The sequence below is a fragment of the Bubalus bubalis genome, chromosome 12, assembly GCF_019923935.1.
Source record: "Bubalus bubalis isolate 160015118507 breed Murrah chromosome 12, NDDB_SH_1, whole genome shotgun sequence".
NCBI lineage: Eukaryota > Metazoa > Chordata > Mammalia > Artiodactyla > Bovidae > Bubalus > Bubalus bubalis.
Genome location: NC_059168.1, coordinates 91584461 through 92737893, shown reverse-complemented (window position 1 = coordinate 92737893; position 1153433 = coordinate 91584461). Strand labels below are relative to the sequence as shown.

Below are 1153433 nucleotides of genomic sequence, written 5' to 3'. Positions count from 1 at the left end.
ATAAAAGCCCATGATTTTGGTCAGTTAATCATGAATATTCAAATACTCAAATTCTACCATTTCAGCAACAAAGATAACTAGATCACCTCTCTTGCAACTACAAGGATAGATTCAGAACATGGGAGAAGAAAGCTTGTCGATAAAGAGCAATAGAGAGGTATTTCATGTTAGGAAATTGTCAAAATGAGGAAAATAGTGCATGATTGATTGTTGGTGACTGTGACAGATGATAAATATACCAAACCTAGGGGAGGGGTAGCGTAATGCTTGAAAGCATGAGCTTAAAGTGAGTCAGAAATCTGAATGTGTCCAAATCCTGATTGCGATTCAATTCCTTAGTGACCTTGAGCAAATTGCTTCACCTCTATAAGCCTCATTCTCCCATTTAATAACACGTGCTTTCCAATTTCTTATTATGGAATTTAGTGAGGTGAATGGAATAAGCTTGACATGTCATACATTTTCAACAAATATTGGTTTATTCTAATTAACTTTAATTACTGATCCACTCAAAGCTCAATGCACTGAAACAAAACAAATATTTCTTCCATTGCTGTTGTTCAGTCACTAAGTCATGTCTCATTCTTTGCAATCCCATGGACTATAGCACATCAGGCTTTCCTGTCCATCACTGTCTCCCTGAGTTTGCTCAAACTCATGTCCATTGAGTCAGTGATGCCATCCAACCATCTCATCCTCTGTCACCCCCTTCTCATCCTGCCCTCAATCTGTCCAAGCATCAGGGTCTTTTCCTTTCTTCCATAAAATCTTACAAAATCATAAAATTAGCCTGAAAATTTGGCAGTGCAGGATGTGATATTTTACACAGGTGAATGAGTTGATTTTGAGACCTTCTAGAAATAGAAGATGAGGGAGGGTGACATGGGGATTGATGAGTATCAGCAGCTTCTCCTGAGTGTTCATAATATGTTTGTCTTGAGGTGTTTGAAATGTGCTATCTCCCTAACCCCTCATGAGAATGTGGATGCTTTTGCTCAATATCACACATGAAGTAACTGAGGTTTAAAAATGTTTGGGGTAACTTAAAACTAAAGTGTAAGCACTTACTTATTTTTTCTATTAATTAATATGATAATACATCAATGTACTTTTATACCAATGTGCATTCAAAATGTCTGAAAGGATATGGTGCCTCTAAAGAAATTATTTTAAACACTTTGATGATATGTGTGTTTCATGTCATATATAATATGAAAGTATATATGTTGAGATTTTTACTGTAGCTAAGAATGTATAAATACCCAAACATCTCAAAATGTATCAAAATCCCTAAGGGATATGTCTATTCACAAGATATAGGGGGATACACTGACTCTGAAATCTTGATTTAAAGCACTTTGTTAGAGTACTTTGTAGATGCACAATCCCTCATTATAGAACTTTTGCAGTAGTAAGAAACAGAGGCTATTTTAATGTCCATTGCTAGGTCACTAGATACAACAACAAAAAAACATGTATGTAGACATGTTTCTCACAGATATTTTTGGATAAACATATGAAAGAGGAATTTTAAGGGAAAAACTGAAGAGTCAAAAATGGATGTCCATACTATACAAATGTGATTTACAACAGGAGTTTAAAAAAAGGAAAATGGCTTTACAAAAGAGGGAAGACCTGCATAGACTGATGCTCATATCCCATGAGCTAAGGAGGAAGAGCCTCTCATTCTGTGTGCAGACAAAAGGAAAAATCACTATTGCACTGGATTCAACATTCCTTTGAGATTAGCTCTGTTGGTTATTTTGAAAAATGGTTATTTCCACCCAAGACCTAGTATACCAACTGAATCTGCTTTGATAAGGAATGAGGGTTCTGTGACTTCAATATCTAAAATACCCTCTACTCCCCAGTCACCTCCATCTTCTTGTATTTTGTTAAAAAATGTATCCCTACAATGATATAATATTACCTACTCTGTTGATGATCTGTCTCCCAAACTACAAAATGAACAACTCAAAAGAAACATCTGTTTTATTGCTATGTTCCCAAGAAGGAAATAGGAATTTTCCAGAATAGGAATTAAGGAACTAGAATCAAAGAGGTTTGCCTCAATATTTTTTTAAGTAAAACTCTTGTTCTGTCCCTCCAGCTTGCAATATAAGGCTCTTATCAAGCCCATGGATTTGGGAAGGAAGGACTACATCAAGAATGATAAGGGTAACACGCTTTCCCTGCAGAGTGGCTGATGGTGACCAAGTAGAGGGAACAACGACCTGCTGGGTTCTCATGATTTGGGATACAGAATTGAAGCATGTAAAATAATAAACCTTCTTGTATATAACTATTAATAGACCCGAGTCAATGGAAAGACTCAACCAAACCAGCAGTGTCTCTGAGTTCATCCTCCTGGGACTCTCCTCCCGGCCTGAGGACCAGAAGCCACTCTTCATCCTCTTCCTCATCATGTACCTGGTCACCATAACAGGGAATGTGCTCATCATCCTGGCCATCCGCTCTGACCCCCAGCTGCACACCCCCATGTATTTCTTCTTGAGTTTCCTGTCTTTCACTGACATTTGCTTCACAACAACCATTGTCCCCAGGATGCTGGTGAACTTCCTGTCACATAAGACCATCTCCTATGCTGGATGTCTGACCCAGATGTATTTTATATATGCTCTGGGCAACACTGACAGCTGCCTTCTGGCAGTCATGGCCTATGACCGCTATGTGGCCATCTGTGACCCCTTCCACTATGTCACCATCATGGGCCACCGCCGCTGTGTCCTGCTGGTGGCCATCTCCTGCTCGTTGCCTCATTTCCACTCACTCCTACACACAGTTCTACTGAATCAGCTCACCTTCTGTGACTCTAATATTATCCATAGCTTTCTCTGTGACCTCAGCCCTCTGATAAAATTGTCCTGCTCCCCCACATTTGTCAATGAAATTGTGATACTGATAGAAGGATCTTTTATTTTAGTGACCCCTTTCCTATGCATTACTTTCTCTTATATACAAATCCTCATTGCAGTTCTTAAAATTCCCTCAGCTTCTGGGAAACGCAAAGCCTTCTCCACGTGTGGTTCGCACCTCACTGTGGTAACACTCTTTTATGGCAGCATCTTCTATGTCTATTTACAGCCTGTGTCCACCTACACTGTCAGGGACCACATGGCAACAATTGTTTACACAGTTCTGTCCTCCATGCTCAATCCTTTTATCTACAGCCTAAGAAACAAAGACCTGAAACAGGGTCTGAGGAAGCTGTTGGGCAGGAGGAAACCCCAGGCAGCACCTTCTTGATGTACACACAAAGGAATTGTCCCCATTTGAATCTGGTTTCTACTGGCTCTTGGTGATCAAGCAAGCTCTTGGAGATTAGCATTTTTAACCCATGTGGGGCAAGGTATTGTGAGCATTTACATACTTTGCTGATGGCCTATTAATTGGCTCTGCCTGTGATTAAACCATGATACTCTTCCCTACAAAGAGTCATCACATTGCATCTTTCAAATGCTGCTTTAACCTAATCCTTTTCCCACACTGGGCGGGTGGCTCAGACGATAGAGAATCTGCCTGCAATGCAGGAGACTCAGGTTCAATCCCTAAGTCGGGAAGATCCCCTGGAGAAGGAAATGACAACCCACTCCAGCATTCTTGCCTGGAGAATTCCATGAACAGAGGAGCCTGGCAGGCTACTGTCCATGGGGGTCACAAAGAGTCGGACACAGTGATTAACTTTCCCTTTTCCCACATAGATTTCCTGAACTAGTTTCTCACTTGTATTAAGAATTATCTCCAAAATATTTCAAATTCAATATACTGCTAAAAAAATAAGTTCTCAATTTTTAGCTGTTGACTGTCTTTGAAAATGTTTAAAAGAAGGAGAATGAAAGGAGAGGAGGGAAAGGAGAAGAGGATGGGGGGATGCATTTCAGCTAATTTTCTCATTTGAGGACTTTTATAATCCCTTATTTTTGTCCTCCCAAACTTCTTTTTTAAATACTAAGTTTTCAAGTTTAGAATTCTCTTATCTTTCTATCCTTCCTTCATTATATTGCTGTAGCTTAGTTTCAATTTCTTTTTTTTTAACAGACAATTGAAAATGTTAATGGCCTGAAAGAACAAGAATCAAGAGTGGTGACTATAAAATATCCATTCCATAGTGGGATGTTGAAATCTTTCTTGTCTCCATCTATCCCTAAACTGTATGTTTAAAATATGATTTAAGACTGTATTCTAGAGACTTTAGCACTCAAGTGTCTAACTGAAGGAATATTATCATAAGTGTATATTGAGTACTGAGATTTTATTTAGTCAGTCTCAGTTTATAACAGATAAAAATTGGCAAAAGCCAAAAACTCTGTTAATAGGAAATAAGAAAATTGTGGGGTTTTATGTAAAATGTAACAATATTCAAAAGGCTGAAAAAATGAAACAGATCTCTATTATTTTCTTTTTGTTTGTTTGTTTGTTTGTTTTGAGGTTCTAGAAAAGTATAATTAATCTTTAGTGATAGCAAGCAGAACAGTGGTCCACTGGGGGTGGTTGGGATTGACTGCAAAGAGATACAAAGGAACTATTTGGGGGTAATGGAAATGTATGTCTTGATTGTGGTAGTAATTACATGATGCATACATTTTTCAAAAGTCATCAAACTATAAACTTAAAATGAGCTTATTTCAGTTCAGTTCAGTTCAGTCGTTCAGTCATGTCTGACTCTTTGTGACCCCATGAATCACAGCACGGCAGGCCTCCCTGTCCATCACCAACTCCCGGAGTTCACTCAGACTCACATCCATCGAGTCAGTGATGTCATCCAGCCATCTCATCCTCTGTTGTCCCCTTCTCCTCCTGCCCCCAATCCCTCCCAGCATCAGAGTCTTTTCCAATGAGTCAACTCTTCGCATGAGCTGGCCAAAGTACTGGAGTTTCAGCTTTAGCATCATTCCTTCCAAAGAAATCCCAGGGCTGATCTCCTTCAGAATGGACTGGTTGGATCTCCTTGCAGTCCAAGGGACTCTCAAGAGTCTTCTCCAACACCACAGTTCAAAAGCATCAATTCTTTGGCGCTCAGCCTTCTTCACAGGCCAACTTTCACATCCATACATGACCACAGGAAAAACCATAGCCTTGACTAGACGAACCTTTGTTGGCAAAGTAATGTCTCTGCTTTTGAATATGCTATCTAGGCTGGTCATAACTTTCCTTCCAAGGAGTAAGCGTCTTTTAATTTCATGGCTGCAGTCACCGTCTGCAGTGATTTTAGAGCCCAAAAAAATAAAGTCTGACACTGTTTCCCCATCTATTTCCCATGAAGTGATGGGACCATATGCCATGGTCTTTGTTTTCTGAATGTTGAGCTTTAAGCCAACTTTTTCACTCTCCTCTTTCACTTTCATCAAGAGGCTTTTGAGTTCCTCTTCACTTTCTGCCATAAGGGTGATGTCATCTGCATGTCTGCAGTTATTGATATTTCTGCCGGCAGTCTTGATTCCAGCTTGTGTTTCTTCCAGTCCAGCCACTTTCTTGAAATGTCATTAAGTAGAAAAAATTAAGTATAGCAAAGTATAAAAGGATGAATCTACTATAGTTTTTTAAATTATATGATATATATTTTTATAGTCACTGAAATAAAAATGGAAGTGTGAGGGGAAGAGAGAAATTCCACTTCTTGGTACATATTTGTAATGTCTGAACTTCTTCAAATAAATATTTATAGCACATGGAATTTAAAAGTATTAATAAATTACATGATCAAGGCAATGATGAAAGACTTTCTTTGGAAGATACCAGCTGAAAAAAAAAAAACTTTCTTGCAAATCTGAAAACCATCATTGCATGGCTCCTTCATTTAAATCACAATTTCATAGAATATACTATTCTTGGTATGAAAACTTCTGATACTTTAAAGACATATTTCACTGTTCTATTGCATCAAGTGTTTTTGATGAAAAACAAAAGATTGTTCTAATGTGTTCTTTGTGATCACCTCCCCTAACCACAGTTTATAGATAGCCTATACCAAATATAGCCATGGTGCCACTGTTTTGGCTTTAGGAGAGCAGATTCAAGTCCACACAGTATACACCAAGTGTGGGTAAAGGTCATTGTCTTTGGAAATAATTCAATTTTAAAGCTGAATGGAAATGAGAATGGCCTGTATCAGCCATGAAGTGTTAGTCATTCAGTCGTGTCCGACTCTTTGCGACCCCATGGACTGTAACTGCCAGTCTCCTCCATCCTTGGGATTTTCCAGGCAAGAATACTGGAATGGGGCTTTCTTCTCCCAGGGACCTTGCTGACCCAGGTCTTGAACTTGGGTCTCCTGCATTGCAGGCAGACTCCTTACCATCTGAGCCACCTAGGAAGCCCATACAATCCTGAAGAAAAATCACAAAATGGAGCACACACATTAAAAAATTTCAAGATGTACTACAAAGGTGAAGTAATTAGTATGTGTAACATTTATATAGGAAAAATATTTACAGCAATGTAAAGAATAGAAGACCTAGAAATAAATCATTATTAATATAATCATTTCATTTTGGGCAAAGTGCTAACATAATTTAAAGAGGAGAGTAGGACCCATTGAATATGTTAAGTTGGAGCAACTGGTTATACACATATACTGTGTCTCATATTAAATATAAAGCATAAGAACCATATGAACTTCTCAATAGATCCAGAAAAAGCTTCTGACAAGAGTCCTCATTCATTCATGATTCAGTTCAGTTTAGTTGCTCAGTCATGTCCGACTCTTTGCAACCCCATGAATGACAGCACACCAGGCATCCCTATCCATCACCAACTCCCGGAGTTCACTCAAACTCACGTCCATCGAGTCAGTGATGCCATTCAGCCATCTCATCCTCTGTCGTCCCCTTCTCCTCCTGCCCCTAATCCCTCCCAGCATCAGAGTCTTTTCCAATGAATCAACTCTTCACATGAGGTGGCCAAAGTACTGGAGTTTCAGCTTTAGCATCATTCCTTCCAATGAACACCCAGGACTGATTTCCTTCAGAATGGACTGGTTGGATCTCCTTGCAGTCCAAGGGACTCTTGAGAGTCTTCTCCAACACCACAGTTCAAAAGCATCAATTCTTCGGTGCTCAGCTTTCTTCACAGTCCAACTTTCACATCCATACATGACCACAGGAAAAACCATAGCCTTGACTAAACGGACCTTTGTTGGCAAAGGAATGTCTCTGCTTTTTAATATGCTATCTAGGTTGGTCATAACCTTCCTTCCAAGGAGTAAGCGTCTTTTAATTTCATGGCTGCAGTCACCATCTGCAGTGATTTTGGAGCCCAAAAAAATAAAGTCTGACACTGTTTCCACTTAAAAAACTATAAACAAGATCAGTATAGAGGGAACATACCAAAGGCCATATATGGGGAAACATTGAGGGCAGGAGCAGACAGGGGTGACAGAGGATGAGGTGGTTGGATGGCATCATCTGCACAATGGGCATGAGTTTGAGCAAACTCTGAGTGAAGAACAGGGAAGCCTGGCACACTGCAGTTCATGGAATCGCAAAGGGTCAGACACAACTTAGCAACTGAACAACAACAACAATGGCAAACTGACAATCACACACTCAGTGATGAAACGCAGAAGACATTTCTTTGAACATTACAAACAAGATGTAATGGATCTTAATGTAAGGATGCCCAGTCATCCCACGTTTATTCAACATAGTAGTGGAAGGTCCTACCCACAGCAGTCAGAAAATAAAAAGAAATAAAAGGAATTCAGATTGCAAAAGAAGTAAAACTGTCACTGTTTGCAGATGACAAGACACAATACGTAGAGAATCCTAATGAAACTACCAAAAAACTGTTAGAACTAATAAATGAATTGAGTAAATTTATAATACTGTATGATATCATTCATATATGAAATCTAAAGAATCAACAAACTAGTGAATAAAGCAAAAAAGAAGCACACTTACAGATATAGCAAAAGAACTAGTAGCTACCAGTGGAGAGAGAGAAGTGGGGAGGAGAAATATAGAGATAAAGATTTTTAAAGGGTTATTATGGAATTATATGAAATCATGTACATGAAACTTTTGAAATTTGTAAAGCATTATAGACTCAAAAGAATCTTTCATTGAATAAAAAAGGAAAGCTAAATAAAACAATTTCCCCTAAGGAAAAGAAAACACTCAGAGAAAGACAAATACTGTATGATATCACTTATATGTGATTATAAAAAATAAAACAGGAGGAGGAGCTAAGATGGCGGAGGAGTAGGACGGGGAGAACACTTTCTCCCCCACAAATTCATCAAAAGAACATTTAAACGCTGAGTAAATTCCACAAAACAACTTCTGAATGCCGGCAGAGGACATCAGGCACCCAGAAAAGCAACCCAAGTCTTCGAAAGGAGGTAGGAAAAAATATAAAAGACAAAAAAAAAGAGACAAAAGAGGGAGGGACGGAGTTCCGTCCCGGGAAGGGAGTCTTAAAAAGAGAGAAGTTTCCAAACACCAGGAAGCCTTCTCACTGCCGAATCTGTGCCGAGCCTTGGAAGCACAGAGGGCAACATAAGAGGAAGGAAAAATAAATAAACAATTAAAACCCGCACATTGCAAGCCCTACGGTAACTCCCCCAGTGGAGAAGCAGCGCAGACGCCTGCATCTGCCATTAGCAGGCGGGGGCTGAGCAGGGAGGCGCGTTGCGCCTGCATCGCAAGGATCTGGCCTGAATACCCCTAGCGCTATCTGAGCGAAATAATTTGGGCTAGCAAACCAGACTGTGGGATATCTACCACGCAAAAAGCCAGCCCTAACCTAAGACACCGCCAGGCCCGTGCACAGAACAAAGGACTGTACAGAGATAGCCAGCTGCAGACTGTCCCCCTCCGGTGACAGGCAGCCAGAGCAGGAAGGGGGCAATCACAGCCCCAAAGAGACATTATCTACAAAACTGTAAGCAGGCTTCTTTGCTAACTAAAACTTCTTGGGGGTCTGGACAGTCAACATCCGCCTGAGAAGGTGCGCCTGTTGTACACCCAGATAACCGAGTGGCAAGGAGGAGATAAGTCGCAGCAATCGAGCGCGCCAAACACCTCATCACCTGAGCTGCTCGGTTCTGGGAAGGGCACAAAACGCAGGCCCAACTGAGTCTGCATCTCTGAGGACTACCCGAATGCCTGAACCTGAGCGGCTTGGACCTGGGAAGTGCAGGCAGCCCAGGGCCGGCCACAGATGGTTCCCGGCAGAGCAACCTAGAGCCTGAGCAGTGTGGGCAGGGAGGCTACACGCGCCGTGAACTGGGGGGCACACCCAGTGTGGCTGAGGCACTGCGAGCACACACCAGTGTTATTTGTTTGCAGCATCCCTCCCTACCTCCCCTCAGCGCGACTGAACAAGTGAGTCTAAAAAAAAAAAAAAAAAGTGTCCTCCACCGTCCCCTTTGTGTCAGAGCGGAAACCAGACACTGAAGAGACCAGCAAACAGAAGAGGCTATAACAGAGGGAAACGCCTTGGAAGCTACAGGCCATAGATTAAAACCCTGTGGTTACTACGGACTACATAGGAAGGGGCCTATAGATCTTGAGAAATATAAGTCTGACCAAGGAACTAGCCAAAAATGAACTGAACCCACAATACTCACAACAAAATCGGAGAAAGTCCTAGATATAGTTTTACTATTTTTACGATCATTCTTTCTTTCTTTTTTTTATTTAAAAAAAATTTTTTTAAGTCCTCTATTATTGCTTTAATTTTCACTTTTATAACCGATTACTTTGCAAAAAAAAAAAGAAGACCCTTTTTTTTTTAAAGCAAACTTCATATATATATTTTTATAATTTTTTTGACCTTGTTTTTTTTTCTTTTCCTTTCCTTCTTTTCTTTAACATTGTATTTTTGAAATTCCAAACTCTACTCTAGATTTTTAATTTTAGCTTTTGGGTATTTGTTATCAATTTTGTACCTATAGTTTTTTGTGTGTGTGTGTGTGTTTTTTTTTTATAATTTCTGTGACCCTTTTTTCTTTTTTCTTTTTCTTTTTCTCTGTTTCTTTCTCTTCTTCTTTTAAATAACATTGTATATCCGAAATTCCAAACTCTACTCTAGATTTTTAATTTATGCTTTTTGGTATTTGTTATCAATTTTGTACCTGTATTTTCTTTATAATTTATGCGACTTTGTTTGTTCTTGTTTGTTTTGTTTTTTCTCTCTCTCTCTTTCTTTTTCTTCTTCTTTTTTTAACATTGTATTTTTGAAATTCCAAAGTCTACTTTAGATTTTTAACTTTTGCTTTTGGTATTAGTTATCAACTTTGTACCTATATTTTCTTTATCATTTTCGCAACCTTGTTTGTTTTTGCTTGTTCGTTTTTTCTCTCTTTTCCTTCTTCTTTTCTTTAACATCGTATTTTTCAAATTCCAAACGCTACTCTAGATTTTTAATTTTTGCTTTTATGTATTTGTTACCAATTTTGTACCTTTAAGAACCCAATCTTCAGTACCCATTTTTCACTAGGGAGCGAGATTACTGGCTTAACTGCTCTCTCTCCCTTTGGACTCTCCTTTTTCTCCACCAGGTCGCCTGTGTCTCCTCCCTAACCCCTCTCTACTCTGCACAACTCTGTGAATTTCTATGTGTTCCAGACGGTGGAGAACACTTAGGGAACTGATTACTGGCTGGATCTGTCTCCCTCCTTTTCATTCCCCCCTTTTATCCTCCTGGCCACCTCTGTCACCTTCCTCCTTCTTCTCTTCTCTGTATAACTCCATGAACAATTCTGAGCAGTCCAGTTGTGGAGTGCACATAAGGAAGAGATTACTGGATAGCCCACTCTCTCCTCTATTGATTCCACCTCATCTCATTCGGGTCACCTCTAACTCCCTCCTCCCTCTTCTCTTCTCCATATAATGCTGTGAACCTCTCTGGGTGACCCTCACGGTAGAGAAACTTTTCATCTTTAACGTAGATGTTTTATCAATGGTGCTGTATAGAAGAAGAAGCTTTGAAACTACTTTAAAAATAAGACTGATAACTGGAAGCAGGAGGCTTAAGTCCAAACCCTGACTCCAGGGAGCTCCTGACACCAAGGAACATTAATTGACAGGAGCTCATCAAATGCCTCCATACCTACACTGAAACCAAGCACCACCCAAGGGCCAACAAGTTCCAGAGCAAGACATACCAAGCAAATTCTCCAGCAGCAAGGAACACAGCCCTGAGCTCCAAGATACAGGCAGCCCAAAGTCACCCCAAAACCATAGACATCTCATAACCCATTACTGGACATTTCATTGCACTCCAGAGAGAAGAAATACAGCTCCACCCACCAGAACAACGACACAAGATTCCCTAACCAAGAAACCTTGATAAGCCACCTGTACAAACCCACACAGAGTGAGGAAATGCCACAATAAACAGAACTCCACAAACTGCCAGAATACAGAAAGGACACCCCAAAATCAGCAATTTAAACAAGATGAAGAGACAGAGGAATACCCAGCAGATAAAGGAACAGGATAAATGCCCACCAAACCAAACAAAAGAGGAAGAGATAGGGAATCTACCTGATAAAGAATTCCGAATAATGATAGTGAAATTGATCCAAAATCTTGAAGTCAAAATGGAATCACAGATAAATAGCCTGGAGACAAAGATTGAGAAGATGCAAGAAAGGTTTAACAAGGACCTAGAAGAAATAAAAGAGAGTCAATATATAATGAATAATGCAATAAATGAAATTAAAAACACTCTGGAGGCAACAAATAGTAGAATAACAGAGGCAGAAGATAGGATTAGTGAAATAGAAGATAAATTGGTAGAAATAAATGAATCAGAGAGGATAAAAGAAAAACGAATTAAAAGAAATGAGGACAATCTCAGAGACCTTCAGGACAGTGTTAAATGCCCCAACATTTGAATCATAGGGGTCCCAGAAGAAGAAGACAAAAAGAAAGACAATGAGAAAATACTTGAAGAGATAATAGTTGAAAACTTCCCTAAAATGGGGAAGGAAATAATCAACCAAGTCCAAGAAACCCAGAGAGTCCCAAACAGGATAAACCCAAGGCGAAACACCCCAAGACACATATTAATCAAATTAACAAAGATCAAACACAAAGAACAAATATTAAAAGCAGCAAGGGAAAAACAACAAATAACACACAAGGGGATTCCCATAAGGATAACAGCTGATCTTTCAATAGAAACTCTTCAAGCCAGGAGGGAATGGCAAGACATACTTAAAGTGATGAAAAAAAATAACCTACAGCCCAGATTATTGTACCCAGCAAGGATCTCATTCAAATATGAAGGAGAAATCAAAAGCCTTTCAGACAAGCAAAAGCTGAGAGAATTCTGCACCACCAAACCAGCTCTCCAACAAATACTAAAGGATATTCTCTAGACAGGAAACACAAAAATGGTGTATAAAATCGAACCCAAAACAGTAAAGTAAATGGCAACTGGATCATACTCATCAGTAATTACCTTAAACGTAAATGGGTTGAATGCCCCAACCAAAAGACAAAGACTGGCTGAATAGATACAAAACCAAGACCCCTACATATGTAGTCTACAAGAGACCCACCTCAAAACAGGGGACACATACAGACTGAAAGTGAAGGGCTGGAAAAAGATTTTCCATGCAAATAGGGACCAAAAGAAAGCACGAGTAGCAATACTTATATCAGATAAAATAGATTTAAAACAAAGGCTGTGAAAAGAGACAAAGAAGGTCACTACATAATGATCAAAGGGTCAATCCAAGAAGAAGATATAACAATTATAAATATATATGCACCCAACACGGGAGCACCACAATATGTAAGACAAACGCTAACAAGTATGAAAGGAGAAATTCACAATAACACAATAATAGTGGGAGACTTTAATACCCCACTCACACCTATGGATAGATCAACTAAACAGAAAATTAACAAGGAAACACAAACTTTGAACGATACAATAGACCAGTTAGACCTAATTGATATCTATAGGACATTTCATCCCAAAACAATGAATTTCACCTTTTTCTCAAGCGCACATGGAACCTTCTCCAGGATAGATCACATCCTGGGCCATAAATCTAGCCTTGGTAAATTCAAAAAAATTGAAATCATTCCAAGCATCTTTTCTGACCACAATGAAGTAAGATTAGATCTCAATTACAGGAGAAAAACTATTAAAAATTCCAACATATGGAGGCTGAACAACACGCTGCTGAATAACCAACAAATCACAGAAGAAATCAAAAAATAAATCAAAATTTGCATAAAAACGAATGAAAATGAAAACACAACAACCCAAAACCTATGGAACACTTTAAAAGCAGTCCTAAGGGGAAAGTTCATAGCAATACAGGCATACCTCAAGAAACAAGAAAAAAGTCAAATAAATAACCTAACCCTACACCTAAAGCAACTAGAAAAGGAAGAAATGAAGAAACCCAGGGTTAGTAGAAGGATAGAAATCTTCAAAATTAGGGCAGAAATAAATGCAAAAGAAACAAAAGAGACCATAGCAAAAATCAACAAAGCCAAAAGCTGGTTCTTTGAAAGGATAAATAAAATTGACAAACCATTAGCCAGACTCATCAAGAAACAAAGGGAGAAAAATCAAATCAATAAAATTAGAAATAAAAATGGCAAGATCACAACAGACAACACAGAAATACAAAGGATCATAAGAGACTACTATCAACAATTATATGGCAATAAAATGGACAACGTGGAAGAAATGGACAAATCCTTAGAAAAGTACAACTTTCCAAAACTCGACCAGGAAGAAATAGAAAATCTTAACAGACCCATCACAAGCACGGAAATTGAAACTGTAATCAGAAATCTTCCAGCAAACAAAAGCCCAGGTCCAGATGGCTTCACAGCTGAATTCTACCAAAAATTTAGAGAAGAGCTAACACCTATCCTACTCACACTCTTCCAGAAAATTGCAGAGGAAGGTAAACTTCCAAACTCATTCTATGAGGCCATCACCCTAATACCAAAACCTCACAAAGATCCCACAAAAAAAGAAAACTACAGGCCAATAACACTGATGAACATAGATGCAAAAATCCTTAACAAAATTCTAGCAATCAGAATCCAACAACACATTAAAAAGATTATACACCATGACCAAGTGGGCTTTATCCCAGGGATGCAAGGATTCTTCAATATCCGCAAATCAATCAATGTAATACACCACATTAACAAATTGAAAAATAAAAACCATATGATTATCTCATAGATGCAGAGAAAGCCTTTGACAAAATTCAACATCCATTTATGATACAAACTCTCCAGAAAGCAGGAATAGAAGGAACATACCTCAACATAATAAAAGCTATATATGACAAGCTCACAGCAAACATTATCCTCAATGGTGAAAAATTGAAAGCATTTCCTCTAAAGTCAGGAACAAGTCAAGGGTGCCCACTTTCACCATTACTATTCAACATAGTTTTGGAAGTTCTGGCCACAGCAATCAGAGCAGAAAAAGAAATAAAAGGAATCCAAATTGGAAAAGAAGAAGTAAAACTCTCACTATTTGCAGATGACATGATCCTCTACATAGAAAACCCTAAAGACTCCACCAGAAAATTACTAGAACTAATCAATGATTATAGTAAAGTTGCAGGATATAAAATCAACACACAGAAATCCCTTGCATTCCTATACACTAATAATGAGAAAACAGAAAGAGAAATTAAGGAAACAATTCCATTCACCATTGCAACGGAAAGAATAAAATACTTAGGAATATATCTACCTAAAGAAACTAAAGACCTATATATAGAAAACTATAAAACACTGGTGAAAGAAATCAAAGAGGACACTAATAGACGGAGAAATATACCATGTTCATGGATTGGAAGATTCAATATAGTGAAAATGAGTATACTACCCAAAGCAATTTATAGATTCAATGCAATCCCTATCAAGCTACCAACAGTATTCTTCACAGAGCTAGAACAAATAATTTCACAATTTGTATGGAAATACAGAAAACCTCGAATAGCCAAAGCTATCTTGAGAAGGAAGAATGGAACTGGAGGAATCAACCTACCTGACTTCAGGCTCTACTACAAAGCCACAGTTATCAAGACAGTATGGTACTGGCACAAAGGCAGACATATTGATCAATGGAACAAAATAGAAAGCCCAGAGATAAATCCACACACATATGGACACCTTATCTTTGACAAAGGAATCAAAAATATACAATGGATTAAAGACAATCTCTTTAACAAGTGGTGCTGGGAAAACTGGTCAACCACTTGTAAAAGAATGAAACTAGAACACTTTCTAACACCATACACAAAAATAAACTCAAAATGGATTAAAGATCTAAACATAAGACCAGAAACTATAAAACTCCTAGAGGAGAACATAGGCAAAACACTCTCTGACATACATCACAGCAGGATCCTCTATGACCCACCTCCCAGAATATTGGAAATAAAAGCAAAAATAAACAAATGGGACCTAATTAAACTTAAAAGCTTCTGCACAACTAAGGAAACTATTAGCAAGGTGAAAAGGCAGCCTTCAGAATGGGAGAAAATAATAGCAAATGAAGCAACTGACAAACAACTAATCTCAAAAATATACAAGCAACTCCTACAGCTCGACTCCAGAAAAATAAATGACCCAAGCAAAAAATGGGCCAAAGAACTAAATAGACATTTCTCCAAAGAAGACATACAGATGGCTAACAAACACATGAAAAGATGCTCAACATCACTCATTATCAGAGAAATGCAAATCAAAACCACTATGAGGTACCATTTCACGCCAGTCAGAATGGCTGCAATCCAAAAGTCTACAAGTAATAAATGCTGGAGAGGGTGTGGAGAAAAGGGAACCCTCTTACACTGTTGGTGGGAATGCAAACTAGTACAGCCACTATGGAGAACAGTGTGGAGATTCCTTAAAAAACTGGAAACAGACCTGCCTTATGATCCAGCAATCCCACTACTGGGCATACACACCGATGAAACCAGAATTGAAAGAGACACGTGTACCCCAATGTTCATCGCAGCACTGTTTATAATAGCCAGGACATGGAAGCAACCTAGATGTCCATCAGCAGATGAATGGATAAGAAAGCAGTGGTACATATACACAATGGAGTATTACTCAGCCATTAAAAAGAATACATTTGAATCAGTTCTAATGAGGTGGATGAAACTGGAGCCTATTATACAGAGTGAAGTAAGCCAGAAAGAAAAACACCAATACAGTATACTAATGCATACATATGGAATTTAGAAAGACGGTAACAATAACCCTGTGTACGTGACAGCAAAAGAGACACTGATGTATAGATCAGTCTTGTAGACTCTGTGGGAGAGGGAGAGGGTGGGGAGATTTGGGAGAATGGCATTGAAACGTGTATAATATCATGTATGAAACAAGTCGCCAGTCCAGGTTCGATGCACGAGACTGGATGCTTGGGGCTGGTGCACTGGGACGACCCAGAGGGAGGGTATGGGGAGGGAGGAGGGAGGAGGGTTCAGGATGGGGAACACAGGTATACCTGTGGCGGATTCATTTCGATAACAATATTGTAAAGTTTAAAAATAAAATAAAATAAAACAAATTATTGAAAATTACAAAAAAGAAACAGACTCACAGTTACAAAGAAGAATCTATAGGTTAGCAGCAAGGAGAGAGGGGGTGAGGACTAAGATAGGTGTAGAGAATTAAGAGTAACAAAACCACTATGTAGAAAACAAATAACCTACAAGATATATTGTTCAGACAGGTAGTATACCCAATATTTTATAACTATAAATGGAGGATAACCATTAAAAATTGTGAATCACTATGTTCACAAAGCAAGATAGCTGCTGAATGACACATGGGGAAAACGTTGGACTCAGGAAGATTCCTCCCCAGGTAAGACAGCATAAAACTTGGTCCCGCTACCTCAGAAAGGAAATCCTATTCAAAAGGCATGGTTGGGCAAAACTTTTGCATACTGAAGTGCTAAGGGAAAAAGAGAAGAAATGAAGGCACGTTTGCTGGAAAATGAGCAAGGTTGTTTCATGTCATCCTAATTTTTTCAGCAACACTCTGAGATGAGTTTTCTTCAATTAAATTGTCTTCCTTCAGACACATGTACCCCAGTGTTCACTGCAGCACTGTTTACAATAGCTAGGACATGGAAGCAACCTAGATGTCCATCAGCAGATGAATGGATAAGGGCGTTGTGGTGCATATACACCATGGAATATTGCTGCTGCTAAGTCACTTCAGTCGTTTCTGACTCTGTGCGATCCCACAGATGGCAGCCCACCAGGCTCCCCCGTCCCTGGGATTCTCCAGGCAAGAACACTGGAGTGGGTTGCCATTTCCTTCTTCACCATGGAATATTATCCAACTATAAAAAAGAATAACATTTGAGTCAGTTCTAATGAGGTGGAATGGTATGGACCAGAAATGGTATGGACCTAACAGAAGCAGAAGATATTAAGAAGAGGTGGCAAGAATACACAGAAGAACTGTACAAAAAAGATCTTCACGACCCAGATAATCATGATGGTGTGATCACTCACCTAGATCACTCACCTAGACATCCTGGAATGTGAAGTCAAGCGAGCCTTAGGAAGCATCACTATGAACAAAGCTAGTGGAGGTGATGGAATTCCAGTGGAGCTATTTCAAATCCTGAAAGATGATGCTGTGAAAGTGCTGCACTCAACATGCCAGCAAATTTGGAAAACTCAGCAGTGGCCACAGGACTGGAAAAGGTCAGTTTTCATTCCAATCCCAAAGAAAGGCAATGCCAAAGAATGCTCAAACTGCCGCGCAATTGCACTCATCTCACACACTAGTAAAGTAATGCTCAAAATTCTCCAAGCCAGGCTTCAGCAATACATGAACCGTGAACTTCCTGATGTTCAAGCTTGTTTTAGAAAAGGCAGAGGAACCAGAGATCAAATTGCCAACATCTGCTGGATCATCAAAAAGCGAGAGAGTTCCAGAAAAACATCTATTTCTGCTTTATTGACTATGCCAAAGCCTTTGACTGTGTGGATCACAAGAAACTGTGGGAAATTCTTCAAGAGATGGGAATACCAGACCACCTGACCTGCCCCTTGAGAAATCTGTATGCAGGTCAGGAAGCAACAGTTAGAACTGGACATGGAACAACAGACTGGTTCCAAATAGGAAAAGGAGTACATCAAGGCTGTATATTGTCACCCTGCTTATTTAACTTCTATGCAGAGTACATCATGAGAAACACTGGGCTGGAAGAAGCACAAGCTGGAATCAAGATTTCTGGGAGAAATATCAATAACCTCAGATATGCAGATGACACCACCCTTATGGCAGAAAGTGAAGAGGAACTAAAAAGTCTCTTGATGAAAGAGGAGAGTGAAAAAGTTGGCTTAAAGCTCAACATTCAGAAAACGAAGATAATGGCATCCGGTCCCATCACTTCATGGGAAACAGATGAGGAAACAGTGGCTGACTTGATTTTGGGGGGCTCCAAAATCACTGCAGATGGTGACTGCAGCCATGAAATTAAAAGACACTTACTCCTTGGAAGGAAACTTATGACCAACCTAGACAGCATATTAAAAAGCAGAGACATTACTTTGCCAACAAAGGTCCATCAAGTCAAGGCTATGGTTTTTCCAGTAGTCATGTATGGGTGTGAGAGCTGGACTATAAAGAAAGCTGAGCACCAAAGAATTGGTGCTTTTGAACTGTGGTGTTAGAGAAGACTCCTGCGAGTCCCTTGGACTAAAAGGAGATCCAACCAGACCATCCTAAAGGAAATCAGTCCTGAATGTTCATTGGAAGGACTGATGCTAAAGCTGAAACTCCAATGCTTTGGCCACCTGATGTGAAGAGCTGACTCATTTGAAAAGACCCTGGTGCTGGAAAAGATTGAAGGTGGGAGGAGAAGTGGATGACAGAGGATGAGATGGATGGCATCACCAACTCAATGGACATGAGTTTGGGTAAACTCGGGGAGTTGGTGATGGACAGGGAGCCCTGGCGTGCTGTGGTTCATGGGGATGCAGAGTCAGACACAACTGAGACACTGAATTGAACTGAACTATATGCGGTGGATGAACCTGGATCATATTATACAGAGTGAAGTAAGTCAGAAAGAGAAACATAATACACTATATTAATGCATATATATGGAATTTAGAAAGATGGTAATGACAACCCTATATGCAAGGCAGCAAAAAAAACACAGATGTAAAGAACAGACTTTGAGGACTATGTGGGAGAAGGCAAGGATGGGATGATTTGAGACAATAGCATTGAAACATGGATATTACCATATGTAAAATATATAACCAGTGCAAGTCCGATGCATGAAGCAAGGCACTCAAAGCTGGTGCTCTGAGACAACCCAGAGGAATGGGGTAGGGAGGGAGGTGGGAGGGGGCGTTCAGGATGGGGGGACACATGTGTACCTGTGGTTGATTCATGTCAGTGTATGGCAAATACCACCACAATATTGTAAAGTAATTATCCTCCAATTAAAATGAATCAATTAATTATTTTTAAAAAGGGGAAAAAATGTTTTCATTCAGAAAATGAAAAAGCAGAAATATTGTGCAGATGAAGGAACAAGGTAAAAACCCACAAGACCAAATAAGTGAAGAGGAAAAAGGCAACTACTGGTAAAAGAATACAGAGTAATGATAGTAAAGATGATCCAAAATCTCGAAAATAGAATGGAGAAAATGCAAGAATCATTTAACAAGTTAACTAGGACCTAGAAGAAATAAAGCTTAAACAGTGATGAGCAACACAATTACTGAAATTAAAAATACTCTAGAAGGAATCAATAGCAGAATAATTGAGGTACTATGTTGTACACCTGAAACTTACATGCTATTGTACATCAACTATACCTCAATTTAGAAAAATATTTTTTTTAAAGACAGTTACTGAGAGAGATTTAAAGGTTCTCACTAAAACAAATGAATACGTTTTAACTATGTGGGTTTATGGATATGTTGTTAACTAACATTACTGTCAAAATCACTGTGTAATAAATATGTCTATAAAATCATTGCGTTGTACACCATAAACTTACACAATGTTATGTCAATCATCTCAGTAAAGCTGGAAATTGATTAAGAGCTACTTATTAATGAAGGAATAGAAACAACAGAAACACGAAAACCACATGAAGAGTAAGTGCAAGAGGCAGGACTGAAACCCAGGGCTTTCTATCTCTGTAGTACTTATTCTTAATATGTAGATTGAAATTCTTTAATTAAATTCAAATCTAAAGAAGACGCAGATGTCTTGTGTGAGACAGTGCTTTATTCTGACCAGCAGCAAAATGTTTTGCATTTCCTATAACATTGTGGATGATGTTTACAATAACACACAATATTTCCACTATAAAACTCAAAACCCCTTCATGGATCACAGCCTTGTCATGGTGAAGGGGCTTGAGTAATTCAATGAAGCTATGAGCCAAGCAATTAGGTCCACCCAAGACAGAGGGGTCATAGTGGAGAGGTCTGACAAAACATGGTCCACTAAAAAGGGAAAGGCAAACCACTCCAGTATGCTTGCTGCGAGAAACCCCATAAACAGTATGAAAAGGCAAAAAGATACGGTACCAAAAGATAAGCCCACCAGGTTGGAAGGTGTCCCATATGCTACTGGCGAAGAGGAGAGGGCAACTACTAATATCTCCAGAAAGAATGACATGGCTGGGCCAAAGTGGAAACAAGGCTCAGTTGTGGATGTGTCTGGTGGTAAAAGGCCAATGCTATAAAGAGCAAAATTGCATAGGAACCTTGAATGTTAGGTCCATTAATCAAGGTAAATTGGATGTGGTCAAAGAGGAGTTGGCAACAATGAACATTGACAACTTAGGAATCAGTGAACTAAAATGTACGGGAAAGGGTGAATTTTGGAAGCAGTAACAGATTTTACTTTTCTGGATACAAAATCACTGCAGACAGTGACAGCAGCCATAAAATTAAAGGACACTTGCCCCTTGGAAGGAAAGATATGAAAAACCTCAGACAGTTCAGTTCAGTTCAGTCGCTCAGAGGTGTCCAAATCTTTGCAACCCCATGAATTGCAGCACGCCAGGCCTCCCTGTCCATCACCATCTCCCGGAGTTCACTCAAACTCACGTCCATCGAGTCGGTGATGCCATCCAGCCATCTCATCCTCTGTCGTCCCCTTTTCCTCCTGCCCCCAATCCCTCCCAGCATCAGAGTCTTTTCCAATGAGTCAACTCTTCGCATGAGGTGGCCAAAGTACTGGAGTTTCAGCTTTAGCATCATTCCTTCCAAAGAACACCCGGGCTGATCTCCTTCAGAATGGCCTGGTTGGATCTCCTTGCAGTCCAAGGGACTCTCAAGAGTCTTCTCCAACACCACAGTTCAAAAGCATCAATTCTTCAGCACTCAGCCTTCTTCACAGGCCAACTCTCACATCCATACATAACCACAGGAAAAACCATAGCCTTGACTAGACGGACCTTTGTTGGCAAAGTAATGTCTCTGCTTTTCAATATGCTATCTAGGTTGGTCACAGCCTTTCTTCCAAGGAGTAAGTGTCTTTTAATTTCATGGCTGCTGTCACCATCTGCAGTGATTTTCGAGCCCAAATAGGTAAAGTCAGCCACTGTTTCCGCATCTATTTCCCATGAAGTGATGGGACCAGCTGCCATGATCTTCGTTTTCTGAATGTTGAGCTTTAAGCCAACTTTTTGACTCTCCTCTTTCAATTTCATCAAGAGACTTTTTAGTTCCTCTTCACTTTCTGCCATAAGGGTGGTGTCATCTGCATATCTGAGGTTATTGCTATTTCTCCCAGAGATCTTGATTCCAGCTTGTGCTTCTTCCAGCCCAGTGTTTCTCATGATGTACTCTGCATAGAAGTTAAATAAGCAGGGTGACAATATACAGCCTTGACGTACTCCTTTTCCTATTTGGAACCAGTCTGTTGTTCCATGTCCAGTTCTAACTGTTGCTTCCTGACCTGCATACAGGTTTCTCAAGAGGCAGGTCAGATGGTCTGGTATTCCCATCTCTTGAAGAATTTCCCACAGTTTCTTGTGATCCACACAGTCAAAGGCTTTGGCATAGTCAATAAAGCAGAAATAGATGTTTTTCTGGAACTCTCTTGCTTTTTCCATGATCCAGCAGATGTTGGCAATTTGATCTCTGGTTCCTCTGCCTTTTCTAAAACCAGCTTGAACATCAGGAAGTTCACGGTTCACGTATTGCTGAAGTCTGGCTTGGAGAATTTTGAGCATTACTTTACTAGCATGTGAGATGAATGCAATTGTGCAGTAGTTTGAGCATTCTTTGGCATTGCCTTTCTTTGGGCTTGGAAAGAAAACACCTTTTCCAGTCCTGTGGCCACTGCTGAGTTTTTCCAAATTTGCTGGCATATTGAGTGCAGCACTTTCACTGCATCATCTTTCAGGATTTGAAATAGCTCCACTGGAATTCCATCACCTCCACTAGCTTTGTTCATAGTGATGCTTTCTAAGGCCCACTTGACTTCACATTCCAGGACGTCTGGCTCTAGGTCAGTGATCACACCATCGTGATTATCTTGGTTGTGAAGATCTTTTTTGTACAGCTCTTCTGTGTATTCTTGCCACCTCGTCTTAATATCTTCTGCTTCTGTTAGGTCCATTCCATTTCTGTCCTTTATCGAGCCCATCTTTGCATGAACTCTTCCCTTGGTATCTCTAATTTTCTTGAAGAGATCTCTAGTCTTTCCCATTCTGTCGTTTTCCTCTATTTCTTTGCATTGATCGCTGAAGAAGACTTTCTTATCTCTTCTTGCTATTCTTTGGAACTCTGCATTCAGATGCTTGTATCTTTCCTTTTCTTCTTTGCTTTTCGCTTCTCTTCTTTTCACAGCTATTTGTAAGGCCTCCTCAGACAGCCATTTTGCTTTTTTGCATTTCTTTTCCATGGGGATGGTCTTGATCCCTGTCTCCTGTACAATGTAATGAACCTCAGTCCATAGTTCATCAGGCATGCTATCAGATCTAGTCCCTTAAAACTACTTCTCACTTCCACTCTATAATCATAAGGGATTTGATTTAGGTCATACCTGAATGGTCTCGTGGTTTTCCCTACTTTCTTCAATTTAAGTCTGAATTTGGCAATAAGGAGCTCATGATCTGAGCCACAGTCAGCTCCCGGTCTTGTTTCTGCTGACTGTATAGAGCTTCCCCATCTTTGGCTGCAAAGAATAGAATCAATCTGATTTCGGTGTTGACCATCTGGTGATGTCCATGTGTAGAGTCTCCTCTTGTGTTGTTGGAAGAGGGTGTTTGCTATGACCAGTGCGTTCTCTTGGCAAAATTCTATTAGCCTTTACCCTGCTTCATTCTGTATTTCAAGGCCAAATTTGTCAGTTACTCCAGGTGTTTCTTGACTTCCTACTTTTGCATTCCAGTCCCCTATAATGAAAAGGACATCTTTTTTGGGTGTTAGTTCTAAAAGGTCTTATAGGTCTTCATAGAACCATTCAACTTAAGCTTCTTCAGCATTATTGGTTGGGGCATAGACTTGGATTACTGTGATATTGAATGGTTTGCCTTGGAAACGAACAGAGATCATTCTGTCGTTTTTGAGATTGCATCCAAGTACTGCATTTTGGACTCTTTTGTTGACCATGATGGCTACTCCATTTCTTCTAAGGGATTCCTGCCCACAGTAGTAGATATAATGGTCATCTGAGTTAAATTCACCCATTCCAGTCCATTTTAGTTCGCTGATTCCTAGAATGTTGACATTCACTCTTGCCATCTCCTGTTTGACTACTTCCAATTTGCCTTGATTCATGGACCAGACATTCCAGGTTCCTATGCAATATTGCTGTTTACAGCATCAGACCTTGCTTCTATCACCAGTCACATCCACAACTGGGTATTGTTTTTGCTTTGGTTCCATCCCTTCATTCTTTCTGGAGTTATTTCTCCACTGATCTCCAGTAGCATATTGGGCACCTATTGACCTGGGGAGTTCCTCTTTCAGTATCCTATCATTTTGCCTTTTCATACTGTTCATGGGGTTCTCAAGGCAAGAATACTGAAGTGATTTGCCATTCCCTTCTCCAGTGGACCACATTCTGTCAGACCTCTTCACCATGACCCACCCATCTTGGGTGGCCCCACAGGGCATGGCTGAGTTTCATTGAGTTAGACAAGGCTGTGGGCCTAGTGTGATTATATTGACTAGTTTTCTGTGAGTATGGTTTCAGTGTGTCTGCCCTCTGACGCCCTCTTGCAACATGTACCATCTTACTTGGGTTTCTCTTACCTTGGACGTGGGGTATCTCTTCACGGCTGCTCCAGCAAAGCGCAGCCGCTGCTCCTTACCTTGAATAAGGGGTATCTCCTCACCGCCATCCCTTCTGACCTTGAACGTGGAGCAGTCCTCTAGGCCCTCCTGCGCCTGTGCAGCCACTGCTCCTTGGACGTGGGGTTGCTCCTCTCCACTGATGCCCCTGGCCTCGGGTGGAGGGTAGCTCCTCCCGGCCGCTGCCCCTGACCTCGGACATGGGGTAGCTCCTCTCCACTGCTCCTACACTGTCACAGCCTGGCACTCTCGGCCACCACCCCTGACCTTGGACACGGGGTAGCTCCTCTCGGACAAACCTAGACAGCATATTAAAAAGCAAAGACATCATTTTGCCAACAAAAAGCCATATAGTCAAATCTATGGTTTTTCCAGTAGTCATGTACAGATGTGAGAGTTGGACCATAAAGTTGAACACTGAAGAATTAATGCTTTCAACTTGGGGTGCTAGAGAAGACTCTTAAGAGTCCCTCAGACAGCAAGGAGATCAAACCAGTCAATCCCAAAGGAAATCTCCCTGAATATTCATTGAAAGGACTGATACTAAAGCTCCAGTACATTGGCCACCTGATGTGAAGAGCTGATTTATTGGGAAAGAGCCTGATGTTGGGAAATATTGAAGGCAGGAGGAGAAGAGGGTGGCAGAGGATGAGATGGTTGGATGGCATCACCAAATCAATGGATATGAATTTGAGTAAACTCCAGGAGATAGTGAAGGACAAAGAAGTCTGGTGTGCTGCAGTCCATGGGGTCGCGGAGTCGGACATGACTTAGCGACTAAATAACAACAACAAAATACTCAAAAATAAATTTTATCTCATGTTTTGTGTGAGAAAGAGCTGTTATGCTCATTTTAAGATGAAGACACTGAGACTCATAGAGGCTAAGTAACTTCTAAAAAGCAACTAACTACAAAGTGGCCAGGCCAGCATGCTAATAAATGGTTATCTGTTTCCTCAACACCTAAGCTCAAAATACTGCTCTGAGACTGAACTCTGAAATACATTTTTTCTGAAAGTAAGTATGTAAGTGTCAGTCAGTCCGTCATGTCTGACTCTTTGCAACCCTATGGACTGCAGCCCACCAGGCTCCTCTGTCCATGAGATTTTCCAGGCAAGGATACTGGAGTGGGTTGCCATTTCCTTCTCCCGGGGATCTTCCCAACCAAGGGATCAAACCTGGGTCTCCTGCACTGCAGGCAGATTCTTTACCATCTGAGCTAGAGGGGAAGTCTTAGCTGATTACAAGAATAAATTTTGCCCAACCCTGTGCTTTAAATACACACTGTGCCTGCTAAGTTGTGTCCGACTCTTTGCGACCCTTTGGACCACAGCCCCCCAGGTTCCTCTTTCCATGGGATTCTCCAGACAAGAATACTGGAGTGGATAGCTGTGCCCTCCTCCAGGGAATCTTCCCAACCCAGGGATCAAATTCAAGTCTCTTCAGTTCAGTTCAGTTCAGTCGCTCAGTCATGTCCGACTCTTTGCGACCCCATGAATCCCAGCACGCCAGGCCTCCCTGTCCATCACCATCTCCCGGAGTTCACCCAGACTCATGTCCATCGAGTCAGTGATGCCATCCAGCCATCTCATCCTCTGTCGTCCCCTTCTCCTCCTGCCCCCAATCCCTCCCAGCATCAGAGTCTTTTCCAATGAGTCAACTCTTCTCATGAGGTGGCCAAAGTACTGGAGTTTCAGCTTTAGCATCATTCCTTCCAAAGAACACCCAGGGCTAATCTCCTTTAGAATGGCCTGGTTGGATCTCCTTGCAGTCCAAGGGACTCTCAAGAGTCTTCTCCAACACCACAGTTCAAAAGCATCAGTTCTTCTGTGCTCAGCCTTCTTCACAGTCCAACTCTCACATCCATACATGACCACAGGAAAAACCATAGCCTTGACTAGATGAACTTTGTTGGCAAAGTAATGTCTCTGCTTTTCAATATGCTATCTAGGTTGGTTATAACTTTCCTTCCAAGGAGTAAGTGTCTTTTTAATTTCATGGCTGCAGTCACCATCTGCAGTGATTTTGGACCCCAGAAAAATAGTCTTACACTGTTTCCACTGTTTCCCCATCTATTTGCCATGAAGTGATGGGACCAGCTGCCATGATCTTCGTTTTCTGAATGTTGAGCTTTAAGCCAACTTTTTCACTCTCCACTTTCACTTTCATCAAGAGGCTTTTTAGTTCCTCTTCACTTTCTGCCATAAGGGTGGTGTCATCTGCGTATCTGAGGTTATTGCTATTTCTCCCAGAGATCTTGATTCCAGCTTGTGCTTCTTCCAGCCCAGTGTTTCTCATGATGTACTCTGCATAGAAGTTAAATAAGCAGGGTGACAATATATAGCCTTGACGTACTCCTTTTCCTATTTGGAACCAGTCTGTTGTTCCATGTCCAGTTCTAACTGTTGCTTGCTGACCTACATACAGGTTTCTCAAGAGGCAGGTCTGGTATTCCCATCTCTTGAAGAATTTCCCACAGTTTCTTGTGATCCACACAGTTAAAAGCTTTGGCATAGTCAATAAAGCAGAAATAGATGTTTTTCTGGAACTCTCTTGCTTTTTCCATGATCCAGTGGATGTTGGCAATTTGATCTCTGGCTCCTCTGCCTTTTGTAAAACCAGCTTGAACATCAGGAAGTTCATGGTTCACATATTGCTGAAGCCTGGCTTGGAGAATTTTGAGCATTACTTTACTAGCATGTGAGATGAATGCAACTGTGTGGTAGTTTGGGCATTCTTTGGCATTGCCTTTCTTTGGGATTGGAATGAAAACTGACCTTTTCCAGTCCTGTGGCCACTGCTGAGTTTTCCAAATTTGCTGGCATATTGAGTGCAGCACTTTCACAGCATCATCTTTCAGGATTTGAAATAGCTCCACTGGAATTCCATCACCTCCACTAGCTTTGTTCATAGTGATGCTTTCTAAGGCCCACTTGACTTCACATTCCAGGACGTCTGGCTCTAGGTCAGTGATCACACCATCATGATTATCTTGGTTGTGAAGATCTTTTTTGTACAGTTCTTCTGTGTATTCTTGCCACCTCGTCTTAATATCTTCTGCTTCTGTTAGGTCCATTCCATTTCTGTCCTTTATCGAGCCCATCTTTGCATGAACTCTTCCCTTGGTATCTCTAATTTTCTTGAAGAGATCTCTAGTCTTTCCCATTCTGTCATTTTCCTCTATTTCGTATCTCTAATTTTCTTGAAGAGATCGCTAGTCTTTCCCATTCTGTCGTTTTCCTCTATTTCTTTGCATTGATCGCTGAAGAAGACTTTCTTATCTCTTCTTGCTATTCTTTGGAACTCTGCATTCAGATGCTTACGTCTTTCCTTTTCTCCTTTGCTTTTCGCTTCTCTTCTTTTCACAGGTATTTGTAAGGCCTTCCCAGACAGCCATTTTGCTTTTTTGCATCTTTCCAAGTCTCTTACATCTCCTGAATTGCCAGGTGAGTTCTTTACCACTAGTGCCACCTGTGAAGTGAAGTCGCTCAGTCGTGTTCGACTCTTTGCAACCCCATAAACTGTAGCCTACCAGGCTCCTCCCTCCATGGGATTCTCCAGGCAAGAGTACTGGAGTGGGTTGCCATTTCCTTCTCCAGGGGATCTTCCTGACCCAGGGATCAAACCCGGGTCTCCTGCATTGCAGGCAGATGCTTTAACCTCTGAGCCACCTGGGAAGCCCTAAATAAACACTAATATTAACCTAATCCCACACATAAAAAAAATCTAATCCACGTGCCTCCACAAACACTGGGAAAATACACACCATTGTTCTCCCATTGAATCCTTTGAAAACTGCAACCTCCCCATATTGATCTATAATCTGAATGGATCTAGACTACACTTGGATCCACATCTGAATCCCCCAAAATTAAAATATTCACCCAGATAAATGTGTTTCTACCCTTGATAACCCATAGTTGGGGAAACTGAAGCATGACCCTAAGATGTCATAGTGAGGTTCAGAAGCTCTGAGATTAGTCTCAGCGTCTAAACAGGAAGCCTCAGTGGTCCCCTGTCCCCTTGGAGTCAGCAGTGCTGGCTGTGATTCCCATTCTGCTTTCTCTACCTGCTCTCTACTCCCTCTCCAGGGACACATTCCCCTAAGAGATCATCACACCTCAACTCCCTCAGCCTACCAAGTGCCCCAGAGGCAAGTAGAGCAGGCTTCAGACTCATGAGAAGCTGGCTGGGCTTTCTCAATCAGGAGAGCCCTCCCACTTGAGTCAGAGCATCTCTCCCTTCTGAGATCTGGGGCTGGGAGAGCAGCAGTGAGCCCAGGTGTTGAGGTCAGGGAAGGAAAACATGTTATCCCTTTGGAGAAGCAGATCAACTCCTCCTCCATCCCTGCTTCTCTCCTTGTCACTCAGCCCAGAAGCTCATGGGAGACACACGAGGAAGCTGAGCTTTGTGTGAGAAGCAGACTTGACTTGATGAACAGATGTGGTACAGATCAGCTTCTGGAGGGGCTGGGAAGGAAGAAAAGCATCTAGACATGGAGGTGAGCTTCAATGCTGGCCACTCACTTGGCTACTTCAACCCAATTTGGCATCTTATTCTTTTCCTCTCCTATACTTTCAAATATCTCATGGAATTGAGACATTATAAGGTCCAAATAAAAGTTCCATGTGGCACTTGGTTTTAAGTCCTTCCAGTTTGACCTCAAGGTCCTCTATTTCATATATTTTGAAGGAAAACCCATCAGGAAAAGGAAAAAAAGACTATCCTATTCTCAGCCTGATTAACACACCTTGTGCTTTTAGAATATTCTTCCTGATTCTCAGTTCCAAAACCTTTCTCCTTTCTTCTAGTCACCAGCATGGGTGTTCCTCACATCTACAACCTGCAGCATCTGATCCAACTAATTCACCAAATTCCCACTAACATTTGTATTCCACATTTCCCAGATTGCACAGTCTGAGGACAATAGCATCCCGTGAGCAAATGAGAATGAAGTTCTCATTCTGTGCCCAGACAAGAGAAAAAACACAGTTGAACTGCATTCAGCATTTCTCTTAGATTTCCCTGTTGGTTGTTTTGACAAGCCCTTATTTGTTTCTCATACATATAAAGTTAAAGTCTAGTTATAACAACTGAATTTGATGAAGAATGATGGTTCTGTGACTTCCCTGTCAAAAATATTTCCATCCCAACTTCCCAGTCACCTTCATCTGTTATACTGCTCTATTTTTTAAAATAAATCTCTGCCCACCTGATATCATATTATATATTCTACTTGTTAATGACCAAAACTGCAACATGAACTACAGAAGGACAAAGATTTCTTGCTTTATTACTATGTTTCCAGAGGGAAAACAGTGCTTTTCCCAGAAAAGAAACTAAGGAACTTGAATCAGAGAGGTTCACCTGTGATGATTTTTAAAGGAGAACTCTTCTTTTGTCCCTCCAGCTTGCAACATAAGGTACTTATTATGCCCATGGATTTGCAAAGGGAGGACCACATCAAGGACCAGGAGATTGGCAAGCTTTCACTGCACAGCTCTTAATGCTGACCAAATAGAGGAAACAGAGACTTGCTGGGTATCATGACTTGGGCTATGGGATCAGAGCATAATAAATAACAAAATGTCTGGGGTATAACTAGACCCAAATAAATGGAAAGACTCAACCAAACCAGCAGTGTCACTGAGTTCATCCTCCTGGGACTCTCCTCACGGCCTGAGGACCAGAAGCCACTCTTTATTCTCTTCCTCATCATATACCTGGTCACCATAACAGGGAACCTGCTCATCATCCTGGCCATCCACTCTGAGCCCCAACTGCACACCCCCATGTATTTCTTCCTGAGTGTCCTGTCTTTCACTGACATTTGGTATACAACAACCATTGTCCCCAAGATGCTAGTCGACTTCCTGTTGGAGAAGAAGACCATCTCCTATGCTGGATGTTTGACCCAGATGTATTTTATATACGCCTTGGGCAACATTGACAGCTGTCTCCTTGTAGCCATGGCCTATGACCGCTACATGGCCATCTGTGATCCCTTCCACTATGTCACCATCATGAGCCACCAACGCTGTGTCCTGATGGTGGCCTTCTCCTGCTCATTGCCTCATTTCCACTCACTCCTACACATACTTCTGTTGAATCAGCTCACCTTCTGTGACTCCAATATTATCCATCATTTTCTCTGTGACCTCAGCCTTCTGATAAAATTGTCTTGCTCCCCTACATTTGTCAATGAAATTGTGTTGATGACAGAAGCATCTGCTTTTCTGGTGACCCCCTTTCTATGCATTGTTTTCTCTTATATACGAATCCTCATTGTGGTTCTCAAAATTCCCTCAGCTGCAGGAAAACGCAAAGCCTTCTCCACGTGTGGTTCGCACCTCACTGTGGTAACACTGTTTTATGGAAGCATCTTCTATGTCTATTTACAGCCTGTGTCCACCTACACTGTCAGGGACCACATGGCAACAATTGTTCACACGATTTTATCCTCCATGCTCAATCCTTTTATCTACAGCCTAAGAAACAAAGACCTGAAGCAGGGTCTGAGGAAGCTGGTGGGCAGGAGGGGTCTCCAGGCAGGAACCTCTTGATGAACACACATGCAGAACCTGCTCCACTGGAATCTGGTTTCTGTGGTTCTTGGGAAACAATCAAGCTGCTGGGGGTTAGCATTTTCAACCCATGGGAGACAAGGCTATTGTGGACACTTAACATCCATTGATGATGGTCCATCAGTTGGTTCTGCCTCTGGCTACAATCATGATACTCTTAGAGAGGATGGCCAGTGGATGACCACTCCTCTCTCATAGACCACTCCTCTCTCATATGAAGATTCATCACTTTCCTGTCTTCCAAATGTTGCTTTAAATTAAGCCTTTTCCCACAGGTATTTCCTGAACAGATTTCTCTTTTGTTGAGAATTATCCTCAAAAATCTTTCACATTTCTGTATATTGCTAAAAATAATTACTTAATTTATAGCTGTTGAATGTCCTTGAAAATGTTTGAAAGAGGAAAGAATGAATAGATAGAAGGAAGAAGAGGAGAAGGTGTATGTTTCAGCTAATTTCCACAATCTGAGAATTTTTATAGTTCCTTATTTTTCTTTTTAAAAATTTTTTCTTGCTTAAAAATTGTTTTCATTATTATTCTTTTCTTATCTACCCTTCCTTTATTATGTTGTTATGGCTTTATTTCTTTTCAAATTCCTCTTATTTTTTTCAGTTCAGTTCAGTTCAGTCACTCAGTTATGTCCTTTGCGACCCCATGGACTGCAGTACGCCAGGCTTCCCCATCCATCACCAACTCCTGGAGCTTGCTCAAACCCATTTCGTTTGAGTCAGTGATGCCATCCAACCATCTCATCGTCTGTCATCCCCTTCTCCTCCCACCTTCAAACTTTTCCAGCATCAGCATCTTTTCCAATGAGTTTTTTTCCAATTTTTTTTTACCAAACAATAAAAAATGCTAATGGACAGAAAGAACAAATGCAACAATGATAACGTGAAAATTATCCATTCCACAGTGGGGATTTTGGAAACTTTGTTCCCTCCATCTATCCATAAAGCTGTGTGTATAAAAATATGTGATTTAACATTTTATTCTAGAAATTCTCACTCTTAAAAGTCTGACTTATAAAAATATTATCATAAATGTATATACAATATTGAGGCTTTTTTTAATGAGTCTCAGTTTAAGAGAGAAAAACTGGCAAAAACCTAAAATCCTAAAACAGGAAACAGAGTAATTATGATCAATTACATAGAATGTAACCATATGCAACAAATTGAAAGAATCAAACAGATCTCTAGTACTTCTTTGAAAAGAAATTAAGTAAAAAAATAAAGCTGTAGAACAAACTGTAAAAGCGTTAATCCGTTATGCTTTAAAAAATTATATGAACATGGGACTTCCGTGGCAGTCCAGTGGTTGGGACTCCATGATTCCACGGCAGGTGGCTCGGGTTTAATCCCTGGCTGGGGAAAGAAGATCCTGCGTGCTGCACAGAATAGGCAAAAAGTAGTAACTATTATATGAATATGTATGTGTGTACAGTCACTGCAGTAAGAATGGAAGAGCAGCGGGAGGCAGAGAGGGAGAGAATTTCCACTTCTTGATTCACATTAGTAATGTCTGACTTTGTTCAAATAAATATTTGTAAGTTGTGGAATTTAAGACTACTAATCAATCAGATGACCAATGCAATGGTGAAAGACATTCTTTGTAAGATTCAGCTGAAGGGAAACTTTCTAGGTGTTGCAATTAGAAAAACAGCATTGTTTGGCTCTTAGACTTGAATGATTATTTGATAGGATACAGCGTTCTCAGTACCAAAACTATTGAAACTTTGAGGACATATCTCACTGTTGTACTGCCATCAGGTGTTTTTGGTGAGAAGCAAGAGGCCATTCTAATGTGCCCTTCATGATCTTCTTACCTAAGCATAGTCTACACCCTACATCCAACGTGACCATGTTGCCTCTACTTAGACCTCATGAGTGAAGACCTTGATTTCACTCATTTACTCAAAGCCTAGGCAAAGAATCTTGGTTATTGTCCATGGAAACAGACAAAGCAATTCTAAAATTTGAATGGAATTTTGCCAACAAAGTCTGTCTAGTCAAGGCTATGGTTTTTCCAGTAGTCATGTACAGATGTGAGAGTTGGACTGTGAAGAAAGCTGAGCACAGAAGAATTAATGCTTTTGAACTGTGGTGTTGAAGAAGACTCTTGAGAGTCCCTTGGACTGCAAGGAGATCCAACCAGTCCATCCTAAAGGAGATCAGTCCTGGGTGTTCATTTGAAGGACTGATGTTGAGGCTGAAACGCCAATGTTTTGGCCACCTGATGCAAAGAGCTGACTTATTTGAAAAGACCCTGATGCTGGGAAAGATTGAGGGCAGGAGGAGAAGGGGACGACAGAGGATGAGACGGTTGGATGGACATGGGTTTGGGTGGACTCTGGGAGTTGGTGATGGACAGGGAGGCCTGGCGTGCTGCAGTTCATGGGATCGCAAAGAGTCGGACACGAACTAAGCGACTGAACTGAACTGAACTGAACTGAAAATGACCTTGAACACTCAAGGCAATCTTGAAAAAAATCACAAAGTTGGAGGACACACATTACCAAACCAACTACAAAGTTAAAGTGATTTGTGTGCATATTTTTACAAGACCCCATAAATAGATCAATGTAACAGAATAGAGGATATCAGGGCTTCACTGATAGCTCAGTTGGTAAGAATCCGCCTGCAATGCAAGAAACCCTGGTTCGATTCCTGAGTCGGGAAGATCCACTGGAGAAGGGATAGGCTACCCACTGGAGTATTCTTGCACTTCCCTTGTGTCTCAGCTGGTAAAGAATCTGCCTGCAATGCGGTAGACCTGGGTTTGATCCCTGGGTTGGGAAGATCTCCTGGAGAAGGGAAAGGCTACCCACTCCAGTGTTCTGGTCTGGAGAATTCCATGGATTGTAGAGTCCATGGGGTCACAGAGAGTCAGACACGACTGAGCGACTCACTCACTATACTATAACAAAATAGAGAACTCAGAAATAAATCTTTATTTATACAATCATTTCGTTGCTGGCAGAGTGCCAGTGCCATTTAATGTGGAGAAGAGGAGGCGTAGAGTAACTGGATGTGCAGGCAGGAAACAGTTAAACCTGGACCCCTTACTCTATACCACACACAAAAATTAATTCAGATGGGCTCGTAGACCTAAATGCAAGGAATAAAATTATAAAATTTCTTGAAGAAAACAGTAAACTATATTTTTAAAATATTTGTGATCTTTATATGAGTGAAGAGTTCTTGATCAAGAAACAAAAAGGACTAACCACACCAAAAAATTATTAAATTGGATTTATTAATTTAAATTTTTTCATCAACAGACACCTTAAGAAAATGAAAAAGGAAAAAATATTCACAACTCAAGTACCTGACTAGAGACATACCAGAATATACAGAGAACTCACGTGAATCATAAGTAGACACATACTCAGTTTGTTCAGATGGCCACAAACGTGAACAGTCATTTTACCATAAAAGATATTCTAATGGCTGATACCATATATGAAAAGACATGCTGCTAAGTGCCTCTAGAGGGCAGTATAGTTGAGCCATTGATGCCAAACAAACTCAATCAGGTTTGACAGATACTAATTGGGAAAAACGGGAGGACTATGAGTGCTGAAAGAGATCACATAATAGGAAATAATAGCAGGAAAGGTAGTTTCATAAGAAAATATTTCACAGAAAGACAGTAATATTCTCATACATGGTACTGAGTCGGGGCCAAAACAAGATGCTCCAGGATTTATTCTCTACTGAAAAGAATTGGACCTAGGTCACATTACAACAATTTCCTGAGACCTTATGTATACAATTTGGAGAGAAGACATTAATGACTTCCTTGATGACCTGCTTTGTTGTTGTCGTTTAGTTGCTCAGTTGTGTCGGACTCTTTTTGACCTCAGGGACTGTAGTCCCCAGACTCCTCTGTCCATGGGACTTCCCAGGCAAAAATACTGGAATGGGTTGCCATTTCCATTTCCAAGGAATCATCCTGACTGACCCAGGGATCAAACATTATATTTCTGTAATCAGAATAAGTGAAGTCACTCAGTTGTGTCCGACTTTTTGCAACCCCATGAACTGTAGCCTACCAGGCTTCTCTGTCCAAGGGATTTTCCAGGCAAGAATACTGGAGTGGGTTGCCATTTCCTTCTCCAGGGAATCTTCCCAACCCAGGGATCGAACCTGGGTTTCCTGCATTGCAGGCAGACACTTTACCCTCTGAGCCACCAGGGAAACACTGGTTAAAGCAGATACCTGAGTGTAAATGAGACACGATGAGACACGTTGCCATCTTCTGCAAATTGAATTTTCTCTTTTAACTGTCCCAGATATGATTGTGGATGGAAGACCATGCTGGCAAAAATTCAAGGATCACAGTGATGTCTAAGAGTGGAAAGTTGACATGACAGAGTTGTCACACATCAATTATTTCACTCTGGAACTTCAAAAAAAAAAATGATTTGGGGGAAGGCTTTGAGTTATTTGAACTAAATCACATTTGTTAAGTGAAGATGCTCACCTGACAATCTCCTGAGGACCTCAACACCATTTTGGTGCATGTGTGTGTGTGTGCATGCTAAGTCACTTCAGTCATGTCTGACTCTTTGCAACCCCATGGACTGTAGCCCTCCAGTCTCCTCTGTCCATGGGATTCTCCAGTCAAGAGTACTGGAGTGGGTTGCCATGCCCTTCTCCGGGGATCTTCCCAACCCAGAGATTGAACCTGTGTCTCTTACGGCTACCTGTATCAGTAAGCAGGTTCTTTACCACTAGTGCCACCTGGGAAGCCCTTTAGTGTATGTAGTGTACTTGAATTAGTTTCATGCAATGAATACTATGGCAACAACATTTGTGATCATATAACATTGGCCCAGAGAACTAAGAGGGACTTAGGAAGTTGGGAACTTGGTTAAGTGTGTTGACTTAGGTAGAAACACTTTGGGGACTCACCATTATAGTCTGTCGGTCACTAGAGGGAGTCCTCTCCAGAAAACTGGCTAACTTGGCCGTTGGCTCAGAAATATGATGAAGCAATATTTAAATAGACCTTGCATTTGCTAAACTGAATCTGTATCTTGCTTGTTCATAACCGTGGGAAAGAACACATATCCTCAGGCAAGAAGGAACAACTGCCGTTTGATAGCAATAGCATCTGATATATTTAAACAGTAGTGGTTAGCTGTGCTACAGGCTTAGGCAAGAAGAGGTTTATTTGTGGGAACACTATGAACAGGATAAACCAAGGCAAGATTTTACTGGTAAACCTGACATTTGCTGAATCTCCATCAGAGCCGCAGTGTTAAAAAGTGTAATTGGCTCTTTATGATACAATTGGTAGAGTTTGAAGGGGTTACAGATCAACTTTGGGATATCCCTATGGGGGACAGATGGGCAGTGCTCCAAAATGATACCTAGACCCTGAGTGAATATAAAACTTGTTCTTTGGTGGATGAAATATAATTATGCCTAAAGACCAGATGCAGCCTAGAGTTTACTGAGCCATGACTTTTATAAATTATACCAGTTATGAGAAATAAAAGATATATGAGCAAACAGTATTTTTCTAGGAAAGTTTAAAAAATTGGCCTTGTTATATATGTATGTGCAAATGATTTATTCTCTCTGCCACAGCTACACAGCATAGTCAAGAATTTTAGACTAAGTTATAAAAATAAATGAAAATGGAAGAAACATAAGTATGAAATGGTTGCAGAGAGGTGGCCAAGGTGGCAGAGAAGGCAAACCCTGAACACACCTTCTCCCATGGACACACTAAAATTACAACTACTTATAGAGAAAATGGGCTTCCCAGGTAGCACAGTGGTAAGTAATCCTACTACAGATGCAGGAGATGCAAGAGTCATGGGCTCGATTCCTGGGACTGAGAAAAAACCTGGAGGAGGAACCGGCAGCCCATTCACGTATTCTTGCCTGGGAAATCCCATGGACAGAGGAGCCTGGCATGCTACAGTCCATGGGGTTGCAAAGAACTGGACACAATTTAGCAACTGAGCCCCACAGAGCAAATATCTATGAGAATGACCTGAAGATTAGCAGAAAAGATTTATCACAACTAAAGACATAAAGGAGGAACCGCAATAAGACAGGTAGAAAGGGTGGAGATGCAGTGCAGTTAGGACCCATACAGCCAGGTCGTGCATGGGTGCATGCTAAGTCGCTTCACTTGTGTCCAACTCTGTGCAACCCTATGGACTGCAGCCCTCCAGGCTCCTCTGTCCATGGGATTCTCCAGGCAATAATATGGGGGTAGATTACCAAGCCCTCCTCCAGGGGGTCTTCCCGACCCAGGGATTGAACTGGCATCTTTTATGTCTCCTGCTTTGGCAGATGGGTTCTTTACCACTAGTGCCACCCATGTCAGCAATCTGCAAATTAGAGGAATACCACAGTTGCTGAGATCATCCCCCAAGAGCAAGGTGTCTGCGCTTCACAGCAGGCTGCCCAGCAGGAGGTCCTGCACTAGGAAGATGGGCTCCTAGAATATGCAGCTTTGAAAACCAGCAGGACTACATTTAGAAGGGCTAGACTGCTATTAATACTAAAAAGAGAGATTCTACTCTTAATGAGCAGCTACAAAATCTCACATGATGCAAATCCAGTACAAAGTGGTTTGAAAGTGGCCTGGTTCAGATCCGCATTGATCTTGGAGTGACTTCTAGAGAGGCAAGGGATAACCGGGACTCCCCTTAGGGATGGAGATGATAGTGGCAGCCATTTTTGAGCTTGTACTGGCAAATGCCATTTTGGAATTCTCCTTCTATTAGTGCCCAGTACTTGGCTGCACACACTAAAGGCCAGACCAGTCCCAAGCCCCACCCTCCCCCAGGCCCAATCCATGTCAGGCAGACAGCTGCACAGAAACTTCGGCCCCATCCGCCAGCAGGCAGGCACCAGTCCCTAGCCCCTGGGCTACAGTCAACTGTGCAAGAAGGCTATCCCACCCTCCAGTGGGTCCACAGCCATCACATAAGTGAGTCACAGTCACACAGACAAGCAGCAATCATCCCAGGGATGCAAGGATGGTTTAATACCCACAGATTTGTTAAACTGACTTATCACATTAACAAAATGAAGAATAAAAACCTTATAATCATCTCAATATATGTATAAAAAGTATTGACAAATTTCCACATCTGCTTTTAATTTTAAAAAACTCTAAGGTTTCCTTGGCAGCTCAGTGGTAAAGAATCCACCTGCCAATGCAGGAGACACGAGTTCAATCCCTGATTCAGGAAGATCCCACATGCCGTGTGCCACAACTATTGAACAGGCACTCTAGAGCCTGGGAGCTGTAACTACTGAGCCCTGTTCCTGAAGCCCGCATGCCCTAGAGCCCATGTTCCACAACAAGAGAAACGATGGCAATGAGAAGCCTGTGCATGCACAGTAATGAAAGAATAGCCCCACTTGCACAACTAGAGAAAAGCCCAGGGAAGCTATGAAGACCTAGCGTAGCCAAAAATAAGATAAATTAAAAAAATAAATCTCAAGTAAGTCAGTATTAAGAGAACATACCTCAACATATTAAAGGCCATATAGAGCAAACCCACAGCCAATATAATACTCAATGATGAGTAAAAGCTGAAGGCATTTCCTTCAAGATCAGGAACAAGACAAGGAGGCCCACTCTTGCCACTTTTAGTCAGCATAATATTGGAAGTCTTAGCTACAGCAGTCAGAAGAGAAAAAAATAAAATAAAATGAATCCAGATTAAAAAGGAAAAAATTTGTAGATGACATAATGCTATATATAGAAAATCCTAAAGATAGTGTCAAAAAACTATTAGAATTAATAAATGAATTCATTAAAGTTGCAAAATACAACATTATGTACAGAAATTTGTTACATTTCCATACACTAGAAATGAAGTATCAGAAAGAGAAATTAAGAAAATAATCCTATTTATAATTGTATCAAAAAGAATAAAATATCTAAGAATAAATCAAATCAAATAGTTAAAAGACTTATATTCTGAAAACTGTAAAACACTTATGAAAGAAATTGGAGACAACATAAATAAATGGGAAGATGTACCATGCATATGGACTGCAAGAATTGATATTGTTAAAATGACCATACTACCCGGGACAATCTTCAGATCCAATGCAATCTCTATCAAAATACCACAGGCCTTTTTCACAGAACTAGAATAAAAGGTTTTAAAATTTGTTCAGAGACACAAAAGATTCTGAATAGTGAAAGCCATGTTGAAAAAGAAGAACAAACTAGAGGTAACACACTCTCCTATTTTAAATTATACTGCAGTGCAACAGTAATCAAAATAGTATGGTACTCACACAAAAATTATTCAGTGGGGCAGAACAGAAGCCCAGAATTAAAGCCACACTTACATGGACAATTAATCTATGACAAAGGAGGCCATGGGGAAGGGGGACTTCTGAGATGCTGGTAAGAGTTCAGCCGTGGTTAAGTCCATGTTTTCATCTTGTGATTACTCAAATCTCTTGGGACTTGTATAGTTTTCTATATATGTATCACACTTCCACAAAATGTTTTTAAATCAATCTGTAAACTATGTATAAACCAATAAATTATTTTGAAAGTATTGAAATGATTTGACAAGCTAGTGGCTTTCCGCTTTTAATGATTTATTTTTGTTAAGCAATTCTATATTTGGCAGAGTTCAGCAAATGTTTTGTGGAAAGCCCCAGATGGTAAATGCTTTGCAGGCCATACAATCTCGGTCATAGCTATTCAATTCCCTGTCATAGTGCAGAAACAGTCATGGATGATATGTTAGTGGATGAGTGTATTATGTTCAATAAAACTTTTTCTTTAAATAATGGGAGTATTATATAACAAAAATGGGTGGTGGACCTGTTTTCATAGCAGGCCGTAGTTTATGGACCCTTGGTGTTTACAGTTTAGTTTTAGACACTAAATAGAACTCTATTTTTTTAATTTATAAATTAGTTTACATTAGTACAGAAGGAAGTGGAAGTGTTAGTCTCGCAGTCATGTCCTACTTGTGACCCCATGGACTGTAGCTGGGCTTCTCTGTCCATGGCATTCTCCAGGCAAGAATACTGGAATGGGTAACCATTCCCTTCTCCAGGGGATCTTCTCAACCCAGGGATCAAACCTGGGTGTCCCACATTGCAGGCAGATTCTTTACCATCTGAGCCACATTAGTATGCCAGTTGGTCAACATTCTTAACATCAGTGTTGTCTATAGGAACTGAAACAATACTCTGTGGGAGAAAGAAGTTACAGAACAGTATAAACAGCATAGTTTCATTTGTGCTTCTACTTTGTATACAAATGGAAGAGCTCTTTGGAACTGGGAGGTGAAGACTTTCATTTTTACTTACTAAACATCTGAATTATTTGAATATTTGGCAATGAGCATACACTACTTCCGAAATTTAAACACGGAACTACAGAAGGGAAGTTCCAGGCTTAAACGATGGTGGTCCTGCTCTCTGGCATGAAAAATTAGTGGCCTTGAGTATTGTGTTAGAACAGACACCAGATTTCTCTTCTATGGGATGCTTGGATATATCAGGGGAACTTTACAGACTCACATCCAAGCAAAAGTAAGTTAACCTCCTAAGCAGGTAAGAGTGTATTGTCCCGTTCCACACGATACCAGTATCATTAACTAGAATGAGCAAAGGCCCCATCCTCATTCTGCTAAGTCGCTTCGGTTGTGTCTAACTCTGTGCAACCCTATGGACTGTAGCCTGCCTGGCTCTTCTGTCCATGGAATTTTCCAGTCAAGAATATTGGAGTGGGCTGCCATTTCCTTCTCCAAGGGATCTTCCCGCCAACTCCTCAGTCTCCCCAGCAAGATCTCAGCCATATCCTTTCATGACTGACGTGTGCTCTAAGGCCATGTGCATGGGCGTGCCAAATCATTTCAGTCGTGTCTGACTCTTTGTGACCCTATGGACTGTAGCCCACCAGGCTCTTCTGTCTATGGGATTCTCCAGGAAAGAAACCTGAAGTGGATTACCATGCCCTCCTCCTGAGGATCTTCCCAACCCAGGAATGTAGCCCATGTCTCTTACATCTCCTGCATTGGCAGGCAGGTTTTTTACCACTAGAACCACCTGGGACAGTGAAAGCTAATTGTCCAACCCTTACTAAACATGCAGGACTTTCTAAGTGGGGCTAGTGGTAAAGAATCCACCTGCCAATTCAGGAGATACAAGAGATGTTGGATCGAAATCCTGAAGTCAGGAAGATCCCCTGGAGTAGGATATGGCAACCCACTCCAATATTCTTGCCCCAAAATTTCCATGGACAGAGAATCCTGGTGCTATGGAGTTGCAAAGAGTTGGACGTGACTGAACACACTTTCACAGACACTCAGAGGAGTGGCCCTCTGCACACTTGCTAATACAGGACTCATTAACACGATTATTAAAACCTAACAGAGGAACTTCCCTGGTTGTCCAGGGATTAAAAATTTGCCTTGCAATGCAGTGAACCCAGATTTGATTTCTGGTCAGGGAACTGAGGAGCCTGTGTGTGGAAATTAAAGATTCCACATGGTGCAATGAAAAATGAATATCCCCATGCTGCAACTCAGACCTGGCACAGCTAAATAAATGACAAATACCTAATGGAGATAAGTTATATTCATGGAGGGCTTCAGCCCTCTTACATAGATGGCTCAATCTATTTTAGGCCAAGGATCATTGTGAGCATCTGATGATAATAATCTACATCATTCCAGGGGAGCAGGGGAAGCACATTTCTATGTACATACAAAAGGCACATGCCATGTCGGAGGGCACATAGTCCTGTGTAGCCCAACTAACAATTTTCTTGGAGAGTCAGAGGCATTTCTAAATTGAGAACCACTGCCCTTAAGTAAAGACTAATGTTGAAATAAGCCAGACCATCAGAGGGCAGAATACCTGCAAATACTGCTGATGCTGCTAAGTCACTTTAGTCGTGTCTGACTCTGTGTGACCCCATAGACATCAGCCCACCAGGCTCCCCCGTCCCTGGGATTCTCCAGGCAAGAACACTGGAGTGGGTTGCCATTTCCTTCTCCAATGCATGAAAGTGAAAAGTGAAAGTGAAGTCGCTCAGTCGTGTCCAACTCTTAGTGACCCCATGGACTGTAGCTCACCAGGCTCCTCCATCCATGGGATTTTCCAGGCAAGAGTATTGGAGTAGAGTGCCATTGCCTTCTCCGATATGGACCCCCTTAGGATCACTGCCACTAAATTAGATCTTGGCAGATTGCCCCCTAGGTCCCACTGAGGACCTTTAGAAGGATTCAGAAGAATGTTTCCTCTAAGGATCTTGTTGAAAAGGCTTAGCTTTACATTGCACTGTAATCGCTTCATGAAAATCCATGGGACACCGTTCTCTTAAATCACAGAGCCGGAATTGGTAATGCATGTCCTAAATAATCTACTTGTTTATATCTCTTAGATACTAAGAATCATTTAAATCATCTTCTCATCTTCTTCACATTGGTCATTAGTGAGTTTAGAGTCAATTGAACGTCTAACAAAGTTATCAGAACCTCTTTCTGAGTTTGTACATTCGTTTTACACTTGTTCATTCAGTCATGTCCGATTCTGTACAACCCCATGGACTGCAGCACGCCAGGCTTGCCTGTCCTTCCCTGTTTGCTCAAACTCATGCCCACTGATGCCATCCAACCATCTCATCCTCCGTCGCCCCCTTCTCCTCCTGCCTTTATTCTTTCCCAGCATCAGGGTCTTTTCCAATGAGCAGGCTCTTCGCATTAGGTGGCCAAAGTATTGAACGTCAGCTTCGGCATCAGTCCTTCCAGTGAATATTCAGGGTTGATCTTTTTCTTACACTTTACTTTTTTTGAAGATTTGTTTATGTGGACCATTTTTAAAGTCTTTTTCAAATTTGTTACCTTATTGCTTCTGTTTTATGTTTTGGTTTTTTGGCCACAAGGCACGTGGGATATTAGCTCACATAGTGGGATCGAAACTGCATCCCCTACAGGGGAAGTCTCAACCACTGGATCAACAGGGGAGTTCCATCCTACACTTTTACTTTTTTCCTTCTTGTCCCTCTGTTATTTTTATGTTTTTTCTTGTTGTATCTACCATTCTAAACAATCCAGTTCTTTTTAGAAGTAAATACAGTGGGAAAAAAATAAAAGAAACAAAAAGAAGAAAAAGGAAAGAGCAAGTGAAAAAAAAAGAAAGAAAGAAAAGAGGATTGGGAGGAAGAAAACCAGCCAGACACATACTTGGTTAGTTTCTTTTCTTGTGAACCTGGGGTATTTCAACGTATGACTTAGTGACCCCAAGATGTAAATGAACAGAAAGTCAGGTCTGTCTCCTGAACAAGACCCCAGCTCCTGTGATATGTACAGAAGCTCTTGAGGATGCTTCCCAGAATTCAAAGGACCAGGCCTACATCCTCCTCCTCCTTGGCCCAGGAGCCAGAGGTGTTCCCTGGAGACCAATGACTCCACATCAGCTAACAGATAACTGGAAAGAGCCGTTTGGCCGATACTGCAGTTGAAACTGAAACAATTAATGCTAAGAGCCATCCCAATTTATAAATCATATAAAACATTGTTGTAACTCCATACTGAAAATTCACTCAGAGGGGCACCTGACATCAAGATGTCTAGAACCCAAAGAAGCTGATGGTACTTCATAAACCAACCTGGAATTCTATCCTACCTTCATCACTTGTCTGTGGATTAGCATTAGCACACACACACACACACACACACCCCCCACACACTTTTCATCACCGGAAGTCTACTGTTCTCCCATGTTACTTCATGGCAAGTAGACGGGAAAGCAATGGCAACAGTGACAAAACTTTATTTTGGGGGCCCCAAAATCACTGTGGACAGTGACTGCAACCATAAAATTGAAAGATACTTGCTTCTTGGAAGAAAAACAATGACAAACCTAGACTGCATATTAAAAAGCCCAGACATTACTTTGCCTCCAAATGTCCAGAGGTATAGTCAAAGCTATGATTTTTTTCAGTAGTCATGTACAGATGTGAGAGCTGAACTATAAAAAAGGCTGAGCGTCAAAGAGTTGGTGCCTTCAATCTGTGGTGCTGGGGAAGACTCTTGAGAGTCCCTTGGACAGAAAGGATATCAAACCAGTCAATCCTAAAGGAAATCAACCCTGAATATTCATTGGAAGGACTGATGCTGAAACTGAAGCTCCAATACTTTGGCCACCTGATGTGAAGAGCCGACTCATTGGAAAAGACCCTGATGCTGGGAAAGATTGAGGGCAGGACAAGAAGGAGGTGACAGAGGATGAGACAGTTGGATAATATCATCAACTCAATGGACATGAGTTTGAGCAAACCCCAGGAGATGATGCAGAACAGAGACGCCTGGGATGCTGCAGTCCATGGGGTCGCAAATAGTTGGACGTGACTGAGCAACTGAACAACAACATATTACTCTATCCCCGGTCTTTAAAAAAAAAAAATCCCTATTTTCCAGAATACCCACCATTGTTCCTCAATCCTAGTGGTCAATAAGTGGGGTGGCTGAGTCACATCTGTGAGACATGACCGTGAATCCAAGGAGGCTCTGGGAATATTCTCAGCACTAAGCAGGAGGCACCTGGCATTCTCCATCTCCCTTGGGCAGAGTTCCCTGGGGTCTAAGCAGGAAGAGAGAACACCTTCTCCCTCAGAGATAAGGAGCTCCAAAGAGGCCAGGCCAAAGATGCTAAACTATTATGGGCTGGGAGGATCCTCAGCTCAATGATTCTGGGGAGCTCTGTCTTATGAAAAGAGGAGTCAGGATGGAGCTGGGCACCAGAGGTGGGGAAAGAGAAAGGATTTGAAACAGCGTCGGGAAACCCATCACTCTTATTGACCACATTCTCAGTGGTTTCCTTTAACAGGGGTTGGGGAGGAGGGTAAGGAGGCTGGGACCTTCAGCTGAAGTGTGGGTTCTGAATAAACTTGCCAACATGGCATGGAAAAGGCTTCCACATCTGGAGAGACAGCTGTGGGAGAGAAAACATCTGGACTCAGGAAACAACCAGGACTAAACAATCCACACTGGCCGGGCACGCCTTCCTCCCTGCCCGCCATCTGAAATCAGTGAGTCCCGAAGTGGCCATGAATCAAACCTTGTCAAAAAACGTGAGTGTTTTGATGTCAGTGAATCAGGAAAATGTTATCCTTGTGTTATTGTCAAAATTAACCCAATGAATCTAGTGCTATCTATGTGTACACAAAGGAATGAGTGACCACTGTGAGTAAGCCTCTGGTTTTCATATGTGTGGTTACCTAATTGCAGACCAGGCAGACTTCCAACATTTAACCCTGACTGGTTGCTTACTTGATCAAAATGTTTTTCTCTGCCTCGTAGTATAAGTAGCTAACTTTGGGGGTGGAGGTGCTGACGTTAGGTATTGTGCTTTGACGTTAGTTCACTGAGTCCTCTATGAGATAGGGCCTCCCATTATCCCCACTTTAAGGGTGGAGAAACTGTGCCCCAGAGAGGTTAAGTAACTTGCCCTAGACCATTTACCTGATGAGGACAGGACCCCAGACCTAGAAAGTGGGCCAGAGCCCAAGCTCTTAGCCTCTCTGCATCCATAACAGGCAGAGCATAACCTAGACACTTCAGGGAGAAGCCAAGTTGCCTGGGTTCCAGTCCCAGTTCTAACAATCAAAATATCATGATAATAAGGTCCTCCCACCCCCCATGCCTTCATTTCCCCCTTCTTTAAGACAAGCGAATTGGACTACAGTCTTCCCTGGTGGCTCAGTGATAAAGAACCCACCTGCCAATGCAAGAGATGCAGGTTCGATCCCTGGGTCAGGAAGATCCCCTGGAGAAGGAAATGGAAATCCACTCCAGTATTCTTGCCTGGGAATTCCCATGGACAGAGGGATCACAAAGGGTCAGACAGGATTTGGCAACTGAGCACCCACAAATTAGACTACATGATCTCTAAGAGTTTCTCTGGCTCAGAGCTCCACTGTGTGTGCTTTAAAGTTGAAGCAATGAGAAATCAAGAGGCACCTTCCAGGAGAGCAGGCTCGAGCTATTCCTGCCTGGACTCTGCCCCAACCGCATGCGGTGAATGAAATGGAATGCTGCTCGTAAGATTGCAACTTGAGATCTGCCGCAACTCTTCCTTGCATCTGTTCAAACTCCTAAATGACCATCCAGGCATGCTTTCATTTTACAAATATTTATCAAGGGATTTTTATGTCCCAGGCATGGCGCCAGAGTGGATGGTGTAACAAAGAACCAAACACAATCCTCCTTCTTATGCAGCTTAAGTAGGGAAGACAGCCTTGGAAATACTGAGATTCAGTTCTGTGCTATGTGTGCCAAAGGGGCACCTCACCCAGGTGCCCATCCAGGAAGAAGGGCAGGCCAGGCTTCAGAAAAGATGGGGTATCCATTCTGAGTGACCACCAGCCACCAGAGCTAACAAACGGGGCACGGGGAACATTTCAAACAGATAGAACAGTAAATCCCCAAGGCAAGAAGAAGCAAGAAATGCTGGCATGAAAGAGAATAGAGAGGGAGGCAAGAGATGAGACGCAGAGCCCAGCAGGAGACACATCATAGGATGCACTGTAAGCTCAGGAAGGAGTTGGCCTTTAGTCTGTGGGTAACAGGGAGGCTGCGGGCTTCCCAGTTAGCTCTAGTGGTAAAGAATCTGCCTGTCAATGCCAATGCAGGAGACATAAGAGATGCTGGTTCGATCCCTGAGTCAGGAAGATCCCCTGAAGAAGGAAATGGCAACCCACCCCACTATTCTTCCCTGGAGAATCCTATGGACAGAGGAGCCTGGTGGGCTATAGTTCATAGGGTCCCAAAGAGTTGAATACGACTGAAGCAACTTAGCAACAAGGAGTCTTCTGCAGTAGAAAAGTGACTGTTATGGGTTGAATTGTGTCTCCCCCAAAAAAAGATATATTGGAGCCCTAATCCCAAGAACCTCAGATTGTGACCTTATTCATAAACAGGATCTTTAAGATTCTGAAATTATTTTTTTAATATTTATGTATTTTTGGCTGCATCTGGTCTTAGTTGCAGCTCATGGGATCTTTGTGGCAGCGAACAGGCTTTTCTCTAGTGGTGGCTTGGGGGCTCCAGAGCACATGGGCTCTGTAGTTGGTGGCATGTGGGATTCTGATTACCCGATCAGGGATCAAACTTGCATCTCCTGCCTTGGAAGGCAGATTCTTCACCACTGGACCACCAGGGAAGTCCCCTGGAGGTAGGGTCTTTTCAGAGGTAATCAAGTTAAAATGAGGTTATCAGGGTGGATCCTAATCCAAAATGACTGACGTCCTCATTAAAAGGGGAAATTTGAACACAGAAACACACATGCAAAATGGAAGAGGATGAGAAGAGACACAAGAAGACCCCATCTGTAAGTCAAGTACAGAGGCATGGAACAGACACTTCCTCACAGCCCTCAGAAGGAACCAACCACGCTGATATTTTGTGGACTTCTCGTTTCGGCAACTGTGAGAGAGTACATTTCCACTGTTTATGCCTCTCAGTGCATGGTACTTTGTTTCAACAGCCCCAGCAAACTAATATAGCGAGTTATTCAAATTTGCACTTTAGAAAAACTGACCTGCCTACAGTGCTGAGAGGAAATTGAAAGACAAATATGGCTGCCAGGAGGCTATTTTGGAAGCTGGAGATGATAAAGGTCTCCATTTGAGCAGTGCTGGCAGAGACCAAGAGAGGTGGACAGGCAACATCGTTAGGATGTGATCATCAGTGGGATGTGGGAAATGAGAGAAAATGCAGAATCAAGAGCAGTGCCTGGGCTGGATTTGTAGCTCAGGTAAACACGTTGCCAGAGCCAAGTCTAGTCAACCAGCCCATCAGGAATCACAGACACAAGTTCTACACAGACAAGCAACTTGAGGACACAAGGCATCATCACCTCCTTCATCGTAACACCCAACTCTGACTTTTATCTCGTGGTGCCCCAGCCTCAATGCCAGGTGTGGCTTCGTTTCCTCCACAAACACTGTGCTAAACTCTGGGGACAGAATGGTGAGGGAAAGGAAACTGGATTCCTGTGTTTGGTCAAGACAAACACCACTCACATAAATAAATGAATAATTGCAGACTCTGATATGTGCCATAAAGGAAGGGAAAGGAGTTTCATGGGAGCATAAAACAGGGTGACTTGACCCAGAAAAAGTATCAGCTGAGTTGATACCCAAAGGACGATAGAGAGGAAAAGCGTGCGGGGCGAGGGGCAAGGACCGTCCAGATAGGAATGTTTGAAGACCAGGAGGAAGTCCCTGGGGAAACAGGAATGTGATGAGACTGGAGGGGAATAGGAACTCAATTCATATTAAATGAAGAGGGGCTTGAGTAGTGTCCCCCCTCCCACCAAATTTATATTCACCAAAAACTCCAGAAAGTGACCTAATTTTTTTATTTTCAGTGCCTTAAATTTCTTCATAAAAATATTCTAAAAATGTATGCTGTTTCCTTTTTAACAAAGTATAATAGCAGGATACTTGACATTTACAATTCAAAATCAAATTAGCAGAATATTAAATATTTACAAAATTATATCTTTTAAAATATGTATAAAGTAACAGGCAATTGTGTAGAATTGACACAAAAGGATGGTTCAAAAATGGGAGTATTTTCCTTCATTCCTAAAAAGGAATTATGTCAATTATGTCTCTAACAGAAGCTGTGAAGATTCTTAAGTACACTGTTTTCAGATAGGATTTGGTATGGAAACAGAATGAGACCTGACTTGTCAGTAGGGTCTTTGTACATAAAATCAAGTTAAGATGAGGTTACAGTAGAGTCAGGTGGGCCCTAGAGGCTGGTATCTTTCTTAGAAGGAATTCTGGACACAGGCACAGAGAGGAGACAGCCATATAAAGAAACGGAGCAAAAGATGGCCATGTGAAGACAGAGGCAGAGACTGAAGTGAGGCATCTCCAAGTCAAGGAATATCATGGATTGCCCGTATCCACCAGAAGCTGGGCGAGAGGCCTGGAGCAGACCTCCCTAAGCATCTCTAGAAGGAACCAATCCTGCCCACAAGCTTGACTTTGTACTTCTAGCCTCCGGAACCATGAGAAAAGGCGTTTTGATTGTTTTAAGTCAGGCCTTAAGCAACACTATTTGCATGATTCTGTGACATGAGGAGACCTAAACCAGAAGGTCATGCCCTCTGATCCCAGCAATCTGAGGTGACTTCTCGGGCTCCTCTCGCCCGTTGCTACACTCTTGACCCCCTATAATCAGATGCATGAAGAGTCAGAGTTTCCTGTCACATTGGCTCTGAGCCCAGAGAAGGAAGCATGTTTGAAGGAGGGACCTGGCATTTTCTGCGTAAAACTCGAGAACGGGCCAGTGCCAGGTGCCAGGCGTCCTGGGTCTGCAGGAGGCCCAACTCTGTTCCGTGGTCTTGGCCAAGTCGCCACCTCTCCCTGAGACTTCGTGTCCCTCACTGAGCCCCGAATGAGCACCAAGCAAGCTCCAAGGAGTCTCTGACCTTGCTGTTAGATAATCACTGAAGCTGTGTTGGGAAGACCCAGTTAAGATACAAGGAGGGACTTCCTGGAGACCCATTCTCCAAGGATTCCGGGGTAAGGGTGATGCCAGAGCTCCACTCACCCTCTGGGGAGAGTTTTCCAACCACATCTCTCCGATGTGATACCTTGTTACAGTAGCCCTAGGAAACAAACAGACTTGAACCTCAAAAGTCAGGTGATTACATTTATTGTTAAAAGATCACTGTGGCTGCAGGGCAGAGAATGACGGGGAAGGGGCTGTCAAGAGAGGACAGGGGAACCATATACATCATTTAGATGAGGCTGCAACAATCTGAATGGGAAATGATGGCTTTCAACAGAGTGCTGACCAAGGAGAGGAAGAGCTGAAGATTCAAGAGATACCTAGCAGGTGAAACCACGGAGATCCTTAAAGAATCAAAGCCCACGCTAATGGGTACTACACGGAATAGAATAAAATAGGAAAATCACTGATTCCAGTAACATCCACCCACCATGCTTCTAGACTCAGCCTGGTCTGTTCTCATAGCCGAACTCCTTTCCTGTGTCTGCATTCCATTTAGCTCCACCTCACCTTCCCCTGATGCTACTTTCTTCTTTATCAGACATTTCCCAGTCATCCTGCTGACATATACTGAGTTTGTGGTTTTCACACCCATGTTCCTCGTTTTTCTCTTGAGAGCAGTTTTTACCTTAAGGATTAGGAAAGTGAAACTCAGAGTGATGAAGGGATTTTGCCAGACACATTGTGAGTAGACGGTAGATCTGAACCCACATCTCCTGGCTCTGTCTCCTGAATGTTTCCCTCCCCCCTGGCACAGCTCCACAGAACTACAGCTCCCAGTCCACACAAGACTTGGGAGCGGTCCTGTCTCTAGCAGTTACAGTAAGAGACTACACGCAACACTGATTTTGCAAGCCTGTCGTCACTGGAATAAAGATGTTACGGTGGAAAATTCCACAGTGAAAAACAACTCCCCTGCACATTTGTTCCTAGCATAAACTTCTGAAGCTTTATGAAAGCATTTTGTGCTTAAGACTATTCTGTTTGGGATCTAGGCTCTGGCTCTTCTGGGTTGCGTGATCTTGAGGAAAGTACTCAACGCCTAACCTCAATGTTTTCATCTATTGAAAGGGACTGTTGCTGAGAACCAGGTTAGAGAATTGTCATCTGTAATATACATAAAGCATTTAGCTCACTGCCTAATACACAGTAAGGCTTAATAGGTCTTAAGCATGACTTTTGTTTCTCTTAATTGTGCACTCATTTTCAAATCATACAAAGCACAAATAAATGTTTCTCCCACCAAGTCTCGTAAACTTGGGTGAAGCACGGTCAAACAATGAAAAATATGAAAGCTATGAGGTTTTGCAAAGAAGTACAGAATAACTGTTTTCAAGAGCATCCAGGTACACCTGACAAAGGAGAGGATTTGGGCAGGAAGCAAAGGAAGACATGAAGATGATGGTGGAGCAGGAGAAGAGGAAACCGAGAAGGGAGGTGTTTACTATCCCAGATTACAGAGAATGATACCAGGAAACAGAGATGTTAGGTAACAAGCACAAAGCCACACAGCCAGAAAGTGAAGGAGCAGATTTCAAAATGCACGCTCTTCTCAAAGACATCACATGATGCTTGCTGCTTTTCAGTATGTCTATCACCATACCTGTAGAATTTTGTGGCAGTTATTTGTGTAAAAGTTTATCTTTCCTGCCAGACTATAACCGCCTTAAGAATAGGAACTGAGAATCACTTACCTTTTTAATCTCAGTGTTGGGTTCCTAGTGAGTGTTTAAAACAGTGATACTGAATAATTGTGAGACCATAAATCCTCAATGTTTATGAATGTTTTAATGCATAGGTTCAAATATTGGGCTGACCAAAACGTTCATTCGGGTTTTCCCATATCTTACGGAAAACCCCAAATGAAATTTTGGCCAACTCTATAATACAGTTGTTGTTGTTTTTTTCCCAAACCAGGTTTGAATTAAAATACTGGCTCTGAAAGGGTGACTACTGACACTGTGTGCCTATGTCAGCAGTTATCTTATTTACCTGATTCACTGTTTGGTTTTTTGTTTATTTGTTTTGTTTTGTTTGCAAGGATGGTAGAGAGATGAACTTCAGCAATCTAATAAATATTTGTGGGGAAATAAGAATAGTGCATGGCTGAAGTCTACCTGGGATTCTTTCTGAAAGGAAATTCACTCTCTGATGTCCTTGCACTTGACACAGTTTCAATTTTATTGTTCAACTTACTTTTGTGGGCTGTGGAAAGGATGACAAAATTATGGACTTTTTATAGGAATCCTAGGAAAGAGAGGAATGAATTGAAATTTGTTGAATTAAAATATTTTTTTTACTATATATTTGAATATATGTATTGGCCTATGCAGGACCATGGAGAGAGTTAACCAAACCAGCAGTGTCTCTGAGTTCATCCTTCTGGGACTCTCCTCCCTGCCTGAGGACCAGAAGCTGCTCTTTGCCCTCTTCTTCATCATGTACGTAGTCACCATAGCACTCCTTTCAAGTGCACCATTCTGGCCATCCGCTCTGACACTCAGCTTCAGACACCCATGTATTTTTTCCTTAGCATTTTATCCTTTATTGATGTTTGCTACACAACCACCATAGTTCCCAAGATGCTGGTGAACTTTCTGTCAAAGAAGAAGTCCATCTCCTATGCTGAGTGTATGACCCAGATGTATTTCTTCTTGGCTTTTGCCAACACAGAGAGTTACCTCCTGGCAGCCATGGCCATTGACCGCTATGTGGCCATCTGTGACCCCTTCCACTATGTCACCACCATGAGCCGCCGCCGTTGTGTCCTGCTGGTGACCTTCTCCTGCTCCATCTCTCACCTCCATTCCCTCTTACTGGTTCTCCTGATAAATCGTCTTCTCTTTTGTGACTCCAATATCATCCACCACTTCCTCTGCGACATCAACCCTCTACTGAAACTGTCCTGCTCCTCCACGCTTGTCAATGAAATTGTCATTAACACCGAAGGACTGGTAACCCTGGTGAGCCCTTTCATATGTGTTATCATCTCTTACCTACGGATCCTCATTGTCGTTCTTAAGATCCCTTCGGCTGCTGGGAAACATAAAGCTTTCTCTACCTGTGGTTCCCATGTCACCATGGTGACCCTCTTTTATGGAAGCATTATTTATGTTTATTTCCGACCCCTGTCCACCTACACCATCAAGGACCAAGTGGCAACAGTCATCTACACCGTTCTGTCCTCCATGCTGAACCCTCTTATCTACAGCCTGAGGAACAAAGATATGAAGAGAGGCCTGAGGAAGCTGATGAGCAGGAGGATGTCCTAGGCAGCACTCCTGTGGGCATGCTCAGGGGTAAGTCTTCTCCTGAGGCCCCTCACTTCTAATTGAAGTAAGTTACTGAAGGTTAGCACTCCTAAGCCAAGAGTCCATTAAAAATGGTGTAGATGACTGACAAGACTAGAATCTACAGTCTTATTTATAGTATAATTATATAAGTATACAATATATTCATATTTATATATATATATATATCCACCAATCAAAGCCACCTTATTGCAGCCCCCCAGCTGGCCAGAGTCTTCATACCCAGTCCTCATCTCCCCCTCCCATTCTCTTTTGTCATTCGCTCCTTTCAAGTGCAGCTGAAAATGAATATCCTGCATTAATTTCTATCGACCAGATATCTCCTTATTCAATAAGTCATGGGCACAGAATGGCTGATTACATGAGAATCTGGAACCTAGAAACAGGTAAAGGGAAAACCGTCTCTTTTCAGGGCTCTTGAGAAGCACTTGAGCTCTGACTGTGATAGGCGTTGAGAAGACCTCCACGTCTAGGGACAGGAAATGCGTTTGTCCACGTGGAGACAGTCTAGCAGCCAGCCTGATGATTTCTTAGGAGAAGTTAGGGCCTATTGCTATATTTGAAAGTAGTTTCTATGGTGTACTGCTCTTTTCTATGGTGTGATTCTTCAATAAAATATTATCAATAGGCATTTGTTATTGCTCAGTCTCAGTCGTGTCCGACTCTTTGCAATCCCATGGACTGTAGCATGCCAGGCCTCCCTGTCCTTCTCTATCTCCCAGAGTTGGCTCAAACTCATGTCCTTTGAGTCAATGATGCCATCCAACTATCTCATCCTCTGTCATCCCCTTCTCCTCCTGCCTTCAATCCTTCCCACCATCAGGGTCGTTTCCAATGAGTCAGCTCTTCCCATCAGGTGGCCAAAGTTTTGGAGCTTCAGCTTCAACGTCAATCCTTCCAATGATTATTCAGGACTGATTTCCTTTAGAATGGACTGGTTTGATCTCCTTACAGTCCAAAGGACTCTCAAGAGTCTTCTCCTGTACCACAGTTTGAAAGCATCAATCCTTTGGTGGTCAGCCTTCTTTAAGGTCCAGCTCTCATATCCGTACGAGACTACTGGAAAAATCATAGCTCTGACTAGATGAACCTTTGTCGGAAAAGTGATTGCTTTTTAATATGCTGTCTAGGTTTGTCAACAGATATAGCCTTATGAAATTAAAAGACGCTTGCTCCTTGGAAGGAAAGTTATGAACAACCTGGACAGCATATTGAAAAGCAGAGACATTACTTTGTCAGCAAAGGTCCGTCTAGTCAAGGCTATGGTTTTTCCAGTGGTCATGTATGGATGTGAGAGTTGGACTATAAAGAAAGCTGAGTGCCGAAGAATTGATGCTTTTGAGCTGTGGTGTTGGAGAAGACTCTTGAGAGTCCCTTGGACTGCAAAGAGATCCAACCAGTCCATCCTAAAGGAGATTAGTCCTGGGTGTTCATTGGAAAGACTGATGCTGAGGCTTAAACTCCAATACTTTGGCCATCTGATGTGAAGAGCTGACTCACAGCTCTGAAAAGACTCTGATGCTGGGAAAGATTGAGGGCAGGAGGAGAAGGGGATGACAGAGGATGAAATGGTTGGATGGCATCACCGACTCAATGGACATGGGTTTGGGTGGACTCTGGGAGTTGGCAATGGACAGGGAGGCCTGGCATGCTGCAATTAATGGGGTAGCAAAGAGTCAGACATGACTGAGCGACTGAACTGAACTGAACTTACTGTACTCTGGCCACCTGGGGAAGACTCTATGCCCATGCCTGACAAAATGGATTAGGGTACAGCAGTGTTTTCTTCCTTCTGGGCAGATTGGGATGTCTGCAAAAGCTTCTGGCCACATCAGAGTCTGGCAGCAAAAACACAAGGATCAGCTCCTGATTCTCTGAGGCGAGTCCTGGGAAAATACTCAGAAAAATCTGGGAAATGGGGAGATGTAGCTTTCTATGTCCCATTCTAGACTAGGTGAATCAGAATCTACAGAGGAAGGAATTCCCTGGTGGTCCAGTGGCTAAGATTCTGGACTCCCAATACAGGGGGCCGGGGTTCCATTCCTGATGGGGAACTAGATCCCATATGCTGCAACTAAAGATCCTGCATGCTGCAACTAAGACTCAGTGCCATCAGATAAACATTTTTTTTAAATAAAATTAGTTAACAAAAATTTTTAAAAAGAATCTACAGAGGAGAGGCTCGGGGATCTTTCATAAGCTCCTCAGATGATCTGAGGCAATTGGCACTACACCATGTACTGGAACTGCATTTATGTACAACTCTACACCAGGACTTCTACAGTTACCTGGACAAAAGAAGGGGCTCTGCAAGACACAGAAGTGTGTCTTTCTGACACAGAAAGTGTCAGAACTCAGGAGCTAGAACTCCACTTTAATTGCCCCCGTACATGTGCGATCAGTTGCTCAAACATGTCTGACTCTTTTGCATCCCCATGGACAGTAGCCCACCAGGCTCCTCTGTCCATGGAATTTTCCAGGCAAGAATATTGGAGTGAGTAGTCATTTCCTCCTCCAAGGGATCTTCCCCATCCAGGGATCGAACTTCATCTTGCATCTCCTGCACTGGCAGGCAGATTCTTTACTATCAGTTCTTTACTATTGTGCCATCAATTGCTGCTGCAGTAGAAAAGTAGCCTGTCAGCAGCCTAGAGGACAGCTCTACTGTCCTCCCATTTGCCTTCCCAAACCCACTGACTCTATCATGATTCTTCTCTTAGATCCACTTTTTACTTCTCTGCCTAACCTGCCCTGGGGCCACTTGTTTTAAGTGCTACACACCTGAAGACCACTCTCCATTATGCTCTGAAGAAAGATGGGCATTTAGACTCATCAGAGTAGTCAAATTACATGCCATATTCACTCTTTCAGAAGAAAGAAAACATAATCATTTAGAAAGATTGTTTATAAAAAGATGGCTTGTGCTCACCCTCAGAAGTGATTAGGAAAACTACAACCAGAATGAAATATTATTTTACGCACAGCAGATGATCAAGAAAAAAATATTCCTGGCAATTCTGAACACTGAAAGTCTATGACAGTGCACAAAGGAGTATAATTTGATTTAGTCACTTGGAGAACAATTGCCCTCATTTTTCAACACTAAAATTGAATACAGTGTAGTGAGATGACAATTTGAGCTCTGCTGCTGCTGCTAAGTCGCTTCAGTCGTGTCTGACTCTGTGCAACCCGATAGACGGCAGCCCACCAGGCTCCCCCGTCCCTGGGATTCTCCAGGCAAGAACACTGGAGTGGGTTGCCATTTCCTTCTCCAATGCATGAAAGTGAAAAGTGGAAGTGAAGTTGCGCAGTTGTGTATGACTCTTCGCAACCCCATGGACTGCAGCCTACCAGGCTCCTCCATCCATGGGATTTTCCAGGCAAGAGTACTGGAGTGGGGTGCCATTGCCTTCTCCGAATTTGAGCTCTATGAGGTATATAATAGGCTAGTTTCACTGCCTTAAAAATGCTATTTCACCTATTCATTTCCTCCCACCAGGAAAGACAAAAAACCCTCCAGAATTTCCCTGGTGGTGCAGTGGTAAAGAATCCACCTGCCAGTGCAGGAAACACTAGTTCAATCCCTGGTCCAGGGAGATTCCATACCACTTGGAGAAACTAAGCCCATGAGCACAACTACCGAGCCTGTGTTCTAGAGCCCACGAGCTGAAACTACTGAGCCCCTGTGCAGAACTACTGAAGCCCACAGGCCTAGAGCATGTGCTCAACAAGAGAAGCCACCACAGAGAGAGTAGCCTCCACTCACTGCAATGAAGAGTAGCCTCTGCTCACCACAACTAGAGAAAGTTCTCCTGAAGCAACAAAAACCCAGTACAGCCAAAAATAAATGAATAAAATTATTTTTTAAAAAACCATCTGGAAACCATTGATCTTTTCAACTATCTCTACAGCTTTGCCTTTTCCTGAATGTCATGTAGTTGTAATCATAGAACATGTAACCTTTTCAGAAGTATTAGACCCCTGAGATTTGATGAAATGTCATAACTCGCTTATGTCTACACAGTTAGTAGAGTTATGAGGTTAGGATTTAAAACACCTGTCTGGCCCAATGCTCTGCTCTCAACACTATAATATGTCACTTGATCACTAACGCTAAATAAGACTCATCTATATTCAACTAATAATTTAAAAAAAAAAGTCATAGCTGAAGCACCAACCAGGAAATAATATTTAGAGCTCACTGACACATGATGTTTATCAAAAGTTGAACTAAAGGAAAAATTATCTGGAGAAGATTGCCCAAATGACGTGTATAATATCCATACTTTCTCATGGATCTGATATCCAGTGTATTGTCAACACAGATCACTGGAGACATAAACATCTGTGTGCTCAGCCACTCAGTCATGTTCAACGCTTTGCAACTCCATTGACTGTAGTCCAGCAGGCTCCCCTATCCATGGGATCTTTCCAGGCAAGAATACTTACCATTTCCTACTCCAAGGGGTCTTCTCAGCCCAGAGATTGAACCCACAATTCTCGTGTCTTCTGTATTGGCAGGTGGAGTCTTTACCACTAGTGCCATCTAGACAGTGTGATTTTTGCCTCCAAACCATTACTAATATTAATTTTTATGCACCAATGTGATTTCCAAAAGCCTCTAACTGAAGCTGATTAAAAGAAAGCTCATGCATTGTGTCTGTTCTTAGAACACAGATGTTAGTATTTCATCTAAGCAACTGTTTATTTTTATCTTTGGTTGTGAATTCTGTGAATGATCAGAAAGCTTGGAGCCAAATCTAAGGCTCACCCGTAACAAGGGTCATTACCATCTGCATTTTCAGAGTCATTCCTGGCTCAATTTTATGTCCCCACCCTTGTTTATTCCTTCTTTTGTGCTTGTCTAACCTTATTTTCAGTTTATCCATCTTGTAGCGTATATGTTACTCCAAGCTGCCTTAAACTCTTCAGAAGTAAGATCTACTATAAACATAAATAATTTTTAAGTCAGAGAAGAAAACCCACCAAACTGGAAAAACAATGGTCATCTCTGGGTAGCAGGAGTATAGTTTTTTAAAATTTACTTTCCCATAAGGGATACCAAAATAAGATAAAAATATTAAAAACTAAAAGTTACTTTAGTTCTACCAGTTTTTTTACAGAAGTTAAAAAATTTATTCTAAAATTTATATGGAAATGCCAAAGAACCTAGAGGAATCAAAATAAATTTGAAAAAAAATAAGAAGGAGGGGACTCACGCTACCTAGCTTCAAGACTTACTAAGCTACAATAATCAATAGTGTGCTATTGTTTTTTATTTTTTCTTTGGATGATTTCTTTTATTTTGTGTTTCATATATTATCCAGTTTCACATTCTCACAGGATCAGCAATTACAACACCCACCTCGTCTTCTAAGTCTGAAAATGGCAAGACAGCCGCAGCTGCAGCCAACAGCAAAGCACTGATGTGCTCACAAAACAAAAAATTGCACAATTTTTCCTTCATTTTTCTTAAACTAAGGGCTGACGCTAAGGCTCACTGCTGAAGAAAGGAAACTCTTTTCTTCTTCATGCCTCAAAAGAAAACATTAAACTTATCTGACAAGTCTGACAAGGGCTCTTCAATAATTAATTGCACACACACACGAAGCTTTCAGTTCAGTTCAGTTCAATTCAGTCACAGTCATATCTGACTCTTTGTGACCCCATGGACTGCAGCACCGCCAGAATTCCCTGTCCATCACCAACTCCTGGAGCTGCCTCAAACTCACATCCATTGAGTCGGTGATGCCATCCAAACATCTCATCCTCTGTCATCCCCTTCTCCTCCTGCCTTCAACCCTTCCCAGCATCAGGGTCTTTTCTCAATGAGTCAGTTCTTCGAATCAGATGGCCAAGTACTGGAGCTTCAGCTTCGGCATCAGTCCTCCCAATGAATATTCAGGACTGATTTCCTTTAGGATTGACTGGTTGGATCTCCTTGCAGTCCAAGGGACCCTCAAGAGTCTTCTCCAACACCACAGTTCAAAAGCATCAGTTCTTTGGCCCTCAGCCTTCCTTATGGTCCAACTCTCACATCCATACATGACTACTGGAAAAACCATAGCTTTGACTAGATGGACTTTTGTCAGCAAAGTAATGTCTCTGCTTTTTAATACATGTTCTAGGTTGGTCATGAAGGAAATGGCAACCCACTCCAGTACTCTTGCCTGGAAAATCCTGTGGACAGAGGAGCCTGGTAGTCTACAATCCATGGGGTTGCAAAGAGTCAGACACAACTGAGTGACTAAACTTTCACTTTCAAACTTAGATTGGTCATAGCAAGGAGCAAGCATCTTTCAATTTCATATCTGCAGTGATTTTGGAGCCAAAAAAATAAAGTCTGTCACTGTTTTCATTGTTTCCCCATCTATTTGCCATGAAGTGATAGGACGGGACAGGATGCCATGATCTTAGTTTTTTGAATGTTGAGCCTGAAGCCATCCTTTCCACTCTTCTCTTTCATGTTGCATAAACATTTTGTTACACAGGGTACAAAAATACTTTCACTTTTTTGGTTGGTTTCAAAGATTGGAAAGACTGAGGAGCCATGGCAGGGGTGGGGTGCACCAGGGTACACCGGGGAGAGGTACGTGAAATGAGCAGAGAAAGGATTTTCTTAATGGTTGTTGGCCCGTCTGAGGAGGAAAAAGCAGAGGCCCCTGATTTGAAATGACCAGGAAAACACTCTGTCTTGGCTGGGTGGTCCTTCCTGTTCAGCCTGGAAGTGAGTGGGGTGGTGGTGGTGGTGGAGTGCCAGCCGCCAAGCAGTACTGGCAACGGGGCTTGGTCCTCAATGAAGCCAGGTGGTGCAGGGCAGAGGGGCAGGGAGAGGAACCCAGAATGATGATGAGCCCTTAGTGGCCAGGCCTTGTTGCCATGGTGAAGCAATGTGAGAACAAACTGTACACTCATGTGCACACAAGTTTTAACTGTCTTAATTCATGGCAGAAAACATTCAAAATTAAATGCCTCAGTGTCTTGAGGTGGGGTTACAGAAGCAGATTTGGGAGGTTGAGACTTGCTCAGTCCCCAAGGAGCCCTCCCAGCAAGAAGGGCCCTGAATCCAGCCCTGAGGCTTTGGAGACAGGCTGTGGGGCAGGACAGGGCTGAGGAGGAAGAGAGGAAGAAAAAGAGTCCACTGAGTCAGGCTCAAAGTTCACAGTCTTTGGAGGGCAGCAACAGAAGCAGCTCTGCAGGGCCACCTGGGGGCACGGGGTGCTCAGGGTGGCGTCCTCCCCTGTGGGGCAGGGGCCTCGAGCTGTGGTGACAAGGGTGAAGAGCGAACAGAAGTGCCAATATTTCCATCCTGGCTGGGTGGTATCAGAGGAACAGTACCAGCGCACCTGGTGCTTTTGAACCGTGGTGTTGGAGAAGACTCTTTAGAGTCTCTTGGGTTGCAAGGAGATTCAACCAGTTCATCCTAAAGGAAATCAATCTTGAATATTCATTGGAAGGACTGATCCTGAAGCTGAAGCTCCAATACTTTGGCCACCTGATGAGAAGAACTGATTCATTGGGAAAAGACCCTGATGCTGGGAAAGATTGAAGGCGAGAGGAGAAGGGGACAACAGAGGATGAGATGTTTGGATGGCATCACCAACTCAAGGATGTGAGTTTGAGGCAGCTCCGGGAGTTGGGATGGACAGGGAAGCCTGGAGTGCTGCAGTCCATGGGGTCGCAAAAAGTCGGACGCGACTGAGCAACTGAACTGAGCTAAACTGAACCAGCACACCTGAGCACGCAGGGCGGCGGCAGCAGCGGTGGCGGCTGGGTAGGCGAACGGCGGTATGTGAGATGGCTGGGGTCAGCTCCATAGTGTACAGAGGGTAGGGGGCCCAGGCCTCTGGGGATGCAGGGATTGGAGCGGCCCCCATCTGGTTACAGGTGTCCCCTGCGATGAAGTGTGCTCCAAGGGTGGGGTCAGCATTGGTAGGATTTGGTGTAGCCATTCACTTGTTCTTCCCTTTAGCTCGCCGGCTTCCCTTGTGGTTCCGCTGGTAAAGAATCCACCTGCAATGGGAGGACCTGGGTCTGATCCCTAGGTTGGGAAGATCCCGTGGAAAAGGGAACGGCTACCCACTCCAGCATTCTGGCCTGGAGAATTCCACGGACTGTATAGTCCATGGGGTCGCAAAGAGTCGGACACGACTGAGCGACTTTCACTTTAGCTTGTTCCTGGCCATCTTGGTGTTGGCTTTGGCAAACTCTAGCCTCAAAGACTGCGGGTTTTCAGCATCAAAGCGAATACCGTTCAATGCATTCTTGGCAGCTGCTGCTCCTGCCCAACAGTCAAAGACCACAAAACCAAGAGGCTGTCTTGATGTAAGCATGATCAGGGACCCTCCATACCCCTTGAAAGGCCTGAAGAGCAGGTAGAGTTGTCTGGGTTTAATGTCCACAGGGAACCCACTGACCCGCAGCGTCCTGACCTCCTCCTCCGCCAGGGTGCCGCCAGAGCCCGTGCTACGCCAGTGCTGTGCTCGCTGTCGGGCTTCAGATTGCTCATGGTGCTGCCTGAGGGCTAGCTTGGCGCAGCCCAGAAAGGAAATTTTAAAGACTGACAATACCAAGTCCTGAGCATCTGGAAATCTCATTCATTGCAAAATGGAACAGTTGCTTAAAACAATTTGACAGTTTCTTAAAAAGTTTAACATACCCCTACCATGTAACCCAGAAATCCCACTCCTAGATACTCCAAAAGAAATGAAAATTGCTATTATTTTCTCCCATTCTGAAGGCTGTCTTTTCACCTTACTTATAGTTTCTTTGGTTGTGCAGAAGCTTTTAATTTTAATTAGATCCCATTTGTTTATTTTTGCTTTTATTTCCAATATTCTGGGGAAGGAGGTGGGAGGTGGGTTCAAGAGTGGGAACATGTGTACACCCGTGGCAGATTCATGTTGATGTATGGCAAAACCTATACAATATTTTTTATACAATATTGTAAAGTAATTAGCCCCCAATTAAAATAAAAAAAGAAATGAAAATTGTGCTTATGCAAAGAAATGTATGCCAGTGTTTTGTAGCATCTTTATTCATACTAGCCAAAATCTAAGACAGTCTAGAAACTGATGGATAGATCAACAAATAATGGTATATCTACACAAGAAATGATACTGAACTAAAAAGGCAAGAACTATGATGATACAACAACTTGGATGAAACTCAAAAGCAGTATGCAAAGTGAAAGAAACTAAATAAACAATCTAAAAAGCCACATACTGTGTGATCCTATTTATGACATTTTTTCTGGAGGTGGGGGAGACAGGAAATCAGATCAGTGTTTGCCTGGTGCTGGGAGTGGGAGAAGAAAAATTATTAGAGGGGCAAGAGAAATGTCCAGGGTGCTGAAAATGTTCTCTGTCTTGATTGTAATTGCTACAAAACGGAAGACAATTGTCAAAACTCATCAACAAAATACTTAACATGGATAAATTTTATTGTATATAAATTGTACTCTATGTGTAATAAGACTTCATCTTAAAAATAAAACATTATAGAAAAAAAGATAGTCGTATTTTAGGCCTTGGGCTAGAGAAACGTGAGAAACGTGTTTTAAGTAAAATGAAAATGCATTGACAACGAAACACTGACAGAGTTGACGTAGCACTAAAGCCGGAATCTTCACAATGGTCTACGAGGTCCTACATGAACTGGTTCTCTGATCAGTTTGGACTCATCTCCTGCCTCTTTCTGCTCATTCAGTCCAGTCCGTTTGCCCTTTTATTATTCCTCACACACACCAGACACACTTCTGCCTCAGGGCTTTCACCAATCCTGTCTTATAATTGTAGGTCTCCTTTAACACAAAGGAAATTACAAGGGATGTCTACAGCCATGCCAGACCCATCCTCCAACCTGGTGCCTCAGTTCCAAGTGTAATTCCAGAGCAGACCCAGATAGGCCCAACTTATCTGATTGGGAAGTGAGGCAGATAGATGAGCCTGAGAAAGGACCTCTGTTCCTGCGGTACTTTGAGTTGGTGATGGCCAAAGACTACGTTTCCATGGAGAAATCCTGCTTAATTCCTAATCACTGCTGTTAGGAGAAGCCAAACTTTTAACTATAGATGTTTCTTAATTAAACCACACACTTCCCAGAGTCGCTAATTAGGACCAAAGCAGGGTAGCTAGGGAATTCTCAAACAGAATTTCTCCCGGGCCTTGTTAACAAGGTCATAGACTAGACCAGGCCCACAGAGGCAGTTCCCAGAGCACTGAAACTTTTCTGATATTTCACATTCAAAGCACAGAAACTTCTCTTTCCCCAAGAGATTATAATCACCAATTCCATCATCAAAAGCAATTTCCCAGCCTGGCTCCTGGCTAACTAACTCCCCAGCCTCAATTACTCTTCATGACATCTCATTCTCTCATCCCCAGAACAACAAATAGGTTTCACCTCTTATGCCACTACCACTTAATTAAGAGTAGTTGCCTAGTATGTTAATTTGAGAATGGTTCAAGGCCTCTGCTCAATCCCAGTGAGGAAAATGCTCTGTAGATTAGCTATGTCTGCCACAGATAAGGAATGGGAAGAGATTGCAGCTAGTGACCTATGTATTCACCATCCATGTGTGTGTGTGCCAAGTTGCTTCAGTAATGTCTGACTCTTTGTGACCTCATGGACCAGGCTCTTCTGTCCATGGAATTCTCCAGACAAGAATACTGGAGTGGGTTGCTATGCCCTCCTCCAGGGGATCTTCCCGACCCAGGGATTGAATCCCCATCTCTTGCATCTCCTGTGCTGCCAGGTGGGTTCTTTACCACTAGCACCACCTGGGAAGCCCAATTCACCATCAATACCCTATATCAAATTCGGAACTATGCTACATTCCCCAAACACTTCTTTTTACACACCTCCATGTTTTCATATGGGATTGTAATATCTTTGCCTCTTTTCCACTTAGTTGTGTGTGCTTAGTCACTCAGTCATGTCGGACTCTCTTTGACCTCATGGACTATAGCTTGCCAGGTACCTCTGTCCATGGGGATTCTCCATGGAAGAACATTGAAATAGGTTGCCATGCCCTCCTCCAGGAGATCTTCCCAACCCAGGGGTCAAACCCATGTCTCCCGCATTGCAGGTGGATTCTTTATCATCTGAGCCACCAGGGAAGCCCTTTCCACTTAGTTAATGCCTAGTTACCATCCCTTGAGGCCTGACATCACCTCTATAGCTTTCTCTGAGCATTCTTCTTATCCTTGGGTCTAAATGGGATTAATAACTCTCTCCATTGTGCTTTTAGTATTGGATTATTATTGCAAGTACCACACTGATCTGGGTAATCGGGATGCTGTGCAAGAATAAACTAGAGAGAAGTTCTTGGTGGATGGGCTAAAAAGACAGACCAGAACAGAGACTGGTAGTGACACTCATGGGAAAAGGAAAACAAAAAAGAGTAGAGATGTTTGTGGTGGGGGAATAGGAGACAAAAAATAGAACCTATAGGAATTTGTTGTTAATGTCATTCAGTCGCTAAGTCACGTCTGACTCTTTGCCACCCCATGGGCTGTAGCCCACCAGGCTCCTCTGTCCTTAGAATTTTCCAGCAAGAATACTGGAGTGGGTTGCCATTTCCTTCTACATGAGATCTTCCTGACCCAGGGATCAAACCCAAGTCTCCTGTGTCTCCTGCGTTGGCAGGCAGATTCTTTACCACTGAGCCATCAGGGAAGCCCATATTATAATGCTGCTACTGCTAAGTCACTTTAGTCATGTCCGACTCTGTGCTACCCCATAGATGGCAGCCCACCAGGCTCCTCTGTCCCTGGGATTCTCCAGGCAAGAACACTGGAGTGGGTTGCCATTTCCTTCTCCAATGCATGAAAGTGAGAAGTGAAAGTCAAGTCGCTCAGTCGTGTCCGACTCTTTGTGACCCCATGGACTGCAGCCTACCAGGCTCCTCCGCCCATGGGATTCTCCAGGCAAGAGTACTACTTAAACATAAATAATAGTAGAGCTATGTATAAATAAATGTCTTAGGCTAACAGTACTTATACAATTATAAAACCAAAATAATAAACAGCAAAACTAATAAATTAACAGCATTAATTTAATGTTATGTGTTATATCAGTTTGCTGAAACTAAATTACATTTCATAACATGAAGTGACTCTTCAATGGCATAATGAGAATAACATCTTATTGTATGCTGTGGGATGACTCATTTCTCCCACCACTTTATTCCAACTACCAAGAAATTGTATTATGTACAGCACACCTGGTATAAGACCAAACCACACAGTTTACAAAGTCTGACTTCATTTCATATCAACCTGATTATCATTCCAATTTCAATCCATACTGAAACAACTAAAGTAGTACTATCTGATGTTGATGTGCTTGGAAATACAAATACAAATGTGAATAGTCAAAACAAAAATTCAAGAGACTCTCCCATTTAAAGCCATTGAGGGTGTAGCTACTGAGCATTCGGAAGAGAGTGAGTAATTGGTGAAAAAAAAAAAGCATAATCTTATATTACTAGAAGTCTCATAAAAGGACACACTAAAGGGTGAAGGAAAATGACCCCAGAGGGAAGCACAAAATGCAGAAAGAAATGAAGCACTGCATATAGAGCAAAAATACAGGCAAATGAATATTAATGAATTAATATTCATTAAAAGTGAATATTGCCTGTTTAACCAAAAGTAAGGGTGTCTTATGAAGTTTAAAATACATTTTGAATTAAAATATATTACCACTATAGCATAAAAGGCAAGAAGAAGGGAAATGGAGTTCAAATATCCTAGAGTTCTTGAATTTACCAGGACATGGTAAAAAAAATTATATATATGGGACTTTAATAAGTAAATGATATACATTATAATGTCTAAGGTAAGCACTAAGAGAATAGTTTAAAATATACAACTAATAAGCTAATCTTAAAGAGGAAAACAAAGTTGGAGAATTGCAATGAACAATTTCAAGACTTACACTGATGTGTGCACCCTGCCACGTGTAAAATAGCTAGTTAGTAGAATCCTGCTGTATAGCACAGGGAGCTCCGTTCAGTGCTCTGTGGTGACCTAGATGGGTGGGATGGGAGGGTGGGAGGGAGGTCGAAGAAGAAGGGCATGTGTATACATATATATAGCTGATCCACTTCATTATTCAGCAGAAACTAATACAACATTATAAAGCAATTATCACGCTTTGGCTCATTCTTAGTCACGTCCCACTTTTTGCGATGCCATGGACTATAGTCTGCCAGTTTCCTCTGTCCATGGAATTTTTCAGGCAAGAATACCAGAGTGGGTTGCCATTTCCTCCTCCAGGGGATCTTCCCAACCCAGGGATGGAGAGTGTCTCCTGTATTTCCTGCATTGGCAGGTGGATTCTTTGCCACTGCACCACCTGGGAAGCCCGTAGAGCAATTATATCCCAAATGAAAAAAAAAAAAAAAAAACTTACTATAAAGCTAAAAGTCAGTGTGGTCTTGTCATGAGGATAAACAAATCAGTGAAACATAGCAGAGTCCAGAAATAGACCCACACACATGGAGTGACTTAATCATTTACAAAGGTGCCAGTGTACCGTTGGGGTGGCAGAGTTGGACACAGCTTATCAACTTGTTATGAGCAAGTGAACTAAAACCCACCTCAAAATACATGTAGACTATACATATGGAAATTATATTAGCTGTGGCATATGGATGCATTTTTAATCTGTTTGGTAGGATGTAGGATGGAGTGTTCAGAAAGGATTAGCCTTAATAGCAAGGAGGTTTTCTATTAGCCTTAATAGCAGTAGCCTTAATAGCAACATTTTCCAAGAAAATGTTGATGACATATTGATTGTAACTTTTCTATTAAATCTCTGTGCAAAAGGAGATTGCAAGTGCTTCTTCCATTTCTGGAACCACAAGGGAAGTCAGTCTACACGGTCTGGGAACCAGGAGCTCAAGCTCTTGGAGAGTCCAGACGACCAACACACAAGACCTAGGCATCTGGTACTCGTTAGAGTCTTCCCCTTCATGGGACCCCCTCAGCCTGGGGCACATTTGGAATCACTCCATTTCTTCTTATTCTGCTGCCTTGCGTGCGGTTCCAAGATTTGAAAAGGCGACTGACAGTGTCTTGGGTCACATTATCTGGGATCTTGCCACCAAGCTACTTCCCTCAAACCAGCATCCCAGATCCTGGAAAATTCCAAAAGCCTAAATCATTTGAACATGTGCTAACTGCATTTTTTTCGTGACCACTGACCTTCAGAATGGAAAGAATATGGAGCTTAGGCGCCACTCAGACGTATGTCATGTTCATCACAGGAAAGGCCTCTTAGATCTGGGTCATCAGTGAGCACAGTTTGGACACAGCACTTGGCCATGGCTTCTTTTCCTGGTTCTGCCATTTACCGGCTTTATGACCTCACAGAAATCTCTCTTTTCTGAGCCTCAGTCATCTAATCTGGAAATACAAGGAAGAACCCCAATTTCACAGAGCTGCTTTCATGATAATTAATAAGATATTGTGTATGATGAGATTAGCACAATGCAACTATCAAACAGGGAGCAGATGAACAGCTGGGGGGTAGGGGAAGAGTAGGAAATGGAGAGTGACTATTCAGTGGGTGCAGGGTTTCCTTTTGGAATGACGAAAATGTTCTGGAACTAAATACTGCACCATAGTGAATGCACTAAATGCCACTCAATGGTATACTTTAAAATGGTCAACTTTATGTTCAAAAAAACAAACAAGAAAAGCCCTGCTATACCTCCCACCTCTCTACCTCACAGGGTGAGTGGGGAGGAGGTAGAAACCAGGATCTGTCCTGAGCCCCTCCTTTAGAGACAAGAACTGAGAACTAAGACAAGAGCAGGCACTCGAGTAACCCTGTGGTGAGGGAAGGGGGTACTCCGCGTCGGAGCTTCTCCCAAAGTGGCCAGAAGGGAGGCAGGGAGGGGAAGTTAGCAGCAGAAGGGAGGTTTGTGGGGACAGCTTTTCAGTGAACATTATCACGGCGTGCAGAGTGCAAGTCACAGATCAGAAAGAAGATAGCAAGCCTGGAAAAAGTGAGTCACAAAGAGAGGAAAGAAAAAAACATCAGTCATCTAAAGAGGAAATGAATGACCAAGAGGCAGCCCAGTAGGGTGCACGGTCTCCATCTGAGGCTCATTAACAGAATCATCTGGAAGTATATCACCATCACCAACCCACCGCATCACCGCACCTTCCACCCTTCATCCTCACCCCATGCCCATCCCTACTGAGTCTCTGGTTCTGGAGGTCTCGAGCCTTAGGGCATGTGGTGGAGACTGACCACACGTTGGAATTGCAGTGCTGCATCTCACGACTTTGTAGCTGTATCACTCTGGACAAGTAACCTGATTTTTCTGCATCTTAGTTTCGCCTTTATGAAACAGGAAAATCTACTCGTAGGCTGTTGGTAAGAGTTAATGAAATTGACAGGTCGAGTACATGCCCCAGAGTAGGCTCTTAATAAATGTTTAATTCCCTTTCCCCTTCTCCAATGGTTCATGTCACACTTTGAATCCACTTGGTCTTTCCATCAGGTCACAAAGCAAAAGAAGGAATAGCAGGGGATTTTAAATAGAGAACAGGAACCATTTCCCATAATAAGTGTGTTTGAAAGGTGACTTTTTTATTCGTTTACTTTTGTGGAGTATAATTGCTTTACAGTGTTGTGTTATGTCTGCTGTACAACAAAATGAATCGGCTGTGTGTATACATACATCCCCTTGCTCTTGAGCCTCCCTCCCACCCCATCCCACCCCTCTAGTTCATCACAGGGCACCAAGCTGAGCTCCCTGTGCTCAACAGCAGCTTCCCTCTAGCCATTCATTTTACACCTGGTTGCGTCTATGCGTCAACCCAATTTGTCCCACTCTCCCCTTCACTCCTGGGTCCACATGCCCACTCTCTATGTCTGTGAAAAGATGACATTTTTATTTTAGTTTATTTTTCTTTATTTTTAAGTTTTCTTTCTTTTTTTTTTATTCTTTTAGTTTAAAAGATGACTTTTTAACAAAGAGCCCTTGTTTAAGGGTTAAAATCTGCCCTAGAGGCAGCATTATTCACAATAATAATAAAAAAAGAAAGAAAGAAACAACCAAAATGTCTATGGACAATTGACCAGAAAAGATTAAGTCAACTGTGGTATATGTTAAATATTTACATAGCAATAAAGAATACCAGATGGCTGATCCACACAACAACATGGATGTCAACTGATATGCTGAGCAAAAATGTCAGACACAAAAGGGTACATTCTGTATCACAGTAGTGTTCTGTATACTGTGTGCTATACCTCTGATCTTCTGCACTTCCGTGATTTCTCTTGATAAGTTCCTGGCTGGCAATAATGTTGAGCTATTGTCAGGTCAACAGTTGTGATGTTCTTTGCAGTGTTCTTGGCGGCAAAACAGAACTTAAAAACTCAGATCCACCAAGGTGGACTATCTCTGCTTGCCAGCCCCTTTGAACGCCCTCCCATGGATGGAGACGATCCCACATTATGGGTCCCTCCTTCCCAATATTCAAGCCAGAAAGCTCACTTTCCCACCTCCTCTTGGAGCCAGAGTGCAGGCTTGTGAGGTGGGCTCTACCAATCAGATGTGAAGTAAAAGTAACTCAAATTTGAAGTAAAGTGGGCAAGCAGGCACTGTGCAGAATGAATTCATTTTCTGTCAAGGGTGGGTAGCAGCAGCCAGCTTTCAGGGGCAGCAGTGGTGGGGTGTGGCCAGAAGAGGTGCAGTCGGAGATGTCTGTGTCCTGTGGCAGCAGCAGAGGTGTCTTCACTGGGGCAGCAGCTGCTGTTCCTGGGTGTGAAACCTCTGAGCCTCGTTCTCTGGTCCCGTAGCTGTTTCCATGAGCTACACAATGTCCTTTAATAAACTCCTGCCTGCTGAAATGGGCTAGAGGAACCCATTTGTTCTACTTCTTTGGAGAACCCTGAATGCTACAGTGGGTGATCCACTCAGGGCTCTTAGCACAATAGGACATATATTTACATATGTATGTATGTGTATATATGTACATATGTGTGTGTGTATATATGTATGTATGTACATGGGGGAGATAGATACATAGAAATGATATAAATATATATATATGTATGTGTATATGTGGGAGATAGATATATAAAGATGATTAGACATAAATACAGAGATACATATAGATACAAATGGCTTTATTTTGGGGTACTGGCTCCCACCATTGTCAGGGTTGGAAAGTCTAACATCCACAGCATGCCCAGTCACTAAGGCATGTCTGACTCTTTGGGACCCCATGGACTGTAGCCCACCAGGATCCTCTGTCCATGGAATTCTCCAGGCAAGAATACTGGAATGTATTGCCATTTCCTCCTCTAGGGTATCTTCCCCACCCAGGGATTGAACTCCTGTAGCCCGTGACCCCTGCATTGGCAGGCAGATTCTTTACGACTGAGTCACCTGGGAAGCCCAAAAGCCAGAAGGGCAGAATAAAATCCATAGGGCAGGCCAGCAGACAGGAAACTCAGATAGGAATTGATATTGTTGTCTTGAAGCAAAATTTAGGAGTTTGGGATTAACCAATATACACTGCTGCCAAGTCGCTTCAGTCTTGTCCAACTCCGCAACCCCACAGATGGCAGTCCACCAGGCTTCCCAGCCCTGGGATTCTCCAGGCAAGAATACTGGAGTGGGTTGCCATTTCCTTCTCCAATGCATGAAAGTGAAAAGTGAAAGTGAAGTCGCTCAGTCGTGTCTGACTCTTAGCAACCTCATGGACTGCAGCCTACCAGGCTCTCCATCCATGGGATTTTCCAGGCAAGAGTACTGGAGTGGGGTGCCATTGCCTTCTCCAAACCAATATACACTACTATATACAAAATAGGTAAACAACTTAGGACCTACCATATAGCACAGGGAATTATATTCAATGTCTTGTATTAACTTATAATGGACATGAATCTGGAAAAGAATATGTACATATAATACATATATGTAATATATATGTAACTAAATCACTTTGTTGTATACCAGAAACTAATATAATATTTTAAATCCACTCTACTACTATTTTTTAATTAATTTAAAATTTTAAATCCACTCTACTACAATTTTTATTTTTAGTAGAGTGAATTTAAAATGTTATATTAGTTTCAGGTATACAGCAAAATGATTCTGTTACATATATATTACATATATGCATCATTATATACAATGCAGTTATATACATATATGTTCTCTTGGAAGCATCAGCTTTTGTTCTAAAGGCTTTTCAAACTAGATGAGGCCCAGCTACATTATCAAGAGTCATCTCCTTTCTTAAAATCAACTGATTGCAGTATTAAGTAGTATTAAGTATTAAGTGGAGGAGGCAGTGGCAGCCCACTCCAGTACTCTTGCCTGGAAAATCCCACGGACAGAGGAGCCTGGTAGGCTGCAGTCCATGGGGTCACTGGGAGTCAGACACGACTGATCGACTTCACTTTCACTTTTCACTTTCATGCATTGGAGAAGGAAATGGCAACCCACTCCAGTGTTCTTGCCTGGAGAATCCCAGGGACGGGGGAGCCTGGTGGGCTGCAGTCTATGGGGTCACACAGAGTCGGACACGACTGAAGCGACTTAGCAGCAGCAGCAGCAGCAAGTATTAAGTAGCCAGCAAAATACCTTAGCAGCCACACCCAGATTAGTGTTTGATTAAATAATTGTAGCCCAGCCAAGTTGACACAGAAAATGAATCACCACACCCATCAAATAAAAATTCCAGGCATGAGCACTCAATTATGAACATTAAGATCCTTCACTCTTAGGAGGGCTTCCCTGGTGGCTCAACAGTAAAGAATCTGCCTGCAATGCAGGAGACGTGGGTTCAATTTCTGGATCAAGAGGATCCCCTGGAGGAGGAAATGGCAACCCACTCCAGTATTCTTGCCTTGGAAATCCCATGGAGAGAGAAGCCTGGAGGGCTACAGTCCATAGGGTCACAAGAGTTGGACATAATTTAGCAACTAAACAACTCCTAGGAGAAATATCATATGACATCCCTTATATGTGGAATCTAAAAAGAAATGATACAAATGAACTTATTTACAAAACAGAAGATTCACTTTTAGAGTGAACTTGTGGTTGCCAGTGGGGAAGGACAGGGGAAAAAGATAGAAAGTTTGGGATGAACATGTACACACTATATTTAAAATGGATAACCAACAAGGACCTTTGGTATATAGCACAAGGAACTCTGCTCAATGTTAAGTGGCAGCCTGGATGGGAGTGGAGTTTGGGGGAGAATGGATACATGTACTTGCATGGCTGAGTCCCTTTAATGTCTACCTGAAACTATCACAAAATTATTAATTGGCTATACCCCAATTAAAAAAAAAGTTTTTTAACATATTTATTTTAATTGAAGTCTAATTACAATATTGTAGTGGTTTTTGGAGAAGACAATGGCACCCCACTCCAGTACTCTTGCCTGGAAAATCCCATGGGTGGAGGAGCCTGGTGGGCTGCAGTCCACGGGGTCGCTAAGAGTTGGACACGACTGAGCAACTTCACGTTCACTTTTTACTTTCATGCATTGGAGGAGGAAATGGCAACCCACTCCAATATTCTTGCCTGGAGAATCCCAGGGACAGGGGAGCCTGGTGGGCTGCCGTCTATGGGGTCACACAGAGTTGGACACGACTGAAGCAACTTAGCAGCAGCAGCAGCAGTGGTTTTTGTCATACATTGACATGAATCAGCCATGGGTGTACATTTAAAGATCCTTTATTCTTTTTTTTTAATTAATTTATTTTAATTGTGGAGGCTAATTACTTTACTGTGCCGGTTTTTGCCATACATTGACTTGAATCAACCACAGGTACACATGTGTCCCCCATGCTGAACCCCCCTCCCACCCCCCTCCCCACCCCATCCCTCTGGGTTGTCTCAGAGCACTAGCTTTGAGTGCCCTGCTTCATGCATCAAATTTGCACTGGTCGTCTCTTTTACATATGGTAATATACATGTTTCATGCTATTCTCTCAAATCATCCCACCCTCACCTTCTCCCACAGAGTCCCAAGTCTGTTCTTCACATCTGTGTCTCTTTTGCTGCCTTGCATATAGGGTCATCATTACCATCTTTCTAAATTCCATATATATGCATTAATATACTGCATTGGTGTTTCTCTTTCTGACTTACTTCACTCCATATAATAGGCTCCAGTTTCATCCACCTCATTAGAACTGACTCAAATGCATTCTTTTTTCATAGCTGAGTAATATTCCATTGTGTACATGTACCACAACTTCCTTACCCATTCATCTGCTGATGGACATCTAGGTTGCTTCCATGTCCTAGTTATTGTACACAGTGTTGCAGAGATCCTTCATTCTTAAGAAGTCTTCTTGGTACATTTGACAGAGTTTCTATTTACAAAAGTTCCACACACAGTTGTCCATACAAAACAAAGTCCCCCTAATCTAGGAACCTTTATTCAAAAAAAGACTATCTCTAGGATCTATCCCATCCTCCCATCGCCACAGCCCTTCACCTGACACCCAGCTGCCATCCTGTCTCAGCTGGACCACAGCCACAGCCTCATTACTTTCTGCCTCCCTGCAGTCCATCCTGCTCTACTCTGCCATCCACCCTACCCGAGGCTGCTTTTTCTAAATCTCCAGACTGACTGTGTCTCTGCTGATTCAATTCCTTCCAGAGCCATCCTACTGCATCTGTCTGCAGCTATTAATGTTTGGTTACAAGCAGCAGACTCCCAACTCTGACCAATTTAAGTGACAGAGGATTTCATGGACCAGCCCCCCAGGATGGAAGGAATAGCTAACGTTTTGAGAAGGTCAGCAATCCCTGATGTTGAAAGCAAGAACAAATGGACAGTGTTTTCAGAGCCCAGCTGTGGGGATTTCTGGGGCCGTCCAGTGATTAAAACTCCATGCTCCCAATGCGGAGATGCATGGGGCGCTGGTTCAATCCCTGGTCAGGGAACTAAGATCCCACATGATGCTCGGCACAGCCAAAAACAGAGAGAGAGAGAGGAGAGAGAGCCCAGCTGTGGTGGGAAAAGCCCAGTCTTCTCAGTCTCCATGCAACTCTACACAGGGGCCGGGGTATAAAAAGAGGGTGTTTCATCGACCAGGATGGATTCACAGGCCCACCTCTTGGCCAGGAAAGGACTCTGGACAGAACCACCAAGTCTGAAATTAACACAGAGGGAAGGATTCTCAACAAAGTCAAAGTATTAGCAGAAGAGAGGAAATAGATACAGGTCCAGCAAGGACAAGACACAGCTATGCCATGCCCACTTACAGCACCCAAAGGGTCCTTCCACATCAGAGCAGCTGGGGGAGTAGGCAAGGATTGCATTCTCTTAATTCAACAGGACCAGGGAGAAGTGATGGAAGCAGTCCCCAGTCAGGTCAGGAGAGACAGGACTTTTTGGACCAGAAGACAGTAGACCCAGCCAGGGACCTCAGCCTGGACCCCAATTTCCTGCATTGTTTCTGTCATCATTCCTCATAAGGAACTCTAAACCCAAAATGCGAACATAAAGAAGCTTTTCCAACCTCTTACCTCATCCCTCTGACTTCTCCTCCCTCTTTGCTGGCTATGGGGGTCTGTGTGGCTGGGCAGAGCCTGAGGGCTCCAGAGTCAAGCAGGGTAGGACAGTGTGAGTTAGAAGGGAGATCACGCTCTTCTGAGTTCTCTCCTTTGTTTTCTTCTTTATTGTCTGTTCTGCCCTTGCTGGAATGTGAGCTTCATGCAGGCTGAAGCCTGTCATTTCTTCAGACTTTGAACTTTATAGGAGACATTTTTTAATTATTATTTTATTATTGAGGTAGAGCTGATTTACTATATTTCAGATGTACAACATAGTGATTCAATATTTTCATAGATTATACTCCATTTAAAGGGAAAGGGAAGTCGCTCAGTCATGTCTGACTCTTTGTGACCCCATGGACTGTAGCCTACCAGAATCCTCCATCCATGGGATTTTCCAGGCAAGAGTACTGGAGTGGGTTGCCAATTCCTTCTCCAGGGGATCTTCCCAACCCAGGAATCGAACCCAGGTCTCCCACATTGTAGGCAGACGCTTTACTGTCTGAGCCACCATACTTCATTTAAAGTTATAAAATAGTGGCTACATTCCATGTACTGTACAATGTATGAAATAAACTACAACGACATATTGCATAGCCTTATCTATTGATCACTCACTGCTGTAGCCCCAAGTCTGAGACAGTAACTAGCATGCAATTAGGAATATAAACATTTGTGACTGAACAAATACCCTGCAAGTAAGGTGGAGGATACACCCCACCTCTGCCCTTGACCCTGAGCCAGACAAGCAAGATCAGGCCTGGAAGTGAGTCAAACCAAGAAGCAAGAGGAAGCCGGATAGGGGAACGAGCACAGCTTTAGATTCAACCAGACCTGGGTCCCAGTCTGGCTCTGACATGTTGAGGGCATGTCACTTAACCACCCTAAGTCTCCATCTCCTTGTTTTTTGTTTTTTTAAATGTTTTTGTTTTGTTTTTTGGCCATGTGACATGTGAGATCTTAATTCTCCAACCAGGAATGGAACTCACACCCCTAGCATTGAAGTGCAGAGTCTCAACCACTGGGTCACCAGGGAAGCCCCAGTTTCCTTGGTCTGGAAACAGGGATCATACCACCAACTTCACACTGTTGGGTTGAAAATAACCAAGAAATGAAATATGTGAAACTGGCACAGAGTAAATGCTCTCCTCCCCAAATGCCTTTCAGCTCTGTTGCATGCTCAGTAAGAGAGGAAGTTGCTCTAATTAGATTGTGGGAACTGAATGCCACATTTCCTGGGGCTGGGAAGTTGTGTATTTTAGGAGAGAAGCCTGGAAAAGGCAATGCCTAACCCACGTCTGGAGAAAGCAATGGCAACCCACTCCAGTACTCTTGCCTGGAAAATCCCATGGGCAGAGGAGCCTGGTGGGCTGCAGTCCGTGTGTCGCTAAGAGTCAGGCACGACTGAGTGATTCACTTTCACTTTTCACTTTCATGCACTGGAGAAGGAAATGGCAACCCACTCCAATATTCTAGCATGGAGAATCCCAGGGACAGAGGAGCCTAGTGGGCTGCCGTCTATGGGGTCGCACAGAGTCGGACACAACTGAAGCGACTTAGCAGCAGCAGCAGCAGCAGCATCAACCCATGTCAGGAGGGTAGGAGTGGAAGGGGCAGGATGAAACATCAGTGATGAAAGATCTAGACAGTGACAGGCCCCGGGGATCCCAGAGGATAATCTCCTCCTGCAAACCTCCAGCACATGTAGCCTGTGGTCAGGAGAAAGGTCTCTTCTGTATTATCCCTGCTTCTGGGGATGGGATCAAAAGAGACACAGATAGCAGGCAATTTGGAAAAAGCATTTTATTAACTTCATGAAAAACAGCTGCCGTGAGTTGAGACCTGGATGAGGACAGAGCTCGGGTGGCTTCCAACCAATGGCCTGGAGAAAGCCACCTGTTCTCTCCATATCCAGGGTCTCATTTGGGGTCCCACTGAGAAGACGAACACCCCACTTCCTTGCCCCCTCCGTGTAGGCACAGATCCAATGCGTTCTTGTAGGACATGAGATCCTCCTGCTCCGTGGCTGTCTCACTGAACAGGAAAATGAATTCTCAACACTCTAGACATTCAGATCAAGACTGATCTAGAACGCCAGCCACTGTTCTGGATCAGCAACTAGGAGCACAACATTCTGGATAACCAGTCAGAATAACCAGTCAACATTATGGAGGGCCACGAAGAATACTAGAATGCAAAATAAGAACCCCCTCACTTTCCAGATGATTCCATCAGGAGTCCCATATTTCAGAATGCCTAAATTCCGGATCAACTAGAAATCTGGCCTTCTAGGTGGTCACCCAGGAACACAGTGTTCTGGCATGCTGAAGGGATAACCACTCCTCACATTTTCAATGGTTCACCAGGAATTCAGCATTCTAGAATGACAAACAAGAACCACAGTATTCCAGACCATGGGTGAGAGACCTAGAGTTCTAAATGTCCACACTGATGCTCTCGACACCAAATCAGAAACCCAACATCAAAGACAATCCACCCCTCGGCATTCTGGAACGGCAAGCAGGAAGCTCTACCATCCAGAATGCTGCTGCCTGGCCCCTTCAGAGCTCTGTGGGTGGCCGCTCCACCCCAGGCCTGTCCTCCCAATGGGGGTCTGGCACGTGGAAGGAGACGTAGGGACAAGTCTTGGTGTTGAGGCAAACCAGCTTCTTCAGCGTGGCTGTCTTGACAAGGTTGAAGCCCACGTCACCACCAAATGTGCTTGCCTTCCAGTATTCTGGAGAACAGATGGGGTTCCCTAAGAGGCCCTTAAGGGAAAAAGGAGCCCCCATTTCTATCATACTCTCCCCAAAGATGGAGTTCGGATGGCACTTCTCAAGAAGTAGCCCCGGGTAGAATTCCAAAGCATCGATGTCTCCATACAGCTCCTCCAACTCAGCTGCCATCTCCTTCTCACCTGCAAGAGTGGGGAAGCCAGAGTCAGAATTATGATGCCATCCATTAAGGTTCAAGAGGGAACATTCTAGGTCCACCCTATTCCAGGGAGAAGAAGGGACTTCAGAAGATCAACTTGAGCAAATGAGCAGGTGACATAAAATCTGGCCTGGCTGGCTGACCCTGCTCCAGGGCTGCCTGGAGAGAAGAAATTTGCTACTGCAGATGGAGTCAAGGGCCTGGATCTGCAACCAGAAGGTGTGTACCTTGAAACAACTCACTCCATACCTCTGTTCCCTGATTACCTGATCCTTACAACAGAGAGAAGCTCCCCATCTTGTTTCCTTCATGGGCAGGTTTCAAGGCCTTATCCTGGCCCAAGACCCTGCATGCCACTGGAGCTTCAAGTTCACACTTGTCCAAGTTCACACAAAGATTTAGCGACAGTGTTCTGTCTGTCTCTCTGGACTGTCATGGGAAACAGACGTGGAGCATCACTACCCGTTTCCTCAAGTCCACCCTCCATGGGGCAGCAGTACACGTCAGGGGTCAGGTCACACCCTGGTCATAGCCTTTCAGTGGCCCCTCATCATCTGTGACAAGAGTTTCTGAACTTGGCTTCCCAACAACTGGGTATCTTGAGCAACAACAAATATTTATATATATATAAAATATAATACATATGTTATATATGTGAGTGTTATATACATATTTGTGTTTTATATATACACACATATGTATACATACTATTGTGTCTATATACGTATCTATATATACACACACACATATATATTCTTGGGCACCACCTGTGTGCTAAGTCTAGGCCTACTGAATCAGAATCTCTAGAAGAGACATCTCAGATTTGGTATTTTTAATTAGTTTTCTAAGTGAGTTTTAGGAAGCTGATCCATAAATGGGATTTAGGAACCACTAGACAGAGTCCCTGGTGGCTCAGAGGTTAAAGCGTCTGCCTGGAATGCGGGAGGCCCAGGTTCAATCCCTGGGTCAGGAAGATCCCCTGGAGAAGGAAAATGGCAACCCACTCCAGTACTCTTGCCTAGAGAATCCCATGGAGGGAGGAGCCTGGCAGGCTACAGTCCATGGGGTCGCAAAGAGTTGGACATGATTGAGCAACTTCACTTCACTTCACTTCAGACAGAATAAAACTCAAAATCTTAGCACAGAATCCAAAATTCCACACGATATGAGCCAGCCTTCTATCACCAACTCAACCCTCTGCCCTCACAAGCCTCTTGCTCCAGCCACACCTAGGACTGTTTTCCTGAATAGGCCAGGATTTTTTCAAGGCTCATTCTTTTTAACCCCTGTGTTTTTGTACTTTCTGTTCCTCCACCTAGAAAGCTCTTCCCTCTGTTCTTCACTGGAAAATCCCTTTTTATCCTTCAAACCCAGGTGAGAACCCACCTTCTCTCCCCAGGCTGAGTCATCTGCAACACTCGCCACCCCTGGCACCATGTTCCCACACCCCTCAAGTCCCACGGTCATGGGGCTGGCCACATGTGACCATGGATCGCCCCGTTCTGTTTCCTCGAGGCCTCCTTCACTTCAGCATGAGCCCCTGGAGGGCAGGAATCGTGGTCAGGAAGCAGCTGCTCACCTGTGAGTTCCTGGAAAGAGATGTAGGGCTTCATGCCAAACCTCTTGCGGTACTCATTGAAGGGCTGCAGCCTCAGCTCCCGAGATTCCTTGATGACATCCACGGCCACGTGCAGGATGTGGTGGTCTATGTTCCTACCCCCACCGATCTGCCAAGAGATAAACACAGCGGTGGTCTGAGAGCCAAGCCATGTTGTCCTGGAGAAGAACGTCAGGTCAGGAATCCTTCCTGAGTAGAAAGTATGGCTCAGTCTAGCAAGCACCAAGCTGTGAACCCTACCTAGGTCTGCATGGCCATGCTTCTCGGCTTCCTCATCTTATTTAGTTATTTATATTTGTATTTTTGGCCACATGGAGTGGCAAGCAGGACGTTAATTCCCCGATTAGGGATGGAACCCATGCACCCCTGCACTGGGAGCTTAGAGTCTTAACCACTGGACCACCAGGGAAGTCCCAGCAGCTGCCTCATCTTTAGACTGTAGAGTGGGCCAGGAGGACTTCTCTAGTCACTCACTGGACACATGGCTCCCCAGCCCTTTGAATTTAGGTGAGGACCTCCAACATCCTGTTAAGGAAGGTTCTGGAGGTATTAGATACAACAACTAGGACTCTGCAGAGGAGATGGCCAACATGGCCACAGTCAAGAGCTCAAGCAGAGGGGACTGTCATTTCAGATCTGGAAATAAAAGGCAGAAAGGTTTCTGAGCTTTTAAGTGATGGAGACTGATGGATGGACAAACACTAGTTTGAGGGGCCAAAACTTTATGACTTTCCTGGGATATTTTTTAAACTCTACCTGGCAGAATTGATGTGTCTGTCATTCCCCAAATCAGTTCTTATCAAGAACAAAGATATTTAAAGTCTTTTAATGGATCTTGCTGAGGAACCTGGGGCTTCCCAGGTGGTACCAGTGGTAAAGAATCTGCCTGCCAATGCAGGAGACATAAGAGATGCGGGTTCAATCCCTGGGTCAGGAAGATCTCCTGAAGGAGGTCATGGCAACCCACTCTGGTACTCTTGCCTGGAGAATTCCATGGACTGAGGGGGCTGGTGGGCTGTGGTCCATAGTGTCCAGCAGAGTTGGACACAACTAAAGTGACTCAGCAGGAACATGTACTGAAGATCCTATTTCTATTGTTTTCCACTCTCTGTAGCACAGAATTGAGATTAAACAAAATTTACTGAGTGTCTAGTATTAAAAAGTGAACCCCTAAACTCCTGGAGTTGGTGATAGACAGGGAGGCCTGGTGTGCTGTGATTCATGGGGTCGCAAAGAGTCAGACACAACTGAGTGACTGAATTGAATAACTGGCTGCCACTAGAAAAGAGAAACTGAGCTAGGAGGCAGGAACACAGAGCACCAAGTCACTTCATCCAGACCAGAAAAAGTTGCACACAGGAATGCAGGTGACCCCACCTGCTTCTCCTTCTTTTTGCCAAGCCTCCTGGGAGAGGAATTGTTGTAAGTTGGCAGGGAAGGAGCAAAAATCTCGCCATGAAAAGTGTAATATATAAGCACATTTAGTTTAAGTAAACAGAGCTTTACTCCAAGACCAAGGGTCAATCTCCTGTGAAGGGATGGAGATGGGGTTCAAAGCCCAGGTAATCTGATGAGATAAAGAAGGTGCTTCAAAGGGAATTCCCTGATGGTCCAGTGGTTAGCACTTTCACTTCCCAGAGTCCAGGTTCCATCCCTGATCGAGGAACAAGATTCCACAGCCATGCATGCATACAAGTCACTTCAGTCCTGTCTCAATCTTTGAGACCCCTTGGACTGTACCCTGCCAGGCTCTTCTGCCCATGGGAGTCTCCAGGCAAGAATACTTGTGTGAGTTGCCATGCCCTCCTCCACAGGATCTTCCTGATCCAGGGATCAAACCCACATATCTTATGGCTCCAGCATTGGCAGGCAGATTCTTTACCACTAGTACTACCTGGGAAGCCAAGCAACACAGCCCAAAAGAAAAAGAAAAAAAAAAAAAAAAGGACTCCAGAAAAATCTGATTCATAACTGAGTCAAGGCTATGGTTTTTGCAGTGGTCATGTATGGATGTGAAAGTTGGACTGTGAAGAAGGCTGAGCGCCGAAGAATTGATGCTTTTGAACTGTGGTGTTGGAGAAGACTCTTGAGAGTCCCTTGGACTGCAAGGAGATCCAACCAGTCCATTCTGAAAGAGATCAGCCCTGGGATTTCTTTAGAAGGAATGATGCTAAAGCTGAAACTCCAGTACTTTGGCCACCTCATGGGAAGAGTTGACTCATTGGAAAAGACTCTGATGCTGGGAGGGATTGGGGGCAGGAGGAAAAGGGGACGACAGAGGATGAGATGGCTGGATGGCATCACTGACTCGATGGACATGAGTCTGGGTGAACTCCGGGAGTTGGTGATGGACAGGGAGGCCTGGCATGCTGCGATTCATGGGGTCGCAAAGAGTCGGACACGACTGAGCGACTGAACTGAACTGAACTGAACTGAAGGAGCATAGGTCTAAAGAAAGTTCTATTGCTCTGGATGATTTGGTAATAATGCTCAAGAAAGTGTTCAGTTTGGATAAAACAAGGACAATTGGGTAAGAGGAAAAGCATACTTGGCTAAAAGTATACACCCTGAGGTAAAGCCAACAGAAGCTGGTGCCAATCTCAGCTGAACTGGGAGGCTATTGTGTGTTGACTTGGGTGTGTCCCCAAAAGACACATTGAAGTCCCAACCTCTCTGTGCTTGTGAATGTGATCTTATATGGACATAGATGTGATCTTATATGGACATAGATGTGATCAAGGGCATACTCCATTAGGGTGGGCCCTAATCCAACAACTGGTATCCTGATAAAAAGAGGAAACAGAGACACAAGGAGGACTCCACATTGTAGTGATGCTTCTACGAGCCAAGGAACCCCAAGCATGGTCCATCACCACCAGAAGCCGAGAGAAAGGCAAGGACCAATTCTCCCCTGGAGACTTCAGCAAGAGTATGACCCTGCCCATACCCTGATGCTGGATTTCTAGCCTCCATAACTAGAAAGAAAAAATCTATGATTACCATTTGTGGGAGTTAACTCTAAGGGCTTTCTAGAGAAATGTTTAAAGATGGATCTCTTTTAATGGCCTAGATATTAGTAATGTGTAATAAATGTTTAATGGAGGTTTGGGTGGATCAATGAATAAAAGGTATTAATTCTCAGGTGTCAGCTGGGAATATTTCTTTCATTTTCTGGATGTTTCTGGCTCAGATGGTAAAGAATCTGCTTGCAATGTAGGAGAGCCATGTTCAATCCCTGGGTCAAGAAGATCCCCTAGAAAAGGGAATGGCTACCCACTCCAGTATTTTTGCCTGGAGAATTCCATGGACAGAGGATCCTGGCGGGCTACAGTCCATGTGTGTGTGCATGCATGCTCAGTCATGTCAGACTCTTTGCCACCCCATGGACTATAGCCTGCCAGGCACCTCTGTCCAAGGGATTCTCCAGGCAAGAGTACCAGAGTGGATTGCCATGCCCTCCTCCCAAGGATCTTCCTGACCCAGGGATCAAACCGAGTCTCCTGCATTACAGGTGGATTCTTTACCGCTAAGCCACCAGGGAAACCCAGTCCCTAGGATCACAAAGGGTCAGACACGATTGAGCAACTAAATGACTTCACTTCATTACTTTGTTTATGGAGGAAACCCCAGTAACCTAACAGTCTGAGCATCTTTTTCCAACCTCTCCCACTTACTGCTTATCAGAAGAGGAAGAGTGACGTAGTATCACGGGTGAATTTTAGAGCAGTAACTAAGCGTGCATTGTACAAGCAATCCTCGCTGCTGCTCTTGCACTCAGTTGACACCAGGGAGTATGCTTCCTCTCATATTCCTTATTCTGGGGGAGGAAGAGGAGGTTGGGAGATATTTTCCTTGTTTCGATGCCTCCATGTCGTGGTAGCCAAATTTGTCTAATTTGAGGGTTTAGTATTTAAAAGCCTGCTTGTCAGCATAGGTTATTTGTTCTCTAGAATCAGCTTTATCAGTAATAAAGGTGATATTTTAAACTTCCAAAAAAGAAAAATAAAAAAGGAAAAGAATAAATGTCTGCAGCTTAAAGCCCCTTGGTTTGTGGTCCTTTTGTAGCCCTGGGCAACAAAAACAGGGACCATAGGCAAATTACTTATGCTAAGTCTCCGTTTCCTCCTATGCAAAAATGAGGATGGTGGAAGCATCTATCTGATATAGCTGTGGTGGAATCGAGATAAAGAATACAAAGCAGCTATCACAGTGCTGGTCACAGTAACCCCGTAGTGTGACCATGTGTGGGCATTCTCGGGGGAAGCCCTGTTTTATCACTTCTCACACTGTCTTTGATATCCTGAGATATCCAGAGAACCTTTGATATGCTGGTCCTTCTGCTGGTGTCAGGAAACAGCAGGGCTCTTTACACACATCACCAGAGTCACCATACAGCCCCGCACACAAGTGACTGTCTCTGCTCCTTTCTGTGCCCCCACAAAGAACGGAGACCTGAACCCCATTGGTGGCAGCCTATGCTAATTGCAGTCAAATTACCAGGAGGAAACCCAAACCCACATGGTGCTGCACCTTCATGGTAGGGCTTAGATAAAAAAGAGTGGCAGGATAGGAAGGAAGCTAGGATGGAGGAGATGGGAGCTCCCAAACAAGGGGAAGGGAAGATTGAGGAGGGAGCTGGTTAAACATCACAGGGGTAGGACTAATAGCTTGCTCAGGCTGCCATAACAAAGTGCCACAGACTGGATGGCTTAAACAAATAGAAACAGAGACTTGCCTAGTGGTCCAGTGGTTGGGACTCCATGCTTCCACTGTGGGGGACATGAGTTCTATCCCTGGTCAGGGAACTAGGATCCCACACGCCAGGCAGCACAGCCAAAAAACAGATAATAAATGAACAAAAACTTAAAAACAAATAGGACTTTTCTGGTGGCAGAGGCAGGGGGGGTCAATGCTGGGGACACAGGTTCGATCCCTAGTCTGGGAAGATCTCACATGCCTTAGAGCAACTAAGCCCATGTGCTACAACTACTGAGCCTGTTCCCTAGAGACCACAAGCTAAAACTACTGAGCCCTCAAGCTTCAACTACTGAAGCCCACGCACCGAGAGTCTGTGCTCCCCAGCAAGAGAAGCCACCGCAATGAGAAGCCTGCACACCTCAACTAGAGTAAGCCCACATGCCAACGAAAACCCAGCGCAGCCAAGAATAAATAAATAAATTACTTAAAAAACAAACAAACAAAAAACTAGAAATATGTGTCCTCACAGTTCTGGAGGCTAGAAGTCCAAGACCAAGGTGTCAGCAGGGTTGGTTTCATTCTCGGGCCTCTCTGTGGCTTAGAGATGGCCATCTTCTCCCTTTGCTTTCCCTCTGTGCACACCTGTATCCTAATCTCCTCTGCTTATAAGGACACCAGTCATAGCTGGACCCACCCAATGACCCCATTTACCTTAATCAGCTCTTTAAAGACCCTGCCTCTGGACACAGTCACATGCTGAGGTCTTGGAAGTGAAGACTTCAACATGTGAATTTGGGGCAAGGGGGACTTTAGCCCAAAACAGAGGCCTACAAGTCAATAAAGACCTTCTCTGTGTAGGCACTTTTGCATACATCACCATACCCTGAATGTCTTCTTGGTCCTCAAACTGCCATGCCCTCTGACTCCTGGGCCTTTGCTATGCCACCTGTTCCATCCTAACACAATGACCCCAGGTCACAAATGTTACCTCTTGCCCTGGGAGATCCCTATCCATCCTTTGGATCCCTGCTCAACTATCACTTCCTTATCCACAACCCCCAACTCTGGGCCTGAAGTCTGTCTCCAAGTTCCCAGAGCACTGTGGGCTTCTATAATGTGATTCTTAACCTGCTCTTAGAATTCTGAGAACATCGGGAAAGACCTTGGCACAGCACCTAACCTATAGTAAGGTCTCTAACAATGCTAGTCATCACACAGCTGCTGCTCCTTTCTAGGGTATCCTGTTACTTACACACTAACACTATGCTGCGACTCCAGGGACTGTAGCCCACCAGGCTCCTCTGTCCATGGGATTTCCCAGGCAAGAATACTAGAATGGGTTGCCATTTTCTTCTCCAGGGGATATTCCTGACCTGGGGATCAAACCCAAGTCTCCTGCTTAGGCAGGTGGATTCTTTACCACTGAGCCACCGGAGAAGCCCTTTCCAGGGTAAGTGAGTGTGAGTGTTAGTCACTCCGTTGTGATTCCATGAACTATAGCCTGTCAGGCTCTTCTGTCCATGGGATTCTCCAGGCAAGGATACTGGAGTAGGTGGCCATTCCCTTCGCCAGAAGATCTTTGCAACCCAGGGATCAAACTCAGGGCTTCTGCATTGCAGGCAGTTTTTTTTTACTGTTTGAGCCACTAGGGGTGGCAAGTGCCAAAAAAAAACACAAGGACCCAAGAACCACATTGACCTTGGTCACCACTGTGTCTCCAGCGCCTGGAGCAATGCCTGGTGTCATTGAATGAATGAAAGAACAAGAGAATGAATGAAGGAATGATCCCCACCACCACCCTGGAGGGCTGACACTCTCTCCCTTTTACAGAAAACTGGGGTTGGGATCCCAGAGCCCAGCTGCCCTCCCCAGCGCTCCCCTGAGGCTCACCCGGCCTGCAGGCTGGCGAGAAAAGGCGTCCACCAGGGCCTCGACCCCGTAGTCCACCAGCATGGAGGTGTTGAACAGAAACTGCTCGTAGCTGTAGTCCTGGGGGCCCACCCGGAAGGAGTCGGGCATGAGCGGGTGCCAGTGGTAGAGCTGGTTGAACTCCATGGCGATGCGGTTGCGGTACTGGAATTGGGCCCCAAACAGCAGCTCCGGGTCGAACTTGAGCTGCAGGAAGTAGCCGCTCAGCTGCTGCACGTACTCCTCTATCACAATCTTGATGGTCTCCCCTGGGGTGAAGGATGGGGCACAGGGTCAGCAGAGCGCAGGGAGTTAGCTATCGGGCTTGGGAAGCGGGCTGGTTCATGCAAAGGGCTTGGTTTGACTTCTTTCTCATTGTTAAGGTTGTGTGACTTTGTTGGGCCACTTTCACCTTGTCTTTTTGTCACTGGTTGTGAAAATGGAACCTTCCCTCTCAGGCTGGATAAGACAGGAGCCTGTCCCAAGACAGAAGCCACCTGCTAGTCCCACGTTCCATGGGGAGGTCACGGCCTGGCTGAGCATGCCATGGAGAGGAAGTATCTGAGAATGGGTTTTGTGGCCTGCGGTGGCCACCATCCCATTAAAAGAGGCTTAGTGAGGCCACAAAAGATGGGCGGGTGGAGATTAACTTAGTGAGGGAATCTCAGCGGGCCTGAGGCGAGGAGGGTGATGGGAGCTCCCAAGAGACCATTCTAAGAGCTACAGCAACAAACAAGGGACATGGCAGACCTAAGTGAATCTCATCCCAGATATAACCCCCATATCTGCTTATGTATCGAATTCTTACGAGTAATTTTCCTCTGCCCTCTCAGGAACCAGCTCAGAGCAAAGAGCCAGGGAAGACACAAAACAAATCTTCCATAGCAAAATGAAAACTGGTGAACTAGCTATGAAAAGAAACACATTTTGGCCAATGAGCCACTAGACAAATTGACTTTTAGCAAACTGAGCTGCAGCCATTGGAATTGCAAGCAGCAGACTCGGGTCTAAATATTGACATCACCACTTCCAGCCACCTGGGCTGGAGCTGCGGGACTTACTCTAAATTCCTTATCTGTAAAATGTGTATTATAATAACATCAGTATAGGGACTTCCTTGGCAGGCCAGTGGGTTAAGACTCCATGCTTCCCCTGCAGGGGGAGCAAGTTTGATTGCTGGTGGGGTGGTGGGGCACCGGGGGTAGAACTAAGATTCCCACATGCTGCATGATGCAGCCAAAAAATAAATAAATAAGAAAATAAGTAAAACGTGTTCACAAAGGAAATTTTAAAAAAATTATGACATCAGTATAATATTCACAGGGTCGCTAGGAGGAGTAGACAATGAGCACATCTGTACTGCTTGGCACAGAGCCTGGCATAATAGGGAGGGTCCACACATGTAGAAGTAGGAATCCCCTCCCCAAACTCACATGTCACAAAAGGTCAGACTAAGGCTCGCACCCCCTCCCCACACAGGAAAGTACTCCCTGCATGACATGGTCGAAGCTGCATGAAGTCTGGTGGCAACCAGCTCTGGTTCAAGTCTCTCTCTGCTGAAAGGCCTTGGAGAATTCACCTACCCTCTCTGCATCCTAACTTTCATAACAAGGATAATCACAGCCGAGTCATAAGGCTGTTGGGGAGGGTTGAATGAAGCACTAGAGGTGCCCTACCTTCCGAGTCCTGCCTTTGGCCACAGCTTCATCACCAGTCGGTGTGCTGGGCAGCCTGCAGACACAGACTTGCCCTCTCTGGTCAAAGTCTCTGCAATCCTGGGACTTCTGAGGCAGCCCCTTCTCATTCTTTAGGTTATTCCTATGCCTGATGCGTGGCTCTTCCAGGCTCCATTGACTCGGGTACTAAAATTGGGAACAGCCATGCCCAGAGATGCCCAGAGGCGGAGGCAAGGGCTCACTGGTGACTCAGAGTGAATACGGTCTGGACAGGAGTGTTGGGGGCCAAGTTCCCAGGCAGGAAACCATGTGACATTTTAGGCTACAGACTCGCCCCCGTAGGGGACACAAAAATATCTTGTCCCTGAGTCACCAAGAAGCTACCAACCTTCAGGAAGGCAGAGGCATGCAGGGCAGGAAACCCAAGGATTCTGAAGCCTAGGCAAGCTGGGGTTTGACCTGTGCTTGCTGAGGATGCCCCCAAGTGCTCCTGGATGCAGTACAATGGGGAAACTGAGACTTAGGGTGGCTGATCAGATTTGTTGCCAGCCACCCACTGAATAATCAGCTATCACAGCACCCCATTTTCTGAAGGCCTGTTATGTGCCTGGTACTTTCCCATTCATCATATCAACTAATCCTTAAAATCATTATAATTCCCAGGACCCCCCAGCAGCTCAGTGGTTAAGCTTCTGCCTTCCAATGCAGGGGATGTGGGTTCAATCCCTGGTCTGGAAACTAAGATCCCACCTGCCACACCCTGTGGCCAAAAAAAAAAAGCATCATTATTCCCATTGTACAGATTTGTAAAGTGAGGCTCACCTAGGGAAAGGGTCCTGCTCAGGATTCTAATCTCACTGTCCCCAAAACCTCCACTTCCCACTTCTCAGGACAGAGGGAGTGACTTTCCAGGGCAGGACTGGTGGGAGGCCTCACCGATGAGGATGAGGCGGGCCGTCTGGAAGAGCTGCTCGTCGCCCCAGGTGGGGTGCTCAGCCTTCAGCAGGTCACACACACGGTTGTGCTCACGCAGCCAGATCGTGGCGTACAGCATGAGCCCAGGAAGCAGCCCAAACACCTCCTGGCCCACGGCCATCTGGCTCTGGGGCGGGATGCCCCGGGGGTAGTGCATCAGCACAGGAGCCTCTTCCACCGATGGCGGGTACACCTCTCCATTGAGCATCTGCAGGATGGAGTCACCTGGTAACCTGGGGAGGGGGTGGGGCACCTGCACCCCTGACATCCGCCCACTCCTACTGACAGCTGCCCGTAACACGCAGGGCAGCTGTCTGGCCTTCCTAACCAAGGCCTGTGGATTCTATCTCCTAAAGCTCTCCTAACATGAGTCCCTTTCTCTCTCCCCATGGCCACCACACTCTTCCAAGACACCCTCATCTTCCACCCTGACTCCCCTTGTAAGTGACTCTATCCTCTAGATGTTCTCAGCTCTGCAGCCAGAGCAGTGCTTTAAAAGAGGGGTCCCCAACCTCCATGATCTAATGCCTGATGAGCTGAGGTGGAGCTGATGTAATAATAATAGAAATAAAATGTAGAGCAAATATAAGGCGCTCAAATCATCCTGAAACCATCCCTTCTCCCACCTGTCCATGGGAAAATAGTCTTTCCTGAAACTGGTCCCTGGTACCAAAAAGGTAGGGGACTCTTGCTTTAAAACATCCAAATCTAGCAACACACCCTGGCTTAAAGAACCTTCCAAGTCTTCTCTCTGCTCTTGGCAGAAATCAGAAATCCTTAATACGACACACGCTCATCAGATGTCCAACAGCATCTCCCTTGTTTCACTGCCTCAAAGTCACTCAAGCGACTGCCCCTCTCCAGCCTTGATACCTGAGAATCTGGACAGCCCTGGGCCCTTCTTGGCCTCCTTGATTCCTCCTTATCCTTCATGCAACTCTTGGTTTATTCATAATTCCTAAGGAAGCCTTCCCCATCCTCTGCACACTCTCCTGGCTTCTCCCTGTGGCAGCTATCACAGGTGTAATTAATCATATGGCAGTTTCCTCATTCACTCAGTAAATAAACATAGAGGACCTACTACTATATGCCAGATACTGTTCTTAGCTCGAAAGATTCAGCAGTGAACCTCCCATCTCGGTTTTTGTTTGTTTCTATTTGCATGGTCCAGCACGGGAGCCACTAGCCACGTGCAGCTACTGAGAACTAGAAATGTGGCTGATGTGAATAAAGAGCTTGATTTTTAATTTCATTTACTTTAGATTTATGTTTTTAAATTGAGATCCCAGCTATCGGAAAGTCTTTATGCTTAGAACAACTTGAACATGTGAATCTACTTTCTCAACTGCAAAATTTTATGAAATCTAAATGTTGATCAGAATCGCCAATGAAAACTTGGCACCCAAATTGAGATGTGCTGTAAGATATGAGTCAGAATGTGAAGATTTAGCCAAAAAATGAGATATTTTATTGACAATTTTTGTGTTGATTACATGTTGAAATGAGAATATCCTGGATATATTGGGTTAAATTCAAAATATATTATTAAAATTAATATTGCTTGTTGCTTTTTACATTTTTTAATGTGACCACTAGAAAAATTTTACTAACTTGGATGTGACTCACATCTATAAAAGAGGGCAAATGGTACCTAGTTTATGCAGTAGATCTGAGGAGCGCATGAGATAATCACCTATGTGGCCCTCACATTCCTGGACAGTGAGAGTTCCGACAAAAAGTCCTCGTGGAACTAGCACCTTAGGGTTTGTGTCTGTGGGCTTGAGGGCAGGACTTACAACTACCACGGCCACTGCTCACCTGCCCAGCACACCGTAGTGCCCAATTAATATTGTGGAATGATTAAATGAATAAATGCAGACTGGAACTGTCCATTTTCTCTGGAGCCCCAAAATCCACCTCCCAAGAGAACACGAGAGCCCATGTCTGCTCCCTGTCTGCTTCTCTTGTCTGGCACCTGCTCCCAGGGTTTATTGTCGCTTCTCCTCCCATGCACCTACAGCTTCCGCCATAGGACACCACCAAGGCCCCCCACCAACACCCTCTGCCAGGGGAGACTGTGGAAGGCCCTTCCCAACGCCCCAGCCCCAGGCCCAGTGCTACCTGGTACTTGAGTTTCCCATCCTTAAAGAGCCGCAGCTGATACTGACGTTCCAGATTGTCTCCATAAATGTGGCCGAGGTCTACCTAAAGACAGAGACAGAGTCTATTCAGATCCCTGGGTCTTGCCCCACCAGCAACAGCCTACCTGTGCCACGTGTGGCCCAGAGAAGTCCAGAGCCCCTCCTAGGTACTCACCCCGTGGCCCAACGCCTTGGTGAAGCCAGGACCCATCTTGCCGGAAGTTTTGAAGAACTGATGGGTGAAGTGTTGGGCAAAGAAGGCAAACATGAGGTTGGTGCCTTGAGGGTCGGGGATGAACTTCCTCCTGAGCAGGAAGCGACGGCTCAGGAGCTCCGCGTCTGGCAACTGCTTCTTCCCTGATTGGGGAGGTAGGAAAGAGCAGTAGCTGCCTCCTGTCTGGATCTTTGTGCCCCAGAGCTTTCTGGGCTTGCCAGACCAAACTGATTAACACAGGAATCCCAGAGTGGACCCCACAGGACCACCTCCTTCTCACCAGACCGCCCCTTGCACCTTCTCTACCAAAAGACCCTAGGAAATGGAAGGATGTTTGGAATATGCTTTTAAAACTGAAATATATACATTACCATATGTAAAATAGATAGCTAATGGGAAGTTGCTATATAACACAGGGAGCTCAACCCGCTAGTCTGTGACATCCTAGAGGAGTGGGATGGGGTGGGGGGGTAGGGAGGTTCAAGAGGGAGGAGACGTATGTATACTTATGGCTGATTTATGGCACTGTATGGCAGAAACCAATGCAACATTGTAAAGAAACTATTCTCCAATTAAAAAGAAAATAAGGTGAAGGGGATAGATGAAGTAACATTGGCAAATTGTGGACAAATCTTGAAATCTGGAGATGGATGCATAGGACTTCATTATCCTTTTCTCTCAACTTTTGTGTATGTTTGCTGCTCTGTACAAGCTAACCCTTCCCCACCTCCAAAAAGAAAAAGGGATAACAACAACAAAAAAAAGCTTGGACTCCCCAACCCTGGAATAAGGTTGCTGTGTTCGAAATGGGTTGTGCCGTTTATTAAGTGTGTGAAGAGGGAGAAGTCATTCCATCTTTCTTAGCCTCAATTTCTTCATCTACAAAATAGGGCAAATGATATCTCTCTTATGCAATGGATTTGAGGAGTGCCCGTGTAAGCATGACAGAAAACCAGTGAGATGAAATCTCTTAAATCAAAAGTCAGCAAACTTTTCCATACAAGTCCAGATAGTTAATATTTGAGGCTTTGTTGACGTATGGTCTCTGTTACATCTACTCAGGTTTGCTGGTGCTGCAGGAAGGCAGATAATACCTTAGGAACATGAATGTGTTTCAACAAGGCTTTATTTACAAAATAGAGGGTGGGGTGGATTTGGCCTTTGGGCCGGAGTTAGCCAATCTGTTTTAAAAGATGCCAGAACTTTCTATGTCTGGGGTAAAGACAAGTCACCTTGAAGCTTGTGTCTGTCACCGTGAGGACAAGCATTAAGAAGCCTTTCTTAAGTGAGTCGATGTCAGATGACTTGGTGCCCAAGACTGCCTTGCAGAAAAGGCAATCTTTCAAAGACATCTATGAGGCCCAATGTCATTAGAATAACTCTTTAGATTGAAATGACTGACTGATTTCCTGTAGCAGGAAAAGTCATCAAGGATCTCAAAGGGAACTCACCCAAAGGGAAGTTAGAGGGAATAGTCTGCACACTGTAGCCTAGATCTATCACTCAGATTACCACTCAGCATCATCGCCTCAATGGACATGAGTTTGAGCAAACTCTGGGAGATAGTGAAGAACAGGGAGGCCTGGCATGCTGCAGTCCATGGGGTCACAAAGAGTCAGGCATGACTGAGCAACTGAAAACAGCACAGGACTGGTGCCAGCAAAGTGTTGGCAGAGTCCAGAAGCTCTGAGAGACCCAGCTTTCATGCCAGAATGATCATGCTTTGGGAATAGTAGTACATGGATAGTAAAAACTATCAGAGTAGTGCCCTTGAGACCCAAATAAGGACACTGATACATATGCAAGGTTCTTTTCTTTTTTTTTTTTCCACTCCTAGGTTTATTAGGGATAATTGACATAAGACATTGTGTAAGCTTAAGTTGTAGAGTGATAATCTGATACAAGTATATATTGCAAAATGATAAGCACAGCTAGGTTAGTGGGTTCTGAACCTGCAAAAGCACACAACATACAGGGCTGCACGGGACCAGTGCTCAACAGCGACACCATGTGGTGGGAACTGAAGCAGCCGCAGTGGTGGATTAATGTCTCTTTCGCCCTTTGTGTGCTTGAAGCTGAACTGATGGCTGTAAATTGAGTAAACCCCCAGGTTTGCGGACAATCAGGAGTGGATGAGGAAGAAGGTCTTGGGAGGAAGACTCCTGCCGATGAGACCAAGTAGGTTCTTGAACAACTCAAGAAAAATTTTGATTTAATGTGTAAACTGCACTGATGAAGCACATAAGACTGTTCACATTAGTAATGAACCAAACTCAAAGTTGGCACCCAGTAAAAAGCTCACTATTCTTTCTTTCCTCCATTCCAACTTTTAAGTCACCCTCATCGCAGCAGGATCCCACCCACTTAGTAGACAAAGTTTGGGTGAAGAGGCACCCTGGAAATACGGGAGCATTAGTTCGACTCTGCCACTGACCTCAGACAAGACCCTCCCACAACCTCTTTCCGTCCTCTTTCCCCAGCCCTGTCCTCATCCCTGGCTCTTGAATGTCTTGCCTTGGTGCACCCATCTGTGAAATGGGTCAGTCATTGCTCTTCTGCTTGCTTTTTCCCAAAGGGAACGGAGCATCTCCTGTGACCCACCCCAGGCTCAACCCCCTCACCCCATCACCATTACCTTTGGTGCCCATGGGCGTGGGACAGTCTCGGGGCACGGAGGGCAGAATGCGAGTATAATAACTCACATTGGAGAAGGACTCCCAGCTGATGTAGTCATGTGCTATGTTGTAGGTGGGAGGGCTGGGGATAAGGTTGGAACGCACTGCAGAGGGCGAAAATGATGGTGACGAGGGATTCTTGCCTCCAGTTACACCCATCTTCCCCACCTTCTCTTGGGTTGTTTTCTTATTTGTTTGTTTTTGGCTACCCTGCACAGCAGCTTGTGGAATCTTAGTTCCCTGACCAGGGATTGAACCAGCACCCTCAGCAGTGAAAGCACAGCGTCCTACCCTGGATCACCAGGGAATTCCCTGGGTTCTTTTATTATTTGGCACCCAAACCCTGACCCCCGCCCCCATCTCCACCCACTGCCCTGGTCAGATGCCAAGAATTTCAGGAAGTGGCAGGATTTCTTGCTCCCCTAGATTAGAGGGACCCTGCACCACCCCCGCCACCCACCTGTGAGTACCAGACGCATGAGCATGTCCCGGATGAAGGTGGCATTGACAAAATCCCACAGCCAGCGCCCGTGCGTCAGCAGAAAGTGGACGAAAGACGGGCTGGGCCGCAAAGTCGTCCGGAGCCAGGTCCATATCTCAGCTGTGGGGGCAGGGGGAGCCACTCAGACAGGCCCTCCTAGCAAGATTGGAAACAGCCAGAGGGGAAGGTGGGAACTGGGGACAGGGTCCAGTATGGACAAGGGTGGAATTTAGGAGTCGGGGTAAAGCATAGGACCTTAGGAGTGTTGACACGTGACAGAGCCAGAACCAGATGGGGGTCAGGAGACAGGACCAGGGTTGGAGGCCAGTAAGGCCAGAGCCGGGCAGTGAAGACTCACCACAGAGCCCATAAGCAGCGAGTGAGATGTGTCAGGAGTGAGGGCTTGTGCTGGAGCCAGGTCAGGGGCAGTGTCAGAGGTCAAAAGTAGGCACGGAAAGAGGGCTGTGGCCAGAGACAAGGGTAGGAAGTGGGGGTCTTTGGAGGACGAGCCCAGGGGAGAAAGAGTAGGGGCTGGAGGCTCTGCTCACGGATGGTGCAGTTGGGGCCAGAATAGCCCGTGCGGGTGCAGTCACATTGGTAGCGGTCAAGGCCGAAGCGAACACAGATCCCCTGGTGCTGGCATGGATAGTAACAGCAGGGGTTCACTGTGGGGGAGAAACAGAGATCAGGGACCCCTCTTGTTGGGGCCAGAGGCCTGGAGTCCAGTCACAACTCTGTTCTAACTTACCCGACATCTGTGTTCCCCTCAGGGCCCACTCTGTCCCCAGAGCTATGCACAGAAAGCCCCTGGCCCTTCTGTTTCCAGACCTCACTCTGGGTTTTCAGTCTTGTCCACGTCAGGCCACCAAAGGAAGTCCCGCTTCCCTCCCAGCTGCCGCTAAAATGGTGCAGATGCGTCCAGGTCTCGGGCTGGGGCACTGAAGGCTAGGCACACAGCTGATAAGATGCCACGGCCACAGGCTTCTAGAGCATTCACTTTCTACCAAGTCAGAGCCAAGGGCAGAATTTATGGGGTTCAGAAAAGGGACAAGGATTGGGGTTCTCAGGCCAGCCCCTAGCCTCTGAGCACCTGGGAGGTCGCCCACCATCCCTCTATTTTTCAGAAGGGAAGGAAGAGCAGGTGTCCCAACAAATGGGGAAATTGAGGCCAGACAAGGGGAAGCCCAGGTGGGTCACCCAGCAAGTAGTACCAGACCACTTGCCCATCCCTTCCCTTCCACCCCCACCCTCATGGACTCAGCAGTCAAGTCCAAGGAAAGACATTTCCCAGAACTCCATGGACAGGGAATGGGTTTGAGGGGAGTCGCAGATCCCATTCCTGATAGACCCAGCCCTGGCCCACATCGGGGTGGGTTCTGGTCTCTAGGACCTTGAGGGAGGTCAGGGACCACGGGAACAGGAGACATGTGGCCGGAAAACTCTCCCCAGAGGGCGAGTGGAGCTCTGGCATCACCCCTCCCCCAACCCCCTGGAGAATGGACCTCCAGGAAGTCCCTACTTGTGTCTAATCCGGGTCTCCCCGACCACAGCTTCAGTGATCGTCCAGTAGCCAAGTCAGAGACTTCTTGGAGCTCGCTCGGTGCTCATTCAGGGCTCAGCGAGGGACTCAGAGGCTCAGGGAGAGGTGGCGACTTGGCCAAGACCATGGAACAGTCAGGCCTCCTGCAGACCAGGGCACCCAGCTCCTGGCAGCGGCTCCTTCCCCAGCCTTACACAGAAAATGCCAGGTCCTTCCTGCAAACGTGCTTCGTTCTCTGGGCTCAGAGCCAACGCAACAGGGAACTCCAATTCTTTGTGTATCTGATTATAGGGGGTCAAGAGGGCAGCAACGGGCCCTCTTGAGAAGCCCAAGAAGTCACCTCAGGATGCTGGGATCAGAGGGCCCGACCCTCTGGTTTAGGTCTCCTCACATCACAGAATCATGCAAATAGTTTTGCTTAAGCCCTGGAAACTCCCCATGGCCCCACAATAGCGTCTCTGTCGCCCCTGCAGGGTGTAAAAGGAAGGAACCAATCGGAAGAAGTCTGGACAAAGAGGCCTTATCAGACTAACACAGGCGAACAGGCAGGTGCAGGGGGAACCCAAGGCAGGGGCCTGGCAGGACCCGCCTCCCCCTCCCACAGCCACAGGCCCAGAAACACCAAGGAGCTCTGGGTCAGCCCTGCAGCAGGTTCGGAGATCCTGAACCTCTCTCTCCCTCCTGCTCAGAACAGTGTGCTGTCCTGCCATGCCTCCACACTGCCCAGCTCCCAACCCTGGTGCGCAGATCATCATAGCACTCGGCTGGTACAGGAGCTGAGGCCCAGCCCTTTCTGGGCTGTTTCCCCATCCCTCTGCCAGTAGGGATCCCAAATCCAACTCAAGAAGTCCTTCCAGTTGGTCCCAGGGCAGCCCATCTCGCAACCCCAAAGCCAAAAGCTCTGTTCCTCCCTGACCCAGGCTGTGGTTCCTCCCAAGTAAATTCCCTCCTAATCTACCCGACCCAGCACACTGCGCATGTACCAGAAAACCTCCCCAAATGTTCACACTCCACTCTCCCTGGCCCCAGGTCCCAACCCAACCTGCTCTGCTCCACCACAAGCCTCCAAGAGAAAGGGCTTTCCTGGGCTTTCTCCCCTCTCCCAGAGGCCGTGCGCACAGCTGGGACTCAACCCCAGGTCCTGGAGAGATCCAGCCATCCAGGAAATCCAGATGCGGTGGCCAGAGCTTAACAAATATTTGTGGAATTTAAAATGAAGCGAGGAGACGGGCCACTCCAAGCTTGGTCAAAGAGATTCTCTCATCTCCCCATCCACTTCCCTCAACTCCCACCTCCCACACACAGCTGGTTCTGAAGTCTTGCCTGAGAGCTTCCTGCCAGGGGCCCAGCAGCAGCAGAGCCGTGCCCCCAGACTCAGAAGTTCCTGCCCAGGGCATCCCTCTCCTGCCAGCAGAGGCCCCTCCCCCTGGACCGGCTGCCCAACTTTCCCTCCCTCCTCCTCCTCCTCCTCCAAGATCTTTCCATAAGCACCAGTGGCCTCAGGGCAGGAAAAGTCTCCCCTCAACAAGGACTGCAGCTATCGCTGGGGCCCCAGGGTGTCAGGGTAGGCAGAGAGGAAAATGGGTGTCACTTTCTGCCCTCTCCCAGGCTGACCACAGCTGGACTATCATGACAGGCCGGAAGTCAGGGCTCTTGCTGACTCTCCAACCTTGTGTATCCACCTCACTTATCTGCTCCTGGGGATGGGTGAGACTCCCCACCGACCCCCTGCCACCATCACAGACGAGGGGCTCATCCAAGCCCCACTGCTTCAAAGTCAAAAGAGGCAACACTTGAACTTGCTTCCCTTCCCCTCCGTTCCTCCTCCTGGAGGTGCCCAGGCCAGGATTTGGGGAAGGGATGCAGGGAGGCTGAGTCCCCTTGCTTCACAGGCTGGGGATGACCCCAGGTGAGGCAGGTCTGTTACCTTTCCTTCAAGGTGGACCTGAAAATCCTGAATGAACGAAACCAGGACTCCAGAGGAATCACCATCCCCTGCCACACTAGAGCGCTGGGAACTAGTCACAAAGGAAGGCCTTCCTTCAGTCTAACTTAAATCCCACATGCTTTCATGTGTCCAGTGAAGGACATGCTGTACAATAAACCATCAAGAGAGAGACCTGGGGAGATGCAGACACTGAGTGTAAAGTGTCTGGAGTCCCCACACCCAGCACGGGGCCGGGCACCAAGCAGGTGCTGGATGAAGATACATGGGAGAGTGCCTGCTCTTCACAGCGTGTCCTGTGGGCCTCATTTTTCAGTGTTTTCCAGGAAGGAGAGGGGACAGACAGGCTCTAAGGATACCTCCCTCTCTTCCTCTCTTCTTCTCAACTCTGGATAAAGCCAACTTATCTCCAAACATCTCGATTCCTTGCATCAACATGATCCCCACCCCCCATGAGCAGAGAACTGGGCAGCTTGCTCTGAGTCTTTAAGCCACCCCAGAGGTGGAGTTGATCAGCAAGCCCATAGCGCACACATTCCCACTGATGAGGACAGTCTGGGGCTGCCTGGCTCTAGAACTTTCTGAGGATTTGGTAAGGAAGCGTCCCCCAGCCCAGAAGTCAGGATTCCAGGCAGAGTGAGGGAACACCAAGTTCTCAGGATGCAGAGGCACCAGACAGCAAGAGGGCCCTTTAAAGAGGCTGGACTGAAATTCCATAAGAATAATATTTAGAGAAGTTCCAGGAGGTTGGCAGCCAAAGAGAAAAAAAGAGCCCCGAGCAGCCCAGATGTGGGCCCCAGCCCCTCAACACAGCAAGGGCGGCGGCCAGTGGCCAGGGACCACCACACCAGGCCCCGGCGGCCGGAAGAGCCCAGCTGGAAAGGAAGCCTCCTCCCAACCCACAGCCCCAGCTGGTGCTGCAGATAGGAGGTGGCAGGCCGCAGGAAGCCTGCCCCACATGCCAGGGTTAGCTGGCCTCAGGCCCCTCCGCCTGGCACGGAGCTCCAGTTAGGTCATGCCCCATCCCTAGCCCAGGAGGGAGCACTCAGCCAAGTCCAGGAGCTGGAAGGGATGAACTCGAGCATTGAGGATACCCTAGGACAGCCCTGTCCTCTGAGCCGGACTCCACCTTCCATCACAAGAGAGGCAGAAGCAGCATCCTCCCCGCCACCTGCCCCCAGGTAAGCCCCCATCTCCTGGGGGATCGGCCTTTGCTGACACTCTGGGGACTAGACACAGGCTTTGGCTTTTCAGGGCAGATGCCTCTCCTAAGTGTCCGGGCACTTTGGACCTCAGTTCACCCAGAGACTTGGCGATGGGAAGGCAGCGAATCCTTCAGCCCACCCCCAACCTGTCTTCCATCTTTTCCTCGACCCTTGCAGCAGCCTCCTTCATGATCTCCCAGCCTCCAGTCTCACCTCCAAGTCATCCACCCCGTCTCACTCCCCTGCTCCCAGGGGGATATCCTGAGACCCAAGCCCACTCCTCACTCTGCATCCAAAGGCCCATGTCCGCCAACACCTGCCTCTGTCCTACGGCTTCCTGTGCCTGTCCACTCCCATCACTCAGACTTTTAGGCTTCTGCTCATACCCTTGCTTCTGCCTGGGAGAGCCCTTCCAGAGTTTGAGAGTAAAACCTCACCATTTTACCTCCCACTACCACCTCCTCTAGGGTCCAGGTCAAATGTCATCACCTCCAAGAAGCCTTCTGCAATTCCTCACATCTGAGAGACAATCCTCACCCATCCCCAAGCCCCACACACCCCTGAGCTTCCCTCAGTCATGGCCATGACCCCCCTGATGGCAGTCTGTGGGCATTTCTGTCTCCTCCATCGGCCTGCTAGCTCCTCCCAGCTCAGCCTCCAGGCTCCAGCCAAGTACTGGCATAAAGTAATCCCCTGGGAATGTTTGTGGCATGAAAAACACAATTCTGTTTAAACACTTACAATATAAAGATAAGCAGAAAAGGCTAAAAGCAAAAGGGTACAACCATGGCTCACAACGCGCTGGTGAGCAGACACAGGGGGACAGGAAGGGTGAGCCTCGGGGCCCCGGGGGCCCGGATGGGGCTGAATGGGGCCTCAGAGGAACTCCAGGGCTGGTCTAGGGGCTAACGCAACCAGCCACCGGGACGGCATGGTCAGCCCTGCCTCTGCTACCGGGGTCTCAGACCAATGTCAGCAGAGACTCAAATGGTTCACCCTTCTGGGCCTCAGAGTTCCCTTCTGTAGAATGGGACTAACGTCTCCCTGGCAGGGCTGCTGTGAACAACAGAGACGCCAACAGCTAGGTTTTGTAAACTGTAAAGTGCTGGCCACGGGAGTCTTCTTCCTCATCTTCCGACAAACTAGACCTCTACACATGCCTAAACTCTTGCCTAGAGCACCCTTTCCTTGGCTTCCCCAAATGCCACGCACTCAAACCCCCTCCTCCAGGAAGCCTGGTCTGATTCCCAGTCCACAGAGATGTCCTTCCCCTCTCCTCTGAGCACCGAATTCTTTCTCCTCTGAGCATCACAACAGAAGGCTCAGATCACTCCCCATCCTCTCCTGTCCCTATTTTGCAGATGAGAAATGGAGACCCTGGGGAGGTTTCACATAGTTTGGTGAAGCTCTGTCCAGACCTTGCATGTGCACGCATGCATACGCACACATGTGCGCGCGCGCGCGCGCGCGCGCACACACACACACACACACACACACAGAAACTGTGTGGGGAGGGAGGCTATGGGAAGGAGGAGCTGCATTCTTCCACCTGGAACCTGGCACACGCATGGCGCCAGGCAGGGGAATTCTCCAGGATAGGACTTTCCTGGTCATCTTTGGAGTGAAGAAACGGGGGTCCACTGGCAGGGAGAGATGAGGGCAGGGAGGACTCTGCAGAAAGACCCTGCAAAACGACTGGAAACTTCCAGCCCTGAGTCCACTGTGTCCTGGGTGAGCTTGAGGGCGCTATGGCCCCAACTTGAGCCTCCCTTAACTCATCCGGGCAATGGGGACCTCCCCGGTGAAGATTCAGTCTCCAGAGGAAGCAGCTCAGCCCTGTAAGTGTGTTTCCTCCTCCACTCTCTCCGGAATGGCGGGTGTACCCGGGGTCCTCACCCAGGGAGATCGTCTCCACCGGGGCTGGGAATTCGGACGGGTCCTGGAAAGTTAGAGGCTAACAGAAAACGCGCCAGCTTGCTTTCCCCTGGCGTCTGCGCCTTCCTCCGAAAGGGGCCCGCAGGGGAAACAGCGAGGATTGCTGGGGACCGACTCGGCTGGGACCGCTGGGGTCCCAGAACAGGTGAGGGGCCTGGAAAGACTCGGTCCCTTTTCCCAAAGACGCCCAAGATCCCAGTCTGCCCTTTCCCCCGCAAAAAGAACCCCCTGGGGACCCAGCCCAGGCCACATCCCGGGGGTCTGCAGGGAGCCCCCATCCCACCGACAGACAGCCCCCTTCCCCCTCACAGGCATCGCGAGCCGAAAGGGGCAGCTGGGCGGGCGGGAGGGGAGAGGAGGGTGTGGGGTGCCGGGCCTGGGAAGCAGGACCTGGGCTCTTCAGAGACAGGAGAGAGGCCGCCTACCTGGCGCGGGCGCCCCGGGGTCCGCTGGCAAGACGGGGGATGGCGACAGCAGCAGGAGAAGCAGCGGGAATCGGAGCGAGATACTCTGCCCTGCGAAGGGAGAGAGTTGATGGGCTGAGCCTGGCATTCAAAGCCCCACCGGGAGGCCACAGGGGAAAACGGGGGGCACTGAGGCCGGACTTACGGCTCATGGTGCAGGGTGGCCGTTGCGTGCTGGAGACAGACTCAGGCTCCTGGAGTGCATCTCTAACTGCCCGGGAGCTCCGGCCCCTCGGGCCCGCCCCCTCCCTACCCATTCCCTGGCTCCACCTCTCCAGCCAGCTGTCACCTCGGCCGCCTCCCACTTACTTCCTCGGCTCTGCGTCCAGCAAAGACATTTTATTAATTATTCTGTGACGGGCCAGGCCACTAAGGTGGGTTTTTCACCCGCGATCTTTGAGACACTTGAGCTTCCCAGTAGCCCCAGAATTGTGTCCATTTGGTAAGATAGGAAACCGAGGACCAGAGGTGATGTGCAGTGCTGAGACCACCTGGGGCTTCAGGGCAGAGCTGGGGGTATCTCAAACTAGAATCTGCTGCTGAGAACCACATACCCTTCCCCTAGCCCCATCCCAAGTGGAAGGAGGCTGGAAAAAGAGCTGTCCAGGCTGGTCTTCACGTAATGTCCTGGATGAGAAATGCACTACCCTCAGATCCAAAGAGGAGACTGTCATCCTCCACGGGCTGAAAGCCTGCCCTCCAAGGCCACCTGCCTCTGCCTGAACCTCTACTGCCAGAAGGAAGAGCACAGGTTGCAAGTCCAGGAGACCTAATTCAAATTGAGACTCTACAGCTTACTAGCTGAGCCACCTTGGACCAGGTACTTAACCTCTCTGGTCCTTAGAGACTTAACCGTCTCTAAGGCAAGGATGCTATTACAATAAAACTCAACCCAGAGGACGGTTTTAAGTTTCCCTGAGGTCATGCACACAAACTTCCTGATGCAGTGTGTAGCACAGAGAAAGTGACCCGTGACCAGGAAGCATTCTTTTCAAAGATCTCCTGACTCAGGCTCCAGGGTGGACGCTCCACCAGTCTCACACCCACTGCCTACTTTACAGAGTCCCAGCATCCAGCTCCTCTTTTTTGTAGCTGGGGGAACCAATCTTAGAAGAGGGGGGTGCACCCTGGGTCCCACAGAGTCTCCTGGTCCCCACGTCCACAGATTTTCTCCCTCAGTTTCCCCACCACACCCAGCCATCCTGTGAGCCCCAGAGCCTGGAAGGCCAGGAGGGAGGGCTCAAAGGTCTGTATGCAGGTTCCCAGACATCTCTGGGTGCAGAGAGAGAAGCATGGGAGAAGTGAGGCCTGCCGCAGAGGCCACCTGATCTGTTCCCTTGCTCTAGTGGGACAAAAGCCAGCTGCCCCAGAGAGACAGAGCAAGCAAATGCCAGGGCAAATGCCGGAGGGAGTAGAGCCGGTAGAGGGTCTGGGGCCCTGGGGTGCTGGGGCATCTGGATCCCCTACCCAGATCCAGAGCCCCTGATAACTACCCGGACGGGGCAAGGAGACATGAAACTTGGGCTATCAGCCAGAGGAATGGGATTAGGGTGAGATTCGGGGGTCCAGTTGCCCAAAGAAAAGGGGGGGGGGGGGTTCTGTGATGAAGAAAGAAGAGCTTGGATGAAGCCCCATCTCCACTCGGGTCCTCCCTCCCTTCAGGCCAGGAGCACAGCCGATTTTCCAGGCCTGTACCCCTGTTGACTCCTCACTCCCAAACCACCCTCCAGAACTCAGTGGAACAGCACTTGTGTGGCCATGGCACTGAGAGAAAGAACCTGGGAGTCAGAGATCCTAGTTCAAGTTCTCTTCCCCCGGTTTGACCTCAGACAAGTGTCAGCACCTCTCCGGGCCTCTGGTTCCCCATTTGAACAATGTAAAGGGCAAATCAGATGGTTTCTGAGAAGAGGTGTGGAGGGATTATGCCCTCACTGTGGCCAGGCTGTGTGACCGGAGCTGGAGGTCTTGCGAAGGATGCAGTGAAGGAGACACCACAGGCAGGATGGCAGATAGGGTGGCCAGGCAGCCCCCCAGGGATAGGACCACACCGAAAGGGGGTGTGGGGGCGAGGAAGACGAGAGAGAAGGCGGCAAGAGCACGGTGATTGATTGGCACCGGAGCTTCAGGGAAAGAGATGTGAGGGAGAATACATAGGTTCCTGGCATGATGCTGGTGATAACACCCAGGGAGGGAACCAGGGCTGGGGAGCAGGCTCTGGTAGGTGGCATTCACATTCAAATCTGGACTCGCTGTGTTTGATGGATGTCTGTAGCAGAGCCTGCAGGCAGCTAGATGCAGGGTGGGGGAAGGGGATGTCCCCGGCAGTCCTCACCCCAACCCTGGAAAGGCCATAGGTCTTTTACTCCAGATGTGTAACCTCCACATCTAGGGGGTTTCCTTAACCCTCACGACGGTGAACGTCTGTTCACTGTGCAAGGACCGGCTCTGTGTCCCCAGGAAAGTGTCTTCTGACACACCTCCCCCTCTTTCTGTCCTCTGAGGACTCTCCAGGGCCGCCTCTGGTCAGAGCAGGCAGCACGCTGGCTCGTGTGGTCCCTTCCTGTCCCTTATTAGGCTGCGGGCATCTTGGTCATGCTCATATCCCCAGGGCTAAACACAGGATCTGGGACAGAGAAGGCGTCCACCAACGCAGGTTTATGGAATAAAGAAATGAATGAGTGTCTGAGTGGTTGAATCTGTGAAAAAATATGGACCTTCTGTGAATGAGTAAGGGTCCAGGGCTAGCCTCATTGAGGTGACTGCCACCCCATCCATCTGCTGTGACAACGACCGGAAGTGTCAGTACTCTGCCTCAGTTTCTCTGACTCTCCCAGCTGAGCCCACGGCAGGCACCCTCAACAGCCTCACAGGCCTAGCTCCACCCCAGACCCTGAGACCCTCCCAGCTCAGGTGAAGGACCTCTTTCCCTATTCCCCACCTCGGACATGAGGTGGGGTTTCCCTCTGCTTAGCCCTACCCCAGGCTCCACCCCGATCACACACTCTTTCTGGAGACTCTACTGGAATCCCTAGTGACCACCTGGATTTTAAAGCTCCTGCAGGGGTCTCAGCCCAGATGGGTCCCACCCACTATTTGGAAATCCAGAGCTGACTCTTACCTGAATCACTCAGGGGCCCAGCCCCGCCCAGCCCCACCTCCGGAGTCAGCTTCTCAGTCAGGTGGGAAAGCTCTGGAATCAACCCAACATCTCTTCAGATTCCCCTCCCCGTTCCTCATGAGCTTTCAGGGTGACCTGAGGCAGCCAACTGCCCTTCTTGGGCATCAGTTTCCCCATCTGTAAAATGGAGTTCATAATTCCATTCTTGTAAGAGTTATTGTACCTTACAAGACTCTTGCTCCTTGGAAGGAAAAACAAACCTAGACAGCCTGGCCATATTAAAAAGCAGAGATGTCACTTTGCCAACAAAGGTCCATATAGTCAAAGCTATGGTTTTTCCAGTAGTCATGTATGGATGTGAGAGTTGGACCATAAAGAAGGTTGACCATCAAAGAATTGATGCTTTTGAATTGTGGTGCTGGAAGACCCTTGAGAGCCCCTTGGACTGCAAGGAGATCAAACCAATCCGTCCTAAAGAAAGTCAACCCTGAATATTCATTGGAAGGACTGATGCTGAAGCTCCAATACTTTGGCCACCTGATGCAAAGAGCCAACTCATTGGAAAAGACCCTGATGCTGGGAAAGATTGAAGGGAGGAGGAGAAGAGGGCGACAGAGCATGAGATGGTTAGATAGCATCGCTGACTCAATGGACATGAATTTGAGTAAACTGTAGGAGATAGTGAAGGACAGGAAAGCCTGGCGTGCTACAGTCAATGAGGTCACAGAGTCAGACACAACTCAGTAACTGAACAACAAAGAGTTATTGTGAAGACAAAACACGATGATGTGCGTGATTCTGAGAAATATTATAGGCATGACCAGCCTCCAGCAGGAACCTTCATTACCTGCAGGAATTCATTATCTGCTCTCCCTAACGTTCCCTACCTGAGCAGGAGGGTTTCATGCAAAACTCTCTGCCTCCTCTTTAACTGCTCAGTGCCAGCCTGGGGTTGGGCATCAGTGGTAATAATAATGATTGTTAATATTTCAAGTCCCTCCTGCGGGCCAGGCAGAGTACCACATATTTCACATGCGCTATCATGTGTCAATTTCCCAACAGCCCTACAGAAAAACGATGACCTTCATTTTACAGGGAAAGAAACTGAGGCCCAGAAAGCTGACATGGCTTACCCAAGGTTGCACAACTAGTAGGGGTTAGGTTTCAAGACTCAGTTCCACCCAGTGTTTGGAGTCAGTTAAAAGGAGACAGAAATTGGATGGCACAGAGGCAGGGGGAGGCTAGGCAGTCCAATTTAAGCAGCCGAGTCCAGCCAAAAAGCTAAGAACTGAGAATCACAAAATGTTTTTACATTCCTCTCATCCAAATTCTCACAGCCACTCCGAGAGGAAAATAGCATTATCCCCATGATGCAAAAGAGGAAACCGAGATGCAAAGATTTCCCTCGATCGTGCAGTATGGCAGGCATGCTAAGGGGTTTTGGTGTAACGTCTCCTTCATAATTATAACATCTCCCTAAGATGGATTCTCTACTTGTCCCCATGTTCATAAACAGGAAAACTGGCCGCTAAAGGCCACGGACTAGTAGGTGGCAGAGCTGGAACTGAAGCCCCCCTGGTCTATGTGTTGTCAAGCTGACAAGGTAACTCCCTGCTGCACCCCGTCCCTGGCTCTCTTGGATCCCGAGTCCTGACTCTTTAAAACAAACATCCACATCCAGGCCAAGGCAGGGCCAAGAAGGCAGATAAACAGGCAGGAGGTTGGTGAGTGGAGAGTTCTTAGGCTCCTCTGGGGAGTTTCCACTGCAGAGTCCCCTGTCCTACGGACCTCACTACTAGGCAGCCGGCGCCACCTGATGAGTAATCTTCGAGGATCAGACATCAGCTCCTGGGATCTGGGGGCCCAACCACCTGTGATGGAAGAGCTGGAGGGGCTGGGGAAAAGCCGTTGTCTTGTGAAGGTACAATAAATGCTCCAGAGGTTGCTGAGCTGCAAAGTGTCAGTCTCTGCATCCCCCTCCTTCTCCATCAGAACTGAAGAAGGAGGAGCAGGTTCCATGATCCTGCTGTGGTAGTGAAATGCTCTCCTAACTGCTCAGCACCTTCAGTAGCTCTCACGGGCCCAGCCCTTGACCTGGCCGTCAAGTCTCAGCTGAGCAGCAGGATATCGTAGAAAGAGCCCTGGAGTGGAGGCCCAGAAGGTGCGGTTCCTGGGCAAGTCACTCCTCTCCCTCCTAGACCTCAATTTCCCAACTTACTAAATAACCATCCCTGGTGGTCCAGTGGTTAAGACTTCACCTTCCAATGCAGGGGGTGCAGGTTCAAACCCCAGTTGGGGAGCTGGGACCGCACATACTTCACCACCAAAAAGCCAAAACATAAAACAGAAGCCATATTGGAACAAACTCAATAGAGACTTTTTAAAAATGGTCCACATTTGAACCACAATGGTTCAAGAAAATATTTTAAAAATAAATAACTAAGCCTGTTGAATTAGACATGCTGAAGGAGGAAAATGGGGTCTCAGAGTCAGGCGGCACTGGATATGGAATCCGGCTTCCATATTCAATATTGCAGCCAGTCATGTGTCATTTCTGAGGCTTGGTTTCCTCATCTGGAAATAAGGGCCGTAACAGCACCTATTTCCTGGGAGCACTGTGAAGATAAGACTGCTCAGCTCATCCCTTGCACTTGAGAGATACTTGGTAAATGATCGTTACTGGCTGAATTATTATTGTTGTTGTCATTCGTTACTGTTCAGTCACTCAGTCGTGTGTAACTCTTTGCGATCCCATGGACTGCCGCAGGGCAGACTTCCCTGTCCTTCACCATCTCCCAGTGTTTGCTCAAACCCATGTCCACTGAGTCGGTGATGCCATCCAACCGTCTCATCCTCTGTCGTCCCCTTCTCCTCCTGCCCTCACTCTTTCCCAGCATCAGGGTCTTTTCCAATGAGTCGGCTCTTTGCATCAGGTGGCCAAAGTATTGGAGCTTCAGCAATATTAGTATTGGTATGAAATAATTAATATTAATTAATAATTAACAATTATTAGTTTGATTCAATCAGTGTGGTCCTGCATGTGAAGAAAGCTTGTTCTGGACGCCAGAAACAATTTAAGAAAGAATGGTTGCAGGCAGGTGCTCACCTAGGGTACTAGGAATGCATTTGGGTACCTACAGCAAAGCCCCAAACATAGAAGCTTAAACAAACAAATTAAAAAAAAAAAAAAAGGATTCTTCTGGAATCTTCTGGTGTAGATGTGAAGTCACCCAGGCCTCTTGGCTGCTGGGGAATGCCATCAGAAGGCCAGGCTCTTTCCATCTTTCTGTCCCATCACTTTCAGAATGTGTTGTGTCCTCCAGTCTGAGTTCCAGCTGAGTTCCACCAGCACCTTCTTCCCCAGATCTGTGCCACATAACCTCACTTGCCGGCAAAGGAGATGGGGAACTTGAGTTTGGGGGATCAGGCAGGAAGGGACCCCGAGTTGGAAATGGAGATTGGCCCCGCTGTGTCTGCCAGATTCAGAGGAGTCTCTTTGCTGTGTGGGTTGTGGTTTCTGATGTGTGACTTCTCCAGAGAACCCAGGAACAGCTGTGTGCTGCTGACTCCAGAGGTGAGAAGACCTTGCTTGTCCCAGGAGAGGGTCAGAGAATTTCAGAACCACAGCCGGTCAGAGCCCGGAGCTGCCTAAGAGAAGGTCCAATCCAGCCCAGCTCGGTGTCAGACTCAGAGGCTCAGAGCAAGGCAAGGGCTTGCCCAAACAGGCCGGGTCTCTTTCCTCTGTGTCCTACAGCTTCGCGTAAAATGACCAACCTGGGAACAAGTCATCTATGAAAGTAGTACCCCAGTGCAAAGACACCTCTTCCTCCGAAGGTCTGCCTCCGATAAGTCGAAAATGCAGGGAGCAAGAATTCACGCTTCCAAACAACTCTTCAGGACTGACTCATCACTGGTGTGGAATGTGTGTTCCTGCTTCAGCACCTTGGTTAATAACTCATGGTCATTCCGACACATGCAGTTTAGAAAAACATTTTCAGTTACATCATCTTCTCTTTTGATTCACACATAAACCTTTTGACATAGATGGCTTAGCCCCTGAATAAATCAGGATTATTTCTATGACAAGTGACCCACACTCAACTCCAACTGATTTTGGCAAAAGAAGAAGTATTGGTTCCCCAACTGAAAAACTGGGGACAGGTATGGCTGCATCCATGTGTCAAGTTTCTCCTCTCTCTCTGTATATCACTGTCTCCATCTCTCTCTCTTTCTCTCTCTCTTTCTAATCTATTTTTCCCCCCTCTAGTTGACTTCACCCTCAGGCAGATGCTCTCCAAGCTCTGGGGCAGCTCCAGGCTTACACAGTCCTAGTGACCCAATCCCAAATGAAAAGAGGAAGTCTTTCCTGGATACCTCTCATTGCTCCAGCTGAGCTCACATGCCCATCCCTGAAGACCAAATGCCGTGGGCAGGAGGATGGGATGCCCTGATTCTTACTGGCCAGTCCTAAAGCAGGTGCCCATGTGAACTGAGAAGGAGAGAGGGACGCTCCCCAGAAGAAAACTGAGTACAAAAGAGGGAAGGGATGCAGGACAGGCAGAGGCAACTGATCTCCACCAGCATTCCACTTCCCCATCTGCCAAACGAGGAAGCCAAGGCTCAGATCAGTAAGTGGCTTTTACCTGAAACCTCAGAGCTGGTAGGAAGAGAGGCTCTCTTGCCTTTGGCCATGAGCCTGGATGGAGAGAAGAAGGAAAGGTTATGAGGATGGAAAGTCCCCTGCCTTTCTGGAGCCTGGCAGGCTTCAGAGCCGCCCAGAGTGGGCGGGAAAAGGATATGGATGGGATGCTGGAATCCAAAGCTGCTTCTCCTCAGTACTTCCTGGTGTGTTCTTGAGCAGGAAAGGATGTTTGTGTTTGCTGAACAACCAGAGCATGCCAGATACATCTGGGCACTTCGCAGACATGTTTGCCAGAGTTGAGGCTCACAGAGATGAAGCAACTTCGGTCGAAGTCACAAAGTCTTGGAATCGCAGCACTGGGACTTAATCCAGGTCAGGAATGACTCCAAAGCCAGTACTGTTTTCTTGAGTGGTTTCTCAATGGGGCAGTATTGACCTTTTGTGTAGGATTTTTCCCCCACACAGGGCAGGAAGTTTAGCTGGCTAATAGTAAGCTCAGTCACGGCAACAACCAAAAATTGTTCAATGCATTTCTAACCTCCCCTCTCCCTCCAGGAGATTACATCTGCCTCTGGCTGAGAACCATAACACCACACTGACCAAGCCTGCGGCTTTTCTGTCGCCTCAGGACCGGACACAGAGAAAGTACTTAGTAAACGTCTGATGAATGAATGAATGAATGAATGAAATATTCTGGAGTCAAATAAGAGTAGGTGTGAAACCCAGCTCTACCACTTCCTAGCCGTATGGTGTTAAGCCAGTTACTTAACCCTTCTGTGCCTCGGTTTCCTCATGTGTAAGATGGGGAGAACACCAGCACCATCTTTATACGGATGTTATGAGGATTCAATAAGTTAATTCTCATAAAATGCTTAGGTCATTGCCTGACATTTAAGCTCTGTAATCAGTGTTTCTTAAATAAATGAACCCAATAAATGTATCAATGAATGAATGACTACTGCTTATACGCACACACACAATCAGGAGTATACAATGTGCAAACATTTGCATATTTGTTATCTCATTTGATTATCTCCCTTACCCTATAAAGGAAGGTTATGCACATTTTACAGATGAAAAACCTCGCTCAAGAGTTGGGGTGATTTGGCTAGAGTCTCCCAGTTGTTAACTGCAGCTCCAGAATTTCAAACTCTGGCTTCTCTGAGTTTTCCATCCCCTGCAAATACGTGGCATTTTGATGCCACGAATGATGCGTGAGGGCTCTTCCAAGGGCCTGGACAGGGAGGGGCCATCCTGATTCCCTGGCAATAAGGAACCAATTTCTCATCCATCCTACCTAGGGCTCTCTCACGGGGCTTCCCTTGCTCTGTGGGGTGTGTGTATATGTGTGTGTGCACACGCGTGTGCACATGTGTATGTGAGTCACCAAGGGGTTGGGGATTGAGGACACCCAGCCCTGCGGCCAGGACCACAGGACCACAAGAAAGAGCTGAGCGGTGAGTGCGGACTGGCCAGCCATCTGCCCACAGGCCCCCACTCTGAGGAGAGAAGCCCTGGCTCTGGAGACGCCTCAGAGCCCCCAAGCCTAAGCCCTTAGGACAAGAACTAGGTGTCTCCAGGGCACCTGGGACCCAGCACACAGGGCTAGACTCCCTGCTCTGAGATTCCTTTCAGTTGCACTGCATCCATCCTACAAACCCTCATGAGATGGCATCTTGGCAAACCTCCAGACAGTCTGCTGAAGACTTCACTTTTAGGGAGCTCTCAGACGATGGGTGAGCCTCAGAGGAGTAGAAGGCAGAGGATGCGGTATTCCTGGGGACGCACACACATTCACGCAATGAGAGTCCCCTCTTCCCAGGCCAAGATTTAAGTCACAGCCTAGTGAGCCCCCACAACAGTGGAAGTGTAGAGCGGTAGAAAGACGGAGAAACACTGGGATGGCCACACCTCAGCCCCCTGCCCTCAGCAGGTCTGTCCTTGCTGGTATCTCAGTCTGCCTCCTTTCCCTGCAGCACAACGTAGATTATGCTGGATCTAGACTCCTCCTTATTCCTGTCCACTTGAACTCTTCAACTTTCTTATCCAGACCAACCCAACCTATTTCAGCTCAACCCACCTCAGTTCTCCTAAATTCAACTCGTCCACCCAACTCAACTTCTTTCCACCCAACCCACCCAAATCTGGCCCTGCCCAATGCAACCAAACTCTGCTCCACTCAGCCGCAAGCAACCCATCTTCACACAACCCAACTCGGCTTAACTCGACTAAATTCCATTCAAGGAACATTGGCTCAACTCAGGGCCACTCAGCCAAATCGGGCTCTATTCAATCCAACCAAACTAAATTTTGTTCAACCAACCCACCCCAGCATGACATAACACAACTCTATTCCACCCAAACCAAACTTAATACACTCAACCCAGCTCAATTCAGCTCAACTGAACCCATCCCTACCCAGCTCTGTTCTTGTTTTGCTTTTCCTCCTTCTGCCAGACACTAAATACTTGCTTCCCAATCCTGCCCCTTTGGCAGACTCCCTATCCTTCCCCAAATAGTGAGACTCCGAGTCAATACCTGACCTAAAAAGAAGATGGGGAACATTTCTTTAGGATTTTCCACCTCCTTTCTTTCCTCCCAACACTAACCACATCCCTTCACTGATAACAACCTTCATTCATCTCTGACTTTCCAGCACTTGCCCTTACCCTTTCATGAAAGCCCAAGGCCACGAAGCCTCAGAGACCTCAGCCTATGGGGCCTCTCATCTCTGCACACACTACCCCCAGGGAGGTGGGGTCTGGGGAACATTTAGATTGGGCAGGCAGGAGGGTCCCAGCCCCAGAGGAAATTTAATGGGCAGAAGCAGGACCACCAGACCTGAGCACCTTGGGGGCAAAAGGATCTGGGTTTTTTTACAATGGCACCCCACTCCAGTACTCCTGCCTGGAAAATCCCATGGATGGAGGAGCCTGGAAGGCTGCAGTCCATGGGGTCGCTGAGGGTTGGACAGGACTGAATGACTTCACTTTCACTCTTCACTTTCATGCACTGGAGAAGGAAATGGCAACCCACTCCAGTGTTCTTGCCTGGAGAATCCCAGGGACAGGGGAGCCTGGTGGGCTGCCGTCTATGGGGTCACACAGAGTCGGACACGACTGAAGTGACTTAGCAGTAACAGCAGCAGCAGCAGCAGGGAGCAGAAGGCTCTGCGACTGGCTTCCCTGCCGCATCCACCTGGCCCTCTTTCCACTCCTGGAAGGCCCTGCCTTCCTTTCCCTGCCTTATGGCTCAGTCCTCACTCATCTTTGTATCTCTTTCTCTCTCTTGGTCATTATCTCTGTGTATGAGTGGCCTTGTTGCCTCTTCTCTATCTTGGACACGCTCTTCCTCTTTTACTCTCTCATGTGGTTAATCTTCTTCTTGCTGACCCTCCTCTGTCTCTATTTCTGGTACAATCAGCTTCATGTTCGATGCTCTGGCTGGGGAGCTAACTTCTCCCTCCATCCCCTCTGCCTCTTTCTGATGGAGAAACCCACAGTCACCCAGGCACTGCCTGGGAACCTCTCCGTCTGCTGAGTCAGGCCTGAGGTCACCTGCGCCTGCGCTGAATCTGCTTCCCTCAGAAGGAAGGAAAGCACAACTCTGCACCCTAGAACCTAGAAGGGGCTTTCGGCCCATCTTCCCATTTTATGGATGGGGAAACTGAGCCCTGGAGGCTGCAGGGGCAAAGCCTAAGATCATTCAGAGATAACAGAGTGAGAACGAGGCCCTCCTGAGCTGGAGACCCCAGACTCTGAACCTACAGGAAGAAGGCAGGGAGGCCAGACTGGTGGGAGAACAGTTGTCTCCACCCTGGAAGCTGTCTCCAGGACTGAGAGAATTCTGTCCTTTCCCAAAGCATCTCAGAGCGGTGCCTCTGTCTGTCTGTCTAACTCTTAGCAAAGTGTATTCCCTGAGTGGGGTGGGGAAGAAAGCAGACAAGAGGCAACCTGAGTGCCCCTCTGGTGAGGGTCACTTACCGCTGACCCTGACCTTTCCCATCTCTTGAGGTCGGGACCCAGCCTGGCACAAAAGCACAATTCTGAAAGCACGGCAGAGAAGGCGTCATGGGCCCAGGGGAAAGGAGGAAGCCGGGCTTTGGCCTCCAGCAACAGAGCCGCAGCCTGTGAGGGTCAGTGCGGGGGTTTCAGCCAGACCGAATCTAGAATCTAGCCACTGAGGCACAGCTCCCCCAAACCACCCTGGTCCCGGGGAAGGGTGAGCATGCAGGCCCAGCACCAGGAGGATATTCCTCCCTGCCCCCACCCCCCCACACACACCCCCTCCAGCCTCCTGGTCAGCCCAGGCTCCAGCAGGAACCAAGCCACGGCCAGCCAGCGAGACGGCCCTGCCCCAGCCCAGAAGGCAGGCCCCAGCTCTCTCCTCCTTGGCTGGGACTGGCTGCACCTGTAACTACTCTGAGATGCTCTCTCAGCACCTCTGAGTTCCTGGGCAGGCGCCGGCCCGCCTTCCTCGGAATTCTAGGCTGTCTGAAAATAGCAAGAAGAGAGGACTGTGGTCTGTGTAGTGGGCAGAGAGAAGCTGGGACAGGGCAGAACGGGGGCAGGGTGAGAGTCTAGGCACAGGCACAGGCGCCACCAGGACTGGTGCTGACCTGATCTCAAGTACCCTCCACTCCCTCCCATAAGCCCCAGCTTCCTGCTTTTCTGTAGAAAGGGCCCAGCCCTTTCCACTGAACAGATCCGGAGACCCAGAGGGGGAAGCAGGGGGCCCCGAAGACACAGAGCAGAAGCTGGGGCTCCTGGTCCTCAGACTCCCGCTCCGTCCTCAGCAAGCTCTTGGGGTGGAGTTCTCGGGTTGGGCGCTAGCTGCCTCATCTGCACAAGAGGCCCAGTTCAGGTGGTTCTCTCCCCACCTGAACTGTTGCAACCCCAGGAGAGCCCTGGTCCTCAGAACCCACAGCGGAGCCTGTCTAGCTCCCTCCCAGAGGCCCTGGGAAGGCAGGTCCCCTCCCTCCCTCTGCCTTTGCCTGGGCTGGCTCTTCCTTCCTCTTTTCCCCAGCACCCCTCTCCCCACCCCCACCCTGGGCCCCACAGAGCTGGGGAGGAGGGGAACAGAGGGCGAATCTGAGGCCCTGCTGTGCCTCAGGGCAGGCCAGGTCCCCAGGGGTGAGCTCACTGAGCTGACCTCATGCACTCCCACCCACCAGGCAGTCTGCATCTTGGAAGGTCCTGGGGACAGTGTGACTCTGAAGTCAGCTTCCCCAGCTCCCCGCTGGCCCTGCCATCTCGGGGTCTCGTGACACGAGTTGCTTCCTCTGCCCGATGGGCCTCTTGCAGGTGGACCAGCTGCCACCACCTTCCCTGGAAGTAAGTTTGTTTCAAGAGGCTACAAGGGCCACTTCCACCAGGAAGCATGAGTCCTGCCTCTGTTCTTACTGGCTGGGGGACCCGTGTGGCTGTCATGTGTATCTCTTCCTTTGGTTGATCTCCGTCGGTATCCTTTCCCTGTAAGAAACCACAACTGTGAGTATCAGAGCTTTCGGTGAGTTGTGTGAGTCTTTGTAGTGAATGACCAGACCTGAGGGCACCGCCCAGACTTGCTGTTGGTGTCAGAAGTGAGGCGGCCTCGTGTGCAGACTGTGCCCTCTGACCTTGTAATTGGCCCCAGCTTACTGCAGCTTCGACCACTGACTCCTCACCGTAGCCCTCTGACGGAGGTCCTGTCATCGTGGAGGCTGTTTTACAGACTGGGGAACTAAGTCACCTGATCAAGGGTGCACAGTCGGCAAATGAGAAGCAGGTGAGATTTGAGAGCTGGCAGCCAAGCCCTGGTGGCTCAGTCATAAAGAATCTGTCTGCAAGTGCAAGAGACTGGGGTTCGATCCCTGGGTTGGGAAGATCCCCTGGAGAGGGGAATGGAAACCCACTCCAGTATTCTTGCCTGGAGAATTTCATGGACAGAGGAGCCTGGTAGGCTACAGTTCATGTGGTCGAAAGAGTTGGACACAACTGAGCCACTAATACACACACAGCACCAAGCCCTGGTGGCTCAGTCAGTAAAGAATCTGCCTGCAATGTAGGAGATCAGGGTTTGATCCCTGGCTGGGGAAGATCCCCTGGAAAAGGAAATGGCAACCTGCTCCAGTATTCTTGCCTGGGAAATTTCATGGACAGAGAAGCCTGGAGGGCTACAGTCCATGGAGTCACAAAGAATCGGACACGACTTAGAGACTAAACAACAATGACAAATTCCAGCATTAAAGATCCTAGAGTCCCGAAGAGGTTAATGCCACAGAACAGGGCTGACCCTGCCCCATGACACAGGGTCCCTTGTACAGACCAGGACTGCTGCTAGCTCCAGAGCCAAGGTGGCCCCTGCCCCTACCTCAGAGTTGCCACCAGGTGGCAGCAGAGGCCGTCTTTTTCCAGGAAGTCTGTCTAGCAGAGGAAGAAGTGAACCTCTCTGCTGGGGATGATGACCCACTGGGGAGACCTGGGGAAATGGGCCTGGGGCCTCATCCAGCGGGCTATGAACCTGAATTCCTTCAGGTACAGAGTCAAACAGCCCTGATCTAGGAGGCAGGAATCCTGGGTTCTAATACCGCCTGTGACCCACACCTGCTCCTCTCTGAGGCTCAGGTTTCTCGTCTATAGAGAGTCCAAGCCCTTCATAAGAGCCAGAAGCTGGCAGAGGTACTTCTAACCTCCTCTCTGGCTTTCTACCCTTAGTAGATGAGGCTCTCAAATATATCTGCAGAGGCAACATCTTTTTTTTTTTTAACAAAATCCTAAGTGCTCTTCACCCATCCCATGTACAGAGGAGAGATTTATACTGACCTGCTCTAGTTAGGGTGGAGGTTGGGGACCCTTACCAAATCACACAGAGGACCATCCAGGCCCCTCACCCTGACAATCGATGCCCCATGCTCCCTCCCCCTCTGGTGTCTTCTTTCACTACTCTGCCCTTTCCCCCCTATTCTGTGGGATCCTACTGTGTGAAGGATCAGGACTAGCTACATAATTTGCAGGAGCCAGTGCAAAATGAAACAGTGGGCCCCTCGTTCAAAAATTGTTTAAAACTTCACAACAGTGACAGAAGAGCATTAAACCAAGCACATCCACGGAGCCATTCGTGAAGTCTGTGCACAGTGCAAGGTGTCTGAAATCCAGCCAGCCGGTGCCCAAATGGGGGCTTTGTCTGCAAGGAGAAAATAGTCACCTTTTTCTTCACTCAAGGGTACTTTCTGCTGTCAAGCTGGAGTCCAGCAAGGCCGCATCCTCCCAGAAGGGAGCGCCTTTTCCAAAGTCACACAAAGGTACCGTATTGGCCAGTAGCCACTCTGCCCAAATCCTCTGAGATTCTTGACCCTGGCATGTGAAATGTGCTCCTGGACTGCTTGTTGAATGAGAGAAGGGAACCAGAAGATGGACATAGGACACTGGAGGACAGAGATGAGAGCAAAGCCTGGCAAACAACTGTGGCTGATTAATGTTTGATGAATGAATAAATGAATGACTCAGTGAATGTGGAGACCAGACATATATCTAAGTAACAGCACTGTAGAATTATGAAGCTAAAAGAGACTGAAAAGTCATCACATCTCAGGGTTTGAAACTATAGGGTTCTTCAAAGGTGTGAGTGAGTGAGTCAGAGCCACTCGGTTGTGTCCGACTCTTTGCAACCCCATGGACTGCAGCCCATCAGGCTCCTCTGTCCATGGGATTCTCCAGGCAAGAATATTGGAGCGGGTTGCCATTCCCTTCTCCAGGAGATCTTCCCGTCCCAGGGATTGAACCCGGGTCTCCCACATTGCAGGCAAGTTCTTTACCATCTGAGCCACCAGGGAAGCCCTTCAAAGGTGCAGGGGACTGCAGAGCTGTGCTGAGGACAACAGAAGGGCAGATAGCAAAAGCCAGGCACTCAGGGCTCAGGCCCCCTTCCTGCCTTCCACCCTGGTAGATCTCTCATTCTGGGCTTCTATGAAAGCTGTTGTTTGAAGAATTCTGCTGGCTCAGGAAAAGGCAAGAGACTTACCTATTGTCATACAACAGAGGCTGGAGAGAGGAGGGCAAAGAAGAGGGGTCAGAGATGTGCAGTCAGAGGTCACCTGGGAGCTCCCAGATGAGAGGCTAAGACAATCAGTGCCGGCAGAAGCATGAACTTCAGAAAGTGGAGCTTTGCTAGGATGGACCACATCTTGGGTCACAAATCAAGTTTCAGTAAATAAGAAAATTGAAATCACATCAAGCATCTTTTCTGACCACAATGCTATGAGACTAGATGTCAATTACAGGGGGGAAAAAAAACTGTAAAAAACACAAACACATGGAGATTAAACAATGCATTTCTAAATAACGAACAGGCTACTGAAGAAATTAAAAAGGAAATACAAACATTCCTAGAAACAAATGACAATGAAATCATGATGAGTCAAAACCTATGGAATGCAGCAAAAGCAGTTCTAAGAGGGAAGTTTATAGCAATACAATCCTACCTCAAGAAACAAGAAAAATATTGAATAGACAACCTAACTTTACACCTAAAACAACTGGAAAAAAGAACAGAAAAACCCCAAACTTAGTAAAAGGAAAGAAATCATAAAGATCACGGCAGAAATATATGAAAAAGAAATGAAGGAAAACAGTAGTAAAGATTAGTACAACTAAAAGCTGTTTCTTTGAGAAGACAAAAAAATTGACAAACCGTTAGAAACTGGAGTTTTATACCAAAAAAGTGAGATTAAAACTCAGACACAGCAGCTCAGAGCAGAAATTCAAGGTTGAGTACCAAGCTCAGAGGCCAAAGGGAAAGGTTTGATTCATTGCTTTTATTTATTGAGCACCTACTATGTCCCAGGCAGAGTTCCTGGCCCCAGAACACCACAGCCAACAAGACAAAGTCCCTTGCCTCAACAGGGATCACATTTGGGGTTGGGGGGAAGGTGGAGAAGAAATAAACATTATTATAAGAAAACATAGAAACCCACCAGGTAGAGAGAGAGAAGTGATATGAAGAAAATTCGACAGAGTGACAGAGACTGCCTGTAAGTGGGCTAGTTCTTATAGGGTGGTCAGGGAGGGCCTCCCTGAGGAGGTGACATTTGAGCTGAGCTCTGAATGAGCTGGGCCTGCTTGGGGTGAGGGGGTGGAGTTGCGGAGTCGTCAGCCTAGAGAGCCTGCAGATCCACGCTTGGAAGTCGAGCGGGCTGGGCAGGAAGTCTGGCCCCCTGTAACCATATCCCCAGGAAGGAGGAAGCCAGGAAGGCGCTTTCAGCAGTCGTATTCATCAAGGCCGGCTGCACTAACCCCCAGGCAGCACCAGGGGCTCCTCAGGGCCCCTATCCACCTTTAGCCGCCTGGGGAGGAGGCAGCGAGGCGGGGTGGGGAGGGAGGGCAGCCTACAGTGGGCCCTGGATTCTCTTCCAGACAATAAATGCTTCCAGGTTCCTGGGGAGCATTCCATGGGTCACAGCCGCATCTGATCTCAATTACCCCCGGTGTAGGGTTCCCAGGCTGGGTGGGGGCGGAGTGGAGTGAGGGCGGCTTCTCCATAATCAGAATCTCCTGGCCCAGGGGGTGAAGGCACCCCAAAACAGGTCCCCCAAATTCCAGCACTCAGGGACTGGTTTCTCCTCTGGCTGTTGGGTGAAAGGTCTCTGCATCCTAGGCATTTTGCTGTGTGACCTGGTGCAAGTCACTTAACCTCTCTGGGCCCTTTTGTGAAATAGTGAGGATTCCACCTTTTCCTTCAAAGGCTAGAGTACAGTCCTGGCCTGGAGGGCAAACCTCAGCACTGTGGGCTGGGGTGGGCTGGGCTAGAATGGGGTGGGGTTACTGTTGTTGTTTGGTTGCTCAGTCATGTCCAGTTCTTTGCGACCCCCATGGACTGCAGCATGCCAGGCTTCCCTGTCCTTCACCATCTCCTGGAGTTTGCTCAAAATCACGTCCATGGAGTCAATGATGCCATCCAACCACCTCATCCTCTCTCGCCCCTTCTTCTTCTGCCTTCAATCTTTCCCAGCATCAGGGTCTGTTCTACCTTGATTAAATCTTAACCCTTCTGCAAATACAGCCCCACCCAAGAGTATGCTGCTAAAGTCACAGGGATTAATATCTCTTAAAGGCTCAATGGTAAAGAACCTGCCTGCAATGCAGGAGACACAGGATCAAGATCGATCCCTGGGTCGGGAGGATCCCCTGGAGAAGGGACCAGAAACCCACTCCAGTATTTTTGCTTGGGAAATCCCACGGACAGAGGAGCCTGGCAGGCTACAGTCCATGGGGTGGCAAAGAGTCGGACAGGACTGAGCACGCAAAACAGACCAGGGACAAGCCCCTCTCCTGCTCCTTCAACCTGCTTGTGCAAGACCCTTCACCTCTTCACCCCGCAGTTCACTTCAGCCCACCTCCGAGGGGATGTGAAGATCAAATGAGAAAAGAGTGGGAAAGCTGCTTTGAAAAGAACCACATCAGTAACCCTATTCGTTTGATCGATTTTAAGACGGACAACAACGACAAAAACTACTGCCTTTCCAAGCGCCAGAAAAAAAGACCCTTTATTTGCATAAAGGCTATTGGATACCGTTTCTGTGATGATCCCGACTCCGCCAGGCCTCAGTTTCCCCATCCATAACAGAGCCTGCAGACTAAGTTCCATCCTGAAGAGGGTCTTTGGGGGCGTTTGTCATGGGCAGCGCCTTTTGCACAGAGTGTCGCTCAAGCTACACTGGTGGGTGATGTTTAGTAGATAAAACATTCCCCCTGCAGCCAGGATTTCACCGCCTCCCTTCGTTCCCGAGGGACTGCGGCGCAGGGCTAGGTTTTCAGTGGGACAAGCAGACTGGAGGGGACAGAGGGGAGAGTCGGGACGCAGGGAGCGCCTGGGTTGCTACGGAGGTGGGCTTCCAGGGGCTATATTTTCTTTTACACGCGAGGAAACGCAAGCTCGGGAGGCGGCGAGCCGGGATTCGAACCCGCGGACACAGGGCCGCAGGGGCGGGGCGCATCGCCTGGAGCGGATGCCGGGGGTCAGCGGAGCGCGGGGCCGCACTTCCTCCGGCCGCCCGGGCCGCTGGCCGGCCGGCCGCTCGGCAGGCGCTGCTTTGTCCTTTTATGTTCGCGCGGGGCCGGGAACTCCCTGCCCGGGGCCGCGGCCGGCGAACAATGCGCCGTTTCCTGCCGCCCGGCCCGCCGCGGCCCCGCGCCCGCTCCCCGCCCCGCGGCCGCCGGGAAGTGAGCCGGAGCCCCGCCGGCCGCGCCGGTACAGCGGGTCGCGCCCCGGGAGACGGCGGGGGCCGGGGAGGGGCCGCGGACGGGAGCGGAGGCGGCAGCCGGTGGGCGTCCGTCCCTTCCCGGCGCACGGAGCACGCGGCTGGCTCAGGTGGGTCGGGTCCCCGCGTGCTCAGAGGCCCGGGCGCGGGGCACCCATGGACCCTCTCAATCCCGCACAGGCCCCCACCGAGCTGCCCGCGCGTCTCCTACGCCCCCGGCCTGCGCTGGGCGCTGCGATTCAGCAGGGAGCAAAACCAGAGACGCCCCGGGCTCCTGCAGCTAACGGTGCAGCCAGGGGGAAAGCAGTGAGCATCACACATCACTGAATTATTAATATATTGTGTACTTAAAGGTGACATACAGACACTACTATGTATAAAATAGATAACCACTGAGCACCCATTGTGTAGCACAGGGAACTCTATTCAATGCTCTGTGGTGACCTAAATGGGAAGGAAATCCAAAAAAGAGAGGATGTGTATATACCTATAGCTCATTCACTTTGCTATAAACAGAAAACTAACACGATATTGTAAAGCAACTATACTCCGATAAAAAAAAATTTTTTAAGTGATACTTCTTTGGGAGAAAATAGAGACTGGCATGGGAAAATGGGTCTCTTTTAAATGGGTGGTTATAGATGTTTCTGGAGTAGGAAATGGCAGCCCACTCCAGTATATTTGTGTGGGAGAGACTTGTGTAGGTGTGTTTGTGGGAAGAGTTAGTACAGGGGTCCATTTACTCCAAGGTTTACAATATACATACTTAGGTATATACTATGTGATATATTTTACTTAATGAACACAAGACATGTAAATAAATGTGTTGTTGTTGCTCAGTTGCTCAGTCATCTCCAACTCTCTGTGACCGCATGGACTGCAGCACTCCAGGCTTCCCTTCCTTCACCATCTCCCAGAGCTTGCTCAAACTCACGATCATTGAGTCAGTGATGCCATCCAACCATCTCATCCTCTGTTGCACCCTTCTCTTCCTGCCCTCAATCTTTTCCAGCATCAGAGTCTTTTCCAATGAGTTGGCTGTAATGTGTTAAGATGCATTATATTGACAAGTGGCTTATGAAATTAGAAAAATCACATACTTGAGGTATGTGATATATACGAGCCTGTACTTGTACACCAGACCTTGTACTGGGGAGCTGAAGAGTATATGTAAATACAGGAATGATGGATATCTGGGTTGAGGCATGGAGACAAATGTGCATGCAGAGAGGTGATACATATAGATACAAATATGGTGTAGAGGACACTCATACTGTACAGATACACTGCATCATTCGTGGTTTCATAGGTGCACATGTATGTAAAGTATTGTGTGCACATAATATTATGTATTATGCATGGGTGTACATAGGCTCATCAATGTAAACAGTGCGTGTGTGTGTGATGCACAGATGGGATATATTGCATATTCTTTTGAGATGTATATGTCTGTTTATGACTCATGTTCAGTGTATCTATGCACAAATGTCACCTTCTCAGCTAAATATCTATGCTGTGTTTAGTTCCTCAGTCATGTCCGACTCTCTGTGACCCCATGGACTGTAGCCCGCTAGGCTCCTCTATCCATAGGACTTTACCCCCTCCAGTATTCTTGGGCTTCCCTGGTGGTTGGGAAAATCCCCTGGAGGAAGGCATGGCAACCCACTCCAGGATACCTGCCTGGAGAACCCCAAGACAGTATCTTGCCTGTATCCATACTTCCGCATATTGCCTTGTACCTATTTATACATCCCATACACATGTATCCTGTGCAAATAGTAGTAATAATATTTACAGGATACTTACTATGTGCCAGATAGAGTGCTATGTGCTTTACTTGGATTGAAGTGAAGTTGCTCAGTCATGTCCAACTCCTTGCGACCCTATGTTTGGGGCAGCCTCCCATGCCTCCATGCGTGCTCAGTCCAAATCTTTGCGACCTTGTGGACGTTAGCTTACCAGCCTCCTCTGTCCATGGGATTTTCCAGGCAAGAGTACTGAAGTGGGTTGCCATTTCCTTCTCCAGGGGATCTTCCCAACCCAGGGATTGAACCTGGGTCTCCTGCATTGCAGGTAGACTCTTTACTGTCTGAGCCACCAGGGAATTACTTGGATTATCTTACGATAACCATGCAAAGTTGGTATTATCTGTTTAACCCAGTCGTTAAAAGCTCTCACTGCAGTCAGATTGCCTGAGTTTGAATCCTGGCTTCACCATCATTTAACCTCTGAGAGCTTCCGTTTTCTCATCTGTAAAATAGGGACATTAGTTATATTTACTTTTAAGGTTATTGTGAAAAGTCCAATAAGATAATATTAATAATTCATGAAAATGACAGTCCCGGGCACATAGTATGTGCTCAGTGAAAGTTCGCTGTGTTTATTATTATCCATTTTACAGATGAGAACAGCCAGGCTCAGAGAGGGTAAATGAGTTGCTTGAGATCACACAGTCTGTAAGGGGAGGAGGCACGCCTGGAGCACGGGTCTATGTGGTCACACAGTTCCTGTTCAGACCCTCGCAGTATTCATCATTCCTGCCCCCACGTCACACAGTGCGGACAGGCAACACTTACAGCAGGCACACACACCACACAGCCTCCATCTGCTCCTACTTTTGTTTTATTTGCAGAGACTGACTTGTCTCTTTTCTTCCTTTCTTTTTTCATTTTGTCTGCACTGAGCCTTCATTACAGCCTGCGGGCTCAGTAGTCGAGGCGCATGGGTTTAGTTGCCCTGTGGCCTGTGAGATCTTAGTTCCCCCACCAGGGATCAAACTTGTGTCCCCTGCATTGGAAGGCAGATTCTTAACTGCTGGATCACCAGGGATGTCCCGGCTCCAACTTTTAATACTTACATCACCCAGCTCCCAGTGTGTATCTGTCACACAGATGTAAATTCATTCAACAGTTACGTATAATCAACATCTATTCACCTAGCTAGGCACCCAGCTAGTGCTGAGGGGCCAGCAGTCAGCGTGGTGAACTTGGTTCTTGTTCTCACAGTGCTTATAGCCCAGGACCTACAACTGTGAACACACACCACATGTAACCTGTGTACCCACAGCCCTGCCATGCGCACAGGTCAGCATGGGTAATCATGTACATACAGCCCCCATGTATGAGTCCCCCACACACCCCTGTGCTGGAGCAGCTGCACATAGTCCAAAGAGCACACGTGTCATTCACACGGACTCAGGACATCCATACTACATGTTCCATATCCACCTCACACATGAGGTCGTTCACACATGGCTGATGCGCACACCCTCCTTAACTCATGTCCAGGTATTACACACACCTGGCTTATGTCGCTCAGGTACCTGTTCCTCTTTCTGCCCCACGTGGGCAGCTTGGGAGGCCCAAGGCCGGTCCCTCTAAGCAGGTCCGGAGGGGTGGAGGTCAGGGATGCAGGGCTTGGACCCCCATCGCAGAGGAGGAAAGGTGGCCCCTGGCTTCACGGCCGGCGGCCAGGAAATTATAGTCGACACCAAACCAAAGCGGCCCCTTCTCAGGCCAGGTAATCAGGCCTTTCCCGGATTCGGCCTGACAGCTTAAATGTTCTAATTCCGCTGCCAGGGGGCCCAGCTCCCCACTCCGGCCGCGGCTCAGGCCCCGGCCCTCCACGGTAATTGGACCCATGTTTTCATTACCCTGAGATTAGACAGGTCCCCTCCGGGGCCGGGGGGGTGGGGGACGCCTGCAGCTGCAGGGGAACCATCCCCGGCACGAACGCATTTACCTGATTATGGAGTTTATTTTATAGCAATTGTCCAGAGTGCTGGAGGCCCCGTCCCCCCTGCCTCCAGCTCCCCTGGCTCCAGAGGCCTCTACTAACCCCTGGACAAGTGGTTTCTGCCTAATGTACTGCCACTTCCCCCAACCCTTCAATCCTGGAGGCTCCCCTCACCAGAGAGATCCCCCTGCATGGACTGGGTCCCTTAAAAAAATCATTTGCGAAGTTTGGAGGGAGGCAGGAAGGTAAGAACATTCCCAGAATCTTCTCCTGGGGTGCATAGAGGGGTAGGATCATACCTCCAGAGCTGTTTCATTTATTCATTCAACTAACACATATTCAGGTTCCATGTTAGTGGCAATGCCATTGGTGGGTGAGGAGGTTCATTCATTCACACAAAGTGGAGGCCAGAAAAGAATGTGCATATGGCCACACCTTCCCAGAGATCTCAGCCTAGACGGAGAGACCGGAAATTCTCCCAGCGTATGATTTCTGCTTAGGTGAGGCTGTGAGATGTACAGGATGAAATAGTTAAGAAAGGGGGCCTGGAAGGGAGGCATTTTAAACAGAAGTCACAGCAAGTGCAACAGCCTGCAGAGAGAGAGAGAACCGGATGTCTTTGAGGAACAGAAAAAAATTGATGAAGCTAAAAGTTTAGGGTGTGCAGGGTCAGCCCAGAGACTGGAGTTAGAGTTCCGGTCACAAAGTGAAAGTCACTCGGTCCTGTCTGACTCTTTGTGACCCCATGGACTATACAGTCCATGGAATTCTCCAGGCCAGAATACTGGAGTGGGGAGCCCTTCCCTTCTCCAGGGGATCTTCCTAACCCAGGGATCAAACCCAGGTCTCCTGTATTGCAGGCAGATTCTTTATCAGCTGAGCCATGAAGGAAGCCCAAGAATACTGGAGTGGGTAGCCTATCCCTTCTCCAGGGGGGTCTTCCTAAGCCATGAATCCAACCAGGATCTCCTACATTGCAGATTCTTTACCAACTGAGCTATGAGGGAAGCCCGTCTATCACAAAGGGCCTCCCTAAAAATTGTTTCCATTTCACCCTGAGGACATGCAAGCCATGGGAGGGTTTGGGGCAGAAGAGGGAGCCATCGCATAGCACATGTGAGCCCTCGCTGTGTGCCAGGTGTGGCTCTGAGCACCTTGAGTGTAGTAACTCATCTTATCCACACATCAGCCCCGTGCAGGTACATACTCCAGGACCTCAATCCTGTCTCCACAATGCTATAGGCTTCAGTGACCAAAAGGTCTTACAGACACTTGGTGACCTGAACTGAGGAGGAGACACTATTTTGGTCTTCATTTCACTACCTGGTATGAATATTCATATATTTTGTTGGGAAAAAAATGTGAATGAGTTTGATTATGAGCAATGCCCCCAGGGACCTCCCTGGTGGTCCAGTAGCTAAGACTCCATGTTCCCAATGTAAAGGGCCTGGGTTCAATTCCTGGTCAGGGAACTAGATCCTGAGTGCTGCAACTAAGACCCAGCACAGCCAGATAGATAAATAAAAATATTTTTTAAAAAATGCTCCAGGCTCCATGGGGAGGTTGTACAATATACAGGGTGTATTGTGTAATAGACTTTAGAATCAGACACGCTCTGACAGCATTCAACTTGATAGATTTTTAGATAAGGGATTCTGGGCTTCTAGTATGGCAATGGCACCCCACTCCAGTACTCTTGCCTGGAGAATCCCAGGGATGGGGGAGCCTGGTGGGCTGCCGTCTATGGGGTAACACAGAGTCAGACACGACTTAAGCGACTTAGCAGCAGCAGCAGCAGCAGTATAATCTTTATTTTACAGATGAGGAAACTATAGAACTAGGTTAAGTATTCAAGAGCACCCAGCAAGACAGAGTCTGACCGCCGCAGTACACACCCTTTTGGCTTTTGATGTTCTGAATTGGGGGTCTGGGCCTGCTCCAGGGGTTAGGGGCCCTGGGGTGATGGTCAGGAGCTGACACTGTTCACCACTCGTTCTGACCTCAGTGGTACCCAGCCCAGTGCCCACAGACACTGTTATCCCATTTCACAGGTGGAGAAAGTAAGGATCAGAAAGGGGAGTCGGCTTAGCCAAGGCCCTGTAAGGGAGTCGGACACCGGGCTCACGTCTGGAGTGGTCAGAAACCTGTCCTTCCCACTCTCTGGGGACTGGCAAGAGGAGGCACAAGCTGGGCCAGGTGGGACTGAGGATACGGACCCCAGTAAGAAGCAGATCCACGTCAAGAGCTCCAGGCTGTCAGCCAGCAGAGTCCCTGTGCTCTTGTGCCACCCCAGGGACACCCCCCACCCCCAGAGCTGCCTCAGCCTCACTCTGAGCCGTGACTCTGCCTCCATGCCCAGTTCCCTCCCAGAAGCCTTCTCTGGCAGGTGGATTCTTGACCACTGAGCCACCTGGGAAGCCCTCTGCTCCTGACACTTACTCTTATCTGCCTGTGCATCACTGACTCTCAGCAAGTCCCTATCCTCTGACCATGCCTCCACCACCACCTGAGACTTCCCTTTGGGATTTTGCACTCTGCATCCATCCTGAGCGCTCATGGCTCCACGGTCCCTCTCCAGGACTTCTCACCTCCATGCCCTTTCCTGTGCCATTCCTGACACCTGGCAATCCTTCCCCTAGCCCCCCTTGTACAGGTTTTGATTTTACGATTCATCTGTTATTTCTGCATTCATTTATCCATAACAAATGCTTTACCACGTGTCTACTCTGTATCCAGCTCTGGGCCAGGTACTTTCACAGAAGTTACCAGTCCTCATGCCAGCCTTTCAAGGGCAAGAGTGTTATCTGCATTTTATGGAGGAAGCAACTGGGGCTCAGAGAGGTTAAGTCACTTGCCTAAGACAACCTGGCTGGCAAGCGGCAGAGCTGGGATTTGGCACCAACTTGCCAGCCTCTGGAGCCCAGCCTTCTCCTCTCTGTCTTGTGTGTACTGAGGCATGGAGTCAGAAAGCAGGGCCGTCAGAGGAAAGCAGGCCTCTGTGCCTGGGTGAGACGGGTGAATTGGGAAAGGAGAGGAGGTGGCGAGGTGGGTGCAGACCAGATTTCCACTGGGGTGAGGGGATCAGGTTCATTCTACAAGGAGGACCTGGAGAGAAGATGAGCAGTCATGGAGTTGCCATGTGGGGAGCCTGACACAGACAGCAGCTGAAAGATGGGGGTCTGGATAGAATGACCCCATCTGCTTGGGGAGTCAGCGAGAGCCTTCCTTAACCCTGCTGCCCCCACCTCCCAGCAGGCCCCCACCCCCCCGCCACCGCCAAGCAGCAGCAGAACAGCTCTGTGATGCAAGAGAGATGACTGCCTTCCTACCATCCTTGCCCCAAAGAGAAAATGAATGGCCCAGTGCTGGCCAGCAAAGAAGGTTCTGAAAAGTTCAGAAACCAACTCCCACCCCAGACCTCTTCCTTCCAGCGGCCACAGCTCTAAGGGAGACAGCCCCAGGGGCTCTCAGATCCAACAACCTCAGCAGCTGAGAGCAAGGAGCAGATGCAGCCTGGCAAAGGGACTAGGCAGCCAGGGGCAGAGAGAGAAGGAAGGGAGCCAGAGACAGAGGGACAGACTCAAGGCTGAAGACAAAGAGAGCTGGTGGGGTAGGGTGGGGGGAGTGCACACAGAGCTGCAAACAGAAAGAGAAGCCTGGGGAGGCTGAAAAACAGCAAAGGGCAAACACACAGGCAGTGAGAGACAGATCCATTCAGCTGGAGAAGAAGGCGCCTCTGTCACTGTGCACAGAAGGACAGGATGGCCAGGAATGGCCCTCAGGGGCAGCCAGAGCGGACAGGAAAGCAGCCTGGGACTGCGTCTGGTGGCTCTGGCTTCACGCTGTGTGGCCCTCTGCCCTACCTTCCCCTCTCTGGATCGCAGTGGTCCCAGCAGTCGCATGGGAGCCATATGGGGCTCCTCTGCTTCCATTCAGATTCCTGGATCTCTCTAACCCCAGTCTGGGAAGCTGAGGGCCGTGACGGGCAGGGGCCTGAACCTGGGGCCGCTGTAGCACTGTGGCTCTGGCTCTGTCCACTTTGAAGTTCGTTCCTGTTCATGATGAAGACTGAAGCTGGAGTCACATCCCTGATGGGACAGGAACATGACCACTTGTGAATCCACCTGCCTCTCTCCGGGCCCATGCACCCTGCACTCTCTGTGCCATGTCTGTGTCCAAAGGAGCTTTGAAAAAGAACCTGCCTGGAGGAAGTGAGGTTTGAGACGCACAGACCTCTATCCTGGCAGACCATCAGGCCCAAATTTTCCTTTCCCTTCCTGGTTCTTCCCTCCAAGAGAGGTACACAGCTGTTAGCCTTGGGTCGCCTGACCACACACAGCTTACTCCCTACATTACCCTCCAGCCTCATGCCTGATATTGAGTCCAGGCCTGTACATTGACCGATGATAGCCACTGGGAACATCTGGAGGACCGCTGGGAGGAGACGCTGCAGGAGGTGAGAAGCCAGCCCGAAATAAGGGGCCGCAGCAGAGCACAGTCCCCACTGTGGACTCGCGGGTGTCAGGGGGCCAACGGAGCAGAAGGAACGGTGGGCCCAGAGCACGGGGTGAGGCCCACCTGTCAGCGAGGAACCAAGTAAGCCCGACCAGTCTGGCAGCAGGTAGGGAGCTCTATGGCCCAAGGAGAGAACAAGCATAGGCTATGAGATGCGTCCCCAGTCGAGCAGTAGAAAGGATTCGGTCACTGGATATAGGAGAGACTGGGGGCTTTCCAAGGCCTCGTTCTGAGACTACTCTGCCCCCCAGCCAAAAAAGGAGAGACATCAAGAAAGTGCTGCAAGGGCCACCGCCCCAGGCTCCCAGCTTTCCTGTCTGCCTTTTATAGACTTTGGTTGCTCATCCACACGACCATAGCTGGAGCCCTCCAGGAGAAAGACATGACGACTGTGATAATAATGCTATTAATAATAACAATAGCAGCAGCAGCCTTCCTTGGGTCAGAGTTAACATTTACCAGGAATGCACTGTTTAGGTCCTGCTAGTTGTAAAAAAAAATATTGTAACAGGCCCACACCAGTTGTCAAGTAGCCACCAGGCATCCTGAGTGGGCCCCTCCCCGCCCAGCTGCCTGGCCTGAAACTCCACATTCCGTTCTCTGCCGGGCTCTGAGCATCCCTGTGCCTCAGCTTACCTGCAAGAACATCATCTGAAGGGGGTGCGCCTCCTAGACCTCGGCATGCCCCCTCCTCCCAGGCCCCTCTCCGGAACCTGAGGTGCCCCTCCCCAACCCTGGATCCCTCCAGGACTGGTGCGAGTGCCCGCCTCCTCCGGGGCCCCTCTCCGAGGCTGCAAACCCAGCTCATTTGCATGTGGATCGTGCCTGCCACCATGGGTGCTGGGGTCAATTGAAACTCAAGAAAAGAGAAGAAATTTATGCAAAACTGTTGATTGCATTTGTATGTAATGAAATCATCCAATATTCATCTGACTATAGAATCTAATCTGAGAAGAGAACTGAAGGACATGAGTGTCACTGCAAAACCGTAATGAGCCACTGTAGTGATTAAAAAAGCTCTTGAGCCTTCTGAAAATCCAGGCAGAAATAGCGTCTAATCAACTCTGAATATAGGAGGCGAGATTGGGCTGGCGCGTTGCGCACGGCCCGCCGCAGGGCTGGGAGTGCGCGGTAAACCCTGGCGGCCGTGGTCTGTGGGTGCCAATCGCCCGGCCACAATCAGCCAAGTCCTCGGTGCACAAAGCAATCTCCGCCTCTCGCCTCGCAGAAGGAGCCCAATCATCGCTGTTGTGAAGAGTAGCTCCAGGCTTCCGCATCCACCTCAAGGCTTGGCCAAAGGCCTCTTCTGGGTTCCTTTTGCTCCCACCCTGGGAGGCAGGGAGGGTTTGGGAATCTGGGACTGTCATGCCTGGACACACCTAGGGCCCAGCCCGCCCAAGGAAGGCAGAGGCTCTGTGTTTGGCACTGAAATGTCTCCTCCTCCAGGCAGCATTCCCTGACTACCCCTTGGAAACTGGCAACCCCCTCACCAAACCTAAACGCACAGGGCACTTCCCTTATCCCTGCTTTGTTTTCTTTCATAGCACTTAGCTCTACCTGGCCTTCTGTTACTTCTTTATCTCTCTAACTTTTCCCTTTCTCAAGTTGACTGAAAGCTCCATGAGGGCAGGGACTTTGTGCTTGTTTGTTCACCACTGTGAGGGTGTGGGTGAGAACCATGCCTGACACGTAGTAGCTGCTCAATAAATATTTGTCACATGAATAAATCAGTTTCAACAAGGAGCCAAATCTATTTATTCAATCATTCAGCAAATACTTATTGACTATTTGGCACTTACAGCATGTGTCAGGCTTTGTTCTGGCACTAAGCCTGTAGTGGTGAATAAGACTGCCCACTTGGAGCTCATGTCTGGGCAGAAAACAAGCACTGAAGATGCTATGTATAATCAAATGGGATGGTACAGTCCTGGGGACAGACTGCTGGCTGTGAGGAATGGACAACGGAGGGTGTGAAGCCCATCTGGGGAGGTCGGGGGAGGCTGCCTGGAAGCGGGGACATGAGGTTGAGACCTAAAGGATGTATAGGAGTTAGCCAGGCAAGGTAGGGTCTGGAGTGCTCCCAGGCAGGGGGAATGGCATGTCTCTGATGTGACAGGCGCATGTGGGCACCTAACAGAAGTCACAGCCAGAGGTGGCTGGAGCCAGAGCCAAGGAGAGCCTGCTGGGAGATGGGGTTAGACAGACAGTCCAAGTTAAACCTTGCAGTTAAGATCTGGGGGTGAGAATCTGGGTCTTTTCCCTGGAGGCAGTAGGGAGCTGTGAAGAGGAGCAGTACGATTTGCATTTTGAAGGGTTCACCACATGGACAACGGGTCAGAGGGGCCTCCACTGTAATGAAAGAACAAAGGAGGTGATTCAGTTATCCATGCAATGGGGAGCTTCAGGGCTCTTGAACCGAGCCACAGTGGCAAAGGCTGGATGATTAAGATGATTAATCTGGTTTTTTAAAAGTATTTATTTACTTGGTTGTGTTGGGTCTTAGCTGCAGCACGGACAATCTCTATGCTTCATGCGGGATCTTTCATTGTGGTGAGTGGGCTTAGCTGGTCCTCAGCCTGTGGGATCTTAGTTTCCCCTTCGAGGATTGAACCTGCATCCTCTGAATGGCAAGGCAGATTTTTAACCATTGGACCACCAGGGAAGTTCCACAGGAAGGAAACCTGGTGGGAGGCAGAAATCAGCCTGGTGGTCAACCATCCATCCATTCATCCATTCATCCACCCATCCATCCATCCATCCATCCATTCATTCATTCATGTACTTGCATGCATGCTAAGTCATGTCAGTCGTGTCTGACTTTGCAACCATATGGACTGTAGCCTGCCAGGCTCCTCTGTCCATGGGATTCTCCAGGCAAGAATACTGGAGTGGGTTGCCATGCCCTTCTCCAGGGGATCTTCCTGGCCCAGGGATTGAACCCACGTCCCTTATGTCTCCTACATTGGCAGATGGGTTCTTTACCACTAGTGCCACAAGGGAAGTCCATTCATTCATGTATTCCACATTTAACAGATATCTCTGTGTGGACAACAAATTCCACATTCTAATTTATTGTTTCCAGTCTGCTCCAGGTTTGGCTACCAAGTTAACTATTATTAAAATGAAGTTCGGGGTCAATAGATTCTGAGAACCCACAGGACTCTGTGGGTCATGAGTCACTTGCCTAATTTAGGCCTTAAATTCCTGGTCACTACAAAGAGGGAACCAAGCAAGTTGGTCTCCAAGGCCCCTCCCTGCTCCCGAGACCCTACAGTTTTATGTCCCCTGAAGACATAATGACATGGCCAAGCCCCAGTGGATGAAAAATCCTGCTAAATGGTAGACTGCCATGGGCAATCTGGGGCTGGGGGATGGGTAAGTGGTCAGGAATTCTGGGGTCAAATCCCAGCTCTGGCACTCACTTATGCTGTTAATGGATGAGTTCTTCCCCCTCCCAGCCTCAGTATCCCGTTTCCCCCTTTTGTACAACAAGGGAGCTGCCTGGAAGTAAGGAGACCTCTGCATCCCCAACACCCAGACCTGAAACTGGAGTCCCAGCATGGCCATCCTGTGACCGTGAGCAAGTCAGCCTTCCGGAGGCCTCCCTGTAAAACAGGGGCTATTGTGAGAATTAAATTGGCTAATATAGCTTGGCATAGAGGAGTCACTCAGTGAATGGCACCGCTGTGACGGATGGAATCACATCTGCCCAGATGGGTGGGCCAGGACTGGCGGCCTTCCTGCCAGCTCTACAGCAGCTCCATTGTACCAGCAATTCTGAGATTCACTGGCTGGAACTAGGGGGAAGTTTAGTGGGTAGATTTGGGTGGAAGGAGCCACATGCCTCCAGCGTCAGTGGGGGCATGGCAGTGGGGACTCTGGTAACTCTAGCTTGTGGCTTTGTTAGCAGCGTCACCACTAACAACCAGTTGATGATGGTCGGGTGATTTTCTGGTCACGGTAAACAAGCTCACCTCTCTTTCCTGAATATATATATATATAAGCCACCCCAGACTGTATGTAGGATCCTAGTCTCCAGATCAGGGATCGAACCTGTGCTCCCTGCAGTGGACGCAGAGAGTCCTAACCACTGGACCGCCAGGGAGATCCTCTGAGTCTTTCTGAATGGCAGCTGCTCCCCTCCCTAGATCCCCATTCTGGAAGCCGTGCTTTGACTTTCAGGACCCACCTCCCATCCCCCCGCACTGATCATGCGTTGGATCTGAGATGTGGACAGAGCTCGGTGGGTTGCCTCCTTCAGTGATGTGAAGGAGGGTGAGGTTCAGTCTCACAGATACCCTGGGTTTCGTGTAAGTCCCATGTGGGAGACTGTCCACGGGAAACGCAGTCACAAAGGGAAACACAAGAGGGACAGCACTGAGAGCCCTGAGAGCTTGGCATGGGGAGAGGGGCGGGGAGACAGCATCTGACTGGGGGTGGGTTCCTGGAGCCCTGAGCTGGATCTGGAGAGTAACTAGGATGTCTCTGTCTCAAAAAAAAAAACAAACAAAAAAAAACTTTTAAGTACAGAAAGAAAAAAAAAGCAGAAAAGGTAACAACCACTTCTATTTTTACAACCCCAAGTTACCCTAGTGTCAAGTTTTCAGCTGTATTTCTACATGGAAGATGACGTTAGGTGCCCTTTAAGCCACCCCCCTACCCCCCGCCCCCCCAAGTAGCAATCTACTGTTATGAATTTAGGAAGTCTCCCTTCACAACCCTCTCTTTAAAAATAAAATTTTATAATGCAAAATAAAGACAAGCATAATTTTAAAAAGAAATGCTTTGTGTTCGAGTCATTCTAACTTACGTGAATGGTGCCACACTTCATATGACTCTGTTTGCTTTCTCCACGGCCTATTATATGCCAAGGGGGCCCAGCGCTTATGGAAACATATGGCCCTGACTCGCTGCACTGGATGGATGCACCACGTTTATTTATCCCTGGAATGGGTTAGGGTTTCCATGGATGCAGATAATCAAGGGGTAACATTCGAGGTAGAGAGAGCAACAGCATCAAAAACATGGGGATAGAGAGGCTGGGGCTCCATCTGAGGGCTGGCAGGGGTCCAGGGTGGGGGAGCACAGGGCATATAGGGTGGTAGGGGGCTGGGGGAGGCCCCATGCCAGGAATCTGCAGTTGGCATGCTGGACATCTGGGACTGTGGGGACAGCCCCCTCCCCCCCCACTCCCTTAGAACCACCCGCACTGGCCCCACAATAATTCCACTTATCCACTCTCCAAGTCCTCCCTGGGGAGGCCTCTGTTACTCTTTCCATTAATTGTCTCATTAATGACCCACTGAAGTCAAGTACCCATTGTTCTCCAGGGCAGGGGCAGCCTCGCTGGCTTTCTCCCCCCGGGGGATTTGTAAACGTCTTTCCTTCCCCTGCTTTCCTTTGGCAGGCGAGCTTATCTGTCCCCACAGCCCTGGCCTGGGCCGCTGCGGCCTCTTCCTTCACCCACACCCTGTGCTGCAGACCTGGGCCCCCACCCGCAAGGCCGCCCACCGGGCTCACTCTCCTCTCTGTCTGCCTCACTCAGCCTCCATCTAGGTATTTGTCTCTTTCCATTTTTTTCTTTTTTTTTAAACCGTCTCTATTTCTCTCCCCGGATTTCTGTCACTTTCTTTCTTTGTATTTCTCTAGCATTGGAGAAGGAAATGGTAACCCACTCCAGTACTCTTGCCTGGAGAATCCCAGGGACGGGGGAGCCTGGTGGGCTGCCATCTATGGGGTCGCACAGAGTCGGACACGACTGAAGTGACTTAGCAGCAGCAGCAGCAGCAGCAGCTCCGTGTCTGGGTCTCTCCTCTTTTGGAATGCCTGTTCACTGTCTCGCTGCCACCATCAGCTGCTCTCTCTGGAACCGTCTCCTGCTTCTACCTGCTGATCCCCTGCGCTTGCACATGTGTGCACGCTTGTATCTCTTTGTCCCTCTGAGTCTGCCTCCCTCCCTCCGGCCCTGCGTGCATCTGTCTGTCTCTCTTTCTCTGTCTCTGTCTCCCTCTCTCCTCTCTCTGACTCCCCTCTCCCTGCCCTTCCCTCCTCCCTCGAAGGACTCTGAACCCTGATGATTGACTATTGTCCTGTTCCAACCCCTGCCTCACCATCACTGCTTGTTCACCCACCGGGTCCCCGACACCCACACAGGTCAAACCGCCCCCTCCGCTTCTCTCCCTGGTTACAGCTCCGGCTTCATGGGGATGACAGCCCTGGGGACATCAGCTCTAAGAGTAGGCAAGGTCCTGCGGCTCCCACTTTGGGATTCCAGCATCTGTACAGTTAGAAAAAACTGAGGGGAGCAACAGAAGGTGACCGACTTTTTATTTTTCTAAAGGAGGATTTTTTTTTTTTTTTTAGAATCACCAACTTCTTATCATTCCATTAGAGAAAGAATATGTTAACACCGATAAAAGAAGTAGGAAGAGCAAGATGTTAAGAATGCAGATGAGTCTTTTAGTTAAATAATTTTGTGGAAACATTTGCTACACTGCTTTTATTTTGCCCCAAATGGGTCAACATGTCAGGGAGCAGCAGGGATTCTCTGGCCGTGTTTCAAACTCGAAAGCACTGATCCTGTCTAAGCCTCTCCTTGGGACTCCTGGGGAAGTGGAGGAACCTTTATTGAGGACACATGTTAGTCACTCAGTCATGTCCTACTCTTTGTGACCCTATGGACTGTAGCCTGCCAGGCTCCTCTGTCCATGGAATTCTTCAGGCCAGAATACTGGAGTGGGTTGCCACGCCCTTCTTTGGAAAGGACAAAAGTGGGACAGGACCTGTGAGTTCTCTCTGGCCACTTCAGCACCTTGCAAGGCCTTTCCAGCCCCTCTGGTCTCTTAGTTAAAATAACGTATTGCGGGACTTCCCTGGCAGTCCAGTGGTTGAGTTCGATCCCTGGTCAAGGAACGAACATCCCACATGACATGGGTGGGGGAGCTGAGCCCGAGTGCCGCGACTACTGAACCTACCGCAACTAGAGAAGCCCTCGTGCTGCAACAGAGATACCATGCGCTGCAACTGAGATCTGACACAACCAAATTAATTAATTGATTGATTAAAAAAATAATGTATAGAGGTAGCCTAGCTAGGGGTCAGCGGAGAACGCAATGGCACCCCACTCCAGTACTCTTGCCTGGAAAATCCCATGGGCGGAGGAACCTGGTGGGCTGCAGTCCCTGGGGTCGCTAAGAGTCAGACATGACTGAGCGACTTCACTTTCTCTTCACCTTCATGCATTGGAGAAGGAAACGGCAACCCACTCCAGTGTTCTTGCCTGGAGAATCCCAGGGACAGGGGAGCCTGGTGGGCTGCCGTCTATGGGGTTGCACAGAGTCGGACACGACTGAAGCAACTTAGCAGCAGCAGCAGCAGCAGCAGCTAGGGGTCAGACACCAGACTCCCCATGTTCTAAGTCTTCCTCTGGTCTGCCTCTTTGAACAAATAACTTCACCTCTCTGTGCTTGTTTCCTCATTCTTAAAATGAGCAAAATAATAGTTTGTAGATACACAGCAAATAGTTTGCCTGATACACAGCAAAAACCCAGGATTTGTTGTTTTCCTTGTCAGCCAAGAGGGGGTGACTTTAGCTGAGGCTGGAGCCTGGAAGGGAGAGAAACCACGTGTGCCCGGCCGCTGGGGGCAGTTGAGAGACCACATCCAGGGCAGGAGTCAGCCTTTGGAGGAGCCACTGTGCTGCAGCCTTTTGGGGGCTTGGCTTCCCTGGTGGCTCAGATGGTACAGAATTTGCTTTCAATGCGGGAGACCTGGGTTCGATCCCCAGATTGGGAAGATCCCCTGGAGGAGAGCATAGCAACCCACTCCAGGACTCTGGCCTGGAGAATTCCATGGACAGAGGAGCCTGACAGGCTATAGTCCACAGGGTTGCAAAGAGTCGGACACGACTGGGTGACTAAGCACACACACACACACACACCCCCCAGGGAGGCCACTTTGGAGTTCAGGAGGCCAAGGGCAGCTTGGGATTAGGGAAGAAACCTTTCCCTCTTTTCTTCCCCACCCAACATGCTCAGGCACCCCAAGTCCAGGACCCAGCACTCTTATCATGGAAGCTGACATTCCAGTAGGAATACAGGAGCACCCCCCGCCCCCCAAGTGGCATTCCTGGTAATGGGTGCCATCAAGGGGGCCTGGGTGGGAGAGGAGTGTGGTGGGTACCAGTGACCATGGACACTGGGGAGGAAGCTGCTAGGAGATATCCAGAAACTTCCAAGGCTGACTCCATGGATGAGGCTGGAGATCTGAGCAAGCAGGTGAGAGTGATCAGAGAAACTCTGGGTTATGATGCAAAGGGACTTCATGTGTATTCAAGTCCTGGCAGGTCCGTTACAACTGGACACCTGCTCTGCGCCCAGCACTATGTTAGTCAGGGGGCCAAAGGTTAAAAAGCACAGGCCTTCCTTTCAAGGGAATTAATTACCCAGGGCTCACCTAATGGCAGTGTTGCTCTGCCTCCGAGGCAAGGCCAGAGATCCCAGCAAGGCCAGTCCGGGACACGTGCCACATCTGTTCCTGGGTTTGTACCCCTCAAAGTGCACCCAGAAAGGAAAGCAGAGTCAGAAATGACAGGACTTATGACTGGATGAACAGGGTGAGGGAGGCGGAGCTCAGGTGGCTCCCGGTGTCCTGGCTTGGCACCTGAGTGGAGGTGGTGCCATTCTGAGAGGAAATGCAGGAGGCAAGCAGGCATGGGGGGCAAGAACAATCCAGGTGCATGAGGAACATTCAAGTGGAGATGCTACTTACACACATGTAGGGCTAGGGGTGAGGAGGAACAGGTAGATAAATACATGGCCTTGGGACTTCTCTGATGGTACAGGGGTTAAGAATCTGCCTTGCTATTGATGTATGGCAGAAATGAAAGCAATATTGTAAAGCAATTATCCTTCAATTAAAAGTAAATAAATTAAAAAAATAAATCTGCCTTCCAAAGCAGGGTTCAATCCCTGGTCAGGGAACTAAGATCTCACATGTCACTGAGCAACTAAGCCCACACGCTGCAACAAAAGATTCTGTACAACCCAAGTTAAGACCCAAGGCAGCCAAATGAATTTAAAAACAAAATTTTTTTAAAGAAATGAATAGGTTAGTGTAAGGGAGTACATGGGACCACGGCTTTTGAAGGCTAGACAGAAATTCTGCCTACTGGGTGGGGCAAGAATTTAAAGGAGCACACATCAGGCAAAGAAAATAGCCCAAGAAAAGACATGGAGGTAGAAGAAAGCAGCACAAAGTTTCAGAAAAGCTATCATTCCACGCAGCATAAACACTGGCTGCCTTAGCGGGATAGCTGTGGGTGGTGTGTCATAGCTAAAGAGAGAGACTGCACAAGTTACTGGATGCCAGGGAGAAGAGTTTGACCATAATTCAGCAGCCAATGAGGAGCCACTGAAGGTCTGGGGACAGAAGAAGGAAAGGACAAAGGCTATGTTTCAGGTTGATTTGACCTAACAGCACAGGAAGGATTAAAGCAGAGACCAGAAGAGAGGAAGAGAAGAGACAAGGATCATCACTCATTTGTTCATTCAACAAACAGTAACTTCCTCTCTGCAGAAGCAACCCTTTTCCATCTAACGCTAAGGGTTTCAACACCAAACTAGCTTTTGTTAACGCTGCACAGAAAGAAAAAAAAAGTAAGTGGGTTCTCCTAAACCTAACAGTATTATCAATAAATATAAATGAGTTTAAGTCATCTATTGAAAGGAGTCTCATACATACAGACAATAGAACATTTTTCAGCATTAAAAAGGAAAGCTATTCTGACACACACTACGTTATGCTAAGTGAAATAAGCTAGTCACAACAAGACGAATGCTGTGTGATTCCATTTATATGAGGTACTTAGAGCAGTTAAAGTCACAGAGACAGAAAGTAAATGGTGGCTGCCAGGGGCTGGGAGAGGGAGGGATGGGAGTGGTTTAAGGGGCTGAGTTTTAGCTCTACAAGGTGAAGAGTTTTGGAAACCGGTTGCACAACCATGTGAAGGTCAACACTCCTAACTATACTTCAGAATGGTTAAGATGGCAACTTTTATGCACCATGAACTCTACTACGATGCAAAATAAAGACAAAATCTTAAAAAGAGTTTTTAGAAGGGTTCATAGGACAAAATCTAACTCTATAAAAGACATACAACCTAGAACATTGATTCGAAAAGCCTGAACGGACGGGAAAGATACATCAAGCAAATGTAAACAGAAAGAAAGCAAGGGCTGTGATCTTGATCTATGACAAGACAGAATTCAGACTCCTGACACTGAATGAGACGAAGAAGGTGTGACTCAGGCTATCTCTGCGGCAAACAACACACCAGCACTTTCACAGAGCAGAAATTACAGGAAGTGCAGAAACAGAAATGCTAGTTCACAGGAGACTGAAACACACCACCTGCAGTCCAACTCTCAGCCAAGGGCCAAAAAACAAGCAAAAACACAGAAAATGTAAACAATGTAATCTACGAAATATATTTTCCATATATACCCATATCTCCATGTGGGTATATATATATCTCCATGTATAGTGTCCATTTCAAAACTTGTACCCCTCAAAATAGAGAATGTACCTGTTTACACACGTAATGAAAACTGACCCTTATTAGAGCAAAAGAACTTGCAAAGCTTCACCCCGTGGTTCCAGTGGGATAAAGGATGTATTGATAGAACTTTGAAAACTACAAGGCACCAAGCCAAATATTAGTTACTGATGCTGTCAATACTATTATTGAGGTTATTATCAGTATTCACTTCTGGATGGTATTTCCACTCGCTCCCTGATTCTCCAATAGGTTCTAGAGGAGGAATAAACATGCAATCTTTACTGTCTCCGTAAGAGCTACCATTTCTTCAGCATTGTCTATGTGCCAGCCACTGGACTGTTCTGCATGCAGCCCTTTGCTAGAGTTTTCTAATCATTTTATAAAAGTGAGCTCTCTGCTTCCCTCATATCACCCTCAGGGCCCAGAAACTGCTGGGGGCATTCTGAGTCAGTACTTAATGAATGCTTACAAACTGAAGAGTACTGATCAGGGGCCCCACTTAAAAGTTAGATCTGGGTCTCAAACTTCACTCCAGCACTTAATAGCTGTGTGTACCCTTTCTGAACCTTGGTTTTCTAATACGTAAACACAGATAGGAGTATTACCTACAACAACTAGGACTGTTCAGACATTTAAATGCAATAACACATGTAAAGGGCTCAGCATGGTACCTGGTTTACAGTAGGGACTTAATAAATAGTAGTCTGAGGCTGACTAGGACCTCAAAAAGAGATCAACTTAGATGAGGGTTTCTTTGTTCTCAAAATAAATAAATAAATAGAAACATCTTCCAATGCAGTTGAAATTATTTTTTTAAAATACCATGGGAGTGATAATAAGTTATACTACATCCTTATTATGGAATACTGTAAGGCAATGAAAAAGGATGAATTTTTTTTCTATGTGTTCACACATGGCTAGAGGGCCATATATTGAGTTTAAAAAAAAAAAAAAGTCAAGTTTCAAAATAGAAACAGAATGGTGCACATCCCTGTTTTTCAAAAAATTACACACACATAAGGAAAGGTCTAGAGGTACATACATCTAATTGTTAAAGGGGAGTATGCAATTCAGGATTTATAAGAGATGTTTCTTTTTAACTTTTTACCTTCCAGTTTCTTCTGTAATTTCCCACACACACATACACAAGAAAGAAGAAAAAATAAACAGGTAAAGAAGTTCCCAAATTCTCCTTGGCCTGTATTTTTCATGGGACTTTGAAAGCCGTTGAACTGAATAGAAGACGTGGTTAGTTTTTCTGGCAAGTGTAAGAATTTCCATACCCGGTTTTCCTTTGTGAGAGAGAGACTTGAGAAGGGAGGATGAATTGCTTCAGCATCACTCGCTCCTCAGCACATCCAAACAGGTAGTTTCCCCCTCGTCCCTGCCACCACGGCAGGACTGACATGCAGAGTAGCAGAGAAACCCTTTGATAAATGTCAACCGAAATAGAGCAATCAGCTGAAAGCCATTTGCTGAGCCGTCTGACTGCCCTGGGCTCGAGGTTTTCCTTTATTCATTTATCATGATATACGGCTTTGGCCAACATACACACAGGAGAGAAATTGTTGACATGTGGAACCCAAGTACAGAAAATCTTTCATTTTCCCCCCCGTCTGTTCACCAAATAAGTTTTTGTTTATTTAAAGACTACAGAGGATTTGGCTGTTAAGAACCAAATGCCTTTGGAGTGGAGTTACAACATAATTTATCATTTCCTCTGTTTATTAAAAAATCCTGCATCTCTGAGCAGCACATTTGTAGTGAGTCGGGGATTTCGGCCACTCACAAAAGACTGCTGCAAAGCCCCTGCCATGTGGCTTAACCCCCCAAAAATATCTCCCTTCATAGCTATTTCTTCCCCTGTCCCTCCCCATGGCTGATTTCTGACCGTGTGATGGCTACTTAGGGCTGGTGAATGTGGTTGGACTGAGGACAGGTAAGCGGGGCTGGAGACTGTGGTTCCTTCTTTCATCTTTGACCTAATTCTGACCTTGAATCCCACTGGCTCTTGTGCAGCGTGCTCTGCCAGGACAAGCAGAGGGAGAAGGGCAACCTTTGTTACCTCTCGCAGGGGACAGAGTCTGAGGGGAAACAAACAGCAGAGGGAACATGGATGCTGCTTGGAAGGAATGTAGCCAGGCCCTGCTGCCGCCAGAGAGGGTTCCGTTCTAAAGGCAGACATCACCTGGCAGAACTGGAAGAGACCTTCTACGTTCCGGCCAAGAGACCATAGACAGCAACACAGTCCAGTGACCACGCACCTCTCAAAGACAGGGGCATGTCTCCCCCATCTTTGGAGTCCCAGCACGGAGCACAGTGCCTGGCACACAGAGGGCGCTCTGCCGCTTGTGAAGGCATCAGGTTGCAGTGGGCAGAGCAGAAGTTTGAGATCAGGCCTCACTGCGATGCCCAGGTCTGCCCGTTGATAGCTGTGTAATCCCGGGCAAGAAACCGAACCTCTGTGAGCTCTTCCCTCTCTGTAAAATGAGGCTGATGATGAATAATGAAACCCTCTAACACTTTGGGCAAGTTATCTAATATCGTCATGTCTTAGTTTTCCTACTTGCAAAATGGAGATAATCTATATCTTGTGAGTTTACTGTAAGGATTAAAAAGATTACCTAGAATTGTTATGAATCTAGTGCATGACGGCTAGATTATGAATGAATGAATGAATAAATGAACAAACAAAGGGAAAAGAATTACTGGGGGGAGAACGTAACTTAACCTAGTACCTAAAGATGCATCACAATAAACAACTTGTCCATCAGTAACAGGCAGGCCCTGGAGACAGAGATCTCATTACCGAGTAAATGCTGAGGACAGAGGCAAGAGTGAAAAATGAGAGAAGAACCATGTTCAGAGTGCAAAGAAAGGAAAGGAAGCTGGCATTTGTTGAGCAGCTACTATCTGCCATTCATTCATAACACACTGAATGCCTACTATGTTCCAGACTATGTTCCATAGAGGTTCCAGACTACTATGTTCCATTATGCCGACTTCTAAGGAAACTAAAAATAAACAGACTAATTATCAAAAAGAATAACTGAGGTTCAGATAAAAGCAGTGGACAGTGCTAGGAGAGCCAATAACAGGCACCCTAGGTTGGGGCAGGGGGAAAGGACACGCTCTTCAAGCTGAGACCCAAGGGTGAGCAGGACCAGCCAGGCAAGGAGTGGGAGGGTGGTAAGGGGAAAGAGCAAAAGCACTGTTTCAGACGCTTTACACACTGGTCCTCGGAGATCATGAATCCAGACCGAGCCCATCGTTTCCTTTGTGCTTGTTATTCTTTCCAATTTATTTAGGTTTTACTGTTTGGTGAAAATGGGCCTCTAGCAAAGGTATCCAACACGGGTGAAGGCTCACTGGCCTAAGCAGAGTTCAAAAGTGGGGACAGGGCCTGACTAACTGTCTGAAAAGAAGGCTCCCGAGATGAGGAGCAGACAGCACAAGCCTGCCAATGGTCCTGACAGCTTGGTGACGTCATGGTCAAGACAAATGGCCAAGTGCAGGCCTTCTGTCAGCAAGAGCGTCTCTGAGGACCACCCATGCCAGAAGGCCCAGAGCAGATACGGTGGTCAGGGGACAGGAGGAAGAGAGTGGACAGTGTTCCCCTGGAAGGCCGTCGGTCACTAGCACTGACAGCTGCACGGTGACAACTGCCCGTATGGTGGAAGAGACAAGTGCCGACTTGCCACCCACGGGGTCCCCTAGGGACTGGGCTCTGGAGCACTGCCGCCCATGGTGGGTTTTCATCCAAGAAGCTCTTTGGTTTTCACGGCCAGATGCCTGTCCAGCTCTGCCACTGCGTCATCGGCCATTTGGCTGATCTGCAGAAAAACAAAATGAGACAACCTGGTAACTGGGGCTGAGAAGGGGAGGGGGAGAAATGTTCTAGAACTATGACGGTTATCTGGGAAATAAAAACGGTGACAAAAGCTCATGTGAATTGCATCCCAGCCAGGCATGGAACTAAGAACTTTATATACATACTCTTACTGACTCTGGACAGGAAGAAATAGACACCATGAGACAGTGTTAAGTTCCCATTTCACAGATGAGGAAACTGAGGCAGTTAAAATCATTTGTTCAGGATCCACAGCTGTAAAGTAGCAATGACAAGAATTTAATCCTGGGTAGGCTGACTGCAGCACCCCCAGTTAACAATTATAACAGTACAGAAAAGTCAGTCTAATCTGTCCCTTAATGAAACTCTACAATTTCCTACACTTCAGACACTCTGCTATATAAGGCCCTCATACCATTTGATAAGGAGAATTAAGATCCCAATAAACAAGCAGAAAAAAAAAATCTTGAAAAAAGATGAAGTACATCTGGTTAACAAACATGGAAAATTCAATAGACACTGAAGAAATGCAAATTAAACCAAGATATAATTTAGTTATCACAGTTAACAAAATTTGATGTTGCGGCTTTTAATTATAATAGTCAATACCAGAGCTGTGGTGAAATGGATGAACTCACATATCATGGATAGGAATTCAAATTGATGCAAGTGTTCATATCATTTTTAACCCCAAACTCTCTCAACTGGGAAATTATCACATGAGTAGAATCTGAGAAGATGTCCTTAAGTTCTACATGCAAAGATATTTATCAAAGCTTATAATCAAAAATAAGAAAACTTAAAATGATAGTATATGTAATTGAATACATATAGTCATTAAAAAGGGTTAAGACTGTCTACTTCTCAGGGAGAGGGTATAAATACAAATAACATTCCAGTATACAGTTCTGACATGTCTGTTTTATAACAAGCATGGACTGCTTTTGTAATCAGAGAAAAAGAAATAATGTTTCAAGATATTATTTATAACATCATGGAAACATGCCCATGTTACCCTTGAATTCAAGAAAAAAGAATACAACATGTGTATATACATAGAAGAAATGATCTCAAATATATTTAAAAACTGGAAGAAAACGTGTCAAAATATTACTAGTGATTATCTTTTAGTGATGGGAAGACAGGAAATGTATTATTCATGTCGGTATCTGTCACATTCAGCATAAAACTTAGTCCATAGCAAGTGCTCAGGAAATATTTTCTAAATGAATAATTATTGGTTTTCTGTGCTTTTCTGTATCCTCCACATTTTCTGTAGGAAACACAAACTCCCTCTAAGAACGAAAAAAGAAACAATACAACTGAGTAAGTGTTGCAAGCCTCCAGCCCCATGTCTAAAAGAGACCTCAGGCAGGAAGCTTTGAAGGGGGCAGTGTGGTACCCAGTTCTGTGAGCTCAGCAGCACAGCGGCTGTTTGACATCTTTATTTGCAGACCACAGGCCTTGGCCAGGAACTGGGAGATAAATGCCCTGGAAAGGATAGCAACTAAAAAGGATTTGGAGCAATTGGTCCCAGGCAGGGAGACAGCCAGACTCTTACCATAGCAACAGCTGCACATTTTGGAGGAGGGGAGAGCAAAGCTGCTGGGGCTGCTGGGCACTCCGAACAGGACCAGCTCAGAGTGGCTGCCTGGGATCCTCGCTCAGCTGGCACAAGCCCCTGAGAGGCTTCCTGTGCCCCCACCCCGAGCAGCCTCCTTGTGTGGGGTGTGGCGTGGTGCCCAGCAGCACTCCAGCACCCGCGTGCTGGTAGCCTGAGGCAGCCAGGAACGAGGGCTGCAAGCCTCCTCTGGAAAGATGGCGTCTGAGGACAGAGGCTGGGACTGAGGGGAGGAAGGGCACCTGGAGGAACCGGCTGGTAATACGGTTCTGGTTTCAGCTCTCAGTGGGGCGACAGGGTGCCAGTCATTTCCCCACCATAAGTCTCAGTTTCCTTATCTCACCAATGGGGATGTGAGTCCCTCCCTCAGAAAGGAATTGTGAGGGTTAAATAAGATCATGAATATGCAAGTGTGTTTAAACTGGTTATTTGCTATGCAAATGTTGCTTGTGTTACTCCGATTTTTACTATCACTTTCTGACTTCTTTTTAATTTAATCAATTAATGAAAATATTTACTAACTCTCTGCCATATTACAGGCACAGAGTGCCCTTGGGGACAGTCCACCTGCAAGTTCATCTTTTCCATCCTAAAATAACAATGATTAACAACAAGGATACGAACAACAGCATCTATTTACTAAGAGCCAAACGCTGGGCTAAAAACTTTACATGCATTACTTCACATCATGTTCAAAATATAGAAAATACTATTATTATCTCCCTTTGTTGTTGTTCAGTCGTTCAGTCATGTCCCATTCTTTGCAACCTGATGGACTGCAGCACACCAGGCTTCCCTGTCCTTCACCACATCTTGAAACTTGCTCAAACTCATGTCCATTGAGTCAGTGATACCATCCAACCATCTGGTCCTCTGTTACCCCCTTCTCCTCCTGCCTTCAATCTTTCCCAGCATCAGGCTCTTTTCCAATGAGTCGGTGCTTCACATCAGGTGGCCAAAGTATTGCAGCTTTAGCATCAGTCCTTCCAATGAATATTCAGGACTGATATCCTTTAGGATTGACTGGTTTGATCTCCTTTTAATATTATTTCATCTGATAGTTGCAGAACAGTTCACACTACGCAGAAGTATTTTGTCCTCTGTGACTTCATTCAGATCCAACAACCTCATATACCTATACCATAAGGCAGATGGGACAGATATTTCCCCCATTTTACAGAACAGTAGACCAAGGCATGGGATTTTAACTGACCTGCCCAAGATCACATAAAAAGTCAGTGATGTGACTGAGCCAAGAACTCACCCACCCTTGACTGCCAGTCTGGTGCTGCTACTCCCCTCGGGGAGCCCACAGCTCCTGGCCTAGCCCTTCTTCATTCAAAGGAGGCTGTGCTAGACTCATTAAAACCATCCATCCCTGTCCCACAGTCGAAGTCACAAGGTTGGGAGAGGAGCAGGATGGACAAATAGGATAAATGGCTACTGAAGACCAGCCAGCACACTAGCTGCTGTGTCATTTGGTCCTCTTGCCAAATCCTATGAGATAGGCATTCCTGCTCCCACTTTACAGAAGAAGAAACAGAGGCTCAGAAAGGTGAAGCCATTTGCTGACCTTAAAAGCCGAGACGTGAAAGAGCTAGGATTTGAATTCAGGCCAGTCTCCACAGCAAGAGCTCTTTCCATTACAATATGCTGCCTCAAAAAGATGGTAACATCATCAGTGCCATCACTGTCACGGTCATGACCGTCATCATCAACGTTGGCTCCTTATACGTTCAAGAAAATGAAAGGGAGAGATGGAAAAGGGGGGTGGTAAGAGCACAGCGTACACCGTGGGGCAAACCTCGGTAGCACAGCTCGGAACACCCACAGAGCCGTGGGGGGTGTCCCCCGGCTGCTGCCTCACTCAGCGCAGCCTGCCCGCCCGCCCGCACAGTCTGCTAGGAGCCCTTCAGCCCCACTAGCACCCAGCTTCACTTCAGAACGGCTCTGTTTCTCAGAAAAAGGGAGCAGTGAAAGGACCTTGGCTAAATTTACTGGTGGTTTCTGCCAAGTGCTTTAATGTTCAGCAGACCCACTTGTAGCAAACTGAAGCAAAGGTGGAACAGCAGGCTGGCAGATGTCAAGAGTCCCGAGTGGGAAGACCCTGGTCCTTGTTCAGCAGAGCCGGCCTGGGCTGGGGGCTGGGAAGGCTGTGGGGAAGAGGTAGGGGTCAGACATGACTGCGTGGAGAGAACATACCACTGAACCCTTTTATTCCTGTATACCAAAGATGAAACACTTTTATAATACAGCTTTTAAAAAATCTGACCTCAAAAGAATTTTGGAAAAAGTTTTAAAAAAGAAATTTCACAAAGAATAAAATTACAATTGTTCATAATCCAAGTGACCATTAATATTCTGAAATAAATAAGCTGCCAACCTTTTCACATACGTAAAACTTATAATAAAAAATTAACTGTGGCTGTAAGTGTTTTTATGTCTATATATAAAGTCCAGTGAATGGATCTAAAACAAGCTATTTTACTACTATCAGAAATTCAGACAGTTTTCAGGTTGTTGTTGTTGCTTTTCCAGCTGCACCACACGGCGTGTGATCTTAGCTCCCTGACCAGGGATTGAACCTGTGTCCCCTGCAGGGGAAGCATGGAGCCCTAACCACTGGACCACCACGGAATTCTCCCCAGTTTTCTTTTTTACATAACACATCAATGGACAACTCTGTAGATAAGATTCTTGATAACTTATTTTGGATAAATCCCTAAGTCGATAAATCAGAAATGTATAGGTATATTATCCTCTAGCAAGGTTTATGGATTTATAGAAAGAATAAATCTTTTCTGTGGAATGTGGAAATAAAAGCAATACTTCCAAGGTAAGCAACACTTTTAAGTTCACATCAAAAATGTTAGGTTCAAATGTCAAGGATTAGAAAAAGCCAAGAATTTTTAAAATACACATTTTCTAAACACCCTGCAAGTAATTTAGACAGTACAAACTGAGAACTTTAAAAATATGCATTTTCTTTGTGCTATAATTCCACACATGAGAGTCTATCCTAGGGAAGTCATCTCAACAAAGATCTATGTATAAAAACATTCATTGCAACCTTATTTATAATAACAAAAAAGTTTAAACAAACTAAATGTCCAAAAAGAGGGCTTATGAAAGTGAATTACGGTATAACCACAAGAGGGACTATTTTGCAACCATCAGAGTTGGCTGTTTACAAAGAGTTTTTTAAGAAGAAGAAGAAAATGCTAATAATCTTAATGCTAAACAGAAAATAAAAAACTGGATAGAAAGTTGTTTGATCACGTTAAAAGCTATGTAGTTAAGTTCCCAAGTTTCCCTGGTAGTCCAGAAGTTAAGACTCCACACTGCCAATGCAGGGGGCGTGGGTGTGATCCCTGGTCAGGGAACTAAGATATCACATGCTGCCCAACATGGTCAAAAAACTGAAAAATAAATATAACAAATAAAGGATATGTTATTAAGTAAACTACCAAATATTTTTTTTTAAACTAAGTAGTTAAAAAAGGGGAAAAAGGAGAAACATCCCCAAATCCAGGACTATAGTGTGAATTTTCCCCATTTTTAAAGTCTTCTGAATTCTCTACATTTTCTACAAGGAGCCTGCTACACTGCTTTGATAATCAGAAACAAAATTTTAAAATACATTTTAAAAAGCTTTTTGATAAAGCAGCAATCAGTTCCTGTCTTGATTATTTAAAAAAATTAATAAATAAAAACAATAAAAAAGCACACCCAAAACTCCAGATTGATGCCTTCGATTGGGGAAAAATGAACAAAATGAAGTGTGCACATGGCTGTCTCCTGAATATTTTCTTACCCAAACTTTTAACCATACGACAGTAATTAAAGTTATTAGCAACAATGGTAAGAGCTAATATTTAAGTGATAATATCTTAAATAATAAAGATTATTGCACTGGATGTATCATGTAATACTATATATAGCATGACCTTTTTCCTTGTAATATTCCATATATGTTTACAGAGATAACCTTGACGGCCTCCACCAAAAATGTGAGGGCAGTGCAAAAGGGTTAAAGGAGGGGTCAATGTGTATGGTGATGGATGGAAACTAAACTTATGGTGATGAACATACTGTAGTGTATACAGAAATTGAAAAAGAATGTTGTAGAATAATGTATACATGGTTACATGTATACAGTGTTATAAATTAACATTACTTGAATAATTTTTTTTTTAAGTACAAGTAAAGAAAACATTTAAAAAAAACAAGTGCCGGTCATGTGATCATTCTTCCTTTTCCAAGGAGCATGGGCTCTGGTCCCTGAGGCAGAGGCCCAGACTTGCTGAGAGAGTGCCTGAAGGGCGTCAGAGGTTACAGGCTCACACCGGAAAGCAACGGAAAGGCCAAGTGTCTGCTAGAGCGATGAAACCGCCTGGGAGGTGGACAAGGAGCTGGCCCAGCTGGACTCTTACAAGGCCTGGTGAGTGCTCAGCAAAGGCCAGGCCAGTCTACGAGTCTCTGAGCTAATGCAAGGAAAGAGGAGGCCACAGAGAGGGCATGAAGGGAGCCCTGAGGGGCTCAGTGTCAGACACTCACGGTGCTTCTAGCATCCCCAGCGTATCCCTTCACAGCAGGAATTCCAAATCCCTTTTCACAAAAGAAACAGACTCCAAGAAGTCAAGTCACTTGCCCAGGGTCACATGACATTAAGTGTAGAGCAAGCCCTCTCTACCCCAGTGCCGTTACAGGGGCGCACGGCCATGCTTCCGGTCACCACCTTTTCTGTTTTTCCTTGTCTGGGGAGCCTTTCAGAAACACACATTCCTGTGCAGACCTACTGAATCAGAAAAGGTAGGAGGCCCAGACATTCATCTAAAATTCCTCCCTGAGTAACTGTTGGGCCTGCTCTATGACTAGCATTCTGTTCGTCTAAGAGGAAGGAATAGTCAATTTAGGGGGTCCTCATGACCCCCTAACGACTCTTCTGGCCTCCCCATCTTCCCTCTTTATGCCCTATCCTGCCCACACTCCTGTTCAATCTTCGTAACATAATGCTTTTATTGTGGATGATGAAGGCTTTGGGAAAGCCCCTTATAATGTTTATAAGCTAAACATACTGTCTCCCCAATACTGGTAAATCATCTTTCTGTCTTTTTTTTTCATCTTTCTGTCTTTAATTACATGGGTACCACACAAGTTCAGGCCATCATCATTTCCTGGCTGGATTCCTGCAGCAGCCTCCCAATTTCAGTTATGCCTCTTACAATCTGGTTTCCACCCAGCTACCATAGTCAACCTTCAAACACAAGTGTAAAGCTCTGTTGTCTGAAAATATAATCATTCAAGGGAGTCACTGCATCAGAATCACCTGGGGAGCATTTTAAAATGCAGAACCCTAGGCCCCACCGCCAACTCACTGACTGAATCTCTGGGAGCAGGGTCCCCATATAACCATACTTTAGTTAGCTCCTCAAGTGACTCTAATGCCGCGACAGATTAGATTATTGCTCAACAAGTATTCGCCCCCACCCCCAGACCTCCATGAACATATATACTTTCCCTCCCTCCACATTGATACTGGGCTTGGCACGTAAGATTTGCTTGGCCAGTTGGATGTGAAAAGAGCGGGTGCTTAAAATGTACTTGAGTGGCTTATGCTCTTGCCATCTGCTGTTGCCATGAAAAGATGCCCTGTGAAGCCTGTTAACTCCAGAAGATTGAGAGAGATGTAGAGCCAATTTGAGCCCCATCCAAGATCTGAGAAGGTGCATGCTAACTCACTTCAGTCGTGTCCGACTCTGTGCGACGCTACGGACTGTAGCTTGCCAGCTGTTCACGGGATTCTCCAGGCAAGAATACTGGAGTGTGTTGCTATTTCCTTCTCCAGGAGATCTCCCCAACCCAAGGATCGAACCTGCATCTCTTGCATCTCCTGCATTGGCAGGCAGGTTCTTTACCACTAGCGCCACCTGGGAAGTCCCAATGGCTGAGCCACACTGAGCTCAGCTTAGAACAGCTACCTCCCAGCTGACCCACAGGGACAGGAATAAGAAAATGCTTGAAATATAGATCACTGAATTTCGAGGTAGTATGCTATGCAGCATCAGCGTGGCCACAATGACCAATAAAGATGCAGAGCCAACATGGGAACCTCTGGACATGTTAAAGTTCAAACTTCTCAACCTGGTATAGGAGACCTGCAATGAACTGGCCACTGTCATCTCTGCCCTTCTGTGTCATCCTGGGTCGAAGCCACAGTTATCTCATTGAACAGTGCTCCTTTCCATCACCACACCTTTGTACATGCTGTTAACCATTCCCCTTTGTCTCTGTTTCACTCCAGTTGCTCCTTTAAGACTTGTTCAAGTGCGCTTACTCAGCACACTAAAAACAGGGCCAGGTCCTCACCGCTCAGCACCCAGACAACCAAGCACAGACAGGACAGCTCTCAGAAGAGAGGCTCTGAGATCAGTCTGCTGGGTTTGGATCCTGTGGCTACCATTTACCAGCAGCGTGACCTTGGGCAAGTTACCTCCCTCCTGTGAACCTCAGTTTCCTCACCACCCACCCACCCCACTTTGCAGTGATGAGGATGAGTTAAGTGTTGTAAAGTGCTCAGGGTAGAGCCTAGAACACAGTATGGTCAGTAGCTTCCTCCCCTCCTCTGTATTCCCAGGGTCCAGCATGGGGCCAGGCCCAGGACAGACTCGGCCAATGGCAATCATGTCAGTGAAAGAACTGGGGGTATTCTGTTTCGTTTTCTTCACTTCAGATGTGAACAATGATTTTCTGGGTCAGATACGTAAACATGACATCGTTGGCAACGGTACCTGTTTCTCTATGAGCCTAATGGTGTCCTCAGAGGCCTTGTCCTTTGATTTCTTCACCTTATTTATTGCGTTGGTACGAACCTTCCGTAAAGAGTCTTTGGCCTTGTTCGTGTTCTGTTTAGCCAGCTTCACCAGCATTTCTCTGTGCTCCCGGGTTACTCTGATAAAAGACACAAAAAAAAGTTCAATAAAATCATCCCATGTATGAACTGCCTGCCAAGAATTCAACATCACTTTATGCACTAGCTCAGCAGTTTATAACTGTACTCTCCGTCAGTGGAAGATCTTCACATTCCTGACACACGCGCAGGAGGATGTTCAGGGTCAAGGAAGGTTCCTGATGAGATAACTGAGGACAGTAAGTGTGCTGCTTAAAATCATGAGCCAGAGAGTCTAGGCAGTCCTGAAGTTAAACCCTCACCATGCCTCTTACTGGATGCATAACTGACTTCCCTTCCTCAGAGTTCCCATCTGTATAATGGGATTGTCAGTACCTGACTTAAAGGGGTGGTGTGAAGATTCTGGGATGGTCTGTGTCACTTGTTTAGCACTGATCCCGGCACATTTTAAAAGAAAGCAACTATTAGCTGTAATTCCACCCCTTTCTCTCCAACTAAAGAAAGCAATGCCAATGAATGAGATGCTACAGAAACAGCACCATCTCTATACCTCTAAATCATCCAAAACAAATAATAGTAACCTTCAGAATCTTAACTATTATCATGACAAATTACTTGTGAATTGCTTTAGCACTGACCCAGACACAACACATGAGAATACTCTACCATTTAACTTCCATAAAGTACCCATGAGAGTGTCTGGCATATTAAAAATGCTTAATAAATGTCAGTTATTTTAACTATTAATATCCTTATCATAATAACAACAGTGAGCACACTGAAGGCCTATTATAAATCCCTGGGACAGGCACTCTAGAACTTTTTGTAAGCTGACCCTTACAACTGTATGAAGCAGTTATTATTCCTATTTTACACTTAATCATCGCAAAGGCCAACACATTTGTCCTGCCTTGGTTTCTTGGTCGTGTGCACACTACTACCTGTCAGGACCAGCGTGCTGGTTGTACCAAGTGTGCTATGATGAAGGTGACAGACCTCTGTCCTGCTCCCAGGGAGCTTAGCTAGGCAGAGCGCTAAGTAAAGAGACTTACAACACAGCATGTCTGTGTTTAGGGAGGGGTCAGTTGGGAGAGGGAAGACTTTCCTGAGGAAACAATATCTGAGTGCGGCTGTCATTAGGTTTGTTCACTGATATTCTGATCCTTATTCCTTCCAGTAGGAATGCATTCCCCTCCCCTCTGAAGTTTGGTGTGGCTGCACCACTTGCTTTGGCCAATGAGATGTGAGCAGAATGGGTGCCGCCTTTATGAGCCCGCACGCGCGCTACCACATTTGTCCCTGCTGGCCGCAGCGTAGGTTGAGGGAACTTCCGTCAGTTTGGGTCCCAGAGAGACAATGGTGAACAGTGCCCCACTTGGCATGAACAAGAAATGTTTCTGCTGTTCGAGGCATGGAGATTTGGGGGACTACTTGCTACTACAGCACTGCTCATCCTATCTCGACTAATAGCCCACAAGGATCTAAAAAATACATGCAAGTTGCCAGTACTGGTAGGGATTTCCAGGAGGAAGAAAAAGCATGCACAAAGGCTTTAGGTTACCAGGAGACTGTGGTCATATGAGGAACCAAATGGACCACAGATAACAAAGAAGGGAGTAACAAGAAAAGAGGCTGGAAAGCCGCATCATAGAGGGTCTTATAAGATCACAAACTCCATTTTACGGATGAAAAAGTTTGGTATCTTACACAAAGCCAAACCTATGCTGGCCTGCTTCAAAGGCCAATAGTCTCAGTATGAAAAAATGCTCTGCTTCCTGAATCCTGAACTGGACATCACTGGCATATGGTTCCTGACCCTTAAGTCAACATGGTTCTGGCTTATGAAGGATAATCCCAAATCCTGGGTATAAGTGTTCCATGTGAAACAGTGACAAATAGGAGTTAAAGATTTAGTGCATTTACCTAGTACTTTTTCTCTGATAGGATGAAAAAAAAATGAAAGGATTTTGAGACAGGACAAGCCATGAAGATAAAGTGGACAGCTGAGTGATAAATAAATCCTTCCAGATCCAGCTATTTGAATTCACAAAATTCTCAAATTCTCAAAATATTCTCAAAATGAAAATAATCCTGACTCCTACCAGTATTAAACCCCTCAGTGCTAGGTGAGTACTTTATTCCCTCACTGAACCTCACAACAACTCATCAAACTAGATTCTAAAACCCCCACTTTCCAATGAGGAAACTGAGGTACACAGGCACTAAGTAATCCGCCTGCGGGCTTGAGTGACAGAACTGGGATTCACATCCAGACCCTTCCAGCCTGCATTCCTCCCGCCACTCCAGGCTGCCTACCTCTTGCAGTCTATTTCAAATAAATTATGTGCTGCTGCCATTCCTTCTGCTTCCAGGCAGAAAGCTTTTTTCAAAGTCAGTAATATGAATCTTGGGACTGAAAAGGACAAAACCACCATGTCAGGAGTTTAGGGATTTGGATCAGATCTTGTTACTTTTATGGTTTTTAATTCATTGAACAAAAATCATGCTGACATGTTTAGGTCTCTTTTTTGTTCTGCCAAAGCATATGTCAGTATAAGGAAGGAACAGGAAAATTAAAACTTGATCCACTGATTCAAAAAGCTTAATCCTGCTGAAACACTAGGAGGGGCAGAAAATAAATGAATTTAAGTCTGTAAGAAACCTCTTAAACTTCTCTATAGAGAAGTATTTCAATCTAACATTTCATATGTAACTTGAAATAGCTTGCTTTTTAGACAATCTTTAAAAAAATAAAAAATGTATCTAACCAACTTTTTTTTTACTACACTTATATTTTACATGGAGGGAAAAAAAATCACATGTTCAAAACTATACAAATTGGGACTCAAAAAATCTTGAGAGTGGCTACATAAAGAAAACAAAATCATAATATATGTAATTTGGCCTTAATAAAGTATTTTTTATATTGATTAATGAAAATGTGACACTATTACACTATTGAAACCAGTTTCCACACATCGTAGTATTTAATTATTGACATTGACATAAATATGTCAGTTTCAGGATGCAAATACAGAGGCAATAATCTAAGAAAGTGGGGGGGGTACAGTGAGGGTGCGGGGGGTACAGTGAGGGTGCGGGGGGTACAGTGAGGGTGCCGGGGAGAAGGGAGGAGGGGGAGGGGATGCCAGGCACAGGAAGTGCTGAGAGGAAAAGAGGCATCTGCATGCTGGTTCTGGGTGGTGCTGAGCTGAACGAATCCAGAATTACAAGATCAGAAGCAGTCAGGGTGATGGAAAGGCTCGGTTCTGAAGTACAGTCAGACCTGTTTTATTCCTGTATCTATCACTCAGAAGCTGACTCAGAAGCGGGCAAGCTACTCAATCTCTCTCCACCTCAGTGTCTTCATCTCTGAAGTGAAGATTATGAAAACACCTTGTCCGGGGGATTGGGAGAAGCAGACACGACGTATATAAAGCACCAGTAAAGACAGCAGCATATAGTAGTAGCCTTGAATAAATGATAGCGTCTATGAATGTTTTAATCAAACACACTTAATTACTTCCTCATGAAACAACGAGGGCACATCTGTTTTAGAAAAGAAACATACTCTATTATGGAAATATCATAATGCCTTTCCAAACCAGTGATTAATACATCTGATCATCTCCATCTCGAATTCACGAGGTTCTGTGAGCTCAGGCTAGCTGTATTTCAGGCCCTCGGCTCAGCCAGTTGGTTCTGAGCACTCGCTCTGCACTTGGCCTGCATTCACTCATCAAGCATTGGCGGGCGCCCCAGGGTTCGCTGCCAGATCCTGGGCCGGGCTGAGGAGCGCCAGAGATGAGGGAGGCCTGGTCCAACTTCTCCAGAGGCCCAGTCCAGCAGCGCAGACAGACTCGTCAACCACTGCTGAGGAAGAGCACTGCTGGGATGGAGGGATAGGCTTTCTGCAGGAGGAAGGAGCACGTGGAGCGCACAGCTCATTCTGCTGTGAGGTTTGGGAAGTGCCCTAGAGATGCACAGCGACTCACTGGCTGCAGAAGACAGGGCACTCCAGGCAGAAGCATGGTAGGAGACAGGCGTGAGGCTGAAAAATGGGCATTGCATTTGTTCTGAAGACCTGGGGTTTTCAAATTCTTCTTTAACCAGAAAACTCTGGATTCAAAGAAAATCAAGGCAGACACCCCATTTATAAAACAGAGAGAAACTGAGTTCTCTCTATTAATGAGGGGAAGGGCGCTAGCAGAGAGGAAGGTGCTCCAACCCCTGCTGACACCCCTCCACTTCTGCACCTGCCAGGTACTGGCTGAGTGACCTTAAGTAAGTGATTTAAACTCTCTGAGCCCTGGTCCTTTCATCTGGAAATAGGGACTGAAAATAAACAAACAGAAAGCCCCAGCCTCTACCTTTCAGAGTTCTTGTGAGGATAGGCAAGATAATATATGGAAAGTGAATGGTACAAAGCATGGTAGGAAATAAACAATCAGAAAACCTAAGTTGCCTTTGTGGCTACTGCTGTTCATGTTCAGTAACTATAGTGTGTGCATGCGTGCTCAGTCGTGTCTGACTTTTCGTGACCCCATGCACTATTGCCCACCAGGCATCTCTGTCCATGGGATTTTCCAGGCAAGAATACTAGAGTGGGTTGCCATTTCCTCCTCCAGAGGATCTTCCCAACCCAGGGATGGAACCTGCGTCTCCTGCACTGGCAGTTGGAGTCTTTACCACTGAGCCCCCATGGAAAGCCCAAGGGCAACTACAGAGGTATCTCCAAATAATGAAGAGTTTACTCAAGTTTTTATCAAATGAGAAATCACAGGGCAAATAACCTAGGCTCCCGTAAGATGATTTTTTTTGAGATCTGATTAGTAATTTAACTTTTCTCTTTCTGGTATTAACTCATTCACTTAGTTTACAGTTTCATTCAGCAGCTATTTACCGGGCACCTGCTGTGTTCCATCCACTATGTCAGAGTGAGTTTACAGTCTGACAAGGAAGGCAGTCATTAAACAAACACATGCACAGTTAATCAATAAGTTACAGTGGTAAGAATCATGATAAAGACATGAAGAGCTCTATGAAAATAATAAGCAGGGGGCTGACCACACTTTCCTGTGGGACTCCAGAAGAAAATGTGATGATACTTAAGTTAAGGGATATTTAAGTTCAGATGAGTAAGAGTGGAGAAGCTAGGTGAAGGTCATTCCCACCAGAGCAAATGGTCCACGTAAAAAAAGGCCTTATTCCAGGTGAGGAGGGTCCTGCTCTTGGGGAACTGAAAAAAGGCAGTGTGGCTGCAGCACAGAAAGCAGAGGAGAAGGACTACACCCAGAGAGGAGGCTGGTGAGCCTAGCAGGGGCAAGACTAGTACGCAGGCCCTTCAATGCCGCTTTCTGACTTAGCAGATCCACTGACGGATGAATGGACATTTACACTGGGTAGATACACTCAGTGGAATATGATTCAGCCTTAAAAAGGCAAGAGAATTCTGCTATAACATGTATAAACCTTGAAAAGATTATGCTAAATGAGATAAGCTAGACTCAACAGAAGGCAATGGTAACCCACTCCAGTACTCTCGCCTGGAAAATCCCATGGACAGAAGAGCCTGGTAGGCTGCAGTCCATGGGGTTGCTGAGAGTCAGACATGACTGAGCAACTTCACTTTCACTTTTCACTTTCATGCATTGGAGAAGGAAATGGTAACCTACTCCAGTGTTCTCGCCTGGAGAATCCCAGGGATGCGGGAGCCTGGTGGGCTGCCGTCTATGGGGTCACACAGAGTCGGACACGACTGAAGGGACTTAGCAGCAGCAGGACAAATATTACATGATTCTAGTTATATGATGTCACCTGGTTTAGTTAAATTCACAGACACAGAAAATAACACAGCAATTACCAGGGACCTGGGGGATCTGGGAATGGGGACTGTTGCTTTTAATGGGTACAAAGTTTCAGTTTCACAAGACAAGAAGAGTTCTGGAGATTGTACAGTAGTGTAAATGTACTTAATACCACTGAACTGTACATTTAAAAATAACTGAAATGGTAGATTTTTAAGGCAAGAATACTGGAGTGGATTGCCATTCCCTTCTCCAGAGGACCTTCCCAACCCAGGGACTGAACCCTGGTCTCCTGCATTGCAGGCAGATTCTTCACCACTTGAGCTATAGGAACATCCTATGTATATCACACTACAATTAAAAAAAAAAAAAAAGAGTAGACTGTTTCTAAGACCAACACAGAATATCACAGATGTCTGAGTGAAGCAGAAGTGAGATCAGACTTGGATTTTGTGCAGAAACCAAGGTACCAACCAGATCTAAGCATAAGGCAAGAGTCTGCCCAGAAGCCTCTTGGCAGGCGGACAGAGCTCACGACCAGCCTGCAGCAGCCTCCCGGGTGAGTGATGAAGAGACTTTTCCGCTGGGGTCAGAGATCCTCCCAGCATAAGGAAGGGCTTCAGCTGAGCTGGCAGGGTCACGCTTTGTTTGTACAAACCTCACCAGGCGGGTCTTCCAGGAACATCCTGGATGGGGGCCTTCCTGCAGAACTCCTTGAGTGTGTTCCCATAAACAATAAGCTGAGGGGCATGCCCCGCCAGCAACTCACACAGCAGATACTGAAATGATACTTCCTATGGCTTCAACGAGAACGGGACATGTGCAAAGACACTCACCAGAGGTACATCAGAGGAAGCTATGCTCGGTGTGGCAACTGTGGTAAAAACCAGATTATAAGACATCAGACTTCAAAAGAGTCCTTGGTCACTTAGGGGGGACTTAAAAAGGTAGAAAGGATGTGCTTCAGAGCCAGGAAGACCTAAGCTGGCATCCCTGCTTTGCCACTGGTTAGCTTCAGAACCGTGAGCACAATGTTGGACTTCTGTAGACTCAGTCTCCTCGTGTGTAGAGTAGGAGTAAGAATGTTACTAAGAGGGCGGGAGCAAGGATTAAATGAGATGACGGTGGCACGGGCTGAGCACACCGCCAGTGTGCACACACTCCAGCACACACACTGCAGCCGCTTTCCTGTTCCAACTGCACAATCTCCAAGGCTGGGGGACCACAGTATGTGAGCAGTAGGGGAGAGAGCAGAGGATCGAATCACTAGCAGCTTAGGCCACTGACCAGCTGGTGAGCCACCGGGGGACAGCATGGGAAGAGAGGAGGGTGGGCATGGGGGCCCCGGGAGACAGGAGCTGGGCTTCAGAAGCCTGGGACAGGCTGAGGGAGAAGAAGGGAGTCGCACTTTCAGGGAACAAACAGCCTGCGTAAACACGTCTCTGACGGCTCCACCGAGAGAAGCCCTGACGCCCGTCTCCGTGATGGGCTGCCTCCCCACATGGCAGCATCGGCCCGCAGTCAGCAGCAGTCGCAGGCCCTGTTTTACTGTTCGCTGGTGGGCGCTGCCCGATGCTGTGGGGCTGCTGGCCCTGAAGGAAATGTGTTTGTTTGTGTAGTACTGCCAGACTTCCTACACTCCTAGGGACATGATTCTCCCTCCCCTCTCTCCTAGCCACCCCCCACTGCATACGGCACCCCGCCCACAGCTCACCAGCCAGTCTAACAGGCACTAATGTGTCTCATAAAAACATGCGGTGTCCTTCTAGCCCAAAGAAAATCATACACACACTTTGGAAAGACTTGTACCATCAGCAGTACCATCGATTTTTCTGAGGACATATAACTAGGCACCTGCTTTCAAAGGCCTGTCCTGTGACCAAGGCCTGCTTAGCAGACATGCCGTCCTGAAATACAGCCCAGCATGATGGAAAGAGAGAGGAAGCTGAGGTCAGGAGTCACAGCTCCACATTCCCAGCTGAGTGATCAAGATGAAGTCACTCGTTTTCTCCTTCCCTGTCACCCAAAGGTTGGAAACCCAAGTTCAGGGATTCATGGAAGTAACTCTGCCTTCTGCTCTCACGTACAGGATAACACAGGTGTGGTGGCCAAGGCTGATTTCCACCCCCAGCTCTGCCACTTCGAGGCTGGGTACCTGTGCACGATTAGTTTTTCCTCCCCAGATCACAAGGAAGCATTCACAAGAACAGTCTCTGAAGCCACACAACCAGGGTTTGAGGCCCCAGATCTATCACTGCTTAGCCGTACGGCCCTGGGCAAGTCATTTCATTTCTTTGCCTCAGTGTTCCCATCTGTCAAATGAATATAATACCACTAAGTTAATGAGACTGTTGCAAGGATTAAGAGAGTGACTAAATGTGCTGGTCACGGGGACATGCTCAATAAACACTATCTGTTGTTTCCTGTATAAATGGGGGCGGGGTGGGAGGAGTAATAAAAATGTTACTCTTCTTCTTCCACAGTCAGGACCAAATGAGAGATGATGGTTGAAGAATTCTGCATACATGGGTATTGACTATTTTAAAAGCTGTTCGTCAGATTAGTAATAAAAATAACCGTGAAGTTTCTCACTGAGCGCTCAGAGCCTAGTGGCTACAGGCCCACGGTCTGAGAAAGATGCCTGTCCCTCCCCTCACTCACCATGTGACACTGGGTGCAGACAACTCCCTTCCCCTACGACTCGGCATCCTCAGGTGTGAATAGGGGAAATAATACACCTACCTCTGAAGACTGTTATGAATATCGTAGTTCATGTACAAATAGCACCTGGCACAGCAGCGGGCACCCTGGGCCATTACTGTCCTATTACTACATGCTAGGTCCTGTCCCCAGAGCTAGGGATATAGCACGGGACAAAACAGATGAAGCACCACCAAGTCACACTCGAGTAAAGGAGAGAGAGGGCACCTGCAACTCTGTAAACCGACACCTAAGTGCTACAAAGAAAATGAAACAAGACTGGCAGAGAATGAGGAGCCTTACTATGAGGACAGTAAGGGCTCCCTGATAACTGCCTAGCCCTCTGACTCCAGTGCCACCTGCTCCCCTTCAATCAGAGTAACAGTGACGAACATTTGCAGAGCTCTTTCCACGTGCCAGGCTCTGAGGGGACGCATGCTTTGTGCACTCACTGAGTGAACTTCTGCATCGTTCCTGTGACATTACTGATCTTATTACCTGGTTTCTGAAGATTAGAAAAACGGAGGCTTAGACAGATTGAGTAACCTGCCCAAGGCCACACAGGTTCCTGGAAGACCTGGGATCTGAGCCCAGTGCAGCCTCACTCGTGAATCTCAGGCCTCCCTGCTGGTGCTAGACAAACCTAAGCCACTATTCTTAGCAGCTGCAGTGACGCAGACGCTCCTTCACCGAGACCTGCTTAGACAGAGTTCACTGCTGCCCTCCAGCTCCCCTGCGAGCCTAAACACAGTGGGGAAAAAGGAGGAGGGGGTCCCTAGGGGTCGGCCGTGGGACGGTGATGACCTCGGGCAGCCAACCGGGTCCTGTGAGCAGGTGCAGCACACACAGGGTGGACGACAGGGGCGCGGGGGAGAAGGAACCTGTCCTTCCAGGCGCAGTTCTGCATAGGTGCTGATGGCGCTTTCTGCTCAGCGCATGCTCTGCTGATTCCTGACTGCACCTTCTCCAAACGGAACATCTGTGCAGGGAGGGAGCTCCCATTCCACACACTTGGGGTCTGAATAGTAGAAGGCTTCTAAAGACCCACAGGCTGGGTGAGGAGAAAGGGAGCATCCTATAACTGCACGGAGGCTCGCCAGGCCTGGAAGGGGAGACAAACAATGGACTGGACATTCACCAGCCGAATAAAGGAATGAGCAACCCTGGAGAGCAGCAGTGAGAGCAGGCAGTGGCCACGAAAGGGGCCAGAGAAGCAGCTGCAGTTGCTCAAGTGCAGCTGATGGCTGCTCCCACCCAAGTGAAGTCATTCAGGCGGTCTCTTCTGATTTTTTTTTTCCTTTCACCATCACTAAAGGTCTGTATGTGTGCGAGCTGTGTGAGAAAAGGGTATTATCAGTATGTCCAAGGGTATGCACATGAGACACACTCTCCCTGGTTCAAGATCCACAGAGCGATACAGCAGCTAGAGAGAGGGGCCGCAGAGCGAGGAGGAGGGAGGAGGGTTCTGGTTAGCAGCCCGGAAAGCAAGGCCATAGTGTGGCAAGAACAGGGGCGTGGAAACAGACAGACTTGATGTGAGCCATGACCCCCCTGCTTACTAATCTGTGACCCTGAGCAAATTACGTAACTTTCTGATCCCCAGTTTCCTCATCTGTGTTACACCCGTCTCAAGATGGTGTTTCTCTGTACGCACAGAAACAATGAGATCACCATGAAAAGATGTACAGGTTCTGTTGAGCCGAAAATAAATACATAAACAAGCTGTGGCACTGCAGATGGCAGAAACTTAATCCCACTTCTGTAAACTGAATATGTGTGTGTGTGTGCACCTTTTAAAATCTGGTAGGATATTTATTAAACTTACCAACAAGTTACTTCAGGGAAGAATCCTTGAGGAGCAATAAAGTAACTTTTTACTTGTCTGTAGGACTTGAATCTTTACATTAATGTGTACTCTTTTTATGATTAAAGACATGAAAGTCATATATCTAATAAAAGTCTAGTATTCAGAACATATAAAGATCTCCTACACCTCAACCTAAAAGTACAAACTACACAATTTAAAAATCAGCACAGGACCGGAATAGACATTTTTCTAAAGATGCACAAATGGCAAATAAGCACACAAAAAAATACTCAACATCACTAACATCAGGGAAATGCAAGTCAAAACTGCAACGAGACATCACTTCCTACCCACTTAGATGGTAATAATGACAATGACAACAACAAGTACTGGCAAGGAGATGGAGCAATTAGAGTCCTTCAGTATTACTGGGAAGAATATGAATGTGCAGTCCCTGTGGAAAAGTTTGGCAGATCTTCAAAAAGTTCAACAGTTATCACATGACTTTAGCAATTCTACTCATATGTTTATACCCAGGAGAACTAAAAGCATGCTCATAGCAGCATTATTTATAATAGCCAAAAAGTGGAAACAACTCAAATATTCATTGGCCTGTGAATGGAAAAATAACATGTGGCATATCCACTCGGTGGAATATTATTCGGCAAGAAAAAAGAATGAAGTCCTGATCCATGCTACAGCATGGATGAACCTTGAAAATATCATGCAAGGGAAAAAAGCTCGTCACAAGAGACCACATACTGTGTGAATTCATTCCTATGAAACGTTCAGAATAGGGACATCTATAGAGACAGACTAGCAGTTGCCTAGAGCGACCCTTACGAGGGTGATCTGAGGTGAAGTAGGGAGTGACTGCTAGTGGGCTCAGGGTATCTTTGTGAAGTGATGAAAGTGTCCTAAAATGAATGTGGTGAGGCTTGCGTAACTCTGACTATACTAAAAATCTTTGTAGTATACACTCTACGTGGGTGAATTAGACTTCAATAAAGCGGTTAAAAATGCTGCATGACTCCCTGGTTCTCGTCACTGAGGTGGAAAGCTCAGTGGCAGACAGCCTGCCTCGGTCTCCTCAGCTGGGGGACGGCAGCACTGCCCCCCCATAACAGTTAATAGTCACCACGCACAAGAGGTCATGGGAACACTCAACAGCAGTTAACTTGATAACGATGATTTTAACAATTACATTTATTTCTCACTGAGTGGATTTCTTTCCTTTCTTCACTGGTGTCAGACCTGCATCATGAGCTAAAGACTCTCCTTGTCACTCCTGCTCCTTCTCCCCTTTATCCTTCACAAGAGTTTCTCCCAATACCCCTCCAGAAAAGTAAATTTTTCTACTACCGCATTTTACAGATGAGGAAACTGAGACTCAACGAGTTGAAATAACTAGCCTACAATCACCTAACTCATTTTACTGGTTCTCTTCTTCAAGTTGTTCTGACCTTGGTTCCTCCAGGTATCAATTCCACTCTCCCTGGATGTACAGCAATTACCCCTATTTATTAACTCAGCCTGGGGACCCTGCCTCCCTGCCTTATGACCTTGCTCTCCCTAGAAAAACTTGGGAATCATCCATGAGAGACTGTACATCAGCATAAGCTGCAAAAAAAAAAAAAAAAAAAAAAAAACACTTCAGAAAGAAAATCCAGGCTAGGAGAACCACAACCCAGGGTTTTTAACTGTTACCTGGTGAAACTGCCTCGTCCAGTCACAAGGAGAATTCTCCTCCATGCTGACACCTTGGAATAAAGTCTGAGGCAGGAGCCTGGCCTAGGCATAAGGTCTATCATTGCTGTCAAGGTCAGGAGGAAAGGTAGGAGCCAACTGTGAGGACTTGGGGAGCAGTTCAGTGGGCAGGGGCTGTCAAGAAGAGTCAAAGCCCCTTGGCCTTTCTAGAAACACTAAGCGAGTCTCATACCACAGGCAGGACTAGTCATTGGATTTTCTTCTTTTGGATATACCTTCCAGGAGGTCTTGTTCACCATAATTCATATTCAAAGAACAAACCAAATGCTCATTAACAATCAAACTACAGTGTTCCTGAGCAACTTAAATTCCAAGATAATTACAACATAATGACTCAACTCCTCCCACCCCTAAAAATGGAGGAAAAGACAGGAAAAAAAACCCAAAACAACATGGGGTTGGGGGAGGGGTTAGTGAGGAAGAGAGGGAAAGAGACTGTTAAGGACTAAAAGAGCAATCAGCAAACAGGAAGAAAATATCATTGGTTTTACTACCAAATAATCAGAAAAGAATGTTTTCAATAACTCCTTAACCAGGAGAATTAGATAATAACAAATAGTATAAGAAAAGAGAATTAAAGTTTATGACACATAATATTCCATATAATATTCCATTACTCTTCAAAAAAAATCATAGAAATTATGCCCGTTTTACAGATAAGGAGGCTGAAGCTTCCAACAATTAAATGATTTGCCCAAGATCACTACAGTGGGCATGTTTCAGGGGCGCTGTCAGCCAGTGGTACAGAGTCTCCTTTAATGGGCCATGGTCCCTCAGGAGCAGCCCGTCAATCCGGCAGAATCCTCAGAAATGCACTGCAGTGCGTCATCGTCTGCGCAAACCTCTCTTTTCCATTCTTTACCAGTGGCAGACCTCTACCCTCTCTTTCACAGGATTCTGCCCATAAATTTTTCGCACACATAATTCTGTCCTGGGGTCTGCTTTCAGAGGACCCAAGTAGATAAACCCAGACAACGATAGAACAGGAACTCACACCTAGGTCTGTCTAAGCCCAAACCCCTTGTGTTTTCTTTCCTTTATACCCAGAGACTAACTGATAAATAAATCACATTGCGAAATCCGATGATTGATTCTCAGGCTTTCTCTTCTGTGATCCATCAGCAACATCCAGTGCCGCTGATGGGTCCTTCCTCTAAGACACTTCCTTTGGTTCCCAGGATCCCACACTCTTCCAGAGTTTTCTGGCCACTTATTCTGTCTCTCTGGCTGGTTCCTCCTCACCATCTTGACCCACAAACCTTGATGTGGACTGTCCAGGGCTGTTTCCAAACCCTTCTCTTCACCATCTACATTTATTCTCTAAAGTAATCTCATTTAATCTCATGGCTTCTTCTACATGTTCATGCCTCCCAGATTTCTCTCTCGAGCCCACAGCCTTGTCTGAACTCTAAACTTACATTACTAACAGCCTACTTGACCTCTCCACGTGGATGTCTATTAACATCTCAAATTAAACACAGGATAAAACCTGGTCTTCTCTCACACCCAGTCTGTCCTCCCACATCTGCCCTGTCTCAGTAAACGGCAACACTATCCTTCCAGTTACTCAGGTCAAAAACCTTGAAGTCATCTTTGAGATCTTTCTTCCTAAATTTACAACCAATCTGTCAGCAAATCCTGGTAGCTTTTCCTTAAAATGTGCCCAGAATCTGATCACTTCTAACCAATCCCATTGCCACACTAGTCCAGGCCCCATACCTGGATTACTCCAATAGCTCCCAACTGGTCCCTGCCTTCACCCTCACCTTCAGACAGTGTGATTCTCAAAACGACAGCCAGAATGATCCTTTCAAAACCTAAGTCAGATCATGTCCCTCCCTAGCTCAAAACCCTCCAATGACTTCCCATTTTACTCCAAACAGAAACCAAAATCTTTATAAGGGTCTACAAGAACTATGATGGCTAATTTTATTTATTTATTTTAATTTTTATTAGGGTATAGTTGATTTACAATGCTGTATTAGTTTCAGGTATACAGCAGATGGTTAATTTTTTGTGTCACAGCGGTGCCAGATATTCGGTCAAACATTATGCTGAGTGTTTCTCTGAGGATGTCCTGGACGAGTGGAACATTCAAATCTTTAGACTGAGTAAAGCAGACTGCCCTCCCTAATGTGAGTGGGCCTCACTCAATCACTTGAAGGCCTGCAAAAAACAAAAATAATACGGAATTCCCCTGAATAAGAAGGAATTCCTTCTGCCCAACTGCCTTCAAACTGCAACAATGGTTTTTTTTTCCCCTGCCTTTGACTCAAACTGAAACATCAGCACTTCCTGGGTCTCCAGCCCCCTGGCCTTTAGACTGGGAACCACACTATCAGCTCTCCTGAGCCTCTGTCTCCCCAGACTGCAGATCTTGGGACTTGTTGGCATCCATAATCGCATGAGCTAATTCTTTACAATAAATCTTTTTACATATATGCCCTATTGGTTCTGTTTCTTTGGAGAACACTGACTAATAAAGACTTTACATGATACTGGCCTCCCCATTTCACTCTGATCTCAGCTCCTACTTCTCTCCCCTCCCGTGTTCTGCTACAGCCACTGAGCACTCTTACTATCTTACTACTCCCTGAACACCCACCTCAGGGTCTTTGCACTTGCTGCTTCCTCTGCCTTAGTGATGAATATAAGCATAGTCTGCTCTCTCATGTCCTCAGTTCTCTGCTAAATTATCACCTTTCCCCTGAAGCCTTCAGTGAATACACCACTTAAAACTGCACCAGCCCACGACCACCCCTATAATGTCCTTTATTGCTTTTTCTCCACAGAGAGAAAAATGTGGCCGCTGACACACACACTGTATGTGTGTGTTACTGTCCATTTTCCCAGCGAAAAGTGAAAGTCACTCAATAGTGTCCGACTCTTTGCAACCCCATGGACTATACATTCCATGGAATTCTCCAGGCCAGAATACTGGGGTGGGTAGCCTTTCCCTTCTCCAGGGGATCTTCCCAACCCTGGGACAGAACCCAGCAGAGGTTCCACAAAGGCAGAGGTTGTGTCTGGCTTGCTCACTGTTGTAATCCTCCATGTCAGAATTATGCCTGATACATAGTAGGTGCTCAATAAATATCTGTTGAATAAATTTATAAATATCCTAGAAGTTTCATATTTCAGCATAACAATTTTATATGATCATAAGAGCAGTTAAGAGGTCACCTGGTGCCAGAGGAGGATAGGGACTGACTTGCAAAGGGGCAGGGAACTTTCAGGATGACTGAGCTGGTCTACAGGTTGACTAAGATAGTGGTTACAGGGACACATACATTTGTCAAAATTCATTATCATGTACACTTGAAATGGGTCCATTTTTTTTGTATGAAAGATATACCTCAATATAGTTGACTAAAAAAAAAAAAAAAATACCCAAGTTGTTTATATTCCAGACTGCCTCCACACCAAAAAGCGGTGTACAAATTCACTTTTAGATTATGCATCCTGGTTTGAGCTCTGGCAATTATGCTCCACATGGTGTGGGTTGGTATATAATTAAACTTTAAAATACTAATTGCTGCCCCTTATTACAAAAAGAAAAAGTGCTCTCGGAGGTCCACAGATGTTAAGAATAGACTTTGAAGTCAAGCAGACCCATATTTAAATCGTGCACAACTCTATCTTTATTAGCTAGATGAACTTGAACAAGTTATTCAACCTCTCTTGGGCTTACTTAGCTCATGTACCAAAAAACTAGGGAATGACAGAATGACCTAAATAATGTAGTATAAGGCCTAGAATATAGTTTGCACTCAGATAAGTAGTCACTTTGCTTAGAATTATTATCAACAAGCAGTGAGCCAGGAGAGCCACTGAAATATGAGTGGGGTTTCCTGAGAGAGTGATGTCAAGCTTGGGTCTGCGGACCACTGGAGGGGTCACTCAGGTGTGTTGCAGATGTTCGCCTGGCCCTGAAGTGTCCATGTCCCCACGAAGCTCAGCAATATGCAGCACACTAGTGCAATGAGCACTGTGACAATCAATGAGCAAAGCTCACCCCAAGGCGCCCCACATTCTGTGCACATCTCCCCCAGTTACATCCCCCATTTACCACTTCCCACCTCTAGCAGAAGAACAGGAAGATCCATAGAAGACCATTACAACACTGTTAGCAAAAAAGAAAACAATTTAAACAACCAAGATATTCAACAACTGGCAACTATTTAGTGCCATAGGTAACAAGCAAACACTATGCAACCCTTAAAAACAGAAAGGAAGAACTCTCACCAGAGCAATGATACATTAAGTTAAAAAAGGAAAGTGCAGAAGAGTGGGTATAATATAATCCCATGTCATCACAAGAAAAATGGAGAAGGAGATTTAAACATGTGCCTGAAGTTGCATAGAAAAAATCTGGAACAATGCTAAAAGTTGTGCCCTATGCAAGGGGAGTATGGGGGAGAATGGATACATGTATATGTATGGCTGAGTCCCCTTCACTGTTCACCTGAAACTATCACAACATTGTTTTTTTATTATTAATTAATTTATTTTTACTTGGAGGGTAATTGCCATACAATATTGTGTTGGTTTCTGCCATACATCAAGATGAATTAGCCATAGATATACATATGTTCCCTCCCTCTTGAACCTCCTTCCCACCTCCCACCCCATCTCATCCCTCTAGGTCGTCACAGCGCACTGGATTAGAGCTCCCTGCATCATACAGCAAATTCCCACTGGCTATCTATTTCTACGTGTGGTAACACACATGTTTCAATGCTACTCTCTCAATTCACCCCACCCTCTCCTTCCCCCACTGTGTCCACAAGGCTCTTCTCTATGTCTGCATCTCCACTGCTGCCCTGCACACAGGTTCATCAGCACCATCTTTCTAGATTCCTATCACAACATTGTTCATTGGCTATACTGCAAAACAAAATTTAAAAATAAAAGTGATGCCCTATGGAGAATAGAATGGAAGCATTTTGATTTTCTATTTAATCCTACTTAAAGTAAAACCAATGCAGACACTGACAAGAAATAATAAAAGAGGAGGACAATCCAGGAAGGAAGCAGCTTCCCCGGGGAATGAGTCGACCCCAGGTACTTTAATCTCTTCAGTGAATCCATGATTCCTAACAGTTTTATTTAAAGTCAAAGATGAACTCAGTGCTCTCAAAACAAAACAGCGTCATTCTACTTTGTGTGGTTTTCTCATCAATATTTGGTAAAACAATTAGTAAGAGAGTGTTTGTTTGTTTGGGGGCATAAAGAAGATGTGAATGGGCTGGGGGCCCGACCAAAACAAAGTCCTGCTCAAAACTTTTCAGGGTCCCTGATTAAGAAATGAAGAACTGACATACCAAAACAAGCTGCTACCAGGAGGCAAGAACAGGGGAAAAGGCAGTATGTCAGTCTTGCGTTCCATCCTGCTTCTGCCCCTAGGCAGCCCTATGACAGTGGGCACTGATTCCTGGGAGTTTCAGGTCTCCTATCAGGCAAGTGGGCATTAGAACCATCTCCTGACCTCGGAGTGGTATTATGAGAATGCAGGGAGAAACCCTCAGGCATTCGGCACAGTATCTCCAGGCATTAAACCTGTAGTGCAGGTGGTTAATAAATAGGACCCAGAACTTGATGACATAAATAACAAAAAGAGAAGAAACTATTTCAACGAATCTTGATTAACAGGAATGTTCAAAGAATCCATCCAGTTGATTGACTTCTCTAAAGGGGAGAAGACCAGCCAGAGAAGAAAACAAAACCCATATACATTGTCAGTGGGGGCGGATGTAACCCAGAGCTGGGGAGGCCCAAGGTCATCTTACTGAAGACAGCCAGGAGAACTTGCTCACAGTCATGCAGCTGGATTTGCAGAGGCTGTGAAAAGAAACCCTGGTGATAGGAACCACCCAGGCTCCAAGTCTGACCTGTTATTGCTTTAGGGTTTATATTCTGCCTTCTTTCCAAAAGGATCAGAGGCAGATTGTAGGAAGAGTCACGTACTCAGCAGACTCATTTAAATAAGAATATGAGAATCAGAGGAGTGTATAGAGGGTGAGGTACCAGCTGAGATCCGTTGCAACTGAAAATAAAACTTAGCTCTGGGCATCCAGACTGAAGGCAGGAAAGCAAACCGGTAGACTGTCATTAGGGGAAGAATCATAATCAACTGGGAAGGTACATTTTTATAGACTTGAACTTGAAATGTTATCATCAGAAACCAGTCCTGGGAATTTATGCATTTGATTACCTCCCACCTCCCAGACTCCTAAAATAAGCTTTAGCCTGCTGTTTTCCTCCTCGCAGGTTTGCTGTGTGACCTGGAGCCAATGCCTCACCTCTGGGTATCTCAGGTTCCCCATCCTTTAAAGGGAGGCATGCGCCTGCCTATTTATGAAAAGGAATGAAGGAACCTTTGTCAGCATTAACTGAGTGCTTACTAAACTTCAAAAGCCTTGCGTACATTATCTCACTGAAATCTCCCAATAACTATAAAAGGCAAGCCCTATAAATACATTACAGACGAGCTCTCTGAGATTCAGAGAGGTAGAGACAGCTGATACTGTCACAAAGCTAAAAAGTAGAAGAATCAGAACTCCATTCCAGGCTTTGGTGTTACCAAGGTGCAAATTTAACTGTTAGACTTTTGCACTTCTTTTGTGTATCTCAAGCACCCAACAGCTCCTGGCACATAGTAGGTACTCAGCATACTTGTTCCCTTCCTCACTCCTTCCTTTTCTCCTTAAGTAAAATTATGTATGTAAGGAAAATTGTATGTCTATTGAAATATTATTAGTATCTAATATTTATATAGCTTCTTTTCCTCTAAGGAGATCACACTACTTAATTTATTTTCTCTATAATTTCACCAAAGATCTAGCTATCATTGTGTATTATATCATTTATTTTACAAATGAGGAACTAGAAGGCTACAATCTGCTAGGGTGACATGCCCAGAGTCATATGGAAGTCACTGCCAAAACCAAATAAAAACCTTGGTCCTCTTTACATCTAAATCAGCCTTTATCCTCTCACATGACACAACCTCCATAATAAAGAACAGATCATTCATTTTTTATCTGGAAAACTACCAAACGTATAATTCAGTAAGGGGCCCCATGACCTTACCACCTTGTCAAAGGGAAGAAAGTATATAAAAAATGAGGTTTGCAGGAGCAGACGGATTTGGTCCGTCAACTTTCTCTTGGATTACACCCATTAACCAACATAAAATAATGCAAAATATAATGTAACAGATCCCCATGTCTTTGGAAATTCAAGTTAAACTCACTGATCTTTCAAAACTTATATACAATGCACAAGGGCAGCCATTAACTCGAGCAGGGTTGCAGAGGAGCACATGATGTCAGCGAGTTCTTTGAAAGAAACACATGATCCACAATTGGGACACTCTAGAAGAATCCAAGTCAGCAATGAGCATTTAGGGGCATCAATTCACAGCATCACAACATTCTGGAGCTCCAGAAGGGACCTGGCAGACCACTGAGAACAATGCCTTCATCTTGTGCATGAAGAACCCGAGGCTCGGGGGGCGGGGGGCAGCTAAGAGGCTTTGCCAAGATTTCACAGACATAAGAGCAAGAACAAAAAAATTAAGCTGCTGACTATATCCATCCCACTTGCGAGTCATGCTTCTGATGGACATGAGTACACCTAGCACTTTCCAGAATTACCCACCTATACATTGAGTGCAGAAGAAACAGCCTGAAATATGGTAACAGAAAAACTCAGAATTCAAATTCTGGCCATGTGATATTGAGCAAGTCCCTTAATTTCTGTGAATTTTAATTTTTTTCATCTATAAACTATAGGTAATAGTAAACTCCACAAGTAATCTGCCAGTAATATAAACAAGGGGACCGCACAGCCCTGAGTTACACAAAGGCCAACATTAGGTCCACATACAACCGCAACACCCAGCACAGAGGCTGGCACGTAACACATCTGTAGAAAATTTGCTAAGTGAATCAATGAACTAACCAAGCAAACAAGTACTGGACTTGAATTCGGGTCTATTTGCTCCTTATGTAGCTCCCAATTCATATGATTTCAAAGCAGAGTGTTATTTCTGACTTACAGAGGCCATTTTCTGGCCAAAAAGCAGAAGAAAAAGGTTTGCAGGGAAGTTCTTGTACTCTTCGGTGTTGGTATTAATTCTTGTTGCTAGCATGGGTACATCCTGAGTCTCCAGAATCAACTAAACCTGAGCTTCAGCATAAGCTGTGTGACCTCAAAGACATACACGTTCTCTGAGCCTGAATTTCCATACCTGGGGAAAAAAATCTATTTTACAGAGGTTGTGTGACAAATGCAGTGATCCATGTAAAGGAATACAGAATGATGTGTGGCACATGGTAACAAGTTCACATTCCACTTCCCTTCTAGTTATTGGGAAGCTTCATTCATTCCTTTCACTTAGGTCCCTGCTCTGATGTCACTTCCTTTTTGAACCTTCCTACCTACAAATAAAACCCATAACACTCACTGTCCCCTTCAGTTCAGTTCAGTTGCTCAGTCGTGTCCAACTCTTTGCGACCCCGTGAATCACAGCACGCCAGGCCTCCCTGTCCATCACCAACTCCTGGAGTTCACTCAGACTCACGTCCATCGAGTCAGTGATGCCATACAGCCATCTCATCCTCTGTCATCCCCTTCTCCTCCTGCCCCCAATCCCTCCCAGCATCAGAGTCTTTTCCAATGAGTCAACTCTTCGCATGAGCTGGCCAAAGTACTGGAGTTTCAGCTTTAGCATCATTCCTTCCAAAGAAATCCCAGGGCTGATCTCCTTCAGAATGGACTGGTTGGATCTCCTTGCAGTCCAAGGGACTCTTAAGAGTCCTCTCCAACACCACAGTTCAAAAGCATCAATTCTTGGGCACTCAGCCTTCTTCACAGTCCAACTCTCACATCCATACATGACCACAGGAAAAACCATAGCCCTGACAAGATGGACCTTTGTTGGCAAAGTAATGTCTCTGCTTTTGAATATGCTATCTAGGTTGGTCATAACTCTTCTTCCAAGGAGTAAGCGTCTTTTAATTTCATGGCTGCAGTCACCATCTGCAGTGATTCTGGAGCCCAAAAAAATAAAGCCTGACACTGTTTCCACTGCTTCCCCATCTATTTCCATGAAGTGGTGCCTGCTTACTTTTCTTCATAGTCCTTACCATCCCCTGACATCATGTATTTGTTTGTTTACTGTGCCTGTTGTTGTTCAGACACCAAGTTGTGTCAGACTTTGTGACCCCATAGACTGCAACGCACTAGGCTTCCCTGTCCTTCACCATCTCCTGGAGTTTGTTCAAACTCATGTCCATGCAATCAGTGATGCTATCCAACCATCTCATCCTCTGACGCCCCTTGCTCCTCCTGCCCTCAGTCTTTCCCAGCATCAGGAAATCTTTTCCAGTGAGTTGGCTCTTCCCATTGGGGGTCCAAAGTATTGGAGCTTCAGCTTCAGCATCAATCCTTCCAATGAATATTCAGGGTTGATTTTCTTTAGGATTGACTGGATGGATTTCCTTGCAGTCCAATGGACTCTCAAGAGTCTTCTCCAGCACCACAATTCAAAAGCATCCATTCTATGACGCTCAGCCATCTTTATGGTCCAATTCTCATATCCGTAGAGGACTACTGGAAAAAGTACAGTTTTGACTATACAGACCTTTGTTGGCAAAGTGATGTCTCTGCTTTTTAATACATTGTTCAGGTTTGCCATAGCTTTCCTTCCAAGGAGCATGCATCTTTTAAAATCATGACTTCAGTAACCATCCACAGTGATTCTGGAGCCCAAGAAAATAAAATCTGTCACTGGTCAAACCCAGGTCTCCTGCATTGTAGGCAGATTCTTTACCATCTGAGCTATGGGTTTCTTTACTGTGCCTACTTGACTATAAAATAAGCCCCAGGAGGATGGGGACTTTTTCTTGTTGGTGCTATTTACTGTTCTATCTCAACAAACAGGAAAGGGCCTGGCAGGTAGTTAGGGCTTAATAAAAATATTTGTTGAGTGACTGAATGAATTCAACACTTACTTGGGGCTTGCCGGGCTTCCAAGTAGCGCTAGTGGTAAACAACCCACCTGCCAAAGCTGAGATGTAAGACAAGTGGGTTCAATCCCTGTGTGAGGAAGATCCCCTGGAGGAGGGCATGGCAACCCACTCCAGTATTCTTGTCTCAAGAATCCCATGGACAGAGGAGCCTGGTGGGCTATAGTCCATAGGGTCACAGAGTCAGACACAACTGAAGCGACTTGGCACACGCCAAGTCCTGGAATTAGACTACTGTAGTGGCCTCCCAACGATACTCTGTGGGTCCACTCTGTCCCCCTACATTTCATCTGTTAATCAGCAGCCAGAGAGCTCCTAAAAAGTCAACCTCAAATCATGCCTCTGCTGAAGGGCCTCCGGTGGCTTCCCACCCCAGTGACAGCACAGCCCACACCATTCACCAGGGCCTGAAATGCCGAGAGCGTGGGCCTCTCACCGATCCAACCCCTCACCACCACTGAGACACAATGGCTTTCTCTTCATCAAATATGCCAAGGTCTTATTATTTCTTTTCTTTCTTAATTTAAAAATAAACATACACTTTATGCCTTTGAAACTCTTAAGTTCTATATATTTACGTAATTAACAATATTCTGTTCTTTCTTATACCTAAAATTCTTCAACAAGTGAGGACTAATGGGAAAATGACTCTTCCAGAAATTTGTGTTAGAGACTACAAGTGTCGAGGTCTTTTCAGATTCAGGGCCTTTGGGCTGTCTGTTCCCTCTGCCTGGAAAGCTCTTCCCCTAGGCTGCCTTGTCCTCATCATTCAACTGCCGGCAGAAATGTGACCTCCTTGTGAAGCTGTCCCTGCCACCATCACTCTCAGCAAGTCACTCTCTATTGGAACACACTGTCCTTTCTTTTCTCACAGCATTTCATTATCTGGAATGACTTTATTTAGGAGTCCTATCTTCCCAATAGGACTGTAAAATACATGAGGACAAGAACTTTGTCAGTTTTACTGCTGCATCTGAATCAATAAACTGGATCTCAAAAGCTGCTGGAGCCGGCCAGGACGAGAGATACAGGTAAAGTACGCCATCAGACTGACAGTATCATGGAGTGTTGGTTTCCTTCCAAAGATAGCTGCCCCATTACATCAAAATATGTGAGTGTCAGCCAGACTTACTTGGGAATGGGTACCCGAATTAGCGTCCCCTCCACTTCTGGGTTCAAATTCATTCCACTTTCTCTTATAGCCTTGATAGCTGCAGCTGTACACTGAAAACCAGATCAAAAGGTAAACAGAATTAGTAAATAATTATTACCAGATGCAAGCCCTCTGTCGATAACTGGCAACCCATCTTGGCAGAACATGGAAACATTTAGTTCTGTTACCAGTAAGATCAGGAAGTTACATTGGTGTAGAGTGCTTTGATCAAGCTGAATAGCAAACTATGTCCACTCCTGGTACCAGTGTATTGCAGGAGGGAAAAAAAGCATAGAGGAAAAAATAAAAAGAAAACAGCTCTGCTTCTTTGAAAAGATTTCAATGGTTTGAGGCAACGCAGATCAAAACCACAATAAATCCTCAAGGGAGGGGGGCTGGTCTGTGCAAAGATTGGTGTAAAGACAGCTGAAAGATTTTATACATTAAAAATTCCAGTTGACATTTTACACTCAAAATATACCAGTGCCGAGTGGAATGAGTAAATAAATTTAACTCACTCACATCTATGCTCACACCAACCTCACTTGTGTTTTGGCATGAGCGATGAATCTCTGCTGGTGTGTGTGCCAAGAAAGGAAGCATGGAAGATCTCAGTTCAAATCCCCACTCTGCTAACCATGTGATCCTGGGCAATAAACTTGACCTCTCTGAGGCTCCGTGTAGTAATCTGAGACCCGCAGTACTGTACCTCAGAGAGGATTAAATGAGGTAACATGAGCCATGCATCTTCCTCTGTGTCTGGGTGCCTGTAACACCCAGGCAAGCGGCACTATTATATAAACATATTCAATAAAGATAAGAATGCACAAACCCCCAAAGAATGATGAGCTGATGTCATCACTTAGCTGATGCACTGCTGTCTTTATTTTTTTCTCTTTTTTGTGGCTGTACCATGAGACATGCAATGTCGGATCTTAGTTCTCCTGAACAGGGATCAAACCCATGGCCCCTGCAGCAGAAGTGCAAAGTCTTAATCACGGGACTGCCATCAAAGTCCCTCTTTGTTTAAAAAAAATTTATTTCATCAAACTATAGCTCTTTTACAATGTTAATTTCTGCTGTACAGCAACACGATTACGTTATACATAAAGATATTCTTTCTCACATTTTTTTCCATTATGGTTTCTTACAGAACTCAGAGTATCGTTCTCTGATGCACCGCTGTCCTGAGGTCCATCTGGGTCTCTTCTGACACAGCCTTCCTCTCTCCCAAACTGCCTTATCTCAACCTCAAGCAACATTATAACCACACCTGGTTTGCAATCCTACCGCATAAGAGAAGGGAGTGTGGAAGAGAGAATTTCATTGGCATGACAATGTGCCATTCATGAAAACAAGGCCCCTGATTTTCAAAAGAATTTTAGGTTTGACCAGAGCCAATCCACGTCGCTTGGATTCAACGGAGCCAACTCCCAGCCTTGAGTTCCTCCCTAGACTTTCCGGTTTAAATAAATGGGGTTTGTTGCACACCTATTTTATTTTTCCAGGTTGGGTTTTGTTTCAAGGGCGTGCCTAAAAAGCTCATCCATTTCATGGTAAAATGACCTAAATTCTACAGGGACATAAGATGTTATCGTTAGGTCAAAAAGACAAACCAGCATTCCACAAGAAGACAAATCATGCCCTTGGGCTACAGAATTTAACTGTGCAGCCACTGCTTAAAATGATAAATTCTTAAAATGTACCTCTGACCACAGACTACTGGAGCTGGAAGGGATCTCAGACAGTCCAGTCCCTTCCTTATGTGTGCAGGGGCCTGCTGGTAAAGGTCACACCCCTACACAGAGACACAGTCCCTGAAAGCCAAGAGCAACGGAGTGAAGACCTCGCCCATCACGCTTCTGGTTACTGGCAGTATTAAGAGGAGGCTCAGCTCCTCAACTCTCCATCCAGTGACATTACTTAGTCTCTATGACCTCCCAGATCCACTAGCTCAATGTGTTCAGTAACTGTGGCACAGGGAATTTGATTCTTTTTTTTTAATAGCCAAAAAGAATTTGGAACTAGGTCTGGTGTATAAAGCGTATGGCCAAGGTAAATAAAAGAGCTGGATAAAGAAATGAAATTTTCCTCTACAAGAGAACTACCAACTTCTTTAATAAAATGAAACACAGATTTCTAAAGTTAAACATAAAGGGAGGGGCTTCCCTGGCAGTCCAGAAGTTAGGACTCCGTACTTCCAATGCAGGAGGCGCAGGTTCTATCCCTGGTCGGGGGAACTAAGATCCCACATGCCTCTCAGTGTGGCCAAAATATAAATAAATAGACTAATTAATTAATTAAAAAATAAAAAAAAATTTTTTTTAAAGGGAGAATCACCACTTTGAAGGACTGACCTGATTTCAAGTCTCCTAATATTTTTTTTGAAGCTTTTCATTGAAGGAAAGACTGGTAACTTGGCTGGACCACCCCACCACCACCACCTCCACTTTCCCTTCACAGTCTGGCCCAAGTGTTGCCACACAGCCTTCCGAGGCAAGCGTGGGAGCACCCGCCGCTGCTTCCAAGCTGGGCAGGAGATACAGCTCAATATTTACACCTTCCCTGTCCAAGGTTCAGTGCCAAGGATGCAGTGAGTGCTCAGTAGAAGCTTGCTGAATAAGTAGATTAATATGTGTATTAAAGCACTGGCTCAAACCTGTTAGAAAAACTCTTCATGTTTATACCCCTCCCAAAAGCCTTATTTTGTATCATTTTATACCTGTTCTGTGTCCTTTCGCGTGCAGAAAAAATATGAACCAAGAGTGGTTTCATTTACAAAAAAAACCTACTGAAAGAGGTAGTTCTTCTGAAATACTTTAAACATGTACATTTTAGTTTGATACGGAAGAATACAGAAACTCAGGGAATTATAGTCATTTTCCCAACATGACTTCTGACCTACTCATGGTTCAGACAAAAAGGCATGCATTTCTATCTCATTTCCATCTCTTAGCCTTTACCCTTCACTGAAGAGATGCCCGCCAGCGCCCCAGTGCAAACAGAGGCCCTCCGATGGCAACAATGACCCACTGGTTGTGGCTGCTTGGAGTACGGCGTCAAGAAAGATCACAGATCCCATGTGGTGTTAGGCAGGACCGAGTGCTGTGATCAATTAGCAATGTCTGCTATCACTGCGTGCGTGCATGCTCGCTCAGTAGTGTTTGACTCTTTGGGACCCCTGGGACTACAGCCTGCCATGCTCCTCTGTCCATGGGATTTTTCAGGCAAGAATACTGGAGTGGGTTGCCTTTCCTCCTCCAGGGATTCTTAAACTAATAAATCCAATTCATTCATGTCTATACTCACATCTATGTGCGTGTGTATGCTACAGGACAAAAGGCGATGAAATTTTTGTAGACAGGTGAACAAGTCCTTGACAATCTGGGTTCAAGTCAACAGCTGATTTGCAGAGACTCAACAAAAATACTTGTGGAATTAAGGAACAGATGGTGAAGGAAGCACAGGATTTAGAGTCAAACAGACAGACCTAAGCTCAAGTCCTGGCTCTACTACCACAGCATGAATCTGTGGAAGAATTCTACTTTTCTGAGCCTCAGTTTCCTCCTCTAGAAAACCGACTTAAGTCTAACTTTAAAGAGTAGCTGTGCTGATCACGTGAAACAAAACACGAGAAAGCAATGCCCAGCAGCCCTGTAGACACTCAACCCACCTTTCTTCCTTCCACAAGAGCAATAAAGGAGCCTGCAGAATTTTTTTTCTCATTTGCCTTGTTCAAATCATGCTGTGGTCTGTTTTGTTTTTTTTTTTTAACTCCCTTCTTTCCCATCATTAACTCTAGCTGCAGGCAAGTTTATGGAAGGTAGTAACTTGTGTGTATCATTTATCAAGCAGGACACATGCTAAACAAATGCAATGCAGTTTTCTGTCCTCAATGCATTTAAAAACATTATGCATGTAAATCTGCATCGTGTCTCTATGGCATGACACAGAAATGCTCAGGTTTGAAAAGAAAGCCAGCCGCTTGTGAAACAGAAAGGAAGTATATAAACACAGAGAGGATTAGCTCAGCATTTTGAAGCTATAAACCTGGGCACTCCATGGACAGCTTCTAAACCAGAGGAAGGAAATGTTTAGTTAGAGCTATTTGTTTAATATATACACCAGATGAGATAAAGGAATTCAAAAGACAATGTAACTCACACTTCCTCACTCTGTCCTTGTAAGGAGCCTCTCTACTAAGGTTAACTGTAGATGTGTTGTGTTTTTTTTTTCAAAACTCACAGAATTTCAACTTGGAGAAATGGCAAAGATGCCTTGCTTGGAAAATGAAGATATAGTCCAATTTTCTAAGGAAAAATTAAGCTGTTAATACCTCCTCCTGCCTCCTAAGATGCTCTGGTGGCCAATCAGGTGCTTCTTCTGTGAATGCCATTTGCTATTTAATAACAGAAGTGGCTGGCTCTGAAAAGCAATCTGCCTGATGAGGTCTTCAAGCTGTGTAATTAGGAGGCTGTTCCCTAAATTGGCCCGCAGTGCCTGTGGGATCAGATGAACAAGGCGGAGAGGCCTCAGTGGTTCAGAGGGGCCAGAAGGGGAAAGAGCTAACAGTCCCCTTTCTGTCCATTTCTCTGCTCCTCGGGAACACCACGAATGAGTGCCTCCCTTCCATCAACCTAATGACAATATTCACCCATTTGAGGGAAATGTACTGGGTGCGTCCATGTGTCCGGCATGGTGTTTGGTGCTGGACAGAATGAGCAAGTTGGATATAATTCCTACATTCCAAGCTTACGATCTAGGGAAAGGGAGATGGAAAACTAAGATGTAGATAAGGGCATAACTGTTAATAAGTACAATGAAGAAAAAGAACTGTGCTGTATAAAAGTGATTAATATAGAGGAATAATTGAGATTTTGCGTAGACTAGGAAAGACTTCCCTGAGAAAGTAATATGAAAGCTGTGGTCCAAAATACGGGTAGTAATCAGCCAGACAAGAGTGATCCTAGCAAAGGAAACAGCATATGCAAAGGCCCTGAGGATATTAAGGGTTTGAGGAACTGAAAGGCTCGTGGGCAGAGCAGTGTGCAAGGGTGACAGTGCACAAGACCGGGGCGTCTGCAGGACAGGCAGGGGCCGCTTCACACGAAGCCGTCTAGGCCACAGCCATCTTCTTAGAGGTTACTTGAAGCCGCTGATGAACGCAATGCCCAGGAATGGCATAATCCAATAGATAATAATATCTTTACAAGTTCACTCTGGCTGAAGTATGGAGAACACAACAGGGGAGAAGAGAGTAATACCCCCACAAACATGGGCACATTGGCTGCAAGAGCCCCCTGATTTGAAAGTTTGTTCATAGCAAGGGCTTACTCTTATCTCTAACCCAGTTTTGTCAAATCCAACAGGTTCAACTTTGGTCTCTGTTTTTGGGCTAGAATTACTGAAAGAGACCAGTGGAACAGAGACTTCAGATTCCTTCACCTCAGGTGAACAGATGAGGAAATGGAGACCCATAGAATGACGCAACCTACATAGCCAGCTGGCGAGAGGTGGGACCACATTCCAGGTCCTCAAGGAGTCCCAATCCAGGTCACTTCTTACTGGGCCAGTAAGGAATAGCCTATTTATCTTCCTCAACCAGACTTAAAATCACAGCCTCCAGGTTGCAATGATCTAATGCAACCCACCTTCCAGCCCTGGAAGCACTGTGCTCTGGGCAATATTCTGCAATGGTCACTTGAGTCCCAAAGGAATGTGAATTCCTGGAAGGTCTGCTCTAAATAGGGCTTCCCTGGTGGCTCAGACGGTAAAGAACCCACCTGGGTTGGGAAGATCCGCTGGAGGAGGGCATGGCAACCCACTCCAGTATTCTTGCCTGGAGAATCCCCGTGGACAGAGGAGCCTGGTGGGCTACTGTCCATGGGGTCACAAAGAGTCAGACACAACTGAGTGACAAAGCACAGCACAGCACAGCACTACTCCAAACAATGCAAAAGTCATAAACTGGTGGCCCATGGGTCAAACATGGCCCATCAGTATATTTTGTCATAGACTTAAAACACACCAAAAAAGGGAATTAGTTACCAACATTTAGCAAAGATAGAAACTGGGGCTATTGGCTTCTTCTGTAAATAAAAGTCTTAGTATCTGGTAGTATCTGATTACCAGGTCTACATTTCTGCCTGGGAAGGATCAGCAGCAACTGGGCAAAGGCTGCTCCCTTCAGACAGGGCACACGCTCTGCAGTTTACACCTGCCCCTGCAATTACCCCACTGCCACTACTGTTTGTCTTAGATGGGACCTGTGTCAGTATCCAAATTACTTGCCTGGGCTCTATAGTGTTTGAGTAAAATAGAAAAGGAATTTAGAAACAGGAAGAAAGCTTTTCTTATCCTTAAATTCCCTTTGTTATGCCTTGTCTCTTGTTTCACCCCAAAGTGAAGGGAATACTTCCTCCTGACTTGCTGTAGTCTCCTGCATTACAAGGGAGACCATGGAGAGGGAGCCCTTGAGCAAGGCCACCTTACCTCTGGGAAGCTGGCCATATTCACCAGTATCAGCTGTGGCGACTTCATGGAGATCTGGCTGATCTGGTTGAGAGCAAGCTTCCCATCAGCAGTCACCACAGTGATATTATCAAGGGCTCCTAAAAGGAAGTTTAAAGAAAGCGTTTTAGAATTCAGAAGGACTTTTAGTAACCTCACATCTAAGTCCCTATCAATTCAGATTCAACTAATGTTTAGAGAAATATCAATAACCTCAGATATGCAGATGACACCACCCTTATGGCAGAAAGTGAAGAGGAACTAAAGAGCCTCTTGATGAAGGTGAAAGAGGAGAGTGGAAAAGCTGGCTTAAAACTCAACGTTCAAAAAATGAAGATCATGGAATCTGGTCCCATCAGATCAGATCAGATCAGATCAGTCGCTCAGTCGTGTCTGACTCTTTGCGACCCCATGAATCTCAGCACGCCAGGCCTCCCTGTCCATCACCAACTCCTGGAGTTCACTCAGACTCACGTCCATCGAGTCAGTGATGCCATACAGCCATCTCATCCTCTGTCGTCCCCTTCTCCTCCTGCCCCCAATCCCTCCCAGCATCAGTCTTTTCCAATGACTCAACTCTTCGCATGAGGTGGCCAAAGTACCGGAGTTTCAGCTTTAGCATCATTCCTTCCAAAGAAATCCCAGGGCTGATCTCCTTCAGAATGGACTGGTTGGATCTCCTTGCAATTCAAGGGACTCTCAAGAGTCTTCTCCAACACCACAGTTCAAAAGCATCAATTCTTCGGTGCTCAGCCTTCTTCACAATCCAACTCTCAAATCCATACATGACCACAGGAAAAACCATAGCCTTGACTAGACGGACCTTTGTTGGCAAAGTAATGTCTCTGCTTTTCAATATGCTATCTAGGTTGGTCATAACTTTCCTTCCAAGGAGTAAGCCTTTGTTAATTTCATGGCTGCAGTCACCATCTGCAGTGATTTTGGAGCCCAGAAAAATAAAGTCTGACACTGTTTCCACTGTTTCCCCATCTATTTCCCATGAAGTGATGTGACCAGATGCCATGATCTTCATTTTCTGAATGTTGAGCTTTAAGCCAACTTTTTCACTCTCCACTTTCACTTTCATCAAGAGGCTTTTTAGTTCCTCTTCACTTTCTGCCATAAGGGTGGTGTCATCTGCATATCTGAGGTTATTGATATTTCTCCCAGCAATCTTGATTCCAGCTTGTGTTTCTTCCAGTCCAGCGTTTCTCATGATGTACTCTGCATATAAGTTAAATAAACAGGGTGATAATATACAGCCTTGATGTACTCCTTTTCCTATTTGGAACCAGTCTGTTGTTCCATGTCCACTTCTAACTGTTGCTTCCTGACCTGCATACAAATTTCTCAAGAGGCAGATCAGGTGGTCTGGTATTCCCATCTCTTTCAGAATTTTCCACAGTTGATTGTGATCCACACAGTCAAAGGCTTTGGCATAGTCAATAAAGCAGAAATAGATGTTTTTCTGGAACTCTCTTGCTTTTTCCATGATCCAGTGGATGTTGGCAATTTGATCTCTGGTTCCTCTGCCTTTTCTAAAACCAGCTTGAACATCAGGAAGTTCACGGTTCACATATTGCTGAAGCCTGGCTTGGAGAATTTTGAGCATTACTTTACTAGGTGGGGAAACACTGGAAACAGTGACAGACTTCATTTTCTCGGACTCCAGACTTTTATAGAAGCAGTGGTGTCGTGTGATGGAAAGAGCTTTGAAATGTTGACAAAACTAGGTTGAAATTCCCTACCAGCACTAGAGTGGCCAACGATCCTGACTTGCCTGGTCCTGCATGGTTTCCTGTGACAAGACTTTGAGAGCTGCAACTGGAAAGTGTTGGTCACCCTTCCCGCTATGTCACCATTTACTAACATGAAACCTCAGGCAAGTCAGTCACCTTCTCAGTACCTTGGTTTCCAACTCAATTAAAAAATACTTTACAGAATTAAAGTGTAGATTACAACTCAATATAAATAAGCAAATATACAATAGACACACACACACACAAAAACATAAAAATAGGTACTGCTTACTAGCCCTTTTCACAACTAGTCTGTAACATTGTATCACTATATCCACTTTACACCAGAGAAAGAAACTTGGGGAAGTAAAATGAGCCAAATCACAGAGCTAACAAAAGGAAAACCCAGCAAGAGCCCAGCCCCAACTCAGGTGTGCTTACTTTCAACTGTGATCAAGTCTCTTTCCCTTATCTGTGGAATTCAACTTGAGTTGCACCATTCAGAAATCCCCAGGGAGCTTTTAAATTTAGATTCCTGGGTCCCACTCCCCAGAGATCCTGATTCTGTAGGGGCTCAGGAGCCTGTGATTTTGGGGGCGCTTGTTTTCTTTCAAGATGACCACATGATTCAGACCTGCAGCCAGGTTTGGAACTGTTACCTCGTACCACCTTGATTTTGGCACTTAGACTCCCTTTAGGAACAACAACAAAAAACCCACCAATTATTACCACTTCACTGATACCCTGGATCTGATCTTTGTCCATATCTGAATTAGGGAAAACCTTGGGCAAAATTTTCTTGTCAAGAAGGCAAGTATATTGTTACAAGACAATAAAAGGGGCACTACTCAAACTCCCTCATTTCCTATGCAAATGAGAACTAGAAGAAAATTTTACCATTCATTTTAAGAATCACTCGAGAATGGCTCATTCTGACACACCGTGTGTGTGTGGGGGGGGGGGGGGGGGGGTGGTGGTGGTGGGTGGTGGCGGCGGTGGTAGAGGTGTCAGTCGTTTAAACAAATTGGGAGTTGTCCTAGCAAACTGTTAGGATAATGCAGTTCCACACTATGGCCCAAAGATCTGATCTGAAGCACAGTACTCAACTCAATTTAATGCCATCACAAGTTAGAAGGCTGTTGACGCCACTGGCTTCAATCTGGAAAAGTCCATGATTCTGAAGACTAATGACCTGGGTTCAAATACCAACCCTGCCACTTCCTGAACTGTGTAACTTTGGCAAGGTCTCCTCAACCTTTTGGGCATCTGTTTCCTGATTTCTAAACAGGGTATTAAAATCATACTTATCTCACTGGGTTGTTATGAGAGTTAAGAGTTTATGGAAAGCCCTTATATTGTCCTGGAATATACAAGGGCCCAATACACGCTATTATCATTATGTCTCAACTTTCCCCTATATTTTAACCAAACTAACCTACTTAGTTTCTCTAATAACAGTCCGTTACTGTCTTGCCTTAGGATCCTCAGCATATATTTTTCCTTCTACTAAGGACACCCTTCTATGGTCAGATAACTTCTGCTCACTCTTGAACCCTCAGCTATGATTGCATCTAATCTCAGAAATCCTGTCTGACCTCTTAGGTTGGATTACAAATCCTTTATGAGCTCCAAGATCCTACACACAAATCTATAATAATGATGACCCATCTTTACCAAACCCTTCCTAGGGCAAGACATGGTTCTAAATGCTTTCTATAATTTATTTGCTTTTATTATCAAATAAACCTGTGAGACAGTTCCACCATTTTACAGATGTGGAAACTGGGGCACAGAAAATAACTTGTCCAAGGTCACAAGAGCCCTTAATGGGGCCTGAATTCAAACCTAGACCTGATCAACTCCAAAGTCATGATCTTCACCATTCTGCTTTGCTATGTGGTTTATGTGTCTATCCCTACACACTAGGATCTAGGCTCTTGGAAGGTGGGGGACAATGTTTTTTCTCTCTGAATCTACAGCACCTATTAAACAGCACAGAATAAGTGCTTAATAGTGCACTGATGAATAAATAAATGTATGTATGAATGAATGAATGAATGAGAGGACAAGAATGAAGAAACAAACCTGTATTTTAGACAACTATTAAAAGCAATCAATTCTGTCTTCAATCTTGGAGACAGAAATTGCTGGTAGACAGACAGAGGCATTAGTGGGAAAGTATCTGCTGGTTCAGATAGTACTGAAAGATGATATGGAATAATCTGGCAAAAAAAAAAAAGTAAAATAAAATGAAAGACTGGCTAAGTTCAGCCTGTTTCACCGAGTCTCTTCATGGCCCCAAGTTCTACACAGAACACTGTACAAACATAACCTTGAAGAGAAAGAAGCAAAGAGGAAATACCAGCGGGAGGCCTTTTGAAAACGGATCTTAATTCAGCCTTCCTGATTTGCCGTAAGATCCTCCACCACAGAAGTCCCAACATGGGCTTTTCACCATGCAATTGTGGTGGTTCCCATTCCCCAAATCCGTACCGACATAATGCATCAAATCCTTTTCCCTCAATCTGTCCCCAGCGAGCATCTCCCTCAGCCTCATTCCTGCCCCTCATTTTTGCAGAGGTTAACATTTAACAAATTACACTCCCAACCTCTTTCCAGGCCCATCATCTTTTTAAGTTCAACAAGAGTGGAGCTTGCTGGCCAATTTGAAGTATCACATTTCTCCCTGAGCTCCTCTCAAACTGCTCTCTGGTTTCGGCTGCAGAATGTTAACAGGCCAGAAAGCACAGGGGAGACAAAGCACTTTATCAGCTTCATACCTAAAATAATAAGCAAGTTTAAAATAAACAGTTGGGAGAGATTGAATGGCACGTTCTACTGTCAGCAAAGGCAGAAATGCCCCAGCCCAGGGTTGACAAATGATAGAATGGTCTTCTGGTTTCACATTGGATCTCATCTCTGATGTTTCTGCTGGTGTTTATAGATGGAGCTGTAGATTTTTCACTTGGTTTTCTTAAGAACAAGTTCATGAAATAATTTCTAGCTTTCTTATGAACTATCCCAACCAAGATGTGAGCGGGAGCAGCCCAAGCTCCACAGATATTTTCCGAGGGGGTCCCGGGCTTGACTCTAGGATGATGACAATTTCCAAAAGGCCAATTTAATAGCAATTGGATTTTTCCTGCCTGCCTGCACCATTAGCTGACAACTCACTTCTTCCATCACATCTGCAAACAGTTCTCCTAGACAGTTCTGACATTTCCCACTTAGAAAAGCCATTTTCAGGAAGTTATTAACCCAAACGGTTAATAAACCCCTAGTCAAGCCCAGGGGTATAGAAATGCCTCAGGTGGGCATGTCTGTAGACAGTAGGTTCCCAGTAAGGGATAAGAATGGCCAATTTGGACAAATAATTGACAAATCAGACCAAATATTTCAGTTACTATGAGACGAAATACCTACAAGTTTTTAGAGTACAGTAATAATGAAAGTCCCATTTTCTGACAGTATGATTCCATGAGAGCAAAGATCATGCCTATTTTTGTTTACTGTGAACCACCATGATGACTAGTTCATAGCAGACAAGTATTTGCTAAACGGATAAATGCAGTGTTAATACATGCTGGGCACTCTACAAGAATCATTACACATATTACCTCACTTATTTTCATCCCCATCCCAAAGCTAGAAGGTGGGAATTAGACAAGGAAACTGAACACCAGAGAAGTAAAGTAACTGCCAGTGGTCACCAATTGATACGTAAAATCCAGTTCTGCCAAAGCAATGTTCTTGCCACCGTGCCCCTCTCCAAAACACAGGTTCACTCACTAACCTGGTGAAGTCCTTATGTTGACAGTCTTATTGAAATTATCCTTGAGTGCTTCTATCACAGACTTCATTTCTTCATCCACTTCGTCTAAGTTGATGATATCCTCAACCAAGGCAGTGTTAAGATTCATTCTGGTTTGGGACTGTCCTTTCCCTTTGGCTAGAAAGTCAACATTCAATGAATTTAAAAGAAAAAAAAAGCATAAATAGAGATAATAAACAATGAGTTAAGAAAACGAGAGACACAGAAAATATATTAATTCATTTAAAAATGAATCCTAAAACAAGGCCATGCAAAGTATCTGATGGCTGGTACAGACAGAAAGAACAGCAGTGGTTTAGCAACATGAAACACCACCAGCAGTAGCGACAATGGCTTATATTTTAGAAAACCAACAATACTGAGAACTGAGTAAAATTCTAGTTTGTATCCAAACCATCATAGTGATGTTTCATAAGCTATAATATATATATGCATAGCTCACTCCCGTGAGTAATACAAATATTCCTGCATTCCTTTATGTAAGGTGTGGGAAGACAGAAAAAAATAAAAACATTTAAACACTACTATCTTATACTTGTTTATTTATTAAATATTCAACATTTACTGAGATCATGCACAACAAATTTCATTCAACATCTACAATAAGTTAGATCCTGTGCTATCTGTATACCGTATTACAATTTGCAATGCAATTTCAAGTACATTCTTCTATTAGAATTCAAAGCAGCTCTCTGACATAGGAAGAACAGAGATTATTATTGCTCCCATTTTACAGATAAGGAATCTGAGGAACAGCTATTTAAATGTTTTGCCCAAAGTAACCAACCAGTAAGCAGCAGAGTGATTTTTTTTTTTTTGAACATTTATTTGCTTGTGTCATCATCTTGCTTGAAAGCTCTGAAGTTAACAGGCTAACGGCTTAGAATTTTCAGAACTGATGAAAGAGCTGAATTTTCAGATTTAGAAACAGTTTCAAACAGGATAGTAAAAGCAAATTCATACCTAGACATTTTGTGAATGCAGAAAACCAAGGACAAAGAGGCTGTGAAAACAGCCAAAGAGAAAAGACAAATTACCCATAAAGGAACTTACGCCCATCAGTATCAGAAAGTTATATTAAGACTAATTCACATACAAATACAGACTCAAAAGCCCTCAATTAATATTAGCAAACCAAATCCAGCAACACACAGATTATGGAGCAAGCAATGTATATGCACATTACACATAAGAACAATGAGGGCTTATACCAAGAATGCAAAAGTGGTTTAATATCAGAAAAGGCTATTAATGTTGAGCCACCACATTCATAGACTGAAAAAAATTTTTAAATGCTCACTCAATAAATGCAGTAAGAGCACCAATAAAAAAATTAATACCCATTCAAAAAAAAACTATTAGCAAAACAGGGACAGAAGACACTTGCTTAAAAGAGAGACTACCAAAAAATAAAGCAAACATAATTCTTGATGTTAACACATAAGAAGTATTCACTATAAAGTCAGGACTAAAACAAGGATGACTACTATCAATAATCACTTTTATTCACATATAGCTGATTTACTTTGTTGTACAGCAGTAAAGCAATTATACTCCAATAAAAAATTACTTTTATTAGAATTATATTAGAATTCCTAGACAATGTAGTTGGAAGGAAAGGAGAGAAGGAGGGAAGAGGGATGGAGGAAAGAGAAAAGAAATAAAAGGTATGTGATATATAGATTGGGGAGGGAAAAACAAAACTATCATTAAATATAGGTATTTTAATTATCTACATAGAAAATCCAAAAAAATACACAACGGTTCTAATAAAAGAGTTCAGCAGAGTTGCAATATACAAAATCAATGTATAATTATCAAAAGTATTCCTATTCGCCAGCAACCAAACAGAACACATAATTTCTAAAAGACAAACTTAAAGCAATGACTCTTGCAAAAAATAATATAGAATATATTTTTGACCTTAAGGCAGGGGAAAATTTCTTCAACGGGAAAGAAAGAGCACTACTAATAAAAGTAAAAGATTGACAAACTGGACTACATTAAAATTAAGAACTTCTGTTCATCCAAAAAAAAAAAAAAAAAACCATGAAAAGGTCATCATTATCAGCAATCCATATATATGCAAAAGTCTTGTCTTAAGAATACATTAAAATTCTTACAAGTCAATTTTTAAAAATCAGGTCAATTTTCTTTAATGGGCAAAAGATTGGAAACAAAGAGGATATCCAAATAACCAGTGAACAAATGAGAGGTGCTCACCATCATTATTCATCAATGAAATACAAATTAAAACCATGAGATATAACGGCACATTCATTAGAATGACTAAAATTAAAAAGGCTGACCATACCAAGTGTTCACAAGTAGATAACGGGTAATTAGCAAATAGAAAACTAAAGCACCCTGGGGAGGAGAGTAACCTGACATGACCACTCTGGGAAACCCTATATTCTGAAACTGAACTGAAATTTATGTACACATGACCCAAGGCTCAGGAATCCTTCCTCTTGGTATACACCCAGTAGAGAGGCAAACTTATGGGCACTAAAATGCATGTTCACAGTAGCATTGTTTATTTTAGCTCAAAACTGGAAGCAACTCAAATATCCATTGGCTACAGAAAACATACATAAATCATGGTACACACATTCACTGGGATACTGTAAAAAAAAAAAAAGTAAAATGTACCAACAACTACTACAGACAACAACATGGACAAATCATACGTGTAGGTTGTTATCAAAAGAAGCCAGGCATGAAAAGAATCCATTCTGAATTCAAAAGGGGCAAAGCGAAATCTGCAGTGTTAAAGTCAAGAGAGGGAGTTGTCTTTTGAAGGGAGAGACCTGAAAAGGACAAGAGCAAAGCTTCCAGAGTACAAGCGACGTCTGTATCTTAATCCGGGTGATAGTTACATGGTTGTGTTCACTTTGTGAAAATTCCCTGAGCACTTACAATTTATGTACACACTTTTTCTCTATATATAACTCAAAAGTTGACTTTAAAAAACATTATATACCAAGTGACAAAAAATGATGATACTCTAGAAATAAACCCAATTGAAGAACTGTGTAAGATCTATATGGAGAAAACCTGACAATATGATTATAAATGTCACAGAGAAGAGAAAAGGCCAAGAAGAAGAAGAAAAAGCTAGTGTATTCTGAAGGGAAAGATCTATACCACCAGATTCAAGACTTTATGACAGTGATTCAGGCATTAGGGAATTTAGTGCAGGGAGAGATGAGCAGTTCAACACATCAAGAGCTCAGAAATAAATCATATATATGAAGAAACATTACATATGACAGAGGAGGCATTACAGATCTGGGAGTAAAGAAGAGTTTTCCCTAAGTGAGGTTAACTTCCTTGGTGGTACAGTGGTGAAGAATCCACCTGTCAATGCAGGGGACACAGGTCTGATCCCTGGTCCAGGAAGATCCCACATGCCGAGGGGCAACTAAGCCTGGGTGCAACAAATACTGAGCCCATGCTCCACAAAAAGAGAAGCCTCTGCAGTGAGAAGCCTGTGCACCACAACTAGAGAGGAGCCCCCAGTCGCCACCAACTAGAGAAAACCCACCAGAGTAACGAGGACCTAGCACAGCCAAAAATAAACAGATTTTAAAATAGTTTTATTTTTGAAAAAAGAAGTGAGGCTGACACACTTACTACTCACTTCCAAAAGAAATAAGATTAGATTCCCTATCTCATATCATATTCCGAAATAAATTCCATTATGGATTAAAGACCCAAATATGAAAAGTAAAAACCTTCAAAATATTTAGAAGAAAATACAGAAGAAGAGATTTATGACTTTGGGATAGATGACGGTATCTTAAATAAGGCCAAAAAAGCACAAATGATAAAGGAAAGAACTGAAAAATATGACTGCATTAAAACTGATGTTCAATGAAAGACATTATAAAGTTAAAAGGCAAAGTAGATACCCATAACATATACATACTGACAAAGGATCAGCATTCATAATATAGAAAGAATCCAATAAATCTAAAGGAAAAAGTCAAACCACCAAGTTTTTAAAGAGGCAACCCAAGATGATAAAAGCTGAATATGCAGTTGAATATGAAAAGACGCTGCTTACGTGCTGCAGCCACCATGTGGTGCGCCAGACTGCAGTGCTGCGGGCACAGGGCCGGATTCCAGCTCTGCCGCTAACTGCACATGATCACGGGCCAAGGTCTTACACGTGGACCTCAGATCCCTCACTCGCAAAAGGGTGAGACATGTGCGTGGCTCACTAGGTACTGAGAAGGATTTCTTCACTGGGTAATTATAATTCCTTCAACAGATAATTTATAAAGATCAAATTAAATGATTAAATGTATGTGAATTAAAAAAATATATAAAGCAACCTATACATCAAAAAGTTATTACCTTTATCACTATTAACTGAATATACGTTTTCTATGCATTAATGCTTTTCTAGCAACTTGTTAATTTTCCTGTTAACAGGAAAGGAGAAGGTCTGTGTAAAACCATAAAAGAAAAGCAGTGGGGAAAAAACATTCAGTAGCATATTTCAAGCACCATCCTTGCGAGTGAACTCCCTGACCCAGGGCTACAAGTATTAACAGCAGGTCTGCTTGACAATGTTCTGTCACTCATTCATTCCTTCAACAAAACGTTTTAATATATACTATGTATCAGGCCCTGTTCGCTCCTAAACAAAAGACACAGATTGGAAAAAAAAAAAAAAAGACAGAGGTGGAGTTTTTCCTCACAGCGTCCAGTATGGAAGACATAACAAACAATAATCAACCCTACAATTAATTAATTAATTAGTGCTTTGCTAAGTACATCAAAGATAAAATAACAGTGTGCACAAGTGCATGTAACAAGGGAACTGACCCAGCCTAAGAGGTCAGGGAAGGCTTTCCTGAGGAAGCAACGTTTAAGCTGAGATCTGAGTTATATCAAAGTCTCATTCTTGGATGACACAAGCCATTAAGATCATCCATCTAAATCCTCGGCTCTCATACGTCTTCACCCCACAAACTTCTGCTTTTAATTTTACTTCCAACACAGATCTTCCTGGAAGGAGAAAATACATTGATCCCTGTCCCAAGTATTCTGGTTTGCTTGGCACTTACACCTCTAATTCTAAATCTAAAACAAAACAGTCATTTTCTGAGCTGTGGCAACATATGAGGCAGCATGGAAGTGAGAAAACAGACCCTCAGCTCTAATATCATATCTGTCCCTGTGACCTTTCAAGCCTATCAACTGATCCACCTGAGACATCACTTCTTCGTGAGGCATGGGGAGAAATTCAGAACATCTCTGAGATCTCTTCCAGCTCTGATCATTCAAGGGCTAAATATAAGACAGGGGCGAGGAGGTCACGTCTCTACCTTTGGCTTTCTTGGTAGCAAAATGACGGACTGGTACGGCGGCATAGGCCATGCATCGCCCCTGGTCGTTCTGTCTTCCTCTCACTGTCTGCAGTGTGACTTCTGAAACAGGTCTGGTCAAGGCTGCAAGGGAATTGCAAAATGCAGGGTGGACCAAGCGGAAGCACCTTAAACCCAAGGCCATGACTGAAGACAATCCTTGTGAACATCCACTAAAAAGAACAAGACAAAAAGGAGATCTAAGTAAAACAGACTCTCTTGTTAGTGCAACTTCAGAAAATAATCTGTACCAGTTAGCAAGCAAATCCTATCAGCAGAGCCCACCAATCTGTTTTGACCTGTGTGCTAGGTCAGGGGTTCCCAACCCGTTCCAGTTCGTGGCCTGTTAGGGACTGGGTGGCAGGACAGGAAGTGGGCACCAGGTGAGCCAGCAGAAGCTTCATCTGTATTTACAGCCACTCCCCAGCCCTCGAGTTACAGCCTGAGTTCCGCCTACTGTCCGATGAACTGCAGCGTTAGATTCTCACAGGAGCACAGTCAATGCAATGCGCTTGAATTACCCTGAAACCATCCCCACCCCCTGCCCAGCTCCCATCAGTGGGAAAACTGTTCCACGAAACCAGTCCCTGGTGCCAACAAAGGCTGGAGACCGCTGTACTAGATAACTTAAATACATTATCTCCAGCCCTCCTCCTAACAGCTGTACAAGGATGTATGATTAGCCCCATTTTATAGGACAAAGAAACTAAGGCTCACAGAGATTTAAATATCTAGCTCACAGTCTGTAGGACGCCAAATCGCCATGCTCTTTCCACTACAGCAAATGCCAATTAGTACACAGGGAAGAGAGTTAAGTAAATGCATAGCAGCCTAAATCCTTAATGATGGTAATTAAACCCTTACAGGAAAAAAAAAAAAAAAAAAAAAGCACAAAATCTTGATAAAGTTACACTATAAAGAGTAACAGCAGAGCACTGGAAGAGAATTTTACATAAAATCATTTCAACAGGCATAAAATGACTGGAAAATTCACACAACAGCATTTAATTAAAATTTTCTTTGGTTCCTTATGCACTGATTACCAATTAGAATGCACTTTCATGTGAGTCTGAAGCATGGCTGAGGTTTGAGGTCTTCCATGTTATAGAACTAAAGCTCTGGAAAATGCCACCCTCCTCGGTGTTAACACAAGTTACACACGATCCTTCTGAGGTTTTTGACTGTGGAAAGATGTTAAAGCGTACAGCTACCCCTGGGACAGAACAACAGTTCTAGCTTACGGGCAAATGTGGGACTTCCCTGTTGGCTCAGTGGTAAAGAATCTGCCTGCCAATGCAGGACACACAACTTTGATCCCTGGTCCGGGAAGATCCCCTGGAGAAAGAAAAGGCAACTCACTCCAGTATTCTTGCCTGGGAAATTCTACGGACAGAGAAACCTGCTGGGTCCATGAGGTCGCAAAGGCTCAGACACAACTGATCAACTAACATACACACACACATTACAGTCTGAGTAAGAGCATGGGCTTTGCAGACAGAAGATCTAGAATCCAAGCCCATCTCCACCACACCCAAATGCTTCTGAACATCACTGCACCTTGACTTCAACTGTAATAAGATGGAGATAATTATAGTTATTTCTTAGCGTTGGGAAAAATAAATTAGTTAATGTAGGTATAACACATGAAGCGGTGTCTAACAGACAACAGGAGTTCCCCCTAAAGAGTATCTGTTGACAGCTATCGCCTTTCCTTTCAAAAACTTCCATGTCAGAGTCAGACGCAACAAAGAAATCTTACATGTCATTACTAAAGTACAAGGAAGCCAAGAGTCAGTCATATCTGGATATGAATTTCAACTTGTGGCTATTCATTTCATTTTCTGGGCATCATTTCCCTCATTTGTAAAGTGAGAAAAAAAAATCTTGTTTTAAAATAAAATGAAGTAGTGAATGTAACAACTGAGTACAGTGCTGGGAATGTGCCACCTGCTATAATTATTACTTTTTTTCCTTAAAAAAAGCAAACGAGTTGCACAAAGGCAAATAATTTCTCCCGATGGAATTTTTAATAGCAAGAGATGCTAGATTTCAATGATCGGTGTATGATGTCAGTAAAAACAGATCTAGATAAAAAAATAAAAAAATGTTTCCTCTTTTTAATCATTATCAATAGCTACTATTAACAGAGGTCAGGCCCAGCCTTCTGGCTTTACCCTTAGTATTCATTTAATCCTCTCAAAAATGCCACAAAGAAAAGTATAATAATCTCCTCTTTATAGATGTAGAAACTCAGGCTCTAAGAGACTGTCATTGACCAAGAGACTGGAGCTAATAGGTTTGCTCTGTAGCGGCAGCACTGTTCACAGATTTTGCCTCTAAATGAGGTTTCTATATCTAGGTTTTTGCCTAATACAGCCAATGCCTAACCCACACTTATATCCAAATATGGCTGTATAATAAGGTGCTTTTTTTTTTTGATCTACAGGGTCTCAATCTGGCTATTCCATTTAAGACAGGTTTCCTGGTGTTCCTGTTGCAGGTCATAATGCCAATCCACAAAGCAACAGGAAATCAAAATGGGTTAGAAATAAACAACCTTTGACAGAAAACTCAATACCCAAAAGCGGACCCAGTACACGTGAACCGGAAGACGACTCTATAAATAAACCACATTGCTGAAATGCTTAAGACATGGATTTTAAACTGCACAGAAGTCAGGAAACTTCAAAGTGGAAATTCAATAAAGGCAGCCCCTTGGACTCTTTATCTCAAGAATATTCATATCAGCACTCAGTTCAGCACAGAAGTAAAGACAAGGAAAGGAACCATCTTGCAAGCCCAAGTATTCTACAACAAAATTAACCTACAGTCGGAAAAAAATGCAGCAGGAAACATCTGACCTTGTGAACTGAAATGCCAGTTTGCCCACTTACTAGCAGTGTGAACCTGGGGAGATCAACCTCTCTGAGCTACAGTTTCCACTGCACCTTTTTCATGGTGATATTAATGAGCCTTTAAAAAGGTAATTATAACAATAATAATGAAACAATAGCTTATAATAGCTGGTAATAACTATGTGCCAGAAACAGTTCTAAGCACTGTATTGTATACATTAACTAATTTGAGCCTCATAATAACCCTAGGAGATAAGTACTTATTATTATACCCATTTTACGGATAAAGACACAGAGGCAAAGATAAACAATTTGCTCAAGATTTTAATTCAGGCACTTTTGTTCCACAGTTTGTGCTCTTAAGCACTATCCTATACGGTGTACATAAAACAGTGCAATTACTGGCATTATTTTTCAAACTGTTTAAATATTTTTTTAAAACTATTTGAGGCACGTATTCTTTATCCAAAGCTGAGATTCTCAAAACTTGAATTTTCCCACTTCCCATAGAAGGTGCATTTTAACTTTGGAAAGAACTAGATAAGGAAGACAAAGTCCTAGCTTATCCACCATCCCAGCAACCCCTACCAATTCAGTTGTACATTAGTTCATAACATGCAGATTCCTGTAATATGAGTGTGCACACACAGGTCCCTGTTGTACATAAAATACTTTCACGTGTATTACCTGATTCCCACAACAACCAGGCAACATTGTGATTACCGCTTACATTGTACAAATTGGTAAACTAGTCTTTCATTTCCTTGAATAATTTCCTGCGCCAGGGTCTTCAAAAATACTGTTGAATCTGCTTGGAATGATCTTCCCTCACCTCGTTAATGAACTTTCTTTCAGACTTCAGCTGAAGTACCACTTCCTCAGAGGATGCCTTCCTTGGCTGTTTTCTCTAGCCCAACGGGTCAAATGTCCTATGGCCCCTTTTCTTAGTACCATGTACTTTTTCATGGCACTTACTTTAACAATATCAGTTAATATTTGTGTAACTATTTAATTGGGTTCCCTTGGTGGCTCAGTGGTAAAGAATCCGCCTGCCAATGCAGGAGATGCAGGTTCAATCCCTGGGCTGGGAAGATCCTCCAGAGAAGGAAATGGCAACCCACTCCAGCATTCTTGCCTGGGCAATCCCATGGACAGAGCCTGGCGGGCCACAGGCCATGGGGTCACAAAAGAGTCGGACATAACTTAGGGACTAAACAATCATTATTGGATCATTGTCTTATTCCCGCCATAAGAACTGACTATAAGTACTACAAGGATTAAACTATGGTTGTCTTGTTCAAGACTGCATCCCCAGTCCCTGGCACAGTTCTGAACACAGAAGACACTGAATAAATATGAAGACTACATGAGTGAAAGTCTAGATTGTCCTTCCTCAAAGTCATATTGCTAGCACCAAAACAGAAATCAAAGCCACAGACAGTAGGTCCTGGGCTCTACTCCCCAACACTGCTTCCATGATCTCTTGGTTTGCCAGATTTTTCACTTAGAGATAAGAGGTCATGTTCTTCTCTAAATTCAGCAACAAGTAAAGGCATTTACAGTATCTGACTATGGGCAGGATCATGTCCCTGGCATAGCCAAAGGAAGGATGGGACACTTGAACAGGTGGAGAAACAGCTTTTGTCTAAGGAGGCCTGGTTTCTGATATTCCTATCTCATTACTCCCTGCCCATCATCCTTTTTAGATTCATAACTACAGTGAGTTCCCTACATACAAACTCTGTTCTGAATGCTTGTTCATAAGCCCGATTGGTTAGTAAGTCCAACAAAGTTAGCTTAGGTACCCACCTAACACAACCAGCTATATACTACTATACTGCAATAGGTTTATAATACGTTCCCATCTTTGAAAGTTCACAACTTGAAGGTTTGTATGCAGGGAACTTACTGTACCTTGTATTCAAAAAGCACCTGTGGAAGCTGACCTGAGACTTCTATTAAGTCATTTCTTCTACCCAGGTTTTCTTTTCTCAACTATAATACAGAGGGTCAGACCAGGTTTTCATTCTTTCTAACTATGAAGCTCCCCAAGATTCTGAGAATGCAGTAGGGTGAGTGAAAGGATAAAAATGCAACAAATTTAAAGAAGACCTGGGAAAGAGTGCTGGTTCCAGTACTTCATAGGTATGTAACCTTAGGTAGGTCAAAATCTCTGGACCCCAATCTCACCTGTGGATGACAATACTATTCATCAGGGTTAGAGGAGCGATCCAATGAGCTGAGTTGCAGAAGCACTTTATAAACATAGAAGGGCAATTGAAATGACAACCGTTTTGCCACTGGACAGCAGAGTAATGGTTAAAAGGTGAGACTTAAATTTGGGCGCCATCACTCAATCCGCCTGTAGTGTGGGAGACCTGGGTTCGAGCCCTGGCTTGAGTAGATCCCCTGGAGCAGGGAAAGGCTACCCACTCCAGTATTCTGGCCTGGAGAATTCCATGGATTCTACAGTCCATGGGGTCACAAAGAGTCGGACACGACTGAGCGACTTTCACTTTCACTTCACTCATAGCGACACGACCCTGATTTTATTTCTCCGAGTTTCCATTTCTCCAGCATACGGGATTAGAAAAAAAATACCTATTCCCACAGGATTGTTCTGAAAATAAAATGTTCCTGCCAGTTAGCAGGCTACTAAATAGATGCTACTATTTAGCAGCCCGGCTCTCATTCTGAAGGTCCCTAGGTGATGAAACGAGCCCCGTCCCCAACCCGTGAGATTCGCTCGGATCGACAGGTCCCGCCCTCAGCCGTAAAGGTCAAGCCGGATTTTAATGGAACGCGTCGGGGACGGTGTTTAGGCCCCCTTAATGTATCCTAGAGGTCCCTGAGTAGAGGTCTCCGGGTCCCGGACCACGCGCGCGCCTCCAGGCCGTGCTGAGGCCACTCACCAACTAGCGCCCAGGTTATTAGGAAAAGACTCGCGCGACCTCGGCGGCGGCGGCGGCGGCGCGGGCGTCGTGACGTCACGGGGCGGGGCGGCGGCGCGGGCGTAGTGCGTCACGGGCGGCTTGGCAGCTTGCGGCGTTGAGGTGTATACGCTTTGAGAGGGCCGTCGGGCCGCTGAGTCGGGACCTGCTTTGGGGGCATGAACAGAGGGGACGACGCCGAGATCACGAGGTGAGTTTGGCCGGGGCAAGCCCCTGGCACGTAAGCGCCAGCCACGCGAGGGGTTCCTTAGAGGAGGCTGCCGTAACGAGACTGCTTCTCAGGCCCCGCCCCGGATTGTCCCGCCGCTGGCCCGGAAATAACAAGCCGAGTAATGACCCATCGCATCTGGGAATTTCGGGCGAGGGATCGGGAAGCCGGGATTCCAGGCTTGACCCCACCGTTACCGTTAGCTTTTTAGGAACAAGCGCCTTTGCTTCTCTGCTCTTCATTTTCCCCAGATGACTGTTTGTGACTTCCAGGATAGTTGTAGGTCAGCGTGGTGCGGAGCGGGGGCGGGGAACGAGGGGAGGTAGGTGAAAAAGCGTTTTGTGAACTCTTAATATAAGAGGCTGTCGCCATTGCAAACCCAAAGGATTTTGATTGTCGTATGCCATCCTGATCGCTTACCATACTTTACCGTTCCTAAGAAGTCCTGTGCTGAGCTGTCATGTATGTTGTCGTATTTAAACCTCATAACAACTCTTAAGATAGGGATAATTATGCCCCTTGTAGGAAGAAAGAAGAATCTGAGGCTCCGAATGGGGAAGTGGCTGGCTTCATTCATTCATTCGGTAACTACTGAGCACCAGCCAGGAGACAGGCAGCGTGCTGAGTGCCTGAGATGGAATCCTCAAAATAGGCAAGGCCCTGCCCTCTAATAGCTTACATTCTAGTGAGGGAAGAGAAAGATGAAATAGTATATGACACATTTAACTGGTATTATATGGAAAGAAAAATGTAGCTATCATAGAGACGAACAAGATGCTCTGCTCTATGAGGGAAAACTTTTCTAAGGGGGGGACATTTAAGGGGTGATCATGACTTACTAAAGTCACAGAATAACTGGGTGCAAAAGCCAGGATTTGAGTGCCTATCTTTTGGTCCTATATCCTGCACTCTTCCCACTAAAAATGGTTGCCTGGTGTGATATTAACCCCTGTTGGTATTGTTCCAGTTTTTAGACATGAGAAAATCAGAAGGTTCTATTATTCAAGTTTCATCTCAAATGTCATCTCCCACAGACATCTTCCCTTTCCACTAATTCTAAAGTAGTCCGTTCCTCCTTGTCAAATCCCCCTGCTTAACTGCGTTTGGAGCACTTAGCACAAATTACATCTTGATTACTTATTTAGCTTTTGTCTTGTCCTGCTCTTCCAAATATAAGCATCTAGAGAGCAGAGACTGCTTGTTCACTGCTCTGTCCCCAGTACCAAGGCACTGCCTGAAAAATAGAGGCTCTGTAAAAAAATTTTTTGAATGAATGATCTGTAAGAAAGTAAAAGAAAAGGAAAGCAGGGAGAAAACAGAATGTTTCTCCTCTCCAGTTTCCACACCTGGGATTCTATTTATGCCTGTTTTACCTTTCTCCCAGGAAGGAGCAAACTGTGGCTTGTTCATTTCTATGTTTTCATAGCCAAGGGTTTAGCAGTTAGTAGTTGACAGACATAACAGAACAGATTGAACATGTGAGAGAGGAAGAAAAGCACCCTCATGTGTAGGTGTATGTGTGTGTTAGTCATGTCCAGCTCTTTGTGACCCAATGGACTGTCATGTCCGACTCTTTTGAGACCCCATGGACTGTACCCCACCAGGCTCCTCTGTCGATGAAATTCTCCAGGCAAGAATACTGGAGTGGGTTGCCATTCCCTTCTCCAGTGGATCTTCCCAATTCTGGGATCAAACCCTTGATCTCCCATATTACAGGTGGATTCTTTACCATCTGAGCCACCAGGGAACCCCTGTGTGGGGTAGATAGACACCTTTAACAAACAATTACCTGAAGGTTACTGTAGGCTTACTGTGTGCTAGCCTGTATAAGCTGTGCTGATATAAATAAAAGGTAATGCCAATGTTTGATATGTCAGCAGTTGTTATTAAGATGCAGCACTGATCTCGGAGGCCCTCCTGGTTTTATATGACACATTTTCTATACCAGGGAGTTCTAAAGTCTGGCACAGCCTTCCATCTTCCCAGTCCTTTTATTTTTTTCTTTCTCTGCCACATTATACATTAAAGCTTGATTTTATGTCTGTGGTCTCATTTTTGGTCTTTTCAACAACTCTTACGTTATGAGCAGGGTGAGGTGTATTATGTAAAGATGAGGAGACCGAAGCTAAGAGAGAAGTGGCTTCCTATGGAAAAACCAAAAGTTGAAACCCAGCTTTCTGAGCTTTCTTGCTCTTTCCATTACTGTCTCCATCGTAACCCTCATCCTCCTTTTGTGACTGTGCAATGAGACATTTCAGGAACTAAACCTAGTAATAATTTAAGGTAAAATTAATTGAATGCTTCCCTAGGTGCCATGACTTGTTCTTAATGTTTTTGGTGTACCATCTCAGTGAATCCTCACAGCTCTTGATTATCCCAATTTTACAGATGAGGAAACTGAGGCACCAAGTGGTTAAGTAACTTGCCCAAGTTTGCAGAACTAGTAAATGGGGGGACTGGAACAACTAAGGAGAAAGTTAGTCTCTTCTTCCCGGTGTCTCCCAAAATATTAAACATTATAAGAGCTAATTGATTACTTACTGTTGTTCTTCCATATCCATTCTCTTAAGTGTCATTAAGACTCTCTTTCTGGTGGTTTCCAAGTATTTTGGGTGACAGTTGTTGAACTGGTATATCATGTAGCAACAGAAACTTTGGCCTCCTGCCCAGTCAGCCTCTGGCTTCAGAAGAAAAAAACTAGTTTCTGCACACAGAACCACACCCCTTTCATCTAAAATGGGAGCTTTTGCTCTCTGGCTGCTGGAGGAGCTGTCCCAAGGGAACTGGTGCTGGGGCCCTGGTTGTGGAATAACTGAGGGCTTTGAAGGGCTGCCCAGGACATGCCCTCCTTGAGTAAATGTTTGTTGAATTGAGTTTGAAGCCTCTTGTTCACAAAGTGTTGCTCCTTTCCTGTCTGAATGTTCACATTTCCTTTAGTGTTTCATAGGGATTGATGGAAGCAGAAACCAAAACTCTTCCCCTGGAGAATGCATCCATCCTTTCAGAGGGCTCCCTACAGGAAGGGCACCGGTTATGGATTGGCAACTTGGACCCCAAAATCACAGAGTAAGTCTAAGATACCTTAACTCATTACCTACAGAATTGGGATGCTCCTGGTGATGATATTCAGAAGAATTTTCAAGGGCTATTGCATATATTTTGACCCTGTTATTTTTTAATTATTTTTAAAGGGAATGTGATGCTGTTTTAGCCTGTTATCTTGTCATTTTTCTAACATTTGGCCTCTTCTACTGCAAAGGCACAAACTTGAATACCCTGTGAACCATATATACTTTTTCCTGCTTGCCTAAGATGTTCTCTTAGTTTCAACTATTTTGAATCTTTGTACCCACGGATGAGGAAATTATATCCTAGAACCAGCCATGGGCATCCTTCAGATGAAGGAACAAGCAGAAGTATCAGTATTTTCACAAAAGGGCAGAGAGATACAACTTGACTCTAATTCGTGTTAAGCAGCCATGGAACCAAGGAATTTCATAAGGGATCTTAGAAATACCCCAGTCCCTTTGGTGTTCATTCATTCATTCATTGAATCATTTGAGTGCCCACTGTGTGCCAAGTGCCATGCTAGGCATTTTTCAAAGTTTTTAAATCTGAGGAGCCATCTCTTGTTAAAGTACAGAACCTATATGTAGAAGAAAAGCTCTAGAGCTACTCTGATTAAAGGGAGGACAAGGTGCCCCAGGTGCCTTTTGACAACAGCCACCCTTGCTTGGGCGGTCACTACAGGGGTCCGTGGACGACTCTTGAAAAACCTCTGATCTGTTCCATCTCTTTTATCAGCAGATGAAACCAAGGTCCAAAAAGTGGAAGTGCCTTGTCCATGGTGACAAAACTGATTGAATTGTCTCAACTCCCCACTCTTTCCATTGTAGATATTGTAGTGGAAAGGAGTCTCTTAGCAGAGAGAATTGAGAGATTTTTCCTTAAGTAGGGACTGGTGATGGTTGATGGCAGGAGATCAAAGGGAAGTGGATTGAGCTGTACAGGGTCAGTGCTTAAAGCAAGCATGGGGTATATCCTCAGTGCTGGAAGTCACTTCCTTGGGGATGGTGTTAAAAGCATAGGGAGAAGAGACAAGGGAATCTGCTTGTTTGAGTCTGGGGTCAGAGGAGGTGTATAAGACGGTTGGGATTATGAGAGGAAAGAGATGTAAACTGATACATAAGGATCATGACAGTGTTCGGTTTCTTAAACCTGCTCAAGCTCAAATTGGCTCAGTGTAGGTGTTGTCGGGTCCCTCTAGGAAATATGGTATTTAAGATGTGTTGCCCCCTAATTATGGTACCTTGGTCACCAGGGCCCATCAATATAGACTGTGCATTTATTTTGACTCTCTATGGCTTGCGGCCTTGAGGATGAATGTGTGAACCTGCCCAAAGCTCTCAGTTAATGAGGAAATTAAACAGAGAAGCCGTTTCTATCATCTAAAACCCAAGCTGTGAGAGGATGCTCCCAAGAGTGGTTTCCATTCCCACCTCTGCTTGTCTGAGTGGAAATCTGGATCGTGGAAACAATGTCCATTGTTTTGGCTGCGATTCCCTGTAATGATACTCTTGTTCTAATTGTATCCTGCTGCTTGTCAGGAAGGTTCAAGTGGGCAACTGCCACCTCAGTTTATGTCATAAGTAGGAGTATATGAGTGTTTTCTTTAGTTGGAGCATGAACAGGAACACACTATCAAAAACTCCTCCCCTGATATCTCTGTTCTTTTTACATCCATTACTCAAGATATCAAGGACCAGACAACAAATCAGGGCCTTGCTGGCTCCTCCTGTGGGTTCCTACCTCTGTATCACCAGAGAGATCATTTCTACTGTCTTTCATCTATGGAGTCCTTATCTTAAAACATTTTCTCAATTAAACAAACTGATCCATTAAAATGTCTTCTTAAAGATATAACTACCAGTCGTAACTTATCAAATGCTTAGTGTGGCTTCATTTGGTTTACTTTATACAGCAAAGAAACCTAACATTGTAGTAAGGTAGGTCTTATCTTGTAGAAATACGTGATCTTCTTCCAAATTTCTGAAGTACATAAACTTCCAGATCCTGTTCCTTTCAAGGTGGGTGATGATGGACCTAGCCTAATTATTTAAGTACAGTCGTTCCCAAACACTGAAAAATGTTGAAACTTATGTGAGCATGTGGTACCCAGCTTATAGTTCAGTCTCAGAAAGTATTATTTGAATTCAGATCTCTAAAAGTTCTGATGTCATGCTACACAATTTTTCAGAGCAGCCTCCAGTTTTTGTAATTAACTGGACACCACCACAGATCTCTCCTAGTTCGTGCTGTTTCCCTCTTGACAGACCCTTCTTACCTCTCTCTCCTACACAAGTCCCATCCCTCTGTCCCATCCCTCTTCCTGTTATCGTATATACTGACTTGAATGTCCCTCCTACACAAATGTTCTCTCACTTCTTGTTAGAAGACAAGTGGTGGTATATATTTACTGTCATGAGTGATTGGCAGTTAAAGCAAAAAACCTTTTCTACTCAAGTTTTCAAAGTTTACTTCATAATAATTCTGTTCATCCTACATGTGTGTGCCTGGTATTAATCCGAGTCCTGTTCAAGTTACAGTAAGCTGTCCATCAGCCTGTTCTCGATAGGAGGTGCACTGCTGACTGACTGTGAGCACTCTGATATTCTGTTTACACTGTAGCCTTGGTACCGACCGCTTTAGGACCATGTTCCATGCCAGCAGTGTCTGTGTAACGATCTGGACTTAAGGGAATGATGACATACTCTTAGTTTTGGAGATAGCAGGTTGCATGCCTCTGTTCATTCCACTCCATTCCGATTCCTCTCAACTATACTATGTCTGATAGTTCTTAACCTGTAAAGTGAGACTGTTCAACTGAATGTCTTCCAGCTCTAATATTTCATTAGTTTCTCTTATTTAAGCTTGTAGAAATCTTGTGATGCAAGTGGAACAGATAAATGTTTCCCTGTTTTGTAAGTAAAGAAAGGTTAAGAGTTGATTCAGTTCAGGAAAGCAGTTAATGATAGAACTAATTTCCCACCACCTAATTTAGTTATCTTTGCACAAATAGTTTAACAGTCCACATAACTGGACAGTCATAACCAAAAGCATCCTATTCTAAGTTTTTCAGTGTAAGGACTTATTTTAAATGTTATGGGGCACAGTCTAACCATAAGAGTAAAAATAACAACTTTAAACATCATTACTAGTGCCTTCAGTAGAGAAGCTGAAAAAGTTACTGTCTATGTTATCTATTTTCCATACCATGGTTTCTTCTGAAAGGGTTAATGCTACGTTCTTTTTCAAATACCAAATGTACTGTATAGAACGCCAAATTAATAGCCACTGCATAAGAAGTATGAAAAAACAAAGTCAGCTGAAATTTTTTAAGAAAGGACATTCCTGATGGAGGGTAAATCATAAATAAAAGAATACCAGTATTGGGTGAGTAGAAGGCAATGGCACCCCACTCCAGTACTCTTGCCTGGAAAATCCCATGGACGGAAGAGCCTGGTGGGCTGCAGTCCATGGGGTCGCTACGAGTCGGACATGACTGAGCGACTTCACTTTCACTTTTCACTTTCATGCATTGGAGAAGGAAATGGCAACCCACTCCAGTGTTCTTGCCTGGAGAATCCCAGGGACAGGGGAGCCTGGCAGGCTGCCATCTCAGGGGTCGCACAGAGTCAGACACAACTGAAGCGACTTAGCAGCAGCAGAACATCAGGAAGACCTTTTTGATTAAGATCTTTTGTTAGTCACTCAAGTCATATCCAACTCTTTGCAACCCCATGGACTATAGCCCGCCAGGCTCCTCTGACCGTGGAATTCTCCAGGCAAAAATACTGGAGTGGGTAGCCAACCGTTCCCTTCTCCAGGGGATCTTCACAACCCAGGGATTGAACCCAGGTCTCCTGCATTGCAGGCATTTTCTTTACCATCTGAGCCACTAGCAAAAGGGGAATTTGAATACTAAATGATAATGAAAATAGTAGTTGGAGAGAGAGAATGCCATCAGATTGAGACAGGAGCTGTAAAATTTATTCAGACAAGTTTGAGTTTCATGCATCAATGGAAGAGACTCATGTGGGAGTTTGGCAGGAGACTGACATAGTGAAAGTGACGTTTTAGTAGGAAAATCAGACACCAGTGGTAGGATGAACAGGAGGGGCAAAGACAAAGATGCTGATTAGCTACAGACCTTCCATTAATATCACCCAGATAGAGACTGTGATCTTGGAGACCAGTGGGTGGAGTCTGAGAGATGAGGGAAGTGACTGAAGAGGAGCTAAGAAGAGCTGAAGACGATCACATTGTTTCTTGCCTGAGAAATGGAAAAGAATCATGTCCACATTGGCCAGTGGAATAGCTGGAGAAGGGCATAGTTTGTGGGGAGGAAGAGGACAGCCTGGGGTATATTAAGTAAACTTAAAAGCAGAGGAGAGGCACCTGGGTGGAAATGTCCTTCTGATGCAGACTTTCAGAGCTAAATGCGAGGGATCATAAGTTCACTAGCATGTAAGAACCATACTTCCCCCTGAACACACCCCTGATTCTCTCAGCTCTTTCCTTATATTTCCATGCTGCTTCTTAGGCTGACCCATGCTACTTCTTATGGTTTGATTTGCATGAAACAGCCTTTACTATTTGCTTATTCAAGTTGGAAACAAAATAAGACCATTTAATAACATATAGGGCATAGACTATAGAGACCCACCACATAATAATTTCTATAAGTTCATAGTTTTCTCTAAAACAAATTGGGCATTAAAATCAATCTTCAGTGTCATTTCGTTGACTTCCCAGTACCTACAGCATCGCGTTAAATTCCCTCATTTAGCACAGGTCTTTCACGACCGGCCCCCCTGCCCGCCTGTCAGCCTCTGCTCTTACTGTGTAAGAGTCTTTTTCGCCATTGTGTCTCCGCACAGGGCATTCACTAACCACCACCTTCTCTGTGCAGTAGGTCCTCTTCATCTATGTGCTCACATACATACCTCTGTGTGCAAGCTTCATGCTGTTCTAAAATTGTCTGACTACATCTCTCTCTCCTCGAACCAGAATGTCAGGTCTTTGAAGACAGAGACCTAGCTGTGTTCATCTGGATAGTTGGTCCAAGTGCCTAGTACAGTTCTTGACACATTAGAGGTGTCTATCTTAATCCAGTTCATACAGATTAATTTCCTCCGTGCCATCACGCAGGAAGGCCATTTTAAAAACCCATTTCAGACCACACTAATCGTGGTGCAGAAGTATCTGTGGGACTGGTGAACCAGTTCTTCAGCTCCTGAGGCTGCAGGGCCCACATTTCATTAAGTGAAGCAGGGCTCTGATGAGCAACGGGCCCTCCTGTGCTCCCATAGCAGATGAAAGTGCTTGCAGATGTGAAAGCAAGAGTCTTCAGGCTTTTTTCACTATCAGAGCTTGCAGCCCCCATCTCCAGGAAGCAAAATAGTAAACACTTCATTCCTTTTGTTTCGGTGTTCCGATAATTTCAAGAAATTATCAAACAAGAAAAGAAATCCCGGAGAAGTTGAAAGACATGGACCTAAGCAGATGTTCCTGGAATCTTAAGGTCGCTCTTCTCGGGCAGAACGCATTTGTTAGCTTTTCAAAGAATAATCTGTCGGAGGTTTGTTTTTTTTTTTTTCCCTGAGTAAATTAAAATTCATTTCCTAGGAAATGCCGATCGCCTTACCTTCCTGCTATTAAGCAGAATGGAGCTAATGAAAAGATGACTAGCCCACAGTGGCCTTAGGTGGTTTAAAAAAAAACAGGTTTGACCCACCATTCATGGCAACTGGTGCTGCGTTAAGGTTTGAATGGGTGTAGTAAGTGGAAGATGCAGCTGTGAATGAAAGACCCTGAGAGATTCTTCCAGCCCATCTGTCTATGCATTTGAGAGACTCACCCTTGTCGTAAGCATGTTCAGAAAATCAAGTACCAGAAGTACCAAAATCAAATACCAGAAATTTGCACTTCAGGTGTCTCCCTTGCCCCTAAAGAGTCACCTCATATATTCTCACTGGCAACTGAGGTATTGAGATGGGAATTAAGAATTTGGAAACTAGAGGGTTACAGTTCTTTCTCTTTCAAAACAGGTCTAAAGACCAGATTAATATCCACAGTATGCCTTGGGATCCTTGCATCCTGTCCCAAAATAAGACCTGTATTATGTCTTCCCTGCTCCACTGTGTCAGGCACCTGATCCAGGATAATGGGCTTGCTTATTGGTATGCATTAGTCTCAAATTTAGTGTAGCTTATGATCCATTTCATATCTTTCTGCCTCCCAAAGGAGATTCTTACTCAAGAATAAAATCTTGATGAGTTTCTCCTAGAAAACAATGTGAATATAAATGCGGCTGTAACGACAGCTTTACTGACTCCCTGTGGGGTAGAATTCCCAGTAATAACAGATTTAGCATGTGGGCTGATACCTTTTTAGTATCACAGGGACAGCATTGTTTAGAGAAAGCCTTGACTCCATTTGAATAGTGCAGAGGATGCCAGGAGGAAGGCCAAAGGAAAAGGAAACGGGAGAGCGGTTGGTTTGTCTCACCCTCACATCAGATGACAGGAAGTCGGGATTGAGATTGGCCACAGCAACCTGTTAAGGCCACATCTGTTTGAATAACTTAAAAGCTCTATAGAAACCAAATAAGTTTTAGGGAAAGGAATCCAAGAAGAGGGTGAGGGGCAGAATGGCAGTTGAGAGCTTGGGGTGTACCTCCTGCCAGCAGTAAATGTCTTCCTTGGCCATATATATTCTCTATTCGACCACACATGAATTGTGTTAAAGCAGCAGAGGTTGGGAAGTTACCCACAGTGGGATGATCTATAGGACCGGCCAGATTCCAGGCCTTCCCTGGTAGCTCAGCTGGTAAAGAATCCGCCTGCAATGCAGGAGAACACAGTTCAATTCCTGGGTCAGGAAGATTCCGTAGAAAAGGGATAGGCCTACCCACTCCAGTATTCTTGGGCTTTCCTGGTGGCTTAGACAGTAAAGAATCTGTCTGCAGTGTGGGAGACCTGTGTTGGATCCCTGGGTTGGGAAGATCCCCCTGGAGGAGGGCTTGGCAACCCACTCCAGTGTTCTGGCCTGGAGAATCCTCGTGGACAGAGGAACATGGTGGGCTATAGTCCATGGGGTCGCAAAGAATAGGACACAACTGAGCGACTAAGCACAGGTTCCCCTGCTCATGTGAGACCACCCTCCATCATATTGAAGTTCCACATGGTCCTGTGGTTCAGTTGCATCAGGGGTGGAAACTCTTGGCCTCCATCATGTTGTGGTTCTACATGGTCCTTTCACTGAGTCGCATCAGAGGTAGAGACTCTCAAGCACTTAACGGAAGTGCCACTCGCTGTGGTTTGGCTTTTGGCAGAGTTTGTCTCAAGTGCAAGTGGGAACTCATGATTTACTGTGAGATCCAATGGGGAAGTCTTCCGAATTGTTTTCTTGTTTGTGTGAATGTGTAAGTGGTACTTTGTTTATTTTTGAGATAGGGTTGGCTTTGGCTTTGGGAGTGTGGGTGTGTGTTTCTGATGGAGTTACAGTTATTCACAAATACTGTGTCATTGCCAAGAAATTAAAAATAAATAAATCGACACTATTTTTGAACTTTGCTCCTAAAAAAAAAAACAAATGGTGCTTGTGGGCCAGACATCTGTTTGTTAGGTGTGGGTTTTTTGTTTGTTTGTTTGTTTGGTATTTTTGTGCTGGACAGACGCAGAGCCATGACAATTCTAGTTCCCATTCCAAATAGAGGCAAACAACTCTGGTTGCCAGATAACGGTGCAGTTTGAAGGAGAGACGGCAAGGCGGGGGCCGGGGGGGTGGTGAGGTTTTTGTCCCTGGGGTAAATTATCTCCTGCTTTTATCTCGCACTCAGGCTGAGTGGCAACCAGACTCCCAGAGCATCTCAGGGGCTGTTCTTTCTCCACAGATACCATCTCCTCAGGCTGCTGCAGAAGTTTGGCACGGTGAAGCAGTTCGACTTCCTCTTCCACAAGTCAGGTGCTCTGGAGGGACAGCCTCGAGGGTACTGTTTTGTCAACTTTGAAACTAAGCAGGTAGCTGAACTTCTCCCCCTTGCCCAGTGCTTAGCCTCTTGTAGTTAATCTTTGCAGCCCTCCTGACTGCTCAAATAGCAGATCCTTGTGGGCAGGAGCCATGTCTGACTCGCCCACATATGCTGGGCTCTGAGCCCTAAAGGAGACCCTCAGTCAGCAGCCGAGTTATCGGCCAGCTTTCAAAGTCTGCCCCTGGCCGGCTGGCAGGCTGAGGCGGCTGACCTACTTTCCTGGCCAGATGCTCTGGGGTGCCCATACTAGCACATGGATGTCCTCCTCCCTGTTCTCTTTTGTTTGGTTCTTTCGTGGCTGGCCAACAAAGCTGCCTTTTCTTTCAGAGTTTGGCCCCATGGTGCAGAAACCCTCCCTGTCTGTGGTGAGCCACCCACAAACTGTCTTTTATTTTGATTTCTTAAAAATGTATCCTCCTCCTCGACATCTCCGAATAAATGTGGACAAGTTTGAATATATACAGAGAATGAGAGCGCCAGCTTCAACCGTGGTGTGTCCACGATCTACTATTAAAATGTAGTCCTGAGAGTGGACATGCATTGATAAAGGACTTGAATTTGAATGTTACTAAATATAGAGACACTGTTTATAGTTCTGTGACTTTATTAGTGATATGTGAGAATGTTGCCTAGTTTCTGTTTTACTAATGATAATTGTATTTGGATATTTTTCCTATAAAAGTAATACTTGTTTCTTATAGATAAAATATAGATAAATAATTTCATATATCAGTCTAAAACCCAGAAATAACCAGCTTTCAATATTTAGTTATATATCTTTCTAGTCTCTTCTTTCTTCACATTCACACACACATATACATAAAATAAAAACACATGTGCACAATTTAAAAGAACACATGTAGAGCTTTTAACACACAAATAGGATCGTGTATCCTATTTACCACTGAAAGTAAATTAAAATTTTTCCTGTCATCCGGTACCTATCAAGATAACATTCTGTATCATACTGTGGTTTCACTGGTGTAGCTACAGATAGGTGTAAAAATTCACTGATCTATAATACATTTTATTATTTAGGCCTCAGTTTAAAAACTAACCAGTATCGTCTTTGATGACTGCATAATATTTTATTCTGTGAATATGTGATAAGTTACATATCTAACCTCCAAATGTGTAAGCAATGTGGTGAACATCTCTAGCTCTATGTGAATATTTACTGTATTCATGGAAATGGAGTGGTTGTCAACAAAGGCCATGAATTTTTTCCTTAATATGACTGCCAAATTGCCTTCAAGAAATAACGTGTCAGCATGTTCTGAGACTATCTGAGAATATCATTTGTCCCTACCAGTGCTAGGGATTTCTTAAAACTTTCCTCTAATTTTTGCAAATGTGATAGGCAATAAATGATACATTATTGTTCTAATTATTCAAGTTCGGTTTTTTTTTTGAGGGAACTGAAACTGTGCTCTATATAGTTTGTATTCTAAAATACTTAATTCTTCCCTAATGATAGAGTGCGTTGAGGATTTTTACATGACCACTAAAATCATTGGTCATGTTGAAGATAGATGTTGGTTTAAAAACACTAAACTGGAAGTTACAAAGATTATTTCTGGCTCTTTTATTTATTAACTTTGGGCAAGTCTAACTTATTTTGACCTCAGTTTTCATCTAAAAATGGAAATTAAAAATACACACACTCCTTACCTTTTAGGAAGTTAAGAGAGTAGGTGAGGGTTCATATGAAAGCATATTTGGCATTTAATAATACTGTTGGATACATGAATTTTGGAACAAGTTAGAAAGATAGGAAATTATTTTTAAAACTATTTATCACCTGCTGGCGTCTTATGACTATTGATGCTACAGAATTAGTAGTGTCATGTAAATTCTAATTCACTAAGTGAAACTTAAAAGAAGAATAAAATATCTCCTCTGTTCCTCTAACTCTGTGTGCCATAGTGAGGCACAGATGCCAGTGAGTACCCACAGTGGGTACTCAGATATCTGTTGGATATCATACTGGTAAGACCCAGAGGAGTAAGAGAATCACCGGTAAAACCAGACTAGAATGTTTTATGCTGAGGCCTCGGACTCTCCTTGTTCCTCTTCCTGTTCCTTAACAGGCTCTTCACTCCCAGTAAATGTGGGTAACATTTGGCCGAATGCCTCCTGGATACAAATGGAGCGGAGGAGGCTTGGCAGGATGGAAAAGTACAGCCAGGCTTCCTGGGAATGTCCTCGAGTGCCTATTATCCAGCCTCAGGAATTCCTTTCAACCTCGTTGCTCCTGTATCTGATGGGGAAAGGGTCAGGGAACTTCTGGCTCTGAAAGCCAGGTGCAGAGATTGGCTCACACAGATACCTTGCTCATAGCCTCTTTGACTCACTCCTGCTTTTTCCGGCCTGGTTTCCTTCACTCCCATATCCTTTGAAGCCCTGTAGCTCACTTTGGATTCAGGGTGTATCAGCCCTGGTCCAGGATATAGTGTCAGAGTCCCCAGGAGGAGTACACTTTCTTGACGTAGTAGATGTTACTCTAACTTACAGAACTGTGTAGAAAGATATCACCCAGTAGGGACAACAGTGCTAGCTGACGTTGGTTGAGTGCGCACCACGTGCTCCATTCTTTACATGTGCTCTTCTACTCCTCTGACCACTTCGGAACAAGCAGTATCCATATTTTGCAGGCGAAAAAGCTAATATCCAGAGAGATTAAATGACCTGTTAAATATTATACTGCCAGTAAGTGGCAGGCAAGATTTAAATTTTTGTTTGACTGGGTTTACAAAATCTCATACCCAGGCAGGATTTAAATTTTTGTTTGAGTTTATAAAGTCTCAGACCCTTTTTATTATTCTGCCTTTTTTTTTCCCCTTGTAAATCCTTTGCCACTTGTTTACCAAAACAATAAGAAATTCAGCCATCAAAGCTAGTGAGACATTTGAGTCTTCTACTGACATTTATCCCTTTCCTGAACAGGAAGCAGAACAAGCCATCCAGTGTCTCAATGGCAAGCTGGCCCTGTCTAAGAAGCTGGTGGTGCGCTGGGCACACGCTCAAGTGAAGGTGAGTCTAACGGGCTAGAAAGACTGCATCAGCTTGTCCTAAATCAGGCTTTGAAAAGACAGTTGTCCACTCGCCCATTTGCATCCCAGCCTCTGCACATCTGGAACAACCACACGCTGGTCTCCTTGTATTCACCATGTGTATTTCCAGATTTTTCTTTTGAGAAACATCTCAGGAGGGATTAAGTTCCTTCGCCGTTTCCCTCCACATACCCACAGATTCTGTTTTTGATTGATTTTTCCATGTGACTGATCTGTCTACTCAGACATCTATCATTTATTTATTTATTTATTTTTGGTAGGAGTTCTTTAGAGGAAAAATGTATTTATTTTTTAAATTAGTTGCTTTAGGCATTATTAGACTCTTCCCAGCCTCTCAGTTCTGTGGCAAGTTTGAATTGTTTATGCTAAATACTTGAGAAATGGGTAGTTTGTAAGAGTGCTTAAAGCACTGGCATTTCCTTACTCGAGAGATTTTGAGAGTTATTTGTGGGATTTGCGATGCCTGTATTGACTCCAAGGCCCAAGCAGTGGTGAACTGCTGTGTTCATCTCCTAGTATTCTCTTGGGAAAATGTGCTGGAAAAGCTACAACCATTGAAAAAGAAAAAAGAAGGAAAGAATGGTATTCTGTTTCAGCCAGCACAGGTGAAGTATGCGTTTACGCTGGAGCAATCCACAAAGTTGATTCTCTTCTTCCTGCACTGTGGTCTTAACAGACCTGCCTGCAAAGGTTTGTTACAACCAGATTTGGAGCCTCAGTCTTTATAAATGACCGTAATGCTTGATCAGAGACTCCACCCAGCAAGCTCCCCAGAAAAGAGTCACCAAAATAAAGACATTTGAGTTCAGTGTCGAAGCTCAAAAACAGATTGCAGACAGTTTGGATCTTTTTGAGTATTTCAGGATTTCAGGTAATCACAGAGCCTTCTCAATTTCCAGGATCCATCACCTTAAAAATAGAAACAACAAGGAGAATTTCTAAATGCTTTTTTATTCAAAAGAAAATCAAGTCTCATTTGCTAGACTGGCTATCATCTTCTCATCCTGCATGTCTTTCTGACCAGAGACTCCTGATTGCTCTTTAACATTGTATTTACCTTTTAAAAGAAGTATATAATTATCTGACATCAAATAAACTGTACTTTCCTGGAGAATGTTTTCTGTATCAGTGGCTGAAAGCCATTACTAGTTCTCTTCTCCACATAAACCTGTGAAGAGCTGACTGTTATGGTTGTTACTTTGCAGCAATCAAGCAAAACTTTAAACTGCTTGGAATAAAGCGAAATAACTATTGGAAGAAGTGATATGTGACAGAATCAGAATGTGAGAGGGCATTCCTGCTGTGTAGCTGTACCATCTCTGAATTTAAAGGTTGAAATTCTTTCTCCACCAAATAAGGAGGATTATTGGGTAGATGGGAAGCCTCATCTAAATTTCTTTTTCTACGTTTATAACCTTTATGCTAAAGCTGGACTTCTGCATTAATTCTGAACACAAAGCAGACCTAAGATTGTCTAGAAACAATCTAACAATGGGCTTCCCTGGTGGCTTAGTGGTAAAGAATCTTCCTGCCAACGCGGAAGACTTGGATTTGATTGTCTGGGTCGGGAAGATCCCCTGGAGGCGGAAATGGCAACCCTCTCCAGTATTTTTGCCTGGGGACAACCCATGGACAGAGGAGCATGGTAGGCTACAGTCTCCACGTGGTCACAAAGAGTCAGACATGACTGAGAGACTGAACACACATGCTTTCTAAGGATACACTGATAAGATTAGGGTTTCTGAACACATGTATTACAGTAAAGGGCTGGTTTCTGCCTGAGTGGGGTAATTTGCCTTTTTTCTTACTTTCAGAGATACGATCATAACAAGAATGATAAGATCCTTCCAATTAGTCTTGAGCCGTCCTCAAGCACTGAGCCTGCGCAGTCTAACCTAAGGTAAGAAGGTGTCCTGTAGGAAGACACAAGTATTGCAAGAGCTGGAGCCATTTCTTCATTCTGGCACTAGAAACCCTTCAGACCCTTTAGAGTGGAGCCTACTAACTTTTGCCATGCTGAGAGATGTGTGCAGTTAGTCTCCAGAATGTCACCTCCCTCCATACCCACAAGAGTGTGTACCAGCTGTTTACACAGTTCATACACACAAAAGAGGCTGGGTATACCTACCACATACCAGCTATTATACTTGGCACTGGGAACACAGAGGTAAATCAGATACAGTCCTTGCTATAAAACAAGCATTTTAATAAGGCCTTGATTATCTTCAACGTTTGTCATTATACACTAATTCCTCCCCAACTATGAGTTCCTTTATACAGAATTTGGGTTTGCAGCACTTTAATTTTATCGACCATTTCAGCAAATGTAACAGTTTTGGTTCCAGTACGTACAAATTGTCAGTTACTTCCTTGGAGTTAATTCAAAACAGAAGGAGTTGAGGGTTGAATAAAGAAAGGGGAAGTTAAGGGTGAGCAGAAGTAGAGGGGCTGACTTTGCACCATAGCCTAGGGAGAAATGTTAACAAGAACAAAAGCTGAGATTTTTGGAGCTTACTATGAAGCAGGCTCTGTGCTAAACACTTTACATGCTGTATGTCACCAAAGTATAAAAATTCTGGTGAAAGTACTTTGTATTCATTTTATAAACGAAGAAACTGAAGTTTAGGGAGGTATCTTGGCCAATATCACACAGGTTGAAAATAGCAGAGTACAGATTCAAAGCCAGGTTTACTGAACTTGAGAATTCAGTCTTTCAGTTACTGCTTGCAAGCAGCTCCAGGCTGTCAGTGCAGGACTGCAATTCTAACACCTGCTCTGAGAGAGGGAAAGATGTGTGAAAGAGCACCAGCCTCTCATATGCATCTGAAATCAACACGTCATAGAATCAGGAAAGTGATACCTGTTTGGACAGAGGGTTAGGGTAAAAAAAAAAAAAAAAAAAAAAACTTTTCTGTATATTATCTGCACCAAACAGAAGAGATTTACAAGCATCTCATTAAACTGCAAGGAGGGGTTATCCTGAAATGTTTCTAGGAGTAATAAAATTGATAGTTAATTTTATAGTTACCAATTTGTCTAATATCATTGATGTTTTCTTAATTTTGTGCTGCTTTATTTTGTACTCCCCCAATTTTTTTTAACTAATAACTTCACTAAGTTCACTAGGAGCTTATTTCAGCTGTCCTATTTTCCCCTTAAGATTAAACCTCGTCAGTCACTGGTTTCGTGGAGGTTTTTGTAAATCTAACTCCTCTTGGGAACAGACAACTGCATTGATGCTTGGTGATCTCCATGGTACTGTGAATGTCTTTCGTTTCTTTCACTCTTTGTTCTTTTTACTAAATAATCTAGCCTGGTGTTTTCCATTTATCTTTTAATCCAGAGAACCTCAGCTTACGTGTTTTGATTAACATCTATACCTAATTAGAGAAGGTTGTTTTCCCTGGGACCCATACAGAATGGATGGCTGGCTGTTAAATTTTCCATTAATGGAAAAGGTGTGGAATGCACCTCAGTGAGACTTCAGAGTTCTTTTTTATGGCAACTAAGTTTTTTAATTTTACATTGCCCATGTAAAATCTTGAGTATATGCAGATATATACTTTTTGAGGATTTCTTAAAGGCTATGTATACATTCCCTCCCAAGTGTCTATCCCTGACTGTAGACTATTGACAGAGTTAAAGTGGAAACTAAAGGAAGCCATAAGCCAAAAAATACTCTAGTTGAGTGTGTTGCATTCTGACCTGGGGATAGTGGTATCCTTGATCAGAAGGAAATTCCTCACAGCTTCCACAGTGTCTCCTCATCCCTTCTCTCTAATACATGGCTACTCAGCTCCCAGCCTAATGAAGAGAAAAAAGCAAGGCCTTTGATGATAAACTGGGCTTGAATCCTGGCTCCACAGTTTGTTAGCTATGTGAACTTTGGTTGAATCACTACCCTTCTGCATTTGTTTATCTATAAAATGTGGGCCGTGTAGTCAAAGTTATGGTTTTTCTAGTAGTCATATGTGAGAGTTGGACCGTAAAGAAGGCTGAGTGCCAAAGAGTTGACATTTTTGAGCTGTGATGCTGTAGAAGTCTCTTGAGAGTCCCTTGGACTGCAGAGAGATCAAACCAGTCAATCCTAAAGGAAATCAACCCTGAATATTCATTGCAAGGACGATGCTGAAGCTGAAGCTCCAATACTTTGGCCACCTGATGTGAAGAACTGACTCATTGGAAAAGACCCTGATGCTGGGGAAAATTTGAGGGCAAGAGGAGAAGGGGGCAATAGAAGATGAGATGGTTGGATGGCATCACTGACTCAGTGGACATGAGTTTGATCAAACTCAGGGAGATAGCGATGGATAGAGAAGTCTGGTGTACTGAAGTTCATGGGGTCACAAAGAGTTGGACACGACTTGGGGACTGAACAGCAACAACAAAAATGTGGTTGATAACCCTCGAAATATTGTTGCAAGGATTAGAAACAGTATAAGTAAAATGCTGGGCACACTTCCTGGCTCATTGTAAGTGCTCTGTAAATGAGAGCCTAAACACACATTTGTCAGTAAAAAGGGACTTCGTACGATTTCAGGGATGTTTTTTCCATTATTATTCAATGATTCAGAAGGTGGTACTGTATAAGAAAGAGTTCATAGTATGGCTCTGGAGTCCAGCTGTATTCAAATCTCAGCTCTGCCAGTTACTAGCTATGGGCACTAACCTTTCTATGCCTTTTTTTCTTTGTCTGCAAAATGAAGAATGTAACCTACATGAATTATTTCTTCCATTTTTATTGTGGTAAATAATATACATTTATGCATAATATAGCATTTACCATCTTAACCATTTTTAAGTGTACAGTTCAGTGGTATTAAGTACATTCATAATGTACAACAATCACTACCATCCAGCTCCATAATTCTTTCTCTCTCGTAAAACTGAAGCTCTGTACACATTAAACAATCACTCCCCATTCCCACCTCCCCCAAGTCCCTGGCAACCATCATTACACTGTCTGTCTCTGATTTTGACTGCTCTCTTAAGTATTTCATTTAAGTAGAATCATACAGTATTTGTCTTTTGTGACTGGTTTGTTTCACTTAGCATAGCATCCTCCAGGTTCTTCCATATTGGAGCATATGTTTCTACCACATTTTGCTTATCTATTCTTACTTCAGTAGACACTTGGGTTGCTTCCACAGTTTATCTGTTGTGAATAATGCTACCATGAGCATGGGAGTACACATCTCTCTCTCAGACTCTGCTTTCAATCCCTATACAAATTATCTTTGAGTGCCTACTGTCTGCAGGTACTAAGGTGCTGAACAGTGTTGGTGTCTGAGGTTTAAGTGTAATAATATACAAAGTATTCCTAACAGTGTCTTACAGAAAAAGCTTAATAGATGTTTCACCCTTGATCTCTTTCCTAAAATAAGAACAGTTATTTTTGTGGGTTTTTTTTTTCTCCCAAATAAAACTGTATTCCTTTTGTTGTTCTTATTTATTTATTTATTGGCTGCACCCAGCAGCTTGTGGGAAGTCCTGTTTTCTATGAAATGTTTGTATGTTTGTGTTTGAGTGTCTTGTTGTTTCTCTGATATGCCTGAGAGCCACAAAGAAGATGAAATACATAGGGATTCTCTGAATGTATGCAGGCCCACTCTGATGCTCTGCTGTCCTTTTTCCAGTGTCACTGCAAAGATCAAAGCCATCGAAGCAAAGCTGAAAATGATGGCAGAAAATCCTGATGCAGAATATCCAGCAGCGCCTGTTTATTCCTACTTCAAGCCACCAGATAAAAAAAGGACTACTCCTTATTCTCGAACAGCTTGGAAATCTCGAAGATGATGGTTATGAATGACTGCTCTCCACACCTGAGACCCTCTGCCTTTGTACTTGTAGCTGTGAACAGTACTACCCGACAGAGCAGTCACATGTTAGCGTTTGGTAACATAACATTTTTGGATGTCCTTCTTATGGATGTTTCTTCCCTGAAGTATGTGTGGAATTGAGCATCATCCAGAATAAATAGGATTTTATCCAAAACTGTGACTTGAATGCTGGGATGCTCTAGTTGGCTCGTTTGTTTGGATTTGTAACTCCAGAAACATTATATAGTGTGCCAGAAAGAAAGGCAAAGACAAAGAATGTTATCATTCAAATCAGGAAACTTAATTTATTAAGAGCTGTCTTTAAAAAAAAAAAAAAAAAAAAAATTTTTCTGTGCTCAGTTGTCTTTACAACATAAAGAAAAAGTAAAAAAACAAGGGAGGGAAGTAAGAAATTTTGAATCATGCTCGAAACTGCTGTTCCAGAATTTTCTATGGAAATCCCTCCAACTGGACTGAAAAGAAAAAGTTCTTGGCAAAAAGAGCTGGTTCTTTGAGCAAATGTTGTGGTAATCTGTTTAAGAATTATGCTTATTGTTTCAAAATCCCAATTAGGAAAACATGGTGTATATCTTTTAAAAGTGTTTGCGTCGACAAAACTGTAGACCGAAATTTAGCATTTTGTACCACAGCAGAAGTCCTGTTTGAAGATCCAACTTGTATTCTATCGTGATCATTTTTTAAAAAATCTAAATAATCCTGCCTTCTATAATACCAAATGTCATTATTAGTGTGGGACTTTTAAAGTTGCATTTATTGCATGAGATTGTCTTAATAGCATGAGAATGTTCTGTTTGGAATTATATCATGATCAATCTAAATAGAAAAGCAGATATCTTTGAAAACTTGCTATATTGATTCTCTATCAGACTTAGACGTTACCTTTATTAATAACTGTAGGGGCCTGAGTAGAAGAAATTGTCTCGTGTGGGGCTCGATGGGGCACACAGTGGACATGGAAAGTCAGTGGCGCGGACACTGCTCTGGCACCGAGATTGCAGTGACCTCATGTTTTATGTGGTTTATAAAGGCTTGAAAGATTGCATGACTTTAAAACAATTCTTCATTTGTAGAACCTACTTCTCAGATATTTTTTGCCACTTTGAACACTTTGAGTATAACAACAGAGGAAGAACAACAGCCGATCTGGGAGTCTGTCTCTGTCAGCACTGTTGGTTGGTCATTTTGGTGCCAGGTGGACAGGCTGTTTCACTGGGCAGCACCATTGCTTCTTTAGCATGTAAATCATTTTGTTACTTAAGGTGCCACTCAGCGATTACAACTGTTTACTGTCATTGTTCCCAGCGAGAGGAGGCTCTCATTGTAGGAGCTTAAGTCTTCCTATGAGCAGAAATGAATTTAAGACACTTGAACCAAAACTTCAGCGTAGTGTAGTGTTATAATTCACAGAAGGGGTTCAGAGAAATTCCTGTCACCTTTCCCAAGGTAAAACTTTTCAGATATCGTCTAGTGTTATTCTGCCTGCAAAACTCAAGAGCTCAGTGTAAGATGCAAGTAACTCTCCTTTTGTTTGGGGGATAGTTCAGGGAAGTGGGAGCATTATCTCCCATTTTTCTGGTGACTTCTCTAAGAATGTAGAATTCACCATTTTACCCTTGAGGTCCTCTAAGAGCTATGGTGGAATAGGACTTAATGCAAAATAAATAGTCTTCTATTTTTAATAGGAACTTAGAAAATACTTAACTTTGGATTATCTGGAGTTGTTTCCTTTAGAAACCAGAGCTATTTATTTGTATTTAAAGCAATGTTTATTATTTGTACCGATTCTTACTCCTTTGTGTGAATAAATGCAAGACAGTGTCTGTGGTTATGTCTTCTCTCGTCCGTCTCCTGCACTAAAGACTGCAGCTCTCTGGGAGGCTTGTTCCTCCTTTGGCCACGGAGGTGTCCAGGCAAGGTGCTGCTTCTAAGTGCCTTCTCTGATCCCAGAGGCAGGTCTCTGAACCCTTTGTGCCTGCCTCCTTCTGTTACAGATGAGCAAAGAGACTAGCTGTTCTCACTGTACATCTAACTGTTCCCAAAAAAGTTGTTAATGGAGGCCCCTGAAGTAGGAAAATGTGTTTGGTCCCTCTTTCAAAGTAGGGTTTCAGAAGAATAAAAGTACGTGTTATAAATATGCTGAAAGCAGTGTGGTTAAAGGTTTGTTAAATATGAGTATTAACTTGGTAAACTTGTTATGAGGTTATCTGTACTTTAAAATTATTTGTTGGCTTACTGTTTTGCTAAAATTATGTCACAGTTTTGATTTTTACAAGAGTGAAGAATTGAGGGGCATATCGCCTTAATCTCAGCTCTTCTTTATCCCTTGCAAAATGTAACCCTAACCAGTAGACTTTCTGTAACTGGAATCTCAGGAGAAAAAAAAATGACATGAAAGATTTTTCAAAGCATATCAAAAATCAGCAGCAGCAGTTTTGTAAAACCAGATATTCTAGAGCTGTTCCCTTGTCTATTAAGGCATGTACAGATACTTTCTAAATCACCAAGTATATCTACATTTTTAATACTACTGTATAAAAGAATAAGATTAATTCTTACCTTACAAGTTAATGTTAAATAGTTCCTTTCTGTAATCATTATGTTCCTAAAAATGATTTGATTCTACCATATTTATCCTTGATTTCTCTTTTTCTCTCCTGTTCCTTCTACCCAGTCCTTGAACAAATCCTGTCAACTCCACATTGAAAATACATCTTGAAAAATGTTTAAAAAACCTCATCTTAAGTCCAATCATTTTACTATTGCAGTACCTGCCTAATTATCTCCCTGCTTCCACCCAGTGCCTCCACCTTAACCAGAGCAATCCTTTCCCCATCTGAGCATGTCATTCCCTTCCAAGGGCTTTCTGCCACACCTAGAATACAATCCAAAGACCTAAATGACTTGTCCCTGACAACCTGCCTGACCCTGTAAGCCTCTTATCCCTTTTGTTCACTGTGCTCCAGCCTCAATGGCTTGGCTACTCCTTGAGTGCTAGGAGGTCCTACCATGAGGCCTTGGCACTGGCTGTTCACAGAGTCCATTCCCTTATTTATTCAAGTCCCTGTTCAAAGGACCATGTTCAAGAGGCTACCTGACCTCCCTATCTAAAATCAGCCCTGTCACTTCTAATCACTCCCCCTTCTTCATTTTCTAAACAGTCCTTGTCACTACCTAACATCATATACAAAGTTACTTTCTCTCTCTTGAGCGCATGCTCTCTTTTTTTTTTTTTTTTTTTATTAGAATGTAAGTTCCCTGGGAGCAGGAACTTCTGTTCACTGCTATGGCCCAACATTGAAAACCATGCCAGGTAGGGACTTCCTTGAAGTCCAGTGATTGGGACTCTCAAGTTCCCAGTGCAGGGAGTACAAGTTCAATCAGTGATCAGGAAACTAAGATCCCATATGCCACACAGTGAGGCCAAAAAAAAGAAAACAATGCCAGGTATGTAATAGATGCTTAATAAATATTTGTTGATGAAAAGTCAGAATTGTGGTACTTGAGAACTGAAGGGCCTTGAGAGGCCCTCCCACATAACCTCCTCACCGTCCAGATGGGAACAGCACAAACACAGAGAAAAGGCGACTTGGCCAGGATCACGTTGATAGGAGAGCATTAGATCAAATCCTAGCCCAGTGTTTGTTGCGTCAGCAAACTGGCCTGTGCCCTCTTTTCGTACAGCCCCCAGAGCTAAGAATGGCTTTTACATTTTTAAATGGTTGAGGAAAAAGTCAAGAATACTATTCTATGACACATGAAAATTAGATGAATTCTGAATTTCAGTGTCCATAAATAAACTTGTATTGGAACATAGCCATGTCTATTCATTTACATATTGTCCATGGTGATTTTCCCACTACAATTACAGAGTTTAGTGCAACAAAGACTGTATGGCTCACAGAGCCTAAAATATTTACCATCTGGCCCTTCATGGAAAAAATTTGCCAACCCCTGCTCTGAAGTTTATTCCATTCATGGAAATGTCTTTCTAAACCTTTTTGGTGTCAACAGTTCCAGTGTTAAAAGCAAATCAAAGCAGCACAGAGGCAATAAAATGGTGTCAGTTCCTTATCACATCTCTGGACCCATTTACGTCTCATCTTTTGGGATGGAGGACCGGCTGTCCAAGCCTCATAGCGTCACTGTACTGGAAAAAAAAAAAAAAAAAAAAACTATACAACTATAGGCTAAATTCCCTCATCCTACAGGTGAGGAAACCAAGGGTCAAAAAGCTTCGGCATTCAGTTTGGGCCTGAGTTCTCAGTAAAGAACCCACCTGCCAGTGCAGGAGACGCAGGTCAACCCCTGGGTCAGGATGATCCCTTGGAGAAGGAAAGGGCAAACCCACTCCTGCAGTATTCTTGCCTGGAAAATTCCATGGACAGAAGAGCCTAGCGGGCTACAATGCAGGGCGTCGCAAAGAGTCAGATGGGACTGAGCAAAAACACACACAAGCCTGAGTTAGACCTCTAGCCCCAGCTATGTGAGCAGGTTAGTTGGGACTCAGTTCAAGTAACAAAAACCCTACTCCAGCTACCTTCTGGTAGGAAATTTATTGGCTCATGGAACTAAGAAGTCCAGGTGTTCAAATGGTATGGTCAGGAATCTGTCTGTCTCTTGATTGTGTTTTCCTCTGGGTTGGTTTCATTCTCAGGCAGGCTCTCCTTAATGGTCTCTGGAGAGAGACTTGAATCCCAAGTTAAAAAACACAGACCTGTCAGAATTTCTTTCTCTTAGGACATAGGGCTACATAGTCCTTCCTCTGCTTTCCGTCTGACTTGGCTAGGATTCCTGGTGATACAGAATGGCATTTTATTTTTAATATGCCCGGTGACCTTTCTAAGGTAGAAACAGAATATAAAATTTAACCTTGAAAAACAAAATTAAGGTTTCCTCCTCTGAAAACAGGCCTCTCTCCCTGCTGAAAAGCTTTCTGGCCAGCCACTTCATCAAAAAGAAAGTGGATCATTCCTCAAGCATCTACACGTGGCAGGTGGGGAAGGTGTATAGATGGGGAGGCGCGGTCCCATACACCACTGTGTGCCTTGATAAAGGGAAGATTTGGGAGCTGCAGGAGTGCGGGAGGTGGGTTCTTACTCAAACTGGAAATGGAGGCGGGGCCAGAGATGACTTCCCAGAAGAAGCAACACCTGAACTGAGTTCTGAAGGCTGTCTACACACTAACCAGGCAGAAGGTGTGAGAGAAGTGTTGAAGGAACAACAAAGCCCAGTGAAGTGATCACTAGAGTTAATCATAAAAGGAATTAAAACACCCAAATAGTCAATGGATATTCATTGGAAGGACTGAAGCTGAAGCTCCCAATTCTTTGGCCACCTGATGCAAAGAGCCGACTCATTGGAAAAGACCCTGATGCTGGGAAGGACTGAGGGCAGGAGGAGAAGGGGGCGACAGAGGATAAGATGGTTGGATGGCATTACTGACTCAATGGACACGAGTTTGAGCAAACTCCAGTATTCTTGCCGGGAACATCCCATGGACAGAGGAGCCTGGTGGTCTACAGTCCATGGGGTTGTAAAGAGTCAGTCACGACAGATCATACATGCATGCACACACAGAGAACCATATATAACTTATGTAATATATGATTCTATAAATGTACAGCTTAAATATGTAAAGCTTATTTAGGAAATTGGATGTGTTATATATATAGTAATAAATATATAAAGTATATGATCATATATAATATAATAAAGTGACATAATGACTAATAAAGCAACATATGATAATTAACTTTACGTGACCTCTTTCCATCTTTCTTGTCCCTGAAGCTGCCTCAGCACCTCTCCCTTAGATTATTCCAGTGTCTTCAGGACTCAGGGCAGGACTCACACCCTTCAAATCTATCCTCAAGCCATTGCTGAAGTCATCTTTCCAAACCCCCAATTTGATCATGTCATCTATATGCTGAAAAGATATGGATGGCCCTTCATAGTTCATGTGCTGAAGTTGAAATGCCTTTGCATATTATACAAGGCTCATCCCAGTCTAGCCTATTTTTAAGCCTACCTTCTGCTGGAAAAAGTAAGAGAGATTCATTTTAAGCAGTGTGGCCAAGGCAGAATTCAGAAGACCTCTAGCCCTTTGAGGTCACCCTCAAATGGGTTCTCTTTTCTGTTAACTCCTATTTGGTGGTTGAGGAGGCTCAGGCTCTAGAGAGTTTCTCTCACATCTTAGGTCTTACAATCAGTACGTAACAGACTCAGGTATTAACTGAGGTTACCTGGCTCCAACCCAGATTCCCTAACCACTGCACCATGCTGCGTCTGCAGGGAAAGACGCTACTTCCCTTAAAACTGTTGACTCATGAACCCATAGCTTTGGAGAGGAATCCCAGCTCCTCCACTTGGCACTCAGTCTGGATCCTCCACAATCTGGATCCTACCCACCTCCCAAAATTGCCTCCAGCAAAACACTCACTGTGCACCCATCCTCCATCCTGATCCAACCCCTCTTAGTCCTAGCCTGCCTCAGACTTGTCCCTTAGGATGTCACCGAAAAGTCACCTCCTCTGGCATGCCATTTCTAATCCCCACCCGCTAAGGCAAGTTCAACATCCCCCTCCTTGCTTCCCTAGCCCTGTCCTCCCCTTCATGTAGCGCCTGACCTGCAGCACTGTCTCCTCTCGCCTGCGGACTGGGCCTCTCACAGTTGGCTCTGTCTCCTGTGCCCTGCCGAAAGCCTGGCACAGTCAGCACTTCATAAATATCTACAGATGCTAATTTACCCAGTGGACATCAGAACCAGAAGAGGACCGAGTGACTTCTTGATCCCAGCTGCTCACGTGTGCAATACACCCTGAAGTCTAAAAACTCTTCCACACCAATCATCTCATTTACTCACCTGAGATTATTGTCCCCATAGTCTAGGAAACTGAGGTTCAGATCAGTGAATTGTCCAAGTTCACCCAGCCAGGAAGTAGCTGGGCTGGGATCTGACCTCAGGTCTATCTGACTCCAAGGCTATTGGTCTTTCCATCACTCCCACAATCATCTGATCCAAATAACACACACTTTACCATGAGGACACCGAGGCCAGGAGAGGTACATAGGGTCATGTGGTCCATACCCCATTCTGTGCTCTTTCCCCTACTCAAACCGGAAGTGCCCAGGAAGGTGATGAGGTGAGGATGGGGGCCTGAGCCAGGGAGGGCAGTCCTGCCTGTATCTTTTCCCGTTGCCCTCTTCCCATTTATCACAACCTGCATGTTTAAATTCTGTATTTAGTATTTACTCTGAAATGCCTTTCATCTGATTTTTCCCCCCTTACTCACCAATTTAGCTGTCAGAGTAAATAAATGTGAAGTTGGGTCTCCAGCCTCCCCCAGCTCACATTACCTTCCTAGAATTACTCCCCGGCGGGGCGGAACCGCTGCTGGGGGCGCTCCCACAGAATCATCCAGTTACTAATGAAGTCTCTCTTTAAACCCAAATCTTGGACCATGACTCAGGTGGAGGAGGACAGCAAAACTCACCCCGGGGAGTGGTAGGGGGGAGGTGGGATGACCACATCCTGTTTTGTGACCAGGAGAAGGACTGAGGTGAGAGGCAGAATTCACTATACATCTAGGATGCTTATTACGTTGTACATGTAGGATGCTGAGGACATTACACACGAGGACTACTGACAACATTATACACGTAAGGCGCTTCTACGGGGCCAGGAATAGAGGAAACAGTTTCGAAATATTCGTCTTTATTATGTGGTTAATTGTCACCAAAATCCTGAGAGGTAAACACCATTATCTCCTTCTGGCAAGTAAGGAAACGGTGGCTCAGAGAAGCTCAGTGACCTGCCCACAGTCTCCCGTAGGAAGGACTTGAGGATCCTGATAGAATGTACTGACTTTGCTCATCCTGATTTTGCCAAGGTCAGTCCTATCCGGACTCTCTTTCCTGTTGGAGTCAGGAGTTGTTGGAAGAGATGTATCTTCCAAATTAATTTCACTTCTGTCTTCTTTGAAGTCAGGCAAACCCTGGGTTGGAATAATGGTTCTGCAGTTATTCAGGAGAATATTTGATTCTTTGGTTGACTTACACCCTGCCTTTCTCCATAAAAAAAAATTTTTTTTGATGTGGTACCTATTAGAATAACAGCTGGAAAATGCAGCCAGTCCATAGTTAATGATGGTGCTGATTTAGTCACTAAGTCGTGTCCGACTTTTTGCGACCTCATGGACTGTAGCCTGCCAGGCTCCTCTGTCCATGGGATTCTCCAGGCAAGAATATTATTAGAGTGGGTTGCCATTTCCTTCTCTAGGGGATCTTCCTGACCCAGGAATTGAACCAGGGTCTCTTGCATTGCAGGCAGATTCGTTACCGACTGAGCTACGAGGGACTTTAGTTAATGATAGCTGTTATTTATTGGTTGCTTTCTATGTGCTAGGCATGATTCTCTTTTGCATGGATTGTTTGCTTTATTTTCACAAGTAGAAGAAGTGGACTCTACTATCATCCCCACTTTATGGATCAGGAAACTGAGACTGAAGAGTGGCTGAATAACTTGTCCAGAGTCCTTTAGGTAATAAGGAGCAAGGACAAGATTGGCACCACAACAGTCTGGCTCTAGAGTATTTGTGTTTCCCTACTGAGTTCCCTACTGCCTCTTATTCCAGTTTTGATTTTCTGAGCACCATATCAGAATTACAGAGTAGGTAAATGTCTGGGTTCTGGAGTCTGAATGCTAGAGCCTGAAATGAGGCTCCTGTAAGCTTGTTTCCTCAACTACAAAATAAATAAAGCAATATAACCTCCATGCAGGGTTGCTGCAAGGGGGTCAAGAGGATAATGCATGTAAAACAGTGCTTGGCACATAAATGCTCAATAAACGGTAGTTATTTATTATCACTTAAGGAGCCTGTGTTTTACATTCCTTCTCTTAGGACTGCAACAGCTTGTTTGTCTAGCCTCTGTGTCTTGGCATTCATCCCTCTACCTGGAATATTTTCTTCTCTCTCCTAAATCCACTTATATTTCATCTACCCTTTCGTTTTTTCATTTTAGCTCAAGCCTCCTCCATACCTCTGCCAACCTTTTGCCTGAAGAGCTAGTGCCATCTTCGTGGCCTCTTCTTTTTCAGAGTCCCTCTGCACTCACACATCTGTACAGCTTTGTATAACAATCAATGACCTTCTGGTTCCCACAGCTGCCCAGAAAGGGAAGAGAAGGAGATAAAGTTTGCCCAATTATTATTCCCGTTTTGCAGATGACAAAACAAGCTTAGCCCATAACTGGTGAGGCCCAGAGTCATATCCAGGGCTTTTGATGGATAATATGGGAAAGGTGTGTATGTGTATGTGTGTGTGTGTTTGTGTGTGTGCACGTGTCTGTGCGTATATGCATAGAGTGGACATGATCATGTATGTAGCCTAGAAATTAAGAGTATAAGCTCTGATGTCAGATGAATCTGGGTTTTGAGTTCTTGGCCCTGGCAATTATTAGCCATGTAGCACCATTTTGGACATATCACATGATCTCTCTGAACCTCAGTTTCTTCATCAATGAAATGGGTACAATAAGAGACACTACCTAATGGGGTTATTGCTAAAAAAAAAAAAATATCATGATTGTAAAATGCCTGCTCTGCATAGAAGTACAGAGGAGTAGCAGCTGGGTTTATTATGTTCAAAAGAAGATAGTCAAGGAGGAGGTTGTTCGTCTCTGGTCATCTCTGGTTCATCTCTGGTGGATGTTGGAGGATGCATGCATATGTGTGTGCCTGTGCACACACCTCACCAGCTTTCACACTGCAATTGTACTCTTAGTAGAAAAGATTATGATCCAAAGAGAAACTTTCCACTCTGTATAAATGGCTGAAAATGCAGCAAGTGGGAGATGCTATTGGCTGGGGTTGGAGCCATTTCTGTGTACCTTGGTGTGTATAAAGGGACAGATATTTCTCTCTTTTGAGGCTACAGGAGGTGTGAGTCTGTAGTATTATCCTGAAGGGCAAATGCCTCATCTGCCTGTGCCTATTAAGATTTGTCTGTGTGTGCATGACTGAAGCTGTGCCCACCAGGAATCCTGTGTCTTCAGAGGTGTATGGTCTGTCTCTGACTATAAATGGTTATCTCGCCATCTGTAGGGATACATGTGTATATCTGAGAGTATCTGAGTAGAGGACACGGGGTGTCACATGGGTTTGGAGCTCTCTGTGGGAATCTGCTCTCTTAACTATGGATGTGTGTACACGTCTAAGAACAGTTGTGTGGGGTGTTTACATTTGTAAATGAAGACAATTAGGGAGGTGATGGCATGTGCCACTGCGTGGAGGTGGGGTGTGTGGTGCCTGTAGGGCTGGATTTAAGTGTGCATATTTGTTTTTAGAAGATGATGTATATTTATATGTCCCTCTGAGCTCAATTTGTGTGTAGAGAAAGGGGCCAAGGTTGTGAGTGTCCAGTTATGTGTGTGTACATTGCATGTTAACGTGTGTAAGGCTCTGTCTTTGAGTCTTTTGTGTCTGGGTCGTTGGAGGCTGTGTCTCCTCTCTCAGTACCAGGGCCTCCTTGCCTCCCCCATCTCTCTCACTATCAGTAGACCCCTAGAGAAGGTGAGATGGGCATTAGACTGCTTAGCTCAGCAAATTCTGCAGGGGAGGGGGATGTCTCAGGCAATCCCTCCCTGGAGAATTCAGGGGAACAACATCCCCCGCAACCTCTCCCACCCAACCCAATCCTATTTAGGATGGGATGTAGCCCAAGCCCTTAGGAACTGGCATGCTCTCTGTTTGTTATGGAGCAGAGGCAGCTGGGCAGGTGTATGAGTTATGTGTGCATGCCTTGTGCTTGTGTAAATGAGGCGAACAGGTAATCATTTGCATCAGCATGTACACAAACGTGCCAGACATGGCATTGCATCAACGGAGCCTGATGTGTGACTTTATATGAAACCCAAGGTGTGAGCATGGGTCCCTCTTCTACCTGTAAGTGGGGCTGTGGCTGAGAGCTGTGGGTGCCCCGTCAAGGGGTGGAGGGGGCGGTGATGAGAGCTGGGTGTCTGCGCCTGCCGGTGCCTTTTGTATGTCAGCGTGTCCCTCAGTCTCTCTGCCGGCGGTTCTGAGTTTCTGTGTGTCTGTCGGTCTGTGTGTGTGTCTCTGGGTCGCCGCCTCGCTGTGTGTGTCTCGCTCTCCCTTGGCGGGGAGGGGATTGGTCACGCATGACTCATCTTGAACCGAGCGGGGCTCCAGCGGCAGGGCGGCCGCCGCCGCAGCTGGAAGAGGAGGAGGACCTAGAGGAGGGAGAGGAGAAGGAGGAGGAGGAGGAGGAGGGGGCGGGGGCCTCTCCAAGTTTGTCGGGACCTTCTTCCGAGGCAGCGGCGGCGGCAGCCAGGGAGGCCGGGGCTGCGCGCGGGCCGGGGGCGGGGGCTGGGGCCGGGCCCGGGGCGGCGGGGCCGGCGCCTCCGCTCTCCTCCTGCTCTTGGTTCAGCCTTTGCTCGCACTGCGGCCGTGGCCCCTCGCGGCACGGCTCTCCGAGCCGCGTGCCCGCCGAGCCCGCCGCTCCCCGGCCCATGTACTGGAAGCATGAGAACGCAGCCCCGGCGCTGCCCGAGGGCTGCCGGCTGCCGGCCGAGGGCGGCCCCGCCACCGACCAGGTGAGCGAGCGAGTGAGTGGGTGAGCCGCCCGGGCCGGGGTCGGATGGGGCCGGGACCCAGCCGGGCTGGGCCGGGCGACGGGCGGCCGCGGGGAGGAGGGGTGCGGGGGTGCGCCTGGGAGTGTGTGTCTGTGAGTGTGTGAGCGCGCGCGAGCACGAGGAGGGGGGTCGCGGAAAGCGGGAACACATTATGCAAATGTTGGAGGAATTTCTCAAAAAGCGATTTAGCAAAGACACAGGCGAATCAAGAGGAGGCGAGGCGGGTATTGTCCGTCTGAATAGGCGCTGATAGCGCCGATGCGCCGGGGGTTGTGCCGGCGCAACGCTGAGAATCGCGGCGCGGGGTCGGTCCCGGGAGCTCCGAGGGGCTGGAGGGTGCTCTTTCCTCTTCTTGGACGCCTCCCTTTTCTTTTTTGGGCCCTGTTTCGTCCCCGATCTCGCCCCCGTTTTGCTCTGGGTTTTCCTAGGACTGGCCCTCGGAAAGCGCCTGAATCCGCGTCAGCATCGCTACATCAATTTCGCGGCGCGCGCGGGGCGGACGGGCTGATGCTCCCAGCGCTCAGGGTTTTATTTTCCTCAAGCGCCCCTCCCCAATCTCTTTTTTATTTTCTTTCTTTCTCTCTTTTCTCCTTTTTGCATTTTGCGCCGAGAGGAGGAGAAGGGAGCGAGGAAGGGGGGTGGGTGGAGGGAGAAAAAATTCGATTTTTAATTACTACCATTAAAAAATCAAATTTGCAATTCTTTGGGCGGCCTGATGGATCTCACTGATTGACAGTTGGAATTGACACTCTGGCTACCTCTTATCTTGGGCATTCACGACAATTTCTAATTGCAGGTAGTTTGTGTGTGTGCGCGTGTTTTTTTTCCCCCTCAGAGGCTTGGATTGCAAGGGAACTAAGCGATTACTTCAAGAGCCACGGGTTAAGTGCAGGGAGAGGGGGAGAGAGAGGGAAAAAATCCAATCCAAATTCAAATTGCTTCATTAGAGAGACACCGCTTTTGTGGGGAAGGGCTTTAAATGCCCACTACAAAGTTAGGACTCATTGTTCCGCGCCGGTTTATATAACAGGCGCGGGGAGGCGCTGGGCTCAGGCTGCGCGGATCCAGTGCTGCAGCCGCCGCCGCTTGCGTTCCCTCCCCCCTCCCCCAGGTGATGGCCCAGCCAGGGTCCGGCTGCAAAGCGACCACCCGCTGCCTTGAAGGGACCGCGCCACCCGCCATGGTGAGTTCGTTCGGCCCTGCCTTCGGTCCCCGGTGCCCTGGCGGCCGGGCCCTGGGGAGCTGACGCGGCTTTCCGGCCCCGAACAGCTGTCCCGTGCGCTGGGGGACTGTCGCAGGGCGCCGTCCCTCTATAAGCCTCGGTTTTCTGGCCGGAAAGGCGAGCTTTGACCGCTCCTGGCACCTAGGACGCTCGTGCTAAAAGTTGGAGCCGTCCTTTCCTCTCCAGTAGGCCCTTCCATTCCTGTCCTGTAGCCCGTGGCTTGTCGTTTGGGGGGGATTTCGTTGTCGGTTGGTTCGCTGAGGCCCGGGTCTGTCTCCGAGGCTGCAGCAACGTTGGGCACCGGACTCGGCCCGCAGCTCAGAGTGCGGCTTCTCCCTCTCCCCTACGGCAGGCTCAGTCGGACGCTGAGGCCCTGGCCGGCGCTCTGGACAAGGACGAAGGCCGGGCCTCTCCCTGTACGCCCAGCACGCCTTCCGTCTGCTCACCTCCCTCTGCCGCCTCCTCCGTGCCGTCCGCCGGCAAGAACATATGCTCCAGCTGCGGCCTGGAGATCCTGGACCGCTATCTGCTCAAGGTGAGACAGGGGCGGGTTGTTGCGTGTGTGTTGGCGGGGTGTGGGTTGTGACCCTGAGGACTGCAGGGGGAGCCACGCCGGCGCCGGGTCCTGTCAGTTCGAATCCTTGCTCAGCCCCGGGCAGACTCCGCGGCTTCGGGCAGATCTTTGCGTCTCTCTGCGCCCCCGGGTTCCCGTCTGAAAAATGGGCAGTTGATTTCTATTTCCCTGAGTTTCCATGTTACAGAAGAAAAGTGGGGGGAGTCACATGTTTCTTCAGAGCTCCGGCGCCTGTGTCTGCAAAGGGGGCCGGGGAGGCTGGAGCCGGGCGCGCGCAGAGGTCCTCGCTCAGCCGTCCCCCCATCTCCGCCCCCTCCCCAGGTCAACAACCTCATCTGGCACGTGCGCTGCCTCGAGTGCTCCGTGTGTCGCACGTCGCTGAGGCAGCAGAACAGCTGCTACATCAAGAACAAGGAAATCTTCTGCAAGATGGACTACTTCAGGTAGGCTGCGGCCGCAGGGCCAGCAGTGTCGCCGGGGGTCTCAGAGGCCGTTTGTCAGCTGCGCTCGGTCTCTGGCTCCGGAGGCCCCCGTGTTCCGAATGCCCCTGCGCGGCGCAGCGCGGGGGCCCAGCCCACCCGCTCTCAGCGCCAAGCACCAGGAGCTCCAGGCCGCTCGTCTGTGCCGGCAGGGGTTCGGGCCGGTGATCCGCCTCCGGTTGCTGAGGCCCACTCGGCTTTGGTCGCGTCTCTGGCTCCCTCTCGGTTCCTGCCTGAACCTCAGGCTCCGGTTCCGACTCCCAGCGCGTCGGTCGAGCTCCGAGGCCCCCGGCCCTGGGCTGTAACCCTACTCCCACTCCAGCAAAGCCGGCGTCTCTACCCGGCAGGACCCTGAGCTGGGCTCTAGACTCTTGTCCCGGCTCTGGTCCCGGCTCTTACCTCGGCCGAGTTCGAGGCTGGATTCAGGTCTGGTTCGGCCTTAAGCACTAGCCTCGCATGGGTCTCGGATCCGAACCCATATTCAAGCTCTCGATCTAACCCCCGACCTCGGTCTCCGGCTCCGCCTCAACTCAGACCCCGGCATCGCTCGAGTGTAGGATTTCGTGTCTGGGATCCTGCTTGCGCCCCGGGTGCCGGTTCCAGTCCCAGCTCCGTCGCCGTTTCTTCCCCGGCTTCAGCTTCTCCCGGGTCTAGGCTCTGACTTTGGGCTGCCGGGACAGGAAGGGGGAGTGGGGCGCCGCAGCCAGAGCCCCCCAGTAGGATCACCCTGGGCTGCACCCTCCGCCCCGCGGTGCCGCGTCCGGCAGCTCTCGACAGCAGCCTAGCTGATCCTCCCGCATCTCCGCCGCTTGCGCGCGCCTGGCTCCTCACCAGGCGGCTCGGCCCTGCCCGGGTCATGGGGTCGAGGTCACGGTGAGGTCAGAGAAGCAGCGACTGCCGGCCCGATCCCTAGGGGAAGCGTGAAACAGGCCTGAACTCGGGCCTATGGAGTCCAGAGAGAGTGGAGTGGAATTGGTTCCTGGGCAGGACGCCTGTTCCCAAGAGCTTTCTTAGGAAGTGGAGAAAGCTACTCTTCCTACAACCAGGAGCCCCCATCCCGCCGACATCCTTCCCATCCCTGCCCCGAGAGAGGTCACCGATGCAGCCTTCCTGGGAATACCCCAGCCCCAGAAAGACCTTCTAAGTCAGGGGATGCTATGTAAGGCAATGCCGCTTCCCCTACCCTTCCCCTGGCTTTGAGTCTCTGGGAACTTGGAAAGAGAGGACCTTGAATCTAGGGGGAGGCTTGTAGTATTTGGGGCTGGGGTGCTCTAAGGACACCTTAGGAAGCCTGGCTGGAGAAACGGACTCTTCTCCATCGGTGCATGGGTGTGAGTGGAAGTGCAGCTAGGGTGTGCATGGGCAAGGGTGGCTCTACCAGGTGGCCTGGGACTCCAAGTGCGAGGATGCACACGTGTCTGCCTGTCCGGATCTGTGCAGTGGCCTGCCTGAATGTGTTAACTGAGTAGGGCGAAGGGCGTGTGGATAGCGTGAGTATTCCTTTACAGCAAGCATTTGTCAGTTCATGTGTGAGTGGAGAGTATGTGTCTCTGGGACCGTGTGTGTGTGTGTGTGTGTGTGTGTGTGTGTTGTGCAAGTTGGTCAAGACAAGCTTCCTTCTGGACTGGGGTCTCAAGGTGAGAGACTGAAATCCCATCATTCCCCACCCTGCCACACACCCCTCCTCTGAGGGGCATTTCTGCTTATGGCCTTAATCCAGGCACTGAGGGCTCAAGGGTGTGAAGTGACTGTGGATTTGTGGATATGGGTTGCAGCTGTGTGTATGTGAGGGCAGGGCTGTCATTGTGTGGTGTGTAACCAGAGTGTGACCTCTCCCCTCCACTGTCCTGACTCTTCGCTGGCCAGGGCAGGAAGCAGAGGTTAGGGTCCCTGCTCTAGGCCTGACTCCAGTTGGCAAAGAAACAACCCAGCTGCTCTTTCGGGGCTCCTTGTGTTCATCAGTGGCCCAGGACAGCCTGGGTAACCCAGCTGGCCTCTTCCCGCAGAGTAAGGTAGGCCTGGCCCCCTCTCCTGGTTCTCCTGGTGGCAGCAGACCCGCCACCCTGTGAGCCACTTGCCCACGTGTCTGTGCTGCTTTTCCAGCCCCAGCTCATGCCCAAAGCTGGACCAAGCCTCCTTGGTTGATGTGCTTTCCTAGATCTCCAAGGATTAGCCAAAACTCAGATCCTGACCCTACTGTTCAAAGCCTCCATTGCCTTCCTTTCCACGGCAGTGGGATGAAGAATGAGATATCCAGCTATCATGGAGACACAGAGACCAGACTCCATGAGGCCAACCCTGAATCACTGTGTGACCTCGGGCAAATCACTGCATCTCTCTGCCCTCAGTGTCCTCCTACCAGGGTACCTCTCTGAGCTGCCAAGAAGGCCAGTGAAGGGAGGAAGGCTCAGCAGAGGCTCACTAAAGGGTAGGTGCTATGAGTGTCACCATTGGCAGGGTGGCAGGGGCACCCGCCCTGGTGGCATTTCCTCAGACAGCTTGGGGAGCAAGAATGGGGCTGGGCCACTTCTGGGCTGCAGGTTCTGGGCACTAATCCTTTTCAAGTGACAATAGCCCTCAAAGCAAAACTAAAACAGATTTTTTTTGTTAAAAAAAAAATAGAGCGAATAAAGGCTCACATTCCCTGGGATGAGAGAATTGTGGCTTTTCTGATCATTTCTCCCCCAGCCAGGTCTCCCTGCAGGCATAACTCATCCCTGGCAGCCCCACCTGTAACAAAAATAATGAAACCCACAAAAAGGGAGAGAAAAAAGCAGGCGGAGCACCAGGCAGGGACTATTGTCTGCTCTGAGCGGCAGCCCAGGCTCTGGGTGGCTGCTGGAAGTGAGCTCTTCCTGGAGAGAGCGTGGTGGTGGCGTGGAAGGCAGAGCCCCCTCTCTAGATTGGGGCTCAGGGAAGGGCCTAGCACTCAGATTCTCTGGCCCTCTGTTTCCTGAAACCCAAGATCAAGGGTCTGATGGGAAATGGGCTGGAGCACTCACCCCAAAGAGAGGCCAAGATTTCTGAACAGGATGCAGGGAGGGAGGAAGTGGCCAAGACCCCACTGGTAGCTGCTGAGGTCCTCTGACCTCTGGTCTTATTCCCCAGGGAAGGGCTTCCTCTCGGTTCTATCTGCTATCTTGCCCTTCCCTGACACTGGTCTGTAGACTCCTCTTCTATCTTCTTTGGCAGAGCTGGTAGCACGGGGGCTCTGGAAACTAGATGTTAGGAAAGCACTCCAAGCTTACCGGGGCAGGAGGCAGGTGGCTGTGCCTGGGTGGGGTAGAGTCTGGAGGGCCATTGCTGCTCCTGGCTTTGTTGGAATGAATTGGCTTTCCACTGACTGCGTGCCCTCTCTGAGTTCACTGGACCTCTCTGCCTCAGTTTCTCCAACTCACCATCCAAACAGGGACCTCACCAGCCCTTGTGGCTTCAATCAGATTCCCACCTCCCCTCACTCCCTGAGTCCTAGCAGAAAAAAAAATTTTTTTTCCACCAGGAAGATGTGTGATGCTTTTAACTTCTTCACTTTTTGGGTTAAGACCATTTTGCTTTCTATTTGCTTCCAAGAAGTTGGGGAGGGGGAGTCCTGTGTGTGGGGAGGTGGGAAGATAGTGTTCCTTTCTGGGAGATTCATGTCTCAACAATCAAACCCCAGACAGAGGACTTTTCTGGTGGTCCAGAGGCTAAGACTCCATGCTTCCAATGCAGGGGACCTGGGTTAGATCCCTGGTCAGAGATCTAGATCCCCCCTGCTGCAATTAAGACCCAGTACAGTCAAATAAATAAATATTTTTTTTAAATAAACCAACCAGACAGCTTCCTCCCCCCCACCGACCTGTGGCTGCTGTCCCCCCATGGACTGATCTGCAGTGCCCCTCTGGCCCCTCCCCTCCTAAGTGTCATACCTATTGTAGACTGGGGGAGACAGTGTCCCAAGAGAATGGAGAATGCGTACCACCAGTGAGAGAGTGGAAGAGGATAGGACCGAAGATGCTGTCTGGAGACTGTACAGAGCACATCTCTAAGCCGGGAACTGTGTTAACCCTTTACATCTCCTTGCTTTATCTCATTGAATCCTCCCATCCACCCTGTGAGTAGGTAATTGTCATAACCCCTATATTATAGAAGGGGAAGCTGAGGCCCTGAGTAGTGAGGTCACACAGCTAATAAGTGGCAGAACTTGGATAACCCTCACAGCTGCCTGACTTACCATCCTTATGTCTAAATATTTGGCACTCTTCTTCTGTAGCTGAGCCACCTCAGCAACCTGCCACCTGTGCAAGGTGGGGCCCATGGAATGGCAAAGACCACACCCACCCACCCCTGCTGGCCCTAAGACTCCCTACCTGGCTGGCTGGCTTCCCAGAGGCAGTACCCTCTGTGCTCTGACTGACTGTCCCTGGGTGGGCCCTGGGAGTACTAGGGCAGGAGTGAACTCAGAGTCCCAGTGACTGGAGGTTCAGGTCACAAGGTCCTTCGCCCTCTTGTCTCCTGACCACGGGCATGGGGAGTAAAGGGTTAACTATCTCTTCTTGCGTTGATGGGGGTGGGGTTCAGAGAGTGCCCGGGGCTGGGCCTGGGAAGGGGGGCTGCCCACAATGGTTCCTGTCCCCCACTTGGCCCTAGTGACTTAGGGCAAGCCGGCCGGCTTTTCTTCCTCGTTTCCCCTTGAACCCAAGCTCCGACCACATACTCCAGCGGGGGAATCCCACCCCCTCCCCCGGACCCCGAGGGTCCCCGGGGAAGCTCAGAGCTGGGAAGCGGCCCCCCACCGCGGCTGAGAGCAGCCCAGCGCTGGGCCGCCAGCTGTTGGGGGACAGATGTTGGGGGAGCTGAGAGAGGCGTTCGGGGAGGGGCTTCGGCTGGGACCTCCGAGGAGTGGGGCGTTTTAACCTCTTAAATGCTGGTTCTGTTGTTTTCGGCTTCTTCTTCTGTGGGTTTGCAAAGCAGGGAAGAAGCAGAAGGCATAGGACTATCCCCCCGCAACTTGTTTGCCTCATAGAATCTCTTCTCAAAGGCCCTCAAGTGAGCGTTCCGAACGCAAAACAAGGGAACACTGGTTTTGAGTGTCAGCGCCTTGTCTCACTAGCTTCTTAACATTGGCCCTCCCACTCTGAGCTCCGGTTTCCAGAAAAGGGGTAGCTTAGCAATGGGGACAGGAGTAGTAGTGAAATTCCGATGGGCTCTTTCGTTGAGGCTCATTCACGCAACAAATAACTGCTGGGCTCCTGCTCGGTTCCTGGAGAGACAGGCCGAGAGAGCTAGCCTGATTCCGTCCCTGGCGCACAGCTCCCTCCGCAAAGCCACCAGTACCCAGATGTCTGCGTTCCCGGCTTCCGCGGAGAGAGGGCAAGGCGGTGCGCGGCGCCCACTCCACTCCTTGCAGCAGCTGCCAGGCTGTGCTTCCTACCTCCGACACCTCTCCATCCCCAACGCGCCTCTGTGCTTTGCGCCTTTGCCTCGTGGCGCGCGCGGGGACCCAGGGAGGGGCGCGCACAAGGCAGGGGGAGGCGAGCAGTGGCCGCGCCCCCTAATCCCTTTGGCGCTCCCTTCGCAGCTCCCGAACACCCCTTTCTTGAAGTTTCGTTGTCTCTGCCGCCGATTTCGCTGCTTCCGGAATTCAGCGGCTCGGGCCTCGCTGCCCGCCTGGGAAAGGAGTCTGTCGGTTTGTCAGAGCCTGGATCCGTAAGCCTCCTGGTGCCCCTTGTTTACACCACCTTCCCCGAGTGGGGGACACGCTTCAGGAATCGCCTGAAACGCATCCCAAACTGCAAAATGACCCCCATCCCCATCCGAGGATCTAAACGCCAGGATGGTTTCATTGACTGGGCGGAGACACGACGCGCAAAGGGAGATCCTAGAGCAGGGGACAGTTCCCAGCATTTGAGGTGATATGAGATGGGAGATGAAGTTGCTGAAAGGTCGCCTGCGGTTCCCGCCTCAGAACAAGGGGATGGGGCTCTGGGAGCGGCCAATGGAGGCGCAGAACGCGCCCGGCGTCGCGGACTCCTGGAGCGGAAGATCAGGGATGCGCGAGGAGTCTTGGATGCGTCCTGGCGGAAAACGAAGAATCCCGCAGAGCCAAGCACCAGGATCCAGGAATTTAAACTCCGGTTCTGCGCACCGATCCCGGAACACGGAAACCGCTGGCTGGAGACGCAATAGCTCTCGCCTGCATCTCAAGGCCGGGACCTTCCTCTACCATCTCTTTCAGGCTCCCTCTACCCGAGCCTGCGGAGGCCCCAGGCCCTGCGCGAGGGAGTTTCCTGTACCCAAGGCTCGGAGTGGGGATGCGACGCAGTCAAACCAGGCCCCTTTCCTATTCATACCACCGGGTTTCAACTCTACGCATCTCCAGTCCCGCTGCTTTCGCAGGTTCTAGGGGATTTTTTGCACGTCGGAAGGGACCTCAACCCGTGTTCCATACTCCGTGTCGTCTTGGACAAGTCACTTGTCCACCTTGAACCTCCGATCCCACGTGTGCAAATTGAGTGTCAGGGTCCCCACTTCACATGGCTGCGGCGAAGGGGAGGCAAGGAAAAAGTTGCGGCCCAGAACCCTGGAGCGTAGCGAGGGTTCTGCACCCGGCTGGCCCTTCCTTCTTCCTTTCAGAGGCCAGGAAGTTCTCCCAGTCTGGAGCCCGGCAGCGGAATTCGGAATCTGCCCCTCGACGGGAGCAGACTAAAATGGGCAAAACGATTTCCTCTCCTCTTTACTGAAGGATTGGAAACGGAGACCGCGGGCTGTGCTGGGGAAGCCGAATTTCCTGGGTGGGGAACCACTTCCGTCTGTTTGAGGGACGGTTGACTCGGCCAAGGCGCGCAGAGCGGCCTGAGCGAACCCCGCGGCCGCCGACAGGGTCCCCTAGAGCCCCTTTTCCGAGAGAGCGGCATGGCACTGGAGGGACGCCTGTAGTCGGTGCTGGCCAAGGCCTCCGCTCCTCAGTTCAACCCGAGACCGTTTATTTAACCGGCAGTTGTTTGTGTTTGCCAAGGCAGGCGAGGCTGTAACCAGAGCGCATTTGCTGGGCTGGTTCCTGCGCGCTCTCAAGGCGCTTCCAGTGCTCTTTTGGGTGGAAATGTGCCTCTGGGGACACAGAGGCAAATCTTCTAGATCCTTTCCCAGGAATGCCGGGGTAGAAGGGAGAGCCAAGAAACCCGACTTTTATAAGTCGATGTGTTCAGTGCTGAGAAGGTGGTGCTGGGAGCCGTGGAACTAGGAGTGGGGAGGTCCACGGCGGTGGGAAGAGGAAACAGTTTGTGCGAAAGCCTGGGGAGTGGGGAGTGCTTCAGAGGGGTCATAAGACCTGGGACCACCTTCCCTCGTGGCTGACTCAGGCTCATGCTTAGGTGTGGGGTGAGGGATCCTGAGGAAGGTTAGGGAGGAGATGAGCCAAGAGAGGATGTGGTCTGTTGAGCTCTGTCAACTCCAAGGATCTTGGACCAGATCCTGAGCGTAGAGTGGAGCCACCAGAGGATTTTAAGCTGGGTAGGGGACAGCATAAAGCATCCATGCTGGAAACTTCCCTGTAGCCACTGTGTGGAGGCTGAGTTGGCCAGGGTGTCGCTGGAAACAGGCGTAAAGATTGGCAGTGAGGGGTGCATGATGGGAGCAAGGCTTAGGAAAGCAGCGGTGGCAGTGGAGAGGAAGAGATGGGTCCCAGAGATACTTAGGAAAGGGAACCTACAGTGCCTGATGATTTGTTGGTTGCTGGGTTGAGGAGAAGGAGGGGTGGTTGATTTAGGTTTCTAAGCTTGAGGGGCTAGATGAGTGGGGTCATCATTCCCTGAAAAAGAGTGTGTACCAGAGGGTTGGCGCAGGGTCGCTGGGTGAGTCATCCACTTCAAGAAAAGACTTTCCCTGGTGCTCCGGGGCCAGGCTTTGGGCTGACTTCTGGGACAGGGTAAACAGACTCTGCTGCTTCCTAGAGGGGCTCCCAGTCCCGTGGCGGTGGAGGCAGCCACACCACAAAGTGGGAGGGCGAAGGGGAAGTGGCAGAATCGGGGAAAGCTTGAGAGAGAGTGAGGCATTTGATCTGGGCTTTTCTCTCTTGTTCAAGTGACACAGGGCTCTGGAGTCTGAGACTAGCTCCTTACTGAATAGACTGCAAAGCACTAAACCAATAGCACTAACCATTGCTGTTGTCACCTAGTTCAGCTCAGGGCAAGAAAACGAGAACTCAGAGAAGCTAAACACTGTGTCCAGGGTCACGGAGCCAGTAAGTGCATACCTGTCTATGCTTTCAAGAAACTCTCAAATTTCTCTACAGCTGGGTTACAGTTTATTCTTCTCCAGAGTCAGACTGGCTAGGGCTTCTCTCCTTGCAAGCTGTGTGACCTTGTGCCAATTACTTTACCTCTCTGGTCCCCATTTTCCTCATTTGCAAAATGAAGATTAATTGGGACAATCAACAAAAAAACACTTAGAATCTTGCTGGGCAAGTGGTAAGTGCTTATAAATTTGCCAAGTTATTGCTATTATTATATTTCCCCTGTATTTTATTGAGCAAAGTAATGTTATATACAAATTAAGTGATCATGGTAGACTATTTGAAAAACTCAGAAAAGCACCAAGAAGAAAGTAAGAAACCACCCACCAGCTCACCTTCCAGGTGGGACTTGGCTGCAGGGGATGGTGAATCCAGACAAAGGGAAATGCACGAGTGAAGTCCCTCGGGAACCGGGTGTGACGGAGACTCAGGGGTTTGGATGGCTGGTCTGAGCCTCACCATCCCTTTCCTCCCCTCCCCCGCCATGTGCCACAGCCGATTCGGGACCAAGTGCGCTCGGTGCGGCCGACAGATCTACGCCAGCGACTGGGTCCGGCGGGCGCGCGGCAATGCCTACCACCTGGCCTGTTTCGCCTGCTTCTCGTGCAAGCGCCAGCTATCCACAGGGGAGGAGTTTGGCCTGGTCGAGGAGAAGGTGCTCTGCCGTATTCACTACGACACCATGATCGAGAACCTCAAGAGGGCCGCGGAGAACGGTACCCAACCCGCCCCTACCCCTCCCCACCCCCAGCCCTCTATGACCCCCACGCCACCTCAGCACCCCAGGGACTGCTTGAAATTCTCTAGATCCAGGCGCCCCCCCTTATCACCTGGGAGCAGCATGGGGGTGGGGCTGTGCACGGACTTTGCACTTCTGGCTCCACCATTTGTTTGCAAGTCTGAAGTAACACTGCTGGTCCTTGCAAACTGTGTTTCCTACTCTGTAAAATGGGGCTAACGATAAGACACCTCAGAGGTAGATGAGGTTGATGTTCGGAAAAGCCAAAAGGCACTCAATGGCCCTAGTGGTGACTCTCATCACCAGCAGCCTACTCCGCCTTTGGATAGCTCTGGGTGGCCTGGAGGTTCATCCCCTCTCCTTTGCTGGAACCAGGCTTGGGCCAGTCGTCCAGAGATGATACAACCCTCTCCTCCCAACTCCCACCCCAGCAGCTACAAGCCAGAGGTTTGGGCATGGGGTTTTCATTCTGGGCTGTAAGGAGAAAGGCCTTTGAGTCTAGAGACCGGAACTTCAGTTTTGCTTCTGGCAGGGTGTGCTGACCTACAAAGTTGCCTTTTATCTCTGGGCCTAGTGGGAAAATGGTTATTGGACTAGTGAAAGTGAAAGTCTCTCAGTTGTGTTACACTCTTTGCGACTCCATGGATAGTCCATGGAATTCTCCAGGCCAGAATACTGGAGTGGTTAGCTTTTCCCTTTTCCAGGGGATCTTGGACTAGGAAGACCCCTAAATCTCTTCTGACTTTGATACTGAGATTTCCGAAGACACTTAGACTCATGGACAGGACCTAGGTCTTCCCGGGTTTGTAGGGGTTAAGTCATATAAAGTGTCTGCCCCATCCCCAGTGCCTCTCAGGAAGTATGGACCACACTGCCCCAGTCTCTAGTCAGAGGACTAGTTCGGAATCCCCAGAGTGCTGTTGGCCATGGCCACAGCACCAGTCAGTCGCTCACTCATGTCTTACTCTGAGACTACATGGACTATAGCCCACCAGGCTTGGTTATCCAAGGAATTTTCCAGGCAAGAATACTGGAGTAGATTGCCATTTCCTACTCTTGGGGATCTTCCTGACCCAGGGGTCGAACCCACGTCTCCTGCTTTGGCAGGTGTATTCCTTACCACTGCGCCACCTGGAAAGCCTTGGCCACAGCAAGGCCATCACTTTCTCCTGCCAGGATCAGGACTGAGTGGGTCTGGGTGGGGAGCAAGTGAAGCTGGGGTGCTCTGAATTTACCTGCAAGCAAACTGGGCAAGTCAGTTGTGGAGCTGGGGTGGAAGTCCAGGAGTCAGCATTTCCCCCACACCATGAGCCATCAGTCACTCCAGGTTCCTTCCATATCTGGACCAAACAGGACCCCATAGCCACAGCCTTGCCAGTTACACTCCACTCTCATAGCCAGACCTGACTCCAGACTCCTATCATGCAGGGAACCTGAAGGCTTATGACCTCAGATCTCCTTTACTGACCAGCCCTCAGTTTTGGCTACTGCTTTACTTGTAAAACTTAAACACACACATGTCCATTATAGAAAATTTAGAAAGGATGGTAAGCAAAAAGAAGAAAATAAAGACCACTCCAAATGCCACCACCCCTCACATTTTAGTGTATATCTTCCCAGATTTTGTTCTATGTATGTATGTTGGAGTGTTTTTCTTTCTTTCAGCACACTTTTTCCTAATTAAAAAATTATGAATAGTGGTGGAGTTTCTGGAGATTTTAATTTTCTTCTTTGTGTTTATCTGAATTTTCTGAGTTATTGATAAGGATCATATATTACCTTTGCATTCAGAAAAATGAGATATTAAAAGAAAGGAATATATTTAGTGTGATTAAAAAAGTAATGTTAAGTGGAAAGAGAATACTCCAGTTAACAAAATTAAATCTTAGAGAAGGTGATGACATGTGATTGTTGGAAAAACTTCAGAAGCTGCAGAAACATTGAGTCTTCATAATTGCACTCCCTCTCCTAAGCCTTTGGTGTATATCCTTCCAAACTTTTTGTTTCCATCCTTTTTTTTTTTTTTTTTTTTAAATTAGGATCACAGTTCTGTAACCTGCCTGCTTCCCATCTCCATCAGTCTTTGGTTTCCCCAGTATGTCAAGGAGGGAGACCAAACTGGGATGCTAGAGTCAGCTAGCTTTCAGAATACTAGTCGAAAGGTCCAGAGCTGGGACTTTCTTCTTTCTGAACCTCAGTATCCTCCGCTGTAACACGAGGATAATGTCACTAGTCCTCAGGGTTGTGAGAAGTACAGGGCACCCCCAAAGAGAAGCGTCTGGTACTGAGCAGATGCTCAGAAGTAGAAGCCCCTTCCCCAAAGACTGAGTTCAGGGGCTTAGGACCCTGGGATTCCTGCTCCCAGCCAACTCCGCTCCTGACACTTCCAGGGACCAGCTCCCCCCACCCCCGTCCTTTCCAGGCTGCCACTAGAAGAGATGGGGACGCGTGGTCAGCCACTTCTGTCGCCCCCAGGGAACGGCCTCACGCTGGAGGGGGCAGTGCCCTCGGAACAGGACAGTCAGCCCAAGCCGGCTAAGCGCGCCCGGACATCGTTCACCGCCGAGCAGTTGCAGGTACCCGGGCTGGCCGCGAGTGGTCGGGTGTGGGCGGGGCCTCGGAGTGGGCGGGGCTGATAGGGCCTCCTGACTCCTCCCCTCTGCCCGACCCGCGGGTGGCAGGGAGGGGCTGTAGCTGCCTGGGGGCGTGGCCTCCGGGCCGGAGCCTCTGATTGGGCCGGGGCCTTGGAGACCTCGGGGGGCTCGTGCCTCACCGCCCCGCGGCGCCTGGCAGGTTATGCAGGCGCAGTTCGCGCAGGACAACAACCCCGACGCGCAGACGCTGCAGAAGCTTGCGGACATGACGGGCCTCAGCCGAAGGGTCATTCAGGTGGGGCCGGGGTGGGCGGGGCCTTCGGGTCTGGGGCGGGGCCTGGGGGCGGGCCCTCGAGCGCGTAGCCGGGCTGCGGGTCCGCGGGGGCACACGTGGCCGCCCTTCCTCAGGTGGCGACGAGGCAGTCCCGCCTGGGGTCCCGCAGCGGCGCGTCCAGCCCTTTTCCGCGAGGCTGAGGCTGCTGAGGCTGTCGTTCCAGGTGTGGTTTCAAAACTGCCGAGCGCGTCATAAAAAGCACACACCGCAGCATCCAGTGCCGCCCTCCGGGGCGCCGCCGTCCCGCCTCCCCTCCGCCCTGTCCGACGACATCCACTACTCCCCGTTCAGCAGCCCCGAGCGGGCTCGCATGGTCACCCTGCACGGCTACATAGAGAGTAAGTGACCGCGACACCCCGGTCGCCAGGCCTGTGGGAGAGCGGGTATAGACGAGCGCTCGTGGGTGGCGGAGGCGTGGGGAGGCCTTGCTGAGCCTCTTGAGTGCAGCTGAGGGTTCCTCAGTCACTCGGACCTAGAGGTGGGGGAGAGGAGTTAAGTTCCCCAACTCTGCCGCAGTGGAGCTGGACTCTTCCGTAGAGGCAAGCCATTCAAAACGTACTCTCTCAACACCCACTCTGCGCCAGAGCCTGAGGACTAGGAAAAGAACAAGAAGGGTAAAGTCCCTTCCCTGTGGAAGCCTGAGTTCTGGTGGGAGAGACAGGAAACAATACCAGATAGATGAGCCGTTTGGTTTTCATTGTGGTGATTCCTGTAGTCAGGATTCTGGATGGGAGTGTGTGGAGACCAGAAGGATGAGACCAGAAGGATGGTAGGAATGAGTGAGACACAAGGAGAGGGGAAATAGGAATGCAGGCAGCAGAGGAACCAAGTCTATCCAGAAAGTGCCCTGGCTTGAGTGCGTTTGGGTCACAGAAGAGAGCCAGGGTGACAGGAGTACCCACAGCTGAGGCCGAGGGCAAATCACCTGACTTCCTTGAGCCTGTTTCCTCATCTGTACACAGGGACATTAATGATGCTACCTCACAGGGTGGTGATCCGCTGTGTTCAGTAAGTACTTTTTGAGTGCTTTCTGTGCCCTAAGCACTGGGATGCCTGTGTGCTAAGTCTCGTCAGTTGTGTCCAACTCTTTGCAACCCCATGGACTGTATTCTGCCAGGCTCCTCTGTCCATTGGATTCTCCAGGCAAGAATATTGGAGTGGGTTGCTATTTCCTTTTCCTGACCCAGTGATCAAACCCACATGTCTTGTGTCTCCTGCATTGGCAGCTGGGTTCTTTACTCCTAGCTTCACCTGGGGAGCCCCAAGCACTGGGATACAACAGACCAAAGCCTGTGCGTTCCTGAGGCTCAGGTGGCAGGATGGGGAGGAGGGGAGACAATAAACAAATAAAGGAGGGAGAGGGGGTGTGTTAGTGGGGACTGAGCACTGTGGGCGAGGGGTGGCAGGTCATGGTGGAGTGATCGAAGAGTGGAAATCTGGGGGAGAGAGTGAGTAGCCTTGTGCATGTCTGGAGGATGGGCATTTAGTGAGTTTGCTACTGAATGGGTGCTTATCACAGATTTTCTTTCCCTTTGAGGTTGTTTCTGTTGATTGTTTCCTCAAAGCTGGGCATGACCAGGAAAATAGGTGGCAACAACATACCCACAAGCTCAAACCCTCTCTTCTCTGGGTTCAAGTAAAAGAGAAAGAGAAGGGAGATCAGAGAGGGCACAGCTGTGTCCCGAGTCCCTGCCATGTGCCAGGCACTATCTCAACAGATGTTTCTAAACATCACTGTTCTACTGCACAGATGAGGAAACCAATGGTCCACAGTAAGTTAGTGGGAGCCAGGATTCTTTAATGATGAAATGTGGGCTTTAGTGTCACACTGTGGGGCTTCAGAGCCCACCTCTGTCACTTACAAGCTGTGAGACATTGGGCACATGTCGTCTTATCCTGGAATACCAGTTTCCTCATCTGTAAAAATGAAGACAATAAGAATCCAATCTCTTTTTTTAAAAGGAGAATACCTATCTCAAAGCAGTATTGTGAGCATCAGATGATATCACTGACTTAATGTCTTCAGTATTTAGTAAGTCTGGAAAAGTATTAGCTGCTCTTATGATGGTAGTGGTGGTTCTGGTTTGCAGAGCTGCGAATGCAGAATCCTGCCTACTGCACCAGGCTGCCAGTTGAAAGTGGCAGTGTCTGCCAGTGTCTCTTTGTTCTGTTCCATTTCTGAACCATCTGCTCAGTAGGAGGGACTCTTTTCCTCCTTTCTTTTCTAAACAATGACATGTTCAAGCTGCAGAGAGCTCATTGACTATCTAGTTCATCTGTTAAAGGTGCCAAGCACCAGGGGCTCTCTAGGTACTAGGAGTCTGGGCCACCAGCCAACGTTTGCTGTGAAGTTGGTAATGGATCTAGGTGACCCCACGGAGAGTGGGGCCATGGTCTCCAGAGCTATGTCAGGATTCTGTCCACATAGATTGTTGGCCAAGCCTAGGGACACCTAGAGAAAGGACTGAAATGCCCTTTCCGTTTCCCCTCAAGGTGAACCCAGCTTGGGGCAGGAGGCGCCAAGGGTGTTTGAACGTGCTACCTCCTGTTGCGTGACTGAAGGTCCCCTTAGAAATTTTCTTTGCCATTCACTGAATTCACAGGTTCCTGAGTTTCCCAGAGCGTTTAAGCTTGGGCTTCCCTTGTAGCTCAGTTGGTAAAGAATCTGCCTGCAGTGCAGGAGACCCAGGTTCGATCCCTGGATTGGGAAGATCCCCTGGAGAAAGAAATGGCAACCCACTCCAGTATCCTTGCCTGGAAAATCTCATGGACAGAGGAGCCTGCTGGGCTGCAGACCATGGGGTCACAAAGATTCGGGCACGACTGAGCGACTAACACTTTCAAGCTTGGAATCTCATAAAAAAGCTTTGGAACTAGACTCCAGAAATGCATACATATGCACAGAGTTCTCTACATAATCTTAGGCTGTTCATGGGCCCTTAGAACCCCCCATATTAAGAATTCCTCCATCTTCCCCAGATGAGGGAACTGTAGCTCAAAAAGTCACAGTGACTTGCCCTGTCACATATTAATTGCAGGTCTCTGTACAGGGCTCCTTCCCCTGCAACCAAAGAGGACGAAGTTCAGAGAAGAGTGAGGCCATAGGCTTCATTGTAGTGGCAAAGAGGTGGAAGCATGAGACATTTGGGTCAGACCAAGGATGGCCTTACCCCTCACTGTTTTAATATTGGAATAGGGTAGAGATTCATCCAGCAAAATCTTAAAGGGTACCTACTAGATGCCGTGCCTTATTCTAGGTCCTGGAAATCCACAAAGATCTAGAATCTAGAAACAATCAAAAATTCCTGCCCTCATTAGAGGTTGCAGTCTAGCTGGCAAAGACAGATAACATCAAATAAACAATAAAAATATACAGTAAGTCAGATGATGGTAAGTGCTAAGGAGAAAAAATAAAGCTGAGAAGACAGGCAGGGAAGGTAGTGGGTAGGTATTGGTGTTGGGTGGCAGTTGTGAATAGGGTGGTCAGGGAGAGCATCCTAGAGAAGGTGACGTATGAGTACAGAGTCCTCTAGGGGAGGGGGGTAAAACCCTGGTGATACCTGGGAGATGAGAAGGAACAACACACCAAGGAAGGACTTGAATGGATGGGGTAGAGCCTTGAATATAGGAATGTACAGCCTTGAATGTAAATATTCATTTCTTTTTCTCTCTTCTTAAAACTTCTAAACTATAATATAGTTGATTTACAATGTGTTAATTTCTGCTGTACAGCAAAATGATTCTATATATATATATACACACATACATATATATACACATTTTTTAATATTATTTCCCATTATGGTTTGCCAGAGAATGTTGAATATAGTTCCCTGTGCTATACAGCAGGACCTTGTTTATCCCTTCTGTATGTAATAGTTTGCATCTGCTAACCCCAAATTCCCACTCCGTTCCTCTCCTACCTCCCTGCTTGGCAACCACAAATCTTTTCTCTATATCTGTGAGTCTATTTCTGTTTCATAAAAGTTCATTTGTGTCGTATTTTAGATTCCACACATAAGTGATATCATATGGTGTTTGTCTTTCTCTTTCTGACTTATTATAAGGATCTTTAGGTCTGTTCTTGTTGCTGCAAATGGCATTATTTCCTTCCTTTTTATGGCTGAGTAGTATCCCATCACATATATGTACCACATTTTCTTTATCCATTCATCTGTCGATGGGCATCTAGGTTGACTTGGCTATTGTGAACATAGGGGATGTACATATTCATTTATGAGTGTGTATCAGTGAGTTAGATAGTTATTATCAACTACGCTTCCCAGGTGGCACAGTTGGTAAAGAATCTATCTGCTAATGCAGGAGACACCAGAGATGCAGATTCGATCCCTGGGTCAGGAAGATTCCCCCAGAGAAGGAAATGGCAGCTCCAGTATTCTTGCCTGGAAAATTCCATGGAGAGAGAAGCCTCGTGAGCTATAGTCCGTGGGGTCACAAAAAGTAGGACACAACTGAGCACACACACAACAGACAGTTGTCACACGTAGCTTCATTGCTCATAGACTTTCAGGGACTTCCCTGGTGGTCCAGTGGCTAGGACTCTGCGCTTCCATTGCAGAGGGCACGGGTTTGATCCCTGGTCTGGGAACTAAGATCCCAGAAGCCAAAAGACTTTCACATAGGGTATTGCAACCAACCCTACTGAAATTTTGCCCAGGGCCACCCCACTGGTAAGTGGTAGAGGTGAAAATGGCCCCAGGGCTCCAGCCTATCGAGCCCAGGGCTGGTGGGATGCTGCATGGAGACTGGGGGTTGGGCTCCAAGGCGTCCTCTCGTCCACAGGTCAGGTACAGTGTGGGCAGGTGCACTGCCGGCTGCCTTACACCGCGCCCCCAGTCCACCTCAAAGCCGATATGGATGGACCACTCTCCAACCGGGGGGAGAAGGTAAATGGAGCCCGGTTGGGTGGGGTGGGTCAGAGCCCCCCCGCCAGGATTGGGTTTCTGGCAAGATTCTCGTCGCTGAGCAGGCACCCTCAGCCCGGCACACTCAGGCCCCCCTGAGCCCCACCACGCAGTCCCTTGATCTGGTGCCAGTGTGTTCGGAGTGTACGGCCAGCCCCTGGTGGCTCCCCACCACGGCTGGCCTTCTCTTTTTCAGATTTACGGATTTGGTTACTTCGCTCAAATGTTGCGGCTCTGAGCAGGGCTTATATCACACACCACCCTGCCTCCCACCATGTCACGGGTTCCTCCTCCTGCTTCCTCCTTTGTGTTCCTATCTGTTGCGAGTGAATATCCTGAGCTGGTGGGGCCCAGGGACAGCAGGCCAGCCAGTGGCCCTTGGTCAACTGGTAAGGCCTCCTTTGTGGAACCCGATCTCTGGTTGTCTCAAGCAGTAGGACTGGACATTCAGAAGGGTGCTTGGATGTCACCCAGTCCAGTGGCTTGAAAGCTCTGTTCTTAAGCCCGGGAACCCACTTGTTTGCTCTTTCTCATAACGAAGAATGGAGATGAAATGAGGTCGGTGGGGAGCCACTCTGGATGAAACTGCAGAGGGAGTAGAGCCCCCACCTCCCACTCAGCTCCAGGAGAGCTCGCAGTGAGCCTTGAAAGCCACTGCTCTCAGACAACCCCTTCTTTTAGAAAATGAGGCCCAGGTAGCTCAAGGTCACAGAGCCAGAATGAGAACTTGTACCTTTACTTGTTCACAAAATCAGTTCTTCAACCGTCATGCTATGTACAGGTTGTTCCCAGGAGCCCCAGGTCAATTGCCAGGAGCACAGAGATGAAGGAAATGTAGTTCCTGCCCTCGAGGAGGCCAACAGTTAGGACACAAGTATGATTCAACTGTGATGCTGGGGCCAGGGGAGCTGGGGGTGGGGGCTCAGGAGAGACACACAAAGGCTTCCTGGAGGAAGGCACGCCTGAGCCTCAGGGTTTGGCAGGGAAGGCATGAGCCGCCAGGGCTCTCGGGGAACCCAGAGTGATTCAGAGCTGCTGGCACATGAGCCTGGGAGGAATAAGAGTGAGTGGTGGAGCCCTCAGGTTGCCAGGTGGAGCTGCGTGGACCGTGGTGGGCGCTGGAGGTCTCTTTTAGAAGTATCACTGTAGTGGTCCTTGGAGAGGCAGGGAGCCCCAGGAGTCAGAGGATGTGCTGGGTTTGAGGAGAAACAGGGCCAGGCCTGAACACAGTCTTCTTTGCCTCAGCATCATTTGGGCAGCTCCTAGAGAGGCAGATTCCCCAGCCTCACCTCTGGGGAGCTGGGGTGGGCCCCAGGGACCCACGGGTGTCATACCCAGCCCCAGTGATTCTGGCAGGCAGCCAAGAGTGGGACTACCTTTCCAGGACAGCCCCTCTTACTCCACCTCCTGATTAAGCACCTACCTGTGGGGCTGGTCTGAGGGCTGGGCACCGTGGGGAAAGTAGATGATGCGGAGGTACAGCCAGCCACTAGGACCAGTAGGTTTATAAGTAAATGGTAGTACGTATGCAGTCCCAAATTCTGGAGACCCCAGTGGTGGGTGACCCCACCCCAGGAACATCCCCTTTGAGACTGTCATACTCACAGGAAGGGCTACCTTGGGTAAACAGCTTCTTTGTTCATGGCAGGCACTTTACATATGTTGTCTGATGCCCCCGATCACGCTGTGGATATGAGGATGGCGTCCTCATGGTAAAGATAAGGCAACGCGGCTCAGAGAAGTGACCCGACCTGTCCAGGGATGCAGCTAGCCCCTCAGATTTGAAGTCCACCTGGCTCAGTAACCATGTGCTTCTGAGCCGCACTTGACAGTCTGCACAGTGCTCTCTTTGACCTCACCCTTCACAGCCTCCCTGGGATGATGACTGTGGTTGACTCCATCTCATCCCTGCAGACATGGGCTCAGCCAGAGCAGCAGCTCGCCCAGAGACACACAGCAAGTGTGGGTACAGCTGGCCTTGATCCTAGGGCTAGCTGCCCCCTGGCCTGCAGGAGAGCATTCATCCTGTCCCACCCTGCACCAGGACTCAAAGGCGAGCTGGCATGGTCCCTGTCCTCAGGGTGGCTTAGAGCAGGAGGTGGGCAGCTACACCCCTGGGCAGTTGAGGATAAGGGATGAACGTGAATCTTCAAGGACCCAGAAGACAGAATGGCCAGCTCTAGGGGAGAGGCAGGGGACGTGAGGAATCCCTGCCAAGGCACAGAGGTTTGGAAGAACCTGGAAGGACAGCAGGGGGCTTAGTGTGGCTGGGGCCCAGGGAAGTGGAGGAGGAGCCAACAGGGGGTCACATAATGAGGGCCCTGTACCTTCAAGCAAAGGGCCTGGGCATTTTGTGGGGTCAAAAGGGATCTTTGGAAGGAATTAACTCTGGGCTCAGCACTTGGAGATGAGCCCTTGTCTCCTGGTTTCTCAGCTAAGCCTGTGGTTATGTCTGGTTCAGCCTGAAGGATGAGCCAGTCTAGGGGTCTGGCAGCTTTTGGCTGGGGAAGGTTTCTGGCCCCTGGGATTGGCTGTCGAGCCAGAGTTCTCTCTTGCTGGCCCAGAGCCTCAACTTCACATCTAGCAACTCTACAGAAAAACATTTCCCCCTCCTCATGACCTTCCACCCTCTCACTGTCAGACCTTCCTGCCAGCTCCTTCTTCTCTTCCTCCTGCCAGGAACCTTCTCTGTCCACATCTTGCCAAACCCCTGGGGCCTGGTAGACTGTGTATGTCCAGGCAGTGCAGAACCTTGTGGGCTTTCTTCCAAATCCCTCCGGGCCTGATTCAGCCTGGCGAGGAAGAGATTCAGGGCCCCCTGGGGCAGCCCCCCCCAAACCCACTCATCAAGACCAGCACTGGCCTGGCCCAGAGAACAGTGCCGTGAGCATTAGGGTAGCATCCTGTGCCTCTGCCGTGTTGTCATTGGACTGCTCATCCCTGTGAGTTTCCAGAACCAACATTTCTTCCCTGTCATGGCCCCTGATCCCACAGTTCAGAGCTTGGAAAGTTCTTAAAAATCAGAGGCTGGCCATCATTGCTCAGATGGAGAGACAGAGGCTCATGGACAGGCAGGGTCATCCCTCTGGAGAGAGCTTCTATTAGGAAGAGCCCAAAGCCAGGTAGGCAACCCAGAGACTAGAGGAGAGCACAGTCTAAGGTGGGGGTGAGCTCCAGAGTCAGGCAGACCAAACCTCAGCTCGGCTACCTTCTCACCTTGGGACTTGGGAACACGGTTTCTCTGAGCCTCAGTTCCTTCATCCACAAAATGGGGATAATAGTTCCTACCATGCAAGGTTGTTGCTGAAAGCAAATGCGATTATATATGTACAGGGCCTGGCACGATGCCAGGCGTGCAGGAAGTGCTCCGTGTGTGTTGGTTATTATTATGATGACTCTTATGGCGAGGATCACCATTGCTTTCTTCCATCTCTTCCTCCTGGAAACCGACCTGGGCCGTTAACATTCTTGATCGAAAAATGGAACAGCCATATGGCCATGCCCACCGGATGTCCCCGGCCCACTTGAAATCTCCTCCTGGCACTGGACTGTCAAAAGGCACACCCCATTGGCCAGACAGCCAATAATCCTTGAGCTGAACCTTCGGGGCTGTGTTGGCGGCAGTGCGAGGTCAGCCAGGCATCTTAGGTGGGAGACGGAGAGGAAGCAGTGGTCCCTGACCACCCTCTATGTGTCAGGCACCTGGCATGTCTCAGCCACCTGCCTCTCCAAGGGCTTGGATGTATGAAGGGCTTGGCCCATTGCCTGGTACTTGGTAAGCACCATTGGTAACTTTTAAGGTGGCCTGGAGAGGAAGAGGCAGTGGGTCTAACGAGCAGAGCTTATTCTAGAGCCAGGCTGGGGTTGCCGTGCTGGGTCCACCTCTTCCGGGCCGGGTGATCCCAGGCTCTTTGATTTTCACCTCTCTGGCCCCAGTGCCTCCCCTGTAAAAAGGAGATGGTATCAGGGCACCCTGGGGGGGTTAAGGCCAGGCTCTGTGAAATCACGCCCGTGTGCACTATACCAAGTGCCAGGGAGTGTGCCCAGGAGGTGCTAGCTGCTGCTCTTGAATCTTCCTGATTCCTCCCCATTCTGAGAGAGAGAGGGAGAGAGGTGTGCTCATCCCTGTTTGACAGATGAGGAAACAGATTCAGAGAGGTGAGGTGAGTTGCCCAAGGCTGCACAGCAAGCAAGTGACTGAGCCAGGATTTGAACTCAGATGTGGGCCCTGGGTCCCCCTCCTTCTCCAGGCCTTTGAGGACCTCTGGGGGGCTGCCAGGCGGCGCCGACTCTGGCTCAGCCCCCTCCCACGCCCTCCTCTTGCAGGTCATCCTTTTTCAGTACTGACACTGCCGGCACTTCCGCATCTGTCCATGGGCGACCTGCAGCTGTCCCTTAGCCGCTGAAACCCGGAGTCTGAGCTGCTGCCAGGGATCACCCGCTCTGCATCCACCCCTCATCTGCCATCCTGCCCGCCGCCAGCTGGGCCCCTGGGCCTGGCCTCCCTGTCTCCTGCTGAGAACCAGAACCCACAAGGAGCACTGCGGAGCCCTCCTCCAGAAAAGCAGAGCTCCCTGACACTTGGAGCCAGGGTGAAAACAACAGCCCACGTTTCCCATTTAGACAGGAGTCGTCCTCTTCAACTTAAGCTGATCACAATAGCAAAAGGCCGAATTGAGTTGCGTGACGCCAACAGCCTTCCAATTTACAGGTTTTCTTTCCTCCTGTGTTGGCCTTGACTACTTCCTTGGAACCACCTCCAAATTCTAAATAGTCAACAACCCCCAGTGTTATCCGCTCTGTTGCTTTTGTCTGGAAAACTCTACAGTGTTTGTGGGATGTCCCCAAAGGAAAGCTATGTTCTAATTTTATCATTTCCATCTGTCTGGTTATGTCAAGTTAGTTCAGAGAGAGAAGAGACACTGACCAACCCTGAGAGGCCCAACAGGGCAAAGATGGAGGCCTGCCCAGACCAAGAGGCAGTGGGATAGGCAGGGGGTGGGGGGAACAAAGACCCCCCATTAGTTTGGAGGCCCAGGAGAAGGAGTCGGCATGTTGGGCTGGGAGGGGCACGAGCCATTTTAAGGAGAGGAAAGAGGAATCTCGGGGTGTGTGTGCCGGGGGCCCCGCTTTCCCCCCGTTATCCAGCATATGTGCGAAGGCATGGCAGAGGTGGGTTTTGATCTGTGCGGTGACATTTCTGAATGTCTGGACAGGTTACACTTGGGGACGCGTCTTGGCTACTTGTTAACTCCCGATGGGTGGGGCTGTTTGGGCCACATCTTTTTTTTTGCAGGGGTGGGGCGGGCATCTCCTGAAGGGACTGGGGAATGGAGCCCAGGGAAAGGGCAGTCAGAGCATTCATTCTGGACCCATCTCTGCATAGAAAGAGGGTCCTGATGCTGAGTAAGTGTGCCAAGCCCAGGGTTCTAGCTGGCACTTCTGGGCTTCTCCATCAACCCTGCCCAGAGCCAGCCCCGCCTACTCCTGAGAACCCGGACCAGACAGCTGTGCTCACACCCACCCTGTCCTGCTACTCTTCCCCTCCCCCCAAAACAAAAGGGCTCATGCTACACACGACCGTGATTTATGTTTTCAGGGGATGCTCATTTGTCCCAAGCTTATCCTGTAATTTTAGAATTACTTTGTGTCCTGATGCATTTCCCACTAGAGGCTGCTAGTAAGCATGTTTCAGCCCAAGTCATCCTTCCGGCTTTGGTTCACCTGGTATGTTGCTTTGGGAAGGAGACTCTAGGACAGGGAAAGCAAGTTCATGGTACAGGTATCTGCTGTCCCTGGTTTCACCCGTGGCAGACATCGACCATCAGTTGCAGCACTATCTCGCTGAGTCTGGATAAGGGTTTGGAATCCAAATGCTTGAAGTTGGCGCTTAAGATGAAAACTTATATGCCATTCTCGCTCTGGGATCTAGAGGAGGGCTGGGCCCGGGTGTAGCCCCTGAAGGGAACCTGTTTCTTTTCGCTTTCAAAGACAGTTCCAGCTGACTCAGGGCAAAGAGAAGGCACCTCTCTGAATGCGGTTGGTGCAGCTTAGTTCAGAACTCACCTAATGAATAATGTGTGCTTAGCCCTGTGCTCGGGGCTGACTTTACCAGGAGCAGCTGGGCCCAATCCCTGGTGATTGGGGAGCTCTAATCTTTCCTTTGATTTCTGCTCCCAGTGATCCCAGTCCCAAGCACCATCATGTGGTGAGTGGCCAGCCGAGTCCTGCCCAGGGTCACCTAGTACCCACTCTGCCTTGAGCCTCCCCCCAGGGTCTGTTCCTTGCGTGGATCATGTGGTTGTAGCATGTTGCGGTTCAGACATGTCTCCACTAGCCTGATGGAGCAGCCTGAGAACCTACAGGCCATCAGGACTATTTATTTAAATACAAAGCAAAAGGGGGAAACACACACACACACATACACACACGGAAAAAAAAAATTGTAAGCACTTTTTTGTAAAACCAATGTCTGTTTTGTTACATACCTTTCATGTTGTGCTTTGTAAATGTCTTATTTGTGTAATAAATAAAGTTAATGCAAGTAGAAGTGCTGGCACTGACCTCCAGAGCACAACAGGATTCCATTTCTTTCCTGTTCTCTGGTGAAGGGCTCAGGCTCAGGCCTGGCCCCCAGAGTAGCAGGGCTGCTAGACAGTGAAACCCCTTCCAGCTCGGAGGCTGAGCAGGGTAAAGGCATCATGGTGGGTTTCTTCTCTAGTCTGTGCTGTGCCGGAAATCAGACTGGCTGGTGTCCCACCTCACTCCCGACCACACTCTGCTGGGTCCCGTGCTGACTTTGCAGGCTCAGAAAACGGCCCGGGAGAAGCTCTCAGTCAGGCAAATGCTGTAGACGGATCCCTCCCCATGTGCTGTCTGGACTTGGGGAGGGGGGCACTTGAGCTGAATACTCAGATGAGAAGTTCACGGAGTAAGTTCACAAGAGGAGATGCTGGGAGGCCAGAGACGAGCATAGAGGAACCTGACTGGGAAATGGGGTGGAGTGAAGGGAATACGGACTGGAGACGGGGGTGACAACTGGTCTGGCTGGGTTCCAGAGCCACCGTGTAATCTAGGGAGCAGGCATCCTGCTGCTGGTTGCCGAATTTTCTTTTAATGGCAGAACTGTTTGTGGAAGCCCAGGCTCACCAGGAAGGGAGGAGACTGGCTCTGCCTGGTGTGGAGGCTTCCCCAGCAGGCCCACCCCACCCTTACCCCACCCACCTTATGGCCTGGAACAGGGTCACTCATGAGCCTCAGCTCGGGGTGGCTGTGGTCCCCGCCCCTGCAGGGCCCCTCTGTTAAGTTGTTGCATGCTCCATCCCTGACCCCACCCCTTCCCTCCCTCTCCACTCCTCCAATCTGTTTATCAAATGTTGATTTAGATATATGTGTATCTTTGAAAATAGTTTGTGTCTTTCTTTACCTGAATGTACTTCTATTTTCAAAACATACTTTGGAATCCCCCAGTGGCCATCCATCCTATCTCCTGAGGTGACTGTTGCCTTGGAAGGGAAAGGTGATCTCTCCCCCACCCCCCACCCCCCATCGCTTAGCTGAACATGCCTAGACCTCCCTTGACCCCTGGCTCTGCACCAGCATGCCACTCATGGGTCCCCAATTCAAATAGCTAGTTTCTTGTCCCTGTAGACCTTGGCAGAGCCCTCCCAGGCCTGACTCCCTCTCCAGGGCAGCCCCTGGTGAGCCACGGGACAAGGCGCAGGGAGTTGCAGGAGTCAGCAGCCTCTAAAATGGGAAAAGCCAGGCAAAGATCCAGGATGCCTGTGGCTCAAGTATACCCCTAGAACATGTTACCACTTCCTCTGCTGGTTTTCAGCTGACACATAAGATCCCCGGGGGTGATTCTGAAGAATAATTACTCTGTACGCACAGCTAACAAATTAGTTTTTAAAGCAAGCACATACCGAATCCCTGCTAAGTGCCAGCTCCTTGCTTTGTTTCATTCAATCCACACAGCTACCCTCTGGGTTTAAGCATCATCATACCCATTTTACAGATGAGGAATCTGAAACTCAGAGATGTGAAGTGACTTGCCCAAGGTTGTATGATACCTGTGATTGAGCTGGGATCCGAACCCAGGTGTGTATGATGCCAACACTGGATTCTTTCATACCAGGGGCACCGTACTGATTCTGTGCTTAGGGTATGAGACCCAGCTAGGGAAGTTTCAGAGAGGGAGCAGCTGTTGTGGGCAACCATTTCTGTGCTTACAAGATACCAGCTCTGAACCTGGGCACAGTAATCGTGTCCTACTGCTCTGTGAAATCAAGATTGATCAGGCAGGCTGCTTGTAGTTTTAAAAAAAAGTAATAAAGCTGGGCTTTATCTTCAGAGGGACTCAGATTCAAATGCTGTATGACCGAGGTCAGGTCAAATCTCCCTGAACCTCAGATTCCCCCTCTGTAAAGGTGACATTAAGCTCTCTTGTACAAATAAGGCTATTATGAGGAGCTGAGGTAACATACCCACACTGCCTGCACCTATGAATTGCTCATTCAATTACATGTATCTATCATTATAAGGTGATGGCTCTCGAACTTCCATATGTGTAAGAAATACCTGAGAATGCAAATTGCTGGGCCCCAGTCTCAGTGATTCTGATTAGCAGGAACTAGGGTGGGGCTCAGAGAAGGCAATGGCACCCCACTCCAGTACTCTTGCTTGGAAAATCCCATGGACGGAGGAGCCCGGTAGGCTGCAGTCCATGGGATCGTGAAGAGTTGGAGATGACTGAGCGACTTCACTTTCACTTTTCACTCTCATGCATTGGAGGAAATGGCAACCCACTCCAGTGTTCTTGCCTGGAGAATCCCAGGGACAGAAGAGCCTGGTAGGCTGCCATCTCTGGGGTCGCACAAAGTCAGACACGACTGAAGCGACTTAGCAGCAGCAGCAGCAGCAGTAGGGTGGGTCTGAGCATAGCTAGTTCACAATTTTGCCGAGGTGATTCTGACGCAAGTGGAATGAGGGTCCCGTCCCAAGGAATAGTCTAAGGAAATCAGGGCCACTGACTGCAGAAAACCTTTATTCCTAGAGTCCAGTCAGGTCCTAGAGCTATAGCCTGCCCTCCCCGGGCTAGCCAGGGCTGGGCGCACAGAAGGAAGCCTGTGATGGAGAGGTGACAGCACTCACGACTTGGGCTCAGGGCCCATGGTCTCGTCCCAGCCCTTCCGACACGTCCGGACGATCCACTCGTGCTCGTCGTCATCTGTAAGGGAGGAGAGAGAGCCAGTCATGCCTCGTGCTGGGAGCCCCCCAGGCAGGGTTTCAGGACTGGGGTGGTGTCAGAGGTGGATGTTGCTGACTGGATGGAGGCAGGCGCGACATCATCAGGCTATTCTGAGCTGGGCCCCTGCCTGGTGTGACATCCACTTAGGGCACCCCTGGGACAGCTGGTCCAGGCCTTAGTTTATTCTCTGGGTTTTCCATTCTGGACCCTTCAGAGAACCCATGGTTCCTCTAGAGGGTCGACACTCTCTCTTTACTTGGGTCCTTTCAGTGAGGAGTGGAGAGGAGAAGCTGGGGGCCCTGCAGGCCCACAAGTGTTTATCTCCCTCAACTCAATCCTCGGGACCACACCTTCCTGTGGACAAGCCAACAGGCTTGGAGGACAAGTTGTCTGTCCACAGCCATGGGATAAGCACGTGGGAGAGCCTAGAACTTGAGCCCCAGGAACTTGTCTGCATACAAGGCCTGTGCTGTTTTGAAACCTCAGAGAGAGAGAGAGAGAGAGAAAGTGGAGGGGGGACCATAGCACACCACCAGCATCTCTCTGTGCCAGGCCCCTCTGCAGACTGACTCTATTTTCATTCTTCCCCTTTATCCTCTAAACCCACACCCAGCCCCTCCTCTCACGACTAGAGACCCACTCCAATGGTGGGATGTGTACCCCTAAAAATGCATGTAACTCAGTAAAATATATCCTGCTGTTTTGTGTGCAAATGTGGTTTTAATTTACACAAATGGCATTGTGCTGTGAGTTTCATTGTGTCTCACTTTTTTTTTTTTCACTCAACACGATATTTTCAAGATCTGTCCTCATTGCAATATGGACATCTCGTTCTTTGCTCCTGACCACTGCCTAATATTCCATGGCGAGTTTCCAGCTACTCATCCTCCCTGGGTGGGCACGAAGGATGCCTTCACTTCCCATACCAGGAATGATGCTGGGACAGATGCTGTGTTCTTGGGCACATCCCTTGGTGGGTCCGTGGAGAATTTCTCTGGGGCTGTATTCCAGGAGGAGGGTCACGGAGTCGTGCTGAGAGTCCATTCACCAGGACTCTCAGCAAAGCCCATGGTTTCCCCCCCAACCCCCAGCACCGCATTGCCGGCCAGTGGTCCCTCCCTTGTTCCTGCCCACTTCCTGGGGACAAAGAGGACTGGCCCCAATCCCTGCCTTCCTGTCTTGCCTCTGTCTTCCCCCTGTGTCTAGCTCAGTGCTTCCCACCTAAGAGATCAGAGGATGGAATTACTCATCCTCCTTGGGTCAGAATCCCATGGGCAGAGGAACCTGGTGGGCTACAGTCCATGAGGTCGCAAAGAGTCGGACACAACCGACCAACTAACACTTTAACTTCAACACTTGGGTGACAAACGGCAGAAGCTAGAGATAAAAGACACTCCTTGAGAGCTAAAACATGGGAAATCCCACAGAAATCCTGCCCTCCATACTACAGCCCCCTGCCAGGAACCCCCTTCCTCTTCCGGTCCAGGACCCAGGGAGACAAGACTTTTTGTCAGCTTACTGTGTGCTCTGAGCTTTACAAATCCCGGATCTCATTGAGTCCTTTGTGAGACCCCAGTAGGGTAGGGGCTTCCCAGGTGGCGCTAGTGGTAAAAAAAAAACAGCCTGCCAATGCAGGAGACCTAAGAGACATGGGTTAGATCCCTGGGTAGGGAAGAACCCCTGGAGGAAAGCATGGCAACCCACTCCAGTATTCTTGCGTGGAAAATCTCATGGACAGAAGAGCCCAATGGGCTGCAGTCTATAGACTTGCAAAGAGTCAGACATGACTAAAGCAACTTAGCTAGGGGAGATTGCTCCATTTTATAAAGAGGACAAGGCTTGACTTATATGCATGGTCAGTGGAATTTAAACCAAGACTCATCAGACCCTGAAGCCTGACTTTCCACCCCAGGGCAGGCCTGAAGGTTCCAGAAGGCGAATCTGCCCCCATGAAGTAAGCCTCCTCTGTCCCCAACCCCAACTAGATCTCTGTCTGTGACCTCGACAAAGGCAAGCTCTGGCCTGGGAGGACTGCCCTCAGCAGCTGGTGGGCCTCAGTTTCCCCTGGGGAGGCTACCGGGGAATCCTCGCATGGCTGCCAACCCCCCCGGGGGGGGGGGCGGGGAAAGCGCGGCACACAAGGAGTTAAGCACTGGTGAAGCCCACTTTTGCCACACCGCAAGCAGCCTGGTTGATAATTACAGTTCTGAAGTCTCCAGGCTATTCGAATCAGTGCAGCTGCAACCTCTTCAGCGGTAACCCTGAAACCAGACCAACGGGGTTTATTGTGCTGAACCAGTCCTCCGGCCCCTCCCTGATAGTTACAAATTGACAGCAATGGACTTAACAGCCCTCTTCACTACCCCTTTCACTCTCTACCTGGCCGCTCAGCCACCAATTTGAATCACAGAAGCCTCTCCTCCCAGCAGCTGCTCCCCAACCCTCCCTCCACCTCCCTGGCGCCTCGAGGCGGCTCCCCTGGCCCTGCCACGCCAGGGTGAGGCTGCCGAAGCACATTTCATCAATATTTAAAATGGAATTAAACCTGCAGCTTTGATTAATGCCTCCCCGATCCCGGGAGTTGTGATTACTATTTTGCAAATTGCGATTGTTGGAATATGCTAATATGATTGTCTGAGAACATCTTCACCTTCTCAGATAATCCCCCCCTCTTTTTTTTTTGGTAGGAGGAGAGGGGGAGAGGAGGGGAAAGAAAGATGGGGAAAAAACACCCCACAAACTCTTTAATCAATTGTAAATTATTACCCTCGGCACAATTGCTGCTGGTTCAGAGGAAGGGGAGGGAGATTTCTGGTTTGGTGCATTTATCTTGAAAAGTTTTGGCCCCCACTGGCCCAGTAATTCCACTCTGGGATGTTATCCTAAGGGAATAATCTATTTGTCCCAGTACTATTTAGAATCAAGAAAACTGAAATAACCCACGCTTCTAAAACAAGAGGATGATTACTTTGTTGTACATTCATTCATTTAACAAGTAATTTCTAAACACTGACTATATGCCAGGCATATAGCTATAGTTTGGTGGTGGTGGGGGACACCAAGGGCCGCATGAGGGGATATTTAGCAGCTACTGAAAAAAAATATGATTATGAAGTCTACATAGCAATGTAGGAGAAATGTTTTTGATATGATAAGCAAAAAAAAAAAAGGTGGAAGGAGGTAAGAAACAAAATTACATAGTATAATCTGTGTACAAATTATGCACAGAAGAAAAAAAAAATAAATTGAATGGGAATAATGGTCAGCTCCTAGAAGTAGGGCTCGAGAGGTTCTTCTGTTTTGGGTATTTCCCAAATCTTTTGTTAATATGTATCCACAATAGAAAAAAATAATCATTGGCTTTTTTCCTACCCTCTAATGCTTTGGTAATTTCATGCATCTTAGTAATTGAAGTAAGATATTCCTAGGTTCCCAGAAACACCAATAGGGTTCTTGAATTTGTAAAAAGTAAAAAGACCCAGCATAAAAATATTGGTAAAAATGCATAACATTTGGCGAATAGGCAAATCTCCTATGCAGAAGACTTCCAAATAATTTAGGTGGATACTGCCCTTGAGAAGACTGGGCATGACTCCTTTTTCCCCAGATGTGGGCTGCCTCCTAAAAAGGACTTCCTAAATAGTGACTTCCTCCTAAAAAGGACAGTAAAGGAAGGGGGTGGGAGAAAAAAAGGAGTAACTGTTCAGTGAAGAAACCTGACAAACAAACCTTGTCCAAGTGATCAAGGTCAATGTCAGCAGTGAAAAGTTGTGTGGATAATGTGTAGCCTCGATTTGATGACAATGGCATTTACCTCCTCCCCTAAACTCATAACCCCCCTTGAATGATGTGAAACCCATCAGATAAATTCCAGTCATGGGGCATTTTAAAAACACTCCTCAAAAATGTCATCAAAAACAAGGAAAGTCTGAGAGACGTTCAGTGTCAAGAGGAACCTAAGGTGATGTGACAACTGAATGTGACGTGGTGTCGTGAGTGGGATCCCGGAACAGAGTAGAGGCATCACAGAAAGTCATGAGCAGGATCCCGGAACAGAATAGAGGCATCACGGAAAGTCGTGAGCAGGATCCCGGAACAGAATAGAGGCATCACAGAAAGACAGAGGAAAGACGGAGGAAGTATGTTGTTACTAATATATCAACGTGTGCTCAGTCACTCGGTTGTGTCCTACTCTTTGCAACGGCACGGAGTGTAGCCCGCCAGGCTCCTCTGTCATGGGATTCTCCAGGCAAGAATACTCCAGTGGGTTGCTGTTTCCTCCTCCAAATATGTCAATGTTAGTTCATTAATTGTGGTATGCGCACAGTGCAATGTAAGATGTCAGTAATAGGGAAACTGGATGTGGGGTATAGTTGAGAACACTCGGTACTGTTGCTTCAGTAAATTCTGTATATCTGCAATTGTTCTAAAATAAAACGCTTATTTAAAAAAAATGCCTGAAAATCCAGCGTGCTCTGTAAACGGTGAGATTATCGCATTCTCCAGGAGGAGTGGAAGTCTTTTCACCCACCCAACCATCTAGAATAAAGTCCTTCACACCCTTTTCTCTTTCCTGGGCCCTGCACATCACAATTTATGAGCCCACACAAATATGAACAACAAACTAGTGGTTACCAGTGGGGACAGGGCGGGGGGAGGTGCAAGACAGGGGTTGGGGGAAAGGTTAGTATGGGATTATATGAAGTCGTGTATGAAACCTGAAAATTGTAAAGAATTTAAAGAATCTTTCATTCAATTAAAAAATTGTATGCTGCTGCTGCTGCTAAGTCGCGCCAGTCGTGTCTGACGCTGTGCGACCCCATAGACGGCAGCCCACCAGGCTCCCCCGTCCCTGGGACTCTCCAGGCAAGAACACTGGAGTGGATTGCCATTTCCTTCTCCAATGCATGAAAGTGAAAAGTGAAATTGAAGTCGCTCAGTCGTGTCCGACTCTTCGTGACCCCATGGATTGCAGCCTACCAGGCTCCTCCATCCATGGGATTTTCCAGGCAAGAGTACTGGAGTGGGGTGAAAAATTGTATGAGTCTATGCTTAGTGGTATATCCCCTTATATATTTTTCCCTCCCACTAGGCATAAACCCAATGCAGGTATGTGTCTTGTTGACCACTGCACCCAGCATACAGTTGGCAACCAATATATGCTTTGCCAGGTGAAGTCTCGAATCAGTCTGTTGCCTTCTGATTTGTCTTTGATTGCTATCAACAAACATTCCTGACACCTATTTCTTGGCATCCAGGTCTCTCAGCTCAAATGTCGCTTCTCAGCGGTCCCTGATCCAGCCACCTTCACCCCCAGTCACTCTATCTAGAGGCTTTCATTCTGTCTCCTTCATGGAGTACAGCTCTTGCTGCAATCTGCTTGTTTATTTATGTGTTGTCTGTCTCCCCATCCACACTGTGAGTTCCAGTGAAACCAGGGCATTGTTCACTGTGGCATCGTCAGACCAGTGTCTGGCACACAAGAGTGCTCAGCCCACATCTGTTGGATGAATGAATGAATGAATGAATGAATCAAAAAGCCCAATCCTGTGGCCTGTTGTGTGCCTAGTGCTGGGGACAAGGGGATTGAGACTCAAAGGCTTGACCTAGGCACTCTACCGGTTTAATCTGTCTGCTCTTGGGGCACTAAGATATCTTTCCTTTTCTCTCTCTTTTTTTTTTTAATTGGAGTATAGTTGCCTTACAATGTTGTGTTAGTTTCTGCTGTACAGCAAAGTTAATCAACTAGATGGATACATGTATCTCTTCTTTTTTGAATTTCCTCCCCATTTAGGTCACCACAGAACACTGAGTAGAGTTCTCTGTGCTGTGCAGTAGGTTCGTATCAGTTATCTATTATGTATGTGTGTGTGTCTGTGTCTGTTAAGTCTCTCAGTCATGTCTGATTCTTTGCAACCCCATGGACTATAGCCTGCCAGGCTCCTCTGTCCATGGAATTCTCCAGGCAAGAATACTGGAGTGGGTTGCCATTCCCTTCTCCAGGGGATCTTCCCAACCCCGGGATCAAAACCGTGTCTCCTGTATTGCAGGCAGATTCTTTACCATTTGAGTCACTTCAGTTCAGTCGCTCAGTCATGTCCGACTCTTTGCGACCCCATGAATCGCAGCACGCCAGGCCTCCCCGTCCATCGCCAACTCCCGGAGTTCACTCAGACTCACGTCCATCAAGTCAGTGATGCCATCCAGCCATCTCATCCTCTGTCTTCCCCCTCTCCTCCTGCCCCCAATCCCTCCCAGCATCAGAGTCTTTTCCAATGAGTCAACTCCACATACATAGTAGAGTTGTGTATATATATACATGTCAATCCCAGTCTCCCAATTCATTCCACCTCTTGGGCCACAAAGATTTCTTTATTCTGGTTCTCAAACTTTGGAAGTGACCCCACTGTTCCCCACATCCCCTCCCCTGCCTGACCTGATGAGTCTCACCCATCACCAGGAGAAAGAGGCATCTTATAGAGATGAAAAGGGACTGGGAAGAGAGACTCCACATCCACCCGCAGGATCCCCTGCTGAGAAGTCTTCCCTGCAAAGGCTGCCCACTCCTTTGCCTGGACTTTGAGGCCTTTCCAGCTGGCCTCCCCAGCCCGCATCAAACTGTGAAATGCAGCCACCCTGTTTGCAGTTGGCCACAGGCAGGTGCTCAGTGCCCCATGCCTTCATACACGCCATTCCAGGGAGGGGGACACTCTTCCTTTTAGGAGAGAGAGGCCCAGGGCACATCCCATTTCTGGACCCTTCTGGATGTAAAAGTGAAGGAAGACCTCAACATGAGTAATAACAATTGCAATATATTTTAAACACAGTTTAACAACGTAATGTTTTTAACACAAAGAACCAAATGTAACATAAAAGTGCTATTCTAGAATTTCTGTCAAAGGAGTAGAAATCCACAGTGCATTAAGGACAGTGTGGTCAGGAAATGGGGCTGCCTGCATAAACATGGTTTTCTTTCAGGCCTCACATGGTTCTGACTTCAGGCCCTGAAGAACGTGTGTCCTTCAAGCCCTCTTCCCCCGCACCTGGGCCCTGCCTGAAGGTCACTTTCTCTGACCCAGGTCAAGGTCATGGTATTGGTCACGGTCACCTCTGCCAGCCAAGGGGAGCCATGATCAACTCACTTCTGTTCTTCAGAGCCCAATGCAGATCGAGCACTTAAGAAGTATTTAATAAATACAGAGTGAATGAATGAAGAAAGAAATGTAAAGTTGGGGACATAAAAGTAAGAATTACCCTGTGGGATTGAGACAAAGGGGAAAGAATTTCTTCTCCACCCTCAGCAAACGGAGCTGAGAGGGCAAAGCAGACATGCCAAGTGCAGGGCCTAGGCCGCTGGCTCCTTTTCCTTTTCTGTCTGGAGGCCATGGACGGGGCAGCCCCACCACACGGGGAGGGTGGGTTGTCTGGGCTCATACCTGGGCGCCAGCCACGCTCAGGAAGCTCAAAGCCCTGACTGGCCTGGGGCCGACCTCACAGTGAGGGCAGGCCTGCACAGGCCACCAAGTGTGGCCCAGGTCACCCGGGGTGGCATTTGTGCAGCCTGCACGTCGGTGCAGGGCTAGGGGAAGAAGTGTCTTGCAAATCGAACGGCAAATGCAAGGCCATCTTGGCTCCCCTGATGGCTGGCAGGGAGACACTGTGGCACCGTGAGTTAGGGGCATGAGCTTTGGAGCACGGCAGCTGCTAGCTTGGAGATCTTGGGCAAGTGGCCTCACATCTGGGTGTCATTTCCTTGTCTGCAGAGGTGCCTGCCTGGAGTCAATCGAGATCATTTCCAAAAAGTGCTTAGTATGTTGCCTGCAGGAAATGCACCCAAACCAAAGATGGACAGAAACTGTCATCGGAAGGTGGGACTTCAGGCACCTGTGACCACACAGCATAGGCTGGAAGGAGTTCTGGGTCCTATGTGAGCCCAGCTTCCAGCCTGCTGGGTGATCTTAGACAAGTCACTGCCCCTCTCTGAGCGAGCTTGTCCATACAGGGGGTTTCACCAGACCTCTGGCAAAGGGCAGAGTGGGGACCAGTGGAGCTGAACAGTCCTAGGTGGGCACCTAGGAGGTACGAGCTAGGATCATTATTTTGATGGGTCCTTAATTCCCAAACTGGATACCTTCATGGGAGTATTCTTAAGGAACTCAGCACCCTTGGGACTTCTGGTTCCCTATGGGGGGTGCAGGGAGGAACCAGGGAGGAGGAGATCTTTACACAAGGATCAGCATCATAAGGATCAAGAGCTGCAGCTCAGCTAATGATTTTGTTCAAAGTGAGGGGCAGGCCAGGGCAGGCAGGCCCAGAGAAGGCAAAGGGGTGGATTCAGGTCACCAGGTACCCACAAGCCCGATGTCGCTAGCTCTCGGCAGGCCTTTGGGCCAACCGCACCTGCGGTCACCACCACTCTGCAGCGCCCACCCGGCATGCAGGGGCCTCGGGTGGGGATTGGGAAAGGGAAGAGACCAGGATGAATTGAGGTGTCCAGCCTCGGGAAAGGGGACGAGGGTCACAGTGGCCGAGCACCAGGGAGGTGCAGGGCTCTGTGGGAAGAGGGTCACACCTGTCCCCACCTTAGTGAGTAAACGCGGTTGTCCCCAGTTAGGACGAGGACATGGAGGCTTAAGCAGCGGTGAAGGCATGTCCCCACTTCATTCCACCAGCGTGGAGGGGAAAGGCTCAGCCTGCTGGTGTGGCCATCACCCTCACTGAGGCTGGCACAAGCGGTGTGCTTCCCTCCAAGTGTGAGCGCCTACCCTAGTGTGAGCGTAAATGTGTTCAAGCATGCATCGGCGTGTGCTGAGTGTGTAGGTGGCTGTGTCTGAGGTGCCTGGTGAAGAGAAGAGAGTGCGCCCCTTCGGGGATCCTCAGCCTGCGTGTGGCACGTGGTGTGTGTGAGACACATGCGTGGCAGGCGGTGTCTGAGTACCTGGGTCTGCGGTGTGTGGTCAGACGTTGAGGGAGGGGGTGCATCCCACCTGCAGTGACAGCCCAGCGTGCATCTAGAACACCAGGCCACGCCAGGCTCTGGGGCAGGAGCTGGACCGTGAGAACTGCCCTCTTTCCCCGGGGTCAAGGCCAGTGCACGCTCAGACGCGCTTTGTGAACCGTGGCTTCAGGCTGGGGTGGGATCTGCATGGCAGACCTGGCGCCCCAGCCGGAGGAGGGGCGCAGGAGCCGAACCCGAAGCCCCAAAGCCCAGCCACACCCTCTGTACAAACGCAGGGCTTTGGGAGCTGGAGGGCAGGGCTAGGCCCCCGGTGAGCCAGTGCCCACAGTGAGGGCGGTCACCAATACCCGACAAGAAAGAGGCTTTGAACTTGGCTAGCAGTGGTGTGGCCAGAGGCCAAGGCCATGGCGTGGCCAATATTGACTGAGGGATTGCTGCCCAGGCAGAGCCTGCTATTGGGCAGGAAGGGAGGCCCAGGCTGCTCTTGCTTCCCCAAAAAGGAGCATCTTCTGGGCTGGGTGGGTGGAGGTCTTGGGGGAGGAATGGGGGCGGGTGCGGGTGAGGCCAGGCTGCTTCACCCACTGGGAATAGAGGGGCAGAGCCCGGCACCCACAGGCTCGTCAAGGCTTATTCAAGTGTAAGAGACATGGGGGAAATGACTGACTCAGGAACTTGAAATGGGAAACTGCGACACTGAAATTAATAAATGTGATAATTAATGCATTAAGCCTGAATTAATGATTAAATTTAGAAACCCAAACAATGTTATTACACTTGAAATCAATTTGTGGGCTTGGTTTCCTCAGTTTTCAAGAATTCTCCAGTGTGCACACAAGCTTTCAAGAAATCACAGCCAATTGTTAAAGTCTTATAGTCAACCAATCCACCAAGCAAAGTTTTCAAAATCCTTTTGGGGTTTTAACAGCAAAAAATGATATTCATTATGGGAGAGTGGATATGTTCTGTTTATGTTGAAATGATTGGGGTGAGACCTCCAGGGTCAGACCTAGGGCTGGATCGGGCTGTAACTGGGGGGAGAGTGAATCTGGACAGCAGATATGGTGGCCTGGTATCAGGCACGTCTGTGTGCCAGGCATACGCATGCACTCTGCGTGCCTGAGCTCACGTGATCCTCATACCAGCTTTGTTGTGTGTAGTTGGTGATGGCTCAGGTGGTGTTTCCTCTGCTCCAGCTGGTGGGTAAGGTGGCACTAGGGGTCAAGAACCGGCCTGCCAATGCAGGAGACATACGAGACGTGGGCTCAATCCCTGGGTCCCCAAGATCTCCCGGAGAAGGGAATGGCAACCCACTCCAGTATTCTTGACTGGAGAATCCCATGGACAGAGGAGCCTCGTGGGCTACAGTCCATGGGGTCACAAAGAGTGGGACACGACTGAAGCAACTCAGCACACAGCACACTCACAGCACAGTCGGTGGGTAAAGGGGGAAAGTGCCCACAGTCATCATGACCCTTGAGAATCTCCAAGGAAGGCCCCAGCCTGGAGAAGGACATCTCACGAAGACGTCACATGTGATTCTGACACTGTTGGGACAGAGTTATTCCTGCTGTTGTGGTCCTGATGGGCAGCTGGCCTGGGTTTATGGGTATATTGGTAAAAACAAAAATACACGTCCTTAAATACTAGCATCAGCCTGTGTGTGGCAGGTGTACTCAGGACAGGAGACCACGAACTCACATCTTCCTGCTCACTCCAGAGCACATGCGTGCTAAGCAGGGGAGGGCACTAAGTCACAGCATCATATACATCACCATTCTTCTCGTTTCCCTGAGCCACACTTTTATTTTTCAAGCACTCACAATGGCATCTGCATTCACTAAACATGTTTGTGATGCCAGGCCGCTGTGCACGGGCAGCGCTGGGAAGCCAAGGGTGGAGCCCAAGGTCACCGGCTGGCCCTCGCTCGACCCTCTTCTCCCTTTCACCCCTGCTGTCCTTCACCCCTGCTCTCCAGCTACGTGTGGACAATGGACTGATGGGGACAGGCCTGGCGGTTGGGCCTGTCTTCCAAGTGGCAGATGCTGAGGGCGGAATTAAGTCTGGAACAGCAGGGATGGCCAGGGGGAATGTTAGGATGTTAAGGACCTGCGGAATTCAGCAAAAGACGTGAACTTGGTCCTCACAGCAATCTTGCAAAGTCAGTGTTTTTATCCTGATTCACAGAGGAAGGTTTGAGGCTCAGAGAGACGGGGTTATATGTCCAAGCTGACTCTGCTAATGAGGGGCACAGGCTCACACCCAAGTCTATCACTTGAGCTGAGCCTTCAGCCACTACACACTCTCCTGGAAAATCCTTGTGCAACTGCCACAGCTTTACTCCTCACTGTCTGAAGGGTTGAAGCTCAGCTCCCTGACCTGGCGATCAAGGCTCTCTCCTACCCTGGGTCCCTCTGCTTTGAACGCCCAGCTCAGGCACACTCTACACACCCGTCAAAGTCCACTCTGTCCATCACTGCCTAAGGGAGGTCTCCCTTGACTACTGCTCTGTCCAACACAGTATCGGGTCTCAGGTACTGCATCTTGAGTACCTGGGCCCCTGCATCTCTCCGTGCCTTTGCTCTTGCTTTTCCTTCCCTTCTGTGCAGCAAAACCCACCTCTCAAGCTTCAAAGCCTAGCCCAACACCACCTTTCCTAGAACATCAACTCAACTACCCTTGGGACACACTTGCCCTTTGCTCTCTGCTCCCCCAGCACATTGTGCTTCTGGCTCCTGGCACCAGCAAAGCAGGGGCACTCCTAGTTTTTTGCAGAAAGAATCTCATATCTGATACTCCACATTAAACATGAATATAAACCTCATGGGGAATATAGAATTATGTTGGACTTCCATACACTTATTTTTATATTATATATTTTATATATTTTATAGTTTCTGTTAATTTCTGACCTATATCTTGAGGGGTGGGAGGTTCACTACAGCCTTTTAAACACCTAGGCTCTAGGCTTCTGTCCAGAGAGTGCCCATCCTGGGTCCTGGAATTGACTACTTATGCACTCCCCTGCCCTGCCTTGGCATGGGAGGTTAGGGGGCGGCAATAGACACTTAGCTGGTCCCCAGGTGGGACCCTGGTATCTGTAGCGGATCAGTTAAGGCCCGTGTCTGAGGTGATCTTAGAGGGTCTGAGGCTCCAGATGAATAAGAAATGATGAGGGTGATGGGAACACATCCAGAACATTACCAAAAACAAGCTAGAGAGATTAGGGACTTCAGGCCTCCAGCCCAGTTTTGAAATTGGCATCAAACGCAGGTGGGAGGAGGCCAGAGGGCACCTTGCCAAGGTCACTCCGGTTCCTCCCTTTGGGGCATGGGGTTAAGGAGACCCTGCCTCTCAAGCAGCACCAGCCCCTGGGATAGAAACCCCAACTGCAATCGCCAGCAGACATGAAGCTCCTCATGACGGGCCCCCACATCATCTCAATAAACACCACAACCCTGGAAGGAAGGTCCTAGTTCTACCCCCATCTTTCCTATGAGGCAACCGGGAGCTCAGAGAAGTGAAGCGACTAGCTCGAGGTCGCACAGTGGGCCAACGGCAGAGTCGGGGTCTGAGGCCAGATCTGGCAGGTTCCCAAGACCGGCCCGCAGCCCTGCAACACCTCTCCTGGACCTGAGGCTGTGCGAGGCTCACAGCCAACTGTCCAGGGCTCTAGCGCGTGGGCTGAGGAAGTGAGATGAGGCTCCTGTCCCCTGGGCTCTGGCCTTGCAGCCACTTCTATTAAAGGAGACAAAACAAACCACGCTGGTGCTGGCCCGGGCGGACTCCGGCCACGGAAGGGGAAGCTGTGTCCTCTGGATGCTTCCAGGAGGCTGCTGCGGGTGGGGGGGAGCGGGGGATGCATTGTTGTCAAGAGTCCTGTGGGCACAACAGCTGGAAGTGGAATTTCCAGGGCCTCTGGAATCCCGGTGGGGAGAGAGAAGGGCAGGGAGCGATTCCCGCAGGTCAGGGAGGGGCAGCAGGCTGCCATTTCTGGAGCAAGGACCCTCACAGGGGGCCTGATCCCACCCTCTGGTGGGGGTGGGGGTGGGGAGGGTCTAGTGTTTTTCTCGGGGGAGAAGGCCCACAGCTTTGCCAGACTCTTGGAGAAGCTCATATTGGTTCACAGCGTGGCCTCTGGTATCAGACACACGTGGTTCAAATCCCGACCCCTCCCTTTACTAACCACACCTATCAGTAAGTAACTTACTCTCTGAGCCTCAGTTTCTGCCTCTGCCAAATCAGGATAGTGATGCATTCCTCAAAGGACCAGGGTGTGGTGAGTCCCTGGCGCAGTGAAGGCATTTGATAACTCAGAATTCCCTTCCTACCCCTTCAGCTGAAAGCAGATGCCGGGATCTGGGGCCCGCGTGGGCATTTTATTTGGCAGTTACGAGGGTGATATTATCCTTCCACAAAGCCTTCATTATGGTGCCGCTAACAATACCGCAGATAAGGCAGGCACGGCCCTGCGTGCCAGCCTGCAGGTGATTATAACATTTGGGTAAATTGCCTTTTGTCTCGCAGAGAGATGACAGCGGGAGGGGGTGGGGCAGGAGACTCGATCAGCCATCTTGCAGAAACCACGGAGATGGCGGGGCGGCGGGTGGTGGGTGGTGGTGGGGTGGGAGGGGGAGCACGGTGTGGGAGGGGTGGGCAGCCTGGGTTTGCAGGAGGAGCCCCGGCTGGCAGTGGGAAGGCGAGTCCAGCTGCAGACAGACTGTGTGGGGTCGAGTACCTCACCCCGCCTTGCTGGGTCTCAGCTTTCTCACCTGTCTGGTGGAGGCAGAGGCTTCAAGATGAGAAGAGTCTTGGTTTATTGGTGGAACTGAAAGACTCCTGTTCTTTGGCCCGGTTTTGAGCAATAAAGTGGGCAGAGAACTATCTAGGGGAAAAGGGCCACTACTACCATCTTACACTCCTTAGGTATCTTAAAATCTCTGGGCCACCAGGAAGGCCCTCGGTTCTTTCTTTCACTAGTAAACTCTAGCTTCTCATGCAGAACCAGCTCAAATGTCATCCTTAGCTGAGTCCACTGGACCTGGGTTCAAATTCCAGCCCTACCACTCGTAACCTGAGTAACAAAGCATTTCACCTCACCTCAGTTTCATCATCTACAAAATGGAAATAATAAAGACAACTCTTTTACAGGATTACTGTGAGGGTTAGGTAAAAGAAAATCAATTATTGAAAGTGCTCAAACCAGTGCCTGGCACATCATAAGCACTTAGTCATTGATGGCTATTATTATCACCTAGCTTTTTCACCCAGACTATGGATACCTTTTTATATCAATACGTCCATTCCTTCACTGCCATTTTGATGGCTGCATTCTATTTTATTGTAAGGATATATCGGTTTTTTATTTAATGAATTCCCTCCTGTTGGACATCGGGGATGTTTCTGGTGCTCAACTGTTTAAATAATAACTGGAGAAACTTTAGAAGACCAAGTGGTCTTTCACTTCCAGGTGCTCACTACACAGCTTTTTAAAAATTAGGTTGAAAGTGAAAGTCGCTCAGTCATGTCCGACTCTTTGCAACCCCATGGACTATACAGTCCATGGAATTCTCCAGGCCAGAATACTGGAGTGGGTAGCTTTTCCCTTCTCCAGGGGATCTTTCCAACCCAGGGATTAAACCCAGGTCTCCCGGATTGCAGGCAGATTCTTTACCAGCTGAGCCACAAGGGAAGCCCAAGAATACTGGAGTGGGTAACCTATCCCTTCTCCAAAGGATCTTCCAGACCCAGGAATCGAACTGGGGTCTCCTTCATTGCCAGCAAATTCTTTACCAACTGAGCTATCAGGGAAGTCCAAAAGTTAGGTTGCTGCTGCTGCTAAGTCACTTCAGTCGTGTCCGACTCTGTGTGACCCCATAGACGGCAGCCCATTAGTCTCCTCTGTCCCTGGGATTCTCCAGGCAAGAATACTGGCGTGGGTTGTCATTTCCTTCTCCAATGCATGAAAGTGAAAAGTGAAAGTGAAGTCGCTCAGTCATGTCCAACTCTTAGCGACCCCATGGACTGCAGCCTACCAGGCTCCTCCACCCATGGGTTTTTCCAGGCAAGAGTACTGGAGTGGGGTGCCATTGCCTTCTCTGAAAAGTTAGGTTAGGAACAGATAAACACCAGTCTCTGGGATCTCCATGCTCAGGACAGAGAGTTTTGGAGTTGGTCAGGCAAAGCGGAAAGAGGCAAAGCTCTGAAGACAGATGAGCTCAAGTGTGAATCCCAATTCCTGCCAAATTCCCTGGGGAAATTCTTTAGCCACATGGAGCCTCACTTTCCTCATTTGTCAAACAGGGTTCATGCGAATACGCCCCCCTCCTGGAGTTGAGTGTCTGGTGCAGGGTCAACGTTCAGTCAAGGCCAGATGAGCCACCCCCTCCCATCCTCTTTATCCTCTTCATCCTCATTCTGGTAGAGCCAGCCTCCACCTCCCAAAGGCTCCGAATCACCCACATGAGGTCACTTTCTGGACCACCACTCACACCCCTTCTTCCCATTGTCCATTTCACGTGGTGTACATTCCAACGAGGCTTGTGATCTTGATTTTAAATTCTGTCTGGAAACCACAGGTTCAAACGCAAAGGGGCTCTATCCGCAAATAATCGCTGGTATGTGATATTTTTAAGAAGCCCGAGCCATTGTTTCTGATTGAAGGAAAGTTGGTGCTATTTTGAAGAGCAGCACGATTAAGCAGTGGCGTTCTCTCTTTAACTGTTGGGAATTATACGCTGTTTGAAAGATTTGTGAGCTCTAGGACATTTGCCAGATGTGCTTGATTCGACATTTCAGACAACAAAGGGGATAATGTTGGCGGGAATCTTGACGGCATTTCTGATGATCAGGATATTCTCTGAAGATGGTACTGAGACCTTTCGGGGGAAGAATTTCAGCTTTCACATAAACTAATTTGGGATGCTCACTCTCTGTCTTTCACAAAGCAAATTTAGTTCATTGTTAGTTGTATATGTTAAAATGGTTACGAGGGTTTTTTTCCTTTGAATATTAATAATGTGCCTTTCATCTGAGACACGCGCATGGGGTGTCATTAATTGCGGGGAGGGAGGAAGGCTTAGTGGTGCAGTTATTTTGCAAATGATTCCTGCTAGTAACGTTGAGGCAGGCAACGGCTCCATGAAGAGACACACGTACACAGCGCCAGCACGACTTGGGCACATCCTTCTTGAGAGGAATGCCTGGGTGGGGGGAGCAGTAGGGGGGCTGCCCACAGTCTGCAAAGGATCCTTTATAAAAAAAGGTAGCATCTCCTTTGGCGACTGTGGTGGTTTTGTCTCAAGATTATCAAATGGACCTTTTCATTCATTTAGAGCATCGCTGAGTTCCCGCTGGTGCCAGGAACACCTGTGAATGAGACACAGACGGTCTGGGAGCAGAGGTGTTGAGTAAAGAATAAGCTAGGATGGGGACTTCCCTGGTGGTCCAGTGGTTAAGACTTCACGCTCCCAGTGCAAGGGGCCTGGGTTCGATCCCTGATCAGGAAAGTAGGTACCACACGCCACAGCTAAAGATCCCACATGCCGCAACGAGGATTGAAGATCCAGAGTGCCGCAGCCAAATAAATTAATATTAAAGAAAAGAATGAGCTAGGCCACAAAGCTGGCAAGCAGAGGAAAAGGATAGGGTTTGGGTAGAGTCGGGTTTGACTCTTGACTCTGTCACCAGCTATGTAACTGGGAGCAAGTTATTAACCTATTTGAGACCAGATCGCTTCATTGCAAACTGTGGCTCCAGAAAAATTTCTCCCTTGGGATGGTGTGAAAAGCAGAGAAGATAAACAGGAAAGGTGCCAAGTGAGGGCCTGGCGAGGCACCTTCATGTCCCGCGTTCCTGCCCAGCTTCGGGGCCCTAGCTGTGGGTGCGCAGCTGAAACTGCATGCCAATCTTACAGCTACTGCTGCTAAGTCAATTCAGTCGTGTCTGACTCTGTGCGACCCCAGAGACGGCAGCCCACCAGGCTCCCCTGTCCCTGGGATTCTCCAAGCAAGAACACCGGAGTGAGTTGCCATTTCCTTCTCCAATGCACAAAGGTGAAAAGTGAAAGTGAAGTCACTCAGTTGTGTCTGACTCTTAGTGACTCCATGGACTGCAGCCCACCAGGCTCCTCCATCCATGAGATTTTCCAGGCAAGAGTACTGGAGTGGGGTGCCATTGCCTTCTCCACCATTCTTGCAGGGCTGCAGGCAAAGACTTCATGGCCTTCTGCTGTGTGCTGAGCATGGAGAGATGAGGACTGTGACGGGGGAGGAAAGCGGGAAGGGCATTTTCCGCTGGGGGAACAGACAAAGTGAGAATAGAGCCGTGTTGATCAATGGAGGGCAGCTAGTCTGCTTGGCTGGAACACGGGTAGGGGAGAGACAGGAGAGCATAAGGTAGACTGGGGCACTGAACAACATAACCAAGACTCTGCAGACCCCAGAGTTTTAGCAGGAATTCATTTCCTGAGCAAAACCCCCTGAGGAGGCGGAAAGACCTAGAGTATCCAATCGCATGTCTCCCCAGTGCCTTCTCTACTCTCAAACACCTAGAGGAATCTTAGCAACCCCCTGGGCAAACTCTCTTCTCTCTCCCACAGCCTGGGCCAGTAATCAGCAGAATGATCAGTCACAACTACCGATCACTGGACATGTGTCTTGGGCTGGGTGCTAAGTACTTTTCATACTTAACCCCATCTTTTCTAACCCCAATTTCAGATTGCTGCTAAGTCGCTTCAGTCATGTCCGACTCTGTGCGACCCCATATATGGCAGCTCACCAGGCTCCCCCGTCCCTGGGATTCTCCAGGCAAGAACACTGGAGTGGGTTGCCATTTCCTTCTCCAATGCATGAAACTGAAAAGTGAAAGTGAAGTTGCTCTGTCGTGCCCGACTCTTAGAGACCCCATGGACTGCAGCCTACCAGGCTCCTCCGTCCATGGGATTTTGCAGGCAAGAGTACTGAAGTGGGTTGCCATAGTACTACTATAATGCCCATTTTACAGATGAGGAAGCTAGAGCTCCAAGAGGAGACAAGAAGTAAGCTATGCATGGTCACCCAGTTGGCCAGTGGTGGATCTGGGACCAGAGGACAACCAGAGACGTGGATCCAGGTCCTGGGCGTTTCTCTACCATCTCTCTGACCTCTTCCTGCTCTCAAGCCTCCTGCAGTAGGGAGCTCCTATCTCAGTCTCTGTTTTATGTCTGCTGTGTTGGTTGGAATATTGCCTACACTGAATTGCTGTCTTTTATGCTTTATGGTCCCAACAGAAGCCGCATCAGGGTAGAGTGAGAAGACTACAGGACTTGTAGGAAAAGAGGAGTGGGTTAGAGTTTCAGCTTCACCATCACTGGTCTATCATTCATCACTCCTTGACCTTGATTCCTAATCTCAGGACACGCCCATTCCCAGCTCACTGGATGCATGGGAAGTTTCCATGAGACACAGGGCTCAAAAGCTCATGGGCTTTATGGCAGGTACCTTAAATGACAGATGCTGGGAATTCCCTGGCAGTCCAGCAGTTAGGACTTGGTGCTTTCACTGCTGTGAGCTTGGGTTCAATCCCTGGTGCTGCTAAGTCACTTCAGTCGTGTCCGACTCTGTGCGACCCCACAGACCCCTGTCCCTGGGATTCTGCAGGCAAGAACACTGGAGTGGGTTGCCATTTCCTTCTCCAATGCATGAAAGGAAAAGTTAAAGTGAAGTCGCTCAGTCGTGTCCGACTCCTAGCGACCCCATGGACCGCAGCCTACCAGGCTCCTCAGTCCATGGGATTTTCCAGGCCGGAGTACTGGAGTGGGTTGCCATTGCCTTCTCCTTCAATCCCTGGTAAGGGAACTAATATTCCTGCAGTTGTGCTCAAACCTGTGCAATTTCAAGCATGGGGCCAGCCAAACAAAAACTCAGGCCTGAGAGTCACTGATTTGTAAAAGCTTAAGCTTTTACATATAATGGCCTGCTTTTTAAAATATTTGTGTATGTATTTGGCTACTCCAGATCTTAGTTGTGGCATGTGGGATCTAGTTCCCTGACCAGGGATCGAACCTGGGCCCCCTGCATTGGGAGTGAGAAGCCTTAGCCACTAGACCGCCAGGGAAAGCCCTGTAATGACTTGTTTTTATTATTCAAAATAATAAGTTGTCTATATGAGCCAGGGATTGAATTGCGAATAATCTTTTGAAGAATCTAAGCGACTTATAGGCAGGTCCTCTGCCCACCTGTCTGCTTTTCTTTGACAAACACTGAATCACCTCCAGCTGGCAACCCACTCCAGTGTTCTTGCCGGGAGAATCCCAGGGAAGGGGGAGCCTGGTGGGCTGCCGTCTATGGGGTCACACAGAGTTGGACATGACTGAAGCGACTTAGCAGCAGCAGCAGTGGGATCTGTGTGAGACACAGGGACATGGTGTTGAATCAGACATGACATGTGGTCCCCACCCTCAAGAAGCTCCCCGTCTACTGGGGGAGCCAGGCAAACAGAGATACTTCTGCTGTTGTGGGCTGAGTGCTGCGAGGCTTGTAGGGGCCCGAGGAGGGACATCTTACCCAGACAGGGTGGAGGGAGGGGTTGGTCACGGAAGGCTGCCTGGAACAATGGTCCTGACCCTTAAGGAGGTTGTGAAATCAATTTAGTGCATAGCAACCAGCATTTTTTAAAAAACTTAACAGAAAATATCGCACATCTCACATACAAAGAATACATGTGAGTATGAGTTTGTGTGCATTCTGGGTCATGATGCAAATCACTCCGGAAGCGAGCCAGGGTCCAGAGGTTTGAGAGCCACAGTTGGAGAGAATTCTTGCCTGCCATGCTCCCCAAAGCCTGGTGCACTGCAGCGCTCAAAGACTTTTAGATGAGTGGGAGGAGAGTTTTAAACTCTAACCTCAATCCAGCAGTTGGGACTGTCCTTTCCAGTTAAGAAAGACACACTCATGGGACTTCCCTGGTGGTCCAGTGCTTAAAGATTCCACTTTCCAGTGCAGGGGATGTAGGTTCAATCCCTGGTCAGGGAACTAGTGTCCCACATGCCATGGGGCGTAGTCAAAAATTTAAAAAAAAAAAAAAAGAAGGCACACTGAGAAACCCAAGTCCAGCAAACCTGGATCTGTCAAGGGTGCTCACAGCCTAGCAGTTGGCAGCTTAGCCGTCCAGGGTTTCCTCTCTGCCTGCGTGGTAGTGGTGGGGAAGTCAGCCCAAGATGCGGGAGGAGTAAGGCAGTTCAGAACTGCCTGAAGGAGGGCGGAAGGCGACCCTTCTGCTGGTCCCCCAGCCTGCGACCGCCTGGGAAACAGTGTCCGCGGGTTCTGACCCACCCAGGTGGCATGTGCCTCAGATAGCGGTGGCTCAGGCCGCTGTGTTTACTCTGGGATGGCCTCAGTCACCCATCGCAGACCCACGTGGCCAGCAGTCCCGTGCCTCCAGGATGCCAACAGGAAGCACCATTTAAGGGGCAGATTGGCCTCAAGGGAGGAAGGGCCCCGGGCGGAAGCAGAAGATGGGCAGAAGGTCACCGCAGTCCCCAGCAGGGTGAGGTGAGTTCAGGGTAATGACCAGTTCGCCACCAACAGAGACTCCCTCTTAGTGGTTTCCAGGATACTCCAAACTTGATCCATCCTATAATATCAGGACCAAAATACCCCTTGGCTACCTTTCTCCTCCATCATAGACTATTAAGGTTGGAAGGACCCTAGAAATTATCCAGCCCAACGATCTCATTTTACAGATAAAGAGAAAGGGGCTCAGAGAGGGAAGGTACTGGCCCAGAGTCAGCCAGCAGGTGACCCAGGGAGCTGGGGCCAGAACTCAGAAGCCAAATCTCCACCCCACCACCCCGAAGATGTGGCCCTGGAGATGCCCCTCTCTGCCATCTTGCTGGAAGGATCTCCCATCTCCTCTCCTTTGGCCCCTTTTCTGTATGTAACCAGAAAACTCTTCCTAATGGATACATCAGTGACTGTTTCTCTTGACCCTAAACTTCCCTGCTTCCCAAAAGCCCCCAGGGGAAAAGACCCCTGTGATCTTTCCTCCTGCCCTCTTGGGCCTCCTCTCCTGCTTGTCTTCGCCTGACGCACTGTGTCTCATGCTCCTGAAGGACCTGTAGCCTCCTCGATGTGCATCGGTCTCCCCATCTCTAACCCTTCACACATGCTGTTCTCTCTGTCTTTAACACTCTTCCCAACCCCGCTGCACATGTCTGCTCTTCTTTAGGTTTCCCATGGGTGGTGGTGGTTTAGTCGCTAAGTCATGCCTGACTCTTGTGACCCCATGGACTGTAGCCTACCAGGCTCCTCTGTCCATGGGATTTTTCCAGGCAAGAATAGTGGAGTGCATTGCCATTTCCTTCTGCAGGGGAATCTTCCCAACCCAGGGATTGAACCCAAGCCTCCTACATTGGCAGGTGGACTCTACACCAGGATAAAGGACTCCGGGAACCACAGTTTCTGTTTCCCAGTCACATCACACATTTTCATGCCTCTGCGTCTTTGCCCATGCTGTTCCCTCTGCCTGGAATGCCCTTCCCCAACAGTCCTATTATGACACCCCCACTCATTCTTTAGGACCCATCACTTCTGGGACCTTTTTCCTGACTGACACCCTCCATCCGGGCCAGGTGATCAACTCCTCCCTCCCATCCCCCACCATCATCCCCTCCTGCAGGGCACACATCACATTCTACTGTGATTAGATGTTTCTGGGTCTGTCTCCTCTACTAATCTGTATACCAGTTGTATTGTACCACAACCGAAGAAAGATTATGCTAACACAGAATGCCCCAGAGCTCTGGTTCTAGAGAATTTCTCCCTGCTGCCCCATCTCCCAACTAATTTTACAATTAGTCAAACAATTTTGGGAAATGGTATACATATATCTCCCTAGTAGAGATTGACAATACCCATTCATTCCTTGATTTACCTGTTTCATACACAGTTAATGAACACCTACTACGTGCCTGGGTCTGCGCATGGTGCTGGGGCTGTAGCAGTATGCCAGGTTTTAAGGAGATTTTTTTGCTTTCTCTTTCCTGTAACTTTGAATCTTATTGATCCAAAGGTTTCCATCCTCAAGAATAAATGGCCTCACCAAGTGATACAATGATGATTCAACTGAATCGGAAGTGGGAACAGCCACCTGGCCGCTTTGCTCCTTATGCCACCGAAACAACAGGCAAAGAGGGGGAATGCATTTCTGGCTGGAGTGATGGGTCTCGATTGCTGGAGCGGGGGGAGCTGGGTTGCTGCTACACAGCTGGGGAAAGGGGATGCTGTATGGAACCCAAGGGGGCTCTCTAGGGCAATTCTTAGTTCTTCCACTGCCAATAGTAAAAATGAATGAAAACTAAACCAACCGACTAAACAAGCAAAAAAGGCAGGACCAGTAGGGATTCAGAACCCTCAAGAATGAAGATTTGGGTTGCCCTACGGACTCAGAGGTTAAAGCGTCTGCCTGGAATGTGGGAGACCGGGATTCAATCCCTGGGTCGGGAAGACCCCCTGGAGAAGGAAATGGCAGCCCACTCCAGTATTCTTGCCTGGAGAAACCCATGGATGGAGGAGCCTGGCAGGCTACAGTCCATGGGGTCGCAAAGAGTTGGACACGACCGGGCAACTTCACTTTCACTTTCACCAGTTAGAACACCAGACCGACTGAAATGCGGGCAGAAAGCAAATGGAATGTGGACTTTATAATGGAAGAAGGAATTTGTAAATACTAACTCCAGCCTCATGACTGGCTGAGCTTCCCAGGCGACACTGGTGGTAAAGAACCCAGCCGCCTGCCAAAGCCTGAGACGTAAGAGATGCGGGTTTGGTACCTGGGTTGGGAAGATCCCCTGAAGGTGGGCATGGCAACCTACTCCAGTATTCTTGCCTGGAGAATCTTATGGACAGAGGAGCCTGGCAGGCTACAGGCCATAGGGTCACAAAGAATCTGACAGGACTGAATCGAACTTAGTATGCATGCATGACCAGTTATGGAAAGAGGACTGCATCAACAGTACAGCTTTTCTTCCTTGCTTGTATGTTTATGTGTATCTATATCACTTATTCATCTATGTATGTGCTTTTATGAACTAATTTCTTTCTTTCCTCTTTTTTCCTTAATATTTTATAGAAAGAGTCTTGGCAGTGACGTGTAGGCTGTAGATTAGGCAGGACTGTCAAAGGATAATATCAATTAAAGACAGACACAATGTCCGTTGGGTTCCAGGTCTCCTCTTTTAGAGGAGAAGGTGGGAGTCTCTTTGTATGAATAGGAAGGGTGGTTGGAACTTCTCACACAAGAAAGCACAAAAGTGTTATCTTTGCAGCAGAATACAGTGTGTCTGGATGCTGAGCAACAAAAAGCAGTGGCTGGTGCCAGTTATGAAGCTACTGACTCTCAGCTCCAAACCTACCTTTCCACACCCTGCTTGGCGATGCTGGGACTGGGACCCCATGGAGGTCATTTCTCCTTTGCCAGCTGGTCCCCAGTCAGATGCAGTGAGGCAGCCAGAGGGGGAGGGAACATGCTCTTTCCTGTTTTGCTTGCCCATTCTGGTCAGTGTCTCAGCAATGGCCTTTCATGTCAAATTTCGAGCTCTCCCCACACTTCTAGAATCGGCATCATCACTTTCTTTCCAGAGACCCCACTGGGCAGTGCCCGCTCCTTAGAGGTCTGAATTATAGCTTCTGGTGGGGAGCACCTCCAGCAACCTATTCTAATAACCCAATCTCTTCCCCTGCCCCCCAGTGTTGAGGTGGTAACTGCTTCTTGCAACTACTTTCTCATACCCCAAGGTCTTCGTTTTGCTTTTTCAGTTCTCCAATACTTATTTAATCAATTTTTTGATGTTAAATTCTTTGTTTTCTGACTGGACTGACTAGTACAAGCAGAGACAAGAAGACAGAATTCCTGCTGTCAGGGATCTTAGCCTCTAGCTGGAGAGACATACGGCAAGCAATTCATTACATAAGTGAGAGTATTTCATTACAATTGAAATAAGGGTCTGGAAGGACAACTACAAAGTGTACCAGCATATTACAGGCCCCAAGAAGCCCTTCAGTAAGTACAATTGTTGAGTTCTACTTAACTCAGTATCTCCTTATTTTATTTGATCAAGAAACTTCAGGGGAGCCTAGTAACATCCAGAAGAATTAGCATTCTACACAGTACACTCATCCCCTGGAGGAGGAAATGGCAACCCACTCCGGTATTCTTGCTAGAAAATCCCATGAACAGAGGAGACTGGTGAGCTACAGTCCATGGGGTCGCAAAGAGTTGGACAAGACTGAGCATGCGTGCATGCATGCACATAATACACTCTGTTCGTGGAAGATGGAAGTCAATAGAGAAAAGTGCCAGGGACTTGGAGTGCAAGCATTTGCAATGTTCCCCAAGAGCACCCAGTGGGTGAGGGGTATCTCAGCTCCAGGATTCAGCTACAACATCAGCTGACAATTCCCTTTGTACTTATTTCAGCACTGCAAAGCAAATTTCCGATCATCATTGAATTGTTGTTGTTCAGTTGCTAAGTCATGTACGACTCTTTGCGACTCCGTGGACTACAGCACTCCAGGCTTCCCTATCCGTCACTATCTCCCAGAGTTTTCTTAAACCCATGTCCATTGAGTTGGTGATGCCATCCAACCATTTCATTGAATTACTGAATAAATTTCCCTGCAGGAAGTGGAGACCCTCATTAGCCACCCCAGGCCTTCTGGTCTACCTGGCAGTTTCTTTCACAATACACAGTAGGGTTTCTTGACCAGGGTATTTAGAGGAACCATCAACCCCTTAAAACCATGTGCAAAATGATGTGTGTGTACACATGTATATTTATGTGTGTGCATATGTGGGCACTTTTTGAGGGGGACGGTTCACAGATTTTGTTACTCCTAGTGGAACTGTGACTCTAGAAAAGAGAAAGGTTAGGAATCATGGTGTTAAAGGAAAATATTCTCATTCTTATTTGTACACTCATCTCTCGCAAGTTCGGTCACTGTAAGTCAGTCCTTCTCAGTCTGATCAGCTTGTGTTCTGAACCTCACCAAACTGAGGTTCTGGATCCTCCAAGGTACTCCCCTGCTTGAAGAGCAGGCTTCTTGGACCACGTGGCATCACTCACTTTCCAGGCCTTTGCCTGTGCTGTTCCTCTGGCTGGAAACCCTCTCCCCACACCTTGGGGTCAACTCCCCATCGTTTTTTGGATCTCAAGTTGGCTGTTTCCTTCTTGAATCCTTCTCAGGATGTCTGGTTCTGGATTAGGTACCACTTCTTTGTGCTCCCACAGCATCACTTCCATCTCTCTGGCACCCCACCCCCTTCTCTTCTACCCTTACCCTTCATCTAGGGCCACTTTTTCCCATTCATTGTGCTTATTCCATGATGCAATTAACTGTTTATAGTACTTGTCTGCTGTTTGCCAAACAAAGAGTTGGACACGACTGGGCAACTGAACAACATCAAGAAGCTCCATGAGGAAGGGGTTTGTGACTAGTTTTGCCCTGCTTTGGTGCCCAGACTAAGCAGAGTGTCTGGCATACAGCAGGCACTCATTAGTTGCAGGGAAACATGTAAAGATGGGTACTTGAATCCTTTCAGGGCTACACTTATGAGCTGTCACAGTTAGACCTCTAACATCCTCTGCCCCACTCTATGACTAGGTATAGACTTGTCAGCCATGAGAATTCCAAAGACTGAACACTCACACGATCAAGTTTTGTCTTTCATCGGCAGAAGCTTCTTTCCCACTAAATGCATGTATGTGTGTGCACACGTGTGCACAAACCTATGTGTGATGAGAGAGGAGAAAACATATGCCACAGAGTTTGGAATAAACATACCTGCATTTCTCAGAAAGCGATAATTATAGTCCTTGACTATCCTCGTGTTCGGGTTATAGAAGCCGTCTCCGCAGTCGTAACAGCCTGGAGGGATCTTTCTAGGTGGGTCCATATTGGTGAGTTGAGAGATACCTTGAAAGGATATCAGGGAGTGGGATGAATTAGGAGACTGGGATTGATATATACACGTGTGTGTGTGTGTGTGTGTGTGTGTGTATTACTATATATACACACTACTATATATAAAACTCTAGCCCTATAAATTAAGCTGGTAACATCAGGGCAGAAGAAGACCTGGGGCACTGTCTCCCAGGACTGAGGACACTGGAACTACCAGGAGGAAAAGAAGAGTCAATGCACCTTTAAGGTCAGGACTCCTGTGTGTCATCTCTCTTAGAAGCTGAAGCCTGAGAAAAGGGGATAAGGTTGGAATAAGGAACTTCCTGGTTTCCTCTTATTTGTGGTCTCTGTAATTCCCTGTCCTCTGGACTGAGGGGGACGCTTTGAGCACAGCACCATGCTCACGGCTCAGGGTCCCACCCAGAGCTGTGCTCTGAGGTTGGTTAACCATGAAGAGCCGAGACACTATGGGTTGAGGATTACACTCCACGCTGAGCACTTAACAGCCATTCTCTCCCTGAAGCCTCCTGCCAAAGGCCATCTCACAGATGCCTAGAGAGGGGAAGGGTAGCCTTAACCCTCCCCACCTCCAACAAAGCCTGCCCCCAAGGCTTAGAGGGAGCGGCCTTCGGAGGGGTGTGCAGAGTGACTTGGGAAGGAAGTGGGTACTTCAGTGGGTCCCTGAAGGAGAAGGTGAGGCTGCGGGAAATCTGTGCACCGCCTCGAGACAGAGGCCTGGTTTAGCAAAACCTGTGCTGTGTGAGTGCTGAGGGCCCAAGGCCAGGAGCTCTTGGCCTACAGGTTTCAGCTGGGGTGAAGAGCCTGTGACCAAGTCATCACTACCCCATGAGGAACCATTTACAAGGTTCTTCAGTGGCATTGGACTGGCAGCTCTCAGAAAGCACAGATTGTGTCCTCATAGCTCTCGTTCCCCCAGGATCCAACCGGTGGCTGCCACAGGGCGTGTGCTCAGGAAACGTCTGTGAATGTCGTTGCTGTACCTACCCTAAGTGCACCCCATCACCTCCCACTGCGATGTCAGTACTATTACTCCTGTCTTCATTGAACACCTACTATGCGCCAGACAATGTGCTCAGACACTGGGGCCACAGAGCCTTTGCCCTCCAAGAGCTGACAGCCAGCCCAGGAAGACAGACCCTTGTGACAGAGCTCGGGGAGGGGATCATGGCTGCTCGGTCATTTGTCATGGGGAGACCTTACCTGGTCTGGGAATTCAAGGAAGAGTCCCAAGAAAGGGGCATTAAGCTCAGACCTGAAGGATGGGAAGGAGTTATCCGGGTGAAGTGAGAGGGTTAGAGCATTCCAGGCAGGAGGGGGACTGGCAGGAAAGAGCATGGTCTCTTTGAGGAACAGAGAGCAAGCATGGTGAGGGAGCAGAGAGAACATCCGAGAAGGGCAGGGAGCGAGGGGTGAGGCTGGGACCTCACGGGAGCTGGAGAACACTGGTCGTTTTACGAGCGTGGAGCCTCACCTTCAGGTAGTGAGGAAGCACTAGGGGCTGTGTGGGGGTGGGGGGCTGGTGGCCATCAGATCCACAGTTCTCAGAGATGGAGGTGAGCACAGACGGGAGAATGGCCCAGAGGGGGTCCAGCGTGGATCTCAAGAGTTCGGATAAAGAAGGGGAGAGGGTGAGGGTCTGGAATAGTGCAGAAGGGATAGGATGACCACCTGATGTGAACAGCCGACTCACTGGAAAAGACCCTAATGCTGGGAAAGATTGAGGGCAGGAGAAGGGGGCGACAGAGGATGAGATGCTTGGGTGGAATCACCAGCTCAATGGACATGAGTTTGAGCAAACTCTGGGAGTTGGTGGTGGACAGGGAAGCCTGATGTAACTCTTTGCAGTCCATGGAGTTGCAAAGAGTCAGACACAACTTAGCAACTGAACAATAACAACAAAAGAGGATGAAGAAGCTCAGCTTGGCCCATGGAGATGCTCAGTAAATATCTGTTTAATAAACAAATGAATGGATATATTTAGAAGCAGAATCCACAGGACCAGGTGATGGATTGCACACTTATGGAGGAAGGAAGAGTCAGGAGTAGGCTTATGTGGGGGTGGGGGTGGGGTGGGAGTGATGGTCTCTGGGGCAGCAGCCCTGGGGGGTCAGTGGGCTGGTGGGCAGGGTAATGAACTCAGTGCATACAAGTTGAGAGACGACCCAATGGAGGTGTTGGGGAAACGGGATGCAGGAATCTGAGGCTCACGGATTTTGATTTCAACTAAATGAAGGCAAAAGGAGAAGAGGACAACAGAGGATGGGATGGCTGGATGGCATCACCAACTCAGTGGGCACGAGTCTGAGCAAACTCAGGGAGACAGTGAGGGACAGGGAGGCCTGGCGTGCTATGGTCCATGGGGTCACGAAGAGTTGGACATGACTGAGCAACTGAACAACAAATGAAGGCTTAGACGTGAATCAACTTGTAGGGAGAAGATACAGAACAAAAACAGAAGAGGGCCTAAGCCAGAGAGCTGTGGTAAACCCCAGAATTAATAATTGGGGTGGGGGGAGGGGGAGGGGGAAGCTGGCAAGGAGATGGGATAGGAAGAAAGTGGGAGGGTGAGGTGTCAGGGAAGCCAAGCGAGAGGAGGCGGCTCACCTGGTCACAAAGCCAAGGTCTGCGTTCAGGGCATCTGGACCCCAACCCCAAGTGCTTTCTGTCCTTGGGGAGGTTGAGCTCCCCAGGCTTATCCAGCTATTGAGGGGAATGCGGGGACTCCAACCCCGACCTTCCAGCTCTCTGCTCTGTCAATGCCACCATACTACCTCTAAGTCAGGATTTTTTTTTTTTACAGTTTACAGGTCACTTCCCCATATTTGGCTATATTGTCTGGGCTGTGCCTAAATCTTGCCTCTTGAGGTTCAACTGACCTCACACAAGTCTCAGAAACACAGAGAGCCCCTGAAGCTGCCACTCTCTGGACACAGACTCTAGGCCCCAGTGTCCCCCCTCTGTGATGGAACTCGATTTTTCCAGGGAGGCAATGTGATGTAGGGACCTCAGAGAGGAAGACATGGGCTCCCATGCAAGCGCTGCCACTCAAAACATGCTTGAGCTCCATGGCCTCAGCTTCTTCCTCTGTGACATGGGACTAGGAAGCTGACATGGCAGGGTCATCTGGAGATTCAGTGTGACAGAGATGACAGAAAGCCTCACCCAGCCCCCGATACACAGAGCACACGGTCCATCAGGGATGCCCCACGTGTGTTGCAGCTGATCTGATGAATAACAGCAGCTGAGGTATACCACGCACCTACTGTGCATGCAAGACACTGCTGTAAACACTTTACACGTGTGATCTTATTTCTAAGACTTGTAAGGTAAATGAAGCTATTGTCCCATTTTGCAGGGGGAGAAACTGAGGCTCAGAGAGGTGAGTGCCCTGCCCTTGGTCCCTGGCTGGTACAGGGGATCTGAGATTTGAGGACTGGTCTTTCTGGCTCTAGACCTTGGTCGAATCCTGCTGTCCTGCTCCTCTCTCCTCTCCTTTGGATGGGTTACTTCAAAGGGACCCAACCCACTTCTTAAGATCCATCTTTCATCTCCCTTTCCATCTGAGTGTGAGGGAAGTGAGGATGCCTGGGTACCTGCAGGCTTCAAGCCGTAGCAGATCTCGGTGTAAAACCTCCGATCGTAGCTGTCACAGTAATGCCAGTTCTCAGTGTCATACTGCAGGCCGTCTGAGAAGGTGTACGTGCCCTGGAAGATGAGGTGCACACATGTGGGCCTGAGGAAGCCACAGCCCACTTGCCAAGAAGGATGGAAGTCCAGGGAAGGGGTGGTGTTTTCATTGAAGTGATCACTATCACAGCTGCTACAGCTGCGGTTACTGGGAGGCATGATTGTAAGTCCTGAGTTGTGTGTCTGCTCACTGTGTGACCTTGGGCAGGTGACCTACCCTTGATGGCCCTCGGTTTCCTCCCGCATTCAGTTGGAAAATCATGCTGTATGTTTAATAGAACTGGTTCAATGAGATTCCGTGAGACAGTGCATGAAGAGCATTTAGTGTCGGGCTGGCATATAACAAACACTCAATACATGTTACTGTTATTGTTTTATTGTTATCATGGCTAGAAAGGTCAGGGCCCTCAGTCACGGCTCTTTGTCCAAACATGTACATTCGTCTTTTGCTGCCTTAGTGCTAAAGGAAGCCTCAGGATGTACACATTGCATTGGCCTGGGCATCAGGAAACATGGGTGGAAATTCCAATACTATTAATTCACAGGGTGACCTTGGGTAAGTCACATCCCTTTCCTGGGGCTTAGATTCTCCAAGCTGAAAAGCAAGGAGTGTTTCTTAACCTTTTTTTAGGTTATGAGCCAGCCCCTGTACCCACCCATAATGAAACCCATGAAAGTTATAGATTCTTTCTCTGGGGAAATTTGAGTTCCATATACACAGAAGCTTTTGTATATAAATCAGGAGATTTCACTGACATCCCGAATTCTATCTGGCCCACATATCCCAGGCTAAGAACTCTTGACTTAGATGACTGATAAGTCATCTGATTGTAATGGTGGAGTTAGCACTTACTGAGTGCCTACTGTGTGCCAGGTACTGAGTAGAGTACTCACACACACTGACTCATTTATTCTCATAACCATCCTAAGGAGATGCCTCGTACTCTTGTGGCTGGCAGACTTGCAGTCCCCCGAAGATGTCCACGTCTAATTGTTGAGCCTATGAATGTTAACCTTACATGGCAAAAGAGACTCTGCAGGTGGGATTAAGTTAAGGATCTTGGAGTGGGGAGATTATCCTGGATTATCTATACGGGTCCAGTGTAATCATAGGGGTTCTCTTAAGAGGGAAGCAAGAGGGCCAGAGGGAAAGAAGACAAGACGATGACGAAAGCAGAGAGAGAGGAGATGTGATGACGGAAGTGAAGATCAGAGGGATGCATGGCCATGAGCCAAGGAATGCATGCAGCTTCCATGAGCTGGAAAAGTCAAGGAAGTGGCTCCTCCCACATAGCCTCCAGAAGGAATGCAGCACTGCTAGCCTGTTTTAGACTTCTGATGTCCAGAACTAAAAGATAAGAAGTTCTGTCGTTGGAAGGCACTGGGTTGACAGTAATTTGTTACAGCAGCAATATGATACTAATGCAACTGCTGTCCTCAGTGTACAGATAAGAAACAGGAGTCTCAGAAAGGGTAGGTCATGGGCCCAGGGTCACACAGTTGGTGGCACAAGAGGATTTAGACTCATTATGGCTTCTCCAGGGGCCTTCTGGATAGATAGGGAGAAGGTTCCAGAGCCCTGGAGATCAAGAGGCAGGAGAGGAGGGCAGCAGAGGAGAGGGCAGGGTGCCTGTTGAGGGCTCTTCCCGTCTGAGGCTTTCCCCTCCCCACCTGATTACCTTTACAACCAACCCTTTCTCCCAAACCGCATCAAATCGGCTCCCATTGGGGAAGTACAAGGTTCCTTGGCCATGAAACATGCCGTCCTTCATTTCCCCAATGTATTTTGTTTCAGTTGGGAGGATGTATTCGGCATCACCCTCCATCCTATAAGGACAAAAAGAAGTCACTGAACCCTCATGGCAACTGGAGGGTCAGAGGTAAGGGTGCAGGAGAGCCAGCACCTCAGGGTCCCCAGATGTAACTGTCCCTGCACTATTCTGTTCAGAAACAAAAAGGTTCCCCTTAGGGCTCAAAAGTAAGAGGGGCTGTGTGTTGAAGGGAATGCAAAAGTTGGTCTATTTCTTCTCCTTCGCTCTCAAGTAGGGGCTGTCCCAGAGTTCATGCTGCCCATGGAAGTCCCCTTCTGGAGGCCCAGAGAGGGGAACAATGTGCTCAAAGCCACACAGCAAGCACTGTGAAGCAGAGACAGGGACCAGGCTTTTTGGGAGCTGATTCCGGGTCTTCTCCATTCCCCACAACCAGCCCACCCCTGCCCACTGCACCCCAAGTAGGAAACTGGGAAAAGTATGCACCTGAGGAAACAAGAATTTAGTCTCACTTCATCATATCCTAGATATACCATCTTGGAGACTTTCCTAAGCCTCTGCTTTCCTTCCTTCCTTTATTCCAACAAATATTTATAGACCACCTGCTAAATGCCAGGCACCTTGCTGAGTCTACTCTATTGGAGGCAATACTATAGACACAACAGTGATCAAGGTAGATGCAGTCCTTGTCCTTGACAGGCTCACAGTCTAGTGACGGACTTAGCTAAACAACTGCACAATGCTTGATCAGTGCTCTGCAGGGGAAGAGATGCCCCTATGGGAGCAAGGGGCAGGGTACTGCCTGGACCAGATGACCACTTGCTTCACAGTGGAGATGGCTGAGATTATGCCCAAGATGAACCCAAATACTAATAACAGTTTTCCTAGTAAAGGGCCTGATATACCATGAGAGTTTAAGAAACATGCTTTCAGTCATTCATTCATGCCTTCTCTGTTTTTCCCCACTAGCTGGAATTCATCTCTTCTAACTCTAAACTTATTTTTGGTTTTGTTTGTACTTCTATTGGATGCCTAGCACTTTCTGCCTTGTATCATAATTGTACATTTCATCTCTCCTATGTAATCAAGCTACTTGAAAGGAAGACTTTGGTATTCTCAGCTCCTATAAACATGTTCCTTCTTAAATAGGTGCTGGGGAACATCTACTAAGTAAAGAATGAAGGAAACAGAAGAACTTGTGAACTTACTGAGTGGGTAACAGAATTTGCCACCATACACAGGCCCCAAACAGGACAGCACTGTGGTTAAGCACAGCTTCTGAGCCAGGCAGGCCTGGAGTCCAGGCCTGGACCCACCTCTCTGTCTTGTATGACCTCTACCTCTCTAAGCCTGAGTTTCTCATCTGTAAAATAGGGATAAAGACACTTCTGCAAAATTACTGCATTAACAGCTATGAAACTATAGCAGAAGAACTTAAAAACTAATTTGCTTTTATTTTGCTGCAAGACATAGCAGGAGAGAGAACTCATCTTCATCCCTCTACCTCTTTGCTTGAGATTATATCTGTTATTCCTAAACACAGTCTCCATCTAAACGCATCTCAGAAATTTGACATCTCCCCTCTTTTTTTTTTTTTAATGTAACTTAGATGTTATTGTTCAGACCATCTACAGACATCTCCAGCCCACCTCAAACAGAACTCATCCTCTCCTCTCCCAAAGTGGATCCTCCTCAGTGTTCTCAATCTCCAGGCTCAAAGCCTGGAGCTGGGCTCTGGACTGGACTGAAAGCAGTCTCTGAGTGGGACCAGGAGCCAATCAGTTGCCAGGTCCTGGCAATGAAATCCCCAAACTTCTACATTTTTTCTCTCCCGCAGCTCTACTGCTTCTGCCTTGGCCCAGGGTCCTGCTGCCTTTTACTGGGACAATGGCAATGGGCTCTGATCTGCTCTCCCTACCTCCACTCTCCCTCACTCCCTCCCTCTTTCCATCCTTCCTTTTCTCCTCCCCCTCCCTTCCCCCTCCCCTTCCATTTTTCTTTTATCATTCAAGGCAAAAAGTCTTAGAATTTTTGCCTTGAAAAATTGCCTTGCTTAGTCCTAGCAGTCCAGTGGTTAGGACTCTATGCTCTCACTGCTGAGGGCCAGGTTCAATCTCTGGTTGGGGAACTAAGATCCCACAAGCCATGCAGCATAGCCAAAAAAACACCAAAGGTAATAAGCCTTCATTTTAAATTCAAAGTAAATTTAAAAGAAGAAAAAGAGCTCCTTTATAATAAAGATGTTAATCCTTAACAAGGGTATGATGACCATATCTCAAATATTATTCAATCATTTATTCTCTTATTCACTCATGAGGCTAACATTTACTGAGTGCCTACCAGACATATGCACTATGAGGAGGGATACAGAGATGAAATAAATTAGATTTCCTAATGTCCAGCACTACCAAGGGTCTATCCATGGCTCCTCCCACCCACAGAATTGTACAGGGTATTCAAATCTCTCTACACCACAGCACAGACTCCACCCTGTCCAGCTTGGGTTCCCACTCTCCCCTAGGCACATCCTACACTCCAGCCAAACTGAACTGCTTGCTCTCTGCTTCATATATAAGCCCTCTGAGTTATTGCTCATGCTGTTCCCTCTGCCTGAAAATATTCTTCACCTTGCATCTCCAACCACCTAGATCCTACTAAACCTTCAGGGCCCATTTCAAATATTATCTCCTCCATGAAGCCTTCTAGGATTGTTCCAACTAGGTGCATCCTCTACAGGGGCTCAGCAGCAAGACTCTATAATAGAAAGATCATGGGCTCTGGAGGCAGACCTAGTTTTCATCTCTGTTCTATCAAATGCCAACTAGGTGACTTTGGGCATGTTATGTAACTACTTTGTGCCTCACTTTTTCCATCTGTATAGTGGGGGTATCTATCTCATAGGGTTGCTGTGAGGAGGGAAGATTCAAGTAAAGCCACCATCTGAAATTATCTTCTCTGTTTGTTGGCAATATGCTAACTAGACAATAAGCTGCATGAGAGCAAGGATCTTGACAGTTTTAATATTCTTATCCCTGTACCTAATACTGGCAGATAGCAAACACACATATATACATGGATGTATCTCAGCTCTGCTGTTAATTAGAATATACGTCCTTGAACAAGTTACTTCACTTCTCTGGATCTCATTTACCTTAACTGTAAAATGGGAATAAACATTCCGACCTAAAAGAGTTGTCCTGAAGTTTAAAAGGGAAAAAAATTGAGACAGCGTCTGATACAAAGTCCTTTGCAGGGACAAAAAGACCGCCGTCTTTTTCCAGTCACGGATGTTCAAGGACGTAGTGAATCAAACGAAGCCCTTACCTGCCATCTACAAATTCCCCAATATATTGGCTCCCCGTGTACTCCATGGCGCCTGCCTCTAGCTTCCAGTCTTTGGGACACCTGAGACTCAGCGCATCCTGCCTCACCATGACAACCAGGAGGGATGGGCGGGGCCGAGAAGAAGCCCCGCCCCCTAGGGAATGGGACCTTCCCGGCTTTGCGCAGGCTCCGTGGCTTGTGGTTGGGCAAAGCAGTGCGCCTGCGTGCCGCCGCCGTTACGCATGCGCAGACGCTAGCTGGCCTCCGCGTTCGGAAGGGGAGTTCAAGGAGACGGGGGAGACGCGGCAGCGGGCACCTCCTCGGGGTCGCGGCTACAGCCATTATGCCGGGGATAGTGGAGCTGCCCTCTCTGGAGGATCTGAAAGTGCAGGAGGTGAGACTCGTCCGGAGGAAGGCAAGCGGGGCACAGGGCTTCAGCTTCCCGGGCCTAGGCCCAGCCGGGCTTGCACTCAGCGGACCCTGGGCCCCGGACCTCCCCTCCCAACCCAATGCCCTCAGCATGTACACAGGTTGACCCTTGGACGTCCCCCCGTCAGCTCGGGGAGACCCATCTTTCATTAGCTCGAGAACTCTCCGCTTCCCGGCAGTAACCTGCTTCTCCTTTACGTGAATAATAGTGGTATTTCTTATTAAGCACCAACCAGGGTCCTTTTACTTCATGTCACTTAGTACTCAAACGTCTCTGCAAAGTGAGTGTACAGCCCCGGGTGCTCACAGTCGAGGGAGACAGTCAGTCACCTTAAAGTAGCCTTGTCACTGCAGAGTGCGTTGGAATAGAGCTCGAAAGCCGGAGAAAAAGGAGGTAGTATTGGAGAGCGAATTTACTAACAGCCTGGGAAAGTGTTTGGTAAAAGATCATTTAAAGCATTCATTTACTCAAGAGCTGTCATTTGAATAATTACCATATGCACATACACTGGAAAATGAGATAAACCCTGATGTCAGGGAGTTTATAATCTAATAGGGAAACAGTTCAGTTACAGTACAGTGTAGTTAGAGCTGTGAGGAGTGAAGACCGATAATACTAATTATAGCAAACACTAGCCTCAGGCAGGATGCTGACAACAGACATTAATTCATAGACTCCTCCCAGCCAGGTGAGGATATAATTGATCTCTCCACGTTATAGATACAGTCCTGAGAGAAGTGATTTGCCCATGGTCACACCTCACACTGTAGAGCTACAATATGAACCCAGTTCTGAATTTTAAAGCCATACTTTTAAATGACCGTGTTAGGGGCAAAAGCTCAGAAGATCGAGAAGGCTTAGCAGAATTTTGTGTTTTGCTATTTGATGTGACTCTTGGTGGAAAGCAACAATGACTGAGCCTGGAGAGGTACCTGGGGCTGAGGTAGGGCTGGGTAGCGACTTTCACAGGGCGAGACTGAGCAATTTGGACTTTGAATCCCGTAGGTGTGGAAGATTTTAAGGCAAGGAAGTGTTAGAGCAGGACTGGATAATCAGGCTACATTGGAGGAGAAAGAGGAAGATGGAAAGTTGCATGCTAAAAATTATATCACAGGTCCAGTATTGAGTATTTTACCTAGATACTTCATTTCATCCTATATGCCCATGAAAATGGCATCTATTATTTTCCTTGAATGAAAGGATTTTTAGCTGTGTTTGGAGACTTTTTAATAAAGTGACATTTACCAAAAGGTGGGGAGTAGGTTCTGCGAGCACCCTGTTTGTTTCTTACCCCTCTATGAAGCTGGGTTAAGACTTTGAGTTGCTGTTTTTTTCATTGGCACTCTAATTTGGTTCAACAGTCATCTGAGGTTCTGCTTCTTGGGTGTATTATATTTCTGGAATAAATTTGCCATTAGAGTTCACACAGTTGAATTGAGAAACATATAATTGCATAAATAACTAAAATACAGGACAAAATATTAAATGCTATGGACGAGGGCAAATATGATTTAAGAAAAGAGAGTAGGGGACTTCCTGGTGCCAGTGGTTAGAACTCTGTACTTCAACTACAAGGGTCATGGGTTCCATCCTTGGTTGGGGAACTGATATCCCGCCTGCTGGAAGGCAGGGCCAAAAATAAAAATAAAGAAGAGAGGATTTGAAGTTGTATTTAAATTCTAGGCCTAGCCATTTGGCTTGGCAACCTATTCCAATGTTCTTGCCTGGAGAATCCCAGGGACGGGGGAGCCTGGTGGGCTGCTGTCTGTGGGGTCGCACAGAGTTGGACACGACTGAAGCGACTTAGCAGCAGCAGCAGCAGCAGCAGCCTTTTGGTTACCTTGATTAGTCAGTTTTCCTGTTTGCGGACAGTTATTTTATTTGTAAAATGAAGTGCTTCTAGCTGTCTAATCCTCTGAGGCAGTGAAGGGAACTGAAAGCACTTCTTGGGCATAATGTGAAACTTGGCTAAATGGCATTTGCAGGATGGTATTTCTAGGCAGATATGGAGAGAAGAGCTTTCTAAATGAGACAGGATCTGAAAGGTAAGCAGGTGGGACCAAAAGACAGGTCTGGGAACAGTGAGTTCCGGGTGCTAGAGAACAGCCAGTACTTTTTTGAAGTCTGGTGTGTTGAGAAGGCAGAAGGATAGTTGGGATCCAGAAAGCTTTGAATACCTTGTAAGAAACTTAGGCTTTAGTCTGCTGTTAAGCGTGACTCCTTCAAGGGTTTTGTCGCAGATTTAATAGCAGAGTAACATAAGAATTGTCTTTTAGGACAGCAGTTCTATGAAGAATGATTGAAAGAGAGGAATAAGAAGAGCAAGGGGACCAGTCTTGGTGGCTGTTGAAATAACTGAGGAAGATATTATTGACCCCAATATGATTGGTGACTGTGCTTACAGAGAGAGAAGAACACATTTATCTAGGATTGCTCAGACTTAGCAATGACTTAGATGGCACAGGCAGGAAAGGTTGAGGAATCAATGTCAGATTTGCACCCTGACAATAGGACTGAGGGAGCCAGAAGCAGTGGGTTTGAGAAGCAAGTTAAACCTGTTTTGGACCTCATTGACCTTGGAGTTAATGACACATGCCTATGGAAGATGAGCCAGAAGCTTTGTGCAGGAAACTCTTTGGACACATTGACCATTTTGCATAAAAATAATGGCCAGTATTTATGATGTGTCCTGAGAAATCTGGATGCAGGTCAAGAAGCAATGGTTAAAACTGGACATGGAACAGCAGACTGTTTCCAAATTGGGAAAGGAGTATGTCAAGGCTGTATATTGTCATCTTGCTTACATGCAGAGTACATCATGTGAAATGCCAGGCTGGATGAAACACAAGATGGAATCAAGATTGCCAGAAGAAATATCAATAACCTCGGATATGCAGCTGACACAACCCTTATGGCAGAAAGCAAAGAAGTAAAGAGCCTTTGATGAAAGTGAAAGAGGAGAATGAAAAAGTTGGCTTAAAATGCAACATTCAGAAAACTAAGATCATGGTATCCAGTCCCATCACTTCATGGCAAGTAGATGGGGAAACAGTGAGAGACTTTATTTTTGGGGGCTTCAAAAATCACTGCAGATGGTGACTGCAGCCATGAAATTAAAAGATGCTTGCTCTTTGGAAGAAAAGCTATGATCAACCTAGACAGCATATTAAAAAGCAGAGACATTACTTTGCCTTCAAAGGTCCATCTGGTCAAAGCTATGGTTTTTCCAGTAGTCATGTATGGATGTGAGAGTTGGACCATAAAGAAAGCTGAGTGCCAAAGAATTCATGCTTTTGAACTGTGGCGCTGGAGAAGACTCTTGAGAGTCTCTTGGACTGCAAGGAGATCCAGCCAGTCAATCCTAAAAGAAATTAGTCCCGAGAATTCATTGGAAGGACTGATGCTGAAGCTGAAACTCCAGTACTTTGGCCACCTGATGTGAAGAACTGACTCATTGGAAAAGACCCTGAAGCTGGGCAAGATTGAAGGCAGGAGGAAAAGGGGATGACAGGGGATTAAATGGTTGCATAGCATCACGAACTTGATGGACATGAGTTTGATCAAGCTCTGGGAGTTAGTGAAGGACAGGGAAGCCTGGCATGCTGCAGTCCATGGGGTCACAAAGAGTCACACACGACTAAGCGGCTGAACTGAATTTATTTATGATGCACTTCTATGTGCTAGGCACTTCATAATATTTTTATGTGTATTGACTCACTTAAGCCTCACAACAGTTCCATCAGCTGAGTACTGTCATCCTCCATTTTATGTAAATTAAGCAAAATACAAAGCCTAGTATAAATTAAGTAGTCCAAAAAAAAAGGGTGCCGATTGGGTGTAAGGAAGAGAGAATAGGACTAGAAGGTTGCTTGTAGATTGTGGGACTTTTTCTGCCCCCCTTTCCACACCTGCAGACTGTATAAACCTGGTGTGCAGTGAGGCTGTTATGGGGACAGATAAAGAAGGGTGTTGAAATTCTGTGTTCTTTTGAGACAAAGGGGGCTGAATGGATCTGAGAGGGTATTCACGGTAAGCAGCTGTGCAGGGATGTGGTTTCTGCTGGAACTCAAATCAGTCTTAGTGAAGAAGCAGGTGAGGGCTGTTGGCAACATCCGTGGTTGTGATGTAGTGGCAAGCTGCGTGATGGGAGGTCACAGTCTCTCTTGCCAGTTCTGTGCCTGCCACTGATGTGCCATGGCATCTTGAGCACTTGGCTCCTCTTCCTCAGGAAATAAGTTCAGTGAGTTCTCAGCCTTGATTTCCCTGCAACAGGGTATTCTATTATGTGCTCAACAGCATGGGCATACCTAGATTGGGGTAAGACATTGGCAAGGAAGTAAGGCAAAGAAAGCCATAGACTTTTGGTGGCATGATAGCTGTGGAAGCATTGGAGTAATTAAATCAGCCATTTAAAGATGTTCTAAGGCATTCAACAAGGAAATCAAGACAGCTAACTTAATTTTAAAAATATATTAGGCTTTAAAAATAGTTTGTCTTGATTTTTAGTCTCCCAGCTCTCTATAGATAATATAGCAAGCAAGCATGTACCACTCAACTAACTGAAATAAACTGTTATCAAAAACTGGAATGCAGAATTTTAACAGATGTGTAAACGAACTTAATAGAATTGTCATGGCAAATTTCACTTCCATCCTAAATTCACCTTTGCTTTAATAATTTTAACAGTTGCAATATTAGTGTCGTGTTAGTCGCTCAGTCATGTCTGACTCTTGGACCCCATAGACTGTAGCCTGCCCAGCTCCTCTGTTCATGGAATTCTCCAGGCAAGAATACTGGAGTGGGTAGCCATTCTCTTCCCCAGGGGATCGTCCCAACCCAGGGATCAAACCCAGGTCTCTTGCATTGCAGGCGAAGTCTTGACCATCTGAGCCACCAGGAAAGCCCATGTAATAGTAGTCACAGCCATAACTTTATTCTCTTCCTATAGTGTTTAGATGAATTATCTTTTCATCTTTTCTTGCCTTTGGTCTTATTAAAAATAATAATAACTTAACCTGAGGCTATGTGAAATTTGTAAAAAATGAAATAATAAAAATTTTATTATTATAAATAATATAAAATTATTCTCATGCAAAAATTCTTGATATTTACAAATCAAATCCAGTGGTATCTTACGACATAATGCATGAGGACAGACTAGATTTTACTCGAGTACACTGGATCAGTTTTAGAAAATCTGTTAATACTCTTCATGACATTTATAGATTAATGAAAAATAAACCTGAAAATTGCAGTCTTGCCTGGTGGAGGAATCAGCAGTGAAACAAAGCTAGTTATGATTAGAAAGAAACTTCCCTAATGAGGAACATGTAGGCAAGTATATCCCAGACACCAACAGCCCTTATCATGCCAAACTACCTTAAAGTTGGGAACAAAGCAGGGAAGCCTGCCATCATTGCTGTTTCTCTGTGTCATCCTGGAACTTCTGGTCAGAGCATTAAGAGAAGAAAGGAGAAGAAGGTAAAGAAGTAAGTATCAGAGAGGAGGGCTTCCCTGGGGGCTCAGATGGTAAAGAGTCTGCCTACAATGTGGGAGACCTGAGTTCAGTCCCCAGGACAGGAAGATCCCCTGGAGGAGGGCATGGCAACCCACTCCAGTATTCTTACCTGGAGAATCCCCATGGACAGAGGAGCCTGGTGGGCTTCAGTCCCTGGGGTCACAACTGAGTGACTAAGCACATCACAGAGGAAGGGAGGCAGTTTTTACTTGTACATGGAAGCGTTTCTGTTAATCCTCTGGAGTTGCCTGTCAGAACTGATGAGAGTTAGTGAAGTATGGCTGTAGAGAAGATGCAGTGTACAGACTAGCAATAACTAACTTGAAAATGTAAGGGAAATATAACCTATCTAGAGAGTATCCAAAATATGAGAACATTAAGAAATAAATAAGAAATATGCAAGATTCCTGTATGGGAAACTAATTTTAACCGAGGGAAGTGAGAATGAGCTAACTAGAGAGACATACTGATAACTATGTTCTGGATGAGAAGGCATCACCCAGATAGTCTTAACCTCTCCTGTAAGTGTTACATCCCTTGCTGCCTGTCTGGGGTGAGTGCTATGCACCAGGTATAAAAGCCAGCGGTACCCCCAGAGAACGCCCTCTACACGACCAGCCCCTTGGCTGCACCAGCCTCATCTCCCCACTCCTGGTCCATACTTCCTCCTTCAGCCACACAAACCCAGTCTCTCCACCCCATCCTCTCCAGGCCTCTGTGTCAGGGGTTTCCTTCCCACAGCTAGAAAAACCTGCCCCCCTCCCCCAATTTCTGCTCTCGTTCCCCCGCTGCCATTACAAGCCAAGTATTTAATGCCTCGTTTTACCCTGTCTTGTTCTCATTTGTGACAGCTCCTTGTGCTCAGCACTGTTTTGGGTGCTTGGTGGACCATGGTAAATATCACCTTAATTAGAATTTAGGGAGAATGGGCATCTCTACAGTAGTGGACTTCTGTTGAAAACAAAACCCCTGCCCTCTTGGAGCTTACGTTCCAGTGGTCACAGATCGAGTGACCACAGGTGCTAGCTTATCTAAGATGATCAGGGAGAGACTCTCTGGGGAGATAAAATGTGAGCAGAGACCCAGTATTGGGGAAGTGCCTTTTCCATTCTAATTTGATATATGACTAGACTTAGCACGATTGCAATGCAGACTGTTGGGGGAGGGGTGTTCATCTGTAAGAACAGCTGGACCAGTTTTGAAAAGGAGGGCTGGTGAGGAGGATGGTCTTCCCAGACAACAAACAGTAATTAAAACTGCCTCAGTACTGGTACCGGAAAAGAGGCCAGCGGGACCCCTGCTGCAGCAGCTGCTAGACAGGCTCTGGGCAGTATGGTGAGCTGGCTGGCTACTCTGTGCTTCTCGAGAAACTGCTGGGCTGCGAGTGAGTGCGACTGGCATAGTTGTAGGGATGGCTGCCTTGAATACACTCTGAACTTCACAAAGTTCACAAATGCAGTACTTTATTCTTAATAATAACTTGCTGGACTATCGGCTCTCATTGGTCCCTTCTGGTCTCTAATCTTCTGTGATTCTGTCGTCTTCTGGAAATTTTACATGTCTTTCCACTGTTATTCCTGGAAAGGAGACTCATCCATGCTCCTCAGGGTTGGTTCCTCCCCTTACATCCCCGAAGCCTCCATCTCCCTTCAGACTTCTGCTTTCTGTCTCACAAAGATCTAAGGATTCTCTTGGGGCTGCCGTTCCCTTATGTCTAAAGTGGGAGTTGGTGATATCAGCCTGATGAGATTATTACAAAGGTGTGTTTTCTGGGCCAAGTCAGAACAAGAGAACCTTCCTATTCCCTCTGTCTTGATGATCTCAAGGAGAGGTTGAGGACCTGGTGTTCTGGTCACGAGTCTGTGGTCCTTCTCCCCTGTCCCTCTCCCCAGGTGAAAGTCAGTTCATCTGTGCTGAAAGCTGCGGCCCATCACTACGGAGCTCAGTGCGACAAGCCCAACAAGGAGTTCATGCTATGCCGATGGGAAGAGAAGGACCCCCGGCGGTGTTTAGAGGAAGGCAAGCTTGTCAACCAGTGTGCCCTGGAGTTCTTCAGGTAGGATCTTTTCACCTAAGTGCGGGTGGACTGAATCATCAAGGTGTGTGTTATCTTCTTGGTGAATGTCCAGCTAAATTAAGTGGAAGGATAATTTTACTAATTCTGGTAGGAAATAGAAGGCTTTGCAATCAGATAGACCATTCTAAAGCTCACAATAAATGATACTTACTTTTGTTATGTGTTTTTATTATTTGGCATGTTCTTTTTCTTTTTTAATTTTTTTTGAAGTTGAGTTGATTTACACTGTTAGTGTGGCATTATACAATGTTACTGATTTCTGCTGTACAACAGAGTGATTCAGTTATATATATATGTGTTCTTTTTTTTAATATTCTTTTCCATTATAGCTTATCACAGAATATTGACTCTAGTTCCCTGTGCTATACAGTAATATCTTGTTTTTTAATCCATCCCACATATAATAATTTGCATTCGTGTATCTGTGAGTCTGTTTCATAGATGTGTGTGTTTGTGCTGTATTTTAGATCCTGCAGATAAGTGATATCATACTGTAGTTGTCTCTGTCTGTCTGACGTCACTTAGTTTAATCTCTAGGTCTGTCTGTGTTATTGCAAATGGCATTACTTCATTCTGTTTTATGGCTGAGTAGGATTCCATCATACAGGGTTCCCAGGTAGCACTAGTGGTAAAGAACCCACCTGCCAATGCAGGAGATGTAAGGGATGCAGGTTCAATCCCTGGGTCAGGAAGATCCCCTGCAGGAGGGCATGGCAACCCACTCCAGTATTCTTGCTTGGAGAATCCCATGGACAAAGGAGCCTGATGGGCTGCAGTCCATGGTGTCGCAAAGAGTTGGACACGACTGACGCCACTTAGCGTGCAGGAGTCCATTGTGTACACCCACCCATCCACATCTTCTTTATCTGTTCAGTTATTGATGGGCGTTTAGGTTGTTTTCCATGTCTTGTCTGTTGTGAATACTGGCATGTTCTTTAATCTCTGTGAATTACAATTTCCAAAATAGAGTAATACCTGTCATATAAGATTGTTGTGAGAAATTTGAAAAGGCACATAAAAGCAACTAAGAACAGTGCTTGCTAGCTGTCAGGCATTCACTAGTTTGTTATCATTATCATTACTGCAGGACACACAGTTATGAGGGAAAGGAAGGTGTGTTTAGAGTCAAATGTTTAGATAGGCCACTAAGTACTGTAAGTAGAAAAAGTCCAAATTATAATTGTAGAAAAATGTTTTAATAACCATATTAGTCAAAACTCAAGGGGACAGAAACTGAATTCATAAGGAATTGACTCATGTAAGTGTTAAGTCCAGAAATGGGATTGGCATCAGGCAGGGCTGGATCCAAGGGCTTAAATAATTTCATAACTTCTTGGAGTCTTTTTGCTTCACCTCTTCTCCCCTCAGTTTCTTAGTTCTGCTTTTCTCTATCAAACTCATTTTCAAAGAGACTTCCTTGCCGTGGCAGAAATGGCCTCTAGCCACTCGAAGCTTCTAGGCTCCTTACTTAGCAGACCCAGATGGAGTGCCCCCCAGTAGCATGAGCTGAGGTTCCTGGAACTGAGTCTCATTGTCCTGGCTGGTCGACTTCATGTATGTGTCTATGAATCAGTTAGGTTTTGAGAGATAAAATACTGTGACTGGTCAGGCCTTGCCATAAGTGGGGAGTAGACTTAGACTCATCTGAATCACATTGCCAAGCCATAGGGAGTGGTTGTTCCCCAAAGGAGACTCTGAAGGATGTTCCAGAAGAATGGGGAATGACTGCTGACTAGACAAATGAACAGATGTCCCCTACAGTGACGTAAGAGCTATTCACACAATAGCTGTTTTCCTTCTTTCTTGCTTTTGCTGTCTTTGTCCACATGCAGAGATACTTTTGTACTTAAAAGTCATAGTGTGTGTATTCATTCAAAATATTTGTTTTTCTCTTGAAACTATTGGAAACATTCTTTCAAGTTGCTCCCTCTTTGTGATCATCATTTTTCAGTTCAGTTCAGTCACGTCGGACTCTTTGCGACCCCATGAATCGCAGCACGTGAGGCCTCCCTGTCCATCACCAACTCCCGGAGTTCACTGAGGTCTAAGGTGTATATATTTTCCTCAGATAACTCCTCACTTGGGACCTATTTATTCCCCTTAGATTCAATTCTAAAGTTTACCAGCTTTGAAATTTTAGAAGAGAGGGAGGCGTACTCAGAGATGTGGTGCTGACAGAAGTCAGAGGCAAAAGACAATGACAAAGGAGGAGATAGAATTATAAAAAGCAAATTCACAAATTGACAAGGATCTTCTGATCTTGGGGGTCAATCAGTGTAGAGGCACACCACTCTCCACACCTCCAAAGCTCAAGGACTTCATTCTGTTTGTGCACTGAACAAAAACAGAGATTAATTCTTGTCATTAATAAGAAAGGTAAACTATGTTTGCTCTCTTAAGAAGCAACATAGAATATAATTCATTTTGTGGTCACCAAAAGTGGTTGAAGGAAAAGTAACTTGTGTATGAAAGGGATAAGCCTTCATTATTTTGCAAAATTCCCTTTCTCTTACCATTCAACATTGCTAGTAATCAAATAAATGCACATTCAGGCAAGAATAAAATACTGTTATTTTATGTAAAAGGCTATATGAGGCAGTGGAAGAAGCGTAGAGTGCCTCCTTCCCCTGTTGGAATAATAATGAAGAACTTATTTGTCATTTTCCAAGAACCTAGCTATAGTGAACACAGGAATCATATTTAGCATAAGAACTTCAGAGGTGGCTGAAGAAAATACAAAAGAAAAACTGGCTTTTCATTCCTGCTCAGCCCCGCTCCTGTAAGGCAACCAATGGATATCAGTTTCTTACACCCTTCCAGGGTGTAACTGACACCCTTCCAGGTATTTTGAGAATAACCTTTGGAGGGGTGACAGGAGGTACAATAGGAAGGAAGAAGGAATGTCAAAGCCTAAGGAGCTTTTCGGGGTTATCTCTAGTCTCACTAACCTAGACTTCTACGGTACACAAAATTGCACCCTGCTAACCTTGACTAAAGGAACTAGGAACTAAAGAGCTTTTTGAAGGTGACAGAGGAGAATGAAAAAGCTGGCTTAAAAGTCAACATTCAAAAAACGAAGATCATGGCATCTGATCCCATCACTTCATGGCAAATAGATGGGGAAACAATGGAAACAGTGACAGACTATTTACTTGGGCTCCAAAATCACTGTGGACGGTGACTGCAGCCAGGAAATTAAAGGAGCTGCTTGCTCCTTGGAAGAAAAGTAATGACAAACCTAGACAGCATATTAAAAAGCAGAGACATTTCTTTGCCTACAAAGCTCCGCAGAGTCAAAGCTATGGTTTTTCCAGTAGTCATGTATGGATATGAGAGCTGGACAATAAAAAAGGCTGAGTGCCAAAGAACTGATGCCTTCAAACTGTGGTGCTGGAGAAGACTCTTGAGAGTCCCTTGGACAGCAAGATCAAACCAGTCAATCCTAAAGGAAATCAATCCTGAATATTCATTGGAAGGACTGATGCTGAAGCTGAAGCTCCAATACTCTGGCCACTCTGGCCACTTTATGCAAAGAGCTGACTCACTGGAAAATACCCTGATGCTAGGAAAGACTGAAGGCAGGAGGAGAAGGGGACACCAGAGGATGAGATGGTTGGATGGCATCACTGAATAATGGACATGAGTTTGAGCAAGCTCTGGGAGATGGTGATGGACAGAGAAGCCTGACATGCTTCACAAAGTCCACGGGGTTGCAAAGAGTCAGACACAACTGAGTGACTGAACAAAACCTTGACTTGAGAATCACGCTTGGTAGTGAGCTAGCATGACCAATTGGAACTTTGGACTCCTCCAATATGCTGTGGCAGAAGAAGGGTGCAAACTATTACTCTGGTACTGAGGCTGTGATCTGGACTCTGCTACCCTGGCACCTACATGAACAAACAATTATCTACTAGTTCTTACAGCAGGAGACTTCACCATCCTGGAAGCTTGTGAAATCCAAACACTTCTCACTTATACATACTTTCTTTGAGTCAAAGGAAAACTGCTTTGCCAAAGTTCTTAGAAAATAAAAAGCTTTCAAATGAATACACATTCTACCTTATTAGCAATCAAATGAATATAAATTCAAGCAGGAATAAAATACCATTTTGTACCTATCAATGTGTAAATCAAATGCAATGCTGGTGACGCATATGAGGATACAGTGCTGAGTACAGCATAAACTGACCCAACTTCAAAAGACAGGGCAACTGTGATTCAAGAGCCATAAATCATGTTCAAAGCCTTTTAAAGAATAATCTCATTGCTGGGGAATGTATGCTAATTTATTAATTAAAAAATGAAAATGATCTCTACACAAATATAACCACTGCAGATTTATCCAAAACAATCAAAAACAGAAATCAACAACGATGTTTAGTAACAAGAATCATGAGGTACATTATGACTGGTTTATCTACCAGTGGAATATTAGACAGCCATTAAAAATGCCCTTATGGCAGAAAGTGAAGAGGAACTAAAAAGCCTCTTGATGAACGTGAAAGAGGAGAGTGAAAAAGTTGGCAAAAACGAAGATCATGGCATCACTTCATGGGAAATAGATGGGGAAACAGTGGAAACAGTGTCAGACTTTATTTTTTTGGGCTCCAAAATCACTGCAGATGGTGACTGCAGCCATGAAATTAAACGACGCTTACTCCTTGGAAGAAAAGTTATGACCAATCTAGATAGCATATTCAAAAGCAGAGACATTACTTTGCCAACAAAGGTTTGTCTAGTCAAGGCTATGGTTTTTCCTGTGGTCATGTATGAATGTGAGAGTTGGACTGTGAAGAAGGCTGAGCGCCCAAGAATTGATGCTTTTGAACTGTGGTGTTGTAGAAGACTCTTGAGAGTCCCTTGGACTGCAAGGAGATCCAACCAGTCCATTCTGAAGGAGATCAGCCCTGAGATTTCTTTGGAAGGAATGATGCTAAAGCTGAAACTCCGGTACTTTGGTCACCTCATGCGAAGAGTTGACTCATTGGAAAAGACTCTGATGCTGGGAGGGATTGGGGGCAGGAGGAGAAGGGGACGACAGAGGATGAGATGGCTGGATGGCATCACTGACTCAATGGATGTGAGTCTGAGTGAACTCCGGGAGTTGGTGATTGACAGGGACTGAGCGACAGATCTGATCTAGACCTTTTTTGTTTTAAAAATATGTATTTATTAATGTATTTAGCTGTGTCGGGTCTTAGTTGCAGCACGTTGGAACTAGTTCTGAATCCAGGCCCTCTGCATTGGGAGCATGGAGTCTTAGCCACTAGACCACCAGGGAAGTCCCAGTGATAGTCTTTTGGCATTTCTTTTCATTTATTTTTGCTGTATAAAGAAACTAGGTCATATGCCTCAGATCTTTTTTTACGTATTGGTCCTCAACCTGAGGATCTCCAGGTCACCTTGCAAGTGAGGTAAGAGTACTCTCATACCTTTCAGAAAGCAAGACTGTGTGTTTGAGGTCTGTATCAAATTTTTCCCCACTTTTTTGTTTTTCATGGTTCTGCAAAGAGCTACGCCTAACCAAGGGCTTCCCAGCTGGCGCAGTGGAAAAGAAAATGCCTGTCAGTACAGGAGACCCAGGATATGCCGGTTCGATCCCTGGGTCAGGAGTAGGAAATGGCAACCCTCTCCAGTATTCTTGCCCAGAAAATTCCAATGGACAGAGGAGCCTGGCAGGCTACAGTCCATGAAGTCGCAAAGAATCAGACGTGACTGAGTGCGTGTGCGCATGCACGCATGCACACACAGACGCACACTCCTAACCAAGCCCTCTTTTCCAGGCAGATAAAGCGGCACTGTGCGGAGCCTTTTACGGAATACTGGACCTGCATCGATTATTCTGGCCTGCAGCTATTTCGTCGCTGTCGCAAACAGCAGGCACGATTTGACGAGTGTGTGCTGGACAAACTGGGCTGGGTACGGCCGGACCTGGGGGAGCTGTCAAAGGTAACATGATTTCCTGCTGGTCTTTCTCTCCCTGAGGGTGGGGAAAGGCAGGAGGAGGTCCAGAAAGGGTCTTTTGTGAGTTCAGGTCTGATGTGACAGATCCATGCTGACCAGACAGCTCAGCTAGGGAGTGATTATCCACAGCCCAGAGTTTACTCAATAGAAATGCGCCTTTACATAGATCTTCCGGCATGAGCAGGCTTCTTGTTGGTTAGTAGTAGCTAACTGAAGAACAGAAGGGAGTAGATGAGGATAAAATGTTTAAGGGGCTCGGTCAGTTGAAAACATTGAGGTTATTATGGGGAAATGGGTTTGAGATTATGCCTGATTTTTCAGGAGCATACCTGAGAATTTTTTTTAAAAAGTAACACCTGTAGTTTTAAAAGCATGTTTTCCTACTTTCTCCTTTATTTCCTGTCTCAGCTGTGACACCACCATCTATTGAAACCTCAGAACTCGAAGAAACCTGAACATCTCTCTTCTTCACTTAGCCCTCTGTCTTCCTTTATCCAGTCCTCAATTCCTCTAGATCAGCATCTCCTGGAATATTATATTAAATCCTCGCACTGTCCTCACTTCTTGGACAGGCGTTCTTAACTGGGCTACATGAGCTTCTGGGAGGGCAGGGTGGATGACTATAGGCATGATCTGTGTGGAAAATAAATATGACTATCCATTAAAAAAAAAAACAACTTTTCAAAGGGGCCTCCTATTTGCTCATAAAACTGAGCATCGCCTCTGTATCCTGAGACGCACAGCCCTTTGTGATCTGAACTGTTCCTGCTTCTTAGGCATCGTCTCCTCCATTCTTTCTGGGAAGCATAGGTAGCAAGGCATGGCGGGAAAGACTGGTTTGAAAGGAATCTGAAAGTAGGTTTGAATCTTAGTTTCATGACTTCATTGCTCTGGGATCTTGAGCAAATTGCTAACCCTCTCCTCTCCTACCACAGTTATAAGATGGGACCAGTATTAGTCCCTGTTTTTCTGTGGGGATTAAGCTAAGGAGGTTATGTGAAGCCCCAGCATAATGTTGACCCGTAGGCCCATAATTATTAATGTTCCCTTCCCTTTGTGTGTGGCATCTGTGGATGATAGTTGGGTCTTAAGCTTGTTGCCAGAAGTAGAGGAATGATTTAGCAATTTTATTTTTTTTGGTATCTGGCAAATCTTTCCTTCAGATACCTTCTTTTGCTGCAGTGAACAACTTATTTATTTTTACTTTTGAAAAACTTTTATTGAAATATAGTTGATTTACAGTGCTGTGTTTCAGGTATACAGTAAAGTGATTCAGTTATACATGTATATTAATATGTATATATATTCTTTTTTAAAACATATTCTCATCATTAGATGCTCTTACTGTATACTGAGTATAATTCCCTGTGCTATACAATAGGTCCTTGTTGGTTATCTGTTTTATATATAGTAGTGTATATATTCTGATCCAAAGTGAGCAAATTATTTTTATTTATTTTTTTAAGAAATAATTATTTTTATTTATTATTTATTTATTTTGGTTATGCCGGGTCTTAGTAATGTGGCACACGGGATCTTCCATCTTCTTTGCATTACACAAGATCTGTTAGTTACGGCATGCAGGATCTAGTTCCCTGACCAGGGATTGGACCTAGGCCCCCTGCATTGGGAGCTCAGAGTCTTATACACTGGACCACCAGGGAAGTCTCCCAAGTTATTTTGAATAGTTGATCATTCTAAGTTGGAAAGTGGTAGAACTTTTACATCTAATAAAGAAAACTGCCTTTTCTCATTTCTGTCTCATGAAAGGAGAGTTTACAAATCATGCTGTTAAGAAAGTATATTTATTCCTGAATCTTTGTATTAACCCTTTTAGAAAACCAAGCAAAGAAAAAGGTATTGTTACCTGAACTCTTTCCAAAAGTGTATTTCATTAAGAGGATGGTTATACTTCAGTTCAGTCTCTAAGAAGGGTCATAACTGGCTGGACAGAGTCTGTACTCAGCATCGCTCACTCGTGCGTCCTGGTCCCTGCCCTCCCACACGCACCTGGTGAATTCCTCGACCAGTCTCAGCTCAGGTGTCGGGTCTCTGTGAAGTTTCTGGCTTTCCTAGGTAGGGTTGCACTCTCTCACCCGTAATTCCTTTGCCCTGATAATGTTAATTTTGAAAATAACTAATGAAGCATCTGCTCCATACATCAGGCACTTCACGTGTGTTATTCTAATAACCCTGGGAGCTACTGTTGGCCCCGTTTACAGATGGGAAATTGAAAGTTCAGTCAGATCCCCAAGGTCATTTACCTAGTAATTAGTTTGACCGCATGCTTCTGCTCCTTCTGTTTTGAGTCTGGTGCAGAAGAGGAAGTTGTTTCATTGTCCTTTCCACAGTAATTTGTCCTTTAAAGGGGCCCTTTTATTTTCTCTAGATTTATTTCGCAGACATCTTGAATTCCTTAAAGGAGCTTCAAATGCCAGCTGGAGGCATTTGGAATACTCTGTCAAGCAACAAGGAACCATTAGTGATCTCTAATTATAGCGGAGAGATGAGAAAACTGTTTTAAAAGCAAATGAAAAACTATTCTGGACTTGTAGTCAGAAGACTGGAGTTCTAGCTCCAGCTCTGACATTTACAGTGTCCTGATCTTAGACAAGCCAGCATCTCTGCTCCTCTTCTGTGGACTGGAGATAATTATACCTCAGAGGGTGATTATAATAAGAATTGTGAGACTGTGTCCATGAAAGCTCTGTTCACAATAAATGGTGTTTGAATTTGTACATCTGGGAAGATTGATCTGGTTGTATCACATGGGGTGGCTTGGGAGACCACTAGATAACAAGACCGTTAATAACTGTGGCCTTCTGTCTTTCTGCTTCTCTGGGCCCATTTCCTCATCTTTACAGTGAGAACAGTTTCTGCTGGGTTTCTGATGGAGACTTCTGTGGGCTAATGGGAGTGTAAAATTCCATCTTCCTCTCCCCTTGGACCCCAGTTCTGTGCTGTACCCTCACCTGGCCCGTTGGCTCAGCACCCCCAGTCTAGCTTTTGCACACTCTGTCCTGGCCTACAGACGTGATTAAGTACTTCCTTGCTCCAGTAACATCTGTTGCCACTGGATTAAAATTCAAACATCTTTGCATATTTTTCACCGCCCTTCATCATCTGGCTCCTGCCTCCCAGCATCTCTCAACATGTAAAAAGCACAGACTCTGGAGCAGGCAGAGCTGGCTTCAAGTCCCGGTGCTTCCACTGTTGGCCTGGTAGCCCCACTGAAGCTGCAGGTTGACTCTGAGGAGTGTCAGCGTGAACTGGAATAATGTCTTCAACGACAGGACCAGGCGCACAGCCTGTCCTTCGGCTGTTTAAGGATGTGCCTCCCTCCCTATCTGTGTACTCTTGGTTTACTTGGAAGGTCTTTTCCTCTCTGCCTTCCTGATTGGTTCCTATTCATCCTTCAAGATGGAGCTAAATACTCCCCCTTCAGAAATAGTTGGGGCCCCTGGAGGACAGCGGGTGGAGGTCCTGTTTCTCCCGCCCCCCACCCCCGTGACTTGCCTGGGAAGCCCTCGGGGTTGGCCTCCTGTCTGGCTCCTGTAGCGAGGACTATGTGAATCTTGTTCCCTTCTGTATCCTAACTTCTTCCATACGGAGTGGCACAGGGTAGGCATTCTTCAGTGTGTATTCAGGGTGGAGTATGATGTGCTAGGGCTTCAGAGATGAGGCAGGGGCAGAGAGGAGACCGGTAGGTGTGTTTGTGGCCACAGCTCCTACACCTGACTCTCAGCTTCCCTTTTCCTCCTCTTCCCTCCACAGGTCACCAAAGTGAAAACAGACCGGCCTTTACCAGAGAATCCCTATCACTCAAGAGCAAGGCCAGAGCCCAACCCTGAGGTGGAAGGCGATCTGAAGCCCGCCAGGCATGGCAGCCGCCTCTTTTTCTGGACCATGTGAAGATGGGTCCGTGGCCCCACACCCAGGCATGCGCCCAGGCAGCGGGCAGTGAACTCTCCTGCCGTTTGCATCAACCGATAGAGGGCTTTTTCCGGGATCACAAACATTAACCAAAACGTTAATTTATGTGACTTGGCAGTTATTCTATACCATTTCCTGCCCATTAAAAATTTTAAAGGAAACAGTTGTATTTTATTATGTTTTCTATAACCTTCTGGCCTTTAAAGATGACTTCCCCTTGCTTTTTCTCCTTGTGGTCCTGCCTGTTCCCTCGCTCGCTGTCTGTTTTAAGTAGGCAACTGCCAGTGCAGTGGGGGAGCCTCGTGGGATCACGGACAGGTGAACGTGTAAAGGAGAGGCTTTGTTACCTGAAACGGCACCTCAGGACCAGTCTGTGTTCACACATTTTGAAGTCTCCATTTTTCTTCCCATCCAACATCTCAGACAAATAGAGTTCCCTGAAGGTCATACAAGGGAAGCGTCCAGGATAGAAGAAGCACAGAAACATTTGCGCCTGTGACTCAGGCCATGGGCGGGGCGCCTGGCTGGGTCTTCTGCAGTCTCGCTCAAAGTTCCTTAAAGAACCAAACTTCCACCACTTCCCCTCGATATCCCATCCTCAAGCGTTATAACCCAGATGTTTTTCCTGATAGACAAGGGAGTTGGAGGCTGAACTCCCAGCTCCAAAGCCAGGAAGTCGGGAGGTCTGAGTGTCAGTTCCAGCCTTGGGTGTGTTTCTTAACCTCTTACGAGAGGTTGAATTTGAGGACAAACTAAAGGGAACATGCTTATCTACCTCCTGGGCAGGTTAGAGCCACAAGTATTTTAAAAGCTCTTTGGTTCAAAGCCGTATTAATGTCTTTATTTTCCCTTTCGTTCAATTCCTTTTTCACGACTAGGCTATTTCCTCTCCATCTGACCGGGGGTCACTTTACATCTTCTGCTCATGGCCTTAAATTGCACGTGACTGTGTGTAAGTCTCAGCTCCCCAGGCCTTGCTTTCCCGTCTGCAGAGCTCTGGGAAGCAGGACACCAAGCATTGCATGATCTGCCTTGCCCCTGCACCCACCCCACCCTGACCCCACAGTTGGGAGCATTTTATGTAAACTTCACTCTCACCCATTCTGCAAAAGCTCCTTGCCAGCCACTTTTGCCTCATTCTCCAATGTAAGAAGAAAAACAATAGGTTCTTATGTTTTTACAACAGCAAAGGCAACACCCATTAACCTCTTGGAGGCCAAGTTGTTGGAAGTCAGCCTTGGTGGGGAAAGCACCACCATCATGACCACAGACTGGCGTTCATGTGATAACTGCAAACCATGTGTTGCTTCCTAGGTTCTTTCTGCAAAGGAAGCTGGGACTTGCATAAGGTAAGGTAAGGTAAGGTAAGTCACTTCAGTCGTGTCCGACTCTGTGCGACCCCAGAGACGGCAGCCCACCAGGCTCCCCCGTCCCTGGGATTCTCCAGGCAAGAACACTGGAGTGGGTTGCCATTTCCATAAATAATAACAAATACTCATTGAGCACTGTGCATCGTGGCCACATGTGTCAACTCCTTCAATGCCCAGAGCCCTTAGAGTTTCTAACATGTCATGCCATTTCATAGATGGAGGAGCTCAAGCTTAGGGAAACTTAAAGTCTTCGTATGTGAAATAGTAGAATTGGAATACGTTATGAAGATTGGTTCCAATGGCCACACCCTTGTCCTTCAAAGTCATCAGTGGCTGTCCACCTTGGTTGCACGTTGGAATCCCCTGCTGCTGCTGCTGCTAAGTCGCTTCAGTCGTGGAATCCCCTGGAGGCCTTTAGATTCTGACATCAGGAGCCTACCTGGGAGAGGTGCTGATGTAGTTGGTCTGCAGTATGCCCAGGCCATGGTGGTTTTGGAAAGCTCTCCAGTTCTTAAGGTGAAACCAAAGTCTAGGGCCACTGATTGGTTTTATACATGAAGCAGGCTCAAGAGATTTGGTAGTTATATGGCTAAGCTGAGATTTAAAGCCAGATACATCTTATTCCAAATCCCATACTCTTCTCTTTTTTTTTTGTCTGCTCTGGGCTTTATAGCGCAGGCTCAGTAGTTGCCTCGCGGGCTTAGTTGGCCTGCAGCATTAGAAACTTAGTCTTCCAACCAGGGACCACGTTCTCTGCATTGGGAGGCGGAATTTTAACCACTGAACCACCAAGGAAATCCCCAAAGCCTATATTCTTAATCTGTATGACTGCATGTACATCAACTGAGGTCTTATTAAATGAAGATTCTAATTCCATAGGCCTGGAGTGGCACCTAAGATTTCTAGTAAGTTTCTTGATGCTAACGCTGCTGGTCCATGGACCACACTTTGGGTAACGAGAGAATAAACCATGCTGTGGATAGCATCTATGATTAATCTATCCAGCCACAGGGTCTAACACCAGGCCCTCCCTGAAAGTTAATCACCTCTTTATAGAGTCCAGAGCAACAAGTCTTGAACTGTTAATGGCTTCAAATTCAATTCAAGGATGTTTTAACTTTTGCCCAAGTTGGACAGAAGCTCACCACCCACCTACCTTGCTTTGAATTCCTTGAACAAAGAAACTCACTTCTGGCTTTCCTGTATTCTTGATGGAATTACACCACATCACAGCCTTCTAGGGCCAAAGAGTCATAATTAAGTAAAGACAGAATTCCTAAAATCCCATGCCACAGATGGATTCACAATTTCAGTAGGTAAAAGGTCATGGAACAATTTGAAAGCCGTTGGTGCGAAGAATCTCCGAGCGGGGCTTCAAATAATAGTCAGAAAATCTTCCTGCTGGCTTGGCTTAAGAATAATGAGATGGACTCCTTACGCTCCCAAAGGAAATTTATCTGCCCCCTTTGCTCCGCCAGGCCTGTTCCTGTCTTCCCTATCGGAGGGAATGGTGTCTCCATCCTTCCAGTGTCAAAACATGGGCCGCTCCTGTGGCTCCTTCCGCTCACTGCTCTCCGTGTTCCAATCCCACACCAAGTCCTTCTATAACCTCTCGCGTCTGTTACTTCCTCTTTTATCTCCCTGTCACTGTTCCTAGCCTGTTTTTGTTCCCTGGGCTTGGATTATTAATACTGCTGCCAAATTGGTCTCCTGCCACCCTCTCGCCCTCTGGACCATGCTCCAACTTGTGTCGTGCCCCTACCATTAGAAAAGCTTCAATACTGGGACTTCCCTGGTGGTCTAGTGGCTAAGACTGTATGCTCCCAATACAGGGGGCCCCGGTTCAATCCCCGGTCAGGGAACTAGATCCCATATGCCACAGCTAAGACCAGCACAGCCACATTAACTAATTAAGAAGAAAACCTTCGGAGACTCCTAAATGTCTATTAACCAAAACGCAGATCCTTACTGGCATCCTGACATAATCTGGCCTTCGCCTGGCTCATGTCCCTCACTACTATCTTATTTCTCCTTATCAGGGACCCTACAGTCTCCCAAATGCCATTGCTCAAGAGTGTTGTCCAACTTCCAAATATCCACTTATGCCGCTGCCGTGCACTTGCTGGGAAACAGCCCTGCCCCGTCTTTGCCTCTTGAAAGTCAACCCATCTCTCAAGGCAAACACTCACACTGTCTTCCCCAGGAAGTGTCCCTTCCTACAGGCACAAGTGCTCTTTCCTGCCCCTTTGTTCTCATGACACAATATGGCCTGAGGTTTGAGCGCAAGGTCTCTGAAGCTGGGCTGTCTGGATCTGAATCCAGGCTCTGTCGTCTAATATTTGTGTGACCCTAGGCAAGTTCCTTAACCTTTCTGTACTTTCTTTTCCTCATCTGTAAAATGGGAGAGACCAGGATAGTACCCACAGCCTGGGATGGCTATGAGGATTTAATGAGGTTTACACATGAAATGCTTTGTGTTAGGGTGTTGGCCAATGCTAGCAATTGTTGGGGCTTCCGGGGCAGCCCAGTGGTTAAGACTTCGCCTTCAGAGCAGGGGGTGCAGGTTCAATCCCTGGTCAGGGAGCTAAGATCTCTCATGCCTCTAGGCCAAAAAACTAAAACATAAAACAGAAACAATATTGTAACAAATTCAATAAAGCTTTTATAAATGGAAAAAATTTAAGGATCCTTCAAGATTAAATAGTCCTTCTCAAGTAAATGAAAGTCATTTGTCACAGCACTCTATTTGAGTAACACCTGTCATGGCAGAGTGTATTTTGTTTCTCCTGGTCTTAACTACGATAAGATCTGGACTTTTATCTTATTTATATTTCCATATTCTAGTGCCTGGCACATGAAAGACATCCCTGGTGGCTCAGCTGGTAAAGAATCTGCCTGCAATGTAGGAGATCTGGCTTTGATCCCTGGGTTGGGAAGATCCCCTGGAGAAGGGAACAGGTACCCACTCCGGTATTCTGGCCTGGAGAATTCCATGGACTGTATAGCCCATGGTGTCGCAAAGAGTCAGACACAACGGAGCGACTTTCACTTTTGAATTTATCTTCCCAAAGAACTTCTAAACTCGCTCCATGGTGTGGAACAATAAATACATGAACTGCAGAGTGTGTGCACGTGTGCTCCATTGTGTCAACTCTTTGCGACTCCATGGGCTGTAGCCCACCAGGCACCTCTGTCCGTGAAATTTTCCAGGCAAGAATACTGGAGTGGGTAGCCATTCCTTCTCCAGGGGATCTTCCCGACCCAGGGATTGAACCTGAGTCTGCGTCTCCTGCATTGGCAGGCAGGTTCTTTAACACTATGCCACCTGGGAAGCCCCTTAACTTTGTAGAGATAGGAGTAATCCTTTGATATTAAATTACCATCTTTGTAGGTATCAAATCCTAACTGACGAGTTGGGTATAATCAAAGATGTATTCTTAGGCTCCAAAATGGATTATGACCTATTTGGGGCTTTAAATATACCATGTGTTGGGATTTCCCTGGTAGTCCAGTCCCTGGTAGTTCTGTGGTGTGGCCTGGGCATACAGATTTTGTAACAAATAATATCATTCTTGCTCATTTACAGTCAAATATACATCCCTGGGTTGGGAAGATCCCCTGGAGGAGTGGCAACCCACTCCAGTATTCTAGCCTGGAGAATCCCACGGACAGAGGATCCTGGTGGGCTACAGTCCATGGGGTCACAGAGTGGGACAAGACTGAAGTGACTTAGCGCCCACACACACATACTTTCTTCAATGGGAGGGAAGGGGTGTGGTAGCAGGTAGAACCCTGGAAATGCATTCATTCATTCTTTAATTCATTCAACAAATATTTTACATCTTGTTTTGTGCTAGTTACCATTCTAGGCATGAGTGATGAGCTGCACACACAGGGGCCCCACTTCCACGGGGCTTCCATCCCAGTGTGGGAGACAATAAACAGGTGAACATGGGAATAAGGTGACCGCAGATTGCGATGAGTCCTGTGAGGAACGATGTGAGGGGCCAACGTGACCAGGAGTAGCTCGGGGGTAAGGATTGTTTGGGAAGAGAGGCCGTGGAGGGTCTCTCAAAGGAAGTGCTGTTTGAGTTTCCTCCTCCAGGAGCAGCCAGTTAGAGGGCTGATGGAAGTGTGTCCGAGCCTCGGGGGACTGCTGGATGGGCCTCCGTGTACTTTAGGAACAGTTTGCCCGGAGTGTGGTTTTGTGGGAACAAGCCAAGTGCAATCGCAACTCCCCACCTCTGCCTTTAATGCGACGGGGACACTTCCTGTCCTTGGTGTCTCCACAACTTGCAGGAGAGAAGCCACATTCCTCCAAGTGACAGCTGGTCTGGGGTCTGACTCAGAGCTCACCAGCTTTGTTTCCTACCATCATCCCCAACGCTGGATCTGCACCATCTCAGATATATGCATCATTCCCCGTGCTGCATCCTTTGCCCCAAAGGTGTCTTCTGCCTCTTCTTGGTGAACCTTTCCCTCAAAATGCAGCTCAAACCTGTCTCCTTGGTGAAGCATCCTTCAAGTTCCCTCAGAGCAAATCTTACCTTCCTCCGTGTTCAGATGCATCTTCTGTACATCAGCCGCTGTGCATTTTGGAAGTGAGCCATCTCTCTTGTTTTCCACGTGGCTACCCCCTCAGGCAAATCGCCTGGTGAATGTCAGTGCCTGCCTGATTGTTGAATGAATCTTGCACAGCCATTGGCCTCTCCAAAAAGGAGTAGCCTAGTTAATCCTTAACTGTGTACTCCTCTGTGTAAACAGGAGGGTGTTTTCTATTCTAAGAGAGGCTCAGGGTTCTACCATAATGATTAGCGCCGTTGGAGACAGAAGGCAACACTCAGGCTTTTTGTTTTTGTTTTTATTTTTCAAAAGGAGCCCAGAAATCCCTGTCACGGTGGCAGTAAAAAGTGCCGTCTGTGAACTACAGGGAGGAGGATGCATAAAAGGTCAGATTAGGCTATGGTAATAAGAAATATAATTGCATGCCAGTATTCCCTTAATTTGAGGGTTGAATGCAAATTAAGCAGGCATGCCCTTTTCTGGAAGCCTTGTTTTAATCAATTCTGCTGCTCTGGTGGAAGAGTTGAAGCTAAAAAGAAAATGATGATAAACTACGGTATTACATGATTTGACAGTCATCTGATGTACAGGTTTTAGGTATGTGTTTGTTTTATTGTCTGTGGAGCATGCAGTACCTTTATGTTGCTGGGTTCCAGGAAGCTGAACTCAAACTAAAGAACTTTAAGAACATCCCTTGGCCTCTTTTCTTCCATATCAGTTTGATGGGGTGCAGGCTAGCTGGAGGAGGTGCCTGAGATGCTGTTCCCGTGCTATCTCTGACCTTGCTCTGTAGCCTTGGCAAAACACTCTCCCCTCTGAGCCAGTTTCTTTAACTAAAAAGTGAAGTCATGGACTAAGATGATATCTGGGCTCTCTTCCATGCCAAGAATTATATGAAACATAGTTTTTCCACTAGCCAATTTGTTGGGAAAGATGGAGGTGTTTTTTTTTTGTTTTTTGAGATGGAGGTATTTCGATGATATTCTTAAGGTGGATCTAATGACCTGCACTGTCCATTCTGGACATTTCATTAAAATGAGAAGGGCATTTTGGGCCTTGGTATTAGATAAATCACCCACTCTTGCCTTTTAAAGAACATGAGATGGAAGCGATTTGGGGATTTTTGTCATCCACTTCAAAATTGTTTCGTGCAACTTTCTTGTTAATTGAAGCTGAGTTTGTTCAGAGGATTATTACAAAGGCTTTGATCTTAGAAATTAAAGGAGGAAACCTTTGGGGATCATCTTCTACTTGAATTGCCTTCTGATTGGGCTAAGCCTGGTGTGAAACCCTCTGCTGTTGTGGATTCAGGCTGGCTGACATGGAGCCTGCCTGCACCACGGAGGGCTGGGGGCGGGGGAAATAGTTCACCTGTGGAAGTGGGCTGCAGCACTCGGAATATGAGAGTGGACCTGAGCCCTGGATGCCAAAAGGGTAGAAGTGGGCAAAACAGGCAGCACCAAGTCAGAGACTGGTTGGGAGACAGATACCTCATAGAAACATCCACAAAAGCAGTGAACAGGTACTTTGCAGGAGAGAATATCAGAACAGCCAATCGGCATGTAAAAAGATGCTTAACCTCCAGAGTAGTCAGAACAATGCTCATAAAGTCACAGTGAGATGCCATTTTATTAGCAAAAACTAATTGACAATAATATCAAGCATTGACCCAGATGTGCAGAAATGAGATCCTATAGGAGTAGAACTGGTCCACTGATACATTATGTTTGGAGGACAATTTGCTGCATCTATCAGAGTGTATGTATCATTCCACACCTGTCGGCATTCATACTACAGAAGTGCTGACTGAAGTATTTTAAGATGTGTACAAGAATGTTCACTGTAGCATTGTTTGTAAAAATGGACAGAGAGAGAGAGGAACAGCCTACATCGGTAGTAGCAGAGCAGTTGAATGAAATGCATTAGAATCCTACCATGCAGTCCTGGCAACCAATAAAAAGATGAAGTGATTCTCCATTGACCCTGGAAGATTGCTAAGAGCTGTGACTCCTTGTAGGGCTTCCCTCGAGGCTTAATGGTAAAGAATCCACTTGCCAATGCAGGAGATGCAGGAGACGTGGGTTCGATCCCTGGGTGGGGAAGATCTCCTGGGGAAGGAAATGGCAACCCATGACAGTATTCTTGCCTGGGAAATTCCATGGACAGAGGAGCCTGGCAGGCTATAGTCCATGGGGTCACAATGAGTCAGACATGACTTAGCGACAAAAAAACAGACAACAGCAACATGGCTCCTTGTATGTCCGGTTACATGGTGATTATTTGCCTACTGGTCTACCTTCCTTTTTGGACATGAACTCAAAACCCAGAAACTAGGTGTATTTTATGTCTGTCAGAAACAGAATTATCACCTGGGCCTAACTGGCTCCAGAACCTGGAGTTCTTTACTCTGCTCCACGCTGAGCTGTCAGTTTGGAGTTGGTGAATCAGACGATGGAGGTTCAAGGAGGGATAGGAGAGAAAATTCAGAAGGAGGTGACCTGTCCTGGGCCAAACTGCTCTGTGCTCATTTGACAAACAGGATCCCAAAGGCCGCTCTAGAGTCTGCTGATCATGAGATGACTCACTCCCAGTGGGACAGAGAGAAACTCGTGGCTTCTCTGAGAAATGAGGATGACAATGGTGCCCCCCTTCTGGGCTGGTTCCGTTGATTGGGTAGCAAGAGGACTGCATCGCCCGGCACCAGGTTGCTGTACAGTGACTGTGACCCTCTCAGGTGGACAGGCGTGCCCGGGTCAGGTGTAGGGCAAACTGGAGGGGCAATGGAGCCAAGGGTTTCCAGCGGAGGAGGAGAAGGGCTGAGGGAACACAGTGCCCACCGAAGCCAGCCCCCAGTGTGGCGTTCCCTGTGAGTCAGCTTTGGGCCAACTGCTGGACAATGGTGCTAATGAAAAGGCCGTGTTGCTGGACAGAGGCACCCACCCAGCTCCCAAGCCTGTGGACAGCTTGAACCAGTTGTGCGGCGCTCATCTCCTGGGGAGGAGTCTGGCCTGCCGGTGACCTAGGGACACAGGCACCCTCTTGTGCTGGGTCTGTGGTGGGTCCAGTGACCGGGGATGTAACTGGGGACTGGGCTGCCTTCTTGATCATCAGGATTGAGGGGAACTTAGAAACCAGCTCCCAGATGAGCACTTCTGATGTCCCCACCCTGGATTACCTGTGGGGCAGCAACTGGATGCTTAAGATTTGTGCAGAGGTGGAGGCGTGGACAGCAGAGAGGAAGGGCTCCTAGGCTGCGGCAACAATGTGAGCAAACAGGAAAAAAGGCCCATGGTAGAAAGAGTAAGAAGAGGGACTAACACCTACTGGGTGTCTGCTCTGCCGGGCTTGACATCTCTTGGCCCATTTATTTCTCATTTGATGCCACAAAATAGGGAGTCTTTTTATTCCTATTTACTTTATTTATTCTTTCTTTTTTTAAAATATTTATTTATTTGGCTGTGCCAGATGTTTAGTTATGGCATGCAAGAGCTAGTTCCCTGACCAGGGATGGAACCCAGGCCCCCTGCATTGGGAGCTCAGAATCTTAGCCATTGGACCATCAGGGACATCCCTATTTGTTTATTCTTAGTTTGCTTTATTTCAAAAGAAACTGGAGCTCAGAAAGGCCACGACATTGTCCCAAGCCTCACAGTTCATAATTGGCAGAAAATGTTAGTTGCTCAGTCGTGTCTGACTCTTTGTAACCCATGGACTGTAGCTCACCAGGTTCCTTTGTCCATGGGATTTCCCAGGCAAGAATACTGGAGTGGGTTGCCTTTCCCTTCTCCAGGAGATCTACCCCACCCAGGGATTGAACCCAGGTCTCCTGCATTGCAGGCAGATTCTTTGCCATCGGAGTCACCAGGGACTTCATCCAATTTCGTCTGACTCCAAAACTGTAGGCCTTCACACGTGGTACATAGATAGAGCACGTGGAGATGCTTGATGCTTAGTAGACTTGAAAATGTGAGTTGACTGTTTCCAGGATTCAGAGCCAAAGTCACATTTTCAAAAGCCTACAAAGTACCAATCACTTCCTGGTATATTGTCTACGTACAGGGTATTCACCTCTACTGTTGCTACCACCATCGTTCTTATCTCCTCTGCTCAGTGGGCAGGGTGAGGACAGGATGGGGAGCTGAGGCCCAGAGAAGTTTGGTGACCGGCCCACAGGAACACAGCTGGCTGGTGACAGAGTGAGGCCTCAGACTCCAAGAGATAAGCAGAAAGGATGGCCCGGCCAGGTCTCAGGAGGTGGGGAGGGATGGGGCAGGGCCAGGCGCAGGGCAGCAGCCCCTTCCTGGCTTCCTGACAGCACTATTGTTTGAAGCCGGTTCTTGGACATCCAGGAAATGGGCGACATCACTCCCAACAAAGGAGAGGAAGCTGCTTGAATGTTTCAGCTCCACCTCACGCGCTCGCCCTGGGGCTGGAGATGGGAGCCCCGCCAAGGCTGCCTGACCCCTCAGTTCAGCCAGGCCACCCAACCCCCCACCCAACCCTCGTGTCTGGCCAGCTCCCCCTACTCTCAGCTAATCCAAATCCAAACTCTTCAAGCCTCCATCAGCAGACCTGCCTGCTAGACAGCATCACCTGAGCTCCACCAGCACCCCTGAGTCCTGTTGGATGGGACATCTTCCCCCACATCCCATGTGGGATGGTAGGAGTCTATGCCTTTAATCCTGGGTCCAGGCCTGGCTCTCCCTCACACAGCCCCAGCTTCCATCATGTATGGAGGCAGAGCAGGTCAGGATGGGCTGGTGTGGGTCACCTCAAACGGCTATTTCACCCCTGATGCTCTGGAATTCTGAGTCTGAGCATCTTTCCTGCCTGGACAAGGAGGAAGGGCTGTTGTAGGTAGCACCTGGTCTTTCTTCTGGGGTCAGATGGGCCTGGGTTCTAATGACAGTTCTGCTACTTCCCGGCAGTGTGACTTTGAGTCAGTCACTCCGTCTTTCTGAGCCTTTGTTGCCTCACCCATGAAAGGCACACAGTAAAACTTACTCTGTAGGGTGGTTGTAAGAATTAAATGGGGTCACAGGCATGAAAGGAGGACCACAGGGCACCAGGCAAGTGCATGATGCATTTCCCCTCACTTGGATGACTTTTCTGGCAGGCGCTGGAGTGAGATGGAGAAACAGACACTGCAGCAGCCTAATTAAGAAACTCACGGCTCTGGTGGAGCTGGGAGAACAAAGACACTGTTCTGTTGCCCAACCTTACAGAGGGTGTGTGAAGCCAGGCCCCTCAGTTGGCAGGGGAGGTCCATGCCTGGCATTCGACAAACTCATAGGTTGGTGTCACCCAGGGTGGTAATGCCGCTTAAACTTGTCCTGCTATAGAATAGAAACCACAGCCTGTATGAATGAGTGCCTTTGGGGTCATCTGGTTTACCTTACAATCTAGAGTCAGGAAATGACAAGTGCCTCCCTCTCCCCCAAGATCTCAGAGACAGTCAAGACTGGACCCCAGGCCTCCCACCTCAGGGTTCTGTCCCCTGAGGAGGGCTCTGAGATTGGAGTGGCAGTGAAAGTGTTAGTTGCTCAGTCGTGTCTGACTCTTTGCGACCCCATGGATTGTAGCTGGCCAGGCCCCTCTGTCCATGGGATTCTCCAGGCCAGAATACTGGAGTGGGCTGCCATGCCCTCCTCCAGGGGATCTTCCCAACCAAGGAATTGAACCTGTGTCTCTTACATCAACCTGCATTGGCAGGTGTGTTCTTTACCACTAGGAGCACGTGGGAAGCCCCTCCCATGTAGTGGCTTACTGGAGACCAGAATCCCAGTCCCTGCTTTCAGTTCAAGGGAGCCCTCTCTCAAATACCCTCTGTCCCATCCTGACAGCCCTGCCACACTGAGGGCGGGGGAGGGGAGGACAGAAGAAAATGGGGAGGGGGTTAGGAGCCCCCCTGCCCAGCCTCCCATTATAGGGAACAAATCTCCAGGAAGCCCAGCGGGTGGCCAGGTCCCAGCGCTGATTGCAGGAGATGGCACAAGGACTCACTGGTTGCCATGGCGACTTCCTGAATCGCATGGCCTGTTCCTGCTGAGGCTCTGGGAAGTGGAGACATACCTGGGCAGCTCCTGTGCCTGGCTGGGCCTCTCTGAGGGGGAAGAAGCCTGGGCATGTGGCACGCTGGCTCACATAGAATCTGAACAAGATATTTGATGTTCTTTTCTTGGTACCAAAAAAAAAGACATGAGTTTGAGCAAGCCTGGTGTGCTGCAGTCCATGGGGGTCACAAAGAGTTGGACACAAGTGAGTGACTGAACAACAATCACCTTGAAAACCAGGGTGTATTCCACACTGACAGTATACCTCCATTTGGACTAGTTATGTGTCAAGAGCTCGCTAGCCACACGTGGCCAGGGGCTACTGCCTTGGACAGCACAGCTCTAGACCCTGGAGCCCACTCACTGGAAGTGAGTTTCTGGGTGGGGGTTGCTGAGTGTGTAGAGGTGCTCAGGGACACCAACTGATGGGGGCTGGGCAGGGAGAAGGGAACAATAAGGGTCAATGCCCAGGCTTCTTCCGTTGCTCTCTTCGGATTCAGCCCTTCTCACGCACTGGCTCAGGTGACAGAATTTTACTGAGCACTTACTATGTGTGAGGCTCTGGGCTAGGTATGAGTGAGATGGGCATGGGGTAGTAATTGAGGAACCCCCTGAGCCCACGCCGCATGGGTCACCTGGATGCAAATCATAGATGCAAATAAAGCCCCCAGGATGGAGGAGGTGGAGGTATACAGGTAGGATCTACAGATGGTCTTCCCCAAGGAGACCCAGGCCTCTGGGCTCTACATCTCCCTGGAGAGGTGCTTTCCCTCCCCTGTTCCTCAACCCCTCTCCCTCCATCACCTAAGCTCTGATGCCCTGGGCCTTGGAACCACTCTTTCCTGATGAACCTCCATCTAGGCCTCCTTCTTACTGGGTTCTACTCTCCAGCAACCCTGCCAAAGGGACAGTGACTGGTGTCCACTGCTGATCTGCTGGCTTCAGAGGCTGGGCTGGAGCCAGCCTGACATCCCAGATCTGAAGGAAGGCCCATCTCTCACCCAGGCAGCAGAGAGGTAGGAGCAGGGGCAAGGGAAGCACTGTTCTTAGTGGGTTCAAGTCTAGACTCCTGTTGTTCCAGCTGGTGACCTTGAGGAAGAGGCTTTGGCCCTCAAGTCTCTTTGGGTTTTGCCTCCATAAATGAGCAAATAGTCTATCCTCCAGCATAAGGTGACATGATGGCTCTGAAAACACATGGTCTCAAAGAAGTGTCACACAGGGACTTCCCTGTTTGTGCAGTGGTTAAGACTCCCACTTCTAATACAGGGGTTCGATTCCTGGTTGGGGAACTAAGACACCATGTGCCATGGTGCAGCCGAAGAAAAAAGGCTTGGAAAGTGACTGTTTTTCAAGAAAGACCAACTTGTGTGAGTTTTGCTTAGAAACCTTGACTGAGTTGCCTCCAGCAGCTGGGTACCTGGCAGGGGCTCCTCAAGAGTGAAAGCTCTGAAACGTGTCTGGAGTAGGGACTTGGGGAGATGAATCTGGCCTAACGTGAGGGTCTCTTCCTTCGCGCTCTCTTCACTCTGTCAATACCAAGCACCAAGGGGCATGTGGATGTGGAGGAGGTTAAACAGCTCTTCTTTACAGATGGGGAAACCAAGGGCTCCCAGCCAGGAAGCCACAGGGCTGGACGTTACCCCTTGGCCTCCTCATTCAAAGCCATTCCCTCTGGCCACTGCCCAGCACACCGAGGTGCCCACTGGCTGTCCCTGGAGCTGCTCACGGCAGCAGGTTCACGGAGAGCCTGGGTCCCCCAGGGCCGGGGTCAGCCCTGCAACTAGACACGCAGGCGGCAGGGGCAGGGAGGCTGCGAGGGAGGGCGCGGCCGGATCCACAGGTTGAAGCCTGTTCCTCGGGGCTTCCGGACTTCGTGCTTTCCCCGCAGCCCCTTCCCCGGCCGCCTCCCTTCCTGGCCTGGTCCTGGGGGTGACCGGTGGGTGGGGAGGGGTATCCGGGCTGCTGTGAAGAGAGTATCTGCACAGACTGATGGCCTGTCAGTTGGCTGCCAGGACATCCTCAGAGTCTTTGTGTGCAGAGGGGTGGGCGTGGGGCACTGCAGAAGAGGAGGGGGTGGGGTGGCGAGCCGGGGGTAGGGGGGGAGTGGGGCATCTCTGTGGTGGGCTGTCCAGTCCTGGGCCTCTGTTTCCCCGTCAGCGCAATGGGTCAGTCCAGCTCTGACATGCTGTCATCTATGTAAACCTCTTTGGGGTTGCAAAGAGTCGGACAGGTCTTACCGACTGAACAACAACAAGAATGTAAAGCTGAGCTGATGAGAGCATTTGGATCTGAAATTCTGGAGGCCCTGGGCTTCTGCTGATGGACGGGGGCTGAGTCCCGGTGCTGACTGAAGGACGCAGTGAGGGCTGGACAGGTGAACCCCTCCATGCCACAGAGCCTGCCCGGAGGGCAAAAGCTGCCTTCTTCTCTGGTCTGTGCAGGGGAAGTGAAGCTGATGAAAGGGCCGTCAGGGAGGGCAGAAGTCATCTGTCCTGAAAGAAACAGCACCCGCCCCATGCTTGAGTCACACACACACACACACACACACAATCCTTCTGGGTCATGGCTCCAGAGGACCCACATCCACAAACAGACACACACCCAGAGTCACACAGCCCCACAGCTACAGCCTCCCCTCAGCCACACAGGCACACTCGGCCCTGTTCCTTAGCCATCAGCGGGCAGCCAATTCAGCTCCATGATCTCACAGGGAACCAAGCAACCACACACACACATGCGTGATCACAGCCCGCCGCACTCAGCAGGTGTATCTGCAGATGGACGGGTGCACACACACTCATACACACACACACTCATACATGCATACACAAGCACAAAGGCGCAGAGCTGACTTGCACAGTCTTGGGTGCCCCAGTGTGCACACGGGCACAGGGCCCAGGGCCGTGGCCAGCTCCTTGAAGAACCGCTTTTCACAGACACCCACAACGCGACAGAAGCCCTCTCTGGGTGGGGCCTGGGACGATGAGCAGCCCTCTGTGGGACTCAGATCCCCTCTTTTAAAAGAAGGAGCTCCATGGCCCCTCCTCCATCCTCCAGTACCCCCAGCCCCAGCATCCAAAGCACCGGGCATCCTTTCTCTCAGCAGATACCCGTCTTGTTGAACGGGGATACAGTTAGCGCCTCCCTTAGGGGAGCAAGCAACGGCTACGAGGAGGAGGAGCCGGACGGTCCAAGGTCAAAGCCAGGAGATGGCAGAGGCAGGATTCGAACCCGGGGCTCTGGGCTCCCCAAGCCCGTGCTCTCCTCCGCCGCCCACTCCTCAATCCGCTTGGCCCAGGACCCCGCCGCGGGCTCCGTGCCCTCCAACCCCAGCACCCTAGGGCCGCCGGGCACAAAGCCACGCAGCGCCGCTCGAGGGGGCGCGCGTGGGAGCGCGCGCGGGGGCCCGCGCCTCCGGCCAAGATGTTCCCTCTCGGCGTGATTGACAGGCTCGAGTGCCGAGAAACAAAATTGTTTATGCGCTAATGAATAAGGCCCTGATTGCAAGATCCTGTTTGGAAAATTATAGTGCGGCGGCGGCGGCGGCGGCCACGGCGGCCCAATTACAGCCCGCGCTGCATATTCATTTCGTGTCTCCTTTGCATCGAGATGAACGGGCGGCCCCGCGCCCTGCAAAGGCAGCGCCAAATTTAGTCCCAGGTTCCGCACTCCTCCGCGCCATTGTCTGCCCCGACCACCTGCCTCCTGCCGGCCTGATTGCCGGCCACGCGCCCGCCCCGGAGGCACGAGGAGGGAGGCCCAGAAAGTTCGCCCTGACACCCCCCGCCTTGCACCCCTCTCTCCGTCCTCTCCCTGCCTTCCTCGCGCTCCCCATCTCTCACTCTCTCCTTTTCTCTCTTCCTATTTCTCTCCCCCAGATTCTCTGCCTTTCTGCTCTCTTCCTTCTCTGTCTGTCCGACACCTTTTCTTGGATTCTAAGTCTCTAACTCCGTGTGTGCGAATCTCTTGGACTCTTTTCAGCCCTGTCGCCCCTCCCCCTTCAGTTGCAGAAATTCCCTGGGTTCCTGGGTCCTTAGGAACAATGGGGGCAGTGATGGGGACCTGCCGGTTCTGCCGAGGCCCTGGAGGTAGGAGGCGCAGCCCACTTGGCCTTGGCTTTGAGGATGGGGTGGCTTGGCAGTCTCCCAAACCGGGTGTCTGGGGAAAGGTTCCTCCTGTGCTGCATCTTCTGTCTCCCCGGAACGTCACCTGCACACAACCCGCAGTGAGGGCACCCGGCCTGGCCAGGCTCTGCACTCAGACCTCAGTGCTGCCTTCCTGTCCGACTCTTTGCAACCCTACAGACTGTAGGCCACCAGACTCCTCTGTCCATGGGATTCTCCAGGTGAGAACACTGGAGTGGGTTGCATACCCTCCTCCAAGGAATCTTCCCAACCCAGGAATGGAACGGGGGCCTCCTGCATTGCAGGAAGATTCTTTACCAGCTGAGCCACCAGGGAAGCCCCAGGGCCTTTGCACCTGCTGTTCTCTTGCTGGCACTCTGTCTTGTCCCCCAAGACCCATCTCAAGTATGGTCTTAAGAAGCCTGCCGTCTCATCACCATAGGCAACAGGACGGCTCCCTCCCTCAGGCACCCTCATTTCCAGGCCTGTCTCTCTGTTACAGCCGTGGGCAGAGTTGCGCCTGCATCCTTCTCTGGGGGCCTGACCTCTGAGGCCTGGGAACAAGGGTTGAGTCTTCCTGATGCCCTGGTGGGTAGCTCAGGGCTGACACTGACCAGACTAACACGCCTGTTCTGTAATATGGGTGTATAGCCACTCCTCCTTGTAGGGTGTCAGTGGGCAGCTGGGTATATAGCCACTCCTCCTTGTAGGATGTCAGTGGGAAGCTGTAGATGTGCGGCTGGGAGGGAGGGCCTGGGGGCGCCAAGCCCACGCGGACCCCACAGGTCACAATCCATTCTGTCTCAAAGCCCTGGACCTCCAGTCAGCATCAGGCCTGCTTACCCCTTCTCACCGACTAGGGTCATTGACCCAGTCTGATAAGTGCCTGAGGCTCAGGTGTGGCGGCGAGTCTCGTGATGATGGTGATGGTGGCAGGGGGCTTTTCAGAGGGTGAGGACTGCGTGGGGTGAGGCTGTGCTTCCCGATGTCTGTTCCTGGGTTCCCTGAGTGACCAACACACTCTTTGATGGGGTGGGAACTGGGGGACTAAGATGTGAGTGAAAATGGGTAACTGCATACAAACTGGCCTGGATAAATAACCTCATTGAAGACGCACAAAGTAACACACACACACACACACTCGCTGAAAAACCCACACCATCTGAGACACAAAGACAGACTGGTCCCAGAGGCTGTGTATGGGGCAGCACTGCCCTCTGGTGGCCTTTATGATCATCTCTCTGTAAGACCCAGACTGACTAGAGCCACAGCTGAGCTGTTATGGGGCTCACCCAGACCCAAGGAACTGGGACTCCCAGGGAGGAAGAAGCATGTAAATGCCCCTGAGGATGAGGGTTTGTACAGTTCCAGTTCCCTGCCCCTATCCCCAGGTACTCCAGGAGCAGAGCTTGCTAACATAGGACCCATTTAGCAAGGTGAAGAGGAAGGGAGCTCCCCATCATTGGAGGTGTACAAGCTGAGCTAGAGCCCCCTGAAGATTGGTGACCTGATGGTGGCCTTAAGTGGCAGAATAGACAACTGTGGAAGTCATCACCTGCTTGGGATGATATGTCCAGGCTTTTCCCACCCCCACCCAGTCCAGACACCCTCCTGTTCAGTTATTCAGTAGCTATTAAACTTTGAGAACTTCTCAGCACATGGAGCAGCAATATGAGATCATGGATGAAGGGAGATGAGGTCACGGGGTGACAAGGCCACATCTTATGGAGCTTCAAGACCAGTTCTGAGAGCATTGGAGATACCAATGCTTTATTTGGGGGTTTCAGGGATCCAGGGACAGGCTCAGACAAGGAAGCAACATGATCAGATGGGCATGTGAGAGCCAGCTAATGAGACGAAGCTGGGGTGGGAGAGCCAGTCGGGAGGCACAGTGGTGGCCTGGACCAGGTCAGGAGCAGCTGTGGGGTGGTAAGGATGAAGATGCCAGAGCTGTTAAGGAGATTGAGCCAGCAGTTTTTGCTGAGGGATTGGCCGTGGTGGGAGGGAACCGGAGGAAGTGAGCATGATGGTGAAGTCACCTTGGGGGATATCAGCGCTGGTTAGGGGTTGGGGGAGAGATGATGAGAATGGTTTGAATCTGGTGAGGCTGAGAGCCTGGGGACATTTAGAGAAGTCCGGGAGGCAGTTGGAATCAGGTCTGGTGACATCCTGGGAGCTGGAAGGTTGTTGACAGGTGATTGAAAGTAACAAATAGATAAGGTCACTCAGATGGGGCCTTCGTCCTATCTCTGTTAGAAAAAGAAGGATGCTAAATTGTAAAACATAGCACTTACAGGTATTATTAAGATGTCATCATCACCAAATGGATGCATTCATAAAGGCAGTTGAAACAGAAATTTTCCTCCAAGTCTTCCTTTTTGGGGCTGCTGGTCTGATGGCACCGTGAGGCTGTCTACCTACCTGCCTGTCTGCTGGGTGGTCCAGCTCCAAGTCCAGGTAAGAGATGGGAGTCAGAGGCTCAGGGACAGAGGGGAACAAAAGGCTCCCCAAATCCAAGAGGGAACAGTCGGGGAGGTGGGAAGAAAACCAGGAGAGCCTCTCTCCATCAGGGCCAAGGAGACAGAATTCAAGAAAGAGAGTGTGATCAGAGGAGGCAAAGAGGTGAGGACTGAGGATGTGCCCCAGACGTGGCAGTGGGGCTTTCACGTGGGCTCTGTTGCAACCCCTCATTCAGCAACAAGGCCCCCCTATAGGGGCCAGCCTGGCATGGAGAAACAGGAGTGCCCTTTGACCTCAAGGCTCCTCCAGACTGAGAAACAGGGTGTAGATGGTGCCCCAGGGTGGGGTTTGACGGGAGGTGGCCTGGGAGGGAGAAAAGTAGACCAATACATTGGTGGACCCATTGCAGGCAAATAGCTGAGAGACTGAGCAGCTGGCTGCAGTCCCTTCTCGGACCACAAGGGGGCAGCATGAGAGCAGGTCACTCCTCGGCCCAGCCTTCTGCATTAAGGACTCTATTTCCCAGATCCTGCAGGGCGATCTGGAGCTCTCTGTGTCTCAGTTTCTTTCCCTGAAAAATGGGGTAGTTGGGTATTATTGGAATGTGAGCAGGGATGCAGAGTGCCAAGCCACAAGTGTGCAAATAAGCAGGAGCTTGGGCTTCCTGTCTCAATGCATGAGGAGGCCACTATGTCTGTGCTTAGCTGGGCCTCAGGAGCTGACCTCAGGGGCCATGGCCAGTCAGGCCTGAGTCAGTAGGATGGTACCCACCCACCCTGCTCATCTGCCCATTAGCCACTGTCCCGCGTGCCTCAGTCTTCTGCATCTGCTGCTGTTGGAGCGAGACTGAGGGTTTGGAGCCATGGCAGGTGCCCCATAGAGAGGAGAGAGGCAGGTTCCCCATAGAGAGGAGAGAGGCAGGTGCTGGGAGAGGCTCAGGAGGGAGGAGGGTTGTGAACTCCATGCTCTTCAGACCGGAAGCACCTCCTTATCCCTATGCCTAGACGCCACCCACCTGTGGGCAGCCTCCCAGCCGCACCTGCCCACCTGCCTTGAATACCTTGAGGCAGTTGAAGCCAACAGCTTGTCTGGGCCCTCCAGGATCTGGGACCCCCTGGAGCCTGGGAGCACTGCTGGTCTTGCTGGTCCTGGTGATGCTGGAGTTGTGTGTGTTTGAACATCCATGGCGTGTCGCTGGTCTGGTCTGCCACGTGCAGAGGGTGCCGGTGAGGGCTGGCAGACTCCGTGCAGACGAAACAGACTATGTACACCGATGTAGGGGCAGGCATTAGGAGCACAGCCCCTCAGGCTGAGGCAAGTGTAAACAGCGGGGCTACAGTAGTGCAGACACACACACACACACACACACACAGGCCTAGATCAGTGAACACGAAAGCGTGGACATAGGTAGGTGTGTATAGGCCTGGGGGAGGGAGCTTCACCTTTTTCTTGGAAGACATGATGATGGAGGGTGTCTTGAGGGACATATTGGGTGATGTAGTCAAAAGTCTCCAGGTCCAGGGAGTCGTGGCATGCATGGAAGATTCTGGAGAACGGGGAGATGTAAAGCATGAGCTACACATGGCAGCCACCAGGCCAGGTGGGAGCTGAGCCCAGGCAGGTCAGGGGCTGAGGCTCAGCTGAGGGGCCTCCAGACCTGTGGATGGGATCACGCGGCCGTAGGGCCGAGCCCTCATCCTTTGGCAGCTCTGGCCTCTGCAGAGAGATGGGAGATATGAGAAGCGCCAGGCCATGCCCCTAAGAGTTGTGAGGTCCCAGCCTCCCACTCAGGAAATGAACAGACCCAGGCCCAGCGCAGAGAGGGCAGGATCATTAGGGGCTACCTGAGTTCTCCATGGGAATGGGGGGTCCTCAGGGCATGAGGGCAGTTGTGACCTGCAGGGAAGCTGGCCAGCCCTGCCCTGCTCACGGTCCTTGACCAGAGTCAAGACTGACTGTGGCCTTGGCCTCCAAAGGTAAAAAGACTCCAGCCAGATCCTGACCACACAGAATTCTAGGAGGGAAGAAAAGAAATCCAGGCAAGAGGTCAGAAGCCCCCAGCCCCCAGTTCCAAGAAGGGGGCCAAGCCAGCTGTGGCCGGGGTACTTGGAATGTCCCCATTTGGGGCCTGGTGCTTTGTAGCCCATTTCTCACTTGATCCCATCAAACCTCATACCAGGCGAGCCTTGGCACTCCCCTTTTGGAACATTAGAAATTGAGATAGAATTCACCTACCATAAAACTCAGCATTTTAAAGTACACAATCCCATGCTTCTTAGTATATTTGCAGGGTTATGTGAATTCTTTCTGGTTCTGTCTGGTTCCTGAACATTTTCTCTGCCCCATAAGAAACCCTGTACCCTTGAGAGTCACTCCCCATCCCCCAGCCCTGGGCAGTCACTCATCTGACTGTCTCTATGGATTTGCCTTTTCAGGACATCACGCTCCAAGGGTACCGTACCCTGTGTGGCCTTCTGTGTCTGGTTTCTGTCAGTTTTCCAGGTTCTGTGCTCCTGTTTATGAAAGGGGAAACTGTGGCCCAGACAGACACAGTGACCATCCAGACTCACTTGGCAACCAAGAGTCAGGCCCCTATACAGTGCCCTTTTAAGGGCCTCAGCTTGGGGTTTGTGTTGTGGGGAGCTGCAGGTAATGGAAAATCTCACTCCCCATCTCTTGGGCAGCATAATTCAGTGGTGACTGTTTTTTGCTGCGATGCCTGAGGGAGAATGCGGAGTCAGCATTGCCTGATGCTAACACTGGCAAACAATGATAAAAACAATAACAGCTAACATCTTAAATGCTTCTTTTGTGTATAGACCTTTTTCTTTTTGGGGGCGGGGGGAGTGGGTGCACTGCATGGCTCGTGGGATCTTAGTTCTCTGACCAGGAATTGAACCTGGGCCCCAGCAGTGAAAACACCGAGTCCTAACCACTGACCCGCCAGGGAATTCCTGAAAAGAGTGAAAGTGTTAGTCACTCAGTCGTGTCTGACTCTCTGCAACCCCATGGACTGTAGCCCACCAGACTCCTCCATCCATGGGATTTTCCAGGCAAGAATACTGGAGTGGGTTGCCATTTCCTTCTCCAGGAGATCTTCCCGACCCAGGGATCGATCCCAGGTCTCCCACATTGCAGGCAGACTCTTTACCATCTGAGCCACCAGGGAAGCCTAGAGAATTCCTAGGGCTGTCCTAAAGAAGTGAGTGATATGTAAGCATCTTCTCATGTAGTCTTCATGGCAATCCCAAGGCAAGCACTATCATAATCCCCATTATACAGATGAGGAAACCACAGCACAGGGAGGTTAAGTAATTCAAGGACACGCAGCAAATCAGTGGCGGAGGTGGGATCGGAATCCACATGGTCTGACTTCACAGCGCCTGCTCTTATCACCTGTACCGGTAAACTACCACTTAAACAATCTTTTCAGAGAAAAGCAGTAAATACAGATTTTAATGTGAAATCTCAACATTTTGATGGTTTCTAAGTGTTGGTAACTAACCGCAGCTGGTTTTGAATACTGCACAGCCTGGAAAGTTTGGTTTAACACAAAGGGAGGGGAGGGAGGGCACCTTTGCCACTCTGCCCACCTCCCTCCTCCTGACGGCTCTGGCCAAGGAGGGGAGAGCCTGTCCCGTGCATCCTGGGTCCGGCCACCAGCCACGCTGAGGCAGGCTGCCCTGCACCTCGCAGTGTGACCCTGGCCCACGCCCTGCCCCTCTCTGAGTCTCCACTTGCCCTCAGCAACCTGGAGAGAGAATGTTCTTCCTCACAGGATGAAGAGTGGTAACTCGGTGCAGAGTCGTGACTGAGTAACTCTTAGTTGTCTCAGAATCAACTGGAGATACCGCAGGCCAGTGATAGCGTTTACTGAGAGCTCAGACATTCCAGATATAGTGCGACGCACTCTCCACGGATTACCTGGTTCAGCCTGAAATTTGCCCTGCTGGTTATGAGCCCAGGGTTGCAAGTCAAGCAGCCTTGCTCAAATCTGCCACTTAGCTGTACAACCCTGGGTTGGGGGGCTGCTACTCAGACTCTGAATGCCTTTATCTCCTTTCCTGTAAGATGGAGAGAATAAAGCCCACCCTTAAGGCTACAGTGAGGATTCAATGAATTAAAACCTAAAACTCATAGTAACTTTGAACATATTTGGTGAGCACTTAATGCAAGTTAGCTTTTCTCCTGGACCACTGTTAATTCCCCTTTTACGTATCAGGAAACAGAGGGTAAAGGAAATGGATAGACTTGTCAAGGGCAGACATTGTCAGCCAGGGGTCCTTTTACCCTTGGGGGACATTAGTTAATGTTTGGAGACATTCATGTGGTTGTCATATCTCAGAGGGTGCTACAGGGATGCTGCTAAATACCCTATGAAGCAGAAGACAGTCCCCCCGGTCTTACCCAGGAGGGTGTGACCTCTGTCCTTACATAGGTCAGGTCTCCACAGGGGAAAGGAGTCCAGCCTCCATCCCCTGATGGCAAGAAGGTTGAGGCTGAGAGGCTTTAGTCTGATTTCAGTTCAGTTCAATTCAGTTGCTCAGTCATGTCCGATTCTTTGTGACCCCATGGACTGCAGCACACCAGGCCTCCCTGCCCATCACCAGCTCCTGGAGTTTACTCAAATTCATGTCCATTGAGTCGGTGATGCCATCCAACCACCTCATCCTCTGTCATCCCTTTCTCTTCCCACCTTCAATCTTTCCCAGCATCAGGGTCTTTTCAAATGAGTTCTTCACATCAGGTGGCCAAAGTATTGGAGTTTCAGTTTCAACATCAGTCCTTCCAATGAATATTCAGGACTGATTTCCTTTAGTCTGATGTAGTAATCCCACTAAGAAGTCTGAGCCCAAGCCTGGAAGGGAGGGGGGTGGTGCAAGGTGGTGGCCATGACTGCCCTGCTCTGCTGCCCCTCGGGGCATCCTGTCTGAGTCCTGGACGGGAGCGGGCTCTGAAACAAGAGGGTCACGCAGCCCAAGGTCTGGAACTGCAGGACTGGGTCCCAGCTTTGAGGCCTCCCGGCCCTGCTTTTGCCCCACAACCCCTGCCCCTCTGAGATGGCCAGCTGGCAGACACCACCAAGAGGCGAGGCTCACATGATACATGGGGGGAGCCCCACCCTCAGCAACCCCACCCACTCCAGCCAGCGCCTCTGACCCATCATTTGAAGGCTGATGCACACTGCACAAGAGTGGTATTTTGCTCCCAGAGACGCCTGGTGGCTCAGAGGGTAAAGCATCTGCTTGCAATGTGGGAGACCCAGGTTTCATCCCTGGGTTGGGAAGATTCCCTGGAAAAGGAAATGGCAACCCAGGCAAGTATTCTTGCCTGGAGAATCCCATGGATGGAGGAGCCTGGTAGGCTACAGTCCACGGGGTTGTAAAGAGTCGGACACGATTGAGCAATTTCACTTTCTTTCTTTCTTTCATTGGTACAAGACATCTGTAGGGTCTCCAGAGACAGCTTTGAAGAGGCTGGGACTGCTACTGGCCAAAGATCAGCCCTTGAGGTCCCTGGCTGGGCAGCTGCCGGAGAGATGTCCTTGTCTCTCAAGGAGTCTGGCTAGGTACCCCAGGAGGCTGGCCTGAAGCCTCTGTCCTGGGCTGGCTGGCAGGGGTGGGCAGCTGCAGACAGACCCCTGCAGGATCTGGTGGGCTCATCTGCCTGCTGGGGCTGCTTCCTTGTGCGGCCCCAGAAACGAGGAGCTGCTGGGAGGCAGACCAGGAGACAAGGCAGAGGATTCAAGGTCATGTTGAAGGATGACCAGGGTTGGGGGAGCACAGAGCCTAGAATGACGCATTTGTTTGCTGAGGAAAGGCCATTGGAGCTGGGCTTTGAGGGCCAAAAAGTGGCAGGAAGGCCAGTGGAAAAGCCGGAAAATGCCAAGACAGGAGGGGGAGAGGGGATAGCCTGTCTGGGGAGCCCGGCTCCTCCTGGTGGGAGCCCTCTGTGGCCACGGAGGATGGGTAGCCAGGGAGGCAGGCACTGCAAAAGGTCCTTGGTTCAGAGACCTGGGGATTATCTGAAAGGGGGGAGGACCCAGAGCAAGGGCAGGAAGAGGGGAACTGAGTTCAAGTGCATAGGACTTCATAACCCGACACTGCTAGTTCACAAGGTGTCGGGCACACGGCAGCACTGTAGGAAGCGGTCTTATCCAGGAGGGCGTGGCCTCTGTTCTTAGCCAGGCCCGGCCCCCACAGCCTACGGGTCCGGGGTGGTCCACCCTCCACCCAACATCAGAGACGCCGCAGGGGCCGGGACGACGGGAGTGGAACACGTTGGACAAAGTTGCCATTTTCCAATCCTTAGACTCGGGCAGTTTCTGTTTCTGGTGGAACAGATGACAAAAAGCAAAAGTGGAAACACGAGAAACAGATCCTGCGGCAGAAAAAAGGCAGAAACAGACACCCCGAGCAAGGGAGAGATGAGTGGATAGGACCACTGTAAAGCAGGCAGAGACAGAGAAGACAAAGAGAGATGTGGGAGGGGCGGCCGTGGGGACACACCCAAGGAGGGGGCGGAGCTGGGAACGGGAGGGGAAGGGAAGCCCTGCAGAGGCAGGGGAGCACGGGCTGGGTCGCACCCCTGCCCCAGCGGAGCTGTGGACCATGCCTGGGATGCTGGCCCCAGGAGGGTCAAGTCAAGACTGCAAAGGGCCTCTGCTCCTGAGTGTCTTGGGGGTGATGGAGGCTGTCCTCTCCTGTCTGTAGTGCTGAGCCAGCCCCGCCCTCTCTCCACACCTCTTCCCCATCGGGGCTGTCTCTCCCCAGGACAGCCCTGCTGAAATTTGAAGATGCAGATAGCCATTGAGTTCCCCCAGTCTCTTACATTATGCATTTACTGAGCTAAGTAAATGCATAATATAAGAGACTGGGGGAACTCAATGGGGGATCTGACAGAATGTGGTCCACTGGAGAAGGGAATGGCAAACCACTTCAGTATTCTTGCCTTGAGAACCCCATGAACAGTATGAAAAGGCAAAATGATAGGATACTGAAAGAGAAACTCCCCAGGTCAGTAGGTGCCCAATATGCTACTGGAGATCAGTGGAGAAATAACTCCAGAAAGAATGAAGGGATGAAGCCAAAGCAAAAAAAATACCCAGCTGTGGATATGACTGGTGATAGAAGCAAGGTCCGATGCTGTAAAGAGCAATATTGCATAGGAACCTGGAATGTCAGGTCCATGAATCAAGGCAAATTGGAAATGGTCAAACAAGAGATGGCAAGAGTGAATGTCGACATGCTAGGAATCAGCAAACTGAAATGAACTGGAGTGGGTGAATTTAACTCAGATGACCATTATATCTACTACTGTGGGCAGGAATCCCTCAGAAGAAATGGAGTGGCCATCATGGTCAACAAAAGAGTCCGAAATGCAGTACTTGGATGCAATCTCAAAAACAACAGAATGATCTCTGTTCGTTTCCAAGGCAAACCATTCAATATCACAGGAATCCAAGTCTATGCCCCAACCAGTAACGCTGAAGAAGCTGAAGTTGAACGGTTCTATCAAGACCTTTTAGAACTAACACCCAAAAAGGATGTCCTTTTCATTATAGGGGACTGGAATGCAAAAGTAGGAAGTCAAGAAACACCTGGAGTAACAGGCAAATTTGGCCTTGGAATATGGAATGAAGCAGGGCAAAGACTAATAGAGTTTTGCCAAGAAAATGCACTGGTCATAACAAACACCCTCTTCCAACAACACAAGAGAAGACTCTATACATGGACATCACCAGATGGTCAACACTGAAATCAGATTGATTATATTCTTTGCAGCCAAAGATTGAGAAGCTCTATACAGTCAGCAAAAACAAGACCAGGAGCTGACTGTGGCTCAGACCATGAACTCCTTATTGCCAAATTCAGACTGAAATTGAAGAAAGTAGGGAAAACCACTAGACCATTCATGTATGACCTAAATCAAATCCCTTATGATTATACAGTGGAAGTGAGAAATAGATTTAAGGGCCTAGATCTGATAGAGTGCCTGATGAACTATAGAATGAGGTCCATGACATTGTACAGGAGACAGGGATCAAGACCATCCCCATGGAAAAGAAATGCAAAAAAGCCAAATGGCTGTCTGGGGAGGCCTTACAAATAGCTGTGAAAAGAAGAGAAGCGAAAAGCAAAGGAGAAAAGGAAAGATATAAACATCTGAATGCAGAGTTCCAAAGAATAGCAAGAAGAGATAAGAAAGCCTTCTTCAGCGATCAATGCAAAGAAATAGAGGAAAACAACAGAATGGGTAAGACTAGGGATCTCTTCAAGAAAATCAGAGATACCAAAGGAACATTTCATGCAAAGATGGGCTCGATAAAGGACAGAAATGGTATGGACCTAACAGAAGCAGAAGATATTAAGAAGAGATGGCAAGAATACACAGAAGAACTGTACAAAAAAGATCTTCACGACCCAGATAATCACGATGGTGTGATCACTCACCTAGAGCCAGACATCCTGGAATGTGAAGTCAAGTGGACCTTAGAAAGCATCACTATGAACAAAGCTAGGGGAGGTGATGGAATTCCAGTGGAGCTATTCCAAATCCTAAAAGATGATGCTGTGAAAGTGCTGCACTCAATATGCCAGCAAATTTGGAAAACTCAGCAGTGGCCACAGGACTGGAAAAGGGCAGTTTTCATTCCAATCCCAAAGGCAATGCCAAAAAATACTCAAACTACCGCACAATTGCACTCATCTCACATGCTAGTAAAGTAATGCTCAAAATTCTCCAAGCCAGGCTTCAGCAATATGTGAACCGTGAACTTCCTGATGTTCAAGCTGGTTTTAGAAAAGACAGAGGAACCAGAGATCAAATTGCCAACATCTGCTGGATCATGGAAAAAGCAAGAGAATTCCAGAATAGCATCCATTTCTGCTTTATTGACTATGCCAAAGCCTTTGACAGTGTGGAGCACAATAAACTGGAAAATTGTGAAAGAGATGGGAATACCAGACCACCTGATCTGCCTCTTGAGAAATTTGTATGCAGGTCAGGAAGCAACAGTTAGAACTGGACATGGAACAACAGACTGGTTCCAAATAGGAAAAGGAGTTCGTCAAGGCTGTATATTGTCACCCTGTTTATTTAACTTCTATGCAGAGTACATCATGAGAAATGCTGGACTGGAAGAAACACAAGCTGGAATCAAGATTTCTGGGAGAAATATCAATAACCTCAGATATGCAGATGACACCACCCTTATGGCAGAAAGTGAAGAAGAACTCCAAAGCCTCTTGATGAAGGTGAAAGAGGAGAGTGAAAAAGTTGGCTTAAAGCTCAACCTTCAGAAAACGAAGATCATGGTATCTGGTCCCACCACTTCATGGGAAATAGATGGGGAAACAGTGGAAACAGTGTCAGACTTTATTTTTCTGGGCTCCAAAATCACTGCAGATGGTGACATCAGCCATGAAATTAAAAGACACTTACTCCTTGGAAGGAAAGTTACGACCAACCTAGATAGCATATTCAAAAGCAGAGACATTACTTTGCCAACAAAGGTCCGTCTAGTCAAGGCTATGGTTTTTCCTGTGGTCATGTATGGATGTGAGAGTTGGACTGTGAAGAAGGCTGAGCGCCCAAGAATTGATGCTTTTGAACTGTGGTGTTGGAGAAGACTCTGGAGAGTCCCTTGGACTGCAAGGAGATCCAACCAGTCCATTCTGAAGGAGATCAGCCCTGGGATTTCTTTGGAAGGAATGATGCTAAAGCTGAAACTCCGGTACTTTGGCCACCTCATGCGAAGAGTTGACTCATTGGAAAAGACTCTGATGCTGGGAGGGATTGGGGGCAGGAGGAGAAGGGGACGACAGAGGATGAGATGGCTGGATGGCATCACTGACCTGATGGACGTGAGTCTGAGTGAACTCCGGGAGTTCGTGATGGACAGGGAGGCCTGGCGTGCTGCGATTCATGGGGTCTCAAAGAGTCGGACACGACTGAGAGACTGATCTGATCTGATCTGATCCGATTGAGTTCCCCCAGTCACTTACATTATGCATTTACTGAGCTTTTGTATGCTAAGTGGCTTCAGCTGTGTTAGACCCTTTGGGACCCTGTGGATGGCATCTCACCAGGCTCTTCTGTCCATGGGATTCTCCAGGCAAGAATATTGGGGTGGGTTGCCATCCCCTTCTCCCAGGGGATCTTCCCGACCCAGGAATCGAACCCACGTCTCTTGTGTCTCCTACATTGGCTGATGGATCCTTTACCACTAATGCCACCTGGGAAGCCCCTTACCGAGCAGCTACTGTTTGTGTTGTAGTGCTGGAGAAGACTTGAGAGTCCCTTGGACAGTAAGGAGATCAAACCAGTCAATCCTAAAGGAAATCAACTCTTTGGAAGGACAGACGCTGAAGCTGAAGTGCGAATACTTAGGCCACCTGATGCGAAGAGCCGACTCATTAGAAAAGACCCTGATGTTGGGAAAGATTGGAGGCAAAAGGAGAAGGATGAGATAGTTAGATAGCATCACTGACTCCATAGACATGAGTTTGAGCAAACTCTGGGAGAAAGTGGAGGAGAGAAGAGCTTTGCGGGCTATAGTCCATGGGGTGGAAAGAGTTAGATGTGACTTAGCGACTGAACAAGGACAACTGTTTGCCAACCACGGTGCCAGCATTGTCCCCCCAGACCTCTCAACCACTCTGCCAGGAATGTGAGGCTCAGAGAGGTTAGGCTGCTGGCCTGAAGTCACACAGGATGTGTGCCCTGAGAGAAAATTCAGGTCTGTCTGTCTGATGATCCGAGGATTTTTTTTCCCCCCACTGGCCTCTTCATCCTCCGTCTCTGGGGTTTTAATCGCCTCTGCCTCAGAATGTGCTTCAGTTTGTTTCCATATTTTTAGGAATTGTTTTCCCTCCCCTTCTCCCAGCTCTGGTTGGAAAGGGAGGGAGCTTGGAGGGTCAGAGGTGGGTTCAGAAGGGTCTCCTCTGCCTCCCAAGTTTCATCTGGACCCTTCTCTTGAAGCCTGGCCTTTCTCCAGGCACCCTCCCTGCAATCCCCTGGCCTCTTAAGAAGCTGGAGGAACAATTGCTAATCAGTTTCTGAGAGATCCTGGGGGATAAACGGAGGAGCCATGGGCACTGGATTGCTAACAGCCGGTCCCCTCCCCACGGGCAGGCCTGGCGTGGAGCCTCACTCCCCTTCTCAATTCCAGTGTTTCCTCCTGCCTGGTTCTCTCTGGTCTCTTCAGGGTTCGTCCTCGACTTGATGAAGCCACAGGGGTTGAGAGAGACTCCCTGCCTGACATATCCCCTTCCTTCACTCACCTCCCCAGGGTGAGGCCCTCAAAATGCTCATCACACTTTCATCTCTGGGCCTTTGCACACCTTACTTCTTCTGCAGGGACAGCCCTCTGACTGGCAAACTCCTACCCATCTTCTAAGATCCAGCTTACGTGTCACCTCCTCTAGGAAGCCCTCCTAGGCCTAAGGCCTGGCCATGTGGGCAGCTGGTGCGGCCGCATGATCCCTGGGAAGAGCACTGGAAGCGGAGGCCAGTGGGTCTAGTCATGGCTCTGATCCGTGGTGGGTGAATGCTAACCTGAGCTGCTTCTCTGCCCTGCCTTTTGTCTCCCAGTCCTCCTCCTTCACATCTCAGCTTCTCGGTTGCCTGCTGTGCAGACTTCTTGGACCCCTCCCCTCCATCTACCCTCCTCCTCATGCTAAGAATGACTCCCTCAGTGTCCCTGGGCTCCTCTCAGGGCAGAGGCCCTGCCTGCCTGGTGGCCACGACGTCCCCATGCCTTCATCATAATGTGGACGAATGAATGATTCATGAGAACCTCGGGATGCTCATCTGTAGAAGAGAAAGAGAAGGAACTCTGCCCTCCTGGGACAGCTGTGAGCTTTGGCTCAGTTCAGAGTTTGCTTTTCCCTGGCTCTCAGTACTGAGCTCTACTGTGATTGTAAATATCGATTGAGGGGACTCCACTTCCCCCGAGGCTGTTCTAATGGGATTCCAGCAGGCCAAGCACCTGAAGGCTGCCTCGGAGAAACCTGGGTGCTGGTGGGAGGGTGGAGGATGTGGGGGGGCTGGCAGCGGTCCCCAACCCTTTTGGCACCAGGAACCGGTTTCAGGAAAGACAATTTTTCCATGGATGGGTGGGGGAGGGATGGCTTCGGGATGATTAAAGTGCATTACATGTATTGTGTACTTAATTTCTATTATTATTCCATCAGCTCCACCTCAGGTCATCAGGCATTAGGTCCTGGGAACCCCTGTGCTGAAGGATTGATAGAATCAGACTGGGGGTACAGGCCCAAGAGCCAGACTGATAATTCTCCCCTCACGGCCCCAAACACCAGATGGAGCCCCAAGTCACAGCTGCCGATGAAGCAAGAACAGGGTGGAGGGGGCCATGCGGGGCCAGCAGAAGGGCAGCCCTGGGGCCTGTACATGCTGGTAGGGCAGCCAGTGGCCCCCGCCTTAGGCATCACGCAGAGCCCCTCTGTCTCCCTCCGGTGTTGTCTCCCCAGCTAGCCCGTGAGCAGCAGAGCAGGCTTAAGGAAAGAGAACAGAGACTTTGGGGAGGTCTATTCAACTCCAGGCTGGGGAGAATCTTATAGAGCTAGGAAGGAGGGGAGAGGGAGCCAGCATTGGGGGGAGGCTGAGAGCGGAGGAGAGAAGCCCCTTCCCCACAGACTCCTACAGATAGAGGCAGCCTGGGATGCCTCCCAGTCAGCTCTGCATCACTGGCCCCAGTCTTGATGTCCACAGACCCAGCTGAGTCGGGTACCACCCCACAGGGTCCCCGTACCTGATAAGCCTTCTCTCTTTCTCCTGTGGAGGAGGGGGGCTGAGTCCAGAAGGGCAGAAGGGAGAGGGGCTTGGCTGGAGGACTCCAGCCCACACCAACCCCCAGAGATCACACTACAGGTCTCCTGATACACCTCCACCCACCCTTCAAGGCTGAGCTTCAAGGCTGCCACCTCCAGGAAGCCCACCCTGCCCATCCCTCCTCTTCTCTCTCTCCTTCCATCAAGTCAGAAGGCTGGGCCCTCATCTCCTCTTCTACTTAGATCTCAGGTTTATTCCAGGAGGGGCAGCTTCTCCTGCAGAGGCCGTGAACCCTTGAGAATCACATCAACAGGTGATGTTTTTGAGTGCCGAGAGAAAAAGGGCACTCACTCTACGTCTCTGGATCCCCCCCTCTGGCCCTGGGATGTGGGCAATGAGGCCATCCCGGCTTTGCCAATAGGAAAACTAAACCACTTACTCGACAGGTGTCTCAGAGCTAGGCACGGGAGCAGCAGGAATCTTACCTGCCTCACCCTCCAAAAATAAGGCGTGAGCACTCAGGGCTGATAAATGACCTTATAACAAAGTTGCTTAAAATAATGAGAATTGACTGATTTCCTGGTCAGAGGACTGACTGAGCTCTGCTGGGATGTTCTTGTGCTCCGTGCAGTGTAGCTGAGGACCCTCAGTGGCTGCATTCCGCTGGGAGCCCAGCTGGGGCTTCTCGCCCTTGAGGGTCTCTCCACGTGGCCTCTCATCACTCTGCAGTCTTGCCTGAGCATCTTTAGAGCGTGGCCCTGGCATCCATCAGGGGCCATTCCAAGGAGACTAGTCCTAGTGTGGAAGACCCTCTTGGACGTTTGCTCACATCATCCGTCCTAACATTTCATTGGCCAAAGTAAGCCATATGTCCGTTACTTGATCTGTTCATTGGGGTCATCCGTGTAACTGTGCACCATGGTCGTGTCTACTTCTGTAGAAATGGCGCTAACTACAGCTGTGGATCCTCTCTACCTGTCAGGTCAAGGCAGCTGAGTTAGTCAAAAGCAGTTCCAAGTGACTGCTGATCCCCTTGCTCTGAACCTAAGACCCAGCCAGAATTGAGACCTGTCTGATTAATGGAATCTACAGATGGAACTGTCAAGGAGACGCCCAGCTCTAAACTCTGTGTGGAGCACCCATGTTGCCCCTGGGAGCCTGGGCCTTTGAGGAAAAGACCCCTCCTATGGGACACCTGTTGCTAAATCAGTGGACGATGGAGTGGTACTTTTTCTTTCCTACCAGGAGTGTAACAGCAGGGGTTTCCCCTCAATGCAGGGCTTTGCTGCTTGGAGAGGGCAGGTGAGAAGAATCTCCCCTGCTTTCCCCACTCCCCATCTATCCCTTCCTCTTTCTCCTTCCCCATTTCTGATTCAGAAATTTAGGCTAAATTACCTTTAAGACCTTTAAGATGTTTATTCTTCCATCAGCATCCTTTTGGGACCAGGTTAGGCTTTATTTAGTCAAGGCTATGGTTTTTCCTGTGGTCATGTATGGATGTGAGAGTTGGACTGTGAAGAAGGCTGAGTGCCCAAGAATTGATGCTTTTGAACTGTGGTGTTGGAGAAGACTCTTGAGAGTCCCTTGGACTGCAAGGAGATCCAACCAGTCCATTCTGAAGGAGATCAGCCCTGGGATTTCTTTGGAAGGAATGATGCTAAAGCTGAAACTCCAGTACTTTGGCCACCTCATGCGAAGAGTTGACTCATTGGAAAAGACTCTGATGCTGGGAGGGATTGGGGGCAGGAGGAGAAGGGGACAACAGAGGATGAGATGGCTGGATGGCATCACTGACTCAATGGACGTGAGTCTGAGTGAACTCCAGGAGTTGGTGATGGACAGGGAGGCCTGGCGTGCTGCGATTCATAGGGTCGTAAAGATTCGGACACGACTGAGCGACTGATCTGATCTGATCTGATTGAATGCCTGCTGCTACTGCTAGTCGCTTCAGTCGTGTCTGACTCTGTGTGACCCCATAGATGGCAGCTCCCCCGTCCCTGGGATTCTCAAGGCAAGAACACTGGAGTGGGTTGCCATTTCCTTCTCCAAAGCATGCAAGTGAAAAGTGAAAGTGAAGTCGCTCAGTCATGTCTGACCCTCAGCGACACCATGGACTGCAGCCTACCAGGCTCCTCCGTCCATGGGATTTTCTAGGCAAGAGTACTGGAGTGGGGTGCCATTGCCTTCTCCGATTGAATGCCTAGTAGGTAGCAATGGCACCCCACTCCGGTACTCTTGCCTGGAAAATCCCATGGACCGAGGAGCCTAGTAGGCTATAGTCCCTGGGGTCGCAAAGAGTCAGACGCGACTGAGCGGCTTCACTTAGCAGGTACCTGGGCACTTTATCTGCTCTCACCCTAGAAGCTCCCTGGATTTCATAGACTGTCCTTTGAGGTTTGGTTCCTGGTCTGTCTCTGAGGTGCATGGTGGTTGTCATGAGACAGTTCACTAGACATCTCCGGTTTTCCTCCCTTAACACATGGGAAGGCTGCCTATCTTCCCTTACTCTGATGTTATGCTTACTCTGGTCAAATCGGCATGAGCAGAGCTTTCATGCGTTGCTTCCAAGAAAGGCTTTACAAGTCAGTGTGTGGGTCCCCACATTGCCTTTCTTCCCATCCATCGTGGTCAGAGCAGCACATGTTGAAATGGAGTTTCTGATAGACTATGATCTGGTGTGATTATAGGTCCAGAGCCCCTGCCCTGGATATGTGATGAAGTGGGAAATAGACTTATCTGTTAGGTCACTGAGATTCGGGGAATGTATGTCACTGCAGCTTAATATGAAGCCTCTGCTGACTGATACACACACTCAGGTTCAACACAAGAGACCATAGGGCTGCTGGAATCACCTATCTAGTTCTCATAACCAACCTTTCAGGAAGACAGCAAGCTCTTTCAAAACCCATTTGATAATTTCCATGGAAGTCAATATGCGTCTTGGTGGCTAATTGTTTATGGAGGGGTATGGGAAATGAAGGAGCTGGGCTCCAAAAACAGAAGGCAATCCCCTCCCTTAATTCATCCCTGAACCAACCAGGAAAAAGGATTTCTTCCATCTCAGGCCACTGGGAATATTAGGGAGTTATTTTCCCCCTCCCCCTCTTCCTCTCTCTCTCTCTTTCCTATCTTCCTCCTTCCTTCCCTTTCCTTCCTTCCTTTTTTCCTTCTTTCCCTCTCCTCTCTTTCCTTCCTTTCTTCTTTTTTTAAGCACTGCTTTCCAAAGTTGCGTTAAGCTAGAACTGTCGCTACTGTGTTCTTCCCCTAACACAACTCCACTGAGACACTCCAGCAGGCCCCACTTTCTGACCTGGGGAGACACCTCTCTTGATTGCGTACCGATGATTGCTTTATAAAATATTTTAAACCCTGACAGCTCTCCAGGAGCGAAGGCTGTTGTTAGAAGAGTGCAGTGGCTTTCAACTTCTCTTGACCTTTAAGGAAAAGTATTTTGAAATGTGTTGTTTATGCTCCGTCTCCACCAAGCATGTGGAGAATGCAAGGTGGCATCGTATTGTCAGTTACGTTATTTCTGGCTTAGAGCTTCACAGACCTGGCCGTGATTCTATTACCTGCAGTAGAGGGTTGTGCATCTCCTCTTCTCCAAGGGCTGGTGTGTGAGTCCAGCCAGGGAAGTAGGAAATCCATCTCTAGGCTTAATGCTGACGGCCCAGATGCATGGTGCATGGTGCTGGGAGCTCAAGACCCAGCATTTCCACACCATCTTCTTCACCAGTTTATTAAAATGTCATACTTTTTATAAGCATCCTGGCCAACTTCTTCACTTGGCATGGGGCAAACGGAAGCCCAGAGGGCACAAGGCCAGGTCAGGGCCTCTCAGTGGGTTAGGACCTACCTGGAGGTGACGGCGCAAAGGACAGGTGGAATGGAAAGAGCCTGGGCTTCGCGCTGGCCACACTGAACTTTGGACTTCAGTTCTGTTACTTAGTCACTGACTTCCTCTTGGTCAGCTTCAGTCCCCTCACCTCTAAAATGGGAACTATAATGATCACCAACATTCATAGGCCACTAAATGCAAGTTCTCTGTTTCAACTCACTTTTTACAACAGCACTCTGAGATAGGAACCGTTATCATCAGCCCAATTTTCAGATGAGGGAAGTCAAGGACCGAGGAGTCGTAAGATTTACCTGAGGTCACAAAGAAGAACACAAAATCCAACCCAGTCATGTGGGGGAACATGGTACGTTCCTCCCTGGAGAGTTGCTTGGGAGGAGTAACGTGCTGGAGTACACAACAGGGCTTGATATGCAGGCGTCCTCAGCGAAGATGGCTATTATTGTCAGTCAAAAAGAAACCACCTATTCTGGAAGCAGTCAACCCAGAACTGCACACGAAGCCTTTTGTCCACTCGTTAGGATTGCTCACTCGCCCTTCCAGGAACTCGGGTGCTCCCAGGTGCTCTATCACACCTTGTCTAGGAGGAGGTGGAGATTTTGGATCTGAGCCTTAAGAATAAACAGCTCACTTAGCAGACAGGAAGCCTTTGGGAGGATGAACCAGGCAGAGCGAGCAACACTGGCAAAAGCATAGAGGTGCAAAAGTGTGTGTTTGCAAGTAGAGGCCGGCCGGGGTGGGTGGTGGTGGTGGTGGTGGTGGGGCGAGGGGGCTGTTGGATTTGATTCAGATGCTTGTTGCTAGGGGATCTTCTCTGCCCCTCCTCCTTCAACCTCTTCAAAACCCGGACCTCAGGCGCCACCTGGTGGCAGCCTCTGATACCAACAGGGCAGAAACCACCAATGGGAGTAAATGCTACCCACACTTCTGTCCCCTGAACTGTTCCTTCCTGGCTCTCTCCTTGGAAATGGACTTGCTATAAAAGCAATAGAACAAGCATCAAGAAATTTTATTTAAGGATTACATTTTCCAGTTATCAAAACAAAGCATGGCCATTGTAGAAAACTGGGAAAATATACAAAAGTTTAATCAAGAGGGAAACAGTCACCATTCGTTCCATTGCTCAGAGTAACCACTATTAAGATACTGACATTTTTTTTTTTAATTTGTTATCCAAACTTTTTATTGAAATATATATAACCTACAGAAAAGCCCAACTCATACAAGTTGATGAATTATAATAAAGTGAAAATATCAGTGAGACCATCACTAGGTCCAGAAATAGAGCAATACCAGAATCCTAGAAGTCTCTTTTTGTCCCTTTCCAACCACATCCACCAACCTCCTTCCCAACTGTAGCAACTAAGCTGACTTCCAATATCACAAAGTTCTGGAAATTTATGTAAAAATAAAAATACTGCTTTATGGCTGGCTTCTTTTGCCAAAGGATGTGCTGGTGTCGTCAGTCTTTTCCACTTACCTGCTGCTGCTGCTGCTAAGTCGCTTCGGTCTTGTCCAACTCTGTGTGACCCCATAGACTGCAGCCCACCAGGCTCCCCCATCCCTGGGATTCTCCAGGCAAGAACACTGGAGTGGGTTGCCATTTCCTTCTCCAATGCATGAAAGTGAAAAGTGAAAGTGAAAAGTGAAAGTGAAGTCTCTCAGTTGTGTCCGACTCCTAGCAACCCCATGGACTGCAGCCTACCAGGCTCCTCCGCCCATGGGATTTTCCAGGCAAGAGTACTGGAGTGGGGTGCCATTGCCTTCTCCGTTCCACTTACCTATTGTGGCTCAAATGATCAATTCCCTGATGACCCATGAAGTTTCTCAATTCTATATGTTCATTGGCTATTTGGATATCTTCTTTTGTGAATGACTATCCATGTCTTTTCCCATTTTTGAGCATCTCTTTGTTATATAAAGAATTCCTTATATTTTCAAGATACAAGTCTTTTGTGAATTTTACATATATTGACTAAGATACTGACATCTTTGAATCCAGAGATTTTCTCTGCATGTAATTTTCATGTAATCCACATACACTGAGGATTAGTGTGTGTGTGTGTGTGTGTGCGCATGCACTGTGTGCTAAGTTGCTTCAGTTGTGTCTCTTTGTGACCCTGTGGACCATAGCCCATCGGGCTCCTCTGTTCATGGGATTCTCCAGGGAAGAACACTGGAGTGGGTTGCCATGCCTTCCTCCAGGGGATCTTCTCAACCCAGGGATTGAACCTGCATTTCTTATGTCTCCTGCATTGGCAGACAGGTTCTTTACCACTAGCACCACCTGGGAAGCATATATATATAAAATAGTATAAATACATATACATATATATGAACACAGTTATGTTTAAACATATGTGGCTTATGTTTCGTGAACAAAGGCTTGGTGTGGGAGTTAGTGTGGGTTTGGGAGCTGGGTGTAAGTGTCAGAAAATCCTGAGTTTGAATCGTATCTTTGCCTTTACGAGCTGTGTGACTTAGGCAAATAACTTCTCTGGGCAGCAATTTCCTTCACCATCTGTAAAATGTGCTGATCCCAGGGCTGCTGTGAAGCTTAAATGACACAACATATGCAAAATGCTTAGTACAGTGAGTGCTCAGGACAGAGAGGGTTCTCACTGATACTAGGTCACCATGGAAGACTTAGCCTGCCTTTCTGGTTCACAGCAGAAACCCCTAGAAATGGGATGAATCTCTGGAACCAGGGGTAGGAAGAGCCTCCAGGTGGATAGAGTTTGCCAAACCTGAGAGGAAAATTTCAACCAAGATCTCCTGACTCCAGCATCACAGCTGTTCTCATTTGTCTCTAGCTTCTCCCAGGCCTTGTTTACTCGGAACAGTCTTTAAGCATTGTGATTACCAGGCTTGCACCAGTTTGCTTGATGTTACATCACCAGGATGATGTTTATCCTACATGGCTAAAGCTGTGACTGACATTTGCCATTATTTGCCTAAGTATTTTCTTATCGTCAAATATCTGAGCAGTTTCTTTCATTCATTCGTTTGGCTCATTCATTCATTAGTTCATTCATTCACTCATTCATTAATCAATCAAAAAAATGGTTGTTGAATGCCTACTGTCTGCCAGGCACTGACTGGGTGCTGGGAATATGGTAAACGAGGGCAGGACACCATTACCTGCGGCACTGGGACTCTGGTGGGTGAGACAGTCCATCATAAGCAAACAAACAACTAACTCTGACTCTAAGATGTGGTGAGTGTGTGAAGGAAAGAGAGGTACTTCTTGATGTATTTGTGTTTGGGGAAGTGTTCCTGGTCCCTGAGTCTCTGCTGCTTTTTGCTCCTCTGCAGCCATAGCTGAAGTTTCTCTGTGAGGAGACCCACAAGGGCTTGGATTTTCCACCAACACATTTTAGAATTTCCTGAGAAGTCAGAGGTCACCACAGCATTCAGAGCCCTGCCTGGGAGCCCTAATGGGATTTGCCTCTAAGGCTTGTGTCTCCACAGTTCTAGTCTGTTCCCTGCCCTCCTGAAAAGGCTTATGACTTTTGTTGCTATTCAGTCGCTCAGTTGTGTCTGACTCTGCAACCCTGTGGACTGCAGCACGCCAGGCTTCCCTGTCCATCACCAACTCCAGGAGTTTCCTCAAACTCATCTCCACTGAGTCGGTGATGCCATCCAACCATCTCATTCTCTGTATTCCCCTGTTCTTCCTGCCTTCAATCTTTCTCAGCATCAGGGTCTTTTCCAATGAGTCAGTTCTTCGCATCAGGTGGCCAAAATACTGGAGCTTCAAGCTTCAGCATCAGTCCTTCCAATGAATATTCAGGGTTGATTTCCTTTAGGATTCACCGGTTTGATCTCCTTGCAATCCAGAGGACTCTCACGAGTTTTCTCCAGCACCACTATTTGAAAGCAACAATTATCCCCTCCCCCGCTTTTTTACAGGATTAATAAATTTATTTTTCCTCCCAGTTTTATTGTGATATAATTGACATAAGCAGTGTATAAGTTTGTGTACAACATAATGATCTGATTTACATACATCACAAAGTGATGAGCACAACAATTTACTGAACATCCATCATCCTAGATAGGTACAAAATTAAAGAAACAGAAAAAAATGTTTTCTTGTGATGAGAACACAGGATTTACTCTAAAATGTTTAAATATATCACACAATGGTGTTAATTATATTTAACATGTAATAGGTTACATTCCTAATACTTATTTACCTCATAACTGAAAGTTTGTATCTTTTGGCTGCCTTATTCTAGTTTTCCCTCCCCCAAACCCTTCACCTCCACAGCTCTGTGTGCTGTGCTTAGTCACTAAGTCCTGTCTGACTCTTTGCTACCCCATGGACTGCAGCCTGCCAGGCTCCTCTGTCCATGTGGTAACCACAAATCTGTCCTCTTTTTCCCCGAATTTGTTTTTGAAGTATAATTGAGTTACAACATTATGTTAGTTCCTGGTACATAGCACAGAGATTTGATATTTCTATACATTTTAAGCTGATCACCGTAACCATTCCCTTCTTAAATTTACTTGCACTGCACCTTTTCCTCAGCTCCCTCTCAGCACAGGGCCTCCATTAGCCCTGGGAGCCTTTGAACCAATCAGCAAAGGTGCCCCTTTCTTTGGAACAAAGCTTCGATGAGTGAGGCTTGGTGGGCAGACAGCAAGTTGCATTTCAGCCCCCTTGAGGCCCCCTGGGTCATCTGCATGATTGTACAGGCTGCCATGTCCACAGCCTCTGGAATGACTACCCCACCTGCTTTCTTTTTATTTATGTATCTATTTATTTGACTCTGGGTCTTAGTTATGATGTGCAGGAACTTCGATTTTTGTTATGGCATGTGGAATCTTTAGTTGTGGTATGAGGGATATAATTACCTGACCAGGGATCAAACCCGGGCCCCCAGCATCAGGAGCATTGAGTCTTAGCCACTGGACCAACAAGGAAATCCCTTTCCTTCAATCTACCTGATTCTTACTCTATCTTGAAGACTCAGTTTATATTCCCTCTCTTATATGAAGTTTTATCTAACTTTCTAATTCTCAGTAAATTCTCCATTCTTTGAACTCCTAATTTTTTTTTAACTCTTTGGCTCATTTGGCACTTAACTGCATACTTCCTTGTGATTCCTCTGCTTTCATCTCTTGTATCATTATTTCATCTGCAAAGTGTGGCTGCCAGTGAGGGCTGCCACGGCCACTGTCCTCAGTATGAGGTGCTTTCCCTTCCCAGCCCCATCCCCCGAAAAACCGAAATGTGGTTCCCTGAGGCGAGACGGGAAAGCCCTCTCCTTGGATTGGCTTTAAAACTACACGGCAACCCCAAAAGAATTGAGTGCAGGGAGTGGAATAGGTATTTGTGTATTCATGTTCATATCGGCATCATTCACAATAGACAAATGTGGAAACAAGCCAAATGCCCAATGAATGGATAAACACAATGCAGTCTATCCATACAATGGAACACTATTCTGCCTTACAAAGACATGCAATTCTGATAATATTACAACACAGATGAACCCCAAAGGCATTAAGCTGAGTGAATAAGCTAGACACGAAGGGATAAATGTTGGATTATTCCACTTATATGAGGCAGTTTATCAAATTCATATACACAGAAAGGAGAATGGAGGTCCGGGGGCTGTGAGTTAAGAGTTTAATGGGTACAGAGTTTCAGTTGGAGAAGATGAAAAAGTTCAGAAGATAAATGGTGATGTTTGCATAATGTGACTGTGTTAACGCCCTTGGCTATACCTAAAAAAATGGTTAAAATGACACATTTTATGTGTATTTTATTGATACCAAATTTCTTTCTTAATGACATAAGGTGAAAAGGGGTTGGTTGATGCCCTCAACTAAACCGCGAATCTGCAGGTTTCCCATGGCTTCCCCATTCCTTTGCGAGCTCCCTGAGAACAGGGAAAGGTGTCCCCTCTCTCAGTCTGGGGGCTCTCCCAGAACGAGAAAACGATTTCCTCAAACGAGCAGCCGCTCCTTGAGAGTCTGGACTTGTTACCTCCATCATCAGGCTGAGATTCTTTCTGAGGGTGGAAGTGCCTAGAATGGATGAGGTTGTGCCTCCTCCATCGGATCAGGAGTTATCCCAGTGAGTGCGCGTGGAGTGGAGGAAAGTGGGTTTCCTGTTTGAAATTATCGTCTCTCCGGCTCAGTCCCGGGGCTCAGAAGCCCTGCAAGCTCCGATAGCTGTTCCACTCTCAAGCTCATCTCCAGCCTGTCCGCTCCAAGTTCTGGGAGCTCAGCTAGCTACCCAGCGTGTTCGAGTGGGCGGGCCGAGGCCGCTTCCGCCCTCTTCCAAGATGTCCGCCGCCGCCTCTGTGACAGGCCTGACCACGTGAGCAGCCTCGCCTATGAGGTCGCCGGGCCTGTGACGGCGGTTGTCCCTTCTCGGGTCCCGTCCAGTGGGCGACTGCCCTTGTCAACCGGAGCCTGAGCGATCATGGCAACCGGCTCGGGAGGGGAGCGCGCGGCAGCGGCGGCAGCTACGGCAGTTTGGTCGGGGGCCGGGGCGGCGGAGCGGCGGCGGCGGCGGCTCCGTCACTGGCGTTGGCACCAACCCTGAGGGCCATGCTGCGGGGCAGCCCCGAGAGTGAGTTGGCGGCCTGCTGGGAGGCGGAGGCCGTGGCCGCGACCAAAGCGCAGGCGGCGAAGGAGCAGGTCCGCGTGGACCCCGGCGCGGCCGGGGAACCCGAGCGCAAGGCCGGGGAGGAGCAGCCCAAGGAGCCGGCCCCGGCGCCACCCTGCGCGGCCGAGGAAGGTGACGCCCGCATTCCCCCGCGGCCGCCGCCCACGCTGCCCGTGTGCCTGGCGAAGCCGGAGCCGGCGTCTGGCCTCTGCCCGCACGGGAAGTCTAGGATCAAGGGCCGCAGCGGCAAGCGGAGCTCGGGCCAGCCCGACGAGTACTGCTCTCTGCGGCCGGTCACCGTGGACAGCTCCAAGGCCAGGACCTCCCTGGACGCCCTGAAGATCAGCATCCGCCAGCTCAAGTGGAAGGAGGTGAGGCCCGGCCCGGCCGCGTGGGCACAGGGGGGTGGACTGGAAGACCTCAGAGGAGCCTGCTGGCTCAGGCTAGGTCTCAGGGCCAAGCTCCTGCTGTGCGCCACGCGTGTCAGCCTCTCACTGCTTCTTCTTCAAAGCCTAGCCCCCAAGTTACTTCCTCAAGACTGCTCTAGATCCCTCCAGGTCGAGTTAGTTTGTCCTTCCTCTAGCTCCCCTGCAGCTACCCTTGGCTCCATGATCTCCAGCCATCAGCACTCGCCTCCCCCACATTGTAGATACTTGTTTATATGTCTGTCTCCTCCAGCAGCTGTGAGTCCCGGAAGCCGTCGATCCTCTCTCTCTTTCATTTCTTCCTTAAGTTTTATTTGTTTAGCGTTTACTGGGTGGCCCCTTGAGGAGGTTGAGCCCCTACTTTGGAGGCAGAAAGACTAGGGTCTCAGCATCATGTCACTTAGCTGTGTGACCTTGAGCAACTTGCCTCACTTCTTTAGCCTATTGCTTCCTCTGTAAAGTCAGGCTAAATGTACCTACCTCATAGTTTTCTTAGTATTAAAAGACTCACTGTGTATTATAATATAACCCAAGTCTGCAATAAATGGGAACTTATCTTACCACCCAGTCTTCTCTCTTTTGCACCATCACCATCACACCACCGTCAGTATCATGGTCAACAGTGTAGGTGCTGGGTTTTTAATGTCCCAAGGCTTGGCATATAAACAGGCATCAGGAACTGGGGGGCAAAAGGGTGAGTGAAGGAATGGGTTATTTGTCCTTGAACTTATTTTAGATCTGGAAGGCGTTGGGCTGAAGCACCAGTGACATCCAGAGATAATCTGTTGTAGTTGATTGAGTGAATGTGACTTTATTTGCAGTGCCTACTGTTATTTAATGTGCTTTGGGGAGTGTCAGGATGTGGTTTAGGGTAGTCGAGCCTGGAGGCTTGGACCCAAATCTGTAACAAGCGACACGAGGACGCAGGACCTTAGCAGCCCTGGGCCTTGGCTAGAGAAGACTTTCAGGAATGGTATAATGAAGTTGGAACATGCAGAGAGATGGCCACAGACAGAATTAATGAGGTCAGAGGGTTGCTGTCCCAGCAGGAGGAGTCATGTGGTTTGGAGGGGAGTTGAGAGTCAGGCAGGGCAGATTTCCAGATAGGGAGGGGTTAGCCATTGAGTAGTCTGATTCCAGGTGTCAGGGCCCGCCAGCTCTGGGGCTTGGGGATCAGGGGAGGGCTTTCATGCCCATGAAATCTGGAGAAAGTGAGGGCGGCTCCCAGTACTAGGTGTCTGGGTTTTGGGACAGGGACCTAGGTCAAGGTGGGAGATATGAAGACCAGAAGGAGATAAACATGGAGAGCTTGTCAGTACCATAGTCCTAATGAAGGGAGGATCCAGGGGCTGAGACCAGGCCACAGAATGAAGGCAGGCTGATTGGCCCAAGCATGGCCTGTACTTAGCTTAGCCCTAGGGCAAGGGTTGGGGAGAAAGACACAAAACTGGCCAGATCTCAAGAGATGGAGCCATTCAGACTCAGAAATAAGCAGCCACACATGCTGGTCCAGCTTCAGTCACTCATTCTGTAAGTGTCCACTATGGATGCTGGTCCCTGCAAAGCAAAGATGCTTAAGATGTAACCCTTGCCTTCAAGGACCTCCAAGTTCAGTAAGTGATAAGACACAAGTAAGAAATCACTGCAGTAGTTACAGGGCCTTTGCTGCTGCTTGTGAAATGCTCCTTTCCCAGCTGTTGCCATGGCTTTCTCTATCACTTCAGACCTCTGATCAAATGCCACCTCGTCAGAGAGGCCTTCACCTGTATCCGCCCCCCCCACCCCACCCGAACTGATGCTTGCTCTTCTATATTGATTTTTTCATAGCACTGAACTCTAGTGACACTGGATTTTGTATTGGTTATTGTCTGTTTCCCTCACTAGAATGTAAGCTCCATGAGGGCAAGGGCCTTGTTTTATGTACTGCTGTTTCCTCAGGTGCTTGGCACACAGAAGGTGCTCAATAAATATGTGTTGAATGGATGAACACCTTACGTGATGAGTGTTTCTGTGTCTGTGTAAAGGTGTACCTGCTCTAGGAGGTAGAGGCGCGTCATGTCAGGGCCATGTCCTGGAGGAGAGAGCCCCGAGCTGAGTTCTGGGAGTTATTTATTATTATTATTATTATTAGGGATCGTTGATTTTGGATCCCTGGCACAGGGAGTGGGACAGACAGAGCAGAGGTGCATTCGGGGGTTCACACCTAATTCAGTAGGGCTGGGTCACAGAGTGAGCGGCAGAATGGTAAGAGCGGAGGCAGGAGGGGTGAGCAGGGGTCAGATCGTGTGCCATGCTGTGGGATGTGGACTTTTTTGGAAGCCTCTGTGAGGCACTACGAAACCTTAAGCATTTTCCATTTACCTGCCTTGGGACTTTGGCAAGTGAGTTCAATTCTTTAAGCCTCAGTTTGCCTGTCTGTCAAATGGGAGTGGGTCCAGCTAGGTCCGTGGTTCCCAGTCTCTCTGCTGCTGCAGCCACATAATGGTAGTGTTAGTCTGTGTGAGGCCCTCGTGCAGGTGAACTCGAAGGGGTGAGCAGTTTCTGAGGTGCTACCCATAACTGTTCCCTCCAGGCCCTGCTTTGCCTGTTCTGCTTATACTGGTGTGTAAGTGGAGATGCTCATTCTAGGATGTTTTAACATAATTTACTCCCAACAGGACTTTACTATTAGAGGTGTGATTATTTACCTACCATCACGCTTCTGTGTTTGCCCGTGAGGTCCTGAGAACAGGAGTGGTTTCTGACTTGTGTCCCTGATGCCCAGCAGGTGGTGGGTGATCCATAAATGAATGAACGGATGACTTAACCACAGAGCTGACATCTCATCTTCACACCATAGAATGTGGAGTTCGAAAAGTGCCAGGCTAGGAAAACTTGAAAGTTCCTTCCAGGTTTAAACGATGATTATGGTATTCTTAGTACCTGCAGCAAAGTTGGCTTCATGAGAGGTAACATCTATATATATATATAAACTGGGTACTAACAAAATGCAAACACAACCTCGCCAGGCTTGTTTCCCCATCTGTTACAGGGGTGCTGTTGGAAGGGTTTACCTCTAATGCTCAGCACTGATGTTCTAGCAGCAGGAGCCCTGCTGGGGGCTGGGTTGCAAGGAACTGAACTGCAGCGTCCTTCGTATGTCATGCTGTGCTGTCACTGCGGGATGTGGGAGTCCCCAGCCAGCTGGCTCTTGCAGGGGTCAGGTGGGCAGCCCAGGTGAGAAACAAGGACATGAGTACCACCCAGAGTGAAAGGTCTGTGTCTCCTTTGCGAGTAAGTGGTGAGGGGCTCCACCACTGGGCCGTTGAGCAGGGCGGCACCGAGCAGGCGAGGGAGCTCCGCATTTGCTTGGCTTCAGGGCACAATCCCCCTTCTTCCCCCACTTTTGTCTATTAACAGACACTTAACAACAGTAACCAGTAGTGACAGTGATAATGAACAATGATGATGAATCCTTCCACAGCCCTTCCCCTGTGCCAGGCGCTCTTCTGGGTGCGCCACATATAGCCAAGGATTTGATTCTCCCAACAACCCTTTGGTCTCCATTTCTGCACAGGAGGAAATCGAAGTACCCAGAGGTTAACTTACACGAGGTCAGACAGCTGGTGAGGGGCAGAGCTAGCATCTGAAACAGGTTTCCATTAGAAACCAGCCTCCTGTTCTGTGCCCTTGCCACTGCTCCCTGCTGGCTGATGCTGGTGGACCCGGGGCGTGGCAGGTATGGACACAAATGGGATGCTCTCCGTACCCTCCAGGGACAGACATGTACACTGACAATCGCAGTCCAGCCTGGGGGTGGAGTTGGGCACAGGGCATTCCATACAGAGGAGGAGCCAAGGCAGGGAGATTTGGTTTTATACACAAGAGGGGGTGATGGCGGCTTAGAGAGCAGAGAGAGATGAAGAAGGAGCCAGATTGGAGGACGCCGAAGGCCATGCCAGGAAGCTTGTGCTTCTGGCTGAGTATGATCACAGATTCCTGCCGCATATAGACCATGCTTCCCTTGCCCACGCTGTCAGTCTCAAGGGAGCCACACCAACTCTCTGAAATGATTCAGTTTTCAGTTGTATCCACTCAGTGAGGTCTAATGCAATGGTGCCCACCATGTTTCTCAAAGGACAGTTCATTAAATGTTAGCTCTGCACATTTGTAGGTAAGATGAAAGTTTATTTTAGAAGAGCAAAATCATGTTTATAGAGTCACTGTGAAGTTGAGACATGAAAGAGAGACATGGTTCCTCGCTCATAGTAGAAGCTCAATAAATATTTACAAAAATGCGTGGTTCTCTTCTAATCATGTGAGCCTCTCTCTGCCTCTCCTGTATATTCTTTTTGCAGTTTGGACACCCTCATTAAAGAAAACCTTAGGGGAAAGACACCGTGGAGAATAGATGCCACTGTTTTTGCGAGCTGCTCTCCTTGGAGATGTCAGTTGTGTATATGTACGTGGTGGTGTCATGGACACCAGCTAACGTGATCAAGGGCCCTGAGAGATTTAATAAGAGGGGCCTTTGTTGATAATAGTTGGCATAAGCCCTATCCCAAGATCTATTAGGGCTCCCCTGGTGGCTTAGTCAGTAAAGAATCCGCCTGCAATGTGGGAAACCTGGGTTCAATTCCTGGGTTGGGATGATCCCTGGAGAAAGGAATGGCTACCCACTCCAGTATTCTGGCCTGGAGAATTTCATGGACAGCGGAGCCTGACAGGCTACAGTCCATGGGGTCTCAAAGAGTTGGACATGAGTGACTTTCACAAGATCTACTACAGTGTGAGCTTTTTGCTTCAAGAGTGTCCAAATCATGTGTTGTTTTCAGAAATGTATCCAGCCTTTCTTCGAAGCATGCACTTAGGATATCATCCTACTTACAACTTGTGTGATGTTAGTACTGTCTTTGAAATATCATTTCATGCTAGGCTTTATGTTCTAAGTGCTTTCTGCTCATTAAAGCTTGTACAGAACACTTATTATGTATTATTTTATTTAATCCTCACAGCAGCCCTCTGAGGTGGATCCCATTATTTCCTTTTTATTTTTCCTCACTATTTCCAGTTTACAGCTGAGGAAACCGAGGTGGAGAGGAGGTTGGTTCAGGGGTAGCCCAAGGCCGCGCAGGCAACAGGTGTCTGAGCCATCCAGGGCCTGTGCGTACAGCCAGTACACAAGCCTCTACTGTCTTATTTGCTAATCCTTTGCTAAAATCCACCCTGCAAGGAGTTATTCTGTTATTACTATTCCCAGATAACATTTTTTTTTTTGGCAGCACCATAAGGCTTGTGGGATGTTAGTTCCCTGACCAGGGTTGGAACCCGGGTCCTTGGCACTTGAGAGCATGGAGTCCTAACCAGTGGACCACCAGGGAATTCCCCCCAGATAACAATTGAAGAAATGGAATTGGGCTCAGAAGTGGGAGAGTCAGGGTTCAAACAGTCCGCCTTGTTCCCAAGCCCACTTTTCAGCGTGTTGTGTAATCCTCCACTTCTGAACCCTCCCGTTCCTCATCTGACTCATAACTCTCGAATGGCAGTGGTGCCACTTAGAACCAGGAGGCTGACGTTGCAAATAGGACTTAAAATAAAACACACTGAAATATATCCCACCTGGCAGAGGGAGCCTTTGGTGTCTGCACTTCCAAATCCTATCTCGTGGCTGCCCACGAGGGGAAAGAGATTCTGGTGCATTGCCTAGCCGAGTGGCCTTGCTCCTCTGTGGGGCCTGAGCCTGCTGCATGAACCGCCGTGTTGCAGACTCTTGGTGGATGAAGGCAGATTAGAAAATGAAAAATTGGATAGTTTAACCTTCCCCCCCTTCCTCATTTTAATGATAGTCATTGCAATTTACTTTCCAGTTTTTGAAAACAGCCTTATGTTTAAGGACAGTTTATAGCCTACTGCATCCAATGTTCTCCTTCAACAGACATGTTATTTTAGCACCTAGTACACTAGAATTTTTCCTTTGCAAGTTAAACTTGTCACGCCATAAAAATCACAATTCACTACCACTCCTACTTGAACAATACAATATGTATAAAAGCCTCATGAATCCACACTAATGCCTCTCATTTAAAAGACAGTGTATTCCAGGAGCTCATATTCCAGTTCTATAACTAGTACAAATTAAAATTTTAGTTTTTAAGCAGGTATTGGAATTGTTAGAGCAGTTTTCCGTGTTACAGAAATATGCTCTCTATTGTAAATAGCCTCGATTTTGGAAGTATTCCGGTTTTCTGTCAGAAGTTGAATACAAAAATTCAATTATACATTTTCTTTTAAATCTATCCCTTGAAAAGAACATATTATAAAAGTAATTGGCCACTCTTTAAGTGGCTTCTCTAGAGGGAAAGTAGTATGTCCTGGAGCTAGCAGGGACTTTGAAATTCACACAGATGGGTTAAAATCCTTGCCACTAATTCCTTGTGTGACCAAGCAGGTTGGGTCCTGCATACAGAACCACTCTGAGCGTCAGTTTCTTCAACTGTATTAGTGGGCCGTAGGGATTCCTGTTGAGTCCTTGTGAGATTAAATGAGGGGACGTATGTAAATTGCCTTAACCCAATGCTGGACACATTGTTTGTATTCAGTTAATGGTACTTTTCCTTTTATTGGGTAACTATAGACATTGGTTATTTGATTTTATATATGTATTTTAAACTAGAAGGCAACTAGTATAGAATTTCATCTTCATATGTAGGTTACTGGTTAAACACACTTGACAGCTCATTTGAATCATTTAACAAATACTCTGAGACCTACTTTGTGCCAGGCTATATTTGAGTTCTTGGGATAGAGCAGATAACAAACACACCCAGAGACCGCTGTGTGATAAGGGCAGGTACATTTTGCACAAATATCAATGTGATGTAGTTTAGGTTTAAAAAAATTTTTAAGATTTTTTTTTGATGTGGACCATTTTTTAAAGTCATTGTTGAGTTTATTACAAACTTTAAGTTTGTTAAAACTTCTGTTTTACGGTTTGGTTTTTTGGTCGCGAGGCCTGTGGGATGATGGCTTCCTGACCAGGGATCAGACGTGCACCCCCTGGATTGGAAGGCAAAGTCTTACCCACTGGACCGCCAGGGAGGTCCCTAAATTTTTTTCAAATAACACTGATTTAAAATTCTTTTCTTTTGAAGCCAATTATACTTTTAAAGTTTCGTGGGTTTAACTGAATGTTTTAAGGCTTCCATTCTGAGCCTGGTGCCAGTCTCATACTCTGGTATATTAACTATGTATGTCAACACTGGAAATTTATTTTAGCTATTTGAGTGACATCAGTACTTAACTTTTGTGGTCATAAAACAAATAAGGAGGTTGTTGATGTGAACAGAGAAGCAAATTCCCTGGGCTGATGTCTTTACTTCTTCCTTCCATCCCTAAGCAGCCCTCCCCACTGACCCTGGAAAGACCATACCAGACATGGGTGTGAATCTTGGCTCTGTGGCCCCGGCCGAGTTCCTTTACCTCTCTGAGCCAAAGGCTCCTCATCTCTAAGAAAGAGCATAAAATAGGTGGTAGGCTTGTGAGGATTAATTCTGAAGATCTTGAAAGTGCCTGGTACTTTCAAATAAGAATGCCTGTTAGTTGGCTTTCCCTCCGATGAATTTCCAAGACATTTTAATTCAGTTTTATAATACAAAATGGATGGCGTCAACAGGCAAATAACCTTATTGCGTTGATTAGTTTTGAACCCTCCTTTCCATGTGGTTGCTCCTCTGCAGCCCAGTCATTCCCTGAGATTCCTCCACAAAGGCTGTGGTTTTGCCAGAGAGAACGATGATGTTGTTTCTCTGTTCCAGATGGACTGACATCTCTCGTTCTGCATCACATCATATCGGGTCCTGCCTTCACAGCTGCCTCGGCCGCCATTTGCGTGCATGTTTGTTTCTCTGCGTGTTTGGGAACCGTCATCCAGTAATTTTTATAGATGCTTCCTAAGTCCTAGCTAGCAGCCATTTGCTTATGGCTCCTTCTCTTCCCCCATCTGCTTCTGTGTCATCTGAGTAAAACCTTCGCACCCTTAATGGAGCTGAAAGAATAGGGTGGTTTGTCTAGTGTGCATTCCTAAGTACAGTGTTACTTTTCAAAGGAGCCCTTCAGTCCCTCTGCCTAGAACTCTTGCAGAGGCCAGTTTTCATATTCTGTTCTTTATGGTCACAGGGAGATTTTATTTCTCTTTGTGTTAGAACTGCAGTTATTGGAATTTTTAAAAGCAACAATCTAAAAACTTTTGGACATCTTCCATTATTTACAAATACCTTGTGTTCAAATTCTAAAAACAATATATGTGCTTATCAAAATTTATATAATTCCCAAGTATATAAAGTAAAACCCCAAAGAGCTCCCCCGCCACCCTTTCCCTGTCCTTTCTGTCTCCCATCCTATCTCTTTTCCTTAGGGTAACATCAAGATTACAGTTTGGTATGTATTTTTCCAGATATTTTTTCTTATTCCTGTGTGTATCAGGACCACTCAATTGTGCTGGAGTATCAACAGAAGTACAACAGAAGTTTCCTTCTTGCTCATACTTAGGGGTGGGGGTGTGGGGACAAGGGTCTCCCACCATCTTGATTATCCAGGGATCCAGGCTTCCAGCTCGGCACCTGCTTCAGTGAGTCACCGGGAGGAAGGGAACATGATAAACGCCGCACCAGCTTTTAAGCCTTCGACTCAGAGGTGATTGTGCTCACATCTCATTTGTCAAAGCAAAATCCTTAGCCTGGTGAACTTCAGTGGGGCTGGGATGTACAGTCCTAGCATGAGTGTGCAAAGAGGAGAATCAGAACATCCTGCTAATGACCACCAACTAGACATCATGTGCAGAGGCACAAGTGTATATGTATATAAATAGAAACAATTCTCATGTTATTTTAAATGCCACCATCACACAGTGTATATGGTGTCTGGCAAGTGCTTCTTTAGCAGTACTTGGTGGACATCGTTCTCTGTTAGTACATACAGGTTCATTTCATTTTGCTAACAACCAAAGAGCCCATCTGATGGATGTACCACCATCAAATGTATTGATGGATGTGTTTCTATGTTTTGTTTGCTATTACAAAAGATGGTGCAGTAAACATCCCTCTTCAGACATTATTTACTTGTGCAAATACTTCTATAGGACGTGTTGGGTCAAAGGTTATGTGTACTTTGTATTTTGATAGTTACTGTCAAGTTGCCACCAGTCGTGTTTGAAAGTGCTTGTCTTCTCATATCGTCTCCAATGCTGTATCCTGTTAATCTGCTAAATCTTTGCCAAATAGGTAAAAATGTGAGTTTTTAATTTACATTTTTGTGATTGTCATCAGGGTTGGGATTTTTGTGTAGGTTTTTTAGTCATTTGTACTGTTTCATCTGTGAAATACCTACATGTATATTTTTTGTTCATTTATCTTTTGGGTTGTTTATGTTGATATTTTGTGTGTTTATGTTTTTCTTATTGGTTTGCAAATATTATGAGTAGTTACTTTTTTTCCCATTTGTATTGTAAATATTTCCCCTGCTGTTGACATTTAGACATTGAATACTCATTTGCCTTGCATGATTTACATTATTATAATTTAAAACATTTTTGTCTCGCTAGTCACTAAAAGCAATCTCTATTGTTGACTTTTTAGCTTAAGAAGGCAGAGGAAACACACAATTTCATCCTCAAGTGCTATTAAATTCTTAGAGAATTAGGAGGGCATTAGAAAAAGGCAATGGCACCCCATTCCAGTACTCTTGCCTGGAAAATCCCATGGATGGAGGAGCCTGGAAGGCTGCAGTCCATGGGGTCGCGAAGAGTCGGACAGGACTGAGCGACTTCACTTTCACTTTCATGCATTGGAGAAGGAAATGGCAACCCACTCCAGTGTTCTTGCCTGGAGAACCCCAGGGACCGGGGATCCTGGTGGGTTGCCGTCTCTGGGGTCGCACAGAGTCGGACACGACTGATGCGACTTAGCAGCAGCTGCAGCAGTGGAGGGCGTTAGAGTCTTACCTTTCAAGGAACTAGATATTTTGGGGGAAACTGTCACATACATTTATCTGAGTTGACTTTTACTTTGTGCAGTAAGCATGGTAGACTCCTTATTTCTGTTTCACAGGTGTCAGTGTGGAGTGGAGTTAGGTTTGCGTTTGAATCCCCACCACTATTAGTCTGTCACAGGGGGCATTGTGATACTTGTCCCATCTTAATAACATACGTAACCATATTCCAAAGTCAGTATGCAGTAAGTATATCATCTGTTTCAACTCTCCCCTTCTTCAAAGGTGTTAAGTCACACACTGCTTGGGATTTGAGGGTAGAGTCCTGGCTCTCAGGCCACATCTTGTTCAGTGGATCATACTGTTTCCCTAAGTGGAGTATGATTTCCTGGCTCTTGGAAGCAAGACCACTGGAAGTTAGTGTTTACTGAAATCGTTCAGTGCAGGACTGGGCTTTGAGCCTGGTTGTTAGTTTTATTTAAAACCATATTTATCACTTATGTAAATCATCTTTGTACATTGCTTAAATATTAAAAATTTGCAAAAAATAGAAAAAAACCCATTTATCATCCCACCACTGAGATGCAGTGACTTTTTATTTTGAAGAATTTGACTCCAATATTTCTTCTAGGCATACATTTTTATATTTTATAAAGCTGATAAAATTATGTTAATGTTTGACAAAGCTAATATTATTTTATGTTAGTATTAATACCCACATTATAAACATTTTTCACAGTATACAAACTTGTCATAAATGTCATTTTAATTGTATAAAATAGCTCATTCAGTGAAATGTATTTCATTATTTATTTCCATATTATTAAATGTTTAGATTGATTTTTCTGTGAAAAAATTTATGGTTTAGTTTTTCCCCTTTATTTCACATTATTTTAAGACAACTTTCCAGAAATGAAATAATTAGGTTAAAAGGCATATACATCTTAAGGCCTTTGGAATGTATTGCCAAACTGCTTTCCAAAAAAGTTGTAGCAGTTAGTAGTGTATGAGAGTTCCTGTAAGTGCTCAAGTTTGAAGAATATAATGACAAATATTGGGGAAAGAGTGAAATAAATGAATTTTCTCTTTGTCTTTACCAAATCTAATTCTAATAATCAGTGCCTAGCTCAAAGCAGGGCATTTTGACATGGCTCTTTTGGTATAGTCATTATATCTAAATCAAAATAGCCATATCAAAATATAAGCCACTTTTAACTTTTCAAATACTGTATTCAGTGGACATGCTTGATTTTCTACCCATCCCTGACCCTCTCCTCGTATCTGGTTTTTTATCCCATCCCTGTTCTTCTACCCATGAGGTAAGGCTTGGACATTGCATGTACAGTTGGGCAGGGAAACTGCTGGAAGTCTCCGTAGGCATTTCTTGCTGCTGCTGCTGCTAAATCACTTCAGTCATGTCCGACTCTGTGCGACCCCATAGACGGCAGTCCCCCAGGCTCCCCCGTCCCTGGGATTCTCCAGGCAAGAACACTGGAGTGGGTTGCCATTTCCTTCTCCGATGCATGAAAGTGAAAAGTGACAGTGAAGTCGCTCACTCGTGTCCAACTCTTTGCGACCCCATGGACTGCAGCCTACCAAGCTCCTCCATCCATGGGATTTCTTAGGTTTTGTCAAAAATATCTCTTGTGTGAAAAAAGGCTACATTAAGAGCCAGTTAAATGTCATGTCATCTTTAGCCATTAGGAAAGTGAATATCAAAACCACAAGGAAATACCACTTTGTATGCACTAGTGTGTCTGTGATAAAAAAGACAGATAATAAGTGTTGGTGAGAAGGTGGAGAAATTGGAACCTTCGTACACTGCTCATGGGAAAGTAAAATGATTTGAAGAACAATTCTGCAGTTCCTCAAAGTGTTAAACACGGAATTGCCCCATGCCAGCAATTCACTCCTAGGTGTACACCCAAGAGAACTGAAAACATAGGTCCACACAAACACTTGTACACTAATGTTCATAGCATCATTATTCACAATAGACAAAAAGTAGAAACAACCAAAGGTCCGTCAGCTGAAGGATAACTAAAATGTGAAATATCCATATAGTGGAATAGTATTTGACCGTAAAAGGAATGAAATACTGATACATGCCACAACATGGATAAGCTTTGTAACGTGTTAATTCCACAGTTAGTTCTGTGTTACAGTGTTAGGTGAATGAAGTCAGTCGCAGAAGGCCATGTATATATGATTCCATTTGTATGAATGTTGAGAGTAGGGAAATCTTTAGACACAAAGTAGATTAGTGACTGCCTAGAGCTGAGGATGAGGGAGGCTTTTGGTGGGAGGAGTGACTTAGTGGGTACGGGATTTCTTTTTGGGGTGATGAAACTGTCTTAAATGTGTTGACTGATGGTTACACGACTCTATGACTATACTGAAAAATGTTGAATTGTACAGTTTAAATGGGTAAACTGTATGATCTGTGAATTATATTTCAATAAAGCTGTTGAAAAAAATGCTGTCTGCTGATCCAGTTCTCATCATTGAACAGTACTTGTCTTCTCGGTAGTAATTGGAAATATGCTTCAGGAACTCAATTTAGTCCAGCGCCTCCTGTTGTTAATTCCACATGTTAGTTCTGTGTTGCAATGTTGCCTGTTAGCAGTACATGGACTCCTTGGATACGTGTATCTAGCAGAATCCTGTCCTGGTGCCATAAAGCAGTGGCAGCTGTAACAGCACCCCAGACTTGCATCATAAGAAGGAGTTTTGTTTTTTTGGGGGGATTCAAACATTTGCCTGAAGAATAAAGTTTGGTCTGGTTATGGAGGCTCCATTATGAAGCCCTGCAGTGATGTTGTATTGCACGGCAATTACAAGCATGGGCTTTTGAGCCTCGTTGTCACTGTTTTGAACAACTGTGTTCAGTAACTGTTGTACACTGTGTAACCCTGGAGAAATTTTACTCCAGGCCTCAGTTTATCTGTGGAATATGCATAATACAGTCATGCCTCATGAAGTTGTTTTGTTGCCAGAGTTTATATAATCACGTAAAGTAAGTGAAGTCGCTCAGTTGTGTCTGACTGTTTGCAACCTCATGGACTGTAGCCCGCCAGGCTCCTCTGTCCATGGGATTTTCCAGGCAAGAATACTGGAGTAGGTTGCCATTTCCTTCTCTAGGGAATCATGTAAAGTACTTAGCCTATGAATACTTGGTACAGTTGACTATTTTTTAATTCACATTTGACCCTAAGCTGCTCTAGATTCACTTCACATATTCCATGCCTTGAACTTCATCTGCCAACACCACACTGATGACATCTTGAACCTTCCTGCTGGGCCATTTCCCTTTGTTCATATTTTCCTTTTCCTTAGAATGTCCCTGTCCTTTCTTTGGCTAACTCGTACACATTCTTCAAGTATCTCAATTGATAAGTTTTCAAAGATCATCTCCACTGTAACTTAGTTTTCTGTTTCATGGCTTTCTGCTGTTTCTTTCTTTTCTTTGACTTTTTAAAGTTTATTCTCTTCCCCCCCGCCCCCAACATTAGGTTGGATGCTTATTCTACCATCTTCTAATAAAAGCATTCAAGACTACAAACTTGCCTCTTAAGTGCTACTTTAGCTACACCCACAAGTATTGCTATGTAGCATTAAAAGAATCACCCTTTAGTTCTGTATATTTTAAATTTTCATGAAAATTTTTTCTTTGACCTACGGGTAATTTGGATTATGGCTTTCTGAGTTTCTAACATATGAGGTTATTTCTTCTTACTTTATTATTAATTTCTAACTTAATGGCAGTGTGGTTAAAGGATGTTCTTTCTTTTTTATTTATTTCTTTCCTCCCTTCTTCATGTCCTCTATCTTTACTTTTTTGTTTTACTTTTTTTCCTTTATAGCCTAATACATGGTTACGTATGTGATTAAAAGTGTGTATCTCTAGTTACTAAATGCGGTATTTTAAATATGTACATTAGATTATCTTGTGTATTGCACAGTACAAATTTTGTATCCTTAATATTTTTGTCTGACCTATTAATTACTTGAAGAATTATTAATAACATTTCCCTCTGTGATTATAGATTGCATATCTTTTTAAATTCTTTTTTTTTCTTTTTCCATTTCCCCCCCATACTAGTCTGGAAGTTATACAATCTGTTTTTGTTCTTCTAGGGGTTATCTTAGAAAACTTAATATGTGTAATAATTTTGCAAAGTAACTTTACTCTCCTTCTAATAACACAGGGATCTTAGGATGCTTTCATTGTGGTTGCATTTTTCCTGACTTATGTGCTTTTGTTGCCTGATATTTTACTTCTATTATACTGTGTCTTTGTTTTAGCTTCACAAAGTAGACATTAACCTTATTTTACCCAGTCTCAGTGTATGTTAGATTTACCCACACATTTACCATTTTCTTTGTTCATTATTCTGTTTTACAACTCAGACCTTCTGGGATTATTTTCTTTCTCCTGAAGATAATCTTTTAGAAGGTCTTTTAGTGAGGAATTGGGCTTCCCTGGTGGCTCAGCTGGTAAAGAATCTGCCTGCAATGCGGGAGACCTGGGTTTGATCCCTGGGTTGTGAAGATACCCTGGGGAAGGGAATGGCGATCCACTCCAGTATTCTGGCCTGGAGAATTCCATGAACTGTATAATCCATAGAGTTGCAAAGAGTCTGACATGACTGAGTGACTTTCACTCACTTAGTAAGGGACTATTTGTAGTAGACTAATGTTTTTTATTTGTTCAAAATTACATCTTCATTTTGCCCTCAACTCTTGAGAGAGAGTATTGCTGCGCAGGCATTGCTAAGCTGATGTTTATGTGATCTCAGCCTTTTGAGGATAGGCCACAGTTTTGTGTAGTTCTTAAGTTGTGTCTGACTCTTCTGCAACCCCATGGACTATAGCCTGCCAGTCTCCTCTGTCCACAGGATTTCCCAGGCAAGAATACTGGAGTGGTTTGCGATTTGCTTCCTTGGGGGATTTTCCTGACTCAGGGGTTGAACCTGCGTCTCCTACATTGGTAGGTGGTTTCTTTCCCACTGAGCCACCAGGGAAGCCCGCATGCCATTGTTTAATCGTTTCCATTTTTGCTGTTGAGAAGTCAGCCCTCAGTCGGTTTTTTTGTTTGTTGGTTTTGCTCGTAAAGTGTCTTTTTTCTTTCTGCCCGCTTCTAAAATCCTCTTTTTGTCTTAGATGTCTTCAGTGTCATTAAGACTTCCTAGGACTTATCTTCAGAGAAGGCAATGGCACCCCACTCCAGTACTCTTGCCTGGAAAATCCCATGGATGGAGGAGCCTGATGGGCTGCAGTCCATGGAGTCGCTAACAGTTGGACACGACTGAGTGACTTCACTTTCACTTTTCACTTTCATGCACTGGAGAAGGAAATGGCAACCCACTCCAGTGTTCTTGCCTGGAGAATCCCAGGGACGGGGGAGCCTGGTGGGCTGCCATCTATAGGGTCACACAGGGTCAGACACGACTGAAGCAACTTAGCAGCAGCAGCAGCAGGACTTATCTTTTCTGCTTGGGATTTATTGAGATTCTGTTTATTTGTTGAGATTCTTGTTTCTGAGGTTTGTTATCTTTTATTAATTCAAAAAAATTCTCATCTGTTTTCTCAGTTGGTATAGTCTCTCAGCCAATCTTTCTCTTCTCTCTTCCTGGAGTTCTGAGTTAGGTATTTGTTAGACTTTTTTTTTTTAATGGTGGGCTCAGGCTTCCCAGGTTATACAGTGGTAAAGAATTTGCCTGCCAATGCAGGAGACCCAAGAGGCATGTGTCCGATCCCTGGTTCAGGAAGATCCCCTGGAGCAGGAAATGGCAACCCACTCTAGTATTCCTGCCTGGAGAATCCCATGGACAGCGAAGCCTGGCGGGCTACAGTCCCTGGGGTCACAGAAGAGTCGGACACGACTGAGAACACACACACGAATGTTCCTTGGAATTTTAATCTTTGATAATTCTTTGAGTTTTGGGTTGAAAGTGAGGATTTTCATCTTTTGCAGCTGCCCCAAAGGGCTCTACTAACCCAGATCACTGAAAACCAAAGTTTAGGTGTTAGGTTTTTCCAGTTATCGGTGTATTTGAGCTCTGACTCCAGGCTTGCATGAGGAAGGTGTTACAGTGGCAGTCTGAGAGGAGACTTCTTTCCTTCTGTTTCCCCTTCCCCGAGCCACAGCCTTGTAGACAAGGCAGGTCTTCTTCTACTTCACCCTCTGAGGATACAGCCTTGCAGAGGGTCTGACTTGATACGGAGTTTCCAATGTGACTCCCATCTTAACAGCAGATGATGTTCAGGGGCCAGACTACATGCAGAGGTTAGACCATTGCCTATTGCCTATGTACAGGGGAAAAGATAATTCCACTTACATTTTAAAAAGTTCACTCTGGCTGCCCTACAGAGAATGGGCTAGAATTCCAGAGTGGAGGCTGAGGCAAGTTCGGATGCTATTATAGACCGCAGGGAAGAGACAGTGCTGCCTGGGCCTGGATGGCACGGCAGGCGGGGGGTGGGTGGGGGGGTGGGGGGGTGCGGTGGCGGGGAAGGTTATTGATTGAGATGGTCTTTCTCTTTCCCTCGACTTTCAGTAACAGGCTTTCAGTAAGGCTTTCAGTAACAGGGAGCTTGTCTTATTCATCTTTGAGCCCTTCATGCCTGGCACACAGAAGGCATTCAGCAACAGTTAACTGAATTGAACTGTGTAATCAGGAATGGTTCTAGTTCTGTTTTTCTGGACTGCCTTCAAAGTGACTACTTTCCTTAAAGGGAAATGACATAAATGCATTCAGGCAGTGAACTCGTCCTGTCTCTGGCATGGTGAAGCTCAGGTCGGAAATGGAGAGCCAGCTATTTGTAAGCCCCTGCCAGTCATCAGTGTTGGCTGGGTTTTCTTTCCATGATAGCATAGTTTTCTTTTAGCCTCTGCACTTGTTCTTTCTTAAGGAATCTCAGACTCTCATTGAAACTACCTACATAAAGCCTTACCATCATACAGATTTTTTTTTTCCTAGGCAGGTTGCAAAGATGTTTCTCTAATGGTATGTTATAACTGTGAAAACCTCTGACTCCTGAGACATTCTTTCTGGGAAAAAGTGTTCTAAAGAACAAAAGTGTATCTAAGGAACAAAAGGAGAGGCAACTGGTCCCTGCTGGGTGACAGTTTAATAAGCTTCAGCTGGCCACTTAGGACCTCTTGTTCTGAGAGTTTAGGCATTACTATTCCATTAGAAGGGCTTCCCAGGGGGTGCTAGTGGTAAAGAACCTGCCTCCCAATACAGGAGACATAAGAGACGCAGCTTCAATCCCTGGGTTGGGAAGATTCCCTGGAGAAGGGCTTGGCAACCCACTCCAGTATTCTTGCTTGGAGAATCCCATGGACAGAGAAGCCTGGTGAGCTGCTGTCCATGGGGTCACAAAGAGTCAGACACGTGTGGCACACATGCATTCCATTAGACTAGAAGTATTTCTAGAGAGTACAGTGAAATAAAGCATAGGTATGTGATTTTAAATTCTGAGACCTTGAGGATTTTTATTTAAACAAATATACGTTGTATGTTTGCTGAGCCCCAAACCCTGTGCAAGGTACTTGCTCCAAAAACACAAACACCATCCCAGACCTTGACCCAGGATCGCTTCTGGCCCACAGTGTACCTTTTGTGTGAATTAGAGAAAGGTGCCCTCTCCTCAAGGAAAAAAAAATATTAGTCAATATATTACTTCCGTTTCAACAACGAATTTGTTGTTGGAAGTCCAGCAAATGGATTATTAAGGACAGGTGAATATTATCTATTAAATAATATGTGCACGGTATCATAATGAAGTATTTACTGATCTAAACTTAGAATTCAGAAACATTCTGGCACAATCCACATCAGATGATTGAACTACAGTGTGAAACTTCAGGTGTAGCTAGTGTGCTGATACCAACGAGGAATCTTTTTCAGAAGCTGAAAGTAGGGATTTCCCCAGTGGCCCAGTGATGAGGACTCTATGCTTCCACTGCGTGGGGCCAGGCTTCTTTCTGGTTGGGGAACCAAGACCCCACATGCCATGACCAAGAAGGATTTTAAAGGTAAAAGTAATCACCACTTATATGTTAGAAGTAAAAACAGATCTTATTTAGAAATACAGTCTGTTTTAGGTTTTATTAGATTAACAGAGTGTTTTGATAATCTAGTTTGTCAAAGGGGAACGATATACATTGTCTTGTTAACATGAGACACTTGACGATCACATGCCAGAAAATTCTCATCATAAATATAAATTGGCCCAAACTAAATCATCAGATTTAGTCTGTCTGTTTAGCAAACCAGAATATTTCTGAATTCCCAGTTTAAATCAACAGATACTTTCATTGTAATAATATGTAAGTATTATAGCTTATATTTGTTATCATCAATAATCCATTTGTTGTAAATATGAAATGTGAAAAGTACTGTATTCCAGATACTAAAGATGCCTGCACATGGACAGCATCACCACATCCTTGGGCATGGCTTAGATGCCACACATGGTGGCCTTGGGAGGCCCAGTCTTGGGGGTGCAGACATAGCCGGTGATTCCAACGCGAGACGCTAAGAGTTCTATTAGAAGTATGCACAAAGGTGCTGGGAGACAGAGGGAGGCGGGATGAGCTGAAATGGGAGGTATTGGCAAAGGCCGCTGTGTGTGAGAGGCACTCAGGTAAGTAAGGGGCTTAGTCTTTTGGACATATTTGACTGTTAGAAGCCTCGAAGCCTTCTTTCTGGGTTCCTGCTACATTCTGTTTAAGTGAAGTAGCCTGGCCGGGCTCCAGACTGGCGAGGTGCTTCTCTTTTTAGATGGACTGTGTTGACCTCTCCTCCTGCCTAGTGTCTCCTCCTGTCTTCTGTCTCCAGGTCTCTGCTTTTACAGCACGAATCGACTTTATTTCACGACTTTTTAAGTTTTCTTTCTTTCCCACCTGATTTTAAATTCAACCAGTGGAAGGGCTTCCCTTGTAGCTCAGTCAGTAAAGAATCTGCCTGCAGTGCAGGAGACCTGGACTCGATCCCTGGGTCGGGAAGATCCCCTAGAGAAGGAAATGGCAAGCCACTCTAGCATTCTTGCCTGGAAAATCCCATGGACAGAGGAGCCTGGTGGGCTGCAATCCATGGGGTCGCAAAGAGTCGGGCACGACTGAGTGACTAACACTTATTTACTTAGTGAAAGGGCCAATATCTGTCCATATCTGTTTGTTACTCACACTCCAGTGCACAATGGCCAGAAAATAAGCTTCATAGACATTGGCTGAAATGATTTTTTCATCCATTCCTCAAACATTACCTGAACTCTTTATTTTGTGCCATGGACTCCGTTGAGCCCTGAGTGAGCAAAGAAATGACACCCATGGGCCCCTCCTGTCAGGGAGCTCACTGTCTGGTTACTGCACCCCCATGGAGGAACAGCAGTGTGAACAGGGGTGGAGGGGTAGAGCTGACTCAGATGCAGGGTCGGTGAGGGTCTCCCAGAGCAGGGGTCTCTGAGCTGAGTCTGGAAGGAAGAGAGGGATGAGCAAGGTTTTGGGGGTAGAGGCGGGCTAAGGGTTCAGCATGCATGGCTGCACAGTGGCAGGTGAGAACCCAGGCAAACATCTCACTCGGGCTGGAATACAGGATATGAGGAGGGGAGAGCAAGGGAACCTGTGACCTGAGAGGTAGGCGGGAGCCATGTCCTCAAGGTCCCATCTGCACGCTGAGAGCTGGAGCCACTGGAGGGACTTCAACACATGTGTGTGTGTCTGTGTGAGAGAGAGAGCTGCTGCTGCTGCTGCTGCTGCTGCTGCTGCTAAGTCACTTCAGTCGTGTCCGACTCCGTGCAACCACAGACGGCAGCCCACCAGGCTCCCCCGTCCCTGGGATTCTCCAGGCAAGAACACTTGCCATTTCCTTCTCCAAGGCATGAAAGTGAAAAGTGAAAGTGAAGTCGCTCAGTCGTGTCTGACTCTTAGCGACCCCATGGACTGCAGCCTACCAGGCTCCTCCATCCATGTGATTTTCCAGGCAAGAGTACTGGAGTGGGGTGCCATTGCCCTCTCTGGAGAGAGAGAGAGAGAGAGAGAGAGACAAAAGCCACACATCTAGATCAGAGCCCTCTGTGTGGTGTGGAAGGCCTGTTTAGGTGTGGTGAACTGGAAGTAGGGAAAACCTCCCCAGCGGCAGAGAGAGACACGTCCTGGTCAAGTCACAGCCTCTGGTGAGTGGCCGGGGCCTGGTCAGTGCTGAGGTACTGTGTGACTGGCCAGCACTGGCCCTCACTACAGGGTGACAGCAGAATTACTGCCGTGCTTTAGGGGGCCTCCCAGCCACCCCCTGAGGCCAGGCGGGTAGACCTCATTAGCTCCACATCACAGATAAGGAAGCTGAGGCGGAGGCCCACACCCAGGTCTCTGTGGATGCCAAGTCCAGTGTGCTGTCCTGCACCCCAGGCCGGGGGTTTGGGGGGAACAGACAGCCACGCTGTCAGAGGATTGGCTCCCTGGAGCCTCCCTCCCCTGGGGACTGCCACCATCCTTTCTTACGGGGGTGGGGGCTCAGGTGTTCAGCCACGGGGGCATCTCCGGCGACCCTCCAGGCAGCGAGAGGCCGAGGCACCCTGGGACCCGTGAAGCTGTCTTCACCAAAGCAGTGGGGAGAGATTTGTGGGCTCCTCACACCTCAGCGCCTGGGTACCACGCTGCTATTTAATAAAGGCCTCGTTGCTTGATGGGCCATTAAGTAAACTGATATATTTCAACCTCGTTGAGGAGGAAGACGCAGAGTTAAATCAAATTCAGGCCGTGTGGAGATAAAAGAAGAGGCGACGCTCAGGCATGGCTCTCCTCCTGAGGAGAAAGGGAAGCGGATAAGCATCATCCAGGGTCTGCCCGGGGCCAGGCGCCAAGTGGGAGCTGCCTTACTGGTAGCAGCGGGCAAGTGGACCTGGGGGTGGCACTGGAACCCCAGCCCTGGTCTGACCCCATGGCGACTGCTTCTCCCACTGCACCTGCCTCCACCAGACAAGCACTGACCCGCTTTTGTGCAGAGGACGAACAGTGTGGGTCAGCAGCCTCCACCTGTGTAGACCTGCAGCGCCCAAAGGCAGGAGCTTGTCTGTTCGCCCTGGCACACACAGCCTGGGGAGTCTGGCACGTCCTTGCCACCCGGGGCAGGGTGTCCCTGGCCTTTCGACACCTTCCATCTGCCCTCCCTTTTGTCTGGCCCTGCTGGAGGGCCCTTGTTTTATTATTTGTTATTTATTAACAAACATTTGTTAAGGCTGAGCCAGACAGACCACCACTCTATTAAGTCACGTATTCCTCAGAATAACTCTGCAGAGTGTGTGTTATTAGCCCCCTGTGCAGCTGGGTAAAATGAGGTTCAGAGAAGTTCATGACCTTGTCCATCTCATAAGTGTTAAGGGCTAGAATTTGAACCCAAGTGTTTGGATTCTGAATCCATAACCCCTCCCAGATGAAAGCCAAGGCTTGTGGTTTCTTACTGTCTTGCTGCTTCAGTTCCTTAGTGATGACGCCAGATTAGCAGCATGTTGCTGAGCCTTCTGGTGTGGAAATGGATCCTGTTTTGACAGCAGTCACAAAATTATACCGAGAAGACACTACTTAAATCCAGTAGGAAGAGCCGGTAGAAATCCATAGAAAATCTGGAAGAGAGGGAGACCATTTTATTTGGCTGACTGATGGATCTCTAGAGTTTTTATTTACTTTTTGTCCATCTGTTTTCCTTTTGAAAGGCTAAATTACTTCCAGGAGCTCCACCCAGTTCCTAAAAATGTCCAGGCGATTGCAGTTGTAAACTGCCAGCCTGTTGGGTTTTTGGTTTTCCAAAGCCATGACTCAGCATTATCTCAAACTCCGTCTGATCATACGAAGCACCTGGGGCATTTGTTAAACTTTGATTTCCCAGTAGGGGTAGGACTGGGGCGAATCTTTCTTTTTTTAACAAGCCCCTGTGGACTGATTCTTCTGATCAGACTAGCTTGGGAAACACGGAGTATCATTGCTGGGAACCAGCTCCACTCTGTGGACTGTCCCTTTCAGGTTTGAAGCACAGCTGGTCACATCGTATTTACAGTGAAAAGAACGTGAATTCTGGAGTCAGAAAGCACAGGATTCAGAACCCCAGTCTGACCCACTGATACATTGTGTTGTCTCGGGCACATAGCTGAGCATTCGCCCCTTGGGATGTCTGTTGCTTCCCATACCCAGAATCAGGAGACTGTTTCCCTTTCTCTCCCACCTCTTCTCAACTCCTGTCCTCTTAATTATTCTTTTTTTTTCCCCAATGTACACACACACACACACGCACATATATTTAATTTATTTTTTATTGGAGTGTAGTTGATTTACAATGTTGTGTTAGTTTCTGCTGTACAACAAAGTGGATCATTTATACATCCATCCACTCTTTTTTAGATTCTTTCTCCATTTAGGTCATTACAGAGTATTGAGAAGAGTTCCCTGGGTAGGTCCTTATTAGTTATCTATTTTATTTTTTAATTTTAAAAATTTATTATTTATTGGCTGTGCTGGCTCTTTGTTGCTGCGAGGGCTTTTCTCTAGTCGTGGCAAGCAGGGGCCACCCTCTAGCTGTGGTGCATGGGATTCTCACTGAAGTGGCTTCTCTTGTTGTGGAGCTCAGACTCTAGGGCATGCGAGCTTCAGTAGTTACAGCTCGTGGGCTCAGTAGTTGTGGTTCTTGGGCTCGAGAACATGGACTCAATAGTTGTGGTGCCCAGGCTCCGTTGCTCTGCAGCATGTTGGGCTTCCTGGACCAGGGATGGGACCCATGTCTCCTGCATTGACAGGCAGATTCTTTACCACTGAGCCACCAGGGAAGGCCCTATCTATTTTATATGTAGTAGAATATATGTGTCAACCTCAATTTCCCATTTTATCTCTCCCTCTAATTTCTGTGCTGGTAACCATAAGTTTGTTTTCTATGACTAATTTTGTTTTGTAAATAACTTGTACCATTTTTTTAGATTCCACGTACAAATGATATCATGTGATATTTGTCTTTCTCCCTCTGACTTACTTTACTCAGTATGACAATCTCTAGGTCCATGCATGTTGCTGCATATGGCCTTATTTCATTCTTTTTTAATGGCTGAGTAATATTCCATTGTATATATGTACCACATCTTCTTTATCCATTCCTGTTGATGGACATTTAGATTGCTTCCATGTCTTGGCTTTTGTAAACAGTGCTGCAGTGAACATAGGGATGCATGTATCTTTTTGAGTTATGGTTTTCTTTGAACGTACGCCCAGGAGTGGGATTCCAGGATTATGTTGTCGTTTAGTCACTGAGTTGTGTCCGACTCTTTGCGACTGCATGGACTTAGCCCACCAGGCTCCTCAGTCCATGGAATTCTCCAGGCAAGAATACTGGAGTGGGTTGCCATTTCTTTCTCCATTGCAGGATTATATGGTAGCTCTTATTTTTAGTTTTTTTTTAAATTTATTTTAAGGAGACTCCATACTGTTCTCTATAGCTGCTGCACCAATTTACATCTCCACCAATGGTGTAGGAGGTTTCCCTTTTCTTCACATCCTCTCCAGCATTTATTGTTCGTAGATTTTTTTTTAATCATGGCCATGTGTCCTCTTATTCATCAGCTCTCCAGAACCTGCCTTGATTTCCCCCTGTGCTGGGTAACTCATAATTGTTTTTGTAATAATTTTTAAGTGTCTAGCATTCCCCACTTGATTCTAAGTTCCATGAAAGCAAGAACCATGACTCTCCTTTTTATTACTTGTGAATATCATGTTTGCTCCTTATCATTTTATCTTTATGACTCCACATTTATTATTGCACATCCAGCACCTAACATATGGTGGTGTGAATGCTTTCCTCTTCTTTAAAAATGGAAAAATATGATCTTTCCACTGGGGTATTAGGAGATTAAAATGAAATAGTGAGCATGAGAGCAACTGGCATACAGTAGGCATCTCATAAATGGTAGGCTTTGCCTTCCTTTGGAGAGCCCATTTAGAATTACCGTACTGAATACAACAGATTATAACCAAGGCTTTAAAGCTGTTTGTTTGACACTCTGTTCTAAAGTCTCTAGTATTCTTATTTTTAAGGTTTTTAAAATCTAGTCTTCTTTCCCCACAAAGTCCAAAGATGCTTCTACCAGCCTTTGTTCTGGTGCCCCTTTTCAAGGTCTGTAATAATTTCACCTGATTTCCTGTGGGTAGCATATCTTTAAGGTTTCTTTATTCAGCTCAGTGCTGAGAATGAAAATGATATGATGGTAGATAGAATTGAATATTTTAAAAGGATCATGGGTGGTAGCATGGGTTTCAAAGGTGGCCTTTTGGAATCCGTTTCCTGGAATTCTTCAGAAGAGAATTAAGAACATTGACTTGTGAAGGTTTCTTCTAACCCTTTGGCTGTGAAATCCAGGCTGGTATTATCAGGTGAACCACATGCAGAATTTTATTTTTTTCCCTACCAGTAAGGAATAATTCTCAGACGCACGACTACCTTTCAGGTTTAAAGTACAGGAGAAGGGCTTGCTACTCTCAGGCCTTCCTCCCATGCACCAGTGAAAGGAAGCTGCCCCTGTGCTGGGATGACCAGCTGTTCCAGCTTGCCTGGGAATAAGAGGGCTCCAGGGTGCTGGAATTCTGTGTTTAAAGTCAGGATAGTCCTGGGAAAGCTGGGATGAGCTGGTTGGCTCTCCACCTCAGTGCAGAGGAGCTTGTTGATGGAGCAACAGTGAGGTAAGCGTTAGCCTTCCTGTTGTTTTAGAAAATACAGGTGCCACAAGAAGTTAAAACTGCCTTTTGAAAATTTTTGTGAAAGTTTTTTAAAGTTAGTTTAACTTTTAAAGCTACTAAACTAGATATAGGCAGTCTTATAGTAATATCATGAGGTATTAATATTAATAAATAATAATAATAATTTTAAAACTTAGTGACAATCATTTAGAAACAAATGGTGTGTGTATGTGTATTGTACTGTAAAACCCAGTCCTGGGAGGAAGGGATAAATTCGGAGATTGGATTGACATACAAGCACTATGATACATAAAATAGATAACTAATAAGGATCTACTGTATAGCATAGGAAACTCTACTCAATACTCTGTAATGGCCTAGATGGGAAAAGAATAAAAAAATGAGTGGATGTATGTATATGTATAACTGATTCACTTTTCTGTACAGCTGAAACCGATGCAATATTGTAAATCAACTATACTCCAATAAAAATTAAAAACAAACAAAAACCCAGTCCTGTATGTTTTGCACCTGAATTTCAGGCTACAGCTTTGAAATGCTGTCATTTTCTAGTCTTAATCATCTTCATTGACGTTTTGTGAATAGTTCATCTTTGAACATTTTTTTCAGGTTAATCTCAACAGTAGAACTGATATTATCTTTGGTGAATCTTGAAAATTCAAGTTCCATTTTAAAAGAAAGGCCTTAACGCACATAGATGTATTTGTTGTTGTTTAGTTGCTAAGTCATGTCTGACTCTCTGCAGCCCCATGGACTGTAGCCCGCCAAGCTCTTCTGTCCATGGGATTTCCCAGGCAAGAATACTGGAGTGGGTTGCCATTCACTTCTCCAGGGGATCTTCCCAACCCAGAGATCAAACTGGCTTCTGCTGCATTGGCAGGTGGATTCTTTACCACTGTATGACCAGGGAAGCCTCGATAAAGCAGTTACTACCATTAATACAGTGCTTCTTCCCTGGGAGGGACTTCCCAGGTGGCTCAGTGGTAAAGAATCTGCCTGCCAATGCAGGAGATGCAGGTTCAATCTCTGGGTCAGGAAAATCCCCTGGAGAAGGATATGAAAACCCACGCTAATATTTCTTGCCTGCAGTGGCGCCTGGCAGGCCACAGTCCTTGAGTCAGACATGACTGAGCAACTGAGCACGCATGTACCTTCCCTGGGTCTAGGCTTCAGTCTCCTGGTGTGCTTTTCAGCATTCAGATTTCTAGCAGCTCGCCTCTGCTAAATCACCATCTCTTTTGAGATGATCCTGGATAATCCTGATACGGAACCACTTATTTAGAGCTCAAAAAAAATCTTCAAAGAGGAAACCCAAATGTCCAGTAAATGTTTGCAAAAATATTCGATCTCACTGGTATAATCATGAAGATGAGATACCATTTCACATCAATTAGACTGGCAAAAATATTTAGCAGTAGCTTGCAGAGTTGAAAACGTGTTCACTCTATGATCCAAACAATTCCACTTCTACAGAAGTTCTTGTTCTTGTACACAAAGAGACGCAATGAGGATGTTTACTGCAGTGTTCTTCGTAATAAGGAAAAATTGGAAATCATCTCTATTCCATCAACCATGGTATCCATAAATCAATTTATGATGTGGGTTGAATTGTGTCCCCCTCAAAAGATATGTCCAAGTTCTAACTGGTATCTGTGAATACGACCTTATTTGGGAATAGAGTCTTTGAAGATCTAATTAAATTAAGGATCCTGAGATGAGATGATCTCGGATTAATGGGGCCTAAATTCAATGATGAGTGTCCTTGCAAGAAACAGAAAAGAAAAAGACACAGAGACACATGGGGGAAGGTCATATGGAGACAAAGGCAGGACCTGGAGTGATGCATGTGCAGAGCAAGGAACCTCCAGGGTTGCCAGCATCCTCCAGGAGCGGGAGAGAGACATGGGGCAGCTTCTCTCTCAGTCCTGTGCAGGGACCAACCTTGCCAGCACTTTGATTATGGACTTCCGGGAACCAGGACTGTGAGAATATGAACTTCTGTTGCTTAAGCCATGTTGGCCCTGGGAGAATAATGAAATGGAAAGATTTCCCCAAACCACGGGGATACCTGGATGAAGGGTATAGTTAGAGGTTCTCCCTCAACCAGGATAGAATCATGGAGTCAGTAGTCTTCCACTGTGTATCTGAAGCATTTCTGTCCTGATCTGAGGCTGAAAGAGCCCTTGGAGACTGAGTAGCCCAACTCCCCCCATTTTAAACATGAGGCTGCCCAGACAGAGGAAGTGACTTTCCCAAGATCTGGAGCTCATAAGGGGCAGAACTTGGATTTGAACCCAGGTATGTCTGGCTCCAAAGCCTGTGTTCTTTCTGCTTCAGTTGCTTCCAGTCCTCTCACATCGTCCTGCCAGCACGGGCTTGAGGAGGGAGCCCAGATGCTAGAATCAGGACTGTCACTAAGTCTTTGGTCTCCCAGGCTCTACCAGCATGGCAGGGGGAAGGTTAACTCCTCAGACCCTCGGATTCCTCTTTCTGACAGACAGTGAGACTAACCTTGCTCCCAGAGCACCTAAATCTCTGGATTGTAGGGCTCAAATAAGATAAAATATGTGAAAACGTCTTTAATAAATGTAAATCACTATATAAGTAGTAGATAGTACTGTTATCTATTCTAGCCTCAGACTAGGAAAGCAAAACAGAAAATTAAAAAAAAAAAAAAAAAAGCAGAAAATGTGATAGGCAGAATCCTAAAATAGCCCCTAAGGATTTTCCCACATGGATAGTCTTCTCCCCTTTGAGTGTGGGCAGGGCCTGTGTAGGCTGAGTACTGAAGAATTGATGCCTTTGAACTGTGGTGTTGGAGAAAACTCTTGAGAGTCCCTTGGACTGAAAGATCAAACTAGTCAATCCTAAAGGAAATCGACCTTGAATATTCATTGGAAGGACTGATGCTGAAGCTGAAGTTCAAGTATTTTGTCTGGCCTCCTGATGTGAAGAGCTGGCTCATTGGAAAAGACACTGATGCTGGAAAAGATTGAAGGCAGGAGGTGAAGGGGACAACAGAGGATGAGATGGCTGGATGGCATCACCGACTCAATGGACATGAGTTTGAGCAAACTCTGGGAGACAGTGAAGGACAGGGAGCCTGGTGTGCTGCAGTCTATGGGGTCTCAAAGAGCTGGACATGACTTAGCGCATGAATAACAACAGGGCCGGTATATATGATGAGATATCACTTCCATGACTTTGTGCCATTATACAGCCAAAGGGGATTGTCCTTTGATGGGCTTGACCTAATCAGGTGAGCCCTTGAAAGACAGTTTTCTGGGGGAAATGAACTTGAGTTTAAACTTGATTTGAGTTTCAGTGTCTCTGAATTAAACATCCCGTGTTGAAAGAAGATACATTTGGGGGCTCCAGAACTACAGTAGAAAAGTATAGAGCAAGCAGTAAAATCTTCTAGTGAAAACTTACATGCAGGACAGCAAAATAATGAAAGATATCCAGGTACCAGATAATCCACCAGGAAGGCTTTTGTTTAGGAATCTCTTTCATGAGGAACAAGGAACAAGGGGAGAAAAATCAGTTTTATCCATCAGAGTCAGTAATACAACACTGCCTATTAGGGTAAAGGGAAAATGCAAAGATGATTCGTACACACAGCATGAACCCAGAGGGCTTGGGGAGTCTGACACCAGCCTCGAGCCCATTGTAAGTATCATTGAAAACAAACAGCATGCCAGGCAGACACCACAGAAGATGGACGAAGGACAGAGAGAAGGGGATCCGGAGATGATGTTGACCTTCATGGGTTTACAGCCTCTGTCTCTAAACAAAGTATGGAAACAGTAGAGCTTTTATTTTGCTTGTTTTTGTTTTGTTTTGTTTTCCCCCACTACATAGAAATGAGAGTTCGTAGTCTGTTTCTGGCCAATCTGTTAATTTATTAGGATAGTTGTCTTTTGTTTGCTTTCCAGTAGGCATAGTGAATTTAGTTGAAGAGCAAGCACATCTGTAAGCTACAACTTGATTACATCTTTTTTTCTAGCTGTTTTGCATTCTTCCTTTTACCATATTTTAGTTTCTGCGTGTAGAATTAAATAAGAAACAAAACTGTAAAGTTGTAACATTTCACATGGAAATGCTGCCGGATCTTCACAAGCTTCAGAAATCTGACCTTTGCCGATGCTGCAACAAAGTGTTGTAATTTAAAAAAAAAAAAAAAAAAGAAAGACAGTTTTCTCTGGCTGGTTGCAGAAGACGAAGCCAGACAGATGTGATCTGGCTTGTCTGAAGAAAGTGAGCCGCCACATTCTGGGCTGCCTGTGGGGGGCGTTATGGCAGAATGACTGCAGACAGTCACCAGTGCTGCGTGTGGTCCCTGGCTGACAGCTGGAAGGAAAATGAGGACCTCAGCCCTCCAACTGCAAGGAGATGAATTCTTCCACTGAGCATGGAAGACAACCCTGAGCCAGGACAAGAATCACCAACCCTGGCCACACTGTGATTTCAGCCTGTGATGACCCAGGCAGAGGATTCAGCTAAAGTCATGGTGGGCCTCTGACCTACAGAACTCTGAGCCGATAAATGACTATGTATAAAGTCAGTAGGCTTGTATTTGTAATTTTTGTGTGGCAATAAAAAACTAGTAAGGGAGAGGAAATGATTTTCCCTGGGTCATAGAGCCATTGAGTGCACAGTCTGTGTATCCCTCCAGGAAACTCTGAGCCCCTCCAAGGCTGAAACTATGTGTTATTTGTCTCTGGAGTCAGACTGACTGGGTTTGGTCCATGGCCCTGCTGCTTGTGAGGCTGAAAACGGAGGTAAGTTGTTTTACTTCTCTGTGCCTCGTTGTCCTCATCTGTAAAATGGGTGTGATAATGGTACTTATGCCCCAAGGTTGTCAGGTGTGTTAAATGACTCTGTGAAGTGTAGAACCATGCCTGGCACACAGAAGATGCTCAGCACATGTAGTGGTGATGGTTTTGTTAGACCCAAGAAGAGCCGACTCATTGAAAAAGACTCTGATGCTGGAAAATACTGAATGCAAGAGGAGAAGGGGATGACAGAGGATGAGATGGTTTGATGGCATCACCGACTCAATGGACATGAATTTGAGCAAACTGCAGGAGATGGTGAAGAACAGGGAAGCCTAGCATACTGCAGTCCATGGGGTCACAAAGAGTCAGACGTGACCTAGGACCTGAACAACAATAACAATCCAGCACTTAGCCCAGTAGCTAGCATGTAATAGGCACTAAATTAATGTTTGTTGAGTAGATGGATGGATGAATTAGAACCTCAGTCTCCTGATCTTAATGTAATAATATTTCTACTAATCATTATTTGCAATAGGATACAAAGCTAATTTTACTGGCCCAGTTTCTTCAGAGTGCACTGAGAAAGTGCTTGATTCATAACACTGTGAAAACACAGAGGTGTTTAAATGGGTACCAGAGTGCTTAAAACCCCGTGCTCTGCTGAAGCCGACTGAAAGCCACAAGTAGGCTGGCTTTGTCTTAATAGACCTTGTCGCTTGATCGGGGTGATATGCACTTAATGCAATTGCCTAATTATCTGGTCATCAGAGAAATAGCAGCTGTCATTGCCAACTGAGCAGGGCCATCAATCAGTTTGTTCTGAGTTCATTAAGTAAATTAAAAGGTATGGCTTAAATACTTAAAGGAGAGGAATAACAACTTTCATCTCTAGGAGCTAGTGAAAGCAGGACTTTTTGTCACAGATATTGGCCATGTTGAGCTGTGAAAAATGAGATTTGGAAGTTGACAATACAACTCAACATTCAAAAACAAAGAAGATAACCAAAATTTGATACAAGATCCTCAGATATCCCCCTACCCGTCACATTTGGATTGTAATTGTTGATAATTCCTTTTTTTAAAAAACTGATTTACTTTTGGCTGTGCTGGGACTCTGTTGCTCTGCACAGGCTTTCTCTCGCTGTGGCGAGCGGGGGCTACTCTCTGGCTGCTGTGTGTGGGCTTCTCACTGCAGTGGCTTCTCTTGTTACAGAGCACAGGCTCTGGGGTGCGTGGGCCTCAGTAGTGGTGCAGGGGCCTAGCTGTCCCTCGGCATGTGGAATCTTCCTGGACCAGGGATCGAACCTGTGTCCCCTGCACTGACAGGCAGATTTCTTAACCACTGGACCACTAGGAAAGTCCTGGTAATTCCTTTTAAAATTCTAATCAGTAAGGTAGACTCTAGCTGTGAGCTGGCGCCTCATTCTTGAACTGGCCACTTTGAGGGTGTGCATTCCTTCTGCTGTTCACTTGCTGAGATGGATATGTCAGTTAGTATCGAGCCCTGGGCTGGAGAAATGAATGACCAAAGTCTGCCTGCACCTGCTATAGCCTGAGCAGTTTCACATCAAAATTTATTCTGAGGCTTATAGATTTTGGTTCCATTCAATTTCCCTTCCATTGCAGGACTCCACAGTCATACTTTATTCCTCCATGCTCAACTTCATGCCATCTGTTCCTCCAGCATCTGTTATGTGCACTGGGCTAGGCACCCAGAATTCAGAGAAAATTAAGTTGTTGTTCCTGACCTGGAGAGACTCCTAACCATGCTCTGCTTTTGCATACAGGGCTCCTTTTCCAGCCTAGACTATGTTCCTGGCTTCTGGGCTTGACAAATTCCAGCTCATCTTTCAATAACTCACACCTTGCTTCATGCTCCTATAGCCCTTTAACCCAAATGGGGAAACAGGCATCTGCTGGAGTGTTTGCCACTTTGCATTGTGATGTATTTACAAGTACCCATCCCAAGGACAGAGACTGTGCCTCATTCTTCTCAGAATTCCCAATGCTTGACATTGAGTTGATGCATAAATTGCACTGATGCTTGAATGAAAGACTAAGTTAATAAAAGAGGATAACTAGTCTTATGAAAGGTGTGTGGGAGAGGAGAAGTAGGGATGGAGCCAGAGAATAAACGTGCTTTTCTAATATCGCTTTTGCCAGTAGGGGGAGAGATGTGCTTATAAATAAATATCCCATCATATAAGCCTTTAGGATCTGTGGTTCTGAAAGGCCAAAGACAGGCTTTCTGGGTGACCTCTCAAATTTATAAGGAAGTGTTTTACTTCATGTAAGAGTGGGTATGATCTTGATTAACTAGAATCATGTGACCATATGGCAGTTTATTTTCTATTTTTCCCTTGAATACTTTGTCATTCTCTCTTCCTTTTTCAGGGAGTGAGGGGAGGAGGGGTTGAGGACAGTGGCAATTGTTTATTCACAGATTCAAGCCTATAGGCAACACAATTCTGCCCTCTTTGAACACCTTTTCATGAAATATCAGGGTTGGAGAGTCTAGTTATTTGTTCCTGGTACCCACTGTGGAGGGCTGCTAGGAGGAGTCCCCTTCCCTCTCTGCTTCTTCCCCTTTGCTTTTCTTCCTCAGCAGCCACTCCAAAAACGCACTCAGTCTTTCTCCAGTACTGTCTTCTCTAACTCGCAAGTTTGCATCTCTTGCTTTGACTTCCCTCCACTCCCGCTCCTGTATTTCTAATCCCTTGTAGGATAGTTCCAGTGAGGTGTCCCATCATCCCCTCAAGCTCGCTAACTCTAGAAGTTAGCTGTCTCTCTCCCAGGTGTTCTCCCACTTGCACTCACTCTATTTCATCACTGCCCTATTAGACACTGAAACCAGGAGGTGAGGGTTAGGACGGGCACGGGTGCCCAGGTGGCAGGCGCTGTGAATCGGAGGACATTGGCAGAGGCAGTTCAGCACTCTGGAGAGCTCCCAGTGGGGCCAGCTGCCAGACTCTGGTCCCTCCCCTGCACCTTCCCTGCATACATCCGCCTCATATATACTTCCTAGTCATTGGAATCCTATGCTTGTTAGAGGAACCTTATTCATTTCTTCCAGGCTTAATTCTCTGGGGACTGATGACTTAACAGGGCTGGGTCCTATCTTTGCTCTATCGCTAACTGGATGCCCTACCAGAGACTGAGTTGTCTAATTACTCTGAGCCTCAGTTTCCTCTTCTATAAAGTAGAATGGCAGTGTAGCTACCTACTTCAGAGTGCTGTTGTGAGGGTGAATTGAGACAGCACATATAAAGTACACAGCACATAATATAAACTCAGGGAATAGAAGCTACAATGTTTATTATTATAGAAATTAGTGGAAACATTCTTTTTAGTGTTCTTTTTAGTAAGGTGTAATGGTATGATTTGAGGTTCCCATGGCAGTGGCATGTCTATAAGAATTGACGGACTGGTTTTGTGGGTCAGGAGGAGCAGAGGAGTTTAGTGGGGCAAGTCCTCTGGGAAACTTCTTCTTTGTTCCTTGGGTACCTTATTAAGACAGCACTGGTACTTCAGGGTTGGCCCAAGTCATAGTCAGTTGTTGGAAAAGAAGAGCAGGCTCTTACAGATTTACATAATAGGTAATACCCTGCTTGTGCCAAGTGGGGAAACAGGCTCAAGTGATCCAATGACGCCCAAGCGGCCACAGACAGGATCTCCCAGGCTGTCGGTTGCTCTTCACCAGGTCTTTGCATATCCTGTTGCTTCCCCCCATGGGGACTCCTTTTCCCTGTCTAGTCTTCTTGCCAGCTTCTCTCTTTCTCACCAAGAGTCAGCTCTCTGAACCTCAGTCACCTCGTCTGTGAAATGGGGCTGCACTGCTGTTCACCAGGTTGTGTGGAGACGGAGAGTGACAGTGTGAGGAAAGAGCTTGGCTCTGACACAGGCACTGAGTAAGATGTGGCCGCAGGCATTGCAGCGATCTGTTCATGTGTGTGACTCACCTGCTGTACTACCAGCTCCCTGAAGGTAAGGGCTGCATCTTTTACCCTCCTGTTTTCACCTCTCCGGCTCTGTCTCCTGCCATTAACCCTCTGCCCCTATAATGTCAGACCTCTCAGCATTCCCTGAACACGCCACCCGCCTCAAAGGCATGACTTGCTTGTATGTTGAATTATTGATGTTGCAGCTACACACAGTGCATTTAGACTGAATTTCTGGAGGGACTGCCATCATGGAAACCATTCAACTGGCCTGGGTAGCGGGTCAACTAGGGACAAGCTGTCAGGAATGACTTCAGGAAAAGTTGTTTGGTATCCCTAGTTGTGGGGACTTCCCCAGTGGCTCAGCAGTAAAGAATATGCCTGCAATACAGGAGATGAAGGTTCAATTCCTGATTCAGGAAGATCCCCTGGAAAAGGAAATGGCAACCCACTCCATTGTTCTTGCCTGGGAAATCCCATGGACAGAGGAGCCTGGCAGGCTACAGTCCATGGGGTCACAAAAGAGTCAGACACACCTTAGCTATTAATAACAACAATCCCCAATAGGAGGAAAGGCTGATGAAAGAGAAACCTGATTCTCTTTGTTTCCGTTCCAGTTAATAAGCACATTTGAAGTTTTGACATGGGAGAGACTGGGTAATTTGAGGCCTTGTGGTGAATTGAGATCATTTACTCACAGTGAGGGAGGGAGTCGAGAGCAGGGAGATTACTGTTGAGATTTTTGCAAAGCATAATGGAGTTAATTTATAATTTATAATTGATATTAGAGCTCTTTTCCATAGGCTGAATTATGATGGGATGGAGTAAGAGTCATTAAATGCGTTATTTTGTTGTTTGTATCACCCTGATGAATTGGAAAGTGGGGAAAAAAACATAGCGCTAAATTGGTATCTAATCTTTTCAGAGCTATTTGCTAAATAAACTGGAATTTTAATTAAAACTGCAAGCCAAGAGGTAAATCACTTTAGAAGTTTGCAAAGTTTTTCTTTTCCCTTTGCCTAATATAATTACCACTAATAAAGCTTCTTTACGGGTGGGAAATCAGACACCAGAATAAATAACCGAAGGAAGTTGCTACAGGGCATGGAAATTGCGAAAGGGGCAAGGTTATCTTCCCCACCTGCTAATATAGGCTTTTTTTTTTTCCTGTGGTTAAATTATTTGGTAACCGTTTTGATCTCATTAAAAGTATTAAGATCAGAAGCAGACACAAAGGTGGATGACAGCTCTCGCCGCAGCTCCTCCAGCTTTAATTCATATGAGTCGATTGTAATGAATGGATTTAATAAAAAATACAACATGCTTTGGCGATTAACTCAGAGAACAACGCACCGCACGCTTACCAGAAGTATCGTATTTGCAACAACAAAGACGTGAACAGGAAAAGAAACTCCATAGATCACAAGAATTGCTCCTTTCCGGCGAAAGGTTGTTAATTACTTACCCTCTCACGATATTTATTGGCTCTATTAGAGGATGAGGAATTACTGTCTTCCTGGGGAATCCACTGGAGCCAGGCGGTACCTTTGCTACAGGGGAAGTCTCCTTAGAGGGCTGGTTATCCCTGCAGGATCCTCTCCAGTCTCTAGTGGCCAGAACCTCGGAGGGGGTGAGATAGAAAAGTCAGCCCACGTGCACAGAAGACATGGCTCCTTCCAAGTGCAGGGGCTGGGACTTCCCTGGTGGTCTAGCGGTTAGGAGTTTGCCTTCCAATGCTGGGGCTGTGGGTTCGATCCCCCTTCAGGGAACTAAGATCCTGCATGCCTCACAGTCAAAAAACCAAAATATAAAACAGAAAGAGTATTGTAATAAATTCAATAAAGACTTTGAAAATGGTTCACATAAAAAAAAAACACAGAAAAACAAAGTGAAGGGGGCTGTCAGAGCAGTTCTTTCTCTTGAACTACTGAGGGGCTTTACCCTTCCTCTTCTCCCCCTCCCTCCTGTGCCTTCCCCCTGTGCCCACTCCCAGCATATCCTTCTTCGCTTTGCCAGGTCATTTCCCCCGCTCTGCCCTCCCCCCCCACCACCACTCCAGCCCCTTTTTCCCAGCCTTGGCTCCTTCTTGGGTCTGGCTGCCTCCAGTCCCTCTCTACCTTCTCTCTGTTCAGATTCTAACCAGGTCCTTACAGCCTTGCTTGATTAAGCACGTCCCTGGTTCTCTTCCACCTGAAGAATCAAGTTCAAGCTCCTCCGCCTGTTCTGTGAGCCCCTCACCATCCATCGGACCACGTGGATCCCTGTAGCTTAGTCTCTCTACTGACCCTGGGCTGCGGGCACCCCTTGCTCTTCCAGGTGCCCTGCCTGGCCCACACTGTCCCCTCGGCCAATTTCTTTCTCTTCATCTCTGCCTGGCAGACACCTGCTTCACGTCCAGCTCAAATGACCCCTCCTTGGTTTAAACTTCCCTCACCTGGAGCTGGAGCAGTGGCTCTCCTGGGCTCAGACATAGCATGTTGTCACACAGAACCCGTTCATCTGTTAAGGATGAATCAGACATAGCTCCAGGGATGTGGGGAGCCCCAGGCTGACTCCCCACATCCCTGGAGCTATGTCTGATTCACTGTTGTTTTTCAAGAAGTGTATTTATGCAGGGCCAGCCTCTGCTTTCTCTATCATCAGGGAAAAAAAATCTGGGACCCTCCCTCTCTGCCCTTCTCCCCGAGGAACTTCATTAGGTGAAGAACAATCTAAGAGGTCCGCTCTCAATATTCTAAATTGGACTAATTTAGCTCCTACTGTGTGCCAGGCTGTTCATAAACATCCTTTCACTTGTGGGGTTGTGTTTCATCTTTCCAGCACCTTCTGAGAGAGGGTGGGCTTGCTAGGCCTCTTTTTTCAGATGATGAAAAAAGGCCCTTGGTAGTTGCCAGGCCTATGATTTGAATCCAGGTTCCTGAATTCGAGTCAAGCAGCTTTTGTGCATGTATCGGTTTGCCCTAGAGCTAGACGCACACACAGGAAGACCTGCACGGCTGTCCCTGCCCTGAGCTAACTTCTGTACGTTCAACCTTGGGCTCATCCTGGAGAACACCCTCGTCCACCGGCTCCTTGGGTGATATCTTACCAGTCAATAGGTATGACAAAGGGTGATGAGAAAGAATGGAAGAAAAGAAAGAAACTAGCTTTTTTTCAAACACGTGTGTGTGCACCAGGCATTGTGTGCCAGTGTGTGTGCTCAGTCATTCATACGTGTCTGACTCTTTGCGACCCTATGGACTGTGGCCTGCTAGGCTCTTCTGTCCATGGGATTCTCTAGGTAAGAATACTGGAGTGGATTGCCATTTATTCCTCCAAGGGATCTTTCCGACCCAGGGATCTGACACACATCTCCTGCACTGCAGGCGGATTCTTTACTATTGAGCCACCTGGGAAGCCCCATTGTGTGTGAGGCACAGTGCTAAACACATTATTAATCCATCTAATAACCCAATCATGTTGCCATGATTGTTCCCACTGAGGAAACACGCTTGGAATTGCCCCACCTGCAGATTTTCCCTGAAGCCCCATCCCAGGATGCTGCCCTAAGGAAGCTTGCAGGTCCCTCGCCAGCATGGGGAGGCCTTTTCTCATGAACCACGTTTTCCACTGGCAAGAGGAAGCCTGGAACTGATTTCGGCGAGGCAGCAGTGAGCGGTGACATGAAGCAAGATCTTAATTCCCTGACCAGGAATTGAACCTGGGTAGCCTAGATGAAAACCAGGAATCCTAGCCACCAAACGGGCAAGGGCTAGAGGCTAGAAGCTAATTTTCCCTGGATCTTTGCCCCCAGTTAAAAATGTATTTATCACAGAGGCAGAAACTGTAAACGCAGGTACAAAGTTTATTATTAGAGACAGAGCACAACAACAAGTGGGAGAGCACAGACAGAAACTGTTTAGTTGAGACAGAAGCAAGGCAGAGATGTGCACCTGGAAAGAAAGGGTGTGGGCGTCCCCCAGCCCAGAGAGAAGCACAGCAAAGTGGTGGTTAAGTCATTTATATAAGTCAGTTCCTCCGGGTCTTTTGTCTTCCTTCAGGCCAATTATCTGGTTTCTTTTTCCACACCTGACCTACTCTGGGACCCTCCCCTGGGGTGCACACATACCCCTCAGCCACGATGGATCTCCCTAAGGAAAGGCTTCTGGGAGGAGCAAGACTCGTTATAGCCTGGAGTTATCCCCTAACTTTTGACTCCAAGGAGCCCTTGTGCACATGTGTAGTGTCTCCTTTATCCTTTACTCAGGGTTTTTCCTCTTTTGTTCTTGATTATTCCCTTGAGATGTTTACAGGCTATGAAAACTGACTATTTACCCTGTTTCTGTTGTTACTTCCATTTCTGAGAGCAAAAAGGGGGCTGGTTGTAAATTACTCAACTGGAGCCCACCTATCTCTTGCCTCAGGAAGTGCAAAGAGGAGGCCGGCCAATGGTACATGTCCAATCTGGAGCCCGTCTAGCTCCTACCTCAGAACTTCCTGGTGGCCCTTCAGTGGGTGGCCCCTTAGCTGGGTCTCTTGTCATCTGTCTGGGAGGAGAGTGATGCTGTTAGCTGGGATTCCAGCAGTAGAAGAGAAAGGTGAACCAGCCTTCTTCTCCCAGGCTCAAGAGGGGCTCCCCTTCTTTAGATTCACTCACACTTGGCAGATAGAACCGTGTTCCATCTGGGCATACCCTTCAGAATTTGGTGGATTTCCGCCAGAGTTTTCTCTGTCAGCTTGCTCTCTCCGTTGAAGAAAAGAGTGCTGGATTTTCAGTCCATCCTTCAAGGGCAATTGCTTGGTCCTTTCCTTGTCTTTGGGGCTTCCCTGATAACACAGTTGGTAAAATATCTGCCTGGAATGCAGGAGACCCTGGTTCAATTCCCGAGTCGGGAAGATCCCCTGGAGAAGGGATAGACTACCCACTCTTGTGTTCTTGGGCTTCCCTGGTGGCTCAGCTGGTAAAGAATCCACCTGCAATGCATCTGCCTGCAATGCGGGACACCTGGGTTTGATCCCTGGTTTGGGAAGATCCCCTGGAGAAGGGAATGGCCACCCACTTCAGTATTCTGGCCTGGAGAATTCCATGGACTATAATAGTCCATGGGGTCAGACACAACTGAGCGACTTTCACTTCACTTCACTTCCTTGTCTTTGTCTGATTCTTTGAGACCCCATGGTCTGTAGCCTGGCAGACTCCTCTGTCCATGGAATTCTCCAGGCAAGAATACTGGAGTGGGTTGCCATTCCCTTCTCCAGGGGATCTTCCCAACCCAGGTCTCCTGCAATGCAGGCAGATTCTGTATCTGCTGAGCCACCAGAGAAGCCCTCACTTTCACTTTCCTTATCTTACGTGGCCTCCTGTGGACTCTTCTGTGCTCCATTCTTCCTTGAAGTGTCAGCCACAACCCCTTTACTAATAGATGTGTGTGCTCGTTTGTTTGTTTGGGCTGTGCCAGGCAGTTTTCAGGATCTTAGTTCCCCAACCAGGGGTTCAGCCCAGGCCCATGCCAAGCGAAAGCACCGAGTCCTAACCACTGGATCTCCAGGGAATCCCCCTAATTTGTTTTTCATAGTTAATCCATCTATCCAGCCATCCAACTTAGTGGAGTGAAAAGAGCACAATCCTTGGAAATAGATCCAACGTGGCTGTAAATTCTGGGATTGAATTTTTTTTTTTTTTAGTTAGCAATGGGATTGTATTTTTTCATGTCAAAATGGAGGCATATATGTAAGATGCCTGGCACATAACTAAGCGTTCAATAAATAGTATACCTCATGTGAAGAGTTGACTCATTGGAAAAGACTCTGATGCTGGGAGGGATTGGGGGCAGGAGGAGAAGGGGACGACAGAGGATGAGATGGCTGGATGGCATCACTGACTCAATGGACGTGAGTCTCAGTGAACTCCAGGAGTTGATGATGGACAGGGAGGCCTGGAGTGCTGTGATTCATGGGGTCGCAAAGAGTCGGACACGACTGAGCGACTGATCTGATCTGATTCATTTTAAGGATATATGAGTCTTAAATTACTTTATCCTCAGAATGCTTTCTTTCTCTGGGACCCTGTTCTAGAACTGGCATGGTATATCCATCGTCTACTGCTGTGTAACCAGTTTCCCCTCAGTTCAGCAGCTTACCACAGCAGCTTCCGAGTGTTAAGAATCCTAGCATGGCCTAGCTGGGGGTTCTGGCTCAGAGCCTCTCGGGAAGCTGTGGTCAATTTGTTGGCCAGGACCACAGTCTCTGAAGACTTGACTGAGGTGGAAAGATCCACTTTCAAGCTCACTCTCATGGCCATTGGCGGGGGGCTTGGACTTCTTACCTCTCCCTGGGCCTTCTCAAAGTGAGCGATAACAAGAGAGAGAAGGATAGAAGAGAGAGGAAGAGAGAGGGAGACAGTCAGAGAGGGAGAGAGAGGAGGGCACAGTCTTTATATAAAGACGCCCTTCAGAAAGTTCGTTCCCTTACTTCTTCTGTCTCTACTGGTCTCACAGATCAAGCCTGTGACAGTGTGAGAGGAGACGACACAGGGTATGAATTCCAGGAGGCAGGGATCCGTGGAGACCATCTTAGAGGCTGCTTCCCACTGATGGGTAGGTGGGGGAGAGAGCAGAAAGAAGAAAAATCTCTACCCTGAAGCCTCCTGTCTCACGGGGAAGCAGTCATGTAGACATGAACACCCTGCAAGGCAGCGGCTGGACCACGGAGCACAGACAAATCCATCAACTCTGCCTGAGGGTGTCGTGGAAGGTTTCCCAAGTGCAAGTCCACCGCGGTGTTGGTGTTCTTATCCAAGAGCTGTCCTAATGATGCTTGATATTTGGTGGGCCTCTCTTTTAATTGAACTTGCTCATTGGGGTGATTTCCTTGGACATTAAAAATAATAACTATCCCATATAACAGCAATTGCCTGTTTACAGAGTGCTTTCCCATGCATTACCTCAGTCTACATAATAGGCCTGGAAGGTAGACAGGTTTTATTGCAGCCATTTTCCTCCGTTGTAGATGAGCTGCTGAGGCTTAGAGGGGCAAGGTCAGTGTGTCAAGGTCTCTGGAAGGGTTGTGGTGGGTCAGGACTTGAGCCAGGGTCTTCCTAGCCTGAGCGTGTTGCTCTGGCTGCTATACCTTCCTTGTATCACCCTTCTCCAAATGCTTGGGGCCCCTCTTTTTTTTCTTTAAGATTTTTTTTTTTTTGATGTGGACCATTTTTAAAGTCTTTATTGAATTTGTTGCAATATTTATGTCTTTTTTTTTGGCCCCAAGGCATGTGGGATCTTAGCTCTCTGACCAAGGATTGAACCCGCACCCCCTGCATTGGAAGGTGAAGTCTTAACCGCTGAACTGCCAGGGAAGTCCCGGGATCCCTCATTTTAAAGCAGCAGTTTGGGTCATTTCCCTCGAAGATGCTTTTACACATATGCTTGCCCATATCAAAGCTTATTTGCTACTTTTATGTCCAGTCCCTTGAAAGGTTTTCTGTTCATGAAGAGGCTTTATGGAGAAAATCATTCACAAAGTATAGAAACATGAATTGTGCTTTCATCAGCAGTTACTGTGAAATTTTAATTTTACAGAATCCCTCGGGGGGCTTGAACTTCCTTTCTGGGCCATTAGAAGATTGACTGGAACATCAGTCCCTCAAATGCAAATATGCTCAAAGGACATAACGATTTCAGTTCTTGTTAGAACCCAGTTATTTTGCAAGCATTTTTTTTTTAAAGCCCTTCTGGGCAAGAGGGAAGAGAATTTGGGTCCACACAGGCATATGCACTGAGGGAGGAACTTCCCTTATGGCAAAGATGGTAGCGTGTGGGATGAGAGTAGGTTAGTTACTATAGTCCACGACTGACTAGTTACCACTGCAGCGATCAGCTCAGGACCAGTTGTGTGCAGTGGTTAAGAGCCTGGGCCTTGCGATCAGGCAGGACTGGATTTGCTCTTGACTCTGCCTCTAGTTGGAGAAGGAAATGGCAACCCACTAGAGTACTCTTATCTGGGAAATCCCATGGACAGAGGAGCCTGGCAGGCTATGCTCCATAGGGGTCACAAAAGAATCAGACATGACTGAGAGACTAAACAACCACAACAGCAACTGGTCCTACTAGCTGTGTGTCCTTGGGAGAGTTATTTAATCTCTCCAAGCTTTGGTTCCTTCATCTGTAAATAGGATTTATAGGAGCCCCCTTCTCAAGAGGTTGTTGTGAGGATTAAATGAGGTGATATGTGTAAAGACTCTTAACATAGACTTGGAAATAAGCCTCACATAACAGCTCTCTTTCATGATGATGTTGATGACAATGTCTTTGAGTAGCTGCTATTCACAAATCCTTTTATTCATGTGTTCATTCATGAAATGAGCTGCAGATGTTGCTAACAATGGTGTCTATGAACGAATAGGGGTTTCATGGAGTCTTTAAATTCTCCTAAAATCACATGGAAAATTTTGTGCCTATGTGTGTTTTTCTAGAGAGAATCTCAAAGTGCTCCTTGACCCCACAAAGGTTAAAAATAGTCTCAGGCTTGATCCAGTGGTTAAGACTCTGAGCTTCCAATGCAGGGGGCGCAGGTTTGATCCCTGGTAGGGGAGCTAAGATCCCACAAGCTTTGTGGGGTCGCCAAAAAAAAGAAAAAGAGAGAGATACACCAGATTAGAAAGGTGCTTTCATCTGCAAAGAGTCCACAGAGTATGAAGGCAGACAGACTTAACAGGCAAGCTGCTGCTGAATGACCTGTGAAGGGTGTAAGTGCTGGAGGCCACACAGAGGGGAGAGCAGGTAAGACAGCTTCTTGGAGGGTCAAGCTGAGTCAGAAGACCCCAAGCGGAAGGAATAGCATGCAGAAACTCAGGCCACAAAACAGAGAAGTGCTGTATGTTGCTGTTCAGTTGCTAAGTTGTGTGCGACTTTGCGACCCCATGGATTGCAGCATGCCAGGATTTCGTCCTTCACCATCTGTCTCCTGGAGTTTGCTCAAATTCATGTCCACTGAATCAGTGATGCTATCTAACCATCTCATCCTCTGTCACCCCTTCTCCTTTTGCCTGCAATCTTTCTCAGCATCAGGGTCTTTTCCAGTGAGTCAGGTGGTCAAAGTATTGGAGCTTCAGCTTCAGCATCAGTCTTTCCAACGAATTTTCAGGGTTGATTTCCTTTAGGATCGACTGGTTTGATCTCTTTGCTGACCAAGGGCCTCTCAAGTCTTCTCCAGGACCACAGTTTGAAAGCATCAATTCTTCGGGGCTCAGCCTTCTTTATGGTACAACTCTTACATCTGTATAGGACTACCATGAGAATCCCATGACCAGCATAAAAAGGAAAAAGAGCTACATACTTAAAGTCAAAGTAGGCTGGCAGTAACAGTACAAGTGCCCAAGGAGTATGTGGCCCAACTTGAGGCAAGCAAATTGGCAGAGGGAAGTTTTGGAAGCGTCTTTGAGTCCAGGCTTGGAGCTTAGGCATGGGAAGAGTTGTAAGCAAAGGAGCGACGTGGTCAGAACTTTGAAAAAAAAAAAAAAAATCCCTGTGTGTCAGGTAGACCAGAAGAGGAGGCCTTGGTGGGAGTGGGGAGGAGGAAGGTTGCGGAGGAGGCCAGTGTAGCCCTCATCCTGGTGTGAAAGGAGGCCCTGAAGTAAGGCAGTGGGGATTAAAGAAGGAGAGGCAACTTAAATAAATGAGAAGAGGGACTTCCCTGGTGGTCCAGTGGCTAAGACTCTGTGCTCCCAATGCAGGGGATCTGGGTTCAATCCCTGGTCGGAGAACTAGATTCTGCGTGCTGCAACTGAGACCCATTGCAGCCAAATAAATAAATAAATATTTAAAAAAGATAAATAATGAGATAAATCTGAAGACTTGCTGAGCAGTGGGATTTGGGGGAGGAAGAGGGCGTCTGGAGGGTTTTCAGGATTATGCTTTTCTTTTCTGTGGGCCGAGGGTCCACTGAACGCCTGGTTAGATATCACTGGAGACCTGAGACAGTACATCCCATTGTTCTGGTCCCAGAAATTCACAGTGTTATGTGGGGGTCAGGGTTACACATGAAATACTTAACAGGGCAGACCAGTTATAAGCATCAGTTCAGTTCAGTTCAGTGGCTCAGTCGTGTCCAACTCTTTGGGACCCCATGGACCGCAGCACGCCAGGCCTCCCTGTCCATCACCAACTCCCAGAGCTTGCTCAGACTCATGTCCGTCGAGTCGGTGATGCCATCCAACCATCTGTCATCCCCTTCTCCTCCTGCCTTCAATCTTTCCCAGCATCAGGGTCTTTTCAAATGAGTCAGCTCTTCGCATCAGGTGGCCAAAGTATTGGAGCTTCAGCTTCAACATCAGTCCTTCTAATGTAAGCATGGTGGCTGCTGAATCGATCAGCATGGAGATCATTGCAGGCTGATGTGGCTCTGAGGCTCTCCATGTTATCATGTCCTAGTTCCCATCTTGGTTGACCTCCCGGCCACATTCACACTATCCCCCTTGGCTGTTTAGGCCTCATGCTCTCGCTCTCTCTCTCAGTCCCTCTTACTCATTCTGCTCAGCATGTTCATCCTCCTCCCCCAAGACCTCCCTCCTGCTTCACTGCGCCCCGGGGTCCAGGCCCATGTGGGTGGCCTCTGCCCCAGTCTTCAGCCTGGCCTCTCAAGCCTTTCCTCTCACCCTCTGTGATCCAGCCACGCTGACCTTCCTACAGGCTTCCCAGTGTGCCCTGGTCAGTCCTGCCCTAGGCTTTCACATGCTTCTCCTCTCTGCCTGGAGCACTCTTCCTCCCCATCTTTTATCTGATCTTCCTCCCAACCTCAGCTCTAATAGCCCTGTCTCAGGAATAGGATGACCATTTAATTTGTTGCTGAAACTGGGATATATCTGAAAGCAAAAAGAGGTGCTATTTATGATGACACTGGGTCAGCCAGGCATTGGCTGGTGGACGTGGGGCCTCCTGACTCAGGGTACACTTCTCCAACTCCCCAGGTCTGCTCAGTCCCGTGTGCTCTCTTGCTCTCCAGGGCTCATCTCACAGCCTTTACCATGGTTTGTAGCGATACACCGGGGTGACTTTGATTCAACCCTTCCACTGCAGTACTCTTGCCGGGAGAATCCCACGGACAGAGGAGCCTGGCAGGCTGCAGTCCATGGGGTCGAAAAGAGTTGGACACGACTGAGCGACTAACAAATCCTGAAAGATGATGCTGTGAAAGTGCTGCATTCAATATGCCAGCAAATTTGGAAAACTCAGCAGTGGCCACAGGACTGGAAAAGGTCAGTTTTCATTCCAATCCCAAAGAAAGGCAATGCCAAAGAATGCTCAAACTACCGCACAATTGCACTCATCTCACATGCTAGTAAAGTAATGCTCAAATTCTCCAAGCCAGGCTTCAGTAATATGTGAACCATGAACTTCCTGATGTTCAAGCTGCTTTTAGAAAAGGCAGAGGAACCAGAGATCAAATTGCCAACATCCGCTGGATCATAGAAAAAGCAAGAGAGTTCCAGAAAAACATCTATTTCTGCTTTATTGACTATGCCAAAGCCTTTGACTGTGTGGATCACAATCAACTGTGGAAAATTGTGAAAGAGATGGGAATACCAGACCACCTGATCTTCCTCTTGAGAAATTTGTATGCAGGTCAGGAAGCAACAGTTAGAACTGGACATGGAACAACAGACTGGTTCCAAATAGGAAAAGGAGTTCGTCAAGGCTGTATATTGTCACCCTGTTTATTTAACTTCTATGCAGAGTACCTCATGAGAAACACTGGACTGGAAGAAACACAAGCTGGAATCAAGATTGCCGGGAGAAATATCAATCACCTCAGATATGCAGATGACACCACCCTTATAGCAGAAAGTGAAGAGGTACTCAAAAGCCTCTTGATGAAAGTGAAAGTGGAGAGTGAAAAAGTTGGCTTAAAGCTCAACATTCAGAAAATGAAGATCATGGCATCCGGTCACATCACTTCATGGGAAATAGATGGGGAAACAGTGTCAGACTTTATTTTTCTGGGCTCCAAAATCACTGCAGATGGTGACTGCAGCCATGAAATTAAAAGACGCTTACTCCTTGGAAGGAAAGTTACGACCAACCTAGATAGCATATTCAAAAGCAGAGATATTACTTTGCCAACAAAGGTCCGTCTAGTCAAGGCTATGGTTTTTCCTGTGGTCATGTATGGATGTGAGAGTTGGACTGTGAAGAAGGCTGAGCACCCAAGAATTGATGCTTTTGAACTGTGGTGTTGGAGAAGACTCTTGAGACTGCAAGGAGTCTTGAGACCCTTGAGACCCTTGGACTGCAAGGAGATCCAACCAGTCCATTCTAAAGGAGATCAGCCCTGGGATTTCTTTGGAAGGAATGATGCTAAAGCTGAAACTCCAGTACTTTGGCCACCTCATGCGAAGAGTTGACTCATTGGAAAAGACCCTGATGCTGGGAGGGATTGGGGGCAGGAGGAGAAGGGGACAACAGAGGATGAGATGGCTGGATGGCATCGCTGACTCGATGGACGTGAGTCTGAGTGAACTCCGGGAGTTGGTGATGGACAGGGAGGCCTGGCGTGCTGCTATTCATGGGGCTGCAAAGAATCGGACATGACTGAGTGACTGGTATGATCTGATCTGAGTGACTAACACTTTCAAAACCACTTTATCCCCATGGACTGTGTGCCCCAGGAAGGCAGACATGTTCCCTTGTGTCTTTGGCATCTGAGACACTTTGTGCCACTAAGTAGGTGCATAACACTTAATGGGTAAAACAATTAATGATGAACTCAGATTTGTATTGTTCTGTGGTGCCTAAAGGTGTTTTCGTTTCCATTATCTTGTTTGGTCCCTGTAGGTACCTGGTGGTTTTCTCTTCTGGGTCTCCCAAGGACACAGAACAGAGGTCCTGGTTGCTTAAGCTCTTATAGTTGGTAAGTGAACAGAGACAAGTCTAGGATTCTCAGGCTTTCTGACCCCTCACATCCAGTGCTTTTTCCAAAAGGGTTTGAAGAAGAGAAAAGGGAAGATAATTCCCAGGTAACCTGGAGGATGGTGATGAACTTGAGAAAAATGGGGAGTGGGGAGTCTGAGAAGCACTTGTCAGTTTTCAGTTGCCTGTGACAGTCCACGCAGTGTTCCAGGCTCCAGAGGGTCCTAGTAGAGCTATGAATGGCCCCTTAGCCTGGGGGGAGGTGGTGATGGGGCGTAAGCGGACAGTTTTGTTGTCATTTTACTGTAAAATATACATAACATAAAACTGACCATCCTAAGCATCTTTAAGTGTACAGTACAGTGGTGTTAAATACATTCACGGAGTTGTTCATTCATCACTACCAACCATCTCCAGGACCCTTTCCATCTTCCCCAGTTGAAACTCTGTACACACTGAGCAATAACTCCCCATTTTCCCCTCCCCCCAGCTCATGGAATGGGCTTCCCTGGTGGCTCAGTGATACAGAATCTGCCTGCAGTGCAGGAGACTCAGGTTCAATCTCTGGGTCAGTTAGATCCCCTGGAGAAGGAAATGGCATTCCAGTATTCTTGCCTGGAGAATCCCATGGACAGAGGAGCCTGGTGGGCTACACTCCATGGGGTTCCCAAAAAAGCTGGACATGACTTAGTGACTAAACAACGACAAAGCTCCTGGAAACGACCATTCTGTTTTCTGTGGCTCTGAATTTGACTGCTCTAGCTACCTCACTACCCACTCCAGTGTTCTTGCCTGGAGAATCCCAGGGACGGGGGAGCCTGGTGGGCTGCCATCTATGGGGTCGCACAGAGTCAGACACGACTGAAGTGACTCAGCAGCAGCAGCAGCTACCTCACTATCCTAAAGAAAATCAACCCTGAATATTCATTGGAAGGACTGATGCTGAAGCTGAAGCTCCAATACTTTAGCCACCTGATGCGAAGAACCAACTCATTAGAAAAGACCCTGATGCTGGGAAAGATGGAAAGCAGGAGGAGAAGGGGACAACAGAGGATGAGATGGCTGGATGGCATCACTGACTCAGTGGATGTGAGTTTGAGCAAACTCCTGGAGATGGTGAAGGACAGGGAGACCTGGCATGCTGCAGTCTATGGGGTTGCACAGAGCAGGACATGACTGAGCTCCTGAACAACAACAAGCTACCTCACAAAAGTGGAGTCAAGCAGTGTTGGTCCTTTTGTGTTTGGCTTGCTTGACAGTGTGATGTCTTCAGGGTTCATCCATGTTGTAGCAAGTGTCAAAACTTCATTCTTTCTTTTTTTTTTAAAACTTCATTCTTTCTTAAGGCTGAGTGATATCACAGCATGCCTGTATTCCACATAGTGCTTATCCACTGATAGATAGTCAGTGGACACTTGGGCTGTTTCTACTTTCTGATTGTTTGAATAACCTTGCTATCACATTTGCTGTACCAATATCTGTTTGAGTCCCTGATTTCAATCCTTTTTGGGTATATATTCAGAAGAGAAATTGCTGAATCATGTGGTAATTTTTGTTTCCCCAGTCGTTTTTTACATTCCCACTGTGCAAGGGTTTCAATTCCTCTACATCCTCATCAACACTTATTTCCTTTGTATTATTATTTTTATAATAGTCTTCCTAATGGGTGTCAAGTGGTTTTGATTTGCATTTTCCTAATAATTAGTGATGTTGAGCATCTTTTCATGTGCTTATTTGCCATCTGTACATCTTCTCTTGAATAGACATAGAGAAATGTCTGTTCAAGTCCTTTGCCCATTTTTTAAATTGGGTTGTTTGTGTTGAGTTGTAGGAGTCTTTAAAAATATATTCTAAATATTAATCCCTTATCAGATTTATGATTTTCAAATATTTTCTCCCATTCCATGGGCTGCCCTTTTATTCTGTTGACAGTGTCCTTTGATGCAAAAGTTTTAATTTTGATGAAGTTGAGGCTTCCCTGATGGCTCAGACAGTAAAGAATCTTCCTGCAATGCTGGAGAGCTGGGTTCAATCCCTGGGTTGGGAAGATCCCCTGGAGGAGGAAATGGCAACCCACTCCAGTATTCTTGCCTGGAGAATCCCATGGACAGAGGAACCTGGCGGTCTACAGTCCATGGGATTGCAGAGTTGGACATGACTGAGTGATTAACATTTCTTTTCACTTTGTTTATTTTTTCTTTTGTTGCCTATGCTTTTAGTATCATGTCTAAGAAATCATTCCCAAGTCCAATGTCATGAAACTTATCGCCTCTATTATCTTCTATGAGTTTCATTTCTTTTGTTCTTATGATTAGGTCTTTGATTCACTTTGAGTTAATTTTTATCTATGGTGTAAGGTAAGGGTCCAACTTCACCTTTTTGTATGTAGATATCCGACCTTCCCAACACCAATTCTTGAAAAGACTTTCCTTCTGCAAATGAATAGACTAGTCATCTTTGTCGAAAATCATTTGACTGTATATGGGAGGGTTTTTTCCTGGGTTCTCTGTCTTATTCCATTGGTCTATACGCCTGTCTTTATGCTAGTACCCCACTGTTTTAAATTTATTTTTAATTTCGAGATGTTCTAGGTTCACAGCAAAACTGAGCAGAAAGGATGGAGATTTCCCATATAATCACTGCCCTCACGTATACACTATCAAAATCCCACACCAAAGCAATAGGTTTGTTAAAATCAATGAACCTTTGTTGCAGATCATTATCACCCGGAGTCCGTAGTTTATATCAATGTTCACTTTTGGTGATGTACATTCTGTGGCTTTAGACAAAGATATGGTGGCGTGAATTCACCGTTATGGTATGAGAGAGTGTAGTTTCATGTGCCCTAAAAATCTTCTGTGCTTTGCCTATTCATCCCTCCCAAGACTAGCCCCTGGCAACCACTGATCCCTTTACTGTCTCCGTAGTTGTGCCTTTTCCAGAAAGTCAGATAACTGGAATCATACCGTATGTAGCCTTTTCAGATGGGCTTCTTTTGCTTAATAATATGCATTTAAGGGTCCTCCATGTCTTTTCATGGCTCAATAGCTCATTTCTTTTTAGCACTGAAGAAAACTCCATTGCCTGGCTGTACCATGGCTTATTTATCCACTCACTCACTGAAGGACATCTTGGTTGTTTCCAGGCCTCAGCAATTACAAATTAAGCTGCTATAAACATTTACATGGAGGGCTTTTTTGTGGACATAAGTTTTTAATTAATTTGAATAATACCGAGGAACATAATTGCTGGATCATCTGATAAGAGTATGTTTAGGTTTGTAAGAAATTTCCAAACTGTCTTCCAAAGTGGCTGTACCATTTTGCATTCCCATCAGCAGTGGCTGAGTGTTCCTGTTGCTTCTCACCCCCTTCAGCACTTGGTGTTGTTCATGTTTTGGGTTTTGGGCATTTTAAGGAGTGCAGTGGTATCTCATTATTGTTTTATGCATTGTTTTGATTACTATAGCTTTGTTATAAGTTTTGGCATCAGAAAGTGTGATACCTCCAAAATTGTTTTGGCTATTTGGGATTCCTTGATATTTCATGTGAATTTTAAGAAGGATATTTCTATTTCTGCAAAAAAAAAAAGTCACTGGAATTTTGGTTGGGATTTCATTGAATCTGAGGATCATTTTGAGTAGTGTTGACATTTTAATAATATGAAGCCTTCTCATCCTTGAACATGGGATATCTTTCCACTTATCTGTGTCTGCCATTTCTTTTGGCAACATTTTGTAATTTTTAGTGTGCAAGTCTTTGTCTCCTTGGTTAATACCTAATTATTTTATTCTTTTTGATGCTGTTGTAAATTGAATTGTTTTCTTAATTTTCTTTTTGGATGTTCATGGTCAGTATATAGAAAAACAACTGATTCTTTTGTGTATTGATTTTGTATCTAGTAACTTTGTTGAGTTCATTTATTGTGTGTGTGTGTATGTAATCTTTAGGATTTTCTATATATAAGATCATATCATCTGAAAACAGATAATTTTACTTCTTCCTTTCCAATTTGGATGTCTCATTTCTTTTTCTTGCCTATTGCTCTGGTTAGAACTTCCAATACCATGTTGAATAGAAAGTGGCAAAAGTGAGTCTCCTTGTCTCCTTCCTGATATCAGAAGAAAAGCTTTCAGTTTCACCATTGAGCTTGATGTTAGCTGTTTAAGCGGGTTTTCAAAGGATCTTAAAAAGACATGGGATTATGAGATGCTGGTTTGGTGGTTTAGTTGCTAAGTTGTGTTGGACTCTTGCAACCTCATGGACTGTAGCCCACCAGGCTCCTCTGTACACGAGATTCTCCAGGCAAGAATACTGGAGTGGTTTGCTATTTTCTTCTCCAGGGGATCTTCCAGACCCAGGGATTGAACCCAGGTCTCCTGCACTACAGGCAGATTCTTTACCAACTGAGCTACCAGGGAAGCCTGAGAGACGAGATGCTGGGACCTACTTAATATCATGTTTCTCTGTTTTCTCAGCACTGAGCAAAGTGCCTGGCACATAGGTTATTGAATAAATTGATTTAGAAAGACAGTTTCTCAAAACTGAATGAGTTAGGGGCTCTCTGAATGAAAGGTTAACTTAGAAATCATGAAAGTGTCAAGGATTGAAAGGCGATCCTAAGGGTGATAAGGATTCCTAGGTTATCCACTGAGGGTTTCAATTACTTGCAACCAGAAAATCCCTTGCTAAGACCTTAAAGAGCCTTGTGTATTGATCAGGTGTCGATCCCACAGCGTGGGCAGCAAAGCCACTTGGATCCTAGTAAATGTTGCTTGGATAGTATGCTTTATAGAGGAACCTCCTCATAAAGTTATTTTTCCCTCTTCTATATTAGTACTTAACAGCTGGAAGACAATAACATATGTTGTATCTCCTTGTATTTATGACTGCCGAATTAATAACTTCAATCCACTGGATACAAAGAAAATGAGTGAAGTGCTATAAATTATAGATGGAAGTTGTTAATGCTAATAGAGTGTGTAACATATGCCTCACTTTGGCACAGTTTTGAGACAATGTGCATGATGTAAAGGGCTTGAGTCTGTTTGCCTTCATTTTAATTTGGAATCATTGGGAAGCTTTGAGTCACTGCCATTTCATTGGTAACACCATGTTCTTTCATTGGAACTTCACCCTCTTAGCTTGGAGCGGATAAAAATTCTGATTAACTATAGTCTTAGGATGGGAAAATTGGATGCTTTTACTTAATATGCTGATATTTCTCTTCATTTGGACTTCGAACAAGTAGGTTCTAAATATGAACTAACATGTCCTCGCTCTTTTCCCTAAAGGAGAGTCGAGTGATGCATTTAAAAAATACACTGTGTAAATGCAGAGCTTGTTGATAGCTGGGAAAGGAAATAAGATGTAGAAAGAGCAGGCCCTTTGGTCTTAGCAAGGGATTTTCTGGTTGCAAGTAACTGAAACCCTCTAGCTTGCGCAAAGGGGATGCATTCTAAGGGTATGAGACTGCCTCACAGGATCCGAGGACAGAAGGGACAGTGGGGCTCAGAAGGGCCTGGGCCCAGGGTCTAGAAGCCCTGGGAACTGAGGTCACTCGGTCTGTGTCGCCAGGGCCACATGGCCTCGTCTCTGCTTTTCTCTTTGCACCTGCTTCTTTCTCCTCTCTTAATAGACTGGCTGCCTTTGCTTCTCTGTGCACATGGCCAAGCACAGCTGCCCGGCTCTGGCGTTTGATCCCTTTCAGTTCAAGGGCCGGCAGAGGCTGCTGGGCATCTCTGATTTCCATATTCCTGGAAGAGAGAATCTGGTTATCTCATCATGAGTCAGAGGACTATTCCTGGTTTGTTCATTTATTCATTCAAAAAGTCTTTGTTGAATGCCAGGAACAGTTTTAGGCTCCCGGGAATACATCCTGCCCTTGGGGACTGTGTATGTGTGTGTGTGTTGAGAAACACAGAGAGAGAGAGGTTGTGAGAACTTGTTTTAGGGGCACCAGTTTGCACATTGCAGTTTTAAGAGAAAGAGAAGTATGGTTTAGAATTCAGATAGACCTGGATTCAGATCCACCTGTTACCAGCTCTGTGCAGCCTTGGACATGTTACCTTACCTCTCTCATCCCCGATTTTCTCATCAGTGAAATGGGTATCATCCTTTCTAGAATGGTTATGGGGATTCTAATGAATGGGTGCCTATAAAATCACTTGTAGAGTGCCAGCCATGCTGAATCAGAACCCTGCCTCTCAGTGGTCATGACCCTGAGAAAGTTACTTAGCCTGACTGAATTTGTTCCCTCCCCTGTAACACAGGAAACAATGTCAGCAATGTCACAAGCCTGTTACAAGCATTCAATCACGTGATGTGTGCCAGGGCGCGGGAATCAGTACAGAAGAGACACTCAGGGCGGTAGTTAATCACATTTCCCCTCTTTCTTCCAGTTCCCATTTGGCCGACGCTTGCCTTGTGACATCTACTGGCACGGAGTTTCATTTCACGACAATGACATATTCTCCGGTCAAGTGAACAAGTTTCCAGGTATCTACTGTTATTGCTGGCATTTAAAAATGTATCTAGGACTGAGTCTCAGGGTACACTCTTGGACAAAAATATGCCAGTGTTTTGAGATCAAACCGGAGGGCTCTTAATTGGGAATGGCTGCCACCGTGCTGTGATCTTGGGAGGGAAGATGATCAGGACTTAACCCACCAAGGGCTTAAAGACTGGAAGTTCCAAAATGTGAAGAGATTGGTTCTTCTGGTCTAATTCCACTGGTGGAAGAACATGACTTTCACTTTGGGGTTTTTGATATAATATGGGTGTGTCATGAAGGGATGATATTTTCAAAATGAAAAAAACTCACCATAGTTTCTGGAACATTTCAATGACTCAGTGAATGTGGACTCTGAATGCCTCTATGTGTGTGGCTTTCCCTAGGAGATCATGAGCTCCTGGGAGGGGCCATGACTCCCGCACCTCTGTAGATTCCTGTGGCTCCTGCAGCCCTTCCGGACACACCTGAGGTGCTCTGTAACTGCTTTCTCACTGACTGACTGAAACTCAGAGGCAGCCCCAGTTTTATGCTCATCGCAGGGAACGAGAAAGCCTGACATTAAAGCAATAAAATGAACCATTTCCCCAACAGAGTTAGTCTAACATTAATAAAAGCTTCATGTTGCACTAAAATAAGTAAACAAACCATTGAAATTTCTAATTAATTTGCAGGAGACAGGGGTACTAAAATTCCGGGACTTTGTCCCAGAAATGGGATTCACAGTTGCCATTTCCTTTAAGTGCCATGTTTGGAGGTGCTGTTTTAAAATCGAAATGCAGCATCTCCATCCTGGGAACAGGAGGTCTGGACAGCCTCTGTCTTCATACCCTGAGGGCATTATCTAGTGAGCCGATTATCTAGTGAGACTGCATGGGAGACTTGGTGCCAGATAGGTGCCGCAGCCGACACTCGAGGAGACCTCCCCATTCCGTCCCCAGCCACCCTATCGTATAACTTTTCCCTTTCCTTTTAGTCTCTACCACCTTCTTCTGCCCTGATTACTATTCATTATTTCCATTGGTTAAGTGAAGAGGAGGGGTTAAGGTGAGTGGGAGTGTGTAAGGAGAAATGAACATTTGGTTAATCAGGGTATGATTTCAGTGAAAGAGGTGCCACTCATTTTCAGAAATTTTTACATAAGACACAAACCATTTAGAATACGATAACAGATACATTTTTAAAAGAACAGGAACTTGACTGGCAGTCCAGTGATTAAGATTTTGCCTTCTAATGCAAGGCATGCAAGTTAGATCCCTGGTTGAGGAGCTAAGATTCTCACATGCCTCACAGCCAAAAAAACCAAAACATAAAAACATAAGTAATACTGTAACAAATTCAATAAAGATTTTAAAAATGGTTCATATTTTAAAAAGAGAGAGAGCGAGAACATCACCCAAATCCCATTCCTCATTGAACGAAACCATGAGGTGAATATTTCTATTTATTGTTGTTTAGTTGGTAAATCATGTCCGACTCTTTTCTATATTTATTTCCTCCCAAACCTTAATCATGTTTGTGTATCATTTTTACATAGTTGCCTGACTATAAGATGTTTGCTCTAGTGTTTCATTTATGCTTATTTTTAAGAGGAGAATCAACTGATCTTTTTCTTTGGCAGTCCGTGCCACATCGTTAAGAAAATACTTCTCAGAAAACCCAATATCCATACATCATACAGTGGCAAGTTATACTATATCCACTAGGGGGGGTTTTCAACTAAGCCAACAGACTATCATAGGCCCCTTGGCTCAGATTCACTTGGAAGGACACAGGACAGGAAGCACAACTTGCCAGCCAGTCAATGTCATGCGTTTCTTTTTAGTTGAGCCTTTACAAGGGTTCCAGAGCTAAGTCTTTGGCTCCTCCAGGGAAAGCTCAGGTGCAAGGAGACACGATCCACGTTGGTGGCTGTGGATCGGCCTTGACTCAGAAACCCTGTAGGAGCCAATAGCGCACGCGGCTCCTCCATAGTATAGCTTCCAAGGTCCCCGCCAAGGTCATGCTAAGTTACAAGATTCATTACACTCAGGAAAGCCCAGAGCTATGGCTCCTGACAAGGTATTTATGTGAGATGCCAGTAAATGATCATTTTAACCATATGCTCTGTTGTCTAGTCACAGAGCTAACTTTCCCCCTTTATTGGTTTCCTGGGGAACAGAGCTAGAAAATTAACTCAAGATCAGGTAAGTTCTTGGAGGAGGCAGGGTTTTGTCTGAGGACGAGGAGAACTCTTGCAGCCAGGGTTCTTGCATGGTTTTAATGGGATAGCTATTATTTTCTCTGTCTGGCTGCTCATAAAAGATGACTTTTGGGGGACTTCCCTGGTGGTCCAGTGGAAGAATCCTTCCAATTTGGGGGATAAAAGTTCGATCCCTGGTTGGGGAACTAAGATCCCACATGCCATGGGGTAACTAAGCCTGTGCAGTCTAGAGCCCATGTCGCACAAGAGAGAAGCCCATGAGCTGCGATAAAGAGGCTACATGCTGCACCCGATGCAGCCAAATAAAATAAATAAATAGATAAATATCTTCTTGGAAAAAAAGATGACATTTTAATGCCACTAACAGGACTTACTGTGATATTGGGAGAGCAAAGTTTGGAAGAAAGAAACTCTTTGAATGAGGGCAGAGTTCCCAAGACATGAATCATCAAATGAGCTTCATTGACATTTTGCCCATTTTCTCTTGTTTCATCTGATGGCTGAGAGCAGGAAGGAAGGAGTCGCTATAGCTTGACCTTTGGGATGCAGGTAGGAATACAGGAAAAATTACCTTCAGAGGACTAGTTTCATTAAAGGTGATATAAGAACATTCATTCTAAAGAAGAACGTTCGCCCCATCTCATATTCCAAGTGCCAGTGATAGAAACATACAATTATCCTCTTTACTAACACCAGCTGCTGCTGCTGCTAAGTCGCTTCAGTTGTGTCCGACTCTGTGAGACCCCATAGACGGAAGCCAACCAGGCTCCCCCGTCCCTGGGATTCTCCAGGCAAGAACACTTATTAGCTTTAATGACAAAGAAGGCTCTGGAACCTCTAGGCAGCAGACCAGAGCTGCCACACCCTCTGCCCTGTGAAAGACAACATGCTTAGCGACGATTCCAGAACTGTGCTCGGGTTGGTGTCCACACTTACCTTCCGTCTCTGATACATCCCATTATTCCAAAGCTGCATTTCATATGCATCATATATTACTTAGAGCAAGTTCCAGAGGACGTGCCAGGCAAGGATAAGCACTGCACATGCTGAATAAACTGAAAACTTTTGGATAAACATATGGAAGTAATTTATTTTGTTCATGTCAGCATGTTAGATTTTAGCCACTTTTCTATGGGCAATTTCCTTCAAGATATGTTATTATATCTTAACTGATGAATTAAAACTTTCCCTAAAAATAATCTGATTTAGATAGGTCTTTAAGAAAGCCCAGAACTGTCAATTCTCAACTTTACGAACAACGGGTTTTGTTTTCTCTTTTGCTGAGTTGCCGGCTCTGGAATATATGACAGCATGTGGCAGGTGGCGCTTGAGAGCCCACCATGAGGAGGGGACTTTGTCAGAGAAGGAGGGGGCCCCAGGGAGGGATCTCTGGGGGCAGCCATCTGCTAATCTCTGGTCTGGGCTAGGGATATAAAGATGAGGAGAAAAGCACTTAAAGAGAGAAGTTAAATACAAGATAAGCACTATGCCAGAGGAAGCTTGGGGTGCTGTGAGAATAAGGAGCAAGAGCACGTGACCTGACCCAGATTTGCCTGGGGGGAAGGTGGGGCAAGAGATCCTGGAGAAGAGGATTGCAAGTGTGAACTGAGCCTCCAGGGCTGGATGGGCCTGACCCCCACGCTAGACAAGGGCACAGAGGTGGTGCAGAGGTGTAGAGTGATTTGCACGTTGCAATGGCACCCCACTCCAGTACTCTTGCCTGGAAAATCCCATGGACGGAGGAGCCTGGTAGGCTGCAGTCCATGGGGTTGCTAGGAGTCGGACACGACTGAGCGGCTTCACTTTCACTTTTCACTTTCATGCATTGGAGAAGGAAATGGCAACCCACTCCAGTATTCTTGCCTCTGGAGAATCCCAGGGATGGGGGAGCCTGGTGGGCTGCGGTCTATGGGGTTGCACAGAGTCAGACATGACTGAAGTGACTTAGCAGCATGCAGTGAAAGGCAAGCGGCCTGTGGTCATTAGAAAGGGTCGTGTGTGATGGGACAGTGGGGAGGTGAGAGGCAGGGACCAAGGTCACAGGGAGTCACTGAGAAATGTCCAAGCTAGAGAGTGACACGGGCTGGTGTGCAGTTGGAAAGATATTCCAGAGGGGATGCACTGGAGGTGGAGGTGGAGGAGTTGGGATGTAGAGAGGCTGAGAGAGGAAACAGCTAAGAGGCTACTGTATTTTTCAGAATCTGAAAGTATTGTTTCCTGCTTGATGGTTATTATGTGTTTTTGCCAAGAATTATTGTTATAAGCGATACTTGGATTGAGTAGTACTCCCAACATAGCTCACATTATGTTCTGTTTTTAATTTGGGTTAACTAGGTCTGTGTAGACAGGCGGGAGGATCAGACTGTTACACTTCTGTGTAACTCCAGTGGGCTGAGACCCCCCCACCTTCCACCTCTACCGCCCCAGGCTGTGAGACTGCAGTGAGGCAGACAGCAAAACCCAGGCTCAGAAGCAATGGCAGGAGGCAAGCTTTTGGAAGAGAAGCTCTAGCCTGAGTGAGGGGTATTTCCCACCCATTAGGGGAACGACCACAACAAGGACATCTAAGAACAGACCTTCCTGAGAAGCCCAGGTAGACAGTCAGCCTCAAGAGAACCTGTTAGGACAGCAGGAGCCCAGACCCTGGGCTCAAGCCACAGGAGGACTCCAGCCCTTGCAGCGGAGGCTTAGGGGCAACATGGGAGGAGGAACATGGGAGACATTGGGCAAAGGCATTGCTGAGGCAGCCACTTAGGCACCAGGAGCCAAGAACAGGTGACCAACATTTAAGGACAAGCAATGGCACCTCAGAGAAATAGCTAAAATCCTCCTTATCTGGCCCTCCCTGGTGGTACAATGGTTAAGAATCCGCCTGCCAATGCAGGGGACACGGGTTCTATTCCTGGTTTGGGAAGATTCCACATGCCTTGAGCAACTAAACCAGTGCACCACAACTCTTGAAGCCCATGCACCTAGAACCCATGCTCCACAAGAGAAGTTCCTGTAATGAGAAGCCCAGGGACCACAACCAACAGTAGCCCCCACTTGCCACAACTAGAGAAAGCCCGTGAGCAGCAACAAAGACCCAGCACAACCAAAATGAATGAATAAATAAATCAATTAATTAAAAAATATCCTCCTTATCTAGCTGGAGTACAAAGGAAGGGTCACAGTGTTAGCAAAGGGGAGCTGGTGGTGGGACCCAGAGCTTCTACCTCAGGCCAGAAGGGGTCCCAGAGCCTCGGGCAGGGGTCACAGATAGGGGTCAGGTATTACAGCAACTTAGAGAAGGGAGGCAGAGTCTGCAGTCAGCAGGGTTTGGCAATGACCTGTCTCTGTACATGTTTACTCTGGGAACGTACGCTCTGGCCCAGCTAGAAACCCAGCTACTCTTATCAGCATCTTTATGAGCGATGGCACAGCCCACATCTGACTTTAAGCTGCGGCCCCAGGTAGGGCTAGCTAGGAGCTTCCTCCTGGGGCCTAGCGGGGGCTCAAAAATACTGTCCCAAAGCACTGGGTAGGAACTGGGTAGCAGCTTAGAGATGGGGGAGGACCAAAGGTGTCAGCGGTAACTGGATTGAGGGAGGTCTATACTGCTGCCTTCTGGAGACAGGCATTCAGGCAGGGTTAGGGGTGAGCTGTCTAGCCTGTGGGTCAGAAGCATCTGGGAAGAGTAGCCATGGCTTGTCGGGATGGCTTCTTAAGTTGGCTGTTGTTTGTAGAGAACTACCTGGAGACAGATCCAAGTGTAAACTCAGAAAACGGATCTGTTAGCCGGTGTGGGGGACAAGCGATCCACATGACAGAAGGAGCCATCACAGATTTCAAATGAGTGTTTGTTCGATTTCCTGGACACTGATTTCCATAGAACTTCTCTGGAGCATTTGAACCACACTCTTGTACTCACAGCATTCCTATCTGTGTTGTGCGAGTCCTTCCACAGGCCAAGGGATTTCTGCAAGCAAACATTCCCTGCTGTCACATGGCCATTAAAATGGGGAAAACACCCCGGCACTATTTGGCCCATCATGTATTTGCTGTAAGATGCTATATTATAGGGAGCTTCCCAGGTGGGGAACCCACCTGCCAGTGCAGGAGACGTAAGAGACATGGGTTTGATACCTGGGTCGGGAAGATCTGGTGGATCAGGGCACTGCAACCCACTCCAGTACTCTTGCCTGGGGAATCCCACGGACTGAGGAGCCTGGTGGGCTACAGTCCATGGGGTCGCAAAGAGTTGGACACGACTGAGCAACTTCACTTGTCACTTCATTATGAAGGTTTTTAGTTTAATACTAAAACTAAAACTTGAAATTCAACTAAGAAATCTCCAAAGAAGTTGGAATTTTGTGTACTTTATGTTCAGCTCCCATGTTTATAACTCAAAACTTCTAATTTTGTGGGGGAATAAAAGGAAATAGCTCTAATTTCCTGAACTCGTACCAATTTCTTAGAAGTTCCCAAAGTGTCCTCAGTGTTTTCTCTAATATCAGAGAATCCATGTTAGGACACAGTTTATTAGTACCTTTAAAGCTCCTTTGCTGCTGCTGCTGCTGCTAAGTCACATCAGTCGTGTCCGACTCTGTGCGACCCCATAGACGGCAGCCCACTGGGCTCCTCCGTCCCTGGGATTTTCCAGACAAGAGTACTGGAGTGGGGTGCCATTGCCTTCTCCGTAAAGCTCCTTTATTTCTTACTTAATCCTTCCCTGCTAAGTCACGTCAGTCGTGTCCGACTCTGTGCGACCCCATAGACAGCAGCCCGCCAGGCTTCTGTCTCTGGGATTCTCCAGGCAAGAACACTGGAGTGGGTTGCCATTTCCCTCTCCAGTGCATGAAAGTGAAAAGTGAAAGTGAAGTCGCTCAGTCGTGTCTGACTCTTCGAGACCCCATGGATTGTAGCCTACTAGGCTCCTCTGTCCATGGGATTTCCCAGGCAAGAGTACTGGAGTGGGTTACCATTGCCTTCTCCAATCCTTCCCTAGCTCCTTCTAAACAAGAAGTAAGAACCTGACATCTTCAAGCTGTGATCTTTTAGATTTTTATGGCTCTTTTTAATATGCTGGGGGAAGCAAGAAGTAGATTATTAAAACCTTCATCTCAAACACCCTTGGCTTCTTAAACATGGGAGTTTAGAGAAACCTCATGCATTCTGACTTTGCCCATTGGAATGTGGTAATTTGAATATGCCAAGCTGACGTGGAACTTTGTACTTTCTAGTAAAAATTACTTTGCTGGCAAATTTCAAGTCATTAATGGAATTGTGTAACCTCTTTTGGGGTGAAGGCCATTTTTAGTGTCCTTTATTCTTTTTTGAGCAGTGATATTTGCCTTAGGAAGTAAGCATGCTAAAGTTTAATTTTTACCTATTTGCCTAAAATTTGCTAAGATATATACTAAGTTCCTTTTCTTGTCAGCATTTCTAAAGATGTTACAAGGAAAAAAATATACCAATCTTTGAAAATGTTTTATAAGTGAGACTTTTCTATTCCCTCTGGGCAAATTAATGAGATCTGATCAATGTCAGTGTCAGTACTTAAATAACTGAAGAACTCCTACGGTTTCCATTTTTTCCCCTTAAATTATACTGTAATATCCTCTCTACTTCCTGTCCTGATTTCGAGGAGACAGATTTTCTGCTGAAAGGTGTATATATTTTTCTACTTTATGCCTTTAATACTCATGAAAGATTAAAACAAAGCAACTTAATTAAGCTTCTCATAATGTAGCCAGAGTCCACTAGATAATATTCTCCAGGGTATAAGATGGAAAGAATCCCAGAGGTATGTGTGGTGGCCCAAAATTAAAGAGGATATTAAGTTTTAAGTGCAAGATATAAATTCTTCTCTTTATTCATTATCTAGGGGACTGACAAAGAATGGAATAATAAACTAGGTGGAAACTCATTCCTTCAAATTGATGCTTCATTTTTACAAGAAGAAGAAAAAGATCTGTCTATTCCCTCAAGTTTTTCATTAATTTGGCAGGTCTTTCCAAACCATGAATCACCGCTGCGGAGAACTACTCATACTTTTTTTAAAAATCTCTTCTGAAAACGTGAATGTGTCGGGTGGGTGGTTTTAAAAGTCCCCAGTAATGGCTGTTTTATAGCTAGTGGCCCACTGTTGTTGAAACCCCACAACTTCTCTTCTCCCCAGGCATGACGGAGATGGTGCGGAAAATTACACTGAGCAGAGCCGTGAGAATCATGCAGAATCTCTTTCCAGAGGAGTACAACTTCTACCCTCGCTCATGGATTCTGCCTGACGAGTTCCAGCTCTTTGTGGCTCAGGTAGGTAGCACCCCATCCCCGTGACCCGTGAATTCTATGACGGCTGCAACCGGATCCTGGGTCACGTGTGCTGGGAGCTGGGGCAAGGAGTCCCTAGGAAGCTCAGACTGGCCCGGGGTGTGTCTTAACAGGACATAGCAGATATTGCAGCGATCAGGGCAGCTTGCAGAAATGAACAGATGGGATGACAGGTAAACTGAGGAAGTGGGTCCTGACACCAGGAGACAGGCCTGAGGATGGTTATCAGGAGCTAAATCATGGAATCAGGGCATTAGAGGAGCCAGGGAGACACAGCGGAAGCAGGCGGCTGAGCCCACAAGCGGACTGGGGCCGTTAGGGTGAATCCCAAAGGTGTGGTCTCCCCGGCATCTCGTGGTGTGAAACATGGACGGTCAGGCTCTGTTTCAAGGCCAGTGAGTAGGTCTGACCAATGGAGGGGCAAACCTTTTAAGTGTCCTGTTTTGAACTTGTTCCAGAATCAATTTTCCAGTGACCCATTCCATATCCAAACACTTAAAAAAAGAAAACTTGAAATGGTAATTTTGTAAAAGCAGCTTTCTCTGGAATGGTGGTTATATGGGTTTGTAGACATTTCTTAAAATTCTTCAAATTATTAACTTAAAATGGGAGCAGTTGTTGTATGCAAATTACAGTTAATTAAAAAAATAAATTTTGGCTGGTTCCTATCCTTACCCCTCAACTTCCCACTTCTGTTGATCTGCTCAGACAATTGTCAGTATGTGGAATACCTTTCTGTCCCATTTCTACAACTCATTAAGTATTCTGCAAGGCTGAGTGTAAATGAAATACCAACTATGTCTTCAAAACCAGATAAGTGAGAGGAGCATCGCTGTCATCCCCAGAAGTCCCTCTGTGCCTTTTTTCCGTCAGTCCCCACAACCCCTAGTCCAGGTGACTGCTGATCTGCATTCTCATTATAGATTAGTATTGCCTGTTCAAGAAATTTATATAAATGGGATCACACAGTATGTACTCTTTTTTTTTTTTGAGAATTATGGTTTTGAGATTCATGCATGTTTGTTGAATCAGTAGTTAGTATTTTTTTATTGCTGAATAGAGTTACATGATGAATATACCCCAACTTGTTTATCTACTCACCAATGGATGTTCATCTGGGTTTTTTCCAGTTTTGAGATATTATAAATAAAGCTGCCATGACTAATCATGTACAAGTCATTTTCTGGATCTAGGTTTTCATTTCCCATGGGTAAAACCTAAGAGTGGAATTGCGGGATCATATGGCATGTGTGTGTTTAACTTTGTGAGAAATCGCAAAATCGTTTTCCAAAGTGGCTGGACCACTCTACACTTTCTCCAGCAGTGCGTGAATTCCATTTGTTCTGCGTCATTGCCAGTACTTGGTATAGTTAGTCTTTTGAGTTTTATACACTCAGGTATAATTGTATAATTATATTAATACAATTGTATAATTGTATCTCTTTATGGTTTTAATTTACACCTCCCCTTTGCACTGTGCTTTTGGGCCATGTGAATATCTTCCTTGGTTAGGTGCGTATTCAAACTTCTAGTTTTTTTAGCATTTTATTTTTAAGTTGTAGGTTCTTTCTATACACCTCTTTCATATATGTATTGTGATGTGTATTAATATATTGTGACTATTTTCTCACACTTGGCTTTTCAGTCTTAACCTTGAATTTTCACTTTTTAATTCTATCTTTGGAAGAGCAAATATTTTTAATTTTTAAAATTAATTTGTTTTTAATTGGGGGATAATTACTTTACAATATTGTATTGGTTTCTGCCAAACATCAACACGAATCAGCCATAGGTATACATATGTCCAGGTTTCCCAGGTGGCTTAGTGGTAAAGAACCCACCTGCCAATGCAGGAGATGCAGGAGTTGTGGGTTCAATCCCTGGGTGGAGAAGATCCCCTGGAGGAGGAAATGGCAACCCACTCCAATATCCTTGCCTGGAGAGTCGCATGGACTGAGGAGCCTGGCAGGCTGCAGTCCATGCGGTCACGAGGAGTCAGGCATGACTGAGCACACGTGCGGTTGCATATGTCCCCTCCCTCTTGAACCTCCCTCCCAACTCCCACTCCATTCCGTCCCTCTTGGTTGTCCCAGAGCACCAGGCTTGAGCTCCCTGTTTTTAATTTTTATAACATTGACCGTATCAGTTCTTTTCTTTCATAGTTTGTGCTTCTTGTGTGATGCCTAAGACGCTTTAAAGGTTGTGAAAACTTTGTTTTGTTTTTTCTAGAAGCTTTATACTTTTAGTCTTACATTTACGCCTGTGATCCATTTCAAGTTAGCTTTTATGTGCAGCATGAGATTAAAATTGAAGTTTGCTTTTCCCATATGGATATTCAGTTGCTTAATCATTCTTTGCTGAAAGGATTTTCATTTTCCACGTTGAATTACCTTGGCATCTTTGTAATGTTATGACCTTCTCAATACAGTCTGTCAGCAGACACAGGATGTCAAGATGTCTTAATTCTGGTGATGTTAATTTTGATCACTCAGTTAAGGTAGTATCTACTAAGTTTCTCTCCTGTACAGATACAATTTTTCCTTTGTAATCATTAAATATCTTGTGGGGAGATATTTTGAGACTGTGCAGATAGCCTATTTGTCTCATACTTTAAAAACAGAAACAACAGCCCTAATTAAGGTACAGTTAAGCTGAAAATATTTAAAGTGTGCAGTTTGATATGTTTTGATATATGTAAAAATGTGTAAAACCATCATCACAACCAAGCTAATGAACATATCCATCACCCCAAACTGTTTTGTCATGTTCCACTGTAATCCTTTTGTTCTTCTCCTCCCTGCTCTCTATCTCCCATCGCGAGGCAACCGTGGATGTGTTTTCAGTCACGATTAGTTTGTACTTTCTAGAATTTTCTGTAAATGGAATCATACAGAGATACTTTTCTGTATGTGTTTTGGGGGTGGGAGAGTCCGGCTTTTTTTCACTCAACCTAATTATTTTGAGATTCATCATGTTGTAGTTTCATCAGTAATTAATTCCTTATTAGTGAAAGTGTTAGGCCCTCAGTCCTGTCTGACTCTTTGCAACCCCATGAATGGTAGCCCACCAGGCTCCTCTATCCATGGAATTCTCCAGGCAATAATACTGGAGTGGGTAGCCATTTCCTCCTCCAGGAGGTCTTCCTGACCCAGGGATCAAACCTGACTCTCCTGCAATGCAGGCAGATTCTTTACCATCTGAGCCAGCAGGGAAGCCCTCCTGTTAGTAAAGAGTATTCTATTAAATGTATTTACCACAGTTTGTTTATACCTTCAATTGCTGCTGAATATTTTTATTGATTCCAGGTTTTGGATGTTACAGAATGTTACAAATAAATATTCTATGAACATTCCTGTATAAGTGTTTGTGTAGACATATGTTCTAATTTCTTTTGAATAAAAGGTTAGAAATAGAATGTCTGGATCACAGAGTAGGTGTCCATTTAATTTTAAAGAAATTACCAATTGTTTTCCAAAGAAGGTTGTGCCATTTTGTATTCCCAAGAGCAACATATGATAATTCTAATTCTTCCACATCCTTGCAAACACTTGGTAATAGTCATTCTTTTTAATTTCAGCCATCCTGACAGGTGTGCAGTGGTTTCTCATTAGTTCTAATTTGTATTTCCCTAATTATTAATGATTCTGTGCATCTGTTTGTGTGCTTATTTGTCATCCAAATGTATACTTTGATGAAATATCTATTCACATCTTTCACTCATTTTAAGAACTGAGTTATTTTTGCTATTGCATTTTGAAAGTTCTTTGCATATTTTGAACACATGTATTTATCAGCTATACCAATTACAAATATTTTCTCTTGGTTTGTTCCTTGTCTTTTCATCCTTGTAACAGTATCTTTTGAAAAGCGAGTTCTAAAATCTGATGAATCAATTGATTGACTTTTTCCTTTATGGATCATACTTTTGGTGTCATGTCAGGTAGCAGGAATCTCTACCTAACCCAAGTTCACAAAGATATTCTCGTATGTTTCTGTCTCCAAGTTTGTAGTTTTAAGTTTAGGTCTATGATTTGTTTTGAGTTAGTTTTTTTTAATATGATGTGAGATATGGGTTCGCTTTTTTCTAACATGAGATATCCAACAGCTTCAGAAACATTTGATGAGAATGCTAAACTTTCCCCCCCATTGCTTTTGCACTCACGTTGAAAATAGTTGCTCAAGTATGTGTGGGTGTATTTCTGAATTCTCTATTCTATTCTATCAATGTGCGTGTCGATCTTTAAGCCAATACCTCACTGTCAAACAAAGATGTTGCTGAAAAGAAAAAATAAAACAACAGACCAATATTCCTCATGAATATAGATTCAGACATACCAAACGAAATTTCAATAAGTCAAAGCCAATCATATATAAGAAGGATAATATGTCATGACGAAGTAGAGTTTGCCTTAGGAATGCATGCTTTGTTTAACATTTTAAAATCAAATTCTTTAACAGACATAGGCTATTCATATTATCTACTCTTGAATAAGCATTGACAGTTTGTATCTTTCAAGGAATTTGTCCTTTTTTTCCCTGTTTTCGCTTTTATTGTCATAAAGTCATCATAATATTACCTTTTATCCTTTTACTATCTGCAGAATTTTTACTGATGTCAGTTTTCTAATTCCTAACATTTGTAATCTATGTTCTTTTTTTTTTTTTCTCATCAGTATGGGTAGAAATCTATCGGTTTTATTTACTTCCTTTGTTAGCTTTGTAGTTTTAATTCTTTTTTTTTTTTTGGTGGTTCCTTTAGGATTTATGGTATGTATCTTTAACTTATGACAATCTATTTTTTAAATGCTACTATGTCATTTTACTTATAGTATGAGAACAATACTATGCTCCCATCTTCCCGTTCCTGGCTTTTATGCTTTAATGTCATATATTTTACTTTTATATACATATATTATAGACCCAACAATAAATTATTATTATTTTTGTTTAAACAATCTATTTTATTTTAGAGAAATTTAAATAACAACAAGAAAAAAAATCATATATGTACTCATATGGTTACCATTTCCAGTGGTTTTTATTCCTTTATGTTCAGTTCAGTTCAGTTCAGTCGCTCTGTAGTGTCCAACTCTTTGTGACCCCATGGACAGAAGCACACCAGGCCTCCCTGTCCATTGCCAACTCCCGGAGTTTACTCAAATTCATGTCCATTGAGTTGGTGATGCCATCCAACCATCTCATCCTCTGTCATCCCCTTCTCCTCCTGCCTTCAATTTTTCCCAGCATCAGGGTCTGTTCAAATGAGTCAGTTCTTCACATCAGGTGGCCAAAGTAGCGGAGTTTGTAGATTCACATTTCTGTTTGTATAATTCTTCTTTAGTCTAAAGAGTTTCCCTTAGTACTTTTTGTGTTAAGGAATCTTTTGGTGATGAATCCTTACAATGTTAAAGTTTATTTTGCTTTTGACTTTGAAAGATTTTCTCTAGGTATAGAATTCTTGGTTGACATTTTTTTCTTTCAGTGCTTTTAGTATATTACTCTGTCTTCTTGCTTGTATTGCTTCTGACAAGAACTCTTTTTTTCATTTTTATCTTTAATCTTCTGTATATAATGTGTCCTTTTTATCCTGTTTTCATTGGTTTTTCTCTGCATTATGACTCATATTTCCTTGCCTCTTTTTGTGCCTGATAACTTTTAGCTGGATGCCAGATGTGGTGAACCTTACTTTATTGGGATGTTGAATATTTTTGTATTCTCATAAATATTCTTGAACTTTGTTGTGGGATCCAATTAAGTTGCATGGAAATAGGTTTGGAGTCTTGTTTTCAAAGTCTGCTAGGCAGGACTGGAATAGTGCTCCATCTCAGGCTAGTTATTCCTTACCACTGAGGCAAGAATCCTATGTGGACTCCACTCAGTACTCTGTGCATCATGGTGTTTTCCAGTCTGTTAGGTAAAAACAGACACTATTGCAGATTCTGTGTGGTTCCAGGCACTGTTGCCTCAAATCCTCTTCCCTCGGCCTCAGGTGGTCTCCACCCTTGCAGGCACTGATCTGTACTCAGCTAAATATACAAGGGAGACCCTCAGTGGACCCCCAGATCTCCGTGGATCTCTCTTTATGCAAAAGTCTCTCTAGTACTCTTCCCTGAGAACTCTGGCTGCCTTAATTTCCCTGACTCATAGTTTTATTTCCTCAACTCAGATTGTCCACTGGACTCCACTGGAGTTCTCTCTCTCTCTCTCTGTGCTACAGCTCAGAATCTCTCACAAGATAATAAATGGAGACAATCATGTCGTTTGATGCCTGTCTCTCAGGAATCACTGTTCTTTGTTGCTTGGTGTCCCAGTGCCTTGAAAATCACTGTTTAATGTATTTTCTCCATTTTTTTGGTTGTTTCAGGTGGGAGAAGCTAAAGGTGCTTAGAAGAGGATTGTTGTCTAATATAAGGAAGGATTTCTTTGTCTTCTAAAATAGCACAGATTTAGAATCTGCTGAATCAGGGTCTGGCACAGGCAGAGTAAGACTATAACCGCCTCCCGCCCCCACCCCACCCCCCGCCAATTGCTGTTTACTGCAAAGCCCTGGCCCTGGGGTCACTTACTCCTTACACGGTCCCAGGCAAGTCCCTCCTCTTTTCAGTCCCATTTCTCCATCTGCTGCTGTGTGGGGAAGTGCCTCTATAACTTCAGAATGATGATGGCATTCAATGAATATTTGATGATGAAATGCTTTTTTGGTTGCAAACCTGATAAAACTCCTAGCATTCTTATTTTAATATCTCATTTGTTTTAACACAAAGTAATGTATTCATATTAAGAATTCAAATAATATAAGATATATAAATTAAAAGTGGAAAAATGTCCCTACCCTCAGAAATTACTGGATATGTAGTGTGTAACCTTCCAGCTTTTCCTATGTATAAACATACACTGTAACACTCACAGCCTTGTTTCTTTAACACACGGGATTATTCTCTTCTCTAGTCCGCCTTTTCCCCACTGAATATGTTTGAGGCATCTTCCCATGTCCCTATTACGTAGTATTCCATTGTACAAATACACCTTAACTTTTAAAAGCATTCCCCTGTTGATGACTATGATGCAGTTCTAATATTTTTTGGTTCAACCCGAGGGAAACACCCTCCTATGGGTATTTTTAGACACCTGCACCAGCATTTCCTTCAAGTAGAAATCTCAAAAAAAAAAAAAAGAAATCTCAACATGGTATTGCTGTGTTAAAGGGTATGTACACTTACATTTGGGGCTTCCCAGGTGGCTCTATGGTCAAGGACCCGGCTACCAATGCAGGAGACCTATGTTCAATCCCTTGGTCAGGAAGATCCCCTGGAGGAGGGCATGGCAACCCACTCAGTATTCTTGCCTGGAGAATCCCATGGACAGAGGAGCCTGGCGGGCTACAATCTACAGGGTCACAGAGAGTGGGACATGACTGAAGTGACTTAGCATGCATGCACGCACACTTACATTTGTGACATGTAGAGTCAAACATGAGGCTTACTTAACTGCACACTTAACTGTGAGGGTACACAGTGTCTTCCCAGCGCCTAGGAAGTGAGTCCTGAGAGGTGTGAGTGTGTGTGGGGTGTTGCTTTGGAATTCCTGCCAACAACAGGAAGAGGTATGAGTAGTTGTAAAGCCTTCTAAAACCTGGCAATTTGTGGGTATTTTATTTCTCCCACTAATTAGGATTAAATTAACTTTGTTCAAGAGGGAGGGGAGATCCACACCTCCCCCTGCCCAGCCCCGCCCTGCAATCCATTTGCAAAAGTGGTACCCAAATACCATCAGCAGGCGGCAGTAGACAGAAGAAAGTAGGATTCTCAGTGGAAATTTTTGGGACGTCTAGAGGAGGATGCTGGCTTTCTTTCCAATTTGCGCAGATGGCCAATAAAAAAAAAATCCTTGGAGTTTATTTTGCATATGGTCTTCCATCTGGGTATTTGAGAAAAGTACAGTTTTGTTATCACAACAGCATTTATTATGGCAAAGGAGTTTGCATTTTGTCGCAGAAGAATTTTTCAGCAAATCAAGCCCCCAAACCTGTTCAATAATGTTTTGCAGTTTCTTGGAGGGAGCCAGAGAATATGGGGTCCTTCCATTTTCCTCTCTGGCTCCATCCTCAGTTAGTTTTTATTGATTCAGCTCCTTGAGGCCGAATGAAATGCATTCTTTGCAAAAAAATCCCCCAGAGAACAATGTTCTCCGCTGGGTTTAGGAACTCTGAAAATGTGGAGTTGTAAGTGGGTCAGAGTCAAGGCAGAAAGAAAACCTGCAATGTGGAGCTTATATTCCTTGTCCTGATTCCACGCTTATCAAAGAACCTTCTGGCGAGTTGATGACTTGAATCATTTCCCTTCATACACACGAGATGCTGATATGGCTGACTTTGGGTGACCTGATGGTTTACCCAGAGGATGAAGCTTGAACTCCTGCACCTGCCATGTAGAGCCCCTCCCACCTCTGCAGCCTTAGCTCGCACCATTTCTGACCTCTTCCCCGGTCTCCTCTGTATTCGACTTTAAAACAAAAATGACTTGTTTATTTTTGGCTGCGCTGGGTCTTTGTGGCTGCACACAGGCTTTCTCTAGATGCGGTGAGCAGCGGCTACTCTCTAGTTGTGGTGTGTGGGCTTCTCATTGAGGTGGCTTCTCTTGTTGCAGAGCTCGGGCTCAGGACAGGCTGACTTAAGTAGTTGTGCACTGGCTTACTTGCCCTGCAGCATGTGGAATCTTCCTGGACCAGGTGTGGAACCTGTGTCTCCTGCATTGTTAGGCAGATTCTTAGCCACTGGACCATCAGGGAAGTCCCATATTCAACTTTTGTATGCCCTCAGCAGCACCGTAGCCTCTGCTTCCTCTGTTCTCCCTGCGCCTGGAACACTTGCTCTCACCTCCAAGGCTGTCTTCTTTCACCTGACATGTTTTGCTAATTCTTCAGACCCCTGCTCATCTTTTACCTTCTCTATAAAGCCTACTCTGTGCCCCCCACAGCTGTGGGTGTACTTTTGTTTTCCTCCTTTTTATGGTCCTTACGCCTGTCACACTGCTTAGTGACCACCCGTCTAATTATCTTTCTCTCCTGCTCTAAGGACCACAAGAGCAGTGAGTAACTGGATTCATCTTATTTACCTTTGTGGGCCTGTTGCCTATCCCAGGGCCTGCACACAGCTGGAACTCAAGTATATTTGCTAAACTGAACTTCAGATTAATGTGCAGACACTCTGGTTTAAAAGTTTCATCTCTTGTGACTTTAGTGATCAAAAGTTAGCTTCTCTGCAGCCAAGGGTATCAGCATGACCCAGCCTGTCATCTTCACAGGAGGGCAGGCCTGACTTGAGCTGTGAAGAACTCACCAAAGTGATGCCAGCCAGTGAGGGCATCGGGTGGTCGGTGATGCCCCTGTGATGTCCCAACCCCCACTGACATCCAGAGGTCTCATGCATCCTCAGCAACCTTGAGAGCTGACACGGGGGCCAGAATGCCTTCTGCTGGTGCAGCATGGCATCCTGGGAGGCTGAAGCAGTGGCCCAGGGTTGTGTGTAACTAGTGAGATGAGAGATGGAAGCCAGGGGACTGCAGCTGTCAGAAGAAGGCAGATGATTCAGGGCTGCTGGCAGAGACTCTGTAGGAGCCTTGTCTTCACCTCCCCATCTGCTTCAAGTTTTATTTTCTTTGTTGCCCAGAATAGAACTTCACCTCCTGCTTAGATCTGTCCTGCTGTTCTTGTGCCCCCTCACTTAACAGCTCAGTTTGTTTATTGGAGAAATAGTATCATCTGAAACTCAAGATGCTGCTCCTCTCTGGACGAACATCCTTGGGTCGTGCTCACCAGGAAGTCCTTGTGAATAGCCTAGGAGAAAGCTGGCATTTCTTTGCCAGGGCTTTGCTGTTTACCAAGTGCCTTTATAGACTAGATCTTTCTTCCTCCTCACTCAATTTGGGAAGGTATCACTACCTCCATTTTACAGATAAGAAAATAGAGATTCAGAATTGAAGGTACTTGGTCATGGTTGTACCATGACTCGACAACTGTTAGTGCCCTCAGATCTCTGACTTGGTTTAGTTCAAACATTTTCTGAGACTGGCTAGGTATGCTGGGGATACAAAACAAGTTAGATGTATCCTTGCCTCTGTGATTTCTGGTATAGAAGAGTGATTGCTCATTCATTCATTCAGACATTTTTTGGGGTCCAGATCTCATTTTCTTTCCGCTGCATCATGTTCTTATTCATCATCTTATTGATGAGGGAGCTGAAAATCAGAGGGGTAAGTAACTTGCTCAGAGTCACATGGCTTACAGGTATGTGTAGCCATGACTGAGACCTATGTCTTCTGACTGTCCCAGCTTCCTTTAAGGAACAAATTTTTACTGATTCTCTTTTATGGGTCCAGCACTGGTCGACTGGGGAGTCAAAGCTGAAAGTTGAGGGTCTCTGCTTAAAAGGGAGGTTTCTGCTTAACAGAGGAGATAGATGGTCCAAGCTGATAAAGACTGTGATGGAATTAAGTGCAAGGTGTTATGGGAGCCAGAGTAATGGCTTGGGGAAATGGAGGACATCAGGAAATGCTCCTATGCGATCCCTTAATGTGAGATGAGATGTTGCACCAGAGTCAGGACACCTGGGCTCAATTCCTGGCTCCCCTCTTTACTTTTCTCCCCCCTCCAGCTTTATTGAGATGTAACAGACATATAACATTGTGTAAGTTTAAGATGTACGACACAAGGATTTGGTCCACATATATATTGTGAAATGATGGCCACAATGTTAGTTAGCATATCCATCATCTCCCATAATTACGATTTTTTTTTTTGTGGTGAGAGTATTTAACATCTACTCTCCTAGCAATTTTCAGGTATATAATACAGTACTGTTAACTCTAGTCACCACTCTGTACATTCGCTCCCCAGAACTGACTCATCTTATAACTGGAAGTTTGCACCTTTTGACCAACATCTGCCTATTTTCCTCATCCCCCAGCCCTTGGCAACCATTATTTTATTCTGTTTCTGTAAATTTGACTTTTTAAAATATTCCACATTTAAGTGACATCATCCAATATTTGTCTTTCTCACTATCTAAATGAGATAACACAATATTTGTATTATCTCACTTAGCATAATGCCCTCAAGGTCCATCCAGGTTTGTTGCAAATAGAAGGATTTCCTTCTTTTTCGTGGCTGAACAATATTCCTCTATGTGTTTGGGGAGGGGGTGTGTGTATACATACAAAACTCAAACAAGGATACATATCTATACCTATATATCAGATTTTCTTTATCTGTTCACTCATTGAATGACATTTAAGGCTGTTTTCATGTGTTGGTTATTGTGAATAATGCTACAGTGAGCATGGAGATGCATATAACCTTTCGAGATACTGATTCTAATTCATTCAGATATATACTCAGGAGTGGGATAGCCGAATCATATGGTAGTTCTTTTTTAAATTTTTTGAGGAACCTCTATACTATTTTCCATAGTGACTCTCAACTTACATTCTCACCCAGAGGTGTGAGGTGGCCTCTCATTGTGGTTTCGATTTGTATTTCCTTGATGATTAGTGATGCTGAGCAGCTTCTCATATTCCTCTTGGCCATATGTATATCATTTGTTTGGGAAAATGTCTGTTCAAATCCTCTGTCCATTTTAAAATTGGATTATTTGTTTTTTGTTTTTTTTTGCTATTGAGTTCTATGAGTTCCTTATATAATTTGAATATTCACCCCTCATCTGATATATGGTATGCAAATGTCTTCTCCCATTTCCTAGGCTGCCTCTTCATTTTATTATTATTTTTTCTGCTGTGCAGAAGCTTTTTAGTGTGCTATCTTTCCACTTGTTGATTATTGCTTCTGTTACTTGTGCTTTGGTGTCATATCCTGGTGCCACCCCTTAACTGGTTCTGGGAACCTGGCCAAATCATCTGTCTCCTCATCCCCGAGGCTTCTGTGCTTCCTCTGCAAGAGGAGATGATTGTACAGCATCTCTGGGTCCCTTCCAGTTTGAATCTTCTATGATTCAGTGAGTGCGGCTTTTCTGGACATCCATGAAACTCCCCGCTGGGGTTAACATTCTGCACGAATTTTTGCTGCCTGGGCCTCAGTCGGCCTTATGTAGTCAATCATCTTCTTACTAATGCCAGCTCATTGTAGCCTGGGGTGTGAAGTGCAGCTGATGAAGGTGGACCTACAGTTGCTTCTGGACCTGCCCTTCAAGGCTGGCTGAGCCCCGCCCCCGGCCCCCAGGGCAGCGACAGGCCCCTTACCTGCACCCGCCCCCTCTGAGGAGAGTGACTGAAGCCATGTCTGCACCTTCCTTCCAGAGTCGTCCTGTGGTCTGGGCAAATATTGGCTAAGCCAAGACATCCTTCCTGTTGGTTCCCTCCAATGCCCATTCAGAAAGATTCACACCTGCCCAGGCTCTCGCCCCTCGTGGGTATTTCTTTGGCTGGGGATTCCCTTCTTAAGCTTGTCTACTTGACAAGTTCTTACCGAGTTTCCCTGTGTCAGAGGTGATGTCAACAAACCTATGAAGACTTATTCTGCTAAATCCTTTCCCCTTCCCTTCTCCCTCCCCTGCCGCCCTGACCTGGGAACCATTCCTCTGAGCCTCAATTCTGCCTCAGTGATGGGACCCCAAACTCAGTGTTTTCTTTCAGTGTTCCTGGTTGAGAATGAGGCAAGGTTTGGGGTCAGTATGGAACTAGGTTAAAACTCTTCTTTCATCATTTTCTCTGTATGTACCTTGGGTAAGTCAGTCCCTCTGAGCCTCGGTTTCCTCGCCTCGGTAGACCAGAGGAATGCTATGAGAACCCTGTACCCCTCTGTGAATGGACCTCAACTTATCTGCTGCCCCTGTTAGACTAGGGACACCGGGGAGCTGGAACCTGGTTACGTTCATCTCCATCTCCCCCAAATCCAGCACAAAGAGGGCCTGCAGGCATTTGAAATGAATGAATGCTGAAAAAGGTTTTGCAGTCTTCAGATGGAAATTTAAGCTGGAACCAGGAATGCTTAGTTAGATAAAGCATTCTGGGTGTTTCTGGCTTATGGGAACTGTGGAAATGGTCTTGTTTTAATTTTTAATGAAAAATCTAGTCTTGAGACTAATTATCTCATTATTTAATGATAGATCATTTAGGAGAGGAAAAGAGCTAAGATTTCTCTTTGACAGAATGGCATCCCAGCTTGGCTTAACTTTCTTTTTCCCTTTAGCTTCCCCACCACCCCTCCCCCTCCCAAGACAGCCCTGCGCATTCATACTGTTTAAGAGTGGAAGCTCTATTGTTTAATTTTCTAAACTTCAATCGGGCCCCCAGTGCATTTAGTGTTTTAAATCACAACTGTTATAATCTTGCTGCTTTGCAATACTGATCCGTTATGTGGAATTTTGCGATGCATGTGATCATTAGAGCGCCATTGCCTTAATGTGTTTTTTTTCCCCCTCTAATGGCAAGCTTTACAGGAAAAAAAAAAAGTGAAAGAGGTAAACATTTTTCTGGGAGTCTATTTTAAAGGTCAAGAAAACCCTGCTTCCCAAAGCGAGTAAAAGGTCATCTCTCACCCTTCAATTTCTGTCCTTTCGTTTCTTTCTGCAAAAGTTCTGGGTGATGTCCCTTTCATCACTTGAGTTGAGGTGTCTAATTTTCTACAAGAAAATGGTGGAGTCAGTCTTGACTTTAGAGCCTGTTTCAAAGGGAAATTATGAAAATTGCTCTTGCCTGTACCTTCTTTCCTCATCGCCAAAGAAATGAAAAAAAAAAAAAATCTCTCCTGCTGTTTTGCTCCACTTCCTTTCTGTGTAATTGCTTCTTGGAGGAGGCCTAATGAAAGGAGAGGCAAAGGAGAGATTCGTGTTTAGAAAGGGGCTGTAATCGAATTCTCTGGCCTCGTTAATAAGATCACTCTCTTGTCCTTTCCTGTCACCCAAACATGGCCCCCTGCTTCCCCCCTCCTTCTGAAACTACCCCCTACATTTTCTAGAAGCGTCAGAAGAGTAAGATACAAGCATTTCTTTGGCTGAGAGGGATCTAACAGCAGTGTTTCTCTACCCTCTTGGACCTAATGGCACCTTTCTATTTTTGTTCAATGTCTTATTTTGATGAATTTCAGGCTTACTGGAAAACTGTAAGAACGATACAAAGAATTTTCATACATCCTTCACTCGACCCCAAATATTAACATTTTTCCACATTTACGTTCCCTCTCTCTCCCTCTCCTCTTTGAGAAAAAGTTGCATATCTGATGTCCATTTATCCCTAAACTCTTCTACATGACTTTCCTCAATGAAAGAGTGTTTTCTTACATGACCACAGTGTAATTATCAACATTGTGAAATGAATATTAAACCGACACTATCAGCTAGTCTAATCACATCCAGAATTTACGCGGGTTTGGACCATCGTCCCACTGATGTGTAGCACTAGAAAGTTCCCTCTTCACACGTTCCATCTCTTTGTCGTATCTGGTTGGCCTCCTGGAAGCTGGAAGAGCTTCTTTGTCTCTCTGTGTGTTTCATGACATAGGCATTTTTGACGAGTGCAGGTTAGTTACTGAGCAGGCTGCCCCTCCATCTGGCTTTGTCTGGGGCTTCTTCGTGGTTAAACTGGGGATATGCATGTTCAGCAGGACCAGTGCAGAAGCAGTGCTGTGTTTTTCGCAGGGGTATCATCTCTGGGGGTGCATGATGTCAGCGTGTCTTATTACTGGTGATGTTAACTTCAATCGTTTGGTTAAGGCGGTGTCTGCCAGATTTCCACTGAAAATTTACTCTTTTCCCCCTTTCTAATAATGTAAGTATCTTGTGAGAAGATGCTTTAAGACTACCTACTATGCTATTACTCCTCAAACTTTCAAATCTAGTTTTAACCTCTGTTAATGATCCTTGCTTGAATCAGTTATTGTGATGGTTGCCAGAGGGTGATTATCTAATTCCATCATTCCTTTAACACTTGTTAGTGGAGTTCCTACTGTAGGGAAGAACTTGACCTTCTCATTCATTTAACTATGTATGGAGCCTATTGGAGAAGGCAGTGACACCCCACTCCAGTATATCTTGCTTGGAAAATCCCATGGACGGAGGAGCCTGGTAGGCTGCAGTCCATGGGGTTGCTAAGAGTCAGACAGGACTAAGCGACTTCACTTTCACTTTTCACTTTCATGCATTGGAGAAAGAAATGGCAACCCACTCCAGTGTTCTTGCCTGGAGAATCCCAGGGATGGTGGAGCCTGGTGGGCTGCCGTCGATGGGGGTCACACAGAATTGGTCACGACTGAAGCAACTTAGCAGCAGGAGCAGCAGCCTATTAGTGTGGACCTGTGAAATCTTATTTTATTGAACGGATTGCAATCCTTTACTATTGTTATTTATTTCGATGGTCAAATTATCCAAGATTTGGCCAGTGGACTCCTGTGTCCTTTTAGCAGTTCCCGTGATTCTCTCTCTCTCTCTCTTTTTTTGGGGTTGTGCTGGGTCTTTATTGCAGCACGTGGGCTTCTCTAGCTGCAGCGCACAGGCTTAGTTGCCCTGCAGCATGTCGAATCTTAGTTCCCCGTCCAGGGATTGAACCTGCATCCCCTGCATTGGAAGGCGGATTCTTTACCACTGCCCCACCAGGGAAGTCCCTCCCTGTGACTCTTTTGGGCAATTTTTTTTTACTTTTGCCCCAAAAAGATGTTCCAGGCTTTTCTTCTGTTTCCACCACAGCAGCCTTGAAATCATCCAGATCTCCAAGGAGCCAGCCCTGGTTTCTTCTGGTGGGTGCTAAGTGTGCTTGCTGCTAATAACACCCTTTTCCTTTTATAAAAAATATTTTGTGACATCCCCTTTACTATCCCAAAATGAAATACAATCAACCTACACACATAGAAAAAACAATCAACCCCCCCCTAAATAATTCTCTAAAACAGAAAATAAGGAAAAGTTCTATATGTCAGACATTTTAATAAGTAAATTCTTTGGCACCATTACACTGAACAACACAATGAAGTGATCAAATGCTTGGATCTACCTGTAATGAATACATTTGGATATAAGAAAATAAGACAATTTGATTAAACATACCCGCTGTCTCCCCTGCTCTCCCTCTGTGTATGTATGTGTACACACACACACACACACACACATATATATATATATATATCAGTTCAGTTCAGTCATGTCTGACTCTTTGCAACCCCATGGACTATATATATATATATATATATATAATGTATATATACATATATATGGGACTTCCCAGATGGCACAGTGGTAAAGAATCTGCCTGCCAATGCAGGGGACACAGGACACTTAGGTTCGATTCCTGAGTCAGGAAGATCCCCTGGAGTAGTAAATGGCAACCCACTCCAGTGTTTCCAGTATTCTTGCCTGGAGAATCCCACGGACAGAGAAACCTGGTGGGCTACAATCCATAGGGTCACAAAGAGTCGAACACGACTGAGTGACCAAGCACACAAACACGCATATATATATTTGAGATTTTCTAATTTTTGACATTTCAAGCTATTTTTCATAAGGAATCACTGCACATTGTGTGGGTGACTCAGATACCATAAACCACCAAGTCATCAGTAAATAATGAACAACTCTTGGCAAAAATCCCAGGGGGAAAAAACAAAAAAGAGGGCAAAGTATAATTTTCCATCTGTTTACATGAACGTTGCATCCCTGGAAAATTCTGATGTTCCATTTAAATTGTGTGGAAAATTCTCTGGGTTTGATGTGACCTGGAGCTGGGGTCTCAGCTCTTTTCATGTTCGCTGTAAATAGATCTTTCCCTTCCCAGCTGCCCGGTGCACTGCAGTGGGCCTGCCCCTGCCCACTGAATGCCAGCAGCACCACTCACTGTGATCGGCAAACACGCTCCTGGAAATTCCCCAAACCCTCCCTAGGTGGCAGCACCAGCCTCATTGAGAACCGTGGATCCATCTCCATGGAACAGAAACACTTTGATCCCTCTTCCTTCAAACACAAATCCTGTTATATTGCTTGAAGGTGTTTAGTTTTTCGAACAGTTTCCAGAATTACGTCTATATTACACATTACAGTTTCCCTGATTCCCACCTTGAAATGAGGATGATCCTGATCGGATCCTCTGCCTGGGTGGGGAAGCAGCCTTAGTTCACTGTCTCGGGCGGCCAGAGCCAGCATGCAGGAGGGTGTCGGTGGGAGGGAGGAGGGTCTGTGCCCTCTGAGGGCACAGCCCCATCATGCTGGCAGTCTCGTCATAACCCTTGTTCATCAGAGTGTGGAGGGAGAATGCTGGTAGCCCCTGGCAGACAGAGACCTCCATTGCACTGGTGAGGAAACTGAGGCCCAGAGAGGGAGGGTGACTTGGCCAAGTCACACAGCACATCAGAGATACTGATTAGGCCTAGAGCTGAAGAAACTGGTTCCAAAGAACCATAGGGATTGGAAAGGACTTGAGAGAACTTTCCCGCTGCACCCTTCTGGGTGAATCCCCTCTGTGCCTGGGCAGGTTATCATCTTCAGAAATGGGCAATTTGATATTATTCTAGGCAGTTCATGCCACCTTGTGACTGTTCTAGGTTTTAAAACATTCCTGCTGCTGCTGCTGCTATGTCGCTTCAGTCATGTCCGACTCTGTGTGACCCCATCGACGGCAGCCCACCAGGCTCCCCCGTCCCTGGGATTCTCCAGGCAAGAACACTGGAGTGGGTTGCCATTTCCTTCTCCAATGCAGGAAAGTGAAAAGTGAAAGTGAAGTCGCTCAGTCGTGTCCAACTCTTAGCGACCCCATGGACTGCAGCCCACCAGGCTCCTCCGTCCATGGGATTTTCCAGGCGAGAGTACTGGAGTGGATTTTCTTTTTAATAAGTACTAAAGGATTATTTCCAGTTTTATTTTGTTTTGATTCTGGAGAGTCTTTCTTTCTTTGGCTGCGTCAGGCCTTAGTTGCAGCCTGCAGGATCTTTGATGGGACACAGACTCAGTTGTTGTCGTGCACAGGCTTAGTTGCCCCGTGGCAGGTGGGATCTTCCAGGATCAGGGATCAAACTCATGTCCCCTGCATCAGAAGGTGGGTTCTTAACCACTGGACCACCAGAGAAGTCTCGTGAGTTGAAACTTTTCTACCTCTCTGCCCCAACTGGATAAAGTTTGCCACTCGTGGTCCCGTGGAACATGTATGTTCCCCATAGACCCTATGACAGCCTTTCCGAAATTTCAAAATGGTACCCATGTCTCCTGAGCTCTCGGTCTCTGGCATTGTACTCAGCACTGAGATTATTGTGGTGAACATGCTGGACGTAGTTCTTGTCCTCACGTCACTTTTAGTGTAGTAGGAAGGCAGGTATACTACACAAGTAGGGACGGATGGACTGAGGCTGAATACCCCTGCTCCCCTTTCCAAAGTGGTCTCGTGGAAGAGCTTGCATCCTGGAGCCGGCCACACCTGCAGTGGTGCCGTTCACAGCTACACGTGTGGCCTTTAATTATTTCCATGAAATTCAGACAAGGACTGCCCTGTAGGGCTATTGGTTGATGAACACGAGATAGAGGGTTAAATAAGAACGCCGCACAGCACCTGGCAGCAGATGCTGAAGAAATGGTCACGTCTTTCTCTTATTCTTTCCCTTCCCACTATGTGACATGCTTGAAGCGACTTCTAGATCTTTAGACAGGGCTTAACGCTTGGAATAAAATGATTTATCAGAGTAAAGCCACTCAGACTTATCTCTGCTGCTCCTGACCTTTATTAGATAACCGTGGGGTACTTCCAGAATGATACAGGCAAAACACTGACCAAGAGATGATGCCTATTTGGATTCAAGTCGAAGGCAAAAAAGTAGATGGACTCTCAGATTAACTGTTGTATGTTTAATGTTATAATACGTATTGATTCCTGTCACTCTTAATTAATGTCACCATATCACCATATCTTATACACTGAAATTATAGTCGGGGGACTTCCCTGGTGGTCCAGTGGCTAAGACTCCACACTTCCAATGTAGGAGACTGGGTTTCCATCCCTGGTCAGGGAACTAGATCCCACATGCCACAGCTAGGACCTGGTGCAGCCAAATAAAAAAAAATTACAGTCAGTCCACATTATTAACCTGAATATATGTGAGCTGCTCCGGTATTCTCCAAGTACGCTATAATTTTTAAAGTGTTCCCTGGTCACTGGAGTCTGGGAAATCCTGGACCAGAGAGGTTTATTCTAACCCCCATTTGATGGGTGAAGATACTTATGCTCTAGTGTTAGAAACCCTACTATTTCTTAGACATAAATCTCTGGGCTGTTTAGTTTATGGGATTGTATCCTGAGATCCTGAAAAGCTGTCATGTTGAGGTTGCAGGGTAGCTGTCCTGACTTCATGGGTCATAGGTGAGGCCTCCCCTGGAGAGGGCGGTCTTTTCAAGATCAACATCAGGGGATCTGTTGGCCGAGCCTCCGAGGAACCTGGCTGTGCTCCTAAGTCATGAGAAGACACTGTCTTCTGCCAGCTGAGAGCCCATGGAAGAGCCCTGTCATGCTGGGATGAGAGTGTCTGTAAACAGAATGATCGGTTAGCTCATCTTTGTGTTTATTTCCCTCCTCCTCTCCCTGACTCATTAATAAAGTCTTTGAGAGGCTGGTGGCATCTGGGCTTCGGGGAAGCTGAGGAGAGTTAGAGCCCACACTTGGTTCAGAGCACTAAGGGGGATCAAACTGTCCCCTCCTGTCCGTGGTGGGGACAGTGACTTGTGAGATATCCCCAAGGGGAAGGTGGATTTGGGGGAACAGTCAGGGGAGCTTGTTCCCACCTCCACCACCCCTCTATGGTTCACGAAGGAAGCAGGGATGTTTCCCACCAAGGTCAGGAAGGGGGCACTGGGCCAACAGTGCCAGAAGCCCACCCAAGAACTTAACCAAAGGTCCCATTGTCCAGGCCACCTGGTCTACCACTGGAGTAAAGCGGGGAAGGAAATGGTATTTATTTAAGGAAAAGTGGCTTGTGGAGCTGGCCTCCAGGGGCACAGTAGGAGTTTCTTTGTAAAACTCCGCCCAGCGTGCCTTCCAACCATCAGGCTCACTTAGAATGCCGCAGCGCGGCAGAGTGATCAAAGGTGTGTAAAAGTAATTCCTTACATGTCAACACCATCACACTTCTCCTTGAAATTTTGAAACCCTGGGGCTTGCAGGAGGTCTCCTTCTCACTCTCCTGGGGTGAATGATCAGGCCTTCCTGGGCAGGCACTTGGCTGCCGGGCCAAGTTCTCAGAGGAGAGTGGCTTCTTGGTCGGTTTCCATTCAGCACGCTTCCGGTGGAGTCCGCACCGTCACCCGGCAGCATCAGCGCCTCACTGCTGCCCGCGGCCAACCGGCCACCCCGAGCCCAGTGGGCCCAGCGACAGTGCCGTCGGGACTTCAGGAAGCCAGCACCCAGGCTCACGGCCCGGGTCCCTGGAGTCAGCTCAGGCTTCCCTGCCTCCCCACCCTTGCTGTTTACTGGTTTTCCCTCCTGATGTTTTGACGTCACTTCCTGACTGTGATTCACAGGGCTCTTGACTTCTCTGAACCGTAGACCTTTTATTTAACGATACACAATCATGTACGTACACAAAAGATACTAAAAAGACTAAAACAAACAAACAAACAAAAATATTTGGGGTGAAATGGGTGAAGGTGGTCAAAAGTATAAGCTTCCAATTATAAAATAAGTCAGTCCCAGGGATATAATGTACAGCATGGTGACTGTAGTGAGTAAACTGTATTGTATATTTATTTTTTATTTTATTTTTTAAACTTTTTATTTTGTGTTGGCATGTAGCCCATTAACAAACGATGTTGTGACAGTTTCAGATGAATGGTGAAGGGACTCAGCCATGTATTGTATATTTAGAAGTTGCTGAGAGAGTATATCTTAAAAGTTTCATCCCAAGGGGAAAACTTTTTTAAATTATGTAAGGTGTAAGGTGTTGGCTAGACTTATTGTGGTGATCATCTTGCAGTATATGCAAATATCAAGTCCTTATGTGGTGGCTCAGACAGTAAAAGAATCTGCCTGAAATGCAGGAGACCTGGGCTCAGTCGCTGGGTTGGGAAGATCCCCTAGAGGAGGGCATGGCAGCCCACTCCAGTATTCTTGCTTGGAGAATCTCATGGACAGAGGAGCCTGGTAGGTTATAGTCCATGGGGTGGCAAAGTGTCGGACACGACTGAATGACGAAGACTTGACTTATGCTGTACTACCTGGAAGCTAATACAGTGTTGTGTGTGCGTGCTAAGTCGCTTCAGTCATGTCTGACTCTTTGAGACCCAATGGACTGTAGCCCGCCAGGGTCCTTTGCCCATGGGATTCTCTAGGTAAGAATACTGGAGTGGGTTGCCATGCCCTCCTCCAGGGGATCCTCCCGACCTAGGGATGGAAACTGCGTCTCCTCTGTCTCTTGCACTGGCAGGCGAGTTCATTACCACTAGAGCCACCTGGGAAGCCCAATATAATGTTGCATGTGATTGTATTTTAATTTTTAAAAAGCTTATAAGCCTATGGTGTTTCCAGTAGTCATGTATGGATGTAACAGTTGGACTGTAAAGAAGGCTGAGTGCCAAAGAATTGATGCTTTTGAGCTGTGGTGTTGGAGAAGACTCTTGAGAGTCCTTGGACTGCAAGAGATCCAACCAGTCCATCCTAAAGGAAATCAGTCCTGAATATTCACTGGAAGGACTGATGCTGAAGCTGAAGCTCCAATACTCTGGCCACCCAATGTGAAGAACCGACCTCATGCTGGGAAAGATTGAAGGTGGGAGGAGAAGGGGATGACAGAGGATGAGATTGTTGGATGGCATCACCAACATGATGGACGTGAGTTTGAGTAAGCTCCGGGAGTTGGTGATGGACAGGGAGGCCTGATGTGCTGCAGTCCATGGTGTCACAAACAGTCAGACACTAATGAGCGACTGAACTGAACTGAAGAAGCGATAGCTCATAAACTGAGAATTTGGTCGTCCTACCCTCTTAAAAATAGTAATAACGAATACTTGCATAGCACTTAGGGCTTTGTCGGTAGCATAGTGGTAAAGAATCTGCCCGCAATGCTGGAGACTCAGGAGATGTGAGTTTGATCCAGGAAGATCCCCTGGAGGAGGAAATGGCAACCCCCTCCAGTATTCTTGCCAGGAAAGTCCCATAGACAGAGGAGCCTGGCAGTGTAGAGTCCATGGAGTCACAAAAAGTCAGACACAATTGAGCATGTCCATGCATGTGGCACTTAGTATATGCCCAGCACCATATTTTAAGACACCTTCACATACATGAACTCATTCAGTCCTCAAAACATCCCCATCATATGGATGGGATAAATATATTATCCCCATCACATCCTTGAGGAAAATGAGGCAGAGAACATAGATGTTTTGCCCAAGAACACAAAAAGATAAAAAAAAAAAACCAAACAGAAAATTCAATATCCACAGATTTCTCATAGCATGGTTGTGAAATTAGGTAAAATAATTAATGTAAGGCATATAGTAAGTGCTCATAAATGGTCGTTTGTTGTTGTTTTTCTTTAGTTGCTAAGTCATGTCCAACTCTTTGCAACCCCATGGACTGTAGCCCGCCAGGCTTCTCTGTCCATGGGATTCTCCAGGCAAAAATACTGGAGTGGGTTGCCACTTCCTTCTCCAGGGGATCTTCCCAACCCAGGGATTGAAACCTTGTCTCCTGCATTGCAGGCAGATTCCTTACCACTGAGCCACCTGGAAAGCCCAATATGGTAGTCATTAATATATTATTATTAATTATATTTTAAAATGTGAAGTGGTGAGCTTTCCTCTAGGAACTGATATATGAATCCTGCAAGATGGTACAGTTTAGCAGAGAGAAGTATAGCCTTTGGGGATGTGAACCCACACCTGGGTTCAGATCCTGAGCCCCCCAGGGTACAACCTCTTTGACCTTGGGGAAATAACTTACCCTCTAAGTCCCAGTTTCCTCACCTGGAATAAGGGGGCAATAATTGCATTAATATTAGTTTGGACTGTATGAAATTGCTGATAATCCAATGGCTTTTTTTGACCTATAAAAATAGCAATTTCCTTACCCTTTAATGCCTGACTCATGGGGTTGCTTGTAAGGACTGAAGAGCATACACGGGACGACTCAGGATGGAGCCTGTATTGCCGGGCCTCAGGTGACTTAGGAAGCTCTTCCAGTATTACAGGTGAGGAATTCGAGAGGCGCTGAGGTCTGAATGATGTACAAAGGAGTCAGAGTTGGGGGACTACATGGGATGGGGAATGTGGAGGAAGGTAGGTGCTAGGGTGACTCCCAGGTTTCCAGCTAGGGGACACGGTACCACTTACTGATGCAGGAAGCACAGCAGGCGTAGATGTGAGGAGAGAGACAAAGGGTTAGTATTGGCCACGTGGAATTTGTGATGCCCGTGGAGATGTCTAATTCTATGGGGCTGGAGCCCACGGACAGAAAGCCAGGAGTCATCCGCATCCAGGGCATATGGAACGGAAGTCCTGGGCACAGCAGAGATCACCCAGCGTGAGCATTTAAAGTCCTTTTTCCTGTGATCCCGGACCAAACAGAACCGCACTGAACAAAGTGAGAGGGTGAGTCGGGTTCCAAAGAGGTTCCCTTCTGGGTGGGGACAGGATGGGGCAGGAGAACCTAGAGAGGCAGGAGTCACGTTCTCTGCCCTGGAGGAATGAGCGGTTGAGTTAACTCAGCCTCTCTTTTGAGGGTCTTGGAGTGTGTAAGGGAGACCTCTGGTTACAAAATATAAAAGTGAAAATACCATTGTCCAGTTGTAGGATTGGATCTCATGGATACATCCTGACGAGTCTAGCCTGAAGCTTGGCGCTAATCAGTCCTGCAAACAGCAGTGCTGTTTTAGCCTGAAGAGCTGAAACATCGGAGGGAGGGCATGGTCTCAGTGTTGTAAAATGTGTCATTGATCTTCTTGTATTTTTTTAAAGTTCAGTGTAAAGTGTGGCAAGAATGCCAGGGGCAGACATTAGGACTATGGTGCTGGGAAGGAGGAAAAGCTAGGGCTGGTGGCCTGAGGCCCTTCTGATGATAACCTTGTCCCGTCTGTATCTGGAAGTAAGCTCAAGATTATTCAGTCCATTCTTTAGCAGGAAACCCTCAGTACTGGAGAAATGTGTTTAGCTGGCAGGGGGCACTTACTCAGCAACCCAGGGTGGTACGTTCCAGGTGGGACCAGCTGGAATGCTTCTGGAATCTCAGTTGGAAACTGTGGGGAAGAGAGGAAATGGGGAGGGGTAAGGCCAGTGAGGCCAGGGGTGACCCACACAGGAGCATGGCAATGTGAGGCTGCCGTCCAAGGGGAACAGCCAACAGCTGAGGGTCAGAGACAGGTCACCAGGGGCAGCGCGGTGCACAGCGCCCGCAATCGTTCAGACTCCAGCCCAGAAGGTCAGGGATGAGTTGGGAATCAGAAGGGTGATCAGAATATGGAGGCAGAATAATAACATTGAAATCAAGTGAAATAACAAAAAATGATACTGTGTTAAGTACGAAGGCAAGACACTATTTAATCCTCACAGTGGTTGTAGGAAGCAGGCCCTGTTCTTCCAGGTTTACGGGTAAGGACGCTGGATGCAGTCAGGTTGAGGAGCTTGGCCAGGGCCGTCCAGCTCAGTGGTGGCTTGGAGACGTGAGCCCATGACCTGGGCTCTGCCGCTCCCCACAGATACTCAAGCCCCAGGGACCCAGCAGAGGTGAAGGTCAGGCAGCCTGGGGGTCCCTGTGGGCTCAGGGACCCCCAAGTCCCATAGGCTCATCCTCAGCCAGCCTGGTTAGAGCCCCCCGTGCCGGGGGGATGAGAGTGGCAGGGAGCGGGTGGGGAGGCCAGGCAGCGAGCTAGCTGTCCCTGTGTTCGCGCCCCACTGCCCCCCACTTAGCTCCAGCAGTAAGGAGTCGGATGCTGTGGGCGGACCTGAGAGGAAAATGGGCAGTTTCACGAAATGACTGGTTCCTTTCTATTAAGCAGGTTTTATAGTCCCAGGTGTGTTCTATCCAGAGTGGCTTTCTGATTGCTCGCTAATGATGGATAGATTATGGCCCACATAAAGTTGCTGTTCACTAAAAGTGGGATCCATTAAATTGTGTTGACAACAAGCTGGGTTTGGGGGAAAGCTGATGGAGAGGCTCCTGTCTTGTGAGCAGAAGTGCTCTATCCTCCTTTGCAGTCTGGGGATGCTGTGTCTGCCTCCCAGGTAAATGGGACACCATCGTCAGAAGAAAGGGCAGGGGAGCCAGGGTGGCTGCCTCTGCCTTCTCGCTGGGTGACTGCTGGCTTCGGGCTTGAGTCTCTGGTCCTCAATTTTCTCATTCTCCCCAGGATGGAGATTCAAGGCTTCAATAAGGTGATCTGTCTGGAAAGCAATGAAATTTATTATTAATACCAAATAAACGTGATGTTACTATTCAGAGCGAAGAGAGAGGACTTACTCCTAAGGTCTCTCACTCTCTTTTTCGACTTTTTATTTTGTTTTGGAATATGGCCGATTAACAAATAACCTTGGGATGGTTTCAGGTGAACAGCGAAGGGACTCAGCCATACATACACCCAAGGTCCCTTCCCAAAGACCTCTTCAGGTGCTGAATCCATTAGGATAGAAAGAACTTTGGGTTGAAATCTGGAGGCTTTCTGTTTTAGTTCTGCCTCAAGCACTGGCTGTGTGGCCCTGGGCAAGTCCCTGGTTTCTTTGTTTGTAAAGTGTGTGTGTGTGTGTGTGTGTGTGTATGTGTGTGTGTGTGATGGTTCCTCTCTGGGGGTGGAAGCGGGCCATGAAGGCTCAAGGGGGCTCTGGGCTGTGGAAAAGGCCTCTTCTTACCATGGGGGCTCCAGCAAGGCCCTGTCAGCTGGGCTGACACTTTGTCAATTATCACACAATGTCACTTTCCATTCCCACAACCTCTCTCTTTCCTCACTTTACCTATTAAACCAAACATTCAACTGCTTGGAGTTTTCCCAAAGGACGCGGTTGTCACGGAAAGATCTCAGACTTTAGACTTGGCTGTGTGGCCGCGGCCCTGGGTCTCCACCTCTCTGAACCTCAGTTTCCTTGCGGGTTGTGAGGATTCAGGAGATCATGGCTATAAAGCAGAGAGCACGGGGCATGGGTTCTACAAATAGCTGTTTCCCCTTTATTTTCTTTCTTTCTTACTAGAATAATCTTGTTTCTTTCCGGAGAAGCTGGTTTATCTGGCAATCTGTCAACCAGATACCTATTAACTCATGTCCCTGGGGCTCATAAATGCCATTGTAATCAAGCTTCCTAATAATTTCACTTCAGAAAATATTTCTTGAGCACCCACGGTGCTACATTCTGGGATTAGTGAGGAAAATAAGACGTGGTCTTGATCCTCAACGAGCTCGTGGGAGAGAGAACACAACGATGAATAACAATAATAGCCCACCATATGTTAGCCCGGGCAAGTCATGTGCTTTAACACGTGGAATCCCTTCAACTGCCCCATGGCGGAGGTGCTGCTCTTACTCCCATTTGCCAGCTGAGCAAACTGAGGCACAGAGTGGTCAAAAAACTGTTGAGGGTTCCACAGCTAGGAAAGGGCAGCGCGCTGGGCTTTGGAGCACTGCAGGCAGAGTCTGTGTTCTCAGCTCCCACGATAGACTTAAAGATGCAACTATCAAACACCATAGCTCTAGACTTAAAAGACACACAGGCAGTTGCGTTACAGTGTGATGGAGACGTGCTGGAGACGGGTTAGAGGTCACAATCATAGGAGCGCAGAGGACAGATGCAAGGGACCATTCTGCCTGGAGGCTCCTAGGGCAGGAAAGGATTCTCAGAGGGATCCTTTGATCTGGGCCTTTGGTGCTGAGCAGGAGCCCTGCCATCAAAGAAGGGGGAGGAAGACTTAGAGGTAAGGGTTAGAGGTGTGGAAGAGGGATGGGCAGAGCAGGAGGGGCAGGAAGTGAGGCTGCTCAGATGCCAGGAGCAGTTCTGCCCAGGAAGGAGGGTCTTTTAAGCCACTCCATATTAAGGAGTTGCATGGGAGTGGTCAGCTGTACATCCTTGGGAATAATTCATGTTATTTCTTTTAAGCTGTTCAAGTAAACCCAAAACACTGATCAGTGATCAAAACCAACAGTTTTTTCTTTTTTTGGTTGTTGTTGTTTGTTTTGTCTTACCATTTAGGTTTTTCTCAATTCAGTCAGTCAGTTCAGTTGCTCAGTCATGTCCAACATTTTGCGATCCCATGCACTGTAGCACACCAGGCTTCCCTGTCCATCACCAACTCCTGGAGCTTGCTCAAACTCATGTCCATCGAGTCGGTGATGCCACCCAACCATCTCATCCTCTGTTGTCACCTTCTCCTCCTGCCTTCAATCTTGCCCAGCATCAGGGTCTTTCCCAATGAGTCAGTTCTTTGCATCAGGTGGCCAAAGTATTGGAGTTTCAGCTTCAATATCAGTCCTTCAGTGAATATTCAGGACTGATTTCCTTTAGGATTGACTGGTTGGATCTCCTTGCAGTCCAAAGGACTCTCAAGAGTCTTCTCCAACACCACAGTTCAAAAGCATCAGTTCTTTGGCACTCAGCTTTCTTTATGGCCCAACTCTCACATCCATACATGACTACTGGAAAAACCATAGCTTTGACCAGATGGACTTTTGTCAGCAAAGTAATGTCTCTGCGTTTTAATATTCTGCCTAGGGTGGTCATAGCTTTTCTTCCAAGGAGCAAGCATCTTTTAATTTCATGGCTGCAGTCACCATCTGCAGTGATTTTGGAGCCCCTCCAAAAATAAAGCCTGTCACTGTTTCCATTGTTTCCCCATCTATTTCCCATGAAGTGATGGGACAAGGTGTCATGATCTTAGTTTTCTGAATATTAAGTTTTAAGCCAACTGTTTTACTTTCCTCTTTTACTTTCATCAAGAGGCTTTTTAGTTCCTCTTCACTTTCTGCCATAAGGGTGGTGTCATCTGTGTATCTGAGGTTATTGATATTTCTCCCGGCAATCTTGATTCCAGTTTGTGCTTCATCCAGCCTGGCATTTTGCATAATGTACTCTTCATATAAGTTAAATAATCAGGGTGACAATATACAGCCTTGACGTACTCCTTTCCCTATTTGGAACCAGCCTGTTCCATGTCCAGTTCTAACTGTTGCTTCTTGACCTGCATACAGATTTCTCAAGAGGCAGGTAAGGTGGTCTGGTATTCCCATCTCTTTAAGAATGTTCCACAGTTTGTTGATTATATCTCTTCAAAAGCCAGGGAGTGGGCAGATGTTTGACAGGTGTAGTAAGAGTCCCCCCACTCCCAATAACTGCTAGGCTGAGCAGTTTCTTTGGATTCTCTTCCTCCAGTTCAAGATGTTCCCCATCTGAGTTTAAAACTGGCGTCTCAGGCCAGCCAGCCAGCAGTTCTTGTTTTTGCTAATGCCAGGAGAGTTGCTATATCAATATTAATCATCTGCATGAAATATTGAACAATGTGGTCCTGTTCTGATGAATAGTGAGGGGCTTATGGGAGGAGGTGATAGAAAATCTTAAATTGGCTTTGTGGCCGCAGGTGCTCAATGGATAAGTCAGTCAATGAGGTGAACTCCTCACCCCCCTCCCCACCAGGACCCACTCCTGTTCCTGAGCTCCCCGTAAATCTGTAGGTGGCACCAACCCTCCACCCCTTCACCTCCATCCAGCCACCAGCTGCCCCTGAATCCACCTCTGTCCCATTTCTGCATCCCAATCCCATCGCCACTGCCCAGCTCAGCCCTTTGGGCCTTGGATAGCCCCATATCTTCCTGCATCTAATCTTGTCTCCATCAAAGCATCCCCCCTCAGATGCCAGAGTGATGTGGGTTCCAGGTCACCCAGCGGTTTAAAACCCACTGGTTGCCTACAGATCATGTAGAAACACAAGGTGTTTGGAGTCTTTTCTACTTGTTCCAGCCTTCTGTTCCCGGGGGCATCTCTCCCCTCCATACTTGCCCTGTGTAAGCTGGTCCATCACGGAGGTCCATCACATCATCAGGGGGCCTGACGACCCCAGACCTCTCCCCTTCCTCCTAACTCCACTGCTGGCATCCGTTCAGGCTCATCCTGTCTGTCCCACCCCCCATGTCTGTCCCCTCCAGTCCAACCAGGGGGCTTTTCCCCACAGAACCCACAGAATTCAGTTGTGTGATTAAGTTTTCAAAAGCCTTGAGTGGCTCACCATGACTTTGGGACATTGTCCAAACTCCTCTGAAACGAAATTCAGGACCCTTCCCTGTCAGGCCCCGCCTCCTCCCAGGCTTGGCCGTCTTCCATTACCCTTTTTCACACACATCCCACACTTCGTGCTAGACATGAGCCCAGGAGCCTGACTGCGTACAGATCCCAGTTCCACATCCACTTGGCTGTGTGACCTTTGGCAAGTTACTTAACCTGTCTGGGCCTCTGTTTCCATATCTGTAAAATAGAGTTGTTGAGGGTTAAATGAGATGATACAGGTGAAGTACCTAGAAGAGCACCTGACCATAATAAATCCCCGTAGGTGTGTGCTAATGTTGTTACCCTGGCCCCTGAAAATCTCACGAGTGGGGTTTCCAGGGCACTCCCCACTCCACCTGCTGGCTCTTCTCCAGCCACTGGAATGAATCCTGCTGTCTCCTGCCTTCTCAAAACTCCACTGCTACAGCACTCTACCTGTTCTTCCCCTGGGCCTTACCTGGCTGCCTTCCACCATGCCCCTTCCTGCCTGGCCCTCAGTAACCTAGCTGCAGACCGCCGCCTCCTCTCCTGACTCAGAAATTGCCTGGTACATGGTACACTGGGAGGAGGAATTTGCACCCCTCCTTCCCCCCTCACCCCCCATCCCTGCCCCTGGCCACGTGAGGATAGATTGACTGAGACCGGAAGGGGCTGCTCCCTGCCCCTGCCCAGCATGTACTGTATAACATCTGCTTGTCTACCAGAGTCTTGTTTTTCGCTGCCAAGCTGCTCCCTGTGCCCGCGACACCAGGGGTCTCGGTTGCTAAGATTGGATGCAAATCCACCCGAGTGACAGAGGACTGCTCTCACTGGCTTTGATGTCCCTGCTATCGCAGACACAGTATTTCTTTGGCAGTTGTCCCCTTACCTGCCCCCTCACTGCTAATAATGTTTTGTGGCTTGGTATTCCGGTGGCTGAATTTCTCTCTCGAAATAGTTTAGTCTGAGTCCCCCCGCTGCCCTGCCGACTCCTTCAAGTGCATCACAAATCTCCCATCCGGGGTGGGGTGGGGGGCGCTCATGATCCCGTAGATCATCCCTGTGCGCTGATCACCGCAGCCCTGCATCAGCCCTCCTCCTCTGATTCACATCACTCGCGTGTTTGTAGCACAGCCTTCCGCTGGGTGATGTCAAGATAAATCATTGTTCAGAACCCGTTAGCTGGCGGGAGCCAGGGACCTCAGCGTGACCCCGTTTATTGTATAGGTGAGTACAACAAAGTCTAGGTGGTCAGGTGGCTTTCTTACGGTCACGCAGTCAGATGTTTCCTAACTAAACTGGGACTGGAATCCAGATTTTCTGTTTTTCACTTCAGTACTCTTTCTAACTCACCAAAAACTATTCCTTTTTTTTTTTTTTCAATGAAAAAATTTTAACTCAAAGTGGTAAAACACGTGTAACATAAAATGTACCATCTTAGCCAGTTTAAAGTGTGAAGTTCAGTGGTGTTAAGTATATTCATATTACTGTATAACTGTAACTATCATCTATCTACAGAACTTTTGTCGTCTTCCCAAACTGAAACTCTGTGTACATCACACAGTCACTCCCCAGTCCTCCCCCTTCCCAGTCTTTGGTAACCACCTTTCAACTTTCTGTCTCTCTGAATTTGATTGCTCTAGATTCCTGATTCAGGTGGCCCTAGTGGTAAAGAACCCGCCTACCATTGCAGGAGACATAAGAGACTCAGGTTCCATTCTTGAGTCGGGAAGATCCCCTGGAGGAGGGCATGGCAACCCACTCCAGTATTCTTGCCTGGAGAATCCCATGGACAGAGGAGCCTGGCGGGCTACAGTCCATGGGGTCACGAAGGGTTGGACAGGACTGAAACCATTTATCATGCATAGCATACAGGTACCTCATACAAGTGGAACCATATAGTATTTTTTCCTTTAGTGTGATGGCTTATTTCACTTAGCACAATGTCTTCAAGTTTCATTGTAGTGTATGTCAGAATTTCCTTCCTGTTTATAGCTGAATAATACTTGACTGTATGTACATACCACATTTTGTTTATCCATTCATCTGTTGATGGACACTCAGGTTTCTCCCACATTTTGGCTAGTGACAATAAAGCTGCTATGAACATGGGCGTACAAACATCTGTTTGCCAAGAGCTATCCTTTATGAAAATATATTCAGAGACACTTGCTGCTACTGGTATTTTTTTTTTTAATGGTAAGTTTGGAAAAGAAAAACAGCAACAAAAAACCACTTTGAAGAATACAAACGTCACTAAATTTACCTGGTATGTATCTCCTGTATTCCGTACTCATGTTGCCCATGATTCTTAAAGTTTTATACAGACAGAAGATTTTAACTGAGGGAGACTTTTTAACAATCTGTGTATTAAGGAGAACACTTGAAGTGTTTGTAAGGGACAGACAGCGTGAGAACTGAGCATGACCTTGGCTAACCATGGCGTTCTGAAGATTCCATTCATTCAAAGTATGAGCTCACCTTGACAGTACTGCAGAGGGAGATTTTTGTGGTGGTGCTTCTTTAAGACTGTGTGCGTGGGTCCTAAGTTGCTCCAGTCGTGTCTGACTCTGTGATCCTGTAGACGGTAACCCACCAGGCTCCTCTGTCCATGGGATTCTCCAGGCAAGCATACTGGTTGCCATTTCCTTCTCCAGGGGATCTTCACGACCCAGGGATCGACCCTTAGCATTTTGTAGAGTGCTTTTGTTGTTGTTATTCAGTAGCTAAGTTGTGTCCAATTCTTCGTGACCCCATGGACTGCAGCACCCTGTCCATCTCCACCTCCTGGAATTTACTCAAATTCATGTCCGTTGAGTTGGTGATGCCATCCAACCATCTCATCCTCTGTTGTCCCCTTCTCCTCCTGCCCTCAATCTTTCCCAGCATCAGGGTCTTTTCTAATGAGTTACTTCTTTGCACCAGGTGGCCAAATGACAAAGAAGAATCACATTTTGAATGGGGGGCTGGGGGGCGAGTCTTTCCCGGTCACATTTCTTAAATATCCACTAGGGGGCAGTAAAAGACATAACAATTTTCAATAGCGCCAGCGAGTGCCTGGCAATCTGGTCTCCGGGTCCTCTGCACAGCTCTCTCGGTTCTCTGTGCACAGTTACAAGATAATGAATTTCACATGCAAGGGCATGTGTGGGTGAAACTGGTGATACCGTCAGCTGTAGCCGAAGTGCAAGTTTTTCTCATATTCTGGCTAGCATTAATGTGTAAAACTTCATTCAGTATGTGGGATCCAGATTGCATTTTTATTTAATTCACGTTAGCCCAGTGATTCTCAAACGGAGTGAACACCAGAATTACCCGTCATGCTTTTTCTCAAATACATATATGCTTAGGTCTCATCCCAGATCTATTAAGTCAGAATTTCTGGGCCTGGGGCCTAGTTATATAGACTATCTTTAGATTCTGGTCCGTGACTTCTTGCTAAGAACCAATGCGTTCGTTCTTTAATAACTTGAATAACTGGGGGGAAGAGATCACCTTTGAGTAAAACCTCTAAGGAAAGTGAATGCGACTTGTAGAATTTTTTTCTCTTTTTAAAATAGAAGTTACTGAAGGGGTCTGGTGGCTTGGGGAATGACATTCAGAACAGCTATGAAGCTTTCCCATAAATAGTGCCTATATTGGAGCAGGCCAGGAGCCCAGACAGAAGATCTGGAACTGAGGCAAGCCTGGCAAACTCAGGATCTATGATGACAGTTCCCAGAAGGACAAGCTCAGAGGCCAAACTCTTCAGCGTGTGGCCATATTAAGAGAATCTTTCCAATAGCATTCAGGGAAAAGGAGACCTTTTTTATTTTGTCAGAGATAAAGATGGCACAGAGAACCTGCCGAGAGGTCAGAAGGCTTCAGTTCTCATCCTGTGTGTGTGTGCTAAGTGGCTTCAGTGGTATCCGACTCTGTGCGACCCCGTGAACTGTATCCTGCCAGGCTCCTCTGTCCATGGGATTCTGCAGGCAAGAATACTGGAGTGGGTTGCCATTTCCTACTCCAGGGGATCTTTCCGACCCAGGAATAGAACCCACGTCTCTTTAGTTCTTCTGCGTTGGCTGGGGTGTTCTTTAGCACTAGGGCCACCTGGGACGCCCCAGTTCTCATCCTAACCGTCCCCATAGCCAGTTAGGGGACCCAAGGCCACTCATGTCACCTCTCTGAGCCTCCACTGCTCCGCTTGAATTATGAGAGGATTGGGTGCCATTGATCTCCGAGGATCCTTCCAGTTCTAAAGGTTCCATGATCCTGTTGGTATTAATAATCTTGATGTGTATGGTACTACTCTAGCAAAGAGCAGAAGAAATATTCAGTAATGCAGTGAGTGACAGAGACTATTGACCATGTAGTTTAATTTATTTAAGGCACATACAGTGAATTCAAAGGAGAAAATATTGTGGCCAATAATATATTGAACTGTTAGTATCTTCAGCATAGCAAAAGCTTTCCAGAGGGAAAAATTACCCATCAGTGCAAACCTGACATTTTTCACTTCTTGATCCATAACTGCCATTTCTCCAGTACGCTTATATTTACTGTTAAGGGCCAAACGTATGAATGCTTCAGATGAATATTAAATAACTTCATAAGCGTCAAGGTCACTGTCGCGAGGGAGGCTCGGTGGAGGGCTCTGGGAGGCCAGCATTGATCTCCTATGAAGTTCCATTCTCAAATCCTGCTGACGAGGGGAAACAATGGATGTGGACCATTATTAAGGCTTTAAGTGTTTCCTCCATTGTTAACGATCTTTTGCAAGCCCGGAGTAACTGATAGTGCCCAAGGAATTGGCAAAAGCTTCACTTAGAAATATAGGCTGGTCAGAGAGATAAGTAAAACCCAGAGCGCAGATGTCCTGGGTTGGGCTTACGCAGCAAAGGTGTGCGGCCAGGCGAGTCCAGCACTGGGGCACGCCGGCTCAGCTCTGTTAAGGTTCAGCAAGGAAGGAAAGCTCGCTCTCGGGCTCTTTCAAGCCAGAAGCTGCAGAGAGAGGGCTCCCTCTTTGAAATTCACCAGTAAGGGGCTTCTCTGGCGGTCCAGTGGTTAAGACTTCGCCTTCCAATGCAGGGGATACCAGTTCGATTCCTGATCAGGGAATGCAGATCCCACATGCCTTGCAGCTAAAAAAAACAAAAAAACAAAAAAAAACAAAGGATAAAATAGAGGCAGGGGGCTTACCTGGTAGCTCAGTGGTAAAGCATCCACCTGCCAATGCAGGGGACATGGGTTCAATCCCTTATCCGGCAAGATCCCACATACCTGAGAACAATTAAGCCCGTGCGCCACAACTTCTGACTTTGTGCTCTAGAGCCCAAGAACCGCGACTGCTGAGCCCACATGCTGCAACTACTGAAGCCCTCACACTCGAGCCAGTGCTCCACAGCAAGAGAAGCCACCGCAACGAGAAGCCCACGTACTTCAACAAAGAGTAGCCCCCGATCACCGCAACTAGAGAAAAGCCTGTGCAGCAACGAAGACCCAGCAAAGCCACAAATAAATAAAAACCCAGAGGCAATAGTGTGACAATTTCAATAAAGACTAAAATTGGTCTTTATTGAATATATATATATATATTTTTTTTTAAGCATTAAAAAAAACAACAGCAACAACGGAAAACCAGATCCACCTTTAAATTTCCTCCAGCTCCCCGCCCCTGGTGAAAACCTCTCAAGGATCAGACAAGTGTCTGGGGGAAACTGGGTGTGTGTGAGTGGTGCAGAGTCAGGCTGAGTGTCTGAGCCGGTCAAGTACCCCGGGTAATTATGTGGGTGTCCTGCTGACCTGGAGCTGGGAGGAGAGATCTTAGGATGACGGAATCTGGTTTCAAAAGGTCTCAACAGATCAAAGGATTGAGTGAGTCTACCAGATGAACCTAATGAGAGACACAGAAGCTGAAACTGATGGTTCCTGTGCGTGAGCTCGCTGTAGTGGCGCATTCTGCCCTGTGCACATTTCAGTTTATTTCCTCTTTACAGTGATCCGGGGGGGAAGGTTTTTATATCCCCATTTTTAGAACGAGAAGACTGAGACGTGGAAGTACAGAGGACGGTGCACACACCTCAGAGCCCTTGATCTGGTTCCAATCCCGGTTCTGCCCCTCAGTCTGCCAGAAAGTTACTTCATCTTTAAAAAAAAAAACAGCAATGTTATAATCGCTTTAAATAAAGACTTTGGAGTTTCTTATAAAGTTTCAAAAATACAGCCAGCAACACCCAGGCTTTATGGCTGCCTTTTATGTGTCGGCTTCAGTGGGCTTCACCCTTTGCATGTGTTATCTCATTTAATCCTCAGAACAATCTTGCTCCTAATTTGCAGACGGAAAAGACGCAGATCATTTATGTAACTTGCACGGGGTCACACAGGAAGTAGCAGGGCAGGGATCTGAGCCCAGACAGTCTGACTTCCAGGCCTGCGCTCCATGTTTCCTGTATTATGAAAAGGGAACAACCATATGTTCTGTGAGGGCTGGATGAAATAACTTTTGTAAAGTGCCTCAAATAGTAGTCCCCACACATAGTGAAGTGAAGTGAAGGTCACTCGGTCATGTCTGACTCTTTGTGACCCCATGGACTATACAGTCCATGGAATTCTCCAGGCCAGAATACTGGAATGGATAGTCTATCCCTTCTCCAGCAGATCCTCCCAACCCAGGGATTGAACCCAGGTCCCCCTGCATTGCAGGTGGATTCTTTACCAAGTGAGCTATCAGGACTTGCACAGGGTGATAGCTAATAACCAGCCAATACCTGGGGTTGGAACCCCGGTCTCATGATTGCAAACTGGCTGCACTGTGGGGGACAAGATCGGGGGCCATTTGGGGGTCACTGTCTCAGTACCCGGCACAGTGTTACCTCTCTGGCAGGTACTGAGTGAGTCCTTACATAGGTGGGGTCATTCTGCACTTATTCACCATTTGCCAAGGTTCTGCTGTGTCTCGGGGACCAGAGGGGACAGGAATATGGTGCTAACCATCCTTTTTCTCCCCCCAGGTTCGAATGGTGAAAGATGGGGACCCCTCCTGGAAGCCCACTTTTATTGTGAAACCTGACAGTGGTTGTCAGGGTGACGGAATCTACCTCATCAAAGACCCCAGTGACATCCGACTGTCAGGGACGCTCCAGAGCAGGCCAGCAGTGGTCCAGGAGTACATCTGCAAGCCCCTCCTCATCGACAAACTCAAGTTCGATATCCGTCTGTACGTCCTCCTAAAGTCTCTAGAGCCCTTAGAGATCTACATAGCCAAAGATGGACTCTCTCGGTTTTGTACAGAGCCGTACCAGGAGCCCAACCCCAAAAACCTGCACCACATCTTCATGCATTTGACCAACTACTCCCTGAACGTCCACAGTGGGAACTTCATCCATTCGGACAGTACTAGCACAGGCAGCAAAAGGACTTTTTCTAGCATTCTCTATAGGTTGTCCTCCAAGGGTGTTGACATCAAGAAGGTCTGGTCCGATATCATCTCCTTGGTGATCAAGACCGTCATTGCCCTGACTCCAGAACTCAAAGTGTTCTACCAGTCAGATATTCCTGCGGGGAGGCCGGGCCCCACCTGCTTCCAGGTAACCAGCGCCAGTTCCCAGCCGGAGTTCTTGGCCTTGACTGGGCCCTTGGAAGGCTCCCTGGTCTCCTGTGGGGTGAGGGATGGGGGCGGGGTGGCCAGAGGGGTGGAAGGATGGTTGCCCGAATGGGCTTTGGTGTGAAAGCAGGGTCCAACTTTCTGCTTTCTATTCGCTGGTGGTGTGACTTGGGGCAAGTTACTTCCATTTTCTCACCTGTAAAATGAGACTAAGAGTAAACCTCCCTTAAAGGATGTTTGTAAGAGTCAAATGAACAGTATGGAAAGCCCCAGTGCCTCCCATTCATTCTTTCTTCCTGTAGTTTTCACCAGCTGCTTAGCAGGGGCCAGGCACTCTTCGAGGTACTAATGAGACAGGAAGTCAGGTCCCTGCTGGCTGATGCAGAGAATCTGTGCTCTTGTGGGAGATGAATAAGTTAAAGAGCAATTTGTATAGGGACTTCCCTGGTGGTCCAGTGGTTAGGACTCCACACTTCCAGTGCATGGGGCCTGGGTTCACTACCCGGTGGGGGAACTAGGATCCAACAGGCTTTGTAGGATGGCCAGAAAACGGAAAAAAAGCCATTAGTATGAAGAGTCACGAGTGCTGGAATAGAGGAAACACACCAGGAAACATACCAGGTGCTGTGAGATTGTGGGGCCATCTAACATTTTCTGAGTGGGAACGAGGGTGGTCTGCGAAGACTTCCCAGAAGTAGCAGCAGTTAAACTGGGACCTGGAGTAAGAGTTAGATGGAGCAGGCGAGACTGGAGAGGGCTGGGGAGACAAAGCATCCTGGGGGGAGACATGCTTGCAGCCCCAGATGTGAGTCTGGATGGAGGGTGGGGTTTGGAGCAGAGACATGGAGGGAGATGAGGAAGTTGAGGTGGGAGAGGTCGGTGGGAAAGCTGAGAGCAGTGGGGTCCACGGGAGGGTGCCCAATGAGCACAGATGCACTCAGGTTTGCGTGTGACAAAGACCAAACTGGCCACAGGGTGAAGACCAGATTGAGGGGAGGCTAGGAGCAGGATTGTGGGGGGAACTAGTGAGCTGAATGCTTTCCTACGAGCAAGAGAGGATGCTGGCTTGGGTTGTGAAGGGCTTGGTGGCGTTGGAGAGAACAGATGTGAGAACCATGGTGGTGGTGGTGGTTTAGTCACTCAGTCGTGTCCAACTCTTGTGACCCCACAGACTTCAGCCCGCCAGGCTCCCCTGTCCATGGGATTCTCCAGGCAAGAATTCTGGAGTGGGTTGCCCTTTCCTTCTCCAGGGGATCTTCCCAACCTAGGAATTGAACCTGGGTCTCCTGCATTGCAGGTAGATTCTTTACTGACTGAGCTATGCGGGAAGCCCATGTGAGAACTATGAAAGGGGTCAAACAACCAGACTTGGTGATTGGCTGGGGCTGGGGGACAGTGGACAGACCATGGCGGGGAAGAGGCGGAGAACCCAGACCGACTCCCGGCTGGCTTAGGTGCTTGGATGGATGAAGAGAATCCACAGGAAGGGGGCCAGGCTTGTGGGCAGGGGTCAGGAGTTGGACTTGGACATGCCTCTGAAGGGCCTGTGTGACATCCAAGTGGGGAGATTAGGTGGACATTGGGCATCTGATCCTGGAGTACAGGAGCGAGAGGGCTGGGCGGGAGAGAGATGGGAGCATCAGTGTTCAGACGGTCATGGGGCCGTGAGTCAGGGTGAGCAGAGGCCCGAGAAGACCCCCTTGGGCACTGCCATTCAGTAAGGGACAGGGTGATGTGTGGAGCACTGGGTCAGCCAGTGGGCGGGGAGGAGATGGACATGAGGGTGGCGCATCCTTCCAGGTCATTTGGCTGTGAAGGTGGTGGGGGGAGACCCGGAGTCCAGGTGCTTTGTGGGGACACAGTTTCCTGCAGATAAATTGGGGTAGGGAGCAGATGATACAAAATAGCACCTCCGGGACCACCTTGATCTAATCTTGAAGCAGTTAGTATATAAGAAAGAATACGTGGAACATGTGTGTAAGCTATGAAGCAGAAGCACGAAACCATCATCTCCAACTTACCTCCCAACCCAAGGTCCCCAATTATAGTGCTGCTCCCTGATCCCGTTCCTCACCCGAGGTAACCATCATCCCGAATGTTCTCGTTATCATTTCCTTGCTTTAAAAAAAAATACTTTTATTATATGCGAATATATCCCTAAGGAATATATTGTTTTGCTTGTTTCTGAGCATCATAAAAACACTGCAATCATGCACATAGTCTTCTGCCACTTTCTTTTCAGCTCTGCATGGAGGTAGATCATTGGTTCCGTTTCATTTGCACGGCTGTACATCCCATTGTAAATACGCACGCTTTGTTCATCGGTTCTTCTATCATTGAACGTTTGAGTTGTTTCTAGTCCTTTAAAGGCTGTGGCAGGAGAGATGCAGGTAGCGTGGAACAGGAAGTGGGAGGGGGAGGCAGCGGGGCAGCATCTCTGACGGAGAGGATGCTCGTTCGACAGCAGGAGAGGAGGCTGGCCCCAGGATACAGCCCCAGATCCAGAGAGGCTACCCTGGTAGTGGGAACCAGTCAGCAGGCTTTCTGGGAAGGCCGGTGGAAGCCTTTGACGGGGCATTCAGGCAGTGGTCAGTTTTGGGGGTTGGGCGGGGGGTGGTGGTGGTGGAGGTAATTGTCATCCAAAATCTGTCCTTAGGCACTTGGACCCCAGGCAGGATGTCCAGCTCAGCCATCAGGCTTAGGGCATTATAAAGGGGAAGTGGGCACAACTTAGAGGCAGGACCAGAGAAAACAAATCCTGGCTTGAGCCACTGGAAGGTGAGGGCAAAGGAGAGAGTTGCAACGTGGAGGCATCCAGGGGTCATCCCAGGGGACTGCGTGGTCACATCTGTTCGACAGTGACAGCTATTCCGGGAGCATCATGTGGGCCCTCGTGCGTGGCCAAGCCGCAGAGCCCTGGCACAGTGAGGGTGCAGGGTGGAGGGCCAGGCCGCGGTTTTTCTGCCTGTCTTGCTGTGGACCAGTGGCATGGGGCGGCCATGGGGTGGAACCAGGGCCCCAGCTGCAGGGCAGACAGAGAGGGAGCCGCTGGTTTGGACAGAGCACAGCTGGCACATGAACCACAGGCCCGTAAGCGTTTTCCACTGTTCGACCACGCTGAGTGCTGCCAGGCCTGGGGTCGGGAGAGGAGCACAGGGCCGGAAGCAACCCTCCAGGAGGAGTTCATCCTCTTCCCGGCTGGGGGCCCCGTGGGCACGTTTCCTCACCACCCCGAGCCTCTGTTTCTTTCTCTGTGAATCCCCTACACTCACCTCCTTACCTGCCATCCTGGGAGCAGTGTGAAGTAATGAGGGTGAAATCCTTTGATGTGGAATAAAGCATGTGGTGGTTCAGTTGCTCAGTCGTGTCCAACTCTTACAACCCCAGGGACTGTAGCCCATCAGGCTCCTCTGTCCATGGGATTCTCCAGGCAAGAATACTGGGGTGGATTGCCATTTCCTTCTCCAGGGGATCTTCCCGATCCAGGGATCGAACCCACATCTCCTGAACTGCATGAGGGTTTGTTACCGACTGAGCCAACAGGGAAGCCCACAAAGCATTAGATACTTGAAATCTGTTTTAAAGTACATTTCAGATTCACAGTGATTGAGGAAACAGTGTCTTGTTCTCCTTGGAGTCCTCTCTTGCTTTCTTTATCCTTATCACTTGTTGAAACACTTGTTAGTTTAGGTCTCGAACACCTGAACTAACTTGGAACCCAAAGATTTGGGGACAACACATGGTTCTGACATGGACTTGCCGTGTGACGTTCTATAAGCTGCTTGACTTTTCTGTGCCTCCGTTTCCTCACCTGCATCACAGGGCTGTCGTCCAACTCACATGAGATCAAGATGATAAAGGGCTTTGTAAACTATAACGTTTTGTGCATATATAATGCATTTTTTCTTTGTCATGGACGCCCCTTTTGCTTGTAGCCAGGCCTGGCCCAGACTGCAGCATTCCAGAACATACACTCTAAGCCAACAAAATTACATTTATCCTAAACATGTGACTGTGACCCCTTTCCAATCACAGCCACAATAACTACTTGGGAAATTGTGATGGCCCAGAGCAGGGGCTGGCGTGGCTGGGCTGTGGGCAGGTTTCCTGTAATCTGTTGCCTAGGAACGTGGCTGCCCTGTCATTCTGGTCTGTCCCCCTGTCATTGCCCAGACAGCCCTCAGCAACATTTCCCCCTGTCAGTCTTCTGGAGGGCAGCTCTGTGACCCTGGCTCAGAGAGTCAGGCCCGTCTGGGTGTAGACGATTCATGTGGCAGAAATGCACACGCAGCGGAGAGCTTTCCAGCATAGTTCAGCTCTCGTGAACTTTTCTATCTCAGTTCCACAGCTGGGTTTCTGTCTTCCTCTCGCTCTGGGTCCACTTCTCTCCTTGGTTGTGATCCTTTCCCTTCAGTGTCTGGAGGAGGCACCTTCCGTGAGTGCTAAGGTGCTTCTTCTCTCCCTTCTTTGCTCTTCTGATCTCCCCCACCATCAGCCCCAAACACCCCACAGGAAGGAGGGGAAGGAGCAGCCCAGTGCTCACACATGGGCTTGAGTTTAGTTCTCAGACGCCCTGGATTTGCGCTAACCCCAGCTCCTGCTTCCAGCAGCTCCAGCTGGAGAGCTTGGCAAGCTAACCTTTCTCTGCCTCAGTTTCCTTATCTGCAAATAGAATATTGGTCCCTGCCTCACAGAGTTGTTGTAAGACTGAGTGAGAGAAAACTGTGTTGAAGGGTACCCAGCAGGCAATCGCTTAATAAATAAGGTCATATCATTTGCTATCGGTCACGACAGTTGTTCTCAAACTAGTCTACGAAGAAGTGCCTTGAACTTAGGGGGAAACCAGGAAGCAAGTCACATTTCCAACTTAATGGAACACTGGTGTTCCAAGGAGCACAGTTTGAGAAACAGGTCCTGACCCCCGCTGCCTCCCAGCCTGGCCCCAGCCTCGCTTCCCCGTTCCTCCCAGATCCACGCGAGTCTGCCAAACAGCTGACTCCTGTCTCTTGGACATCCTCCGTGTTTCCCCCCTTCTGCCCTTTTGTTCTCTCCTGGCTTGGCCCCTTCTGCCACGCTCTCTCTTCTGCCACGCTCTCTCATCTTCTCCCTCTCTTGTAAAATCTAGTGCTGGCAAAGTACAGCTTGAATCCCACCTTCTCCATAAGGCCTTCCTAGACCACTTTTGACATGTAAGGTTTTTTTTTTTTTTCCTTCTTTAAGACACATATGCTGGTCGCCCACTGACACAAGCCCTGAGCTAGCTGTGGGCGTGTGGTGTGGGCAAGGTTGCAGTCCTGCCCCTAAGAGGCGTGCGGTGTGGTGGGGAACACTGCCATGTGGGAGTCGTGAGCACCATGGGGGGACATGTGCAGGATTATGGGAGAACACAGACAAGGCAGCTTGTCTGCACCCCCTGCGTTGGAAGTGCAGAGTCTTAACCACCGGACCACCAGGGAAATCCCAGTGCGACCACTTCTAACCAACACTGCTGCCTCCATCCCAGTCCAGACAGCTGTCATCTTGTACTTGCATCACTGCAACTGCCTCCTAATTGATGTTCGTTTTCCCACTCTTGCTGCTTGTAGCCTATTTTTCTCACTGTAGCTAAAGTGATTCTTTTAAAACATGTCAGATTAAATTACTTCCCCGTGTAAAGTCTCCAATGGCTTTCTCATTGCATTTAAAATCCTGGCTCCTTACCATGGCTTGCAAGATGCTACATGATCTATCCCTTGCCATTCTGTCTGACCTCATCTCCTGTCTCCCTCCCTCTCACTCCTTGCTGTTCGTCAGAAGTGGCCTGTGTTCTTGCCGTTCCTTCTGCTTGGGACGCTCTTCTTCAGCTCTTCAAATGACTTATTTGCTCACTTCACTCAGTCCCTGTTCATACATCACCTCCTGAGTCTTTGGCTTCTGCTCGTGATGGAGTAACAAAGACTGGACTTAACCTTCTTTTGAAAACAACTAGAATACCAGACAAAGTACACGAAAGAAGTGTTTTCATTTTTGTACCACAGACAGCTCGGCATTGTAATCCCCAAGAAAAGTGGGGGAATAAAAGCCAAGATGCGTCTATGGTTGCCTCAGCTTTCTGTCTGGGGGCACTCTCTAAGACACGGGCGGGGGTGAGGGGGCACCTAACCAGAGCCCTGCGACCTCAGTGAGTTGAGGAGATGGAGATAAGCATTTTAGTGATGCCAAGGTGGCTGGAATTCTGTGGGCAGAATTCTTTAAAGGAGGGACCCAAGCAGGAAAAGAGCTACAGGAACCTGCATGGGAATCCCTGTACACCTTTGCTGAGTGCTGGGCTATTCATATGCAGAGGGTTAATCCATAGAGTTGGGCAAAGAATGACCAGGGAACTGAGAAGATGAACCAGAGCTCACACAGAGCAGGGAGATGTCCAAGCTCCAAAGAGTCAGTGTGGAGAGTGCTTGGTGGTTACTGGACACATTCAAGGGAGACTGCAGAGAAGTTCTGTCCTAATGGATTGAATCTTCCCTGGGATGAAAGTTACTCTAGACTCAACCTGCTGCTGCTGCTGCTAAGTCCCTTCAGTCATGTCCGACTCTGTGCGACCCCATAGACAGCAGCCTTCCAGTCCTAGTAAAGCTTAAATAATAGGCCTGGAAGGTATCAACGTAATCTGTAAATAACTGAGTGCCTAAAAATTTAAGTTCAGTTCAGTCGCTCAGTTGTGTCCAACTCTTTGTGACCCCCTGGACTGCAGCACGCCAGGCTTCCCTGTCCATCACCAACTCCCAGAGCTTAGTCAGACTCATGTTCATTGAGTTGGTGATGCCATCCAACCATCTCATCCTCTGTTGTCCCCTTCTCCTCATGCCTTCCATCTTTCCCAGCATCAGGGTCTTTTCAAATGAGTCAATTCTTTGCATCAGGTGGCCAAAGTATTAGAGTTTCAGCTTCAGCATCCGTCCTTCCAATGAATATTCAGGACTGATTTCCTTTAGGTTTGACTGGTTTGATTCCTTGCAGTCCAAGGAATTCTTAAGAGTCTTCTCCAACACTGCAGTTCAAAAGCATCAGTTCTTTGGCACTCAGCTTTCTTTATGGTCCAATTCTCACATCCATACATGACTACTGGAAAAGCCATCACTTTAACTAGATGGACCTTTGTCGGCAAAGTAATGTCTCTGCTTTTTAATATGCTGCCTAGGTTGGTCATAACTTTTCTTCCAAGGAGCAAGCATCTTTTAATCTCATGGCTGCAGTCACCATCTGCAGTGATTTTGGAGCCCAAGAAAATAAAGTCTGTCACTGTTTCAATTGTTTCTCCATCTATTTGCCATGAAGTGATGGGACCAGATGCCAGGATCTTAGTTTTGTGAATGTTGAGTTTTAAGCCAACTTTTTCACTCTCCTCTTTCACTTTCATCAAGAGGCTCTTTAGTTCTTCCTCGCTTTCTGCCATAAGAGTGGTGTCATCTGCATATCTGAGATGTTATTGATATTTCTCCCAGCAATCTTGATTCCAGCTTGTGCTTCATCCAGCCTGGCATTTCACATAATGTACTCTGCATATAAGTTAAATAAGCAGGGTGACGATATACAGCCTTGATATATTCCTTTCCCAATTTGGAACCAGTCTGTTGGTCCATGTCTGGTTCCCGCTGTTGCTTATTGACCTGCATACAGGTTTCTCAGGAGGCGGGTAAGGTGGTCTGGCCTAAAAACTTCACACTTTTTAAAAAGAAGACAAATCCAGATACTGAGCATTAAATGTCCAATATCCAATAAAAAGCCACTAGATATTCCCCAAGGCAGGAAAAGGTAACCTATACCCAGGGGGAAAATCAATAGGAACAGTCCCATAAATATTAGAAATAATGAAACTGATAGAAAAAGGATGTTAAGACAGCTACTACAACTGTGTACAAAAGTTTAAAGGAAAATAGTTTACTGTAGAGAGAAATGAAGCTATGAAAAAGAACCAAATGGAACTTCTAGGAACCAAATGGAAGAAAACGCAATATCTGTATTGAAAATTTCACTGGATTAAGATTTTTTTTTATTTTTAAACTTTACATAATTGTATTAGTTTTGCCAAATATCAAAATGAATCCGCCACAGGTATACATGTGTTCCCCATCCTGAACCCTCCTCCCTGCTCCCTCCCCATTCCATCCCTCTGGGTCGTCCCAGTGCACCAGCCCCAAGCATCCAGTATCGTGCATCGAACCTGGACTGGCAACTCGTTTCATACATGATATTTTACATGTTTCAATGCCATTCTCCCAAATCTTCCCATCCTCTCCCTCTCTCACAGAGTCCATAAGACTGTTCTATACATCAGTGTCTCTTTTGCTGTCTTGTACACAGGGTTATTGTTACCATCTTTCTAAATGCCATATATATGCATTAGTATACTGTATTGGTGTTTTTCTTTCTAGCTTACTTCACTCTGTATAATAGGCTCCAGTTTCATCCACCTCATTAGAACTGATTCAAATGTATTCTTTTTAATGGCTGAGTAATACTCCATTGTGTATATGTACCACAGCTTTCTTATCCATTCATCTGCTTATGGACATCTAGGTTGGTTCCATGTCCTGGCTATTATAAACAGTGCTGTAGGATTAACAGCAAATTAGATACTGTAGAAGAAATGATCAACAAACTTGAAGACATAGCATTAGAATTTATTCAAAATGAAACACAGAGAGGAAAGTGACAGGAAAAATAAGTGAACAGACCCTCAGTTACCTATGGTACAATATCAGATGGTCTAACATCTGTGTAATTGGAGTTTCCTGAGCAGAGGAGACAAGGAAGATACAGAAAAATATTTGAAGAAATGGCCACACATACAATAATGTGTACACACACACACCAAGGCTTATCAAAGTCAGATCAGTGACAATAAGAAAATCTCAAAAGCAGCTAGAGAGAAAAGACACATTATGTGCAGAGGAATGAAGGATAATTGAAAACCTCTCATCAGAAACAGTGCAAACCAGAAGACAGCAGGATGACAAATCTCACAAATCCCAGGCCCTTCCTGACCACCAAGCCCTTCCCTCCATGCACTGCACGCACTCTGTGTTCTTACCTGGTCATAGATGTTTACTTGCTTGTGGTCTCTCTTCTAGAATGTAAGCTCCAAGAGGGCGGGACTTAAAACGAACCTTGTCTTCTTCACTGCTTTATCTCCAGTGGCTGGAATACTACGTAGTGCTGCTCAATAAATATTTGATAAATAAAGTTGTCTTCCATTTAGAAGACAGCAGAGAGCAGGAAAGCATTCTAGAACGACTAATGTTGTTTAGTTGCTAAGTCACGTCCAGCTCTTTCGCAATCCTGTGGACTGTACCTCCCAAGCTCCTTGGTCAAGGGATTTCCCAGGCAAGAATACTGGAGTGGGTTACCATTTCCTTCTCCAGGGCATCTTCCCGACCCAGGGATTGAACTCGGGTCTCCTGCGTTGGCAGACAGATTCTTCACCACTTGGGAAGCCCAGAATTACTAACAGTTCAGCACAATTAGAGCCCAAGACATGCAGCGTTGAGTCGCAGGAAATAAAGCTAGAGTTTGACAGAGATGCTGGTCATAGAGGAATTTATTGGACGTGCTCTGGAACTTGGGCTTCCTCCTGTAAGCCAGGATTTTAGGTGGAGGGGTCCTAACATTTTATTTGCATTTTAGAAAAATTACTCTGGTAGCCCTTTGTGCGAGGTGATTTTGAGAGCAGGGAAATGAATGGGGGAAGGTATTAAAGTAGTCCAGGTGAAAGATGGTGCAGGTTTGATCTAGACTAAGAACAGGGAGATTGGGCCAGGTCTAGAAAGCTGTTTTGGAGGTAGAATGTGCAGAGCCTGTGAACAGCTAGATGTGAAGGAAGGAGAGATTTCTGGCTGACTGCTGCTGGCTCAAAGTCCCTCACAGGCTACAGTTAACATATTGTCTAGGACTGCAGTCATCTTGAGGCTACAGGGGAAAGATCCCCTCCCCAGCTCACTCACATGGCTATTGGCAGGCCTCATGTCCCCCTTGCTATCGGCTGGGACATCAGTTCCAGAGGCCATCTCAGCCTCTCCATCCAGCAGTTCACAACGTGGAAGCTGGCTTCCCTTACTGTTGAGGGAATAAGAGAGTAAGAGAATGCATCTCAAGATGCAAGCTGCAGTCTTTTTATATAACCTAATATTTGAAATGCTAAGCTAAGTCACTTCAGTCGTATCTGACTCTGTACGACCCCATAGACGGCAGCCCACCAGGCTCCCCCGTCCCTGGGATTCTCCAGGCAAGAACACTGGAGTGGGTTGCCATTTCCGTCTCCAATTCGTGAAAGTGAAAAGTGAAAGGGAAGTCTCTCATTCGTGTCCGACTCTTAGCCACCCCATGGACTGCAGCCTAGCAGGCTCCTCCACGCATGGGATTTTCCAGGCAAGAGTACTGGAGTGGGGTGCCATTGCCTTCTCCATATTTGAAATGATATCCCATAATTTCTGCCCTGTTTTGTTTGTTAGAGAAACATTATTAGGTGCAGCCCACTCTCAGGGAAAGGGGCTTACAAAAGGGTATGAATACAGGAGGTGGTATCATTGGGACTGTCTTAGAGTCTGCTGATCGCAGATAGTGAGTTTGGTTATGTTGAATGTGAGGGGTGTGGGATCTCCAAGTTGGGAATATTCTGGATGCAGATGGATGTGTAGTTCAGGGGCTCAGGAGGTAATTCCCTCATTGGAATGTAGGTTGGAGGCTTTACCTGAGTTTACAATCAATGGCTCAGGGCCCTTTTCTCTCCAGCTTGCTTTGGAAGCTTCCGGAGGTGAGGGATGAAGGACAAGATATCTTTGAGTCCCCAGGGCACCCTGTAAGTAGCAACACATCATTGCTGATTGAATGACTTGGAGGGTGGAGAGTATCACACAATTGAAAAGTTTTTTCTCTCTCCATTTGACATTTCCTGCTCTGCCACCAAACTAGAGGGAGGTTTTCCTGTTTCTAAGATGCAGGTTTCTAACATGCAAAGTGGTTGTTAGATTAGATTAGTAGTGTTGTTGTTCAGTCTGACTCTGCAATTCCATGGACTGTAGCCCACCAGGCTCCTCTGTCCATAGAATTCACCAGGCAAGACTACTGGAGTGGGGTGCCATTTCCTTCTCCAGGAGATCTTCCCAACCCAGGGATTGAACTCAGGTCTCTTGTATTTCAGGCAGATTCTTTACCACTAAGCCACAAGGGAAGCCAGGATTAGTAGTATATATATGTATATATACTTGGATCACAATGAACTGTGGAAAATTCTGAAAGAGATGGGAATACCAGACCACCTGACCTGCCTCTTGAGAAATTTGTATGCAGGTCAGGAAGCAACAGTAGAACTGGACATGGAACAACAGACTGGTTCCAAATAGGAAAAGGAGTACATCAAGGCTATATACTGTCATCCTGCTTATTTAACTTCTATGCAGAGTACATCATGAGAAACGCTGGGCTGGAAGAAGCACAAGCTAGAATCAAGATTGCCGGGAGAAATATCAATAACCTCAGATATGCAGATGACACCACCCTTATGGCAGAAAGTGAAGAGGAACTAAAAAGCCTCTTGATGAAGGTGAAAGAGGAGAGTGAAAAAGTCGGCTTAAAACTCAACATTCAGAAAACGAAGATCAAGGCATCTGGTCCCATCACTTCATGGCACATAGATGGGGAAACAGTGGAAACAGTGTCAGACTTTATTTTTTTGGGCTCCAAAATCACTGCAGGTGGTGACTGCAGCCATGAAATTAAAAGATGCTTACTCCTTGGAAGAAAAGTTATGATCAACCTAGACAGCATATTGAAAAGCAGAGACATTACTTTGCCAACAAAGGTCCATCTAGTCAAGGCTATGGTTTTTCCAGTGGTCATGTATGGATGTGAGAGTTGGACTGTGAAGAAAGCTGAGCACCGAAGAATTGATGCTTTTGAACTGTGGTGTTGGAGAAGACTCTTGAGAGTCCCTTGGACTGCAAGGAGATCCAACCAGTCCATTCTGAAGGAGATCAGCCCTGGGATTTCTTTGGAAGGAATGATGCTAAAGCTGAAACTCCAGTACTTTGGCCACCTCATGCGAAGAGTTGACTCATTGGAAAAGACTCTGATGCTGGGAGGGATTGGGGGCAGGAGAAGAAGGGGACGACAGAGGATGAGACGGCTGGATGGCATCACTGACTCGATGGACTTGAGTCTGAGTGAACTCCGGGAGTTGGTGATGGACAGGGAGGCCTGGCGTGCTGCGATTCATGGGGTCACAAAGAGTCGGACATGACTGACTGAACTGAACTGAACTGAATCTAGTATAGATAGATGTGTAGATATAAATATATACTTTTCCCATGGGAACCCCAGGATGTAAAAAAGATAAAAGTTGATCTGATCTGGTCTCCCCAGTGCTTCCCCCTCAAAATAATCTCATATTGAAAAGCACTGAACCAAATAAATTCCTGATTTTCTGCCAGATCTGACATTCTGGGATCTTATGAAAAGACCAACTCTTAGCTCCTCCAAGTTTTGTGATTCTGTTTCTTGAGATCCACTGCTGCTGCATTTTTCATTAAACTTTGGGGGGAAATCCATCTTTCCTTGAACTCATGAAGAACTATAAAGATGACTTTCATTAAATACCATGTGTCAAGTACCATGCAAAACATTTTACATCCCATTATCTTTACTTGCTCCTATCTCCCCAACTCGAGTGTAAGCTCCATGAGAGTAAGGACTTTGTCTAGTCCATGCCTGTATTTCTGGAAGCTGGAAGAGCCTCTAGGGCACAGGAGGCATTCAGTATTTAATGAATGCATGGACTAAGGTAGGCACTATTCTTATGCCCATTTTACAGATGAGGAAACTGGGGCTTGGAGCTGCTAAGTCACTTGCCGGTAGTTACATAAGTTGAAGGCAGAACTAAGATTTGAAATGAGTTCTTCTGGATGCCAAAGCTAATAATGCCATTTCTTGTTGATGGGATCAGTAGGAAACTGGAAAGGGAGCCAGCGTATATTGAGTGCTTTCTTTAAGATGAGCATAACTCTAGGGACTTTTTTGCTTCCATTGTCAACTACCCTGCAAGGTAGCTGTTGTTATGCCCATTTTTTTCTAGATGAGTTATGTGAGGCTCACAGAGGCCTAGAGTTGTGTAGCAAATATGAGAGACCGAACTGGATTGAAGCCCAAGTCTGGCTCCAAAGCACTTCTACACAAGACTCAACACAGTCCATTCCATGCACCAAAGTTTAGGCCCAGGAAAGTTCTGTGCTGCTGCTGAGTGCGGGTCCGTACGGTTGGCGAAGCTTTGCCACTCCTCTTCTCCAGCTTTCCCATAGCTGTGGATTCATGAAATCTCTGTGCACTGAGCTGAGGCGAATCCACCAGGCTGAGAAAGGACAAGTCCAAGCTTCTAAGATGTAGCAAAAAGTAAGCGTCCGTGACTCAGGATGATAAACGTTGACACTGCCTCCCATTGTTCTCTGTAGGCTCATCAACATCAGGTCTCAGACCAGGTCTGAAGTTAGACTGATGATGTCACCAGAGTCTCTTACAGGCCTCATTACTCATATCCACTTGTCATATATTATTAAGCAGATCTATAATACATGTAACATTTTCTACTGAATTTCCATTCCTTTCTTCTTATAACCAGGAAAAGAAAAATAGAGTGAGGATGACTTTTCCCAACTTTTCATCCTTATTGTCCTTTCTTGAAGAATAGCCTCATCTTCAATTACGCACCCTGCCCCCCACCCCCAAATGGTCATTCAGGCTCTGAGTTCATTAATAAGGATGAAGCTACACTTTAATAATTATCATTTAACTAATGCATATTCTAGATAGACAAGTAAATGGATTTCCCCTCATATTTTCTTCTTGAGTCCACAGAGGAGGCGATGCAGCTGTGTCTTTGTTCTCTCCCCTCCTTTATTCTCCATGTTACTTTTTGAAGCTTTGGGATGGTATCACTCATATTAGGAGTTTTCTTCTACCTTATCACCTCCTAGAGAGATAATGACAGTCCTCCCGAGAATCCTGCATCCTCATAGTCCACGTCTGAATCCAATTAGAAACTGCAATCTCAAGGGTGAGGAGATGTTATCTAGATAAAGGGCTGTTTCAGGCCTAGGGAATGAAATGCACAGGGTGACTTATCCCAAGCAGGGGACTCCTGAGGAATTGAAAGAGTCCACAAGACAAAGCCACACCTGAGGCAGAATGCCAGGTTCAAGAGCAGGCGGTTGGCCGGTCAGCAAGGGTGCTAAAGCTGGCCATGGGTGCAGGCTGTCTCCAGGGGCGTATGGGCTGTGCCGTCACAGAGGGCCCCACACTCCAAAGGGCTCCATGCTTGGTTTAATGCTCTGTTTCAGCATCATGAAATTTGTTAATACTTTTTGAACACTGCATATCCGTCTTGCACCGGGTCCCACAAATTGCATAGCAGTTCTGCAGTTCTGAAATCCAGCTCTGTCTTTTATGAGAGGAGCAGTCTCAGGGAAACCCACTGGCCTTTCCAAGACTCACTTTCTGCTTCTGTGAAATGCAGGGCATGATCCCTACTTCAAATATGCTGTCGTGAGAATGAATTGAGACTGTGAATAATTGGTGCATTGTATCATAATTGGTGCCTAGTGGGCACCTAATAAATATTCCCTTCTTCTTGGGTAGGAGGGTCCATGAGAATTATCCAGGGGATTTGTTACTGAAAATACACTGGCTGCATTCCACTCTGAAAGACTCTGACTCATAGGTGTGGGTTAGGGATGAGCAGTGGTTTTGAAAGGGGTCCCTAAGTGATTCTGATATATACCTGAGGTTAAGAAACATAGTCTCGGGTTTTTTAGAGATCCAGCTAAAAGGCAACTTAAAAGAGGAGAACAGAAGGAGAGGGAGAAATTGATGGGCAATTACTGATCCTTAACATAATAAAAAACCTGTTAAAGAAGAGCGAGGTCATCATCTTATAGCCCTTCAGACGACACCGAGGGTGCCGAAATGAACCATGGGAGCTCGTCCCATTACCAAGGCCCCTATACAATTTTCTGCTGTCCATTTGGCCTGACAAGTCCATCCAGAGGGAGGGGGGCTATGGATGAGAGAAGCCAGGGTCAAGGCCCAGGTTGGGGGCAGAGGTGGAATTTACTTTCACCTCAACACCCCTAATACAGTACCCAATTCCTGAAAAGACACTGTAACTAATTCTGAATTATGTTTATCCAGATTTTAGGCTTTGATATTCTTCTCATGAAAAATCTGAAGCCTATACTACTTGAAGTAAATGCAAATCCCAGCATGAGAATCGAACACGAGCAAGAAGTAAGTATTTTGAGTATCTCATTGAATATAGTACCAGCCAAACTGAATGGTCCCAACTCTTCTCTCTGCTCCCTTGGCTAAACAAGATTTGACATTGCCAGATTTGCCCGGCCAAGTTATGTTCCTGCCTAAATAACTTCAGTTTTGTTGAGCTCAGAACATCGTCTATTAATATAAGACCTATCCGACCTATGGTGACTTCCCCGCGTGCCCTTCTCCAGTTCTGAAGATCTGCAAATGGAGAAGCAGCTGAGCCTTTCCATCAGTTTTGACACTAACTAATTAGTTAGCCTCAGGAGATGAACTAATTGAAATTCTATGAATATGATTTAGCTTTGTCGACATGCTTGAGTCCGTAAGATAAATAGTACATTGAGCAGTGCTTATCTCCCTCCACCTGCCCCTCCACCCCCCACTTAAGAATGCATTAAAAAAGACTGGAAGGAAATACACCGACTATTAATCCTGGGTTTTGGGTGGGGGTGGATTATGAAGGTTCTTTTCTTCACCTCATCCATATTTTCAAATATTCTACAATGAGCATATATCATTTTGATAATGAGAAAAACCCAGTGCTATTCTTCCCCCTTCGTGTATTTTATTGATTTGTAAAAGGAAACTGACATTTTAAAGGTAGACTTAAGGGAGCCTTTAAACAATTCTGACAGTACGACCACTGGGGCTGATGCTTGTGGTCAGTTGGTGCTGAATCACTGTCTCTATCATAACACGGAATCCTTACCCTTCAAGCTCTCTCCAGGGGTATTTGAGAATGTCCCCAGTCTTGTTGATGAAGAAGTGAAAGTGGCTGTGATCAGAGACACACTGCGTCTCATGGACCCACTTAGAAAGAAAAGAGAGAGACAGTAAGTATTTTTTATATCATTTATTTCTATCAATTCTGCTTCCCATGTCCTAAGCAGGTAAGCCAAGTTCTCAAAACATGTTAGCATCATGAGTGAGATTCATACCTTTAACAATCTAATAAATCGTATTTTCACCTATGAGTATCACCCTCCAGATATAGTGACTCAGAGTCAAGAGATGGAGACACTTGCAGTTCAGCAGGTGAATTTTTAGCCAATTGTTACCTGAGTCTGGAAAGTCTTTCTGAAAACCCACTCTCCCCCAGTGACAGAATCTCCCCTCCTCACCGTTGCCCACGTGGTGCTTCTCTGTGACACTCAAACATAGGCAAAGAGTACAAAATGCTGGAGAATGGGGCCACAGGTAACTTGGACGTGTGTAGTAAGGATCGCTTTCTTTTAATTTTCTTCATGATGTTAACTCTATTGCAACGTAAACTTTTTGTTTCAAAATCTGCAGAACCAATTGTCGAACCTGTGGCAGTTCTATAATATTTACAACCTTATAATACCTGTTCATCCCACCCACCCAGTTAACATCTAACTGGAATATTGATGGGAGTATGTGCCCGCCCCTCCCTCCATGGAATCACCCCTGATTCCATGATGTCATGAATCATGAAATGTCACTTGGGTATTTTGTTGGTTTTGTTTTCACCAAATTCCTGGCTTTTGCAAAGTGAGGGTTGAGTAAATATCATGGTGCCTGTTTTACGCAGAAAAACCAAAGACAAGCATTTCAAACAGCACTCCTGGTACCCCTGACACATCAGTTGGACCCCGACACCCCCCTAGACTAGTAAAGCATGTGTCAGCTGTGGTTTAGGAACATGAGGACCCTGACTTCCCTGAGCAAGTGGTGCTTCGCAGGCTCCTCTTACTGCTGCCCCTCACCAACTGGGCTCAAGCCCAGATATTGTCAGAATCACCCTCCGATAGAGCTTCTCCTCTTGGCTGCACATCAGAACCATCTGGAGAGCTCTCGTAAATACCAGTGCAAGTGCCCCCACTTCTAGAGATGCTGCTTTTAATCAGCCTGGGCTGGAGACCTGACCATGGAAACAGTGTATGTTCCCCAGGTAAGTCTATCTCGCAGCCAAGGCTGGGCACCACTGCCCTGTAGGAAATGTCACTCTGAAGGAGCATTTGTCATATTCTGAGTCAGGCTGGATGGTGCCTACTTGGTTGAGTTCTCTTCCAGAGCATTCTTTGCTGTGTGAGGCTTGGATCCAAGGCCAGCAAGGCTCACTGAGAACGCTCACCTGTGGTTCACGTGGGCCGATCCCGCCAGGTGTGGCCTCCACCGACGGGGGCGTCAAAGTGGTGGCGGGTCAGGTCTGCGGAACCCCTCACGGCAGCAGCTCACGGCAGCTGGATAATGGGTCTACTCGTATACACATGCAGCTGCCTTTTTTAGCCATCCTTGAGGAAAAGCAGTGGATTAATTGCAGTTTGGTCAGATTCATTGCAATGTAATTCATTTCTCAAAAATCTACTTTCTAATGGTTATTGATCTCACTGGTAGAGAGTAGGTCTTGAGTGACTGGGGGGCACTGCGGGGAGATTTTGGTGGCTATCATGCCAGGATGGCTCAGGGGGATAGATTTTTAAAGAGGACCTTGACACGTTAACCCTCTGATTCCTTTGGTGGGAACAAGTTCAAAGGCTATTGAGTGGCCTAAGCCTTCTTAACCTCTGCCACCAAAACCAGGAAGAGAGGAAAGGGGACTGCTGTATTTCACATTAGATGGCCTCAAAACGTGATCAGCTTTCATTTTCTGGTTCTAGTTGTTTGTTTTTTTTTTTCCTTTTTACTGGCACCTGGCATTCGATGTGATCCATATGAGCTGCAGATCTAAAAGTTAAAAGCAATTTAAATGGGCCCAGGACCATTGGGAGGGATGGGAAAGGCATTTTACGACTTATCAAGTCATAAGTAGCAGCACCTCATTTTTAATTTAAAAAGCATTGACTTTTCTTTTTTTTTTTTAACTGATAACCAAGAACAGTTAGAGCTTCAAGAACCTGACTTCAATCTTAATAGAAAAATGCTTTCATCTCACCCTTTCCCCACCTACAATATAAAGGTGTATGTTAATACCTAAATGGCATTTACTGATATTTTTCCTTAATTATACCTTTTTTTAAAAAAACAAAAACGAGCAACGATTGTCCATGAAAGCATTTTGTAATCTGTAATGTGTGTTATATGTAAGGCATTAGTATCAGCATTTTGATAACTTTGCCATACAGACCAAGGGCTTTTCTGGTGGCTCAGACTATTAAGAATCTGCCTGCAATGAGGAAGACCAGGGTTCGATCCCTGGGTAGGGAAGATCCCTTGGAGAAGGAAATGGCAACCCACTCCAGTATTCTTGTCTGGAGAATTTCATGGACTTAGGAGCCCGGCGGGCTACAGTCCATGGGATCACAGAGTTGGACACAACTGAGCAACTAACACTTTCATACAAACCAAAAGGCTGAAATTATTCTCAATTCCAAATGTTTCAGAATAACTTGGAAAAGCACTGCATTTGTGCCCATAGATTGTTGAACTGTGTGTTCAAATCTGGGACCAGGTCACGCCAACTGCAGGAAGTGACGTCACAAGGACTTCTAGGCCAGCAGTTAACTTTAGAAGCCCGAGTTTCTTGTGTTTGAATAGGATCCAACCTAAATATTTAAAAAACAAATAGTTTCCTTGCCTTGCTCTTCAACTCCTTAGCAAAAGAGAGTTTGATGTGTCCCTCATCAGTTCATTGAATACACTTTGCCACCAAGACTGTTGAAGGTAGTTTTCACTTTTCCTGCACAGACTGAAGCAAAAAGGCTTAAACTGCTCTAGAAAGGTGCAGAGGGGGCCTTGGAAGGGCATCAGACACCTGTGTCTGTGTGTCCTGCATCTTCACACACCCCAGGAGTAGGGGGGCATGTAGGCTGGGGTCCGTATATCGATGGGACAGAGAGCAATCCTCATGCCTTCCACAGGGAGAGGGACCTGTGACCCTACTGAGTGGGTATAGTGGATAGAACTTTCTCCTGAGTTGGAGAGACTGAGATTCAAATCTTGATGTTGAAGATGTGGAGAGCTATTCTGAGCCTCAGTATCCTTTTCTATAAAATGGAGATAATGATGTTTAAGTGAAGCAACATGCAAGACTTACTATATTGTGTGTGTATGCTCAGTTGTGTCCGAGTCTTTGTGACCCCATGGACTGTAGCCCACCAGGCTCCTCTGTCCATGGAATTCTCCAGGCAAGACTACTGGAGTAGGTTGCCTTTCCCTTCTCCAGGGAATCTTTCCCACCCAGGGATTGAGCCTGAGTCTCCTGCGTCGTCTCCTGCATTGCAGGTGTATTCTTTACCACTGAGCCACCTTACTATATAGTAGGTACTTAATAATGCTTAGTTAACTATTCACCAATAAAATTATCTACTATAATTTGAACAAACAAACAGAAAGTGCTTACCATGCTCTTTTCTGGTGTACTTAAATAGACTTTCGAGTTTAAAACCAATGACATATCCTAAAACCAAAGCTGTTGGACCACTGTAACTAGACTTGACATTGGAGCTGACTGCAATGGAAAATTTTGTTTCCATGTAGCATGATGTCAGTTGCCCAGACAAATTTATTTGTTGGGTTAGAAGAAAATATACCTTTGGCCCCTGAAGGAACAAAATAGCTGTCATATGAGAGCTGTTTTGAACTATGATGACTTTTTGTAATATCTGATGACTCTTATTGATTTACTGACTAGGAGTCCTTGGAGGCACTGCAGGGGCGGGGGAAGGGCGATTGATGGGATAGGATTCTAGAACTCTCATATATCTCTGCACACACATATGGAGGTAAAATCCACACAATATAAATCTAGCCTTACAAAAGTATACAGTTCAGTGGCATTTAGCACATTCATAATGTTGTACAACCAGCATCCCTTTCTAGCTCCAAAATATTTTGTCACTCCAAAAGGTAACCCATTATCCATTAAGCACTCACTCCCCATTCCCACCTCTGCCAACCTATTTTCTATCTCTGGATTTACCTTTTCTGGTTATCTCATGTAAATGGAGTTTCTTGTGGCTGGCTTCTTTCACTTAGCATGTTTTTGGTTCACCCATGTTATAATATGTGTCAGTACTTTATTCCTTCTTATGCCCCAATAATGTTCCATTCTATGGATATACCACATTATCCATTCGTCACTTGATGGACATTTCCGGAGGAGTCATTTCTTTTTTAACCAGAGGGGAGCTGGGATGACCTATTTTATACTTAGGCATTCTCTAGATTTCCTTTGAGAGGGAAGGATCTTTTCTGCTACAAGCAGTTTCTAAAGCCCCTGGTTTAATCCAGCCCCATCATTTTATCGATAGAGGCACAGAACTCGCAGGGACCTTAGAAACCAGCATGCTCATCAGCTCCTGGGCTCAAAAACGTCCTTTATAAGCATCCATGTCAGAGGAGCAGCTCGTGTCCCGACAAGGCACTGGACTTGGCATCAGCCAGGTCTGGATTAAAGTCCTTAATCTCTGATCAGTGCACGACTAGCTTGGCCAAATCGTTTTATTCTCTGATCTCATCTTTGAAATGATCAAGGGCTCAAGGGCTCTTCTTGCCTGGACTGTCACTGGCATCATGTGAAATGACACGTACGAGAGGCCTTCGTGGCATCTGAGGGTACTGGACAAATGCTAGTTCTTAGGGTCACCATGTGGTCAGTCAGGCTTCGTTTGAAAGTTATGCTGATAATGGCATGTAAGTCACAGCTCCTGGAGCAGCCTGTTGGAGTTGTGTATGTAATGATTCCGCCCGTCTGAATTGTACAAAACAAAACTAAGATGAAGAAGATCCATCACTTGCCAGGGGGAGGAAATCAGGAAAAACAACTGAAGCGGTCCGCTTTTCTCAAGGTATTTGGGGAGCCTAAGGTTTTCTTTTGAGACACTTCTATCAGAACCAGAAGAGGATAAATTGCTTTCCTATTTTATAAACAAAGTGATTATTCCATCAACTGATTAATTTTTGGAAGATGGGTTTACCCCCTGGTGGAATCATTCTACTAGTATTTTGCTCCTTTTCCTGGATGTAGATGTTTCTAGTAGCCATTTTCCTTTCTTAGGGATCATTACCCTTTAGGACCCCCGAGTAATATAAAGCCGGGGACAGGCTTGGAGGACTCTGAGGGGATTTGTTGATGCCATTCAGTGCCTGGGAGCTGGGGGTAGCTGTGAGCCGCTTGCCTCTTATTCAAAAGTGTACATTTTGAATATGACTATTTAAGTCACAGAAGCCCCTTTTCCCACAGCAGCGTTTCATGGTCCTCTCCCAGCTTCACTTACCTCCTATCACCATGACAACCAAGTTTATATGAAGGGTGGAGTCAGCCTGCCAGTACAGCTTCGTCCCCAATTCAGAGATGTTCATCCTCTGAAGGCTTCACTGGGAGATCAGGCTTCACTTCTTACCTTGACTCTCAAGTGTATCCCTTGGATCTTGTGACGTGTTTAGAACCCAAACACTAGGTGAATCCTCAAATTAGGTTGATTCTATGTAGACTCTAGAATAAAGGTGAAACATTCTAACATAACATTCTCTTCTTAGGGCTTCCTAGGCGGCACTAGTGGTAAAGAAGCCGCCTGCCAATGCGGGAGACACAAAGAGATGCTGGTTCGATACCTTGGTGCAGAAGATCCCCTGGAGGAGGGCATGGCAACCCACTCCAGGATTCTTGCTTGGAGAGTCCCATGGACAGAGGAGCCTGGCAGGCTGCAGTCCATAGTGTCACACAGAGTTGGACACAACTCAAGTGACTTAGCACACACGCATTCTAAGAGAACAAGGAATCTCCCAGTGGTTCGATTTCACAGCTGAGGGCTTGTAGTCTGATCAAGGAATGTAACTCTGTCCTGTCCTGGGGAACAGTATCAAAATACATTAACCAGAAATTCCCTCAAGCCCGGGTCTCTACGCCTTAAATTGGCAGTATGTCCTAACTGAAATCCCCTCAGTGATAGACACGAAGGGTTTCTAAACTATTTGGACTAAACATGCCTTTGTGAATGTAGAACAGTATCTTTCTTACTTTTCAGAGTAGTCTTCTGGAAGCAAGCATTCTTTCAGGAGAATCATCCAACCACCCTGTCAAATGGCCCATCCACTTGCACACAGCTGACATTTTGTTGAAATTCTGGGGCTTTGTTGACCCCCTAATGATTTCTTTGTGGCAAGCCCCTACAGATGAGCATACTCTGACCCCAAGAACCTCTGAAGATTTCACATAAATCAGAATCACAAAGAGATGAATATTTGCACACTTGTTGGGGTTTCATTTTACAACCTGTATCAGGATCACATACACAGATACTGGTTATTTAGAGCATCTATTGGTTATTTAGAGCATTTATTGAGCACTCACTGTGTGCCAGGGAGATGACTGAAAGTGAAGTGACAGTGTCCGACTCTTTGAGACCCCACAGACTACAGCCCACCAGGTTCCCCTGTCCAGAGGATTTCTCAGGCAGGAATACTGGGGTGGGTTGCCATTCCCTCCTCCAGGGGATATTCCTGACCCAGGGATCGAACCTGGGTCTCCCTTACTGCAGGTAATTTCTTTACCATCTGAACCACCAGGGAAAGCCCCAGGGAGAAGACTATGGAAGTGAATTAGCTCACAGGTCAGTAAGGGAGGCAAGATTCACAAATATCTATGAGGTGGAAAGTTACAAGGTGCCCGAAATATAAAGATGAAGTAACGAGGGAAGAAAATGTAAGGAAAGATAATTTCCTGATGAGAAGAGTTAAAAAAAAAAAAAAGACAAGGAAGAGGTGGCAAGGAAACTGAGGTTTAAAGGATGAGTGATATTTGGAACACACGGATGGAAGGGTCTCCCTGGTGAAGGAAACAAAGGCACAGGAGTCTGTTGGGGAAAATGTGAGAAGTTAAGTCAGCTGGTGAGGCAGAGGCGGATGAGTAGAGAGGGGGGCTGGTGGGGAGGTAGATGCAGATCCAGAGGCCAGAGGTGGGTGACCTGGGGTGACAGGCTGAGCCAATCCAAGCTTGTCTTCAACCTGATTCAGAAACACGCAGGCCTCCGGAGGGTCCATGATCCCCGTAACGACACAAAATTTCATGTCCGTGTCTCTTTTTCCTGGAGAAAAGGTCAGAAACTTTTCATCATATTTTCAAAAAGCTAAGAACCCATCAGTCCTATTGTCACTGGAGGCTCCAGGGAGCTGGAGCGATCTGCCCCCTCGGGGTTCGGGGTGTCATGGCTTCAGGATCCGTGACGCCCACCATACCTGGCCAGGCTTCACGTTCAGCAAATTAGAAAAACACGCGTGTGTTTTTAAGTAAGGATGGACAGGAAATGACTAATGATACGTGCGTTATGTGCAAGAAATAAAGCCAGACAGCTCTCTCCCATCCATAAACGTTTAAACATTAAGTCAGCAGTAACCAGTAGAAAGCCTCTCTTGCCTGCAGCATGTTGAGCAGGAACCATTCCTGGGGCTTATGGGGAAGGCGGGTTTCCTGGGCCGAAAAGCCGTTTCGGGGACCATTAGACAGGAGCCGGGCCCCTCCGCCAGTGGGCAGGCCGCTCCTCCCTGTCCCCCCGGGCGCCGAGTAGATGGGCACCGAGACGAGCATATGGCCCGTCAGTCAGCACTTCTGGGGAAACGGCAGAGTGGAATTCTGCGTGGGCCCTTCCAGAGTTATTCCAGGTAGTGACGGGCGAGCAAATGTGTTTGGAAATTTCCTCATGAGCTGCGCCAGTGAGCCTTAAATGTTCATGGGCTCTTAAATGAGGCGTCGTTGGCTTTATGGAAGGACGCCTTGCGGTCTGGGCTGAGGATGGAGGTTTAGATACCAGGTCCACTTGGTCTCAGATAAGTCACTGGACTCCCCTGAACCCAGTTTCCTCATTAAAACAAACCAAAACAAAAAAACCCAAACCAAAAACAAGCAAAAAAAGCAAACAACAACAAACAAAATAAGGGAAGAAAAGGGAATAACAGTGGCTCTGCCTCTGTTACAAGGGACCGTTTGTAGAGGGCTCATGGTGCACGGCACAGTGGTATTTACCTTTGTTCCTGTTTCGTTCTCACAACGGCCATATGCTGTAGCTGCTTCTGTTTTAGGAGGACAGACACTGAGGCCTGGGGAGGGTGAGTGACAGGCCAAAGACCACACCACTTAAAAGCAACAGCCTGAGATTCAAAGCCAAGTGTGTCTAGATCTTGCCTCGAGAGAGTGGATGTGAAGGTATTAAGTGCACTGAGGAGATTGTGCACCCACAAGGCACTGTCCTTACCTGACTGGGCTTGTGTCTTCACCCAGACTTTAAGGCAAGGACGCATCCCTTTAGCTTCAATCACTGAACGTGAGTAGGTGCTCGTGAGAGATCGATCAGGTCCATGTGCGGGAGCTCCATGGCCAGCCAGGTGGCTGCTTCATATTCACTATGCTTCAATTAATGAAGATTCACAATGAATGAAATGTAAGCCAATGCACGACCAGCTTAATGCACCATCTAACAAAATGAAACAGATCCAGACTATCTGTGTACAGTTGGGCATCCCAGACTGGGAACATGCCAGAAGCTCAGAAGAGGGCAGGATGAGCCACAGATGAGGTGGGATCGTACGAAATTACAGGTATTAGATCTTTTTTTTCTGACCCACAACCACTGACACTTTCCTATGATTCAACTAATAGCTGGCCTGGAGTGCTCAAGGCAGCCATGGTGAATGAGGTGGGGCTTACATTTTCTTGGCCTTGATTGGGTGAGAAAGATATAAATAAGCTTGGGGGAGGGAAGGATGGAGGCAGGAAGCTGAGCGTAGGAGTTAGGCAGGGTCCCGGAGGACAATCCATCAGGCCTCCAAAATTGCACTTGGGGTTGGAGAGGACAGATCTTGCTTCTGTGACAGATGCTTCTTGAAATTTTTCTTATTATAAAAGTAATACGTGCTCATTATAGAAAAAAAAGGGAAAATACCAAAGTGCATAGCATGAAATAATAATCTCCCTCAAATTCAACCACCCAGAGCTAATCATGATTAACTTTTTAGTTCATAAAAATGGTATCATTTTCTTCTTTCTATATTGTCTTATAGCTGAGGCCATACTCTCTATATAATTTTTGTATACTGTTTTTATTTTTCGCCATTTTATGCAACAGTAATTTCCCCTTCTTATTAAGAGCTCGGTAAACATCATTTTCATCAGTGGCTGGGTCAGAGTCTGCCTCCGTATGGAGCAATGTTTGGTTTATTTCCAGCATCTTGTGCTTAAAGCTCTGTGTGCTACTAATTTATTTTACTTTTAAAATTATTTATTTGTTTATTTTGTTTTTGGCTGTGCTGACTCTTCACTGCTGCGCGCTGGCTTTCTCTAGTTGCAGCAAGTAGGGGCTGTTCTTCAGCTGTTACACACAGGCTTCTTTCTCATTGTGGCGGCTTCTCTTATTGCAGAGCACCGGCTCTAAGGCACAAGGGCTTCGGTAGTTGCGGTGCCAAGCAGACCGTGTCCCCCGCATTGGCGGGCAGATTCCCAACCGCTGGACCACCGGGGAAATCCTCTGTGTGCTATTTAGAAGTCCATCTTAGGCTAGAGAGAGCCCCTCAGGAAGTGGAACTGGAGAGGCCCTGCTGTTCTTAATGCCCTGGTGGGAGAGCAGAGTGGTAAGAATCGGAGCCCTGGAGCCGGTGCTTTGGGGTGAATCCCGTCACTGCCATCTACAGCCATAAATGGTACAGAGTTTCTTCCCCTCTCTGCACTTTGATCTTTCTCATCCATTTAAGGGTGTTTGCAGTTGGATGTTTTTAAATCTGCAAAGCAAGGAGTTCTTTATTTGGAGGGAGAGAAGATGCTGCTTATTCCTAAGAGACTATCTGTCATGGGAAATATCCATTCTGAATGTAGTATTTAAATAATAAGTATATTATTTAAGTCAAACAATATATACAACCTGGGGAGGTGGTGTTTTTTTTTGTTTTTTTGTTTTTTTTTTTTTTTTTAATGTGTGAAGGAGAAAATGGTAAAAATAAGTGGGAATTGATCCCAACAGTGACAGGTTGATCTTCGGCTGCCAGGCTGGATTTGATTTCCCTCTAATTATCTGCTAGATTAAAAGAAAGGAAAGCTCGAAATCAAAGCCAGTTTTAGCTGTTATTGGAAAGCCCCTGGTTATTACACCAAATGCTGGGCAGCATTCTCCAGCTGCTTTCTTTCCTTTCCTTTTTACTCAGTTTCCTTTTTTTTCCTTCCCTTTTTAAGCGGTAGAAGAGACCCTTGAAACTCTCATTACAGAGGCGAATGTGAGAGGGAGTGGGGAGAGGGTGGAAATCCAACAGTTCGGAGAGCTGGTATCCGCCCCCCAGCTCATCCTGTGCTGCGCTGGCATCCTAGCTGAGCAGGGCGAAGTGAGGGACTGCCTGTTCAGGGTGTGCGCTTCCTGTGGGGCGAGGTCGGGATTGGGGACTGCTTGTTTGGGGGAGCCTTCATTTGCTCAGAGAGGCTCGCTTTTTTCCTCTAGTCTGTCCAGGCCTGGGCAGCACCTGGGGTCGCCTGGGCAGCACCCGGGGTCGGCCTGGAGAAGCTGCTGAGACCTGTGTGAATGAATGTGTGCGTGCATGCGTGGTGACTATGCCAAAGCTTTTGACTGTGTGGATCATAATAAACTGGAAAATTCTTCAAGAGATGGGAATACCAGACCACCTGACATGCCTCTTGAGAAACCTATATGCAGGTCAGGAAGCAACAGTTAGAACTGGACATGGAACAACAGACTGGTTCCAGATAGGAAAAGGAGTACGTCAAGGCTGTATACTGTCAACCTGCTTATTTAACTTACATGCAGAATACATCATGAGAAACGCTGGGCTGGAAGAAGCACAAGTTGGAATCAAGATTGCCGGGAGAAATATCAATAACCTCAGATATGCAGATGACACCACCCTTATGGCAGAAAGCGAAGAAGAACTAAAGAGCCTCTTGATGAAAGCGAAAGAGGAGAGTGAAAAAGTTGGCTTAAAGCTCAACATTCAGAAAATTAAGATCATGGCATCCGGTCCCATCATTTCATGGCAAACAGATGGGGAAACAGTGGCTGACTTTAGTTTTTGGGGCTCCAAAATCAGTGTAGATGGTGATTGCAGCCATGAAATTAAAAGACGCTTACTCCTTGGAAGGAAAGTTATGACCAACCTAGATAGCATATTAAAAAGCAGACACATTACTTTGTCAACAAGGTCCGTCTAGTCAAGGCTATGGTTTTTCCAGTAGTCATGTATGGATGTGAGAGTTGGACTATAAAGAAAGCTGAGCACCGAAGAATTGATGCTTTTGAACTGTGGTGTTGGAGAAGACTCTTGAGAGTCCCTTGGACTACAGGGAGATCCAACCAGTCCATCCTAAAGGAGATCAGTCCTGGGTGTTCATTGTAGGATTGATGTTGAAGCTGAAACTCCAATACTTTGGCCACCTGATGTGAAGAGCTGACTCATTTGAAAAGACCCTGATGCTGGGAAAGATTGAGGGCAGGAAGAGAAGGGGATGACAGAGGATGAGATGGCTGGATGGCATCACTGACACAATGGACATGAGTTTGAGTAAACTCCAAGAATTGGTGATGGACAGGGAGGCCTGGTGTGCTGCGGTTCATGGGGTCGCAAAGAATCGGACACGACTGAGCGAATGAACTGAACTGAATTATAGTAGTCTGCCTGGTTGCATAAACTTTATTTTATAGAGATGTAACCCTACATGGCAAAAATATGAAGGAAAGCAAGGAAGAAGGATCAGAGAGTTTAAGATGGGTGCTTCTGGGCGTAGGTGGGAGAGGGACCTCTGAGGGGTATATACAGGTGGGTCATTGAGATCCTGGCTGTGTTCAATCTCTTAACGCAGGTGAAGTCTGTGTGGTAGGATTACGTTGGGTAAGCAGGGACGGGGTCAGGGGACAGATGCTGCGGGGTCTAATGGGACAGACCAGGCATTTTGCTTTTCATCCTAATTAAAAGCTTTTCATTTTTTGATTGAAGTATAGTTGATTTAAAATAATGTGTTAGTTACAGGTATACAGCAAAGTGATTTGGACATATATATATGTATGTATGTATGTATATTCTTTATTTGGATTCTTTTCCATTAGAGTTTATTACAGAATGCAGAATATAGTTCCCTGTGCTATACAGCACATTATTGTTGTTCATCTATTTTTAAAAATAATTTTGTTTATTTTTGGCTGTGCTTGGTCTTCGTTGCTGTGCTCCGGCTTTCTCTAGTTGTGGAGAGTGTGGGCTACTCTTCGTTGCAGTGGCTTCTCGTCGCAGTGGTTCTCTTGTCGCAGAGCACGGGCTCTAGGGTGTTGGCTCTGCAGCTGCAGCTGCCAGGCTCTCGAGCACAGGCTCAGTAATTGTGGCACACAGGCTTTGTTGCTCCGAGGTATGTGGGATCTTCCCGGATCAGGGATCAAACCCGTGTCTTCTGCACTGGCAGGCAGATTCTTTACCACCGAGCTACCAGGGAAGCCTCTGTTCATCTATTTTATCCATGGTAGTGTGCATCTGTTCATCTCAACCACGGACAGATTTTAAACAGCAGGGTGACATGGTGAGATTTGTGTTTTCAAAAGGTCACTTGGGCTGCGGCGTGAACACCAAACTGGAGTGGGGCTAGGGAGGATGTGGGGGGTAGCTAAGAGGTGTGAGAGATGGTGGTTATGTGGATTAGGGTGGCAGTGGAAGGGACAGAGAGAAATATTGTATTTAAGAGGACTTAAGGAGAATAGGTGGGTGGGATTTGGGGGCGCATTACGTGTGAGAGGTGAGGATGAAGGAGGAGTCAAAAAAGGGGGCAGGTTGAGCAACTGGGTGGCTGTTGGTGGCAGGAAGCCCTGGAGATGCAGCATCTGGGGGGAAGTGATGCAGGTCATGAGACCTCCCGCACCTCCAGTAAACTGTCTGCTGGGTAGCTGGGTATAGGGCCTGGGGTCTTCTGAGCGGGTAGGGCCCATTATGGGGATAGCTGTTCCCTGGAGTAGACCCGGACATCCATATGGGTGCACCCAACCCTGTCAAATGATTTCAGCAGCAACTGTGGTAAAGTGGGCTGAGCTGGGGCAGGAGGTCTGGATTCGGACCCTGACTCTGCTGGTCTTTCTGACCCTCTTTAATTCTGTTCCCAGCATCCTGCTCACAAAGCTCAGCCCTGCTTGTTGGCTTGGTTGCCGGGCATAGGAGCATCCTGTCTTCAGGGCACCTTTTGCAAACCATCATGCTGTCTTAATTTAATTTTAGGCTTTTGGAGCATTCATTCTGCAAGTAGGTCTGTGTGTGATATCTGTTGTCTGGCTTAATCATCACCAGTTTGCATGATGGGCTGCCCCTAACATTTGTGGGGCCTGAGAAAGAGAACACCCCGTGGTCCCAGCCCCCTGCCAGCCCTTCTCCTCTTCCCACTCCTGACTGCCCCCTGCAAGGGCTAGGCAGGTCCTCCAGTTCACACATGCAAGCTCTGTCCACACCAGCCCTGCCCCACCAGGCTCTCCTGGCGTCTCCTTGTCTAGGAAGCAGGACAGCAGAAAACCATTTGCCCTTGGGAGGGTGGACTCCAGCCACTTAGGAGGGCACTTCCTGGTACCCAGAGTCAGTGTCCAGAGGGGCTGGGCTACGGGTCCCAGGTGAGCATGTCTCCTTGGCCTTGAGGACTCCGTGCCCCCTGGGAAGGGGTCTGCCTGAGTTGGACTGCAGCAGGACCCTCTCAAGCATAGAGCTGGGACAGGGGCCCAGCGGCCAGGTCTTCTGAGTGCAGTATTTTCTGCCAGATTCCTAAGTGGTGGTGCTTAGTGATCTTGCATATGCTGGTTCTATGAGCCATTCTGGGTTCTCAGCGACAGGTTGAGAGGAAGGGGACAAAGTCAGGAAACAGGGAGAGTGGACAGGCGGCTGGGGAGGTGCGGGACAGGGCCAGCAGCCCTAATTGTAACCTGGGTCAGGGTTTCATTCCCATGATCACGGAAGGATCTGTGGGCAGGGGGTTGCTATAGGAGTTCCCGGGCAGTGGCAGGGAGGAGCCCCCTGATTCTGGGCTATCAGCCCATTTGAAGAAGTGAGAGCATAAGTACCTCCCCTTGGGAGTGGGGCTGGTGCTGGAGATCAGGGGGAGGGTGCCAAGGACAGGCCTCAGCCATCTCACCTGGAGTTTTAGACACGACTGCAGCCCTATTAGAATAGCCAGCATGGCGGCAGGGATGGCACAACTGGGCATCAGATCCTGGGTTTGAGTCAGCAAGACCACCCCAGATCCCCTTCTGGGGCTTTGGCATCTGTCCTCCTTGCTGAGGCCAGCACAGGCGGAGAGGTTGTCTGGAGGCAGAGTTCTTGGATGCGGGACCTCAGAGCTGAGCAGGAGCAGAGGGGTGAGGCTGCCCTAGCACCTGAATCACCAGAGGTGGGGAGGTTGTTAAAGCCCAGATGGGGGCTTCCCTGGCAGTCCAGCGGTAGGACTCCACACTTCTACTGCAGAGGGCATAAGTCCCTTTGATCCCTGGTCCAGGAATGAAGAGCCTGCGTGCTGCGGCGTGGCCAAAAAAGAACAACAAGAACACAAACCAAAAGGCCCAGCTGGCTGAGTCCCAGCGCCAGAGTTTCCCATTCATTTGCATTTCTAGCAGGATCCCAGGTAATGTCAACACGGTTAGTCCAGGCACAACAAGACAATTTGAGAACCCCTTGCCTGCCAGCCCCAGGTCCTGGGTCTGTCCCAAACCGCTTGAGGACTCAGGGCAGTGGCCCGTCCACCCCTGCTGGGGTTTGGCACCATGGGGGAGACGGTGAGCAGCCAGTAGGACTCATCCTTATGCAGAAGACATGGATGATGCCCCTGGTGAAGACGGCCACTGGAGACAATTTGCCAATAACACGGAGACAAGACACCCCAGCTCTGCTCATAGGTGTCACATATATTGCATGTGATCCCAGGGCCGAAAAAGCAAAACAGGGCCACTTCATAAATGCATGTTTTTATTAATCTATTTCCCTTCCCTGCCTTTCTGTGCAGGTTTCTTAAGACAAGTGAAATATTAAATGATTGTAAAATCTAACCTTTAAGGCACAATCAAACCCTTTTAAAACAGTTCTTCTAATGAGGGAAAATGTTGCATTATTATTTTTTTTCTTTTTTTCCGTCTCTTCTCTTCCAGCTGGTTTGCAGGCAAAGTCCTCAATGATTTCTTAATTTTGACTCAGGCTCTCTCTACAGCCGAACAAGTGGTGGGGAAAATTTCCTCTCTAGGCAACGGCAACATTTCTGTCTCATTTGTTTGGTTTCGCTCTGTAACATGACAGCTTGTGGGGCTGCTAATTCGAACTTAGGCCCTTCTAGGAATGCGTTGTTCGTGAACAGTAAATATATCAGGTTGCAGATTTTAGCCATTTAATTATTGAAAATGGGAATGCTTCCTTGCCTCATGAATATTTTAATGTGGAACAATAGACAAATTGTCTTTCACGCCCAAATTTCATTGTATTTTGGAACCACTTCAGATTTCAGCCTTATCCGATTGCCCTTAAGCTGTGAGCTCCATTTTTCTTCAGGGAATTTGGTAGCAGAGTTACTTTGTTCCAAATCAAGAAGAAGTCTGAGACATTTATAGGGAACAGGTCTTCTTAGCGTCATTTAGTTTGTCCTTGGATCTGTAAATGTCCTTGCTGGAAATAGAACCTGAAGCAATACTTTCTGTAAAGTGGATGTAGCACTGCATGGTAGGAATGAAAGACAAAGGGTTCTAGAATCTCGCGGGCCTGGGTTTGAATCTTGACTTTCCTTTTGCTCACTGTGAAATTTTGGGCAGTTACTTCTCCAGGTCTCAATGTCTTCATCTGTAAAATGTGAATGATAATAACTACTTAACAGGATGATTTTGATTGTTACATGAATTAAAGTACTTAAATACGTAGAATAATGACTGGACATATTATGTATTTGGTAAGTGATAGTTACTTTATAATTATCCTTGTTGTTATTCTGTGAAGTGCCTGTCGCAGTACTGAGCATGTAGGTGCTCAGTAAATGACATTTTGTTTTACATTAATATTTATTTATTGACTGCGCTGGGTCTTCACTGCTGCACTGGGGCTTTCTCTAGTTGCGGTGAGCAGGGGCTAATTTCTAGCTGCGATGCATGGACTTCTCAGCTGCTGTGGCCTCACTTGTTACAGGGCACAGGCTCTCGGCCTGCAGGCATTAGCGGCAATTTCACACAGGCTTAGCTGCTCCGCATCATGTGGAATCTTCCCAGACTACAGAAAGGGGTTGAACCCATGTTCCCTGCATTGGCAGGTGGATTCTTAACCACTGGACCACCAGGGAAAGCTGATAAATGGTCATTATGAGCATTCAGTTCAGTTCAGCCGCTCAGTTGTGTCCGACTCTTTGCGACCCCATGAATTGCAGCACGCCAGGCCTCCCTGTCCATCACCAACTCCCGGAGTTCACTCAGACTCATGTCCATCGAGTCAGTGATGCCATCCAGCCATCTCATCCTCTGTTGTCCCCTTCTCCATTATTATAATTCTCACAGGTGGACATTGATTGAAAATACAATCTTCCACCATGCAAAGAATACATGTTTTATTTTTTAAGATATTTGAGCCAACAGGAATTTATATAAATAAATGGACAGCCAACTGCAATTCAGCAAGATTAAAGTAAATCGAAGGTGCTCATATAAATAGTTTAAGATAATCCCTGATGCAAAACGTTTGTTCAATTTGTGCCTCAAAATAAAAATGGGTCCCCCAGGTTTTCAGGAATTCCTCTTTGCTGTGCATGGGTTTGCTACTGCTGCTGCTAAGTCACTTCAGGCGTGTCCAACTCTGTGTGACCCCATACATGGCAGCCCACCAGGCTCCCCCATCCCTGGGATTCTCCAGGTAAGAACACTGGAGTGGGTTGCCATTTCCTTCTCCAATGCATGAAAGTGAAAAGTGAAAGTGAAGTCGTTCAGTCATGTCCGACTCTTCGAGACCCCATGGACTGCAGCCTACCAGGCTCCTCCGTCCATGGGATTTGCCAGGCAAGAGTACTGGAGTGGGGTGCCATTGCCTTCTCTGGTGCATGGGTTTGGGAACTTTAAATAAGAACAGTCTTCCTATGGAAGGGCAGCTCTGATGTGGGAGGTGACCTGGACTAGGGCCAGGAAGTGGGGGAATCAAGGTCCTGGGCCTCACTCTGAGCTTGACCTCGGGCAAGTCCCCACACTTCTCTGGACTATGGTCTGTTCATCTCTGGAGTCTGTCTGATGCAAAAATGCTGCACTTCTCTAGGAGCATGTGATTCATTCCCTTTAAAATGAGAGAGATTAAAAAAAAGGGAGATTTCATCCTTTAAAAACCCTTGGACTCTGCACATTTTGCCAGTTGCTTTTAAACCACTAGGTATTAGGTGCCAGATATTTGAGGGTGGCTTAATTGGAAGTTGTGTTTATCATCTGGAGTGTATGTGCATGCACTAAATGTGGTTTTGACAGTCTCTCTCCATCCAGCTACTTGCTTCCAACCGGAATGATGTGCTTCTCCACTGCATTCAGAAGAGACACTTTAGTCCTGGTTACAAACGTTAATTAGTTTGAAGAAGAGAAACAGGATTGTGTTTCTAAAAATAGTGCTACCGAAGGCCATTTTTGGTGCTGTTATAATCTGGGTGCTTTCGTGAGGATGAGGGTAGCTGGCTCTGCTTTTATTCTCTGCCCAAGTTCAATGTTAGCATGTTTGAAATTGGGGAACCAGTGCTCCTATCAGGGGGTAGAATGATGCACGTCTCTGTGCTGAGCTGTCATAGAAGTGGCCCAGTGTCTCCCACGGTTTAAATCTTAAATCTGCTAGGTGTTCGTGGGCACCCGTTACACTGGTCTCAGAAGCCTGTAGGCATGGCCTGTGATACTCCCAACAGTGTGAATGCATGGTGCCCATGAAGTGGACATACGAGTATCGCCGTGGGCCGCAAAGCGTAGAAAAGGGAAGGAGGGCTGGAGTGGCAGACCTGGATCCTGGTCTTGGCTCTGGTACCGACTTGCTTCTCTGGGTGGAACCTCTGGATTGTAAGGAAATTTAGCATGGCTCCTCCATCCAGCTCTATCATCCGGCCTTTTTTCATTCCTTCATGGAGGAGCCTGGGCTTGATTGCTGAGGACTGTTTCTGTTCCAACATTCTGTTCGATCAATTATTAATAAAATTAAGTCTCAGGCTTGTTATTTAGGTAGGCATTTTGGTAGAATTCTGATAGCAGGTAAATCTCTGGATGAGTTTCAAATTCCACATGGCTCCGAAAAATGTGCTTAGTTTTTGAGCTTGGTTATTCCACTCATGAGGTTTATTGTTGGCATTTTTTTTTTTTTGGAGGGGGGTCTCCATAAACTGGTTCTTGGCTCTTTCGCAGTAGTTGAGAAATGCCTTGGGATTTTTAATTTTTATTTTTATTGAAGTATAGTTGATTTGGGGCGTGGAAGAGACCTTGATGGTGGGAAAGATTGCGGGTAGGAGGAGAAGGGGACGACAGAGGATGAGATGGTTGGATGGCATCACTGACTCGATGGACTTGAGTTTGAGCAAACTCTGGGAGATGGTGAGGGACAGGGACGTGTGCTGCAGTCCATGGGGTTGTCAAGAGTCAGACACGACATAGCAACTGAACAACAACATCGTTGATTTACAATGTTTTGTTAGTTTCAAGTATACAGCCAAGTGATTCAGTTATCCATATGTATTTATTTCAGATTCTTTTCCATTATAGGTTATTACAAGGTACTGAATACAGTTCCCTGTGCTATACAATAGGTTTGTGTTTGTTAGTTATCTAATTTTTATATGGTAGTGTGTGTCTGTTAATCTCAAACTCCTAATTTACCCCCGCTTCCCCCTTTGGTAACTGTAAGTTTGTTTTCTACGTCTGTGGGCCTGTTTCTGTTTTGTATATAAGTTCATGTGTATCATCTTTGAAGATTCCACATGTAGGTGATACCATATGGTATTTGTCTTTCTCTGACTTACTTCACTTGGTATGATTATCTCTAGGTCCATCCATGTTGCTGCTAATGGCATTATTTGTTTCTTTTTTTTTTGTGGTTGAGTAATAGTCCATTGTGTATTTATACACCGTGTGCGTTCAGTTGTTTCACTTGTGTCTGACTCTTTGAGACCCCATGGACTGTAGCCCGCCAGGCTCCTCTGTCCATAAGATTCTCTAGGCAGGAATACAGGAGTGGGTTGCCGTGTCCTCCCCCAGGGGCTCTTCCCCATCCAGGGATCGAACCTGTGGCTCCTTCCTCTCCTGCATTGCAGGCAGATTCTTTACTACTGAGCCACTGGGGAAGCCTTTATACACCACATCTTTTTCATCTATCGATGGACAATCATGCTTCCATGCCTTGGCTATCGTAAATAGTGTTGGTATGAACACTGGGGTACATGCTGCTAAGTTGCTTCAGTCGTGTCCGACTCTGTGCGACCCCATAGACGGCAGCCCACCAGGCTCCTCCGTCCCTGGGATTCTCCAGGCAAGAACACTGGAGTGGGTTGCCATTTCCTTCTCCAGTGCATGAAAGTGAAAAGTGAAAGTGAAGTCGCTCCATCGTGCCTGACTCTTAGCGACCCCATGGACTGCAGCCTACCAGGCTCCTCTGTCCATGGGATTTTCCAGGCTAGAGTACTGGAGTGGGGTACATATATCTTTTCAAATTAGGGTTTTCATTTTTTCCAGATATAGTCCAGGAGTAGGATTACTAAGTCATATGGTAACCCTATTTTTAGCTTTTAAAGAACCTCCATGCTGTTCTCCATGGTGGCTGTACCAATTTACATTCCCACCATTAGTGCAGGAAGGTTCCCTTTTCTCCACATCCTCTCCAGCATTTATTATCTGTAGACTTTTTGGTGACGGCCATGAAAAGTGCTTGGGCTAATTTTCTATTCCATACTCTTAGTAGCATTCAAGTTGCTTTATGTGTTATCTCAGAATTGGTGGGGGCTTGACATTTTCTTGATTTACGATGCCATCATTTGAGGTTGTGTTTTCTCTTTTGGTTTGTTTCACATTTGAGTTACTTTTGGTGATATCACACTATTCTCCCATTTTTCTCTATGTGTCCCAATCTGAATGGCAAATAATGTCTTGGGCTATTTATCACCTATGTGCTGACATTTAAGCCATTTTTTTCTTTAGGAAAGATCTCAGCCTTTTTCTGAGCTTCATCTGTAAAATGAGGATTATAATCATGAGAACCCGTGAAGGAGGCCCAATCAGCAGCCTCCTTTCTCCCTAAGTTCTGAATTAATTGAGAGTAAGACAAAGGACTAAAGAAGATAAGGACTAAAATATCACCTCCATCAAGGAAGAGGTGATGTTGAGAGTGTGTCTTATGTCCATGGGCAAATGAGCCCCCTGATGTCAGATCCAGAGTGAGACTCATGTAGACAGCTATCCCTCCATCCCCAGGCAGAACTGGGGAACCAGGTCCAGCTCCCTGATGAGCAGCAGAACCTGTGCTCCCAGGAGGAAGGGAGAAGGGACTGAGCTAGTTTCATCCAATTTCTCCTTCCAAATCCACCAATCCAAAAGGCATTTCATTTCCTCAGCAGAGTAGAGCAGGGGTGGGGCAGAGAGTCCAGAGATGTTATCTGAAGTCACTCCTGTCACACGGAGAGTGGGTGGGAGGAAAAGTGCCTCCCCAGGTTCCCCTCCTTCCCCAATCACATTTACCTCACAGGAAGCAGAGTAGCAGGGGTTAAAAGAACAGGCTTCGGAGGCCAATAGACCCAGGTTTCCAATGCCAGCCTCCTTTCACAGGCTGTGTGTGATCCTAGATGAATTCCTCCACCTTGCTAAACCTCACCTGTAAAACAGGAGTGATAATAAAGGTCATTGTGCAAGGTAAGCAGGATAATCCATTAGAATGTAAGTCACATGATAAGTACTCAATAAAGAGTAGAAAGTCAAAAGAGAAGATGTATATAAACATCCTCTGTAAATTATACAGTTTTCCCTGGTGGCTCAGAGGTTAAAGTGTCTGCCGGCAATGCAGGAGACCTGGGTTCGATCCCTGGGTTGGGAAGATCCCCTGGAGAAGGAAATGGCACCCCACTCCAGTATTCTTGCCTGGAGAATCCCATGGATGGAGGAGCCTGGTGGGCTACAGTCCACGGGGTCGCAAAGAGTCTGACACGACTGAGCGACTTCACTTTCACTTTCATATAAAGAAGTATTATCATTGATGGTGGTGTTATTAGTATAATATTGAATTCCACTTGCTATACAATACTGTTTGCACTTCCCGATTTGGGCTGATTGAAATAGGCTGCGGTACTGGGTGGCTTGCTATGTGTCTCTTTTCTATCAGCTCTTAATACGAAGCAGAATCCACACACCAGAAAGAAAGAAGAAATTGAATTAACGAGATGCTCCCATGCAGCCGAATGACCAGTCCTCTGGTTTCAGCTATTTTTGTAGATTCTTCTGGAAGCTGTCATGTAATTCTGTAGCAGTCATTAGAAAGTATTCACTCCATTTAATTTTTGCTGAAAAATCATTACTGGAATTTGACATAGGCCTGGAGTGTTCTCAAGCCCATATTCCACCACCAGGCTTCAAGGGACAGCTCCCTTTGACTTGAGCCCTTGAAGTTCACTCAGGAGAAAACCAGGGTGGGGGTCAAGGGGGCTGTTATAGCTTCGCTCTGCCTCCTCTTCGTCCTTCTCTGTCATCATCCTCCACACCACATTTATTCAGTGTTACGTGGCCAGCTTCTTTTTTTGCCTAATTTTGGCTATGTATGGTTTTTATTATCCGCACTTTGTTATCATTGTTGTTCAGTCACTAAGTCACATCCGACTCTTTGCAACCCCATGGACTGCAGCACATCAGGCTTCCCTGTCCTTCACCATCTCTCAGAGTTTGCTCAAACTCTTGTCCATTGAGTTGGTGATGCCATCTAACCAGCTCATCTTCTGTCGTCCCCTTCTCCTCCTGCCCTCAGTCTTTCCCAGCATCAGGGTCTTTTATTTTCTAATGAGGTTCTTCTCATCAGGTGGCCAAAGGTTTGGAGCTTCAGCTACAGCATCAGTCCTTCCAATGAATATTCAGGACTGATTTCCTTTAGGATGGACTGGTTTAATCTCCCTGCAGCCCAAGGGACTCTCAAGAGTCTTCTCCAGCTCTACAATTCTGCACTTTACTGGTATCATATTTGCCCACTGACTTGAGCAGAGTCAGGACTGGAAAGGTTTGATTCATTCCAGAGCCTGTGGTCTCTTCATCGGGAGCCTGGCTGACAACCTGAAACCTGGAAGGAGGCTTTGGAGGGACCCTTGCCACTTCTGTGTCACCAATACCAGGCAGGAACCAGCAGGAACATTTTCCTGACAACTGTTATTGCTAAGATCTGGAGAAGGGAAGGACTAACCACTCCAGTATTCTTGCCTGGAAAATTCCACAGACAGAGGAGCCTGGTGAACTACAGTCCATGGGGTTGCAAGGAGTCAGACACAACTGAGGGACTAATACTTTCACTTTTCATTATTGCTAAGGTCAAAAGCAGCCTCATTTTCGGTTTTACTTAGTTTTTTAAATAGCATTTGTTTCCTGCGTGGAGCCGGGAGCACGGGAGCATTGCTGTGGGGAGTGAGCCGTCTGGAGGGCCTGAGTCCCGCACTCTGTCCTCAGGGCAGCCCCTTGCCATCTGCTGCAGTGAAGAAAGCATGTGCTCTGGCCCCAGGTGTGAGGGTAAATCACTGGAGTTGTGTTCAATTATGAAAAAAATGTATGAGCCGCTACCCTTTGCCAGGCCCAGGGTGGAAATGAAACGATAGAATCCGTCTCATGTGGCTGAGGGTCGTGGGCCACAATGGCTGGTACTCCTGGGCCCTCGGGGAGGGCAGCCGTGATGTGGTTATCAGTACTGAGCAGTTCGGGGCATTGGGAGCTCCCAGTGGGCAGGAAGGACACTTACGATGATTCCTGTATTGCTCGGTGAGAGCAGCATCACAGGGTGCAGGCTGAGAAGAGGCTGACTAGATGGGAAAAGTGGAGAATGGGCTGGAGAAGGATTCTTAGCTCTGTCAGACAGGGAAGGACTGAAGGCCTGGACTATCCAGCCTGGGGCACAGCAGGCTTGGGGAAGACTAGTGACCATCCCCACCTGTGGGAAGTCCTTTCAGGGGCGTGCGTGCATGCTAAGTCACTTCAGTCGTGTCCAACTCTTCGCAACACTTTGGACCGTAGCCCACCAGGCTCCTCTTGTCCGTGGGATTCTTCAGGCAAGAATACTGGAGTGGGTTGCTGTGCCCTCCTCCAGGGGATCTTCCCAACCCAGGGATCAAACCCATGTCTCTTACGTCTCTTGCCATTGGCAGGCAGGTTCCTTACCTCTAGTGCCACCTGGGAAACCCCCATTCAGGGGGGAGCCACATTTATTCCATAGGGCTCCAGGGGGAAGAGCTAAGACTAACAGAATATACCAGGGGGCAGACTTTGGACACGTCTCATCAAAAGCTTTCTAATAATCAGGGTTCTCTAAAGTGGAGCAGGGCTGCTCGGGATCCTGCTGTCTGTCACAGAAGGGCCCATGCAGAGCCAGGTCAGGGAGGAGGTAGAGGAGAGAGTCTAGGCTTTGGTGGCCGAGACCCAGATTGGAATCAAACTTGTGCACTTGCTGTGTGACCCCAGGCAGGTCCCTTGCCTCATCCGAATCTCCTTTTCAGGCAGCGATCCAATGACAAGTGTGAAGGTGCCTTATGAACCGGGAAACATCTTGCAAAATGTTAATTACGCTCACTGTGGTTTCACTGCAGTTACTGGTGAGCGTGTCCTACTCGTCTCCTAATGATGAAATGTGTGTTGATTGAATTGATTAATGAGCCAATGATTTTCTGCCTAAAACTGGCCCTTAAACTTGAATTTGCATCCCATCTGTAAAGCTTAGTACATGGTAGGCTCCAACTTAACAATGTGTCGAGTGAATAAATGAGTGAAGGAGAGATTAAATACATTAACTACTGCTATCGATCTCAATCAATTCTAAGCACAGTCTTGTGAGATGGCCCCAGAAGACAGAGAATCAGACTCAGGATTGTAATGGTGAAGGTGGCATCGGATGGGAAGTTGGCCCCACTGGCCTGTGGGTCACTCTCATCTGTGAGAGTTTGCATTTCTGGGGCGGCTACAGTCTTGGTGAGAAATGTTTCACCCTGGGACTACGGCATGTCTATTTGGACCCAGAGAGTCAGTCCTCAGCTTGCATTTTTACATCCCATTCCTGCTCCTGTACCACTCTGTGTCTGCATTAACCTCCTGCAGACAGCGGGGTGGAGGGGGTGCTCAGAAAGCAGTGCTGCACTGGGTCCTGGGTGACCCTGCAATGTCACCCACTCGGGAATGGTCGAACCCATACCAAAGGATGCAACAGCCCCACCACTTGGCAGTTAGACTCAGGGCTGTGGATTCTGCGATCCTGAGCATCTCTGTGGGGACCAGTGGTTCTGCCTCTTCCTGGCTTGATGACTTTGGGCAGATCAGATCAGATCAGTCGCTCAGTCGTGTCCGACTCTTTGCGACCCCATGAATCGCAGCACGCCAGGCCTCCCTGTCCATCACCAACTCCCGGAGTTCACTGAGACTCACGTCCATCGAGTCAGTGATGCCATCCAGCCATCTCATCCTCTGTCGTCCCCTTCTCCTCCTGCCCCCAATCCCTCCCAGCATCAGAGTCTTTTCCAAGTTGCCCTCAAAACCTCAGTTTCCATATCTGTCCATATCAGGACCATACCTACTTCATATATAGTTATTGTGAGGATCACTGTTAAATGCTTGTTTAGTCCAGTGCCAAGCAATGGTAGGGTTCAGAGAATGCCATAGCATCACCAGCAACAAAGTGAGTGCTCGGTTCTCAGACATGGTCAGTTGCTACCATGTGTAATTACTATAACTTGCCAAACTACAGAAATGTACATAAAACCATTTTCTCCATGAGTGTAATATCGAGGTATACAATTTGGGGACAAACGTTAAATAAGTGAAGATGGGAGTTTAAGTCAATGACGGGAGAGAGAAAAGAAGTATTTCCTTTTCTCAGTACAGGCAGACCTTGGAGATATAGTAGGTTTGGTTCCAGATCACTGAAATAAAGTGCATATAGCAATAAAGCGAGTCACATGAATGTTTTGGTTTCCCAGGGCATATAAAAGTCACCTTTACGTTATACTGTAGTCTATTAAGTGTGCAATAGCATTATGTCTTTAAAAACAATGCACAGAGCTTAGTTAAAAAAAAAATTCGTTGTTGCTGAAAAAAATCTAACCATCACCTGAGCCTTTAGGGAGCTGTAGTAGTAACATCCAAGATCACTGATCACAGGTCATCACAACAAATATGATCATAATGAAAAAGTTTGAACTATTTTGAGAATTAACAAAATGTAACACAGAGATGCGAGGTGAGCAAATGCTGTTGGACAAATGGTGCTGATAGACTCGCTTCTTGCAGGGTTGCTAGAAAAGTTCAACTTGGGAAAAACACAGTGTCCGTGAAAGGCAATAATGTGAAGTGTGCCAGTACAGACAGTGCCCCAGAATCTTTACTCTAGTTCTGCCACTGCCTCGTTCCAGATGAGCTACCTTAAGAGAGTCTACGGCTATCTTGGCCTCAAATTTTCTCATCTGTAAAATGGGGGGTAATTGTAGCTGCTTCATTGGGTAATTGAGAGGATTCAGTGAGCTTAATATACTATACTTCATGATTTAAAATTTTTTAAACTTTTTATTTTAGAAAAGTTATAGACTTACAGGAAGGCATGCATGCTAAGTCGATTCAGTCATGTCTGACTCTTTGCAGCCTTATGGACTGTAGCCCGCCAGGCTCCTGAGTCCATGGGATTCTCCAGACAAGAATACTAGAATGGGTTGCCATGCCCTCCTCCAAGAGATCTTCCTGACCCAGAGACCAACCCGAGTCACTTAGGTCTCCTGCATCTGCAGGCGGGTTCTTTACCAGTAGTGCCACCTGGGAAGCCCACCCGGAAGTTGCACAAATACTACTACAGAGAGGTCCTGTGTACCAAATGTTCCACTGGGACCATTTCATGTAACTATACATGTCAAAAACAGGAACTTAACGTTGGTTCAATTCACAAATCTTTTTATTTTTTTTTAATGTTCAAATAAAACTTTAGGGACACAAACTTGAATTATATATTATATTATTTTATTTTTGACTGCACTGAATGGCTTGTGGAATCTTAGTTTCCTGACCAGGGATTGAACCCAGGCCCTCGTCAGTGAGAGCACAGAGTCCTAACCACTGGACCACCAGGGAATTTCCAAAATTATATATAATTTTTAAATGTCATGAGACATTATTCTTAAGGTTTTTTTTCAACCATTAAAGAATGTAAAACCATTAGCCTGTGAGTCACGCAATAGCAGGCAGAGGTCCATCTGAGTTTATATGTTTACTGTATCTGTGTGTGTATATATCTGTCTACTCATTATCCACCTGTCTTTCTACACTTTTTAATACCTGAGGACTAAATAAGATAATCACGTGGAACAGGACTTGATACGCAATAGTCGTTCCATAAACGGCAGTTCGAGTACCCTATACGAAAGGGACTACCTCAGTGCCTGGCCGTAAACGTAGGCACTCAGTTAGCAGGAGCCTGCTTTATTCTTTTTCAGTTTACACTCTCCTTTATCCTCTACAAGCATCATACCAGCACAACGAGGCTTTATAGCTATCAAGCTGTTATTACAGGAACATGCTGTGAAGGGAAAACACCTTGGGTCTTAAACGGTGGGGACCATGTGCAGCTGGACTCAGCTGAGGTGGTAAGAGACCACAGGGAGCAGGTAACTTCTGTTGGGCCCTCCTGTTATCCCTTACTCAGAGGCTCCACTCTAGCGTTCTAATACTGGAAGTCTGCACATCCCGTGGCTGAGGCAGAGGCAGGGCTGCCGGAGGGATGGGTCGTTTCAGAGATGTTTCCGCATTGTGCCCCCTCTGGCGGAGGCAGGGAGCACCCCCAGACAACTCACTTCACTTATATTTTCCTTTTCACTGACACTGAGTCTGGGGCACCTAGCAAATAGCAGCATGTATAAAGCATTGATACCCAGGTGGTGTCAGATTAAAAATTCCAGGTATGTGTGTTCTAGATACTTGAGACTTATCTCTTTAAGAAAATTTTAGAATTTTAACTGTTAAGAATTTGTCTTTCCAAAAGGCCTGCTTCCTGAAATTAAAAGCAGAACCAAACATAATTTGACATTTTCTCCCCTTTTTTTTTTTGGAATCTTGGAGTTAAGAGGGGTTCTGCCAACTGGATCTCAAAAATCAGAACAGAACAAAACTCTCATTGTTAGTGTTTGCCCATTTCCGTGGTGTAAATTTATTCCTGCTACTGTTTCAAGCTGTCGATGGTTTGTGACAACCAGCTCGGAAAATGCCTGAGATCTGAGCTCCCCACCACAAGGGGGCAGTGTGCAGCTGCTATGCTTCAGACCTGAACTTCAGCTCTGGGACTGCTGGGCTTTCGTCCTGATTTTCACCCCCTCCTTGAGAGCTGGGTTACTCAGGACTGGCTACTTAACTGGGGTTTCTTCATATGAACCATGGTAAAAATGACTAATCCACGGTGATGGTGAGGACTCAACAAGGTGACCTAAGTCATGGGTCCCAAACTTCAGTGCTCTGGGGGCCAAGCCAGTGACATGATGACCACAGCTTGTGAATGGGCAGTTGGGACAACACCTGAAACAGCGGTTCTCAAGCTGAGCTGGTGAACTTATATGCGCCTGGGCTCCATCTCAGACCAGTTAAACCAGAATGTCTGGGGGAGGCAATAAGTGGAATGTTGTAATTTCTAAAGATTCCACAGGGAGATCAATCCCCATGACAGGACTTGCTCACCGTGGTATTAATTGTGGACTGGTTTCTTTAAAGCGGAGATCCCCGGTCCCCAGGATCTAACGGCTGATGATCTGAAGTGGAACTGATATGACAATAATAGAAACAAAGTGCACAATAATTGTCGTCTGCACGAATCATCCCCAGACCATCCGCCCTCCCCACCCCCCACCCCCACCCTGGTCCTTGGAAAAATTGTCTTCCATAAAAACTGGTCTCTGGTGCCAAAAAAGGTTGGGGATTGTTGCTTTAAAGGACTTAGATGTTGACTTTTAAAATAATTTCCCTCTCCAATATTATCCTAAACGAAAACATTATACCTAGGGTGAGTTTGGGAAAACTGTGAATAGTTTGATATAGGGATGGAGGAGGTGGGATGTGCAGGAAGCAGAGGGGATACAGTAGAATGGTTGGCAGTGGTTGAATTATAAATGGCCTTGAATGCCAGGCCAAGGAGGTTTTGGCTTGCCTTGTGCGCAGAGGGGAGGACCCTGGAGACACGTCAGGGAAGGCACAGCGCTGCTGTGATAAGGCTCATCTGTGATTGGTCCGTTAGATCAGCTGAAATCACCCATCCTTAAAAGCAATCCCCCTCCCTCCCCCACCCCATTTTGTGCTCTTGCTTTTCCCCCATTTGCATAATTTACCTTTACTTATTATTATGGCTTTCATCATTTTCATTATCACAGCGTGAACTGGCAGGGCTGGTCTGACACAGTGTGGAATTAACTGATGGGACCTCAGAAGACCTCCTTAGTTCCTATTATTAACCCGAGTATCTTTCAGGGAAAATTTTATTAAAAAGGATCATCTGGGGTTTGTTTTCAGCTGCATTTTCCAGAGGGGGCATGGCCAATGATTGCCCTTGCCCTTGACTTCCGTCTGTGTGTGCACTTGGAAAAGCAGGTGTCACTCAGAGCTCAGAGAGCAACAGTTTCTAATTAGTTGCTTGTTAAACCACAGGCCTCCAGATTGGGCTGCTAAAATTGCTAGTTTTTCCATGAGGAAACCCTGATGGTAATTTTTTTTTTCCCCACCCTGAGCACAAAGCATATCCGGTTCTTTGCCGCTGCCACATTTTTCTGAGATCCTTGTCAGATTGTTGTCATTGTTCCTGTTACGTGTTACTATTACTATTTATGGCACAGGGGCGGAACTGGGTGCTCTGCAAATATTATTGTCTTGTTGAATTCTCATAGGACCTTTGCAGACACTGTTTTCCCAGAAGAGGAAATTCTGGTCTCTGAGAGCTGAGTCACCGCCCCAGGTCATGCAGCCAGAACCGGTCAAGCTCAGCCCTAGGCTGGGCCCTTGGCCATGTTCTATGCTATAACCTCTTCTTTGTATTGTTGCTATCCACTTGCCTGTGTTTCACTGACCATCTTTTATGACGTAGGAATTTGTATTTTAGTCCAATAGCATCTGGAAAATAATGAAAATAATTTTTAAATGTAGCTTAAAAATATAGTACAGGGGTAGATTAAATACCACTAATATTTCCCCAGACTATTGTCATTCCATTTGGGTTCACTTACAGGAACAAATTCAATATTTCCCTACTACAGCATTGAAGTTCCAAATTCTAAAACTACCCCACAGGCAAGGGTTTAGTTTGTCTATGATTATTCATGGTGTAACCAGCCTTCCTAGGCTATATTCATCATTTCATTAATTTGGTCAGAGTTTGTTCCTCCTTCCAGGGAAATGGTAATTTCATAGAGTCACTTTTGATTTGGAATTTCAAAAACATCATATTAACTTGATTTTTTAAATAAAAACTCTCTCACTCTTAGCTGTTTACATTTTTATAATATGAGGATAGATTTGTATTCCTTGATCAGACATGAAAAAAAGAGATGGGAGGGACTGTAGAATCACTTTTTTCATTTATTCAACCAACATTTTTTGAACACCTTTTGTGTGCTGGATACTGTTTTAGGGGGAGGGGATCGAGCCGTGAAGCAGCCCCGTGAGGTCCCCTCTCATGGAGCCCACTTTCCAAAGGAGGGGCAGACATTCAGTAAACAAACCTAGGAGAAGTAGAAAAAAAAATGCTGTGGTGCCAGCGAGCATGGTCATGGGATGGCAATGGGCACAAAGAGAAGTGGCCCTTCTCTGAGGTGCTCTCTTTGCGGGGGTGAGACAGGCATTTCAACAAATGAATACAAATTTTAGTTTCTGGGCATTTGGGGGTTTAACATGTACAAGTTTGACTATTTTGGGGCAATATGGAGATCTGTGAGATGTAGCCATTTGTCATTTTACTGAAGTGTAAGTGTTGGAGAAGCCTCTTGAGAGTCCCTTGGACTGCAAAGAGATCCAACCAGTCCTTCCTAAAGGAGATCAGTCCTGAATACTCATTGGAAGGACTGATGTTGAAGCTGAAACTCCAATACTCTGGCCACCTGAGGCAAAGAACTGACTCATTTGAAAAGACCCTGATGCTGGGAAAGATTGAAAGCGAGAGGAGAAGGGGATGAAAGAGGATGAGATGGTTGGATGGCATCACCGACTCAATGGACATGAGTTTGAGTAAATTCTGGGAGTTGGTGATGGACAGGGAGGCCTGGCGTGCTGCAGTCCACGGGGTTGCAAAGAGTCAGACATGACTGAGTGACTGATCTCTGAAGTTATCTTTTGGGCTTCCCTGCTGGCTCTGTGGTAAGGAATCCACCGGCCAAGGCTGAAGCGAAAGGAGACACGAGTATGATCCCTGGGTTGGGAGGATTCCCTGGAGGAGGAAATGGCAACCCATTCCAGTATTCTTGGCTGAGATAATTCCATGGACGGAAGAGCCTATGTGATGTTGCTGTGCTTAGTCTCAGTTGTCAAGTGGGCCTTAGGAAGCATCACTATGAACAAAGCTAGTGGAGGCGATGGAATTCCAGTTGAGCTATTTCAAATCCTGAAAGATGATGCTGTGAAAGTGCTGCACTCAATATGCCAGCAAATTTGGAAAACTCAGCAGTGGCCACAGGACTGGAAAAGATCAGTTTTCATTCCAACCCCTAAGAAAGGCAATGCCAAAGAATGCTCAAACTACCGCACAATTGCACTCATCTCACACACTAGTAAAGTAATGCTCAAAATTCTCCAAGCCAGGCTTCAGTAATACGTGAACTGTGAACTTCCAGATGTTCAAGCTGGTTTTAGAAAAGGCAGACGAACCAGAGATCAAATTGCCAACGTCCATTGTATCATCGAAAAAGCGAGAGAGTTCCAGAAAAACATCTATTTCTGCCTTATTGACTATGCCAAAGCCTTTGTGTGGACCACAACAAACTGTGGAAAATTCTGAAAGAGATGGGAATACCAGACCACCTGACCTGCCTCTTGAGAAATCTGTATGCAGGTCAGGAAGCAACAGTTCAAACTGGACATGGAACAACAGACTGGTTCCAAGTAGGAAAAGGAGTACGTCAAGGCTGTATATTGTCACCCTGCTTATTTAACTTATATGCAGAGTACATCATGTGAAATGCTGGGCTGGCTGAAGCACAAGCTGGAATCAAGAATGATGGGAGAAATATCAATAACCTCAGATATGCAGATGATACCACCCTTGTGGCAGAAAGTGAAGAACTAAAGAGCCTCTTGATGAAAGTGAAAGCGGAGAGTGAAAAAGTTGGCTTAAAGCTCAATATTCAGAAAACGAAGATCATGGCATCTGGTCCTATCACTTCATGGCAAATAGATGGGGAAACAGTGAAAACAGTGTCAGACTTTATTTGGGGGGGCTCCAAAATCAGTGCAGATGGTGACTGCAGCCATGAAATTAAAAGACGCTTACTTCTTGGAAGGAAAGTTATGATCAACCTAGATAGCATATTAAAAAGCAGAGACATTACTTTGTCAACAAAGGTCCATCTAGTCAAAGCTATGGCTTTTCCAGTAGTTATGAATGGATGTGAGAGTTGGACTATAAAGAAAGCTGAGCGCTGAAGAATTGATGCTTTTGAACTGTGATGTTGGAGAAGACTCTTGAGAGTCCCTTGGACAGCAAGGAGATCCAACCAGTCCATTCTAAAGGAGATCAGTCCTGAATATTCATTGGAAGGAATGATGTTGAAGCTGAAACTCCAATATTGTGGCCACCTGATGGGAAGAGCTGACTCATTGGAAAAGACCCTGATACTGGGAAAGACTGAAGGTGTGAGGAGAAAAGGATGACAGAGGATGAGATGTTTGGATGGCATCACAGACTCGATAGACATGAGTTTGAGTAAACTCCGGGAGTTGGTAGGGAGGCTTGGCGTGCTGCGGTCCATGGGGTCACAAAGAGTTGGACATGACTGAGTGACTGAACTGAACTGAAGTCCCCTCCAAACAAATGAGTTCTGTTCTGAGAGTGAGTTTGTAAGCCCGATAAGATAGCCTAGGTACCCAACTAACACAACTGGCTGTGTAGTACTGTACTGTAATAGGTTTAGAATACTTTTCACACACACACAAAAACACAAAAAATAAAGCATTTTAAATTTTACAGTATAGTACCTTGCAAAGTACAGTAGTCCAATACAACAGCTGGCATACAGGGACTGGCATCTAATGAACAGGCAAGAAGTGTTACTGACTGGAGGAGGGAGAGGAGGCAGGAGATGGTAAAGCTGAAGGATCGTCAGCAATAGGAAATGAAGGGCAAGCTGCAATTTCACTCACGCCTGACATGAATGCACATCTACATCTTTGAAAGTTCATAACCTGAAGGTTCGTATGCAGGGGACTTACTGTGCTACTAGGGCTTCCCTGGTAGCTCAGCTGGTAAAGAATCTGCCTGCAGTGCAGGAGACCTGGATTCAACCCCTGGGTTGGGAAGATCCCCTGGAGGAGGGCATGGCAACCCACTCCAGTATTCTTGCCTGGAGAATCCCCATGGACAGAGGAGCCTGGCGGTCCATGAGGTCGCCAAAAGTCGGACACGACTGAGTGACTAAGCAGAGCACAGCACTGTGCTACTAACTGTTAGGCAGAAATGCACCGATTGCTCATTGGTCAGCTGGGCCCATTCACTAGTTAAATGACTTGTTAATTCATGCCTGCTTCAGGGAAAGGTGCCGTCCCCATGTCGTCTCATTTCATCCCAACCACAGTCGTGAGCAGGATTACCATTTCCACTCACTCGACCTTACTTGCCAGGTCTTCAGGACGGCCAATGCCAAGGGCACTGTCATCCATCCTGAGGTCTGTAGCACAGGCATGAGAGGCTATGGGAACACAAACAGTTCAGATGCTGCAGGTCCTCGGATGTACCTTCTTGAAGGAGGGGGCACTAGATGGGGTCTATCAGAAGGAGAGGTGTTCGTCAGGCAGAGAATGGGAGGCAGCAAGCAGAGGGAGCCATGTGTGCAGAGGCAGGAAGTATGAGAGCCACAGTACATTCAGGCACAACAGAGACCAGGAACGTGGGCGGAGCGGGAAGTTGGCAGGAGATGAATCTGGAAACGGGGGTGGGAAGCAGCAGAGGAAAGGCCGGAGCATGTTCAGAGGCGAGGTTGACAGGATTCCTGCTGGCTGCAGTGGAGGAGGGAGGGAGCAAGGAGTCAAGGATGCTCTGGGGTTTCAGCCTGAGCCACTGGGTGGAGCCTGGGAAGACAGGGGCGCTGATCTGTATCACACAAATACCCCTCCAGGGACAGACCCCAGGATGGTCCGGACAGTGAGGGCTTGAAGGCTGCAGGGCCAGTTGACAGATGAGAAATAGCATTTGGCAGTGGAGCTAGAGAAAGGGGAATCAACCATAGAGACCCTGCCAGGCTCGACTCAGCAGGCTGGAGGAGTCCCTGGGATCTGATGTATGAAGGTAGAGGACTCACTCATGCCAGGGTTGAGAGTGAAATGATGAATTTAGGTCAGGGATGCAGCTGGGAGAATAGATTTCAGGGGAAGGAAAGAAGTTGGGAAAGACATTTGGGACAGGTCGACTTTTTTTTTTTTTTTTTGGTTCAATTTTTCCAAAAAGATTTATTTATTTATGGTTGCACTGGGTCTTCATTGCTACCCAAGGGTTTTCTCTAGTTGCAGCAAGCAGGGGCAACTCATCATGGTCCGTGGGCTCCTCATTGCGGTGTCTTTTCTTGTTGTGGAGCACGGGCCCTAGAACTCAGGCTCAATAGTTGTGAAACACGCATGTGGGATCTTCCCAGACCAGGGATCAAGCCCATGTCCCTTGCATCGCAAGGTGGATTCTTAACCACTGGACCACCAGAGAAGCCCTCAATTTTTACTGGAGTATAGTTGATTTACAATATCACGTTAGTTGGAACAGGTTGACTTTAAGTTATGTGGGAGACATGTAGATCAAACCAGTCTAGAGGCTGTCGAAAACGTGAGACAAGAGACATTTTAACACGGGCTGGGAAGCCAGACCACAGGCATGCAAGCTCTACTCAGTCAGCTGAGTGGCCAAGGCAAGGTACTCAGCCTTAGTTTCTTCTGTGTTTACAATGGGGGCATGTGCGGCACCTACGCTACAGATTGAGAGGATTGCATGAGACAGAGACACATGCGAGATTAGCAGGGTGCCTGCCAGCTGTCAGCGCTCAGTAAATGTTGGCTATCATCATCCTTGTCATCATCACTCCTGGCCATCAGCTCATTGGGGTAGTGGAGGCCATTGCAGGAGATGGGATCTGCCAGGCGGAGTGTGGAGAGCAAGAGAGGAGAGTAGCGGGAAAAAACAGCTTCCGCCTCCATTTCTTCAAGAAGCCAGTGCCAAGGGCATGTTCTGGGACCCGGGGCTCACTTTTGTCATGGATGTGGCTTGACTTGAAAGTTTCTCAAAATTAACTGCAATTAGAAGGCAAGGAGTAAGCCACGGTTTGAATCGGCAATCCTGTGGTTCCCTTTTCATGAGAGCTCTTCTGAACACACGAGTAAGATAATGACAGGCTCAGCACAGTAAAAATGTTTTAATGGGGAGAAGTGAGTGTGAACGTCAGAATCTTAAATGCATTAATTTTCAACATTGTGAGATTAATTGGCTCCCAAATATAGCCTGCTCCTGCTGTAATTGGGGTTCTGGGGAGCTTCCAGCTTTCCTGTTACCTTTAGCCAACATTTCGGGTTCAACGGTGAATCATATTTTAAGAGGTTAGTCATCTAATTAAAATTATATTTCCGGTTTATATGAAACAGAAGAAGAAGGGATCAGCAGATATTTATGGAGGCTGTTGCTCCACACCTTGTGGTGATGCAGGGTATCCGGAGGAGTCAGGCCTGGCCTGGGTCCTCAGGCAGCCCAGGGTTTGCCACTGGAGGCAGCCTGGAAACTGAAATCGACTCAGGGAGGTAAGCGGTGGTGATAAGCTGCTGTCAGGGCTCAGAGGGGGAAAGTGACTGCCAGGTGAGCCCGCAAACATCCCCGGAGAAGGTGACATTTGAGGGAGGCCTGGAAGGATGCCAGGGAGAAAGGGGGAGGATGCCAGTCTAACTGGGACCAGTTTGGTAATGTCGCAGTGGTCCAGGGAGCACTGAGGAGGTCTGAACCAGACACTGACCCCTGGGGACAGTTTGGAGACGCATTAACCTCTCCTATGACGGCTGATGAGGAGTGGGCACGTGGAGAGGGATAAATCAGGAAGGGGGAGCTCATGGATCACAGATGGGTAGAACTCCAAGGAAGGGAGGGAAAGAAATGGGGGTGGGGCAAGGGATGAGGCTGCCGGTTGCCCACGAGCATGCAGTTTCATGTAATTTAGAAATAGGATTTATGACCGTCAATCAAACACATACTCAGAAAATCTAACATAGCTATTACAAGCTCTTTGCTGGTAAGCTGTGCTTTGAGACTGGATTAAATACTTGACCCGTGTCATTGTTGAAAACCACGAAAATGAGCTGGGTTGTCAGGTCCTGGTGAGGAAGACAGGCAAGCCAGGCTGCTTGGGAGGCTGCAGGAGGGAAAGCGAATGTCCCTTCGCTTTTCAGGTGGTGCAAGAGATGCACTCACCTCTCGTCCCCACAGGCTCACTTCCCTGCCTCCCTCTGCCTGCTGCTTCTCCTTGTGCTGAGCAGAAGTCAAGGCCAGACAGATGAACTGCTTTTCAAAGCTGTCACCACGTCTGCGAGGTACTTGGCCTGCAGCGCACAGGCTGGGCTGGCTGGTGCAGGAAGAGGGGGACACCCAGGAGTACCAGGGATTTCTTTGGGGCTTGACCTAGGGCTGGAGATTTGTCTGTTTTTTTTTCTTTTCCTATTATAAAACTAAAAAAAAATTATTATGAAATATTTTAAGCATTCAGAAAACAATATAGTACATATTTACATACTCTTCTGAGGTTCTGTGGATGTGAACAATGCTGTCTTATCTACCTCAGATCTCTTTTTTTTTTAAAGAAATCATTTCCAGATATAGCATCCCTTCTCTTCCCCCTCCCCAATGCCCCCAGGAACCACTTTTGGTGGGTTTTTTTTTTTTAACTTTTGCTAAGTATATGTATATACTTTCCCACAGTATATACATGTGGTTATTTTTTCTTGTCAATTTTTATATACGTGATGTAGTAGTGTACTTGTATCCTTTAGCAACCAGCCTTTTTGTTTAACCTTATGTTTCTGATATTTATCCAGTATGATTAATTTGGATCTATGCTGGATCCATATGATTTAGCTGCTGCATAATATTTCATTTAATAAGCCACAGTTTATCTATCCCTTCCTTGTTAGTTTACTCTAAGGAAAAGCCAGGTTGCTCTCATCTTTGCCGTGACAAGCAGCGTTGCAGTGAATGCCCTGCACGCATGCAGGCGTTTCTCTGGGATAGTTACCTAGAAGTGGGAAAGAGCGGAGCTTTGGTTTGGGTCATTTTCTAACATCAGACTTTATCCGTTTGGTTTGCTGCTATAGCCGTTGCATCTAAAGCAGTGCAGTAAACATCCATTCAAAGAATAAATATCGATAGATTACTCCCCAACACGATAGTGCTGACTTACACCCCCACCCAGTTTATTTATAGGAGTATTTCCATTTCCAACATTCTTGCCAACACTTGTTTATTAAACTTATTAACACTTGCCAATCTGATACATATTAAGTGGTGTCAAATTGTTTTAATTTGCATCGCTGTGATCATTAATAAGATTGATGATCTTATCATAGATTTTTGGCCATTTGGATCGCTTCCTCTTTGCATTACCTATTCATATTGTTTGCCATTCCTGTTTGCTTACTGATTTGTAGAAATGCTTTGTTTAGCTGGGACTAAAACTCCCTGATGGTTATGTGGGCTATACTTAAGCTCACTCAAGCTGTAATTTGCCTTTTACCTTATTTGGGTTTGCCTTTTAATAAGCAGAAGTTTATTCAATTTTATATAGTAGAATTTTTCAGTCTTATTGTTTGCTAAGAATGGTAGTTTTATTTCTTCTAATTCCTAATTCTAATTTCTTTCCAATTCTAATACTTTTTGCTTCTCTTTAAAGGTCTTTTTGTTCTAATGATTATGGACAAACTTTTCTTGCTTTGATTGTAAAGGGAATGCCTCTAACACTCCACTACTGAGTATGATGTCAGTGGTTGGTTTTGCTAGACATCTTTCATCGGGTTATTTTATACCATCCTTGCAAACCTAGGATAAACACTGGTAATAGTAAATTATTTTTTCATTTGGATTTGTTCTCAGATATCTCTTTGGTTCATTTTTTAAAGATATTATTTTCTTTCCTAATCATTTTTCTCCCCTTAGGATTTGGTTTCCTTTGTTTGAAATTTTAATTATTTTAAACCTACTTGTTTCAGGATCTTGTGGTTTGCCTTGTCTTTTTTTTTTCCACAGAGAGCCGTCTCTATGTGCTTTTCACACTGAGCCTGTCTTTTGCGTCCATTGGCCCACGTTTATTAAGCAACTCTCATATACCAGTAGAGCGGGATGGGGAAAGGGCAAGTCCCTGGACTCCAAGAATCTGTCAGTTAGTGCTCCCTGTTTGGGAATTCCTTACACAGCAGGGATCAGGAGCCCAGGGTTTGGAGTCAGATGAATCTGGATTAAAATTCTGGCTCCAGCAATTATTAACTATGTCACCATCAGCAAGTTAGTTAAAGCATCCAGTTAACCTCACCCACTGAAGTGAGCTAGTAATAGCTGTCTGCTTCACAGAGCGCATCAGAAGGTGCCATAAAATCCAGAGCACGGCATCTGGCACATAGTGAGAGCCAGTCACGAAGAGCTATTATCATGATCTGTGTCCATCTTCCCATTTGATCCTCACAGTTGCATAATGAGATGGGTTATTATTACTGTTTGACAGATCTTATAGGAGCACATGGACACATTTAGTAGAATATTCTTAACATGTTGATTTTCAAATTAATGTACGTAAAAGAGCTGTGGTAAATGTAAACCATCATGCAGACGGAAGGGAATGTCATTCTCTGAGATGGTGTAAACCCACATTCTTATTGGTATTTAGGTGTTGTTATAGGAATTTAAAATCATGTAGAAACCCCAGAGAAACACCTAAGGTGTTTGAAAAGGAGAGACACCTGAAAATGTCATTTAATAATAATATCAGAGAAAGGATTGCAAGTATCATTTAATAATAATACTTGAAAGAATAATATTTAGGTGTTACCAGTATATTTTAAAATATCTATAAGATTATGTAGTAAATATTTTGAAAGTTATTTGCATATAGTGCCAATTCATTTAAAAAAATATATGGCTTACGTGCATAGAACGTATGGGAAGGAAACACACTAAGAATGATGACCATGTAAAGTCATACATAATTTTAATTTTTTCTTCAAGCTTAGCTGTATTTTCCAAGTTTCTACAATGAGTCTGCTCTGGAAGGGAAAGAGGGAGCCAAGGCCTGCCTGTCAGACCTGTGAGAGGGCAGCTTGGCTTCAAGTCTCAGAGGACTTGGGACTGGTGGGACTCCCTACTTGAAGGCATGTGCTGGAGCTGGGCGGGGGCTTAGAAACCCAGCTGTGGGCCCTCGGAGGGCAGAAGAAAAGTGGAATCTTGTTTCCTTTGTTTCCAAGCCCAACTTGATACTAATGGTCTGGATTATACTGTGAGCCTTTAATGATTGAGCTGCTTTGATTGTTGCAGCTTGCTGAGCAGTACCTGCACAGGTAGTCCTAGGTAAGAGAGACCTTACTCTAAATCCCATGTGAGGTTTTCTTCTTCCTTCTCCATCATGGTGTTTTTCTTCTCTCCAGCCTCTTATCTCTTATCTAGAGCAGGGAGGGTCTAACTGCACTGACCAAACCACCCTTTGTGTAGATATCTTTTGGAGGGCAAGTGGTTCAGTCTCAGTTCAGTTCAGTTCAGTCGATCAGTGGTGTCCGATTCTTTGCGACCCTATGGACTGCAGCACGCCAGGCTTCCCTGTCCATCACCAACTTCCAAAGCTTGCTCAAACTCATATCCATCGAGTCGGTGATGCCATCCAACCATCTTATACTTTGTCATCCCCTTCTCCTCCTGCCTTCAATCTTTCCCAACACAGGGTCTTTTCAAATGAGTCAGTTCTTTGCATTAGATGGCCAGAGTATTGGAGTTTCAGCTTCAGCATCAGTCCTTCCAGTGAACATTCAGGGTTGATCTCCTTTAGGATTGACTGGTTTGATCTCCTTGCAGTCCAAGGGACTCAACAGTCTTCTCCAACACCACAGTTCAAAAGCATCAATTCTTTGGCACTCAGCTTTCTTTATAGTCCAACTCTCACATCCATACATGATTACTGGAAAAACCATCACTTTGACTAGACAGACCTTTGTTGGCAAAGTAATGTCTCTGCTTTTTAATATGCTGTCTAAGTTGGTCATAGCTTTTCTTCCAAGAAGCAAGAGTCCTTCAATTTCATGGCTGCAGTCACCATCTGCAGTGATTTTGGAGCCCCCCAAAATAAAGTCTGTCACTGTTTCCATTGTTTCCCCATCTATTTGCCATGAAGTGATGGGACCGGATGCCATGATCTTAGTTTTCTGAATATTGAGTTTTAAGTCAACTTTTTCACTGTCCACTTTCACTTTCATCAAGAGGCTCTTTAGTTCTTCCTCACTTTCCGCCATAAGGGTGGTGTCATCTACATATCTGAGGTTATTGATATTTCTCCTGGAAATCTTGATTCCCATTTGTGCTTCCTCCAGCCCGGCATTTCACATGATGTACTCTGCATATAAGTTAAATAAGCAGGGTGATAGTATGCAGCCTTGACATACTCCTTTCCCAAATTGGAACTAGTCTGTTGTTCCATATCTGGTTCTAACTGTTGTTTTTTGACCTGCATACAGATTTCTCAAGAGGCAGGTAAGGTGGTCTGGTATTCCCATCTCTTTCAGAAATGTCCACAGTTTGTTGTGATCCATACAGTCAAAGGCTTTGGCATAGTCAATAAAACAGAAGTAGATGGTTTTCTGGAACTCTTTTGCTTTTCTATGATCCAGTGGATGTTGACAATTTGATCTCTGGTTCCTCTGCCTTTTCTAAATTCAGCTTGACATCTGGAAGTTCATCGTTCACGTACTGTTGAAGCCTGGCTTGGAAATTTTTGAGCATTGTTTTGCTAGCATGTGAGATGAGTGCAATTGTGTGGTAGTTTAAACATTCTTTGACAATTGCCTTTCTTAGGGATTGGAATGAAAACTGACCTTTTCCAGTCCTGTGGCCACTGCTGAGTTTTCCAAATTTGCTGGCATATTGAGTGCAGCACTTCCACAGCATCATCTTTTAGGATCTGAAATAGCTCAACTGGAATTCCATCACCTCTACTAGCTTTGTTTGTAGTGATGCTTCCTAAGGCCCACTTGACTTTGCAGTCCAGGATGTCTGGCTCTAGGTGAGTGATCACACCATCGTGGTTATCTGGGTCATAAAGATCTTTTTTGTATAGTTCTTCTGTGTATTCTTTCCATGTCTTCTTAATATTTCCTGCTTCTGTTAGGCCCATACCATTTCTGTACTTTATTGTTCCCATCTTTGTATGAAATGTTCCCTTGGTATATCTAATTTTCTTGAAGAGGTCTCTAGTCTTTCCCATTCTATTGTTTTCCTCTATTGCTTTGCATTGATTGCTGAGGAAGGCATTATCTCTCCTGGCCTTTTTTGGATCTTTGCATTCAGATGGGTATATCTTTCGTATTCTTCTTTGCCTTTCACTTCTCTTTTCTCAGCTATTTGAAAGGCCTCCTCAGACAACCATTTTGCCTTTTTGCATTTCTTTTTTGGGGGGATGGTCTTGATCACTGCCTCCTGTACAATGTCATGAACCTCTATCCATAGTTCTTCAGGTACTCTGTCTATCAGATCTAATCCTTTGAATCTATTTGTCACATTTACTGTATAATCATAAGGGATTTGATTTAGGTCATACCTGAATGGTCTAGTGGTTTTCCCTACTTTCTTCAATTTAAGTCTGAATTTGCAATAAGGAGTTCATGATCTGAGCCACAGTCAGCTCCCAGTCTTGTTTTTGCTGACTGTACAGAGCTTCTCCATCTTTGGCTGCAAAGAATATAATCATTCTGATTTCGGTGTTGCCAATCTAGTGATGTCCGTGTGTAGAGTCTTCTCTTGTGTTGTTGGAAGCTGTGTGTTCTCTTGGCAAAACTCTGTTAGCCTTTGCCCTGCTTCCTTTTGTACTCCAAGGCCAAACTTGCCTGTTACTCCAGGTATCTCTTGACTTCCTACTTTTTCTTTCCAGTCCCCTATGATGAAAACGACATCTTTTGGGGGTGTTAGTTCTAGAAGGTCTTGTAGGTTGTCATAGAACCGTTCATTCTCAGCCATTCACTAATCATACTAAGTTACTACCTGAGACTGCTTTTCTAGGAACAGCCAGTAGAGGTCAGTGTACCTGGAGACTTTGGAGACTTGGTGATCTGTCTAGGTCTGGGCGGCTGGTTCTCAACCAGCTCTTACTGAGAGCCAGGCACTGTGCGCTGTGCATTACAGGCTTGATTTCTTTAAGCTCTTTTCTCAGTTCATCCTGGTACGTAAGCCAGAAACCTTGGAGTTTCTCAGGAACTCTCAATGAGTCCTCTTGAGTTCACCTCCTAGGTGGTGGTGGTGGTTTAGTCACTAAGATGTGTCCAACTCTTGTGACCCTGTGAACTGTAGCCTGCCAAGCTCCTCTGTCCATGGGATGTCCCAGGCAAGAATACTGGAGTGGGTTGCCATCTCCTTCTCCAGGGGATCTTCCCAACCCAGGAATCGAACCCAGGTCTCCTGTACTGCAGGCAGATTCTTTACCCACTGAGCTATGAGGGTTCTTAATTCTCATCCAGGTCACCGTGCTCTTTAGTTTGGCTAACTCTTTCCCCTTCACCCAGTCCTTTTCTCCATCCATGTCACTCAGCCCCAGTGATCCTTTCCAAACCTAAATCTAACTGGATTAGGTTTCTGCTTCAAAACCCTTCCTGTATCTTTTCATTTTCTCATGGGCTACAGATAAAATCATTTTAAATGTCTTCCAATGATCGAATCTAGGCCAGTGTTTCTGGAAGTAAGGTCCTTGGACCGCCAGGGTTCTCTGAGATCTTTCCAGGATACGTGTGGGGTATCTTGGAAAGAACTGTTATCATCATTATAATACCAAGACATTCTTTACCTTTCATCGTGTTGACTTTTGCAGAGAAAGTGTAAAAGCAATGGTGAGTAAAACTGCTGGCTCCTTAGCACCCCTGAAGACAGTGATGCCAAACGGCATTAGTAGTTACTGTGTTCTTCACTGCCTCGCACTCGCTCACAGTTTAAAACAAACACACACACACAAACAGGTTCACTTAAGCAAGTCCTTGATGAAACTGTACAGATGATGAATTTAATTAAATCTCAGCCCTTGAGTATGCTTCTTTTTAATGTTCCCTGTGGCAAAATGGCAAGTTGGCTTAAAGTGCTTCTGCTGTGTGTGATTGTTTGGGTTGCAAGCTGAACTAGCCCCTTTTGTCGTGGCATGATTGGAAAGTTCTTTTTTCATGGAACGAACGATTGGCAGGCAAACTACAGTTATCCCGATTTGGGCATCTGGCAGACATTTTCTTGAAACTAAATGAAGTGAGTTTCTCTTTTCAAGGAAACCAACCAACAGCAATTTGCCGCCAATGATAAAATTAGAATGTTTACACAAAAAATTAGAATTTTAGGAAATTTGTATCTGCCACCGTGACGAGCTTAACAGCTTTGCAAAGTTTAAAGATTTTTCTCTGATGAGATCAGTGGTGCTATTAATGAAAGCAATTTTCTGGTTTCCTATAAGGAAGTGCTCAGCATTGGAAGATCTGTATAAACCAGTATTCAAATGTCCAGCACATGATGGGATAAAATTCTGCATAAGCAAAAGATCCACTGGAAGGGTCGGAGAGGTCAATAGGTTTTCCTAACCTGCTTTGAAACGTTCATTGATCTGATTCCGGCTTTTTTTTTTTTTTTTTTGCAACTGACCATTAAGAAAGCACCACTTGACAAGATTTTGGTAGATGCCAGATTCCTATCATGTATTTCAACCCCAGACATATCACAGCAGACCACAGAGACACAGAGAGGAGAATCCAACTGTCTTTCCTTAAAGCCAGACATTGGAGAGGTTTGCAAAAGACTCGTTAACACAGGGCTCCTCTTTCACTACATGTTTGGTGATGTTTGGGGAAAAATATTTTTTGCAGAAAATATTATTAACATTAATTTATGTCATGAATTTATTATTGTTATTTTTAATAATCTTATTTATTTATTTATTGGCTGTGCTGGGTCTCCTGGCCGTGTTGTGCAGGTTTTTTCTCTAGTTGCAGTGAGTAGGGGCTACTGTCTAGCTGAGGTGTACCTTCTCATTGCCATGGCTTCTCTTGTTGCAAAGCACAGGCTCCAGGCTCACGGGCTTCACTAGTTGCGGCTCTTGGGCTCTAGAGCACAGGCTCAGTAGCTGTGGTGCATGGGCTTAGCTGCTCTGTGGCATGTGGGATCTTCCTGGACCAGGGATCGAACCTATGTCTCCTGCATTGTCAGGCAGATTCAGAGCCACCAGGGAAGCCCCCTATTTTTATTTTTAAATGTATATTTTTAAAAGTTGTCTGTTTTAATTTCTATTATGGTAACTCGATAGATGGTAAGTGTAAAGGACTCCTGAGATCCCCAAATTTGAGAACCACTGATCTAGACCCTAGAGCCAGAGATCCAGGTCTTAAGCCTCTTCTTTCATCATTCCTAGTATTTCCTGAGCTCCCTCCATACTGTCTTCTTTCCATAACTCCATCAGTGTTTCCAGTCTGACTAGATTCTGCCACAGGGCCTTTGAACATTCACTTCCTCCTGCCTAAAACATATTTGTTCCCTATTCTTCAATATTCTCTTGTTAACCTCTACTCACTCTCAGCATCACTGCTCAGGAAGGCCTTCTCTTTCCCTGTGGTCATCGTATCCAGCCTGATTCCCTCCCTTTCACAGGCTCCGTGTTAACATAGTTCATCTGTTTTCTTTTACTCTTACCTTCAGACTTAAATTCTTATTACATCCCTCCTCTGTCATTTCCTCTTTGTGCCTATTTTACAAGTACCACCTCCTCCGCTGTCTGTTGTATTCTATTAATCACCACCTGTCTGATGCAAGAGAGAGGAAAAACTAACCGACATTTCAATGCCAAGGGAGCCAACTGATCAATCTTTTCCTTGTGATTTCATACATTTTTAAGAGGGTTCTCACATCCCTCTTTACACGCTCCGGTGTAATTTACTCTGTTTTTTTTTTTCAGCTTGAGAAGAAAAGCATCTGCATTTTGTCATTAATGAGGCCGATTTTCCTGTCTCTTGTAGTTGCAAATCCCTGAAGTATGTGCTTCTTTTTTTTTTTTTTTTGTATCTGCCAAACTTCCCATTTTAATGGTACATCATCTTTTCTCTGAGCTCCAACCCCTTGAAGTGTAAACTCAGACCTCACCTATCCACAGGATCAGTGGGAATTAGCCTTATTATTCGATTTTTCTTAGCAAAGAAAAAAAAAGTGGGTTATCTAGATCTATCAGACTGCCATCCTGCTCTGAAAGGTTTGACAAGATTTTCTTTTTGAACTGCTAAGAAGGCCTTTGTAACAGCGTAGGCTCTCTGTGCTGTCGGTGAGGAAGGGCTGGGAGGGAAGCTTCTAGAGGCTAATGATGCTGACCAAGCCTCTTTTCCTCCCAGGACCTGGTTTCCTCATTTGTGAAATGAGCAGGCTGGGGGTCTTTGCTACAGCGCATCCTGCCCCAGGACTGTGTCATTCAAGTGCATCTTGGGAACCCAGCACCTTCCCCGGCTGTGCTGGCTGCTGAGGAGGGAGGAGGATGCCGGAGGAAATAAGCCTGGGTTTGCAGAGAAGAGCACGGTGTCCTTGGAAACCAAACATTTAAATCTCTGAAAACATCAGGTGCAATATGGAATCGTATTCGTTTTATAGCGATAATATGGCTGACCCTGGAACCACGTGGGTTTGAATTGCGAGAGTTCACTTAGAGGTGGATTTTTTTCAGTAGTAAATCCTCCAGTACTGCACGATGCACAGTGGTTGAAATCTGGGGATGTGGGGGAACCTCAGATATGGAGGAGCCTACTATACGGAGGACCGACTCTAAGTCAAACGTGGATTTTCCAACCCTGGGAGGGTGGGCACCCTTAACCCCCGAGTTGTTCAAGGATCAGTGGTGTATATATATATATATATGTGTGTGTATCTATATATTTATTTTATACACATATCTGTGCCAAGCCCCTTGCTACCTACCCGCTGGGCCGGAGTGGAGGCAGATGAAGAGGTATTGAAGGTCAGCTCTCAAGAACTCTCAGGGTTGTAGTGGAAATGAACATCAGCTCACCAGACCCCACATCGCAATATGCAGGGCACAGGCTGTAAGATAGGAGAGAACCCAGGGCCCTCTGAGTGTGCTGGCGTCACTGAGAAATGATGCCCAGGGGGTTCGCCCCAGAATTTCTCTGTTGAGAGTGCGATAGGGCTGGTGGAACCCTCTGAAAAATGGACAGCTGGACTGAGGGGTGACTGTGGTGGCTAGTCCAATGGGACAAGGCCCTCTAACACAGGGGTCCGCGACCCCTGGGCCGCAGAGCGGTTACTGGTCCATGGCCTGGTGGGAACCGGGTTACATGCAGGAGGTGCGCAGTTGGTGAGCAGTGAAGCTTCATCTGTATTTATAGTCGCTCCCCATCACTCGCATTACTGTTGGAGCTCCGCCTCCTGTCAGATCAGGGATGGCGTTAGATTCTCATAGGAGTGTAAACCCTGCTGTGAACTGCGCTTGAATCATCCCCAAACCATCGCCCTCATCCCAGTCCGTGGGAAAATTGTCTTCCCTGAAACTAGTCCCTGGTTTCAAAAACACTGGGGACCGCTGCTCTAAGAGGACCCTCTGCCGTGTTTTGAAGCCTATTCCCAACGCTCACAAAATTGTTTACAGTTCACGGGCATTTTAGTTCTATCTGGAATGGGGGAGGGTGACTATTAGAGGCTGGAAGGGCAGGGCTGAGATGGCGAGGGAGCACCAGACGTGAGAGCGCATGACTCTCTCTCCAACAAGAAGTCTAGGAAGAGGGCAGCTAATTTTAACCTTTTGGCACTTAGCTTCCTCCGCGTCTATCCGGAAAGGTTTGCATGCCCACAAGGGCCTCTGAGGCCGGCAGCGGGCTAATAAGTGCCTTTAGCACTGTGCTCCCTGCCCCAAGGCATTAGATCATTACCGAGCGCCCTCCGCATTTGACAGATGGGACAGCTGCCGCTCAGGCCATTTCTTAGTGAATGACTGAGCCAGGTGGAGTGGGAAGATAGCCGGCCTTACCCAACAGGGAAAGCTAATACTAATCATTAGGTCTTTGAACCTTGCCATGTTACCAATTAATGGTAGAATAAAGTGAAACGAGCAATTAGATGGATTCCAACCCACTGGCTGTGCTTCTCTGCTTGAGTGCCTCCCATCTCCTTACTGTGTCAAGCTGAGTACAAATTCAATTATGAGGAGGAAGGGCGGTGTGGGATTATAATACTTTTAACATTGATAGCTGCCATCTGCTGGAGGCATTAAATGAGCACTTGCTATGTGCCAGGGTCAGTGCTAGGAAGTAGGCATTTCTGTCTGCGTTTATCTTCACAGCTGGCCTGAGAGTTATGGATGGTGTAATAGCTCCATCTTAAGAGATGCAAACAGCATAATAGAGAGAAATGTAGTGACCGTGAGGACCAGCTGGCTGAGTGACAGACCCGGGACTCGAACCCAGGCTTGCTGACCACACAGTCCAGGCTCTGACTCCCTCCCTTCTGTCCATTGTGAACCATGTGGCTTCCATGCACATGTCTCCTTTCACCCCACCAGGCTGCTCTGCAGGGTACAGAGGTGGTGTTCATTCTGAATTCACCCGTGAGGGGAAAGAGGTGGGTTGCTGGCTGGAGCCTACTCGAGGGGTCACAGGCTGAGTCCGTTTCCTCTTGATATAGGTGCCCTCTCAACTTCCTGGAAGGTCTGGTTGTGTCCACACTGGGGTAAGTGGCCTGGGCCCTCAAGGGCTGAGGTGCCCACATCTTGGCATGCCTGTAACCCATAATAAGCAGGGTTGTGACAGCAGTTAGGAGACCTGGTGCTTCTGATCCTCTGCCTGGGATTCTGTTCCTGCCGGCCAGCTGGCTGGCCCTGGTCAGCCACTTCCTCTGCACCCAGGGGCCTTGAGGGCCAGCGTTCTCTGCTTCTGGTTGATGTGGGATTGAGTTTGATTTATCCGCACCCATAAACTTTATCTTGGGCTTCCCAGGTGGCGCTAGTGGTAAAGAACCTGCCTGCCAACACAGGAGGCATTAGAGACGCAGATTTGATCCCTGGGTCGGATCCCCTGGAGAAGAGACTGGCAACCCACTCCAGTATTCTTGCCTGGAGAATCCCACGGACAGAGGAACCTGGGGGGCTTAAATCCATGGGGTCGAAAAGAGTGGGAAATGACTGAAGCAACTTAGCACACATACATAAATGTTATCTTTGGAGATGTGGAGCGTGGCTTTATAATTGTATTACTGAGAAAATGAACCAGTCTGTATATGTACTTCCTCCAAATGATCACTCAGGGCTATTTTCTTAAATTCTCAGTCTATTTGAGTAAGCTCCTAAGGGCAAAGCATCTTGAATATCTAAACGCTTTTCTCTCACCCCTTGAGCCCAGTCGCTGCTACGGCACGTTTGACTCCACGGTCTGGAAACCACGGCGACGTGGTACACCTCTGAGTTTCATCCTGGTCCACTAGGACCACTGCCTACTTCTCTCTTTGCCTTGAACCTGCTGTGTGGTCAGAGTTGGTTTCCCTGGATATCAGTGTTCTCAGATGATGGAATTAGATCCGGTCTCCTCTGAGGAACACTCCTAGAGCTCAAAGTCTGTGATTTACTATTTCTCGCCCTCCCTTTGTTCTCGTCTGGGGAGTGCAGACGTCCCTGTAAGTGAATTCTTTTCACAGGACAGGTACTCAGCCCACTAATCTCCAAAATTCAACAGTTTAGTCATGTAAAATTGGAAATCTTTTTAGAGGCTTACACACATTTGTTTTCTTAACAACTGTAGATGTTAAACATGCTCTTGATGAATTAGGATCGTCACTTTGCACTGAACCTGTATGTAGGACCTTACTGCCCAAGAGAACGGCCACCCTCCCCCTTCTCCTGCAAATGCCTTAAGGAGCAAAGTCAGGTCACAGCTGGAGAGGAGCACAGGGTGGGTCCTCAGAGCTGGCCTCGTGTTCCTGTCCAGAGCATCTTCTTCCTGTCTGTCTCCTTCTAATGAATTGCTGCCCTGAGACCTCGCCTGTGTTGCACAGGACCAGCTCGGAGAGCCCACTAATCACTGTGTAAGGAGTGAGTGAATCAGCTCATAGCCCCATAAACAGCTCTGCTTTGTAGCACTGGGGTCTGGCCTGAATGTTTTGTCCACCTCTCCCCACCACATCTTTCATACACCCTACTTGTCTGGGAGGGAAGCTACAAATGCCCCCGGCGCTCCTAAAATAAAACGCATAAATTTTATGGAAACTCTCTGCAGTTCTGGGCCCTTTGGGGCTCGCTTCATGTTTGGAGGCTATGTTTTGATAGTTGAAATTGCCTCAAAGTGCATGTTCTACTTAAAATCTCAGAGGTTGTCTCTAGCAGGTTCAAGTTGTTGTTTTTTTTTTCTGTCCAAATGAGAAGACATAAGTTTATTTTATACTAGTGTGACAAATGCACGTTGTATGTATACATAAAATCGAATAAAAGTTGTTAAGATAATCTATCATGACTACAGAGAAACAGCATCATATTTTCTGGAGATTGTAGTGCTTGCCGGGGAGTGGCTGGTTGAGACGTAGTTCTGAAACAGAATTCTTTTTTTAGTTTTTTTCATTTTTAAAAATTTTTTTAATTGGAGGATAATTGCTTTACAATGTTGTGTTGGTTTCTGCCAAACAACAATGTGCATCAGCCGTCAGTATTCATATGTCCCTTCCTCTTACCTCCCTCCCCCCACCCCTCTAGGTTGTTACAGAGCAGGGAGGGGGCTGGTGGTTTGAGCTCCCTGTGTTACATAGCAACTTCCCACTAGCTATCTGTTTTACATATGGTAACCAACTCGATGGACGTGAGTTTGAGTGAACTCCAGGAGTTGGTGATGGACAGGGAGGCCTGGCGTGCTGCGATTCATGGAGTCGCAAAGAGTCGGACACGACTGAGCGACTGAACTGAACTGAAATGTACATATGAAACAGAATTCTTTATCTTTCTAAATCGCAGATACCATGTGTCCCATACCCCTTTCCACCTCCCCCCCACCTCCTCATGGTTCTTGATCATCCAATGTGAACCTTGAAGTTTGTGGCTCCTGGTGCATCCCACTGCTGCAAAATTCAATAAAAGAGTCTCCAGGTTTGAGACTGGAAACATGCATTTTACTAAGCTCCTTGGGTGATTGCCTAAGCACACTAAAGTCTGAGGGTTGTTGGCTACCACGGCGAGATCCAAACTCAACTCCATGGGATACACAAGCCCCTCCATGACCAGGAGGTGATCTCCCACCGCCTCCCATCGTCCCGACTGCAGTACCGCACGACGGTAACTGACACTCAGCGCCGCGGCTGCTCTTCCGCTCTCAGCCCTTTCTCTGCCCAGCGAGCTCCTCCACTTGGATCACTGTCCTGTTCACAACCATGTCCCGCAGAAGTCTTCCCTGTCTTCTCCTAGCTTCAAAAATCGCCCGTTTTCTGTGCTCTTACAGCACTTACTTTTTTTTTTTTTCAAAACTATCAATCTACATGTTCTTTTCACCCATAGACTATGAACTTCCTGGGGGCAAAGAAAAGGTCTCGTACTTAGCAGGAATTCCATCAGTGCTTTTTTGAGACTTATGATCCAAAAGGCTGGATCAGAGTTCAGGGGGAGGATTAGCAGTTGGTAGAGATCATGGTGCTGACATCTGTTGAACAAAAATTGTACCCGTTGTGACCGAAAGGTCTGCGTGGGCGGTGGGGGGCGGGGTGGGGTCCAGCTGCTCGCTGCTCGAAAGTTAGTAAACAGGCCAGGTTGGTGGAAACGGAAGTTTGCTTCATTTCAGATGCTGACAATTGTGGGGGAGGGTGGTGGACATCTGTCCAAAGGCTGACTCCCTTCTCCCCCGACAAGCAGGGGGTGAGAGTATTATAGACAGAGTCTGTGTGTGTGTGTGTGTGTGTGTGGTGGGGGTGGGGTGGGGGGGGGGAATTACATGAAAAAACAGCACAGTCGTCTCTGACAGTCATCTTCAAATTGGTCGTGAGTGGTCTGACCAGCATCATCTTGATTGTTTTAGGTACAGTTAATCTTCAGTTCCAGGGTCCATTGTTCCCATTTCTTTGAGGTCAGTTCTCAGAATTGTAGCAGCTCGAGTCCTGGGTGCAGTCTGGTGATGATGTAGTTAACTCCTTCCCCTGGTGTTTTGGTGTCTGTAAGACAGCTCACAGGATATGGCTCAGGATATTATCTATAGCCCCTGAGAGAGAACTGAAGGTCCTTGACTGTGCTTAATGACTGCATTATTATTATTTAGTCTCCTTCGACTGTTTTCCTTTGTTTCCCCATTTCTCCCTTCTCTGATTAAACTTATGCTTTGGCTAAAGTTTTCCAAGGCAAAAGGCAGGCAGAGGACATGGCTGAGGGGCAAGGACCACAGGGTCTTGCTGCTCCGTTTCACCTTGAAGGTCAAATTCTAGGGGAAGGTATACAGAGAGACAATAAAAATGACAATGAAAAAAATCTATCATCTATCTATTTATTATCCATGTATCTGTATTATCTATCATCTATATATTATCCATTTGTCTACCTATTATCTATGTCTCTATTACCTATTGTCTATCTATTGTCCGTGTAGCTATGTATCTGCACAGAGAGACACCCAGAGCACGTGTCTCTGTCAGACACTGCTCTCTAAGCACTATTTCAATTAACTTCTACAACAGTGCTGAAGGGTGAGGCACTCATGTTTTCCCCACTAGATGGGTGAGGCGACTGAGGCTTTGGGTAATACCATACTGTGCCTAAATCTAGCCATGCTGCTAGGGTTCAGAGCCCAGTCTGTCTGGTCCCGAAGCTCCTGCTCCCACCTGGAGGAGAAGGGACCACTGGAGGGAGACACCAGGCTGCAGGAAGATGCCGTCCACTGAGCAACTCTGAGACGTGGCAGACACTGCTTCTACTGCCCACCCTGACCACTCCACCCTAAGCCACAGGCCAGGAACCTGTGCAGTGGTGACGGGGGCCTGCTCGGAGGGGTGGGATGGGGGCTCCTCTCTGTGACATCCTTAGCCTGGCACCTGGCATGTGGCTGATGCTCAGTAGATGCCAGGTGTTTTTCCCTCCGTGGAGTGATGCTGAGAGTGAAAGGAATCAATGAACATATTTCCTTAGTAAACTGGATGGCATTGAACAAAAGGGAGATATTCCCAGATTCTAAGCCAAAGATAGATCGGCCAGCGGGGCCCCGGGGGCCCAGTGGAGAGAGTGCATGGACGGCAGTGAGAGTTTCGGAGCGCCTGGCTCCCTCTGCCCAACGCCTTGTGCTGGGAATGGGACAGGGGCAGTGCCGGACAATCCTGGCAGTGGACCCCAGCCCCAGGCCCCTCTGAAGTACAGTCGCTTCACATCTAAAATATCGTGGCTACTTCCTGGCAGGCGTGTGTGAAAGGGCACTTCAAAGTGTGTGTCGGGATCCCCTGAAAGCTTCTAAAGATGAAAAAACCCCTCAAGAGACAAAGTCACCGCAGAGCCTTCACATGGGTAAACTGGTATCTTTCGGAGAGGAACACAGAACCGGGGCGCAATGGATATGGCAGGATTCTCAGAGCTCCTGTGGCACAAGAAAAATGGAAAAGAGAGATGAATGCTTTATCTTCTGAAGAGCCAGCCGTGCCTTTCATCCTGAGATTAGAGGCCCTGGATGCCAGGCTTCCTCCCTTCAATGGGTGAATGAACTTCAACAAAGAAGGAGGTTGGGGGAGGGGAGCGGGGCATTCATTCATTCCAAAAGCCTGCCCTGAGCTGACCCTGCAGCTCCAGGCCCTGGACTGGGCTCCATGAACAAACTCAGAAGACCGGTCCCTGCCACTGAAGCTCCCAGGGAGCCGGAGAAGAGTCTTGGTACAGGAAGCTGTGTGCACCTCGGAAGGAAGCAGCTCGTTCTGCCTGAGAGTGTCTGGAGGGCTTCCTGGAGGAGGAAGACTCGGAATTTGAAGACTGAGTAGGTGTTTATGAGAGGAAGAAAAGAGGGCAGCCCAGGTAGAAGGGAGGGCAGAGCAGAAGCCCTGAGTTATGAACATGCCTGGTGTATCCACAACACGGTGAAGACAATCATGGGGATGAGGCTGACAAGGCAGCCAGGAGGCTCGCATGCACTGGCTCCAGGCTGAGCCCTGTCTCCCAGGCTGAGCCCTGGGCTCCAAGCAGTCAACCTGCATAGAAGGACAGCGACTCACTTTCTCTGGTTTAAAAATACATTTTTTCCTAATCTCCAGCCCTGGGGGGAAACCACAAAACCTCTTTTGTCACGTTATTCCATACCTCGGTCTTTCCTTCAGAAATGTCATAGAAGAAGATTGGAAATGAAATTGTGCTGGTGATGTTAGAGATGCAGCAAAAAGAGGCTTTCAGAGAAAGCCAGCCACCCGGGTCTCACTCCTTCAGCAAAGCCTGGCCTCCTCATTGTGATAGGAGAAAATTCCTGTCATTAGATATAATCCGATAGAGTTGGATTAAAACAGGATTGAAAAAAAAAAAACAATATCAGTATTTTGCCACGTGTTTCAGTATGTAGAGACCCCTTACCTGCTTACAGGCCTTCCCTGGTGGCTCAGATGGTAAAGAATCTGCCTGCAAAGCAGGAGACCCTGATTCGGGAAGATGCCCTGGAGGAGGGCATGGCAAGCCACTCCAGTAGTCTTGCCTAGAGCCTGGCAGGCTGCAGTCCATGGGGTTGCAAAGAGTCAGAAACAACTGAGCGACTAATGCTTTCACTTCTTTCACCTGCTTACAGACGTTTTGGTGAGTTCCCCTCCTTCCACCTTGTAATGAATGACAGTCTCAGGGAGAGCTGGAGGAAGCCTCCAGAAGGAATTTTAGATGATAAATGTAGCCAGGCTTGACGATTTTGCTCAGGTTTAAAAAAAAAAAAATGGCTTGCTATCCCCACAGGTATTTCAGCAGGAAATTGCCTGAGCCTGTGTTTTTTTCTTTCCTCTTTCTGGAAGGGCCCAATTTCACTCTGACCCCTGCCTTTCCCTCCAGGGCTCTCCCCAAAGCTATTCCCTCCACCTGCCATCTTCCTTTTCATTTTCAAACTTCTTGTCCTCTGCTGCGGAACCCTCAGCTGCCCCTTCCACCACCTGCATCTTGATTTGCCAAGTGTTTTTTTTTTTTTTTTTTTTTCCTCTGAAAGGCTGCCTCTCAGCAATTTCTAACTCTGAATTTATATCGTGATGAAAACAAGCCAGCAAACAGCACGCTGCAGAGTAGGGAACTCAGGAAATGGGGGCAAAAACCACGGCTTGGTCTCTGCCCGCCTCTCTGCCCCACCTTGTAAATCAGCAGCTTTAGGGAGCCGGGAAGGGGAGGAGACCCTCGAGGGTCCAATTTGGTGGCGTTACTAGGCACCGGCCACCTACTACATGCCAGACTGTGTCCCGCACTGGGAGCCTGAGTTAGACGCCGACCTCAGGCGAGCTGGGGTTAGGGTTAGAGTTAGGGAAGTCTGGGGAAGCTTTGTGGGAAACCAACAGCTACTCTAGCGTGAAAGCAAATGCCCCTGAAGGAAGAATTCTCTCCCTTGAGGACGAAAACCAGAGTGTCACTTCCCAAGAGCAAAGGGAGGCTGTGAGACTTTGGATAGAAAGTTCAGGTTGGAGCCAGACAGACCGGGTCGAGCCCTGAGTAACTAAAGTAACACTATAAAACCAAATTGGGGGGGAAAAATGAAAAAAAAAAGGAAAGCCCCCCACCCCCAACCCCAACTTCTACCAACAAAGTTCCTGCTTCTCTGGACTGTGTCTCCTGGCAAGTGAACCTTCATATCTTCTTGTCATGCACAAGCTCTTTGAATTCTGCCGGTTCTTAAGGGACGGTGTGGCTTAAGCGCTCCTCCCGTGGCTGTGCTGTCCTCCTGTTCATTCATGGTGACTGGAGACTGTGCCAGGGGGCTGTTTCACCACCACTTACGCCATCACTGGACGTTTCTGTGGCGTTTGACTTTGTCCTTCTTTGGCTAAGACCCGGCTCTGGAATGACTGAGTCAAGGGGAATGCTTATCTCTGAAGATCTTGCCCCAACATGCCATTTTGCTTTTGCAAAGGGCTGTCGCCACTCTTTGTCTGTTCGTGCCTGTGTGCCCCTTCCCCTGCAAAGCATTAGGTGCTGCCTTTATAAAGCCAGCTGCCAATTTAGGGTGCAGAAGGTCTTTTTAAAAACATATGTGTCTTTGGTTGTTAATAAGTATGAACATGTTTCCTGGTAACTGTCAATGTTTACTATTTATATTTTATTTTATGGAACTTGGACAGTTATTTTCCTATGTTTCTTGTCCATTTAGCCATTGGGATTTTGAGGTTTGATACAAACACACACAGATTTGCACTCAGTATAGTTATTAACCCTTTGCCCTGAATCCTAAACACTGTTATGTGGATGTGACCTGGCAGAGGGAATTACAGTCCCCCGTTGACAAACACACAGCAATGGGGACCTATTCGGGGACTACTGAAGCCTCTTGGTGTCATATGGGGGGCCCTGAAGAGCTTCAATACCATGCTCCTTTATGTATCAATGCAGAAAGAATTCAGCGAGAGGCAGTGATAGATAAGAAGTGATTTATTACAATAGGATGCTTGTGAGGCTTATAAACGGGCAGGTGAGGGGGTGCCACGCCCCGAGAACTTACTGAGCTACAGGTTTGTAACTGAAGGAAGAACAGGGAGGGGAGAAGAACTTCTTTTCTTTCTTGAATTGACATCATGCTTTCATCATCAGCTCCTCCTCCAGGTTGAGCAGGGAAATTTTCTTGTCCCTACATGGTCAAGCTAGATTCACAAATTATCATTTTTTATGTGTGTACAGAGCATGTCCTAGGGATCTTTAACTCACTGAGCCCACTGGGCAGGATGTGGGTCCCATGCCACCCTTGTTTGATTGCTTTGGAACATGTCCCGTGTTTCTGTCACATGGTCTTATTGCTAAGCAAGCTGGCTTGGTTTTGTGGTTAAGCAAACCTGCTTTCTTGAGTAATCGTTAACCTACAAGGGTCTCCCATATTTTTAACTGACAGTCCCTTCGGGGGATTAACGGAAATCCTCTGGCAGCCCCTGCTGCTGTGATAGTGATGCAGAGAGTCTCAAACTTGCAATTAGCCAACGAGGCCTTTCTACTGACTCCAGGGGAACTGAACTGTCCCTGTGGGCTTTATGTCTCCACTGGCTCAAGGACAGCTTGTTTCCAAGGTAATTACTAGCCTAATGTAGCATCTTGCAGACTTGAGGACTCCTGGACCCCAAGAATACTTTGAGGAACCCCAGTGAGACGTGCACCATTAAAAACTCAACAGTTGAGGTGGTTCCTTAGCTCCAAGGCTACAGATAGTTAGCCTGCTGCTAAGTCGCTTCAGTCGTGTCCGACTCTGCGCGACCCCATAGACGGCAGCCCACCAGGCTCCCCCGTGCCTGGGATTCTCCAGGCAAGAACACTGGAGTGGGTTGCCATTTCCAATGCACACAAAACTAGGGGACAGCAACATACCTGTTTCACATTTTTGAAGAAGAATATCAGTAAATGAATACAGAAGGGGAAAATGCTTGTGGACTCCTCAGGGATCTCGCTGAAAATGCTGGTCTATGGGAGATTTCCTCAGGGTTTGCGGTACCCTGGTCAGTACAGATACACAGCTGTTCCCATGCAGCTGCTTCAGCCTAACTGGTTGAATTCCTGAAATCTCCTCTGGAACTAGGAGGTGAAGCTGAAGAGACGCCACAGCAGCAGCTAAAGCTTAAGGAGTGCTATCTGCCAGGGTGCATGCTAAACTCCTTAAAGATGTTATCTCAGAATAGTGGAATCACAGATGAAAAGGGCTTAGTGCGTGAAGGTATCCAGCTTCCCTGGTTCCTCCGTCATCAGCTCTCCAGGCGGGACCATCAGCCCCTCTTATCCATTTCTCAGCTCTCCTGCCTTCTAACTGAAGAGGCAGCCCTGCACATCTAAAGCTTAGGCTTACTCCCTTTATCTGGCCCCAGGCATCATTACAGGACTCTACGCTTCTCAGCTGTCGGCTTTTCTCCTACTCTCTGTTTCATCTCCTGTTCCCACTTTGTCTCACCATCCCCATTGCACTGACTGAAGCTGAAATTCTCAAGGTGCTGAACAAGTACACAGAAATAAATCAGCAGGTGTCAGCATTTCTCCTAAGGGGGACTCAACCCTGGGGAGGGATTACTGAGGTTTAATTTTCACAACAACTGTGTTTCTAAAAGGGTGTGTAAATCAGTCCAGGGGTAATTGAAAGGCACTGGGAAAAGTAATTGTTACTTAGAGAAATCCTACGGCGAGCTCTTTTGTAAAACAAATCGTACTGATCCTTCGAGGTCCGGCTCTGATGTCACCTCTTCCTTGAAGCTCTCTCTGATCACCCCTCTCTCTTCCCTGTCTGGATTAATTACTCCTTCTTCTGAGCGACGTTAGGGTATTGGTGATGCCTCAGCCTAGCATGTGATCCAATCTGCCTTGTGATATAAATAGATCTTGGCACAAAAAAGATGTGAAATGAATGTTTGTTGAGTCAATGAAAGAAGGAACCTGTAAATTAGGCTCAACTCCCTGAAGGAAAGAAGTATATCTGATTTAATTCTTTTTTTTTTTTTTTTCTTTTTGTGCATTGAAATAGCAAGGGTCTTCTACTCGGAGCTCCCTCTTCCACTGGTCAGCAGATATGTGGATGAGTAAGCAACTGAAAACTAGTTAACTTCTCTTAATTTATCCCTTACGTAAACCCCTCTGTTAGCAACAAAGAGATGATCTATTTTAAATTTTTTATGTATTCGTTTTTGGCTGCACTTGGCTTTCATTGCTGTGCACAGGCGTTCTATAGTTGCAGTGGGCGGGGCTACTCTCTAGCTGGGGTGCAAGGGCTTCTCATTGAGGCAGCTTCCCTCGTTGCAGACAATGGGCTTTAGGGTGTGTGGGCTTAGTTGCCTTGTGGCAAGTGGGATCTTCTTTCCCGTGCCAGGGATCGAGCCCATCAAACCCATGTACCCTGCATTGGCAGGTGGATTCTTCACCCCTGGACAGCCAGGGAAGTCCCAACAAAGAGGTAAATTTTTAAGATTAGTTGGCAGGAGTCAAAGTAAATCAAAAGCGTGAGGATACCCTGCAGGCAGTTCACGCTTTACCTGTTCTCCTTACCTTCCCCAGGAAAGGGGTCCCTGACCCTTTGTAGTGGGTGAAGGTTTCAATCCTCTTTGAGAGCATTTCCTCTCCTATGATGGGGCTGCACATATTCGCATCATGCAAGAGGTTGAAATGACCATGGTTCTATTTGGTGGCATAAACTTGGGGGCTACAGTCTTAGCTACTGGTGTTTGTGTCAAAGCAGACCCATGACCGTTTCCAGAGGGAAATCTTGGGCTTGGCCACAGATTCCCCCCTCAGCCCACTCCTGTTGAGATGGGGTGGCCATCTCTTCAAGAACAAATCTTCTGGGCTTCCCTGGTGGCCCAGTGGTTAAGAGTCTGCCTGCCAGTGCAGGGGACACGGGCTCGATCCCTGATCCAGGAAGATCCCACATGTCATGGGCAAGTACACCTGAGCACCACAACTGCTGAGGCTGCATGCTCTGGACCTTGTGCTCCGCAACAAGAGAACCACCACAACGAGAGGCCCATGCACCACGAATAGAGAAAGTCCTCTCCCAGCAGCAAAGACAGCGCAGTCAGTAAATAAATACAGCATTTTACAACTTTTAAAAAAGAACAAGTCTTCTTAGACACATCAACTTAAGAAAAGGATATCAACCCTGTCCTTCTGTTTGATTGACTATGGAAGAAAATAGCTTGGGTCAAATTTGCAGGATAGGCTATCTGCATCCCAGTGATTTGTTGCCTAGTGACATCCATAGTAGTTTACTTGGAGGATACGGGTCTTAGATCACTGGATCAAGCCAAACCGTCTGAAGGCTTTGCTCTCATACATCATCGTTCCAGCAGCCTTTCTCAGTCGACTCTGCTTTGGTTCTTGCCCTGAAATGGGAGACTTTAAAAAGACATTGGTTTTAAACTTACATTATATATGTTAGCATTGCTGAAATGTCTTTGAGGCATCATGCCCTATGTCACTCGCTGTCTCACCATGGGGAATATTACTCTCCAGCATCAGTTCCAGGAAAAGCGGGCCTTCCCCTTGAGCAACTGGGACATCTTCTGTATTATAACGTCTTGTTGTCTATGTGCCTCTTTCAACTTTTCTGCTTCCCTCTTTCCTTTGGCTTTTAGGACACTAGGAGCCAAATTTGTGACCACCCCACCCCTTCCAGCACCTGTGCAGACCCTGGGAGCCTGTGTCTGTCTGTGCTGACGTCATCCTTAACCTTATCTTTTGATGCTACCCAGGCTCTTCATCTATCACTACTTACATGTGGGTCCCTATCTCTGTAAGTCACTTCCTAGACTCTTTTTAAAGGACATGTATATGTTTCTCTAAATAAACACACAATATTTTGAAGTGTTTCAAAGGGATGAAGCCACCCAAGTGGTCCATCCACCGGTGAATAGATCACCAAAATGTGGCACATTTCTACGATGGAATATTAGCCTTAAGAAGGAGGGAGACTGTGCAGTAGGCTACAGCATGAATGAAACTTGAGGACGTGATGCTAAGTAAAATAAGCCAGACACAGAAGGGGATGTACTGTCTGATTCCACTCATATGAGGTACTGAGAGCAGCCCAAATCTTAGTAAGTAGAGTGGTGGTGGCCAGGGGGTTGGGGAGAGCAGAGTGTAGAGTTTCAGATTTACAAAAGGAAGAGTTATGGGGATGGATGGTGGTCTTGACTGCACAGCAGTGTGACTGTACTTGATACCACTGGGTTGTACTCTTAAAGATGGTTAAGATGGTAAATATTATGTGTGTTCTAATACGATGTAAAAACCCACACTTTTAAGATCTTTCAAAGAGATGAAACCCCTCAAGTTTTAATTGCCATCTTTAAAGTTGTCTAATATCAATTTTACTAAGAAACACAAAAAAGGGTACTCTTAAATTTATAATATAAGCCCCCATTTTCTCCATGATTTAGTCTAACTTCTGATCTCTGTAAAATATTCCAATTTTAATTGACACTTTTTTATTGACACATACCATTTACAGAGAAAAGTGTGTCATTTATGAGCGTACTGCTCCATGAATTATCATGAAGTAAACTCCTTGGGGTAATTAAATCCAGGAGGACAAATGCAAGTCTGACAGAGCCTGGGTCCTCCTGACGGTCCCTCCCAATCGCTGCCCACTGCCTCCTCCCGCAGGTAACTGCCATCCTGATTTCTCACCTCGTCTGTCCTTTTTGCCCGTCTTTGAACCTTACATATAAATACAGCTGGACGATATAAATTCTTTTGTCTCTGGCTTCTCTCACTCAACATTACATTGGCGATATTCATACATGTTGTTGCATGTAGCAGAAATTTATTTTTATTGTTGTATGGAATTATACTTACTGTACCACAATATGTTTCTACATTCTATAACTGATGGGTTATTTCCAGCATTTGGCTGTCATTTCATGTCCTTTTGGGGGGAACAAGATGGGGAATAGAAGAAATCAAGTTAAATGAGTGAATGAACAAATGGGGGTTTTTGAAATTATTTGTTTTTGGTTGTGCTAGGCTTTGTTGCTGCAGTGAGCAGGGGCTACTCTATTGTGATGCACAGGCTTCTCGCTGCAGTGACTTCTCTTGTTGCAGAGCACAGGTTCTAGGCACCCGCGCTTCAGTAGATGTGCAGGGCTCTAGAGTGTGGGCTCAGTAGCTGTGGTGCACAGGCTTAGCTGCTCCGTGGCATGTGGAATCTTCCCAGACCAGGGATCAAACCCGTGTCCCCTGCATTGGCAGACGGATTCTTATCCACTGCACCACCAGGGAAGTCCAGGAATGTGGGCTTTCCCCGCCTCCACTCTGATGCTTTCCATCACTCTGTGCAGGGCTGTGCCCTGTAGCATCCACTCTCTCTGGTAGGCTTCTCGGAGTCTCACCCTGAACATTCAGTCCTCAACCAAGGATGCTCAGGGTACCCCCACCCCCACCCCACGCACTGACTCATTCCTCTCCAGACGCCTCAACTCCCCAGATGCTGATCCTGCTTCAGCATCTCAGAGGGAGGCGCTCTCTTAATGCATCTCTGGCCTGTGGTCTATAAAGTGTCTACAGGCTGAAGAGTGGGTACCTGGGCTTCACCTCCTATTTTTCTTTGTTCAAGCTGCCTGCTGTCCAATGGCTTGAAACACTTTCCTCAAAAAACATGCCTAGTTTCACAGTCATCTAGGTTAGGGTGTGAGTTTGCTATCACTTTGTCATGGCCCAGAGTATCCTCATCTTTTTAATAGTGATAGTAATAGTGAAGTCGCTCAGTCACGTCCGACTCTTCGCGACCCCATGGACAGTAGCCAACCAGGCTCCCCCATCCATGGGATTTTCCAGGCAAGAATACTGGAGAGGGTTGCCATTTCCTTCTCCAGGGGGTCTTCCCAACCCAGGGATCGAACCTGGGTCTCCCGCATTGTAGGCAGACGCTTTACCGTCTGAGCCACCAGGGAAGTCACATCTTTTTAATGGCCTCATATTATTCCTTTATGTGAAAGTGAAAGTCGCTCAGTTGTATCTGACTCTTTGTGACCCCATACAGTCCATGGACTTCTCCAGGCCAGAATACTGGAGTGTGTAGCCTTTCCCTTCTCCAGGGATCTTCCCAACCCAGGGATGGAACCCAGATCTCCCACACTGCAGGTGGATTTTTTACCAGCTGAGCCACTTAACTCCAGTGGATTTTTAAAGTGCAATTTATTTCCTGTAGAGCAATGAGAAATTTAAGATGTAGAGATTATATTCATTCTCACCCCTTACTCAGGCTTGCTTCACCAGGTTCTATGGATTGCTTTTCTTTCTTTTTTTTTTACTGTGATAAAACATACATAACACAAAAGTTATCATTTTAACGATTGTTAAAGTGTACAGTTCAGTGTCATCTAAGTTTATTCACAATGCTGTTTAACCATCAATTCTAGGAGATTTTAAAGGTGAGTGTATTTATGAAAGTTAAAATTGACTCCTGGCCCACACGAGAGTATTTGAATCAACTGTGATTCAATCCTGTCACCGGAAAGAACATTTATGAATTTGTTGGAATGCTTTTGGCTACAGGTAACTGAAAACCTGACTTAATTTGGCATACATAACAAGGAAATGTATTACCTTCCATGAAAAGATGTCAAAAAGTTAAAAGTATTAGCAGCTCTGAAGTTGGTTAGTGTGGGGGCTTCATGATGTCACTGAACACCCAAGGGGCTTTCCGTCCTTTTGTTCTTCCATCCCCAGCTTGGTGGCTTTGTCCCCAGGTTTGTTCCCCTCCTAATCTCAGGATGGCCGCAGCTGTCTCAGGTATCATATCCCCAGACAGCAGCATCCCGAGACAGGAAAGGGGACGACATCTGTTCACGTGTCTTTAAGGAGTGAAGGGGGACTTCCCTGGTGGCCCAGTGGTTAAGAATCCATCCTGCAGTGAAGAGTAAGAAGGTTCCATCTCCGGTAGGGGGCTGAGATCCTACATGTGTCAGAGCAAATAACCTGTTCACTGCAACTGGAGAGTCTGTGAGCCCCAAGGAAGATCCTGCACATCACAGTTCAGCCCTGATAGAGTCAAATAAATAAATGTAAATAAAATAGATAACCAGCAAAGAACTACCGTAAAAATTGTTTTAAAGGAACAAAAGAACCTTTATCAGAAGCCCCCCAGTGGACATCCCATTACCCAGACATGCCATTAGCCAGAATTGGGTCACGGTCCCAAGCTGCATCAGTGGTAAAGAATCTGCCTGCCGAAGCAGGAGCCACGGGAGACATGGGTTTGATCCCTGGGTCAGGAAGATCCCCTGGAGGAGGAAATAAGCAACCCACTCCAGTATTCTTGCCGGGATAATCCCATGGACAGAGGAACCTGGTGGGCTACAGGCCAAGGGGTTGCAGAGAGTCAGACAAGACTGAGCAACTGAGCACACCCAAGCTTCAACCATATTGTCAAGGGGAATGGACTCGCCAAGGTTGCTTAGACCAATCAGAGCTCTCCCTCGGTTAGGCCTGGGGCTGGGGTCAGCCTCCTCTGAAGCACATGGCCACTAGGAAGAGCAGGGCTACCTCAACAAGATGTGAGTTCTGGTAGGAAGAGGGAAGGGAGGAAATAGGCCTTCGTCAATCATGTCGAACTTCCCAACCCGAAAATAAATCTGCCCAGGTTCTACGTAAGAGACGCTTACCTGGTGAGAAATTAATTTTGTCTGAATAAAGTAATGAGAATCTTAACTGGAGACCAAGTTTCCTAACAATGTTTCCAGTTGTCTGACTGTCATCAGTTACAGATCAAAGTCTAACAGGGTTAGCTGTCTTCAGGACTCACGTGAGTTCACAATTCTTTCAACTGTGATGTTATTCTTCTGTTCTTATTTCTGGCCATCTTTCCAGGCTCAGCTCAGAAAGCATTTCCTCTGACATCCCACCCTGAACCCCAGAATCAAAATGAATTTTCCCTTTTTCCATATTCGCCTTCATTCTGCTTTGTATAACCACTGTCTATCCAGGCTTTTGTTTTTCTTTCTTTCTTTGTTTAAAAAATGATAAAAGCAATAATAATTCTTCCTTGTCAATAATTTAAACAATATATAAGCTGTGTAAGTTAAAAAGGCAAATCATCCCATTCAGCTTTTCTCTCAATCCCAACCCTGCTTTCCAGTAATGAATCCTGTAATCAGTTTGCTTTTATCCTCCCAAACTTTTTAATATGATATTTAACCTCTATTTGAATTCATTCTGTTATTGTAATCATTACAAAAAATGGAATCATGCTCTGAACTGTAATGTACACATAGCATTCTCTGACTTGTTCTTTTTACTTATCAATATAGTGAAAGCATCTTTGGTATCAATTGATCCAGAGCTAGACATTATTTCTCTGGCCTGAGTTTTATACCAGTTTGGGGGAGTTAACATACTTTTTATGCCCAATACCCTGATTTTGGGTGCTTAACTTATTTCCACTTTTCTACATTTCAAACAGTACTTCCAGGAATCCCTGTGTGTGTGTGTGTGTGTGTGTGTGTGCACGCGCATGTGCTTATGTCTTTGTCTACACATACCAAGATTTCTGCAGGCTAGACTGCTAGAAAGAAAATTTCTGGGTCAAAGAGTATGTGATTTTTAAATTTTGATAGCTACTGCCAAATTTTATGAGCATGTTTTGGGACCAGCTGCTGTTGGTATAAGATGAGTAATTTCCAGGCTTTCAGACTTTATAAACCAATAAATTTTTTTTTAATTGTGGAGACAACATAAAGAAAATAGGCAACATTTTATTTTTCCAGCTAAGGACATTAAAAAAATTAAGTGTCAATCTTTAGTCTGAACCATGTGAAATGGACACTTTTATATGTCAAAATCATCTAATATTTGCAATTGAATATGGTCTAACTTAATACCGTCAGCATGATTTCGTAAAAGAAGGGACCCACATGTTCATTCACACACACACCTTATTTGTTTTCTCTTTTCACCCATCATATGGGTGAATATTTAATCTCACATCCAGGGATCACCTGCATAGTGTCATTGACCAGCGGCTCCCTCCCACCACCGCCACCAGTGTCTATCCAGTCTGGATAGAAAAGAGGACTTGTTCACATGAGGAACAGCATGGTGGGGTGGGCATGTAGATGAAACGACATCTGTTCCTGTCCTTGGTCCTTTGCATTGATTTTAAGAGGCTACAGAGAAGGAGGTGAGAGGCAGAGCTGATGTATCTGGGTGAGAGGACCAGTATACTTGGCACAAAGCAGGGGACCCCAGGATATCCCCTGGACCCTGAAATACTCTCTGTTAGGCCCTTTACAGGACCAGTTCGCCAACCCTCAGAATAGGGCCTCGACCATCACAAGAAAATTCCCTGAGCAAGTGCTTACTACCTGCAAGGCTTGGACTCAAAGGTGAGGAAGACATAATCCATGGCTTCAAGGAGTTTAGCTCTCCTCATCTCTCCACGGAAGGCCTGAAAGTTTAGAAAACATAGAGAGTCAGTCCTCTTTGGCTCAGCACTCATGTGACAGCCCAGCTCAGAAGTGAGGGCTCCTCTCCTAGCAGCCTCGTGGGCAGTGGAAGCGGCCCCTTGGGAGCCTATGCAGGGAGGAAGCACGGGAGACTGCCTGGTGATGAGAGCTCAGCCCCAGTCGTGGGTGCTCCTGAGGTCTTCATGGGGAGCCTGGAAAGCCTAAGTGATGTGCTGGGTGGGCGCAGGGCAGGGCACACTCTGGCTCCATTACTGGATATTACTGGTGGAGGGTGGCTGAGATGGTAAGCACAGGGACTTACTGTTTTATCTGAGAGTCCTTCCTGTAAACTAAGCTCCTTGACCATATTATTTCTGTCTCATCTAGTTAATTTGGCCACAGACATACATTAACAAACAGATGTGGTGGAGTTTCAATAAAACTTTATTTATAAAAACTGATGGCTGGGACTTCACTGGTGGGCCAGTGGTTAAGACTTCCACTGCAGGGACTGTGGGTTTGATCCCTGGTCAGGGAACTAAGGTCCCGCGGGCTGCGATGCTGCCAAAAGAAAAGAACAAAAACCAGATGACAAGTCGTTTTTGACCCAAGGGCCATAGTTTGCAGACTCCTACCCTATATGTAATATCAGGGAAAGAACAAGAGCAGCCTGTCTTAGGATCAAATGCTACTTTGGTCCCTTACAAGCTGTATCCTCCAGATGATACAGATGTTTTTAGTTTTTCTAAAAACAATTTTTTTTTTAATTTTTGGCTGTGTCACACGAGACCTCTCATTGTGGTGTGCAGACTTCTCTCTCTAGTTGTGGTGCATGGGCTCCAGAGCTCGTGGGCTCTGTACTTTCAGCACATGGGCTCTCTAGTTGGGGCAATCGGGCTTAATTGCTCCATGGCATGTGGCATCTTAGTTCCCTGACCAAGGATCAAACCTGAGTCCCCTACATTGGAAGGCAGATTCTTAACCACTGGACCACAAGGGAAGTCCTGATTATACCACCTTTTTGAGCTTTAGTTCTCCAAATATGAGCTCCCCAGGTGGTGTTAGTGGTAAAGAACCCCAAATATAAAGTGGGGATAATAGTCGTCAGGATCGCTTTCAGGATTGCTGTAGAGTTACATGAGATAGTGCATGCAGAGCATAGGCGCATAGATGGAGGAGGGCTCCAGCTCTGCTCATTTTCACGGAGCACAAAGTCATCCAGAGCCCCAGAGCCCAGCTTCCTTCCCTCAGGCCTGTCCAAGGAACAACACGAAAGAGCAGGAGACAAGATTTTTAAAGGGCTGACAGAATGAAATGCATGGGACTTTGATTTTATTTCAACACAAGTTCTGGGCAGAGACTAAATATCCCTGGCCCTCCTTGCACACAGCCTTCAGGTGTCAGTTGAGTAGCATCTTGGTTTTATTACATCCATCACAAGGAGCTTATGGCTTCCAAAAACACAGTCCTAGACAGATGTCAAGCCTGTCTGGGGATTAGAAATATCCTTTTCCATTAAGCATAAAATAACTTAATCACCAGGTATGAAAGATATGCAACATAAACAGCATTCCCTGCAGCTTTCATTAAAATTAAAAATCTATTTAAAATTTACCTTGTATTTTCTAGGACCCGAACTCCTTCAAAGAGATAATCTCTGCTGTAAATTTTTACACTGACAGAGTGGCAAGATAAATGGGCTGGGGACAGTGATGTACTATGTAATTTAACTTTGCCTTCTGGTCTTCTTTTCACCAACGGATGTATCTATACGTCTTAAAGAAATAATTAGTCTCGGTAAGATCTGGCTTTTGACCATTTTCAGAATCAGTCAGACTGTTCCCCAATAAAATGAAGCTCAGAGTTAGGATGACTAGCAGCAAGGTTCTTCAAATCTTGTTGTTCTGATCTATGCTCTAGAAAATGCTCTTAGGAAAAAACAAACAGAAAGAGAGGTATCAGCAATGCATCACCCGGAGATCGGAGACAGAACCCCCTCCTTGACTTGGCCTCCATTTCTCTGGAGTGGAAAATGGAAACAGTGACCAGGGTCATTACATTCCTTATTAACATTGCAGGAAAGACCCCCATGAAGGAAACCCAGCTGAATCAGAGTGGTGGTGTAGACCGAGCGTTGAAGGCAGACAAACCTGTCTTCAGATACTGGTTCTTTATTTCAGACTCTGATCTTGAACAAGTCATATATTTCCTCTGAGTCTCAAGGTCCTATCTGTAAAAGGGGGTGAATAATGCTCACCTCCAAAGATCATTGTGAAGGTTGGAGATAACCTTAGTGCCTAGAACTCATCACCTCCCGGGTGCTTGCTGAATGCTTAATATTATTTATATGTATAAGAAATAGTTGTTGAATATCTGAATCATGCCAGATTCGAGACAGAGTGCTGAGGATGCAGAAAGTCATAAAATACAGCCGACACTCTTAAGGTGCTCACAGACCCAAGAAGGGATTGAGACATAGAAATAAGAGAATCACAGCTGAGGGTGACAAGTCCAACAAGGCACAGGGGTGACACAGAGAAGGGAGTGGTGACATCTACTAAATTATAATGACATAGAGAGGCTGGCACGATACTTCAGCAGATAGGGGCATTCTGAGCAGAAAAATGTAATCAAAGTGTTAAGTTGCTCAGTTGTGTCTGACTCTTTGCGACTCCATGGACTGTAGCCCGCCAGACTCCTCTGTCTGTGGAATTCTCCAAGCAAGAATACCAGAGTGGGTAGCCATTCCCTTCTCCAGGAGATCTTCCTGGCCCAGAGATAGAACCCAGGTCTCCTGCATCGCAGGCAGATTCTTTACCGTCTGAGCCACCAGGGAAGCCCAGCAGGGATGGCTTAGGCAAAGGCAAAGGCGTGTAGAGAGAGGTGTCTCATAGTTGGAGGATTATAGGCAGAGTGGTTTTCTAGACAGGGAGGAGGAGTGGGAAGGGAGAACCACAAAGACAGAGTGTCTCTTGATGCAGGCGCATCCTCTGGGGAGCTGGATTCAAAGTGCCCAGAATAATCCTCAGCTGGGCCACCGAGGCCGGGCAGGGACCACAGGGTGTCCGCCACCCCACTGAGGTGGGTAAAACATTCAGACCAGAAGGTCTATCTTCTAGAAGGAACTCCAGCTGTTGCTTCAGTGGAGTTGCAGATCGGAGAGGAAGTAGGTGGTAGAGCTGAAAATGCACTGGAAGAGGTGTCCAGATGGCCAGACCCCAGTCCCTGGGCTACCTTCCGGCCTGTGACCTCACCTACGCCTCCCGGGTGGAGGGGCGCTGTGTCTTCCTCAGATGTTTGTTGAGTAAATGCTCAGATGTCCCATCTGAGCATCTTTATCCTGCCTCCCTCACAGTGTCGCTAAGGAATAGGGGTAGCACAGAGGTGAGCACACTTGGCAAAGTCGCAGGGTTTATTGAAATATAAGTTTGTGATCATCACCGTAATCGTCAAAGAGCTGTACACCAATTAGAACCTGCACCAATGTTGAAAAACCAGTTTCCTCACCCATTAAAAAAATGTCTATATAATTACCACTGACTCTCTCATTGAACAAACCCAGCACATGCCCTTTAAAAATACAAAGAAATGCAAACCGCATAGTTACATTTAATGATTTGCCTTTTTAGTATTGCAAAAATGACTCATTAGTCAAAACAATGATTATATTTGAGACTATTAAAGGTATTGGGTTGTTTCCTATGTAATCTAAAAAATGTTAATTTATGGGGGAAAAAAAAAAAACCACTGAACTTGTACAAAACAAGCATTATCTTAAAAACAATGTTTCCCCAAGCATTTTCAACTGACTTGACAGCTCAAAACATCAGTTTCTCTCCAAACCCACAACCCTTTGTTTTAACGTTAAATGTTTTCTAAAGAAAACCAATGCTGTCCCAGGCTAGAATCGGTGTTTGGTTGGAAGCTGTAGTGCATTGTTTTCCAAACTGTTAGACCCAGCTGATGAAGAAGCTGTGAAGGAGTTGCAAAGCTTCTAAAAAGCACAGTACAAAATACAGGGCTGGTTACTGCGGAGGCAGAATGTTAAAGGACTATTATTCTGAGGATGAGCATTGAAACCAAGCCACACCGCTCACAGCAGATAAATAACCTCCTTTGGCCCAAGTGACGGTTAAGTGATCTCAGATGTGCCTTGAGAGAGAGTGTCCAAATATGAGACTTACCCAAGGTCATGTGCGCAAAGCAAGCAGATTGGTTTCCCCAAGGACCTACTGCTGGGGCCTCAGAATCTCCAGAGAGTAGGAGACCACAGTTCTGCGACGTGGTCCTGCACTTGACCCTGTATTGTGCGGACCAACTAGTTACCCACCCGGGCCTCAGTTTCCTAGTCTGTAAGTTGAGTAGTCGTCTCTGCCCTGCTCCCAGCCTTGCTGTAAGGGTCCAGTGAGGTGATGAGTACAATCAGAAGTGTAGTGTCCCAGAAAGGATCTTTAAGGTGTGTCTTTAGCAGAACCCACCCCCCTGCTCCCGGCGACCCTACATGGCCCCTTTCCCTTCTCTACGCCCTCCAGATTTCTCTTGTTTGGAAACATCACTGGCTCTGCTTCTGCAGAGCTGCTCCCGTCGGGCTCATCCCAGGGTCTCCCTAAGTCCCGGGAGACAGGGTCAAGAGAAGCCCACTCCAGCTCTGGCTCTGTTCCTTTATGTGTGTATATATATATAATTTTATTTATTTTTGAATGTGCTGGGTCTTCGTTGCTGCACAGGTTTTTCTCTAGTTGAGGCGAGCAGGGGCTACTCTTCGGTGCAGTCTGAGGGCTTCTCTTGCTGCGGAGCACAGGCTCCAGGCCCCTGGGCTTCAGTAGCTGCAGCACGTGGACTCAGTAGTTGTGGCCCCCGGGCTCTAGAGCACAGACAGTACTGGTGGGGCATGGGCTTAGTTGCTCTGCAGCCTGTGGGATCTTCCCCAGACCAGAGATTGGACCCACATCTCCTGCATTGGCTGGAGGATTCTTTACCACTGAGCCACCAGGGAAGCTCCTCTGTTCTTTTCTTACTGAGCTGTTCTGGGCAAGTCCTTTCCCCACACTGGGCTTCATTTTCTGGGATCTGAAAATGAAGATTTGGCTGAAGTGGTCTCTGAAGTCGCTTCCCACAGAACACGAAGTCCCTGAGCACAGTTCAGCTGCAGCTGGTCCTTGTCAATACAGTGAAACCTGGGCTGTTGGAGACCCTCGGGGGAATGAGGCTTTGAGCCCCATATTTTCTAATTGGTCTTGTGTTTAATCCTTTAAGCACTAAACCCTTTCCCTTTTATTGGGAATATTGGCTTCTTAAATATATTTAGGCGAATTTGACTTTTTACTTGAATGATGATTTCGCAAACTGGTTTTAGATTGTTCTGTGATGCATTGGTGCCCCTGAAGAGCCCCAAGATGTCTTGCATCAGCTCCAGAGAGTTTTTCTGCTTCCTTCTCCATTTTCAGGCCAGCAGCTGTTACTTCATGTATGGCAGATTGCGTGGCTGTGGCATCCTGGCTCATCTCTTCTATGAATATTAATAATTTTCTGGCTGAGCGGTGCTGTGTGACAGTCTGAGAATCAGAGCGCCATGTGTGTTAGAAATATGGGTAAAGTAAGAGTACATAGGTATGGAGTGAGGCCCCAAGAGGTCCTCCTTCCACTTACAGGGCGGAACTTCAGGCCGTAAACTTGGAGATCTTGATTCTGACTCCTCACTCACTTCCTAGTTGTGTTCTGAGTGCATGGAGGACGGGGTTTTGCGCCTGACTTTTGATGGGGAGAGTTCTCTGCTGCCTGGTATTCTCATGGTGATGGCCTGGGTCAGCCTGTACCCCGAATCTCTCCTCTCTTTGCTGCTCCATCCCCGTCTCTTGAGTTCCAGTATTGGGCTGTTTCCTCCCATGCTCAGTTTGTTTATACAGGTGGTTTCCTTTGGGTGGAATCCCGGCTTTCCTCTCTTCCTGTCTGCCACCTAGAAGGCTCTACCCAAGCCTTTCATCTCTCAGTTACCTCCTGGGAGCCTCAGGAGCCTGCCCTGCAGTCCCAGGGGAGCAGAGTGCCCCCACCATCCCCGTGCCCACCTCTCCATCCACACTTACGCCGTATGGAGTGAACTCTCTGTGGGTGGATCACGCCTCCACCCAACAGGAGCTCATCCAGAGCTAGGACTCCCTTGTTCAGCTTTGTATCCAGTACCCGTCTCAATGCCTGGCACATGTGACGTACTTGGGTAGGGTTGGAAAAATGAATGAACAAGCAAATGGACAAATGAATGAATGAATAAACGGACTGCCTGCTGCGGGCTGAATTGTGTCACACCTTCCCCCTCCCTCAAATTTGTGTTGTCGTCCTAACCCCCAGTAACTCAAAATACGACCTTATTCAGAGCATAGGGGCATTGGATAATCAAGTTAAAATGAGATCATTATGGTGGCCGTAATCCAATATGGCTGGCGTCTGTATACAGAGAGGAGATTTCAGGCACAGGCACACACACAAGAGAAAACGATGAGGGGACACAGGTAGTCGACTGCCACCTACAAGCCACGGAGAAAAGCCTGGAACCCCGGCTCCTAGGCGACAAGCCACACCTCTGCTTGGTGGTCCTCATAATGGATGTTCTGAGTACTTGAAGGGATCTGTGACTGGGTGGACAGGCAAATGCAGAGAAGTAGAGAAAACCACCGCTGACATGAAAAATGACTGTATCAGTCACTTCAATGTTTTACGAATTTCCGGCGCAGTAGTGTCAGAATGGGAGATGGATCTTTTTTCTTTGCTCACGAAACACGAGCACATAGCAGGCTCTTTCAGGAGCATGAAATCTTCCCCTTGGTCAGCTAGGCTAGCGGTTTCTAATCTGGACCCGTGAAAGCCCGAGGGAGTGCCGTTTTGATGTAGGTCTGCATTGGCACTGCCCTTAGCTGGATATCTGTCCCCTGCCTCACCCACTTCAGAAGAGAGAAACAAAGGGCCTGATAAAATGTAGGAACTGGGACAAGCTCTCAGGACGTATTCTAGCCTGCAGAATTTACAGATGGGAAAACCGAGGTGGTTAGAGGGAAACGGACTTCCCTGGGACTCAGGCTAGCCTGGGAATCTGCATCATGGGATGCCACATCTCCTGCTCATCCTTCCACCCACTAGAAGAAGTTTCCTCCTCCCTTCTCTTAAATGCTCCACGTGCCCTCTGCTTGGATGCTAGGCATCCGTCTCACCTGCCCAGATGGCCCTTTTCTTTGTTCTCCCTCTTCTTTTCCTCCTTTCTCCTTCTGGTGGTATGTTTCGTTATCCCTATTATACAGATGACAGTACAGAATCTCACAAAGTTTAAGTAACTTATCAGTGTCACAGGATTACTCATCAGAGAGTGGTGATGATGGTTTTATCCCCAGCCATCTCACTCCCAAACTTTCCACCACACCATGCTTTTTCTTAATGGATCTTTATCCCTAGGCCTTCGACATTTTATCCCAATTATGTAGAACATATTTTAAAATATCCATTTGGTTAAAAGTAATAAATTTTTCATGGCAAACCAGCGTGCATGTGAGAATCCCTAGAGACATCTGCAGTAAGATTTAGCAGATTTCAAAGGTCTGACTTATCCTCGGAAGGTTACTTCGGAAAGGAAATGAGTGAGCCGATGCTCAAGATGTGGCCAGGGCTGACTCGTGGAGTTGGCTGGAAGGCATCTTGAATGATTTGTAGCCAACTGACTAAAGGGGGTGGTCTCTAGTTAGTGGAAGACCAGGTGATCTCCTATCCTATGTTGGTCTTTGCATGTATACTTACCCTCACCTGTGGATAACTGTTTAGTAAGACCATGCATGCATATGTCCTAAGTTGCTTCAGTTCCATGGGATTCTCCAGGCAAGAACACCGGAGTGGGTTGCCATGCCCTCCTCTTCAGGGGATCTTCTCGACCCAGGGATCGAACCCATGTCTCTTATGTCTCCTGCATTGGCAGGTGGGTTCTTTACCACTAACACCACCTGGGAAGCCCTTGGAAACCTCTATTTGTTGTAGATTTTGCCATGAGCTCTGGGAAGGCAGAAAGAACTTCTTATTCCTCCCTGGATCCCATCACCTAGCACAATCCTACTATCCAGAACGTACTCCATAAATATTTGTAAAATAACCAGTGAATTATCCTTTCATTTTGGAGCCACGGACGTTTTAGAAGAAATAGTCTCTTCTCTTGGCCATTGCTCTGAGGACAGCCTGTGGGCTGGCACTGAATCTCCTTCCACTTCCCCTTTTGGAAGTGTTCTGTACGCCAGATTCCTAACAAGGCCCAGCCCACGTGCTTACTGGCAAGCTGAACATCAATCCTTATCCTGTTATGAGTTGATTTCTATGCTTAGTCTTGGGAACCACACCAGCTTTTGCCTTCTAGGAGCTCCCAGCCGAGTGGGCGACTTGACAAATATTTCAAATACAAAAAGACCGAAGTAAGTGTTAAATGAGACACTGGCGATGAGCTTGGGGAGGCAGGGTGATTAATTCTGCCTGGAGGACTCCAGGGAGGGTTCATGGGAAGACAGATATTAAGGAAAATTTATTACATAAATGGATTCTGAGCCGCTGACATCCCAAGTTCATAATCTGCACAAGAAACTCAAAAATAGAGTTCACTGTTTCCAATTCTGGTTGTTTAGGGTGCTGACTCAGACCCAGATTCATAGCTTTGAGAAGACAAGTCTAAAAAATAATTAAAGATACAAATCTCAATGACTATTTCCCATTATTGGGAAAGTGACTATGGGTCACTTGAAAATACTGCTTAATCTCTTCACTTCTAGTTTCACACACTCCTATGTGAAATATTTTTAAACCCATATTTGTGTTGAAATTAATAGAAAAATGTGTCACCCTATTTTATTGTGATCTCAGTAGTTAACTTCAGGGCAAACAAAAGATTATAGATAGAAAAACTTTGAATTGGAGACTACGAATTTATTCCTTAGTAACTTACTAGGGTCATAGACTAAAGCCATATTATATATTGAAGGCCTTAAAAATGTTCATAATTGTTGACTCAGAAATTTCACTTCTGGGTCTTTATATGGTGAGCAAAATTTATTATGCTAAGTAGTGAAAAATCCGAAATGATCTAAATGTCCATTAACTTGGGGGATAGTTGTTCAGTTATTAAAGATATCTATAAATAATTTTTGGTGATATGGCAAAATGCTTATAATAAAATGTTAAATGTAAATCAGGCTACAAAATTGTATGCATAGTAAGATTTCAACTATGTGAAAAAATTATATTCATAGAAGGGAAGAAAATTTACCAAAATATTAAAAATGATCATTTCTAGATGGTGAGATTATATATGAGAGTTTTGTTCTCTTACCTACATATTTCTAAATTTTTTGTGTCTTTTGTAAAGAGATATGATTTTTCAATAATAACACCAACAATATTTGAGAGGACCCCCCACAACCTGAACCACTGGGTAGGAACGTACATCAGAGGCCAGTGTATTCTGAGCTCTAGGGCCCTGGGCAGCATGATACAGAGAGTTAGCAAAGCTTTTCAAATGAAAGCGCACAACCAGACTTGGATTCACTGGGGTCCATGGCTGTGGGTCCGTGATGGCCAGAGGAGCATGGAAGGCCAGGCGTCGGCAACCAGTCATAATGACCTCCTGGTTTCATGAGCTCAGATCATTCACAGCTAGACCCGGATAGCACCAAGGAGTGTGCACAATGGTGTCTGCTGCCCCGGTGGAGGAAGCAGGTAAGGACTTGGCAGGACTGCGTCATAGAGGCAGGAATGGGCTTCCCTGTGACTCGGGGGTAAAGAATTCACCTGCCAATGCAGGAGACACAGGTTCAATCCGTGATCCAGGAAGATCCTACATGCCAAGGACCTGCTAAGACCACGTGCCACAGCTATCGGGCCCGGAGCCTGTGCATCCTAGAGCCTGTGCTCTGCAACAAAGAGAAACCAGCACAATGAGAAGCCTGCGCCCTGCAATGAAGAGGAGGCCCAGCTCGCCACAACTAGAGAAAAGCTCATGTGGCAGTGAGGACCCGGCACAGCCAAAAATAAATAAATATTTTAAAAAGGCAGGGATAATGGTCAGGGCATCCAACTAGTGGGAAAGTAGCAAATGAAACTGACCTCCTCTATGAGGATGGGGCTGGGAGCTGCTAGAGCTTCAAGTTCAGCTTAGGCCTGAGGATTCCCGGCTGACAGCAGAAACAAGACTGGGGCTCTGGCGTCCGAGGATCCAGGTGCTGGACCAAGCATGGCCCAGACTGGACAGGTCTGAGCTGGCCAGTGGAGCCTCAGGACTATGGGACTCCAGCTTCGAGGGGCTGGTTGATGTGTCTAATTGAGCAGTGTATCAAACACATAATAATATATGAGCTGAGCTGTTGTAAATGTCCCTTTAATGATCATTATGAAATGTGAAAGTATTCTTAGCTGTGAGCATCTTCTTCAAAGAGAACATGCTGTTTCCAAAGACAGCACTGTCATGAATGTGGGAATTCAAGCCACTTGGGTTTTGTTTTCAGACTTTGTGTGTGAAGCTGAGTTGGGCTGTGTGCTGTGCCCATGTTGGATTTGGTATCCCTGCGCTGTGCTAAAAAACCTGCAAAGCCCTTGCTGTAAAGTGACGGATGGATATTAATTACGGACGAGAATGTGGGAGCAGGCATGTTGGAAAATTGCTGAGTATCTAAGCACCTAACTGGAGGCGGGAACATTACAAGCTTTTCACACTCGCAGCTTCCTGTGGCTCTGCTAGGATCCAGAAGGTAGAATTCAACAGTTCTTGGATATTCAGTTAGAGATGTCTGAAGCTTTAGGTGCTGGAACACACACACATGTGCACACACACACACACAGAAACATACACGCAGAAATGTGGCTCCATGTAAACACCGCTGCTGCTACTGCTAATTCACTTCAGTCATGTCCGACTCTGTGTGACCCCATAGACGGCAGCCCACCAGGCTCCCCCGTCCCTGGGATTCTCCAGGCAAGAACACTGGAGTGGGTTGCCATTTCCTTCTCCAATGCATGAAAGTGAAAAGTAAAAATGAAGTTGCTCAGTCGTGTCTGACTCTTAGCGACCCCATGGACTGCAGCCTACCAGGCTCCTCCGTCCATGGGATTTTCTAGGCAAGAGTACTGGAGTGGGGTGCCATTGCCTTCTCCATGTAAACACTGCTTTGCAGGAAAGCCAGAAAGATTCTGTGCATCTTGTTCAAACTGCAAGAGATCCTGAAAATTGTCTAGGGGCCAAAATGTGACAACTTCTTGTTCCTAAATTTAAGATATAGAAGCTCAACCTAACGGATATTATTTAGTCCTCACCCTTTATTATTTTCTTTTGAATAACAGAGGATTTTCATAAAGGCCTTTAATCAATTTGTTCCCACTTTTGGTCCCCTTAAACTGTGGAAAATTCTGAAAGAGATGGGAATACCAGACCACCTGACCTGCCTCTTGAGAAATCTGTATGCAGGTCAGGAAGCAACAGTTAGAACTGGACATGGAACAACAGACTGGTTCCAAATAGGAAAAGGAGTACATCAAGGCTGTATATTGTCACCCTACCTATTTAACTTATAGGCAGAGTACATCATGAGAAACGCTAGGCTGGAGAAAGCACAAGCTGGAATCAAGATTGCTGGGAGAAATATCACTAACCTCAGATATGCAGATGACACCACCCTTATGGAAGAAAATGAAGAAGAACTAAAGAGCCTCTTGATGAAAGTGAAAGAGGAGAGTGAAAAAGTTGGCTTAAAGTTCAACATTCAGAAAACAAAGATCATGGCATCCAGTCCCATCACTTCATGGCAAATAGAGATGGGGAAACAGTGGAAACAGTGGCTGACTTTATTTTTCTGGGCTCCAAAATCACTGCAGATGGTGATTGCAGCCATGAAATTAAAAGACGCTTACTCCTTGGAAGGAAAGTTATGACCAACCTAGACAGCATATTAAAAAGCAGAGACATTACTTTGTCAACAAAAGTCTGTCTAGTCAAGGCTATGGTTTTTCCAGTAGTCATGTATGGATGTGAGAGTTGGACTGTAAAGAAAGCTGAGCACCGAAGAATTGATGCTTTTGAACTGTGGTGTTGGAGAAGACTCTTGAGAGTCCTTTGGACTGCAAAGAGATTCAACCAGTCCATTCTAAAGGAGACCAGTCCTGAGTGTTCATTGGAAGGACTGATGTTGAAGCTGAAACTCTGATACTTTGGCCACCTGATGCGAAGAGCTGACTCATTTGAGAAGACCCTGATGCTGGGAAAGATTGAGGGCAGGAGGAGAAGGGGATGACAGAGGATGAGATGGTTAGATGGCATCACTGACTCAATGGACATGATTTTGGGTAAACTCTGGGAGTTGGTGATGGACAGGGAGGCCTGGCGTGCGGCGGTTCATGGGGTCGCAAAGAGTTGGACACGACCGCGCAACTGAACTGAACTTCTCTTCTCTTCTCTACCATGAATTCTCCCATCTTAAAGATTTTAGGAATCTGCCCTTGAGGTTTGGGAAACAGAAGAGGTTTCTGTGTCTTGGCACTGACCACAGCCTTCAGGAACTCTCTCCCTGTAACAGTTGTGAGCTCCTTGCAGGAAGACATTGTGCCTTGTTGATTTTAGATGCCCTGTGCCAGGGTTCAACATAGAGGAGGTGCCACATGCCGACCTGCTCGGTGCTAGCTTAAGGATGTTTAGGACCTACAGTTTTGTTCAAACCATTTGCGCAAACATGGTCTCCAGGTCCTCACTATTCACTCCCCATGGATGTTGCAGGCCAGGCCAGGGAAGGCCCTCCGAGCCCCCCAGCACCTACTCTGTAGAAGTTACTTGTATTTGTCTCGTGCAAAATGCTTTGCAAAAATGAGTTCATTATGCTTTCTGATTTCAGCTTTCCAGATATCTATATGGACAGAAAACACAGATTCCCTCCAGTTTCTGAAAGAATATCTTCACTGAAGCTTCAGCTTTCGAAGCTTTCCATAGTCAGGTACTGGCCAGTTGAGTGGACTTAGCTGGAGTTGCCTGTGTCTCCCATTCCTATAGCCATGTCTCCCAGTAAAGGGTGGTCCATCCGGCACGGTCAGAGGAGTTGGGGTAGCAGGGGTTGAGATGGAATCAGAACTATCCCCGATTCTCCCTTCACGAGTGGGAAACAACACGGCAGAATGGGGAAAAGACCGCTTTTGGTAACACAGAGAGACTTGATCTGAATCCCTCTCTTGCCGTTTATCTGCCGTGTGACTTTGGACAAGTTCCTTACCCTCTCTGAGTCTGGGGTCCTCATCTGTCAAATGGAGATACTAGTACCCAACTCCTGGGATCCCTGTGAGAGTTCAAAGTAATTTTTTCTAAAAATATGATGACAGCTATGTTAAACCTTATATACCGCACACACATACATTTGCACACTCACGAGATGGATAGACAGACAGAGGAGAAATCCTGAAAAGAAAACACCACCATGTTAGCTGTGGCTGGCTGTGTGTAGGTGGTGAAACAAAGAGGGAATTTTTTTCCCCTTTCTCTGCTTTTCCATATCTTTAAATATTTTTTCCCTTGAACATATATTGAGTTTATAATTAGAAAAATAGAAAGAAAACCAAGAAGCGTAAAATGGGGGGAAAAAAAGAAATAATATGCATTAAGTACCAGGCATAAGTTGGCACCCAGTAAATGGTAGCTATTTTTACTAATTAGTCATTATGCCTAATAATAATAATTAGGAGTAATGATTTCCTCTGGGACCAGAGGTTGTGAATTAGTCTGTTGGTGGCTAATGACTCACAGTGAAGGGGAGTCTGGGTTCACTCCCAGCCGGGGCCACCCCTCACTTGTCTCCCTGATCTTTCTGCCGACACGCTGGGCTCCCGGGCTCCACAAGCTTGCTGATGCTGCATCCTTCCACCCAAACAGCTGAGCCGAGCTCCTGTGCCCAAGACCAAGGGGAGACGGCAGAGGTGTTCCCCATGGGGCTGTCCACGGAGGGGCTCATTCAAGGAGAGCAGCCGTGCCTGTGGCAGAACGCTGCTGTCCCTGTGTTGATGGCGGGTCGCCTGTCTAGGGAGACAGTAAGAGTGAGAGGGTCGAGGTTCACCTCTATTTTGTCTGTTTGAATAGCAGAGGAGATTCTTGGTAAACACATTGCCCAGCATTTAAAACTAACCTGATGCTGCTGGTTGGAAGATTATGCAAGTTAAAAACGTGCCCCTCTCTCTTCAATTGGGCTTCCCTGGTGGTTCAGTGGTAAAGAATACACCTGCCCAATGTAGGAGCCTCGGGTTCAATCCCTGGGTCAGGAAGATCCCCTGGAGAAGGAAATGGCAACCCACTCTGGTATTCTTGCCTGGGAAATCCCACAGACAGAGGAGCCTGACGGGCTACAGTCTATGGGGTTGCAAAAGAGTCGGACATGACTTAGTGACTAAACAACAACTGCTCTCTTCAATTATCAGTATAGTGATGAAAATGATCCAGATTTAGCCCAAATTAGAGTTTAAGACTAAATGATCAAATTCTTCAGGGTCCAGTAGGTTCAACCAGAGAGAAGTAAAATTCTGCATTGAGGACAGAAAAAGCAAAATCCCAAACCAGCTGTATGACCGTGGGTAGGTCAGTCAACCTCTCTGAAAACCTGTGTCCTCAGGTGTAAAATAAGAGATGGGCACAGTTGCTTCCTGATGTCCCTGGAAGTGCTCAATTCCATGGCATGCTGATTATAAATGCAGTCGGTTCTGAGATGATGATGGACTGGAGTTTTTCTCTGCTCAGCGGGCCAGCTGCCCGCTGCCCGATGTGGGTAAGGCAGGACAGGACAGGAATTCTCTCCTGGGTGGACACTTACCGGTGTGGCCACCAGAGGTGACACATGATGGCAGGACTTCAGCTAGAGGCTCCTTGAACAATGGAAACAGCAGATCCTGCACGAGTCCTTACCATCCTTATTCTGAGACTGAGCTGCTGCTGCTGCTGCTGCTAAGTCGCTTCAGTCGTGTCCGACTCTGTGCGACCCCACAGACGGCAGCCCACCAGGCTCCCCTGTTCCTGGGATTCTCCAGGCAAGAACACTGGAGTGGGTTACCATTTCCTTCTCCAATGCATGAAAGTGAAGTCACTCAGTTGTGTCCGACTCTTCACGACCCCATGGACTGCAGCCCACCAGGCTCCTCCATCCATGGGATTTTCCAGGCAAGAGTTGGAGCTGGGTACCATTGCCTTCTCCAGAGACTGAGCTACTAGGGATTAAATGCCCACCATGTGCTAGGCACTGTGGCAGGTGTTACGGTAAAGGGTGTCTCTAATCTTCAGGCATCTGCAGGACTAGCCTTGCCTGGTTTCACGGCTAAAGCAGCCAAGGCTCCAGTCGTTGGCTCCTTTTCCTCACTAGTCATTTTCTGTGCACCTACTGTGTGCTCAGGCCACGGCCTTGGGAATCGAGAGAGCAAGATGACCCCCCTCCCCAATTCAGGGCTGGCAGTTTGATCATAGTACCATGTGAAAGGGCTTCAGAAGAGGTGTAAAGAGGGGTGTTGTAAAGCATGGTGAAGGGCGGGGCGAGGTGGGGGATGGCATTCCAGGCAGCGGCCACGGCACGTGCAGAGGCCCTCAGCTAGCGGACGGCAGGCAGACATGGCCAACGGTGCTGTCTGCCTGGAGTTTACCTGGGAGCATGGTGGGACATGGGTGGGAGCAGAATACAGAGCCAGAACATGAAAGGACTTGACCGGGCCAGAGAGCGAAGGCTGTGACCTGCAGACAGAGAATGGCTGGTCATTCACGCATTCCCGCACTCGGCCTGTGTTCGCTGAGCGCCGGCTCTGTGCCAGGACCGAGGAGCCATTAGTGAACGAAGCATTGGAAATCCCCGCCTATGAGCAACTGACGTACTTTACTGGGGTGAAAAGGCAGGGAGTGGACAATAAACAAAATACATGAGTACAATTTCTATTCCCCTAGATGGTGATGAGTGCTGTGGGGAATGAAGCAAGGAAGGGCCCGGGGCACTGGGGAAGTGCGGGTTAAAGCTGTGAGCGGGAGGTCGGGAAGGCCTGTCTGAGGAGGGGCCGTGGCCACAAGCACTGGAAGGAAAGGAGGAGGAGAGCCAGGGTAGGGTCTCGGGGGACCCGCTCGGATCTGCAATTGAGCTGTGACACGAGGGTGTGTCAGCAGGGAAGCTTAGAAGCCAGGAGACTGGCGCAGGGGCTTTTGGAATTCAGGCGACCCGTCGATGAGGTGATAGGTGATGGCGGCTTGGATTATGGAGCGAGCAGTGGGGACGGGCAGAGTGGGCGAATCGAGGTGAACGAACAAGGCTGGGCTACTCAATGTGGGGGTGAGGGACAATGGATCTCTCTCTGGCTTCTGATCCAGGCATGGGCCTCTGCATTTGGACAAAGCTGGAGGCTCAGGTGTGGGGTAGAAGACCCCAAAAGATGAGCCTCGGTTGTCCACACACACCCATGTTCATAGAAGCACTATTCGCAATAGCCAAAAAGTGGAAGTCACCCAGGTATCTACTGACAGATGACTGGATAAACAACATGTGGTCTATACACACAATAGAATATTATTTAGCCTTTAAAAGCAGGGGAATTCTGACACAAGCTGTCACACAGAGGAGTCTTGTGAACATTGTGCTGAGTGAAATAAACCAGGTATGAAAGGACAGATGCTGCCTAATTATTCCACTTATAAGAGGTCCCTAGAGGAGTCCGGTTCATAGAGACAGAAAGCAGAATAGTAGTTGCCAGGAGTGAGAGTGGAGGGGGGTGGGAGATGGGGAGTTGGTATTTAATGGGTACAGAGTTTTAGTTTGGGAAGATGAAAAAGTTCTAGAGACGAACAGTGGTGATGGTTACATGATAATATGAATGTACTTAATGGTACTATATCCATACAAATGGTAAATTTTGTGAAAATATTAAAAAAAAAATTTTAAGAAGTTTGCCCCAAATCCCACAACCAGCAAGTCCAGCCCCCTTCCAAGGATCCTCTCATACCCTTACTTCTTATCCTGAGCTCTCTGCCTCTAGCTGTTCCCATCTCCTAGACTGGCTGGGATCACCCGAGGAAGTTCCTTAAGTCTCTGGGTCTGTTTTCCCTCAGGAGAGGAAAAACACGGTGTGGTTGTGAGGATTAGATGAGCTCATACACATCACAGGCCTGGCAGAGAGAAAATTCTCCTTACATCTCATTACATTTTATTACCGTTCTTATATCAGCATGCCCTGACTTTGGTAAAACAGCACAGACTGGAATCCATGGTCCAGCACTTGTGAGTTATGTGACCTTGGATCACAAAGCACTTAACTTGCCTGAGCCTCAGTGTCCATCTATAAAGAAAGGTGAGAGTTCCTACCAGACCGGGAGGAAAAGTTAGAGTGTAAGTCACTCATTCGTGTCTGACCCCATCGACTGTAGCCTGTAAGTCTCCTCTGTCCTTGGGATTCTCCAGGCAAGAATACTAGAGTGGGTAGCCAGCCCTTTCTCCAGGGGATCTTTCCAACCCAGGGATCGAACCTGGGTCTCCCTCTAATAAACAGAGGCTGTTACTGTGTGGACCTGAGATGACAGGCAAGGAAAAAATGAACAGTGACATGATTTGTAAACTTAACATTTTTTATTGATTTCCACACTATTTTGTAAGTAGAAACAGCACCTCCTTCTGGTAGTCCAGGTGTTCACCGAATCCTGAAACCTTTGTGTTGGTTTCACTAACACGTCAGTCTCTTGATTTGTCTGACAAAGGAAACCCATTCGACCATGTCTCAGTGATAGTCACAGGGGCACTGGTCTGGGTCTGGCCCTGAGCTACTGCCACAGAGCCAGCAGTGAGTCAGAGAGGGGCCCCAGCTGCAAAGAGCTGACCCAGGCTGTAGGAAGGGCCAAGGACATTGTCCTAGCAAATTGCAAGAGCAGTTGGCAAACCTGCATTCTTACTTTCTGCGAAAACCCACATGCCGGGAAACCTTGGATAAATCATTTCCCACCTCCAGAGCTCAGTCTTCTATCTTCTTACAAAATGAAGACCTTGAACTTGCCAGTCTCTGACTTGAAGCTATTTCCTTTCAAAATTCCTTGATTCTGTTGCCCCAGTGCTCCCTCTGGGAACAGCCTTCTGGACCAGAGTCACAGCCTTCTGTGATCAACCAGACAACCTGGCCTTGGGAGCTTAGTGACCAGCCAGGATGGTCCTGACCCATGGATGCTGGGACCCCAGCAGCAGGTTGACGAGGAAGGAGAGGATGCCAGGGTCAAGAAGAGCCTGGGATGCAGAGACCCCGAGTAGGGATGGGAGGCCAAAGCTGTGCAAGGATTAGAAGCAGAGACTCCTCAGCCAGGGAAGCTCCGAAACTGGGAGATGGGCATGGCTTGTGGACCACTTGTGTGTCTCATCTCGGGGAGCCTCCTGCTTGGAGGGTGTCTGGGAGTCTGCTTCGTCAGTGGCCCACATTGCCCTTCGACCTGCAGGGCTGCGTCTAGCACTTTCCTGATCGCTGTCTGCCTTCTGGTCCTCCCTGTATCTCATGCCAGGGCGCCGTCTGCTCATTTCACATGGGACACCACACCTGAGCTTTCTTCTCTCAGGCTGGAATGGAGTCAAAATCAGCAAAGCTGTGATCAGGGCCTGGGCATCTTTGGTATGCGTACCATCATAGTGTTACACAGTCAAATTCTCAGTAGCCAACCCAAATAGGGGGAAGATAAACACCACGTTATCCTTCAGCCTCGGCCACCGTCCATATGCATGGACCCGAGGAACCTGACTCCCTTGTAGAAGCAGGTGTGACCTTCAGAGGGACCAGCGTCTGAGTGCTCAGTACCCCCTGCCCCTCTACCCTGGCCGTTTCCCTATAGGCCAGAGCAGATGTGGCCCCAGGTCTGGAATGGCATAGGACACCGTTCCGGCTGCCCACACGCAATCCATGTTCTTGAAGAGTCTGATGAGCTTCTGCCACTTAAGAAATTGGTCACATTTAGAAATATTCAGCTTCAGCGAACATGTCATGGCTCTGTCTAGGAAAAACATACTATTATCTCTGGAGCTTGCCTGAAAGAACCGGCTTGTTCCTGAAACAGATGTTTTGTAAAACCTACTGTGACAGGCTCATCAGAGCTGGCAGTGGGCCAATGCTTGGTTACCAGCCTCACAAGGGCACACACCTCCCAGCCAGCTTCCCATCCATTCCCCTCTCTCCCCGCTGCGCAACTCACCGCCCAGATACCTAGGCCAGAGGAGAGACTCCCTGTGGCTCCTCCTTCTGGCTCTTGGGTTCTGAAGCTAAACATTTCACAAGCCTGGGATTATTGTAGACAGAGGCAGCCAGCCAGGTGTGCCCTGGGGAGAAGTGTCCAAGATAATGACTCAGAATATATTTCATTTGGTCCAACCCACATTTATCGAGGGCCTCCAGTGCACCAGGCACTGTTCTCGTTGCTTTCAGGTACATTACTTCACAGTAACTGTTCAAGGTCACCCATTTCAGAGATGAGGAAACTGAGACCTTGCCCTGTTTTCCTAGGGTTGCTATAATAAGTTTATCACCTACTTGGTGGCTCGAATCAACAGAAACGTGCTCTCTCACAGTTCTGAAGGGAAGAAGTCTCAAATCTGAGGATACCAGCAGGTCTGTGCTCTCTCCTAAGGCCCGAGGGGAGAGTCTTTTCTTGCTCTTTCCAGATCTGGGTGGCGTTTCTTGGTTTGTGACGGCATCGCTCCAATCTCTGCCTTTGTCTTCACATAGCAGCATCTTCTGTGTGTGTATCTGTGTCAAATGTCCCCCTGCTTTTCTTGTCAAAGGATACCTGCCGCTAGACTTACAGCCTACTCTAGATCCAGGATAATCTCAAGATCCTTAGCTTGATTATATCTGCAAAGACCCTTTTCTAAGTAAGGTCACATTGACAGATTCCAGGGGTGTATGGCCAGTATTCGGCTCGCTGCAGACCTCTAGCTATTATCTGGTTGTGTCCCCAAGGCCACTCAGTGAGAAAGGGTTGCTGTGGGGAGTAGACCCCGGCTGGCTGGCTCTGAGGGGCCCTCAGTCAGCGTCTCCCTCCCCAGACATTGTGAGGCAGGTTCCTGCTCTTAAGAAACCTGCGACTGGGTTGGAAGGAGCTTTGCATATTGGTTATGAGGGAGTCCCATCTATCCGGATGACCTTGGGCAAGTTATGTCAACACTCTTGTGTCTCAAAGGGAAAGTGAGCCATGTGGAAAACGGGAATCATAGTAAGAATAGCAGTAATCTCCAAAGGCTATGGTGGGACCAAATGAGAGGGGCCCAAAATCAGCAAGATCCCAGGCACCCTGACTCCACAACCTCTGCCCATAACCACCATGCTCCATGCTTCCATCTGTAGGAACTCCTCAAATATCGAATCAGAGCTCCTCAATGAAAGAAGGACAGAGGGAGGTTTCTGTTTAGGTTCCCAGAAGCTAGGGTGAAGAAGAAGAGGAAGCCAAAGCTGACTTAAGAGTTTTGAATTTGGCTCACTGGGAGGATGAAGTTGCCAATAATAACATGGAAACAGCAAGAAGCTGGTTGAGATAGGGGATGGGAGATAGGTAGGGAATAAATTCTATTGCATTTAGATGCAGGGGGGACATCTGGGTAGATTTGACTGGCAGGTGTTGGACTTAGAAGGTGACTTTTATTTGGTTTTTGTTTTTATTTTATTTATTTATTTTCTTGGCTGTGCTGGGTCTTCGTTGCTGGACTCGGGCTTTCTCTGGTTTTGGTAAGCCGGGGGTTATTCTCTAGATGCGGTGCTTGGGCTTCTCACTGCAGTGACTTCTCTTTTTGCAGAGCACAGGCTCTAGGCACGCAAGCTTCAGTGGCTGCAGTGCATGGACTTAGTGGCTCCACAGCGTGTGGGATCACCCCCGACTAGGGATCAAACCAGCATCCCCTGAATTGGCAGGGGAACTCTTAACCACTAGATCACCAGGGATGTCCAGAAGGTGACTTTTAAAAGCTACACAGAGCTTAAGAGTGAGGGAAAGAATTGAACATGTTTGGCAAGTTCAAGTGCTGTCAGAGATGAAAGCATTTTGTGGGAAGGGGCAGAGAGCAAACTAGAAAAGAGAAAATGAAAGTCATGTTCACACACATTGGTTCGTGGTCACAGCACTCCATTTTCCTGCCTGTAAAAGGGGCATGCTGCATTTTTCTCCCCAAGCTGTTGCTCAGGTTGCGTTAGATCACGGATGGGATATCGCTGCAGAGATTGCGCGCCAAACCGTAGCAATGGGCAGCAGGCGAGGGCCTCAGCCACGTCCCCTGACCCTGAGCACGACAGGAGAGGCACAGGGGCAAGCTTCCTAGCTCTACGTCATGGCTGGGGAAGTAATAACTGCTCGTTCACTAGGTTTGAACTGGCTCTGATGGTGGACTCTAAATCTATTCATCATCACCCAAGGAACCGTATGATAAAAACTAGAATTTCCCCACTCCCTAGCGAGGGGAATACTTTTGCCACCGGTTTCTGTTTTTTGAAAAACGCGACAGAACACTTCTCTCGTGGAGTGCTTCTGCTGCGCCGTCCTCATGCCTGGGCACCACCACCCACGAGTCCCACTCCCCCTCCAGCTCCTGTGTCTGCAGGATGGGGGTTGGTCCAGCAACGTTGCCATGACGACCAAGGAAGAGGCCAGCCCTGACTTCAGCTCTTAGTTTCAGGGAAACTAAGTGACAGACTCTCTTCTGTTTTCTTTCTTGGGGAGGGGGTTCCCCACCATGTTCCCATTGGCATGGAAACCTTTCACTCCCACCAGGTGAGGTCGTCAAGTGGGGAGATTAATTTATTTGAATGGGCTCCTGGAGAGACCACTGTGAAAGGAGAAAGCGTCCCAATGCAATGGTTCTGGCCACTGTGACATGATGAGGACCCTGCTCCTCGGGGAGGGGTGGTGAGTGGGCACCGTGGCCTTCAGACCCCAATCTGTGTGTGTCCAGGTCACTGGGACTTTTAAGCTGCCTTTTATACATGTGGCATTTTACGAGCTTCTTTATATTCGATTTCCATTTAGTGCTCACTATGACCCTGTGCATTGATATTATTGTCCCCTTTTGCAAATGAGAAAGCTGATGCTCAGAAAGGTTAAGGACCTTTCCCAAGGTCACTCAGCTGGCAAGTGGCTGTGTTGGAGCTCAAACCCAGACCTGTTTGCTACGTAATTCCTACAACTCTTGCCCTTCTGACACCCCGCCTTAACCTTGTACTTGAACTTACACGATCTCTTCAGGGTCTCTAGAGCCATCAGGGAGACATCGTCTAAAAAATGTACCATGATAACTAAACATTTAGTACTCTGTGAGAAACACCGCTGCAAACTGTCTGGATGCCTGCTTGGGGAATTAGGCAATGACAGGAGAAATTAAATACCTTAATGGATTTTGACAACTCTATGTTGGGGGAATTCAAATTGCATAAAGAAAAAAAAAGTAGACTTTCTCTCTGGACCTGATTACTAATATGCATGCCTAATTTATTAGCTGCATTTTAAAAACTTTAGTTTTGTTAGGACCAAAGTTCTTGGAGGAAAAAAGGGTTGTGGGTTGGAGGAGGCAAGTTTAATCTTCTTGGAGGAGGTTGGGCTTGAGCTGACCTGATGTCCGTGATTTTTTTTTTTAGTTTATACGAATTTTTTAAAGTATTTTATTACTTAATTGATTTGGCTGCATTGTGTCTTAGTTGCAGCACATGGGATCTTCATTGTGTCATGCAGATCCCTTGTTGTATTGCATGGCCTGTCTAGTTGTAGCGGTGAGTTCAGTAGTTACGGCACATGGGCTTAGTTGCCCCATGGCATGTGGCATCTTAGTTCCTAGACCAGGGATTGAACCTACATCCCCTGCATTGCAAGGTGGATTCTTAATCATTGGACCACTAGGATAGTCCCTGTCCATGATTTAGGAGGGAGGTGTTCGATAGATACGTATCAAATGAATGATAAGTAACCATCGCTTTCTCACTTACTACGCCCTTGCCAAGATGCTAGCCCCTCATTTTACATCCCCACCATTGAATCTGCCCACACCCCTGCAAGAGAGATTCTACTGTCTGTCTCCATTTTACAGAACAGAAATGGAGGCTGGACAATAGAGCCATTTCCCCAAAGCCATACCCTTAGTAAGGAGTGGAACCAGAATGACTATTATTCTTATTATCATAAATTATTACTGTTGCATTATTACCTTAAAAGTGGCTTTAGAGAACCTGAAGCTGAAAATGACACGCAGAGTTCACCCTGCCCATTTTCTTGCCTTCGGGTAAGATTACAGCAAATTCTTCATGTTATTTGTCTTAAAGAATACTGTTCTTGCACAGTCATTTATCAGCATGTCTTTTTTTTTTTTTCATCACCTATTAGATGTAGAGCACTGGGAACAAACATGGATTCTATTTTTGGCAAACTCAGTCTCAGGGGGACAGAAGCCACAGACTTCAGTGGCCGTCATATAAGTCCAAAAGATGACACATTTCACAAGAGAGCTGCCAATGAAGTGCTGTGGGGAATCCAGAGGAGAGTATTTCGGGTAGGAGGGATCAGGGAAGCAAGCTTTGCAGGATGAGCAGGATTGGGGCCCTGCTGCTGGTGAGCAGGGTTTAGCAGGACACAGGCTCCCGGGCTCAGGGTCCACACACATCTCCACATGTAACTGAGATCACCCAGGGAGACTCGGTGGGCAGGAAGCAGGTCAAGGACAGAGGCTTAGCGGACCATCTACCTCAAAGGGTCCTCAGAAGAAGAAAAGCAGAGGATGGAAAAACACCTGGGAGAATGCAGGAGCTTAGAATGAGAGTTACAGAAAGCGAGTGACTGACTGCATGGAACGCAATGAAGAAAATGAACTAAGGAAAGGTCAGGGGGTTAGGAGGAGAAGGCAATGGCAACCCACTCCAGTGTTCTTGCCTGGAGAATCCCAGGGAAGGGGGAGCCTGGTGGGCTGCCGTCTATGGGGTCTCACAGAGTCGGACACGACTGAAGTGACTTAGCAACAACAGCAGCAGCAGCAGCAGGGGGTTAGGGGTACCTCGGAGGCCCCTAGTAACCTTTGAGAGGGCAGTCTGGAGCCGTAAAAGCAGAAGCCAGCTGCTCATCCTGAGGCCAGGAGGGGCTCAGCACAGAGTGACTTTCTCCAGGTCATGCTCCACCCAGCAAGGGCTGTGATTCCAGTCCTAGTGGAGGGCTGGCAGAAAAACCCCCAGAGCTGCCCAACCTCGCTGGAAGCCTGGAAAAGAAAAACGACTCTTGCAAGTCACACAGACCCAGATCACCAACTGATAACCAAGTACGGGGGGCGTGACCTTGAGTATGTGCTGTATTTTTCCTGAGCTCAGTTTCATCTGATAGATAACAAGAGCTATCGCTTCTTGAGTGCTTACGGCGTACTGGATATAATTCTAAATGCTCCACATATATTAGCCCATTTAATCATCGCAATAGGTAGAATTTTCATCCCCATTATAAAGATAAAGACACCAAAGCACAAGCGGGTTAAGACGTTTTCCCAAGGTCATCAGCTAGTGATGGACAGGGCAAGGATTCCAACCTTGCCCTGTCCATCAAGGTTCCAGAGTTTATGTTAATATATCTGTCCTAAGGGTAAACAGTGGAAACAGTGTCAGACTTTATTTCTTTGGGCTCCAAAATCACTGCAGATGGTGACTGCAGCCATGAAATTAAAAGACGCTTACTCCTTGGAAGAAAAGTTATGACCAACCTAGATAGCATATTCAAAAGCAGAGACATTACTTAGCCAACAAAGGTCCGTCTAGTCAAGGCTATGGTTTTTCCATTGGTCATGTATGGATGTGAGAGTTGGACTGTGAAGAAGGCTGAGCACTGAAGAGTTGATGCTTTTGAACTGTGGTGTTGGAGAAGACTCTTGAGAGTCCCTTGGACTGCAAGGAGAGCCAACCGGTCCATTCTAAAGGAGATCAGCCCTGGGATTTCCTTGGAAGGACTGATGCTAAAGGTGAAACTCCAGTCCTTTGGCCACCTCATGCGAAGAGTTGACTCATTGGAAAAGACTCTGATGCTGGGAGGGATTGGGGGCAGGAGGAGAAGGGGACGACAGAGGATGAGACGGCTGGATGGCATCACTGACTCGATGGATGTGAGTCTGAGTGAACTCCGGGAGTTGGTGATGGACAGGGAGGCCTGGCGTGCTGCAATTCATGGGGTCGCAAAGATTCGGACAGAACTGAGCGACTCAACTGAACTGAAGGTCTCACCATAGCTTAGGCAGAATGATCAAGGCACAAGAAAGTTCCTGGCCTAAAGGAGGCTCAATGAATTACTCCCTTTCCCTGACCAGCCACAAATCTGAAGTCAGGGAGGCCTAGCCTGAGAGAGGCCTATGGGACCAGCCCCATGAGTCCTCACTGACACTAGTGAAAACTGCATGGGAGGGACACACACGGATTTGTCTCGTGAAGTTGGTTGCAAATGCCGTGAGCGCCTGGGGCAGGGCCAAGTGAGATTGGTTTTGCTCTCAACACCCGCGCAGCAGAGATTGGCCAGCTGCCCACCTGCAAGTCTGTGACAAGTGAAATTCACAAAGTGAACAGATTTCATCTGAAATCTGGAGGAAAAAGGATATTTGACCAGGATATGCCTACTGAATCCCTGAATAAGGGTTCACTGGGTGTACACTGTATACAAAAGGGAATTAGGATTACATTGGAAAGGATCTGGATTTGGATGAAATTGAATGCCAAGAAGAATTAAAGTCTGGGCCAAGGATGACTTCTTCACGTGAGTTTTCCCACTTATTGTCTGGACTCACACAGCCCTATACTTTGGTACAGAGCTGTGTTTAAGCATTAAAACATTTTGTATCTCAGATAGGCTCTGAGTGTGTAATTAAAAGGATCCCTTCATTAGCAGAACTACATGACGCAAGCTAAGTTGGCCTTTTCTGCTAATTTTGGAGGTGGTAAAACAGAGGCTAATACAACCACTAATTACAACCATGACACAGTGCCTTGCTGTCGCTTCCAGGAAATCTTTGTTCTCCCCAAACATAGACAGGATCTTCCCAGTCACTGGGAGAGGAGAAGTAGGAGAAAGATTCATTCCAGCAACCAGAAGGAGGGGTGTGGCACTGCAGGGGTTAAACATATGACGTTGGGAGTTAGGCTGCTGGGTTCCAGTCCCAGCTTCATCCCTTAATCAGCTGACTTGACCTCTCAAAGCTTCAGCATCCTTAGATGTTGACTGGGGCCGAATAGCATGGTCGTGGGTACTCAGTGAAAGGATGAGTATATTCACTGCCAGTTGTTTTGAACGCCTACTGTGTGTCAGGAACTGCGTGGGGGCTACAGTCATAAACTGTAGGTCTCACCCTCCTGGGCTTTTAGTCTGGGCTGAGAGAAACGGGCATCAAAGAGATGGTTGCACAAATAACCATGTAGGTGTAATTGTGATAATGACTCGGAAGAAAAAACAATGGTGATGATGACGACAACGATGACGACGGACAAAGCCTGTAAGGTTCTGTGTAAAGGCGTGGTTGATTTACCTCTGGAAGTTATGGGAAGCTTTTTGAAAAGGGTGATCTGGAATCTCAGATTTGAAGGATGAGTGTTTCTCATGTGGATAATTTGGGGGAAAGGGATGCCCCAGGTGGTGCTAGTGGTAAAGAACCCAGCCTGCCAATGCAGGAGAGGTAAGAGATGCAGGTTCAATCCCTGGATTGGGAAGATCCCTTGGAGGAGGGCATGGCCACCCACTCCAGTATTTTTGCCTGGAGAATCCCCTGGACAGAGAAGCCTGGAGGACTATGGTCTATAGGGTTGCAAAGAGTCGGACATGACTGAGCAACTTAGCACGCATGGATGTGGAATTTGGATGATGAGGCAGGTGAAGCAGGCAGTGATCAGACCCACAAGGCCCGGAGCTCTCTGGCCGGGAGTAAGGCCCCGTCCAGAGCGCCTAGGCAGCTCGTGTGGGCCAGGCTTTGTCATCTGAAAACTGTTCCTCCGGGATCCAGTGGAAAGCTAAGCACAAGTCCAGTCATTCACAAAGACAGCGGCCAACTATTTAGTGGGTTTAAAGAGGAATTCTGCAGCCGTTGGGGCAAAATGATTCTCCTCCATGCCTGCCAGTGTGGTCGGGCAAGTCTGAAGCTTCTCATTCAGAATCAGAGTTTGGGCCACTCTGGTGTTTTAGCTCAACAGTGGTGTAGGGTTGTTGGGTTTCTTTTTTCCCCCTCTCTCTCTTCTTTTTTCAAGGTTCTGAGCAGGAAGTCAGGAGAACTGGGCCTGCCTTTGCTACCACCTTTCACTTGATGCCACCCCTCAAGCAAAGGACTTTGCCTGGACTTTCCAATATTATTTCAAAAGGAAACTGAGATGAGTGGATCACTAGGGTCCCTTCTACTCTTCAGTTTAACTTTTGCTCTATGTGGGGCGCAGCGAACATTTCTGTGTTCGTGATTCTGTGACAACGGTCATTGAGAGCCAGGCTATCAGATGAAGAGCCGTCACCCAGCGAGGCCCGAGAAAATGAGACTCATTTATGTAGGAGGGATGTATTTAGGTTCAGACAGAGGGCAGGTGCAGTTGGACCCCAGGCCGCCTGCAGCGAGATCCCCCAGACGGCCTCTGGGCAGTCCGAGGAACATGAGGACAGGCCAGTGTCTAGTTACATGGATTGGGGGTGGGGTAGATGTCCAAAAGTGGTTAAAGAAATGCTCGATCCCCCTGTATTCCTGGAGGTATGTGTGGATTTCTCCCACTGAGGCTGGGGACTCGGCAGTGAGCCTCTCCAGATAATGACACATGGGAGATAAAGAGGCTGGTGATTATAATCAAAGTGGTGTGCATCCATTTTCTCTATAATTACATTAGTCCTATAGGTTAGGTGGCTTCCCAGGTGGCACTAGTGGTAAAGAACCCGCCTGCCAGTTCAGGAGGCATAAGAGATTCGGGTTTGATCCCTGGGTTGGAAAGATTCCCCTGGAGGAGGGCATGGCAACCCACTCCAGTATCCTTGCCTGGAGAATCCCATGGACTGAGGAGCCTGGCAGGCTACAGTCCTTGGGGTCACTAAGAGTCTGACACTACCTAAGCGACTTAGCATGCACGCACGCATAAGTTAGGTGCCACTTTTAGGTACTATTATTTTTCCCATTTTATGTAAGAGGATACTGAAGCTTTGTGGTTATATGACCTGCCTAAAATGATGGAACTGGGATTCCAACAATGCCTCAGACTATCCCCAGAGCCCACACCCTGATTCCCCAGACCCGTGCCCATGGGGCACAGCTGCCTGGCAGCATCTCTCCCACACCTTGGCCTGAGTGACCGTGCATTTCACTGACTCTCACTGCCCATGCCCAAGACAAAGAAAGCCAGAGGAACCAGGGCGAAGACACCTGCTCTGGGCAGAGGGGCAGAGCAGAGAGAGCCCTGTTGGAAAAGAATCAGATTGGGGGCGGGGGTGGTCTCTGCAAAATGAGCTGTCAGTTCCTGTATCTGGAAAATGAGGGGGCTGGGCCTGGTGACCCTAAAGGCACTTCCAGCTTGGAAACAGCCCAAGTTCTGGGTCTGTGGGAAAGGGAGTATTAGACTGAATCTACTTGTCTGTTCTTTTGTTAATTCATGCCTGGCCCGACAGGAGGATGCTCCTGCAGCACCCCAGCCTGGTGCCTCCGAGAATTCATCCCAAGCGGGGAAGAGGACCTAGTCTGCTGCTGTTGCCGTTGGGGGCCTCTGTTCATTCACACACACAACAAAACAGTGCATCAGTGACTTGTGTGGGCCTGTGACTGTAAAACAGGGGTTGATTTGTTGGACAGTCAGAACAGCCCCATTCTGATAGACGCTGGTTGTCACATACACTGTGGTCAGTTACAAGCAGATAGACCCACCCACCTACCCACCCCGCTGCAGCAGAATCATCTGGAGGTCTAATCATCTGTGCATTTGATTCTAAAGAATGCAACAAGTTTGAACTAGGCTTAGACTAAGTGCCCCCCCCAACCTACCCAGTCACTCTCCCTCGTAAGTAAGTGACCTCCATTGTAAGGGAGGAGAAAATGAGATTTCATCAGTACACTGAGTTATAACATGATGGAGTGGAAATGGCCTGGGCTTTGAACTCAAGCAGATCCTTATTCAAATATCACTCGGCCATTTAACAGCTGAGTGACCTTTGAAAAGTAGCCTAATCTCTCTGAAGCTCATTTCTCAACAGCAAAATGGAGCCACTTATTATTATACCTAATTCATAAGGATGATTGCCAGGGTCAAATGAGATGTTACAAATAACCCACCTGACTCTCAGGTACTCAGTGCCTGATAACTCCCTGTGTATGGAAGCAGCACAGTGCAGTAGTTAGAAACAAGGACATTGGCACCTGCCTGCCTGGGTCTGTATCTGGGGTTTATAACGTATTAGTTTCTCTCTTTGTGCCTTGGTTTCTGCATCTGTAAAATGGGAATAACAATACCTTCTGCATAGGATTTTATCGAGATTAAATGATTTAGGATGGCAGTCCCTGGCACATAACCGGTATCATCACCGTTGTGTTTTGTTGTTGATGTTACAATGTGCTATGGAGGAAAGTGATTGGGGGGTCCAAAAGTGGCCAGATGAGCATTCTGAGGAACGTTGCATAAAGGGAAGCCAGTGGGAATAGACTCAGCATGGATCTAGGTCTTACAGGGACTGGAACATCAGCCAGATCTCTCATTAAGTCCCTCTCCTCATCAGTTTGAAACACATGCCTCACCCATATATCGCCTTCTCTTCAAATAGGATAGCATCACCATCAAGCAAATTGAGCCTCTGTGATGGAAGAGATTTATCAAATGACAGAGCCAGGCTACATGGTAGTTATGTTTATTTTTAGTAACTTCAGCCTCCAACTCTTTAAATTAGCTGCCAGGCTAATTTAAGGGATTTCTTTGATGCATGGTTGGCAGTTTCTCCTGGAATGCCAATGTGCATTTGAAACCCCCAAGGGACCGAGGGGACACAACTTGGCCGAGCAGTGGGGAAAGGAACCTGCCTACCTCCTTTTGCCAGCTCAGCCTCGTTGCCCACCAGGTTCTCCTGCCAAGCCACAGGATTGCCCAGGAACATGATCCAGGGCCTTCCCTCCCTTTCTGTCCCCTGTGATCAAACACCAAACCCATCTTCTTTCACCTAGACCAGTGATTCTTAGACTTCACTCCTCATTACACTCACCCACAGGGTTTGCTGAGACAGTTTCTGAGGCCATAGGTCTGGGGCGGGGGCAAGCACGTGCATTTCTAACAAGGTCTTAGGTGATGCTGATGCTGCTGGTCGGGGGACCATGCTTTCAGAATCACTGACCCTGAATGTTCTGATGTCTTCCTTACATCATCAGCCCCCTGCCCCCTTGATTCAGCATACATACCTCTGGCAGACTCATTCCTCTTCTCTGAACTTCTAATTTTGCCACTCTTCTCCCCCAAATCCACCACAACCTTGTCATCTCCTACACTGCCAAGTCCAAGCTTGATAGTCTTAACATGTGAGATCCTATAAAGACCTGCTCCCTTTCATGTATATGACTCAGTTCAGTTCAGTTCAGTTGCTCAGTTGTGTCTGATTCTTTGCAACCCCATGAATCGCAGCATGCCAGGCCTCCCTCTCCATCACCAACTCCCGGAGTTTACCCAAACTCATGTCCATCGAGTCGGTGATGCCATCCAACCATCTCATCCTCTGTCATCCCCTTCTCCTCCTGCCCTCAATCATTCCCAGCATCAGGGTCTTTTCAAATGAGTCAACTCTTCACATCAAGTGGCCAAAGTATTGGAGTTTCAGCTTCAGCATCAGTTCTTCCCATAAACACCCAGGACTGGTCTCCTTTAGGATGGACTGGTTGGATCTCCTTGCAGTCCAAGGGACTCTCAAGAGTCTTCTCCAACACCACAGTTCAAAAGTATCAATTCTTTGGTGCTCAGCTTTCTTCACAGACCAACTCTCACATCCATACCTGACCACTGAAAAAACCATAGCCTTGACTAGATGGACCTTTGTTGGCAAAGTAATATCTCTGCTTTTTAATAAGTATATGACTAAGACCCCTAAACTGACCTCCTTCCATATGTTCTGGGTCCCATCTCTGGATGCTCACCTAGCCACTCTCACCTGGCTCAGACTTGTTTGTGGATGGGTCTAGTCTTCCCACTCTGGGTCACATGCTTCTGGGTAGCAAGGTGGACTGTGTCAACCTTACCTGTGTAACCCAGGCCAATGGGACAAGACAAGAGCTAGGGAAGTGGTTCATAAATGAGTAAATGATTAAAGAGATGCTTCACTAAAAAAAAAAAGGGAATTATTTCTCTGAGAGCACTCAAGCATCTTCTGTGAAACTAGCTCTTTCATTATTTACCTTCCTATTTTGTTAATTTACAAGAAAAAAATATATATATATTGTTTAAACATCAGAAGAAAAGTCTTTCAGTTCAGTTCAGTTCAGTCGATCAGTCGTGTCCGACTCTTTGCGACCCCATGAATTGCAGCACGCCAGGCCTCCCTGTCCATCACCAACTCCCGGAGTTCACTCAGACTCACGTCCATCCAGTCAGTGATGCCATCCAGCCATCTCATCCTCTGTTGTCCCCTTCTCCTCCTGCCCCCAATCCCTCCCAGCATCAGAGTCTTTTCCAGTGAGCCAACTCTTCGCATGAGGTGGCCAAAGTACTGGAGTTTCAGCTTTAGCATCATTCCTTCCAAGGAAATCCCAGGGCTGAAAAGCCTCTTGATGAAGGTGAAAGAGGAGAGTGAAAAAGTTGGCTTAAAACTCAACATTCAGAAAACGAAGATCATGGCATCTGGGAAATAGATGGGGAAACAGTGGAAACAGTGGCAGAGTTTATTTTTTTGGGCTCCAAAATCAGTGCAGATGGTGACTGCAGCCATGAAATTAAAAGCTGCTTACTCCTTGCAAAAAAAGTTATGACCAACCTAGATAGCATATTGAAAAGCAGAGACGTTACTTTGCCAACAAAGAAAAGTCTTTGGTTTGATTTAAATCAAATTATCACAAGAGTTATGTAGTGAGCAAAGCCTCAGATGTGTACTGAGATAGTCCTGAGTACAAAATCTTTTTTTTTTTTTCCAAAGAGTTGTGTTTATTTATTTGGCCACACTGCATGGCCTGTGAGATCTTAATTCCCCAACCAGGGATTGAACCAACACATCCTGCATTGGAAGGCAGAGTCTTATCCACTGGATTTCGGGGGAAGTCCTTGAGGACAAATTCTGAATCCCTTATTGATTTACGGAATTGGGCAAGACTGGGCAGTATCAAGTTTCTTTGGGCCTCAGGTTCCTAATCTGTAAAGTGGGACTAATTTCTACCTACCTTATAGAATTGTCTTGAGAAACCAATGAAATCAATATATCAAGTAAGCTGCTTGACATCGAGTGTGTGCAGTGTGTTCAGTCGCTCAATCATGTCCGACTTTGTGATCCTGTGGACTGTAGCCCGCCAGACTTCTCTGTCCATGGAATTTCCTAGGGAAGATACTGGAGTGGGTTGCCATTTTCTCCTCCAGGGTATCTTCCCAACCCAGGGACTGAACCTGCGTCTCTTGCATTGGCAGGCAGATTCTTTACCACTAGCGCCACCTGGGAAGCCCCAGGAGTGGGTCTCCGATAAATACTAGTGATTTTCTTTTCAGACAGAATGGTGGTAGGGGGTTTTTCACAGGAGTTTTAATAAAGCAAAACTCCATTTTATTTGAAAAACCATAATAGATAAAACATTCGAAGGATTCTTTCCCCTATTTTAATGAATCAAAGATACACCAAATTCAATTGTTTTTAAATGCCCCAAAGGACTAGTAAGCTTGATTTATATTTTCTTTACCAGTCACTTCTATTTCATAAGTCTGACTTTTCCATTAAAATGCTATTAACTAAAAACAGGATTTTACAGTACTTGTGATACCTTGGATCTCCATGTGATAATTGGAATTATCTGGAGCAAAATACCATTTCTCTGTGTTTTAGTTCTTCTTCTGTATCAGTTGTATCTTTACTGCCTTCTTCCAGTTGAGTAAAACCCTTTCCGCCTGAATTTGTGGTTTCAAGTTCATGAAAATATCTGTGGCTTTGAGGGCCCTTTTCATCTTGAGGTTATTAATTGCGATTCAGGAAGGAAGGGCAATAGTAATCACCCAGTAAGTGCAGCAACCCTTGAAGGAAATGTGAGAGGCTGTCACGGAGAAAGCAGACTCCTTCTGGGCAGCTCTGGAGGTGGGATGGGAGGCCGGCTGCAGAAACTGGAGGGAGACAGCCTCTGACATGCAGTCCGGGAAACCATCCCAGCCTGAGAGGGGCCCTGGAGGTGGTGGGGTCCCTCTCAGCAGGCAACCCAAGCTCCGGCCACCACCCCAGATGAATGGTCTGGCAGTCAGATGACCTACCAGTGCTACTGTCCTGTCTACCTGGGACTCATTTTTTTTTCTCTAAAATGATGTCGTTGTGAAAACGCTCTGGAACTAGATAGAGGTGGTGGTTTGCATAACTCTGTGCCTTGTGTGCTTTAAAATAGTGAATCTGAGGACTTCCCTGGTAGTCCAGTGGTTAAGATTCCATGCTTTCAAGGCATGGGGGCGCAGTTTTGATTCCTGGGTTAGGAAATAAGAGCCAGCATGTCTTGAGATAGAGCAAGAAAAATTTAAAAATAAAATGGTGAATTTTATGTTATGTGCGTTAGACCACAACAAAATAGATGACATCATTGGATAGAGTGATCTCAAAAATGTTTCTAGCTATAATGTATAATGTTTCTGGGAGGGATCACGTGGCTTAGGGGACGTATGTCACCAGACTCTTATTGAGCAAAGACAAGCCATGTAGATAATATCTGACTGAGGGGGGAATGGCCAATTAAATTCTGGTTCAGACATAATATGGAATATTACATGGGCTTCCCAGGTGGCGCTAGTGGTAAAGAACCTGCCTGCCAATGCAAGAGACGTAAGAGACTCAGGTTCCATCCCTGAGTTGGGAAGATCCCCTGGAGGAGGGCATGCCAACCCACTCCAGTATTCTTGCCTGGAGAATCCCCATGGACAGAGGAGCGTGGTGGGCTATAGTTCATGGGGTCCCACAGAGTCAGACATGACTGAAGCAACTTAGCACATGCCTATGTCCATGAGAGGTTATGCTCATGAAAACACGCTTAAGGCCACAGGAAAACATGATATAATGGTAAAGTGTAAGAAAAAGGATTTAAACTACCCATGGTGTGATCCTAACTTATAAATACAGATTAAAAAATTAAAACATTAGTGTTTATCCCTGAACTGTGGGATTGCAAATGATTCTGATTCCTTTTATCCCTTTATACAGTTTTCAACATGGCTACAAAGAACATAATGATTATTATAATTAAAAAAAAAACTACTTAAAAACAAAAAAATAAATAACAGTCCTCTGGGTTTTGTAACCCTCAGTGTGAACCAGGATGTGCTTTGGAAAAACAGGGCAGCAAAGTGGGAAGTGCCCTGGTCAGGAGAACTGAAGTGTAATTCCAGTTCAACCAGGGCAAAGAGCCCCTTCACCCTACCAGGCCTCAGTTTCTCCATCTGGAACCAGGGGTATAGAAACCACTTCGGACTGCACATGTTTCGAGAAGAGCAAATGAGATCCTCAAAGTGGGACAGTTCTGTTGATTGAAGAGTTCTCAGCCCGTTTTCTTTGTCATGGAGTGCATTCAAACCGTACATTTCCTTCAACAAAATCTCCTTTAACAAAAACTTAATGAGTGCTTATAAAGTCAGTGATTGCCACTTATCCAGGAATTTAAGAGCTCATTTCCGGTAACGCGGCTGCTTTTTGTTCTCATCTTTCTTCTTATAACGTTAATGTGAAAACATTTTATTTCATCTGAAGAGTAACCACCTGACTTTTATTTACAGTCTTAAATTCAAGGAGGTGATGATAAAAACCAGTTTAGCTGAAGGGAAATTGCACCCCCCACCCCCATCCCATCCCACTCCCCCCGGGAGCAAGTGCTCTCTGGTGGAGTCAGGTCCCTCCCCTTTGTAGGAGGGTGCGTTTGTTTCTTTGAACCATCCACACCGTTGAACTTTAGAAGGGGTTTTGAGCTGCTCTGGTTCTGCCTGTCCTGGCTTTGAGACCCACTTTGAAGGAACCATAGCTTACAGACCCTTTATTCACACCAGGGGGTTCTCTTTCAGACTTGGGCTCCTTGAACCAGCATAAACAAAAGTCCATTTTGGCAGAGTAGTCAAGTACACTGTTCCTCTATCGAACTGCTTTCCTATTTAAACAAGCCTATGGGGTAGATACAAAGCATCATGAGCTTGATATTTTATTTGACGCTTACCTTGCTATTAAAGGTGGCTCGGATGGTAAAGAATCTGCCTCCAATGCAGGAGATCCGGGTTCAGTCCCTGGGTCAGGAAGATCCCCTGGACAATGGAATGGCAACCCACTCCAGTATTCTTGCCTGGAGAATTCCATGGACAGAAGAGCCTGGCAGGCTAGAGTCCATGGAATCGCAAAGGGTCGGACATGACTGAGTGACTAACACTTTCACTTGCTATTAAAAGCACACTTTCCCAATGCAATGAATTCAGTGAAACATTTCCCAAGCACCTAATATGTATCGAGTCCTATAGAAATAGGGTTGAATAAGGTGTGGTCCTTTGCCTTCAATGAGCTCACAAAATAGCAAGAGGGATTGGCACGTGAGCAAATACAGTGCATTTGACTCGAGAAATGCAGACGTCCAAGGGACCTGGAGTAGACCTGAAAGATGATCTTCAGTGTGGTCAAGGGAACAGATGAGCTGGTTCCGAAAGTGGAGCAGAAATGTGCCAGGCAGCCAGGGCCGAGGAAGACTTCAAAGCCTGAGTCAGAAAGCAGGTACGAAGATACTAAGATAGCCTGACTTGGTGACTGATGGCATGCTTGGAAGTGGGAGCTCTGAGAACGAGGCCATTTAATAAAGAAGAGTAGAAAATGGCCTTGGTATTGATCTCAGTGCCGTGGGATGCGGCTCTTTTTTTCCTGGATCTCTTAGCCAGTTGGACAGTATTTATTGGCTGTGTACACCGTGCTCAGGGTGTTACTGAGTCCAAGCTCGTACTGCTCACCACACGACAGGCCAATAAATAGAGAGACAAGTTGTTGGGGCAAGGAATAGTGACTTTATTCAAAAAATCAGCAGACCGAGAAGATGGTGGATCGGCATCACAAAGAGTCATCTTCCCTGAGTTGAAATTCAGGCTTCCTTTAATACTAAAAGGGGAGTGGCTAAAGTCCTGGTTCCAGTCAGACCCCAGAGAGGATGTGTTAATTTCTTCCTTCCTGCAGCCATTCAGAGGTGGGCCTAGTCAGAAGGTTTCCTGTGAACTAAATAAAGATATTTTAGCTTGACACTCATTCCATGGGAGACAGCCTTCCCAGAGACGGACGGTTATGTGTCATTTAAGCTTATCGGCAACATCCCTTTAGTGATGGTCTTGCAGCAAAAACAATAGAACACAAAGGCTAAAGTAAAAGTAACAGATGCAATACGGAGTCAGATTTGTTCTTCCCCATTACAAGGGTTCTGTCTCTGGAATGGACACACAGGTGGAAAGGGTTACGCCTCCCCCACCCTCACCCCATCAGCTATGGGCAGGACAGGAGACAAGGAAGGAAGCGGAGCTGCAGGTGCAGAGATGGGCGCTGCCTGTGGAAGGGAACTGGGTGTCCAGCAAGCGCGAGTCTCTGCCTCCAGGCCAGGCCAGAGGGCAGCAGGCTGGGGCGGCAGCAGTGGTCAAGGCCTTGAAAGGTACAGCGTGTCCAGGGCAGTAACAAGAAATGAGGACGGCAGAGAAGAAACCGGGAAGGGGCTTGCGTACCAGAGGGAGGCTATGGACTTGATCACATGGGCCCTCAGGAACCTCAAAGATGACCAGTGTCGGAAGTGGGCATCCCGGCCAGGTCTTTTTAGAAGGTGGCCTCGGATACCTTGTGGAGGATGGAGGCTGGAGGCCCTGTTGCCAGAGTCCAGGAGAGGACAGACAAGGCCAGGGGAGTGGGGACAGTGGGCCGGGTTCCAGGAAACACTCAGGAGGCTGCGAAGGCAGAGGGAGAAGGAGGGGTTGGTGTTTGTTCTGATGTTTCCCGCTTGAGTCACTGGCAGATGGTGGTGATCTTCCAGGAGACGGGGAATGCAGGTTTGGGGGCGAGGGGAAATAGCCATGTCAGTGGGAGGTACCTGCGGGCCATCCTGGAAGGTAAACAGATGATCATTGGGTCTACAGGTGAGAACATTCCAGCTGGAGGAGCATATCTGAGTGTGAGTGGCTGTGAACTTTCTTGACTCTCAGGAAAATTTCAGGATAAAATACCCAGACAGGAATCACAACACTCTAATCATTTCTTTTTTTTATTTTTTTTTTGTACGAGTTCCAAATAAGAAAATAGTTAAGCCAGAAAACGTAATTGTGCCTATTCCTAGAACTGGGTAACTGATGTATCTTTGCAAATTGTTCATTGAACTGTGCCTATGGCTTCCTGCCAGCCCTCAATGAGATTTTTATATTTCCTAATTATTCAATTACTACCCATAAGTAGGGATTTGAAACCATACCCAGACTCCTTCATAATTGAGTATTCTCTTGAATCATGAGTACAGGAAAGGAAGTTGTCCATATTCGGAAACTAAGATGGTAAAACAGAGGAAGTGTACATCTCTTGTCCCGTGACTCTGTCTTGGGCCCAACTTCTCAGCCATGTGAGCTTGGGCAGGTCACTTTTATTTTTTAACTTTTTAAAAATTTTTATTTATTTTTAATTGAAGGATAATTACAATATTGGGTTGGTTTCTGCCATATATTAACATGAATTAGGTATCATATATATACTATAGGTATATACAGGTATGACTCTTTGGGCAGGTCGCTTCTTTGAGGTCAATTCTCTGGTTTATACATTAAGAATACTAATAATAGGGACTTTCCTGGTGGTCCATTGGCTAAGACTCTGGGCTCCCAGGGCAGGGGGCCCAGGTTCGATCTCTGGTCAGGGAAATAGATCCCACATGTTGCAACTAAGACCCAGCACAGCCTAATTAATTAAAGAAAAGAATAGCAATAATACTCCCTGCCACCGCCTGCCATTGCTATAAATCTAAAGGAAAGGAGAATTTACAAGAGAAAGTGTTCTGTGTGCAAACCCACTCTAAATGTTGGTTCTAACACTAACTCCTTGTGTGTTACAGGTCTCAGCTGCTGGGGAAGTCGTTAGCCTCAAAAGAAAACCCTCCTCACAGCGATCTGGCCAGCGCCTCACAGGGCAACGCCAACCCCGACGCCCACCTGCCCTCCATCTGCCTCAAGCAGGTGTTCCCCAAGTATGCAAAGCAGTTCAACTACCTGCGCCTGGTGGACAGAATGGCAAACCTGTTTATCCGCTTCCTGGGAATCAAGGGGACGATGAAGTTGGGACCAACAGGCTTCCGTACCTTCATCAGGTCAGTGAGACCAGCCTTCTCTGGCTGGGGTTCAGGCAGCCGGGAGACCAGCCCGACATCTGGCTGGCCCCTGCTCCCAGACTTCCCCTGGGAGAATCTGTGATGCCGGATTGGGCCCCACTGGGTTGGAATTGGCCCAGCAGCTGGCACTGGGCCTGGCATATAGTACACTCTTGTTCGTTGAACGAATTAATGAATGCTACAGATGTGACAGCATTCACAACCTTGTGCTTGTGGTTAAAAAACAATTCCGTGCTACCTTGAGCAGGATCCTGAGACCAGAGATGAATAATTGCCCCTTGGACTCAGACAGATCTCGCGCTTCCTAAACTGGGTGAAGTTCTCCCAGGGGTGCATGGCTGAGTCCTGAGTGTTTATGAAGCCACAGCAGAGAAGCAAGGCCTATCTTTCCAAAGTGTCATTTTCAGGAGAGAAAAGTTAAATAATTCAGTTGATAAATAATTTAATACATTTGTTCTAGCATAAAAATAATGTGGTTATATTATGAAGTATAATACAAAATCTGCATGAAGCACAAGACAAAGAAACTGTGCTTTTGCCACATCCTACAAAACAGGCCTAACCTCCTCAGATTATTCATTAACTTGCCTCTACCCTCTAGGGCACTTTGAGGGCAGTACAGGAGCACTTATTAGCTGTGTGACTTTGGGTAAGTTAATGACGGTCTCTGAACCTCAATGGTCCTAGAAAATGGGGATGAAGCTACCAGTGCCCTAGGATTGTATGTTTATACACCTCAGAGAAAGTGCCTGCTAGTGCTCAATGCTGCTGTTGTTTCCCTCATCATTGGTTTTAATATTTCTATCTAGTAACTCAAAGTCACCCTCTTCATAGTTTTATTCATGAAGGCAAATAATTAGACCACTTTGCCATGTGCTTTTCTCTAAACGAATTTTATAAATTCTAACTCTAGCCCTCTGATACTCCTGATAGGATACCATGCAGAAGCATCGGCAGGAATTTTTGCCGTCTCAATAAACCTGAAGTCATCCTCACACAGTGATTCTGAGAAGGGCTTTGTGTTAGTTTCAGGTGGAAAGAAAGCCCAGTGGAAAGAACACAGGCTTGGGGGTTCGGCTTCAGAGCCAAGCACATTACTTAATAGCTGTGCAGCTTTGAGCAAATCCCTTGTCTTCTCTGAGTCTCCGTTCCCTCATCTGTAAAATGGTAATCATCTCTCCTGCCTCGCAGGGTTGTGATGAGGTTGGGATGGATGTATTAGATCATGAAGGATCTGGCCCACTGCCTGGTTTGCAGGAGCTGTTTGTGAAATGGGAGTCTTGTGGTTATTATTTCCATGAGGCAGAGGGAATTTTCAAGAAAGTCAACAGGCCTGTACTGTTATTTCCCTGAGAAAACTACCTGACGTGATACTCTCTGACTCATTTGGGAAATACATTTGACTTGTAGGAATGGATACCCATCTACAGGTGGTTTAAATAAGTGAGTCTAATTTTCTCTCATATAACAGGAAGCTTGGCAGTGGGGCTTCTAGGGCTGGTTAATGACTCTGAAATGTGATCAACTCCCCAATTTCTGTCTTTCTGCTTGCCCATCCTGAGCATGTGCTTCAAGCTTCAGAGTTGCCTTATGATTACAAGATGGCTGCTCAAAATCCAGCCACTATGGTCGAATTCCAGGCAGGAAAAAGGGAGAAGGAAGGAGGAGCAGAGGACATCAGTCAGATGCTTCCTTTTATTTCCTAGTGTCAATACAATTCTATTAAGCTGTGAGAAAGCAGGGGAGATTTGAAAAGATGACAGACTGCAAGAATCTCATCTCAGTTCTCTGGAGGATGGGTGGGGGGAGGGTGCAGGCAGGAAGGATAAACACACCAGCGGGTGGGATCTACAAGGATGGGGAGGGCAGGACTGTGGCAAAAAGAAAGGTTGTTGGGGAACAGTATCACTAGGGCTTTTGGTTTTTCTAGAGAAGCTAGAAATACCGATTTTTATATGAAATCTCAATGCATATATATACAGAATGTCGGTGATTCAGAAAATTATTTGAGGTTCAACCAAAGCGTGACTGCCCATCAAGTCCACCAGTATGTGACCTGTGAGAGACTGAGGTATATATTAAGAGGTCTGCTATGCTCATACACAATCTGGAAAAGGAAATTCTTGAGAAGATTTGAGACCCATTCTAGCAAAGAAGGTTCTTAAAAGGCAGTCAGACAGGAACTGGATGATATCAGGGATACTGCTAGAACTCGGTCTCTGTGTGAGAGGCTTTATGATTCTTCCATCCCTTTGTTCTCTCTAATTAAGAGTGCATGAGAAACTCGAATACGTGATGTTAGCAACCAGTAGGTCCTGAGGCCATCTTTCCCAATCTGTGGCCGAGTACCATTAGTGGGAGCTGTGGTGACCATGACAGGTGACGATGTTTCCAGGGGGAGAAGAGGCAGCTGGAGCAGAGGGACCCAGACAGTGAGCTCCTCTCCCCTCCCTCGGCACTTCCCCTGGCACACGTCCCAGGTAATTAAGGATGAAGGAAGACATGAAGAACACATCGCAGCACAGTCAATACCTTTCTCCTTTAAAAATGTACTAAGACATCCCGCAGCAACTTTGTCATAAAAGGTGATCTTCTCTGCTTTCAGATTTGTATCTGAATATATTCCGTCTTGCCAGCTAAATTTGACAGCGAGCGTTTTCTCTTGCTAACAACTATTCTCTCTGTCTTTTCCACTTGGATTTAAATTTCGCTTCATTATGAATTGATAATATTTGTGCCATATGTTAAATCGAACCAAGTGCCCTTCTCTGGAGCACCATGCTAGAGACATATTTGCTGGCTAGAGACCCTCCTCTCTGAGCTCCCACACAAATGGCAGAAGTTGAACTTGGCTTTCATCTGTCCTATCCACTCTTCCTCTCCAAGTTCCTGGAAGAGAACTGGAGGGAACGAAATAATAAACATTCCGATTGAATTTATTTCCAGTGACCATCTCTCATAATGTGTTGCATAGATCAGCAGTTTTAGGAGTGAATTATGCTAATGGAAGTCTGGCCATATTCTATTTTTCTTTTCCACCAAGAAATGAGAAATAATGAACTGTCGTCCCCTTGTCTAGAGTTAACTCTATCTAACCAGCTTGTCGTGTCATTTCCTCAGGAGGCACATAACAGTAGCAAGTATCACCGTGAATTAAGCACCTTTTATTTTTTTTAATTTCATGATAATTGCTGAGGTGTGGAGACATCTCTTTTTCTGAGAAATGGAAATGATCTGCTCCTTCAGTTGGACAGCTTTCTCCGAGGGAAATGCATTTTTGTTATTTTCCTCCCATCGGGTTCCTCATTTGCGGAGATTTCTGTGTAATTCACTAAGAACGCGTTTCCCAGACGTATCCTCCATCGGAATCTGACATCAGTTGGCACAGGCTGCGGTTTCCATTTCCGCAGCCCGAAGATGAAACGGTTTGCCAAAACCAGAGTTTATTTCTGGAAAATGGAGGCAGCTTCTCCACACCTCGAGCGTTCGCCTCGTGCCCGGCCGCTCTTCCTGGAGACCCCCCACCCCTCTCTGTGGTTTCTAATCCCAGGCACCTTCTAAATTAGAAAACTGCTTTCTCTTTTGCCTTTTTTTTTCCTCCTTCCGCTGCCTTTTCTCGTAAGGAGATATTAATATGCTTCCTAATGTGTAGCTGTGGGGAGGGGGGGGTTTCTTCTCTGAGAGGCAGGAGGGTGTGTGAGAATGTTCTGGAACAGAAGTGTCAGGGGGCCCTGCCTCCCCCTCTGTCATTAACTCCTCAGTGACTTTGAAAATTTCCTCTGTTCCCGTGATGATCTCTTTCCAGTAATATCATGAGACATTATGCCTGGGATATCAATAGCCCTTAAAAATAGATAACTTATAAACCAAAGTTGCCTTTCCCAATCCCCACCAGCCAAGGTGTTTAGATGGTGTTTATTTTTTTCTTTTTTAAACATATACTGATTATTTGTTAACTTTCACTTTACAGAAAGCTCTCCAGGAAAAAAATAAGCGTCTTTTCTTTCACAGAGAAGGATGAACACAAAAGAAATTCTATAAATAGGATTTTATGGAGTGGAAAAAGTTGGTTTCTAAATTTCCCATGAGATGTCAGTAGTTGTTGAGAGGAAATGGGGATGATAATTTCAAATCTTTCTAATCTTAGACTCCTAATGAACTTGAACGATTTGTGATTCTCATTCTGTGCACCCATGTTCTCCTGATTCTGGAAAGAAACGGAGAAACAAAAAAACCCCAAAATCCTTTCTGGAAACTGGCTCTACATCATGGAGGAAGGCTGAAAGCCGTCATGTGTGCCAGGCACTGAGCTAGTCCTTAAAATAACTTTGTATAGTGAGTCACGACATCGTCATACAAATAAGGAAATTCAGATGCAGAGTATCAATGACCTGCTTAAGGTCACATAGCAAAGTCAAGATTCAAACTCATGTGCACTTGATTCCAAAGCTTATTTTTACCATGTACATTTCTAGCCCATCCTTTCTTAGGAATCTTTCTGGCTTCTCATGTTACTGTATTTCCTGGACTTCTCCTCCACTGAAGAATTCATCCCACCTCTCATTAGTAATTTGAGGAACTGCCTCCCAGGGCCTAAGGGGAAATGGTTCAAATGATCAAGAGCTACCAAGGCCTCAGGTTTTTATCCCAGACTGTGAGATGACGTCTACCGTCCAAGAGCTTATCCAAGACTCATCTGGATCCAAGCTTTGTGTCACTCACTGGACCCAGAATACCACTTACACATAGTAGACGCAAAATAAATTCTGTATTGAGAATGGATGGATGAAAAGTTCACTCCAAAGTCTTAACCCTTGAAGACATTCCCTGCTTGAGTCCATTTGTGACTGCGGGGACAAACCTAGGAAAACTTAGTGATCCTGGTTGTCTTACCCCATCCCCCAGCCTTATATCCCAAAGTGTCCCAGCAGGGCCTCTCTAGAGGCTCCAGCCTTTCTGGGCTTCTTGAGACTCCGTCTCTGGAATCTTGGTTCTTCCTGCAGCTCTGGGCTGGGCCACTTCCCCACTTCTTCCCAAAGTTCCCAAGTCCACGGCTCTATCCTCCAGGGGAGCCCTAGATGTGAATCCCAGCTGTGTGGTCTTGGGCAAGTCATGTCCCTTCTCTTGAGTCTCAGTTTACCCAGCATTGAAATGGGTCTAAGAACACCTCCCTCATAAAACGTTATAAAGCTCCAGAGAGCTAATGAGCAGGAAAGAGCCTGGCACACAGATGGTGCCCAAGAAAGTGCCTACAGAATCAGAACTCTCACAAGCATTTCATGTCAACTGCAGCCAGCGTGGATCCCTCCCTTTCCTGCCCCAGTCCAGATGTTATGATCAACTGTATTTCCAGGTATCGCTAGGGAGAACAAGTTACCTTGGAAAGGGGATAGATGGAGAATCATCTTTGGTAAATTACAGCTCCTACTCAAGGTTTGACACTTCTATTTTCTGCCTGTCAGGAAAAAAATAACTGTATACCAGTGGTCAGTCTTGTTTCCCTTTTTATACTTCATTAACCCACAGGGTAAGCCAGGCAGAGCGCCTGTCCTGTGGGGAACAGGTAGTCCAGAGAACACAGACATGATAATTAGAGAAAACCCATAGCTGCTTCTAATTAAGCTTGGGAAATGAACAGTGCGGGTTTTCAGAATACCTTGGGAGGGACTGGAGCGGGTCCCCGGCAGGACCCAATAGAGATAGCCATCTCGGTGACAGGTGACGTGAAAAGCTCTGCGTCCACTGACATGTTGTTACTGGGGCTCAATAACTGCGCTGATGTGCTTTGAAGTCTGCCACGGTGACTTGTGATGGAAATACAGAGCGGAGCTCAGGAGGAAGCAGGATGTGAATTGATGGCCTGAGGAATACAGGCGGAGAAGAAAGAAGAGACGGGCCAGAGGGATGGAAAGGCGGGAGGCCGGGAGGTTCCTGGCATATAAGGAGCACCATCCTCATCTGGGCACCCACCCAGTCACACCAGGGGTGTGCATGGGTTTGGAGAGGGTCCCCTGGAATGCCCAAGTCCTGCTTGCCAATCAACCCCTAGCCTCTCGGGTTTCTAAGGGAGCTATTCACGCAAGAGATGATGACAAATAGGAAACCAAAGAACCACTTTATCATTAGCTGGGGCGACGGACGTGGACACATTTGGAAGGTTGATAGCAGCATGGAATACGGTTTAGCCCAACAGACAGCTGGCCCCGGGGTGTAGCTTTCAGGATTCCCAGGGCAAGTACAGCCTGGGTGGGGATTCCCCTCCCAGCACCACCCGCTTCAAAAGGGTGGTGCCTCTGGACCAGCTGAGTTCTGCCTCCATTCTAACAGACCCCTCATCCTCATACCCAGATGCTCTGACTGGTGAGCCCCGTTTCTCCAGAGTGGACAGGGCCCCTCACTGAAAGGTCAGCCTCAGGTAGCCTCCGACAGGGCTGAGATGGTTCTAGCTTTGGCAGAGAAAGAGGGAAACTAGAGAGGGATGAGGAAGGAAATCAGCAGTTGTCATGGCCCCAACCAGGTGCCAGGCCCCAGGATGCACAACCTCATGTCGTCTTCACAACGGCCGTGTGAGTGGGTGTTATCCTCTTCATTTAAGAGACCAGCCAATATAGGCACCAAAGCAATGGTCCACAGTCTCACAGCTAGAAGAAGCCACAGGGCCAGGATTTTAATTCTGGTCTGTCTGATGCCCAAATCATGCTCTTTGCAGCGTGCCTGCCCATAGTGACTGTAATCAAGACTGCCTGGTTAACAGGTCAGGAGGCTGAGGCTTAAGAAGGGGAACTAGTTTAATCAGGGCCATTTGCTCCTAAGTGGCAGAGCCAGATTCAACTCAAGACTTGCCATCCTAAAGTCCCTCCTCTTCCCAGCCCTTTAGAGCCCTTATGAACCACATTACAGGAACCTGGAAGGGCAGTGAACGGGTTTGCTGCCATTCATCCTTCGCTAGTTCCTGCTGCGGGGGTGGGGGTGGGGCAGCATCCAGGAGGGGAACAGAGCCGAAGCAAAGGCAGGGAGGCCAGGCAGGACAAGTCGGCTCGGGTCTGGCAGTGACGTGTCCTCTCCCATCTTGGGCAGGACCTGCAAGCTCAGCAGCAGCAGCCTGTCCATGGCCGCGGTGGACATCCTCTACATCGACATCACGAGGAGGTGGAACTCCATGACCATGGACCAGCGGGATTCAGGTACCTCATCATCAGCCTCCCTCATGTCCTGCGGGAGGACAGACAGGGATGGGCAGTACCTTTTCTCTTCCTTCTTAAGGGTCAGGATGGGGGAGGAAGATGATCATCTTACTGCTACCAAACCAAACTTGGGTGTGTTTGCCCATGCACAGTAAAGCCAAATCTACTGACTCAGGGTGGTGGTAAAGGAAAGTGCGGTGTTTACTGCAGGCCAAGTGAGGGGTCCAAGCAGCTCAAAAGGCTTGAACTCCCCACTGGTTTTCAGGGAAAGGTTTTTAAAGGCAGGTTGAGGGAGAGAGTGGCAGGGTCCATCCATGATCAGCTCATGGACATTCTTCTGATTGGTTGGCTGTGACCTAATCAGGAGTCCACATCATCAACCTTCAGGTTCCAACCTGTCTGGGGTCTCTGTGCTTGTGGGTGGCATGCAGTTAACTTTTTCACCTGGTAGGGGTTTCAGTAAAACAGCTCAATGGATATGGCTCAGAATATTACCTATAACCCTTCTGAGGAGGAACTAAAGGTCCTTGACTTTGTTTAATGGCTTCACGATTATTAGTTTGTCGTGCTTGACTGTTTTCCTTTGTTTCTGCACTTTCTCACTTCTCTGATTAAATTTACTCTTTGGAACTTGGGGGAAGACCTAGGCAACTAAAGTTTTTCTACAAACAAAAAGCAGGCAGAGGATATAGGGTGGGGTGGGGGCCTGTCCTGGGAAGTCTTGGTTACGCCGCCTGCTCTAGACATGACTAAGGGGATTGGACTGAGTCTGAATTCAGAAGCACGGTTCTGACTTCTGCTACCAAGGCCGTTGTTGTTCAGTCGCTCAGTCGTATCCGACTCTTTGCGACCCCATGGACTGCAGCACACCAGGCTTCCCTGCCCTTCACCATCTCCTAGAGTTTGCTCAAACTCATGTCCTCAGAGTCGATGATGCCATCCAACCATCTCATCCTCAGTCAACCCCTTCTCCTCCTGCCTTCAACCTTTCCCAGCCTCAGGGTCTTTCCTAATGAGTTGGCTCTTCACATCAGGTGGTCAAAGTATTGTAACTTTAGCAAGGCTGTGCCTGCCCAAATTCTTAATTCCACCACTGGAATCCTTTGGCTAAAGCTTTGATTCCATTAATATTGGGAACAGTTACTTACTCATTGGTTGGTTCCTTGGTGCACAGTTCTTGGACATAAGCTGGGCCAGGCCCCTGATAGACTGGAGTGAACAGCACTTGGTTCTGACCCAGAAGGGAGGGGCTGTAGAGTTGGGAGGCAGATGAGAATGCAGCAGTAGGTAGGGTGCTGCATGCTAGGATGGAGGCAAGTACAGAGAGGCTATCAGGAAGCCCAGCAGAAGAGCTTCTTAGCAAGGGGGGGGGACCCAAGGAAGACTTCTTGTAGAAGGAGGAGTGGGATCAGCTGAGGGACAGAGTGGGACAGTCCCCTCCTGCAGGGGTGTTGCCCGGCCTAGACAGAGACACAGGTAAAAGGCTCAGGTCACCCCAAGTAGCCTGGAGGGTCTGAAGCAAGGAGGGAAGGGAGAAGGGGCAGAGATGGGGTTGCAGGCACTGTCCAGGCCTTGAAGATCACACCAAAGAGCTTGATCTTAATGCCCTAGGAGCAGGGGTCCCCAACCTCCAGGACCTATTGCCTGATGATCTGAGGTGGAGCTGATGTAATAATAACAGAAATAAAGTGCACCATAAATATTATGTCCTTGAATCATCCCGAAACCAGCCCCCACTTCATCCATGGAAAAGTTGTCTTCCACGAAATCAGTCCCAGGTGCCAAAAACATTGGGGACCACTGCCCTAGAGGATGTGGGGCCAGTGAAGGATTCGGTAAGAAGAATCCACCCTTTGGTGGATGAATTTCTGATTTTTTTTCCTCCCAGAGGGTTTTTTTCCTAAAAAGTCATAATAACCATACCTGACATTTGTACAGCTCATCACAAAGTTACAGCAGGCTTTCCTGCATATTCCCTCATTAAACGTCCCTGTGAGCCAGCGCAGTAGGTATTGCCCCTTGCATTTCACAGCCTAGTAACCTACAGGTCAGGTGATGGCAAGCCCACGGCTGCCTCCTTGCAAAAGGGACAAAAGGCAGCGAGGGTGGTCTCAGGGAGCAGTTTTCTCCTGCAGTGGGGCAGCAAGGATGTGAAATCAGAGGGGTTTGGGGGGGCAGGTTGGAAGACCCAGACTAAAACTGATGATGCCACTTCATATGATGTAAGCTTGAGAAGTCATTTCACTTCGTCCTGTCCATTTCCTCCTCCATAAATGGCTCCCGCATCACCTGCTCTCCAGGATGCCCTGTGTCAGAGGGTCTCAAGGCCTGTAGGCTCCACTTGGGGAGAACCCTGGGTGCTCCCTGCCAGTTCCTGCCCCACACCCCACGTCTGCCCTGGCCACAGCTCCCTGACCACGAGGACCAGCAGCCCTTCCCACGGGTAGTGGTGCTGGGGCATCATTTGCTAATTGGCTCCATGTTTGATAATGATGCTTCCTGCTGCCAGTCATTTCCCACATTCAGAGCATGCTGCCCGGCACTTGACCCATGCAGCACAGGCTGGACTCCTCCTGTGAGTAGATGTGATTCTCTCTTTCATACAGAGAAGGAGACTGAGGTTCAGAAGCATGGCCAGTGGGTAAGGCTTTAAGACCAAGCTGCCGTCATCCCCTTCTGATTGCCTCCTCCTCCTGCTAATTGGTCCTGGAGTAAGAGGACCACCCAGCTCCCTACCACTTCCCTTTCTTAAATTCAAAAGCAAGACTCAGGGAACACTAACACCCACTGCCTGCTCCCATGGCATCTCCATCGTCGGAGTTCCCTCCCAGCCTTCCCCGGCAACCAGGAGAGGCTGGAGATGGAGTGTCTTAGAAGCAGGCAGTTGAATTATCTCGAGGACAGACTGACAGTCGAGCCGCCCGCTTTCTGCTGACACCTTCAGAAAGTGAAGGAGTGTTTGCTCTGTGAGCTGAATGCGGGTCGTTATCACAGCAGCCTGTGGAGGGGGCCAGATGAGGGGGTGGGGTGGCAGTGGAATTATTAAATATTGAAATTGATCAGGAGTAGCAGCAGGAAGCTATTTATCATGTTTTATTGCTTCAAACTAGCATTACCATCTGGCCCATTGTTAATTCTGAGTAGCTTTTCATGTTTTGTTTGCCTCTCAAATTGTTCCCCGTAAGCGGAATCCACAGGGGCTGCCCACAATAACAGGCTCGGGTGAGGTTTTTCTGGGGTCTGCCGGGTCTCTCCGTCTGCTGACCAAGCTGAGGAGGTGGAAAAAAATACTTATTTTTAGAACATACTGATGTGCGAATCCGGGGCTGGGACCTTCAAGGTCCTTCCGCCCTGCCTCAGCCCCCGGATGTGTGGAACAACAATCCTTAGTAGGAATGCAGTTTTGAGATCACCTCCGGTGTGCAAACATCAGCACTAATGCTCACACCACACCTTCGAGATGTGTAATCAGATCGTGGTTTACGGGCTTCCCCAGTGGCTCAGAAGGTAAAGCATCTGCCTGCAATGCAGGAGACCTGGGTTCAATCTCTGGGTCAGGAAGATCTCCTAGAGATGGAAATGGCAACCCACTCCAGTACTCTTGCCTGGAAAATTCCATGGATGGAGGAACCTGGTAGGCCACAGTCCCTGGGGTCACAAAGAGTCGGACGTGACTGAGCAACTTCACTTTCAGTTTACAGAGGAGGGTCCTGAGGTTCCAAGAACAAAGGTGACTTGTCTGAAATGCCATAGACAGTGAGTCGCAGAAGCCAGATTGGAACTCAAGCCTTCTGCCTCCTGATCCCCAGCCTTGGGCCCCTCAGAACGGTGCTTGTTCGATGCAGTGACAGGGGAGAAGGTGGAGCCTGTGAGGAGTAAGTGAAAGGTCAACTCACGGAGCCCATGGAAGACAGAACTGGAGTGGGAGGTGGTACTAGGTCCGTGCATTTGTCTCCCCTTCCTTCACCCTCAGAGCTTATACTCCTGTTTCCATCACTCCTGAAAGGAAATAACAGGGTCTGGGGGCAAGGTGTAGGGGAGCATATAGGCAGTGGGCTAGACGGTAAAGCCAGAGATGAGAAGCTGGTCTGTGCCCATGGACTCAGGGGCCACTGCCGTTTCAGCTGGTGCAGGCTGGGGCCCAGGTGCCCCCTAAGAAGGTCACTCTAGCATCTCCTTTTCTCAAGGAGAAGGGGCTTTGGAAGTCAGCCACGTTCTCAGGACCATGCAGGAAGCTACTGGATGTCCAAAGAAGACTTTGTGTTTGAGTGGTGCTTTTTTCTCTTGGCAAAGGTCAGCAGAGACACCAGGGAGGCCTCCTTCCTTCCTTCCCTCCATCATGCAGGGCCGAGGGATTCTCAGGCCCTGGGTTCTAGAACAGGCCTGGCCAGAGGTGTGAGTGCTGTGTGAGAAAGGGGCAGCTTTACCTGCCCCAGAGCTGCTTCTGTGGGGCTGGCAAGAAAGAAGTCAGAAGACAGATAGAACATGAGATCTCAGTCCCAAAGGGCTGCACTTATTCATTCATTCAACAAGCAGGCAATGAACATGTTACCACATATCACGCCCTACGGGAATAGAAAGAGATTATTTTATGGACACTATTCTCAAGGGGAAAAAAAACCCAATAGAGATTGTGTACTGAACATTTACTATGTGATAGGAACCAAAAGTGCCTGTTGTGAATCGTTTCATTTAATTTTCACACAGCCCTGTGAGATAAGGGTGGTTATTCCCATTTGATGGATGAGAAATCTGAGGCTCAGAGGGGTGAATTTAAGCCAGCATGTCAAGTCTTACAGTGGGGAACCTGGGATCCGAACCAAGAGCAGTCAGCCTTCGGAGCTCAGCCACAGCCCTTCTGTGATACCCTGCATCTCCAGCCACACAGATGCAAAGGGTGCAGCTGTAACAGGGTGGGGCCAGAGCTCCCATGGGGGAAGCCACAATGGAGGGGGCCGTGAGGGTGAACAGAGAACACAAGCAGAGCACTTAGCAGCCCAGAAAAGGCGCTCACTACTCGTTCTGTATCCCCGAGGGCCTGGCACATCGCCCAGAGCATGCAAATGCATCTCACTTGGTGCCCGGTGAATGCTCCGTGAGCAGACAAGTGCCAAGATAAAAAATATCCCCGTCCCCAAAGCAGGGTGTTCCAAGGATGAGAAGCATGGCTTATACTAGCAGTGGTCTATAGGGGTCTCCCTCTGCTATCCTACTGTCTGGCATAAAAATGCCAGCCCTGTTGGAATAAGACCATCGCCCCACACCCAGACCCCAGTGTGTCCAGGTGCTAATGCGCCATCCCTTTCTGGAAGCCAGCTGAGACCCTCCTCCTGCCCTGATGGGACTCTGGTACCCACCAAGGGGCTTAAACAGATTCCTGATGCTTGAGGCCTTTATAGACCTTTGACCTGCATGAGGAGAAACTGCTATTGAAATGGAGAAGAAAAATGGTGTTTGAAAAGATTAGAGAGGGGGAAAAAAAAGTAAAACAACAATTAGTAAGAAAAAGCATGCCTGTTGTGCAATCTAAATCTCAGACATCCTTTTAAATAGGCTTGTTATTGATTGCTTTTTAATTGGACCCCAGGTGCACAGAATTGGGTTAATGATAATCCTTGGTTCATAAGACACTTCCATGGAGAACCATGCACATAGCCTGCTGTATTTAGTTAGCTTCTTGAATTAGTTCTTTTTAAGAATGACATAAGCATCCACACACTCTCATGACCCAAAGCAAAAGCTAGGACTTGATGATAACATGCATCTCACGCGTGGTTCTTCCCTCTCATCTCCCCTCCGCACCCCCAGCCAAACCAGCTCATTTCCTGCCTCTCTCTACCTGAGGAGTCCTCATCTGGATCCCATGCCCATGGCTCCCTAAATAGACTGTCTTCCTCTCTGTTAGAATGCCAATGAGTGTTTAGGAGCTCAGTGGAATTTCATAAGAGGCAGTCTCCCACTCTCCAGCAGGCCAGTGTAATTGTCAATTAAGAAAAAAATTTTTTTTTCAGTTTCCAATTCTAGAACCTCTAACAGCACACAGAAATCTAAATAAGGATGTTATCGGCAAAAATGGGGTGTGGCAGCCCTCCCATTGCCCAGAATCGAATGAAGAAACACGTTTGTCAGTGAAGATGCAGTTCTGTTCTGTTACGGAAATTGCACTCACGAATGCCTCCTTATCACTGAGGCTTTGCTCTTCCCTCTTCCCAGAGTGGAAGTCACTCCTCTGTGGCGAGAGACAAGGACAGCATCAAGACTGGGCAATAAAAGGCAGTATCACTGGCAGCATCGACGTGAGACAAACATTTCACTTGCAAAGCGAACATTTGAGCTCAGCATCTGGGTATCTGGTTCATCTAACCCACAACTAGGGGTTTCAGAACAGCTCTGTTCACTTAGCAGCCAGATGTTTGGCTATTTTAAGATATGAGCTAGGGGACTTCCCTGTGGTCCAGTGCCTAAAACTCTGCACTTCCATGGCAGGGGCCTCAGATTTGATCCTGAGTCAGGGAACTAAGATCCCACATGCTGCAAGGTGAGAAAAAAAAAAAAAAGAAGGAAGGAAGAAAGAAAGAAAATTAAACTGAATAAAAGTGAAAATACAATATATCAACTTAAAAAATTATATGGGAGAAGTCACAAATTAAAAAAAAAATACAAGCTAGAAGTCCCTCCCAGTAAGCAATGAAAACATGATGGCAAAGCAAGAAGAATGGATTGGAGTCTTTCCTCACCCATGTGAGCACATGCGTGACACATGCGTGCACAGTGCACACCTGACCTGTGGCGGGAAATCAAAGTGTGGCATAGCTAATGTCTCTTACGTGCTGTGGACTCTTGGGCCAAGATAGGAAACATTTCTTCCACTGTTTGGAGAACTCCTAAACTCTGTGCGGGCCTTTGAGGGGCTGCCTGGGTTTGATTGGTGGTGTAGCCAAAGCCGGGCTAACCCAAGGTGGCGCCAGTGGTAAAGAACCTGCCTGCCAACGCAGGAGATGCTAGAGATGCAGGTTTGACCCCTGGGTTGGGAAGATCCCCTGGAGGAGGGCATGGCAACCCACTCCAGGATTCTTGACTGAAGAATCCCATGGACAGAAGAGCCTGGCCGGCTGCAGTCCGTGGGGTCGCAAAAAGTCGAACACGACTGAAGTGACTGAGCACGCACGTGCGCATAACCAGAGCCAAGGGCTCTGGGATCAGACATACCTGGCTTCAAGTCTGAGCCTGATAAGCTGCATACTAGGCGATGTCCACAGGTTACGTAACGTCCTCTGAGCCTCCCAGTCATCTCCTGAAAAGTGGAGATAATAAAGGTGCCCACCTCACAAAGACAAGGATGTGGATGAAATGGGACAAAGCAGAAAAGTGCTCAGAGCAGGTGCTCAGTTGGAAACGCTCACTAAGCAGGGGCTGCTTCCCTTGTGACCACCTGGCTCTGACTGCACCCGTCTCCCGGGACATGCTTCCTGGGCAACGTCTTGTGCCAGGCGCTCTGCAGGTGCTGGGAACAGACAGGAAGAAATGCCCGCCTGGAGACGCTCGCAAGCTCGAGAGGGATGGGACATGGTGGCAACAGACTTTCCCTCGGAGCTGACGGAGTGCCAGCCCTCCCTTTCTTTCCCTCCAAGCGGGCCCTCAGCCGCCCTTGGCCTGGGCTACTGCTCTGACAGCCTGGAGCCTGGCTGCTCCCTCCTCACCCTCCCTGCCCCTTCCTCTTGCATGGCACTGATGCAGGGGGTGGCTAGAAAGAGGAACCCCTGCGTCCAAGGCAAGTGGGGGCAGGGCAGAGTAGATACTGTGAAGCTGGGGACCCTGAGCAGAAAATGCAGGACTGCCACGTCAGGGCCCCCGGGCCTGGTGCCCAAGACCACTTTGTCTTGGTCCCCGAAGACCAGCTTTCCCTGCTCCTCCGCCCATCTGCTCTCACTCTCCTAGGCGCTCCTGCCATCCACTGGCTGCGGCGGCCTCCAGCCCGCTTCCTGCATCACCCCTCAACCAAGAGCCCACCATCAACTGCCTGTAGTCAACTCCCTTCCGCATGTGCAGCCACCCTTCTCATTACTAGCCTGACAGGCACTTGCTCCAGCCAAGGTGGCCGGCCAGTTTGGTGTCCCTCCATCGGGGCACTTGCCTCTGCCCGAGGCCCCCTCCCGTCACACCCCACTGCCCAGCCTTCCTCTCCAGGAGCCGCCCTCAGGCTGGACCAATCCCCCCTTTCCATCAGCTCCAATAGCCTCCCATCCGGTTCCATCAGATGCACAATGCTGATCACAGCTCGAATTACACACTGTGGAATGAGTGTGTGGCCTCTGGCCCTTGAGCTAGACTCATTGCCGTGATGTCAAGTTGTTCCTGCCTTGAGGAAGCCTAGCGCTGTGCCTGGCACATAGTAGGTGCTCAGCACACGTGGGGGACGGCCGGGGGGCGGGGCCCTGACGATCAGCTGACATCTGTGGGTGTCTGAGTCTCGTTCAGTCTCTCACCAGATTTCCTCAGTCGACTTATGCAAATCATCTGCCTCCTTTACTTTCCCCCAGCTGGAATGAGCCCCAACTGAGATGTATGTGGTTAACGACGTACTGAAATATTTAAAAGTATTTTTACTTGGAGGGTTTAGCGAAGCCTGACTTATACATATACATGGACGGCCCCCTTCCTCCACGGGACGGGAGGCAGGTTTCACGCGGTGCTGTGTCTGGCACGGGCGACGTTCTTCAGCCTTGAAATTATCTCAGAGTCAGATGGGCCTCCCTGGATGTGTGCCCTCCACGCTTACAAAATAGTCGGCGTCAGAATTATTTTTAATAAAAGCAGGCGAGCCAACAGAAATGCCAGCGAGCCCTCCCCACGCAGACGCTTATCTGGGGCTGCTGCCGCGCACGCTGCACCTTCTGTAATGACTTTCCCCTCGGCGCGTGTCGCCTGGAGACTGCCATCACCCCCACAGCCCCTGCCTCCGAGCACCTGATCTTCCTCATCCTCTCCTTCACCTCCAGGGCCTGGGGATTTCTGCCGTTGTCTGGTTCTACCCCCACCCTCCAAAAAGAGACAAAAGGGTAAAAGCGGGATGATGATTTTTTAATGCAGCCATCTCCTTTTCTTGTACTTGTTGCTCACCATCCCAGATCCTGCAGAAACAGCAGCAGCAGGATGGAGGCTGTGGGAAAAGCAGGAGCCAAGGAGTCACCCAGGCTGAGTTTGGTTTCCTCCACCTCCCATCTAGGAGCCCTGGGTTGGCGGGGACGGGGGTGCTGGCACTTCAGCTGCAGGAACCACAGTTTCCTTTAAACAGGTCAATGACATCCACCTTGGTTTGTTGTAAGGACTGAGTTAGGAAGTGTTTGCCTGGCTGGCTCTTTTTTTCTTTTTTACTTTATTTTAACCACTGTTGCCATTCTTCATATTATGAGACTGACGCGCTGCCTACTGCGCTAAGAAGGCTCTTACTGTTGCCATTCTTGATGTGTATGCATGCTTTCCACATTTCAAAACAGTTTTCCAATCTGCTTCTGCACTGAAAGCTCACACTCCCCCTGAGCGTGGTCTTGTTCCCAAGACCCCACTCACAGAGGGGGAAACTGGCTCAGAGTGGTAAAGAAGGGTCAGGTAAAGGAACCAGTAAGAGCAGGAACCAGTAAGATGCTGAAAAGGAGTTGCCTTGTTCAAGATCTTAGTGGGAAACTTTCTAGTGTCTCACCATTAAGTATTACGTTCCGTATAGGTTTTTTGCACATGTTCTTTATCAAGTTGAAGGTGTCCTCTCTGTTCCTACTTTACTCAGTTTTTATGACGAATGAGTGTTGGATTTTTGTCAAGTGCTTTTCTTGCATCTATGCATAGGATCATCTGATTTTTATTCTTTAACCTTTAGTTGATGTGATTTGTTGTTGTTCAGTCACTAAGTCATGTCTGACTCTTTCCAACCCTATAGACTGTAGCATATCAGGCTTCCCTGTTCTTCACCATCTCCCAGAGTTTGCTCAAGTTCATGTCCATTGAGTTGGTGATTCTAACCATCTCATCCTCTGTCACTCCCTTCTCCTCCTACCTTCAATCTTTCCCAGCATCAGGGTCTTTTCTAATGAGTTGGCTTTTTGCATCAGGTGGCCGAAGTATTGGAGTTTCAGCATCAGTCCTTGCCGTGAATATTCAGGGTTGATTTGCTTTAGGATTGACCGGTTCGATCTTGCAGTCCGTCTTCTCCAGCACCACAACTCGAAAGCATCAGTTCTTCACTGATGTGATAGATGACATTACTTGATTTTTGAATGTTGAACCAGCCTTAGTTTTCTTCATATGTATCTTCCATATGTTCTGTTAAGGGCTTCCCTGGTAGCTCAGCTGGTAAAGAATCCGCCTGCAATGCAGCAGACCCCAGATTGATTCCTGGGTCAGGAAGATCTCCTGGAGAAGGGAAAGGCTACCCAAACTCCAGTATTCTTGGGCTTCCTTGGTGGCTCAGCTAGTAAAGAATCCGCCTGCAATTTGGGAGACCTGGGTTCGATCCCTGGATTGGAAAGATCCCCTGGAGAAGGGAAAGGCTATCCATTCCAGTATTCTGGCCTGGAGAATTCCATGAACTATACCCATGAGGTTGCAGAGTCAGACATGACTTTGAGCAACTTTCATTTTCACTTTTCATATGTTCTGTTAGATTTATACCTATTTTATTTGGGTGTTAATGTAAATGATGATATGAGAATTTTGTTTTGTTTTTTAAAATTTTTTGTCATGCTGCGCAGCGTGCGGGACCCTAGTTCCTCGACCAGAGAGTGAACTCACACACCCCTACAGTGGAAGCGGGGAGTCTTAAGCCCTGAACAACAGGGAAGTCCTTGACATTGTTTTTCATTTCAAATTCCAAGTGTTCATTGTTGGAATATAGGAAGTGAAAGTGAGGAGCCACTCAGTCATGTCCAACTCTTTGTGACCACATGGGCTGTATACAGGCCAGAATGTGGGATTGGGTAGCCTTTCCCCTCTCCAGGGGATCTTCCCAACCCAGGGACTGAACCCAGGTCTCCTGCATTGCAGGCGGATTCTTTACCAGCTGAGCCACAAGGGAAGCTCAGGGAATATAGGAAAGCAGTTGACTATTATGTAATTACTTTGTACCCTACAACCTCACTATAAGCACTTAGTTCCAGAAGTTTGGTCAGTTCACTGGGATTTTCTATTAATGCATTGGCAGTCGTGTCATTTGGGAGTAAAGGCACTTTTACTTCTGCCTTTCCCATCGGTCGACCTTTTCTTTTCCACTCTTGTCTTGTTTTGTCTTGTCTTACGGTATGAACTAAGTCTCCCAGTACAGTGTTGAATGGAATGGTGAGAGGGGACACCCGTGTCATGTTTCCAGTCTTAGGGAGAAAGTGTGTAGTTTCTCAGCATCATGAATTTGGTAGCTGTATTTGGTAGCTTTTTTTTCACCAAATGAATGTGGTTCCCCTTTGTTCCTAGTTTGCATAGATGTTTAGGTTTGTTGTTTGTTTATTTTTTGTCACGAATAAATGTTGTGTTTTGTCAAGTGCTTTTCCTGCATCTATTGATAGAATCATATGATTTTTCTTCTTTAGCCTATTGATGTGATAGATTGCATCACTTGATTTTTGAATGTTGAAGCAGCCTTGCATACCTGGAATAAATCTCATTGTTTGTCATATTGAGGATTTTTGCATCTATGTTTATGAGAGTTATTAGTTCATAGTTTTTGTTTCTAGTAATGCCATTATCTAGTATTGGGGTAATGTTGATCTCATAAAATATGTTAGGACATATTCCCTCTGCTTCTATATTCAGTAAGAGATAGTAGAGAAGTGGTATCATTCCTTTCTTAAATGTTTGGTAGAATTTATCAATGGAACCATCAGGGCCTAGTTCTTTCTTTTTTTAGAAAGTTATTAATTATTGATTTAATTTCTTTAATAAATATAAGCCTATTCAGATTATCTGGTTCTCTTTGTGTGAGTTTTGGTGAATTGCATCTTTCAAGAAATTGGTCCATTTCATCTAAGTTATCAAATTTGTGGGCACAAAGTTATTCATAATATTTCTTAATTTTCTTTTTAATGACTATGGGATCAGTAGTGCTAATTTTAAATTACTAACTAGTAGTTTAGTAATCTTTTTTTCTTGCTTAGCTTGGCTAGAGGTTTATCAGTTTCATTGATCTTTTCATAGCAACAGCTTTGGCTTAATTGATTTTTATTGATTTCTTATTTTTAATTTCATTGACTTCTGCTCTAATTTTTATTACTTATTTTCTTCTGCTTACTTTGGATTTAATTTACTCTTCTTTTTCTAATTTCCTAAGATGGGAGCTTAGATAATTGATTTAAGATCTTTCATTTTGTCTAACATATGCATTAGATGCTCTAAATATCCCTCTATGCACTACCTTCACTGCTTACCTCAAAATCAATAAGTTCTATTTTCATTTTCACTTAGTTAAAAATGTTTTTTGTCTTGAGACTTATTTTTTTGACCCATATATTGTTTCAGTTCAGTTCAGTTCAGTCGCTCAGTCGTGTCTGACTCTTTATTATTTTGTTATATATATGTATATATATATATACACACACACATATATATACACACATATATAAAATATATATATATATTTTGTTATATATATTGTTTAGACATGTGCTATTTAATCTCCGAATATCTGGGGACTTTTCAGCTATCTTTATGTTACTGATCTTTAGTTTAATTTCACTGTGGTGTGAGAAAGTGCTTTGTATGATTTCTTTTCTTTTAGATTTGCTAAGGTGTGTTTTATGGCTGGGAATGTAGTCTATCTTGGTTAATGTTCTGTGCGAACTGAGAAGAGTGTGTATTCTGCTGTTGTTGAGTCAAGTATTTTATACATGTCAGTTAGATCCAGTTGATTGATGGTGCTGTTGAGTTCAACTATATCCTTACCAATTTTCTGCCTGCTGGATCTGTCAATTACTGATAAAGGGGTGTTGAAATCTCTAACTATAATAGTGGATTTGTCTATTTTCCCTTGCAGTTCTATCTGTTTTACCTCACATATTTTGACACTCTGTTTTTAGCTACATACATACATGTTAAGGATTATGTCTTTTTGGAGAACTGACCCCTTTCTCATTAATAATGCCCACCTTAATCCCTGATAATTTTCTCTGTTCTACGGTCTTCAATGTCTGAAATTAATATAGTTACTCCAACTTTCTTTGAGTTAGTGCTAGCACGATATATCTTTCTCCATCTCCTTAATTTTTAATCTACGTCTTTATGTTTAAAGAGGGTGTCTTCTAAACAACATATAGTTGGATTTTGCTTTTCTTATCCACTCTTAACAATCTATGTCTTTTAATTAATATATTTAAGCCATTCACATTTAAGGTGATTATTGCTACAGTTAGATTACTATATACCATCAATTCAATTCAGTCACTCAGTCGTGTCCAACTCTTTGCAACCCCATGAACCGCAGCACGCCAGGCCTCCCTGTCCATCACCAACTCCCACAGTTTACCCAAACTCATGTCCATTGAGTTGGTGATCCCATCCAACCATCTCATTCTCTGTCATCCCCTTCTCCTCCTGCCCTCAATCATTCCCAGCATCAGGGTCTTTTCAAATGAGTCAGCTCTTCACATCAGGTAGCCAAAGTATTGGAGTTTCAACTTCAACATCAGTCCTTCCAATGAACACCCAGGACTGATTTCCTTTAGGATGGACTGGTTGGATCTCCTTGCAGTCCAAGGGACTCTCAAGAGTCTTCTACAACACCACAGTTCAAAAACATCAATTCTTCAGTGCTCAGCTTTCTTTATAGTCCAACTCTCACATCCATACATGACTACTGGAAAAACCATAGCCTTGACTAGACGGACCTTTGTTGACAAAGTAATGTGTCTGCTTTTTAATATGCTATCTAGGTTGGTTATAACTTGCCTTCCAAGGAGTAAGCATCTTTTAATTTCATGGCTGCAATCACCATCTGCAGTGATTTTGGAGCCCAGAAAAATAAAGTCAGCCACTGTTTCCCCATCTATTTCCCATGAAGTGATGGGACCGGATGCCATGGTCTTAGTTTTCTGAATGTTGAGCTTTAAGCCAACTATTTCATTCACCTCTTTCACTTTCATCAAGAGGCTCGTTAGTTCTTCTTCACTTTCTGCCATAAGGGTGGTGTCATCTGCATGTCTGAGGTTATTGATATTTCTCCTGGAAATCTTGATTCCAGCTTGTGCTTCCTCCAACCCAGCATTTCTCACGATGTACTTTTCATATAAGTTAAATAAGCAGGGTGACAATATACAGCCTTGATGTACTCCTTTTCCTATTTGGAACCAGTCTGTTGTTCCATGTCCAGTTCTAACTGTTGCTTCCTGACCTTCATACAGGTTTCTCAAGAGGCAGGTCAGGTGACCTGGTAACTATATACCATGTTTGTAACCATTTCTGTTTATTTCCCTTGTTCTTTGTTGTCTTTCCCTCTTCTTCTGCCTTTTCTGGGCTTCCCTGATAGCTCAGTTGGTAAAGAATCTGCCTGCACTGCAGGAGACCCTGGTTCGATTCCTGGGTTGGGAAGATCTGCTAAAGAAGGGATTGGCTACCCATTCCAGTATTCTTGGGCTTCCCTTGTGATTCAGCTGGTAAAGAATCCGCCCACAATGTGGGAGACCTGGGTTTGATTGCTGGCTTGGGAAGATCCCCTGGAGAAGGGAAAGGCTACTCACTCCAGTATTCTGGCCTGGAGAATTCCATGGACTGTATAGCCCATGGATCGCAAAGAGTCGGACACGAATGAGTGACTTTCACTTTCACCGGTTTTAACTGAGCATTTTATATGATTCTATTTTCTCTCTTAATATATCAATTATACTTCTTTTTTTAAAAAAATTTAGTGGTTGTCCTAGAATTTGCAGTGTACTTTTTCATCCAATAAGTCCATTTTCAAACAGTGCTATACCACTTCCCAGAAAGCGCAGGTTCCTTGTAAAACAGTATTCACAATTCCTCCCTCCCTTACCTAATAACATTGCTGTTACTCATTTGCTTTCTTCTTAAGCTGTAACCAACCAACACATTGTTGCTATTATTACTTTGAACAGTTTTCTGTTAGATCAGTTAAGAATAGGAAAAGTAAAAAGGATTTATTCTACCCGCATTTATTCCTTTTCTGATGCTCTTTTCTTTATGGAGATCTGCGTTTCTGACCTAGATCCTTTTCTTTCTCTCTGAACAGCTTCTTTTAACACTGCTTGCAAAGCAAGTCTATGGGCAACAAATTCCTTCAGTTTTTGTTTATCTGAGAAAGTCTTTATTTCTCCTTCACCTTCGAAGGGTAATTTCTCTGGATACAGAATTCTAGGTTTATGGGATTTTTCTTTCAACATTTAAAATGTTTCACTCCATTTTCTTCTTAAATGGTTTCTGATGAGAGGCTAATGTAACTTTTTTTTTCTTATTCCTCTATAGGTAAGATGCTTTCCCCCTCTGGCTTCTGTCAAGGTTTTCTCTTTGTCTCTGGTTTTCTACAGTCTGAATACAATATGTATAGGTATAAACTTCTTTGGTATTTCTCCTCTGTGTCATCCTCTGAGCATCTTGGATCGGTGGTTTGGGTGCCTCATTAATTTTGGAAAATTGTCAGCCATTATAACTTCAAATATTTCTTCTATTCCTTTCCTGTTTCTCTTTCTGGTACTTTTATTGTATTTCAAACCTTTTGTATTGTTCCACTGTTTCAGGACTTTCTCCCTTTTTTCCTTTCAAAAGTGGAACTGCCAGATTACATTATAATTCTATTTTTAATTTTTTGTGGACCCTCCATACTGTTTTTCACAATGGCTGCACCATTTCACATTCCCTCCAAGAGAGCATAAGGATTCCCTCTTCTCCACATTCTCGCCAACATTCATCATTTCTTGTCTTTTTGATAATAGCTATTCTAATAGACATGAGGTGATGACTCATTGTGGTTTTGATTTTCATTTCCCTGATGATCAATAATGTTGAGCATCTTTTCAGGTACCTGTTGGTCATCTGTATGTCTTCTTTGAACAAATGTCTACTCATATATTCTGCCCAGTTTAAAATCTGATTGGTTTTTTGACTATTGAGTCATATGAGTTCTTATATATTTTTAATATTAACTCCTTACTAGGTATATAATTTGCAATTATTTCTTCCCGTTCAGTAGGTTGCCTTTTCATTTTGCTGGTGGTTTCCTTGGCTGTGCAGAAACGTTTTAGTTTGGTGTGGTTTGACTTGTTCATTTTTGCTTTTGGTGTGGAGATTAAAAAAAAAAAAAGGAATCCTTACAAAGGCCTATGTCAAGGAGCTTACTGCCTGTTTTTTCCTAGGCATTTAATGGTTTCAGGTCTTAGGTTCAGGTCTTTTTCATGTTGAGTTAATTTCTTATGTATGGTGTTAGATGGTGGCCCAGTTTCATTCTTTTGCATGTGGCTGTGCAACTTTTCCAACACCATTTATTGAAGAAACTGTCCTTTCCCTATTGTATATCCTTGACTTCTTTGTTGTAAATTAATTGACCATATATGCATGGGTTTATTTCTGGGCTCTCTGTTCTACTGATAAATGTGTCTGTTTTTATCCCAATGAGTGTGTGTTCAATTGCATCCAACTCTTTGCAATTCCATGGACTGTAACCCACAAGGCTTCTCTGTCTATGGAATTTCCAGGCAAGAATGCTGGAGTGGGTTGCCACTTCCTACTCCTGGGGATATTCCTGACCCAGGGATCAAACCCATGTCTCTCGCATCTCCTGGCAGGCAGATTCTTTACCACTGTGCCACCAGGGAAGTCTTTTTTTATCCCAATACCACACTGTTTTCACTACTATAGCTTTGTAAGATAGTTTGAAATCAGGAAATGTGATGCCTTCAGTTTTGTCCTTCTTTCTCAAAGTTGCTTTGGCTATTTGGAGTCGTTTTTGGTTCTGTACAAATTTTAGGATTGTTTGTTCTATTTCTGTGGAAAATGCCATTAGAATTTTGATAGGGGTTGCATTGGATCTGTATGCTGTTTTCAGAAGTATGAGCATTTTGACAATATTAATTATTCCAATCCACGAGTATAGAATATTTTTGCATTTATTTTTAATTTCTTTTGTTGATATCTTACAGTTTTCAATATATGGGTCTTTCAAATACTTAGTTAAATTTCATCCTGAATATTTTATTCTTTTTTATGAGATTGTAAATGAGATTGTTTTCTTAATTTCTCTTTCTGATAGTTTGTTATTAATATATAGAAAGCAACAGATTTTTGTGTATTAATTTTATATCTTGTAACTTTACTGAATTCATTTATTTTTTCTCACAGTTTTTTGATGGATTCATTGGGATTTTCTAAATATAATATCATGTCATATGCAAATAGTGACAGTTTTGCTTTTTCCTTTCCAATTTTGATTCCTTTTATTTCTTTTTCTTGCCTAATTTCTCTGGATAGGACAATTCCTATTATGTTCCTATTATATTAATTTAAATTGATAAGAGTGGACATCTTTGTCTTGCTCCTGATCTTAGAGGAAGAACTTTAAGCTTCTCACCATTGAGCATGATATTAGCTGAGGGTTTGTCATATATGACCTTTATTATGCTGGGATACCTTCCCTCTATACCTGATTTGCTGAGAATTTTTATCAAAAATGGATGTTGAACTTTGTCAAATGCTTTTTCTGCATCTATTGAGATGATCATATGCTTTTAATCCTTCATGTTATTAATGTGGTACAGTAAGGCTCCTACATATGAATGAGTTCTGTTCCAAGAATGTGTTCATAAGTTCAATTTTTTTTTAAGTCCAACAAAGTTAGCCTACGTACCCAACTAACCCAGGCAGCTCTATAGTACTGTATTGTAATAGGTTTATAATACTCTTCACACAGATAATACATACAAAACAAATGCAAGAAAATACAGAAAGCATTTTTAATCTTACAGTACAGTACCTTAAAAAGTATAGTAGTACAGTACAATAGCTGGTATACAGGAGTTGCATCAAGTGAACAGGCAAGAAGAGTTACGGACTGGAGGAGGAAGAAGAGTCGGGAGATGGTAGAGCTGAAGGATCGTCAGCAATAGGAGATGGAGGGCAAGCCACAATTTCACTCATGTCAGATGATGGTGGAATGCAAGTTCACATCTTTGAAAGCTTGCAACTTGAAGGTTCATATGTAGGGGACTTACTGTATATCACATTGACTGATTTGCAGTTGATGAACCATCCTTGTGTACCTAGAATAAATCATCCTTGTATACCTAGAATAAATCCCATTTAATCATGGTGTATGATCCTTTTAATGTATTGTTGAATTTAGTTTGATAATAATTTGTTATGGATTTTTGCATCTATGTTCATCAAGAATACTGATCTATACTTTTTTTTCTTATGGCATCATTGTCTGATTTTGGTATCAAGGTAATGCTGACCTCATAAAATGAGGTTGAAAGAATTCCCTCATCTTCTGTTTTTTTAAAGGGTTTGAGAAGGACTGGTATTAATTCTTTGAGTGTTTGGCAGAGTTCACCAGTGAAGCCATCGGTCCTGCGCTTTTGTTTGTTGGGAGGTTTTTTATTGATTCAATTTTCTTACTTAATTGGCCTGTTCAGATGATCTCATCTTGACTAAGTATTGCTAGGTTGTTTTTGTGAATTTATCCATTTCTTCTAGGTTGTCCAAAGACATTTTTCCTGGACATTCTGCTTTTTTTTTGCCCATTCTTCTGTTCTTTGCATTTCAGTTTGTGACATTTCTATTGACATATCTTCAGGCTCACTGATCTTTCCTTAGATAATCTATTTCTGAATCCACTGAGGGCTTCATCTCTATTATGGTATTTTTAATTTCTAGCATTTCCTTTTGATTCTTTCTTAAAGTATTCATCTCTCTTCTTACCTTACCCATCTGTTATGGAATGTACTTTTTCCATCAGAGCCCTTAACATATTAATCATCATTATTTTCTATTCTCCATTGAATAATTCCAATTCTGTGTCATATCTGAATATGGTTTTGATGCTTACTTTGTCTCTTCAGACCACTTTTTTTCTCATCTTTTAGCAGATCTTGTAATTTGGGGTTGAAAGCTGGATGTGATGTATCAGGTACTAAGAACTGAGACAGTCAGGCTGTAAGTGTGAGGTTTTATTTTAACTTGGCTGGGAGCTGGGCTGTAATTCATGTTTGCTGCAGCTGTAGATGCCAGAGGCTTAAGTTTCCTTGGTTTTATTTTCTACTTCCAATTGTCTTTGGGTTTCCCTAAAAACTCCTTCTTAAATTGTTTTGCAGCTCTTGGTTGTATCCATTGTTGTTATATTGGAGCCCTGTTGATGTGGTATTCCCATCTCTTTCAGAACTTTCCACAGTTTATTGTGATCCACACAGTCAAAGGCTTTGGCATAGTCAATAAAGCAGAAATAGATGTTTTTCTGGAACTCTCTTGCTTTTTCCATGATCCAGTGGATGTTGGCAATTTGATCTCTGGTTCCTCTGCCTTTTCTAAAACCAGCTTGAACATCAGGAAGTTCACGGTTCACATATTGCTGAAGCCTGGCTTGGAGAATTTTAAGCATTACTTTACTAGCATGTGAGATGAGTGCAATTGTGCAGTAGTTTGAGCATTCTTTGGCATTGCCTTAAGATGTTGGGGAGAGAGAGCATTTGATAACCTGTTTAAATCTCAGTTTCTTACTAGGCTTGAGTCCTTGAACTGTGATGTTAAAAAAAAAAAGCCTTTTTTTTTTTTCCCCCTTTTGTGAGACAGGAAGGCTGGAGAGGCCGGAGTTGTCTAATTGCCCTTCCCTCAGGTCAGGTAAGCCTCAGGTAAAGCCTGCCCCTTGAGGGCAGGCTTTTGTTATGGAGAATACTCTGGGCATATGTCAAAATGATTGCTTTCTCCTCACCCCTGCCTGAAGCATGAGAGATTTTTCTCTTATAGTCACCTTAAGAACCTGGTTAGGTTCTGGATGTCAGGGATACCCTAAGACTGAGCGCCCAAGAATTTCTAACTCTCAGTCTAGTCCACCCAGCAGTTCTTCACTTACCAATTACATGTTCCTATCAGTTACTGGCTCTAGCAACTCCTGCTCCCAGCAAGCTGATCTCAGTTGTGATTCTCTGTGTTCACTCGTCCGTCCAATTCTCAGGTTGGCAGTTTGCCCTGTGACCTCATTTCTCTGACGGATGTAAGAAAAGCCATCCATTTCTGGTTTGCTCATCTTTTGTCTTGCTGTAAGGATGGGAGTGATGATTTCCAAGCTCTTTATGTGTCAGAGCTGTATCTGGAAGTCCTCTCTAACCGTTTTATACTTTGCACACCAACCTGTTTTGCAAAGAAGAGAGAGATGAAGCTCAGAGAGGTTAAGAAATGTGCCCAGGGTCACCCAGCTGATGGTGGTAGAGCCAAAATTCTTTCTTCCACTCCAATGGTCTTTAAGAAACTGTACCAATCCCAAGCATTCCAGAGGTGTTTACCATACAGGCCCGTTTCGAAGTTTTCCATGGAATTCCTGGTGAAATCTGGGCTTAATCATTTAACCTGAGAGTGAAGTAAGAACTTCATGAGTCATCTCGTCAGTTCTCTACCTCTAGACAAGAAAATTAACCCAAGATAAAAGCTTATCTAGCTCAGAGTTCATCATCTCTCGCATGGAGCCAACTTCAGTATTCACCAGTAGCATCGTTTAATGTGTGATCATCTTACTGGTGTGGAATCAGTCTTTAAAACCAGAGAGGCCTTAGAGATCCACTATTCAACCTCCATGTTTTACAGGTGAAGGACGCTGAGACTCTGAACTCCCTGCTGTCTATTGGCTTTCTCCCTCCTTAATTTGCTGTTTGTCCTAGATCTTTCTAGGAATAATTTAGACACACTTCTTTTTGAAATAGTCAATGCATAGTCACGTACTAAAGCTTGTGTTCTGCTGCATCCTTTGCCCCATGGGAGAGGGGAGAAGGCAGACACCATGCCCTTGGGGTGACCTCCATCCCACTGCAAGACTTAGGAGACTTCTAGTCATCAGGCCTCCTTGACCTCCATCAGTCTTCTCTGAGGTCTGGATAGACCAGTGGTTCTCAATTGAAGCTGATACTTCCTGTCACCTGGAGACGTGTGGCCATGTCTGGAGACATTTTTGCTTGCCACAACTGGGGAAGGAAGGAGAGAAGGTGCTATTGGCATCTAGTGGGTAGAGGCCAGGGATGCTCTAAACACTGTTATGCATAGGACACTCCCCCTCCCCCAACAAAGAACTTTCTGGCCCCAAATCTAAAAAAAGCTGGCAAGGTCAAGAAGCCCTGAGGTGGAGTGTGTTCAGTCAGGATCTCCACAGTAGCTCTTTGTGTGCTTGAAATGGCCACATTTTCCCTTCAGCTTTCCTAAAAGACAGCTCCTGGGGCGAGGAAGCACTTCCCCGGGGGCCCCCACCATGGTCACGTGATGTAGCTGCCAATCAACTCAGGGCGAGGGTTAGCAGCCTCCCAGGAAGGGTGCGCTCCCAAAGTGCTCTGCAAGACCTTACATGACTGAGGTGCTTTCTTCTTGGTAGCAGGTGGGTGTCTCTGCCCACACTTCCCCACTGATCACGGCTGCAGAGGGAGGAGGAAGCCTTATATAAGCGCAGCCTCACGCAACCTTCTGTCATTTTGGCACTCCAGGGCCTGGGGAACCCCTCCCTCCTAAAGTCTCAAGGGAACGTGGCTCTCTTCCGAACAGGCCCGCAGGGACGCTAGCCACCTGCAGGGTAAAATCTGTGCTCTGTAGCCTTTGGGCTGGGCCTGGCCAACCTCCTGTCCATCTTTTGCAACCCCAGCGCCCCAGCCCCTCTCTCCTCTCTGCCACACATGGTGCTTCTCAGGGGCCAGGCCAAAGTGCTTCCTTCTGCACCTCTGCTCTGCTCCTGCTTGCCTCCCTGCCTGCAGCCTACCTTCCCTAACTTGACTGGCTGAGCAGTGCCCCCGGGCATGACCCTCCTCTGTGAAGCTTCCAGGTCCCCCGCCCTGCCAGTCACACTGCCTTCTGTGTTGTGGGTTCTTGGCACACCACCCCCCTGCAGGTCTTCCTTTGTTGGATCATAAGTGTTAGTGTCTGTCTGTGTCCCCTCTGCATTTGCCTGCATGGATACTGATGCTCATGCGTGCTTCATACGTGCTTTATACTGGGGGCCTAGGGCCTAGCACAGCAAAAGCTTATTGAAGGAGTGAATGAATGAACAAGTGCTTGGATGGAATGTCTCCGCTTCCTGTTCTCAGAGTGGCCACGTCTGAGCTCCCTAATGATCCCCTGTTGCTCCCTTGGTTACTTGAGACACAGGACACATTGACTTCTGGTCTGCTGCTTCTCCTGCCATGGATGCGGTATGGTCTTGAACATATATGTTCTCTACACTTGTGTTTCCCTGGTGTCTCAGATGGTAAAGTATCCACCTGCAATGCAAGAGACCCAGGTTCGATCCCTGGGTTGGGAAGATCCCCTGAAGAAGGAAATGTCTACCCACTCCAGTATTCTTGCCTGGAGAATCCCATGGACAGAGGAGCCTGGTGGGCTACAGTCCACGCGGTCATGAGACACAAATGAGCGGCTGACACTTCCACTTTCACTTTCATTCTGGGTACACCCACAGTAGCCAGCTGCAACGGGTACCCTATCCTAGGCATGATCTCCGGTCCAGGAAGTAATAAAATCGTAACCAAGGTCACAGCTCTCCCTAATTCTCCATTTGCTGTGGCCCCAACTGGCCCCCAAACGGCACCGTTCTGAGCTTGAGTGCAGTGAAAGAAATATTTTCGTGCACTAATAAAATTACCTTCTCCAAAGAAGGCAATTTGCATGTTAATGTTTTGGGTAATTCTCTGCAGCTCCAGTGCCCTCGGGGCTGCGATTTCTCTCTGACAAAGTGACAAAAATAAACTCCCGCATAAAAGAGCATTTCTCTTTTCTCTCATTTGTGCTCTAAAGTGACATTCTTAATAGAAGTCAAGTTGAAACCCACTTCTCTGTCTTATTTTTTGACACTGATCTGCCTCCCATCATCTCTCCAAGTGACAGGCCGGGTCCTCGGAGCTCCTTGGTGGGGCTTCTTCTTGAGGACAGACAGGCCTTGGTCCTGGGGATTAGGGAAGAGGGCCGCATTTGGTGGGTGAGTTAGGGTGACCTATTGTTGTTTAGTCGCTCAGTCATGTTCAACTCTTTGCGATCCCATGGACTGTAGCCCACCAGGCTCCTCTGTCCATGGGATTTCCCAGGCAGGAATACTGGAGTGGGTTGCTGTTTCCTTCTCCAGGGGATCTTCCCAACCCAGGGATTGCACCCGCATCTCCTGCATTGGCAGGCATAATCTTCACCACTGAACCACCCAGCAGGGGTGACCTAACGTCCCCCAGGTCACCTATTATCTGGAAATAAGGAGCAACTGCAATGGGATGGAGATTCTGAGCCTCTGCCCTCCAGGACCGCAGCACACTGTTTCTGGGCCAGCCTTGGCCCCTTTCATCATCTAAAGATAATAAGGAAAGAAGCTCAGATTTGTGGGGTGTCTTCCAAGTGCCAGACTGGGCCCCCTTAACATCTAAGTCCTCTCACTGAACTGACCCAAGAGCCAGACAGGGTACACAGAAAATGTGCTCTGAGAGTGAAGTGAATGAGCAGAGGCCAGCTATTGCCATTGACCTTAGATGTGTGTGGCATAAAGCCTGGATTCCTTCTGCACTAAATAGATGCTAAAACTGTGCTCATAAACTTAGCCCATGTGCCACAGCTACTCATGCCCGCATGCTCTAGAGCCCATGCTCCACAACAAGAGAAGTCACCGCAATGAGAAGCCTGTGCACCACAATGAAGACCCAGCGCAGCCAAAAATAACTAACTAAATACAATTATTTTTTTAAAAAAGTGTGCTCATAGCATCAGGGACCCAAGCAGCAGGAAGGGAGGAGAGGACGGCCATTTACCAAACACCTACTGTGTACCACGCACTACGCCTATAGGTTTCTTTCTTTTTTTGAGCAGTAGAATGATTTATTTTTCATTTGTTTAATTTAAAATTTTTAATTAGAAAAACTTATACAATTTTAAAGGTTATTTTTCATTTACAGTTATTTCCAAATATTGGCTATATTCCCCATGGTGTACAATCCATCCTACCTTACACCTAATAGCTTGTATGTCTCCCCGCCCAACCCTTATATTGGCCCTCCCCACACACGCTGGTTTGTTCTCTGTATCTGTGAGTCTGCTCCTTTTTTGTGATATTTTCTAGTTTGCTGTATTTTTTACATTCCTCATATAAGTGATATCACGCAGTATTTGTCTTTTTCTGTCTGACTTATTTCACTTAGCATAATGCCCTCCAAGTCCATCCATGTTGCTGCAAATGGCAAAATGTCATTCTTTTTTTGTGGCTGAGTAATATTCTACTGTGTGTGTGTGTGTGTGTGTGTGTGTGTGTGTGTATCTTCTTTAGCCATTCATCTGTTGCTTCCACATCTTTATACTAACTGATTTCATTCAGTTAGTCAGCTAATGGCCAGGGAGCACCTACCACTTGCCAGGCACAGGTCCAAGTGACCAATAGGACAGACCCCCCCCCCACCCAGGCCCCACACCCCTGACAGCATGGTAGCAAAGACAGATGGACAGTAAGCACAGAAACACAGAAATAAACACTTAATTACATGTTACCGTGAGTTCCAGGAAGTAAGTTTTAAAGAGGATAGCAGCGAAGACCTAATAAGGAGATGGGTCAGGGAGAACTGTCAGTAAAAGTAACATTGGAGCCAAGATCTAAGTGCTCCCCAGGGAGAGGCGGTGGGAAAGAGGGTTTCTACAGAGCAGGGGGTTCTCCGGCTCACAGGGCAGCCCCGCTGCAGAGGCAGGCCAGAGCTGGATCCTACCTGGATCTCACCGTGCGCTGACAGCATGTTAAGGATGTAGACTTGTTCTGAACGTTGTTGAAGATCTTAAAGCAGGGGAATACACAGCTTGACTCGTGTTTCTGAAAGGTCATTCTGGATGTGGTGTTAGAAGCTGGGACACCAGCCAGCTGGGAGGCTGTGTAGGGGTTCAGGAGAGTGATGGTCTTGCAGGCAGAGGGTGGGGAGGATGAGGGAGGTAGGGAGCCGGGTGGAAAGCACTTGGGGTGCTGGGGGTGGGGAGGCAGGGACTGTGGGAGAAGGGTTCAACGATGGCTCTCAGAATTCCGGCTAGAGCAACCAGGAGGGTGAAGATAATTTATTTAAATGGGGTCGACGTCAGGAAAAGAAGACCTGGAGATCCATTGCTAACAGGCTCTCTGAGATGCTGATGAGACACCCCAGTGGGCAAAAAAAAAAAAAAAAATATTGAGGCCTGGAAATAACGACTCAATGGCATTGATTTCATAGAGGATATTTAAAGCCTAGGGAATGAATGACAGGGAAAGACAAGAGCTGAGCCCAGGTGGAGAGCCCTGCAGGACCCCATGCGCAGGAGAGCCAGTGAAGCCTGGGAGAGCCTGAGTCTGGAGTTCCCAGAGACAGACAAAGAAAAGCAGGGGAGAGAGTGTCCCGGGAGGGGCTGCTGAAACCATTAGATGGCATTTCTGGGGTTGAGGGGGGGGGACCACTCTGAAGAACTCTGATACCATAGTCCTTATGTCTCAGCACAGAAAGAATTCAGTGAGAGGCAAAGTGATGGATGAGAAGTAATTTATTACCATAGGATGCTTATGAGGCTTATAGGTGGGCTAGCAAGAGAGTGCCATACCCTGAGAACTTACTGAGCTACAGTTTTATAATCAAAGGAAAACTGGGGTCGGGGCGGGCGGTGGAGAAGACCACTTTCTTTCTCATTCTTGAGTAGATGCCGTGCTTCCATCATCAGCTCCTTCTCCAGGCTGGGCACAGGAGTTTTTTTTGTCCCTACACGGTCAAGCTGGGACTGTAAAAATTATTTCAGGTCTCTGTACAGAGAGTACCTTTCCATCCTGGGGGTCAATAAATTTCTGAGCCCACCGGGCAGGATGTGGGTCCCTTGCAGCTGTTGTTTTATTGTTTGGGGGCACATCTCATGCCAGTGTTACCTGCTTTTGTGGCTAAGCCCGCTTGGTTTCATGGTTAAGCAAACCTGCTTTCTTGAGTAATCTTTAATGTACAGGGGTCTCCCATAGTTTTTCTACTTACAATCCCCCTAGGGGAATTAACCATGTGATCACCTACTTTGTCCCTTTACTCTGTCCCTGTCACTTCCACAAGGACAAATGCAGAGAGTGAGCGAGCTAAGAAGAGCGGGGAGGGAAGGTGGCCAGCCATTTGGCGACAGCAGCTTGGTGGCGAGGTAGGGAACCAGCCACCTGAGGCTCCGGAGGGGAGGCTGTGGAGACGGGGCCTGCACCAGCATCCCTTTGGGAAATTTGGCTGAGCATGGAGCAGAGATGGAAAGGTGACGCGTGGATGCAATGTCAAAGCAGCCTTTTAACGCAAGACCGGGTCTGTTTGCTGGCCAGTGGGCACGATTCGGGAGGGAGACCCTGATGATCTGGGGGCACTGGGCACTGACTGCAGACCACGTGCCCCTCCTCCCTTAGGCTCTGCCACGTTCCTGCCTCTCACAGGCATCATCTGCTTCTTCCTTTGCCTTCTAACCCTTCCTTCTCCTGGTCCCACCCCCTCCCTCCCCTCCCTTCCCCTCTCCTCCCTCCCTCCCTTCAGATGAGGGATGAGGGCTTGCCTGGCTCCGTATCCCCCTGATTGGTGGTCAGCAAAAGTCTGTGGAATTGAACTGCTCTAGTTGCTGCCTTACACAAATCCTCTCAGAGCAAGGCCATGGTGGGGAAGAGTTAGATTTGCTCTCTGGAAAAGCAGAGACAGTACAGAAGCTTTGCATATTTCACCCCAGTGGCAGAGAGCACACAGCGAGACAGGGCCTCCTAGGGAGGTGATGAGACTGCCCACCCCCCATCACTGGAAGTGTCCAACTGAGGGATAGATGACCACCATCAGCAATGTCAGGGTGGGCATCCTTGACTCAGCACCTCACGGGGAAACGGCAGGAGCCAGAGAGACAGCACCAGAAACCATGCTCTTCCTGCTGGCCCAAGACTTACAGCCCCTTCCCTGCCTCTCTGCGTGACCCGGGGTCAGGAGGGCAGATTCAGAGCTGGGCTCGCATCCCCGCCGCCACCTCCAGGCTGTGGGGCTCCAGGTGAAGGTCTCTATCTCCTGCACCCCAGAAGCTGTAGCATCCAACTAATAAACAGCCAAGACAAAAGCAAAATTTTGCTGTATCACTAAACACAGGTGAACAAGCACAGGGTTAAATGGAAATCAGAAATGCACCTGCCACCTGGATTTTTTTTTAAGAGGTTTTCTTTTTAAAAATAGTATTTTTGTTTTTATTTATTTATTTTAAAGTTACTATTATTATTTATCTTTTGGCCACACTGCATGGCATGTGGTATTTTAGTTCCCTGACCAGGGATTGAACCCATGCCCTCTGCGTTGGCAGCGTGGAGTCTTAACCACTGGACCGCCAGGGAAGTCCCTAGATTTTGTTTTGAGGGTGAGGTAGAGGCACCCCATAAAGAGCTCACCCCAGTGCCTGATGCATACAAAGCATGCGCTCTATGCCAGCTACTCATTACTTCTTACCGAGTGGTGTTGTGGTGCTCTAAGGGCCTGGATTCTGTGATCTCTGAAGTCCTTTCCAAGCCAGAGATCGTGACCCCTGCTGAGGGATGAATGTTGAGCCTCAGAAGGTCCATGGGAGCCATTAATCCCACCAGAAGCATCTGGAAGAGCACCAAGGAGGTGGCAGGAAGCGGTGACCAGCCCTGCAGCCCATCTCCCCAGACGATGACTCAGGAGTTTGCATCCGCCTCGTGATGGAATCAGGGGTGACCCTGGCTGGGGCTGGAGCGGGATCTTCAGGCCACTCTGCACTCGCCAGCGGTGTGACCTGCGATTAATGAAATGATGGAATAACTGCTTTCATCTTTGCTTATGTTTGTTATGTGGGTGCTGCGGGCTTCTGGGGGTAATGATTTTTCTCCAAGGTCTATTTATGGTTCACTCCTGACACTTAGTAATTTTTCCATCTAGCCAAGGACAGAGGTGATGGTGACTCGCTGCTGCAATGCCTAGATACAAGAACTCTGTGCGTGAGACCTCTGTTCCCCAGCTATAGGGAAATGGCTGTCTCCTCTGTCCCTTAAAGGTTGAGCCTTGAGGGAGTTTCCATCTGTTTTGGGATGAGATGGTGTAGACCAGCAGTGGGGGACCCAGTACCGCCACCCTGGACAGTGCAAACTGGGGCATAGGAAATGTGACCTTGGGCAAGTGGCTGGGCCTCTCTGGGTTCAGCCGTCTCAGCTGCACAGTGTGAATATCAGCAGGACCAGGCTCTCAGGGTTGTTGTGAGATTGAAGGGACATGTGCAGGGAAAATGCACAGCGTGAGTCAGGGTGGCAGAACATCGTCAATAAATGTGGTTTGAGATTTTAATTATTATAATAGAATTTTTAAAGATATTCTTTTTTAAAAAAATTTATTTGTTTATTTTATTTTTGGCTGTGCTGGGTCTTCATTTCTATGTGGGCTTTTCTCTGGTTGTGGAGAGCAGGGTGTTGCTCTCTAGTTGCAGCGCGCAGGCTTCTCATTGCGGTGACTTCTCTTGTTGTGGAGCACAGGGTCTAGGCACGCAGGCTCGGTAATTGTGGCGCATAGGCTTAGTTGCTCCACGGCATATGGGATCTTCCTGGATCAGGGATCGAACCCGTGTCTCCTGCATTGGCAGGCAGATTCTTTACCACTGACCCAGCAGAGAAGCCCAATTATTATTTTTCAAACATTCAGAAGCCACTATCCCTCCTAACACTTCTGGAATCCTGAGAAATGGCCCAATCCTCTCTCTGCCCATTTGACAGAAGGGGAACGTGAGGCCCAGAGAGGGGGAGTATTTGGCCCAAAGCCACGACACGCAGAGGGCAGAGACCAAGTGATAATCCAGGTCCTCTAACCCCGCAGCATAATTTTTCCTCCTGTAATCCCAGTCAGTCGGCTCATTGATTCCACAAACACTTCCGGAAAGCCTGCTCTGTGCCAGCTGGAGATGGGGGCACAGGCTCCCCAGCCTCAGGACAGCCTAGTGTGGAGATGAGCCAGTTGGTTAGTGCAGTAGAAGAAGCAAATGAAGCCAGCGTCATGATAGCGCTCCAGGCAGCGGGAGGTGAAAGGGCAGGCATTAAAGCAGGGAGATGACTGGTTTTTTTAAGTGCTGCATTGGGCTTTTTCTAGGGAGTGCTTGATAAAAGCCACTCTTTACAGACATAGAAACCAAGCCCTCCAGAGGAGAACTGGCTCCCGAAAGACTAGACAGCTAGCACGCAGCAGAGTGGGAACCAGACCAGCCCAATCAGTCATTCCTCCATGGAGCCAGATGCCATCTCTCGGGAAAGGCCCAGTTTTCATCTCCCGCAGTGGAGCCCTTTGAGACCCCAGCCCCAGGCTTGGGGGAAGGACTATGGTAATGCTTCGGGGGACCGACTGCAGCTACAGATCAGAGCAGACTGCAAGCCACCCCAAGAACGGGGAGAAGACAGATCCTCGTGATTAACCACCTCGGAGGCGGTGCAGCCTTCACATAGCTCTTCTGGGGAGCATTCTGCTGCACAGAGAGGAACCACTAAAGTAATTCTAGTCAAGATCACTCAGCTTTATTTCCCACCACCGATTCCAAACAGAAAGCCTGTATACTTGCACATTTAAAAAGTCACTATGAGACAGAAACCTCTTTTCCAGGTGAGCAATGAGAAAGAGATTTAAAGGTTGGGGTGAGAGAAAGAATCAGCGAATAGCTGTCCTAATCCAGCACACCAATATTTTGAAATAGAATTACTAGCAAGGAAGCACAGGTATATTTGAGAGGGAAAAAAAATATATCTCATATTCAGTGTGGGGTAATATCTCTGGCTGTCGACAATGATTTGGATTTAATTATATCATATATGCAAATGTGCTCTATAAACTATAAAATAATACATAAATGTCAGATGTTAAGAAAGAACACTGTGTTGGAAAGAGAACTGTGGGTTTGAGAGTCAGCTAAGGTTTAAATGCCGCCTCATCCACTTAAGGGGACCTAGACAAGCCACTTGGCCTTTCTGGGTCTCAACTGTAAGTGGGGAATCCTTGTAATAACGTCCTCTTCTGAAAGCGACTCAGAGAACCAGATGAGAAAACGGATATTCTTTGTAAACTGGCAGGTGCTCTACACACAGACCGCATTATTCTTGTTTCCATCCTTAAGCCCCAGAGTAGATGATGAGATTATCAGGACACAGCTGCCAGCACTGCCCTTAAGTCCAGTGATCAAGAGCCCCTCCCTGGGCGTGGACAGCAGCAGGCTGGGGGCCAGGAGCCGGTGGGCCCTCTCTCACCAGGCTGATGGACAGAATGAGGCCACAGTCTGTCAGGGGCTGCATCCTATATGCAAGTGGCCACCTCGGCGAGAGCCATGTGGATGGCTACACTGGAAGGTTCCAAGGGTTGCTTTCTCCAGCGAGATCCGTGAACCCAAATGAAGTTTAGAAAAACACTCAGCAGCTGATCTTCAGGCACAGCGGGCAGGAGGGGAAAGCCTGTTTGCGAAACCCAGGGGACGGTTCTGCACCTCCTTGCTGGCATCCAGCAGAAATGGGAGTGGTGGGAGGTAGGCTCCCTCATTCACTGCAAGGCAGCGTCGTTCCTTCCTTCTAAGTGACTGGAATTAACACCCCGACCTGGCCATCTCTTTGACGGCTCTTGAAGCCTCAGCACAGTCAAAAAGTTACGGGAACAATCCTAGGCTCAGGCACCTTACTGGCTGTATGACTTTGACAAGTCTCTTGAATATAAAACGAGATTGATGGTAACACTTGCTCCCTGAGATTTCTGAGAGATTCGTTAAGTTAAATAATGCAAGTGCACCCTTCGCCCAGGGCTTGCACATAATGAAGGCTCAAAGAATATGAAGTGCTATTGTTTCCTTTCATCCCTTTTACTGTAATGGGTCACTGAAGCAATGTTACCAAAGAGATGCTTCCAGTTCCGCATCAGAGCTGTAAGGAGTGATCCGCTAGGGCTGGTGGAGAAGCAGGGGAGAGGGGCAGAGTTTCTTACATTTTCTCCTAAATAGCTCAAGTAATCTCGAAGACCTGGTAAATGGTAGGAGAGACTGCAAGTACTGGCTGCACCTCAGCAGAACCAAGCTACAGACCAGGGTGCTATGGACTAAAGCATGCCCTACCCCCCACTTTCAATCATGTGTTGGAACCCTAGTATGACTGTTTTTGGAGTTGGGGCCTCTGAGGAAGTAATTAAGGTTAAATGAAGTCATAAGGGTGAGGCCCTGATCCAATAGGACTGGTGTCGTTATAAGAAGAGATGCCAAATTGCTGGCTCTCTTTCTCTCTCTCTGCCTTGGGAAGGCACAGAGAGAAGGTGGCTGTCTGCAAGCCAAGAAGAGAGCCCTCACCAGAACCACACCATGCTAGCACTCTGATCTCAGACTTTCCACCCCCAGAACTGTTGAGAGAATAAACGTCTGTTGTCTGAGCCACCCTGGCTATGGTGTTGTGTTATGATATTTGGCAGCCCACGCAGATGAAGATGGTAGAGACAGGTGGGCAGTGGGATTTCAGAGGAGAGAGCTGTTCTCTGCACCCCTAGAGGTTCTTGACCACCCATGGCAGGGCTAGTCCAACGCTAGGTTTCTCAAAAGACCATGCTCTCAACTTCTTCACTCCACTGCCTCCTCAAGAGCCCGTCAGAGACAGCCAAGAGGGAATGTTCATTGCAAAGCTTCCTGATCACCCTTGAGTGTCGGATCCCCAGCGCTGCAGTTACAAGCAGTATCTGGGCCTCATCACCAACAGACAGCCTCCAGGGGACAGGAACAGGAACCTGCATTTCCGGCAAGGTCCCCAGGTTATTTTACAGATAAAATGTTAGCAAAACACAGGCCTTGAGGGGAAGGCCAGTCCCCTCAGCCTGCTGTTAGAACCCCTTCTTCGTGAGGACTCCTGACTCGCCTTCATGCCCCCATCCACCCCATTGGCCCCTCAGAGACATAGGCACGACCCCCAGATTCTATCCAGAACCTCATCACCTTTCACCACGCCACCACCCCCTACTGCTGCCTGGTCCAAGTCGCTATCAGCCCTCGCCTGGACCAGCACAGTAACCCCCCAATGCATCTTCCCGATCTTTGTCTCCTGTGCCCCTGCCACTTGCTGTCAACACAGCACCAACCTGACCATGTCACCTGGAAACTTCCCAGTGGGCCACCTGTCTTCCTCAGCATGAGATGCAACGTCCCACCTTGGTCCACAGGGCCCTTATGGCCTGGCCTACCAGAACCTTTCAGGCCCACACTCCATCAGCACAGACAGAGAAGGGCAGGGCCTGGCAGAGGGCAATAGAGCTTGCCGCCCATCCACCCCCGCCCCTGCTTAGTGGTCAAGCCGTGACGCTAGAAGAAACCGGGGATGTGTGGTTTCTCAGAAACCAAGAGAGGACTTAATGCAGAGTTGGAACAAGTTCATGCTTTTCCAGCTCCATCATTAGTCTTTTAAAAATAACTGATTGCAAGTCTGCTTTCAATCAGAGTGTCTTAAAAGGCAGACATTTTTAGCCCAAAGTCAAGCTTCTGTCAGTTTCAGGGGCCAGCCCTTTTGCAAGCAGGCCCCTTTTAGCAGATGGGCTTTCAGAGTGGAGAAAGAACAGACTGAACCTGGCAGCAGGAGGAGGCGAGGCAGGGACAGGTTCTCAAAGTGGGGTCCCGACTAGGAGCCTTGTCACCACCTAAGGATGTGTTCAAAGCGCAAGTTCTCAGACCTTCAGAACCAAGAACCCTGGGGTGGAGCTGCAGTCCGTATTCCAACACGGCTTCTGAACAGAATCAGCAGAGCCTGAGGCCTGGGTTCAAATCCCAGCCCTGCCGCTTACCAGCATGTGACCTGAGGGCAAGTTATGTGATCTGTCTGGGCCTCAGTCTTCTCATCTGCACAGTGGGACATGTAGTGAGGATCGGAGCACTGGCATCGTGTATGTGACCCATGCGGGAGTCAGTAATGTCCATTCCCCTTCATCCTCATGCGTATACTTTATATAAACTTTTTATCAAAGTAGAACATGTATGCAGAAAGTTTGCACTCTAATTTTTCAAAGCAATGACTTCAAATAGTAGCAAAGTCTTCATGATTAGAAGCAGCTGTCCTAGCATCACCTTTTTCCACTCTCTAGATTTTCCAGTTGCATTATTTTTTAATTGCACACATGTGTACTATAGAAAATCTGAAAATGTAGATGAGCAAAAAGAAAACCAAGGATAACACAGTCAACCCCATTTCTCATTTTATCAATAATGAGATATTGATAATGATTTCTCAATGATTTAGCCATACTTTTTTCTCCCGAAAGAGGTCTTAATTGTATTTTGGGGGGTGTGTTATTGCTCTAATCACAGTCTGCCTCCAATTAAGGGAAGGAAATGGGTGTTTGTTGAGTAAAAGGTGCTCAGTCTTCACTGTTCAGAGTGCGTGCTCCAGAGACCAGCAGCCTGGGTACCACTGGGAAGCTTGGCAGAAATGCAGGGTCTTGGGCCCCATCCTGGAATCTGCATTTTTTGACAAGACTGTGGTTAAAGTAAGGATGGGGGGTTGTAGACCCCAGAGCTATGAAACTTGCAGTCACGCACTGTTCTTCCAGTCCTGGATAGGAGACTCGAGCTAGCATATAAATACGTGCGGCTTCCTTTATAAACGGAAAGTCTTGCCGCAAAGCACTGCCAGCTGAACTAAACAATGTGATTGATGAGGAGGGTGATTTACATTCTGGCCTGAGCTCCTTATCTTGTCAGGGACCAGGGACATGCCGTTCCTGGACCCGGCACCCGTCTGCCGACCACACTTGGAGCAGCGGCGCTCTGGAGATCACACACTTGTGAAGTTGGGGGCTGGGACTGCCCTGGCTTTCTCTGGTTTTAGATCCCAGCCTCTTCAGCCTGCGTGTCCTGGACCCTCCCGCTGCCTGTGCACACACACACACACCCTAGGAGAGCCCTGGCCCAGAGTCAGTGATTAGAAAACGTCTGTCTCCTCATACAGGCTCAGGCCTCATCCCCTGCATCTCAGTCGGTACCAGGCCTCTATTTACATTAAAAGGGTTACTGTTCTTTTTATCAGCTCCTGTCAAGACCAAGCAGGGGACTTGCAGAACGTCTGGAGTCAAGAGAAGCTGAGTAAAAATAAGCTTTGATGGACTTAGAAGAAGATTAGAAACAAAAAACAGAAAAGCAATGTCTTTGCTCAGCTCAAGTTTCCAACACAAAAAGATCTCTCAGATCCCAGGGTCCATATATCATCCAATATTTACGAACTCCAGGCCAGGCTTCCACCTACAGTGACAGAGCAGGCAACCAGTTTGTCTGAGAAGGAAGCAAGGCCCCTGGGAAGGTGTGGATTACGAGTGGGAGCTGGCTTCTCTAAAAGTACCGTGTGGCGTTTGGTCCAGCCTTAGAGCCATCTTCCCCAAGGAGCCCAGGGAGCCCCATGATTTTGGGTCATGGAGCTCACTTTCACTAGAATGTTGGGAAGACTCAGAACCTTTTGCGAGGCACAACTTGGTTAGGAGAATTGGGAGTCAGAGTGTGAATTTCCAAGCCACAATTCTCTGGCTGTGTGACCTTAGGGAAGTTACTCAACGTCTCTGATTGTTAGTTTCCATATCTGTGAAATGGGACATCATAATAGTGACCTTGCAAAGGCATGTCTGTGAAGCGCCTAGCGCTGACTCATTCATTCATTCACTCACATAGTCAGTCCCTCTGTATGGAGCATCTTCTGGGGACCTGGCGCTGGGGGGGGACTGAGGTGAGCTGGAGCCCACAGCCCAGCAGGGAAGCTAGAGATTGTCAGTGAACCGCGCAAATAAAACCCTGAACTAGCCGCCAAAAGTGCTACCAAGAAAAAGGCAAGAAGCCTCTACCAGGGGCTGGATCTTACCTGGGACTCAGAGGAGGGTTTGCTGAGTAAGTGATTTTCAGCTCAAATCCCAAGAAGGAGTAGGAATTTATGAGGCAAAATAGAATAACCTTCCAGGCGCAGAATGGGGTTTCCTATTAATACCTTTCAGAATATAGTTTTGAGTATAGAGAAGGGGTCAGGTATGTTTTACTTTTTGAGGTTAAAATTTACATGTAGCAAAATGCACAAATTTTAACTTAAGGTACAATTTGTGGATTTCGAGAAATGTAACTGACATGCCTATGAGGGCTTTCCCTGGGTAGCTCAGATGATAAAGAATCTGCCTGCAGTACGAGTAGACCCAGGTTCGATCCCTGGGTGGGGAAGATCCCCTGGAGAAAGGAATGGCTACCCACTCTGGTATTCTTGCCTGGGAAATCCCAGGGACAGAGGAGCCTGGCAGGCTACATACAGTCCATGGGGTCACCAAGAGTCAGACATGACTGAGCGCCTAGCACTTTCCATGAGGTTATAGAATGGCCATCAAGTTGGACTCATCTTCACACCCTCTCCCTTATTGTAAAAGTTGTGGGCTGGGTTTTAATGGGAACATTTGATGGCGATGCAAGAGAATAAGGCGTTGGGCTAGGTTTAAATCCCAGCCCTACCGCTTTCTACCACTGGACTTTGCCCAGGTCTCTCCAGTTCTCTGAGACTCAGTTTCCTCATGTGTAAAACTGGGTTGTTGAACCTTCTTCACAGGGCAGCTTAAAGGGTGAATCTGCAAGTGGTTGTGAACGCCCAGCTGGCCGGGCGCTGGTCAAGCAGGCTGATACAACCCTGTTTCCTCTCCGAAGGAAACGGCGGTGGGGAGAGAGCCTGGTGGTTGGCGCGTTGGGAAGCCAGGTGCCTGCGCGCGCGCGCGCACCAAGTCCCCCTAACGCCGGTCTCTCGTCCACAGGGATGTGCCTGCAGGCCTTCGTGGAGGCCTTCTTTTACCTGGCCCAGAGGAAGTTCAAGATGCTGCCGCTCCACGAGCAGGTGGCCTCGCTGATTGACCTGTGTGAATACCACCTGTCCTTGCTGGACGAGAAGCGCCTGGTGTGTGGCCGCAGCGGCACATCGTCAGGGAGCCGGCTCCAGCCCAGCGGAACCCCGCAGGAGGCCGCGCCTCCAGCCCCACCGGCCGAGGGCCGGCCCCAGCCCTGCACAGACGGCGCCCACAAGGTCTCCCACTCCAGGCACACCCTGTCCTGAGGGCCGCTCTGTCTTCCCGGAAGAAGGCTGAGCCTGAAAGACGCCACCCCCGGGCTTCCTGCTGGTGGAGAGATGGCAGGATGCTAAGTCCCAGCCCGAGATCCCGCTCCTCGTCTCCGCGTTCCGCTGAGCTGCGCTTGGCGAGCCCGCCTGATTCTCGCCCGCTCTCCTTCCCAGCACCTCTTGGTGGCCCACCTGCTCGCGAGTCATCAGCGGACATATGATATCCAAAACGTGACAGATGGCCTCTTCTCTTCTGGGCTCGTGGGAAGCCACAACTGGGGATAAAAAGCTGCTGTGTTTGGGGCAGGGTGGGGGGCACCAACAACCTCAAGACGGAGAGCCATGCAGAGGAAAGAACTCAAGGCAGCTGCGTCTGGGGTCTGCCGGGGGTGGAGGGGGGGGCGCAGAGAGAATATGGTTAGAGCCTAGGAACATCATGTTTGACTTCCTACCACCCCGTTCTGTGAAAATGAAGTGGAAATACCCAGGAGGCCTGCACGCTGTCCCACCCCAATCATGTGCTGCGTGGGTGCAGTTAACAGACCGACCTGGCTGATTTCATGAGCTTGTCTGTTGTCAGCAGTGTTCTGTGTGTTACTCATTAAGATACAGATTTCACTGAGAGGCAGCTCAGGAAGGCTCCCGGAGTCTCAGAGCTGGCTGCAGCCTGTGAGCCACCTTCTGTCCCATTTGGTTTGACCCAACAGCAGGGGTTCCCTGGTCATGTGTCCTCTGATCAGAGCTCTCCACGGTGGGGCGATCACCATGTGTGCCCAGAGTGTGCGGGGAGCCCTGGGGATGGTGGGGGCTTCAGAGGGGAGGAATGTGTCTATAAGCCCTGCGTAAGGATCAGAGCGAGTCAGAGCTTGACATTAGAAGTGTTGGGGAAAGGGGAGTCACATTCTCCCTTCAACGAGACCCTTACCATTCATGTCCCCAGATATCCACCCCCCAACCCTGCCCGTCTCAGAGGAGAAGCTTCAGAAGCAGCGGAAGGGAGCACTTTGGAAAATGGCCACAGGCAAGTCAGGGTCCAGGGCCCACTGACCACAGGCAGACGAGAAGCTGCCCTTGTACAGCCAATCTCCCCAGAGCGCTGTTGGGCTTGGGGTTAACATGGCCCTTCCCAGAAGGTCCCCGTTTATAAAGGACCCTGGAGGGCCCTGGAAGGAGCTCACCATCAGGCTCTGAGGGAGGAGAGTGAAGGGTCTTGGACGGCATTCGTTAGCATGGTGCCTGGCACACAGTAGGACTCAGAAAATGCTCATGAATGTAGGATCCAGGAAGGGTCAGAGATGTGTCCTAGACCAGCACAGACATCTTCCTTTCCCTACTTTTCCTCTTCCTCCTAACACTCCTCCCTATCTCTGAGCCAAATCCCCTTCACTTCAACCAGTTGGAGCAGTTGCATCAAGGTCCAGCACAGACCTTGGTCCCTCGTAGGTGTTCAAAAAGTGTCTGTTGAAATGCACGGCTGGGAGTCATCCTCTCTGGAATTTTTTTCAACCCAAAGGAAAGGCTGTTAATCTAAGATCGCTCCAGCTGTTGGGCAGTTTAGGGGGTGGGATGGGGGTCTGTTGATCCTTGCCTCACCTTCCCTCTAGCCAGACGCCCATTCCCTCAAGGTGTGAAGTCTGCCTCCCCCGCCCCCACAGGGTGGCTCCCATGTGATGCCCTCATCCCATTGCTTCTCCCCTCCTTCTCCTAGAAGCCCAGGGCAGACCCAGGTCTGCAGCCCGTCCACAGCCAGGGGGCCCTGGCAGTCCCCGCGCCCTGCAGGGCCCATGCTGGGCTGTTAGGTGATGGGAGACTTTGTCTTTCTATAAAGAAAATAAATGCCTCTATTTTCCCAGCAAAAAGCAGGGGGTGGCCACAGGTGGAAGGCACGGGAGGTACCCGAGGAGCAGCAAGTGCCTCCCAAGTGGGGACATTTTAGAGGTGTCATCAGCTCTGTTTTCCAGTCGTCCAGGGCACTTATGTAAGGCCGTTCCCATTTTCAGAAAAGGGAAACAAGGCCTGGGAGGTCACGTGGTAGGTCAGGTGTCGGTCCAGGTCTGTCAGTCGACTCCAGAGCCCCATCTCCTCTGTGTCCCCAGGTAAGTATGAATCCAGCTTCAAACAGAGCACTGGTGGGTCCTTCCTGCCTGGGGACCCCCAGGGCTCTGCACGCTGCCACGCCATCTGGTGTCACAGGTCAGGACCATCAGTGTTCCTAAACTGTCCACTGTGAGAAAATGAGTTTGAAACCCTTTGTCCGCTCTCCCAGAACCCTGTGATGACCACAGCAGATGGATTTCACAGCGAACGACCCAAGTAAATGGTCCCTGCACGCTTATTAGCAGCTGGGAGCAGCAAAGCATCTTTTAGACAAAGTTCTAACTTGATATCATTTCTTGAAGTCGGTTTCCAGAAAGCACGCCCTTGACAAAATGGGATGCCATCATCAAGTTCCAAACCAACCAAACACATTGAATTTTTTAGAAAAAAAATAACCAGTCGGCTGAATTCTAGGGGACTTCCCTATTGGTTTGGGGGTTAAGAACCCGCCTGCCAGTGTGGGGGACATGGGTTCAATCCCTGCTCGGGGAAGATTCCACATGCCACAGGACAACTAAGCTCGTACACCACAACTACCGGGTCTGCACTCTAGAGCCCAAGCTCTGCAACAAGAGAAACCCTCACACGGAACCTGGAGAGCAGCCCCTGCTCGCCACAACTAGAGAGAGCTCACACACAGCAACAAAGACCCAGCACAGCCAAGAATACATTAAATCAATTAAAAAAAAATTTTTTTAATAGGCTGAATTCCCCTTGCTCTGTTTGGGGTGAACCTCAGCTCCTAGGATGAGGACCGTCCTCCTTTCACCCCTCGCCTCTCACCTGGAGGCATGGTTGTTGGGTGGTCACAGTCTAGAAGGAGCCCCTCCAGGGCAGGACAGGGCCTGAGAAGCCCCGTGGCCCTCAGTGAGTGTTGGGGAACCGAGGCTGCCGTAGTACAGGAGGTCAGCGAGTGACAGAGCGGGCCCTGCGTTTTCTTGATGCCACTGATCAGGAAGAACCAGAGGCTGCTCCATTATTGGAGTGAGTGATCGGAGACTTCCCCCACCGCCTCGTTCTTAATAGGAAGTCCCACTGTTTTTACCCCCTTCGGTAATTAGCTGCTCGTTGCGTAGAGGGTAATTGGAGTGATCACAAGAGCAGGCGTCTCCTTCCTCCGGGAAGAGAGATGCTCCATGTGGTGCTGAGTCCCTGTTCTCTGCCTGTAGGATCGGCCCGTCCCCAAGAAGGGCCCATGGATGCCATCTATACCTCTTTCCCCCTACCCTCTCCTGCCCTTCCTCCCCTCCTGCTGGTGCCCCCCTTACACACAGTCCAGCCACACTGACCCCGCCACTGTCATGGCCCGCAGCCGGAGCGGGTTCAATGAATAGATGAGATCAGGTTCAGCCTCATCCATCTTGGGCTGCATGCATCCCTGGACCACTGCCCGCCTCCCTCCTTTCCTGCCGTGCCACTTCTGGTGTACCTGGAAAGCACCCTTCCCTCTTCAGGGCTGGCCTTGCCTGCTCCCCTCCTTCCTGCCTCCCAGGGGCTGTCCTTGGCCTCTCTGCCTTTACCGTCAGGATCTCCATCTCCACAGCGCGGGCAGAGTGGAGCTTGCAGCAGGGGCTTGTGAAGGATGCAGGTGGACTGTTAGCAGCACTGGTCCCAACGGACCCCTCCCCAGGTGCAGAGGCAGGACCTCCTGGAGACAGGTGTCTCCATCCCCAGAACTGCCAAATCCCTCTTGTTTGTCCTCCGTCTGTTCTCCCAGCTCAGACCTCACATCTCTGGCCTACCCTGCATCAGTCTTTTGCCTCTTAACCCCCTCAGCCATCTTGCATCCCTATCATTTCAGGAAGAACTCAGAACCAAAATGCTGATTGCACAATCTCCTAATTGTCGACCCTCCTCTTTTCCCAGATGAAGCCCAAGCTTCTTGACCTTTAAGTCCCCTCCTCCCTTTCCACCCTAAATCCATGCTCAGCCCCCATATCTCAGGAGCAGCTTCTGTGCTCCTACAGCCCTGTATGTCTGTTGTTACCACTCTGGAGAGAAGGTGCTGATTCCTGACCCTTTGGGAGGGGGTCACAGGGCCCACATCTGCTCCATGCGCTCCAGGCTTAGCTATCCTCTCTGTTGGACCCTCCCTCTGTCCAGTGGAAACTTGCTGTTGTTCAGTTGGTCAGTCTTGTCTTTGCGACCCATGGACTGCAGCACATCAGGCTTCCCTATCCTTCGCCAACTCCTGGAGCTTGCTCAAACTCATATCCGTCGAGTCGGTGATGCCATCCAACCATCTTATCATCTGTTACCCACTTCTCCTCCTGCCTTCGATCTTTCCCAGCATCAAGGTCTTTTCCAATGAGTTAGTTCTTCACATCAGGTGGCCAAAGTATTAGAGTTCAGCTTCAGCATCAGTCCTTCCAATGAATATTCAGGGTCGATCTCCTTTAGGATGGACTGGTTTGATCTCCTTGCTGTCCAAGGGACTCTTAAGAGTCTTCCCCAGCACCATAGTTCGAAGGCATCAATTCTTCGGCGCTCTGCCTTTTTTGTTGTCCAGCTTCCACAAGTAAGTGGAAACTCACTTATCTTTCAAAGTCCAGCTCACGTGTCTCCACTGCCATCCCTCAAGCAATAAGCTACCCCCTCCTCCTCCTCGTGAGAACCGGGAAGTCCTTTGTGATCATACTTACGTGTGGTGTCAGTGTTCGCGTCCGCCAAGCTGTGAGTTCCTTCACGGTCAGGCGGGTGATGGCTTGACACTGGCCACTCGGGCACCAAGCTGGGGCCCTTCAGGTACTGGTTGAAATAATAGGACTGTTCAGAGGACCAGGGAAAGGAGCCTGAGTTCTCCCCCTGCAGATGCCCTGAGGGTTGGATCTGTGAACACCTCCATGTCCTGGGCACGACAGTGGCTCCTCTGACCCTGGGCAGTCTCTCCCAGTTCTGTTGTGCCCGGAACCAGGTGTGGGCTCCATCCCCCATGGGCACCCCCTTCTCGTTCAGTCTCGGAGACTGAGGGTCACCTTGCTGGATCGTGTCCACCACGGCTCCTCCATCAGACGTCTGGCCTGTCTCTCCAGCCCCACAGCCTCTGTGGGAGCTTGGTTAGTTCAGAGCAGATAATGCTGATGTGAATGTAGTTAGGGTGAGTAGGACCAGGCTGGGGAGGAGTCCAGACATTGGCATGGCGTTCTGTGCGTTTCTAGAACCAAGAGTATTTCCCATGAGAGGGTGACATCTGTTTGATGCTTCACAGTTTACACAGTACTTTCGCCTCCATCCTCTTGTCTGATCCCCCCAGTGACCCCTCAAAGGGTGAGGCTGCTCATTGCCCTCTTTTCACAGCTAGGGGCACCGATGCCCAGGTCAGGTGACTTGCCTAAGGCCTCGCAGCTGGTGGAAGGCAGATCCCAGCCCCCAACCCCTTCTCTGCCCCTTAACCACTCTGCATGGAGCCTTGACAGGCCTACAGGCCAGGAGGGAGAGGGCTTTGGCTCCATTTTCACAGATGCAGAAACCCATGTCTCAGAGAGGCTGGGTGATGGCTCAGGGAGTCCTGGGGTTCTGGGGCTCAGCTTGTGGAGGTCCTACCTTCTCTTTTGTCCGTACACTCTACAGGGTCCAGGTTCCTCGGCTGCACCATGGGGTGACATCTGCTCTCACTTTGGGAACAAAAGATGAAAGTTGGAAAGCATGACGCGCGTGAGAGCGCTTTGCAGACCCGAATGCTGGAGTGCCGTGTTAGCCTCAGATCGGCTTCTGGTTTTCTGCAAAGCATAAAAGGATAAAGGGAGAAGGTTCCTCCTTGAATGCTGTAATCCATCAGGACAAACGAAGTCGGGACACTCAGCTCCCCTCCTGCTCCACCCTCTTTCATTTTCCTTGCATATTTGAAGACATGAGGGCTGAAAAATGGTCTCTGCTGCTCCTCTGACACCTGGAATTTGCCTTGTGATTGGCAGACTATTACTTTAAAAATAGCTTAAACATTTTTTTTTTTTCATTTCTTGATAAATACCCTAAACTCCTCAGTCCCGGCATTGAGAACCAGGCTTGACTGTCTGGCATTTGAGCCCCTTTCAATAAAATTCAGAGATGATGCAATTCCCCCATCAGTAGCTCAGAGCTCTCCTCTTCTGGCAAGATGCGTTTTAACCTAAAATCCAGCTCGCCCTGATCGATATTTTTGCCCATCTCCCACTGAGTCTGACAGATATGGGAGACGTTTTCCCATATGGTATATGAATTTCTCCCTCATGAAATAAGTTCAATTTTTTTTTTCTGTTCCCAGGGCAAAGGAGCTTTGCAGAACAGGCAACACAGTCAATTACCTCCATCTCTAGTAACCAAAAGTCTTGCTTTTCCTGTAACTAGGAAATCCACGGAGCACACAGCTTCCACATGTAGTCATGCGCGTGCCCACAGACACACTGAGCACCATTGAGCTTTGGTATAAAATGGCAAAATTCCTGATTTTTTTTGCTCATTTCTAGCAAATTGCTTCTGAGCCTTATTCAGAGAGCAGACTGAAGGGGGTCTTTGCAGCCCTGGAGTGATATAACATGCTCACCAGGAGGCTGGTGGGGAATGTTTCCTCTGATGTGGAGGCGGTTGCTAAGAGTCTAACCAGGATGTTGGTTTCGGGCCATGGGGACATTGCCTGCCCCTCACCATGTCCCCACCTCGCCCTCTCCCCCCAACCCCCTCGCAGGCTGCAGAAACAAGGCAACGAGCTGGGCGATGAAAAGAGCCAGCCACGGGTATTTCCCTTCAGAACCCTTAGCATCAGAACAAGGAAAACAAGAATCCCAGCAGGGACCCTGAGAGGGTCTTTGGCTGCCTCTGTGGCTCTCTGGCTATGTGACCAGGACCATGGACCAGTGATTCCAGCCCCTTGCCCGCTTCCTGGCCTGTACCATGGACGTGGGTCATAACCAATGGAAAGAGGCTGGCGTGGACTTAGCACTGGGCACTCTTAATAAATGTTAATTGAGCAAAGGACCGATCTCCATAGACTTGGCCTAGACAGAAGCCAGAGATCACTTCTGCCCACGCTGAAGGGCCCTGACAGGCCCGGCTCCTCCAGGTCTGGCGGGCGGCCGCGCGTTCGCGCCTCCTCCCTCCGTAGGGGCTCCGCTGCTGGGCCGCAGCTTCTGCCTCTTAAAAGCTTTTAAAAAATTCTTTATTAAATTTTCATGGCACATAAAGTCAAGGTTCTGTTACTTGGCCTCAGTTGTCTTGGAAACTTCGTAAAAGGCAATAATAAAACCGAGCAGAGTGCTGCTGCACACAGGGCCCTCGTAGAAACGGCTGCCAAGCACCAGCCATTTCTTCTGCGTGATAATTTGTGGCAGCAAACCCAGCGAGGTGGACAGGGCTTGTTCATTTGGGGTCAGTTGAGGAGAAAGGGGATCCTTTTTTTTACTTTTTTTCCTCCCCTAATGATTAATGTTTGCCTGGAGGTGGGGGGAGCTAAATCTTGCCTCAAGGAACCTGTGAGATTCTGGGGGAGATGGAGAAAGGAGTTTGGAAAAGCCCCCAACGCTTGATCCACTGGGGAAAGTCTCCCAAGGGAGGGAGTGATGGGTCCCTAGAGCCTGGCCACCTCTTAGAGACTGGTAGAGTGATGGCCCTGGGGGAGAGGGTGGACCCTTCCAGCTTTGTGGGTGCAGCGGCCACTGCACACAGCACCAGGCTGGGTGGGGGTGCATAGCAAGGTCTGCCTCCTTCCACGGGGAGGCTTGGGGCAGGGCAGCTCCCTGGAGAATGGAGGGTTCAGACTGCAGCCAAGAGGCCACCTGGGGCTGCTGACACACCTGGGGGCCCCATCCTGGCGTCACCCCTGCCGTTGACCCTGTGGGAGCAGTCTAGGTCTGCTCAGAATGCTTTCCAGGCTCTGGACGATTTGGTGGCACAAGAAAGGCACAGAGCCTTGAGTGATAAATCAAGTGGAATCTCTGCCCCCTAGAAACTACACCCAGTGGCATCAGAGAGGTGTCATTTCCCACAGAGCGGGGGGTGGGGGGAGGTTCACACAGGAGGGCTCTGTCCCCACCCGGGGACCCCTAAGGGGTCAGACCCTGCACGCGCCTCGTGCTCTGACTCTGTGCCAGCCCCTTGGTCCTAGCGCCTGTGCCCGCAGGTCATGGCTCAGCCATGGGGTAGAGCTACCACCCTGCTCCTTGCTGGAAAAACCCAGGTTTGCCACTCGCGGCCCCCCACCAGGTGGGGAGGTTCCCCCAGCTGCACGTAAGGTTAGCACAGCCTTGGCCCTCGGCAGCCAGCCTGGGCACACCTTCCAGGGGCCTTTTCCACACTTCTGCCTCCCCCAGATGCCCTGGGCATGTGGTGGTGCCTGTCAGTGCTCAGACCCAACTCTGTCTTAAACCCCGGCAGCTCCAGCTTTCTCTCTAAGTCCTGGGTTTTGTTACAAGACTCTATCCACTGCCACAGCCTTTCCAACAAGTCAATTTCAGAGACAGGGCACCGGAAGCCCACCAAGGGGAAGGGAGGGATGTGCACTCAGGCCTCCTCAGCAAGGGGATCTGAAGAGCAGAAGCCAGCATCAGCCTCTGGTTCAAAGATTTTAAAGTAGATTCCACGGTAGCCAAGAGTAGCTCCGCTAATTATGAGTTTGTTTGTTTCCTTTTTGTTTGTTCTTTGCTCGTTGTTCTGTTTTATATATTGTGGTCGCATGTAAGGAAAAAGCTTCAAATGCCATCATCATCATCACTTCCAATTTTTCACCTGAGAGGAAGCCGGGGGTCTGGGAGAAGTACCTGGCTTGAAGTCATGACCACAGCAACGTCCTCCCCCAACCCCCTGAGCCCAGCCATGGTTCCTGCTGCTGCTCCAGCCACTTGGACCCTGGAAGGCATGCATCAGGCTGGCAACAGTGACCAGTCACTGGGTGGGTTCACCCTGGAGTCTGAGGCAGGAACCGGATCATTCTCCCTCATGCACCAGAGAATGGTTTTGGAGGCTGGCACTGGGTTTGTTTCTCACTTGGCTCTAGTCATCAGGCACTGGCCATTTGATCTGCTTGGACATTCAACTTCAATAGCTCCTCCCCAGGCGCTTAATTAGATCTGCTTTGAGCCATTTCCCAGGCCAGTGGCTGTGGCACCAGTGGGTCACTGGGTCTATCCCTAATGGTCTTGGAGAAAAATATAGCCCAGATCGGCAGGTCAGAAGTCTGTGGGCATGGCTGAAATGCCAGGCGCAAGCAGCTACTTACTTGAAGCCTCATGTCTTAGCTTTAAAAGTCCTGTAACTATTGCCTTGGGCTCCATCTTATATCCATACTTTAGTCAGGATGCTGACTCATATGATGCTAACTCCCAAATCACAGCGGCTTCACCCTGAGGTTTATTCTTCCCTGTGCAAATCTCACCGGGTCAAGGATGACACTTATTTGGACAGGGTCCCAGCTTCTTCCTGCCTGGGCTCTTTCCCCTCAAGGATGGTCTCCCAGTTGCCTTTGAGAAGAAGAGAAGACAGGAGGATTGCAGGAGTGGGTTGTTCAGGGAGCGCTGACCTCACTTCTACACACATGCACTCGACCAGAACTTGGTTACCTGGCCCTAAGTGCAGGGGATACTGGGCAGTGTGTTCTTCCTGTGTATCCATGTTGAAAAAAATGAAATGGGACTCAGTGGATACATAGTATGGTTTTTCCTCAATTCATATTTGTTTTAATAAAAAATGCTTTTCTCTCCTTCCATCTTCAAATAAAATTGCTACTCCAAGGAAACAACTGTGTTATCTTACAGCTGCATGAGCATCTCATCTCGCCCCCATCATGGACTTTCCATTTGGGAAGCACAACGTGATGGAGGGCACGTGGGTTCCTGAGACTGCAGGGAATTCTGGGAATATCTTGGATCTTCCCACCAAGAATTCCAATCCTAGGCTCTGTAGCTTGGCTGCAGTTCAGCTCCAAGCTCCTGGGGAAAACTTCCCATCCCCTGGAAAACTCAGTCCGAAGCAGGTCACTGAAATTTCCCCTTGAGAGGGTTAGGAGCCAGGACTGGAGAATAGATGAGGAATCCAGACAGAGTGTGGGCCCTTCTCAGGCAGGAGTAAAGCACAGTCCAAGGCTCTTGGGTCCTCAGTTCTAGGGACAGGTGGTCCAGCAAGCCAACTCAAGCTATAGGCCTGTCGAGCTAAGGGCCAGATCACCCCACCCTCCCCAATACAGAATGTTGTCAAAATGCTAACAGCCCATTGGTGGGTGAAAAAACACGGCACCACTCATAGATTTAATCTGTTTCTCTCATGAATGAGGTTGAGAAGCTTTCTTCTGTGTTTCAAAGCCATTACTATTTCCTTTTCTACAAACTGGCTCTTCTTGCTCTTTGCCCATTTTCCTATTGGTCTTTTTCTGTTGATTTGTAGCATCACTTTGCAGATGAAAAGAGTTAGCCTTTTGTCATTTTTTTTTTTTTCAAAATATATGTTCTATATGGGCCATTTTTCAGCAGTCAACTGTCTCTCTGCCTCCAACACATTTTCCACAGACTGCCAGAGTGGCCTTTCCGAAATGCCAATCTGACTGTGTCACCCTCCTTCCTAGAGATGCAAAACAGCTTCCTGCCACCTGGGTCCAGCTCAAACTCCCCACCTGGTTTGGGGGACCTGCCCATTTGAGGCCCAGCTTTCCACAGTCCCACCAACAGGACCACCAGGTGCAGCCATAAGGGTCATGAACGGCACAAGGGGCAATGACATCTGGAGAAAGGCCTCGGGGGCGCCCCCTGGAGGTGAACAGCGGGACAGCCTGACAAGCGGCTGCCCCTTCCCATAAGTCCAGGAACCTTAGTTCAGGACTCCCCTGGGCTTCTCCAGTGGCTCAGCGGTAAAGAATTCACCTGCAAGGCACGAGATGCAGGTTCGATCCCTGGGTAAGGAAGATCCCCTGGAGAAGGAAATGGCAGCACACTCTTGGAAAATCCCATGGACAGAGGAGCCTGGCGGGCTGCAGTCCATGCAGTTGCAAAGTCAGACACGACTGAGCGACTAAACAATACACTTTGGCCATTTCTCAAAGCCCATCTCTTCCACTCCTCCAGGGCTACGTCCAGGATCTTCCTTCTGCCCCTGACACACTTCCTCTCCTGTGATGGTGAGCTTCCTCCTTTGCAAAGTTGACCTCGCTGTCACAGATTGGCTGGCGGGGGTGGGGGGTGGCGGGGGTGGCCAGCCCTGGTGCGTCCCTTTACCCCACCGCATGGTGCTTTTCTTTCTGGGGTAAGGCTGTGAGCATTCACGTCTGGATCCCATCCCCGGTCAGCGGAGGTGCTCAGGAAATGCTTGTGTAATGAATAAATGAGGGCCTGAGTGAAGGCAGCCTTTTATTTTTTTGAAACTTTTAAAACATTGAGGTATAGTTGACGTATACAAGTGCATACAATACAATATTATATAACTTTCAGGTATAGTGATTCACAATTTTTCAAGGTTATACGCCATTTATAGTTATTATACGATATTGGCTATATTCCCTGTGCTGTAGAATATATTCCTGTAGCTTATTTTATACATAATAATTTGTACCTCTTTCTCACCTCCCCTGTCTTACCCCTCCTCCTACTGAAAACCACTAGTTTATTTTCTGTATCTGCGAGTCTGTGAAGGCGGGGCCTCTGCCTGCCAAACCCAGTGGACATAGGGTGTGAGAGGTGAAGACCCAGCCTCCCCTCAGCATTCTCAGCCTAATGTAAACTTGTGCACTTACCCAACAGGCTGTCCTTTTGTATAAATATCCATTAAACACTTTGAAAAATACAATTTTTTTAAAAAAGCAGCAAAGTGGCTCTTCCCAGGTAATTTTTGTCACCCCTGTGAGTCTGCACTGAGGCCATTTTATTTAGTAGGTCTAGGGCTCTTTTCAGATTATAAATGAAAGCCCTTTAAGGCGCAGGCTATTCACCCTCCTCTAAATCCCCTGGCGGGGGGCATTGCAGGAGGACACGGTGGGCACAGACACCGCTGCCACGGGGCACGCGCAGGGGAGCAGGGGCCCAGGGACCCTTCCTGGTCTGTAGGGGCCAGTGGGATGGATGCTCTAAAGCAGGTCCTTCCTCCTAAACCCCAGACCCTTCCCCTCGTCCATCTGGGCCAGCCCTCAACCCCTCCAGTGAGGACGTGCCCCTGCACCATCCCCCGCCCCACCCCCACGTGCCTGCAAGACCTCCTGCTGCTCCGCACACCTCCAGGCCTCCAGCTGCCATCAGTCCTTCTCAGGGAAGGTTATTGGTCCTCCCAGCTGCACTTCCCTGCCTGGCTCCTGCGGCCCCTCTGGGTTCCCGCACCCCTCACCCCGCACCCCATGAGGATTTGTAGCTCTTCCAGCCCCGATAGGGCCCCTCTGACCTGGCTAAGGCCTGCTTAGCCAACTCACTCCTCTCTCTTTCCTGCCCCTTCCTCCCAGTCATTAACTCCTGAGCACCTTCCCTGGGCCAGCCCCATGACTGCCCTAAGGGAGGTGACGGGACAAGCAAAACCAACATGGCCCTGCCCACCTGGAGCTGATGTTTGGACAGGGGTTAACTAAGAGCAGGGGTTAACTGTGGCTTGAAATATATCTCAATTTAGGATTTGGATGGTGGACTACGAAGTAGGGTGGAGAGGCTGGTTGGCAGGGTGTGCAGGAGTCCTGGTAGCAGCAGCCCGGGTGATAAAGGGCACAGATTCAAGAGGCTTGCAGGAGGCAGAATTGATGGCACTTCTCATGGCACCATTTAATGCCATCTCCCCTCCATCCAGGAGGGTAGGGCCTTGACCATCCCATTGGCAGCCCTGGTAGCACCCACCAGTACAACTCAGTACGCAGTAGGTGAAGTGTTCTGGGAATAAATGAAGGAAGGAGAGGTGAGAGAGGGAATAGTAAGCAAATGAAAGGATTTAACAGGTGGAGAACTGATGCTCTGCATCATGGGGCAGTGTGTTACCTGGTGAGCTGGTGACAGCCCCGGTGCGGGACACGGCCCAGCAGCAGGGCCAGTGGGGAGACCCCGGACTGTCTGCCCAAGCCCCAGGGCAACTGGAAAACCCCATGCCCTCCCACCTTGCTCACAAAGACCTGTTTTCCCAACTTGTCATTTCCCCACACACCCACAGGCAGGAGCACGCACCGCCCCAATAAATAAATCTGGGCCACTTTTCAGCATCGTTTAACGTCCCCGGGAAGGGTGGATCACGTGGCATCCAGCAGCAGCCCATTAGCTGACAGGCTGAAGCATATCATATTGAATTCCACGGCCCGCGGAGCCCGCGAGACCCCGTGCTGCTTGGAAATCTGCGCTGATTTATTACAATGCAATCGTGCTGCTCATTTCCTATAATGAACACATTGCCCCCGCCTCTTGCCAGGACCACTCCCCCACACCTCCAGTGGGGGTGGGAGGACCTTGAACTCACTCCCTGTCTACAGCTTGAAAGGAAGAGGGGATGACTGGGAAGGGGGAGGTTGTAGGTGGGGGCAGGGGCCAGTGCTGGGGGCTGACTTTGGATGCTGCTTGCAGAGAGAGAGTCTTGAGGCGTTGTTCTGTCCTCTGCCCCCCACACTTCTTACCCCCTGTCCTGTGTCTCCCTGCTCATCTACCCCTGCCCCCCACACTTCTTACCCCCTGTCCTGTGTCTCCCTGCTCATCTACCCCTGCCCCCCACACTTCTTACCCCCTGTCCTGTGTCTCCCTGCTCATCTCCCCCTGCCCCCGGGTCTCCTGGCCCTTGGCCACTGCGGCAGCAGCACCTATGGACAGGCTAGCCAGGGACTCAGCCACTGATGCCCACAGCCTGGCCAGAGCCTGCTACGTCTGCCTCTGTCCCACCTTCTGGGACTCCACAGGCCTGGGCGTCTGCCTTCCGCAGGTGCCATGTGCACCAGTCACAGCTCTGCTCAGATTAAACTGTGGCACGTCCTTATGATCAGCTGCTCAAGATGGCAGCTCTCTTGCCCTCTGTGAACCCCCTGCTTGACCACGCCCTGCTTGCCCCATACCCTATCACCTGAGCTTCTTTACCCCCTAGTGATTGTTCTAGTCCTTAGGCCACAGAGCAGCCCCACCTGCTAGTTTATTAAAGGGAACCATCTGCCCTCGAGATGGTCATTAACTTGAGGCACTGCGAGGGATGGGCCTCAGCCACTGGTTTTCCTGGAGACTGGTGAGGCAACGCGAAGCTAGTTTCCCTATAAATGGCAGCCTCCTCCCCCGAGTGGCCAAGATGGCCATCACACCCTGCCTGCGCTCACAATGGGGTGTTGTTTCGGACGTGTAAGATTCCCCCATCTGATAAACCATTGATATCTCTGTGGGTGTATCCAGGCGCTTTCTTCAGTCTCAAGGCTGGGCAACGTGTAGGCTTGCAGGCCTGCAGCCCAATAATTGGTAAGTCAGCCAGGAAGGCAAGGGCTTCCCAGGCGGCACAGTGGTAAAGAATCTGCCTGCAATGCTGGAGACACAGGAAACAGGGGTTTGATCCCTGGGTCAGGAAGATCCCCTGGAGGAGGAACTGGTAACCCACTCCAGTACTCTTGCCTGGGAAGTCCCACGGACAGAGGAGCCTGGCAGGCTACAGTCCATGGGGTCACAAAGAGTCGGACACAACTGAGTGGCTGAGCACGTTCTAGGAAGCGGAGGAAACTCCCACGAACACTGAGAGTTGTGGAAGTAAGGATGGGGAACCAACCTTTGTGGAGTCATCGGGGGCAGGGGCCGTTCCCTAGCACATGGGGCCCTGTAACCCCTGACCACCCTGAGAGATATCTTTCCCTCTCACCATGTTGATGACGTTCTGTTAACCTCAGACTCTTTCCAGTTTAAGTGTAGTAGCCCCGGGCTCCTGGCTCATCTGACCACATGGGGATGGGTGGTGAGTACAGACAAAATGCACGGACCTAGATTATCTATCAAATACCTGGGTGCTCTCTGGTTGGGTAAGACAAGATACCCCCCCACGCACCACCCCTAAACAACTACAGTCACACTTTAGGGACACTAACTCAGAGACGGCAACTGGACATGGCTAGTTACCCAGAGTGGACTGGTTGGGGCCTGTGGCAACAGCAAAATAATAGAGTAGCCTGGGGCTTCTGGTCTCAGCCACAGGAGAGGGCAAGTTATACGCAGCCTATGGTGTGTTACACCAGGGGAGAGACATTACAAAAGGCCTATTCAAGTGGTTGAGCAATGTAAAATCCACTCCTGGGGATCTAGAACAGTTGTGTGCACCATATGGGACCACCATGGACATCAATGGTGATCAAGGAACCACCTTGAAGTTGAGAAATGAGCTGATAAGAATGCCACAGGCTGGCATTTCAGCTTGTCCTGCAGCCCCACTATTGTGGGGTTAATTGAAAACATGATGGACCATGTAACCATAGAGATGGGAGCCACTCTCAGCCGTGGACCAGGAACCATCACTGAGCATCCCAGCAGTTATCATCCCAGGACCTACACCACGTTCACCCAGAGGCAACTAGTCACCCTCCGAGCTCGGCTATTGGTCAGGACAGTAACTCACTTTTGCCCTTGTGAAGGGAGCACATTATGAGATGGTTCTGGGGCTGAAACAGGTAAGTCCCTGGTGGCTAGGGTTCCCTACCCTGTGGGGAACAGGACAGGTTTCCCCTACTGGAGAAAGCATTGTATTAGCCCTGCAGTTGGTTGTTATGTGATATGACGCTGCAGGACAGAGGCTACCGGCAGGGGTGACGTCATCTCAGGATGTGATCACTGCTCGTATTCTGCTCAGTGATCACCATCTCCCATGTATCATGCCTGTTAAACATCTTAGATTTGCAGGCTGGGTGGAGAGAGTCTGTTCATGGACTGGGCGACAACGGTGGCCTCTCTGCAAAAGGAGTCTGATAGCTGGCTTTACAGTGACAGGCTGTGGTCGTCCTCCTCTGGACTGCCATGAAAAATTGACCGGATGAGTGCCTGGCTTACTCTTGATCCTCATTAGTGCTGGTATCCGGCTTGCATTTCTGGGCTCTGGTTGCCGTGCACCTCTGCACACCTGATCTCCACGATATCTCTAAGGAGAGGGGCTGGCCAAAAAATTGTAGGGGTTGTGCGGGGTATGTAGGGGAGGGGTGTGTGGTCAGGCCACTCAAGATGGCAGCTCTCTTGCTCTCTCTGCATTCCCAGATCGACCAAGCCCTGCTTCTCCTGCACCCTATCACCTGTGCCCCTAGTGATTGTTCTAGTCCCCAGGCCAGAATGGCTCCACCTGCTAGTTTATTGAAGGGAAATAATCTGCCCTTGTGATAGTCATTAACCTGAGGGGCAGTGAGGGACGTGCCCCAGCTGCTGGTTTCTCTGCTGACTGAGTCAATCTGATGTCAATTCCCCCCTATAAATGGCAGCCTGCTCCTCCCCCGAGGAGTCAAGATTGCTACCATGTCCTGCCTGCCATCTGCTGCACACTGTGGGGTGTTGCTCCAGGACCCTTTGTTTTGGACTGGTCCACTAAGCCACTGATGTCTCTGTGGCTCTTTCCAGACTTTTCCTTCGGTCCAGAGGCTGGGCATCTACAAGTTTTGTAGGCCTTCGGGGCACAGTCCAACATAAACCCACACTGATATACAGACCACCTGGCCAGAACCACATTCAACACACCCCTGGATATCGGCTCCCATCCCAACATGTAGGCTATACAGACCCATGCCACACCCATCCCAGTTTGTGTTCCTGACTCTCTCACCCATACACACATAGACTCACATATACACTTCTACACACATTTTGAATTTCCAAGCAGCAGATAAAGCTTTGTTATTAATTCCTACTTTCATTGCTCTGTGGTCAAGAAATATGACCTTTCCTCTTATGAACCTACTTTGTGCCTAGCATGGTGTTAGGTGCTAAGTGTACAAAGTTGAATGGACTTGGATCCTACAGCCTAATAACAGAAAACAAATTCACTTTGACAATCTGATGTGACATCTGATACAGCAGAATCCCAGCACCTATATTTTCTTAATATTTTATGTATTTTTCTCTATTTAGATTGATTTCTTTTGTTTCTATCATCTAAACACTACTAACCAAAAAAATATTTTAATTGCTATAGTCACTTGCTTTTCTTGAATTACTGGTGTGAATGGGCATGTTTTCTTCTCTTTACTATCCATTTGTATGCCTTCTTTGTGACTTGCCATTTCATATCCTCTGCCAACTTTTCTGCTAGTATGATTGTTTAATTCTCCAAATTTCCAATTATTTGCCTTTTGCAATATTCTTGGATAATTCTTCAAGCTGATATGCTAGCAAGGACCATGACTTTGACTTTTAAGCACATGTGTTCTGTTTCACTCTAAGCAATAACACGCTTTAATCCCAAGTTTGTTTTCAAGTCACACCTTTTTCTCGGCACATCCCCATGTATAAAGGAAGCATCATTTTAGGTATTTCAGCATCATTCAGAACCTACGGAGAGGTTTCTGCAGGCTAACACACTAAGACCTGCTGTACCGCGCAGAGCAAAGCAAGACTCGCTGTTGCCAGTGGAGACGACAGTTCGGGAAGGAATCTCCCTGGGAATTTGCCCTCGAGGTTGGCGTTCTCATCTGTTCCTCCATTCCGGCTGTACCTGGGCCCCCCTCCCCCCCACAACTGGGGGCAAGGGTCTGTGAGCAGCTCCCTCTCCCCCTCCTCTGAGCAGCTGACACCTAACACAGGCGTCTCTTGGAACACTTGTTGAACTTTAGATTCCATGGAACTAGACATACAGATGCAAATTTGTGATTTCTAAAATGTGCACATGTATATGTGTTTGAATGTATACTTGTTTCCTAGCTCTGTCTGCTGGAAAGGTCAAAAAGAAAGGACATTCTAGCAGCTTTCAGATCTTGGTCTATAATTGCATTCCCCAGAGTTCCACGGAGAAATGACTAATCTCAGATCTGGGGCAGGGTAGGTGCAAGATGAGCCTGGAACATGTGGTGAAGCTAGAAAGTAAGGGAATGTTCAAAAACCACATTGAAGGCATATCACAGGACAGGGGCATCAGCTTGGAGGGGCTCCCAATGGCCAAACTGGGGAGTGTTTGAGCACCAAAACAATCAAGTTGAGTAATAAACTGTAAGCCCTGAAAAACAGACATTTGTGTCCACACTGACTTGGGAAGAAGGGAAGACCTTTGCCAACAGTAAATATCTGAGGCAACCATTGAAGAGGAAGTTTTAGAATTGGAAAGTCATCTTTTGCAATCATCCTAATAAAGACTGGATCACTCCATCATTAAGCGTTGCTGAATTTTGGTAACGAGCAGGATATTTGTATGGTGTCAGACTATCTCCCCAAGGACTGCATGTTAGTTGCAAGCAAGACTTAAAAAATACCCAGTAAATATACAGTGGAGAAATTGGATGACACCCTGATGAGGTGATCAAAATTAACATCACCAGGGAGGGATAGGCAGGCATCAGGTGTTTCCACATGCCTTACTCTAAGAAGGAACTCCATATGCTCTCTGCAGTCTTTTGGCCAAGAACGAATAACCAGAAACTAGTCACAAGGAAACATCAGACAAATGCAAAATGCTATTTTTAAAAGGGAGTGTGGGGAGGAATGGTTGGTCGTATTCTTCCGATGTCAATGCCATAAAAGATAAAGAACACCATAGAGGCGTTCTAGATTAAACGAGGCTAAAGAGACATGACAGCTGAATGCAGTCTCTGACCCCCAGACTGGATCCTGTGCTGGAGGGGAAAAAATAGTATAAAAGGATATTGTCGGTTCTACTGAGAACATTGGAATGTGAACTCTAGATGAGAGAAAAGTCTGTACCGATGTTAAATTGAGGTGGGTGAGTATATTGTGATTATGTAAGAGAATATCTCTAATCTTACTAAATATTCACTGAAGTTTTTAGAAGTAAAGGGCTGGGACAAATGTAACTTATCATCAGGAGTTTGGGGGCCGGGAGGGTGGGGAAACCTGTGCGTGTGTGTGGAGAGAAAGAGGGTGGGAAATGATAAATGAGGAGCAACAAAACAAATGTTAATAGGATAATCTATTAAAAACACATGGGTGTTCTCTATACTGCTGATTTTAGAGAACTTGCTCTAAGTTTGAAATTCTTTCCAAATCCAAAGTTTTCTTTTAAAACTTAAGACCCTAGGGCTTGAAATTTTAGACAATGTTTAAAAATAATCATTAGGAAGAAAAAAATCATCTGTATGCACAGAAATGAAGTCTTCCAGAAGCCTCGATAAACTGCTAACAACAACAGATAGCCATAGAGAGAGGGATTTGTGGATGACAGGGTTCCTTTTAACTTTGTATGTTTCTGTTTTGTTTTTTTAAATGGGAGTCAGGAAAAAGAGTGAAAAACATTGAAATAAAAAAGATGGTTGGGCCTCCTAAATCCATAACCAGTTTCATTGCCCTTGAGAAACTGTGCAACTCTGTCAATTATATTATTTAAAAAACTGATCATAATACATGTGATACTTGTCCTTAGAAACCAAAATAAACTCTGTCTGGTGGAATACACTTGATTATTGCCTGCGGATGAACTAGTCCTGTTTCTATTTGTAAAATTTTTTCAGTATCTGTGGTTGCCTCTGTCAAGTGTGGCTCTTTGAATTCTCCTTTGAATTGGTTATGACAGCTGGCTGGTTCCCTCCTTAATGAATGAGTTGTGCATGCGCAGTCATGTCCAACTCTTTGCGACCCCATGGGCTGTAGCCCGCTAGACTCCTCTGTCCATGGGATTTTCCAGGTGAGAATACTGGAGTGGGTTGCCGTTTCCTGCTCCAGGGGGGTCCTGATTCAGGGATTGAATCCATTGCATTGACAGGCAGATTCTTTACCAGTGAGCCACCAGGGAAATAATTAATGAGTTAAAAGCACTAAATATATGTTTAACTTACGTTTGTGTGAAAGTTATGCTTTTACCTATTAAAAAAATTTTCCTTTAACACAAGTGTTTGTTACTTTTATAATTCAGGTAAAGCCTAGAAACATTATGAAAGTATTCCAGAGACTCTCCAGAGATCTAACTCAGATCTGCCGGGAGGTCTCCCTTACAATTGGGCAGTGTTGATTCCCCGATAATCACGAAGCCAAACTTCACACATCAGCCAAGCATGGACACCCCAGGAACCCACCCCAGCCTTCCCCAGGGACTCTGTGCCTCAGGTGAGTGGGGTCCCCAGTCCTCTCAGTACCAGAGTCACTGGCTTACAGGGAGGGCGTGGCCAAAATCAAACTACCATCCTAGGGAAAAAGAACTATTCATGTTTCTGACTGGCTGGGCCTCTCAAAAGGCAATACATCCTAGGCTAATTTGCTTTCTGGATGTTTCAAGGATATATGAAAAAGATGCCAATGAGAGTCACAAAAATAGCAGTAAATGCTAAACATTTATGTTGAATCCACAAATGTTTTAATACAAATTCAGTAACAGCGAAGTATAATTGTACCGTTCATTGGAACGGAGGTGTACTCTGGAGACTGGCCGTTTCCTGTACACCCACCATCTACCTTGTGCGTACAACCTCACCAGATTGTCCAGATTTGAGGTCTCATGTCCACCTGCCTTTTATACCTACAGCCCCAGCCTGTTAACAGGCACCAACTGGTGTCTGGAAAAGCAGTTTCAATTTTGTGTACTTATTGTGTATTCAGCCACTTGACTGAACCAGGAGCACTTTTTGGCTACTTCCCAGGGAAATTCTAAGATGACCCTATCTTTTGCCTTCTCTTTCCCAATAGTTATAATTATCTTCTCTCCTGCCTTTTTGCCTTGAAATGTGGCAGAATCCTGTATCTAAGCCTGTTTCTTACCTCATTGGGAAGGGCTGTTATGTTTTACTCTTAAGGATAATGTTGGCTATTGACTTCAGATATTCTAGTTTTTAAATGTGTCTTTATTACAAAAGCAAAAGTATGGTCAGAAAAAAAAAAAGACTTAAAAAATAATGATTAAGTCCCAAGATGGTGGGGAGGAATAAAACGTCATTCATTTTCTCATTTATCTCTAGGTCAGTGTTTTGTTAACAGTTTGGTATATGTCCTTAATAATAATTATGATCTTATTAAAATAATAATTATTGCTCCCAGAGCACATGGCATTTATTTATTATGTGTCAATCTTGGTGCTGAGTATTGAAGTGACCAGCATTATTTCAGCAAATTGCTCCACAGTAGCTCTCTATAGTATAGATACTATTACCACCATGTCACAGTCAATCCTAAGGGAAATCAACTCATCTCCTTGTATTCACTGGAAGGACTGATGTTGATACTTTGGCCACCTGACCTGAAGAGCTGACTCATTGGAAAAGACCCTGATGCTGGGATAGATTGAGAGCAGGAGGAGAAGGGGTGACAGAAGATGAGATAATTGGATGGCATCTTGATTCTAGACATGAGTTTGAGCAAACTCTGGGAGACAGTGAAGAACAGGAAAGCCTGGCGTGCTGCAGTCCATGTGATCTCAAAGAGCCAGACACAACTGAGCAATTAAACAACAACAGTTACAGAAACAGACTGAGGATGGTTCCAGTTTACCTAAGACCAGAGGCCGATCAACAGCCACGAAGAGCAAGCCCAGGCCTCCCTATGCCTGAGTGCCGGCTCTTATCTACATTGCTGCTGCTGCTGCTGCTAAGTCGCTTCAGTCGTGTCCGACCCTGTGAGACCCCATAGACGGCAGCCCACCAGGCTCCCCTGTCCCTGGGATTCTCCAGGCAAGAACACTGGAGTGGGTTGCCATTTCCTTCTCCAATGCATGGAAGTGAAAAGTGAAAGGGTCGCTCAGTCTTGCCCAACTCTTAGTGATCCCATGGACTGTAGCCTACCAGGCTCCTCCGTCCTTGGGATTTTCCAGGCAAGAGTACTGGAGTGGGGTGCCATCGCCTTCTCTGCTTATCTACATTACTATCTCCTAATCCAGAACTTTTTTTGAAAATAGATTTTTAAAATTAATCTAGAATCCTTCGGAACCTATTATTCTTTATCAGCTTTACACCTAAATATTATTAACATCTTCAATGTTATTTATTATTCCTCTACAGATTTAATGGCTGCATTATATGATTTATTATATGGAGTTTCATTATATGGGTATGGTTTATTTATTCTTAAATGGCTCTATATCAAAACAAGAAATAAAGACTGGTCATAAAATATTTAAACAATAATAAGAATATAAAGTAGAAAATGCAAGTCTTCTTTCCATCCTGCTGAGCTCCACTCCTCAGAGGAAGTTACCATTAACAGTATGTATTTGCTTTCCCTTAGTTCTTCTATGTAACTTATTATAGGTGATGTAATTTCAGTTCAGTTCAGTGGCTCAGTCATGCCCAACTAATTTTCTCTAAAACAATGAGTATACCAATCTACAGCTTGACTTGCATACATAATATATCATGAACATCATTCCAAATCTATCCATCTTTTTTTTAATATTTTATCTATCTTTTAAAAATATTTTTAAAATTATGCTGTAATTGATTTACAATATTGTTCGTTTCAGGCATACAGCAAAGTGAGACAGTTTTATGTGTGTGTGTATATATATAGAGTGTTGTTCAATCGCTAAGTTGTGTCCAACTCTTTGTGAGTCTATACATATAGATTCTTTTTTAGATTCTTTTCCATCATTGGTTATTACAAGATATTCAATATAGTTCCCTGTGCTATACAGTAAATATATATACTCTATATATATATATATATAGACTGTATACTTTAGCTATTCATCTCTTGACAAGTATTTAGATGGCTTCCATGTCTTGGTTTTTGCTGTTATGAAAAACCAAGCAATATAAATATAAAACCAAGCAATATAAATATTGCTGTTATGAACATTGGGGAGCATGTATCTCTTTTTTTAAACTGAAGTATAGTTTATTTTTGGGCTTCCCTGGTAGCTCAGATGGTAAAGAATCTGCCTGCAATGCGGGAGACCTGGGATAGATCCCTGGGTTGGAAAGATCCCTTGGAGGAGGGCTTGGCAACCCACTCCAGTATTCTTCCTTGGAGAATCCCATGGCCAGAGGAGCCTGGCGGACTACAGTCCATGGGGTTGCAAAAAATTGGACACAGCTGAGCAACTGCATGCTGGGTTATATTGTTTTGTTGTTGTTCAGTCACTAAGTCATGCCCAACTTTTTGTGACCTTGTGGACTGCAGCACACCATGCTTCCTTGTCCTTCATCATCTCCCAGAGTTTGCTCAAATTCATGTCCATTGAGTCAGTGATGCTATCTAATCATCTCATCCTCTGTTGCCCTCCTCTTCTTTTGCCGTCAATCTTTCCCATCATCAGGGTCTTTTCCAACAAGTTGGCTCTTCACATCAGGTGGCCAAAATATTGGAGCTTCAGCATCATCAGTCCTTCTAATAAATATTCAGGGTTGATTTCCTTTAGGATTGATTGATTTGATCTCCTTGCAGTCCAAGGGATTCTCGAGAGGCTTCTCCAGCCACCACAATTCAAAAGCATCAGTTCTTTGGTGCTCAGCCTTCTTTATGGTTGAACTCTCACATCCATATGTGATTACTGGAAAAAATCATAGCTTTGACTATAGGGATCTTTGTTGGCAAAGTGATGTCTTTCCTTTTTAATACACTGTCTAGGTTTGTCACAGCTTTCCTTCCAAGGAGCAAGTGTCTTTTAATTTCATGACAGCAGTCACCATCCACAGTGATTTTGGAGCCCAAGAAAATAAAATCTGCCACTGTTTCCACTTTTCCCCTATCTATTTGCCATGAAGTGATGGGACCAGATGCCATAACCTTAGTTTTTTGAATCTCGAGTTTTAAGCCAGCTTGTTCACTCTCCTCTTTCACCCTCATCAGGAGTCCTAGTTGCTCTTCACTTCTGCCGTTAGAGTGGTATCTGTATAGCTGAGGTTGTTGATATTTCTCCTGGCAATTTTGATTCCAACTTGTGATTCATCCAGCCTGGCATTTCACATGACGTACTCTGCATAGAAGTTAAATAAACAGGATGACATTATACAGCCTTGCTGTACTCCTTTCTCAATTTTGAACCAGTTGTTCCATGTAATGTTCTAATGGTTGCCTCTTGACCTGCATACAGGTTTCTCAGGAAACAGATAAAGTGGTCTGGTATTCCCTTCTCTTTAAGAATTTTCCAGTTTGTTGTGATATACACAGTCAAAGGCTTTAGTATAGTCAGTGAAGCAAAAGTAGGTATATTTCTGGATTCTCTTACTTTCTCTATGATCCAGCGAATGTTGGCAATTTGATCTTTGGTTCCTCTGCCTTTTCTAAATCCAGCTTGTACATCTGGAAGTTTTTGGTTCACATACTGCTGAAGCCTAGCTTGAAAGGGAAAGATATATCCAACTGAGTGCAGAGTTACAGAGAATAGCAAGGAGAGACAAGGCCTTCATCAATGAACAATGCAAAAAACTAGAGGGAAACAATAGAATGGAAAAGACTAGAGATGTCTTCAAGAAAACTGGAGATATCAAGGGAACATTTCATGCAAGGGTGGGCACGATATTGGACAGAAACAGTAAGGACCTAACAGAAGCAGAACATGCTAAGAAGAGGTGGCAAGAATATGGAGAACTATACAAAAAAGTCTTAATGATCCAGATAACCACAATGATGTGGTTACTTACCTAGAACCAGACATCCTGGAGTATGAAGTTAAGTAGGCCTTAGGAAGCATTACTATGAACAAAGCTAGTGCAGCTGATGAAATTCCAGCTAAGCTGTTTTAAATCCTAAAAGATGATGCTATTAAAGTGCTGCACTCAATATGTCAGCAAATTGGGAAAACTCAGTAATGGTCACAGGATTGGAAAAGGCCAGTTTTCATTCCACTTCCAAAGAAAGAGCAATACCAAAGAATATTCAAACTACTATACAATTGTGCTCATTTCACATGCTTATTTTGGTTATATACATATAAAATATATTCAAAATATAGTTTTTCAGATTTTTTCCAATATAGATTATTACAAGTTATAGAATATAGCTCCCTGTGCTATACAGTAAGTCCTTGTTGCTTATCTATTTTATATATAGCAGTGTATATCTGCTAATCCCAAACTAATTTATCCCTCCTCTCTTCCCCCTTGGTAACCATAAGTTAGTTTTCAATGTCTCTGAATGTGTTTTGTAAATAAGTTCATCTGTATCATTTTTTTAGATTCAACATATAAGTGGTATCATATATTTGTCTTTCTCTGACTTCGTCTATCCATGTTGCTGAAAATAGCGTTATTTCATTCTTTTTCATGGCACAGTAACAGTCCAGTGTGTATATATATCACATCTTCTTTATCCATTCATCTGTTTATGGACATTTAGGTTGCTTATATGCCTTGGCTATTATAAATAGTGCTTTTATGAACATTGGGAGTGTGTATCTTATTGAATTAGAATGATCTCTTTTGGATATATGTTCAGGAGTTGGATTACTGGATCGTATGGTAACTCTATTTCTAGTTTTTTAGGAAACCTCCATACTGTTCTCTGTAGTGTCTGCACTGATTTACATTCCCACCAACAGTGTAGGAGGGTTCCCTTTGCCCCATACCCTCTCCAGCATTTGTTATTTGTGGACTTTTTGGTGAAAGCCATTCTGACCAATGTGAGGTGATACCTCATTGTAGTTTTGATTTGCATTTCTAATAATTAGCAATGTTGAGCACCTTTTCATGTGTCTATTGGCCCTCTGTATGTCTTCTTTGGAGAAATGTCTACTTCTGGATCTTTTGACCATTTTTGATTGGGTTGGTTTCTTTGTTTTTGATATTGAGTTGTATGAGCTGTTTGTATATTTTGGAAATTAATCCCTTGTCAGTCACATCATTTGCAGATATTTCTCCCATCCCACAGGTTGTCTTTTCATTCTGTTTATGGTTTCCTTTGCTGTACAAGAGCTTGCTAGGTTGGTTAGGTCCCATTCATTTATTTTTGCTTTTATTTCTATTGCCTTGGGAGACTGACCTAAGAAAACACTGGTATGATTTATGTCAGAGAATGTTTTACCTATGTTCTCTTCTAAGAGTTTTATAGGATCATATCCTATACTTAAGTCTTTAGGTCATTTTGAGCTTATTTTTGTATATGGTGTGAGTGTGTGTTCTAACTTGATTGACTTATGTAGAGCTGTCCAGCCTTCCCAACACCATTTGCTGAAGAGACTTTTTCTCACTGTATATTCTTGCCTCCTTTGTCCAAGATTAACTGACTGTGGTTATGTGGGTTTATTTCTGGATTCGGTTCCATGGAGCCATCTGTCTTTGTGTCAATACTATGCTGTTTTGATTACTGTAGCTTTGTAGTGTTGGCTAAAGACTAGGTCTCACGCCCATTTTCTATTTCTGGAAGAATACTTCAGCTTTGTATTCTGTCACTCCCATTAGGTATTTTATCTTTGGATGATACAAAAAATCTAATAGCAGCTCGTTTTTGATCTGGGTTTTTTTTTGTTTTGTTTTAAATCCTATTCTTGTTTTATCTCCCTAAGGATATTATATTTTGTGGGAGGGTTGTTTTTCAATGCTCTTCTCTTTCCTACATTGTCTCTATCTCTCGTTTCTTTTCTTTGGCCAGTTGATTTGGACTCTTCCTTGATTTTTTTTTAACCTATTTTATTTGCAAATAGGGGAGTTTGTTAGGACTAGTGAAGCAAAGGCCTGGGGAAATTCATATCTAGTTTCTTTTATTTGTTGGAAGCTTTGCTGTCTGAGGGGTCCTGGCTGGCTGTGCTGTGTGTGTGTGTGTATGTGTGTGTGCAAAGGCCCAGTACACACTGATCTGTGTCATTGTAGGATGCTGGAACAGTGATAGTCTTTACATTGAGAAATATATGGAGGTCTTTTCTCCGAAGCCAGTTTTTCCAATGAAGGATGTTCCAGTCATCTGTCTGGGGGACAGATGCCTAGTCCTGGGCATTCCGGGAGCCTTGCAGGTGCTGGTGGGCTGGGCACTCTGGAGGGCTGGGCACTCTGGAGGGCAGCTCACTTCATCCCTCCCTTCTTTTAGACCTGTACCTCTCAGAGCTCTCTGTTCTGCCTGGTGTCCCCACATCCGGAGCCTACCTGGCTCGATTGCTCCAGGCGATGTCCAGCTCCTTACAAGGTGAGGTGGCAAAGAGGATTTTTTCCTGGCTGTGCAGAACACAGGGAGAAGACTGGAGTCTGGTTCCCCCATTTCCAACCTGGTACCCTTGCTTGAGGGTTTCCCAGGTGGCTCAGCGGCAAAGAATCCACCTGCAATGCATCGGTTTGATCTCAGGGTTGGGAAGATCTCCTGGAGAAGGAAACGGCAACCTACTCCGGTACTCTTGACTGGGAAATCCCATGGACAGAGGATCCTGGGGAGCTACAGTTCATGGGGTTGCAGAGTCAGACATGACTTAGTGACTAAACAATGACGCTTGCTTGGCCCCGCATCACGCTGGGGCCCCACGGGGCTAATCAGTTCATTTCTGGTTCATCTCTCTCTCTGCTAATGTAGTCAACGATCTTTCATGAACTTTCAGCGGCCAAAGCCTTTCAAATTCCCTTAAATGCTGCTATCTCCTTCCACATTAATTCTGACCTTGTGAGTGAGAATCTTTTTGGTCCTTTCCTGTCAGTAGAGTGGTGCTTGCAAAGGAAAAGAGATGAATGCATGTCATCAATTTACCTTGTTTAATCAGGAGACTATTTCTCTTGAAAACCTAATCTTACTGATTCGATAGTTTTTAAACTTTCTGATAGAAAAACCAAGTAAACATCTGTTTAGTGGTCTCTAGTTTTATTGCTTCAAGGTACAAAATGTGGCCCAAACTGTTTCTTTGGCCGACTTTCTGAGGTTTTCCTATCTCGATGTATGCAGTCAGTTTTGGGTAATGTTCCAAGTATACTGGAAAGAAGGTATGTTCTCTCTAGGGTAAGAGCTTGATGTATTCCTGCTTATTAAACTTTATTAATTATTAAAATCCTCTGAGTTCTTAATGTTTCCTTGATCTGTCATAAACTAATACTGGTGGTGTGTTAGTCTCAAATGCAATTGTGTTTTTGTTGATTTTTTTCTTCTTGCATTTCTGGCAGTTTTTGCTTTCTATCCGATGCTCCTTAATCCATATGTGGAAGTTCGTGGCTCCTGCAGCTTCATTGTAAGTGCCTCTGTCAACATGAAAATTTTTTCTGTTGCATCTATTGCTATTTTCTTGAGTTTTGTATTTACAGAGCATCGCCCCAGCAAAGGGACCAGGGTCAGCAGTGCAGAAGCACTGAGGCGGCCCATGGTTTGGCCATGAGGCGGTAGAAGTGTGACAGGTAAGCCAGGTGATGGAGGGCTGGGGAAAGGGCAGGAGGTGGGGATTGCAGGTCCCTGCAGACAGTACACTTTAAAAAACGTTGTCTGCGGGAAGAAAACCTTCCTGGAGCAGGTGATGAGCAGGTGGAGAGCTGGTGTTCTAAATGCTGTGAGCAGCAGCAGCAGGGGCTGAAGAGTGAGGAGGGATGAAAGCAAGCAGGTGGCGGGGGCTGCCTCTCCCATCGCCACTGCAGGGATGGAACAGTGAGGGCAGGGCTGCCCAGCTGGCGGTGACCAGGGCAGAGGGTCACTGTGGCGCCCCCCACCCCCGCCCCTTGGGGTAGGAGGGTGGCTCTCAGAGCAGCAATAGCATCTGGCTGGGAGGTCTGCGAAGAGGCACCACGGTAGAGAACATGGCAGATGGGAGCCCAGGGGCCCGGTCTGAAAGGGGAGTGCTTCTTCTGCAGTCCTTACCTTGTGCAGGTACAGCCGAGGGCCTTGGGCACTGGCTTGTTCCCAGCAAAGGCCCTGGGTTCAGCCTTGCGGGCAGGAAGGAGGTCACGCATTGGGGCATCTCAGGTATCAGAGATCACCACAACCTGCTGGTGACCCTGGACCAACCTCCTTCCCTCCTGGAGCCGGATTTCAGAGGCTGGGGCAGCAGAGTCTGGCAGGAGCTGGTGTCCACTACAGGCGAGCCCAGGGGGCCATGCTCTGGGGGACTAGAGGGAGGAAGAGATCCCATCCTCCTTCCCTGCCCTCAACTGCCACTGGGGTGAACCAAGTGCTGAGGTCCCCTGGTACAGAACAGTGTCAGTCTATGACTCGGGGGTCACCCCTGGAAAAGCTCGAGACCCAGCTGCATGGAGAGGCGAGTCAGGCTTAAAATAGCTAAATAAATCTTTAATATTTCTAATTGCAAATGTACAGAAATTGCACAGCCACACAGTCTTAGAACACCAACAACTTTCTCTGTACATTATTACATAGTTAGAGTCGCAGCTGGAGGGAGGCACTCTGGCCAAGACTCCAACGTTTGCATTTTTTTCCTTTTCACATACTTACAAAAGGCGGGGCGGGAGGTGGAGTGGGGCTAGGGGAGCTGGGGGAGTGTGTAGAAAAAGAAGGGCTGTTTCCCTGGGGTCTGCCTTACGCAGACGGATGGGTGGGAGGGGGTGAGAGGTGTACACCGGGGCAGATGCTCTGCAGGGTGGGGGTCGCCTGGAGCTCTGCCCTGGGTTCCCCACCCCCATTTTGGGCGGTTGGAAAGAGTCTTCACTCATAGGAAGTTTGGCAGTTTCCTTCTCCCTAAACATAAAAGTTAGGCAGAAAGTCAGGCCTCTCTGTTGGCAGGAGAGGGCTGGGGGAGAGCCTTCTCTGGCGGCTGGGGGGGCGGGGCACTGGCCTTGGGACCCCCGCCCCCCCATCCCTCCCTCGGGGATGCGGGTTCAGGGTGACCCAGGAGGGGGCGTGCGTTCCCCAGCCACCCAGACAGCACGCTGCAAAACCCCAACCCCCAGATCCCCGACCTCCGACCTCTGCCTCCTGCCCAATACTGTTCTCTAGATTAAAAATAAAATAAAAAACCGTCGGAGAGCAGCGGTCCCGGGCAGCCCTCGGCAGCACCAGGGCGGAAGGACTATGTACAACCATTGGGTGAAATAGTTACATTACAGTCAAACACCAAGAACATTTACAAAAATCGTCAGACTTGCAGTTCAGATAAAAATCTGTGGAGAGTCTGTACACTTTTACAGTTTTTGCACTAAGTAGATAAGGCTCTCGGCCCGAGAGCTCGCAACCCAGGCCAAGGGCCACCAGCACCGGCCTCCGGAGTCAGGCTGTGCAGGCCCTGGGACCCTCCCCCTGTATTGCTAAGAGGCGCTCAGTTCAGTCCGAGGTCGCTCAACGAGGCATCGGCGGGAGAGGGGTGGGGGGCGGGTGGGGAGGATTCGCCAGGCAGAAGAGGGGTGCGTCAGAACCAGAGGCGGACGTCCCTGGGGCCAGGCCCTGCCTACGCGGCCAGAGGAGTGGGGCAGGGCCTCCACCCACTATGGCCTGCCTTCCTGAGGTCTGTGACCTTTCGGGGGGTCCTGACCTCTCCCCACCAGCAGGTCTCTGGGCTAACTGAACTGCAGGTTCCACCCCAGGACGGGGTGCAGTGCGGTCTGAGTCACCCACCCACTGTTGCTCCCCAACTCTGGGTCCTGGTGGAGCGGCTCCCGCCTCAGAGGCAGGAAGGGGTGTCTCCCCAGCTTTCCTACGGCTGAAGGCAGTCGGGGTGGCTCCTGGCTGTGGGATGGACGCCCCAGCTCTGGCCCCAAGATTCCCCAGGGTCAGGTGTGGGAACAAGGACGAGAGCGACCCAAGTTCCTGCCCACTTACGTCCCTCAAGGGCGGGCGTGGGGGGCAGTGGGGAGGGCCCACAAGCTACAGAACAGCCTGGGGCTGAGGGAAACCGGCCCCAGCCGTGGGTGGGCCCCTCCCCTGTCTGCAGCGCCTGGGTCCTCGGTGGGCCCGGGAGGGTGAGGCAGAGGCCGGCCGCACGCACGGGGGCGGGTGCAGGCTGCCGCGGTCTTGGAGAGGGAGCAAGTCTAACATCCTCCAGGGCCGCTATTTCCCATGCAGTGCGCACGCTCAATTTAAAAGGCCCCTGTGTTCCAGCAAGCGAGCAAGCGGGCTTTTGTTTCTAATGCATACTGTGAAAGGAAAAAAAATCACAGTTATCCACCTTCTCAGGGCCTGTGGGCACTAGAATTCTTTTTCTAACCATCCACCAGGGGAGCTCAGCCTGTCTCTCGGGAGGGCGGGGGGTGGGGTGGGGCGCACCTGCTGGCCACTCCCTGTGGGGCCACCGTGCCGGCACTCGAGCTCTGGGAGACAGGCAGCCACCACTACTGTGCCACCTGGGCCAGCTCTGCCCAGATCTTTGGCTTCGGAGGGGGGGCGCCAGCACATCAGTCTGGGCCCCTGTGGCAAGTGAGGGAGGCTCTGATCTTCCCACGGGTACGAGGGCCCAGAAGAAAGAGCTGAGATCCTCACTGGGTCTATAGACTATTTGACAGAGTTAGGGCGGGAAGGGGTGGGCCGAGGGGCTGGGGACAGGTGTGGGGGTGACGCCTCGGCTCCGCACAGCCAGGAGGGGGCCCCGAGCACGCACTGGCAGGTGCTCAGGATGGAGACAGGCCGGGGGGACACAGCGCTCTGGCAGCTCCATCCTCCCCACCCTCTGCCTGCCTGCTGACCACCCTGTTGGCTTCTGGAACTGAGTGACAGGTCCCACAGGGCAGCGCCTGGCTACCCGGGAGTCCTGGGTCCCTGGGAGGTGAGGGGAAGCCACGGCAGGAGACCCCTGGCTCTCTGACCCTCCAACTCTCCAGGCGGCTCCCCCTGTGCGGAGGAGGGGTGTGTCGGTGGGGGGGGAGGTACATGCACTCGGCCAAGTGAAGGAGGAAAGGGGACGCGCACCAAGTTCAACACCCAAAACAGAGACACTGCGGCAGGCCCCTGCCCGCGCCAGGCTGCACCCACTCCCCAGCCTGCACCCAACACGCTTCTCGGGGGAGCGGGCCGGTGTTTCCCGCTTGCGCTGCGTCAGTCTCTCGCGGCTCCCTCTGCAGCCGCCTCCTGGGCCGCGGGTGGAGTGGGGGTAGGCGAGCCTCGGCCTCTGGGCCCCCGGCGCTGCTCCTCCCCAGGCCGAGACCCCGCCCTGGGCCACCAGAGTCCTCCCCTCCTCGGGCAGGTTAACAATTGCTGCTGTTTCGGAACTCGCCGTTCTCAGTAATCTGCAATTTGGTGGGGTTGGTGGGGGAGAGGCCGTTACGGGCTTGCATGCTGTACCTCTCTTTGAGCTGCGTCAGGGCGCTCATGAGGCGCGCGTTGGCCGCGTCCAGTGAGGCGATGCGCTTCTCCTGTGGAACAAAGAGGGCGTCAGCGGGGGTTAGGTTGGGGGGCGCGCGGGGTCGGTGCCAGGAAAGGGGTCTCCCCAGAGCTGTGGCTGCCTACAAGAAGAGAGGGTCAGGGAGGTGGCTGGGAGGACAAACACCGAGGATGCAGAGCTCCTGAAGCCGGGAGGAGGCAGCTCGCCCTCATGGGAGAGGGCCGCGCAGAGCCCGCCTTCCTTGTGTCCCTACCTCATTACCTGCTTCTCACCCCAACGAGCGGCCCTAGTGGTGTCATGTACCAGCTCCTTGAAGCCCCGAGGGCAGGCGCCCTCACTCGTGTGCGTGTGCACGTGTGTGTGTGTACATGTGTGTGTGTAACACAGAGGTCACAGCTCCCATCAGCCTGTGCAGCTTCCTGACTGAGCAAGGACTGGCCCTGGAGAGGAAAAGGGCACAGACCTGGATGAAGGAGACCGGAAGCCAGTCTCTCAACTGTCTTTCCCCCTCAAAGCAGTTGGGAAGCCAAGGGTCTGAACAAGAGCTCCCTTGCTCCTTCTCCCCACCCGCTGTCACCCAGCCTTCCCCATTCCCCTCCCAATAGCTTCTACTCTGGTCAGAACACCTGGTGAAAGGTAATACCTAACTAAGCTGCCTAAACAGGGGAGGAGCAGCCCTGCCCTTTTCAAAGCCTGTCCTAGTGAGCTTGTGGTCCACTGAGACCCTCGACTCCGACTTCTTCGGAGAGAGATCCTGATCTCCTATTCTCCTTCGCTTCTGCAGTGGGGGTATGACTGAGGATGTGAAAAGGCCAAAGCCACCCGCTCCTAATCCCAGGTCCTTTGACACCCGTGGCTGTCCGAAAGGCCAGCGCCCCACACCTGAGCGTCGATGATCTTCTGTTTGGAGTCTACAGCTGCCTGCATCTCCGCGTGGTCCTTCTTCAGCTCCTCCTCCACTGACATCAACCTGTGACCAGAGACAAGGACCGTCAGCAGGCATTTGAGGCTGCCAGTGAGGGGCTGAGTGTGGGGCCTCGTGGGAACAAGTCATCACACCCTCACAGAGGGGGACATACTAGGAGAGCCCCTCCTTGGGCCAGACTCACCTCCCACACTTGCTTGGGACGGAGGTGGCCTCCGCCACCCGACATGGGCTGAGCCTGTTCCTTCCTTACATTTCACGTGCCCCAGATTCTGCCCCCAAATCCCCAGAAGCCCCTGGCGTGGCCCTCTTCTGATGTTCCTCCAGAAGCCGAGGGGTTGGGGCGGGTATTAGATCCTCACGCACCCCAGGGCCGGAGAACTTTCTCCACCCACTCTGTATTCACTGAGGCTGCACCAGGTATTTGAGGCAGTAGGATGAAGCCACAAGGCGCAGGGAGACAGCAGCTACCCTCTGCACGGGAAGCTGGGGAGCCATGGGAACGGAGACCGGGAAGTGGCTAACTGTCCTGGAGGGTGGGGTGCAGCTGCACATGCTGAATGGGACACCGCAGGGCAGGCAAGGGCTGTTGGGTGGATGACGAGCTGGGACGACATGAGGATCACGGTGTCCAAAAGTCCAGAACGAGGGCCAGCGTGGACCTGCTGCCAGCTGCTCCCGCCCTGAGACCATTCCCGGTCTCACCCTGCTTGTCTCTCACACACCTGTCAGTCACTGCTGATCACTCCCAGCTTCCCACTACACTCTCTGGGTCTGCATCCTAGCTCCCTGGCCACTGCTCTGGAGACGCCTTGTCCTGTCTGCCCCGAGGACCTCAGGCTCCCCAGGGCTCTGCCTCAGCCCGTCATTCTTCTTGCTCTTCTCAGATGAGTTCACTTACTGCTTTGTTTGGGCTTCCCAGCTGGCTCAGGGGTAAAGAATCAGCCTGCAATGCAGGAGGTACAGGTTGGATCCCTGCGTTGGGAAGACCCCCTGGAGGAGGACATGGCAACCCACTCCAGTATTCTTGCTGGGAAAATCCCATGGACAAAGGGGCCTGGTGGGCTACAGTCCATGGGGTTGCAGAACAGCCAGACACGACTGAGCGACTGAGCACGCACAGCTTTACTTCTGTCTCTACCCTCGGGACTTCCTGCAACACAGCATCTAACCCCCAGGCAAGCACTTAGTCCATCTCATAGCAGACACACAGGACTGTCGTGAAAAGCCAGTGGGATCAGGGTTGAGGAGGAAGGGGCGTGGGATCCTGCCAAGGTCGGGGGTGGGCATTCCTTTGTCACAGGAACGTAAGACACTGAGCAAAGCCTGGATGAAGAAGAGGAGGTAGAAGCAATGGAGGAAGTGGGAGAAACTTCTGTTCCCAGCTATGGTGGAATAACAGGCACTGGGTTTAACCTCCTGCCACAGAAACACCAAACTAGAAAATGGAACAAAATATATGAAACAAAGGTTTCCAGACACTGAAAAACAGGCAGCGCGATACAGCACGGGACTCCCAAGAGATGGGAACACGTGAGGGGAGCCCCGCCCGCTGCTGAGAGTGTCCAGGCAAGCAAAGGACAGAAGTGATCACAGAGAGTCAGGCTACCTGGGAGGATGGGGGGCTGGGGTGGGGGAGGATGAGACGGTGGTGGTGGAGGATGGGAGGGTGAGGGTGGGCGTGGAGAGGTGAAAATGCAGAGAAGACTCTATCTCCTGAGGGGCCCCCTTGGGGCTTTGGCTGGAAACTGGTCTGCAGGCTTGTGAGAAAACAGGCCAGAGCCACTGGGAAGGAATACACAAAACTACCCCTAAAATAGTTTACGATCCTTCCAGGCAGTAAAAACACTCCTGTATTAGAAAACACAGGAGGCATCTAGTAGAATCCCCAGAAGGAAACTGCCTCAACAGCAGAGCCAGATTAGCTCTGGACTAAAGACTACCCAAGACCCACCCCAACAGAGCTTACAAATAAACCTCGAAAGAATCAAACAGACTCTTTCAACTTCTTTGTGTCCCAGAACAAAGCCCCCAGGTACTTAAAGGAACACAAGACATCCAGCAGCTATGTAAAAAAATCACAATGTCTGGCATCTAACCAAAAATCACCAAGCATGCAGAGAAGTAGGAAAACATAACCCTTAACCAGGAAAAACATCAATCAAGACAGACCTGGAAATGTCAGATGACAGGATTAGTAGACAAGGACATTAAAACAACCATTGTGAATGTATTCTACGTGCTCAAGCGAACAGAGGAAAAGCATGAGCAGGATGAGAAGAGAAACGGATGGGATTTAAACTGAACTGAAAGTTTAGAGGCAAAAAATACATCTGAAGTGAAAAAAATACTGGATAGGAGTAACAGATTAGACAGGGAACAATGCATGAACTTGAAGACACACTGTAACAATCTGAGATAAAACCCAGGAAAAAAATTTTAAAAATAAAACAGCACCAGCAGGACGTGGGACAGTATAAAGAAGACTAATACACGTGCAATGAGAATTCCAGAGAACGGCTGGGGCGGCAGAACTCTACACCCACAGACCCAAGAGCTTAACAAACTCCAGAAACGTGAAGAAAACATGGCAAGGCACTTCACAATCAAATTGCTGGAAATCGATAATAAAGAAAAAAATCTGCAAATCAGCCAGAGGAAAAGTGATATCAATACATTAAGGACAGAGGAACAAAAATACTATCATAGTCCCTGCTATTATAGCCCATGTAAGGGCAAAATCTTGTTCACTGCTAGTTTTGGTAAACAGCCACACCATGCATATTCTTCTAAAACAGCAGAGGTACACAGCTGTGACAGACAGCCTGTGGCCTGCAAAGCCAAATATCTATTATCCATCCGGTACAAAAAGTTTCCAACCTCTGCCCCTCATGCAACAAGATATAGCTAATATGCCAATAAAGGAGGTAAGATGGAGTCATAAAAAGAACTCAATCTAGAAGAGGGCAGGAAAAGGAACAGATGGTGCAAAGAGAAAACAAGTAGCAAGATAATAGGTTTAAACATAATTATATTGATAATTACATTAAATGTAAAAAGTCTAAACATTCCAATTCAAAGGCAGAAACTATCAGATTAGATAAAAAGCAGGAACAATAAGGTGTCTGTGATAGAAACTCACTTTATGTAGTGAGTGAGAGACATAGCTTTGTTGAAAGTGTAAGGATGAAAAAGGATATAACAAGCTAACGTCAATAAAAAAAAGTTAAGGGTGGCTGTATTAATATCAAAGTGGACTTCACAGAAAGGCATATTATGAGGGATAATTATGAGGATGTTATGAGGAATATTATGAAGTGACCTTGTAACGGTAAAGGGTCAGTTCATCAATAACACATAATAAGCCTAAATCTGTATGCACCTAAAAATAAAGTTTCAGTGACTACAAAGTAAAAACCAACAGAAATGAAAGAAGAAATAAATCCGTAATTATGATTAGAAACTTCATTATCCTTTCCTAAATAACTGGCAGAACAGTAAATAAGTACACAGAAAAACCACTGAAGATACAGAAGACCTGAATAACACCATCAACCAAATTGACCTGGCTGACATTTATAGCAGGGAGGAAACACACCAGGACTGGGTCGTAGAAATAAATGTTAAGTAAGCCACTGAATTCAGGAAAAGACGCATCGCTCAGAGAACAGGGTGAGAAGGAAGTGGTTAGGTTGAAAAGTGTTTTCCTATTTGGAATCACACACAGGAGGTGAGCCAAGAGCAGAGTTGGCAGTTAAGTGAACAGTGGGCTCCTTGTCGCCCCGGTTATAGGCCCTCTGCTCACGCTAACCGTTTTATAAAGAGGAAACCCACAGGTGAACCAAGTAAACAGTAATTAGGAGCAGAGACGCAAGTAGTGTAAATAGGAGGGATTAAGGAAGGATTTGTTTATAGTGGACAAAGCACGAGGCCAGGTTGGGAAACATCATATGTACTGCACACCTGCTAAATCTATGCTCAGGATAGATTCCTGTACCATGGAAACTAATACGTAAATGCACACTGTCTCCTCGCACTTGGTATTACGGCCATAAAGAGGGAGGCTACACCTCGACGACACTCCCTGCTTACAGACAGGGGCAGAGTGGGAGAGAGGCAAATCAACACGGAAATAAAGACAAGCCGTCAATGAAGATGAGAGTCAGCACTCAAGTCACTGGTCCACCTGGCAATCTTCCTGCATAACCCACAGGCACCTTAAAACTCAACATACCCAACACTGGCCTCACCACTCCCCCTCCCTACCCAAACCTCTCTTCTTCCAAACATCCTCATCTCAGTAGCTGGCACCATGACACACCTGGATGCTCTTGGTAAAAATCAGGGTTATTTTGTCTGCTTCCCTCCTCTCACTCCCACCCTCACCAGCTGCATGTAACTGACATGTATTCCTACTTCCCCTGCCCTGGACTGGATGGGTCCTCATTGTCTTTCCTGGTACCCCCTCCATCCAGCTTCTAAACTCGAAGAAAATGTGACTCCCCATGGGGGCCCCAAGGCCCTCTGCCTCGGCTGACCTCACTTCTGCCAGGCCACCTTTACACTCCACCATCAACCCACGCTGTACCATGGGGGCGCCCCGTACTCCAAGCTCCTGCCCTCCTCCGGGCTGGTGCCATGCAGTCCCTGCCACTTCAGACTCTTCTCCGCACTCAGCTCTCAAGGCAGCTGAGCAGCCCGTCCCGGGGATCCGAGGCCTCCTGGAGGGCAGCGGGCAGGTCTGCCCCTCTACACGTGTGGGGCCAGGGCCGGGCCTGGAGCAGGGACCAGCTGACCGCCCTCACCTGCTGATGATGCCCTTCATCTGGATGTCCTTGTCCTCCTGCTGCCGTCGCAGCCGCTCCTCGCCCTCCTCTAGCCGTGCCTGGTACTCCAGCACCAGCTTCTGGGTTGTCTCCTCCTGGCACTTGAACAGGGTCTCATACTCCTCCAGCTTCTTGGTGGAGATTCGCAACTTGTCCTGCAGCACTGCCAGGTCCTGCCAGGAGGGCAGCGTGCCACGGGCACAGCACCCAGGACAGAAAGCACAGGCTCATGAGCCCGGTGGGAGGCAGCCTGGCTCGGAATGCCCCAGGGGTCATCACCAGCCCAGCCCAGTTCACACAGCGGGGAGACGCCCAGGGACCCCAGCCAGAGCTGGGGTACAGGGTGAGACTCAATGCCTGGCCCCCGGCCAGGGCTCTCCCACCCCCAAGCCTGACCTACACCTATGAGTGGGATGAAGACTCAAACCCAGATCTCACAAGTAAGGGTCTTCAGCTTCTCCTAATAAACAAAGGTAAACCTCTCCTTACAAAGGTAAACAAAGGAAATCAGAGCACTTTGAGAGGTGGGGGATAGATAGGAGGGGAAACTGGGGTCCAGAAGGGAAGTGAACCAAGCACATGGGGAGTAGAGTGACTACTGGGGTGAGATACTAGCCTCCAGCCTCCATTTGACCCTAAAGTCATGGTGAGTCGCATGGCAAGTGCAGGGAGAGATTAAAGGCAAAGTGGTCAAGGGCTCTCTGGGTCTGACTCAGCCTGGCACTCCCCGCCTTTGGGGAAGAGGAGGGATGTGTAAATTAGCAAGAGAAGCAGTGAGCTAGGAGGCCCTGTGAGCTGAATAGAGGAGGAGGCGGGGTCAAGACCAGAATCAAAGGGTTGGAGGTGGGAGGTGGGGGCCCAGAGAATCCAGAGAGTGGGGAAGCAGGAAGGGCCTCTCCTTGGGTCTCCCTCATCAATAAAGGGTGGCCCAAAGATCAGGAGATGGCAAGGCTATGTCCTGAAACAAAACTGGCCCCAGAGGAGAGCCCAGCTCCAGGAGAAAAGGCCCATCACGGGTCTTCTGCTCAGAGTGGTGTCAGAAGGGCCCTCCCTGGCACAGGCAGGACCAGGTGTCCAAGGAGTACAAGGTAACTCCAGGATCTGCCTGCCAGGGTTAACAGCAAAGAAAGTTTGAGAAACAGCAGCTCCCTAGGCCAAGGAACAAGGGAAGAGAACACACCAGCTGCAGCCTGAGCCCTGAAATCCTTCGAGCCATCCCCGTAACTCACATATGGAAACGGAGTCTCAGAAAGGCACAGAGCTGGGAGTGAGGCGAGCCCTCCTTGCTCCCCAGCCAAACTCTGGCTCTGGGAGCACTGTGCCCCATGTGCCCTGGTCCCCTTCACGTAATAATGGTGGAAGCAGGTGGATGCGGCAGACCGAGGAGGGGGACGGTGGAGGCGGCGGAATGCAGCATGGACATGGACCCGGCCCCAGGCCAGTGGGAAGGAAAGCAAACACCCTGACTCGTGTGCCCTCACCCGAGAGGCTGCGACAGGCTCTCCCAGGGCCAAGAGGACTGCGGGCACCCAAGGCACGTGGGCAAGTGGCTGCTGTTCTGCGGGGCCTTGTGACAGTATGAGCTTTGGCCTCCAGGAGGAGAGGAGGGATCTGGGGAAGCTGCCACATTAACTAGAAGAATTTTGGAGAACAGAAGCACCCCACTGCCCACTAAATGCTAGATGTAATCTAGGGCTGGGGTTTGGAGGTTTTAGGACCGACACTTTCCTCCTGGAAGGAAGAAAACACCTCCACGGCCATGGGGCACCACCGCCCCCTGGCTTTCTCTCCCAGACCCTGGTGGAGAGGAGGGTGCAGAGCCAGGCCGCGGGCAGGGGCTGTCCCAGAGCTGGCAGCGCCCCCTCCTCGCTGTCTCCCTGCCTCTTGGTGCATGAGGTCTCCATGCGTGTCTCAGGCAACCCTGAGCCCCATGTCCTGGATTCTCCTCAAGTCCCAGAAGCTTGGCTGCCCAGTCACCAAGGGAATGTGCCTCCTGAATCTGATTCAACACAGTTCCTGGGCAAGTCTCACATGCAGCCCATAGAGGAAACCTCAGGCTTATGCTAAATCCTCCAAATTCCCCAGACTGCCATCCTGACTTGAGACCAGGGGTTGGGAGAGGACTGGACATGTGCAGGAATGAGCAGCGCCCCAAATTCACAGCTTGAGGGGAGAGAGTGTCCTGCTGGCCGCCTCGGGGAGGCAGCCCGCCCTACCCAAGTGGCCAGGGTCTGGTTTTTACCTTTTCCGCTTGGCTGAGTTCCTCCTTACTCCTTAGCCTATCCCTGTGCGGGGGGTCTGGGCCCAGGCCCTCGTCTTCTAACAACTGCGCATTCATGGTCAAGAGCCAGGCAGCCGTGCGGTCCAGGGCATTGGGGCTCACGGGTGAAGGGCCCTGCGATGAAACACAGCTGTGAGGGACCGGGGCGGTGGGGGGAAGGGGTGGGGAGGGGGTGGTCCTGGGTGCGGCACAGGGATGGATGGGCATCTCTGATGCAACCGCCGGCCCCGGGGAGTTTCGCCTCCTAGACGCAGCCTGAGGCTGTCACGAGCCGGGGGTGGAGGGGAGCCTAGCTGAACATGGCTTCTCTGACACCTGGGGGAGAGCCAGTGGGTTTGGGCTGGCAGGTCAGTGTCTAACCCAAAGAACCCATAACTCTGTGCAGAGCCCTGAAGACCAGCTCAGAGCAGGAGGGGGACCAGGGGCCAGGTGGACTCCTACCCTGGGTTGGGCTTTAACAGGCTTTGGAACTGGAGATGGGCAAACAGATCCCTCCCTCTTTCTCTCTGACCCCAGCTGTCTCTGGAGAAACTGGCAGAGGGACCCCAAGCCACAGGGAAGCTGGTTCACAGGATTTAGGCAGGGGCCACTGTGGGGGTGTCACGGCAAGTAGCTGGTGGGAGGGGGCCGAGTGTGGCATCATTCAGCATGGGATGGCAGCTGGGTGTGGGTGGAGATGACGTGACCGGGAGGAGCAGCACGACATGGGGGGTCAGCCTGCCCCCACCCTGGGGCGGGGGGGTGATGACCTGCTCTCTGCCCGGCAGCACTGACCTGCTTGTGCACGGCGCGAGGCTTCAGCTCAGGGCTGTCGCCCTTGGAGGATGAGGACTGTTGCCGCAGCCGGGCTCCGGGCCCAGCCCAGTCGGGCGAGGCTGAGGCCAGCGTCCCGCTCGACGGCCGTGGGTACTGCAGGGTGCTCAGCAGGGTGGGTGGCGTCCGGCCCCGGGGTGCAGGGGGCGGCGGTGGGGGCGGTGGCGGTGGCTGGTCGATCCTCCGCTGGGGGCCGGCGCTGTTCTGCCGTGGCACCGTGGGCTGCCCGCCCTTCTCGGTCAGTGACACCTGCCGCCGTGCCAGCTCCCCGGGGCGCCGGCCCAGGTCTTCGGGGGCGGCGGCGGCGGCGGCGCTGCTGCTGAAGCTGCCCAGCTTGGCGGCAGCCGCCAGCTCTTCGCTGTTGCTGTGGGAGCTCAGGGAGCTGTGGCCCTCGGAGCCCGAATCGCCGAGGCCGCGGGGAGAGAGCGGCAGGCCAGCCGCCATCTGGTACACGGGATTCTGGAAGGACAGCGGTGCCAGGAGCTGGGGCCGGCCCGGTGTGCCCTCCGACGTGCCCGGTGTGGTGGGCGTCTGGCCTGCCCGCCGCACTGTGGCCAGCCCCGCCAGGCTCACGGGGGCCGCCCGGGCCGGCCACCCGGCCACCAGCTGAGTCGCAGGCACTTGGCCATCAGCGGCGAGGGCGTCAGGGCCCGCTGGGGAGCCCGCCTCCCCATCTAGCACACGGGCGTCTTGGAGGTCCACCATGGACAGACTCTTGCCGCCGTTGGCCATCTGAAGATCGGGCTCGTTGGCTTCCGAGTAACTCGAGCTGCGGGCAGGTGAGGGCTGGACCCCGGAGGACCTTGTGACAAAAAACAAGTCCTTGTTTTCGGGGGTTGGAGACGGTAACCGGGTGAAATCTATCAGACTGCAGGGAGACAAGCACACACAGGGAAAGAAGGGGGAAGAGAAGAACTGTGAATGCGGCCCAGGCGGGTCCCGACCAACTGAGAGCCCTGCCAACCTGCTGCCCGTGGCCTGAGCTGGGGAGGGGGGAGAGGGGAAGGCAGGGGAGGCAGGGAGGGGAGAAGAGAGGAGGGGAGGGGGCGGCAAGAAGGGGAGAGTCCCGGGGCGCAGCTGCGAAACCAAACCACAGCCACCGAGCCTGACAGAAGCCACCACCAAGGCGTGGGGCGGATGGCTGCTCCTACACAGAACCGCTGCACTAGGGGCCCGAGCTCCCAGCACCAGGCCAGGCTGCCTAGCAGCGGCCCTTTCCCTGCTCAGCGCAGCATCTTGGGACAGTAGGTTCTGGGGCCTGGGGTGTTCTGAGTCCCCCTGAGCTAAATCCAAACCCACAGTGCAGTGGCTCTCTGCTACCCGAGGGTCCTGCACCGGGAACGATTACTTCAAAGCCACGGGGGGCTCCCTCTGCCTCTTCCCTCCCGTCCCTAGTCAGGCTGCTCACCAAAGTAGGGGGCCTGTGCTGAGAGAAGCCTCCACCTGCAGCCTCCTACTGCCACCCTTTGTCTGACTGGCAGGCGGGGGCTGGGGCTTCCGGCAAAAAAAAAGGTATCAGAGGAGGATCCTCATGGCGTGACTCAGGCAGGGAGGGCCTGCACCTGCAGCCGTAGGCCACGTCCCTGACCCTCCACCCCAGGCCCCTAGCCTCTCCCTGGCCCCTTCCAGGAAAAGCTGGCTCCTTGGAAGGAGGCACGGAACCAGCGGGGCTTTGGAGGGAAGGATCAGGGGGAGCTGAAAAGGCTCTGAGTGGGCTGGAGGCAGCAGGAACCTGGGGCTTCAATGTGGGCTTAGAAAGGAGGTGGCTTAGCCTGGGATAGAGAGGAAGTCCATCCCAGGGGTGATGGGACAGGACAGGGCAGGTTGTGGCCACTCGAAGCTACGGCACTTGGGGGCTGAGAAGAAGTGGACGGGGGAAGTAGGTGGAGTTGGGAGAAACCCAGACCAGCCTTGGGCCTGGGTTGCCCTTCACATGCCCAGGTCAGCTCTCCTGACCTCTTGACCGAGGCGTGTCCCCACTTGAACTCTTGCTTTGCCTCACTTGGCAGGTTGTAGGGACGGCCCCTCAAGACGCAGAGGGACCCGGGGGGAAGGGGCGTCAAGGTCTCTGCATCTCCGGCCTCCTCCTGGGCCTCCAGTCCCTCACACCACATCCCCAGGTCCTTGATCTCAACGCCCTCGCCTGCTAAAAGCCTGCCGCTACCGTCCCCACTGTCTCAGAGCCAGACAGCACCCAGCTCTGCTGCTCCAGCCTCCGCCTCGTGAGCTGGTCCAAGACGGTCCTGCTGGACGAGGGGAGTATTTGATCCTAAGTACAGGTAGGTAGCTCGCTGTAAACGCTAAGGTCCTTGTCCTGATGTCAACACTCGAGAACATTATGCCTCCCCTTCCATTGTGTATTGACGGGGCACTCGTCCCAGCACTGGGCGTGCAGAGTGGGAGCTGGGCCTCAGCATCCCTCTAGTTTCCCGGGGCTCCCAGCCTCTACACCTCGTGGAGTCACCTGAACTCCTCCTGAAAACACACCCCGGAGCTCTACTTCCGGAGACTCTGGTTCAGGCCCAGGAAATACGAGCTCATACACACACAAAAAAGTGACTGTGACTAGTGCTGATTGGGACCAGTAACTGTTCCTCGACAAAAGACACTGTCTTTCTCCAGGCCTTTGTGCTAGTCCCTCTACCTAAAATGCCTTTTCCACCAATGGAAATGCTACTTTTCCTAAGCTCAAAACTATAGCGCTACCTCCTCCAGGAAGCCTTCCCTGATTTTTCCCAAATAGAATCTTACTCCTTAGGGCCCAAGGAACACCCTGAGTTTCATTCGACTTGTTTCATAAACACCAGTATAGGTTTCCTCCTCCCCAAAGGAGACTGCAGATGGGCTCTGCCCGGTCTGTACCTGTACCCCACCACACCCAGCACACCTGGCGGCTCTTACCCAGAGAGGTCGTTCTCGATTACCATCTTCTGCAGCCCAGCCGAGACGCTGCTGCTGCCGGAGCCAGGTGTAGAGGCCAAGTCGTTGGTGCCTGCAAGCTGCCCACTGCCCGGGGTGCTCAGAGCTGTGTGGACGTCCCTCAGGATTCGAGGCAGAGGCCCCAGCTTGGATACGATGCTCTGCAAAGACACGGCAAAGGGGGCAGGTGTGAGCCAGGGGGCCACCTGGGGAGGCCAAATGCACTGGAGCCACCGTGTTCAAAATCACTAAGCAGCCAGTCAGAGATGCAAGCTCGCCCTCCCCTGCAATCAGATTCAGTGGGTCTGGGGAGGGGTAGGGAGCCCAGAAACGACAAATTACATTTTTATCAGCTCCCTGGATATCTCTGGGATGGGGGCAACGCCCACAGGAAGACACACTAACCTAGTCCAAGCCTTTCACCCTGGTCTGTCCTGCCTCAGGGGCCCACAGAGGATCCTGGAGTTTGCCCCCATCTCCCCAGTGGAGAGGCTTCTGGGGTGGCCCCCTCCCGTGTCACCTACTGCACAGGGTGGGCTGAGGCCCAACCCACTTCAACACCCGAGTCCCCAGGGCGATGGCCCAGGCACAGAGCAGGCACTCCTGCTCACCTGTCAGACAAACAAGTGGCCAGTCAGGCAGAGGGTGGTGCCTGGGCTCGTCTGAAGCCCACTGTCCTGGTTTAGACCAATGGTGGTTAAGCTTCTAGGCCGAGCGGGTGGGGGGTTGGGGGGACTCTGCCTTCATCTGGATTATGTCCCGGCTTCCACCGACGGCTATGCGCAGAAAGCAAGCATGAAAACTCATGTGGTCCACAGAGGGGAGACGTGAGCAGCAAACAGCTCGACTTTAAATCCTGCTGCAACACTGTCAGCTGTGACGGCTGCAAACCACCGTCCATACCTCCCGCCTGGTCCTGCAGGCGTGGGGGATGGTGGCCCCCAGCACAGAGGCTCTGGAAGTGGTGGCAGAGTGGCAGGTGTTGGCAGCTGTGGAGGAAGACAGGGCTCTGAGCCTCATGTCCATTGCTCCCTCCTGGGTCTCTCGGAGCCAAAGGGCAATGGACATAAAGGAGCAAAAATGATTGCAACGGCCATTCATAGTGAAAAGCTGGGACTGATCTGAGTGTCCAGTGAACTGCATGGTGCAGTCACGTGATTGGACAGTCTGTGCCATTAGAAAGGTCACAGTGGTGTGTGGCATGTATGGTTGGGGAAAGATGCCCATGAGAGAAGAGTGAGCAATGCATGCAGCAGTGCACGCTACGTTCTCACTTTAACAGAAAAGGGTAAGAACTGCCTGTGTGGGTACCTAACATGTGCACAGAAGTGCCTAGAAGGCCGCACACCAGAGCGCCCTGAGTGCTCACCCCTAAGGATGGGGCGGGAGCAGGAGGCCTTCCAGCTCTGGTTCAGCAGCAGATACTTTTGTAATCAGTCCTGAATATTCATTGGGAGGACTGATGCATATTAAAAAGCAGAGACATTACTTTGCCAACAAAGGTCCATCTAGTCAAAGCTATGGTTTTTCCAGTTGTCATGTATAGGTGTGAGAGTTGGACCATAAAGAAAGCTGAGTGTTGAAGAGTTGATGCTTTTGAACTGTGGTGTTGGAGAAGACTCTTGAGAGTCCCTTGGACTGCAAGGAGATTCAACCAGTCAATCCTAAAGGAGATCAGTCCTGAATATTCATTGGGAGGACTGATGTTGAAGCTAAAACTCCAATACTTTGGCCACCTGATGTGAAGAACTGACTCACTGAAAAGACCCTGATGCTGGGAAAGACTGAAGGCAGTAGGAGAAGGGGATGACAGAGGATGAGACGGTTGGATGGCATCACCGACTCAATGGATATGAGTTTGAGCAAGCGCTGGGAGTTGGTGAAAGACAGGGAAGCCTGGTGTGCTGCAGTCCATGGGGTCGCCAAGAGTCAGGCACAACTGAGCGACTGAACTGAACTTTTGTAAGATGGGCTCTCAGAGCCCTGGGGGGCAGCAGAGGTTCTGGAAGTGGGTCCTGGCAGTTGCTGCCCAGAACCTGCCCACTGTGCAGGCTGGGCCTGCTGTGGGCAGTGGAACCCAGGCCACAGGCCCTGCAGCAGTGTCTGAGGTATTGAGGGAATGACTGTTTCAACAGATGGTCAAGGGCACTTCTGGAAAGTTTTGCAACTTGCTGCCTGACACATGGAGGCGCAGCATCTCCAGTCCATCATTTTTGTATCAGTGGCCTTAAAATCCAGAGCAAGGACATTTTAGGAGACACAGCTAAATCTGATCATACTTCCCACGGGTAGGGAGCACAGCATGCCTTCACCCATGGATGCCATCCACTCAGAGGCGCAGCCGAGGCCCCAGTACACAGAGTGGGCTCCCCTGGCAGATGTCAGTGCGTGAACGTGGCACTCCCCAGCAAGGATAAGGGCCGAGATCCCTCCTCAGCGCGTGCTGACAGGGCCTGCACTGGATCCCTGGGCTCTGGCGCGCTGGCGGGGCCGCTGATCTCTACCGCACAGGCAAAGCCTCAGGCCTCGTGGTTACTCTGGGAGGAGCAGCCTGCAGCTTCAGTGCCCTAGGGCCCAGCCACCGCCCCATCATGGCCCAAGTGGTCAGGCACCTGCTCCAGCTGGCTGACGGCCTCCCAGAGCAGCGAATGCAGGCTGGAGAGCTCGCGGCCCAGGTCGATGTAGCCCTCGAAGCCAGCCGTGTTGGAGACGGTCTCAGGGTTGGAGATCTCCAGCAGGAAGCGCTGCATGTTGGTCCACTCATGCTCCAGGAACTGGTTCATGAACGACATGTACTCTTCCTTGCTGCCGAACCTGGAGCCAAGCAGATGGGGTGAGCACTCTGGGCCCTACCCGGGAGCCCCCCTACTTCTCGGAGACACCCTCGCCCCCTGGGCTCCCATCCCTCCTCTGTGGCCGCCTTCCACGCCACTTACTCCCCAGCCAGCCAACCCCCACGGATTCAGGGCACTCATGGCTAAGTCTGGAGACCTCCTTCTGGACTTTTCCTTCCAGGATCTGGAATGTTCCATGGCCCTCACTCCACATTTCACTGCCAGTCTCAATCTCCTTCCTCTTTCCCTCCAAATGTCTGTGGCCCCTGATGCACAACTGACTCTCAAGCCACACTTGGCCAGGTCTCTCTGCTAAGCCTTCCGAATGTTCCTCTTCAGGCACCTTCCTTTGTCCTCAGCTTGGCCAAGTCTGGGGTCACCTTCGTCACCCCAAACCCGCACCCTCCTCTGGGGCTCCCCATCCCAAGGAGACCGATCCAGAAGCCTGGCCGTGTTCAACTGCTCCCTCTGCCTCCCCGTCAACTGGCAAGGCCTACTGGCCTCATCTGATCACCCTACAACCTGCAGCCATGGCCTCCTATATCACCATCACCTCTGGTATCATCCCTGACCCAATCCTTCCACTACTCTGCCTTTACCAGGACCATAACTCTGCTCTCCTCCTGGCCTCAGGGCTGCCAGTCTTGTTCCCTCTGCTCCTGGCCCCTCTGCTGCTGGGCTGAACTTGGCAGGACTTGGCACAGGTGAGGGCCACCTTGCTCAAAGCCCTCTGGCAGGTCCTACTGCCCTGCCTGGCCTCCAAGTCCTTGCTGTCCTCTAGGGTGGTCTCCCACCTCTCTCCACCTAGCACGTGACAATTCAGGAACGGCAGAGCGTCTGGTCCCTCCCTGGCCTGCACCTCTGTGTCTTTTCGTCCTGAACTCAGCTGGGAAGCGCATCTCCTAGGAAGCCTCCCTCTCTCCTCTTCCAACAAGCGGATGGCCCTCCTAGGAGGCCACGCCCCTGTCCATCACTGCTCTCCCTGCTGAAGTGTTGGCTCTGGGAGGGTGGGGACCAGCAGTGATTCATGGCCCAGCCCCGCAAAGGCCCGGAGGGGCTCGATCCACACCTCGTGAGAGCCGCTCTCTGAGCCAGCCCATCTGTGTCCACCCACTCACTCTAAGGTACAGCAAGAACACTGAAGTGCTTCACGAACAGACGTCCTTGGCAGCCTTAGACAAGGACAGTCTGGAGCCACCTGGGTGCCCAACCGCAGCAGACGGGTTCAGGAGACATGGGCCCTTCTCCCTTGAAGGCATATTAGTCACTCATTTCAAAAGGAAGCTCGTGAATGTTAAGTATGTGGGAGAATCCTTATGATAAAACGTTCATTCAAAGAAGCAGAAGGAAAAATAATACCCTGCCTTATCACCCTTGAAAACTAAGGAAACGCACCACAGGAGGGGAGCCTGCGGTGCAGAGGAGAGAGGGACGGAGGGAGGCGGGGCCGAGAAGGCAGGGACGGGCTCCAGCCTGCCATCGGGGTGGGGGATGTGGCACTCACTTGGCAAAGTTGGCCAGGTTCTGGGTGACTTTGGCGATGAGGGTGAGTGTGCGGGCGGTGCGGTCGTCGGGGTACTCCTGCAGCAGGTTGAAGAGCGAGGGGGACATGATGGCCGGGCAGAGGAAGCGCAGGAACAGAGAGGCACTGATGAGCCGCTCGCTGATGTCCGGCCGGCCGCGGCTGCTGCACTCTTGCCTCCAAGAGGCAAACACCTCCTTGAGCTCCCGGGGGAAGACGCTGTGTGGGGACAGGTCATGGGGGGGAGTCGGGGAGTTAGTCGTCAGGTCGGGACCAGAGCAGGGAGCTGGTTCTGGGTCTGATGGAACCGAGTTCTGTCCCGCTCCCACCCTGATGGCTACATGACGGCCCAATGCCCAAGTTCTCTGAGCCCACTCCTCCGCCATCCACCATCCGCTGGGCAGGGCCAGGCCACCACAGGCCAGGGATGCCCAGGCCGCAGTTGGTGGGTCTCTCAGAGGGCCTGAGTGAGAGGTGACATCAGCGCTGGGGCCAGGCCCCACGGGGCTTCACCCTTGCCCCACCTGGCAGGCGTGGGGTCTTTTGCAGAGAGAGGGACACGTGGCAGAAACAGAGCACCGCTCCTCGGTTCTTGTCCCCGGCTTTTGAGAGGGACCCCCTCCGCTCCAATAACGTTATAGGATCTGAGGTTCTCAGCAGAGCTGGGTGATCAAGACGAGGGGCGGATCCTAACCACAGGCTAAGAACACAGGTTCTCGCTAACTCGGGTGTGGAGGGAAGCGGAGGCAGCGACCTCCCTAGGCCGACCTGGAGAGGGTGGGCAGGGCTCTCAGCACCTGTCTGGGGGCTGTCTCCGCTGAGCACCTCCACCCTGCCTCAGTGAGGCCCCACCAGGCCAGCCTTTCAGAGGCCTTCCTATCTTTTTCACTCTGGAAGATGGGTGTTCCCTGAACCCAGCCTACACCTGGCTCTCCCACTAGCTCCAGGGTGCTCTGCCCCAGGGCCTGGCCCTCCCCAGGCTGCTGTTTCCTCACTCCTGCAAGGGGAACAAGACCATCCCTGCCGAGTTCACACAGCCATCTATCCGAAGGTGGGGACCCCCAAGGCCTTAAGCTGCTTTGATCAGCTTGAAAAGCTTTTGCCCAACAAGCCCAACAGACTCAGGCAGTGAACGTGGCTGAACAACAAGGACGTGGCTGGAGAGGAAGTGAGGGCAGGTGACCTTGAGCCCCGGCCCCTGAAGCGCCTGGCACAGGACTGGGCAGGGGGCAGGTGCTGAGTGATAACATTTATCAGTGGCCTCGTTCAGAACTGAGAGGGGCCTGCACACATGCCAGAAAGAGGAAATGGAAAACTATTGTCCACGGATATGTTTCCCCGTGTCCCACACCCGGCCCGCCCTGGGTGAAAACACAGCCCAAGGGTGGGAAGTGTGTTCCAGACTTCAAACTCTCTGGTTGTTCCTCCTGGCCTGGTGCCAAGGGTCATTTTCAGCTCAGCCCAAAGGGCCAGGGAGGCCCAGCAAGCACCCTGTGTAACCCTGGGGCAGGGGGACCGGGGCCACCAGCGTAGACCCCGCCGGCTCTGCCCTGACCCAAGGCTGTCGCTCTCCTCGCAGGCCCGCCTCTGCCTGTGCCCGTCCTTCAGGAGCAGCCAGGTCCTTCTGGTGCCCAACCCCACGGTGCTCAAGGCACTCTGATGGGAGCAGAGCTGTGAGGCAGGGTGGCTGCGGGGGTGAGCCGACCGTCTCAGGTGACATAATAAAGGAGGGCCACAAAGGCGAGCTAGACATAGGCCCTCCAACAGGACAGGAAAGAACACGACCAAAGAGAGAAGCAAGCTACAGCCGGAGGTGGGATGGGGGAACGGGGCCAGGAGAGCCACTCGGGTGGGGAAGGGAACATAGGTCCTGAGCTGGAGCAGTGACTGAGGAAAAAGCCTGGGCAGCTCCTCCAGTGTGAAAATAAAGCCACTCCTGGGGGCTGGTAGTATGGTCCCCTGGACAGTCACACAGCTGTCTCTGATGAGGCTGTACTAGCTCAGTGGCCACCATTCACATGTGCCGGGACGTTCATCTTGCATGGAATGGCCCGGGACTGACTGTGGCCCAGTCCTGTAAGAGCAGCCTGCCCTGCACACTTCTGCTCCTCTCCGGGGCCGCCAGGGGCCCCCAGAACTCGGTCCTAGTAAAGGCCAGTCCTGCTCCTCAGTTCTCTATGGTCCCAGCAGGAGGCCCACCCAGTGTCCAGGCCCCACACAGGTGCGTGATGGGGCCACTCCAAGCCTGTGACCTGAGCACCAGCTTCCATGGCCAGGTGAGGCGTCCCAGGTGAAGCCATCCACCCACCCCAGGGGTGCCTGAGCAGAGCCTTGTGCGTCTGGCTTCTTGTCCAGCCGTAGCACCTAGAGTGGTGCCAGGCAGTACCCACTGTCCAGCATGTGTAAGGGACTGCTGGGTCTGAATACTCAACAATGCACATCCTACCTACATACTCTGGAACACTCCAATGTCTGAGCCCAGAAAGGACCAGTCGGACTCAGCAGGGTCAGGAAGAAGGTGCATTCCAATCCCAGGGCACTGACTCTGAAGCTGTGTTACCTGCCCTTTCCCTGTTAAACCTCAGCTCTCTTGTTGGCAATGACAGAGGAGAGCGCCTCACCGAGCTCTCGGGATGGGATGACGCTCACAGGGGCCAGCCCAGCGCCCAGCATGCTCTAGGCACCCAGCCTACACAGAAAGATGGGGGGAGAGGGAGGCATGCGGGGTGGGACCCTGGGCAGTAGAGGCCGAGTGGGCGTGGGGGCAGCACTGACCAGTAGGAGTTGATGATTTTGCAGAAGGCCAGCTCGCAGCACATCTTGAGGTTGCCCTGGTGCTCGGGGAGGTCAGCGGCCGAGCACTTGCTTGGGTCCACTTCACAGTTTTCGTCTGACTCGTACAGCGCTTTGATGAACTCCCCTGTGGCCGAGAGGGCGGGAGGGGGCTGTGAGGACCCAGTGGGCATGCCCCACCCTGACCCTCTTGCCCCGAGTAGGCCTACACCCCATACCTAGTGCATCCTGCAGGTACTTCTGGCCCACCAGCTTGAGGTACTCCTCGATGGCCTTGGTGGCCAGTGTGTTCTCCCGGAAGATGAGGTGCTCGTTGTCCCCACAGCGGTCCACCTCCGACATCATCAGGTCGGTCAGGAAGTCCTGTGGAGCCAGGCGAGGAGAGCAGACCTGAACAGGCCTGGCAGGTAAGGTCCCAGGGGTCCAGACCCATGCTCCCTGGCCAGGAGCCCCTGCTCTGTGAGGCTGTTCCATCGCCAAGCTGCTGGGTCTCACCTGTGGGGGCTTCCGGGGTATGAGAGCAGGGCAGCCTGATGAGGGGACATGGTGACATCTGAGCTGGACCCCGGATCAGTGAGGCAAGAGCCCCCGCATCATGGCCAGACCCGTGGGACTCCAATCTCTGCTTAGCCCTGTCCCGGCCTGGCAGGGTGACCGAAAAGAGCACCCCCATCCCAGGGCTGAGGACAAACAGGCTGCCCTGCCTCCTTGTACAAGCAGCTACGACCGTCCACCCATCACTGTGATGAGGTCTCCCACGCCAGACAGGGGCTCGTTCTGTGCAGCCTCACGGGGAAGGAAGACAAGAGGCAGAGGCAGGCCAGCTGCCCTGGAAGGCAGTGAGCCGGGGCTCAGACGGAGGGAGACAGACCTCGGCTTGGGTGGGAAGGTGGCCTGGCTACAGCACAGCTCCCCGGGCAGACCCAGGAGGGAGCCTGAGCCCACGCCTTCCCTCCTGACTGCGGGGAGGCTTACAGGAACCTGCTGCACCCATCCAGGTGGAAACACCCCCCACCTCGGAGCCTGCGCCTCCTCACGCCCACGGCCAGCCTTGTGACCTGGGGAGGGGAGAGGGCAGGCAGGAGGCAAGAGGCAGGGACCCAGGGGCAATAGGGGCACAGGGCAGGGGCCGGCCAGAGCAGAGGCCGGGTGGCTGGCGTTGTGCCAGGGCTACTGATGCTCCAGAAATGCCTCACCCAACGCGCCCAACTTCAGGGCCCTCTGAAATCACAAGTGTGCCTTGAAATACAGAACTGAACTCTGGGCCCTGGAGACCTGGTTGGCCAACGGAGAAATAGGAGGGCCAGGGTGGGAGAGTGGCAGTTGGTCTCCCCGGAGACCACATAGCCTGAGGACCCTTCCTGACCACTGGTGACCTCTAGGGCCTCCTTCTCTGAACACGGAACAGCAGATGTCAGTACTGCGTGTGCTGCTCTGCTCATGCCCACGGGCCCTTCTGAGCTCCTGGGTGCTCAGGTGCAAGGCCCAGGCGGGGGTGAGGAGGGGCTCTCCTTAGAGCCAGAACCTGGCTGGGGTGGGGCAGGGGCAGGAAACAGGCACAGAACAGGAAACTGACCTGTCCAAGGCCACACAGCTACGGGGACCAAATCTGGCCTGAGTGTCTTGTTATGAAGGTCCCATTTCTCCTACTGCACTGAGTTGGGGGCGGGGGGCAGTGGGGGGAGATGACAGGGGGCAAAGCATGCCCAAGGTCCTCTTTCGGGACTCGGAGCCCTTGGCACGTGCTCCAGAGAAAGGCATCTCACCCCTTAGCTCCCCAGGGGCTCAGAGCTCAGATGCATATCACCCCAGCAGCCTGAGTTGCTCCCCCCACCCAACAGAAGGTCCGCTGAAGAGCTAGAGCCCCGGCTTCCGTCTCCTTCCACAATGAGCACCCTGATTTCTCCTGTCTCAGCTATGAGCCTGAGAGCAAAGGTTCCTTCAGATCAGAGTCAGCCTCCCAGGCCGGCCCAGCCCTCAGGGGGCTGCTTACTGAAAGGACAGACCTAGAGGCAGAAAGGAGGCCGCTGGAGCCTCTGCTGCCTCCCTTGGTCTCCCTCTCCAGGGGAGGAGGCGGTCCAACCACAGAGGAACGGAGTGCCCCATGCCCACGGAGAAGTACCTCTCCTGGTCCCCCACCACGAGCCCAACGGGCAGGGGCTCTGAAGGGCCCAAATGAGGCCAGGGCCTTCTGATCAGGCAGAGAGAGAGAATAAGAGCACTGATGGACGGCGCACCCTGGCCTCTGCCTGGGGGCTGAGGCCTGACCCCCAAACTGTGTCTCCCCCGAAGCCCAGGCTGAGGGCTCGGGACCCTGACCAGGGAGGGCAGTCCCTCACCCCCACCACAGGCCACAAGTCATGCCACGTCTGGAGGGCAGAGGCTCGCCCCCCCAGGGCAGGCACCCAAGGCCTTCTGCAGCGTAGATGGACCCCACGTTCAGCCTTTCTCCACACACACCCTTTGAGCAGCTCCCCCAAGGCCCCCCAAGGCAGGGGGCAGGGTGGAACCATGTTCTGCTGGGCTGGGCAGGTAGGCATGCGGAGCCTTCCAGAAGGAGCCGACCTGTCTGCAAAGACCAGTGAGTATGTGGGGCTGGGCGTGGCCTGGCAGGGCGGCAGGCGGCAGGCGGTGGGGAGGACAGCAGGGGCCCTCCAGCCCTGGAGCAGGGCCTGCTGGAGGGCTCGGGCAAGCTCTGCCCCAGGGGCTCCAGAGCTGGGGCGGCTGCCCACCAAACAGACAGCTGCAATGGTGACTGTGTGCCCCGTGTGCATGCACTGGGAGTTGGGAGGGGAGTCTGGGGCTCAGACAGCGGCTGCACCCTGGCCGTCACCTGCTGCGATGTGTGATAACTCAACACACCAGACGTGTGTGTCTGGGTCGCTGGGACCCATGTGCTGGCAGAGGTGGGCCTTGTGGCCTGCTCCCCTGGAGCCTCAGGGAGGGGCTGGCCTCTGGGACAGTGGGGAGGCCCTAAACCCACTTCCTCGCTGCAAGCTGTGTTGCAGACCACGGGCTCCATACCTGCCTCTGAGATCAGCTCCAACCACGGAGCGGGTGCACAAAGCCCCCCACCCTTCAGGATGCAGCTCCAGATTGAGGGGGGCCACCTAGCTATGACTGGTGCCTCCAGCAGAGCTGAAATTCATGACGTGGACGCGGGGACCGACAGGTCATCTGGTGCCTGTCCCCCAGCCTCCATGGGGCCCACAGGAGGCAGCGTCCCACCCGAGGCCTGGGCACCTACCTTCACCTTGCCCGTGCTCTGCAGGATGTGCACCAAGGCCGATGCCATCTCCTCCTTGGTCTTGGCGCTGAGGATGGGCTCGAGGGCAGCGCAGAGCCCCAGGTAGTGGTTGGTGATGTGCTCGGCGAACTCCTTGTACATCTCCATGGGCAGGATGGTGATGGTCTGGTAGCGCGCCTTGATGCGGATCATGGGCCCGGGGCCCTTGCCGCCCTTGGGGTTGGGCGTCACAACCGGGTACCACTTCTCCACGAACTGCCGGCCGGCCACGGAGGCGGCGGGCAGGCTCACCAGGCCCAGGTAGCTGCTGCGCTCCTTCTTCTTCTTCTTGTCAGTCTCGCGGTACAGGTGGACGGTGACCATGCGCAGGGGCGGCAGGTTGTGGAACTCGAAGTGCTCGCCCCAGAAGACGTTGTCGGTCTTGAGCTTGCCCGTGGTGCGCGCGTACAGCACGTCGTCCAGACACAGCTCACACAGGTACTTCTTCTTGGCCGGCAGGTCCTTGGCCTCGATCACCCACAGCTTCAGAATGTGCTCCACACGCCGGCTGTTGTCCTACACACGCATGGGCGGGGAGAGGGCGCAGTTACCAGGAGCCTGGCACCTGGCCCCCTGCCCAGCCTGGAGCCGGGAAGAGCACTCAGAACTGCTCAGGGCCAGCTCTGGAGTCTGAAGGACGTGGGGCCGGATCTCTGCTCTGCCTCATACACTAGCTCAGTGACCTTGGGCAAGCAACCGTCTATGATCATCGAAGCCTTAAGCGCCTCTGTCATGCAAGGCCACAAGCTGAGAGCAAGTCGAGAGGCCAGCGCGATGCCTGGCACGTGGCGGCCGTTGACTGGCTCTTGGGAAGCTTGCTGGTCCACAGAGTCACATGGAGACAAGTACTGCTGAGGTCCTTCCTCAGTGATGGCACGGTGACCAGGACTCAGCTCCAGGCCGAGTCGGCCAAAAGCAGTGATGACAGCTGGGGAGAGGCCTGGGGGCAGTGGGAACGCTGGGCAGTGGGTGCCAGCCTGGGCCGGCAGTGCTTGCCTGGAGGAGGGGACTGGTGGCTAAGCTAGACTTGGAGGGCTAGGCAGGCACTGGCCGTGGGGGGGAAGGGGGCAGACAGGACACCGGCATCCAAAAGGCCGACCCTGGGTTCTCTGGCCTGGCCTCCCCAGTGTGCAGCTCAGCCTCTTTCTGAGCCCAGCACTATGGCCCACGCCGGCCCCAACCACACCCCAGTCCCAGCCCCCTCCAGAGCCCCCGCCCTCTGCTCTCTCGAGTCGGAGCCTGTGCTCTGCTCGGGGTGCAGCCTCCGCCCCGCGCTCTGGGGGCTGGGGACACAGGCCCACCTTGTTGGGATGCACGGCTCGCCGCAGGTTCTCCATCCACTTATCCCGCTCAGCTGCTGACCGGCAGGAGAAGCACTTGCTTCCTGAGGACGTCGTCACCTGCAGGGGCGGCACAGTGTCACGGGGAGGGGGAGGCACAATGGAGGACCCCCGGGGCTGGGGTGGGAGGAGGGACCCCGGCTGCCAGGTCTGACAGCACCAGAGCCTCAGGGAGGAGGCAGGACGAGATGCACGGTGCCCCCTGGATTTTACGTTTGCAGGTGGTGCCCCGAGGCCTGTGGTCCCAGAGCAGGATGGCGACAGGACAGTGTCCAGCCCCGTGCCAGCTGGCGCCTGAGCCCTGCCTCGGGGCCCTCTGTCCTCAGGAAAGCATCTCTCTGCGTCCACCCTCATTCTCCTGGAGATGGTGGAGACAGAAGGCACAGCTTCTGCATGAATCAGAGGACACTGAGGTCTCCCTCTATCGCTGGAGCCACAGGCACCCCGGAGACAGCCCTGGGTCAGCCTGAGGGTCGCCTCGTCCTCAGCTGACACCTGCTGACGATGCTTCTCTTGCTGAATGTGACGGCGGTGGGGGTCACAAAGGGCTAACCTATTTGAGGCCGGACTAGAAAACCGAGAATGGTCTCTCTGGGTGTGCTGGGCCCTGGGGTCTGTCCTGGAACCCTTACCCTCCCCGCCCTGTCTGGCTTGCTCATCCTCCAATCTTCTCTGGGAGAGGAAGCCCAGCCCAAGCTGCTTCTACTCTGTCCCGCTGTCCCCTGCACCTTGCTGAGGGCCCTATCCAGCCATTCACGGGCCATACAAGCCACAGCATCCCCTGCTGTGCACAAGTGGGTAAACAGCATCAGGCGCCCCCCCACCCCAGACAGAGAAGTCAGATCCCAGAAGGATTCCAGTGCGGCCAGGAGTCCTGAACCAGAAATAGCACCCAAGGGGGCACAGGGCTGGGGCAAGGTGCCAGGTACCACCCCAGTCTCCCCTGGAGCTGGGGGCGCCAGGAGGTTGCCACAGCAGTTCCATGCTCATGCCTCTATCGGAAAGCTCCCCTAATTATGCAAGATCGTCGGGGGTGGGATGCTTCCCAGAGACAGAGGTGGGAAGAGAAAACGAATAATTAGAGAAGCAATTAGGAACTCCCAGGAACACCTGCGACATTAGTTACCCGGGTCCTGACTTGGCCTCGTGAGCTCTGACATCTCTGGGCCAGATTCCCCGTCTACAGGAGGCACTGGACAGGGATCCCCAGGGAACAGCCTGGCTGGGCCGGGTGGCACCCCCTCTGCCCTCACACCTGGGGTCACAGAATGGCGGCGCAGGAAAGATCCTGGCTCTCATCATGCAGAGGACAGAGAAGGGGGTGCTCTCTCCATGGCCCCACACCACACTGGGGGTGTTTCACAGAGAGGTGAGCAGGCTTGAGCCATTCCACATACGCCTTGGACGTCCCTTCCACCCACTCAGGACTCCTGCACATCCCCGCATGGGGGACAGTGCTGGTCAGTCTCCAAGGAGAACACAGGGCAGGAAGGAAGCCCCCATCTCCCAGCTCCACTTGGTCTCTTGGGAGTCCAAAAGCACTGACAGTTTCTGGCCACTGCCCCCAAAGAGTGGAGGCCACAGGACCCTCCAGGAGGGCGGCTGACGGAGACCTGGCCTCCTGCGGGAGGACACCTGGGCCTGCCCCACCCCGCCGCCCCGGACCCACCTCGAAGCAATAGTCCTGGCCCAGGATGCTGCTGTGCACGGGCTTGATGACCACCTCCTCCTCCATGCTGAGGTCCAGCGCCTCCACCGCGCTGCTGGGGCTGAGCAGGGACTCGTGGGAGCGAGACTCTTTCAGCCTGGGCATCAGATGAGACCTGAGGGCGGGCAGCAGGGGTGTCAGGTCAGCCTGCCCTGTCCCCTCCCTTCCCCTCTTCTCCGAGGAGGCCTGCCCAGAACCCCCTGCAGAGGCCATCACACCCCTCAACACCCATAGTCCTTTCTGTCTTAAGGAGATTCGGGGGTGTGTGTGGGGGTGATGGTGGTGCTGGAGTCAGAGACCCGCAGGGAAGAGCAGACCTGACCCAGGCAGCCTTCCAGGGTTGGGTGCCTTCCCCACCCCCCTGGTCCCCTTGCAAGACAGAAGCAATCGCCCTGTCCCAACATTTCTCCAGGCCACCACTGTTTACGGAGCCCTTTCGCACACACCAGCACACCCACCCACCGGCCCCAGGCGAGGCAGGCGTGCCATGGGACTCTGTGTTCCCTCCTCACGCCCGAGGACCATGAGGCTCAAAATGGAAGGGATGGAGCCATCTCTGCAGTGCTGAGAGGCACTCAGTGAGCGCTAAGAGGCAGACAGGGTACACGCACTGGGGCTCGGGGGCCAGGCCAGGGTCAGGGGGCCCAGCACAGATGGGCCCTGACAGACTGGCCGTGGACCTGGGTCCACTGCCACCTGCTGTGTGGCCCTGAGCAAGTCATTTCCCTGAGCCTCGGTTTCCCCTTTCCACGGAAAGCACCTCAGATGGCACCTGGTGCTTGATGGAAGTCCACCCAGAGAGGCAAAGCTCCCTTTCTACAGTCAACAGGACACAGCAGGCAAGACACCAGGGCCCCTCTCCCACAGCCGGGGCACAGGAAAAGCCAGAGCACCAACCAGGCCTGCTAAGACCACCCCAGGGCAGAGGCTGGGCAGGCCACGGCCCTATGCAGGTCCAAACGCTGCGCTTAGCTCACCTAGACCTCCCCAACTCCAACACCCTCCAGCCATTCAGCTCCTGGCCTCCAAGGGTTAAGCCACCACCTCTCCCTGCCTCGCCAAAAAAGACCCTCCCTCACTCAGGTCAGTGAGGCGTGGCAGGACCACCACACATCTCCCCTCAGGGCACACACCCTGGAACCCATTTCCACAAGCACCTGCAGTAAGAGGAGCTGAGGCCCCTAAGTGTGGACCCAGGAGTTCAGAGATGAGCTAGACTGGCCCTACCTAGAGGGCCTCACAGGCTGACTGACAGAGGCCACCCTCCAGCCCCAACAATCTGCATCTCCCGTGGCAACGGTCCTCTTGTAGGCGCGGCATGGGAGTCAGAGCTAGAAATGGGATCTCAGCTCTTGTGGACCCCACAGCCACACCAAGAGAACCAGTCAGACTCCCCCTAAGTGCTCCCCCATGCCCAGTAGGAAGCAGGCAAAGGGCGGGGCTCCGGTTGGTCACTGGTTGGACTTCTGAAGGCTCCCAGGTGAATGGACCAGAGGGAAGCTGTGAGACAGGCTTAAAGCCGATTGGAACCCACCCAAACCTCCCCAGGACCCAGTCGAGAACTAAGGCCAATGGCACGCACAGCTGTGGTGCCCCTGCACCTCCAGTGCCCTCTCTGGGAGGCAGCACTGCGTACACGCAGACATACACACACACACACACACACACACTGCCACGCCACGCCACTCCACACGAGGCGCTGACAGCCTTCTTACCGTGACGAGCCCCCCAGGTTCTGCTCGAGTGGCCCAACCTCCTTTCTCCTCCCAGAGCTGACCAGTGCCGTGGGTGGAGCTGCCGTCCACTGAGCTGAGATTCCACCCTGGGCCTCCCTCATGGAATGTGGCTCCATACCTCAGTGCAAGGGACGCCCTGCCTCAGACGCCACGGAAATCACCCAGCCTCCGATGGGCCGGGACTCAAGCCCCCATACTAGCTGTCTGGGGCTGAAGACCCAGCCCATTGACCAAGATCTGGCTGCTATCTGGCCCAGCCCGGAAATCCCTGCCAGGTCCAGGTAAGATGCTGGGAGCGGAGCGGGTGGAGCACAGACCCAGGAAGTACGGGGAGGAGCTGGCAGGCTGGGGCCGCCTCCTGCCTGGGGCACCTGAACCAGCCAGCTGGGGAAAGGCAAGGGAGACCCGTTCTATGGACTGGGCCTGCCCAGGGAGACCCCGGTGGTGATGGTGGGGGAGTGTCCTGGTTCTACAGCCCCAGGAGGCCTGGCACACCCAGGGCAGACCCCAAAGCAGCCAGAGCCTCCTAGAGCCTGTGGCTGCAGACCCCTTCTCCTCCTTCCCCACCATCCTGCTCCACAAACATGCCCCGGCTGGCCCGGGCCTCACTGGGAAGGTTCCTGATGGCACAGAGGTGCTGTGGGAAGCTCGCGGCTGAGGCATCCTGGGCTAGCCCTGACCCTCCCCACCTCCCAGGGAGTTTCTCAGTGGCAGGACCTGGAGCAGGGGCCCCACCCCGCCCCTGAAGCCCAAGCTGACCAGGAGGAGGAGGAGGAGGAGGAGGAGGAGGAGGAGGAGGAGGAGGGGTGGGGCGGGGCCCCGGGAGGCCCAGTGGCCACTACTAGGTCTCCCAGGTGCTTCTGGGACAGAAGTCAAGGGCTGGGCTCTGACCACTGCCCCATAATTGGGAGGCCCAGTGGGCCTGTGCTCTCTGACTCACATGCAGACGCTTAGTCTTCCCTCTTACCTGCAGCCTACCTGCCCCCAAGCTCCCCACAAGGCTCGTGGGGGAAAGGGGCACCTATCTGTCAGGCCCTGACATGCAGCTCTAGGCCCAGAGGGGAGCCGGTCTGTTGTGCTCCTGAAGGGTGGGACCTCCTGGCAGAAGGAGTCTGTCCATGGAAGTGACTGATAAGATGACTGACTGGGACTCAGGGAGGGGAAAAGGTCACGTGGACACTTCCTGGACCCAGGAGGCCCACCTCACAGCCTAAGAACCACCTCTTCCAGGAAGCTGGCCAGCTCTGTTCCAGGCCCACAGCACAGCACCTAACAATCCACTCAAGGACTCCAGCCCCATCCATCACCAGGGCAGGCTTCGACCCAGCCCGCCTCTGCTCTGGCCAGCATTGTTGAGCACTTCCTTTCTCACCTCCAGCCCCTGCCTTGTCCCAGGCTGGGCCCGAAGCCCATCCCGGGAGGGAGGGAGGGCACAGGCCATCACAGGCTCCCAGACTCCATGGGGGCAGTGAGTGGGCACAATGTTCCTTCCCAGGAAGCTTGGTAAGGCGATGAGACGGTGCCCCGCTCCTTCCCTGCTCGTGGGTGCTCACCTCCTCTAGGTCAGGGCACTCTGCTGATCACATTCCACGGCACACAACTCTGCCAGGAACACTCATCTGCCCATTTCACAGAAGGTAAGATGGGCTCGGGGAGTGGCAGTCCCTGCATCTGCCCAAGGCTCCTGCGGGCAGGGGGGCCGGTTGGTCTGGGAGCCCTGCCCACGGCTGTCCTGCGTGGTCTGGGGGCCTGGGCTTGGAGGCTATCGTATGCTAGGCCCCCACCCAGGTCGGGCCCTTCCCTGCTGCCCTGAGGCGGGGGTGGGAGAGAAGGTGGCCCAGCACACCCACGCATGGCCGCCCCCAGGGACCTCCCGTGGGCTCTGGGGACCAGAGTCTCGTCCTTGGTGAGATGGCACCGAAGAGGGCAAAGGCCTTCGCAGGGGGCTCTGCCCGTGCAGGTTAGTCCCACAGCCCAGGTTTGGGCTACTTTTCACCCAACCCTGCCAGGGACGCCGCATGACTGCAGTGTGTCAGAGAGGCCACAGAACTGGGTCTCACCGCCAGGCTGTGGGCTCCGCTTGCCTGGCCCTCCTCCCCGGGCCTGGCCTGCCCTGGGCCGTGCCCGCAGGCGGCACCACACACAGTGCTTGGCTGAATCCTCACAGACTGAGGGGTGGACACCAACCTGACCCTGGAGCGGCCTCCTCCAAGAAAGCAGGTGACCTGCCCAGGGTCTCAGCTCCGTCCTGGTGTCACTTCGCACCCCAGCAACCCCCACCCCCAGGGACCCTTTTCCTTATCTGAAACAGAAAGGACTCTCTGTCTCAAATGGAAATAAATGGTAACAAGCACAGAGGATGGTCTGCAGGGAGAGGCACTCCCCAAGCATTGGAGTCATGAAGACAGGGTTTCCCATCAAGGCCATATAAGCTCAGCTGCAGCCCTGCTGGCCAAGGTCCACCTCACCCAGGGCTCCTCTCCCCCGGGAGTCATGGTTTCCTCAGGCAGGCCTCCTTGGCACCCAGCAAAACCTTCAACACCCAGCAAAAGCACCTCTTCTTCCAGGCAGCTTTCCCAGACTCCCTGGGCAGAGATGGACCCCGAACCCTGACATTTATCAGGCTGTGCTGGAAGACCCGTGGCAGAGCAGTCTCCTCACCAGGCAGGAGGCTCCTTGTTGGGAGGGCAGCATCTGGAGCAGGGCTAAGATTCAGGGCCCCAGAGTTCCAGGACCAAGGCCTCGAGGTCAGGTGAGTTGTGGAGAGGGAAGGAGGGCGGCTGGGATAGAGAAGAATCCTCCCTCAGCCCTCAGACGCTGGTGAGCAGGAGAAGGGACCAAACGACCCAAGCGTTGGTCTCGGGCAGCCGCACACCGAGACTGTCCCAGACCCAGCTGATCTCTGGACCCTCAACAGTCCCCAGCCCCTGGAGGTCCCTATGTCCCCCTTTCCCCACCTGGGCCAGCTGCTCAGTAGATCTTTACCTGTATTCTCCATGCATGGAATCCTAACAATTCCCAGAAAGGAAGAATCAGGGGATGCCACGATTCTCAGGCCATAGGCAGGAAAGGTAGGGCCACAGGGGAGGAAGGCTGCCCTGACCTGCCCTGCCTCTGAGAGGTGTCCCGGTTCAGGCCTGGGGGCAGTTGAGGAGGGGGACGGCACCCTTCCACCGGATGGGCCCCTCTGCCTGCCCCTGCAGCCCCACAGTGCTTCAACCTGGGGTTGGGCCCTCCCTGCAACTCTGCCCCCACATAACACCCCCCAGCAAGTGACCCAGACTCTCCTCTGCGTCCCACCTTCCCTCCAGTCTCTCACACCCGACAACGGCCTTCTTTCTCGGCCTTCAAAGCCCAGTTTGAACGTGGCCATCATCACACCGTCCCCGGTCTCCCTAGACAGATGGGCGCTCACACCCAGGCCGGGTGGCTGAACACCACTCCGTACACTTTCCCCCCCGACTCCTTACCCAACTCTCATGAGAACCGTCAGGACCGAGGGACTGCGCCTCAGAAAGGCCAGGCAGCTTGCCCAGGATGGCACAGGTGGCAAGTGGCCGAGGGGGACCCGAGCCCCACCCGGCAGACTCCGAGCCTAACGGCATCCGCCTGAGCCTCCATCTCCCCACTGGCGGCCTTCTACGGCCACAGTCCGCTGACCTGCTTGCCGTGACCCCTCACTCCAGGTCAGGGAGGAAGAAACCAGGGGGCTGGCCGGGGTCGAACAGCCTGTGCCCAGGGCCTGGGGAAACATGGGCTCGCTGCAGGCGCAGGCGGAGCCGGGGCTGGAGATATGGCCAGGCCCCAACAGCAGTCCATTGTGAGGGCGGGCAGCGGGAACAAGGGGACATTGTCCTGGCTCCAGGGCCTCGGCCTTATCTGATAGCCTTCCAGCCAACCCACGAGCTGTTTTTCAACTCCATCCTTTCTTCTCTGAAAAGGTTAGTGACACAGAAGTTTAGCAAATTCCCTATTATTTCAAGGAGGGAGGAGACTTGAAAATAAAACGTGTGATAATTAAAAAGCCCTATGAGACCACATGGGGAAGACGTTTCCAGCTGCGGGTGGGGTTAGCGGAGCGTGGGACTGGATGGCCTGGAAAGCCAGAGGCTCAGAATCGCCTTCCAAATCTCAAAGGGGCAGAGGGAGCTGCCGTGCATGCCCCCAGCGGGCGGGGCCGGGACCAGGATGGGCCGATTCCAGCTAGACACACTGGCCCTGGGATGGGTGGGCCAGCCCAGTTTGGATTTAGAGGAGAGGGCACGCTGTCTCTGGAGGCATTCGAGGAGCTGGAAGCTTTACCTATGCCGAGGAGGGGCTGCCCGCGCTGCTGGGGACTGTTGGCATAACAAACCAGCAGCAGAGTAAGCCCCAGGGGTAAACACACAGCCACACACCTGCAGCTGGGAACAGGCAGGAGAGCCTAGTGTCAAGGGTGCTGGGTACAGGAGCACATCTAGTCTCCATTCCCTGTGAAACACACAACCCTGAGTACTTTTAACATGTTGTCCAGGCCTCAGTGTCCCCGACTCTAAGTGGGGAGGGCTGACATACCTTCCTCCCAGGGCTGCTGTGAGGCCAACTGAGGCAAGGCCGGGGAGCCAGGGTCAATGCCAGTGGCCACAGCGGTTACTCAGGCTGGCCCCTGCTCTATTCACTGCCTCATGCCAGGCAGCCCTGTAAGGAGCGAGGGCACAGCTGTGAACAGGCCGATTAAGGGTTACCTGTGTTGTATCAAGACTGATGTTTCTAGGGTAGCTGACGCTTCTGACGTCTGGGGTGGCGAGGTGGGAGCTTTGCGGGCAATTCTCTGTTCCTTTCCCCTGACCACTCAAACCTCCTACCTTCGCCAGGCATGTTTCCCCCACCCGCAAACAAACTGCACCTACCCCAATGTTCTGGGATGCTTTCAAAACCAAACCCCCCCCCCCAATAAAAACTCTTAACTTTCTAAAGTGAAAGGATGAAAGAGGGTGTCTGGAGGGGGCAGGAGACCCCACGGAGGGGCCACGTGAGCCCCTCTGCCTGGGACTCCGAGCACAGACTCCCCCAACCTCTCACTTTCCTGCCTGTGTGGTCTTGGGTCACGGCCCACAGCCAGGCCTGGAAAGGACAGACACCCTGGACAAGGTTGGTCTCCACGGAGGAGGCGCCCACTGCAGGGCTGGCGGGACCCGTGGACTCGAGTCAGGTCAGAACATGCCAACTGTGCTCCCGCCTGTCACAGGCAGGCAGGTCCAGGGAGCTGTATCCACAGGGGAAAGAGCGGGTCTTGGGCACAGTCAGAGTGAGGGCGCTGACCTCCTGGGAATCAAGCAGCAGGACACAAACAGGCCAGCACCCCCACTCTCCCACTACACACACACCCAGGACATCCAGCAGAGTCATCTCTTCCCCAGGCCCGGCCTGCCCTGTTGGCCTGGGAACCGCTGGGGTCCAAGGGGCAGGGAGAAGAATGCAGCTGTCTGGTGGTCCCCAGGGCCCTGGGGAGACAGAGCCTGTCCTTAAAAGGCAGGGAGGTTGGCTGCCTGGCCTGGGAAGGTTTCCTGGGATGACAGCGCCTGGAGGCATGGCCCCTCTCAGCCAGGGTTCTCGCCATCCAAAGCCAAGGGGCAGATGCCAGCTGTCACTGGAGCTGGTGTGACCCTATCCCCGTGCACACACTGAGCTGGGAGCTCCCTGGGCTGGGAGGTGCCCGGTCTTTGGCCTCGCCCCACCCTGGAAGCCTGTACCTCCCTGACACCGCAGGGCTGAGCTGGAGGAGGGGGGTGTGTGCCCGTGACCGAGACAGTAGGCCAGGATGGCTCATCACAGGCCACGGCTCCATGCAGCCCAAAGCCTCGCTCCCATGGTGCCCCGTGTACACTGAATGAGTGATGCCATGGCAACCTGCACTCAACAGACACAAAGCGCCTGCCACATGCCCGGCTCTGCCACAGGTATTCTTTCCAAGGTACACACACCATCAGATGGTCTTCTCCCAACCGCCCTGCATGAAAGGAGGGATCACCCCAGCAGGAAGCGGGTAAAGAACTCAACTAGACCTGATGAGCCCTGGCTCATGGGGCGGCCCTCCCCGGACACAGCCTGTCAATCCATAGGACTGGACGCAGCAGGCTTCAGGACACCAGAGGAAACTGAGGCTGGGAGAGGAGGGGCTTGGCTGGGGGCGCAGCGTCAGGAAGTGAAAGACGGGAGCCCAGTGGCCCGATCGGCCTCTGCTGGGACAGTATGGTACCCACCCCACACCAGGCCAGGACAGGCCTGGAGGTCGGGGATCCAGTCAACCTTGCACCCTGGCAGGGGCCCGGCCCTCTCACTGGGAGGGGAGGGGAACCTGGCCGGCGGGTCCTGGGCTCCTTCCTCTTCCTCTCCACCTTTGATCTGCCTGGATCAGCAGGGCCCTGAACAAGTTCCGAACTCTCTCCAGGCTGCTGCTTCTTCACTTCAGAGACTATAACCAAATCCCCAACGTGTCAACTCCCCATTAACATAGGGACCACATACTAACCACATTCATTCCTCCTCTGTCACCTGCAAGGCAGTCAGCGATACCTCCTTCCCTGTTGGTGACCCGACCCACGATGGCTTGGGGTGAGGCCACCACCGTGAGTGGTGTTGATGGCAGCCCCCCGAGCAGGTGGGGCACCCCTCAGCATCTTGACCATCCCCCACACCCCCTTTCTGTCTAATTCTGCAGCCTAATGGACTTTTCAGAGAACATTCAGGAACACATTTACCTCCCCACATTCCCACGTCATTTTGGGGGGGAGGGTGGGTTGGGCAGGAAGGGCAAGGGGCACACAGAGAAGAAACAAAACACTTTCCATCTATTCCCCCAAGTTATCCTGCAGCCTGAATAATTTTGGGTTTTTAATCAATAGCTGTCAGACTTGTCAAATTACTTTGGGGACCGCAAAGCAGTTTTTAAACATTCATAAACCTCAGTAGAACAGTGAAGTGCCCTGAATTTTAAGAGAAGAGCATCTGAGGAACACTCATTGAACAGGATGGGATTTGGGCAAATGGAAAGTGAGGTGAGGGCTGGGTGCTCCTCCTGCTTCTGAGTAGGGACAGCTCCCTACCTCACCCCACCCCCGGTCCCCAGGAGAAACTGTCCAGCCTCTCAGCAAGACTAAGTGGAGTGACCCCCCAAACCCCAAGGTCCCCGCGGAAAGCACCCCAATGTGGGAGCACGGCACCAGCCCCATCTGGCGCACCCCACCCTCACCAGGCCCAGAGTACCAGGCTGCTGCTCATCCGGGGCTGGACTGTGAGCCCCTCCACTTGGAGGACCCTGATGAAGGGACAGTGCTGTCCCTCCCTGTGAGCCCAGGCTGCACCCTGCTCCTCCTTGCATGCGTGAACACGCCCCTGAATCCCCTTGGCCCCATGGATCGCACCGCAGATCATGTAGGGTGCGACTAGCTTACGACTGGCTCCCCCACCCCCACCGGGACCATAAATACCTCCAACAGCTGCCTCGGGCCCTGGGGACTCATGATCCAAGTGGGAATGGATGACGAAATGAAAAAGAAGCGTGAATTGAAGAACCAAGGACTTCCACTCCCAAGGAAACAACTTCCTCTTTGGCTCATCTAATTCCTCCCAGCTCTCCACTTCCAGGAAGCCCTCCTAGGCTCAGCGGACCCCTCTGAAGAACATCATCATCTCCCCTCTCCCCTCCTCTACCCGAGACACAACTGTCATGCCAGGTGGCCTTCTGGTGCATTCACATTACGGTGACAAGGTGACCTGGGGACTGTCCTTCCCCCATGCCTGGGCACTAAGCTTCCTGCCTCAACCAAAGACGGATCACTTGTCAACACAGCCCAGCCCCTGGCATCGTGTGGCTGTGACTGGTCTAATGTGGTAACCTTCCTTAAGAACACACACACATACACTCCTCTGCCTTCGGTCAAATTCATTAACCTGCATGTCTCAGTTTTCTTATCTGTAAAGTGGGGGCAACACCACCTTTGGTGCTACGGGTGTAACCTGACATGCAGGAGCCCTGCTTTCCCGGGGCTTTCTGCCCCTTCCTGCCCTACAGCACTTCAGCTTTAAGTAGGCATCTCCCAGTCCCTATTTAAGGAGTGACGGGCATTGTAGGTTCTGGCTGCTGCTGCTGCTAAGTTGCTTCAGTTGTGTCCGACTCTGTGCGACCCCATAGACGGCAGCCCACCAGGCTCCGCCATCCCTGGGATTCTCCAGGCAAGAATACTGGAGTGGGTTGCCATTTCCTTCTCCAATGCATGAAAGTGAAAAGTGAAAGTGAAGTCGCTCAGTCATGTCCGACTCTTCGAGACCCCATGGACTGCAGCCTACCAGGCTCCTCTGTCCATGGGATTTTCCAGGCAAGAGTCCTGGAGTGGGGTGCCATCACCTTCTCTGTACATTCTGGCAGCAGTGTCCGTTTCCTGTCCTGCCACCGCTTAGGACAGGGGGCTCTGTGGCTTCAGGGAGACAAGGGGCAAAGACACGAAGGAGAAGGGGCACCAGGCCAAGGGAGCATAGCCCTCAGGTGGGCCTCTCGGCTTTCTCACCTGACAAGTGGGCTGCCCTCACCTCCAGGAGTCTGCTGGAGGTTGTTACGCTAACACCCCCACCCTGGTTTGAGCTAACCCGGCGCCCCAGTATACAGTCACTGGGTGACTCTCCAGTATGCCAGCGCTGAGCCCGGGGGGCCTAGGGAGCCTGGTTCCCCATCCTCCCAAAGCCTAGCATCTGGGAGTCCCAGCGGGGCCTCAGAGCTCTGATTCCCAGACTGAAACTCGCGGGAGACAGCTGGGGTGGGTGGCTGCCAACAAGCCACAGGCTCCCAGGTCGCAGGCAAAGGCACAGACTCATGTCAAGCCCAGGGTGCGGCTGCCAAGTTCCTCCTGCTCCTTGTGACCTCGGCGATTCTAAGCCATCTGTGGCTCTCCAGCACCCCACCTCACCCATGACACCCTGCACACCTCGAAGGGCCCTGGCGCCTTGTTTAAAGGACTCCACATCACTTCCACTTAGGGGGTCCAGCGACCCAACCTCAGTTAAGAAAACACACCCTGAAGCCTTGAGGGGCTTCCCAAGGCCAGAGAGGGTGCCAGGCTCCAAGAGCCCACCCTCTTCTCCCACCCCACACTGCTGACTCTAGGATAAGCTAGCCCTGCCTGTCATTTGCCACTGGCACACGGGATTCCGACCAAAAAGGCCGTACACTGTATATACAGCCTCCGAGGCACGTCCCAACTCAGGCATCCTGGGTTTTGCACCTCCACCTAGAACACACGCAGGAGGCCGGTGAGCCTTACCTGTCGACGCCTGGCTCAAAGACCACCACCTCCGTGCCGCCCGCCCATCCCAGCTGAACTGACTCCTCCCCCCAGGGCTTCCCCTCTACACTCCGCCCCCCCGGAAGCAGAGGCTCAGCGCAGTCCAGGAGCTTGCCCAAGGTCACAGTTCACAGGCACTGGGGCAAGGGCTGGAGGCCTGGCATCCGGGCTCCAACTCCAAACTCTTTCCACTGCCTGTCAATGCCTTTGAGGCTTTCACCAAACCTACAGAAACTGTGCGATCAAACACACCAACTTTCAGGTAACTTAGAAAAGTTGTGAGTCACCAGAGAGAGCTGGTGTGTCACCTCCTGTGTCACCTGTCCGGAAAACAGTGAGAAGGCCACCTAGCTGGTAGGGGTCGGCAGCCCCCAAGCCGTGGCAGTGAAGGTGGGGCAGGGCTTAGGACCACAGATACTTGTGAGAAGCCAGGCACAGGGCTGGCTTCACCTTCAGAGCGCCGGCTCACTCTCTTCCACAGGACAGTACGAGACAAGCCAAAACCCCGATTTCCCCCGAGAGGAGGTAACTTCCTGGGCACACACTTCTGCATCACAGGCTCCTGACAACTGTTGGAAGCATTTAAGTCGGAGCAAAACACACCCCAAGCTCAACCCATGGCCGGCCTCCGGATCAGGGACCAGACAGAGGCAGGGAGACAGAGAGAGAGAGAAAGACTCTGGCTGGGGGCCAGGGCTGGGGGAGAGCTGACATGGCCCCCGAACCCCAGCACAGCCCCACCCAGCACAGCCCTGGACTCGGCGATTCCGAGCAAAGGCCGGGCTCCTCATTTCCCGGTTCTCGGAGCAGCCACAGCTGCCCCTGGGCCTGCTCACGGAAAGGGGCCACTGACACTGGATTTCCTCTCTTTTAAAAACTAAAAACAGCAACAACACTCCTCCGTTTCTTGCTTTTTTGGCGGGCCATCCTAATTGCTTCCACATTCTGGGCGGCGGAAGATGCCTGCAGCGGGGCAGAGACACCATCGCTGGGGAACAGCCGAAGCCCTCCCGAGACCAGGCACCCTCTCTGACGGGCTGCTCCCACGCGCCTCAGTTAGTTGCTCCCTGGGCCTGAGAGGCTGCTCAGGGGCCAAGGCTGGCGGCCATCCCCCTGCCCTCTTCCCCGGCCTCCCTCATCCAGACCTCCGCTCAGGCCATCAGGTCACTCACCATCCCTCAGTGCGGCCACCGGGCTTGGGAAACCGAGGGGCTGGGCCAGCCACCCCCGCTGCCCGCTGTCCCCCACCGGGCCCAGCCAGTCCAACCCCACTCTGGTCCTAGACATACCGCTCCAGCCCTGTCCGCTGGGACTGAACATGGCTAGTTAAACAAAGGCTAAGTTCCAACTCTCTGTAATGTGCTTTTAAAGGGCCAGTGTCCCACTTGGGGTTGCTGAGGACTTAAAGGCACAGCTCCCTTTTTCTGTATAGGACACAACACGGCAAAAATCCCCAAATCCCTCAAAAGTCAGGATCAGATTAGAAGTCTCGGGAAGATTTTAGACAAAATGCCCAATAGTAAAAATCCAAATTCATCTGTTGTTGTTCACTTGCTAAGTTGTGTCCAACTCTTTGCAACCCCATGGAATGCAGCAGGCCAGGTTTTCCTGTCTTTCACTATCTGCCAGAGTTTGCTTAAATTCATGTTCATTGAGCCGGTGATGCTATCTATCCACCTCATCCTTTGCCGCCCTCTTCTTTTGCCTTCAACCTTTCCCAGCATCCGAGTCTTTTCGAATGAGCCGGCTCTTTGCATCAGGTGGCCAAAGTATTGGAGCTTCAGCATCAGTCCTTCCAATGAATATTGAGGGTTGATTTCCTTTAGGATTGACTGGTTTGAGCTCCCTGCTGTCCAAGGGACTCTCAAGAATCTTCTCCACTGCGACAGTTCAAAAGCATCGATTCTTTGGTGTTCAGCCTTCTTTATGGTCCTATTTTCACATCTGTACACGACTACTGGAAAAACCATAGCTTTGACTAGATGGCCCTTTGTCGGCAAGTGATGTCTCTGCTTTTTAATACGCTGTCTAGGTTTGTCATAGCTTTCCTTCCAAGGAGCAAGCATCTTTTAACCTCATGGCTGCAATCACCATCCACACTGATTTTTGGAGGCCGAGAAAATAAAACCTGTCAATGCTTCTACTTTTCCCCTTCTATTTGCCATGAAGTGATGGAACCGGATGCCATGATCTTAGTTTTTTAAATGTTGAGTTTTAAACAAGCTGTTTCACCCTTCTCTTTCACCCCTGTCAAGAGGCTCTTTAGTGCCCCTTCATTAATTCTGCCATTAGGGTGGTATCTACCATCTGCACATCTAAGGTTGTTGATATTTCTCCCAGCAATCTTGATTCCAGCTTGTGACTCATCCAGTCCAGCATTCTGCATGATGTACTCTACATGTAAGTTAAATAAACAAGATGACAATATACAGCCTTGACATACTCCTTTCCCGATTTGGAACCAGTCTGTTGTTCCATGTCCAGTTCTAACTGTTGCTTCTTGATCCACAGACAGGCTTCTCAGGAGACAGATAAGGTGGTCTGGTATTCCCTTCACTTTAAGAATTTTCCAGTTGTGATCCACACATTCAAAGGCTTTAGCATAGTCAATGAAGCAGAAGTAGATGTTTTTCTAGAACTCCCTCACATTCTCTATGATCCAATTAATGTTGGCAATTTGATCTCTGATTCTTCTGCCTTTTCTGAACCCATTTTGTACATCTCGAAGTACGCTGTTCATGTATTGCTGAAGACTAGCTTGAAGGATTTTGAGTATAGCCTTACTAGCACGCAAAAGGAGCACAGCTGTCCAATAGTTTGAACATTCTTTTGCACTGCTCCTTCTTTGGGACTGCAATGAAAAGTGACCTTTTCCAGTCCTCTGGTCACTGCTGAGTCTTCCAAATTTGCTGACATATTGAGTACACCACTTTAGCAGCAGCATCTTTTAAGATCTGAAATATTTCAGCTGGCATTCCATCACCTTCTCTAGCTTTGTTTGTAGTGATGCTTCCGAAGGACCACTTGAGGCTCTAGGTGAGAAGACACCATCATGGTTTTCTGGGTCAACTTTTTTATATAGTTCTTCTGTGTATTCTTGCCACATCTTCTTAATCTCTTCTGCCTCTGTTAGGTCCTTATCATGTCTGTCCTTTAGTGCACCTATCCTTATGTGAAGTGTTTCTTTGATATCTCCAATTTTCTTGATGAGATCTCTAGTCTTTCCCATTCTATTGTTTTCCTCTACTTTTTTGCACTGTTCATTGAAGAAGGCTTTCTTATCTCTCCTTGCTAGTCTCTAGAACTCTGCATTCAGTTGAGTGTATCTTTCCCTTTCTCTCTTGTTTCTTCTCTTCCTTCTTCAGCTATTTGTAAAGCCTCCTCAGACAACCACTTTGCCTTCTTGCCCTTCTTTTTCTGTGGGATGGCGACATCTCAAGAATAAGAGTGGGAAAGACAAATTTTTCAACCCTCACAACGGGCCAGCACAACACTCCTTCACAGCAGCATCTCATGACTCCTCCTCACAACTATGCCAGGCAGGCAGCACCTGGGCGCATCTTTCAGAGGAGGAAGCCATGGTGCGCGAGGGTTCCCGACTCACTCGGGATGGCACAGTCCGCAGCCAGGGCCCAGCCACATGAGGTCAGCCAGGGCCGGGCGTCTTCTCCCACCTGGCCTCTGGAGGCCCCATCTGTTCCGCCTCCACTAGCATCTTTCATCACAGGTGCCCCAACACTGGGCTTCCAGTCTAAGCCTCAGAACCCTATGAGCTCGGTTGTGTTCTTTCCCCCTTCTCACAGATGAGAAGACTAGAGACCATGAGCACGGGAACGGCAGGGAGAGGGAGGAAGAGAAGAGGGAGGTCTGGAGCCCTGCACACAGGCCCTGACAGCCAGGCTCTCCCTCCTTCCCAAACCGGCTCCAAAGTCAGAGGAGGGGTACCCCATCCTTCCAGGCTCAGGGCTCAGGCAAGCTGACCACGATCCACAGGAAAAGAGGTGGGACTGCAGGGGTGGGGGCCTTCTGGGGCCCCCTAGGCTCCAAGAGTGGGCACAGCCTGTGAGCTGCTAAAATAGGAGCAGGCAGAGGAGAAGAATGGAGAAGAAAAATGGCAACCCACTCCCAGATTCTTGCCTGGGAAATCCCATGGACAGAGGAGCCTGCTGGGCTATACAGCCCATGGGGATGCAAGGAGTCAGACATGACTGAGCACGCACACACACACACACACACTCAAAGGGCAGAGGACAGGAGAGACTTGACTGCCTGGGCCTCTGTACCTGGTCTAGCAAGCCCTTCAAGAAGAGTGGGCCACTTCTGGAAACCAGGAGTGGGTGGGCAGCCCAGAGGTGCTGTACGGCCATCCTATCACAAAGGCCAAGACCAGGCACAGTCCTCAGGCCTAACTCTGCAGGCGCCAGGTCATTCAAGGATTTACCACCCTTGGTCTGTTTCTATGGAGCCTGGCAGTCAAGTAAGTCGGAAGCTGTGTAGCCTAGTGGTTAGGAACATGGGCTCTGAAGTCAGACTGTTCAAATCTGGACTGTGCCACTTGCAATCTTGTGTTCTTGGACAAGTCAGGTCACCTCTCTGGGCCTGCTTCCCCCTCTGCAATAACATCAACAGCGCTCAGCCCCCAGGGCTTGCCGTGAGGACTCAATAAGCTACAGAACAAAGCTGCCTTCCAGGGAACACTTGATAAAGGCCAGCCTGTTTAGCTAGGCTGAAGGACACTGCCCCAGGATATGCTGGGAGACACAAAGTGGTCACTTTCTGAATAGTGACTCTGGGCAAGAGTCACATCTCTCTCTGGGCCTCAGTTGATTTCTGTAAAGACGGGGTCCACCCAGGATCCTCAGTGACTCCCAGGCAAGACCACCCTTTAACACGTTCCAGCTGCCCACCCTCCTCAAAAGCACCCAGGTCACGAAAGGCTGGGCTGTAGTCGGAATTCCTTGTGACCTGAAAACAGGCCCTGCCTCTGCCCCGCCCCACCCCACCCCCAGGCTAACTGGGATCTGTTGGGAGTGAGAGGGTGCAAAGGCTCCAGGCCACGGGACATGTCAGGAGGCAGCAAAAGGCATCACCTCTCCAGGCAGAGCCCACCTGGCCAGCTCTGGACCTCAGTCTCCCCACTATGAGGGGTGAACCCTCACCTCCTTAGGAGTCTCCCAGGGGATGTGCTGCCACTAAGCTGCCTTTCTATCGAGGAGTTCAGCAGCCATCATCGGCAGGCAGATTCTCTACCACTGAGCTACCTGGGAAGCCTCTTCCATCTTCCTAGAACCTAAAGCAACTGGTGCGTGTGCTTCTTGGGGAGCAGGGGAAGGAGAAGCGGGGGGAGGGGGACCAGAAGAATCAGGGATCAGGAGGCAGGAGGCATGCCCGACAGCCCCGGCAGAGCATACCGCTTCTGAGGGGGCAGGGAGGGACCTGGGTGCCTTAAACTCACACCATCATCTCCTTGTCCATAGGGTTCATCTGTCAGTAGGTGGAGTGATTTGGAAGTCTGCAGGGCTGGGTAGTGATTCTGGTTGTGTTACTCAGCAACTGTGGGACTTTGGGAAAATCCTTTACTTTCCTGTGCCTCAGTTTCTTCGTGTATAAAATGAGGAAACACGCTATCCTTGGAAAAGAAAAGATGTAAAAACAGTGGCTAGCCAAATGCAGAGAAAGCATTTACCAAAACAACTTGGGAGCCCAAAGACTCAAATATCTGAGTGCCATTCATTCAACAGACACTCAGAACCCATCTGGAGACTGTTAGCTCTTGGGCTGTCCCCAGCTCTACACTGTCCCCTCAATGAGCCGAACACATTCTAACTCCCCCACCCCACCGTTCCTGCCTCATGGCTAAGTGTGGCAGAGAGATCAAGATCTGGGGCACCAAAATATTCTGAAATGGACCTCAAACTTCTCTGGAGGCCAAACCCACCAAAGAAGCGTCCAGAGCGAAGCCATCAGTGCAGACCAAGTCCAGCTCAGCTCTGGGAAAGGTAGAGGGCCTTGCAAGGAGAGCCAGGCTCATGGTGCTCTCCCTTAGGCGCCTGGACTCAAAGAGCGTTCAGGTGGGGAGAGGGGAAGAAGGGCAGGTGACACCACAGGGTGAGATGCGAGCCCTCCAAGGAGACAGTGAGAGAGAGAGCTCAAAGACGTCACTTAGAGGGGCCCAGTCCAGCCCTCCCCAATCTGAACTCTAGGGATCCCGCTCAGAGGATCCTGGGGGAGGCCCACGGCCGGTAGAGCAGGTGCGGACGGAGGGCGTGGGAGCCCCTCACTCGCCCTCCCTGGATCCCTGGACTGGCCCACTTGCCTCGCCCTCCTCAGGCCCTGCTGCCTCCTCTTCAACTCACTTCCTTTCTATTCAGCACACACATGGCCCGACCCCCTTCTCCTGATGGCCCCACAGGCGACCAGAGCCAACCACAGTTCCAGTCCCCTCCTTCCTCCACAGGGTAGCTAGCTCCCTCCCTGAGACCCAGGCCACCACACTCTCCGACGCACCCCCTCCCTCCCAGGCTGCCACCCTCCCCTCTCTGCACACCTTTCCTCCTGGTCTTGGAGTTTGTCAGACGCTGATGTGGGAGCACTCTTCCCTTGGTGAAACCCTCTCCTTTGTGGAGCTCATCCACTCCTCAGCTTTAGACACCTCCAGTGCTCAAGACTCCAGAGCTTCTCTCCCAGCCTTCCCCTTCCCTGCGCTCCAGACACATATATCTAAATGCTGGCCTGACAGCCCTTGGACACCTCACAGAACTTCAAATCTGAAATATCCGAAGTGGAGCTTTGTCTCAGGGCTTAATCCAGGAGTCTCAGAGGCCAGCCACCCTCCCTCTCCCTGGCCTTCAGAGCCTAATCCATCAGCACACCCTACCACTGCCGTTCTCTGCTGTTTAGCTGCTCAGTCGTGTCCGACTCTTTGAGACCCCAGGACTGTATTGCCCACCAGGCTTCTCTATCTGTGGAATTCTCCAGGCAAGAATACTGAAGTGGGTTGCCATTTTCCTCTCCAGGGGATCTTCCCGATTTGCGGATTGAACCCGAGTTTCCTGCGATTTCTTTACCACTGAGCCACTGAGTTCAGTTCAGTCGCTCAGTCGTGTCCAACTCTTTTCGATCCCTCGGACTGCAGCATGCCTGGTGTCCCTGTCCGTTACCATCTCCCGGAGCTTGCTCAAACTCATGTCCATTGAGTTGGTGATGCCACCCAACCATCTCGTCCTCTGTTGCTGCCTTTTCCTCCTGCCTTCAATCTTTTCCAGCATCAGGGTCTTTTCTAAAGAGTCAGTTCTTCACATCAGGTGGCAAAAGTATTGGAGTTCCATCATGTATCATGGAGTTTCTAAGTATTTCAGTTTCATCATGAGTCCTTCCAATGAATATTCAGGACTGACTTCCTTTAGGAGTGACTGGTTGGATCTCCTTGCAGTCCAAGGGACTCTCAAGAGTCTTCTCCAATACCATGGTTTGAAAGCATCAAGTCTTTGGCGCTCAGCTTTCTTTATAGTCCAACTCTCACGTCCATACACGACGACTGGAAAAACCATAGCTTTGACTAGACAGACCTTTGTTGGCAAAGTAATATCTCTGCTTTTTAATATGCTGTCTAGGTTGGTCATAGCTTTTCTTCCAAGGAGCAAGTGTCTTTTAATTTCACGGCTGCAGTCACCATCTGCAGTGATTTTAGAGCCCAAGAAGCCACTAAGGAAGCCAAAATCCTGTCACTACCACCTCTAAAATCTCTCACACCTGTCCAAGCCTCTTTATCAGTCTGACCCTAACCCCCTACCTGGGAGTCAGGGGGAATCCTTCAGAAACGCAAATCCTATTATTTAACTTTTGGGCTAAAAACCCTCCAATTACTCCTGACAGCAATTTGACTTCAAACGACTCAATGGACATGAGTTTGAGTCAACTCTGGGAGTTGGCGACGGACAGGGAGGACGGACAGGGAGGCCTGGTGTGCTACAGTCCGTGGGGTCGCAGAGTCGGACAGGGCTCAGCAACTGAACTGACTAAACTCCTCCCCAGGACATCTGACCTCATCTGGCAACCCCCATCTGCCTCTAGAAGCAGAGGTTTTCCCGCCTCAGGGACTTTGTCCTCTCTAACGCCTAGGCAGGAGCTCCAGTTCCACCCCCTTCTGCTAAAGGCAGGCTGGATCGGCTACAACAGGTCCTGGCCCCCTCCCCACGCCCGCCCCCCCCCCCACCCTAACTCCTCCCCATAGAAACACTTGGCTGTTTCCTTCATTATCATCTTGCTTGTTCAGCCAGCAAATATTTATTAAGTGCAAACCAACAACAACAACAACGACGTGCAGGCACTATTTTAGGTGCTGAACAAAGCAGACAAAAACCCTGACTCACATCACCCAGTCTGGAATTACTTATTTGCTTCTCCACTCATTTATGATTCTCTGTCTCTCCTGACAGAAGGGAAGCTCTGCTGTATTTCTAAATCCTATGGAAGGGTCTAGCAAGGTGTAAAAACTCAGTAAGTATGTATGAAACAAACTTGTTAAAATAAAGAAACGAAGAACACCAAACCCAGAAAGACACAAGAAGTCAAGGGCCACGCCTCTGCCACCTTGAAGCAAGTGCTGCTCACTGCCCGGGGGTCTCAGGCGCACAGGAAAGCTTTCGGTGACACCCCAGCCCTCCTGGGGGACAGGACAGACCAGAGGCACAGTGGTGGCCTGTTAATTGCTTGAGAAAACGCATGACTGTGGGCTTTCCCAGTGGCTCAGCGGTAAAGAATCTGCCTGCAAGGGTTCAATCCCTGGGTGGGGAAGATCCCCTGGAGAAGGAAATGGCAACCCACTCCAGTATTCTCACCTGGGAAAATCCCATGGACAGAGGAGCCCAGCGGGGCTACAGGCCACGGGGTTAAAGAGTGGAACACGAAGGAGCGACTAAACATCAAAGCAGACCTGCAGGATCAGGGAAGCCTCCTGGAGAGGTGACATCTGAAAGAGGCCAACCCTACCCACCACCAAATCTAGGAGGAGGAGGAAAACACTTCCGTGTTTTAGGGCCCTGATGTTCTTTGCGCTAGTAGAAAAAAGGGAAAAAAACCTTGCTCCAAAAAACTCTTTACTTTTTATTAGTGTCTGGATCAATAAAAGTTTTAGGAGTAAAGCTTCTCTCCTGCAATACTAACCGCCACAGAGACAGCCTAGGATTATTAAATCTGTCTCCAAGAGGCAGTGGCTGGGAGCCCCAGGCTAGGTAAAGAGAAGCCCGAGGGCTGTCACTGGCTCTGAAACTTGGGGTTTCAGAAACCCCCCTCTTCACAGCCCACCTTCCAACCTCACAGATACCCTGCGCCTAGATCTCTTTCCCCACAGCTTTGCCTGTCTGCTTCCACCTCCTTGGTCAGTGGGTGTCTCACCATCCTCTCCCCCTGCACTTAAAGCTCCCAGGAGGACACGGCCTGGCTCCCAGGAGGCAGGAGCCGGTCCCCACCTTCACTCTTCCTTCCAAGCCCAAGGGAGTCTCCCATTCATTCTACCCGCGTCAGTGTGGAAACCAGGCTGCGCAGGAAGGACTGTGGGGGATCAACCAGGCCCTGGTCGGAGGGTGGGTGAGGTCCCAGGGCTGGACCTCCTTGGAGAAACAGCCCTCACACCCTCCAGCCCCCACCCACAGCTATCCAGCCAGCCCACCCACAGGACAGGAAGTTTCCTGCACCCCCTTCCCAGGGCAGAGCCATCCACAGACCTTGGCAGTGGGATAGGCCTCTGGGCTGAACAGGGTCTCGGTACCAGGAGCCTGGGAGCCACATCTGGCTTTTGAGGATGGTGGGATCTCCATAGAGAAGCCCGGCCCATGATCTTGCCGAGGCTGTCACAGAGGAGTCCGAAGCCACAGAGGCTCATTCTTGAGGCCGGCATGCACCAAGGTGCCTCTCCTGGCCAGACGTGGGGACCCCTCAACCAAGGCCAGCATCTAACAGGAGTTGAACAGGTGGGCTTTCCCTTCCCGCAAAGCACACGCTGACTCGTCTTCCAAGCTGAAACTTCAAAAATGACTTAAAAAAACACAGCGGTGACATCTAGAGATTTCCGGGTCCTCCAGGGAACAAGTGGAAAATTACAGCCTTCCATACAGGTAACCACAGGGCACAACCTCCAGGTCCAAGACGTCCGGAAAGATATGCACTTCCAGCCAGGAGCACGTCGCCCTCCCAAGGAACACGGGCAGGGTGTAGATCCCGGGACCTAGCCCCGGGTTCTCCAGGAGACTGGAGGAGGCCCGCCGAGGAGTCTCCGGCTCCGCCCCCAAGGTGCCACACCCTGCCCCAGCCCCGCCTCCGGGCCTTTGCACTTGCCGTTCCCTCCGCATGGCCCTGGCTCTAGGCCAGGCTCACAGATCAAACGTTGCGCGCCTTACCAGAGGCTGTTCTAACCAAAGGAGCAACTTCCCCCACACCCCCAGGTTATCACTCAGCTTCCGGATGACACTGATCTAAAACGCTCTTGCTTGGGCCCCCTCCTCTTCCCCCTGGGAGACTGTCCGGACCTGTTCACCTGGTAGGTCCGACACACCTCCGGCCATGCCTTGCACAAAGCAGGCACTAATAGGTGTCCTGAACGAATACTAGTTTTGCTTCTGGCTGGTATGAGACAGGCCGGCCAAAGCTGTCTAAGTGAGAGCGGCCGTGGAGGGGGTGTTGACCAAAAGACGGGGGTGCACCCAAACCACCTTCCCCCAACCCAAGCTCCCGGAAAGTCCAGGGTGCGACCCCTGACCGCCCGGCATCACGCCCCTCGCGCTCCAGGCCCGAAGCGGCCGGCCCCGCCCCCAGCCCTCCCACCCCGAGCCTCCGGCCCTGCCCTCCCAGGCCGGCCGCAGGGGACATTCCGCGGCCAGCTGCCGCCAACTGCCCCAGCTGCAACGGCTTTCCATCCCAACCCGCCACTGCGCTCCGGACGCGGGCGGGGATGATGCCCGGCCGGAATTCGTGGGGCTCAGAGCAGCAGCAGCCCGGAGGCTCTCCACCCTCTCTCTCCAGGGCCAGTACCTTCCCTAACCCCGTACTTCCATTCGGACGTTTAAAAAATGCGAACAAAGACGGAGGTGCAAACCCACGGGGGTTGTCTACCACGGTCACCCAGTCAAACAGGACACCCGACTTCGTGCCCCAGCTTGGAACTAGATAGCTAGACAGGTCCCCTCGCTGGGAAGAACTGGGTTCAAGCTCCCTCTAAGGGCGGTTATTCTCTGTCCTGGGCTGGGCCAGCAGGAGGTTTAGTGCCTGGTAGAAGGGAGAGGCGGAGAAGGCAATGGCACCCCACTCCAGTACTCTTGCCTGGAAAATCCCATGGACGGAGGAGCCTGGTAGGCTGCAGTCCATGGGGTTGCTAAGAGTCGGACATGACTGAGCGACTTCACTTTCACTTTCATGCATTGGAGAAGGAAATGGCAACCCACTCCAGTGTTCTTGCCTGGAGAATCCCAGGAATGGGGGAGCCTGGTGGGCTGCCATCTATGGGGTCGCACAGAGTCGGACATGACTGAAGCGACTTAGCAGCAGCAGCAGCAGAAGGGAGAGGAGCCTGGTGGGCTGCAGTCCATGGGGTCGCGAAGAGTCGGACACGACGGAGCGACTTCACTTTCACTTTTCACTTTCATGCACTGGAGAAGGAAATGGCAACCCACTCCAGTGTTCTTGCCTGGAGAATCCCAGGAATGGGGGAGCCTGGTGGGCTGCTGTCTATGGGGTCACACAGAGTCAAACACTACTAAAGTGACTTAGCAGCAGCAGAAGGGAGAGGGAGTGAGCTGCCCAGGTCTCTGAGTGCCACAAGACGGACCCAGGAGCCCAAATGGTGCCCCACTCACTGGCCTAGGATTCACCCTTGAGTCACACTGATACCACCCTCACTGAACTGAAAATCCCTCTGGGAAAGGCACAGCCAGCCAGCCCGACCTTTTTGCCTGGGGTCACCCCCTTTTCCATCCTACTGGAAAGCCACAGCAATGTTTTCCAGGTATTGAGCCTCCACCACACATACGGAATCACTCCTACTTCCCTTACAGCCACCATCCAGAGGGGCTAATCAAACTAGAGTGGCTGCTGTATACTCTCTGGTGCAATGGGATCATGTCATCCACCCCCTCCAGGTAAATATGGATGAACAGGTGGGTGGGAGAACACCTGAGGTCGGTCCTGCCTACTCCACAGCCTCAACTCCAGAGTTTGCAAGCTCCAGTCCAGTCCACGTGGTTTCAGCCTGCTCCAGACCCTTGGCAACAACTGAGCTCCTACTAAGTGCCAGACTGTCAGGCACCTATTGTGTGCAGGTAGGACACCTGTAGGACTCATCAAGAGGTCTGTCTACCTGTAGCCCCACAGCAATACCCATCATGGGAAGTAACTCCCTCCATCCCCTGGGGTGTCCTTGCTTGGGCTCAGCACTGTTCTGACAGGCACAGGTAATCCAAAAAGACCCACCCACTCCATCTGCTCATACCCCCAAACCCCAGAGAACTCCTAGCCAGTGCCCTTATTGGTGGGTCCCTTCCTTCTGAGGTGAGGCTTCCCCTCCCAGCTTCATCTGGGTCTATGGACAGCAAAGAGATCAAACCAGTCAATCCTAAAGGAAATCAACCCTGAATATTCATCTGAAGGACTGATGCTGAAGCTCCAATACTTCGACCACCTGAGGCGAAGAGCCGACTCACTGGAAAGACCCTGATGCTGGGGAAGATTGAGGCAGGAGGAGAAGACAGTGACAGAATAAGATGGTTGGATGGCATCACTGACTCAATGGACTTGAGTTTGAGCAAACTCCGGGAGATAGTGAAGGGCAGGGAAGCCCGGTATGCTGTGGTCCACGAGGTCGCAAAGAGTCGGACACAACTGAGCAACTGAACTGAATAAAAATTCAAAACAAGGGAGAGGTGAGGCTGTAGTCACCAAGGGAGGCCCTAGGGCAGAAGAAGCCCTTTCCCTCCCAAAGAATGCAAGGCACCAGAGATGGAGGGGGTGGAGCCTATCTCTGAGCACTCTTCCAGGGTGCAGGCCCCAAGCAGGCCTCTCACTGGACATCAATAATAGCATTAATCAGGTAAGGAGGACACTATAACCACTTTACAAATGAAGAAATCAAGTCCAGAGAAGCTCAATCACTTGCCTAAGTTGGGTGAGCCACAATCTGAAAGTAGATCTGCTAACCCCAGACACTCATTTGCACCTATTTGCTGGTCCCCTCTTAACTCCCTCTCTAATACCCCCTCTTCCTGGAAGCCTTCCCAGATTTTCCCCAGGCAGGAAGCCATCCCCATTGGTGGATCCACACAGTTCTAATGTCTTTTTATAATAAAACAGGCCCCTGTGACAGGGCTTTCCCTCTGCATGATAGCTGTCACGGGAGAAGGTCACAAGCTAAAGCGAAATAAGCTTCTCTCTGGGGGTCAGAAGATGTACTTGCCAGTTATTTGACCTTGAATAAGGTGCTTCGTCCAAATCCTTTGAGCCTCAGCTCAGGGGACTGCATAACCTCTTGCAAGATCCCTTCAGAGCCATCTTGAATAATATGTAAAATGGAGTGAGAACATGGGGAACATCCTTGGAATTTCAGAGACTGCCCCGATCCAGTTACTCCTGGTTTCAGTACCCCCAGTGGCCAGGCCTCCTGAATTATTAGGCCCCATCTACCCACTGCACACTCCTCCCCCCCACACCCACCCGCTCCAGCCACGGATCTGCCTCTTCTCTCTCTGTGCATCCTGCACCCCTCCCCTTTCTCTCTTTCAGGGGGAGCCACACCTCCACTCCCCCTGATCTCCCCTCCCGCCCCAATTTCCAATTCTCATGCGCCTTTCAAGACCCAGCTTCACTGCCCACCGCATTCCCAGTGTGCCCAGGCCCAGGAACTGTTCTCTCTCTTCCCGAATCCCCAGTCATCCTCCCTTTCTCCTGGGTCCTGCTGTCTGTTCCAACAGACCCTCTCTGGGGTCTTTTCATCTCTGGTTCTTCAAGTCCTGCTGCTGCTGCTAAGTCACTTCAGTCATGTCCGGCTCTGTGTGACCCCATAGGCGGCAGCCCACCAGGCTCCCTCGTCCCTGGGATTCTCCAGGCAAGAACACTGGAGTGGGTTGTCATTTCCTTCTCCAATGCATGAAAAGTGAAAAGTGAAAGTGAAGTCACTCAGTCGTGTCTGACGCTTAGCAACCCCATGGACTGCAGCCTACCAGGCTCCTCCACCCATGGGATTTTCCAGGCAAGAGTACTGGAATGGGTTGCCATTGCCTTCTCCATCTTCAAGTCCTAGGACTCCATAAATGTGTGATGGGTGTCTTCTTCCAAAAGCTCAGAGCCCAGATGTTGCCTTATCTTCCAGACCTGAAGGTGTTTCACCAGCTGGGCCAGGCTCTCTGGGGGACTCTGGAACCCGCCTTCCTCAAGGAGGTTCCCATTTTCTGGGGTGCGAAGGAGCTGGCCCCAAGGCTGTCAAGGAACACTTCCAGGCACTGCTTGTACATCCCCTTGGGGACAGTGATGCTCCACCCTGGGAGGGAGGACCTCTCTTGTGACCATGGAGCCTCTCCTTTCTAGAGCCCGTGTAGAGGACAGAAGCCTTCTGTGGCCCGCCCAGAACTGCCCCTTCCAGAGAAGGGCGCTGCTGCAACCCACTGCTTCCCCCACCCCCCACCCCCCACCAAGTCTGCAGGGCAAAAGCAGAACGGACCAGAGAGGGATGCCCCGCAGAGGAGAGTCAGCCCCGGGCCCTGGCTCTTCACGGACAAGGGCTTCTGAAGAGACCACTGCTGCACTGAGTGGACGGTGAGAAAACAAACTTGGTATCAGACTCGGGGCCACTTCTGAGTAACAGCTGTGGTGTGTCCCAGCTGTTAATTTATGTGAGCACATCTATACTTGTGAGGTTTTATCATCACCAACAAACAGTAAATGTGTCCTGGCACCTGCTCTGTGCCAGGCCCACACTGGGTATTTTACATACATTACCTTCTTACACTTCCAAAGAGCCCTAAGCTGTGGGTAGCCACAGAAATGTTTTACTAAGATGAAGCTGAAGCACAGAGAGGGTGGAAAAGCTGCTCAAGGTCACACAGCTAGTTACTGGTCGCAGCTACGATTACAGGCCCCTCAACAACCTGACCCCAGCCTGTCTTCCTGGCCTGAGCTGTTGGCGCTCACCCTTCCAGAGCCTTTGTTCTCTGTCCCCAGCCCTCAAGTTCCCCAAGCCCACTGTTGCGTGACCTGGGAGAGAGGGGTTAATGTATATTGTCAGCCTGCAGCCAACCAGCTCCCTCCCCCGCTCTACCTGCTCAGACCCCCTCCCCTGCTCCCATGAGGACTCCTACCCTCTGGCTACCCCCTCCCCCTCATCAGCCTGGCTGCCTCCACCCCATCTGCCAGGCCCCCAACCAGTGTCTGGTGGTAATGACTTCAGCTGGCAGAGAATCCTGGAACCTTCCCCCCAACAGTGATGTTGACACATGTTCACTCAAAACACGGTAATGTTTCCATCTAAGCATTTAGGGGGAGTAAATTCCTACCCCTGTGATGCCTTCGTGCAAAAACACAGGAGTAAACTGACTCGAACCAGCGGTGAGACATGGTCAGCACTTCTCTTCCTCGGCTGTCACGGTGCCAAGTCCTGGGCTACGCCCGCGCGGTGTTCCAGGGCCTGAGTGCTGTCAGCAAGCCAGGGAGAGGGGTTGGGTCCAGTTTCCGAGGCTGTGACTGCCTCCCCGGCTGCAGGATCAGTTTGTGGTCAATTCCCCCTCACTCCTAAGCTCCTGGTCCCCGTGAGACGCCAGTGCTGCTCACTGCGTTCCCATCGAGAGCCCAGCTTCTGGGTCTCTGACGGGGTCACCTGCTGCCCAGGCCCCACCGCCTCGGAGCGGGGCCCTTCCTTCACAGCCACCACCACACCACGTCTCCATGAGGCCAAGGTCACACATGTCCCCTCATTTCACCACCACCCTGAGAGGCCAGGGAATTCAAACCCCCCTGAACTGTCCCCTTCACCCCTCCCCGACCCCTGCAACTGGCGATGGGGAAGTAGGGAGGAGGCCCCACTCCACCTCCAGGCCCTAATGCTGCCAGAAGGAGACGTAGGTTGCCAGGCCCTGTGACCTGGGGAGAACCGCGAGGCTGGCACAGCCAGGCCCCTGCGAAAGTCCCGCCCTCTGTCCGCAGCAAGAGATGATGGAGGCAGGCAGGGGAGGCCCGCAGGCCACGGCCCTGTCCTCACTTCTCCACGTGAGCAGACAGCAGTTGTGCAGCCAGACGGCACTGACAGCCCCTCCCGGATCGCTCAGAGCCCTGCTCTCGGAGGTTCCCGGGTCTAGGGGTGGACAGCGAGTGTCTGATTTGATTTCTTCCACGTGTTTTCTGAGAAGCTGCTGCAGCACTGCTGTGTCTGAACGCTGCTGGCCTCCTCTCTGTGACGAGCATCAGAGGGAGGCACCGCTGTTCCCATTTTACAGACAGGCCCGCTGAGGTTCAACATCCAGTCCGAGGCCACACAGCTAGAAAAGGAGGGGCCCCAGGATACAGGCAGGTCAACGAGACACACGGTCTGCCCTTGAGAAGCTGGCAGTCCAGTGGGGGAGAGCTGCACAGAGACGCTGGTGCCAAGCAAAACCACACTTAACAGGCCATGGGCCCAGGGGAACCCGTGCAAGTATCCAGCGCAGGGTGTGGCCCAACGGAAGACCTGTGACAACGGCAAGAACAGCCCCAGCTTGGGTGCGAGCAACTGGGGAAGGCTGCACGGAGAGGAGGCATATCCCAGTGCAACCTCCTCCTAAGATCAGGGTCCCCCGCCACACTCCACCCTGGCGCCCCGTGCGAGGACACGAGTGTGGACAGATGGGCTGACTGGGGGCAGGCCCCAGGCACACGGCGCCACGTGGACATCGTGACCGCCTAGCCCTGGGAGGTGTGTCGAGTTCTTACGCCTCATTTACAAGACGAGGAGACAGAAGTGCAGAGCAGTCTAGTACTACAGCTAGGAAAGGTCCCTGTAGTGTCTGGCTCCGGGCCCACCTTTCCAGCAAGCGCTTAATTTCTCTGGGTCTTTGTTTGCTCATCTGTAAGATGCTCCATGGTCAGAGACACCTCCCCCTGCAGACTGGAGCTAGCCGGCCAGGGACTGGAAGGTGGCGGCCACCAGACCCCGCTTCTACAGCCTGCTGGGTGAACGACCTCCTTCAGGGTCAAGTCTGCCAAGGAATGGCCACCAGTAGGGAGTTCTAATTGGTGAGGCTGGCGGCACAGAGCCCAGCAACGCAGCCGGTGGCCGATGCTGTTGCACAGGAAAGCGCTGAGCACAGCAAATATAGCCGTTGACCCAATTCAGTTCTGTCCTGTCTTCGAGAAAATAATTGAGTTTAAATGAATAGGTTTCCCATGTCCCCTCCGGCCTTGGGAAGGGTGGAAAAGGAGATGGCGGGGGTGGGGGGCAGACGGGAACGGTTCCCTGGGCTCACTGTTGGTTATTTTTGAGTCATTAGGCCTGTGAAAGGTTTCCTTCTTGCCTTGGTGGACAGTGGGCTTGGACATGGCTGAGAGGCAGTGAGGTGCAGTGAAAACCACACGAGGTGGTCAGTGCGGATGGAGGTTTAAGGCCAAGCTGACAACAGCCTTGTGGGGTGGCCCACTCGGGTCCCAAGCTCGTCATCTACAGAATGGGAACACTATCCCCCCGTATACTCTTCCTACGATCACTGGGAAGAGCTGGTGCAGGCTAGGCAAACGCGAAGGCTTTCCAAGGAGTGAAGGAGTCTGGTGTAAACCACGGAGGCCAGTTGTCTGCCCTGCAGGAACATAGGCCCAATGATACTGCATCTGTGTTTTTGGATTGTTTTCAAGAAAAGCTGGAAATCCAGATTTTTTTGGTGACTGTTGAAGGTGAATGTTTTAGGAGTGCTTAAATATTGGGAACTGATTTTTTAAAAACACACCAAAAATCACCTTCCCACCTTCCCGGAACAAAAGGAAACCCACCCGCGGGCCACGCGTGGCCTTGAGCCTCCCGTGTGTGACTTCCGACTCAGTGGCAACGCGTGGAAAGCCATTCAGGATGTGCGGTGTCCTCCCACCTGCTTATTGCCTCGTAATCGTCCTTGGCAGTGAGGCCAAGCCCAGCCCTGCTGGAGTGGGAGAGGCGAGGGACACCAGTCTCTCCAGACCTCAGGGGAAACTGCAGAAATGGAGACGCAGACGTAGAGCACGAATGTATGGACACCAAGGGGGAGAGGGGGCGTGGGGTGAGTCGGGAGCCTGGGGTTGTCGTATATATGCTACCACGTACAAAACAGACAACTAATGAGAACCTACTGCACAGCACAGGGAACTCGACTCGATGCTCTCTGGTGACCTAAATGGGAAGGAAATCCAAAAGAGAGGGGATATATGTGTGCATACAGCAGATTCACGTTGCTGTGCAACAGAAACGAATACCACATTGTCAAGTAACTATACTCCAGTTAAATTTATTTTTTTTAAAATAAAGGCCTCTAAGACCTTGGGAAAGTGGAGGGGCCCCCTTCTCCCTCAACCTCTCCAGCCACACACACACAGGTGGATGGAGATATGAGGCTGGTTTTACCCTAGAAATTAAGAGGTCATGGGCTTGCTTCCTGCACTGCCTTCAGCAACTGGTTAGGGTCTCAGGTCCCTCTTCTGCAGAAAGGGGGGAGCCCCTGAGAGGACCCAATAAGAACCAGATAGAGGGAGCCTGTGACAGGTCTTCCCAGAGCAGCAGTGCTGCAGAGTGGAAGGAGCGTGACAGTCAGCGAGACCTCAGGTTCTCCCCTCCACTTCTAGGCTGTGTGCGCCCAGGGAAGTGACCTAACCTCTCGGTACCTAGTCTCATCCTCTGCACAGGAGATAAGAATCTCTGGGACACAGAGCCGTGGTGACGAATACATGAGATGATGACTGTCAAGGGCCTGGTAGGATGCCTGGCACGTAGCAAGGGGGGAAAACATGATAGGCATTATTATTGTTGTTCTTGTTATCTTCAGTGAAAAGCATGCCAGAGAATTCTGACTGGGTGATTACAATAACGTAGCGCAGCCTGGCAAACTCTGTTGTTAACAGCTGAGGCCACCTATAATTAGCACCATCATTACCTATGCAAATGGCGCGGTGGAGATGCTGGAGCGGGGTGTCCTTTGAAGTGTGTGCTAAATAACCCCTCCCCTGGCCGCCTGCCCTCCTCAAATCTTGTTTACACTATTAATTTCATTAGTAAACAGTTTTTCATAAAGCAAGACAGAATGCCAAACTAGTATATACTCAAACCAAGGAGGTTTAAAACCATTTGCCCCTTGCCAGTCACTGGTGGCGGGGGGTGGAGGGGAGTTGCTCTTTCAAAAGCAGAGACATTACTATGTCAACAAAGGTTCATCTAGTCAAGGCTATGGTTTTTCCTGTGGTCACGTATGGATGTGAGAGTTGGACTGTGAAGAAGGCTGAGCGCAGAAGAAGTGATGCTTTTGAATTGTGGTGTTGGAGAAGACTCTTGAGAGTCCCTTGGACTGCAAGGAGATCCAACCAGTCCATTCTGAAGGAGATCAGCCCTGGGATTTCTTTGGCGGGAATGACGCTGAAGCTGAAACTCCAGTATTTTGGCCACCTCATGCGAAGAGTTGACTCATTGGAAAAGACTCTGATGCTGGGAGGGACTGGGGGCAGGAGGAGAAGGGGACAACAGAGGATGAGATGGCTGGATGGCATCACTGACTCGATGCACGTGAGTCTCAGTGAACTCCGGGAGTTGGTGATGGACAGGGAGGCCTGGCGTGCTGCGATACATGGGGTCGCAAAGAGTCGGACACGACTGAGCGACTGATCTGATCTGATCTGATCCGACCAAAGGCAGAAAGGAGAGCCTAGAACCCAGAGCCTCTCACCGTCAGTTGGCTGCTTTCACATTCAGACCTTTAAACACAAGATGGTTCAACAGTCATCCTCCTCGTTAATACCTGGGTCATTATCTTCACCATCCCTATATCCCCTGGGACCAATAAGGACCCAAGAAGACAAAAGATGCTCAGGAAATGTTTGTTGAGCTGAACTGTTTTTCTTACCAAAAAAGACAATGGCTGAACAGCTGGGATCGTGAAGGCCTGCGAAGGAAGATGGGTGGGGCTCAGGGCAGGGGTGAAGGTGGACCACCCCCTGAGGGAGAGCATGGCCACCCTCAGCTTGGGACGAGCCCTTTTCAAAGGATCTCCCTACTGTATGTCTACTCAAGAGGCAGGCAGTTAGCTTACTCTCAATATTGGAAGAATTGAAAATAGAAGTCTTAACAGATATTTCAGTCCCTCACTTGCTCCTATGGGCTCAGATCACCATCAAGCCTCTTTTCGCTCCTTCCCTGATCCCTGAAATTGAGGCTGGGAGAGACGAGAGACTTGCTTGAGGTCTGGGAGTGGTGAAGACTAGGACCCACACCTTTTTTGCTCCTCCAAGTAGGTGCTCCCCTCTCCCCTCCACCTGCTGGCTTTCCCATCACCCCTCCCAACTCCGCAGTATTAAACTCCCCCCTTGAAAAACAAATAATCCTCACAAATATCCTGAGAAGTAGGTAGAACAAGTGTCCCATTAACAGAGAGGGGAAGTGAAGTTCGGGCCAGTTAAGTAACGCACTCAAGGCTCTAGAACTGGGTTTAGGCAGGCAGTCTCACTCAGGGGCCTGTTTCATGGTAGGGCCCAGGGAACCCCTGGATGGGTAGTTGGTGGGGGACCCCCACCTCCATGTCCTGGCCAAGATTCTGACATCATGTATTACCCCTCACAGGGCTAATATCCTACCAGAAGTCATTCAACCCACCCCCCACCCCGCCTCCAGACAAGGCTATAAATAAGCCTAGAATAGCATGTATGTTCAGGGCGGGGGTCCCAGGGCTCTTCTGGAGCTGCCCAAACCTAGACAAAACATTTTCCAGAGACCACCGTAAATCCCAGCCCCATAGTCTCCTATCACCTCCTTTCCCTAGTCCAGCAGCCTTCGGAGTGGGGACTGGAGTGCCTGGCGGTGTGGGGGAGGGTTGTGGGAGGACACTCTCTCCCATGAGGAGGAAGGGGTAGGAAGGAAAAAGAGGGCTGGGCTCTCAATGGTCAGCTCATTCCTCCTCCTCCCAGACCCCTCCCACCCCCACCCTCACATGGGCGGCAGGCGGGGTGGGGGGGTGGAGGGGGGGTGTGTGGGTGTGGTGTGGTGTGCGGGCAGCGGTAGGTGGGGCGGGGGAGGCGGCAGTAGGGGGGGCTGGGGGGGGAGGGGCTGACAAATCACCAGTCTGACCAGGCCTGCCCCCACCCAGCTCCTCTTACAATCCTATCCTTCCCATCCCAACCTTCAGGATAGAGTCCAAACTTCCCAGCATTTTCCCCTCCATCCCTGCCACTCCCCAGGCCCACACACACCACATGTGTGCAGCGACAGAGGGGATTTCCCTTCTCTCTCCAGGGAACCCTCCCACCAGCCTTGACCTTCACCCTGGGACCCAATCACCAATTCCAAGGAGCTGTCCCTGAGCCTCAGCAGAGCCCCCACTCCCTCCCATCCCCCTTCAGCCCCTTTACCCATTGATCTGCCTCCTCCATCCAAGAGACACTTTTGAGGGGCAGAGTCTGGGTGTGACTGCCCTCCCCCCTCAGCCCACAGCACAGGGTGTGCCCTGGCCACACTGGGGTTGCGGGTGAGCCCAGATCTAAGGGAGACCACTGAAAGGGGAGTTTCTCGGAGGCAGACCTGACCCCCCAGCCCTGGGATCAGGTTGGGTCAGGACCTCCCAACCCAGCTCATTAGGGGACGGTGGATGGTGCCAGGCCTGATCTTTCCGTGGACGCCAGACAATGGTTGTGTCAAGAATCACGGGAGATGAAGTCACTGCTCCCAGAAATAGCTGATTAAGAAGACGTGATGGCAACGCAAACAGCAAGGCTGGACACACACACACACACACACACACACGCATGCTCTCACCATGTTTCTCTGCCCTGGGAAGCCGGGCCACGCCTGAGCTTCCCCTGAGATCATGCCAGGAAACAGAGCCAGCGCAGGGAGCCTGGACTTGGGCCACACGACGGTCTCAGGAGCATTGATGCCCGAGGGGGTACTCTCCTCGGGGACCCCCTGGAAGAGGCACCCTGTCTTGACCAGCACTGAGTTCCTGACCTGCCCCCCAGGCCCCCTCAGAGCCCTCCAGTTTCTTCTCTCACTCCCTCCTTGGCCCCACCCCTCACCTCTTCCGGGGGTCGTCCCCCAACCTAGTTTCGGTCTCCTCACAATTCTGTCCTCCCCAGCAGGGCAGGCCTGCCTAGATTCCAAGGAGGTGGGAGCGTCCAGTGCCTAAGACATGGCTCTGGGCTTACAGACACCAGCCACCAAGCCTGGCTCTGTCTTGCTGCAGCTGTGCGACCATGAGCCAGTCAGCCCACCTCTCTTGAGCTTACCATCCTCATCTGTAAAAGGCAGACAGCAATGCACCAAATCATGGAGAAAGATGCAATGGAACTGTGTTCATCTGTTCACTTGCCAGCCTTGTGTCAGGCGCTGTGCTAGGGACTGGAGACACATTAGGGAACAAGACATTAACCCCCTGTCTCCTGGGGCCTCAGCCCAGCGTGGGAGAGGCGTACAAACATGTTGGTGACATTATCAGGGGAACTCAAGTGATAACAGGAAACTCGCAGGAGGGTCCAGGCCAGAGGGGAGGAGGCTCGGCTTGACAGTGTGGCTGGATGAAGTGGCAGCAGGTCACAGACATCTGGGTGAAGAGTGACCCAGGAAGAGGGGGCAAGGGCAAAGATCCAGGGCTGGGGCACTGCAGGGTGCGGGGCGGGGAAGAACTGGGCAGGCGTGAGCTGCCCATACAGGACCAGGGAGAGGGTGAGACCCCTAGATGCTGTGCTGTTTAGAGACAGTAGGGGTGGAGGGCAGACTGGAAGGGAGTGAAGCTGCAGGTGGAGACCAGCCTAGGGCTCGGCCACAGGGTCCCAGCGGGAGGTGATGGTGGCATAGACGTGGCGGCAGTGGCGGCTGTCTGTGAGGCACTCAGCACGCGCCTGGCACAGAGGGAACCCTCAGTAGTTGTTCCTCCCGTCTCTCTTCTCGTCACCATCAACATCTTGGTCACCCCTAGCAGTGGCCAGGACGCTGCTGGTCTCAAAGCTGAAGGGCTGCCCAGCAGAGCCCCGTGGGGTGGGCAGAGCTCCTTGCCCCCCCCTCACAGGTGCCCAGGCTCCTTGAGCAGGGCCAGGCAGGGCCAGCCCGCAGCCCTCCCCTGCCCCACCCAGGGCCCAAGGCACACAGGCTCGCTGGGGAAAACACTGGACTCCAAACAAGCAACAGCACCCGCGTTTGCGCGTCACAGGTTTCCGAGTTCTTTCCTGCCCACGTTCTCACTTGCTGAGAGGGAGGTATTTCAGGCTCTGGCATATGAAGGACGAAAGCTGAGGAAAGCATCCTGGAATCTTAGGCGGCTTCTAAGTCCAGGAAAGCCCTCCTGGGGGGCCGGGCTCCCGGGCCTCTGCAGTGCAGCCCGCCCCACCTAAGAAGATGTGTGCACACCTCTCCCCGCAGCTGACTCCTGTCCCCATCCCCAGGGCCGGGCACGGGTGAGCAAAAACAGAAAACTCCATCCCGAAGGTCCCTTGTGGGGTAGTCCGGTCTGCACCAGAAGCCAGCCAGCCTGCCTCCTTCCTTCTCTCACCCACCATGTCTGAGCTTGAGCAAAGCTACTAGGAAATGACCATCCCTCTCCCCTGGGAAACCGCCTGCAATGCAGGAGACCTGGGTTCGATCCCTGGGTTGGGAAGATCCCCTGAAGAAGGGAAAGGCTATCCACTCCAGTACTCTGGCCTGGAGAATTCCACGGACTGTATAGTCCATGGGGTCGCAAAGAGTTGGACACGACTCGACGACTTTCACTTCACTTCACTTCCCTCCCCAACCCGTGGAGCCTGCCCCCAGAGCTTGGGGCCAGGAGGAAGGGTTTGAGCAGGGGAGGCCTGGGGTCTGCGGGAACCCAGGGAGCAGCCAGCTTTCCTCCTCTCCCCTCTACTGGCCGAGGAGGTAAGATTAAGCCGGACGGCACACTCTCAAGCACACAAGCAGAGAAAACTCTTTTATAAGCCACAGAGAAAGCCCCGAGCAACAGTCAGTGGTGGTTTGGGGTCGGGGGGGTTGGGGTAGCAGTGGTGTGGAAGGAGAAACTGCATTGCTTGCTTCACACCCCTCCTCTGGCTGGAATTCGGCCCTCTGTGCTTGTGTTCCCAACTACCTTTATGTTAAAAAGAAGACTGCCAAGTCAAGGAAAAGGAAGTGAATGAGAAGAACCGGTGAGGAATCTGGCAGGCGCTGGCACCTGTTCCTCCGGAAGGCCAAGTGCCGGCCTCACATTTCGTTTCTCCTGCCCGGGGCCTCGCCCAGGCCAGCTGCCGCCCTGAACGCCCAAGTGGGAGACCAAGAGTGGGAGGAGGTGGGGCTGGAAACCGGCCAAGAACATCCCTCCCCTACCCCCCCACCTTCAGACACACCCACGTGGGGATCATGGAGCTACCTCCCCGGAGAGTCAGCTCCCCTCGTCCCAATCTGCTGCCTGACTGTCCTTGGCACAGGCCCTGGGGGTGGACCCTGCGCTGTCCCTCTCTGGCTCCTCCCTCCACCCCTGGTCATACTGGGCTTCTCTGACCCTTTTGTCTCTGGCCCAGGGTCCTGTGCACAGTGGATGCCCGTGCGAGTCTGCTGGACAAACCGCTGGGGAGCAGTTAGAAAAAAAAAAAACTCATACATGGATACAGGGCCTCCTGGGTGGCTCAGTGGTGAAGCGTCTGCCTGCCAATGTCAGAGACATGGGTCCGATCTCTGGGCCAGGAAGATCTCACATGTCGCAGAGCAACTAAGCCCATGCGCCACAACTAAGCCTGTGCTCTAGGACCCGGGGCCCACAACTACTGAAGCCCGCACACCTGAGAGCCTGTGCTCCGAAACAAGAGAAGCCACCCCAGTGAGAAGCCTGCGCACCACAGCCAGAGTAGCCCGCACAGCAACAGACCCAGCACAGCCCATAAATAAATAAATCTTTTAAAAATAAATAAAACGTCTTTTAAAAAAAAAAAAAAAGGATATGAAGGGAGTGGCAGACAGGGTGGAGAAACAAAAGTTAGGTCTGAACAGGAAGAAACCCAGACAAGGCTTTGGCCAGAACAGTTCAAACCCTCAGAAGAATGCAGGATCCCTGTGGGGGGTGAGGAGGCGGGGAGAGCCCGCTTCTAGAGGTTTATAGAGCCCGAGGAGCTGCAGAGCTGGCAGGAGAGCAAGTGCAAAGGACAGGGGAGTGGACAGCGTCACAGGCACACAGGCAGAGGGACAGACCCCAGAGCCGTGCAGTCACACCTCTGAGACACCCTGTGTCTGGGGCTTCCTCTGAAAGACTTACGGCCTTTCCTGCCGGCACTCTTCTCTGCCCAAAGCCTCTCATGCACTGTGACAGCGTGGGCAGGAGCACCTGGCCTGGGGCTGGGGACACAGCTGAGCAGGCTCAGGGCAGCCTGGGTCAGGCCTGCCGCACAGGACTGGGCCCACCAGCGAGGCACGCCCCGCTTCCACAAGCAGGCGTGGCCCCATCTGCCTGCTGCCGCAGTCCCCCTGCTTCAGTCCCAACGGTCCTGCAGGTTTCCCGCGGCCACGCCCCTGCCAGGTGGCTCCCCGACCCGGACGCTGTGCCCACTTTCCCACTGCCCGTCTGGGTTTTGTCCAGCCTTTAGGATAAAGCTTGCTAACTAAAAAACACGGGCTACATTTGGTCCACACTCATGTTTGTTTAGCCCACACGGTGTTTGACATTTTTAAGTTTCGAATCCATTACCAACATTGAAAGATGTGAAATTTCAAAATGTCACCCAAGCCCACTAGAGATTTCTGACTTGTGAGTCCAAAGGCCCAGTGCCATGGGGCTGGGGCTGCCGCCCCTTAGCAGGACACCCGCCCTCCAGACTGCCAGTGTCCATCACATCTGCGCTTGCCTCAGCCAGGGGGTCCTGTGTGGGGGCCGGCAGGATGGGGCAGGGACCACCACATTGCCCAGGGACACCCCGGCGCACGGTAAGGACTCACTTATCATGTGTGGAATTATAAAGAGACACACGGCCTCAGCCTGGCTGGGCCCAGACCCCTGAGTGCTGTCTGCCTCCCTGCAGGACCCCAAGCTGGGATGGGACGATGCTCCTCGGTCCTGGGTCCCTCTCACACAGCTGGGCACACCCCCAGAGGGGACACTAGGGCTGTGACGAGATGTTCACGTCAATGTCTCATCTTTGCTTTGGAAGCCATGTCTTCTGGAGCCCAGCCAAGGTGAGAGTAGACAGAGCTCCTGGCATCTCCTGCCTTCAATCAAAGTGGCGGGATTCCAAGCCGGCCCACAAACAACGATCCCCAGGACTTTTATTAAACCGAGAAGGAGAGATTCAGCAGCAAGAACCAACAAAGCCAAGGCTTCCTCCATTCCCGCCTGCAGGAGGCCTGCCCCCCTTTGAAGCCCATAGCCAGCTCTTCCCTTTTTCTGGGTTTTCAAGGTCAGAGTCACATTGGCAGCAAGGGTTCTCTTTGTTCTCCTGCCTCTGACTTCACCCCGACACAGTCACTGTCCCCAACGGCCAGGTCCTTAGTGGGTGGCAGAGGATGGCCCTGATTCTGGGCAGGGGAGGGCGAGAGGGGATCACTGACAGACAGCCAGGCGTTGGTCGCACCCCCTGGGGCCCTGCTTCCTGGGAAACCGCGTCCCTGTGGGCCTGGCTTCCCTGCCAACTTGGGAGCACCCTCTCTGGTCCACAGTGCTATGCTCAGTAAAGGCCGATGGGAGGGCAGCAGCTGAGCCCCCAGAGTGTACTCCCAGCCCGGGAAGGGGCACCCACCAGGAGAAGGGGCTTGGCCGACCTCAGGCTACCTGCTTCCTCTCTCGGAGCTTCAGTTTCCTCATTTGGAAAATGGGGAGATAAACACCTGCTCCAAAACGATTGCTCTCCTAATGGGACCCGGGGGAGCTTGTGAGTCACAGAGTGCCGTTGTGAACTTAATTATTCCAGCACCTGGCACAGCGCCCAGCACACAGTAGGTGCTCAATGTATCATCTGTGGGCTAAACGTTTAGTGGGCCCCGCGCTGTCCAAGGTTGCTTGCAAGGTGCTGCTGTGCTCAGTCACTCAGTTGTGTCTGACTCTTTGCGAACCCATGGACTACAGCCCGCCAGGCTCCTTGGTCCATGGGATTTCCCAGGCAAGAATACTGAAGCAGGCAGCTATTTCCTTCTTTGTGGGCGGGGGGGGGGGGGGGGGGGGGTCTTCCCTACCCAGGGATCGAACCCGCGTCTCCTGCATTGTAGGCAGATTCTCTACCACTGAGCCACCGGAGAAGCCCACGTACCCATGCTTGCAAGGTACCTGGGCGCAGAACAAAGGGTCTGCCTTTCAGTGGGGCTTGCAGACAACTGTCATACCATGAAAAACTGCCCAGAAGTAAGGATTGGGATGCTATGAGACCCACTGTGGGGGGCCTGGGCTCCCTGAGGTGGGGTGAGAGATGCGTATCTTACAAGACCCCCACCTCTTGGCTGCCCGGCAGTGGAGACCAGAATCAGGGCCACCCAGCTGTAGGAAATGGCATGCTACCCATTTCCCAACAGCTGATCTTAAAGACAGCTGCCAGGTGTGGCGAGCAACCCACGTCTGTGCAGGTACACCCGGACATGTGTGCCAGGAACTAACAGTCACACAGTACATACACTAGCCAGTCTCTGTGCAATGCTTTTTAAGGCCACACTCTCTCTGTGGCCCAACACCAGCTAGGGGAGTGGTTTAAAGAATACAGACGCATGAGCCCCACCCCCAGAGGTGATGCTGCCCCATCCCCAAAGGGTGGTATTCACCGGAGCCTGGAGAGTCACAGCTCCTGGGGTCCCCCGTCTGGCTGTGCCCCTCACCAGCCCGTGAGACCTGGGTCAAGTTCACCAAACATCTGGGCGCCCGGTTTCCCATCTCTCAGGTCCCTGTGAGCGCTGAGACAAAGCACCCGGCACGGAGGGAGTGCTCAGCTGACACCCATCCTCCGCCTAATCCGCCCCCCAACACACACACACACACACAGCCGGAGCCCAGCTCCCACCCAGCTCACCTGTGTCTCCTCCTCTCCTCACCTGCTGCTTCTGCTCCTCTGAAAGACTCCCCACTCCCCTGAAGCTCTGAGCCCTTTCCTGCCTCCCAGAGCAGCCTCAGGTCCCAAGAGGACATGAAAGTTCCCGCCCCGAGCTCACTCAAGGATGCCCGCTGCCTTCTTGCTCTTCTCCCCTCTTTTGCCATCTGATGAACTCATCCTCTTTCAACCCTCAGCTCCTGCCACTTCAGTGAAGCCCTCCCTGATTCCAACCCCTGCCCATGCCCCGAGCAGAGAAGTGCAGGGCGGGGGGTGCTGTGCCTCTGGACTCCTTGGTGCCCCTGGGTAGCCCCCTTCTCACTCATGGCCACAGCTTTCCTACCTGTGAAGGGATCTCAAGACCCCCTCAGTCTAAGCCCCGCAAGGCTCTATTTGGGGGTGGGGAGAGCGTCTCCAGGTTCACCCCAAGGTCGTGGAAGGCTGGGAAGGAGCTAGACCCAGATCCAGCCTTGTTCCACTCCAGAGAGCAGGACAAGTACAGTTCAAAAGACCCCAGGCAGTGCTCTCAAGAGACCCTACTTGTCACCAGGGGAGCAGACCCAAAAATGAAGCACAGAAAATAGGGAGCAAAGGGAGGTTCACCTGGGATTGGGCGAGGGGCTCAGTACCGGCTTCAAGCAGGAGGAGGCAGGGCTTGAAAGACAGGTAGGATCAAAGTAGGAAGAGCTGGGGGAAGAGAGGATTCCAGAGCGAGGGAACAATGTTGAGGCAGACACCTTGACACAGTGACAGTGAACATATTTTGGTGATGCTGGGCACGTCTCAGGGTGCTCAGCTAAGCATTTAGCTACAAGCCTCATTTACTCCTCTTGACCACCTTCGAGACAGGCATGGCTAGTGTTTCCGTTTCACAGAGTTAAGCAAGTTTCCCCAAGTCACAGCACTGTGGGGCGGTGGAGCCAGGATGCAAACCGAGGCATCCGCCTGCCGTGTCTGAGTAAACAGGGGTGACCAGGGCACAGAGGCTCCGGGGAGGGAGACGCAGGGAGGCTGGGCACTCCCGAGAGTCTTGCTTGTGAAGATTTCAGAGTCGGGCTTTGTTTTCCCTGCAGCCTGCTCTTGAATGAATGGCACCCAACCCGGGCCAGTGGTGTTGGTGAAATCCCTTGAGGGTGACCCACCCACGTGTGGGAGCGTGCAAGCCACACAGAGTCCAAGGACCCCCAGCCACGCACCTCCTTTGCACCATCTGCTTCAAGGAAGGATGCAGGAGCTGCTGAGAGTGAGTGAGCGGTGGAGCAGGGGAGGAGCAGGGCGCCGCAGCCAGTCAGGAGCTGCGGCTGTCAGCGGCCACACCGACAGGCTAGCTCCGAGCTGTTGCCAGGGCAGCCCGGAGAGTCTGCCTTCCCAGGCAGGGTGGTTTAGAACCAGTTGCTCTCTCCTGGGCCACCGGCTAGGCTAGGCTAGCCACCCCCTCCCCCCGCCCATTCAGTGCCCGGCTCTTCTGAAACCTTGGCAGGAAAAGCCATCTGGACAGAAAATGTGGGTGCGCCTGCCTCACGGGATGGAGACCAGCCCCTTGTCACAACGATCCCAAACAGGAATGGGGCTGGGGGCTTGAGGCTTCTGTGGCAGGAGTTTCAACAACCCAGACCAATCCAGGAGGTCACTCACCACTAAGGGGTCCCTGCCCCTCCACTGAGAGCCCTGCAGCAGCAGGGGACCCAGGGGCCTGGATTGGGGGGCTTGAGGGGGGAGAAAGAAGGTGATGGAGGGGTTGGAGCTGAGCGGAGAGCAGCAAGGGGAGGCTGCTGTCCTGCCTGGAGGCTCCCCAGGCTTCTCGCAGCATTTAGCACACCCCACCGGCCGGGTCAAGAATAACTGCTCAGGGAGAGGACCAAGCCTGGAGAGGCAAGGTGCCGGGCAGTTCTGCGAGCCCAGTGTGGTGGGAAGCAGGATGTCGGCTACGCTAAAGCACGCTCGGGTGGGTGACTGACGTGTGACAAACACACACGTGAAACTCAGTGAATTTACCCATGGCAGACTCACAGGAGCCCCCAGGCAGCACTGCGATGTGCGGGGGCAGCTACAAGCCAGCCCATTAAATGGCTTTCTGTACAACTGCACCACGTGGACGCAGCGTTTCCTCTCATTCAGAAATGTGTTTCCACCACGGGGATGAGTGGCTTCCAAAGTAACCACTGATAAAAAGCCCACAGGGCATGACTAAGGTGTCTGCACCTGCTCTGAGAGTCAGGCAAGCTCAGCAAACCAGCCCTTCACAAACGGCCTCTTGGGGGCCAGATTCCTGTCTGTCCCTGAGTGCCACCACTCAGTGGAAGACCCTGGTCCCCAAGTCAGTGAGAAAGATGGCAGTTCCTGCCATGGGAACACAGGCATCACCTGGAGAGGACCCAGGGTGCACTTTCCAGGACAGAACGACAAAGCAGGGGTTCAAAGAATATTCAAACTACCACACAATTGCACTCATCTCACATGCTAGCCAAGTAATGCTCAGAATTCTCCAAGCCAGGCTTCAACAGTACATGAACCATGAACTTCCAGATGTTCAAGCTGGATTTAGAAAAGGCAGAGGAACCCAGAGATCAAATTGCCAACATCTGCTGGATCATCGAAAAAGCAAGAGAGTTCCAGAAAAATATCTACTTCTGCTTTACTGACTATGCCAAAGCCTTTGACTGTGTGGATCACAACAAACTGTGGAACATTCTTAAAGAGACAGGAATACCAGACTACCTGACCTGCCTCCCGAAAAATCTGTATGCAGATCAAGAAGCAACAGTTAGAAATGGACATGGAACAACAGACTGTTTCCAAATCAGGAAAGGAGTACGTCAAGGCTGTATATTGTCACCCTGCTTATTTAACTTATATGCAGAGTATATCATGCAAAATGCTGGGCTGGATGAAGCACAAGCTGGAATCAAGATCACCGGGAGAAATATCAATAACCTCAGATATGCAGATGACACCACCCCTATGGCAGAAAGTGAGGAACTAAAGAGCCTCTTGATGAAAGTGAAAGAGGAGAGTGAAAAAGTTGGCTTAAAACTCAACATTCAGAAAACAAAGATCATGGCATCCAGTTCCATCACTTCATGGCAAATAGATGGGGAAACAGTGGAATCAGTGACAGACTTTATTTTCTTGGGCTCCAAAATCACTGCAGATGGTGACTGCAGCCATCAAATCAAAAGACGCTTGCTCCTTGGAAGACCAGCTATGACCAAACTAGACAGCATATTAAAAGCAGAGACATTACTTTACCGACAAAGGTCCATCTAGTCAAAGAGATGGTTTTTCCAGTAGTCATGTATGGATGTGAGAGTTGGACTATAAAGAAAGCTGAGCGCCCAAGAATTGATGCTTTTGAACTGTGGTGTTGGAGAAGACTCTTGAGAGTCCCTTGGACTGCAAGGAAATCAAACCAGTCAATCCTAAAGGAAATATTCATTGGAAAGACTGACACTGAAGCTGACACTCCAATACTCTGGCCACCTGATTCGAACAACTGACTCATTGGAGAAGACCCTGATGCAGAGAAAGACTGAAGGCAGGAGGAGAAGGGGATGCCAGACTCGATGGACATGGGTTTGAGTAAGCTCCGGGAGTTGGTGATGGACAGGGAAGCCTGGTGTGCCACAGTCCATGGGGTCACAAAGAGTCAGATACGACTGAGTGACTAAACTGAACACGAGAGGCCATGGGGCTGTCCTTCTGAGAGGAGAGATGGTTGAAACGTGTATGCCTGGGGGTGGGGCACGGTATGAGTCTTGCCTTCACTGAAACTCACTTCCAGGATCACTAAGAGCAAAAGAGACAGAGTCCCAGCCATCACTAATCATTAGTAGCTGCAGAGATTTACCGAAGGAACCCGGCTGGCTAAGTGGCCACCCAGGCTTAGGAGGTAGAGACAGCAAGGATGCTTCCCTGGTTGCTCAGATGGTAAAAGCCCAGATGCTGGGAATGACTGAAGGCAGAAAGAGAAGGAGGCAACAGAGGATGAGACGGTTGGACGGCATCACCCATTCAGTGGACATGAACTTGGGCAAACTCCGGGAGATGGTGAGGGACAGGGAGGCCTGGCGTGCTGCAGTCCACGGGATCTCAAAGAGTTGGACAGACTTGGTGACTGAACAATAACAACAACAGCAAGGATGGCCAACTGGAAATGTGTGGTGACGAATTACCAGGCTGCCTGCTGATTCCCTGGGTACCACCAAGTTGTCCAAAGACCATGTAAGCAGCTATGGAGCCTCCTGAGATCAGCCCACCACCTCCCTGCAAATTAACAGAGCAGATGCAAACAAGGCAGATGTCCACGTTGCCCAAGCTCAGGCAGAGATCGAGGGATCTAAGGTCTGGAATCCATTCACGGCCCAGGCAGAAGAAAAAGTATGGGACAAGCCTTGACCTGGCTTCTTCTGCTTCACGTCTGCCTGGCCCAGACTGGCCCAAGTCTGCCATCATGGAGGGACAGGGACTGTCTATGAGGAGACCTGAGATTCGGTACCCAGGGTCAGAGCCCTCGCACTGGTCTGGTCTGCCTTTCTCTCCGAGGGAGGGACCGGCTCCCTGAGAAGCAGGAGCAAGACCAGAAAGCAGACCTAGAGGCACCAACTCCAGGAAGCCACTGGTGTCCCCCTGCCACGGGCAGCATAGTCATGGCTGGACTCCCTTTATATCTTCAGGGTCAGCCCCAGGCCTGCCTGGAACCCCACAGTAGACGCCCTGCTATTTAGCAGAAGAACTCAGCTGACTTCTTTTGGAAGTGGAATCTGAGCAGGACAAAGGGCCCTGGCTGGGATTCTTCAATCAGACCAAATAAACACTCAGCCTCTCACCAGTGAGGCTGCAGTTTATATTTGGATGAGGGGAAGGGAAGTGCCAATCCGAGCTGAGTTTGGGCTGAACTGACTCTCGGCCAATAGCTGGAGCAGAGCACCCGGGACAGGGTTCCTGCCTGTCGGGGTCTCAGCTGCCCACCTGGCTCCCCAGGCTGGAGCAGCCAGTAGTATCTCCGGCCCCAGGGCTATTCTGTAGCCTGATAACCGAGCACCTGACCGCCAACATCCCCCTGAGGCATGGGTCCCTGCCAGGGATGGGAAAATCCCAGAGCTGCTCGCAAAGTGATCTCTGATGCCTCCCAAGGCCCCCTTCCCAGTGCCCACAAGGCATGCATGGTCTCTCCTATCTGCTGTGGCCACTTCCTGTGGGACTGGGGCCCAGAGTCTCATGGCACCTTCAGCTGACCATGCCTCCGGTCAACCTGCAGGCAGCTGGTAGGCCCCACCCAACGAGATCAGGCTAGCTGAGATTAATGGCAGGGAATAAATCAACTCAATTCATGGGGGAGAAATGTGTTGCTTACAGAGATCTTTTTTCAAAGAGGAGCCATTAGTGGTCTTGGTATTTTGATCATCAGAAAATTACCCATGTCATGTTGCCATTAAGAGAAAGCAAAGCCCAGTAATGACAGAGAGGCCTGGATTGGGGCTGGTAGGGCCCCCCCACTCCTCTGGAGTTCTGTACCTCCCCAGCTCAGGAGGGTCCTCTGCAGACCCCTGCCCTGCAGGGGTGGGTCCCTGATGCTGGCTGCAGAGCAGCAAGTGCCTAAGCCAGGTGCCTGAAGTTAGGTGGGCACCCACCATAATGGACAGTTACCTAGGCCTCAGTTCAAGTCCCTGGTGGTTCAGATGGTAAAGAATCTGCCTACAAGGCAGGAGACCCAGGTTTGATCCCCGGGTCGGGAAGATCCCCTGGAGAAGGGAATGGCTGGCTACTCCAGTATTATGCCTGGAGAATTCCATGGACCGAGGAACCTGGCGGGCTACACAGTCCATGGGGTCGCAAAAGGGTTGGACACACTGCATGACTTAACACTTTCTTTCTTTTCAAGTTCAAGTCCAGACTTGGCCATTTAAAGGCCCTAGGACCTTGTGCAGGTCTCTTAAAGTCTCTTAGCCATCCTCGGCTTCCGATTCCTCACACATAAAAGAAGAAAATGTGCATTTTCTAGGAATGCTGTGAGGCCCTCTCTTACCCCTTGCTCCCAGACCCACAGGTCTGCACAAGCTCTTCCACCTGCAAAGAAGGCTCTTCACTGTGAGCTCAGCCCACCCCTCTCTTCCTCGGAGACACCACCCCCACCACCCCAACAGATCAAGTCCTCCAGGGCTCCCAGTGCCTTCAGGATACAGGCCTTCACGGCAATCACACACTGACCTGCAGGACAGGCCTGGCCCACAGGGAGCCCTAACTGAAGGATATCCAGCAACAGGCCTTCGGAGCTCCGTATTCCCCCGGCTCCAGACTTGACCACTCAGGCACCCCCGCTTCCAACCCGTGATACCCCACTCAGCGCCCTGCCCTGCATGGACCCTCTCAGGCTGCCTGACACCTCTGGAGCCTCACAACCCCAGAGGCTGCCTACTGTAAACAGGTCCCCACCCCAAACTGCCCCCGGCCATCCACCAGAGGCTGCTTCCCAGGACTTGGCCCCACGTGGCTCTCCAGATTTCTCGTAGTAACACCTTCTTGGAGTTTCAAAAGCAAAGCAAGTCATTTGCCAACTATTTTTTCCCATTAATCTCACAATGCATTTGCTATTTTCCCTCCATAATGACTCATTTAGCAGCAACAGAGCAATTAGGCAGACCACAGAATATTGATTTTCTAAGTGGGAGAAGTGTCCGCGCGACGTCTCTCTAGGCCTGTCTCGGGCTGCCTCCTCCTACATGATGGGCTGGACGTGAGGAGAGTGGGGCTGGATCTACCGACAGGATTCCGAGGTCTCCAGGGGAAGCTCAAAACCATGGTGTGTGCACACGTGTGAGAGTGAGTGCACATGAGATGATATGATGAAGTTATCATGGGACATACATGACCCTGTGTTCTGTCCCAGGGACAGACCCCTGGGAGGCAGGCACCATCATCACACCCATTTTAAAGATGAGGAAACGGAGGTTCAGAGATTAGGTGACTTGTCCCAGATCACACAGGAAGTTAGGGAGCCGGATCCAGACCTAGGTTGAGGTGTTGGCAGGGCAAAACTCTGTCCATCAGGGCGCCCTTGTGTGGCTTGCTCTCCATGGGATCTGGGGCACGTGGCACTGGTGACCCAGGGAGACTCCTGAGACATGAAACACTGGGTCTAAGTCCTAAGGCTGTACACCTCTGCCTCAGCGCAGCCTCCAAGCCAGCCTGATGTAAACAGGTCCCCACCCCAAACTGCCCCTGGCCATCCACCAAGCCTGGCTAGTAGCTCTCAGAAAGGCCCAAGGAAAGACACAATGGCAGGACCCCCCCCCACCTTCCTCCTCGTCTACCCCCTGACCACCATCTCCGGCCCAAGACAAGGGCCCTACCAGCTAGTGGGGCACCTCAAATGTGGCCCACCTGTAAAAACAAAAAGTTGAAGGGTGAGAGCCAGGGACGGTTTGATGAACTGGGCATCTGTGATGAGCCATATCTTCATATGGCTCCCAAACCAGGCCCCACAGCTGGGATCCCATCAAACCAGAGTTTAGCGCTTCTCCTACCTCCAAATTCCAGAAACTCCCTCGAGGCAAGCTGGGACAGGGGCTGTAGGGGTAACAGATCCCCAGGGTCCTAGGGACCAAAGCCACCAGTCACACTGATCTTTACCCTGGGAGCAAATGGCTTCTTGGTGGCTAAGGGAAAGAGCTGAAGATCCAGCTGGCAGACCTGGGTTTAAATACCAGCTCTGCTACTTTCTATGTGGCTTTGGGTGGAATAACGAATGACCTTCTCTGAGCCTCAGTTTCCTTATCTGTAAAAGGAATAATGCTTGCCCTGACATCCGCCTAGCTGGTATGAGCCCCATGCAGTAAATGATAAAGTGCTACCTAAATGCTGGCCAGCTAAGCTTAACAAAAGGGAAGGTTTCCAAGAGTTGGCATTGCTCAGCAAGGGGATGGCATCTCCCCATTACTGGTGATGAGCAAGCAGACCCTGGATAGCCCATGAATACGGGAAGCAAAGCGTCCTGTTTCCCCTCCTGTGTACCCAGATGCACAATAGCAGAGGAAAGGCTCCCAGCAGTCAAGCACTGAAAAAATTTACTTGCTTTGGTTCATTGGATGCTTCTCTGACCTGTTTAGACTATTGAATCCCCTCATCACAAATGCCCATTAACATCTGCGAGGATGTAGTGTTCCACAGAACCCAGTTTGAGAAATATTCCTGTGGGTGCTCTGGATAATGGATAGGGGACGCAGGGAAGAAAACAAGGCCTTTCAAATACAACCTTCAAGTACAATGTACTCTCAAGTACAACCCTGACTGGACAGACTACAGGACCTTCCCCAGCATCAGTGACAAGTCAGGGGCAGACCCAGCCCTCAACCTCCCTTTCCAGCATGACAGGGAGACAAACCCACATGACCAGAGCGAACACTCACTTCAGTAAGACAAAGTAAAAAGAGGACTTAGACATGTCCAGGAGGAGTCACTCCCAGGCTTTTTCTGGCCTTAACAAGCCCAGAAACTTGGAGGGACTCAAGAAGGAGCAAGCCTCAAGCAGAAATGCCTCCTTCCCTGCTCTTGCCTGAAAACTCACCATCCCTACCCTCACCCGCTGGGTCAGCAAGGGCCTCCTCCAGGCTACCGGGAAGCAGGGCTCAGGCTCCAAGACAGTTGACCATTTCCAAGTATACGAGTCTATGGGACCACAGGAAGTGGGTGAATACAGAACCTCAAATCGCCTGTGTGTCCAGGCCCCAGGTGTGGATCCTAGAAGATGGCAGCAGGCAGGACCGGTCCCGCCCACGATGCTGCCGCATGGACACACCCCTCCACCCCAGTGCCCTCTCCTCTCCCTGGGGGGGCTCCATGCCAGCATTGGCTGATGAGTCCGGGAACCACTGGCTCCCTGGAAGAGCTCAGACAAACCCATCCATGGCAAACCCATCCATAATGGCACAGACTTTGCTCCCAGCAAGGACAGAGCTTTATTAATTATTCAGGGGACGGTGCAATTATGCAAATCAGTGGGCAGCCTCTGCCCGACTGCTGTCTTCTGCAGGAGTCCAGGGGGGAGGGGGTGCCCAGAGCCCAAGCAGCTGGGTACAAGAAGGGAGTCACCCAGCCCAGGAAAGGGGGAATAAACCCCCCACCCTTCTGGGCCCACAGAGGGTTCTGAACAGAGCTAGACCCCACCGCACACTCAGAAGAGCTAGTAGCTGACTCTGAAGACCTGGGGGTGCCTTTTTCCAAAAAAATAATATATCCCCAAAGCTGCTGCCAGGCCAGCAAGGCCATCATTCAAGGCTTGCTCCCACAGGTCCTCAAGGCATGGAATACTTCCAAAGTCTCCTCTTAAAAACCACGCTTCTAAGGAGAGGTAACACCTCAAATTAGTGTTTACCCAAGAAGGTTCTGCAGAATACTACTGCTCCCGGGGTGGGGGTGGGGAACAGGAAACCTCGGATTAAAAAAGATGAAACCAGTTTCTTTCCTGCAGGACTTCTCAGGGCCTAGAGTGAGGATGCCCACGGCACCTTTGGAGGGGAACCTCTAGTCTCACCCCCAGGAACCAGGAGCTGAGTCTGATGAACTCTGGACAGATCGCTCACAGAATTCCCCGCCAGGTTCAACATCCCTTGACTCTGAAATTTGTGGAATAGGTTTTCACTAGGGGAGAAGGCAACGGCACCCCACTCCAGTACTGTTGCCTGGAAAATCCCATGGATGGAGGAGCCTGGTAGGCTGCAGTCCATAGGGTCGCTAAGAGTCGGACACGACTGAGCGACTTCACTTTCACTTTCCACTTTCATGCATTGGAGAAGGAAATGGTAACCCACTCCAGTGTTCTTGCCTGGAGAATCCCATGGACGGAGAAGCCTGGTAGGCTGCAGTCCATGGGGTCGCACAGAGTTGGACATGACTGAAGCGACACAGCAGCAGCAGCAGCAGCAGCCTCATAAACCACCATCATCAATAAACGTGAACTTCACGTGCACAGAGGAGCTAGACATGACCACCGAGCGCGCGCTGGTGGGGCTTTCAGCAGAGCCCCCGCCCATGGCCCAGCCGTCACCACCCCTGGCTCTGTCCCCGCCCCAAGGTCAGGCAGTTGTGCAGGTGCCCAGCGCCATCTCAGGTCCACAGATGGCTGGGTGGGCTGGGAACCTGGCTGCATGACTATAGCAGCCCCCTCAGCCCGTCCAGCCAGAGGTCTTGGTGCCAGATGCACCCGTCTTCCCACACGAGCAGATCAAAGCCTGGACTGGGAGGCCCTGCCCACCAGCATCACAGCTTTCTCTCATCCTCCTGGGCAGTGAGGAGAGTGACCATGCTGATCTGGGGAAGTGTGGGGGTTGGGGTGGGGGGGTGGTGCGCTATGCAAGGCCAGTGAGCCCACCCAAGACCTCTGTCACCCCCCCACCTCACCCAAGGTCATCAATCAACAGACCCAAATGCAGCTGTGCTCACTCGCTCTGCCAAGAGCAAAAGAGGTGTGGGGGCCCAGACTGCTGAGGGTGCCCATGAAGAGAGACACTTATAATCACTGAGCAACTGCAAATGGGGGGATGGTCCCTGAGCCAGCCCTAGCCTCACACCATGGGGACCCCACCCACAGAGACCAGTAGGAAGGCCCACCTCCATTGTCATACTCCTCCACCCTTCCAGAACTTCAGCACCCATAGTAGCCGCCTGCAGAGCCTGGGGTGGCCCAGGACACTCTCCCATGTACGTGTGTGCATGTTCAGTCCCTTCAGTCGTGTCCGACTCTTTGCAACCCCATAGACTGTAGCCTGCCAGGATCCTCTGTTCATGAGCTTCTCCAGGCAAGAATACTAGAGTGGGTTGCCATTTCCTCCTCCAGGGGATCTTCCCGACTCAGGGATAGAACCCACGTCTCCTGTGTCTCCTGTACTGCAGGTGGATTCTTTACTGCTGAGCCACCAAGAAAGCCCGTGGGAGCCAGTAAAACTCTGGAAACATCTAAGTACAGACCCCATCTCTGCCACCCACCTGCAGTCTGATCGGGGCAAGTGGCTTTTACCTGCTGGAGCTTCAGTTTCCTCGTCTGTAAAATAGGAAGGGGCAGGCCTGTGCAGTAGTGAAGAGCACAGACTTGGGAGCCAGGCTTCTTAGGTTAGGATCTTAGCTCTGCCATTCCGGCTGGGCAGGCCACGCTTCCTGGTTGTAAACCAGGGATAACAATAATCAATAGCAGCACGCGGGCTGTCGTGAGGTTGGAGTGAGTCCCTCTCTGTGAAGTGCTAAGAGCAGGCCTAGCCCACGGGATCTGTCCATCATGTCAGCTACTACACTGGAGAGGATCCTGGCTTTGAGTCCAGAGACCTAGATCCTAAATCCATCATGAGGGTAAGCCCTGATAAGTTATTTTACCCCTCTGAGGCCAGTTTCAGCACCTGTAACTTGGGGTTGGAGGGATGAACGAAGGGAGTGAAGAGGATTAGAGATGACGTACAGACAACACACAGCGCCTGGCACGCGGCAGACGCTCCACAAGGGGCAGGCAGGTTAGTGACGTTAGCGACTGAGCAGGCCGTCTGGAAAACAGATACCATGAGAACAGTGGTGGATGGAGGGGCCTTTGATAATAGAGCCTGACCGCCTGGGTTTGGATCCTACCTATGAGCTGTGTGACTTGGACAAGTGGCTCAGTCTCTCTGGGCCTCAATCTTCTTTTCTGAAAAATGAGGACAAGCAATATCGTTCAGAGTGCTGGTGTAAAGATGACATGAGAAAGCACAGGAAAGGCACAGGGCATGGAGCCTGGCCCATCAAGCAGGTGGCCACGCAGGGCAGTGGGTGCTGGTGATACTGTTAACACTCAGCAGAGAAGCTTGCCATGAAGAGTGCAGAGATGAAAGGCATCCTGGTCCCCCTAGCTCCACGCCACCTCCAGGGACTTCACGACCTGAAGGCAGTGTAGCAAAGCCCAGGAAAGACAAGACGTTCCCCTGTGCTGGGCGCCCTCCCTCCAGGAATATCAGAGTCCCAGGCACTGAGATATTCGTCTTTGTTTTGCTTTGTTGAGATGGGGAAACTGAGATTCAAAGAGAAGCAGTGGGTGGAGCTGGCCTTGGACCAGCCTACACCTGCTGACCTCCCCAGCAGCTGGCAGTACAGGGCATGGGGCTGTAAGGCAGTCGTGGGTTCACATTCCAGCTCCACACCCCCCAGGCTCAGATTCCTCTGCCTCACCCTCCCCCATCTTCTCCCCAACCTCAGCAGGCATCTGGCCTCCCCAGCTGGGGATACAGCTTACGCTGCCCGTCTGGCCCCTTCAGGGCCTCTGCACAGACCGCCACTCTCATCCCTGAGCCTCTCCAGGCTGTCCTTAGAGAGCTCCACTCCCAGGTGGGACCAAGGACACCTGGTCCAGCCCTAAATTAGCTAGTCCTATCCTATGGGCTCTGACCCAGTGGACCTGGGCTTGAATCACATTATTCACTTGATCCTGGTAATTCCAGAGAGGACCGAGTACACCTCTCTGAACCACTTATAACAGGGAAGTTGGCAAGAGCAGTGAGCCTCAGTAGCTCAGGTGGGCCAAGCACTGGACCTGGAGTTAGGAGACACATCCCAGGTCCAGCTCGGATTCCCTATACCTCTCTAAGCCTCACCTGTAGAAAGCAGACCATAGTCATAAATGCCCTAACTGCTCCAAGTGCCCTTTGGAGACCTGGAGCACAGGGTGAAAGTGCTTTTTACAGCAGGGAGCCCTGGGCAAGCACAGGAAGGACTCCTATCAAAGGGGGAAGGTAATTTCAAAAAACATCACAAACTTAATAAAAAAAAGGGCACAGCATGCTCATGGGAGGATTCTAGGTCTCAACCAGGGAGTGGATCGCCTGGCTTGGGGCCCCCCAGTATGTGACTTTGGGCCAGGAACATTCCCCTCTTGGAGTTTCAGTGAAAAGAGAAACACAAAACACTCTTACCATGAGGAATCAATAAGAATATAGCAATGCCGAAGCAAGCTGCTTGGACAGAGCCCTGTCCTCGGCAAAAGGCACAAACTTTGGACAGAGGTTCTCACACCTTGGGGAAACACAATTAGGCCAAAGAGTCTAATTTAGAAGGTCCAGGGTGGGGGCCCAAGAATCTACATTTTATTGGGTATCTTCCTGGGGTGGGCTGGTCAGTCCGGCTCAGGGGCCAGGCCCTCAGTTTCCAAGACAAGAGTGGGATTTTATCAGAGCTGATGCTGGGATAGAGTTTCCTGATGAAATCTGGGGAAGGGGGAAAGGGGGAAAGAAGGGTAATAGGAGCAGAGGGGTGGGGCTGTTAACAACCTATTAATCTCCTCCCCCGCGGGAAACAGTAATTGGTGAGGCGCACACATCCTTCACGTGCTAACAGTCTGCAGCTGCAACACGAAGCTTTGATTACGAATGTCAACAAGACAGAGCATGAAATTAACTTCCCCTTAGTCAGTGGGCACAGGGAGACGCTGCACTCATTCACTGCCCTCGGTATGAAAACTCCCTACGACAATGTCGAATCAAATTAGAACCTGTGCTGCCAGGCTGGCATCTATATCTCTGCCCGTAGCACTCTCTTACAACCAGGCTTTGCAAACAAGGGCCTGAGGCTGGGAGAAAGGTCAGGGCTGGAGGCAGGTGACGGTCCCAGGGTGAACTGGGAGGTGGCCAGAGCTAGACAGGACCCCCATGGGGGTTTGCCTATTGGACAAGAGAGGGGGAATCATCATGACAAAGAGTAACTCACCCCTCCGAGTGCCTGATGTGGGGAAAAGCGCAAACCCAACCTTCATCTGGGTCAATTTCTGCCCTGCCAGCCCATCTGGAGAGACGAGTTGGGGAAATAGACTGTTCCAAGGTAGACCACGCTGAGTGAGTTAGCGGCGCAGGCCAGAAGCCAGGCTCCTGTGACCCTGCACTCGTTGGCTCCAGCCTGGCCTGAGGCTCTCCAGGTTCAATGGCAGCAGGAAGGAAGTGGGGTGACAAAGGGAGGTTCTTATATATGTATGCCCAGGGTGGGGGCATGTGGCGTGGCCTGCAGGCAGGACTGTGCCCCTGGTATGTGTGAGACGCTGTGCATCCACCCACAGGCTCCTACCTGCAAAGGCCCACAAAGGATGGAGATTCCTTCTGTCTCAGGGGTTAGTTGTTCTAACTAACTAACTAACTAACAAGGGTTAGTTTCCATGTAGAGTGGCTGGTGACTGCTCCGTCCATAGCCCAGGCTGCGGATATGTTGCCTGGCTGCTTTGGGCTTCAGAGGGTGGGGATGGGTGTGGTACAGCCTCACCCCAATCTGGTTGGGCTCTCCTCGGCCATTTGCACACCCCACCCCCAGGCCAGGAATGCAGCCCAAGTCACTCCTTGTAGGCTGATAGACCAGCGGCCAGAAGACCCAGCATGTGAGGTTCTTCACGCAAGAAGCCCTTTTTCCGATCACCCAGGAGGCCTGGCTGGCAAGCAGCTAAGCGGGCCTGGCCGCCTGGGGAGAGGTCACCATGCCAGCTGTGGGAGCTGGATGTTTTCCTTCTTGCCTCTTTGGTCTTCCTGTGATCTCCAGTTCTCTTCTGTGGCCCTCTAAAATAGCCATTAATTAGAGCCTGGTAATTAACTTTCTGGTTCGAGTAATATTTTGCAAAGGAATTCCATTAAAGAGTCGATTTGCATATCCTCAGACCTGGGACCTGGAAATAGACAGGGTTTTTCTAGGAGAATGGGCAAGGCCCTGCAGTACCTCCCAGGCCTGGCATCCAGGCCTGGGCTCTGCTGGCACCTATGGGCACGAGGGGGCTCCTGACGACCTGGGGAGGTGCTGAGTCGTGGGAGATATTCCCCAGGAAGGCAGGCAGTTTTGTTCACAAAACTGGCTGGCTCAGCGGCCACACGCCCAGACAGCAACTGCACACCTGCACGCAGATACCCACATGTGAGAGCTCAAACACAGAACACACCACACACACTGTAAAACAGGGGGTACATAAATGCACATGCCAGCAGACACGTACACATGAGAAAACAGACACAGTAAGAACAGTAGCCAGAACTCCTTGAGCGCTTAGAATGAACCATATGTCCATAATCGACCTACAAAAACACTTCATGTGGTCCAACCCAACATGAAGTGCCAGGCACTGTTCCAAATGCTTTACATGCGATTCCTCATTTCAGATCTACAAACACGAACAAGGATGTTTACATATACACACCTTCATGAGGGCAGATACATACTTGTAAGACATATGAAGACGTGCACTCGTGTGCATGGCAAAGGCATGTGTACATGCCTACAGCCACCTGTACAAGAAAAGGCTTCTCTAGCCTTTAAAACCCCAGCTTGGGGCTGATCACATCCTTACGAGCTAATTTCCGCCGTTCCTAAAAATATTGCCCAGCTCGGATCTCTGGAAGATACACACGAGGGAGCTGCAGATCTAAAAGGAGAGCGATAAAAATGAGAAAGCAGAAATAAATTGGTTCTTTTCCACGTCCGGGTCATGTTCTGTGGCTCCCCCTCCCTCTGGAGATGAAGCCTAGAATCACGTGCTCCTTGGCAGGGCTCCAGTCAGCCCTGCCCCAAAGGTGCCCATGGGGCTCCGAGTACCACGCTGCAGGGGGGCTGGGACCTGGACGCAAGGCCAGGCTTCTGGGACAGTCCCCCCGCCATGCCTTTGCCCGCATGCCTCAGTTTCCCTGAATCTAACAACCCCTGCACTGCTTACCGGCACTGCACAGCGACAGACCTCTCGAAGTGCTGTGTAAGTGCCAGGCTTCCTTACGATAATTATCGGATTAAGAATTAAATCTGGTTCCCTTATGGAGAGCAGAGCAGGGGAGGGGGAGCTGGGGAGCACTCCTTGCAGGTAATTAATGAATTCCCTGCCATACCACTTGGAAGGCAGAGGCCCATTTAACAAAGATCCACCTACATGGATGGTGGTGAAGGAACCAAGGAAGGCCAAACAGGGCAAGGAAGACTCTTGCAAAGGGCTTGTCAGAACGTTCAGAAGGCAAAGGACAGGAACAGACAAGACTCTAAAGCAGCAGCACAGCACTACTGGCCATTAAACCCAGGAAAACAATATTCAGTGACTAACCAGCAAGAAATGCAAATAACAAAGAAATGCCACTCTTCTGCCTATACAAACGACAAAGATCGTGTTACCGATGACACCAAATGTTTTCAAAGGCACGAAGAAACAGGTGGGCACCCTCAAAAATCTTTGGGTGAGTGTAAATTACTACAGACTCTCGATGGGAAGCATATTTATCAAAAGCCTGAAACTGCTCTTATTTTTTGACCTAGTAATTCTAAGACTTTATCTCATGGAAACAATCACAGATGGAGACAAATGATGCATATTTAAGGATTAAATACCAGCACCATTTTTAATAAAGAAAAACTAGACATAACATAAACTCTTAGATTACTAAAAAGAAGTATGGTCCAAACATCAAAAATCGATTTTTAAAACACATATAGAACAGGTTTGCTTTCTCGGGTGCAGACAAGTCCCAGGGTCTTTCTACTCGGCTATTTCTTGTGTTCAAAGTAGCTGTGATCCTCCACACAGCCCTCTTCACCTTTCAAGGGACAGTAGCATCTAGTTCCATCTCTTGAATAATAATAACGTGAGTGCACGTTATTATTCCCACACTGCAGAGAAGACAACGGAGGCTTACCAAGACGGACTGACTTTTCCCTCCAAATATTAACTTCCACTTACTGAAAACCTACAACACGGCTGTCTAACCACTTTCATGTGTTATAACTTATTTAATAAAATTTTAGAAACATTTAAGAAATGTGCAAAACCCAGTGTTAGTTGCCAAGGAAACAGCACTGAACAGGACATTTTCTATTAAGTGCATGATGAATATATTAATATTAATGTTTCCAACGACGTGATTATCATCAGACCCATTTTGCTGATGGGCAAACTGAGGCTCAGAACAGTTAAGGTGACTTGCCCCAGGAACTGCCTGGCTTTAAATCCAAAGATCACATACTTCCCATTACTCCCAGACACTGAAATGCATGATCATCTCGAGATCACCCAAGAGAAGGCGAAGGACCAGGCACTCGCTGTCTACAGCAGGGGAGGGAGAGAGTCAAGAACACCCAGGCCTGGGTGCCCAGCCCAGCTTGCATCTACTGTCAACAGAAAACAGATCCCCTCTTCCATTTTCTCCAGTTCCTCACCAAGCTCCTTCTCCCTGCTCTAAGAAATGCCTCACCCAAAGGGACAGAACTGATTTCTGCCTACTCAGGGCCAGTGGAGGGTCCCTGAAAGCCCTCACCCCTACCTCCAAATTATCTCCCTCCCTTAGTCTTACACTGCCCGGAATCCTACCTTAATAACTTTCAGGTGTGGGAACTCCCAGCAACACACATATTCCCTGGAAGGGGTAGTCAGTCCCTTGCTCCCCACGTGATCAGCCTTGGGTACCTGCACCTGGGTTGCCCACCTGTGTGGAGGGCCAGCATCACCCAGAGAAAATACTGCGGAGGGGGAAAAAATGAGGAAGGCACTGTATTGCCAGCTGACCCTCCCAGCTACTTAGGAACATTAATAAATAAATGAGTGAGTTCGAAATTATCTTCTGGGAGGGCAGAAACACCACATCCAAGATCGCTTTTACCAACATTAAAACTGTCTTGTAAATGAGGCAGGAACATTTCCAGTCTGCAAAAAAAAAAAAAAAAAAGCTTTTGCCAGCACACCTTTCACCTGGGACGCCTGGGAGCGGCATTCATTTCTATCATCCATGGGGAACGATTATCTGTCCTTGGTGCTTATCTCCAGAACCTCCAAAGAAGAAATGAATGTTGAGGGGCCCAGTGATCTTGGAGACCAGCTGGGAACCTCCCCAGGCTGTTTTCAGGGAAATAAGTATAAAGGCTCAAATCTACGGCCCTTGGACCTCCCAGAGGTCAGCTGTGCCCCCTCCCCAGCCCTGGCTGGCTTGACTCCAGGCTCATAATCAGACAACAGCCCTTTCCCCGCCGCCTCCACACCTGGACCAGACTCCTGTTCCCAGGGAGCCGAAAGATCCCAGAACAGAACCAACTGGTTCCCAACCTCCAGATGAGAGGATCCCGGCGCAAAAAATAACCTTCCCAACACAGCAGTTTGCGGAGCATGGCAGAAAGCGTGCGACAAAGCTGCTTCGGCAGCAGCCATAGAGCAGACAGATTCACCCAGTGTCAGAACCCAGGCGGCCGCCCCCAAGTGCCCGGTGTTCCTTCTCCACGTGAGGAAGCCACAGGAACCAGCTCACACTGGTCACCCTAGAGGCCCCCACCCTGCTTCCCATGCCCATCCCTTCATGGAGGCTGCTCTCTCTGCACTTACCCCCTTCCCGGGGAGAGGCATGGCAGCTCGGCGGGGTGCCATGGAGCCAGGATTCAACCCCCTCCTCACTGCTGGGCCAAGTCGAAAGGCAGCTGATCTGTCCACCCAGCCTCAGCAGCACCACACCACGTCAGAGTCGGGGGGCAGGGAGGCGTCTCTGCACTCACCCAGGTTTGACCATGAGCTTGGGGGGTGGGGTGGGGTCGCCAGAGCTGGTTTTACTCACTCAACTCCAAACAGGACGCCTCCAGGGACTGCCCCAGAGACATACCTGCCCGTCCATCCCAGCGGCAGCGATCAATCTATTTCTAAGCAAGGCAGCAAATCAGGAGATCCCAGTCCAAGCAGAGCCTATTTCAGCTCCAAGGCTGGGTAGAAGGATTTCAAATTCCATCTCTCTGCCTGTCCATGGAAATCTGGGCTCCCTTCCTGTGCCAGAGAAGCCTCCAAGCCAGATTTTGTTTATAGAAAATTAATAAGACAATCCCACACCGCCACCAGTGACCTTCTGCTCCAGCTACCGTTCACCACTGGCGCTAGAAACAGACTCAGTTTTACTCCCCACCACGGCCCCCACTCCGCACCCCTCCGGCCTGTGGCAACGCTGACCTGAAGTCAAGCTGGGCAGGACCTGCTCCAGGTCACCTCGACCACGTCCCAACCTCCGCCCGGGGTTGCCAGCTGATTGCTCGGCAGCATCTCAGTGCGGGCTGCCCGCTGGAGGGAGGTAAACAGCATGCACGCTGTCTGCTCCCGGAGGGCAGACACACTCAGAGGCTGGACCGCCTGCCATCTCTCCTGCTCCCCGGACCACCAACACAAGCACACAAAACTAGGTACGTACACAAGGTCTCGCATGCGGGTGCAGAGGGTCCTGACCACCACCCAGGAAAGTGCAGCGAAGGGCATGTTCCCAAGGGAGAAAGCCGGAGAAGGCAGGGGCCAGTCGGAGGGAGGAAGGCAGCAAACCGGGTGGCCTGCCGCCCAGACAATAACAAAGATGGGAATCGAGGTTTTCAAAGACGCAGTGGCTGCACCCAGCACCGAGCTCTGGCCTGGCTAAATCTTCCTGCCAGGACACGCCTGGTCCCCTGGGGCACTATGGCCATCAGAGAAAGGCTGAGGGTCCTGCCTCGGACTGGGGTTGGCAGCGTGGGGAAGGAAACCAGCCGCAGGCAGCAGTTAGGATGCATTAGAGAGAGCAGCTCCCGGTGGATGAAAATTAAAGATCTAGTAATTCTCCTGGAGGGTGGAAGGGGTACTCTTCAGGAAGATGCTAGGGGTCAGTTAAACAGTCAGTCAACCTTGGGCAGGAGTTGGGCTATAACTTGTACTCCTCTGCCTACTGGAACTAAGGAGGAGGGGAGAGACATTTTCATTCTACCTGTGCCTCCCCTACAGGGAGTGCCAACTTGCCAATCACACACAGGGGCACAGCCCTATGAAGGGAGGCAGATGCCAGGGGCCTGAGACACAAGGCTGAATGCTGAAAAGCCTCCTTGGTGCCTGCCCATTCCTTCACCTCCACTTAGCCAAGCAGGGACACGTTCTAACTGGCACTAGAATCCATCACCATGCCTGTGCCCAAGCAGGAAGGTGCCAGGGCTGGCATGCTCAAGGAGGGGAACCTGGGCCCTGAAAGGAGAGGCTGTGTCCGCCCAGTGCCCCTGCACGTGGACAGGATGGCTTGCCCTTGGGAGCTGAAGCCTGCTCTTGCCAGTGACTCCTGGCAGCCTGAACCATCTCCTCTCTCTCCTCTGCCCCACAAGCCACCTCCCCTTGGAATTTCCACACCTGCTCCAGTCTGGCCCGGGAAAAGGAAAAGGGGAATTGGAGACACACCTGGGAGTGGAGAGGTGAGAGAGGGAGCAGCTGCCCGGGGCTGGAAAGGATGAGGCCCTTCTTTCTTGGTCTCGGGCACTGCCCGCTAGCTCGCCCCAGCCCCCAGCGGAGCACGCGCCCTACTTAGAGCAGATGTGTCCCCTAAGCGACCCAGCCCCCTGCTCCTCCCCTCCAGATGTTCACCCTTTTCCTCACCGCTGGGTCTCCGTAAAACCCAGCCGAAATGCCTTTTGTATCGGACACTCAAGGGCTCCAGAGGCAGTGAGATGGATCCTGGGGTGGAGGTACCACTTCAGCCCCCAGCGCCGGGCACTGCACCGCCGGGAAACAATGCCCACCACGGCGAGGCGAGGCAGGACTTCTCGGGGAAGGCACTTCCCTCCCGGCCTCGACCCGAGGCTCGGGCACCTCGTCCTCACCCACCCTGGGGAAGAGAGATGGGTCCTCCCGTCGCTCCTCCCCGGTCCGAGATGGCCCCACAAGTTGCCAGAGGGCGGCGTGGGGAGCCCTCGCGCTTTCGGCGCGCCCCCGTCCCGGCTCTCGCTTTGTCCCCGCGCCCTCCCGGGCGCATCCCGGGGCGGCGGCGCGCGGAGGCCGGGCCGGCGGCGGGCTCACCTCTCATTGTCCGCGGCGGAGGCGGCGGCGGCGGCGGCGGCGCTGCGGAACCCCGGCAGGATGTGGCGGAAGCTGTGGTTGCGGTCCAGCTTGGGCTGGCTCTTGGTGCGCTTGATGGAGCCCTTGAGGCGGCGGCTGAGGAAGCCCTGCGCGCGGGGCGACAAGAGGGGGAAGGGGAGGCGGGGTTAGCGCGGCGGCGGGTCCGGGACCCGCGCGGGACCCGCGCCCTGGCTCGGGCGGCCGCGCGGCCGAGGGCGGGCGCGGGCTCGGCCTCGGCCCCTGCAGCTCGCGGCCCGCGCCGCCCGCCCTGCCGACCGAGCGCCGACGGCCCGGCCCGCGCAGCGCGGCCCGGCCCACCCCGCGCCACCCGCCCGTCCGCCAGCCAGCCAGCCACGTCGCCCCCGCCCCCTAAGCCGCTGTTGCCATGGCGACGCCGAGCCGAGCCGCACCGGCCGCGACCGAGGATGCCCGAGCCCCCCGGGGCGCGGGGGCGGGGGGGTGCCCCCGGGGCCGAGGGGGCGGGGCTGCAGAGGGGCGGGGTCCCTAGGGGGGCCCTCCGCGGCCGCAGCCCCCTCACCTCTTAAGAGTAACGAGGTCACACCCCCCACCCACCTGGAGGAGTCCACGCCCCCCTCCCGGTCCGCGATTGCCTCCATCGGTAGAGGTGACTGTTCTAAGTCTTGTTGGTACAGATGGGGGAAACTAAGGCTCTCCACGAGCAGGCGTCGGGTCCTCTGGGGAACAAACGGCCAGCGCAGCTCCTAGTCACCTGGACCCCTAACCCGGGCGTCTTTCCTTTCGCAGGTAACTGTCACAGGTCCTCGGGGTCCCTTTGCCTGGAACCATTGTACCCCAGCAGGGGCAACCCCCTTAGGGACAGGGTGACCTAGTATCTAGCTCAGGGAGGAGCTGAAGGGTTTGCTGAGTATCCACACTGCGGGTTTCAAGATTTGGAGCCACCTCTCGGGGGAGGCTGGACCTTCTCTAGAGGGACTGCTGCTTAGCCCATTCGTGACTCAGGGCGGTGGGGGGTGGGGGTGGGTGGTTCAGCTCCTGGGAGGAGTATGGCAGATCTCAGCCGGGCTCCTCATGTAGCCATTCATCCATCTACCAGGCTGCGCTGGACTCTGAGTCCTGAGCCTAAGCTGAGCCCAGCCCAAGAGCTCCAGATCTAATAGAAGAGACAGGGAGGAGACAGCAAGCAGTACAGCAGGTTGAACCAGCGTTCCCTTTAGAGGTGATGGGGTAGATTGGGGGCTGAAGTGGCCATAGCCTGGGGTGTTCTGGACTTGGCACCTTCAGGCAGTTGGAGGGAGGGGAAAACTGAAGGAAGAGGGATTCCCTGTGAGTCAGGTTGTCCAGTAGGGATTTTGGGGACTCACCTACCCCAGCCTCACTTCCAGGTGATATAAGGACAGAGGGAATGGGATATTAACTCATTTAGAAGTTAATGTTGTACACAATCTGAACACCACATATCATCCATCACACAATAAAGGGTAGGCTTGGCAGCTCTCTCTGGTCTGGAGAGAGAGTTGGATATTTACTGTCGGCCACGCCCTTGCTGGGTCTGTCCATCTCCCTGACCCTAGCACCCTAGATGTGATGAGGACAAATGTTGATTACACACATCATCTCAGGTCACCCACACAAAGAGAAATGACAGAGAAACATCCCTTTCTGCAAATGAAGAAACCTTGCTCAGAGAGGTGAAACGACTCACCCAAGGACACACAGCTTCCAGGCCTGCCTAATGTCCATAGGACCCCCCTCCTCTGCCCACTTTCTTCAAGCTTACCCTTTTCTGATCTTTCTGCCCCTACTTTCCCCTCCCTCTCAATCTCTCCCATTCATAGAAGACCAGTTCCTGTAGCCACATGTCAAAATTCTGCATATCCTTCAAGGCCCAGCTGAAATGCCATCTTATTTAGGCCTTCCCAGGTAGTGGAGTCCAAATGCCTCTCACCTCTACAGTCTGGTATTACCCATCAAGGTACTCTAATCACCTGCAGTTCAACAACTAGAGGGTGAGGGACCCTCTTCCAGAGGGGTGACCCACAGACAGTACAAGGCATGATGCAGACGTATCACAAATGGTGGCGGGCCAGGGGAACAGCATGCTTTCTGGGAGACACAGCAACAAAGCAGGGACTTGCACCTCCAAATAAGCTCTTGCCTCTCCCAACCTTGGCCTCTTGCCAGGTGTGGGAGGAGGGGGAAGTACCTGGCTAACTTGGAGGGTTCTTCTCTCACAGGTGTTGTCATCAGGTGAGTTCTGCCAATGGGCTTATAGTTTTTCTTGGTTTTTATTCTCCACCCTGATGAAAATTTTACAATTTTTACACTCTTGTGGTACAAAGAACCATGGAGCATGTTTCACACTTTATGTAGCTCATCATGTAGCAATGTGGACAGTTCTGTCCTATTCCTGAATTTAAAAAAAAGTTTTCTTCCTTCTAGGAGGTTGAATGGGACACATATCACTTTGTCTTTCCACCCTCACCCATCAAGGTTACCCTTAATACTCATCTAGTAAGCATTACTTGTCATCTTTGAAGTCTATTCTGAATGTACCCCCTGGCACCCACCCAAACTGATCATAACCTTGCAGACTCAAACTCTAACATTCACTCATTTCACCACTGTCAAGAGCCTACTGCATGCTAGACACAATGACCAAGACCATGAACACTATGAGGTAAGCAGTATATAGAATAAGAAGAGGACAGGGAGCTCAGATTCACTGGGAGGGTGACTTTTCGGGGGAATGGAGAAGTCCGCCATTAAGCCCCACCTCACCACACATGTCCACCCTGGAGGACCTTGAATCCCCCTGAGGACCCAGCTCAGGGCTCTGCATATGGCAGGTTGAACAAATGCTCATCATCCCAGATGGCCCCAGCTGCAAGGGGACTCAGATCCAAAAGACTGTATTATAAGGGTGAATAAGGCCCAGAGAGGGGAAGGGTCTTTCCCAAGGTCACACAGCAAGGGTAATCAAAGACTCTGGCCTCCAGTTCCCTGCCCTGTCCAGCCTCACAGCTTGCCTACTGACCTCCTGCATGGGGTGAAGGGACAAGGGTGGCTCCCCACCAGCCCTGGATGAAGAGAGACGACCTTTTCTCGTCCTTTCACGGGCAGGCCCCAAGACATGATTTCTGGAAGCAGCTGCAGGCTTGAACTCAGAAAGAGGGACTGACTGGTCTTCAAATCAGAAAATCTTGTTCTAGACCCAAGTCGATCTTTAGTGAGAGGCAGTAGGCAAATCACAGCCCTTCTTTTAGTAAAAAAGGGTACTCGAAACTCACTGCACTAACAGTATCCAATGGCTGAGAGCTGGGAGCCAGAGGCCCACAAATAGGGTTCAAATCCAGCTCCAGAGACTGCTGGCTGCAAGATGCTATGCAAGGCCCCTCACCTCTCTGAGAAATGTGTGGGGCCTGCAGGGAGGATGAAGTAGGACAGACAAAAATCTGCCCCCAGCCTTTCACACCCCCAGGGCCTGGGTTTATCTACCTCTCCAGGAGGCCATCTCTGACTACATACTCTAGCCCAGCTGATCACATCCCTCAGGCCAGCTGAAGTCCTATCATAGCACTTGTGTTCCAGTCCGAGTTCAGATAAGCCGTGGGCAAATAACTGGACCTCTCTGAGCCTCAGTGTTCCTACCTGTGAAATGGGTTAAGGATGATACCTACTCTATTCGTGCTAAGTTGCTTCAGTTGTGTCTGACTCTTTGTGACTCCATGGACTATAGCCCACTAGGCTCCTCCATCCATGGGATTCTCCAGGCAAGAATATTGGAGTGGGTTACCATACCCTCCTCCAGGGGATCTTCCCAACCCAGGGATCAGACCCCCATCTATTATGTCTCCTGCATTGGCAAATGGGTTCTTTACCACTAACGCCACCTGGGAAACCCTGCTTGTAGGGTCATGGAAAAGATTAAATGAGATAAGTTATCGTCAGTAAAATGGTAAATACTAAGCAACTAAACACAGTAGTTGCCAGCTTTATTATCATTATTCCCTAGGCTGGCTCCGATACAACCATCAGTTTTTGCCCTGAGAAGGTACGTGACCACCCCAGGCGGGAGTCCGTCTAGGCTCTCTGAGGAGCTTAAAAGCAACATGACAGCAAGGACAGGGCTGGTGTCATGCCCAGTGAATGAATGAACGTGCTTGCAGAATTATCCTGCAGACACAGAATATGGCTCGGTTTGGTAGTTTTGAACTCTTTTAAACACACGCTTTCTTCTAAAGCAACCTCACAGAGACTCTGAAGGTTCAAAGTGCCCGGCCAGGCGGGGCTGCTCCGGTGGAGGCCTCAGCTTTCATTCACTGGCCCAGGGTCTGATGTCTAAAGCTCAGCGAGGTGCCTGCCCAGTCCGCGGGGACCAAGCCTGCCCCCTCCCTAGATGGGGTGCTCTGCCTCTGCTAACACAGCCCTGTTCCCTTGCGCTTAGGTCAGCCATGGCCCCAGGGGCTTTAGCACGAGCTGCTGCCTGGTGTCACTAGCCCCAGCCCTTTGGTGACTGGGTGTGGACAGCCCTCATAGCCTCTGCCCATCTCTGTGACAACTCACTGTCTATGTGGACGTCCACCCTCCCACTGATTCACGTCAATGTTCCAAGCCCCTTGGGCTTCCATCCATGTCAATGACCAAAGGGCAAGAAAGTCCGGAGTGGAGGACAGACAGGCCCGTGGGGTCTCTGGCTGGCAGGACCTGAGTTCTCAGCTGCTCTCCCATCCCTATTTCTGACACTCCAGTTCTCTGTCCCCCTACGCTGCACCCCACTTCTCCAGGAAGTTCCGGGAGACCTTCTCAAAGGTCTTTCAGAATTCCAGACACAGGATTTCTTTGTTCACCATTTCAATCAATTCCATGTGATGGTGATGATGATGATAGAGTTACCAGTTATGGAGCTCCTGCTTTGCCAAGTCGCTCTGCCCGGGGCACTCACACAACCTGTCTGGATCCCGGGGAGGTGATCCTAGGAGGGCCAGATGCCTCTGATGGGGAATCTTCGTGAGGACATGTGCTTCAGAATTCAGGAAGTTTGGGGTTTTCAAGTGGGGAAGCAGAGGCTCAGAGAATTTAAGCTGCTTGCAGAGAGTGGCAGAGCTGTTAGGTGGGTGAGCTGGGACCGTAATCAGGAAAGATCTAGTCTCTAGGAGTGCAGAGCAGGGATTCCCTTACACATACATGCATGCCACACACACACACACTCAACTGTCAAAGGCCAGAACAGAAGTTGACTGCTCAGCCCCTCCTCCCTACACCCAAGGCACTATGCTGGGCCTGGGAAAGGGAGGAAGGAAAGGAAGGTGGGCTTCTCCCTGAGTGCAGGGCTGTCACCTGCAGCTCACAGGTGAGGATCTGGAGGTTCAGAGAGGGGAGCCTCACCCACTCCCATCCTCATGGGTGCATCCATTGCTACCCAGGAGGCAGCATCTGGCAGGGCGGGGGTGGGGGGTGGTATATGGGTTTGCATTCCAGCAACAGCACTTGGGCACCTGGGAGTCATGGGTCACCACTGGATTCTCAGCCCACTTCTCACCTGAATGTAAAGCACTCAGCACCACGCATGGCACATAGTAGGTGCTCAGGCAGCCCCCGACTTCATCATCTATTTGGTCCTGCATTCTGAAGGTAAGCTTTCATCACCTTCTCCCCTTTAACAAACCAATTCCGAGTCACTGCCAATGGGTGGGTGGGCCTGACCTGCGACAGTGCTCAGGATGGAGGCAGAAGCCCATGGTGCCTCCTTAGCCCAGGCCCAGCTTCTCCTTTGTGGCCATATCAAACAGAGATCCTTCAAAGGAGGAGGCCATCTGAACAGGCGGGTCTCTCCATTTCTTTCTGAGGCTCTGTGCAAATGCCAAAAACTCACCTAAACAGGAAAGGGAGGGGACAGTTCCACCTAGACATTGCCATCTCTCTGCGCCCCAGGTGAGGAGACATGCTCCTGGAGGCTGGCAGGCAGACCTGATGCTTGGGCAGGCTGAAAGGAGCACCTCACTCTCTCCACCTGACTACAGGCTCCAGGGAGGGGCAGGGGTGGTTAAGAAGTCCTGCTTCCAAGATAACAGGGAGACAGCCAGGAGGGCCCACAGCTGGCAGCCAGGCCAGCGCCCACATGACACAGAGAGTCACCTGAGACCCAGAGAGCAGGGGGACTTTCCCAGAGTCACCGAGCAGGGCAATGACAGAACCATGGTCCAACCGAGGTTCCCCTTTCTCCTTGCCCAGTGCTCTTGCAACATCAGCATGCTTCAGAACCGCCCAGCTCCCTGGGTTTCCTCTTTCCAGGCCTCAGTCTTCCCATCTGTACTACGAGGGCCTGGGTTGGGTGATCACCATGCTCCTTTCTAGAGCTGACATTTGACGATTCTCTAAAGCTAGAGCAGCTGCCTTCCACAGCTGGGCTCTCCCATGCTTGGCACTAGCTGCTGCTGCTAAGTCGCTTCAGTCGTGCCCGACTCTGCGCAACCCTATAGACGGCAGACCACCAGGCCCCGCCGTCCCTGAGATTCTCCAGGCAAGAACACTGGAGTGGGTTTCCATTTCCTTCTCCAATGTGTGCAGCGCCAGCAAATTCTGTGGCTTTGCCCCAATCCTTCAGATGCACAATTCCTCCTGACCCCTTTCCTGGCTCTGGGGGCTCTGCCCTCAGCAAGCTGCCAGGCCTCCCTGGCCGCCTCCCCTGGGAACTGCTCCTACTGCTGCTGCTAAGTCGCTTCAGTCATGTCTGACTGTGCGACCCCAGAGATGGCAGCCCACCAGGCTCCCCCGTCCCTGGGATTCTCCAGGCAAGAACACTGAAGTGGGTTGCCATTTCCTTCTCTAATGCATGAAAGTGAAAAGTGAAAGTGAAGTTGCTCAGCCGTGTCTGACTCTTTGTGACCCCATGGACTGTAGCCTACGAGGCTCCTCTGTCCATGGAATTTTTCAGGCAAGAGTACTGGAGTGGGGTGCCATCACCTTCTCCGACCCCTGGGAACTACGCACCATCAAAGAGGGTCCCAGTTGGGGAACGACTCAGTAATGGGGGAATGTCAGACACTGTGACAGGTGAAAGCAGAGAGGAATTTTAAGGCAGGATCAAGTTAGTGCCTTCCCGGTGGCCACCTACTCACAGGCCACCCTGTGCCCATAGAACCCTCCCTAAGCCCGTGCCAGTGCTCCTTTGAACATAAGTCCTCCACACTCCACCCTACCCAGAGAAAGCAGTCTACTCAGTCACCCAAAGAGAACCAATTCACGGGCCATGAGAACCAGGAGGGGACTGGAGCCTGACACTCAAGGATCACTCTTGCATTAAATTGCCTAGAGGGACTTCCCTGGTGGTCCGGTGGTTGAGAATCCACCTTGCAATACAGGGGACGCAGGTTCAATCCCTGGTTGAGGAAGTAAGATCCCATATGCTGGGGGGCAACGAAGACCCGACACAGTCAATAAATAAATAAATATTTAAAAAAAAACAGTGTCTGGATAACTACACTCAAACATGTTCTCCCAGAGAAATGTGCTGTGCTCAGTTGCCCAGTCGTGTCCGACTCTTTGCGACCCCATGGAGATTGTAGCCCGCCAGGCTCCCCTGTCCATGGACTTCTCCAGGCAAGAATACTGGAGTGGGTAGTCGTTCCCTTCTCCAGGAGATCTTCCCAACCCAGGTCTCCCGCATGGCAGGTGGATTCTTTACCGTCTGAGCTACCAGGGAAGCCCAGGAGAAATACCCAGGGCCAGAAACACACCCAAGTTCAAGGACATGCACAGAGCCTATGGTGGGGAACATGGTCACAAAGAAATGCATGTATGAACAGAACAGGTCTCCCCGGCACCACGAGATATACACACAAATGCATGTGCACACCAACCAACACACACACAAATACACACTAGCATGAAACACACAAGTAAACATACAAATGTACTGGGACAGGCTCACACATTGACACACACACTCAGCTGTCATCAGGCACGCGTAGAGCTACACTGACACCCAGGCCAAACCCACAGCCCACATGCACGCACGAGGGTGGCCAGGTAAGCACAAAGAGCCAGGAGCCCAGACCTTGGGCCCGAGGGGAGAAACTGGCTCCCTGTAGCGGTCTCCACAATCAGGCGGGTGTCATTTTGTGCCAGTCTCTGAGGACGACCTACTTGCTCTCTTGCACCCTGATAACTGTCTTCACGGTTCCCTGAACGTGTGGTTTCTGGGTGCCTTGAGGCCTGGCAGGTTGTTCTACAGGATCATACCCCTACCCAGAGCTGGAGACCCCTGCCCCAAACATCTCTCCCTCTGTCCATCACTGCAACTGAAACGCCACCATGTGACACAGCTGTTTAGGGCTAAGGAATCCCTGGGTGAAACGCAAGTACTTTCCCTCCCCCTCCCCCAAGAGGCATGGTAGCAGTGTGTTCCCCCAGTTAACGTCGTGGGCCCTAGGCCAGTGACCTCACTGCCCTAGCCTATTTCCTCTTCTGTAGAACGGGAAAGATAGTAGCCACCCCACAGGTTGTTGGAATGAGTCAATGGGGTCATGCATGGAAAGAACTCAGCCCATTTCCCGGCACATGGCAGAAATATTAGCTCCTGTCATCAGACTGTCACTGTCGTTGTTTTTATTGCTCAGACTTTGCCCAGCTCCCAGGGGCCATCCCAGCGATTAGCCAGAAGGAAACAGAGGGCAGCAGCTCACAGAGCAATCTCTAGGACCCAGAGCTCCTGTGATGGAGAAGGGGGCTGGTCCACTTCCCTGCACCCCAATAAAGGCTGGCTCTCTGCTCTCAAAGGCCCCTCCATCCAGCTGGAGAGGTGGCCCAGGCCATTCCTAGGTGCCCGCAGGAGCCTCCTGGCTGCTTTGGCCGCCTCCAACCCTGCCACCCTCCCCCTGTTCATTCTCCAAGAGCATCTAGAGGGACCCTTTGAAAAACAGATGAGATCCTGCCGCGGACCAGCTGCACTCCCTTCCACAGTTCCCCAGGGCTCCTGGGGTGAAGGCCTAGCTGCCTGGTGAGCCCCGAGGCCCCTCAGGATCTCCTCCTGCTCGGATCCCAGGGGCTTCAGCGGTGCTCCTGCCACAGGGCCTTGGCACAGGCTGTTGCCACTGCCCAGAACAGAGGCCCCCTCTGCCCAGCGGGCCCTGGACACCCTTCAGTCTCTCCTCAGCCTTCTCAGGGGCCTCCCCGATGCCCTCACATTGAACGAGCTCTCCCTGCAGACCGATCACAGTTGTAGTTATACATCTGTTTCAGACCTCCCTCCCCTACGGAATTATGGGGGCCATCGTGGCCTGGGTCCCCAGTGCTGGACACCTGGCAGGTATTCCATATATACTTCCTGAATGAATGAATAAGTATTTATGATATAAAAGAAAAAAGAGAAAGGCAGACAGAGAATGTGCTCTGAGAGGCTTTTTAAGGGAGTCCACTTGGGGTCAACATGAGTGGACTTGCTGGAGGAGGCAGCTTTTGAGGGCATAATAGATACACTGAAGGTGAGGCAGCGGTTGGGCTTGCTGAGATCATCTGGGGCAGGGCAGCCATATAAGGGGTATTCCAGGCAGAATCCCAGTACAGGCAATGGAGCTGAGGTAGGACAGCAGCAGGTCTGACTGGCTTCGAAGGCCCTGGCGTGATCACAGGTCTTCTGACCTCCAAGTTACACACCCCCTCCCCAGTGCAGAGGATGCCCAGATTGAGGGGAGCCCTTAGAAACCCTGAGAGTATAGAGGAGGGGGCATGCAGTTGGGAAGGTGGGAGGGGGAAAGGAGGACATCAGAGAGGCCATCCTAGAACCTGCCAGTGCCCAAGACTGAGCGACGTCAGTGACCAGAGACCAGACACTCATTCCTACCATCTCAAGCAAGAATGTGATAACCCAGAGCAGCCAGGAGTGACTCACTGCCCCATGAGCCCACCCCAGAGATCTGGACGGCCACATGCACTTCATCAGCTCTTTAAGCCCTCGGCCAGCCCTGACCTCTGGGCAAGTCCAGCTCGAGGCCACATGGCTTCAGTAAAACCAGCTCCCTCTGGGAGCCACACCCCTGCAGCAGGCTCTCTACTCTCTCCCTCTGCCTCCCTACCAGCCCCGTCACTGAGGCCCTGGCACCAGGCCAGTCTTCCTGGGGTGACTCACTGCTTCTCCCCATCAGCACATCTCTGTCCTGTGCTCTGTGCACTCTGTGTGAGAGAATGCTTTCAACAGAGGCTTCCTGGCAGGAGTAGCAAGAAAACCATGCGCAGAGACAAGAAATCTGGATTCAAAACCTCGCTCTGTAATTAACGGTAACAAGAACTATTCCAAAGCATTAATAAGAGTAAGCCAGATGCATTTATTAAGCTCTGTCGCAGCTTCAGGCACTATATCAAAGCTTTACACAACTTAACCTAATTCTCATAGCCCAGTGTGCTGATAAGAAAATGGGGGCTCAGAGATGTTAAGCTACTTGCACAAGATTGAACAGCCAGGAAGTGGCAGAGCTGGGTTCCACCCAGCTAGTCTGCCCCCGAGCTCAAGTCCTTCCATCATTCCATTACTGCAGTATGAGGCTCTAAGCAAGCAACTTAGCCTCTCTGTGACTCAGTTTCCCTATCTGTAAAATGAGGAATGGCCTAGCTGATCTCTAAATCCCTTTCCAGCTTAGGAATGCCATCTTTCTCCTCCCTGGTGACCCATTTGCAAGGGGGACCTTCTGGAGACAACAGCTTGCCTGAAGGAAGGATGCTCATGGTGGAAGTTCAGGCTCTGCTGGGCCATAGGGAGCTTCTTTTGGGTAAGATGGCCTCACCCTGCCCCGCTCCCAGGCACCCTGTTGACCAGGACTAGCCCTGGAGCATCAAGGCGGGGGAGAGGAGCTATCCTATTTCTCCCTGGACCACAAGCCACCAGGGAGCACCAGGACCCCAGGATGCTCCCAAAGGCCACAGCAGGAGGGAGAGGCAAGAAGCAGGGGGCAGCCCCATAAATCCACCTGAGTGAGCAGTGCGTTTAAAAGCCCTTTTCACTACAGGATACAAAACGCACCATTTGGGGAGAGGATTTTATAGGCTATTTCTCTTTCTGGGTTGATTTACCATCTACAGGCCAGGCACACCTGGGCGCCTGCCCCTAAGGGATCATGGGAACCCATGCAGCGGAGGCAAGGTCAATTTCAAGGCAAGACTGCAGTGGTCCAGGTGGCCTGTCCTGACCCCCTTCCAAGTGGTTGGCCACTGGGTCTCGGAGACGTAGTGGGCCGTCAGGAGCCAGGGGGTGTTAGCTCACCCACTCCCCTCACCCCACACTCACTCACTGGATGCATTCACTCCTCTCATTGCTCACACATCTTCATCCCACCAGCCCCTCCCGTGCCTGCCACAGGTGAGGCCCTGCCCCTGTGCCCAGGACTCAGAGAAATCAGAAATAGCCACTGCCTTTAAGAAAGTCACCACTCTCTCTGGTGGATGGTGAAGCCACAGCATCTGCGTTCGAGAGCCTGGGGTGGGGATGCCTGCAGGAACCACAGTGGGGGTGGGTACGGGGGAGGGAAGGAGCTTTCAAGGAAGGGAAATGGGGAGGAACCATGGGCAGAAGGGCCAGCCTGCACAGAGGCACGGACCCTGGGACAGGCCTGGGGGCCTTGAGGCCAGCGGGGAGCCAGATCACCCCTCTTGGCAGCCATTAATGGCGCTGGAGGTGGGCAGGAACAATCATGGCTCGTTTTAGATGTTCCTTAAGCAATTCCACGAGAAAAGTTACTCATCCCCCGGCAGGGCCTTGTGTCGGAAACAGATGTCATTGCCGCCACTTCCAAAGAGGGCCTCCTGGCTTGGGAACAATTCCCACCCGAAGACTCAGATATAATTATGTCTGCGATCCAACCCAAATGCCACTTGGTGTGACAGAGGCAATCACTTCATTTCTATACGGAGTTGGGAGGAGGCATCTGAGCTCTGGCCCCCCACTCCCAGTTTCCTGGGTTCCCTAAGAGAGGGGAAGGCCTTCAGGGGCCATATGTTGGGGTAGGAAGAGGGGAGCAGTTTCCTCCCAGGGTGTCTGCCCTGCTCATGTCCCTTCTGACATGGAGGGGTAGAAGGGGTGGCCAGAGCAGCTGCAGACGGGCGGGACAAGATGAGATCAAATGCCAGCTCCATCCCTGATCTGCTGTGTGACCTGGGACAGCGCACCTCCCCTCTCTGGGCCTCAGTGTTCTCATCTATAAGATGGAAGGACTAGCAACACTGGCCAGCAGGGACTGGGCTGTGTGATGTGGGCCAGGCTCTGCAAGACCTTCATTGTCCAGGCTCACGAGCTGAGCAAGCTTCAGCAAGTGCTTCGCTGTCTGTCTGCTTTGGTTTTGTCACTTAAAAAAAAAAATGGGATTTGTGTTATGTGCCTCATGGTATCATCAGATGATACCCAGTGAGGGCTCAGGGGAAGGCCTGACCCAGAGGACTGCATAAAACAGCCTTTATGACCACGCCCCCCTCCTTATGCAGACAGTAAGGAGCTGGGATTCACACCCAGGTGGACTGGACTTTGTCAGAGGACACCCACGATGGAGTGTCTATTAGTCCAGCCCAGTGACCACAGTGCAGACACACTGCCCACCCATCTGTACATGGGCCCCTCCTCTTGCTGGAAGGCTGCCTGGGCCCCAGACCTTGCCCTCTCCATGTCCCTGTTGAAGGTCCCCTTTCACAGGTTCTAAAGCTCTCTGGTCAACATAGTCCGGTCAGCTCAGCCAACGGTGCCAGACCCAGCTGCCCACGGGCACTCCTGTTTGGAGCTGTTCCGTCCAACCGGCAGTAGGCTCCGCAGCCTGTGTCGCTGGACCCCGGGACCCCAGAGTGGGGGCCACACAAAACATCCCCGGACTTCCACTCTCCTTTGGGAGTTACCGCCCAGGCAGCCACTCGCTGCCCTCTGCTGCCCCCAACTGGGCAGAAGCTGCCCTGCGTGGACACCTCCGACTCCTTCCATCTGTACTCACCACCTGGGAATTTGGTCTCTGGTCTCTTGGGGACCCCTGCACTCCGCCCCCTCTCAACCTCCTGGTCTCAGAGCGGAGGCCTGGGAGCTGTGTGAACAATGTCGTTTCGGACCCTCAGGAGGAGGCGTGGGGCAGGGAGGACCAGAGGCTCTAGGAAAGGGGTGGGGGCGGTGAGCCCCGCCTGCCAGCAATCTGGGCTTTCTGCGATTTGGTGTGAGATTGTTGGCTGAACAGCAGCCCTGAGAGCCAGGGGTTCCTGTGCCAGTTTACAGATGAAAAAAGAGAGGCTCAGACTTGGAGACCAGGCCTGAGCGATCCCACAGAGGGAAGCCGTGGGGCTAAGATTCAAATCCTACCCCTCCCAAGTAGACCTATGGGAAGAGTCAGTACTGTGTCCCCAGGACGGAGGACCCCAGGAGGTAGGGGGAGGAGGGGGGCTCCTGGTGAAGAGAGGGAGAAAGACGCCCCCCAATAGCATCTCACCTGCCAATCACAGAGAGCCTGACACTCCACTGTGAGTGACTCAAACATCCAACTGATAAATCTCCTTTTGTGCAAGGAACCTCTGACACAGGGACAGAGGGAGTCAGCCACTGACACCTTAGTGGGGACCAGTTTATCCAGCTCCTTGTTGCCCAACAGGCTCAAGTGCAGGACCTTACAGGGACGTCCTAGAAGTGCTTCTGGAGGACCCCCAGGCATAAAGGGGTGGGGGGGGGCAGAGGTTGTCCTTATTCCCCTCTCCATCATCCCACCCAAGCCAGCACCTCTTGCAACGAGGCAGCAGATTCCAGGTCTCCTTGAAGTGAGTTCTTCGTTCCAACCCTGCCCTCAGGGACCCCTGCAAGGGCATTCTAAGCTCAGATGCTGAGAGCAGGGATGAGAAAAGCAGCTTGCTTGCTCCCCATCCTCTATCCCCCACTTCAGTCCTGGTCTCTGATGCTATTGGGGGGCATCTTTCTCCCTCTGTTCACCAGGAACCCCCGCACCCCCCACCTCCGTCCTAGGGACACAGTACTGACTCTTCCCATAGGTCTACTTGGGAGGGGTAGGATTTGAATCTTAGCCCCACGGCTTCCCTCTGTGCGATCACTCAGGCCGGGTCTCCAACTCTGAGCCTCTCTTTTTTCGTCTGTAAACTGGCACAAGAATCCCTGGCCCTCAGAACTCCTGTTCTGCCAGGACTCCAGACTCTCTGGAAGGGGAGAGTGGGCAGAGACCAGGGGCTCCATACTCTCTCAGCCGAGTCAGGTATGCTGCTCTGAAACGCAATGCATTCCATCCAGGTCTGCTCTGGCCAGTTTTGGCCGACCCTCACCTCCCTCTCTGGGGACTCTATGCTCCAATTAATATGGCCTCCCATCTTGTTTGCTCTGTGAGCTGCAATAGATCTGCTGACCCTTGTTTTCCAGCCACGCCCTCACACTTTAGCCCCTCACATTGCTCCCTGTTCCCACTACCACTTGCTCAAGCTATTTCCCATCTCTTAGCCTTCAGAGGGGCCGTCCTGGCTGCCAGTCCTTTCTCCTCACCTGCTCAGAAATGACTTCATGAAGCCCCAGCTAACCCTGCCTGTTAGGCAAGCAAACCCTGTATGTCTGCAGGGAGAAACTACCTTTGACTCCTGCGTGTGTCAATGCCCCACACAGGCCCTAAAACATAGTTGAAAGTGTTAGTTGCTCAGTTGTGTCCGACTCCTTGCGACCCCGTGGACTATAGCCCACCAGGCTCCTCTGTCCATGGAGTTCTCCATGGAGTGGGTTGCCATTCCCTTCTCCAGGGGATCTTCCCAACCCAGGGATCAAACCCCGTCTCCTGCATTGCAGGCAGATTCTACCATCTGAGCCACCAGGGAAGTCCTGAAACATAGTTGGTGCTGGTTAAAAATTTATTAGAAGAAAGAAAAAAGGAAGGCAGCGAAGGGAGGGAGGAAAGTAAGTTAGTACATACCCACAACAGGATTCGCAGACCAGAGCTTGACTCCCACCTCTACCACTCATGGGCTGGCGGACCCTGGGCCAGTCCCTTCTCCCAGAGACTTACTTTCCAAATCTGTAAAATGGATCTGATGAAACCACCTTCTTGTTTATTAATGGGGCAAGCAGCCTCCCAACCCTACCAAATACCACAGCCTGCCCATAGTCCCAGGCCTCAGATGCTGGCCTGGCCTTGATTCAGAAAGCTTCAAACAGCCCCTGACCCCATACTCCCACCCTGCAGACTGTCCTGGCCAGCCCTGGCTACCCTGGGCTGTCTGTGACGATGTTCCCATCTCCTGCATTCCTCCTGTAGGAAGGCAGACATGGACCAAACGGACACAGACCAAAATGATAGTAATTTGCCTTTGGGGTTTAAACAGTTTAATAACAATTAAGCTCCATGAAAGACATGGGAGGAGGAGGGTTGAGGATATGGGGCCTGCTCTCTCCACCAACCCTCTCATCTGCAGAACAATGGCCAGACACTGGGTTAGAAGACTCCAGCTCACCAGTTCACGTGGCTCAAGAGAGCAAGGGACATCAGCCTCACAGGCAAATTTCTGGTACCACGAGGTGCTGGGGCACCCGATCCGGGGTCCAGCACTCCTATCTGCCAGCCATGCTTTGTAGCTGTCATCCCTCCACCAGTCTGGGGGCCACAGACACAGACAGACAGACATGTCCCGTGTAAATATGCTTCAGCCTGGAGTGATGGAGGGAGGCCCGGCAGGTATTCCAGGCAAACCTACTTTCTCTGGGTCTCAGTTGCCCCATCTGTGCAGGGACAGAGCTGGCCCCTGTGATCTGGGGGTTTGACCAGCTTTTCTGTCCACGGGAGTCGCCTTAGCCAACAAAGGGCACTAACGGGGCAGACGGGCAGACCTGGAGGAGGTGCTGTGCTGATGAGCCCTTGGGGGCCTCCAAGGGTAGTCAGACGCACAAAGTTCATTCCCTTCAGCCCCCTCCTCCCAGGAAACATGACGGGGGCGGGGGAAGGGCCTGGCTGCAGTAAAGAGAGGGCAGGAGGGAGCAAGGCAGGAGGAACACAGGACAGGGGAATAGAGACACCCGGGCTCCATCCCACGCCCGGCTCCAGACTCGCTGTGTGACTTCAGGAAAGGACCCTCCCCTCTCTGGGCCTCAGGCCCTGCTCTGTAGAAGGAAGGGTTGGATCAGATAATTTCCAACAGCCTTTCCATCATGGTGTTAAGGGGGGTCACGCACAGTCCTGCAAGTTTGTGGTCCTGTACCTGTTTCTCTGTATATGAGAAAGAAAGACAGCTGAAATGTGGGGATGGTTTGGAGAAACCTTGGTAAGAGGGGTGAGCAGGTGAGGAAACCTCAGACCCACATCCCAGAGGTCTCCTGCCCTATCCACTCTCACTCATCATCCCCTCTGTCTCTTGTGTCTTGTAGGGAAAAGTCCAAAGCCCTTACCCACTCACTTTTCTCTCCAGGCTCCTCTCCGTCATATTTGCAACTCATTCAACATCATCTGATCACACAGAGCCTTTGGCTTGTTCCTATTTAGTTAGATCTCACTCTAACTGGAATACTCTTCTCCTTTTGCTCCCAACAAACTCCTATAGATCCCTCAAAGCCCAGCCCCAAAGATCCCTCCTTGAGAAATTCTTCCCCACCCTCGCCCACAAGAGGTAACTGCCCCTTGTTCTGGGTTCTCACAGCATCCCAGGCACACCGGCATCACAGCTTCGGCACCACCTAGGGTGCACACACTTGAGCATCCAGTAAAAGTGGGTGGTTGAAAGGAACCAAGACACGCATCTTGAGGCATCTGCAATCAACTGGTACTGAGTTTATCTGCAGCTTCCGCCAGCCCCCTGGGCCTTCCCCTCCCTGACACTTCTCCTCCAACTCGCAAAAAATAGCCCTGAGACCTAATTTCAGCTAAACCTTCAAACACGACTCTTCACTTTCAACTTCCCGAGGAGGAATCAATTGGCTGTCAAGTTTCCCAGTGCCTCTGCCACCTCCCACACCCAGGCCCTGCCAGCTCTCCTCAAGGTCGGTGGGAGGGATGGGGGCAGAAGAAGGAGGGAGGAAGAACCCAGCCCACACCCAGGGGGAGGTGAGGTCTGCCCAGGGTGGTGGGCTGAAGGGACACATGGGGAGACTGGTAGCAGTCCCCATCTCCTTACCCTCCAATCACACCATGAATTCCTCACACGTGGGGTGGCCAGTGAGAGGGGACAGCCTGCTGCTGCTGAGGGTCCTGGGGCTTCGGGGTGGGGGGTAGGTCCACACAGAGCCCCTGGACCCAACCCAACAGCTTGTGCAGATCCCAGTTTGCTGCCTGCCTGCTGTCCCTGCCTCTGACCCTCTCTCGTTTCCAGGATTCGCTGCTGAGAAGACAGAGCGGCGCTTGAACTCAGCCTCACCATCTCTTTAGTGTTAGTTGCTCAGTCGTGGCCGACTGTTTGTGACCCCATGGACTGCAGCCCACCAGGCTCCACTGTCCATGAGATTTTCCAGACAAGGATACTGGAGTGGGTTTCCTTCTCCATCTCTTTGGAGCCCAAGAATTGGAGGCCAGTGATGGGCAGGAGGTCCATTTGGTCCCCTGTTTCCAGCTCCTTCCCCATTCTGCCCTCATCCAGGGCCCCACAGAGCTCTCAGGGTCCTGACTAGACGGCCAGCTGGCACTGGGTGACCCGGGGAAATGGCGCGCCCACCCCCAACTCCCCTTTTAGGGAGAAGGGAGTTGTACCAGGCAGGCGAAAGGTTCCATATCTTGCCTAGGTCACAATGCTGGCATGAGACTGGGTCCCAGGTCTGCTGACTTTACGGCTCATTCCCTTAGTACATCAAAACATTTAAGCACCTTTTGTATGCCCAAACTACAAAATCCACTCCCCCTCATTTATAGAAGGGTAAACTGAGGCTCTCCCAGGGTCACATGATCTCCAAGAGACAGACATGCGAACAACACTGGGTCCCTGATCCCCTGTGGGGTGACTTTGGTCCTAGGCTGACTCACAAAAGGGGTGAGGGCCAGCATGTGGGGTGCAAACAGCCCAGACTAAGGAGCGCTCCCAGCTGAGTAGTGCCCAGGTCAAGTCCAGCCCCTCCCCGGCCTCAGTTTGCACAGAGGAGGTAGATAGAATGAGGCCTATAGATCTCGACATGGGTTCACCATTAAACTGCATCACTGCCAAAGGGCACTGCTGTGAGAGGTGGTGACATTTCATCACCCGGGTTTGAAATGGCAGCGAAGACGACAGTTATTCAAGTACATCCTGTGGCATCTCCCCTGCCTCCTCCAGGCAAAACCATGTTCCCCAGGTTCCCTTGGGGGCTACACAGAGCAGCAGTCAGCAAGCACGAGGCTGTGGATATGGGAGCAGGTGGGGTGAGTTCAGGTTGCAGGGGAGAGGGTGTGCTTCTGGTCTTGCACAGGGTCGTGTCAAGTGCATCTCTAAGGCCCAGGCCAGATACACCTCTGACCTTCCCCAAGGCACCCTGTCCTCTGCCCCAACCCTCCATAGATCTTTACTGTTCTGGAGCCAAAAGAGGAAACACAATTCAGCTTGTAGGTGGCTCCATCAGTAAAGAATACACCTGCAATGCAGGAGACCCAGGTCCGATCCCTGGGTCAAGAAGACCCCTTGGAAAAGGAAACGACAACCCACTTCAGTATACCTGCCTGGGAAATCCCATGGGCAGAGGAGCCTGATGGGCTATAGTCACATGGGGTTGCAAAGAGTTGGGTACAACTTAGCAACTAAACCACCACCACCATCATTTCTATGGACTTCCCAGTTGGCACTAGTGGTAAAGAACCCACCTGCCAACGCAGGAGATGCAAGAGACATGGGTTCTATCCCTGGGTCAGGAAGATCCCCGGGAGAAGGGCAAGGCAACTCAATCCAGTATTCTTGCCTGGAGAATCCCATGGATAGAGGAGCCTGGTGGTCCATGGGGTTGCAAAATCAGACACGACTGAAATGACACACACACACACACACACACACGCACGCACACGCACACACAGGGGTTAGGCACCTACCATGGGTCAGACCTGGGCTGACGTGCACACATGAAGGTCCAGCAAGTCCTTCAAGAAAGAGCAGTCATTCCACACTTTACTGACGAGGACACGTGGCTCAGAAAGGATGAGTGACTGATGAGGTCACGTGGGTCACGTAAGAGCTGGAATTTGAACTCAGATCCCCACCTCCAAGCTTCCTCTTCAAACCCTCTCAGCTCCAAGCACCAGCCCAGGATATAAACTCGACTCACGCCCCTTTCCTTAACTGCTGCACACAGAAAAGGACCAAGGCGCATATGCCCTGGTCCTGGAAAGGACACAAACAGTATATGCCCGGCAGTCCTGGTATCCGTGCCTGGCTCTGTCACACAGCAGCCGTGACGCCCGACAAATGACTTCACCTCTCTGAGCCTCAGTCCCCTCATCCATGACATGCAGACACTAATGGTCCCTGCCCTCAGGGTTGCTGTGAGAAGTGGCTAAAGTGACGGCACAACACACTTGCCATCCTGCAGACCCTAAGCTCACGGGATGAAGAGTCTGGGGGCCCAGTGGCTCAGAAGGCTGGCATTGGCTCTGGCTCTGAGCCACAGGAGTTTTCCACACCAGGAAACACAGTGAAGATGCCACGACAGGAAAGAAGCCAAGCCTAGCTGGCAATTAAAGAGCTGCAAATTACAGCAACGTCGAGGTGTGATGATACACCTATTAGAACAGCAAAAGAAAGGGAAGCGGGTAAAAAGTGATGCTGAGGGGGTTCTGGAAGGGTGTGGAGGAAGGGTACTCCTGCTCTGGTTCCAGTCCAGCCAGAGGAGTACATGTGTGTGCACCGGGGTCAGGGAGACCCGGGTCCAAATCTTGGCTCCAACATTGTGAGCACTTGGAGTTTGGGTGAGGGACTTCACTTCTCTGAGCCTCAGTTTTCTCATCTGTAAAATGGGGTGATTGAAGCATCAGCTTCAGGGTTGTCTCACGGATTAAAAGAGATGAACATAGCGCAGGGGAACCGTGATGATTAGTCATCATCCCCTAAGGCGTCCCCAAGGCTCAGCCCTGGCAGCCACGGCCCAGGGGGGTCTGGGGAAAGCAGGTCTCAGCCTGTTCCAGCTGATTCGATCAGGGTCTCCCAGGTGTCAGCCTCCTGTCCTCCCCGCAGCTGGACACCATCTCCTAAGGGCCCTGGTCACCCAGGGAGGTAATCTGGAATCCTTTCTCAGAGGCTGATCTGACCCAGAGCCTGGGGCTCAGAACTGCCTTTTATGTGAGCCTATTAAAAATGCAGATATCCAGGCCCCACCCCTGGCCCACTGCACTGAAATCTTGAAGGGGTCCAAGAATATTTTGAGAGCGTTTTTATGACACACAGAGAGGCAGAAGAATCGGTGGCTCTGAGTAAAGTCCCATCCCTTTAGCTGGGGATTTGAGGCTGCACGCGACCCAGATACGGTCCAGCTTCCCAGCCTCACCTCCTACCCTGACCTCTGGACCCCTCAACTCCAGTCCCAGCAAGCATTTCACCGTTGCATAAACATGTCAATTTCTAGCATGCCTCCATGCCTTTGCAACTGCTGTCCTCCCTACCTGGAACTCCTTCTCTCACTGTCCCTGCCTGCTCAATTTCCAAGGACCCTTCAAGAGTCAGTTCAAAAATCAGTTCCCAGGGGATATCCACTCCCACCTCACCTGAAACCCCATGTCACACGATACAGCGACAGCCAGGCCTGTGACCTCTCTGTTTCCTCCATCAAAACCTCCTTCCCCCTGATCCCCAGAGGACTGGCTCCTCATTCCTTGGACTTCAGCTCAAGTATAACTTGCCAACCACACCACCTCAAGGAAGCGCTCCTAGTTTTCCCTCTCACAGCAGTCTACTTTTCTCTTTCACAGCACATATCTCCAACACAAGAATGTCAGCTCATAAGGTCAAGGGCTTTATCCACCTGCCGCTGTCTCGGCCAGCTCCTCCCACTTGGCCCCAGTGCCAAGAATGGTACCTGGCATACGGCAAGCATGCCGTCAGGATGGTTGAATGAATGAATGGATGGATGAACAAATGAATCAAACATCCATCTCCCCTATAGACTGAGCTCCCTGGGGAAGAGAACTTGTCTACTTCTCCAGCGGCTGGCACATGGGCAGAGGGGCACAAGGTAACGTGCTGAAACAGGGCAGTAAAAGGGCATAAAACTGCAGGCGTGTGGAAGGATGGCTGGGACGCCGGGGACATGGAGGGTCACTGGGTTCTGTTTCCATAGAGTCCTTCAGGTTTGAAAGAAAAGAGTGGACTGGTAGGACTACCATAATCAATAGCTAAGCTGTATATATACTATTCTTTGTTGATTCTCAATCATCATCGATTGTAAGGTACAGCATTGTTTTATGCACCAGCAAGAAAGAAAAAAATAGCAATTAAATTATGACACACCCCAGGCTGTTATATGAGAGATATTAAAATGTGAAAACAAAAAGGATACATCGTAAGGAAGCGTGGTGTGTGCACGGATGCGTCAGGGTGCACTTATCCGACCTAACGTTAGCCTTTCTCATCCCACACCAGCTCGGCTCTGGGTCCAGCAGCCTGCAGGGCTTTCAGTCCTCCGCCTGCCCCCTCCCTAGAGGACAGGCCCCCCATGTGGCCTCGGGGGGCAGGGCTGAGCCACAGAGAGGGGAGCAGCTGAGTGAACGGATACCTAGAGCAAGGGAGGCTGGATGCTCTCCCAGGTCCGTGAGGCTCCAGGAAGGGGGGCCACGGGGTCGCAGAGCAGCCCCCGGGCCAGGTGGCGATGGTGACGCAGGGATAGTTACCGTGACCCGGAACGGCGTGGCGGCCGAGGGCTCCATGCTGGGGCTCTTCTCCGAGAGGCTGCCGGGCAGGCTGCGCCGGGAGCCCGGCCTTTCTTGGGGCGACTCTGCCAACAGAGAGAGAGAGAGAGAGAGGGGTGGTTAAGCACGGACAACGGAGGCCACCTAGTTGGTCGCATCACCCACTCAATGGACATGAATTTGAGCAAACTGTGGGAGATGGTGGAGGATGGAGGAGCCCAGCGGTCTACAGTCCATGGGGTTGCAAAGCGTCGGACAGGACTTAGCGACTGAACAAGTCAGGCCCTCCTGTCGTTCCTGACCAGGCTGGGACAACACACAGCTGGTCCCCATAAAATGGTCCAGCCATTGTGGAAAACAGTTTAGCGGTTCCCCAACATGTTAAAGACAGAATGACTACTGCTGCTGCTAAGTCGCTTCAGTCGTGTCCGACTCTGTGTGACCCCATAGACGGCAGCCCACCAGGCTCTCCCGTCCCTGGGATTCTCCAGGCAAGAACACTGGAGTGGGTTGCCATTTCCTTCTCCAATGCATGAAAGTGAAAAGTGAAAGTGAAGTCGCTCAGTCATGTCCGACTCTTAGCGACCCCATGGACTGCAGCCTACCAGGCTCCTCCGTCCATGGGATTTTCCAGGCAAGAGTACTGGAGTGGGGTGCCATTATGACTACATGATCCAGCAATTTCACTCCTCGGTATATACCCCAAAGAACTGAAAACAGGGACATAGATAAACACTGTATGCAAATGTCCATAGCAGCGTTATTCACAATAGCCAAAAAGGTAGAAACCCAAGGGGCCCTCAACAGATGAAAGGATAAACACAGTGTGGTCGTGCCATACGATGGAAGGTAATTCCACTATTAAAAGCACGAAACTTCTGATCCATGTTGCAACCTAGATGAACCTTGAAAACAAGCTGACTGACACAAACCAGACATAGAGGGACAAATATTGTGAAATTCCACTTGTATAAAATACCCCAAATAGGCACATTCTTAGAGAAGGAAAGTAGATTAGAGGTTTCCAGAGGCTGGGGTGAGGGGGCGCAGGGATTTGTTGCTTCATGGCACAGTTTCTCTTTGGAGTAATGGGGAACATTTAGAAATGGACAATGGTGATGGTCGCATGATGTTGTAAACAGACTTAATACCACTGAGCTGTACACTGAAAAATAACTAAAATGGCAAATGCCATGTATATCTTTCCTATGTATGTACTATGATTTAAAAAAAAGAAAAGATCTCCTAAAACTCCCACTTCAAGACACACATCTTGTGATATGTGATAATGAGCTCCCTGTTGCTGGAGGTATACAAGCAATTCCTTCAAACATGAGACTCTGATCTCTGGCTTCCAATAGGGACCTTCTCTTCTTGAGGCTTTAAAACTTGAGAGGAGTGCGAGGGCCAGGCAGGCAGCAAGGTCAAGGGTAGCGGCCAGCTGCTCAGCTCCAGCTGGTGATTTTGACATAGCAACGGGGGAGCTTAGTGCAGCCAAAGCTTCCCAAGATTCAAGAGGACGTGGAAATCTGGCGTTTTACTTTCATATGAAATATTCTGATTTTTAAACGGTGACAGCTCATTCAACACTTGGAGCCTCAGCCTCAGCATGCTTGTTTCAACAACCAGGTCAGTCCACCTGGCCACTTCACCCGCCCCAGTTCCCCAACCATGCTTGGCACTGGCCATCTCTTTTCCACTGTTCCAGCTGTGGCCCCCACAGAAGCCCCCTTCCTGTTCCTCTCAGCCTGTCCTGTTCAGTGTGCCCTGGAGGAAACCCGATAACCTCCTCCGCCCTAGCTCTTATAGGAGCCCTTATGGCTCCTATAGCAACAGCCAGGCTGGGGCAGCCTATCAATGCTGTCACTTTGCACACTGTGTGTGTGTGTGTGTGTGTGTGTGTGTCCTCTGCTTGCTGGTGAAACTCCTTTGTGTATGTGTGTGTGTTTCCTCTGCTTGCTGGTGGAATTCCTGTGTGTGTGTGTCTCCTCTGCTTGTTGGTGAAACTCATGTGTGTGTGTGTGTGTGTGCGTGTGTATGTGTGTCTTCTGCTTGCTAGTGGAACTCGTGTGTGTGTGTGTGTGTGTCCTCTGCTTGCTGGTGGAACTCCTGATGCCCACGCCTAAGCTGGCTGCATCCCCACACCCCCACCCGGCCTGGAGTCTGGTGCGTGGGGAGTGCCTGGGAAAGACCTGTTGACTCAGAAGAAAAAGGACAGGGCGGAGATTTCCCTGGTCCCTGGGAACACACCGGGTGCAGAGGCGCACACCCAGTAAACACACACATACACGTTCGCATCCACGTAGACGCTCCAACGCGTACCCACTCAGGCCCGTTCCCAGTACACGTGCTCGTGTGGATGTGCACACACACAGGACAGACTAGGGGCAGGCTTTTCCACAAGGCAGATTGGGCTACCAGGGGCCATGCTACACCTTCCAGCCCAGTCTCTCGTTCAGCCAGCTTGGACAGGAGCCCTCAGAAGTGTGGAAGGACAGAGCTGAGCCACACACAGTAGGGCGGTGTGCTGAGCCCTGGCCGGTGGGCAAGCCTGGCAAGCCATTTTGGAACTGGAGGAAGTGGGCCACCCACGGGGAGGGGTTCAGGCCCCGCTGCCCAACAGGCAGGCCTGGGGCCCCCTCTGCTGGAGAGGCTTCCACTCCGGCCCACTGGCTGCCATGATTTAGGGCCTCTCCACTTCTCTCATGGTGCGTCCTACTTAGAAACTTCCTTCCTCACTCACCTCCGCCCCTACCCCATGTCTGCTAGTCACACTCTAGGAAAGACCCTTTCTCTCCATAGATTTCCCCAAGAAATCTCTTGTTGTGCCCCCGCACTGTCTGCCTTCATCTCTCCCCTCATCCCTAGTGCCTCCCGTCACTTCCGCCTGGGGGTCCTCCCAGACTAACCACGGTGTCCAACCCACATGTGAGGCACTGCCCTCGGCCTTCAGAAGCCTTTGGGGATGTGTCCTCTCTCCCTGACACACACACACATATGCCTGACCACGGCTTCACTGCTCCTTCCCAGGCAGGTGAGCCCTCAGAAGGCACTGGCGGGACTCAAAGAGCCTGACGAGGCTGCCTCTCCTCCAAGATCAAGCCTGATATCCCCACAACCTCTGCAGAACACCACCCTTGCCTGCTGGGTCTGAGCTAGGAGGTGCCCAGAGGTTGCTTGGTCCAACCACCCATTTTACAGATGAGGAAGCTGAGACCAGAGGAAGGGAACTTACCCACTAGCTTCTAACACAGTAAACAGACAGCAAAGACCCTCATGGGTGCTCCCAAAGTAGCCGTAAACTTCAATTCAGATGCTTTGGGAGCATTTCTAACCACTTCCAGTTTAGCACTGCACAATTCAAATTGATTTTTGCTCCAATAAACCCAAAGCTAAGCAAACAAAGCCCAGGCTGTACCCCATCTGCATCAGGAGGTAGAAACCCAGCATGGAGAGATGGCTGCAGGGCAGGACAGGGCAGGAATCCACACCCTCTCCTGCACTCTAGAGGACAAGGAACATGGGTACCTTTCTGGGCAGCTTCTGCTTGGCCCCAGTTCCATTCTGCATCTTTCACCCCACCTTCTGCTCCAGGGGGCTGACCCATGCAGACCCCCGACCCATGCAGACCACACCAACCCAAGTCTGGGCCCTCCGGCTTCCATGCATGTGTGCATGCTCGGCCACTTCAGTCGTGTCTGACTCTTTGCAACCTCACGGCCTATAGCCCTCCAGGCTCTTCTGTCCATGGAATTCTCCAGGCTCCTCTGTCCATGGTATTCTCCAGGCTTTTCTGTCCATGGAATTCTCCAGGCAAGAATACTGAAGTGGGTTGCTGTGCCTTCCTTCAGGGGATCTTCCCGACCCAGTAATTGAACCCAAGTCTCCTTCATTTCCTGCGTTGCAGGCAGATTATTTGCCTGCTGAACCAACAGAGAAGCCCCTGGCTACCATGGGGATTGGCCAGTGGGGAGCCCTGGTGGGAGATTAGGGGAGGGAGGGGGGTCACCTGGACTGGCTGCCTCCCACCACCGAAGGTCCAGACTACCATCAGGATGACCCGGTCTCCTGGGTTCTCACCTCTCAGTAACCACGCTCTCCTCCCCTCCTTCCAGCCCCAGCTGCTACTAGCTCTGGGGTCCTGCACTCCTCTCCATGGTTCCCCACACCCACCCACACCTCAAATCATCCTAGTATAAGCACCATCTGCTTCCTGCTGGACACCCAAAGATCCACCAGGCGGGATCTCAGCTGCCTGAGAAGCAGGCCCCACCCATGGACCTGGTGGGACGCCTTTACACACAGATGGGAAACTGTGATGTGCCCAAAGATCACATTGAACCATAGGGGCAGTGTCTGGGCCAGGCCACGCTCTCTCCCGACCTGACACTCCAAACGGCACCCCACTCTGAGCCAGCAGCCAACACAAGCTCCAAACACAAAGTTAGTAATAATAACCACATGGATTGTAGGGGCACAGACCAGTGTTTCTTTACCTTTTATTCATTAAGACTCCCTCTAAGGAGTCTTTTTAACTTCCGAGTTTCTCCCTCAACAAAATTCTAACACCATAGATATACAGTAAAAGTATCTTTTTGTCCTACATGTATTGTTGTTCAGTCTCTCAGTCATGTCTGACTCTCTGCGACTCCATGGACTGCAGCATGCCAGGCGTCCCTGTTTTTCACCATCTCCCAAAGCTTGTTCAAACTCACGTCCATTGAGAGGGTGATGCCATCCAACCATCTCATCCTCTGTCATCCCATTCTCTTCCTGCCTTCAATCTTTCCCAGCATCAGGGCCTTCCTTTTCCAATGAGTCAGCTCTTCGCATCAGGGGGCCAAAGGATTGGGGCTTCAGCTTCAGCATCAGTCCTTCCAATGAATATTCAGGACTGATTTCCTTTAGGATGGACTGGTTGGATCCCCTTGCAGTCCAAGGAACTCTCAGGAGTTTTTTCCAATACCACAGTTGAAAAGCTTCAATTCTTCAGTACTCAGCCTTCTTTATGATCCAACTCTCACATCCATACATGACTACTGGAAAAACTATAGCTTTGACTAGATGGACCTTTGTTGACAAAAAAATGTCTCTGCTTTCTAATATGCTATCTAGGTTTGTCATAGCTTTTCTTCCAAGGATTAAGTGTCTTTTAATTTCATGGCTGCAGTCACCATCTGCAGTGATTTTGGAGCTCAGGAAAACAGAGTCTGTCACTGTTTCCATTGTCTCCCCATCTATTTGCCATGAAGTGATGGGATCAGATGCCATGATCTTAGTTTTTGAACAATGAGTTTTAAGCCAACTTTTTTACTCTCTTCTTTCACTTTCATCGAGAGGCTCTTTAGTTATTTGTTTTCAGCCACAAGGGTGGTGTCATCTGCATATCTGAGGTTATTGATATTTTCTCGCAGCTATCTGGATGCCAGCTTGTGCTTCATCCAGCCCGGCATTTCGCATGATGTCCTCTGCACAGTCTGTTGTTCCACGTCTGGTTCTAACTGTTGCTTCATGACTTGCAAACAGGTTTCTCAGGAGGCAGGTCAGGTGGTCTGGTATTCCCATCTCTTTAAGAATTTTCCACAGTTTGTTGTGATGCACACAGTCAAAGGATTTAGCGCAGTCTATGAGGCAGATTTTTTTTGGAATTCTCTTGCTTCTTTTTTATATACATATAATGCCTACATGTATATTGGACTTAATACAGAAAAAGAGAGATTTTTTCACATCCCCTTCCAAGAATCCATTTTTTTGTTCACTTATGGGCAATACTGCCCCCACTGAGACCCATTCAAATATAATCCCCACATAACAACTTAGCTTTGGGAAGCTTCATTTTCCAGATGAATAAACTGAGGTTCTGAGAGGCAAAAATGACTTCCTCTAAAGTTTCTCCAGGTAAGAAGCAAGAGTATATGCTGAAACTGTCCCTCCCAAACCTACACTTAGGGGCTCAGAAAAGGCTGAGGATGCCTGGAACATGGAGCTAGGACTAGGAGACTGGATTTAACCTTGACTCTGCTGTGTGACTCTAGGCTAGCCCCTTTCCATCCCTGAATTCATGACTTATCATCAAACCAGTGGGCCAGGGAGTTAGAGCAGTGAGTCCCTCTATTCCCTACCACCACCACCCCCAAAAAAAAGAAAGAAAGAAAGGAAAAGAAAAAAAAAAAACCTGGTCTTTATTTTACACCAACAAAGAAGGCAGAAAGCAGACCTCTGAGTTCTAACTCTGCCTCTAAAATCACAGCCGACTTTGGCCTTTGACTGAGTAGCAAGTCCTTTCTAATTTAAGGAAGCAGACACTAGGAGGCTTAGGCTCATGCCCTCCACCTCTAAATAACATAGCTGGTACAAGCAGGATGTTGGAGACATTGGGTAAGTTTGCTAACATCCTCAGGGACAGACCCCAGGAAGGGAGAACTGATCTACCGCCTAGTTCCACGCTGCCCCCCTCCAAACCTCAGAGAACTGATTCAAGCTTTTCCCCTTGGCTCAGACTCACTGTATGACCTCCACATGACCTCTCGGACTCCCGGTCTACAAAATTAGGTCACAAGACCAGCTGATCCTGCATCCCTTTTCCACTAGGAGGTCAAAAGAGTCTATTTCACCGGGCAGACCAGGCTGCCTCCCTACTCTTGGAAGCCACAGTTGGAGAAACACATTTTAACCTTCATGTGTTTGCAAAAAAATAAATAAATAAATAAAATTGGTTTCATTCAAATGCTGCTGGCTTGGTTGCCATGGATACCTCCTAATCATGAAGGATGACTGTTACTTGTTCCCATGGAGACACGGAGGCCTGAGGAACATCCTGTAATTTCAGACAAGACACCAAATTTCAGTTGTTGGGTTGCCCAGACCTTAATGTTTAAAAACAGGTTGAGGCAGCAACCTCTAACACCCGCAGTGAGAGAAAAGAAGTCAGCATGTTAAAAAGAGGAGGTGTGAGGTGGGGGTGTGTGTGTGTGCTGGACCTCAACAGTGATCGGGAAAATGCAAATTAACACAACCAGATGCCATTTCACAGCTTTCGGAGACACAAAAAAGGAACAAGAACGATGACCCCAAATGTTGACAGGGTTGTAAGGAATGCTTTCATCCCTGCTGGTAGAAGGAAAAGAATTTGAGAACAATTAGAAAAGAACTGATTGAAACTGACACATACATATATACTCTGGGACCAGAAATTCCACTCCTACATGTACGGTCTAGAAAAATGCTTCAGCCTTGCACAAGGAGATCTGCACAGAGATGTCTACTACAGCACTGTTTGTAGTAGCAGAATGTGGGAAGCAGCCTAAATGTCCACCAACAGGGGAATGGATGCCCCAGTGGATGACTGCAGTCATTCAGTGGAAGAGGGATAGGACTCCAAGGGACAATGTCCACGTGGAACACAATGAACCCCTACAAGGGACCCAGCTCTGTAAGATCAGCATGAATCATGCTCAGAAACATGAGGTTGAGTGAAAAGAGTAAATTGCAACAGCAAACAGAGTACAATCCATTCATGCTTTTTTTTCCTACAAGAATGTTCACAACAGCTTTATAGCCTAAAATTGGAAATAAAACGTGTTTCAATAGGTGAATGGTTAAACTGCGGTACATCCACAATGTGTGAAGCAGACTCATGTTCCTCCCAAAGTCCAAGAACCTGTGAATACGTTACTTGATATCGCAAAAGGAACTCTGCATATGTGATTAAGGTTAAGGACTTGGAGATGGGCATGCATACTGGATTATCCACACAGGGATAATCTTAAATGTGGAAAAGGAAGGCAGAAGGATGGGTCTGAGGGATTCGATGATGGAATAAGAGACAGGAATGATCCGAAACCCAAGAGGAATAATGGAAGAAGTGAGTCATGAGCCAAGAAACATGGGTAACCTCTGTTTAGAAACTGGGAACATCTCTCGGCTGATAGCCGGCAAGAAAACAGGAACCCCAGTCCTACAACCACAGGAAACTGACTTGCGCCAACAAGGAATGGGCAATGGAAAGGAGCCTTCAGAAAGCAACACAGCCTGCTAATACCTGATTTTAGTCCTTCGAGGCTTGTGCCAGACTTCTGACCTACAGAACTGTGAGATGACAAATCTGTGTTGTTTAAGCTGTTATAACAAGTTTTAACCTGTTATGGCTGCAATGGGAAACTCATACACATGACACAGAATATTACTCAGCAAAGAAAGTACTACTCAGCACTACTGAAATGCACAACAACTTGGATGGATCTCCAAGGCATCGCGCTTGCTGAAAACGGCCGAAAAAGCCAGCCTCCAAAGGTCACATGATCAGGGGTATATGTATACCTATGGGTGATTCATGTTGAGGTTTGACAGAAAACAACAAAATTCTGTAATCCTTCAATTTAAAAAATAATTTTTTTAAAAGCTCACATGATGCAGGATCTCATATATATGGCATTCTCAGAGTGGTAAAGTCACACAGATGCAAAACAGATTGGTGGTTGTCCATCCCTTCCATCCCTTACCCCTCCAGGGGTGAGGGATGCTAGGGGACAGGTAGGTGGCTCTAACTTGTGTCTTGACTGCAAAGGTGACTGCACAAATCCGCATATGCTAAAATGGTACAGAGTTAGACACACGCACAGCACCAACGCATGCAAAAGATGAAAGAGAAAGAAGCGAAGCGGGCACTGACATTCAGAGGCTGACCTGGCATTCACAGCTCTGTCACGTTACTCTCCTTCCGCATATAAACAACCTCACAGGATACCAACCTCAGACAAGCCTACCACGATAAAATGAGGCAAAACGAGGCCACTTGATCATGTTGTCTAAGCAACTGTCAAAAGCCTGGTCACCGTGCCACCCAAAACGCTAAACATCCCTCCACCCTGGTGAAAACGAGTGTCTGCTGCTTCTTTACCCATGACAGCTTTATCTCGGTGCTGCTTCCTCTCCTTGGAGATAAGATCTGAGAAACCCCACCTCAGATTCACCCCTGCTTTCTGAGAGCAGCCAGTTGAGAGTGAACTCTACTTCCTTTAGACGCCCCCCAACTCACCCAATAAAAACCCAAATCTTAGAGTGGTTTCTCTCTACCACAATCGGGCTGAGAGGCCTTGTGGTTCCCCGCAGCATGTGTGCTCTGTCACTGCAATAAATAACAAACCCAATAAATAATAAACCTTGTGCGGCCGGAGGTGTGTTCCTGGCTGGTCTTCGGCTGGAGGGCATGTGTCATTTACAAGAGATGTAACTATGAGGGGAAACAGGGTAAAAGGGTGCCCATCTGTTCCAGTTCTGCGACTACCTATACGTCTGAAAAATTTTCAAAATAAAAAGTTAATAAATAGCCTACTTGAAATACATGGAATCATATCTGTCTAAACAATTGAGATTTTCCATCCCGAGAAACTAACTACTGAAATGTATTCATATCCAGTGTTACCTGAGTAGAGAGAGTGGTCAGCAATCTGGAGGCGAGAGGCACGGAAATGTAAACACCACTGCAAAGGTTTACCATGGACTCTTTAGACTGAAATACATTTGCCATCTACGTGATTAAACTAATATGCTGTTTTACTGTTTGTATGCGTGTGAACTTACATAGAAAAATATCATAAACAGCATCATAAAACTTGGTCAGAGATTTTCTCTGGAGAATAAGATGGGCTACAGCAATATCATTTACCAAATGAAGAATTATTCAGCCTTCCAAAACTTAATATTAAATTAAAATTGAAAAAGATAGTATAATGATTCACTACAAACTGTTCCCTCTGAACACATCTGAAGAGAAAAAAGGAAAAGAAGTAAGAAAAAAAATCAGAAAACAAGACAAATGACATCAAAATCAATAGTAGCCCAAATGACCAGGTAGAGAAAGTGGATCAGGAAAGTCCAAAAAATAGATTTAGAAAAAAACTTGTGGGTGAGGAAATGAAGTTCCCCAAGCCATGAAATTAAAAGACACTTGCTCCCTGGAAGAAAAGCTATGACCAACCTAGACAGTGTATTAAAAAGCAGAGACATAACTTTGCCAACAAAGGTCTGTCTAATCAAAGCTATGGTTTTTCCAGTGGTCACGTATGGACGTGAGAGTTGGACTATAAAGAAAGCTGAGCGTTGAAGAATCGATATTTTTGAACTGTGGTGCTGGAGAAGACTCTTGAGAGTCCCTTGGACTGCAAGGAGATCCAACCAGTCCATCCTAAAGGAAATCAGTCCTGAATATTCATTGGAAGGACTGATGATCAAGCTGAAACTCCAATACTTTGGCCACCTGATGCGAAGAACTGACTCATTTGGAAAAGACCCTGATGCTGAGAAAGATTGAAGGCAGGAGGAGAAGGGGACGACAGAGGGTGAGATGGTTGGATGGCATCACCAACTTGATGGACATGAGTTTGAGTAAGCTCTGGGAGTTGGTGATGGACAGGGAGGCCTGGTGTGCTGCAGTCCATGGGGTTGCAAAGAGTCGGACATAACTGAGCAACTGAACTGAACTAAACTGAAGCCTAGAGCTGCCAATGAACAGGTGTCCCCAGCCCCCATCTTCTCCCACTGCAGGAGTGGCTGGATAAACTGCAGGAAGAGACAAAGGTAAGGTCATCATGGCAGCAGATCATGGACCTCTCAGATTGTTAGAATCTTCCAGATACAGCAGTCCAGTAGATGCCACCGTGTGTGTGTGTGTGTGTGTGTATGTGTGTGTGTGTGTGAATGAAGCACATCTGTACTGTTCTTATCTGCTATTAACAGTTAGCCAAATGAACAATGAGTTTGCCAAAATACTGTATTGATATATTGGTAGGTCTCCTACATGCTTTTTCCAGTTCCAGCTTTGGCCATCAATGTTTGGGAGAAGGAGGAAAGGTAGTCCTCAGAGGGTACTGGAGTACCCATGGCCCCCAAAGAGCCCATGTCCTGATCCTAGTACCCATGAATCAGTTCAGTTCAGTTCAGTTGCTCAGTTGTGTCCGACTCTTTGCGACCCCATGAATCGCAGCATGCCAGGCCTCCCTATCCATCACCAACTCCCGGAGATCACTCAAACTCATGTCCAACGAGTCGGTGATGCCATCCAGCCATCTCATCCTCTGTCGTCCCCTTCTCCTCCTGCCCCCAATCCCTCCCAGCATCAGAATCTTTTCCAATGAGTCAACTCTTTGCATGAGGTGGCCAAAGTACTGGAGTTTCAGCTTTAGCATCCGCCCTTCCAAAGAACACCCAGGACTGATCTCCTTTAGAATGGACTGGTTGGATCTCCTTGCAGTCCAAGGGACTCTCAAGAGTCTTCTCCAACACCACAGTTCAAAAGCATCAATTCTTCGGTGCTTAGCTTTATTCATAGTCCAACTCTCACATCCATACAAGACTACTGGAAAAACCATAGCCTTGACTAGATGGACCTTTGTTGGCAAAGTAATGTCTCTGCTTTTGAATATGCTATCTAGGTTGGTCATAATTTTCCTTCCAAGGAGTAAGCGTCTTTTAATTTCATGGCTGCAGTCACCATCTGCAGTGATTTTGGAGCCCCCAAAAATAAAGTCTGACACTGTTTCCACTGTTTCCCCATCTATTTCCCATGAAGTGATGGGACCAGATGCCATGATGTTAGTTTTCTGAATGTTGAGCTTTAAGCCAACTTTTTCACTCTCCTCTTTCACTTTCATCAAGAGGCTTTTTAGTTCCTCTTCACTTTCTGCCATAAGGGTGGTGTCATCCAGCAAAGGAACTTCAAAGATGTGATTATGGATCAGGTACAGCTAGTAGCAAAGCATCTGCCTGCTAAGGCAGGAGACTCCAGAGATGTGGGTTTAATCCTTGGGTCGGGAAGATCCCCTGGAGAAGGAAACGGCAACCCACTCTAATATTCTTGCCTGGATAATCCTATGGACAGAGGAACCTGGTGGGCTACAGTCCATGGGCTTGCAAAGAGTTGGACACGACTGAGCAACTAACAACTGTATAACATAGGGATCTATGTTCATATTCAGCAATAAACCATAATGGAAAAGAATATGAAAAGGAATAGATAGGTACATAAGCATAACTGAATCACTCTGCTGTACAGTAGAAACTAACACAACATTGTAAATCAACTGTTCTTCAATAAATAAATAATCTCCAAATGTCTAATTTAAGGATTTAATACTAAAGCAAACTGAATTTCAGCTCTTTATATGATTTTTAGCTTGAGGAACAGTTGACTCACAGATTGTACGTCAGGTCCTATAAGGTACATGAAGTTATAATTTGGAAAAACAAAAGAGCAGCATTGCCTTATGTTCTACAAAGACACATGTGACTGCCCTACAAAACTGGAGGGAAAGAAAATCAATGCAAATATCAAGCTCATGCTACAGGCCATGAATCGTAGAGTCCTTTGTCTCTGACTCATGAGTCCTGTGTCTTCTGCGGGCACCCAGGAAACTCTACAAGGCTAAGTAGCTAGTCGGTAAGTAGGGTAAAATCCGCACCCTTCACAGTAATTAAAAGAGGATCAAAAACACTTCGGAATAAATTTAACAAAAACAAATGTAAGACATAACTAAAAAAATATTGCTGAGAGACATTAAAGAAAATCTAAATAAATGGAGAAATACACCACCTTCAAGAATTGGAAGACTCAGTCTTGTTGAGATGGCATTTCTCCCCAAACTGATGTACAGATTCAATGCAATCCTAATCAAAATCCTAGCAGGCCTTTTAAAGGCACTCAATTTTAAATTTAGATGGCAAAGCAAAGGACCTAGAAGAGCCAAGCAATCTGGAGACACTAGAAACAGGATGGGGCTTTTATTACAGGGTTTCAAGAGATACTTTATAGTCTGGAAATATAAGTAAAGTAATCAAGAGAGTATGACATTAGCACAGGGACTGACATATAGATCAATGGAACAGAATAAAGAGTCCAGAAATAGTCCTACATATATATGGTTAGTCGATTTTTGGAAAAAAGTACAAAGGTAAATTGATGGTGGAAAAGATAGTTTTTTCGACAGATTTAGCAGCAGAACAATTGGATACAGTAAGTCCCCCACATGTGAACAATTTCTGTTCCAAGAGCCGGTTCATAAGTCCAGTAAAGTTAGCCTAGGTATGCAACTAACACAATCCACCATATATTACTGTTCTGTAACAGGTTGATAGTACTTCTCACACAAATAATACATAAAAAACAAACGCAAAAACATAAAGCATTTTAAATCTTACAGTACAGAACCTTGAAAAGTATAGTAGTACTGTACAACAGCTGGCACGGAGGGGAACGTTCACATCTGTGAAAGCTTGCAACTTGAAGGTTCATATGTAGGGGATTTACTGTATTTGTAGGTAATAAAAATGGACCCTCAGGAAATGTGGAGAAACAGATGTAAGAGAAATGAGGACTGCACCCGATACGCATTTTTATCCTCACACTGAGTCCAGGTAGGAAACATCAGCTCCAACCTTAACAGGAAGAAAGTGAAGTTCAGCAACGTGGAAAGGGCCGTGACCACACAGCTAGGAAATGAGGAAGGCGAGATTCTAGCCTGGTGATCTCTGAATCAAAGGACTGCCCCAGGGTGCGAAAACGGGTTCCAAGTCCTCCAGGAGGCTGAGTGACCCCCTTGCCCTGGGCCACTCTCTCCATCTCCAGGGGCCACCTCAGCCCCGCTACCCATGGCAGGAAGAGATGAAGGATGCCTCACTCGACTGTACATTTGGTTCTGAGATGTTGGGTGTGGGGAAGAGAAGGAGTCAAGAGTCTATGGAACTGCAGGAGCTTGTTTTCTCCAAATGGATTGGGATCAGAGTTCAAGTTGTCTTTCAGTTCAAGGCGTGGCTCAGAGTCAGTGGAGGTTGCCCACTGTTGCGGAGGTGGGGTCTGCTGGGAGAAAGGCATGGAGGGGACTGTGGGAGCTGAGGTCCACAGCATCACCTGCTCCGGGAATCCTCAACATGTAGCATTTGGTGGGGGCCCGAGACCTCCTCAGAGGAGACATGGAGGGATCAGGCTGCAGGTGCTCAGGAGGTGGGAGGGAAGCACCTAGAAGATGCGCCCCCTCCTCACCCTGAGTTGTGTTCCAAGATCCTGCCCCTGAGTATGTCTCTCCAAAAGGACAGTACCAGTGTTCACTCCCTGGCCCCTGATTGGCCTCATAAGTAACAGTCCAGGGTAAGTGCTGCAAAGTTTTCAGTATCTGTAGACACTGTCACCAGCTCTTCTCTACGTCCCTCTAACTTGAATCCCTTAACAACTGCCTTTGACCATCCATACTTCCTATTCCTATTCATACATTCAGAAAACTAAGATCGTGGCATCTGGTCCCATCACTTCATGGCAAATAGATGGGGAAACAGTTGAAACAGTGACAGACTTTATTTTGGGGGGCTCTAAAATCACTGTAGATGGTGACTGCAGCCATGAAATTAAAAGATGCTTACTCCTTGGAAGAAAAGTTATGACCAAGCTAGACAGCATATTAAAAAGCAGAGACACTACTTTGCCAACAAAAGTCCGTCTAGTCAAGGCTATGGTTTTTCCAGTAGTCATGTTTGGATGTAAGAGTTGGACTATAAAGAAAGCTGAGTGCTAAAGAATTGTGGTGTTGGAGAAGACTCTTGAGAGTTCCTTGGACTGCAAGGAGATCCAACCAGTCCATCCTAAAGGAAATCAGTCCTGAATATTCACTGGAAGGACTGATGTTGAAGCTAAGACTCCAATATTTTGGCCACCTGATGCGAAGAACTGACTCATTGGAAAAGACCCTAATGCTGGGAAAGATTGAAGGCGGGAAAAGGGGACTACAGAGGGTGAGATGGCTGGATGGCATCACCGACTCAATGGACATGAGTTTAAGTAAACTCTGGGAGTTGGTGATGGACAGGGAGCCCTGGCGTGCTGTGGTCCATGGGGTCGCAAAGAGTCAGACAGGACTGAATGACTGAACAGAACTGAACTTCCTATTCCTCATCCTGACATGTGCCTCATTTTCAAAGAATCCCCAGCCTTCCAAAAGGATGAATTTGGCTTCCCTGGTGGCTCAGCTGGTAAAGAATCCACCTGCAATGCAGAAGATGCTGGTTCAATCCCTGGGTCAGGAATATCCCCTGGAGAAGGGAATGGCTACCCACTACCATAGTCTTGCCTGGTGAATTACATGCACAGAGGAGCCTGGCAGGCTACAGTCCATGGGGTTGCAAACAGTCGGACACAACTGACCAACAAACACTTTCACTTTTCCATGGAAGAATTACCTGGCCTGAAGGTTTCTCTCCTCCCTGAGTCTTCTTTTTTTCAGTACATGGCCATATATTTAATTATCAAATAGACCATTGACCGCATGCTAATAAACCATGTATTTCATTTAACTATAGGTAAACTATTATGTAACAAATTTATTGTACACAAGTATAAATAGAGGACATACAAGTAATTCTTCTCTCTTAACCCAGGCTGACCCAGACCAAATGGTATAAAATAAAAAAAAACCACCCCAAAAAGCAGCTTCCGAGATACTAAACGTACACATTTATTTAGAGCACTACATCCCACAAATGTAAATATCAATAGAGGTACCAAAGTAGGTATCAACAAACTCTACCTGATGGTTGACCAACCTAGATAGCATATTCAAAAGCAGAGACATTACTTTGCCAACAAAGGTTCATCTAGTCAAGGCTATGGTTTTTCCTGTGGTCATGTATGGATGTGAGTTGGACTGTAAAGAAGGCTGAGCACCGAAGAATTGATGCTTTTGAACTGTGGTGTTGGAGAAGACTCTTGAGAGTCCCTTGGACTGCAAGAAGATCCAACCAGTCCACTCTGAAGGAGATCAGCCCTGGGATTTCTTTGGAAGGAATGATGCTAAAGCTGAAACTCCAATACTTTGGCCACCTCATGCGAAGAGTTGACTCATTGGAAAAGACTCTGATGCTGGGAGGGATTGGGGGCAGGAGGAGAAGGGGACGACAGAGGATGAGATGGCTGGATGGCATCACTGACTCGATGGACGTGAGTCTGAGTGAACTCCGGGAGTTGGTGATGGACAGGGAGGCCTGGCGTGCTGCGATTCACAGGGTCGAAAAGAGTCGGACACGACTGAGCAACTAATCTGATCTGATGGATCTGGTTTTTATAACATCATATTTGAGTTTAACTGGTGACTGGTGATTATTCCATTTCTGAAATATAAAAGGGCTTATTCTATCCTTTCTCAGATGTTTATCAGGTAAAAGACACAAACCATGGAGTCCCTGAGTCTCTTTTGGTTCCTCTCTGAGGATTTCTGAGAACTTTAGCCTGAGTGTCACCTTTCCATTTTCACTCCTACGTTTTCTCCTTCACCTCTGTAGCCGCAGGGCCTATTCCTGGCCAGACAGAGAGCTGGCATTTACTCCAGGTTGATGGAATTCAGAATAGTAAAGGCTTCCCTGGTGGCTCAGCTGGTAAAGAATCCACCTGCAATGCAGGAGACCCAGGTTCGATCCCTGGGTCAAGAAGATCCCCTGGAGAAGGGAATGGCTACTCACTCCAGTATTCTTGCCTGGGAAATCCCATGGACAGAAGAACCTGGTGGGCTACCATTCATGGGGTTGCAAAGAGGCGGACACAACTGAGTGACTAACGCTTAACACTAAAGGAAGTCCCAGCGTGGAAACAAGTGTTCCCTCTCCTCCACCATGTACAATTTCTCTCTCCCCATTTTTAAAACCCACAGTGCAATACTACACATTTGGAAGCATTTGCAAATGTAGTAAAAGCATAATAGCACATGTGGGCAGGACAGGCATTGCCTTGAGGAGGCTGATTATTCCTGGGGAGAGTGTAGGAGGCTTTAGCTATATCTCAAGGGTCAGCAAATTTTTTTTTTTCATAAAGGGCTAGACAGCAAATATGTCAGATTTGTCTCAACTCTTTAATTCTGCCAAGGTAATGTGAAAAGAGCCACAGACAATATGAGTGAGCATGGCTGTGTTCCAACAAACTTTACTTATAGACATGGAAAATTTGAATTTCCTATAATGTTCACATTATAAAACATTATTCCTCTTTTGATTTTTGTTTCAACCCTTGAAAAAATGTAAATGCTATTCTTAGCTCTCAGGTCATACAAAAACAGGTGGTGGGCCATATAAAAACAGGTGGGATCTGGCCTCTTAGCTGTGCTTTGCTGATCTCCTGCTGTACCTGAATCATTTTATTTCTAAGGAAAAGAGGGAAAAAAGAAGAGACACAATCATGGCGTTGTTAACATTCACTTAGTCTGAGGTGAGTGCATGGGTGTCTGCAATATGATTTTCTATACTTTCAAATATTTTAGAATTTTTCCAAAAATTCAGAAAAGGATAACCTTCCAAATTCTCCCAGAGCTTATCACTGGGTGCTGGAATTAAAGTCGATTTTTAAAATTTTCTTCTCTTTTATAATGGTTATTTCTTTATTACTTTTGTAATTCTAGGGGTTGAGGCTGCTGCTGCTGTTGCTGCTGCTAAGTCACTTCAGTCGTGTCCGACTCTGTGTGACCCCACAGATGGCAGCCAACCAGGCTCCCCCATCCCTGGGATTCTCCAGGCAAGAACACTGGAGTGGGTTGCCATTTCCTTCTCCAATGCATGAAAGTAAAAATGAAAGTCAAGTCGCTCAGTCATGTCCAACTCTTAGCGACCCCATGGACTGCAGCCTACCAGGCTCCTCTGCCCATGGGATTTTCCAGGCAAGAGTACTAGAGTGGGGTGCCATTGGTTGAGGGGAAAGTGGCAAAACATTGACATGCATGTATGTGTGTGCTAAGCTGCTTCAGTCCTGTCCAACTCCATGCGACACTATAGACTGCAGCCTGTCAGGCTCCTCTCTGTCCATGGGATTCTCCAGGCAAGAATACTGGAGTGGGTTGCCATGCTCTCCTGCAGGGGATCTTCCCAACCCAGGGATGGAACCCAGGTCTTTTATGTATCCTGCATTGGCAGGTGGTTTCTTTACTTCTAGCACCACCTGGGAAGCTCCAAAACACTGACATAAACTTTATATTCTTTAAAAAGGAGACAGAGGAGTTTGCCCATAGCCGGGGCTCTCCCCTGGGGACTATCGGTGACCCAGGAGCCTCTTCCACAACATCGCATCCCCCAGCCCATGCCCCCCACTCCTTAAACTGGCCCCTCCCTCTTTGGATGGCTCTGCTTCTGGGAGTGGGACCAGAGGGCTGCATCCTGGGTCCTGGGAAGCCCAGGGTCCCATCCCAGGAGGGCTCAGAGGTTGCCGCTAGTGGGGGAGGGCCCCCAGGCCCCCAACCAGCTTGCTGCTAAACACACAGCTCTGAACTGGCTCCTAGACACCAGGTGGAACGGTGACTATCCAGACAGTTAATGGCAAACCCAGGGTTCTCTCAGATCTCCAGATCCACCCAACTTCTCCAGCAATGTCCAGTTCTGCCTGCCACCCCCACCCCCAACTTTTCGACCCCCTGTAGCCTCCAGCCTTTATCTATCACTCTCCTGAAGAAGCTCCCCAAAGCACCCCCCCCCACCACCACTGCAGTCCGGTGTCCCTCTCCCACCCCTGCAGCATCAAGAGTCAGAGCAGGCCTGTTAGCCACGCTCCCCACTCTGGAGGCCCCTTTCCCCACTTGCCCAGGCCTATCTCACCACCAGCCCTCACCATTCTCACTGTGAGCATGGCCCCTGACCTCTGTCTCCCAGCTCAGACCCATTCCTCTTGCACCAGGATGGCTGACACAGTCATCTACGATCACTGATTTCCACTCTCCCCACCTCCCTGCTCCCCGGATCACATCAGTCTAGCTTGCAGGGGCTTAAAATCATTTTCCTAAATCACAGCTCTGGTAAGTACAGTGAGAGTGAAACATCAAGGACTCGGCCACTCAGTAGCTGGGTGATGCCGAGCAAGTCACGTAACCCATCTGAGCCTCGGTTTTCTCATCTGCAACATAGAGCTGATAAGATCATCTGTGAGAAAGGACTTCCCTGGTGGCACAGTGGAGAAGAATCTGTCTGCCAATGCAGGGGACATGGGTTCGATCCCTGGTTCGAGAAAATTCCACGTGCTACTGGACAACTAAGCTGGTGTGCCACAAGCCACTGAGCCCATGCTCTAGAGCCTGAGAGCCGCAACTACTGAGCCCCTGTGCTGCAAGCACTGAAGCCCGAGCACCTAGATCCTGTGCTCTGCAAGAGAAGCCACCACAATGAGAAGCCCACACGTAGCAACGAAGGGTAGCTCCCCCACCAGCCACAACCAGAGAAAGCCCACAAGCAGCAACAAAGACCCAGTGCAGCCAAAAATAAATAAATAAGCAAAAAAATTTTTTTCAAAGATTATCTGTGAGAATGAGGACTTAATGAAATACTGCACATGAAGAACTTAGAAGCGGACACCTGCACGGAGTACTCGAAAAGGGAAAGCTGATGCTGTTATAATGACTGTTATTTCCAGAATTCTCCCTCTCAGTCCCTCTGGCCCGCCAGGGGGGAGTTCCAACCTCTTGGCTCACCATTCAAGGCCCTGCCTGCCCTTCCAGTCACACCATCTGCTAACCCGCTTACCGGACCACCTTCCCCTTAGGCCCGGCTTCCTGTGGGTGGGGGCTGACTGTACGCTCTATGGAAGCCCCTGGCACAGGGCTTGCGAACAGTAGGTGGCTCACTAAAGCTCTGCTGCTCTGAACAAGTACAAGTAACACTTGTAGCAGCCTCTGGGGGGGGAGAGAATGCCAAGGAACCATCTGGATGGTTCCGATCCCCACAGGCATCACATTTTATTTCTAGATCAGCCCTAACAGAGCTACAATTAACCCCTCAGGCTTTGAATGAACAGATAACGACAACTCACCCAGCCTATAATGATACCCTATGTTGCTTCACATCTACTTATTCAAAGTACTTCTGAGCCCAGAGGTTACACAGCATTTATGGTGCACTCAGGAGGACTCCCACCCTGGCCATACTCCTGAGCCAAACCCAGTCCCCAGAATAGAGATATAAGTGAAAAGTGAAAGTGAAATTTGCTCAGTCGTGTCCGACTCTTTGTGACCCCATGGACTTTACAGTCCATGGAATTCTCCAGGCCAGAATACTGGAGTGGATAGCTGTTCCTTCTCTAGGGGATCTTCCCCACCCAGGGATCAAATCCAGGTCTTCCCCAATGCAGGCGGATTCTTTACCAGCTGAGCCACCAGGGAAGCCCAAGAATACTGGAGTAGGTATCCTATCCCTTTCTCCAGGGGATCTTCCCCACCCAGGAATCGAACTGGGATCTCCTGCATTGCAGGCAGATTCTTTACCAGCTGAGCTACCAGGGAAGCCCTAGGATAGAGACATAAACGGATTTAAAAAAAAAAACAACACACCTTTTCCCTAAGACTAGGCCAGATTGCTGATTTATTGATTTCCAACCTCTAAATCCAAGTTCTACAAACCCCCAAGCCAAAGGACACCAAAAGGAGGCCCATCGTTGGCTGCCTAGCTCCCTCTGGCACAGCTTTCTTCCTCTCCCTTCTGTTCCCCTCACGCACCAGAGTCCCAGGGGAGCAGGCAAGCCCTCACACCCCCACACCTTCCTCCCTGGGCTCTGCCTTTTCCATTTCACAGCCGTGTCAACACATCACCTCTAAGGGCCAAGAAGAAAGAAATAACACAGCCCAGATGCCGACAGAGCTCTCCTGTCTGTCAGGAAGAAGAGAGAAGGGAAATAAAAGCTAACAAGACTTCCAAAACCAAAATCCCCAAACCTCCTCTCGGGTACCTGGCAGCTGTCAAAGTCAACACAGGAACCTAGTAGAGGCGGGGGGAGAGCCCATCCCAAAGAAAAACCCAGGCAGCTGTGGAGTCTGGGATTCAGAGACCAAGCACGGCTGCGTTTCCAAGGACGTGGTCGGCGTCCTCACGGGCTCAGCTTTTCTGCTAACATACAGGTGGTCTGTCTAGACTGCGGAACCAAGCCCGTCCTTTCCTGAGCACCGAGTCTACTCTTTTTTAATTTTTTTTCATTCGTATTATTTGGAGGGCTATTGAGATTCCCCTCGCTTCCTTATTTATGCAATCAGAGGAAACCACAGCACAGAGAACCGCTTCCAAACTCAAGGCCACGTGGGCCAGTTTCAGATGGATAATTAAATATTGAACAAACGCTGAAATGCCTCTACTGGATGGGGACGGCTAAAAATAACCACCCTGCCACTCCACGCGCGGGCATCTCCGCTGTTCCCTCTCAAAACCCTCCTCCCAGCAACTGTCAAACACAACCTTCCCAGAGAAACGGCAGGCAGGCGGGGGTGGGACGGGGGAGATTGGGAACTGACTCCCCAAACACCTACTTAACAGAAAACAAAACTTCAGCTCCCCGCAAGCTCTGAATGTTCCTGACCAGGAAATACTCTCCCTTTCCTGACATTTAACCAAGTGGCCTCAAGAGGAAGGTGCAGGGGAAATATCACAGCCATTGCTTTTCTTTTAAAAATAGCCAAAAGGCTACATGTCATTTCAAAGCATAACACGTATGAGGTTCGGTACGTGAGCACGTTTGTGTCAAGTTACACAGGAATTCAACCCCTCTTCCCCCGCTGCCACCAAGAAGACCCAGCTGCCTCAATGTCTCCATCTGGGCTAATCTTTTTTTTTTTTAATTTTTTAATTTATTTTTATGTTTTTGCTGCACCGCATGGCATGCAGGATCTTAGTTCTCTAAATGGGGATTGAACCTGCACCCCCAGCATTGGAAGCACAGAGTCTTCACCACTTGACCACCCCCCCAAGGAAGTTCCCTATCCACGCCAATCTTAAGCAACAAACAAAATCAATACCGAAATAGGAGGCAACGAGTGTGGATTTCAGACATGGATCACGTTAACATCTTTACATAACCTCGGGCAAGGGGCCTTGGCTCTCTGAGCCTCAGTTTCCACAGCTGTCATGGGGAACAGTTAGCTCCCAGGGCTGGAGCTGCAAGAGACGGCCAGGATCAATCCCTCCAACCTCCCCCATCAGCAGCTAAGCAAAGCACGCTCTGGGGCCATGTCTGTGTCACCAGGTCTCAAGAAGTACTGAATGCACTGAGCCAGAGACAGGGGGCCCGGCAATCAGAGCTCCATCCTGACCCACTGAAGTCTGCTTCTAAGCATGAGCTCAGGAGGCCAGGGGCCTTAGTTTGAACCTGGCCTCTTCCTCCACACCCTGAGATCGTTTCCTCACCTGGCAAAGGGAAGTGATGGTGATGACCCCAACCTCTAGGAGGGTTGGAAAATTAAAAGGAGAAGGTCAGGTGAAGCTCTAAGCACCAGACCTGGCAGATGGTCAGGTGGGGAAAAGGAAGCTATTTTCTTCCTTGTTATTAGAGGTGAGGAGGATGGGCCAGAAACACAAAGACCAAGAAGCTAACATTCCAGTGGATGCACTGGGGCCTCTGGCCTCCCTCAAGAGCCTAGACAGCTTGGGGAAGTGGGCCTCAAACTACCTGCCTGTCTCCACGGACCTCACCTCAAGAGATGCTAAGCCCTCAGCACAAAGGAACTCAGTGGAAAAACAGGGTGGAGGCTGTAAGACCTGTGACCTGCCCAGGGAAAGGACATGGTTGGCAGGCATGAATGGGAGCAGGGGTGGGGACAGGGGAAGAGACTGGGCCTGGGGAATGGCCTGACTCATCCAAGGCACAGAGAGGCCGATCAGGAAGGTTGACCCCGCCCCCCACACACAGATGCCAATGGGGTCACTCCCCTGCCTCCCTCCTGAATTATGGCCAGGATGGACGTGAACACTCAGTAGAGTTGTTGACTGTGCAAATCAGATAGGAGGAGGGGGTAGTGGCCTTATCAAAACCGAGGCCTGACCTCAGAAGGATCTGCCTAAGGAGGAACAAGGTGGTGTGTTCACAGGCTCAGGATGTGCAGTGAGGCACAGCTGGGCTCCACTCTTTCTGAGCTGCCTGAAGGTGGCCAAGGCTCCCATCCCACTCTCTGGGACACGGTTTCCTCACCTAAAACATGAGAATAATGCCAGTATCCATCTCACAGTGCTGTTGTGAGCATTAAATAAGGCAAATAACCGAGTTAAGCCCACTGTCAACACAGAGCAGGCATTCAGCAGACAGAAGTCATTGGAACTTTATTACCTGTCATGAGGAGGAGTGAAGCTCCCAGGACCTGGGGCATGCCAAGGTGAGGAGGGCCTGGGGAAGCCGGGGCCAACCTCCTCAAAGGAGGGATGTCTCGGCAGGAACAAAAGGAGAAACAAGGCAGAAAGGGGTATGTGCACAATCTCAGTGGTCTCAGCCAAGCTGGGGGCCCCTGCATGGACATTTAAAGACCAAGGGGACCACAAGGTACAAGCAGCCCCCACCAAGGCTGTTCTCAGGGCTGCCCAGGGGCCTCGCAGTAGGTCTCCCTGAAGCCAGGGTCCCCAGAAGTGGTCCCAGCACCCATCTTTCCCTCTGGTGGCACTCGGGCACCTCTCTAACCATTGCTCCCAGTTAGGAAGCAGATTCTTCAAACCAGCAACCCCCCCAACCACGTTGCCACCTTACTGGGGTTTCATACCCCACTCTGTGAAGGTGGCCCCTCTGTGCCTCACTATCTCCCTCTGGACCCCAGGGGTTGGATCACTCAGCTGCCAACTTCTAAGTCCTGGGAGGGGACCACCACCTCAGGGGATCAGCCCCAGTCCTCCCAGGCACCTTTGAGAGGTCCTCCTGCCTGCATTCCTCGGGGGGTGCTGGGGCACTCCTGGGAGTCCCCTCCCGAGGCCCCTCTCACTGACTCCGGCATAGCTTAGCAGGAAAGACCCCCAGGTGGAGGGGAGGAGAAGCACACAGCAAGCAAGGCAGAGGCCCATGCCATGGGGTGTGTGGGGGGCGTGGCAAAGGAACTGACCATCTAAGGAGAAAACATGGGCCAAGACTACAGCGCCCAGGCAGGGCCTGGCATGTGTCTGGATGCCTGGAAAAACTCAGATGAAGACATAAAGAAAAGAACCTCCCCTGAGTACAGGGATGGGCACTCGAAGAGGCCTCCTGACACGTGGAGGCAACAGGACAGGATTAGCTCCAACTGACAGATGGGGAAACTAAGGCCCTGGGATGTGCCTAGTTAACGTAACTAGCTCATGGCTGATCCGAGCTCATTTCCCACGACCCGCTGCCCTGTGCCCCAAAAAGGACTCGCTGCCCCATGGCAGCTCAACAAGCCAGCCTCCCCAACTGACTGGGAGCTTGTCAAAGGCTGGGAGCCTGTGCAATTCCTCCCCGTGTGGCCCCATTCCCAGCATATAGTAGGTGCTCAAGCCGTGTTAGCTAGCTGAGTGAATGGGTGAACTTTATTCACGCAGGGGGGAAATGCAAGATTTCCCGGGGGTACAAGTAGCTCAGACAGACAAAGCTTATCTTGACCTTGGTGGGAGTAGGTGGGAAGTACCCTGGCTTGGTGACATACTTTGGGTGGCAGGACCCCCTCAAATTCATGGGTCACACCCAGCCTTCAAGTGGGCTGGGCCACAAGGTCCAGTGTAAAGTAGCCAGATGACCCTCGCCACGCCAGCGTCACCATTTCCACCCTGCCTCCGGCCATCATCAAACTTCGTGCCCCAGCCCCACCAACAACAGATTCACTCTGCCTCTCCTGAGGATTCAGGGCCCAGCAAAGGGAAGAACCTCGCTTAGTGCCCTGATGTGGTCACACCATTGGGGGCTGCAGACACTGTCCCTCACTGGCAGCCCCGCCAGAGACAAAGTCTTCCTCTTGAGCCTGCAGGGAGCTCCCTGCCAGCCACTTCAGAGAGACAGTGGGGGCGGTGGGCAGACGGGTGGCAGACTGGTCACAACGCTTCCCCTGGCCAGGCCCAGCTGGGTCACCACCACCTGCCAACTCTCCCCTGTTCCTTCCTGTTTCTGAACAAACACACATCTGAGTTCTCGGTCATTGTCCTTCCTTGCTGGTGGCAGATGCCGGAATGGGTGTGAAGCAAGGGTCAGATCAGGGCTGGGATGCTTGGGGACCTGATGATGTCACCACCGTGGGACCAACCCCCCCACCCCCACCTGCCCCCGCAGAGGGGGAGGTTGAGGCCTGAGGTCACAAAGAATGAGCTCAAGGCCTCAGGATGGCTCCCCCAGCAAGAGTCCCCACCTGGGTGGGGGTGCTATCCTCAGGGGGAGAGGTGGTCCTGGAGGCATAGTCAGGGATCTGGGAGTTTACTGGAGGCAGGTTTGTCCCCCAGCCGGGTAGCTCCACCTCTTACCCTGCTCCCACCCATGATTCCACATCGCTCAAGGGCCTGTAATCAGGCCCCAACTACTGTTCCCCACTATCCCCTCTAACCAATGCACGCCCTCTGCCACCCCAGGATGAATTCCGCCCACAATAAAGTAAAGTAAAGTTAGTTGTGTCTGACTTTGCGACCCCATGGACTGTAGCCCGCCAGGCTCCTTCATCTATGGAATTTTCCCGGCAAGAATATTAGAGTGGGTTGCCATTTCCTTCTCCAGGGGATCTTCCCGACCCAGAGATCGAACCCAGGTCTCCAGCATTGCAGGCAGACTCTTTACCATCTCAGCCACCATACCAAGACATTTTCCAACTCTCCGTCTTTGCACTGTGTCCAGAGTAAGGACATCCTTACTTACTCTGCTCTGTAAGGATAAGGACTTACTTACGGATAAGACTTGCTCTGTTCTGTAAGAGTAAGGACTGCTGCTCTGTCCAGAGTAAGGACATCCACAGCTCACACCACATCAATTGTGGCCCGAGTCCCAAGCAGCACAGGCTTCTAGCTTTCCATGTATGGGGTTGGCCAAAAAGTTCATTTGGGTTTTCCCATCACATCTTATGGAAAAACCCGAACAAGTTTTTGGGCCAGCCCAATATTTCCTGCCCTCAGTCCTTAAACAACCCTGCCATCATCACCTCCATTTACCAGACAAGGCCACTGAGGCTGAGAGGTAACTGGCCAAAGGATGGCTTTGTGCAGACCTGGGGCTTGAACTCCCATCTGACTCAACCACTCCCTCTGCCAAAGGAAACTCCAGCAAGGTGGTGAGACTCAGTCCAAATGTCACCTCCTCTGGGAACTTCTCCCTGATTTCCCCAGATGTAACTTCTGTTCTGGAACAGTCTCCTCCAGCCTCCCTGCAGGCTGGGTGCTTGGCTGGGGCTCTCACACAAGCGAGCCTGGGAGCTGGGGCTCAGGCAATGGCCAGACATGCATTGATTGTCTCCTGCTCAGTTGGCTAAGCAGGAGGGGGAGCTTCTGATCCTCTCTGTGCCCGCGGGACTAGAGCTGGGCTGAGGTCAAGAGTGAAGGGAAGGTCACAGAGGGCATGAGGCAGGGGTGGGGTGGGGTGGGTGCAGGAGGTGCCCTGAGCTTGCTGGTGACCTGAGCTTGCCGGGGCATCTGTACAGCTCCTGCTTCTTACAACCTGAACCCGTTTCTCCCCAAATCTTCCATGTACTACCAGCCCCCTTTGACAGCCCAGGAAGCTGAGAAAAATGACAAACCTTGTCCAGCATCACAGTGCTTGAGCCCAGATGTCTGGTGGCCCAGGGCCAGGTTGGAGGGAGGGAGCAGTCAGGGACCTCTTCAAGGAAGGCAAGGGGGAGGAGATCACAAGCCTTGGGAGACGCTTGAAGACTGAATTCCCAGAACACACGTGCATATGCATTCCCAGCCTCAGCTTGAACCCTTCCACGCACGGGGAACTCACTACCTCAGGAACTCACCACTTCCTGAGGAAGCCCCGTGCATTGCTGCTGAGCCCTGACTGTGGGAAAAGTCTTCCCCATTCCTGGGGAGGCAGATGAACTTGTACTGCCTGCCTGCCTGACTTATCCTCTCATTGATGAGAAAACTGAGGTTCTGGGCAACCACAGGGTCCAGGCCACAAAACCAGAGCCCGAAGCAGGGGGCACTTGACCATATGCCAAGCACAGATTTGCTCAAACTCCTCTGGGTCAGGCTGGGCACTGGGCCAGCCTTCCGGATTCCCAAGATAACCCAATGGTGTAAACACAGCCCAGGTATCCATTAGGTACTCCCAACTCCCCCACCCACCTTCTTCCCACCCATGGGCACCTCCGTGGGCCTGAGCCTCTGCCAGGGACTCCAACCTACCCAGGGCCCTTTTGAAGGCCTCCTCCTTCCAGGGGGGCCTCCCCACTCCCTTCTACCCAGCCAGGGAAGGAAGTCCCGGCCCCCACCCAGCCCCCTGGATCACAGCCTTTCCAGCTGAGGATCCTGTTACTGGAAAAAGAAAATGCTGCTTGCACCTCCCCCCTCTGTGTCTTGCCTCCTGGCCTTGAAAGAGAGAAACTCCTTTCAAAGGAGGTGGCGCCCACCCTCGCCCACCCACTCAGAGAGGTCCTGGACAGATGTTACAAGCCACCACTCCTTTGGAGCCAAGGACCCCTGGAATAGGACCCCGGAGTTCCACCCATGTGTCCCTCCACTCAAGAGATGGTGGAGTCCTGGTTAAGTCCCAGAGGAGCCACGATGGGGTTGGAGGGAGGGTAGGCTGAGAGGGCAGGGTCCTGCGAGCCTGGGGAGAGCCAGAACCTGAGCCAGAACCCCTCAGGGTGACTCCATCCCCCCCCACCGCTACTGAATAAACTGAGGCGCAGAGGTCCAAACTGGGGGTCAGAGGTGAGAGGCTGAACTGTGATCTCCACTTTGCCTGCCCTTGGCAAGAGGAGACCCCCAAGCCTCAGTTTCCCCCATCCCCGACTCCCCCACCCCCAGCGTGGTGGATGGGGAGAAGCGGGGGAATGGGGAACAAATAGACACAGTAAGGGGCAACCACAGGGGGCGGGTGAGAGGGTCCGGGTAAATCGACAGCAGGAGGACCCGGGGTCCCAGGCACCCCAGGGCGCCCGGCGGTGAGCCGGGCGCTAGGGGGGACCCGGGGGTCAGGGGTCGGGGTGGCGCCTACCCCTGGCGGGCCGAGTCCGGCTGCGGGAGCGGCTCCTCTGTCGCTGCAGCCGGGGTCGCCTGAGCAGCCGGTAGTAGTAGGAGGGCCTCCCGGTGCTCTTCCTGGCGCCGCCGCCCGCGGACATGCTGCCGCCCGCCGGGCACCGGGCCGGGCCTGGGCGCGCTCACAAGGGCCCCATCGCCCGCTCCGGCCGGCCCGGCGGGCGTCCCCGCGTTCTCCCGCGCGCCGCTGCGGCCGCCGCCGAGGCCAAGGCTGCCCCACAAAGTCGCTCAAACTCCTCCTCCCGCTCCCGCCCTCCGCGGAGCAGCCGGCCCCGCCGCGGGGGCCGGGGACCGGGAGGCCGGGCTGGCACCGGCCCGGAAAGTCAGTGCGGGAGAAATCCCGGCCTGGAGTCGGCGGGGCCAGGCGGGCCGGAGTGCCTGGGACCCCAGGCGGGTCCCCAGGAGGGTCATCGACCCTGAGAGCTTGAGGCCGGACCTCTGGGAGCCCGCGGCGCCCCACTCCGACGGCGGGTATAGGCACCCGCGTGTGTCCTCTCTCCGCACGGGGCAGGGCGCACCCAAGGCGACCAGGCGGGCACCTGCTCTCGAACTGGTCACCTTCGATTGGGGTTCGAATGAGGCCCATGCCGCAGGGTTGGTTTCTACACCAGGCTCCCTGGGCTGAGCACCGTCCCACAAACACACCCCCTGACACACCAGGGGCCCCGCCAGGCAGAAAGCCTTCTCTTGTGGCCCAAAAGGTAAAGAATCCTCCTGCGCATGCAGTAGATACGGGTTCGATCCCTGGTCTGGGAAAATCCCCTGGAGAAGGGCATGGCTACCCACTCTGGTATTCCTGCCTGGAGAATCCCATGGACAGAGGAGCCTGGAGGGCCATAGACCATGGGGCCACAAAGAGTCGGGCAGACTGAGCAACTAACACTTCACTTCCACTTCACTTCAGGCAGGACATTCATCTGTTCTTTTAAAAATCGTTCCGTTTGATATATGTATTACTTTTATATATTTACAATTAGGGTGTGTATTTCAAGCTCACAAAATCTAGAGAGAACAGAATGAACACCTATGTATCCGTGGGGGCTTTGCCAAATCTGAACATTTTGTCCCTTTGATTTAAAGTGAAAGTGAAAGTCACTCAGTCATGTCTGACTCATTGCGACCCCATGGACTATACAGTCCATGGAATTCTCCAGGCCAGAATACTGGAGTGGGTAGCCTTTTCCTTCTCCAGGGGATCTTCCCAACCCAGGTCTCCCGCATTGCAGGCGGATTCTTTACCAGCTGAGACACAAGGGCAGCCTTTGATCTAAACCCTCTCCCGAGTGAAACACCTCAGATGCTGTGAGGTCTCCCTCGCTGGGCATTTACAGCAGTTCTGGCAGGGCTGCGGCCAGGGCAGAACCATCCCTACCCCACTGCAGGGATGGAAACTGAGGCTCCCTCTATGGCATCCTGCTGAAAGCCTCCAAGTCAGGCACTCCCCAGCTCAAGAACCATCCATAGCTCCCCGGAATCCCAAAGCCACAAGTGCAAAGAAGCTTCTTTAGCATTTGAGCCTCCAGTGATCTAGTTCCCCTCAAACCACCCCAGCCTCACCTCTGTTCTTCCCCTGCTTCTCACGCCTCTTTACTCATAAGAGACATGGGTCCCATCCCTGGGTCAGGAGGAACCCCTGGAGGGGGAGGTGGCAACCCATTCCAGTATTCTTGCCTGGAGAATCCCATGGGCAGAGGAGCCTGGCAGACTACAGTCCATGGGGTCGCAAAGAGTCAGACACGACTGAAGCGACTTAGCACACACTTTGCACACACACACACACACACACACACAAACAAGGGACTGGCCTCCTACCGACTTTTCTCTGCTTGGCCATTATTCTAGGGCCCACCTCCTGCAGCCTTCCCTGGCCACCCTGGCCATTTGTGGGAGTATCTCTCTCTATACCGCCTTGCCTCTGTAGCAGCATTTATTTTTAAAATTATCCTCATAACCATCTGCCTAAACTCCAATCCCTCAAGTACAGAAGGGGAAACTGAGGCCCTGGCAGGGAGAGCTACCTGCCTCAGTGACAGAGACAAAGGACCTCAGACAAGACTCTGACAAGTAGTCCTAGGGGTGTGTTGGTGGGAGAGTCCCATGGGGGGCCTGAGGTAGTCTGGATGGCTTCCTCCAGCACAGCTGAAAAGGTGGGGCCCTGGAGGGGGTGGGGCGGTCAGCGGGAATCCAGACCAGGTTTTGCACCTCACAAAGGAGACCCCCTCCCTTGCTCCCTCAGCCAGGAGGGAGGGCCCCCAGGTCAGGAGAAGCCTGGATCACAGCTGGAAGCCAGGCGCCTTCCCAGGACCAGGGGGGAGGGGCCGAAGGGGTATTGCTCCTCCAAACCCTGTCTGGGTTGTCAGAAGCCATCAACTCCCCTGGCCTCTCTCCCAGAGCTCTGGCCAATCCCTGGGGAAGATGGGAAACCACAAGGGCTGCAAGGACCCCCATTAGCCTCCTTTGGCTAAAGCACTGCTCTAGCTCATTTGCAATAGCACACATTACCAGGAGCCTCTTTTACAAATGCAGAGGCCCCCAGGTAGAGCAATACTATCTTCCATGGAGAGCTGGGCCAGGTTCTAGAGCCTCCTCCAGGACATCCAGTTTGGACCCTTCCCACTCTTCTGGGGCTCCTGCAGCCACCTACCCACACCTTGGCATTTCCAGAAAGAATAACTTCTGCAGCCAGGCCCACTAGTTTTGAGGGGAGGAGGACTCCCAGGAGGTCCAGCTCAGGATGGGGACAAGAGTCATTTGGCCCAGTTCCCCCCCAAAACAGGAATTCCCAGGTTCTAGCCAGTTTCTAGCTTTCCTGAAGGAGAGGAGAGACTGATCAAGTGATGAAGCTGATTTAGGCTGGGACGAGTGGGTCTCGGTCTGGGACCCCCAACTAGCAGATTTAGAAGAGTGTGTGCTGAGGGGGGACTTCAGGATCTCATCTGTAAACACAGCTGGGCTCCAAAGGTCTGGCGTCAACTCTGCTTTGCTTGGGCTCTCAAGTCCATCTCTGTGCCTCCGTTTCCCTGCCTACAAGGAGAAGTTACAGACTCCTAACCTATCTGCCTCATGGAGGGAGGAGCTTTTGCATTTCTGGCCTTGGGATGGAGTGGGCATTGCCAGGCATCCAAGCCGAACATCTCCTTAGGCCTGAGATGAGTACCAAGAAGATGCCAGCTGGGCGGCTGAGTAGGGGAGGGGCAGGGTGGGAGGTGAGAGAGGAGGTCCAGGACCCCCAGGCAGACAAAGCCTGCTCCCTGCACACCCAGCAGAGCATCTGGAATCAATCCCGCTGTGGAGCAAGCCATCTACCCCCTCCTGCTGCCCCTGTGGCCTCCTCCCTTCAAACAGAAGCAGCTGCATTCCAGAGACTGCCCAGACTGGAGGGGGGGAACCTAAAAATGCCCCCCCTCATACCACCACCACTTCATGCCACAGACCTTCCTTCAGGAGGAAGCCCCGGCCAGCAAGGGCTCCCCAGACCCTTCCGACCGGTGAGCCAGGGGCCCTGCAGGCTGTAGTCCCTCAGTGGTCTTGTTCTCCCACCACAGTCCTGCCTCCAAAGGGTCTCCTGAACTGCCCCACATGCTGTTTTGGGTGGTGTTCAAGGCTGCAGCCTCCGTTGCCTCCAGCCCTCAAATGGCCCAGCTAGTTAAACATGTGTATTTCTGAGGTTCCTCCAAGATGCATGATTCAGTGGGTCTGGATGAAGCCTGGAAATCTGCATGTTTAGTAAGTGCCAGCCAAGGGGATGGGAGCTAGTTAAGTCAGATCCAACCTGACCGCACATCACCTTCATCATCCCTCAAAAGCCCCCAAAAGTGAACTCCCAGAGTACCACAAAGGACCAAGCTGTCACAAAGCAGCCAGCCCCATCCCTCTGCACGCCAACCCATGCCAGACACTCTGATTTATCTGCTCTCAGCCTCCAAAGGCTTCAGCCTCCAAAGGCTCCAGCCTCTGCCCTGATGGCCACATGGCTGCCATGAAGGTCTCCCTTCTGCTCCCACCTGGCGAACTCTCCTCATTCCTCAGGACCCAGCTCAGACATCACCTCATCAAAGCAACCTGACTCTCTCCACCCTTGCCACACCCTACCGGTCAGGTTTGAAGAGTGAGGACACAGGAGAAGACCAGAGAAGGATGGACATGAAGAATTCCCCATGTGGGCACAGGACCATCAGGATCCAGTGGTCTGGAGGGGAATAGCATCCTGCTGGGCTGGAAGTCCAGGTCAAGTGCAGGCCAGGCCAGGGCTGGGTCAGGTGGGCTCAGAGGCAGAGAGGGGACAGCCCAGTGCAGCCTCACATCTTACTGGACTGTCAGATTTACAGTCATGTGAGGAAGGAGAACACAGCATACAATCAGAATTACCCTCTGGAAAGCCTTAAATTGCCCATCCGGGACTGTGTTTCCTCCCGTGTAAGGATAAATCACCCATTCTTCAACTAACGGGCTTCCCAGGTGGCGCTAGTGGTAAAGAACCTGCCTGCCAACGCAGGAGACATAAGAGATGCGGGTTCGATCCCTGGGTCGGCAAGATCCCCTGGAGGAGGGCATGGCAACCCACCCCAGTATTCTAGCCTGGAGAATCCCACGGACAGAGAAGCCTGGCAGGCTACAGTCCATGGGGTCACAAAGACTCAGACACGAGTGAAGCGATGGAGCACAGCACACAGCAAAGCAGGAGGGCCTGGTCTTTTCAGAAGGGCCATGTTGTCCAGGAAAAAACAGCAACAACAAACATTATCTCACACTGGATTCCACTCAGGGAGGAGAGATGCTCACGCCTGGAGGGAACCAGAGCCAGAGACCTCTAACACAGGAAGACTACAAGTTTGTCTGAGGGTGAAGTTTGGATTTAATAGCAATAAACTGTATTCAGCACTTACTACTACTTTAGCTATGCACATTATCTCATTTGATGGTCACCACCTTCATTTTACAGAAAATATTGGTGGCACAGAGAGGGTAAGTAATTCCCCTAAGGTCACACAGCTTGCACTAGGAGTCAGGATGTGAACTCAAGCAGGCTGGAAAGAGCAAAGGTCTTAAGATTGAGCAGGACTTTATGCCAAGATGGAGGAGGGGCAACAGCCTGGAACTTTCCTTAAAAACCAGCTTAGGCAAGGAGGAGGCAAGAAGGGATGGAATCCTTACAGGGGAAACACTGGAGCCCACGCCAGGCTCCACACAATGGGTGTCTGGAGGGTTCAGACCTGTCAGATTTCCTGTCGGGACGAGGGTGCGCAGTAGTGACCAGGGGAAGTCCCCAGCCAGGCAGCCCTGCATACATCCGCCTCCCAGGCCAGCCCCAATCTCTGAGTCGCTGGAGCCCTGGGCAGGGTGGGAAAGAGGGTGCTGTGGGGGAAATTCATGGTTGAGGTCATGGGTCTCTGCCCCGGGAGGCAGCCTGTCTGACAGGCAATGACGGCTTCCTGTGTCCACTGCTCATCCGGGAATATGGCTGGACCACGAGTAGCACCTTCATTCAGATGGGGGAGGCTGGAACTGGGTATCACCAACACGGCAGGAGGGGCAGACAAGCCTGAGAGGTCACGCTCAAGTGCTCGAGGCCCAACCAGCTGTCCACCACCTCCACCAGCCTCTGGACTTCCTCCCTAAAGCCATCAACAAAGTTAATGACATCCTTCATAAAAAATGGCCCAGTCAGGGCTATGATGACCCCAGGCTTAGATGGCCCTGCCCTGCTCAACACAGTCAGAACTAGGGGACCAATCAAGCGTGGATATTGGAACACACACAGATTAGGGCCTCGGGTACTGTGAGTGTTTTTTTGAAATCAAGTCATCCAAAACTGGGCTGAGCCCTTGCAAGAGGCAGAGCTCTAAGGGGGTGAAAGGCCAGTGGGCAGGGTCACTGTGTTTCTTTGGGCCCTGTGTGACTCCAAGAAAGTCCCTTGACATCTCTGGGCCCCAGGTGTCACATGTTAAGACAAGTTATCTCTGCTAATCCACCTCCATGGATCCCATTGGGATCTAGAAATTTCCTCCAGCCCCAAACCATCACCTAGGTGTTTCCTCCTGCCCTCCAGAAGCCCAAAGAAGAGGACACATCTCTCTTGTACATGTCAACAGCCTGTTGTAAATCCTGGAAGGTCGGGGTTAGAAGGAAACCTCAGAGCAGGTGATGGAACCGGGGAAGCTGTGGACAGCCACTTGCCCGGAGAAGCCTGCCTTTAATTCATTGCAAGCTGGGATCTGGCATCAATTCTCCACACATGGAGAGTCTGATGGCCCATCCCACCCCCGCAGTCAGGGTGGAGCATGATTGCTCCCTGCAGATGGGGGAATGAGGCCACGGGAGGGAGGGACTCCCCCAAGGTCACACACGGGAGCTGGGGCTTAGTCCACCTTGGGGCTTAAACAGTGATGCTAAGACCCCCCTTTCCCTCTCAGTGACCTGGACCACCCCTCCCAGATGCCTGACGCGTTCTGCCCACAGGTGCCCAGCCTCCACTCCCACTGCTCTGCAGCTTGGTCCTCCAAGTCTGTAGCCGGGGAGGAGAGGATTCGCTCTCCAGGCCCCAGCATCAGCCCCTCCTTCTCACCCCCACCCCAGCAGCCGGCATTTCAGCCCAGATGGCCAGGCCCAGAGCGACTCTCTCTGCGTACTTCCTCTCCTGCCCTGACCCAGAAACGCTGCCAAGCTCCAGGTGGACCCATGGCTCCTCTTTCTCCCTGCCCAGCCTGGAGCCAAGGCTCCAGGTCTCAGGCCTCCTTCCGCCCCTTCCAGCTGATGGGCCCAGACAGCTCCGCACCCACTGGGCGACAGGAGGGGGTGGCATATGGTCCCAGGGTGAGGTCAGAGAGTCCCCTCCCTTTCCAGGCAGGCCTGCCTAGTCATCTGTGAACCACTTCGTGGCTGGCACTGGCCTGGGTTCCGGGGGGAGGGGATGGGTCTTGTGCCATCCCTGCAGATCCCACTGAGGAGGACAGATGCACCCACCCAGTGGCCAGCCTCTAGGAGGCTCCCATCTCAGCAGGGAGCTGCAAGAGTATGGGATTTGGAGTGAGGAACCAGCACTTCTTGGCTGTGTGACTTCAGCTTAATACCTTTACCTCTCCGTGCCTCTGTTTCCTCGACTACGGAATGGGCATGAAGATACTTACACTTTGTGGGGTTATAGAGGGTAAAATAGCATAGTGAACCAAAGCCCTGTGGGCAAACTGGCTGACATCTGCCCCTCTAGGTTATTTTCTTTCTTGCCAATCTGTGGGCTCCTTGAGAGCAGGATAGTCAGATCTGGTCAGCACATTAACTGGCCCAGAGCAGGCTCTCAGTAAAACTGACTGGGAGAGATGGTGGCAGCGTGGGAAAAATGGCTGAGCCCATCTGATCTGGAGTCAGCACTGAGTAGAGGTGGAGGAGGGAGAAATCCTGGAGGACTGCCTGGAGGAAGAGCCATTGGGACTGCGCTAGAAGGCTGAGTAGGAGTTGGAACAGAGAGCAGAGGAGTATATTCTTAGAGGGGCTGGCAGCATGAGCAAAGACCCAAAGATGGAAAACAGCAAGGCATATACTGGGGGCAGCATATAGAATTGTGAGGCCAGAACAGAGGATGAGGCAGGGGACTGGGGAGCAGGCTCTATGGGGTGCATAAGGGTGAGAGTAGAGAGAAGAGATGGGAGATAGATCCAAGGAGGGATGAGGCCCAGGCAGCCCCGCCAGAAGGGGAGAAATAGAATGAATGGTAAGGAGGAAACTCTGGCTGGGGAGGCAGAGAATCAGGACTCCAGGTCTGCTGTGTGGCTGCGTGACTTTGAATGAGTCACAGCCCTCTCTGATCCTCTGCAACTGAAAGGAGAGGCTGGTCCCATTTGGCAGGCCTGCAGGGTGGGGCTAGGCTCAGTTCAGTTCAGTCGCTCAGTCGTGTCCGACTCTTTGCAACCCTGTGGGCTGCGGCACGTCAGGCTTCCCTGTCCATCACCAATTCCCCAAACTTGTTCAAACTCATGTCCATTGAGTCCGTGATGCCATCCAACCATCTTATCCTCTGTCATCCCCTTCTCCTCCTGCCTTCAATCTTTCCCAATCTTCTTTTCCTGCCTTCAATCTTTTTCTTCAATCTAGGGCTAGGCTAGATGCCTGTGAACCACAGTGAGAGAATTCAAAGTTTCCCAGCAGCTTTCTTGAGGAACCACTGGCTAAGATGGTGCTAGACAAGACTGGATACCCATCCAAGCCTTGAATGGGACATACATGGCCCCCGCTCAGGGCTTTTGCACATGCTGTTCCACTGTCTCACACTCTAACCTCAGACCTTCAGATGTCAGCTCCTTCCTGCCATTCAGGCCTCAGCTCAAATATCACATCCCTGCCACCTTTTCTCAAGTACCTCTGTCCCAATCCCCACACCCGATCTCACTTTCTTGTTTTATGTTCTTAAACTATCACTTCCTGAAACTGCCTTATCTGAGCATTCGGCTGTTCACTAATTGTCTTTCCCCAAACTTTAATGAGGGCTGGGGCCTCCTTAGTCCTGTCCCAGGCATGTCCCCAGTGCACACAGCAGCGCTCAGAAAACAGCTGATGAATGAGCAGAGCGAAGGGAGCTGGGCTCAAAGCCACCACTCTTTTTCTAAGAAGGGAACCAAGGACAAGGTACTTCGCCTCTCTGGGTCTCCTCTGCATGGCATGGGCACAGTGGACTGCAGGATTTACTATCAAGCAGCAGCCTGGGCATGTTTTAAATTTGTGCGGAGATAATTTGTCTTTGGCTATTATAAAAGTGAAAGTGAAGTTGCTCAGTCATGCTCGACTCTTTGCGACCCCATGGATAGTAGCCTGCACCAAGCTCCTCTGTCCATGGGATTTTCAAGGCAAGAGTACTGGAATGGGTTGCCATTTCCTTCTCCAGGGAATCTTCCCAACCCAGGGATCGAACCGAGGTCTCTCACATTGTAGACAGACGCTTTACCGTCTGAGCCACCAGGGAAGCTCTTTATTTCTTGGGGTTTCCCTGAAAGCTCAGTTGGTAAAGAATCTGCCTGAGATTCAGGAGACCCCAGTTCGATTCCTGGGTCGGGAAGATCTGCTGGAGAAGGGATAGGCTACCCACTCCACTATTCTGACCTGGAGAATTCCATGGACTGTATAGTCCATGGGGTTGCAAAGAGTCAGGACACGACTGAGCAACTTTCACTCACAGCAGCCTGGGACTGGTTGGGAGGTCAGGATGGAACTCCTGACTCTAGGCAGGAGCTGGCAGAAGAAATGAAGGAATGAATACATGCCTTTGCTTTGCTGTGTGCCTTTGAGCGAGGCCCTTCCCATTCATAGGCCCAGTTTCCTCTCCTAGAAAATGGAGTTGCCTGGGTGGTCTTTCAGATCCTGTGCACACTGACACTCAGGGCTTCTGTCCTCAATCTGGAACAGAAACGGGAGCCTCAGCAGGTGCTAGAGGAGGAGCAGGCTGTGCCAGAGCCATGGTTCTCGCACTTAATGGCTTTTCCTGGAGATCCCACCCAGCCCATTGCTGGAATCCAGAGTGAGAATTAAATGCAGCTTCTGCAACCTGTCACCCCTCAACTCTCCTTGAGAGTGGGAACAATGTGGCTCTGCCCCTACCCAAGGAATAGCATTTTGACTGGAAATTCCACCACGGGAGAGAAGGCAGGGCTGGAGTCCTAGAATTTCTGTGCCTGCTCAGACAGGAAATAGCTGAAAGTTTGGGGTCAAGGTCATCCTGGAAATCGGTGCCCTGTTCCCCGCCACGGTTAGGGACCTGCCCCTTTCCCCAGGTGGGTCTCTCCTGGTAATTAATGATTAGCACAGTGTGTGTGTGTTGGGATGGGGTGGGCTGTCCAGGACCTCAGGCAAAGGCCTGTGCTATGCTCAGTTGCTTCAATCATGTCCGCCTCTGCTGTCCATGGGATTTTCCTGGCGAGAACACTGGAGTGGATTGCCATGCCCTCCTCCAGGGAATCTTCCCAACTCAGGCATCGAGCCCACATCTCCTATGTCTCCTGCATTGGCAGCCAGATTCTTTTTACCACTATACCACCCAGGAAGCCCAGCAAAGGCCTAGGAAGAAGCAAATCTCAAGTAGCCTCATCTAGCATACCTTGGATGACAGGGAGCACACTACTGAACTGGATCCCTGTCCTCAGAAATGCTGAACGTGCAGATGCCTTCTCACAGGTAGGCCTTGCAGAAGACCTTCAGGGATCTAGTGTGCACCCCCTCTCCAAGCATGGCTCAGAGGGCCTGGGACTTGCCCAAGGTCACCCAGACGCCCCCAGCTACTCCCTGTTTCCAATAGCAGATGAAGCTGTTACAGGCACACCTGGAGGGCTGGGATGCATGTTTGGGCATCAGTCCCACTCCCACACCCTCCTGGCTAAAATGCCAGGGCTTGGGGGAGGGGGTGGGCTGACCTCTCACTGACCTTTTTTAGACAAGCCCAGAGGACAGAGGGAGGGGTCCTGACTTGATCCTGGTCCCACTGACAGCCCTGGGGAGGCAGTCTGGTTACAGGGGTCTCAACACAGCCCCTCTGACCCCACGGCCTTCCCTTGCCCTGTGGCCTCTGCCCCAGCAAACTGCAAGGCAGTTTCAGGGATTTCCAGACCCGGTCTGTCTGACGTCGTGTTTCTTGTGTCCTGCTGGCACTCCCTCTCTCGTACCCACCCCCCCTTACACAGCCTCCTGTGCATGTCCAGACCTGCCTTCCCAGGCATGCCTTACGGCGGGGGCTCCTTCCAAGCCCTGCCAGGCCAGATCCACAGAGCAGCCTGGAGCCCTCGGGAGATGCTGGCCGGTGCTGCCCCCTACCGGGCTGCAGGGCCCTGGGAAAAAAATGCTTCTTAGCCCTGGCAGGACCAGGGTTCCCAGGGTGTGCTCCTCGAGGGCCCCAAGGGGGCCTGGCACAGGGTCCTAGTCTGCTGAGTGACTTTGACAAGCCCATCCCCTCCGTGCCCCATCCCCACTGGGTGGGAAGCGGGGCGAGCAGAACCTCAGCTCTCAGACTTCAAGGCGATTTCAGTCCCCTGGGGCGCATGTCAAAATGCAGGTGCCCAGCCCACCGGGGAGGGTCTGGTTTAGCTGGCCTGGGAAGAGCCCAGAAATCTGCATTTTAACCAGCAGGGGGTGGTGCAGTGTAAGGGTAGGTCCCACACTGACCTACCTACTGCTCTCCCTCGGTGCCTCCGGCTCTATGTGGAGGCTTCTGGAACTCTAGCCCTTCAACTGAGTTAGTATCCTTTTACAAACTGCAGCCTGTTCCTTTCTCAGCACCTGTGTGTGGCAGGCAGGCAGGGATTGCTGTTGTTGTTGTTTAGTTGCTAAGGTGTGTCTGACTCTTTGTGACCCCCCATGGACTGTAGCCTGCCAGACTCCTCTGTCCATGGAATTTCTCAGGAAAGAATTCTGGAGTGGGTTGCCATGTTCTTCTCCATGGGATTTTCTGACCCAGGGATCAAACCTGCTTCTCCTGCATCAGCAGACAGATTCTTTACCGCTGAGCCACCTGGGAAGCCCAGGCTCACAGTGCAGAGGGGCAAACGGAGGCTAAGAACAGAGGACAGTTTATCCCCATACCACAGTGAAGCTCCCAGCTTCCACCTCCCTCCCTGGGCTCCCCAAATCCAGTCTAGATTCTGGAGCCCAGCAGGTCAGTTCAGGCCAGGCGGCAGCCCTGACTGGCTCCCTTTGTCCTGGTCTCTGCGCCCTTTGACCTCACCAGGTTGTGGGCTGATTAGAATATCCCCTTACAGCCCCGATAGGCCTGGTGTCTTCTTACAGGCTGGAAGGAACGTGGTCCCATCGGAGGCACCACTGCCAGCTTGGAGCTGGAGCTGGAGCTGGAGCTGGAGCTGGAGCTGGACACTGCCGGCACAATGAGATTAGAGAGCCTTGCCCAGAGTGTTTGCAAAGACCAACCCAGGGAAATCAAGGCCCAGAGAGGGAAGAGCCTTGCCTAAGGTCACACAGGACACAGTTATTAACCCCACGGCAGTCACTTAGTCTCTGCTGGGCCATATTAATTCAGTGAGTCCTTATCCCAATCCTAAGAGGCGGACACTCTTCCTCTCGCATTTTACAGGCACAGAAAGCAGCCAAGACTCGATCTCAAGCAGCCTGGCTCCTAATAGTGACCCTGTGCTGCCGCAGATGGTCTCCCCTTACCTGGCCTCAGGTACTTCACCTGTCAGCCCCTATCTAGACACAAAGAAGACAGAGCCATTTGTAAAAAGGTGTCCTGTTGCAAGACGGCTGGGACGTTGGCTTCCAGTCCCAGTGGGGGTGGGGGTCAGTGGGTGCTGCCCCAGACCCCTCCCCGATGTCACCTCTCAGCACTCCCAACACCTCCCCCTCCTCGGCCACAATGACCCCAGCCCCCTTCCCCAACTTCTCTTCTTCCTGGCTTTGCTCCCACCATTCCCACTCCTACGACACAGGGCACAGGACTCTAGGAAGCGGATTCTTGCCAGCCCCACATTCCGGCTTGAGTCCGTCCACCCGGCTCGTCTCCACTGCCACTACTGCATCCAGGTCACTGCCATCTCGAGCTCTGGGGACTCTCACAGCCCCTGACTGCACCCCGCCCCCCAACCGCACGCAGACAATGCAGCCTTACCCCCCTGAATCTATTTTCCACAAAGCAGCTGGAGCGAGCATTTTAAAAACAGCAGCCACCTTGGCCTTACTGGTTTTTGGACACCCTTTCTGACTCATCCACCCCTCCCATCGCTCCCCCTCGCCACCCCCAGCCTCCTGGTCTACTCCCACTCACTCTTCCTTTCCAGAAGGTCCATCCCCCTCCCCTCCCCAGACTGCTTCCCAAGTCATTTTCTCCAGGCTCCTGCCCCTTTGCTGCAGGGAGCCCACCACATTGTGCCGTGACATCTCTTTTTTGATGATTCATCTCACATTTGTCTCTCTTGGCACAGTGCTCCCCCGAGGGTCGAGGCCCATCTGCCTGGCTCACTGTCATAACCCTGGTGCCCAGGCGGGCACTGTCACATGGCTGCTGCCCATCAAAGGAAGGACAGGGTGGGGGGCATCACCATAGTGTTTCCCCGAAATCAGAGGACGCGGAAGATACTTTGGAGCCCCTAGACTTCCGGGCCTCTGTTCATCATGAAGCTCCCGGGCTCACAGTGGAATGGGGCCACATGGCCTCCGCCCCAAACAAGTCCCACAGCTCAGGACTTTTTAATTCTCCTCCCATAGGTTTCGGTGCTTCTCATGCTGTGATTTATAGCCCATTCAATAAATTTCCCCCATTATCTTTCACATGCAGCGTGCCGCCTTTCTGCCATTTAATGATGCATTTGGCTCGCCGGGGCCTCTCCCGGTAGAAATCTAAGGCTTGGCCCTGTGATGCGGGAGTGGACCCACGAGGCCACGTGGGATTCTCAGGGCTCTTTTTCAGACCCAAACCTGGAGCAGGTCTGAGCCTCACACTCAGGGCTAACTGGGCAGGAGCCCAACTCCTCCCTGCCCCCTCCCTCTGGCAGGAAAGCCTGGCAGCAAGAATGAAGGATCAGATGTCCGGTTGCCCACTGGGGCCCTAACAGCCAGTTTTAGGACCAGACTGCACACTCTGGTGCTTCCCCGAACCAGCCTCAGTGGTTTCCAGAGGCTCTGCAGCTGTGATCTTAATCTCCCTCTCCGACTCCCCAGGCAAGACAGGAACCCATCAGACCCGTTTCACAGATGAAGAAGCATCTCTGAAATACAGGGAGGTTGCCTCCCAGCCTTGATTCCCCCTACTGGGTGCTTGCCAGGCTCCAACGCAGCCAGCGGAGGTTTCTGAGGACAGCCTCTGTGCTGGCTCTGTACCCAGCGCTTGACTTGAACTCTCTCACCACAACAATCTTTAGGAGCAGAAAGTGCTGTTATGCCTATTTTACAGATGGGAGATCAAGCCTCAGAGAGAAGCAACTTCCCTGGGCTTGTACAGGAAGAAATGGGCAGTGCTCCAGAGGAATTGCTCCTGGGGTGAGGGATGAGAAGGGTCTGGAGGCCCCAGGGAGCACACAGCTCCAGACGGAGAGACCCACCCAACACCACAAAGCGGCAGAGCGGCAGTGAGCGCTCGAGACCGTATGGTCAGAGGCTGTGATCCCACCCCTGGGGGTCCTTAGGTGTGTGACTGGGGCGAAGTTCCTTAACCTCTCTGGGCCTCATCATCCACACCCCCCGCCCCCTGTCTGTCTGATATGAATACCGTACTCCCAGCACTGTCACGGGATCTGCATGAGGCAACACGTGGGAAGCTGCCTTGTAAACTGTCCGGTCCTGGGCTGCGTCCCTCTGGCATGTTAGGACATTGGCACAAGACGTCATGCAAAGACCTGCAGGAAACCCCTGGGCTGCTCCTGGCCAAGTGTGACCGGCGGCTCTAAACCGTGAAGGGATATGGCTACCAGACACGGGCTCCTCCTGTGGTCACAAGCTGCTTACCTCACCCTGGAACCAGGCACCTCACCCCCAGGCTTGGGAGCGACCGGACAGCCCTCCTGCTCCCTGGACGCGCAGGCCCAGTGCTACCCGGATGGCGGACGGGGGCGGGTGTTAGCCAGAGAGGGGCATTCCAGTCCCCAGCCCCAGCCTGCTCCCCTGGCCCTCAAGTACTAGGTCTGCTTCCCTCTGCCCTCCCGCTCCTCAAAGTTTCTGCTTCCACTTTATAGTTTCCCTAGCAACCACCTCTCTTCCTCTGATTGTTTCCCTCCCTCAGTCCCTTTACCCTCCTTACAAGCAAGTCTCTTCTTCATGCTAAAGGGAGAATCACAGGGGGTGGGGGCAGGAGGTCTGGCCAGGAGAAAGAGGGCAGAGAGGGACAGGGCTGCTGGGGAAGAGGTGACCTCTGTCGGGGTGCAGTCAGGGGGCCGGTGCAGCCACAGTTTGCCCCCAAATGACCCCTGGGCGCGAGACTGCCCACAGGCTCCTCCACAGTGGGCTTCTTGAAAGGTGACTCTCCTGCACAGAGTCCCAGCCTGGCCCGGCATGGGATGCTGAGCCTTTGCAAGCTGACCGGGCTTCAGTCAGCTTGTCTTCACTTGCAAGCACCCTGTGTTTGGATGGCCTCCACGTCCAGGCCCCACACTCTCTGCTTCAGCATACCCTTCCTTTCCTAGGGCTTGGCTCCAAAGTCCCCCACCAGCAAGGCCCATCCAGCCCTCCCACCCCATCAGAGCCTCTCTCTCCTCCACTGTGTCAGCCCCCTCATCCTAACCCTTGTCTGAGGTGGCCTTCTGCCCCGCAGGCAGGGTGTTCTGGACAGCAAAGCTATTGCCTCCCTCACTCCATCTCTGAGCCCACCTACAGGAACGCACGCTGAACCCACTGCCAAAGAGACCGGGCTCCAGGTCAGGGTCCACCCCTAGCTAGCCACCCACCAATCCTTCCCAAGTTTGCTCTAGAACTTGATGTTCTCTGTGGTTGGGAACAGGGATGGAATTCACTTCCTCCCAGACCGCCAGAGGCCAAAATGAGTCTGTGGGTCTGAAAGAGCTTGGAAAACTCTAAAGAGTTGTGCCGAGTCCAGGATTATTTTTAGACACTGGATTAGTGCCGTCCAATAAATAGCCCAGAGGCCCCCGTGACCCCATGGGTATCAAGGCTCTCTCTCTCTCTCCACCTGCTGACCTCCCGAGGCAGGTACTGCCTGTGTCTGGCCAGCTCCATGCCAAGGTCCGACCTCTCGAGGCAGTGATCCACACCACAGTGAATGGCCACCAGCTTCCCTCACACACACACACACACACACACACACGCAGCAGTAGCAGCAGGCTAACTACTCCAGCCAAGGGGGCTGAGGGGTCCTCTGAGCCCCGAGTCAGCAGGGAGCAGCCAAGCTCACGTGCTGGGGGCAGAAAGGGCTGCGCAGCCCACCAGCCTGTCCACTGCCTCTCCCCTCGTTCCACCACCTGCTTCCTTTCCATGCCTGCCCCTGGGGCTGGACCACCAAGACCCTCCCCTTTCCCTCCCAGAGGTGCTCTCCTCAGAAGAAAGGCCTCCTCCCCTTCCCTAGGGCCCCGCCCCCCTCCTTTCTCTGGTGCTGACAGCGAACTTCACCCCCACTGCCAGCCCAGCCTCAGACCTACACGTCATCCCTTGCAAATGGCTCACCTCTCCACCACGCCTGCCCAGGCTTGTGCTGGGATGGGGCTTGTTTCCCTGCGCAGGGGACGCCCAGAGCCATGGCGGCTCTGGGACGGGCTCCTGGCTACGCCTGAGGGTCGCTTCACCTCCCTCCAAAGACCTGCAGAGTCAGGGGGCTCAGAGCAGGCTTGGAGGAAAAGGACCGAAGAATGTGAAATGTCAGAATCAAGGGGGTGAAGACAGAGCCAGGGACTCTCTCCTGTGCCTCCCCTCTTGTTCCCGATCTGCTCCCGGTTCAAGACTCCAGGATTCCCACAGCCAACACCGGGAAGCCAGGTCATTCAGCTCCCACACTGGGTTGCGGTCTGGGGGCGCACACTTCCCAGGACCTGGCACCCATGCAAGTTCTGGCAGGATCCTGGGAGGAGCACTGTGTGGGGCCCAGGGGGCTCCGACACAGTCCCTGTCCTCAGGGGGCTGGCAGTCTGGTGGGACGTGTGACCTCCTATAGGGACCCACTGACGAGGGCCCAAGGCAGAGGAAGCAAGTAACTAGTTCTGACTGACAGGGCAGGGAGAAATCAAGGAAGGCTGCATGGAGGAGGCAGCATCTGAGCCAGGAATCCTTTGAGAAGGATTCCAACAGGCAGATGGTGTTGGGAAAGGGACAAACCCACTGAGGTTTAGCGGCGGCCTGGGAACCACAGAGACTTAACTTTCCTTTTCCAAATGCCACCGTGGTTAGACCATGGTGAAGATTGGGGCTCAAAGGATGTTGGCCCCATGTGGAATTAACTGGGCATCTTAGGCCAGGCAGGTGGTAAGTCACCCAAGACAGCAGAAGCGGGTGGAGAGGTGGAACCTGCCAGGTCTTTGTGCTGTGCTAAGTCTCTTCAGTCATGTCCTCAGTCCTTCAGTCGCTTCAGTCCGACTCTTTGTGACCCCCATGGACTGTAGCCCGCCAGGCTCCTCCGTCCATGGAATTCTCCAGACAAGAAGACTGGAATGGGTTGCTGTGCCCTCCTCCGGTCTTAAAATCCCTAAAGAAAAGAGTTCCTGAGCAACCCATTGCGGGATTTCACACCACCCCACAGTCAGCCAGGAAGTTCGTCCTCCTATCTAACCTACATCTCTCTTGCTGAAATGGACACCCAGTCTGCTTTGGAGGCACAGGAATAAGAAAGCACAGAGGCTGAAAAGCTGCACCAGGCACGCAGTTGGCAGCCAAGGTGGGAGTGGGGGTGGGTCAGTGGGCACAGACGCAGCCAGACACAAGCCCCAGCTCTGACAAGAGAGGACAGGGCGCTGTTTGCGTGCATAATTAATTTACAGACCCGGGGAGGGCCGGGCGAGTGGAATGCCCTCTCTCTGGGCCTCGGAGGCTTCCCTGACCCAATTTAGATGCTGCGTTTAACTGTGTTGTTCATGTCAAACCTCCCCGATGAGGTCTCTATTCCCAGCGTGCTCATGAATTTTCTGGGGGTTTAGGAGTGTACAACCTGAGAACGATTTATTAAGAAGATTAACACTTCCCCCACCCCGCCCCAGGCAACTGTGCTTCCGCATGCTCTACAAAACACGGTGAATTTATTCTCGGGCGTCAGCGAGCTCCCACTGCCCAGAGTGGCACAATCACTCAGGGAGTGAAAACTGGAACCCCTGGACCCAGGAGGGAGGGAAGTCACGTGGGGTTCAGGATTCCCAGTGAAGGTTTGGGGTGAGCATGGGAAGCTACGAATGGAATTCCAAGACCCTGAAGCTCAGTCTCCCCCAACACTCACCTTACCTAGGATATCCCTGCTTCCGGGGGTCGGGGGGTGGTGGGGAGATGGAGTCCTGGGCTCCCAGCTGAATGCTGGTCTAGATGCTTCCTGTTCTGGGGCTTGGAATCAAAGAGGGGCTCCTAATGTTACTCTCTGAGCACCCCTCTTGTTCACTACATCTTCCCGCCCCTGGGACCTCCCAGACAGAAAGAACTCGGTCAGATACCACCAGAGGTGTCAGAAAATATACAAGATTGGGGCATGATCTTTCCTGGGGGGACTACACTTGGGGGGGCAGAGCTGCCACTTGGCTGAGGGACAGCTAGGCAGAGGAGGGGAAGCCAGGGGAAGGGGCACCTCCACAGCTCTCGGGGGCTTCAGGGAAGATGGCACCTGAGCCCAGGCTAGGACAGTGGACCTGGTCTCAGACGCCGGCTCCTCGGCCCAGGCCTCAGTGCTGATCTGAAATCTCAGACGTGGCCTCTCTTCTCCCTGCGGCCCCTACCACCCAACAGGTCCCCAGGAGAAAGATAACCGCACTTTTTATAGTAACAGCATGTCCACTGCTTCCTCTGTGCACAGCACTTGCTGGGCTTTAAATGTGTCATCTCATGTCCCGCTCAGGACAACCCCGCCAGGCGGGCTGGATTATTACCAAAGGTCTCAGATGAGGAAAGGAATCTTAGAGGGTGTAATCGATGTGTCCAAGACCACACAGCCAATAACAGACAGAATGTCTTAGTCACTCAGTTGTGTCTGACTCTTTGCAACCCCATGGACCGTAGCCCCAGGCTCTCTGTCCAAGGATTTCTTCAGGCAAGAATACTGGAGCGAGTAGCCATTTCTTCTCCAGGGGATCTTCCCAACCCAGAGATCAAATACTGGTCTCTACATTGCAGGCAGATACTTTACCATCTGAGTCACCAGGGAAGCCCAGTAACAGACAGAACCAGGATTCAAACGCTGACTTCAGACTCCAACGCCTGAGGTCTCAGGGACCTTCCACTCACCTCATCCCACAGCAGGGACAACTTCCACTCTGTCCCCAAGAGACAAGTCAGTTTGGGTTCAGTTCAGGTCTTCACGTCCCCTACCAGGTGACTGCCCAGTCTCCTTGCTGGTCACCCAGCCCCCAGCTCTTCCCCACCATCCCTCCACTGGCAGCCAGAGGGACTGCCCTGGACCGCACACCTGACCAAGCCTCTCCACTGAAAGCCTTACTGGGGCTCCCTGGGCCAACAGCATGGGCACAGAGCTCACTGCCTTGCATACACTCTCTCTTTTCTCTTTCCCACCACCTCCCTCCTCCTTCACCAGCCGTCCGGTCTCCATGCCTCGGCTCCTGCTAGTTCCTCTCCCCATGTCGCTTACTTCAAAATTCTCAAGGCTCAAGTCCAATACCACCTTCTCTACAAAGTCATCCCAAGATCAGGTCCTTCTGGTAGAATGACTTCTCCCTCCTCTGAAACCCAGCAGCACCAGGTCTCCAGGGCCCCTAGCCAGTTTAGGAGCAGATCTTGCTCCCCTCCTCCCTGACCAAGGAGCCCAGGAGCTCCTGGAGGACAAGGCCTTCCCTCACTACTGCTCCTTCCTTTCCCCAGCCCCGCCCAGGGCCCGGAACATGGCTGGGTACACCGGTGGACTGGTTCAGTGCAGACTAGTCCCCTTGGCAACAGGACACCTGGACCAGTGGTCAGGAGGGGGCAAGAGTGGCCTGGGTGCCCAGCCTGGGAGTGCCTCATCTCATCTTTTTTGGTGCCATGGACTCTCACCGCCTCTAGTAAAGCCTAAGGCCCCCTTCTAAGAAAAATGTTTTTAAATACACACAATAAAACACCAAAGAATACAAAGGAAATTGATTACATTGAAATATGATCAAGGGGTTCCCTGGTAGCTCAGCTGGTAAAGAATCCACCTGCAAAGCAGGAGAACCCGGTTGGATTCCTGGGTCAGGAAAATCCCCTGGAGAAGGGATAGTCTACCTACTCCAGTATTCTTGGGCTTCCCTGGTGACTCAGTAAAGAAACCACGTGCAATACAGGAGACCTGAGTTCGATGACTGGGCTGGGAAGATCCCCTGGAGGAGGGCATGGCAACCCACTCCAATATTCTTGCCTAGAGAACCCCCATGGACAGAGGAGGTTGGCAGGCTACAGTCCATGGGTCACAAAGAGTCGGACACGACTGAGCGACTAACACTCACACACATGATGATCAAAGCACAAGGACCTCCCAGATGGTGCTAGTGGTAAAGAACCCACCTGCCAACACAGGAGACATTTAAGAGACGTGGGTTTGATTCCTAGGTCGGGAAGATCCCCTGGAGGAGGAAATGGTAACCCATTCCAGTTTTCTTGCCTGGAGAATCCCATGGACAGAGGAGCCTAGCAGGTTACGATCTACAGGGTTGCAAAGAGTTGGACACGACTGAAGTGACTTAAAGCGCATGCATGGCTATCAAAATATTATTAAAAATTACAGCAATATGTGTGCTTCTTTATTAATACCTTAAATAACAAGATCCAGTTCTAAGAACTACTATAATTTTGAGGTAGGAAGAAAAAAGCATTAATTCAAGATACCCACAAAACTATATTATGACATGATAGCTTCTGTGATTTCTATGACTTCTAGAACAGTTAATAATACCACTGTAGGTGTGGTTTATCACCTATATCCATAAACTAAAGAATTACAATTTGGAATTGTAATCAGAGGTTAGTGAAAATGAAGGTGGGATTATTTTTCTCCCATCCAAGTTCATGGACACTCCAGATTCCATCTAGAGACTCCTGGGGTAGCTGGTTAAGAACCCATGGCTTAAGAGGCAGGGGCTGAAGGGAAAAGAGCAAGCTTTGTCCCGGAGTCCAGATGCTAACTCTGCGCCGTCCTGAGTGTCCCTGCCCTTCTTAAAGCTCTGTCTCCACCCACCTGTGCGGTCAGATCACGGAGGAACCAAGCCCCATGCCCTCAAGTCTGCTAGTTTCGGCTTATCCTGAAGCCCCATCAGTGTGGTAGGCTTGGCAGCGTCCCCTGAAGAATAACCCCTTGGAGACACTGTGCCCTCAGACAGCATAGCCAGAGCCTCGGGGCCCCTGGCCGCCTCCCAGGGAACTTGTTTTATGTCCCCAAAGAGCAGGGCTGACAGGCGATAAATCGCCAAAGGCGGCTGGAGTGGGCTTAGACTGTCTGCCCGGCGCCCGCCCAGCCACCCTGCTGTACCCACCACTGCCCTCTTGGTAAGGATGAAAGCACCATTAATTACCCGGGAAGAAAGGGCGCCGTGACGACGCGCCCAAAGGCTGCTCAGAGATCATCTCTGGTCATGTTTTCTGAGTGCAGCGTCAAGCCTGGGGGCCGCTGTCAACCCTCACCTCCCTCCGTCAACCTCCCCTCCTCCTGGGATTCCCCAGGGTCACCTTTTAGCCTGGGTCCTGCCTGCAAAGACTCATGAGTGGGTTGCTTTTTGCAGACAGGGCCCCCGAACAGTGTTCCCCCCCAGTGGGGAGAGACCCGAGAAGGGAAGGGGGTCAACTCTGTCACTTTTGTCACCTGTGCCAGCACGAGTCCATTGCCGAGTCCTATGGACGCCACTCGGGAAGTCTCTGGCCTCACCCAGACCCCACTGCCGACTCTGGTCATCACCCCGTACCCAGGTGATTGATTCACTTGCATGAGACTCTACACCAGTTACCTTGTGTGGGTCTCTGCCAAGCACTGCCCAGGCAAGAGCTCAGACAACACTAAGGCCAGCCTGTGAATGAGACACTATTATCCCATTTCACAGACAAGGTATCTACGGCTCAGAGAGACTAAGTGAGTGCACAGGCGGCAAATGACAGAGCCAGAGTTTGAACTCTAGTCTGTCTGCCTCCAAATCCCCCTTTATCAGCCCTCCAGCCTCTGAGGGGTCCCCTCATTCTCTCTAAAGAATGTCTCTAAAGGAGGTTTGTCAGGCCCCTCCACATGCCCCTCCCTGCCCTTCCTGTCCTGCCCAGGGGCTCCCTCAGAGACCAGAGATTCATCTCCAAGTCCTACTGGCCCCAAAACCACCTCCTCCAGGAAGCCTTCCCTGATTGCAGGGCCAGAAGCCTTCCAGTGCCACTGAGCCCTTAGCAGAAACTGCCAGGGATGGCAACTAGCACGGCCCATTGGTAGGGGCTGAACAAGTCTTTTCCCCCATCACCTCCACCACCAAGCTCTCAGCCAGACCCAGACACACCACAGGGCTCTTCCCAGAGGAAAGATGAGGAAAGTCATACTGGCAGATGAATAAGTGAGCTCCTGGCTCGATGCTCCTGCCAATCTCCCATCACAGGCAGGTCTGTTTACCCAGAGGCAGGGGGTGGCTGCCCCAAGATCACCAGAAAGGGTAATGGACCAGTCAACCAGGATGGCTAAGGGAGATAGGAATTGGCATTGCAGCAAATCCCTGAGCAGAGGGGAGCCCTGCACTGAAGGAACTAAGTCAGCAGATGCCCTGGACTCACACATTGCTCGAGAAGAACACAGAAAAGGGCCAGACCCAAGTTCAAGGCCAAGGCAGAACCAAGACTTTCGCTCTGAGCTCACAGTGGGGAAAAATAGCAGTGCCGTTTCCAGCAACAACCATTTTCTCTAGACAGAAGGGATGCTGGCACCTGGGCCTGTTGAGGTCCACAAAGGATGCTCCCTGCAACACCCCAGGGGGCCTCAGACACCTGAGGAGGGGGCCTAAATCAACCATCTCACCCTGAACTGCAGAATGTTCTATGTAGCACATAGAAAGAGTGAGGTAGATGTTCATGTCCTAACTAGGAAAACCTTTCCAAAACATCTTAGTAAAAATAAAAAAAAAAAAAGCAATTTGCAGAATGATAGATGATTTTTTAAAAACTGTTGAACAGAATCATAGATTTTCCATGGATACATATGTATAAATGAGAGCTCCAAACAGCACTGAGAGAAACACACTCCAAAGACCACCTGAGGGTCCCCCCCTACTTCTGGCTGGGTCCTGCCGCCCAAAGCCCATCCAGACTCTACCCCAGCTCCACTCCTGACACAGAAGCTCACGACCACATCATCTCTCACCCGTTATAATCAGGAGTGTAAATGATCCCAATCTGTGTGGAGGGCACCTTGGCAAAGTGTATCAAAAACTAAAACCATAAAATGTCCACTTTAAATTCATGTAATCTCTTTCTCCATCCCATCCCTCAGATAAACTCTCACAAGCGTGCAAGAGCAGATGAATAAGGATGTTTCTGTACCCTTGTTTGCAGCAGAAAAAAAAAAACCCTGAAAACCACATCTATGTCCATCACTGGGGGGCTGACTGAATAAATGACGGTCCCCTCTGAAGATGGAAGCCTGTGGTACCCTCTTGCAGCAGGAGGTAGAGATGCAAGAGCTGACAGGAGGGATTGTGGGGTGAGTGGCAGGATACGTGGGATAACCCCCTGGATGGATAGGTCCATGGAAGCATGGAAACTGATTTCTGCACATTCTTCCAAAAATAAACAGTGGTTACTTTGGTGAGTGTGTGTGTGTGTGTGTGTGTGTTTGAGTCTGGGGCAAGCAAGGGGAGAGGTTTAGTTTTCACTTTATGCCCTTCTGGAATGATTTCATTTTAAATCATGGAATAAGCTGTTCTTTTATATTGGGAAAAAAAAAAACAGACCCTGGTGCACGATGTTGATCGTGGAGGAGCCTGTGCATGTGGGGAGCAGAGAACACAGAACTCTGTACTTCCCGCTCAATTTTGCTGTGAACTTAAGACTGCTCTAAAGAATACAGTCACTTTTAAAAAGGGAATTCGAGATTAAAAGCCTTCAGACATTTGAAAACACACAGAACTATGTCCTCCCAAGTCAGTACTGCTCCTGGTTGAATCTGCCTGCGCCTTCATCATTCTTGGGCAAGTCCCACGTGGGGAGGGGCTGGAGGTGGACCTGGACAATTAAAGCTCAGACTGCGGAGCCCTGTTGAGGTCCCAGCTCTGAACTCTGATTCGTGCTACTTTCTCTGCCTAGAGTGCTGCTGCACCTTCATTCTGTCAGTTCAAACACCATCCTCTGTGAAAGCCCACTCGAGGCACCTTCATGCCCTGAGACGCAGACTCTCCCAGAACAGTTTGTGTCCCCAACACCTCGTTGCAGCCTCCAGCGTTGGCCAGTGCCTGGCACAGAGTTCATTAAGCACATGCCCTACTGGACACATTTCTAAAAGCCCCGAGCACTGTCTGGACATTTCTCCAGGGCCACTCATTTTGCCTTAAATTATGACTCTACCTTCCCTGAGCAGCAGGGAGCTCTCTGGAGGGCTCCGAGGCCCACATTCCCGGTGCCTGCTCAGCCCTCTAGCTCACCCAGCTCAGGAATCTTGAGGGCTGATGCGAGTGGAAGCCAGGGAAGGAGGAGAATGAGGTAGGCGGGCCGGCCAGAAGCATTCGTGCCCCAGCCCACAGCAGGGCTGCCGGAAAGCAGGCATACAATGGCCAGAAGAGCTGATCAAGAACAGCTACCATATTTTAGTGTAAAAACCTCCTGACACATAAGCGACTAACTCACATTTTAAAACAATCACCAAACAGGTCACATCAAATAGGGCTGCAGGCCAAACTCAGTGCAGTCCGCCTGCCTCAAGTGGCCTCAGAGAGCAACAGCTCAGAATTCGGAGCATTCACAATTAAAAAAGAAGAAAAAAGGAAACAAAACAAAACCACCCTCCTAGATCCTGCCATTCCAGCAGCCCAAACAGCCCCAGAGCCCATACCCAAACCTCACCACCAAGTAGACTCAAAGACCAGCCACTCTGAAGGCTGCCCAGTTGGCTCTGTAGCTACCAGCTGTGTGATCTGGAGCAAATGACTTTACCTCTCTGAGCTTCTGCTTTCTCCTTTGCAAAATAATAAAAGTACCTGTCTCCCAGGGCATTGTGTGGATGCTGGGCTGGCATAAGGGAGAGATCTGGGGACCTAAGAAAGGTCCCATAGCCTGTAAGGGCTCATTCTGAATTGTGATCATCAGTGACAGTTAAGCTTAGAGGAGGTGAGGGACACAGACCCATCACAGAGGGGATGGATGGCAAAGTCAGGACCCCCAACCTCTTCCCCCAGCCCCAAACCATGCCCTTGATGGAGCAGGAAATGATAGCTGCAGAGCTGCCCAGGAAGGCCTGTTACAGAGGCACACTCTCCACCCAACTGCTAGGTTCCCACATAACAGAAATTAACATGCACAGAGCACTTAGGACATGACTGGCACCACATCAGTTCAGTTCAGTCACTCAGTCGTATCCGACTCTGCAACCCCAGGGGCTGCAGCACATCAGCCTCCCTGTCCATCACCAACTCCCAGAGTCTACCCAAACTCATCTCCATTGAGTCGGTGATGCCATCCAACCATCTCATTCTCTGTCATCCCCTTCTCCTCCCACTTTCAACCTTTCCCAGCATCAGGGTCTTTTCCAATGAGTCAGCTTTTAGCATCAGGTGGCCAAAGTATTGGAGTTTCAGCCTCAACATCATTCCTTCCAAAGAACACCCAGGACTGATCTCCTTTAGGATGGACTGGTTGGATCTCCTTGCAGTCCAAGGGACTCTCAAGAGTCTTCTCCAACACCACAGTTCAAAAGCATCAATTCTTCAGTGCTCAGCTGTTTTTTATAGTCCAACTCTCACATCCATATGAAACCCTTCAAATGCGTTCCTGTCACTTCACTTTCTCAACAACTTTATTACCTCTCCATTTTACAGATGAGTAAACCAGGGCTCAGAGAAGTGCCCTGACTTGTCCAAGGTCACCCAGAACGCGGTATAGCTTTGGCTGTAGACAGTCTATCCCAGTGCTCTTGGCAGCCACACTAGCCCACTCCTCACGCACCTTTCTTCCGCGTCTCCTCAAATCCTGTGATTCCTACACTGTGTCAGATTGTGACCGAGTCCTGGGGCTGCCAGGGACAAGACTCTTTCTCGGGACAGGCTAGCTGGGGCTGGGGCACAGGGGCAGAGAGCCCACTCGGCCTAGAAGAGCTGCTCCAAGGAGGAGGAGACGCCGAGGTGAGCAGGAGGCTGGTGGTACCAGAAGGGACCCGCCCCCAAGCTTTGAGACCAGGATCTGGGACTGCAGTCTGGAGAAAAACCAACCTGCTTTGGCCCCAAGCAGGTGAAAGAACCGTGGTGGTTTCTCTCTTGAGAGAATATGCAAACATGGAAGAAATGGAAAGAAGCTGTGCAGAGGTGAGGCAAACACAGAATCTTCAAATGGAAAATCTACCCTTGGGCATCTCCAGCCACCAGGAAGAGGAAGGCTCTTGTCCAGGGTGAAGCTCCTCCGGCCTGACACCACCGCCCTCGAGGTCATATTTGGGAGGGGTCACTCAGGCCGAGGGTGGTCTTATGGGTCAATGTGTGTTCCCTTAAAATTCACATGTGAAGTCCCAACCCCCAGTATCTCAGAATGTAACTGTATTTGGAAATGAGGATTTTTTTCAAAGGTGACTAGGTTGAAATGAGGCCATCTAGGTGGGGCCTAGTCCAATCTGACTGGTGTCCTTCTAAGAGGAAACGGGGCACCAGGAGCCCAAGTGCAGAGAGAATAAGCAGGTGAAGAGACAGCAAGAGGGCAGCCACCTGCAAGCCAAGGAGAGAGGCCTCAGGAGAAACGGACCCTGCCCGCACCTTGAGACAGCAAGAGGGCAGCCACCTGCAAGCCAAGGAGGGAGGCCTCAGGAGAAACGGACCCTGCCCGCACCTTGAGACAGCAAGAGGGCAGCCACCTGCAAGCCAAGGAGAGAGGCCTCAGGAGAAACGAACCCTGCCCGCACCTTGATCGTGGACTGCTAGCTTCCACAACTATGAGAAAACAAATTTCTATTGTTTAGGCCATGCTGTTGGTGGCATTTTTTCTGGCAGCCCCAGCAAACGAATACACGTGGGATCCAGCCCTGCTGTTAGAGAGGGCCCCTGGCCTGGCCACCTGCAGCTGACCTTGGGCATGTCAAGTCAACCTCATCTGCCAAGATGGGGTTAGAGGAGCTGGTCACAAGCTAAACAGGAATGGCATGAGGCTCAGGTGAGACCCATAGCAGCCAGGCGGGGAGTGGCAGCCCACCTGCCCAACACCCCCTGTGCACACCCCCCCAGGCTTCCACGCACCATCCTTAGGAATGCATCTGCCCTGGTCTCCTTCTAAAGACTATGAATATTAAAAAACATGTGGACCTCGAAAATCACGGTCCTCCAAGGATGGGCACTTGGGCAGGGCCAGGGTGTCAGCTCATCTCGGTTTCCCTGCAACTGTCTTGGTTTTAAAACTGAAAATCCCAAGTCCCATGAACCCTTTCCCTGCCATTCCTGGACAAATCAAGACGACTGGTCACCCTAGGCAACAGCCTGCCTCTCTTGAGGTCTCTGCTTACCCATCATGCATTCATCTGACAAATATTTACTGAGGACCTACTATGTACCGGTGGCTTCCCTGGTGGCTCAGATGGTAAAGAATCTGCCTGCAATGCAGGAGACCTGGGTTCAATCCTCAGGTTGGGAAGATCCCCTGGAGAAGGGAATGGCCACTCGTTGCAGTATTCTGGCCTGGAGAATTCCATGGACTGTACAGTCCATGGGGTTGCAAAGAGTCAGATATGACTGAGCAACTTTTACTTACTATGCACCAGAAACTGCCAGAGAGCCTGTCCTCTTGGGCTTTCTGTCCTGGGAAACACACAAAAATAAGCATTAAGAAACTATAAATACACACACGTGGGCATGGGTATACACACATGTCAGTTAAGACTGTGATGTCTGCAAGAGAGGAAATAACAGGTATTGAGGCCGAGACTAACGGGGTGAGGGAGGGGTCACCCTCGATGAGACACATGGTTCTGGAGGAGGGTCATTTCTGGTGAGTGCTGAAGTGGCAACTTCCAAGGAGGAGAGGGGACCAGAGGTGGACAAAACCGAAGGGAAGGCCAGCAGGGCTGAAGAGCAGTGAGGAAGGTGGGGAAGGGGAGGTGAGCCGGGACAGGTCAGCAAGACCTGGGAGCCAAGGGCAGGTTACACGTGGCTCTGAGAGCAATGAGACCTGAAAGCAACCCAAACCAGTCTACCTTAAATTAGAAAAGTGCACGCACACTGGTTACCATAAAGATGAGACTGCAAGGAGAGCAAACAGAGGAGGTAGTCCAGTGAGAAGCATCAGCCAGGAGAGAGAACAGCAGCCTGGATCTGGATCAAACCGGGAGCCGCGACTCTGGACAGACTCATGGTTCTCCCTAATTACCTCTCTGATCTTTCTCTTTTTTTCCCTTTGGCACACCTTTCAGCATGCAGGATCTTAGTTCCCTAACTAGGGAACTAAGGGGTGAAATCACTGGACCACCAGTCCCTCGGTTCAGTTGCTCAGTCGTGTCCTACTCTTTGCAACCCCATGGACTGCAGCACACCAGGCTTCCCTGTCTATCACCAACTCCCAGGGCTTGCTCAAACTCATGTCCATCGAGTCAGTGATGCCATCCAACCCTCTCATCCTCTGTCATCCCCTTCTCCTGATCTTCCTCTTTAATTCAGCAACCACTCTCTTCATCCCAAGAAAAGCCCTGGGAAGCACAGTAAGTCAAAGCCCAGGGGCCTTGGCAAGGCACTTACCCCGCCCCCCTTTCCCCCACACACCCCACAGTACCTGTCACGTTCTCCGCCAAACCTGTCCCAAGCTGGCTGGGAATCAATCGTTCCCAAGGGGCCAAGCAACAGTATGCTTTTCCTCCCTCGCCAGAGGAGGGGGGTGCGGCGCTGGTGGTATTTTTAAGCTATTCACAATTGACATCTGTTAATTATTAGTTTGTCCACCCCTGTTTTGCTTTCAACCCACACCATTGCTCAATCCACCAGCAGCCCTGGCCCTGAGAAGTGGAAATATCACCTCCAAGCAGACAGATGGGAAGCAGAGGCCCCTGGCACAGAGGGAGCGACTCCATCAGATCAAGATTTAGAAAGGTCCCCTGGAGGCAGGATGCAGGGGAGGCTGGGCATCAGGAGGCTGTGGCCGGCTTGTCCCCTAGTGGACAGTACGGGCGGGGATGGAGGTAAGAACCTGGAGCCAAGGGAACTCCTGGTCTTTCATGAAGGAGGAAGGAGGGAAAGGAGGTGGAGCACCAGGCAAGGCTTCCCTGGCTCGGGGCTGCTGGTCAGCACCGCCTTCACCTGAAAGGAGGAAGTCGGGGTGGGGGATGGGTGATGAGAGTGGGAGGAGGTGGTTTTAGTGGAAAGGAAAGGACTTCCTCACGGGACTAATTGATGCACCTCTAGAGCATCTGGTAAAAATCACTTCTCCGTCTGGAACTCGGGGAGGAGCTCCCCCTAAAACTCGGGGAGGATTAGAGTAAGAGACTTACCATCAGGGATGGAAGTAGTCCAGGTTCAAGGGTAGTGGACACAGTGGGCACGAACAGGGCTCCCAGGTGAGAGCTGGTAGGTGAGAAGACGGGGTATCCAGGGTAGGACCTTCTAAGGGTCAGAAGGGCCAGGAAGTGTGTGTCTGGGATGGCGGCTAGAGGCTGGTGCCCACCCCGGGAAGGCTGGCTGAGGCCCCAAGCACTAATAATATTATGATCATCAAAGACCCCACATACCGGGTTTCTTTCACATGCATGCCAGCCCTTGAACTAGGGATGTGATCATCTATCTCAATGACACTTCCATAAATCTTTTGGGGTTAGTACTGTTATCCCTGTTATCCCATTTTACCTCAAAGTCTGTATATTCACCCAGCTGGTCTTAAACCCAGCCAGACTCCAGAGCTCACAGATACTTAAACCACTGTATGGGCTTCGGGTGGGGAGTGGAGGGTGTTCCCAGGTGACTCAGTAGTAAAGAATCTGCCTGCCAATGCAGGAGATGCAGGAGACTCACGTTCTATCCTTGGGTAGGGAAGATCCCTTGGAGAAAGAAATGGCAACCCACTCTAATATTCTTGCCTGGTAAATTCCATGGACAGAGGAACTTGGCGGGCTCCAGTCCACAAGGTCACAAAGAGCTGGACACAACTTAGCAACTAGAACAACAACAGTGGGGTCGGAGGAGGGTCAGCATTTGCTGACTGGTCAGTGGTGGATACTGTCATTGCGGAAGGGGTCCCTAGGGGCCAGAAGGTGATCAGGTAGGGGCAGACAACTGTTCTTCCAGCTGGGAAGAGTGGGAGGGCAGTTCCAGCAACTTCCTCTAGCAGCTGGCCGGGGCAGCCACAGTAGGAGCCGCCCATCTGAGCGGAAGGATCTGGAAGAGCAGAAGGGATCAGAGGTGGGAAGGACCTTCAGTTCTCATTCTGCCTTAGGATCCAAACTTGGAAAACAATGGCCACTAAAAATGATTTGATGACTTAAATTTTTGACTGTTGCTAAGTTTAGTGCTCAGGGTGGGGTAGGCGTAGTGACAAATGACGTGCAAATCTTGACTTCCACCACCAGCCCGACGTCGTGTCCTGGTTCCCTGTTTACCTTCTCTATCTCCACATTTCTAAATAATACCTTCCAGCTCAGAGAGAGCTTAGAGAAAATGAGATCCCCACTCAGCATCCCCTTAGTAGCTAACACCTAAGCTAGAAAGGGCAATGTTCAACCCAAAGAAATCAATCTCTAATGGTGGAATTTCAGGCACAAGAGCTGGTTTAGAAAAGCTCCTGAAATCACACCAGTTCTCAAGCTGGTAAACAGTAGGCACTCAAACTAAATCAGTGCCTGGCAGTCAATAAATATGTGTCCCTCTAGGCAGAGGCTTGCAGCTCACTACTGTCATGGTCAAAGGACAAGAAGGCCCCCCTGGAGCCACGGAGTGTCAGGAGCCACACCTTCCCACAATCACCCTTCATCTCCTCCCATCACATGGTAATTTATCTGTTGGCTCTCTAAGATAGCATTATATCCAGCCGGAAAGGGCTCCAAGGACTTGTATTTGGACCTTTAAAGTTTGCAGGAGTCTTTCAACATGATATAGTTTCAGCCCAGTTGTTCTCAAGCTTTAAAAACGTCTGTAACACCGAAGCTCAGACCCGATAAGGGATGGCACACAGGCTGTCAGGGCACACACAGTCCCGCCTCCTCCAGCAAGGCGCAGGCATCTCTCACTAACTGATCGTGCTGCTCTTTTCGGCTGAGCCAAGCTGTGGCTTCAGATCCCTGGCAATGCCCAGGGTCTGCTTGGTTTTGTTATAGGAGATGATGGGCCTCGATGTAAATTCCTTCTCTGGAGGGAAAAAAGTGTCTACAATACTCCATTGAACTTACTAACCATTCCTGACATGGGCATCGTGTTTCTGGGCTTGTTGTTGTTTTTTGCCTGTGCTTCTTCCCTCTTCTTTTGGGACCAGTGCCCCAATTTTTCCTGGAGACCCTCTTCCCCAACTCCCATTGCAGCGGAGAAGCAGAGCACTGCCCCCTCATCAAAGCCCCTGGGTAAGAAAAACCTGAGTAACCATCTAGCCCAGGCTAGAATTTCAAATTTCAACTCATTTGAAATTGGGGCTTTTCTGGGCATTTGCTGGGGCCATTTCCAGGAGGAAGTCCCCACACTTGCCTTTTTCATCCACTGAGCAGATAACACTGAGGTCCTCCCTTCATGCCCTTCTTAGCATCCCCACAAAGCGGGCGCCCTGACCTGCCCTCCCCGCCCAGGGGACAGCAGTGCCCTAGGCACCAGGGTCCAGAATCAGCACCTCGGGCCACCCAGAGGAAAGGTCAGGCCAATTCACAGCAGCTGCTCTCCTTCAAGTTTCTCCTAGGAGTCGCGCCACCTCCCTGGCCCTCCGGGAGACCACAGGATGACAGCCAGCGTCAGGGTCAGGCTGGGGCCAATGCCCCTACGGTAAGGGGTGACCAAACCTGACATTTGCCTCTCAGCTCATTTCCTACAGTAAACGTGCCCCAGTTTCCACAGTCAAGTGACTTCCCGTGCAACCCACGCACCTTCGACACAAGACGGAACAAATTCAAAGGCAAGAACTGCATTATCTGTCGTCTCTGCCCCACCCCCATCATAGCCATCACCAGCAGCTCTCCGCTGGCCGCCCACGCCTTCGTGGGCATCCCCCTGCCTCTACGCCGGCACCCTCTCCTAAAATAATATTCAGCACCTCTGAATTACCAAAATCAATTACTCCAAGAAGGAATTTCAGCAGACAGGCACTAGAATAAAGACAGCAGATAATTCCCACTGTCAGGTAATTGCTCCCCTGAGAATGTCTGATAATAAAAGAAGACTAGAAAAGAAAGTATTTTTTCCCCAGAAAGGAAGGGGGCAGTGTGCATTGGTAAACAGAAGGCTCTTCTCTTGCTTGCTGGCTCCTCTCCCCTTCCTTCACTGTGCCCCCTCAGTACTAGAGCACAATGGAGTCCCAGGAATTCCCGGTGGTTGGGGTGGGAGACAGTGTGGCTGAGTTCTGGGGTCCCAGCGCTGGGGACACTGCTAGGTTCTCAGAGGACATTTGACTCTCACGTCCTTCCTTGGCCAAGATACAGACAGGTCAGCACCAGGGCTCCTGTTACACAGCAGCTCAGGGATGCATGGTTTGGCAGTTAACCTCTCTCTATTTCATGTGTCCATCACACCCTTTCAACAAGGCTAAAAGGCCCTTGAGAGCAGGTCACAGTCAGCCCTCCCTTGCCACCTGGCCCTGAACGCCCACATAAAGAACCTCACCACTTGATCCAGGGGGTGAGGGAGGGGCACACAGGTTTAGCTGGGACCAGTTACTTGGTTTCCTTGACTGTAAAATGGGGGGATTGCATCAAACTGGACTTCCCTGGTGGCTCAGATGGTAAAGCGTCTGTCTACAAGGCAGGAGACCCAGGTTCAAGCCCTGGGTTGGGAAGATCCCCTGGAGAAGGAAATGGCAATCCACTCCAGTACTATTGCCTGGAAAATCCCATGGACAGAGGAGCCTGGTAGGCTACAGTCTATGAGGTTGCAGAGTCGGACACGACTGAGCAACTTTTAGATGTCTACAACAGGCCACATCCCCCGAGGAGGTCACAAAGCTTTTGTCAACAGGTATTCCGAGAAGAAAGTATCCTAGGGTTTCCCTGGTGGCTCAGTGGTGAAGAATTCGCCTGCCAATGCAGAAGACACAGGTTCGATCCCTGACCCGGGAAGATCCCACATGCCGTGGAACAACTAATCCCGTGCACCGCAACTATTGAGCCTGTGCTCTAGAGCCTGGGGGCCACAACTATTGGAGCCCGTGCACCCCAGAGCCTGTGCTCAACAACAAGAAAAGCCATCGCAATGGGAAGCCCGTGCACCACAATGAGAGAGCAGCCCCTTCTCTCCACAACCAGAGAAAAGTCCATCCAGCAATGAAGACCCAGCACAGACAAAAACAAAGAAAGAAAGAAAGAATTTTTTAAAAAAAAAAGAAGAAGAAAGTCTCCTAAGGTCAGAGGTTTGGAGAATTCTGGGGCAAGCAAAGTTCAGCAGGTTTCTGCATTGCAGAACTTCTCAGAGCCTTTAAAATTGCTAGTGTGGATTGGTACTGTACGAATGGGCATCAAGCATGCAGCCTTTTCCGAAACTCCTTTTCTACAAAGTATCTTCCAGACTGCCCTTCCATGAAACATATCTGGGCCAATGACAGTTGCAGATAAAAGGCATAATAAGGATGTAGTAGGGCATTTAAGGGGACTGGTTGGGGAACTCTAGGAAAATGCCATGTGGGCACAGTACTCGAGGTAAGTCTTGAAGGAACAAGGAAGGGCAAGGACAAGGACATTCTAAATAGAGGGGACCGCCCGGCAGGAGCCTAGAGGTAGGGAGAGCCCCAGGCCTGCTGGTTGGGGTTATTACCTGGAGAAGAACAAGGTAAGACAAATGGGGAGGGTCTTGGCGTAAAGAACACGGTACGGTTTTTTTTAAGATCCTTGAATATACCAGCTTACTCGTATGAGTACTTACATGTGCCAGCATTGTGGGTAGAACGATTCTTACAACTCCTATGAAATGGCATTTATGGGATCCTCACCTTAGAGCCAAGGACGAGTTAAGCAGCTGTGCCATTTCACGCAGCTACCAGGTGGCAGGGCAGGGACTGGAAGCCCCCAGCACATCAAGTTCAGATCCCATGCCCTTGGAAATTCTCTGGTGGTCCAGTGGTTAGGACTCGGCACGTTTCCTGCTGGGGACCAGGTTCAAACTCTCTTGCAGGACTAAGATCCTGCAAGCTGCATGGCACAGCCAAAACAAACAAACAGAAAATGACCTTAATCACTGTACTTCCCCACCCCAGAGCCACTAGGGGCAGGGCAGAATCCAGCACCACCAACACCAGCAGAAGTGAGGAGTCAGTGATTTCTTGCCATGGGACGCCTTCTCCCCCAGCCTTGGTTTTGATGCATACTCCATCAGCCAGTCCTCCCCAAATACGTACAGAGGTCATTAGTTCTGAATATTTTAAAAAAGCTGTCTTATCAACTATCCCTCTTGGAATGGGCAAGAAGGTGCCAAAACAGCATGTTGGCACCCGAAGAAACAGCGGCCAAACCCATCAACATCCTCAACAAGATATATGCCTCCCAAGCACGTGGCTACAGCTTGATTTACAGGGTCGAGAAGCTATTCTAAGAGGGAGAGGACCTCTCAAGGGGGGAAAGGCGTCACCATCATCATCAAATACTTCAATAATCGTCTCAATCACAGAAAAGAAGGCACCGGCCGCTTCCTGCACTTCCACAGGAAAGGAAGCGAAGCGAAATTGTTTGCCTTCATTCAATTAGGTAATTAACTAGACAATGCAAAGAGAAATTCCAGCAAGGATATAAATACTTAAAATCCCTGAGCTAGATGGTGAGGAGGATGTCAACAACAGGAACTCAGTGGAGGGGAGAGGCGAGGGTGGAGAGGTGTGTCCTGTGCTAAAAACAACAGCAGGCAGACAGCAGCTTTTAATGACAGGCACTTACCCTGCGCCAGCTCCGTGATAAGCACTTTACCTGCATGACCTCATCGATCCTCAAAACAACTTGGTTACCTGAGGGTCGCTATTATCCTCGTAAGACAGATGGGGAAACTGAGGCACAGGCAGCGAAATGACTTGCCTGAGGGCACAGAATGGAAGTGACAAATATAGCTCTGATTTCAGACCCGAATCTTCATGCATAAGCCTCCGCTCCCTGTCTACAGGCATGCCCAAGACAAAGGGGCTCTAGGCATGGACAGGTCTAAACAGGAAACAGAAGGGATTGGACATCTTCTTGCTCCCCAACTGTCCTGACTGCCAGGCCTGGGACCTCCCAGATGACCTGGCTGCAGGGTTGTCTCAGAGAACCAGGCACTGAGAAATCACTGGGAGAAGTGATTTTGCAATTCTGTTTACAGAAACCAGTGCAGCCGCCTCCAGCACCATTTCCTCCAGGAAGCCCTCCTGATATCTCACCCTCCCCACACCAACCTGTGGCCTCTCCAAAGACTAGGCATGCTTTCTCCCTAGGAACAGACCAAGAGGCTCTCAGAAGGGAGGGAGGAGCTGAACCTCACACTGATTTGAATCTCCCCACCCACCCCCAGGGTTTCCTAGATGGCGCTAGTGGAAAAGAATCCACCTGCAAATGCAGGAGACACGAGACAAGAGACACGAGAGACACAGGTTTGATCCCTGGGTTGGGAAGATCCCCTGGAGAAGGAAATGGCAACCCACTCCAGTATTCTTGTCTGGGAAATCCCATGGACAGAGGAGCCTGTCAGGCTACAGTCCATGGACTCACAAAGAGTTGGACATGACTGAGCACACACACACACACACACACACACACACACACACACACACACACACCCGCACACACACACACACACCCTCCTCACCCAGCAGAGCTCCTTCGACACTCACTCACCACAATGACTTAACCAGTAAAAGCAAGCTCGAGTGTAATGTGAATGCCGTGCAAGATAGACTTTCAGCACTTTAAAGAGCTATTTTCCCCCATCATCCCCTTTCTCTAATCATCCCTGTATCACACTTAAAAAAAACACATTCAAAACCTTTTTCTTTGGCCAATTTGTCACTCTGTACCTTCAAAAGAAAAAACAAATAAGTAGTTCATATAGTCATTTTAAATCAGACTTCTCCATACTCAGAATTGCCTTGACTGGAGTCAGTAAGTTCTGGAAAGGGGATTAGCCAGAGTTTCCCAAGACCAAGGCAAAGTTGACTGAGAAGGTCCCAAGTAACAGTGCTAATACGAATGGTGATAAGAGCAAAAACACTGGCAGTGGCCTTCCCTGGTGGTCTGGTGATGAAGAATCCTTCTTGCAATTATACAGATTCAATTCCTGATCCAGGAAGATCCTTCATGCCACAGGACAACTAAATCCCTGTCCACAACTACTGAGCCCACACACCCCAACTACTGAAATCCGCGCACCCCAGAGCTCGTGCTCCACAACAAGAGAAACCACCGCAGTGAGAAGCCGGAGCACCATAGTTAGAGAGTGACCCCGCTCGCCACAACTAGAGAAAGCCCATGTGCAGCAACACCGGAGCACCATAGTTAGAGAGTAGCCCCCGCTCGCCACAACTAGAGAAAGCCCATGTGCAGCAACAAAGACCCAGAGCAGCCAAAAACAATAAATACATAAATAACACTAGCATTTATTAAGTGTTTACAAGGTACAGACATTGCACTCTCTTCTCTAGCTTCAAATCTAGTTTTACCCCAACAACAACCCTAGGAGACAGAGATTACTGCTGTTCCCAATGTACAGATGAGAGTACCAAGGATCAGAGAAGTGAGGCAACTTCTCCACACAGCTGGTAGGTGGAGCAGCCAGGACTCCAACCCAGGACTGTTTAATGGACCCTAGACTAACCCCTACCCTTAGCCTCTCCACAATACCAGGCCCCTCTGGGGTGGGAACAAGCTGCTTGGCTCTTTCTCCACTTCCTACCCCAAGCCCCAAGGATTTAGCACCCAACAATAGACCTCTCTATTCCAAATCTGAATCAACATAGCCTCAGTCAATTCCACTCAAAGGGAAATGCCCCCCAGCAACCATCTTGCCTTAAAGGCATCTTCTGGAGGAGGATGACAAAGGAATTAACATCAACATTGAAAAAAGCCAACAGCTACAGGGGGTGAAAAGAGACAGGCCCAGGACTGGTTGTCTGTGGGACCATGGTTTCTAACATGCCCTTCCCTCCCGGAGCCTGGATACAGCCATACCTGCTCTCCTCTGTTCCTCATCTCTGACAGCTTGACGCCAGTGCTAGAAGAGGAATATGGGGGATGATGTCAATCTAGGACTCCTCATTCATTCACCCCCTTCCTGCTCCTTGCCTGCTAATCACACCTAATTTCTCTGTATTTATGCTTTCACAGGAGTTCGCCTAGCAGCTGGAAGGCACAAAAGCACAGTGACTGACACCTCAAGCTACAAAGCGGAGAAGACTTTCATTTGAACTCCAGCTCGGCCTGTTCCCAGCGGGGTGAGCTTAGGCAAGTCACTTCTCCTCTCTGGGCCTCGGTTTTCTCATCTGCAAAATGGAGATGATAACAGGACCTCCCGGGTCTCTTGTGAGAATCAGAGGGGCTGATACTTGGAAAGCCTTGAGCCCAGATCCTGGCTCACAGGAAGTACTCATAAAAAGTGTGAGCTGCTAGGAATGGTTACTACAGCCCACGAAGGTGCTGCCCCTCACATCCAGCCAGGATGGGGCAGAACAAACACTAACGCTGGGTTCAAGCTCTGGACACAGATCCAGTCTCCTGGAATCTGAGAGATGGCACAACCCAGAAACTGCAGTTCATGGGACAAGTACAAAGTCCAAACCCACAGGTTTATTTTTCTTATAGATATACACACACAAAATCGACAAGTGGCTCAGAGTGAAAGTTCCCAAACCTTGGCATCCTCCCCCATCCCGAGGTGAGCAGTGAGCTCATCTGTGTGACTCAGCCAACGCCGACGCCAAGAGCCCTCTCCGGGAACCCGTAGGCTCAGCACAGCTGGCTCCCAGCCCCGGGAGGAGCCCAGGCTGCAGAACCAAGATTCATGGAGAGCTGGGAACCCCTGCACTTGAAACCCAGAAGCAGATGGCTCTGAAAAAAGCAGGGCAGTGTTGCAGCCAGGACGGGGCTGGAGATCTGCGTTCAAGTCCCAACAAACCCACGCCTCTGTCTGCCCAACTCTAAAATGGGTGGATGACGGGTTTCCAATGCTCTGAGAGATCTGGTTTACCTCCCATCCTGCCCACCAGGGTCTCCCTCTACCTGAGGAAGAAGCAAAGAGCCAATAAAGGTATGGGTTAGAGGACAAAAGTCACTAAAATGTGTGGAAGGAGAACCTGGTGGTCTGGGAGCTTGCCAGGGGCCAGGAGGCACTCACCCAGCCTGTAAAAGTTTCAATGAATCAGGCCGGGACAGAAGTGCCTTCCGCCAACTTCAGTCACCGCCTCCTCCCTCTCCCTTAATTCCTCCCACCACGGCGAGGACAGACAGATAGACAAGCAGGAGAACGAGATTAAAAACAGGAGGAAGCCAAGAAGCCCAGACAGACTTTACCCTGGAACCCAGAGGCAGCAGAACATGAGGCTCCCCCTCCTTTATACCACCAGGTTCCAGACGGAGAGCTGGGGAGGGGCAGGGTGTCTTCTGGATAAAGAAGGATCAAAATAAAAATTTGCTCTACTGGGACTTCCCTGGTCATCCAGTGATTAAGACTATGCTTCCACTGCAGGGAGCACAGGTTCCATCCCTGGCTAGGTGAACTAAGACCCTGCTTGCCACCTGGTGTGGCCAAAAAAAAAAAAAAATCCCCCTTCCCCAAATCTGCTCTACCAAACACCATAAAAGGACACAGATAGCAAAGCCAGAGAGGCACACCATCGCACTGCGCTTTTGATAAAGCAGCAACTGCTGTGCTCTGGAATTCTCGATGGCTCCCCACTGCCTACAGCATCAGGTTCACACCCTTTATTATGACTTGCAAGGGGTTCCACCTCAGGTCCTGATGGTGCTTTTCTGCCTCACGCTCATCGCTACCCCACCTCCCCCCACACGCCTGCTTCAGCACTTACAGCCTCCCACTGCTCCCCAACCCTTAGGGTCTTGATCCAGCCCCCGCTGCTCCCCAATGCCTGGGGCCTTGATCCATCCTGAGCCTTCCTTGCTGCTTCACTTAGCTGTTGTTGTTTAGTTGCCAAGTTGTGTCCAACTCTTTTGTGATCCCAGGGACGACAGCCCGCCAAGCTCCTCTGTCCATGGGATTTCCCATGTAAGACTATTGCAGTGGGTTGCCATTTCCTTCTCCAGGGGATCTTCCTGACCCAGGGATCAAACTTGTATCTGCTGCTTGACAGCCGGATTCTTTACTGTTGGCCATCAGGGAAGCGTCTCTTAATAACGTATCCCTATTGTTTCAACCAACCCCTGCCCTCCTGCCGCGTATTGGCTTTAGACTTCAACTGGGCCCCTGGCAAGAATAAAGAATGCAGGCATTAGGGGGCCAGGGAACAGACCTAGGTTCTGCCACCAAACGCTGGGTTCAGCCTCAAGCAGAACTCGGGCACACGCCTTCACATGCTCCTTTATAAAGCGGGCAGTGCGACCTCTACCCGCGTCAGCCACTGCCAAGCCACTCGAGTGAGATAATGGAGCCAAAGGGCCCTGCACAGCCTCAAGTCTGACACGAACCCAAGGGATTAGGAGGCCTATTTTTAACTCCCCACATCCTGACCGAAAAACAAATCCCTCACATACACCCGGCAGATCCCTATCAGGGGGCCTGGTGGAGCCTTTGGGAATTCTCTCCTCCCGGAAGCAGCGCCAGCTTTGATGGACGGGAAAGGCTCCCAGATCCCGACTCCAGCCAGCGCCAGCTTCCATTATGTCTGGCTGGGTCCCCCTGCCCCCCGTCAGACAGCCGTTTCCTGGTGGACTCAGTTGTCACATCTTCTCTAGCCGGTGACAGACCGGGTCACCAAAGCTGCTGAGAAAGGCATTCAGTCATTTACCCATTCATTTACCCCTCCCTCCCACCCCACCCTCTCTGAGGAGGTGGGGCCTGGGACGGCCTAGATAAGAGTCAGCTCTAAGGGACCCGTGCTAGGATGCTCAGTCCAGGGCTAGAGGAAGGGGTGGAGACCAGTGAATGGAGAAAACCAAAGTGACAGGACACTCAACAAGGGCATGCTGGGAGAGACAGGACTTCAAGGGCCCTTGCTGGCTTCTAACCGGACAAGGGACTTGGGCAGCATCTGAACCTAAAGCCAGACCATCACCAATCTTGCTTCTCTCCCTCCAGCACCATCAGCATCCCTTGGACCTTACTCCAAGATGGGTCTTTAATAGCCACTGTGACCTACAAGGAGATGAAGACTTCACACTTGGGGACACAGACCTCCTCCCTGGTCATGTGGGCCAGCTGTGTGGGTGTTGACCAAAGTTTCTTCCCCTCCAGCCCACCTTGCCCACCTCCCACCACCTATGACCATGTTCAGCAAATGATGCTAGCAGGGAAGCAAGTTTAGAAGGAAAAAAGCCTCATTCTGAATGGGGACCCGTCATCAAGGAAAGCCCCCCTCCTGGCTCAATGACCTTTGCTAAACACAAAGATCGTCAGTCTCTGCAGCCCTAGAAAAGTCACAGGATCCCCGGGTGCCTCTGGAACCATGTCTCAGGACCCCCAAGACAATCCCCAGGACCTCACAGACCCTTTGGAAATACCTGACAAACCCTTCTGAGTTCTAGAGAATCAGGTGCATCTTGGCTATGCTCCTCTGAGACCTGTGGTTCCGCCTGCAGGTGGGGGTGCTGACAAGGTACCCTTTTCAGGCCTGGTTCCAGGCCTCTCTGTCTTTGATGCCACAAAGCCGGAATAGACTTTCTTAAATAGCAGATCAAGAACGAGCCAAAGGAGGCAGAAAAGCCTCTCCAAAAAGCCTCTGCGCATCTCTCGGCTGGAGCCGGCTTAGCCCAGAACACAGACAAACAGGACCCCCACCTGTTCGCACCAGGGAGTAGGATGCAGGCAAAAGCTCTGAGCCAAGAGCATAAAAACCAAGCCCAATTACAAGCCAGTGTCTGACTCTATAAGGCTTTATGAGCATTTACCAGACCAAGAAAGGCCCTCGTTGAGCCCCACCCACTCTGTGGGCACCTAGATGAGAGAGAGAGCTGGGCCTTGCCCTCAAGAAGTTCAGAACCCATCTCGGGAGACAGACAAGCCAATGACAATGTGTAAATCAAGGCAGCTGATAAGAGCTGCAAGCCAGGACCGCACAGGGGGACGGCTACCCCTTGGTGATGAGACCGAGTAGAAGTGACATTTGTGCCAGATCCCGAGGGGCAGTTAGAATTTGGGCAATGAAGCAGTGGCCGAAAGAGAAGACCATACAGGAGTCACAGACGGAGACCGGGAAGCAGACAGCTTGAAGAACAGAGGGAGAAGAGGCAGGGAGGGAAGCTGGAGTGGGTGTGGAGACTTGATGGCCAGGCCAGGGAGTTACGGGTTTGATCTCGTGGGTGGGGGACAGGGATCCACCCCCAGGAAGGGAAGAAGACGCACGATGGAGTAGAAGCTAAGAGCAGGAGGCTGGCAGAGGCTACAGTTGACAAGGGCCTGCTTTAGGAAGCCAGAATGTGGGGGGCGGGGGACGGCTCTGGGCATGGAGAGCAGACAATTGGAAACCCCTCAGTCCCAACACAGACGCCAGCTGAGAGGGGCTGGACTCAAGGGAAGGCTGGGGATGCCCCATGGAGAGACGGTAGTGGCTCAGAAGGAGTACAAGAGGCTACGATGTTCTCAGGGACTTCCCTAGTGGCCCAGTGGTTAAGACTCTGCATTTCCAATGCAGGGGGCATGGGTTCGATCCCTGGTAGGGGAACTAAGATCCCATATACCTTGTGTCACAGCCAAAAAAAGAAACAGAGAGACTATGATCTTCTCTTGGTCTCTCGGCCAAGGTTGTCCTGGGCTGAGAGAGGGATGCTGCTGGATCAATCTCAGAGCCCTGTGCTCCCCCTCAGCCCCCATCCACAACCCCCAGTCATTCCCACCATCACCCTCCTGCACTGTTCAGAGTCAGCCACCTCACCCAGCCCTGAGCATCTTCCTGCTGCCCCACCCCCAGCCCAGCTCCCTGAAGGCCCTGGACACTGAGCCCACAAAAGCCCTTTTGACTGGTTTCATAACAAGCCGCAGTGCAGCACTCTGCCCTCCAACCCCACCCAACAACCCACCTATGCCCTGAGCCCATCATGAGCAACCCCCAAGTCTGCCCCCAGAAATGCAGAAAAAAAGTGTAACCTGTGAATGTCAAGGTTGGGAGGAATCTTAGAGATCTAGCTAAACATACCCCCACCCACCCATTACAGACAAGGAAACCAAAGCTTTAAGGGATGACCAGCCCTACCCAGGATCACACAGCCCCATGGTGGCCCAGTCAAAGACTCTGGCACCAAGGTCCCAAACAGGTGGGGCAGAAAATAATGAGGCATGGGATACAGTGCAGAAAACACGTGTGCTATCGTCAAGGAACCGGGGTTCAAGTTCAGACCTTACCACCTCCGCCCCCACACACACAGACAGGAGAGCTTTGGACCTGTCACTGCAGCTTCCGGGACTCCAATGACCTCGTCCATAAAATGCGTGTTTACTAATTCAGTGTTTTCAGGAGATCAAAAAGGATCAAGTGGAACAAGGGCTCTGTGTACAGTAGAGCTAGGAGGCTGGGACAGGGACTCGGCCAAGGCCCAGGCAGGCGGTTCCTTTACCCCTCACCCCTCCTGGCCCCAGCCCTGTCCAGCCAGCAGCAGGTCAGCTGTTTCCCTGCAGGTCAGCAGACCTTCCCACCGACCAGCAGAAAGGATGGATCTCCAGTAAATTTAAATGAATCTCCAGTGAATTTAAAACCCCAATACAGGGCTTTCCCAGTGGCCCAGTGGTTAAGACTCTGTCTTCCAAAGCAGGAGGTGGAAGTTCAATCCCTGGTCTGAGAACTAAGGTTTCACATACCGCAGGGTGTGGCCAAAGAATTTTTTATTAAAATAATAATTTAAAAAACACCAATGAACACGTGGCCCCCCCTCCCCACTCCCCTCCTCCAGAAGTTAGAGAACAGCACCTCGTCTATGATCCACTGGATCATGGAAAAAGCAAGAGAGTTCCAGAAAAACATCTATTTCTGCTTTATTGACTATGCCAAAGCCTTTGACTACGTCGATCACAATAAACTGTGGAAAATTCTGAAAGAGATGGGAATACCAGACCACCTGACCTGCCTCTTGAGAAACCTATATGCAGGTCAGGAAGCAACAGTTAGAACTGGACATGGAACAACAGACTGGTTCCAAATAGGAAAAGGAGTACATCAAGGCTGTATACTGTCAACCTGCTTATTTAACTTACATGCAGTGTACATCATGAGAAACGCTAGGCTGGAAGAAGCACAAGCTGGAATCAAGATTGCTGGGAGAAATATCAATAACCTCAGATATGCAGATGACACCACCCTTATGGCAGAAAGTGAAGAGGGACTCAAAAGCCTCTTGATGAAAGTGAAAGTGGAGAGTGAAAAAGTTGGCTTAAAGCTCAACATTCAGAAACCGAAGATCATGGCATCTGGTCCCATCACTTCATGGGAAATAGATGGCGAAACAGTGGAAACAATGTCAGACTTTATTTTGGGGGGCTCCAAAATCACTGCAGATGGTGACTGCAGCCATGAAATTAAAAGATGCTTACTCCTTGGAAGGAAAGTTATGACCAACCTAGACAGTATATTCAAAAGCAGAGACATTACTTTGTCAACAAAGGTCCATCTAGACAAGGCTATGATTTTTCTGGTGGTCATGTATAGATGTGAGAGTTGGACTGTGAAGAAAGCTGAGCGCCAAAGAATTGATGCTTTTGAACTGTGGTATTGGAGAAGACTCTTGAGAGTCCTTTGGATGGCAAGGAGATCCAACCAGTCCATTCTAAAGGAGATCAGTCCTGGGTGTTCTTTGGAAGGAATGATGCTAAAGCTGAAACTCCAGTACTTTGGCCACCTCATGCGAAGAGTTGACTCATTGGAAAAGACTCTGAGGCTGGGAGGGATTAGGGGCAGGAGGAAAAGGGGACGACAGAGGATGAGATGGTTGGATGGCATCACTGACTCGATGGACGTGAGTTTGAGTGAACTCCGGGAGTTGGTGATGGACAAGGAGGCCTGGCGTGCTGCGATTCATGGGGTTGCAAAGAGTCGGACACAACTGAGCGACTGAACTGAACTGAACTGAACCTCCTCTGTGAGACATCAGAGGCCATTGTGGGGCCGTGGAGGAGGAAGCGGGTGTGTGTGGAGCAGGTCCTACCCACCTGTCCAGGGTCCCCATCACCCAGGCTGAGAAATCTGTGTACCTGGGCTTCATCCAACATCTTCCAATCCTTCTAGAAAGCAGAGGCTCGATGTCTGGAGGGATGGGGGTGGGAGTGGGGATGGGAATGGCACTCAGGGCCTCCTGGGAGCCAAGGCCACATGGCCATGCACATCCACTGTGGCAGGAGAGGCCTTATCAGGGTACTTCTGTCCTCCGAGAGCCTGCCCCATAATGTGTGACATCCACTCAGGAGACTTCCACAGCCCTTCACAGACAGCAGTCATCCTCCCCACTCCCCGCCCCAGTGGGTATAACATCATGTTCCAGGAAGGGAAAGTAACCAGCTCAAGGGAGTGACGTGTTTGTTATATGCACGGGACGGAAGTAGGAGTGGAGCCATGGGTCCTAAAGGCAGATGCTGCCTTTGGGATGTAGCCTTGCTCCTTATGGGTTGTGTGACCTTGGGTGGATCTCTTAACCTCTTTAAACGTGTTTCTTCATTTGCAAAATGAGGATAAGATAAGAACCCACCTCATGGGGCTGTCTTGTATGGAAATAGTACGTGTGAAGTGCTCAGTACTGGGTCCAGCATATAACAAACACTCAATAAATGGTGTTATGATCATTGCCAGATTCAGTTCGGTGTGTTGAACGCCTCCGGGAAGGAACAGAATGCAGGCACCAGGGGACCACAGTGAATAATTGAGCCAATAAGAGATGCCTGAAGGGCTGTACCAGAACCAGTGGGTAGAAGTAACAGAGACACAGACTTCTACTCCAAACAGGAAGAATTTTTGAACAGACTGGAGTTGCCCAATCATGAAACTGGCTGCCTGGTGGGCTGCCACTCGAGGAGCCCAGCAAAAAAGACTAGATGCTCACCAGGTGGAGATGCAGCTTGGACAAAGCAGAATGGGCATGGAGCAGGTGGATGATCTTGAAGGTGACTTTGGCCAGATTCTGCACGTCAACCCCTCTCCCCATGTGCTGGTTAATTTTCCCTGATATTTACAGCCGCTACCACCTAGCATTCAAGAGGTGTGGGAGCAGATCGTGGTAGACAGAAGGCCTTATATCTTCCAAATAATTCATGACAAGGATGGGGATGGATGGGGCTGTCTTAAATCTGAGGCCTGCAAACCCACTGAAATCATATGCTCTGGGGAGGTGGGCACATGCATCTGTGTACTTTTCTCAAACGGACTAGTTAAGAGCGGCTGAGAAAGCGGTCCACACTGACTTTTGAGAGAAGAGGAAACTGAGTCACAAAGGATCTGGGTCACTCTGGCAGCAAGAAGGCCCAAGTTCCAGGATGCAGACTGGCAATCCAAAGCTGTTATCCTTTAAGTCAGATACCTTCCATGCCTAACCTCACAAAAGCCTCACCACACCCTCCAGGAGTGGAAACTTGGAGCTCAGAGAGGTTAGGAAGCCGGCCTGAAGACGCACAGTGGATGAATGGCCAGGCTGGGGTCTGAACCCAGGTTCTCTGGGCTCCAAAGCTTGTGTCTGGTATGTTTTTTTAACGCTCAAGTGGACCATCTCAGGTCAAGAAAATAGAAAGGCATTTGGCTTTGACATTGAGAAGCAATAATGATGATCATTAAAAAGGATGACCCTCATAGGTGACAAGAGACATACCTAGTTATCCTCAGTCAAAATTAAATTCAAATCAAAATTAATTTCTCCCTTGCATAAAAGAAGAGGGCAGGAGAGGAGAAGCGCAGTATCCATATGACTCAAGCTAGACAACTTGACACCTGGAGAGAACGGACCGTTCAGAAACCAGAAAAGCCCATAGTGATTCCCACCAGGCTGGGGACTGAATCCTAGATGGCTTTGGTCCCTGTTCCCACTCTGCTTGCTCAAGATATTTTCTGGAGGGTAGTGTTCCAAGGCAGCCCAGGAAACAGAAAAGAAATCTCACTTCAGTGACTCCGCCCCCCTCCCCTGAAAACCGAGGAGTGGCTACTGGTTGAACAAAACAACACCCCACACTTGGGTGCCCTGGGGTGCCTGGCTCTGGGCAGAGAGGAGTGGCTGTCCAGTCATCAGCCTCCAGAGGGGAACTGAAGAAGGGCCGAGGTTTGGGGCGACCACTTGGAAGCGCTGGGGTTGGGAGGCTGCATAAACCCCCCAGTCAACCCCCGCCAGCTGGGGTGCTTTCCTTGCAACACCCCTTGTTAACACCGCGCGGTACTCTCCCAAGGACCCAGCGGTCTAGGCAGGCGCACTAAAAGTTTATAAAGACCTTTGCACCACGCAAAGGTCCTCGCGGCATAGGGGGCTGTAGCCTAGAAGAAGGGTAGGAAAAGCAAAGCCGCAGCCCACTCCTCAGTCAGGCACCACTACACCTCCCATCAGGGTCTCCGGATCCTTTCCAAGCCCCGATCCCTCTAGGACCCCGGAAACCCCCCTCATACCGACTCGGGGGTGCCTAGCTCTTACCTCTACTCGCCGGCCTGGGCGCTGGGCTCTGCCATCCCAAAGGCACCGGAGCCCGAGCAGCGCAGAGTGGAGTCGCGAGGTGGCGAGGTCGGGGGGTCTCGGAGCCCAGGAAAGTTTCCGTAGCGTTGGCCAGGCCAAGAGGAGCGGAGCCGGCCAGGCAGGCGGCGGGCCCCCGGTAGCGCGCTCCGGACGGCCCCGCGCCTCCGCCTGCACCGCGGTGCTCTGACTCCCGGGCTCCCCCGGCCACTCGGCCGGCCCAGCCCCGCCAATCGCAGGCCCCGCCACCCGCAGCTCCGCCCGCCCGACCAGGACCCAGCGGAGGCGGGGAGGGGAGAGGCGGGGGCGCACCTGTTTGGCCAATCGACCCCGCTACTACCACCCGCCCCGGCCGGACTGTGCAGGGCCGATCCCCTCCGCTCTCCGCACAAGCCCCCAGTCCCCACTTTGGCCCGGGATCGAGGCCGGGCCACACGCCCCCTCCCATCCCACACCACCTCGCACCCGCGATCTGGGTCTGGCCACACCCCCTACTCTCCTCCCCCGGCTCAGGCTAGCCTGCGGAGGCCCTCGGTGTGGCCGGTGTTCCTGGGAATTAATCCCAGCTTTAGCCCGAGAACCATGCGGGCTACCCACCCCTCTTTCACTCTTCACCCTCCTCTCCCGCAAGGATTTTCGCCCCTCGGTTGACCCCTTAAACTCTGCTGTGCGCCTCCCTTCGATCTCCACCCGCAGTGGCCGTGGACTGATGCTATGTCCAGAGGTCCGGTAGAGGCGGGGTGGGGTCGGGGTAGGGCGGGGGTTGTGTCAATGGGAAGGGACGTCCAGCCCTCCCACCAACAAATTCTCAACCCCAGCAGAGTTGGGGCAAACATCTCCAGAATGTGCTTGCGATTCATTTCAGCAGGTTCCCCAACTTCCTTCGGAGTCACAGTCAAATTTAAAGCGGGACGGTTTTATTGTCCCATTTTCCAGATAAGAAGACTGAGGCCAAAGGGAGGGAAGAACTTTTCGAACGTGGTGGCGAGACTGCGACTTTTTTCAAATCAAAGGTGAGTTTGCAGAGAGCGCCTGATTCTTCTCCCCAAGCCCTGCTCGGGTTCCGACGCCTGTTTTCGCCGCGCCCCGCCCCCCACCCTCGTCCCCCGCTGCTGCGCCGGCCCCTCTTCCCTCTCCGCGGATCCGGGTAGGGAAAGAGAAAGAGGCGCCAACAAGTGCCTGGGGAGAGCGAGGGGCGCGCCGGCAGCCGGCCTGGTCTTACCTCGGCAGCAAAGCGTGTCCTCGCAGAGGGCGCCGGCGGGAGGCCCCAGCAGCGGCAGGGAGGCCCAGGCGAGCGAGTGGGAGGCCGCGCCGCCGGCTCCCATCCCGGACGGCTTCAGCAGCTCCTCGGCCCGCGGGCCTTCCACCCTCCGCGGCACCTGTAGGGACAGCGCTGTGCCCTGGGGCCTCGGCCTCGGCGTCGGGGGTGGGACCTGGGCCAGGCCCCGGGGTGGGAACTCCTGGTGCGGGGCTCCCGGGACTCCTGGGACTGTCGCGGCCGGGCTGCCGGCGAGCGCAGGTCGCGCTGGGCAGGGTGCTATTTTTATCAAGAGCTGCTCTCCCAGTTGGACAGACAGAACCAGTTAATTCGACAGCTCAGGAAAGTCCTGCACCGGGAGCTCCCCGGAACGGCAGCCGCTGCTCGGCTGAAAGCTGATCCTTCGCATTCCTGCCTCGGGAGGCGGGAGGGCGGGAGGAAGCCTCTAATTCCTGGGAGAAGCCAGCGTCCTCTTTGAAGGCGGCTCCCGGGTCCCAAGGGCACGCCCAGGGAAAGGGCTCTCTTCTAGATCGGCCCCGAAACCCCGCCTGTCTACTTCGCTGCAGACTCCAGGCCTCAGACTTCCCAGAAAATGTGCCCACCCTAGGTCTCACTCTCCCTACTGGTCTCCAGTACTGGGAAGAGCCTCCCGGAAGTGGGATTTCGCGGGGGCGCGCGCACAGACACACACACACACACATCACTCAGGATCGACTTGCTGAGAAAGGAAAGAAAAGTGAAAATCCTGCCCCAGATGAGCTGAGCTGGAGGATCAGGTAGAGGTCTTCTGAGCCTGGGCAAAATGGGATGGATGGATGGACAGGGCGGCTCTGCAATCCTACAAGAACACCTTCTGGCTGTGTGACCTTGGCAGATCATCACCTCTGTACCTCGGTTTCCTCTTCTGCATAAGGGGAGCCCAAGAGATTGAGTGTCAGAAGGCTTTTGCAAACAAAAGCATGATGTGGATGTTTATGTAATGAATGATGAAAGAGACATAAAGATGAATAGACATGGATCTGATCAGGGGAAGCCACTAGCTGTTTGACTTCAAGGAGGTGCTAAGGGTCTAAATGGTACAACTAGACTGTATGATATTAGCCCAGGGATAGATAAATAGGCCAATGGGCTAGAGTAGAGGCTGCAAACATAGATACATGTATGGAACTTCATCTGTGGCAGAGTGGTACTGCAAGCCACTGGGGAAAGGGTAGACTTTTGTATAAATGGTTTTTATGGAGCAATTGGACATCCATGTTGGAAGAAAATTAGATGGAATCCCTACCTCACACCATGCATAAAGCAAGATCAATTCCAGGTGGATTAAAAACTTAAATGCAAAAACTTTTTAGTAGGGAAAGATTTCTTAAAGATTCAAAAAGCACAAACTATCAAGAAAAAACATACATTTAATTAGAGCATAACTTCTGTTTATCAAAAGAAGACATGTGAAACGTGATAACTAGAGATCTACAAGTCAGTTTTCAAAAGAGACAAGAGAAAACTGAATCAAAAACATAAACAGGCAATTCTAAGAAGGGGAAACGTGAATGTCTAATATCAAAAGAGATTCAGCCTCACTCAATCAAGGAAATGCAAAATAGAACCACAGAAAGTGCCATTTCACACTGGGGAGACTGGCAAAAAGCAAAGGGGAGGATGGCAGAAAGTGTTGATGAAGATGTTGTACAGCACAGACAACTCTGATGCACTGCCAGTAGAGGGGGAATGGGTACCACCTCGCTGGAGGACAATGTGACCATATCTAGAAATGACACTCGAACCCCAGTGACCCAGAGACTTGGCTTCTGGGATAAATCTGGAGAACTTTTTGCTCACTACAACCGCATTATCCTAGTAAGAAATCTAAAACAGCCTCATCAGTGGACAAAATGCTTAAACAAATTGTAGACAGAGCAGTGAAAGTCTACACTGCAGTGAAAATGACTAGAAATTCCTTTATGAATCATCATAAGTGGGGGAATAGGCAGCAAGTTGCAGAAGATCAAGTTGTGTAATTTGCTCATGTAGAATTCTAAAACATTAAAGACAAAATGATACTCTCTGTTGCTAGGAATGCATACATGTGCTAAAAGTATAAGGAAATTCAGATGAATGACACAGAAACCATTCAGTTCAGTGCAGTTCAGTCTCTCAGTCGTGTCCAACTCTTTGCAACCCCATGAACCACAGCACGCCAAGCCTCCCTGTCCATCACCAACTCCCGGAGTCCACCCAAACCCATGTCCATTGAGTCAGTGATGCCATCCAACCATCTCATCCTCTGTCGTCCCCTTCTCCTCCTGCCCTCAATCTTTCCCAGCATCAGGGTCTTTTCAAATGAGTCCGTTCTTTGCATCAGGTAGCCAAAGTATTGGAGTTTCAGCTTCAACATCAGTCCTTCCAATGAACACCCAGGACTGATCTCCTTTAGGATGGACTGGTTGGATCTCCTTGCAGTCCAAGGGACTCTCAAGAGTCTTCTCCAATACTGCAGTTCAAAAGCATCAATTCTTCGGCACTCAGCTTTCTTTATAGTCCAACTCTCACATCCACACATGACTACTGGAAAAACCATAGCCTTGACTAGACGGACCTTTGTTGGCAAAGTAATGTCTCTGCTTTTTAATATGCTGTCTAGGTTGGTCATAACTTTCCTTCCAAGGAGTAAGCGTCTTTTAATTTCATGGCTGCAGTCACCATCTGCAGTGATTTTGGAGCCCAGAAAAATAGAGTCAGCCACTGTTTCCTCTGTTTCCCCATCTATTTGCCATGAAGTGACGGGACCGGATGCCATTATCTTACCATTCAGGAAGTGTTTACCTCTTGGGGACAAGGGAGATGTGAAGGATGATGGGAAAAGCCATCACCCCGATTGGTAAGATTTTATTTCTTAATCTGAATGAAGAGGAACATGTGTTTCCTTGACTTTTAAGAACATTTTCAAAGATATAGAGCAAGCATGATGATATAAAATATAAAATCCACTCCGGCTCTGAACTTCAGTTTCCTTATTTAAGTGATGTGGTCATCATGTCTGTGAAGTGCTCAACACAAGGCTAACTCATGATGACGTGCTCAGTAGAGCTTAAGAACACGAACAGCTTGCCCCCCAGTCTCCACTGGGGCCCTTCACACCCTAGTTCCGGCCAGCTGAGACTCCTTCACTCAAGTATCACCATGCAATCAGGTCTCCCAAACCCCCAACCTCTGACATGCCTTCATAAACTGTTCACTGTTCCTGGAATGCCCAGTCCTCCCCCATCTCTGCTGGGACAAGGTCTGTTTCTCCTATTACAATCCAGTTCTGGGCATTTCAGGGCTCCCAGGCAGAGGGTTCCCAGGCCACGCACGCACCCACCCACCCATGCACCCCACTATCCTTGTTAATCACATTGTGGATTGTTGCTCCTGTGTATGGATCCATCTCCTTCAGCTGACTGTGAACTCCTCAGGATTATCAGTGTCTAAGCGACCACGGCAGCCCTCCCACCCAGGCTCAGAAACATCTGTTGAATGTTACCAGGAGTAAGTGGATCCAGATACTCAGGAATAAAAGAGGTCGTGCTAAACTATCAGAAGTAAAGCAATCTCAATATATAGATTGACTGCTTGGTCTTCATGGAGCATCCTTGGAGGTTTTGTGACTTTTGGGGTCAGAGAGAGAGGGTTCACATCCAGGCCGAGCCATTTGCCAGCTGTGTGAACAAAGGTAGGCTATTACATCCCTCTGAGCTCAGTTTCTGCACAACCAGGAAAGGACTAGGGCTTATTGCAAGGGGTTCTTGCAAAGATTCAGTGAGATGTTGTTCACTTGCTCAGTCGTGTCCAACTCTTTGTAACCCCAAGGACTGCAGCACACAAGGCTTCGCTTTCCTCTACTATCTCACCGAGTTTGCTCAAATTCCTGTCCATTGAGTCGGTGATGCTATTTGACCATCTCATCCTCTGCTGCTCCCCCTTCTCCTCCTGCCCTCAATCTTTCCCAGCATCAGAGTCTTTTCCAATAAGTCGGGTCTTCACATCAGGTGGCCGAAGTATTGGAGCTTCAGCATCAGTCCTTCCAGTGAATATTTGGAATTGATTTCACTTAAAACTGACTGAGGTAATAGAGGCCAAATGCATGGCCTCAATTTTGGAACAGGTAGTGATTATGGGAATATTGACCAAGAAGGAGATGTTTGGAGGGGAGGGTGGAAGGGACCGTTTGGTTCCTAGGAAAGTGGGGAGCTGGTAAAAGAAATACCTGGGTGATGTTCTCCAGTTCTGAACAAAAACATGCACCTGGAGGCTGACCCAGAAGATGGAGGAGTCAGACGTATGCTCTGAGTCAGTGCTTCGTGTGGTCCTTCCTCCTATCCTTTGTCCTACCTCTGGGTATGGGTCTGTGCAGCATTTCAGAACCACACACCCCCTACCTGGCCCCCCACATCCACTCTGACCCCCTCCAATCTGTTTTCACATGTAGCCCAGGGATCCCAATCTGGACCTGTCTTTTCCTTGCCAGCTTCCATCTGTAGGGGCGACGGAGCCTGTAGCACCTTCCCCAGGGACGCGTCTAAGGCGATTTACCAAATGTGTCTTTACTCTGTATGCAAAATCCACATATGTCCACTTGTCGGGCGCTTCCATCAAGGCAAAGTACAGGCTGGCAGATTGCTTATAGCCCAGACTCCGGAAGATGAGTTGGCCAGTGTTACAAGTTGTACAAGCAAATAAATATATGAAGTCAACAGGACTATGTGGTCACCGGAAAAGAGCAATGCTGTGCATTTCATGGGTTCAGATGAGATTTTCTGAACTAATGAGCTGATCCTTTTTGATCCAGATCACACTAGACAATATCATGTTATCCTGATAACATGGACATTAGCCGTTGTTGGCGCTTAGTCCCATGAAAATGGCCACATGAGGCAGGAATCCCATCTGGCTCAAGGTCTGCCATCCTGATGCTTCTCAGGGAGGTCACTGATGACCTCCTTGATGGTGACTCCAAAGGACACTCGTCTATCTTGATCTCACCTGATCTCTTGGCCAGACTTCACCCTCTGGTCCCTTCCATCTCACCATCCTCTCCCAGCTTTTCTCCTAGCTCTTTGGTCATGTCTTCCTCTCCTTGGCTGCCTCACATTACTAGGCTACAAAAGCTGCAGTTGGAGATTGTCTGCTTCCCTCTTATCCTTCCAGACTCTGTTTCACGGGCAATTTCAGCTGCATCCAGGCCCCTGGCTTCAACTGCTGTCCTTGAGCTGGTGATTCCCAAATGGTTATTTCCAGGCTAGTCCAGGTACTGGCTATCATCTCTTGCCTGAGCTTTGCAAAGAACTGAACTGGTTCCCTTCCTCCACCTGGGCCCTCTCCCCATTGCCCCCTCCCTACAGGTCTGCCTTCTGAGGTTTTTAAAGCTCAGATCCAATCCTATCCACCACCATCCCACCCCTGCTTGGAAGCTTTCAGTGATTTCGTGATGCCTTCATGTGGCCTACCAGGCCCTGGGTGGTCCGGCCCTGCTCATTCCTCCATCTCCCTTCTTGCTGTCTCCCCTCTCCCTCTCTGCCTTTAGCCCCCCAGTCAGCTTCCGAGCCCCCAAATATGTGATGTTCCTTCCCATTATGCAGCCTTTACACACTCAAGGCTCTCCGCTGTGGACCACTTTCCTCTGTCCCCTCCCATCCTGCCTCAGTTATTTCTTCCACAGCAGCCTTGGTTCCCCAGCCTCAGGCAAGCCTTTTCAGGTTCTGCACACTATACTTCCGTGGCACAAGTCACTGTCTTTCATGGTGTTTATTGCATTTGGTGACTGTACCTCCATTATGTGACCACTGGATGAATGTATCGGCCTCCCAGGGCCGGATGTCCCTGAGCACAGGGATCACACCTGGTTTTATTCCTTATTGTACCCCTCCGTAGCTCAGCTGGTAAAGAACCGCCTGCAGTGCAGGAGACCCCACTTAAATTCCTGGGTCGGGAAGATCCACTGGAGAAAGAATAGGCTACCCACTCCAGTATTCTTTGGCTTCCCCGGTGGCTCAGCTGGTAAAGAATCTGCCTGCAATGCGGGAGCGATCCCTGGGTTGGGAAGATCCCCTGGAGACGGGAAAGGCTACCCACTCCAGTACTCTGGCCTGGAGAATTTCACGGACTGTGTAGTTCATGAGGTCATAAAGACTCAGACACGACTGAACAACTTTCACTCACTCCCCACCTCTAGCAAAGGCCCTGGCACATAGTAGGTGCTCTGTGAGTGTTTATTGAATGAATGAGTGAACCCAAGTCTGCTTGCACACCTCCAGCACAGGACTCTGTTTATCATTGTTGGGCACTGTTCATTGTCAGAAGTTTCTACACCTCTGCCCACTGATATGCACACAAGTGGGAGTACAGCCACCTCTGAGGATGCTCAGAGAGTTTAAGCAACTGTCAGAACATCACACAGCATGGAAATACAACGCCTGTCCTTGAACTCATGTCTGTCCAAATCTCCATAGGCTTCCCTGATGGCTCAGTGGTAAAGAATCCACTTGCAATGCAGGAGACATAAGAGATGCGGGTTCAATCCCTGGGTCGGGGAGACCTCCTGGAAGAGGAAATGGCAATCTGCTCTATTATTCTTGCCTGACAAATCCCATGGACAGAGGAGCCTGGCAGGCTACACCTCCAAAGGGTCGCAAAGCAAACTGAGCACACAGGGCCTATGAGGCCACACCATCACTTTATAGTCGAGCAAACTAACCAATGAGAATTGCCTCCTGGGGTGATGAGACCTCACTCAACGACAGAAGTGAGATTCAAAACCAGAGAGACTGAAGTATCACGAGAATGAACACCCAGGTCCACAGGCACCCCCAGGGCAAGGATGACATGAATGGAGAGGGAGAGAAGGGAGCAGAGCAAAGCTCTGATCCAGTGTGTGCAGGGCCCTGAGGGTCACGGAAGATTAATAGTAAAACGTGCAAACCTCGCTTCAAGCTCAGAGGTGTTTGCAAATCAAATATGCACAGAGAATGCAGCTGCAGTCAGACACTGAATTACACTGAACAGGAGGAGCTCTGGTTCCCAGGACAAGCCTGTCTGGGGAGTGGGGTGGGTGCAGCCCTGCCTGGGTTTAATCAGCCCCCAGTGCTTTGATTCTGCCTTTGATTCTGTCAGTTTCCTCACACCCACCCCTGCGGATCTCAGATTCCCTGGGCGCCAGAGTCCATGTCACTGGGTCTCCCTCTGTGTCTGGCTCTGGGCTTGGTGCTGAGGGCACAGATCAACAGAATAGTGGGCTGCTCTCGTGTGCAGAGTAAGAGACAGGCAACAACACTGCCTGGGCCTGTAGAGCACCCCTGGGTGCTGAGCCCATGTGCTCATGAATGAGGCAGGTGAGTGATTGTCAGGGCCCTGATGCCAGCCTCATGGGCCAGAGGGGAGGCCAGGGGAAAGTCTTCCAAGGAGGTGACTTCTGAGAGTGTCTTGACGGAGCAGAGAGAGAAGTTAACCATGTGGAGAGGAAACAGCTTCTGCCAAAGCATGGCCATCTGAGCCGGCCTGGCCCAGCGAGCCAGGGGTTCTGATCAAGCAGCTTGGAGGGGGTCAGGAAAGAGGGCAGAGCTGGGTCAGGGGGAGCCCTGAGCACCACACCCAGAAGCAGTGACTTCAGGCAGCTCCTGGGAGGTCTTAAGTAGGAGCTGTTCGGTCGCTCAGTCGTGTCCAACTCTTTGTAACCCCATGGACTGCAGCACGCCTGGCTTCCCTGTCCTTCACCATCTCCTGGAGTTTGCTCAAATTCATGTCCATTAAGTAAGGGAGGGACAGCCAATCCTTGAATTTTACAAAAATCCCTCCATCTGGGGGAGGAAGGTAGATTTAAATTATGCTTCTAAGAGCATAGTCAGAGGAGGGTTGACTGGGAGTGAGGAACTGGGTAGATAGCTCTTCAGAGGGAAGACAAGAGATTGGGTGACTGCAAAGAGGAACAGTTTGAGTTGGGAGGGGGTGGACACCATGATTTGTAACACACCCCCCTTTGAGAAGAGAGGCCTCACTCCTCCAGGTATAGTGAGGCTGCTGCAAGAGGGCCCTCTTTGGGGGTGGCCTCTGCTGAAATGAGCCACCACCCTGGAGGCGATGCCCCTTCCCAGGGTGCCCTTCCTTCCTGTCTAGTGGCCAGTCACCCAAAGTACATAAACTCCCAGCCCCTTGACACTACTCAGGACAGTTCTGGAAGGCCAGCCCTGCTCCAGGGCCTTCCCAGCCCTCCATAGGGGATGCTGAGATCTGCTCTCAGACTGTGTAGTCACTCAACTTCTCCCTCTCCTGCCCTGCCTAGGCCCTTCCACCAGCAGGCCCTGCTGGACCTCCTACATCCTAATATGTCTCAGAGCCTGCTGCCTGGGGAACCCACCTTGTGCCTAGGAGAACTTGCTGTGTGTCCCAGCTGGTGGGAATTGACCCAGAAGAGACTGTGACCTTGAAGCCACCAGTGAGAAAGGTGAGCCATACTCTAGGGAACAAGGAGGGTTTTGGGAGCGGAGGCCAACTCCTCCTGAGACAGAAGTGGAGATTGGAGGCAATTTGGGGTGGGGAGAGTGTCAGGATCTAAACACAGTCCTGCCTGGTCTTTTTTTTTTTTTTTTCTTATGCAGTCAGTAAGGCTGGCTGCTGAGAGGAAAGACAGATATTAGAATGATAACATAAGAAAGTAACAATAATAGTGTCTGATAAATGTTGCCACATCAGTAATTGGGAATGCGGGGCCTCAAAGGGTGCATAGGAGTTCGCCAGGCTGCATGTCCAGTGGGGAAAGTCATACCAGGAAGAGGAAACATCTGGTGCCCAGAACCCAGCTGGGGATAGGATTGCCAGATGAAATACAAAACAGTCAATTAAATGTGACTTTCAAATAAACAATGAATAATTTTTTAGTATGTGTCCTATGCTGTATTTGTGATATACTAAAAAATTATCTGTTATTTACCTCATCCCCTTCTGACCCCCTCTACCAGCAGTTCACGGAGGGGTCCCCCACGCTGTGGCCCAGGTACTTCTCAGAGTCCACATTATCCCACTCTTGCTCAAACACCTGCCGCGGCTCCCCATTGTCCAACCATCAGTTGGTCATTTGGGACCCTCTCTTGTCTGATCTTCAGTGGCTCTCCCAACCCCACCTCCCAGCCTTGAACACACCTGCCCCCCTTTAATCTCCCAGCTCTGGGGGTTTTGATCAACTGTTTCTCTGCCTACAATCCCTCCACTGTGTACTGTGTCCACACTTCCAGAAAGCCCCAGACCCCTCTGGGTGGAAGGGAGTGGTCATCTCCTCTGGTTAATAGCCGTAGCACCTCTGGTGTGTCATTGCTTGTCTCTGAGCTTCTCTTCCTCTGTCTCTAAAATGGGGACAATATTGCCTCTCTTAAGTGGCTAATGGGACAAGAGATTGTGTTCAGAAAATGCCAGACACTCTCTCCAGTGTTGGCATTCCCCCTGCCCGTGCCTAGATCCTGCCAGGGCACAAATGCACATGTGTGAGTTGAATCAACACAGAAGTCCCGAGCTTTCATCGTTTAAATTGCTTCTTGGAATTATCATGCCCACCAGTGGAACTTAAATAAATTCAATTTCTCATATGAAGATGACCTGAAAAGAGGCGGACAATGAAGCCATTGCCTTCCTGACTGTGTTCCAACGGACAAGGAACCAAACCAGCTCCCCAGAAAGGACCAGTTTTGGAACCAAGCGTGACTCCCAACCTCTCCAGCTTGGAGCATGTAATATCCGCCACACAGGCTTCTGTCTCCAGCCCTCCCAATCCCAGACCACAAAAGGTGATTTCTTACAGCCATTAGCATAATTACCCGACTGCGACGCTATGGAGAAGCGATTAGATGAGCCTGAGATTTTTGCACAGTTATTTGTCTCAAGTAAGTCACCTGAAGTTCATCTGCCATCAGGATTCATAGCTGCATTCTCTAATCGCAGGGAATTATTTTGCTAATAACAGAGGTACCTTGATCTAATTTAGTTTTAATGCCAGGAGGTGCCCTCCTAGAATAATCAGCTTCAGGGCAATTCCAATTTCCAGGTTTGTTACACGTTCTGGAGAGAAGATTCGATTCAAGGAGGCTGAAGTTACCTCTTTATCACCCAAAGTCATCTAGGGGCGAAATGGAATCTACCTCTGCCTGCTTGCAGAAAAATGCGGGGAGAGGCCCAGAGAGAGGGAGCCAGAGAGAGGGAGGAGCAGGGGGGCTCCCAGATAAGAGGAACCCCTGGAAGACACCACCGGCGGGTGAGGGCTGGGCTGAATTAGGACCACAAGGCATTCCTCGGGAGAACCTGGATTTTCCTTGCGTCCATTCACTATCTTCTTCATTCTGGTACTCCATTTCTGAGATCTCTCCTCTGCAAGACCTCTGCTGTTACTTGAGCACAAATATTGATAACGAACCCTTAGGCAGCCCCATTCTTGATGCTTTACACGTATTAACTCATTACATCCCGTGAGGCAGGCAGGTGCTACTCTTATTCCCATTTAGGGATGGGAAAGCTAAGACACAGAGGCTACAAAATTTGCCCCAAGTCGCCCAGCTAGTAAAGGGCATAGGTGGGATGCAGACCTTAGATGGTGAACTTTAAGTTCACAGATAAAGAAGAATCTGAGCCCCCCCAGGAATTGTTCAACCTCGACTCTATGCTCTCATTTACCCCTCACGCAACAGGGGGGCAGAGGAGTGTTGTGAGTCCCATTTTGTTGAGGAAGAAACTGAGTCCCAAGAGAGGGTTGATTTGGCCAAGGTCAACACAGTGAGTAAGTGGAGGCGTTGGGGCTTGAACCTTGAGATTCCAATTCTTTACCCAGTGCTGCTCTGGCTAAAACCGAACTCTGTGCAGTGTCTTTGAACAGCTCCAGACGCAGGCTGGTATCATGAAGAATAAGTTTGCAGTAACGGGCCACCCAGCTCTGCTTCCCGCTTTGGGGAAGTTTCTCCTCCCCGTCCCCCACCCCTCGCCCCAGAAACCAAGTGTCCTTCGCTGTCATCCCACATTACCAAACAAAGCCTGCTTCCAGATTCCTGTTCATTCACTCATGTTTATGCTTTCAGCAGAGGGCCCTGTGGTTCTGCGGTGGGAAGGGCCAGGAAATCCACATGGCCCTGTCATTGCTCTCCTCTCTAAGCCCTCCCTGGTCTTTTCTGCTCCAGAAGGAGGAGGGTTCTTTCTAAACTGCCTGAGCTACAGAACCTTCATTTCAAACGGAAAAAAAAAGTCAGGTGAACCCCACGTTTTACACCAGGTGAAAGCGAAGCTGCTCTGGGCAGAGCTGTGTTAGGGCAACTGGGGTCTCTCCTGTTTGGCACCCTCTGGACATCTTCTCAGACACAGTTGGAAAACCACTGGCCTGGGCAGAGTGTCTCAGCTCTGAGGTTATAACCAAGGAATCTGGGATCCGCTGATGGCTGGTGATACCCAAAATGCTGGGTGGGCCGCAAAATGCCCTCCTGCAAGCTCCCCACCCCCTGAACCCCTGTCCTGCCTTGTTGGTAGCATCATGGGACAAATCGGAAAGGCGCCCGTCAGCAAAGCCAGGCTGTGCCCAAGCCCCTGCCCCTCAGGGAAGCTTTCCAGGAGTCTCAGCGCAGAGAAATGTTTCTGGCTTCTCCCCAGAGGCCCATGGGGTCAGTCTGTCCTGACACATTGGCCAGAAGGACAGGCTACTCCTCTCTCACTCCAGCTCTGCCCGTTGTTTCCTCTCTCGCTTTTCTAAAAACATGTGATTTTTAATCCCTCCCCCCCTCCCTCCTTCCTTCAACAAATGCTCACCAGTCACCAGCTTTCTGTTCTGGGCCTGAGGCTTCCGGGGGAATGACCCGACTTCACACACAGAGTCGGCGGCACGCTGGAGTGACAGATGCCACCAGTGCCCTCAGGCACTCAGTCGCTGGAGCCAGGAAGGCTTCCTGGAGGCTGTGGTGACCAAAGGGGCACCAGTGCGTGAATAGGAGTTACAGCAGCATGGAAGCCACTGCCAGTGGGCAGGAGATGGGCATTCCAGGCCCAGAAGAGAGGTGGATTTGGGAGTCATGGGAGGTGGGGTGAGATTGGTGTCCTGGAAGGGCTGACCAGGGGCTGTCGCCTTGATCCCGAGGGTCACGGGGAGCCAGTGGGGCAACGAAGCAGGCCAGATAGGGAGGCCAGACATGCATTACAGAAGCTCCTCCGTCTGGCTGCACACGGTTGAGGGTGTGTGTGCACACTTCCCTCTCCTTTGTCACCTTCCCACCCCCACCCTCCCTCAACACACTCCCTGCATCCTGGCCTCCCTCAGAGACAGAGCACGTGGACAGAAGGGAGGAGAGGCTTTGGGCTGTTCCGCCCTGGCCTGGCCCCCGCCCGGGAGGGCAGCCCTTGACCCTTTCACCCCCGCTGGACCAAGGGTCAGGACGAGTTTCGATCCCATCTCCACTGGCTGGGATGCTTTGATTTCAGGGCCTGTTTGTGAACAAGATCTCATGCAGGTCAGCTTCCCCTCCCCAACCCAGCACCTTCTACCCAGATCCCAGCTCAGGCAAGCCCCTGGCCCAGCCTAGCAGCCCCTCGTGGCCTGATCACACCGAGGTGGGAGAGCGGGAGGAGTTTTCTTCCCCAAACACAAGCTCTTTTGTTCCACCACTCAGCTAGACCCTCAGCCCTGCACCGCCTTGGTGGAGGTTTTCCTGGCACTCCGGGAGCCCAGGTTAGGGGAAGGGAGAGGCGTGGAGAGGGCAGTGAGAGGCTGGTGACTGGGCTGGAGGACAGGCCATTTCCGACAGCAGCTTTGGACCCTGTCCCTCCCCTTCCTCGGCTCCTGCTGACTCTGGGACTGTGCTGTGTGGCTGTGTTTAGTCGCTCAGTTGTGTCCAACTCTTTGCGAGCCCATGGACTGCAGCCCACCAGGTTCCTCTGTCCATTCGGATTCTCCAGGTGAGAATACTGGAGTGGGTTGCCATGCCCTCCTCCAGGGAATCTTCCCAACCCAGGTCTCCTGCATTGCAGGTGGATTCTTTACCAGCTAAGCCACCAGGGAAGCCCAAGAATACTGGAGTGGGTAGCCTATCCCTTCTCCAGGGGATCTTCCTGACTCAAGAATTGAACCAGGGTCTCCTGCATTGAAGGTGGATTCTTCACCAGCTGAGCTACCAGAGCTTCCAGGACAGTGATTCTTAATTGGAGGCAATTTTATCCTGCAGGGAACATTTTGCAATGTCTGGAGACATTTCTGGTGGTCATGACATGGGCTGGGGGTTGGGGGCGGATATGCTATTGGCACCTGGCGTGTAGAGGCCAGGGATGCTGCTAAACACCTGCCAATGCACAGGTTGGTTCCCACAACAGAGAGTTCTCCGGCCCCACAGATCAATAGTGCCCAGGTTGAGAAACCCCGCCTGAGGATACAGCCTCCTCACCCCGTGTCCTCAGCTGTGACTCAGCCTTCCAGCCAGTCACACCCCCAGGCTGAGGCTGGACGACTCCAGACACTCATTTCCATCTCTGAACCCTTGCTCCATCTGTTCCTATTGCTGGAGCATCCTCCCTGCTGACCTCTACTTACCTAAATCTCATTTCTTTCCAGCCCCTCCCACCTGTTGGGACCCTCCTCTGCTGCCTACACCAGCCCCCCACTTCTCCTACACCCCATGCTGCCCACTCCCAGTAGCCAGCTCTGACTCCCTCATCCCAATTCCTCCCTTCCCTGACTGGCAGCCACTGCCAGCTTTGGTCCTCAGTTTGCACATCTATGCAATGAGTAGGGGCTTCCCAGGTGGCGCTAGTGGTAAAGAACCTGCCTGCCAATGCAGGACGTGTATGAGACCTGGGTTCAATCCCTGAGTTGGGAAGATCCCCTGGAGGAGGGCATGGCAACCCATTCCAGTATTCTGGCCTGGAGAATTCCATGGACAGAGGATCCAGGCCAGCTATAGTCCATGGGGTTGCAAAGAGTCGGAGATGACTGAAGTGACAATGCGTGCACACACACACACACACTTACATGCAATGAGCGGACCAGGTGAATAGGGACCCCAGGCCCCTTCCCTTCTGCCTCTTCCTGGCACAGGACTAGGTAACTTAGGACTCAGGGCAGACTCACAAAGCCAGCAGAACTAGGGATCCAATCTTGCTCTGCCATTTCCTAGCAGTGTGGGTTAAATTGTGAAATATCTCAGGGCCTCAGTTTCCCCCTCTGTGAGATGGGGGTAGGTTTTCCAGCAAGAGCTCGACAAGCTGTGTGCTCTCCCTCCCATCCCTTGTCCCCTTTCTGGCTGGTTTACCTAGTTGAGGTTCCCACCAATCTGGCCAGTCTCAGGTGGAGAACCATCTACTCTTGGGGCCAAGAAGAACAGGATTAGATTGTCCTCTGACTTCTTCCTAGAAGTTGAGCTCACACTGGGCTGCTGAGGACCTTGGGAAGGGAGACTCCTGAAGCCTGAGGTTTAGGAAACCAGAGGCTAAGTAGACCTGTTTAGGAAACCTGGGAGACCTGTTTAGGCGGTCCCGGGAGAGCTGCTGCCCTCTTGGTTCCTGGCCTTCTTGGCCTCTCTCTCCTCCTGGGGGCTCTTCCCAGCTCCTCAACCCCCCACTTCTCCTACTGGAAAAGGATTTGTTGTTGTTGTTGTTCAGTCACTAAGTCATGTCTGACTCTTGCGACCCCATGGACTGGAGCCCGCCAGGCTCCTCTGTCCATGGGATTTCCCAGGCAAGAATACTGAAGTGGGTTGCCATTTCCTTCTCCAGGGGATATTCCCGACCCAGGGATCGAACCCATGTCTCCTGCATCGCAGGCAGCTTCTTTACCCCTGAACTAGGCTTCTCCTACCGGGGCTATGACCTCCTGACTAGACAGTCAGCCAAACTCAGCTGAGCTGGCTCAGAGGTGGGCATTGAGTTGAGCAGAGGTGTGGTTTTGGTTCTTAGAAGTTCAAGGGAAACAGCACAACTGCATCCCTCCTGTGCTGGAACCCCTTCATGGCTCCCTGGGACGCAGGATGAAACCAAGCCCCTGAGCCTGGACCCCTAACCTCTCCAGGCTACTCCCCTACCCGTCTCATCTGGATTTGGGGGCCCAGCCTTACCAAATTGCTCAAAAGTCTCCAGTGGACTCATCCCCAGCCTGCTCACTACCTCCTTCCATAGGCCAATCCCTGGTTACCTTTAAGCTTAGCCTCTCCCCTGCTGGCCTCTCCAGCCTGCCTGCCCTGGGACGTCACTGTAGCTTTGGGCCCCTGTCCTGAGCTCTTCCCTGAAGGCAGGGACTCAGCCTTCTGCCTTCCTGGGCCTCCAGGGCTGACGGTGAGCTAGCCTAGAGAAGTGCTCAGCTTGAATTAAGAGACGTAAACATGGGCAGGGGCTTCCCAGGTGGCACAAGTGGTGAAGACCCTGCCTTTCAATGCAGGAGACTTAAGGGATGCGGTTTCGATCCCTGGGTCGGGAAGATCCCCTGAAGGAGGAAATGGCAATCCACTCCAGTAGTCTTGCCTGAGGAATCGCATGGACAGAGAACCTGGCAGGCTACAGTCCATGGGGTTGCTAAAGAGTTGGGCATGACTGAAGTGACTTAGCACGCACATACGCAAGCATGTGCAGAGAAAGAAGACCCCCAGGCTCCAGCGCCTTCCTCCCCAGTCTCAGTGGTCACCCCTTAGAATCACCTGGTGGGGGGTGGAGGAGAGGAGGAAGGGACGGGAAAGTTTAAATACTCCAATGCCCAGGCCTCGCTGTAGACAGAAAAAGTGAAAAAAGTGTAAGTGAAAGTCACTTAGTCGTGTCCGACTCTTTCCGACCCCATGAACTGTAGCCTGTCAGGTTCCTCTGTCCACGGAACTCTCCAGGCAAGAATACTGGAGTGGGTAGCTGTTCCCTCCTCCAGGGCATCTTCCCAACCCAGGAATCAAACCCCTGTAGACTGAGTCCAAATCCCTAGGGGTGAGGCTGATGCAATGACAACCCAGAGGGATTAGAACCCTTCAGATGACCGCAATCAGCCCATGTCGCCTCCCTCTTCCTGGGGGCAAGAGGACACCCCGGGAGAGTGAGCTCCGATGCTCTTTAATACCCACCACGTGTTGCATTGATCAGAGGAGCCCTTTATGGCTTATATGGGGTCATTCATTTAACAAACATAAACAAAATGTGCTGGGGCTCAGGAATAGGTTGACATCTGTGTGACAGGGAGCAGAGGAAGATGAGGGGTGCTGGGAGCACTTTGCAGAGAGTCCCCTGGTCTGGGGGGCTGGGGCCTGGAGGCAGAGGGTAAGGCAGGAGGCCCGGGGTGGGGCTGGCTATGGGGGTGGGGGTAGGGGCGTGAACCAGGCCACAAGTGGGCAGGGGTGGGGGGAGATGGAGACCACAGATGTGAGGAAGGGGTGGGGACTGTGGTGGGAGGAGGAATCGTGGTTGGGTATCTGGGTGGCTTGGCCACAAGAGGAAGAAGAGGAGCCTGAGCAGAAGACTGAGAAGGGACCAGAGAGGTGGGTGGGGAGGGGCATGATGGTCACGTGCTTGCGGGTAGTGAAAGATTCAAACAGTCACAAACCCAGTAATATTAACGCTGCCTGAACGTGTCGAAAGACTGTTTTCTAAGTATTTACTCTTCCCTGTAACCTGTAGACAGGGCTGGCGTAATCAGCCCATCTCACAGACAGGGAAAACTGAAGCTGGGGGAAGTTATGCAATTTTCCTGAAGCTACATACCACCTGGTAAGGGTCAGGGATCTGACTCAGACAGGCTACCAGTCGAGTGACCCTGCCCTGAGCCACCCACTCCGAGCAACCCGCCCCCCCCACCCCCACCAGGGCCTCTCAGCCCAGAGGAGCAGCAAGCCAGCGCCCGTGGAGGACATCCTGCATTCAGGGCTCCACTGGCGGCCTTGGTCGAGTAGTCTGGAGCAGGGAATGGTGCAGAGGACAGTGTGGGAGGTGAGGGAGCTGCCCTGAGGGAGCTGAGCAGGCTGGGGGCCCTGAGGGGGTGAGATGTGAAGTTGGAGAAAGGGGCTGGTGGAGGGGCTGATCAGGGGGTCCCCAGGCAGGCAGATAGAGGGGGATGTAGACCCCAGAGCCGTCTGTCCTCAACAGGGAGCTGAGGGAAGGAGTCAGAGCTGAAGCACCAAGATCAGTGGGCCTGGGAGGGGCCTGGGGAAGCTTCTGGAGCTGGAGCCTCAGCCCAGAGTCTGTGCAACTGAATGAGACCAGGTGGGGGAGGGGGTAGGGCTGGAGCAGGCGGGCCCAGCAGACAGGTGCTGTCCATCATCTCCAAGTCAGAGGCCCAGTCTGGGAAAAGAGCCCCAGAAGCTAGGGTATAGATACCCCGACTCAGTCCACCATAGAGTCGGCCAAAGGAGACTGAAGGGTCTCAGAGCAGGCACCCTCCTAGGTGCCTTGACTTCTAGGCCATGGAGTTAATACAGCCGCTTGGTCAAGGACAGTCTCACCAGGACAGAAGGGTCTCTACTCTCCCTTCCCAGGCAGGTGTTGGGGACGGGGGTACCAGGTACCAGGAAGAAAACCAGGGACGGACCTGGGACAGCCCCAGAGGGCTCCTGAGTAAAACCCTGAATTTGGCAGCCTGGGCTTCAGGAGGCCAGAGCGCACAGTGCCTCCTCCAGGCCTGTCCTGCCACCTCCTGGTTCAGCTGTGCTCTGGGTCCCCTCCCTCCACTGCCCTGTTCTCCATGCCTCACATTCCATGTTAGCTAAGGCGGGGGGAGGCCATTTATCTGAGATTTGGGTCAAGGGAGAGAGAGAGCCCAGGGCAGAGGTGGGGTGGGGGCTGGGGGGCTGGGGGAGACAGGCACCCCAGCCATTTCAGGAACTGTGTGCCCTCAGCTGGTTTTTCTGGAACCCAGCAACCCCTCATTCTGGTGCCGAGTCTGTGGCACCCCAGGGTGGGAGTCTTGGGCCCGCAGCCTCATAAGTTCACTCACAGCCAGCAGAGAGGCAGGCGCTCCATCCTATTGGCGAGGTGCTCGTGTCCTCTACACGCATTCCTGTGCATGTGCACAAACATGCACACGGACACACACGCACGCATGCACAGAGGCACGCTGGGATGTAGGTCACCGGCTGGAATGCCTCAGGCCTGGGGTTGCGAAGACGCAGCCATCCAGGCAGACACTTCCAGATTGGACAGAAATGTATCCTCCCCTTGCCTGCCTCCCCACTGCTCGCCTGTGTCAATCTGACCCGAAGCTCTCTAGGCTTCTGTTTGGTTTTCCCAGAATCTGCCTGGCTGAGACTGCGGGGAACCTGACTCTGTCCAGGGGAGGGGGCGGGGCTCCTGGCCACACTGGCATTGTTTCTGTGTCTTGATCCTTATGGAGGGGTACGTGGAGTCTACAAGAGATAAGGGCATGTGGCCAATCCTTGAAGACTTCCAAGACATAGCCCGAAAGATGTCCTGGGACTAGAGGACCAGGAGGGGACAGTCAAGGAAAGAACAGAGCAGCCTAAGCCGGGTTGGTCAGGGCTGGCTTCCTGGAGGAGGTGGCAGCACCTTGGCTGGGAAGGTGAGTGAAGATTTCAGAAAGCCTAAAGAAAGGGAGTGGTACTGTCGCAGCTGGGAAAGCCCCATACGCTGCCATCCTCCCCCCTGGAGCTGGCGACTCTGGGGAGGTCACATTTGGAAAGACCATTGCAGACTCTTCTACAGAAAACCCCTGGATGGCCCTGCAGGTCCTTTAGATACAGCAAGCCTGGAACATCACTTGCCCTCCCGCCCAGAATCTGCTCTTCCACCCATGTCCCCCTCTCTGTGTGGACAGCAACATTCCTGCCACACAGGCCAGACACCAGGCCACCCTGCCCTCTTTTCTCACACCACCCTCTCAGCCTCCAACTTTTCAGTCTGGTGCATGGAGCAGCTCACAGCTGAGAGGTGAAGACAGGCAGGGAAGCAAAGGCACTGTACTATCCTGTCAGCACATGGGTGCCTGGGAGCTCAAGCAAGATGGTCAGGGAAGCCTTCCTGGAGGAGGTGACACTCAGGTCACCCAGACTGAGACCTCAGGCTGAGTAAGAGTGGCCAGATTGGGGGAGAAGCAGTGGGAAGAGTTGAGATAGAGTAGGGTTCCAGGCAAGGGGCATGAACAAGTGCAAAGGTGAGGGAGGAGCTAGAGGATGGCACATACAAAGTGAGATGAATTGATCATGAGGGAGTGGAAAGAAAGCGGGGTGTGCTGGAGACTAGGGCAGAGGTGTCATCCAAGGGTCAGATGGTGGATGGCCTTGACACCACGGTAATGAGTTTAGATTCTCTCCTGCTGCAGTGGAGTGCCCTGTGTGACTTTCAGATGCCTGAGAGTGGCCCCTTTAGCTGCACACAGAGGATGAGTTTGGGGGACAGGTGGAGATGGGGTCCCCAGGAGGGGACAAGGCAGCTATCTAAGAGTCCCAAATGGGGCATGGCCTGAGATGGCAGAAGGTGGAGAGTCAGGGCAGAGCTCAGGACCGCTTAGGAAGTAGAATGGCCCTTGAGGGGTTCTGGTTCCTCCTCTCTGAGGCCCTTGTCTCTGTACCATGTAGTGGAGGGTGGGCAGGAGGACCCCCAAAGACCCTCTCCTGAATCTCTGTCCACTTGGGGCCATTTTCTGTTCGCTCTCGTCTCCCAGGGCTTCTGAGATGACCTCTTGGGAGGAAATCCAGCTGGGAGGAGCATAGCTCTAGCTTCTGAAGGCCTGAGGTGGGGTCAGGAGCCCAGGGCATACCCACTCAGTAGGAAGAACGGGCTGGGCAGTGGGAACCAAGGGGGGGTCTCAGAGCACCCAGTGGTCCATTTGGGAGGACAGCCAGTGTGAGGGTGCTGGGACGCACTGGGCCTCATGGAAAAGGCCCATCAGCCTTCTCGGTATAAGGGGGGCCCAGAGCCACGGTCCAGCAGCCTGGGGATAAGTTAGGGCCCGTTACTCACAAGACCGACACTTGGGTTAGTGACCTCACCTCTTTGTGCCTGTTTCTTCATCCATAAAATGGAAATTAACATGTGCCAGGAAATAATATACCAGGTGGGAGGGAAGCTTAGGGGAACGGTCCCTGCTGCTGAGTGATTCAACAAGGATCTGTACCTGGGTACCACAAGGCACCGCCTGGGCACCACCCTGGTCCTCCCGCATGAGCCACGTGGCCCAGACCTGGGGGAGGTCTGGATGGAAGCCCAGGCCCGTGTGGAGGGCCCAGGGTGAAATGTCTTTGCTTCCTAAACACCCGGAGTCAGCCTCTCCACCCTTCTCCCACCAGGAGCCCCTCACCACGCAGACAGCAGCTCCTCTTCCCTGAGCTTCCTCCTGCTCTGCCGGCCTGACTCCTCCCACCCTCCTTAGGCCACTCCCCCTGGCCTTCTTGTGAAGCCAGCTGCTGGGGTGTGGGGGCATCCAAGACTTAAGCCCCTCCCTGTCCGGCCTCATTGTTCTTCTTTTATTGACTCTTCTTCCTGATTTTGCCTCTTCCCAGCATCCTCTGGGGCAAGAAGGGGGGCTCCTCCCCTCTTCCACCTGCCCAGCTGGAGAAGGTCAGAGGCCCAGGCGAGGCTGGCCAGCAGGACTGAGGCTCTTCTGGACACACAGAAGGGCTGAGGACCAGGGCCAGGATACCCGAGAGGCAGCCCAGAGTAATGGGGAGAAGCACAGGCATCTAGGAGCCCTGGGTTTGAATTATGAATACTTCCACTAACTTGTGGCCTTGGGCTCTTCCAAACCTCAATTGCCACATCTGAGCAATGGGGCTATTCCTTCTTGTGTGAGGAACCAATGATTGCATGTGGACTCTTAGCACAGAGCTGGACACGTAGCCAGAGCTCAGGAAATGGATCCCCACTCTGCCTCTCTGGCCTGACTCCTCCACCTGTGAAAGGACCTCAAGTGGGGATGTAACCTCTCCTGTTCCTTCCTGGTCCCCAGAGGCCCAGTCAACCAGTCCACAGCAGAGCCGTAGAGCAAGATGGAACGAATCCTGGGTTGTCCTCCCTTCCCTACCCCAGGGAGTCTGGGTGGCCTGACAGCTGGGGAAACTGAGGCTTGCCGTTGAGTGAGCTGAGTGGCAGAACCGGGAGGAGGCCCCAGGCCCTCCCTTGCCCATGAGAGGTGGAACGCAGGTCTGAACAGCACCCATCTTCCCAAGGATCCACCCACACAGGAGCCTCAGAGAAGGGTCTAGTGGGTACTGCTCCAGAGCACGGGCTCTGGGTGGGACAGACCCACAGGACTCTCAGCTCTGCCACTCCCTCGCTGTGTGATTCTGGGTGAGTCACTCAGCCTCTCTGGACTTGTTGCCTTATCTTCAACATGAGAAGGACAACACCAGCCTCGCAGGGTCGGGGAAGGGGAAGCGAGATGGTGAATGCGAGGCACATGGCCAGCTACATAGCTGCTGTTTTATGGTTATTTTCTATTTGCTACCAGCTGAGGCATGTCTCTTATGACATCTTCAGCTTCCCCCTCTCATGGGGGACGGGCCAGGGAGCGGTGACATCAAGCTCCCTGAGAGCTTCCAGCCCAAAATAGCCCTCTCTTTAGACTGACCCTCTCCCATTACAGTGGCTCCTGCACTCACTGTCCCCAGCTGAGCTGACAGCGCCTTCGGTGGTGGCTTGTGCCCTCTCACACTCTTTCCTGAACAGCTCTAACAAACACTCCTGGGTAGACAGGATTTTGGGTGGCAGCTTTGGCATAGAGACGGCTCTTGGAAAGTGCAGCAAAATGAAGCCCCCGGGCTCTGTGGCAACCTGGATTAAATCACTGACCTTGTTCTTAGGTCTTGGTGTCAAGTCCCTTCCCTGAGCCTCAGTTTCCTCATCTGGAAAATGGAGCTACAATATCAGCCTACTGTTGTGAGGATTCAAGTAGGCAGTGTACCTAAAAGACCTTGCCTGGGAAGGGGGGATGGCGTGCAGCAGGTGCTCAATAAATGGGACTGGTTATGGTACCTGCTGTACCTGGAAGTTTACAAAATCACCTCCATCTGCCTCTTTGCAGGGCCCCCAGCTGGAGCCGAAGTCCTTTGGCGGTTATCATCAGGAGAAACTGAAGGTTCTGAGCTGTCTGTTCCACCCCCAGGGTTGCCAGAGCAACCAGCCCTTTCCTGAGCTTTTATCCTGACCGTCTGTCTGAGCCCAGCTCCCTCACCCATGAATCATAAACTGCCCCCAACAGGTGTCCAGCCTCTTGTGGTTTCATCTCAATCACCCCTTTGGAGACCCCAGTCAACCCAGGACACAGGCAGGGCAGCTCTGAGTCTGTCCGTTTGTCGGACAAAGAATCTGAGTTTGAACAAGGAGCAGGGACTCAGTCCAGGCCACCCGGGATGGATGTGGCTCAGGCCGCAGGGAGGCAAGAGGTTGCCAAGTGCTGAGTCGGAATTAGACTCTTAGATGGTCAGAGCTGGAAACAGTTGGGGGTGTGGAGGACAGTACCCTCATCAGGCAGTTAAGGAACCAAAAGCCCACAGAGGAGGAAGATGCCTGAGGGCACGATCAAGTTAAGGGCAGGATCCAGCTCATTCACTCATTCATTCATTCATTCATCCCATGAATGCATATGGAGCACCTTCTCAGGGCCAGGCACTGTGCAGGACCCTAGAGATACAGCAGCAAATAAGACACAGCGCCTGCCTGCAAGGATCTCAGGGTCTTGAGTGGGAGTCAAGTCAGTGACTGGGTGATCCCCTCGTCCCTTTCCTCGGCTATCAGAGGACACGAGAAGGACGTACTGTGCTTTGCTTCTCTAGTTTGGCCTTTCCATGCAACTCTGAAAGGCCCTTGCCAGAGGGAGTCAGTCAGATCTTGTCTGGTCCTCACCCCGATTTACACTTGGGGAAACTGAGCCACCTCCGTGAAGGGCTCTGCTAGGGTTAGTGCGCAGGCTCCAAGCCCTTGCCCTCCTGCCCCTGATTGTTGTATAAAAGAAATCTCTGCTCCTGTGTGTGCCGCTCTCCCCAGCTGTGGTCTGAGCCCTCAATGACCTTGTTCTAAGAGCATTGTCCTAAGGATCTTGTTCTAAGGTCCCAAGTCTCAGGACACCCTATGGGGCTCTACTCAGCCCTGTCTGCTAAGATACCCTGAATGTGCCGAGGCCTCCAGAACATCAGAGTCATCGGCTAGGGATGCGGACAAACTCCTCTCAGCCCCTGAGCACCTGGTGAATGGAATCAGAGCTCAGGATATCCGCCAAATGGAAGAAAGTCTTGCTCTGCTTGAAGAAGAGAAGGGCGGCCCAGAGCCCTTCCTTCAGCTGTGCCTCTCCCCACCCTGTCCCCATCCTGGGTCCCCAAGGAGCTCAACTCACCATCCCTTGACCAGAAACATCACTCTCACCAGAAGTGTCAGAGAACCCCCCAAGGGTCTCTCTGCCTGGAATGTCTTTTCTCACCTCCCTGGCTGAGCCAACCGAATCTTCTGCTCACTCACTCGTTCACAAGCATTTGTTGGATTCTCACTACAGGCCAGGCAGAGAGCCATGCTCTGGGGATAACAGCTGTCAGGACACTTAGAGATGAGTGGGGGACAGAGGTTAAACACATACACATACCATAAGGTGTCGAGCAACTAGGAGACTGAAAATGAAAGTGAAAATCGGTCAGTCGTATTCGACTCTTTGCAACCCCATGGACTATACAGTCCATGGAATTCTCCGGGCCAGAATACTGGAGTGAGTAGCCTTTCCCCGCTCCAGTTCAGTCTTCCCAGGAATAGAACCAGGATCTCCTGCATTGCAGGCGGATTCTGTACCAGCTGAGCCATAAGGAAAGCCCATGTGTGACTAGGAACTGGTCCTATAAAGGAAAAGAGAGGGTAGGAGAGTGGGCTCTAATTTGACAGAGTAACGTGTGTGATTTGCTTGGTGGCTCAGAGGTTAAAGCGTCTGCCTCCAATGCGGGAGACCCAGGTTCGATCCCTGGGTTGGGAAGATCCCCTGGAGAAGGAAATGGTAACCCACTCCAGTATTCTTGCCTGGAGAATCCCATGGATGGAGAAGCCTGGTAGGCTACAGTCCACAGGGTCGCAAAGAGTTGGACACAACTGAGCGAATTCACTTCACTTCACTTCACTTCACTTCAATGTGATCTAAGGAGGGCCTCTCTGAGGAACTGACTCTCACTGGAGACTGGGAGGAGGAGGAGGAATTTAGCTCAATGAAGAAAGAGAGGAAAAGGATTCCTGGCAAAGGAAATAGCATATGCAAAGGCCCCGAGGGCATTAACTAGTTTGGTGAGTGTGAGGAAGGACGGAGCAGTGTTACTGGAGCCTACAGAGCCAGGGGATGAGGACAGAAGAGTCAGATCACAGAGGGACGCAGAAAAGATCAACCTTGCTGAAGGGACCTTGTGGTTAACAGGGAGACTGAAGGGTCCAAGAGAAGGAACCAGAAAAAAAGACTGGGAGATAGATGGGAGAAAATCAGGAGGGTGGCCTATCCCAGAAGCCAGGTGAAGAAATTGCTTCACAAAAGAAGGAGTCATCCACTTCTTTGGTGGGGGAGTCACCTCCTCCAGGAAGCCTTCCTGGACTCCAAGTGCGGGGTTAAGGATTCCACGGGGCCTTGGCCTTCCCCATCAGTGCTTACGTCTCTCCCAGACTAGCCTGGGAGTGTCACAAAGGCAGAGACAAGGTTTGACTTGTCTCTCCAACCCCAAAACTTAGTTCAGGATCTGAAAGTAGTATTTGTTAGATGAATAACTGTAAGACCTGGCCAGGATGGCCCCTTCAGCTTGGGGCCACTCCCAAGGACTTCCTGGGCTCCCCTCCATTCCTGCTCATCACTTTCCTGAGGAACTGTCCCCTGTCCCCTTGTCTTTTCCCCTCAGATCCCAGGTACCTCACTGCCTGCCCAGCTTCCAGAAGGCCAGCCACAGGCTCCCACAAGGGGGAACAAGGAGCTGATGCATGGGCCCTTCGGTTACGGTGCAAGCAGCCTCCGTTTCCAGGGCCCCGGACTTACCCTGCCCCAGGACTGCTGCTAGCACACCCGCGGGACAGCAGGTGGAGGCTGTGGGTTTCTGAGACACCAGTGAGTTCCAGGTAGGGAGACAGAGGGAACTGGAGCCTTGCCTGGCTCTGGGTTGGTCCCCCAGACAGGGGTCTGTGCCCTCCATGGGGTAGCATCTAGATGTCCCCCTGCCAAGTTCAGGTGGACACCTCTGCAGACAGGCAGGCCTGTCCCACACTCCAGACTGTCTGCTCCACCTCCCTCCCAGGAACTCATCACTCAGAATCCAGCCTCATATCATTTGTCTCCCATTGGAGGCCAGGAGCTCTTCCAGGGCCAAGGCACCATCTCCCTCTTCTCCCTCCCTTGCTCCCTCCCTCTCTCTTTCCTCTCTCCATTCACTAATCACAAACTGTTTCTTAGGTTTGAGTTCTCTCTTCCTGCACCCCTGACCCTGACACAGAGCCTGGCACGTGGAGGTCACTTGGCAGGCATCCACTGGCCACCCGACCTCTCAAAGATGCCAGGCCCGCAGGCTAGGCTAGGCTAGGTGGCGCCAAGCTCCCCTGAGGGGTGCAGCTCCAAACATGGCAAGAGCCCCTCTCCCTGGAAAGAACTGGAGCCGGCAGGAGGGAAGAAATTTGGCCTTGAATCTGTGCCTTGCAGCCAGGCCTGGCTGAGGTGGGGGTAAGGGTCCAGGGGGAGAAGCACACAGTTTTCTTAACAGGAACCATAGGCCCAGGACGATCTAGGTCCCCAAAAGGCTGATCCTAGCTGGAGTGACGCCTCTCTTGACTAGCTCTCCTCTCCAAGGCCAACAGGGCCCCCTCCTTACAGAGCCTTAAAACCTACGTCCCCCCAGCCCAGCCCTCCTCAGTCCCTCAGCCACCCTCCGGCCCTCCTGCTTCCCATCTTCCCACATCGCAGAGATGGCCAGAGTGCCCCCTCAACCCCCCGCGCCCCCCCCCAACCCCCGCATCCTAACCAAAAGTGCACAGCCTGGCCGGGCTGAGCAATCTGGGTCTTAGACCCCTGCAACCCTGGAGCCCCCAGCCTGCAGAAACTGCCATGGCTGATCCATTGAGAAATGTACAAGTTCCTCGCCACCAGCTCCCGACAAGGGCTCTGTCCCAAGCAACTTTCGCCCAACAATCTGCCCAGGGTTTGCAGGGAGGCTGCTGCAGGGGTGCTCCCCGGGGGCAGCCCCTGGGGCTCTGCAGACCGGGGAATGCTTGCAGCCTGGCTTTAATTACAGACTGCGTTGCTCTTGCCTGGTCCATCTATATTTATCTGCAGGATCTCACTAATTAAATCCCCCACCGCAACCAGCAGGCCTGGGGACGACCGCGAGTGAGGCAGACAGGCAGGGGGCTGCAAACTTCCTTCCTTTCCTTCTGGTCCAGGAGCAAAACAGAAGCGGTCAAAACTCCCGCTCCATCCCCCAACCCCGCCGATGCTTGGTCCCAAGGAATGCTGGCTCCGGGGACCCTTCAGCTCTGTGCCCCGCAACCGCCGGCACCCATGACCCACAGGTCCCCACACCAGGCAGTGCCCATCTTCCTCCCCGCTTCAACTCGCATTCCTGGATTCCCACAGCAAACAGAGAAAGTCTCCCTGAGCAGCACTCTGCCACTTTGCTGGCGCTCTGGTCTTACCGAAGGAGTCGTCTTGGTCCAAGAGGGAGTCGGGCTCCATGGCGTATGGGCCCCCAGCCCCTGGCCCCACCTGATTTATGAACCGAGGCTGTCTCCATGAGCGTCTGGGTTTCTCCTTTTGTATTCCATCTGGCGGCTTTTCCAACTAGATGACTGGGTATTCCTGCACGCAGGCCCCTTTCCAGCCCTCGCCTTCATACAGTACATTTAAAGTAGCAGTAACCTCTTTTTCCTCCCCCCGCAGCCTGGCTGGAAACATTAGAAGGGACCGAGGCAGCAGAGATGTCTAAAATAGGAAGACGCCCGGACGATTGGCCTGGCTGCCCGCGACGCTGGCTGCAGGGATCTGGCCGGCCTGCGCAAATGGAAAAGCTAAGAGGTAAGGGTGAGCCTGGGCTGAGCATCTGGAAGGTGGCTCCAGGGGACCCCGGGGTCTGTGGGAAGGGGGGAGGCTGACCCACCCACAGGAGGGGATGGGGGGTCTGCTCTGTTCACCGCCCAGTGCCCAAACCCCAGGGGCTTCTCCCAGGCCCTGCTGGAACCTCCCACTCAAATCTGTTCTACAGACATTTCCTGCAGTGTGGGGGATGCAGAAATTGACTCATCCATCCATTCAGTCAGACACTAGATTTTTTTTGAGCATCTACTCGGCGCCAGACACCGTGCCAGGTGCTGGGTTTTGCAGGAGGGAGCAAGTCTCAGCATCTGGTCTCTTGGAGCTCACAGGTAAACAGGCCTGTGCAATGCAGCGTGTGCACTAAGAGCTGTGGGAACTTGAAAAAAAAAGGGCTGCCTCACCCAGACAGGGGGAGGTGGTCAGGGAAGGCTTCCTGGAGGACTGGGCACTTAAGCTGGGGCCTTATGGGTGAGTAGCAATTAGCCAGCTGAAGAAGGAGGGAGTGAGGGGGAGGATGTGCTGGGTAGAGGGAGCGTGCTGTGCAGGAGCCCTGAACTGAGATGGCACTTGGGGTGTTCAGTGACCTCCTCGATAAGTCCCAGGCAGTTGGAGCAGCGGCCATGGCAGAGGTGGTGGGAGAGAAGTAGCAGAGGGGATCAGGCAGGGCCTCATGGGCGGGGATGGTTCTCAGGTTTGACCCAGGGGATGATGCATGGGAGGGAGACATTCCAGGCTGTTCTTTAGAAAGGCCTCTCTGGCTACTGTATAAGGGGGTAGAGGCTGGGGCAGGACTGGACGGGGGCTGTCAAGTCCCCAGGGGAGAGGGACACTGGCCTCTATGGGCACAGCTATAATAACACTGGGTGCCACTCACTAAGCGGCCACCAGAGCCGGGCACCGGTCCCAGTGTTCCCCACGTGGATACGGTCACTCCTCAGTGACCCCGCCAGCCAAAACCCTGCCCGCCCTGTTTCACAGATGAGGATAAGGCCGATGAGAGGGGAGAAGTGACTTGTTCGAGGCTTGTGAGTAGCCTTCAGACCAGGCCTGAACCTCCAGAGAGGTCATAGCCTAGATGCTGGTGAGGGAGGTGGTGCTGGGGGGAGGACAAAGATGCAGTAATTCAATCCACATCTCAGACCCAGAATACAACAGGGCCCCGGGGCTTGCGGGACAGGCAGAGTGTCATTTGGGCCCAATCAGGGAAGGAGGCCTGGGGGAAGAGGCATCTGAACCGGACAGAGAGAAGATCAGAAATGGGATGGGCAAGTGCGAGAAGGTGCGGGCCTCCCAGGAAGAGGGAATGGCACAGGCAAAGGCACAGAGGCAGGAAGGGCATGACAGCAGCAAATGGAAGCAGCACGCAGAGGGAATGACAAGGGGCCGGGAGGGTATCGGAGCAGGTGAGTGGTTGGGGCTGGAACCAGTGGACGTGGGATCACAGCCCAGGAGTGCAGGCTTGGCCCAGGGGGCACGAGCAGCCTCGAAAGCCCTCTGTCCAGAGGACGGCCTGCATCCCAGTGGATACCTGGGTATCCCTGGAGACGGCCCTTTCCCAGAATTCTCTTTAACACTCTGCACTTACAGCAGAGAAACTGTCTGTTCCCCACAGAACACTGGGACATTAGAAACTGAGCCTCAGTGGCCAGATTTTTGGAGACAGACACTGAAGCTGAGGCAGAGGGGACATTAAGAGGAGGGAGATGGGGACTTCCCTGGTGGTCCAGTGGCTAAGACATGGTACTTCCAATGCTGGGGGCCTGGGGTTCAATCCCTGGTCAGGGAACTAGATCCCACAAATTGCAACTAAACGCTCCTGCATGCCACAACTAAAACCTGGCACAACTAAATAAAGAAAGAAAATATTTTTTAAAAAAGAGGAGGGAGATGGGGGACTTCCCTGGTGGTACAGTGGTCAGGACCCTGCATGTCCACTGCAAGGGGCGAGCGTTCAACCCCTGTTTGGGGAACTAAGATCCTGCACGTCATGTGGTGTGGCCCCCCCAAAATTGTCAATAAAAAGTTTAGAAAAAAAGAGGGGTGAAATAGGAGATAGAGACAAGCTGGGAGGCTGGCAGGAGGGACCAGGCTGGGGTGGCAGGGAGGGAAACACCCTCCTGACCCCTCCCAGCCCCCCGCTGTTGCCCAGTGCTCCCAGAGCAGCCAGTGGCTGCTGACGTGGTTGGCCTAGCCTGGGGGAAGCTCCTCTGTCACCCGTGACCACCCCTCTGTGATGACAGAGATCCCAGCGCCCAGCCTCCCGCTGCCTTAATTACAGGGAGGTCAGGCCCTACCCAGGCAGCTGCAGGCATCAGGCTCCCTGGATCTCTGACTCAGCGGGTGTGGGGGAGGGGGTCTAGGAGTGGTGGATGGGAAACCTGGACCCCTAGTCAACAGGTGAGCTCAGATCCAGTTCCCTCTACTTCCTCAACCTCCAGGGACCCCAGGGCTTCTGGGAGTCCCAGGGATTCAGGGAGCTATAGGGGCCCATTTGCAGAGGCATTTGAGGTCTTTTTCTTGCTAGAGTGTGATAGGGCTGAAATTAACCACCTGGGTTTCTAACCAGACTCTGCTGCTTACGAGGTGGTGACACTGAGCTATGACTCCGCACTTAGGCGTCTCGGTGGTGGAATGGGGCTTCTCCTGGCCTTTCCTCATAGGGCGGTAATGGATTAGATGGACCACGCTGCAACAGGCCAGCAGGTTGCCATAGAGATGCTGCATCCACCCACTCACTCTTTCTGTGCCTGCCACGCCCAGGCTGGGCCAAGCCTGGGAGCCAGACACAAAAAGGAAGAATCAAAACCCAAGGATCTGAAAGCTAGAGGGGAATAAAGTGAGGCTGGAGGAGGAGCCAATCTGCTTAGCAGAATCAGAAAAGCTGCACAGGGCTGCCCTGGTAGTCCAGTGGTTAAGAATCCTCCTGCCAATGCAGGGGACACAGGTTTGATCCCTGGTCTGGGAAGATCCCACATGCTGTGGAGCAACTAAGCCCGTGCACCACCGCTACTGAGCCCAGACTCTAGAGCCCGTGCTCTACAACAAGAGAAGGCACTGCAATGAGAAGCCTGAGCACCAGAGTGAAGAGTAGCCCCCACTCACCGCAACAAGAGAAAGTCCTCGTGCAGCAATGAAGACCCAGTGCAGCCAAATAAGTCCATAAATTTAAAAAAAAATAATAAAGAAAAGCTTTGCAGAGGAGGGGCCAACTGAGCTGGACAGACAGGGATGAAGAGGTGTTCTCCGGGCAGACGCTAGTAAGGGCCGGCAACCCGTCACTGCATGGACTAGGAATAAGGCAGGAGACGTCCAGCACCCCTGGTGGCATGAGCGTTCAGGTTCTCTTCTGTTCCACGTTCTGATTTTCTAGTTAAACCCTGTGTCCAGGGCCAAATGGAGTCCATAGTCTTGCCCAGTCTGGGGCTCTGAACTGAGGTGGAGCCTGACCCCAGGCTCAGACCCTGTCCCACCCTGCATGGCTCTTCTCCAGAACACAGACCAGTGTGGGCTGGAGTCCACTTTGGAGCATCCTGGCTGTTATCTCAAGTGAGGACAGGTAACCCTGCCTGGGTCCGAACCCCAGCTCCCCGTTTACCAGTTGGGTGACCCTCAGCAAGTGATTTTACTTCTCAGAGCCTCCGTTTCCTCACCTGTAATAGAAGTAAGGAGAGTCCCTGGAGGGCTGGTGGGAGAATTAATGAGTTAATACAGGTAGATCTTAGAACAGGGCCAGAAGAAGCGTTAAAGCTCAAGTTGAGAGTCCTCAACACAGCCTTCCAGGCCCTCCTTATCTCATCTCTCTCCCTCTCCCCTCCCCCTAGCCCAGACTTACAGGCCTTTTCTTTGAACTGCCCCAGGGTCTGGCCATTTCCCCTGCTTAGAGTGAAATCCCCCCAAATCCTCGCTATCCCCATTCTGTGTTCAGGTCCCTCACCACCTCTCTGAGATATCAGGTCCCCTGCCCCTCCCCTCCCCCCACTCCTTGCTTTAGTTTTCTTCTTGGCCCTTTCGATGGACATCACCTGACATTGTTGTTGTTCAATAGCTAAGTTGTGTTTGACTTTACAACCCCATGGACGGCAGCATGCCAGACTTCCCTGTCCTTCACTATCTCCTGGAATTTGCTCAAATTCATATCCACTGAGTCTATGATGCCATCCAACCATCTCATCCTCTGTTGCCCCCTTCTCCTCCTGCCCTCAATCTTTCCCAGCATCAAAGTCTTTTCTGGTGAGTTGGCTCTGCATATCAGGTGACCAAAGTATTGGAGCTTCAGCTTCAGCATCAGACCTTCCGATGAATATTTAGGGTTGATTTCCTTTAGGATTGACTGATTTGATCTCTGTTCTGTCCAAGGGACTCTCAAGAGTCTTCTCCAGTACCACAGCTGAATGCTTATTTGCATCTTATCTGCCAGCTCCTGCTTTCACATAAGCTCCGTGGTATAGAACAGCACTTAGAACAGTCCCCAACTGGCCCACCTGAAGTGGATCCCCACTAAACATGTGTGGAAGGACTAAGTGTTAGCTGCAATGGTTATTTCCCCCCACTGCCCCATGTCTTGATAATCAACCCACCACCCAGGAGCTCTTGCTGAGTTCCAGGGCTCCTCACACCCAGATACGCTCCTGCATCTTCCTGCTTATCTGCTTGGACTGGGTTCTCCCTTCTCAGTAAGGGCTGGGCCCCCAGGGCCAGCCAGCAGGAGGGAGACCAAAGGGTCTTCTACTTGGGGATGGGGGGGGCTGTACTGTGAGCCTGCTACCCTCTCTGCACCTCACACCAACTTTTCCAAAAAAGTTTTCTGAGTCCCATTTCACAGATGGGAACACTGAGAGGCGACAGTGAATTTCTGAGAAGTGGCAGAGCTGGGGTTTGAGACCTTGTCTGCGAGATGAGAAGGCCCTACTGGCCCCACTGTAGCACCTAACAGGCCCTCCCAGCTGAAGGAAAAAGAAGCTTGTCTGGAGGATGTGACAGGCAAGCCCAGAGGTGGGACATGGGACAGGGTGGGCAAGAAGACAGGCCAGCCTTGGGTCTGCTCCCTGGTAGCCCCACCTTCCATCCTGGGCCCCTTCAAGCAGCTGCCATCTCCTGCGTTTAAGGAGAAGGTCACTTTGCTTTTTTGGTTCAATGGCCACGAAACTGAGAGCTGGCACCTTTAAATAAGTTCTGAGCCAGCCGGCAGGGGACAAGGGCAGGTTACAGGCTGGCCCTGTCACTGGCTCCACGGGGGCAAGAGGGTCTCCTTCTGATGACAGCCCCCACTCCCTGCATTCCGGGTCCCTCTCAGCGTTGTCCTGGGAAACCAGGACTCAGAGAAAGGAGACACAACCTCACATCCAGGAAGTGGCAGGAGCAAGGCCCAAACTCTGGGCCCTCACACCACCCCGCACTGCTGGGCTGGATTAGAAATTCGAGACCTTTGCTCGTGGTGCTGTGGGAAGGTTAAGTCGCTTGCCCTCGGTGGTCACACAGCGGATTCCAAGGCCCCGACTTGCAACCACATTGCGCTGTGGGCTTTTCGTCCTGCAAATGTGAAGCTGAATTATCATGAAAGAATCTCAGATCTTTCCAGGAAGAAGCAAGCCCTAGATAAACGCCAGGAGTTAGGGGGTTTTCCAGGGCTGAGGGGATGTCAGGGATGGTGGCCTGGGGTCCTCAAAGTTCCTGACGTCCTCAATTTTGTGATGAGCAGTGGGGCTCCATATGGGACATCCTGGTTGCTGGGTGCCAGGGTCCTGCCTCGGGTTCCAGGAAACCCTGGAGACATGGGCACACCCTGCCTTCCGGCAGCAGGGATCAGACAGGCTGGCACGATGTGAGGCGAACTTCGGTGGCTGGCAAACATACTGCTCTCCATCCGCCTCCTCCCCCAGCCCTCAGAAGTTCCCCAAGTGCCCGGTCACTGCCCCAGGAGGATCCCAGGTTTCCCAGAGCCCGAGGTTGGAGGCTCATCCAGTGCATACCCCTGAGGGGGCAGAAATCTCCTCCATGACATCCTTGCTCCAACTCTGCTTGCTTACCTCTCAGGACAGGGAGCTCCCTCCCTCTCAGGAAGTCAGTTGCCTCTAATGCCAGGTAAGGTCCTCTCTCAATGGAGTCATGCTGTATTGTCCCCATGCTGCTCCACACTGGTCCTGGCCTTGGGGGAAACCCCTGTGACCCTCAGAACCCCCCCTACATTAACTCAGCCCTCTGCACTCCACCTGACCCACACCCCTCCCCATGCTTCCTGGCTAGTTTTCAGGTTTTGTGGTGAGTCAGGAAAAAACCAAGAAGCCTGGAAGCATTTTACCCATTCGGCAATGACGGCAGCCATGCAATTCAGCAAACTTTTGCTGGAGACTCTGCCAAGTGCTGGAGACACAGAAATGAATCAGAGTCCCTGGATCTCCACTAGGATGGGGGAGGGAGGGCCAGGAGGGATGCCCAAGGCATCAGCCAGGAGGTTTGGAAGCAATCTTTTAGGATGGCTAGTTTTCTAGAGGGCTTCCCAGGTGGCTCAATGGTAAAGAATCCGCCTGCCAAGCAGGAGATGCAGGTTCGATCCCGGGGTCAGGAAGATCCTCTGGAGAAGGGAATGGCTACCCACTCCAGTATTCTTGCCTGAAGAAGTCCATGGACAGAGGAGCCTTGGTGGACTATAGTCCATGGGGGGGGTCACAAAAGAGTTGGACACAACTTAGCGACTAAACAAGTTTTCCAGAAGGAGACAAGGGGAGAGATGGTTGGATGGCATCATCAACTCAATGGACATGAGTCCGAGGAAACTCTGGGAGATAGTGAAGGACAGGGAAGCCTGGCGTGCTGAGGTCCATGGGTTGAAAAGAGTCAGACGTGACTGAGCGACCGAACAACAGACAAGGGGAGGGACAGAGAGAGCGGGTAGGGTGGAAGGACCTGAGAAAGCAGAGGCCAAGTCCTAGGACCACTGATTAGCCTGGGATAAAAGGTACTAGAGACGCAGACATAGGGAACAGACTTGGGGACATGGGGGAAAGGGAAGGGGGGGATGAATGGAGAGAGTAGCGCTGACATTTGTACACTGCTGTGTGCAAAACAGCTAGCGGGAGGCTGCTGCAGAGCACGGAGAGCTCAGCCCCTGCTCTGTGATGACCTAGAGGGCTGGGAGGGGCTGGGGTGGGAGGGAGGCTCAAGACGGGGGACATGTGTATACATATAGCTGCTTTGCGTTGTCGTATAGCAAAACCCAACATAACAGTGAAAGCAATTATCCTCCACTTAAGAATAAATAAACATAGACATTTTTTCAAAAAGTACTATGTATCAGGGGTCAGCAAACTTTTTCTGTATAGGACCGGATAGTCAATATTTTTGGTTTTGCGGGCCACACAGCCTCTGTTGTAAAACGACTCAGCCCTACAGTCAAAGCTCTGAAGCAGCCCTGGACAACACATCAATGGATGAGTGTGGGCTTGTTCCAACCACAACTTTACTTGTCAACTCTGAAATTTGAATTTCATATGATTTTCTCATGTCATGAAACAGTATCCTGCTTTTGATTATTTTCCAGCCATTTAAAAACGTAAAAAACATCCTTAGCCCGCAGGCTGTCCAAAAGCAAGATGGTGGGCTGATACGGCCCATAGGCTAGAGTTTGCCAACCCCTGCTGTACAGGTTTGGGAAGATTGGGAGATGAGGCTGGAAAGTTGGGTGGAAGAGGGCCTTGACTTTCTACCCAACCCAACTGCCTTCAACCACTGCCTGCCATCAAGAAGCTAGAAAAGTGTGTGTTTAGATCAAGTGCTGAAACATACCTAGGGATAATCGCCCAATTACATAGGAATACAAGCTGATTACCCTGGTGGCTCAGATGGTAAGAGTGTCTGCCTACAATGCGGGAGACTTGGGTTTGATCCCTAGGTTGGGAAGATCCCCTGGAGAAGGAAATGGTAACCCACTCCAGTACTCTTGCCTTGAAAATCCCATGGACAGAGAAGCCATGGACAGATGCTACAGTCCATGGGGTTGCAAAGAGTCGGACACGACTGAGCCACTTCACCTCACAAGCTGATTGATTAAAGTCAATAAAGAAGTATATAGATTAATAGGGAAAGTTCCCCTCCAATCCCACTCTGTACCCTAGGGATGATGTGATGAGGAGGTGGGTGAATAGGAGTCCTACCTCCTTCCTATGCACACAGATGTGGGCACACAGACACACACACACACGTGCAGAGCATGTGCTCATTCACACCACACGTGGCTCATCCTATGATTGTCCTATGATGTGCTCTTGTCGCTTAACAATTCAATCCTGAATCTTCCCATCTCCTCTTTGAGTTTTGTTTTGGCCTCCAGTGCTGCGTGGTGCTGAGCGACCATCCACCCAGCGGTCCTGCACTGAGGGACATCCAGGCTGGCCCCTGCTTTACACGATGACAAGCACACCCATCTATTTCTGTGCACCAGTGCTGGGACTTTAATTGGAGATATTTTCAGAAGCACAATTGCTATGTCAAAAGGCATGAGAACAAAGACAAATATATATCACTTACATGTGGACTCAAAAAAAATGATACAAATGAACTTATACACAAAACAGAGCCACAGGCATAGAAAACAAACTTATGGCTGTCAAAGGGACATGGGGGGAGAGAAATAAATTAGGAGTTTGGGATTAACATATACACACTGCTATGTATAAAATAAATAAACAAAAAGGACCTACTGTATAGTACAGGGAATTATACTCAATATTTTTAATAACCTGTAAGGGAAAAAAATTTGAAACCGAAAAAAAAAATATATATATACATGTATAACTGAATCACTTTGCTGTATGCTTGAAAGTAACACAACATTGTAAACCAACTATTTTTCATCCACCCACACATCTATCTATTCATCTACCCACCCTCCATCCATTTATCCTTCCAACCACCCATCACTCAACCATTCATCCACTGAAGTACCCATCCTCCATCTATCCACCCATCCATCCACACACACCACTCACCCATCCATCCACCCACCCACCCACCCATTCATCCACCCCTCCATCCACCCACCCATCCGTCCATGTGTTCATTATCTGTTGAGTAGTGAAGATAGCTTGAGTCCTCTGGCGCTGGTGGTGAATGCAATCATATTCCTGCCTTCTTGGTCTTCATTGTCTGGTGAAAGATGGTCTACACATGCCAGGTACTGAACATAAGAGGAAAAAAAAAAATCCCTGCTTTCCAAGATTCATATTCTAGTGGAGGAGACACAAGCAGATGTGATGGGGTGATGATAAGGACTAGTGAGGAAAATAAGGCAGAGTGAGGGGCCAGGAAGTCCTGGGAGTTGTGGTTGTGTGCACGCTGGTCAGGGGAGACCTCTAGAGCAGAGCTCCAGAGCAATGAGGGAGGGGGCTGCCCACATGTGGGGGGTGGGAATTGTCAAAAGCAGAGGGAACAGCCAATGCAAAAGTTCTGAGGTGGGGGTTTTTGGGGACAACAAGGAGGCCAGCATTGGGGTGAGGGTGAGAGAGCAGTCAGCTCCCCGAGGCCCTGCAGGCAGGGGAAGGCTTGGCTGTTACTCCGAGTCAGGAGGGGGCCTGTGGAAGGTGTGGGGTAGGGGGGCTGGCTGCCGGGTTGGGAATAGACAGAAGGAGGCCAGGGCTGAAGCAGGGAGAAGGGTCAAGAGGTCACCAAACTTGACCTGATAAGAGATTCTAGGCCAGATGGTTGGGTGGAGGTGGTGAGTGGGGTGTGAAGGGGTGTCCTTTGAAGGTGGTAGTGGTGATGTTCAGTTGTTAAGTTGAGTCCAACTCTGTAGCACACAACTCCTTTGTTCATGGAATTCTCCAGGCAAGAATATTGGAGTGGGTTGCCATTTCCTTCTGCAGGGGATCTTCTCAACTCAGGGATCAAACCCATATCTCCCAAGTCTCCTGCATTAGTAGGCAGATTCTTTACCACTGAGCCACCAGGGAAGCCCACTTTGAAGGTAGCCAGAGGCTTTCCTAGTGGACTGGATGTGGGGTGGTGAAAAGGTATGAAAGACAACACAGATTTTGGGCCTCGTGAACCAGAGCAATGGAGACAATGGAGGAAGAGCAGGTGGAAGAAGAGAGTTTGAAGCCCGAGCTTCATCTGAACAGTGCAAACTGGAGATGCTTATTAGCCATGGAGTGGAGAGGTGAGGAGCAGCCTACAGGACAGAGCCTGGACTTGGGGGACAGGTCCAGGCTGAAGACGGAAACATGGGGCTGTTAGCATGCGGGTGGGATTGAAAGCCTGGATGCCCCAATGGAGAGAGGAGATGGAGTAGAGAAGAGGTCTGGGGGCCCAAACCCGGGGCACCCCCAATCTTAGAGGGCAGGGAGATGAGCAAGAACCTGGCAAGAGAACTCAGAAGGAGCAGCCAGCGAGGAGAAGGAGGCGGGGACCTGGGAACCAAGGGGGAGGACTTCCGGCAAGGAGAGCATGAGGTGATGCTGAACAGCTGAGTGAGCTGAGGACAAACGCTGAGCACAGGGTTTGACAATGCACTGCAGCCCAGGCAGACATGCGGGGAAGCCTCGATGACTGTGGGTGCCCCAAGGAAGGGCGCTAGACCCAGGAGGGCTTCCTGGAAGAAGGGGTGTCTAAGCGGGAGCCTGGGGGACACACACATGTTCACCAGGTAGCCAGGGAATCCCCAGGCCAAGGGATTAGCACCAGACCAAGGAGGAGAGAACCATCGTAGCATGTTTGGGGAGCTGAAAAGTCTGGCTGTAATATGGGGTATGGGGAGGGGTGAGGGGCAGACCGGGTGGGAGTGTGATCCTCACAGGACCCTAGAGAGGTCAGCAAGGCAGATGAAGGGGTCCTTGATAAAAGACCAGGCTTTGGTGATTAGGAGACGGGGTGGGAGAGGGAAGAAGGGGGTGGTGGCCTGGGGAATGGGGAAGCAGGAGGAGAAGCAATTTGGGGAAGGATGATGAATTCAGAGAAGTGGAGGGTGCTGAGGACAGTCAGTGGAGAGATGTCTACCATCAGCGAGGCATGTGGGCTGGACACTGGGGTCTGGGAGGTGACCGCATGTGAAGGGAGGATGCTGGGCAGAGCTGGGTGGAGCCACACACCCACCTCCTTCCTGGCGCTGCTTGAGGTCAGCCTGTGTCCAGCTGCTCTCTGTGTGCTGGGGAGGGGCCCTGGTAGCCTCCAGCCAGCATGGCTTATTTTTCCAGGCAGCAGAAAACCAAGGGGACCCCAGTGGTTCCTCTGGATGGGCGGTTGAATCTGTCTTGTCCCTCCCCACCTCCTCCGTCCCCATCCACAGCCCACAAAGCACCTTTACTGCGTCCCCTTGGGTACCTCAAACAGAAGGAGCCCCCGCCATTCGATGCACACTCGCATTGTTTCACAGAACCATAATTTATGGAGCAGGGGCCATCCTGGCCCTGGGAAAGCAATGATGACCCAGGCAGACCCGCCTTAAGGGGCCCCGTGTTCAGTGGGGAGAAGCGAGCAATCAATACATAATTAAAGTCAAGTGTGGTTAGGGATGGGGCTTCCCAGGTGGCGCTATGGTAAAGAACCTGCCTGCCAATGGAGGAGACATAAGAGACATAGTTTTGATCCCTGGATCAGGAAGATCCCCCCGGAGGAGGGCATGGCAACCCACTCCAGTACTCTTGCCTGGAGAATCCCAGGACAGAGGAGCCTGATGGGCTACAGTCCATGGGGTCACAAGAGTCAGACACAACTGAGACAACTCAGCACACACACATGTACATGGTTATAGGAGAGGGTGGTTATAGGACAGTTAGCCAAGGAAAAAAAGGGGGTGGAAAAGTGTTTGAGCAAATGGGAACAGCATGCAGAAGGCTCAGAGGGGAGAGAGAGCAGGACAGGTAGGAGGAAGGAAAGGATTCAGTGTGATGGAGCCTGGGGTACCAGGAGGCCGTGGTGGGTTGGTGTAGCAGTGGTGAAGAGCATGGACGTTTTCCTGAGGGCAATGGGGAGCCAAGGTGTGACTTAAGCAAGCAGTGACTTGTTCAGGTTTACACGTGGGGGGATTTGGAGACAGAGACCAGAAACACCCAGTCTCAGCCCAGAGAGACCCAGGAACTATCATCCAAGGCCAGATTCCCCTCCTCCCTCTTGTAGCTCCTTGATAGGTGAGGTGGGTCCACACGCTTGCACCCCTCTGGGGACCTTGAGCTCACTCCCTCTGGGGACAGGTCCCAACGTGATTTAACAAGCCCCGTGAGAGCTCCACAGGCTCTGGGAATCCAGTCTGGCCACTGGGATACCCGAGGGCATTGAACTCAGCGCGGCCAGGTGGCTTGGGCGGCCCCACGTGGATGATGACCCGATAGCTGGCGCTGAAAAGCTCCGGAGCCACCTACGGGGGCGTGTGCGAGCGCTCCGGATGCCACCTGGTGAGACTGTCGGCAGAATGCAGAAGAAATCAATCTGTTCATGAAGACACGCCGTCCCCCCGACCTCCCCCACCGCGACAGCATCCCACTCTCTCCCACTCCCACTCCCGCTCCTTCCGGGAGAGGCTGAACCTGCCCCGCAGCGCCACCGTGTGGGCGACGCGGCTCAGGACAGCAGGAGGTCGGTCCCGGCTCCAGGTGCTAAACGCGGGACCAAGGAAAGGAAACCCAAGCCTAAGCTTGCCAGGCTGCAAGGCTTACCAGGTCCTATTCTCCTTACATTTAAAACGTTTATATCTTCAGAACGGTAATACATTTGTGGCCTGTTGGTGATTTGTAATTCTTTAAGTAATACATGCTTGCTGAAAAAATATGCAAACTCCATAGACTTGCTGCAAGGCAAAACTTGACAGTTTCCACCCAGTGTTCGAGCCCTCCCTAGCTCACAGACACCCAGAGACACCCACAGATTGCATTTTTTGCAAATAAGCTTCTAATTTATTTTTTCCCCTACAGAAAAAAACAAACAAACAAACAACTATATGTTTCTATTTGTCTCACCTATTTTCCGTTTGATTCTCTTTATTTTTAATATACATTTGTGCAAATGAGACGGAGAAGGCAATGGCACCCCACTCCAGTACTCTTGCCTGGAAAATCCCATGGGCGGAGGACCCTGGTAGGCTGCAGTCCATGGGGTCGCTAAGAGTCGGACACGACTGAGCGACTTCACTTTCACTTTTCACTTTCATGCCTTGGAGGAGCAAATGGCAACCCACTCCAGTGTTCTTGCCTGGAGAATCCCAGGGACAGGGGAGCCTGGTGGGCTGCCGTCTATGGGGTCGCACAGAGTCGGACACGACTGAAGCAACTTAGCAGCAGCAGCAGCAAATGAGATCACATTACAGGTGCCTAAAGTTCTGCCACTCACTTTGTTTTATAAATTTGTTTTTGTTAACTATGGAGAAGAGACAAAAGAATATTTATCTAACTGATGTATAGTGTGTGAATCAAACTGAAATGAACCCTGTGTGCCCATCACCCAATTGAAGAATATTTTTATTACCTTTGAAGCTTATGCATTACTTTTTTTCAGTTAAAAAAATATTTTTTCTCCTTTCTCACCTTACTCTAGATTGATTTGGTATTTTTTATTGACCCATATCATCTCTTCATTAGCTCATTAGTTTTCCATTCTTTTAGTGCTTCCACTAGAGATTACCACACAATTCTTGATTTAGTCAAGTCTAATATGCAGCACATTAGAACAGTATTATTGCCACTTTCGGGAAAATCCAGGAACTTCAGGCCACTAAAAATCACCATTTACCCCCTCCTGACTCACATGCTATTGTCATCTGGCACCATCTGGTATTTTAATTCTTTATATATTTCAAACTCCGCAAGAGGATATTGTTATTGTTTTATACAGATGATATTTGGTGAGATTAGCCACATATTGTCTTTATTTTCCTCCATTTCTTCTTGTGTTTTCAAGTTTCCATCTGGGATCCACTTTCCTCCTGCCAGAAAACCATCGTTTACTAATTCCTTTGATGGGGTGAGCTAGTGATGAATTAGTACAGTCTTTATTTGCCCCAGTTCAGTCGCTCAGTCGTGTCCGACTCTGCGACCCCATGGACTGCAGCACACTAGGCCTCCCTGTCCATCACCAACTCCCAGAGTTTACTCAAACTCACGTCCATTGAGTTGGTGATGCCATCCAACCATTTCATCCTTTGTCGTCCCCTGCTCCTCCCGCCTTCAATCTTTTTCAGCATCGGGGGTCTTTTCAAATGAGTTACCTCTTCTCATCAAGTGGCCAAAGTATTGGAGTTTCAGCTTCAGCATCAGTCCTTCCAATGAACACCCAGGACTGATCTCCTTTAGGATGGACTGGTTGGATCTCCTTGCAGTCCAAGGGACTCTCAAGAGTCTTCTCCAACACCACAGTTCAAAAGCATCAATTCTTTGGTGCTCAGCTTTCTTTATAGTCCCACTCTCACATCCATACATGACTACTGGAAAAACCATAGCCTTGACTAGATGGACCTTTGTTGGCAAAGGAATGTCTCTGCTTTTGAATATGCTATCTAGGTTGGTCATAACTTTTCTTCCAAGGAGTAAGCGTCTTTTACTTTCATGGCTGCAGTCACCATCTGCAGTGATTTTGGAGCCCCCAGAAATAAAGTCTGCCACTGTTTCCACTGTTTACCCATCTATTTGCCATGAAGTGATGGGACTGGATGCCATGATCTTAGTTTTCTGAATGTTGAGCTTTAAGCCAACTTTTTAACTCTCCTCTTTCACTTTCATCAAGAGGCTCTTTAGTTCTTCTTCACTTTCTGCCATAGGGGTGGTGTCATCTGCATATCTGAGGTTGTTGATATTTTTCCTGGCAATCTTGATTCCAGCTTGTGCTTCAGCCAGCCCAGCATTTCTCATGATGTACTCTGCATATAAGTTAAATAAGAAGGGTGACAATATACAGCCTTGACATACTCCTTTTCCTATTTGGAACCAGTCTGTTTTTCCGTGTCCAGTTCTAACTGTTGCTTCCTGACCTGCATACAGATTTCTCAAGAGGCAAGTCAGATGGTCTGGTATTCCCATCTCTTTCAAAATTTTCCACAGTTTATTGTGATCCACACAATCAAAGGCTTTGGCATAGTCAATAAAGCAAAAATAGATATTTCTCTGGAGCTCTCTTGCTTTTTCAATGATCCAGCAGATGTTGGCAATTTGATCTCTGGTTCCTCTGCCTTTTCTAAAACCAGCTTGAACATTTGGAAGTTCACAATTCACGTAATGTTGAAGCCTGGCTTGGAGAATTTTGAGCATTTCTTTACTAGCATGTGAAATGAATGTAATTGTGTGGTAGTTTGAGCATTCTTTGGCATTGCCTTTCTTAGGGATTGAAATGAAAACTGACCTTTTCCAGGCTATGGCCACTGCTGAGTTTTCCAAATTTGCTGGCATATTGAGTACAGCACTTTCACAGCGTCATCTTTTAGGATTTGAAATAGCTCAACTGGACTTCCATCACCTCCACTAGCTTTGTTTGTAGGGATGCTTCCTAAGGCCCACTTGACTTCACATTCCAGGATGTCTGGCTCTAGGAGAGTGATCACACCATCGTGATTATCTGGGTCATGAAGATTTTTTTTGTACGGTTCTTCTGTACTTGCCCCAACTATCTCCATTTTGCCTTCATTATTGAAGGGTATTTTTTGCTGAGTATGTAATTTCAGGTTGGAAAGAGAGGGCAAGAAAGAAGAGAAAACTAACAGAAAAAAATGGGACAAATAGAAAACAGAGTAACGTAGAAGACCTACAGCTGAACAGATCGGCAATTATATTAAAGGCAAGCACATTCAATACTCGGATTGAAAGTCAAACATTACCACACTGTATAAAAATAAATAAAATTCAATCATATGCTGCTGACAGGAGAAAGATGTCTAGTATAAAGATACAGAAACAAGGACAGTAAAAGCATGGGAAAAGTTATGCTATGCAAACAGTAACCACAAATAAACTGATGTAGCTACATAAATATCAGCAAAAGTGGAGTTCAAGGTGGGGGAAAATGCTAAAGATAAAGAGTTATTCACAGTGGAAAAAAATGTTCCATATAGCAGACAGATACACCAATGCTAAAGTTGCATGCCACTAGTCATATCACCTCAAAAGATACAAAGCAAAACTGAAAAAAAAAACAAAAAGGAAAAAGAGACAGATTTACAACCCTCTTTCAGTAATTGATGGCACAAGCAGACGAAAAGTTAGCTGGAACGTCAGATATCTACAGGAACATCACATAATTGATGACGGAACACTTTGGCCTTAGGGTGGCGGCCAGGCAAAGGGAGTCTGAGACCATGACCTTTTGTAGACAGGACCTCGCTCCCCGTCGCTGCCCCAGGTGGAAAGATTCAAACCTGGGTACAAGTATGCTTTTCTCTGAGCTTCAGTTATCTTGGAAGAAGCCGACCAGAACTGCCTCCCAAATTTGTTGGGGGTGGGGTGGGGGGCCAGCAAGGGATCCAGGTGGGGAAGAGCAGGCAGGGGAAGGAGCAGACTGGGGTAGGGGTAGGTGAGGGCCCTGGGGGTTGGGTTTTCCCAGACCAGGAGTCAGGGAAGAGAAGGGGAGTGGACCCTGGAGATTGGCAGCTGGGAGAGCCTTGGTCATGGAGTCAAAGGAGCCTTGGAAGCCATCCTTGCTGTGTCTCTTGGTGGAGTGGGGTGGGGGGTGGGCGGGAGGTGAAGAAAGCAAAGAGCTACCATGGAAACCATCTTACAACAACCCACTCCAGTGGAAGCTCATGAAGGTTCCCTGAACAAGGATTCTCATCTCTTTAGAACGTTGTTTCTTACCCACACCGCCACCTCCGAGGGATGTGTGTGTGTGTGTGTGCGTGTGTGCGTTCATGTCTTGGAGTGTCTGCTCTGTGTGTCTGGGTGTGGCCCCCCTCACTGCACAACTACTTCCCGTCCATAAATATGGCACTCTCTTCCCCGGGACTTTGCATGTGCCCTTTCCTCTCCCTGAACACCCTTTCCCTTCCCCCACTCTCATCTTTGCCAGGAGCTCTCTTGCTCATTCATCAAGAGCAGGTGAAGGAGTCTTCTTCCCCAGGAAGCCTGCCCTGAACACCCCCGCCATGGCTGCTCAGGGGACCCTCTGCCCCCGCACCCCCATCCTGGCTTCCCTCTCCCCCTGCCCTGGTCCTGTGGGCTGTAACCTCTGGTTCTTGTGTCCATGGGGTCCTCAAGTGCAGGACTGGTTCTTGTCCACCTCTGGGTCCCCAGCACAGGCAGGGACCCCATCAGAGGTCCCCATTGGCCACACAGAGGCCCAGAAAATGCTTGTTAAGTGAATGAATGACTGGAAGGGTCTGGAACCCCAGCAAGTCTTCCTTGTTGAACTCAAAAAAGCAAACTTGTCAGAGCTGGCAAGCCTCTCAAAGGTACAGCCAAGAACCAGCAGGGTGGGCACCACCGACTAGGGAAGCTTGTCAGAAATGCAGCTTCCCAGGCCCCACTCCAGACCCACTGGGTCAGAATCTACTTTTTAAAAAGATACTCAAGTGGTTCCCAGGCACATGAGAGGGTGAGAAGCACACTCTGTGGACCCCGCCTCCCCCTTTACAGACAAGGAGAGACAGCCAGCAGAGGGGAGGGCCTTGCAAGGCAGTGGCAGGGTTGGGACTTCAGGCCAGGTGGCCTCCTCCCAGGTACAAGCTCCTGCCCCCACCCCACCTTCAGCCCATCATCCCTCCACCCACCCACCCACCTCTACCCTCTGGCACACACCACCTTTCTGGTCAGCTTGGCCTGAGATGCCAGATTCTTCCCTTTTCTCCTAGAGGTCTTTGTACTCCACCTGGTGGAAGGAGGACAGGACAGGCTGGCCTGAGTGGCCTGGCCACTTGTCTCTGGGTTTAACCTTAAGGGTTGAGGGGGAGATGGATGGAGGGAACACAGAGAAGGGGCCGTGTGCAGCAAAGGCTAAGAGTCTGGGGGACAGAGATGCAATAAGACACCCGCTGTGAGAAGGGCTCAGTTCCCACTGGCTTCGCCACATGCTGGAGGTGCACCACACCCTAGCTTCTGATCATCTCTGAGCCTCCCTTTCCTCATTTGCAAAATGAAGAGAGTAATATGCTGCCTACCTCATGGGCCATTGTGAGGCTGCCAAGAGACGATTCTGGGAAAGCCCTTAGAACAGAGTCAGGGACCACAGTGACAGGAGAGTCCCCCTGAGGTAGAACTCCTGGGAACCTCTCCATCCCTCCATGCTCCCTGCCCAGGACCCAGTTAAGCCCTGAGCCTCAGCCCCGTCACCTTCCCACCCCTCCAAGGAGGCCCTTAGAGACCACCCAGTCTCCCTCTCTTTTCCAAAAGGGAGTGGGAGGCCTACAGAAGAGGCTATAGAAATATCCGCTCTCACTGGTGGTGGGACTTGGGGGGACGGGGTGGGGGTTTTCAGGCCCTGTCCCTGGTGCCTGGGATCCAAAAGGCTGAATTCTGGAGGAGGGGTGACTTTGGGGGACAGGAAGCCAGGAAAAACACATGCTCTGAAGTCAGACAGATCAGGTTCAAATCTGGCTCAGCCACAGTCCAGTTGGATGAACTTGAGAAGTGACCTTTCAGCTCTGGGCTTCAGCTTCCTCACCTGGAAACGTCCTTCCAGGACTGTTGTGATGTTTACAGGAGATGATGTTAAGCACTCAGCACCCAGAAGGTCCCAGGTCACTGTTGTAACTGACGTGGAGAAGCTGGGAGGCCATGGGAAGGTATCCAGTCACACCCCAGCAGCTGCCAGGCCCGATCAGAGGGTGGTGCGGGTCTCTGATTCCTTCCTGAGCAAGGTGGTAGTACCAGGGTGAGGGAGGGGGTGGCAAAGACCAGAAACCAGGTTGGAACATGGTTTTGGGCTAAGAAAGAAGGCCCTGGGCTGGGGTCTGCTTTCAACCATGGCTGTTTGTCTGATAGTCAGGTTGGCCCAGGTGAGGAATTGCCAACCTCCCCGGATGAATTTTAGCTGGAAACCATTCTGACGTCTGCCTCACCTACAGGCCCATCAGAGGGAACTCCCTCCACCCCACACCCCCTAGATGACCAAGGGTGAGCCCTGGCTCCAAGGACACCCTCTGCAGGTCTGTAGGTAACTTTGCAGTTTGGCTTGAAAAGACGAGTTGGACCAAACCACTGTCCCTCTGAGTTCTGGAACTGGCACACGAAAGGAAGAGGGAGTTAGCAGGTAAGGTGACCAACTCTTTTGGCTTGTCTGATTTTGGTACCCAAAGTCCTGCATTCCAGGAAACAGACACTGCAGTGAGAGCAAATGGTAAAGAAATGTGAGCAATGCTATGAATATTGATCATAGCTACTGCTTCTTCTTTTTTTTAAATTGGAGGAAGGAAAGGGTAGGATGAATTGAGAAATTGGCATCGACATATATATGCTACTGATTCTTGAGTGTATGCAATATACCAGGTTCTGTGCTAAGAATTTATTTAAAACTTAAAAAAATTATTTTTAATTTGTCACCTTACCCATTTTTTAAGTGTATTTTCCAGGGGGCATTAAGTACATTCACTGGGCTTCCCTGGTGGCTCAGATGGTGAGGAATCTTTCTGCAATACAGGAGACCCAGGTTCAATCCCTGAGTCGGGAAGGTCCTCTGGAGAAGTGAAGGGCAACCCACTCCAGTATTCTTGCCTGGAGAATCCCATGGACAGAGGGAGCCTGGCGGGCTACAGTCCATGGGGTCACAAAGAGTCGTATATGACTGAGTGACTAACACACACACACACACAAACACACACACAAACAAGCACAGTCATAGGATGAGCAACTCTAACCACCATCCACTTCTAGAATTGTATTCAGCAAACCAAGCAGAAAGTCTATAGCCATTCAACAGCAACTCCTCGTTTCTTTTGACCTCCACCCCTGACAACCTCTATTCTATTTTCTGTCTCTATTTGCCTATTCTAGGAACCTCACACAACTGAAATCACATAATATTTGTCCTTCTATATTCTGGTTTACTTCATAGTAAACCAGAACACTTAGCATAGTGTTTCCCCGCTTCATTCATGTCATATGTCAGAATTCCACTCCTTTTTAATTAAAGCCAAATAATATTCCATTGTATGGCTATAACACATTTTGTCCATCCATTCATTTTTTTGGTAGACTTGGGTTGTTTTTGCCATTTGATTATTGTGAATGATGCTGCTATGAACATGGGTGTATAAATATCTGTCTTGCTTTCAGTTCTTTGGGGTATGTCCCTAGAGTGCAATTTCTGGGTCACATGGTGATTCTATATTTATCTTTTTGAGGGGTTCCAGCCTTTTTCCACAGCAACTTGTGCTGAGTATTCTTAGTGCCTTAGCTCAGAAAGCTCTGGCAGCGCCACCCAGGAGGCTGGCCCTGTTATTGGCCCAGGTTCCTACAAGGGGACACTGAGATTCAGTCAGATGAAGTAAAGTGTCCCGTGTCCCTCAGCTAGTAAGCACAGAGCCAAGATTCAAACCCACAGTGAGTGATTCTGTGAGCCCGTATGGCCTGACCCTGGGTTGGCCTGGGTCTCCAGATCCCCTCCAACTGGAGGGTCCCCACACAGAGAAGACGGAAGAAGTAGGGAGACATGGGGACCCACAGCCCTGCAGGACCTGCCACAGCCCCACCACTTCCTCAGCTCTAGCTCCTGGACGTGGTGGTGGACATGGTGGTTTTGTCGCTCATTCATGTCCGACGCCATGGACTGTAGCCCTCCAGGCTCCTCCTTCCATGGGATTCTCCAGGCAAGAATACTGGAGTGGGTTGCCATTTCCTTCTCCCAGGGATCTTCCTGACCCAGGAATCGAACCCAGGTCTCCTGCACTGCAGGGAGATTCTTTACCCACTGAGCTACAAGGGAAGCCTGGCCACTGATACTGGGTTTCCAGGATGCAATATATCTGTATTTGCCCAGCATTCTTGTTTCTGGCCATTAGACACCCTTTCCCCACCACACACACAGGTGTGTGTTCCTTAGTGAACTCCTAAAATTTCAGTTTAAGTGATTGGATTGATTAGAAGTAGGTATGAGACCCAGACCTAGCCAATCAGTGTAATTTTTCCCTCCAGAGATGGTCAGGTGGCCTATACTGGCCCAGTGAACTTGAAGCTGTTCAGGACTATGGTTAAAGCTGATGGGAAGAGAGAAATTTTCTGTTCTCTGGGCTGCGAGAGGGTGACTTTGAGCCAGACGTGCTGCAGCCACCTTGTTCCCTCAGGGGGCACCTTCCTGAGACCAGAGCCAGCAGGGCGAGAAGCAGATGCGGACACAGGACTGAGCCTCTGGATCCAGCTGTCCCCGAAGTCAGATCTGAGCCAGTATCTCCTCTTTTCCTTTCCTTTTTGTGACTTGAGGTTGACTTAAGGTTTTGTCATTTGCATCTCAAAGAGGTCTGATCTATTTGATCTTGGGGTGTCAGGAGATTCTCAGCTCCTTGGCCACCCCACCTGTGCTTGCGTCATAAGCCTCCCTTTCTGTGAGCTGGCCTGAGGAGATCTCGTTTGTTTCAACCCAGTTCAGCCAGGGGGAAAAAGAGTGGGGCTCAGCACAGCCTGGGAGGAGCCTGGGACCCAAGAACCTGACTCGGTGGTTACAGGGCTTGGACTTTCTGTGGAGCCTGGCACAACATCCAGGAGGCAGGGCTACCCAGGTGGGGTCCTAGAGGATCCACTCCGGGGAGGAGCCCTGGAGCCAGGGGGCTTTTCCCATAAGGTGAAGGGCTTAGGCAATTTGATCTCTGGTTCCAAAGGTTCATCTAGTCAAAGCTATGGTTTTTCCAGTAGTCATGTATGGATGTGAGAGTTGGACTATAAAGAAAGCTGAGGGCCGAAGAACTGATGCTCTTGAACTGTGGTGTTGGAGAAGACTCTTGAGAGTCCCTTGGACTGCAAGGAGATCCAACCTGAAATCACTCCTGAATATTCATTGGAAGGACTGATGCTGAAGCTCCAATACTTTGCCCACCTGATGCGAAGAACTGACTCATTGGAAAAGACCCTGAGGCTGGGAAAGATGGAAGGCAGGAGGAGACGGGGATGACAGAGGATGAGATGGTTGGATGGCATCACTGATTCAATGGACATGAGTTTGAGTAAATTCTGGTAGTTGGTGATGGACAGGGAAGCCTGGCATGCTGCAGTCCATGGGTTCACAAAGAGTCAGACACGACTGAGCAACTGAACTGAACTGAACTGAAAGGGTTTAGGAGGGAAACTTAAATCCTCTGGAGGAGAGACCAGGAGCAAGGCTTCCACAGGGAGCCCAAGCTCAAGGTACCCACAGCCCACCTGTAATCAGACCCTACTGCCGGGGAACCGACTTGCCCGACAGTCTAAACCTCTCCTGGGACCAGGGCAGGTCGTCGCCCAGTCAGTAGTCTTGGCACCAGCAGAAGAGCTGTCCTGTCTTCAGATCAGGTGTGATGCCCTGTGAAGTGGCTCATGGGGCAAAGGCCATCACGGAGGACATCACTCCCCTTCAGTCTGTCTTCTTCCCCTGGTTCCCCCTCACTCAGCCTGGGAGCAAGTTTTTCCTATGGTAGTACTAAGGTTCTGCTTGTCCTGGGAGATTGGTTTGTCTTCATCCTGAGACTGGGGGTCGTGTAAGTGGCTCCAGTTCCCTTTTTGTTCCACCTGGTCAGAAACTTAGAGCCCAGGTGTGGCCTCCATAGCAAGACTATAGTGATGCAGGAACCTGGGCACTCGCCTCAAAAGAACTCCCTGCCTCTGGTCCCAAAAGTTAAAACTCAATGAACAATCTACTGTATAACACAGGGAACTCTACTTAATGCTCTGCGGTGACCTGAATGGGAAGGAAGTCCACAGGAGGAGATATGTGTATACGTATGGCTGATTCATCTTGCTGTACAAAGGAATCCAACATTGAAAGGCAACTATATCCAATAAAAATTTATTTGAAAAGACTCAAACAGAAATATCCTTAATGTTTACACTTTCACAATTATACTCCCCACCCCTTTTTTTTGAAACAATACTGTCTTTTCAAACTGTATATCTGAATCTTTTTCATGTAAATAAATTATTTTGCTTACAGTGTCTCTCCTTGTTTTCAAAATGTATACCTTGAATTACTTCTCAAATCCAAATTATGAGTCTCCCTCCTCTGTGCACTCCAACACGGTTTCTGGAAAGATGCAGTGACTTTATGTGTGTGTGTGTGTGTGTGTGAAATCCTGCATTGTACCCAGGTACAAAGAACCTGCAAAGCTGTTTGGATGAGAACTAAGATGACTGATCATTCAGACATGCCTAGAGGATGTTCTTTCCTTTCTTTGTGCCTTGAGTAATAAAAGTCATCTTCAAAATTTCCGGGGTGTGGGGGTTCCCTGTTGGTCCAGCGGTTAAGAATCTGCCTTGCTATGTAGGGGAGAGGTGTTTGATTCCTGGTCAGGGAACTAAGGTCCACATGTGCCTCAGAGCAACCAAGACCACTCGTGGCAACTGTGTGTTTTGGAGCGTGTGTGCCACAACTAAAAAGCCCACGTGCCTGAATGAAAGATCCCGCATGACACAGTGAAGATCCTGCGTGCTGAGACTAAGACTTGATGCAGCCAATAAATAAATATTTTTAAAAAAATTTACTGAGTCTGTGCGCATTTTTTAAAAAATTTACTGAGTCTGTGCGCTTACTCCACAACAGTACATCCTCATGGTCTGTATTTTAACTTCATTTCTGCCTTCATGTTCCCATCCTTGCGTTCCTTTATTTTTTGTCCACATTTGTTTTCTGCTCTGGTTGTATATTATGCATCCTTGGAAGCTCCCCCAAATCCTTTCTACAGCCAGGCAGGGAGCAAATCAACCAGCCAGCCTACCATCAAGCTGGCTGCTGGACTCCTGAACTTGTCCCTTTGTTCTTCCAGCACCAGCCAGCAGGTGGCACTAAGGTGCTCCCAAAAATTATACCAGGGTTGAGGCCAGGCAGGCTCAGGTATTGAGCGGACGGACTGTGGCCGCAGATGGAGGCCTTGGGGAATTCAGAGGGAAGGGACTGGGGCAGAATTAATGCATCTCCTGCATTAATTAGTTCCAGGCTGGGATGATCCTCAGGCTTCCTGGGCTAATTAATGTCACATAAGTGTTCTAGGGGGCTTCCCTAATGGCTCAGATGGTAAAGAATCTGCCTGCAATGTGGGTTCGATCCCTGGGTCAGGAAGATCCCCTGGAGGAGGGCAGGGCAACCCACTCCAATATTCTTGCCTGGAGAATTCCATGGACAGAAGAGCCTGGAGGGCTACAGTCCATGGAGTCTCAAAGAGTTGGACATGACTGAGTGACTCTTTTTTTCTTCAAGTATTCTAGGTCAATGTCAGGAGTAAAGGAGAGACTAGCTCAAATGTGCTCAGTGCTTGGCACATAGTAGGTGCTCAGGAAATTGTTGGGGCCCTCCTTCCCCTACTGTTCTGGAGGAGTGAGTGGCTTTACTCCTTCAGGGACCAAGGTGTGGGGCCCAATCTAAGACCATGCTACCACTCTGCCTTTCTGCCCTGGTATCATGAACCCCCTCTCTGCAGGACAGACTGGGAAGCAGACTCTTTCTGGACAGGGCCGATCTTTCTGTTGTAGCTGCTCTTTCTGTAATGAGATTCTAGGGGTGGAAAGAGGCAGTAGCTTGTCCCACTTCCCCTTGTCCTCAGGTTCTTCTCCCAGAAGAGGAAGCCAGTGAGAAGGGCACTTTGCCAGGAGCCTGTGCTGTGCCCAGCAGCAAGCCTCAGTGGAAAGAACAACAGACAGAACCTGACAACCAGCGGTGGCAACTTCAAAGCTTGGACTTGATGTCAGACAGACCTCAGACTGGAGGTAGCATCTGAACACGGCTGCTTATTGAATTCTAACCTTGAGCAAATTCCTTAAGCTCTCCAAGCCTCAGTTTCCTCATCTGTAAAATGGAGAGGTTAATACCTTCCTTATAAAATAGTCATGAGAATCCAAAGAATTAATGCATATAAGGTCCTCAGCCTGGCACCCAGTTCCAGCCAGTGCTGACCATCACTATTCTACATTTTGTGGAGTCACTTGGGGCAAGCAGCTTGGTCCCACGGAGCCTTGTTTTCCTTATTTGCAAAATGGGACTCTGGATATCCTCCTCCCTAGGTTATTGGGAGGATTAAGGGAGGACAGCCTCTTAATAGTAGCCAGAACCCAAATGATGCTCTGTTGTTGTGTGCTGAATTGAATTCTGTGACTCTGAGGCTGGAAGGAAGCACTCATTGAATCCCTTTAAAACATCCCCTCTGAGTAGGCTCCTTATATCTGCTTGAATGCTTCCAGTGATGGGAGACTCACCACCTCTGAGGAAGCCTGCCCCTTCTTTCTCTGTTCAACTTTGGCTACAACGCCCTTTTCATGTAGAGCCAAGATTCATCTCCACGTAGTTTTCCAGCCGGGAGTTGAACGTATTCCAAACCTTAATTTCCCATCACTGACCCTGGGGGCCATAACTAACTCCTCACTTCCCTTCCCCATGACTTCTACTAAATGGATTAGTCCTCCAGCCTTTGCACAATTAGATTCTGGATCTGGCAAGCAGGGGAAGGGAGGGATGCAGAGAAGGGGGGAGGGGTGCAGTTGAGGTTTCCTGCCTTTAAGGAGGGCAATTAACTGCTTCCCTGCCAGGGCTGGGGTTGTCCTGTCACGCTGGTGACCAGTGTGAGAGGTTGCTTCTGCTGGGACTGGTGACATCCATATTCAGGGATGACGTTCATGGAGCCACGGTATACATCATGGGTGTTTGGTCATGGTCAGGATGGCACCCACTGGCCGCAGATGGGGAAACTGAGGCTCAGAGGAAAAGTGGCAACAGGGGAACTCAGCCTGTACGTGACTTCATTCATTCATTCATCCAAATGCTCTCTGAGCCCTCACTCAGTGCCAGGTGCTCTGCTGGATGCTTGGGATGCTGCAATAAATGAGACAAAGACGTGATTTTCTACAAAGATAGTGGTAGAGATCAGCAAAGAGGGAGACTTAGAGGAGGAGATCACTTACTCTCCCTGCAAACTGGAAGGATGGCCTGTTCATTCACCCATCTGTCCATCCACCCATTCACCCATCCAATCCACCAACATGTATTGGGTGTGTAAACTCAGTCCGGTGGTGGAGACTCCACGCTCCTGATATAGAGGACAGGGGCTCAATCCCAGGTCGGGCAACTAGGATTCTGTATGCTGGACTGTGCAGCCAAAAAAAAAAAAAAAATTTTTAATAAAATAAAATTAGAGGTCCCCAGAATTCAGAGATGCCTGGAATCAGGACCCAGTGACAGAGTGAGACATCAGTTAACTTGTGCTATGCAGAAACCTCTCTTTTCTTGGGACTCTGAGGGGCCATGTGCCCCAGCGCACGTGTTTCACAGTAGCAAACTCCGCCTTCCACCTGGGGGGTGGAGCCCATGACCTAGTCTAAGCCCAACGGTGCTTTCCATGATCAGCTCAGGAAAAGACCCATGACTTACTTACGTCAGGCTCATCGAGACCAACAGGTTTCAATCCCAGGACTTTGATTTGAGATAGGGAGGAAGATGGCAACCCACTCTAGTATTCTCGTCTGGAGAATCCCACGGACAGAGGAGCCTGGTGGGCCACAGTCCATGGGATCACAAAATAGTTGGACACAACTGAGCGAGTAACACACTCAGGGAGGAAGAGCACTCTCCCTCCTGTTGGACTTGATGTTGAGGTGATGGGAGCTGCTGGGGATCACCCCCAGGGAGCTAGAGAGCAGAACTACCCCAGGCCAGGTAGGCAGGAGCCAGCGACATTGTTCGAGTCCTGAATCGATTTATGCCCGAAGCCAGATTTATCTACCCTGTGAGCTGTTTTTTGTTAAAGTGGTCTGGGTATTGTGTCATTTTCAACAGACAAGGCTGCCTGATTCCAGCAGTCCTCCTCCTTCCAGCTGACCCCGGGCAGGCATCACGGTCTCTGGTTTCTGTGGCTGCCTCACCGCCTCCTGCCCACGCCCACCCCCGCAGCCCCTGACTCTGACTCCCCACTCTCAAAGATGAAGGCTGCCTTTCTCAGCCAGCCTCAGGGAGTCAGGCTTCCCAACCAAGTTCAGTTCATGGCAGCCTAGCTTCATCCTCTGGTCTCATCTCTGTCCCAGAACTCAAAACAGGAGCCTTGTCACTGGAAAGTCCCTTCCTTGGGCAGTCCCCTGAGGATCCTGCCTGCTGAAGATGCTTTCTATCTTGGTAAATGCCCCCTCCATCCCCACAAGTCCCTTTCGCTAGAAGTCAGCCCGCCATCTCCTCCCCTCACAGAGTTCGCCTCCAAATACTTTCCAGAATCCACCTCTCCTCTTCCCTCTGAGGCTACTCTGGTTCAGGTCCCAACCCTTGTCACCTTGACTTTCGCATCAGCTTCCTCCTTGAAGTGTCCTGGCCTCCATTCGTCATCATCAGTGGAGGTCCACCCTTTGGGACTTTGTAGATCCAGAGAAAAGAAAAGTTAGTCACTTAGTTCACTTAGTTGTATCCGACTCTATGTGACCCCATGGACTGTAGCCCACCAGGCTTGCGATGGAATTCTCCAGGCAAGAATACTGGAGTGGGTTGCCATTTCCTTCTCCAGGGGATCTTCCCAACCCAGGGATTGAACCCAGGTCTCCTGCATTGCAGGCAGACTCTTTACTGACTGAGCCACCAGGGAAGCCATCCAGAGAGAATTCCTTCAAATGAGATCCGGAGAGAATTCTTTCAATTGCTAGCTTGGGGTAGGGCAAGAGGGAATACTTCTGGCTGTTACATTTGGGGAGCAGAGCAGGGAAAGGGGGCTAAAGTCCCATCACTCAGAATGTATGTCCCTTACTTTCTGTTTCAGTCTTCTTTTCTATTGTGCCTGATACTTGCAAGCCTTTGTGATTCAATTCCTCTGTGCTGTGCTGTGCTTAGCTGCTCAGTCATATCCGACTCTTGGCAACCCCATGGGCTGTAGCCCACCAGCCTCCTCTGTCCATGGGGATTCTCCAGCCAAGAATGCTGGAGTGGGTTGCCCTGCCTTCCTCCAGGGGATCTTCCCAACCCAGGGATCGAACCCAGGTCTCCTGCATTGCAGGTGGATTCTTTACCCGCCTGCAGGTGAAGTCATTTACACCTGTAAGACCTGAGAGACATCTTTCTGTGTCTAGGCTTCCCACCAGACCTGGTCCCTCCATGACCCGAGCCTCTGGTATGCTCAGGACAAACTGACTGGCTCCTCCTTTGTCTCTTCTCTGAGGGCATTTCATTTTTTCCTTATTTTTTTATTTTGGCCACACCTTGTGCCATGTGGGATCTTAGTTCCAGGGAACCTGAGTCCCCTGCCTTAGAACTGTGAAGTCTTAACCACTGAGCCACCAGAGAAATCCCTCTGCAAGCATTTCAGATGGTAGCTACTTCTCTGTTAGCATCCCTTCTTCCAAAGGTTTGTTGAGGTCTTCTTTTCTGCTTGTGCTCCTGTCCCAGCTTCTTTGTGATCATGGGCTGGTTTATACCTGCTCTTACCCTTCACTGTCAGTTTGAGGACCTGAGGAGGGACAGAGGGCAGATACCTGGGCTGATACCATGCTCAAGTGGCTGTCAATCAAAGTCCTACCTCCAACTCTCTCTTCACCCCCTCTCTTACCTGGCTTCCGACCCTGCCCCTCCCTGGAACATGCCTCCTTGGGTCTCCGAGACCAGATCTACAGGATCACTTTCTGTTCTTACGTGACTTGACGGCTTGGTAATGTTTGACCCTTTCTAACTTGTTCTTGTTTGACTCTGTCCTGCCTTAGATTCTTTGGGGGACACAGTGTCACGAAGACCCTTCCTGTGTTTCTCCAAACCTCTGCCGAAGCCTCTGGATCTAATTTTCTGGCTTCTTTTCCCTCTGCTTCCTCTGAACTATTATTATTTCTCAGGGGTCCCTTCTCAGCCCCCATTCCTTCTTACCCTAGAGAGTTTCCCTGAGGGCTTCCTCCCTCCCCATGAATTCAGAGGTTTCCCTCCAAAAGCTGATCTTTTCCAAATGCTGGCCCCCTGCCCCGACCCCTCACCTAGATCCAGCTCCCATCTCCAGCTGTGTCCCAGACCCCTCTTCTTGAGAGGCCCCATGTCAGAAGCTGGCCTTGGCTTCTCCCTCCTCCCGAACCTGTTTCTCTTCCCAGGAAAGGCACCATCATCTGTTCAGTTGCCCAGAAACTCGGGTGTCATCCTGGACCACCCTGTTTTCTGTTTCCACACTCAACTACTCACCAAGTTCTACTACTTTACCTCTCTAATAAATCTCTCTGTGCCTACCCACACTTCACCCCTAAAGCTTCTCTTCACCAGTCTCCCTGTCCCCTGCATTCCACACTGCTGCTCATCTCCTGTTAAACAGCAAATTTCACCAAGCCGCTAATGGCCCCCATGACTTAGGAATTAAGTCCAAATGGCCCCCAAGGCTGGAGTTGCCAGATTTAGCAAACAAAATACAGGATGTCCAGTTAAATTTGAATTTCAGATAAACAATCTTTTTTTTTTTTTTTTTAAGTGTAAGTATGCCCCATTTACTATCTGGCATCTGGACCCTTTCCACACCCCAACCTCATTTCTTGCTATGCTGTATTTCACATCTGACTCTCAGGCCAGACTGAACTGTTTGAACTTGAACTCCCCAGCTGGAAGAGACAGCTCCTCACCAATAAGCTCTTCTTACCTGCTGCCCCCCACCACGCCCCCACCCCTCAAAAAGGCCCTGTTCCCTTTCTGCCCTGACCAACCTCTGCTCATCCTTGGGGTTCCCTTCTCTAAGAAGCCTCTCTGATCCCTCATAATGGGTGCTCAGTCACTCAATCATGTCTGACTCCTGGTGACCCCATGGACTGCCCATGGAATTTTCCCAGGAAAGAATACTGGAGTGGGTTGCTATTTCCTCCTCCAGGGGGATCTTCCTGACCCAGAGATTGCACCCCCATCTCTTGCTTCTCCTGCATTGGCAGGCAGATTCTTTACCCACTGTACCACCTGGGAAGCCTCCCTCAGAATAGACTGGGCTCCTTCCCTGAGTGGCCAGAGGCCCCTGTTTCCCCAGATGGCAGCGCTTCATCGGCTGGCTTGTCCCCTTAGTTGGCTGTTTTTCTCTCTGTTGCGGACAAGGAGCCGTCAGCAACTCTGTGACCCACATCTGGACCAGCCCGCATGGCCCCATCCAGGCTGGAGGCTCCCATGGGCCTGAAGCCTTGGCTGAGGCCCTAGCATTCTTTCTGCTCTCTTGGCCTGGGTCCCAGTCTGTTGGTTCACACTCCCTCTTTGCTTGAGTTCCCATGAAAAGTGGCCTCCACCCATAGCCCCCTGCCCAGGATCAGATTACAAGATGCTGAGACAATGGAGGCTGCGAGCCAGATTTCCCTCAGGCCTGCCTTGACACCCCCCAGGACTCGCCTGTGCATCTAGGGGTCAGATGCTGACAGCAGAGGTCGCAGAGAGCAAGGCTCACTCACACTGGGCCTGCCTGCCCCCATGGGGGTAAAGGGGAGGGAGCTTGGCCTTAAAGTTGGGACCCTGGATTTGAATCCCCGTCCTGACCCTTTCTAGCAGCGTGCAGAAAGGCCAGATGAGCATACCCCTTCCCCCCTTCCCCGGCACCTCATTTTCTTGTCTGTAAAGAGGGGACAGCAGGAGATCAAACCAGTCAATCCTCAAGGAAATCAACCCCGAATATTCATTGGAAGGACTGATGCTGAAGCTGAAGCTCCAATACTAAGACCACCTGATCCAAAGAGCCAGCTTATTGGAAAAGACCCTGATGCTGGGAAAGATTGAAGTCAAAAGGAGAAAAGGGTGGCAGAGGATGAGACGGTTGGATAACATCACTGACTCCATGGACATGAATTTGGGCAACCTTTGGGAGTAAGTGAGGGCAGCCTGGCATGCTGTAATCCATGGGGTTGCAAAGAGTTGGACACGACTTAGCGACTAAACAACAAAGTGGGGATAATAATGTTTATCTCACTGCATATGCTGTCAAGAAGTGTGGCTAACACATGCAAGGACACACAGCAGCAAACAGGATGCAGCTCTGACCTTTGCTTTCCTTGCTCAAGGCTGCAGGATGCTGGGACCGGAGATCTCCTGGCAGCTTTCTTCTCCCAGCATCACTAACTGGGTATCACTAATCAGTCTCGAGGAGGAGGGCTGTTAGAGCCCACTCTCCACCCCCACTCTGGCTCCATTCAGCATCTCCACTGTGAATCAATAGCCCAGGTGAGCACAGAAGAGCTGACAAAGCAAGCTAAAGGTGAGGACGATTAAACAGAGAGGCACGAGGACAGAGGACAAAGTGCTCGGCCGGGAGCTGGCAAAACCAGGGCCTCCTGCCTCCTCCAGTTTGCCTCTCTCTCTGCCCTGGCGCCCTTCAGATCCCGAGGAATGGTCACTGTGGCCGTGTGGTCTGTGCTGACCCAGCCTCCACCTTGGTGGAGCAGGTTCCCCCATAGACATTCTTGGGACATTTCTCAGCGCTCCTCACTCTTCATCTGTTTATTTACTGATGTCATTATTTATGTCTCAAACTGTCATGCAAAGAGAAAAAAAGAATGGGGAAAAAAAAATTAAGGGAACAGAATATTCAAAACTAGGAATTCCTTGGTGATCCAGTGGTGAAGACTTGGTGCTTTCACTGCCGTGGGCCCATGTTTGATTCCTGGTTGGCAGGGGCTATTATGCTAAAGCTGAAACTCCAATGCTTTGGCCACCTCATGTGAAGAGTTGACTCATTGGAAAAGACTCTGATGCTGGGAGGGATTGGGGGCAGGAGGAGAAGGGGACGACAGAGGATGAGATGGCTGGATGGCATCACTGACTCGATGGACGTGAGTCTGAGTGAACTCTGGGAGCTGGTGATGGACAGGGAGGCCTGGCGTGCTGCGATTCATGGAGGCGCGAAGAGTTGGACACCACTGAACGACTGAACTGAAGATTCCACAAGCCATTGTGGCTCAAAAAAAAAAAGAAAAGAAAGAAAAGAAAAAACCCAGAAACTGTGGGACAATTAAAAAAGGTAAAACATATGTAATGAAAATCCCAAAAGGGAAGAAAGAGGCAAAGGAGGAGGAGAGATTTTGGAAGAAAGAATGGCTGAGAATTTTCCAAAATTAATGACAGACTCTCTCTGCCACCTGCTTCCAAATTGTGAGCACCTTGAGGACAGGAGTCTGTCAGTTTGCAAATGATAATAACCAAAAATGTTTAGGATGACATTTATGAAGTGTTTTTTAAAAGTTACACGTATACACACAAACTTTCATTTCCAACTTCAACACATGAAGACATCAGGAGGCATCATTTCCAGCCTCGCAGGAAGACCAAGCTGAAGAAACTGCAAATCTTAGATCCACCAGAGAACTGAGTTCACGGGGCAAACCCTTCCTGAAAAACTGAACTCAGGGAAAACACAGAATCACAACCTGATAAGCTTCCCCAGGGGAGCCTCCGGAGCCACAATAGGCAGGAACACGTCTGATGGTAATTGATAGATTGCTGGAGGCTCAGTGTGGACCACGTTGAGAGTTAAAAATTCCTAGATAAACTGTATGTGTGTTTTAGCTCCAGGTTTTATTTCTAGGTTCTCACAAAGAAGGCTAGAGAGAAATTCTCTCTCACTTCTAGAAGAAGCAGAGGAGGGGTCATTGTTGTTTAGTCGCTAAGTCACGTCTGACTTTTTTGGGACCTCATGGACTGTAGCCTGCCAGACTCCTCTGTCCATGGAATTTCCCAGGTAAGAATACTGGAGTGTGTTGCCATTTCCTTCTTCAGGGGATCTTCCCAATCCAAGGATCAAACCCAAGTCTCCTGCATTGCAGGTGGATTCTTTACCAACGAGCAACAAGGGAAGGAATTGACCATTTTTCAAACACACCTAGATCTTTGTCTGTAAGGAAGCCATGTGGTGCCAATGATAAAGATGCCACTGCATCTACCACTGCATCCCACTGCCACTGTGGGTTCAATCCCAGGGTCAGGAAGATCCCCCAGAGAAGGAAATGGCAACCCACTCCAGTGTTCTTGCCTGGAGAATTCCATGGACAGAGGATCTTGGTGGGCTATAGTCCCATGGGGTCTCAAAGAGTCAGACCCGACTGAGCACGACAGCACAACACATTTGTCTGTAACAAAGGTCTGCCTCCAAGGAAAACTGATTTAGCAGAGTCTTATCTGATCTGGGTAAAGGGCAGATGTCCTGTCTCAAATGGGAGTGAGGGAGGGGCAAAGAAGCTCACAGGAACTTAGGCAGTACACGTGTGCTCAGCCATGTCCAACTCTTTGTGATCCCATGGACTGTAGCCCTCCAGGCTCCTCTGTCCATGGGGTTTTCCAGGCAAGAATATTGGAGTGCGTTGCCATTTCTTCCTCCAAGGGCTCTTCCTGACCCTGGGATCAAACCTGAGTCTCTTGTATTTCTTGCATTGGCAGGCAGAATAAAGTTACATCCCAGCCACTCAGGCACACTACAAAAATGAAACAAACAACTGGGATTTAATCTTAAGACTACAGAATGCTTCCCTCCCCAGTGCCATAGCACACGTCAACAGGTCAACTATAGTTTAGAGAGCTGCAAGACAAAGACGCTATTTAAGATAGACTTCTTAGGGAGACTCAAAGACAATAGGAGAGAAAACAGCAAGGAACTAGAAGAAACTGAGGCCTCTGGCACCTATGGCTGCAGCAAACCTGAACGACAGCCCTGCTTTTAGCTAGGTTAACATAAAACTTCACACTAAAAGCCTGGTTACCTCAGTTCCTAGTACTGGATACCTCATGGCCAGCTCTCAACAAAAAATTACAAGCCTTGCCAAAGGACACGAAAAAGCCTGATATGAAGAGACAAAGCAAGCATCACACCAAGACTCAAATATGATACAAGATTTGGACGTGTCAGATAAAGTATTTAAAGCTATGATTAACATGTTAAGGGGATTAATATGGAAAGAGTAGGCAGCATGTAAGAACAGAAATAATGTAAGCAGAGGTAGAAATTCTAAGCATCATAAGGAAATGCTAGAAATCAAAATCACTGTAACAAAAATGAAGAATGCCTTTTGATAGGCACATCAGTAGACCAGACACAGCCAAAGAAAGAATCAGTGAGTTTCAAAATATGCCAATAAAAGCATTCCAAATTGAAATGCAAACAGAAAAAATTCTGTCACTTGTATTCAACAGTATTAGAAGTCCTAGTCACCACAATCAGACAAGAAAAAGAAATAAAAGGAATTCAGATTGGAAAGAAAGAAATAAAACTGCCACTATTTGCAGATAGCAGGATACTACACAAAGAATATCCTAAAGATGGGACCAAAATACTGCTAGAGCTCATCAATGAATTCAGTGAAGTCATGGGATACAAAATTAATATACAGAAATCTATTGCACTTATATATTTATAACAAATGATCAGGAAGAAATTAAGAAAACAATCCCATTCACAATTGCTTCAAAAAGAGTAAAATACATAGTAATGAATCTAACTAAGGAGGTAAAAGTCAATACACGTATTCAAGGCAATCCCTATCGTAACGGCAAAGGCATTTTTTCACAGAACTAGAACACATAATTCTAAAACTTTAGTATGGAAATACAAAAGGCCCTGAATAGCCAAAATAATCTTGAGGGAAAAGAACAAAGTTGGAAGTATCACATTCCCTGGTTTCAAGCTATACTGTAAACTCACCGTAATCAAAACAGTACCGTATTGGCACAAAAATAGACACATAGGTTGACGGAAGAGAATAGAGAGTCCAGAACTGAACCCATACTTACATGAGCAATTAATCTTTGACAAAGAAGGCAGGAATATACAACGAGGAAAGACAGCCACTTCAATAAGTGGTGTTGGCCAAACGGACAGCTACACGCCACAGAATCATCTTACACCAGGCACAAAAATTGGTTCATAATGAATTAAAGACTTAAATGTAAGACCTGAAATCACAAAACTTCTAGAAGAAAACAAAGTCAGTACACTTTTTGACATTGGTCTTAGTAGTATTTATATACATACATGTGTCGTCAGGCAAGGCAAACACAAGCAAAAATAAACAGATGGGGTTCAGTTCAGTTCAGTCGCTCAGTCGTGTCTGATTCTTTGCAACCCCATGAATCGCAGCACACCAGGCCTCCCTGTCCATCACCAACTCCCAGAGTTCACTCAGACTCACGTCCATCGAGTCAGTGATGCCATTCAGCCATCTCATCCTCTGTCGTCCCCTTCTCCTCCTGCTCCCAATCCCTCCCAGCATCAGAGTCTTTTCCAATGAGTCAACTCTTTGCATGAGGTGACCAAAGTACTGGAGTTTCAGCTTTAGCATCATTCCTTCCAAAGAAATCCCAGGGCTGATCTCCTTCAGAATGGACTGGTTGGATCTCCTTGCAGTCCAAGGGACTCTCAAGAGTCTTCTCCAACACCACAGTTCAAAAGTATCAATTCTTCAGTGCTCAGCCTTCTTCACAGTCCAACTCTCACATCCATACATGACCACTGGAAAAACCATAGTCTTGACTAGATGGACCTTTGTTGGCAAAGTAACGTCTCTGCTTTTGAATATGCTATCTAGGTTGGTCATAACTTTCCTTCCAAGGAGTAAGCGTCTTTTAATTTCATGGCTGCAGTCACCATCTGCAGTGATTTTGGAGCCCAGAAAAATAAAGTCTGACACTGTTTCCACTGTTTCCTCATGTATTTCCCATGAAGTGATGGGACCAGATGCCATGATCTTCGTTTTCTGAATGTTGAGCTTTAAGCCAACTTTTTCACTCTCCACTTTCACTTTCATCAAGAGGCTTTTTAGTTCCTCTTCACTTTCTGCCATAAGGGTGGTGTCATCTGCATATCTGGGGTTATTGACATTTCTCCTGGCAATCTTGATTCCAGCCTGTGCTTCTTCCAGCCCAGCATTTCTCATGATGTACTCTGCATATAAGTTAAATAAGAAGGGTGACAATATACAGCCTTGACGTACTCCTTTTCCTATTTGGAACCAGTCTGTTGTTCCATGTCCAGTTCTAACTGTTGCTTTTGCATCAAACTAAAAACCTTTTGTACAGCGAAGAGTTTCCCAGGTGGTAAAGGATCTGCCTGCCTATGCAGGAAACACAGGAGATGAAAGTTCAGTCCCTGGGTTGGGAAGATCCCCTGGAGGAGGAAATGGCGTCTGCTCCAGTATTCTCACCTGGGAAAGTCCCATGGCCAGAGGAGCCTGGCAGGCTACAGTCCATGGGGTCACAAAGAATCAGACACGGCTGAGCAACTGAGCACATAGGAAAGGAAACTATCAACAAAACAACACCTACTGAATTGGAGAAGGTATTTGCAAATGATATATCTGATAAGGGTTTAGTATCTAAAATATACAAAAATCTCATACAACTCAACATCAAAAAACAAACAACCCAATTAAAAAATGGGCAGATGATCTGAAAAGACATTTTTCCAAAGAAGACATACAGATGGCCAACAGGTACGTGAGAAGATGCTCAGCATCACTAATCATTAGGGCAATGCAGATCAAAACCAAAATGAGATATCACTTCACATTTGTCAGAATGGCTATTAATAAAAAAAAAAAGGTGTTGGTGAGGTTGTAGAGAAAAGGGAAATCTGTATGCAGGTCAAGAAGCAACAGTTAGAACTGGACATGGTATAACAGACTGGTTCCAAATCGGGAAAGGAGTACGTCTAGGCTGTATATTGTCACCCTGCTTATTTAGCTTATATGCAGAGTACATCAAGCGAAATGCCAGCCTGGACAAAGTACAAGCTGGAATCAAGATTGCTGGGAGAAATATCAATAACCTCACATACACAGATGACACCACCCTTATGGCAGAAAGTGAAGAACTAAAGAGCCTCTTGATGAAAGTGAAAGTGGAGAGTGAAAAAGTTGGCTTAAAACTCAGCATTCAGAAAACTAAAATCATGGCATCTGGTCCCATCACTTCCTGTCAAATAGATGGGAAAACAATGGAAACAGTGAGAGACTTTATTTGGGGGGGGGGGAGGGGCTCCAAAATCACTGCAGATGGTGACTGCAGTCATTAAATTAAAAGACGTTTGTTCCTTGGAAGAAAAGCTATGACCAACCTAGACAGCATATTAAAAAGTAGAGACATTATTTTGCCAACAAAGGTCCGCCTAGTCAAAGCTATGGTTTTTCCAGGAGTCCTGTATGGATGTGAGAGTGGGACTATAGAGAAAGCTGAGCACCAAAGAATTGATGCTTTTGAACTGTGGTGTTGGAGAAGACTCTTGAGAGTTGCTTCAGCTGCAAGGAGATCTACCCACTCCATCCTAAAGGAAATCAGTCCTGAATATTCATTGGAAAGACTGATGCTGAAGCTGAAACTCCAATACTTTGGCCACCTGATGCATAGAACTGACTCATTGGAAAAGGCCCTGATGCTGGGAAAAGATTGAAGGCAGGAGCAGAAGGGGACAACAGAGGATGAGATGGTTGGATGGCATCACTGACTCAATAGACATGAGTTTCAACAAGCTCTGGGAGTTGGTGATGGACAGGGAAGCCTGGCGTGCTGCAGTTCGTGGGGGCGCAAAGAGTCAGCCACGACTCAGCGACTGAACTGAACTGAGAGAAAAGGGGACCTTTGTGCACTATTGGTGGGAATGTAAATGTCTATATCCAGTCAAACTGTTTCCCAAAGTTGCTTAATTAGCTTTTTTTCTTCCCCATTGCCTTCTGTGGGGTGATATTATTTCATTTGTCTTACAGTTGAGTTCATCTGTTACTGTTGGAAATACTTTGGGGGGTGTCCTTGCACTCCAGTTGCTTGTATTAATTAGCTTTAGAGTATGTGAAACGTTGTCAAGGTTCTGTGAGTCAGAGCTACACAAAAAGACAAAGAAATTCCACTGGTCTTTCTCTTCACCACCGTGTGTGCTTCCTCTTCTTTCTACCTTGTTTGCATCTAACCCCTGTGGACAGCCAATCCCATTAGCCTCTGGTTTATCCTTACCGTATTTCTTCTGCTCAAATGAGTAGACATGTATATTTTCTTATGTCCCTTTAAAAAATATATTTATCTTGAAAACACTTGGTAAACATTTCTATAATGTAGATTCCAAGCCTGAGATTTCTGTATGTACAGTGTGTGTCTCTTGAATTGCAGATGCTTCTGCAGAGCAGAGCAGGTGCTCAGTGAAATGATGAAGAATGAATGAATTCTTGACTGCAGACTAACGCACTGGGTGACTTTGGGAAAGCCTCTTCGTGTTTCTGCACTTCAGTTATTCCAACTTTGTAGTCCAGGGAATGCTCTTCCAGCTCTGATGCAATAGCACACTATGATGAATGCAGCAAAACATACAGATCTACCTTGTTTTATTGCACTTCACGGATAACTGGTTTTGGTTTTTTTTTTTTTTTTTTTTTTTTTTGCACATTGAACGTTTGTTGCAACCCCACATCCACCAATCTATCAGTGACGTTTTTTCTAACAGCATTTGCTTGTTTTGTGTCTTTGTGTCACATTTTGGTGATTCTCTCAACATTTCAAATATTTCCATGATTTTTATATTTGTTATAGTAACCTATGATCAGTGATCTTTTAATGTATTTGTTCATTTATTTTTGGCTGTGCTGCGTCTTCATTGCTGTGTGGGATTTTCTCTAGTTGCAGCAAGCAGGGACCACTCTCTAGTTGTGGTGTGTGGGCTTCTTCTTGCAGCGGCTTCTCTTGTTGTGGAGCACAAGCTCTAGAACCCCTGGGCTTCACTAGTTGCAGCCCAGGGGCTTGTTAGTTGTGGCTTGCAGGCTCTAGAGCTCGGGCTCAGCTGAGGTTGTGGCATAGTAGGGGCTTGGTTGCTCTGTAGCCCATGGGATGTTCCCAGACCAGGGATCCAATCCTGTCTCCTGCACTGGCAGGGGATTCTTTACCACTGAGCCACCTGGGAAACCCCTAAACGGCTACTCAACGCACGGGTAAGTCAAAGACTTTCTCCATCACGTCTTCTCAGCTCTGAACTAGGCTCTGACTTTCCACAGAGGCTGCTGAATTGCCTGAGCTTATGTTAGCATGCAACTGTTTTTTTTTCTGACAACATTCACTGACATCCTATGTATTAATTCTTTGGACTATTCCTTAACTTATGTCACTCTTGGGTTTTCAGAGGCAGTGTGACCCAAGAGGATCTTTCTTCCTGGGGGCAAAGAGGCTTGCAGCCTGGAGACCACCCATTGACGAAAAGGGTGACTCTGACAGCGAGGACTTCCAGCCCTGAAATTGCTGTCAGAATTGCAGGTTGGGGCGGCAGGACCTGCCTGGCCTGCTGTGTGTCACACTTGGTCAGCGTTGCTTCCTGTGGCTGGTTTGAGAGCTAAGACTGTCTCCTTCCCCTTTCCACGTGGGCTGAGGGAATTGGTCTTCACTGCCTTTCGTTTGGCTCAAGAGGCCAGTGCTAAAAATGGTTTCGCTTGTGCCTACTATCAGCAAATGTTCCCTGGCTGCAGTACAGGAAATATACAAAGGCCGCAGCACTAAGGAGGCTCTCTCAGGACACATTCTTTTTGATGACGTGCTCCCTGGCCTGCTACCTTAAATGACTCCTGAGGCTCTGTTCATATAGAAAGAACACAAAGCACTAAGGATGCTGGTCTGCTGGTCTCTGTGCTGGTAGAGTTCCCTGAAATCCTGCGGCGCGGGGGCCCTGGTGCTGCCTCCATCCATTTCCTGAGTCAAAAACCCAAGGTTTAGTTCCACTGAAAATGAGGGAAAGGGAGAACTTAAGGAAATCCTGTGCTTCTAAATTCAGGCAGTTCCAGCATTTTTCAGAAGGTTTGCAGGAAACATTGCTGTTGTTGTTAATTCGCTAAGTCATGGCCAACTCTTTGTGACCCCATGAACTGCAGCACACCAGGCTTCCCTGTCCTTCACCATCTCCTGGAGTTTGTTCAAACTTATGTTCCTTGAGTCGGTGATGCCATCCAACCATCTCATCCTCCATTGTCCCCTTCTCCTCCTGCCTTCAGTCTTTCCCAGTATCAGAGTCTTTTCCAATGAATCAGTTCTTCGCACCAGGTAGCCAAATTAGTGGAGCTTCAACTTTAGCATTAGTCCTTCCAATGAACATTCAGAGTTTATTTCCTTTAGGATTGACAGGTTTGATCTCCTTGCATGAAAGTTAGTTTCAAAAAAATTATTTGAAAAAAAGAGAGAGAGAAATGTCCCAATCAGGTCTTTTCAGAAAATCCCAGGTTTAGTAAAATGCAACAGAGTCCTTTGCTACAGGACTTGTCAGAGCCTTTCATATACTGAAGACTCTGTAAATCCAAGAGGAAGAGGTGGACTGTGGCATTTCTTAAATTTATTTCACTATAGAATTTCCTTTCCCTGCCTTTTTTTGTAAACTAACGTTTCAGGAAGCATCCTAGGAAACTTCCGTGCAAGAATATGTTATTCCCCCCAAGTCAGCTTTCCTCAAGGACAATGCATTAATGAATTGTAAAGTTGCTACAGCACCAGGAACCCATTCTAATCCCTGAGGAACTCTGTGTATGTGGCAGCAATTCTTATGGCTGACAGCCATTCATCCCACAGACATGTTGAGCAGCAAACTCTAGGCCAGATTTCAAGCTTAGGCTGGGGATACCTATCAAGAACTAGGAAAAGTATGAGATTGTGTCCTACTTGTGAGCTAATGTGGGTACCTGCAGGAAACGCAAGAGTCCTGGGTCAGAGACAAACAACTTTATTACTCACAGCATGGCTAGTGAGTATATCAGTATATTTGTATACTGATCGAATGTATGTTTGTATACATAAACATACATTTGTATGTTTATATACACAAACATCAGTATATTTGTCTCAGTGAGTCCCACAGGGTAGGATGCCTGGTTTAGAAAATAAATACAGAGGGCACCTGGTTAAATTTGAATTTTAGATAAATGATGAATGCCTTTCTTTAGTATGTCTCAAATATTGCATGAGAAATATCTATACTAAAAAAGTAGTGACTGGAACTTCCCTGGCAGTCCAGTGGTTAAGACTCTGTGCTTCCACTGCAGGGGGGCGTGGGTTCCATCCCTGACCAAGGAACTGAGATCCTGCATGCCTTCTCATGTAGCAAATAAATAAATAAGTAGTCATTGCTTATTTGAAACTCAACATTACATGGGCATCCTATAGTTCAATAGGCAAGTCTACACAGGGTTGACATACACAGATCCAGCTGGATACCTCACATGTGGTGGGTTGCAATACAAAAGATGAGCCCTGAGCTTTGAGAACCCCAAACCTTTTCTTTTTTTAAATATTTATTACATTATTTTTGTCTGTGTTGGGTCTTAGTTGTGGCTCATTGGAGTTCTCGGGCTTACTTATCCCCGAGACACGCGGGATCTTAGTTCCTGACCAGGGCCCCGTTCCCTGCATTGGAAGGCAAATTCCCAAACACTGGACCACCAGGGAAGTCCCAGAGAACCCCAAACTTTAATAGTGGGCAGGAAGCATGCCTGCCTTTTGATTCAGAGAGAAAGACTCTCCATCATCCAAGGCTGTTCACCGTGCAAAGGTTCTTGAAAAGATAGTCTGTAACAAACAGCTGTCAGTGTCTCCACTTGCAAGATCTGAGACACCCATGGAGATCTGACTTCCAAAATATCCCAGGTATGGGGAAGAGGGGATGGCTGAGGTCTCTCTCCTCTGGAGTCAGTATAAGTGCTCGTCATTGGGTCTGCATTCTACCCATTTCTCTTACTAACCTCCCTCCCCCACCTCTAGTAACAGTCTGTCTCCTTTGCAGGAGGAAAGGGGATTATATGATAATTCAAGTTCAGTTCTAACGAAATCACAGATGGCTGCAGGAGCTCCCTGGTGGTCCAGTGGTTAGGACTCAGCACTTTCACTGCCAGGGCCAGGGTTCAGTCCCTGATCGGGGAACTAAGATCCCTGCAGGTCACATGGCACTGCAAAAAAAAAAAAAGAGGGAGAGAGAGTGAAAGATAGATGAGAGTACACGCATGCATGCTGAGTCACTTTAGTCTTGTCCGACTTTTTGTGCCCCCATGGACTGTAGCCCTTCAGGCTCCTCTGTCCATGGGATTCTCCATCAAGAATACTGGAGTGGGTTGCCATGCCCTCCTCCAGTGGATATTCCCAACCCAGGGATTAAAGTCACATCTCTTATGTCTCCTGCATTGGCAGTTGGGTTCTTTACCACTAGTGCCACCTGGCAAGCCCATGCGAGTACATATTCTCCCCCTTTCAGTTCATCCAGCAAATGTTCGCCCAGTGCCTACCGTGCATGGTCCGTGTGAGGGTGGACACTGGAGCCGCAGTAGGGCAGGAGACTCACCTGATCCCTGCCCACAGGGAGCTCACAGTCTGATGCACTTGTAAAGGGGAGCAAGAGGAAAAATGACCTCTCCTTTCTGTAAGGAAACAGCTCCAGTGGCAAAGACCCTGCTCAGTTCTCTGCCTGGAGGCCTCACTGCAGCCACGTGGCCTACTGTCTGCTGTCCACCACCTCGAGTGTCTCTATTTCCTCGACTTTGCTTTCACTGCAGCTGCTGCCTGGCAATCCCTCCCCTCCACCCCTTTCCTCCTGCTAATATCCTGTTTCTGTTTGGAAAATTTCAGCTCAAATCCTGCCACCTCCAAGAACCTTCCTCAGAATGATGCTCCTCTTTTTTTTTTTTTTTAATTTAAATTTATTTATTTATTTTTGTGTGTTCCAATAAAACTTTATTTACAAAAGCCCGAGGGTAAGCTGAACTTGGGGGGCAGGCCATAATTTGCCAGTGGCTGTCCTAAACACTGGAGAGATTTACATAGCCATCTGGAAATAGTGACATATACAGCTTGTGATATATACAACTCAAGACTTGTTGATTTGTTCATTCCATTAATCTTTTTTTTTTTTATTGAAGGATAATTGTTTTACAGGATTTTTTTGTTTTCTGTCAAACCTCAACATGAATCAGCCATAGGTATACATATATCCCCTCCCTTTTGAAACTCCTTCCCATCTCCCTCATTCTAGGTTGATACAGAGCCCCTGTTTGAGTTTCCTGAGCCATATAGTAGTAAATTCCCTTTGGCTATCTATTTCACATATGGTAATGTAAGTTTCCATGTTACTCTTTCCAATCATCTCACCCTCTCCTCCCCTCTCCCCATGTCCATAAGTCTATTCTCTATGTCTGTTTCTTCATTGCTGCCCTGCAAATTCTTCAGTACTATTTTTTAAGATTCTGTATATATGAGTTAAAATACAATCTTTATCTTTATCTTTTTGACTTACTTTACTCTGTATAACAGATTCTAGGTTCATCCACCTCATTAGCACTGACTCAAATGCATTCCTTTTTATGGCTGAGTAATATTCCATTGTGTGTATATACCACAACTTCTTCATCCATTCATCTGTTGATGGACATCCAGGTTGCTTCCATGTTCTAGCTACTGCAAATAGTGCTACAATGAACAATGGGATACATGTGTCTTACTCAGTTTTGCTTTCCTCAGGGTATATGCCTAGGAGTGGGATTGCTGGGTCTTATGGTGGTTTTATTCCTAGTTTTTTTTAATCTCCATACTGTCTTCCATAGTGGCTATATAAATTTACATTCCCACCAACAGTGCAAAAACATTCCCTTATCTCCACACCCTCTCCAACATTGTTTGTAGACTTTTTGATAAGGGCCATTCTGACAGGTGTGAGGTGATATCTCATTTTGGTTTGCATTTCTCTAATAATGAGTGATGTTGAGCATTTTTTCAATGTGTTTGTTAGATATCTGTATGTTTTCTTTGGAGAAATGTCTGTTTAGGTCTTTTCCGTCCTTTTTGATTGGGTTATCTGTTTTTCTGGTATTGAAAAATACCAGAAAAAATACATGAGCTGCTTGTACATTTTGGAAATTAATCCTTTTATATTTTGGAAATTAATTTTATATTTTGGAAATATATTATTTTATATTTTAATTTTATATTTTGCAAATCCTTGTATATTTTGGAAATATTTTAGATATTAATATTTCCAAATATTTTGGAAATTAATCCTTTTTCAGTTGTTTCATTTGCTATTATTTTCTCACCTTCTGAGGGTTGTCTTTTCATCTTGCTTAGAATTTCCTTTGCTGTGCAAAAGCTTTTAGGTTTAATCAGGTCCCACTTCTTTACTTTTGTTTTCATTTTCCATTCCTCTATGAGGTAGGTCATAGAGGATCTTGCTTTGATTTTTGTCATTGAGTGTTCTGCCTATGTTTTCCTCTTAAAGTTATATAGTTTCTGATCTTACATTTAGGTCTTTAGTCCATTGTGAGTTTATCTTTGTGTATGGTATAGGAAGTATTCTAATTTCATTCTTTTACATGTAGCTGCCCAGTTTTCTGAGCACCATTTATTTAAATGGCTGTCTTTGCCTCATTGTATATTCTTACCTCCTTTGTAAAAAATAAGGTATGCATAGGTGCATGGGTTTATTTCTGGGCTTTCTATCTTGTTCCATTGGTCTATATTTCTGTTTTTGTGCCAGTACCAAACTGTCTTGATGACTGTTGCTTTGTTGTATAATCTGAAGTCAGGAAGATTGATTACTCCAGCTCTGTTCTTTCTCAAGATGACTTTGGTTTCTCAGGGTCTTTCGTGTTTCCATATGATATTTATTTTTAATTGAAGGATAATTAAAAGACGCTTACTCCTTGGAAGGAAAGTTATGACCAACCTAGATAGCACATTCAAAAGCAGAGACATTACTTGGCCAACAAAGATCTGTCTAGTCAGATCTGTCAAGGCTATGGTTTTTCCAGTGGTCATGTATGGACGTGAGAGTTGGACTATAAAGAAAGCTGAGTGCCGAAGAATTGATGCTTTTGAACTGCAGTATTGGAGAAGACTCTTGAGAGTCCCTTGGACTGCAAGGAGATCCAACCAGTCCATCCTAAAGGAGATCAGTCTTGGGTGTTCACTGGAAGAACCGATATTAAAGCTGAAACTCCAATACTTTGGCCACCTGATGAGAAGAGCTGACTGATTTGAAAAGACCCTGATGCTGGGAAAGATTGAGGGCAGGTGGAGAAGGGGATGACAGAGGATGAGACGGTTGGATGGCATCATCAACTCAATGGACATGGGTTTGGGTGGACTCTGGGGGTTGGTGATGGACAGGGAGGCCTGGCATGCTGCATTTCATGGGGTCGCAATGAGTTGGACATGACTGAGTGACTGAACTGAACTGAATTACCATATTGTTGGTTTCTGCCATACATCAACATGAATCAGCCATAAGTATACATATGTCCACTCCTTGAGCCTCCCACCCACCTCCCACCCCGTCCCACCCCTCTAGGTTGTCACGGAGCACCAGATTTGAGCTCCCTGCTTCATACAGTGAATTTCCACTGGCTATCTAATTGTTGTTGTTCAGTCACGCAGTCATGTCTGACTATTTTCAACCCCATGGGCTGAGGCACACCAAGCTTCCCTGTCTCTCTCCATCTCCTGGAGTTTACTCAAACTCACATCCATTGAGTCAGTGATGCCATCCAACCATCTCATCCTCTGTCATCCCCTTCTCCTCCTGCCTTCAATCTTTCCCAGCATCAGGGCCTTTTCCAATGAGTCAGTTCCTCGCATCAGGTGGCCAAAATATTGGCGCTTCAGCTTCAGCATCAGTCCTTCCAATGAATATTCAGGACTGATTTCCTTTAGGATGGACTGGTTGGATCTCCTTGCAGTCCAAGGGACTCTCAAGAGTCTTCTCCAACACTACCATTCAATAGCATCAATTCTTTGGCTCTCAGCCTTCTTTATGGTCCAACTCTCACATCCATACATGACTACTGGAAAAACCATAACTTTGACTATACGACCTTTGTTGGTAAAGTACTGTCTCTGCTTTTTAATATGCTATCTAGGTTTGTCATAGCTTTTCTTCCAAGGAGGAAGCGTCTTTTAATTTCATGGCTGCAGTCACCATCTGCAATGATTTTGGAGCCCAAGAAAATAAAGTCTGTCATTGTTTTCATTGTGTCCCCATCTATTTGCCATGAAGTGATGGGACCAGATGGTATGATCTTCATTTTTCAAATGTTGAGTTTTAAGTCAACTTTTTCACTTCCCTCTTTCACTTTCATCAAAAGGCTCTTTAGTTCCTCTTTTTTTTCTGCCATAAGAGTGGTATCATCTGCATATGTGAAGTTATTGATATTTCTCCCGGCATTCTTGATTCCAGCTTATATTCATCCAACCTGGCATTTCACATGATGTACTCTGCATTTAAGTTAAATAAGCAAGGTGACAATATACAGCCTTGATATACTCCTTTCCCAATTTGGAACCAGTCTGTTGTTCCATGTCTGGTTCTAACTGTTGCTTCTTGACCTGCATACAGGTTTCACAGGAGGCAGGTAAGGTGGTCTGGTATTCACATCTCTTTAAGAATGTTCCACAGTTTGCTGTGATCCACACAGTCAAAGGCTTTAGCGTAATATATACGTTTCAATGCTACTCTCTCAATTTATCCGACCCTCTCCTTCCCCCACTGTGTGCATAAGTCTGTTCTCTATGTCTGCATCTCCATGGCTGCCCTGCAGATAGGTTCATCGATACCATCTTTCTAGATTCCATATTTATGTGGGTTAATATGCAATATCTCTTTTTCTCTTTCTGACTTACTTCACTCTGTATAATAGGCTCAGGGTGCATCCACCTCTTTAGAACTAAGTCAGAATGATGCTCCCTTGTTTCACGCTCCCACCTGGGTTTCAGCCTGTTTTTGAGCACTGTGGATACATAACCTGCTCTGAATCAGAAATACAGGGAGGGGCCCTGAGCCTGGACTCTGAGGTCAGACCTCCCGGGTTCCAGGACAGGCTTGGCCGCCTTAAAGCTGAGCCACCCTGTGAAAATCACCCTGGCTCTTTGTCTCTGCTTCTCTCATCTGTCGAGAGGGGTCTCAGTGAGGATTGAATGAGAAAAGTCAGGACAAAGACCCAGCATAGAGCAGATGCTCAATCATCAAGTGTGAAACTGAAAGCTGGTGAGAAGTTGCTATATAACACAGGGAGTTCAGCCTGGCACTCCGTGGTGACCTAGGGGGTGGGGTGGCGGGAGGGGAGGGAGGCTCAAGACCAAGGGGTATACATATAATTATGGCTGATTCACCTTGTGGTATGGCAGAAACCAACACAACATTGTAAAGCAATTTTCCTCCAATTAAAAAATCAATTCAAAAAAATAACATTATTTTTTTAAAATGTCACAGTGAAGATGATTATGACAAACTGCTTTACTTTAATTTCTGTTGGTGCCTCATAACAGCCCTAGCTGGCAAGTATTATAACCCCCACTCTACAGATGGGGAAACTGAGGTTCAGAGACCTGAAGTGATTTGCCCAAGCTGTGCTAGCGAGTGCTGGAGCTGGGTCTCAAACCCTGGCTGGCCTGACTCCAGAGTTCATGTTCTTCCAGAAACAGAAAACCTATGGGGCCTGGGGGCCAAGGTGGCCAAGGATAGTGGCCATGGCTTCTGGAAGGCGAGGAACCGGGAACCCAAAAGGTGATGAGTTTCCATCCTAAGTGTCTCCATACTGAACTCTGGTTGGCTCCGTCTAACATCTTTTCTTGCTGTTCTGCAGGCCCAACATGAAAGAAATGGGCCATCTGCAAGATGAGTAGACTCTGTGGACAGCTGAACCTCTGGTTGTCTTGGCAATGCTGTTCCCGACCTCCCACCTCCACCCCTGCCAAGATCTTCCCATAATAAGTCGTTTTGAGCCTTCACAGAACACAGGCAGCTGATTTCCTTCCATTCTGGCTCCGCCTCCCCATCCCGCCCGCTCCTGTGTCCTTGCTCTGGGGCCCCTGGATGAGTGTTGGAGCTGAGCCCTGCTCCAAGGCCTCCTGCTTGCCTGGGACTGGTCTGTTCACTGGAAAGTCAGGACTCGGAGTGTCCTGATTCCAAAGGGCACTGAGAGCCATGCTTGGAGCAGCGGTGGGCAGAGGAAAGCGTTTGACTTGGGCTGGTGGATACAGCCTGCCCCTGATCCCCTCAAGGCGTCCCCAGGGACCGATAGCCTCTCTCCTTCTCAATTCTGCTGACAAATATGGACTCCTCAACTCTCTCTGGCAGCAAACCTTATCCCATCTCCCCTCTGCCAGTTCAGTTAACAGCAGCTGCATCCCTTTTCACCCCTCATTGACAGGAAGTCCTGAATCACACTTTTGGGTTTCCAGGGAACTCTGAGGATGCTGTGGGTGTCTTGTTGCTGCAGCCAACACATGGCCTCATGGCGCTGCTTGGCCACAGACCTCAGTCTGTCTGCTTGGGCTGCCCCATGAGGCCTGGGTTCTTGTTCAGGCCACTGTGACCCACCCAAGGTGAGGCGCTCCACTGGCAACTTCACCCCAGTGTGGTGAGCTCATCCACTAGGGCGTGAGGCCCCAACCCTCGGTGCCACACCCCCAAAGCCCTCTGGGGCAGGTAGAGGGGGACCCAGGCTTCTGCACTTCTTGGCACCCTGTCCCCCAGCCTTCTCCCCAGTCCCAGGAACCCACCCAGAGGGTTGGCACCTTCCTTTTCTCCCTCTACAAAGATTAAGGGTGTGTCCTGTCCTGTTTCTGTTCAGGAGACTTATTGTGTGGACCAGGGACTTGGAAATGCACCCAACTTTCAAACTCTCCCTGGACGGGAGGGTGCTCAGGCCTGGCTGAGGGTGCAGCCTCCCCTCATTCCTTCCTGAGCCAAATAACCCCTCCTCCCAGCACTCACAGCCACTTATATCAGATTGGTGAAGGAGGCCTCTCTCCGCCCGCCCACCTCCTCCCCGCCTGGAGAAAACAAAGCTCAAGTTAAGCTCTTGCTATGGACCAGCTCTCCATGCTAATGACAGCATCCACAGCCAGTTACCAGCCCCCACAATCTCCCTGAGAGGTGAGGTTCATGAATCCACTTTAGGGATAGACCAGCCCTTCCGTAATGGACTTCATCATAATCAGAAAGGCTGTCATTTGCCAAGTGCCTATGAAACAGCTCACGTGTGTGATGCATGTCTCAGATGGCACTGACCATGCTGGAGATCTGCTAAAAGCAGTCCAATGCTCTCTGCTCTGATTCTTTTTGCTTTATGGCCACGCTGGGTCTTCATTTTTGTGGGGGCTTTCTCTAGCAGCAAGTGGGGGGCTGCTCTTCATTGTGGTGCATGGGCTTCTCATTGCGGTGGCTTCTCTTGTTGTGGAGCACAGACTCTAGGTGCACGGGCTCAGTAGTTGTGGCACATGGGCTTAGTTACTCCTTGGCAGGGTGTTTCTTCCCAGACCAGGGATCGAACCCATGTCCCCTGCATTGGCAGGCCAATTTCTATCTACTGCACTCTCAGGGAAGTCCATACCCCAGCTTTTCACCCTGATTTTATAGTACCTGGGGGTGGAAAGCTTCTGCAAGCTTGTTGCTTTGTGTAAGCTAAACTTCTTTAACAATTTGACCCAGAATGTAATGACCTCACACAATGGAAGTTTATTTTTCTCTCATGATAAGATCTAAGAGTTTGGTTCCAAGTTGGTAGGGTAGACGTGGGGTGAAGGCTGATGATGGATCTGCCATTGTCAACATAGGGCCCCCAGGGTCATCCCACACACAGAAAGGGGACCAGAAGGGTGGGAGTTTTGGGGGCCAGGCCTGAATCAGCACTCATCACATCTTATCATCTGCAACTCCATCATTTGGCCAAACTAACCTCAAGGAGGCTGGGGAATGTAGGAAGCTGTGAGCCCAGGAAGGAGAAGCGTGGATGTCATGGACTCAGTGGTCTCTGCCAAACCAAGCTTTCTCAGATCCTTAGCCTTTTCTTCCTTGCTTGTGATCTCTGTTTCGTATTGCCTTGCCTTAAACAGGAAACTTAGTTCTCTCTGACTTACACAAATACACACACCTACACGTACACTCTGTATCAAGCACTGGTGGGACTGGCACATGTTACTGACAATCTGGAGGTAGAGACGGGGTGGTGTTACAAATAGCTTCTGGGAAAAGTGGAAAAGCTTCATTATCCTAAAGCTCTCCTTTGCCCAACCTTGCTTGTCTGAAAGTGGGGCTGGTCCCCCCTCCCCATGCTGGCTTTCTCCATTTTGCTGGCTTTCTCCCCTGCTTCTTCCTCTCCCTCCACCTCACTTCTTATTCTTCCTTTCAAGAAATCCCAGCCCCAAACAAAGCCTTCCTGTGTCTTATCATACCCAGACTCATGAGTCTCTCCAAGAAGTTTATCAAGATGTTTTCCCCAAAGACAATTCCCAGCCCTTAAGATAAGAGTTTTGTTCACATTCTCAGTAACCCCGGGAGTAGGCATTGTTACCTCAGTTGACACTTTGGACATCATGAGAAGCAAAGAACTTGCTTAATTAAAGATCCGATATATAATAAACTCCCCACTTGGCCAATAGACTTGAGTCGGGGGCTGCAGGCTGTGGGCTAAGTGTGGCTAAAGAAAGACCCTGACATTTCTTAGGAGCTCTGCATGGTCCTAGGGCTTGATATGTCTTATTTGAGCTGGAATTCCCCCCACCTCCACCCCCACCCTGACTCCTGCCCCCTTTTCACAAAGAAAGTGAGTATCAGAGACAGAGAAGCAACTTGCTTGAAGTCAGCAGCAGGCCGAACCACCCTTCCCTGCCCAGGTAGTCTCCCCATGTGGGGGCAGAAGCCTGGAGACCTGGGTGTTAGCTCCAGATTTGCTCCTGTTTGCTCTTGGGGAGTACCACAAGTTCAGTGCTTCAGGATGTCCCCTCTCTAGCTTCCCAGTGCCTCGCCCATCTTCAAACAGCCAGAGCAGGGACTTCCCTGGTGGTCGAGTGGTTAAGACTCCGTATTCCCAATGTAGGGGACCTGGGTTAGATCCCTGCTCAGGGAACTAGATCCCACATACTGCAACTAAGACTCAGCACAGCCAAATAAATAAATAATTTAAAAAAGTAAAACAACCAGAGCACTTTGTCAAGGGTGACCAATTTGTCTCAGTTTGCCTGGGACTTGTCTCATTTTTCAAACAGAAAAACTAGCATTCCAAGAACACCTGCTCACTCCTAGGCAAACTGGGAGGTCCGTTTGCTCTTACCTTTAATATTTTCTTGCTTAAGAATAATATACAATTATTTAAAGTACATATGGACTAAAAAGAAATGTTTTAGAATAGAAAGGTGTATTTTGTCTTTGTTTTTCATATATGCCTTTATTTTATTAGGTTGAAAAGCTGCCGTTCAAAACTTGTTTAACTTGAGATAGGACTTTTGTGTTTATCCTTTTGATAGTTCATAGGAACTGAACCAGAGTTTTCTTATTTTTGCTCAAACAACTGTAAATCATACAGGATTTCTTTCACATCTGTTGCAAATTTGAAAACAATTCCCAAGCCTACATGCTTACTATTGCATTCAACTTTCCTGATAACTATTGCACAATTATCTTTTTTATATAAAATATTATTATAACAAAGTTGTTTGGATTTTAAAAGCAACTTATAGCCAGAGTTAGGTGTTTTTTTTTTTTTTTTTTTTTGTAATGAACTAAATAAATTTAAAAAAAAGAAGAAAACTGGTGTAGGAATGTCTTGAAAAAATAAAAAATAAAAAAAGAAGAAGAAGAATGGTTTGGGCTTCCCTGGTCGTCCAGTAGTTAAGAATCTGCCTGCCAATGGAGGAGTCATGGGATCGATCCCTAATCTGGGAAGATCCCACATGCAGCAGAGCGACTAAGCCCATGCACCACAGCTACTGAGCCTGCACTCTGGAGCCCATGATCCAGGAACCCAGGTGCAGCAGCTACTGGAGCCCAGGTGCCCTGGAGCCTGTGTTCTGCAACAGGAGAAGGCACCGCAATGAGAAGTCCATGCACCACGGCTAGAATGCAGTCCTGCTCACCACAGCCAGAGAAAGCTGGGGTAGCAACCCAGCCAAAAAAAAAAATAAATGATTTTTTTTAATTATAAAGAAAGAATTGCTTAGTGATTGAGAATGATTAAGAATTCAGTCTCTGGAATCAGATGTACAAGGACTGAGTCTTGTCTCTGCCCCTTATGGGCTGTGCATCACTGGACAAGTCATCACTCCCCCTGGAGTCTTAGTTTCCTCAGCTGTAAAATGGAGATAATAAAAGCATTTTGCTTCAAGGGTTGGTGTGAAGATGTACTGAGCTAGTGTTTAGTAATATATAGTCCCCAGGGTCACAGAGATGATACAGATCTAGCCTCACCCATGAGCATCCAATAGACTGATATGGGTGAAGGAGGCTGGTACTGAGTGTCCCTGGAGCACAAGGAGGGGCTGGTGAAGTTGGCCCAGGGATGACAGGAGACTCTTGAGGGATGGAGAGACATTTGAGTGGGGCTTTAATGATAGACAAATAGGAGTTATTCAAGAGGAGAATGGAGAACATTCCTGGCAAAGGAAACAGGCTGGGGAAGTGCGTGTCTGTTCAGATTCAGCTTGAAACTAAGTTTCTGGAATCTCCTCTGGGTTGAGGTTGGCCATAAGAAAACTTTGCATGAGGTTTGGAAAGTGGAAGTGAATGTAGCCGTGTTTGTGGTCAGGTGATGAGGAGAGAAACTGTTGCAGCTCATGAAGGCTGGCCAACATCTACTGGCTCTCTCTGTGTTTTTTTTTTTTTTTTTTTTTTAATGGTATGATGTAGCAGGCAGCTACATCAGGCAGCAGGCACCTACTCCAGCTCTCTTTCTTCTTCTTTTTTGAGTTCTCATTTATTTTCTTATAAAGTCATTGAAAGCAGGGTATCAGTTACTTTTGTGATTTTGTTAAGAAACTACTACAAGAGAGTAGAGTGAAATTTTTCTTTTCTTTTTTTAAACTGAATTACAGTTGTTTACAATGTTGTGTTAATTACTTCTGTACAGCAAAGTGACTCAGTTATACATATATACACATTCTTTTTTTATTCTTTTCCATGATGGTTTATCATGGGTTTGAATATAGTTCTCTGTGTTATACAGAAGGACCTTGTTTTCCTTCAGTTTCTTCTGTATCTTTTGGGTCAGTTTCTTCAATGAAGACTCCACTTCTGCAAGTCAACCACATGATGGAAGCTAGAGGCGGGATGCGAGGAGAGACCACGTGGGTTTGTTTGTTCCCATGAGAACCAGCTTCCCCTCGCTCTCCTCAATTCCTTATCATTTTCCCTCTCTATTGCCTGCCCTGCTGGCCTCTGACGCAGCAATCACCCTAGCTATGTGTAAACGATTTGTGCGCTGTTCCCCTCTCATCACTGCATTAAGTCAGCTCCCTGGAAGACACGGCCGTTCTCTCTCATGCCTAGTGGTTTTGCTTCTCCCAACGAAACCTAACTGATACCCTGAGTCCTGTGTGGCTGGGAGTTGGAGAACTGGCAGCATGGGCAAGGGACAGGGAGGGGGTGACGGAAAATGAGGATAGAGAGGTAGGCTGGGGTCCGGAGACTTGAAAGGCGTGAATGTCTGGGCAGGGGGCTTGCAGTTTATCCTGCTATTATTGAGGAACCATGGGAAGTTTTTGAGCAGGAAAGTGATGTGGCCAGATGGGCACTCTCTCTATAACATGCTTGATTTCTTTGATTATGTGTTTTTTGTGAGCCAAGCCCTGGGTGGGGTCCTGGGAGAGAAAAGAGAGGGTCAGACATGGGTCTCGCCCCCCTACCACCCCTCCCACCACATACACCAGCCCCCCCCCCCCCACCTTCCTGCCTCTATCCCAGGGGCTTGTAGGCACATATGAGTTCATCCTCTCATGTGCAGAAGGAACTTTAAGGCAGAGAGTGGTCAAAACCACAAGAAGAGTGCTGGTAAGTCAGTGTATTTCCTCAGTTAGAATATGACTTTCTTAAACCATATTTCTTTTGTACTTCCCCTTCCAGGGTTGAGTATATAGCCATTGCTTCTTGGATTGACTTGAAAAATGCTAGTTCTCACTTTGTCAGAAGGAGATAAAAAACAAAAAAAAAACCCCAAACTTAGGGATTTACACTAAGCAAACAGAAGTTTCAAAAATTGTCTTGTCTCCCCTTGTCTTCATTTACCTAAAAGTGGAGGTGAATCTGGTTATTAATGAGGGGGTGGGACAAGGAGACCATCAACCCTGTGTCTGGGGGTCCTGGCTGGTCAGAGTTGGGATTCAGATGCCTTAGTACACGTGTCCAGTTAGGCGATGTCCTCTACCCAGCACAGGCTGTTGTGCCCACTGATTCACACAGGGCTGAGGCTCTGTCTGGGAGGGACACCCGTGTTCAGACATATGTCAGGGTTCAGATACATGCAGGGGTGTGTGGCAGAATGTGGTGGAGGAGGGAGGGACTGACTGTCAAGGAAGGGGCAAGGGACTTGGGGACTTCCCTGGTGGTCCAGTGGTTAAGAATCCTCCTACCAATGTAGGGGATAGGGGTTCAATCCCTTGTCTAGGAACTATGATTCCACATGCTGTGGAGAAACTAAGCCTGTATGCAACAACTACTGAGCCTGCGTGCCGAGGGTGCGTGCTCTGCAACAAGGGAAGTCACTGCAAAGAGAAGCCCACATGCTGCAAACAGAGCGTAGTCCCTTGCATTGCAACTAGGGAAAAGCCGGCACAGCAATGAAGACCCTGCACAGCCAAAAATAAATCAGTAAAAGGCCAAGGGACCTGGTGTGGCATAGCAGACTCAGCCCCAAGGCCAAGGAGGGGGACACAAGGGATTAGTGGCCATTGTGGAAAACTGCCATCATCTTCCTGGTCCTCCTGGGAATGCAGGAGCTGTCTCTCTAAACTCCATAACATGTAAGGGTCCAAGAAGCCCTTCTATGGGGTTCCAAGACAGTGTGCAGCCCAGAGAGGAAAGAGCTTTCTCCTTTGCAGCCATAGGACAAACCATGGTGGCACTGTGAGGCCTAAAGTGTGGGTGGCAGTGTTACAGGCTGGATCGTGGTGGCCTTGGAGCCTTGGAGAGGATGGGCGCTGGCCGTATCAGACGATGTCTCCTGCGCAGCTAGCAGCAATGTCACCTTCGATGTTAGTCACTTTCTACTTCTGAGAGCCTTGGCTGTGGCAGTGACATATAGTGGCAGCCAGGACTGACTCCTCAGGGACCACATCACACTCCTTGGAACTGGAGTTCCTGTGTCAGCAGGTAGGTTTCCAACTTGCAGAGCTGAAAGTCAACTGTTAGTGGGATGTTGTTCGTATCCAGAGTTGGCAAGATCTGGGAAGGTTAGATGATACCAAAATAAGGATGGAGTGGGTAGAAGGATGGTGATCGGATGGGTAGAGAACTGGAAATCTCTTAGGGAGGACGAGAGTGGTAGGATTTTGTGGAGCCTGGCGAGGAAATACAATACTTGGCTCAGATGGTAAAGAGTCTGCCTACAATGCAGGAGACCCAGGTTCAATCTGTGGGTTGGGAAGATCCCCTAGAGAAGGGAATGACTACCCACTCCAGTATTCTTGCCTGGAGAATCCCACGGACAGTGAAGCCTGGAGGGCTACAGTCCGTGGGGCTGCAAAGATTTGGACAAACCGATCCACTAACACTTTCACTTCACTTCAGGGGTGGCGGAGGGCCACAACTCCTTTCAGAGCTCAGGTGGTGGGAGGAGCTGGAACCAATGGGAGAAAGCCACGCAGATGCAGATTATCCTTCAGCTCAAGGAAGAACTTTCGAGAGCCAGATCCCTTCAGGTAATAGTGAGTACCTGGCCCCGCAGGATTTTGGCAGAGGTCGGATGATTCAATGAGGAGGATGCTGAGAACCTGCAGACTCTAAGCTCTGGGTCTCATAAAATAAAAGTTAAATACCAGTTCAACTTTTATTTGAACCAGTCAAATAAAAGTTTAAAAATTATTTTTGGTATCAACACCAGAAAAGGGAGGAAGAACATACACATATGCCTTCCCAAGAGAGGGTTTATTAATCATATACCAAGAAAAAATGGAAGAAAATATAATTTATGTATCCAGTTTCTGTTGCCGCAACAGAGTATCATAAAGCAGTGAATATGAAGGAATTACAACTGGAAGCTGCAGCCTGGATGTGCCTTAGAAACATAATATCAAAGGGGAAAGAAGACTCACAAAAGACCTGCAGCATGATACCATGTATATAAAAGTTTCAAAATGAAGCTAAACCAAAGAATATGTTCTTTAGGGGTGGATACATCCGTGAGAAAACTATTTTTGAAAAGTAAAGGCATCAGAAACACTGCTTTAAGTAGTGGTTACAGCGGGTGGGGAGGAAGCCCTGGGCTGGAGCAGGGAAGCACACAGATGGCCTTGACAGTATCAGCGACTTCAAGCGTCTAATGCACGTGCTTGAAGAACAGACACTTGCTTCATTGCAATGCTTTGTGACTTCATAGTGTAACATATATTGGGCTTTCCTGGTGATCCAGTGGTTGAGAATCTGCCTTGCAATGCAGGTGACACAAGCTCAGTCCCCTGGTCCAGGAAGATCCCACATGCCTCAGGACAACTAAGCCTGTGTGCCACAATTACTGAGCCTGTGCTCTTAGGCCTGGGAACCACAGCTACTGAGCCCATGTGCAGCAACTACTGAAGTCCAAGTGCCCTAGGACCCATGCTCCACAAGACAAGCCACTGCAGTGAGAAGCCCGCACACCACCGCTAGAGAGTAGCTCCCACTCTCTGCAACTAGAGAAAGCCCCCTAGCAGCAATGAAGACCCAGCACAGTCGAAAATACATAAATAAATATTTTTTAAAAACAAAAATGTGACATCTATTTTTGTCTGTTTAATATTTGCAAAAAACAAACAAACAAAAAACCCATGGGCTATATTCAGAATTACACAAAATTGTATGTACATGTATATATATATATATTTAAACTTTTTTTTTTTGGTCCTTTCATATTTGGCAGTTTTTTTGTAGCAGCGATTGAAAAAAAATGTTTTAGACAGAATTCTTTCCAACTGGGCATCGACGTTGATAGTGACACAGAAACAAAGTTGAATGTCAGACTTGTTCTAGAACTTGCGCTTCAGTCAGTCTTTTTCAGCCATCCAGTGTCACCTGAGTATGTGGAAACCCTTTTGCTCACTTGTGCAAATGCAGGAAATTGAGGAACTGTACCTCTGGCTGGCAGAGCTTGCAGCAGGCAGGCTGCAGGGCTGGCTGGGGATGCTGTGCAAGGGGAAAATGGGGACGCAATTTGGAATTTGGAAAGAGTGATGGGGAAAGGGGTGAGGGGAAGGATTGCTGTAAATGAACTTCAGGAAGGTGAGACTGTGTATCTTTCCTGCTCTTAGGATGGGGGTAGAGTCCCCCCTGTGCTCTGGTTCCCCTCTGACCATACCCTCTTTGTGGGGTGAGGACTCTCCAGGGCCAAGGGGACATGTTTTCTCAGAGCTTCCATCATCCCGTTCTTGGAACCACATCCCTGGTACCTGGCATTCTCTACCCAGAGGTCCTGGGGCCTGCCTCCTGAGGGCAGACCACACTAGCCCACACTAGCCAGCGTGCACAGGCCTAGGACCATGAAGGCTGTGCAGCGAGCAGATGTGGACACGGTTTAGAGCAACTGAGGATGCTTGTGCCGGTAGGTGAGGCCCCTGTGGTGGTTGATATGGAGCCGTGGGTGGGGCCAGGAGGAGAGGAAAGGGCCAGGAACCTTCACTGGTATTCTTGTGCAGCTCCACAACTTTTAGGGAGTGGGGAGATGTCCAAGGCTACTTTCATGTCTAAGATTGTCCCCATGTCTGTGAGCCAGTCCCAATAATGTGAAGACAGGATGTGGGATTGAGAGACCACTCTGGCCAATGTGCCCATGTCAGAGGTTTCAGGGGACAGGGGCAGGGATACTCCACATGCCTGTGTTATCTCCTGACCACAACATAGGACACTTAGGCATGAACTGTTCTGCAGGTCCCAGCTAGACATGGGTCAAGGGTCCTAAGCTCTAGGCTCTCCCTGGCTTTGCCACCAACCAGCTTGGACAAATCAGCTCCCTTCTCTACATATTGAAGGTGGAAGATACCAGGAGCCTTGGCGGGTATCAAGGCAAGAAGTGTCTCAGTGGAGGAACCACCGTCCACCCAAGTGTTCAGCCCCCTGGAGTCACCTCTCTGTGACTCCGGTCTGCCCTGTCTCTTAACAAGATGACTGCCCCCAGCAAGCTGAGCCTGTTGCCCTCTTCATACCCCATCTCAGCTCCATGCTGAAGAAATATCCCAGCAGCTGCGATATGATAGCTGTGGTAGGCAACCTCTAAGATGAACCCCCCCAGAATTCCCACTTCTAATATCCATTTCCTCACAGAGTCCTCCCTCTGAGTGCGAGCTGAAACTGGGAGCTTGATTCTAATGAGCAGAATATAGAAAAAGTAAAAAGTGATGGATGTTCTGTCCAAGATTAGAGTACAAAACCCCTGTGGCTTCTATCATTCTCTCGGTCTCTCACTTCCTACTCAGAGGGAAACCGGTTGCCGTGTTGTGAGCTGCTCTGTTGAGAGGCCCATGAGACAAGGAGCTGAGGGAGGCGTCCAGTCAACAGGAAGGGAAGAACCAAGACCCTCAGTCCCGTGGCCCATGAGCAATCGAATCCTGCCCACAAACACTTGGAGGAGCTTAGAAATGGATCTAACAGGCCATCCCCCAGTAGAGATGGCAGCCCCAGATGACATCGCGAGTCCAGCCTTCAGAGAGATCTGGGCCAGAGGCAGCCGGTTAACCTGCTCCTGGCTTTCTCACCCCGGAAACTGTGAGACAATGAATGCTTGTGCTTTTAAGCCACTAAATGCTGGGATGCTTTTTTTTTTTTTAATATATTTTATATTATTTTTTTAACTTTACAATATTGTATTGGTTTTGCCATATATCAAAATGAATCCACCACAGGTATACACGTGTTCCCCATCCTGAACCCTCCTCCCTCCTCCCTCCCTGTACCATCCCTCTGGGTCGTCCCAGTGCACCAGCCCCAAGCATCCAGTGTTGTGCATTGAACCTGGACTGGCGACTCGTTTCATATATGATATTATACATGTTTCAATGCCATTCTACCAAATCATCCGACCCTCTCCCTCTCCCACAGAGTCCAAAAGACTGTTCTATACATCAGTGTCTCTTTTGCTGTCTCATATACAGGGTTATTGTTACCATCTTTCTAAATTCCATATATATGTGTTAGTATACTGTATTGGTGTTTTTCTTTCTGGCTTACTTCACTATGTATAATAGGCTCCAGTTTCATCCACCTCATTAGAACTGATTCAAATGTATTCTTTTTAATGGCTGAGTAATACTCCATTGTGTATATGTACCACAGCTTTCTTATGCATTCATCTGCTGATGGACATCTAGGTTGCTTCCATGTCCTGGCTATTATAAACAGTGCTGCGATGAACATTGGGGTACATGTGTCTCTTTCCCTTCTGGTTTCCTCAGTGTGTATGCCCAGCAGTGGGATTGCTGGGTCATAAGGCAGTTCTACTTCCAGTTTTTTAGGAATCTCCACACTGTTCTCCATAGTGGCTGTACTAGTTTGCATTCCCACCAACAGTGGAAGAGGGTTCCCTTTTCTCCACACCCTCTCCAGCATTTATTGCTTGTAGACTTTTGGATCACAGCCATTCTGACTGGTGTGAAATGGTACCTCACAGTGGTTTTGATTTGCATTTCCTTCCCTTCCCAAACCTGACGGTCTCTGGTCTTCTACGTGCTTTTTTTTTTTGGCTCCATCCAGTCTTAGTTGCAGTGCATGGGATATTCATTGTGTCATGAGGGATCTTTCCTTGCACTGTGGGCTTCTCTCTGGTTGTGGCACACGGGCTCCAGAGAACACAGGCTCAGTAGTTGCAGTGAGAGGGCCTAGTTGCCCTGCGGCACATGGGATCTTAGTTCCCTGACCAGGGATCTGTTTCTCCTGCCTAGAATCTCTGCAAAAATGGGGCTGTTGCTTCTCCACCACTGCATCTCTGAAAATTCAAGGCAATACCGTGATCAGTATCTACCAGCATTAACAACCAGTAATGCTGAAGAAGAAGTTGAACGGTTCTATGAACACCTACAAGACCTTCTAGAACTAATACCCAAAAAAGATGTCCTTTTCATTATAGGGGAATGGAATGCAAAAGTAAGTCAAGAGATACCTGGAGTAACAGGCAAATTTGGCCCTGGAGTACAAAACAAAGCAGGTCAAAGGCCAACAGAGTTTTGCCAAGAGAATGCACTGGTCATAGCAAACACCCTCTTCCAACAACACAAGTGAAGACTCTACACATGGACATCATCAGATGGTCAATACTGAAATCAGATTGATTATATTCTTTGCAGCCAAAGATGGAGAAGCTCTAGAGTCAGAAAAACAAGACTGGGAGCTGACTGTGGCTCAGATGATGAACACCTTATTGTTAAATTCAGACTTAAATTGAAGAAAGTAGGGAAAACCACCAGACCATTCAGGTATGACCTAAATCAAATCCTTTACGATTATACAATGGGAGTGAGAAATAAATTCAAAGGATTAGATCTGATAGACAGAGTGCCTAAAGAACTATGGATGGAGGTTTGTGACATTGTACAGGAGACAGGGATCAAGACCATCCCCAAGAAAATGAAAGGCAAAAGGGTTGTTTGAGTAGGCCTTACAAATAGCTGAGAAAAGAGGAGAAGTGAAAGGCAAAGGAGAAAAGGAAAGATATACCCATTTGAATGGAGAGTTCCAAAGAATAGCAAGGAGAGATAAGAAAGCCTTCCTCAGCTATCAATGCAAACAAACAGAGGTAAACAACAGAATGGGAAAGACTAGATATCTCCTCAAGAAAATTAGAGATACCAAGGTAACATTTCATGTAAAGATGGGCACAATAAAGGACAGAAATGGTATGGACCTAACAGAAGCAGAAGATATTAAGAAGAGGTGGAAAGAATACACAGAAGAACTATACAAAAAAGATGTTCATGACCCAAATAACCACAATGGTGTGATCACGCACCTAGAGCCAGACATCCTGGAATGCAAAGTCAAATGGACCTTAGGAAGCATCACTACGAACAAAGCCAGAGGAGGAGATGGAATTCCAGTTGAGATATTTCAAATCCTAAAAGATGGTGCTGTTAAAGTGCTGCCCTCAATATGCCAGCAAATTTGGAAAACTCAGCAGTGGCCACAGGACTGGAAAAGGTCAGTTTTCATTTCAATCCCAAAGAAAGGCAATGCCAAAGAATGCTCAAACTACCACACAATTGTACTCCTTTCACATGCTAGCAAAGTAATGCTCAAAATTCTCCAAGCCAGGCTTCAGCAGTATGTGAACTGTGAACTTCCAGATGTTCAAGCTGGACTTAGAAAAGGCAGAGGAACCGAAGACCATATTGCCAACATCCATTGGATCATCAAAAAAACAAGAGAGTTCCAGAAAAACATCTATTTCTGCTTTATTGACTATGCCAAAGGCTTTGACTGTGTGGATCACAACAAACTGTGGAAAATTCTTCAAGAAATGGGAATACCGGACCACCTGACCTGCCTCCTGAGAAATCTGCATGCAGGTCAAGAAGCAACAGTTAGAACTGAACATGGAACAGCAGACTGGTTCCAAATTGGGAAAGGAGTACGTCAAGGCTGTATACTGTCACCCTGCTTATTTAACTTATATTCAGGGTACATCTTGCAAAATGCTGGGCTGGATGAAGCACAAGCTGGAATCAAGATTGCCAGGAGATGACAGGCAGATGACACCATCCTTATGTTAGAAAGTGAAGAGGAACTAAAGAACCTCTTGATGAAGGTGAAAGAGAAGAGTGAAAAAGTTGTCTTAAAACTCAGCATTCAGAAAACTAAGATCTTGGCATATGGTCCCATCACTTCATGGCAAATAGTTGGGGAAACAATGGAAACAGTGACAGACTTTATGTTTTGAGGCTCCAAAATCACTGCAAATGATGACTGCAGCCATGAAATTAAAAGACACTTGCTCCTGGAAGAAAAGCTATGACCAACCTAGACAGCATATTAAAAAGCAGAGACGTTACTTTGCCAATAAAGGTTTGTCTAGTCAAAGCTATGGCTTTTCCAGTAGTCATGTATGGATGTGAGAGTTGGACTATAAAGAAAGCTGAGGGCCGAAGAATTGATGCTTTTGAACTGTGGTGCTGGAGAAGACTCTTGAGAGTCCTGTGGACTGCAAGGAGATCCAACCAGTCCATCCTAAAGGAAATCAGTCCTGAATATTCATTGGAAGGACTGATGCTGAAGCTGAAGCTACAATACTTTGGCCACCTGATGCATAGAACTGAGACTCATTGGAAAAGACTCCAATGCTGGGAAAGATGGAAGGCAGGAGGAGAAGGGGATGACAGAGGATGAGATGGTTGGATGGCATCACCAACTCAATGGACATGAGTTTGTGTAGGCTCTGGGAGTTGGTGATGGACAGGGAAGCTTGGTGTGTTGCAGTTTATGGGGTCACAAAGAGTTGGACAGGACTGAGAGACTGAACTGAACCGGTGGGGACACGGCCCTTATAGGATGCAAGTACTCCTGGGATAGATATATGTCCATTCAGGGACCCTGGAGTAGTGTCTCTTCAAAACCAGAGGCCTCTTTACCCAGTCCTGCCCATGCCTGGGCTGGAGACATAAATTGTCATTGCCTAGCTGGGCTGGACACTGCACAAGCTTACCCGGACCCTTGTGGGTTCATTTCTTTTTTTCGAGATTGTTTTGATATGGATCATTTTCTAAACTCAATTGAATTTTTTTTTTAAGGTTTAGCTATTTTTCTTAAAGAATTTCGAGGCATTTGAGGGAACTAGCAGTTACTTTGAATCTTCCACTAGTCAGAATAAACTTGTATCAGAATAATGAGATGTTAGTCTATTACGTAAATCTCAGAAGCTCTTTGTAGCTTCTTTCCCAACAAAACTCTTTATTGAATTTGTTACAAATTTGCTCCTGTTTTATGTTTTGGTTTTTTGGCCCCAAGGCATGTAGGCCCCGACCAGGAATTGAACCCACACTCCCTGTAATTGGAAGGTTAACTGCTGGACCTCCAGGGAAACCCCTGGAGGCTTGTTTGTTACAACCACCAAACACATACTGACTTCAAACACAGACACATCTATTATCCTATGGTTCTGATGTCCGCAGTCTGACACGAGTCTCACTGGATTAAGTTCATGGCATTGACAAGGCTGTACTGCTTTCCTGAAGCTCTCGGGGACAATCTATCTCCTTGACTTTCTAGCTCCAGAGGCTGTCAGCATCCCTCGACTTATGGCTTCTACCCTCAGAGCAGAGATGAGGGTTTGAATACTTGCATTGCATCACCCTAACCTCTCCTTCATTCCTAGACATCTTCTGCCTCCACCTCCCACTTTTAAATATTCTTGTCTTGGGCTCACCCAGATATTCTAGAATTTTTACATTTGATTTTTAAGATCAACTAATTAGCAACTTTAATTCCATCCACTGCCTCCACTTCCTTTGCCACATAATGTAACACATTCACAGTTTCTGGGATTCTGACCTGGATGTGCTCAGGCACTGGTATTACTGCTTTCTGTTCTTAGTAATTCAGAGAAGGCAATGGCACCCCACTCGAGTACTCTTGCTTGGAAAATCCCATGGATGGAGGAGCCTGGTAGGCTGCAGTCCATGGGGTCGCTAAGAGTCGGACACGACTGAGCAACTTCACTTTCACCTTTCAATTTCATGCATTGGAGAAGGAAATGGCAAGCCACTCCAGTGTTCTTGCCTGGAGAATCCCAGGGATGGCGGAGCCTGGTGGGTTGCCATCTATGGGATCGCACAGAGTCAGACACGACTGAAGCGACTTAGCAGCAGCAGCAGCATTCTTAGTAACTGGGCTTCCCTGGTGGCTCAGAGGTTAAAGAGTCTGCCTGCAATGCAGGAGACTGGGTTCGATACCTGGGTTAGGAAGATTCCCTGGAGAAGGAAATGGCAACCCACTCCAGTATTCTTGCCTGGAGAATCCCATGGACAGAGGAGCCTGGTGGGCTACAGTCCATGGGGTGACAAAGAGTCAGACACGACTGAGGGACTTCACTTATTCTTAGTAATTAATTAATTAGGCTGCATCGGGTCTTAGCTGTGGCACACAGGATCTTCATTATGGCATGCAGGACCTTGCGTTTCAGTGCACAGGCTTAGCTGCTCCGAGGCATGTGGGATGTTTGTTCCCAGACCAGGGATCGAACCCACGTCCCCTGCAGTGCAAGGTGGATTCTTAACCACTGTGCCCACCAGGGAGGTCCCTAGGAGGCCAGTATCCTGCTTCCACATCTTGTTGTACTGCAAACTCCAGGGCCCCTGCAGCAGACGGGGTGGAGTCAGGGGCTCTGGAGTCTGTGTTTTACCCCGGGGCAGTGAGAAGGTAGGAGGTGGGGGCTGGGGGAAAGCAGAGCAGGTGGGGCTGATGGGGAGGGGGGCGATTTCCTGGTTCCTTTCATCTCCTAAGAGCCTCCTTCCCCTGCGGCCTCAACAGCTGTGTCCTCCTCCCGCCAGCTTCAGGCCCGGGGGGACCGCAAGGCGGATGAATTAAAACCCAGGCCTTGGGTGTGTCTCTGTTAAGAAGAGAACTCCAGACTTCCCAGGTGTGTTCTCCTGACTCCCGAAAACTTGCTTTTCTGTTTCAAGGTCCCCGTGTCACCCTGGTCGCCTTCAGGCTGTTGAAGAGACACTGGTCTTTGTTGCAACTTGTGGTGGCAAGAGCCATTCCTATGTGTATCTCTTTGCGATCCTGAAATGCCTGGATTCTGAGTCACAGACGGGTGGTGAGGAGAGCCTGCAGGGGGCTTGTCGGAGCCTGCGGATGAATTCCAGAGGAAGCAGGGATGTCGCAACCAGATGGAAAGGAGCCATTTTGTTAAGAGAAGAACTGGAGGAGACAACTGATGATCTGAATGGGAAGCTGTTGTTCAGTCACTAGGCTTTGTGCGACTCTTTGTGACCCTGTCGACTAAAAAGATGCAAGTCAAGTTTTAATTGGGGCAAAACGAGACCTGCAGCCTGGGAGATCGCTCTGAGAGACTGCTCCAAAGAGGCAGTGGGGGAAAATCAATATATAAGGTTTTGGTGAAGAGGCAGTTCAACACCATTAAGCACTCCTTTTACAATTGACTATGCCAAAGCCTTTGACTATGTGGATCACAATCAACTGTGGAAAATTCTGAAAGAGATGGGAATACCAGACCACCTGACCTGCCTCTTGAGAAATTTGTATGCAGGTCAGGAAGCAACAGTTAGAACTGGACATGGAACAACAGACTGGTTCCAAATAGGAAAAGGAGTAAGTCAAGGCTGTATATTGTCACCCTGCTTATTTAACTTATATGTAGAGTACATCATGAGAAACGCTGGGCTGGAAGAAGCACAAGCTGGAATCAAGATTGCTGGGAGAAATATCAATAACCTCAGATATGCAGATGACACCACCCTTATGGCAGAAAGTGAAGAGGAACTAAAAAGCCTCTTGATGAAGGTGAAAGAGGAGAGTGAAAAAGTTGGCTTAAAACTCAACATTCAGAAAACGAAGATCATGGTATCTGGTCCCATGACTTCATGGCAAATAGATGGGTAAACAGTGGAAACAGTGTCAGACTTTATTTTTTTGGGCTCCAAAATCACTGCAGATGGTGACTGCAGCCATGAAGTTAAAAGACGCTTACTCCTTGGAAGGAAAGTTATGACCAACCTAGATAGCATATTCAAAAGCAGAGACATTCCTTTGCCAACAAAGGTCCGTCTAGTCAAGGCTATGGTTTTTCCTGTGGTCATGTATGGATGTGAGAGTTGGACTGTGAAGAAAGCTGAGCATCGAAGAATTGATGCTTTTGAACTGTGTTGTTGGAGAAGACTCTTGAGAGTCCCTTGGACTGCAAGGAGATCCAACCAGTCCATTCTGAAGGAGATCAGCCCTGGGATTTCTTTGGAAGGAATGATGCTGAAGCTGAAACTCCAGTACTTTGGTCACCTCATGTGAAGAGTTGACTCATTGGAAAAGACTCTGAAGCTGGGAGGGATTGGGGGCAAGAGGAGAAGGGGACAACAGAGGATGAGATAGCTGCATGGCATCACTGACTCAATGGACGTGAGTCTGAGTGAACTCCGGGAGTCGGTGATGGACAAGGAGGCCTGGCGTGCTGCGATTCATGGGGTCGAAAAGAGTTGGACACGACTGAGCGACTGAACTGAACTGAACTTACAAAAGGTTTTCTGCTAGTTAGGAAGATGTGATGTCACCATGAAGGGATTTAGTGCCTCTTAGATATGAGGAGATACAAGGATTGAAATAATAAAGTCTGCTCCTAAAAACATCCAACTATCTAAAGACCTGTCCCACCAGATTCCCCGGAACATACAGCATCTCACTATACTCCCTCAGGGGCTGTTGAAGGTCAACAGCTACAGCAGCATGGGATTCAATCTCCCTAAAGGCAGATGGCAAATGCCCTTGTTGTTCAGTCATTGGCAATGCTCTCAGCAAGTGCCAATTTGTAGTTGACAAGTGCTTTTCTGGATATGAGGAGATGCAAGGATTGGGATCATGAAATTATTCCTGAGAATATCTAACTATCTAAAGACCTGTTCCACCAGTTTCCCTGGAGCACATAAACAGGCAGATGGCAAATGCCCTTGTCGTTGTTCAGTCACTAGCAAATGCTCTTGACAAGCGCCAGTTTGTAGTTGACAACCCCATGAACTGTAGCACACCAGGCTCCCCTGTCCTCCACTATCTCCTGGAGATTGCTTAAATCCATATCCTTCGAGTTGGTGATGCTATCTAACTATCTCATCTTCCACCGCCTCCTTCTCCTTTTGCCTTTAGTCTTTCCCATCATCAGGGTCTTTTTCCAATGAGCCAGCTCTTTGCATCAGGCAGCCAAACTATTGGAGCTTCTGCTTCGTAATTCCCGTCATGAATCACAGTCTTGCCTTGGCGAAGGGGCTTGTGTAACTCAATGAAGCTAAGTGCCATGCTGTGCAGGACCACCCAAGACGAATGGGTCATAGTGAAGAGTTCTGACAAAACGTGGTCCACTGGAGAAGGAAATGGCAACCCGCTCCAGTATTCTTGCCTGAAGTACCCTATGAATGAGGAGTGAAAGAAAGTTAGTTGCTTAGTCATTCATGTCTGACTCTTTGTGACCCCATGGACTATAGCCTGTTAGGCGCCTCTGTCCATGGAATTCTCCAGGCAAGAATACTGGAGTGGGTAGAAGTTCCTTCTGTAGGGGATCATCCTGACCTAGGGATTGAATCCATGTCTCCTGCATTACAGGCAGACTCTTTACCATCTGAACCACCAGGGAAGGCTCTGCCCAACCCCACCAGGCCTCCTCTGCTCTAGAGGCCACAGCCCATCCCCATCTTATGACTGTTTCATTGGCTCCCTTTCAGGCCACATGTGTGCTGTTCCTCTTGTCAACTCAGCCTTTAATTATGCTGTTCCCTCATTCTTTAACACTCTTCCCTCTCTCATCCCTCTGTTACTTTCTACTCATCCTTCAGAAGCCAGCTTATTGCAGAGAAGTCAATTCTGACTCCATGCTACAACTGTTTCTTTGATTCACTTTTCATTGCTTTTGTTATTCTAATCACACATAGCTGACTCAGAGCACCCTGCGGCTCTGCCTGACTGTTAAACTAAAGTGCCTTTGTCCAGCTCATAGAGAGATAATCCGACCCTGCTCACCTGTGAATGGCTACAAAAAAAGAAGAGATGAACACACTCCTTTCCAAAGGCTGGCCCTTTCCACAGATGTTTTGCAAGACGAAAAACCCTTTTTACTTTACTTCCTCACTGCCTTTCCCTCTCTATTCTGCCTTTCGACTTTAGAGAAGCAATGAGAAACCTCTCTCTCTGGCTCTATAAAAGAACCTGATATCCAGACCCAGAGGAGATGGTTACTTTGACAAATTAGTCTGCCATCTTGGTCAACTGGCTTTCCGAATAAAGTCATATTCCTTGCCTCAACGCTTCCTCTCGGATTATTTGGCCTGTCGTGCGGCAAGCAGAGCAAGCTTGGATTCAATAACAAGCTGGGTCATCACACCTTCAGGAAAGTGTTCCCTGTCCTGCTGACACATTTCTGGATTTCCCCACCAGAAGCCCTCAAGGGCACCCCGGACCTGCACCTCTGTTCCAGCATCTTTTAGGCTTTTTTTTTTCTGCAGTCGTTTCTCCTTGGTTTTCTCTCCCACCAGTTCATAAGCTCCATGAGGGCAGGAAGTGAGCTGGCTTTCACTCAGTCACTGCATCCTTGGTTCTTCATGTAGAGCCCGGCACACACTAGGTGCTTAAAGAGTATTTGCTGAATGAAGGAAAGGGGATCAAGACTTGTGCCCACTAAAAATAGAAGATGCTTCTTTGGAGAGAGTGAGGCCTCCATCATCAGGAGCATTCAAGTACAACTGGATGTTTGTCTGGAGGGTACATATGTGTAGAGAGGAGTCAAGCAAGAGATGCATGTACCAGACGAGCTTTCTGGTCACCTTTGATCCCAAGAAGCCTGAGACCTGGGGAACCCATAATGAAGTGGCTGGCTGGCTATTGTCTGAGAGACCCACATTCACATCTGGCTCAAATCTAATTCACTTTTTAATCTCCCTTTATAGTTGCAATATTTAAGTCTAAGCATTTATTTTATGATTGGTGTAGTGCTGTGCTCAGTCAAGACTCTTTTCGACCCTGTGGACTGTAGCCCAGCAAGCTCCATCCATGCAACTTTCCAGGCAAGAATACTGGAATGGGTTGCCATTTCCTTCTCCAGGGCGGTCTTCCCGATCCAGGGACTGAACCTGCATCTTTTGCATCTCCTACATTGGCAGGTGGATTCTTTACCACTGTGCCACCTGGGAAGCCCTTCTAATTCACTTTTTAAATTATGAATGTTTATCTCATTTTCCTCTCCACTATTCATTTTCTCATCTTAAAAACGGGATGATAATAATTATGCCCCAACCCACGGGATTACTGTGTATAAAAATGCTGTCCTACTCTCCTCAGCTGGGTTTCCTAGAAGCAGAGCCTGGGAGGGGCTTCTTGAAAACTTGATTTATTAGAGGCATGGTCTCAGGAAAAGCGCAGGTGGAAGGGCGGGGTTGTGTTGAAGAACACGGTGGGGGGGCAGAGAAAGAAAGTCATGAAAGGATGTGGTCTTGGCTGTTGATTTAACCTGTTCCCTTGGGGATCTCTGAAGTATGAACTGTATCATCTTCCAACAAGAGGGCTGACTTTCTGTAACCCAGACCAGTCAGGAGTCATTGGTTGCTGGGTGTTCTGAGAGGTACCTGACCTCCCAAGCAAACAACTTCTATTTGGCCGAGGATAAGAAGAGGGCAGCTAGACTTTAGAAGCCAATGCTGGGATTTTCCCGGTGGTCAGTAGTTAAGACTCTGTGTTGTCAATGCAGGGAGCCTGGGTTGGATCTCTGGTTAGGGAAATAAGATCCCACATGCCGTTTGGTGTGGCCAAAATATACAGTTTTTTAAACAAAAGGGAAAAGAATAATGGGTGACATACACTTAAATGTGATTTTAAAAATAAATTTTTAAAAAAGCCAAGGGCACCAGTGGGCGTGAAGGAGACCTGGGTGGGCTCTGGAAACCTCCACTGTACATGTTCATGGTCACTGGAATGGAAAGGGCTTGACCTTGGTATCCTATCGTGTTGTCTAGGAAGTGGAACCTTCCAAAGTTTCAGCAACTTGTCCAAAGCCTAGTTCGTCCAAGAGTGGGAGCAGACCTTGAAACTAGGGTGTCTGCCTCCAAATCCCTTGTCCTTCAAACAATCCTCCTCCCAAGGCTGAGGCTCCCCTGGCTGGGGGAGGGTCTGCCCAGTGGGGGATCTGGGAGCCCCCCAGAACCTGGAAGGAAAGGAGCTCCCACCCCAAATACTCAGCATCAGGGTGTCAACCAGTCTCAGTAGGGCTCTTGCAAACTCACTCCTTCTAGTTCTCACAAAGGAAGTCAATATAGTCTGGTGAGTGAGAGCTGCTGCTAATAAAAGCCTGCCTGAGCCCCCACTGAAGTGCAAAGGGGACTGACTGTGTGAACCACAGGCATTTCCTGACTGCAGGGAGAGAAATCAAGCCTGGGGCTACCAGGCTTCCTGCACACATGGACACACCTAGGTGCACACCCACCCACAGCACACAAGCATGCACACACCACACACAGTTGAACACCAAGATGCCTTTTCAGGCACCTCCCTTGTGAGCAGGCTCACAGCCACCCACCAGCACCCACTCCCTCACACTCAGCCCTGCAGCTGCACACACTGAAATACACACTCACACACTTACATGTGCAGACACAAAGTTACAACACACATCCAGATACCAATATGCCTTCCCAGCTCACCCCCATCACAGGTGCACATTCAGAAGAACATAGGAATGTACACACAGCCACATACGCATGTGACTATCAGGGTCACTCAAGGAGTCACACATACTCTAGAGCATATTCTTTCAGTGATCAGATATTCATTGTGCAGTGGATATCAGTGGTAAATAATCCACCTGCCCATATGCGAGATGCCAGAGATGTACGTTCGATCCTTGGGCAGGGAAGATCCCTTGGAGGAGGAAATGGCAACCCACTCCAGTATTCTTGCCTGGGAAATCCCATGAACAGAGGAGCCTGGCAGGCTATAGTGATGGACTAGCAAAGAGTCGGACATGGCTAAACGACTGAGCACCCACCCACATGGCTAAAGTACTGAGCACGCACACACACACGCACACACACACACACATCGATTTGTCTAGACATGCAGGTATGTGGACACACAGATACACGTTCAAGTATCTCCACACACACACACACACACACACTCACACTGATTTGTCTAGACATGCAGGTATGTGGATACACAGATACACGTTCAAGTATCTCCAAACACACACACACACTCAAGCACACACACAGACACAAAGACAGACACACACATGTACACACCATACATAACAAATACACACAACCATTTTCCGCCCCCAGCTTTACTGAGGGGGGAAAATTGACCACACACAGTCCGATTTCTCAGTGAGTGAAAAGGACAAGCGGTGTAGTTTCTTAAAACATCTTGCCTCGGTGTTCTCTCCCTGCCTCCCTCTCCCTCCTCCTTTCTCCCACTCCTGCTCTCCTTTCCCCTTTCATCTCTCCCCTCCTTCTCTCTTCTCCCAAAGTCTGTGTGTAAGCTCAGACGCTCAGTAGTGTCCAGCTCTTTGTGACCACATGGACTGGAGCCCACCAGTCTCCTCTGTCCAAGGGATTCCCTAGGCAAGAATACTGGAGTGGGGTGCCATTTCTTCCCCCAAGGGCTCTTCCCTGCCCAAGGATCGAATCCCAGTCTCCTGAGTCTCCTGCACTGGCAGGTAGATTTTTTTACCACTAATGCCATCTAGGAAGTCCCCTTCCCAAAGTCTATCTCCTGTTTTACTCAGGAGATGGGTGGCTACAACCCTGTCACAGTTCTAAGAAATTCAACCTGAAAATCTTGTGGACCTGGATTTCTTTCTTCCCTTGTGTTGCTCTAATGCTTTTTCTTTCTTTCTCTCTTTTTTAAATTGAAGTACAGTTCACTTACAATATTGTGCTAGTTTCTACACAGCAAAGTGACTCAGTTATATATATATATATTTTTTTTCAGATTCCTTTCCATTATACAATGGTTATTGCAAGATAATGAATAGTACAGTTCCCTGTACTATACAGTACATCCTTATGATTTATCTATTTTATATATAGCAGTATGTATCTGTTAATCCTATACTCCTAATTTTTCCCTTCCCACCCTCTTTTCCTCTTTGGCAACCATAAGTTTGTTTTCTATGTCTCTAAGTCTGTTTCTGTTTTGTAAATGAATTCATTAGTGTAGTTTTTTAGATCCCACATCTAAGTAATATGATATAATATTTGTCTTTCTGTGTCTGACTTACTTCACTTAGTTTGATCATCTGTGAAAGAAAGTGTTAGTCACTCAGTTGTGTCCGACTCTTTGCAACCCCATGGGCTATAGCCCGCCAGACTCCTCCATCCACAGTATTTTCCAGGCAAGAATACTGGAGTGGACTGTCATTTCCTTCTCCAGGGGATCTTCCTGACCCAGGGATTGAACCCAGGTCTCCCACATTGCGGGCAGACTCTTTACCATCTGAGCCACCAGGGAAGCCTTGGTCATCTCTAGGTCTATCCATGTTACTGCAAATAGAATTATTTCATTCTTTTTTGTGGCTACATAATATTCCATTTTATATATGTACATCTTCTTTATCCATTCCTCTGTTTATGGACACTTAATCCACCCTTTTTCTTGTGCTCAGATCAACCTGACTGCCTTTAGCTGAGGTAGGGCCAGATGCTGATGATCTCAGAGGAGGCGGGTGCCAAGTGGGAAGGAGGAGTAAAATCTGTCCTGGAACCCAGAACTTGAAGAATTTGGTTGAAGAGCTAGAGGGACAAGGAAAGGATCTAGTCTTTGGCCACAGGCTGCACCCTTTACCCCAACTATCAGACCCAACCCCCTCTCCTTAGGAAGAAAGGCTTGAGGCTAGGGAAGAGATAGAAACTTGCTTAAGCACGGACTTGTACCCAGGTTTCTGTATCCTGTTCTGAGCAATTTTCCTCACACCAGCCGCACCTACTCACAGTCTAATGGCTGGATGATAAAGATGATGGCGGTGGTGGTGATGGTGGTGGTGATGACGGTGATGGGTGATGATTATGATGGAATTACTGGCCGTGATGAGGGTATCGACTCACACACAGTACCTACTCTTGCCAGGCTCTGTTCTACACTCTTGGGTAAATTATTACTTTCACTTTGTCCATGAGGCAGCTAAGGCACAGAAAGGTGACATCACTTGCTCAAGATCACACAGTAACGATGCCTGGCAAGCTCAGAGAAGACATTGCCTTGACTCAAATGGTGCACAGGCAGGACGCCAGAGCAAAGAGAGCCTGGGGAGGCCCATCCACGCTCTGGAGTCACTGTACAGATGGGGCATCTGGAGCCCAGGGGAGGGGCCCTCCCCAGGTCACACAGCAAGAGTCTCCTTCAGGGAGAGTTCCAGTGCTGATGCTCATCCAAGCCAGGACTCTCTGAAATGGAGAGTCTCATTACACAGAGAAAAAAGTCATAGTTACAGTCAACCACAGGTGGTCTTTGAGTATTGACAGCCTCTAGAAATGATCCATGGTCAGTTTTGTTCAGGACCCCAGCACGTGCAGTGTCCAGTGTGGGGAGAGACCCGCTGCCATAGTAAGTATTAAAAATGAGGGACTTTCCAGGCAGTCCAGGGTTAAGACTCTATGCTTTCACTGCAGGGGCACAGGTTTGATCTCTGGTTGGGGAATTAGGATCCCACATGCCATGTGGCATGGCCAAAAAGAAAGAAAATGGAGGTCATCTCCTCCTCACTACACCTTCTGCTTTCTGTACAAAAAGAGACACAGGACTGGACACTTGGGTAGCTTGGTTTTGCCTATGGCAATGATTTGAGATGACCCAAGGTGCCCATCCCCCTGCCCCTGTTTCCTCCCAATCACCCTTTCAGTTTCTGACATTCCACCATCTGAGGTTCATTCCTGTGTCCTGATAACCATCGCAACTGTCTTACATGGACAGGTGCCTCACATATCTCATCTCATTGGCTCCTGGGAGGGAGGCTTCCTCCTTACCCAGATATGGAGACTTATCCTGGGAAGGGCTGCCTCCTCCTGATCAAAGATCCCAGCTAGTAATGGTCAAGCCACGATGGCCACCGAGGTTTTTTAGAGTTCAGGACCTTCTCTCTTTACTGGGGCAGCCACTGGTAACTTGGAGTCCTCCTGGCTGTGACTTCTGCCTCTAAAAGTAGGGTGGAATGGACTTTTCATGTGGGGTGCCTCCAGGCCTGTGAGCCTGGGGGCATGAAGCTGAAGCACTGGAGGAACTATGAAGCTGCCTGATGAGGCAGTCAGAGCCAGGCACGAGCCAAGGGCCTCCTGACAGCGCTGCAAAGCAAAAAAACAGACCAGGCTCCCAGCGCCTGGTTTGACAGCCCACAGGTCAAAAGCCAGGACCAATGGAGACAGATCTGAATCAACTTTCTTATCTAAAGAAGGGTTTTGGTTTGGTTTTTAATTTTAAAAAATCTAAAAACAACATTGATGCTTTTGAATTGTGATGTTGAAGAAGACTCTTGACAGTCCCTTGGACTGCAAGGAGATCAAACCAGTCCATCTTAAAGGAAATCAATCCTAAATATTCATTGGAAGGACTGATGCTGAAGCAGAAGCTCCAATACTTTGGCCATCTGATGCAAAGAACTGACTCATTGGAAAAGATCCTGATGCTGGGAAAGATTAAAGGCAAGAGGAGAAGGGGATGACAGAGGATGAGATGGTTGGATGGCATCACCAACTCAACGGACAAGAGTGTGAGCAAACTCTGGGAGATAGTGAAGGACAGGGAAGCCTGGCATGCTGTAGTCCATGGGGTCGCAAAGAGTCAGACATGACTGAGCGAGTGAGAAAGTATGTGCTTACAATAAGCACTGGGTCGGGGAAGATCTGAGGCAGAGGGAACAGCAGGTACAAATGCCCAGATGTGGATTATAGGCGACCTGTTTGAGGGACAGCACAGAGGAGACGGTGGCTGGAGGCTTAGGGGGCCCGGGAAGATTGGTGAGGGACCAGGCAGCCAGGTTCTGCCTGAGCTGAGATCTGCAGGGTGAGGAGGGGAGCAGAGGGAATTAGCATGACTTAGTAGGGGGGACCTCATGTCCACAGGGTTTAGTGACTCAAAAATTCAAAGAATAACTTTATATAATTGACCATAGGAGCTCACATTTATTCGGTGCCTTACTATATTTAGAACCTCTTTTATAGGAACATATGTCATTTTTTATTCTAACATACCCCTGGGAGGTAGAGATAATTATCTCCATTTTATAGATAACTATCTATAAAAGAATAGATAAGTATAGGACAGAAAATTTAAGTGATTCTTTTTCCTTTCAAGGTCACCTGGCTTGTGGAATTTCAGAAACAAAAACTGAACCAGAGCTGATCCCAGGCTGGTTCTATTACACATTTTTTTTTTCTAATGCCCAGAACATAATGTTCATTCAAACTCTTGAGAAGACCGAGGACATTAGTGTTTTTAAGTTGCGTTTTTATTTTATTTATGTGCTTAATTTGAAAAATAGAGAAGATATTCTCAGGGAATAACAATCTTGAAATACACAAGGGTTTAAGTGGATTATTTCTTTGACCTTTTTTGAAAGTTGAGAGGAACACACTTTTAACACGGTGGAATGTAGCTTTATTAGTTTTGGTTGCAAATATAAAATTTTATTTCAACTGGTAGAATTCTTTGGCCCTGGAAGCACTGACAGTTTTCAAAAATGAACCCAAGAGCCTTAAAAAACTTGGCCTTCTCCCTGTTTCTGCCTTTTGAAATTAGATATATGTAAATGCCAGAGGTGGAATTTAACATCATTAGAAAACAAATGACTTCCAAGTACCAAACCAAGTAAAAAAGGATATTTCCTTGCCTGGAGATGATGATTTTAATAGCATTTCCCTGGTTCAATAAAGGATGGAGAAAATGATGGGCCTTTAAGGAGCCAAGTCAGCCTCTGGTCTCCTGGGCTTGTCAATTCCTCCCATCTTATTTATTGTCCAACTGGAAGGAAAGCAATTATCTGATGCCAGTCTCAAGTCAGAAAGCCTTCTCTTCCTTCCTTCTCTCCCTCCCTTTCCCCACTTCCTTGCCTCAGTAGGGGAGGAAAGCACTGTTCCTTTACCCTCTTCCGTTCTGTTAATGCAGCCTGCAAATTAAACTGACAAAGACAGATTAACTGGAGAAAAAGGCATGTGTTCCTTTATTGATGCTAATATTTTTATATATGTGGGGGCTTCACAGGAAAAATAAAAGTGAAAACCCAAAGAAGGGATTAGACCTGAGGTCTTATCCACCACTTTAACAAAGGATAATAAATGGTGGAGAAGTGACTAGACAAAAGTAAAGGAGTTGGGGCTACTAGGGGTGGTAAGTTGTGGGAAGGAATATATGTGGAGGAAGCTAATGGAAGGTAAGTGTTATTTGAGTCAGGTTGTTTGGCTTATGCAGACTCACCTGATCGCTGGTGATAAAGGTTGCTTTCCTCCTGGTATGAGTGGGGGTTGGAGGTGGGGGAAGTGGACCTTCACAAGGAGAATTTATGTCACCATTATGAAGGGAAATTTATGCCCTGCTTTTAGGCAGAATGGTAAGGGGGAAAGTGGTAGCAGAGAGTTTTTCCTGTGTCTGCTGCTTCCCAATTACCTTCAGCTCCAAATAGTCTTTATGCCAAAGTGACATATTTTGGGGGTGGTGTATTTTTTTTAATTGTTTTGTTTGATAAGAAGAGAACTTTGTTTACATAAATGCTCCATCATTTTATTTTATTTTATTTTATTGGCCATGCCACGCAGCAGGGATCTAAGCTTCCCCACCCAGGGATCAAACTCCTGCCCCCTGCAGTTGGCAGCACAGAGACTTACCCACTGGACGCTGGGGGTGGGGAGGCTGGAGTGGAGGTGGGGTGGGGAGGCGAGTTCTGTTTCCCTTAGTTCCTCCTTCCCTCCCTCCCTTCCTTCTTTCTTTCCTTCCCTCCTTCCTTTTTGACTCCTCTCTCTTTCCTTCCCATGTGACTTTACTTTTCAGGGACAGTGATGGCAGGGCTGGGCCTAATCCCTCCAAGGCAAACTCCTTCCTGCTTTCTCCGTCCCCAGGGATGATGACTCCAGAGGCTCCCTTCTGTGGACAGGATAAAAGGCAAAGTCTTGGTCTCCGCCTTCCAAGCCTCTCCGCCGTGGCCCCTCAGCCTCCGGCCGGTGGCCCCATGGCTCGGGGGGAGGACTTTGCCTGTCCTATCTGTCCTTTGCACAAGCTCCTCTGCTTCCTGTTCTCATCCTCCCAGCTGCCCTCCTGCACCCCCACTTCTTCCAGGGCTCAGTACTCAGCCTCACCTGCTTCAACTAACTTGACTATTTCTGGCAGCTGCTGTAGAACACTTTCCCCTTCTGGCCCTGAGAGTTTCCCCTCCTTTCTGGGGCCTGAGGAGCATGTGAGAGAAGAAGGAATGAAACCCAGCTCTGAAAAGTTCTAGTAGGTGATTTTGAGGAAGTCACTCCCCCGTAGTCCGAAACTCATTTCCTCATCTGTAAATTGAAGGGCACGGCTGGCCATCTCCTGGGGCTCCAGGGCCCTGTATGTCTCTGGTTCTGGGGAAGTTTCCCATTTCCTTAAGGTGGGATTTCTGTGGGTCGGGCTCATCAAACTCTGCAGACCCTGGTCTTCTCTCCACCCCCTCCTGCTCACTCCCAGCACGCCCCTGCTGATAAGCTCTTCCCCACAAAAGCCTCGAACAATTTTCCATCCACTGAAATGGACTGATGGGGCTTGTAGCAACACAGAAAGTTTTGTTCCTACAGTTATGATAAGTGCTACGAAGGGGACACCTGTGAACTCTGACCCAGTGACATTTCACACAGGGCCTTAGCCAGGTGTAAAAATAGAAGAAGATGTGTTTTCTTCCTGTTTATCCGCAGGCATTCCTGCAGACTCAAGATACCAATCCTTTTTTGTTTTCTACCTTGCAAACATCTCACAATTTCTGGTTTGCCCATTAATTCATCGTGGCATCTTTCCAGTATGTGTTGTATTTGTATTTTGATGTAGTCAAATTTACTTATATTTTTCTTTAAGGTCAGTGCTCTGTGTATGTGTGTTTAAACAAACACTTACCTATTGTGAGGTGATAATGATATTTTCCTCTGAAGGTTTTAGTTTCTCTTTTCCTTTAGGTCAGTTACCCATGTGTTCTGTGGCATGTGTGTGTGCGTTGTGTGTGTTAGGAATCTGATTTTACTTTTCCTATGGATTGCTCAGAAACACTTTTTAAAATTGTGATAAAAGTCATAACATAAAATTCACATTCAAAATGGGTGAGCCGTGTTCAAGTGCACAGTTCAGGGCATTTAAGGCCTTCACTGCTGTGGAACCCTCAGCAGTGTCTATTTCCATACTGTTCTTCATCAGCCCAAGAGGAAACCAAGTACCCACTTGGCAGTCGCTCCCGTGCTCCCTCCCCCAGCCCCTGGTAACCATATGTCTGCTTTCTGTCTCTATGAATTTGCCTATTTTGGATATTTCCATAAAGTTGAGTTATACAATACATGACCTTTTGCGTCTGGTTTCTTTCACGTAGCATGTTTTCAAGGTTCATCCCCATGGGAACATGAATCAGTATTTCATTCCTTTTTATGCCAAATAATATTCCTTTGTATGGATGTACCATGTTTTCTTAATCCAGTCATTGCTTGAAGGACACTTGGATTGTTTCCGCTTTTCTGCTGTTATAAATAGGGATGCTATGAACATGCCCGTGCAAGTTTTTGTTTGCCCACCTGCTTCTAATTCTTTTGGGCTCAGCAATACTCTCTGAAGTCTATTCTTTCTCTGCTGATCTGTAGCCCCATTTCTGGCCTACACTGAGTTTCCACATGCTTGTGGGTCTCTTTCTAGGCTCCTTATTTCATTCCCTTAGTCCCGTAATCCATCCTGGCACTAACCCTATGCTGTTAGAGTTTCATGGTGTGTCTTGATATCTGGCTGAACAACAGCCCATCTCTCACCTCCCTGCTTAGCCGAGACTGTCTTGGTTACACCTCACCCTTTGCTCTTCCATTCAGGTTTTAAGAGCAGCTTGCCAAGTTCCACAAAACTCTGCTGGGATTTGTTTTGATCGTATAGGTTGATTTGCAGAAAATGGCTATCTTTGTGATGCTGAAGCTTTCCAGCACACACTCATGGCTCTTTCTCCTCCTCCCTAAAGACTTTGGCTCTGCTTGGGTCAAAGAGAGCTTTGGCTCTCCCCTAAGTCTTCACCTGGTGAATTCCTCCTTCTTCTGGTCTCAGGGTCCCCTGCAACCTGTAGTAATCACAATGGTCCCAAAATCATTCATTGGGTGGGTCTTAGTTTAATGTCTGGGCTGCAGCCATCCCCCAGGGCTATGATGCTACATGCTTACCTTGATATCCTCAGCTTGAAGACCAGGGGGGCTGACAGATACCGAGGTCCCAGTAAGTATTTGTTAAAAGAGTGAGGAAGGCCTTCTGGATTCAGAGCACTTTGGTTAGACCTAGAGAGATGGGGAACAAAAGTTACCTAACTTGCCTCTGCCTCGGCTTTCTTTTCTGAAAATCGGGGGATGTGATTAGCATGCACAAAGGATGACATGAGCTGAAGTATGTGAGAGGCACCTGGAGCAATGCCTGGCAAGTCATCAGAGCTACCTGTGCTTACCTGCCTCATCCTTCCCCTCTGTCAATATTCAGCCTCACACTCCTGTGATTCCAAAGCCCTTTCCCCAACATTATCCCATTTTGATTTTGCCTCTCCCATGAACTAGTCACCTTATTCCCTTTCAGCATATGACACAAAGTAGTCTCAGACAGGAAGAATGACTCATCTAAGACCTTAAACCTAGACGTCTTGACCCAAAGCTAATGTATATAATCTTGAAGGTGTTTTACAGCTCAGCCATTCCGTCAGTAGAACTGCCAGTTAGATTTTGAGAGCTATATGTGTGTGCATACGTGCTCAGTTGCCTTAGTCATGTCTGACTCTTTGCGACCTTATGGACCATAGCCCACCAGGTGCCTCTGTTCATGGGATTCTCCAGGCAAGAATACTGAAGTGGGTTGCCATGCCCTCCTCCACGGGATCTTCCTGACCCTGGGATCAAACCCGAGTCTCCAGGATTGCAGGCAGATTACTGCTGAGCCACCAGGGAAGAAGCCCTGAGAACTATATCAGTACAGTTCAGTTCAGTCGCTCAGTTGTGTCTGACTCTTTGCGACCCCATGAATTGCAGCACGCCAGGCCTCCCTGTCCATCACCAACTCCCAGAGTTCACTCAGACTCACATCCATTGAGTCAGTGATGCCATCCAGCCATCTCATCCTCTGTTGTCCCCTTCTCCTCTTGCCCCCAATCCCTTCCAGCATCAAAGACTTTTCCAATGAGTCAACTCTTCGCATGAGGTGGCCAAAGTACTGGAGTTTCAGCTTTAACATCATTCCCTCCAAAGAACACCCAGGGCTGATCTCCTTCAGAATGGACTGGTTGGATCTCCTTGTAGTCCAAGGGACTCTCAAGAGTCTTCTCCAACACCACAGTTCAAAAGCATCAATTCTTCGGCACTCAGCCTTCTTCACACTCCAACTCTCACATCCATACATGACCACAGGAAAAACCATAGCCTTGACTAGATGGACCTTTGTTGGCAAAGTAATGTCTCTGCTTTTGAATATGCTGTCTAGGTTGGTCATAACTTTTCTTCCAAGGAGTAAGCGTCTTTTACTTTCATGGCTGCAGTCACCATCTGCAGTGATTTTGGAGCCCAAAAAAAGAAAGTCTGACACTGTTTCCACTGTTTCCCCATCTATTTCCCATGAAATCATGGGACCAGATACCATGATCTTCGTTTTCTGAATGTTCAGTTTTAAGTAAACTTTTTCACTCCCCACTTTCACTTTCATCAGGAGGCTTTTTAGTTCCTCTTCACTTTCTGCCATAAGGGTGGTATCATCTGCATATCTGAGGTTATTGATATTTCTCCCGGCAATCTTGATTCCAGCTTGTGCTTCTTCCAACCCAGCATTTCTCATGATGTACTCTGCATAGAAGTTATATAAGCAGGGTGACAATATACAGCCTTGACTTACTCCTTTGCCTATTTGGAACCAGTCTGTTGTTCCATGGCCATTCTAACTGTTGCTTCCTGACCTGCATATAGGTTTCTCAAGAGGCAGGTCAGGTGGTCTGGTATTCCCATCTCTTTCAGAATTTTCCACAGTTTTTTGTAATCCACACGGTCAAAGGCTTTGGCAGAGTCAATAAAGCAGAAATAGATGTTTTTCTGCAACTCTCTTGCTTTTTCCATGATCCAGCGCATGTTGGAAATTTGATCTCTGGTTCCTCTGCCTTTTCTAAAACCAGCTTGAACAACAGGAAGTTCATGGTTCACATATTGCTGAAGCCTGGCTTGGAGAATTTTGAGCATTACTTTACTAGCATGTGAGATGAGTTCAATTGTGTGGTAGTTTGAGCATTCTTTGGCATTGCCTTTCTTTGGGATTGGAATGAAAACTGACCTTTTCCAGTACTGTGGCCACTGTTGAGTTTTACAAATTTGCTGGCATATTGAGTACAGCACCTTCACAGCACCATCTTTCAGGATTTGAAATAGCTCAACTGGAATTCCATCACCTCCACTAGCTTTGTTCGTAGTGATGCTTTCAAAGGCCCACTTGAGTTCACATCCCACCATCGTGATTATCTTGGTCGTGAAGATCTTTTTTGTACAGTTCTTCTGTGTATTCTTGCCACCTCTTCTTAATATCTTCTGCTTCTGTTAAGTCCACACCATTTCTGTCCTTTATCGAGCCCATCTTTGCATGAAATATTCCCTTGGTATCTCTCATGTTCTTGAAGAGATCTCTAGTCTTTCCCATTCTGTTGTTTTCCTCTATTTCTTTGCGTTGATCGCTGAGGAAGGCTTTCTTATCTCTTCTTGCTATTCTTTGGAATGCTGCATTCAGAGTTTTATATCTTTCCTTTTCTCCTTTGCTTTTCACTTCTCTTCTTTTCACAGCTATTTGTAAGGCCTTCTCAGACAGCCATTTTGCTTTTTTGCATTTCTTTTCCATGGGGATGGTCTTGATCCCTGTCTCCTGTACAATGTCATGAAGCTCATTCCATAGTTCGTCAGGCACTCTATCTATCAGATCTAGTCCCTTAAATCTATTTCTCACTTCTACTGTATAATCATAAGGGATTTGATTTAGGTCATACCTGAATGGTCTAGTGGTTTTCCCTACTTTCTTCAATTTAAGTGTGAATTTGGCAATAAGGGGTTCATGGTCTGAGCCACAGTCAGCTCCTGGTCTTGTTTTTGCTGACTGTATAGAGCTTCTCCATCTTTTGCTGCAAAGAATATAATCAATCTGATTTTGGTGTTGACCATCTGGTGATGTCCATGTGTAGAGTCTTCTCTTGTGTTGTTGGAGGAGGGTGTTTGCTATGACCAGTGCATTTTCTTGGCAAAACTCTGTTAGTCTTTGCCCTGCTTCATTCTGTATTCCAAGGCCAAATTTGCCTGTTACTCCAGGTGCTTCTTGACTTCCTACTTTTGCATTCCAGTGCCCTATAATGAAAAGGACATCTTTTTTGGGTGTTAGTTCTAAAAGGTCTTGTAGGTCTTCATAGAACCGTTCAACTTCAGCTTCTTCAGCATTACTGGTTGGGGCATAGACTTGGATTACTGTGATATTGAATGGTTTGCCTTGGAAATGAACAGAGATCATTCTGTTGTTTTTGAGATTGCATCCAAGTACTGCATTTCGGACTCTTTTGTTGACCATGATGGCTACTCCATTTCTTCTAAGGGATTCCTGCCCACAGTAGTAGATACAATGGTCATCTGAGTTAAATTCACCCATTCCAGTCCATTTTAATTTGCTGATTCCTAGAATGTCGATGTTCACTCTTGCCATCTCCTGTTTGACCACTTCCAATTTGCCTTGATTCATGGACCTGACATTCCAGGTTCCTATGCAATATTGCTCTTTACAGCATCGGACCTTGCTTCTATCACCAGTCACATCCACAACTGGGTATTGTTTTTGCTTGGCTCCATCCCTTCATTCTTTCTGGAGTTATTTCTCCACTGATCTCCAGTAGCATACTGGGCACCTACTGACCTGGGGAGTTTCTCTTTCAGTATCCTATCATTTTGCCTTTTCATGCTGTTCATGGGGTTCTCAAGGCAAGAATACTGAAGTGGTTTGCCATTCCCTTCTCCAGTGGACCACATTCTGTCAGAGCTCTCCACCATGACCCGCCTGTCTTGGATGGTCCCACAGGGCTTGGCTTAGTTTCATTGAGTTAGACAAGGCTGTGGTCCTAGTGTGATTAAATTAACTAGTTTTCTGTGATTATGGTTTCAGTGTGTCTGCCCTCTGATGCCCTCTTGCAACACCTACAGTCTTACTTGGGTTTCTCTTACCTTGGACGTGAGAACTATATAGGTCTTCCCGAAACAAACAAACAAACAAGTCCAGATCCATAGTATTGACTTAAATTATTTGTATTTTATTGTTACTGAAATAGGTATAAACCTAAAATTAACCAGGAAGCTGTCATGTTCACACTCTATAAACCAACTGTAAAACCAAAACAAAATTTCTAAGTAGATACAAACGCAACCTCAAAACCAATAAAATCCACAATAACAACATTAAATTAATGTGACTGGTGATGCGTTGCTGAAATCAAACCTCTTGCATTGAGTTTAATAGTAGCGGAGTGATGTTTTTACACGTTCTATTTCCTGTGTCTTCGTCTTTTGATTTTGATCACGATGAGCTATCATTTGAGCCACTTGAATTACTGTCATAGTTTTCTTAAAAAAAAAAAACAAACTCATTTATTGTCCAGTTTGATGGACTGAACAATTGAAACAATGCATCCTTAGATGCAATAATGAAAACATGGGGAATGATGAACTTGGTATTACATCATTTGTATATTTACTGTGATACTCACCACTAATGAACTATTGCAAGTGAGTTCACCCAAGACAATAATGGAGCAGTTTGTACTTTTGCAAAGGATGTACTGTGCTGATTGTCATGGAACACCTCCTTCCTGAGCAACCATGAGGGGTTGATGATTCAATTCTCCCACCATTTATTCCACTGGAACTGTAACAGGAGGGAAAGGGGCAGGGCACAACTTTTGAAAGAATGACATTGCCCAAGGATACAACATAAACCGATTAGAATCAAACGAAACCAAAGCGGCAGACAAGATGAGACCTTAATCCTCAATCAACAAGTGAAATGACACGCCCAGAAGTGCCATGACAGTTCCAAAGCACTGTTAAAACACCAAGGAGTGGGCATGATGGCCCAGATCCTGGAAAGCTCCACCCCTTCCCAAAAATAGTTGGAATAATCATCTCACTTATTAGCATATGAAATTACCCAGCCTATAAAAATGAACCACACCAGATTTCGTGGCCCAGTTTGCCCTCTGCAACGGCCCACACTGTCTGGAGTGTGCTGCTTTCCATATCTGAATAAATCCACCTCTTACCTATGACTTTGTCTCTCACTGAATTCTTTCTGCAATGAGACATCAAGAACCTGAGCTTCGTTAGGTCCTGAAACCAGGTACTGGGTGTTTTGGCTGGGTTTGAGTCCCAATCTGAGGTAAAAGGTTTCAGAATCATCAGGAAACTCCATCCTCCCAAGTTTTCAGAAGTCATTTGGCCTCCTGCAGCCTCTTATATCCTTCAAATATTTGATCAGGGCTCTGTTCTTTTCTCATTAGCATGAAACAATTAAAATGATACATCATACTCAGGCTCTGTGCCATTTTCATGGTGTCAAATTACAGTTTCAACACGTTAACATATTTAAGAAGCTCATTTCTTAGCCCCTGAAGTTGAAGTTCAAAGGCAAATGATCCCCGCCAAATAAAATTCTGAGTTTTGCAGCAGCAAAATATATGGTCTGGAACCCAAGAAGTGATAATTGCTGTGGCTACCAGCACAGAACTAAGACAGCCGGAAGTGCCTACATCAACTCACCAGAAGTGAAATGTAGTCACGCCCGGGCTCAGAAGCACAAACTTTGAAATAGATTTTTTTTTTGATTTGTTTTCTAGTTCCGATCTAAAATAGTTCTAGTGGTGAACCACAGGGCCTGTGCAGAATTCTGTTTGAGGAACTCTGGGCCCGAAGACTACTAAGTCTGCGAACAAACCCTGGCAGGGCCGGGGCTAGGTGCCCAGTGGCCAGCCCCTCCCATTCGGAGCTCAGGATGTGGGGGGCTCCGGCGAGAGTGGCTCCCGCCTGCCGGCCTGTCGCTGTCATCTGCACCCTTCCTTCCCCAGGAAACAAACTGTGGATCAGACCTCCCAGGCTCTCCTCTTCCCTCGTGTCTGGCGGGGCGCCAGGGCTTCGGGGCCCCTCCCCGCGGTCCTGGGTGACAGACCCCACCCCACCGTCCGATGCTCCGGGTACCCCCCACCCCCCACACCGCCCCCACCCCACGGCCACCCCCACCACGCGCAGGCCCAAGAAGGCAAAGAGGCCCAGCCACCCTCACCAGGGATTGTCTTTTCTTTTTTTGCTGGTTTCAGGCTTTTTTCTGCCTGAGTGAAAATGAAACAAACACCCCCCTGCGCCGCCCTGCCACCAGACACACACGCGCACCGGCACTCGCGCACTAGCGCGCCGGGCCTCCCAGCGGCCGAGTCCGGGGCGGGACCCGCTCTGCACAAACACCGCGGGCCGGGCCGAGCTGGGAGCGTGCAGCCCACTGCCCAGCGCCCGTCGGCTCCCTCGCGCCCCTGCCCGCCGCCCCGGAGGAGCGCCCGGCGGCCGGCCGACGGGAGCGCAGGCGGCACACCCCGCCCCGGCACGCCCCGCGGGGCTCGGGAGGAGGCAGCGCGCCGACTGTTCCGGCAGCCGAGGACGCCGCCGGGGAGCCGAGGCGCCGGCCAGCCCCCAGCGCGCCCAGCTTCTGCGGATCAGGTGGGTCCCGCGAGGCGCCACCCCAGCCCCCTGAGCCCGTGAGCCCCCGGGGGGCTGGAGCCGGGTGGGGGCGGCGCGACGAGAGGACGGGCCGCCGCGCCGGCCCTGCCCTGTTGCTGCCCTGCCCGTGTCCCCGCTTTTGTTCTGATCGCTCCCGCGGTGCCCAACTCTGACCCGGTCTCTGTCCCATCCCGTCCCCGTTGCAGCCTCTGCCCAGCTTTCCGGACTCGGGCCTCTTGAAGGGCTGCGGGCAGGGCTTCCCACGGGGTTCGGGGTAGGGGGGCGGGTGGAGGCGGGAGAAGGCAGGTTCAGGGGGCGCAGGGCGGGACCACCGAGGAAGTCTCGGAAGGAGGGAGGGCTCTGCCCCATCTACGGGGCAGGAGGAGGGAAGGGGCGCTCTCGCCCTGGACAGGGTTGGGAAGAGGATCCCTCCGGGAAGGGGGCTCCTGGGAGGGTAAGGGAGGGGCGCAGGAACCCCTCAGAGCCGGGGCGCCGAGAGGGAGAGGTCGGGGAGCTCAGAAAGCCGAGGACCAAGCCCAACACCCAGCACGGGGAAAGTTTCAAACGTAGTAACTTTGGCAGCTACGAGGCCGGAGGCGTCGGGGTGATGGGGCGCGATCCGGGCCCTTCAAGTCTTCAGACCACCACGTTCCAACTCCAAAGGGACACCACCCTGTGTTTGAAAATGGCAGAAAAGCAGCTAAACAGAATGATTGCACAAACTCTTGAAAGGCGTCCAAGAAACAGTAAAGTGGAAAAAAATGTCAGCACGCAAAGAGAGCAAGCAGAGCGACTTGAGATTCCCATTCTTCCCGCGGGCCGGGGAGGGGAGGGGCGAATACGCGGAGGTTTGTCAGCCAGCGCGCTCCTTTCTGCGGAGGCGAGACGCAAGCCCCTGCGGCGGCGTTGGTGGCTTTGCTTGTCGTTTGCGCTCCTCCTCAGCAGGCCTCGTGGCCTCCTCCGTTTATTTAGAAATGGGTGGGTCTCAAGGGGCCGGAGGTGGGGCGGGGAGCATCTGGCCTCGCTGCTTCCTAGGCGGGAAACCCTTTCCCAGGGAGAGCCTCCGTTTCTGCGACCACGAAATAGAGACAGCTGTGAGTGGAGGAAATGCCAAGAGCAGAGGGGCTGGGGTGGGTGGGGGGTCGCGTGTACCTGGGGGAAGGTTGTGGGTGTTCTATCGTCCTTCTGCACCTCTTGGGCTGCACGAAGTTCTTTCTTCCTTCCTGGGAGTCATTTCTGGGTCTTCCTTGCCTTCCCTACCACATTGAGGGGGGAGGGGGCAGGTGCAGATTCTTAGTTGTTACATGGAACAGGTGCACAATGACTGAACAAGCTAGCTGAAGACGTCCCTCGGGTTCATCTGGTTAGGGGGATTTCAAACTTTGCCCCTGAGAGGCCTAGAGTCCTGGCTCAAGGGGCACCATGGTGGTGGTGGTGGAGGGAGCCTAGGCAGCAGGGCGCTGATCTTTCCCTTCCATCTTTCAGACAGAACCAGTTCAGGTCTGTCTTTGCCTCCTCTAGATACTGGGAAACCCTGGAGGCTGTTTTCAGTATCAGATTCTTCAGATCCAGTCTGATCTGGCCCCTTTTGGTGTAGCAACTGAATCTAGAGGTGTGCAAAGTGATTTGGGTAAGACCCACCAGTGGCCAAGCCTTGCCAGGAAACCTGTGACCTTAGTCATTGGTCAGGAACACCTTTTCCTGGCCCTGGTGGCTCTGAGCTTTTAGCATTGGCCCACCAAGACCCTAACTCCAGGACCCCCAGGGCCACCTCTCTACCTTCAGGGGAGAAACAGCCCAGGAGTCTCCTTGCTAAGCTTTTCCAGGCCTTCAGCGAGTCTTTCACATGCAGTTTGGTTTCACAGGCTGAGGTCAAAAGAATTAGGTTCTCCAGAAACTAATCAGCACACTGCAGTTTGCTTAGCCCAGCCCAATGTGTATCAACCGACTTTATCGTTGAGGCAGTGTAGGCTGAGAGACCAAGTAACTTAGCCCAGCCCAATGGGTATCAACCGACTTTATCGTTGAGGCAGTGTAGGCTGAGAGACCAAGTAACTTGCTGGTGGGCACTCAGTTCCTAAATTGCAGCTGGGATTTGAAAGCAGCTCTGTCTCTAAGGCTTCTGCTCTTTGCATTGCATCATCTCTTAGGATGGCTAGAAACTGATTAACGGGCAATTGTCATGGAGATTGGGGCAAGGGGGAGGGGAGAAAGATTGAAAGAGGGACTAGGTTAAGTGGGGGGGGCTGACATTTATATAGGTGCATCCATAGCATAAATATACTTGTATTTTAACTGAATGTTTTCTGCCCTGTGCATTTGTGGGCACTCAATCACTAAGTCGAATTGGACTCTTTTGCGACCCCATGGACTGCATCCTGCCAGGCTCCTCTGTCCATGGTATTCTCCAGGCAAAAATACTGGAATGGGTTGCCATTTCCTCCTCCAGGGGATCTTCCTGACCCAGTGATCAAACTTCTTTACCACTGGGCCACCTTTTCTGCCCTGTATATTCTCATTATTTTAGTTTTTATTTTCTAGATACTTTACAATTATTTTCTTTTGCTAAGTTTTAACTAAAGTATAATTTTCGTACAATAAAATTCACAGATTGTAAGTGCTAGGTTTACCACATTTTGACAGTTGTTTGCACTCATGTAACCACCACCCAAAATGAGATATGAGATATGAATTGCCCAGGGACGGCGGAGCCTGGTGGACTGCTGTCTATGGGGTCGAACAGAGTTGGACGTGACTGAAGTGACTTAGCAGCAGCAGCAGCAGCAGAAGGTTCCCATTTGTAGTGAATTTTCCTTTCACCCTTCCAAGCAACCGGTTGGTAATTTTCTTCATCACTGATTAATTTTGCCTGCTCTGGAACATCACATAAATGGAATTGTACTGTGTGTCTTTTTCATGTCTAGCTTATTTCACTTGGCATAGTGTTTGTTAAATTCACCCATGTTGTTGTGTATATGAGTAGTTTGTTCCTTTTTAGTGCTGAGTAGTATTCCATTTTATGGATATACCATTGTTGCATATTTATTCTCCTGTTGATGGATATTTGAGTTATTTCCAATTTGGGCTATTATTTCTTCAGTTCAGTTCAGTTTAGTTCAGTCGATCAGTCATGTCCGACTCTTTGTGACCCCATGAATTGAAGCACGCCAGGCCTCCCTGTCCATCACCAACTCCAAGAGTTCACTCAGACTCACGTCCATTGAATCAGTGATGCCATCCAGCCATATCATCCTCTGTCATCCCCTTCTCCTCCTGCCCCCAATCCCTCCCAGCATCAGAGTCTTTTCCAATGAGTCAACTCTTTGCATGAGGTGGCCAAAGTACTGGAGTTTCAGCTTCAGCATCATTCCTTCCAAAGAAATCCCAGGGCTGATGTCCTTCAGAATGGACTGGTTGGATCTCCTTGCAGTCCAAGGGACTCTCAAGAGTCTTCTCCAACAACACAGTTCAAAAGCATCAATTCTTCAGCGCTCAGCTTTCTTCACAGTCCAACTCTCACATCCATACATGACCACAGGAAAAACCATAGCCTTGACTAGACGGACCTTTGTTGGCAAAGTAATGTCTCTGCTTTTCAATATGCTATCTAGGTTGGTCATAACTTTCCTTCCAAGGAGTAAGCGTCTTTTACTTTCATGGCTGCAGTCACCATCTGCAGTGATTTTGGAGCCCCAAACAATAAAGTCTGACACTGTTTCCACTATTTCCCCATCTATTTCCCATGAAGTGATGGGACCAGATGCCATGATCTTCATTTTCTGAACGTTGAGTTTTAAGCCAATTTTTTTTATTATTTCTTAGAGAAGTCTTTTGTGGTCATTTGTTATCACTTAGGAGTGAAATTGTGGGATCATAGAGGGTACCATTTTACATTCCCACAGCAAAGCATAAGACATAATTATTCACATCCTTGTCAAGACTTGGTATTGTCCATCTTTTTTGTTTTAGCCTTTTTTAGAGCCTGGGTAGTAGTATTTTATACCTTCTATTTTTATGATAGAATTTTAAGAGTTCTTGGAGAACACAACATGATCAGGGTGAAGAATATGAAATAAGATGCAAAGAGCCAACTCACTGGAAAAGACCCTGATGTTAAGAAAGACTGAAGGCAAAAGGAAAAGGGGCCAGCAGAGGATGAGATGGTTGGTTAGCATCACTGACTCAATGGCCATGAATCTGAGCAAACTTGGGGAGATAGTGAAGGACAGAGGAGTCTGGCGAGCTACAGTCCCTGGAATTGCAAAGAGTCTGACATGGCTTAGCAACTGAACAGCAGCAACAACAGTGGAGGCCATTGTGAGGCATGACTCCTGAGGGAAGGGACCAAATGGTGGCTGGAATTGTGATTTTAGGAATAGGAATTTATGGGCTCAGGAAAGAGCTCTCTCATGTCAGAATGGAGATTTAAAGATCTGGTCCTTGTACTCTGTAAATAGGCAAGTTGACTCATGCTACCTCTATAACAATCATCTTTATCTCCAGTTCAGATCTCTCTTGTAAGCCCCCAGTTCACATGTTTAACTGCCCTTTGGGTATCTCTCTTTGGATGTCCCAAAGGCAATGCAGACTGGACAAATCCAGAACAGAATTCATTACCTCCTTTTGGCTTTCTGTCAGGGATCACTGAATGAATAATTGTGCCACTAGCTAAGAGAATACAGAAAGAGGAATGTCTGAGGTTGAGCAACGAGATACTGAATTTAGTTCCAAGCTAACTGTTGTGGAACAATCTAGGAAGATAAGGACTGGATCAGTTCAGTTCAGTCACTCAGTCGTGTCCGACTCTTTGCGATCTCATGAACCGCAGCATGCCAGGCCTCCCTGCCTATCACCAACTCCGGGAGTCCACCCAAACCCATGTCCATTGAGTTGGTGATGCCATCCAACCATCTCATCTTCTGTCATCCCCTTCTCCTCCTGCCCTCAATCTTTCCCAACATCAGGGTCTTTTCAAATGAGTCAGCTGTTCGCATCAGGTGGCCGAAGTATTGGAGTTTCAGCGTCAGCATCAGTCCTTCCAATGAACACCCAGGACTGATCTCCTTTAGGATGGACTGGTTGGATCTCCTTGCAGTCCAAGGGACTCTCAAGAATCTTCTCCAACACCGAAGTTCAAAAGCATCAATTCTTTGGTGCTCAGCTTTCTTCACAGTCCAACTCTCACATCCATACATGACCACTGGTAAAACCATAGCCTTGACTAGACAGACCTTTGTTGGCAAACTAATGATGTCTCTGCTTTTGAATGTGCTGTCTTGTTTGGTCATAACTTTCCTTCCAAGGAGTAAGCGTCTTTTAATTTCATGGCTGCAGTCACCATCTGCAGTGATTTTGGAGCCCAGAAAAATAAAGTCAGTCACTCTTTCCACTGTTTCCCCATCTATTTGCCATGAAGTGATGGGACTGGATGCCATGAAGTGATGGGATTGGATACTATGATCTTAGTTTTCTGAATGTTGAGCTTTAAGCCAAATTTTTCACTCTCATCAGGAGGCTCTTTAGTTCTTCACTTTCTGCCATAAGGGTGGTGTCATCTGCATATCTGAGGTTATTGATATTTCTCCCTGCAATCTTGATTCTAGCTTGTGCTTCCTCCAGCCCAGTGTTTCTCATGATGAACTCTGCATATAAGTTAAATAAGCGGGGTGAAAATATATAGCCTTGAAGTACTCCTTTTCCTATTTGGAACCAGTCTGTTGTTCCTGTCCAGTTCTAACTGTTGCTTCCTGACCTGCATACAGGTTTCTCAAGAGGCAGGTCAGGTGGTCTGGTATTCCCATCTCTTTCAGAATTTTCCACAGTTTATTGTGATCCACACAGTCAAAGGCTTTGGCATAGTCAATAAAGCAGAAATAGATGCTTTTCTGGAACTCTCTTGCTTTTTTGATGATCCAGTGGATGTTGGCAATTTGATCTCTGGATGGCATTGAGCAATTAAGAGATTACTGGAATATACTCTGAGTAGTTTTGGTGGAGTGGAAGGCAGGTAAGCTAGATTGCTGGTAGGTGATAGAGAAAGAAGTGGAGATGGTGAGTAGAATCAACTCTTTGAGGAAGTTTGTTTGAGAAAGTCAGGGGAGTGATTGAGCTATAGTTGAAGGAAGAGAGGGTGAAGAAAAGGATTTTAGATGGAAAAGACAAGTGAAATATAAGCTCAGGGGAAGGATTCAGTCCAGGAGAGGGCAGGGATGGCTGATAGAGTGAGGTACTGGGAGGAGTAGGAAGGAATGAGGAGGGTTGGCTTTGAAAAAGATGGAGAAGTTTCATCACCTACAAAATTCTGTTGACCCTCCATGTGCACAACTCATAATCATGACATGTGAGGTTCTTCACCATCTGTTCCCTTCTTGTCTCATATATATAGCATATATCAGCTTTGGCTGCAGTTAATGCTGCATAACAAACATCCCCCCATCACTGACTCTTAGTTTATGACCACAAAGTTTTCTTTATTACTCATGCTACATGTCAGCTGGAGGGCAGTCAAGACTACATGGTTTTGTAGACTTTCATTGGGTTCCAGCCAGGCAGACTGTCTGCTCTGTGTATCCTCTCCTCTCAGAACCCAGGCTGAAGTTGCTGCTTCTACCTGATATGTGTTATTTTATGGTGAGAGCTGGAGGGAGAAAGAGATGATGTGATGTTTCTTAAAGTGGCTGCACTGGCATATGATCACTTCTATCCATATTCCATTCATCAAAGACAGTCATGTGACCAAGTCTAGAGTCAATGGGATGGAGATATATGCTCTGCCTATTGGTCCAGAATGGATGCTTAGGACCAGCAATCCACCTGACCACATATATTTATTAGAAACCCCTTCAAACAGATCTGCACCTGTCTTTAACTCTCCAAACTAATCTTCATTGCACCACTGCTCTTTGGCTCCATTGTTCCCCTTTTTTCAAGCATGGCAATTGCCTTTCAAGTCTTTATATCTCTCTATCTGGACACCATCATTCTCTCGCAGCCCCCACAATCTAATATAGTTCAGGTAATTCCACCTCTTTACCAGTTCTGCAGAGAGTCCCTTTACTTCCAACCCAACTGCCCCTTCTGAGTTGGCATGCAACCCTCCTTAACTGAGAGCCCTGCTGCCGGGCACTCCCTGTTCTCTGCTCTAAACTAGCACCCTCCTCATATCCTCTCCCAGCAACCCAAGTCCTCTTTCTAGACACTAGATGATTGGCATTGTCCATCTTTCCAAGGCTCCCCTCTGCTCTCCGGATACAGCACATATTCCTCTAGGTGATATGCAAGGTCTTGCATGAGCTACTCTCTGAAGCTCTCATCATCCTCACCACCCCACCTCTTGGAACTTCTGCTCCAGCCTCAGGGAACTACTGTAATTCCTGAAACCCTCTCCTGGTTTGGTACCTCTGGGCTTTTCCCCATGCCGCTTCCTCTGCTTAGAACACCATTCCCTCCTCCCCTAAAAAGCTACTCACAGACTCCTACTCATCCTTCAAGACCCAGCTTAATCATCTCTAAGCTGCCAGTCTCTTCATTCTGCCTCTTGCTCCCCACCATGAATTAGGCACTTCCCCGCATGGATCTCTGGGCATCTTGCAATGCACACTCTGACGCACTATGTCACGTGTCATATCTCTGCCCTCCTTGACCATGAACTGCTGGAACCCACTGTGCATGTGACCACAGTGCTCTTTGCCTGGCTCACCCTGCTGGCTGAGAGTGGCGTCCACTGACTGAGTTTGCGCCTCTACTGCCTGTCAGACCTAGAACAAAATACCTCCCCTCTGAGCCTGGGCTGAAAAGCTCTGCTGATAAAACGCTTCATGCTCGCTCCTGCAAGAGAGAGGCCAGGTAGGTCAGACTGGGAAATCAAAGAGTAATGTACATTTGGACCATGGACTGAAGGCAAGGGGGTCATCATTTAGTGTACTGAACCCAGAATTATTTATAAAATTCCTTGCAGTTCTAAAAAGAGGAAGTAAAAGTATGTCATAGAAATCTCTAGACAAAAAGCTGGTCTGCTCAGCTTGTTGCAATGGGGGGTGGAGGCGCCAGACCCTCGGCTACCTCTGGTCAGACCTGGCTGAGGCTCTTGCTGGCACTGTGCTCCAGCTTTGTTGCCAGATAGAGTTTCCTAAAGAAGAGGTGGCGAGGGCAGCGGGGTGGGGACTTGGGGTTCGTGTTTACATGTCGTGTCTGTGGGGAAACTGCATGCTGGGTTTCTCCAGGGATCTGGGTGTAAGGGCATCAGCTTCCTGCAGGGTGTGTTTCAGGCCGTGTGTGGTAGGCAGATGTGAATGGCAGGAAAAAGCATGGAGTTGCTCCCCGGACCGGGTCCTAACTGGAGAGTGAGTGATCTGAGAGAGGGGGCACATGTGGGAAGGCAGAGGGAGAGAGGATGTCTAGAAGGATATGGTCAAGAGGGTTGCATGGCAGAGAGGCTGAGTAGAGGATTGGGCCCTGGAAGGGGTCAGCTGGTTGTGGGTTGACTGCAGGACCCTGGTGGGAATGGAAAAATACTATAGTGTTGTTCTTCCTAGAGTTCTCTACACGAATGGCCAGTTAGATAAGTGAGATTGTATATCCACCTTGCTTGAGGTTCACGAAAGCCCTGTGAAGCTGGCAAAGCGGGAATTATCCCCCCATTTTACGTGTGGGGAAACTGAGACTTAGAGTGTTGATCTTTTGGCCAAAGGTTCTCAAGAACGAAGTGAAAGAACTGAGGCATGAGAGCCCAGTCCTCACTCCAAACACAGTTTGACTTGGAGATCCTGGTGGGCTGCAGGTAGGGGGAGTGAAGGTGATTCTAAAGGAAAGGGAGGGTGCGGGCTGGGGAGCAGATCCATGCCCAGCCCAAGAGAGGGCTCCTGCCTGGCACTGTGCAGCCCGGAATTAGCCAGAGTGCAAAGTAGCTGCTGGAAGAGGGTGGAGGGAGAGGCCAGGTCTTGTGATTAGTTCTTAAAGAAAGTTTCCAACTCCATCCCAGTCTGAGTGTCTTATCTTTCAGAGCCTTACTTTAACATGCCCTGGTCTTGGCCATACGGGGCAGGGGTTTGTACCATCAGGACAAGTGATCAGGAAGGGCTTCCTGGAGGAAGTGACCTTCCAGCTGGTGGGTGGCCAAGGTGAGTGGGGGTAGGGTCAATGAAAAGAGCGGTGGGCTGAAAGTGAGCTGGTCTTGCCCCACAGGACATGGAGACTGTCGGAGCCTCAGTTTCCTTGTTAACAAAATGGTTTGAGGCTGTGATCCAGGAAACTTCTCTTTGAGCACTATCTGCTGTTAAACAAAAGGCAGACAAGTCCAAACCTACAGGAAATGAACATTCAAACTAAAAATGTGCCAGGGAGAAGTAGCTGCTGAAGTGTACAGAGAGATCCCAAGCTTTGAGCTTCCCACCTGTGAGTCTGGGTACCAGGAACTGTGGTTCTGAAAGATGCACCTCTTGCCAAGATTCGTGCTTTGAATCAGATCTTACCCAACATTCATCGGGCTGCCAGATCTTCATTTACTGCTGGTCAAAGCGTCCAGAATGTACTCAGCATCTCTGCTAGACACACCTGAGATTAGCAGTAACCAGAGAGGTACAATCCCTCCCCTGCTTCCCTGCTGAGATGGAAGTCAGCTTGGGAGACAGTCATTAAATAGCCAACTGCACAGAGGGAGCCATGAAGGAGAAGCCTGGGAGGCAAGGTCGGGGGCGGGCGGGGGGCAGGGGTCTGTATCTGTCAGGGCAAGTGATCAGGAAGGGCTTCCCGGAGGAAGTGACCTTCCAACTGTGGCCTGCAGGATTCAGAGGCTGAAGAGGGAAGAGTGTTCCGGGCAAAGGTAGGAGGCCCTGAGAAACAGTCATCCTCATCTTCTCCAGGGCTGTTCCCGAATCCAGATGGCCCTGGTGTCTGGAGGGGCACTGAGGGGGGTCAGCTGCCCAGCGGGGTGACGTTGTATTTGGCAGCATCTATGTGCAGAAGTGCAGCTGTTCTTTCTCCTCTGTCAGGGAAACCACGCGTCCTCAAGTGGCCAGCCAGCTGTCCCCAAGAGGAACTTGCCTGGCATTTGCAGGGAAAGACAAGACACTTCACAAAATCAACGGTGAGGTTTACTTTAAGGGGAACATGGCCCCCAGAGAGCAGGGACAGGGGTCTGGATGCTCTAGGTTGATCCATGGTTGTCTGTACATTGGTGTTTTGTATGGCAAACTATTTTCACATGTTAGCCAGAGCTGTGCAGAGGGGGGTGTGTGCAAATTAATTGAGTGCTTAGGAATTCATTCCCTGGCATGAAAAAGCTCCCTGAATGTTTGAGGCTGATGTGTTGAGAAACGCAGGAGAATCCGTGGCTGCAAGCAAGGGATGAGGCTTCTAGCTCACTGAGGCAGAGGAGGCGTGCATTGGAAGGATTTTTTGCTCTTGCTCATGGTATCCCTGGGGAAGCTGGAAAGCAAGCTGCCCAGAACTAGTAGAGGCTGGGCAACAGACAGCACGCTTAGGGTCTCCCAACAGGAGCTAATTGTAGTTTTTGCTGCCACTGGAGTTGCGGTAACATTTCAGTGGCATCTGAGCCTCGGTGCTTCTTCTTTAGGACACAAAGCTACTAAGTGACCACACTGAGGTCACTTTCCTGCATTCCAAGTGCAGATGAATGGCCAGGGGGAGGGTCTAGGTCGTTCCATTCTGGTGGAGGAAGAAGGGTCCTGATGATAAGCTGAGAAGTCACAAAATGCTCCCAAGCTGCCAGAGATGGGCGTCCAGTAGTGCCATGAAATCCTACATGTGTAAGCAGAGTCACAGGCCCATAGCTACCGGAGGGCAAAGTGTTCTGGAGAGCTTTCAGAGGGGCAGCTTGGCCTTGGTCAAGTTATGGAGCCCCTGAGCCTCAATGTTCCCATGTGTAAAATGGGTCGATGTGGATTTGAGAGATAATCTATGTGTCTAGTGCCTGACGTGGGGCTAGTGAGTGGAAACTACTGTTACCATTATTATTAGTAGAAGTGATAGTAACTTCATTCTGCTGTTAACCAGTGCAGTTATATTCCTGAAGGAAGAAACTCAACATATGAAAATCGAGAGGAATTAAGAAGTGACCACACACATTTATACAAACAGGTTCTCTGCAGGGTGTTCCTTTAAATTTTTACCTTCACAATAGACTTATGATAAGATTTAATGTGTCAAATAAATAAACAAACAAAGGAAGGAATGAATCACCATCTTACGGACCCTCCTTAAATAGTACTGTTGAAGAGAACAATTTTATTCCCTGGGACTGACAGATCTGTTTGAAGATCTTGGACTAGCTTCCTCACCGTGGAAGCCTTAAAAAAGGAAGAGGGAAGTTGACTGCCTCAGGACTGGGGCACCGCCCGCACATACAGCCCCGGGAGAATTGGACTACACTGCCACACTCTCTCCCTGGAAAAACAAGACTCCCACAAACACGGAAGGCCTGGATTAGAGCTGGAGGTCATGGTGTGCCCTTAAATATTTCATGACCAGCTGAAAAATGAAAGCTCAGGGACTTCCCTGGCAGGCCAGTGGTTAGGACTCTGCACTCCCGCTGTAGGGGCAACGCGTTTGATCCCTGGTTGGGAAGCCAAGATCCTGCAAGCCATATGACGGGCCAAAACAACAACAACAAAGACCCTGGTATGTTGTTTGTCAGTTTCCATAGTGGAAATATTTCCACTGTGAGTGGGGAGCATGCTGCTATAGAGTATTCTCCACTACATCTAGATACAATAGATGTAAATAACCTTGAGTACAGCATGTAGTAAAACAATTAGGAAGTGATGAGTTTTGATGACTATCTTTGATCTGACTACATTTCATTTAGTCTTGAATTTATAGAATTTAATTTTTTCATAGTGACTTTGTTTAACAACTTGCTCGCCAAGTTCCTGAAGATTTAACAACTGGCTCTTGCCTGAGCCAGCTTCAGCGTGCTGCTGGCTGGGGAGGTCCTTGGGGACCCTAGAGGACCCAGTGAAAATGGATCATCCCTGCAAACATGTTTCCCCTGCCCTGAGGCAGTCTCTAACATGCCAGCCTTCTATTTGCTTTATTACCCTTGTCCCCACCTGAAATTATGTCTTTAGTGACTTGTTAATTGTTACTGATTTGTTTATTTGTTTACCAACTAGAATGTGAGCTCTGTGAGAACAAAGGGCTTCTTTGGTGCTTCATCTCTGAATCCCCAGCGCTGAGAACAATGCATGCGTGCAGCTGCCCCTCAATAGCCATGGATCGAATGCACGAGCAGAGACAGGGCTAGAAGCCTTCAAGGGTTCAAATCTTGCCTCTGCTACAAAGTGCATCTTTAAAAAAACTGGAGTGTAGTTTTACAGTGCTGTGTTAGTTTCAGCTGTACAGCAAATAGATTCATTATATTATATATATATATATTCAAATTCTTTTCCCTTATAGGTTATTAAAAGATACTGCATAGAGTTCCCTGTGCTATTCAGTAGGTCCTTATTGGTTATTTCAAATGTGTGTGTGTTAGTTGCTCAGTTGTGTCTGACTCTTTGCAACTCCATGGACTGTAGCCCGCCAGGTTCCTCTTATTCATGAAGTTCTCCAGGCAGGAATACTGTAGTGGGTTGCCATTCCCTTCTCCAGGGGGGTCTTCCCAACCCAGGGATTGAATCCAGGTCTCCTGCACTGCAGGCAGATTCTTGACTATCTGAGCCACCAGGGATCAGATCAGATCAGATCAGTTGCTCAGTCGTGTCCGACTCTTTGAGACCCCATGAATCACAGCACACCAGGCCTCCCTGTCCATCACCAACTCCTAGAGTTCACTCAGACTCACGTCCATCGAGTCAGTGATGCCATCCAGCCATCTCATCTTCTGTCGTCCCCTTCTCCTCTTGCCTCCAATCCCTCCCAGCATCAGAGTCTTTTCCAATGAGTCAACTCTTCGCATGAGGTGGCCAAAGTACTGGAGTTTCAGCTTTAGCATCATTCCTTCCAAAGAACACCCAGGGCTGATGTCCTTCAGAATGGACTGGTTGGATCTCCTTGCAGTCCAAGGGACTCTCAAGAGTCTTATCCAACACCACAATTCAAAAGCATCAATTCTTCGGCGCTCAGCCTTCTTCACACTCCAACTCTCACATCCATACATGACCACAGGAAAAACCATAGCCTTGACTAGATGAACCTTTGTTGGCAAAGTAATGTCTCTGCTTTTGAATATGCTATCTAGGTTGGTCATAACTTTCCTTCCAAGGAGTAAGCATCTTTTAATTTCATGGCTGCAGTCACCATCTGCAGTGATTTTGGATAGTGTGTATATGTTGATCCCCTAAGGGTGCATCTTTACTTGAGCCTTTTTATCTATAAAAGAAAAGAGTTGGAGCAGAGACCCCCAGGGTTTCCGTAAGCTCTAAAAGGTCTATACCTGATAAAGGCATCCCTTACCCACTGTGCAGCCCAACAGGGATTCTTAGATGAACATCCTCAAGGGAGAAAGCCCGTGCACTGGTTCTTAGGACCGTTGGTTTTATTCTTTTCTTCTGAGGATAGCTTTTCGCACTGAGTGCAGCATGGCTTCTCTTGAGCGCCCATGATTGGCCCCAGCCCAACCTCCTGGGCTGTGCAGACAGAGAGCGCGAGCCAGGCCCTGCCAGTTCAGGGGCAGCAGAGAGTTTGAGGCCGGTTGCATCCATCTGCAGCCACACTTTGACACTCTCAGCGGCTGGTGGAAACAGGTATTTGAGTCTCCTCCTTTTGCAGGTGGATTCTTTACCAACTGAGCTATCAGGAAAATCCACCTGCAGGAGATTCCGGTTCGATTCCTGGGTTGGGAAGATGCCCTGGAGAAGGGATAGGCTATCCACTCCAGTATTCTTGGGCTTCTCTTGTGGCTCAGTGGGTAAAGAATCCGCCTGCAGTGCGGGAGACCTGGCTTCAATCCCTGGGTTGGGAAGATCCCCAGGAGAAGGGAAAGGCTACCCACTCCAGTATTCTGGCCTAGAGAATTCCACAGACTGTATAGTCCATGGGGTTGCAAAGAGTCGGACATGACCAGTCCATGGGGTTGCAAAGAGTCGGACACAACCGAGCGACTTTCACTTTCACTTTTCCTTTTGCAGGTGAGGCTGGACAGGGTTTGGGACTCTCCCTGTGAGGAGCACACCTCCCTGTCTCCAGGGAAGAGGCCACCCATTGCTGTCTAGGGAGTCTGCCTGTCTCTCCTCTGTTGTCTGTTTCCCTCGGGGCTGATCTGACTGAATCCAGCCTCCTCTTCCCTGGAAGGCTCTGGGCAGAAATAGGAACAGAGATAAACCAAAGCCATATCTTCTGCTGCATCTAACCGCCAACTCCCACTTCCCTCAGGTTGTCCCCCATCCCCCAGGGCAAGCTGGGAATGGGCCCACCCCCCGACTACTGACTCTGGGTGCAGCCTCCTTTGGGTGCCAGCAACCCCAGGGAGCAGCTGATCTCCCAGTCCATCTGCTTTGGGGCAGCATCATAGGTTTTGTTGTTGTTGTTGTTTTTACATAGTTCTGTGTTTCTACCACGCTTGGCTCACACTGAGGTTAGGACTTGCTTTTCCTGAGGGCCAGGACTTGGGCATGCGCTGCAAGGCCAGTGGGGCTCTCAGGGCTCAGCTTGCTCCTTCTCCAGATGGCAAACCGGGATGAGGAGCAATTCAGAAACCAGAGACATCACCAAACAGTAACAGCTCACGTTTACTGAACACTCACTCCAGATGCTGGTCTTGGAGCTTTACAGGAGCCCTGCCTTTTCATCACCCAGAAACCCGGTTTATAAGTGAGGAAATGAAGCACAGAAAGATTCAGCGATTTCCCAGGGCCACATGGTAAGGGAGAGATTTGAGACTCAGATACGGGCAAGATGACGGTACCCTTCCTCAAAGCTGCACACTGTCTTCAGAAAGAAGACCGCAGAGCGAGCCGGGAGCTGGCAGAGCCCCCAGACCAGGCCTCTTGCTCAACAGGTGGAGAGACCCAGGCCCAGAGAGGGGTGGAGGCTTCTCTCAGGTCACACAGGGCCTGGGAGGTCCAGCCAGATCCCAGTAGTGCCCTTCCACCTACACTGCTTGAGGGAGGTCTTGGGTACAGAGTCCAGGATTTAGCTGGAAAAGTTCAGAAACTCTTGGCTCCCTTGCTGGCCCCTCCATGCTGTAGAGAAACAAGTGGCCCACCTGCGCCTGGATGTCACATTTCCTGTTTGTGAGCCTGGGTTGTGGTAGAGCCCTGAGGAAGGGCAAGGGGAGGACAGGCCATTCCTTTTGGGAATTTGAATTGTTGGACGGGGGAATTGCTGCAACGTTGTCCCTAAGTGTTTCATTCTTGTAGACAGGGACACAGCCCACCAAGTGTAAGAACCTGGCCGAAGTCACAGAGGGCTCTGGGATCACCCAGGGTTTTGGTTTTGGTTTTAGGGTTGGGTTGGTTTAGGTTTTTTTTTGGTTGTTCTTTTTGAGATGATACAATCATAGAATGTGTGAGCTGGCAGAGATCTAATCAGTGCTTCGGTTCACCTCCCTCAGTTGCTCAGTTGAGAAGCTGAGGCTGGGGTGGATGTGGGCAGGAATGTGAGAGTACTCTTTTTTTTTTCAAATTGTGTAATGCTTTATTGTATTTGTTGTTGTTCACTCCCTAAGTGTGTCCAACTCTTTGCGACCCCATGGACTGCAGCACACCAGGCTTCCCTGTCCTTCACTAACTCCTGGAGTTTGCTCAAATTCATTTCCACTCAGTCGGTGATGCCATCCAGCCATCTCATCCTCTGTCGCCCCCTTCTCCTACTCAGTCTTTCTCAGCATCAGAGTCTTTTCCAATGAGTCAGCTCTTCGCATCAGGTGGCCAAAGTATTGGAGCTTCAGCATCAGTCCTTCTAATGAATATTCAGGGTTGATTTCCTTTAGGATTGACTGGTTTGAGCTCTTTGCAGTCCAAGGGACTCTCAAGAGTCTTGTCCAACACCACAGTTCAAAAGCATCAATTCCTGAGCACTCAGCCTTCTTTTTGGTCCAACTCTCACATCTATACATGACTATTGGAAAAACATAGCTTTGGCTAAATGGACCTTTGTCGGCAAAGTGACATCTCTGCTTTTTAATACGCTGTCTAGGTTGGTCATAGCTTTCCTTCCAAGGAGCAAGCATCTTTTAACTTTATGGCTGCAGTTACTGTCCAAAGTGATTTTGGAGACCAAGAAAATAAAATCTGCTTCTGTTTTCATTTTTTCCCCTTCTATTTGCCATGAAGTGATGGGACCGGATGCCATGATCTTAGTTTTTTGAATGTTGAGTTTTAAGCCAGCTTTCTCACTCTCCTCTTTCACCTTCATCATGAGACTCTAGTTCCTCTTCGCTTTTTGCCATTAGGGTGGTATCATCTGCATATCTGAGGTTGTTGATATTTCAGCCAGCGATCTTGATTCCAACTTGTGATTCATCCAGTCTGGAGTTTTGCATGATGTTCTCTGCATAGAAGTTAAATAAGCAGGGTGACAGCCTTGGTGTACTTTCTTTCCTAATTTTGAACCAGTCTGTTGTTCCATGTCTGGTTCTAACTGTTGCTTCTTGACCTGCATACAGGTTTCTCAGGAGGCAGGTAAGGTGGTCTGGTATTCTCATCTCTTTAAGAATTTTCCAGTTTGTTGTGATCCACACAGTCAAAGGCATTAGCGTAGTCAGTGCAGCAGAAGTAGATGTTTTTCTGGGATAAAATGGATGTTGGCAATTTGATCTAAATGTTTCATAGTATATTTAACAATTACTTGATTGTTGAAAATTTGGGCCACTTAAGAAAATATTTTTTAAAATTAAATTTAATTGGATTATAGTTGATTTACAGTGTTGTGTTAGTTTCTGCTGTATAGCAATGTGAATCAGTTATACATATAGTCACTCTTTTTAAAAAAGAATGTTTTATGGCTGTGTCAGGTCTTAGTTTCAACTCTCTAGTTATGGGGCACAGGCTCCAGAGCCCATAGACTCTGTAATATGCAGCACACGGACTTAGTTGCCCCAAGGTAGGTGAGATCTTGGGGGCTTCTCAGGTGGCTCAGTGGTAAAGAATATGCCTGCCAGTGCAGGAGACGCAGGTTTGATCCTTGGGTGAGAAAGATCCCCTGGAGAAGCAAATAGCAAGCTGCTCCAGTATTTTTGCCTGGAAAATTCCATGGACAGGGGAGCCTGGTGGGCTACAGTCCATGGGGTTGCAAAGAGTGGGACACAATGTAGTGACTAAACAACATACGGGATCTTAGTTCCCTAACCAGGGATCAAACCTGCCTCCCTTGCATTGGAAGGCAGATTCTTAACCACTGGGCCACCAGGGAGGTCCCTACATCCACTCTTCCCCCCACCCCCAACTCTTTTTAGAATCTTTCTTAAGATTCTAGAGCTGGCTGCTGGCAGAACCCTGAGGATAACTCATTTTTTGAATCAGCATACAACAAATACCATTGAATGTCACCTCTTACCCGATGCTGATTAACAAGGAACTTTCCATCTGGTGGGGAGGCAGATATTAATCCAATAATTATGCGTATGTGTCCAAAGAGGGGTCACTGCCCTCAAGAAAAAAAAAAAACAGGAAGCTATATGGAGAATAAGACTCTTCCCTTAGAAAGTACGTTTGTAGCTGAGACCTAAAGGACAGGTAGTGAGGGGGTGAAGGGGTGTGAGCAGGGGGGAAAGGTGTCCCAGGCAGAGGAAAGAGCATGTGCAAAGGCCCTGAGGCAGGAAGCCCCCCATTTTGTACATGAAAAAGCCGAAGCCCAGAGACTGGAAACCGATCCAGCTAAGCAACCCCAAGAATCTTTCTCTCCCCTCCACGCCCCCAAATTCTCTCTAACTTTTTTGAGGGAAAGAGGCAGAAGATAAACAACTAGCTAAACGAGGTAGTGAAAGAGCTGAAATGACAAGGACCCACCCCTTCATGATGAGGGAATTTTAGAAAACCTTAAAACGGGCAGTTTCTGAACCATGGGACCTTGACTAAGACAGTTAGCCCCTCAGAGCCCCTGTTTCTTCATCTGTAAAATGATGAAGCCCTTCCCGTGAAAGGACTCCATGCTGGCTAGTCAATGTGGGAAACAGCCAGGAACTGCCAGCTCCCATCCTGCGCCTCTTCCTAGGTCAGCCCTGGGCCCAGGGTCTGAAGGGGCCTCTCTCCACCCCGTTGTTTGACTGTAATCCTATAACCCACCAGTCAGCATTAACCGTATATGGTACCAGTGTCCCATCAAGACAAAATGAATCTTGGACAGTGAACTTCTAGGAGATAAAGAGGAGGCTTGGGAGCCTATTAATACTATACATCCATCATCTCAATAGACACTTCAACAGGCAGTGCCCTTTACTCCTCCCAGCAGCCTTGCAAGGGGGTAGCTCTTCTGCCCCTGGGCTTGGGAAGGACACCGAATCTCTCAGAAGGATCCTGCCTGAGCTCACATGGCTGGGGAGGGGCCACTCCGGGGCGGGGGAGGCGGGGTGCAGCCCCAGCCTGCTCACCTGGCAGCTACCTTCTGGTCTGTCTGCCCTTGAGACAGCCCTACGCAGAGGGTCCAGGCGCCAGGAAAGTGGACCCATGTGGCCAGGGCAGAGAGCAACCCTGGCAGGCAGATACACTGGCTGCCCTTTTAAACTGATAGTCTTTAAATCTTTTTTCAACATTTATCTGGGGTGGAGGGGGGTGATGCTGGAGGAAGTGGATTTGCAGTGAATCCAAATGGTGAACCTCTTCTCGATTCTGAATTCATTCTACACAAGAACGTTTTGCAGAACAGAAGGGATAGAAATTCACTGACAAAGTCACTTTCCCAGCTGCAGTGAGTTAATGTCCTAAAAAAACACTGGCTGTTCCCCATTTTTCTTTCTCTCTCCAGTGTGCGTTTGAGCTTTTCCAAGCCAGACAGCTTCTTGGGAGGCTCGTTAGAAGATTTGTTTTGGTTCTGTTTTTATTTGAAATTTATTTAAATATAGATGAGAACAACTAGTCTCAGAAAGGTGGACCACTCTGTCCGTCATTTATTTTGACTGAACAGCTTGGGGTATTCTTTGGATGACATATTTGAACTTGGCTCCTTTTATTAATTAAGCACAGAAAATATTGCTTGCATTTACATAAAAGACAGCAATGCATTTTCGGAAAGTATCAAAGAACCACTAGATTTATTTAAATAGCTTTTGGTCTGGTTTTAAAAGTAATGTATTCTCATTGTAGAGCATTTGAAAAATGTAGAGAAGTGGAAAGAATAAAGTGATCACACTACCACAATCTCATCGCACAGAATTCACCGCTATGACCACGTGACACTAGGCGTTGTTTTGTTCTTGCTGTAAAATATAACACAAACTTTTAACACGATTTGAGTGTGCAATTCAGTAGCACTAAGTACATTTGCTTCACCAGTTTCTAGAACTTACCCATCATCCCAAACAGAAGCCCTGTACCAACTGATCAAATAATTTCCCATTTCTAACTCCTTGCAGGTTTCCCTGGTGGCTCAGGGGTAAAGAATCCGCCTGCAATGCAGGAGAAGTGGGTTCGATCTCTCCAGGGAGATCCCCTGGAGAAGGAAATGGCAACCCACTCCAGGAAACTAAACTACCATCACCAACTCCTTGCAGCACGCAAACGTGAAAGTCATTCAGTTGTGTCCAACTCTTTACGACCCAATGGACTGTATCCTGCCAGGCTCCTGTCTCTATGGAAGTCTCCGGGCCAGAATACTGGATTGGGTAGCCATTCCCTTCTGCAGGGGATCTTCCCAACCCAGGGATCGAACCCAGCTCTCCCGCCTTGCAGGCAGATTCTTTACTGACTGAGCCATCAGAGAAGCCCTTGCAGCACATGGTAATCACTAGTCTACTTTCTGTATCTATGAATTCAACTACTCTAGGTACCTCAGCTAAGTAAAATTATACAATATGTGTCCTTTGGTGTCTGGCTTATTTCACTTAGCATAATGTTTTCAAGGTTTATCCAGGTTGAAGCATGTGTCAGAATTTCATTCCTTTTTCAGGCCAAATAGCATTCCACTGTGTGTCTGGACTGCATTTCTTCGTCCATTCACTCGTGGATGGATATCTGAGTTGTCTTCACCTTTTTAGCTTTTGTGAATAATGCTGCTTGAACATCAGTGTACCAATATCTCTCTGAGTCCCTGCTTTCAGTTCTTCTGGGTCTATCGCCAAAAGTAGGATAGCTGAATCATATTGTAATTCTGTGTTTAATTTTTTGAGAAAATGTCCTACATGTCCGGTAACTCTGATGTATAAGATCCAAAATATAAATCATAGTCTATTTTTAAAAATAATTTTATTTATTTACTTTTGGGCTGTGCTGGGTCTTTGTGGCTGCACGGTTTTTTCTCTAGTTGCAGCAAGTGGGGGCTACTCTCTAGTTGGGGTACTCGGGCTTCTCACTGATGTGGCTTCGCTTGTTGTGGAGCACAGGCTCTAGGGCACTTGGACTTCACTATTTGCCACACGCAGAGCACAGCTGTGGTTCCCAGGCTCTAGGGCACAGGCTCAATGGTTTTAGCACATGCTCTTAGTTGCTCCATTACAAGTGGGATCTTCCCAGCTCAGGGATCGAACCGGTGTCTCCTGCGTTGGCAGGTGGATTTTTTTTTTTTGCCACTGAGCCACCTGGGAACCCCTTTGTGTAATTTTGTACCTGACTTTCTCACTTAATTTTCCGTTTTATTAACTATTCCTTAAAAACATTTTCGAAAGTTTGCGTTGTTATACCACATTTCCTTTCTCCCCACTCATTGATTTCTGGGCCACAGCAAAAGATTTTGAACTATGATGATAAAATAAATAACTTGCTTCTGGTAAACAGCCTTATGTTTTGTTCGTACTTGTTCGAGAAATGCTCACCAAAGATAAGTGGCTGCCCTCAAGAAAATTTTAAATTTCTCCTTGAGGATTCTTGGGGATCATCCAGTTCAGTGTTTTCAAAAGTTCTTTGTCGCCAAGAAACCTTTACTACAAACAAAATAGCAAAGAGATAAAAGGAGAGCTAATCTAGAGAAAGGTGGATGGGACTCAGAGTCCTGCTCTCTCAGTCTCCCCAGCTCTTCTCTGTCTTTGAGGGACTTTGGTGGGGAGATTCTGTTTTTTTTTTCCTGGAACTCAGTTTAAAAACCACCATGCTGATCCAGCATTTTAATTGTAACAAAGAGTGGACATCTTGAGAGAAGAAGGGACTTGCTTGAGGTCAAGTTCATTTTTTAAAATTCATTCATTCACTTATACTTTTTCTCAACCCATAACACCTACTGTGCACATGGCAAGCATCACTTAGGGAGCTTGTTAAAAATACAGGTTCCCAGGACTCTTGCTTCTGGACTGCAAAGCATAGGCGCATGGTGAGACGGGGACAGGAACCAGCTCCACAGTCCACACGGGGCTCTGTCGAGGGGAGGTTTCCCATTGTAGCCCCTGTGTTTGCATATTCAGCCTTTTGACCCGAATGCCCTTCCCCACCCACCGCACTCCTACTCACCCTCTGAGGCCCAGTTCAAACGTAGCCCCTTCCTCTATGAAGCCTGGCTGCAATGGCTTCCTTCCTCTGAGGCCCCCAAAACACAACAGGGGGGCTTCATTCTCACTCAGCCACTCACATTTTTTTCTTTCTATCGTATGTAATTGCTTCCAGGCCTGGCTCCCTGACTACAGTGTAAGCTCCTTAGGAGTTTTTATAATCTCTGCGTGCCCCACTGTACCAGGCATAGATGGGGATGCTTCGTGATTGTTTATTGGCTGGACTTGGATCTAGTACAGCCCCATATTTAGAGGATAAAAAAAAAAAATTGCAGCCCACATAAAGTCTGCAATTTGTGAAAGGTCATACAGCCCATCAGGTGTGTCCTGGGCTCAGCTTGGCACTGGCCAGCTGCCCGGGAAGGCAATTATTTGTCTGGCCTGAGCAGAGAGCATCGGCTCCTCTGCCTTACTGCTGCCTCCCATGATAGCCCAGGTTTTCTGAAATCCAGAAAGCTCCACCTTGCTAGTGATTCAGTGTGCATGTCTGGATGCCTGGCATTGCAAATAAAGTTGAGTTTCATGAAGTTTCACAAAGTATAAAACTTCAGCAGATATTATGTGACAGCCACTTGGACCAAGCCAGTGCTCAGAAGCTAAGAAGCAAGACTAACAGCGACTGTCTAGGGGCGGGGCCAGCCAGCCTGCTATCCAGAGGTGGTTGCTCCAAGCCCTCCTGTTATCCTAAGTTGTGATCAACAACTGATGCTTTTCTAATTAGCACACTGGATGCTAAAATAGTTTTTTAAATTGGGAAAACAGGTGCATTGCTTATTCTGAGAAATGTTATACACATGCTCACAGTGCTGAAATCAAAGGAGTTGTGATGTTTATGTATTTATGCTGTGTGGATGGGATAGCAGTTTCTGTTCACTCCCTGCTGTTGTGTGAAGATGGTATTCCGGTCCTTTACCCCATCCTACCCAGGAACTCTGGGTTCTGTGGGATAAGGTGGTACAGAACCTAGCCTCTGGTAACCTGGCTTTTGCCTCTGCAGGGGTTGTTAGCCATTATTGTGCTCTTTCATGGACTCCTTTGGCATCTGTTAAAATATTAATGTTAGGGGTTGAATTTCAGTTCAACCAAACAGATGCTTCCTCATTGGTAATTGGGGGTAATTCCAGTACCTGCCTCTCAGACAGCTTAGCAAGAATTGAGTAATGAGTATAAAGTGCTGAGAACCCAGCCCAGCATTCAATAAATAGTAGCATTTGCTGCTGCTCCTGCTTTGTTATTGTTTTATTATTATTATATAAAGTACAGGCTCCTACTATTCAGTACCTCACACTCTGGACTGGGATATATATATATAATTATATATAAGTAATTAAAGGTAGAAGTAAAGGTGCAGAAGAGAAGCCTGAGAAGGGGCCAAGGTGGACGCAGAGAGAATGAGATGGTTTCTGGATGAAAGAACACCGGGCTTTGGGTCAGCCAGACCTGGATGAGTTCTGGTTCTGATCCTTAGCTGACTGAGCTTGAGCAAGAGATAGCACCTTCCTAAGCCTCAGTTTCCCTCCCTGTACAATGGGAGTACCAGTAGAATCCATAAGGATGCTGTGGACGTCACCTCCTTCCCTCCCATGATCAGCCAGTTAAATCACACATCTTTGTTGCCTTGAACCATATGCCCCTCCTTTTTTTTCTAGCCAGCTCTCCCCACCCCTGGTCTGGAACAGTCTGTGCCTAACTGGGGAGGGATCAGGCAAGTTGCCATCCCTCCCATTGTCCCTGGGCTGGTGTGGCTGGCTCGGTTACAACCCTAGCAGGGTTGCAGAGCTGCTTGGCACTCTGTGTCCTCGTTCCTGGCCAGTGTTCTCTCTTGGTGCTCAAGGCATCTGCTCCTAACCTGGGTGGTTGTCATGCTGCAAGCCTGACATGTTCATAGGAGTGATGTAGCTTCCTATTCCATAGCAAAGGGAAGCCATAGAAGACAATGCTCTGAACTTCCTTCTCATTCTTTTCAAATTTAGCTGAATCTGCACCCTTCTTTGAGACCTAAGGAGGAAAAAATTTCTACAGGACACTGAGGAACACTCTTATCTCTGCTTCATTTTCCTTTGGTCATGCAAGGCTCTCATTGATGAGGAGGGTAAAGATTTTATAGGGAAGAGTAGAAGATATCCTACTCTGTGTGAGATGGGGAGTGTATCAGTCAGGATGGAGTACGTTATGTTGCAGTAACAAACAACCCCTGAATCTTAGGGACTAAATCCATAAAGGTAGGGTTTTTTTTTTTTTTTTTTTTTTTTTGGCTATACCTCTCAGTTTGTGGGATCTTAGTTCCCCAAACTGGAGATTGAACCCAGGCCCTCCGCAGTGAGAGCATGGAGTCCTAACCTCTGGACTGCCAGGGAATTCCCTAAAGCTTTCTTTCTTACTCTAGTTATTGTGAGCATCTTGAGTCAACTAGGGGCTGTGCTCCTCATTCAAGGAACCAGGCTGATGGAGCAGTTACCTCTTTGAATGTACTTCATGGCACACAGAAAGAGAGCCCATGAGGGTCTTCCACTGGCAATAAATGTTTGGGCCAGCTCATGTCTTACTGGTCAGACTAGTCACGTGGCCCTACTCAGCCACAAGGGGACCAGGAAATGAAAGCCTACCATGAAGATGGAGAGTAGGAAATATTTCGTAGAACAGAATTAATGAGTACCCTAGGCACGTTACTCCTTTTGTTACCTAGGGTGCTAAATCAACTCTCCAAGCTGAGATAACCAGGCTAGTGGTACCGATAGAGCAGGCTGTCAGCTCTCCTCTGTGAGTGCTAGGAAACCACAACCAGAGAGGAAAACCCCAAGCACTTCTCAGGCTCAAGTGTGAAGCAGAGGAACAAGAAGTCACGCCCAACCGCCAGCCTCTCTAGGGTGGGAAAAAAAGCAGCTCCTCGTGAAGAAGAGCAGCCATGAAGAGGCAGGTGATGCCTGCTGGGAGTTCCAGGTGCTCAATGTGTAGGGAAGGCAGAGGCAATACGTGCTGAACCAGGGTTTGCAAACCACGTTCTTCATCTCAGAACTACGTGGTGTTCTATAAGTGGAGTGCACATTTAGGTGTTTTTGCTCCATTTCTGAGCTATTTGATGTTTAGGAGAGGGATGTTCTTTCTGAATTGGATGCCTCACTTATCTCCAGGGCACCCCCGATGCTTACCTTCTTCCAGTGGCATTTCTTTTATTTGTTTGTTTATTTGTTTTTTGGCTGCATCAGATCTTAGTTGCACCGATGCCTCGTGTGGGACAGTACTTGTAGCACGTGGTCTTCAGTGCTCGTGGGCCTAAGTCGTTGCAGCACGTGGGATCTTAGTTCCCCAACCAGAGATCGAGCCTGTGTCCCCTGCATTGCAAGGTACATTCTTAACCACTGGACCACCAGGCAAGTCCTGCCAGTGACATTTCTATGTCCCATCGTGGCATCCAAAATCATTCAAGAGCAGTGGGGGTAGAAGGGGGAGGGAAGGACAGAGATGTGGCCATCCCTGGAAGAGGATTTGGGGTTTTTCTTGGACATAAATAAGGAAACTCTAGAAGAAGACCTTTGACTGAAGCCCTCAGCCCCTTCCCTGAGTGCTTGATTTCCTGTGCTACTGTTAAGAGGCGTCTCCTCCTGGAGAGATGCCAGATACTTGTGTACCAGCCGCAGCTGTCCCACTTCATTGCTGAGTGGGCCCTGATAAGTTATTTCCCTGCCTTGCTGCCTCAGGTTTCTCATCTGTAAATTGAAGTGGCTCAGAAGCCTCAGGCCAGACTTGAGAGGAGAGTGGTGCTGGGTGGTGAGGGTGTTCCATGCAGTGGTAGCTGCATGGATGAGGAGGCAGGTAAGACTCCTCTCTGAATCCTCCCAATGTCCATGGAGCCCAGAGGAAGGGAGTGACTCATTGCTGCCATGGGACACTCACCTTGGTTGCAGGATGTATGTGGCTGCAGGAGAGTTGGACTTCCCACTACACTGAGCTCTATGAGAGAGGGGCCTTATTGGCTAACCCTTGTCAATCTTGTAGCCTGGACAGTGCCTGGCACTTGGTAGGTGCCAGGGTTGTGTGTTAGTCGCTCAGTTGTGTCCGACTCTTTGCGACCCCATGGACTGTAGCCCACCAGGCTTCCCTGTCCTTCACTGTCTCCCAGAGTTTGCTCAGACTCATGTCCATGGAGTTGGTGATGTGATGTACACTATCTCATTTATTATGGTCTAAGAGACCATTTCATGAAAGGACGGGCACGATAAAGGACAGAAATGGTAAGGACCTAACAGAAGCAGAAGAGATTAAGAAGTGGTGGCAAGAATACACAGAAGAACTGTACAAGAAAGGTCTTAATGACCAGGATAACCACAGTGGTGTGGTCACTCACCTAGAGCCAGACATCCAGGATTGTGAAGTCAAGTAAGGAAGCATTACTATGAACAAAGCTAGTGGAGATAATGGAATTCCAGCTGAGCTATTTAAAATCCTAAAAGATGATGCTGTTAAATTGCTGCACTCCATATGCCTGTAAATTTGGAAAACTCAGCATTGGCCACAGGACTGAAAATGTCAGTTTTCATTCCAGTCCAAAAGAAAGGCAATGCCAAAGAATGTTCAGACTACCATATAGTTGCTCTCATTTCACATGCTAGCAAGGTAATGCTCAAAATCCTTCAAGCTAGGCCTCAACAATACATGAACCGAGAACAAGCAGGATTTAGAAAAGGCAGAGGAACCGGAGATCAAATTGCCAACATTCACTGGATCATAGAAAAAATAAGAGAATTCCAGAAAAACATCCACTTCTGCTTCATTAACTATGCTAAAGCCTTTGTGTGGATCACAACAAACTGGAAAATTCTTAAAGAGATGGGAATTCCAGACCACCTTATCTGTCTCCTGAGAAACTTGTATGAAAGTCAAGAAGCAACAGTTAGAACCGAACATGGAACAATGGATTGGTTCAAAACTGGGAAAGGAGTATGTCAAGGCTGTATATTGTCACCCTCTTTTTTAACTTCTATGAACTATAACTTCTAAGAACTATACAAAAAAGATCTTCATGACCCAGATAACCACAATGGTGTCAACACCAACCTACAGCCAGACATCCTGGAATTCAAAGTCAAGTGGGCCTTAGGAAGCATCCTGATGAACAAAACTAATGGATGTGATAGAATTCCAGTTGAGCTATTTCAAATCCTGAAAGATGATGCTGTGAAAGTGCTGCACTCAATTTGTCAGCAAATTTGGAAAACTCAGCAGTGGTCACAGGACTGGAAAAGGTCAGTTTGCATTCCAGTCCCAAAGAAAGGCAATGCCAAAGAAAGAGCCTCTTAAAGAGGGTAAAAGAGTGATAAAGCTGGCTTAAAACTCGACATTTAAAAAACTAAGATCATGGCATCCGGTCCCATCACTTCATGGCAAATAGAAGAGGAAAGAGTGGAAACAGTGACAGATTTTATTTTCTTGGGCTCCAAAATCATTGAGAACAGTGACTGCAGCCACGAAATTAAAAGATACTTGCTTCTTGAAAGGAAAGGTGTGACAAACCTAGATGGCGCATTAAAAAGCAGAGATATCACTTTGCCAGCAAAGGTCCATATAGTCAAAACTATGTTTTTCCAGTAGTCATGTATGGATGTGAAAGTTGGAAGGCTTTCCAATAAAGAAGTCTGGCTGAGCTCTGAAGAATTGATGTTTTTGAACTGTGGTGCTGAAAACTCTTGAGAGTCCCTTGTGTCGACTAAAAAAGATGCACAACTTGCAAGTTAAGTTTTATTTGGGGCAAAATGAGGACTGCAGCCCAGGGAGCAGCACCTCAGATAGCTCTGAGAGACTGCTCCAAAGCGGCAGTGAGGGAAGGTCAATATTTAAGGTTTTGGTGAAGAGGGAGTTCAATACCATTAAGCACTCATTTTACAAAAGGTTTTTTGCTAGTCATGAGGATCTGATGTCACCATGAAGGGATTTAGTGCTTCTCTAGATATGAGGAGATGCAAGGATTGAGATCATAAAATCTCTTCCTAAAAACATACAACTACCTAGAGACCTATCCCACCAGATTCCCTGGAGCAAAGAGCACCTCACTCCACCCTGAACCCCCTCAGGGTCAGGGTTAGGGTTAGGGGGCTCAGGGGCTGTTGCAGGTCAACAGCTGTAGCCGCAGGGGGTTCCATTTCCCTAGAGGCAGATAGCAAATGCCTTTGTTGCTCAGTTCAGTTCAGTTCAGTCGCTCAGTCGTCTCTTTGCGACCCCATGAATCGCAGCCTGCCAGGCCTCCCTGTCCATCACCAACTCCCAGAGTTCACTCAGACTCACGTCCATCCAGCCATCTCACCCTCTGTCATCCCCTTCTCCTCCTGCCCCCAATCCTTCCCAGCATCAGAGTCTTTTCCAATGAGTCAACTCTTCGCATGAGGTGGCCAAAGTACTGGAGTTTCAGCTTTAGCATCATTCCTTCCAAAGAACACCCAGGGCTGATCTCCTTCAGAATGGACTGGTTGGATCTCCTTGCAGTCCAAGGGACTCTCAAGAGTCTTCTCCAACAACACAGTTCAAAAGCATCAATTCTTTGGCGCTCAGCTTTCTTCACAGTCCAACTCTCACAGCCATACATAACCACAGGAAAAACCATAGCCTTGACTAGACGGACCTTTGTTGGCAAAGTAATGTCTCTGCTTTTGAATATGCTGTCTAGATTGGTCATAACTTTTCTTCCAAGGAGTAAGCGTCTTTAATTTCATGGCTGCAGTCACCATCTGCAGTGATTTTAGAGCCCCCCAAAATCAAGTCTGACACTGTTTCCCCATCTATTTCCCATGAAGTGATAGGACAAGATGCCATGATCTTCATTTTCTGAATGTTGAGCTTGAAGCCACCTTTTTCACTCTCCACTTTCACTTTCATCAAGAGGCTTTTGAGTTCCTCTTCACTTTCTGCCATAAGGGTGGTGTCATCTGCATATCTGAGGTTATTGATATTTCTCCCAGCAATCTTGATTCCTGCTTGTGCTTCTTCCAGCCCAGTGTTTCTCATGATGTACTCTGCATAGAAGTTATATAAGCAGGGTGACAATATACAGCCTTGACGAACTCCTTTTCCTATTTGGAACCAGTCTGTTGTTCGATGTCCAGTTCTAACTGTTGCTTCCTGACCTGCATATAGGTTTCTCAAGAGGCAGGTCAGGTGGTCTGGTATTCCCATCTCTTTCAGAATTTTCCACAGTTTATTGTGATCCACACGGTCAAAGGCTTTGGCATAGTCAATAAAGCAGAAATAGATGTTTTTCTGGAACTCGCTTGCTTTTTTCCATGATCCAGCAGATGTTGGAAATTTGATCTCTGGTTCCTCTGCCTTTTCTAAAACCAGCTTGAACATCAGGAAGTTCACGGTTCATGTATTGCTGAAGCCTGGCTTGGAGAATTTTGAGTGTTAGTTTACTAGTGTGTGAGGTGAGTGCAATTGTGTGGTAGTTTGAGCATTCTTTGGCATTGCCTTTCTTTGGGATTGGAATGAAAACGGACCTTTTCCAGTCCTGTGGCCACTGCTGAGTTTTCCAAATTTGCTGGCATATTGAGTGCAGCACTTTCACAGCATCATCTTTCAGGATTTGAAAGAGCTCAACTGGAATGCCTTCACCTCCACTAGCTTTGTTCGTAGTGATGCTTTCTAAGGCCCACTTGACTTCACATTCCAGGATGTCTGGCTCTAGGTCAGTGATCACACCATCGTGATTATCTGGTTGTGAAGATCTTTTTTGTACAGTTCTTCTGTGTATTCCTGCCACCTCTTCTTAATATCTTCTGCTTCTGTTAGGTCCATACCATTTCTGTCCTTTATCGAACCCATCTTTGTATGAAATGTTCCCTTGTTATCTCTAATTTTCTTGAAGAGATCTCCAGTCTTTCCCATTCTGTTGTTTTCCTCTATTTCTTTGCATTGATCGCTGAGGAAGACTTTCTTATCTCTTCTTGCTATTCTTCGGAACTCTGCATTCAGATGCTTATATCTTTCCTTTTCTCCTTTGCTTTTTGCTTCTGTTCTTTTCACAGCTATTTGTAAGGCCTCCTCAGACAGCCATTTTGCTTTTTTGCATTTCTTTTCCATGGGGATGGTCTTGATCCCTGTCTCCTGTCTCCTGGCAATGCTCTTGGTAAGTGCCAATTTGTAGTTGACACTTGGATTGCAAGGAGATGAATCAGTTAATCCTAAAGGAAATCAGCCCTGAATATTCACTGGAAGGACTGACACTGAAGCTGTAGCTCCAGTACTTTGGTTACCTGATACAAAGAGCCGACTCACTGGAAAAGACCCTGATGCTGGGAAAGATTGAAGGCGAAAGAATAGGCCAGCAGAGAATAAGATGGTTAGATAGCATCACCAAGTCAATGAACATGAGTTTGAGCAAACTCCGGGAGATAGTGAAGGACAGGGAAGCCTGGTGTGCTGCAGTCCATGGGGTCACTAAGAGTTGGACACAAGTTAGCAACTAAACAGTAACAACAGAAAGAGAGACATTCTCATTTACAGAGGAGAGAAACCAAGTCCCAGGAAGTCAACTGACTTGCCCAGGGTGATATATTTAGTCAACGCTCAGACCAGGCTCGTGCAAGTGCAGGCTCTAACCACTATGCTATACTGCCTCCCGCTACTGTGATGAGATGGAAACAGTGCTTGTCTGTTCGTGATATTAATAATAACACAAGTTGCCTTTTTCTAAGTACCTACGAGGTACCAGGAACTTTACAGATGTTATTCTTCACCTTTTAACAATGTAAGGAGTAGTAAATTATTATCCCTATTTTTATAGACGAGCAAATTGAGGCTCAGAAAGTGATGTGACTTATTCAGGGCCACACAGCAAGAAAGTTGGAGGGTGAGGGGCAGCTGGAATTTGAGCTCAGGCCTGGCTCATTCCAAGAACAGGCAGAAAAAAAGTCATCTCTGCAATGGGCTCCGTTAAGAGATTTTCTTGATTTTGTAGTTGTTTAACTTCTCACTAGGGTTCCTGGAACCTCATCACTACAGATTTATTCTTGGACAGGCTTTTATGCTCAAGTCAACTTACTGTAAGAAAAAAAAATCTAGTGTGTGTGGGGTAAGCCCAAGACAAAGCAACCTCAGGATTTTCTGGTAAATTCTTAGAGTCTTAATACTTCCTGGCCTACATAGGGGAAGCAGGGCAAGCTGAGATGATTCTAGCCCCAGGTGCTAAGGGGGGCTTGTACCACCTCCTGGATTGTAAATGGCCACAGGAAAGAGTCTGGCTGCTGGAGAGGCTAACCTAAGGCATGGGTTGATAGTCAACACAAGCCTGGAATCCTAAAGGGTCCGAGGGGACTTCATTGAACCCTTTTTCTTTTATTGAGCTGTTTTTACATAAAACGACCCTGTGATTTATCCTCCAACCTGCACACCTTTAAGAGTGAATGGGGCATGAAAACGGTGACCTGTTACTTGATCACAACACAGATCAGAACTGTGGTAGGGAAAGCATCTTGATCTTATAGGCTCTGGGAAACTACCCACACCAGGTTGGGGGTGGTGGGTGGCTGTGAAAAGGTAAAGACAGGTGGCAAGAATAGGAGGGTGGTAAAATAGAACAGGAGACCAGGAGATGGGGCAGGTGGAGCAGTGACTTCCCCCCTGGGACACCTGTCCCTCCTGGGACAACTCTGGTCCTGTGCCAGCCCCTGCCTGGTTAACACAACAGCAGTACCTGAGGTCTGCAGAGAGCACTGGGCGTTTGTGGGCACACGTGTCCCTCCAACCAGACTTGCACTTAACAAGTGCAGGGACTGGATGCCGTTTAGTCTGTGCCCAGCCCAGTCCCAACAGTCTCAGGACTGAGTACTTGCCTTTCGAGCATTTGCTGATGATGCTGTAAATGCTAGTGGGCATGGCTTTCCTGAAGTGTGCCAGGGGAGATGATGTTTGGCTTGCAGAGAGAAGAGTCAGGGGCCCTGTCTGTGAGGAGCTGTTAGGTTCAGTGGGAAAGGCGAGGCAGGCAGAACTTACTGATTCTACGATCTTGCCATATTAGTTGATTCTGAGCTTTGGATTCCCTGTCTGGGAAACAGAGGGCTCTTTACTGATTGCAGGGCTTCCCTGATGGCTCAGACAGTAAAGAGTTTGCCTGCAATGTGGAAGACCCAGGTTTGATCCCAAGGTCAGGAAGATCCCCTGGAGAAGGGCATGGCAACCCACTTAGTATTCTTGCCTGGAGAATCCCATGACAGAGGAGCCTGGCAGGCTACAGCCCACGGGGCTGCAAAGAGTCGGACATGACTGAGCACCTAACACTTATGAGAATAGGATTCAATGAGATAGTATGTGTAAATGAAAGGCAGTTTTGATTACTAATAATAAGATTCTGGGAAGGAGAACTCGGCTCTACTGAAAAGATGTGTCTTACAATCAATCAGAACAGTCCAGAGATGAACCAGACTACCCAGGTTGGTGGTGAAGCTTTCTCATCCCTGGGAGTCTTTCTTCAAGCAGAGGTGGTCAGGCATGGATGCTATAAATGGTGTGACCACCTTTGGGAGAGAGGCTGGGTTAGTAGGACCTGGGGGAGAGGAAAGCTGAGAAGAGTGACTTGTTTACGTCCCTGTCCATGTCACCTGAAGACCATGCTGTAGGCCAGCGAGGGGAGCACACAGGACCAGCAGCCTGGGACTGAAGTGGACTAGCCCTTTGAGAAGGGGGGATCTGCTCCTAGGAGGGAGAACAGGAAATAGGCAGAGGTCCCTGATGATTTTCTCTTTTTCCCATGCATCGGCCCCATGCTGGTTCCAGGGCCTCCCATCTTGGCTGAGAGAGAGGAGGCGGCTTCTTTGGACCTTGAGCGCTCAGCTGTTCTGATGGGAGCCTGGTAGAGCTTGGGGTTCGGCACACCTGTTGGCCCCGGGGCACCCTCCCTCCATCCAAGGCTGTACCCTCCCCTCTGGCTCTGGTCTCTGGAGCCTCATCACATGCTCTGGATGCACCAGCTGTGCCCATGCGGGGGTTCTTCGCCCAGAGTCTGTGGCTAGACACGAGGGTGCCATGAGCCCCCGGAGCTGGCAGGCAATGCAGAGTCAGGGAGACACAGCTCCTACCTTTTCATCTAATGGGGAGGGTTAGAGGGCAGGGGGACACTGAGACACACCCAAGGAGTTGCTTAGAATTGGACCCCTGTCTGTCTATTGCCACCATTCCATTTGCCCCACTCCGTAGGATTCTGAGACAGCAGCACCCTTGCCAGGGGAACACAACTTTCCCTCTTCCGGGGGCACGTGTGGTCAGAGGCAGTCACAGGAGTGTCAGCGGGTGGCGCTGAGCTGAGAAGTCAAATGTGGCTTCTCTCAGCATTCCCCACAACTTTGGTGCCTGGCTGTCCTGCCTCTCGGCTCTGCCCCTCAGGTTTCAGGGCTGTGCCCATTCACGTGCCCATTCAGGACTCCCTGTTGTCTCTCAGCCCACCCTTCCCTTGGTGCACAACAGATCTGCCAGCTCTTGCCTGCACTCTGGCAGCTCCTAAATCGGGCTCTGCCCAGGCTCTCTCTCTAGAACAGTGTTACTGAGCTGGCTTTGGCAGGTTTTTCAAATTCAGCGCTTCCAGAACCAAGCACCAACGCCCCCTCCTTCCAACCCCTCCTGTCCATTTTTCAATCAACCGTCTGATCTCCTATACCAGCCGGAAACCTGGGGACCAGCTGGGTTTCCGGATCACCTGCACACAGATTCCTGGGCCTCACCCTGGGCATCCTGCTTGGTTAGAGCTGAGGGGACCTGATGCTCCACATCTCTAACAAGCTCCTAGGTGATGCCGAGGCTGCTGCTTGTTCATCCACACTGAGTCTCACTGAACTAGAATCCTCTCTCTCCCTTCATTCCATGGCTCACTGTTATTCTTGTTACTGGGGCTTCCCTGGTGGCTCAGACAATAAAGAATCTGCCTGCAATGCAGGAGCCCAGGTTCTATCCCTTGGTTTGGGAAGATCCCCTGGAGAAAGGCATGGTAATTCACTCTAGTATTCTTGTCTACAGAATTTCATGGACAGAGGAGGTTTGTGGGTTATAGTCCATAGGGTTGCAAAGCGTCTGACAAGACTGAGCGACTAACATATACACACATTCTTGTTATTATTACCATAGTTAATACGTATTGAACATTTAGGGGCCAAGCCCTGTACCAGGCATGCGTTTCAACCTACAAAGATGTACTGAGTGCCAGGTGCTGTAATAGACATTTCCATATTGGTACAAAACATACAGATGTATCTGCCAGTAGAGTTGACGTTCTGGTCAAGGAAGAGAGAAATTTAAAGGAAAAATAAATTACCTACAAAAGGAAGGTAATCTAAAATGCAGGACCATCTCGTCTCTCCAAGAGCGTGACACTGAAACAAATTTTGAAAGAGAATTCAGTTCTTATAACCCAAGGTCTCAAGATGCCGCTTCTTTCTCATCTCCCAGCTCTCCCCATGGCATTAGGTCTCCACATTCTCCCTGGACGTTGGCCAGCCACCTCCTGGCTGAGCTCTCTGCCTGGAGATTTAACTTCTCCCACTTACCCTCATCCTTCAGCCAAAAAAGTCTTCTAAAAAGCAAATCATTGTAGCTCTCTTTGCCTAACAGCATTCCAGGATTCCCTAGTACCTTCAGGAGGAAATGCAGATTCCTCAGGTTTGAGGCTGGTAGTGATGAGATTCAGCTTGGCCCTCCAGCTTCTCTGCCCCCACCCCACCCCCATTCTGCCTCCTTCATCCTCCACACTTCAGCTGTTCTGGATTGGGGCTTCTTAACTTCCCACTTTGCTACCCACCCCCCACCCCACCCCCGACCCCTGCCCCGGATCACCAACCCACCCAGTCTGTCTCTTCACTTTTTGCACAAGGGGAAGCACCTTCTGCCTGTCTTGGTGCCCCCTGCCCCCTACACTCCTGCATCCTCCTTGCAGAACTGATCTTTGGTACCTGTCCTTTCCCTCCTATGAATCTTAAAACCCTTCTCCCCTTGTCTCTGTCCATCATGAATTTTTCAGGGTCAGCAGCATACTCACGAGTATTTCCCTTTTTCTCCATGGCCTTTTTAATTGGACCCTCTCTCCAGCCCTTCCCAAGGCAAGCTGCTGGCGAGAGGTCCTTGCACTCACTGACATCACTTCCTCACCTGAGGTTCATTCCTTGAGCCACTGCAGTTCGGTGCCCAGCTCCAAGCATCCGTGTGTTCTTGATGCCAGCTGTCCCGGGAAGCTCTTCTTTCACATCCTTCCCCTCGAGGTTGATCTTATCCACTCACATCTCAGTGATGCCTAGAGCTGAGTACTGACAGACCTGTAGCATCTTTCTGGGGCATCCCACAGAGCCTGTCCCAGGGTGGTATTTCTCTTCTTCCTACAATCCTGGTCAAACAGAGATGATCTAAGGATTCCATCTACTTTCCTCTTTCTAAAGACCACCTCCACCTCCCCGCCCACCTCCAACTGTTGCTTTCAACTCTGTAATTATGTATGGGGTTTCCACCTCCATGGGTGGTTCTGCTAGTGTTTACAGGCTCCCAACCAATAACTATTTAGGTAACTGTCTCTAGTGGATAGAGTCGAGTCTTCCAAAAAGATGTGTTCAAGTTCTAACCCCAAGTGCCTATGGCTATTTTTGGAAATAGATTCTTTGTAAATGACTCAAATTCAGATGAGGTCATCCTGGATTTGGGATGACCAGTGTCATCCAATCCAATGACTAGTGTCCTTATAAGAAGAAGGAAACTTGGACGCAACACAGACGCACATGGAGAACACTACATAGACTGTGCTGGGATGGACACAATGTAGACACAAGGGTGCTTTCAGACTGGTGCTGGAGAAGACTCTTGAAAGTCCCATGGACTGCAAGGAGATCCAACTAGCCAGTTCTAAAGGAAATCAGCCCCGAATATTCATTGGAAGGATTGTTGCTGAAGTTGAAGCTCCATATCTTTGCCACCTGATGTGAAGAGCTGATTCACTGGAAAAGACCCTGATGCTGGGAAAGACTGAAGTGCAATAGGAGAAGGGGTGACAGAGGATGAGATGAGATGAGATAGCATCACTGACTCAGTGGACATGAATTTGAGCAAACTCTGGGAGACAGTGGAGGACAGAAGAGCCTGGTGTGCTGTAGTCCATGGGGTCACAAAGAGTTGGACACAACTTAGCAGCTGAACAAGAAGACACAAGAAGTGCCACTGACTGCTGGCAACCACCAGAAGCTGCGAGTTGGGCGCGATGGACTCTCCCTCATGACCTTCAGAAAGAACCAAATCTGCTGACACCTTGACTTTGGACTTCTGGCCTCTAAAACTGTGAGAGAATAAACTTCTGTTGTGTTAAGCCACCCGGTCTGTGGTACGGTCTTACGGAAGCCCTAGGAAGCCCATATGCTGACCATCTGTCCATCCATCCACCAGCCCACCCATCATCAGGCCCTCCTCTGTACCAGACCCTGTGTGAGGACCATCAGGGACCTTGGGTCAAAGCAGAGCTCCCTGCTGCCCTTGGGAACTTGCACATGGAAGGTAAGATGGACACATGGACACACACACACAGCAACCTGGGCTCCAAGCAGGCCACGCAAGGGCAGAGGGAATTTGGGAGAGAGAGTCGGCCTTGGCCAGGAAGCGGATCTCAGAGGAGGTGGCATTGAGCTCTCAGCTCTGAAGGTTGCACATTCATCAGCCAGCTTTGCAGAGCAAGTGAGAACAGGCCTTCCACAGCCACCAAGCCCACGTGGGTCCCCGCCAAGGAGCCACAGGATCCTGGGAAAGTTCCGCCTCAGTTTCGTCAGCACCTACACGGGGTGTGAGGCCCAGATGGGGACAAAGAATGTGCCTGGGGCTACATGGCCTGTGGAACCATGTCATTGGATTTATAAAGCACTTTCTTGGGCTTTCTTTTCTCTGCTTGTATTATTGGTATTGACCTCAGTTTTTAAAAAAATCTCTTCACTGCAAACCACCCCCTTGCACAGGCTCCTGGGAAAGAAATGTTTCCAGGGCGGGGCTGGGTAGGGGCAGGCCTGAGCGTCCTCCTTATCTTCACGACTGCTTTAGGTGGGAGAGACTTCTCTGGGGCCCTACCAGATTCCAAGTCTCCTCTCTCAAAAGTTGTTCCCCTCACTTCTGCTTTTCTCTCTTTTCTGTTTTTTCTTTCACTGGTTTGTTTGGGCCCCCGCCTTGGGAGGGTTCAGTGGGGCTCCTGAGTGGGCTGGCAATCCTGTGGCATCCTAGCCACCTTCCCCCCAACCCCCCGCCTCCTCCAAAAGCCGGAGCTAGTCTTTCGTAAGATGACCCCAGGACCCTGGGGGGACAGGGCTTGAGTAGGAGAGGATTTGCACATCCTGAAGGGTTGGGCTGCCTGCCTCCCCCCACAGCTTAGTTTTCCAGCCTCTCTTTAGTGACAAGAAAGAGAGGAGTGCACAAGAAAGAGCCTGTGCATATTGACTCACCAGGTCCCTAGGAGGCAGGAGATGTCTGTCTGAAAAGGTCCAGTCACATCACCTCCTCCATGAAGCCTTCTGGGATTGCCCCGATCAGATTTCTATAGGAGCCCAATTCACAGCTGTACCCCAGACTCAGGCCCAGGCAGGGCAGAGTCGGACTGGAAGGAACTGCACTCCACAGATGAGAAAACAGAGGCACAGAGAAGGAAGCCGGACATGTCTATGTCACACAGTCTGGTGATGGCAGAGCAAGGGTTCAGACAGTACTTTTAGCTTCTGGTACGAAATGATTTTCCTTAAAAAAGGAGTCCTCATGGCCAGGATATCACATTCCAGAATCAGAAGTTCTGTTTAGATGCAGGGTTTGTTTTTTCTCTTTTTATTTATTTTTTATTTTTGGCCATACTCGGCAGCTTGCAGGAGCTTAGTTCCCCAGCCAGGCGTCGGACCCAGGCCCCCTGCAGTGGAAGTGTGGAGTTCTAACCCCTGGACCACCAGGGAAGTCCCATTATTTTTTCTCTCTCTTGAAAATTTGATTTTGATCTGATTCGGGCAGAAGGTCCCCAGTTTTCTGCAGACCCCACTGCTTCCTATTGCATTATACTTGGTCAGAGTCACACACTTCCATCACCCTGGCTTCCACTCAGCATTCATTCAGCAAATATCTATTGAGCCACTAATAGGTGCCAGGTACTGGGTGATAGGTACCAGGTACTGATCCAGGTACTGGGAAAACCCAGAAGTGACCAAGATGAAAGACAAGCCACCCCCGCACCCCAGTAGTTCTTGGGTTCCAGTGGCATTAGGTTCACAGCCCCTGCCTCATTCTAATGGGGGTCCATTAACATGTCCAGCTTAGTCTGGCTTCACCACCACTGGGGATATAAGAATTTGAGGTGAGATGAAATTATGGAGAAACCCCAAGCTTGTCTTCCATTTCAGGGTTGATGACTCAGACCACACAATTCTGTGAGGTTCTTATTTTACCCTTAGTTTCCTTCCTTACAACTTGGGACTGTGATCTTTACCCTACTTTCCTCTAGGGTTGTGTGAAAGCTATCTGGGTGTTTGTAGAGCTCTACAGTGAGCTCTAAACGGGGCGTGACTTTTTGACCTTGAGGGATGCTGAAGCCTTCACCTGTTCAGGAAGTGGTTCGGCTCTGAGGAATGGTGCTGGCCTACTTGGCTTCAAGACTCTCTGCTCAGGGAGGGGTGAGAATTTCTAGGGGGGCGGGAGAGGGAGGGCATCCCCTCACACCCATTGCCAGATTATGATAAGAATGATCAGGTGTTGCTTTTTCACCTCCGTCTGGGGTCCTCAGCCTGAGGAAGTGGTGAGAACTGAGGGAGGGTGGAGGGGGAGGGGATTTCCTCTTTGTTGGAAGCTCAAACCCAGGCTGCCTTCAGTACCTGGACCTTGCCCCTCGGTGGGAGCTCCTCCCATCTTCCAAGCTGTCAACAAAGCCAGCATCTCCCTTCTCTAGAAAGTGTCTGACCTACAGCATGAAGAACTGAGGTTAGCTTCACAGAGGGACTTCCTGGTGCAAGGGGATAAGGCTGAGGCTCATGATGGAAGCTTGTAGAGGAAGAGGGAGGGCTCTAGCACGGCTTCGGTGGCATCTGTCCTGGAGTTAGGTGGGATGGCAGATCTCAAGAACGTTGGCTAGGTATTGCTTGGAAAGAGTCATCATGATTTCATTTTTCCCACCTCTTCTCAAGGAAGTAGACTTGCAGGTACAAACACTCCTGATTGCAGTCATTTATTGTGTGGGCTTTTGCCAGGACCATTTCAGCAGTGACGCTCACAGGTGTATGGCAATACTTAATGATAATGGGACCTTGGGCCAGAACCTCTCCTTCCCTACCTTTCTCCCACCCACCGGGCTACATGGCCAACATTTTTATCTGATGTAAAGCTGTGGGAGCAGCAACCTTGGATTAATTGAACATTAGAGTCTATGGTGCGAAAAGAACATTAGAGTCTATAGCTGTGAAAGAACATTAGAGTCTATAGCTGTGAAAAGAAGAGAAGCGAAAAGCAAAGGATAAAAGGAAAGATATAAACATCTGAATGCAGAGTTCCAAAGAATAGCAAGAAGAGATAAGAAAGCCTTCTTCAGCGATTAATGCAAAGAAATAGAGGAAAACAACAGAATGGGAAAGACTAGAGATCTCTTCAAGAAAATCAGAGATACCAAAGGAACATTTCATGCAAAGATGGGCTCGATAAAGGACAGAAATGGTATGGACCTAACAGAAGCAGAAGATATTAAGAAGAGATTGGCAAGAATACACAGAAGAACTGTACAAAAAAGATCTTCACGACCCAGATAATCATGATGGTGTGATCACTGACCTAGAGCCAGACATCCTGGAATGTGAAGTCAAGTGGGCCTTAGAAAGCATCACTACGAACAAAGCTAGTGGAGGTGATAGAATTCCAGTTGAGCTATTCCAAATCCTGAAAGATGATGCTGTGAAAGTGCTGCACTCAATATGCCAGCAAATTTGGAAAACTCAGCAGTGGCCACAGGACTGGAAAAGGTCCGTTTTCATTCCAATCCCAAAGAAAGGCAATGCCAAAGAATGCTCAAACTACCACACAATTGCACTCATCTCACACACTAGTAAAGTAATGCTCAAAATTCTCCAAGCCAGGCTTCAGCAATATGTGAACCATGAACTTCCTGATGTTCAAGCTGGCTTTAGAAAAGGCAGAGGAACCAGAGATCAAATTGCCAACATCTGCTGGATCATGGAAAAAGCAAGTGAGTTCCAGAAAAACATCTATTTCTGATTTATTGACTATGCCAAAGCCTTTGACCATGTGGATCACAATAAACTGTGGACAATTCTGAAAGAGATGGGAATACCAGACCACCTGATCTGCCTCTTGAGAAGTCTGTATGCAGGTCAGGAAGCAACAGTTAGAACTGGACATCGAACAACAGACTGGTTCCAAATAGGAAAAGGAGTATGTCAAGGCTGTATATTGTCACCCTGTTTATTTAACTTATATGCAGAATACATCATGAGAAACGCTGGACTGGATGAAACACAAGCAGGAATCAAGATTGCCGGGAGAAATATCAATAACCTCAGACATGCAGATGACACCACCCTTATGGCAGAAAGTGAAGAGGAACTCAAAAGCCTCTTGATGAAAGTGAAAGTGGAGAGTGAAAAAGTTGGCTTCAAGCTCAACATTCAGAAAACGAAGATCATGGCATCCGGTCCCATCAGTTCATGGGAAATAGATGGGGAAACAGTGGAAACAGAGTCAGACTTGATTTTGGGGGGCTCCAAAATCACTGCAGATGGTGACTGCAGCCATGAAATTAAAAGACGCTTACTCCTTGGAAGAAAAGTTATGACCAACCTAGATAGCATATTGAAAAGCCGAGACATTACTTTGCCAACAAAGGTTCGTCTAGCGAAGACTCTGGTTTTTCCAGTGGTCACGTATGGATGTGAGAATTGGACTGTGAAGAAGGCTGAGTGCCAAAGAATTGATGCTTTTGAACTGTGTTGTTGGAGAAGACTCTTGAGAGTCCCTTGGACTGCAAGGAGATCCAACCAGTCCATTCTGAAGGAGATCAGCCCTGGGATTTCTTTGGAAGGAATGATGCTAAAGCTGAAACTCCAGTACTTTGGCCACCTCATGTGAAGAGTTGACTCATTGGAAAAGACCTTGATGCTGGGAGGGATTGGGGGCAGGAGGAGAAGGGGATGACAGAGGATGATATGGCTGGATGGCATCACTGACTCAATGGACGTGAGTCTCAGTGAACTCTGCGAGTTGGTGATGGACAGGGAGGCCTGGCGTGCTGCGATTCATGGGGTCGCAAAGAGTCGGACACGACTGAGCGACTGATCTGATCTGATCTGATCTGAGAGTCTATGGGCAGTTGAGAACCTCAAGCACTTTCCAAGGAGTAGTTCCTTAATTCTTGCAATAATGGGTAACATGCATGTCTATACCTTTATACGTGCCGGCTACCACCCAACTGCTATTATCCCCATCTTACAGCTGTAGAAACACAGAAGTTAAGTAAATTGCCCAGGATTGCACAGCATACAGGGCAGAGCTGGGACTCAAACCCAGGCAGCCTGGATCCAGAGTCCACATTCAGAACCACCACGCTGTAAGCTCCTCGCCCACCTTGAGAGGTGGGGACTGTGATTATCTCCAACACACAGAAGAGGAAACCAACCAGCTTGTTCCATCAGTCACAAGCATCACCAAGAATGTCTTTTATAACTGCCCGTAACACATTTAGGTTTAAACAAACAGCAATAGCCTGCGCCCTTTGTGTCTGTAGCAAGCTTTCCCGGGAACACTTAATCCTCGTGCCCACAGAGGTAAGCAGGGTGGGGATCTGGACTTTCGTGTTTCCCAGCTGAAAGGGGTCTGGGATGTGAAGCTAGGGCACCCCACGCCTGGGCTGCACCTTTTTACATTGGCTGCAGCTCTGAGGCCCTGTCATCCTTTGACTCGGGGTGTGGCCAAGAGATAGTCACTCAATGCTGGCGGTCATCTGACAGGTCCTGGACTATCAGGGTTGAAAGGCGCCTTAGTGATTTATTGAATGATGAGATTAGTCAGCCTGGCTGGGAATGGTTCCAGGCTCTTACCTGGAGATGGAAATGGCAACCCACTCCAGTACTCTTGCCTGGAAAATCCCATGGACAGAGAAGCCTGATAGGCTACAGTCCATAGGGTCGCGAAGAGTCGGACACAACTTCACTTTCACTCACTTACCTGGACAGCCTCTGGCCTCCTTTGATCAGTGGAGCGACATGGCCTGAGGCTTACTTGCTCCAGTTCCCTGCCTCCCAATTAAAGAATGACCACAGGTATGCGTTCCATTGTTTTGAGAGTCCTTAGCCTCAGGTTGCTTTAGGGAAAAACAAAGATCCTGTTGGATCTCCTGGAAGATGAATCTTCTGCCTTCCAGTTTTACATGCTCTGTTGAGCTGTAGATAACCCACCTGGAGCCTCTGATTCTATAACCTGGAGAGAGTCCTCCTGGAGGCAGGAGGAAGGGCAGCAAAGACCCACCGGCTGGTGACCTCGAGTAAGTCATGGAGATCTCAGAGCCTCTCTCCCTTTCCTGACCACGGGGTGGGTGAGCCTGAGGACCCACCGAGATAAAGGGAGAGGCTGTTTTGTAAACAGTAAAGGGGGAGACCTGTGTGATCGGGGGCTGCTTGTCGGCAGGACCGATCTGTCTTGGCCCAGCTCCTTAGCTTCTAAACGCTGTCCCCCTTTCCTTTGTCCACTGACCACAGTCCAGATGCCTGGATCATTTACAACCGCAAATTTTCTCTGAGCCTGTAGAGAGATGCTCCGTGGTGCTCGGAACTGGGGTGTTGAACCCCAGAGAAGGAAACTGCAGGTCTACCCAGGACCCTATGTCCTGCGAGCCAAAGTCAGGGGAAGCCAGAACGCCCAAGCGAAGGCAGTTTCCAGCAGGAAGTTTTCTGTTCATATTTGCTCTTCATATATACACAGAAAAGGCATGTTTGTGATGAATTTCACAAAGTGGACACACACCTGTGACACCACTACCCGGCTCAAGAAATGACATGACCAGCCCCCTGGGAACTCCCTCGGGGCCCCTTCCTAGTCTCGCCCACCCCGACTCTGACTTCTAGCACCAAGGGTTGATTTCACCTCTGAATGTTAAATACATGGAATCTGTCCAGAGCTTCTTTCGCTCAGCACCGTGTGTGTAGGAGCTTCATCCTGGTGATGTCAGTGGCTGTAGCTGGTTCCTTCTCCCTGATGTACGTGGACGCCCACACTTGGTCACACCTGATCTGTCTGATAGTGGGCAGTGGGGTCGTTTCCAGTTTTCCATGCGCTATGAATGTTCTAGTCCACGTGTCTGAGTGAGCTGATGTGCGCTTTCGTTGGGAGTACAGACCTGGGGTGGAATGATAGGCTTGTAAGAGGTGGTTGGTTTGGTTGTAGTAGATGCCGGCAGGAAGGATTTAAACAAGCAGTTAAGCAGGACTTCCAGACCCTGCAGGCTGTGGTGGGCTAGTTCTTGTCACACCTCTTGAAATTTCCTCTGGAAAACAGGAGGAAGAGGCTGAATGAAGCAGGCCTGCATTGGAGGTTGGGGTGGGTAGCCCCTGGCCCCTCTCTGTTTGGTTTTGTTCCCCTTTCCATAGTCTGTCTGGGTGCCCAATCTGTACTCCCAAGGAGGTATCTGGGGCCACTTGGAAGGGATGGGTAGGAGGGTTTTAAGCTTCATTTCCCTGCATCAGCCAAAGTCCTCTGTGTCCTGTGTTTTACATAGTAGGATTTTGAGAATGACAGCATGTGATTATTGTTTTGTTTTTCCTAAAAAAAAAAAGCTTTAGCTATGGAACATTTGAAAATTGTTGAAGGGACCGCTGTGAGGTCCCTTCCATCTGGATAATTCTATTTTGGGATCAGGAGCAGGGTGTGGGAAGGGTTAAGCATTATTCAGTCCAAGAGCAGGGCTGGTCCTCATTGACCTTTTTAAAGTTCTTAAAGCTCAGCTCATGATGCGGGAGATTTTAGTACTTTCTATTAAAATAGTGTTCAAACAAAACGGAAAGCCTACAGGATGTGGGGGAGAGGCTCCATGTGGAGGGACGTTTGGGTAGCCTTTCAGCAGGAGTCTTGAGGACTTGGTCCTTCAGCCACCCCTCTGCATTTTTTCTTTTTTTCTTTTTTAATTCTCCACCAGCTGTTCCTGGTGGTTGTCACTTGGGGTGTTCAGGTTCAGAATGGTTCTTGTTTTCGCCAGGAGTGGGTGACGCTGCTGTCTGTCCTGAGGGTGGTGGCTTTCCTTCCTCCAACGCCAGGCTGAGTTCGGACCTGTAGTTTCGCTTGGTGAGGGAGGCTGGGCCCTTCCTCGGCACCGAGAGAGGAACATCTCTGCCTTTGGCATGCAGCTCTGAGTCAACAGGCCTGATAAACAGCCCACTTCCCAGGACCAGCAAGGAACAAAGCCCCTGACGGCTGTGGGATCCGCCCACCCCCTCTTCCTGAAACAGCTGCTTATTCTTTTGACAGGAGTCAGAACGCTGTACCTTCGCTTCCTCCCAGCCCTGCCTCCTTCTGCAGAACGGAGCTCAATAGAACTTGGTACTTTTGCCTTTTACTCTGGGAGGAGAGAAGCAGACGATGAGGTATGTGACACAGTGGAATGATCTACCTCTGCTGGGTCGGGGTCCCTGGGGGTATCGTGAGTCAGCTGCAGAGTGGACACTCCTGGGGGAGGAAGCCCACTCTCCCCCTGGCTTCTTGCTGGAATCCTCCAGTCATTCTGGAAGACAACAAAGTCCTCTTCTCCCGGCGCTGGATCTAGAAGTGGGTGCTGGCGGGGTGCTGGCTCTGTCCTTGGAAGCTCTGCTGGAGTTTGCTGCCCCTGGCAGGACCTCACAGGGCGGGGCTGCAGCCTGGGGTTTTTCTGGGACTCAAAGTGCCAATGCAGGGGTAGGAGGGCTTGTGCATGCAGAGCCCTCTTGGGGCAGCACTGACCCTTCATTTACCTCGCCTTATTTCTCCTGGGAAAACTCTTGTGCAATGATTCCTGGATCAGGCAGCAAGGAAAAGCTGGCTGGACCCAGGCTTCAGATTTCCTGAAGGGGATTCTAGAAAGGGCATTGTGAGAATCCCTCCAAAAACAGGTTATTCCATCTGTGGTGACTGGAGCAACAGCTAGTCGTATATTTAGTCTGAGGCTTGTCTCTTAGTTTCCTCTGTCTGTGTTTACTTTGACCCTTATAATGAAAAACATAACTGGAAACAGACGTCCATGTACCTTTTTTCCCCCACAAATTATACCATGTTTCTTCTAACAGGGAGCATCTCTCCCTAATGCCCACCAGTTTAGAGAGATTTTAGGGTAAAAGCAGAACTTTCTCTCCTCACCCCCAGCACCACCTCCCTGCCAGGAGCTGGGCCAGGAGGGCAGAGGGTCTGCTTTTCAAACACAGCATCCCCCCATCACCACCTTGAGGGTAAGCCCAGTGATCTCAGCCTTTGCGAAAGCTCAGTTTCCTCAGCTATAAAGCTGCTGTGCTGATCAGGATGAGGGATGAACAGGATAGAGTAAGGAAGGCTCAAATGCCAGGTACACAGGAGGCACCTGGAAATGGCAGAGGCGTTGAACCGAGTAGGCGCACCAGCTGGTCCAAGGAAGCCTGTGATTGGCTAGCTTTGGGCCAGTTGCTTAGTGATAACCACGAAAGGCAGGCTTCCCAGGTGGTATTAGTGGTAAAGAACCCACCTGCCAATGCAGGAGACGTAAGAGAGGCAGGAGCCATCTTCCTGGGTCAGGAAGATCCCATGGAGGAGGGTACAGCTTCCCACTCCAGTATTCTTGTCTGGAGAATCCCATGGACAGAGGGGCCTGGTGGGCTACAGTCCAAAGGTCACAAAAGAGTCGGACACTGAAGCAACGTAGCAAGCATGTACCCACTCATGCAACCATGAAAGGCAAAACGAAAGGATGTGCCTGAGAGCTGGCCGAAGAACCTGCGGGTGAGCCTGCAGGTCTGCTGAGGAACAAGAGATACAAGGGTGAACACTGGAAGCCAGCTCTCTGGACCTGAATCCTGGCCCCACTGCTTATGCTGTGTGACACTGGGCAAGTCACTTAACCTTTCTGAGCCTCCATTTTCATGTCTGTAAAATGAGGATAATACTAGAGTGCCTTCACAGGGTCATTATGAGGCTTACCCGAGAGTCTGCTGGGAAAGCGTTTAGCCCAGGCCCTGGCCTGGTTCAGTTGAGGGGCATCCAAGTGTTGCAGGGCCAGAAGCTTATTCCATTTCCAGGCTCCCTTTAGGGAAAAGAATGCAAAGTGGAAGTAAATGCCATCATCCCTTGGTATCCACTGGGGATTGGTTCTGAGACCCTCGCAGATACCAAAATCCAGGGACACTCAAGTCCCTTACATAAAATGGTATGGTATTTACATACCACCCACACACATCTTCCCATTTACTTTTAATCACCTCAAGATTACTTAGAATACCTGCTGCTGCTGCTGCTAAGTTGCTTCAGTCGTGTCCGACTCTGTGCAACTCCATAGATGGCAGCCCACCAGGCTCCACCGTCCCTGGGATTTTCCAGGCAAGAACACTGGAAGGGGTTGCCATTTACTTCTTCAATGCATGAAAGGAAAAGTGACAGTGAAGTCTCTCAGTCGTGTCCGACTCTTAGCGACCCCATGGACTGCAGCCCACCAGGCTCCTCCGTCCATGGGATTTTCCAGGCAAGAGTACTGGAGTGGGGTGCCATTGCCTTCTCTGACTTAGAATACCTAGTACAGTGTAAATGCTATGTAAATAGTTGCCTGCACGCAGCAAATTCTAGTTTTTGAGGCTTTCCTGGAATTTTTTGTTTTTTAATGTTTTTGATCTGTGGTTGGTTGAATCTGCAGATGAAACCCATGGGTACAGAAGGCTGACCGTATTTAGGAAAGGAGGAGACATCCAAACATATAACAAAAACAGACAAATGCTCTCCATAGGAAAAAATCCAGAAAATAACATTGTAATAAAGTGTGAAGATAATATAAAAATGATTAGTATTACTCAGCTGTCAGATGCACCTGTTATATTTTGGCTGCAAACTCTTGGACTGCCTCTTTGCTGACTTTGTAATAACATTTTAAATTGAGACAAAAAGAAGACAAATTAGTTTTTGCCTGTGCTGCTGCTGCTGCTAAGTCACTTCAGTTGTGTCTGACTCTGTGCAACCCCATAGACGGCAGCCCACCAGGCTCCCCCGTCCCTGGGATTCTCCAGGCAAGAACCCTGGAGTGGGTTGCCATTTCCTTCTCCAATGCATGAAAGTGAAAAGTGAAAGTGAAGCTGCTGAGTAGTGCCAACTCTTAGAGACCCCATGGACTGCAGCCTACCAGGCTCCTCCATCCATGGGATTTTCCAGGCAAGAGTACTGGAGTTTTGCCTCTAGCTTGGTTAAATCAAAGGTTGCATTTTATTACCTCGAGTTTAGAAGTTTCTTTCAGCTTCACAGCTTGTTATTGGTGATGCCATGGCTGTGAATCGCTTGGCAGTTTCCTGCTCAGGTGACTCCAGCCAGAGCTCCAGGGAACTGAGCTCTTCCATCCTGGATGGGGTGGTAGGGGTGTGTTGGGGGGATATGGGCACCAGGTAGCTATGAAGTCTGGATTACTGTGACCCCTGAGACCCCCAAGTGGGGAGCAGAACAGCAGTTAGTTCAGCTCCTTCTCTGAATCACAGTGGGGGGCTCCTGGGAGCTCAGCAAGGCCCACCTGTGGGGAGTGGGGTCAGGACCCAGGCCCCACCTGCAGCCCCAGGACTGGTATGATTTCCCCAGACAGGGCTGCATCTCATCTCCGGGAAGCATTTGAGCCTTAACCACTCCCCACCCCAAAAGGAGAGCAGGCCCAATTTGCCAAGGGGCCTGACATGGAGGTTTCATAAGCTTCCAGGTCAGTTGACCTGTGGACTCAACATGACTCGGTTGGCAGTCTTCTCTCATGATCATCACTTCCAAGAAACGGGGGCTATTGCAGAAAGATGAGCTTGGTGTGGCTGAGTGAACCTGTCCTCTCGGCAATGAGATTTCCAGCCTTCTGGCTGATTTCTCACCAGGTCCCAGGTCAATCAAGAAAGACTGTGGTGGAAAGTTAAGTTCACAGGACTTGTTTCAAGGACAGGGAGACTGAGGTCAGAGAAACCATGACTCAGTTCACAAAGCCACTTCATGTGGCCGCTGGGGGTGCCATTTGAGCCTCCTCTTCTTCCCCTCCCCATCGTGGGCCATGGGGTCAAACATGATGTCCGCGGAACTCTGAGCTGGGGGCAGTGGGGAGTGGAGCTGACTATCACCTCAGTCAGCAGGCAGGGAGGGCTCGCCTGTGACCCTTCTGGGTCCTGCAGTCTCCGATGGAGCCATGTGTTTCTAATCTTTCCCCTAAAAAAGCAGCATCCTCGTTTCAACTGCCATTTGTGGAGCATTTACTGCCCACCAGGACTAAGTGCTGCGTAAACACGGTCTCCTTTTGTCCTTTCAAGAACCCTAGATGGGGGCGTATTTGAAGCTCCATTTTGTCTGTGTAAACAGAGGCTCAGAGCCAGAGAACTTGCCTGGGGTGTGCGTCTAGGGATGCACAGCCTTAGCTGCCAGACTCATTTCTGCCCGGAACGCTGGAACTAAATGTTACAATGGAGGATGTGGAAGATGAATGATAGGAAGTTTCCCGAAGGGTGACTAATAGTCAGTTCCTGGCCCTCTCTCCTGCCCCGCCGCCGGCACCCTCACCTGCTTTGTTTCATTTGCAACACTTGTCACTGTCTGACGCGTATTGTTTTGAGTCTCTCGACCCCATGCAGTGGTCCAGAAGTGACTGCGGCTCGAGGTTGCAGGACGGGATGGGTTCCAGGGACAGGGGGCGATGAATCACAGGCAGAGGAGGATATAGCTTGCGGGAAGGCGCTACTTTCCCCCTGCTCTGCCCCAGATAATGGCTTTTCCAGGGCTTCTGAGTGCCCAGTGATTCAGCTGAGAAGCTCACCTCTCCCCCTGATGTGAGATGGGGAAAAACAAGGGCCACTAGACTTCCCTTCAGAGAGGAGTTTTGCTGGGAAGGAATACCTGGGCTTATACCAGATGGGGTGAAATGATGCGATTCTCTCTAAGCTGTGGGTGTGTGTATCGTCTGTGTGGAAGAATTAATTTATGGGCCTCATGGAAAAGTCTGACGCTCCAGGGAAACAGAAGCGGAAAAGGAGGCAGGGGAAGGGGGTAAGGAAGGTGGAGAAATGACAGTGTGACCCAGCCTTGTGAAATACACTGGGGTTTTTAGCACCATCTGCACATGTTCCAGGAGTGGGAGTGGTTTTATTTGGAAGCCATGGTAAGGGCTGACTTCTGGGAGTGGCCCAGCAGCGGCCCGTGTGGGTGGTAGGTTGGATTCAGAGAGAAATTGCCAACACCATTGACAAGAGGGCTGAGAGATGCTGGGAGGGCTCAGGTGGAACTGGGCCTGGCTGGGCTAACCTGATCCTCTGAGGGGTGGGGCCAGGTGACTCAGATAGTCACACTCTCCCATATAAGACAGGATGTTTGTACCCTGTAGGGCCTAATTGAGGGGCTTCCCGGGTGGCTCAGTGGTAAAGAATCTGCCTACAATGCAGGGGAGGTTTGTGTTAGTCGCTCAGTCGTGTCCGACTGTATGCTCCTCCATTGACTGTAGCCCACCAGGCTTTTCTGTCCATGGGATTCTCCAGGCAAGAATACTGGAGTGGGTTGCCATGCTCTCCTCCAGGGGATCTTCCCTACCACAGATTGAACCCTGGTCTCCTGCATTGCAGGTAGACTCTTCACCATCTGAGCAACAAGGAAAGGGAGCAGTGCAGGGGTCGCGGGTTCAGGCCCTGGGTTGAGAAGATCCCCTGGATCTTCTGAGCACACACACAGCCTAATTCTATGCTCTAGCCCTTAAATGGGCTATTTAGAAGCAAGCCCACATGTCCTACTTGGTGGGTAAGATAGTCAACTACCAGTCTTCAGAATGACGCAGTTTTGAAAATTCTGAGAGACAAACACATCAGTGAAGGGCTTTTAGACCACATTGCCTGCCAAATGCCTCATCATATCCAGAGAGAAAAATGAAAATGTTTTCAAAGACCCACTGGCCTCCCTGCCAACCCTTTGCTGAAGGACTCGAGATTGACTCATTTGGCCAGCTTCCAACTGTGAGTCTTTTAACAAGAGTGACACCTGACCACAGCAAAAAGTCAGCAGATTCAAGTCATTTATAGGATCCAGAAAGAAATGGGCTCCAAGGGACTTCCCTGGTGGTCTGGTGGTTAAGAATCTGCAGGTTAAGAATCCCTTCTAATGCAGGGGTTGATGGTTGATCCCTGGTCCAGGACCTAAGGCCCCACAAGCTGCTGGATAACTAAGCCTGCGCTTTACAAGGAAGACCCAGAGCAGCCAAAATTTAAAAAATAAGAAAAACATTAGAGGGTTCAGTATGGGGAACATGTGTATACCTGTGGCGGATTCATGTTGATATATGGCAAAACCAATACAATATTATAAAGGTAAAAAATAAAATATAAAAAAAAGAAGAAAAATATTAAAAATGGGCTTCAAGAGTTGTCTCTGGGGCTAATTTCTGAGATTAAAAAATCAAACACCTGCATTTGGAGAGGAGATGAGGGGGTGTCCCTGACGTACGTGTCAGCGTTCTCTACCACGGGAGTTGTGTGTTTAACGTTTCTTACACTGGGAGAAAATTTGTGTTTGGTCCTCAGCAGGTGGGGTTGATAAAGCTTCAGATGGCTGGGGCTTGATCAAAGAAAATCAAAGTCGCCTGGCCTTTCCAAAGAGCTCTTAATCAGGCTGCAGCACAGAACAGATGGATAGACCTTCACGTCCCTAATTTGCATCAATTTGCACTTCACTGTTTAGCATGTTCTTATTCCAAAACCCGATTCTTTTCTCTCAAATATGTTTTGAGCTTTTGCTGAGTACCAGGCTCTTTGCTTTCTTCATTGGATCCTCCCAACAGCCCGTTTTATGGACACCAGTAAGAAGAACTGGCAATTTTTGAGCGTTTACAGGGTGCCAGGCACAAAGCTAAACATTTTACAGATGCCATCTCTTGCAACCATCACCATTTTTTCCCCATTTTAAAGACGAGGAAACCTATCTAATATGGTCTATTACAAGTCCAGCGTCCCTTTTCTGAATCCCTAGGGCCAAATATATTGGAATTCAGAATTTTTTTTTTTGTATACAGAGTATTTATCATATGTTATGTAATGTCCCAATGCAGCAGCAGCAGCACATAACAAAATACATCAATATTTATACAAAGAAACATTTAAACAGCCTCACTGAGAGGGATAAAGATTATAAATAGCCTCACATCAGTTAGGGCCTGGATGTCAATTGAATTATAAACAGGCTTTCAGTTTTCAGAGCTTGCTGGAGTCAGATGAGGGCCTGAGAAGCTGCTATGTGTTTGGAGTTAGCCAGTTTTGTATGTCTCAAATCCCTACTTCACTCCCAGACTCCTGTGTTCTAATCACCATCCACACTTCTCTGGGAGGGACCATAGCAGTAGAGCGGGGTGGCCACAGACTCAGTCCAGACCTGTTTGTTTCCAAACCCTGGCCTTTCCTTGCATGCAATGCTCGTGGTATTGATGTAGAAATCAAGTGGCTTTTCCTAGCAGCCAGGACGAGTTGCAAGCATTCCTCTGCATTTTGTAACTTTGCCTTGGGTCCCGGACTCTGTGTACCAGCTCACGAGGTAGTCACAGGAAAGAAGCTCAAACTGAGGTGTCCCTGTGGCCTAGCAGGTCAATCTTCTCATGGTCTCTGGAACACCACCGGTCACAGTTGTATCTGAAAGCGGGAGGGTGAGTTATGACCTTGAGTTCAGCCCTGGCTTTTCCATTGCCAAACAGAGCTCACTTTCTAAGCAAGAAATGTCATGGCTGGTAATCCCACACTTCCTCTTTTTAAACTGCATTTAATAATAAAAGTGATGAAGGGACTATCCCTGGCGGTCTAGTGATTAAGACTCCATTCTTCCAATGCAGGGGGTGGGTGCAGGTTCTATCACTGGTCAGGGAACTAAGATCCCACATACCACTCGGTGAGGCCAAAAAGTTGTTTAAAAGTAGGGAGGAAAAAGAAAATAATAATAAAGGTGATGGAGCGCAGGAGATCCAAGCCAGGAATCATTTCAGAACCCTCTTTGAAAAGAGTTAGAGAATAACCTGTCCCACGAAGGACTGTCCTGGTGCCTTCTCACTTTATTTCACACACTCACTAGGTGACAGCCTCCTCTGGCTCTTTGAGGGCACGGGGGATTCAGGGTTGAATAAGAAGACATCCCTCCTGCCCTCAGGAAGCTCATAGGAATGATCAGAGGAGATGGAGCCAAATGTGGATGTTGCCACGTGAGCCGCCTCCCAAGGTGATATGTGCAGCAACGTGAACAGAATGATGGGGGAGCCGGAGGAGGGAAAGGGGGCTACGCTGGTGGTTGGGGGTAGGGAGTGATGTCTTGCCACTCACACGGTTCACTGGACCCAGGGTAGATAAGACACAACTGGGAAGCTGGAAGAAGAATCAAGGAGCTGGAGGGATTGCAGACATGTTTATTCTCTCCCAGCAGCAGCAGCAGCAAGTCTTCAAAGACTACTGATATACTAAGACAGACAAAAGTGGCCCATGGCCAAGTAGGTGCAAAGGCCCAATGCTACAAAGGTCAGCAATATTGTTGTTTACAGAACACAAGGTGTGAGGCTGTGAGAGAGTGGGACAGGAGAGCCTGACTGGCTCCATGTTGTCAGTCAGTTTCTCCACAAGTGGTCTCTCCAAGGTGATGACGTTGGCTCCCTGATGTCTACTCTCACATTTCCTCCACCTGCTGGCCCTCTCCTTCTCGCCCCCTTCTCTGCCCTACCTTCGAGTGTCGGCATCTTTAAGCTTCAGCCCAGGGCCCTCCTTCCCTTTTGTCTCTCTCCATTATCTCCTTGGTAATTGAATTTATTCCCTTCATGTTAAATATCATCCTTGGTCTATGGACACTCCCCCAATTGCACGGCCTGCCCACATTTCTCTGATGAACTTCAGACTTGAGTTCCGCTTGCCTGTGAGTCTCCATTCAGGTGTTCACATGCTCCTTGAAATTCACACATCCAAGAGGGAACTCATCTTATTTTCCTTCCAGCCTATTCCTCCTCCAACCAATCTGACTAAATGCTACAACCTACATGCTTAAGCAGAAACCTTATTTCTTCCTTCATCCCTAACGACTAAGTTACCAGCCAAATCCTATCAATTCTCTCTCCAAAGTATGTTTTGAATGAAACCAACCATTGAGCCAGCCCATCTCCTCTTTTTTAAAAAATTTTATTTATTTAATTTTGGTTGCCCTGGGTCTTTGTTACTATGCAAGGGCTTTCTCTAGTTGTGGTGGGCAGGGAATACTCTTTAGTTGTCGTGCACAGACTTCTCATTGCGATGGCTTCTTTTGTTGTGGATCACAGGCTCTGAGCGTGTTGGGCTTCAGTAGTTATAGTACATAGGCTCAGTAGTTGTGGCTCGAGGGCTTTAGAGTGCCCAGTATGTGGGATCTTCCCAGACTAGGGATCGAACCCTTGTCCTCTGCATTGGCAGGCAGATTCTTTGGACCACCAGGGAAGTCTCCAGCCCATCTTCCCTGTTGCAATTAGAATAGTCTAGCTTGTCATTTTATCCGTTCCCCACACCCGGTGCCCAGATGGGTTTCTCTGAATGAAGATGGGTGGGGTGACTCTCCAGCTTCAGATGCTTTTGTGGGTCCCCACCCTCTTTCCATGCCCTTCCAGCCTCTGACTGCCCCTGCCCACCCTCTGACGACCGGCCATCACCACCACCTCCCTGCCTCTTTCACTCAGGTGGGACAACTGCGCTATTGTTTCCTTGTCCACGTTTTTTGCTTTTGTTTTCCCAAACACAGGAAGCTTTTTCTCTAGTCAGTCTGGTATGGATACGATTTCTGAAATATTCTCATCTCTTCTCATGGGACTTTCTTTTCCATCCTTTTCCATCCTATCTTCACCCCATGGGAAGCTTTAAAATCATCTCCCCAGTGAGCCCTTCCCCAACCACCCAAATCGAAGTACTTCCCAAGCTGTAATGCTCTACCCAGCACCCCTTCCCCCTTTGATCACAATTTCATGCAGCAATTAAGAAATATTTATGTACCTACTGTGCGCCAGCTGTGTGGGTGTGGTAGGGAAAGCCCACCTGGGAAATGGTTGAGTCTCAATGGTAAAAGACCAGCATGCTTTCCCCTCTGAACGAGGGAGCACATAGTTAGGATATCAGGGGCAGCAGAGCCATGGAATTGATGATTCCCCAAAGTCACATGCCAAGAGGTAGTGCTATTAAGTCAGAGGAGGCCAGCATCCATGGGAACCATTAGCTCAACCCTCACTCTAGAAAAATGGTACAGATGAACTTGTTTGCAAAGTAGAAATAGTCACAGATATAGAGAACAAATTTAAGGTTATCAAGTCGGGGAGGGGCGAGATGGGATGAATTGAGAGACTGGTGTTCACATACTGATCCTGCTGTGTATTAAATAGATAACTAATGAGAACCTACTGTGTAGCACAAGGAACTGTACTCAGTGCTCTGTGGTGACCTAACTGGGAAGGAAATCTAAAAATGAGGGGATATGTGTATGTGTATAGCTGATTTACTTTACTGTACAGTGAAAACTAATACAACATTTTAGAGTAACTGTACTTCAATAAAAATGAATAAACCCTCTCCCACATCCATGGTGGACCTTGTGATCAGTCAGGATACTTTCCCTCTGAGCCTCAAAGTGGCCTTAGCATCTTTCACAACTCGGGCAGCCCCATCTGTTCATTGAATTGGCTAATTTGCCATTGCAGACCCATGCAATTTAAGGTAGAACCTGCTCCTTGCACATGTATGTGCTCAGTTGCTTCAGTCGTGTCCAGCTGTTTGCGACACTATGGACTATAGCCCACCAGACACTTCTGTCCATGGGATTCTCCAGGCAAGAGTACTGGAGTGGGTTGCTGTGCCCTCCTTCAGGGGATCTTCCCCATCCAGGGATTGAACTTGTGTCTCCCGCATTGCAGGTGGATTCTTCACTGCTGAGCCACTGGGGAAGCCCAGAACATGCCCCTTAGTGCTTATTAAATGTTCATCACCTTTTCCTTTTAGAAAGGATATGGGTAGAAATATTTCTTAAAAAAAATCATATCCCACTCTTGCTATATTTAATCTATTTCCCCCCCTCTTCTTTTCTTTTCCCAGGAGAAAATAATGAATGTCAAAGGAAAAGTGGTTCTGTCAATGCTGGTTGTCTCAACTGTCATTGTTGTGTTTTGGGAATATATCCACAGGTAATTATGGGACATGATAAAGTGATGTTAATGAACGTCTCCATCAGCCAAGTCACCAGGTTGAATTAAAATTAGGATTTCTTCCTTCCTGTTTCCCTGAGCCCTAGACTTTAATGACTGTCTTTAAAATCATTAGATCTTCAAGCACTTTCTAAGGAATTAATTATCTTTCTTCCTGCCATGTTCCTAATGTCTCAATTTTTATATAGCTTTGCAGTTCTGGGCAGGCTAGAGCCAGAAACAGTAAGGTCCTATTAAGACCAAAATGTCATATTAAAATATGACCAGATATGGAAATTGCATTAAGAAATTTCAGACAGGAATTCCACGAGAAATTCACCCTGATTTTTGCAGTCCTAAAATATTTGCAAAGTTCAAAGGAACAACTCAAAGTTGTTGACTTTTGCTGCAAAAATACACTTTGAATCCCTGGTGATTCATTTGTGCCTGGCTAAACTTTTGAGTGCTTTGTCTGTTTTTTTTTTTTTTTTTTTTAAACTCTGGAAAACACAATGAATGAAATATTTCTGAGTTTTCAAATTCATCAGTGGATTCACCTCAAATTTTTGAGCTGCTTTGTGTGTTTTGAGAAACTATAATGCCTCGGAGGTTCCAGCTGGAGAGGCTTCTGACAGAAAGAAGTCTCCCCAGGCAGCTACAAAAATGCACAATGGTTTTGACTTTAAGAGGCATCAGTACAGTTCAGCCTTTCTTTCAAAAAGGCCACCTTACACCTAGAGATGGATGAACCTAGAGCCTATTAGACATAGTGAAATAAGTCAGAAAGAGATAAACAAGTGTTGTATATTAATGCATTCATATGGAATCTAGAAAGATGGTACAGATGAAAGTATTTGCAGAGCAGCACAGGAGATGCAGACATAAAGAACAGACTTGTGGACACAGTGAGGGAAGGAGAGGGTGGGATGAACTGAGAGAACAGCATTGAAAAATATATATTGCCATATGTAAAATAGGTAGCCAGTGAGAATTTGCTGGATGCTGCAGGGAGATCAAATCCAATGCTCTGTGACAATTTAGAGGGGTGTAATGGGGTGGGTGGTGGGATTGAAGTTCAAGAGGGAGGGGACATATGTATGCCTATGACTGATTCATGTTTATGTATGGAAGAAACCAACATAATATTGTAATTGTCATCCAATTAAAAATACATAAATTCAAACAAATAAATAAGGCCACCTTACAACTCTGGGCCAGGAGCACTGTCTTGTCACCATTGATATCTTCATGGTCTTAGTAGCTTCCCAAGTTCAAGATGATGGCCTGGATAAACATTAGAATGTCGCTTTCAATTCTTAAATTCTAAGATTTGATGAGCTCGTAGGACTGTCCTGGCTACCTATAAAGGGACTGCACCTTCAGGTACATCAGTGGAAGGAAGAATCTCTAGACTCTGGAGCTGTTTTTCCCCAGGGTGACCTAACCATTTCTGGAGTATTGTTGTTTCATTCTGAACAACTCATTTTAAAAGAAACAGGACAAGCTAGAGAGTGACCATGTTAAAGGGGTCTACAAACCAGGTCTTTCGAATTGAAGGAAACTGTGGGTACTTAGTCCGAAGAAAAGATGACTCAGTGTTGGATGCAGGGACCCTGGGGCTCCCTTTTCTTGAGGGCTGAGGAAGTATCCTGGCTAGAGTCTGGAACTAGGCTGCCTGGGACTGGTCCTGTGCCATGACTTACCTCCTCTGTTTTGGGCAAGTTACATCGCCACTCTGTTCTTTGGTTTTCAATAAGTTTCCCTGTTGTTTAAAATGGGCATAATGGTAGTACCTGCATCATAGGGTTGTTGGATTAAATAAGTTATTGTGTATAAAGCACGTAGGGTAAAGCACGTAGTGCACTCAGTAAACGTTCGCTGCCATCACCATCACCATCATCACCGCCATTCTCATCATCTGCTCAGAGGTAAGATTTGGAAAATAGAAGGAAGAGCTCCAGCAGGTGAAAGAATCCAACAGAAGAGCGAGCGTCCTCTGGGGTGCTGCCCTGAGCTGAGATACTTGTGTAGGTAACCTTGACAGCATTCGAGCTCTGAATGCTTGATTGGATAACCTTGGCGTTTTGAATTGCAGCCAGAGTCACACTTCCAAATTTTGGGTACTTCACAAAATTAAAATATGGGAGCCAAAGGCCCAAATGTGCATATTGGCACTGGCCTCCCATAAAGAGGGTTATTTTGCCGTGCTGGGTACACTCTCTCTACACAGTAACTAGAGCAGCTTCTGGCTGCTCTTCAGGGCCATAGTCTGGAACCCAGACTGCAGCCACATCATTCTTCAATGTGGGGAATCTATTTGAACGTCTGCAAGAGGTTTAAAAGGCAGCAAATTCTTTGCCACCCTGAGAATTGGCCTTGTAATGGTGTGAGGTGAGCTGAGGGCACCAACCTTAGACAGGTGGGCAGCACTTTAGCTAAAAAAGATTTAAAAGTAGCTCAATCAAACACGTCAACTGCTAAGTAAAGAGAGACTATTACCGATAGAGCATCCTGAAAGAATGCCATCCAGGACAGGGTTTGATTTGAGGTTGGATAAAAAGAAAAAATCTTAGAATTTTAGAGATGGAAGAAACTTTAAACGTTTATGATAAAGTAATGATGGTGAGGGTGGTTTTGATGATAGTACCTACTAGTTATTGAGCGTTCGAATGTGCCAGGAACTGCACTAGGCACTCCCTCCAGTTCTTAAAATAGCCCTGCAAGCAAAGTATTAGTCTGCATAGTCTACGTATCTAGATGAGGCACACTGAGCCTCCACAGTGTTAAACGTGAAGGTTGAAGGTCACATTTTCAGGAAGATTTAGGTCTGAGGCTGTCAGAATACAGCTTATTCTCTGACCCACGATACAACCCTTCCTTCAGTTGAGGGTTCTCATTTTTCAAGTGACAAAATGGAGACCAAATAGGTGAAATGACTTAGCAGTGAATTTATGTCCAAGTTCTAATTGGAACTCAGATCTGATTCGTTGTCCAGGGCTCCTTCTTGAGCTGGTTGTTCATGCTGTGAGGGATACAGTATGAAGCTCAGGGAATTCCTACCCTCAGGAGGTTAAACTCTAGATGGAGCAAGCAGATGTGTACATCAATATCAACAATGCAAAGCGAAGGAAGGATATCAGATGTAGAGAAAAGGAACTGTGAGAGTTCAAGGAGGCAAAGATTATGTTCGACTTAGACAGCAATCTCTTTTTTTTGGGATGGGGGAGAGGCATTCATTTACAAATATTTATTGAGCAGCTACTATGTGCCAGTCACTGTACTCAGATTGTACCACAGGAGAGGGGGCATTTGAATTGTGCCTTGAAGGATGAATATGTGTTAAATGTCATGCTCTGCAAGGTGGGTGTTGCTGGGACCTGAAATGTCACAGGCCTCTGGGAGGGGAGGGTGAAAAGGGAAAGATGGCAAATTTGAAAGATGAAACAAGATGGCAAGTCTGACTCTACAAAATGATGTCCTGAGCACCTTGTGGGGGTCTGATTGCCAGGTTGCCGAGGGCCCTCTCCCTCCTCTTTCCCTTCTTCCTAACCCCCTCTTGTTGGGTCTGGAGTCAGATTCCCCAGGTTCAAGGCAATCCAATCTTAGACAAACGACTTAATGCCTAGGTGCCTCCGAGGAAGCATAGAACCTCCTTCATTGATTGTTGTGAGGATTTAATGAGCTAATACATATCAATTGCTTAGAACAGTCCCCGGCCAAGTATTAGCTGTTATGAATATTGTCAGATCAATAAACAGATTTAGAAACAAGAGATATTAGGACTTGGTCCACAAGTGTTGAGCTCAGAGGGGTAACCATAGGTGGAAAGAGGGCATGCATTTCACTCTGGTTAAGTGATATGGACTCCCAGCACGGGCAGAAGGCAGAGTCTGAAACAAATATTAGTCATTTATATTTTTTTTCAGTGATGAGGGCAGCTAGGGCCAGACAGGTGCAGAGCCAGGGCAGGTGCCTGAGCCCAGGTCCAGAACTCTTTCTACCAGGCTCTATCCCTTTTATTCACAGGGAGAAGGAAGCAAGAAAGATTTAACCATTGGGCACAGCTTCCGTGCACAGAACGGTGGAAGAATCCAGTACAACAAGTCCTATCCCTTTGCCCCCAAATATCTCTTAAGTCAGTGCACTCCTCTCTCTCCATCTCTTTGGCTGCCTTGACCTGGGCCTGGACCACTGCCAACACCTCCTGACTGGTCACTCCGTTTACTCTCTTACTGCCTACAGAGACGACCCGGTCCCACTCCTGCCTAAAACTCTTCAATAGCAAAATCCACAGCAGGCTACAGCGAGGGGACCTCCAGTTACTTCTTTGTTTATTTCCTTGCACATTTAAATGCCTCCTTCCTTTTTCAGGGCCTTTGCATATATATTTTTGGTCTCCAAGAGACACTCTTTCTAATTTCTCTTCCCCTGGACTTCTAGTCATCCTTGAGAACTCAGCTAAAACATTATCGCCTCCTCTGGGAGGCCTTCCAGGTCTTCCTGTTAAGTGCTCCTAGTTTTGCTGCTGCTGCTTCTTTTTTTTTTTTTTTTAACAGCTCTTCTTGGAGTTTGGAGTTCCGTAGCTGTGTGATATAGGGTCTGACCTCCCCACTAGCTTGTCTGCACCACAAGGATGCAGGGACTCTGTCTCAGACAGCACTGTATCCCCAGCACTAGGCCACGTGGCACATGCTCAGAAAGTATTTGTGGAATGGAGGGAGGTGGTCTGCTAGAGGAGTCAGATAGTCACTGGTCCAGTCTTGTAGATGCCTTCAGATGGTTTCACTGCCTTCGTTAGCTTCAGAAATGCCCTTTAAGGCTGCTCCCCCTTTGAGGAGGCTCTGAGGTGGTAGGGTGCCAGCTCGGCAGTCATTGGTTTTCTGGGGGAAGATAAATCCTGGGCAAGGGATGGGCCGTGGTGTTCCCCACTAGGAGTTAAGAGGGGAGCCGTCTGGGAGCCCCTCTCCCTCAGTGAAGCCACTGTGGACAATGGAGAGCTGCCATCTTTTATTTTTAAACTAAGACTTGAGATTCTCCAGAGATCTTCTGACCACTGCTTGTTCTGGGTAATCCAGAAGTGATCAAAGTCCCTTGGTGTCATTGGTTTTATCTCCAAGGAAGGTAGGAACCTCGTTCTTGTTCAGTTGCTCAGTTGTGTCTGACTCTTTGCAATTCCATGGACTGCAGCACTCCAGGCTTCCTTATCACTATCTCCCAGAGTTTGCTCAAACTCATGTCCGTTGAGTCGGTGATGCCATCCAACCATCTTATCCTCAGTCATCCCCTTCTCCTGCCTTCAATCTTTCCCAGTATCAGGGCCTTTTTCAGTGAGTCAGTTTTTTGCATCAGTTGGCCAAAGTATTGGAGCTTCAGTTTCAGCATCAGTCCTTCCAATGAATATTCAGGATTGGTTTCCTTTAGGATGGACTGATTGGGTCTCTTTGCAGTCCAAGGGACTCTCAAGAGTCTTCTCCAACACCATAGTTCAAAAGCATCAATTCTTTGGCGCTCAGCATTCTTTATGGTCCAAGTCTCACATCCATACATGACTACTGGAAAAACCATAGCCTTGACTAGATGGACCTTTGTTGGCAAAGTAATGTCTCTGCTTTTTAATACATTGTCTAGGTTTGTTATACCTTTTCTTCCAAGGAGTAGGCTGTGGTCACCATCTGCAGTGATTTTGGAGCCCAAGAAAATAAAGTCTCACTATTTCCATTGTTTCCCCATCTATTTGCCATGAAGTGATGGGACCAGATGCCATGATCTTAGTTTTTGAATGTTGAGTTTTAAGCCAGCTTTTTCACTCTCCTCCTTCACCTTCATCAAGAGGTTCTTTAGTTCCTCTTCACTTTCTGCCATAAGGGTGGTGTCATCTGCATATCTGAGGTTATTGATACTTCTCCCGGCAATCTTGATTCCAGCTTGTGCTTCATCCAGCCCAGCATTTCTCATGATGTGCTCTGAATTTAAGTTAAATAAGCAGGGTGACAATATACAGTCTTGCCATAATCCTTTACCAATTTTGAGCCAGTCCGTTGTTCCATGTCTGGTTCTAACTGTTGCTTCTTGACCTGCATACAGATTTCTCAGGAGGCAGGTCAGGTGTTCTGGTATTTGTATCTGTTTCAGAATTTTCCACAGTTTGTTGTGATCCACACAGTCAAAGGCTTTAGCATAGTCAGTGAAGCATAAGTAGCTGTTTTTCTGGAACTCAGTTGCTTTTTCGATGATCCAACAGATGTTGGCAATTTGATCTCTGATTCCTCTGCCTTTTCTAAATCCAGCTTGAACATCTGGAAGTTCTCAGTTCACGTACTGTTGAAGCCTAGTTTGGAGAATTTTCTGCATTACTTTGCTAGCATGTGAAATGAATGGAAACCTGGAAGTAGCCAAAACCCAAGCTCTCAATTTGGCCCAGGGCTTCAGTGATAATGGCTGCAAAATAGCTTTTCTGAATTAAAAGTAATATGATACATTTTTATTTCTCATTTGCTTTTAGCCCAGAAGGCTCTTTGTTCTGGATAAACCCATCAAGGTAAGTGCTTTTAATTCTAGGTTTCTATGGGATTCTCCCCCTGCCTGCTCTGGCTCCCCTGCAGTCCATTCTTAACTTGGCAGGTGTTGACACAGCTCTGGTCACAGGTGGAGGGGAAGGGTCTCAGGGGTCTGGACTGTATTCCTCTAGCCCCTTAGTCTTATCTCTCTAGAGCCATGACTCATGTTTTGTCCTTGCTTTTTATCAAGTATCTATCTCTTCAGGTAGTCTTGTTTGGAGAACATTCCTGTCTTGCTTATAAAAAAAATCAGGGTAGATATTGTCCATTATGCTACCCACCACATGTTGTATAGAGACACTTGCAAGAAATTTCATTGCAATAAAGGATCAGGAAAAAAGTTTGGGTCTCCTGATGAACTAGTGTGTGGTGTGGTAGTATTGTTATTATTGGTCTTGAGGACTCTGCAAGCCTTGGTTTTTCAGTCTTTGGCTTGGTTGCCAGGAAGCTCAGAGCAAAGTGTTATGTTCAACTGCTTGAACTTTCCTTGACCTTCATTTTTGAAACAATTTCTCCCCTGGTATTAAATCTTGGCTTTTATGCTTACATGTCATATGACTTTGGCGATTTGCTCAAACCCACTCAACCAGTATCTCAGTCAGAAAAATAAAGGTAAAATTTTTATTCTCCCAGAGTGGCTCAGATGATCAAGGTCATGTGAACATGCCTACTGAGTGACTAAAATGTTTGTTTCTTCTTGCTTCATTTTTATTCTTGTATTTTTTTCCCTATTTATTGTAACCATATTTTCTTAATCATAAACTACTTCAAGCACTTTTTGAAGAGATGGGTTTTAAAGCACGTTTCTTTTTTAACATGCTATTCATACCTCACCACCTTATTTGTTCAACTGAAGGGTATTGTTTCCTGGATTCCCGTTCCTTTTCCTCTTCTGAAAGGTCCCCACCCTGGAGAGGCTCTCACAGGGAGTGTGGACGCGTCAGTATGTGCGTGGTGAAAGTGGCTTCTAATTACAGTTGGTTGAGCTTCTTACTGGTTTACAGACCCTTGGATTTCCTGCGTCTGTCACTGCTGACCTTTGTAGCAACTCAGATTCTCCTCATTTAGCCAAAGAGATAATTCCTGGAAATGTGAACCGTTTTGTTTCAAGACCACAACTTGCTACAGTAATTTGCATCTTAGAAAGCTCTTTTGTGTATGCTACGTATATTTAGGCTTCAAAGCCACCCTCATGGTAGGTTTCTTATTGTTGTTATTATTATCTCTGACTTTTCAGAGGAGAAGATTCAAGATTCAGAGAGGGGAAATGTCCCCTCACAGTCACCCAGCTAGTAAGCGGCAGACCCAGGATGCAGATTTATGGCTTAGCATCAACCGCACTTTGTTGTTCCGTTTTTCTCCTTCTCTCCCTGTGAGGGACCCCTGGATGGGCTGAGTGCCGGGGGCTGCCCACGGGAGGGGAGATCCAGGTGGCGTCAGGCGCATCCTCTCCCGTTCAGCTACAGCAGTGTCACCTGTATTCCTTTTACAAATGAGCGATTTTTTTACACAAAATTTTAAATGACATACCATAAAAAGAGTTTGGAAATCCCCCCATTTGGGACTGCCTCCTTTTCTAAAAATGTTTGTCATTTTTTCTCATTTCTTAGAAACCCAGAAGTCAGCGGCAGCAGCATTCAGAAGGGCTGGTGGCTTCCAAGGTGGTTTAACAATGGGTAAGGTGGTTGTGTAGTGATCTGTTTATCCACCCAATGCTATAGAGTTCAGATAGAATGGTTTCACAGCCATGACCTCAGTCATTTGTATTTCTGGCTTATTGGAAACACACGAGGCCTCTATTTCATGGTTGGGACTGGGCCATTAAGTTTGGCGGTCATGTTTTTATTTTTTCCCCATTTAACTTGAGGGTGAATGAAGTTCAGGCTAAAGTTGGGATTGCAGGAAAGCCTATCATAAACTAAAATGTTTTTATGAGGGCTGTTTTATTAGTTTTTTCCTCCTCTTGAAATAACCTGATGGTTATTGGGTCATTAAATTGCTAACTGTGCTGACCTGGAAGGATAATAAGCAAGCTGAGTCCTGCACCATTTCAACAAAAGTAGGTCTTTATGAATAAACGTTTAGCATCATGAACCTTTCTCCAGACATTCACTTAGTGCAGGTGTTCTCTGCCTTGGAACCATTTTTATGAGGTCCTCAGCCACCATCCTGATACCATAGGCCAGCCTTCTTGCCTTCCTCAGCTTATTTTTCCCTTTGTATGTGTGACCCGCAGTTACCATGAAGAAGATGGAGACATAGACGAAGAAAAGGAACAAAGAAAGGAAGACGAAAGCAAGCTTAAGCTGTCGGACTGGTTCAACCCATTGTAAGAAAAGAAGTGTCGCCCTGTTTCCAGTAAATCCATAGCTCAGCATAAAGGGGCGGGGGCTATGGAGGCAACAGTGCCATGGAGAACAGCCCTGACTAGGGGGACAGAGACTTAGCATCTATTAGACCTTTACACCAGAGAAGGCAATGGCACCCCACTCCAGTACTCTTGCCTGGAAAATCCCATGGACGGAGGAGCCTGGTGGGCTGCAGTCCATGGGGTCGCTAAGGGTCGGACACGACTCAGCGACTTCATTTTCACTTTTCACTTTCATGCACTGGAGAAGGAAATGGCAACCCACTCCAGTGTTCTTGCCTGGAGAATCCCAGGGACGGGGGAGCCTGATGGGCTGCCGTCTATGGGGTCACACAGAGTCGGACACGACTGAAGCGACTTAGCAGCAGCTGCAGCAGCAGCAGCAGACCTTTACACCAGATTAGATGAGAAACTTGAGAGGCTGGTTGTCTTATTTGTTTGAGCAATAACTACAATGATTTTGACAGCAGTCAGCCAATGGCAGCGGAAGAATCACAATATACTGGGGCTGGAAGGGGGTCTCATAGCCACAGGGTACTATGGAAAACTACAAAGCTAGAGTCAGAGCAAGAAAATTCTGAGATTGGGTTAACTCGGCTGTAAAATGGAAGTGATGTTACAGAAGCTCATAGGGCCATGCGTATATCCTTTAAACAAGTGTACAACAAATGTTTGTCAAACACCCATGATATACTAGCTGGTGTTTTACAAACTACTGGCCACTATCCATTAATGTGTTCAGAAACTAGCTGAATGGGTTAAAAGCAGCCTTTTAAAAATTGAAATCAATAGAAAATCAGGGCATCACCTGAGGAAGGATAGGTATTGTTAAGTGGATTTTTGCCTCTATGTATATATGTGTATGTCCATGTGTTTTTGACATGAGATGTATTTCTTACTGTAAATCATGGTAAAAAATTCTGTACTAGGCATTGTGTTAGGTATAGGAGACAGGAAAAATCAATCAGCATGGTTCATCAAGAAGTTCACGGTCCTGTAGGGGCTCTAGATGTGTAACTAGTGTTTGCCAAGACTGATTAAGGAGCTGTGAGCAATCCGACTGAGAAGGCTGTGGTTTGGGGAGCAGGGAGGTGGGAGCTGTCCAGGATGACCATGAGTCCTGAGAGACCAGTGGGTGGTGGTGCCATTGACCAGGAAAGCGTCTAGGAGTGGTGAAGGGGAGGGGTGATGAGCTCAACTAGGGATGCGTATGGATTCAGCAACTTGTGGGGCAACTGGACAGAGATTCATAGGGTGCCTATCTTAGTCGTTCAGGCTGCTATAACAAAATACCATAGACTGGATGGCTTATAAACAACAAATATGTATTTCCTACAGTTCTGGAGGCTGGGGAGTCCAAGATCAAGGCCCCAGACAGGGTAGTGTCTGATGAGGACCCACTTCCTAGTGTATTCATGATGGTGTTCTCACCTTGCTCTCACGTGCTAGAAGGGGAGAGGGAGCTCTCAGGGGTCTCTTTTCTAAGGGCACTAATCCCATTCATGAGGGCTCCACCCTCATGTCCTAATCCTCTCCCTAAGGCTCCACCCCTTAGGTTTCAACACATTTTGGGGGGACACAACAGTCAGTCTGTAGCAGTGCCCCTAAGTGTGGCAGAAGATAGGTGGTGGAGATGTAGGAAGAGGAGCCTTCAGCGTACAGGTGGCAATGGGATCTGCAGGCCTGGATGAGGCACCAGGCCGATGTCTGACATCAGCATTGAAAGGGCCAGTGCGGGGAGAGAAGTCTGAAAAGCAGCAGGGGTGGCCATAGAGGTAGGAGGAGGATCAGGGGAGAACAGCAGCTATCACAGCGTGAGGAATCTTGGTTCTGCGAAGACTGAATATGTTCTGGCAAGTTCTCTTTATTTTGGGACAAAGGATCCATGCCAGTGTCAAAGGATGGGAATTTTGCTTCCTCCCCCCAAGGTATCATTTAAGGAGCTGGACAACAGGGTAGCCCTCTATGGGATGCTAAACCATTCCTGGAAATGGAAGAATATGGAAGCACTGTGGTTTGATAAGCCCCTTAGGTATGTGTGTGTGTGTGTGTGAGGTGGGTGAGAGCCCCCCCAGTGGCCAGCTGGATGAGCTAGCGATATAGTCGCCACGCTTACTTCAAAGGAGGGTGGTACACTTTCACTGTGGTACTTCTGCTTTGCTGAGTGGGACCTGGAGGCAGGGCCTGGGGCTGGGTTACTCCGGTCAGAGAAGAGAAGCAGATCACAACCAGCAGTGGTCACTCTCTCCACCGCCCTCCAAAAGAATGACGAGCAGATATTTAAAGAATATTGATTTGTAGTGACGCCAAATCTAAGCCTTCTAAGGGCACTAAAGTATATTTCTTGCATAAATGAATGAAAGATGAACAACTGGATTCACAGATGACATATTTATAGAAATGTATCCTTTTCTATAAACTACCAGAAGCATGTTAAGTATATTATAGATACATTTTTTTATATCAATATCTCTTAGCCTCATATCATCACATTCTCTTAATTTTCCTCCTACTTTCTCAGTCTCTTTAATGGGGCCTCTTCCCAAGCCTCAAATATTAGCTTCTGGAGGTTGAGTCCAGTATCCTCATCTCTTTTCTTTATACTATCTTCCAATGTGCTCTCATCCATTTCCATGGCATTAGACACCATCCATGGGAGAATGACTCCCACATTTACATCTTAAGTCCAAAGGTTTTCTCTGAGCCCCCGCTTATGTCTAACTGTCTGTGTGTCTTACAGAGTTTTTGATTCACCCCACCCCCGTTCTTCTCATTCCTATTTAAGTCAGAGTCCAGGAGACCTCTCCAATTCATCCTTCACTCTTTCCTTCATCCATCCTACAGTCTAAATCATTAGCACGTTCTGTTAATTCTTCCTCCAAAATTCTTCCTACATCATCTCTTTCTTGCCACCCCACAGCTCTTGTCTTTGTCCTGCTGCCTGGAAGGAGTCCAGTAAAGAACATGCTGTACGCATGCTACATCTTTCGTAAACTGCTGCCTGATTGATAGAATTTTAATACTTCTTCTGCCCAGCCCCCGGGGACCACAGTGTTCCCATTAAGTATATGCACATGCTCAGTCAAGTCTGACTCTGTGACCCCATGGACTATAGCCTGCCAGGCTCTTCTGTCCATGGAGTTTTCGAGGTGAGAATACTGGAATGGGTTGCCATTTTCTACTCCAGGGGGTCTTCCCATCCCAGGGATCTAATCTGCATTTCCTTCATGGCAGGCAGATTCTTTACCAAGGATGCCACCTGGGAAGCCCATAAATAAGTACGTAGGATGTTCAGTTCAGTTCAGTTCAGTCGCTCAGTCGTGTCCGACTCTTTGCGACCCTATGAATCGCAGCACGCCAGGCCTCCCTGTCCATCACCAACTCCCAGAGTTCACTCAGACTCACGTCCATCGAGTCAGTGATGCCATCCAGCCATCTCATTCCTCTGTTGTCCCCTTCTCCTCCTGCCCCCAATCCCTCCCAGCATCTGAGTCTTTTCCAATGAGTCGACTCTTTGCATTGGATAGACTTTGGTGTTTTGTTTTGTTTTTTTGGTTAAATTTCATAAGCAAAACTAAGGAATTATAGATACAGTTTTAAGCAAAGCTGAGGTACCATAGATACAATTTTGCCTTCTGTCTGTTGAGAAGTTTGAGTGAGGTTGGTGTAAATTATAAAATTATGTCTACATTCATTTGACTGTATATGGCTTCCAATTATTTGTATAATTGGTTTTGGAGATGTCAGGAGAAGTCAGTTTCCCCAAGGGAAACTGGGCGGGTTCCGTGAAACATGAACTGTCTTCGATCCCTGGGAATCTTTCTGCTTCTTCTGGCTTTGGATTTGACTTGTTTGGATATCTCATACTAGTGGAATCACAGAACGTTTCTCCTTTTTTGGTCTGGTTTATTTCACTTAGTATAATGACCATAAGGTTCGTCCACATTGTGGCATTGTCAGAATTACCGACTTTGAAGGGCCGAATCAGATTCCATTGTGTGTCTACCACAGTTCGTTTATGGAACTGGCTGTCCATGGACACTTAGATTGCCTCTGTTTGTTGGCCAGTGTGAATCATGCAGTTGTGACTATGACTGCAGAAATACGCATTTTTTCAGCCCCCTTTTCCAAACCTTTTGGGTACACAGCATGAATTAGAATTGAAATATCTGTTTATTCCATGTATTAGTTTTGGAGTAATTTCTGTAATGTCTTGCGCAGTGTCAGAACCATTTCAGTTTATCTTTTTGTATGGTAGAATACTGTTCAAGCTTTAGAATATACCCTGTGTTGCATATTCATTCACCCACCGATGGACACTTGAATGGGTTCTACCTTTGGGCTATTGTGAATAAGGTCCCTATGAATATTTGTGTACCAGTTTTTTTTTTGAATTATTAACAACTACATAGTACTATATATGAAAGAAACGTAAGATGTAAATGCTACCAGATACCTAGGTAGGTGTATGTTTGGGTTATGGAGGCCCTTCTGTGTTGTGGGGAACCTTTGGCCTGTACTTGGGGAACCCGACAAACGGAGCTAACGCAGCAGCTGTGCTGCTTGGAAAGAAGGCATCTGGGCAGTTTTCCGTCTTCCCTGGTACTTTTCCCTCCTTCTAGAGCCCCATCTTGGTGACCTTGGACATCTTGTGGTCTTACACATGTGTCACTTGCCTGCTGTCACTTTTTTTTTTTTTTTTTCTGGGGTGGGGTGGGAGAGGTTCATCCAGGAAGCTTATCTCAAGCATCCTCCCACCCCCTCGCCCTCCCCTTGGCCTGCCTTTTCAGCCTGTCATCTGGCTTCCTAGTCAGGGTCGCTGATGTGTGGGAATGGCCAGTGGAATTTAATAATTAACAGCTGGGAAATAGAAAATTTTAATTTTTAATGAAACATTAATTTTTAATATTACTACATTTTTTTTTTCCCCTTGCTCAGAGCAATCTTCCCCATCAAGTAACCAAACTGGACATTGGTGTCCTGACTCAGTCCTTTCTAGAAGATGTGGAACTGAGTGGTCGTGCAGTGGAAGAGTGGCAGGCAGCAGGCTGGCCACTGTCAGGACTTTGAGACCCTCAAGGGGTAGGCAGGTCTCATTCCCCTGATCTCGGAGCTCAGCGCGGGGCCTGGCAGGGAGCAGGGACTTAGCAGAAGTGCCTGGAGGAGTTTAGTGCCTTGGTCTGACCCCTCCTGTTGATTAAGTGGTAGTTCCCTTCTCCTGCTCTCCAAGCCCCTACTTTCTTTATTTGTGAAATGAGGGTCATGACAGCACCCACTCTAGAAGGTAGCTGTGAGTTTCAATGAAAGAATGAAAGTCAAGGATTGAGCCCCGATGCCTGGAAGTGTTAAATAAGAATACCATCCTTTCCTCCTTTTCCTCCTCCCCTTTCTCTTCTCTTTCTTAAAAATATTACCTTCTCCCCAAATGTTCAGCTCACACGCAGCTGGATGGCTTAGCTAATGGGTTGGGTCAGCACGGCTAAGAATCCCTGACAGGCTTCACTAAGAACGGCAATGGATGGGATGACAATATATGGGAGGGTTTACATTCAGAAATAGTGGTTATAGAGTGATAAGCCTGTGTGTGTGTGTGTGTGTGTGTGTGGTTTTTCTGGTTTTGAAACCTAGTCATTTAACAAAGCTGGGGGTTTTATGTGACTAAAAGCATCCCATAAGCTTCTAAAAACAAAATACAAAAGCCCATTTCTCATCTGTACTGATAAAAATGCTGAAGTATCTAAGTTGAATGGAAATGATGACAAACCTGGTTTTTAACCCCAGGTCGTCAGCCTAACAAGTAAATATGCAACACAATAAGCAATAGATGTAGTGCTTCAGAGCATGGACTTACTGAGTCAGACTATCTGGGTCAAGAGTCCAGCTTGACTCCATAGCTGCTGTGTGACCTCCAATGAGTTATTTAACTGTTCTGTGCTGCAGTTTCTGCTTTGATAAAATGGGAATCAAAATAGCAGCTTCCTCTGAAGGGTGAAGCCCTGGGTACTGTGTTGCTCCATAGGAAGTATCCAGGGTACATTAGTTACCCTCATTAGCTGTTTGGCCTTGGACAAGTTAACAAGCTTTTCTGAGCCTTGGTTTTCTTATCTGTACAAATAACATAATACATGACAGGGCTTTTGCAAGGACTACCTGAGAAAGTGTGTGTGTGTGTGTGTGTGTGTGAAAGTGTCTTGTGCAGGTTGGTGCAGAGTTCAAAATAGCTGCTTTCACGATTGAAGGGAAACCCAGAGCAGCTGTCCAGGGCAGCCACGCCGCTGACATACCCGGGTGTGCAGGTAGAGCCGGGCTGTGGGGTTTGAGACGAGACCCGGCGGGGAGGGCCGGCCGGGCAGTGTCCCTCCCCATCTCTGGAGGAGACTCCTTGTGTGCAGAGGAGGGAAGCAGGCCTGCCACAGGGCACTGGGAGGAGGTGGGAGGGCCTGGTTGGTTCTAGAACAGGAGGACCGCAGAGCTTGGTGACGGAAGGACAGGAGGTGTGGACGAGTGTCTATTGGGCGCTGGGGTGAGGAGGGGGTGACCTGGCCTTGCCCAGCCTCCCTGCAAAAACTTAGCTTCAGCCATGGCGGAGGGGCAGTGTTGTGAAAACCCACTCTCCACCCATGTGTGAGGGAGAGAGAAAGTTCTCAGTGGGCCGATCTATTTGCCAACGTCTCCTCGATAGCCTCACCAAGGCCACCTGTGCACAGTCAGCAGGGGCCCGATGGGGCCACCAGGACTCTGCCCCAGTCACTGGCCCTCCCCCCGCAGTGGCTGAAGTGCAAGCACATGGCGGGGCCCTTGTGTGACAGGGGTTCATCTAAATGACTGTTTCAGTCTCCACTTCCTGCCAGGGAAGGGCAGTCACTTGTAAACCCAAATGGGGTTGGAGCTGAGTCCCCACCCCATTCCTGCCTTATCCTGGGCCCCAGCCGCTGCTCAGCCTTTCTGCATTTACTCTTTACAGTTCATTGGTTTGTCTTCGCTCTTACATTGCTTCCTGTGTTTGTGTTGGCTTTGCCAAGTCCCTTTCAAGTGTGCTGAGTGCACAGAACACCCCCCTCCCCCACCTCCAGCTTTGTAAAGAGGAAACGTGATCTGAGAGAGGTGACAGCTAGGGTCCCTGTGTTTCATCCCTGGCTACTGTGAGCCTGCAGGATCCTTTCTTAGGGACTGTCTGCTCCTTGTGTGTCAAATAAACGGTAAAACCAGAAGCCCCATAGTTCTATACCCAGGTTACAACCAGAAATTCCTTTCTGGCAAAAGGCAGATTGAAACAGTTTCTTCCTCTTTCAGCTCTAATGTCACTGTCTTGTCCCCCTGCGTCAAGCATCAGGGCTTTTTCTGGGTCAGATGGCACCCATTGGGATAAATAACGTCTAAAGATGCCACTGGCAGCTTAGGAAGGGGCTGTGGAGATGGGAGTGGGATATTGAAGGAAGATGAGGATAGGGGAAGCAGGAAAGGCGGACAGAGAGCATGAGCTGTACAGGTAAGACCCCCCTAGGGCCCCTGCTAAGGCAGCCCCCAGGCACCTGGGCCACCGTCTCCTGTCCCTCACCCAGAAGATGTCGCAGATGTCACACTGCCAGCTGACTATTCGGGGTTAAACTCTCGTCAGGATTCAAGGATGGTCACCACCAGCCACGTTTGAGCCGTTTTCCGTCAGATGTCTCTGCCCCACCTTAGCAAGGCCATCCTGACTCATGGACTCTGTTTTGTCACCAGTAAACGCCCCGAGGTTGTGACCATGACGAACTGGAAGGCACCTGTGGTGTGGGAAGGCACTTACAACAGAGCCGTCTTAGACGATTATTATGCCAAGCAGAAAATTACCGTCGGCCTGACGGTTTTCGCCGTCGGAAGGTAGGTGTGGCTAATAAAAGTAACCTTGACTTTTCCTTTGTCCCACAGTCAGAAGGTTGGTGAGGGGCTCCCTGGGCTCATGGAGGCTGTTCATGGACGTGTCTGATTCATTAGACAGGAGAATGGAGTAATAGGACTGTTTGAGGCTCCTTTTTGCTGAGGCCCCAGGAGGCTGAGAGCAAGACAGTGGATGGGGAGTGGACAGCTTCCCACCTGAGCGAGGCCTTGGTTGCAGGTTAGAGTGTCTGCTGTACTCACTGAGCCCTGGAGTTTCCAGCACACCCAGAGCCGCCTCCACCCTGACCTCCACGGCCCTCTCTGGGAATTCCAAAAATGCCAGCTATTAGACAGCCCGAACGTGTGTCATTGTTTCTCCCACGCGCTCAAGACCCCAGACTGAGAACCAAGGACAGAAGTGACTAAGCGTGGAGCTTCCCCACGTCAGGCTGGCTGACCGCTCCTCCCGGGCTTCCTCAGCTGCCTCTGCCCTCCTCCTCCTAGAGGCTTTGGCCCCTGGAGATCTGGCCAGCCAGAACTTCCTCTTCCAGAGGTTGGATGGGTTCCTGTTTCTGCTTCCATTTCCTTGTTTAGAACGACATTTCTCCCCAAACTGCAATCATTCTTACTTAAAAGTCGGAGCTGTGATATTAGTTTAAAATATAACCCATTTTGTTCTTTTGGAGAATTTTTTTTTTCTTTATCAAAACGAAAGCAAAAGTTCCCTTTTCCTATTAGCCTCCTCCCTGCAGCCCCCCTCCATGGGCCTTCCCATCTGTATCTTTTCCGAGCACCACATGGGAAGTTGACTGCTCGCTTATACAGACAGCGGTGAAGGCCCAGGTTGATCTGAATGAGGATCTGTGTGTCTTCACTCCCAAGACCGGCCCCAGCCCAGAGCCCAGAAGCCATCGCCCTCGCCGTGCTGGTCAAGTCCTGATGCCACCACCTGTGCTGGTCCCAGGGGCATCTCTGATGGAGAAGGGTGACTCTGGAGTTTTGACATTTTTACTGGAAGGATCTGTACTGTTATGAGTCTGGAGCAGATGCTTAGCTCACCTCATGCTTTGGTATGAGAGGCGACAAGCCAGCTACCCTGTAGACTGATTTACTCCTGATGTTTCCACAAAGAACAGAATGTGGCCTGCGGCTCCACAATGGCTTCAGCCTTGTATCCGCAGCTTCACAGAACTAAACGTAAATTGTACACCCTGGTGAAAACCCTGAGCTCTCCTTTTGGAGGCAGGAGGGGACTGCTTGTACTCTGCAGCAATAAATCCTCGAAAGAGTAGATTTGGACTTTTAGGAGGTGTGATGTTTGGTTTGTTTTCAAATAACAATGCCCGGAGCCAACTGCAATGCTTTCTTCTCTAAATAATGTTAAACCTCACAAGGGCCCCCTCCCCTCCCCCTAGGATTGTCTCCCAAGCTTCAGGGCACAATAGATTTTTTTCAGAGCCATGGCAAGGTCCCTCTTTCAATTGCTCAGATATATTCTCTCCGTTTAAAGAATCAATACTGTAAACCCCGGGGTTTTTCCAGAGACCAGTATTAAAACCACAGTTTATTTTTGTAGAAACGAACGGGAATCCAAACTGCAACTAAGGAGCAAAAACAAATGCCAGTTATTATTACTCACAAAATGTCATAACTGGCCGGGAGTATGATAAGCAAATTAAACTTAGTCCACATTCGCTGAGCATGAGTCTGGGGGTGATGCAAGTTGTGTTAAGCCAACGCCTTTCCTTCTCTGTCATCCCCATGTTGTCACATGATAGTGTGTAGCTTGGCTCACAAAAGACATGAACGTGTTTTTTGAATGAATAAGTAAATAGCTAAAATACCACATCTATTAGAAGGCCCCAAGTCCAAAACACTGACCACACAAACTGCTGGCAAAAATATGGAGCAAGAAGAGCTCTGATTCACTGCTGGCGAGAAGGCAAGATGGTTCCGCTGCTTTGGAAGACAGTTCAGCGGATTCTTATAAAGCTAAACATATTCTTATCATACAATCTAGCAATTGCATCCTTGGTGTTCACCAAAAAGCTGAAACTTTAGAGCCACACAAAAACTTGCATACGGATGTTTATAGCAGCTTTACTCATAGTTTCTAAAACTTAGAAATAACTAAGATGTCCTTTAGTAGGTGAATGGATTAATAAACTGTGGCACATCTAGGTGGTAGAATATATTACCAGTGCAAAAAATACAAAATCTATCAAGCCATGGAAGAGATAGAGGAACCTTAAATGCATATTCGTAAGTAAAAGAAACAATCTGAAAAGACTACCTGCTGTCAGATTCCAACCTTGTAACATTCTGGAAAAGGCAAACCTATGGAGACAGTAAAAAGATCAGTAGTTGCCAAGGGTTGGCAAAGGGGAATGGATGAATAGTCAGAACATGGAATTTTCAGGGCAGTGAAAATACTCGGTATGATATCATACACAGTGAAAAATACTTGTCATTATATAGTTGTTGAAACCCATAGAATATACACAACCAAGAGTGAACTTTAATGTAAATGGTGGGTTTGGTGTGATAATGATGTGTCAGTCTGGGTTCATAATCTGCAGTGGGTGCTGGACAGTGATAGAGGGGGAAGCTGTGGGAAGGAGTAGGAAGCATGCGGGTATATGAGAACTCTGCAGTTTCAGCTCCATATCGCTGTAAGCCTAAAAATGTTCTAATAATTAAAACCTATTAGAAAAGGAAATGAGATAGTTAAAATAAGTTTAAATCAGAGGTTATTTGCTCTGGTATTTGGATGGGTCTGACAATGGTGGTAGCTGGATAATGTATTGGTGTTTGGGGTAACCACTGGAAAACTCTTAAAGTGAATGTGTAATGTGGAAGGATATTCATGTCCCATAACCCATTCTCTGGGTCCCAGAGAAGGAGAAGAGCGTGGCGATGGTTAGTCTTAGGGCATCCCCAATGGACCTAAGGGGCATGTCACCCTTTCATCTGGTAGGGCAGGATACCGTTGGAGTGGATGTTGGGGTTTCTGAGAGATGCCTGAGAACTAGCGCCCCCTGATGTTGATCGAAGGGTACGACCTTCCAGTTATAAAATGAGCAAGTTCTGAGGATCTGACGTAAAACATTGTGATTATTGTTGATAATATTGTTTTATATACTTATAAAGTTATTCAGATAATAAATCTCAAATCTTCTCCCCCAAAAAGAAATGATGATTATGTGATGAGATGAAGGTGTTAACTAATGCTACAGTGGTGGTAATTTTGTGATATATGTGTGCTGCATGCTCAGCCACTTCAGTCATGTCTGACGCTTTGTGATTCTATGGACTGTAGCCCACCAGGCTCCTCTGTCCATGGTATTCTCCAGGCAGGAATACTGGGGTGGATTGCCATGCCCTCCTCCAGGGGATCTTCCTGACCCAGGCATCGAACCCGCATCTCCTGTGTCTCTTGCATCGCAGGCAGATTCTCTACCCACTGAGCCATCTGGGAAGCCCTTTTGAAATATATGAATATACCAAATCAACTCTTGGCACACCTTAAGCTTAAACTGTGCTATATGTCAATTATATCTCAATAAAACAGTACGAAAAAAGGACTAACACACTTCCGCCTACCCAAAGTCTGGAACCAACTGATAAATAAGACAAAGGGATAATAAGTAAGGTAGATGGTAGTGATGATCATCTTCAGTACAGTTAAAGCTGATATTGAAGAATATGGGTTATAAAACTGAAGGCCCTGAGCCTCCTGCTGTTGAACCACAGAATTAGAAAGACTTAGGCATCCCTCATCCATAGCACGAGACACTGCAGGTGTCTGGATGTTGGAGAAGGGCCTGTATCATTTAGCTACACTGCAGGGCCCAGAGCAGTTGAGAATACATGTTCTCTCCACCTGACTGGCTTCCAAGAGTGAGAGAAGAGAGGCTGGCCTGCCCAGTCACCTTCCAGAATCATTAGGTAAGTCACTTTACCTCCTCAAAGTTGAGTGACTGTATGGTGGAGAGTGGCCAGAAATAATAGTACAGCAATGAACATGTCTTGATGAGAACAGCATGTCGTCTCCTGCAGAAATCCCAGGGTGTGTGTTCAGTTGCTCAGTCATGTCCGACTCTTTGAGACCCCTATGGACTGTAGCCTGCCAGGCGCCTCCATTCGTGGAATTTTCCAGGCAAGAATATTGGAGTGGGTTGCCATTTCCTCCTCCAGGGGATCTTCCCAGGGATCGAACACGCATCTCCCTTGTCTCCCTCATCTCCTGCATTGCAGGCCAAGTCTTTACCCACTGGAGAAGCCTGCAGAAATCCCAGAGGCTACATTTATCCCATTCTTCTTTGTTTCAGATACATTGAGCATTACTTGGAGGAGTTCTTAACGTCTGCTAATAAGCACTTCATGGTTGGCCACCCAGTCATCTTTTATATCATGGTGGATGATGTCTCCAGGATGCCTTTGATAGAGTTGGGTCCTCTGCGCTCCTTCAAGGTGTTTAAGATCAAGCCTGAGAAGAGGTGGCAGGACATCAGCATGATGCGCATGAAGACCATCGGGGAGCACATTGTGGCCCACATCCAGCATGAGGTTGACTTCCTTTTCTGCATGGACGTGGACCAGGTCTTCCAAGACAAGTTTGGGGTGGAGACCCTGGGCGAGTCAGTGGCCCAGCTACAAGCCTGGTGGTACAAGGCAGATCCCAATGACTTCACCTACGAGAGGCGGAAGGAGTCTGCAGCATACATTCCCTTTGGCGAAGGGGATTTTTATTACCATGCAGCCATTTTTGGGGGAACACCCACTCAGGTCCTTAACATCACCCAGGAATGCTTCAAAGGAATCCTCAAGGACAAGAAAAATGACATAGAAGCCCAATGGCATGATGAAAGCCATCTAAACAAGTATTTCCTTCTCAACAAACCTACTAAAATCTTATCCCCGGAATACTGCTGGGATTATCACATAGGCCTACCTGCGGATATTAAGCTTGTCAAGATGTCTTGGCAGACAAAAGAGTATAATGTGGTTAGAAATAATGTCTGACTTTGTGCCAGTACATTTCTGAATTTGAGAGAGTATTATTCTGGCTACTTCCTCAGAAAAGTAACACTTAATTTTAACTTAAAAAAAAAATACTAACAAAAGACCAACACAGCAAATACATATTATTTCTCCTTGTAACTTTGAGCCTTGTAATACAGGAGAATGAACCTGTGGTAATCAGATGTAAATTCCCAGTGATTTCTTAGCTATTTCCGGTTGTGGGGGCGGGGAATGGATACACCATCAGTTGAACCCCAAAAAAAAAAAAAAAAAATTGTCATAGACAAAGAAAAAGCCAGAAACATTCTACATGTACCAGTTGACTTACTGGAGAGAAGTATGCAAAGGGAAGTATTTGGCAACAAGAAAATGATTGTGAGGGGCTGTCCTCTTAATTTCTGTGTCTTCCTGTCTCTGCTGGGTCTGAAGCAACACAGAGTTGCTTTTGCAGCAGGAGAACTCTTAGTAGGACACAGTCTACCTTGGTGATCCTCAAATGGATCAATTTCCTTTCCTTATCAGGATATTGGCTTCTGTGCCAAGACTAGTCAAGATTCCCAATGCATATGGTGAAGATGTTGGGAGTCACAGGCAATCTGAGTGAGTCAGTGGGTGCTCAGCACATAATGAAAACAAAGCCTCCAAGTAAGTTGGCCATGAAATAAGCAAAGAGAGAGTTGAAAGACAGGGAGCTGATCCCCGTGGGGCATTGCCTTCTAAGGGGCACAGGGCATGCGGTTGGCACATAAATACAGCACAGATCCAGGCAGCCAGAGCAGTGTTGTCTTATAAGATGCTTCTTGTTTTGGCCAAGTCATATTCAGTATGCCGGACTCTGGAACTTGAGTCTTCAGATCCTTGGCCAGACAAAGTGGATGGTGTCCGAGGAAACCAAAACCTGCAGGGGACTGAAGAGAATTGCCAGGGGTTACATTTCCCAGACCTGGGCTTCATGACAGTCAGTTGTCAGCAAGTCCTGCCACCATCTGCCCTAACCCTCAGCCCATTAAGCCCCACGTTGCAGGGCTGACATCAAGGAACCTCTCGTTTCCCCTTGCCCCATCTGAACTACTGAAGTATAACAACCAGATGTGTTTAATAAAATGGTTAGTTGATTTTATGTCAAAAGTAGAGGGGATGGTGACGGGAGATCTAGTCCTTGTGACTGAACACCTTACCATTCAATTCCTTTCTCTAAGAGAAGCTATGAAATTGTATATATTATTTAAAGTTAAGCAAGTCAGTGTAAAGGGAGAAAGGCGGCAACATTTACATATGCAGGCATGTTTATATTTTGCTCGTGTTCCAGTTTATGTCATTGCTTTTCATTTTCAAGCGATTGGCTTAAAGAGCCACCTCACTGGCTTGATGCTTAGCAGTGTGGGCTTCTTTGATAAAATGAAACCTCCGTTTTCTCTACTGTTTTACTGTGCCTCCTACTCTTCCGTTATTGCCAAATTTTTTTACAACCCAGTAAAACAAAAGAAAACCAACAAAAATCCTGAAGAAGTGAGCTTGTAAAAGAAAAGGGAGATCAAAGGTCAGTTAGGACTCTTGCTTCTGTATAATTCAAGTTTTTGGGGATCCATTCTGGACTAGGGAGAGTTCATGGTTTAAGTCTGAAAGCAAAGAAATGACGTTTCTTCAAAGATCAGAGAAAAGGAATGAAGTTTCCTTTTGAAGGGATCTTGATTTTTTTTTAATTCACTTAAATTTAAAATCCAAATGGACAAACTCAAAAATCAATAGTTCAATGTTAAAAAACTAAAATAAAATTCCTGATTTACAATTAAATAAATTATTTTCTCAATATAGTCTGGTCTTTGTCATGGATTGTACATTTTCTCTCAAAGATGTTCAGGACTGTCAGTAACAGAATTTTAAATACTTAGACTTTAAAAAGTCATTGGGTCCTTCTAAAAAATGTGTGCACTGTCACAAAGATAGAAAGAACATGGTTGAGATTTGCTAACTTCTATAACAACAAATGCTCATATAGAACTTTCCAAAGTGATGCACTGAAGTAATTAAGTGCCAGTAGGATTAGGCTTCGGAGAAGGCAATGGCACCCCACTCCAGTACTCTTGCCTGGAAAATCCCATGGATGGAGGAGCCTGGTGGGTTGCAGTCCATGGGGTCACTAAGAGTCAGACACGACTGAGCGACTTCACTTTCACTTTTCACTTTCATGCATCGGAGAAGGCAATGGCAACCCACTCCAGTGTTCTTGCCTGGAGAATCCCAGGGACGGGGGAGCCTGGTGGGCTGCCGTTTATGGGGTCGCACAGAGTCGGACACAACTGAAGCGACTTAGCAGCAGCAGCAGCAGCAGGATTAGGCTTGCCCATGAAGGTCAGGGTGGGCAAGAGGGCAAAGGGAGAAAACCATGCCATAACCATTTCTGGTGGTTACTAGTCCTGACCTCTGGGGACTATATCTGGCCAAGGGAGCCCCAAGAGAGACTTGCTGAATTTCTAGCATGACTGGGTGGGTGTATTTGTTATGAATACAAAGTCAAAGTGGAGCAGGCTGATGTAGTGTGGTGCGTGGGATATACAAGAGGGCATGATTCCCTCATAGTAGAGACTTCCTGCCATTTTGCAGATGAGCAAAGTGAGGTTCAGAAAGGTTAAACCACGCAGATAGAAATCATCTGAGCTGTAGCTCACACCAGAGAAGCTGACAAGGATAAATGTGTTGAGCCACTTCAGGCTCCTCAAGTGGCCCACCCCACACACAGGGCCATGTTTCCTATCAGGGAAAATGCTTTATGGAAGAATCTATTAAAGGGGAATTTTTGCCATAAGAATTAATATTTTAAAAACTAGGTATGCTTTTCTGCACTAAAGCTGCCCCATGCATGCATGCGTGTTAAGTTGCTTTAGTTGTGTCCAGCTTTTTGTGACCCTGTGGACTGTAGCCTGCCAGACTCCTCTGTCCATGAGATTCTCCGGACAAGAATACTGGAGTGAGTTGCCATGCCCTCCTCCAGAGGATTTTCCCAACCCAGAGAATGAACCCTCATCTCTTACATCTCCTTCATTGACAAGCAGGTTCTTTACCACTAGTGCCACCTGGGACACCGAAACCTGCCCCAAGGGCATTAAATTAGTTTAAATGTATGATGTAAAAATAAATAAAAGACTCTGTGATCATTCTTAACTTTAGGTTGTGCCTGCAGGGCCCCTATAAACCCCATGGGCACACAGAAGCTGTTATGCCAAGGCATTTTGCCTTGGAGGGCAAAGCTGGGTGAAGGGGCAGGTGAAAGGGACAGCCATGCCTCCTTCTTCCACTCTGGGGGTCCCATGAAGCTGGAGAGGAAGAAATTTCTGTAAGGCTGGAAGGGGCTGTCATCGCTTGTCTGTCTTGTAATGACTCATTTTTTTCCTCTCAGCCAAAGTCACCATGTAATTTACTGATAGCTATGGCAATATTTATAGTTCTAAGAATTTATTAAATCGCCATTTATTAAATGTACCTTATATACATGAATAACACAGGCATGTAGCATACTCACAAGTGTGAAACCCCATAGAAAGCCTGAATACATAATATAGGATGCATACCTTTTAAAGAGAGAAAGCTAGGTTAAATGGGGATCTACTGGTCAAGTCTCAAGGATTCAAACCCAGGACTGTCTGACTCTAAATCCTTTGTTCTTTCCACAGCTCAAGTCTTTCTCTTTCAAACACACACACACACACACACACACACTTTAACCATTTTGTTTTTGAAACTGAGAACAGCAAGGAATCACCACCAAGAACTCTCAATTCTTGTATTAACATTAAAGAAAGAGAACTTAGTGGACTCAAACTCGTCAGAGACAGAAGGTAGGTCTAAACTTACCCTGGAGCCTGGCTGGAAAGCAGTCAAACAGAACCTGAGCGATACAAGGCTCAGGGAAGTTCAAGGGCTGAGGGGGTACAGAGGAGGGAAGGTCTGGGAGGTGGAAACAGTCTCAGAGGGGCTGCTTCTGAATTGAGCATTGAGAGAAGAGAAAGGGATCACTGAGAAGTGGAAATGGAATGAGGTTTCAGAGGGAGGAACAGCAGGTATGAAGCATGGAGGACTGTTCTGAAGCTTTTAGGGAGACCCTGGATGAAATCTCATAGGAGAGCCTGTGTGAAAAACAACAAAGAGCTTGAAAGGGCTTTGGCTGGTTGGGAGCTGCACATTTGCCCAGCATCTGTGCCTTTATTTCTCGCTTTATCTCCTTCATAGAGTCTATGTGGTTTCTATGGCAACTAATGCCATGGTTGGACCAAGTGACCCAGACTAAGCTAATCAACATTTTCCCTCCCCACTCCCCCCCCCACCCCTGGAGAGCAGATGATCTAAACTAGTCCAATCAAGTTGAATCTCAGGCCTTTTACTGGAAATGTGGATGCATTAGGGAAAGACTAGAGATCTCTTCAAGAAAATCAGAGATACCAAAGGAACATTTCATGCAAAGATGGGCTCGATAAAGGACAGAAATGGTATGGACCTAACAGAAGCAGAAGATATTCAGAAGAGATGGCAAGAATACACAGAAGAACTGTACAAAAAAGATCTTCACGACCCAGATAATCACGATGGTGTGATCACTGACCTAGAGCCAGACATCCTGGAATGTGAAGTCAAGTGGAAAGCATCACTACGAACAAAGCTAGTGGAGGTGATAGACTTCCAGTTGAGCTATTCCAAATCCTGAAAGATGATGCTGTGAAAGTGCTGCACTCAATACGCCAGCAAATTTGGAAAACTCAGCAGTAGCCACAGGACTGGAAAAGGTCAGTTTTCATTCCAATCCCAAAGAAAGGCAATGCCAAAGAATGCTCAAACTACTGCATAATTGCACTCATGGAGAATCCCAGGGACGGGGGAGCCTGGTGGGCTGCCATCTATGGGGTCACACAGAGTCGGACACAACTGAAGTGACTTAGCAGCAGCAGCAGCACATGCTAGTAAAGTAATGCTCAAAATTCTCCAAGCCAGGTTTCAGCAATATGCGAACCATGAACTTCCTGATGTTCAAGCTGGTTTTAGAAAAGGCAGAGGAACCAGAGATCAAATTGCCAACATCCTCTGGCTCATGGAAAAAGCAAGAGAGTTCCAGAAAAACATCTATTTCTGCTTTATTGACTATGCCAAAGCCTTTGACTGTGTGGATCACAATCAACTGTGGAAAATTCTGAAAGAGATGGGAATACCAGACCACCTGATCTGCCTCTTGAGAAATCTGTATGCAGGTCAGGAAGCAACAGTTAGAACTGGACATGGAACAACAGATTTGTTCCAAGTAGGAAAAGGAGTATGTCAAAGCTGTATATTGTCACCCTGTTTATTTAACTTATATGCAGAGTACCTCATGAGAAACACTGGACTGGAAGAAACACAAGCTGGAATCAAGATTGCCGGGAGAAATATCAATAACCTCAGATATGCAGATGACACCACCCTTATGGCAGAAAGTGAAGAGGAACTAAAAAGCCTCTTGATGAAAGTGAAAGAGGAGAGTGAAAAAGTTGGCTTAAAGCTCAACATTCAGAAAACGAAGATCATGGCATCTGGTCCCATCACTTCATGGGAAATAGATGGGGAAACAGTGGAAACAGTGTCAGACTTGATTTTTCTGGGCTGCAAAATCACTGCAGATGGTGACTGCATCCATGAAATTAAAAGACGCTTACTCCTTGGAAGGAAAGTTCTGACCAACCTAGATAGCATATTCAAAAGCAGAGACATTACTTTGCCAACAAAGATTCGTCTAGTCAAGGCAACGGTTTTTCCTGTGGTCATGTATGGATGTGAGAGTTGGACTGTGAAGAAAGCTGAGCGCCGAAGAACTGATGCTTTTGAACTGTGGTGTTGGAGAAGACTCTTGAGAGTCCCTTGGACTGCAAGGAGATCCAACCAGTCCATTCTGAAGGAGATCAGCCCTGGGTGTTCTTTGGAAGGAATGATGCTAAAGCTGAAACTCCAGTCCTTTGGCCACCTCATGCGAAGAGTTGACTCATTGGAAAAGACTCTGATGCTGGGAGGGATTGGGGGCAGGAGGAGAAGGGGACGACAGAGGATGAGATGGCTGGATGGCATCACTGACTCGATGGACGTGAGTCTGAGTGAACTCTGGGAGTTGGTGATGGACAGGAAGGCCTGGTGTGCTGTGATTCATGGGGTCGCGAAGAGTCGGACACAACTGAGCGACTTATCTGATCTGATCTAGGATGATACTGATGACATTAGAAGCTGCTAACACGTCTGGCTTCCCAGGTGGCGCTAGTGGTAAAGAACCCGCCTGCCAATGCAGGTAAACGTAAGAGACGCGGGTTTGATCCCTGGGTCGGGAAGATCCCCTGCAGGTGGAAATCGCAACCCACCCCAGTATCCTCCCCTGGAGAATCCCAAGGACAGAGGAGCCGCCTGGTGGGCTACAGTCCATAGAGTCATGTAGAGTTGTATACGACTGAAGCGACTTAGCATGCATGCAACATTTTTGGGGATCACAAGTTAGGTCAGCCTTAGGATGAAATTGACAATAGGATCCTAGGAGCCGAGACACTGAAGGAACCGCAGTCCTCAATGACAGCCCTGAGCCAGGGGCTCCAGCCTTATCTAAAGTGTGCATGGCCTGTGGGCTCTTGAATGTGTGAGCCAACAAGGTCTCATCATTAAGACACTTGGAATCAGGTTTCTCTGAGAACTAAAAATATCCCCATTGAACCCTTCTAGAATTGCTAGTTCCCTAAAGTCTGCCTTTCCGTGAGCTCCAGCACCCATTACATCACCTGGCTCAAAGACATTGCTAAAAGAGTATCTATTAGATGAATGAATAAATGAATCATCACCTCCACTCGTGTCATGCCTCATAAGAAGTGCTTTTTTGCAATCAAGAAAAATGTTTTTGATTGTGGACTCTGTCCTACTACAAAGTAGATGCTTTTCTACCTGGTCAGAGTGAGAGGTGATAGTCCCTCTGTCGTGTCCAACTCTCCAACTCTTTGTGACCCCATGGACTGTAGCCCAGCAGGCTCCTCTGTCCATGGGATTCTCCAGGCAAGAATACTGGAGTGGGTAGCCATTCCTTTTTCCAGGGGATCTTCCTGACTCAGGTATCAAACCCTGGGCTCCTGCATTGCAGGCAGATTCTTTACCATCTGAGCCACTGGGGAAGCCCTTTCTATCTGGTACCTGGAATTATTTCTTCTAGAGCTTCAGTCTGTAACCTTCAGCTCTGGGTTCAGTGTGGCTCGAGGTCAGTGATGCAGGGGACAAACTTCCTCCATCAGAGTAGAACAGCGGTTCTCAAGCAGGATGATTTTGCACAATCACCACCACTGCTGGACACTCACACCCACTCCTGCACCAACTCCCGGGATATTTGGCAATGTCTTAAGATCTTATTGGTTGTACAACTTATAGGGGGAGGGTTGCTATGCACATATAGTAGGCAGAGGCCAGGGATGCTCCTCGACATCCTACAATGCACAGGGCACCCCTCGCAACAAAGCATTATCTGACTCAAAATGTCAATTGTGATGAGCTAGAGAAATCTGGTGTGAAATTCCCTTGAACGTCATGAAGAAAGAAAAAAGGGGAGCCAATATGCACAATACCCACTTGTCTATACCCAGGGAATATTCCCTGATCGGTACCAAAAGCTTCCAATTCATCTGTTCTTAGTCCCCAGTAACATTCACAGCTAAGATGAAAGTAGTTCCCCATACTGGACACCAGCGGGCAGGAATTTCCAAAGACAACACTTAATCCTAGGCAACTGCTGCTGCTGAAAACACTAAAGATGATTAAAAACATTCTTTTCTGAACCTGGAGAGGACTGCATATTTGTAGAAATATATATGAATTTTGCATAGAAATGAAGATTTCTATAAATATTTAAAGTATGTGGCTGTGAAAAATCAACCAACGTTAGAACACACTTTTGGTAAATTGATGCTTTGGAATTGTGGTGCTGGAGAAGACTCTTGAGAGTCCCTTGGACAGAAAGGATATCAAACCAGTCAGTCCTAAAGGAAGTCAACCCTGAATATTCACTGGAAGGACTGATGCTGAAGCTGAGGTTCCAATACTTTGGCCACTTGATATGAAGAGCCAACTAATTGGAAAAGACTCTGATGCTGGGAAAGACTGAAGGCAGGAGGAGAAGAGGGCAGCAAAGGATGAGATAGTTGGATGGCATCACCGACTCAATGCACATGAATCTGAGCAAATTCCAGGAGATAGTGAAGGACAGGGAAGCCTGGCATGCTGCAGTCCACGGGGTCTCAGAGAGTGGGACATGACTTAGCATGAAGAACAACAATAACAACAAAACTGTTCAGAATAAAAGGGGGTTATGCTAGCTAGGTGTTTTAAAGATATTTTCGTTGCAAAGGACTGACATTCCCCTTGAGTTGTGTAAATCCCAAAGGGAGGTTCCTGGGAGGCTACTGGGGAGTTCTACTGAATGCAAGGGATAGTTGACAGCCAGATAGTGGTACACTGAGGCCGGTTCATACCTGCTTGTGAGAACCTGTTAAGTGCAATACTTCCCTGCTCCCTGTTCAGTGACTTCATGTGGTAGCTTGATATCAGCCACAGTGGGTATATTTGCACCATGGAAATCAGCAAACACTAGAAATCAGGGTTCCATCCCCTTCCTTTCCATTTCCATGTGTTTTTTTTTTTTTTTTTTTTTTTAAAGAAAGTGGTTGTGTAAAAATTTACTAGCACTTCACTGCAACCAGGCCATAAGCAAGAGCCAGGGAAGTACAGGGGCCTCAAGAGTTGAAAACTGTGAACTTCCCCTAAAGGTCTGCAGATATGACCAAGCTCCAGCTATCTCCAGACTCAAGGTTTCTTCCTTCAGAACTCTAAATTCCTGGAAAAGAAAAGCCAAATGGTGTAGCATCCATTCATGCTTTCAGCAGCTGCACCTTGGAGCAGGTTTACTGGAGGGTAGATTGCTCTCTGGGGTGGTTCTCAGAGAAGGACATGCTGTTGTGAGCTGCGTTGATGTCTCTAAAAGTGTCTACGACATTTACTTATAGCTGTCTGGCTGTTGATCACTTCTTTCCAGATATCTAAAATATTCCCTGCTACCATGATTCAAAAACATTATGCACAATTCTAGCACAGCCTCCCTCACCTAATCGACCACAGAAAGTGAAAATGTTAATCACTCAGTCATGTCCGACTCCCATGGACTGTAGCCTGCTAGGCTTCTCTGTCCATGGAATTCTCCAGGCAAGAATACTGGCATGGGTAGCCATTCCCTTCTCCAGGCGATCTTCCTGACCCAGGGATTGAACCTGGGTGTCTTGCATTCCAGGCAGATTCTTTATCATCTGAGCCACCAGGGAAGGGACAAGTAGACCACGGAGTCCACAGCTAATGTCAGAGGGCCAAGTTTCTCAGAGTCTACTATCTCTAGGTAATAACCATTTTGCCTTTGGTTCCTTAGAAAGCCCATCTGACTGTTCTGCAATCTGTAAAATAAATAGTAAATTTAGCTCACATGAGAATCAGTAGTAAAAGGCAAGGAAGGAAGAGGGGGAACATTACAGTAACTCCCATTTTTCCAAAGGAAGGAAAAAATAAAAATAAAAGGAGGGAATGATGGTTATCTGCTCAAGAGGACATTTCTTTACTCCAGAATTCAGATGGCCTCTGCTGGTAAGTTTTCTATCAAGGCTAACAACAGTCTTCATCCATCATCCCAGTTTGCTTCATATCCTTTTAAACGTGTAAAATTTAAAGGTCATAAGAGTCCAGTGGCAGGGCAACTCGTCTGAAACATGGACCAGCTGGAGTGCTTTCTCCTGTCCAAGGTCCTGCTGGAAGCTCACTGCTTTTACACTTACCAGACAAGCAAGAGATTGCTGGATACCCTTATGTGTGGGAACATTGCCTCCAAAATTCAAAGTATGACATAGGAGTTATGTCTCTCTTTAGTAGTAGGAGACTTAAAGCTGCATTCTGGTTGTCAAACTTGGTTGCTTTCTGGAATTACCTTGAGAGCTAATACTGATGCCTGGTTCCAACCCCAGGAATCCTGATTCAGTTGGTATGGGTGGGCACTGGGACTTTCAAGAGCTTCCCAGGTGAAGCACTGGGAAGCTGTCCCTCCACCTAGGCTGGCAGAATTTTCTGGGGTAACTATTTTGGAACTCTGGATTGTATTGAAGGCTTGCATCTTCCAGGGGAGGGCTTGAATGGTAAATTAAGGTTGTTGGTGATAGCGGTTTAGTCACTAAGTTGTGTCTAACTCTTTTGTGACCCCATGGACTGTAGCCCACCAAGCTCCTCTGTCCATGGGATTTCCCAGGCAAGAATATTGGAGTGGGTTGCCATTTCCTTCTCCAGGGGATCTTCTCAACACAGGGACTGAACCCAAGTCTCCAGGATTGACAAGCAGATTCTTTACCACTGAGCCACCAGGGAAGACCAGATTAAGGTTAACTGCAATTGATTTCAGCTCTTGGCACATAGCAGCCATTCGTCCCCTTCTTCCAGCCATTGGACAGACCGCTTTGCTTTTGTTCCTGGAGTGACTTACTCACAGCTTGTGGAAGCCAGGATGGGCAAAAAGGACCCTGTCTTCCAAATATTGCATGTCTATGCTCTGATTGCTTCTGATCACAGAGGTGCAGAGAGGCAAACAATGATGCACTTCCCATCATTGTTGCAAGTCCCTCCCCTTCCAGTTGAAGTGACTTCCAGGGGATTTAAAGCGTCAACAACCGTTACCCCTCCCTTCATTTTTTTTTCTTTTTCTCTATTGGTTCTAGATATTAAAGACAAGGACATTCAAAAACAATACGTATAAAGGGAAATTAGTAAGTGACCATGAATACACAGGGAAAGGCTCAGAAAAGACTTCAAAGACCTTAAGTTTATAAGTTAGACTGATTCTTAACACAGAGACAGCCTACAACAATCAAAAAAAGCAAAAATAATAGTTGAAAGCTATAACAAAAAACAGAAAACTGCAGGGGAAAGAGGATAATCTGCTTTCCAGAGTTACCACAGTATTTGATTCAAATGTCCAGTTTTCAATAACAACAACAACAAAAAATCGCAAGTCATGCAAGCAAACAGGAAAGTGTGGACTATTCAAAGGAAAAAACAAATACCAACTGTTCCTAAAAAAAAAAAAAAAAAAAGACTTGATGGAAAATATTCTAGATAAAGGCTCTAAAATAACTGTCAAAGATGCCCAAAGAACTAAAGGAAGATGTGTAAAATTTTAAAAATGAAGTATGAACAAAATGGAAATGTCAATAGAGAGAAGATCTAAAAGTAAACCAAAAAGTAATCCAGGAGCTGAAAATTACAACAACAGAAATAAAAAATCTGCTAGAGGGATTCAAAGACAGGTTTGAGGAAGTAGAAAAAAGAATCCATGAATTTGAAAATAGGACTGTGGAAATTATTGAGTCTGAGAAACTGAAAGAAAAAAGATTGCAGAAAAGTGTACAGAGCTTAGGAGACCTATGGGATACTAGCAAGCTGAGCAATATATGAATTGGAAGAGCCCCAGCAGGAGAGGAGAAAGCATTTGAAAAAATAATACCGAAACTTCCCCAAGTTTGATGAAAGACATGACTATAAACATCCAAGAAGCTCAATACACTCCAAGTCAGAGGAGCTCAAAGTGACCCACATCAAGACACACGATAGTCAAACTTTTGGACGACAAAGGGAAAATCTTGAAAGAAGCAAGAGAGAAGTGATTCATCACATATGACAGAACCTCAATAAGATTATTGGCAGATTTTTCATTAGAAGCTTTGGAAGCCAAAGGGAGTCTTGCAGGTTGAAATGAAAGGACATTAGTCAGTTACCCAAACCTACATGGAGCAATAAAAGATCGCATAAAAGTACATACATGGATAATTATAAAAGCTAGTATTGTAACAACTGCTTGTAACTCCACTTTTTGTTTTCTACATTGTTAAAGACACACACACACACATACACATATATATTTTAAAATTACCTGTCTGAAACCTAGTATTATTATAACTTTCATTTGTTTTCTACATTATTAAAGAGACAGATAAATATATATACACGTATTTTTTAAATTACCTGTCTAAAAACTAGTATTATTATTATAACTTTGGTTTGTAACTCCAAATTTTGTTTTCTACATAATTTAAGAGACTAATAATTTTAAAAGAATTATTAGTTTATGATTTGGGGCATGCAATATACAAAGGTGTGTAATTTCATGACATCAACTGCCGCAAGGGGTGGGGACAGAGCTGCAAAGGAACAGAGTTTTGGTGTGTCTGGGCTTCCCTGGAGGCTCAGATGGGAAATAATCTCCCTGCAATGCAGGAGATTGGGGTTCAATCCCTGGGTCAGGAGGATCCCCTGGAGGAGGGAATGGCTACCCACTCCAGTATTCTTGCCTGGAGAATTCCATGGATAGAGCAACTTGGTGGGCTATAGTCCATGGGGTTGCAAAGAGTCAGACACGACTTTGGTGTGTTTATGAAGTCAAGCTGGTATAAATTCTAATTTGAGTGCTATAACTTCAGGATGTTAGATGCAAACCCCAAGATTACCACAAAGACAATAGCTATAGAATGCAAACAAGAGGAAATGAGAAATAATCTCAAATACTTCACTATTGAAAAATCAACTAAACACAAAAGATGACAGTAATGCAGGAAATAAGGGAGACAAAAAAAAGCTATAAGGCATATAGAAAGCAAATAGCAAAGCGACAGAAGTCAAGGCCCTCCCTATCAGTACTTTACTTTAAATGTAAATAAAAATAAAGGGAAAACATTTATTCTCATGTAGTGACTGGGATGAGCAATGTCATGCGAAAATACCTACCTGAGTTCTTGTTTGTTCTTCTTATATTGTTTCCCTGTTTATTTCAACCACACCTTCTTAATTGAAAGCCATCTAAAACAACTCCTGAACGGAGATGGGCTTTAAAATAGGTTTCATAATATTATTATACCTGTTCATGCCTCACCACCCTATTTGTCCAACTAAAGAGCATCGCATCCCCTGGTTCCACCACAACCATTTTTTACCCTCCTTCTGATGGCCCCCAGCTCGGAGAGGTTCTCACAAAGAGAGAATCCAGAAACTTCCCTATGTGAGTAGTGAAGATAACTTCTGAATACAGTTTCAGTTCAGTTGCTCAGTCATGTCCAACTCTTTGCCACCCCATGAATTGCAGCACGCCAGGCCTCCCTGTCCATCACCAACTCCTGGAGTTCGCCCAAACTCATGTGTATCGAGTAGGTGATGCCATCCAGCCATCTCATCCTCTGTTGTCCCCTTCTCCTCCTGCCCCCAATCCCTCCCAGCATCAGGGTCTTTTCCAATGAGTCAACTCTTCACATGAGGTGGCCAAACTATTGGAGTTTCAGCTTCAGCATCAGTCCTTCCGATGAACAATCCAGGACTGGTCTCCTTTAGGATGGACTGGTTGGATGTCCTTGCAGTCCAAGGGGCTCTCAAGAGTCTTCTCCAACACCACAGTTCAAAAGCATCAATTCTTTAGTGCTCAGCCTTCTTCACAGTCCAACTCTCACATCCATACGTGACCACTGGAAAAACCATAACCTTGACTAGATGGACCTTTGTTGGCAAAGGAATGTCTCTGCTTTTGAATATGCTATCTAGGTTGGTCATAACTTTCCTTCCAATGAGTAAGCGTCTTTTAATTTCATGGCTGCAGTCACCATCTGCAGTGATTTTGGAGCCCCCCAAAATAAAGTCTGACACTGTTTCCACTGTTTCCCCATCTATTTGCCATGAAGTGATGGGACCAGATGCTATGATCTTCGTTTTCTGAATGTTGAGCTTGAAGCCAACTTTTTCACTCTCCACTTTCACTTTCATCAAGAGGCTTTTGAGTTCCTCTTCACTTTCTGCCATAAGGGTGGTGTCATCTGCATATCTGAGGTTATTGATATTTCTTCCGGTATTCTTGATTCCAGCTTATGCTTCTTCCAGCCCAGTGAATACTGTTTAACTATAAGTAAATTTTAATTTCCTCTCTTTTCTCACAGTGGATGATTAACATGATCTACCTTTCATTTCATTGACCTTTCCTTCTACAGTGTTCAATTTCTTTGTAAGTCCACCCACTAACATTTTTATTTCAAATATAGTACTTTTAAAGTTCTAGTTTTTAACTGCTTTCATTTATTTGCTGATTCCTATCTGTTCATTCATTTTGAACAAGTTGTCCATTAAATTCTCAAACTTTTTTTTTTTTTTAATAAAATCTGCTTTAAAGTCCTTATTTACCATTTCCAATGTTTGAGTTATATTGGGGTTCATTTCTTGTCAGTATGTGTCACATATTCCTGTTTCTTTGCATGCCTAGTAACGTTTTAAAAATATATATCTGGCATTATGGATGACATGTAGAAGTTCTGGATCTGTTATTTCCTTCTGTAAAGTGCTGATTTTTGTTTGGACAGTTAGTTAACTGATCTGAACCTAAATTCCAAAACGTATTTCTACTGCAGGAGGCATCAGTTGAAATTACTCAATTTTTATAACCTTGTAAATGTTGCTATTTCCTGGAGAAACTAAAGTCTTTCCTATGCATGGACAGTTAAATTGTCATCCAATGTTTTGGTAAGAGTTTCTATGCCAACTTTGGGGTACCTCATTCTGTGTATCCCTTTTTCTGGTATTTCCCTATGCTTTTCAGCCTCCTTTACAACTCTATCCTCTGACTCTTCAAGTCTTTCTATATGAGTTCTAGCCACCTAGCTCTATGTGAATTGAGGGATAACCTCAAATGAAAAGCTCTATAAATGTGAATTTTGCCCAATACACTTCCTTCCTTTCAAGGATTGGCGTATTTTTAGTCCCTCTCATTTACCTTCAGACATTGATAATTTTATTTAACTTTTTCTTTAAATTTAACCCAGAGCATATGACTCATATAATATATGGGAACATTAGTCTGGTATAACCTATTCAGTTGTGATCCAAAAGAGATTCTAATTCTGCACTAATTTAACTTAGTTATCCTCCTTCACCACCTTCTTTTTTTCTCCTAGGAAGAACTGAAATCAACAGAAAATCTCTAACATTGATACAGCTTTTATTTTGTATATGAATCATGTATAAAGTGAAAGTGTTAGTTGCTCAGTCGTGTCCAACTCTTTGTGACCCCATGAACTGCATCATGCCAGGCTTCCCTGTCCTTCACTATCTCCTGGAATTTGCTCAGATTCATGTCCACTGAGTAGCTGATGCCATCAAAGCATCTCATCCTCTGCTGCCCTCTTTTCCTTTTGCCTTCAATCTTTCCCAGCATCAGGGTCTTTTCCAATGAGTTGATTCTTTGTATCAGGTAGCCAAAATATTGGAACTTCAGCTTCAGGATCAGTCCTTCCAATGAAAATTCAGGATTGACTTCCTTTAGGATTGACTGGTTTGATCTCCTTGCTGTCCAAGGGACTCTCAAGAGTCTTCTCCAGCACCACAATTCAAAAGCATCAATTTACCAAGAGTTAGTTACTCAGTCGTGTCCAACTCTTTTGAGATCCCATGCTGTAGCCCTCTAGGATCCTCTGTCCATGGGATTTCCCAGGCAAGAATAGGGGAGTGGGTAGCCATTCCCTTTTCCAGGGGATCTTCCCAATGCAGGGAGTGAATCTGGGTTTCCCACATTGCAGGCAGATTCTTTATCATCTGAGCCACCAGGGAGGCCCTGAATCATGTTGTATTATTTCAGGTAATTGTAAACCATTGGTGAACAATAATGGCTTCCTTATTCTTTTTTTGAATGGTATAATATGATGAGCCAAAGATTTTCTAATTTTGATAAAGTATACTTTATCATTTTTTCAGCTGTTGTTTTCTGTCACCTAAGGGACATTTATCTATCCCCAAATTACAAAGATATTCTCCTATGCTTTTCTCTAAAAGCAAAATACTCTCTGACATAAATCACAGCAGTATCCTCTATGACCCACCTCCGAGAGTAATGGAAATAAAAGCAAAAATAAACAAATGGGACCTAATTAAACTTAAAAGCTTTTGCACAATGAAGGAAACTATAAGCAAGGTGAAAAGACAGCCTTCAGAATGGGAGAAAATAGCAAATGAAGCAACTGACAAAGAATTAATCTCAAAAATATACAAGCAGCTCATGCAGCTCAATACCAGAAATATAAATGACCCCAATCAAAAAATGGACCAAAGAACTAAACAGACATTTCTCCAAAGAATACATACAGATGGCTAACAAACACATGAAAAGACGTTCACTATCACTCATTATCAGAGAAAGGCAAATCAAAACCACAATGAGGTACCATCTCACGCCAGTTAGAATGGCCACTATCAAAAAATCTACAAACAATAAATGCTGGAGAGGGTGTGGAGAAAAGGGAACCCTCTTACACTGTTGGTGGGAATGCAAACTAGTACAGCCACTATGGAGAACACTGTGGAGAGTCCTTAAAAAACTGGAAATAGAACTGCCATATGACCCAGCAATCCCACTGCTGGGCATACACACGGAGAAAACCAGAATTGAAAGAGACACATGTACCCTAATGTTCATCGCAGCACTGTTTACAATAGCTAGGACATGTAAGCAACCTAGACGTCGATCGGCAGATGAATGGATAAGAAATCTGTGGTACATATACACAATGGAATATTACTCAGCTATTAAAAAGAATGCATTTGAATCCATTCTAATGAGGTGGATGAAACTGGAGCCTATTATATAGAGTGAAGTAACTCAGAAAGAAAAACACCAATACAGTATATTAATGCATATATGGAATTTAGAAAGATGGTAACAATAACCCTATATGCGAGACAGCAAAAGAGACACAGATATAAAGAACAGACTTTTGGACTCTGGGAGAAGGTGAGGGTGGGATGATTTGAGAGAATAGCATTGAAACATGTATATTACCATATGTGAAATAGATCACCAGTCCAACTTCGATACATGAAATAGGGCACTCAAAGCCGGTACACTGGGATGACTCTGAGGGATGGAATGGGGAGGGAGGGGGGGGGGTTCAGGATGGGGGACACATGTACACCCATGGCTGATTCATGTCAATGTATGGCAAAAACCACCACAATATTGTAAAGTAATTAGCCTCCAATAAAAATAAATAAAATAACTTTTTAAGAAAACTTGTGGCTTTAGCTTTTATGCTTAGATCTGTAATTCACGTTGAATTAACTTTTTGTATGGTGTGAAATACACACAATAACATTGGTGAGTTGCAAAATTTTGGAGTGAGAAAAGCCAAATACAACAAGTGAATCAGTATAATTCTATTTATGTGAAGTTTTACAGCAGGACTAGCTCAGCTATGGTAATAGAATCAGAAAACTGGTTTCCTGGGTGTGGGAAGGTAGTGACTCCAAGGGGCACAGGAAATGTTTTGGGAGTTATGGAGATGCTCTATATCTTAAAGAAGTTTTTACATACACATGTACATTTGTTACAAATCCAATGAACTGTACACTTACATTGCATATGTTTTACTTTGTTTAAATTATACACCAGTTAAAACTGTATTATGAACCTTTAAAAAATCCCCAAGGAGAGAGAAACTTAAGTCATTTTTTTTAGCTGGACAAAAGCTAGTCCCCTGGTAATGACAAAGAGAAGCTACTGGCATATGAATTGTTACAGTAACAATGTCTAATTCTTTCATCATCAAAAGAGAATTTGATGACATCGTCAATCACAGGAGACTGAAATCATAAACACACAAACTGGAGGGCATCACAGAACCAATACTAGGTTATCTGATTCACGATTTTTCAAAGATCTCAAAATGTTCTACCTGAAAACTAGTCTCTTAGGATTCTCTACATGAATTCCCAAACCGCTATACCATAAACATTGTCTCTGAGAAGAGCTGTATAAAATTCCTATGTAATCATTGTGAAACAAAAGGTAAGAGTTTGTCCTTAATGTCAACAATTGAGTCATATCTAGTTCCTTTTCTGTACACACAGGATTTCATATTCCTTAGATTAAGTATTACAAAGGAGTTTTGTAAACTTGGCTCAAATTCCAAGGTCAGTATACAAATAATCTAAAAATGATAGTTTAGCCACCAGCCAGTGATCTGAATCAATTTTATATTCAAATACTTTCGAGAAAGAGCATATATTTTATGCTGTTATCGGTCCTATCGCCTTTCTTAGAATGATCTTCATAATACTGTTTAATTAAAATAATTCCTTCATAACTATACAACTTTTTAGAGTCCAATTCATAACAGTCCCTTTCTCTGACACCCACCCTGTGAGTTAGGCATGGAAGTGGCTTTTATATTTTTCATTTCTGTAGGAAAAGCCCTTTGTACTTTAGAAAAGACATAAGTTTTAAGATCTCTTGTATTAAGGCCAGCTTGGGCCAACTAATGTCCTAAGTCTTTGGGCAGCTAGCTCAAATTGTGTTTCTACTGACTTTACATTTTCATACGGGGAGATATCCAAGGATCAGAGGTGCCTTACACCACCCCAACAAATGTCTATTGCTTCATTTATTACAGTTTCAGTCATGGAGAAGCAGGATTCAACACAGCATACTCTGTGTACATTCTGCTTTATTTAATCTAGTTTTATCTGTTTCTTTTTATTCCCAGGACAGAATGAGATACCAAAGGAAAACAATTCAAGGGTTATTATTTTTATTGTTTCTGTGGACCTTTCAGAGAATGTGTCATTTCAGGTAACTTTAAAAAACTTAATGATATTTTATCTCATGTTGGTAAAGGATCTAGTGTATTCAGAAAGGTGATAAATTCTCCCCCTGAATGAATCATCATCCAAATATACCCAATTATATCCAAATATATTAGCATAAACATAGTCTTCAGCATAAAAGTTCTTTGTTTCTAATGTGATCAAAGGTAATGTAATTTCTGTAGGTCCATATGTGCATGGAGAAGCAATGTTAAGCTACCAAGAGAGTTACCATGGAATTAATGACAGTGTAATGTTAGTACATGTTGTAAACTGGCCATTTTTACATGAGTGGCATTAAAAAAAGAGTTCCTAATATTGGTGACTTCACACATTAAGTGTGGTATTTGCCCTCCACGTATTTGAGCAAGTAGAGAGATTTCATTGGAAATTAGGACATTTCATTTTTTCTTTTGCTTGGTTTCTTTGGCTGTGCTGCATGGCTTTTGGCAGTGAAAGAAGAGTCCTAACCTTTGGACCATCAGGAAATTCCCACAAATGTCATTGTTTAAATGTTATTAAGCAAGCTTCTCTGTCATTTATATCTCAAATAATTACTTTGTTTTTTTCCGATGTAGCATGCAGTCATAGTTGTAATGATTTTGATCATGTTTATTACTGTATCTCTAAAACCAACAATGTATTTGGCACCTAGTGTGTGTCTTAGTCTATCTAAGCTACTTTAACAAAATTCCATAGACTGGTTGGCTTATGAACTACAGAAATTTCTCACAGTTCTGGAGGCTGAGAAGTCCAGGATCAAGGCACCAACCAATCTGGTGTCTGTTGAGGATATATTTTCTAGTTCATACACAGCCATCTTCCCAATGTGTCCTTCAGTAGCAGAAAAGTCTCTGCCATGGGGTCTCTTTCCCAAGGACATCAATCACATTCATGAGGGCTCCATCCTCATGATCTAATCACCTCCCAAAGGCCCTACCTCCTAATGCCATCACCTTAGGAGTTAGGACTTCAACATACAAATTTGAGGGGCATGCAAATATTTCATATATAACATTAAATGTTCATTAAATATTTGGTAATATTAGATAACAAAATTGGTAATAAAATGAATGGGTTTATAGGGATATAAGTCCTGGGTGTTCATTGGTAGGACTGATGTTGAAGCTGAAAACGCCAATACTTTGGCCACCTGATGAGAAGAGCTGACTCATTTGAAAAGACCCTGATGCTAGGAAAGAATGAGGGCAGAAGAAGAAGGGGATGACAGAGGATGAGACTGTTGGATGGCATCACCGACTCAATGGACATGAGTTTGGGTGAACTCCGGGAGTTGGTGATGGACAGGGAGGCCTAGCGTGCTGTGGTTCATGGGGTCACAAAGACTCAGACACTACTGAGCGACTGAACTGAACTGAGCTCTGTCTGCTGGCTAAGTTGCTTCAGTCATGTCCTACACTTTGCAACCCCATGGACTATAGCCTGCCAGGCTTCTCTGTCCATGGCATTCTCCAGACAAGAATACTGGAGTGGGTAGCCATTCTCTCCTCCAGGGAATCTTCCCAACCCAGGGACTGAACCTACGTCTCCTGCATTGCAGGTAGATCCTTTACCACTGAGCCACCAGGGGAGTCCCAGGGAAATAACTCTAGTTATACTAAATGTGGAAACCCTTTATATAAGTTTGAAATTAATACAATGCTTTTCATTTATTCTAAGCACAAAGAAATTACAGAGGATGTATCAGTGCTGGTAAGTCTTTATCTACAAATAGGCTATGACTTCTTTGAAGACTAAAGTAGTTGGAGGGCAATGGACTATCTGCAAGTCCTTGGCAGGGTAAACCAATAGGCAGGGCAAACCAAAGCAATTTTACAAATTAAGGTATTTACAAGTGGAGATATTTGTTTAAGGTCGGAGTACCAGTAGTCAAAGAAAGAGCAGACTGGCAGGGTGCTATCTCTGATAGAGGAGTGAGACCTGGTTAAAGGAAGTGTGTTATAGAAGCCAGAATCCAGAAGCTAGCCTACAGGAACCCTGGATCTTTTAAAGCTCTGGGGAAACACATGGGAGTTGAGTATTGGCTAAAAGACTCCCAGTTATTAATCACATACCACCCGAAAAATCATGCCATCAGAGTGTGTGCAGAGAGAAGCTTCCTCAAAGTTTGTCCAAGATTCAATATCATAAGATGTTCCTTTACTTCTCCCTGTGCTTACGGGAATACACACAGTGAAGTGAAAGCAACTTTCCTTTGTGTTGCTTGCTGTCTTCAGGGTCCTTGTCTCTCTCATGGTTTCATGATTGCAACATCCCCACTAAGACCAAAACTCCATATACTTGGGTGAGCTGTGCTATATGTGAAAATTATAAAGAAGGTTTTCATGTACCAGGCAGAGTATGTTTTCTCATGGCTAGCAGGGCATTGGAACTCTCCATCTCCTGAAAAAAGCAGGAAAATCCCAGCAAAGGTGGGAACATTCAAGGAAAGCCTGCTACAGCAGATGCTGGGAGAAAGAGTGGATTAAAATGCTTTCTGCCAAAATGTATTCAGTGCAATACAACCTAACAATCATCCTCTTATTAATATTGGCTCTCCTTAGCATCAGGAGTCTACAGCTGTAGCATAGTAATACTTATCATCCAAGGCATTGTTATTGATGGAAGCGGTGCCTGGTAGAATGTCACATCTCAGCCACATTCCAACGTTGCAGTTACGCCCATCTGTGTACATAGGCACAAAGACAATCTCATGACATATGACTCAGCTCCACAGCTGCCTAATCCCCTTATCTCAGCCCAGAATCAGCTCTCCCAGGGTGTCTTAGCAAGAGTGCCATAGAGCTTTTATGAAAGAGGAAAAGCAAGGGCTTAGGAACAATTGCTGGTCTTTTCACCTACTATGTGACTATGGACAAGATAATAAAAGCTGTGCTTCAGTTTATTTCTTAGGAGTGGATTGAATTAGATAATACTTAGGAAAGTATTCAATAAGTATTAATGAAAGAAATCTAAATGTATCTGGCAGATTAGGGAATACTACCCTTAAGAAGGGATATTTAAATGAGACCTAAATGCTATGTGGGAATTAGCTGGTGGAACCTGTGACATGTTTCAGGGACTAACAAAAGGTCAGTGAGTCTGAAAAACTGTCAATGTGGGGCTAGGTAGGAGAGGTGGGTGAACAGTGTGAAGGGTCAGATCATGCAGAGTATCGTGGCTCTATAAGGAATATGGACATGATCCTTAGGACAGTGGGAGGCCACTGGACATTGTTAAATAGAATAATGATTGGTAACATTGGAGTTTCAGAAACATGTTATTGGAAGCAGAGTGGAAATGGAGCGTGAATCAGTTGAAAAGGGAAAATGCAGGGATAAGCAGAGGGCAGCACATCGCTAATTACATGGATAGAAATATGAAGGAAGGTTCATTATATTGTGCTCTTTACATTTGTGCACCTTTTCAAAGGTACACCAACTTTTAAAAAGTGAACAGTGAGGCCAATGAGGAGGTTTTGGTAGCAGCCCAGACAAGGAATGATGCTGACCTGAAGTCGTGTGCTAGCAGGGAATGGAGATAAGGGATGGATTTGAGATGTTTTGCGGGTAAAACCATCAGGGTTTAATGGTGGGTTTGATGTTGGGATTCAGAAGGGCTCTGAGTGGAGAATGACTTTCATGTTTCTGCCATGCAAATCCAAGCAGATTCAGTGAGTTAAGGCAACATACGAAGAGGACCTACTTTGGGGAAAAGATTATGACTTTAAACGTCTTCCTTTGGTAGCATCTGTGCAAATTCAAGTAGAAGACTTCATAACACAGTTGGGTATACTTAGTCTTAAATTTATGGGAGAAGTATCATTATATATAAGAACTCGAAGCCACAGAAAAATGCCCGGAAGATTGTCAGTTGAGCAAACAGAGAACATAAAAATCCTTCTGAGAATAATGATCACATCAGGGCTTCTGAGCAGATAGGATATTTAAGGCTAACCTTAGGTAGAAAATAGGAATATATTTTAATTGTGGTAGAAGTCACTACAGGTAAATTTGGGGATGAGGTTGCAGAAAGTTGAGGGAGCTTCCATCTGATGACTGCCATTTTCTCTGTGAATTAGAAGATTAGAATGAGAACTGTGGGAACAGATAGACTCCTGGAAAGCACAGAGAATTACTCTCAGGGTGGAAATCATGATTTTTCCATGCCACAACCATCAAAGTTCATTATTAATTTTCTGCTTCATGCTTATTTTGAATTTTACATCTGATAATACATCTCAAACTCTATACATATTATGTGACTCTTTGCATTATTTTTCCTAATAGGTCTGTGAATACTCAAACAGAAGAATTAAAGCTATCAGACTGGTTTTTTCCCAAGTAAGAATTCCAAATCTAATACGTGTGAGATTAATCCATAGACTGCTCAATAGAAATTAACAGATGGCAACAATACTGTGACTGGTATTCCAAATGTTGGCGAGCACATGGATCTTTGATGGTTATTTAAAAAAATAAGCAGTGGCCGAGACCAACTGGAAATGGGCATTAGGACCTATGTCCTCTGTGAGTGAGAATTTAGATGACAGAAACACAAAGGATCCTAGAATGACGGAGAGTCACAAATGTAAGGGTACACTTGAGATCGGTTGGTTGTTTCTCATTTCACCAATGGGAGAACCAAAGCCCAAGTCAGGTGGGCGGGCTGTCTGTGCACTTCCTGCTTTAATACAACAGCTTTCTTCTGGCCTCTCTGCCTCCATCTTCTTACTCTATGCACCTGTCTTTCACCTTGATGCTGTAGATCTGAGGACCTTTCTTAATTAAAACTTTGAAAGGAGACATCCAGTTATTGGATAATGATCCATGACGCATCCTCCCATAATATCACTACATTTGTCAGATCTAATCAGATCATGCAAAGCATACCAGCTATTTAAACAGAGATTTTAGTATAAAGAATTGCTGATTACCATATAGTCATTAAGGGGCTTCCCAGGTGATGCTAGTGGAAGAACTGCCAATGCAGGAGATCTCAGAGATGTCAGTTCGATCCCTGGGTTGGGAAGATCCCCTGAAGGAGGGCATGACACTCCAGTATTCTTGCCTGGAGAATCCCATGAACAGAGGAGCCTGGAAGGCTACAGTCCATGGAGTCGCAAAGAGTCAGACATTTCTAAAACAACTTAGCACCCATGGACAGCCATAAAGTCATTAACTAGGTAACCTGAAAAACTGAAAATGCAACTCTAAGGTGTCATAGAGGGAATAGCTATAGGAAGTAATTATTTTCCCTGGTTCTGAAGAAACAAAAGGAAGGGACTGGAATTATTACACCTTAAAAACTTAAAGACAAATCTCACAGGGCTTAAACTCCGCTGCTGCTCACCTGGTGCGGGTGCCTCTGAGCTCCAGGGAAGGCTCTTGGGGCAGAGAACTAGCCCTTCTAAGGAGGAGCACGGCGAGACTGGTTTTGCACATGTTGCAAACACTGAAAGTTGGATTCAATTGCTCAGGAAAAGAACTGCTATTGCTGTGGTAAAGATGCATTGCTGGAATGGGACTTGCAGGAAGAGGATGCAGACAAGAAGCCCACGAGAAACAGAAAAGAGCAAGTTTCTTCTTCCTCCAATCTTGTAATTTTCCTCCAATGTCCTCTATTAGTACAGCCTAACAGGGTGCCCATTGGCAAAGGAGAAATGTGATTTGCAGTGTCCCAGCTCAAAATAATAAAGCAGGGTATACTGTGGTGGGTTTAACTATGAAAGACAATAGCTTAATAACTGATACAGCATCCCCCTAATAAGACAGGTAAGTTATAGCCTCATAATTCAAGGTACTGATCAATCACAACAGGTGAAAAAAGGACAAAACCATAAAATCATTTAAGTAGATTCCAAATCAGTTCAGTTCAGTTCAGTCGCTCAGTCATGTCCAACTCTTTGTGACCCCATGAATTGCAGCACGCCAGGCCTCCCTGTCCATCACCAACTCCCAGAGTTCACTCAAACTCTTGTCCATCAAGTCGGGGATGCCATCCAGCCATCTCATCCTCTGTCGTCCCCTTCTCCTCCTGCCCCCAATCCCTCCCAGCATCAGAGTCTTTTCCAATGAGTCAACTCTTCGCATGAGGTGGCCAAAGTACTGGAGTTTCAGCTTTAGCATCATTCCTTCCAAAGAAATCCCAGGGCTGATCTCCTTTAGAATGGACTGGTTACAACCAGTCCATTCTACAACTGGCTACTTTTAAGTTTCGATCGCCATTCCTTTTTTTTTGGCGGGGGCGGGGGTCGGTGTTTAAACAGCAGAGATTTATTTTCTCCCATTTCAGAAGGCTGGAAATAGAAGATCAAGGTGTTGGCAAGTTTGGTTTCTTTTGAGGTTTCTCTTCTTGACTTGCAGCTGCCTGTCTCCTTGCTGTGTCCTCACAGGGCTTTTTCTCTGTGTACACATCCCTGGTGTCTCTTACTCTTCTTAAAAGGACACCAGCCCTTTTGGCTTTGGCCCTGTCCTTATGACCTCATTTAACCTTAACCTGTTAGTTGCTCAGTCGTGTCTGACTCTTTGCAATTCCATGGACTGTAGCCCATCAGGCTCCTCTACACATGGAATTCTCCAGGCAAGAATACTGGAGTGGGTTGTCATTCTCTTCTCCAGGGGATCTTTCCGACCCAGGTATCAAACCCGGGCCTCTTGCATTGTAGGCAGGCTCTTTACCATCTGAGCCACCGGAGAAGTCCCGTTTAACCTTAATTACCTCTCTAAAGGCCCTATTTCCAAATATTCAGACTGGGGTTACACCTTCAACCCATGAATCTGGAGGAGACATTCGGTCCATAACAAGCTCTGAAACAGCTAATAGAATCTTTCTCTTGCTGCATGTCAACTCCTATTGCATTTTTCATTTTTTTTCATTGATGATCATTAAAGCCGAACACATTTTCATATGAATATTGGCCACTTGGACATTCACTTTTGTAAACTGCCTGTTTATATCTCTTCTCTTTATCACACACAATGGATTGTCTTTTTCTTATAGATTTGAATATACATAATATAAAATTCACCATTTTAATTGTTTAAAAATGTACAATTTGGGGCTTTCCCGGTGGTCCAGTAGTTAAGAATATGTCTTGCAATGCAAGGGAACTTGTTTAATCCCTGGTGCACAAAGACTCCACATGCTGCAGAGCAGCCAAGCCCGTGGGCCATAACTACTGAGCCCACATGCTGCAACTTCTGAAGCCCGCAGAGCCTAGAGCCTGTGCTCCACAGCAAGGGAAGCCACTTCAATGAGAAGGCCGTGTGCTACAATGAAGAGTAGCCCCTGCTCACCATAACTAGAGAAAACCCTGTGCAGCAACCACGACCTAACACAACCAAAAATTTAAGTAAATAAGTCTTTTAAAAATGTATATCTCTAGCTATCAAATTCCAGAATATCTTCATCATAGCAAAAAAGAATCTCTGCCCATTAAGAAGTAACTTCTCATTCCCCGCTCCTTGACAAACACTAATCTGCTTTCCATCTCTCTGGACTTGCCTATTCTGGACATTTCCTATGAAGGGAGCATAGTATGTTTTGTTATTTTTTTTAATGTCTGACTTCTTTCACTTTGCATGTTTTCAAGATTCATCTATATTGTACCATCTATCAGTATTTCATTCCTTTTCATAGCTGAATAATATTCCATGGTATGGATATACCATACATCCATTCACCAGTAAATGGATATTAGGTTGTTTCCACTTTGGGGCTATTATAAGTAATGGTGCTATAAACATTCATGTACAAGTTTTAATTTGAAATCATACTTTCAGTTCCCTTGGGTATATATCTATAAGTGGGTTTACTGGGTATATGGTAATCCTAAGTTAAACTTTTTGAGAAACCACCAAACTCTTTTCCATATGGTTACATCATTTTATGTTCCCATCAACAATGTATGAGTGTTTCAATTTCTCTACATCCTTTCCAACACTTGCTATTTTTTGTTTTTCTGGGTGTGTGTGTTTGTTTTTGCTTATGTTACGGCCATTCTAGTGTGTGTGGAATATTTTATTATAGTTCCGATTTACATTTCTCTAATGACTAATGATGTTGATCTTGTGATGTCTTTGTCTGGCTTTGGCATCAAAGTAATATTGGCCTTATAGGATGAGTTAGAAAGTTCTATTTCTTTGGAAGACTTTGAGAATCTAATTGGTGTTAATTCTTTAAGTGTTTGGTAGAATTCAGCAGTTAAACCATCTGATCCTGGGGTTTCTTTGTTAGCAGATTTTCAATTACCTTTACTTGTTATAGGTCTATAAGTTTTTCTAGTTCTTCTTGAACCAGTTTTAGTAGTTTGTGTGTTTCTAGAAATTTATCCATTTCATCTATAAGGTCTATAATAATGTCCCCATTTCCGTTCTTGATTTTAATAATTTAAGTCATCTCTGATTTTTTCCTGGTCAGTTTAATTAAAGGTATGCCGATTTCATTTATCTTTGCAAAGAATTGGCTTTTGGTTTCATTCCATCATTTTTTTCTCTATTCAGTTCTCTCTGCTCCAGTCTTTATTATTTCTTCTTTCTGTTGGCTTTGTTTTTCCCTCTTTTTTCCAGTTTTCCTGTTTTTTCCCCTTAAGGTAGAATGTGAGGTTATTAATATGAGATCTTTCTTTTTTAAAACATGGATGTTTACAGCTATACATTTCCTTCTGAGTACTGATTTTCACTGTCTCCCATAAGTTTTAGCATGTTGCATCTTCATTTTTATTGATCTCAATTTATTTTCTAATTTCCTCATGATTTTGGAGTTTTTTGTTTTTGTTTTTTTCCCTTATGATTTTTTCCTTTGGCACATTGGTTGTCTAGGTGGGTGGTTTAATTTCCAGGTGTTTATGAATGTTCTAGACTCATTTCTGTTACTGATTTCTAATTTCATTCCATTATCATTGTAAAAGATAGTTTGTATGTTTCCAGTCACTTTAAGGTTATTGAGATTTGTCTTATGTTCTAATGTGAGATTTATCCTGGAGAATATTCCATGTGTATTTGAGAAGGACATGTATTCTGTTGTTGGATAAATTGTTCTGTGTGCGTCTGATTCATTCTTTTGCCTGCTCAAATCTTCTGTTGACATCCTAAAGTGAATTTTTTCCTTTCAGCTATACACGTCTCAACTTCAGTATTTCTATTTCATTTGTTTTTATAATTTGTATCTTTATTAATATTCTCTATTTGTTAAGACAATGTTCTTCTGGTTTCCTTTAGTTCTTTGTCCATGGCTTCCTTTAGCACTTTAAGCATATTTTAAATGGTTGATTTAAAGTCTTTTTAGAAAAACTCAATGTCTGGACAGTTCTCATTTATTTGTTTTCCTGTGAATGGGCTGTATATTCTTCTTTATTTGGATAACTCTTAAATTTTGGTTAAAAACTAGACATTTTGAGTATTATAGTTTCTCTGAAAATCAGATACTTTTGCCTCCTCAGAGTTTGTTGTTCTTATTTGCTATTGGTTGTTTTTTGTTTTTTTTTTCCCCTTTTTTTCTAGTTTTCCCCCCTTTCCCCTTAAGGTGGAAGCTGAGGTTATTAATATGAGATCTTTCTTTTTTTATGGTTGTTTGTTTAGTGGCTTTTCTAAACTATTTTTTTAAAGACTGTATTCTTTGTCCTGTTTGGTCTCAGAAGTCTCTGAGCTACTCTTAAGTTGTAGCCAGCGAGTTGTTTGACAGAGATTTCCTTAAAGTGCCTAAAACCTGAGAGATAGAGATGTTAGAGGGCAGAAGGAGGAGGAAAAGGAAATGAAGGAGGAGGAGGAGAAGGAGAAGAAGAAGAAGAAAAGAAAGGAAAACAAAACAAAGAGAAGAAGATGCTTACATTCTTTAAAGACTGGCTCTGTGTTTGGGCCCCTTTTCAACACAGCCCAGTTGCTTATAACTCTGCCTTAGCTTTCACTTCTTGTGTGCCCTGAGCCTACATATCAGTCAGAGGTGAAAGCCTAGGATCTTCACAGGTCTTTTCTGAACATTCATTCTGCCCTGAACACGTGCATGGATTTCTCAGTTCCTTGTTCAGTGTGTGTCTGATTGACCCATGGGATCTTGTCAAAGCCCTTACTTCCCAAAGAACTGTCTTTCAAATGTTTCCTCCCCAGGCTTTCAGCATATATAGTGTTTAACTGAAATCTTTTGACTCGGGTAAAAGGGGCTTGTTCTTTTACAACTTTTTTTCAAGGAATACCCTCCCATTCAATTCTTAGAGAATGTTAAGTACAAGAAAAAAAGCACTATGAGTCAATCCTTCCAGGAACTCTCAGGTAGCTTAAAAAGATAAACACAATCGCTGGGAATTAGATTCTCTCTTCTACCCTCTGAGTCAGATACCCACACTGAGAACATAACATGGTTTTGTCTTTTCAATGCCACTGTTATACTAGGAAGAGCGTTGGTGCAAGGCTGGGTTAGAATACCTCAAAGGTTTTCTAGTCCTACCATATTGAGTCTATTTTTTTTTTCTTTTTGAGATAACTTTTGCTTGGTTGCTCTAAATCTTTGGCTATCTTCCAAAGTTCTGACAAAGTTGATTCTGACAGTATGCAGCAATGTTAACACTGGCAGCATTTCAGATTATGAAAACAGGGAAGTTTGTTTTTTAAAATATTGCTTCTGAAAAGAATCAGTGTCCATAGCTTAAGATGGTAGATCTTGTCCAACTGTAAGAGAAATTGTTACTTTGGACTTTGGGTGACATTTCAACTATGCATCCTCAAAGATCTTGGAACAATAATATAATCAGTACATGTACTTTTGTAATGATCTCACCCTAATGATGCAGCCATGAAATTAGAAGATGCTTACCCCTTGGAAGGAAAGTTATGACCAACTTAGACAGCATATTAAAAAGCAGAGACATTACTTTGTCAACATAGGTCCGTCTAGTCAAGGCTATGGTTTTTCCAGTAGTCATGTATGGATGTGAGAGTTGGACTGTGAAGAAAGCTGAGCACCGAAGAATTGATGCTTTTGAACTGTGGTGTTGGAGAAAACTCTTGAGAGTCCCTTGGACTGCATGGAGATCCAACCAGTCCATCCTAAAGGAGATCAGTCCTGGGTGTTCATTGGAAGGACTGATGTTGAAGTTGAAACTCCAATACTTTGGCTGCCTGATGCAAAGAGCTGACTCATTTGAAAAGACCCTGATGCTGGAAAAGACTGAGGGCAGAAGGGGAAGGGGATGACAGAGGATAATATGGTTGGATAGCATCACTGACTCAATGGACATGAGTTTGGGTGAACTCCGGGAGTTGGTGATGGACAGGGAGGCCTGGTGTGCTGTGGTTCATGGGGTTGCAAAGAGTTGGACACGACTGAGTGACTGAACTGAACTGAGCCATTTCTGATAAACTATTTCTTCAGTTTATCATGCCATCAAGGCTCTGGGTTAGAAATAAGGAAATACTGCAATCAGACATAGGCTTCATACATTAGCAATATCTACTACAATTTTATTAAAAGTATTTTGCTCATAATTCTTATATCTTCCTTACAGTGCCATAAATCACTCAAACATAACAACTACCAGCTGGGCAGCTCCGGTTGTGTGGCATGGCACTTATGATGAAGTAGTGCTGGAAAATTATTATGCAAATCATAAAATTACTGTGGGGTTAACTGTGTTTGCTGTGGGAAGGTAGGTATTGCTGAATGACCTTTATATTCAAGTGTTTTATTTTAGAAAATGGGAGATTATCAATAATCTACTTCAAGAATTTAGAAAAAGTAGAAAAAAAAAAAAACCCCAAAGAAAGCAGAAATAAGGAAGTAATAAAGGTGAGAGCAGAAATCCATGAAATTGAAAACAGAAAAGTCTTAGAGAAAAATCAATGAAACAAAAATGTGGTTCTTTGGGGGAAAAAAAAACCCAATAAAATCCATAATCACTCAGGAAGACTAGCCAAGAAAAAAAAAATTAATGCAAATTACAAATGTCAGGAAAGAAACAGGATATATCATCTCAGACCTTGTAGACTTTAAAAGGATAATCAGGAACCACTATAACATTCTCTACATATCTGACAACTTAGAGGACATGGACCTTAAAAAGCACAAACAACAACAATTCACCCAACATGAAACAGATCATTTGAATAACCCTATATCTATTGAGGAAATAGAATTCATAATTTTAAAAACTCCCAAAGGGGCTTCCCTGGTGGCTCAGCTAGTAAAGAATCTGCTTGCAATGCAGGGGACCTAGGTTTGATCCCTGGGTTGGGACAGTCCCTTTGAGAAGGGAACAGCTACCCACTCCAGTATTCTGGCCTGGAGAACTCCATGGACTATATATAGTCCATGGGGTCACAAAGAAAGTACTTTCACTTTCAAAGTCCTCAGGCGCAGATAGTTGCATCAGAAAATTCTACCGAATACTTAAAGAAAAATTAACATAAATTCTACACAATCTTTTTCAGAAAAGAGACTAGACAGGAACACATCCCAAATCATTTTATGAAGCAAATTCTGCCTTGATATCAAAATCATACCAAAAAGATTACAAAAAAAGTATTAAGTTGAACAATACTTATCACTCATTAAAATGATAAAGTTATCAGCTTTATAGCAACTTGCTATTAAATATTGATAGTAATTTATTGTTTTTTTTTAAATTTTATTTTATTTTTTAAACTTTACATAATTGTATTAGTTTTGCCAAATAAAAGAACACAGAAAGAGGAAGAAAGGGAGGAGGAAGGGAAGACTCCTTACTGAAGAAGTTTCCCATGACCTTCTCCCGAGACTCACTGTGGTCTCTTCAAGTTGCTGCCCCAGCATCTGTAACAAGATCCTGGGGAGTGACCCCATTCCGGGGCAGTGCTTCTACCTTCAGGACACAGATGGAGTTTCTGGTTCCTTCCTTCACCCTCCTGAATAGAATACAGGGTCTTGGAAGGGTACTGTATAAGGGAAGGGGCACTGAAACCACAGCCTCAGTAACCTCACCATGAAACCCTCACTCTGTTTTAAAGAACCTCTGAAAGCTCAGGAATAAATAGCATCAATTTCCTCTGAAATTAGGAGTATAGGTTGGACTGAAACTAGGAAGATAGATTTAAAGTATCTATATGGAAATATTCAACATGAATATCTGCTACAGGAATGAACATTTAAGCCAATAAAATAAAATGGAAAAATGCCATGCAAATTTTAAAGACTTTCTATTTATTGACAATAGCACTGTAGACCTGTAGGGAAAGACTTCCATAAATGATGTTGGAGAAAATGTCAACACAGGAAACCTGAAATTGTACCTCTATAGCATATCATGTACAAACATACAAACATCAATTACTAGGTAGTTTGAAGACCAATAGTTAAAAGAAAAACTATATCTCATGAACTCAAGATAGAAAAGGATTTATTAATCAAGACATGGAAACTACTAATCATAAAGGAAAATACTGATAAGTCTGACTACTTAAAATTAACTTCACCTAAGAAAAAAATCAGAGAAACACAAACTGAAGGCCATTTTACAAAATACATGGTCAGGGTCATGACCAAAAAGAAGAGAAATTGACAGAGTGGAAGAGACTAGGGATACTAGAAGAGACTAGTGACTGAATGCGGTGTGTGTTCTGGATTGGATCCTGGAAACTGAAAAGGTCATTAGGGAAGAAGCTGATGAAAATCACATAAAATCTGTGGTTTAGCTAATAGGATTTTACCACTGATAATTTCCTAGTTTTGACAAATGTACTATGGTTATATAATATATTACTATTAGGGGAAGGTGGGTAGAGCATATGTGGGAACTCTGTAATATATCTGCAAATTTTCTGTAAATCTAATGCTATGCTAAGCTTCAGTTGTGTCTGACTCTTTGCGACCCTATGGACTGTAGCCTGCCAGGCTCCTCTGTCCATGGGATTTTCCAGGCAAGAATACTGGAGTGGGTTGCCATTTCTTTCTCCGGGGGATCTTCCCAATCTAGGGACTGAACCAACATCTCTTAAGTCTCCTGTATTGGCAGGCAGGTTCTTTACCACTAGCACCAACTGGGAAGCAGGCCTTGCTAAGATCCAGTGTAGTAAGTCTAATAGCATTCCAACATAGCAAACATTTTAAAAATTGGGGGAAAAATGTTTGCCATTGTAGTGACAGTAAGTTTTTTTTTTTAATTGTAAATGCCTGATATTAAGCTTTTGATTGATTGCTGAGGCATCCATTTTATTTATTTATTCATTGGCCACATTGTACAGCTTGTGGGATCTTAGTTCCCTGACCAGGGAGAAAACTTGGGCCCTGTGCCATAAAAGGGCAGAGTCGTTACCACTGGACCACCAGGGAATCCCCTGAGATATCCACTTTAAAGACATCCATCTCAAATAAAAATATTGCTTACTAGCTAAACAACTAGATAAAGAGCCACGAAATCTTCCTTTTAGAAAGTCCTGAGTGATCTGATCTACATAAATGACCACTTGCATGACCCCGTTTTCCCCCCTCCCTTGCTTTAACTTCTGCTTTTACGTTTAAAACTTGTCAATAGAGTGAACTTGCAAAACCCTAGGCACCCCACCCTCAACCCAGTAAAGGCAGAACCCTAGGTCCTTTGTGTTTCTCTCTCTTTCTCTCTCTCCCACCACCTCTAACTTGTGACCTCACTGTGTGGCCCCAGGCATGCCACGTATCCTCTAGGATTTGTGATTAATAAAGCTTATTTTCTCAAAGTTCCCTATGGTTGTTGCTGAGGTGCTCCTTGAGATTATAATAAGAATGACAAAGACTGGTCCAGCCATAATGTAGGCTCTGGTGATGTCTGGTGGGAAGTAGGGATGTCTTACCACAAGTAGTAGGGACTCCAGTGAGTGCCCCTAGGCACTCCTAGCTGATAACATCACTATCAATAGGTGGAGACTGACACAAAACAGCCCCATACCACATCATATACAAAATTTAACTCAAATCGATAATAGGCTTAAATATGAAAGATAAAACAATAAAGCTACTAGAAAAGCATATAGGAGAGTATTTTCACTACTTTGAGGGGGCAAAGATTCCTGAAGTATGACACAAAAGCACTAACCATAAAAGAAATATGGATAAATATGGACTTTGGATTTGAGTTGCTAGCTTCCAGCTCAATATAATATTTTAAGTGATATTTTTTCATAATGTACCTAATAATTTTAGATACTCCAAACTAGAGTTTTCTCCTGACTCCATCTGTTGTATTTCTTAAGACTCTGACCAATATCCAGAACTTATTTCTAATGATCATGTAAGCATCATTTGAACAAGTCACATATATTACCTTTTCTTTTTTGAATTTACCTGAGGCTATTTATTACTATAAAAATCCTTAACTGGCCAGAGAGATTGGAAATGAGAAAGTTTGCCTTCAGTCCAGCAATCTTAGCACCATATTAAAGGGCATAGGGCAAAATAATAAACCCAGTGCTGACAGTGGACACAAAGCATGTCACCTCTGACTTTATATGCAAAACTAACTACTCTAAGTAAGCCACAGGCATCAATAACTGCTCTTGAAATGACCTATGACCTTTCCTGCCTACAACCTCTAAAGCAAGTCCCAGCTGCTCTGATAACCCTGAAAATTCAGGCTTTTGTTTTGTGCTGGGCACGGTTCAGTTTTCTGATCTCACCAAGTTTCATTCCCTCCCATGAGAAATTCCTCTTTTCTCCTATGATCCATAAAACCTCACCAGGTAGAAGAAAGGCAGACAATTTCACTTTTACACTACTTAAATACAACTCAAGAAGCATATCTAATGTTTGGTTCCTTAGTAGCATTTTTTGATAAAACTACAGTAAGTGTAATTTAAATAGTATGTGTTTCACTAACATACAAGAAGATGAACTTAATTGTTTCTTATTTACTTCACAGATACATTGACCGTTATTTGCTCACATTTATAACATCAGCTGATAAATATTTTATGGTTGACCAGAAAGTCATCATTTACATCCTGACAGATGACTTCTCTAAGGTGCCTTGGGTAGAGCTGTCTCCCCTCCGAACGCTGAAAATTTTTGAAATAAAGCGAGAGAAGAGATGGCAAGACATCAGTATGATGCGCATGAAGACCATCAGTGAACATGTTGTGGATCACATCCAATATGAAGTTGACTTCCTCTTCTGCATGGATGTGGATCAAATCTTTGTAAAAAAATATGGACTGGAGACTCTGGGGGAGTCAGTAGGTCAGTTACATGCTCATTGGTATAAGGCAAGTCTTACAGAGTTACCTTATGAGAGGAGTCAGTTATCAGAAGCATATATACCTATTGGTAAGGGGGACTTTTATTACCATGCTGCTGTATTTGGCGGTACTCCCATTCAGGTTCTCAATATTGCTAGGGAGTGCTTCAGAGGAATCATGAACGACAAGGAAAATAACATTGAGGCAGTGTGGCATGATGAAAGTCACTTGAACAAGTATTTTTTCCTCCATAAACCCACTAAAATCTTGTCACCAGAATACTGCTGGGATCATTTTGGTCCTAATAGAATTGAGCATACCACTTTCAAAATCTATTGGGCTATTAAAAATTATGACTTTCTTAGACAGTCAGTGTAATTTTATAGTCCTTCCTTTGTGTTGCTGAATTTAAAAGCATCATTTTGTCTTGTCTTTAAAAAATTAGTACTTGACAAATTTTAGCACCATAAAAATAATCACTAATAGAATGACAAACTCACCAACACAGTTATATTCATACTTTTCATCACCTTTCTTTTTGAATCATATAACATAGGATATAGCAGTAACAGAATGAATATATTGACATCAGATGGAAATATAGTGTGCTCATATCTTGTGTGAATTTTGAGGAAGTATTTTTTTGGATCACAATGGAAAAAATAGAATCTTTCAGGAGAAAATAAAATCTGAAATATTTCCACTGATCCAGCTAGATATATATTTCTTATATTGCTTAAGGAAAGGGATAATCTAGGGGTATGGATAAGGGAAATCGGTGCAACTATACTAATCTACTCTCTATGTAAAATTTTGAGGACATTAAAGCTGCCATCAGATGGGCAGACAGTTACTTAGAAAACTGGGTTATTCAAAAACTGGTTTTTTTTTTTTTCTTTTTAACTTTTTAGTTTGTATTGGGGTGTAGCCTATTAACAATGTTGTGATAGTTTCAGGTGAACAGTGAAGGGACTCAGTCATACAAATAGATGTATCCATTCTTTCCCAAACTCCCCTCCCATCCAGGCTCCCACATAACATTGAGCAAAGTTCCATGTGCTATACAGTAGGTCATTGTTGGTTATCTATGTTTAATATAACAGAGTGTACATGTTCATCCCAAATTCCCTAACTATCCCTTCTGCCCTTCCTTCCCACCTGCAGCCATAAGTTCAAAATGTGTTTTAAAACTACAAAGTTATCTGTTGTAAAAACTAATAAGGAAATTTTAAATATAGAGAGAAAATTGAAACTCTTCCTATACTTTCCGTTTGAAAATCTATCACTTGGGGGGGCGGTCCTAAGATGGCGGAGGACTAGGACGGGGAGACCACTTTCTCCCCCACAAATTCATCAAAAGAACATTTGAACGCTGAGTAAATTCCACAAAACAACTTCTGAATGCTGGCAGAGGACATCAGGCACCCAGTAAAGCAGCCCATTGTCTTCAAAAGGAGGTAGGAAAAAATATAAAAGATAAAAAGAGAGACAAAAGAGGTAGGGATGGAGATCTGTTCAGGGAAGGGAGTCTTAAAAAGAGAGAAGTTTCCAAACACCAGGAAACACTCTCACTGGCGAGTCTGTGGCAAGCCTTGGAACCTCAGAGGGCAACACAACTGGGAGGAAAAATAAATAAATAATTAAGCCCCACAGATTACATGCCCAATGGTAACTCCCAGCGGAGAAGCAGCGCATACGCCTGCTTCTGCCACTAGCAAGTGGGGGTGGGCAGGGAGGCGCGGGCTGCATGGCTTAGAGTGCAGACTGGGCCTGAATGCCCGGAGGGCAATCTGAGTGAACTAACTAACAAACCAGACCATGGGATAGCTACCGGGCGAAAAGCCCTAAACTAAAACACTGCCAGGCCCACTCACAGCTAACAAAGGACTGACCAGAGCTAGCCGGCTGCTAACCAGCTCATCCCCTGCCAGAGACAGGCAGGCGAGGGCAGTCGAAGCCGGAAGGGGGCAATCACGGCCCCAGAGAGGCATCGTCTACCACACTGCATGTAGGCTTCGTTGCTAACCAAGACTTCTTGGGATTCTGGATGGTTGACATCCCCTGAGAAGGTGCGTCAGTTGTACACCCAGAAAACTGAGCGGCAGGGACGGGGGAGGTGATAAGTCAGAGCGACTGTGCTCGCCAAACACCTGGTCACCTGAGTGGTTTGGACCTGGGAAGGGCACAAAATGCAGGCCCAACCAGGTCTGCGCCTCTGAGGACTACCTGACTACCTGAACCTGAGCGGCTTAGACCTGGGAGGTGCATGCAGCCCAGGGCCCGCCTCAGACAGTTCCCTGCAGAGCAACCTAGAGCCTAAGCAGTATAGACAGGGAAAGCACACACGCCGTGAGCGGGTGCAAACCCAGTGTGGCCAAGACACTGTGAGCACACGCCAGTGTTATTTGTTTGCAGCCTCCCTCCCTTCCCACAGCACGACTGAACAAGGGAGCCTAAAAAAGTGTCCACCACTGCCCCCTTGGGGCAGGGCGGAAATTAGACTCTGAAGAGACCAGCAAACAGAAGAAGCTAAAACAGAGGGAACCACCCTGGAAGTGACAGGTGCAATAGATTAAAACCCTGTAGTTAGAACCTACTACATAGAAAGGGGCCTATAGATCTTGAGATGTATAAGCCAGATCAAGGAACTATCTGAAAATGAACTGACACCACACTGTCCACAACAACGCCAGAGAAAGTCCTAGATATATTTTTACTATTATCATTCTTTAAATTAATTTTTTTTTATTTTAAGTCCTCTATTACTCCTTTAATTTTCATTTTTATAACCTATTACTTTGCAAAAAAAAGACCCTATTTTTAAAGCCAACTTCATATATATATATTTTATAATTTTTGTGACTTTTTAAAAAAATTTCTTTAATATTGTATTTTTGAGAATCCAACCTCTACCCTAGATTTTTAATCTTTGCTTTTGGTATTTGTTAGCAATTTTGTACTTTTAAGAACCCAATCTTCAGTACCCATTTTTACTTGGGAGCGAGATTACTGGCTTGACTGCTCTCTCCCCCTTTGGACTCTCCTTTTTCTCCACCAGGTTGCCTCTATCTCCTCCCTCCCCCTTCTCTTCTCTACCCAACTCTGTGAATCTCTTTGTGTGTTCTGGACTGTGGAGAACACTTAGGGAACTGATTACTGGCTGGATCTGTCTCTCTCCTTTTGATTCCCCCTTTTAACTTCCTGGTCACCTCTGTCTCCTTCCTCCTTATTCTCTTCTCTGTGTAACTACGTGAACATCTCTGAATGATCCAGACTGTGGAGAGCACATAGGGAAGTGATTACTGGCTAGCTTGCTCTTGCCTCTTTTGATTCCCCCTCTTCTCCTCCTGGTCACCTCTATCTCCCTCCTCCCTCTTCTCTTCTCCATGTAACTCTGTGTACCTCTCCAGGTGTTTCTCACTGTGGAGAAACTTTTCATCATTAACCTAGATGTTCTATCATCGGTGCTGTATAGATGGAGAAGTCTTGAGGTTACTGTAAGAATATGACTGAAAACCAGAGGCAGGAGGCTTAAGTCCAAATCCTGAGAACACCAGAGAACTCCTGACTCCAGGGAACATTAATTGACAGAAGCTCATCAAATGCCTCCATACCTACACTGATACCAAGCACCACCCAAGGGCCAACAAGCTCCAGAACAAGACATACCATGCAAATTCTCCAGCAACACAGAAACATAGCCCTGAGCTTCAATATACAGGCTGCCCAAAGTCACTCCAAACCCATTGGCATCTCATAACTCATTACTGGACACTTCATTGCACTCCAGAGAGAAGAAATCCAGCTCCACCCACCAGAACACCGACACAAGCTTCCCTAATCAGGAAACCTTGACAAGCCACCCGTCCAACCCCACACACAGCAAGCAAACTCCACAATAAAGAGAACTCCACAAACTGCCAGAATATGGAAAGGCCACCCCAAACACAGCAATATAAACAAGATGAAGAGGCAGAGAAATACCCAGCAGGTAAAGGAACAGGATAAATGCCCACCAAACCAAACAAAAGAGGAAGAGATAGGGGATCTACCTGATAAAGAATTCCAAATAATGATAGTGAAAATGATCCAAAATCTTGAAAACAAAATGGAGTTACAGATTAATAACCTGGAGACAAGGATTGAGAAGATGAAAGAAAGGTTTAACAGGGACCTAGAAGAAAAAAAAAAAAGAGTCAATATATAATGAATAATGAAATAAATGAGATAAAAAACACTCTGGAGTGAACCAACAGTAGAATAACGGAGGCAGAAGATAGGATAAGTGAGGTAGAAGATAGAATGGTAGAAATAAATGAAACAAAGGAAAAAAGAAAAATGAATTAAAAGAAATGAGGACAATCTCAAGACCTCTGGGACAATGTTAAATGCACCAACATTCGAATCATAGGAGTCCCAGAAGAAGAAGACATAAAGAAAGACCATGAGAAAATACTTGAGGAGATAATAGTTGAAAATTTCCCTAAAATGGGGAAGGAAATAACCACCCAAGTCCAAGAAACCCAGAGAGTCCAAAACAGGATAAACCCAAGGCAAAACACCCCAAGACACATATTAATCAAATTAACAAAGATCAAACACAAAGAACAAATATTAAAAGCAGCAAGGGAAAAATAACAAATAACACACAAGGGGATTACCATAAGGATAATAGCTGATCTTTCAATAGAAACTCTTCAGGCCAGAGGGAATGACAGGACATACTTACAGTGATGAAAGAAAATAATCTACAGCCCAGATTACTATACCCAGCAAGGATCTCATTCAAATATGAAGGAGAAATCAAAAGCTTTACAGACAAGCAAAAGCTGGGAGAATTCAGCACTACCAAACCAGCTCTCCAACAAATGCTAAAGGATCTTCTTTAGACAGGAAACAGAGAAAGGGTGTATAAACTAGAACCCAAAACAACAAAGTAAATGGCAATAGGATCATACTTATCAATAATTACCTTAAATGTAAATGGGTTGAATGTCCCAACCAAAAGACAAAGACTGGCTGAATGGATACAAAAACATGACCCCTATATACGTTTTCTACAAGAGACCCACCTCGAAACAAGGGACACATACGGACTGAAAGTGAAGGGCTGGAAAAAGATATTCCATGCAAATAGAGACCAAAAGAAAGCAGGAGTAGCAAAACTCATATCAGATAAAATAGACTTTAAAACAAAGGCTGTGAAAAGAGACAAAGAAAGACACTACATAGTGATCAAAGGATCAATCCAAGAAGAAGATATAACAATTATAAATATACATGCACCCAACATAGGAGCACTGCAATATGTAAGACAAATGCTAACAAGTATGAAAGGAGAAATTAACAATAACACAATAATAGTGGGAGACTTTAATACCCCACTCACACCTATGGATAGATCAACTAAACAGAAAATTAACAAGGAAACACAAACTTTAAATGATACAATAGACCAGTTAGACCTAATTGATATATATAGGACAATTCACCCCAAAACAATGAATTTCACCTTCTTCTCAAGCGCACATGGAACCTTCTCCAGGATAGATCACATCCTGGGCCATAAATCTAGCCTTGGTAAATTCAAAAAAATAGAAATCATTCCAAGCATCTTTTCTGACCATAATGAAGTAAGATTAGATCTCAATTACAGGAGAAAAACTTAAAAATTCCAACATATGGAGGCTGAACAACACGCTGCTGAATAACCAACAAATCACAGAAGAAATCAAAAAAGAAATCAAAATATGCATAGAAAGGAATGAAAATGAAAACACAACAACCCAAAACCTGTGGGACACTGTAAAAGCAGTGGTAAGGGGAAGGTTCATAGCAATACAGGCATACCTCAAGAAACAAGAAAAAAGTCAAATAATAACCTAACTCTACACCTAAAGCAACTAGAAAAGGAAGAATGAAGAACCCCAGGGTTAGTAGAAGGAAAGAAATCTTAAAAATTAGGGCAGAAATAAATGCAAAAGAAACAAAAGAGACCATAGCAAAAATCAACAAAGCCAAAAGCTTGGTTCTTTGAGAGGATAAATAAAGTTGACAAACCATTAGCCAGATTCATCAAGAAACAAAGGGAGAAAAATCAAATCAATAAAATTGTAAATGAAAATGGAGAGATCACAACAGACAACACAGAAATACAAAGGATCATAAGAGACTACTATCAGCAATTATATGGCAATAAAATGGACAACATGGAAGAAATGGACAAATTCTTAGAAAAGCACAACTTTCCAAAACTGAACCAGGAAGAAATAGAAAATCTTAACACACCCATCACAAGCACGGAAATTGAAACTGTAATCAGAAATCTTCCAGCAAACAAAAGCCCAGGTTCAGATGGCTTCACAGCTGAATTCTACCAAAAATTTAGAGAAGAGCTAACACCTATCCTACTCAAACTCTTCTAGAAAATTGCAGAGGAAGGTAAACTTCCAAACTCATTCTATGAGGCCACCATCACCCTAATACCAACACCTGACAAAGATGCCACAAAAAAAGAAAACTACAGGCCAATATCACTGATGAACATAGATGCAAAAATCCTTAACAAAATTCTAGCAATCAGAATCCAACAACACATTAAAAAGATCATACACCATGATCAAGTGGGCTTTGTCCCAGGGATGCAAGGATTCTTCAATATCCAGAAATGAATCAATGTAATACACCACATTAACAAATTGAAAAATAAAAGCCATATGATTATCTCAATAGATGCAGAGAAAACCTTTGACAAAATTAAACATCCATTTATGATAAAAACTCTCCAGAAAGCAGGAATAGAAGGAACATACCTCAATATAATAAAAGCTATATATGACAAACCCACAGCAAACATTATCCTCAGTGGTGAAATTTGAAACCATTTCCCCTAAAGTCAGGAAGAAGACAAGGGTGCCCACTCTCTCCACTACTATTCAACATGGTTTTGGAAGTTTTGGCCACAGCAATCAGAGCAGAAAAAGAAATAAAAGGAATCCAAATTGGAAAAGAAGAAGTAAAACTCTCACTTTGCGGATGACATGATCCTCTACATAGAAAACCCTAAAGACTCCACCAGAAAATTACTAGAGCTAATCAATGAATATAGTAAAGTTGCAGGATATAAAAATCAACACACAGAAATCCCTTGCATTCCTATACATGAATAATGAGAAAATAGAAAGAGAAATTAAGGAAACAATTCCATTCACCATTGCAATGAAAAGAATAAAATACTTAGGAATATATCTACCTAAAGAAACAAAAGACCTATATATAGAAAACTATAAAACACTGGTGAAAGAAATCAAAGATAACACTAAGAGATGGAAAAATATACCGTGTTCATGGATCAGAAGAATCAATATAGTGAAAATGAGTATACTACCCAAAGCAATCTACAGATTCAATGCAATCCCTATCAAGCTACCAACGGTATTTTTCACAGAGCTAGAACAAATAATTTCACAATTTGTATGGAAATACAAAAAACCTCAAATAGTCAAAGCAATCTTGAGAAAGAAGAATGGAACTGGAGGAATCAACCTGCCTGACTTTGGGTTCTACTACAAAGCCACAGTCATCAAGACAGTATGGTACTGGCACAAAGACAGGAATATAGATCAATGGAACAAAATAGAAAGCCCAAAGATAAATCCACGCACCTATGGACACCTTATCTTTCACAAAGGAGGCAAGAATATACAATGGAGAAAAGACAATCTCTTTAACAAGTGGTGCTGGGAAAACTGGTCAACCACTTGTAAAAGAATGAAACTAGAACACTTTCTAACACCATACACAAAATAAACTCAAAATGGATTAAAGATCTAAACATAAGACCAGAAACTATAAAACTCCTAGAGGAGAACATAGGCAAAACACTCTCCGACATAAATCACAGCAGGATCCTCTATGACCCACCTCCCAGAATATTGGAAATAAAAGCAAAAACAGACAAATGGGACATAACTAAAATTAAAAGCTTCTGCACAACAAAGGAAACTATAAGCAAGGTGAAAAGACAGCCTTCAGAATGGGAGAAAATAATAGCAAATGAAGCAACTGACAAAGAATTAATCTCAAAAATATACAAACAACTCCTGTAGCTCAATTCCAGAAAAATAAATGACCCAATCAAAAAATGGGCCAAATAACTAAACAGAGATTTCTCCAAAGAAGACATACAGATGGCTAACAAACACATGAAAAGATGTTCAACATCACTCATCATCAGAGAAATGCAAATCAAAACCACAATGAGGTACCATTTCATGCCAGTCAGAATGGCTGCTATCCAAAAGTCTACAAGCAATAAATGCTGGAGAGGGTGTGGAGAAAAAGGAACCCTCTTACACTGTTGGTGGGAATGCAAATTAGTACAGCCACTATGGAGAATAGTGTGGAGATTCTAAAAAACTGGAAATAGAACTGCCATGCTGCTTAGTCGCTTCAGTCATGTCCAACTCTGTGCGACCCCATAGATGACAGCCCACCAAGCTCCCCCGTCCCTGTGATTCTCCAGGCAAGAACACTGGAGTGGGTTGCCATTTCCTTCTCCAATGCATGAAAGTAAAAATTGAAAGTGAAGTTGCTCAGTCATCTCCGACTCTTCACGACCCCATGGACTGCAGCCTACCAGGCTCCTCTGTCCATGGGATTTTCCAGGCAAGAGTACTGGAGTGGGGTGCCATTGCCTTCTCCGAGAACTGCCATACGACCCAGCAATCCCACTGCTGGGCATACACACTGAGGAAACCAGAGTAGAAAGAGACACATGTACCCCAATGTTCATTGCAGCACTGTTTATAATAGTCAGGACATGGAAGCAACCTAGATGTCCATCAGCAGACGAATGGATAAGAAAGCTGTAGTATGTATACACAATGGAGTATTACTCAGTCATTAAAAAGAATACATTTGAATCAGTTCTAATGAGGTGGATGAAACTGGAGCCTATTATACAGAGAAAAATAAGCCAGAAAGAAAAACACCAATACAGTATACTAATGCATATATATGGAATTTAGAAAGATGGTAATGATAACCCCGAATGAGAGACAGCAAAAGAGACACAGATGTATAGAACAGTCTTCTGGACTCTGTGGGAGAGGGAGAAGGTGGGATGATTTGGGAGAATGGCATTGAAACCTGTATATTATCATATGTGAAATGAATCGCCAGTGCAGGTTTGATGCATCATACAGGATGCTCGGGGCTGGTGCACTGGGATGACCCAGAGGGATGGTATGGGGAGGGGGGAGATGGGTGGGGGTTCAGGATTGGGAACACATGTACACCTGTGGCGGATTCATGTCAATGTATGGCAAAACCAATACAATATTGTAAATTAATTAGCCTCCATAAAATAAATAAATTTATATCAAAAAATCCTATCACTCAATATTTCCTTTATATGCATTTATATACCCACCACATAAATATATACACACACATGTATGTGTGCCTGTGCATATATGCTTATACACTATTTTATATAAATTAACTTATATCACATAAATGCACACATGCATGCATGCATACAGGTTTTCTCAATTGTCAGGGTGTAGTTAGGAAAATAGAACTACTGTTCCAGGTATTTCAAACAGTGGAAATTTAATGCAGGGGATTGGACATATATGTGATAAAAGAGTTGAGGAGAAAATAAGATATATATGTATGTATACATCTTCTTTATCCATTCTGTCGATTGACACTTAGGTTTTTTCCATGTTTTAACTATTGGAAATAGTGCTACTATTAATACTGGGTGCATGTATCTTTATGAATTAGAGTTTTCTCCAGATGTATGCCCATGAGTGGGATTACTGGATCATATGATAACTCTATTTTCAGTTTCTTAAAGACCTTCCATACTGTTCTGCATAGCTGCTGCAACAACTCACATCTCCACCAAAAGTATATGAGGGTTCCTTTCCCTCCACCCCTCTCCAGCACTTATTATTTGCAGACTTTTAAATTATATGTAGGGAGGCCTGGCGTGCTGAGATTCATGGGGTCACAAAGAGTCGGACACGACTGAGAGACTGAACTGAACTAAACTGATTCATTCAATGAAGACAGTAGCCCTCTTGGGACTGAGGAAAAAAATTGTAGGATGTCCAGAAAGCGCTAGAACCTAACATGAGCTGCCTGGCATGAGATGAAACAACAAAGAGGATTTTTAGTCACTGCTAGAGATGCCACCCAAAGGAGACAGAGAAAGACAGAGACCACACACACACACACACACACACACACACAGATGGGCTTTTCCCTTCTACCTTGCTTTCTTCTGCCACTGTTTTCCATTTTCTGGTGCTATACAATAATCAGAGGTAAGAGAGTCTGGAAATATAGGTACCTGCTGCATTGGGCAGATGAGAAAAATGAGAGACCCAACAGTTGGCAGAAAAATGGCTACCACAACCCACCCATTCTGCCTTGAAACGGCCATTCTCATCCTTCCACCCATACCTAACTCTCATAAAACAACTTTATGTTTCCACTTTGCAGAATTCAACTAACTTTTGTACAAGTAAAGAATCACTTTCTTCTCAAAAAGGTCAAACACAAATTACCATCTGACATTATTTCCCTCCCCATGTTCAAGAACCCAAGATAATATGAGGTCTCCTCCCTCAGAATGGTACATGACTCTTCATAGTTTGGTGAACTCTGATATAAATTGGAAAGAAAAGAAATAACCACTCCTCATTAAGAAAGAAATTGTAGAAGAAACAAATAAGGAAAACAATTGTGCGTGTGCCAGTCACTCAATCATGTCTGACTCTTTGCAACCCCATGGACTATAGCCCACCAGTCTTCTCTGTCCATGAAATTTCCCAGGCAAGACTATTGGAGTGGATTGACATTTCCTTTGGTTAACATATAAAGACATACATATGTATATAACTATATACATCAACTTTCTATTTGTAATGTAAATATAAGAAAAATGTGCAGGCCTGTGGCAGTCTTCATTTTTGTAGCTGGTTACAGAGTCAAATTCACATTTATCATTTCTTCCTTCTATCACTGATTTCGTGTTCCTTGCCCTCTGTTAGAAGCTCATCTATACATAGTTCTTTATCTAGTGTGGTGGCTTTATACCTTTGTTGTCTGGTGTCTGATTCTTTAGTGGGTCTTTACTGGATTGCTGCTTTTCTCATAAGGACTGTCTAATAAGGAGCTCCAAGGGAACACCTTAAGTTCTTAACACAGTCCTCCTTCCACTATCATGCAGTTGCAATCTCTTTCATTTTGATAATTGTTATCAGTAGCCCCATCCAGACCCCTTCTCTGGCTGTTGACTCAGCATGATGGAAAGATAAAAAGTCCAGAAAAAAGCCTCAGATTCCAATTCAACAGGACCATCACTATGTTTCCTGGTGGAAACACGCCTTCTTTATGCCCTCATTCCTTCCTTAACTTTCTTCAGTTGCTAAGTCATGTTCAACTCTGCAACTCCATGGACTGTAGCCTGCCAGCCTCCTCTGTCTATGGGATTTCCTAGGCAAGAATACTGGCATGGGTTGCCATTTCATTTTCAGGGGCATCTTCCCAACCCAGGGATTGAACATGGGTCTCATGCATTAGCCACAGATTCTTTACCACTGAGCCACCAGGGAAGCCCCTCTTGGTGCCCTCAGCTCAGTTCAGTTCATTTCAGTCGCTCAGTCATGTCTGACTCTTTGTGACCCCATGGACTGCACCACGCCAGGCTTTCCTGTCCATCACCAACTCCCAGAGCTTACTCAAACTCATGTCCATTGAGTCAGTGATACTATCTAACCATTTTATCCTCTGTCGTCCCCTTCTCCTCCAGCCTTCAATCTTTCCCAGCATCAGGGTCTTTTCCAGTGAGTCAGTTCTTTTTATCAGGTGGCCAAAATACTGGAATTTCTGATTCAGTATGAGTCCTTCAAGTGAATATTCAGGACTGATTTCCTGTAGGATGGACTGGTTGGATCTCCTTGCAGTCCAAGGGACTCTCAAGAGTCTTCTCCAACACCACAGTTCAAAAGCATCAATTCTTTGGCGCTCAGCTTTCTTTATAGTCCAACTCTCACATCCATACATGACTACTGGAAAAACCATAGCTTTGACTAGATGGACCTATGTTGGCAAAGTAATGTCTCTGTTTTTTAATATGCTATTTAGGTTGGTCATAGCTTTTATTCCAAGAAGCAAGGTTCTTTTAATTTCATGGCTGCAGTCATCATCTGCAGTGATTTTGGAGCCCCCCAAAATAAAGTCTGTAACTGTTTCCATTGTTTCCCCATCTATTTGCCATGACATGATGGAACCAGATGCCATGATCTTAGGTTTTTGAATGTTGAGTTTTAAGCCAACTTTTTCACTCTCCTCTTTCACTTTCATCAAAAGGTTCTTTAGTTCTTCTTCACTTTCTGCCATAAGGGTGCTGTCATCTACACATCTGAGTTTATTGATATTTCTCCCAGCAATCTTGATTCCAGCTTGTGCTTCATCCAGTCCAGCATTTCTAATTGTGTACTCTGCATACAAGTTAAAAAAGCAGGGTGACAATACACAGCCTTGACGTACTCCTTTCCCAATTTGGAACCAGCCTGTTGTTCCATGTCTAGTTCTAACTGTTGCTTCTTGACCTGCATACAGATTTCTCAGGAGGCAGGTAGGGTGGTCCAGTATTCCCATCTCTTTAAGAATGTTCCACAGTTTGTTGTGTTCCACACAGTCAAAGCCTTTGGCATAGTCAGTAAAAATGAAGTAGATGTTTATCTCGAACTCTCTTGCTTTTTTGATGATGCAACGTCATAGTCAACAAAAGAGTTCAAAATGCAGTACTTGGATGCAATCTCAAAAATGACAGAACAATCTCTGTTCATTTCCAAGGGAAACCATTCAATATCACGATAATCCAAGTCTATGCCCTGACCAGTAAAGCTGAAGAAGCTTAAATTAGAACAGTTCTATGAAGACCTACAAGACCTTTTAGAACTAACACCAAAAAAAAGATGTCTTTTCATTATAGGGGCATGGAACTCAAAAGTAGGAAGTCAAGAAACACCTGGAGGAACAGGCAAATTTGGCCTTGGAGTACAGAATGAAGCAGGGCCAAGGCTAATAGAGTTTTGCCAAGAGAACATACTGGTCATAGAAAACACCCTCTTCCAACAACACAAGGGAAGAGTCTACACATGGACATCACCAAATGGCCAACACTGAAATCAGATTGATTATATTCTTTGCAGCCAAAGATGGAGAAGCTCTATACAGTCAGCAAAAACAAGATCAGGAGCTGACTGTGGCTCAGATAGTGAACTCCTTATTGGCAATCCAGACTTAAATTGAAGAAAGTAGGGAAAACCACTAGACCATTCAGGTATGACCTAAATCAAATCCGTTATGATTATACAGTGGAAGTGAGAAGTAGATTTAAGGGACTAGATCTAATAGAGTGTGTGATGAACTATGGTTGGAGGTTCGTGACATTGTACCAGAGACAGGGATCAAGACCATCCCCAAGAAAAAGAAATGCAAAAAAACACAATGACTGTCTGAGGAGGCCTTACAAATAACTGTGAAAAGAAGAGAAGTGAAAAGCAAAGTAGAAAAGGAAAGATATACCCATCTGAATGCAGAGTTCCAAAGAATAGCAAGTAGAAATAAGAAAGACTTCCTCAGTTATCAGTGCAAAGAAATAGAGGGAAACAATAGAATGGGAAAGACTAGAGATCTTTTCAAGAAAATGAGATATCAAGGGACCATTTCATGCAAAGATGGGCTCAATAAAGGACAGAATGGTGTGGACCTTACAGAAGCAGACGATATTAAGAAGAGGTGGCAAGAATGCACAGAAGAACTGTACAAAAAAAGGCCTTCATGACACAGATAATCATGATGACTGGATCACTCACACTCACCTAGAGCCAGACATCCTGGAATGTGAAGTCAAGTGGGCCTTAGAAAGCATCACTACGAACAAAGCTAGTGGAGGTGATGGCATTCCAGTTGAGCTATTTCAAATCCTGAAAGATGATGCTGTGAAAGTGCTGCACTCAATATGCCAGCAAATTTAAAAAACTCAGCAGTGGCCACAGGACTGGAAAAGGTCAGTTTTCATTCCAATCCCAAAGAAAGGCAATGCCAAAGAATGCTCAAACTACCACACAATTGCACTCATCTCACACACTAGTAAAGTAATGCTCAAAATTCTCCAACCAGGCTTCAGTAGTACGTGAACCATAAACTTCCAGATGTTCAAGCTGGTTTTAGAAAAGGCAGAGGAACCAGAGATCAAATTGCCAACATGCGCTGGATCATGGAAAAAGCAAGAGAGTTCCAGAAAACATCTATTTCTGATTTATTGACTATGCCAAAGCCTTTGACTGTGTGAATCACAATAAACTGTAAAAAGTTCTGAGAGAGATGGAAATACCAGACCACCTGACCTGCCTCTTGAGAAATCTGTATGCAGGTCAAGAAGCAACAATTAGAACTGGACATGGAACAATAGACTGGTTCCAAATAGGAAAAGGAGTACATCAAGGCTGTATATTGTCACCCTGCTTATTTAACTTATATGCAGAGTACTTCATGAGAAACGCTGGGCTGGAGGAAGGACAAGCTGGAATCAGGATTGCTGGGAGAAATATCAATAAACTCAGATATGTAGATGATACCATTCTTATGGCTGAACGTGAAAAGGAACTAAAGAGCCTCTTGATGCAAGTGAAAGAGGAGAGTGAAAAAGTTGGCTTAAAGCTCAACAATTCAGATAACTAAGATTATGGCATCCAGTCCCATCACTTCATGGCAAATAGATGGGGAAACAGTGGAAACAGTGGCAGACTTTATTTTTTGGAGCTCCAAAATCACTGCAGATGGTGATTGCAGCCATGAAATTAAAAGATGCTTATTCCTAGGAAGGAAAGTTATGACCAACTGGGACAACATATTAAAGAGCAGAGACATTACTTTGCCAACAAAGGTCCGTCTAGTCAAGGCTATGGTTTTTCCAGTAGTCATGAATGGATGTGAGAGTTGGACTATTAAGAAAGCTGAGTGCTGAAGAATTGATGCTTTTGAACTGTAGTGTTGGAGAAGACTCTTGAGAGTCCCTTGGATTACAAGGAGATCCAGCCAGTTCATCCTAAAGGAGATCAGTCCTGAGTGTTCATTGGAAGGACAGATGTTGAAGCTGAAACTCCATTACTTTGGCCACCTGATGGGAAGAACTGACTCATTGGAAAAGACCCTGTTGCTGGGAAAGATTGAGGGCAAGAGAAGAAGAGGCAACAGAGGATGAGACGGTTGGATGGCATCAATGACACGATGGACATGAGTGGGTAAACTCTGGGAGTTGGTGATGGACAGGGAGTCCTGGTGTGCTGCAGTCCATGGAGTCACAAAGAGTTGGACACAACTGAGCAACTGAACTGAACTGAACTGAAGAAAAACTCATTGGTTAGCTCAAGGTTTGAGAAAAGTTTATTTCAGGTGGAACCAGGTGTTGTCATAGCAAAACAGAATTTTAAAACAAACCTTTTAATTTTGTATAGAGAAGGGAAAAAAGTCCAACACTTGTAATTTGTTTCCTTCTGCTGCTTACAAGAGAAATTTAAAAAGTCTGACACTTGCAGCCTATTTCCTCCACTTGGGGCCCCCCAGCCTTCCTGCCTGTTCCCCTGTGAGGGATGGCCTTGATCACTGCCTCTTGTACAATGTCACAAACCTCCACACATAGTTCTTCAGGCACTGTTTATCAGATCTAATCCCTGCAATCTATTTGTCACTTCCACTGTATAATCATAAGGGATTTGATTTATGTTATACCTGAATGGTCTAGTGGTTTTCCCTACTTTCTTCAAGTTAAGCCTGAATTTGGCAACACGGATTTCATGATCTGAGCCACAGTCAGCTCCCAGTCTTGTTTTTGCTGACTGTATAGAGCTTTTCCATCTTTGGCTGCAAAGAATATAATCAATCTGATTTTGGTGTTGACCATCTGGTGATGTCCATGTGTAGAGTCTTCTCTTGTGTTCTTGGAAGAGTGTGTCTGCTATGACCAGTGTGTTCTCTTGGCAAAGCTCTATTAGCCTTTGCCCTGCTTCATTCTGTACTTCAAGGCCAAATTTGCCTGTTACTCCAGGTTATCTGTTGTCTGTCTACTTTTGTATTCCATTCCCCTATGATGAAAAGGACATCTTTTTGTTTTGGTGTTAATTCTAGAAGGTCTTGTAGGTCTTCATAGAACCGTTCAACTTCAGCTTCTTCAGTGTTACTGGTCAGGGCGTAGACTTGAATTATTGTGATATTGAATGGTTTACCTTGGAAATGAACACAAATTGTTCTGTTATTTTTGAGGTTGCATTCAAGTACTGAATTTTGGACTCTTTTGTTGACTATGATGGCCGCTCCATTTCTTCTAAGGGATTCTTGCCCACAGTAGTAGATATAATGATCATCTGAGTTAAATTCACCCATTCCAGTCCATTTTAGTTCACTGATTCCTAAAATGTCAATGTTCACTCTTGCCATCTCCTCTTTGACCACTTCCAATTTGCCTTGATTCATGAACCTAACATTCCAGGTTCCTATGCTCTGGGAGTTGATGATGAACAGGGAAGCCTGGTGTGCTGCAGTTCATGGAGTAGCAAAGAGTTGGACATGACTGAGCGGCTGAACTGACTGAAGAAATATTGTTCTTTACAGCATCGGACTTTACCTCCATCACCCATCACATCCACAACTGGGAGTTGTTTTTGCTTTGGCTCTGTCTCTTCATTCTTTCTGGAGTTATTTCTCCCCTGATCTCCAGTAGCATATTGGGCACCTACTGATCTGGGGAGTTCATCTTTCAGTGTCATATCTTTTTGCCTTTCATACTGTTCATGGGGTTCTCAAGGCAAGAATACTGAGTGGTTTGTCATTCCCTTCTCCCGTGGAGAACACTGCACTATGACCCATCTGTCTTGGGGGGCCCTACCCAAGGCCATAGTTTCATTGAGTTAGACAAGGCTGTGGTCCATGTAATCAGCCTGATTAGTTTCCTGTGATTGTGATTGAAAGGTTTTTGTGCCTTTCAATCTGTGATTGAAAGATATTTGTGCCCTAAGACCTTCCAAATTCACTGAGCCCAAGATTTTAGAGATGAAAGGAAATGTTTCTCCAGTGGATTACTTGGTACAGTTATAAACGAGGGCCTCACATCTCTGTCTCTTATTTCCAGGACCAATGCATTCTAGATTTGAGGAAAGCAGTATGACATAGTGGCCACTATTATGAGGAATATCCCACACCTTTAGGAGAGCACCCTAGCCTCACAAAGTGTTGTCTTGCAGCTGATACTACAAACGAATATTCAGCAATCCATTTCATAAAGTTAGCTGCTTCTGGGTCATGAGGTACATGGTAAAACTAGTAAACCCCATAGACACGAGCCTATTGTATCACCTACTTGACAACCAAAGTATATCTCCATGTCAGAGGCCATGGATAAAGCATTCCAGAAGTCCACAAGTCGCGGTTCTGGCAAAAGCACTATAGGGAAGAAAGGCAATCTGTATTTATATTTGTTTGAGGACAAATTTCTTTGCCTTCTCTGATGGAATGGAAAAGATTCAGGTAACTAATAAGCCACTGGTGGCCAGATGGTCGGTCCCTCCCAAGAAAAGTGCCATACCAAGACTCTGGGTGGCCTCTACTATTGGATAGCTGGGCTTTTAGCAGTGGAACAAACACGATCGTTATTGATGAAAGGAAATCTATTTTATGAAACCCATTGGAGAGCCTCCATTCCTGCCACTAAAGCCACTTCATACACGGGCCCATTGAGCAAGCGCTATGGTGGCTACAGAAAGAGGCTGTCCAACATCACAGAACAAATGATCTTCTCCACTTGATTACTGAAAATCTCCTCTACTGAGATCACTCTCTGGGGAGCATTTTCATGGGATACACATTATCCTTACACTCTGTGCCAATTTCAGCCCCTACACAACCTCAGACCTTCTTGTCACTAACGTTCCAAACTGCCAGTGTCCATTCTCATAGAAATGGCTTCCATTTGATAGTGGATTGTAGCTGCATATAGCTAAGATTTAGTTTGTTGGATCAGAGAGCATTAAGTTCATGGTGGGTAGGACAGGTTACAACAAATTTAGAATCCTCATGGGTCCAGCATTCATTTCCTCCTTGAGCTATGCAAAATGCTCCTTACAGTACATTTTCCACTTGAATCTGCTAAGGGGCACAGAAGCTTCCTCTGCAGATTCTGCCTTATTTAGAGCCTACCCCTGACTTGGGGATCACCAATTTCTCAATAAATAGGTCATAGGGGCACACTCAAATACAATATATGTTGCCTCCAATATCCAAACAGTCCCACTGAGTTTGATGCCTCTAGTTTGGAGGTAAGGGGTGCAATGAGCATGAAACTGTCATGAGTAGATACCCACAGAAAGCTCATCAGAAATGTCAGTGGTGTGGCAAGCCACCAAACTTTGATGGGGTTTTTCTTCCACCTTCTGGTATACATTTGTATTAGCACGACATCTGGGATTCTTGCTTTTCTTCTGCTCAAAATACCCAACATGATGCTAACAATGATATCCTGTGAGACACCCAAGTGACCGCAGACCCTGTGGCTTATGTTATGACAATGCAGCTCTAGAGTTCACGTACCTCTACAGTTTACTGATGTCTCTCCAGGTAAAAGCAAGCTGCTTCTGATAATCTGTATTAACTGATGTAAGGAAAAACATTGGTCAGCTGCAGACCAAATACCCGGGACCATGTTCATTCGCTCTGGGAACAAGATGTAACAACACCTAGAAAAAGTAGCTGTAATTGGCATCACTGCTTAATTAACTTTATAATGATCCACAGGCATTCTCCAAATTTATCTGGCTTTTATACTAGCCAAACATGCAAGTTAAACAAGGATGTGATAGGGATCAACAGTCTGTAATATTCAAGTCCTTCATGGTAGCACTAATCTTTACAGTCTCCACATGAAGGTGTTATTACTCTTGATTTATTATTTAGTAGGAGAGCCTTTTACTTGGCTTCCATTTGACCCCGCTTAACACATTAACCCTTACACCATGGGTAAGAGGCTGATGTAAGTATTCGACCAGTTGCTAAATATCAATGTTTCAACGATGAATCCAGGAATTCAAAAACTGCAGAGGGACTCTTTTCTGTGCTGGGACCACTGTGAGACATGAATTTGAGCAAACTCTGGGAGACAGTGAAGGACAGGGAAGCCTGGTGTGCTGCAGTCCATGGAGTCGCAAAGAGTTGGATACAACTTAGCGACTGAACAACTGTGAGATAAACTCAGGACAGAATTGAATTTAGTTTATCCCCTATTCTCCATAAGCCCTCACTGGTTCAGCAGACCACAGTGCCATTTCTAGCCCCTAGAAATTACTGTCAACTCAGAGCTAGTATTCATTCTGCATTTTCTCCCAAAGACCACAGGTCCCCCCTCAAGGTGACATACACACCCTTCAGTCAAGGGACTCCAGAGTTGTTACCTGGCTTAGATGTGGGAACATGGTAAGGCACCATACCTCTGCCCAGCAGGCCTAGAGATTTTCCAGTGACGTAAATCCCATAACTTTCATTGAATCAGAGTCCATTTCAGCAACAGTGTCTCCCTACACTGATTTATTTCTCAATGACTTAGTAAAAGAATGTGTCCTCTAAGGCCTTCCCCTCCTCCTTGGAAGGGGAATGCTTTGAACATGGTAAATTCACTCTGAAGTTCTTATCTTCCTAAACCTTTGGATTTCTTCTACATCATACTGTGGAAGCTATGACATCTTAATCTCATTGATTATAGAATAACACTGAATTCAAATTTTAGTTTAGCAACTAAGAAAACTGTTAGAACCACTTATAGTTGACTAAGAAAACATATTAAATCCAGAATCTTGGGTAAGTGTACCTGTTTCAATAACTATAGTTCAATTCAGTATTATATTCCATTCATCTTGATCTAACATCACTTTGAATCCATTCTCACATGTGTTTCCCTGCTATTATAAATTAGCAAGAGCTTAAAATTCTTTTAATGTAACTGTCTCCTACTGAAGCATAATTTAAATTCTCTCCTAGGGGCATGCAATATCTGACTCTAAGTGTTAAGTCTTGAGGCAATGAGAATATGCATCACCTTGTAAATCAACTATCTTGGGGGGATCATTACAGCATCTTAAGCAGGAAATGCTTGTCTCCTCAGAGTTGAGGAGGAGGAGGAATTGATTCTATTGACAAAGGAAGCAAAGAAGGATTACAGTTGCAAATTCTCAGATTCATTTGAATCTGATAGGGACAGAGTAAAGGGACAAAGTAGGTGATTAAATAGTTAATCCCATTAGGGAGTTGTAAGTAGAAAAATAGGGGAGACCCCTGTAAGTTCAATGATTACTCAAACAAACCCAGATTTGTTTAACCACAAAACCAAGCAGGCTTGCTTAGCAACAAAACCACATAAGAGAAGCACAAGACATGCCTCAAAACAATGAGAGAGTGGTGGCACGAAACCCTCACCCTGCTCAGTGGCTCAGGAAATTAGGACATGCTCTCTCCACACATAAAAAACAGTAGTCTGTGGACCTAGCTTGATCATGTAGGAACAAGAAAATTCCCCTGTCCAACCTGGAGGAAGAATTGATGATGGAAGCCTGGTGTCTACTCAAGAATGACAAAGAAGTCCTTCCCCCTCCCCCACTTTCCTTTTGATTATAAAACTGCAGCCCACTAAATTCTTGGGTGCAGCACCTTCTTGCCCACCCACTTGTAAGCCTCATAAGCATCCTATGCTACTGAATCACTTCTTGTCTATCACTTTGCCTCTCACTGAATTCTTTCTGTGTTGAGGTATGAAGGACTGGAGCTCCGTGGAGTTCCCCTGAAGTGCCACCTGCTAAGTCACTTCAGTCGTGTCCGACTCTGTGTGACCCCATAGACGGCAGCCCACCAGGCTCCCCTGTCCCTGGGATTCTCCAGGCAAGAACACTGGAGTGGGCTGCCATTTCCTTCTCCAATGCATGAAAGTGAAAAGTGAAAGTGAAGTCGCTCAGTTGTGTCCGACTCTTAGCGACCCTATGGACTGCAGCCTATCAGGCTCCTCCATCCATGGGATTTTCCAGGCAAGAGTACTGGAGTGGGGTGCCATTGCCTTCTCCAGAAATGCCACCTAGTGGTTTCAAACCCACCCAAATGTTCTTATTCCTAAAGGTCCCAGTCTTTCCCATTCTTTAATTTAACACATGGGCTTCCCTGGTGGCTCAGAGGTTAAAGCATCTGCCTGCAATGTGGGAGACCTGGGTTTGATCACTGGGTGGGGAAGATCTCCTGGAGAAGGAAATGGCAACCCACTCCAGTATTCTTGCCTGGAGAATCCCATGGACAGAGGAGCCTGGTGGGCTACAGTCCACGGGGTTGCAAAGAGTCAAGGTACTTTTAGAAGCTATATACTCAACTATTCAAAATTATGTATGTCACACAAATAGATTTTTAGCCTTATCTTCAGCCACGATGACCACTCACGTGCACACATGTGCACATACAAAATAGTACCATAAGAGCCGTCTTGTTCTGTGCCCATGTCTTGAGCTGAGAGGTTAAATTTCTAGACTTATTATTTTATTTCTCTAAACTCTCCAGAGCAGTCAGAAGCAGCAATTCCATCTCACAGACTTTGCACTATTTATAGTCATGAGGGCAAGTACAGAAGCTACATAATGTCTTCCATTTGGCTGAGACTTCCTACCAAGCAATAATAGGTTATAACATAACTTAAATAATTGTGATGCCACTATATGCCACAGACTTTTAGTAACCGACAAGTGGAATAGGGTTTTACTTGTAAGGAGGTTTCCTGGTAGTCAAACTTAAATAGGTGAGCAACCTGATACTAGAATTCCATTTTGAGAGGCAATTTCTTTGGTAGATAGTTTGCAAAATGGACATTATTATCCCCTCTCTGTATCCATGAGCTTTTCGCATTGCCCTAAATAATGTTCTCGAACAGCCAGATGTGTGAATATAGATTAGTAATCCCCAGCCAACTGACCAGAGTACTGCAGACTCACAAGTGCTTCCCCCATTGAGATGAGCTGGCCCAGCTGAGCAGCAAACGATGCACAGACTCATGAGCCAAAAAAAAAAAAAAAAAATCAAGCATTGCTGCTTTGAGCCATTAAGGTTTGGAGTGAGTTATTATACAGCAAAAGTTACTGATTGATACCAGGGTACTCCAAGTACATAGTAGCAACCATATCAATCAAGGTCTAGTCAGGAAAATCTGGATATTTAAAATGAGGGATTCTAATTCAAGAATTGATTATGCAGGTGATGAAATTGCTAAGGCACTCAGGGGGACAATGTGGTGACTGAGAAGCTGTGACAAACCCAAGAGCCAGAAAGACGTGGTGTTACAAAAAGACAAAACCAGGGTCATCAGGGAGAGCTGCAACCCCCTACAATCATGAAGGATGCAGCTATCTGATGGAAGCTGGAATCACAAAAATTTTAACTTTACCCTTGTGCTTTTTCTTTAAACTGTCTAGTGTTTTTAGATATACCATAGCCATCAACCCACCAGTTGGCCCTTGATCTCTGTGTGTCCTTCATTTCCTTATATAGGTTAATACATGTATGTAGTTTATGGCCTGGCCCATAAGTCAGTGTTATACCATATAGTCAAAGCTATGGTTTTTCCAGTAGCCATGTATGGATGTGAGAGTTGGACCGTGAAAAAGCCTGAGCACCAAAAAATAGATGCTTTCAAATTGTGATGCTGGAGAAGATTCTTGAGAATCTCTCAGACTGCAAGGAAATCAAACTAATCAATCCCAAACCAAATCAACCCTGAATATTCATCAGAAGGACTGATCTGAAGCTGAAGTTCCAGTACTTGGGTCATCTAATGTGAAAAGCCAACTCATTGGAAAAGACCCTATACTAGAAAAGATTGAAGGTCTTTGTTAGATAGCATCTAATCTATGGTTAGATAGCATCACCTACTCAATGGACATGAATTTGAGCAAACTCTGGGAGATAGCTGAGACTAAGAGAGATAGTTGAGACCACAGAGACTGAGACAGAACTGTGTTTGAGCGTCTCCTGTGGAGGTATGGGTCAGCAGTGGACTGCCACAGGGACTGGGGCTCTGGCTGCAGCAGACTTGGGTATGGCATAAGCCCTCTTGGAGGAAATTGCCATTAACCCCACCACAGAGCTGCTAGAACTTACACAGGACTGGGAATTAGACTCTCAGAGGGCACAAACAGAATCTTGTGCACCAGGACCCAGAAGAAAGGAGCAGTGACCCCACAAAAGACTGACCCAGACTTGCCTGTGAGTATCCAAGAGTCTCCAGCAGAGGTGTGGGTCAGTGGTGGCCTGCCGCAGGGTTGGGGGTACTGAGTGTAGCAGTACATACATGGGAACTTTTGAAGGAGGTCACCATTATCTTCATTGCCTCTACCATAGTTTGGCCCCAGGTAAGTAGCAGGGATGGAACACACCTCCACCCATCAACAGAAAATTAGAATAAAGATTTACTGAGCAGGGCCCCGCCCATCAGAACAAGACCCAGTTTCCCCCTCAGTCAGTACCTCCTATCAGGAAACTTCCATAAGCCTCTTATCCTTCTCTATCAGAGGGCAGAGAGACTGAAAACCACAATCACAGAAAACTAACATCAAATCACATGGACCACAACCTTGTCTAATCAATGAAACTATGAGCCAAGCCATGTAGGGCCATCCAAGATGGACTGGTCATGGTAGAGAGTTCTGACAAAATGTGGTCCACTGGAGAAGGAAATGGCAAACCATTTCAATATTCTTTTCTTGCCTTGAGTCCCCATGAACAGTATGAAAAGGCAAAAGATAGGACACTGCAGGATGAATTTCCCAGGTCAGCAGGTGCCCAATATGCTACTGGAGATCAGTGGAGAAATAACTCCAGAAATAATGAAGAGACAGAGCCAAAGCAAAAACAACACCCAGTTATGGATGTGACTGGTGATGGAGGCAAGGTCTGATACTGTAAAGAGCAATATTGCATAGGAACCTGGAATGTTAGGTCCATGAATCAAGGCAAATTGGAAGTGGTCAAACAGGAGATGGCAAGAGTGAATGTAGACATTTTAGGAATCAGCAAACTAAAATGGACTGGAATGGGTGAATTTAACTCAGATGACCATTATATCTACTACAGTGGGCAAGAATCCCTTAGAAGAAATGGAGTGGCCATCATAGTCAACAAGAGTCCAAAATGCAGTACTTGGATGTAATCTCAAAAACTACAGAATGATCTCTGTTCGTTTCCAAGGCAAACCATTCAATATCACGGTAATCCAAGTCTATGCCCTGACCAGTAAAGCTGAAGAAGCTGAAGAATGATTCTATGAAGACCTACAAGACCTTTTAGAACTAACACCAAAAAAACAATGTCCTTTTCATTATAGGGGACTGGAAAGCAAAAGTAGGAAATCAAGAAACACCTGGAGTAACTGGCATATTTGGCCTTGGAATACGGAATGAAGCAGGGCAAAGGCTAATAGAGTTTTGCCAAGGGAATGCACTGGTCATAGAAAACACCCTATTCCAACAACACAAGAGAAGACTTTACACATGGACATCACCAGATCAGTTCAGTTCAGTTCATTTGCTCAGTTGTGTCCAACTCTTTGCGACCCCATGAATCACAGCATGCCAGGCCTCCCTGTCCATCACCAACTCCTGGAGTTCACCCAGACTTGCGTCCATCGAGTCAGTGATGCTGGCCAACACCAAAATCAGATTGATCATATTCTTTGCAGCCAAAGATGGAGAAGCTCCATACAGTCAGCAAAAACAAGACCAGGAGCTGACTGTGGCTCAGCTAGTGAACTCCTTATTGGCAATTCAGACTTAAATTGAAGAAAGTAGGGAAAACCACTAGACCATTCAGGTATGACCTAAATCAAATCCCTTATGATTATACAGTGGAAGTGAGAAGTAGATTTAAGGGACTAGATCTTATAGACAGAGTGCCTGATGAGCCATGGATGGAGGTTCGTGACACTGTACATGAAACAGGGATCAAGACCATCCCCAAGAAAAAGAAATGCTAAAAAGCACAATGGCTGTCTGAGGAGGCCTTACAAATAACTGTGAAAAGAAGAGAAGCGAAAAGCAAGGGAGAAAAGGAAAGACATACCCATTTGAATGCATAGTTCCAAAGAATAGCAAGGAGAGATAAGAAAGCCTTCCTCAGTTATCAGTGCAAAGAAATATAGGAAAACAATAGAATGGGAAAGGCTAGAGATCTCTTCAAGAAAATTAGAGATACCAAGGGACCATTTCATGCAAAGATGGGCTCAATAAAGGACAGAATGGTATGGACCTTACAGAAGCAGAAGATATTAAGAAGAGGTGGCAAGAATACACAGAAGAACTGTACAAAAAAGATCTTCACGACCCAGATAATCATGACGGTGTGCTCACTCACCTAGAGCCAGACATCCTGGAATGTGAAGTCAAGTGAGCCTTAGGAAGTATCACTATGAACAAAGCTAGTGGAGGTGATGGCATTCCAGTTGAGCTATTTCAAATCCTGAAAGATGATGCTGTGAAAGTGCTGCACTCAATATGCCAGCAAATTTAAAAAACTCAGCAGTGGCTATAGGACTGGAAAAGGTCAGTTTTCATTCCAATCCCAAAGAAAGGCAATGTCAAAGAATGCTCAAACTACCTCACAGTTGCACTCATCTTACACGATAGCAGAGTAATGCTCAAAAGTCTCCAAGCCAGGCTTCAGCAATACATGAACCGTGAACTTCCAGATGTTCAAGCTGGTTTTAGAAAAGGCAGAGAAACCAGAGATCAAATTGCCAACATCCGTTGGATCATCGAAAAAGGAAGAGAGTTCCAGAAAAACATCTATCTGCTTTATTGACTGTGCGTATCACAATAAACTGTGGAAAATTCTGAGAGAGATGGTAATACCAGACCACCTGAACTGCCTCTTGTGAAATCTGTATGCAGGTCGGGAAGCAACAGTTAGAATTGGACATGGAACAACAGACTGGTTCCAAATAGGAAAAAGAGTACATCAGGGCTGTATATTGTCACCCTGCTTATTTAACTTATGTGTAGAGTACATCATGAGAAACACTGGGCTGGACGGAGCACAAGCTGGAATCAAGATTGCTGGCAGAAATATTAATAGCCTCAGATATGCAGATGACACCACCCTTATGGCAGGAAGCGAAGAAGAACTAAAAAGCCTCTTGATGAAAGTGAAGGAGGAGAATGAGTGAAAGTGAAAGTAAAGTCACTCAGTCATGTCTGACTTTTCGAGACCCCGTGGACTATAGCCTACCAGGCTACTCCATCCATGGGATTTTCCAGGCAAGAGTACTGGAGTGGGGTGCCATTGCCTTCTCCGGGAGCCTCTTGATGAAAGTGAAAGAGGAGAGTGAAAAAGTTGGCTTAGAACTCAACATTCAGAAAACTAAGATCATGGCATCCAGTCCCATTACTTCATGGCAAATAGATGGGGAAACAGTGGAAACAGTGGCTCCAAAATCACTGCAGTTGGTGATTGCAGCCATGAAATTAAAAGTCACTTGCTCCTTGGAAGGAAAGTTATGACCAACCTAGATAGCATATTAATGCACCCACAGCTCACAGGGAGAACTGTGATCCAATCCAAACTCCTGACTCAAACTCCACCCTCTTGACTCCTAGCCAGTGCTCCTCCACTGACCCCCAAGGTCTCCAGATAGGAACATTTTGGATACTAACGTAGATAGCATATTAAAAAGCAGAGACATTACTTTGTCAACAAAGGTCCATCTAGTCAAGGCTATGGTTTTTCCAGTAGTCATGTATGGATGTGAGACTTGGACTATAAGGAAAGCTGAGCACTGAAGAATTGATGCTTTTGAACTGTGGTGTTGGAGGAGACTCTTGACGGTCCCTTGGACTGCAAGGAGATCCAGCCAGTCCATCCTAAAGGAGATCAGTCTTGGGTGTTCATAGGAAGGACTGATGCTGAAGCTGAAACTCCAATACTTTGGCCACCTGACGCGAAGAGCTGACTCGTTGGAAAAGACCCTGATGCTGGGAAAGATTGAGGGCATGAGGAGAAGGGGACGAAGAGGAGGAGATGGCTGGATGGCATCATCGACTTGATGGACATGAGTTTGAGTAAACTCCGGGAGTTGGTGATGGACAGGGAGGCCTGGTGTGCTCCAGTCCATGGGGTTGCAAAGAGTAGGACAGGACTGAGTGACTGAACTGGGAGATAGTGAAGGACAAGAAAGCCTGGTGTACTGCAGTTCACGGTTGCACAAAGAGTCAGACACGACTTAAGTGACTGAACAACAGCAACAATACCGGTTATCATCATCATATATTTTTATGGCAGGAACTATTGTTCCCCAAAGCCTTTGTCTTCAATGAGCACCTCATTCATGGGAGCCCAGGGATAACTTAATTAGCTGTTTACTGCTGTATTCCATAGCTTGCCACATACCTCTCTCTGAATACGAATGTGACTTCTCAATTGCGTTTAAATCCCAGTTCAGTTCAGTTGCTCAGTCATGTCAGACTCTTTGCGACCCCATGAATCGCAGCACGCCAGGCCTCCCTGTCCATCACCAACTCCCGGAGTTCACTCAGACTCACGTCCATCGAGTCAGTGATGCCATCCAGCCATCTCATCCTCTGTCGTCCCCTTCTCCTCCTGCCCCCAATCCCTCCCAGCATCACAGTCTTTTCCAATGAGTCAACTCTTCGCATGAGGTGGCCAAAGTACTGGAGTTTCAGCTTTAGCATCATTCCTTCCAAAGAAATCCCAGGGCTGATCTCCTTCAGAATGGGCTGGTTGGATCTCCTTGCAGTCCAAGGGACTCTCGAGAGTCTCCTCCAACACCACAGTTCAAAAGCATCAATTCTTCAGCACTCAGCTTTCTTCACAGTCCAACTCTCACATCCATACATGGCCTAACAACCAATTCTGCTGCGGCTGCTGTCGCTTCAGTCGTGTCCAACTCTGTGCGACCCCATAGACAGCAGCCCACCAGGCTTCCTTGTCCCTGGGATTCTCCAGGCAAGAACACTGGAGTGGGTTGCCATTTCCTTCTCAAATGTGTGAAAGTGAAAAGTGAAAGTGAAGTCGCTCAGTCGTGTCCGACTCCTAGTGACCCCATGGATTGCAGCCTACCAGGCTCCTCCGTCCATGAGATTTTCTAGGCAAAAGTACTGGAGTGGGTTGCCATTGCCTTCTAGATTCCCCCAATTTTCTGAAGCTTTTTGGCCTACAACCCTTCTTTCTGCGTTGAAAACGATTCTGATTCATCAAAACAAAAAATTTATGGAATGGTGTTTGGGTAGGAAAATTGAACCCTCAAATCTTTGTGATCTTTACACACAAAAAAAACTTTCTTACTCACCATACATTAGTAGTGAAGGTTGGAGCCAGATAACCTGCTCCATATTGTCACCTGGGGACCCAGAATAATGGTGGGTCCACTACTGGTGACATTGTTAGTCACGGTGTCAGGGGAAGAGAGACATTTCAGTGCCCCAGACTGGACTTACCACACGCCCCTGCCAAACACAAAAGGGCTAGGAAATGCTATTTGCCATCTGCCCGGGAAGGAAGAGGGAACTAGACAGTAGGGAGTAAGAGCAGTGTTTACTACAGAACGGTAGGAGGCAGTGCAGAGTACTTAGTAAATAGCAGCTGAAGATATATAAAGGGACTATGGGAGGAAACGCACACATGAGGTTCTACTGTAGGTATAAATCTTTCTGAGTACCAACCCTGAACGCATCACTTATTATCTCCTCACTGACCTCCATACCCTTGGAAACATCTGCCATAATGTTAGTCCTTGACTCTATTACAGATAATCTCAAACTGAACTCCCTTAAGCCTCAAAGTCCCAGGTAGGAGAATCTGATAAGCACAGCAGGTGGTTTAGATCGCATGCCTCCATTTAAGCTGCAGCTGGCAGGGGGAGGAAAGTTCTGCCTATTTCAGATTCCATTCTGGACAGAAGAATGCTTTTGCTTCTTGAATTTAGGACTCCCTCTAAAAGAAGGATGTCTGGATTTGGGGCAGCCAAGACATTAAAATGTGCATTGTATTGTTTGATTTGCATATTTAAGAATTTCATATAAACAGAATCACACAACATATGTCCTTTTTTTCCTGGCTTCTTCCACATTTGAGGTCCATTTATGTTGTTGCATGTATCAATACTCTGGTCTTTTCTATTTCTGAGTACTATTCCATTGTATGGACATACCACACCATAATTTGTTTACCTATTCACTTGTTGAACATTTGGGTTGTTTCTACCTTTTGGCTACTACCAAGAAAGCAACTATGAACAGTCATGAACTGGTCTGTCTATGGACATAAGCTTCCATTTCTCTTAGGTAAATATCTAGAAGAGGACTTGCTAAATTGAATGTTAAGTGCTTGCTTGAATGATTAAGAAATTGCCAAACTCTTCCAAAGTAGTACCATTTTACATTTCCACCAACAGCATGTGAGAGCTCCAGTTCTTGCATCCTCACCAACACTAGGATGGTCAGTTTTCTTAATTTTAGCCATTCTAATAGGTACGTGGTGGTAAATATGGTGATTTTAATTTGCATTTGCTAAAGACTAATGATGCCTGTGTGCTAGTCACTGCAGTCATGCCTGACTCTTTTGACCTCATGGACGTAGCCCGCCAAGCACCTTCTCTGTCCATGGTTCTCCAGGCAAGAATACTGGAGTGGATTGCCATGCCCTTCTTCAGGAAAAGATTAATGATAATAAAGACTAATAGGATTTTCTCATATACTTAATTACCTTCTCTGTGTGTTTTGTTTAACTTTTTGGTGAAATATCTATTCAAATATTTTGCCCATTTTTAACTATATTTGTCCCAATCTCTAGTTTCCTTTTTACTGTCTTAATTGTTTTTTCTCCTTTACATTTTATTGTTTAAATTTTACATGTAGGTCAGTAATCCATTTTGAGTTAATTTTTTTTTTTTTTGGTATGGTGTAAAGTACTGATCAAAGTTCTTTCTCTTTTTTTTTTGGCATATATACACCCAATTGTTTGAGTCATTTGTTTAAAAAAGACTATCTTTTTTTTTCCCCCAATGAATTACTTTTTCCTATTTGTCAAAATCAATTGTCCATAGAGGTGTAAATCAATTTCTGGACTCTGGGTTCTGTCCCAATAATCCTTTTGTCTATCTTAAAATCAGACAGTCTTAATTACTGTACCTTTAAATATAAAATTATACCAAAATAAAAAGGTTATTTAAAAATATAAAAATGCAAAGGCCTAATAGAAAATGAGCAAAACTATAAACAGTTTACAGAGAAGGAATTACAATGGCTCTTAAATATCCAAAAAGATGCTCAAGATCAGCCATAATAAAATAAATGCAGATTAAAACTCCACTGAGATACAATTCCCACTTTTCAGACTGTCAAATACTAAAAATTTTAGCTGTGCACTATATTGATGAGAGTATAAGGAAATGGGTGCTTTCATACACTGATGGTACATGTTAAGCTGGAACAATTTCTATGGAAAACAATTCAGTAACATTCATTTGAATTTTAAATGGATTTAACCTTTGACCCCAAAGTTCCATTGCTAGGAATTTATCCTGCAGTGTAGTTCAATGTTAGGGCTTCCCTGGTGTCTCAGATGGTAAAGAATCTGCCTGCAATGCAAGAGACTGGGGTTCGACCCCTGGGTTGGGATGATCCCCTGGAGAAGGGAATGGCTATCCCTTCCAGTATTCTTGCCTGGAGAATTCCATGGACAGAGAGCCTGGCAGGCTACAGTCCGTGGGGTTGCAAAGGGTCGGACACAACTGAGCAACTAACACATATAGTTCAACATGTGCTCACAGAGCATGTTCAAGTTTTTCCACTGTGGCATTTCTCAGAATAGTTAAGACCATAAACAATCAAAATCTCTAGCAATATAAAACTGGTGGAATAAATCATGATGTAGTCATATAACAATATACAGTTCACTAGAAAAAGAATGAGTCAGATATATGAGATGTACTGGAAAGATCTTCAAAATGTACTGATAAAGGAGGCATTCAAAGTACTGAAGAGTGTTTTCAGTATGCCGCTATCTGTGTGAAAAGGGGAACTATATACTTAAAAATGTATATATGCTTTCAGGACACAGAATAGTTATGGAATAAAACCCAAGAAACTGTCACTAGGGATGAGGGGAAAAATTGGTGCTGAGGTAGAAGAAAATTTAATGTACATTATATAACACTTTTTCTGTTAGAATGTGTCTTTTTTCAAAGAAAAACTATTTTAAAGAAGTTTTTCAATAAGAAAAACTGTTCTTAAAAAAGTTTTTCAATAAGAAAAACTATTCTTAAAATAATGTTTCAATAAGAAAAACTATTTTTAAAGAAAATAAGGATGCATGCTATCTCAACATAGAGTGAATATCTCAGGAAGTGTAAGTCCGTATGGTTATCATTTTCTCCATTGTGCTCTTTTGCACTTGACAAATTTTAAAGCATGGAAATGTGTTTCTTCTATAATCAGAAAAATAACTACTTTTAAAATATTCTAAGAAAGCGTAAGAGGAGATTAGCTTTCCCTGGAATAATGGACAATGCCTAAAACAAGATGAAGAAAAAGATGTTGCATTTTCTTCTGTCATCCCTAAACACACATAGCACACCATTCAAAATGCATTTCTAGAGGCAAAAGTCATCAAAAAAGGAAGGAAGTACAACAAAGGAAACTAAAAGCAAAGCGTTTTTAAGTCCTTTAGTTTTTCAAGTAAGAAAAATTTCTACCATCTGGTAGCCTTGAGTACAACTTCCTACCAAATGTATCATTATGACAGTATCATTATGACTTTTAAAGTTCTCATCATAAAAGGGTGGTGACATCACCATTAGCATAAAAGACTCAAACACCTGAGAAGTATGGCACAATATCTGGTTTTTCTTTTAGAATCCCTGAAATATAATGCTTGGAAAACATCCTAGGACTTTTTCTCTTTATATCACCAAAACCAAAGGTAAGGCTCTTAGGAAGGAAAGATATGAAGGTTTGGATCATCTGGCAAATTCCCAAATAGGGATCATCCCCAAACTTAGGCCTTGAGAATACATTGTACAAAATAAGGCACACATCAACATGCTACTGGCCTTTAAAAATGTCAGGTGTTGCTAGTGATAAAAAAAAATGTCATTGAGGGCAGATTGTCAGAAAATAATCTGGCTAAATGGAATCTTATCACAAGCATTTCTAACCATCTTGAATTTTTTTTTTTTTTTTTTTTGACTGTGCCATGCAGCCTTCAGGATCTTAGTTCCCAGACCAGGGATCAAACCTCTGCCCCCTGCATTGAGAGCACAGCATCTTAACCACTGGACTGCCAGGGAAATCTCTAATGGTCTTGGATTTAAAAGGTGGCCATTTCACATTGCAGAGACACTAAAATTGTGCCCAGCTAAAGCATTCATAATGTTGTATCATTTATACAAAAATTATAAGACAGAAATGTAATGCAAGCCACATTTGTAACTTGAAATGTTGCAAATGTGAAGCTACACAGCAAAAATGTAAGAGAATCATAAAATTCACTTTAATCATATATTTTGCTTAATCCACAAATATTCAAAATTTCTTTTCAACATGAAGTCGATATAAACAGTTATTAATGAGAGATTCCACATTATTTTTTCATACCACGTCTTCCAAGTCTGCTGTTGAATTAGTAACATTTCAAGTATTCACTAGTCACTTGTTGCTAGTGGCCACCATGTTGGAAGGCACAGATCTAAAACATCCTGTTCACTGAATTCATGTTCAAAAAGTAATTATCAGAGACCTCCACTTTACTCCAACACATAACCTACAGGTAGGACCTACTTTTGGATGATGAAATCAGTTAATGCTTGTAAACCATAACCCTTAACCTGACCAAACACCTTCAACACAAGCTCAGTAATTGGTTGAAGCCAAATATTCCATTTAAGAGCTCACTGCCTTTAATTTAAATTTTTAATCACTGTTTACAACACTGGTAGCTTAGACTGAATAATCTGCCCGCAATGCAGGAGATCTGGGTTGGATCCTGGGTCAGGAAGATTCCCTAGAGAAGAGAATGGTTACCTACTCCAGTATTCTTGTCTGAAGAATCCCATGGACAGAGGATCCTGGCGGGCTACAATCTATGGGGTCACAAAGAGTCAGACATAACTGAGCGACTAACACTTTTACTTTCTCACTTTCACCTTTGAAAGAGTGTGTATGTTTTTAGATTTCTGGTACTCTAGACTTTGAATAAATTACCAGTCAAAATCTTTGTGAGGAAAATACTTGTATATATACGTATCAGCTTTGGAGTGGAATATATCTAATGCATAATGATATCATCCTTAGTATCCCCATTTTATCGTCACAGAAGCCTAAGTGAAATAGAATGAGTTTCACTGAATTTCATTTATGCAAATAGGATAGACTTTGATAAAGGACTATGAAAAGAGTGGGCTTCCCTTGTGGCTCAGCTGGTAAAGAATCTGCCTGCAATGCAGGAGACCGGGGTTTGATTCCCTGCATTGGGAAGATCTCCTGGAGAAGGGAAAGGCTACCCACTACAGTATTCTGTCCTGGAGAATTCCATGGACTGTATAGTCCATGGGGTCACAAAGAGTCGGACACGACTGAGCAACTTTCACTTATGAAAAGAATATCACAGGACCTTTGCACCTAATCTAAAATGAATCCCTCCTAAAGGGCTCACCTTATGGGTGATTTCTCCAGTACTTCAAACACAATAGGTGGTTTTCCTGACTCAAGTCTGCTTTCTTCCTAATGCTGAGCATTCTGGAATCAGACACTTGGACTGATGGCCAAGTTTCTGCAAAATAATATGTTATTACAAGATGGCAGGAAAGTTGTTTTCTACTCCCCAAAAAACTTTTTCTCCTCTTTCTTTTCTAGGAGACAATGAATGCCAAATGGAAACTGCTGTTATTGATTGCATTTGCTTTATCCTTGCTGTTGATTATGCATCGTTCTCAGTAAATACAATAGACTGATGAGTTATTATATTTAATGACTGGCAGAGTTGATCTAAAATGCTGAGTGTTGTTCAAAAACTATTAACAAATATTCCCTAAATTAATCAGGAGTTACTTTCCCTTTGGGGAACAAATAAAATCATAAATACATTAATTCTTTCATTTTTCAACATTCAACAACTATGTATTGAGTGCCTCCTTTGTGCCAGGCCCTATTCTAAGTTCTAGGAACTTAGTACTCAGGAATAACACAAAGTAACCGCTCTTATGAAGCTTTACATTCTAGGTGGAGGAGATGGACAGTAAGCAAAGAAATATTTAACATAATGTCAAGAGCATTGTATTTTATGTCATAACACTATGAGAAAGAAATTATGCAAGATGAGAGGATTGAGAGTGTTAGGGGGCTATTTTAGATACACTTTAAGTTATATCAATAATCCTTCTAACAGAAAAAGACTCAAAGTAACCTCCTACAGAAACACAGCTATACTGAGAAATAAATTAGTTAATCTGCTAAAATTCTCTCTCACAAAAAATTCAAATCCTTTCCTCCTCCATGGGCTTCTTTTCATGATCTTTTTAAAAGGAGCAATGCAACGCTCCTGGTGCTATTTGACAATCAGCTAAACTGTGACAGCTAATACCTTTTAAAATGAACCCTACTGCTTTGGTTTCATGTTCTATGTGTTATTTGCCCTTTAGAGGTATTGTGCCTTAACAGAAAGGACTTGTGGTCACTTGTAATAGTATTAATATCATCCTTTTGAAGATAATGTGGTTGCTCAAAAAGGAAATAATAGACCATAAGCTCATTGCAGGCCTGGATTTCAGAATTGTAATATCATGTCAGAAGGAGATGCCTGTATTGCAGAATAGGAACATTGTGCCTGGCATATAGTAGATACTTAGTAATTATCTGGCTAACAAGTGAGTGAATGAAAGGATCTGAATTCTAGATTTTTTTTTTTGGTTATTTAATTGCAACGGCAATTTTTCAAATTTAACACTAAAATGCCTTTTTATCTTGTATCCAAAGAATAAAGAAGAACCTAGAGAAGATAGAGTACTGCAGGTAAGAATCTTTGTTCTATAAGAACCATACAAACTGCATGGAGGGCAAACTGACTGGAGTCAAGTGGGTTCTAATGGTAATGGCCGTCAGAGAGACCAGAAAACTAGACTGACCTCTCTGGAGGCAACACTGACAAATGTGGAGGCCTCAGTTCAGAAATATTTTATGCACAGACATATATGCACGCAGATGAGTTTGCATGGATATCTTCCAATTTCACTCACTTGACACACTCATTTGCTTAAACCAGAGAAGTTTTTGACATTTTCTATGGTTTAAGTATGTATCTTTGTCCAGGATGATATTTTTCTTTAGATGGACAGCCCTTTTTAGTCAATCATGTTTTCTACCATTGACCATTGTGTAGGACCCAAGAAATGAGTGAAACCAACCCTAAAAACAACCTTTTTTTAAAGTTCTCCACTTGTCACTGTACAGTTTTTAATAAAGTTGGACAATTTCTATTTTGAAATAGCACAAATCTTGAGCAGTCCTATAAGGAAATAACTTCAGTTAAAAACATCTAGGAAGTGTCAAAAGATATACTTTAAAGTGTTCTTTAATATTTGATTTTGAAATAATTATAGACTCACAGGGGTTGGAAAGATAGTATAAAGAAGTTACACATACCTTTGACCCAATTTCCCCCAGTGTCGCATCTTGCACTCAATAACAATTCAATTCAATAACAAAACAGGAAATCAATGTTGGGACAATGTATGTATATAATTATATGACATTTTATCCCATGTGTAGATTCATGTAACCACCACAGAAAATCAAAATACAAAACTGTTCCATCACCACAAAGATCTCCTCTGAGCTACCATTTATACTCATAGCCAGTTCCTCTCCCTGACTCTCCCTGAATTCTAGGAGCACCAAATTTAGATTTTTATTTAAATCTTGCATTTTCAGAGGCATCCTCTGATACTGCTCCAGCTTGAGGTTTCAGGTTCTCAACTCTGCTTCCTTGTTCGTGTAGGAAGAGTCTCAACTCCTTGTTACTAATGAGCGGGGCTGAGAGTTCAGGTTCCTTACATGGTCCCCGCTGACCCCGACCACAGGAAGATGGCCACGCTGCTAAGCAGTGGTGAATGTTCTAACCCCCACTACACCAGTGAGGAGGGGAGGGAGGCCTCATACAGTCTGGCAAGCATGGAAGTTTTAGCTCTTCACTTGGTCTTTGCTGGAGGGATGGATATGGGGCCACAGTTATTCTGTCGTACTGGGCTGGAGTAGAGTGAGTAGTCTCAGAGTTTTCTGTCTTGCTAGGCTGCCCTTTTCCTGGTCCTTTAATTGTAAAGAGTAGGCTTTTTTCAAGGTTTTTTTTTGTGTTTATACCCATTGACATTTCTGGGTTACTGGCTTCTCTTGAACTCGATCTGGAATACCTGTGGCAGAAAACCCAGGGAACTCACTGCCATGGCAATGCTTGAGTTCTGGGGTGCCTGCCTGAACTGCTTTCTTTGCTTTCAGAGTCTTCTTTTGTTTGCTTTATAAACAATGTCCAGGGTGTCTTGCTATTTTTAAGAGTGGTTGTTGTTCGATTGCTAAGTTGTGTCTGACTCTTTGCAGCTCCGTGGACTTCAGCACACCAGGTTTCCCTGCCTTCCATTGTCTGCCAGAGTTTGCTTAAATTCAAGTCCATTGATTTGGTGATGCTATCTCATCATCTCATCCTCTGCCACCCCCTTCTCCTTTTGACTTCAACCTTTCCCAGCATCAGGGTCTTTACCAATGAGTTGGCTCTTTGCATCAGGTGACCTAAGTATTGGAGCTTCAGCTTCAGCAACAGTCCTTTCATGAATATTCAGGGTTGATTTCCTTTAGGATTGACTGGTTTGATCTCCTTGCTGTCCAAGGGACTCTCAAGAGTTTTCTTCAGCACCACAATTCAAAACCATCAGTTCTTCGGTGCTCAGCCTTCTTAATGGTCCAACTCTCTCATCTGTATATGACTACCAGAAAAACCATAGCTTTTGGACCTCATCTCACATGCTAGCAAAGTAAAGCTCAAAATTCTCCAAGCCAGGCTTTAGCAGTACGTGAACCATGAACTTCCAGATGTTCAAACTGGATTTAGGGAAAGGCAGAGGAACCAGAGATCAAATTGCCAATATCCGCTGGATCATCCAAAAAGCAAGAGAGGTCCAGAAAAAACATCTACTTCTGTTTTATTGACTACACCAAGGTCTTTGAGTGTGTGGATCACAACAAACAGTGGAACATTCTTAAAGATATGGGAATACCAGACCACCTTACCTGCCTCCTGAGAAATCTGTATGCAGGTCAAGAAGCAACAGTTAGAAGTGGACATGGAAAAACACTGGTTCCAAATAGGGAAAGGAGTACGTCAAGGCTGTATATTGTCACCCTGCTTATTTAACTTACATGCAGAGTACATCATGTGAAATGCCCGGCTGGATGAAGCACAAGCTGGAATCAAGATTGCTGGGAGAAATATCAATAACCTCAGATATGCAGATGACACTTATGGCAAAAAAGTGAAGAACTAAAGAGCCTCTTGATGAAAGTGAAAGAGGAGAGTGAAAAAGTTGGCTTAAAACTCAAAATTCAGAAAACCAAGATCATGGCATCCAGACCCATCACTTCATGGCAAATAGATGGGGAAACAATGGAAACAGTGACAGACTTTGTTTTGGGGGGGTCCAAAATCACTGAAAATGGTAACTGCAGCCATGAAATTTAAAGAAACTTGCTTCTTGGAAGAAAAGCTATGACCAACCTAGACAGCATATTAAAAAGCAGAGACATTACTTTACCAACAAAGATCTGTCTAGTCAAAGCTATGGTTTTTCCAGTAGTCATGTATGGGTGTAAGAGTTGGACCATAAAGAAAGCTGAGCACCGAAGAATTGATGCTTTTGAACTGTGGTTATGGAGAAGACTCTTGAGAGTCCCTTGGACTGCAAGGAGATCCAACACAGTCCATCCTAAAGGAAATAAGTTCTGAATATTCATTGAGTGGACTAATGCTGAAGCTGAAACTCCAATACTTTGGCCACCTGATGTGAAGAACTAACTCATTGGAAAAGACCCTGATGCTGGAAAAGATTGAAAGCAGGAGGAGAAGGGGGCAACAGAGGATGAGATGGTTGGATGGCATCACCGACTCAATGGACATGAGTTTGAATAAGCTCTGGGAGTTGGTGATGGACAGGGAGGCCTGGCGTGCTGCAGTCCATGGGTTGGAAAGAGTAGGACATGACTGAGCGACTGAACTGAACTGAACTGAACTGATACGGACCTTTGTTGACAAAGTGATGTCTCTGCTCTTTAATATGCTGTCTAGGTTTGTTATAGCTTTTCTTCCAAGGAGCATGTGTCTTTTAGTTTTATGGCTGTAGTCAATGTCTGCCGTGATTTTGAAGCCCAAGAAAAGAAAATCTGTCCTGCTTCCACTTTTTCCCCTTCTATTTGCCATGAAGTGATGGGACTGGATGCCATGATCTTGGTTTTTTTAATGCTGAGTTTTAAGCCAGCTTTGTCGCATTCCACTTTCATCTTCATCCAGAGGCTGTTTAGTTCCTCTTCACTTTCTGCCATTAGAATGGCAACATCTGCACATCTGAGGTTGTCGATATTTCTCCTGGCCATCTTCATTCCAGCTTGTGATTCATCCAGCCCAGCATTTTGCATGATACATTTGGCATGCGTGTTTGCTAAGTCACTTCAGTCAAGTCCAACTCTTTGCAACCTTGTGGACTGTAGCCTGCCAGGCTTCTCTGTCCATGGGATTCTCCAGGCAAGAATACTTTCTTTATGATCCAATGAATGTTTGCAATTTGATCTCTTTGCTTTTTCTAAACTCAGCTTGTACGTCTGGAAGTTCTCAGTTGGCATTGCCTTTTGGGATTGGAATAATTGACCTTTTCCAGACCTGTGGCCACTGCTGAGTTTTCCAAATTTTCTGAAATATTGAGGGTAGCAATTTAACAGCATCATCTTTAGGATTTGAAATAGCTCAGCTGGAGTTCCATCACCTCCACTAGCTTTGTTCATAGTAATGCTTCCTAAAGCCCACTTGACTTCACACTCCAGGATGTCTGGCTCTAGCTGAGTGACCACATCATCATCATTATCTAGGTTATTAAGATCTTTCTTGTATACTAAGGGGTAGAAATAGGGGAAATTAGGACTATTCCATTTTTATGGAAGCACAGGAAACTAAAAGTTATTCTTATTTTACAAAAATTCCCAGTTTATGAAAGAGAAATCCCCTCATAACCTTAATTATGTAATTAACTTAAAAGTACAATAAAACCTTAGTGTATCCTATCTTTAAGTGGAAGCCAAATATGAACATCCAGACTCCTACTCCAACTCCTTTATTTTAAAACATGAGAGTATTTATCACATAATAAGGTAGTAACTTTTGACAAATTAAATCTGCATTTTCTATGAATATGCATTATTTTCTGGCTCTGTTAATTTTTAAAATATATCCCCTCTCCCCAACCAATACTGTTCCTTGCCTTTCTGCCCCTGGTCATAACCTCTTCACCATACACCACTTTCCTAGAGTAACCCTTATTATTTCAGACTCAATTTACGTATTTCTTCTCCAATTGGTTTTCCCTTAACCCCAAATTTAGGCTGGATGCCCTATTTATATGCTCTCATGGAGATCTGTTTTCCCCATTAGTACTTATCTTTCTTACCATCTTTCCTGCTCCTCTATCAGCTTCCTGAGGACAGGAGGTGATCTAAATGTTCATAGTTATAGAACCAGCAACATGAATTTGTTGAGTGAGCAGATTACTCTTACATGATTTTTCATTTTGTACCTAGGGATCAAGAAACAGGAGAACCTCAGCTCTCAGACTGGTTTAACCCCAAGTAAGAACCAAAAATTTTACTCAAAAATAATAACAATAATATAAAATTATAATACTGCATTAATAATGTAATAACATTATATTAAAATAACAATAATAGTATAATAGTATTAATATAATTCTATTCCAATGGGGAGGTTTTTTTTTTTTTATCATCAAATTGTAGCTAAACTGGGAGGTTTCCAGGACTTGGATTTTTTACTTTTAAAAGTTTTTATATACAATCCTAGGACCTATTTATCAAGAATTAGGCAATTAAGGGTCATAATGAGAAAGCTGTTGTCTGGTTTAACGTTCCTGGTTTTATTAGGGGAAAAAAAAATCTCTTTAGTAACAGCTTGAAAAATGTCATTAATAACTCCTCTTGATTTTGGCATTAACATTCAGGGGGAAATTTCATTCTTTATAATGGCTGTATACAATAATTTAATTATTAACCATTCCCTGTTGGTTTTATATTGTTTGCAACTTGGGGGCTATTGTAAGTAATATTTCAATGAATAACCTTGTATACATATATTTTTGTTAACTGCTGTGTGAATTTATCTATAAGATAAATTCCCATCATGGAATCATTAGTTTAAGAGGATATAAACATTTAAAATATGGCTTTAGGTTGCTAAATTGCCCTTTAATAGTTATACTATTTATTTTCTAATCTATAGAGGATAAGTGTTAATGGAGTGGAAAACATTTTGTAACTTGCAAAGCTTAATTGAAATATCTCCATTCCATTTGTATTTCTGTAATCCTTACTGAATTTGAGCATTCTCTATGTGTATTATTTGTTTATATTTCATCCCTTTTTTGTATTTATATTTTTAATGGATTGCAGTTGCAGAGAATTAGATTAATAATAATCTTTGCTTCATGACTCACTCTCATCATTATTCACACAAAATTCACTTTGTGTGTTTTTTTGCTTATTTTTAATGAAGCAAAAATTACAAGTTCTATAACCTCAATAGGGCTTTCCTGTGATGGTTCAGTGGTAAAGAATCCATCTGCCAATGCAGGAGACATGGGTTCAATCTTCCTGAGTCAGGAAGATCCCATGGAGAAGGAAATGGCAACCCACTCCAGTATTTTTACTTGGGGAAATCCCATGGACAGAGGAGCCCGGAGGGCTACAGTCCATGGGGTCACAAAAGGTTGGAAACGACTCAGCAACTAAACAGCAACAATTATAACTTCAATACCTAGTTGTGTCCGTTTCAATACCCCCACTCTATCTCCTTGCCCTACCCCTTGAAATAACCACAATCCTGAATCCTGGTTCATCATCCTCTTGCTTTCTTTTTTTAAGTGTAAATTTTTATCTTCCAAGTGTATTCTGGGAAGTCAATTTTAAAATTTTAGTTGTTTATGATTTTATACCCAGGATACCATGATGTATATAATCTTCAAGGACTTATTTTTTCCCTTAAAATTAGATTGCTAAAATTCATCACCAATTTGCATATCACTGTCATTCATTTTGATGGCTGCATAATAATTGACTGTGGAAATATACCACAGTTTGTTCATATACTGCTTGGTCAAAGGGCACTTGAAATGTTTTGAGGTTTTTGCTGTTATGAACATAAAGAACTAATACTCTTTTAAGATACCTTTCCGAAGAGTTCAAAGAGTTTAAAATAGAAAAAATTTATAGATAAAATAGCTGCCCAACATCTTCAACATTTGTCTCCCTCACTCCACCCCTGGCCTCCTTGATGTTCCACAGATACACCAAGTAGGTTCTCACCTCAGGGCCTTTGCACCTTCTGTTTTCCTCTGTGTAGTTAAATGGCTCATTCTCTCACTTCCATCAGGATTCCACTCAATGTTATTTTATCAGTGACGCCTTCTCCAACTACTCATATAAAATGGCACCTCCCATTCCCTTTTCCCTTCACTCTGCTTTATTTTTCTCCATTGTACTCATCAACTTCTGACATAATACTTATTGGCAGGTTTATTCATTTATTATCTGCCTCTCCCAATAGAATGTACCTAGAAAAAAAAATCCTATACCTAGTAGACACTCAATATTTGTAGAATAATACATGAAACATCTTGACTGATTAAAATGATAGCACTTTCATAACACAACAAACCATTACATAATATTTGTAATAATATTGGTAGTAATGGTAATAATGGTAGAAGGCATTCTTTAATTAGAGGGTTTGTGATTTATTATTAAGCATCATATACTGGCTTGCAGTCTAAAATGAAATGACCAGAAATTCCTTGGAGGTCCAGTGGTTAAGATTTGGTTCTTTCACTGTCATAGACCCAGGTTCAATCCCTGGTCAGGAAGCTAAGATCCCACAAGCTGTGCCATGTGGCCAAAATGATAGTAATAATAATAATAAATAAAACTTAAAAAAACCCAGCTGGGTAACATCTACTAAAAATGAACACACATAAACAGGAACCCTGCTTATAGGACTAGCTGATAAAAAAGAACAGCAATGATACATAAGATACAAGATTAAGAAAGTTTACTGTATCATTTTTCATAGTGAGAAAAATTCCAGAAATAAAATGAATACCTATCCATAAGGAAATGGCTATATTCCACATTGTGGAATATTATGTAGCCGTTAAAAATGAATAAGAACCTGTGCAGAAAAACCTGGAAGGATTTTCACAAGGTTGTATTGAGTAAGAAAATCAAAGTGCAGATAAATGTGCATTGTTTTATTATTGTAAAACAAGATTTTAAAAGTCTGGATACACATGTGTAATTATGTGTATATGTATATTATTCACATACTATTATTCACAACTCAGAGTTGGCACTTATTGCTGGGAAATATTCATGTCATTGAGTCCATACATAAACTCCACTGGAGTCCAAGTATCTGGGGCCTTTCTCTATACAGACACTAAGCCAGCCACAAGGAAGGCTAGACAAGGCATGTGGCTAACATTTGGAGGGCAGGTCATCTTGTCCACCTTTCAGAGGATGTCCTCTGGCCAGATTTGCCTCTCAGGGGAAGAGTTTAGTACCGATAGTCTAAATCTGATTTAATGACCACTATAAATCTAATGACTCTTCTTCCTCTTCTGTTTTATCAAACAATTTCTAAACACATGTTTTTGATTGCTTTCTGCTTTCAGAGATGCTTTTTTCTTTCATTCTGGCAGCAAATCTTTGATCTAATGAGGAAAGAGAGAATCTTCAAACCCTTTCATTGTCTCAAACAGACACTGATTCACATCTGTAGCCTAATTTCTAAGTATCATCACTTAGAAATTGTGACAAGGCTACATCTGGCCAGTTTTAAGAGAGAGTCTGAGACTTATGAGCCAAATAGAAGTGACTATTAATTTTAAGAACAGGGAGGGTTCAAATGTATAAAAAATAGACAAATGTATAAGCTAAAACAGTAAAAGGGGCAGTTTTGAAGAATTTGTTATTATATTATAACTAATATACTATTAAGGGTTGACATATCCTAACCATAATGAGTCTGTTTCTGATTAACACCTGTGATCACTAATAGCAAAATAGCTTCTCACTTTGTATTCAGTTCCTTCCAAAATGAAAGGTCTTAATTGACTTTAATAGTTTAACACCCTGCCTCCAGCCAAAATATTTATTACGAATACTGTGGCTTCTGCTGTCATTTTGTTATTATTACAAGCAAATCCAATATCATTCTTCCTTTATGAACTAATCACATTTTCTTCCAGGTGGCAGTGATGAGGGCCTAGCATTAAGGAGAAATGAAAAGAGAATCCTTTGATCTTCTAGGAAAAGAGGAGGAAGAAAAAGGAAAAGGACAAGTTGGGGGTTGGGGGGGAATATAAGGAGATAGTGGTGCTGTCTGCTTTAGGAACAATCAGAGAAATGTTCAGACACTGGGCTACTTCAGTTTAAGTTGTAGTCAGAGCTCTTGTGGCTCAGCTGGTAAAGAATCCGCCTGCAATGCGGGAGACCTGGGTTTGATCCCTGGTATGGAAAGATCCCCTGGAGAAGGTAAAGGCTGCCCACTCCAGTATTCTGGCCTGGAGAATTCCATGGACTGTATAGTACATGGGGTCACAAAGAGTTGGACATGACTGAGCGACTTTCACTTTCACAGAGCTCAAAGAAAAAAGTCCCTGGGCTTAAAAGTCAGTATGGCGTAAAGACTGAAGTAAAGATTTGGAAGCCCGGGGCTGATCTTGAAGCCTGACTCTGCCATTTATTAGCTGTGTGATACTAAGTAATTTACCCAACAAATCTGTGACTTAAATTCTCTCATATGAAAAATAGGGATGATAATGGAGCTTATAGGACATTGCAAGGATTAAATGAGTAATGGAAAAAGCAAAGCACTTTATCACCATTCCAGGAACATAGTAGGCACTTGATAATCATTAGTTATTATCACTTGGACAACAACCTTTCCTCTCATAATAAAGTGGTACCTGATTGATTTGTTTCTTGTCTGTTCAACAGAAAACGTCCTGATGTAATAACAACAACCAACTGGCTTGCTCCAGTCATATGGGAAGGAACTTATAATAGACCGGTCCTGGAAAAATACTACAAAAGGCTGAACATCACCATAGGCTTGGCTATAATATGTGTTCCTGGAAAGTAGGCACTACTAATTAATAGCCACCCCCTTTTTTTTTTAATTTTGGGAAGAAATGTGGATAAACAAGCACCCATAGACTTTCTACATTTAGAGAGCTATTTATGAATAGCTCTAACCATTATTTCTGGCTGACAGTGTAATTATTTTTAGTGGTTATTTTCTTCAGCCATATCTGAATCCTTAATACTGTGTGGGAATCTTTTCATTTATATCCAGTTAGTTTTCACAACAAACTCAATGGTTCTTCTCAGGCCCACAAGATCACTACATTCTCTTTCACTAACCAATACATTTAAGTTTTAGACCCAACTGCTCTACCCTTACCTATTGATGGTTCTTAAGCAACAATGATGGGCTTTGCAGGTGGTGCTAGTGGTAAAGAACCCATTTTGCTATTGGCAAATACAGGAGACATAAAAGACGTGGGTTTGATCCCTGGGTTGGAAAGATCCCCTGGAACAGGGCATGGCAACCTGTTGCCTAAACTCGGCCTCTGTTCACCTGTGCCAAATAGAAACAAGGAGACAGAGTTTTGGGTGAAGAAGAGAAGAGCAGCTTTTATTGCTTTGCCAGGCAAAGGGGGCCCCAGTGGGCTCATGCCCTGAAGGCCATGTGACCCACCTTGGAGGGGTAGTAAGGAGTTTTATAGTGTTCAAGGAGCAAAGCGTGATCAGCTTGTGGACAAGTCTTGGATTGGTTGGCCATCAAGGTGAAGTTTCAAGCATCATCAACCTGCCTCAACCAGTCTAGGGTCAGTGTTCTTGTGGTCAGCAGTTTTCATCTGGAGGGGGTTCTGCTTCCTATAAAAACAACTTAGGAATGTGTATCAGGCCTTTATATCTTTCAGGAAACTGGGGATTTGGTGATTGTTATGTAGCAGAATTGTAGTCTAAATTGTTACCAGTTCCTTAGCCCAACAGCTATTCTTTGCTTCCACGTCTTCACATTTCCCAATCATTAACTCTTGAGTCAGCAGTTTACTTCAAAAGACAAGGACCAGGGACTTGCACATGGTTTCAAAACCACTTCAGTATTCTTGCCTAGAGACTCCCCTTGGACAGAGAAGTCTGCTGGTGGGCTACAGTCCATAGGGTCACAAAGAGTTGCACATGACTGAAGCGATGTTAGCACATTTAAATGACAGGTAATTTCCTGATGATTTCCAGCAAAATAAGTCTTTTTTGTTATGTGTTTGTTTGTTCTTCATGTTTCACAGGTTTTCAAATCAGAGCTTGGCTGAGTTCATCCAATCTGCAAATAAGCACTTCATGTTTGGCTACAACGTTATCTTTTACATCTTGCTGGATGGCTTCTCCACCCTGCCTCCCATAGTGTTAGGTCCCCTTCGAACATTTAAACTATTTTTATTGGTCAAAAGTGATATAGGGAAAGATTTTTATTTCAGATACATGATGAACTTATTTAACTACATCATATCACACATCCAGTATGAAGTCAACTTTCTCTTCGTTATGAATGCAGACCAGATCTTCAAGGATGATTTTGGAGTGGAAACCCTGGGAAAATCTGTAGCTCAACTTAGTGCATGGTGGTATTTTAAAGATGGTGACACTTTCCCTTATGAGAGAAGACATAAATCAGCAGCTTTCATCCCTTTTGAAGAGGGAGATTTCTACTACCATAGTGCAATTTTTGGTGGCACAGTTGAGGAGGTTTTAAACCTCATTGAAGAATATCAGAAAGGAGCTATTCAAGACATTGAAAATCAACTTAGCAGCGTATATGAACATCACCTAAACAAATATCTTTTTATCAAGAAACCGACTAAGTTATTATCACCAGAATACAATTGGGATCCAAGTTTTAGAACCCCTCCGCAAATTAAATGTGTCAAGATAGCATGGCAGTCAAAAAATATTTGATGGTTGCATTAGTGGGTTTGTGGATTAACAACTTCATTACAATAATTCCTCAAATATGAGACTCATAAAAATTTTCAGTTTTAGGAAATTAGAAAAATGTGCAATCTTCCAAAATAAATTGTTTTTCTCCTTCCAACTTTGAACCACCTAAATATAACTTATGCTGGATTACAAATAAATGAATATTAACTAATGTTAATGCATAGTGATGATGTTATATATGATTTAGTTATAGATATATATTATAAATAATGTAGAAATATTTTGGAGGCATAAAACAAATGTTTTATGAAGAAACACATCGGGATTCTAGTTCAAAAAATAATAATAGAAGGATAGATAAATAAGTGGATAGATACACATAAATACCTATGGGATTTTTTTTTTAATTGATTATTTTTATTTTTGAACGCATTAGGTCTTCTTTGGTGGTTCAGATGGTAGAGTCTGCCTGCAGTGTGGGAGACTCGGGTTCCATCCCTAGGTTGGGAAGATCCCCTAGAGAAGGAAATGGCACTCTAGTATTCTTGCCTGGAAAATCCCATGGGCAGAGGAGCCTGGCAGGCTACAGTCCATGGGGTTGAAAAGAGTCGACTCGACTGAGCAACTTCACTTGCACTTTCAGGTCTTCTTTGCTGCATGCGGGCTTTCTCCAGTTGCAGCGAGTGGGGCTCCTCTCTAGTTTCGGTGCAAGAGCTTCTCATTGTGGTGGCCTCTCCTGTTGTAGAGCATGCGCTCTAGAGCACTGGCTCAGTAGTTGTGGCTCACGGGCATGTAAAATCTCCCCAGATCAGGGATGTAACCAGTGTCCCCTGCCTTGCAAGGCAGATTCTTAACCACTGGACCACCAGGGAAGCCCAGGGATAGGTGTAAGGGAAAAAAAAATTGTCAACTCATTCAATTACTTACTCAGGTTTTTAGTGTTGAGATATATATTGCTTGTGATTAATCTGCTCAATTAGTATTCAGTCTATCTGCTGCTGCTGCTGCTAAGTCGCTTCAGTCGTGTCCGACTCTGTGCGACCTCATAGACGGCAGCCCACTAGGCTTCTCTGTCCCTGGGATTCTCCAGGCAAGAACACTGGAGTGGGTTGCCATTTCCTTCTCCAATGCATGAAAGTGAAAAGTGAAAGTGAAGTCGCTCAGTTGTGCCCGACTCTTAGCGACCCCATGGACTGCAGCCTTCCAGGCTCCTCCTTCCATGGGATTTTCCAGGCAAGAGTACTGGATTAGGTTGCCATTGCCTTCTCTTCAGTCTATCTAGTACCTGATTAAACTTAGGTGAGCTAGAGACATTCTAACAAATATGTATCTTACTTTTATTGTTGCAAAGATATTGAGTTCATTTTTTAAAATGCTACAATTTTATTTTTTAAAAAGTTATATATCTACTTAATTCCATGGTAAATATATTAGATGCCATCAGGAATAGAAAGAATGTTTCAAAAATGTATAATGTGCCTTCAAGCAGCCTACAGTCTAGCATGGGAGATAAAACTAACTACAAATATCTCTTTCAACAAGTTCAAAAGTACCAAAAACTCATAAGGAAGACATGGCTAAAATAGTATGATAGTTCAGAAAAGGGAGTTATCACCTCCATAATAATCTTTAGTTAACCCTGAATATTCACTGGGAGGACTGATGCTGAAGCTGAAGCTCCAGTACTTTGGTCACCTGATGGGAAGAGCTGACTCATTGGAAAAGGCCTTGATGCTGGGAAAGATTGAAGGCAGGAGAAGGGAATAACAGAGGATGAGATGGTTGGATGGCATCACCGACTCAATGGACATGAGTTTGAGCAAGTTCCGGGAGATGGTGAAGGACAGGGAAGCCTGGCACACTGTGATCCATGGGGTTGTAAAGAGTCAGATATGACTGGACAACTGAACAACAACAAAGAATCTTTAGGTAGTCATATCCACTGTTTCCATAAATTAGTGAGGCATTACAACACAGTTGTAAGAACTGGAGGTTCTAAAGTAAAAAATAAGTCATTATTTTAAGCCTCTTTTATGGGAGAAAAACTGAGTCTTAGTGAATAGTCTATAAAAGATAAGAATTATTGGTTATTAAAAACACTAAAACTGTAAGGAATAATGATGATGACTGTAGCAGTCTCTTATGATGGTCTCCAATGATCCCCATATCCTGGTATTCATGTCCTTATGTACTGCCCCCCACCCACCCACCTGCAGTATGAGCTGAATGTAGTGACTTCCTTCCAACCTATACAATATGACAAAGATGATGGGGTGTCCATCCCATGATGAGGTTGCATAAGGTTGTGATTTCCATTTTACTAGCAGACCCTCTTTCTTGCTGTCTTTGATTAATCAAGTTGAAATGTTGGAGAGACTTTCTCAGCAAGGAATCAAGGGCAGTCATCAACCAACAGCTAGAAAGGAACTGAGGCCCTCAGTCCAACAACCCTCAAGAAAATGAATTCTGCCAACAACCATGTGAGTTTCAAAGCACATCTTCCCCCAGTTGAGTCTTCACATGTGACCTTATCTTCAGCTAATACCTTAATTGCAGCCTTGTGAGAGACCAAGAAGTAGAAGAAACCATGCCCAGATCCTTGAATCCAGAAACTGTGAGATAATAAAAATGTGTTGCTTTAAGACATTAAGTTCTGGGGTAATTTGTTGTACAGCAATAGATAACTAATACAGATATAGTACCTGAAAGTGGGGATAATGACACTAAAAATTCTAAAATTATGGAGTGATTTGGGAACTAGATAGTGGATGGAAGCTGGGAAGATTTCCCAGCACATGACAGAACCTATATTTCTCTGAACAGACTGTTAGTAGAAATGTGAACTTTGACGATGCTGTCATTGAGAGCTCAAAAGGAAGTGAGGAACATATTACTGGAAACTGTAGGAAGGGAGATCTTTGTTATGTAAGACCGAAAGCATGACAACATTGCCCCCTCCAGTTATGTGGAAAACAGAACATGTACCTGATAAGCTTGGTTTTATAAAGAGATTTTTAAGCTTCCTTCTTGCTGTTTATAACAATATGTGAGCAAATGAAGTGAGGAAAGGACTATGAAATAAAATAGCCCACTTAATTTTTTTAATTAATTAATTTTATTTTTTTTAATTTTAAAAATTTTTTTAAATTTTATTTTATTTAACTTTACAATATTGTATTGGTTATGCCATATATCAAAATGAATCTGCCACAGGTATACATGTGTTCCCCATCCTGAACCCTCCTCCCTCCCCATACCATCCCTCTGGGTCGTCCCAGTGCACCAGCCCCAAGCATCCAGTATCGTGCATCGAACCTGGACTGGCGACTTGTTTCATATATAATATTATACATATTTCAATGCCATTCTACCAAATCATCCCACCCTCTCCCTCTCCCACAGAGTCCAAAAGACTGTTCTATACATCTGTGTCTCTTTCGCTGTCTCGTATACAGGGTTATTGTTACCATCTTTCTAAATTCCATATATATGCGTTAGCATACTGTATTGGTGTTTTTCTTTCTGGCTTACTTCACTCTGTATAATAGGCTCCAGTTTCATCCACCTCATTAGAACGGATTCAAATGTATTCTTTTTAATGGCTGAGTAATACTCCATTGTGTATATGTACCACAGCTTTCTTATCCATTCATTTGCTGATGGACATCTAGGTTGCTTCCATGTCTTGGCTATTATAAACAGCGCTGTGATGAACATTGGGGTACATGTGTCTCTTTCAATTCTGGTTTCCTCAGTGTGTGTGCCCAGCAGTGGGATTGCTGGGTCGTATGGCAGTTCTATTTCCAGTTTTTTAAGGACTCTCCACACTGTTCTCCATAGTGGCTATACTAGTTTGCATTCCCACCAACAGTGTAAGAGGGTTCCCTTTTCTCCACACCCTCTCCAGCATTTATTGCTTGTAGCCTTTTGGATCGCAGCCATTCTGACTGGTGTGAAATGGTACCTCATAGTGGTTTTGATTTGCATTTCTCTGATAATGAGTGATGTTGAGCATCTTTTCATGTATTTGTTAGCCATCTGTATGTCTTCTTTGGAGAAATGTCTATTTAGTTATTTGGCCCATTTGTTGATTGGGTCATTTATTTTTCTGGAATTGAGCTGTAGGAGTTGCTTGTATACTTTTGAGATTAGTTGTTTGTCTGTTGCTTCATTTGCTATTATTTTCTCCCATTCTGAAGGCTGTCTTTTCACCTTGTTTATAGTTTCCTTTGTTGTGCGGAAGCTTTTAAGTTTAATTAGGTCCCATTTGTTTATTTTTGCTTTTATTTCCAATATTCTGGGAGGTGGGTCATAGAGGATCCTGCTGTGATGTATGTCAGAGAGTGTTTTGCCTATGTTCTCCTCTAGGAGTTTTATAGTTTCTGGTCTTACGTTTAGATCTTTAATCCATTTTGAGTTTATTTTTGTGTATGGTGTTAGAAAGTGTTCTAGTTTCATTCTTTTACAAGTGGTTGACCAGTTTTCCCAGCACCACTTGTTAAAGAGATTGTCTTTTCTCCATTGTATATTCTTGCCTCCTTTGTCAAAGATAAGGTGTCCATATGTGCGTGGATTTATCTCTGGGCTTTCTATTTTGTTCCATTGATCTATATTCCTGTCTTTGTGCCAGTACCATACTGTCTTGATGACTGTGGCTTTGTAGTAGAGCCTGAAGTCAGGCAGGTTGATTCCTCCAGTTCCATTCTTCTTTCTCAAGATAGCTTTGGCTATTCAAGGTTTTTTGTATTTCCATACAAATTGTGAAATTATTTGTACTAGCTCTGTGAACAATACCGTTGGTAGCTTGATAGGGATTGCATTGAATCTATAGATTGCTTTGGGTAGTATACTCATTTTCACTATATTGATTCTTCCAATCCATGAACATGGTATATTTCTCCATCTATTAGTGTCCTCTTTGATTTCTTTCACCAGTGTTTTATAGTTTTCTATATATAGGTCTTTAGTTTCTTTAGGTAGATATATTCCCAAGTATTTTATTCTTTCCGTTGCAATGGTGAATGGAATTGTTTCCTTAATTTCTCTTTCTATTTTCTCATTATTAGTGTACAGGAATGCAAGGGATTTCTGTGTGTTGATTTTATATCCTGCAACTTTACTATAGTCATTGATTAGTTCTAGTAATTTTCTGTTGGAGTCTTTAGGGTTTTCTATGTAGAGGATCATGTCATCCGCAAACAGTGAGAGTTTTACTTCTTCTTTTCCAATTTGGATTCCTTTTATTTCTTTTCCTGCTCTGATTGCTGTGGCCAAAACTTCCAAAACTATGTTGAATAGTAATGGTGAAAGTGGGCACCCTTGTCTTGTTCCTGACTTTAGAGGAAATGCTTTCAATTTTTCACCATTGAGGATAATGTTTGCTGTGGGTTTGTCATATACAGCTTTTATTATGTTGAGGTATGTTCCTTCTATTCCTGCTTTCTGGAGAGTTTTTATCATAAATGGATGTTGAATTTTGTCAAAGGCTTTCTCTGCATCTATTGAGATAATCATATGGTTTTTATTTTTCAATTTGTTAATGTGGTGTATTACATTGATTCATTTCTGGATATTGAAGAATCCTTGCATCCCTGGGACAAAGCCCACTTGGTCATGGTGTATGATCTTTTTAATGTGTTGTTGGATTCTGATTGCTAGAATTTTGTTAAGGATTTTTGCATCTATGTTCATCAGTGATATTGGCCTGTAGTTTTCTTTTTTTGTGGCATCTTTGTCAGGTGTTGGTATTAGAGTGATGATGGCCTCATAGAATAAGTTTGGAAATTTACCTTCCTCTGCAATTTTCTGGAAGAGTTTGAGTAGGATAGGTGTTAGCTCTTCTCTAAATTTTCGGTAGAATTCAGCTGTGAAGCCGTCTGGACCTGGGCTTTTGTTTGTTGGAAGATTTCTGATTATAGTTTCAATTTCCGTGCTTGTGATGGGTGTGTTAAGATTTTCTATTTCTTCCTGGTTCAGTTTTGGAAAGTTGTGCTTTTCTAAGAATTTGTCCATTTCTTCCACGTTGTCCATTTTATTACCATATAATTGTTGATAGTAGTCTCTTATGATCCTTTGTATTTCTGTGTTGTCTGTTGTGATCTTTCCATTTTCATTTCTAATTTTATTGATTTGATTTTTCTCCCTTTGTTTCTTGATGAGTCTGGCTAATGGTTTGTCAATTTTATTTATCCTTTCAAAGAACCAGCTTTTGGTTTTGTTGATTTTTGCTATGGTCTCTTTTGTTTCTTTTGCATTTATTTCTGCTCTAAGTTTTAAGATTTCTTTCCTTCCACTAACCCTGGGGTTCTTCATTTCTTCCTTTTCTAGTTGCTTTAGGTATAGAGTTAGATTATTTATTTGACTTTTTTTCTTGTTTCTTGAGGTATGCCTGTATTGCTATGAACTTTCCCCTTAGCACTGCTTTTACAGTGTCCCACAGGTTTTGGGTTGTTGTGTTTTCATTTTCATTCGTTTCTATGCAAATTTTTATTTCTTTTTTGATTTCTTCTGTGATTTGTTGGTTATTCAGCAGCGTGCTGTTCAGCTCCATATGTTGGTATTTTTAATAGTTTTTCTCCTGTAATAGAGATCTAATCTTACTGCATTGTGGTCAGAAAAGATGCTTGGAATGATTTCAATTTTTATGAATTTACCAAGGCTAGATTTATGGCCCAGAATGTGATCTATCCTGGAGAAGGTTCCGTGTGCGCTTGAGAAAAAGGTGAAATTCATTGTTTTGGGATGAAATGTCCTATAGATATCAATTAGGTCTAACTGGTCTATTGTATCGTTTAAAGTTTGTGTTTCCTTGTTAATTTTCTGTTTAGTTGATCTATCCATAGGTGTGAGTGGGGTATTAAAGTCTCCCACTATTATTGTGTCATTGTTAATTTCTCCTTTCATACTTGTTAGTATTTGTCTTACATATTGTGGTGCTCCCGTGTTGGGTGCATATATATTTATAATTGTTATATCTTCTTCTTGGATTGATCCTTTGATCATTATGTAGTGACCTTCTTTGTCTCTTTTCACAGCCTTTGTTTTAAAGTCTATTTTATCTGATATAAGTATTGCTACTCCTGCTTTCTTTTGGTCCCTATTTGCATGGAAAATCTTTTTCCAGCCCTTCACTTTCAGTCTGTATGTGTCCCCTGTTTTGAGGTGGGTCTCTTGTAGACAACATATGTAGGGGTCTTATTTTTGTATCCATTCAGCCAGACTTTGTCTTTTGGTTGGGGCATTCAACCCATTTACGTTTAAGGTAATTATTGATAAGTATGATCCTGTTGCCATTTACTTTATTGTTTTGGGTCCGAATTTATACACCCTTTTTGTGTTTCCTGTCTAGAGAATATCCTTTAGTATTTGTTGGAGAGCTGGTTTGGTGGTGCAGAATTCTCTCAGCTTTTGCTTGTCTGAAAAGCTTTTGATTTCTCCTTCATACTTGAATGAGATCCTTGCTGGGTACAATAATCTGGGCTGTAGGTTATTTTCTTTCATCACTTTAAGTATGTTTTGCCATTCCCTCCTGGCTTGTAGAGTTTCTTTTGAAAGATCAGCTGTTATCCTTATGGGAATTCCCTTGTGTGTTATTTGTTGTTTTTCCCTTGCTGCTTTTAATATTTGTTCTTTGTGTTTGATCTTTGTTAATTTGATTAATATGTGTCTTGGGGTGTTTCACCTTGGGTTTATCCTGTTTGGGACTCTCTGGGTTTCTTGGACTTGAGTGATTATTTCCTTCCCCATATTAGGGAAGTTTTCAACTATTATCTCCTCAAGTATTTTCTCATGGTCTTTCTTTTTGTCTTCTTCTGGGACCCCTATGATTCAAATGTTGCAGCATTTAATATTGTCCTGGAGGTCTCTGAGATTGTCCTCATTTCTTTTAATTCATTTTTCTTTTTTCCTCTCTGATTCATTTATTTCTATCATTCTATCTTCTAATTCATTAATCCTATCTTCTGTTTGTTGCCTCCAGAGTGTTTTTGATCTCATTTATTGCATTATTCATTATATATTGACTCTTTTTTATTTATTCTAGATCCTTGTTAAACCTTTCTTGCATCTTCTCAATCCTTGTCTCCAGGCTATTTATCTGTGATTCCATTTTGATTTCAAGATTTTGGATCAATTTCACTATCATTATTCAGAATTCTTTGTCAGGTAGATTCCCTATCTCTTCCTCTTTTGTTTGGTTTGGTGGGCATTTATCCTGTTCCTTTACCTGCTGGGTATTCCTCTGTCTCTTCATCTTGTTTAAATTGCTGAGTTTAGGGTGTCCTTTCTGTATTCTGGCAGTTTGTGGAGTTCTCTTTATTGTGGCATTTCCTCACTGTGTGTGGGTTTGTACAGGTGGCTTGTCAAGGTTTCTTGGTTAGGGAAGCTTGTGTCGGTGTTCTGGTGGGTGGAGCTGGATTTCTTCTCTCTGGAGTGCAATGAAATGTCCAGTAATGAGTTATGAGATGTCTATGGTTTGGGGGTGACTTTGGGTAGCCTGTATATTGGAGCTCAGGGCTGTGTTCCTGTGTTGCTGGAGAATTTGCTTGGTATGTCTTGCCCTGGAACTTGTTGGCCCGTGTGTGGTGCTTGGTTTCAGTGTAGGTATGGAGGCATTTGATGAGCTCCTGTCAATTAATGTTCCCTGAAGTCAGGGTTTGGACTTAAGCCTCCTGCTTCCAGTTACCGGTCTTATTTTTACAGTAGTCTCAAAACTTCTCCTTCTATACAGCACCATTGATAAAACATCTACATTAAAGATGAAAAGTTTCTCCACCGTGAAGGTCACTCAGAGAGGTTCACAGCGTTACATGGAGAAGAGAAGAGGGAGGAGGGAGTTAGAGGTGACCCAAATGAGATGAGGTGGAATCAATAGAGGAGAGAGCGGGCTAACCAGTAATCACTTCCTTATGTGCACTCCACAACTGGACCGCTCAGAGATGTTCACGGAGTTATACAGAGAAGAGAAGAGGGAGGAAGGAGGCAGAGGTGGCCAGGAGGATAAAAGGAGGGAATGAAAAGGAGAGAGACAGATCCAGCCAGTAATCAGTTCCGTAAGTGTTCTCCCCCATCTGGAACACACAGAAATTCAGAGCTGGGTAGAGTAGAGAGGGGTTAGGGATGAGACACAGGCGACCTGGTGGAGAAAAAGGAGAGTCCAAAGAGGGAGAGAGCAGTCAAGCCAGTAATCTTGCTCCCTAGTAAAAAATGGGTACTGAAGATTGGGTTCTTAAAGGTACAAAATTGGTAACAAATACCTAAAAGCAAAAATTAAAAATCTAGAGTAGAGTTTGTAATTCCAAAAATACAATGTTAAAGAAAAGAAGAAGGAAAAGAAAGAGAGAAAAAGAAACAAAAACAAAAACAAAACAAAGTCACAAAAATTATAAAGAAAATATAGGTACAAAATTGATAACAAATACCAAAAAGCAAAAGTTAAAAATCTAGAGTAGAGTTTGGAGTTTCAAAAATACAATGTTAAAGAAAAGAAGAAGAAAAAAAACAAAACAAAACAAAAACAAACAAAGTCACAAAAATTATAAAGAAGATATAGGTTCAAAATTGATACCAAATACCAAAAAGCATAAATTAAAAATCTAGAGTAGAGTTTGGAATTTCAGGAATACAATGTTAAAGAAAAGATGAAGGAAAGAAAGGGAGGAAAAAAAAGTCACAAAAGTTATAAAAAAAATATAGGTACAAAATTGATAACAAGTACCAAAAAGCTAAAATTAAAAATCTAGAGCAGAGTTTGGAATTTCAAAAAGACAATGTTGAAGAAAAGAAGGGAAAAAAAGAAAGAAAGAGGAAAAGAAAAAACAAAAACAAGGTCACAAAATTTATAAAAAAATATATATGAAATTTGCTTTTTTTTTTTTTTAAAAAAAAGGGTCTTTTTTTTTTTTGCAAAGTAATATTAGGTTATAAAAGTGAAAATTAAAGGAGTAATAGAGGACTTAAAATTTTTTTAAAAATTAAAAAAAAAGAAAGAAAGAATGATCGTAAAAATAGTAAAAATATATATAGGATTTTCTCTGATGTTGTTGTGTGTATTGTGGGTTCAGTTCATTTATGACTAGTTCCTTGTTCCAGCTTATATTTCTCAAGATCTATAGGCCCCTTCTATGTAGTCGGTACTAACCATGGGGTTTTAATCTATTGCCTCGCTTCCAAGGCGGTTCCCTCTGTTATAGCTTCTTCTGTTTGCTGGTCTCGTCAGTGTCTGATTTCCACCCTGATACAAAGGGGGCAGTGGTGGACACCTTTTTCTTTCTTTCTTTTTTTTTTTTAAGGCTCACTTGTTCAGTCGTGCTGTGGGGAAGTAGGGACGCTGCAAATAAATAACACTGGTGTATGCTCACAGTGCCTCAGCCACACTGGGCCTGCCCCGCTCATGGCACGTGTAGCCTCCCTGCCCACACTACTCAGGCTCTAGGTTGTTTCGCCAGGAACCATCCGTGGCCGGCCCTGGGCTGCTTGCACCTCCCAGGTCTAAGCTGCTCAGGTTCAGGCACTTGGGTAGTCCTCAGAGGCACAGGCTCGGTTGGGCCTGCGTTTTGTGCCCTTCCTGGGTCCGAGCAGCTCAGGTGATGAGGTGTTTGGCAAGCGTAGTTGCTGCGACTTATCCTCCCTGCCACTCAGTTATCTGGGTGTACAACCAGGTGGATGTTGACTGTCCAGAACCCCAAGAAGTTTTAGTTAGCAAAGAAGCCTGCTTACAGTTTTATAGATAATGTCTCTCTGGGGCTGCAATTGCCTCCTTCTGGCTCTGGCTGCCTGTCACCGGAGGGGATGGTCTGCAGCCGGCTATCTCTGTACAGTCTTTGTTCCGTGTGTGGGCCTGGCGGTGTCTTAGGTTAGGGCTGGCTTTTTGCGTGGTAGATATCCCACAGTCTGGTTTGCTAGCCCAAATTATTTCGCTCAGGTAGCGCTCAGGGTATTCAGGCCAGATCCTTACTCTAAGCGATGCAGCCCGCGCCGTGCCTCCCTGCCCAGCCCTCACTTGCTAATGGCGGATGCAGGCATCTGTGCTGCTTCTCCGCTGGGGGAGTTACCGTAGGGCTCGTAATCTGTGGGTTTTAATTGTTTATTTATTTTTCCTCCCTGTTATGTTGCCCTCTGTGCTTCTAAGGCTCGGCACAGACTAGGCAGTGAGAATGTTTCCTGGTGTTTGGAAACTTCTCTCTTTTTAAGACTCCCTCCCCGGGATGGAGCTCCATCCCTCCCTCTTTTGTCTCTTTTTTTGTCTTTTATATTTTTTCCTACCTCCTTTCGAAGACAATGGGTTGCTTTTCTGGGTGCCTGATGTCCTCTGCTGGCATTCAGAAGTTGTTTTGTGGAATTTACTCGGCGTTTAAATGTTCTTTTGATGAATTTGTGGGGGAGAAAGTGTTCTCACCGTCCTATTCCTCCGCCATCTTAGCTCCTCCCCCCTAATTAATTTATTTTAATTGGAGGATAATTTCTTTACAATACTGTGGTAATTTTTGCCATATATTGACATGAATCCCCCACGGGTGCACATGTGTCTCCCCATCTTGAACCCCCTCCCATCTCCCTCTCCACCCCATCCCTCTGGGTTGTCCCAGAGCACTTGCTTTGAGTGTCCTGCTTCATGCATCGAACTTGCACTGGTCATCTGTTTTACATGTGGTAATATACATGTTTCAGTACTAAAATAGCCCACTTGCTTTGCAACTTCTGGTCCCAGATGAGATGACAAAGACTCACTTTCCCTTTTACCTCTCTCAAAATACAACTAAAAATCCTGGAAATAATTATAGACAATCATAAAAGGACTCTGAAAGGTGGGAAGAGGAAGGTGGGCTGGCTAGGGACCTTAGGACTTGAGGAACAATATGGTGGCAAGTCTCCTGGGGTTTCTCTTCCTTCCCATATATCCTGCACGGGTACTGAAGAAGGCCCACAACTCAAACCACCAAAAGGAGCAGATTTTTAAAAGTTTCAGCAAAAGCCAGCTCTCTCTGGCTGAAGAGCCAGGAAAGAGGCAGCAGAGACCTAGTGGGGAACCCCGTCTTCACTCTATACTGGGCTGGCCTGCCCTGCCTGCACCAGCAACACCTCAAGAGTAGGCACCTGCCCCCACCGGAAGTACCAACAGGCCCAGGCCCTCCTGGCCCTCCACTCAGCAACAGAGGGAGACCTATATCCAAAATCTCCTGGACCACATTCAGTGGTGAAGAATGACCACATTCAGTGGCGAAGGGAGAAGGAGGCCCAGGAGGATGTTTCCCTCCCTCAGTGGCACTGGCACAGATGGATTAAGAAGCATGTTGGCACAAGGTGCCCTAGAGAGCAGGTCCTGGGAAACACTTTCTGTCCCACAGGCTCAGCATCCTCTACCCATCGCCTACCCTAGCAGCACTGGCGGTCCAGGAAAGTACCTTCCACCCCCCTCAAGCCACAGCATCAGTGATTAAGCAGGCCTCAGGTGGTAGCCTTGAGAACAGGCTCAGGGAAGCAGTAACTGCCCCCAGGCCTAGCATCTCCCACACTCTCTCCAGCAGGACCTGCCTGGGAAAGCACGCTTGGCCCCTGCAGGTAGCATCAACAGGATCAAACGGGAGCCCTGGTGGTGCCAGGTGAACACAGTGAACCAGAAAGGCACTCTCTAGGCTCTGTAACCTATGTTGTCATTGGAACCAAAGCCAAAGAAAGTAAGCAAGGGACTATGCCCTAAACATAAACAGGGTTACTGCCTGCTGAAAGAAAAGACTTAAATAGGATCTAGAGTCTCATAACTTAATTCTCAAAATGTCCAGGATACAAAAAAAAAAAAAAAAAAAAAAAATCACTCATCATACCAAGAACCAGAAAAGTCACAACCTGAATGAGAAAAGGCAATCAACGGATATCAGTATAGAGATAAACCAAACATTTGAATTATCTGACAAGGATTTGAGAGCAGCCATCATAAAAAATGCTTCAGGAGGAGGGATAAATTGGAAGATTAGAATTGACATATACTCAATGCTATATATTAAAAAAGTAAGTAATAAGAACTGTGTAGCACAAGGGACTCTGCTCAATACTCTGTAATGACCCATATAGGAAAAGAATCTAAAAAAGGGTAGATATATGTATATGTATAACCAATTTACTTTGCTGTATAGCAGAAACTAACAAAACATTGTAAATCTATGCTCCAATAAAAATTAATTTAAAAATTAAAAATCCAATTCTTGTTTCACTGAAAAAAAAATGCTTCAATAAGCAATTCCAAATTATCTCTAAACAAATGACAAAATAGAAAACTTCAGCAAAAACATTTCTCTCTGTAGAAGGACACTATGAGGTATTATTTCACGCCAGTCAGAATGGCTGCGATCCAAAAGGCTACAAGCAATAAATGCTGGAGAGGGTGTGGAGAAAAGGGAACCCTCTTACACTGTTGGTGGGAATGCAAACTAGTACAGCCACTATGGAGAACAATGTGGAGATTCCTTAAAAAACTGGAAATAGAACTGCCTTATGATCCAGCAATCCCACTGCTGGGCATACACACTGAGGAAACCAGAATTGAAAGAGACACGTGTACCCCAATGTTCATCGCAGCACTGTTTATAATAGCCAGGACATGGAAGCAACCTAGATGTCCATCAGCAGATGAATGGATAAGAAAGCTGTGGTACATATACACAATGGAGTATTACTCAGCCATTAAAAAGAATACATTTGAATCCGTTCTAATGAGGTGGATGAAACTGGAGCCTATTATACAGAGTGAAGTAAGCCAGAAAGAAAAACACCAATACAGTATGCTAACGCATATATATGGAATTTAGAAAGATGGTAACAATAACCCTGTGTATGAGACAGCAAATGAGACACTGATGTATAGATCAGTCTTATGGACTCTGTGGGAGAGGGAGAGGGTGGGGAGATTTGGGAGAATGGCATTGAAACATGTATAATATCATGTATGAAATGAGTCGCCAGTCCAGGTCCGATGCACGATACTGGATGCTTGCGGCTGGTGCACTGGGATGACCCAGAGGGAGGGTATGGGGAGGGAGGAGGGAGGAGGGTTCAGGATGGGGAACACATGTATACCTGTGGCGGATTCATTTCGATATTTGGCAAAACTAATACAATATTGTAAAGTTTAAAAATAAAATAAATTAAAAAAATATATCACTTATGTATTACTTTACAAAAACACAAAGTAACATTACATACTAAGGAGGGATATATACATAAGCAAAAATATAAGGATATGAATTGCAAGAATGATCACCAAATTTGTGATTGTGGTTACTTATATGATAGGAAGGAAATGCAATTTGAAAGGGAAATACAGTATGCTTCCTCTAGACGTGAAATGTTTTATTTCTTAAGCTTTGTTGTTGATACATGTTCATTATAATAATCTTTACATGTTTATGTCTGAAATATTTCAAATAAAAATGACTACTGAAAAACTCTACTAAGTGATGGCTGTCTCTTGTAGCTTGAAACTTTTCACTTGGTACCTTAAACAAAGCATTAGTGCTTCACATGGTTAATTTTTGCTTTAACTTTTAAGGCTTTTAAAATATAGAAGAAGAAATATAAAATGAGAATATCTTAAAAGAAACTGAGTCAGAAAGGGAAAAGCTTTTCACAAAAGTGACTCTAGGCCCTTTTCTCATACCATTTACAAAAATTGACTCAAATGGATCAAAAATCTAAATGTGTGTTCCCAAGTCTTCCCAATTGTAAACAGGGCTGCTATGAACATCAAAATGCATGTATATTTTCAATATCTTTTCAAGAGTTTTTTTGATATCTGCCCAGGAGTGGGATTGCAAGATAATATGGTAACTCTATTTTTAGTTTCTTTGAGGAACCTCCATACTGTCCTCCACAGTGGTTGCACTAATTTACATTTCCAACAATAGTGATAGGAAGGTTCCTTTTTCCCACATCCTTTCCAGCATTTATTACTTGTAGATTTTTTTAAATGATTGCCATTGTGAATGGTGTGAGGTGATACCTCATTGTGGTTTTGGTTTGCATTTCTTTAATAGTTAGCAACTAAAGAGCTTCTTGATGAAAGTGAAAGAGGAGAGTGGAAAAGTTGGCTTAAAACTCAACATTCAGAAAACTAAGATCATGGCATCTGGTCCCATCACTTCATGGCAAATAGATGGGGAAACAATGGAAGCCATAACAAACTTTATTTTGGGGCACTCCAAAATCACTGCAAAGCAAAAACAACACCCAGTTGTGGATGTGACTGGTGATAGAAGCAAGGTCCGATGCTGTAAAGAGCAATATTGCATAGGAACCTGGAATGTCAGGTCCATGAATCAAGGCAAATTGGAAGTGGTCAAACAAGAGATGGCAAGAGTGAACGTCGACATTCTAGGAATCAGTGAACTAAAATGGACTGGATTGGGTGAATTTTACTCAGATGACCATTATATCTACTACTGTGGACAGGAATCCCTTAGAAGAAATGGAGTAGCCATCATGATCAAAAAAAGAGTCCAAAATGCAGTACTTGGATGTAATCTCAAAAATGACAGAATGATCTCTGTTCGTTTCCAAGGCAAACCATTCAATATCACGGTAATCCAAGCCTATGCCCCGACCAGTAACGCTGAAGAAGCTGAAGTTGGATGGTTCTATGAAGACCTACAAGACCTTTTAGAACTAATACCCCCAAAAGATGTCCTTTTCATTATAGGGGACTGGAATGCAAAAGTAGGTCAAGAAAGACCTGGAGTAACAGGCAAATTTGGCCTTGGAATACGGAATGAAGCAGGGCAAAGAAAGGCTAATAGCATTTTGCCAGGAGAATGCACTGGTCATAGCAGACACCCTCTTCCAACAACACAAGAGAAGACTCCACACATGGATGTTACCAGATGGCCAACACCGAAATCAGATTGATTATATCCTTTATAGCCAAAGATGGAGAAGCTCTGTATAGTCAGCAAAAACAAGACTGGGAGCTGACTGTGGCTCAGATTATGAACTCCTTATTGCCAAATTCAGACTTAAATTGAAGAAAGTAGGGAAAACCACTAGACCATTCATGTATGACCTAAATCAAATCCCTTATGATTATACAGTGGAAGTGAGAAATAGATTTGAGGGACTAGATCTGATAGACAGTGTGCCGGATGAACTATGGATGGATGTTTGTGACATTGTATAGGAGGCAGGAATCAACACCATCCCTAAGGAAAAAAAAAATGCAAAAAAGCACAATGGCTGAGGAGGCCTTACAAACAGCTGTGAAAAGAAGAGAAGTGAAAAGCAAAGGAGAAAAGGAAATATATACCCATCTGAATGCAGAGTTCCAAAGAATAGCAAGGAGAAATAAGAAAGCCTTCTTCAGTGATCAATGCAAAGAAATAGAGGAAAAGAATAGAATGGGAAAGACTAGAGATCTCTTTAAGAAAATCAGAGATACCAAAGGAACATTTCATGCAAAGATGGGCTCAATAAAGGACAGAAATGGTATGGACCTAACAGAAGCAGAAGATATTAAGAAGAGGTGGCAAGAATACACAGAAGAACTGTACAAAAAAGATCTTCACGACCCAGATAATCACTGACCTAGAGCCAGACATCCTGGAATGTGAAGTGAAGTGGGCCTTAGGAAGCATCAGTACAAACAAAGCTTGTGGAGGTGATGGAATTCCAGTTAAACTATTTCAAATCCTGAAAGATGATGCTGTGAAAGTGCTGCACTCAATATGCCAGCAAATTTGGAATACTCAACAGTGGCCACAGGACTGGAAAAGGCCAGTTTTCATTCCAATCCCAAAGAAAGGTAATGCCAAAGAATGCTCAACTACCGCACAATTGCACTCATCTCACATGCTAGTAAAGTAATGCTCAAAATTCCTCAAGCCAGGCTTCAACAGTACGTGAACCATGAACTTCCAGATATTCAAGCTGGTTTTAGAAAAGGCAGAGGAACCAGAGATCAAATTACCAACATCCGCTGGATCATTGAAAAAGCAAGAGAGTTCCAGAAAGCATCTATTTCTGCTTTATTGACTATGCCAAAGCCTTTGACTGTGTGGATCACAAGAAACTGTGAAAAATTCTGAAAGAGATGATAATACCAGAATACCTGACCTGCCTCTTGAGAAACCTGTATGCAGGTCAGGAAGCAAGAGTTAAAACTGGACATGGAACAATAGACTGGTTCCAAATAGGAAAAGGAGTACGTCAAGGCTATATATTGTCACCCTACTTATTTAACTTATATGCAGAGTACGTCATGAGAAACGCTGGGCTGGATGAAGCACAAGCTGGAATCAAGATTGCTGGGAGAAATATCAATAACATCAGATATGCAGGTGACACCACCCTTATGGAAGAAAGTGAAGAAGAACTAAAGAGCCTCTTGATGAAAGTGAAAGAGGAGAGTGAAAAAGTTGGCTTAAAGCTCAACATTCAGAAAACGAAGATCATGGCATCTGGTCCCATCACTTCATGGCAAGTAGATGGGGAAACAGTGGAAACAGTGTCAGGCTTTATTCTTTTGGGTTCCAAAATCACTGCAGATGGTGACTACAGCCATGAAATGAAAAGATGCTTATTCTTTGGAAGGAAAGTTATGACCAACCTAGATAGTATATTAAAAACCAGAGACATTACTTTGTCAAAAAAGGTCCATCTAGTTAAGGCTATGGTTTTCCACTAGTCATGTATGGATGTGAGTTGGACTATAAAGAAAGCTGAGCACTGAGGAATTGATGCTTTTGTACTCTGGTGTTGGAGAAGACTCTTGAGAGTCCCATGGACTGCAATGAGATCCAACCAGTCCATCCTAAAGGAGATCAGTCCTGGCTGTTCATTGGAAGGACTGATGTTGAAGCTGAAACTCCAGTACTTTGGCCACCTGATGCGAAGAGCTGACTCATTTGAAAAGACCCTGATGCTGGGAGGGATTGGGGACAGGAGGAGAAGGGGACGACAGACGATGAGATGGCTGGATGGCATCACCAACTCAATGAACATGAGTTTGACCAAGCTCTGGGTGTTGGTGAAGGACAGGGAAACCTGGTGTGCTGCAGTCCATGGGGTCACAACGAGCTGGACACGACTGAGTGACTGAACTGAACTGAATATTGAGCGTGCTTTTATGTGTGTGTTGGTCATCATGTGTGAGTTGGTCATCTTCTTTGGAGAAATATCTATTTAGGTCTTCTGCCTATTTATTGGTTGGGTTGTTTGTTTGTTTTTTCTTTTTTTTTTTGATATAAATTTATTTCTTTTAATTGGAGGCTAATTACTTTACAATATTGTATTGGTTTTGCCATACATCAACATGAATCTGCCACGGATGTACATGTGTTCCCCATCCTGAACCCCGCTCCCACCTCCCTCCCCATACCATCCCTTTAAGCTATGTGAACTGTTTGTATATTCTGGAAATTAATCACTGGTCAGTAACATTATTTGCAAATAGTTTTTCCCAGTCCCAAGGTTGTTTTTTTGTGGTTTATGGTTTCCTTTACTGTGTAAAAACTTTAAGTTTAATTAGGTCCCATTTGTTTATTTTTGTTTTTATTTCCATTACTCTAGGAGATACATCCAAAAATATATTGCTGCACTTTATGTCAAAGAGTGTGGTGCCTAGGTTTTCCTTTAGGAGTTTTATAGTATCTGGTCTTACATTTCGGTCTTCAATCCATTTTTATTTTATTTTTGTATATGGTGTTAGAGAAGTTCTAATTTCATTCTTTTATATACAGCTGTCCAGTTTTCCCAGCATCACTTATTGAAGAGACTGTCTTTTCCCCATTGTATATTCTTGCCTTCTTTGTCATAGATTAATTGACCATAAGTGTGTGGCTTTATTTCTGGGCTTTCTACCCTTTTCTATTGATCTAGTTGTCTGTTTTTGTGCCAGTACCATAACACTATTGATAACTGTAGCTTTTCAGTATAGCCTAAAGTCAGGGAGTGTGATTCCTGAGCTCTGTTCTTCTTTCTCAAGATTGTTCTAGCTATCCGGAGTCTTTTGTGTTTCCATACATTTAAAATGTTTGTTCTCGTTCTGTGAAAAATGCCATTGGTAATTTGATAGGGATTGCACTGAATCTGTAGATTGCCTTGGGGGACTATGGTTATTTTAACAATATTCAGTCTTCCAATCCAAGAATACAATTTATCTTTCTGTTTGTGTCATCTTCAATTTTTTTCACCAGCATCTTACAGTTTTCAGAGGACAGGTTTTGGTCTCCTTAGATAGGTTTATTCATAGGTATTTTATTATTTTTGATGGAGAAGGGAATGGCAACCCACTCCACTATTCTTGCCTGGAGAATTCCATGGACAGAGGGACCTGTAGGCTACAGTCCACGGGTCATAAAGAGTTGGATATGACTGAGCGACTATCACTTTCACTTTTCACTTTATTATTTTTGATGCGATGGTAAGCAAAATTGTTTTATTAATTTCTCTTTCTGATAGTAAATATGTATACGTATATACACAAGACTTTTGTATATTAAAATTTTGTACCTAGCAACTCTATCAAATTCATTGATGAGTTCCAGCAGTTTTCTGGTAGGGTTTTGGGGTTTGACAGGGGGCGTTTTAATGTGTAATAGAGCATCAGGTCATCTATAAGCAGTGCAGTTTTACTTCTTCTTTTCCAACTTGAATATCTTTTATCTTTCTTTCCTGATTACTGTGTCCAGAATTTCCAAAACTACGTTGAATAAAAGTGGTGAGAGTGGGCATCCTTGTCTTATTCCTGATCTTAGAGGAAATGCTTTCAGCTTTCTACCACTGAGTATGATGTTAGCCCTGAGTATGCCTAAGTGGCTTTTATTATGTTGAGATATGTTCCCTCTAAACCCACTTTCTGAAGTTTGTTCATTGTTGTTCAGTCGCTCAGTCGTGTCCAACTCTTTGCAACCCCATAGACGGCAGCACGCCAGGCTTCCTTGTCCTTCAGTATCTCTTAAAGTTTGCTCAAACTCATGTCCATTGAGTCAATGATGCCACCCAACCATCTCATCGTCTATTGTCCCCTCTCCTCCCGCCCTCAATCTTTCCCAGCATCAGGGTCTTTTCCAATGAGTCGGCTCTTTGCATCAGGAGGCCAAAGTATTGGAGCTTCAGCATCAGTCCTTTCAATGAATATTCAGGGTTGATTTCCTTTAGAATTGGCTGGTTTGATCTCCTTGCAGTCCAAGGGACTCTCAAGAGTCTTCTCCAGCACCACAATTCAAAAGTATCAATTCTCCGGCTCTCAGCCTTCTTTATGGACCAACTTTCACATCCATACATGACTACTGGAAAAACTATAGCTTCAATGATATGGGCCTTTGTTGGCAAAGTGATGTCTCTGCTTTTTAATATGCTGTCAAGATTTGTCATAGCTTTCCTTCCAAGGAGCAAGTGCCCCTTTATTTTTCATGAAGTGATGGAACTGGATGCCATGATCTTAGTTTTTTAATTTAGTTTTTTAATCGAAGGATAATTGCTTTACAGAATTTTGTTGTTTTCTGTCAGACATCAACATGAATCAGCTTAGTTGTTTTAATGTTAAATTTCAAGCCAGATTTTTCACTCTCCTCTTTCACCTTCATCAAGAGGCTCTTTAGTTCCTCTCACTTTCTGCCATTAGGGTGAAATCATCTGCTTATCTGACATTGTTGATATTTCTCTTGTCAATCTTGATTGCAGCTTATGATTCATCCAGCCCCATATTTTGCATGATTTACTCTTCATGCAAGTTAAACCAGTAGGGTGACAACATACAGCCTTGTTGTACTCCTTTCCTAATTTAGAATGAGTCAGTTGATCCATGTTCAGTTCTAACTGTTGCTTCTTGACCCACATACTGGTTTCTCAGGAGGCAGGTAAGGTTCCTCACTATCCCTGTGTTTTATTCAGCTTCTCAGTGAGGCCTGCCCAATCACCTGGTCTAAATTTATAGAGTCCCCTTTTCCAAAATTTTAAACTTAATTCTTTCTTCCTTTAATTTATTTCTTCTCCTCAAAATTTATAGCCATACAGCATACTATATGCTTTATTTATTTATCTTATTTATCATCCCCACAAGATTGTAAGCATCCCTGAGTTCAGGGTTTTTGTCCACAGCTGTACTCTCAATGCCTAGAAAAGTAACTGGCCTATCGAAATTATTCAATCAATATTTGTCAAATTAACAAAAGAACACATGACTGATGACTTTGGAAACTGTCTTCAGGCTCTTAATTCATTTTTAAGCATCTAACTAGACAGGGAAGCCTGGCGTGCTGCAGTCCATGGGGTCTCAAAGAGTCTAACACGACTTAGCAGCTGAACTAGGACAAAGGAGTACACAAAAATTAACACTAGATGGCGCAATATTACAAAGAAAGTAACCTAATTCTTTTCTGCCAGTGGGAATTGCTTCAAGAAAAGCCTAACTTGCCAAGTTTCCTCTGGCCTCCCCACTTCCTGGCCTGCTCCTGTTATGTTTTGCTGTAATAACACAAATTTCACTGAGTTATGCCCCACCTGCATAAATGTTATTCTGCCCTGCTGAGTATTTCAGTGCTTCCATGTACCAGTCCGTGTTACCAAGTTCCTCCTCCCCATCCCTTGTAACCTCCCAACCTATCTTCAACTGGTCATTAATGCGCTAGAGCCTTCAGTTTCTGAAGCTGTGGGTGGTCTGTGGTGAGAAACAATCTGTCTCCTCTGGGTCACGCTCTGTTGAGCAGGGGGTGTCAAAGGTTTTACCCCCGACCTCTTCTCTCCCTAGAACTCACATTGGACCCATGGGTTCCAAGGGTTGGGGATGGATCTGAATGACAGCTGCCATGGAGTCTTAAGAATCACCACTCCCCTGTACCACTTAATGCTTTCTTATGGGGCTAACTAACCCATCTTGACTGCTTATTCCCTAAGGACTGGTTATCCCAGAAGGTGACTCGGTGCTCACGCCAAGTTCATAATAGGCTGGGGTGATGAATTCATTCCAGTTTTCCAGGGACTTTCCCTGTTTTAACACAGGAAGTCTCAAGTTCTGGGCAATCCCTCAGTCTGGAGCAAACCAGGGTAGTTGATGCCCGTACGTAAAGCCCAGATCTCACTCCATTCAAACTCAAACCAGAACTGGGTCACATCTGTGTAAAATTTGTAGTGCACATCTAGATTTCTGTTCTCTACTCCCACCCACGTCACCAGCTGCCACATCAGTGGAGTCTGTCTCCTCTCTGTCACCTATCTTCATTTTCTCCTCTATGTTCTCACTGCAAAAGTTAGTGGGAAACTACAGCAACCAAGACAAGAGGGGGTCACTGAAGATTCAGGGTCTTCAGGAATGAAGCTTTGGATCATACCATTTGGTATAGTTGCTGGCTTAGAGCAAAGGAAATATGGAATGAGTAGGGAAAGAAGGAAATTACAAGTATCAACTACAGACTCATGACCAGAGAGAAGAGGGGACTAATCCCTAAATATTATTTTCTTCTTTGCTTAATGTATTTCTATAAATCTGCGTGCTTATGTATTTGTGTATATACAAACTATCTTCCTTTGCACTGTAAGAATTAATAGCAGTGGTTAACTTTACAGTTTCATCTTTAGCTTACAGGATATTCAAGAGGGACTCTAATAACTAAAGTTGAGGAGTAACTGACATCACCCAAAGATCACTAAAATAACATCTGCAATCTTTTCTTTTTTGTGGAAAGGTGAGAGTGCCTGTTTCTACAAAGGACAGTTGCATTTTGTTAAAGAAAAGTTGAAGTTTGTTATTGCTGCACCGGAAGTTGAAATAGATGTAGAAAGTTGTGCATGGATATTGAGTAGGCAAACTGACGAGCTGTTCCAGTTATTACACCATCGTCTTTCAGTCCAAACCCACACTTTAATACTCTGCTTTGTGATGCTAGGGTTGGGACTATGAGAACTATATTTTTACTTTGCCAATTGACTTTCTGTTTGATTCTGCAAGGCAAAGGAGGGAGAAAGAATGCAGTCTTCTCTGAGCAGTGGTTAACAAGTATAGTATTGAGCTTTGGGCTGGGGGACACTCCTAGAACCAGCCTAATCATGCCTAATCAAAGATATCATCAATTGTCAATCTCAGGCGCTGTCTCAGAGGTCTCAGGGTACTCTCCTTCAAGCTCCTTTTGTCCCTACATCTTCATCACACAATTCCTAGCTGTGGGTTAGCTCAGTATCACCTTTTTTTCCTTTTCAGTTCTCTAAAACTACTTCAGTTCAGTTAAGTCGCTCAGTCGTGTCCAACTCTTTGTGACCCCATGGACTGCAGCACATCAGGCTTCCCTGTTCATCACCAACTCCTGGAGCTTACTCAAACTTACGTCCATCAAGTTGGTGATGCCATCCAACCATCTCATCCTTTCTTGTCCCCTTTTCCCCCTGCCTTCAAACTTTCCCAGCATCAGGGTCTTTTCCAATGAGTCATTTCTTCACATCAGGTGTCCAAAACTACTTAACCAATTCCTTATATTAAATTCTCTCTGTTGAAGTTCCAGGTGTGTATTCTGTTGTTGTGAATATATCCTGACTGATACAGTTACCCTGCAGTAAATAATCTTAACCACCTGACCTAACCCAGGTCGGTAGGTGCCCAATATGCTACTGGAGATCAGTGGAGAAATAACTCCAGAAAGAATGAAGGGATGGAGCCAAAGCAAAAACAACACCCAGTTGTGAATGGAACTGGTGATGGAAGCAGGGTTCGATGCTGTAAAGAGCAATATTGCATAGGAACCTGGAATGTTAGGTCCATGAATCAAGGCAAATTGGAAGTGGTCAAACAGGAGATGACAAGAGTGAACATCGACATTCTAGGAATCAGTGAACTAAAATGGACTGGAATGGGTGAATTTAACTCAGATGACCATTATATCTACTACTGTGAACAGGAATCCCTTAGAAGAAATGGAGTAGCCATTATAGTCAATAAAAGAATCCAAAATGCAGTACTTGGATGCAGTCTCAAAAACGACAGAATGATCTCTGTTCGTTTCCAAGGGAAACCATTCACTATCACAGTAATCCAAGTCTATGCCCTGAATAGTAATGTTGAAGAAGCTGAAGTTGAACAGTTCTATGAATACCTACAAGACCTTCTAGAGATAACACCCTAAAAAGATGTCTTTTTCTTCATAGGGGACTGGAATGCAAAAGTAGGAAGTCAAGAAACACTTGGAGTAACAGGCAAATTTGGCCTTGGAGTACAGAATGAAGCAGGGCAAAGGCTAATAGAGTTCTGCCAAGAGAACGCACTGGTCATAGCAAACACCCTCTTCCAACAACACAAGAGAAGATTATACACATGGACATTACCAGATAGTCAACACCGAAATCAGATTGATTATATTCTTTGTAGCCAAAGATGGAGAAGCTCTATAGAGTCAGCAAAAACAAGACCAGGAGCTGACTGTGGCTCAGATCATGAACTCCTTATTTCCAAATTCAGACTGAAATTGAAGAAAGTGGAGAAAACCACTAGGCCATTCATGTATGACCTAACCCACCAGAAGGGCTAGCTTATTCCTGCCTGGAGAATCCCATGGAGAGAGAAGCCTGGCGGGCTATGTTCCATAGGGTCAGAAAGAGTCAAACACAACTGAGTGACTTAGCATGCATGTATATATCTTGCAAAGAAGGTATCTATTACAGTCCAGAGAAGTGTGGTTAATTTAACAAATACTTAAAATTGTGTTTATATATTAAAATGATATTGTATGGTGCAAGTCTCCATAAAATATCGGTAAATAGTTAACGAGCATTGTATTAATATCATGTCCACAATCAGAATGTTAATATTACCTACTTCTCTTTGGCCATAAAACCCAAGTGTTGGTAAGCAAATAATAGAGAACCAAGAGCAGCACTGGAACACAAGTGTGAGTGCGTGTGGGTGCCTGATACCCACACTTTACTAACCAGGTCTAAACTGTGAAGTTCAGCATGAGATAAACACTCTGGAGCTGACATTTGCTGGCTGACGAGGTCAAGTCCACACAGCATCACAGGACAGTCAGGCAGTGCTTGTCATCTTCCAGCAGCCTGGGGATTCAATGCTCAGGTTCAAATGTTAGTGAATCTTCTACATTGATAATGCACAAAGCTGAGACTGGTTTGTTGATGGAAGGTCTTGATCCGCTTTGGAACCAGGAAATTCACTGGGGAGCCAGAGAAGCGCCTTTTGCCAGCAGGCGTGTGGTTTTCTACCTGAGGATGAGTTGCCTCTGGATTGGTTGTTGCGTTCGCCAATTAGACCCAGCCTCATTCATCCCAGGTGACCTTCGGAGGCTGTGTTTCATGTGTTGAATGATCTGTTACAGTGGCATTAAAACAGTTAGATTGGTTATGGCAGCTCTGCAGGAAAATATTATTTCTCAAAACACCACAGAGTAGTAAGCGCAATGTTCCTCAGGCTTATTTTCCAAAAATGCTTTTAATAGGAGGTTTTACCTCATAGCTCAGTAGGTAAAGAATCTGCCTGCAATGCAGGAGACCCAGGTTCGATTCCTGGGTTGGGAAGATCCCCTGGAGAAGGAAATGGCAACCCACTCCAGTATTCTAGCCTGGAGTATCCCATGGACAAAGGGGCCTGGTGGGCTACAGTCGATGGGGTGCAAAGAGTCGGACACAACTGAGCGACTAACACTTTTACTTTGGGGCTTCCCTGATAGCTCTGCTGGTAAAGAATCCACCTTCAGTGCAGGAGACCCAGTTCGATTCCTGGGTTGGGAAGATCTCCTGGAGAAGGGATAAACTAAACACTCCAGTGTTCATGGGATTCCTTGGTGGCTCAGATGGTAAAGAATCTGCCTGCAATGTTGGAGACCTGGGTTTGATCCCTGGGTTGGGAAGATCCCCTGGAGAAGGGAAAGGCTATCCACTCCTCTGTTCTGGCCTATACAGTCCATAAAATTCTCTGGACTGGTTGATGGCAGCTCGGCAGGATAATATTATCTCTTAAAACATCACAGAGTAGTAAACTCAGTTTGCCTCAGGCTTATTTTCCAAAAATACTTTTAATAGGAAGAAAGATGAAGGAAATTGAAAGCAAAATTGTACAAATATTTTGTTGCTTTTCTGGGCTGGGTCTGTGGTTGAGTTAGGGTCTACAGAGCATGTCATGGTATGGTGACCAGATTGGAGCATGGATGGTGGATTAGCTAGAAGTCTATGTCAAGGCCTGTTTCTTGAATGGGGTGACCATCCTGCAGTTCTGCAGGGGCTTCTGTCTCTATTGTCAGGAAACCACCCAATAGTGTAAATAGGGCGTGTGTCCATCTTCACCTGCCTTCCCACTGCCCTGGGAACTCCTGGGGTGACGGGAGCAGGTGTCTGACCTCAGTGGGTATGCTTTGCTCTGCACTGTTTCTTCAGTATCCTCTCTGCTCTTGTGCCCTTGTAATGAGGGTGAGCGATATTTCCTTGTCACTGTCCTTTGAGTGCTATTTCAGAGGTAATAAGCTCAGTATGCAGATGGTGATTGCAGCCATGAAATTAAAAGACGCTTACTCCTTGGAAGGAAAGTTATGACCAACCTAGACAGCATATTAAAAAGCAGAGATATTACTTTGCCAACAAAGGTCCGTCTAGTCAAGGCTATGGTTTTTCCAGTGGTCACCTACGGATGTGAGAGTTGGACTGTGAAGAAAGCTGAGCGCCTAAGAATTGATGCTTTTGAACTGTGGTGTTGGAGAAGACTCTTGAAAGTCCCTTGGACTGCAAGGAGATCCAACCAGTCCATCCTAAAGAAGACCAGTCCTGGGTGTTCATTGGAAGGACTGATGCTGAGGCTGAAACTCCAATACTTTGGCCACCTCATGTGAAAGTTGACTCATTAGAAAAGACCCTGATGCTGGGAGGGATTGAGGGCATGAGGAGAAGGGGACGACAGAGGATGAGATGGCTGGATGGCATCACTGACTCGATGCACATGAGTTTGGGTGAACTCCGGGAGTTGGTGATGGACAGGCGGCCCTGGTGTGCTGAGATTCATGGGGTCCCAAAGAGTCGTACATGACTGAGTGACTGAGTGACTGAACTGAACTGAACTGAAGCTCAATATATGGTGTCTTTGGCTTACATGGGCTGAGTGATCTTCCGGCTGTCTTTCCTCTTGAAAGCGTGCAACACAAAGATCTGTGATAGTTGCAAGTAGCGTGGGGTTTGGTATCGCTTGCCTGCCTTGTGCAGGAGCTACCACATGCCCGAGGTCAGGGGCGGCGGCTGAGAGGAGCTATCCCATGTCCAAGGAGCTGCGGCTGTGCAGGCAGAGGAGGGCCGAGAGGAGCGACTCCACGTTCAAGGTCAGGAGGGGCGGCACTGAGGAGATACCCCTCGTCCAAGGTAAGGAGCAGTGGCTGCTCTTTGCTGGAGCAACTGTGAAGGGATACCACACGCCCAAGGTAAGAGAAACCTAAGTAAGATGGTAGGTGTTATGAGAGGGCATCAGAGGGCAGACACACTGAAACCATAATCACAGAAAACTAGCCAATCTGGTCACATGGACCACAGCCTTGTCTAACTCAATGAAACTAAGCCATGCCACGTGGGGCCACCCAAGACAGAGGAGTCATGGTGGAGATGTCTGACAGAATGTGGTCCACTGGAGAAGAGAATGGCAACCACTTCAGTATTCTTGCCTTGAGAACCAACGCCATGAACAGTATAGAAGGCAAAATGATAGGATACTGAAAGATGAACTCCCCAGGTCAGTAGGTGCCCAGTATGCTACTGGAGATCAGTGGAGAAATAACTCCAGAAAGAATGAAGGGGTGGAGCCAAAGCAAAAACAACACCCAGTTGTGGATGTGACTGGTGATAGAAGCAAGGTCCAATGCTGTAAAGAGCAATATTGCATAGGAACCTGGAATGTTAGGTCCATGAATCAAGGCAAATTGGAAGCGGTCAAACAGGAGATGGCAAGAGTGAACGTCGGCATTCTAGGAATCAGCAAACTAAAATGGACTGGAATGGGTGAATTTTACTCAGATGACCATTATATCTACTACTGTGGGCAGGAATCCCTTAGAAGAAATGGAGTAGCCATCATAGTCAACAAAAGAGTCCAAAATGCAGTACTTGGATGCAATCTCAAAAATGACAGAATGATCTCTGTTTGTTTCCAAGGCAAATCATTCAATATCACAGTAATCCAAGTCTATGCCCCAACCAGTAACACTGAAGAAGCTGAAGTTGAACGGTTCTATGAAGACCTACAAGACCTTTTAGAACTAACACCCAAAAAAGATGTTCTTTTCATTATAGGGGACTGGAATGCAAAAGTAGGAAGTCAAGAAACACCTGGAGTAACAGGCAAATTTGGCCTTACAGTACAGAATGAAGCAGGGCAACGGCTAATAGAGTTTTGCCAAGAGAACGCACTGGTCATAGCAAACACCCTCTTCCAACAACACAAGAGAAGACTCTACACATGGACATCACCAGATGGTCAACACCAAAATCAGATTGATTATATTCTTTGCAGACAAAGATGGAACAACTCTATACAGCCAGCAAAAACAAGACCAGGAGCTGACGGTGGCTCAGATCATGAACTCCTTATTGCCAAATTCAGACTTAAATTGAAGAAAGTAAGGGAAACCACTAGGCCATTCAGGTATGACCTAAATCCAATCCCTTATGATTATACAGTGGAAGTGAGAAATAGATTTGAGGGACTAGATCTGATAGATAGAGTGCCTGATGAACTATGGGCGGAGGTTCAAGACATTGTACAGGAGACAGGGATCAAGACCATCCCCATGGAAAAGAAATGCAAAAAAGCAAAATGGCTGTCTGAGAAGGCCTTACAAATAGCTGTGAAAAGAACAAAAGCAAAAAGCAAGGAGAAAAGAAAAGATATAAGCATCTGAATGCAGAGTTCCAAAGAATAGCAAGGAAAGATAATGAAGCCTTCCTCAGTGATCAGTGCAAAGAAATAGAGGAAAACAACAGAATGGGAAAGACTAGAGATCTCTTCAAGAAAATTAGAGATACCAAGGGAACATTTCAATCAAAGATGGGCTCATAAAAGGACAGAAATGGTATGGACTTAACAGAAGCAGAAGATATTAAGAAGAGGTGGCAAGAATACACAGAAGAACTGTCCAAGAAAGATCTTCATGACCCAGATAATCACGATGGTGTGATCACTCCCCTAGAGCCAGACATCCTGGAATGTGAAGTCAAGTAGGCCTTAGAAAGCATCACTACGAACAAAACTAGTGGAGGTGATGGAATTCCAGTTGAGCTATTCCAAATCCTGAAAGATGATGCTGTGAAAGTACTGCACGCAATATGCCAGCAAATTTGGAAAACTCAGCAGTGGCCGCAGGACTGGAAAAGGTCAGTTTTCATTCCAGTCCCAAAGAAAGGCAATGCCCCAAAATGCTCAAACTACTGCATAATTGCACTCATCTCACATGCTAGTAAAGTAATGCTCAAAATTCTCCAAGCTAGGCTTCAGCAATACATGAACTGTGAACTTGCAAATGTTCAAGCTGATTTTAGAAAAGGCAGAGGAACCAGAGATCAAATTGCCAACATCTGCTGGATCATCGAAAAAGCAAGAGAGTTCCAGAAAAACATCTCTTTCTGCTTTATTGAGTATGCCAAAGCCTTTGACTGTGTGGATCACAATGAACTGTGGAAAATTCTTAGAGAGATGGGAATGCCAGACCACCTGACCTGCCTCTTGAGAAACCTGTATGCAGGTCAGGAAGCAACAGTTAGAATTGGACATGGAACAATAGACTGGTTCCAAATAGGAAAAGGAGTATGTCAAGGGTATATATTGTCACCCTGCTTATTTAACTTCTATGCAGAGTACATCATGAGAAACGCTGGGCTGGAAGAAGCACAAGCTGGAATCAAGATTGCTGGGAGAAATATCAATTAACTCAGATATGCAGATGACACCACCCTTATGCAGAAAGTGAAGAGGAACTAAAGAGCCTCTTGATGAAAGTGAAAGAGGAGAGTGAAAAATTTGGCTTAAAGCTCAATGTTCAGAAAATGAAGATCATGGCATCCAGTCCCATCACTGCATGGTAAATAGATGGGGAAACAGTGGAAACAGTGGCTGACTTTATTTTTTGGGGCTCCAGAATCACTGCAGATGGTGATTGCAGCCATGAAATTAAAAGATGCTTACTCCTTTGAAGGAAAGTTATGACCAATCTAGATAGCATATTAAAAAGCAGAGACATTACTTTGCCAACAAAGGTCTGTCTAGTCAAGGCTATGGTTTTTCCAGTAGTCATGTATGGATGTTAGAGTTGGACTGTGAAGAAAGCTGAGCGCCGAAGAATTGATGCTTTTGAACTGTGGTTTTGGAGAAGACTCTTGAGAGTTCCTTGGACTTCAAGGAGATCCAACCAGTCCATCCTAAAGGAGATCAGTCCTGGGTGTTCATTGGAAGGACTGATGCTGAAGCTGAAACTCCAATACTTTGGCCACCTGATAAAAAGAACTGGCTCATTGGAAAAGACTCTGATGCTGGGAAGGGTTGGGGGCAGGAGGAGAAGGGGACGACAGAGGATGAGATGGCTGGATGACTCACTGACTGGATGGACATGAGTTTGAGTAAACTTTGGGAGTTGGTGATGGACAGGGAGGCCTGGCGTGCTGCGATTCATGGGGTTGCAAAGAGTCGGACACGACTGAGCGACTGAACTGAACTGAACTGAACTGATGGTGTGTTTATCTTAGAGGCCAAAGATGGAAATGCTTGCGACACAGAGATGTTAGTCATGCCAGGAAGAACCAAGCAAGTTTTCTAAATCCCAGCCTCCAGCTGCCTCCAAGACACAAACATCATATACCATTTTCTGTTTCTAAAACCAATTCTGCCAAGACCTTGCTTCCTATACTTATGAACACAATTTCAGCTTGCAGGAAAGCCTCCTAAAATAGATAGAAAGATTTTGTGTGGTGCCTATTTGTGGCTGAAGGACTATTTTCACACTTCAATTTCCACAAGGAAGAAATCCCTAGTAGTTTGCATAATACACAGATAGTGCCATATATAAGTGGTACAAGGTAGTTGTTTTTAGTTTGACATTTTCTTAAGTGACATAGAGAACTCACGAGAAGTATCTATTTATATAGTTTTGCCTGTATTCACTTCCAAATACTTCAGTAAAGAAGGAATAAAGGAAAACTAAAAATGATGGCTTGTATGTAAAGACGGGGTAGAATTGGAATGGTGCTCAGAATTAGTTCATCTCACACTGTGATCTGGTTATGCTTTGTTATTATTGTTTATTTATTTAGTTTTTTTTAGAAATCTGTTCTCCTCAGTTGAAACCCAAACACACTTGCCAGGCATTATTTTTTTTAATTAGAGGTGCTCCATCCTGCCCTGAGGTTCTAGCGGCGATCGTTTGGTGGTTGTTGCTGAGGCATTTTTTTGGAGGCTGTCAGGAGTGTCTCTAGAGCCCCAGTGACCCCTTCAGACCTGCTCCCCGCCCCATAGAGACCATCTTGGGAGACCCTCCTCTCCCAGGCGCACGGCCCCTTCATTTGGGAAGAGAACCGCTTCCCTTCCCGCCGAGGTGCTGCCCCTGGTGTTCCTCGGAGGAGGGAGAGGTGTATTTTTGCCACTTTACAGAAGAGAAATGTAGGCGACAGCATGGTCCAGATGGTGCAAGAAAGGGGATCTCTTGGAGGTACGTGGGTCCTCTCCCACAAATCGCCCGAGGAGCGTGTACTTTCCCTGGTTCTTCTCAAAACGCCCGAGGAGCGTGTACTTTCCCTGGTTCTTCTCAAAATAACTGATTAGATGGACTGTACGCATCCATCCTAACATGCTTTATATTCTTTGTTCGTACCTTAGGAGGATCCCAAGCTGAAAGACACTCATAAAGAGGACAATGTTTTACCCAAAACACAGGAGTCTGTGTTTTATGTCAAAGAAGGAAAAAAGAAACCAAAGGCAGAACCTTTAGTCCAGAGTGGGGCAGGTAAGGTGAAATTCCGTGTGGCTGCTGGCAATTCAGAATGCTGCTGGGTTGAGAATGTGCTTTTCCAGACCGATTTCATCCTGCAGAGATGTGACTGACAATGATCTGATATAAAATCCTGACTGTCTACAAACAATAAATGCTGGAGAGGATGTGGAGAAAAGGGAACCCTCTTACACTGTTGGTGGGAATGCAGACTAGTACAGCCAGTATGGAGAACAGTATGGAGATTCCTTAAAAAACTGGAAATAGAACTGCCATACGACCCAGCAATCCCACTGCTGGGCATACACACCGAGGAAACCAGAACTGAAAGAGACACGTGTACCCCAAAGTTCATCGCAACACTGTTTACAATAGCCAGGACATGGAAGCAACCTAGATGTCCATTGGCAGATGAATGGATAAGATAGCTGTGATACGTATACACAATGGAATATTACTCAGCCATTAAAAAGAATGCATTTGAATCAGTTCTAATGAGGTGGGTGAAACTGGAGCCTATTATACAGAGTGAAGTAAGTCAGAAAGAAAAACACCAATGCAGTATACTCACGCATATATATGGAATTTAGAAAGATTAACGATGACCCTATATGTGAGACAGCAAAAGAGACACAGGTGTATAGAACAATCTTTTGGACTCTGTGGGAGAAGGCAAGGGTGAGATGATTTGAGAGAATAGCATTGAAACATGTATGTTATCATATGTGATCTAGATCGTCAGTCCAGGTTCGATGCATGAGACAGGGTGCTCAGGGCTGGTGCACTGGGATGACCCTGAGGGATGGGATGGGGAGGGAGGTGGGAGGGGAGTTCAGAATGGGGGACACGTGTACACCCATGGCTGATTCATGTCAATGTATGGCAAAAACCACTTCAATATTGTAAAGTAATTAGCCTTCAATTAAAATAAGTAAATTAATTAATAAAAAAAATCCTGGCTGTAACTGTCTGATTTATTAATACACTGGTTATTGTGTAGGGCTGTGGTGAGGGGAGTTAAAAAACAAATTCCCACGATTGAGGACAGTGGGCTTCTCCTGTTAGGGGGCCCAAGATGAACACAGGACTTAGAACCCATTCTGTTGTCTCTCTGGACGTCAGGGTGGGCATGTTTCCCTGAGGGGCCATTGACACAGAAAGCAACCAACAAGCAGGTCAACCTTTTGAGGAAATGTGAGCATAAAAGCCATCTGAACTGTTTGGAGTAGGAGGGACTTTGAAAAGACTACATTTCAGAAGTGAGTTTAAAAGGAAATAGTGTAAAATAGACTGCTTCCAGTCCCACTCCTATTTTTAGTGCTATTCTACAACCACAGGCACCAGGACTATTGTTATCACTAGAATATTATTAGTGCTGCTGTTCCCACTGCTGTCAGTGCTGCTATTAGTATGACTGTTACCGCTAGCACTGCTGTTCCGACTGTTACTGGTGCTGTTGTTACTACTACTATTGGCCTGGTGACGACTACTATTAGTATTACTGTTACTGTTGGCACTGCTGGTACTACCATTGTTACTGCTACTCTTACTAGTGTTACTGCTACTGTTACTACCATCATTACTATTACTGTTACTACCACTGTTAGTACTAGTGGTACCACTGTTACTAGTGCTGCTGTTACTCCTGTTGTTAGCACTACTGTTACTCCTATTACTGGTATTACTGTTACTATTACTGTTGGTACCACTGTTACTATTATTATTAGTGCCACTGTTACCACTACTATTAATGCTACCGTTACTGCTATTACTAGTGCTACCGTTATTCCTATTGTTAGCACTACTGTTACTATTATTATTAGTGCTGTTGTTACTACTATTATGAGTATTACTATTACTGTTAGCACTATTGTTACTAGTATTATTCATGCTACTGTTACTACCGTTATTAGCTCTGACAGGGGTCCAGGCTCTGAAGAAGGTGCTTCTGTGGCCATGTTCCCTGTAGGTGTGATGGATACTTCGGAGACCCTGGTCCCGTGGCTAGCTGTGGAGAGAGAGGAGAGTGAGGGGCTGGAGGGAGGGGTTCCCTTGCCTCCTCCACAGCATCTGACAAGTTTGGAAGTCCTTTCTCTTAAAGCTGTCCTCTCCCTCAGCTCTCAGTACCACACAAAATGACTTCAGTTTTCTCCTCTTTGCTCACTGCTTCTTAGCTTCCTGTGTTTGCTTCAAGCTATAGAGTTGGCTGTTTCCTTGATGTTTTTCTCTGGTTGTTCCCCCGCCATGCTCCCCATCCCAGGACAGAGCGTCGTCCTACTGTGCACCAGGCTCCGGTCTGGACACGTGGGGGTGTTCAGATATGTTCCTTCCATCCACAGACCTTGCGGCCTGGTGGGCCAGGCAGATGCATGAGCACCAAGGTCATACTGATCTGAGCCACCCTCTGGGGCTATCACTGAGCTTGTTGAACCTTTATGACCTGAAACTCTGTAATATATTGACAGCAATAGAAAATGTAACCACTGAGTACAGTGTCTTTCTTTGGAAGACACACCCTGTGGGGGCAGTCCGGGGGGCTGGGCGCACAGCGTGCCGTCCCTCTGGGAGGAGTGTGGTGCTCTAGGACTCACAGTCTGGCTGTCACGCTGCTGGACCCGGGACCTGGGCACACTCTGTGTCTGCAGGGGGCCCCCTGGGTTTGTTTGAAGACTGCCTTGAGTGTTAATGTCAAAGGCACAGATAGAGGAACCTCCGGGACGCAGGGGGCCTGCCCCTTTCCTCTCCTCTTCCGTCCCTCATCCTGCAGCCCGGGGTGTGGGAGTGGCTCTCCTAGGGCCAGGGGCTGGAAAGGGCAAGAATGGACCCATGTGGGTGGGGAGGTCCAGGACTCTTGATCAAGGAATGGGATGGGCTGCGACCACAGTCTCCCATTTTGGATCATGAGCCCATCAGCGGCCACATCTGTGTCCTTTCGGATGTTGAAGGAACTGCCTGGCCCACTTCATTCTCTTTGCTGTCACCTGTTGCTTTTGATCAGGATGAGGATAAACTTTTCAAGAATCTTGGGATTTTATAAGCATTTAACACATCCAGTTGTAATGCTAATTACATGATTTTATCTGCCAATTAAGTGGAGTGGCTCAAGTGTACAGCTTCAACCCCTACCTAGTTAAACCCAGTTTTTGAATATGTTTTGAAGGAGTACATCTGCGTGTCCTTAAAAATGTGATGTTGATGTCTGGTGGTTGCTTTGCATTTATTTCTAACTGAATGAGCTGGATACACACTTGTCGAAAGCTCACTGCATTTGTCTCTGGCCTGAGTCCCATGAGCGTCTCACAGACACAGGGACGACTCAAATTCCCAGGGTCTGGGACCTTTGTGGACACAATGCAGATGTCGAGGGACACCAAGCCCAGCACCCGGACTCAAGCAGAATCAAGGGCAGTGGGGAAATGGAGGTGTTGTGTAGGGCCTGCGGTCCCTGGACCAGGCTGCCTGCCAGTGACACACGAGGCTCTGAGAATGCTGAGCTGTAACTCTGGTTTGGGTCAGAAAAGGTACAATGCACGTCAGCTTTAAAACACTGTCTGTGTTACTTTCCTGCAGATGGTGATGTGTTTAAAGCCCAGACTCCTAACTGGGAAACCAGGAGCTCCAGAAATCAAGGAGGCCCCAGATGTGCATGTGGAGGTGCCTGTGCATGAGGTGGGTGGCCCCTCCCCCGAGCTCTCCCTGGCCCCTCTGGAATGTTCTTTGCCCCCTGGAGTTAACACCCTTCAGATCCTGTGCCTCACACTTTCCTGCCTATCTTTCTCCCCAAGACACTCCTGCTACCAGGAGCCTCCGATCAGTCGTCTAGGTTTGGGACTGCATACTCGGCCTTGTCATTTTTTTGGTTCCTGTCTTTTCCCCCACTAAGCTGCAAGCTCCACAGCAGTGGGATGGTCTGCGTTGCTCACTTGTGTAGCCCCTGTTCCCAGCAGAGGGCCTGGCAGGTAGGAGGCTCCTACGGATCACTGGTGGAAAGACGGGATGAATGATGTCTTCAGATCCTGTGGTCGGGAACCAGGCATTTGTTCCTTCCTAGCTTCCTGCTCTCTGGCCTCAGCCTCCTGTCCCTGTGATGAGATTGAGATGATGTCACCAAGCCAGTCAGCATGGGCACCGAGTGAGGTTATGCATGTGGAAGTGTCCTGTCCAGGCTTGGCACGCCATAGACCCTTGCTCACCGTTCCTGTCCTCCTGGCTTCACGGAGGAGGGAGGTGAAGCCCTGTGTGTACCCCTGGAGGAGAGGAGGGACAGATGATCTGGCCGAGGGGCTGATCTCGAGGCTGGGCTCCTGCACAGGAGCAGAAACAAAGGGCTGCACCTCCAGGCTCAGCTGGCAGGAGCTGTCGGCCCTCGGGTCTCAGCATTAGCATCAGTCTGGCCACTTGTCACCTCACTTTAAGTCAGGTGCGGCTACATGACCTACCGTCACTGATGACATGCGATGTGTCCAGGCAGAGGCCTTAAAGGCCAGTGTGGACTTGACCACATGCCCTTTCTGCCTCTGAGGTCGTGGGAGCACCAGGGGTTAGAGTCTTCCGGCTGGCTGATTTTGGGAGGCCCTCATCTGCCCCAGGATCCCCCATAGGAGCCTTTGATTCCGACCTCAGAACACACAATTTTCCCAGGGTGGAGAGAGGCCCCAGGGCACCAACTGCTACATCTCGTTGCCTTTTGCCAACAAGCCATGACCACCAGGAAGGTGCCCACAGAGAGTAGTGTGCCCACGGCCTTGTAGGGAGCAGGGCCAGGCAGTCTCTTGGACCTGGAGAAGAGTGCTATTCGAGGTCCCCACGGGAACGCTGGGAATTGCAGAGGGTCTGCAGTGACTAGTCTCTCCTTTTTACCCAAAAGGGTTTTGCAGTGTCTCTTAACATTTTCCCCAGCAATTTTATGACGGAGGTGGGCATTCAGTGGTGCAGCCAAAGGTAAAAACACAGAGCAGATGCCATCCTGGGTGTGAAGAAACCTCTGTGGGAAAAAGGGTGGCGTTTGTCTCTGCCCGTACAAGTGTCAGGAGGTCACAGGGCTTCACATGCTCTTTGCAGCTTGGAAGGACTGTGACGCAGGTTGACTGTGACTAAATCCAGCGTGTGGTGTATTTGCTTCCCAGAAACCAGCTGAGATCGTCAAAGACACTGAAGAGACAAACAGACACATGTCTGATTTTGAGAGCAACAGGGTGAGTTATTTCTACTTTCATTTTGGACTGCCCAGCTTGAGTCTACGGCACCTCTTCATCCTTGTAACATGCTGGGTGGAGCCCCCATTGGATGGGACAAGGGTTGGAGAGCCAAGTCACCCCAGGATAGAATTGTTGGACCAGCGTGTGTGTCTTCCGGCAGGCTGTACTCACCTCAGGTCTCTTGTGTGTCAGAAATTACAGGCGTAGTTTTCATGGTTCTACATTAATCCTAATTACCCTTTGCTGTATTTCCGGTCACAGACTGAAAAGCCTTTTCCCCAACAACTTTCAAGATGTATTTTTAGAAGGGGAGGAAGGAGAGGGGCGCCTTGGCAGCAGGTGTGGGGGAGGCTCCATTGTTCTGAGTACCCCGGGCGTCGGTTTTGTGGGGTGTCAGTGTGGTGTAAACGACACGCCTTGGCTGAGGTTGCGTGTGGCACAGACTCTGTAGATGGCAGTGTGAGCTAGCTCAGAACGCACTGCGTGCTTTGGGTTTTCTCTCTTTCCTGTCCAGATGCTTTAGATGTGCTATCAACGCATGCAGCATGTTTATCCTGTAGTAAAGGATGAGGTCATGTGACTAATCTGTATGAAATATGTGTACTGGGAAAACAAACTTGATGCCCTTCTATTTTAACTTTTTTAATCGAGAGATATTTGACAACTAAAAACTGTCTATTTTTAAGGTGCACAACTTGATATACGTATCGACTGTGAAATAATCACCATAATCCAGCTGAGAGACGTGTGTGTGTGGTGAGAGCATTCAAGACAAAATTCACTTAAATGTACAGTCCATGTAGGGGAGAAACAGATTTTGGGAATTTGTTTTAAAAATTCCTTAGATTTTTTTTTCAAGGTGGTTTTTTGTTTTTAAATTCTCGGTCCCAGGCAGGAGGTTGCATAACACACATGGGATATCGAGTCGGAGTGTGTCTGATGACAGAATATAAACCATTCCGCCGTGTGATGGCCTTGCAGATGATCGTCTCCTCCTCTGGAACTTGCCCCGCAGTGTCCAGGCTCCACGCGTGGGAAGAGGGAGCAGTGACTCCAGAAGTGGAGGACTATGGGATGCTGGAGCTGGAGTTGGCCCCTGGTTCTGGCGTATCTTGGAAAGGAGCGTTTGTGGGAAAGGACGTGGGTCCTCAGGAAGCTGGTTCAGTTTTGTAACCTGAGCAAATTTATGATCTGAAACAGATGGCTAGAGGGAATAATCTTTCAAATGACCCTTTTTCCTTCCTTACAGCCTTAACTATTTCTGACTAGGAGGCAGCATTCAGGGAAAGACACGCTGTGCCCAAATGGTTAGGGAAGCCTTTCAAATGCAGATGGGGGGTGTTTACAAGGATGCTCACAGTGGGTGACAAGTGTAAGGCTGTGTCTGGGGTTGGGAGGGTGTTGGCCAGGGCACTGGGTGACCAGGGGCCAAAGGTCCCCTGCTTGTGTTTCCTGGAGGAAAGGGTGCTGTTAGGATTCAGTGGTGGAGTAGTGGAATACTCCGGTTTAATGGAAACACGGCATCAGTGTTTCATCTGCGCTGAGTTTATACCGTCACCTAGAGGTTTGCACACTGTAGGAATTCATCTCTGCCTTATTGACTTGTTCTGTAGATACATCTCCTCGGGCCTCTGGGGGCATCTTGTGTATTAGCAGCTGATTTCAGTCAGGAGGGAGAAGGCAATGGCAACCCACTCCAGTACTCTTGCCTGGAAAATCCCATGGATGGAGTAGCCTGGTAGGCTGCAGTCCATGCAGGAGACAATTTCTTAGCATGTATCAAAGTGACTTTCTCAATGCTAGCCATATCACTGGAATAATGGCAAACACAAGCACCTCGCTTGTACATATCTGGCCTAAGGACCTGAACTTTGGGGCAGGAAGGTGATAAGGAGTGTCCAAGCCTCCTTCTCTTGTCCAAACAGGATGACTTAAGTTGGGCAAAAGCGCTGGATGGGGCCGACGCATCTTCACCGAGCTCTGCCCGGGGGCCAGGCATGGTGCTGGCCCCTGACACTCGCATCCCAGCTCACCCATACATTGCTCTTCCAGGTGGCGTCAGCCCCCTTTATAAACTCAAAACCAGTGAGATGGAGAGATGTGAGTGGGTCTACCATGCCGGCAGTCAGGAAGCAGGGTGCTGGGCTCTAAACCCAGTTTCAAATGATCTACAGTCGGTGTTTCCTCCTCCCCAGGGAGTGGGCTGGCTGCATCTTGCTCCTTGGAGAGACACTGCCCACACCGGGCTTCCAGGACGGGTGCTCTGTGGGGCTGGGTGCTGGCTTCGTTGTGTGCGAGGCTGCTGGATGTTTCAGTCCTTTTTAGGTGCACACGACTTGTCTCAGCTCCAGCACAAGACAAACAAAAACCCCAGTGGTGTGAAATGCCTCTGAGGTTGAAGGTTGCCAGCCCTAAAACCTAGCCCATGTTCTATGGGATCATAAAGAGAGCAAGCATTGTATAAGCCCTTCAGTAGCTAGTAACACTAATGAAAAGAAATAATACTCTACACTTCCTGGCCAATAGGCTGCATTATCTATCTGCTCTCAGTAGACTGGGGTTTCTCTTGGCATTGCATTTGTCTGTTCATTTGAAAAATCAATCTTGTGATGTTTATTTGACTTTGGATATATAGGTTTCTTAGGTATGTGGTTTCAGGCTTGATCACCCTCCCCAAACTGATTGTGAAATCCTGAGGGGCTGATATGTGTCTTTTACAGTGTCTAGGACAGTGAGTTATACACAGTAGGTGCTTCATAAATTCTATGGGATTGCTTCACGTTGCGTGTGACTCAGTTGCTTAAACTGAAGAGTGTGATCTTGGGATAAAAGGGTAATGACCATGATAAGCTGTAGGATAGCATATTGTTATGAACAAAACACAAGAAAAGGTATGACCAACCTAGGCAGCATAAAAAGCAGAGACATTACTTTACCAACAAAGGTCTGTCTAGTCAAAGCTATGGTTTTTCCAGTAGTCATGTATGGATGTGAGTTGGACTATAAAGAAAGCTGAGCACTGAAGAATTGATGCTTTTGAATGGTGGTGTTGGAGAAGACTCCTGGGAGTCCCTTGGACTGCAAGGAAATCAAACCAGTCAATCCTAAAGGAAATAAGTCCTGAATATTCATTGGAAGGACTGATGCTGAAGTTGAAGTTCCAATATTTTGGCCACCTGATGCAAAGAACTGACTCTTTAGAAAAGACCCTGATGCTGGGAAAGATTGAAGGTGGGAGGAGAAGGGGACGACAGAGGATGAGATGGTTGGATGGCATCACTGACTTGATGGACATGAGTTTGAGTAAGCTCTGGGAGTTGGTGATGGACAGGGAGGCCTGGCGTGCTGCGATTCATGGGGTTGCAAAGAGTCAGACACTACTGAGAAACTGAACTGAACTGATGAACAGTGTTTAGAAATACATATTACATTTCTGATATTGGATCACAAGGGTTTCTGTTTCATTTTGTTGAAAATTTTTAGGATAAAGCATATTTATATATAGCATGAGACTTGCTGTTCTGACTGTTTATTTTAGTGTATTTAGTTCATCATACCATTAAGTTCAGGGATGTGAAACACGTTTGTAGTGCTGCACAGCTGCATCCTCAGGATGCTTTAAATGTGTTAGTTACAGTCAGGGCAACTTTGCCCACATCTGACACTTCAAAAGTATTTTCCTTCTTGAAAAGGTGGATTCTTATCAATGTTAATTAGCTAATTTGGAAAACTCTTCTGTGAATTTATAACGATGACGTGTGTACTTTCCCAATTTATCTATTTCAAACTGTGTTCCTGACACATGTTTTTAATTAAATTGGGTGCCTGAGAACTGTTGGAATCGAGGTGGGCTGCAACCTCTCCAGTCCTGCTCGTGCCTGATTTGTTTGGATCCTTCCATTGTAAGGTACTTCATGTGCGAGCAGCACTTCTCCATCAGTGCTGCCTGCTAAGTTTGTAAAACATTTGTAAGTTTGTAGAAAGTTTGTCTAAAAGTTTAGAAGAGATTCAGTCCCTTTCCAAAGGAATGTGAAGATGAAGTCACACACCATGTGTTTAGGGCTCTCCAGCCTGGCAGGAATTCTGCACCCTGGGAAGAGTTCAGAGTGATCTGCAGGCAGGTTTGCATGGGAGTTGTCCAGCCTCTGGGACTCTAAGCCTTAATATCTAACTCTGAGATGTGGGTTATCAACCTTTTAATTGATTTTTTTTTTTAGTTTCTCCTGCCTTCAAAAAGGTTATGCATTTTTAAATGTCCTGGATAATTTTGTGTATTCATGGAGTGGGGAGGGAGAGTGGTTGACGTTAATATTTTGGGTCTCTTCATGGAGGTTATTCTGGCACTTTCTACCACCTTTTGGCCACTTGATGCGAAGAGCCAACTCATTGGAAAAGACCCTGATGCTGGGAAAGATTGAAGGCAGGAGAAGAAGGGAATGGCAGAGGACGAGATGGTTGAATAGCATCACCGACTCAATGGACACGAGTTTGAGCGAGCACCAGGAGTTGGTGAAGGACAGGGAAGCCTGGCGTGCTGCAGTCCATGGGGTCGCAAACAGCTGGACAAGTTGTATCTGAACAACACAATGAACTGAACAACAACCTCGTCACTGCCATTTCAAGTTTCTTCCGCCCTCCAAGGCTCTTTACTAAAACCAACATCCTCATTAAGCTTTCTGGATCCTTCACCAAGAGGCGGTAGCTCTTCCTCTGTGACACTCAGTTGAGTTTTGTTTGTGTTTCTTACACCATCTGAATCACATGTTGGCACTTCTTAGAGGTATTTGTGTGCCTCTCCTGTGTCCTCTGACAAAGTAAGTTTTGTGAAGAAAGAGTTTGTTTTACTATATTCTTAACAACTCTCAGATCGCCCGGCATGCAGGAGTAACTGGTCTTGAATCTGATCAAGAACCTTGAGCACAGTAGATGCCTATTGTGTAGTTGGCCTAGAGGCAGGGCTGTGGCAAAGCTGGGGCCAAGAAGTCATTCCCGACAGAGAGAGCTAAAAAGGAAGCTGGATATCTAGAGACTATGTCTTAAGAAGTCATCAAAGCCTTGACCTTTCTCAGTTCAGTTCAGTTCAGTCGCTCAGTCGGGTCCGACTCTTTGTGACCCCATGAATCGCAGCATGCCAGGCCTCTCTGTCCATCACCAACTCCCGGAGTTCACTCAGACTCACGTCCATCGAGTCGGTGATACCATCTAGCCATCTCATCCTCTGTCGTCCCCTTCTCCTCCTGCCCCCAATCCCTCCCAGCATCAGAGTCTTTTCCAATGAGTCAACTCTTCCCATGAGGTGGCCAAAGTACTGGAGTTTCAGCTTTAGCATCATTCCTTCCAAAGAAATCCCAGGGCCAATCTCCTTCAGAATGGACTGGTTGGATCTCCTTGCAGTCCAAGGGACTCTCGAGAGTCTTCTCCAACACCACAGTTCAAAAGCATCAATTCTTTGGCGCTCAGCCTTCTTCACAGTCCAGACCTTTCTCTACATGAAAATTAAATTCTCTTTGGAAAATACCATTAAGTCAAAAGTCAGCCAAAATATGGAAGAAACTATCTGCAAGGCAAATTTTCTTAATTTGCAAAGAGTTTGTTAAGTCATTAATATAATCCCATAAAAGAAAAGATGTAAGAAAATATATCCACGTTATTTCTATTTAAAGAAATACAAATAAGAAATGGTGAGTTTATTTTAAAAATCAGGTTGACAATGTCCAGGGCTGGGATGATGCAGGGAGGATGAAATGCTTAACAGGGTCAAAGGTAAATGGTGCAGCCTTTTGGGAAGGGAATTTTGCTGTTCCTATGAAAATTAAATCTGCACATGTTTTTAAACCATCATTTCCATAGCTAGGAATATCCCACAAATATACTCATAAATAACAAGAAATAGAAACAAATGAGATATTCATCCTTTGGGGTTGGTTGATTAATTTATGCTTCATCCATACAATGGAAAACACTGCAGCTGTAAAAACAATAAGATAGACACATGTGTACTGAGGGGGCTCATTGGGGGCTCCAGAATATTATATTAAGTGAAAAAAAATCAAGGTGCAACTGAGCATATAATATTCTGTATTTTGTATAAAAATATGTAACAAGATGCGTACCAAAATGAAGAGTTTAGAGTGGGGAAGGGATAGTGCTGACCAAGTGGAAAGATGACCCCAGCAGTGGTAGCCAGGATGGTCAAGGCTTAGACCCAACTCCTGAGTGATATTTATAACAGGAAAGAATTTGACCCAACCAGGAAGGTGGGAGGAGTTTGGGAGATTAAGGATGTATTTGACAATATCCTTCTTGCAGATAGTTGATTGCTTTATTTATTTTTTTTAGTAATAGGGAAAAAAGATGAAAAGCTTTATGAAGATAATGAAAGGAAGGTTTGTATCAACAGATTCTGTAGTTTTGTGTTTCCTATTCTGAAGACAGACCTAACAAGATAATCAAAGGATTCCCAAACCTTGTCAGGTGCTTGTTAGAAATATAACATCTACGTCTCCATCATACACCATAGTTCTGTTCCCTAGAGGCAGAAAACCAAATCAGAGGAAAGGAAATGTTAAGACATTTCAAGCAGGTGAATGGGTCCACTGTAAAAGCAGATGAAAAACATGGGAGGGAGGACTCCTTTAGGGTCATGTATCAGGAGACTCCTCCCCCCAACCCCGAGTTATCTGCCTTCAGGCACCCAGAGACACCCATCTGGGTTGTCCAGGGAGCCAGGAATGCTCCATGCTGTCAGGCTCAGGATGAACGTGCCCACAGGCTGAGGGCATCAGGGGAGGACAGGCTCCCAAAGCCACGAGGCTCACCGTCCCTGGGAAGGCAGGGCTCTGGCCGAGCAGCTGGCCCCACGTGGCGGGCGATGGCGCATCCAGCTCCATGGTGTTACTCTCCAGTAGCTGTGTCCTAGATAGCATCAAGGTCTCCTTGTTATTTGTTAAATGATTACATGATCATAATGATTTTTGTCTGAGTGCATAATGTATTTACTTATTCCTAAGTTCACCTAGACTCCTCATCGCCCTATGAAAAAATACCTGAGCCATAAATAGTAATACTTTGGGCCATAAATACTAATGTTTGGGAAGGTACCTAATCAAAACCAGCACCTGGAAGCCACCTGAACTTTGACATCAGATCAGCTCATCCATCATTCACCCCGTGTGACCTTAGGAAGATCCCCTGATATTTCAGAGTCTCAGTTTCCGCTGCAAGTCTGTTGTTCAGTAGTTTATTACCAAATTAACCTCTGGGATTAGTGAATATGTGGATAAAATATGCTCGATGATACACCTTTTATTTGTATGAGCAGAAATAGCGAATTGTAGGAGAATCCTGACAGCCCCGGAGGAGAAGGCGCATGTGAGCTACGGTTCCATTGTGAATATATTTCTACATGGAGCCGAGTTAGAGAGTGCCAGACTCCAGTTTTAGTGGTTCTATTAATTTGCAAGTGTCCTTTGTTAAGTAATTTTACCTCTCTGAACCTCATTCATTCAATCAATGATTACTGTACATTTACAAGTTTACTTTCCTCGAAAGAACTAATTGAGACAGTGGATTTGAAAGTTCTTGAAAAATATATTTGTTTAAAACGATGTTTATGTGATTTATACTGAAGCTAAATAATGAAAGCACATGTTTTCCAGTTGGAAAGTGGGCGTTAGATTTTCCCTATCTTAGCTCTCTTGTTAAAAGCAGTGTGATCAGTTTTACCTGGCATTCCGTCCTCTGGAATGTCCTTAGGAAGGACCCCTCAGCGACCAGCCTGTGCTGAAAAGATCACAGTGTGTGTTCGCCCTGATGTCCCTGAAAACTGAAGCCACGTCCACTTGCCTTTCAGTGTCCGGTGATTCTCTGGGAAATTTACCATTTGTTTGATGTAGGTATTACTTGCTCTTTTAATCAGAATGTTTAACCAAACAGTGGATGAAGAATGCAGACCTTGAACACATATAAACTGTGTCGTGAACACAATTTCACTTCCCTGAGCCCCAGCTTCTTTGTTTGTAAATCTGGGAATTTCTAACCTGTGAAGTCAGTATGGAGATTAGAATTATTCTTAAAAAGCCTTACACAGTGGATTGAGAGTTAATTATAGCAGTTATTACTGTTATTCTCCAGTCTCATTGTGGTTTCTAGCTCAGGTTTCAAGTCCGTGGAAGCGGGAATTTGTATTTTCATTTTTGTCAGCATCAGGCACATACAATGCCTTACTCATAGTTAGCATTAATTGTATTTTTAAAATGAATCTTCTTCTATGCTATCTCATGTTTTAAAATAAAGAATACTTTACCAAACTATAATGAGTTCAGTGTTTTTGTAGAATTATTAGCAGATACAAATAAGAAAAAAGTGAAAACATTGAATTCCTGTTTAGAATCTGTTTTCACTTTTGTGTATATTCTTAAGACTATTTTCCATTTTTTTTATGTAGCATATTAAAGGAACAATGACTCTGCTAATAACAGAAAAGTCTATTTTAACAAGTACTATGAATCAGTATCGGAGAAGGCAATGGCACCCCACTCCAGTACTCTTGCCTGGAAAATCCCACGGGTGGAGGAGCCTGGTGGGCTGCAGTCCATGGGGTGGCTACCAGTCTGACACAACTGAGCGACTTCACTTTCACTTTTCACTTTCATGCATTGGAGAAGGAAATGGCAACCCGCTCCAGTGTTCTTGCCTGGAGAATCCCAGGGATGGTGGAGCCTGGTGGGCTGCCATCTATGGGTTCGCACAGAGTCGGACACGACTGAAGAGACTTAGCAGCAGTAGCAGCAGCATGAATCAGTATTGAGGATATTATCAGCATTTACTTTTTCTTTCTCAATATACTTCAGAATGGTGGTTTTATTTATTTGAAATAAATGTAAACATCTTGAGCAAAGCTGCCATTCACATAAAAGAATACCCTGCCCCCACAAAGATGACATATCAATCAGGTGCTTGTATGGAATTCTTTCAGAGCAACATTAGTTTCACTTCCTGGGTATCATCTTGGGTGTCATCTGTTTTGATCAGTTAATTTCATGCCAGCAGTTTTACTTCTCTTTTGCTGGAATAAATAGTCTATTGATTTCTCATTGGATATATTTTGGTGATTACAATGAAATATTGAGAGTCTTCGGGAAGTACAGTCGACCCTTGAGCTGCAGGGGTCTATTTGCATGCAGGTCTGTTCAATAGAAAACATTGCCCCCCTGCACGAGCCCCGTGCTTGTTTGTAGCTGTGGGTGTGGACCCTCGGGTGGGGAGGGACCCCCTATGTGGAGGGCCAACTACTAGATATGCTCGGATTTTTATCTGCATCAGGATTGGCCCCTGAGCTTCACTCCAAGGGTCAACTACAAATGGATAGAATAGTTTATCCAGTAATACATTAAAAAATGGAAACTAAAGTTTAAAACCTTAAGTAGATGTGAAATTACTCTGTTTCTGTCCTATATTGGCTGATAATAACTGAAACCAAACACCAACAGAGGACAGTCGGACACCCTGGTGTGCAAGTTGGTGGTCTGGGTTTATTTCTGCTTCGTAGGACATGATCAGAACACATGACCACTCTTGACTGACAGGCATCCAGACTGGCTGCCACAGTGACAGGTTCTAGCTGCAAAGCGTCTAAGAAGACAAAATGATAATTGTGAAGAGTTTTCCAAAGGCTTCAAAAATCAAGTATACTTTGATAATAAGTGTGCTATCTGTCATAAAACACTTCCTAGATAAGATTTTTAACATATATATTGATTGATTTATGAGATATTCTATCACCTTATGGAGGTACATTTTGTATTTTTTTTAATTTAATTTTATTTTTTAACTTTACAATATTGTATTGGTTTTGCCATATATCGAAATGAATCCGCCACAGGCATACATGTGTTCCCCATCCTGAACCCTCCTCCCTCCTCCCTCCCATACCATCCCTCTGGGTCGTCCCAGTGCACCAGTATGTTTTATGACAACATTATGTACGCAGGCTTCCCTGGTAGCTCAGCTGGTAAAGAATCCACCTGCAATGCAGGAGACCCCCATTGAATCCCTGAGTTGGGAAGATCCCCTGGCAAGGGGAACGGCTACGCACTCCAGTATTCTGACCTAGAGAATTCCATGGACTGTATAGTCCATGGAGTCGCAAAGAGTTGAATACGACTGAGCGACTTTCACTTTCACTAGGTATGATTAGATCAAGTTACTGCTAAGTCACTTCAGTCGTGTCCGACTCTGTGCGACCCCATAGACGGCAGCCCACCGGGCTTCCCTATCCCTGGGATTCTCCAGGCAAGAACACTGGAGTGGGTTGCCATTTCCTTCTCCAATGCATGAAAGTGAAAAGTGAAAGTGAAGTCGCTCAGTTGTGTCTGACTCTTCGCAACCCCATGAACTGCAGCCTATCAGGCTCCTCCACCCATGGGATTTTCCAGGCAAGAGTACTGGAGTGGGGTGCCATTGCCTTCCCGTAGATCAAGTTAAAGTCACTTCAAATGCATGTTAAAGGCAAGGTTGGACCAGACCTCGAAACCTCTGGAACATTAAGTGCTGTCAATGTGATGGAAAAACGTCAGATTTTGTCTGACTTTAAAGCATTTATAAAGCAAGAGAGAAACAGTACCCAGCAACACATAAATAGAGCTCATGTCTGTTTAAATTTATTCCTTGGGACATAATGTAAACTTAAAAATAATGTACACTTGGGTGTTGCCTGTTCTGTTAAAATCTTTATGTTTATAAATTGAAACATTTAGAACACAAGCCTAAATTGAGAATCTGCTGTCTAGTTTCTGATTTGACAATGGAACACTGAGGGTCATTTTGTCTGTGGGTTATTGCCCTAGGCTGGAATTAATGTAAGACCTTCAAGGGCAAGGCTCTTCTGCACATGCAGTGGACTTCAGAGCTTAATCTTCTTGTCCAAGAATGTTCTGTTAATAGTGCTGTTAATAGTGTTCTGTTAATAGTGTTGAACTAGAAGCAGTGCCCAGGTAAGAAAAAGGGGCATCTTCAGATGGCCTGGCCGTGCCATTAGTGAGCATGCAGTGTCAGCCTCGTGGAGGACGCTGGTGGTGGCTTCCCTCCCCGCGTCCTCTCTTCCTTTCAGTGGAGGGCAGACCCCCATCCTTCCCCTGAAGAAGTGTAACTTCTAAGTTTCCCCTTCTGGCCTGATCTTCCATTCTTTCCCCAAAGCCGTGTCTCTAATCAATGCATAAGTTACCTCTTCCAAGAAACTCATCAATTACCCTTCCCGGTCATTTTTGAATGCCCTTTTCTTTTGGCAATTATGCACACTATTTTAATCTTATCTTTTTTTTTTTTTCTGATTACCCCCAAGTTATTGTGTGTGCTTTCAAGGTTTTCAACAGCTCTCTCTTGCGTGCCGGCTTCTATTTTTCCTTCGAGGTGGCAGTTCCTTCTGTCTGGCAGTGACTTCTGCTCAGTCTTCTTCTCTGCCAAGGAGCATGAGTTGTTAAAAAAAATTCTTTTTCTTTTATTTTGAATATAAATTTATTTATTTTAATTAGAGGCTAATTATTTTACAATATTGTATTGGTTTTGCCATACATGAACATGAATCCGCCATGGGTGTACACGCGTTCCCCACCCTGAACCCCCCTCCCATGATAAAAAAATTCTTAACTGAACAAGCCTGGGCCTCCTAGAAGTAAAGTCTGAGATGAGAAAGATTGGATGCTCTCATAGCTTTTAGTCTTCAGTGTTTACCTGTGGTTGAAAAATTGAAAACTTCAAACCATCATGACTCTGGGTGGAGTCATAATACCAAGAAAATTGGAATAAAAATAGAACACTGTGGGTAATTTTGGTGCAGTAGAGAACAGAAATTATCTATCATTGATGAACATTGCGTGCTTATTTGTTTAAAAAGGGTCATGTTCTGTTTTGCATTTTGGTTTCCTGTTATTATGACTCCACAGTAAATAATGTTGTGGATCAAAACCTCCTAGGATGAGGGGTTTTGAAAGAAATGTTGTGTATAGCTCTGCTTCACGTGGGCTGCGTTCGTATTGGTGCACCTCATCGCAGATGAGATCAGATCAGAAAAGTGACTTGATATATTTCTAACTGGAAAATGAGTGATAAGACAGCAAAAAAAAAAATACCAAGTAGCAGTTTCTCTTAATTGACATATGTCACATATAAGTGATTTAATACACTTAACAAGTGCTGGGTTCAGAATGTGAAGCATTTCCCACTGCCTGCAGGTACTGAAAAACACCGTTTAAGCATCTTGCTGAAATAAAATGCACACCGAATCCAAAACAGTAATTTACTCTTGTTGTCTGCTTTATCAGGCAATCAGCAGAGGGGTTTCATTTAATCCCCTTTGCTAGAAATGCCAATAAAGCTGGGGAGTTTTTGATCTCTCATTGTCTCTGACTCAGGATTTTTGTGACCAAATGAAAGCGACATCGATTCTTTAATTGATTTTTGAAATTCATTGCCTGCCCAGTATCTTTACCAATTTTTCCCTTTTATTATTTTGATACCACTTTGTCACTACAGCTGAGTGTTTTATTCCTTCCCTAAAAGGCAAGGTTAATACTGAGCAGCAGTGGAGTTTCAAAGGCTAAGTGTAAGTCATCAATGCTAAGTGGGCTTTGGTATACTAAAAGTTTTAGAGACTCATACAGCTTCAGAAAAATAAAGCTTGGATTCCTCTATACATAGGAGATTCCTTTGGACTCAAGCAGAAAGAGAAATGTTCACTGTTGAATAAAAGAGAGGCTTTACCTTCATCACAGCTACAGGCATATATTCTGTGAAATGCTTTGTATTAATGAAGCAGAGGTGTTGAATTGATGTTTGATAATAGAACATACACAGATGAACTGATCTGTCTTTTCATATGGTGGGCTCCATCCAAGCACTTTTGTTGAATTTATGCCAGTGTTAAAAATCATGGTTAGGCACCTGACTTATTTTTAATTATGAAAATTAGTAGTGTGCAGTACATCTACAATGTTTTTGTAAGGGACCAAACAACCTAAGGTTTAGACCTGTGTAATGTAGACAGGGTCATGCATAGAATTTTCGGAAGCAAAAAGTAACATTTAAAATTTTCATTTCTGGGAAAGCTTTATTGGCCGCCTATACCAACCACATTCTGGAAAGATGCTTTTAGGTGAATTCAGAACTGAGCTGCCAGAAATTAATAGTCATATTTCAGAAGAAAAAATATCTTTTCCATGAGTAGTTTTAGTGGGAAGAAAATCAGAAACTTGAAGAGGAGAGGGGCTGGAAGGTCCACAGGAACACTGAACTGACAAATGAGATTGTTTGGGGCCCTTTGTCTTGATTCCACGTATTTTCGGTGGCCCTGGCAGCCCTTTCCCGAGAGCTAAGATGAGAAATATTCAAAGCTGAGGTCTACTGTTGAGATCACACAGAGTTACTGTCCACAAGACCGTGTAATAGTGGTTCAAGTCAAAGCATGTTTCTTATTTATTCATCTTCAGGGTTAGTCTATATCGATATTTGAAGAAGAGGAATCCACGGCAGGGCAAAAATCAGTTCTGTAAGTAAAAGTCACATTTCTTCTTGTGAATAGAATGAGTAGGAAGAGACAGGCTTTTTGGAAGTTGTAAAATATCAGGTTTCCACCTTATACTCAATAATGCACCTCACAAATCAGTCAGCACTACAAGCACAGAATATGTATGCATGTCAGCAATCTCTGTGTTGATCTGGGAGCAGTGAAATGCCCCCGATCATCCTTCCCTTCCATCCTCAGTGTTGGAAGCCCGTGTGCCATTCAGTGTTCTCTGTCAGCACCGTCCAAACACGCATCACAAAGTCTGTGCACGCATACCTGGTAAATAAACCCACATTAGACCAGGCACTGACTCCCCATTCCAGCTGTCTGTCCACGGAATATACTGGGTCTAAAGACCCTGATGCAGGGAAAGATTGAAGGCAGGAGGAGAAGCAGACAACAGAGGTTGAGATGGTTGGATGGCATCATTGACTCAATGGACATGAGTTTGGGTAAGCTCCAGGAGTTGGTGATGGACAGGGAGGCCTGGCGTGCTGCAGTCCACAGGGTTGCAAAGAGTCGGATACGACTGAGCAACTGAACTGAGCTGTTGGGATCTTCAAATGCTGGTTGAGAAGCTCCCCCCTCCACAATGACTGAAGCGACTTAGCACGCACACACATCGGGTCTTGTTTGTGGCACTAGGGATCTTTATTGCATCATGCAGGATCTTTGTTGTGCTGCACGGGTTCTCTAGTTGTGGCGTCTGGGCTCTGGAGCATGAGAGCTTAGTAGCTGTAGTGTGCGGATTGCGGCATGTGGGATCTTAGCTCCTTGACAGGGATTGAACCCACATTCCTTGAATTGGAAGGCAGATTCTTAATCACCAGACAATCAGGAAAGTGCTTAGGACTGTGTTTTTAATGCAAAGTTTCTCTTCTTGCTTGCTGTGTATAAGAATATGTAATTAAAGATGAATCAGATTAAAAAAGTAACAAAAAGCTATCTTGATCGGTGAAGCTGGTGGCTTCTTTTTCCTAATTCTTGTTCGGAAATTCTTGCAAATGGTGAGCTTGAAAGTTGTGACTGAGTTTATTTTCGTTCTTGGAGGTTTGATGTGTAAAGTGATAATGGACTCAGGGTACCACTATTCAAGTTAATGTACAAGCATCTGTTGTTTATAATATGCTGGGAGAATTAAATAGTACTCTGTCAAATTTTGATTTGATTGGATACTTTAGGGTGGTGGTTCTCAAAGTTATTCTCAGGACCCCTTTATATACTTCAATAATCATGGACTGCAAAGACCTGTGTTTATATGGGTTATATCTGTCAGTAGTTACTATATTGCAGTCCCACCAACAGTGTGTGAGGGTTCTCTTTTCTCTAGAGCCTTACCAAAATGTGTTATTTATTGTCTTTTTGATGTTAGCCATGCTGACCGCTGTGAGGTGATATTTCACTGTGTTTTGATTTTCATTTCCCTGGTGATTGGTGATGCTGAGCATCTTTTCATGTATCTGTTGGCAGTTGCTCCTATTTTGACCAGTGGTGTTCTTTCAGCTTGGCTCCTGTGTTCCTTTGACATGCCCCTTTGACGAGTTTTGTTGTTTTAAGAACTCTCTTTGTTTCAGTTACTAGAGGTGTCTGCTTGCTCATCTTGAGCTTTCTGCCTTGGAATCCTGTTTACCTAAGGAGCCCCGGTTGTATGCCCTCACACTTGGCGGCACTCACTGAACCTCCTGGTTAAAATCCACATGCCCCTCTGTTGCGGTCTCTTCCTCCTGTGCTCTGCTTTAGGGAAGTCGGTGCTCTGTCCTTTCTCTCCTGGAGGAGTCTGTCTGTCCTGAGATTCCAGCCTGGTTGTTACTCTGTGCTTCCCACCTCTCCAATGGGTTCACGGTTGTAATTTTGTGGATGATCTGACTTTTTCTTGTTGTTAGGATGGGAGCAATTCTCTTTGCAGCTCTTTACATTCCAAGGTGAAGCTGGGCCATTCTGATGTGGGAAATGTTTGAGAGGACAGGATGGTCTTGGAACACTTAGAGTTATACTTGGGAATCACTGTGAACTGGGTTCATAGGTCCTGATCTCAGGTTTGGAGTGCAACAGAGAAGGGCTGGACCCTAAAAGCTTGACTAATGGAATTTATCTGGTCCAGGGTGACCTGTGGGCTTCCTTGATCTTGGACTGGGCTCCCAGGCCAGGTCAGAGGAAGGCTGGCCCATGGTGGACCATGGAGAGGTGGGCGGCCTTCCAGCACAGGCTGTGTGGTTTGGCATGTCACTGTTTTGCGTGTGTGACAGCCTCTGGCGGGCTGACATCTGTTGCAAACATCAGTTCTAAGTGTTCAGTTGTAGCTGAATGTTCCAGTCCTAAGGGCTCTTGCTTATGTTCAGAGAACAAAGTATCAGCTGCTAACACTGACGGTTTCTATTTCAGGAAGACAATAAAGGAATGTCTTTTAAGAAAAAGTTTCCCTTAAGATACAACACAAAGAAAAAAGGTATGTCATGTAGATGTTGAAGAAATAGAAATGTATATATTCTGTAATAATATAGCTATGCACAAAGATACTGTAAGATCCTGTTATAAACAGCTATTCAGATTTGTCTTCTGAAACACAGTTAAAATATGCATGAAACATTTGACAGAGCAAAGGTCTTATTTCCTGCCCCCAGAAAGCCTCATAGTAATAACACCACCAGATTAGAAAATTCCTTTCCTAATTTCTTCCATACCTATTCATCTGTAATCACAGTGGTTTGCATTTGTAGTTTTAAAAGCGGTTTACAATAGATTTTCCTGCACATACCTTCTAGTGTAGCGTATCAACCATGAGGAGCAGGAAATGGTGCGTCACAGTGTTGAAGGACGCAGTGTGTTGCGGACTGTGAAGATGGGCGTGTTCCTAACCGTTTGTCTTTTTATTGAGTAAGTTGGGTGTTTTATGGATGAGGAAACTGAGGCATAGACAGGGTGCATCCTTCCTAGGGTCAGGGTGATTTCCTAGGTTCCTGAACTTGTAACATCGTAGCCAGAACTCACTCCAGGGTGTGTCTTCCTTTTTTTTTTTTTTTACCTTATTATTGCATTTGTTACAATATTGCTTCTGTTTTAGGGTTTTGGTTTTTTGGCCTCAAGGCATGTGGGACCTTAGTTCGCTGACCAGGGATCAAACCCGCACCCCCGGCATCAGGAGGCCAAGTCTTAACCACTGGACCACCTGGGAAGTCCTCAGGGTGTGTCTTCTGAGGTCTGAAGTCTCACATCTGGGGGTAGGGGTAGAACCCTATGGTTCATCCTCGGGGCCTTGAGCGGCGGCTCAGATCTCCATCAGTAGCTTGTAGGCTCTTCAGTTCAGTTCAGTTCAGTGCAGTCCCTCAGTCGTGTCTGGCTCTTTGTGACCCCATGGACTGCAGCACGCCAGGCCTCCCTGTCCATCACCAACTCCCAGAGCTTACTCAAACTCATGTCCATTGGGTCAGTGATGCCATCCAACCACCTCACCCTTTGTCATCCCCTTCTCCTCCTGCCTTCAATCCCTCCCAACATCAGGGTCTTTTCCAAGGAGTCAGTTCTTCGCATCAGGTGGCCAAAGTATTGGAGTTTCAGCTTCAGCATCAGTCCTTCCAGTGACTAT

At 47.5% G+C, this 1153433-nt stretch overlaps 12 protein-coding genes, 8 long non-coding RNA genes, 2 other non-coding genes and 2 pseudogenes across 57 annotated transcripts; 13 read left to right on the top strand and 11 right to left on the bottom strand.

Moving 5' to 3' along the window:
* Window positions 1–2310: 2310 nt before the first annotated feature.
* On the top strand, window positions 2311–3267 carry LOC102393600 (olfactory receptor 1L8-like). The gene has a single exon (XM_006057813.3). It carries the CDS (start codon window positions 2323–2325, stop codon window positions 3265–3267), a length of 945 nt encoding a protein of 314 aa, XP_006057875.3. The 5' UTR covers window positions 2311–2322.
* A 26613-nt stretch (window positions 3268–29880) lies between these two features.
* On the top strand, window positions 29881–30840 carry LOC102393918 (olfactory receptor 1L8-like). Its single transcript, XM_044926675.1, has one exon. It carries the CDS (start codon window positions 29893–29895, stop codon window positions 30838–30840), a length of 948 nt encoding a protein of 315 aa, XP_044782610.1. The 5' UTR covers window positions 29881–29892.
* A 20893-nt stretch (window positions 30841–51733) lies between these two features.
* Window positions 51734–52680, top strand: LOC102394250 (annotated as a pseudogene).
* Window positions 52681–59744: 7064 nt separating this feature from the next.
* LOC102394547 lies at window positions 59745–61228 on the bottom strand (annotated as a pseudogene).
* A 14838-nt stretch (window positions 61229–76066) lies between these two features.
* On the bottom strand, window positions 76067–100994 carry PTGS1 (prostaglandin-endoperoxide synthase 1). Of its 2 annotated transcripts, XM_025261628.2 has the most exons (12): window positions 100833–100994; window positions 100649–100738; window positions 94147–94263; window positions 93578–93718; window positions 93078–93221; window positions 92416–92604; window positions 90404–90585; window positions 90209–90292; window positions 88049–88295; window positions 85419–85705; window positions 78792–78939; window positions 76067–77195 (listed from the first exon to the last, which is right to left on the bottom strand). In XM_025261628.2, exons 1-12 carry the CDS (start codon window positions 100942–100944, stop codon window positions 76840–76842), a joined length of 2097 nt encoding a protein of 698 aa, XP_025117413.2. In that variant the 5' UTR covers window positions 100945–100994; the 3' UTR covers window positions 76067–76839. The 2 variants fall into 2 exon arrangements, with proteins under 2 accessions (XP_025117413.2, XP_006057797.3); XM_006057735.3 differs by lacking the exon at window positions 92416–92604 and having other exon boundaries at window positions 100833–100991.
* On the top strand, window positions 78114–78186 carry TRNAS-GGA. The gene has a single exon. It is a non-coding gene; the product is annotated as a tRNA-Ser (tRNA).
* Window positions 100995–141762: 40768 nt separating the features above from the next.
* MRRF (mitochondrial ribosome recycling factor) lies at window positions 141763–197599 on the bottom strand. Of its 4 annotated transcripts, XR_327493.3 has the most exons (8): window positions 196645–196708; window positions 191561–191772; window positions 186183–186338; window positions 180633–180751; window positions 174120–174211; window positions 150754–150913; window positions 145536–145689; window positions 141763–142324 (listed from the first exon to the last, which is right to left on the bottom strand). XR_327493.3 is itself a non-coding variant. In XM_006057737.3 (7 exons), the coding sequence occupies exons 2-7, from the start codon at window positions 191742–191744 to the stop codon at window positions 142247–142249; spliced, it is 789 nt and encodes a 262-aa protein (XP_006057799.1). In that variant the 5' UTR covers window positions 191745–191772; window positions 197367–197599; the 3' UTR covers window positions 141763–142246. The 4 variants fall into 4 exon arrangements, 3 of the variants coding, with proteins under 3 accessions (XP_006057799.1, XP_006057798.2, XP_025117411.1); XM_006057737.3 differs by lacking the exons at window positions 145536–145689; window positions 196645–196708 and adding an exon at window positions 197367–197599; XM_006057736.3 differs by lacking the exon at window positions 145536–145689 and having other exon boundaries at window positions 196645–196702.
* RBM18 (RNA binding motif protein 18) lies at window positions 197457–219440 on the top strand. Its single transcript, XM_006057738.4, has 6 exons — window positions 197457–197595; window positions 200551–200679; window positions 208571–208697; window positions 211655–211741; window positions 213597–213682; window positions 217419–219440. The coding sequence occupies exons 2-6, from the start codon at window positions 200567–200569 to the stop codon at window positions 217576–217578; spliced, it is 573 nt and encodes a 190-aa protein (XP_006057800.1). The 5' UTR covers window positions 197457–197595; window positions 200551–200566; the 3' UTR covers window positions 217579–219440.
* A 9501-nt stretch (window positions 219441–228941) lies between these two features.
* Window positions 228942–254974, top strand: LHX6 (LIM homeobox 6). 4 transcript variants are annotated; one of them, XM_025261623.3, is made up of 10 exons: window positions 228946–229232; window positions 230383–230454; window positions 230846–231028; window positions 231389–231510; window positions 240314–240534; window positions 243033–243133; window positions 243351–243446; window positions 243649–243823; window positions 248289–248392; window positions 252737–254974. In XM_025261623.3, the coding sequence occupies exons 1-10, from the start codon at window positions 229149–229151 to the stop codon at window positions 252755–252757; spliced, it is 1179 nt and encodes a 392-aa protein (XP_025117408.1). In that variant the 5' UTR covers window positions 228946–229148; the 3' UTR covers window positions 252758–254974. The 4 variants fall into 4 exon arrangements, with proteins under 4 accessions (XP_025117409.1, XP_025117408.1, XP_044782248.1 ...); XM_025261624.3 differs by lacking the exon at window positions 248289–248392 and having other exon boundaries at window positions 228942–229232; XM_044926313.2 differs by lacking the exon at window positions 230383–230454.
* A 2541-nt stretch (window positions 254975–257515) lies between these two features.
* MORN5 (MORN repeat containing 5) lies at window positions 257516–292699 on the bottom strand. Of its 3 annotated transcripts, XM_006057741.4 has the most exons (5): window positions 292358–292509; window positions 288944–289091; window positions 287171–287282; window positions 283437–283568; window positions 257516–257639 (listed from the first exon to the last, which is right to left on the bottom strand). In XM_006057741.4, the coding sequence occupies exons 1-5, from the start codon at window positions 292465–292467 to the stop codon at window positions 257560–257562; spliced, it is 582 nt and encodes a 193-aa protein (XP_006057803.4). In that variant the 5' UTR covers window positions 292468–292509; the 3' UTR covers window positions 257516–257559. The 3 variants fall into 3 exon arrangements, with proteins under 3 accessions (XP_006057803.4, XP_045018246.1, XP_044782247.2); XM_045162311.1 differs by lacking the exon at window positions 288944–289091 and having other exon boundaries at window positions 292358–292699; XM_044926312.2 differs by lacking the exon at window positions 287171–287282.
* On the top strand, window positions 292589–310443 carry NDUFA8 (NADH:ubiquinone oxidoreductase subunit A8). The gene is made up of 4 exons (XM_006057742.4): window positions 292589–292751; window positions 300198–300361; window positions 306169–306334; window positions 310124–310443. The coding sequence occupies exons 1-4, from the start codon at window positions 292701–292703 to the stop codon at window positions 310259–310261; spliced, it is 519 nt and encodes a 172-aa protein (XP_006057804.2). The 5' UTR covers window positions 292589–292700; the 3' UTR covers window positions 310262–310443.
* A 17722-nt stretch (window positions 310444–328165) lies between these two features.
* Window positions 328166–330722, bottom strand: LOC123328733. The gene is made up of 2 exons (XR_006543763.1): window positions 329913–330722; window positions 328166–328641 (listed from the first exon to the last, which is right to left on the bottom strand). It is a non-coding gene; the product is annotated as an uncharacterized LOC123328733 (long non-coding RNA).
* A 21197-nt stretch (window positions 330723–351919) lies between these two features.
* TTLL11 (tubulin tyrosine ligase like 11) lies at window positions 351920–614066 on the top strand. Of its 4 annotated transcripts, XM_025261621.3 has the most exons (10): window positions 351920–352499; window positions 405254–405350; window positions 413727–413860; window positions 450047–450622; window positions 465853–465948; window positions 466699–466814; window positions 544452–544550; window positions 569805–570056; window positions 577155–577261; window positions 613204–614066. In XM_025261621.3, the coding sequence occupies exons 1-10, from the start codon at window positions 352071–352073 to the stop codon at window positions 613497–613499; spliced, it is 2202 nt and encodes a 733-aa protein (XP_025117406.2). In that variant the 5' UTR covers window positions 351920–352070; the 3' UTR covers window positions 613500–614066. The 4 variants fall into 4 exon arrangements, with proteins under 4 accessions (XP_025117406.2, XP_044782244.1, XP_044782246.1 ...); XM_044926309.2 differs by lacking the exon at window positions 544452–544550; XM_044926311.2 differs by lacking the exons at window positions 351920–352499; window positions 405254–405350; window positions 413727–413860; ... (2 more) ...; window positions 466699–466814; window positions 544452–544550 and adding an exon at window positions 501750–502064.
* On the bottom strand, window positions 373207–387582 carry LOC123328634. The gene is made up of 3 exons (XR_006543607.1): window positions 387438–387582; window positions 373986–374147; window positions 373207–373329 (listed from the first exon to the last, which is right to left on the bottom strand). It is a non-coding gene; the product is annotated as an uncharacterized LOC123328634 (long non-coding RNA).
* TRNAC-ACA lies at window positions 527998–528069 on the bottom strand. Its single transcript has one exon. It is a non-coding gene; the product is annotated as a tRNA-Cys (tRNA).
* LOC123328633 lies at window positions 567722–569240 on the bottom strand. Its single transcript, XR_006543606.2, has 3 exons — window positions 569175–569240; window positions 568441–568811; window positions 567722–567946 (listed from the first exon to the last, which is right to left on the bottom strand). It is a non-coding gene; the product is annotated as an uncharacterized LOC123328633 (long non-coding RNA).
* Window positions 614067–626170: 12104 nt separating the features above from the next.
* Window positions 626171–627549, bottom strand: LOC123328732. Its single transcript, XR_006543762.2, has 2 exons — window positions 627386–627549; window positions 626171–626398 (listed from the first exon to the last, which is right to left on the bottom strand). It is a non-coding gene; the product is annotated as an uncharacterized LOC123328732 (long non-coding RNA).
* A 221-nt stretch (window positions 627550–627770) lies between these two features.
* Window positions 627771–646606, top strand: LOC123328631. 2 transcript variants are annotated; one of them, XR_006543600.2, is made up of 4 exons: window positions 627771–627943; window positions 633519–633709; window positions 641740–641829; window positions 646474–646606. It is a non-coding gene; the product is annotated as an uncharacterized LOC123328631 (long non-coding RNA). The 2 variants fall into 2 exon arrangements; XR_006543599.2 differs by lacking the exon at window positions 627771–627943 and adding an exon at window positions 631448–632368.
* Window positions 642692–855385, bottom strand: LOC102394877 (DAB2 interacting protein). 9 transcript variants are annotated; one of them, XM_044926304.2, is made up of 17 exons: window positions 827272–827575; window positions 752727–752830; window positions 730951–731096; window positions 670898–671051; window positions 669190–669288; window positions 667850–668404; window positions 664821–664965; window positions 664585–664729; window positions 661792–662028; window positions 660066–660267; window positions 657436–657614; window positions 654496–655402; window positions 653683–653835; window positions 651420–651613; window positions 646572–646659; window positions 645650–645720; window positions 642692–644508 (listed from the first exon to the last, which is right to left on the bottom strand). In XM_044926304.2, exons 2-17 carry the CDS (start codon window positions 752760–752762, stop codon window positions 644499–644501), a joined length of 3321 nt encoding a protein of 1106 aa, XP_044782239.1. In that variant the 5' UTR covers window positions 752763–752830; window positions 827272–827575; the 3' UTR covers window positions 642692–644498. The 9 variants fall into 9 exon arrangements, with proteins under 9 accessions (XP_044782239.1, XP_044782241.1, XP_044782240.1 ...); XM_044926306.2 differs by lacking the exon at window positions 827272–827575 and adding an exon at window positions 855149–855385 and having other exon boundaries at window positions 642692–645720; XM_044926305.2 differs by lacking the exon at window positions 827272–827575 and adding an exon at window positions 828530–829177 and having other exon boundaries at window positions 642692–645720.
* Window positions 729195–730721, top strand: LOC123328632. Its single transcript, XR_006543604.1, has 3 exons — window positions 729195–729329; window positions 730263–730349; window positions 730584–730721. It is a non-coding gene; the product is annotated as an uncharacterized LOC123328632 (long non-coding RNA).
* On the top strand, window positions 827890–850707 carry LOC112578135. 2 transcript variants are annotated; one of them, XR_006543601.2, is made up of 4 exons: window positions 827890–828031; window positions 828244–828320; window positions 836880–837041; window positions 850545–850707. It is a non-coding gene; the product is annotated as an uncharacterized LOC112578135 (long non-coding RNA). The 2 variants fall into 2 exon arrangements; XR_006543602.2 differs by lacking the exon at window positions 850545–850707 and adding an exon at window positions 838182–838895.
* An 83250-nt stretch (window positions 855386–938635) lies between the features above and the next one.
* Window positions 938636–940666, bottom strand: LOC102398373. The gene is made up of 2 exons (XR_327494.4): window positions 939110–940666; window positions 938636–938966 (listed from the first exon to the last, which is right to left on the bottom strand). It is a non-coding gene; the product is annotated as an uncharacterized LOC102398373 (long non-coding RNA).
* Window positions 940667–940726: 60 nt separating this feature from the next.
* GGTA1 (glycoprotein alpha-galactosyltransferase 1 (inactive)) lies at window positions 940727–1054053 on the top strand. 14 transcript variants are annotated; one of them, XM_025261618.3, is made up of 8 exons: window positions 940978–941105; window positions 985111–985226; window positions 995901–995989; window positions 1002492–1002527; window positions 1004157–1004222; window positions 1004783–1004875; window positions 1012640–1012777; window positions 1017106–1017981. In XM_025261618.3, exons 3-8 carry the CDS (start codon window positions 995910–995912, stop codon window positions 1017797–1017799), a joined length of 1107 nt encoding a protein of 368 aa, XP_025117403.1. In that variant the 5' UTR covers window positions 940978–941105; window positions 985111–985226; window positions 995901–995909; the 3' UTR covers window positions 1017800–1017981. The 14 variants fall into 14 exon arrangements, with proteins under 14 accessions (XP_044782233.1, XP_044782234.1, XP_025117400.2 ...); XM_044926293.2 differs by lacking the exon at window positions 940978–941105 and adding an exon at window positions 942110–942199; XM_006057745.4 differs by lacking the exon at window positions 940978–941105 and adding an exon at window positions 946961–948950.
* A 38601-nt stretch (window positions 1054054–1092654) lies between these two features.
* LOC102395194 (N-acetyllactosaminide alpha-1,3-galactosyltransferase-like 1) lies at window positions 1092655–1099336 on the top strand. Its single transcript, XM_025262463.2, has 3 exons — window positions 1092655–1092725; window positions 1097163–1097303; window positions 1098521–1099336. The coding sequence occupies exons 1-3, from the start codon at window positions 1092655–1092657 to the stop codon at window positions 1099185–1099187; spliced, it is 879 nt and encodes a 292-aa protein (XP_025118248.2). The 3' UTR covers window positions 1099188–1099336.
* The last annotated feature ends 54097 nt before the right edge of the window (window positions 1099337–1153433 follow it).

Coding starts and splice junctions, on each gene's coding strand:
- LOC102393600 (XM_006057813.3), top strand. CDS start 2,323: ATGGAAAGACTCAACCAAACCAGCAGTGTCTCTGAGTTCATCCTCCTG.
- LOC102393918 (XM_044926675.1), top strand. CDS start 29,893: ATGGAAAGACTCAACCAAACCAGCAGTGTCACTGAGTTCATCCTCCTG.
- PTGS1 (XM_025261628.2), bottom strand. CDS start 100,944: ATGGGTAGGGAGGGGGCGGGCCCGAGGGGCCGGAGCTCCCGGGCAGTT. Junction 93,222..93,577: donor CATGCGTCTGGTACTCACAG/GTGGGTGGCGGG, acceptor CGCCCTCTGCAG/TGCGTTCCAACCTTATCCCC. Junction 92,605..93,077: donor CACGCCCATGGGCACCAAAG/GTAATGGTGATG, acceptor TCTCATCGGCAG/GAGTCTTCCTCCCAAGACCT.
- MRRF (XM_006057736.3), bottom strand. CDS start 196,667: ATGAATAGTATTGTCATCCACAG. Junction 191,773..196,644: donor AATAGTATTGTCATCCACAG/GTGAGATTGGGG, acceptor TGTTCTTTTTAG/TGGATGTTCACAAGGATTGT. Junction 150,914..174,119: donor ATTCGGGTACCCATTCCCAA/GTAAGTCTGGCT, acceptor GTCTTTTATCAG/AGTAACCCGGGAGCACAGAG.
- RBM18 (XM_006057738.4), top strand. CDS start 200,567: ATGGAAGCAGAAACCAAAACTCTTCCCCTGGAGAATGCATCCATCCTT. Junction 200,680..208,570: donor TTGGACCCCAAAATCACAGA/GTAAGTCTAAGA, acceptor CTTTCTCCACAG/ATACCATCTCCTCAGGCTGC. Junction 213,683..217,418: donor CCTGCGCAGTCTAACCTAAG/GTAAGAAGGTGT, acceptor TCCTTTTTCCAG/TGTCACTGCAAAGATCAAAG.
- LHX6 (XM_025261623.3), top strand. CDS start 229,149: ATGTACTGGAAGCATGAGAACGCAGCCCCGGCGCTGCCCGAGGGCTGC. Junction 243,134..243,350: donor TCACCGCCGAGCAGTTGCAG/GTACCCGGGCTG, acceptor GGCGCCTGGCAG/GTTATGCAGGCGCAGTTCGC. Junction 243,447..243,648: donor TCAGCCGAAGGGTCATTCAG/GTGGGGCCGGGG, acceptor CTGTCGTTCCAG/GTGTGGTTTCAAAACTGCCG.
- MORN5 (XM_045162311.1), bottom strand. CDS start 292,699: ATGGCTGTAGCCGCGACCCCGAGGAGGTGCCCGCTGCCGCGTCTCCCC. Junction 287,283..292,357: donor GGGGAATTTGTAGATGGCAG/GTAAGGGCTTCG, acceptor CTCATCTTCCAG/GGCACGTACACCTTCTCAGA. Junction 283,569..287,170: donor CTACGGCTTGAAGCCTGCAG/GTACCCAGGCAT, acceptor TATCCTTTCAAG/GTATCTCTCAACTCACCAAT.
- NDUFA8 (XM_006057742.4), top strand. CDS start 292,701: ATGCCGGGGATAGTGGAGCTGCCCTCTCTGGAGGATCTGAAAGTGCAG. Junction 300,362..306,168: donor TGTGCCCTGGAGTTCTTCAG/GTAGGATCTTTT, acceptor CCTCTTTTCCAG/GCAGATAAAGCGGCACTGTG. Junction 306,335..310,123: donor ACCTGGGGGAGCTGTCAAAG/GTAACATGATTT, acceptor TTCCCTCCACAG/GTCACCAAAGTGAAAACAGA.
- TTLL11 (XM_025261621.3), top strand. CDS start 352,071: ATGCTGCGGGGCAGCCCCGAGAGTGAGTTGGCGGCCTGCTGGGAGGCG. Junction 465,949..466,698: donor GAATCGAACACGAGCAAGAA/GTAAGTATTTTG, acceptor TTACCCTTCAAG/CTCTCTCCAGGGGTATTTGA. Junction 466,815..544,451: donor AGAAAGAAAAGAGAGAGACA/GTAAGTATTTTT, acceptor TTCTGATTTCAG/CTTTCCAGATATCTATATGG.
- LOC102394877 (XM_025261620.3), bottom strand. CDS start 780,757: ATGTCCGCGGGCGGCGGCGCCAGGAAGAGCACCGGGAGGCCCTCCTAC. Junction 669,289..670,897: donor GCCAGGACTATTGCTTCGAG/GTGGGTCCGGGG, acceptor CCGCCCCTGCAG/GTGACGACGTCCTCAGGAAG. Junction 664,730..664,820: donor GTACCTGCAGGATGCACTAG/GTATGGGGTGTA, acceptor TCTCGGCCACAG/GGGAGTTCATCAAAGCGCTG.
- GGTA1 (XM_006057745.4), top strand. CDS start 948,923: ATGCTCGCTCCTGCAAGAGAGAGGCCAG. Junction 948,951..985,110: donor TCCTGCAAGAGAGAGGCCAG/GTAGGTCAGACT, acceptor TTCTTTTGACAG/GAGTCAGAACGCTGTACCTT. Junction 1,004,223..1,004,782: donor CCAAGGTGGTTTAACAATGG/GTAAGGTGGTTG, acceptor TGTGACCCGCAG/TTACCATGAAGAAGATGGAG.
- LOC102395194 (XM_025262463.2), top strand. CDS start 1,092,655: ATGATTTTTCATTTTGTACCTAGGGATCAAGAAACAGGAGAACCTCAG. Junction 1,092,726..1,097,162: donor TCAGACTGGTTTAACCCCAA/GTAAGAACCAAA, acceptor TCTGTTCAACAG/AAAACGTCCTGATGTAATAA. Junction 1,097,304..1,098,520: donor ATAATATGTGTTCCTGGAAA/GTAGGCACTACT, acceptor CATGTTTCACAG/GTTTTCAAATCAGAGCTTGG.